Source organism: Bombus flavifrons, chromosome 13 (genome assembly GCF_040668555.2).
Source record: "Bombus flavifrons isolate JBK064 chromosome 13, iyBomFlav1_principal, whole genome shotgun sequence".
Lineage (NCBI taxonomy): Eukaryota > Metazoa > Arthropoda > Insecta > Hymenoptera > Apidae > Bombus > Bombus flavifrons.
Genome location: NC_138454.1, coordinates 11,012,158 through 11,928,801, shown reverse-complemented (window position 1 = coordinate 11,928,801; position 916,644 = coordinate 11,012,158). Strand labels below are relative to the sequence as shown.

The 916,644-nt window shown below is 38.0% G+C and overlaps 67 protein-coding genes, 3 long non-coding RNA genes and 1 other non-coding gene across 154 annotated transcripts; 35 read left to right on the top strand and 36 right to left on the bottom strand.

Moving 5' to 3' along the window:
- The first annotated feature begins 28,722 nt into the window (after positions 1–28,722).
- LOC138185964 (dynein regulatory complex subunit 7) lies at positions 28,723–115,614 on the top strand. 4 transcript variants are annotated; one of them, XM_069125341.1, is made up of 13 exons: positions 66,674–67,072; positions 67,166–67,236; positions 102,358–102,531; positions 111,393–111,755; positions 111,845–112,262; positions 112,342–112,599; positions 112,678–112,834; positions 112,928–112,994; positions 113,098–113,310; positions 113,400–113,612; positions 113,686–113,910; positions 114,001–114,175; positions 115,493–115,614. In XM_069125341.1, the coding sequence occupies exons 3-13, from the start codon at positions 102,445–102,447 to the stop codon at positions 115,510–115,512; spliced, it is 2,196 nt and encodes a 731-aa protein (XP_068981442.1). In that variant the 5' UTR covers positions 66,674–67,072; positions 67,166–67,236; positions 102,358–102,444; the 3' UTR covers positions 115,513–115,614. The 4 variants fall into 4 exon arrangements, with proteins under 4 accessions (XP_068981443.1, XP_068981442.1, XP_068981444.1 ...); XM_069125342.1 differs by lacking the exons at positions 66,674–67,072; positions 67,166–67,236; positions 102,358–102,531 and adding an exon at positions 28,723–29,602; XM_069125343.1 differs by lacking the exons at positions 66,674–67,072; positions 67,166–67,236; positions 102,358–102,531 and adding an exon at positions 67,572–67,691 and having other exon boundaries at positions 111,393–111,506.
- Bili (FERM domain-containing protein 8 Bili) lies at positions 114,121–116,207 on the bottom strand. Of its 2 annotated transcripts, XM_069125347.1 has the most exons (6): positions 115,833–116,207; positions 115,316–115,756; positions 114,785–115,239; positions 114,556–114,714; positions 114,318–114,489; positions 114,121–114,252 (listed from the first exon to the last, which is right to left on the bottom strand). In XM_069125347.1, the coding sequence occupies exons 1-6, from the start codon at positions 115,921–115,923 to the stop codon at positions 114,212–114,214; spliced, it is 1,359 nt and encodes a 452-aa protein (XP_068981448.1). In that variant the 5' UTR covers positions 115,924–116,207; the 3' UTR covers positions 114,121–114,211. The 2 variants fall into 2 exon arrangements, with proteins under 2 accessions (XP_068981448.1, XP_068981449.1); XM_069125348.1 differs by lacking the exon at positions 114,121–114,252 and having other exon boundaries at positions 114,347–114,510.
- Positions 116,208–116,335: 128 nt separating this feature from the next.
- LOC138185969 (eukaryotic initiation factor 4A-III) lies at positions 116,336–118,637 on the bottom strand. The gene is made up of 6 exons (XM_069125349.1): positions 118,527–118,637; positions 118,145–118,377; positions 117,689–118,024; positions 117,384–117,606; positions 116,993–117,247; positions 116,336–116,918 (listed from the first exon to the last, which is right to left on the bottom strand). The coding sequence occupies exons 2-6, from the start codon at positions 118,287–118,289 to the stop codon at positions 116,666–116,668; spliced, it is 1,212 nt and encodes a 403-aa protein (XP_068981450.1). The 5' UTR covers positions 118,290–118,377; positions 118,527–118,637; the 3' UTR covers positions 116,336–116,665.
- Positions 118,638–120,051: 1,414 nt separating this feature from the next.
- On the top strand, positions 120,052–121,097 carry LOC138185976 (MAD2L1-binding protein). The gene is made up of 2 exons (XM_069125360.1): positions 120,052–120,457; positions 120,541–121,097. The coding sequence occupies exons 1-2, from the start codon at positions 120,072–120,074 to the stop codon at positions 120,905–120,907; spliced, it is 753 nt and encodes a 250-aa protein (XP_068981461.1). The 5' UTR covers positions 120,052–120,071; the 3' UTR covers positions 120,908–121,097.
- A 155-nt stretch (positions 121,098–121,252) lies between these two features.
- Positions 121,253–122,169, bottom strand: LOC138185977 (uncharacterized). Its single transcript, XM_069125361.1, has 4 exons — positions 121,915–122,169; positions 121,671–121,844; positions 121,523–121,613; positions 121,253–121,419 (listed from the first exon to the last, which is right to left on the bottom strand). Exons 1-4 carry the CDS (start codon positions 121,944–121,946, stop codon positions 121,297–121,299), a joined length of 420 nt encoding a protein of 139 aa, XP_068981462.1. The 5' UTR covers positions 121,947–122,169; the 3' UTR covers positions 121,253–121,296.
- Positions 122,170–122,582: 413 nt separating this feature from the next.
- On the top strand, positions 122,583–126,257 carry H (transcriptional corepressor hairless). 2 transcript variants are annotated; one of them, XM_069125351.1, is made up of 4 exons: positions 122,583–123,516; positions 123,752–124,159; positions 124,233–125,036; positions 125,114–126,257. In XM_069125351.1, exons 2-4 carry the CDS (start codon positions 123,817–123,819, stop codon positions 125,146–125,148), a joined length of 1,182 nt encoding a protein of 393 aa, XP_068981452.1. In that variant the 5' UTR covers positions 122,583–123,516; positions 123,752–123,816; the 3' UTR covers positions 125,149–126,257. The 2 variants fall into 2 exon arrangements, with proteins under 2 accessions (XP_068981452.1, XP_068981451.1); XM_069125350.1 differs by having other exon boundaries at positions 122,583–124,159.
- A 284-nt stretch (positions 126,258–126,541) lies between these two features.
- MTA1-like (metastasis associated 1-like) lies at positions 126,542–136,273 on the top strand. Of its 4 annotated transcripts, XM_069125335.1 has the most exons (12): positions 126,545–127,273; positions 128,304–128,371; positions 128,525–128,618; positions 130,963–131,145; positions 132,345–132,596; positions 132,707–132,978; positions 133,066–133,254; positions 133,334–133,756; positions 133,876–134,476; positions 134,587–134,736; positions 135,037–135,295; positions 135,406–136,273. In XM_069125335.1, exons 1-12 carry the CDS (start codon positions 127,159–127,161, stop codon positions 135,542–135,544), a joined length of 2,745 nt encoding a protein of 914 aa, XP_068981436.1. In that variant the 5' UTR covers positions 126,545–127,158; the 3' UTR covers positions 135,545–136,273. The 4 variants fall into 4 exon arrangements, 3 of the variants coding, with proteins under 3 accessions (XP_068981438.1, XP_068981436.1, XP_068981437.1); XM_069125337.1 differs by lacking the exons at positions 135,037–135,295; positions 135,406–136,273 and adding an exon at positions 134,848–134,997 and having other exon boundaries at positions 126,542–127,273; XR_011174753.1 differs by lacking the exon at positions 135,406–136,273 and having other exon boundaries at positions 126,543–127,273; positions 134,587–134,847; positions 135,037–135,176.
- On the top strand, positions 131,435–131,600 carry LOC138186561 (small nucleolar RNA U85). The gene has a single exon (XR_011174921.1). It is a non-coding gene; the product is annotated as a small nucleolar RNA U85 (small nucleolar RNA).
- A 1,305-nt stretch (positions 136,274–137,578) lies between the features above and the next one.
- Positions 137,579–140,580, top strand: Sf3b2 (splicing factor 3B subunit 2). Its single transcript, XM_069125344.1, has 3 exons — positions 137,579–138,067; positions 138,248–140,353; positions 140,433–140,580. Exons 1-3 carry the CDS (start codon positions 138,044–138,046, stop codon positions 140,499–140,501), a joined length of 2,199 nt encoding a protein of 732 aa, XP_068981445.1. The 5' UTR covers positions 137,579–138,043; the 3' UTR covers positions 140,502–140,580.
- Positions 140,581–140,798: 218 nt separating this feature from the next.
- On the bottom strand, positions 140,799–144,679 carry LOC138185962 (GPI ethanolamine phosphate transferase 1). Its single transcript, XM_069125338.1, has 8 exons — positions 143,740–144,679; positions 143,430–143,650; positions 143,132–143,351; positions 142,747–143,032; positions 142,240–142,684; positions 141,835–142,171; positions 141,355–141,745; positions 140,799–141,269 (listed from the first exon to the last, which is right to left on the bottom strand). Exons 1-8 carry the CDS (start codon positions 143,973–143,975, stop codon positions 140,850–140,852), a joined length of 2,556 nt encoding a protein of 851 aa, XP_068981439.1. The 5' UTR covers positions 143,976–144,679; the 3' UTR covers positions 140,799–140,849.
- A 421-nt stretch (positions 144,680–145,100) lies between these two features.
- On the top strand, positions 145,101–148,788 carry LOC138185973 (optic atrophy 3 protein homolog). Of its 3 annotated transcripts, none has more exons than XM_069125356.1 (3): positions 145,101–145,332; positions 145,538–145,743; positions 145,898–148,788. In XM_069125356.1, exons 2-3 carry the CDS (start codon positions 145,602–145,604, stop codon positions 146,389–146,391), a joined length of 636 nt encoding a protein of 211 aa, XP_068981457.1. In that variant the 5' UTR covers positions 145,101–145,332; positions 145,538–145,601; the 3' UTR covers positions 146,392–148,788. The 3 variants fall into 3 exon arrangements, with proteins under 3 accessions (XP_068981457.1, XP_068981455.1, XP_068981456.1); XM_069125354.1 differs by having other exon boundaries at positions 145,103–145,327; XM_069125355.1 differs by lacking the exon at positions 145,101–145,332 and having other exon boundaries at positions 145,352–145,743.
- LOC138185971 (centrosomal protein CCDC61) lies at positions 146,515–149,113 on the bottom strand. Of its 2 annotated transcripts, XM_069125353.1 has the most exons (7): positions 148,945–149,113; positions 148,706–148,788; positions 148,494–148,645; positions 148,228–148,424; positions 147,892–148,167; positions 147,705–147,785; positions 146,515–146,954 (listed from the first exon to the last, which is right to left on the bottom strand). In XM_069125353.1, exons 1-7 carry the CDS (start codon positions 149,111–149,113, stop codon positions 146,878–146,880), a joined length of 1,035 nt encoding a protein of 344 aa, XP_068981454.1. In that variant the 3' UTR covers positions 146,515–146,877. The 2 variants fall into 2 exon arrangements, with proteins under 2 accessions (XP_068981454.1, XP_068981453.1); XM_069125352.1 differs by having other exon boundaries at positions 146,515–148,167; positions 148,706–148,786; positions 148,874–149,113.
- Positions 149,114–149,383: 270 nt separating this feature from the next.
- yata (N-terminal kinase-like protein yata) lies at positions 149,384–153,155 on the top strand. Its single transcript, XM_069125339.1, has 12 exons — positions 149,384–149,524; positions 149,646–149,792; positions 149,868–149,996; positions 150,085–150,296; positions 150,623–150,713; positions 150,796–151,278; positions 151,360–151,581; positions 151,654–151,906; positions 151,979–152,149; positions 152,230–152,498; positions 152,582–152,696; positions 152,773–153,155. The coding sequence occupies exons 1-12, from the start codon at positions 149,411–149,413 to the stop codon at positions 152,922–152,924; spliced, it is 2,358 nt and encodes a 785-aa protein (XP_068981440.1). The 5' UTR covers positions 149,384–149,410; the 3' UTR covers positions 152,925–153,155.
- On the bottom strand, positions 153,142–154,729 carry Gnpnat (glucosamine 6-phosphate N-acetyltransferase). The gene is made up of 5 exons (XM_069125357.1): positions 154,353–154,729; positions 154,027–154,147; positions 153,886–153,948; positions 153,668–153,795; positions 153,142–153,595 (listed from the first exon to the last, which is right to left on the bottom strand). Exons 1-5 carry the CDS (start codon positions 154,365–154,367, stop codon positions 153,353–153,355), a joined length of 570 nt encoding a protein of 189 aa, XP_068981458.1. The 5' UTR covers positions 154,368–154,729; the 3' UTR covers positions 153,142–153,352.
- roh (reduction of Rh1) lies at positions 154,260–156,081 on the top strand. 2 transcript variants are annotated; one of them, XM_069125359.1, is made up of 3 exons: positions 154,260–154,368; positions 155,680–155,844; positions 155,934–156,081. In XM_069125359.1, exons 2-3 carry the CDS (start codon positions 155,682–155,684, stop codon positions 156,005–156,007), a joined length of 237 nt encoding a protein of 78 aa, XP_068981460.1. In that variant the 5' UTR covers positions 154,260–154,368; positions 155,680–155,681; the 3' UTR covers positions 156,008–156,081. The 2 variants fall into 2 exon arrangements, with proteins under 2 accessions (XP_068981460.1, XP_068981459.1); XM_069125358.1 differs by lacking the exon at positions 154,260–154,368 and adding an exon at positions 155,046–155,155.
- Positions 156,082–156,142: 61 nt separating this feature from the next.
- Positions 156,143–164,262, bottom strand: Acf (ATP-dependent chromatin assembly factor large subunit). 4 transcript variants are annotated; one of them, XM_069125333.1, is made up of 14 exons: positions 163,825–164,262; positions 163,213–163,351; positions 162,922–163,136; positions 162,630–162,852; positions 162,327–162,556; positions 161,570–162,243; positions 161,026–161,490; positions 160,464–160,954; positions 159,612–160,388; positions 159,321–159,535; positions 159,033–159,217; positions 158,741–158,854; positions 158,033–158,384; positions 156,143–157,511 (listed from the first exon to the last, which is right to left on the bottom strand). In XM_069125333.1, the coding sequence occupies exons 1-14, from the start codon at positions 163,935–163,937 to the stop codon at positions 157,340–157,342; spliced, it is 4,365 nt and encodes a 1,454-aa protein (XP_068981434.1). In that variant the 5' UTR covers positions 163,938–164,262; the 3' UTR covers positions 156,143–157,339. The 4 variants fall into 4 exon arrangements, with proteins under 4 accessions (XP_068981434.1, XP_068981432.1, XP_068981433.1 ...); XM_069125331.1 differs by having other exon boundaries at positions 156,143–157,523; positions 163,825–164,261; XM_069125332.1 differs by having other exon boundaries at positions 156,143–157,523; positions 162,630–162,840; positions 163,825–164,261.
- A 450-nt stretch (positions 164,263–164,712) lies between these two features.
- Positions 164,713–166,143, bottom strand: Polr3F (RNA polymerase III subunit F). Its single transcript, XM_069125272.1, has 4 exons — positions 166,007–166,143; positions 165,205–165,823; positions 164,972–165,133; positions 164,713–164,900 (listed from the first exon to the last, which is right to left on the bottom strand). Exons 1-4 carry the CDS (start codon positions 166,084–166,086, stop codon positions 164,826–164,828), a joined length of 936 nt encoding a protein of 311 aa, XP_068981373.1. The 5' UTR covers positions 166,087–166,143; the 3' UTR covers positions 164,713–164,825.
- Positions 166,144–166,189: 46 nt separating this feature from the next.
- On the top strand, positions 166,190–166,786 carry LOC138185925 (uncharacterized). Its single transcript, XM_069125273.1, has 2 exons — positions 166,190–166,315; positions 166,394–166,786. The coding sequence occupies exons 1-2, from the start codon at positions 166,226–166,228 to the stop codon at positions 166,784–166,786; spliced, it is 483 nt and encodes a 160-aa protein (XP_068981374.1). The 5' UTR covers positions 166,190–166,225.
- Rpt2 (26S proteasome regulatory subunit Rpt2) lies at positions 166,677–168,842 on the bottom strand. Its single transcript, XM_069125271.1, has 5 exons — positions 168,745–168,842; positions 167,870–168,431; positions 167,409–167,795; positions 167,091–167,326; positions 166,677–167,012 (listed from the first exon to the last, which is right to left on the bottom strand). The coding sequence occupies exons 1-5, from the start codon at positions 168,745–168,747 to the stop codon at positions 166,878–166,880; spliced, it is 1,323 nt and encodes a 440-aa protein (XP_068981372.1). The 5' UTR covers positions 168,748–168,842; the 3' UTR covers positions 166,677–166,877.
- Positions 168,843–169,188: 346 nt separating this feature from the next.
- Positions 169,189–172,674, bottom strand: LOC138185982 (dihydrolipoyllysine-residue succinyltransferase component of 2-oxoglutarate dehydrogenase complex, mitochondrial). The gene is made up of 9 exons (XM_069125367.1): positions 172,513–172,674; positions 171,992–172,016; positions 171,796–171,847; positions 171,582–171,652; positions 171,373–171,500; positions 170,959–171,294; positions 170,693–170,868; positions 170,166–170,616; positions 169,189–170,095 (listed from the first exon to the last, which is right to left on the bottom strand). The coding sequence occupies exons 1-9, from the start codon at positions 172,585–172,587 to the stop codon at positions 169,961–169,963; spliced, it is 1,449 nt and encodes a 482-aa protein (XP_068981468.1). The 5' UTR covers positions 172,588–172,674; the 3' UTR covers positions 169,189–169,960.
- A 1,169-nt stretch (positions 172,675–173,843) lies between these two features.
- On the top strand, positions 173,844–190,631 carry LOC138186390 (titin homolog). 5 transcript variants are annotated; one of them, XR_011174871.1, is made up of 8 exons: positions 173,844–186,434; positions 186,917–187,123; positions 187,219–187,338; positions 187,427–187,684; positions 188,853–188,969; positions 189,044–189,115; positions 189,190–189,381; positions 189,823–190,631. XR_011174871.1 is itself a non-coding variant. In XM_069126238.1 (8 exons), the coding sequence occupies exons 1-8, from the start codon at positions 174,684–174,686 to the stop codon at positions 189,259–189,261; spliced, it is 12,492 nt and encodes a 4,163-aa protein (XP_068982339.1). In that variant the 5' UTR covers positions 173,844–174,683; the 3' UTR covers positions 189,262–190,631. The 5 variants fall into 5 exon arrangements, 4 of the variants coding, with proteins under 4 accessions (XP_068982339.1, XP_068982338.1, XP_068982337.1 ...); XM_069126238.1 differs by having other exon boundaries at positions 173,844–175,596; positions 175,702–186,434; positions 189,190–190,631; XM_069126237.1 differs by having other exon boundaries at positions 173,844–181,064; positions 181,167–186,434; positions 189,190–190,631.
- Positions 190,632–190,704: 73 nt separating this feature from the next.
- On the top strand, positions 190,705–191,484 carry LOC138186393 (ADP-ribosylation factor-like protein 16). The gene is made up of 2 exons (XM_069126244.1): positions 190,705–191,044; positions 191,147–191,484. The coding sequence occupies exons 1-2, from the start codon at positions 190,838–190,840 to the stop codon at positions 191,465–191,467; spliced, it is 528 nt and encodes a 175-aa protein (XP_068982345.1). The 5' UTR covers positions 190,705–190,837; the 3' UTR covers positions 191,468–191,484.
- A 69-nt stretch (positions 191,485–191,553) lies between these two features.
- pic (DNA damage-binding protein pic) lies at positions 191,554–196,468 on the bottom strand. Its single transcript, XM_069126242.1, has 5 exons — positions 196,168–196,468; positions 195,945–196,093; positions 192,919–195,644; positions 192,413–192,809; positions 191,554–192,343 (listed from the first exon to the last, which is right to left on the bottom strand). The coding sequence occupies exons 1-5, from the start codon at positions 196,235–196,237 to the stop codon at positions 192,260–192,262; spliced, it is 3,426 nt and encodes a 1,141-aa protein (XP_068982343.1). The 5' UTR covers positions 196,238–196,468; the 3' UTR covers positions 191,554–192,259.
- A 1,081-nt stretch (positions 196,469–197,549) lies between these two features.
- On the bottom strand, positions 197,550–199,206 carry LOC138186392 (protein HEXIM1). Its single transcript, XM_069126243.1, has 2 exons — positions 198,825–199,206; positions 197,550–198,610 (listed from the first exon to the last, which is right to left on the bottom strand). Exons 1-2 carry the CDS (start codon positions 199,056–199,058, stop codon positions 197,579–197,581), a joined length of 1,266 nt encoding a protein of 421 aa, XP_068982344.1. The 5' UTR covers positions 199,059–199,206; the 3' UTR covers positions 197,550–197,578.
- A 2,357-nt stretch (positions 199,207–201,563) lies between these two features.
- LOC138186394 (uncharacterized) lies at positions 201,564–203,454 on the bottom strand. The gene is made up of 2 exons (XR_011174872.1): positions 202,492–203,454; positions 201,564–202,408 (listed from the first exon to the last, which is right to left on the bottom strand). It is a non-coding gene; the product is annotated as an uncharacterized LOC138186394 (long non-coding RNA).
- Positions 203,455–204,144: 690 nt separating this feature from the next.
- LOC138186522 (repetitive organellar protein) lies at positions 204,145–207,817 on the bottom strand. Of its 2 annotated transcripts, none has more exons than XM_069126483.1 (3): positions 207,568–207,817; positions 204,946–207,017; positions 204,145–204,856 (listed from the first exon to the last, which is right to left on the bottom strand). In XM_069126483.1, the coding sequence occupies exons 2-3, from the start codon at positions 206,992–206,994 to the stop codon at positions 204,641–204,643; spliced, it is 2,265 nt and encodes a 754-aa protein (XP_068982584.1). In that variant the 5' UTR covers positions 206,995–207,017; positions 207,568–207,817; the 3' UTR covers positions 204,145–204,640. The 2 variants fall into 2 exon arrangements, with proteins under 2 accessions (XP_068982584.1, XP_068982583.1); XM_069126482.1 differs by having other exon boundaries at positions 207,651–207,816.
- Positions 207,818–208,121: 304 nt separating this feature from the next.
- LOC138186523 (DNA replication licensing factor Mcm5) lies at positions 208,122–211,231 on the top strand. Its single transcript, XM_069126485.1, has 8 exons — positions 208,122–208,389; positions 208,483–208,738; positions 208,863–209,367; positions 209,448–209,794; positions 209,870–210,303; positions 210,366–210,637; positions 210,714–210,946; positions 211,092–211,231. The coding sequence occupies exons 1-7, from the start codon at positions 208,238–208,240 to the stop codon at positions 210,941–210,943; spliced, it is 2,196 nt and encodes a 731-aa protein (XP_068982586.1). The 5' UTR covers positions 208,122–208,237; the 3' UTR covers positions 210,944–210,946; positions 211,092–211,231.
- LOC138186525 (aldo-keto reductase family 1 member A1) lies at positions 210,806–218,388 on the bottom strand. 4 transcript variants are annotated; one of them, XM_069126488.1, is made up of 8 exons: positions 218,358–218,388; positions 212,428–212,516; positions 212,146–212,310; positions 211,868–212,071; positions 211,678–211,794; positions 211,208–211,602; positions 211,054–211,136; positions 210,806–210,939 (listed from the first exon to the last, which is right to left on the bottom strand). In XM_069126488.1, the coding sequence occupies exons 1-7, from the start codon at positions 218,371–218,373 to the stop codon at positions 211,088–211,090; spliced, it is 1,035 nt and encodes a 344-aa protein (XP_068982589.1). In that variant the 5' UTR covers positions 218,374–218,388; the 3' UTR covers positions 210,806–210,939; positions 211,054–211,087. The 4 variants fall into 4 exon arrangements, with proteins under 4 accessions (XP_068982589.1, XP_068982588.1, XP_068982591.1 ...); XM_069126487.1 differs by lacking the exon at positions 218,358–218,388 and adding an exon at positions 213,064–213,208; XM_069126490.1 differs by lacking the exon at positions 218,358–218,388 and adding an exon at positions 212,852–212,870.
- LOC138186520 (uncharacterized) lies at positions 213,933–218,277 on the top strand. 5 transcript variants are annotated; one of them, XM_069126480.1, is made up of 7 exons: positions 213,934–214,808; positions 214,890–215,085; positions 215,316–215,487; positions 215,559–215,631; positions 215,711–216,035; positions 216,117–216,477; positions 216,560–218,275. In XM_069126480.1, the coding sequence occupies exons 1-7, from the start codon at positions 214,116–214,118 to the stop codon at positions 217,737–217,739; spliced, it is 3,000 nt and encodes a 999-aa protein (XP_068982581.1). In that variant the 5' UTR covers positions 213,934–214,115; the 3' UTR covers positions 217,740–218,275. The 5 variants fall into 5 exon arrangements, with proteins under 5 accessions (XP_068982579.1, XP_068982581.1, XP_068982578.1 ...); XM_069126481.1 differs by having other exon boundaries at positions 213,935–214,808; positions 216,129–216,477; positions 216,560–218,274; XM_069126478.1 differs by having other exon boundaries at positions 213,933–214,808; positions 215,562–215,631; positions 215,711–216,477; positions 216,560–218,277.
- A 171-nt stretch (positions 218,389–218,559) lies between the features above and the next one.
- On the top strand, positions 218,560–221,601 carry sip3 (septin interacting protein 3). Its single transcript, XM_069126486.1, has 8 exons — positions 218,560–219,037; positions 219,160–219,252; positions 219,355–219,507; positions 219,570–219,860; positions 219,933–220,147; positions 220,269–220,486; positions 220,563–220,968; positions 221,051–221,601. The coding sequence occupies exons 1-8, from the start codon at positions 218,909–218,911 to the stop codon at positions 221,349–221,351; spliced, it is 1,806 nt and encodes a 601-aa protein (XP_068982587.1). The 5' UTR covers positions 218,560–218,908; the 3' UTR covers positions 221,352–221,601.
- A 1,925-nt stretch (positions 221,602–223,526) lies between these two features.
- On the top strand, positions 223,527–229,989 carry flfl (serine/threonine-protein phosphatase 4 regulatory subunit 3 flfl). Of its 2 annotated transcripts, XM_069125869.1 has the most exons (6): positions 223,527–223,991; positions 224,424–224,764; positions 224,929–226,527; positions 226,607–226,758; positions 226,839–227,241; positions 227,346–229,989. In XM_069125869.1, exons 2-6 carry the CDS (start codon positions 224,567–224,569, stop codon positions 227,430–227,432), a joined length of 2,439 nt encoding a protein of 812 aa, XP_068981970.1. In that variant the 5' UTR covers positions 223,527–223,991; positions 224,424–224,566; the 3' UTR covers positions 227,433–229,989. The 2 variants fall into 2 exon arrangements, with proteins under 2 accessions (XP_068981970.1, XP_068981969.1); XM_069125868.1 differs by having other exon boundaries at positions 223,527–224,764.
- A 1,328-nt stretch (positions 229,990–231,317) lies between these two features.
- Positions 231,318–234,294, bottom strand: LOC138186243 (cilia- and flagella-associated protein 36). Of its 2 annotated transcripts, none has more exons than XM_069125880.1 (6): positions 234,192–234,294; positions 233,809–234,105; positions 233,348–233,523; positions 233,083–233,273; positions 232,600–232,960; positions 231,318–232,502 (listed from the first exon to the last, which is right to left on the bottom strand). In XM_069125880.1, the coding sequence occupies exons 2-6, from the start codon at positions 233,915–233,917 to the stop codon at positions 232,236–232,238; spliced, it is 1,104 nt and encodes a 367-aa protein (XP_068981981.1). In that variant the 5' UTR covers positions 233,918–234,105; positions 234,192–234,294; the 3' UTR covers positions 231,318–232,235. The 2 variants fall into 2 exon arrangements, with proteins under 2 accessions (XP_068981981.1, XP_068981980.1); XM_069125879.1 differs by having other exon boundaries at positions 234,188–234,265.
- On the bottom strand, positions 234,124–241,382 carry Lhfpl (LHFPL tetraspan subfamily member 5 protein). Of its 2 annotated transcripts, XM_069125882.1 has the most exons (7): positions 240,097–241,382; positions 239,440–239,612; positions 238,963–239,186; positions 238,677–238,871; positions 235,577–235,664; positions 235,151–235,305; positions 234,200–235,084 (listed from the first exon to the last, which is right to left on the bottom strand). In XM_069125882.1, the coding sequence occupies exons 3-7, from the start codon at positions 239,177–239,179 to the stop codon at positions 234,852–234,854; spliced, it is 888 nt and encodes a 295-aa protein (XP_068981983.1). In that variant the 5' UTR covers positions 239,180–239,186; positions 239,440–239,612; positions 240,097–241,382; the 3' UTR covers positions 234,200–234,851. The 2 variants fall into 2 exon arrangements, with proteins under 2 accessions (XP_068981985.1, XP_068981983.1); XM_069125884.1 differs by lacking the exon at positions 239,440–239,612 and having other exon boundaries at positions 234,124–235,084.
- Positions 241,383–241,446: 64 nt separating this feature from the next.
- Prp38 (pre-mRNA processing factor 38) lies at positions 241,447–244,095 on the top strand. Its single transcript, XM_069125881.1, has 3 exons — positions 241,447–241,733; positions 241,915–242,282; positions 242,363–244,095. The coding sequence occupies exons 1-3, from the start codon at positions 241,570–241,572 to the stop codon at positions 242,734–242,736; spliced, it is 906 nt and encodes a 301-aa protein (XP_068981982.1). The 5' UTR covers positions 241,447–241,569; the 3' UTR covers positions 242,737–244,095.
- On the bottom strand, positions 242,752–245,868 carry Mon1 (vacuolar fusion protein MON1 homolog). Its single transcript, XM_069125873.1, has 7 exons — positions 245,458–245,868; positions 244,947–245,269; positions 244,624–244,867; positions 244,235–244,519; positions 243,971–244,161; positions 243,781–243,883; positions 242,752–243,697 (listed from the first exon to the last, which is right to left on the bottom strand). The coding sequence occupies exons 1-7, from the start codon at positions 245,728–245,730 to the stop codon at positions 243,557–243,559; spliced, it is 1,560 nt and encodes a 519-aa protein (XP_068981974.1). The 5' UTR covers positions 245,731–245,868; the 3' UTR covers positions 242,752–243,556.
- A 528-nt stretch (positions 245,869–246,396) lies between these two features.
- On the bottom strand, positions 246,397–257,273 carry LOC138186242 (uncharacterized). 4 transcript variants are annotated; one of them, XM_069125876.1, is made up of 8 exons: positions 257,133–257,273; positions 251,634–251,770; positions 251,411–251,535; positions 251,076–251,215; positions 249,951–250,162; positions 249,526–249,760; positions 247,616–247,863; positions 246,397–247,309 (listed from the first exon to the last, which is right to left on the bottom strand). In XM_069125876.1, the coding sequence occupies exons 1-8, from the start codon at positions 257,140–257,142 to the stop codon at positions 247,079–247,081; spliced, it is 1,338 nt and encodes a 445-aa protein (XP_068981977.1). In that variant the 5' UTR covers positions 257,143–257,273; the 3' UTR covers positions 246,397–247,078. The 4 variants fall into 4 exon arrangements, with proteins under 4 accessions (XP_068981977.1, XP_068981978.1, XP_068981976.1 ...); XM_069125877.1 differs by lacking the exon at positions 257,133–257,273 and adding an exon at positions 254,127–254,145; XM_069125875.1 differs by lacking the exon at positions 257,133–257,273 and adding an exon at positions 253,154–253,739.
- Positions 254,202–256,884, bottom strand: LOC138186247 (uncharacterized). 2 transcript variants are annotated; one of them, XR_011174846.1, is made up of 3 exons: positions 255,600–256,884; positions 254,381–254,892; positions 254,202–254,284 (listed from the first exon to the last, which is right to left on the bottom strand). It is a non-coding gene; the product is annotated as an uncharacterized LOC138186247 (long non-coding RNA). The 2 variants fall into 2 exon arrangements; XR_011174845.1 differs by having other exon boundaries at positions 254,391–254,892; positions 255,600–256,882.
- LOC138186248 (uncharacterized) lies at positions 254,887–255,576 on the top strand. The gene is made up of 2 exons (XR_011174847.1): positions 254,887–255,043; positions 255,159–255,576. It is a non-coding gene; the product is annotated as an uncharacterized LOC138186248 (long non-coding RNA).
- Positions 257,274–258,448: 1,175 nt separating the features above from the next.
- On the bottom strand, positions 258,449–261,710 carry RpA-70 (replication protein A 70). Of its 3 annotated transcripts, none has more exons than XM_069125870.1 (13): positions 261,238–261,703; positions 261,121–261,168; positions 260,847–261,043; positions 260,621–260,769; positions 260,459–260,564; positions 260,228–260,390; positions 259,961–260,165; positions 259,757–259,869; positions 259,519–259,685; positions 259,199–259,430; positions 259,045–259,128; positions 258,776–258,970; positions 258,449–258,690 (listed from the first exon to the last, which is right to left on the bottom strand). In XM_069125870.1, exons 1-13 carry the CDS (start codon positions 261,265–261,267, stop codon positions 258,577–258,579), a joined length of 1,803 nt encoding a protein of 600 aa, XP_068981971.1. In that variant the 5' UTR covers positions 261,268–261,703; the 3' UTR covers positions 258,449–258,576. The 3 variants fall into 3 exon arrangements, with proteins under 3 accessions (XP_068981971.1, XP_068981972.1, XP_068981973.1); XM_069125871.1 differs by having other exon boundaries at positions 260,459–260,549; positions 261,238–261,699; XM_069125872.1 differs by lacking the exon at positions 258,449–258,690 and having other exon boundaries at positions 258,829–258,970; positions 259,045–259,130; positions 259,200–259,430; positions 261,238–261,710.
- Positions 261,711–261,926: 216 nt separating this feature from the next.
- P32 (complement C1q binding protein P32) lies at positions 261,927–263,633 on the top strand. The gene is made up of 5 exons (XM_069125885.1): positions 261,927–262,259; positions 262,489–262,639; positions 262,738–262,940; positions 263,034–263,122; positions 263,392–263,633. Exons 1-5 carry the CDS (start codon positions 262,049–262,051, stop codon positions 263,539–263,541), a joined length of 804 nt encoding a protein of 267 aa, XP_068981986.1. The 5' UTR covers positions 261,927–262,048; the 3' UTR covers positions 263,542–263,633.
- Positions 263,634–263,901: 268 nt separating this feature from the next.
- Positions 263,902–265,935, top strand: Rab19 (RAS oncogene family member Rab19). 2 transcript variants are annotated; one of them, XM_069126130.1, is made up of 5 exons: positions 263,902–264,243; positions 264,664–264,748; positions 264,826–264,924; positions 265,015–265,154; positions 265,296–265,935. In XM_069126130.1, the coding sequence occupies exons 1-5, from the start codon at positions 264,034–264,036 to the stop codon at positions 265,401–265,403; spliced, it is 642 nt and encodes a 213-aa protein (XP_068982231.1). In that variant the 5' UTR covers positions 263,902–264,033; the 3' UTR covers positions 265,404–265,935. The 2 variants fall into 2 exon arrangements, with proteins under 2 accessions (XP_068982231.1, XP_068982229.1); XM_069126128.1 differs by having other exon boundaries at positions 263,911–264,243; positions 264,997–265,154.
- Positions 265,936–266,422: 487 nt separating this feature from the next.
- On the bottom strand, positions 266,423–268,945 carry Hmgs (hydroxymethylglutaryl-CoA synthase). Its single transcript, XM_069126127.1, has 2 exons — positions 268,705–268,945; positions 266,423–268,585 (listed from the first exon to the last, which is right to left on the bottom strand). The coding sequence occupies exon 2, from the start codon at positions 268,326–268,328 to the stop codon at positions 266,967–266,969; it is 1,362 nt and encodes a 453-aa protein (XP_068982228.1). The 5' UTR covers positions 268,329–268,585; positions 268,705–268,945; the 3' UTR covers positions 266,423–266,966.
- A 2,002-nt stretch (positions 268,946–270,947) lies between these two features.
- Positions 270,948–317,596, bottom strand: pnut (septin 7-like protein pnut). Of its 12 annotated transcripts, none has more exons than XM_069126070.1 (11): positions 303,292–303,873; positions 302,105–302,498; positions 281,404–281,881; positions 279,678–279,885; positions 279,343–279,595; positions 278,917–279,106; positions 278,650–278,815; positions 278,166–278,207; positions 277,369–277,504; positions 277,130–277,293; positions 270,948–273,772 (listed from the first exon to the last, which is right to left on the bottom strand). In XM_069126070.1, exons 2-11 carry the CDS (start codon positions 302,441–302,443, stop codon positions 273,724–273,726), a joined length of 2,025 nt encoding a protein of 674 aa, XP_068982171.1. In that variant the 5' UTR covers positions 302,444–302,498; positions 303,292–303,873; the 3' UTR covers positions 270,948–273,723. The 12 variants fall into 12 exon arrangements, with proteins under 12 accessions (XP_068982171.1, XP_068982174.1, XP_068982173.1 ...); XM_069126072.1 differs by lacking the exon at positions 270,948–273,772 and adding an exon at positions 274,000–274,833; XM_069126066.1 differs by lacking the exon at positions 270,948–273,772 and adding an exon at positions 274,840–276,040 and having other exon boundaries at positions 303,292–303,874.
- On the top strand, positions 314,699–315,871 carry LOC138186327 (lysophospholipase-like protein 1). Its single transcript, XM_069126117.1, has 4 exons — positions 314,699–314,899; positions 315,008–315,132; positions 315,212–315,472; positions 315,555–315,871. The coding sequence occupies exons 1-4, from the start codon at positions 314,821–314,823 to the stop codon at positions 315,786–315,788; spliced, it is 699 nt and encodes a 232-aa protein (XP_068982218.1). The 5' UTR covers positions 314,699–314,820; the 3' UTR covers positions 315,789–315,871.
- Positions 316,048–322,096, top strand: LOC138186313 (uncharacterized). Of its 3 annotated transcripts, XM_069126082.1 has the most exons (5): positions 317,675–318,010; positions 318,083–318,348; positions 319,266–319,610; positions 319,750–319,984; positions 320,053–322,096. In XM_069126082.1, the coding sequence occupies exons 3-5, from the start codon at positions 319,271–319,273 to the stop codon at positions 320,975–320,977; spliced, it is 1,500 nt and encodes a 499-aa protein (XP_068982183.1). In that variant the 5' UTR covers positions 317,675–318,010; positions 318,083–318,348; positions 319,266–319,270; the 3' UTR covers positions 320,978–322,096. The 3 variants fall into 3 exon arrangements, with proteins under 3 accessions (XP_068982184.1, XP_068982183.1, XP_068982181.1); XM_069126083.1 differs by lacking the exons at positions 317,675–318,010; positions 318,083–318,348 and adding an exon at positions 316,048–316,175; XM_069126080.1 differs by lacking the exon at positions 318,083–318,348.
- Positions 322,097–322,287: 191 nt separating this feature from the next.
- Positions 322,288–324,391, bottom strand: LOC138186326 (RRP15-like protein). Of its 5 annotated transcripts, none has more exons than XM_069126113.1 (6): positions 324,251–324,391; positions 324,071–324,158; positions 323,604–323,747; positions 322,819–323,254; positions 322,527–322,743; positions 322,288–322,441 (listed from the first exon to the last, which is right to left on the bottom strand). In XM_069126113.1, exons 4-6 carry the CDS (start codon positions 323,205–323,207, stop codon positions 322,316–322,318), a joined length of 732 nt encoding a protein of 243 aa, XP_068982214.1. In that variant the 5' UTR covers positions 323,208–323,254; positions 323,604–323,747; positions 324,071–324,158; positions 324,251–324,391; the 3' UTR covers positions 322,288–322,315. The 5 variants fall into 5 exon arrangements, with proteins under 5 accessions (XP_068982214.1, XP_068982216.1, XP_068982211.1 ...); XM_069126115.1 differs by having other exon boundaries at positions 323,592–323,747; positions 324,255–324,388; XM_069126110.1 differs by having other exon boundaries at positions 324,255–324,388.
- A 4-nt stretch (positions 324,392–324,395) lies between these two features.
- Gga (ADP-ribosylation factor-binding protein Gga) lies at positions 324,396–330,607 on the top strand. Its single transcript, XM_069126079.1, has 11 exons — positions 324,396–324,731; positions 324,882–325,042; positions 325,361–325,594; positions 325,683–325,856; positions 325,928–326,147; positions 326,342–326,674; positions 326,813–326,948; positions 327,109–327,401; positions 327,575–327,741; positions 327,866–327,976; positions 328,054–330,607. The coding sequence occupies exons 1-11, from the start codon at positions 324,692–324,694 to the stop codon at positions 328,144–328,146; spliced, it is 1,962 nt and encodes a 653-aa protein (XP_068982180.1). The 5' UTR covers positions 324,396–324,691; the 3' UTR covers positions 328,147–330,607.
- Lst8 (MTOR associated protein, LST8) lies at positions 328,624–330,316 on the bottom strand. The gene is made up of 7 exons (XM_069126104.1): positions 330,181–330,316; positions 329,948–330,100; positions 329,764–329,825; positions 329,489–329,639; positions 329,174–329,376; positions 328,941–329,083; positions 328,624–328,863 (listed from the first exon to the last, which is right to left on the bottom strand). The coding sequence occupies exons 1-7, from the start codon at positions 330,304–330,306 to the stop codon at positions 328,739–328,741; spliced, it is 963 nt and encodes a 320-aa protein (XP_068982205.1). The 5' UTR covers positions 330,307–330,316; the 3' UTR covers positions 328,624–328,738.
- Positions 330,608–332,390: 1,783 nt separating the features above from the next.
- On the bottom strand, positions 332,391–334,850 carry LOC138186320 (SAP30-binding protein). Of its 7 annotated transcripts, none has more exons than XR_011174860.1 (3): positions 333,932–334,261; positions 333,490–333,610; positions 333,276–333,416 (listed from the first exon to the last, which is right to left on the bottom strand). XR_011174860.1 is itself a non-coding variant. In XM_069126102.1 (2 exons), exon 2 carries the CDS (start codon positions 333,428–333,430, stop codon positions 332,438–332,440), a length of 993 nt encoding a protein of 330 aa, XP_068982203.1. In that variant the 5' UTR covers positions 333,431–333,610; positions 334,647–334,850; the 3' UTR covers positions 332,391–332,437. The 7 variants fall into 7 exon arrangements, 4 of the variants coding, with proteins under 4 accessions (XP_068982203.1, XP_068982201.1, XP_068982200.1 ...); XR_011174861.1 differs by having other exon boundaries at positions 334,059–334,258; XR_011174859.1 differs by having other exon boundaries at positions 334,019–334,209.
- A 168-nt stretch (positions 334,851–335,018) lies between these two features.
- On the top strand, positions 335,019–337,168 carry SerRS (Seryl-tRNA synthetase). The gene is made up of 5 exons (XM_069126084.1): positions 335,019–335,688; positions 335,768–336,052; positions 336,127–336,348; positions 336,424–336,680; positions 336,791–337,168. Exons 1-5 carry the CDS (start codon positions 335,227–335,229, stop codon positions 337,053–337,055), a joined length of 1,491 nt encoding a protein of 496 aa, XP_068982185.1. The 5' UTR covers positions 335,019–335,226; the 3' UTR covers positions 337,056–337,168.
- On the bottom strand, positions 336,704–338,736 carry LOC138186324 (dnaJ homolog subfamily C member 17). Of its 2 annotated transcripts, none has more exons than XM_069126106.1 (2): positions 338,643–338,736; positions 336,704–338,386 (listed from the first exon to the last, which is right to left on the bottom strand). In XM_069126106.1, exon 2 carries the CDS (start codon positions 338,235–338,237, stop codon positions 337,362–337,364), a length of 876 nt encoding a protein of 291 aa, XP_068982207.1. In that variant the 5' UTR covers positions 338,238–338,386; positions 338,643–338,736; the 3' UTR covers positions 336,704–337,361. The 2 variants fall into 2 exon arrangements, with proteins under 2 accessions (XP_068982207.1, XP_068982208.1); XM_069126107.1 differs by having other exon boundaries at positions 338,701–338,726.
- Positions 338,737–338,740: 4 nt separating this feature from the next.
- On the top strand, positions 338,741–341,325 carry BckdhA (Branched chain keto acid dehydrogenase E1 subunit alpha). Its single transcript, XM_069126087.1, has 8 exons — positions 338,741–339,341; positions 339,414–339,623; positions 339,713–339,908; positions 339,983–340,144; positions 340,295–340,439; positions 340,526–340,729; positions 340,822–341,085; positions 341,187–341,325. Exons 1-8 carry the CDS (start codon positions 339,279–339,281, stop codon positions 341,257–341,259), a joined length of 1,317 nt encoding a protein of 438 aa, XP_068982188.1. The 5' UTR covers positions 338,741–339,278; the 3' UTR covers positions 341,260–341,325.
- mRpL17 (mitochondrial ribosomal protein L17) lies at positions 340,525–342,384 on the bottom strand. The gene is made up of 3 exons (XM_069126119.1): positions 341,885–342,384; positions 341,608–341,818; positions 340,525–341,528 (listed from the first exon to the last, which is right to left on the bottom strand). Exons 1-3 carry the CDS (start codon positions 342,080–342,082, stop codon positions 341,395–341,397), a joined length of 543 nt encoding a protein of 180 aa, XP_068982220.1. The 5' UTR covers positions 342,083–342,384; the 3' UTR covers positions 340,525–341,394.
- Positions 342,385–343,147: 763 nt separating this feature from the next.
- Positions 343,148–346,420, bottom strand: LOC138186323 (E3 ubiquitin-protein ligase RNF34). The gene is made up of 7 exons (XM_069126105.1): positions 346,299–346,420; positions 345,268–345,316; positions 344,980–345,172; positions 344,785–344,866; positions 344,274–344,508; positions 344,000–344,174; positions 343,148–343,911 (listed from the first exon to the last, which is right to left on the bottom strand). The coding sequence occupies exons 2-7, from the start codon at positions 345,313–345,315 to the stop codon at positions 343,739–343,741; spliced, it is 906 nt and encodes a 301-aa protein (XP_068982206.1). The 5' UTR covers position 345,316; positions 346,299–346,420; the 3' UTR covers positions 343,148–343,738.
- LOC138186317 (uncharacterized) lies at positions 345,268–352,415 on the bottom strand. Of its 3 annotated transcripts, XM_069126089.1 has the most exons (6): positions 351,134–352,415; positions 349,828–350,174; positions 347,980–348,284; positions 347,422–347,758; positions 347,113–347,250; positions 345,268–346,965 (listed from the first exon to the last, which is right to left on the bottom strand). In XM_069126089.1, the coding sequence occupies exons 3-6, from the start codon at positions 348,260–348,262 to the stop codon at positions 346,809–346,811; spliced, it is 915 nt and encodes a 304-aa protein (XP_068982190.1). In that variant the 5' UTR covers positions 348,263–348,284; positions 349,828–350,174; positions 351,134–352,415; the 3' UTR covers positions 345,268–346,808. The 3 variants fall into 3 exon arrangements, 2 of the variants coding, with proteins under 2 accessions (XP_068982190.1, XP_068982189.1); XR_011174858.1 differs by lacking the exons at positions 349,828–350,174; positions 351,134–352,415 and having other exon boundaries at positions 345,268–346,654; positions 346,743–346,965; positions 347,980–348,799; XM_069126088.1 differs by lacking the exons at positions 349,828–350,174; positions 351,134–352,415 and having other exon boundaries at positions 347,980–348,800.
- Positions 352,416–352,555: 140 nt separating this feature from the next.
- LOC138186319 (homeobox protein TGIF2) lies at positions 352,556–368,355 on the bottom strand. Of its 3 annotated transcripts, none has more exons than XM_069126098.1 (6): positions 368,059–368,355; positions 367,586–367,681; positions 356,837–357,105; positions 356,521–356,762; positions 356,245–356,418; positions 352,556–356,148 (listed from the first exon to the last, which is right to left on the bottom strand). In XM_069126098.1, the coding sequence occupies exons 2-6, from the start codon at positions 367,599–367,601 to the stop codon at positions 355,887–355,889; spliced, it is 963 nt and encodes a 320-aa protein (XP_068982199.1). In that variant the 5' UTR covers positions 367,602–367,681; positions 368,059–368,355; the 3' UTR covers positions 352,556–355,886. The 3 variants fall into 3 exon arrangements, with proteins under 3 accessions (XP_068982199.1, XP_068982198.1, XP_068982197.1); XM_069126097.1 differs by having other exon boundaries at positions 367,968–368,354; XM_069126096.1 differs by lacking the exons at positions 367,586–367,681; positions 368,059–368,355 and adding an exon at positions 360,416–360,524.
- Positions 361,337–365,423, top strand: LOC138186333 (uncharacterized). Its single transcript, XM_081833768.1, is given in 2 exon segments — positions 361,337–361,595; positions 365,282–365,423. Coding segments are annotated over 2 exon segments (381 nt in total). The 3' UTR covers positions 365,404–365,423.
- Positions 368,356–370,099: 1,744 nt separating the features above from the next.
- On the bottom strand, positions 370,100–372,432 carry Ctu2 (Cytosolic thiouridylase subunit 2). 2 transcript variants are annotated; one of them, XM_069126085.1, is made up of 4 exons: positions 372,324–372,432; positions 372,043–372,225; positions 371,632–371,945; positions 370,100–371,512 (listed from the first exon to the last, which is right to left on the bottom strand). In XM_069126085.1, exons 2-4 carry the CDS (start codon positions 372,102–372,104, stop codon positions 370,410–370,412), a joined length of 1,479 nt encoding a protein of 492 aa, XP_068982186.1. In that variant the 5' UTR covers positions 372,105–372,225; positions 372,324–372,432; the 3' UTR covers positions 370,100–370,409. The 2 variants fall into 2 exon arrangements, with proteins under 2 accessions (XP_068982186.1, XP_068982187.1); XM_069126086.1 differs by having other exon boundaries at positions 372,043–372,253; positions 372,324–372,431.
- An 81-nt stretch (positions 372,433–372,513) lies between these two features.
- On the top strand, positions 372,514–373,580 carry mRpL40 (mitochondrial ribosomal protein L40). The gene is made up of 5 exons (XM_069126118.1): positions 372,514–372,653; positions 372,727–372,810; positions 372,877–373,044; positions 373,136–373,337; positions 373,456–373,580. The coding sequence occupies exons 1-5, from the start codon at positions 372,616–372,618 to the stop codon at positions 373,573–373,575; spliced, it is 612 nt and encodes a 203-aa protein (XP_068982219.1). The 5' UTR covers positions 372,514–372,615; the 3' UTR covers positions 373,576–373,580.
- Positions 373,581–373,976: 396 nt separating this feature from the next.
- Positions 373,977–380,755, bottom strand: LOC138186318 (uncharacterized). 5 transcript variants are annotated; one of them, XM_069126091.1, is made up of 4 exons: positions 380,497–380,558; positions 375,686–375,846; positions 374,807–375,218; positions 373,977–374,609 (listed from the first exon to the last, which is right to left on the bottom strand). In XM_069126091.1, exons 1-4 carry the CDS (start codon positions 380,541–380,543, stop codon positions 374,099–374,101), a joined length of 1,131 nt encoding a protein of 376 aa, XP_068982192.1. In that variant the 5' UTR covers positions 380,544–380,558; the 3' UTR covers positions 373,977–374,098. The 5 variants fall into 5 exon arrangements, with proteins under 5 accessions (XP_068982192.1, XP_068982196.1, XP_068982193.1 ...); XM_069126095.1 differs by lacking the exons at positions 375,686–375,846; positions 380,497–380,558 and adding an exon at positions 380,607–380,755; XM_069126092.1 differs by lacking the exon at positions 375,686–375,846 and having other exon boundaries at positions 380,497–380,551.
- Qbp-1 (Queen brain-selective protein-1) lies at positions 375,795–379,307 on the top strand. Its single transcript, XM_069126126.1, has 4 exons — positions 375,795–375,929; positions 377,716–377,782; positions 378,111–378,249; positions 378,325–379,307. The coding sequence occupies exons 2-4, from the start codon at positions 377,730–377,732 to the stop codon at positions 378,499–378,501; spliced, it is 369 nt and encodes a 122-aa protein (XP_068982227.1). The 5' UTR covers positions 375,795–375,929; positions 377,716–377,729; the 3' UTR covers positions 378,502–379,307.
- On the top strand, positions 380,185–391,057 carry EMRE (Essential MCU regulator). Of its 4 annotated transcripts, XM_069126125.1 has the most exons (3): positions 389,531–389,671; positions 390,264–390,575; positions 390,810–391,057. In XM_069126125.1, exon 2 carries the CDS (start codon positions 390,293–390,295, stop codon positions 390,563–390,565), a length of 273 nt encoding a protein of 90 aa, XP_068982226.1. In that variant the 5' UTR covers positions 389,531–389,671; positions 390,264–390,292; the 3' UTR covers positions 390,566–390,575; positions 390,810–391,057. The 4 variants fall into 4 exon arrangements, with proteins under 4 accessions (XP_068982225.1, XP_068982223.1, XP_068982226.1 ...); XM_069126124.1 differs by lacking the exon at positions 389,531–389,671 and adding an exon at positions 380,185–380,302 and having other exon boundaries at positions 390,264–391,057; XM_069126122.1 differs by lacking the exon at positions 389,531–389,671 and adding an exon at positions 389,218–389,349 and having other exon boundaries at positions 390,264–391,057.
- On the bottom strand, positions 383,396–387,828 carry LOC138186309 (myb-like protein X). The gene is made up of 2 exons (XM_069126059.1): positions 387,701–387,828; positions 383,396–387,128 (listed from the first exon to the last, which is right to left on the bottom strand). Exon 2 carries the CDS (start codon positions 387,085–387,087, stop codon positions 383,434–383,436), a length of 3,654 nt encoding a protein of 1,217 aa, XP_068982160.1. The 5' UTR covers positions 387,088–387,128; positions 387,701–387,828; the 3' UTR covers positions 383,396–383,433.
- On the bottom strand, positions 387,958–389,151 carry Dph5 (diphthine methyl ester synthase). Of its 2 annotated transcripts, none has more exons than XM_069126109.1 (4): positions 389,017–389,151; positions 388,737–388,913; positions 388,325–388,649; positions 387,958–388,244 (listed from the first exon to the last, which is right to left on the bottom strand). In XM_069126109.1, exons 1-4 carry the CDS (start codon positions 389,149–389,151, stop codon positions 388,057–388,059), a joined length of 825 nt encoding a protein of 274 aa, XP_068982210.1. In that variant the 3' UTR covers positions 387,958–388,056. The 2 variants fall into 2 exon arrangements, with proteins under 2 accessions (XP_068982210.1, XP_068982209.1); XM_069126108.1 differs by having other exon boundaries at positions 388,806–388,913.
- Positions 391,058–391,111: 54 nt separating the features above from the next.
- On the bottom strand, positions 391,112–397,779 carry fliI (FLII actin remodeling protein). Of its 4 annotated transcripts, none has more exons than XM_069126055.1 (23): positions 397,651–397,779; positions 397,222–397,356; positions 397,050–397,160; positions 396,671–396,909; positions 396,436–396,597; positions 396,138–396,358; positions 395,828–396,044; positions 395,478–395,719; positions 395,200–395,288; positions 395,062–395,132; positions 394,703–394,949; positions 394,391–394,576; positions 393,953–394,264; positions 393,657–393,829; positions 393,429–393,555; positions 393,172–393,294; positions 392,860–393,063; positions 392,656–392,777; positions 392,270–392,521; positions 392,017–392,143; positions 391,752–391,934; positions 391,536–391,649; positions 391,112–391,448 (listed from the first exon to the last, which is right to left on the bottom strand). In XM_069126055.1, exons 2-23 carry the CDS (start codon positions 397,282–397,284, stop codon positions 391,314–391,316), a joined length of 3,720 nt encoding a protein of 1,239 aa, XP_068982156.1. In that variant the 5' UTR covers positions 397,285–397,356; positions 397,651–397,779; the 3' UTR covers positions 391,112–391,313. The 4 variants fall into 4 exon arrangements, with proteins under 4 accessions (XP_068982156.1, XP_068982157.1, XP_068982158.1 ...); XM_069126056.1 differs by lacking the exon at positions 397,651–397,779 and adding an exon at positions 397,502–397,628; XM_069126057.1 differs by lacking the exon at positions 397,651–397,779 and having other exon boundaries at positions 396,977–397,160; positions 397,222–397,259.
- Positions 397,780–398,029: 250 nt separating this feature from the next.
- mge (translocase of outer mitochondrial membrane 22 homolog mge) lies at positions 398,030–399,436 on the top strand. The gene is made up of 4 exons (XM_069126120.1): positions 398,030–398,187; positions 398,273–398,370; positions 398,587–398,692; positions 398,763–399,436. The coding sequence occupies exons 1-4, from the start codon at positions 398,166–398,168 to the stop codon at positions 398,966–398,968; spliced, it is 432 nt and encodes a 143-aa protein (XP_068982221.1). The 5' UTR covers positions 398,030–398,165; the 3' UTR covers positions 398,969–399,436.
- Positions 399,437–400,647: 1,211 nt separating this feature from the next.
- On the top strand, positions 400,648–505,420 carry LOC138186310 (neural cell adhesion molecule 1). 5 transcript variants are annotated; one of them, XM_069126064.1, is made up of 14 exons: positions 400,648–401,313; positions 401,965–402,115; positions 402,386–402,487; positions 403,221–403,275; positions 403,596–403,663; positions 404,048–404,175; positions 491,872–492,216; positions 493,715–494,026; positions 495,335–495,486; positions 495,583–495,727; positions 496,477–496,770; positions 497,335–497,724; positions 499,074–499,391; positions 503,592–505,420. In XM_069126064.1, exons 7-14 carry the CDS (start codon positions 491,877–491,879, stop codon positions 504,131–504,133), a joined length of 2,493 nt encoding a protein of 830 aa, XP_068982165.1. In that variant the 5' UTR covers positions 400,648–401,313; positions 401,965–402,115; positions 402,386–402,487; positions 403,221–403,275; positions 403,596–403,663; positions 404,048–404,175; positions 491,872–491,876; the 3' UTR covers positions 504,134–505,420. The 5 variants fall into 5 exon arrangements, with proteins under 5 accessions (XP_068982165.1, XP_068982164.1, XP_068982163.1 ...); XM_069126063.1 differs by having other exon boundaries at positions 400,648–402,239; XM_069126062.1 differs by having other exon boundaries at positions 400,648–402,487.
- On the top strand, positions 420,689–422,551 carry LOC138186445 (cingulin-like). The gene is made up of 2 exons (XM_069126334.1): positions 420,689–421,015; positions 422,213–422,551. The coding sequence occupies exons 1-2, from the start codon at positions 420,689–420,691 to the stop codon at positions 422,549–422,551; spliced, it is 666 nt and encodes a 221-aa protein (XP_068982435.1).
- On the top strand, positions 422,770–423,703 carry LOC138186444 (uncharacterized protein MG328-like). The gene is made up of 4 exons (XM_069126333.1): positions 422,770–422,892; positions 422,968–423,151; positions 423,359–423,580; positions 423,654–423,703. The coding sequence occupies exons 1-4, from the start codon at positions 422,770–422,772 to the stop codon at positions 423,701–423,703; spliced, it is 579 nt and encodes a 192-aa protein (XP_068982434.1).
- LOC138186141 (myosin-6-like) lies at positions 422,866–427,132 on the top strand. The gene is made up of 3 exons (XM_069125695.1): positions 422,866–425,326; positions 425,884–426,100; positions 426,599–427,132. The coding sequence occupies exon 1, from the start codon at positions 424,184–424,186 to the stop codon at positions 424,874–424,876; it is 693 nt and encodes a 230-aa protein (XP_068981796.1). The 5' UTR covers positions 422,866–424,183; the 3' UTR covers positions 424,877–425,326; positions 425,884–426,100; positions 426,599–427,132.
- A 199,810-nt stretch (positions 505,421–705,230) lies between the features above and the next one.
- On the top strand, positions 705,231–914,876 carry LOC138186508 (neural cell adhesion molecule 1). Of its 3 annotated transcripts, XM_069126454.1 has the most exons (13): positions 705,231–705,268; positions 705,812–706,036; positions 850,253–850,382; positions 856,324–856,535; positions 857,405–857,722; positions 874,067–874,218; positions 878,183–878,458; positions 878,946–879,105; positions 883,143–883,477; positions 885,192–885,558; positions 906,156–906,404; positions 909,900–910,180; positions 913,051–914,876. In XM_069126454.1, exons 3-13 carry the CDS (start codon positions 850,258–850,260, stop codon positions 913,192–913,194), a joined length of 2,619 nt encoding a protein of 872 aa, XP_068982555.1. In that variant the 5' UTR covers positions 705,231–705,268; positions 705,812–706,036; positions 850,253–850,257; the 3' UTR covers positions 913,195–914,876. The 3 variants fall into 3 exon arrangements, with proteins under 3 accessions (XP_068982555.1, XP_068982556.1, XP_068982554.1); XM_069126455.1 differs by lacking the exon at positions 705,231–705,268 and having other exon boundaries at positions 705,801–706,036; XM_069126453.1 differs by lacking the exons at positions 705,231–705,268; positions 705,812–706,036 and adding an exon at positions 749,260–751,554.
- The last annotated feature ends 1,768 nt before the right edge of the window (positions 914,877–916,644 follow it).

Here is a 916,644-nt window from a genome sequence, read left to right as displayed (position 1 = left end):
TTAACGAACGGAGACTCGCGCAAAGGGGAAAGGACGAAGGCGTGAAAGAGAAAGGAGTGAGGAGCGGCGAGAGGCGGAGGAGGAGGAAGAGGAGGAGGATGAGGAGGAGGATGAGGAGGAGGACGGTCGGACGGACGGACGGACGGACGAACGGACGGACGAACGGACGGACGAACGGACGAACGGATGGACGGATGGACGGACGGTTCGAGAGGGGAGAAGAGGGCAAAATCGATCGACACGTCCTCTCCGGTACGCGGCGAGGCGCACTTTGCGCGACGCGCACAGACAACACCGTCGAGGCAAGCCCGTGTGCTCCTTGGCTACTCGAGCCGGTAACGCGTACAATTAATTTTCACCTGCTTCCCTCGCGGCTCGACCTTTCGCGGAAGGATGTACGCGTTGTATAAAGAGAGAGGCAACGAAATGTTTTACAGAGGCAACCGCGACTCTCGCAACGCGCCAGGCTTTGTCGGTGTGCGGCAGCGCGCGCGCGATCGCGTTCACGCGCTACGTGACACGCTCGCCAGTCCCCGACGTAACGGTCGCGATCGTTCCGCGAAAAAGACGCGCGTGTGCCGGATGAGAGCGGAGAAAATGGCCTGGATTATTTTCGCGACAGGTAGAGACCAGGGTCGCCCGGATCTCGAATTTAAGCCACCTTCTGGCTGAAAAATTCAGTTTCCATCCTTTCTTTCTTTTTTCCATTTTAACCAAGATATACGTAGATGAGATTATCGTTCGAGCGAGCAAGGATATTTCGATGGTCACCTTGAATTTTCGAAATATCTTTCGCAGAACAATCAGAGGCGAGTCGCTATACGTTCGAGTATAAATTACGTATTCGACGACGCGTTAGTATCGTTTCCGATAGATTCGATCATGTGCAATTTCTCTAGTCGTTAAATCGCGTTGTACGAAATGTTCGTATCAGGGAATACTCGTGGTTGCGCGGAATCGTGTCACAATTGTGTTTTCCCGAGAAAGAAGCAACCGGTATTGGTTAACAGGAAGGACTCTATCTCTCTCCGCGAGCTGTGCCAGCGTATCGTCTAAATGATTTCAACTTTGAAATTCCGCCGCGTTCCTTCGATTTATTTCTTCATTGGAAAGTTGCACGGCAAAGTCTGGCGAACTCTGCAAGCTCCAGAAACCCGGAATCCTATACGAAGTTCAAAGTCTCGTATAACTTTGCCGTATCCATATGTATCTCTCCCCTCCGTGCGAACCAGTGAAAGTGTTCCACTCTGTTAAAATGGAATAACCTTCCGTTTAATCTTCGTTCATCTTTTCTATAGATTTCACAGGTTCCGAAAAACATAGCGTGTTTTGCATATCGTTTTGTCGGTTGAGGATTCCAACAAGTAGCAGCTACTACGTTCGACTGACCGATTTTCATTGAAACTTGGAATACCAGTAGAATCTAGAATTCGCATTTCACATTCAGTGAAACGAAAATTCTCATAGTCAAGGGTTATTATACGCCTGACTCTTTATGCCTTATCGTAATAGTTTGCTCCTTCTTAAATAACAACAACGATAATAATAAATGTTAAAAATCTACGATGTATATTAGATAATAAACCGGACTATAAAATTACAGTTTATAATCTGCGAATCGGTATAGAAGAATAAAAAAGTAAATAACGTGAACGACTATGAAGCAGTTTATTTGAACGTGACTCAAGCTGACCCTCGACCGAAAGAGAAGCATCGTAAAAGTCGTTGTTCGATGATAAGGTAGAGCCAGAGCGTTCCGATAATCCGTGTTCAGGTAAACCAATAGCCGATTCCTTTCTCTTAATCTAGCGACCGTTTCTTCTAAACTGCGATCCCTTATTTCGGCGTTGGTATTCGTCATCGGTCGTGCAACAATAAACAAGTCTTTCCCTTCGCAAGACCGCTAGCCCCGGCTATTGTTCATCCAAGTATCCAACAATTTTCTGTTAATCCCCTGGGATTACCAATCGGTTTACCGAACGTTATTCATGTCGCCTATTTATTACGCCTTTTGTTCGATCGAACCAACGTAGGCGTTCACTTTAGACACGTTAATTACGATAATTAAAGGGATCTTTGGTAAGTGGAAAGTTTCGTGTCGTTCTATTTTATGCACGCGAATTAATATCGCATAGCGTAGCTATCGATTACAGAGATAGGCACACTTTTCCAACTTCTAATTTCGCAAGAAAATTCTACTCCTTCGTTTCCACGTTCGCGCGACTATCGATAGAAATTTCGTAGAGCGATTAGTCAACCGTTTATCTATAGTCGAATAACACGTAGAATAAGAAAGAAAAACAAAGAGGACGGTTTGTTTTTGAGAAGAGGGGGCGAAGATACGATGGATTCAGCAGATAGGAAGTTGGCGAGGGTAAGAGACAGCAACTAAGAGCTAATAGGGCGTATAATGGAGAGCGGTTGTATAGCGTACGATTACGCGGATGTTTTATAGTATTCTCGCACTGCCGGCCGAGGGTACGGTTAATAATTCCATAGAGCACTTAAATCACTCTCTGGTCGAGCACGGTTTGGCGTCGTTCCTTTTTGTTTCGCTTTTCAACGGGTATCGAACAAAGACAAAAGCTGGAAGATCGGAATGGAAAGAAACGAGGGGAAAGAAGAGGATTAACTTGTTGTCCAAGTGACCGACCGTGAGGAATAAAAGAAGTTTTTGACCTGGACCAAGTCGTTCAGTGAAAAAGAAATTACGATACACCGGTCTGTGTATAAATGCTACCTTGCGCGACCGTCACAGGTGTTCCTACCGCTATTGTCGTAATCAGCGACCGTGCGGCGAATATAAACGAGACTGTCGTTACGAGAGATATAGAAACGTTTGAAAAATCCGGAAACAGACTCGAACAAACGTTCGAGGGCTTGTTCGATTTGTTCGGTTCCGATCGTGCGACCGTCTTTACTTGCCTCTTCGACTTTTAAACCCTTGGAGTGTTGAATACTCGCGGCCTTGAATACTGCCAGTCCGAACTCCGTCGATTGACTATTCGAAACGCAAATCGTAATAAGTTATAGTAATTCTTTTGCGCGAGATCAAACGATTCGAGAGCGTTATTTTTTTGGTATTAATTATTTATTACAAACATTGAAATTTAAGATAAACTAGAATTTCGGTAATAAACTAGAAAACGATAAACTAGAAAACTAAGTTTAGTAAATATAACGAAAATTGATAATTCAGTTGTGCGCGAAAAATTTCAAAACAATCATCGATACGTAATCCGACGTCGCATTTTCCGCATTCGTATCGCGTGTCGCTCCTTCTCTTATTTTTCACACAAACGACACATTTTCTTCTTGATAATCGCCTTGTGCCGATTAGGGCATTTTGACGGAAAATGCCTATCGATTAAACGAAATGGTGAATCCTCGGACTCTCTCTTTCCTCCTCCTATCGTGCTTCTACGTCGGAAATATCTTCGTAAAATGTCTCTTATCAACGCCAAATAAAATTTACTAAATTTTTGTTTCGAAGCGGTAGATTTTTGATACAAAATATGTGCACTATATATGAGGAATGCATTTATATTTATCTCGCACGAACGTAATAGTATTACTTCTGCGTAGGTGTTCGGAAAAATTGAAAAACGCATATATACGTCCTTAGTTGACACCGATAGCTTTCGCCAGACGCGTACATGCGTCCATAGCATTGTAAGGGTTAAAAGTCGTAACGTTGTTGAACGAATCTCGGGCTGGAGACGTTTTTCCGGCCCAACAATTCTCGTTGGCGATGAATGGTTATACAGGTTTCTGTACGGTGGTTTATTTCAAGCCGAAGAAACTTAACGACGTATTAATTGTTAGGAGGTCGTTATACTTTCTTTTACGACGTTGTCGCAGTTGAGGACATGCGTAACGAGCGTAGATTTGGACAGCTTTCGTCGTTTGTAATTGGTACGATTCGACACGCGCTTATCGCGCACAGCGACACGCATATATCGATATACGTGGAAAACGTACCAGCTACGACCGGAATATTTCCAAGGGAAAATTCTTTAAAACGTCGGGTTAAGACAGGTTAAGGGGGTTAATCCGTCGATTCGTTTTAACGCTATTTACGAACACGCAGCGATCGAACGAGGTTCCACGGGATGATAAGCGAAAAGCCAGTCGATCGACCGCAGCTTTTTCCTCAATGGAAAATCCAAAGAGACTAGATGCAAGAAACGGAGGCCCCCAGCTTTGACGAAGACGAATGCCCGGTGTCGCGTACACTCGGCGCCGAACCACCGAACCAACAGCAGGAGAAACGAACGAACACCGCGAGAGAAGCAGAGAGAAGGACGATACGAGGGAGAGAGAGAGAAAGAGCATGGAGAGTGAAGTTCATTCATAAAAAAGAAAATTATTACGCCCGCGGTGAAGCGACTCCCGCAAAGTGAATAATGCCTGCTGCTCCCTCTCCCCTCCGCCCTTCGCCCTCTTCCCTCTCCCTGTTTTTAACTCTAACTGTGTCTGCTCGCCTGGTCGGCACAGTCTGCGACTTCTGAACGACGATTATCCCCACTCGTCCACCGCCTTTCTTTCTCTTCTTCTCCCTCTCTCTCTCTCTCGATCATCGTTGCAACCGTAAAAGATGTTCCGTGATAAACTTCCACCCTGCCACGCGGTCGAGGGTCATCTCTCTGCGCGGCTGTGCACCGAAAGTGGTATATAGGAAAAAGAGAAAGGCAGAGGGAAGATAGATGGGCGGTAGGACGAAAGTTGGACGAGTTCTTAACTCGCTCGTTTAATGCTCGGGGTTAATGCAACCGCGTGGATGGAAGTTTGAAAAGAGTCGTCGATATATCGACACACCGGTCGTACGTATCGAGATCCACGGGGCGAAGGAGCAACGGAGATAGCGGTGGAGCGAGATGGAGGAAGGGAGCGAGAAATATCTAGCAAGAGCGAGTGCGGGGGTGGTTTGGGTGGGCGAGAGGCAGAGCGCATGTACGAGAGCAATGGGAGAACTACCTAACAGTTCCCGACCCGTTGACCCCTAAAGTTTGCCGAGCGAGAATTCGCATTCCGTGAATGGGGCAATTCATAAATGTATCTCCCGATGTCTCTCTTTCGTCTGCCGCCTCTCTCGCGCACCCTCTCGCTCCTCGCGGGCTCCACGTGGATTTTCCATCGCGTTCCCGTACATTCAATACCAACCTGCCATTCTCTCTCTCTCTCTCTCCACCAACCCCTCGTAAAACGATTCTTCTTTTTCTCTCTCGTCCTCGCGTGTTTTTCTGTTTTCTGTTACCGTTTCTGTTACTGTTTGCGCTATTTTTTCCCCCTTTTTCTCCCTATCTTTTTTCCTCCTCTTTTTTCTTTCTTTTTCATTATTCCCGTTCTGTTTCGTTCTGGTCGTACTCGTTGTCGTATCGCGACAACAGGGACGGAGAGAGAGAGAGAGAGAGAGAGGGTACACGTGCCAGCCTGGAATCACGGAGATGTTTTGATTCGGTTTTAATGGATGTTCCGCGTACACGCGATTAACGCGTCCCGATGCTTTTCAATTTTCGCGCAACGCTAGCTAGCGCTCGGTTCGTTCGAGCGTTCGCACGCCTCGACCCGTGAAAATCGCATTAATTGCGACGAGGGGGGGATGCCGCGCATAATTGCGACCGGATCTCCCCTCGATCGGACCTGCAAACTAATCCCACGACGTTTGCTTCTTCCTTCTTCGGCCTTTCTACTTCTCGTCTCGTCTATTTTCCTTCTGCTTTTCCCTCCTTCTCTGTATCATTCCTCGTTTCTCCGTGTGTATCGCCGAGTTCGCATACTTTCGCAAACTTTGTTTGCTGTTCTTGAAAACTTTTCAATCGGTTTCACTCTGGCGAAACTCTCTCGCTACGCGAAAGATACATCGGTACCCTGTTGCAGCGGCCATTCAGAGAAACGTTTGCCTGGTGTTTGTGCGAGAATTAGCCAGTTCGTGTGTTTTCCCGCTGGTACAGCGAAAGAGGAAAACGTGGACCCTAGCGAGGATCCTTTTAGCCGTTATTCTCGTTGAACGATGTCACGAGATCTATGGGAGGGTGAAGGAAGGAAAGGGCAGCTTTCGAAATTTTCGTTCGTTAAAAAGGAAAATCGATATCCACCACCCTCGGTCCCGCTACATGTCGAACGCCCACGCATTTGTTACCTCGTGCCGTACGCCCGCGCGCGTATCTCTGCGATCTCGCATCTACCTGGACACCCACGTAATCGGCAGCCGAGTGGAAATCCTGGTAGCGGCTGGCGGACGATGGAAGGCGAAGATGGCGAGCAGAAAGGGGTGGTCGTGCGTAGCGAACGAACGATCAAAGGCGAAATACGAGAAACTAAAAACCACCCCGAGGGAGAAGAAATAGAAAACGAAGAAGAAGGGAAGAAGAAGCGACTGAAGAGGATGAAAAAGGAGACGCACGGAGAGGGAAAACGCGGAGATCACCTGGAGCAGTGGCGTCTACCGTGCTTCGGGAACGTGCGAGCGAAGAAGCGAGACGAAAATAGGACGTGAAACGAGAGAGCAAGGGAGACGGGGAAAGGAAGCGCGATGCAAAGGTGTGTTTGGAAGGTGTGCGGAGGAAGAGGCGGGTCTCCGTGGAAATTTACCGGAGCGCGAGTTACGGCAACTTGGCCGTAGCTGCTCCGAGCTACGCTACGTGCAGCTCTCTAACGCTATAGCCTGCGACCGTTGGTTGGTTGGTTGGTTCGCTCGGCTTGCTCGTTCGCCACCCGTATAGGTATACACCGCGGCTTTCGCATCCGCGGCTAAGAGCAAAGGGGCGCCAAGGGTTCGGGTCCGTCGCCGGATGGCGGAGGTATCCTAGGTTCAGAGGGATGAGGCGGTTGCGAGAGGGTAAACCAGTCGTTTGCGCGCGATAGAAAGGGACAGATGGGGATACAGCGCGCGCGGAGCCATGGGTCGCGCGAGAGGCGAGAAGGGCGGACGCCGCACACAGGCTTCGGGATAGACGAGGAGACGCGTAAAGGAAAGACAGAGAACGGAGAAGGGTAACGGAGAGAAAAGGGGGATGGTGAAAGCGCGGTTGGCGATGGGCGAAGAGGGCGAGAGAGAGAGCTTGGCGGCGTTGTACGCGCGCGGCAAGGGTCGCTCGAGGGATCGTGACGAGAGAGAGGAACGGGAGAGCGCGCGGTCGACGCTGAACAGCTAGGAGAGAGCGAGAGAGAGAGAGAGAGAGAAACGTGGACGCGCGCGGGGGCTTGGCGCGTTTCTGGATAGGCAAGGGGGTTGGAGGAGGGTCGAGGTAAGGGATGTGGGGTGAGTAGCGGCGACGGTCGCGGGGAACGGCGAAGTAGGTCGTGTCTCGCTCTCCCTCGTTTCGCCCGACGATCATTCTGTCCCTTTCTCTCGCCGTTCGTTTCTCTCGCTCCGCTGTGTATTCCGCGGTAAACGGCCAGGCCTGGTCGACGGACCCTCGTATGGCCTGCAGCTGTCTCCTAACCCCTCCCGTCCTCCCCTTCGAACCGCCACTCCATTCGTCCGTCCATCCGTCCGTTCGTCCGTTCGTCCGTTTGTCCATCCGTTTGTTTCTTCGTTCGTTTGTTCCTTCGTTCGTTCGTTCCTTCCTTCCTTCTTTCCTTCCTTCCTTCCTTCCTTCGTTCTTTCGTTCGTTCGTTCGTTCGTTCGTTCGTTCGTTCGTTCGTTCGTTCGTTCGTTCGTTCGTTCGTTTGTTCGTTCGTTCGTCGATCGGTCGGTCTGTCGGTCGGTCGGTCGGTCGGTCGGTCGGTCGGTCGGTCGGTCGGTCCGTGTGCGTTCCTCGGTTCTCTCTCGCTGTACTCGCCTTGCTCTCTGTTCCCCGATATCCCCGCGCCTCTGTACCTTTGCCTTTCCCGTCCTCTCTTCGCCACCGTGTTCCGTTCTCCCAGCGTGTGCTCTCGCCGGTGCTGGCGATCCACCCTACATACACCCTGCGAGAGAAGGAGAACCGATCGGAGAGTAAGCATCGAATAGACAAGGATGGATATCGCGAGGGTGGTGCGAAGAGGGAGGTGTAAGCTTTGGAAGGGCAGCGTCGAACCACGAGAACGCGATTCTACCTCGGCCCTATGTACCAGATAGCGTCGAGGGCCGAGTGACGAGGCGAAAGAGAGGGACGCGAGGAGAAGGAGGAAAGAAGAACCGGAGGAGAGCGAGAACGGTGACCACATCACGGTGAAGAGAGGATACCGCGGGCAGGAGAAAGGAGAGAGCGGAGCTACCCTGGTGTAAATACATAGCTGCACGCCACACCGCGCCACGCTATATCACGCTATGCCACGCCACGACCAACCGACAGACCGCGAGCTTCGGACGACCCGAGGAGTTAACTCGCGCACCGGAGAAGCGGAATACCTACCTACCTACCTACCTACCTATCTACCTACCTACCTATCTATCTATCCACCTACCTACCTACCTACCTACCTACCTACCTACATTACTACGTACCTAACTACGTACTTGTCTAACTGCGTAGCTACTTAACTGCGTACCTACTTAGCTACGTACCTACTTAACTACGTAAAACTTATTCATTCACCCACCCACCTATTCATCCATCTACTTACCTGCCTACCTACCTAATCGTCTACCTTTGCCACCGCAGTATTTCAATAGAAACAAACGACGACCGATCGGTCGTTGAAACGTCGTAGAACGACCGATCGGCAAATGGTACGGATGAGTTTTGTAGACGGATGGTGGTCGGTGGAAGGCTTGGAATGTGGGCAAGAGAAAAACAGGCCGCGTGAAAAGGATCGCGACCCGGCTTCACGATCGAGCCCCGTAGGCCTTCTTCTTCCTCTTCTATGCATCCATCGGTTGAACGGCAAAGATCGATAAGACGAGGCCCCGAACGGAACCGTACCGCAGCGTACCTTACCGTACCGTACCGAACCGGTAATTCTTTGCCGGCGCCGATGGAGAACGCAACCGAAGCGTAACACACCGATAGGGTGGAAACTTGTAAAAATATAATAAATCCTGGCGGAAGACGAGGCAGTGACGGAGATAGATAGATGGATAGGCAGACAGGCAGAACGCGGGAGCGAGATAGAGGTTGAGGGTGAAAATTAGAGAGAGAAAGATAGGGGGAAAGAGGGAGGAAAAAAAGGTGAGAATAATTGCGGACGTCGCGCCGACGAGGCAAACGGCGACTAGATTGGGTAGAAGCGAAGATCGGGCTGTGAACGAGGGTCTTCTCGGTCGAGGCAACCAAGGGATAGGCAGAGAAGAAGAGATCGAGGGAAATAACGAAAAAGGGAAAGGAAGGTCTGCTGGCCGCGGGAAGAAATGGTAAAGCATGGGAAAGGAACTCGGTGGTTTTGGCCGGGGAAAGATCGTAAGAAGAACGCGAGGAGAAGGACGGTGTTGGGGACTACTGGCGATACAGGCAGCCGAACGTTCGAATCTGTTCTGTTTCGTGGCTACGCGAATAGAGGCTCTCGTGGGCGAGAAATCGATTTCTGTTCGGTGGCTGAGCGTAAAGTAGACGGTCGAACGAACGTACGGCTGTGTGATACGCGGCTGCAATTTACGCGGCTATCAGGCATACGTATAGGTAACGTATCGCGAAGCTGTGCTACGATACCGGAAAAAAGGGGGCTTTCCAAGGTCCCTCGATAAAAAGCTGCAAGGGTTCGAGCCGGGATTTTCACCGTGAAAGAATAACCGTCGATCGTTTATCGAATCTGTCGGCTAACGAATTTCCCTATAAATAAAATACGATAAAACTCTGGAGAAATTGTTCTTTAATTTCGTCGATAATTATCGCGTAAGCAACATTACTCGTAATAAATCGGTTTCCACTCGTACTAAAATTTACACGAGAGGTAAAACTTTTGTGCCGGAGAATTGCTCGATACGAGGGAATTGTTTCGATGCGATCGAGGAACGATTATCCACCAGGCAACGTGTACAAAGACTGGGAGATGTTCGATCAAAGATTCAGCATCGTTTAATAACTACGATTTCCACCCGTTCCAGCCACTCGACGTATAACGCCCACAACCCCCTTCGCCCTTTATCATAAATCCCTGATGGATGTCTCGAGCTTGGCTGTCTCTCTCTCTCTCTCTCTTTCCCTTTCTCTTTCTCTCTGTCTCTGTCTCTGTCTCTATAGCCGTATATCAGAAAGCCGAGTTATAGAAGTGGGTCGATCCTATCTTTCTGCTTGGGGTGCGCGACGCGTTGCAACAAGTGCGAGACGATAGAGCTACATTGAGATTCAGTCTGCTCCGGCTCGATTCCATTCATCGTCGAAACAGTTTCCCAACCAGATGCTTTAACGATCGGCACTCAGCCGAAAACACAAATTATCGAGTTAACTCGGCACTCGCTAAATAGACCGATGCTATCGTGGCTAACTATCGCCAAGTAATTTTAATTAGATCGCGCGACCAGCGGTAACGAGAACCGTGAACACGGCCGCGCGCGTGCGCGTTTCTCCGTCTGCGTTTCGCATTTATTATAAAGCATATCGTTGTTACGTGCTTGAATCGAGCTGAACGTCGTTTTTACGGTTCGCACGACGAGATTCGTACGCGTCCGTTTCGTACGTGTTAGGATTCTCTGGTACGGTTGATTTAAGAATCGGTTAGCGTTACACGTCGCGGATTACATTTTGCCGAAGCTATTTCGTCGAATAGCAGGAAAAGTTTTTGCGCTCGTGCTCTCCTCCGACTTACCGATTCATACGTACGCGTACGTGTGTACGCGTACAGACGCGCGTCTCTCTATACCTTTCGCTTTCTCTCTTTCTCGCCCCTTTTTCTCTCTTTCGCTATATACGTATACAATCAGTAAACGCAACAAGTTTCCTTTTTATACGGTGACCTACAGGTTATTCAAAAGGAAGCTTAAAGCAGAGAACGGTATTATTATCGTGGTAGGTCACGAGGGAAACTTATCGGTCTTCTCCCGCAAAAATCGTTTCCTCCACCCTCTCCTCATCCTCCTACGAGCTTCTCTTCTTGGCTCGTTCCTCTCTATTCTACGAATTCTCTCGACAATTGTATTTAAAGTCCGTGGCGATTTAAGGGCTCGTTTCTCACCCTCGTCGCTCGCTCTCTAAACAGAGAACCTCCCGAATGTTTTAATTGAAATCCCTCTCTCTCTCTCTCTCTCTCTCTGTTCCTCTCTCTATGTATATTTAAATTTCAGCGAACGAAAGTCAACGCTGGCTCGATCGCTTGTCGTTCGTCTATCTATCCAGCTACTTTTTCTCCTTTATACACCCATCCTCCGGTTCCCTTCTCGATACCGAGCTGTTCAGATACGCTTTACCTTAACAAGAATATCCCCCATTTACATACTTTCAACCAGATTACTCTGTACAGCGTACCTTTTTCTTCTTAACCTTGTTAACTCGGTGCCGCGTAAAGTTCCCTAATTTCTAAGATGCCTGCCCTCGTTGTTCTCCTACTCACGCGTGTGTATATACGGTTAAACGGCCCGGACCACCCTCGTCCGTCCCAAAATGCGCGTCACGTAGCGATCTTACAACCTTCTGGATAAAAAGAAGAACGGAATAAGAGGGGTGAGAAAAGGAAAGAGAAGCGAGGCGGGATTTTCAGCGAACAGAGGAAGGCAACGCGCGGAAATAATCAACGATCGTTGCTGCTAATTAAAATGGTCACGGTGCAGCGGACAGAGTACGGTACCGAAATGGAATGTCCGTGCCGCGTTTGACAAATCGTCGGGACCGTTTCCTTTCTTCATTCTCGACGACACGGTCGAGCGCGGTCCATGTACTACCTGCGGCCGTCGCAACTTCTCGCAGGGATAAGAGAATAAAGAGAGAGCGAAAGAGGGGTCATCCTAAATGGGCGACGATCGACAAGACGAACAACAATGACGCGGATCACCGGCCAAACCGCCTTGCGACTCCCCAAAACGGCTTCCTACGGTTCCCATTCTTCCAGCAGTACCGAGGATAGGATTAACCTTTTGACGTTGAGTTTCTTGCGAGACCGAGAGAATGATTTTACGACTCGGTTTGGGTTTGAGCTGTAGGACCGAGGGTCATTGTAATTTTCTAAATTTAAAACTCGAGACAGTACGGATTAGCAAGTCTAAATTTTCCGCCCGTTGCAAGGCGACGGACGATAGTGAAATTTTCCACTGGTCGTAAAATCGTTTCTTTCGCGTAAAGTTTAAGTTGGTCGTTTAAGTCGACCGTCGTTTAAGTCGACCGTCGTTTAAGCCGACCGTCATTTAAGTCGACCGTCGCGTCAAATTCTTCGTTCGAAACCTTCTTCCTTTGAATTTCGTCGTGAAAACGCGCAAAGATTCAACTACGTGTCAACGCTTTTTTCCAAGTATCGAGGACTAATATTCACTACTTGAAAAACAAAGAAGTCTAACAATTGCTTCAGTGGTTAACTATGTTTTTCTGTAATGATTTTATTTAACGATTTCACGTGTTACTTACACGAAGCGTCGAATTAAAAGTATAAAAAGATATAGGTAAGATTAAGAATATTAAAGATTTTTTTTTTTATTTATTTATTGATATTTACAATCGATTCTCGCATTGAGAATTTTCAGTAATTAACATTAAAGATGACCGAAGATGCATAACCTTTAGAGTGCTGAATACTCGCGGCCTATGCGGTCCGGACGAACGGCCGCGCGGCCTATGCGGTCCGGACGAACGGCCGCGCGGCCTATGCGGTCCGGACGAACGGCCGCGCGGCCTACGCGGCCCGGACGAACGGCCGCGCGGCCTATGCGGCCCGGACGAACGGCCGCGCGGCCTATGCGGCCCGGACGAACGGCCGCGCGGCCTATGCGGCCCGGACGAACGGCCGCGCGGCCAACGCTGACGGTCGCTGTGGACGCAGTACTTTTTCGCTAGTCCGAACTCCGTCGATTGACTATTCGAAACGCAAATCGTAATAAGTTATAGTAATTCTTTTGCGCGAGATCAAACGATTCGAGAGCGTTATTTTTTGGTATTAATTATTTATTACAAACATTGAAATTTACAATAAACTAGAATTTCGGTAATAAACTAGAAAGCGATAAACTAGAAAACTAAGTTTAGTAAATATAACGCAAGTTGATAATTCAGTTGTGCGCGAAAAATTTCAAAACAATCATCGATACGTAATCCGACGTCGCATTTTCCGCATTCTTATCGCGTGTCGCTCCTTCTCTTACTTTTCACACAAACGACACATTTTCTTCTTGATAATCGCCTTGTGCCGATTAGGGCATTTTGACGGAAAATGCCTATCGATTAAACGAAATGGTAAATCCTCGGACTCTCTCTTTCCTCCTCCTATCGTGCTTCTACGTCGGAAATATCTTCGTGAAATGTCTCTTATCAACGCCAAATGAAATTCACTAAATTTTTGTTTCGAAGCGGTAGATTTTTGATATAAAATATGTGCACTATATATAAGGAATGCATTTATATTTATCTCGCACGAACGTAATAGTATTACTTCTGCGTAGGTGTTCGGAAAAATTGAAAAACGCATATATACGTCCTTAGTTGACACCGATAGCTTTCGCCAGACGCGTATATGCGTCCATAGCACTCTGAGGGTTAAGACGTCTTGAACGTGAAATTAAAAATTCATAACGCGTTTGAATATTTTTGTACAGTGTGGTATCGTTCGATTATAACTTTATTTCGTCATGACTGATAGCGTAACCTTTTGATTAATCGCGACACCGCTAAATTCGTGTATTTCGTTGTACACTGTACTTCATCAAAGCAGAGAAAGTGGCGCGGTTAATTGAAAACAATTGCGGATAAAGGATAACCGATAATAGCAGAAAAACGAAAAAAGGACAACGCGTTGCTAAACCCAAAAAGGGAAATCTCCGCGTTCGGTCATGCGGCGATGTTCTTTCTCAGTGGGGAGGTCTGCCTATTCGGTTGGCCGAGTGTTAAGTTGGAACGTTGGAAGATAAAGAAAATATCGTTTCGGTAGAAAGTAAAAATGTTTGGGAGAACGAAAGAGACCGGCGAAGCTGGTGAACAAACGAGAGAGGCGCACGGAAACAGCACCTGTGTTATCTGTCCACGGTGAAACCAAGTAGAACAAATCGAATCGCGGCAGCATCCGCATTCAGCGGTGTTGCCTGTTGCTCTTATTAGATCGTTATTACATCACGGCGAAACAGAGTTATCCGCATGCCTCGACGCGACGCACGGATTATTCGGCATTGTTCGCGGCGTTCTGTGCAGCAGCGCGATGCCGCGTCGTTTTTTCCCTGCCCTGTATTCGGCCGTCCGCCGGTGATGCCTTTTCGGCTTGACATTTTTGCCCGTTTCGGAGGAAATTCTTTCGCTCCAGTTTTCGCTTACGACGATACGAATTTTTCGGGAAAACGTAACTAGACGTGGTTGCAGGTTGGCTATAGAACAGGCTGCGTACGCGTTACGAAGTCGATAGCGTAGGAAAAGTAAAGTTATCTCGTCGAACGTCTGGACGGTCGATCGTTGGTTCGTTCTTACGGATGCTCGAAAACGTTTCGCAAGAAATTTTCGCAGAATCGAGCAACGGCCAAGCGTGCCAAAATTCTTGCTTCGGAAAATCAATAGGATCGATGGAGCGGTTGCTCGAGGCACGGCGTGCACGCGATTAATCGGCAGCGAGAAAATGGCGGCCACCCCTCGGCTCAGGTGTTCGCATTTCCGTTTCCCGGATCCGGTGACAACGTTGTGTGCGGCCTGGCGTTTCGCGAGCTACGTGACCGTTTCTCGGTGCTGGTTTCGCAGAAAACGACCAGAGTGCGGAAGTGTAGAGATCGAGCAGGGTAAAAGAGCGCGGTTCCTGACATCGTCGGGCGATTTTTCCGTGGTCCCGACGGGCGGTCACCGAAAACGGTCGCCTGCTTTTAGCTCGCAGCGTCTTATCCCTGTGTTCGTCGACCACCGCACGTACCTTCGACCTACGAAGGAGCGCGCGAACCCGACCGCACGTGTAGGCGTTCTCCGGCTCTTTCTTACAGAGAAAATCAGGGGGAAAGGGAAACAAAGCGACCGATGAAAATGCGCGTAGTTTGGTTTTCGAGGGTGAGAGCAAGCCTTGGTTCGAAAGATAAAAGCGTAAAAAGGAGAAACGGGAAATCCGAAGAAAGAGAAAGAGAAAGAAGGAAAAAGGGAAAATGGAAAAGGGCACGACGACGCGGTGGCCTCTGTACCTGAAGGCGACTCGCGTTGGTATATGTTGGTTATATATCTTCGGCGAGCCACGGCGAGCAAGCAGCGACCGTTTCTAGGTAGTCGAAAGATCGGCCTTGCTTCTTCCCACCCTCCTCCCATGCTGTCCCACGGTCGTTTTCCGTTCCTTCGTTCTTTCGTCTATTCGGCCCTTCTTTTCTTTCTCTCTCTTTCTCTTCTGTTCGTTCTCCCATGGGTCGTACCTCCCTCGCCCATCGTCTCATCCGTGTTCCTTCCTTTTTCCGTAACGCTTCGGGTATCGCCTCGTGCTACGACTACGACTACGACTACGACTACGACTACGACTACGACTACGACTGCGACTCGCCTTGACGCGACGCGATCCGACGTTACGCTACGTTCCTTCGTCTCTCTTCGTCCTTCCGTCGCCTTCTATCACCCCGTTATCTCCGTCTCTTTCTCTTTTCCATCGGCCGCGTGTTTCACGCTCTCTCGTTGCCACCGCGCTCCACACACCACCGTGAAAAACATCTCTCCTCTACCAGCATACGCTCTCTGCTCTACTTTGTCCGTCCGTCTCTCTCTCTCTCTCTCTCCGCGAGTCGTTGGGTTAATCTGCGAGACAGCTGTGCCGGGGATACACCCTCGCCTAGGTTTCTCCTTTATTGCCGCGTCTTCTCTTCTTTTTTACGTCATTATTAAAGGCACGCCCCAACGAGGACGCTTCGGCTCGAGCTACTCGCAGGGATCTACCCAAAGACCCGTGTGCAGTGGAAGAAACGACAGAGAGACAGAGACAGAGACAGAGACAGAGAGAGAGAGAGGATAGAGCGAGGGTGGAGAACGACGATCGTGAAACGGTGTAAGAGGGATAGAGGGAAAGAGAAAGCGTGGAAAAACGGCGACGCGCTGTGCAGAAGGCAGGATGGAAAAAGGGAGTGAAAGCGAGGAGGAAAGGATAGAGAAGAGAAGACAGAGGCAACCACGCCGCGCTATGTCAGGCCCCGCTCTCTTATTCTAAATTATCCGGATACCTGCGCCGAGGAAATGACGGTACGTGTTATCGGCGACGTCCTCCTGCAGAGACCCGGCATTGTGTCCATGTACGTGCCGCGCTTCTTCCTTTCCTCGCCTATCTTTTCTTTCCTTTTGCTTCCCCTCTCCTCCCCTTTCGTCCTACCACCCAGCCTCCTATCGTTCCGTCTTTCTTTACCTTTATTTTAATCTTCGCCTTTCCGTTCTATCCTGCTTTCGAACTGCGGTTCGACCAGCCGAGAATAGCCGTAAATACCCCGCGCGCGTCTAAGCAGATCGCCAAACGAAATACCGCTGTTATCGCTATCAACGACCGATCCTTGGCTCGACGAATCCCTCGCGTTTGTCTATCTTTCTTTGCATCGACTATGGTAAATCGGTTCGTCGTTCGAGGTAGTTTAAAGACACGAGAGCGTGTTTTCTTACGAGATTTGAAGGATGATTCAATCTGTGAGTCGTTAACGCGATAGGGTATGCTAATACGCGACGGATTGTCACGATAGAGACTGAATGGTCGTCTTAGTCATGGAATCGGGAAAAAGCATGCGAATGTTTGTTCAAACTCGTGGCCGTTATGTTTGTTGTGACTCACTGTGTTAACAAAGTACAGCGCTCAGGTACAGAGCATAAACCGAGCGATTGTTTACCGTGGCTCGTTACGTCAGCATAATTACATCGCGGCCAGTTTCCTTCCATCGAGTATCGTCGCTCTTTCCGTTTCGCCGTTCCGTTTCGATCGAAAAACGACGTACGCGTATCGAGACGTACCGAATAGACTTATACGATAACCGGAATAGATAACGCGAGACCATCTTATTCGTACGAGCGTCTACACGCGACTGACCGATATTCTCCACTCCCCTTCCCATATTAATTCCCTCTCTCTCTCTCTCTCTCTCTCTAAGCGAATGCTTTACGAGACGCTGTAACTCTCGATTCTGTTATCTAGAATCTCTCCATTCCGAGCGCATAAATCTACGTAAAAATTCCAATCGGCCCTTCCATCCTCTCGCCTCCCGTCGATCGCTTATTTTCCCCAGTTTTTTTCGAAATCTCGACGAGCGTTCGTAAAAGCGAGCCAAAGGCGATTTAGAGAACACCGCGACGATCTGCAAATTTTGCGAATTTTCACGTCGCGAATTTGCGAAAAATTCTAATTACGCGTTGCTCGTGTCTGCGAGGAGAATCGCGGCAGACGTCGGTCGGTTGGAAAATTCGAAACTAGTTTTCCAGAGTAAAGAACGAAAGGCTGGCAGACGCTGTAAATTTGGAAATGCCAGCAGCACGAGCGTCGCGTTTCGATTTTCGAGGACGGCGGCGCGGTGGAAGGTTCGTCGGGGAAAGCGTTGGGTCTCCGGTCGTCGATGATCCCGTCGCGACACGGCGACGTCATTTTCGAGCTCGCAGCAGGCGGCCTCGAAGGGACGACGAAGGGGCGGCTTTAAGCGCAGATAAGTTAGCTACGACTTCGGTCGAAGTAACGGGAAAACCGATGGAGGCAAAAGCCGCCCCTCTCGCCCCCCTGCTCGTCCCTTTCCCCGTCCTCGCGTCCTTCCAGCCATCCGTTTCGCTCGGCCTGTCGAGCGACAGACCCTCTCCCTCTCTCGCTCTCGCTCTCGCTTTCTCTTCTCCCTTTTTACCTCCCCTCTCTCACCGCCCCCCTTGCCACCCCCTTCTCACCCCGTTCGTGCACGAGGGTACGCGCGCCACGTTCTCTCACGTATATACGTATAGTAAAGTACGCGCGGAAAGGCTAACGGATACGCGTCGGGGCTAAAGGCCACCCTGCGCCACCCTCTTCCACCCCTTAGACACCCCACGCTTCGTCGTCTGTTTGCACGAGCGATCTCGCGCCGATTATTACGGGCTCGTTCACGGAAATGGCGCCGACGGTACTTGGATTTTCGACCTCGAGCCCCGTTTCGCCTGGAACCCCGACGATATTCCACGGGTCCCCCTAGCCCCAATCCGCCGGTCTAAAACCGTGCTCTCCTTTATTCCGCTCGACTCGTCGTTCCACGAGGCCGTCGATTCGCTCGCAGACTTCGCCAAATATAACGCGCGTACGTCGTTATCGGCGATGGCTGCGTGCGTTTTTTATCTTCTTCGCGTGTCGGACGTAAGAGGGAAATTTTCGTGACGAGGCGACACGAACGGGCAAACGGGATTCGTAAAAGGTAGTTAAGAACAAGGGTCGGAATGGGGATTTCCAGCGATCCTTTCGTTTACGCACCGGCATACCTGCATCCTATTTATCACGGCTTGCGCATAGGCATCTATAAACCATCTGTACCTTTTCGCAGCTTCGAGGATTTCGATCCTACGTCGAGTGAAACAATACGTCGACGAAACCCTTGGTAATAGCGCTAATGGCCAATAGCGCTAATGGCCAATAGCGCTTATTACCGGTGAGGCAGTGAAATAAGTAAAAGTTTACTTACGCTTTATTACGGTAAGTCGACAAAACGGTTAAAATTTAGTCGTTTAGAGATAGTGCCATTAAGAAGTCCGGCCTTTCTTTTGTTCTTCCGATACTTTTCTCGTCTGCCTGTATTAGGTGCGAGGCAAAAACACATAACTGTGTGTTTCTATTCGTACAATTTAAGTGATTTACGTACGCAGGGAATACCGTCCCGTGTAATTCCACAAACTGCCCTCTCGTAAAGCATTTAGGACGATGACAAATATGTTAAACATGGACATAGCGATACCGTAATTCGTGCTCCTCGGGTGCGTACGAAACAAAGCGGCGTCGGAAAGGAAAATGAACGGGAAGGATGATTCATCGTCGTGGAAATTCCGGAAAAGTAATCGTTGCGATCGAGTCGTACGAGACGAAACCTACGACAGCCGGAAGAAGAAGGGACGAGCGAAGAAAAGTCGTCTGTCTAACGCGACGAGTTACGCAGCAGCAACGGCGCTGCGAGATCAGAATTTCAGATATAATCGACCGAGCATATAACGCGCCTTAGCACTCGGCAATTGGCTCGATCCAGGCGGCGAGCCCCGGCCGGTTTGCGCTGCTTTAATAAATGGCATTCGTCGACGGTATAATGGTAACGGTCACGGTGCGTAATCGGTTATCCGTGCTGGGTTTTGTCGGCTGTAGCTGTACGTACGCGAGCACGGGGGTGGTTCGATGGGACAAGGGGCGATCGTCGCGGTAACGGAATCGAATTAAAAGTTACACGACGCTGTAGCAGCCGTTTCCCTTCCACGCTTGTTGTAACGGCTTAACGGTACGTTGCGAGGCAATGACGCGTGCCGACCGAGGGATTACCTGGCCGAGTCTGTTCGAAAATTCGCCGCCAATTAACCGATCTAGCGAGCGTCGTGCAAGGTGCGCTACAATTACGTAGACGCGTGTGTTAATCGCGTACGGTTGAGTCTGGCGATAGACTCGCGTTTTTCGACCATCGAGGAAGAAAGGTAACGAGAGGAACGTCGGAAAGGAAAGGTCGATCGATCTTGCGACTCTCTTCTTTTCCGATTCTTCTCTACTTTCGCTTCGATCCAGCTCGACGACGAATATACGGAGAAACGATACGAGCGCGAGATGGCAAGAAGGCTGGTCGTAGAGCGAATCATCGAGAAACTCGGCGAGCGGGTGAACGGAGCGGGGAATTTCGATGGCAGACTTTCGATACGCAACGCAGAAGGAAAATAGGAGCCGCGGCGATCGTCGCCCTGGTTTTGTCCAAAGTCGTTCGAGTGGGGTGAGAGACCGGCTGGGTGGGGTTGCGGCGAGAGTCTAGTCGAGCATTAACATATACGGTGGGCCAAGGTCTCCGTTCACGGACCATCCTCCAGAACCTTTCATTTTTTCGCTGTCCGACACTTTGCCTCCGTTCCTTTCGTTCTCGACGCGTTCTTTCCGTTCTTCGTACTCCTCGCAACTTCTCGATCTCTCAACTCTTACCGATCTCGCGTTAGGCTGATAAAAATTCCATCGTTTCTGTCGTTTCCACCAGTCGAAAGACAAGCAATCGTCTTCGTTTCTCGCATCGAATTACCCAGGAAAAACGTACGAGAGTAGTATTCCGTTACGACGAACGACGATAATTTATAGTATGTCGGCTACTTGCGGCGGTTGAACGATAAACGCGAAATTCCGCGTATTTAGCGCCGTCTCTGTCGGCGAATCGGCTGCCGCGGCGAAATATCCGTGTCGCGACTACGAATATTTCGCGTCGGTCTTTAAGGTATCTTCGAGGGCTGCGAAGCGGCGGCGTTCGTGATTGGCAGCTTCTTATTCCGATCTCTCTTTCTTTCCTTCTTTTTTTCCGAACGATAAATCCTGCTGCCATTCGTCCGCAGGATTTCTTCTCTCTTTCTGTGTCCGGTGTTTATCCGGAGAAGCCGCGCGCCGCTCATCGCGTTGGCCTCTTTCGGATTCGCAGCAGGCGGCCTTAAAAGCGAGCCCGTAATCTCGGCCGGCTCGCACCGGGGCCCCGTTCCGACCAACTTTCAGAGAGAAAAAGGCAGTCGAACCCGGAGGGAAAGAGAGGAGAGCGTCCGTCTCTTCGCGAGAGAGCGCGGGGTGAGTTCCGGGGCAACATGGCGGACCGTAGGCATCCGCCATATGGCGAGAAACTTCATCCGGCCGGCCGCGCCACGCCGTCGATTTATAACGCGTGGCCCGGGAACTGTCGCGAAACTCTCCCTCCCCTCTCTGATATTTTGCTCGTCGAATAATCGCCAACGTTTCCTTCTCTCTTCCTCTTCGTTCTTCCTCTTCGTTCTTCTCTCTCCTATGTTCGTTCCTGTCACGAAGCTGTCGAAACAAACGTTTCCTTCGCTCGAAACCCGATAGGTTTTGCTCGTGTCGTTTGCTTCTTCGCACGATCGATTCTTCCGTTCGCGATATCGCGTCTCGTCGATCGAACGTGCTCTCTCTCCTCTCTTCCTGCTTTTTACTCTCCTTCTTCTCCCGAATTTTCTCCAACGCGGCAGGTTTACCGGTAATCGCCGAGTACGTGTTACGCGATTCGATCGTTCGCACGTGTACGCGCAATTGCAAATCGACCGCTGAAATTGCTACACGCGCGTCTTCGCGAGATCGTAAGACGGAAAAATCGTAGCTGTTCGTTCGGTTTGTTAGTTATTCGTCGTAACTCGTTGGCGCCTTCGAAACTGTGTAAACGGGGCTGGTTGAAAGAATGGGATTTTGAGAACGACCGTGGAAATAAAAAAGGAAATACGACGTTCGATGTAAAATCGATTTTTAAAAGCGCGCGCGAGGAAAACGCGGAGGAATGGAAAACGGGCATCGGCCATTCCCACGTACCATTGTACGTAGCCATCGGAGAGAGAGAGAGAGAGAGAGAGAGAGAGAGAGAGAGAGAGAGAGAGAATACTTCGAAGACCATCGCCGTGTAAAATGATATTTTATAAATAAAACCATCGGAGGCTAGTCGTTGGAAAATAGTGCAAACGCTTTTTCATCGTTTCGCGTGCGCGCTTCGTACGCGAGCGTATTTGCACGAAGAGGAGAAACGAGAAGGACGAGGGATATAGGTTGTTAGAAACGCGTTTGTAACAACGTCAGACGCGCTGTGTCTAAGCGAACCGCGTGTCTCTCCGCTAACGAGCAGCCATTTAAGACGCGATTCGCGCGAACTTATACACGTGTCGTCCGCCAGTACGAAGATAAATCTCGTGCAACTGCCGCTCGCGCTTTCAATCCCGATATTACGTGTCATCTCTTAAGTTCGTGGTACGCGACGGAGAAAATCGAAAAGAAAATCGCATGGAAAGTAATTCTAACCGCGCTGAATAAATCTCTCGGATCATTATCCTCGTGGTTGTTTAGCAGAGAATCGACGATTTTACCGGATCTTGCTCGTTGCTTCTAATCCGAAGATCGGGCAGGATTATTCGTCTCTGTAAACGAGATCGTTTCGTGGCTATTGCGATACGTATGAGAATTTTGTGCGCCAGACCAGGTTAGATGCGTGGTAGCGATACTCGTGTGCGGAAGTACGTGTGCGCGCGCGACGTCTCGAAAACAAACGAACGTAAGCCGTTCGGTTAACAGTCTGGTGGTATGGAAGAAGGCGAGACGCGTGCAAACGCGTATCGATGAATATCTTCGAAATCGTTTGTCAAATAAATATATAACTATTCCAATAGGAATTCTAAGTGTAAATTTAGCGTTCCTGTACCATTATTTCGCTAATAGAGATCCGAAATTCCTCGGCAGTGGGAACGCGCGTTGCCACGCGATACCGCAACGATAGTTTACCTCGCGAGTTTTACGCATCGCCATAGAGTGTGCGAATGATTCGTGCTAATTCCGTCCTTCTTTCTCGCATCCATCGTCTTTGCTCGATTCACGATCGGTTCCTATCCGTTTTCACCGCTATCGACGTGTACGTGGCGTCGTTTCGATCGTCCAATCGTTTGACACGCGATAAACGCGGTACGTCGAACCACGGGCATCGTCGCTTAGAAGCAGGTCGTAGGTGAAAAGAAAAGGTGTGCAGTCGCAGAGACGTCTTGCTCGTGCTGTGTACGGAATTCGAAAGTTGGTTAAAATCGTATCGATCGAGAGCGATGGAAAGCCCTTGTTGTCAACGACGAACATCGAGACGCTTTGGTTGCCGGTACAGGTACGTTTTAATCGAAACGCGTTCAGATTATTTTATTCTACGATTTCTTACGGTGCGATGGTTTTAAAAACGTTTTAACCGTGAATTCTACGTCTCGGATTCTCGTTCGCCGCAAAAAATCGTTATTCTAAAATCCCGGAGTAATAAATCTGCGCGGCTGCATTCCCGATTAAATTTTTCATTCGCTAGTTACACAACGGTCAACGCGCGAACAAACACCGCTAGTTACAACCTAATCGATCCGCCGGCTCTCCGCCGAAAGTTTGTTCTCCATCAACTTTTCATCCGACGTAACGTTTTTCCAATCCGGTCTTGCGCTCGCGATCGCACCGTACCGCTCTCGCCAAAACTTTTCCGTCGTTTCTTTCTTCCGAGACGCGTTACGCGGTTTATCCAGGCTTTTTTTCGCCCCGACGAATACGAGCAGAAACCTTAATCTCCTATATCGAATTACTTCGTCGTATCGTCGTATCGGTTTTAGATTTGTGAAAATCATCCGTTTGAAAATTCATTTTACCTCCGTTCTCCTCTGCTTAACGTACTTCGATTTCCAGAGAATCGACCGCTTGTACGATGGATAGGAGGACGCGTGGAGGAAAAAACAACGGTGGCGAATCGGAACGCGCGAACCTTCTTGTTATTCGGTACGCGTTCCTAGAGATACGACGAGTGTCTGCGCGCCCAAACGAATATCGCTCGACGAAAACGGCACGAAAACCGATAAGCGCGTACGTTCCATGGTTGGCAGAGAATCGCGACACGACGATCGTTAAACGCGATCTTTGGCAAAAAATTTGAAACTCGCGTCGACTCGATAGATCCGACAACCGCGCGAAAGACGGTCTCCGTGCAGCCAGCCGCTATCCCCGATACCTCGAACGTAAAAAAAAAAAAAAGGACGGAGCAGAGGAGAAAAAAAGACTAGAAGAAGCAGGGCATGAAAAGAGGAGAAAGAGAAGAAAAGCGAGGAGGAGGGAAAAGAGAAAAAAAAGAGGCGAGTCTCACGGTGGAGGTCCCGAGGCATCTCGAAGCGCTTCGTTCACGCGGGAAATTTGAGCGGTCTTCCGTCTGGACGCGCGTTCGTCATTACGGGGGCATATGGGGAGCACAAGCGGCTCGAGTGCACGCATGTGCATACTCGGTCGTGTGTAGACGTGCGTGATACACGCTTCGATATGTGCGTGCTGCTGGCACACAGCAGGAACTTTATACCAGGTGCCCTCCATGCGCCGCTATAAATTATCGGGTTACCCGTTACGGGCGCGCGCCACCGCGCTTATATCGAGAAAAACCTGTCGCTGCGGCTATCTTAAAAGCGGATTTTTATATGCTTTTCGTATCGAGCGCAGACTCGCGATACCCGTGTTTTCGCGACGGATACGACCACGCTGCGCGATTCTCCTTCGACCGATAGACGGATAAATTTGTAACGCCGGATCGTCGATAAGATCCTCTTGGGCGATTAATTTCTTTCGCGAACCACTGTGAAAACTCACGTTCTGGTCTGCTAGCCGGTGTTTCGCGGGACGAATCCTTCGCTCACCTAAATAAGAAACGTGTAATTCCACGAGATCGATCGCGCTGGCTCAGCTCCGTGTTATTCGCATCGAGCGACTGCGACGAGACGAAATTCTCGAAATCTCGTTTCCGATCTATACGCGATACGTTTCCGTATCGAACGTTCCCACGCGTCTCCGTTAGTCTCCGTTAAACGAAAGAATCGAGATAACGCGGTTAAACGCGAATACGGTCGAAGTCGAGAGACAAAGAGCAAGCTGCATCCCGTGCGGCGAGCCACGAGCACTTCCGGTTATTCCAGAAGCGCGGGTCCTTCGGACGCGCAGGCACGGCCTTTCGTTCCCTCGACGGTTGCTCGGAGATTTCCGGTCGGAATGCCTTTCAGCGGATCGAGCCGTGCTACTAGCCGCTACCGCTCGTTGCTGCTGACGATGACGCGCGATTCTCGAGAAAAAGGTGAAATTCGATGCAACTTCGGTTCGCTGGTTTCCGTCGAGTCGCGAAGCAAAACCGAGTCATCGCGCGGAATATCTCGCAGATTTTCGTTTCCGACCGTTTCCTACCATCGGTGTTTCGCTTATCTGGTACCTTTCCATTCGTCGTAGGTTTCCCTTTCGACGGACACGTTTTAAATATCGCGCGATCGACGGATAACCGACCAACAGATGGCGAACGTTTACGCGTAACTCGCGTTTTTAGAAACACCACGATTAACCCGTTAAGACACGACCGAGTTGGTCGGGCGTAATTCGAATGGCAATTCCTTCGAATTGTGGAGAAATATCGTTTCGTACGTGACGACGTGGTAAAAAATCGCGAATGTCGACGGGCTTGGATTTGGCGTAACAGGTTAACGAATAAACTGGCATCCCGTTTGATTCACCGTATCGCGTATTAATTAGTCAGCCATTAAAATTAATCGTCATCGAAATACGCGCGTTTCTATGCGATTCGTTATTCATGACAACGTAAAACCACCGATACATTACGCTCGATACGTTGCCCGATTATCGCCGCCACCCTTCCAAACGTTGTTCGTTCGAACGAAGCTTGTTAATTCTCTGTAACCCGATTTCTTAAAAAAGAAATCCTTTTACCCGGACAAGGAAAACGTTTACTCGGGACGATCGAAACGTTTTGCTGGGAAAAAGCTGTCGTCGAAAACGACGAACGACGACTGGTATCTTCCTTGTTGGGTCCGCGGAATATTTACGATGGCAGATACGACCGAGCCGTAGAAACCGATATCCTACCGCGTTCATTACGCCATCGACGCGCCTCGCAAACAACGAATTCGACTCGAGTCGAGTGTGTTTCATTCCGCGATTGAAACGCTCTATCATCTCGTAATAGGTCATAAGCTGGCGCGCGTTAACCTATAAAGGCTGTAGTTACGCCTCGACATATCCGTATAATTTTCAAGGGAACGGGGCTAACCGTTAACTCGAATTCCGATATTCGTTCGTATCCGTTTGTCCGTATGTTTCTCGCGCGAAAAACACGACGTCTGTTATTTCCGGTATCTCCGCTTCGCTCGATTTCGCTCGTATTCGCGCAATCTGTTGACATGTACTCGTCATTTTCATCATGCATCGTCGTTTAATTGCCTCGGGACAATTTCTAACGAACCGAAGGAAAGCTCCGCTATATATATAACGTGCCGCCGCTATACGTGGCATCGATATCCTCGCGCGACCAAACGATGAAAAACATGGTTCTCGATGGCGAGCGCGAGGCAACCGCTCGCGAGAGAGTCGGCTTTGTTCGTGAAGGGGGAGAACGGGCTCGGAGCGGCGTTCCTAATTGACGGCTCTCGCGATTTTTACCTCGCTCACCGTCCAGACCAGAAGCTCAGGGGCTCTCCGGCCTCTTTTTCTCTCGGTCCCTCTACGTTCTACCTACGTCTATCTCCTTCCGCTCTCTTCGTCCTCTCTGTCGTTCCCTCTTTCTTCCACCGTTTCACTGGCGGTCCTCCTCCTCCTCCGCCACCTCTCTCCACCCCCTCGTCCCCCTCTGTCCGTCTTGTTCCGCTGCCCGTGGAGGAGAGATCTCTCGAAGGCCGCGCGAGGCGCATGCAAAAGAGAGGAAAAAAAAACCGTGGGTCGAGGGAACCGGGAGGCGGCGGATGAGGAGGTGGTGGCGGCGGTCGACGGGCGGCTGAGGGCTGAGGAGGGGCTGAAGAGGCCGAGGGGGGAGGACCGCGAGACGCCCAAAGCCGCATTAACGCCGCGCCGCTTCGCTCTTCGCTCGCGATCGGAATCGCGGTCAGAACAACGCTGCATTTTCTCAGGAGGTAATCCGCGTCCGCTCGATAACCGAACGTTATAGACGATAGACGACGACCCTCCTTGCCCCACGACCCTCCACCCTCTCTGCGTCCTCGTCGTCTTCGGCTTTCGATATCTCCAACCTTTCGCGTTTCGTGTTTCTAAGCTTCGTCGTTCGCGTGCACATTTTTCCCAGCGAGTAACGTTTTTCGTAGACGATTAGGCTCTCGCTGGATTTCCACGTACGAGCTACGCTTCCACCTTTGGTACACGCGGCGGATCACTCCGTACCGACGTAATTTTCTTTGCACGTATTACGTACACGGTTTCCGATTTGTCGAGTGTCTCTTGGCCGCGACGAAAGATATCTTGCTCGTAGGTTTAGAGAAATTCGCGATGTCACACCGTGTCGGTGGATGCAAGCGGTGGATGCAAGCGGTGGATGCGTACCGTGTCAAACGTAGAACGTATCGTACTTTTTACGAAACAACGGGGTCGACGATTAGTCGAACAGGTAGTGTGCAGGAAGTTGTCTCTGCTCGAAGGAGCATCCGTGTCGATAACGATGCACCCTCGAACGATCCGTACGAATAGTCCGAAAGAGAACGGTTTGCTGTTTCAAAGCTAAATATCTTATCCAGAGACGCAAAAGGATGGATGAGGCAAACACGGCTACGTTCGACGCAGAAGATTCCGCGACGGTTCTCCATCGTTGCTTTTTCATAGTAATTAGTCGAGATTTTTATTCGTGCGACTTTTTTTGCCGGAAATACCGTGTCGTCGTTAGAGGGAAACAGGGCGCGCCCTTACGCGGTCGCCAAAGAGATTCCTTTCGAATTTATTACGACGATAGGCGAACTCCTCCCTTTCCTTATTTTGCGCGCTATTAATTTATCCTGATTGGCCTCCGGGCTACTACCTACTACCTACTACCTACTACCTACTACCTACGCTGCTCCGCGTCTTTAATTCGACCGCTCTCCTCCCCCGCCGCCCCTGCCTCGAACCGGCAGTTCCTCGCGCGGTATTCAAATCAGCGAATACCGAACGTTCGATCGACCAAAATCCAGTCACGTCGTTCGAACGACATCGAAAGGCCCTTTGAAAGGCAGGGTCGCGAGCGCGAAAACCCCAACCGACCGAGGCAACCAACGTCGTGTATACAGGGTAGGTTGTCGCGTAGGGCGGTGGAATCGAAAAGGAGCGGTTCTACGTAAACGAGAAAGAAGAAATGCGAAAAGCTAGAACGAAATTTGTTTCTTGGAATCTTCGTTCGCCGCATTTAATCGTATTAAACGGCGTACGCGTGCAAGTACGTACGATGCGGTCGACGAAGAGGGCGATTCTTCGACAAAAATATATAACGTAAGAGTTTTTCGTTGTCTCTTCGTATTCGACGAAGAAGACGAGAGCAGTAGGTGAGAAAACGTGCCGATGGCCGTCTCCGGGCCGATTTTCTCGAAAACGAAGAGTTCTCCGGGGAGAGAATTTTATTCCACGCCCTCCATTTGTTATTTTATCTAGAACCACCCCACCCCCGGCCCGATTACACGGATACACGACACCTTGTATATCCGTGGACATCCAATCTCGCGCTTTTGCAACGAGAAGCGGTTTTGTGTACAGCTCGGTGAAGCTTCACCTCTGCCCTTTCGAGGATCCACCGTGGAAGCCGCCAGTGACGACGGCCAATGTGGTCACACGTCGCTCCGCTCGCGTTTCTCTCCTCTATACACGTACATAAGTACACGAGTCGCTTCTTTATCCTCCGTCTCGTTTCCTCCTACTTCGAACTCTCTCTTTCTCGCTCGTCCGTCCGTTCCTCTATTCCATCTTACTCCGTCGTTCGCCCAAACCCATCTCGTTCCGCTTTTCCTTCTCTCCTTCTTCTCCGTTTTCTGCTTTCTCTCTCCCTCTCTAACTCACTCACTCACTCTCTCTCTCTCTCTCTCTCTGCGTTCACCCTCCGTCTCCTTCTCGTACTATTTATGTAAGTGGTGTCGCGCACCGCGCACACCAGCGCGTAAACGTCCACGCGCGACACTACTTACATAAATAGCCGTCTGCATGCATATATGCATATAGATGTGTAGCTATATATACACAAGCCATGCTCGAACACACCGAGAGCGAGATAGACGTGGGGAACAGAGTGGAACGAGGAGCTTCGCGCGACTGCTGTTCCCCTGATATCGTAGCCGTCGTCGCCGCAAACTCGCCGGACGGATGGACGATAATCGAGTCAACGGTGAAGGTTTTCGGAAGGGAAAGCGTTTTCGAGGGATCGTGCGAGAGAGAAGAGAGGAAAGTGAGCGAGCGTGACAGAGATAGGGTGAGAAAGAGGCCAGAGGCTGACCGAGGCGGCGGCGGCGGCAGCGGCGGCGACTGGGACTGGAGCGTGTGTATTTACCGTCTGATTTAGTTTCGCCCGTATGTATGTACTTTGCGGGGCAGGGGTGCGGAGAAGCGGCCGCGTTCGACGTTTATGCGCCGCCGAAGCCCAAGCTATTCCATTACAAGCGGAGAAAAGAGTTTATGAATGAAGAGGATGCGAAGGATAGTTTCCGGAAGCCGGCCAGCTCCGTGCAATAATCGTAGAACGGATCGGGTGCGCTTTGTTGCGTAAAAAGGCTGGCCAGCCGTGCGCCAAGCATATATGAATATCAGGCTCGAGCGAACGTGAGGAGGTTATCGGCGTGTTTTAATGCCTGGAAATTAGGCTTCGTGGAAAGATCGCGACTACGCGGGAGCGCGCATGCGCGTGCCTCTTTGATCCAGCGAATCGAAACGGAATGGAATCGGAACGGTCTTCGCGACTTTCTTCGCCATGCGATCAAACGTCAAACACCATGGTGTCACGTACTCGTATCTTTTTCCTCGCCTTTGACTTTTCGTATACGCATATGCACGTATATGGAACGTATCGCGAATGACGTAGTACTACGTTCGATAGATGGTGTCGAGTTTCGAGAAGACGTAAAGCTACGTCAACGGACTGGAACGGCAGATCGCAGTTACGGCGTCGTTTGGAAACGAGTTCGCGATGGTAAGTGGTACGTAATTCTACGTCGTAATGTCTGGGCTCGTGTTACCGCAAAAATGTACTATTACGTTGGCTAGTTTTTGCGCGCGTAACGATTACGAACGAGAGCACGTGGCGATACGTTGGATAGCTGGCGTCGAGTTTCAAATCTATAAACATGGCGCCACGTCGTTGATCGTCAATTTTCGTCAAGTAAAATTTGAACGATGTACGAACGAAGCACATACTGCTGTATGCACAGTTGGAACTCGAACCAATTACTTGGATCCAATGTAAATACCAGCTATTTATCTATTTTCCGCGTGCACGAATTGGAAAAAGAAATTCCGACGACTACGAATACGTAACGTCAAACTTCAAAAAAGGCGAACGTGGCGCCACTTCGTTCATTGTCAACTTTGCGGTACTAAAGCGCGCAGTGCTACGTCGTAATATTTCAACGTGTATCGCACGCGAAAGGTACTGTCACAACAAACTGTCCTTCGTTGAAATAAATCGGAGAAGTATCTTTTAACGGTTACAACACCGAAAACACGTGGTACTACGTTATAATATATGAACCCCCATAACGCGAGGAACACACTATACCTATATATTACGTTGACCATTCTTTCGCTTGTGTCAGGAATTCAATTCGAACCTAACTCGACGTACCCACGAAGATACGTAGCGTATACATACATTATACACACATTATCCTTGCTTTAAAGTTTAAAGCAACTATCGTTAGATGTTGATCGACGAGTAAGTACTTTGGATCGCGAGTGAACGAAACGAAACGTTAATAGAAAATTTGACGCGTAAAGTTTGGAATCGCGAGCAAAGAGTACAAAACGTAGAAACTTGAGGCAATACTGACGCGAAACGAACAGAATTAACAGCGTTCATTTTTATCGGGGTATCGCAGTTGCCGCGTGGCCCGGGGCCGAGCAGGTGGTTCGTGGCACGAGTTATTGCGGTAAACGATACGCGCTTCCTCGAAGGAATTAGCCATGACAATAGCTCGATTAAATTTCTTAACAATCTCTTGCCGTGTTTCGCTCATCTCGTTTAAGCTTACTTCTAAACTCTTCCATCGAATGTTTCACTTTCAAACAAGTTGAGAGATGGTCGTTCCGTAAAATACCGAATTTTGAAGGTTATGATCGAAAACAAACTTTCGATTCGTTGGTGGTCGATCGTTATTCCGGTTCACGGGACCGATATCGCGAATCGACTCCGAGTTTCCTCGACAACGAAGAGGAAGAAGAAGGAGAACGAACGAAGCGTTCTCAATTTCCGCGTATCGGCATCGATCGATATCTTTCGCTTTTCGCGATTCTCTGGTTTTCATTTACTCACCCGAGAGAGAGAGAGAGAGAGAAAGAGAGAGGGGAGAGAGAGAGAGAGCGAGAGACCCGGTGACTCGTGTGTTTTCGTGAAAATCTCCGGGGCTTTCCCATCGATTTTCGTCGGGACCCCGGAGCTACCTGGTCGCGGAGGAAATTGGAGGGCGGCGAGCGACGAATTAAAACGGAGGAGCAACGAACCGAACGAGCCGGAGCGCCCGATCCGTGCGACCCGTAACCGGGAAACTACGCGTACTCTCACCCCCCGTTTTTTCCACTCGTCAAAATAAACGAACCCTACAGGATCGCCTTTCGTGTTACACGCCGTACGTCTAACAGAACGTGTAAACTCGCGATGGTCGCTATATCGGTAGCGAGTTAAGGCATCTGTGGACATAACCTCTTATCTCGTGATTTTTCTAATGGCTAGTCGAACAAACACCGTGTTTGATACAACGTACAACGAAACGTAGCTCCTAGGGACGGAATGTCTTTCGCGTTTTTTCAGATCCTCTTCGGACAATGTCGGAATTCCGAGAAAATTCTGGTGCGTTCGCTTCGTCGAACGAAATGAATTCGAGCGGAGGAAAATTACAGCGCGCAGCGCGGTTCGCGTTAAAACCGGAAGTAAACCGAAGGAGGCGAAACTTTGCCGCGTTACTTTCCCTTACGTCGTATCGGTATTGGTACAGGGAAAATAGCGCTGCGAAAATAATATAAAAGATAGAAGCCTGGTAAAAATACTCGGTTACACGATACTTTAGCGGGCAAAATTCAGACATCTAATTTACATGCTAAATTCCATTATTATACGGTAAGACGCGCGATTGCTCGCGTCGAAGACAGGAGTCGGCGGCTAGTCAAGATCCGACGTTGAATTCTTTTTTCTCGAAACCGAGTGACCTTTACATTCCTAATCGTGACCACGCGAATTCTTGCTGCGTCCTTTCGGCGTACCTGCGGAGGACGGAGCGGCGTGTGGCCGCGCCATTTCCAGCGCGCATGCCTTCTGGCCATCTCCGTAATCTCGCTCTCTCCGTCTCTCCTTCTCTTACGCTCTCTATTCGTCGCGTTCGTGCCGGGTGTCCGTGTTCGTGTTCGTGTCCGTGTCGGTGTTGGCGTCCGTGAGAGAGGCTGCAGCAGCCTCTGACGGGAAGGGCACGATCGGAAAATTAACGACCCCTCGAGCGTTAACTCCCGACTCCGAGGTCGGTTCTCGGTCCGCTCGTTCGTTAAGTCCCTCCTCGAGTTCTCGCGACTCACGCCGCGTTTTCAGCTATCGCCGTCCTCTCCCCCCCGTCCCGCACCGCCTTCGTGTACCCTTCCTCCTGGTTGCTCTGCCCGCTACACACCCCTCTGTTCCCTCGGCTGCCCGTTTCAACGTCCCCGTTACCCCGCTGTCGTCTCTGTGTCGGGTTCCTCTTGGCGTTCTCCGCTTGCTGCCGCCGCCGCCACTGTCGTCGTGTTCTCTCTCTCTCTCTCAATCTCTATCTCTATCTCTATCTCTATCTATCCATCTACGTATCTGTCTCACTCGCGTCGTTCCTTTCCCCCTAACCATCGCTAACGGGTCTACCCCTCGAGCTACGAATCGGAGATTGGCGGAGAGACCGGTCGATTATCTATAATCGATAGGAACTACCGGTATATTGGTGTACGCGGTGCGTGGCGCGCCGTGGATGCCACGCAGAGCGACGCTTAAATACGCGGCTGCCGGACACCGCGAACCTCTCTCTGCTCGCCAACTATGCGGCATTCTTTCCGAGGGCGCAGGGATTAATTAGGGGAATGTGTATCGCAGGCATCGAGTAACCGCGCAAGATCGTAATTGACGCGCCCTTAGAACCACCGGTACATAGGGTAGTCACGGGCAAAAACCGATCGATGATTTTTACGCGATCGCGCGATAACGAGCAACCGCTTCGTAATCGTTTACCGCGTCAGAAATTTCGATTTCGTAGAAATTATCTCGCGGTTTCTTACGCGTGGCTGTCGTGGATCCGCGATCGACGTTGCACGCGCGCAGAGTCTGTTCCGGACGACACCACGAACCACGTCGCTGTTCGCTACGTAGCCTCTATCGCGTCGTGTCACATCGAGCGTCATTTTCCACGGAAATTTCCCACTCGCGTCCGATCTTTCTCTCTCTCTCTCTCTCTCCCCGTTCCGCTCAACGTCGCTCTCTTTCTCTCGCGCGCTGCTCGCGTATATCCGTCGGGGATTTCGCGAGTCTGCGGCGTTTATTAGTTTTTCGGAGCGGCGGCGTTGTTCGCGTCGCTCGACTAGTTCCTGGGAGCCAGGGATCGGTCTTAATGTCAGGATATGCCGGTGTGACGCAGTTGGCTGACGCGAATCCGCGAAAATAGATTACCTTTGTTTGTTTGCGCACGCACGCGATTTGGAATTTTTAAACAGAAGTCGACGAGACCGCTTAATCCTTTGCCTTATCGTTCGCTTGGCGATTCGGTAATCGTTTGTTTTTGTTATTTCGATCGCGAGATCGATTATGGATAGAGGGTGGGAATTCGAGGGTAGCCAAGGTGCGATCCGGGTTCGCGCGGAACACGACGTCGCCCGAAGGTATCGAGATCGTCCTCTGTACCGCACCCCGTGTGCAAACATAAAGGGACTGACGCACGAATGGTGGATCAACTTGCTCGTATTTTGTGCCACTTGATCGTTCGTTCGACAAACATCGACGAGACTCGTTCGCTTCCACTCCGCTTGTACAGCCGCTACGATCCTTATCCGAAAATCATGGAAAAACGCGACGACCGCGACGTGAAAAATTCTACTAATCGACCTGCGAGCGTCGTAGAAGCTACGGAACGCACGCTACGATAATTATCCGAACGACGTCCAGCCGTTTTCGGACGCGTACGACCTTAAGATTAATTTAGCGCTTAAAGATATTTATCCTTCCGTGGAAGAATCGAACGGTAGCTGGTGTATGGCGAAAAAGCGTCGTATCGCGCGCACGATTACGAACGTACCGCGTCGCAACGGTCCGTAACGGTGGCCGGTGGATCGCGCGACCGATGTATCTGTACGAAAAGAAACGTGGATATCGCGATTACAATTGCACGGATCGTTGCTCGCGCAACGTCTTTATCTCGTGCTGTGCTGCCGCTGATTCTGTAACGACACGCGTACGTATTATATAATTGAAAAGGTCTAAAATTAGACGACGAACGAGAGAGGACGGGGAGCGCAAGGGAAAAAGTACGACCGTAGAGAGACGGTTGGTAGGTGGTGACGATGGGTCCGCGCGCCGTTGGTTAAATATAACGTCTGTGGAGCGTACGACAGGTAGTTGCTCGGCAGCCTTGCGCGATATATCCGCGCATTCACCGGGAAAAAGGAACGACGATGATCGCAGACGCGCCGGCATTCGGCGTAACTTGAAAACGCGAGTGCTGCGAGTACGCACGGCGATCGGAGGAGGGCGAACGGCTAAGAGAATGCTGGCCACCGTCGATTACGTAACGCCAACCGGTGTCCTTCTCCGCTTGTATCGGGGTGCGTCCTTCCTCCGGCAGCCGTTCGATCGCCTCGCCGCGTCGCACTGTTGCTCTTCCTCTTCCTCCTCCTCCTCCTCCTCCTCTTCTTCCTCCTCTTCTTCCTCCTCTTCTTCCTCTGCTTCTTATTCTTCGCGCCTCCGTTAATCTCTGCGCCGTACCACACGCGTATTATTCCGACGATATCGTCGCGCGCAAAGTGCGTCGAAGCTCGTCGTTGTTCCAGGTTGAGCGTCGCGAGCTTTCTCGTCCGCTTCCTTCTGTACGAAAGCTACGACGTAGCTTTAAGGATAAGGATTCGTTTTCGGGGCTTGAGAGTTTCTTTCGGCTTCTTCGCGAATCTTCCTAAAATTACTCTTACGATGGTAACGCGAGACTCGGCCCACGATCGGGCCAAACCGTCTCCGAATCCCAGCTGGAAAGACGTGCTTCCATCGCGCTGGTCTAATGCCGCGATTTTAAGCAAATTTTCTCGTCTGCGCGACTTTGCGACCAAGAAGGAGCAGAAGCGGAGTGAGAAAGAAAGAAGAGAGGACGAGGAGAGGTAGAAGGAGAATCAGCGGCGTTAAGAGGAGAAATCCTTTTTTCTTCTTCTTCTTCTTCTTTTTTCGTGATTACGTTTCCGGCGTTGAAGACGGTGTTCAAGACGGTGTTCATCGACCTTAAAACCGGGCAACCTAACCCCTCGGTCGAGGCTCGACGTCGCAGGATTTCCAGGTTGTCTAAAAGGGAAGCGCGCTCGCCGAGCGGAAATACGGTCTCCTCTGGCGCGGCAGGGCCAAGAACGTCGAAGGGAAGAAATTCGCGCGGTGCTCGGCCGAAACGAGGCGGTAGCAGGTGCGGCCGTTAAGTCGACGACCAAGAAAACGGCTAGATAGAGAGGAAGGCAGAACCGTGGGGCTGTTTTCTCGGAAGGATCGAACGGAACCGACCGTAAGAGAAGAGAAAAGGAAAGGAAAATAGGGGAGGAGGGTGGAAGTCGAACGAGGGACGAGACGAGTTCTCCTATGGCGTGGCCGGTCGAGTCGTCCGTTTGCCGCTATCTACCGACTCTCCGGACCCTTTTCCATCCTTCCAACGATATTTCGTTAGCGAAATTTTACAAACCACGAGTTGCCGGTTGCCCGATCGTTCGCTTTCCGACGAATTACGCTCGGTTCGACGCGTCTATTTCCCTGTGCGGAAGCGAAGAATTCGTCGAAGATTTGCGATTGAAACGTAGACTTTCGTTGGTCCGAACGGCGGTGGAAAGAATCGCGTCGCGTCGTTTATCTCGCCGAGCAGCCACGTTCCCCGTTCTACGAATCTAATCGACTCGCGGGTTTATATAGAAAAACGCTAAAAGAGCGTCCGGAGAAAAGAATCGTCGATATCGATCTGGCTTTGCGAGGCAAGATCGATGGAGGAGAGCGTGGCCCTAAAGGCGAGCAGGTACGTCGTTGCCCGTTTCTCTCGCGTGAAATTTAAAGGCGGTCGTCGTCTCTCCTCTCTCGACCGTGGCGTTCGCGAGAAGGGACTGGGCCCTCGATCGATCCGTGCCCGCATAGTCGCGACCGTGTAGAGGCGGTTGTTTGTCGGCTGGACGGCCACCGTTGCCCGACATCCGCGTCGACCTCGCCTACCGTCCCTTTGGACAAACTTTTTTTTTTTTTTTTTCTGGATTTTCCCTGTAATCTCGAATAATTAGCGACGAGAACCCCGTAAAGGAACGCTATGGGTTTACCGGGGTCGATGGAAGAAGTTGTCGCGGATAGGACAAAGAGGTAGAAAGGTCGGATCGGTAGGTCGTCGAACAAAGCGGTCCGCTGTACGCAGCTACCTGGCCATTGAAATGGCAGAACGCGTAAAAATTTCACTTTTCCTTCTTTCTTGTCGCCGTTCGTAGCCACTGTTCGTAGCAGCTAATAATTTGATTTATTACCAAACTCAGGTATCCAGCGCCTTTCCTCCAGCAACACCCCGTCCGTTTCCGCTTTCACGGTCGCGCAATTTACTCGTTGAAACGTTGCTTTTCGTTCGGCGAAACGTTCGCTCGTCGTCCGACGTCTCGAACGCGTTTAACGGTTGCCACTTAACCGCGAGCAAACATTCGACGACGGGGACACGTTCTTTCGTCGCGTCCCGTCGCCGTTGGATCGAGAAACGACAAATCGCGCGAGTATGCGTATAACTCGATTACAGCCGCGTTAATTTCGAAAGGTCGACCGATCGTCGCCGATATCGACCGCTATATATATCCTGCAACGACCGCACTGGCCAAACGTTTATCGCCAATGATCCGCCCGATTCGATCTTTCCGTCCACCGAGCGCGCCCCCTGCCTCGCGAATTAAATCGAAATTTCACGTTCTCGGGGGTAGTCGCGTCCCCCTTGCGTACTACTCTCTTAGACTTGACGCGTAAACTCTTTCTAATCGCGTTCGCCAATCACATTCTACGGACGAGGGTTTCCTAGCGAGTCGTTCGGTCCATACGCAGGGGCCCGTGCCGCTTTTATTCCCGCGCCGATAACGCGCTAGTTCGACGCTTAACGCGTAACGACGCGAGATTAATTGGAATCGCAGGACGGAAGTCGAAGTCTCTGGATCTTCGAGATGAAATTTCGAGTTCGAAGTGGATCGCGCTCGGTCCTTTTCATCTTCCGCTATCCGCTGGATGGTGACCAGTCGAGTCGAAGCTTCGTCGGCGAATAGCGACGATGGGGCAAATTTTATCGAGAGCATCTAGGTGTTTGTAGCGGTCGAGGGCAGAAGGAACGTGGAGTTAACTGGCGCGTGCAACGGTCGAAGAGAAAAAAATCAAAGCAGCCAAAAACGCGGCGAAAGACGAAATCGAAACGAGTTCCCCCCCTCTATATCCAACGCGGAAGCGGAAACGTAGCGAACGAACGTAGTCCGACTGCCCCACTCTGCCGCGCGCGGAATCTTTTTTACCTCGAAGTGTACGATCCGAGCCAACGTTCGGCTGCCGATTCGGCCACGATACCGTGACGCTTCGCTAAACAGCGTAAATAATCCTGCGGCAAAAATGATGCCGAGTAATTAAGGCGGGTCGGTCGGTTTGGAGGGATGGCGAAGAGAAAGAGGAGAACGGCGTGGCGACCGAACGCAGGTATAAAGCGCGGCAAACAAGACGAGTGGCCTCGTACGCGATTCCACGGTCGAGCCCCGTTTAATACCGGCCGAGGGGAGCGTGGCTGGCAAAGTGAGAGAAAGAACGCTCGGAAGAGAGCCCGGCTGAATACGCCACGCCGTTTTTTCACCGGAATACACGTCCTACGTTCTACGCACAGCTGGCCGCGGCTGTACGCTCTGGACCAAAGCGAAAGAGAAATCCTGGTGGAAATCTTTGCAGAAACGGTGCAAAGAGAGAGAGAGAAGGTGTTGGAAGGTGTAAGAACGCGACGAAGGATGGGACGTTGCGCGTGTTTCCATCTGTTCGATCGTAAGAGAGAACGACGATAATCGATTACCATTTGTCGCCTTAATTTGAGACTCGGCAACGAACAGGTTAAAACTTCGCATTCAGCCGGTACGCATTTTGATACGGCACGCGTTCCACCACGTTCCTTCACGGGCACTAGCTCAATCTCGTTATTTCTCTGCAGCAAAATTTCGGATATACGGTGAAACGAAAAAGGCAAAAGGAAAAAGGAACGCGTCATCGAGCGTTATTGTTTATTGGCCAAGGGCGGTAGTACGTTTTACGGAAATGTGCGAAATTTTCGCTCGACGAAAGGTTATGGTATTACGTCGCAAAGGTACATCCTTAATTCGCGAAGAAGAACGGTACGACGTTATCCAGCGTCGTTTTTACTCGCGAAAAAAGCAATACGCGACACCGTATGTGGCCGAGTACATTTTCTTACGTGGCGAGAAGTCGCGATACGACTGCTCCTCGACTTCGACGAGCAGCGTCTTCGACCGGTGAACTAGAACCGTAGCGTTACATGGTCGAGCTATATGGTACGTGATTGGGCGATGATTACGTAATTTCCAACTGACCGAAGTAAACGCCGCTACCTTCATCGGCGAAACAAAGTATCGCAATAGCGTTACTACGCCTATACTGTACCGTGGCACTGTATCGAGTACCGTACAACCAAGCATCGTTTCTTATTCCTGGCGATGCAGCATCGTGTCGTTAAGTCGTATAACAGTCGAACGTTGCTTTCAGAATCGTCGAAGAATCGATCGTTATCCTCGTGGTTGGTGGGGGCTGAAACGCGAAGGCGCGCGACGGCTATCCGCGAATTAAAGAGACCTGGTCGCAGCGGAAAAATCCACGAAGGCCGCCGCGCTTAATCGAATCGTAGCCGACTAACAGGAAGAAAGCTGGTGCGTGGCAGATAAAGTTCGCGGCGAGGCGAGGCAGGCGCGACCGCGCGTATCGTTCGTCCGGCGACAGAGCGCCGCTGCCGGGATATACGCATCGAGAACATCCCCTCCCGGGTTCGGGTCGCGATACCACGACAACCGGCGACAACACCGACCGAGGGAGGAGGGCGGTGAGCGCGGTCTCGCGAGACGAGGCGCGAGGAATGTATCTAGATAAAAGGCAGAGCGCGAGTTTATCTCGGCGGGCGCCTCGCGCTTAGCCGCGCTCTCTTCTACGCGTCTACAGGGTGAGACTAAACCAACGAAAGCCAAGATCGAGTCTGTGCGACCAGTTGGTTCGAGTCGCGTTCCTTCGGTCGCTCGACGATTTATCGAAATCGAGACAGGATATCGAAGAATCGCCGTTCGATGCGCGATAGATTGGAATATGGGAGGAAAATGCAAACGTATCGCCGCTAATGCGACCCGTATCGACGAATGACAATTTTCAGATCGTACGTTTTACGCGTATCGATTAAGATACAGATTTTAATCTCGCGTTAATACGGTTTTGGAAGAAGGTGTGCAGTTTGAATAGAGAAAGCGAAAGACGGAAACGATGTTACGGTAATGTCGCAAGAGTGATTAATTACTTTCGGAGAACACGATAACGAAAAGTTTGTTACGTAATTATGGAAAAGACATCGATGTTGGCGTTGTAAAAATCACGTGAGATTCATCCCTCGGTTACACAGATGTATCGATACGGACGGCTGGTGTGTACGTAAGCGCGTAGACGGCGATTCGTGATACTTAACGAAAGAAAAACAAAGATAACGGCCGAGCCTATATACCAATAAAACGTACACAACTCGCCACACGTGCGATATCGTTGCGCTTGGTTCGTCAGGTACGGACCATCGCAGCTACATATACCGATGTACTACGCGTCATAAAATTCTTCTACCCTCTCTGCTACCCATTTTCCGACGGTCTAAACCCAGAACCGTGTTACTTTCATCCCACACTGTATGTCTACGCTACAGCCGACCGTACGTATACACGTAGGATGGCGAGTGGAAATGTTAGCGCGCGAGCGATCGCGTCGATTCTCGGCAGCAGCCGCTGGCTCCGTGTGTGCACGCGATACCCGCGCGTCCAACACACAAAGAGACAGCTGGGCGAAGAGCAGGAGGGCGGGCGAGGGGGGTGGTTAGGGCGACGAGGGGCAGAGAGAGCAGCGGCAGCCGTGGAAAGAGAAAAAACAGAGAAGGAAAGAGAGGAGGAGGCATCGAAACGTCGTCGTCTGCCGCGCGAGTACCGTTACGAGACCGGGGACGACGGGCTCTCTTCTCGTGTATACGCGGCACAATGGGCCGAAGGAGCCGGCACCGAAGTCTTCTTAATTTTCTCCTTGGCGCGGCCAGTCGCGGCGCGGCGCAGCGCGGTGCGACGCGAGACGACTACAGGCCGAGCGGCGCGGCACGACGCGACGGCCGGACCGAGCCGAGCGGAATGAGGGAATGCCGGCAAAAGTCGACGGAGCGAGATGGAAACGGCGATAGGACGCGTGCAACGGAGATAGAGCGAGAGATTGGGACGGTTGGTGACGCGGTGAAGAGCGGTAGAGAGCGTGAGAAAGAGAGAGGAGAGAAAGAGGAGCGACGCCTCTGTCGTCCCGGTCGGCGACGGGCATCGAGGCGGGCTTTAATTAGCACGGGATTTCGGCGAACGACGGACGGCCAGCGTTGGAGCCTCGTCGCGTACGAAGTCGGACGAACGAGTCTCGAGGTTTTCCGTGGTAGAACGCGGTGCGCGCACCACGGACGGATAGAGAGCGAGCGAGAAAAAGTGGCCGCGGTCGAGCGAGACGGACGATCGAGGACGTCTCGGGCCTGACAGAGAGAGGGTCGTCGGGCCGTGATGGACGCAGATAGAGAGTCAGGGCACCGTGAAGAGCACCGCCGTGAGTCGGTGCCGGTGCCGTCGCCGCCGCCGCCGCCGCCGCCGCTGCCGCCGCCGCCACCGCGTGTTCCGAAGAGGCGAGGGCAATAGGAACGGAGACGAATGGACGGACGCGAGTCGACGGGCGAGACGAGGATGGAAATAGGAACGGCTAGAAGAAAAAAGTGGAAAAAAGGGAAGAGAGGAGAGAAAGAAAAAAGTGGTGGAGAAGGAGAAGGATGGGGTAAAACAAAGAGGGAAGGTCGATGGCTAGGGAGAAAAGGGCGAACGCGCGCCAAGGGTGTGGGAGCTAGAGGTGGTTGTCGGATAGCAGGACGAGGGCGGAAGGAGGGTGCAGAGGTGGTCGAGTCGGGCGTGAGCGATGAGGGGGCGGCAGAACACAGCGGCGCTCGAGGGCGAGCGAAGGGCGGCGCGGCTGAGTCGGGTCGCGAGCGAAGGGACGCGCGCGCGGCCGGCTAAATAACGGCCTGCCCTATCCTCCTTCTCCTCCCACTCGCCTCCCCCTGGTCGAACCCCCGTTCTCCTCTTCCATCGCCACCCCATCCCCCCTCTCACCCGCCTGGCCGCGCCACTGCCGCGCCACACCGCGCCACACCGCGCCACACCGCGCCACACCGCGCCACACCGCGCCAACCCTCACCCCAACCACGAGAGAGCCTCGTCGTCCACCCTCTTCTTCGACTTCCCTCCCCCTTCGACACCCCTGTCGGCCTCCCCCTAGTTAGACTCCCTCGATCTACGCTCTACCTCGCACCTCGGTGACGAGAGAGGGTCGGTGAGGATGTCGGGGGATAGATACGCTAGATCGGTACATCGAGGGGCACGTCGCACAAGGGGAGGCAGGCAACGTTCTAGACCTCTTGCCATCGTGTTTGCAGGCTTACGTACGCGTTACGTCGTCCTAAGCAGGACCTCCCTCTCCTTTCGTTTGCCCTCCGCATCCCCGGTTTCTCTCGCTTTGGTCTCTGGCAAAGGTGGAACGCGTATTTCCTGGCGATCGTCCTCGTGCGCGTATCTACGTAGCACGCACATACGTATTTTAAGTATTATACGCGTACATATACACGATATATGTATCACGTTAATCAAATATACGCAAATTATTAACGTACACGCGTATCGCGTTCTACGTTCTACCAAGCGTGCCCGAACGTTTCTTCTCCCTTCTCTCTCTTGACCCCGCTGGCCGTCGTCTTTTCTACCCGCCGCCCCCCCCCACCCGCCCTCCTTCCCGACAGGCTGGTTATTAAACGAGAAAACGAGACCGCGGTTGCGAGAGAGACCTTCGTGGCTAGCGGTGTGCGCGGTTGCCTCGCGGGTCCTCCGTTCGCGGATTCTCTGGCACCGTTCGATATACCAGAGGTTATTTAGACCCCGGCGGGCTTAACGGCGCGCAACGCCCGTTTGCGAGGTAAGATTGCGAGACGGAGCGGACGCGAACCGAGCTCGAGCCACCGTGATCTCATCGCCCCTTTTTTAACCCACGCTCGCTTTCGCGCTCCCCAATTTTTAGCCTCGCGATCACGTTCGCGTGTAGAGAACGGCGAGCCAGGCCAGCAGACTCGACCCAGGCCAGACTAGACCGTGGAACGATCGCGTTTTATCGAACACACGAACTCTAGTCTCGTTCTCGTTCTCCTTCCCGTTCTCCTTCTCGATCTCCTTCTCGATCTCCTTCTCGTTCTCGCGATTCCCATTGGACGCGAGCTACCTTCACCGACGCGAATACCCGTGGAACGCTGCAAGTTGAAAACGGAGCGCGCCGGCAATTAGCGATTATCGGCTGCACCGCGATAACGCCGGGAACGCCGTATCTACGGATAGGTTCCTCCGCTGGACGCGTCCTATCTCACGCGTATTTTTCGCGAAATCGTTTCTCAAACCGTGAACCGTCGAACACTTGAAAAATCCATTCCGAAGCAAGCGACGGAAGTAAAACGAAAGAGAGAAAAGAAGAAAATAAAAGAAACGAAAAGACGAGCCGCGAACAACGCTATAAATATAGCGTTACGCCGTTGGTTTATCTGCGTCAACAAGCGCTAACGCCACCGTGTTTTCAGGCTTACGTGCACGATATACGCGTTTATACGTGGGCGCGCATTTCCCTTCCCTCTTATCCGTCGTATCGCGCGCTCCAGTCCCTTCCCGTTCCCTCCAGCTCCCTCCCGGCTTTTCGCCCGGAGTCGAACATCTCGGTTATTAAAGCGGAACGCGAGCGTGTTCTGCGAAGGCCGTCTCGACCAAACGACGCGATATCCAACGATCCACCGTGCGAACCGCGATGAGCAATTCCAAAGTTTCGGCACGCGGTGACGGCGACGCGGCGGCGTGGCATCGCGACCGATTTTTTTCAAAACGATATCGACAGCGTTACACGTACGCGTTATTCATGAGCGAACTTTCTCCTCCGGCGCGTCGAACTAACGCGTGGAATCGTGACCTTGCCAGACCTTCTACCAGCTCCTTGCCGCGCGTTCGACGTACAGTCGCGTAGCGGTTGACATTGAATCGTGGCGCGAAATGTTCGCGATATAATACGGCGCGCACGTGGGGAGGAAGCTTGTGTGTACAATGAAGCACGCCAGTGAAAACGCCGGTATAACAAACGAGGCTTGCACACGTTTGTGTGCGCTGAGCCGGCGGGTTTCAGTTTCTACATTCGTACATGTCTTCCTCCTACCGACTCCGACTCTCTGCCTTTTCCTCTTTCTCCGTTTCGCCTTCCCGCTCTCTTTCCCTTTCCCGGTTTCGTACACGCGTACGCGTATATGTATATGTATATGTATATGTATATATGTATAGGAATACGTGTACACGGTCCCATATAGCAACTCTCTGTATGTATATACATAACTAGATATAACTCGGTCTTGAGTTCTCGAGGTGTTTCTGTTTTACCTACCGCCGACTCGTAAACGCAGTTTAAGCGACTTCCAGGCGGCAGTCAGCGCCGCTCTCACATTACGGAAGCGAAGTTTTCAAGTTCCGCGACACTGACCCAGTTTATTCTCTTTCCCTCCTCCCTGCCCTGCTTCCTCTTTCTCTCTCGCTGCCTCGCGCGTTCTCTCTCCCATTCTACCCCACCACTTTCCTCCTTCCTCTCCTAATACTTCCAGTCTGCCGGTAGTTACAGTTTCCCGCAGGTAGCTGTACCACGTCTGTGAATAGCGAATACACGGGCCCTCAACGAGCGCTCTCGCTCTCGTCCTCGTCTTCGCTCGAGAGCTTGGATTTCCTTTGCGGCGACCGATCGTCGCCCGTCCAACACAACCGGATGCGCTCCTCGTTCCTTCCATCTTTTCCTTTCGACGCGTGCCACTCGTTCCGCGCTAAAAAGCCGTCGCTATATTCCTCTTGCGCGCCTTCTCCGCGCCGTACTTCTTCTGCCCCCGAGTTACAGTCACGCCATAAATACATACCTGCACCGATCGAACGGAGATCGGTTCGCTTATCGAGATGCGCGACAATTAAACAGCGCCGACGTGGAAACGATAACGTCTGTTGGAAATGAAAGGAACAAGGGAGAGAAAGAAAAAGGTATTAACGGGTTACGAGGGAACGTTAACGCGATTTACGTAATCGAGTCGTTATTCTTAGTCGGACGGTCGCGATAAACGTTCGGCGGCGCTGTTCGCAAGCAGGACTTAATTTGTACCCGCTAGTACTATTGACCCTAATACCGACATTAACGGCTGAGTAACATCGCGCGGCCAAAAGACCGTTCACGTCCCCTCTCTACCACCCATCGTTGTCGTGTTTTCTTCGTTTTCAGAATACGCGCCGGCCTCGTTTCCGAAATACGTACACCAGACGCGTAGCATCGATGCGAGGATGCCATCGGCGTTCACCGACGACGGCACGGCCATGGCGGTGGCGATGGCGGTGGCGGTGGCGGTGGCGGTGACGGTGGCGGTGGCGGTGACGGTGGCGGTGGCGGTGGCGGTGGCGGTGGCGATGACGGTGACGGTGACGGTGGCAACGTGCCGTGCCGTGCCATGCCGTGCAGTGCCGTTTCCAGCCGATCGCAACGAAAGCCATAAAAGCCGTTGCCAAATCGTCGTCGCTCGACCGTCCGCGATCTCCTCGATTCCCCTTCGTCGTCTCGTCACGTTCTCGCCTCTTTCTCTCTCTCTCTCTCTCTCCCGCGCTAGCGTTTCCTTCTGCCTCCGATACTCTGGCCGGTCGCGCTCTATCCGTCTTTCTTTCTCTTCCGCTAGTTCGTGCTCTCCGTCAGGCTTTAGTGGTTCGGTCTGCGTCGCTCTCATCCGCTTCATTGTCCGCGCCTATATCCCCTTCGGCACGTCTCACCTTTTTCGATCGTCGTCGGAACGCGAGGGGCCTCGCTTCGCGATTGGAAAGCGCCGCCCCACCCTATTCTGCCCTTCTCTCTCTTTCTTTCTCGCTCCTTCGCTCTTGCTCCCTTTAACTCGATTGCCCGTGAGTCTCGCGATCTCCGTCCCGCTTCTAGCCGTTTCGCCGTTCGTTCTTTTTTTTTTTCTCTCTCCTTTTTTCCCTCTGTCTCGCACGCTCTCCGTCCATACTCCGTACGTACCCCGTGGCGAGACGATTCGATACCGTGGCGTGGTATCGGCGGCGGTGGCGGCGGCTGCGACGGTGGCCTGCTGTACCAGGGAGAAAAAATGCCTCCTGCTCGTCTCTCCATTCGAGAGAAAGAGTAACAGGCTCCCGTGAGACGCGCAGGAATAAGCGTAAAAGAAGGTACGAGGGGCGGCGGAGGCGAGGCGAGGAGGACGCGTATACGCGGCGGCACGAACAGGCGACTGGCACATGTACCCGTGGGTAGGGCCCTGCTGCCAACCCGACCGACAGACTGGCCAGCCAACCAACCAGCCATCAGCCATCCTGTCATAGACAGGATGTGAGGGTCCGCGAGTTCGGGCCGCGTCGCGTCGCGTTTCGCCGTCACCGCCACCGACACTACGAGACCGTCCTCATCGTTGTCGTTGCGTTGCGTTGCGTTGTCGTCATCGTGGTCGTCGTTGTCATCCTTGTTGTCTCGTGGTCGTCCTCTTTCCTGCCGTTGCTACCGCTGCTGCGCTAGACTTCGCCGTCATCGTCCTAGTCTTTGTCGTTACGTACGTTCGCCGCGTACATGCCACTGTTTCTCTCTCTCTCTCTCTCTCTCTCTCTCTCTCTCTCTCTCGCCTTCTTTTTTTTTCTTTTTTCCAATCGCGGATATATTCGACGTCTGGGCAACGTCTCCTTCCTTCTACGTGCGTGTAATAACGCGATGCGATCATGTGCGCGCGTGACGAGTGGGAATTTAAAGAGGAGCCGGTTCATCGGAGAGACGAACAGAGTCGCCTGGCTCTAAACACCACTTTGACGTTTAAAATGTCGTGGATTACCGGGTCGCGCAGCGAAACGTTAATTTCCACATGTCGATCGGCTCGTACCTAGTAATCGATCTTGTAAAAACTGGTTTAAATCGAATTCATCCACGTCCACGTCCAACGTCCTCGCTCGTCGTCAGTGTCGTTATGCTCGACCGCTTGCACGCCTTTTTCTTCCCCTCTTTTTTCGCTCGCGTGCTTTCTTGTCTCAGTCTCCGTCTCCGTCTCCATCTCTGTCTCTCTTCCCTCTCGTCTCATCGCCCGTTACGTTTTCTCCGTCTGCGCGTCGCATACGCGCGAGCAAGCAGAAGCACGCGTGCAAGATGCGCGCAAGTGGCGCGGTCCGAGACACTCTGGAGAATTTAAAAAGGGGGCCGGTTTTGCGCGACCGGCCATCCTAAAGAAATCTGCGACTTGTCCCTCCGTGCAGCTCGTGAACCATAGCCGAAGCAACGGCCTTACGTGGCTGGAAATGACGTATCCCTCGAACAATACCGTGAAAGATTGCCAAAAGGGGAAACGAAGGGCAAACGATGCCCAGCGTCCGTGTGAAAAGCATCGACGTCGAAATCGATTTGTTTGATGCATCGCGCAGCCAGTCTTTACGACGCGGATGTTGTACGTCGAATCGCCGACGCTGAACAAGCTGATATCGTTATCGATGTCTCGATACTGTATCTCCTTGTCCACGGTAACGTTCCTCTCTTTATCCCAGATACAGGTGTTCCTCGTTGATACACGAACGGAAAACCGCGAACGTTTCGCGACGGAAACGCTGCCACCGATCTATCGATGCAGAAACGCGAGCGGTACAAAGTGCGGTTCGACTTCATATACGTAGAATCCATTGTTATATACATATATGTACAAGCAGCGGGACAATACTGTTAACCCACATGTAAACGTTTCGATGATATTCGCGTGGCGGCCAATTCGAAGCGCCTTTGCGCGTAAACTCTCCAATTACGTATATATATATATATATATATATATATATATACGTACACATACATACATACATATATATATATATATATATACATACATATATATATAACCATGATGTAGCGCGGGCTCGCTTTTACCATCAATAACCTCTCGCCGCTAATAAGGATGTCCATCGTCTGGCAATCGTGGACGCGTACCGCATGGAAGCATAGATTCGAAGCGCATAGCGAGCGCGAGTTCCAAGCATAGCACGGAAACGCTGACGGTCCGTGCGGTGCCGTTTCACAGCTACGGTATACACGCGAGAGACGAGCGAGGGAGAGCGAAGGAGAGCGAGTAAGAGAGCGAGTAAGAGAGAGGGAGGGTCGGACTCCGGGCACCCGGACCGTGGTGCTCGTAAATTCTCGAAAGGAACGGTCCGTAGCAGCGGCTCTCTGTTACCTTACCGCTCTTCCCGCGGTAATATTACTCGGCTTATATTGCCAGACCTCGGTCGTGGGAAAAAGAGGGACCGGTTGGTAGAAGCGAGACGAAGAGAAGGACCGGTGTATACGTAAGCAGGGCGCATCCGTGCCTCGCCACCGCGGCTGGCTGGCTCGTTCGTCCGCTCGTCCGCTTGCTCGCTCGCTCACTCGCTGGCTCGCTCGTTCGCCGTTCTGCCGTTGCCTCGGCTTCGCGTGTACGTGCGAGGAGAAGCGAACCCCGAGGGATCGACGGGCAGGCCCAGGTACATACACCTATATATCCGTATGTGTACACGAACATATTCGCCAATGTGTATTAGGATATGTGCTAGTATGTACGGTGCGTTTTCTGTAGGTACATGTATTTCTACGTATGTATTGGTGTATGTGCATACACGGGATCTCTCGTGAAGCGACTGCGGCGATAACGTACACCACTAAAGCGGTCGTGGCGCGACGCGACGTTGCCGCGTAGTTGTGTGTTGGCCACCGCACGGAGGGCCTCTGTTCGCGTTATATACCCGTATCCCCTTTGTGCGAACTTTGGTTCGCGCACGCACGCACGCACGCACAGCACGCGGCGTTAGGGGAAACGAGAACGTCCAGAAAGGATATAGGGAAAAGGGGAAAAAAAGGAAGGATGAGAACGAAGAGAAGAGAAGAGAAGAGTGTAGAGAAGATAGGAGAGAAAGAAAGGAAAGAGACGCGACACGAACGCGAACGAGAACGAGCGAGCGAGCGAGCGAGCGACGACGCCCTATGGCACATCGTGACGAGAGCAGCTGGTCGCCACTGCGTGCGACACTTCCACCTCTCGTACTTTCCTCGCGGGACCCGCATGCCACGGCGATCGACAATCGTGTGGCCCGAGGCCCGAGGGGCCCGTAAAAGCTACATCGCGTCGCTCTCACGCACGCGCACCGAAGACTAACCTTCGTTGATTGTCAAGCCAACTTTCCTATGTAGCTACATACATAGACCCCGTCCACGTTTATATATATATATATATATATATATACAATGCGTATATATATATATATATCGGTACGAGTGTGGCTCGCGATGTTTTCCTTTGCCTCGCACGCTCCGGATATGTCGCTCGCGGCCAGCTCGTTCGCGTCCGAACGACGTTCGACCGCGCTCGATGCTCGTCCTATCGCGGCCAGACGACGCGACGAGAATCTACGTTCTCCGAACGAAGCTGCCCGGTTTGACCGGATACACCCGGTTCTCCCGATCTCGCCGACAATTTCTTTGTTACGTTCGCTACTTCTGTCTTCCTTCCTCTCAACGTGTTTTCCCTTTTTTTCTATCGTCTCTCGTTATCGCGTCCGCTTGGCCGACTTCCGATAAGATTTTTCGTCTTATCTGCCTTGTGATCCTCTCGGACCACACTATGCGACGTGCCTGAACAAATTTTCGCGGCACGAATCGTCGTTAGCCTTAACTATATATGTATACATATGTATATACGTGGTTATCTCGCGATGATATTGCGACGCACCCGCTACGCGTGGAGATACGAATCGCGGGAGACATTTACGTCCGATCGTCGTTCCTCCCTGTACCCTTACCGATATCCAGGTAACCGGCGCGACATATGTAAGTATACATATATACATACGTATATGCGTAGGTATAAATAAAACCGGAGGAGAAGTCGGGCTCGCGGGTTTTTCATTTGCAATTGATAGACCTTGGCGCAGGATATATCGACGCGCAGGCTGCTCTTGCCACGTCACCTCCACAAAGAACCGCGTTTACCACGCGGAGTTTCGCCGACAAACGCATGGTCGTGTGCCACTGTGTGCGCGCATCTCGCGCACACGCACCGACACGCACGCACACGGACTTGGCTGTCGCTCGAACGTAACCGTCATCGGTCGCGGCACGCAGTGACTAAGCGGCACAAAAAATCTCGCGTATTACGGACTGCTCACTTAGAGACAGGGGATATTTGCGATTATTGCAGGGGGAGAACTCCGACGAGGTGTTCGACAGCGTTGGGAAAAAACATATTTGTCAATAATACCGATTCTCGTGTCCGGACACCTCCTGTTTCTTTCCTTTTATCCTTCAGATAAAAAAAGATCGACGACATTCGTGGAATTTCTTTGGGTCGAACGTTCGTCGAACGCGGATCGGTAGCGTGTTCGTTTCCACGAACGTATACGTACACCCGTGTATACGTGTATACGTCTCGAAACTCGACCAAGCTCGTGACGTTTCGTAACACGTCCGAAGACGCGTGAAACTTGGTCCGCGTAAATGTCAGAAGTAAGAGATTTCGCATCGATTATGCGTTCGACGAAAGGAAGACGGTGCGCGGCTTGGCTAGAGATTCGCGTGGAAGAATTCGCTTGGCTTGGCGAAGCGGAGCTGTATCGGTCAGCGACTGCGCGCGGTCGCGTGCTGCCACGGTTGTGTGCGTATACACGGCTACTATTAATCTCACGCGGTGATACGTCATTCCGAAGCACCGCCTAACCGACTCTTATCGAATTCGAGCCACCCAGTGCTCATTATACATTCGAGAGGCCGGCGGAACGCATCGGTGTACGGGAGGCGTCGCCGCGGCCGATGATAAATAGGGACATGGCCGACCAACTTTTTCAACGACGATACGACCAAGGGAAAAGGGTTTCGATCCGCGTTCGCAAAACCACGATAACCGTAATCCACGTACGCCACGCGAACACAGCTGTAAACGTTCCGTCCAAGAATATACGTATAAAGCGCGCTCCGTATAGAAGGTTCATTTTCATGCAATTAGCCCCCATCCCCATGGTTGATTACGCCGGACGCGACGTTAGTCGCGCTTAAAGGAAAACTAGTTCGCGGAACGATCGATGCGATGGCGCTATAGATTTCCAGAGAGCGGGTCTTGACGTTCGTGTCGCCGTGTTTAAAGCGTTTCACCCACCGTAAAGCCGCCGGGGTTATATACCGTCGTCTGTTCGTTCGTCCGTTCGTTCGCCCTTTCGTTCGCCCTTTCGTTCGACCGTTCGTTCGACCGTTCGTTCCACCGTTCGTTCGACCATTCGTTCCACCGTTCGTTCGACCGTTCGTTCGACCGTTCGTTCGACCGTTCGTTCCACCGTTCGTTCGTCCGTTCGTTCGACCGTTCGTTCGTCCGTTCGTTCGACCGTTCGTTCGTCCGTTCGCTCGTCCGTTCGCTCGTTCGTTCGTTCGTTCGTTCGTTCGTTCGTTTGTCCGTGCTCCGGTTTCTTTCCCGTCCCGAAGGCAGCAGATGCCCAGCGTCGCACACACCGGTGCGTTTTCAATCCGCCGAAAATACGCGACGTTCTTTTGAAACGCGGAGAGTCTAGTTTCGGATCTTTCAGTGGCGAGCAAGCAACCAACCACTATCATCGACGACCCACCTACCAGCGGCGCGCACACGGTGTTGGAAGCTAGGGAGAGAGAGAGAGAGAGAGAGAGAGAGAGAGAGAGAGAGGAAGATAGTGACAAAGACGGACAGACGGCGCGAGGAGATAGGTAGACAAAGAGAACGGCCAGAGATGCTGACAAGAAGACACCGTCAGGGGTAGGGTGGGACGAGAATGAGAGAGACGGGAGAACCATCCTCTTTAGAAGACCCTTAACCCTGCGGGTGACGGTCGAACGGTCGGTCGGTCGGTCGGACGAACGTCAGACAAAAGGGATCGGCTGGGAGTTCGGGAGGAAGAGGGGCACGGGAGGGGGGGAGAGGATAACAGTGGCGCGAGACGCGAACCGAGGGGACCGGTGAGGCGCGGCGCTGCGTGGCGCGGTTCGGAGGGTGGGACGCGAGGGGGGAAAGCACAGGCCTGGCAGCAGGAAGCTCGCGATGCGTGACTCACCGAACCGACCGAATGGCATAGAACCCGCGGGTTCGCGTTCGCGTTCTATCCCCGTCCCTTTCTTTTCCCCCGGTTCGCCTCGGATCCTCTCTTTTTCCCGCCCGTTTCGTACCGTTTCTGTTCCCTCTCGCTCTATCTTCCTCTCCCCTTCGATTCCTCGACCCATCCTCTACCGATTTCCCCCTTCGCTTCGGTCACCCTCCATCTCCCTGGAAGTGGCGGCGAGGGAGAAGAAGCCCCCTCGACTCTGTGTTCCCCTTTCTCCTGACCCCCCCCTTTTCCCTCCGTAGGTCGCATGGTCCCGTGTCTCTCGGTCGTTCAGCACGCGGCTCTGGTTCCTGCCTAGCCTCTAGTACCCGCGTCGCGCGGAGCCTTTGTCCTCTGCCATCACCTCGCGTTATTTCACACTCTCTCGCGCTCACGCTCGTGTCGTTCGATCGCGCGTGTGTGCACGTCTCTCTGTGCACACGCGGTGGACCGCGGCAAGTCTCGCGTGAGAAAGAGACACGCCGCGACGAATATATCCATGTATACACTACTGCTCTATGCTACGTACATGCGTACGTACGAGTACGTCGAACGTACATCGTAATGGCACATAGATTCGTCGCTCACGCTATATACGTATATCACCTATCGTTAAATCCGTCGTTACTTTATTACGTCTGAACGATCCGTCCGGCGATCGATCCATACAACAAATCGAGCCGCGCGTCTCTGCCCTTACAACGCGCAGACTGTGCCTGTGTCGCCTGAATTCGCCTACGTTGGAGCGTATCCGCGATTACGCGTGCATCCAGCCGTGCGTGGCCGTTTATCCGCGTGTACGTGCGTGTACGTGTTTGAGTGCGTGCGTGCGTACAATCGGAGGGGGTAGGCCCCGTCGCTAACCGCGTCCGAGCGAGGAATTAGCGAGTCGTACGGCGAAGGAGACTACCGTAAAGTCGTAGCTCGTTATGCGTCCGACAGAGCCGGCTGTCTAGCCTACTCCACCTATATCGTAGGCGCGCTCAACCTCTAGTACGGGTATATACGGGCATGGAGGCGACGCGCACGAGGCGATGGGCCAGGAATGGGTTCGAGGTTAATGCGCTCACCGGGTCTAATGACCAAGGACCGACTTTAGGGTGGGCCGGCGCGGCTCTGATGCCTCTACTGAATTTGCGGTGGAACGGCTCGCTTTACGTAATTGCTAATTAGTAATTGGTGGCGCGCCACGACACACCATATATCGAATGAAATTTTTAACGCGTCTACCCATATTTTCTACCTGGAATATCGTATCCGCGGATAATCCCCATTGATCGATACGTTACTTTTCTTTCCCCTTTTTCCTTGAATCTTATCGGATAGATCGCGTTCGAAATCATCGAAGCGGGCGTGAACTTCTTTCTTACGAACACGGTTTCGATGATTCAAACTGGCGCACTCGAAGATAGATACGAAAAGCGAGTGAAACGCACAGATCCACGATGAGTTTACGAACCAACCACGATATTTCGCAGTTGCATTCGTATTTTTCCTAAGCTCTTGCACCCGGTGTCGTACGATTTAAAAAGTAGTTAACTAAAAAAAGCTATATACATCGTTAATAATTTTCCATTATTAATAGCTGATAATCGATTAATCGACCGTTCGGCCAAATTCAGATCTAAATTCTGATTCCTACAAAGAGAACTGGACCAGGATTCCATCCGCGACGATTGTTCTTGGTCCGACATCGAGAGCCAGGAAAAACTCCGGTCTTGTATTACGTCGATTAAAATTGCCCGTAACAGGCTTTATTAGAGGCCGACAAATAGATACAGTCTGAGCGTATTAATTGACGTTAATTAAGACCGGGAGGACATTAATAGCGCACGGTTATCTTTATCGGTGCATTTCCGACGCGACGCGATGCGACGCGACGTCGCGAACCATTCTCTGGAATCCTTCCTTCCACTCCATACCGGTTCGAACCTCAACCCCGTTACTAGTTTCCAATTTACGGGATGATTTACAGTAAGGATCTCACGGACGTTACCCCTATTCTTTTCTCACCCTTTCAATGCCCTTTCACCATAGGATTCATCCCGAAAACCGTTGTCCGTCGTGTACAACTAAAATTCGACCCGCCTGTAAGCTACTTAAGCAAGCGCTGAGTAACCGAACAAGCACGCGGCTAATTCCGTACCGCTCAACATTAACGTAAAATATTAACGTGGAATTAAGGTTGTTAAACATGAAAATCTTTCATCATTGAAATGGTCGGATTGTCGATCATCGTACGTGGCTTTCCGAGATACGATCGTCGAAGATCGAACGAACAGATTTCAACGTGATTGTATGATTTTTTTTTTATATCCATCGTTACATAGTAAAGCGACGAAGAAAATGTTGCGTAGCTATGGTTACTTTATTTCCAGCTATTTTTACATTATCGATACACATCTTCGTTAGGAAGTGTTCTATAGGCTAATTGCAGCGACATATTTATCTTCGACTTTGATGGAAGAAAAGTCTCGAAATTCATGGCATCCCATGATCGCGGGTCGCGGACACCCCAATATTTGTCACATCGAGTATGTACTACTTCAACGAGCGTACACGCTATGCAACGCTAAATTCCCCACTTACATAAACACAAGGTTAGGTTGCAAAGCAGCCCTCGGCTGTACCCCGCCTTTGTCTATTATCGCTATTCTTTAACTATCTCCAAACACCTTGTCGTTTGAAATTGAATAAAAGTTCTATAATAATAGCAACGATACGTACAATAATAGTAACAACGAAATTAGCTGCGCAGTATCCCTATAGTCTATACTCTATGCTCTATACAACGGACGAATCGATAATTAAGAAGCGGGCTACGATCGGTCGAGCCTGATCGGCCTCGAACACCGGCCGTGCGAGAAACTCGCGTCCTTTGCCGTTCTATGTATAAGGACACGCTCGCCGGCCTGATACGTGAACGAACGTCTAAGGCCGTGGCGTGACGCTGCGATCTTTCGCGCTTACGAAACACGCGCGCTAAAAGCGCGCCGCGATCGGTTTGCACGACGTTACGCGGCTGACGTAATTGCGCGCGCGCCCGCGCCAACACCGACTCGCAGCGGCGTTACACACGAGTATACGAGGCTTGGCTCGGCTTCTCCTCGAAAATCCTCGTATCAGCGCCGGAAGCAGCTCGAAACGACGAAATCGCCGGATGGATCGCGGTGTGGTGTGCGCGAGAGCGGATCGCGCGCAGCGATATACTACCGTGGACACACGAACACATACCGACACACGCGAGTATATACGGACCGTATATACGACGAACGCGACGGCGTTCCTTCGAGGCGAACGCGTTTCTGTGCCGCGATCTCGCTGCCAGGGCCAAGCACCCCGCTCTCGCCTGCCAGCCCACTCGCTCGCCACCGCTTTTAGGATCGAACTCCCGACTCCCGACGCTCTTGCTCGACACCGCGCCAAACGTTCCTAGAGAAACGTTCCTCTACTGATTTAGATCGCGAGGAGACCGTAGTTGCGGATTATCGAACGCACGCTCATTCTCTGCTTTCAGCTTTATTACGTCTTCTTCTTTGTTTCGTTAACCATCTCGATAGAATTGGAAACTCGTAATTCTGTAATGTTCAGCTAAATTCGAGGTAGGTTAGGGTTACTATTTTATTTTATAGAGATAGATCGTATTTTTAGCAGGTATTTTTAGATCGAAGGTTTTCTCTCTTCTTAGTCTTGTTTCTTTTATCGTCTTTGTTTCGTTAACCATCGCTTTCGTTAATGTTGTTCCCAACCCCTTGCTTCGTAATATCCGTTATATTACCAATTTATATATAATATCAAGCTACGCATTAGGATTTCGATTCTACAAAGACAAATTATATCTTTAACGATGTCTAACTGAGAGGCTTCGCGACAGCATGGAATCTATATTTTCAGAGAGGATTTGTATATGTTGGCTTATTCGAAAGGTTAAAAAAGTTGAAACGTTTGCTGTTCCGGAAAGAGGCAACGTTACGTGTTTTTCGATTTCAGGAACAATGAACAGTTAACGCTTGTTCAAGTTGCCGCGAAGAATTCGTAAAGCAACAACAGGTTAATTTATTTCTGTAGGAGTGAGATTTTTTTATAGTTGCAATATATCGATGGGGCTGATACGGAGATCGACTTATGTAGCTTGTATTCTTGATTAAAGTCGAACGGTTAGACGGGTTTCCACGGTAGCCTGGTGTAATGCGTTATATGGCGCTTCTGTATGACGTAATCGACGGGCAATGATTCGTACCTGCTATACGGGTCACTAACCCCAAACGCGCCACCAAGATACGACCCCTTCGGAATCATTCACAGGTCCCTGAAAAATTAATTTCTTTCAATTCTTCTATATAGATAACGGTAGATTTCGCACTTGTTGCATAGTCTAGCCTGTAACAACCAACAACCTGTATAATAGTTCGTACTTTCTTCTTATAGCCGATAAAAAGAATCGTAAAGCCCCGTTCTGTCGAGTTACGCCTGAAACTTTCGATCGATATTCGTCTCGTCAAAATCTTTCGGACTATATGATTTTAATAATATATCGATAACGAAATAAACGCGATAAATCTGCTTTACTTCGAAGAAACTTTTAGTCTCGGTAGACGTGCGCGGAACTCGCTAAATGTACGATGAAATTTAGCGGCATTTTACTTTAATAAAAATAGCCTTTTTATCGAGTGTATAAAGAGTTTCGTGAGTAACTGTATATACCGTAGTAGCCAGTAGCAGTTCGTTTAACCTAACCTCGAACTATTCGTGAAATTACGACCTTTAACGTCCTTGCTATATTTCTCCCCCTACACCAGGACTATATCACGTAGAACGAGCTCGAATACCAGTTCGAACCGAACCTAACCCCAAACTATTCGCGAAAGAAATGGAGATCGTGGAGGTCGCGAGGTTGGTGGTGGATCCATTGGAGCGACTCGAGGGCTATGGTAGTCACGGTGTTCGGAAGTGGCAATCGTATTAATTCGATTCGTCCCCGTTGCGCTATCGCGGCGGTTGGCGATTGCGAGGCACGGCCGCAGGACGAGGATAAAAGATGCCCAATCACGAACACTTGCGACGGTTCGCCCTTCGCGACGTGACGTCAGAGCGGCGCAGTCGCCGACCGTGATTCGTCACGGTCTAGTTTCCCACCTCGCCGCGCTATATGTATACGAGACCGGCAGGCCGGGTTGCTTCTGCCATTCTTTCTTTCTCTCTCTTTCTCCCTCGTTTCTCTTTTACCCATCGCCACCGTCGCTTCGTTGTCGTCGTCGTCGTCGGTCGTCGTCGTCGTCGTCGTCGTCGTCGTCGTCGTCGTCGTCGTCGGTCGTCGTCGTCGTCGTCGTCGTCGTCGTCGACGACGTCGTTGTCGTTGCCGCTACCGCCACCGCCACCGCCGCCAAGCCGCGGCGTTTCGTGAGTTTTGGCGCGGATGCAGCGGCCACGGACGACGGAGAATGCCTTTCTCCTTTCGGCTCCGCTCACGAAGCTCGTTCGATCGAGACGCGTCCTGATTAACGAAATTAAACCTAACAGACCGGACTGATATTCGAACGGAATCGAAGATTAGCTCGGTGCCTTGATCGCACGCTCCCGGATCTGTTTTCCTATTTTTCTAGTTTTAGTTGCTAATCTTCAGTTTTACCTAATAGTTTTGCGTCATTGGTTATCGCAATAGGCGAATAGATCGTTCTCGATCAAATTCGATCCACAGCGTACGGTCCGTGCAATTACCGATACGATAATCTAAATCGTTCTCGTATTTCTGTACTTGGATCGTCCAACGATCGTTACTCTGTTCGAAATCCTACCCAAACTTGAATCTACTCTCGCCTCTCTCGACCTTCTTTACACCAAGTATAAACCTCTCGGCTAATATTCCCTTGTTAAATTGACAGAAGCGAACTAGCCAACGCTGGAGCGGGTCTCGGTCGGTGAATTTGGTAGACGCGCGGTGTCGTGGCCGCGCTCGGTGGGCGTTCTCGTTTCTCGAGCGCAGAAAGGAAGCGGCTCGAGGACGGCGTACCGTCGCCACCGTCCAGAAGAAATTTTAATTCGACCGACCGTGCTCGATAACGCGTATCGAAACTCCTCGTCTCGCGTCGAACCTTTCCAACGCAACGATCTCAGCCGCCGATGCTTTCTCTCTCCGTCCCATTCTCACCGGTGTACCTCTATCTCTGTCTAGCCCTCTCTTTCCACTCGCGTCGCTGCTCTTCTTTCCCCCTCCCCCCTGCTGATCCGGCCTCCGTCCCCCTCGTCGACGTCCTCTTTCCATCGGCAGTTTTTATCGGGCAACGAAGGCACGGTGCTCGCCTCCATTATACCCACATCCATTCTACCGTGGCCCTGCTGGAAAAATCCGGCATCGAGCCTTCTCGTCCACGGACGAACCGTTCCCCCCTCGCCCTCTTCCTGTCCCTTCGCCGGTACTTCCACGACATCCCGGTTCGCCCCTGTTCCGCGGGGATCTTTCTTTCCTTCCCCCCTCTCGCCCCCTTCATCCTCATCCTCCTCCTCGTCCACCTCGTCCGCCACCCTTCTTCTCGTTCCCTCTCTATACCCCGGTCTGCCTTCTTCTCGACCTTTTTCGAACCCTTTTGCCACGAAGCAGTACGAGCTCTCCTTCTTTTGCGCCGTCGAGAAAAGGGTCCAGGCTCCGAGACCGACTCTCTCGACCAGAGGCAGCTCTGGTCTCGATTTTTAGCCTTCGTGCCGAGGCAACGGGTCCATAGGATGGAACGGAAGTCGAGCTGGACTCTCGACGGACACGGCAGGGCTGAAATCAGTACACCGGCCTGGGAAATGGGATTTATTGCGGCGACCGAATGCGCGCTCCACGCCGGTGGACGCCCTTTTCTTTCTTTTTTTTCTCTTTCTCTCTTTCCACCGACGAAATAGCGAGTCTCTCTTTTCCTTTTCTTTCTCTGTCTTGGACTTTCGACGGCTGGTCGTCCTCTCGGTCTGTCTTTGTCCGTGACGTGACAGATAGAAATCGACGCGGTACACGACACGATGGAAAAGGTCTCGCCGCGAGCCGAGCACGCAATCGATCTATTCGTATCGGGTGAGTCAAAGGAATCTTCGAAGGACAACATGGCGACGGGTCTCGCGAAATTCGATTTTCTTGCGGACCAGAGACTACGAACGTGCACGTGTATGGTATATCGCGATTCGCTTTTAATACCTCGAATAAGGCAACGAGCAATGTGCTTTCTTTATATCAGATCGTAGTTTAACGAATCGAAGTCGTCGGTGTATACATGTATGTATATATATATATATATATATATATAGCTTATGTGTCGCGTTGGAATCATTGCCTAGCGACACCTTCGGGCGAGTAAGTGGAATGGGAGGGGGAACGCCGAATTCCGGCAGTCGCGAAACAGCACTGAAACGAATCGGACGTATTAATGTATTCTATCTGGTTCGTTCTAAATTTGCATCATTCACCGTACTTCCGCTCACCTTTCTCTACCTTTAATAATAGCTCACGTGCTAACCTGTTAACCGAGTCGAAATTCACCTAGTCAGAAACTGATTTAATACCAAAACTAAAAATTGCCACCGGAAAAAATTTCAACAATTTTAATTAAAGTCAATTATAATCGTTAGGAGTAGGAAACCTATGGTTTACAGAGTAAATACGTTATTCGATATCGGAATTACATCGATTAAATCAAAATAATTCTATCTAATATTTTTCCTATCGAAACTTTCGTTTTTCCGTACAAATTAGTTTTTATCCTCGCGACAAAAATTACTCGATTTCTCCTCGGTTCTGTACACGAACGATCGATTGTCCTCGCTGAGAGATAATTTACACGCAGCATCGAATCAAGATTGTCATCCCTTTCTTTAGGAATACACGTGGCAATAAACGGATGCAAGCGACCGGTTTCGTCGTTGCTTAAATTTCTACGACGGCCGAATCCGTCGATCGGAAGCATATTCAGGAATCCGTTGGATGTCACGCGGCGGTGAACGATAAACTTGTTTCACCGAGCGTCTCGCATTAGGTAATACATAACTGGAATGGCGGGAGCCAGAGAGAGAGAGAGAGAGAGATATAGCATGGTACAACAAAGAAGGGAAATCTCGTAAGGAGTGGGGCGGAAGAGGGAAGAGGAGGGAAGGAGATAGAGCGATGGAAAGAGAGAAGGAGAGTGAGAGAGAGAGAGAGAGGGCATTGGTAAGGACGAAGCTGCGCCGATACACATAGGTCACATTGGCAGGTACGCGTTCATTGTCCCGTGGGTAATGGTGCTTCTTCGCGCATCTAACGTATTTGTTGTAACGAGATAAACAATAGGTCTGACTCGATTCTGTAACAGCTGTTGAGCGTTACTCGATCGAAGAAGTTAATAGTCCGCATAGAGTTATAGAGCGTTTCCATGGATTTGCTCGCGGAATTTATTGCGATTGACAATGATTCGTCATTATTCGTCATTGTGGATAAAATCTGAATAAAATCATGATTCTAGGGGACCGTATTTTTATTCACGTTTTTCTGGGTCTTCGATTATCGTAGATTATTCAAATCTACTTAGATCGTTCTTACATAGATCTCCGATGCGATTTCTTACTCGTATTTCAAATTTGTGAAATTAATTTGGATTTCTTACACTCGATATACACGATAAGAAAGTAAGATCAACTGATGGATTAATAATTAAAAATTTACCGTTAAATTTAACGAAGTTAATTCGTTGAAATTTCACTTGACCGTAAAAAGTAACTCGAACGATATCGCGTGATCGACGGACTGGAATTGGTAGTGAAAAATTTTGTACGAAGCATCGATCGTGGAGCGTGCGATCGACGGTGTTTCACAGCGATCCGTTGCACGACAGGGGGACAATGAAGCGGGAGCATTTTTGCCGGGCCGTATATATACTTGGGCGCGTTTCGTGGTATTTAGGTTGTTCCGCTTTTCGCTTGTCGACCGTGGAACGGTGCGCCGCGCCGCGCCGCGCCGCTGCTATTATCCGGGATAGCAGCCGGCAACGGAATCGATCGATCGATTCCTTCGTGCCTCGTGGTCCGAGACTTCCCACGAGAGGAGAAAGGCACCCTAACGCGCCAATATATCCCCTTGAAATTATTTCGTAATGGTCGAGGTATTAAAAGAACGGCGGGCCGCGACGCAACGCTTAATTACCATCCGCGTGGCTATGGGAAAATTATCGCCGCTAATGATGAAAGTGTTCCAGCAATTTACCGTTTTCTTTCTTACTTTTCTCTCTTCCCCCTCCGCCTCTTATATCATTTCAGTTCCTCGCTTTTATTTATCCCGACGAGTAGAATTTGCGAATCGACGACGAACGCGTTATTATCGGCGGGAAAATAGGGAAATCAATCGATAGGTTCGTTTCACGCTGGACTTTCTATTTCAGCTGCCATCTTTATTATACATAGAACAAGCGAATGTGTATACCAGCGATGATACATGATACATGTGGCATGAATTTAAAGTTACACGAAAACAACATGCTGGTCGATGTATCGATAGTTTGCCCGCGGATTACGCAATATTGTTTGTTAAAGGATTATGAATATGTAGATATACGCTTCCATTTGTACGTCGTTGAATACTTTCTAGCTTCGAGTAAAATATGTACTTATCAATTATGTAGTTTAATTTACGACGTGAACGATCAATAGCCACGAAGATCAATAATAGTATTTTACTTTAATTTGATAGATTATTCGATATTAAAAACATCGTACATTAATATTGCACGATATTACGCAATTTTATATTACATCGATACTATCATATATCCGAAAATACTAATATCGAAATTCACTTTCCACAATGTGAACAAAATTTGTCAAAATATGGTGAATCGTGAGAACCTAACGCCAGTGGACAATAAACTGACGAACATTTTCTCTTAAAATCTCTGGTGACTAAAATTTAAGAGCGGACCGAGAGGGCAGTCGTGGAACAGCGGAAGTTGAGAACACGGTCGACGACAATGGATCACAGCGGTGGCGGCGGCCAAGGCGCACCAGCGCGCGGCGTTCGCAAAACGATCAATCGGCGAGGCTCTCGCGTTCTTCGCCGAAGAAAATAGTAGCGCTCGCGGGGGAAAGAGCGAGAGAACGAGAAGGAAAGAGAGAGGCGGTCTAACGCCGCGATATATCCGCTCGATTTACTTTCTCGACTCCCTTCTGTCTTCCTGTCCTTCCCTCGCCGTTGCCTCCGCCACCGTCGCCACCGCACCGTTGCTGCTTTCTCGCTGCACAAAAGCCGACACGAGGGGGGAACAAAAAAAGACTCGCTCGTCCGTGCGAGCCGCGCGCGCGAATATGCACCGCGAGCGCAATTATACGACGAACACAGCCGTGAAACGCGTGTAGCAGGCGACCACGACGACGAACCGGTGTGCCGGGGCCGGGGCCGGAGCCGGGGCCGGGCGAACGAGCACAACCGAGGTAGGGAACCGACGGAAAGGGAGGAAAGAGAGGAGAGGAAAGGACAGAGGATGTAAAAAAAGAGAGAGGAAAAAAAAGAAGGTAGAATACCGTAGTTCACCTTCTTCGCGTTTTATTGCTCTCGTCTTTTGCTTCCTTTCTTCCTTCCCTTTGAGTATCTACGCGTGGATTTCACGATGCGACAGCTACCCTTTTCCTCTTCCTGTTTCCTCTTCGTCCAGTAAAATTGGACGTGGATTTATTTGGTATTGGGAATTTAGGTTCCCGCTTCTGCCGTTATTTCGTACTAGGGATCGGATTTAACCGTGCACATATATGCATGTACGTATAACTAGAATTTTGCGATAAATAATGATCACAGTGGGGGTTAATCGTAACAAGACTGATCGCGGACGTGTATGCAAGAGAGCATGTAACAACTGTTTCTACGTCGTAAATCTTTCGATCGCCAAAACTTAGTGAACGATCCAATACCAACTGACTAAAACAGTTTCCCTCGTTATCTCCAACTTTCCACCATTTTTCATCCGCATCTTGAATTTTACAGCGACAAAATGCTCCTCGTTTCTGCGCGATAAATTCGTCGACCCGCTTCCATTCTCTTCCTTATTTCCAATTTTTTCCAAAAAAAAAAAAAAAAAAGAAAAAAAAACTCCTCTTCATTAATCATCCCCTTTTAGGTAGCTGCTCATTTTCGAATCATTCCAATTCCCTAATTAACTCTATTTATACAAACTTTGCAACGCATCGACCTCAAAGGAACTCTCGCTTCGCCGTACACACACGTGTATACGTACGTGCAAGCCGATCGTTCGCGATCGTCGCTCGACTTTCCCTTATAAACCATTTACGAGCGGACGAGGCGGCACGTAATTACGTAACGAACGCACCCCAAGACACCGGTAAATTACCGGGGAACGCAGCGAGGCGACGGGAGAAAGGAGAAATAAGAAAGCCGAGGGAAGGACACGCGCCACCCTCCCGCCTGCGACCCCACGACTCGCTGTCGCCCCCATGACCCCTCCTTCCTTCCCCTGGACGTTCCGTGGCCACGGCGCTCTGCAACCCTCTCCTTGCTTCGTACCGCGCACCGCGTAACAGCGTTGGTAGTCCTCGCGAAATTTGTCCGTTTGCAGCGCGACTGAATTTAGGGTGGTACACGGCGGACTAATAACAAAGGGGCTGCGCGAGAGAGAAAGGGGGGAGAATGTTTCGCGTTTGAACGACTCGGTCAGAGGGCCGTGCGACTCTACCAGGCAAGGACAGACGAGGCCGGAAACACCGACGCTCTCTCTTTTCCTTTCCCCTTTTAGTTTCTCTGTTTTACCGTTCTCTTCCTTCCTTCGTTCCTTTTTCTTTCTTTATTCCTGTCTTTCTTTGCCACGTTCTTTTTCTTCTCCATTCGTGCTCGGTTCTCGTGAAAAGAAGCGAAACAACGACACCGGCCAAGATAAAGATAGACGAAGCGGCGAAACTGTCAGAGCAAGAGAGATAGCTGGAGTTGACGGTGTATAGAGAGGATGAGGACGACACAGGGGGTGACGGTTTAGGGTTGAGGGCAGGGGGAGAAGGAGAAGGTGGACGAGGGAAGGCGGTGACCCGCGGTGCCTGTCTGCCGCGCTGGCCGCGTTTCAGACCCGCAGAGCTCTCCTCTAGCGTGCCGCGTTATAGCCACGCCGCGCCGTTCCTCCTCTATCCTTCTCTGCCTCTCTCTCTCGCTATTTCCCTCTGGATTCTCTCGGTGTCCGTAGCGAGTCTCACTGACGAAGCGCGTGTGTTTCACCCAATAGGGTTGCGCGAACGGAGATAGAACGAAGATACGAAGGTGGAAGAGAAGGATGGACTGGAAGGAAACAAAGAATTATATATATAGGAAGAAAATCGGAGGTCGTAGCCTCTAGTTTCTATTCGATCACGAGTCGTCCACGAGTCGTCCACGATTCGGTTCGTAGCGTACATATCGAAGCGGCTCAACGACCAAACAGGGTGAACGGCGCGAGACGGTCGCGACACTTCTCCGCTCTGCTCTGTACCGTTGGCACGTCGCGTCGCGAGGCAGAGCGGAGGAGGACGTGTAGCGGCTACCATCGCAGAAGAAAACGGTACGAAGAGAGAGAAGAAGGCACGAACATGGAGAAAGAGAAAGAGAAAATGAGAAAGGGGGACGAGGCGAAGTGAAAGAAGTAGGAGAAGAAGAAGAAGGAGGAGAAGAGGAAGAAGAAGAGGAGGAAGGAGAAGGAGGAAGAGAAGGAGGATAAGAATAAGAAGAGGAAGAGAGGCAGAAAGGTTATGGCGCGAGGGAGAATCGGTACGACTGTACGACGAAGCAGGGTGGCGGAGGAGGAGGAGGAGGAGGAGGAGGAGGATGAGGCGGTGGAAGAGGAGCATAGGAGAGCGAGCAGAGGAGAGAGGACGGAGGTGGAAGAGGGTGAGCCGCAGCAACGGGCGACTGCGGCTCTGCGAGAGAGTAGAGTAGAGAGCAAGAGCGAGAGGAGTGGCGCGACGCGGACTGGCGAAGCGAAGGGGAGAGAAAGCGGGTGGGCAGGGGGTCGCGCGGCGGGGGAGACGTAGCAGGGAGGACGGAGGTAATTTGAGCGTCACACGCCGAGCGAGCGAGCGGCAACGAACGAACGCCAGGCAACGTCTATGTGCTACATAAAGAGGCTCCCCCTATCCTCCCCCTTATGTATCCAACCCATCGCGAACCTACGATGCGACGCGACCCATGTACAACGCGTCCCAAAAGTCCCGTGTTGCCTGCCTCTGCTTGCCTGCCTGCCTGCCTGCCTGCCTGCTGGCTCTGCTGGCTCTGCTGGCTCTGCCTGCTTCTGCCTGGCTGGCTGGCTGGCTGGCTGACTAGTGGCTGCCTTTGCCTGTCTCTCTGCCTGGCTGCCTGCTGCCGCTGCCGCTAGTAGCCTGGCCCCGCTTCGTAACCCGATGTGTCCCAGAGAGAGAACCGCGCTCTGTTCTGTGCCGGGATATATAGCGTATATGAGAGACCGCGGGCGCTGGGCAAGCACTAGCTGGGAAATGGTTTTAACCTGGGTTATCGAGGGACGACGACGACGACGACGACGACGACGACGACGGCGATGGCGATGGCGACGGCGACGACGACGACAGCGACGACGACTACCATGACATCGTCAATTACGACGACGTTGGTACGAAAGTGGGGTGTGCAGAAAGGAAGGAAGGAAGCATGGAGGAAGGAGAGTAAAGGGGGAAAGCTGCGAAATTTTTCAGCAGCGAGCTACGCAGTAGAGCCAACACCGGAGGCAAGCGTGTTCCTTCGTGCGATGCCATAGGTGAAAATCTCCCGCCCAAAGGGAACGACCGCGTGGGTGTGGTTTTTGGCGGCAAAGCTTCCTCTCCTTCGAGGGTGAAACGAGAATTCTCGCGGCACACTATACATACTTACGTGTACCGCCATCGCTACGCTACATACGATATATACTTTATACATACGTATATACCTCGGTCGACGATTCGTATTCGCCGCCAAAGCCTTCGCTACTGTATTTTCGATGAGGACGCCAGCGGACGCTTGTTTTCCGACCACCCTTCCTCTCCCTTTCTCATCCTTTTCCATCCCCGAGTTTCACCCCGTTTCTTCTCCTGCACACAGCCTGGTTTACCGCCTTTGTTCGTCCTACAGGATTTTTCCCCCGAGTCGGAAGCGTTCACGCGTCAGCTGGTCGGTCGATATCGATCCATCTTACCCCAGGATCGATCTTTCGAACCCTTCTCAATGCGCGTACAACCCGTCGTCACCCTAGTCGAGATCGGTTTCTATTCGAGGTAAACCGGCTCCAAGTATTTCTAGAACGATCCCCGGCGAGTCGATCGCCATTCAAAATTTCTGCGGGGCCAACTATTTTAGGTCACGGTATTTCGACGATTCCGCCTCGATGGAACGCTCTCTTAGACTCCGAAAGAATGGACCCAGAGAGTCGTTCGAACGCTCCATCCTGGTATCTTAGTTTCCAACTTTTATACCTTGAATATCGATATGTGTATTGGTACAGAGTGAAGTACGCGCGGTGAATTAGCGTCGAGTGTGTTTGTTTTGCAATTGGTCAGTTAGCGTTCTTTCTGGCCGTTCTTCGATAAACCGGGTTAGTCGTTTCTCGATGCGACGGTTATTTTTTTAGAATATGAGGTAACTAGGGGAAATTCGATCGGCAGTGATGATCGAATACGTGTGCAATCGTAGGCAGCATTCGTATGTTCGCTATCTTCTTCCAGATATCGGTATCGGTTAACTGTTAAGGTTACCTTAACCCCAAGTTTCTCAGGAAACCTTGTAAAGTCAACCATTCAATTGGATACTTTCCACTGTACGTGTATTTGCTTTAGATATTAGACCGTCTGCGAGTGCCATGAATCTCACCCTAGCATATAAGGAGTTACGTGCTCGCATAACCTATATAAACATATATAATATATGTGTACATGTATATGTATAATAATTTTACTCTTACGTGCAACAAACACGCAACAATAACATGACATAATATGACAGCAATACATTATTATCACTATATTAACAGAAATATAAATAATATTGTATAATAGAAACGATAATACCAGCATAAACTTACATTTTGCCCCACGAAGAGACTAAAAAATCATATCGCAGATGTTCTCGGAGACGCGAAACGTTCAAATTGCTTTTTGAATAGCAGAACGAAGCGGCGACTCCAGCTCGGAAACGTGATTTACGATCGAACTCGCAGAATGATAATTTGTTTACCGAGCAAACCCGCGAAAGGGGTTTCTCCCACTCTTCCATATTCTCCACGCTTTCTCCGTCGTTCGTCGGTCGCAGTACACCGGGACACGAGTCGCACGAGTTTCCATGGCTCGATCGCGCTACACGGTCCTCGCCATTTCGCTTCTGTTATTGTTATAAAACTTGACCGGGAGACGTCGTTTCCGTTGCGTGCGCGCGCATACAATCGCGTTGCGATCACGGCCGAAACGGCTGTCACGAGTCACGCGCGATTAATCTCGAACCGTTGCCATCGATCTTGCGATTGCGTCGATCTTTAGTCTTTTCGTAGGCGCTAGATTAGTTTAGGCCGTTCGAACCAAGTCTTACACGTATTTACACTCGCAGATAATTTTAGTATAAAGTCTATTTGCGTATCGTAGCCTTTCGTACATTACGCGCTGTATACGAATTGCTGTAAATGTGTTTCCAAGTGTTTGTATTCATTTACGAAGTAGCTGGGTCGTATATACTTATGTAAATACGTGCGTATTATGTAAACATAGAACGGTATGTCAATTCTTTTGCTTCTGACGTAAGATTTACCGATGCATTGAGAAAGCACGATGCAAAATTTTATTAGGAAATTTCTGTATTTTTTAGATATCGTACTTAGAAGAAGTTCTAACCTCGAACGCGTATTTTGTTTCGAAACGACCACCCGCCGATTTTAAGTAAGTAGAAAATATTTCGATTTCTAACCTCGAATAAGCGATATCAGTGGAAAGAATTGTTTATATATAAAACCAAACGGTGCAAATCGACCTACAGCGTGCAGAGAATGTCTGCACGATTATAGAATATCTTTTTTAGCCATCTTTTTTCGATAGTCATGTTTTTCTTCCACTCTTGTACCTTTTAATTCTTTTAATTTCTGTCTATCTCATGGCACAGTACGACGATTTAGATTAATTCGTACGTGGAAATGACATTGTAGTTCGTAGATGGAAATGAGAGGTTATGTTCGAGGTTTGATTAAATGTTGTTTGTTTAGGCTGGAAATTGCAGAGTTGTCGGTAGGTGTATGAACTCGTGTGATATAACTTCTGGTTTTATTATGCTCACGACCTTGAACGACCTTGCGCGATGGACCCATATATCACGCTACTCGCTGCAACTCGGGAACAAGGTCAGAGCACGTACATTTCCAGCAACTTCTTTCATCCCTTTCGCTTTCCGCGGCCGATGGTCGTACATTGTGAAACATCCTGCCTATCGACCATATTATTCCGAATCGAGCAGTCGTACTCGTGCTATCGTTGTTGGTTAACCTCAAAGTATTTTCGCTCGATCTTTTTTTTTCGCTTTTTTTTTTTTTTCTTTTTTTGAGAGAAATATATCTAAGACGTTTATGGTTTAAATAAGTAACGTAACTCGTTAGACTACGACATTGGTCTTAAAATCCTAAAACTAACTATACTAATTAAGAACAGGTAACTAGATTTTCGATAATCGAAAACTCATAAGCGACGTAATCAGCGAAAAGAAAGACGTTAGAAAAAATTACTTAATTTCGATTCCTCAAAATTCGAGATAAACCATTTTCAAAAGTAAACAGAAGAAAGGGACAAACAAATTATTTAGTCTCGATTTTTCTAACGTTCTAACGTTCTAGCCATTTTTCGAGCGTAATTGTACACGTACGATAGAAAAAGGAAAGAAAAAGGAAGGTGAAAGGAGAACCCGATCATAAAGCACAGGATTCGAATTTTCAAAGCAAACGATATCTCTTGCAGCCGTCGATCGTTCTTGCAAATTTCCAAACATTCCCTCCGTTCCCATTTCCAGCCGTAGTCGGTAAAAGAGGGAAATGGGAAAAAGGAGGAAAGCGTTGCTCGATATCGGTCGCGACCGACACGAAAATCCGGATTGGTCGTAGGGACTGGCGATCGCATAATGGGCGCGGGAGCAATGATAATGGAAAGCGTCTTTCGAAACTTCCTATCGGTCTGTGACGTCGTCGTTGCACATGCTGTGCAAGTACGTGCATACACGCGCGGCACCGAGTGTCGGTATTGGGCCGGAACGAGCCGAGGGTGGACGTAAAACCGTGTCCCTAAAACACACTCATACGTGCTTCTTTTCTGCTGTATGCACGTACGTGTATACGTTTATCGTTGAGAAGTAAATACGAAAGCCCGTTTAGGTTTATCGATGTGTACAACGAAAAAGACGCGAGGCATCGTGGCAGCGAAAAAGCAGAAGAAACGGGCGAACAGAGAAGTGGATGGAACAGAGAATCGCGTCAAAGAATCGATTTACCACGGTACACGCAAACTCGAAACGTTAGCCCGTATACAGCAGCCAGGTGGCCGTTCGTTCGGCGAACGAAAGAATCGACGACTTTGTTCAGGCTCTCCGAGGAAGATTAATATCCGTCGTTAAACGGCGCGGCGTGGAGTCGATCGTGGCGGCGGTACACCGTTACCGTTCGATCGGGCACGCGCTCACTCGCGGCGAGTCGCGGCTGTTCGACAGCTCCGAGCAACAATTTAATCAACGTACCAATTTCATCAACCCTACAGCGATATCGCGGCAAGGACTCGAGGAATGCCACATACGTCGACGAGGGTGAAAACGGCGAACCGATCGAGTACGGCGAAGGGAGAGGGAGGAGGTGGGTGCGGGTGGCTGTAAACGCGGGGATGGATGGGTGACGCCACAACAATTTCGTTAATGCTCGTCTCCACCATTCTCCTCCCAACCATCGAGCGATTCTTTATCACGTGTGTAACCCAAGCGCCGCGGATCCACTCTATCTCCTCGAATATGGCAGCAAGCCTTTTGGAACGCGGTGTACATCGGTGTACATTGCACGGTACATATATCGCGCCTGCATCATCCATATGTGTATCTATACGTATACAGGTCTCCCTTTCGCGAGTACTCTTACTCGGACATTCCGATCGTTTTCAAGTAATAGCGAATTTGATACATTAATAGCAAGTCGCTGTGTTCGCTGATACGGACGCGTACGTCGCTGCCAATTATCGTAAAACGTTTCGTTCTTTCAACGAGCTTGCAACGAGCTTGCAACGGGTCAAGGCGGATATATGTGTATAAATAAAAACAAATCGGAGGAAAAGAACGAGACGTCGCTCTTTGTTCACCGAAGGAAGACGGCGATTATCGCGAGGATAAATTGCGAGGAAACGCAGCGAGCTTGAACATTTTCGGGTAGAATTACTCGAAGATCGGTGAGAAGTTGAGAGAAAACGTAAAAGCCAGCTAAGTAGATTTATTTTTCATCGATGTTTGTAACTTTGTCGATGAAAGCGTATCGAGATCAAAACGCCGAGCGATATATTATCTTAAAAATTCGAGGCACGCGTTTGAAACACGCTGTACAACGATCTTTATTAAAGCTTGTCCGCTTGGCTAAAGGGGATGACAGATTTAAACCTTTGCGCGGAGCGAGCAGCCATCGTATTCTACGACCGTGTTTATATCATTCCGTGTCCCTTCGACGACTGAAACTTGAAAAAGAAGTTACGGTTAAACGACTAGGCTGCCGACGATGTTTCCTCCGGCTTCTATTACTCGCAGTCCCGTGAAACTTTTCGTTCGCGTTCTGCTTCTCCGCAGAATGGTTCGAACGCCTCGTTTCGAAAAAGATAAACGCATCAGCCGGTTGTTCTGTTCCCTCCACTTGTGAAATTTATGACGAGCCACGCACGTGCCTCGTCGATCGTACTGATCAGATCGGCAAACTTTCAAGATTCTGTCGACTCTGTCGCTTTTCTTGTCTGATTCGATCCGTGTGCAAAGATTTTTGAAATACCAAGACAAGGATTTTCAGATATTTTCCCAGTACTTTTGCACGGTTTAACCCTCTGAAAAAAGATCTACTCGAGTCTTTGAGTTTCGCGTTTCGTTGTACTTTATTTTTTAAGAGGCGTCGAGGTGTTACGAGGATACAATTCTGTCCAAGCAAAACCACTGTAAACCCGACGAATCTGCTGGCAATCTACGATTCGTAAAATTCGCCAACTTCGAAATATCTCGATTTCCATCGATCGAAACGTATACTTGGCGTTGACTCGTCTACCAGTAAGGAGAACGTCGACCAACGACACGCATAGCCAGATTCGCGAACAAGAGTCGCATGCCGCGAATATACCGCCAGATTACATAAATGCGGTACGTTTATTCAAAGAGGATCAATCGTCCGGATAATCCGGCATCCGTTGAAACTTCCGGCAAAGTTTCCGCGAATCCGTAGCCACGTACGGAACAAGAGCGGAGAGAGAGAGAGAGAGGTAGAGGGAGCGCGAAAGAGCGAGGGGATGGAGAGCTCATGAATGAACGAGGACGCGGCAAGTTTCCAGCGTGCTCGAAACAACGTGTACCAGGGATCCATTTCTTAGCGCGACAACGGGAACGATCGCACGACCGTTCTGAAACTTTCAAAGGTCGAAACTCGCTGGTAATAGCGGCCAGGCGCGTGTATATACACGCTTGGAAAAATTGAAACGTTCGCGCGATTCACGGAACGTTCCGTCCGTTCGGCAAATTATTTATCGCGTACGTCTCCCTATCTACGGGAAGCCTACGTATCGCGTTTCGTAACCGGCTAAAGGCGCTCGAAGCTTATTCCCGGGCTTAGACGGAGCGGTCAGGTGACCGAAGCTACGTATCTCGGTGTTCGATCGGTGGTTAGATCGAGGCTAGAGAAGCAGTTTTTGGGTGTCGCGGACTGTGAAACGCGGATTACGAAATACGCCTATTTGCGGTTTCGTTCGAACGCGATCGTACGCTTTCGATCCACGCTGTTACTGCGCGTTTACGATCCAACGTTGTCACCGAGACGATGGTCTCTCGATAACGTTACTCTCGCCCCTGTTCCCTTGCAAAAAAAGAAAAAAAAAAAAAAAGAAAAGAAAAGAAAAGAGGAGAAAGAAACCGAAGCTGGAATAACCCGGTGAATGTCGCGGATAGAAATTCCTCTTTGCGAAGAGAAGCAGCGAGCCGTACGCGCGGGGTTCGCGTGACACTGGGTTTCTCTGGGTCGGACTTTCAGCCGAAGATGCCAACATCCTGCTCGTCGGTGAGGGGTATAAGGACGAATCACGGATCGCTTGTCGGTATTCGTGGCGCGGCGCACAAAGAGGATAGAAGGTTGATGGAAAGGTCGAGCGAGCCGGAGCACGATGTCGAGGATAGAGGGGTGGAGAAGGGGGTGGCGGGGGAAGGAGGAGGGCGGTCGAGGCGGAGGGTCGCGCGATTAATTCGCAGAACGACGAAGGATATTCCCGCGGCTGGCCCCATATAAGCCCTCCTCCCTGGTCTTCTCCCCTTTGCCTTCCCTTCTCCTGTCGCCCATCCTACCGCCTGTCTATTTCTCTCCCACCTACCCTCCCTGCCTGCCACCCTCTCGTTCTCTCTCCCTCGCCGTGTGCCGTGTCCGCGGCATTAGGCGTCGATCTACCGAGATACGGAGATCGAGGCAGCGGTGGTGCGCCTCTGGCCTCGTCGATGCCAGGCACGTCTGCCTTTTGGGGCGCTTCTCCTCCTTCTCCTCCTTCTCCTCCTCCTCCTCCTCCTCCTCTTCCTCCTCCTTCGCCTTCTCCCATCTATATGTGTACCCATGTACAGCCACATGGCGAAGCAACGTGTGCATATACATACGCGTCGGTATATAACGCGCGTATACTGTGTATGCTATGTGTACACACATACACGCACACACGTGTATGGCGCGTGTGTGCACAGTGTATACGTATAGACGTAGATTTGGCCGAGAGCAGAGCACATACGTAGGAAGGCACATACTCGCAGGTCCGTCTCGCGCGCACCCTCGTTGGCCCGCGTTTCGCGCGTGTGCGCGTGTTCCTCGATATGTCTCCCCTGTGGCGCGGCACGTATATCCTCGTGTACGTGTGTATCCAACACCGATATACCGCCTGGTATATGCGAGAGTGCATCTACGGATCCGCGGGGATCGGCACATAGTCGCGTACACGCGAGAACGTTTATGTAGCGCGGCTGTGGGACGCGCGAGAGCTACCTAAACCGACCGTGCCGCGGAATACGTTCCTTCGCGTTGTAGACCTTCTATTATGTATATACATCCGTGTGTACGTGTGTACACGTATACGCCGATGTGTAGGTGCGTGTATATGCTTATATACCGTGCCGCGCCGCGTGGTATGTTATATAAGCGGCAGAGGGACGGAGAGGGAGGAACAGGGTGGAAGAGAGTGGCGAAGAGGGAGGCGAAAGGGGAAACAGCGGGGCGCGGTGCCATGCGGCTTTATGTAGCAGCGGTGTGGAACACACGAGGACGGTCGTCCACGTCCGTCGGTCGGTCGGTCGGTCGGTCGTTCGGTCGGTTGGTCGGTCGGTCGGTCGTTGGTTGGGTCGGTCGGTTGATTCAGCTCGGTGTACATATAGCGTTGGCCCCATGTAACACCAGGGGGGTACTAGGGTAGGACCGCGAAGCTGTCGGCCGTCCTCGTCGAACCAGTCTCACTTACCTGTAAGTCGGTCTCTGTCTGACCGTTCGTCGTCTCGGTCGGTCGCGCGCTCGCGTGTGAGTGAGCACGCTACGGGCTTCCGCGAACCGGGGTCACTTATGTATATAGGAGAAGCCGAGTCTCCACGGCTCTCTCTGCGCTACTACCGCTGTGCTGCCTCGCGAACTCGCCTGCACACCAGATCCATAGTTAATTACCGGCCTAATCTCTATTCGCGATTGCCCGAAACCGCTCGTAAATCCGTATCGGTGTGTGCGTGCGAAGCGCCACCGTCCAACGGTCCGCCTCTTCCTCTTCCTCTTCCTCTTCCTCCTCTCACCGTCTACCGTCGGAAGATGGAAGCGAGGAATTCCCTCCTTTCTCCCCCGCCGTTCGTCTCCTTCGCTCGCGATCCTACGACGTTCTTATCGCGTTCCTTCTCCTTATTCCTTTATCTTACGTAATCTTTCGTCGCCCTCTCTCGCCGACTGTCGTTCGTCGTGACCGTATTCGTAGCGCGGTCGCGACCGCGACCGACATCGCCACGCGCGTAAACATAGCGCGTCCAAATGTATCTGCCGCGTTTGCTCGACATCGTCGCGTAATCGCGTTCGTATGGCTGTGTCGTTCGTGCGTTCCACCGCGTGCTCGTGGAGACGCGTACGGAACAGCGCGTGTACGCGCTAGCTAGAAGAGGAAGGATGTGGAACGAGGAGCGAACGAAAAAGGGTGAAAGGCGAAAGATGGAAAGAGGAGGAAAGGGAGGAAAGGTGGGAGAGGTCTGGCGAGAACGTATACGCGGCAGAATCGATCCCCACGATCGATCGCACCGATATACGTATACCGTTAAGAGAGAATCGACGAGATCGGCGTGTTCCGGGCTCGACCCGGCGCGCTTCCGGTCACGAGGAGCGAACCACGTTCACCGAGGAAGCGGCCTCTACGCTCCACTCTCTCTCTCTCCCTCCCCCTCCCTCTCTCTCTCTCACTCTCTCTCTACACCTCTCCCTGCGCGCCTTTCCTTCTCTTCCGTTTCGCTGAACGTGTCGTCTCGCGTCCGCTGACTGGCTCTCGCTCGCCGCGGCCGGTCGGTCAGCTTCGTCTCCACGTTCCTTTCGACGAACGATTCCGTGCGAAAACGCGACCGACCAGCCGCGACAGGCTGCCCTCCGGCTTCGATGGCTTCGTTTCTCCGCTACAACAGCCACGGCTCGGTGCTGCGTTTCACTGCGAAACGGCGAGTACGGTAGGGTCGCGTTAACCTACCGGCATTTTGTTTCGCTCTAAAATACTTTTACGTTCGATACTTGTAATTTTATCGATCTGTTTTTGGAACGTTTCGATTGCCCGATTCGTGGATCCCCTGCTGTTGCGTATATCGATATATATGGCACGATCGTAAATGCGATCATCGAGAAACGAGTAGATCGACGTAGCCGCGTTTTTCCATTCTCGAATCTCGATATTCCGCTTCGAGAAATCTGTCGGAAAGAGCATGTGCAAATTTGTCGTTGTTTCTCGGTACGACGTGGAACGAGGGGCTAAGGAAGAAGGACTGTTTCTTATATGTAATCGAGCGGATAACCGTGGCCAGTTAACGAAACGCACTACTGTAACAGGAATCCTCTTGGAAATTCGGTGCAGAACGGCGTAGCGGCCGCCTTTCTCGTCTCGTGGATGGATTAAAGAGGAAACCGGTCGTCGCGTCGCGTCGCGTCGGTCGGGGCCCGCGAGCCGCGACGATCGCCGCGTTCCTCTTCGCTCGATCGATTATCGAGCTGAGAGTGGCCGAGCTGTCTCGTTGCAGGGGACCAGTTTCGAGAGCAGGAAGAGTACGTGTACGAGTAGTGTACGTAGGTCTTCCTGTTGGGTCGTGTCGCGTACGATGGTTTATTGGACGCGTGCTTTTTCACGCAGGACTCGAGTTAGGTGTCGCTGTGTTCCTTTAAACGCGTTAATTATCCGTCCTATCGTCTAACAGAGACAACACGTACTCGAACAACTGGAATTATTTCGTTCGACCGTTTGACAACAACGCTCGAAGAAGAAGGCAAGATCGATCCGTAGAATAATTAAAGACAGATTCGTTTGCACGCTTAATCAAATTTCAAAGATACAGACGGCAGATGGTTACGTAACGTCGGAGTGACACGAAGGTTATGGCGGGTTAATTAAAAAGCAGCAGCGACTCGACGGCTCCGAACTCCGAAGGCGTATTATTCGCCGAGGCGAGAGCTCCGCGTAATCGATCTTTTTATAATCGATTAAGGCGGACGACGATCGGGACCGGCAGGCGGGTCTGGCACCGGCGACCATTGGCCGCGAGGCCGCCTCGTAGAATCGATCCCCGCTGACCCTTCTCGAAACAGGGTCACGCGAGGGATATTTCGAAATCGAGCCGCTGCGCCGCTACGAAGCATCTCGATTCCGCGAAGCCCTCCGCCCACCGATCCTCTCTCCTTCTCTCTTTCTCTCTTTCCAGATCTCGTCCATACCATCCACCGATAGAAATCGCGACGAAGAAAGTTTTCCGCTTCGTTCGTTGTAAATCGAAAGTTTTAGCTCGTGCGAGAGAATCGAGCGAGAATTTACAAGAAGAAGGTTGTTTCAATCTCTCGCGTTTCCAATTGTTACGAATTGCGTTGCGTTACGAACGCTCGCGTCAAAATGGCGAGTTTATAGCCTACACAACGTTCGATACGCGCGATTGTCTACTCTTTTAAATTCGCTTCTCATTTCGAGGCGATTATTTCGAAATCGTGGAATACAGCCGTTGTCGAACTATCCCGAGAGAACGATTACCGCTCTCTCTCTCTCTCTCTCTCTTTTCTTCCTTCTTATAATTCGAAATAGCGTTCTTCTCTTTCCATCTCGCGCGTATGTACCGCCAGCAATATTAAGATTATTTGGCAATTCCACGTATCCGTCGTATTCGCGGGAATCTTCGAGACCGTCTCCTTTCCACCGAATTTCCAGATTTAATTCCACGGAAATCCAACTGTTACGCCTTCCGGGAAAGCCCGACTTTCGTAAGCATTTTCACCGAAACCTCTCCCCGCCTACCGTGATCATTCAAATCTCCAGGCTCCGTCATCTTATTTCCTGCCCTTCGTCGCGACCATACTTTCTCTTCGCGATTCTTCCCTCTTCTTTTCCCTTTCGTTAACGACGATTTTGTAATTCGACGAACCGGTACCGACGAGTTTCAAAAATTCGCCAGAGATATAGCCACGGCTCTGACGATGCCGTAGTCTCAAAGGTCTCGATCTCGACTCGATTTTCGGTCGAAAATACCAATAACGTTTTCAAAATATTTGCCAAATATCCAAAGAATGTCGTCGACTGGACAAAATGGCGCGTATACGAAAGCAGACTATACGAAAGCGGAGAATTCGATCCTCTTATCGCGTAAATAATATCGCTGCCAGTCGGATAATCGATCTTCGATTCTCGTTAAACGACGTAAAATACCGCGGCGACGTTATTTATAGCGAATCGCGTCGCACCACGCCTCCGCGCTTCGATTCCCAACGTCGCTACGTTCCAAGACACCAAAAATTATAAAAGTAATACACGCGTTTTCGAAAATAAAATAAAACGAGAAACGATTGGACGAAACGAAGAAAACGATAGCGTATAACGCGAAGGAGAAATTGCGACCGAAGCTCGCAAGTATCCGCACTAGGATCCTTTGGAATTAGAAAATCGAGCGCACGACAGCTAACACCCTGGATCGATTCTTGTCCGGCATCCGAGAATCCGCTCGCACGGTCGGCATACAGAGTCGTTCCGCGCGACGTATTTGTCAAAGGAACGGCCAGCGGAGCGTGGCTCGGTTTTTGCGCGGACCGCTCCGCGCTCGAGGTGTGGCCGACTTCTTTTCCCCCGTGGCCGGGCTCTCTCCGTGCCGCTGACGATCCAGGATGAAGATACCGACCAGCCAGGGCACACGGCCACGGTTCGCGTACCCGCCATTAGCCTCTTCTTCTTCTTCTTCTTCTTCTTCTTCTTCTTCTTCTTCTTCTTCTCTTCCTTCTTCTCTTCCTTCTTCTTCTTCTCCTTCTTCTCTTCTCGCTCCGGCGGCAGCGTGGCAAACCTTGCTTCTAGTCGGTCGATGTCCGTCTACCAAGGACTCAGACTTTAGACTTTATCGAATGATTTCAATTCAAATCGTCGGATCAGGACGAAGGTTAGGAAGAATTTGTTCTCTCGAGAACGATGCTCGAGAAAAGATAATTGGCAAATTGCGGATAAACGTTTCCACGGCGCGATTTGCCGTGTTTAATTCTCGTTTGTTCGCTGTTTTTCGTTTCTCTATAGTTTGTAACGAGAGCTTACGAGCTTAGGAGCGTACGTCTCGGAAAATTCGTATATTCGGTTCGTTTCGAACAAAGATGGATCTGTACGTCGCTCTGCTGTAAACGTTTTTTCATCGCGTTCATGGAGCAAATAGACGTCGAGTGGCGTTATACGTTTAACGGATTAACGATTAACGGACTGACTTTAAGACCGACTGGTTAAAAAAGAACGCGATACCGAAAATAATCGTGCGATCGCTTCGAGCTGCGTATCGCGGCAAAGGCCGGTAACTGAAACCTATTTAACGCTGCGTAAGTCGTAGTGATAAATCTGGCTCGAAACGAGCGCAGATAGTTGGAGGCTGTTTCCTCGGACTGCCGATGCTTGACGAAGAAACAACGGCGAGGAACAGAAGCGTTCTTCTCGCACCGTTAGGCCCCGTTCTAATCGCACGCGGAACTAGCGCGTCTCGATGCAGCTGCTGCCTCGTGATGGTGGTGGTGGTGGTGGTGGTGGTGGTCGTAGTCGTCGTATATATTCGTAACAGGACGTGGCGGGCTAAATGAAGTATGGCCTCGTGGATGAAACGAGCAGAAACGGGATACGATGGAGCGTAATGAGCGGCGGCGACGCGACGATGATTTCGGAGAAAGTGGCCGCGGCACAGTTGGGAACCGTTGCTGGAAATCGCCTCGAAAAGGGCTAATAATCTTCGGCTCGTTTTTGCTCGTCACGCACTCCACCGGCCCGAACCGATCTCCCGGATCGCCGCCTCGCCAAACTGGTTCGCGGTTTTCTGTAGAAAGTAATCGCGCGCCGTGCCAATTTTGCCATCGTCGATCGCCACTCGCGATTCGCGGTTAAATGTTTTTTGTCGTGCGTGGACCTGGCAATAGGAGAGGAGAGGGGATTAACGAGCGGGGTTTCGCTCGTACCAGGCTGTGGCGATAAAAATTTAAATTCGTACAAATTTATCGGTGGGAAACGGTGAAGCGCAAAGCCGAGCATCTCGTTTCCAGTATACGAACCAACCACTCTAACTCTAAAATCCTCTACAGCGTGCAAACAACTTTCGCGCAGAAAGATTTCGAGCTTGCGAGATTTCTCGAGTCCGTCGACTCCTTATTACCCTACGCTTAACGATCTGCACGCGCTCTTCAACCCCGTAAATTCTTCTATTCTCGCGACTTTTCTTTATCGCTTCGAACGATCCCGCTAGGCGAAATTCCCGATCGATTCCCACGATCTTCCGATCGGCCGAATCTTCCGCTTCGAGTGGTACGAAGGAACAAAGTATATTTAGATACGTCGGAGGATAATCGGTCGGATTTTCGTCGGGTCCGGTTTCGAAGGTCGGATCCTCGAGAGCGACAGAGGCGGAGAAAACGATCGATGTCGGGCACGATCCTCGTCGACGTTTCGTCCGCAGTGAAACGCGTGTACGAGCGCATGCAGGCGGCCAAACCATTATAGAGTACGCGTATAAGACACGATCGTGCTGCGGTAGGGTCGTGCCTAATAAACCAGTAGCCGGCAGTTACTGGCATACGTCATTGTGCAGTTGCCCGGTTTCCACGCCGATTTCGAACCGCGTCTATCGCAAGTACACCGTACGAACCGGTAACCTTCGACGACCATTCCGAAATCACGGTGAATGCCCTGTAGCGAGATCGATGTTTCCGCCGATCTTTCGCCAACATTTTTATAACTTTGAAACTTCCATCGTCCTTGTTCACGTCGTGGTATCGGTGAGAGAAGGTTGGTCGCGAAAACCGAAGGCGGCGTAATTTTCACGCTTAAACGTCGACGCTACTCGATGCAATCTCTCGGTATTTTTTATCGCTATCGCGTGCACCGAGAATCGCCTACTCGTTCGTCTAATTTTTCTATATCCGTTTAACGACTCACTGTATCCGAGCATCGACTACTCTTTTTTACGCTAAACGTATTAACCGTGAAGAAAGAGTTCACTCGTCACGCGGATTACCCCGATCATCGTAATTTACTTTCTCACGGATCCTTTGCTTTTTAACGCGTCATTACGTTTCAGACGCTTAAGAAGCTATGCATGTGACACAAATAGTCGGAAATTTCAAGGCGAACGTTATAGAACAACGCGTCCAGTATCTTTCGTCTTCGCCGTTTTTTAATTTAACGAGAGCGGCAAGGGCTTAATAAAAGAAACAGGACCGAAAATAAAACACCACGGAAACGTAAACGCAATGGGAGGCAGGGTCTTGGCGAATACATCGCGACTGGATGGCTATGACTGACTTACGGTTTGCCCTCGCCACTTGTTTCTCAGACCGTCCCAATTCCTTCAGGAATTCAGCCTCGTCGATCGGTCGGCTCTAGAATCGCCATCGAATTGCCAACCCTTCGATAACTTGCCACCCCCTTAGCAAATCCGAAACCAACGCCGAAACTTGCTTTTATCGCCGACCGTTATCTTATATACGCTATATACAGGATGATTGGTAACTGGTGGTACAAGCGGAAAGGGGGTGGATTCTGCGCGAAAAAAGAAGTCAAAAATATAGAATAAAAATTCGACGATCTACGTAACAACGATACAACGATAATACAAGTAAGCAAGTAATAATTAAGTAAGAAAAATACGACACAGTAAAATTTCAACGATCTACAGCGAGATCCGTTATAACGAGACGCGATAAAGTGCACGCGTACCGAGCGAAAATTCAAAGTCGATTTTCTCGAAAACAAAGCGTCGAACGAAAAATTGTTATTCTATATTTTCCACTTCTTTTTTCGCGTAGAATCACCTCCTTTCCGCTTGTACCACCAGTTACCAACCATCCTGCATAACGGTGGTTACGCGAGGTGATGTTAGATGTTCAAGAAAAAAGGTTTATCCAACGGTTACAACGGTGGACGATCGACGATCATCGACAGTTAACGATCGCGTTTCTCGAATACGTTTGCTTCGCTGTTTCGCTAGACCCTTGGCACTTCGCTGTTCGAAGCGCGGAATCAATCCGTCGTTCGAAACCAAACGGATTCTTTACTTTGTCGTCCTCCGATATCCCCACCACGCACGCGTTTCTCAGATGTCCGCGACGGTTGTCGCGTACGCGTTCTTCCGAATATTCGGCCAAAGAACCGTAGGGATATCGATGGAACATCGGCCATGTCGGACTTACGCTTTTACGGTATAGCGCTTTGTGTCGCCAAGCCGTCGGAAAGTTCCGTGGTCGAGTGTCGCCACGTACGACGTACGTTGCTTAGAAAACGCTGCTGAAATCTCGTTAATCGGAATATCGAGCGGCAGATTCGTCGAGCGGCAATTACGTAGATATTTGAAATTTCGTTAGAATCGAAGCAAGTACGCGTAAGGTGTTTCGTCATTTTGAAATTTCTTTCGATACGATCCTTTTGCGTTCTGGCGAAGAAGCGGTTACGTAGGAAACTTGGACGAATTGAAGGATTACCGTAAAGCAACGCTAAAGCGAAATATTCAAACATGCGCGATTATAGGTTGGATGGATATTCGTTACGAGTCGTTTGTTCTAAATCGAGCGGAATGTAAGGCCGACCTAAACCTTGAACAGAGCTATCGTGTGACATCTGGAAACGCGAGTTAAGGAACCTACTAGTGTAGCGTTCAGGTATAACCTGCGCAATAGCAGAGCTCGATGACCCACATGAATCCTTACGACATCTTCGAAACTCGCGGCGAAAGAGAGACGTCCTCCTTCGACTCTCCTTATCCGCGCTCATTAAATCGATTTTGATCGCGCTTTCGAATTCCAGGAACACGCGGCCAAACGAGTCTGAATAATTCAACGGCGAATAAATACTTTTTACCGTGGAACAGTGTTAATCCATCGGGCGAATGGATTGCGTGAACGCGAGGAGACAACAAAATCCATCCGCTGTCTTACATTCTTTCGAGCGTTTTAAACGGAGAACAAAAACCTCCACGAGCGGACAATAATCTTCGCGTTAATCTCCATTTTTTTCTGTCCTTTTTCTTGCTTGTTTTCTACGCCGATAGAGAGACGCGAGACGAACAAGACAGCGAAGATTAAGGCAGAAATAATAAGAGATCGAGGCGAGAGAAGGCTGGCTAACCGTACGAAGAATCGGCATTTGTTTTTAGTTTTGTTTATGATTATTTTGTTATTTATTATTTTATCGCGTCGGATTAATTTCCCGATGGAAAGTATAAAATATAAAATCTATTCGAGATAATGGAAGTAAACGGCGCGGAAGGAGATGGCGATACGTGCGAAACGAAGGTAAAGAGGACGAGTGTAAAAAAGGCAGGAATATTTAATAAGTGACGAGGGTAAAATGACGGCAAAATAGAAAGGCGGTTATGGCGGGCGCAAGAAAAGCAAGGTACTCGAAGCTGCTTTGCATAGGTATGTCGTGCCGCGACTAGGATTCGTAAGACGCATAAATTTCGCGGCTACGCCACGCTTACGGAGATCCGCGCGATTCACGAGCGCGCCGCGCGCCACGGAATTTTCATTAAGGCTGATTTCATTTCGACGCGCCTCGCCAACGCTGCCTGCCTGGTCCTCTCGAGTCGTCTGTCTGCTTCGAGCCGCCAAGACCATCGAAAGCTCGTTTCGCCCGATCGTATCGTGCAACCACCCTGTGCGATAGTTGGCGAGACAAACCTTTAAGTCTAGTCTCTGTAGAAACGAGTTATCTTTCGCGCGTTTTGCTTCTTTCCTCTTACTATCGCTACGAGCGTCCAAAATTTCGCAACGAATTAACGAGAAAATTGGCAGAAATATCGTAAACGCGAACAACGGCCGATGCAAATTGAAGCGTCGCGAGCGGATCTCTCGTCGAACTGATTTTTCCTTCGAAAAATTCGAGCGATTCGGGCGGACTAGTCTTTTAGTTACGACTATAAGCTAACTGATTCGCAGGACGTCTGGCGTGCATTTTCACCGATGTTCCTGGAGCGATCGTAAAAGTAAAAGTTAACGAGATCGAATCGACGTAATCGAAGCAACTATCGGCCGAGATACGCGTTAAACGCGACGAATCGTTCGACGACAGGAATATACCCGCGAAGGTTACACCGAATCCGAGGCCTTGGCTCGCGACGCGTACGGATTTTGAACTTGGCTCCGGCCACGAATCCTCGTTCTCTACCGAGACACGTGTTTCGCAAGAGTTTCTCGCGGCTCGGTGGAATTTCGTCGCCGTCGTCGCCGTCGTCGTCGTCGTGATCGCGGCCCGCGTTCTCTCTCGCGTCGAGGTTGCGAAGCAGGAAGCTTGAATTTCGATAATCTCCACGCCTTCTTCTTCTCTTGCTCTTTTTCTCTCGTCTTTTCTTTTCTTTCCTGCTCGGTAATCCGTCGGTCTTGGTCCCGCCGATGCGATCCACGGCTCTCTCTCTCTCTCTCTCAGACGCTCGGTGTCTCGCTCGGTGAGCGACCGTGGTTCGGTGAAAATGGATCTCGCGTCGTCGTCGATCGTCGTGGTCGTTGTCGTCGCGGCGCGCGGTCGAACGACACGGTCCCTTTCACCTCGCGGAATTCAGTTTTCATCGAACACGAAACGCTCGGCTCCCATTTTTTCTCCTTTCTTCTTCTTTTTCGTCGTTCCATTCACCGTGACGATCCACGGTGACGTTCGACTAGCCCGTGTTTTTTACACGTTCCAAGTACAGAGCAGGCAACAACTCTGGTCGATTCGAAACGAACCTTTCCAGCGCGAGATTAGTAGTAGGAAGTAGTAGTCGTTAGTAGGAAGCGTAAGCTGTTTCTTCCATCGATTGTACTCTATCGCGATAAGAGGAATTTTGTTCCACTCGAAGTGGTTTGAAGAGTACGTAGCGTGAAAATCGTCCTCGTGAAAATCGTCTTAATCGAGACGCCTCGCTTACGCCAGGTGTTAGTGTACCGACTGGATAACGCGTAACGATAGATTCTTCGTTCGGCTGACGTTGACGATCGAACGTCGACTCTTTCGTCTTTGTTTTTAACGCGTGCATCGAGGCTTCCTTTCGCGCTCCAAACAATCACCGTGTCACTGTTCGCACGGTATTCAGCCTGTCATTCGCTTCATTTACATAACAGTCGGTGTAACGTGCACTCGAATTCGCTCACCCTTGCCTGCACGAGCCGCTTGCTCATTCATCACGCGGCTCCCCGTGCTTGCCGATGGATATCAAATCGATTAGAGTCCGCTGGTAGTTCTTCTAATCTCCGACAGACGATCTGCGATCTTCGGATTCTTCCCTCTTCGATAGATGGATAATTAACGCGGCCGTGTTATATTACACTTACAAGTACGTAAATATCACTAGCAATTCCAGATACATACCGATCGCGTTTTAAACGCTATATTTTCTCTCCTTTCTTTCGTCTCTTTTACCATTTCCTATCGTTTACTTTATGTTATTTTCTTGAGACAAACGAATCTATGAAAATACATACTTTTTGTTTTTTTTTTTTTTTTTTTTGACAACTTGAGAATCGAGCGTTACTTACATTGACATGCGACGAAATTGAGAAACGTAGGAAAAGATCGCAGGGTATCGAGATACGTGCGCGAACGCGAGAAATTTCTATATCTTGAATTTTCTTTAATTGTCCACTCGAGAACTCGAAGAAACATAGAGTCCGTGACCTGACCTATTACAGGCCCCACTTTCCTTCTTCTTCTTCCTTTTCCTCGTCGACGATCGCGACGGCGATCACGTCGCGGATACTCGAAGCGGCCTACCTAGCAGTCGAGCAAACATTCTATTTCGATACGAGGAAATCTCGTTCGATTCGCGAGATAATACGCTCCAATTTCGGCTACAGCCCCCGTTTCTATCTCCATTCGTACTAAATTCGATCGTCGGCTTTTTTTTTTCTCTTCGTTAACCGCACGATCGACCAACGACCGTACCTCGCGCGTAAGATCAACAGTCGCAGAAACTCGTCCGTAACTCGTCTATGAAAAGAAATATTGCCCGTAAGCGCGCTAAATACGAATTCTACGATCCGATTCGATCCAATTCCTATTCGCGATGTCGTTCAACTTTGCAAATGAAACGAACAAATCGGAAGAGAACGGAAGCGGTCGAGTCGAATCAGATTAATTTAGCGTTGCTAATCGAACCACTTCCGACCGAACGAGATCTCCGAAAACTATGTTCGGAAAAATGAAATAAAAACTAAATGAGACCTCGATCGTAAGGAAAACGTTAGTTGGCGTAGCGTCCCAAAAATTTCGAATTCCGAATCGACGTGACGCGTGTCGCGTGTCGCGTGTCACGTGTAGCATGGCGTAGCGTGGTGTGGCGTGGCGTGGCGTGGCGTGATACGACGTGGCGCGGCGTGGCATCGCGTCGCGTCGCGCGGTGGCCAGGATCCCGCGAACCGCGCCACTTTCCAGCAATTATCGAAGCAACGGAGTCTCTCTCGGCGTGGATCCCACACCGGCTTCAATTTGTAGGCTGGCATTAATTCAATTGCCCCGGCGACAGTTACCAAGGTGGTATACGTGTGGGCGTTTTATCGCCTCGACGGTTATACGCGTCCGACGTTCTCCTCTCTTTCCACCTCTCCGCCCTTCTCTCTACCCCGCAAGCCCGCTATTCTCGCGGTTCCACGCTAGCTCGCTTCCTCGTTCGATCGTCCGTCTCTGTTTCGCGTCGACGCGCTGGTCGTTCCGCGTTCCAACCTGCGAGCTTCTCCTCGAACGCGGCGCGGCACGCGTTGATTCGATGGAACACGAAAAATTCACTAGCCTCTCGTGATATTTCGTCCGGGTCGTGTTCTTTCGGCCAGAGTTTTCATTTCTAACGCAGACTTCTCTCGCCAGACCTTCGAAAAGAATAAACCGAGACGGTTTGACAACGCGATTCGAATGTCTTTTTTTCTTTTTTCAATATTTATCTAATTTCTATCGTCGTTCAATTTTTTTTTCTCTTACCAACTGTACGACGGAATGTTTATAATGTTCGTAAACGTGCCATCGCACGAGCAGAACATAACCTGTCGCGCATTCCTATGTACGTATTTGCAACGTTAGAACGTGCAGGTGTTTTCTAATTCCCTGATGCGTTTTAACTCGAAGCGAACGATCGTCCAAAGGTTACTAAATTTTTAAGGAGGTTAGGAAAGAAGCAGAGTCGACGTACGCGTATAAAAATTATAAGCGAAGCAAACTGTACGCGGATCGTAGATCCGGCGTGTATCCGCGAAGGCTGGCGACGATAAATAAATTCCGCCTAAGGAGACGGCGTGGAATTCGATCGAGAGTGATTCTACGGTTTTTCACAATGGTGCGCGCGCACGCGTCGCAGAAGCGGCCTGAAACGGCTGAAGCGGCTGAAACGGCTGAAACGGCTGAAACAGGCCCCGAGTCCGAGCGAACTTTGTCTCCGCTGACAAATTGCATGGGATCGGGTCGGCCAGCTGGACGCGGTCTATCATCGTGACGAACCGCGATAACTTGATGATGGATAAATGCGCGGCTCAACGAGCCCGATATAGTAATACCATTGCGGTAGATCATCGTAAACGATAGCGAGCGGACATGGAAAAGTAGAAAAAAACATGGACGTTTCGACGGTGTCGCGAAAACGATCGATTCGTCGCTGGAACTATAACTGTGAATCGAGCAGAATCCAACCTGTGGAACATAGGCAAGCCTTTTCCGGTTATTTCGCGTCTATCTTGTCGATTTCGTTGAAGTTCGTCGTATAGGTTAGTTTCTTCGCGATGGATGCTAACTTCACTGGCCGCCGTAACGAAAAATCGCGGTCGTACGCACGTACGTATACATTTGATTAATCGAGTGGAAACGGGGCGATAGACGGACGCGAAACGAGAGGAATTTAGTAAGTTTCGAAATATGCCAAGGTTAAAGCGGGAAAGCGGAAGCTAACGGATGAGAAATGCAAACTTCGAAAACGCCCAGTAAATAAAGTTTCAAGAAACGAATGTCTTCGCTTTCGTTTGCTCCGTGTAACTTCTGCTTTCCCGTGACCTTGACAAATTCGTCTCCAAACGTCTTCCAGACTTCGAATCATATCTATAGGTATATACACATATATATGTATATATCTTCATCGAGTTTTTATAACGCGAATTTAACAACACGCAACGACAAATGGGCGAACAGATTACAAGCTGCTTCCCACGTCTACGCGCGGTGAAAGCGTGCCTTTTTAAATAGTTTCGACCCGATGGTTGATTGATTTCAAAGCAACGGCCAACGTGGAAAAATGGCAAAAAAGTTTCGCGCCTATCGTCGAAGCGAGCATCTAAAACGACATCAAAGTGTGGGTCTCGCGTATTTGCTTAGAAAGCCGAGGATAACAGAGAAACGTCGTTGGCCAGCTGCTATCGATGTTTGTTAAACTTCAAAGCTGCCGGGAGCTGACGTCATTGAGGATTTGTCGTAGGGACAAAGCGAAGGGTTCGAGAAAGTGTAACGCGTTGCTACTGTGTGCGCGGTTGCCCAGTTTCCCTCTTTCGCCGATATTTCAGGCCGAACAGCCGAACGTATCGTGTTTTAACGTCAAACGGAAAAAACAAGATGTTCAAAATGAAAGAAAAAAAAAAAAAAAACCGAACGATAGGACGAGCTTGATATCGCGTCGAGCATTTCATTGTACTAGAAATTTCGGTGTACGCAGGTTCGAAAACGCTGGGTTAAAAAGTTATGACAAAAACCACTTTGCCGCCCGATGTTTCTTAAACGTCTCGCCAATTATCCCCACTTCGCCACGCGACTCGGTGGTATATATCGCCGTACGAACAACACGAGTAACGAGTAGTAAGTAGCAAGTAAAAAGAGAAACAAACACACGAAGGGGCAAAAAGAGAAGAAACGGTGGAAAAGAAAAAACGAATAATAAACCGACAGTCGATAAAGAGAATAGAACGATAAGGATCTGTCGAGAGTCGTCCCGGACGCAGTAAGCAACGGTGGAATCGTGTATTAAATGCCGGCAAAAAGAGGCGAACGACAAGGGAAATATATCTTTCTGCTCTGTCAGGATACATTTGTCACGTTTGTCCGCTATTTTATCCCATTATTGCTTCCCTCTCGGTTCTACTCTCTCCTTCTACCGGTCGGAGAAAGATTTAAAGGTAAACACTCTGAAAGTTTCGTGTCCCTCTCTTTCTCTCTCTCTCTCTCTCTCTCTCTCTCTCTCTCTCTCTCTCTTCCTCTTTCGCTCATAATTCCAGATTTCACGGCTTGCCGTAGGGGTAAAAGAGGGGGAGGGGCGCGATTGTTCGTGTGATTTGTTTAAAACGGTCGGTAATAGGTGTCGTAAAAAGATACTAAATCGCGGTATAATCAACGGATAAGGTAAAAGAAGAAAAACAAAAAACGAATAAAGCAAAGAACGGCGAGACGAAGAGAGATCCGTCGTCACGTGGTCCACTCGTGCGGAATATTACGACTCGGTGACGTCTGTTAGGGCAGTTCCGCTTTAAAAAGAATACTTTAAAAGCCGGAGGGTTTATAACGGGCTGGGGTATATAGCACGACCACGGCGTATAGTATAGGGAAGGAAGAACTACATATAGAGGTGTAACGAGCAGAACTCAACTCACGAACTCACTCCCAGTTTTTAGTGGCAACTTGTTGCTCTATGCCCATTCATACGGCTCTAACTCCCATTACGTCACGTCACATCAACTTATAATAATGGTAATAGCAGGACCGTCTGCGAAACCCGAATTCGAAACACGATTATTCCTGTCCACGGGACTGGCTAAATGTTTTCCCTCTCGCCGGTAAATTAATCCTACTTTTTCCTCCGTTTATACGCCAACGCCTTTCGATCGCTTCTACGCGATATCGTATTGTCGAGAATTTAACTACCCTTATTTTAATCGCATTCTTATTTTATGTCGCTTCAACCCCTTTGCTTAAGACCCTATTAATCGTGTAATATTTGTTTAATCTTCATTTTCATAATTAATTCCCTGCTGTGACGGTTCTTCTCCTTTGCATTATCGTCGATCGTTGACTTAACGCGTCTTCTTTACCGTTATTTCAAATAGAACAGCCAAATAAACGTACGTAGTTTCCTCTTCTCGTTATTGTACGTCATCGAAGCGTCACTTTCGAAATTAAACGGATATTTATCGAACTTTTAGCAAAGATGCATCTTCGCGTTTGATACATTTTCGGTAATACATCTGTAATTACGTTTCGTGAGCATTGCACACACGGTATATTACCGTATTACGTAACGTTACATTTTTCATCGATTTGTACGAGAGGCATCGCGGTACGTGCATAAACCGACATGGTAATCGGTCTCCCTTGACTTCACACTTCGCATGCTGCACGATCATGAATATGCGCAGTTTCCAGCTGCTATAGGTGGCGTACGTTAAAAGAAGCACGATATTTACGCCTTGTGAATCTCGTGGAATATTCGCCAGCCACTGACGCGTTCCGCATTCTCCTTCTCCGGTATCTTGTTATCGTTAGCTTGTTATCTTCGGGTTCCTACAAATTAGTCGACTCGTTAAAATTCTGCCTAACTCGCTTTATTTGCGATTTACTCCACGTGATAAATATGTCTTTAAATATCAAGCAAAGTTCAAGTCCTTGCACCTATCTCAAACAGATTTAGAAAGAAAAGTCCGTTACTTGCAATTTTCTACTTGACTAAGTCGAACGAGGCTTCGCAGGGTTCGCTCTTATCCGTCTCTTGTGGTCGAACGCAGGTATGAAACGTGAAAACGAAAGAAAAGGGCGTTCGTTCGGTGAATGTTTAAAGCGCCAAGTGGAGGAGCGCGGAGTTTTGGAAAGTTTTTAAACGAGATTCGGCCGAGGAAGTTGATAATGTACGTCGTAATAATTAACAGGCATCGCTCGCTTCGGTGAGCTTGATAAGAAAGAAAACGAAGCGTTTCGTTTGGCGAACAAAAAACAAAGTATCTTTTCGCGTATTCGATTCATATTTTCACGGCCTTTTTCCAGGCCGTGCCACCTGTTACAAGGTAACCTTGTAAACGCTACCGCAGCTGTTTGCGTTTTACTCTTCGTATCCGTTGCGATCTACGTTCGACCTCTTCTTTAACACTGACGCGTACACGTGCACAACCGCACAGGGTGATTCCGCAAAGTGGGCCGTGATGTACACGTAGTTGCTCCTGAGATACGACGCTGTCCATGCAGTAACTTTCCTCCGCCAAATTTTAGCTAGTAAAACGACTTTTACGAAAATCCTCGTTGTTGCCTTAATTTTTCGCTCGCCGTGACGAGATCCGCTGCAACCCAGAATCCTATTCGTATCGTTCGTCAAATCGTATTGTTCGGGTTCAAATGGCAAAATTCGAAAAGAGACAGTGGTACGACGCGCGAGCATTACTGCGTGGATTTTCCCGTGAGTGGCCTTGAGCATACAATTTATCACGCGCAAATAACAACTGTACACCGCTTATTACGCGTAACTTTATCTGGCTCGAGATCGTTCGTCACGAGACGAAACTCGTGTCTCGGGACTTTATTACAGATGCGTATACAAACGCACGTACAAACGCGGCAATCGTCGGTGGAAGAGTCGCTGTACGAAGTGGCTGCAAACGAGAAATCGTGTGGCGTGTATCGTGCGTTTAAACGGCCTGGTCGGCCGGTGTAAACGGCGCGGTTTAATTTGAATAATAAGCACGGATACGTTAACGATCCCATCGGTCAGGTTCACGGGAGGCTTCACGACATGCAACTTCTCGCTCTCTCGTTTCTACTATCTCCGCGAGTATCTTTAAACGTTTCGCCGCGCTCCTTCCCCGTCAAAATTTACCAGATTTTTCAAAAACGATTTTTCGAAAACCCTCGTCGTCGGTCGTAACGTTGTATTTCGTCGACTTGGCAAGCTACGAAAGATTTTCGATCTCTGTTCGCTAACACTCGCTACTGGCGTTAACTGGTTCCTCGACGTGTCTCCCTTCGACCGATATTTTCTTTCCAACGATGTAACGAGGAATCAACGATTTCTAGGCATTTCGTACGATACGATCGTTTTACGGCGCGTGTATGCAAGCTTCGTTAATAAACAGCGCAAAACCAGCCTAATAGAAGGAAGGAGGTCGAAATGACTTTCCGTAATGCGCCCTTTTACACGCAGCCTCGAGCGTAAAGCGTCGCATTAAACTTTTACGATACTCTCCGAACGCCATCCGCCAAAATCATTATTATCCCAGCACTCTCTTATAATTCACCGAGCCAGTCGTCGTACGCTAACATTTTATCGGCGTCGCGCTTTTTTCGCGACCCTGCACACGCGCGCGCGCCACCGGCTCAGCTACCACCAGCACACGCTTCAGAATTAAAGCGTGTTTTTTTCCACGCTACGTGACCGCCTTCCTTTCTTCGAGGGTTGTCCGCCCCTTTCCTCTCCGTGCTCTCTCTTCCCCATCGTAAGCGGACGCGGAACGAAAATACCTCGCGGCTGCCGCGGAACGACCCCTCGTTCCCGGATTCCTCTCCGCCGCACCGCGCCACGCCGCGTCGCCCCGCACCGCCCCGGGATCCGAAGGACGCGGGGGAACCTCAACCCTCGAGAACAGACGCGTCGTCCTGACGTGACGTGCCGCGCTACGTGCACCGTAATTTTCGGATTATTTCGAGTTCGTCGTTTCGTTCGGCGTTGGGCCATTCGTAATCGTCCGTTCTCTAAATTGCTCGACAATAGTTTTCTTTTTTTCTTTTTATAACATTGTCTCTACGGTCGGGCGAATATGCGACACGAAGAAACGCAGAAACTTTCGATTTTTAACGAACTCGAAGTAGAACGACACCGATTTTTGTCAAATACAGGGTGGTTGGTAACTGCTGGTACAAGCGGAAACGGGGTGATTCTACGTGAAAAAAGAAATCGAAAATATGGAATAAAAACTTTTTTTTTTTAATTTTTCCTTTTTTTCTTTTTACATTTTTCCATCGAGAGAACGATCTACAGTGAGATCCGTTATAACGAGACGCGATAAAGTGCACGCGTACCGAGCGAAAATTCAAAGTCGATTTTCTCGAAAACAAAGCCTCGAACGAAAAATTGTTATTCTACATTTTCGACTTCTTTTTTCGCGTAGAATCAGCCCCTTTCCGCTTGTACCACCAGTTACCAACCACCCTGTACATCTATCGTTTGCAGCCTTTCGTCTACGATTTGGTTACGTCGTAAATAGATTGCCGATGTTTTTGCGTTTCATTTCGTTTGCTTGTATAAATGTTGGCAGCCTAGTTACGACCTTGGAAAAGTTGAGGTTTGCTTGGAAATTACCCGAAAGTCGGTAGTACGATACGATGTACCCCGAAGTATAGAAAAGCCTGGGTTTCTTTGTGTACACCGCCTTTTGTACGCGTTTCTATGCTACGTGACTAATCCGCGACCGAGTCAATCGGGCTGCAACTTTGACCTGAGATCTTTGGACGTCGGTGATTCAAAGCTATTCGTCAAAAGCAGTGTGTCACTACTTGGTTAACATAAAATTTACGATCTACGTAATACCGTTGCTTCGAGATTCGTGGAGATATCGCGCGAGCGATAATAGCAAGCTGCTTTTCTTTCTCAAGGCCAAGCATAACGATAGCAACGGTTAAGCGACGTTGTAGGGGGCGCGGCTCGTAAGGGTTGAAGAGACTGGAGCGAACGTAGCTGACCGTTTGGAAGCAGAGTTTCTCGCTTCTTTTCTTTTCTTTTTTTTTTTTTTTTTCTTTCTTTTTCTGAAGAAATTATTTGCAAAGATTACGTTGGTCGAACTCGTCGATCGAAATTTCGACATTTCGATGTTTGCGGTGATATCGCGAAATAGCCGTATTTTCTCTCGCGAACAATTTCTGACAAACGTATTATAGCCATAATCTATCTTTATAGGGAAATCAATTTTTTTTTATCGATATTAAAAAATCGAAATCGAAAAATTGTATCGATGTTAAAAAAAAGTGGCAGAACAGGCAAAAGAAGAAAGAGAGAAACAGCAGATTTCTTATATATGCGTCTGCTTGTGGAGTAGAAATTCTCGGAACGAAGCGAGAGCGGTAAGGCCGAGAAAGAGAATTTCGGGAAAAAAATCCCAAGGATCCCGCGTGGTAGACGATGGTGTAGAAGGAAGGAAGGAAGGAAGGAAGGGCGCGTTGCGTTGGCTGAATTTCGGGCGAGGCTGGCCCTCGGAAGGCTCGCGGCTGCTCGAAAACCCCTAAGGACGGTCGAATCTACGCCCCCACATTTTCTGGCTTCCTTCCTGCCCCTCTTCCCTCGGCTACCCCCCGCCGGCCACCTTTCTCTCCCCCGTTGTTTCTTCCATCGTCGCGTCGCGTCGTTCCCTCGCTCTCCAGAGAACCTCCTTCCGAGAATCGGTCGCGCGTTTTTCGCTCGCCCACGGCGTGGCGTTGCGGATAAGCGGGTCGGAGAGGGAACAATTAAACGCGATGGAAATTGTACCGGGTGTCCGAGTTTCGTACACTGGTTAGTCCGTTCGAGCGAACTTAAGTAAGCGGAGAGACGTGGTGGATACGTTGGACGGATACGAGAGAACCGGCCTACCAGGAACGTGGATTAGTTTCGTTTCACGATCTTTCTTCTTCTTTCTTTCCTTTCTTCTTCCACGTATCTCGCGATAAGGTGGGCGGTGGAAAATTCTTCCTTGGTCGAAAAGCGTTTTTCGCCAGACGGTTTGCGCCCCAAGTCGAATCAGGCTTCGGTTCGCGTTTCGGATACGGAGGAAATTTAATGACAGAACTCGTCGACTTTAACGCGAACGTACTGGTAGAAGGAAAGAGAAGACGCGATGAAAAATCGTGCTTTTGTCATTTCCAATAGCAACGATCTACGTACGTGGCAGAGACAAGAGTCGGAAATGTACGCGAATTTCGATGGATTTCGCAGTTCTAGTATCGAGCTGCGTGGTTTCACCGAGTTTCGCTCTTTATTCCTATTCGATTAAACTATCCGCGTTTAAACCGTGGTCCTGCGTACCCGATTACGATTAATTGCTTGTACTTATCGTCGGCGTAGTTGTGACGAATTTCTTGAAGAAACTGTAGCCAGTCGAGCCGAAAATCAGCGAGTGTAATTGACAAACGAGAACGGATCGCGAATGGAATTTCTAAAGCATCCCCCCACTCGTGCCACTCTGCTCCACGATCAACTGGCAAATTAACGCAATACTCGGCCGGAACTCGGCCGTAAATCAAACCGGGACACCCCGTAGCGTATCGGATCGATCGCCTCACCTTTCATCAATACCTTGGCCGCTCGCAACGGTGCGGCGGCTTCGGTTCGACGTTTCGCGGAAAGCTGCGTCCCAAGCCTTCGAAAAACCAGTGAGAGAGAGAGAGAGAGAGAGAGAGAGAAAGAGAGAGAGAAAAGAAAAGAAGAGAGAACACAGCACTGCCGTGGTTACAACGGAGGACGCGGATCCGCGACCTCGCTGTTCTCAGCCTCTGAAATTCGGTTTCCATTGTTTCGCGGCCAGGACGTTCATTGATTTTCGCCGGCGGACCGTGATGGACGCGGCGTTTATTGTAATCGTCGAACGAACGCCTTTACCCTCTCTGTCCCTCCATCCTTCTCTCCTCTCTTCCCTCGCTTCAAGAAATTTCATCCGCCCGCAGCGTCGAAATTCGATTTCCATCGCGGAACCTTCCAGACTTCCGGACACAGAGACCGTCCATCGTTGCGATGTAAAAATTTCAATTTTTCCCAACGTTCGGATTCAAACCTGGATACTCGGAATTTTTTCTTCGGACTAACGCATCTTCTAAACGTTCGTTGATTACGTAATGACTGAAGGTTTATACGTTTTCGAATGCCCCCGATTTCTAGTCCAATTTGGACAGCCCTGTCGCTATTACGCTAATCCCTGGCTGGAATAATTGGTCCGGTCGCGAGGAGCGAGCCGGGAATCGAGGCGATCGCGCCGCACCGGAAGCAGCTGGGATTTTCCTTCGCTGACGCGGAATTACGGTGTCTAGCTTGATGGTTTGCTGCGCGTTCGTTCGAGAAAGGACGCGGACGCCGGCGTTTCCTTCGCGTTTCACGTTCAAAGCTAAGCTGGATATAGCGCTCCATTTTTTCCACCGAGCAGGTTAGGTTCTAGATTAATTGGCCCCTCAGGGTGCTTTCTTCTTCGGGGTTGTACACGACGACCTGATCGATTCTTTCCTCTTGTTTTCTCGATATCGGCAAAATTTCGGGTTAACTGCTCCGTCGAACGAGTAAGAATCGCTTTAGTCGTTTACTTAATTACCTTACAACGATAGGATTAGCGCGTCTTTCCAGCGTCCAGAAGAAGAATCTTCTTGCACAAGCTGCGCGCGTATTATAGGTGAAACTCTTCCCTTTGTATAAAAACGACAATAGTTGTACGTTATATCGCGTCGCTTACGTGAAAACGTATATCTCAGCGATGGTGAAACGAATGGCGGGAAACAACGAGAACCTTAACGCTAGAACTACCACACTGGTTTTACAATTTTACTTAAAAATTCCTACTTCGTGTTATATTTTTTCCCCGCAATGATGTAATGACTTTCGCAACGATAACTAAAGGAAAACAATATGACGAATTTTATTTTGTTCTTTTATGTATTCAAACCCCAAATCAAAAGGGTAATTTTGTATCAATACTGTAAAAGTGTGCCGCGATCTGTTTATCGAAGCCCAATCAACCAGTTTCCTCGTTTTCTACAACTTCCCACGTGTTTGACAAATTTCTACCGTGTATCGTTCGATATGACGATATCGGTTATCAGGAAAATCTCGGCTCGATCGCTAGATGATAACGCTAGAAATGACACACCGGTAAAAATGACTGGTTCTAGAATTTCATAAATGCGTCAACCTTGGTTTAGGAATCATGGTCGCGGATCGATTAATAATACCAAAAACGTACTACATAATATGGAATTGCTCCTGTAAGAAAGTAATAAATCGATAAATATAAAAATACTCTGTTATTACGTATTTTTCACAGACCAGTGATTTTCACTGGTTTTGGTAGAAATAGCTTCGTATTAACTATCGTTGGTTCTAGTGTTAAAGATTCGTTTGATCCGACAGTTCGTAACGACGAAATGCTCGACTATACGCGTGACGCGTGTATCGACTGACGAGCGATCTTTCGAGATTCGGTTTCGGTTCGATTCGGGACGATCGTGGAGCAAAATCGTCTCGTAGGTTGCCGTGGTTAAAAAGCGTACTTTACAGAGACGAAGCAAAGGCCCGAGATGCACGTTTTCCTCTGTCCGTCCCTTCCACTCTTTTCTCGAGTTCTGCCGCACAGTCTCTTTGGGCGTCGTTCGCGCTCCAGAGCTAAAAGGTTTCAGAAATCGTTCGCACGCTTTTCGGCCGCTCGCACGGATCGGATAAAGGAAAGACTACGGCCGAGTTCAACGAGAAATCACGTCGCCTCCGGCGTTTACCTCGAATCGCAATCCCCAAACGCGTACCAGTCGTTCGCTTCTTCTCCACCATCTTCTTCTCCTCGAATCGTCGAGGAAAATTTGAAAATAAAAAATCTCGTCTCGTCTGTCGCCTTCGCGCCACTTTCTTTTAATTCCCTTCGAATTTTCCTTCTTTTTTTCCCCCTCTTAACGCTTCGACGCGTACATATCGTCCGTACGAAAGATCCTTCGAAAGCATAGCGATTACATTTTTCAATTTTCCCATTGGAAAATTAATTCCAAAGAAGCTAGAATAGATCGCGTGATTTTCAGCCAAGTATTAACGCTATCGTACGTTATATAACGTACATTTCGTAGAAATTCGTTTTTTTTTTTTTTTTCATTGATAAGAAGCAGAAAGAAAGCGCAATGGAAGAAGTAAGATGGCAGCGATTAGCGAGAAATGCAAATCGCTATCGATATAAATCCCCGCGAAACGTCACGGGCACGACACCTCTGACACAGTTGCTGATATGGCACGTTGCCCGGCGTGTGTGCTTTCGATCATACTCGGTCCATACCGTTGGCGGACGAGCCCACTCACACGATCACAGGAGGGAAGGAAAGCAGCCACGTTCCACGTGCGATCTAATAAGCCACGTTATGCTTAACAATAACCGAGCTGAGTCACGCGTTCGCATCGGCGCGATATCTCAATCTTATTTTTCCCTTTGCGCTCGCTTTCTTCCAGTTGCCCTTCTGTTTGCGTTTACATCGCTCTCACGTAACTACGTAGCTTGTTACTCGATTAACCGCTTTAAACAACTCATTCACGATATCTACACGGTCGTTGGCGAACAGTAGCGTTCAGTTTAAACGAGTTTAGTGCCATCTACGGCAACACCTGTTTCGTCTTAATGCCTGGCTCTTCTAATAAGCCACAGAATGGACGCAATTTTTTTTTATCGAATCGCTCCCTTATCCCAGATTAATTCCTATTTCACCAATTTCCTCTCACCTCCTTCTCGTCTTATTTCGACAATTCCCGCTAGTCCATAGATACGTCGTACTAGGAAATCCCTTCTTTGTCCATCCAAGTAACTTTCGTATCCCAACTTTTAAACTTCTCTACGTTGCAAACGATCGTTCGCGTATGTGTGATTTTTTTCTTTCGATTCGATGCCAAGGTTTCTCCTAAAACGTTGATAACAACAGCCTTTTCTCTTATTGAAACGTAAAAACGTGAAAATTACGCGATAAATCCGATAAACTTTTTTCACGAAACAATGGCCGAACGGAGGTGTCCCTTTAAAATCGACGATGATCCGTCATCGTGGTGAATAACACGGCTTGTTTTTCAGGCGCGAGTTTCTCGTTTCGATCGCCGCGGCTGTTTTCTCGGCCATAGGTCCGTTAGCAGCGACCGGAGATTCAAAACGGGGGACGAGGTGCAGAAAATGGGACGGTGAAACGGACGACGACGGGAGAAGGGAAGAAGGAGAGGGACACGTCGGTGCGCTCGGTCCGTCGGGAACATCCGTTCCGCGTGAAACGGAGAGAACGGCGATGATCGGGGTCGCGCAAAGAATCGGTTCGTCCCTGGCGTCCTCCCGAAACGGTGGCTTTGGCCGCGCGCAGGAAATTCTTTCGACATTGCGAGAGAGGCAGCCGGCCAGCTCTCTCGTGTTCTTTTCTCTCCTACTGCTGCATTGCGGCAACTCGAAACGCACCGTTTTCGAAATCAGCTGGATAATAGGTAGGTTAGAAGATGGCCGCGCTCCTTTTCACGTCGCCTTGGCTGTTCAAAACGATTTTCCCATTTTCTTCTTTCGCTCGATAACGAAAGCAGATCTGACGATATCGGACGAGCAATTAGCACGAATTCGACGATTAAAGATCGAAAACAAGCGGAATTATTTAAAACTAGCTTGATCGATCTTTAATCGATATCTCGGGTTATATTCCGATTGATATACGAGCTTTTTCTTTCTCTTCTTTCTCCTCTTCCCCTTTGAGAAATTAAATTTTATTAGATCGATCGAACATCGTGGAAGAAGGTTGTCGATATCGATGTTGCGGATGAATAAAAAAATGGAAAATATTTGTCGAAAGCGCCAGGCACCGAGAAATCAACGTACGTCCCTGTGCACGAGGTTCGCGCGAAATGGGTCCCCGCGAGGCGTAACGTAGAACGTTTTCAGGGCCTCGGGCAGGGCAGATAGGAGGTAGTTAGCAGAGGCAGGCTCGTAAGATTTCGGTGTGGTGGTACGTGTACTTCATCCTGTCCACGTTCACCCTATCGGCTTAAGGGTGTCTCCACACCGAAACTGCTCGCGTTTTCCGTTACATTTTCACGAAACCCGTAATTTTCAATCAAATGAAACGAATATGATCGACTTAATTATACGATCAACTCGTTTGACTTAAGAAATCGCTAAAAAATAATTCTTTACGTCTATTTTCGAACTAAAACAATTCCCATACGATTGTAAACATTCCCTGTGTTTATCCATCTGTAACTCGTAATAACCGAGAGATAGTTAGGAAGAAAATTTTTGTTCCACCATAATCCATAGGCAGAACTTCTTCTCTGATAATCTAATTTCCGTGCAGCGCGAAAAAGTCGGTATTCTTATTCGATTTACTTTCCACTCGTCCTTTCCAAATGTTCGATATTTATTGCCGCGGGTACGCCGGTTGCTGAGACGCAATTTCCGAAACGTCGCGGTATTTCGTAAACGAAGCGCTGTGAACGCGCCTTAAGGCCACGGTCGCCCACCCGCGCACAACCACACGACTACGGACACCGGTATATACGCGCAGCTCGCGTTGCACATACTTGTGTTCGACTCTCTCGGCCCACCTCCTCCCCTCGACCCTCGGCCACGCTTCCTCAAACCCCTCCCACCGACCCCTGGCAAGTACCAGTGATCACTCTCTCCTTCTCTCTCTCTTTCTCTCTCTCTCTCTCTGCTTCTCTCTCTCTTTCTCTCTCCATCTCACGTATTCTCTCTGTTGGCACCTTTGCCTCTCTCTCGCTCGATTCCGCGATATATCCGTGTCTCTCTCTCTCGCTGGTTCGTTTCGGACCTGAAGACCGAAGGCAGATCGATCGGACGATTTTCCTCGGGGTTTTCCTCGGCGACGACCACCCCGCGACGAGTCGAGAAATTGCTCTCAGGGCTCCCGATTCGAGCGGGGAAAAAAATTCAGGTCGATCGAACGCACTCTCGCGAGAGGGACACCGGGAAAAGAGTGGGCGGTCGAGGGGGGGGGCTAAGGGAAAGAGAATGACAACGACGACGACGACGACGACGACGACGACGACGACGACGACGTCCACGACGAAGACCACGACCACGACCACGACCACGACCACGACGAGGACGACAGTGATGGCGTGAGCGACGAGGGAGTGAGAGAGGAAAGAAAGGTGTCCCCAAACCAAGTGGACGAACATCACAGCTCTGTGACGGATTTACGTCGGGGAACGAACCAGGTCACGGACTAGAGAAAGAAGAAGGTAGTAGTAGTGCGACGATAAAAAAATGAACGTTAAACGGGGATTATGGCAACCTTGAACGAGTGAAGCAGAGTTTTCGCAAAGTTTGCAGGTACAAACGATCCTTTCCATCCCTCTCCCCTTCTGCCCGCTTTAGACACCGACACGGTCGCTGAAATTTTCCTCGCCGTCGTTTTCATAGGATCCCATCGCCACATCCATCGCTGTTGAACCACGTTTTATATTTATTTGGATAATTGTGACAGTTAAAAATAAATCGCATTGAACGGTCGCGTCGTGTCTAGCGAGGCGCTATCGCTGAAACTAGGTTCAACGCATTCGCGCGACTCTCCTTCAGGATCGTAAAGTAAAATTTATTCCATAAATAATTTCTATAGTCTTAGCGATAAATCAATGTCCGTGGTTTATTTTCCGCGAGAGATATTTATAAATTTACGACGAACTCGCACCTCTCTACGTCCAGCCATTGTTATCCAAGAGAAGATTACGGGACGCGCGAATGAAACGAAAATTTGAACGTAACACGCTCGAATAAGTTCGTATGGTTTTTCGTTGGTTCGCTTGCGCTAGGTACGGGCGCGCGAAAATGCTCGTTCCTTTTACGCGCGGATAAACTCGGCTGCGAACGCTTCGTACGGCCCTGCTTTTCGACAAACTCGCCAGCACTGTCGCCGACCGATAATTCGAGCCGCCGCAAACTCGACGTCTGTTCACGACGCGGCGCAAAGTTGGCGGACGACGGCGAACTGGGATTGCTCGGTTATCCGGGTAAATACGATGGGAAAAAAACATTATTCCGAGGAGCGATCCGCAAACGTGAGATCCAACATGTGCTCTTTATCCCGCCTTCTCCCTACGCTCGATAATTTTCAACCGTCGCGTCGAATCCATCGATACGATAAAAGTCATCAACTTCCTTCCGTGATTCGTTTATTTAGACGAAACGTCGTTACTGATTCAATAACGCGAAACTTGTTGACGGAATTTTAAATGTTGGCAATTCTATTTGTAACGGAAGAGCAAGAGGGAAATATAAATAGTAAAAACGTGGAACAAAGCGTCGTCGGAGAAGAGTAATCGCATCGCGTATCTACGAAGCCGTTATTTACCGACGCGTCGATAAGTAATTGCGAATGCAGGAAAAGTGATCGACCGTCCGTTCCAGTGTCCGCTTTAAATCGAACGCAGTGACACGCGTTCTTTGCAGCGATCGTTCGACTCGACCGAGATATACGATCCAGCCGGAGTAACCAAAACGATCGACTCGTCTCTTTTTCAAAAGTTCTTAATGTAAACATCAGACTATAGTCGACGATTAGAAGACCAAGCGAACGATTGGCCTCGACCAAGTTGATCACCTTTGCTTTCTCTATAACTCGTACATCAATCCCGGCATTTTAATAGTCGCTTCAACGATAGAAAAACTTTGCTACTTTTTCACGATGCACGTTGGTTGATATCAACAAACAACAACTTCTTTTCTCTCTTCCTCTGTCCGCACCATACGCTGTTTCGATACCATAGGACAGCCTATGACGTCCTTAACCTCGTACCCCGATGACAAATATCGACTAGCAATTATCGCGCACACAGCCAACAGTGCGTTCTTCGAGCTTAACGACTCGCGTTCGACGGTGGCGTCGATTTCTCTTGCTTCGCTCGACTTGGCGTACACGTGTACATAACGACAACCGTGCGACGGTACGATAAGGGGGAAAAGGGAACCGAGTCGCTGGATCTCTCGAGTTTCGCGAAAGTTGCGCCGCAGAGACGCTTAACGAGAACATAACCTTGTTACGCGATTGGATCGACGTTCGCCCCGACACGACGATACGATAATCTTGTCCCGTTATTGCGTAATTGCATTAACGCCTTTGCGCGCATTGAATTTCACACGTGTGTGCGCTCGCCGCGGCGGAGTATCGGCGACCGCGGATTAAACGCGGTGAAATCCTAGAATATCGAGGGTGTTTTGGTCTGTTTAATAGTATTTTGAACGCGGTAGTAGCGGCGCGTGTCATTAGCCAAACGATCGTAAAAGTGTCGAGTACTTCTAACGTCCTGTTCGCTTGTACTTTCGACAAATGTGCATAGTGGAATCCATGGAAATGTTCGATATTCCTTGATAGAAGGAACGCGTTAATAAGCCACGAATCGTAACAAACAAAGTATCGCAAGGTCGTTGTTTCGCAATTTCGCCATTTCGCCGTTACCAAATATTCTCTTTCTTCGTAACGATATCTCGTTATCTGCGCTCGATCGTATCTAGCTCTCGCGTTCTAACTGCGATAATTTGTTTTGCTCGGCTGCCGATAGAAAAATCGTTCCATGATTCGAGACGGAAGAGTCCGAAGACAATAGCGTTCGGGAAGCACTCTATCCTGCAATTACATACGTCTATCTCGCGAAAGATGGACGACACGCGCGCATGTGCCATGGATAAAGCGTTCGAGCGATAATAAAGTAATTATTAATCCGTCTGTGTACGTATCGATCGTCCCGAAATAATAGGAAAAACTATTAATGCGTTTGTAGTCATAGACAATCGATGGGTAATCAAATCTCGCTTTATATTATATTATACGCTTATACGTTGTTATATCGATCGATAAAACATGCGACGAAAAACAAGGGAAATATTAACAAGCGCAGCTGTCGCGTTCGGATTTTCGCGGTTTCGTAAACGATGAGAAATTTGTGGTCCCACGGTCGATAACCGAAGGAAGAGACTTCGAGTGATCGATAGAACGCTCGCAAGACACGCATCGAACGCTGAAATTGGCGGCATAAAGTTCGCGTTTACTGGCGCCTGTTCTCGCCGATACACCGTGCACCGTACACCGTACACCGCTTACGTATCGTCATCGTCGAGAGGGCGTTACAGCGTGACGTCACGCCACTACGGCTACGCGTTTAACGAGACATTGGTGACGTTACTCTCATAAACCTCGCGGCTCAGCCACCCACCACTAGCCATCCCCGTAAACGTAAACTGTTTCGACGGGAATTCTCAACTCCTTTCCGAGTTTCTAATTTGCCTACTCGACAAAGTCGTACAGAGTCAGTTTTGTTATTTCGTTTCGTATCACGCTGTTTGCTTCTCGAATACATTTAAAAGAAGCAATCGACGGAATAACACGTCGATCAACGATTCCATACAAATAAAGAATCTTTTAAAGGTTCCAGTCGCTTTTCTCGTCATCGGACGATGATTAATTGAATTAAAAGGAAACCAAAGATTATCATAGCTATATGTATACACGTGTATGTATCATAGATTCGATAACACGTGCATCAAGACGTTGTTCGGATTGTTTTCTCTGCTGCAAAGTTTTCTATGCAAGGCAGCATATGTACGTGTAATACACAAGGATCGTTTTCAACGGGCGACCGTTCCTTACCGACGTCCTCGAGAGTTAGTCACCTCGAGCACCCTTAATTCGATTACTCGTCGATCCTGCGAACACTCGCCTCCTTCGTTGCTCTTCTCAGTCACTCTTGCACCCCTCGCCTCCTGCCTCCGTTAACTGCCTTTCTATGTACCAAATCGAACAGGCGCCATCAATTTCAGGTAAGTGCACCGAGGGAGGCATTCCACGCCACTGATTTCACAATAAACCTCTTTGTTTCTCCCGCGGTGTGTACGTACGTACACATATGTGTACTTACGCGTATACATATCTCGGTGGGTAACGATGAAACCGAAAAAATGCAACGGATAGGTACACCGGGTGCTAACCTATTACCAGCTGGAACGAAATCTTTCCTTAAACGACCGCCATCTCCGGGATAAGTCCGTCGCGGTATTTATGCGAGAATTATGCGAGCACAGGGTGTACAGGTGTAAGTACACGCGGCGTATCAGCAGCGGTAATTACGCGGCCTCGGAAGTTAGCGTGGCCGTCTCGGCGACCAATAAAGTAAATTGTATCGTGGCCACGGCAAATAATGATAATTAACGACGATCGAGGACGCGAGTTTCCGATGGGGTTCTCGGTGCTTTTAAGGGCCCTCGAGAAACCGATCCGCCCGCTGGAGGAACTACCGACAAAGAAACGTTTCCTAGCCACATTCCCCTTCGACGGACGGACCTTGCGCGCCTGGGGAACCCATCGCGTGCATCGTCGCCATCATCTTCGACGTATACATAATTTCGTTCGGTCGCTCCCTAATCGAGACCTGCCTCCCTTCTTCTCCCTGTCTCTCTTCCTCTTCCTTTTTCCCCCTTAGCCGTGGTTTCCTTCGTTTTCCTCCGTCGTCGTCGTCGTCGTCGTCGTCGCCCCGTTTTCTCGCATCAGGTGCGCCACGAAGCTCTCACAGTGCCTGAAGGCATCGATTTCGTCGTCCACGTCCGTTCAAGCTGGACACTCGCGTTCGAGTTTGGCACGCTCGTGTCCGATTCGCGAGCAAGTAATTTGGAAACAGGTTGCCGATAGCTCTTGTTTCGGTTGATCGAGGCGTACGAGGTCGAAGATAAGTTTCTCCAGCTACTTCTTCGCACCTAGACACGAAGACCCTACGGTGAGTAGGGTCGAGGTGGAAGAAGGTTGAGATAGGGGGTTGCTCGCCGATGGTTCGAGGGGTGGTGGACGAAGGATGGACCGAGGGAGAGTCAAGCGGTTAGGAGGAGGGAAGGGCTACGAGGAAGGTGGCAGCAGAGGGTGTAGAATGGGTCGCCGGTAGAGGGTGTAGAAAGGGGATGAGATGGGGGTGGCGGTGGTCGTGAAGGGTGGCCGATGGTGGCGGACGCGGGTGGAGAGCGAAGAGAGAGAAGGTAGGGTGGGACGGGGGGGACGCCTAGCTGGAAACGCGTCGGTTCGCCGGCACACTAAGTATAGGCGTCCTCGCGACGCCGGCCGTCAATATACCACCCCTAACTAACCCCCCGGGGTCCGTGGGTGTTACTGGCTGGTAGAGAGCGAGACGACCGAGGGACGAAAGAACGGGACGCGAGGAACGTTGGTGCGAGAGACCGGGATTGGCGAGAAAGGCGGTGTGACGAGGACGTAGATAGTCAAACGGATATAGAGAGAACGGAGACGGAGAAAACACGAAGAGGGTGGGTTGCTTCTGCACGAGGGAGCGTAGTCGTCGTCGTCGTCGTCGTCGCCGTCGTCGTCGTCGTCGTCGTCCTCGTCGTTGTCGTCGTCGTCGTCGTCGTCGTCGTCGTTGCCGTCGCTGCCGCCGCTACCGTTGCAGTTACCGTCGTCGTCGTCGTGACCGTCGTCGTCGTGGCCGTCGTCGTCGTGGTCGTCGTCGTCGTGGTCGTCGTGGTCGTGGTCGTCGTCGTCGTCGTCGACGTCATCCTAGTCGTTGTATGTACGAGGGTAGGTGAGCTTCATCCAACCATCCTATCCTATCCCATCCTATCCTTCTGACGCTATCCTATCCTGGCGTAGCTTAGTTTAGCTTAGGGCCCTGCCACCCGGGAGGCTGCTGCCATCAGAGGGAAAGAGATAGAACGGTAACGGAGAGAGACGAACGTAGGGAGAACAAGGATGGATATATACCGTGTGACGAGGGTGAAACAGAGAGCAAACACCCTGATAAGCGAAGAGTGAGAGAGAGAGAGAGAGAGAGAGAGAGGGAGAGAGAAATAGGAGAGAACGAAGATAGGTAGCCGGGTATAGGGTTTGGTGGTAGGACATTGCGGATATATTCGCCTCTATCCAGCGAACCGGCCTCCTCCGCGCACGGCGTAGCAGCATCCTCTCCGGCGTTTCTCTCTCCTGACCATCCTGCGACGTAATCAGCGAGAGAACCACCACCCACTCTCCTCCTCTAACCCACCCACCATCGACCCCTTTCTGCTCCACCTCCTCATCCACCTCATCCTCTCTTGCTCTTCCTCCTCATCCCTGCTTCGTCTCGCGTCTCACCGCGACCACCTACCGCCATCCCCCTTTACTCCTGTCCGCTTTGCGCTACCCCTCGGCATCCCTTGCTCTGGCTGCCGTGGCATGCATCTATCCGGACGTCTATCTACCTATCTATCTCGATGCACTGGGTGTCCGCTCGAAAACCGGCCTCCATTCATCCCTCTCTTTCTGCGTGCGAATCCGACGATCGTTCTACCTCACGGTGACGATCCATCGCGAGATTCGGTCCCGCGATGGGATCGTTTCGCGCTAGATCCTTAATGGCGATCGCGGTTCCAGATACCTGCGTAATTCTCCACGAAACACGCGCTCTACGATACGTATATGCTGCTACATGTATGTGCATAGTATACACGCGACAACGTTTCTAGAAAGAAAGAAAGGTCGCAGCTTCGACAAGAATTTCCACCCTTGTCATTAGGGAAACTAATTAACGCACGAGAACGCGTTAGTTTTATTACGATGTTCTGCTATGACAGTTTTTATTAACGACACTGGTCGACACCCGTTTAGGCTAAACAAACGTCGTTGAAATGTTGCGCGGTGACGTCTCTGTTCTTTCTCTTTCTCCTCTCCTTCTGCCGCCTCCTTCGTAGCCTTTGAATACATTCTTTTCAATTTTGCGAGAGGGCAACGTTGATTTCATTCATAAGTATTATATTCACGGTACTTCATAAGGTCCAATCTGACGATCCTTAACGGTGGTCCCCCACCTCCTCATTCAACGTCAGTCTCTCAAAAGTGCTTAAAGTTCCTTTTAACGGGGAAACTTGCTCCATAAACGAACAGCGAGAACCAAAGTAACCATCGAGTCGGCTAGGCTGCGCGGATTAGAGAAAGAATCTTGAAATAATGTTGCCGCGCTGGTACGTAAAAGGGAAATCTTGGAACAATAACGCTCGGCCGGCAATCGTCGATTCGTCCTTTTCACGATCGAATTAGCAATTTAACGCCTTAATTAATTACCGTTCGCTCGTTCGTACGCTTTGTTTCATAGAAACGGTTAAAAAGAGAGGGACTCGAGATAAGAGAGGAAGGAAAAAAGTCTGTAAATTGCACGTCGTTTTATTTAAACCCTCCTCGAACGTCTCGCGTTTCGGAAGAATTGGCATAATTTTAACAGACACGGCGCGGCCGATAATAACGTTAAATGGCAAACAAGTTTTTCGATCGGTGACGCAGAAATGGCCGAGCAATTACGAAGGTGTGCAAGGACGAATGACCGTGTGGGAATACGGCTCGGTGTACACGTGTATCTGTTATTGTGATATGGATGTTAATAGGTTAGGGGGTCTCCGGAGAATGTGGGGTGAATCACGATTTCGATAAGGGTTTATATTCCTCCCGCTCTCGTCCATTCTTGGCTCCCTTCCTCGTCCTCCTCCCTCTTCCTGGCTCTTGCTCTTCCTCCTTCACCTCTCTCTACTCTCTACTCTCAACTCTCAACTCTCAACTCTCTACTCTGCTCTCTACTCTCTCCTCTCTCCTCTCTCCTCTCTACTCTCTACTCTCTACTCTCTACTCTCTACTCTCTACTCGTTCGCTTCGCCATCCCGCTCCTTTTCACCATGCCTATCTTCCTCTTTCTGCGTTACGGCGCGCCTCGCCACGCCGCGCCGGTTCCGACTGTCGCCGCCGTTTCTCCCTCTTCGTCCGCCACTCGCTCATTGAAAACCGGCTCTAGGGCTTCCAGCGTGCCGGGTTTGCACGTATATGGATGCCTCTTCCTCTCTCTCCTTTTGGTAAATGCGTGTACGTGCGTGTTTATGCACATCATATACATACACGCACGACGGGACACGCGTGTCCGTATATGTACTTACTTTATAGCGCCGACGCGACGTCAGAAACACGTGTACGGCTCGTTAGAGTAGAGAACGGTGAGGCTCTGCTTGCCGCCCGCTTATGTATCACCGGTATTTGTAACGATCAGCCATCGACGGGGGCGACTCGAACAGGTCTTCTCCCCCGCTGCTCTCCAAACATTCGGTTCAACTATTTTAAACTCATAAACACTGATGATCCCGACTTTTTCTACCATTAGAATATCGCGTATGTCCGCATATCGATCTATTTAGATTTGACTAAAAAAGAAAAGTTAGTCATCTTTTTATTACGATTATTCCAGATTGTTGATAAATTCGTTCAACGATTACGTACTTACCTGTGTGTATCGTTCGTAAAGCAAGTTCGAAGAATACGCAGCCCCTCTCTCTTTAAGTTCATTCAACGCTACGAAAACGAACAGACGATGCCATGAAGTTTAAAACTAGGCTCGTGCCGGGGTAGTTTCACTCCCCGTTCCACACAATCAACGGTATAATCCGTTCAGTTGGCCAACGAAGTTACCAACTTGCTCTTCCGTGTCTTACGAGTCGAAAGTATTCGAAACAGCTGTTTCTTATCGTTAGTCGCGATTCGCGCCAAAAACCAACGGAATTTTAATAACATCTACTCTTTTCGATCGGCTAATCTTTAAAGTGGAACGTCGGGCACGCGTTGAAATCGAAGAAACGGAAACATCGTTTTAGGTTATGAAACGCGCGTCGTTGGTCGCGCGCTTGTCAATCCGATGTTTGGCCGAACGAGATTACGTAATTCGATATAGGCGGTCAGTGACAACCATGAAAAACAGTGTCGACGTTTTAAGAACGATTATCAAGAAATCACCGAGAACTTGTGTCTCGCGACAACTACGAAATCAATTCAATGCCGTGATAGCGCGAACGAGAAACATCTTGGCGGGCAAACTGAGGTTAGAGTTTAAAATCATATTTTGCCACTACATAATCGGGCTATTTACGCATAACTAACAATAATCATATCTATGCGTAATCGAAGCGAAAGTTAGTCGGTGTTGGCCGGTGTCGGATTATAGCTTATATTTATTAAAAACGTCTGGTGATAATCACGCGTATGAAAATATCGATGTCTCGAGTCGACGCTAGCTGGCGCGGCGTATTTAGTATCGGTCAATTTTCTGTATCGATCGCGACTTCGATTTCCTTCGATGACAAAATCGTATTCGATTGGCGCGATAAAGGTCTGAGACGTAAAGATCGAAACGCGTCCCGGTAGCCGCGGAGATTTTGCCTGCGGACAACGACGCGACCGCTCGCACGTCGCGAGCTCTGGTGAGTTCGATTTTATAACTTTCCAAAGTACCGCGTAGTGCACGGGCAAGCATCAGGATCCCCGCGATTCGGTATCTCGGTACGATTTGCAGGGCATGTAAACCCGCGTAGGTGTAAACCCAGAGCGTAGGTGTGTTGGTGTAGGACGCCCTCCGCCTCGTCGCGTAGAGACGCAGTTCACACAGAGGAACCTGGTGAAACATCTAGCCAAGGTATATAGGCAGGCAGGGACTAGGTACTATCTAGTATCTAGTAATACCGGGTACTAGGTAGGTACGCGCCGCGCCGCGGACGCCAAATAGTGGTTCGCATATTCAGAGAGATAGCGACGTCGCTCGGTGCGATCGCCCCTGATTTAGGCCTCGTTCCCTCTCTCTATCCTTCTCTTTCTCGGCTTGTCCATCCCTATCCTGTCTTTGTAGTCCTCTGTATCTACCTCTCTGTCGCTCTTCATCCCTCCTTTCCTTCGCCCTCGGTCGTTCCATCTCCCAACGCGCGCGCCAACACATTCGTGCCTAGGTATATCCACGCGTGTGTTCATCCGTACACATAGTACACATAGCACACATACACAGCCGTACACATAGCACTCTCTGGTCGCGTCCACGGATAACGTCCTCGATACGGCGGCCAGCACCGAGCACGACATCGAGGCGTCCCGAAAAGCGCTATCTCGCGGCACCCCGCTCCAAGCCGACCAATCAGCGCTTCGATCCACGCTTTCGACCGTCGCGCTTTGATCATGTACCCTGCGACTGATACCCACGAGCATCGTCTCGGCGTAAATCACGTCCTCTCTCGTCCACTTCCGTGAACGTAGATCCGAACGAGAATTATCGATACCGTGCCCGTCCCGGAATTAAGGGATTTTTCTCCTTTTAGATCGTCGCAATCTCCCAGCCTAACGTTTTTTCATCGCGAATAAACCTACTTCCCTCTTTCTCTTTTTATTCGATAGCTAATGGTACCAAGGTTATCACGTTATATAGCGGCTGCCAGAAACTTTGACACGCCGTTCTGTTTATTATAGCGTTTACGTATTAGTCCAGCCCAAATATATCCAATTTTCTATCGTTCAGTAGCATTTCTACATAGTAGAGGACTGGAAGAATGCAATATTATGAAAATGAAATGTAGGGGGCCTGATGAAAAGGCGCTCCGTTGGAAAATAAGAGTGCGAATGTGTCATTTATTTTCGAGTTCTGGCCGATTCACGTTTAAAAGCTAATTAACATGATATTTTTGGTCGAGAAATACAAAATCTGGTTAACTCGATAGGAAATCGGCTAGAAAGTTATTGTGATTCGCGACGTATGGTTATTTCGGTTTCCCGATCGAGCAATTGGTTGTTAGTATCTGCCACGGGCCACCGGAACCTTGAAATCGGATTCCATATTTTCGATATACTTTTATACCGATCGTTAGAGTTCCACTAAATCGCGACATTGATAAAAAGATTACGGTCGACGTCGTTCTATCCGCTTTAAAGTGTTCCGTAGCTCGGAAAAATCTTCGAGCCTTCTTTCCAGCAAATCAACTTTACTCTGGGAAAAGCGTGTTACATGTGAAGTTTTTAAAACGCCGGTGATCCTTATCCCTATATACACGAGTAAACCTTCCGATAGAGTTATCTAACCTCCTACAATTAAAAACAATCTCCTTATACACATATAAACATATATATACTATAAAAAGACGGACAAAACAAATTCGTTCTTCTTTGCAGTGCTAATTTTTTGTTTTTTGCTTCGAATTTTAATAGTATAGTTACGAACGTAATCCGTGAAATGATTTTAAGCTGATGCACGGTCCGCTTTAAAACATCTACAAGCTGATCACGCGATATCGGGTGGAAAACTTGTATCGATAAAAGTAGTCGTCCGAAAATCGTGGATATTCGTAATTTCCTTCACATGGACGCGTGAAATTGTACCGAGAGTATATATATATATATACATATGCATGTGTGTGTGCGCGCGCATTTTTGTGTGTCGGCGCGTGTGTATGTTTGTGCATAATTCGTGACTCGTGTCGTATATCTGAGCGATATTCAAGCGAGAGACGAGCCGATTCGTCCAGGCTGTAAATTATCGCAGGCAACGTAAGTTCATGGTTGAGAAACACTGAGCGCAGCTGCCGCGGCGGCGGTATCTCCGCGTTGTCTGCTACCTCACACCCTCGTCTTGCGTCCCACGTGGGTGCCGGTCGAAGGGGTCGCGCGGAATGATGGTGACGCGCGGGGGCTGGCGAGGGACGGAGGGGGTGAGCAACGCCAATGGGCGAGGAAGCGGGACCGAGGGCGTTCGAGGGATGGCGGCGGAGAGGCAGGGTGGACAGGGTGAGGTTAGGTTGGGTGGACAGAGGGGGCGGAAGTGGGTGAAGGGATCGAGGGATAGCCGCACCACCCACTGACCATCTCTGCCCTACTCTAGCCCAGGCTACGCGCTTACAAAAAAAGACTGCCTTCTCTCCCGTTCCAAGACACGAGAGGGCGAGGCGACCCTTCGACTTCAATTTCGAAGTACAGTTGAACCTCCCTTACAAATTTCGTACAAATCACGGTATTTCCAGCAATCGTGACGTTTTGACAATTTTTAAATTTATCGTATACGGCGAATTGTAACGAGCACCACGTTGGCAAATCGATCTAATCGTATTTTGCAAAAAGGTTTTTTATTCCATAACTTGATTAGCCTTTTCTTTTAATTACTCTCCCTCTCTCCCTTCCTCACCCCCTCCCACCCTTCTGCCCTCCGGTCTCTCCCGCCCACTCCCTCTGTGATACACGGTCACTTCCGTTATACGGTACAGTATACATTTTACGCGTAGATCATAATACAGTCGCGTAGGTCAGGGACCGAGAATACGCACGAGTTGCCACGTGCTCGACGTCGTATTTGAATGTGTACACTTCTCGTGTGGACGATTAGTGGCTATGTGTAGGATGTATTTACTCTTTAGTATTGTTATTATTATTACTTCTGCGTTTTCACATGAAACCTACGGCAAGCGGTTACGCAACCTAGCGACAGTCGATACAGTAGATTCCTTTGACATGTTGTCTTATTGAGTGTCGATACATGAGTCGCTATGTTACCTCATTATGAAAACGTTGATATAAAGCAACAAGTGTTCCTGCTTATTGAATTACAAATTTTCCCGCTTATGATATCGCATTTATAATATTATTTCTGTTTACAGCCAAAACAGCTGCGTTCACCAACGTGGGTGCAGAAGCTTCGGAAGGGCAATTGCTTTGAATGCGCGACATTTCTTACTAGCTTGCTACTAGGTCAAGGATATAATGCGTTCGTAGTAAGTGGTTACGCATCCAGAGAACAAACGCTATGCGATTTGACAAGAAGGTCGTGCCCCTATATACTGCAACCGGAAAAACATACTAAACGAAAGCCGGAAGAGCAACAACCTAAGATTACCAAGTATGAACTTAAGCTACCTATAGACTATAAAAGTCAATTTTTATCAGAATTAGAAGAAGAAAAGGCGAGGAAGTTAGAAGAGAAATTAATTTTCGACGAAAAAGAACAACAAAAATTGATCGAAGTAATTAAAATTGATTTCATTTTCTTGGAGGGGAATTCTTACAACTTTCTTCATGGTTCTTGTCTGAAGCGAATTATGTTCGGATTTAGGAATTAGAGCAGCTTGCACCAGATGAGCATCGGGGACATAGAATACATGCTTGGGTAGCGATATTGCCAGAGTTAGGCGGAGTAAGGGACCAGGAGATTCCTTACCCACTTTTTATCGAGTCTACCACGGGGATATCCTTCGAAGCCACTGACGATGACACAGCTCAGTTGTACTTGGGCGTAGAAAGCATATGGAACGATAAGAATTATTGGGTAAATATGCAGTCATCCGTAAAATCGTGCGTAAACATAGTGTGGGATTTAACGAAAGTGGAACTGTGGGAACATTTGCTCCCCGGAGAACCGTGGACAATGCATGGAGTAGGAGAAGAGATCGATGAGGAGTCTGATGTGCAACCGGAGAAACACTTGGATATGCCATTCTCATATGTAGATCCAATAAAAATTAGCGAAGCAGGTATATAAAAGATATTAAGTTCCCAATATAAACGTAAATTATCGGTTATGTTAATGCATCGTCAGTTTTTGTTTTGCAGAATTTGAAAAACGGTTCCCAAATGGTACGAAAACGATACTTTATAAGAAAACAAAAGTTGAACTTTTTGCTCCGTATCTTCAACTGGATGGCGTAGTACAAAGAATTACGATATATAATGATTACGGTTACACGACCCCTATAGAAATATATGAAAATTATGCAAATAGATCTGACAATCTCGTGGAATCACGGAGAAACATAAATGACGATACAGTTATAGATTATTATAGAAGAGGCCGAGCAGATCAATGTAAAGGTTTGTTTATTAGCATCATTACTTCTCACATTATTCGATATACATATTTAAATCTTTTTATGAGAAATATAATTACAGAACATCGATATTTTGTTGATGCTTCCAATGAGATAGATAGCGAGCGAATTTTAGATTTTTATCACGTTCCACGTTTCGATGGTCTATCTAAATTCGAAATGAACCCAAGCTACCTAACGCAACACTTTGTCGGTCGCGATGACTTCCTGTATTACCGGTAAGCAGTAACTTGTGTGTACATAATTGAAATGTAAATTATTAAAAGCACTACATAATATTAAAACCAGAGTTTCGATCGGCTTGAGAACAGGCACGTGCAATTCTCACAAGATAGGAAGACCTCTGCTTCGCAAGATATTCATTACCGACATATATTGGTAAGGTAGAAATTGCTGATCTATATCATTTTTAAAACACATCGCGCAAAAGTAGTTTTGAATAGTAGTTTAGGTAATTTGAATTATCTGATTGAATTTACAGAATATTGTCGAGAAATTTAATAGAGACGAACGAATAAAAGCGAGTAGAAACATAGCAATTCGTGAATTCGCCATTAGTGAGAATGAAATACGTCTTACGTATCATTATCATTCAGGACAATTTACCAGAGCTATACGAACATATGTAAAGCCACCATTAGCAGAAAGGGGAGAACGATTGATTCTCGATCCATCAATGATGCATGGATATACTGTGAGCCTTTATCAACTTTGTTAAAAGATTTTCCAAGGGACAATACTAAAAGACAATTCTAAAAGACAATTTTATTACTTTATTTGCAGCCTCTAGATGAATCTGAAAAATCCCTAAATTTATTATACGAGCTAGAGACACAACTGTATGAAGAGGACGTATCTATATCTCAAGTTAGAGCGGCGGAGAAGGAATTATGTGCTTTTCTCGAAACAAGGGACAAGGAATACTTGATGCCAACGCTATTAATATCTGTATATGATAAACTGAGAGAATCAAAATCCTTGATAGAAACATTAGTGGTAAAAATAATAACAATAGATTTTTATTAACTAGATAATTAATGCACATTGATGATTAATCTATTAAATATAGAGAACCAAGAGTGAGAAAGATATCACGGAGGATGTAAATTACTTGAAACCGTATTTAGCTCGTTTAGGAAATCCACCGGAACTATCAAAGATTGACGCACAGTTCATACAATATACATGTCTTAATGATTACAAACAGTTACTTATGCGCAGAGCGAATAAGATCTTACGTGAGTTTGACGAATGCTCGCAGGAATTAATGAAAACGCAAGCATTGATAACACAGGTCAATAAATAGTCATGAAGTTATGTTGTTTAATATATTTATTTGATATAAAATTCAATATAGAAAAGCAGGTTTTTTTTCTTTTTACAGGAAGGAGATTTAACCCGTGAAGAAGAAGAAGAAATATTAGAAAAAATTAATGAATTAAACTTTTACTTACAAACGTTAGAGACTAGATTAGATCGCCATAGAGATTTAGTTCCTATAAGATACAAAATGTTGCTGCATCATTTACAACAAAATCCGCATCTTACGGTACTTAAAGGTGATAACTAAAATTATCCCATGTGAAACAGTATCTTCATTGAAATGACCAAGAACCCATTTGTCCAATACATCGGCCTAAAATAATTATATATCATAGAAATATCCTTAAATTTTTAACGAAAAGGTTGTTTATTACCTACCTTCGTCGTCAAAGGTTGCCAATGTGAATTTACTAAGTTTATTGGTAAAACTTCCGATATTGGAACCAACCGCATGGTCCGTTAAACGATCAGTATTCCCAATATCACCGTTAGTTCCATGACGACGATGTTCCTCGGCAAAGCCAGAAATTAATGTGTCCATCATTATTGCCTAATAATAAAATAAATTCAACTAGTTTAAACAATTAAATTTAGCTTCATTAAAATCAACTCGTACTTGTCTCGAGAATACTTGTAGAATTTTATAAACTCGTGTCCCATTCTCCCGTACAGGAAACTGTAGAAATAAACATGGCAGACAATCCAGATTACTTTCATCAGAAGGTTTCGCCATTTCCCAGCTCAACTCTGAATACCTTAGACCCAATAATAAACTCTGTAGAAAAGTTATTTTTAACATGTTACTCGAACGATAATTAATTATTTTATGATGCTTGATTCCTTACGCATTGAATGTCATCCACGATATATACACCCGATGAATTAATAGCAATGAGTACATGCATATCACGATTTGTAATCCATGATGCAAGCCCTCTCACAGGACGTTCGATTTGCCCTTGAAAAAAAGCTGCGCCATAACATGGCAAGCTCCAACAAAACTCTAAATACTTTCTGACAAGTTTCCTCGAATTCGTATTAGTTCCTGTGTGATTTGGTATTCGTTTGTACTGTTCAAGTAGCCGAGCCTCCGGTGCCCCTTTTCCTCCTACTAATCCTAATCCCACACCGAGACCTAATAACAGACTAGGAGAAGTGTAATGATGAGGCAAGAATCGACCACGATGCCTTCTGAAAAATGCCAATGTATGACTTTGGGGATTATACGGGCCAAGTTCAATTCGTGCTTGCAAAGCTCCCAAACTTGCATATCGCGCCTGTCCCTCGCATGGATAACGTCCTGAAACATAGATATAAACATAAACGTTACAGTACAAGCTTCTATAGAAATATGGAATAATTAAATAATTGATTACCTTGCAATACGTTGTTTCTGGCTTCTGCATATAATAGCTCCAATACTTTAGCTTCCTTTATTTGCTCCTCGTCCGACCGAGAAAGGAATACATTTCGTCTAAGACACAGCAAAGGCTCTTCGTCTGTTTCTTCCCTCTGAGAACTATATTTTTTTACTAAGCGATTCCATTTTGCAGCCAACTCTAAAGGCTTATGATTCGGATGCAATTGGACTTCTAGTCTTGAAGAGCAAAGCCACAAAGCAAAGACTGTTTGGCTAGTGAATAAAGGAGTTCTTGTTAATCCTAATTCTCCTTCAGATTGGATCATTGCAAGAATTTGATGTGCAGTGGAACTATGTTCAACATCCATTGATAGAAAAATTCCAGTCATTAAATATACAGCTATTCTTACAGTAGACCTTCCAACATTTAAATATTGGGATTGATTCACTATCATTGCTAAACAAAACAAGATGGTAATAGGAAAATACTATTACATAGAATCAAATGTTTATACGAAATTGTTATTACTTACAAGTTGAAGTATGTCCATCAGGTTTGTAATCATTTTGGTAGCGACGAATAGGTTGTCCTCGCCTAATTGTGCAATCTTCTTGAGTTTCCATGTTTTTCAATTTCCAAATAATTATATAAAGTTATATCTCATATTTTCTATTCTCATTTCTGAATGTTAACACTGAATATATATTCATTCTTCTACATACTCCTATGTCATTTCTCCGGGAGGATGATTATCGAGTGAGTTTTAAGGGAATAAATTGCTGATATAGATGGAGTTGATATTTAAAGGATAGATTAATAATAAGCAACTCTTTTCTCTCAACAGAGGAAACAAAACTGTACAATAAATTTCAATTAATTCTTACAAGTCAACCATAATACTGCTCTGCTGCCATCTAAACTAGAGAACCAGTTATTGATTATTTCTCCTTGTTTGGAATAAACTGTCTTGATATGTTATACGTAATTTATTTATAAATTGAAAAAAAGGGAAAAATAAGAGTAATTAGACCAAAATGTACTTCTTTTCTATATTTTATATTATCTATCACAATAAAGGTACAAACTAACATTTACGCAATTATATATTTATATCATAAATTTATTACGTCCTATAAAATTCTTTGTAGATACATTTTTTCACAGTATGTTTAGAAATTAAATACGTAAGTGCGATAATTAAAGCTTCTTTTAAGCTTTACAAATCTTAGTTTTGTAGATGTGTAGTGTGATTTCGAATGACTGTGTTTCCAAACAAATGCTTCGGAAATATAATTTACAGATATATTTGTAAGTAAAAATAATTCTTTCCTGTTAAATTCTTAGAATAAGTCCTGAACATTAAAATTATATTAAGTCTGCTACATTCATAGGCATCTCATCAATTTGTGTTGAATAATATTGTTCAATATCTCGAAGAATCCTTATGTCGTCGGTTTTTACGAAATTGATGGAAACACCTTTTCTTCCGAAACGTCCCGATCTTCCTATTCTATGAATATACAACTCACGATTGTTGGGCAAATCATAATTGATCACAAGAGATACCTGCTGGACGTCTATTCCTCGTGCCCACACATCAGTAGTAATCAAAACACGACTAGAAAATAACAAAATAACGATAAAATAATAAGTTCAATTTACAATGTTACTGTTTATAGTAAAATAACATACCTTTGACCAGATCGAAATTCTTTCATTATGTTATCTCTTTCCTTCTGTGGCATATCACCATGCATGGAGCAAACTGTGAAATTAGCCTCCCTCATCTTTTCAGTTAACCAATCTACTTTACGTTTAGTATTACAAAAGATTACTGCTTGTGTTATTGTCAATGTATCATATAAATCACATAATGTGTCAAATTTCCATTCTTCTCTTTCAACAGCGACAAAGAACTGTTTTATCCCCTCCAGTGTCAGTTCATCACTGTGAATAATAATAATAATAATAATAATAATAATAATAATAATAATAATAATAAATTGAATAATATTGAATAATAATAATAAGTTAATTTCAGTAAAACAAACAATTTCTTTCAATTCAGAGAAATTGAACTTACCGTTTTACAAGAATACGAATAGGATCTGTCATAAATTTACTGGTCATTTCAAGAATTTCATGTGGCAATGTTGCAGATACCAACACAACTTGTGTTGCAGGTGGCAAATATCTATATACATCATAAATCTGTTCCTTGAAACCCTTATTTAACATTTCATCAGATTCATCAAGAACTAACATTTTTATGGCTCTAGTTCTAAGAACTCTCCTTTTTATCATATCTAAATACCATAAGAAAGATAACAAATTTGTATTAATATATTATAACAAACCTTGCACAATTATTTCATATAATCAAATTACCAAATACTCTGCCAGGTGTGCCTGATACAACATGCTGTCCATAATCTAATTTTCTGATATCTTCTCCAAGATTTGTACCACCTATACAAGCATGACATTGAACATTCATAAAATCCCCTAAAGCCAGAATAACTTTCTGTATCTGAGTTGCTAATTCTCTTGTAGGTGACAACACCAATACTTGTGTTTCTCTAACTTGTGTGTCCAATGATTGTAGTATAGCAATTGAAAATGTTGCCGTTTTTCCTGTACCAGACTGGGCTTGTGCAATCACGTCTCGTCCTTTCATTATCGGTTTAATAGACCGCTGTTGAATCGCGGACGGCTTTTCGAAACCTATAATTAAAATACCGTTTTAAAATCAGTAATACGAAGTTCTATTAGATACTGAACTGATAGTATAAAGTAAATAAGGTTACGTTTAAGTACGATAAAGAAATAAAACTTTGATAGTACCGTAAGCGTAGATTCCACGTAATAACTCATCTCTAAGTCCCATATTATCGAACGTAGGAATAACCTCCACATCTTCGCTTGTTTCAAACTCAACGTTTGATAAATCTTCTGTTTGTGCGACGCGACGTGATTTTACTTCCGCCATTTTCGTAATTTGTGAAGTTAGAGTACAAGTGACTTGAATATAGCAACTTAAACCAACGAGCAAGCAAGCCAAACTTTCTTATAAATCACTAAAAATATGATATTATTTACTTTTTAACATGCAGCAATAATTATATAATAAGTAATAATGTGTAATAATTAAAAATTCAATAGAGATAAACTGTTCTTAACGAAATGTCAATTTTCGATCACAGTCGAGTAATAATATTGATATTACCAAGTGAAGGTGGCACGCTGCTAACATATACGAGAACTTATAAAATTAGGAATCAACACCTCTCCTTTCGAGGTACTTCTGAGGTATCCAGCGACTATTTTCTGTTTATATGCTTAACATTAAAAATAATGACACCTAAAGCTTAGGTTCCCAGCCTATATCCTAATAGGATGGTAGAAACTAACTGGATATTGTGCAGCGACAAGTACTAGGTAGTAACTAAAAAAATTCATAAGCACAACATAACAGAAATTTATAACAATATCGTGTTTAATCTCATTTTGATCAGGGAGGTCTCACTAATGTGTCAACGAAATTTTTATTAACAAAAAATCAAAAATAAAGTTTCATTGTTGCATTAGCATTGCCTTATCTGTTCGAAGGTGATAAAGTCATAAAGTCCTAAAAGATCTTCTGAAATCTGAATGCTCGGTACTTCGCATTCTCAATTTATATGAATAATTGACAATTGAAAATAGCTCGATTTTGGACAGTTTTTATTTATTTACGGCTTAACGAATTAACCAATCTCAACGTGTGACGTCCCATTTGATAGAGAACAAACAAAACACCAAACAAAATAAAATGTCATAACATGTTTACTATTCCAACTCTTCGACTAAAGTATGTCGGCTAAAGTGAGTTTTTACAATTCAGTAATGTTTATCAATTTGAGAGAGATTTGCATCATGAGAGATAAGAAATTTGATATTTGTTTACAGCGTTCAGAGTAACTTAATAAACGATAGCTAGCGACTTTGGCTTGATTCCTTAGGAACTGACGAATTTATAACATTTTACAATAGTAAACGATTTCATATAAAATATATTAAAATTATTGCATTATTCCACTGATCCATTATTATCCATTATTAAGTTTGAAGGAGAATATTCTCTTTTCTTTTCTAAAAAAGAATATAGTAAACAATTAATTTCTCTTTCTTAGGCAACCTACAATTAGTTTAATTATTGCGCGATTTTGTTATTTTCATACTTGTCTATTTCAAATATAAAAATAGATATAAACTTTTTCGTAGAACCGTACAATTAAATAGGTTTTGTAGCGTGAAGCTCAATAGGTTTTTGTCTATGCTAACGTGCAACCAAACAGGGCAGATCCCTAATTTTATAGGATCTTGTCTATGCTAGCTTGTGCCACTTTCACCACTTGGCTGTGTGGTGCAGCACTAGTCCGAAAATAACTAGAACCATAAGCGTGAGCACTCTCATTTCCTCTCTGGTTATATTAGAGATATAACTTACTGATATAACTTAAAGTTTAGGTTTACCATTGGTAGTGATAAATGCGGCTTGGTTCAGAATATTTTATAACCGCGAATAATGTGTTTAAATGACAATTTTTACAAGTTATTACTTTTATTGTTATGTAGATTTTCTTAACGTGAAAATAATGTGTTCATAAGTGTATAAGGATATATTTTTACAATTTATTGTATAAATTAGTATTGCCGAGCTGGTACGAGTCAATGAATTAGATTTTACTTCGATCGTGTTTAAAGCATTATCAGAGAAACAAAAGTTAAAATGAATATTAACGTAATGTTAGATGAACATTTGACAAGTCATAGTTGTGTGAAACTCGTAATTGAACTCCTGAAATATATTTTATATCAGAAACAGCAAATACCCTTTACATACGATTCACTATCTAAGTTACAAATGAAATCAACGGACAGAAATTCGTCTGATATAAAAACATTATTGAATTCTTTGAGAAGCACCTCAGAACAGTTAAATTCGCAGTTTCATCTAAAAGGCTGCAAAATCAAAGAAATTGCTATACTTATTGGTGCTACAATAATATCACCAAGATTACACATCCGAATTGAATTTCCATCTGATATTCTTAGTAGCCAAGAACACTTGGAATGTAAACATGCATCTAGGAAGCCACTGTTAAGTTTAATGAGGTAATAAATAATAAAAATTTTTGCATATAATGTTTATCCCATCATTTTTTATAAAATGAAATGTTATAAAACAAAATTTTTAGGTCAATGTTGGAATGTCCAGCATTTCAAGATGCATTGACTTTACCATTGCATCCTACAAACACCTTTGTGCTAATACAAAAGAGTGATAGTAATTCAGTGTCAGAGTTCTTTTTACCTAAACCACTATATGTACCTTCCAAACAGAACTCAAATTATTTTGTAATTAAACTGCAACACAAGGATCAAGTAAAAATAGACTGTAATTGCATAAATGTAGTGAAAGTTTACAACGAAGTGTCTGAGTCTAATACTAACATAGACAAAGACACTGAATTTTTAAATAATTCTAATGTGAGTATCACACATGGTCCCTATCAATGGTATCAATCTAAAGAAGTGATTAAAGGGTTTAAGTTTATAAGATGACCATAGTTTTAAGATCTAATTTTAAGATAACCAATTAATAAAATTATAGCAAATTTTTAATAAATATTGAGCATTAGATTAATTTCTAAGACATTGAAAAAATGGATTCTATTAAATATGTTAATTATGATATTTAGAATATACAGATAACTGCAAGTATTATATAGATTATTTTCTAGAAACCTTTTATAACAAACTGTTAATCGTGTAGAATATATATTGATTTATACATTGAAGATATATTGATTATAAATAAAATGTTGTATAACCATTAAATAATTACATATTTTTTACTGTTTTACTGCTTTTACATAGTATAAATTTACAGAAGAATGTAAAGTTTACACAGAGAATAAACGTTTTTTTATATGTATAATAAACATTGAGAATTATTCTTCCTTTAATTCATAGATTTTAATCCTTAAAATTCTAAAGTCATTGATCATAATTATTCTGGAAATTAATATTACCAGCCCTCCTATCCAACTGCACGTCATTACAACTGAAGGGACCTTAAGGATATTTATTACATATTTCAATATTTCTTGTACTATAAAAAATAGGTATATAAAAAAAGTGTAAAAAAGGATAAGATATGTTTGCATGGAATATTACCTGAAGATATAAGATTATATTACACATATAATCAAGATTGTGTGTGTAAAAATTATGTATATTCATGTATATTCTTATGATTTCACAATCACTGTAAACAAGCAATTTGTAAAAATTACAAATCTGAAATAAAATTTAAGTTTGATACCTTACATCCACAACTATTTGGCACATATCATATATTTCAGAAGAGATATTTTTTATATTTTTGCTTAATGTTTTATATCCTTGTTGTAAATTATAATGTGTATATATGGATATAATTGTAAATACAAGATTAAAGTATATTGCAGGAAATACAATTCTCCATGGACCTGGATATCTGTATATATAAATCTAATCATATATAGAAGAGTGCTTGTTTGGTAAAAAAAAAAAAATAATTCACTTGCATTGTTACATCATATCCTCCTTTCCCACACATAAGGAATAGAGTAAACCAAACGATTCCAAATATGCAAGATGAGAAGCTTGTTATTAAATACACAACGCATATATTTTCATACTGATAATCAATATAAATATACTTCCACCAGTCTGAATTAATTTTACATACACCATGAATATCATCTAATTCTATATCTTCTTTCAACAGAATAGCTTTTGCCCACAATGGGCAGTTACCTCCGAAAATTTGTTCCTTTATATTTCATGTAATATAATATTTTAATTTATTTCTCTCTACAAATACTAATAAAAATTATTAATTATACCCATAATGTGTAGAACAAAACGCTAGACGCATATCCGCTAATCGCGCATAGTAAGTACAAAAACATTTGTAAATATTTCCATAAACAAGAAATTTCAACCGAATCACGTTCAATAAGTTCTTGATATTCTTCTAAAAGTTTCATCGAGACTTTCTTTGTAAAATCAAAAAATACAAATTATTAAATTTGCAATTATATTCTTTACCATACCGGTGATTAATATGATTACGCGCTAAACTTCATCCATATCAAAAAATGCGTACTTGATTGGTCAATCAGGGACAAACAAAATTCAAATGCCAACGAAATAAACAAATTTCAAGAAGTCGGAAAGATCATTTTATAGTGCAGTATAGATTGTCACCACATATAGATAATTGGAGTCGAACGAGAATGCACAGTGTCGTTCTACTCTGAATAGTTTGTATCGATCGATGTGTTTTTAATGTTCACTGAAAATAAAGTCCCAAATTAGATTTTCTGAATATCGGATATAGTAGATTTAACGTAACTCCGTACTTTGAAGGAAGTGTTGCAGATTGATCGTGGGAGTTGGACCAAGAAACGGAGGAACGCGCGGACCGCGAACCGCCACAGTGTTGTCGACGAGAAGGATACACGAAGGCGAGAAATTCTTGTTTTTTTTTTACATCCGAACATCGAAAATCACGAGGAAAACGATGGTAGATGCACGTTCTAAAGGGTCATCGAACGAATAAACTCAATTGCCGTGGACACGTAAACCATTCGTGGATGAAGTGAAACACATGTGTCGGTCAAACTGTGTTTTCTACTATAGAGTGCCCGTCCCGTGTTTGATCCGTGAAAATCTTCCGTTTAGAAAGCCAACTTGTACGCCAGTTACAATAATTTATGAAATATCAACGTGCTTGGTTTTGAATAAGCCTATTAACGTGACGAGCTGCTTATTCGAAATGAAATAGAACTGATTGCAGAAGGCGGCAGTGCGTGGGTGGGTGGGTGTCCAGCGATTGCCACTCATGTATAGAAAATTCCTTTTGGAATTTTGCACAAAATGTTACTGTTTGATCAATGATAGTGTGCTTTTTTTATTCAGTATTATTCTGTTCAATTGATACATCATTAACTGGCACATTACCCAAACAAATGTTTTTGGACATAAGAAAAAAATATATCAGCTAAATTTCAGAGTAACGCTGCTCTCACTGTCAATTTTTGACCTAATGTCAATTTGACAGTTTTAAAGGAATAAGATCAATATGATTCTGTCTGCTTGTTGTTATCAACTTTGTTGATTCTGTAAGAAACCTACATTTACTATATTATTTTGTTACTATTAACATTATTGTTGAATCCTTTTAATGTCTTTTCATAGTGTCTAATATCTTAAGTTTTACCAAGTGTTCATTTCTTTTCTTGTAAAAGATGCTTTCCTCAAATTGTGAAACAAAGATACTTTAGCAAATATCTTCAAAATTGTCATTCATAGTTTCAAAACAAGAACCCATTTAAGGTTCTGCCTCTTTTGTTAAAGTGATATTAAGAGGCTAAAGTATGAAAGGTCAAGCGGAGAAAAATGGATATCGGTAAAGTATCAGCATGCGCGAGAAGTCAGCAGAATGTCATGCTCACGCAGGTCACGTGAGGGGCACAAGAGAAATGTGCTCACGTGATCCTTCTACATTACACTCAACCCTTACCAAGGCAAATGGTAAAAATTCAAACCCCCAATCAACACATCATTCAGAAACACGCATCGATAATAATCTACTTCCAACTCCTGGTGGACGTTTAAAATTTTTTAAAGACGGCAAGTTTATCTTGGAACTATCCCATCGCAGGGATGGAGAAAGAACTACATGGTTTCCAGTTCCAAAGAAAACCTTTTGGCCACCAGCTAGCACAACTCCAAATAGACAAGAGAGTTCCACCTCTCTTAGTGGTAAGTTATACAAACACACAATTTGTTTTCTATGAAATTAACTCAAATCTAACATCATTATTTACATTTACAGTTTCTGATGATAATTCGTCGGTTCAGTCAAGTCCTTGGCAAAGAGATCATTGTTGGAAACAAGCAAACCCAAGACGTAGAATATCTACAGAGTTTAATTTTTACTATTATAGAAGTCCGAAAAATCATTTGTGCGCGCATCCTCGTCTAATCGCAAGAAAGCGTAGACGTCCATTAGATCCTACTTCTTTGTTACTCGTTCCAGAATCAGTAACAAATTATATAAAACCAATTCGCAAAGCAAATGGAACATCGACGGGAAAGGTTTTGAACCTAATTATCGACAAATTGGCCCGTCTCCTAGATCCGAATGTCGTTTCACCTCGTAAACGTATCTTGCGCGAATTAGAGAGAGTATCGTTAGAAGATCAAGCGTCGAAAAGGCGCGCAACACCACAGCCTGCTTGTACAACAACGGCTCCTACTCCGTCACCAAAACAATTATCTTCATATAGTATAACAAGTATTTTGGGAGAAGATAAACCAAGTCACGAGCAAGGTTTTTTGAGGAATTTATTAAAACCAGACGATAGACAAACTGTGAAATACTCATCAAATAATTCATATCCAAGAGTACGAATGGATCCATACATTGGTACAACTAATGCACCTCTTCAGCACCCACTTTATGGTGTACCAATGTTACCTCCTGGACCATATAGAGCTCCCTTATGGATGCATTATCCATCACCCGTCCATTACCCACCTCCTATGCCATTATACGCACCGCCACCACCTCATCCACCATCTCCTCCGGTTCATCATTACAAAGACTACAGGGAACAGACTCTTACACCTCCTTCGGGTAAATTTTTAAGAATATATTATTTGGTATTTATTAAATGTTACAAAGAAAATTCATTTTATTTCTGTCCCGTTTAGATATGCCTCTAAATCTGTCGAAGCATGCGGGTTGAATCTCAGGATCATAAAAGTTGGTGCCTTATCAATGGACAAAAACTGCGTAAACACTGCCCGTGCAACGACAATGCGATATATTAGTATTTTTTTATCCGTAAACAATAGTATCATAGTAAGTAGAAATACGCAACCGGAAAAACAAAGTCTGGATGCTATTCTTGTACATACAAAAACAAAAACTGTCGAAATTGGCATAAATAAGTATTTTATATTAATGTTAAATTAAATCATGAGTAGTATTACACAATTTAATGTTAATTGTAATTAAAATTATGTATGTAATACATGTAATCTTTTATCTTATATATGTGCTCATTGTTTTCTCTTTTTGATTGTCGCGGAAATACTTTATCGAAATTCATAAATGTGTTCACATTCTAAGAAGATTATGAAATGTGATTTTCACTCATCATTTTTACTACTCATGATATAAATACTATAATGAAGGAAAAAAGAGCATGGTCTCATCTTACGCATCTCACTTATGCATTATCTTGTTATTCTTATTAATGTTACTGTCATTATTACCATTAATAAATGATACGACTATCTATTTTAAAAGATTCATAAGAAAGACATAGAATTATGTACAGAGAACAGATTATTATATTTAGTAGAAATATTCCTACGAATAGTAATATGATATATATATAATAAATTTAGGTTAATAGCATCCACAACAGTATACATTTATTTATATAATATTAATGAACAAAAAACAAAATTGCTTGGTAAAGACCGTGGGGTGTGCCTTAAAAGATTACCTAAATTGCAAAAAACTAAATTATAAACACGAATCGATTCACGAATATGTATTATTATTACTACTATTACTACTGTGTACATATAAATATAATTTTGCGTTACGTATTTCCATCAAATCGACTATTCGTCATTATTTATTGTTAGTCAAACATTACCAAACGTTTTACGCGAAAGGCAAGCTCACACAGGCTCTACAAACTAGTGAGTAATTTTAACTATTCATTTACATACAATTTTTTATTAATTGAAACAGATGAAATATGTGACTGCGCGTAAGCAATTGTATAGAAAGACTAATTTCGTAAATATATAAATATTTCACATACTACATGAGAGTTTTTTTTATTTATTGTCACGTTACATGTGTGTTTCTATATTTATTCGGTTTTATAAGATAAATCATTCTATTGTATAAATATATTTAAAATCCAAAGTAAATATCTATTTACTTTTAATAAGAAATAATTACCCTTCTTAGACAAACATCTTATAGTAAATAATAGAAAAACATCAAGGAAATGATTTCGAATTTCGCGGGTATGCTGAAGAGTGCGCAGACAAATTTGCACTCTATCGTCCAGTTACCCCCACTCTTGCTTAAGGTAACGCAGACGCTTTCGAGACCGCGCAATCGTCGGGTCTTAGTAGTATCCGATCCGTGGCCTTATTTTGTGGTATTCGTTGACCGGGTTGTATCGTGTCTGATTACGTGTTTTCTATCAAAAATTCGTCGAAGTAGAATCTCATAATAGAATCGGAACAAATAAATAACACTTAGGGATCGCGAACAGATGTTTTAAGTGGAGTTTTTGAATGCACGCGGGTTACGAAGGAAAGCAAGTGAATCCAGAATCCCCGGTAGAGGGGAGCAGGCCGTATATTGCCTGATCGTATATGTAGCCCGCTCGGCAGAATGAAAATGGCGGTGTTCCTGTATGAACGGAGCAACGGCCACTGACGATGCTCGTTACGGTAACGGACACGTGAACGAAATTCAGTGTGTAATTTTTTTTATATATCTTGTGTGCATTTACGAATATCATTCAAATGTTCTATATCTGTACGTGGAAAGAATCGGAGTCGATGTGCGAATAAGATTTAGAGAAGCTAGCGCGAAAATCTTTTTCCTCGATTATTGGGACAAACAAACACGATGGAGTGACACCGCGAAGTGTTAACTCCGTGGACAAGTGGGAAGTGTCGGCTAATAGATTCACGTAGTTGAAGGACGAGAAGCCTTCATGCCGATGCCGGCCGAATACCACGAGAACCACGGTAACCACGAGAACGCTAATTTCGCTCTCGGGGCCACACAGGACGCCAGCAACATGACGGCCAACATGTACCGGGTGGGAGGTAAAATAACCATGCACATTTCGCCGGCTGATGAGGCCATGCGTCCATCTATCGAATCTGGCTCCTCATACCTTTAATTAGCATACAGAAAATTCATGTTTGCAAATGGTGTCCACGATATGGCGTTTTCCCCCCCTTTTCTGTATCTTCGTCCCTATCTTCGTTTTACCCGCGCAGCCCCTTAACTTTCTACCTTTCCATCCAATCTCCCTACCCCCCTCTCTTTTCTGGCGTCCGTATGTACGTCTGCTTTCCTTCTGCTCTCCCTCTTTCCCCACTCTCGCCCTTCGTTCAGGTCATACTAATTTCTTGCATGATGATTCGGATGATTAAAATTCAATATTTCAGAATTTCTCTCTTTTTTCTATTTACTAATTTTTATTCTATTTGAAAAAATTCCTTGATGATAGATTATCAGAATGTGTTTTCATCTACGCGCCAATGGTCCAGGGAACTAGTGTAATTTCAGCAAAATTATTTTTCCGTCTTCCTCTTTTTAATGTTGATTATGCAGGAAGAATCGAATATCAAAATCCAGACTGCATTTTGCGAACGTGCACTGGACTAGAATTTAGGATGTGTACATTCTATTTTTGTTTTTTCTCTACTACTCTGTAATGGTATACTTTGTTTTTTTCTGATAAGCATATTCTCTCTATGCAAATTACAAGATTCTTTTCTTTCCGTTCTCTTACTCGTATGCCCGCGTTCATGTATTTTCAAACAGTATAGCATCGATATTTGTATTTCATAGAAATATAAGTAAACATTTCATATATATATATATATATATATATATATATATATATATATATAAGATTTTATATATCAATCGCTTCTCATTTATAAATAAGCTAATATTTATATAGTTAAATTACAAATATTTATGAATTGAAATTATTGATATGTTGCATGTAAAATATAATTAAACGGTTTTCTTTACACATACACATTTTATATATACTATTATTACAGCTTTTCTCTTGTAAAGAAGCATTATTAAATAGACTCCTCTTCCTTTAATTTATAGATTATGTATATTTTGAAACGTCCTCTACATCTCCCTACCAGATAAGAAGGATAGAAGAATTGAATAAGGTAAGAAATGAAATTATTGTTGTATTATGTTTCTTCTATTGTGATTGATATAAGTAAAGTTCAATTATGCAATGGTGCAGTAATTTAAATGTAACACAGTATATGTATCTTTTTTTTGGAATATATATTTATAGAAGATTTTTGCTATTTTAGACGGCAAGTGGAAATGTTGAAGCAAAAGTCATGTGCTTCTTTAGGCGGAGGGATTTGCCATCTACATTAATTATGCTTGCAGATAAGCATCAGTGTAAGTGAAATTTATATTATTGTAAAAAGATATATTATAGCATAGTGCTACGTTGCATTTTAAGAAACTTGAAAATACTTGCCTAGTATATTTTGATAAGAAATTGGTTTTTACTTAGAATTTTAGACCATACATACAAACACACATATTATATTTTTTTGTGTAATTGATATCATGTTCAAATAGTGTTAGATTTGAACGTGTAATTTATAAAAACTAGTATTTTGATAATTTTTTGTTGATGTTTAGTTGATTGGATATTAATACTAATGCATTGTAGATAATAATTATTAATAATAATTTAATTAATATAAGTAATAATGCATTGAAGATAAGGTAATAACGTTATTTATTTTACTTCGCGTCACGGTGCAGATCGATAAGCATTCGCAAATGAAGAAAATAAAAATATTTTCGTATTGATTGCGAACATTTTTACTTTCTAAAAAGAAAGTACATATTTTGATCAATATTATTAGTAGGTAGATTATGCTACATATATTAGATATTCAATTGATTGTTACTTCGAGAAATGATGTGATGAAAACGCATGCATAATTGATGCTATTAACAGAAACGTTTACTATGTTGGTTTAAGAATATTCTTCATAGTTTCGAACGATTCGAGGCGATGAAAGCGTGAAATTGCTCGTTATTATCACTCCCATGTTCCCGCTAAAAGGGACATGTAACAAATGAAATATCTTCTCAAAAAATGCATTTTCATTTCTATATAATGTTTTAACGAAAATCGAGAAAATATAATCGTTGGAATGTGTCGCCATCGCTGTTGCGATATTCAGAATTTTTAGACACGTTACATTTCAGCATATACTTTCTCGTGCGAGGAAGATAATATGATTTCAAAAATAAAAAATAATTTGTTCAATTTCACGCGTTTTAATACATATATATGCATATATATGTGCCTCCGAAGCTTTCTCGATTTTTCCTTTGCAATAGCAAAGATAATGAGACGCGGGGATTTGGGGGTGGGAATGTATAATAAGTAAAGTTGGGGGTGGCAGAGGGGTGAAATGGGGGTTGTATCGATCTGCCGGGGGTGGGCTGGGGGTGGTACGCCTGCCATCCCACCTCTCCCTCTTTCTACCTCTCACCCAAGTCCCTCATACCACCCCTCCTTGCTTCCCGCCACCCTGAACTAAATGAATGACTGACGCAGGGGTCGGTTGGGTATGTGTTGCGTGTACTCGGACACAGACTTGTAAGAACACCGATAGACATACACGATAACCGGACACATAGACATGTACGAATAACAGGCAGAGAGAAACAGGACACACGCGCGCGCGTGCACATATCCATACATACATAATGTTCGCGCGCAAACGAATGTATATGTGTCTCGGCGAAAATGGTGGGCCCCACTAGCCATCTTCGTTTTAAGCATTTACTCCCCCGCTTCTCTTTTCCTCCCTTCTCTTCTTTTCTACAGTATGTAGGTATATGTACGTGTATGTACGTGTATGTATACGTGAATATACACTTTGTCGTGTCTCTTCCTCTTTGCCCGTAGCTCTATGTCCGTCTGCCGGTATTTGCTTCGAATCGGGTTTTTTTCCCCTTTTTCTCTCGTTCTCTCTAGCTCCACTATTCCTATACTCTCAAATTTCAGAAAAAAATATACGAATTTTGTCTTGAACAGATTCCGTATTGTTCTGTGTGGAACAGTATGAAAATATTAAGAAGAGTATGCGTTTGAGATGTCGCGCTTCTTCTCATGATCACAGAATCATTTCACTTCCATTTTTTCTTAACAACCTTTGATATATGAAATTCTTTAAATTTTTTATAATATTCGAGAATTGTGTGTAAATTCATTAAGATTTCTAATATTGTTTAGATTTGGTATTTTTCATAGTCGCAACTTTTATGATTCCAACTTAAAAACCGCTTTATAATGCAATAATTTGTAATGTTGTGTGAAGATGATATTTGAAATAATAGTAATATTTCGATATTGTATGGTCATATTATTGTAGTCTATATTAATACCATTATATGATAAGCTTTTAAATAAAGGTCTTTGATGATTTACTTACATGATCACAGTATAATTGTAAATAGAAACGTGAGTGGAATTGGTTGACAGAATCAAAGTTATTTTTTATATCATATATGTATTAATTGTTTAGATATTAGCCAAATGTAGCTAGATATCATAATAGATGAAAACCATTGGCCAATGAAGTTGAAGGCTGCCTGCGTCCTTAGTTGTTATATTTTATAGAAAAATAAATTTTGAAAGCATGTGTTAAAATTGTATTAGAGAAAAAGTATGATGAAAAACATAGTAGAGTGGGTTCTATGATACAAATTGCAGTGGCAAACGCGGAGCAGCAGAGGTCAGAATCCCCTGCAAACATGCAGAATCAGAAACTGGAGAATCCAGATACTACTAAGGAAATGACTAATAAAGATGGGATCGGGCCCAAAGTGATGAACAAAGGGGGCGGGAAGGGGGGCTGGCTGAAAGCTCCACTGTCAGAGGCCCAAGAGCCTCATGGTGAGTGAACTAGTCAGTTAAAAGGTGCCCCTTACAGATGAATTTTATTAGATTTCTTCACCATTTATGAGATTCTAAAGAAAACTATTAATACGAAAATTCAATGTATTTGTTGTTAATAGTAAATATTACATAATTTACATAATTTAAAACAAATAGTAATGAAAATTGAATGTTAATCAATTCATCAGTAAGTATTACACATCATGCACCTTTTGGTTGTCTTGTTAGTCTCATATAGAAGCCAGTGATGATATAAGGCTAATGATCTAGCGGCGGGATTTATAAAATTCTTTGTAATCTTGGTGAATGGCATTAGTTTTGGCTAGATTCACTGTAAGGCCAAAGAAACAATAAATTGGGTTTAACTAAGGCCTCTTCTTTCAAGTTATATGGAAAGGGGATTTAATCATTAAGTGTGAAGCTTAATGAACCCATACATTCCATGACAATATACAGTTACAATCGTTTCGTCATTCTTTCTATTTATTCGTATAATCATCTACATTTTTTATTAATCTTTTTATATGTCACTGCAATAGCAATTTTATTCTAATACATAAATCCTAAATTCATTCTCATTAAAACAATTCTAATAATTCTACTACCTAGACAAAAATCCCGCTGCACAAAATGATAATTCTTTAGTAATCTGAGGCTTCTTCAAATAATTTACATTTCTTTGGAAGCTAATTCCATTTCTGTTATGATATATAATACATCAATCAATGTTGCTTTTTCTTCTTTTGTTGCCCGCTCTCACTAATATTTTAGTTCATTGTCATAAGTTTTGATTGATTCTGCCACATTCCTACGTTTCATTTACATTTTATTTATTTATGTTACAAAAGAAAAAGAATAATACTGATGAAAGGCCAAATTTGCATGAATAAATTTATGGATAATTCCATTTTTCATGAAAAAAAATTTAAATAATGTAAAAGATTAATATTTTTTGGTACATTTAATTAAAGATACTAGTAATCTTGCTTTAAATGTAATCTTGCTTTAAATTTTTATTGGTATTATATTATATAAAAAACAATAAAATTACTTAGTTATTTTTTAATATATTACTTATATAGCCTTCATTAATCCTTTTATTTTTGAGTAAAATATTTTGTTATTTAAGCTTTTTTAGAATATTTATTTATACATTTCAAATAGTAAAATATAATTTTAATCCTTCTTACACACAGGGATGGAAGAAAATGTAGTTGGTGCTGGAGGAGTAACAGAATTAAGTTCTAAGCAACGTCATCAAATGAAGCACAGAGAATTGTTTCTATCGCGTCAGGTGGAAACAATGCCTGCAACTCATATAAGAGGCAAATGCTGTGTAACCTTATTAAATGAAACAGAATCTTTACTAAGCTATTTAAACAAAGAGGACTCTTTCTTCTATTGCTTAGTATTTGATCCTGCTCAACGTACTTTGCTTGCTGACAAAGGTATTCATTAATATTAAAAATTTTCAGATACTATGATCATATTTATTCTAACTTTCTGTTATATATATTTAAATCAATATATTATATTTAATCAATGTAAAATATTGCAGGTGAAATTAGAGTAGGTAGTAGGTATCAAGCTGATGGAATAGCACCAGCTCCGCTGACACCTGCTGAAAGAGAATCAGATCCTCGTAGGTTGCAAGATTTGGAAACGTTGGTTTGGACGCCACGGCATTCATTAACAGACCGTCAAATTGATCAATTCCTTGTTGTCAGTAGATCTGTAGGCACATTTGCAAGAGCTTTAGACTGTTCGTCTTCAGTTAAACAGCCATCATTACACATGTCTGCAGCAGCTGCATCTAGAGACATTACTCTTGTAAATATCATTATCATTGTTACTGTTGTATAACTATATAACTAACTATGAAGAAAAAACATACTTTACACCAATTTATGTTTGTAGTTCCATGCAATGGATACTTTACATCGGCACAATTATGATGTTGCAAAAGCTATGTCATCTTTAGTACCCAGCACTGGTCCAGTATTATGCAGAGATGAAATGGAAGAGTGGAGTGCATCTGAAGCAAATCTTTTTGAAGAAGCCCTTGATAAGTATGGAAAGGATTTTTCTGATATACGTCAAGACTTTGTAAGTACACAAGATATTTGAAATCTCAAAGTTCATTACTTTATGATATGTTGTTTTAATAAATACTCGTATGTTTCAGTTACCATGGAAAACATTAAAGAACGTTATCGAATATTATTATATGTGGAAGACAACCGATAGATACGTACAACAAAAAAGGGTGAAAGCTGTAGAAGCTGAAAGTAAATTAAAGCAGGTTTATATACCAAACTACAATAAAACAACTCCACCTACAACTGCCCCTTCTGCAGCAACAATTGTACCTCTTGGTAATAGTAATAGTAACAGTAATGGGAAACCAACGAATGTTCTCAATGGTAATAGTAATGGTAACGTGACAACTGATAATAGCGGAATATTGATGGTTGGAGTTAGTGGAAAACCATGTGAAAGTTGTCAAGTAATGCAAAGTCCACAGTGGTATGCTTGGGGTCCATCACACATGCAATGTCGTCTTTGTCAGTCGTGTTGGACATATTGGAAGAAATATGGCGGTTTAAAGGTATATTTCAATGAATATACGTATATAAGTAATGATAATCATATAATGCACGAAAATATTTTATCTTTCTTTTCCCTTTTTTCTTGCTCCCCTCTCCAAAAAAAACTTTTTCCATTTAGGTTCCATCGCGTATGGATGATGTTGATTTAGAAAGAAAAAGAGGTGGTACCGGTTCCGATGAAGAAAGCAAAGGAATAGGCGGTGCTCATAGACCTCATCGATGTAGCATTCCTTCTTGTGGTAAAGAGTTCAAGCTCAAAGCACATCTAAGTCGTCATTACGCGAGTGCTCATGGCGTTGATTTACGGGGAAGCGGAGCAAGTGGAGGTGGTGGCGGTGGATCTCCCAGACCTGTGATGAAAACTCGATCAGCGTTTTATTTACGTACTTCAGCATTGGCGCGAGCTGCACGACGATTATGTGCAGCGCAATTACGCACACGTCATGCAGCGCGAGCACCTCATCAACCTATAAATGCAGCACCATTGCGACACCTCTGCGCCTCTCCTCAATTAACATCAAAAAGCCCTGCGGAGTTACGTATTTTAGCACGTGCTGTACGACCTCGACCTCGTCCTCGTGTAACCGATATAGCAACGCGTTTAGGTGATCATCCTGCTCCACGACAACCTGGAGATTGGGATTGGTTAGCCCTTACAGCGCCAGCACAACGAAAACAACCAGATCGGGTTTCTTTTCCTAGACCGCCAAAAGCACCAGGTGCATAAGCTTTTATTGAATAAAATGTTTTTCTTATTACTAATACAATTATATTTAATATCATGATTATTATTATGAGTATTATAATATCATGAGTTTTATTGTTATAGATGGAAGTCTTTTGTATGAAAGGGTACCAAATAAATCTGAAGTAGATAGGCTGACGGTAACTCCACCTCAACCTCAACCTAGTATGCAGGCTCAACAAACGATAATGAAACGCCCGAGACCTCCATTCGATGAAATCAACGGGTCAGATGGTAAGTTTTAGATTCATGTTTATTATATATGTATATTATGTAATTTTAGATCCTTGTATTGAATATAATTTTTGTTTACTGGCTTCTACTCTGATGTGGATTGGGATGAAGGTAAAATAATTGAGTGCCTAAGAGCTTTAAGTATTCAACCAATAAAACAAATAATCAAAATTATTAAATTGAACAGTTTAACATTTGTTCCAAAGGAATACACATCATCGGTTTAATAGTTTTATATTATTTTAATATTTCATGCATTTTAGAGATTAAATATTATATAAATATAAATACTTTTAATAGGTATTGCCCTAAGTGCAGGGCTCCCTGGTGGACCACCTGCAAAAAGGGCCCATCATTCTCAGCAGCTCCATCCAAAACATACTTTGGAACACACAGCACCTGCTGTTCTTCCCCTAGCACCACCTCTGAATGGAAGAGCTGCTCATCCTCATACTCTGCCACATGGTCCACCGCTATCTAGAAGTAATGCGCGTAAACAAGTGATTTCGTGGATGGATGCACCTGACGACGTTTACTTTCGTGCTTCAGATCAGACAAAGTGAGCATTGTTGCATGTTTTATAATATAATATTTCATTATACGCGTTTACTGATGGAACAAGAAAAGAAAAGTGCAAATATTTAGATTTGTATCGTTATAAATTTGCAGAAGACTTAGAAGAACCCTTTCATCGGCTGACCTTCGAAGGGCAGCGCGCAAACCTTGGCGTAGATTACAAACTCCTTTGCATCCTCCTCATCCACAGAGAGCAGTACGTGGAGATGACATGGTGGTCATCCTGGACTGAATCAGTAATACAATCAAGCAGGTGAACTGATAAGTCTGATCAGTTTGCTGCTAAAGGAACCATGCTGTTATTGTAATTTTAATGCCAGAGTCAGCACAGTGAAGATAACCCAGCTTTATGTATTGTCATTGACAATGTTGATGTTGAGCAAGGACTAATCGCTGTTTGGAATTTTTTAAATCGATAATTTTCAACACAGCAAATCGCCGAAACTGGAGGCCTCGCTTAACGGAATTTGCATGTTACACTGACATCGCTGAAACATACTTCACATGTATGGACAAAAGGCAGCAGCTCTGAAACGAACTTTTATCGAATCCTAAGGGGAAAAAATGAAAATAAAAAATCGAGTCTGTCGGAGCAAAACATTTTTTATTCGTATTAATTAGTTATTGTTGTTATTAATAATAATTATTAATAATTGAATGTACATATACGTCATACCACACATACACACATAACCAGACAACACAAGTGTCCAGTGAGTGCTGGGTACAAGTTATTGGTTAAATTATCTCCATACCACGCGCATTAGCTCATTAAAAATGTTGCGTGTAACAGAGACAAGTATGGAAGGAAAGGAGAGAAAGAGAGGGAGAGAAAGCGAAAGAGAGAAAGGATAAGAACGTACGTAAGGGAGAAGAAAGAATGCTCATTGTGAATATTTTTATTAAATTTTCAAGTTTAATGACTTAAGTCGCTACAATTAATAAATAAACATAAGCATAAGTGGAAGAATATACTAGTCCTTTTTCCATTCTATCCAGTTTCCTGATATAGTTATATAAAATATGCATTATAAAAAATGTTTATATATATATATGTGTGTGTATTAATGCTATTCTTCATAGAACATTTTTTTTAATATTTATATTTAATACATTTATTCCGTTGGTAGTCAAATAATTTTCCGTGCTTGCATAAATTAACATTTTATTTTTATGCTGTCAAACATATATATCTTTCCTCTTTTTCATTTATTTTTAAAGTATGGATATTGCTGTGGTAATTAATATTGAATATTTACTCATATGATATGAATAAGATATAAATATTTTCGAAGAGAAATGTTTTTTAATTCAAGAAATTTTATCTTACATTTTCTTAACCTTTTATATATATATACATGTATATTGTGATATAATTTAAAATGCCTGTATAATTTATGTTACGATCATAATAACTTTTATCAGGTTTTATCAACATTTGTTAATAAAAATTCATGTTTTCCTATTGATTGTAAATAATGAGTTAAAATTGGAATAATAATTGAAACTGGTAAAAGGTAATGTATTATTTATTTCATTTTTTGTATATTTGGAAGTAAATTGTTTTATGAATTTTTAACTAATTTTTTAAATAAAAAATGATAAATTTTTCTGACTAATTGTTGACATTTTATTGAAATATTCAATAAGATGAACCAACCTTTTTAACAATAAGAAGTGTTCTCTAGTGTATATGTATTCTATGTTTTTTTCGACACGTATGTAAGGTACTGTTGTATATACGTATGACATGCATACTTAGTTTATTATTACATAATGTAATATCAATATTTTTCTATTAAAGGCTTGATTCCAAGCTGTAAATAAATATGTATCAATTTTTAATGTCTTAATACATGAACAGTAGAAAATACTGACATTGTCCGAAGGAACAAAAACTTGAAGATTTTCGTGCGTAATTTTATGACGAACACTTTCGCAGTTAAGAAGCTATTTTTGAGTTGGGACTTTAGTACTCAGAACGATTTCTTTTAGTAATTGTAACAGTACTTTTAATTTCCCATATCTACTGTGGTTTCAATAGCCGAGAGTATTATAAATAAAACAAATAATCATAAATGTGGTTACTTCCGAGGAGTAATTTATCTAATTGTAACAATTCCATTGATCGAGGAACACTCCGAAGAATTTCCGTGACCCTTACCTAAGTGAATTATTAAATACGAAGCCTTACGTTTTTCCCGCCCAGGATCTTCGGCACTTCGAGCGCACGGAAGAACAATGAGCGAACCTGCTGATTGGCTATTTTCTTGCGTTCGATAAAAACCAATCAGCATGTATATTCCGTTTTGGGCCTTATTGGACGCCCAGTCGAAATTAATAAGGAGGTTAGTTTCGTTTTTAAATCGTCTTATCGCTAACTTCTTTGAGCAGTCATAATCGTGGAATAAAGATTGTTTTACTCTCTTAGCATTTGGAGAGTACAATCCCAGTAGAGTTTTACATTTTGAATCAAATTAAGCTCTCAGCAATCTGAGGCATAAATATCGTTTAACCACACATAACGATCATTTGTAAATCTTACTTCAACAGTAGTCAGAGACAGTTCGAAATCTTCTCATCGTTTGGAGAACAACACCCCTTAGTGTCGTTGGCAGTTCTTCATTCGTTCATTCACTACTCTCACTTGTAAATAAGTTACCCAAGATTAATTCGGCGGGTAACAAGTGCAGTGCTGTGTCATCGTCATCGGACACACGTACGCACAGACATGGAGAATATAGCAGGAAATGAGGTTAGTTTTGTTTTCATTTCAAGGAAAATTATGTTAGTTATATATCAATTACTATAATGTTGATTTATATTTGAATTAAAATTTTACATAAATTTGTATTATGTTTCGTTGCTTATAAAGTACGCTTATAAACTGTAGTTTATTTATCTTAGTAATTTTCAATTATATACTTTGTAACAGACTCAACAAATAGCTCATCAAATGTCATCTTTAATGAATATGCCTCCAAATAACCATGGAGTACCAGGAATAGATCCTCCAAAAACATTACCTAGTTTATTAAGTCTGAAAGTAAGTCCGCCAAGTGAATTACAAAATCAGGCTTCATCGGATGATAATGGTCGAGATGCAGATAGTGATTCCATGAAATTACCAGCAGCTTTAGAACAAGCTTTAGCTTTTAAAACTGAAAGAGCTAAAGAAGTGGGAGCAGATCCAAATGATATAGTTTCATTAGGAAAGTCACCAAATCATGAAACTATAGGAGAAGATGTATCTCAGTTAGATGATGTCATACTTGAACCTGAAACAACAACAGAGAAAATAGATGTGAAGACCAATAAGACCAAAAAGAAGAAAAAGAAAAAGAGGAAGAAACACAATGGAAAAGAGGTGGAAAATAAAAAGGACAATGCAGAAAATGCAAAACCAAAAGAAGATTTGCCAGAAATTGAATACATTCAAGAAATTCCAACTGTTAATGACTTAGAACCAATGTATCGTCAATTTGCCAGAATATTTGAGGCATTCAAACTAACTGAACCTGAACCAAAATCTACAGAGGCAGAAAAGGGAGAACCAATAGGACAGTATCCACCAGTGACAACATTACAAACAACAGGTACTGTACCAAGTAAAGTACCACCATTGGATGATTTTGATGATGATGCAAATCAACAGCAACAACAACAAGGAACTGGAGAGAATGGAGCTCCACGACTATCCAAGAGGAAACTGAAGAGGCTAACGCGTTTGAGTGTTGCAGAATTAAAACAACTCGTAGGACGACCAGATGTTGTAGAAATGCATGATGTTACGGCAAGGGACCCAAAACTTCTTGTACAACTAAAAGCCCACCGTAACACAGTGCCTGTACCCAGACACTGGTGTTTCAAAAGGAAATATTTACAAGGAAAACGTGGTATAGAAAAGCCTCCTTTTGACTTACCAGATTTCATAAAACGCACAGGTATTACAGAAATGAGGGCAAGTCTTCAAGAACGAGATGATACACGTACGTTAAAAGCTAAAATGCGAGAAAGAGCAAGACCTAAGCTTGGCAAAATAGACATTGACTATCAGAAATTACATGATGCATTCTTTAAATGGCAAACTAAACCTCGTATGACTATTCATGGTGATTTATATTATGAGGGTAAAGAATTCGAAACTCGATTAAAGGAAAAGAAACCTGGAGAACTGTCTGATGAATTGCGTACTGCCCTTGGCATGCCAGTAGGGCCTAATTGTCATAAAGTACCACCTCCATGGTTAATTGCTATGCAGCGGTATGGACCACCACCAAGTTATCCCAACTTAAAGATACCTGGTTTAAATGCACCAATTCCGGAAGGATGTGCATTTGGTTATCATGCTGGTGGTTGGGGAAAGCCTCCCGTAGATGAAACAGGTAGACCTTTGTATGGAGATGTATTTGGTATATCTCGTACACCAGGTGGAGATAATATGGATGAAGAAATAGATAGAGGTATGTGGGGTGAACCTGAATCAGAATCTTCCGGAGATGAAGATGAAGATGAAGATGCAGAGGAAGGTGGAGAAGGTGAAGGAGAAGGAAAAGATGGAGATGGAGATGCAAGTGGTTTAGTTACACCCGGTGCAGAAGGATTAATAACACCTAGTGGAATAACATCAATTCCGGCGGGATTGGAAACTCCAGAAACAATAGAATTAAGGAAAAAGAAAATTGAAAGCGAAATGGAAGGAGGCGATACTCCTGCTTTGTACACAGTTTTGCAAGAAAGACGAACAGAAGGTCTTGGAGCAAGCATGATGGGTAGTACGCATGTATATGATATGACTGGTGCAGCAGGAGGTCAGGCACCACCGTCTGTAATTGCTGCACGACGTGGAGTAAGTGGGACAACATCAGATGGAAGAACGGAGAAAGATGGAGCTGTTGAATTAGCATTAGACCCAAGTGAATTAGACCTAGACTCTGAAGCAATGGCATCACGGTACGAAGAAACAATGAGGTCGCGACAAGCTCATTTAAGGAGAGAAGATTTATCAGACATGCTTCAAGATCATGTACAACGGCAAAAAGTAAATATATTATTGGATATTGATAAATTTATAAATTGAATATTTATTAAATTAATTTTGCTTATCTCTCTCTTTACAGAGTAAACGCAAACGGCAACAAAGTCAAGATTCGAAAGCCTCCAAGAAATACAAAGAATTCAAATTTTAAGCATAATTAATTAAATGACATATTATATAAAAACAAAAATTACTTATTTAAAAAATATAGAAATTAAATATTGCGTCAGGACTTCTTGAATAATTGATTATTACCCTTAAATCATTATACATGATTTAGTATTATTGCTACTAGAGTACCCAATTTTACATATTTATATTTCAATTATCTTCTTACAGAATGAAATTTTTAAGTAGAAGATATTAGAAATATATTAATTTCTTTCAAAAGAAAAACAAAAATATATCAATTTTTACTACATCAAATAAGAACAATTATATTTGCTTGATCACTTTATTATAAATAAATCGTTGATTTTATATACATATTTTATATTTTTTATACAATATGATCTTTTTTTAAATTAATATAAAATTTATGTTTATTTGGAGAGAACGTTATTAAAGGATATGAAAGATAATGCAATAATACTATAAGGCATGGAAGGAAAATTGCAATTGTAAATCTACTTATAGCACTACCAATATCTAGCCAACTTCCTTGAGGAGTAACATAATACATGAGTGGTAAAGATAAGCAGTCTCCCAGTAAAAGCACTCCTAGAAAAATACTTGAAGATCCAAGTGTGTGACTTGTACATCCAATTAACATTAAAGGAATGCTTAGTTTTAAAAGTATTAACAGGAACATTGTAAAGGGAGAGAAAACTGTCACGAAATGACGAGTCCAAGACGGATCAAACGAACTGACACTCGCCATATTACCTGTTCCAAAGAAACACAGCAATGTATATAGCATCTATAATAAATTGTTCAGGATTGGTATTGAGAACAGTTTAATAATTCAATTTGAGTTTAAATCTTAATTAATTAACAAAGGATACAAAGATTGCTGCTTTAAGCAACTCTTCTATTGTCAAAGGATTTTTAGTACTTTGATAAACTTGAATAGAAGACACATTAAATTGTGACCAACAGGATAGATGTAATGCAAGAATTATAAAAAAGAAAGGTTCATAAGATGCAGATAATAAGACAAGTGGACAGAAAAGTCCCAACACGATTCCTTGCATCCTTTTTTTTAATTGCGTAGGATAAGTAAAAATATATAATGGTGTCGTTGATAAAATCGTCCATGATATCCAACTTCGGCCATCTATACATTCTAAGTATATTAGTCCTGTGACTATCAGTCGAAAAATTTCGACTGCTTTTCTATACCTTGAATGCATTTTTAATGCAACTATTAAAGTTACAACACATATACTAAGAATTCTGAAAACAATTTTAATTAAAGATTTAATTAATTAATTAAAAATATTTAATAAAAGAAACATTACGACTTAATGTCAATTTGAACTTACATGATGTAAACTCGAGGGTATGGTTCTACAACAGGTAATAGTGGAAAAATAGCTAGAGACAAAGCTGTCCAAAAAAATAGACTCTGAGCATTTTTTAACACTATCTTCTGAACAAGAGTAATAAATAACATTCCTATACTAAAAGCAAATCTATATGTTAAGCCAATGAACATTATTGTTAATAAAAAAATTATTCCTGTAATTATTGTCCAATAATATTTGCTTTTACAGACTTTTAATTTTACTGTGTATATAATTATACTTCGAGTAGCTAGCCAGAAAGAAATCATAGTTAAAAACGCATAACAGGGTAATCTCCAATTATTACAACCTGAAACTATTTTACTTAAAATTAGAACCAATAATTATTTTTCAAATAATTATGTTATATATAAAATATCATACCTTTATGCATGATAAGTATCATAGTTACTAGAACTATAAATACACAATTTGTTATTAATAAAATAAAAGAATTAAGACGGGGCCGAATAACTCCAGTTATTTTAAAGAATAAAAGTATTATCCACCCTAGCCATATTATAGACAAATATAATAAAAATCTTGTTCTTTGATATTGTCGAAAATATAACAAAGACTTTTTAGCTAGCTTAATTGTATTAACAATTTCTTTCAATTTCTCATTTAGATCTTCTGTTTCAGAATCTTTATCGAAAATAGAAATTTTATTGTCTAATTCTATCTCTCGCCAATCAGCTAATCCATTATTTTCACAATTCATTTTATGATTTGCTTTTACTTGGTAAGTTAACTGTTTCAAATTATTTAACAACGCATGATTTATGTATTTAAGATTATTAGTACTTAAATATTGCCATGGTAAAACACCCTGAAAAATTACATAAATATCAAAAAGAATAACAAGTAATAAAATTTATATTATTATTATACTTCGTTGTTAATCGGAATTGGAGCACCAATCAAAGACGAAATCAGTGGTGTGATATCAACTTGTTCTACATTTTGACGAAAATTAAATGCATTAATTCCTGCACCCCAAACAATTAATGGTGTTTCTGTTTCATCTGTAGAGCCACTTCCATGTGATCCCCAGTCAGTCATTCCATGATCAGATGTGAAAATATATGCAGTACTATTATCTCCAAAAAAATTTTCTGTCATTTGTACAACCTCTTCTATTTTCCAATCAACATAATTCATGTTATCAACATATTTTCTACATTCAAATGTAATTTAGAGCTAATGAAATTATAATCTTATTAAAAATATCATTCTGCTTTTGTATAAAAAATGTAAGTTAGCAAATTTTGTATACCTAGAATGAGGTTTTGCTGTATGTCCTGTGGTATCACAGCCAAGAAGATGAAGGAATACGACAACGCGTTCAGCATTTTTAACTTTGTGGGCATCTTCTCTAAGCCAATCAATGTATTTGTCAAACACCCAAGAGTCTAAACGCCAAATTTGACCATGCATTATATCAAAATTTTGCCATTCAGGAGGATAACTATCGCCATGTACATTTTCTCCTGCACCTAATTTCACAAAAGATCAATCTGATTCTTTTTACATACATCATATTCTATTTCAAATATTTATGTATGTTGTGATACCCTTTGTGAACATAGGTATAATGTCAGGACTCCCCCATGCCCATGAGAAATAACTCTGATTAAAAACAGAATCAAAGTCAACAGGATTTTCTTTCCATCCTTTAAATATAGCACTAGGATCTTCATATAATCCTGCACAAATTGCAACAATGCCTGGTCTAGATTCTGTTGGCATTCTTGTATGAGATATACCCCAAGCGCCTGTATCTGTCATTATGTGTCTATGAACAAAATTACATTATTGCATGTATATATACACATAATTTGTAATTTAGAACAAATCTTTATCTAAGAAATAATTTTTAATTACTTGAGAAATTTTGGTGGTGCTTCAATGAAGGTTCTGAATCTTAAACCATCTGCTACAAATAAGACCAATCTTTTCGCTGGTGCATTTCTTAAAATTGGTACATTTGGTAGTTCTTGAATAATGGGAGAATGGAAGTTTACATCAAGTACACCCCATAATAATATTAAATGTATTGCCAGACCCCATATTATAAATGAATAATTGTTATTAACTATATTGAACTTTTTATTATACATCTTTTCAATCAATAATTACGACTTCAATAAAAATAAGTTTTTCAAGTGTTCACTTCTTTCGATAATCACTTAACCTATAAAATCAATGATTTTAAACGTATGATTTTAATTATATAATTAATATTGACTTCCTATTACTTCAACCACTTTACTATTAACGATATTTTATGTTATCTTTATAATTTTCTATTCTTTTTAATTCCAAACTTCTGAATGTAATGATAATTGTGAAATTATCACATAACCACACTTAACAGAAAAATTCTATACATGAAGTTGATTTCATAGATAAATATCTGTATTTGATATTAAAACATGTTTAACAGATAACTTTTCGCACAATACAAATACTCATAAACAAAAAATTATTCATAACATTGAAGATGATGTATTGATCAGTTTTTTTAACCTTCAAATATTACTCAAAAGTGATTCACGTACACATGCATATAGCATACTTTTGTTGTTGTTGTCACCAACAATGTACAGTATAGACGTGATATTCAATGCTTTTTCGTGTCTCATGTTTTGGAGGTCACCTGATCCCCATATCATTTCTGTATCGCATGCGAGGTTATCGATTCAGTATAATAGTGGTTTGAATTAAAACAAAATTTTCCTATGAAATTAAAATAAGGTCAAAAAGGAAATGGGAGTGCTTAAGCTTATAGACCTGGTCGCTCCTAGGCTAGTGCTGCACCATGCGGTCAAGCGCTGAGGTTAAGTAAAGTTAGCATATACAAGAACCTATAAAATTAGGGATCTGCCCTGTTTGATTGCATAAAATCATGTAGAGACTATACTAATGATTATGACTAATAATAAATATATGACGAAAGTAAAAAATTAAGAGTAAATAAATGTATAAAAAGAACTCTACACAAAGCAATATTATATGTATAATATATATATATATATATATATATATACTCTACATGTTTTTATAGCGAACATTAAAAAAAATGGAATTATTACTTTATTGTGTAAGGAAATACTAAAAGCGAATTCAAGATAGTCACATTTACAACACATTCTGTAGATTCGGAAATGCCGAACTCGCGTGTTTATTAGTTATATCGATAAAACAGCAAGATGTCGATAACGCGACGTTACATATGTCACATTTATTCTGTATCTCGTCGGTGATATAATCACTCACGAGTTATCTATGATAATTCTTATGTTCCCGTAGGAAGTCGCAGAGGGCATAAAAGCACCCTAATTTTTTGACAGGTCAATATTTCATAACGTGAGATACAAAGTTCCATTTAATGTCACGTCTATTCTGTCTTTAGTCAATGCTATCATGACACCACTATGGCTGTCTGCTATACTCTGAAATAATTTCAGAGGTGAGGTAATCATTTTGAATACAATGTGAGATTTATCTCACTTGCCATGACATCGTGACATTATTATATATTACGTTCTCATTATTTATTCAACTAATATGTATATAACATATAATAATTACGATAAATATTATATTTATTAGAAAATCGTCAATACTTGTGACACATTTTAAGCATGTTTCAATGTTTATTCATACATATGATTTCTAGGTTTTAATTAAATACAAACTGTGATTTTCTAATTGAAGTTATACGAATAAAAAAGGTTGCAAAAATGGTAGTGGGTGTTTTTCCAGCTCTCAAATTGGGAGTTTTATTTGTTAAACAAATTAGTAAGCCCTTGGCCAAGTTTCTTGTTAATCAAGCAAAAAATCATCCTGTGTTTAGGACATATTTTATTATACCACCTGCACAATGTAAGTACAATAAATCTTTTTAAATAAAAACATTTAAAAAATTATATGATTTGACTGTGATGTAATTAATATTGATATCATCATTAATAATAATTATAGACACCTATTATAACCACATATAATTATGTTTCATATTTTTATAATTTAATTACAGTTTACCATTGGGCAGAAGTAAAAGCTAAAATGTATATAATGAATCTTGGTAAGCCTACAAAAGTTGCAAAGTTGAATGAAACTATGGCTATAGAATTAGGAGCTAATTTGATGGGTGAGGTTATTATTTTTAGTGTTGCTGGTGGTTGTTTAATATTAGAATACAATCGCCAAGTAGCAAAAGAAGCAAAAAAAGAGGAAGCACGGCTTCAACAATTACAAACATTTACGGATGAGATTAGAAATTTGAATCAAGTGACATCTCAACAAGAAAGTCAGATTCAATATTTGCATGAAGCTATTCAGGAATTAGCAAAGCATACAAAGTATGAAGTGATTGCAAAGCCAAGAGTAAAGGAAACAAATTTACAAATGCAACAATTAAATGTTGATGAAAGCCAAAATGATGTGAAATCAAAAAATGAGAAACCATCAATAATTGAACGTGCTATATTATATTATGAAAATAATGTAAAACCAGAAAAATTCAGTTAACTGAAATTTTACTTTAAATTTTATTAATGATTGTGATAGAATAGGTACAACATAAATAATATTAAATGAAACAAATGAATTCATAATATTATAGTGTATATAAAAAATATTTCCCAGAATATATACTTGACTTAATATATGACTTTATATATAATTAAAATCACATACAACACAATTCTATATTGGTATTTTGTACATCATTATGGAGAATATTCAGTATTTTCTATTTATGCTTATACATGTGTAATTTATTCTTTTCTTTATCAGCAATAATTTTCAAAAACACATACAGTTTCAGAAAAACAAAAGTAGTTTACATCTATAAAAGTGTTTCAAGTTTCACTATTTTAAATAGTGAGGTAATTAATCTATTTACATTCAATTAAATTGTATTATATGAAAAATAGAATAATAATAACAATGATAAAAAACGAATACATCTTAGCATATATATTTGTTAATTGTTCATAAAAATTTACTCATTTATTACTTTATGCTTATCCCTTCTTTCAACATTTTCTGTAATGTGTGAATTCTTGTCTCCAAATTTTCAAACTCGATTTCTATGGTAAAAAATTTTGGGGTTGGTTATACAGTATGTTCTGTTTAACTGGAAACATACGAATAATGCGAAAAAATGTGTCACACAAAAGATGATCTTGAAAAGTAAAGGTGATATTAAAATATTTAAATGGATACCTCCATTTTACATTACATACTCTGGTAGCTGACATTCGGATGTTTTCAAAATACTACAAACTCTTATCTTTTGCACCAACCACTATTGACATATCAACTTTAAAATTCAAAATTTTAAAATTTGTCCTGCAGGCATTGGAGTTGCCTGATATATACCATGGGGATATTTAAAGATATTTTCCATAATGCTACTATTAGTATGGCATTGCCGAAACACAAGGCCGCAGTTTTTTTAATGATTCCAAAGCAGTCAACTGAGAGCAGTCACACTTGGATAATTCCCTGTATTACTCTGTCGAATTTGAAAATTTATATCTCGTTAGCGGATGGTACAAAAGACACAAGTTTGTAGTGTTTTAAAAACGTCTGAATGTTATCTACTAGAATATGTTACAAAAAATGGAGGCGTCTATTTAAAAATTTTAATGTCACCTTTACAGGATGTTTCAAGGTTATCGCGAGGTCAAATAAATAACAAAAAGCACAGTGTGTTCCCCTTGATACAACTTTCATCTGAAATATTTGTTCATATTTTTCCAGATATCCGAACATTTCCAGTTAAACAGGACATACCGTATATGAACTTTATAATTAAGCATAGATCAAATACTAACTTGAATTCTTTGTTTTATTATTATATACTTTCGAATTTCGGCAAGGAGATCGTTGAATTCTAATCGATTCTAATGAACTCCCTGTAGTTATCAATTAAATTATATTAATATATTATATATTAATAATCATTTTAGGAAAATTATACAAATAAAATTTTTGACATTAATTGATAGCTTTGATTTACACCTGGTGATAAACTAGAAGTTTTATTACGACTTGAAATCGAAGAAGATCGACTTCTGCTTCGTCTAAGCGTAGAAGATGTACGGTTATGACATTTTAATGCTGGACTACCATCTCCTGGTTTTCTATTAGCAGATGCAGTAAGTTGTTGTACTTTTAATAACAAAGCTGCATTTTCGGCTTTAAGTTTTTGAATTTGCATTTGAAAGGACGCACGTTCCTTAACAACATTATTTTCTAACGATTTAATTGATTCCAATAAATGTTTTAAACCTTTTCCTGAATAGTAAAATATACTTAGAACTTTTATCTACGAAACATCCAAGTATTTATTTCTACCTCCATTTTTAAGCCTATGATTTTCTTGTATAAGCTTTTGATTCGCAATTGTCAGTTGCTCAACACGTTTCTGAAAATCTCTATTTATTCGTGTAGATTGCAATCTTTCAAGTTCAGTTTGTAATTTTCTAATGGTAGCTTGTAATATCATAGGATTAGGTAAACCGCAATATTCCAAAGATAATGGATAATGGATTCTTAACAGATTGAAGGCATATGTTTAATGTGTTTTAATTAAATGTAGTAAATTTACAAAATATACTTACCTATCAAATTCTACCGTGTACGTTAATATAAGATATCGACGATTATTTGTCGTATTATTCAAATTTGAACACGAACTGCGTTCAAGTTTACGGGCACGTAACAATTGTAAATCTTCGAATGTCAGCAGATCCAGAGTAATGGATTCGCTTGTCTGTAATTAAATTCCTTCTATTTTATTTAATTAATTGGATAATTTAAATACAAATGTTACTTTTAACAATCCAGATTGGAGCATAGCCACAAATACATCAAAATGTTTGTAATTTCCCGTTTTCTGCGTCAAATTTTCAATGTCTTAAAAATTGAGTAACACATAATTAGAAATAAAAAGCAAATCAAGTAATTGCATGAATATTAAAGTTCTAGTACATACAAAAAGAGATTCGAGATTTCTTAATATAACCTTAAAATAACATATTAAATAAGATAAAAAAATGATAAAGAACAAACATGCAGCATCGTAAAAAGACTGCCAATTCTCGGCGGTACATTTATCGGTAATAGTAAGCTCCAAATTACGTTGACATCCCTTAAAAACAGTAACTTTGATCTTTACAATGTATTCTTTGCCACTTTTAAAAGTATAACTTGTCACCAGAGATGGACCAACTTTGTTCATACTTAGCGACAGACATTAACGTATCATCGGATATCTGACATAAAAAGTTGTCGAATAAACTGGCAAAAATAGTTATATTGAAATATAATAAAAAAAAAAATTGTATCAGTGGATCGTGTTGAAATTTTACACTGATTTATACGCGAGAAATATGAGTTCAATATTAAGTACGTAATCGTCGCGAAGTAGCAGCGCGGTTGAAGATATAGTTGATGCGTAGCTGTCAGTGTGATGATAAGGTTCTGAGTCAAAGAATGAATTTGATTTATATCAGAGTTAAATAATTGAATCAAAAATATGTGGTCCTTCTTTTCAAGAGACCCCACCAAAGATTTTTCATATGAGATCGGTGAACCGGTTTCTAGTTTAGATGATAAGAGCATCTGGACACTGCATAGGGCTAAGAAAAAGGTACCATAACCTGATGCGGTAAAAATTCTTAGAAAATATTTCTCATTTTTAGGTATTCACTCAAATTTTATATTGTGTGTTTGGAAATTGTATTCTTATTATCCGAAATATCTTTTTGCAGGGTTCTACAGGAGGTGAAGATGTTTCAGTGTTCGTATTTGAATGTAAGACAGGCAATGAACATCTTTTGAATATAGCTCGTTCAGCGGTTAAAAGATTAAAAACACTTAGACATCCAAGTATACTTGCATATCTTGATAGTTTTGAGGTATAAAGATTTTATATTATAAAATTGCATTAGTAATATGAATATACAGTAATATAATTTGTCTTATAATTTCAGACTAATAAAGTAATTTATTTAGCAACTGAACGTGTAGAAACTTTATATAGTCGATTGATAAGGAAATCTGATGGTGATGATGAATCTAAAAGGGAACTATATTTTTCTTGGGGAATATTCCAAATTACTGTGCGTATAAAAAGTAAATATAATAATGTGTCATTTCACAATATATCATTACATATATATATACATATATATATATATATGTTAATAGAGAGCACTCAATTTTCTAAATAATGATGGTAACCTACGACACAACAATGTTAATTTATGGACTGTATTTGTTAATGAGGAAAGTGGAGAATGGAAACTTGGTGGAGTTGAATATATGACAGCAGTAGATACTGTTTACAGCGTATTACCATCAACATTCCAAGTATATTATCCTCTTGATATTAAGGAAAATGTAAAGCCAGCCACCAAATGGTAAAAAAGATTTATGAACAATTCAAACTAATTCATATTTCTATTTAATAATCATTACTGCTTAAAATTTACATTATTCTTATTACAAATATACACACACATATTACAAAATTATATTTTAATATAAAAAAATAATCCAATCGTGTTTTTGTTATAGCTACAACTTGTTTAATATGTAAAACTTTAACAAAATAATTGTCTTATTTGGTAAATAATAGAAAATAGTTATCTTATTCCTAAAGTTACACTACAATACTAGCTTTTCTATATGTAAACATTTAGGTTTATTGTTAACGCTAAGAAACTGATGAATAAATAAAAAACAGCTCAGTTGACATGTGGGGACTTGGATGCCTGATCTGGGAAACATATAATGGTCCACTAACTTTAAATTCGCAACTTAAAGTCACTGATAAAGTATGTTTTCTGTATATATACAGGATGAATATTTATTTTGAAATTGAAGTTGATATCTCTTAAATATCTATTTTTATTTTAGATTCCAAAACAATTGCAACTGATATATAGAGAATTGATCAGTAGCAATGAAGAAGGAAGACCGAATCCTGCAGATGTGATAGCGCGTTGCCGCAGTAATGGTGGATTTTTTAAAAATGATCTAGTAGATGCGCTTTTATTCCTAGAGGAAATTCAAATGAAAGAAAGAGGAGAAAAGGGGCGATTTTTCTCACAACTTGCTGGTCAGTTGGAATCATTTCCGGATGGCGTTGGCAGGTATAAAATTTTACCACAATTATTGGCTGCCTTTGAATTTGGTGATGCTGGAAGTGCAGTATTACCTCCTCTATTACAACTTGGTTGCCAACTGCCCGACGCCGAATATCAACGAAGAGTTGTACCATGTGTTGTCAAATTATTTGCATCCAATGATAGAGCAACGAGATTAAGATTATTGCAACAGCTAGATCGATTTGTTGATCATTTACAACCAGCAACAGTTAATGAAGCTATCTTTCCACAGGTAATTATAAATACTAATTGCTTTTTATTATGCAAAAATACAGAAGATTCAAGATGCTTTGATGTTATTTATTAATTACAGGTAGCCAAAGGGTTTTTAGATACAAATGCTGCAATCAGGGAACAAACAATAAAATCTGTTGTACATTTAGCACCAAAATTAGATTATAACAATCTTAATGTGGAAACATTAAGGTATTTTGCTAAACTTCAATCGAAAGATGAACATGGCGGCATACGTACTAATACTACAGTCTGTTTAGGAAAAATTGCTCAACATCTTCATCCTCAAATTAGGCAAAAAGTAATTTCAATTTAGACATAAAAGTTATAAAGTGATATCTAATAGTGATTACAAATAACAACGTTATCGTAGGTATTAATTGGAGCATTTATTCGAGGTACACGAGATTCCTTTCCACCGGCTAGAGCGGCGAGTATTTTAGCATTAGCTGCAACGCAGCAATACTTTTTACTACAGGAAGTTGCAAATCGTATTTTACCAGCTCTGTGCCCACTCACTACAGATGTGGATAAGGGAGTAAGAGATAACGCATTCCGAACTATCCGTGGATTTCTATCAAAACTAGAAAGAGTATCGGAAAATCCAGGATTACGTGAATCTATGGGTACTAAAACGATCCAGAGATTTTATTTATAAGTAATCAACATAATTGATAATGTAAACGATATGATTTCAGAGGCTGATGTAAATACAGCTACACCAAGCCTTAGCAATGCAGCCGCAACATGGGCTGGCTGGGCTGTAACAGCAGTTACTGCCAAATTTTATCGCAGTCAATCGGATACACCTAAATCATCAAATCCGCATAACATATCTAGAATTTTACTAAACAAACCCGCCTCTTTAGGTATCTAATTTATATATATGTATATATTTTATTATACTACTATGAAACACTGTTTACATAAATATATGATAAAATTACAGAGCAAGCTAGCAGTTCGCAAAGTAGTGCTAGTACAACTGCCACGACAAGTAGTGCTACAAGTATGACGTCATTAGACCATGATCATGAACACGATTTACAGAATGCTACAAACGCAAATTCAGATTGTGATTGGGACTGGGATGCTGACAATTGGGGTGATATGGAAGAAGGACCTTCTAGTACATCAGGACATGGACTAAGTAATATTTCACCATCTTGTCATTCTCCTAAACCTAATGATCAGTGGACAAGCCTTGAAGAAGAACCAGTTTGTATTATTCGAAATTAAAGATATTAATATATTAGCATACCACATAAAATAAAAAAATGGAAATTAAATATTTCGTTTAGGAGGAAGAAGCAGCACAGGATGTAGAAGATAAGAATGATTCTTCTGAGGTAGGTTGGGAGGATTCAGAATTTCAGCCTCTGGAAGATTTTCAACCATTAGAACATACACAATCAGGTATGTCTATATTTTTATAACCGTCACATTGATATAAACATTTAACTAATAATTTGAATTAATTCTTTTGCATAAGAAAATGCTGAAAGTACTAATACAATTAGTGGAAACAATAAATTAGAAGAAGCAAGAAGAAAGCGTGAGGAGCGTAAATTAGCAAGGCAAAGACAAATGGAAGCAAAGAGAGCGATAAAATTACGAAATAATGTCGCTGCTAAGAAACTCTAATTTAAATACCATAATTTAATGATTGCGTTCATGTATTTAACAAAAACAAGAATTAAAAAATGATGAAAACGAGAAAAGTATTTTTTCTATTAATGACTAGTTGATATTTGTTAAAAATTAATTTTGAATTGTTTTTCTAACATTGTTTATTGCATTATTATATATTCTTATAAAGTATTATACATATGTCCAGTAAAATATAATTACAAATCAATACTTTTTTAACCTGTACATCCCATGTTATATTTATTAATTCATATTGAAATAATTTATTGACTAAAAAATTTTAAAAAGAGTAATAATTGTTTTTCAAATATTGAAAATGAAGCAATAAGAATCCCTGTTTAAAATCGAGGTATGCTGAAATTATGTAATGATTTAAACTATAAATTTTTTATAACAACTTTTAAGTATTGTTTCTTCTATCGTCATAAATGAGATTGTTCTGTATTGTTTTCAGTTGAAAATCTCATATTAAGATAATTGGCATTGCTAGGCTCACGTTTAAAGCCTAAACTTTCATAGAATGGTATAAGATGATCTTTACAATCCAATGATAATTTATAGCATCGTAAATAGCGTGACAATTGTAATATAATTTTGATTACCAGCTTTCCTAGATGCTTACCACGGTATTTACTATTTACTACCACATCTTCTAAACGTCCTCTCTGTAACAAATTTCTCTTTCTTGTGGGAAAATCTTTATTTTATAAGAAATATTAAGAGAGTAAAAAACATACCACTGCACAATTGTGAATAAACTTTTGTTCTACAACTAATGTTGCAGTTGCAACTACTTTTTCAGTGTTTATATCTTCTATTACAATGATGTAATAGCTACCAGTATTTTTCATCATATGAAAACGATCTGTGTATTAGGAAATAAGATTAAACAGATTTTTATTATTATATCTTCTATACTCATCTTTATACAAAAGTTAACTTAAAAAAGACTTACTAAGAAATTGTTCTCTATTGATATTTCCGACTTCAGTTAATTGAGCCAAGAGCTGAAGAAAACCTTTCAAATAAATATCACAGTGTTAATAGATAAACTACATTATTAGTGATAATAACTGTTTTATAATCTTTCTTTTACCTCTATCATAATCTTCTGATTTTAAAGGCCTAATTAATAAACCATCGATGTGTGACAAGGACAATCGATCCAATACACTCGAATTAAATAATTCGATTTCTGTATCTTCAAGACATTTTTCCTGTTATTATTCAATAAACCAAAAATTAATTAGTAATTAACATATTGCTTAAAAGATTAACGTAGTAACAACATTATGAATTCAGAGAAATCTTATACTTAGTAACATATTGTTTTTATCAAAATTATTTTTAAACTACACACAGACAACAAATGAAGTTCTTTAAATCCAAAAGTTAAGCTTAAAAACGAGAAGCATTTACAACCTCTATAGAACTCATGGCAAGTACACGCACAATTTCAGATTTATTATTAATCAATCGTGTTTGGGATAGATTCTCTTATCTTCCGCGCTCGTTCAGATTATACATATGGAGACCTTCACTAATATTTTAATTGATCTTATTGTAACATAAGGTGTCACTTTCACGCAACTACCTTCAAATGCCTTTATATTCTTATAATTTATTTCAAGGATTAACTTGATAAGTCCGCATTAAAAATCTACTTTCGTTTATGATTGTATACACTGTATCATGATAAGACAGATTTACGTGTTGATAAAATGAATTGTAATCTTATTAAAAACCATATTTTATTTATACATGTTATATATAATATTCAAATTATTTTTTATTTTCATTAATACCAGCTGTTTAATATTCATATATGTGATTACTTATTAATATATAAGTTATTGATAAAATTAATATTTAAACAGAACTTTATATAGAAATTTATATGATTCATTCATTAACGAGAAATAAAGTATGTTCAGTGATTAACTTTTATTTTGTAGTTTATTTCAAAAATTAAAATATAGTGGATTGTTGGTTACTATTAATTACTAATGTTTTAGCAGATCTTATTAGTTTCTTTTCTTTAAATATGTCTGATTCTTAACCAATAAAATTTTAAATCTTGGACTACAATGGTAGATAATTGTGATTCGATACTTTTCGATATATTTTAGTAGGATGCTGGTTATATAATATTGTTCTATGGCTGTAACAATCATAGCAGATCCGTTTCGTCCGTTTGTTAAGATTGTGTTCTAAACTGATAAAAGATAAATAATATTTTATATTTCATTTTGGTATTAAACATTCGGTAAATAAATTTTTTTATGTAAATGTTAAACAATATAAAAATCATATTAAAGCTATATGTAAAATATTAATATGCAGAAGAAACTCATTATTCGCGCTGTAAATGTAATTTTCGTACTATCGAACATTAATTTTGTAATTATATTTGCAGACTCCGTAATAGAACAAATTATACAAATATAGAATTACACATATATTTGTCAGATACGTTCCATTCAGTTATAATTGAGTGAATCAGTTTTTATTAATCAAATTTCAAGTACGATACATAATATATATTTTCAGGATTCTTAAAGAATAAAAAAAATATTCTTTTTCATTAAATAAAGTATTATTGTAAAACTAATTATAAACTACAAACCGTATGCTTTTTCTTATGGAATATTATTTTTTAATCATTTAAACATAGACACAAATAACAAACAATAAAAATTAATATTAAACATTAATATCAAAATAAATATTAATAATAAACTATTTTTAGCCATGTCTGGAACACAAATGAAGTACCCATATTCACTGGCTGCAAAAATTAGACGATTTCCATTTCATCATTATATGTTTATAACAAAGAATGGTTGGGTACTTAGATATTGGGCAATTAGTACAATAGTTTGTTTACCTCTGTTCTATAAATTCCATAAAATGAGTAAGTACAATACTTTTGGAAAACCTATTTAATGTTATTTTAGTGTTTATATACGTAAGGATTAATAATTTCTTCTTGTTGTATTGCAGGTCATGCTCCAGAAAATGTGAAAAAATGGGAAGAGCTCCACAAAGAACAATTTTCTGGGAAAATGCATCATTAAATTATAAATTAAAAACATTGTAGTATGATATGAAAGGGAAATATATATGAATACTTTCAAATTGTATATAAAAATTCTATTTAACTAGCTTCTGATTTATTATATAGTTTATTATAAACAAATTTCATTTGTAAATCTATTTTAAAAGTTTATTACCAAATTAATCGTATAAAACATACATGATTACAAAGAACTGCTTCTACTGCTGTACAATATAGAGATTAATGATAATTTGTACCGTAGATTTCATGTAGGGCCAGCCTAAAATTTGTAATTTTCAAAAAATATGCTGATTATTGCAAAAAAGAAAAAGAGAAGCAAAAAGAAAGATAAGTACTATTAATGTGTTAACAATTTAATAAAACCTAAAACAAAAATGATGAAATAAAATCCTGAAGTTTCTGTAGTTTTGTGTGCATATTTGAAGCCCAGTAAAATCTACTTTATATAAATACAAGTAAAGAGATAGTAACTGTGTTTGTATCAATATATAATTACTTTTGTATGAATGCTTTTAGCATTCATAACAAAAGCTCTTAGTTTCTGTTACGCATGTATTAACTCTTAAACCATCAGTCATGTTACGCGTGATCGTACTTCACACTGCATATAGACATACTATAAAAGGCAGGTAATATGTAACATTTTACATGAATTTTATATAAGTCAAATCTTTCAAAGTTTAGAATATATTTAGGTAACCCTCCAAATTTTTTTACTTAACTATAAAGATATATAAGATGTAATCAAATTAATAACGTTAAAATAATAAATAATTAATAATATAATGTAAAACTTTGTTTGATAACAAAAAATTTGTTTATAATAATACTAACTCAAAAGACTATTCTTGTACTGGCTCAAGCATATGAAAATAGTTCATTGCTTACGCGCTTGTTCATTTGCTTATAAAATGTTCTACATTAAACAGTAATTTCTACAAAATGGTATGCGAGAGCAATTGTACCATGCGTAAAATTCTACAAATAATACTGTGCATGCTTTTTGATATAGCAAGCCTAAGAAAAAGAGTTAATCGGGATATTTGATAATTAACATAGAAGAAAATATTTTAAATACTTTTAAGCTTGCATTTTATCACCTCTTTCAATAGATAAACTTCATAAATTCTATGCGTATTTTCTAATTTTCAGTAAACGAAATCATTTTTTTAGTAATATATACTTTACAGAGCATTTTTTGCTGAATTATGAATCTGTACACAATTCAACATCAGTGTACAAATTTAGCATCAAGGTACATTTAATTTACGTATTAGAAGTAAAAATTGATATTCAATAAATATAACGATTTCAAGAAAGTATTTTATCTCTATCTTGATTTTTGAATATTTTCTGCTTCTTCATCTTCGCTAACTGCGAGACCATTTTCTTCGAATTTTGGCTTCTTTGTATCTGGAGGTCGTAGTAATTCTTCACCATGTGTCGTCAATCCTAATTCTTTGCATCGTTTTTCATAGTACTTCAATAATCTGATACCTGCTCTGTATACGTAACTATTTTTAAAAAGACATAGCCTAACTTTCAAAATCTGTACTACTTTAAGTGTTCGGAAGCCAAAGATTTTGATCTTAAATGATTATTGTTCTGGTTTCTATTGCAATAATTTCTATTAGCTCTTTTTAACTTCAAAATATACATTTAAATTACTGCAAAATTTAGTTTAATAGTAGCAAATTAAATTTTTTCATTCATTCACAAAGCTAAAGATTGTGAAATATTTAATTGTTGCATATTTTGTTAGTTTCAATATTCATTAGTTACAAATGCATGCAATCCCACTTCTATCTTTTGGTATTAGAGATACAAATATCATTTAATAATATTAATAAATATACAATATAGTATAAAGATATTATTATTATTAGCACATATAAAGTTACTGAAACACTGTACTTAAACACTTGCAATATGAACATAGCACATTAATCAATAGTATTAGTTAATCTCGCAATCTCTGGCGTCCGAACTTATGTAAAAAAATATTTGTGTTAGTAATACTCACTTGTAGACGGAACTGTGTTCTTCGTTATAAGCTTGACAATTTTCAAACACTAAATGACAATCACTGAAAAAGTGTTCCAGTGTTTCATATTCATTATTATTAAGTTTATATTTAATTGTACCAAAATCCATAGGATTGGAAATAATATCATGATAATCTGGAACTTCATCTTTTGTAACAGGTGATAGGAAAGGCCACGAATCTCTGTGATGCCTAATGTCAGAAAGTAATTCCTGCAGTCTCCCCATACATCCTTTAATTGTTCCCTTATCTTCTTCTTGTTCAATTTCAGCAGCTCTTTTAGCTGCTCTTCTGGTTTGTCTTGGTTCTGTATCTTCTGAAGTACTGCTATCTGTATATATATAAATATGTATATATACAATTAAATACTGATATTAGGATGTAAACACTTCTAAAGTAGTTAGTTAATGAAAAACATTAAAAGAATTACATTGAATTAAGAAAAGTATAAATATATTTAAAGAAAGAAAGCAAATTTAATATAAATTTTAAATGTTCTGCTTTAATAGAAGCATAAGAACCATTTGCACATACATGCAACAAAGTTGATTAACCTTAATTTAGTAATAATGAACAAATGTATAAAGCAATCCTACATATTACGTATCATTATACCGAGTATTACTATATTTGTAAAAAAAATCTGTATTCATACTAAGCAAAAGTGAATAGAGTTACAATACAGACCGTCCCAGTCTGTAGATTCTGTAGTGAGGAGGCTCTTGGCAAAGCCATGGATGCGAGAGCGTGCTGCTGCAGCGCACAGTCTCTCCTTGTCCCTTTCCCTTTCACGCCCCCTCACTAACAACATAATTAGAACTAAGAAACTGCTTTATTACATTAGTATTTAAATTAAAAAAATGTACTAAGATGTTAACACGAAATGATAATAAAATATTATGAGGTAGCGCAATATTTTCAAAGTTTGTTATAGCATTTCCTGCGACCACTAAATTTGCAAGTATATTATAATATTTACCATATCTTATGTTTGTCTTTCTGTCTTTCCTATCCTTGCAGTCTGAACAAACCCATCTTCCTCTAGGTGCTCTTGTTAACGGAGGTTCTATACATTCTACATGATAAAAATTTGAACATGTATCGCAGCTGATTAACTTTCCACCGCTTTTACATATGCAACATACATTTATTTGTTGACTACCCCTGGAACATATATTAATTATTGAAAAACTTCTTCATCTAATACTCAATGATACTTATAATTTCTACAAAATACCAAATATTTTATTATCAAAATGACACTTACATATCATCATCACTATCTTCTTCTAATTCTTCATCAACTGAATCCCCTTCTTCCTCACTTTCAAGAACACGTTTTGCACGATTATGTCGAGTTTCTTTGGTTAATATTACATCCTCCTCTAATTCATCTTCAAATTTTTTTCTCTTTTTAATTTTCTCTTTTGGTTTTGTAGGTGGTTTACATACTTTACAATACCAATCTCCATCTGGTACACTCTACAAGTAAATATTTAATATCAAATATTGCAATATAATGGAAGCTAAAAATAAAAGGATTAAGAAAATAATGTACATTTAGTTTTGGTTGCAAACAATATAAATGATGGCCTTTGTTGCACCCATCACATAGTAGCATTTTGTCGCCGTCTCGTCGTCGTCTACATATTCGACACTGAGCATTTAATGCACTTCTACTCCATGCAACACTATTTTCTAAAGTACTTAAATGTACAAACAATTGAGACCAACTCGCTGATGCCATAAGTGATTGTTCCCATTTTTCTCTGATGTCTTCGCCAAACCATTTCTTATCTTTCTCAGTGGCACCTAACGGTTTTTGTAAGTACTTTTGCTCAATAGCGTGAGATAACTGTAAAATAGCACAAGCCATTTGTTTAATGGCTAACTGCTGATTAGGATCTGGGAGCATTTCATTTTCACTTGGTGGACCTAAATATTTTCCTGCGTCTTTATAAGTTTTTGTATTAATACTTCCAACTTCTGAATCTGGAGTTCCAGGTCTGCTATGCTTTGTTTCATTTTTGATTTTGTCTAAAGACGTATTAGAAACAATATCTGCTTCAATTTCATTTGTACCATACACTAATTTATCACATTGTTTATCATATTTCCTGTTATTTATTGCGTGCCTCCATATTTCACGATCATTAACTTTCAAATTCCCTAAAGCCCCTCCTTTCACTCTGTCTTCAAAATCTAGGATATAATCTCTTAGAGTCAATTCTAAAACAATATTGACTGCCATTTCTGAAGGAAAATTTAAGTTGGCATTTTCGTATCTATTCTTTTTTGAAATCCTATTAGGATGCACTTTGATAGGTTCTGAAAACTGTATCGAAAATTTACTCGCAATGTTTACTCAATAGTAATTTTAAAAGATAAAGAATCTATCTGAAATACTTACTACTTCAGGATTAAGTTTATGTCTAGGACATTCCTCAATCACAGACATTAAACTTGACATTTCTTGTATAATATTATTTCTGAGTTCACCTTCTCTAATTCCTCGTTTACTTAAACCATTTACTAAAGCTTCTATATCTTCCGGCTTTCCAAAGAAACTCCATTTTAGTTCTGATCTCTTGCAATGCACAGGACATTCTTTGTCTCCTGTACAGGCCATTAGATTTTTTCTAATATCAAACAATTCTTGTTTAAACTCTTTCCGAGATATATCTTTTCTTGGAGACTTAAGAATATTTTTGTCAGAGAATGAAACTTTTTTAGGAGACCTTTTTGCTTTTTTAAAACTATTTTCTTTATCACTAAATTCATCTTCAAATTTATTTTTTAAATATGCATGCATAGCTTCTGTATCTAATAATTCTGGTTGATAAGGTGTACCATCAGGAATACAATTACCAGACCACCATTCATCATTCTCTACAAATATTCCTATAAGAAAAACAAAGAAAATTTACAAACATTTTTTATTAATTGAATAATATAGAAACATGAAGCTCTACCTGGTATTGATAAAAATCTCCAATATCTACGATGAGCTCTATCAGAACCTAAATAAACCATCATTTTATTATCTCTGGATGCTTCCTGAAGTTCTTTTAATTTATTCTCATATTCTTCTTTCTTTTTTTCCTCTTCACAACTGCCACGTGTAACTTTCTTTGGTATTTTACCATCATTATCTTTTTCTCGATCTCTCATTCTTTCTTTTTCTTCTTTTTCTTTCCTTTGTTCAGCTATTAAGAAAGACTTCAATTCTTTCTTTGCTTGATGAAGTTTTTCACGTCTTTCTTCTATTACATCTCGTATTGAAGCGAAAGTGAGCAACTGATTTATCAAACATGTAGCTACTTTTAACTTTTCACCTAACTCAAATTCATGAACACTACAATGACCTAACAATCTTAAAATGTATGTCTCGTTTATTCTCATAAACAGTGCAGGATCATCTTGATTTGTATAACCACCTAAAGAAATTAGGATTAAATATAATATTCGTCAATGGTTTGGTTTAGCATAGTTACATATATATATATATATATGTACCTCTTTGAGAATATCTCCACTTAGTAGCAACATCGCCAATTCGGCCTCCAGAGCACAATAAGTGTTGTCGTAGAATTTCACTTAAAGTTACATGATCTAATGTCAATTCAGATAATTTGCAACCTTGGTGCACCTGACTCCAACTAGATGCTATAGTAGAAAGTTTTACAGCCTTTGACATTGACGATGCTCCTTCATTCGTACTAATATCATTTGTTATGTCAGATGCTTGAGCATGAATTTCATCTTCTTCATCTGTTTGATATTTAAAAATGTTAGCTAATAGTAATTGTAGAAGATCGCTCCAAGGTCCAGATGTTTCTTTTAATAATAGTGCTTTTTCCAGTAGATCTAAAGTAAAACCATTTGGGAAATATGCACTAACTTCCAGTTCTTCATTAAAAAATTCTAAAAATTCTAGAATCATTACACTGTCGCCAAATTTTTCATTAGGTATGCTACTTTTGACTGGCGTAGCTTCTGGGATAGGAGAAAGATCTTCACATTCAAGATCCTCCCTTGGCTTATTCCATTGTCTTATATATGCAGCTAAAGCTGCTGATTTTTGTTTTTCCTCCTTTTTACGTTCATTTTGCAATACTCTTTCTTCTTTACGTTTTGCTTTTTCTTCAAGGGCTTTTGCCTTAAGGTCTTCCTTAAATTTCCCATTCATCCTATTTAAAAGTTTTGTAATTTTAATATATTTTTAATAACTAGACAGTGCAAACTGCCTTTAATTTAATATATATCGTTTTACCTTGGTTTGCGAAATTTTTTTATATCCACTCCTCCTTGATTCACTTTTTTTAAAGGGTTAGGTTTTTCTATTAACTTCTGTTTTGATACATCTGTAGTAAGAAATTTATCTATTGATTCCTGTTTATGTTTAACAGGCTTTTTAATACGTGATGTAAAGTCTGGAGGAGGACCAGCAAATATGGTATCAAAACGTACTTTATTAATTCCATATTTTTGTAAAACACTATCCTAGAAATGCAGAAAAATTTTCTCCATCAATATATTCACAAAATTTTTGTGTTATTGCTATTAATATACTAACTTTAATAATCCATATTCCGCTTTCATTCTGTTCACATAACTGACGTAAAAAAATTTTATTACGCTCTTTACTGTAGTGTTGTTTCCTTCTTCTCACTTGTGCTGCTTCCACTATCATGAGTTGACTAACATCAGAGTCTCCAGAGTCTAATTGTTCCACTTCATAACGAAATAATTTTGCCGGTGGATGATACTGTTGTTCTTGTGGGCTCCTATGTAATAAACTTAAATTACAATAATATGAATGCACATACACACATTCTTCATTTATATAATATAGATAAATATTATACCTGTTGTTTTCTTTGTTATATAATTTAATTTGTTGTTCTGATGGTGCAATAACTTGAAGAACATGACAATCACACCAAGAATCTTCTGTAAAACTTGCTTCTACCATTTCACCAACAAAATAACGATCCCTTGCAAATTGATATACATCCTCTATCATTTCCTTAAAGGATGATCTGTTCGTTTTACTGGCAAGATATAATATAGGTATACGTAGCTGTAATATAAAACACACAATCAACAAATCTAATATTTTAATAATGTAATACTAAATTTTTAATGAAATATCGCACCTCCATAGGAAATTCTTTAAGGCTTCTTTTTGCATTTTCTTCACATTGTAAAGCCTCCTCAAAGGTCATGTTAGTTCTGCCAGTAATACTACATGACCATATAAGTGAGTTACATAAAATAATCCTCTCACAAAATTCACTGCAATCATAAAATATATAACATCCTAAATGCAATGTTATTAATATCAATGAATGCAATAACATTTTTCTAAAAGTGGATAGCAGATTTACATATCATTGCAAAGATGAAAATAAACACTTAAAAAACACGGATGTAAATATGTAATAGAGTAACAAAATAAAACTGAGATAATTTAATCTATGATCTTTTCGAAATTATCATGCAAGATTTAACTAATGACGGTAGATAAAATTTACGTGTATGATCTAAATGTTTCCTATAATGTACTTTTCGGCTTTATCTATTCAGTATAGAGCAAAAGGATATACAATAACAAATCATTAACTAGCACGTCGACATGTATTATTTACGAGAATAGCATCAAGGAAGCAAGATAATGTTGAAAGAATACGAGATATTCATGACTGAGAAATTGCATTAACGAAACTGCAGAATATGTTTCGAACTTATCTCAGCTGTCATGGTCTTACTTGTAGTCCTTGAAAATTTCATTGGTAACCTCACAGTGGAAAACTTCGTCGTCGTCTTTAAAGTCTGACGAAACGTGAAGACGTTGGAACGGCTGTTTACGAAGAAGCGGCATGTCGACTCTTGGTAAATCTACGTCTTCGTTCACGATTCTAACAAATTATAATCAATTCTACGTCGAAGATAGTGCTATACTTTTTCCGAAACACCGAGAGACACATGCAACACACGCCAACTCTTATAAACGCGTTTAAAGTTTCAACTGCTTTTTAATTTCCCCTAGAACTTGTTGCGATTTACTTGATTTGAAATTTTGTTCATTTATACGCACTGAACATAAAACTTTGATATCGTTTCACGAAACATTTCGAGTCTCATGACAAAGCACGATTTAACGGTGCTCGTGGAAGCGCGCATTCACATCTGGCATCTCAAAGCCGGAAACCAATAAAAAGAATAATGTTGCCAACATAAAGCTATTATTTAAAACGCGGGAAATAAAGATAATCATGTAATAATGTTCGTTGCGCTAATGCATTCAAAATTTTCAATTCGATAAACGTCTCTTCTTTCAACGATAATACAATTTCTACAATTATCATAAGTATTTGTGATATTATTCGTGAAGAAAATTCATTACGAACTATATAAAATATAACTGTAACATACTATCTTTTTCAAGTTGGTAATTAGTATCCGGTCTAGATATATAAACCTACTAAATTTGGCGGGAATTGTTCGCAATTTATCTAGGTAAAATTATTATGTTTTTATTCTCATACAGTTATAAGTAATAACAGCTTCTATTATAATTACTATTATTAAACAACTCGGAATTTTTCTCCTTAATCTTTGTAAATTACTATAAGATTGTATAAAATAAGCGTTCTAAATATATTTTATAGAAGTTTTATTCTCTTTTTCTGCGTAACTTATATATTTGTGTAAAAAGAGTACATACAAATAAATGATTATTTTAAATCCATATTTTTATTACAAAATATTATTCCAACCATTCCGTAATGTATTGGCACTTTGTAGGTGTAACATCACCAACATCACAACAATTTTTTCTCACCTGTATTTAAATATTTCTATATTATTAAGTCACAAAAAATATGTATGAAAAAGAAAAGTAAAACAGCTTACCGGACAAATGCCGCAAGTAGATTTAATTAATCCAGGTGGACTTAATAAAGGTTCTACTGCTCTATATAAAGTGCTTCCATCGCCTGAAAGAGTACGTTCTACTTTTCCATCATAAACTAAGGTATTCAATATCATCTCCAAATCTTCAACTGATAACTTCACCTATAAATATTTGCATTTTTTTATAATGCCCACATATATAACTTGAAGAAAATTATAATGATCATTCAAACCTTGCTTATTCCTAGATCAGAGATAAATTTCCATACTTCTTTAGATGAAGCAAATGTAACATTTCTAGCCATGATTGGTCCACCTCTACAAGAGTTCATTTGCTCCCTTTTATTCTCTAGAAATCTATAACATTGTTGATTAAGAACATCAACAAATTCCGCTTCAAAATCTTGATCTTGGTACCATGCACCTCCAGTTACAGATGTGTCTGGCTCTAAATTGTATAACATATACACTTTTTTCTTACTTGCTGCTACAGACTTAACAGCTTTGATAAATTTTTTAATCTCTAAACTTTTTAAAATTTTATTTAATTGAGTGGGCATTAAATTAGATTTAAATCTTATATCACGAATCCAAATCCCTTTATTCCCCGCTTCTTCAATGATGGTATATACAATCTTTTCCTCATTATCTGCACCTTTAGCTATTTTTGCTTTAGATGGATCTTTCAAACGATATAACAAAGAACCACCTTGCTTAAATAGATCAAAATGACCCTGAGATAAAAGTTTATTTATAATTTGAGCTCTTTGAACAGGTTGCAACTCTGGCATTTCAGTACTTAAGTCTTTATCAGATATTCCTTTTGGTCTTGTCTGTGCTAATGCAAGAATTCTGAAAATTTAAAATACCATGTTTAGATATTTTTTTCATATTTCATTTCTATAATAATAAAATATGAGGAGTCTATTATGTAATAACATAATTATTTGTATTGTACATGAGTAATGATTGTAACCTATTAACTATATACGTGGTAAATGTCATTAATTTTTAGTAAAACGAAATAAATCTTACTTTTGTTCAATTGTTTCGTATGAATTTATATCTGCATTGGTTGTATCGTGTTCCTTCGAAGTACTAGCTTCGGTTTCCATTATACTTGTGTAATATTAAAAATACAGTTCACTTGATTATCTTCAATATTTGCTAGGTTATATTCACATACTTTCACTAATTTACCTGCAACCGCAACGATAAGATTTATTATATTAAAGCAGAAATTATTTAGAAAACATGGAAAATTCTTTAAATGAATCGGATACTGAAGATTCCTTGACTATTGCTACTAAAAACTGGGATCGAATTATTAGTACTGCTAAAAAGGTACAATTTGTATACCAATATATAATTACAAAAAGAGCAATACTATTAATGCTATAAATATACTATTATTTTTTAAAGGATGGTTATAGGGAAGGAGTAGAAGATGGGTCGAATTCTGTTTTTCAAAATGGTTTTGATAGTGGATATAAAGAAGGTTTTCAAACGGCTTTTATTCTAGGAAAGTTTAAAAGTTTATTAAACGCTATACCAAAGGATGTCGAGCATCCGCAAAATATAAAAGAAATTTTTGATAAAACTAGAAGAGGCGCGTGTCATATATGTGTAGCAGAACTTCATAATAGCAATAATACACAGAAGAGTTTTGATGAAATCATCAATGAACAAAGATCGTATTCAGTGAAAGTTCTTCAAACATCGTATGAGTATTTTCAACCATATGTAAAGCAATTAAATATTAGCGAATTTGATATATTAAAGATACGAGATGTTCCAGATTTAGAAGATAATTAATTTATCAATCAAAACAGTTTTTTGTATCTTTTTATTAGCATGTATATTTTTATGCTTCAAACGTAAATAAAGAATTTTAATTGCAGAAATTTTATAAATATAACCCTTCGGGAGATCCCTCCTTTTTCCGATACAAAACGCTTTCTTTAGATTTTTTGAAATCATCACTAGTAACTTTCATACGGCGTTCGCGTAAAGCCATTAAACCAGCTTCAGTACATATAGCCTATAAGATAAAAATATTGTTTAATGTATCATTTAATTCTTTTTCCATTCAAATACCATTATATAAATAATGCTTTACCTTTATATCTGCACCTGAAAGATCATCTTTAGCCATAATTAATTCTGCTAAATTTACATCAGGTGCTAAAGTCATTCTGCTAGTATGAATGCTGAATATTCTTCTTTTTGTTTTTTCATCAGGCAATGGAAATTCTATTTTTCTATCAATACGGCCAGGTCTGATTAATGCTGGATCTAATGTTTCAATTCTATTTGTAGCCATAACAACTTTAACATCTCCGCGACTATCAAAACCTGAAAAATAAAAATACTTTGTTATTAAAATGTAAAACATAATTATAATACTGTATATTTGAAATTAAAATACTTTTCGTACCATCAAGTTGATTGAGGAGTTCTAACATAGTTCTTTGAATTTCACGTTCTCCACCACTATTGCTATCATACCGTTTTGTGCCTACAGCATCTATTTCATCTATAAACACAATAGAAGGGGCATGCTCTTCTGCAACCCTAAATAATTCCCTAACAAGTTTGGGACCATCTCCTAAATATTTCTGTATAAGCTCAGAACCAACAACTCTCAAAAAGGTTGCAGAGGTTTGATTAGCAACAGCTTTTGCTAACAATGTTTTTCCAGTTCCTGGAGGACCATAAAGTATGACTCCTTTTGGAGGTTTAATACCCATTTCTTCATAATACTCTGGATGTGTTAAAGGTAATTCTACAGATTCCTTGATTTCTTGAATTTGTGTATCAAGTCCTAAATAATGAAATATGTTTGTGAATTAGTAATGTTGTATAAAAATTTGTAATAGTAATGCAAATATTTCATACCACCAATATCTGCATAAGTTTCTTGTGGAGCTTTCTCTAGTTTCATTACTGTAACCATAGGATCTGTATCATCACCTAAAACTCCAACAACAGCATGAACTTTATGATTTAATAGAACAGAACATCCAGGTTCTAATTGATCCTTATCCACAAATGATAAAATTGATACATAATGCTCAGAGCCAACAGATGTAGAAACTATTGCATGATTATCATCAATAATTTCTTCTAATGTTCCAACAGACATTGGAGTTCCACGTAAGTCATCGACTTTAGATCTTTCTTCTTCATTCTTTTCTTCTTGTGGCTTTAGTCTTTCTTGATTTCGAATAAATTCTTCTTCCATTAACAAATAATCTTTTATACGTTCTAACTTCAGAAGCTTTAGTCTACAACGTGTATGAGGTGTAACTTGTGGTAATTTTAAAGCAGCATCTGGTCCTTTTGTACGCCGCTTCTTTTTGCCTACTCTTGTTGGGATAGGTGGTTCATATTTCTTTTTCTTATCCTTATCATCCTTCTTATCACTTCCTGTACCACTGGTACCAGATTGATTCTGTCCCTGATATAATAATTTCAACTTCATAATACATAATATTTTTAATATAATTTCGAAAGAATGTTGTGTATGAATAAAAAAACACAGTTGGCAATGAATACGAAACTTTCAGTTTGAATAATATGAAATTTATCAGAAAATGTGTTATAATTAGTATAACCTAAAATGTCAAACACAACATAATATACTTATTTAAAAAGAAAGTAATAAATTTTATAATTAATTGGATATAGATGTTAAATATTTTACTATAAATTATTCTAGAATAGTTCGAGTTCCTTAATTTACAAATAATTAAGAATGCTTTAGAAATTACCATTTTTGATTCACTGTTTGGTCACGAATCGAAACGGCGAAGTCATTCGCCTTTATATGAGCAGAATCGATTACGATTTCGATATCTTTCTTCGTAATATATCGAAATAAATCGATACGTCGAAAAAGTATTAATACAAAAAATGTTATATGTTTAAAAAAAATATGATATAAAAATTAATATATTAATATATTTTTATTATTTCTGTATGACGAATTGAACAATTAAAAGTTTTTAAAAGCAATATTAAACGAGCTTTAATATTGTTTTTTATTTATGAACAATTTACATGATCGTGTTCGACAATAGTTATTGAAAAAAATGAAAAATTGTTGCATAATCCCACGTGTTTTGAAAAATGTATAAATGACAAATTTCTTTCTCAAAAAACTCGATACGACATATAAGTCTTTGTGAACATAATTTAACAATATCGACAACATATAGATTCGTGAAATTTTATTTTAATACTTGGATACATTTATTTTTGTAATAAAGTATCTCATTCTAGCTCTTTAATTATCGCTTCTTTATAACATCTCGTTCAAAGCCATCAAAATAAAAATAAGAGCAATTAAAAATAGTAAAATACTTCTTACACGTGGTTGTCTTAAAAACGTAATGATCTGTGTACAATTTTTACAAAAAATACGTTGAATAACAATATAGAAAGTTAAAAAGAGATATAATTAAATTATATCGAACCAATTATACATTAGAAATGTATGCTTCTTTCAAGTAAAAGGTTTTAAACATTTTACAGCATTTAATTTGCTTTCTTCCATTCAATTACTATATAATGCATTTTGTGTTCGAGTCACATAGATACTAAAATATATGTTTCTTTTTTTTTCATGCCAATAAGGATTTTCTTAAATTAAGCATTAGTTAGAATTCAAAAACGTTATGATGTAGCAATTGTATTATATGTTGTAGAAAGATCGATTTACGCCGCTGTATATTAAGAAAAAAAATAAATTGAAATAATACTTTGATAATAACATAAAGTCTTTCAGATAGTAATACATTATGTTCTCTTGTTCGTGTAATATTTTTCTTCTTTTACTTTCGTTTATCACAATGATTAGTAAGTATTTGAGAATATGTAGTTTTGAGTAAAATCCTCGATGAACAGAATATAATATAACGTGTATAAAATGCTCTGAACATGATGTGAGGCGTGTTTGAAGCGATTCAATGAAAATATTTACGGGGCTTAAATGCCAGCTAAAATAATTCTAGGGTCTTCCACAGCGTCCTTGATTTTTCTTAAGAACATCACAGCCTCGCGCCCGTCAATTAATCGATGATCATATGTTAAAGCCACATACATCATTGGACGAATTTTAATCTGAAAATTATTAAAAGATCAATAAAATTTGTAATATTAGTCTTTATTAGAAGAAATTGTCGGTGTTTACCTCGCCCTTTACTGCAACGGGCCTGTCGAATACTCCGTGCATCCCAAGAATTGCACTTTGTGGTGGATTAATAATAGGTGTACCCATCAGAGAACCAAATACACCGCCGTTACTTATCGTGAATGTACCACCGTCCATATCTTCGACGGATATTTTGCCTTTTCTTGCTTTATCGCCTAAAGCTGCCAAAGCAATTTCAATTTCTGCAAAATTCTTGTTTTCTACACTACGAAGAACTGGGACAACAAGACCCTTTGGTGTTGCAACTGCGACACTAATATCAACATAGTCTCTATAAACTATGTCAGTGCCATCTATTACAGCATTTACTACTGGTTGATCTTTTAAAGCATAGGTACTCGCTGCAATAAATGGACTCATAAATCCCAGCTTTAAGCCATATTTCTTTGTAAAATTTTCTTGGTGCATTTTACGGAATTCCATAATGCGGCTGTAAAAAGAAAAAAAAAGTTAGTTATTAACAAAAAAGAAGTTAGCAATCATAGTTACAATAGATATGTAATAACCTCATATCGATCTCATTAAATGTAGTTAACATAGCGTTCGTATTTTGAGCATCTTTTAATCGTTCTGCAATACGTATTCGCATCCTGTTCATCTTTACCCGTTGTTCTGTTCTGGTGCCAAGTATTTCACGTGTATAATCAGCAGGAGGCAGTTGTACCTTTGCACCTTCCAATGACTAAAAATGTTCATTCATTTAATGAATAATAAAAAATTTATAACAGGAAGGAAAGAATTTTTATTTCTAAATTTGCACAATTACACCTACTTGAGCATGTTTAATTGCAGCAACTGGCATGGATGCTGCAGGTGCTTGTGGAGGTGGAGGTCGTGCAGCTGGTGGTGGTACAGCTGCTGAAGGTGGTGGTGGTGGTGGTGGTGGTGGTGGTGGTGGTGGTGGCGGCGGTGGTGCTGCTGTACTAGGTGCAGGTGGAGGACTTGGAGCCTTTTCAGCTGGTTTCTCAACTGGTTTTTCAGCTGGTGCTGCTCCAACTGCGCCAACATCAATGGAACATAGTTTCTGTCCTGGCTTTACTGTTTCACCATCTTTGGCAAATATCTCTTTTACTACACCAGAAGCTGGTGATGGTACAGGAACTGAAGTCTGTGAAGGGATTATCATAAATATATAAATTACAAGATATGTTTATTATCTGTAAGTTCATTTGTTTATTGATTTTACCTTATCAGTTTCAATTTCACATAAGACATCATCTTCCTTAACTTGATCACCAACTTTCTTATCCCATCTGACATCCCCCTCACTTACACTTTCCGCAAATGGTGGTACTACAACTTCCTTTATTTCCCCTGTCAATTACAAATTTACATTATGCAAGAATTTATGTATAAAATCTTAACTATATATTTTCTTCCCTAAAGATGACTTACATAATGAAGATGTTGAATGAATATGTCTTGCCTGGTCTATCCAACAGTGAAATTTCTTATATTTTGTACATCTAGATAGAAATTAAAATTACATATTAAACTTTAGTTATTAAATTAATTAACCATTTATACCACAGTTTATTCTAGATAAAGATGTAAAAAGTATTCATATTATATGGATATTTTACCCTTTTGATGTACTTTTTAAACTTACATTCGTGAGTTCTTGTTGACCACATGTTGGGTGTGGATAAATAGAATGTGCCCTACAAAAATGATTTGATACAATTAATAGTTTATGTTCATGGTTATCCCCAACGTTGATATGCCTCTCTATAAAGATAATGTTTTTAGATTTTCAACATAGCTCACCACTTCTTTATTATATCATTTTTATTTAGTAGTCTTACCTTGACTATATAAAGATCTCACAACCTGAAACAAATGTATACATAAATATAGATTCTCATTTAAAATATAAAATTAATAATTATATAAAATGTTATATAAATTTTTATATGTGTTTATATAATTTTATATACATTATGACATAAAAGTGAGTTATAAAAGAAACTAGATAAAAATAGGTAGTGCGTCTATCGAATAGATAGAAAAAGAACCTTGACCTTAAATTACACCCTGAAAAAATCGACGGAAATCTGTTTGGTTATCTAAAAAGTTTGCATCTGACGGCCACGAGGAATTTTTTAATTTCCCATTGACAGATTGTAGCCGATAGATCGAGTCATGAATCGTAACGTGTTCAAATACTGTTATATAACCGAAATGCAATAGGTAAAGGCAGTATTCCGACAACTTTGATTGGCAGGTTCTACTTCAAAGGGCGTTAGGTTCTTCTTGCTCAATATGTATGTCACAAATACGTTAACATTAATAACAAATGGAATGATAGTATTGTTTGATAATTTACCTTCGTTTGTGATATACTAAGTCTTGTTATTACACGAGGCACAAACCGCGAACAGTTGGACAGCATCGCGGTCATCCTCGAATGGAAAATTATGACTTAGATGTTTGCTCTTGACTCTTCCGATGGTCAAGAAGCAATACGACACGGTATGGTACGGTTATAGTTAGTGGTGGGGCTAGTTTGCTACGACAAATGTGCGTTCTGAAATTTGCCACAATTGGGTTCCAAAAAATACAAAATCTAATTAATCGTGTACTTAGACAAATCATGAAAGCAAATATTTACTATATTGAAAATAAATATACTGTAATTATAATAAAATGCAAATAATTAAAATTAAAATACTGAGACCTTAATGTTGTAACAATAGTGTTTTTCCATTAACGATTAGTAATCTCTCCATTAACGATTATTAACGAATACATCGCTCTTTTTTTATACAAACGGTTAGGCACTATCTAATGAAAGATAAAACAAGTAATCGCAATTACTAAATAGACAATTTCCACATAAAATATATTGAAAAAGTTAATTATATTTCATAATGTCAAAATCTTCGTTGCTAAATAAACTCATATCAGTCATATCTTTATCTACACGCTATAAGGAAAGAATTGTTTCACACATAGATGTATAAAGATGCTAGTCGTATGCGAGTCATATTGGTAAGTCGTATGCGATATGGGAATAGAAAGAGAAGGCTGCACAGAGGCCCCTTCTATTCTTGTCTATTCATTACACTACATATTTACTATATGAATATCTATATGAACTATATTATATTATATTTACTATAGAATATTTACTATATGAATCTCTACGCAGCGTTTTCTTCGTATTCCTATATCGCTTTTTCAACTTGTTCACGCATTCTATCTTTATATCTCTATGGTTTCGCATATTAAATATTATGTGAAATATGTTTTACATTAAAATTTATTGACAAATTATTAAAGAATAATAAACTCGCAACCAATAGTTTTCTTGAAATCTTAAAGTAGAGAACTACAAGGTTCTGTAATCAAGATAAGGATTGGAAAAAGTTTAATTTCAAATATCATACACTGTATCATTTATTATTAATCTGAACAAATACAAGCAATTCTTTCTTTTTCAGAGTTATTGACAATTGTTCCATATGAATTCTTGTAATTCATAGAAAAGTGTAGTAATGCATCAGTGGACCTTAATATATTAATGTTTAGAAATGTACTGTGAAATATATTTATATTGTGAAATGATTTATAATTGATTGAAATTCAATCGATTGCTTATCTTACATATTAATTCCCATCAATGTTATTGAGATTATAAGGTTTTCACTTTATAAAAAGTCGACTTCGTGAAGAGCATTGCTATGTTAAAGCTGACAACGAATGTGAACAATCTGAAATGTTAGTCAGTTCGTGACTGAATTTACGTTTTTAAACATGAACAGTGAAGATGTAATTAAATGAATAGAATACGCGGTGATTGTGTATCGAAACATATTTGCTATAATCGCACGACACGCGATAGTGCTTGAACATTGACTATCACATAAAGAAGTTGACATTTTCTAAAAGTAGTTAAGTTTAATGTAACCATCTGACAGCGAAGTATGCGTATTGTTTATCGAGATTAGTGAAACTGATTGTGCAACATGGCGATTATATTTGAATAATAAGTACACGTCGTTTTATTATTGTTTCGCTAACGTTGCGGGGATTCTATATTTTTCTTGCAATAATCCGAGGATAATGAGTGTATACTAATTGTGACACACGCGCGCACGCACACACACACACACTGTTGCGATTAAAAATCGTAAGGATTTAATATCAGTCGTAAAGACGTGAGGAGTGAAAAGAAGATTGAAGAATAAAAAAAGGATAGTCCTTTCTGTATATTTTGCACAGAGCTTTAATTTATTATGTATAGTAATAGGTTGTAATATTTTAAAGTTTGTGTTAGTAACTTGATGGATCATTAGAATGAACATTACTTTAAGTGTACAGATTTCTTTAAAGTATTTCATTTTCCAAAATAAGAAGACCCTAATTAAATAAACTATGCAGCATATAAACATTAATATAATAGGTTTAGTGCATTTTAAGGGTCGTATGACAGTGAACAGAACTGTAGATAGATGAATGCACTGTGATAATTAAAGTGTCATAATTAACAGTGTGATGAGCAGCAGTGGATATCGTGGAAGAAGCTTTGGACCACGAGGAGCTCGTACAAATGGTCCAGCCAATGGCTTTAATGTTCCCAGATTTCCACATCCTAGTTTTAATCATCCACGACCACCACATAGGTTACCTGGTCCTGAGAAATGGATAGAACGTCCAAATTTTGCACCATGGCAGCAGAATAAAAATTTTCATTTGCAATATAGAGGAAATTTACAATATCGACCAAATAACAGGGGTAGAACAATAGGTGGTCGTGGAATAATAAGATTTTCTGGGCCTGGTAGACCAACATCATCTCAATTTCATATGGGCTTTATAAGAAATCCTATACATACAGCATTATTACCCCAAGAAGAATTAATTGAAGATAAGCCTGTATCAGTACCACAAACTCCCTTGCTTGGTTCTGAAGAAGAACGTCAGAAAAAGATTGCAGAAACAGCTGACAAATTAAAGAAAAAATTATCCTCTATAACAGAACAAGAAATTACAAATTTTTTGGAAGATGATTTGCCTATATTACCAAATAATGGTTCTGAAGAAAAAAATACTCGAAATAAAATTATCCCTGAGCTTAGACACGAACCACCTGAACTCAACCTGACATTCACTGACCTTAGAGATATAGGCAGGATTGATTGTAATAATTTAAAATTTGGAAATGTAGATAGTGAATCTAATAATGAGATTTCAATTAGTTTTGAGAAGAAGTCTACAGATAATGTAATAAGTACAAATAATGAAATTACAATTATAGATGAAGAAGAATCCCTAATCATCTTGGATTCATATGACAAAGATGACTTCAAACAGTCAAATATGTTATTGGAAGATGGTAAATGTCATGAACAAATACATAACGAATTGTCTGATTTTAAATGCAACATGGAAAACTTACAATTGCAAGGTAATAATATTACAGAAAGTTTGATATCTTCAAACTCAAATAATGTTAATGAAAAGTTATTAACTTTGAATTTAGATGAGAATATAACAAATTTATTACCGACAGATTCAGTAAATATTTCACTGCCAGAAAGAGCTTTAGATGTCAATGATGTAGAAACAAGTTCTATATCAGTATCAACTACAGATGATCAAAATGAGTTAAAGATAGATTGTCCACAAAATCAAAACACTGTGCAAGTAGATATACAAGATCCAAATAGAGATGACACACAGGATACTAACATCAATATACAACATAATAATCACACAGAAACAAAGCTGCTTGAAGATAATCAAATCCAAAATAATTTACAAAGAAATGTATCCCAAGAGGTAATTCATCAAAATTTGGAAAATGTATCTGATTGTTCTCGAAAGAGATCACTTAATTTTCTACCATCTAATGAAGAAATTCATTCGAACAGCGTCTGTGATTCTACATCTTCAACATATTCAAATTATGAAGCAAACAAATTAAATGATGATAAGAAATTACATAATCCACCTGTTTTTCAATCAAAGGTCTTTAATATACCTCCTAGGTTAACTCCAAGGATTGGGGGGCCTAGAGGCCATTGGGTTTTCCAACAGAATGGAAAAAATTCATTTTTTAGAGGATCACAGAGATTACCCTTTCATGGTAATCGAATACCTCCACCAAGACATGTTAAATCATTTAAAGCAACTGACTTAGTTCCAGTTGGATTTGATCCACGAGCACCACCACCATTTACGCATAATGTACCTGTTTTAAACCATGACTGTCAGCACAATTCAATAGCGCTATTTTCTTCTAATGATTTGCCTCCTGCTTTTGATCCAAGTGAACCTCCACCAAATATAAGATCAAAATCAGGTACTGAACCATCTAATAAACAAGAAAGTGTACAGTCTATGCCCTCTTTAGATTTGAAAGGTCAAACACTAAGTACTTGTCAAATTAATTTAAAAGTTATACAACAATCGCCTACTTTTGATCTCAGGGGACCACCTCCGAGAATTTCAAACGTCTCAGTAACAAATAATGAAAAAATACCTGAATTTAATCCTCAACACCCACCGCCAAAAATTCATAAAAGGGAGGAAACCCTCCAACCTCCACCAATTTTCGATCCGCGACTCTCATCTCAAGAACGTTCTAATCTATTTGTACCTTTAGATGCATCTAGGTCAACTACAGTGCCACTGAATTTAATGGACACATCACCAGCATCAGATTTTAACACTGGTCCCATTGTACCAAATTTTGCACAATTACCTCCTATAAACATACCATCGCGTCAACCTTTTATTTCTAATGTACAGATGAATTTTTCACCTGTTATATCACAAACAAGTAGCGGACAAGAAATAATAAGAGAATTTCCATTGCCTCTACCTCCTATGAATGTCACTGAAGTTCTTCTACCGCCACCAAAAGAACCTTCAGTGGGAGGAAATTCCAATCCTAATCAAAGCATAAACATGGATGATGGGTTAGAAGATATGCAAGAAGCAATGGAATTTGCAAAGCAAATAATGAACTTGACAGAAGAAACAAACGATAAAGATAGACCTACAGTTTCTGAATTACCATTGACACCATCCAAAATTCCAATACCAATCGAAAGTACACATCGTTCTTTGTCAGTAGAGAAAGGAAATACAAGTAATACAAGAAAACAAAAAAAGAATAGGAATAAGAAAGGTAGACAAAATGTAGTCTGTGGACCAGAACTAATTTGTGAGAAACAAGAGGATATCAAGGCAATAGATGAGGGACAAAGTGTACAAAGTCAGAGTAAAAATACCGAAAATGCATTATTGGCAAGTGATCAAATAAGACCCAAGGTGGTGTTCAACTTAAACTCCAAAACAAAGAAAATACATAAACCGGAAGAGTGGCATAGGACTGTTATAAATATTCCTGAAAACAGAGAAATCTTGCAACAAAGTGCAATTCAAAATTCAAATAAAGAGAAGGCTCACTCTAGGAAGCATTCTTCTGAAAGTAAAAATAACACGAATCAAAATAAAAATAAACAAAAAGAGGCGAAAATTAACAAAAATGCTGATCCACAAGTCATCCCTATACATGAAAAATCAAATGATACATGTTATCGTTATAAAAATTACGGAGATTTGGAAAAATTACATGCGCATTCTTCGAATACAACACTAACATCTAGTGACATAGATATTCAAAAGAATCAAAAATCAAAAAAAGAATCTGGAAAGAAAAAGGTTTTTACCCCAGAAGCTTTATGGAAGAAAAGAGTGATCAGTCGTTTCTTGAAAATGAGTAAAAACGATATTTGCAATATGGTCAATAATTCGAGTCTTCGTAAGTTTGATATTGCAATGGAACATCTGGTGAAAGAAAGAAAGTCGTCTCTTTCTTTAGAACTAAGAAACATGGAAGACGAGAAAATGAAAGAATACGATAGAATAGAATTTATGAATCAATTGAACGCGATGTTAGATCCAAGCGCTGTTGTCGGTATTACGGATTTACCTACAGAATTTATTCATCATTTGAGCGAAGTTTTACAACTTGATATACCGTTTGATACTGAATTATCCGAAAGTCAAAATGCAGATGTCGAAGAGATTAAAATTATAAATCAGGACGAAAATCTGGGAGTACATTCGTGTGAGGATGTAAGGGAGGAGAGTCTAAAAATCCCATCTTTTACTGAGTATCAAGATCCTCAAGACGAAGAACATGCGGAAGATAAATCTATATATAGTAAAGAAGAATCTACTCACTATTCCTTGAACACAGAATCGAATGTTAATATTTTACGACAGGATACAAATTCGTCGCATCGATCACTATCAAATGATCGCGAAATCGAGAATGCGCATAAGAAGCAACAGCAACCACTATTTAACGAAGCTGACTTGGATGATATATTGTTTCAAGTAACAGAGAGAACGAAGAGTTTATCAAACACGAGTTTGCCTGTGGAACCGGAGAAGAGCATTGATACAGGTTCAGGTGCTTCATTGGTTCAAACAATAACAGAAGCTTCTGAGTATAACACTTTCTCACAGATTCCTAACAAAACAGTAGCTGATCTCGATGATATTTTTTCAGCTGGGATCGCGCGAGTCAAACAGTTAGGTAAAAGTAACGCGGATATAGATCACTTAAGAGCGCGTAAATCCAGTTCCGAAGATCGCAACACGCGTCACGTGTCTAACCACGAAAGGTATGAAAGATGGAAGAGAAAGGAACGAGAGGATCCGGATACATTTAGGAATTTAACGAAAGAAGAATGGGAAGCGAAGTATGGACTAACTAACACTTTGGTAGCTTCAACTATTGTGCGAAAAAATACCTCTAACAGCGCAGAAAATTTAAGCAAAGATGAGAGAAATAATCGCGCTCCGAGATACTGTTCGTCAGATTCACCAATGAGACATTTAAGCATAAGTCCTTTAACCCGCGAAGTTTCTGTGCATAATTTAGATAGGTGTATTAGCGATCCTAGCGAGATAGAAGAACTACAAACAGCAGAAAAATCGGCAAGCAGTAGCGAGACCAGTTCAAGTAATTTCAGCGACAGTGACGAGGAAACTGTTTCTCCCAACGTGACAAAATTGTTGAAAGTAATAAAAGAAAAGGAAAAGATCGCAAAGCAAAAATCGCTCAATGAAACCATCAGAGATGAAGTAGTCGCTGAGATAGAAAAGGAATGGAAAGAAAAGAGTAGACATAAGGAAAGAAAATCTCGCAAACGTGAAAGAAGGAAAAAAGACAAGAAAGAGAAACGAAGGAAAGAGAAGAGAAAAAAGAGGAGAAGGAATTCTTATTCGGGTTCGTCAAAATCTAGCGAACAAACCGAAGGGTTTCGGGTACTGACAGAGGATGAGATCAAGAAAGAAGTAATCGTCAAAGAGGAATCGATGAGTTCGTTCGAGGAGAATGCTTCATTGAACGACAGAATTAATAATACTTCGGTTAATAAGTCAACTGAGTCACTAACTAAATTGCGAAGTTTACAGACAGAGGAAGACTGCACTGTACTTCCTGTTACTTGTGAGACCGTATCGTCGCAACCTAAGAACAAACCCACGATTGTTCCTGTAGTGACGCAACCGAAAACTAAAGCACAACTCAAACAAATGCCAGAATCCAACAATGCGGAACAGAGGCAAATTATGGAGAAAGTAACGGAATTTACAAAGAATAATACAGTGAATGTAGATAACGAAAAGACGATAGATCTTCTGGAAACGAATAGAGATTACGAAATAGCGACGAATAATAACGGACGAATAGACGGAATTTTATCTATGAATATCTCTTTACATCAAACTAATATACCTTTACTTACTGAAGAATCATCTCCGTCTATTCAATCGCACAGCGAAGCTATCAGTGATAATAACACAACGCATATAATGTCATTTGCAACCCATAGTAGTTCAAATCTTGTTCTTGATACTAGTACGAATAATCAATCTGTTGATGAAAAAGCATGTACAACTACTTACTCGGTGGAAAACAAGAGTGGCGGTTATAAAAAAATAGACATAAAAGCATATAAAGAGCGCGCGTTGCAGAGACGTTTGAAGGAACTAGGCGCGTTAAAAGAGGCTCCTGCAAATTCTGCTTCGTTGATTCGAGAATCTCACCATTCTCTACCTACTGATAAATCTAACGTTGAATCGTTAGAAGCAATAAGCGAAATAAAAACTGAAATTAATACAAATAAAGCACAACTAACGGATCCACGGTTAACTACGGTAAGATCAACGAGTACGCCCACTTCGGAGGATTCTGATAAAGAACAGGCTAGAGAGAAGAATAATTTGGAAGAAGAGCAGCAGACCATGGATGTCGCGCAAGAAACTAAAGAAGCTGTGATTTCTATACAACCGAAAAACTTCAACGAGAAGAATGAAACTCAATGCATAGATATTGATTCAAACATTTTGAAAGACTCTGTAAAACGTATGGAACGCAAAAATGATAACAAATCCTTGTCGAATGAAATTGCCAAGCAAGAATTCGACGAATTTTCGAATAGAAAGAAATCAAAACTAGAATCAGAGAAAAAGCCAAAGAAACCAATTTCAGATGTTGACTCCTCTAAGTTTAAAAATATTCGATCAGAGGGAAGTAAAGAATTGAAATTGAAGAAAGAGAAAGCTAAGAAATCGTGTGAAAAAAAGAAAAAGAGTTCGAAGCCGAATGAACCTAAATCGATGGAAGAAAACCCTGTAGAAAAACATTCTCATAAAAAGACGCCTGATGGCAATAAAGAAGTACCGATTGTAAGTTCACATGCCACCGATCAAAGCGAAGTTAAAAAAACAAGCAGTCATAATATTCATGAAAATTTACCTAAACTTCAAACTGCTGAAACGTGTTCGGGAAACGCAGAAGTGATAATTGATAGCAAAACTCTACAGAAACAAGTTAATACTCATTCCGTGGTAAGACAAAACAATCAAGTACTCACTGATAGTAACAAAGAAACAGTAAGCATTAATAAAGACGTTGCACTACAAGATAATGAAATAATTATTTCGAACCAGCAGGTTTTAAATGAAGAAATGGCGAGAACCCAGGACCAAAATTTAATAAGCCCGGAAAATGCAAAAAAAGATGATGAATCAAATAAAGAAATGGAAGAACATACAACTAAAGTCAGTGAAGTGAGTATGTTCGCTGAATCTATGTCCGCTGTAAGCTTAAACAAACAAAAGGATATATGTAACGACATGTCAACAGTAGGCTCAACGTCTGTTGGTCATATTCAACCAATTTGCACTGAAAAATGTATGACAAGTACACCACCTCTTGTTTCGAACTACATTAGCGAAGAATCCCATTCGTTAAGCGAGCAAATCGATGTTGATATTGAGAAATACAGTCATACAATTAATATTAAACATTTGCAAAATTCGAAAGCCGTTGGTAATTCTACTTTGGATACGAGAATCCATTCGGAAGCTATTGTTAAAAACGATGATATAAATGTAGAAACGAATGATGTAGAGGAGCAGGATGGGACTATATCTCAGTTAAGCCAAAAATTAACAATTTTATCCAATTATAGTAAAATACGTGGTAAGAACGAAGCGAAATCTCCAGATAGTCGGAGTAGTCCGTTTAAGGGTTTTCTCGCGGATACCATCGATAATGATATTTGTCAAGTATCTCTATTATATCATACAAAAATGAACAACGCAAATATCAAAGAAAACACAATAAAAGAATACAAAGATCCAAACCAATGCTTACAAACATGTTTCAATGATAAACCCATTATAGAATGGAAAGAGGAAGAGAAAGATGGTGACGAAGATTCTTCTAAGAAAATGGACGAAGAAAACGAAATATTCTCAATTTCTAATTTAGCAAAAGAGCAACAAAATATTACAGAAAAAACGATAGATCATAGCTTAAATGTGAAAGATAATATCAAGATTGATGATACGACGTTGGAAATTAAGGATAAAGATATAACAACGGAAAATGATCAAACTTACGATCATTCTGCTCAGCCGAAATTTTTATTTCTAGCTAACATAGACAATCGTCAAGATACACTTGACGAAGATAGCCAGTCATTTATTGTTTTAGACGAATATATAGATGATACAGATGAAAAATCGATCAAGAAATTGAGTTCTCTTGACTTAGATCTTGAAGATTGCATTGCGCGAGATGCAGATATTTTTACGACTAAATCATTGCAGGAACAAGAGAATTTGACGAGTGATATTAAATCAAGTTTTAACTCAATAGCTTTTAACGAGTTGTCAGAAGTTTTTGATAAGAACAATCACGATGGGAAACGAAATCAAACTAATGTAACATCTACGCGTGAAAATGGGAAATCTACGTCGTCTGAAAAAACTACTGCTGTTTTTCCATCAGAGTTATTTGCTGCTGCAGAGAGGTCTGTAAATACTACAAATCTATTTTTTCCTATACCTTCATCAAACGAAAATTTAGAAGCAAATTCAAAAATACTAAAAACTACTAAACCTATTAATTCAATTAATTCAGAAATTTCAGTAGAACATCCACAAAATATTATTAATGCAACATCTGAAAATATTTCTCAAAAATGTGCAACGATCGAACTATCATCGATTACAGAAATAAGAATCGAAGAAAGGAATGAACATTGTACCGATGTATCAGAAGATAATTTACTGCATAATGTTCAATCTTCTTGCGCAACCGAACCAGTAGTTACATCCCTTGAAAGTGAAAGCTCACAAAATTTAAATGTTCCAATAAAAACTGCCAGGAGAAAGTCCATAGAGAACTTTCGGAATACTGCATCAATACCTGAAGCAAATAAAGAATTTCTAGAATTGAAGAAACAACAGCAAGTGGATAATAATTTGCTAGATAAGCAAATATCAGTTCCTTGTGAAATAAGCACGTCCATTGATAGAAATTTATCTATCAATTGTAATAAAGGATACGGGGCACGAATTTCGAATAAGTTGAATCAAAAAGACAAGAATAAGACTTTAAATAACATAAACAATAAATCGAAAAGCAGACATAAGAAACGGAAGCCTACTATTTCAAAGAAGATAGTGAAGAAAGCATTGACATCAGATATTGTAAAAATTAAACGTCCAACCATGAAAGAAGCTGTAATGGCTAGGATGATCGAAATCGATGTTGAAATCCATAAATTAATGACAGAAAAGATGACCCTCTATCAAATGTTAACAAGCGATACTTTACCAAACGACAATAATTTACAACAAAATAACGTGACACACGAAGACAAAGAAGTTGAAACGCCAGTAATTAGACCTCGAACTCCATCCGCGTTAATGACACAATTACTTCAGAATATCGAACCTAATCCCGTAGCAAATCAATGTGCCAAGACAACTATAGGAAGTTTACCTACAAAAGACAGTCCGATTAATCCGATACAGCCAAATAAATCTAAGACATTGTATAAACACGATCATCATGCAGAGAAAAGGGGAAGTTGTACTTCTACTTGTGGTTCCGATGATGAAGAGATCGCATATCATGCCGAAGATACTAAATCGTCTAAAAAAAGAAAGAGACAAAGCTCTGAAAGAGCGGTTAAAAGATCGGAAAATAAATCAGACAGTCAAAATGTATACACCAAGGACACACAAAGTACGGTTACAGAGAAGAAACAAGTTAATAACGCAATAAAAGTAACACTTAAAAAAATCAATACAAAACGAACAACAATAGAACAAAATTCTGATCAGGTTTCAGTGAATGAAACTATATTCCAAGAAGATATCAATAAAGATATAATTAAATCTCAAGAGACTGAAAACATTGAATCTGTGGAACCTCAAATACTCAATGAAGGCACTATTGAAATAAAAGTACCAGAGCTTAACAAAGAAAATTATTTAACAAAAGATTGCGAAGAAAAACATGAAACCTCAAATAAGACAAGTAATGACGTAGATTTAATAGAAAAACCAATGGAGAACAAAACACCAGAAAGGTCATCGATATATTCGGATGATAGTACTTGGGATTCTCTTCTTCAGAATCCAAGTACAGATGATCAAAAGAAATCAAACACTGGCCTTGCTTTGTTAGAGGAAACGTATAAGAAAGAAATTGCGAAAACGCGAAGAATAAGAGCCGAAGCGCGAAGAAAGAAAAAGAGAAAATTAGAGAATTTGTTCCAGATTGTGAATACTTTAACTCCTGATGAGGAGGAGTTACCACTGTCAGCTCTATATACCAAAAAATTGCATCAAAAGAAACAATTACTGGATTCTTTCGAACAGCAAACTAAACAACAAACAGGTGATCCGCAACTGTGGAAAAACGTAGTTGAAGTGATAAATGCAGTAGCAGAAAATAGAACAGAAGGTCTTTATGTAGAGTCATCGGAAAAGCGATTAACTAATTACTCCGAAGGTGCTGTATCTGCTATACCAAACCCAGAGGTAAACTCTGAATTTAGAGATAATAAGGAGAAACAGATTATAAATTCCTCACTAAGAAATATTAAAGAAGTTTGCATCGAACCATTGGTCGATGTTAACATTTCTGACAATAAAAATGAAAGGAATAATGTTTCGAAGAAAGATGATTTACAAATGTTATCTAGTAAATCGCAAGAATTTTTAAATAATGAATACTTCCAACAAGATTTGGAAATCAGTGTGTCATCAAAAGTTGTAACGAATTTATCCGAAACATGTACAGATGATACATCTATGAATATCGAAGCAAATTTAGTAAAATCCTTTGTACAGCAAGCTGTAGAAAATGATAATGTGAAAATCAATCGGTCGACCTCAATAAAAGATTCAGATTCGTGTCTTACGGAATCAAATTCAAATAATATTCGCGATGGTCAGAATATCTCAAACGTCTTGGAATATTCGGAAAAAGCTGAAAGAAAAACTAATGTGGAAACTATGGAGTCTACTTTGCAAAACAAACTAAGTAATACTGATGAGAATATTGCAACACAGGAACCTACTAACAGTCAATTTGTAAGAACATCTGAAGATACTCGAAATAATTATGATGCTTCAACTGAATCTAACAATGATAAAAATATTGCTATTATGGATGAAACTACATCAAAGGATAAATTTGGTTTTAAACTAGAAAACATAAACGAAGCAAATATGCAAGATTCCTTAGTTTTGTACGATGAAGATAATAATGTTGACAATACTGTTGAAGAATTCGATTGTATACCTCAAAATGAACGCTTTATAAGTCTCAAAGAACATAAAGAATCACATAAAAGAAAAGATATTGAGCGATTTGATAAGACTGCATGCGAAGAAAATAATAATCAGAATTGCGCATCTGTTTCTTCTTTTACTGAGAATACAGAAGCGTTAAAAAGCGATGAAGTATTAAGTAAGAAATCGTTTAAGCATAAGAGAGGAAGCAACAAGACTGCTGTTCGACGAAGCTCGAGATATGCCGAAGAACCTGTGAAACGTATAAAAGTAGAGATTGATGTAACCGTCTCAAATGCTGAGCAGGAGGAAAAGAATTTCAGGATGCAGTTTCCAAGTACATCACCATGCGAAGAAGTCGAAACTATATTAGTAAATTCTAGAAAGAATCGTAATATTCAAAAGTCAATAATGAACAGAAAGCGACGCACGCCTATTCTTCCAGAAATTGAAGTTGTGGCACATGAATTGAATTCAAGTAATGAATCTTTAAAAGGAATTAAAAGACACAAAAAACATACAATGTCCGAAATGATGAATTGCGTAGTACGGATAGTAGATTGTAGACATACGATTTTAAATCCGAATGCAAGCTTAGACGTATTACAAAAGTATGGAATATCCAAAATTAACACATACGTCTATCCTAACTCTACTCAAATGGATTCTTCCGTAAGTCTTATGGAATCAACATCAACCAAAGATTTGCCTACTGTATGCAAGACAACATCATTGAGTGAATTACCACGAAGTCAGGCTTTAAAATTGATTAAAAAATTTGACGATACAACACGACTTGTTAATGATCAAATAAGTTCCATTAAAATTAAGAAAATACCAAGATCTGCAAATATGGATTCACCTGTAAATGATAAAGAAGAATGTGCAGACCCCAATATCGAAGTTATGCCAGTTTTAGCGAAGGAACCTATTACTGTAGACATTACACAGAATTATTATAAACCAGATATTGAGATTGTGGAAGAAAAAACGATAGTTACTAAGAATCAACAACACAGCAAGTCTGGATCAACATTGACTGCAATAGATATAAATGACGATAAAGAACTACCGAGGACGCAATATACGGTTCATAAAGGTCCTATTTTAGATATTAAGGTAAAGACATGAATGTATGTATTAAAGTAATGCATAAGTATTTTTATTTTTTGGCATCAAACTCTGTGATACTTTCTCTTCTTTTTTATAACATAGTAGATCCAAATATTCTTTGAAACAAAGAAATTGTATTATGGTCTTAATTTGTATAGAACCATTATACTTTTTTGCTATTATATTTTATTTTTTATAAAATATTTATTTTGTCATATAAAGTGTTCTATTGGCATATGATATATACAAATGTAAAAATACAGGGAAATAGTGTTAATAAAATCTGTAAAAATGTCTAGTTTTCAAATTTCCACTTGTTATTTTCCTCTTACTTATGTTAGTGTTATTTCTATATTATAATGCAGTTATTTGTTATTTCTCTTTTTATCTATAATCATGAAATTGTTGCCACTATAAATAACTTTTATCAGAATTCTACAAGTTAGATTAAATTTTACAACTTAATAACAGGAAAGTATTTTTTCCAGGTTTTTGAGAATTCATTCCTAGCCGCAAGTGAAGATGGCAGAATATACAGGTACAATCAAGCATCTAATGGAATATTAAACATCTACAAAGGTCATCAAGCAGCAGTAACTTGTTTATATGTATACAATACAACTAGCACAGATATTAACAAAGAATGGATGTTCTCTGGTTCATTGGATGGAACCTTACGATGTTACAACATAATGGTAACAGTAACAAGTTTATCAATTTAGCATAATACATACATGTTGTTAACTCCTTTTGCTACATATTATTATTTATTATAAATAAATTTCATTAGACTGGAGTACAAGTGAGAGATACAGCGGATATAGGTAGCCCTATACAATGTATGGATGAAGCATGGGGAATAATTTTTATTGGTACTAAGTCAGGGCATGTATCACGCTATCATATAAAGGTTCGTTGAAAAATGTCATGTATAAAATTGTTTTTATCGAATATGTATGAATATCATTTTTGTAACAATAAATGTATGAATATTTCAGTCAGGTACTATTAAAGGAAACAGCATACAGTTCTCAGATAAGTCTGTATTAGCTTTAAAAGCAACTAACGAGGGTCCACGAAGAGTTCTTATCGTAGCATCACGTAGTCAACCGATAACGATACGAGATGCTCAAAATGGCCTATTTCTTCGCACAATTTGTGGTCAAAAAAGTCACACTGTGTATAGTTTGATGCGTGATAATCATTTGATTTATTGTGGTACAAGTAGCACATCTATACTTGTCTTTGATTTTACGGTTTGTAAAAATAATATATATAGGTACAATACAATCTCGATTATAATAGAACGACAACATTTTCTGTGCTAAATTTCATATATTTTAAACCAAATGATACAAACAAACAATTAAACGCTACATAAAATCTTTCGGATCCCATATCTTGCCTCTAGGTCATATATATATTTTAATGCGAGTGATTTCTTCTAGCTGCATTCGTTTCATGTTTCGAACCATTCAAGCACTTTTTCGAGAGCTACAATTGCTTAAGAATAAAAAATGAGAAGGCACATCTTCATTGTAGTCATCCGTTCATTCATCCACTTCTTGATCCAGAGTTTTGTTATTAACACTTTGAAGAATTTCATTGGTACATACTTGTGTACCAATATTATATTTCTTATCAAATTCAAGCCAATCTATTACGTCAGTTCTGTTACGATCTTCGCATTCTGGTATGCTATGCAGCGTTGCAAGCCCACGAAAAAGTTTTTCTCCACTAATGTTCATTTGGTGAATACCGTGACGTAATTTAAACTTTGGTAAAAATTAGGATTTCCATTTAATTTTTCATTAAACTGCCAAGCTTCCTCGCATATAATCGGCGCTGATATAGGTATTTCTTTATGTCTACATTGTAGAAACCACTAGTAACGAATCGTGTCGAAATCATTATTTTTTGCCAGTTTTCAACTTGTTTGGCAAGTGCTAGCATCCGATGAGTCAATATCCTGTAAATAATTTTCTATTGCTCACTTTTTATTTTTTATACTACTGACCGTAGATTTTCCAACATAGATATTCTTGTGTTAAGTTTATTGCATTCTCGCCATTTCTCAACTTCTTCATGATTTTATATTTTGTTTCAACTGACAATATTACTCATTTCCGTTCTGACAACATTGTTGCCGTGAGGCTTTGAATGTAAATACCATACTAAAATGCTGTGAAGAGTTTGTTCGAATTGAAAAGTTATTTCCGATAATTTTGATAGAAGGAAATAAATACTGCATGGATTACATACACACATAGTACGAAATGTACCGATAATAGAATATTCCGATGATAGAACGCTTGAATAATGAGTGTCCGGATAATCGAGGTTCTACTGTATAATCTTTCATGTCATCATTGTAATATCGCATCATCATGTAAAATTCATTCTTTGCATTCCTTTATTTTATAGAATGGCGAACAAACAATGCAGTATGATGCTGGTGTAGGAATTGTATGCATGCGTCTGTACAAACAACTATTGTTTGCCGGTTGTTATGATGGAAATATTTATGTATTTAATACAAAGGTTAGTATGAACTTAAAAACTAATTTGTTTAATCTTTATTGTATTAATTGTATTAATCTTTAAACAAACTCTAGGATCATCAACTTGTATGCAGTATACCTGGACCTGGTAATATGTTATTAAGTATGGAAGTCATAGACAATAAGGTATCTAAAATATTCTATTAAAATGCTGTTAGAATATTACACTAAATGTAATATTCAAACATTTATTTTTTTAGATCATAGCTGGTAGCAAAGATAAACGTTTGCAATCATGGCAAATGCCACGACAAGTACGATCTTTGCTATAGAAAGTGAATCAAGCTTGAATTGACAGATCCTAGTCTAGTCGTGCTCCGAGGAAAAAGATTATTAAATTTGGAGTACAATCTGCCTACGAAATCATTGTACAGACTCAGAGGAGTTACTTTGTAATATATATACATATATACATTTTATTTGCGAGAAAATGCACATAAGTAATATATATAAATATGTTTGTACAGAAAATTAGATAAATTATTAATATTGCGACAAAATTAGTACACTCGAAAAACGTGGTAAATTCTTGTTCTTTATTCCATTTTGTAAACTCGCGCTAGTAGGGGTAAGCCTCCTGTGCCTTGTGCGTAACATGTGTGTGAAATGCTTTTTTTCACATTCTATAATAATGATACAAGAAACATAAACGTGATTACAAAGGAGTGCACCCTTTATCGTTCAAAGTTTTTGAACCTTTGCACTTGTTACTTTTTCTTTTGTATTTGGATATATATTTAAAGTGTTATGTGAATATATACCTATAAAACAGCAACACAATAAGTGTAAATGCTAATAATAATTATATTTATTGTTTTATATTAAATTTGTAGGTGGCCTGACAGCATTTCGTAATTTGCTTGATTAATGCAAAAGATTGAGGTGTGTAAAGCCAACTTGTACGGAAACATTTATTTAAATTAAATCAATAAGAAGCGTGAGTTTCATCGCATCGATGGAATGCATATCTTTCCGAATAAGAATCGTTGCAATAATTTGTTTCGTTGAACTTATATCTTTTTTTGTCAACTGTTACGTTATTTTTTAGGCATTATTTCGTAATTCATAATTATTTTATACCTTTTATCTTATATTATTATGAAGTAACTAGTAAAAGAAAGATGTGTTTCTACCGATGTTATTAACAAAGAATGTTAGAATGTGATTATAATGAAATGTATATGTTAAAGAAGAAAAAAGACCTGTCTATATTATATATTACATGAAATGTAAAATTTTTTTAAAAAAGCATAGAGTGCAAACAAGTTCTATACAATTTTGGTTTATCTTTAACACATATTATTTCGTTCATTTCGCATTGTACTTATAAAAATAATCATTTACATGCACATCACTGAACGTACTACGTTGTACTTTACTAATTTATTGTGTATCTAGTATTTGTTACATGTAACAATAAAACATTGTTCTCGTATCTTTGGCAAAGTTTGTTACATTTGTTTTTGAGAGTAAAATTTTTTATGTAAACTAGCGGTAGTAATGTACACAATTTTAAAATTTTGTATATTAAATTATGCGAAAGTTATGAAACGTGTACTGAAATACCCAAATCTCATATATTGTTTGTTAAAATTTTACTAATTATATCGACTTAAGGAATAATATTTATAACATATTTATTAATATTAATTTTCATTTCACAAATGTTATTCTAGATTTTTATAATGGAATAATCAATTGATACTAATATAACAAATAATCTATTCTCTATAGAAACACGTTTGTTAAATCAATACGTTTCTGTACATATGAATTTCATGTTTCATGATCAATTTGCAAATGCATAACAAGTTCAATGTTGCTTCAATAAGTATAATAGTGTAAAAGATGTGTCTTTGTCTTGGTCCTGTTAAATCGGGTAAAACATTTTTAATGAAACGGTTACAAGGAGATGAAATAGATAATGCGACTCATACTGTTTCTACGAATGGCATAAATCTTTTTACAATAAAAAATAGTACCGGAGAATTTGATATGATTATTAAAGAAATAGGTGGTAGTATGGCACCAATATGGAAACATTACTTTGAAAAGGTAAATCTTTTTTTCAAAAGGATTATGAACAATAAAAATATATAGGTTGAAAATTTTAAATAAATCTTCGATAATTTTCTAAGTTATTATTCTGCTTTTTAGACACGGAAGCTCATTTATGTAATAGATACAAGTAATCTTTGCCAAATAAGCGCCGCAGGAGTATTACTTTACTCATTATTACTCGATCCTAGACTGCGAAATATAAAAATCGCATTAACATTGAACAAAATGGACCTTTCTTATCGTCAAATGCGCAACGAAGCCTTACTTATACTTCATTATTCACGTTTACAAAAGGAAGCTACGCAAGAATTATCTATATTTGAAACTAGTGGAATGACTGGTCAAGGTATCGAAGAATTAAGAAACTGGTTGTTTGATCCAACCACTTTAAAATCTGCAATAAATGCAAGCAAGTAAATTTAATATATATATTATGAAAAAATTTTATCAGAAAGTGAATATTTTTTTATTATTTACACTCAATGTTACAAAGATATAAGGATTCTACATAACTTTTCAGCAATTAACACCGATATAATTGTAATATAAATCATTAGCAAATCTTTGTCAAGTTTTACAATTTATTACGCTCAAAAGTGGAAGTATTATCAAAAGTGAAGTTCATTAATTGAGCGTATAACATTTTTATAACTTGACGTCAATGTAACTGATTATTAACTTAAATAGTCTTTAACACTTTAAGACATTTAAAAACAAAAGATAATTGTCGCAGTCGATCAAAAAGTTTTTAAATTCATTTAAAATAAGTACTATTTAAATAAATGTTATTAATTATTATAAGAAATACGTTATCTTCGATATCACAATTATTAAAATATCGAAATAGGTGTACACACTGACGAAACAGTAATTGAAGCGCGGTTTTGTCAATTTGTATGAATAACAAATCCTTAAAATAAGTTCAAAAACTTTCTGACCAGTTTTCACATATGCATATATAAATATTTGAAGTAAACTGTTATTAAAAAATTAAAGTACAAGAGTACAGATGTACATAACAAAGTATCTTCACAAGAATGGAAGAAAAGAAAAATGTATTTTCCTACTTTCTTGTACTATTAATGATAAATAGATAATTGTATATAAATTTTTTAATTTGTTACCCAAACATTTAAGATTTTTCTTATCAATCTATCTGTGAGCTTTTCAAAATATAATAAACTATACAAATCAGCCAAAGAACTACATCTAATGTATTCTTGTGAGGTCTTCTACTATTTTTACAAGATCATCCACTGTTGCTTCTTTTTTCATGCCACTAGGATCGTCAATCTATAAAGGAGAAAATGAGTTAAAAGTACAATAAATTATATATATAATTCAAGAAACAATTTTATTTACCATTAAACCACTCGCAACGTCTGCCATTTTATTAGGACTCAAATCAAGAAAACTTTCAATTAAATCTCCATCTATAAAACCTTCACACTGCTCGATTTTTAATTCGGTGTTAAAACTTCTCCAAAAATTGTGTTCTATTTTACCGACGCTTTTTATTACACCTGTTAATCTTTCTTCAAGATTTCTTAAGAATTCATAAAACGTGAATGGAATTTGTGTGACTAAACCAATCGCTCCGCTAACAGTTCCAAACAATACACAACCTTGTGTAGGTGTACTTGATTCACCTAAATTTTGCATCACTAAAGATCCATGTCGGAAGACGTTAACCATATCACCTAAATGAAATTGTCCAACTTCCTGCATTTGTTGTCTTTCATCTTCTGAAGTAGCCGCACTAAAATAGATTTTAACTTATTATCTCATAATATTAATAAATATAAACATTTACTTTCGATACAAATTTATCTTTTTATTTAAATTAATTTTAAAAATTAATGTCTCACCTATCTTTCTGACAAACAAATAGATTGAAGCAATTTTCAGCACCTAAGAAAGTATCATCATCTAAAATTTCAATAGCAGTCATCCAATTTGGATTATAATCTCTTGCTATTTCTTCAAAGCAACCTTCCATTGTTTTATATTGCAACAAAGTGAGAGATCTCATAAGATCTCCAACTAAAATGAAATCTCCTTTTGTTTTCAAGTAAAGGGCAATGATATTATTAAAGTGGCTGCATTCTAATCTGAGTTCCTTCTCTGCTGTCCATTCAAATAAACGAACAGTACTGTTGATACTAGCAAGAAGTTTTCCATTGAATTCAGTTAAAGAATAACACGATCCTTTGATCTCTTTTTCTGCTACTTGCGTAAGTTTTCCATCACTCCAGTGATATAAAAGTATTCTACCCATCTTCGGTTCAGTTTCATCTGGATGAACAAGTGCAGTTCCAACTATATAATAGGAAGTAGGGTCTTCACCTAATTTCGTTGATATCAATGATAGTGCATATTCAGTAGGCATTAACATATGTGCATGTAAAACTTCGAAAGTATGTTGATCAATAATGAGTAGATTATGTACTTCAATTTCTTGGCAAATGTCACTAGCTGTATGTCCTGTAGGTTTATTGTAAGATGCAATGTGACTGCTGCTAGATGTTGAAGCTGCTTGTGTAGATGCAGAATGTCTTACAATACTAACACCGCTACTATCCTGGATATCAACACGCATCGTTATTACTCCAAATGTTTGAGAACTTTCCTGATAAGCAATTCGTCTCGGTGATTCCCCGAGAGGTACAGTCCGAATATGTAATTTTTGAATTTCATCGATTGTTCCGATTGTCACTGTACTATCGGTTGCTAATGCTAAACTATCCGGATATGATTCTGCATTTAGAGAACACATATGATTTACTTCCTTTAGGTTAACGTTGCTGAATACTAGTTTGTGATTTGACGAATAAATTACAGTAGGCCTATCGGAACATGCGAAAACATTAGTGGTGAATAATGATCTAAAAGTTCTTAAGACCGTCGGTTGCGTACCTAAGGTAACTTTCTTTTTGTCAGAAAGTATACCATTTTGTTTATGTAAAGTAAAGTAATACATGCTGCCATCTCCAAGAGCACAAAGCAAATATGTATTACCTTCGAAACATGTCATTAAAATAGATCTAGGTATAATTTCACCACCGAGTAATTCTTTGTTAATTTCTTCCAAGGCAGGTAAAGTTAAGATACGAACAGAAATATGTGTCCATAAACCTACCGCTGCAATTTTTGCTTCTGTATGACCATCCAATGGAGATATATCTAAACAAGCAACTTCATATTGTAAAGTAGCAAATCCTTTTGGTACAATTTGTCCACATGAAATTTCCATATAAAATAAATCATTTCCAGTAGCACAAAGTACCTGTGTGCCATTGCAAGCAACTACACTAATAGTTCTTTTATTCTCTGGTTCCCATTCAGAAACAACTGTTTTAGTTTCATGTGAAATTAATCTGGCAGATGTTGGTGTTATCTGAATAAATAAATCATTTGTAACATTACCAGTATGAAAGGTTTGTTCATCGGCAACAAAGCCTGGAATATCTGTTTCTTCAACTTCTTCTCCATTTAAAGTCAAAATTCTGGTTTGTCCAACAAAAGATAAGACCAAGGTGTTGTCAAAATTACCACCACCAACTTTTAATGCCCACATACCTTTAATACCTGGTAAATCTATGCTTGCATGTTCTTCAATACCTATTCCATTTCTAATAATTCTAAGAGAACCTTCCTTAAAAGCTCCAGAACATGTGACCATTTGTCCTTGTCCCTGTCTTTCAAGATCAACTACTGCCATGTCAACTATGGGTGCCAAATTAGTGAAAGTTTCCATTGGAACACAATACGAACCATTTTCATCTGCTTTTGTAATTAATTTAACTAACTGTGAATCACCCAATCTACTACCAACAAATATTACTCCATTATCTAAATATGTAATACATTCAGGTATGCTAATTTCTCCTAGAAGTTCAACCTTAAGATCTTTCACTACTTGTGTACCATCTGGTTTCTTTTCTTGTTCCACAAATAACATAAACAAATGTCCAGCCATATCTCCTAACAAATATCGAAGTCCTTGATTATCAACTTTAGCATAGCATGTAATAGTACTCTGTTTTATAATAGGAGGTACAACTGCAACATACGTGTTCCCATCATGGTACAATATACTTTCTTGGCCTATTATTATTGCACCACAAATAGGTGAAGGTACAGGAATGACTATCATAGCTTCACGTTCTACATTGTCCTGTCTCCAAGGTACTTTAACAAATTCTTTATCTCTTAAAGAAATTTCATGTGTTTTGACATGTCTTCCATTAATATCTTGGTGAATTAGAATCAAAGTGGGATTAGCACATCCATGAAGAAAATTCACATCTTGTACTTGATGTTCTTCCATACGTATTGATGATGCTTTTAATTCTGGATTGTCTTTGTCAAGAGGTATAATTTTAAAAAGACCATCATACAATCTTAAACCAATTACACGTGCTTTAGGGTCAATCACAGCTTTGATTCCTGTTTCAGAAGCCTTTCCAATACGATCTGCTACATTTCCATGTGCTTTTGTTATAATTTCTATATTTTCTCCTTCTCCAATACATTCCAAAATCATAGCATTGTAACGTGTAGTTAAAAGAAACAATAGATCTTTTTTCTCATGCTGCAGAAATATATCATAATTCATTAATTATATATTAAATCATTTTATTGTGACTTAAAATTCATGCTAATGTATCAATACATATATGTACTTTTATGCATCAATGAACCCATGCATGAATCAAAGATAATTAATTCTTTGTACACGTACAAGGTTATATTACTCTCAATAAAACTATTACAAATACGTATTCGGTAAAATATATGAATTTGATTGCATTAAATATTAGCATAGAAAACACAAATAATAAATAGGATATTTCATGAAAGTTATAAAACAAAGATACTAGTATAACCTTACCGGCGGCCTAAAAAACTTAACGACTGCAATTTTCCCATAAATTCCAACTTCTTTCAGTGGTCTTAACCCCTCTGGAGTAACAAGATATATTTCTAATCGGACATTTTTTGCTAAGATGAGATTCAAATCCGTAGGCGAAGTAAAATTACCTTCATACGTAAAAAGAAAATAATTGTTTATCTACGTAAGTAAAAAATTTTGTTGCACATCTATTCCTACTTACCTGTCACACATGCAGTGACAGCTGTAGGCTTGTGTGCCGTTACCACATAATGATGAGACATCGCTTTCATAATATTTTGTCCAACAGCAACTTTTGGAAACTTGTTAATACTTCAACCATAAGATATGACCAAACCAAACACTGGCCTTGCGTGCTTTTCAATTTCACGCGCCACGAAGTTAGCAACGTTTCACAGTGTATTAAGCCTGGTTCACAATAAACACAAGGTCGTGTTTAAAACTCCTTTCAGTAGAAGTTACTTCTTCCATTATTAATTAGGCAAATTATACATACATACATATACATATATGTATATAGTTTAATTGAAAACATATTCATAAAAAAGATGTGAAAGTATGTATGCTATATTCAATTACAAAAAATTGTCAATCAAATGTTAAAAATTTTCTATTATTTAAATTCACTTTTCGAAGATATTTTTTTATATAATATTTCATATACCACTGTTTTAACAAATAAAAGAAATCAATTTTTACAATACATTTTACAAATATATCTTACGATAATAACAATGTATTTATTCAACTTTTATGGTGAATTATATTCTACCATAATAAAACTATCCCATAATCACTGAATTCATATTATTGAAAATCATTTTAGATGAAGCTCATTCATTTCATTTCTTTGAGTTAAGTTTCAGGAGAATGATTATAATAAAAAAAAAAGAAATTTTCAAATTTATTAAAAATTTGAAGTGCAAAATATTTTTAATATATATTTTTAATATATATTTTAAATATATTCAGACCATAAACTAATATCTACCTTGATACCTTAAATTTATGCAATTGTACAATATCACATTATTTGTAACATTAATTTACGTCTTTGATTAAATCTAGTTCTATAATTTATTAGTTAATGATCTGTGAACCCCAAATTTATAATTTGTACCAGCAAATGGCAGTTCATTGAAAATTATTAAATGATAGGGTTAGTAGATAATTCAAGTGCATCGTAATTAGTACTAAATGAAGATAAAATACCATTGTAGAGAATACAACACAAATATACAACTCTTCTGCAAATTTTATCAAGCACATAACAATCTAGTCTGCACAGATATAAATTTTACTCTTCCGTAAGATTAGGTATGTATTTCCTACTTCATTACACATATTCAAGTTTACACAAAACAGTCTTAAAAGAAACATGGGAAGTAAGTCGTAAGGACACATTCAAGGATAATCTAAGGTTACATATCTAGTATCAGGAAGAGGATTTTTTACTGCATAAGTGCAATTGTATTGCATTTAAACCAGTCTTGTTTCCTAAATTGGTAGGATCAAAGCAAATATGCAGATCCAATGACATGTTTAATATGACTTGTACGTTAACTCTTAAAACATTGAATAGACTTTCGTACGTAAAAACAGCTCTTTATAATTTATGTAGGGAGACCATCCATTTTTTGAACGTTTACATGGCCATTTGACAGATTAACTGGAGTCATAGATGCCTTAGAATTGTCACTTGAGCTACTATCACAAGTATCACTTTTACTATCAGTACTAGACACAGAACTATCTTTTCTTTGACTACTTTTACTTCTAGAAACATATCCCATAAGTTCCGAAGAAGAGCTAGAATTTGGAAGGAGACAACTACATCTGCTTCTATTCCCATTACTTGTACTATCACTGTCGCTTTCGCTATCAACACTCGAAACTGGACTGCTGTGCCTCTTAGCTCTCAATGATTCATTTTCCCGTTTTAACTGTTCATTCTGTTGCATTAAATCATCGATCCGTTGCTGACAGATTTTTAATTTTTTTGCTGATTCTGAATCTGTACTACTACTGTTGCTTTCCAAGTCTCGTTGTTCTGTTTGGTGGAAGTTTTTACCACGTAACCGTTTTGTCAATAAATCTACTTTTGCTTCTAATTGAAGATATTCCTGTATCAGTTCTGATTTACTTAATGTGCTTAATCTTTCAGCATGAAGGTCTTCATACGCAGTTGAGAATTCCTTTGTTAAAAATTCTTCTTCGTCTTCTGGAGACGAATAAAAATAATCTTCATCAGAGTCAACACTGAAACTAGAATCTCGCGTACGAGTAGGGGCTGATGGTTTTTGAAATGTAGCAGGTAGTTCTGAAGATGCAGCTTCTGAAAGCTTTTGGTCAAGATCTGGAAGATCACTGTGATCATCCATAAGAAACTGTGTGGTATTATATGGTGCTGGAGGTTGTCTACCAGTTTTTGCCAATCGACCTCTAGATCTATATCGCAGCTGTTGTTGATATGACAACTGTTGTTTAGAATATGGTTTTAATTTTCTATGCTTAGGTTTACCTCTACGAGTTTTTCTTTTTTTCGTTGCAATATCAATTCCATCTTCATATTGACCTCCCTCCTGATCTCCACTACCACTACCACTTTCAAATTTTCCAGAATTTTTTACTAATAACTTATGATGCTAAAACATAAAAATAATTACATTACTCTCTAATATTCAATTTTTTAATTATCTTATTATATATTATGCTACATTATACTATATACATGCAAGTGTACTATATTAAGAATATTAAGATTATTTAATACGGTCAGCTTTAATTGAATTTCATTATAAAAATAAATCTGAAAAACTAAAATTAATAAATTAATAAATTCGAAAGAAAGTATCTTACGGTTTTCTTATTGATATAGTCATTTCTGTTGGCATTTTCGCCAGTAGAGAGCGACACTTGTTCCGTAACAGGCAACGATGACGCCGCAGGCGTCGGCTCTGCTTGTACGCCCTTCACGTCATGTACTTTATCAATGCCGCCCGACACTTTCTCCATTACAGTTTTGACATCATGATTCTCCATATTTGTAATATTAACCAGAATTCGGTGATTTGCAGTGGTACTAGCACTCATTACCGTTTAAAAGCACTATCTGACTCACCAATACCTCCCACTCTCGTTTTATGAATCGTACACCATCACTGCAAATAGCGACTGAATCGCCATGTTTGATTTGTCCGTGATTCCTAGCGATAGCGAAGCGCGACGTGTGCTAACGTTTCAGGAGGAGTAGGGAGTTTGTTCCAAAAGGTGGGGCAAATGTATTTGTTCCCACCGAACCCCCCGCCATTTTCGCTTATCCTTTAAACACTGCTCCCTGATAGACTATGGCGACTCTTCACTTCCATACACTGCACCCCTACACTCTTTATTTAATGTTTATTGTCTAGAGTGAACGATAAATGCACACGGCAAGTATACTTTATCATCATAGTATTTCAGAAAAATTGGGTATTTCAATGGTTGTATGTTTCAAGAATATACTTAAGAATCACAGAGAAGCTAAATCAACTGACTATCAAGATAAATCATTTTGTTCCTGAAAATGTAAGCACTAATAGTAAGTACTAAAATGAAGTAATATATCGAAAATAGAGTTGATCGATTTAACTTCTGAGTGACTCATATTAGATTGTATAAATGAAATTTGTTATAATTAACAATTCAAGTTTTAAGTAGGTGACTATATTGTAGGAGGAATGTAAAAAGTATCGTACTTTCTAATAAATTGGAAGTCTTTTCAAGTCAATTCCTCGCGATATTGTGATTTCGTTGTTTGTGGCTCGAAGTTCAACACTCACGTTATTCAATATGTTCCCTGTATATCTCTGATTCTGTAACTTCGCTAAACAAGAACCTTTAATTTTTAGTCAGCACTCGATCGAGTCAGGTGAAATGGGCATATAAGTCGTAAATAGAAAGTATGAAGTTGTTTTTTTACATAAAATTGTTCATAGTTAATTACAAGTTTAATAATGTCTCTACTACTTTTAGGTGAGATGTATATATATGTATAGTATGATTGCAAGAGTGTATGTTTGTGTGTATGTATACATATATGTATATGCATGTAAGTACATGCTGTTTTCTATGCTACGACTGAAATGATAGCAGTTTTATATCTTTTTAATGCAACGTAATTTCGCTGTTTATTACCAATGACGCTTGATCTCAAGAAATTTCCGGAACATGACGTATATATTTTTAACATAAGCCCCTGACACATCAAAAATAAGTTTTTTTTATATATCATCGGAATTGTCCAATTATTTCTTTAATTTTGTAACATACATAAGATGATAAAATAAATCACCTCTATTTATAAATTACAATTTTTACGAGCGATAATTTTCTTCTCGATTATCTGCAATTAAAGTAGAAATTTAATCGAAATAGCGTGAAAGTTTATAATTCATAAAAGAATGACTTGAGTAGCAGGTAACGAGGAGGTAAAACGACGTAGCTAAATTATTTACTAAACCGAAGTTATACATATTGTGTTTGGTGCGGTACAGATATGTCGACCTACTTTACACATAGTTACATATAATTGTCTTATGGCTTATTATACACATTCAATTCCATACTTGCTATTGAATTGATAGCTAGATACAGATTTCTTTTCGCACATATCGTATCTTTCGATTTAATAATATCAAAATATCGTCGATATTTTGTTCACATCATAAGTAGTTTTCATATTTCAAAGTAAATCTTATCGAGCCATTATATGATCTCTCCCTAGTTAAAAGTTGCATGTTTCTCAACGTGTAAGTACAATATTCAGTAAGTAACATTCCTGCAGGTTATACGGTACAATTGACAATGGTGGAACATCGGGCAGGAAGTATCAAACATAGAAATATATTTAGCAATGTTAATTTGATGAGATATCCTCTCCAACCAAGCGACATTTTGCTAATCGCATACTTGTAGATACAGACCTGACAAACGAACGAGAAGTTTTACTTACTTCGGGAAGTGATAATAATAAAAGTTACGTTATAAACGATTTTCTTTTCTTGTTCAATATACGTATTGACTTTAACTGTTTATACATCTGATGTTATATGATTCGAAATAATGAACCTTTATAATTTGACAACATGAAAAATAACATAGAATGTTCATAAACGGCTCGCCTCTTTGTTCTTTCACATTTAGTAAAAATATAAGTGTCCAGAATCTTAGAAATGAAATCTGTAACTGAACTGGGTACGTGTATGTAAATTTATATTTTCATGATCACAGCTACAGAAATAGAATTTCTGTACAAATAGGGATTTGTGTTTCACTTTTTAAATATTATGACGAGTTCCTTACTTTGTATATTTTATAAATTTGTATGTATTCCAAATGTTTCTGCACATTTAAATTCTCCATATCATAATCATAGTTTTAATCATAGCTAATATACTCGTATTACGTAAGTAAGAAATATATTAATAAATTTTCATATTTTAACGAATAAAGATACATTATTTATGTATTTTTTATGCAATTATTGATCTTGACCGTATATTTACTTACATTCAATCTGTTTTATCGTTCTAAGGACGCTTCCGAAATAAATTCGTCTTTATCATTCGACTTAACGTTAATTAAATTTACATACACGATTAAGACAATTTTCTCAATTAAAAATAAGCATGAGGAACAAAACGAGATAATCACGATCGGAATAAAGATAACATTATACTGTGAGTCATCACTAGTTGCGCATAATTGATGATTTATGGAAATTAAAAATATTTTAATATTGTTGATGCCCAACTTTCCGACAATTTACACTACGATTTTACTTATTATATGTTTTAACACGTAACAATGTAATATGATGTGTTTTTCGATGCATTACTATATATAGCGTATATGTGAACCGTTCAGAACTCGTATACTAATCACTTCCATAAATTAAAAAATAGAACAATGTAATGATACTATAAACATTATTTCTTTTTAATTTGCTCAGGAATTTACGATTATTTATTTTATGTTCTTAGAGTGGAGACATAGATATATATTATTAAACTTATACTTTATGAAATTAAACACCAATAAAATTAAAAAATGTATAAAAAGTGGAGGTGAAGTTTGGCTTTTGAGAAGCTTATATGAGAGAGTGCATGCAATACAATGGAATGCACATACATATCACAATTCAAGAAGGAAATATGGAATAACATACGTGACTAGCGCAACTATAAATACGTCCTCTATGCAGGAGACTCCTGTGCCACCTTGTTCAGAATTTTCTTCTTCAGATACTCTTTATGCTCAAATTACTATTTGTAAATATTGTGCGCTTGAATTGGTCATGTGATGGATAAAAATACCAAATATCCATATATGCCCATTATAATATAGATATTATGTTGCATCATCGACAGACTGTCGTTGTGAGGTACATATAGATTGAGTAACTGTTAAGATTTAGTTTAGGTTTATTAGTAAATAAAAGAAAGAAACTATAAATTAATAAACTCTTTTATATTTTCATACCTACTTTTTTAAATAAAGTAAAAGTTATATATAAATATACATTTTTCTATCATCTAAGAAAAGAGTGGATCATTTAGAAAATTCAAAAATAGAGACTTGTTGGTAATTTTGCGCAGCGTTTCAATTATAATATCTAAGAATAACAGAAGTTGAAAAATTATGGATAGGTGAATAACAATAAGCGTTTAAAATTATTGATTTGTTTTGCCATATTACATAATCTGGTTAGTATTTCTCCAGTATATTAGATATATGTATGTAAATGCGTTTCTTCCATGCGTTATCTTCGTTCCAAACCTACTTTCCGTTGTAACTCTCTCAATATGTGTATGTAAATGCACTCTAGTGTAAGAAACACGGAGTGTTTTGTAGCTAATCACCATGAATCGTATGTCACAGTGTTGGATAAGTTACATAGAGAATACATACTCCATCCGTTCCTTTTAAATCGTATTGAAAATATACCTTCTACTTTCCTGTACCTCATAACTTAATTTCAGTTTACGTAATTATAATTACAGAAGACATCAAGCATGACAAATTTTATGCGCGTAATTGAATTTCGTGGGATTATTCTAAAGAATACGGGGTACTCGACTATATTTCGCTATCTCCTATCGTAATGTGGAAATTAATTACTCGAATCTTAACATAGTAATTTGATTCCTTTTATTTCAATTTATTGTAATTATATATTGTAATTATGTATGTAATTATATAAATATATTAATCCGAAAAATATAAAAATTAAAACATTAAAACAGTTTGAACTATCTTACAGTTTCTAGAAATTCGGTTAGGTGACAAAAATGGTTGCATATATATGGTTGCAAAATGCATATATATGCATTAGCTCATAACGGATAGATATAAAATCAACAACGATAATGAATTGTAATTAAACGTATGTCGTCACTTCTCAAAATGTTATTATTACATAGATCATAGAAGTGAAAAGTAATTATGAAATTTAAATATATATAATAAATTATAAATTAAATAATATATATAAATATTTTACCAACTAATTAATGAAGTTATAATTGTTCATAGTGTAGAGATATATACAGTAGTTTTTATGCAATACTTACTGAATAAAAATGTTCAGTAGTGCCCTTTTAAATATTTTCTTTAAAAGTTGTATCAATGTAACAGCGTTTGGTGGAGATCAGGTCCAATAGTAAGTATTTATGTATGCGCGCGCATACAAATACACAACTGTATACGATGTACAATGTACAACGTACAAACTCTAATTTATGTTGAAACATAAAGCATGGATGGATATAAGCATGTGGGTACTCACGTTTTACAAGAGATTTTAATACTTCACACATGCATCAGCGTTTATGTACATATATACATAATCTATATTATAAATATCTATAAATATATTTGCATATACAGTGGATGTAGAGAAATGTCTAAATGCTTAGGTTTGTATAAAATATTTATTAATGCAAGTAAAACATATTTCAATTTGAATTGACAATATTAAATGATGTCTAATGAATATTCAAGAAACATATTTTTTATAGGAAATGTATGAAAAAAGATTGTTCAAAAACGGATTTGGTAGTAAAAAAAAAGTGTCGAAATATAAATTATTTATTTTAGATTATGTATTATTATTACTGAAATAATATATGCACGCATGTAAAAGATATAAATAGTTATATTCTTTATTAGTACCTTTTTACTTATATCACTTGTAGTATTATATTATTTTGTACATTTATATTATCTTAATAATGTAAAAAGTATATAATCTGTTTAAAAAATTTTTTACAAATACCAGTATATAGCTATATTAAATTATGTGAATAAATGTTTTCAGATAATTTTGAATACAGGCTAAAAACATAAAGATATTCTTTAACTAAGTATAAAATCATTAAGTATCCAGTGTCATACAAATACTTTCCTTTATAAATTCATATATTGTTAAGGAACAAAATAATAATAATAAAACATGTATAGATAAAAAGATATAAGACTATTAACGAAATTTGTTCAAGGTTTTAGTAACTGTTATCTCATCTTTCTATCACATAACCAAGAAAGTTTGTATCATTTGCATTATTTATTCCCATTAATTAAAACGACATAAACCTTCTCGTTTACCTAATACTATAATAATAATAGTTAATGGTTTATTCAACCACAAGTTCATGTTGGTCTATCTCACTAAATGTTTTGTTAATATCTTGAACCCACTTCAATAATCTTTCTTCTTGGTCCTTTTTCAATTTATCAGTTTTCTTTCGTTTTGTCTCAGAGCTCCTTATTCTTTCTTCCCCTTCTTCATCTTCTTCTTCCAAAAAATTGAACCTCAGGTCACGTTTTCGTTTATATGAATGTCGTGGAGGCTAAAATATAAATATACAGATACATTTTTGCATAAGCGTATCGTTAATAATTTAAAAAATTTCATATAATAATAACTATAGAATTATACCTGTGTAAAATGAGATGGTTCCAAATCAGCAAATAATGGAATACTATGTGCAGAAACTACTGATTTTTCACCTGCTTCAGATAAAATATCAAATGTATCAGAAAAGTTAACAATCTCAATTGACTTCTTATTGTTTTCCTCTAACTTTTGTACTCCTTTCTTTTCAGTTAATATATTTTCTTTATTGTGTATATCTTCTTTCAATTCTTTAGTTAGTAACTTATTTTTTATTTCACCAATTGATAATCTAATAGGTTTTATATTGTCTCGTCCCATATCTGTTTGAATGGGTTTTTCTCCTTTATTTCTTTCATTTTTAGGCTTAATAGGAGACTCCTCTTGATTAGAATCATTATCACTAAAACCAAATGCATTTTTTAACTCCATAGTAGATACATTAGCCTTTTTCAGGGTTCTATTAATAATTGGTGTTGATTGTGCATCATCGAAAATTCCATGAGGTGTTTTGATTGTAGTACTCTGTGGCATTTCCATTACATTTAAGAAATTATTTAAATTTGATTGTTTTAATACCCTATCTCTGTTAGAAATTGAACAGCCCTGTAAACCTGATGGTCCAGGTTGAGAATCATATTCTTTTTTCTCTTTATCAAATTGCATATTTAATATATTTCCTTGATTTATTTTAGTTTTAATCATTGTTGCTTCTCTTTTAAAACCATTCTTTGGACTTAATACATTTTTCGTTTTATTCTCATTATTATCAAATTTAAATATATTAGTTACATTGGTAGTATTTAACTGAATGTTTTCAGTTTCAGTTGGTATTCGTTCATTTATTTGTTCTATTGGAGACTTAAACTGTAAGGAATGATCTATATTTGTAATTTCTGTGCCAAATTTTCTGGTACTTACAAGATTTTTTCTTTTAGGGGTACTATTACTTATACGTCGTTCTGTGTTGATATTTTCATTATTCTTTTGTAAATTATTTTTTGTTTTTGTTATATTTCCAAATTGTTTCGATTCATTATTTAATGTTTGCAAGAACTTTTTATTAATAATATCATACTTATCATTTTGGGGTGTGCTTTGAAATACATTTTTCACTTGAGAAAATGTAAGTAATGGTGCTGCTCTCCAGGGACTGGAGGATATTTGAGGATCTTTTACTAATTTTACAATTGGTGACAAAGATTTTTCAAATAAAGAATAATTAAGCGCATCTTTTTTTTGTATGGTTAATTTGTTATTAAAAATATTTGTTGGTCTAAATGGTTTAAAATCATGTGACGCTGATGTTTTTGAAATATTAGTTATTGAAATCCTTCTATCACTTAAATCTTCTATCGATAAAATTGTAGGTTTTGTAACTGTTTCATCAGCATTTTCTTCTCTGACTATATTTTCTAAATCTTTTACTTCTTTATCCACGTCTACATCTGTTTTAGGCTTTTCCACTAATTCCTCTTTTAATACATCATTTCTATTTTTAATCAGAGATTCTATATGCTCACCACCTTCAAATTTAACAACATTTGTTTTCTTGATGTTTTCAGGTTTACTAGTTGATTGTTCTTTGCTAACTTGTTTTACTAGAACATTTCCTTTTTTTCGCTTTGCTATTGTTTTCTTAATAACAGCTCTTTTTTTTCGTTTTTTTGGTACTCTTTCAGTTGAATCATTAACATCAAATTTAAATTCATATATTTCGTTGGTATTTTCCTTAGGACTTTCTGGTGAACCACATTTATAAATGGGTGGCTTTCTTTTGTTAGGAGATAATTTCTTCACTAATTTATTATTTGTGGGATTTTTAGAATTTTTGTGAGAACGTAGAACTCTCACTTTAGATTGATTTAAAAATGATTCTCTTAAAGACATTTGTCTTGAATTCGAAATATTTTTATTTTTCTGTTTAATAACTTTCTTTTTCTTACTTTTTGGATCTTGTTTATTCATATTAGAACTGCTACGTGTAACAATTTTGCTAGATTTCACTTTGGGATTTGAACTTTGCTCTTTTAACTGTGACTCTTGAGAATTTCGTGTTGGTAAAGTACGTTTTCTCATTAGATATGGAGGCATTTTTGTATAAATAACAAATGAATCTAAAAAATATATATAAAATATTAAGTAATAATGTGAAAGAACAATTAAGTAATAAAAAATTTATAAGCGAGAATGACATACTTTTTTCTACTAATTATTGCTTATACATATGTTAAGAATTATCATACATAAATGTAAAAATTTTCAATATTAAAGATAGATATCTATAAAAGTTACGTTTATTATTATTATTATTATTAATTTTGAATAAGTAGAAATAATTATATTTTTTAAATAAAACGAAAAACTTAAAAATAAGAATTTAAGAAATGTCATTTTAATGAACATACTTCAAAAGAGATGAAAGTGAGAATAAATTATTTATTTCATAAAAACTAACACTTTGATAAATTTCTGTCAAACTAACTATTGACTAGAATTGTATTTATACACATAAATTTAAGTTTTTACTTTTAATAGCTTAGTTTTTATTTAAAACAATAGACTCAGCTGGTAATCCGTACCAATGAAAAATCCATACTTTTTGTAATTAAACAGTTTCCAAATAATAATCCTAAAATCACTAATACTATTAATATCATAACTTACCTCAGTTAAAAGTTTAATTGACACAGTTTATCGAATAACAATTCGTCGAAAGGCTTGATATAATTTACGTATCGTATACCAACCTTCGTTTACATTAATCAGGTATGATTATGTAACAATGAAAAGCATTCGTTTTATTATTTTATACGTTGATGTAATAAACTACAAAACAGATAACATCACAAACAAGAATTTTAGTTTGCGAATTGCGACGTAATAGTCTACATTAAAAACCATATATAACAGATCAGTAGATTGAGAAGTCTATAATATTCTAGATAATATAACCTATCTTTATGTATCGAATGGTAATACTGTCAATGTAAAAAACTTTCAACGATTATGAATTATAAAACAAATATTATTTAATTTATATTTATTTTGTTCAATTTTACTTAATTTACTTTAAATTTATTTTCTATTGCATATACACATATTTTGAAATAAATAAAGTGAGATAAGCATGAACCTATGGTGAGAAACCATAAACCTAAGAAATATTAATTCCTAAGTTCATAACAGAAACATGGAAAGTGTCGTATCTCTATTTCTTTTATTCTATGTCGAAAGAGAGTTCAAAGGATGTAAACAAAATATTTGCCGCCAAATTTTCCTTTAGTGTGTTGCACAATTATATTTTCTTCAAAAAATATCAAAAAATCAAGTTATAATGGAAGGATTTGATGACCCAGGAATATTCTTTTCCGATAACTTCTCAGTAGGTGAATCTAATGAGACGCGAACTAATTTTCAACATTCGAAGAAGAAGTTTATGGAATTTATTAGACAATTCCATGAGGGAAACTTCAACTACAAATATAGGTACCTGAATTAATCATGATGTTTCAATGTGTATAAATTTGATAATTATATCGTAAATTTTGTATAATATTAATAATATAATAATTTGTTTAGAGATATTTTAAAACGTAATTATAATTTGGGTCAATATTGGGTAGAAATTAATTTAGAAGATCTGGCAGCTTTTGATGAATCACTCGCAGAAAAAGTTTATAAGCATCCAACTGAATATTTACCTATCTTGGAAGAAGCTGCAAAAGATTTAGCGGATGAACTTACAGCTCCAAGACCACCAGATGAAGAAAAAGTTGAAGACATACAAATTTTATTATCTTCAGATGCACATCCAAGTTCTTTAAGAGGAATCAAAGTATGATTTAAGTTTACTCTTAAAAAAGACAATTTTGTTGCTAAAAAAAGATGAAATAATTTTCATATTATATATAACATTAAAATTTGTGATATCTGACATTGGTTAATCTTTTTTATTTTAGCCTGATGCAGTTTCTAAACTTATTAAAATACCTGGTATTATTGTTTCTGCATCTGGAATTAGGGCAAAAGCGACAAAAATTGCTATACAATGTCGTTCTTGTAGAAGCATGCAAACTAATATTTCGATTAAACCTGGTTTAGAAGGATATGTTTTGCCTAGGAAATGTACAACAGAACAAGCAGGAAGGCCAAAATGCCCTCTGGATCCATTTTTTATAATGCCAGATAAATGTCATTGTGTTGATTTTCAAGTTCTCAAACTGCAAGAATTGCCAGATCAAATTCCACAGGGTGAAATGCCAAGACATTTACAATTGTATTGTGATCGCTATTTATGTGATAGAATTGTACCAGGCAATAGAGTTCTCATTTTGGGCATATATTCAATTAAGAAAGTTACTAAAACTGCTGGCAATAGAGGAAGAGATAAAGCATTAATTGGTGTTCGAGCGCCATATATGAGGGTTATTGGTATTTCTACAGATGGAGAAAATACAGGCAGTGGTAAAATATCGTAAAATAACTTTATGCAATGAATTTCTTTTTTTTCTATAATATTTTTATTCAATTTCTGTGGTTTTCAGGTATTCATTCATGCTTTACAAATGAAGAAGAAGATTTATTTAGACGTCTTGCTTCAGACACTAATTTATATGAAAGAATTGCAAGAAGTATAGCTCCCAGCATTTTTGGTGCATTGGATATTAAAAAAGCTATAGCTTGCCTATTGTTTGGTGGTTCTAGAAAAAGAATGCCTGATGGACTTTGTAGGAGAGGAGACATTAATATTTTAATGTTAGGTGATCCTGGTACAGCTAAATCACAGTTATTAAAATTTGTAGAGAGAGTTGCACCAATTGCAATTTACACATCTGGGAAAGGGAGTTCAGCAGCTGGTTTAACAGCATCAGTCTTAAGAGATCCAGTAACAGTAAGTTAATCATTTTAACATATAAATATCAAATATTTGTTTCACATTTACTAAAATGTTTTATTTGATTTGTAGAGGAATTTTGTCATGGAAGGGGGTGCTATGGTTCTTGCAGATGGTGGTGTTGTTTGCATAGATGAATTTGATAAAATGAAAGAGGATGATAGAGTTGCAATACATGAAGCTATGGAACAACAAACAATATCCATTGCAAAAGCAGGAATAACTACAACATTGAATACTCGTTGTTCCGTTCTAGCAGCGGCAAATTCGATATTTGGTCGTTGGGATGAGATAAAAGGAGAAGAAAATATTGATTTTATGCCAACAATTTTATCGCGTTTCGACATGATATTTATTGTTAAAGATGAACACGAGCAAAATAAAGATGTAACACTAGCAAAACATGTAATGAATATCCATACCAATGCTGGTCAAGTTACAGAACAATTGGCAGAAGGAGAACTACCACTGCACATTTTAAAAAAATATATCCACTATTGTAGAACGTAAGGTTATTTTTTGTTTAAAATATTTTATTTATTTGTCATTAATTGATATACCTTTATAGTCGTTGTGGTCCAAGACTTAGTAAAGAGGCGGGAGAGAAATTAAAACATCGTTATGTTGTAATGCGAGCTAGTACCAGAGAACATGAGAAAGATATGGAAAAGAGATTATCTATTCCCATAACAGTTCGTCAATTGGAAGCTGTTATAAGAATTTCAGAATCTTTAGCTAAAATGCAATTACAACCTTTCGCTACACAAATCCACGTGAACGAAGCGCTTAGACTTTTCCAAGTATCTACTTTAGATGCTGCAATGTCAGGGTCTTTAGCTGGTAATCTATAATGAAGTAACTGGTAGTATGCATTTCTTAATATTGTACTTCATTTTAAACACATGTCAAAATTTAGGTGCAGAAGGATTTACCTCGGATGAAGATCATGAAATGTTATCACGTATCGAAAAACAATTGAAACGTAGATTTCCTATTGGAAATCAAGTATCAGAGCAAAATATTGTTAAAGATTTTGTAAAACAAGCATATCCAGAACGTGCTATTTACAAAGTTATACACACAATGATTCGACGTGGAGAACTTCAGCATCGTATGCAACGTAAAATGTTGTACAGATTACACTGAAATGTAATAACATTTTTCTTTGCATTTTGTGTTATATATTTATTCGCATTATATATATGTTTTCATTTTGTACTATATTTCAAGCATTTTCAATGTATAAATATGCATACATTCGAACTACACCTTAATAATCTTTTTTTTTATTTAGGACTGTAATTCATCCTTAAATGGATAATGTGGATGATTTTCGACCCTAAAAGAAATCAAAGGGATTTTATATCTTTACATTATTTGGAATGAAATATCTTTAATAAATATATTTACCCCTTAAAAAACAAGAAATTAAAAATTCTTCCACGTACACCTTTGTCTAAGGTACTCAAAATTTTCATTTCTTCTTCATTTAATGAAAAACTAAATAAATCAATGTTTGCCTTAACTCTCTCGGGAGATTTACTTTTTGGAATTACAACAACATTTAATTGTAATGAGTAACGTAGTAAAACTTGTGCTGGTGATCGTTTATGTTCTGCGCTTATTTTTTGTACTATTGGATGTCCCAGAACATCTGGAAAGTCTTCAACATTATGATTATATTTCGTTTGAAAATGAGTTTTAGCTCCTGGTGATCCCAAGGGGCTGTACGCTGTTATAATGATATTGTGCGTTTGACACAATTGCCGTAGCGAATTTTGTTGCAGATATGCATGTAATTCCACCTAATAATAATTAAAGTGATTATGAAACTATATCAAAGCCAAGTGTGATAAAATTTATTTACATGTCAAACCTACTTGTAAGTTACTTGGCTTAATTTGTGCATTCTCCCATATATTTAAAATTTGTTTTTCATTAAAGTTACTTAAACCTATAGACTTTGTACGACCTTTTCTTACTTGTTCTTCCATTTCCTGAAACATTAAATAAAACAATCAATTATAAGTTACTAACATTTTATTCATTAATAGTGCTATAGAATTAAACCTTCCACACTGAAACAGGATCCGTATCAAGATCCAACATAAAACTTCCATCTTCATTAATCGCTGAGGTGCAAGTACTTTCATCTAATTTAAAGGCAAAAGGCATGTGGATTAAATACATATCCAAATAATCCAAACCAAGTCTTTTCAGTGATAAATTAATAAACTTCTCTACATCTGATGGTCGATTACCAAAATTAGGTAACTAAAAAGGTAATTAAATATTTTTTTATCTTTATATATGTATAAGTTATCTTTTTAATATATGTTAAATGTTACCTTTGAAGTAATAAAAAGATCTTCGCGCTTCCCACCTTTTCTAAACCATTCTTTTAATACTGCTCCTATTGCTTCTTCATTATTATAATTAAATGCAGTATCAATGTGTCTATAGCCAGCATCTAGAGCAGCTATCACAACTTTCTCAATTTCTTCAGGTTTAGCCTTCAGAAAGTATGCAACATTATAGTTTTAAGTTTAAGTTCAAATGAAAAATGTAAATTAATTTAAACATTTAAAAAAGATTCTTGAATCTAAATAATATGTTAATAATTAAATCACCTGCCATGTACCCAAACCCACAGTGGGCATGTCATACCCTGATAACAATCGCACTGTTTGCATATTTCCTTTCTTCAATTGGTTTAATGCTGTAAAAGATATTTATACAAATTTATTTAAATAATACTATTTTATATCCTTTTAATATTGCTGTGTTGTCATATTATTACAACAATTTTCAAGATACCATAAACTATTATTTTTAGATATATATAAATTAACTACTTTGTAGTAGCGCTATTTGGATACAAAATCAATTTCTAAAGTTAGATCAGACTTGTACTGTTCTGAATACATAAGTTCACGTTTATAGAGAAAGAGAGTTGTATATATGTAAGTTCAACAGACGTTTATTGATCTGCGGTAAGTTTTACGGCTAAATGGCATCGTTTAAAATGTTCTAGAAAATTGTTATTTATATTACAATCTAGATAAAAGTTGGATTTTTGTTGTTTCTTGTGTTAAAATTATTTCAAAATATTATTTCACAGAGTGATATAAGCGACAATTTAAAATAACCGGTAGCAGAATATACTGCGTACGAGTCCAGTTTTATGTCTATATTTATACTAACAAAACTATGCGAAATAAATAATTTAATTTAGAAATTTTAAATAGATTAAAAAGATAACGTACGTAATGATAGTACCAAACGTAGCTGTTGATTTGTTACGAAAAAACAATTGATAAATTGATATTTCATATATCGACTAGTGAATTTATCAAATAAATGTTGATGATATTTAAGCATATTTATTGGAAACATGATAAGTTTTTAAAAATCGTATAGATTATATCTCTACTAAACAGTGCAAACAGAAACAGAATGAAATATCATAAATATTTAAGATTCAAATAAGTTACATGAATTATCTTCCCGCGTTGCGTTAATACCACAGATAAGTTAAAATATAGAGGTGATATCCAATACTATTAATTTGATATCAATTACAACGCATTAATTAATGGTAAGAATTAGAACTTAAACATGAGAAAAATATTTTGTTCGAAAATAGTATTTACGACTTCTGATTTGTATAAAATTGATACATAATAATAAATGTTTAAGTTATGATAAGATAATTAAAATATGTAATATGTTAATAATAATTAGACTGTGGATGTTTATACAAATTGCTATTTTTATGAATACAACTAAAGAAATGAAACCTACAGAGAATTTGTTTTATTTTTTAAATATTATAATATGTTGCTATGGATATTCTGTACATTTTTATAGACAAATTTTTCATAAATACATACGCATCCGCAACCTAGGGATAATTTATAAATTTGGGAATTTTATTCTGTTATTTATTTCATGATATATTTTTATATACTTATTTATATAGTTAAAACAATATATAACTATACTATAAACAGCTGTATTCATTTTCTAAATGAATTATGAAACTTAATATTTTATATTAATGTCGAATTTGAGTTTGAGTTTCATTTTTCTTTCAGTACATTAGAATGTCGAATTTTATTTTATAAGTAATATTGTATAGTTGGTAATGGCGTATGTCAGTTACATGATAATCTTAATATAACTGTACGTATTTAATAATGTTTGTATAAATATGAAAACTGTATTGTATTCTTGCACAGTTCATAAACAAAAAATTTTATTTTAAAGATTTCATTATAATTTATGATCAAATAATTCCTATCTTTAAATTACAAACATGTTGATTTACGATGTTCTACATAAAGAAACAGTATACCAATCAATTGTCAGTGATCTTCGTAATTACGGAGTTAAGTATCGTTTTAAAAAAAATATGTTTAAAGCAGAACGATCTGAAGGGAAACGCATTTTGAAAAATGTTTTCAAGACTTCTTTATTGTACCAACCATTGGATGTCGTGAATTTATCTTCTGGTGCCATTGTGCATGTGCCTGTTTTTGTGAGCCATGCATCCACATTTTTAGAAAAGTATATCACTCAGGAAGGATTATTCAGAAAAGCAGGATCACAACTTAGACAAAAGGAATTAATAATTCGTTTAGATAATGGTGACAGTTTAGGGGAAAAACATCATGCCATTGATGTAGCTAATTGTTTAAAAACATTCTTCAGAGACTTACCAGAACCATTGATTCCATATACGTACCATGATTTATTTGTACATTGTGTCATGCTTAAAACTTATTGTGTACAAGCATTGTTATTAGCTTGTATTCTTTTACCACCACATCATCTAAATACTCTGGCATTTTTTATGGAATTTTTAAAGAAAGTAGCACAATATGAGAAACAAAATAAAATGGGCATTGATAATTTAGCAAAAGTTATTGGTCCAAATATAATGCCTCTGCAAGAAACCACTATGTCTGCTGTGCAAATGCGTCTTGAATTACACTTAATTGTTGTTAAGGTGATATGCATATTTGTCTTGAAGAAGAATGTCAATTTTAACATAAGATAATTTCATTCGCTTAATCTGGAAATATTTCAGATTTTAATTGAAAATGCAGAAAGTATTGGTATTTTACCAGATCATATAACACAAGCTATTTCTATGGAAACAATTGGCAGTACAGACAATGAGTTAGATGTATCTGATCATTTGCGTTCAAAACTCAAAAAAAAGAAACATCGCAGTGGAAGCCTTACACGTAAGCCACATCTAAGTGCCTCCAACCTCAATCTAAGTATGTCTGTCGATCTGTTCGTAGTAATTTATTTCCAAACTATATTTACACTGTACTGACATAAATACTGAAGTTTCATAATAACGGCATGCAATGAAAGTTTTATCTAATAGACATAAACCTATGTTCTAACAAATGTACCATTAACTAACTTACTAACTTGATTACTTAACAGATCAGAATTCTTTTATTTACATAGAATTCTTTAAAATTTAAATATTTTTCTTTAGGAATGTTTAATGGTCTAAAAAAGATTGTTGGCAAAAATGCTGCATCTGAAGATAGTAACACATGTGATAGTCAAAGGATATCTGAAAATGCTAATTCAGTACATACATTAAATACTAAGCCCGCAAAAAAAAGGAAAGTTGATTATATAGATCCACCAAGTACAAAGAAGAAGTATGTATTTACTTCTTTTATAGATATAAACAATTATCATTTGTAATTTATATGATAAACTTATGTTTCAGAAGAGTTGTAGATAAAGCAGATAAATCTAAAAAGATTAGGCTTAGTTTGGATCGTTTTGTACCGAAAAAGCCAGTAAGAACATGAGAATAATTTATTTCATGAGTTAACAAGTTTGATTATAACAATCTACATAATATTTTTATATTTGCAGAAAACTGTTGATGAAAGTACAGAATCATGTAAGAATACTTTTGATACTCAGGTAGAACGTCGTTGGAGTTCTGTTTGTGACTCATGTGATGACTCACAAAGAACATACAGAGCATATAGTGATAGTTCATCACATTTGAAATTAATTCTAAAAGACAGTGAAGTATCAAACGACCTTCACAGAGAGTATAATAATATGTTTGGTGATGCAGATGTTAATTTATCAGATGATAGTGACGAGCAGGACTTGTTAACAAAAGATGATATTAAATCTAGTAAATGGCACACACAGTTAAATTCAAGTTCGGAAGAATTAAAAGATCTAGGTAATTATAAACAAAGACGAATGAACCCAATGAAAAGAAGATTAACTGTAAATAATTTTGAAACATATTCACATGTTCAAGTCACATCTGTAGATAATCAGTCAGAGGAATATGTTACGATACCTAAAAGCGAATATGAAGAAATAAAAAATAGAGTTTTAGCAATTGAATCTCGTCTTTCTCAAGAATTCAAATGTATAAATAATGGAAATGGTGAGGAGAATGATGATTTATTATTGCATTCTGTGAAAAAAGTACAAACTGCGTATGAAAGGACATTGGAAGAAGCTAGTATTGAAAGTACAGTGACAACAGACTACTTAGCTAAAAAACTTGGTAAAGAACTTAAAATTAGAAGATCAGATGAACACAAAATCATCAGGTCTCCAAGTGCTCGAAAAATAGGAAGTTTAAGAAGGAGATCACAAGAAAAAGTGATGAGGTAAATTATACTTTTTATGAGCTACGTAAATTAGTATGTTTCTGTAGTTTACAATCTTCAATTTATTTGTTCTATCTTTTAGCAAACGTGTTAGACGAACTGCTTCGTGGCACATTTCTCATGGATCAGATTTGCAATCACATATACAGTCTGATCAAGATTTGAGCAATGCTTACTCCCATAATGAAAAAACATTTTCACTGAATTATACAAAAGACGATGCTGACTTACGACCTATATCTACTTCCCTTTGGGAAAAAGGAGATAATATAATATTAAATAATGTATGCGATGATTTTAAAAATTCAAATGTATATACAAAAAAACACAATCAGAATTCTTTTCAATCGGTGAAAGATCGAACAATCACGACGGTACGTCGAGTATCGTCTTTTCATGGTGATGAACTTACAAATACGGCCACGTATTCCGATAGCAAAGTTGAAAAACTGAAGAAGACGAATAGCCAACAAAATATGATTTTAAACAGTACACCTGTAGGTAAACTGATTCCGAAATCTGAAGAGAAAAAGAAAGCTGTTATATCCTGGAAGGATGCAGATGGATATTTTGGATCAACAAACCAAACGAAATCTCCAATTACTCAAACTGGTCGTGCGTCTATCGCAAAATTAAGAACTCAGAATGCAGGAATGGTACTAGCTAAAGCTAAATTATTTGATGAGTGCACGACAAAAGTACACTCTCAAAACACTACTATAAACAAGAAAAACGGTCTACTTAGTACAGAGGATGATCAGTGCATGAATAATATAAAACATAATTGTGAACGGACAGAATTGTGTCGAAAATCAAATAAAAATGTAAAAAGTAGAAATTCAAAATTGATATTGAAACATTCTCCTTCTCGTACTATGATGGAAACCGAAAATAAAGAAAAGGATATTGAAATGTGTTATTGTATTTCCAAAGACTTTATGACATGCAATACAGCCACTCATCAAAAAGAAAATAGGGCTGTTAAAACATCACCTTTAATGCAAAATGTATCTGTGGATATGATATCACAGAATTCAAGACTAAGTATGTATAAAGTTGATAATAACGTGCTGTGTAAAACTCCGCATATTAAGAAGCCATTAACTGTAAAAACACCTAAAAGTGGCAAAGCATTAGTAAGAAGACCTCTAGTGGATTCTCGTAGGACACCTCTAAAGGCTGTTGGTCAATTAGGAACTCCAAAGTATCAGAGTCCTAAAAGTATTTTAAAGACGCCAAGAAATATCAGTAGACACTCTTAATTTAAAGTACAAATTTATCAAAAATGTGTTCAAGAAAGTCTATTCTGCAATACTTTCAATTATAAATTGATAAAAGTACTATGAGATTGTCTTACAACTTAGAATCTCAGAACCAAGTTTAGAGAAAAAGTTTATTTTCATAACACATCCTTACTATATATACTATAATTATAGTACTTTTATGTATGATAAATTGCCATAAATATACAGAATAGTATTTTACATATGTTATATGAAAACATAAGTGTGTGATAAACATACTGAACCAATGATTTTATCATACATTTTAATACTATAAAATATAGAACTTTTTTAGATAAATATTTTTGCTTGAAGAAGTTATGTATTTATATATATATATATATGTTCTTTTGTACTTGTTTTCGTGTTATTAATATACATATATGTTTACATACATTTAGCAAAGTACAAACGTGTATTTTTTTAATTGCAATATTATTTTTTGAAATTTCGAAACTTGTCCCATTTTTAAAGATTGAATTTTTTATACATAACGTAAAAAATACAAATATACTGCCGCAATTTTTTTATAATACAATATTGTATTTTCTATTTTATGAACCACATGTAATTTGTTCATAAATAAATAAAACATACAAAAAGTAATATCCATTGTTATATCGATATATGTATATATATTATTATTAGAATATGGAATTTAATTAAAAAACTGTAGTACAAAAAAGGAAATTTGTTATATTCCACGTGATTTAAATATATATAACATAATTGTAGACAATTATTCATCGTTCCACCAATCACACTTTACCGTTTGTTCCATCTGGAATTGTCAAGTAAAAATAATACACGTTCGCCGTTGCAAACAAACAATACAACTATGACACGAAAGTTCTATTTCCTCCGTGAAGTAAAATTCATTTCAATATTTAGATAATAAAGGTGTGATATATATGCACACAAGGTCACATTTAATGATTGTTCCTTTTTTTATTATATAAAATATCGTGAAAATGTATTCATTGATAGCAAAGTTGATAGTTTTGAATGTTGTCGTTATGATAGCAGCGCCTCGTTTATTCTAGTCGGATCTACAGCTGTTGATACGTAAATTGTTGGTGAAATAAGTGTCAGTGAATATAACATTCGGAAAGAGCAGCCTTTGGGCTGAAAAAACAATATATACAAAGATGAGAGAGGCTGGAATAATGTTAATAAGCACAGCATTAACATGTGCTGTGATAGGCAACGCGTATTATCAAAGAAAACAGTTTTATCCAACAGTAGTTCACATAACCAAATCCAACCCTAGTATGACGGTAAGTTTCGATGTTTTCTTTTTAAGATTTTCTGTTTATAAACGTTATATTTCATTATACATATACATATATTTCTGAATGTTCTAACGATTCTTCCGTTTGTTTTCTCATGTGAAATTTAGGTAATCTATACACAAGGTTTGATTCTAGTATTTATGATAAATGCTTTCTTTCGAAAGATATTTTTTGGTACCCTGCGTGCTGCTGAACTTGAGGTAAATATATAATGTATTAAGGTTAAATATATAAATATAAATATATAAAGGTTAAAAAATGTGCGTATAAATATACATATACTAAGAGTTATTTCTTTACAGCATTTGTTGGAAAAAGTATGGTATGCAGTAACTGAAACTTGTCTAGCATTTACAGTATTTAGAGATGATTTCAGTCCAAAATTCATAGCACTATTCACACTTCTTTTATTTCTGAAATCATTTCACTGGTTGGCAGAAGATCGCGTAGATTATGTAAGTAATATGAGTAACTTAATATAATTTCATATATAATATTTTGTTTCATTTATTTTCAGATGGAAAGAAGTCCTGTAATAACTTGGTTATTCCATCTTAGAGTTGGTACTTTATTGGCATTACTGTTTGCTATAAATTTAACCATGATTCATTATGCATATAATACAACAGCAACAAAAGGTCCCTCAGTGCAACTTGTTTTTGGTTTCGAATATGCCATTCTCTTAACTGTTGTATTCAATATTAGTGTAAAGTATATATTACATACAATAGATCTACAAAGTGAAAATCCATGGGACAATAAACCAGTATTTTTGTTGTACACAGAATTAATAATTGGGCTGTTGAAGGTGGGATAAAGTGATAAGATATATTCATTAAATATTTATAAAGTCATCGATTTAATATATCTTTTCTTTTAGGTTATTTTATATGTTGCTTTTGTCACTTTGATGGTCAAATTATATACTTTACCTTTGTTTGCACTTCGTGCAATGTATTATACAATGAGAGACTTTAGGAAAGCATTCCACGATATTGTAATGTCGCGTCGAGCTATCAGAAATATGAATACATTATATCCAGATGCTACAGCAGAAGAATTAGCTGCTGCTGATAATGTATGCATTATATGCAGGTAAAATAAAGTTACTAATTCATTAAAAAATGTAACTTCGCAGAAATATTGATGAAACATTAAAAATATACTACATATTACAACATTGTACAACATTTAATAAAAATATACAACATTTTAGGGAAGAAATGGTGTCGGCAAGTAAAAAGTTACCTTGTAATCATATTTTTCATACTGCCTGCCTTCGTTCTTGGTTCCAACGTCAACAAACGTGCCCCACATGCCGTTTAAATATTTTAAGACCTGTTAATAATAATCAAGGAAATAGGCAACAAAATCAAGCACAAGCAGGACCACAAGTGCCTCAAGCTCCACAAGCACCAGGATTTAATCCAATTGGTGTGTATATGTACGGTTATTTTTACGTGTCCACATTAAGAAAATAAATCTAATGTTCATATATTATTCAATAAAGTTCAAGTTCTCCCAGCATTTTGGGCTGGGATGCAAGCTCCAGGGGCACCGGCAGCTTTACAACAACAGCAGCAACAGCCACAACAGCAACAAGTTTCAAATGCGACAACACAGCAACAACAAGCTCAAAATAGTGGGCCAAATACTCCATCAACCTCATTTCAAAATATGGCAGCTAGTGGTGTACCGTTGTTTCCACCACCATTCCCAACTATGGTACCGTTGCCTCCTATTCCTACGCCACCGCCGAACCTTACAGAATTAAGCGAAGAAGAACTTAGAACAATGGAAGGTAATTTACGACAAGCCGTTGAAGCTAGAATACAAACGTTGCAAAGAGTTCAGCTTCTATTAGATGCTGCCAGTGCTATGATGAACCAATATCAAACAGCAGCTGTTACTGCTAAGTATGTACAAGTTTTTTTGTAGCTTAATAAAATTTAAAAATAACGATTAATATTGTTATTTCATAACACATGTTTATTGCAGTATTCCAGTGCCAACTGCAACAAATAACACGAATGTTACAACAGATATTTCTTCAATGGCAAAACAAGGAACATCTAAAACTGCATGTCCTGAACTTAACAGTGAGCAACCGCAAGATAACGCTGAGATGAATGTTCCTACTGCAAATTCTCCTAATGATAATGTAAATACGTTATCAGGCATAAACGGTAATGATGTAACTCCAGAATCATCAATTAGGAATGACACGGAATCTTCAAGTGAACAAGAAATGCTACGAAGACGTAGGCTACAAAAATTTTCAGCTCATAAATGTTCGTAAAATTATGTGATAATTTGTGTAATATAATTGTACCTTGATCAATAACAGGCCTGATTGCAGATACAATTGATATTCGAAAAAAGATGTAACAATTATGATTAAGAGCTTGAAAGTTGAAGTTGATACTATGATATTAATAATCACAAAATATCAAATAATCATTTAAAGGAAATAATATGATAAATTTTCCTTTTCTTTCTTTTTCTTCGCAAATTATTTTAGGAGCAAAATATTCATGAAGCAAGTCATGTAGATTATGACTAGTTCTTATTCCTTAAATACTATGCGTGTATATATCCTTTCTACGATGTGTTTTTCCGATATATTTCATAAAAAAATAATTTTTGTATCGATTAAATTGTTTCTGTATGCTTTATCTAAAAGTGATTTTAATTTATCATTTTTATCCTACAATTTTTATATCATAAAATATAACTTATATAAAACATCCTATCAGTCTTGTTTGTGCTACATACAGGCTAATGTACAGATTTTACTAATTATTACATATTAAGAATGTTTGTATCTGTACATGGGAGTGGTAATGTCAGTTATTATAACGTGACTGTAAAATAATTGTTTTAAATAACTCTCATTATGAGTAATAAATTTATCTGTCTATTTAGTAGTGCTTTTGTTTCCATCATATAAATTTGTATACATTTATAAATTTGACATATGCAAAATTATTTGTAATAATTTTGAACAATAAACACATCAAATAAGATGACAAAAATAAGTACAAAATAAATTATATCATTTATAGGAACAAATTAATACGAAGTTCCAAGATAACTATGAATGTAATTATTTTAAATTTAAAAATAGATAGTATATATATGTGTATAAATATAATTAATAAAAAATATATATAGGTACAAAAAAATACACACATATATATATATATATATAATTATTATAGTTTTTGTTTGCACAAAAGAAAATTTTAAACAGAAGTACAAGTAAAAAAAAAAGAGTATTACATTTATTTTAATAAATTGCGATGTTAAATTTTGATCTAAATATAAAAAATTGATAAACAATACTTCGCGTTTTATAACATTTCGTTACTCGTTAGCAAAATAGTATGATATAATTAATTTCCCTCCAAAGGGAATTGCAAAAATATTCATATATTTCTAAAAGCTATCATATACATAATTGTGATCATAACATCTATAAATATCGGAAAGGATATAAATAAATAATCATTGTTATTCATTAAATGTTATCGATCAGTGGAAAGATAATTATAACCTTATTTTTCCATACTGGAAATGCGCAAACTCGGTAGGACTGTAATATAGAGATCAAATCCTATTGTGTAAATGATTACTATTTGTAATTTAAATTATTATAGAAAAGAGAAAGGTGTATTAACGTTTTAAAAATATAAAATTTTAAATCATACAGACTTCATAAAAAATTTCTACTGCTACGTAATTATTTATAAAATGATAAGTATTTTTGTTAATATATGTAATTTTTTGCATAAAACATTCTAATATTCAATTTTATTTCAGGTATTTGAATATCTTTACTTTTTCTTCATAATTTTGATCAAATGTATTCTTTTATTTTTTGTGCTTTAATTTTCGTTTAATTGATGTAGTTTAATTAATTTGCTGATAAGCATATATGTTATATATATATATTCAATGTACAAATATACAATACAATATTTAATCAATTGTAAATATTACAGTATTATGTTTTTTTATATAAATAAAATCTATGTAAAATAATTTTATGATATGATATATCATTCAAATATCATACAAAATATCTATATCTATCTATCTACCTATATGTATATGTGAATTGAAAGAACACAGAATAGAGAAAGTAGAAAACAAGAGAGACATGAGATAAATAATACAATTTTGTGTAAAATCGCATCAATTTTTTAGTAGTAACAGTGAAATGAACTAAGAAATTAACTAATATACAACATAAGGAATGAACTAATATTGATTAAGGATGCAGAATGGACAAGTGAATGATATCAATAATTGAAACGTTTAATTAATATATCAACAATTTAACATTTCATATTTAATCTTGAATTAGCTTAAGGACAGTTTATATATTGTAATAATGAAGGTAATGTTCATTAAAATACGGTTCTTTCATATTACGCGCTAAAGTCCTTGAGATACACGAGGCGAACCCCGTAGCGCGTTGTTGTGATCTAACATGGCGGAGTGTAGTGTTGTGGCTGCTCAGTGTCTATGTCAATTTTAGAGTGATCTTGCTTAATAAGAAGGAAAGGATTGCAATGGTCGATGATCGCGATATCGAAAGAAATCGAGTAAAGTAATCGTGTACTTATGAGTATTTCTATTACAAGAGGATTGAGTTTAATTTGGGTTTGGTTTCGTCGCGGGAACCGTACACAGCGGTGAGAGAGCACGCAGAGTGCAGTCTTCCCAGCAACAAAATTTTCTCCTGACCTTCTACAGACAACAAGCTGGTCTATCCGAATGACTCAACGGACAATCGAGATTTAATCGCGTTTCTTATACACTACACGTGATAACGAAAACGTGCACGACGTAAAGTTTTCCCGCGCGTCCTGAGAGGTTTTCTTGGCGCAAGAATCAGGCTTATGCAACGAAGAGCGCATAAACATCTATTACGGTAAACAATCTTATCCCGTCAATCAAACTTGAAGGGATGTGAACTAAATGACAGATCATCATTGCCCGAATTATATCTTAATAATTTTAGTAACAAAACTCTTAATATTTGTGTAACTTTGTTAAACGAGGTCTTTTATAGAATTAGTGGGAAAAACTAAGAAAGGACATATAGGCTGATGAAGTCTGTAGAAATTGTCAACAATTGTTATTAGAAATGAATAAAGATCCCTTATGGTATATTTGTTAATTAACAATTACTTCATTTGTTTTACCCAAGCTATTTGGAAAAGAAAATAATCTTATGTATGTGAATCGGAACGTTAAAAGAACCATATATATATTTAAAGGTGTCTTTGTCTTGTAGAATTAATGTTGTAATAAAAAGCCTTAATGGGTTACAAAGGAGTAACTGACAGATCGATATATGCAGATTTCAGTGCATTTGTCGATATATCAGAGAGTTGAGAATCATTCATAAGTATATCTAAAAAGCCAAAGAGTTGGTGAAATTTAAAGGGATGCAAGGTAGCTGGTGATATTATAAAATAGTGTGTATAAGTTAATTTTTACAATATGACGGACACACGTAGAAGAGTGAAGTTATATGCACTTAATGTTGATAGACAATGGGATGACCGTGGTACAGGTCACGTTTCTTCTTCATATATAGATAGACTGAAAGGAATTTCACTTTTAGTCAGAGCAGAGAATGATGGTTCAGTTTTGTTGGAAAGTAGAATACTACCTGATACAGCATATCAGAAGCAACAGGTAATGAAATAATGAAATCATTATAAATTTTTAATTCAATATTTATTTAAACAACCTTTCCATGTAACATAATTTTAATTAAGAGTACAGTAAATAATATGTGGAGAATCAATCAAATTATAAAATACAGAAATTATAAAACACTATTTGTTTTTTTATTTCAGGATACTTTAATAGTTTGGTCAGAAGGAGAAAATTTTGATTTAGCCTTAAGTTTTCAAGAAAAGGCTGGCTGTGATGAAATTTGGGAGAAAATATGTCAGGTCCAAGGAAAAGACCCATCTGTTGAAATTACCCAAGATATTGTTGAAGAATCAGAAGATGAACGGTTTGATGATATGTCTGATGCTGCTCCTCCAATAGAATTGCCTCCGTGTGAGTTAAGTCGACTGGAAGATATCAATGAACTCATAGGAAATTACTTATCTTCACAAACGAGGAAAGATAAATTAGCACTGGCTTTAGAATCAGAAGGCTATATAAAAAAACTATTAAATCTGTTTCATACTTGTGAAGATTTAGAAAACATTGAAGGATTGCATCATTTGTATGACATATTTAAAAATATTTTCCTACTTAATAAGAATACATTATTTGAAGTTATGTTTAGCGAAGATATCATTTTCGATGTTGTTGGATGTTTGGAATACGAGCCAACATTACCTCAGCCAAAGAGGCATAGAGAATATCTTCGACAGTTAGCCAGATTTAAGCAAGCAATTCCTATTACAAATGCTGAATTATTAGCTAAAATTCATCAGACGTATCGAGTTCAATACATTCAGGATGTAGTTCTACCAACTCCGAGCGTATTCGAAGATAATATGTTAAACACATTGAGTAGCTTTATATTTTTTAATAAGGTCGAGATAGTGACCTTGATACAGGATGATGAGAAATTTCTTAGTGAACTATTTCACCAATTAACTGACGAAGCAACATCAGATAGTAAGAGACGAGATCTAGTTCTTTTCTTAAAAGAATTTTGTAACTTTTCTCAGAATCTACAACCACAAGGAAAGGAGGCCTTTTATAAAACTTTAACAGCACTTGGTATTTTACCTGCTCTAGAAATTACTTTGGCAATGAATGATGCCCAAACAAAAACAGCCAGTATAGATATATTGACTTATATTGTGGAATATTCTCCAAGTGTTGTTCGAGATTATACATTGCAACAAATAAATAATACAGAACAGGACCAAATGTTAATAAATGTAATAGTTGCTCAACTCGTTGGCGACAGTGACCCAGAGTTGGGTGGAGCTGTACAATTAGCTGGTGTATTACGCCTGCTTCTTGATCCAGAAAACATGTTGGCTTCCGTTAACAAATCAGAAAAGACTGATTTCTTAAATTACTTCTACAAGAATAGTATTGGAACATTGATAGCACCATTATTAGCAAACACAATTGGAGAACGACCAGCAAGAGAGGATTATAGAACAGTACAGCTTTTAGGATTGATCTTAGAGTTACTATCATTTTGTGTAGAGCATCATACATACCACATTAAGAATTGCATACTGAATAAAGATCTGCTTAAACGAATACTGGTTTTGATGAAATCAACACACACGTTTTTGGTATTGTGTGCTTTAAGGTTTATGAGAAAAATTGTAGCATTGAAGGATGAATTTTACAATAGATATATCATTAAAGGGAATTTATTTGCGCCTGTATTTGATGCATTTGTGAGAAATAATGGTAGATATAATTTGTTGGATTCTGCTATTCTTGAAATGTTTGAATTTATTAAACTGGTAAGCACGCATGCATACTATAAAATCTTTTATAAAGTTGTATGTTTTATTTCTGAAACATAGATTAATTTCATTGTAGGAGGATATTAAATCGTTATGTTCGCACGTTGTTGAAAATTTTTCGAAAGAATTGGAAGCAATTGATTATGTACAAACATTTAAAGCTTTGAAATTAAGGTATGAACAGCATCAAGACAAGTTAAAGGATCGGGACAGAGCAGCTCTTGACAGGTATATTTCTGTTAACGAACGACATTTATATGAATTATGAAATTTTTAGTAACATATACTATTTGATTGTGCTTGTTTAGCGTTCCATCCATATTGAGAAATAGTCGATACAGAAGGGACCAGAGACAGTTAGATGAAGAGGAGGAAATGTGGTTCAATGAAGAGGAAGACTTTGATGAGGGTGAGGCGGTCGTACCCGCAGCAGCAGCAGACCTTGTGCCTCCGGCTTCTGCTAAGAAACAGTCATCAACATCAAACTCTGCGCTTAATCCCGCCCTTGCAGATTCTAAAAGTCATCATCAGCAACAGCAGCAACAACAGTCCGTGTTGAACAACAATACGGCTAACAATAACATTACCTCGCAACAATCACAAATCAATAACACTACAACAACAACAAACGAATCTCCTATTACTTCGGAAATCAATCCAAATTCAACCATTGGCACAGTAGAGAAAGCTGGAACTGCACTATTTAAGAAAGTAATGTCTTGTTTCATTTTTAAGAACATATATCTATGAAATTATGTCCTTTAATTAATTTAAAACACATATTTAATAATGCTAATGCTAATAACATCTTTTAGGGCTTGGTCGATTATGAAGGAGATTCAGACGAAGAAGAGGAGGATACGGAAGTAACACCATCTCCAAAACGACAAAGATTGTCATAGTAGGCAAACCGGAAGAAAACTGAGGAATTTGTGATTTTTAATTGCTGCTATACCATTTCTGGCCCTTCTACTTGCACAGAGAAATCGACCGAGAGAAAAGATCGTACTGTAAACCTTTTTATAACAGATAAAGGACTATTCTCTTTAAGTGAATGGACGTAACGAGGATACGTGTTTACAATGTGGTGAAAATGACATACCTCTTTGTGCTTGTGTGTATAAATGTACGAAAGGATCGGTATTGAACGCAGGTGGGTGAAAGGGTCTAAGAAATGGGATATATATAATTAGGATTAAAAGAAAAAAGATGATGAACCAATGCGATATAAAGAAAGAGAGAACTTTCTTTAAATAAGACATGATCATAAAATTGTGGCATAATATTATATGACCACATAAGTGTTAAAAATAATAAGATTTTAACAAGAAATAGTCCATTCCACGTTGTCTGGAAACACCCCACATACTAGAAGAAATTATTTCACGAATAGGCTAAGAAACTCTAGCCAGGCCTAGTGGTTCTTATAAATACAGAGTTTCTAAGCGTGTGCTTAGATTCATGTAATAACTGAAATTGTGACTATACGTCATATTTACATCTATTAAGAAGAAACTTATTATGTAAAAAAAATCACATGTAAAAGTACATGATGTACCGCACAAAAACAACTAAGTGTTTTGTTTTGCCATCCATAAATTTTCTTATTCGTGTGATGGGCAATTAAGACCTGTCCCTAAAGGGGGTCAGACATCATGAAACTTTATCCAATTTAACGGAAATAGTATTTAGTTTGTATATATATGTATATTTGTAACGATTGTAAAACAACCTTTCGTGGGTAAAGCAGACAAAATGCGATTCCTTTACAAATTCAGTTCCCAATTAAGGTTCTTTGAACGAGCTTTTCGGTTGTCAATGTAAGTAGTAGAAATTGTACAATAAACATATTTGATTTGTGTATATTTACCAGTTTGCACTTCATGTCCGCAATTCACTCCTCGATGTAAAAAAAAAAGTATATGTGAAAGTGTTTTGCAATCTCGAGTATTAAATATAAACTATAGTATAAATTATTCGTAACTAATATGGGTAAGAATAGAAGCTTCGTATTATTGTACTTTGTAAAGAAAAGATAAAAAAAGAGGAATATTAAGTATATATATCTGTGCAAATTTATCCTTGCAAGATTTTATTATGTATAATATTTTCTCTATTGTCTAGTTTCGTCTAAATTATTTTCGATATAAATGTCCCCTTTTGTTTTGTAACAAAAAGAAAGAAAATGCATAATAACGAAGTATTGAAATTTTAAAGTCATCAACGCCGATAGAAATCGTGCAAACGATACTCAGTAAAAGATTATTTTTGGCGCGTTAATGTCATATCAAGATCGAAACGGAAGTTGATTGATCTACATCAGCTCCAGATAAGAGTATCTACTTAATTTTTTAACTACTGATACACAACCGAGAATGCTGGTATTATAAGAGTCCGAGCTAACTTCCCTTTTTTGATTTACGTCAATATGAGTCTCCTTAGAACATTTTTTCATTTCCTATCTCGTTTTTTTAACATTTAATATTGTTTCAGAAACGTGTGCCTCCATATCTTGGTTGAGCTAACTCAAACAAAAGAGGAGCAGAAGTATTATAAGCTACTGTATAAATTTTTCACGTTGTTCTCCCACATACCCTGAACAGAGTTTCTAAGACTGCTTTAGACCTGTATATGTATATTGGACATTTTTCGTAAATACCACACATACACGTACCGTTTATGTACACATATACATATATATTAACTTATGATATTAAAAAAAGATGAGGAATCTTAGAAGTTAATTCGATCACGGAACGCAAGCGAAAAAAACCTGTGAATATCAAATTAGGCAAATTCGCTGGAGCTGAGTGATATACATGTTGTACATAAGAAGAAAGAAAAAAATGGAAAAAAGAAAAGAGAAGAGTGTAACTTGGATTAACCATGAAATAAGGAAGAGAAAAAGAGAGGGAGAGTATGCATGAGAGAGAGAAAGAGTGAGTGAGTGAGAGTGTATGTGTGTGTGTGTATGTGCGTGCGTGCGCGCGCGCGTGTGTGTGAGCGAGAGAAAGGATAAGAGTGAAATGTAGGAAAAGTTAACAATTAATTAATTAAGAGGATATCGAGTAATGTTATTCTTTATGTGTTTTACATAACATTCGTGATTTATTCGATAATAACAAGAGACGGGAAAAAATGGTAAAGATCTTGCATTGAACGTGCTTTAAAGAGGTCTGTAAGTAGGGGGAAGAACACTGAAAAGAAAAACAAAAAATGAATCGATATCTAATTGTAAGTGATACTAGAGTAAACAGTGCGATCGTAAATGCTATGAAAGCTAAATTTCATACCCACACAGAGACATTCACATGTACACATGTATTTCACATTTGTTCATTGTCATGCGTCGTTCTCATTGCTATTGCTTTTCCTTAATTTAATGTTCATTGTATCCCGGTGCTTCGAGTCGTACATGTATAGCCAAAAGAAAAAAAAAGAAAAAAAAGAAAAGAAAAAGGAAGAGATGAAATCGTCGAGTGCAAGTTTTGAATTTATATTATATTTCTCAAAGAAACGCGTTATTCGAGTATTCGAAGATTAGGAAAGAAGAAGTTCAATTAATCTTTTCCTCTTTTCTGTTTTATTCCAGCTTTCTCTTCTTTTAATATGTACGAGTTAATTGCCTTTCCTCCCCCCCCCCATATTTCGCTTTTGCAGTCGGTTTAAAATTTGATGAAATTGATTTTCTCTGGATCAGGAAGAATCACGAAGTCGATTTTTACGATTATATATGTATATGCATTCATATATGTACATATACATATATACACATACAGTTTAATCTAACTGTTGAAAATAGTAAATAGTATGTAAATACTTTTTTTGTGTTTTCTTTCAAATTTGAAGAAAAAAGCAGTGAAACATTTCATGTAAGATCAGCGCTGGCGGAAATCGAGAAATCTTACAATCGTTATAGTTCGATGTAATGTCGTACGATATTACATGATATAAAAATAAAATACCACGTGTTAAGAATATAATACGTTTTAATTATATGTACACATATTACACACACACATACACACACAGTCAGAGGGAGAAACACCTTTTTATATGAGAAGTTATTCGTAAAAAATGAAAAGAAAAAGTCATGCGAAGTAAGAGCAAGCATGAAAGGAAAAATTAACAGAGGAAACTTTGGTTTGATGTGTAGTATGGTAATAGTTGAATGGAAAATTCAGTGGCAAATGAAGATTTTGCATTTTATTCTAGTGAAGTATGAACGACGATTGACTAGATGAGCTAAATAAGATGCGAGCTAAATATAAGTGGCGGAAGGCGAATACCGAAAACCACCAATTTCTATATTTTTTAATTGACCACATGTTTCGTAAGTTATATTTTAAATTAAGTTTTCGAACGTTAGAAAACTATATGATGAATTTTGAGTTTTGCAAGTACCGTGTTTTCTACCAGAACGAATTTATTTTACCTTTGTTTCAGAAGTGTTGAATTTACTTTATTACGTTATTAATCAAATATTAAATGGAGTTAATATTCGTATTTCGCCACGAAATTATTTTGATCTTTATAATCGGGCAGGTAAAAAGGAAAAAAAAGTAAGAATGACAATTGTGTGTTACATGGAATAGAAGTATGTTGTAGAAATGCGAAGAATATTTAATTAAATAAAACTGAAAATGATATAGAAAGAATTGGTCGATGAACGGAGTCATACTTACCTCATAATCAATGTTTAATCGCAAGGAATAAAATGAAGGAAGGATATTTCTTTGTATGAATGTAATTGTCATTGATTTTTCAGTTCTAATTGTCCAATTGTGATTTATACAACTTGTGCTGTTAGATAATTACATGTAAAACAGATTTTTCAGCGTATTTATACCTATTTTTTCTGAAAGCATTTTTTAAAAACTGTGTGTTACGTTTTTTACGTAAACTTCGCATTCTCTTCTCTTTGCATCGATCAAACGAGAAATTTGATGAATTAGTGTATATAAAAGGAACGAAGAAAGAATATCGAAAGATTTACGAATGGAAATCATTTCGTCTATGAAGTGTATGTGAAATATTTAAGAAGTAATTATTCTCTTTTTGTTTTTTTTTATTCATATCACTCGTATCCTCTTAAAGATCTATACAAATTGCTATTACAAGAATCCTATGCTCTTTTTTTTACTTTTTTTCATGTTTCAGATTATGAAATTTCTCTCACGGGTAAAACTAGTGGCGATGATGCATGATGATCGTGCGAAATTCATCGAACGACTGAGAGAACATAATGCAAGTGACCTTAAGAAGTTGTTTATCATTTTATCGGTATTCACAAGCGAACATATACTTATACCCAAACTGTAACGATATTCGTCAGACTTATTTAAACAAAAGAAGGAAGAAAAACGATACAGTAAACATTTGGAATTGTATAAAAAAGAAACGACTTATACTCTCTTTGTTCTTGTTAAACATACTCATTTAATCTTATTCTGCTACTAGGTTTGATCATTTTAATTCTTTCAATATATGTAAACGTTGTATCCATGTAAACTTCTTCGCTATCTTAATACTATAACGTAACGTCTATAAAAAGGAAAGCTGATGCAGCTGTATAAAAGTTCGCTGTGCATGAAATTTATCAGAAAAAAAGGAAAAAAAAAGAGAAGAAAGAAAGGATAAAATATCAGCATTTTATATGGATAAAACACCGCCGTCCCGATCTCTTTCGTGTTAGAGAATCGTTATTATTGGCTCGTTTGCTTACGCACTACCTCTGCTTGGAGGCGAGCAGCGAGTACTTTACGTACTTGCAATATGGACGGTTCCAGAGGTTCCGGTAATTTTAGTTCTTGTTCTCCTTTGATCGTGGCTTCCGCTACCGATCTCGCGGAACTCGGCCTCGATGGATTCATTTCCAATCGTTGACTTCTTGCTTCTTTCTTCAAAGCTACCAATTTATCGCGTCTGGCTTTTAAATATGCCTGCCTCTTTCTTATGTCTTCTTCTGATATCTAAAATATTAATAAACATCTTAATGAATTTGATTTAATTATTCTTATATATATGTATATATATATATATGTATGGTTAGGTTTTTTTAATGGATACATTTGGTCCTTCTGATTTTGATTCGTCCGTGGACATAGAATCAAGAGGAACCACTTTAGGGAACCTTGGAATATCTGCTTCTTCCTTCTTTTCTTCTTTCTCCTCCTCCTCCTCCTCCTCTTCGTCTTTCTCTTTGATTTTGCTTTCGTCGTCTTCTTCTTTTTCTTCATCTTCTTCCTTTAAAAATGACTGTGTACGATCCCTTTCAGGAGTATTTTCCTCTTGGGACGCTTTTAGAGCTTCTGCTAACAATGCTCGTTCGCTGTTATATTTAGCTGTTAAACGCTCATGTTCTTTGATCAACGAAGTTTCCGACGATATGTTCTTGTCTTCTTCCGAATCATTCTCCAAAACGTGTTTTCTGTACATTTTTCTCTAATTAATTTAAAATTGAAGATCACAGAGAGAGAGAGAGAGATATTCGAATATTCAATTTGTTCCTATATATAAATAAAAATGACCAATTACCAGTTATACACTTACTGAATAATTTCTTCCATGACTAAAGGATCTTCATTCAATACACCTGCTTCATACATAAAAGATGCAGGTGTAAGACCATACTTCTGCTCGATCATATTCAAAGCTTGCAGTTGAAGCTCTAGATTCTTTTGAATCATCATTCTTTTAAATATCTCATACTCGTTCGCCGCCCATATTTGCTCGAACAAGTTCTGAAACAAGTATCAAAATTAATATACATTGTATGTGATTTTCTGTCTTGTGTTCAAGAATCTCTTTGACTCGCCTGTTGGAATTGTATAGGCATTTTTGTATACTTATTCACTGTACAAGCGTACTCGAATTGCTCCGGAGTGATCCCCATGTCTTCCATGAAACAACCAAGCAATAAGTCCACCAGATTTTTGTACTCCTGATATATCTTTTGATACTCATCATTTTCCTCGATGTCCGCTTCAAATACTGTAAAAAAAAAAGAAAAAAAAGCAATAAAAAGACAAAATAATGGAACAAAGTATAGCGAACGCTTGTGAGAAAGCAGAAGGTTCGTTTTTACAATTTTTAGTATCGTGCTCGTATTTCGAATAAAAATGGCAACTTCTTTTCTTATAATATCTCGTATAAATTTAGTAGATTTAAAAAAGAAAAAAAAAAGAAGAATTTCATCTTAAGGAGCATCGGTCTTAAAGAAGAGATAGAGATTATGGACTACACAGAAAGGTTTATTGCGAAAGTATCTCGACTTACTGAGTGACTTCTCTTCGATGAAAGTGATCAGAGGCGCGGACCAAATTGGACCCTGAAGAAAACCAATCAGGGAATCGAAGACCCAAGCGCTGTCGTCTTTGTCGTTCATTCTAACGCGATACGGAGGATTTTATTTTTACTATCACTAATCGATTCCTTTGGAATTTTCTTCGATTTCGTCGAAACAAAGTTTGTGATACGCATACGTATTATTGGTGTCTCCTTTTAAGCGTAGTCATAGTTACCATACGGCAAAACACTTTACTTTAGACTTGCGCGAACGAACAGAAGCGATATCTAAAATAGATAGAAATCTACACGTTTGAATTTTCTTTATTAAAGAATAACATTTTTACAGGATAGGTATAATATTAATTACATACAAAACATCCTTGATTCACATTCTGGTGTTCTTTATTTATTATACGCAACTTGCCCGTTATGTAAGACTCTCCCCGTTCTGTAAAACAACTAATTTATGTTACTTGTTTATAATAAAAAAAAAAAAGATAGAGAGAGTGTAGTACCACTTTTTGTAAGTTCCTAAAATAAGATGATGTTCTGTTCTGTTCCGTTCTGTTCTGACAATTACATATCATTTATTCGCTAGGAACGAGAGAACAAACATATATAATATATTATACATATGTATATATATATATATATATAAAACTACCTTTAATTACATGTATAGAATATACATTGCAAAGGGAAACGTGTTCACAACGCGTTAAAAATAATTACGTTAATGTATATACAAAATACAAAAGTATTACGAATCGACAGGATCTCGCTCTCTACAGACTTTTGAGATTTCATAATTTAACATAGCAATTATTAATTCGTATAAAATTATAAAATAATTATAAAAAAAAGAAAAGAAACGCTCGTCTATAACATAAAGGAAAGATATTCGATGATATTATTTACAGTGTTTGTTCTCGTTTCTCATAGAATTATAAAAATACTAATAAGAAAAGGAAAGCATACTTGTGATAGTATGATAAACTATGTACAGCGATATAGTCACGATCTTCGGTGATCTACAATTGAAAATTATGTTGAGAATGATTCAAGGTATTCGTCGACATCGTATGGGCCGGGTGAGATGGCGCTGGTGTGTAAAGACTATGATGTGAATGAGATTTCGCTCTGGAGAGTTCGCTGTAGCGATCTTGTTCTGGTGGAGCGACCAAGAGCACCGGCCGCAAGGAGAGGGATTTTCGAGAACCAGCGACACTCTGCGCCTCGTTCACGTACCCTGGGTTTACTTCACCTAAAACCAGATTATTTTGTTAAGAATAATTCGTATAGTTTAATTCGTGTAGAGAAAGACCCATACCTTTGTACAAGGAACCGTTGTTGAAGGGTTCAGGTTGAAGTCTGACGTGCCTGGACGCTAGAATAAAAGCGAGCGCGGCCAAGGTAGCAGCATCTAGAGCCGCGATTGCTGCTAACGGTATCGCCCATCTAACGGCGCAAGCTCCTGGATTGTATCTGTCAAATAAAATTACCGATATGCAATAACATTTTTATTAAGATCCAACCTACAAAATAACAAGATAATACTCGTTACGCAATTGGTAAAGTAGCTCGTTATTATTATAGTAATTAAGTATCATAAAAAGTACCATCTCTTAGAGTTAACGTCGCTCTACTACATATTTAGGACTAATGTAAATTTTGAAATTGAGAATTATCATGCATGTATAAATGATTTGAATAACCATCTTCTATTCATTTGTTAGGAAATTTAATTTTCTGCTACCTGGATGCAGCGGCACCGCAGACAGCTCGAATTAAAGGTGAATCCCAGCCCAAGGGATAAATGCAAACTCCAATCGCCATAGATATTGCTGAAACAAACGAAAGAGCATTATCTCTCGAACAACTATTCCTCGCTAGCGATAATTACCACTGAAAATGGTAATACGGTAAATCTTTCAATTGCTAAAGCTATTCACATCTTATACTCGAATCCTACAACTTCCTTCTTGAAGCTATAGTTCATTGAACGTGAACATGAGTAACGTGGCTGGCATTTCAGTGAACTATCTTTCTTCGCGGATGTTCTGTGCTAGAGGTCAGCAGTGAAAGGTACCAATCTTGCTCTTTTCGCGTTCATTAATTCTTCATAAAACAAAACCACATACACCGAGAAAAATGAGGTAAAAGATTCGAAAGGAAAAACTTTATCGATCGAAATTAAATAGCAATAAAAGTACTGTTAAAATTTTAAACAACTATAAATGATAATTTTGAAATAATTTAATAGAGTTTCAAAGTATTAGCAAACAAATATATTTCCGAGCTTTTCGTTATTGGAATAAAATTAATGAAATAAAAAATAGATAGTCAGAATTAGCGCAAGTCATAGCGCAAATTATTACGATCGTATTCTACGGAAAGTTTCCATTTCCGATTCGCCGTATGATCATGATATATGTATGTATTATACCGTACGCTAACAATCAGTTTCTGGGTGAAACGTTTCCCTCCTCCCGTAGCCGATTCACATTTCAATCGCTGACTTTCACTGTCGGCGTACGAACCAGCCACGATCGCGAGTAATACTACCTTCGATCAATAATAATGCTATTTACAGTTTTTCATCTCTATCATCAATGATCTCGATTCTTACGTAAAGCTTATTTCCTCTTCAAATGTCTTCCGGTTATTTATATTTAGTACGTTAACTTTGAAAGAGGATTCCTTCTGAAGATAATTAAAAAATATAAAGGAAAAAAATTGTAAAAAAGAAACGCGGTTTATTTTTTTACGGTAGTACATTAAAAATTAAATTATCTCGAATGGACAACTTCTTAAATTCTCTCTTCTTTCTTGATTAGTGTTGAAAAAATTTCACTTTCCTAAAGGGTATTATAATTTTTTAACAGTCGATGAAATGAAAATTCCATAGAAATAAATTTTGAAGCTTGCTAGAGCGAATGATTGCCTATGAATAAACATTATGTGTAATGGAACCTATGATCCCGTTTCAGTGCTTTCGTATGAGCTGCTGTCTCGTTCGTATCGATTAAAGATTAGAGAATTAAGAAAACTTTAGTCGAACTAACCGGACTCTGAGTAATTAAGCGCAAATATTATAAATCGCGTAACTTGTTGCAGGATAAATCAAGTACGTCAATGTTCTTTAACTAGGTCAACATCGTACTGACGAGTATTTTAGATCCACTAAATATCGTATTTAATCGTTTTAACCGGTATCGTCATTTCCATCATACTATAAAAATATTTTAATGGACAATTTATAGAATCGAATTAATCCTAAATAATATTATGAAATAAAATTCACCCCAGGAGAGGATTTAAAAAAGTTATTATAAAGAAAATTACTTCTTTTCATTTTGCTTTAAATTGAAGTAACTTACTTTAAGTATTTTGTATAGCTTTGCATATTATACACATTGTATACTGTACACTTGCATCTCCTATAAGTACATCATAGTTTAATCCTAACAACATTTCTACAACATTTCTAACAAAGACGCCATAACCGAATACGTTAATTGCAGAGGCATTGGTCAACCGGTAAACTAACTGTCTCCGGTTATAACGGTCTATTCTACATTTCCTTCTAAAACAACATCACCCTCAAGTTCATAAAAGGATGAGTTTTCTCCTTAAATTCATGTTTCCTAGTGATACGTTTGGGTCATCGATACATCAGTAACATTTGAGGTAAATCTTGATTCGTAAAATACCGAGACTCTTTCGTTATAACGTTATTGTATTACGTATTTCGCAAGCACGGTTTCGCGGACAGGAAGCGCTTTCTACTTGCAGAAAAACACAATTTACGGTAAAGAGTTAGCTGTTGATCGATAGGAGACCACGACAGTCTACGTTCATAGCAATCCTATATACAGTAATATTCTGCTAATCGATCACGTATCGGCTAATTAACGAGACAGGCAGAGTTCTGTGAAATCTGATTATATCTGCCAATACGCTATTTTCAATTAAAAGAATTAGTTGAAATAGCGACAGCCACTATTAATAAGTTACTATCGTACTTTATATTCATTCTATGTAGATAAAATCTAAGCATTTCAATGCAAATTTCAATTAGTAGTGTTTAATCAATTAGTAATAGTTAGTAAATAGTAATACTTATAGAAGATCAATTAGTTACAGATTAAGATAGGAAAACAGAAAATGCAAAAACACAAAAGGAGAATGTCGAATGGTACAGTATTATGAATGACTATTTCATCACGCTAACGGAACTCGAATTCTTTTTACTGTATAAAATTTAGTTGACAAATGAGGTTCGCGTAGCGCGTAGAGGGGCGTGCAAAACGAAACGATTGCATCACTCCTGACTCGGTAGCCTCGGTGCATCACCGCAATTTTCAGCTACGTCGCAATGATAAGGTATTACGCGGACGATTACGGCAATAGCCCGCGAGAACACCCGGTTGCATTATACTTTCTAAAGTGATGCTCAATTTTCCTTCTTTTTTCCCCTTTGAGCTCGGTGATTATGCAATGATTACGCTTGACTTCTTCTTTTAATTTGTCACAATATATGTACACAATATAATGCGATTCAGATTGGAGAGATTAAATGCAGCCATTTCGTAAAACATGCATTTTCGAATCATCCTAATCATCTTTCGTGTTCTTTAACATCGTATTACGCAATGCACGTATTCTCACTTATTGATAGTTGTATCAGTTTCGTCACTGGTATTGAATGTTATGTATAATAGTAATGCATATTTAATCCAAAATTTGAATCCCTCGAAATGCTGCCATACTTAAAGAATCTTCAAATATTATTATATTCAAGTACCTTCATTCGTACGATACGGTTTCCATCGTCAATAATTGGCAGTAATTACCTGAAACTACTTGCATCCAGGCGCACAGGTAGAACACAGTCGTACTCTGGCAGAAGAAGAAGAGAAGCATCGCGCAAATCGTCAATAGAGCTATTATGACAGCGACGCCGACTAGAATGGTGCTTACTCTGAAGGGAATGTTCGCGATTGTCGACAGATCATCCAATCTGCCTATACATTCCTCGCCCAATTCACCTAGAGGATCAAGCAAAGAAATAATACTAATTAAACGAGTTTTATGAAAAGTACAGTAACGAGATTTGATACTGGGAGAAAATTAATTTACCATTACCACCGTAGCTGCATCTGGTCCAGAGGCCGAATCTTCCTGGATTCTCGTGTTCCAAATCGCCCAGCCACTCCGGCGTGACAAATGCCACGACTCCGATTATAGCGTAGCATATGGTGAAAATACCCCAGAGAACACCGATCGCCTTCGAATTACGAATGTAATTCGTCGCGTACATATGAGAGGATTCCACATACTCTATCTTCGAGCCCATGTTGTCGCTAATGAAATATATTTGTCGATTATTTTCTATACAATTATAGTAACTTTCTCTTAACTACCAAAATATGAACGTTACGATGAAAAAGATTATCAATAAGAAATAAAATATGCGAGGATATCGTAAATATTTCCACCAATAATTTCTTAATGTCTTCAGGCAAAAATTGAGTTTTTCCTAATTTATTGCATGTAGATCGTTATAATCATTACAAAGACGATCTTATCAAAATGAACGAAGACGGAAGCACATACTCCTTCGCCAATAGATTGTCTTCAGCGTTTCCTCATCACCGATCCTGCAGCTTCACGTCGAGATCCAGTGTACGTTCTCACGTTAAATCGGTGCCAGTGCCGCCCGTGACATTTACATCGGAACATTCACCGATCGCCTAAGCAAGGTGCAGCCCGTTTTTCCTTGCAACGATCTATCGATCAGAACGTAACAATACGCGACTTCTGTTAACCGTATCATTTTTCTTATGAGGACTGGTTTGGTCAAGGGCTTATTTTTTTCTCTTGAGTCACAGATCGAAGAGCAATACTTGTGTCGTAAGTGTGATGATCAAAGCACTGTCAGAATTTGCTGATTAACATAGCACCGGTTTGTAAACAGCGCACAAAACGGGGCGCGCTTTTTCGATCCAGTACAAATTCAAAATCGAAACTAGCTCATTGACCACGATCAAAAATTATGAAATTCAAAATTCTGAACATAGCTTATACAGAAATTAAGGCACAATGTGCACTAATACTAATGCATAACACATTGTATTGCATATTGAGAAAGATATAAGGTCCTTAGACTTCTCAGACCTCGAAAAATTAAAACCATTCCAGTTTCATTAGAAAGCTATTGGGTTTGTACACTCCAACTTCTTCGCAAAGTGATTAATTTAATCCTTGACGTACCTTCACCTCTCCCTTTCGCTGAACTTCGCTCAAGATACCTCCAAAGACATCTGTTTCGAATTGTCAGTCACCCAACTTCACTAATTCACTGAATTCTATTCCCTGAGAAACCTTCAATCCTCTTTGACACACTGGACAGGAGTTAAAAAAACAAACTTTGTATAAAACCGGAAGGAATCGAGTGAAATATTTATTTGAAAGAAAGAAACTTGTACGCGCGAACAGGATCACGAGAGGAGCTGGAATCGACGAGGATAGAGAGATACGACGACAGTCCGTTGAATTAGCTCACATAGCTACTGTTAACTACGAGTCGACGCGGCTGATCACCTCGACGAATCGAAAATACGTCTTAAAGGGGACAAGTTATGATAGCGCAGCGTATAGCTCAAGATGGCTGTTCAGGTGAACAGAGGTTGCCAGGTAGATAGAAAGAAGGGGGACTAGCACGAGAGAATGAGACGAGGACTGTGAATGGGGCCTCTTTACGGGCCCTGAGCTCAAGAGAAAGGCGACATCGCTACAGAACATTGGGAGTAGGGATACCGAGTCGTACCACGTACTTCGTACGTGGACTGTTCTTCTTCAGCCAGTCCCTGCTGATATCGAAAAAATAAATAATGAATGCACTGTTATTCCCGCTATTCGTAGACAATATAACATATTTTTAAAAAATATCGATTAAATGAGAAATCTTTTCTAATTCTTCTTTACATGTATAACATCGGTAAACTTCAAAACATTGGTAATGTTATTTAAGCGGTTCATTATTTGTAGTCTTCAAACGATAATGTAGAAAAATCTGAACATACGAGAAGAGTGAATTCTGTAATATAATTTAGTAGTATGTCAGAGTTAATGTCAAAATAACTTACATACTCTTTCACATAATATCGGATTGTATATACATATTTTCGTGATGACGTGATAACAATACTGATCGTACCTCTTGAATTTACAGTACATATTTCCTTTGAAACACGTCCAGGCATTTTTTAATATAAACTGAAATTATATAAAGGGAACTCTGATTACGTACTATTAAGAACCCATGAAATACTAACGATAATATAGTAGCATTAACATACGGATACACGTTTTGCAGAAATGGCCCAATTTTACCTTTTAGTAAAAGTATACTACTTTCCTTGCTCTGATTTCTACAATTTTGAAAGTTAAATGACTGAGAAAAACCACGATTACTTGCGATTTTGACTTGATTACGTTTTTATTAGCCTCCTTTTGCTTCTACCAGGACCACTGTGGGATACATTCCTTAGTATGTATGTATATTTTTTTACAAATATTTGAAGGAAAAATTCGATCAGTTTATATTCATATTTCAAGCAGGCTGTGACCCAAGTGAATTATACCGTTATCAAAGAAATTCCCTATTAAGTGCATTTTATTGCCACCTACATTATCATTTAAGGTATGTTTTGAAAATATTTCTAATCTCCATGCGATTTGAAAATGGCTAATAGAACGGTAAAAGATGCGAAATCTATTAGAGGTACAAATCCGCAGTATTTAGTAGAAAAAATAATTAGATCTCGAGTGTACGATTCGAAATATTGGAAAGAAGAATGTTTTGCTCTGACTGCAGAACTTTTAGTAGACAAAGCGATGGAGTTGAGGTTAGTAAATGTTTATTGTCGAATATATACTCAAACAAATCGTTTTTCTTCGTGCAATCCGTTGTCTAAGTATGTTTGCTGTTGAAACATATTTTATTTACAACTCTTGTCCATACTCGATATTTTTTAATAATTTATATCAAAACATAACCTATTGTGAATAAAAACAAATATATTTTAGATACATAGGTGGTGTATATGGTGGAAATGTAAAACCAACACCATTCCTCTGTCTAATATTAAAAATGCTTCAGATACAACCTGAAAAAGATATTATAGTAGAATTTATAAAAAATGAGGAATTTAAATATGTCCGTGCTCTAGGAGCATTGTATATGAGGTTGACAGGATCTTCTTTAGATTGTTATAAATATTTGGAACCATTATTTAATGACAATAGAAAGTTAAGAAGGCAAAATAAGCAAGGTAAATTTGAATTGATCAACATGGATGAATTTATAGATGATCTTCTTAGGGAAGAAAGATGTTGCGATGTAATTCTACCAAGAATACAAAAAAGACATGTTCTTGAAGAAAATAATGAATTAGGTAAGTCTTTTAAATTTATAAATGAAAATATAAGTATGAATATAAAACAAATGTAATTTAATGTTTCTTGTATGTTATAGAGGCAAAAGTGTCTGCATTAGAGGATGATATGGATGAAGGAATAGAATCTTCAGAGGATGAAGAAATACCTCCAGTCAAAGAAGATACTCGCAAAAGGACAGATGATCATGACAGAGACAGAGATCGTCATAGAGACCGAGATAAAAGACATTCACGTTCCGATAAAAAATCTGACAGAGAAAAGCAAAGATCGAGAAGCAGGGACAGAGACAGAGATAGACGAGAACGTAAACGGAGTAAATCTCCTAAAAGCCATTCATCTTCGCATAAAGACAAGGATAGAGATAAAGACCGGCACAGACGAGACGATAGAGATAGGGAAAGAGACCGAGATCGAGATCGAAGACGAGAACGTGACAGAGCTAGGCATTAAATTAAAACACCAGGGTATGACAAATGTTTTACAGGATAATTTACTTTTATAACTATCAGGTGAATAAAAAAACATTACTGTTACAGCTCTTGAATTCTTTTTATCGTATGTACCGCACTTCGATCGCGATTAACAGCAGTGTGTAACATATACAAGGAATAGTTTTGTATTAAAATTATAGCATTTATCGATATAAACGCTACACAGTAGCTTATAATACCCGTACATTACATGTTGTAAGTGAACGTATTTGTTTCTTTTTAACGTTATACTATTCGTTCTACCTGGAATCATTACTTTTGACTTAATAAGGTCATGAAACGATGGCTGTTGCTTTTACTCTTATTTACAAAATTTCAGAGAAAATTTATCACTGTGATTGTTAACAAAGAACTGTTCCACGATTTGTAAAGTTACGATTTGCTTGTTAAATGATATAAAAAGATATTGTATTGTAAGTAATCTGTTTTTAACAACACAATGACAAGTTTTCTCAAGCACCATGTAATAAAATAAGTTGAGAATGTCATAGCCTGTCTATAAGTGTACTCTACATTACATGCGTAATGTCTTTAAATATATACATACATATGTACCTTTACAGTACCTTTCATAATTAAAAAACAGTGAGCAAAGTACACTATCAATGCATGAAAAACACGCGAATGCATCCTATCTTGAATGCAGTAATTTTTCCTTAACGATTTATAGTTCATCAGATCAATGTAAACAATTACCAAATGATGCATCTCACGTCAATTCAAATTATATCCATCAGATAAACACTTTTGTGTCTTTTTAAAACTGATTATATCGATTTTTAAAATGTGGGTGAATTTAAAATAAATAATCTTTCTTCCTCTTTTTTTATCCACTTTAACAATTTACTCACTGCCTCAATTGCATCAGGTTTTGTTACAAGTGGCTCAAACGTAACATATAATTCAAAACCTAGTGTTACCTACAAGATACATACGTGTTAGTTGCATACCAAATGTACTGTGATAACTTTTATTGTACTACATATCATATAATTAAACTTACCCATGCTAACATGGTTTCTTTATCTAATTGCTGAAATATAAGCTTCAATGGTCGATTGGGACTGTGTAGCCTGTGGTGTAAACATTGATAAAGCCCCAATAATCTACAGAAGAAAAAACACATATCACGCAAGTTTGTCATTATTATAATTTAGTTTGATTATTTTACATTTTTTTAATGTTGCAATTACCGTTCTATTTCTTCGTCTGTTGTATACGGAGGTTGAAATCCAGGACTCCAAAATTGTGCCGTGCTTCTACACTTATATAAAACGTGCCGCATTTCTGGCAGTCCAATGTCAGCAGTTTTAATCGGTAGTTTATTCATGGACTCATTAATTGCTTCTAAACAATTCGTTCGCCTTAATTTTTCTACAATTTTCTATAAGTAAAATTTCTTATTATTTTTTACATTGTTTTCTAAATACTTTATAAAGTTTCATTATATCACCTACTTGTTTTGCTTCAGAAAGAACAAAGAACACATCTCTATCGACTGTGAGCAACAATAAGCATGCCTGACAATCTTCAGCCAAATATGATACATGCCCATGCATATACCCATTGGCATCAAACTTTGGTAGACATATCGGTGTCCAGCTCTCAGCAGTCTTAAGTGACTCTGAACTGTCGACCAAATTTTGTATTATATGTAAATCCACGGGATGTAAAAAAAATTTGTTCATTCTGACTAATGTTACCAATTGATTATTAGCTAGTAGTATTGCAAATACTAAATTCTGCAAAATTTTATATTCCTTTGATTAGTATAATTTACAAACACAGCAACATATTTTAATATAATGTTCATGTCCAAATTTTAACGATTACAGCACTGTAATACCTTTATTTTACCGCATGTTTGAATGATAGTTTGCGTGATAGAACTTCTCATTGAAGGGAGTAAAGGCAAACATTTAATAGCTCCTAGAAAAAATGCTGGTTCTCTGTCCATAAAATTTAATAAGTGATCTATCAGTCTTTCACTACCAGTTAACAATCTTCTTAAGTCAAAATTTCTACGTTGATCATATACTCTAGTTAACTGTGACTGGGTTAACACAGAGATTATTTGATTATATACATATCTGTAACATAACATTCTTTACTCAAGTATCTTAAAAAAGGATGGCATAAAGTATTACTTGTTCTATTATAATTACATACGTTAGTTGTAATGTAAGTTGAGGTACGCTTTCAAGCGTTTTTGAGACTGCAACTAAAATTAATGGACCTTTAACAACAAATACAAAGTTAGTATCTCCTGCATGAACAGATCTAATCATGTCACTGCCTGCTTGGACAAATGAAACTAGAGCCTGCATGACACCCATAACTGTGACTAGTTTATCTTCTGAACTATATCTAGAGTATATGGGTTTCCCTGCTTGGCTTAAAATAAATACATGTTTTTTTTGTGCTAACCATGTTTTACAACGTAAAGGGTCTGAATCAATGCTACTTTGACCTAATCGTTGTGTAACATCATCCTAAAACATAAGAAATTAATTAAGATAAATATACTTCATTAAAATGGTTAATGTAATTATATAACTTTTATCAACACTTCCGATTAATTTCTATCAATTATTAAAAACAACTCTCTTTTAATTGCGTATACTTTTTCCGGATTAAAATACATTTTTAGTGTTTTACAAATACAGGTTATGAAACGTACTAATTCGGAATCATCAAGCGAATTTGTTTTTTGAAGTTCCCGTGAACTGGACGTAGTGGGCGTAGTTGGAATGTCTTGCACATCTTCTTGTATCTCTGAGATAGTGCTCGTTGTGCTTTCTTTCATTTGTCTATCGTCAATACTATTGCTCATCTCCTGCTCATACTCCTCAAAACTGTCGGTAGTGACGAGCATCGTTTCCGCAGAAGCACCAGGTTCAATACCTGGCTCGGGAATCCCATCATCGATAGTAGCAGACTCTTTCGCAGCCATTTTTATAAAAAAAATACTTCCGATCTGCCACTATTTTAAAATTTCTTTTCCCGATTGACATTTAACAGCGATCCATGACGGATTGGCCGCCATTGTTGAATCCGTCTTATTTGGGACAGGACGGGACGGAATTGGACGGAACACACAAACTGTTCAACACTATTGCCAACTTAAGTAAATTTAAAAAGTCACTATATTAGAATTCACGAATGTTAACCGATTGCATTGTTCGTTGGCCACAAATCAGCATCATATTTCGTGTTTATAATCATGTTCATATTTCATTTCTATAAAATCCCAAATGTCTTCTTTTTATTGGATGCAAATGAAATATTGACAACCGATGACATATTTATTTATTTTAGGCACGTACTATTTGATAAGACAGAAATGAAGTGTCTGGCACAAATGAGCAAGCAGATAAGCAAAAAGCTTATTCTATGAGCCCATGTAGAATTTTTTTTTTACTTAGGTTTACCTTATTTTTTCTCATTGAGCTACACTGTTGACTGCAACTATGAAAGTCTCGTATTATAATTAACAGATTGTCAATTACAAATACAGGGAAAATTAACGAAGCACGATTCCAGTTAGTTTATGCGGCACTACCAAATCTCACAACCTACAATTGTGAACAAGGAGGCTAAAAATAATACATCATGTCTCTTTTCGGAAATATTATTTATTGTTTTGTAACAATATAGACTTTAAAATCAACGACTGTAGAAAAGCGAGAACTATTGTGCATTAAATTAAACCACTATGTGGTTACGAACAAAATGTTTTTCATAATACTCTGATACGAAATAGGCAATCAAGCGATATGCAAGTTGTACCTTAAACTGCATAAACAGGAATTATCGATACTACTATGTAGCCAGTTATTAACGCATATATATATGTAGCTGAACTGTACATATACACTGCCAGTTTTTGATCGATAATTTCTACGTTATTGACATTGTGATTACGTTCTGTGTAGAAGTATACGTCCATTGTACACCAACTGATCGATGAACATGAGTCACGACCCGCCCATTTGTAATTAGACTAGTTTGCACACATAGGAGATTCTCATTAATCTTATAATACATAATACGTCGCTTCTTTCCATCTTATTTAGATATCAATAACAATTGAGATTCGATTATTGGGCTACAAATATTTTCATATGTCTTCATATACGCGAACAACCGTTAAGCAGGACAATTATGCACACATAAAATATTTTTGTTGAATCCTTGATATAGCCTACATCTGGTATTTCGATCGCGTTCAAACATAAAATCATTGTAAGAGATTAGGATTCATTGACAAATTCATCGACGTTGGTGCAGCTAATTCTAATCTAAGGTTTAACCATGATTTCATATTCTGGGAACGCAATCTCAGCACCACCAAACGCTATGTAACACACGTTGTGCGAAGGTTGTACTTTGCCGATTGTCATAGCGCCTTCGTGCAGTACGCGGCCAGCATAAAGTGGCTCTCCGTCTTCTGATTCACCAGATGGAATTGCGTTGTGAGGAATGTTGTTTCCGGTTGTTGGAACCCATACTGGGTTGCAACCACAAAGAACCTAAGAGAGAACAGTTATTAAGTTATAGTTATTTTTTGATACTAATTCAGTATTTTTATCTTATTTATTAGCTTTAAACGATACAAAATAAACGTCGTAACCAATATTTCGTGAAACACGGCTATCATCAATGAGTAATGTTAAGATTTTAATTAAGAAGCAACGATTTGACTCCATTTTATGTCGTATTCAGTTTTGCTTTTTCTTTCTTTTCCTTTTTTTTTTGTGTGTGTGTTTCGAGAGAACAATTTACAAAGATCTCTCGTACTTACAGAATTAAATTGCTTCTATTCTCTTCTACCCTACCTGATAATCAGTCTTTCCGTGTTCATCACCACCCCAAGCCACATAACACACAGAGTCTCCTGGCTTCACTTTGCCAGGTAGAAGAGCACCCTCGTGATAGGCTCTGCCCACATACAAGGGTTCACCACTTATATCTTTTCCTCCTTCGACTGCACCTGGAGGAATTATTCCACCAGTTGCCTCACACCAACAGAAATCTCCTATATCCATGACACCCAATGGTGGAGGTGGGGCCGATGGATTCGCATCTAGAAGCAGGTGGCACAGAAACACATTAGAAACAGATGGTCAGGACTTACTTCCTTTATTATCTTTTGTATAAGATTAAGGTAGCGCTTTCCAACCATTACTCGAGTGGCATTAGATTTTGCCTCTTCTTCTTTATCATGTGTGTTACATACATATATACAGGCATCTATTATGTCTTTATGTTGGATAGCACTTGAGGAAGAAGTAAACAATGGTATTAGAAAAGCAAATTATAAAAATTGTCATCTCTGATTAGATGCAACATCTCATGCTTCGTACAATTAAAAAACAATGCACGAAATTCGAGGAAAATTATGATTTATGACGTTGATAATGTTTACAGTAATGACACGTGTGAAGAACGATAAACGCATACCAAATGATAATGCGAAAACTTATTATGAGTTCTCTCCGGAATGAGCTTTCACGATGTTTTCGGCAGAATTATTTAACATCATAAATAAATCGACCATGGGACGAATCACATCATAAGCAACTATTAGATTTAAGTTACGACAGAAAGAATGGGGATCGATCGGGAGGAAAAGGCATTTAAAGAATGATGCGTCTGCACTAATCTGCAGAAAATGGGGATATGATGACCTCGGCATACTTTGTTGTACATGCGGCTATTAGGTTCTCGTGTAATAATATGGCTTCTATTGCGTGCAAATATGCATGTGCATGTGCATGTGCATGTGCATATAAATCACCATGAACATATTGAATCAAGGCAGTTACATTTCTTACATTCATCGAAATTCAAGTACTATTATTTGTTAAAAAATCATAATTATATCTCCTTGTGGGTGTAGGTGCTTAACACATTTACTGTATATTGAAAATCTTAGAATTCCTATAGATATGTACATTGATACGTGTAAAGATTAACAGAATATCTAACGTTTAAGATGTTCAATACAACTTGCAATGGAAAGTCTTACAGGGTAGGCGTGTGACATACAGTAAACGTGTTACTGTCATTACTTCAATTACGACCGGACACGACAATTGGCGTGCTAACTGAACTAAACATTTTCAATCGAGAACATTAATCTGCAGGCAATCGTCAATGAGGTATAAGGTACGATTTGTTAATGCTCAATACTCTTTTCTACCATATAACTGATACAACAATAAAAGGTTATTTATTTTGAAGGTAGAATTTAGAACAGTATAGGGATAGTAGTTATAGTAATTCTGTAAAATCTAATAGCAGCTTTTCATTTATTCGTTGTTTATAGCAAATAGGCTGGATCGGTAAAGCGTTAATTTTAGCATTTGCATGCGAAAAGGGATCCGTTGAAAAGAAAAGAGGCAGGAAATATAGCGTGAATAATAAGATTGCATTGATAATTACGAGAAGCAATTAGTGGCACCGACACCCTTATCCTCGAACTCCCATTAACATAATACTCGTATAGGTATATCTATAAATAAAAAAAGTAGGATTCGTATAAATTACATATTCTACTGAATATTCATATCTATTAACTATAAAAAAATCCTACTTTTTATTATAATCTCCAAGATAATGAGAAACCGAGCCTCAACACCCAGAAATGATCCGTCGGTCGATAATTTCTATTACCAAGGATGAATTGAAGCAGAGAAACAAAAACAAAAAGAGAAAAGAAACGGATATTTAACAGGCAAATTACTTTTGTGGGACGGATGGGATGGATACTGCGCGGTTCGAAGTTTCCATTTGCCGGTTGCTCCCCAACCGGTACGCACACCCACGTAGCTCACGCCAATCGGCTTAGGATCTTGCCATTCCATGATCACAGGACCATTAACATCACCAGCCCTGACCATGATATGACCATCGAGCCAACAAATCGCGAACTTCTTCGTTTCGTTCTCGTTCAGCAGATTTGGCGTATTCACGCGCACCTGTCGGTGCAAAATCAACGTTTTAACACGAAACCCGAACTCTCGATCTTCCTTTTATTTTGTATTAAAGCAAAAAAAAAGAAAAAGAGTTGACAAAACATTAAAGATTACTAAATAACTGTTTCATTTGGTAAAAAATTAAAAGAACGTCGTAATCAATAAATGATTTCGAGTTTCGTAAATTTCGAACCTTGTCGGGTTGTTTGCGATCGTATCTGATGATGGATGCTGTGTTTTCCCAACCCCCGAGCATGATTTCGTACATCGGGCTCGAGTCGCCTTTTTTGTTGGTCAGGGCGATGTGCGCGTTACTCTTAGCCCTCACTTCGATGAGGACCGAGCCGCTCCTTACATTATGAAACGTGTAGACTAACTCATTCCGTGTTGACAAGGGGCCATGTCCTTATAGGAAATAAAACATTTAATTTCCAATCAGGATTTGGAAATGAATATTTTTCCTTCTCATTCGCGTTCATTGTTCCCCCAAAATTATTTATTATTCTTATATAAACTTTTAACATACACGTGGCAATAGAATATGTTGGATATATGTATGTACTTACATATTTTCCATTTTCTATATTGCTATAACGATTTTACCGTATAGCATATTCAGCTGATAGGGTTATCAGCCGTTTCAATTATAAGCTTGGAAATATGAGTGCTTTTGATCACACTGCAGCACAATACAAGCGTGACTCAACTACATGTGATCTATGATTCTTTTCTCGTGCATGTGTCCTTCCAATCAAACGGTGTCCAATTACAAAAACACATTTTAATATACAATGGGAATATTTGTATGAAAAATATAAAGCAATATAGAGAAACATATAGAATAATGTAAAAAGGTGTTGATGTGAAATTCGACACCATTCGAAGTAAAGCGGTAAACGTGCTAGGATAAAACATATTCGAGCAACAGATCTAAAAGCCTAAAAGGGAACAAATATTGTTTCTCGAGGTTTCGTATACTTTACGTACAACTATTTTGACCACCTACACATATGGCTGTATGGGCGACGATGCATTAGTAGAGTCGGTCCGAAATTCCATAAAATACCAGCAAGAAAATCGTATTAATAAATTGAGAATTAAAATTTAAGCCCTTACATGTGATTTGATAAAAATTGCAATATTTCGTAAATATCTTCCCAAACGGAACACGGATTTACAAATTGATTCTAGAACACTAAAATACGACTCTATAAAACCTATTTGTAGACATTAGCTACGATAAATCTACCTAATTTATAAGCAAAAAAAAAAGGAGTTTAAGAACATGGAATACGATGAGAAGAGATAATAATTTTACCTTCGATTAACCATTCACCGGATGCACCCCAACCGGTGCATACCCCGAAGTAACCGATTCCGAACGGTTCTGGATCGGCATACGTGAGAAATGCGCTTGGTTCGCCCTCTTTACCTACTGAGATAACACCATCGCCCCATCTGGAAGAAAGAATTATGTAATTGTTATTATGAATTATGTAAGAAAGAATATTGTGCTATTACGAATACACAAGATGTATGAAACATATTTATTTAAGGTTTCTAAAAACAATAAGGAGAAACAAAATGATATAAGAAAAGATATTATCACATCTTGTGGTTAATAACTTTAATAATGTAGTGAACACTACCCACCTGATCCAGAATCCACGCGTTTCATCAGCACTCAGGATACCAGGTGTATCTGCCTCAGCAACATCAGGTTTCGTCCTATTTTTACGAATTACAGACTTGCTGTTGCTCCAACCACCAATGAAAACCTGCGATTTTAACACCCACGATACATTCGACTCTCATTTGTTTATTTGAGAAATTTTATAACAATAATTAAACAAGTTTATTTTTCAATAATTTTTACCTCATACATAGGCTCACCCTCATGGGGGCCCGTTGTAAGTGCGATATGGGCATCGTTCGCTGCTTTTATCCGGAACTGAAGTTGCCCGCTCGCGACAGGATAGAAATTGTATTCCAATTTATCCTCAGTAGAAAGAGCTAAAGGAAAAAAGAAAGAAATTCTTAGACATTTATTATACATTATAACATGTAATGTAATTATATTTATATACATTTTTCCACTTTTGATCATGTTTATTATTATTAATAATACTAATTAATAATAATAATAATAATATCTTATAATTTCTTAATAATGATATCTAATATTAATCGAGGCTAACATTAACAATGACTTTGATAAAAATTTAATTGAGCTGAAACTAGGTCCAGTGTACTTAAAAATCAGTTGAGTTAAAAAAACTGGCAAAGGATTTAAAATCCTCTTTAGTTGAAGAAATCCAGACGCCCAGACGTCTGGACGCCAAGACATCCTACACAGTATCTACAATAGTATCTATCTACACAGACGCAGCGGGGTGATGTAGAAAAGTAGGACAATGCAGGACTTGCATCGATCAATATATCGTGTGCTTGCGACAGTTTCGAGTCTAGATCGCCTCGTCGTACGTTTCGCGACTATAAATTACCTCTAGCGATCGATCATTCACGATTATAATCACGATTACCCAACATTCTGTATAGAAAAAGTTGGTGATAGTTTTTCTTATTCCAAGCACGATCACTTGCATTTAATGAGCATATAATATCAAAAATATTAACTGACAGAGATTAATGATTCATCTTATCAACAGTATGAATTATTTTTCTGCATTCGATGTAACTCTATATAGTTCATGATATGTAATATAATAGAAGTCTGTATCAATAAAAAAAAAAACTTAATTTCCAGTTTTCGATCTCCAAGTTCAGTCTAATACAATTCAAGTAATCATTAATGAAACTTTCTTTTATAGAAATGGAATGATTCTAGTCGTCTAACGTTTAACGAATGATCATAAAATCGTTTAATCTTTTTATTTTTCGATCCAGCTGCAAAGGATTTTGTCGCACGACCATAAATTCAATTCGTTCCTGACGTGTCAAATTAGCTTAATGTCATCAATGTTATTTTCCATCTTATACATATGCACCTACGTTTAAAGAATTTACACTATAAACACATATTTCCATTATGAGATACATTGGCCGGAAACAGTTAGATTCAGTTTGCTTTTAAATTATAGTCTTATACAGTCGTTCTTCTGCTCGAAAGACTGCACCTGGCTTCACCCTCTATACGCTCCAGAGAAACACCTTGCATAAGAAAACATATGCTCTGACTTTGTTAAATTGTTAACGCTGATTACCTCTGCCAACATTCGACACACGCTTCTTTACATTTTTTCTATACTTTGTGAAAGATATACAAAAAATTGATCTTAATTGAAGACATAATCAATATTTATTGTTTTTCGGAATTTTTCATGCTTGATAATTATTGAAAATTATTATTTTTTACTTATTAGGTTGAAAATTTACCTGGAAATTTGATTAACGACAGCAACTGAATTCCAAAGTCTGTGAAAATCAACGCTAACACTATTGTCTCTATCAAAAGGTTCCGCCAAAACGAGCGCCCGGAAAACATGCACATTCTACATTTATCAGAGTCTACCGACACTGACAAATTATCACAATTGTTAATAAATTGTTCTCGCATTAGAAATTCTTCGTAATCTATTTCATGTTATTTATCGATAAACAATTGATATTAATTTCGCTAGAAAATTGCTAACCCTAACGTGCAAGTAAATTCTTTCCTAATTGAACACCATCGCAAACAAACTTCGATTAATTCAAAAATTGCATAGATCTTCTATTATCTTCGATTCGAATTTTAAATGTTGAATTTTTATTTAAATATCAAGTAATATCCCACGTGACACTATATTACTACGCTGCAGGTATACTAAAATTACGTTATAGCACGCTTTTCATTAATCGTCTTTCCGTTAAGTAAAATGAACTATGGACTATCATGACGATAATCCACGTACGAAATAACCGTTGTTACACCTACTACTACTATCGAAATGTTCTGTAACACGCGACAACAAGAATTTGCTGGACGAACGCAACGCTTATAAATAGCGGCTTGTGTCACAGAGGCCATGTTCGTTGCTGACATCATTGTGTCATCGTCAACAATTTGAATCACATCAATTTTTGCACATCATGAATCAATCACCCACATTCCATCTTTCACAGCAACAATTTTTATCTCATACTTTACCATGCTTTAAGCTTAAAATTATTTAATAGCCTTTTAGATTTGCTTCAAGATTTTCTGTACGACTGCTAGTCTCTTCATTAACATTTTCTTAATGTAAAGTAGCTATAAAATGGTTTAAACGATAAGGCGACCATGAATAATAGAAAGTTCCATTACGCGAGGCCGAGAACGCCATTGTGATGATGTCATTTAGTATTTTGATGCCAATTACATACATACTTCATATAGCGGTACTTCGGTGATTCAAAGTGATCAATGTGACGAACTTTTACGTCAAGAGTAGTCAGTCAAAGAGTCACCTCCACATTCGGATTAGAAACAATCTCATACCCTTGATAATATTTTCTAATTATCTCTTTTTCATAAATATCGTTTATCTACAGTTGCTATTAATAACAGACATAAAAAAAGAGATTAAAATAAGAAAAATATCATATACTTGTTAGAATAAATGTTTGTTTGTATGGAATAACCTATATGTGCTTTTACTGTACAAAAAGTTTCTTGAACTTTTCCCATTTACTTATTTTTACATTATTTTCGATTAGTTCTAGGATATTCGTTTTGTGGGCAAAATTGATTGAAGTACCAGATGTTCTATAAAAGAAGTGTTACGCTTTACGTTGGCAATTAACATAATAATGAGAAAATTAGAGCCATTGAGCCAATTTCAATTGCGCAATGATGATCGTTGGTTGGTTCCACCGTTTTGACGTTTATTACCGTATTATTCTAGTGCTTTCATTAACATGACTCTAGAACCTATTTTAACGTATAATGTAGCGAATATGACTTTTTACATCTAATTTTGCTAACTTCACTGGATCCATTATATCATGTTCTATTATTTCTAGCGCAAATGCATGGTTGCCAATAGTTTGACGATCATGTGTCCAGTAAACCTCTTAGTGTTCATTCGTGTTTTACTGTCATTGACCTCGCATAGCAACTCTCTTCCTTTTGCTAGCAAGCTGGACCGCGCTTCCTAATGGAAAAAGTATTCACATGTACCAGTTAAATTTAAAAACAAATAAAAATTTCTATATTTCATCTTTATGTAGAACATGTTGCAGAAATCATCATATAGAAAGTGAAATTTCAAATTGTTTCATACATATTTATAATGAATATAATAGGTATATATGTATATAAAATTTTTCTATAGCATATTCCTTTTATATTTTTTCTTTTCTTTCCTTGAATAAAGAAAGTATATTAAAAAAGTATAATAATATTACATTTACATACAAGGTACAGCAAATACATGGTGATATATCAAAACAAATATGTTAAAAAAAAATTAAGGTTTCTACAGAGATTCTAGAAAACTTGAGAAAATAAGCGAGAACAGTAGAATTGCACGTTACGAAACAATCTGGAACTTATGGTTGGTTGCACAAGAAATCCTGCAGAGATGACGTGATACCGGAATTATGAAAATTAAGGTTGTGTCACATATGAAACAGTACTGTTATGATTTTTCAACCGTAAAAAAGTTTCTTCAGAGAACAAGAAAGCTGATCAAACGTTATTTTTGAACTGCAACTGTTTATGCATTTACAAGATACATATTCAAAGTTGTAAAAATACACAGATCACGTAAAATATTACGTAATATGCAAAAATATATCAATTATCCAAAATATACTTATATATATATATATATGTACACATTATAACATATATATTTACCAGATAAAATAAATCTCTGCTAAGATTCCATTTTTGAATGTAGTGTTGGTAAAAATACAAATTTGCGAAATTATTCTGTTATTCCACATTTCTATTAACATTATTCTATTATTATGAAACTCACATTGATAAGATATTCAAACTTTCACCAGACCTACAAGATTTAGGTTAAGCGAGGACATATTTGTACTTCAATGGAACTAGCACGAAGTTGTATAGATTCGTGAAATCGCATTGTACATAGCTAAAAATGCCGGCCGGCCGGTTTGTCAAACCGGCACAGCCGCACCCGTATACGCTAAATATACTAATTTAACTAGACACTAGAAAATAAATTACGTAATAAGACATTCTCCTGTAAACATAATTCTATTCTTCACCATTTCCTATAGATCCCTAATCGATAAGGTAGATATCTCAATATCTACTACTTCGATAGATATTCTCGAATATTCGATGATTCCTTTCAATGAAGTGAAAATATTGTTCGCATCTATTTACCATTTTCCTTTCGTTTCTTTAGATTCCATAGTACAAAATTAGACATGATTATTGAAGATAATATGGAATTATTATAGGCATTATATTAGAGGGACGATATTTGCAAGATCGAACTAGAAGGGTAGATTAATCATAGCGTCGCGTGTTTCTGAGAAGTGTTATGGTACATTAGAAACGAATTCGATATTAGACTACCACGATAAAAATAGACGTGATCCTTTCGAAGTCATGCGAAAGATTTTCGATCATATTTCACACCTTCTTTCAAAATACATATTATCTTACGATGTTTATTACGACGATATGTATAATAATAATATTTATATAACGTTATAGTTGTATCAAGTGTTACAATTGTTACAAGTAGTCGTAATAGATTTTATTAAATATGTTGTTACATGTTATACTACAATGCATTATGTAGAAATGAAAGGTCGGATTGAAAAAAGTTGATGTTTTGTAAAAAATTATTTTCTCGACAGTAATTAACACGTATCTGCTTAAAAGATATGCAATTTCAAAAAATATTTCAGGATATTTCCGTCGAACGATCATGATACGAAACATGAAAAATATAGTATTTTTGTAAACTATTTTTGGTAAAAATTATAATGCCTAATTAAATATAACATATTTCGAATTACATGAATACAGTACATTTCTAATTTCTATGTGTTGATAATAATTATCTCAAAAAATTACTTATTCAAGGTATCTTCATATCCATGTGTATTTGTATAAGTAGAAGATAGTATTTGTATTTTGTATTTTTTACTTTTTCCTATATTCATTATCTTTTTTAGAAGGAAAAAAATTATAGTTTAAATAAGTAAATATTAATAAAAAATTGTATTTCTAAAATGACAGTTAACCGATTTATCATGTTTAATTATTTATGCAAAAAGGGGTTTCTAATGTCAAATAGACAAAATGCAACTACAAATGGAGATAAATTAGAAAAAGTAATAAAAAAAAAGACGTTAATATTGACTTAGCGATATAATTTGTTGATATAAAAATGTAAGTGCTTACAAATAGCCATAGTGTTCTTCCAAATACAGACAAAATCAAAAATCACTGTACTACGTAACAATCACCTGCTCTTCACGAAGGTTGAATTCGTACTGCGACGAAATGCGTCGTTTTGGCGCTTTACGAACGTAAGCCGCTCGCGCATGCCCAGTACACATACTACAGGCGCAAGGTCTTAACGCCAGTAATTTGCAAGCGGTAATCAAACAAATACGATGAGTCATAAACTACTGACACATGTTCATTTTCGGATGTAAACTGGTAGACAAAAAATTTGTTTAGAACTGCAGATGAGCTTAAAATATTTGTATAATACGTAAAAATGCGTATTTTTCACATATAAATAGGGCAAAAGACTTAAAACAAAGTTAAATTTTTGAATCTTTGAATTCAAACATAATTCCCAAATTTGTTAAGTATCAATGCAATACTTAAAATAATCATGCTGTTTACTATAGTTATGCAATTATGTGGGCAATTCGACAGATGGTGAATAATTCAAGTAGTATGATTCATAAACTCCAATTACTTTTTAATCATTACATGTATTAACAGATACAGTTCATTGTAAGTGACTTATATTTTTCGGTAATACAAATGGCATTAACGAATTAATCCTTATTGTACGATAAGAATATTACGTAATCTTTAAGTTGTAAATTTATTTAAAAGGTGATGATTCAACATATATATATATATATATACCATTATATATATATGTATATACATACACATTCATACATGATATATTTCATTCATTCATAACATCATTATAAACACGTTTAGGGTAATGTCGTCATTATTATAAGTACTCTTAGTCCTACTGCCTAATAGTATCAACGAAGACTGGCATAAACACTGCTTTCACAACGATGATACGACTGATAATGTCGACTAAATGCAATTACGTTTTTATGATATTTCTAACTAAACTGGTTTTATTCATGCGTAACTTTACAAAAAATGCATATATGTAATTTCATATACTCATAGCTTCGATGACTTTGTTAAACAATAATACACTGCTACATAATAACTCTAATGAATCATGCCGAATTGCAAGATTATCTACATATAAGTTTATTCGGAACACGATTTCACGTTTTTATACACCGTAATTATTTAGCAAAGCCTAACATGTCTTAGTTTAATGAACAGTACGACCATGTTATGATAAATATCTATGTAATAGGTTTAATATTTACTAAATTTATAGCTATTTATGTAGGAAAATTAATGGAGTAATTTATGGTAGTCACATTTTTCAAAGTATATTTAACATTATTAAATATAGGAATTATTGAATTACACACAAATATGTAATGAAATATCAAAAAATTATTATTGGATTAATTAACAATATAAAAATATACTGATATTTTTTCAAACAAAAAGAGCTCAGACATGCGCAACTCTAGAAAATATTATCAGAAATGGAATAACTTTAAGTACTATCAATACCAGTTAATTCTTTGAGTTTGGTTATTAAGTCTTCGTTGTAGGCTTTGCAATCGGTTGGGGATACATCAATACATGTTGATCTTAACCTGTTTTCATCCTGTAAATAATTTAGTGCGGTAAATAATTACAAATATTAGAATCTTGGAATCAAATATTAGAATCATTGCATTGAGTCAACTTACACCGAATGTTTCCATTTTCGTTCTTATCTTAAATATGAAACTTTTAAATGTTACTTCGCCAAGTTTTTCCAGGTAAGCATCGTTATCATTTTCTTTTAATTCTCCAAGTTCCTGAGCTGTAATACCTAAAATTTTCTCTGTTTCGTCATTAAATGCCGTGACCCACATATTATCTGTCCAGTCAGCCAAGCTTAGCTGCAAAAATGCTAAATATTAATAAATCTGACATGCATCTAAATAGATGAAAACAAAATTTATTTTGCACTTACGCTTCCAAGTAAACGATATTTGAAGTTAGGGAATTCTTTATTACATTTTTCGCACCTGTACATGCCATTTGCTTGATCTATCACCTGCAAAATACAATCTCTTAATTGATGGTGTTTTATTATATCTACTTATAAAGTACGAGATAATAATTACCTTTTTTTTGCAGTTTTCACTAGGGCACGATTTATATAAAATATTTTCAGTGCGTAAAAGATTAATGGTCGCCTTCACCGTAAATATTTCCGGACCGTTCTTTTTATCTATCTGACTGTTTGCTTCGCCAATTGTGATCAATGCCTGAGACGTTTGAGCTGCACTTCCAAATGCTCTTGAAAGTGGCTTTGCTTCTTCATGACATCCAGTTGTGTTAAACCAACCTCGTAATCTATATTAAAATAAAAAGTATTACTCTAAAACCAAGATTTTTTGCAATTACAATATTAGTTTCAGAGATCTATTAATGACTTTGACACCTATGTGCTTCTGGAATATCTGGATCAACCTGCACAGCAGTTCCACTGAGAGTAGACAAATTCTTTCCACCGTTAAATTCGCCAACACGAGCTCCTTTAATGGCTAAAACTGGATTATCATTTCCTGAAAATTCTTCAGCTTGTGTTCCCCATAGTGTAAGCGTTACCTAAAATCTCATTTTATGTAATATTATAAAAACTTTTCTATTCATTGAATTTAGTCAGGTAAAATTTTTACCATAGTATTACTTTCATCAATGAGATTAATATCCCTTTTTTTCATGTCTCTACCAGTGGTTCGTGATACTAACATCTGCAAATCACCACGAGATTTTACAATAGCCAAAACATCTGCAACAAATAAGTGTTATGATTAATAGATAATAGATTAAAGTGTTATGATATAATATATAAATAGTATACATTTCAATTCAATATTTACCTATTATATCATTTTTCTCCTTTTGCTCTATATCATTTATTGGTATGAAATCAAACTGAAGAGTTGGAATTTTATCTCCAATGTCATGACATGGAATTATTTCTGAATCACCAGTTAGAGTCATTTCATAATCGTTTTTTAAATTATTAAATTGCTTATTTGCTGTTTTTAAAGATGCTCTGGAAATGTAATAAACCTTCCCAATCTGCAATAAAATGTATATTATGATGCAACATTATAAAATACATACAACAGCACACTAATTACCTCAATCATATCATAGAATTTATCACACTGATCTCTAAATGCAGTGCATCTAATCTCTCCACTTTCGTCTACAAGATCCATGGAAAACAATTTTCCTTCACCACGTGAATTACTCCACGTTCTAATGGCAGATTTATTGACAACTCGTGCCTTTATTACCCACCTATGTAAAAGATTATTTAGCACATTAAGAAACTGTGACACTTAAAAAGAATGAAAAATTAAACACACCTGTTTTGATAAGGACTCAATGCAACGATTGGGATTGTGGATATATCACTGGTAGAAGACTGTTGACCACTATGCTTTGACACCAAGCTACCTGAATAATAAAATACTAAAATAACATGTTATTGATATGATTTGTACTAATTCATAGTTAGTGTATATTACTTTGCTGTTGCGAAGCAGCTTGCGCAGACTGTGCACTTTGTGCTGGTTTAGATTCACCATCAGCGTCAGCATTTGTTGGATTACCAATTTTATGTCCAACTTCATCACCCGCAACTTTTAAATCAACACTTAATATTACCATTACTCGTCTAAAATAAAAAGAATTCAATGTTGAATTGTTAATAAAATTTTGTTATTCTTTATTTAATAAATAATTATTGCGTACTTTTGTTTGCCAGCATTATTTACCACACTTATAGCATATCTATTTATTTGGCAAATGGAAAATTCTGTTAATATATTATCGGTTATCATTGAATTTAATTGTGTGGCAAGCATCGTAAATGAATTTATTCGTTTTCCATCAGATACGAGAAGTCTGTAACGTTCTCCACTATTTGAACTAGACAATTTCTTGTGACCCTATAAACAATTATCGTATTCGAAAATGAGATACTTTAGTCTAAAAGCAAATTAGACGGAAGACATAGTTTATTTACCAATATTTGCAATATCGGCCTATCGACCTCGATCCCGTTCATGATTTTCTAAAAATCAGATAAAATAAATTGCATCACAATTGTATCATAAAATACAAATACTATGTTTAAACTTACATCCAATGCTCCTTCCGTAAGTGAATACATCTTTTAAAACAGTGATACTAACTTATAAAACGTCGAATAAAGCTAATGATATATCTACATCACACAACGTATTGTATTTGATATTCTTTATGGCGGTATTTCTACTGAGGTATTTCCTGTACGTTTCCCACTATTTTTTTGCAATATCAACCAAGGATATATATCAATGTAAGATAGCATAGAGCTTATACAAGAGATGAATAGTAAGATCATTCAGCAGCAAAATAGACACTCAAAATAAGGCCCTGTGGTGGTCAAAGGCTACACTGTTCGTCGAAAAGCTCTTGATGTTTCTTGGTGGTAGAAACGAGCGGACACACACTGTTGCAATTATCTCCTTTTGTTTCCAGTTGCATTCCTGTTTATAGATTTTTCCTTACTCCAGTGATCATCTAATTTAGTCGAGTATTTCGCTAGCGTAATTAAAGTTTATTTCGAGTAAGGTTGTCTTTATTATTATGAAGTTAAAAGCTAAGTTGAGTAAGTTATTCGAATATTTAGATAGCGCGCGCTGTCGTGACCATAGGAATTAATAACATGATGACAATCTACTTTGGGCGACGTCACATGTGTTAATTCCAATCTTCACTTCGAACAGAAAATTACTAGAAATCACCATACAAATGTTTGTTCTAGAAATTACAAGGGGACAGTAGACTATATAGTTTATGAATTCGTGACGGTGGTATTCATCCTACCTCGTGTTCGGTTTACCGGAAAACCATTTTGTGCGTATATCTATACGATTCGAACAAAGCCAACGTTAGTTGTGAACATTAAAATGAACGGAATAATGAGAAAGACATTATGTTCGCCAATAATTAAAAATTTGTTTACGACAACTTCGATTACAGGAATCGCAAATAATCAATTAAGAACACTGTGGAACGATTCTCGACGAATCCAAATCACACCTATCGCTTCGACAAAACTATTTAAGCATCCAAGTGTTTCTTGTAATTTCGGTTATTGTAGGCATTCTCATACGAAAGGTACATTATATCGTAATTAATTTCATCATTTCATCGTCATATAAATCAATCATATATATTGTAAATTTCAATAATTGCATTTTTAAACATCTATACATTTATATTGTGATATATCTATGTTACTAATAATATAAGTTTTATATACTTTATTTATTTTAAGACTGAAATATTTTCATTAAGTAATTGTTTTATCGCTTTATCATAATTATTTCCTTCTCTTTTTTTATAGCTGAGAAGGAGCTCGTAGAATTTTTAGCTGAAGAAATCATAGCAGAAAAGAATGCACAAAAATTAAAAACTATTCCCACTCAATTAGATGGTTTTAAAGTCTCGCTTGATGGGGCAGATGTTAATTTGGAAAAGAAGCAAGATAATGAAATGTAAGAGAACTTTTAACATGCTATATTATTACAAAATATGATAAACTATTTTAAGTAGAAAATACATTTCTTCTTTTACTACAAATTATCTTTTACAGAATTAGAATTTCATTTAACATAAATCACACTGTTGATTCTGATTCTGATTCTGAAATTGAAATGACTACTGATGCTCCCGACATTGGTGATATGAAAAGTAAACCATCCTTCACAGTTGATATAGTTAAAGAAGATCAGACTCTTGGATTCACCTGTTCCTTTAACAATGAACCTGGTGCATCAGGTGCCAATGAAGGTTATAGTAAGTAACATTGAATTCTAACTTATAGCAATACATGTATGTACTATTGTACGATTAGATGAATGTGTTTTTCATATATCCATTTAATTTCAGATGACATCTTTGGTATAGATGAAATTACTTTATATACAGGAGAACATTCTGACAAAGTGTATGCCGTTGCTGGTGAAATTATCGATGGGGTAAGTAATTAATATATATATATTCTATAATGAGCTTATATGTATCTATAAAAAATAAACCAAAGTGTTGAGTACAAATTGGAGTATCTAGTAACCAATTTGATTATTGATCTTTGGAAAAATAAAACATTCACACATAGAATAATTTTATTATTGATAAAATTAATACTTGAGAATGTGACAATGATTTACTACAAATTCTTATCTAATTAATTTCATGTTTCTTTTTATATATGCTTATAGAAATATATGTAATATTTATTTTTCAGTATCTATATGACTTGCTGATGAATTATCTCGAAGAGAAAGGCATTTCAAACGAGTTTGCGGAGAAATTGGTTGACCTGAGTACGAGTTACGAACATACTGCGTATGTTAGCTTATTAGAAGGCCTTTCAAAATTCACATCACGACAATAATTGTTATTTTAATTTCTACTATATTTATAATTAATTAGATATAGAGTATGTTTATGTGAGAATACGTTTATAATAAATGCACATAACACCTATGTTTATCTTATTGAAGTAAAATGTCTCTTGATAATAAAAGTGACATGTACCATCTATGTCATTGTATTATGTCAGTGCTATTCATTTTTAAATAAAATAAATACATTGTACCTTAAACTTCATCAGAAACGATGTATTTTTATTAAAAAAATTGGTGAATTTGTTTGTAATTATAAAATAAAAGGTGTATAACAGGTTAGACTGAAAAAGAAATCTAATGTTTGAATCCGATTTCAATGAATATCTTACGCGTACCAACTGCACTAATTATAAGAACATTTATAAAGTGGTGGAGTTACGAGTTGAGTGAAACAATGGCGTAAGTAGTCGGTAGGTCTGGATGTGCGGATTATAAAGAGTGTCGTCGATTTGATAAATTACTTCGACGATAGGAAAGAAATGTCGAACCGCGATCCGAACAATTTGATGGCCACGAACGATGAAAATTTTGATTACTTGTTCAAGATTGTGCTCATTGGCGATTGTGGGACAGGAAAAACATGTGTTGTTCAAAGATTTCGATCTGGTACATTTATCGAGAGGCATGGAAACACAATTGGTGTAGACTTTTCCATGAAGACTGTACTAATCGATGACAAGAAAGTTAAGGTACGTTTATTTGATCTATGATCAATATCGCTATATTTCTCCAATTTTTTTGACATTTATAACCTACAAGTAATTTATATATAAATTTTAAAGAAGAGAGCTCAATAGTTTCTTTAATATAAAATTATTTAAATAAATGTAATTTAACATAGGAATGTGAGATCGAATAGATAATTTTTTGTTAAAAGCGAACTTTCACTTTAGCTTGAATTATTTTGTACAAACTGGTATTGATAATATCTTTTTCTTTAATTATATAAAATAGAACAGATATATTATAATACATAACAAATATTGTTACATTATGTTTTTCAAATTAGTAATATAATCTTTTTATATAAAATATATATATATATATCACTTAATATATAATGATATACAAATCATTCAAAATGTTTAAAGATATTTTATTATTGTTAGTTGCAAATATGGGATACAGCTGGCCAAGAAAGATTTCGTACAATAACTCAAAGTTACTATAGATCTGCTAATGGTGTTATTGTAGGTATGTGAGAGATATTATTTCTACCTTTTTGTTCACTTAACTATGGAAATATTTATAATGGCTTAAATAACTTTCAGTTTATGATATTACAAAGAGATCTACATTCTTAAGCTTACAACATTGGGTAGAAGAAGTACGAAGGTATACTTCATCACATGTGTTATTAATTTTAGTTGGTGAGATTTGTTTGTATATTTTGTTTTAATTATGCTTTGAATACTATATATTAACAAATAAAAATCTTATAGGTAACAAATGTGATTTAGAAAGTCTACGAGAGGTTGAGAAAGGAGAGGCAGAAGCTCTTTGTCAATATCTACCTGAAGTGTTACAAGTGGTAGAAACATCAGCCAAAGAGAATACCAATATAGATTCTGTATTTTTCTACCTGGCAGCAGAACTTAAAGTAAGCATTTGGCTTTCATATAAAATGCAAAATATATAATAAAAAATGATATAAAAATATAAAATATAAGTAAACACATACCGTTTTCATAATCATACATCATATAATTTTAAAGAAATGCATATGTTTACTTCTTTCCAGAGAAGACATGAAAATCGTCAAATAAATGCTAATGAAGATGAAGTTGTTACACTTGGTGCAAGTAGAAAATTGTCTTCTTGTTCAGGTTGTCCATACAAAATATTTTAGGTAGTGGTTTATAAACAAATGATATACATATCTTTACTATGTTTAAATTTGTATATAAAATGGAAAAACAATGTACAATATTTTTATAACTATCCAAATAATGTGATATTAAAAGAAATTAATTATATTGTTAATAATGATAGAATAGTAATAATTGTGCTACAAAGCCAGTATTTTGTGACCATTTGATTATGGAACAGGAACTCATTATGGATTTTGTATTAATTTGAAAAATTACTATTCTCTCTTTATCTGCTATTTCACTAGAGACTTAAGGTCGAGCATTTTAAACGTATACATTTGTAAATACAAATGCTTAGATTTCATAATATTCAGCGTCACTGATATATTTCAACTATTTATAAATGTAGCAAAAGTTAATGCACGTATTTATTTTTAATGAAACGAATCTCAAAAAGAACAAATATTATATTAATATATTTTTTTAAAGAAAAAATTTGCTATTGTACTATTTTTTTAATGTTATTGTAATATCGAAATTATTGAAATAAAATGTATATGATGTACTTCACATTTATCTATCATATAATTAAAATAAAAATATTTAAGAAGATATTAGTTAAACAATATATTAAATAATGTTAGTTATTTATTAATATGTATGTATGTGTGTGTGTGTGTGTATATATATATATATATATATATATATAGGTATTACAAGATAAATATTTGCTCGTGAATTACGACGTATAAACTACATGTGTTCACTTTTTTGACAAAATATATCAAAATTTGAAAATTTTGTTGTAATTAACATACCAGTTGACTTACATATACAGGAAAAAAACAATAAAATTATTAAATTATCTTTTTACATACAAGCCATTTCACTTTTGGTATATTATACTCTATGTACATATGGATATATACTCCTAATGTAGGAACCACTTCATGATTAACCCATTGGCACTCTTATCTTATCTTATTAAAAACTATGAATATCGAAAGGTCAAAGGAACAATATATTATCAAGGCACTTTTTTAACATGTGCATAAAATCTGTGTTTAATTCTTTATTATTTCTATAAATATTTACATAATTAACAAATTAATATTAAACAAAAATGCACTAAAATGGAATATTTCTTTAAAGGCTTTTTACATGAATTAGAAAGTATATGTTTTTTTTCATATTTTCATATGAATATTTCTAATATAATAAAGCACAATGATTGTAGCTTTCTTGTTAACTAAAAAGAATATAGGACATACACAATAGATATATTAAAAACTGTACATGATAAAAATATATATGTATGAACAGAGGTATTTTTGTGAAAGTAATTTATATATCTATTATATAATTTGTATTAATAAATTTTTTATATTTATAAATAGATTTAAAAATCAATAGTGTTTAAAAATCAATTTCATAGCGTATGAACGTCGCATTAAGAACATTTTTGTTTGGTAAAAATATTTTATGCCAGTTATTAACTAATTCATTTTTTAAATTACATACATAATCATACACCACCGTGATTTTGATTCGATAATTGATACAAAAACCCCAAATAGCTTATTTAAGGAATAGCAAGAACTTCACACTCTATTGTAAGTCCTTCTATGTTTCTCATCCACTTGTACAAGATAATAGGCTCCAGGAAACATATTTTTAGTGGTACTATGAGGAGTAAATGGTACAGTATGACAATTCTGTTCGCGCCATTCTAATTCCTTTGTATAAGCTTCTGGGGAAACCTTTTGACGAGCATCAAGTTCTTCTTTAATATAAGAGAGCGAAGAGATAATTTTCATTAAATTTGATTTTTCATTACATTCGTTTGTTATCGTTAATGAATACATAGTAGAACAAAGTCCTGAACCATATGAAAATACTCCCACCTTAGAGCCTGCTAATTCTTTTATAGGTTTACTAATTAGCAAAGAGGCCAATCCAGTGTATACAGATGGAGTATACATATTTCCTACTTGATTTGCTATCATTAAAGAAGGCTGTGTTTTCTGCTGAAAATTTGGCTTACTCAAATTCATAAATGATTTCTCAATATCTCTATTAAAATAAGTGTCTTCTAATTTAACATTGTGAAATTGCGCTAATTCTGGATGTTTTTTAGATACTTCCTCCTTAGATATGTTTAAGAAATCAATAAAAGCTAGTCTGGCAAATGACTTTTGTACTAATTTGCAGTATGGAGAATGAAATAAAAACGCGTTAAAGCTGTCTAGAGTCACATCGTGATTGTGCTTGTTCCTCATCTTTTTACAATAAGTCTGATAACAAGTATCTAATGCATTAAGATAACACTGAACCGATAATTTTCCATCTACAATAGGATATTCAGACTTTAAGTTTGGCTTGTAAAAATCATACGCATGTTTCATGCATGATGATCTTACTCCACGATCAATTATTAAAGGTGCATTTGGACCAATTAACATTGCCACAGCTCCAGCACCTCCAGTTGGTCTAGCACTTCCAGAAGAATATACAGCATTATCACCCGCAACGACTAAGGCTAGTCTGCCATCCCAGGCACTGCTTTCTACCCAAGATATGGCATTTAAAAGAGCAGCTGTACCTCCGTAGCAGGCATTGGTTGTATCAGCTCCTTCAATGTCTGTACAATCATATGGTTCAAACAACTGCATAAGAATAGATTTAACTGATTTGCTCTTGTCTAATATGGTTTCAGTTCCAACTTCTAATCGTCCAATATCTTGCGGTTTTATTTCATACCTATCCATTAATCGGTGCACAACTGTTAAGCACAAAGAGTTAATGTCTTCACGGTCATTGCAGAAACCCATCCTACACTGACCTAAGCCAATAGTGTATTTCCCAGCAGATACACCATCAAATTGTTCCAACTCTGTTTGCTCAACATATTGAGCAGGGAAGTATATTTCTATCGCTTTGATACCAACGTCTTTTGGCCACATGATATTTGACTTTAATTGATCAATTCTGTCGGATGTTGTAATATACTTTGTAGTCTATGTAAATCTTTCTGTACATATAATTTTTCTGAAGTAATCCTTAAAGTCCTATGCTCATGATAATATACAGGAAACGTATATTTTTCTCGTACTCGAAAATGCACGTGATGCCGGTTGACCGTAGAATATGCATTAAACTCGTTCCCCAAATATCGTTACCTTCGTGTAATGTTTTCTTGACACTTGACTGCAATGATAGTCTTGGAACGATAAGAATTCAGCAGATAGTATTTTTGAAAATTTCATTCGTAGTTTTGAGTCGACAACTTGCAACGAAGAAAATGTGTGCTTTGAGGACGGACACTGCTACATTACTTACTGCTAGATACAGACCCACTGACGAATCCAGGTTAGAAGTGAAACTCGACGAGTGAAAATTACGGTCACCGAATAACTTCTTATCACGTACTTTGAAATTCGTTTGACCTTTTTTTTCTCACTTAAAGGTTTCACTTGCTAATCGATCTTACTAGAGGAAACGAAATTTACAAACAAACGGTCCTCGCTTAAATGCTGCTCATCGAGCTGCTGCCGCCGCTTATTCAACCAGTCACATTCCCTCTTCTCACATGGAGGGGATAAAAAATTCATTTATTTAGATTCCTTTACGAATATATTACATTTGATTTATTTATATCATATGTATTCTTACATATTCCAAGATAATTTATTCTCTTTTAGATATGTTTCGAGCATTAATTTTTACATTTCGCGATGATCTGAAAAAAAGTGCGCGACGAAAAATTACAGGACAAATTTTTAAATATTTTGTCCATCCTGTATTATTTCGTTCTGATCAATAGATCAATAGATTTATAAGAATTGGACCATTTACATATGCCGTAATGTAATGATACAGATGAAAATAAGCATCTAGAATCAATTCTAGTAATATCGATCGAAGCAAGTGGTGCGATCTAGTCGGGAAGAATTCACTACTAGATAACAGTGGAAATTTCACTTTTCTAACAAAATTCTGATCTATAATCAGTATATTCTTCTATATGGTGTGACTAATAGAGTGAAAGGAAACATTAGTCAATCGATTGGCATTTTTGCGATGTAAGAGTGTATATATCATCTATCATTTTAATCATCATATCGTCTGTCGTTTTAATAGCTTCATATAGTATTTAATTTATTTTGCCGATATGAAATTAAAAAATTGCATACGAAGTATTTTCCTACATATAATTAACATTACAAAAACATCGGGTTCATGATCTTACATTAATAATTCAAGAGCCAATGATGCAGGAAAATTTTATGCGTTTCTTTTAACATTATAATCTGAAATATATGTAATCAGAAACTTTTGGACTCGTTTAAAAATCGCTTACCTCTTTGTGACTTCTACTTTTTTTTTTCCCAATACTTGCATTGTGGTGCAAAATTATGCGCCAAACTTTTGTTACGAACGAAACTTTTGTTACGTTGTCTTGCATATTGGTACGAACGAAGGGATAATTTTATATGAAAATGGCTTTCTTACCGGAAATTAGATTACAAATTTTTTTGGTTGAAATAATGGAATTTTAGAAGGAGGAAAAAGAACGAGCAGAAATTACGAAGAATCAATGTTGAAACGAATTACATACCTCGAATTATTTGGTACGTTCACTTTAGGTTTGCGAAGAAAGATTTGGATATTGTAACATCGACAACGCGTAAACTGATGTAAAACAGCAATTATCCGTTAACTCCTTTTTTTGTGCTTATGTGATGCATTTCGTATTACGTACAATACATATATACATAACTTTATTTGCATAGGAATGAAAAGCAAATTTAGTATTTAAAAATGCACAAAAGATGGGTTCGAAACGCAGTAACATAGTGTTTGATAATTTTGTATATAATTTACTGAATACATAATCCTAAAGTATAATAATAATAATAATAATAATAATAATAATAATAATGTACTATATGATATTTTTCTGGATATCATTATTATTACAATATGTTCTACAAGATAGCGGCGGCAGCTTTGTTTTCGTCTGGCACGGCAAAATATAATTCGCGTTTGTTTTACCTACTTTCGCTTTACTTTTTCCTTTATTATTGTTGTGTTGTGCCTCGCGTATGGCGTATACGTATAACATGTGTAATGATCGTGTATCGTGATGACTTACGCGATTTATGACGATTAACTATTTAAATATTATAAGCATTGCTGATTAGAGTACACATACAGTAAATGATACACTTCCGTTTCGTCGATTTTTCATATCTTACAGCTACGCGTAATACAACATTGAAATGTATAAACAGCTTTTATTTGGTCAACTAAGCAGATGCGTAAATCCTTAATAGCGATAAGATAAGTCTTTTGCTTTTATTCATCATTGAGATATACTTAGGTCTTAGAAACATGAAGAGTTTATCTTCCGTTATAACTTTCTGAAACGTCATTTTCAGAAAAGTAGAAACTTAAGTACTCGATTATTCCACTTGTTTTCTTGTTCTTCGAAGAGATAGATACGAAAATTTTCAACAAAATATCCATTGCAATTTGAATCTCGTATGGTATTAAAAATCTTAGATTCCATTAAGTTGATCTTCGCTGTAGAATGTGCGTTTGTACTTCGGATTTCGACGTCTTCCTCATTGGAATTTTTATAAAAAAAAAAAAAAAAAAAAAAAAGTGCAAGTTCCAACGAGTCCTTTTAAATAATTTCCTTTCTTCCTCTTTTTTTCTTTTTCTTTTCTTTTACACAAAAAAATAAAAGAGAACTGAATGTAAGAAAAATCCTCCGTTCTTGAGGGTCATGTATGTTTACTACTGTTTAGATAAAAATATCGTAGTTCGACGAGCATACTGTTCAGACGTTTTATACTATTGAGCTTAATATTATTCAGTGCAGAAATTGCGAATCATTCGATTATTTTTTAAATGTCCGCTTTTAGATTCATTGCTGTTTCTAACATCGAAGAAGGTTGTATCTCTAAGCGCTCTTTCTTCCTCTTTTTTTTTTTCTTTTCTTTCTTTTTTCTTTCAGACACATCGATATTTTGAAAAGTATCTCTTTCCACGTAGTTTCCAAGTACAAATCGTTCTAATATACCTTAGCGTTACGTTTATTACTTCTGCTAATAAACTTTTCAAACTATCGGCGTCGTTCTCCGTGCGATCGAAGCGATTTGCTTTGAACTTCTAAATGGATTGTCGGTATCGAGAAAAGATCAAGGTGACGAGTCGAGTCTTTTTACCTAGAAAAATTCGTACAAAATAGGAATGTAACACGTAGTTTTTCCCAATAAATTGAGACGAAATCCTTTTTTTTTTTTTCTTTTTTAAACTTCTTTTTTCCTCCGCCTGTTATGAGAAAATCGCACGAATCTTATTTTACAAAAACTGAAGAATCATGTACTAGCGTTATTATAAAATGCTTATTCTCTTCGTATTGGCACACCAGTAATTCAATTAGCTTAGAATACAAATCCAAGACTGGGCAAACTTTTGGATTTCTTTTGCAAAGATTCTGATCCTCTGCAAAGTATCCGATAATAAAAGATATAGATAACAGAGAAAAAAAAAAAAGAAAAAAGAAACACAACTGACCGTATATGCGACGTAAAGAGTTCAAGGAACTTATTGCTAAATCGGTTTGCCCATCCTTGTTGTATATACCAACGTATACTTGGACGGGTTCGAGACGGCACGGTTATTCTCTCTTACATATTCCGTATCAATTCGATTACCATCCGCTTCGATAATAAACTTAATTAGCTCGTAACTCAATAATCTTTATTTCCTTTGATTTTGCAGTGAAGTGAAATATTAACGCACTGTCTCGAATCACGACGATCCAGCATACACTTAGATTTATTTTATACAATTTAATAATCTTACCCGATTTGTCTCGTTATCGATACAACTTAAATTTACACGAATTGGACTTATCCTTACGATCTCCTCGATTTCATTTATACATAAATATATATTTATATATGTATATATATATGGCCACTGCTTCATTTAGAATCACATTCAACGATCCGACGTAGAATGATGCGAGTTGAGAGTTGAGTGAAAAGACGAACAACGTTGTCCTTTCTTTATGTTTAAGTTTCATCGTGTTCGATAATTCGTTACGTTATAAAGCAGCACGCTGTTACTCGCATTAAGCGAATACTGAAAGGAAGAATATGATTGATGTAAAACAATTATTTATACAATTTGTTTCTTAGGGTGAGCATCATCCCTTTATAATTATATAAATGCGCTATCCTGTAACAATTTAGATTATGTAATAGAAACATCGATATAACTTATTGCTAGCTTTAGATACAGAGACCTCTTTCGTTTATTAGGTCGATAGTGTATCAATTTTTTCTTTCATGGAGAAAGATATTTTTACGCTCCGCCTAGAAATAATAGGTGTGCAACAGTACTTAGAAACTCATGTTCAACCGAATCTGCACTTGCAGCTACGTATGATACACAGAATGTATGATACAAGAGCGATTATCGTTCGATCATTTTGTTTTGACACTTAAATCTCCATGAATTGCCATTAAGATCTTACACTTCTTGATATTTTTATATTATACACTTATATTAACATAACTATCGTATCTAAAATATCGACATAAATATTGACATATAATCGTGATATTCAAGGTATTAAAGACAATATACATAAATAATTCAGTGTGAGAAACGAAGATTGATGGAAAGAAATCAAAGATCTTTTGTTTTTCTTTCGGCATCCCTTTGAACACTTTTTTGTTAAAGAAAATTACGTCCTTTGAAATTATGTCTACATTTTGTACAATTATTGTTTATCGAATTGTACTAGGTGTGATTTTGTTGGGCATTGATAATAGGAAGCGCGAAGAAGCACAGGCAAACACGACAGAACAAACACTTTCATTTTCACTCTTCAAAGCATAACACGTTTATGCTCGTAAAAGAATTATTAGAATGCCGAGGCAGTCGTATAAACGTTATACGAATGGTATACACAGTACACACGTCAACTGCATGATTTAAGCAACACATATTTCTATCTTGTCTTTTAATCAATTAACGAATCTCCCGAGCCACTCTTTATCTTTGCTGATTCCGAAATGTGCACGAGAAATGTTGTTCCAAGATATAAAAAATCGTAAAATATCTTATGGTGAAAAAATGAAAATTTTGAAAAGCCAGATGTAGAATAGACCGGGAGATTTTATCGATAAATCTTTCTCAAGTCAAACTTTTTTTCTTAATTTATATTCAATTTCTCTTAAAGAAATCGTGTATTATCAATATGATATTTTTGAAGATAAATTACTATCGATTACTTTAAGAAAAGCTCACTCTTCACGTTGTCTTTCTGAAGTCGACTTAGAATAGTCCTTTCTTCTTATTCTTCTTATCCTTACCGTCGACTGCCCTGAAAAGAATTACAACGTCAGTAGAAATAAGAAATTGTTACATTTATTAAATGACGATATAACTTACAAAATATGTTAATGAATTTTAAGATGTAGTTATTTACTGATTGAGAGTTTTCTTCTGCTTTTATGAAGAATATCGATGACTTGCAACAAACTACTATCTGGCTATTCGTAAAAACATAAGTATCCTTGTTATCTGATTTTTATATATTCGTTAAATTAATATGTCCATTTTATGGAAAATGATATAATTCGTCATCGTTATATAAAGTACAATCTCTTATGAAATTCATCGTGTAAGATATGCAGTGCAATGTGTATATCCATCAACAATAAAATTATCGTATATATACAGAGATATACGTATAATCTAGCCATGCCAAAATCATGCTTCGAGAAATATATACTTTTATGGGCCACGACTATCGAGTCACATGCTATCTGCAAGTGTTACTTTCTGTTTTCTGAATGTTAATGTATCGTACGCTTGTTATAAGTAACTTAAGAATATTTTGCTTTTTAAATTGCAAGTATTTATATGTATATAGTCGTTATATGTGTAATTAATAAACTGTTGAAGCAATACACGTTTAAAATCTTATACCTAACAAATCAGATCTTCGACATTCAATTTGTAATGGAGAAATACATATAAAATCGCTATTTTCCTTCCATACATATTTGTGCATGTGAACGTCAAAATACATAAAACGTGAAAACACATAATACGAAAAAAGAGGCGTAACGTAGACACGTGTTAGGCAAGTACGATATGCCACGCTGTATGTTTTAAAGTCACGTTCAAATATTTTTCTGATACTGATCGGTATCATCCTGGACATCGCTTATTCGCAATAAGGCTAAATAAAATGAGGGCGACGAAGATGGTTAGTAAATGTTTTAGGAAAGCATTACGTTTATTTGCGAAAAAAAAGGTTTAATGATGAAATTAACAATGCATAGTAATCTCGTTTTTTCTGACTAATTATTATCGATCGTGTTTAGTATTACCCTTTATCAAGCTGTCTCTCGGTTCGATTCATATCGATTTGAAGATCTGAAAAGAGATATTAAACTCGTATGCAAAGGGAATGTCAATACATGCGAACTGGAATGTATCGATGGAAATAAAAGTAACAAAAAGGAGAGAAAAATAAACAGACAGCTTGTTCAGAGTTTACAATAGCTTTCCATAATACTTGACGAAGTGTGAATGTTATTTTGAGTTCATACAAGTTAAGTTATGCATGAGTGTAACGCATGTTGCTGTGAATATAAAATTGTGATATCCATATGAATATAAAGAGTTCTTGCAACGCTTACGTAAATTTTATGAAACTTTGTGCCAAAAATATGCCTGTCTAAAAATATCTATCTGGATAACGTAAGACTACTATCCAAATTCATTTTCCATACGAAGATATCTTCTTTCTCTAGTTCTTTACTCTAAGATCCAATGTCTTTCGCAACATAAGGTTTATGATCGTCGCCTATAAATAAACATCAGACGTTATTCAGCTTTCTTAATGCTACTTCAATTCTATTATAATTAGACAAGCATTCGTGCGACAGTGATCACCGTAAATACCACTAATTCAGTTCGATTCCAAGCTGACGGTGATTCTTCGTCATTTATGATATATGTGTATTATAAACTTGGTCTTATATTCAAGGATATTCGTCGTTTTCGTTTATGAAACGTTCGAGAAACAAAGAAAACGTAAGCAATAAAGATACCTGCTACCGTACACCGCAGCAACCGAATTATACTATTTCACAATAGTCTTAATTAGCATACTTTCCAACGCGAACACCTCCTGTTAATTATAAAACAAAGCTAATCGAAAAAATAACGGACAGACAAAAAGATACACAAATACTCGTACGATGTGTAAATTAAATTTCGTGAACGTATACGAATACGCATTGTATATATCGGTATATATTTGTACGTACACGTTATATCGTCGGTAAAATAAACACACGCAACAAACGTATAAAAAATGAGATCGACGTTAATTAATGTTTTGAAAGATTTTAGTCCTTGGACACAGCGACGTAGAGGCATTTTGTGAGTAAATGTAGATATAGATTCTACGATCTACTAAGGATGCTCGGGATGTTGTATGACAAGCTGTATCTGTGTAGGGCTGTCTTGAGGTGATTTGAAACTGGTGTGACGGCGTAGGAGACTTCCTATCCCTCGGGAACCCTTCAATGTACCCCCGCCACCGCCAGATCCCTCGGAAGACACTGATCCCGTCCTAAATTAAGGGACACCCCGATATGGTATACACACAACAAACAAACAAGCGCAAGCATCACGTAACATTCGTCCGTAAAAAAAGCTTTCTTAAATGAACACGCCGAGAATATACTTGTTCCGTTTCATCGTATCAAACATTCGGTACTAATTTCAAATACTAAGCGTTCCAAACGAAAAACTCCGAGTAGATATCTTTCTATTATATGCACGTATTTTGCGTTTTCGGTTTTGCAGTACACGTAATCGTGGTGCGCAAGGAGCAGACATCGCATACACGTGGAAACGATGTATCTTTTTTCGAATATTTAAAAAGTAATTTTGAAAAAAAAAGGGGGAAAAAAGAAAAGAAGAGAAATTAGTCATCTAAAAAAGCTTGGAAGCAGTAATATTTGAATGACTGAGCCTAACAATAGCCTGTTAAAACCAATCATCTTGGAACAAAACAAAATTGTCAGGGAATGTACCGAATCACGTTGAATTAATATCGAATGAATACGTTATGTTAAATGAACTTGAATTACGTTCAAAAGGATGATTACGTTGTACATGCTTATTAATAATTATTAGTAATTTCCTGCTATTAGACTAAGCTGCGTGGGACCATCTCTACATAAATTTCGAAAAAAAAAAAAATTAAAATCGGATATGGCAAATTTGTCAGAGAGAACGGCAAGGTAAGAAAGAACGATAATCGTAATTAAGATTAGTAATAGTGAATTATAATAAAATACAATTATGCTACAAGCTTATTATAAATGCTTATTATTGCACATATTCAGCCGAATGATCTTCCTAAAGCAAAGATTTAAGCAATTAAAAGATATTTCTAGTTATTTGCATCTCATTTAGTTCGATAAAGTATTCGGTATACTCGTTAAAGCGTTACACTGTCCATCTATACTGTTTCCCCAGTTACTATAAGTATAAAGCTATATCTTGCTAATTTATAAAATAGCTGTCCATTCGTGCAAGAAGCAGATTTTCTTCTTTGTATTTAATATCTTTTTACATAAAGAATGGTATATCGTAACGATTACGAAAATGTGGACAAACGGAAGCAGATCTTATACACTTAAACAATACTTACTCTTTCGAATTAGCTTCTAGGCTGCGTCTACGTAATTCTTCGATACTGTGTCCAGTTTGTTGTTCCCATGCTAATTTTTCAGTCTCAAATGCTCGTCTCTTTTCCTCTAATTCACGCACTTGTTGTTGCAAAGAGTGTCTCATTTGTTCGTGCCTTCTTTGTAGCTAAATCAATTTTTCCTCTGATTAAAACAAGTTCTTTCGAAGATGCGTACGTATACATAGCCGATGAATACTTACATCCGCTTCTGAGTCCTTAAGTTTTTGCTTCTTCTCTCTGACTTTCATTTCAAACACCTGCTCCATATCAATCTCCATTTTCTTCATTTTATTATCATGTTCCCTTTTTTCTTCTTCCAACTGAGCCAGCGGATTCCTACAAAACGTACACGAATAATTCAAGGTCAACGATATTTTGTTAAACGAAGATAAATATTTTATAAAAAGTTTCTTTACCAAAATCGCTTGGGTTATGTTTTTTTTTTTTTTTTTTTTTGGTGGGTGATCTATCTACGTGTATGGGGAATTGCAAACTGAAAATGTAACTTGTCGTAATAATTGTAAACTTAAGAAAGGTGGAAATGGAAATTAAAATGCCAGAAGAAAAGGAAACGTAGACTAAAACTAAGCGGATTCACGCGTTATATTCAATAGTACTAAATATAATCAGCGATAAAGATTTTCTAGCTAAATTATAGCAGAATTAAACTATAATGCGATCTACTTGTCTAAAGTAAATATCCAGTCAGAGGGTTCACTACAAACATAATCTTTATAAAAGTTGTTGATAAATTTTGATAAACGAGGTCAGAAACGAGGTCGATTTTAACGCCTTCCTGAATGAGCGACGTATACAATTATTATTCCATTTTATGCGATTCAATTTTAGAATGTACGCATGTATCGACAGAGTGAACCGCCCCTCCCTCTTTGACTAAATAAATACGCGTAGAACTAAATGCGTAGAAAATGGAAATTGGAGAGGCTTGTGCACACAAAACTATATTACACGATCCCGGTCTTATTAAAAGACTTACCACACTGTCATGAAACTGTTCATCACTCCTGGAGGGCACAAACTAACCAATAAGAAATCAGCATTAAAATTCACGTATGAGACTATACTATTAAAAAAAAAAAAGTATTTTCAGGATCACTTTCGCCGCTAGCCTAAACTATAATATATTAATAATGTTAACTAATATGACATCCGATTCAAACGTATATGACTTACAGAGATAATCTTTAGTCTTCAATAGTTTGCATGCACAAGCTTTTTATACTGTTATGGTAAGATGAAGAAAACAAAACCAATAAGACTACGAGTATCTATGTCTGCGTTAAAAAGAAGAAAAGAAAACGGAAATTGATGTAATTAATTATCGTGTTTTATGGGATTTCCAAATATCATTAAACTTTTTTACTCTATAATATTTTCCTGTTCTTAATTCTATACATGTATGTATATGTATATTTAAGCGTCTTACATTTATAATAACTAGGTACGAATGGTACACTTACTTATTGGAGACTTTTGTTGGTTTTCCATCCACTCCAACGCCGGCTAACGTGCGACATCGGAAATTTTCATAATGTACATTATTTGTCACGTCTTTCAAATCTTGCAAATGCGTCCTAATCACCATGTTTCGGAGTGCTATGAAGTCGCAATGTTCCAAATTTTCCACTAAACAATCGGAAGAAAGAAAGCATGATTTCTGCTCGAAATTCGAACGAAGCTGAAAGATATAGAGAACTATTGTCAAGCTATTCTCTAGAATTATATACCTTCTGCAACTCCCCAAGGATACTTTCTTCCACGAACTTTCCTACCATCGTGTTCGACCACGGTGTTCGCACCCACCACCGCAAACGGCACTCTTTCTCTAAGAACTTTATGCAGTTTACTTTCTTCTTCTTCCTCCACTTCCGGGAACTCGTAAATTTTTATCTTGTGTTGCGCTATCTCGTTCAAAATCTAAACAATCAACAACGACAGATTCCAACTTTAAAGACGACCAAGCAAGGTTACACCGTTTTTCTAACAAATCGGCTAACGCGTGGTCAACGCGTTGACGCTATACCGCAAGTTTATAATTTAACGCTCACCTGTGCGAGCTATCAACGACAACTATTCGACGTACGAAGCAACGCGAAAGAAGTTTGTTTGCGCGTGGATACGCGATTACAACCGGTTTACTCGATAATACGAACCTGTTTCTTAAAATGAGCACATTCGTCTGGCGTCATGGTGTCCGCCTTCGCGATGACAGGTATAATGTTAACTTTGTCGTGAAGACGTTGCATGAACTCTACATCCAACGGCTTCAAACCATGGCCGGAGGGTGCGACGAAGTAGAGACAACAATGTACTCGACTGTCTGGTATCTGTCGTCTCACTACACGAGACTCGGCGTTCAGGAACTCCTCGTATTTTGATTCGATATATTCGATCACCGGTACCCAACTGAAACAAGAATATCTTTCTTAACTCTTTGTTGCGTAATTCGATTCTAAAGCTGTGTACACGTTAGTTTCATTGAAATTACCAATTGCTGTTGTCGACCGCATCGCCAAATCCGGGCGTATCAACGACGGTCAACGTGAGATTTACGCCGTTCTCCTTTAACAATACTTTGCTAGTCTCTACGGCTACGGTTTTCTTCACCCTAAGGCTAGGACCAGGATACTCGGCACTGTATATATCAGCCAGGAACATGGAATTGATCAAAGTGGATTTTCCTAGTCCTGACTCACCTATGTACACATATAAAAATATTATTTATCAGAGTAACGAAGAATAATTAAAACTATGGAAATTAATCGCTAAGTAAGTTTTTTATTTTGCTACACGATCAAGCATTTCTTTTCTTTAATCTTCTTTTAGGGGGCAGTTTGAAATACCGAACGGTACCCTGACCTTTCTGCCCGCGTACCTTGAACTGACCAAAGTGCCGCGCCTTCTCTCCTTCAAGGATAAGCGTCTGAATTGCTCTATTTACGGAGAAATGGCTCGGTTTATACCGGTACTAATAATAGCAGCACTCCGCCTATATTCTCGAATTTCAAACTTCCATGCAGACGACGCGACGCGACGCGACGCGATGCGACGCGATCTATCGCCACAACTTTCCCAGAATCGCGCTTCTCATTGCAGAATATCGATCGTTTATTTATTACTAATCGATTTGGTCAATATCTTTTTATGACATGAAATTTTACGAAAAAGAAAAAAAAACAAAAGAAAGTAAGATACATAAATCAATAGAAATTTGAATCGTAATTCTCCCGAAGGAAGAAATTTGTATACATATCTCGACGTGAATTTAATGTCCAGTGATTTAAGCTGGAAACTAATCGCAAGGCAAACTTCATTTTAAAAAGGATTTTTGAAAGAAAATAAGGAGTATGAGAACCACTGTTGCTTCGAGTCAGCCCTAATCCAGTCGAGTGAAAGAGCGCGTTCTGCACGTGTTAAACAGATGGAGGTTCATAAGGCAATATCGTGGACGAAATTGAAATACCAACCGGAGAAACGGATCTCTCTTTGTCCCTGGATCTAGGAAAGTTAAAGGACGACAAAAGAAAAGAGAGAAGAGGAAAGAAAAAACAAAAGTCCGGCGTGCGTTTATTCGCACAATGGATTGATATCCGTACTCGTTAATGCAAGAAAAGGGACGCAGCAGAAGTCGCAGCGTACATATCTTACGGCCCCTTTGAAAAAACGAATTCCCTTTACAACGAATTAGAACTCGCCTTAACCATTCGTCTCCCTAAGCCTTACGTTCTACGCGATCATTATATTTCCGCGCCACTCTTCTCGCGTTTTTCTCTAGATTTCGCGTATACGCAAACTCACGTCACGTTAAAGAAACTCTGTATATTCTTGAAAATATCGGTCGTTGCACTTAAATCGATTAATCCGTAATTACCTGGATACATGTTCGATCAAGCGACCAGTATTTACATAAAGAGTACCTTCCCGAGACTAGAGAAATCGAGTATGGCGTAACGTTGAGAGCCAATTTATTAAAGTCCATCGAAATACACACGTATCGAAGTAAATTGCACGCGATGCTACTTGCACCTCGATACTACGATGCTACTTTATCTCGATACTACGATGTAACATCAACGCATAACGTAGTCGACGATGTACATAAAGAGCGGTGGACGACACTTTTCGTTAAAGCACGCGCTGCGATACGAAGGGTCGAGAGACCGATCGATTCGTTTTTCAAGAAAAGAGAAAGAGCAGTACGATTGAAAACTAACCGACGACCATCAGAGTAAAATCGAATCCCTTCTTAACGGCCTTTCTATAGACCTGGTTAGGCAGATTCGCGAAACCCACGTAACCATCGAGTTCTTTGGGCTTGGTCTGTGGCGTTGGTCGTGGATGAAGAACAACGGTTTCCTTGTTCTCGTTGCTTCTGTTCGACTCCCGTTTATTGCTGTCCTCCGATGCATCGTTTTGATTGAGGATCACCGTGGACGGAGGTAATCGTGGCTTGGAAGCAGGCGCCGACGATGCGACGCTCGTGTACACGGTGGAGGAGGCTGGCGGTGCTGTGTTGGGCGAGGCGAGCGTCGTGATCGTCGTGGTCGTCGTCGACGACGTACTCGTCGACGACGTGCTCATCGACGACGGGGCCTGCGACGGAGGTTGCGGAGGCGGCACCGATGGCACGGATGGCGACGATATTATTCCGGCGTTGTCGCCTTTGAAAAATAGCTCGCGCTTCGCCTGTATCTGCAAACGAAGAATATTTACTTACGCTTTTTGTACGATTACATCGACCGTGACAAGTGATCGAGTATTTGAAGAAACACAGATTTTAACGCTTCGAGGACCGTACGTATGCGTTCTATAGTCTGAATTCTCGCGTATTTTTCGAGCGATTGAAAAGGTTGAAAAGGTCGCTCGCAAAGTTCGTACCGATTTACATTTCTATTCGACATACGTTTACCGAATTATATAGGTGGCATTTTGTTCCACGATCTTTCTCCATTTTTCACGCTACTCGAATATTCCATCCTTCCAGAACCTTTCAGGTTCTTCGGCGAAAAATTGTTCGATATCGTCTTTTACGTCGACCAAAGAGTTAAAAATCCGAACGAACTTTCCGACCAGCATCCAACGAGTGCGATATCTTGTTAAAAATCAACGAACGTTCGTTGCTTTTCTTACCGTCTTATTCAACGGTAGAGCTAACGTTTTTATTCGCGTGAAGTACGTAAGATGCGAATTCGCGTCTCCGAACTTCAAAGTGTTAGTACGAAGGACTGTTTCGTACGTGAAAAAGAAGGACGATTCTATCTGATGTATATCGTAGTATGTATTCATTTTTAGCTTCTCCGAAATCATCACGATACAGTACGCGTACCGTCGATAACTTGCAACGTCTTTCGATTCTAGAATCTCTGTAAACGGTGTTGTTGTTCCTTCTTCTATTACGTTAGTCAGAGGTCACTGAGAAATACCTATTCACGCCAATAACCATCATCGGCGGGCAAAAAATAACAACACGTACCTACCAACGGTCGATATGTCTGCAATCTGCCCCAAATACATAAATGCCAGTAGCATTTACGTATTTCTTCCAGTTTTTTCCCTACTCTCGCTGCTATTAGCTATCTTTTAAATCGTACGGTGACACGCGTATGCACGCACTCTGATCCAGTTTCAACCTCTGTTCCGTTTTGTTCGAAACCGTTCGTATATTATACGCTATACGAGGACACGTAGCAATTGTTTCTACACCGCTATAGCTTCGTTATTCGAGGCATCGTTAGCAGCAGTCGGATCATTGATCCGACCGCGCGAATTACAGCCAGTCTATCCTCTTTCCTCGCTTCTGTCCATCTTGTACTTCTATAATAAACGCGGCTACTCTCATCTAGTTCTAAGTTCGCCGATCTCCATTTTCCTCTTCCGTCTCTCTCTATCTTTCTCTTCGTTCGCGTGCCAGGAAGTTTGAATCGATCGAAAGGATCAACAAACACGCGTAAAAACGCAAACAGGCGAAATAACAACGCCGCGTCGTAAAGGAGCGACGGTTTGTTTGTTCGCGATCGATACACGCTTTACGTACGTACGACGCTTGCGACGAGCTATGGTCAACTTGGAGTGGCGGTGTGTCTTACGAACTTCCGGCCGGAAGTGGCCACTGTGTTCACCGTACTAAACAGAGAGCGCAGACTACCGTTGACGATTTAGGCTACGTAAATCTCGGCCAATATATATAGGTCGAACCAACGCGAGCGACGAGTCGAGTAACTTTTTCCCATAGTTTGAAATATACTACCGCGTACACGATTCCCAGAAAATCTAATACCGCGCGTAACGAAGTTTTATTTTTCTTTTTTTTTTTTTTTGCTTTCGATTTTTTTCCATCTTCGGTACAGTCAACGTAATTACGACAGTAACGTTCGCGCGAATGTTAGAAACGTAAATACCTTCGTGGTAGAAACGATACGCGATTACGTATCGCGTATTTCGAAGACAGGCGCGTTTAAGAAAAAATTTGTATTTGTTTTTTATCCGATGTAGCCTGGTTTCGCGAGGCAAACTGAAAAGAGCGTCAGAGTTTCCGTTTGAAGCGCGAAACCTTTTGCGATGCCCGTTGCATTCCGCGACGTCAAAGACAGCCACGTTCTCCCACCGCTAGACGCGACTCGCAAATAAAAAGGAAAAGAAAAATCGTGTGCGCCGCCATGCTTTAATACCGGAGCGTAGAAACGAAGCGGCGTACGGTGAATCATAATGCGCTACGTGTTCCGTTACGATTCGATCCTATCGGGCACCGCGCGTACGATATAAATTAAATAGCTGGCTCGTGCTCGTTAAGGAGCGGCGAGAAACGTGCGTAAGGTCAAGGCGGAAACGACCGTCGCTTACGAGCGCGTCCAATTTTCGACATCGAGTTTCGCCTTTGCCGATATCCACAGCTGGTCGATAACGTGACGCGCGTTCGCGCGTGTTCGTTTGCACGCGTCACGTAATAACGAGGGGATCTCGAAGGAGACTAGCTGCGGCTAGTTCTTCCATTTGCCGAGTCGTAAATTCCCCGAGAGAGGCTTCCTCGCGCCACGGAACCGACGTTGCTGACCGACTCGCGGAAATGGATCGTGTTCGGTCGAAACCTTTGTGTGTTTGCGTATGTGTGCGCGCGCGCTTACAGAAGCAGCACCCAGAGTCAACGTACGAACGATTGCACTTTCAGGGTGTTTTACACGTAGGCGACTTCGTCCACATAGACTAAACTGTATCGTTATGCGCGTGTGTATGTACGTGCGACGCGATGGTAAACTCGCTTCGTCCAAAATCGATCCGAAACGTGGATAACGGAGCGTTGCAAGGTACCTGCTTTCCATTCTTCTTTTCTTTTTTCTTTTTTTTAACACGGTTACGGGCTAACGGCGAGCGAGCTTCGAACGGTAAGTGGAGTAAACGAAACGCTTTAAGCAAGACGCTGGCGTCTGTTAGCGCGCGTAGAGAAGAAAAAGGGCGTACGTCGAAGGCAAGCTAAAAAGTATCGGAGACGCTCTTGCGTTTCCGTGGAAGCTAAATATATACGTACATATAAGCCGTGGTGAAACTAGTTTGACTAAAAGGTCGAGTCGAAGGTGGCGCGTCGACTCTGGGTGGCCTCGACGATATCATTTCTAGGAAAAATCCACAGCCACGTTGATTACGGAGACGCCCTTTATTTACGGCACCATGTAACACAGAGTTGCACGCGTCGCATCCAACGAGGCTGGGCATCCGCCGAGAAAGAGAGGCTCTCTCTCGGTCGAACCGAGTGCAGCATCGTGGAACAGAAACCGGTCCGGTGCTCTGTGTAAGACTGTACGACAGCCAGGCAGCCTCGTTCCAAAGTCCCTTCGGAGAGATCCAAAGGAGGTGGTGGACCGTAGTGGACGCACCGTGACAATTTAGCCGTGCGACTCGCTTCCTCTCTAAAACCTTGAGGCTCGTCGGGTAGAAACACGGAACAATGGAAAATCGAAGAAGCTCCTCGAAACGTAAGATCATTCCACGACCGAGAACTCGGTCTCGAGGTCTGCCTCCCGTCATCGAGAACGACGAGCCTCTCGCAACGACGATACGCGATTTTACGCAATACAGTCGCTACGATTACGAATTAAACGACAACGTGGCAAACATATTTTTAGTTTCACGGAGGTGAACTGTTCTCGCCTTACATCGAATATTCGGATTATTCGTATAGATCGGCATACGCGACGTGTTTTCCAAATGACGAGCCTTTGGGGGAATCGTTACAGATCGAAACGAAGAGAATTCGGTGATCGGTCAGCCCTGGAACAGGAACGAGGTGGCTGGCTGTTGCGACAGAGGCAGCTCGACTTTTCGCTGATTGCCGAGTAAATCGATCGAGATCTATGTTCGTAGACTGACGTTTTCAGCGACGAACTTGCACGCTTTTTGCCAAACCTGTACGTTTCTTAGACCGTAAACCGTAGAACGAAATTCCGTCTGGAAGATATTAGGAAAGGAAGCGCGAGTGAGCGCGGACAGCGTAAAATCGGTTGATCGTTTTAGCGAGATCGAACAACGACGACGGCTTTGGAACGACGACAACGGTTAAGAAACCTGTACAAGCTTGTCGTTAATTAAGGGCTTGCCAGTAGCGGTCTATCATCGGAGGAATCTAAACCCCACGTAGAACGAAAGCAGCCACTTGTATCGTATTAAAGCGACGAGAAACAAAGGGACTTCAAAGGAGAGACGAAACGATGCCGAGGAATCTTACTTTTTACGGAGCGATCGATTTATAATCGACTGTTCCACGATGGTGAGTCTTTCTGCCGTGGCCGATACTTGACATCCGACTATGGACCTACGCTTTGCTTTGCTTTCTGTCGCCGATCTCGAGAGCGCCATATCGCGTAGAAAATTTAACTTGAAATTCAAACTTGGATTTTACGGGATTCGACTTATTCGCGCGACTGTCCATGAGCGCGCCATAGAACAGCATCGCGCGATGACTCGCGTACGATCGCTTAATACGATTCTGCAGCTCGACGCAGCATCGTGTATCGAGTATAAATTTCCCATTCGCGCTTCCAACATTCGTAATTCGTTTTCTACGTCCATTTGCAAACGAACAACGAACGAACGATGGTATCGGTAAGATAGAATCTTCTTTCAACAAACGCGGTGTTCGTGCGAAAAACAACAGCGACCGTATGAAAAATATATTTTGAAATAGCAACGTGAAAGAAGGAAGAAAATACGAAGAAACAGAGGGAGATAAAGGGAAAAAGAAAAGTATTAATTTATTACGAGCGAAGAGACTATCGCTGCGATCGGGGATCATCTCGGGCAACTTGTCTTTCGCGCTGAAATTTCTAACTCGTGCACCGTCAGCTAAAAGCAGTTTTTGCCTCGAGGGAAATCGCATTTTATCAGATTTTCTCTTCTTTTCGCGAGCAAGCTCTGGACTTAGCCCTGGCGAAATACATCGAAACGACGAAACGTCATCTCCACCGTCTTTTCACCGTTCATCTCCACCAACTTTTAAATACTCTTCTTCGCTTGTTCCTTTCCTAGCCACCTTACCCCGCCCTCTTTCACGATCGTACAAAATGGAATTATTTCGCCGCTCGTTCATGGAATCCCCAGCCTGTCCGAAAACTCTCTGTCGTATCTTTGTGGTTGTATAATTTTTCTAGTCGCCGTGATTCGATCGTCGCGGATCAACGTTTCCTTTTCTTGTTTCCTATTATCCATCATACGGATCTTGTTCGCGCGTACGTCGAACGCGTTGCCGCTAGACCGAAGAAAATTACCGAGTAACACGGAGGAAATACGATAAACGGTAACTCGCGACAGACAGCGTTCGAATATTTCTAGAGACTTTTCACGTACGCGTCGTGCGCGAGATGTGTCTTATTACAGTGCTTGCGTTTCGAAATCTTTTATATAAAAAGCCTGACATTTACGATATACAATGTGCGTACAGATACGCGTACCTAAAAGCTTTCCGCGGTAAGTGTTCGAATATTTTGGTCAGCCACCGTGTAAAGGTAAAGAGGAAGCGGAAAGCGCAGAAACGAAACAGAATCGTTCGATCTTTTCGTTGGGAACGAGGCTTGGCGAAAAACCTCGGACCATCGGTGAAAGCTACGATATTTCCATTTCATCGAGGGAAACTCCTTCCGGTGGATCTAATTCCAGTGGAAGGAAAAATAATCCTTTCTCCATTCCTCGAGATAAGAAACGTAGCGAATCAGTGATCGACATCGAACTTGTAAATAGCGAACCAATCACTTGCAAATCGTTTTCAACGAGAGATGGGAAATTGCGTTTCATTTCTCGGTATAAGGAGAACCAAAGTCTCGGCTCTCGTCTCCTAACTGTCTATCGTCATGTTTATCTGCGATTGTTTTCAATTAATCGCGCCACTTTCTCTGCTTTTATAAAGTACAGTATACAACGAAATACACGAATTTAGCGGTGTCGCGATTAATCAAAAGGTTACGCTACCAGTTATGACTAAATAAAGTTATAATCGAACGACACCACACTGTACAAAAATATTCAAACGCGTTATGAATTTTTAATTTCACGTTCAAGCCGTCTTAACCCTTAGAGTGCTATGGACGCATATACGCGTCTGACGAAAGCTATCGGTGTGGACTAAGGACGTATATATGCATTTTCAATTTTTCCGAACACCTACGCAGAAGTAATACTATTACGTTCGTGCGAGATAAATATAAATGCACTCCTTATATATAGTGCACATATTTTATATCAAAAATCTACCGCTTCGAAACAAAAATTTAGTGAATTTCATTTGGCGTTGATAAGAGACATTTTACGAAGATATTTGCAACGTAGAAGCACGGTAGGAGGAGGGAAGAGAGAGTCCGAGGATTTACCATTTCGTTTAATCGATAGGCATTTTCCGTCAAAATACCCTAATCGGCACAACGCGATTATCAAGAAGAAAATGTGTCGTTTGTGTGAAAAGTAAGAGAAGGAGCGATACGAATGCGGAAAATGCGACGTCGAATTATGTATCGATAATTGTTTTGAAATTCTTCACGCACAACTGAATTATTAACTTGCGTTATATTTACCAAATTTAGTTTTCTAGTTTACCGTTTTCTAGCTTATTACCCAAATTCTAGTTTATCGCAAATTTCAATGTTTATAATAAATAATTATAGATATTTGCAACGTAGAAGCAGGGTAGGAGGAGGGAAGAGAGAGTCCGAGGATTTACCATTTCGTTTAATCGAAAGGCATTTTCTGTCAAAATGCCCTAATCGGCACAACGCGATTATCAAGAAGAAAATGTGTCGTTTGTGTGAAAAGTAAGAGAAGGAGCGATACGAATGCGGAAAATGCGACGTCGAATTATGTATCGATAATTGTTTTGAAATACTTCACGCACAACTGAATTATTAACTTGCGTTATATTTACCAAATTTAGTTTTCTAGTTTACCGTTTTCTAGCTTATTACCCAAATTCTAGTTTATCGCAAATTTCAATGTTTATAATAAATAATTATAGATATTTGCAACGTAGAAGCAGGGTAGGAGGAGGGAAGAGAGAGTCCGAGGATTTACCATTTCGTTTAATCGAAAGGCATTTTCTGTCAAAATGCCCTAATCGGCACAACGCGATTATCAAGAAGAAAATGTGTCGTTTGTGTGAAAAGTAAGAGAAGGAGCGATACGAATGCGGAAAATGCGACGTCGAATTATGTATCGATAATTGTTTTGAAATACTTCACGCACAACTGAATTATTAACTTGCGTTATATTTACCAAATTTAGTTTTCTAGTTTACCGTTTTCTAGCTTATTACCCAAATTCTAGTTTATCGCAAATTTCAATGTTTATAATAAATAATTATAGATATTTGCAACGTAGAAGCAGGGTAGGAGGAGGGAAGAGAGAGTCCGAGGATTTACCATTTCGTTTAATCGAAAGGCATTTTCCGTCAAAATGCCCTAATCGGCACAACGCGATTATCAAGAAGAAAATGTGTCGTTTGTGTGAAAAGTAAGAGAAGGAGCGATACGAATGCGGAAAATGCGACGTCGAATTATGTATCAATAATTGTTTTGAAATTCTTCACGCACAACTGAATTATTAACTTGCGTTATATTTACCAAATTTAGTTTTCTAGTTTGCCGTTTTCTAGCTTATTACCCAAATTCTAGTCTATCGCAAATTTCAATGTTTATAATAAATAATTAATACTAAAAAATAACGCTCTTGAATCGTTTAATCTCGTGCAGAAGAATTACTATAACTTATTACGATTTGCGCTTCGAATCAATCGACAGAGTCGAGTCTAGCGAAAAAGTACTCCGTCCACAGTGATCGTCAGCGCTGGCCGCGAGTGTTCAGCACTCTAATCAAAGATTCAAAAGCGGATGTTCAAATCAAAGACGATAAACTGCAACTTCGAAAGCGGCTAGATACATCGCAACGTCTCTCTAAATACGTGCAAATTTGTACCTGACAATGGCCTGCGCGTTGATATTCGTCGCTTTACGCGACGTCGGTGGATCGCGTAGAAAGCGCAACGAAGAAGCACGAATGTGACATAATCGATAAACCAAATTAACGATTAACGTTAACGGCGAGGTTGTTCGAACGAGTCGCGTCACTGGCGTCTGGTTTCGTGGCCGTTTCTTCCAGTTGCTCTCTCGAGATTCCATTGAGAACACGGTGAACCGATATCGCGAACACAATGGAGCCTTAAAGACCGTTTGAATGGAGCGCAGATGGCTTTCGCGATCGTGCAACACCTGTCGCGTTCATTTACATCGTTGTAGATCGTCACTGGCCGCGTAGATCCGTCAGATTTTCAGTTAACTATCTTCCTCGTTGGCAGATGTTAACCGCGTTCGGACAGATGCTCGCTACGCTGCCATCGTATTCAATTTGGCAAACATGGTATCGTGTCAGCGAGGAAGAATTTTGACCAAACCGAGGGCGCATCTTTGCGAACGCATTATAAATTATCGTAAAAAGAAAAAATAGAAATTAATGTTACGAAATCATACTTTTAAAGATGTAAACATAGACGAATTATTAAAATATGTTTCTGTAAGTTAAGTTGCGCGTAAGATCGTTTAATGTTACTCGCGAGACGCTCGTCACATACGCGCAAAATCATCTCGAGTTGCTATTTGGCCCGACCGAAAAAGTCTCACTAATTCCGAATAGTCGTTGATCGTGATCGTGGTCTAGCAGCTAAGGATACGCTAAGAACAAACGGTAACTGCATTTCCTAACTAGCAGCTATCGCACGTAGAAGTTGTACCGTCTTGGAACTGTTAGGAATTTGCATCGATGATAATTGGACGGTGTAAAAATAGCACAGAGAAAGGAAGCGGATACACAAATATGGATATGTAACTTGTTTGGTCCTCTTTTCTTATCATGTAAATAGTCACTTATAGTCAATTGTCAGAATGTGCAGTTAGCGTACGTACGAGTATGTACACAGCGAGTCCCAGAAGTATTCCTAATCTTCTCTCCGATTGTCGACTTTGAACGACTACTTACTAACGGTATTTTTTATAATACAAATACAAATAATAATAATAATAATAATAATAATAATAATAATAATAATAATAATAATAATATCAATATCAAAGGAATATCGGTGATAAAAATTGTTCTTCGAATTTCAAATAGTAGCGTTTCGCATGCTACGGTGAGTCCTACTTTGAACGATCGACATCTTTTAAAATACAAATTCAATATCGTCGATAAGAGTTATTTTGACAGATTTCGTGGTGGTTCCAAGTTGGCAATTCGATAACTACGAATATCTACTTGCGTGACTCATTGTCATGCACACGTACGCAACGATATGACACGACGATGTACTCGTTGCTTGCATTTATCCTCAAGTTCTTATTAATTGTATTAATAACAGTTGGTACGTCGGAAACGAATACGAAAAGGAGAGAACGACGGCAATAAAGAAACGATGGTATCGGGTCTGCGCACAAAGCTGTTCGAGATATGTACATATTTCGTTGATTTCCCAGAGGAGCATCCGGTGCGTCGCTTTTTTCCGCCGGAAGTGGAGGAGAAATTTTACGGTGGAGAAGCTCGCGATTCTAACATATATATATAAATATAAGATAGCAGGTTGCTTTAAGTTGCCTGTTCGGAGAAGGAGAGAGCTGATCGAGAAACAACAAGATCACGATCTATCGGAAACGTCGCCGCGCTGGTCTATCCGTTTGATAAGATTCGTGGAGAAGAACCGTTTCCTGCGTAAGGCCTACATGGCTGCCAAAGCGAAGGCGTGGAAAGGCGTTTAAAACAAACAGAAACCTCTGATAACAGATTGAAGAAAGTCTGGTAATTCTATAGACGTCTGGCGAGCAACGAGACAAACGCGTTAAAAGCCGCATATACCGCAGTGTCTGAAACTTTCAGATTATTACTTTATCTCGTGTCTTACTGGCAAGAAAATATTTGTAGAATCTTCTTCACGAGTATATGGTACGTATACGCTAAACTGCTTTTAATAATAACGCTATATCACGAATTGCTAATGACTTCGAAGTTTACAAACACTATACATATGTATATATAAGTGGAGCGTATCGTAGGATAAGGTAAGGTAAGGTAAGGTTATGTGAGGTAAGGTTATGTAAGGTAAGGTAGGGTAAGGTTATGTGAGGTAAGGTTATGTAAGGTAAGGTAAGGTAAGGTAAGGTAAGGTAAGGTAAGGTAAGGTAAGGTAAGGTAAGGTAAGGTAAGGTAAGGTAAGGTAAGGTAAGGTAAGGTAAGGTAAGGTAAGGTAAGGTAAGGTAGGATAGGGTGAGGTAAGGTAAGGTAAGGTTATGTAAGGAAAGGTAAGGTAAGGTAAAGTAAGGTAAGGTAAGGTAAGGTAAGGTAAGGTAAGGTAGGGTAGGGTAGGGTGAGGTAGGGTAGGGTAAGGATGATCGTATTAAATTCACTTTGATAGATTCGACGCGTAAGGTAATGCTATTGACGCGATGTTCGAGTTCGAAACGTTTCGACAAACAAACACGCTTTAAATCAAGCGATAGAATCGTTACACAGGTACACCGCTCGATAGGCCAGAGAACTTGGCTGCTTCGTAAGACGTTGAAGGCTGCCAAAGTTTCGCTGGCATTCCGTGCGATATCGTCGCAGTGACAAGCGATCGCTTTCTACTTGAACCTTAACCATATGTGCTCCTCGTATACGTACAACGCTTTAATCAAAAACTTCGATAAAGTAGAAACAGTCGCGCTAAATCGGATACACGGCTCTTCGTCGTTCTTCGTACAGCTTTATATCAAATTGAATTTATCGAACCGATCCGATTGCACCGCGGACGTTCATGAAAATTTGTTCATCTTTTAAATATCGCAATACCTCTGTCTGCCGTTTTCTGTGTTTTACGTTTTCGTGTTTTCCAATTTTTGCATTTTTACGTATACGCGTTCTCGCATGTAGCTTTAGCAACAGACCCAGTCCATAAGTAACGCCACGAGGCGTTAATAATAAGAACAACCCTTAACTACCACGGATTACCGCGCTCAACGAACGGCTAATTAACCAAGGATTTACGAAATATCATTCCGCGACGTGGTGATTATTCGCTCGGAATGCAAGTGTCGAGCGTCGACGATTCGCGTGATGCGCCGATAGCGTTGGAAAATTTGCCCCGTCCGTTTAACCCGTTTGCTCCGTCGCAAATTGTACGCTGTACATTGCACATTGAACACGCAGCGGAAATAACTGTTTTCATCGACGAGGCGCGGCTCCTCGAAGTTCTTCAAAGTCAAAACTCGTAAATCGCGGTACCGCGTGTATCGTGCAATAATTTTATTATCGTCGTGGCCGTTCAGTCTCGCGTGGCCCAGATTTCTACCGTCTAATGGACCGTTCTATATCGTTATAGCAATTCCGTACAACGACGCGTCTCTGTTGTATTTAATTCGCCTGGAATCCTTCGAGGAACAACGAATTCCAAGCTCGTAGACTCGCGCTGCCGTGTCGTCCGTCCCATTGAACGTTCTCGCGCGAAACCAGTTGCGATATGGAACAGCTGGAAATTCGGTCAGCTTTCCCTCTTAAATTTCCTACTCGGATCGACCCGCAGATTTTTCTCAACTGCCGATACGCGTTTATCGTATAAATTTCGAACGTTTCAACGTGAAACGACAATTTCTTTTTTGCTCTTTTCTCTTGCGATTCTTTAATACGTATCTGGACAAGTTAATTGCCGAATATAAAGAACAACCTGACTAGGTATAACGAAACTGACAGGCACTTGAAACACAGCAAGCAAGCAACGGTCTGCCTTTGTTCGACGAAGAAAGCGTTTTTTTGCGACTTGTTCTTTTCACTTTTGTTCTTCGTGAAACGTGTTGCCACTGCTTCGTAAGACGCGCGTCGACGTTGCTCCGCGTTTCAAGCACTCGCATCGTATATTCGCCCAACCAGACGCAGTCGGTAACCGAACGATTGATCTTCCCTCGCGATTTATAAAATCGTGGATAAGTCTTACGCCACTTACGATAACGATTTCGTTATCGTACAGAGTCGTAACGTACGTTTAACTGTGCTGCGTCGTTCAGCTCGTTCTCCGTTCGAAATATTTCTTATATCCGAGGAGAAGGCGTCGTAATACGCGCCAACCCTCGATCGAAATTAACGGCGATGCGCCTTCCTTGAAAACGTAATTACACAATGCCGAATATAATTGTTCGAGTACTCTCGTTCGTTGCTGTATTTCCTTCGCGCAACGTTCGCATTTTCGCTCGTAGTAGCACGTTCTCGATGCACGTTGCGTTTTACAACGATCGGTTTTGTGTTTTTCAGTGCCACGGGGAGATACTATTTTATAAATAGATATGAATTAATCGAAAGCACAGACACGGAAGGGGCGATGATAAATACACGCTCCAGTATCTAATCGGTCTTCTACGTAATTTGCGTTACGGCATTCGCTTTTGCATACCAATGATTGCAGTGGAATCGCACCAGCGATTACGAGGCCTGGATTTTTTCCGCACCGACGCGACGCGACGCGACGCCGCTCGACGCCACGCCACGACGCTTCCACTCGCGAATGCAAGGCGGCGTGCCACGTAGTTTTTAGAATACAATGCCGTCACGAATATAATAGAAACATTCTTCTCCCCTTGAGTCAACAACGATGTTGTCTCGTTCTCCGCGCAATCTCGCCAATCCGTAAAGAGGACGAACAATGTGATTTTCAATTTTCATTCGCTTTCTATTTGTTTTACGTATTACGAAACCGGCTGCGACTGAAGACTCGGCCTTCGTCATAGTTTCCTCAAACGGTAGATCGCAACTATTATCAGCGTATAATTCCTCTGGCGGATGATGGGAACGTCGCAAATTTAGCGGACGAACGTGGTCCGATATAAAGCGAAGAACATTAACGTGTGTAATTAACAGTTGCAAATAGAATCGTTTCGGATGGTACGGCGGGTGAATCGAAACGGTTGAACGTAAGGGGGGAGTCGTGGAAGGTCGAGGGGATTGTTAGAAAAATCGATAGCTGCTAACGCCGCGGTCATTTTCAGCTCAACCCCCTTTTTCCCATTTTCTCGGCGTAAAACATTTGCATTTTTTTGCTCGCGTAATTACGTGTTCAGATGGGTCCGAGGAAAAACGACTCGTCAAGCAGCTTCCCGCCGTTGCAATCACACGACCGTTCCATTCACGCGTCTGCTCCACTTTCAAGTTACGGTTAATCAAAGGAAGGTGTAGAAATCGAAGGGCACCGAAAACGTTCGATAACGAAATTATTGGGTTACAGGCACGAGCTTGTCGAGCGTGGACATAATTGCTCGTATGGAAACTAGCGCGAACGAGATTTCGAATTTGCTTTTTCCACCCCGCGATCGCCAAGCGTATCGATCTGCTAGCTATGCGAATTCTTACGTGGCGATTTTAACATGTAAAGAGCAATCGATTAAAACGAAAAATGAAGCTACACGATCGGAGAATATTCTTCTAAACAATGAAATAATAAATTATACGCTCTTATCGAGGGTCACGCGGTGGAGTGACCAATAACGTAACGGTTGTACAAACATCGCGTCATCAGAGATTAGAAATTGTATCTTCTTTTCTTCTCTTCTCGCAGCTTCTTTCCCTATAGACGGAACGCGTCTAAATTACGAGAAGCATCGTCTTGTTTATCCGTTTTTTCGAAGAAGAAACACGTATTTGAACGGCTTCTCCGGCCAATCGTCGAACCGAGTCTCGTTAATCCTACGAGGAATCGACAAAAATGGCAACTTCTGTCTTAATTCGGATAGCGAGCCCGCGCGTAACCCAGTTCTCTCTGCTTAAGTGTAATTCTCCTGGTAAACTGCATCTTTCGAGACACGGTGGTATTCGCGTGTCCTCGACCCGTACGAATTTCCTTAATTAACGTTCTTTTAAGAGTACAGCATGGTGAAATTCTAGCAGCAAGATGCTGCGTCTCGCACGTGCCAGCACAACGTCTCGGCTAATTTCGTTCAATTAACGTTCAAGCAAGCCCGGGAGAGACCGCCGCGCAATGCCACGTTCTAAACGAGCCACGGGGAGAGATTAGACGTCGGGCCTCTTTCCTATCAAGCCGTTAATCCGTTTTATAGTTTCCAACGTTCGAGCAAACAGCCAGCTACTCTATTTTACTAGCGGGTTTTACCGTGTAACCGGCAAAATATACGTCCCGAGTTCCCGTCGAACCGTACAACAACGTGTACTGGTTCGCGTTTCCGATGATCGAACACGGAGGAAAATCGTTTTGAAACGATAACGTTCGATCGCCTAACCGGCTGTTAGCGCCGATCGTTTGAGAGGAATGCGCTGGATAACTTTCTCGTTATTCGATTATACGCTACCAATAAGTTTACACGGAGGGTAAGGTTTCTTGGAACGCGGTAAACCAGGAAACGTTCGATCGCACGTGGCCCTGTTCTCGCCGATGATAGTTCTTCCACGAAGAGGAGTCAGGGAAAATAGAAAATAGATAATAGTAAATTTGTAAACCTGGTAGGATTTCTGGCGGAGGAGGTCGGTAATATTTGGCGACACCAGATTCTTTGAAAATGGACAAACGGAAAACGGAGTAACTCGGAGTAACGGACGACGAATAGGCTGCTTTTATATTTCACCACGATTTATGTCAACCCCACTAATACGCGTATTTCGTCTTAGAAGTTTTATGCATATACAAGGTGGTTGGTAACTGGTGGTACAAGCGGAATTTTTTTTTTTTTTTTTCTTAATTTTTGCATCGAGACAACGATCTACAGTGAGATCCGTTATAACGAGACGCGATAAAGTGCACGCGTACCGAGCGAAAATTCAAAGTCGATTTTCTCGAAAACAAAGCCTCGAACGAAAAATTGTTATTCTATATTTTCGACTTATTTTTTCGCGTAGAATCACCCCCTTTCCGCTTGTACCACCAGTTACCAACCACCCTGTATATCTTTGCATATCGTATGCATTCTGTATACTTTTACGCATCCAAATTTCGTACAAACGCATAAACAGTCGCAGTCTACAGTCTATAGAGATGGACTTATAAAGCTATTTAATTGGTTAAAACTTAAAACCAAGCAGCCGCTAATCGATCTTCAAACAAAAAATATACTAACCTACTACTATAGTCTAGACAGAGCTTGGAAAAATGAGACCGAAGAAACGGAACGTTTGGCGAAGCTCTCGCTGTAAATGCGCAAGTTCGTTCAGAGAAAGAGACAGCTAGAGTTTGCCACGGATCTCCTTTCTCTCTCGACCATTCTCCTCTTATTTATTTTTCTTTTTTTACGTTCGCGTTTTGTTTCATCGAAAAGTCTATCGCGCTATTTGCGTAAAACCGTATATAAGCATGCGGTGAACATGCCATAAAACAGTTAGGTGCACACGTATCTCCGCCGAGGGTTGGAAATGGAAATACCATAGAGAACGAGGAACATGAACGTTGTTTGAAGCGAAAAAAACAGGGAGAAAAAGTGGGACGCGGCCTGCTTTCCTGAAAGGGTGCTCTGTGTGTCGGGTGGGCGGGTTTCCCCTTCGTGTTCCAACGGAATCAAACCAGGCTCGTCCCAGCTATGAATTTACATCGAGTACACGCTAGCCGAGTCTTCTCTAAACGTTCTCTTCTGTAAACCGCGTTCCTCCGAAACTGGTTCCGCCAGATCCTCGACGAATAGACGTACGACTAAGGACCTCTGGCGCAACCTGGCCAGTATCATTGGTGGAGTTTCACGAGTCACGATTTACCGATTTACCGGTCTTGATAAATTCTCTCGCGTAGCGGCAACGAGTAACGAGTTTACCAATGAGATAGATCGAGTCTTCCGAGTGAATTTTACGAATTACGAGTGCAGATGATTTTCCAGTGAAATCTGTTTGCGCGAAAGAATCTGTTTCGTACGGATAAGAAAAATACGTCGAATGTGAAATTTATCTCTTCTCCAGCTCTGACCAATTTTTTAACAAATATTCCTTACTGCGCAATTTGAAACAAAACTTCTTGTATCTTCCAAGTCAGTCGGCGACGATCACGTCGGCCACCGTGTCATCTACGTACGTAGAAGAAAGAAGGGACTTGAAAATTCTTTCGACCAGCTGCATTTATCCAAGACGGAACAATGATCTCATTTAAGGTCGACCACGATCACGGAAGTCATAAATTTCCATTTTATCGAACACGACCAGGCTTCTTCGTTCTTCTTGGAAGCTTCCATCCTCGTTTCATCACCGGTTCCGTATCGGTAAAGACTCGTAAGAGGCGATGATCGCCGACATCGATAATTTCTTAGTCACTTTTAACGAGAATTTCACGCGTACATAACATTCTGATAACGCAAATACCTGTAACTCGCTACGCGAATGAAAAATAATTAACGGTGAGGAAAACCCATCGATTTTTGTTCTAGCGACACCGCTTTTATCATCGTTCCGATTAACAATTTTGAACAAACGCACTTCCACGATCATTTTCCTCGCATATTTGTACATTTTTGTGCGTTTCGATGCTCGCAGTCCCAATAAACGTACGGGTATCTACTTATTACGGATACTCGCGTTTCAATGTCTTGAAGAGTTTGCAAACGATATCCCTGCGTATGCATATACGACGCCTTCGATTTAAAAAGCACTTTCAAGTGTATCTGTTCGTCGTTTCGTGAGTCACGAATTACAGTGTATTTTTTATTGTCTATGACGCATCATCGGGGGTTGAACCCTCGGTTAAAATCGCCCTGTAACACGGACAGGACCCCTTCCTCCGAATATAAGTACGAAGGGTAGCCATGTGCGTGATCTCAGTGACTCTCAAATCTTTACGATCACGTGTCCGCCCCTAATATTGCTTCCAACTTGGTTACAACTAGAATGCAATTAATTTCGAAACTTTATCGAAATTACATGGTACACGTATTACGATTTATACAAATTGAAGAACTTTGACACAGAACTTCGTTCTCGTCACCAGCCCTTGATTTACTTTTCGTCTATCGAGATCAACGAACAATCCTGTGATTAATTAACGATATTTAACTTCTACGATGTAATTTTGATATGTATATACAAGGTGGTTGGTAACTGGTAGTATAAGCGGAAAGGGGATGATTCTACGCGAAAAAATAAGTCGAAAATATAGAATAACAATTTTTCGTTCGAGGCTTTGTTTTCGAGAAAATCGACTTTGAATTTTCGCTCGGTACGCGTGCACTTTATCGCGTCTCGTTATAACGGATCTCACTGTAGATCGTTGTCTCGATGGCAAAATTAAAAAAAAAAGGACGAGGTCCGGCGATGTTGAAGGAAAATAACGTTCATGTTAGTACATTGCAGACAAAATATCGTCGGGTTTGCTAGATGAAGCGTACGACTAAAAGGACGGATCTCTTAAAAATGTTCGTCTTGATAATAATAAACATTACGTAATAATACAGGGTGGTTGGTAACTGGTGGTACAAGCGGAAAGGGGAATAAAAACTTTTCTTTTTTTTCATTTTTCCATCGATACAACGATCTACAGTGAGATCCGTTATAACGAGACGTTATAAAGTGCACGCGTACCGAGCGAAAATTCAAAGTCGATTTTCTCGAAAACAAAGCCTCGAACGAAAAATTGTTATTCTATATTTTCGACTTCTTTTTTCGCGTAGAATCACCCCCTTTCCGCTTGTACCACCAGTTACCAACCACCCTGTATATGAAACATAGGTAAAACGCTTAGCGAAACAACGGTGTATCGAAGAGTTAGGTACGACTACTCGAGTTTCCAAGGCCAAAGTATTCTGGTCTTGCTACTTAAATTACATACAACACTCCTGCGGTGCTTATTTATTCGACGGAACGTGTTTCATCCGTTCGAGTTTCCGACAAGTTGCACGAAATTTAGTGTAATTAAAAAAGGAATGGTATAAAAATAAACGCGGACGATGGGAGGTGTGGTTGGAGGTTGAGAAATCGGAAGCACATACTTGACGCGAGAGAATTAAAATACAAGTCTGCCGCGAGCGCAAAAGCCCATGAAAGTGGACGTAAGAACGATGCCCCATATCCCCATATGTTCCTCCCTCGACCGCCTTTCTTTCCATCGCTCTTGCCATACATCCCACTAGACTAGCAAATTCTCTCCCTCTCTCTCTCTTTCTCCCTACCCCTTCGCGCATGCAACCATAATAAGGGAGGGCACATAGGGCAAACTTGCCACGTGTTCGATTCGAACGGATATTCTCATCGATCTTTAGTTTATTCGGAGATGCAATTATTTCACCTATGTAACCGATAGACATTTCTAAAGAAAATCGAGAAATTTCACGAACCACGATCGTCGTATACTGCGTTACGTATGGTACACACGTGGGTAGTGTACCGAATTGATAAAATCCGAATTTTGAAATTCTGAAAATTCCAATTACCCTTCTATGTGTGTAGCGATTACATCCAAGGCTAATTTTTTATTTGTCCAGGCTCTCGAAACACCCGAAAAACGCGACGAAACGACGAGAACGCGTCTATCGCGTTGTATAAATATAATCTTTCTCTGAAGCTTACGAATCTTTGGAATAAACGTAATTCGTTTGGAAGAAGGAACACTGAGGCTAAAATTTCACTTGTTTGCCTGAAACCGATTAAAATCAACGATATTTATTTAACATGGAAATTATCAAAGTAAAGTAAGTATAAAGAATCGCGTAATATGATGAAGGTGAAATTTCGAAAATTATGCACAATTTTCAAGTACGTACCTATGAATTAATGCTCTCGGTTCTTTAATAGCGATAAATCTTGATCGTAAATCATTAGCGAAATTGCATGTTGCAATCATAATTAATCATTTGTGTCCGATCGAAATGATAGCGATTTTTTTGTAGAACATTAACAAGCGTCGACTGGAACTGGTTAAGCCGAACCTAGTCGGATTCTGTGAGTCATAGGCAGCTTTCTCACGGAGTCACAAGAACGGAATAAACGGAACGATCACGTGGTTCTTTATGCGGGGTCCTCGAATGTCGAAACGACTGACGAGCGACCTCCAGCGTGTCAGAGATATAAAATTTGATTCTTCGAGAGGCGAGATTGAGTTACGGATTACGGAGTCACGAACAACCTGACGGGAACCTCTCATCTACCTATCGAAATCTTCAACGACTTTTGAAAAGTTCACTTACATATTACGTTGAAACAATTTCCTACTAAATGGTATAAAAATATTTTTATTCGAATCTGTAACGCTACAACTACTATAAAGATTGGATAAATAAATAATGCGAAGATTATAAGGGACAAATATGACAAGTACAAACTTGTTAATTTCCTCGTTTTCACGTTACTTAGCGATCAAAAGGATGCACTTTCTTGCATGCTATGTTATAACGTATATAATTGTAAGCTACGATATTAAATAACGATATTAATAATAATAATAAATAAATTAATAATTAAATAACAGTAATAATATTATAATAAGAATATTTTAAAATATTTTCAGTGTAAATACCTTCCAAGAGAATTCCACGATCAAATCCAAAGAGAGACCGAAAGTTAATAAAAAACTTCGTATCAGTCATAATGGCGGTGGTTCGTAACTTTGGCGTTAAAAGAATGTTAAAGATCTACAACTTTGATATAAGATCCCTGTGTATAGCAAGGGTTAACATTCCACGCAGTTTCCGTGGTTGATTAATCTTTTTGTAATTAAAGCGTGTTCGTCCGTTACCTTTATAGACTTATCGATTTTAGATTTACGATGAAGCTCCTCAAAGACAACTAAGGTTACAAGTTCTATGACCCGGCCCGTTAAACGCGAGTCAGGTTAAGTTAATCGATATGAAATCTACCTTAAAGACTAATCGTGGCAATCTCGACTGCGAACTTGCTATTTGCGCCAATTGAATTTCCTATCCCATCCATATCGTCGATATTCGATGCTACTTCATTCTATATAGTTAATGTATGTATCGATTCGTTTACAAGCGAATAAATCATAGTCTCAACGATTTTACCGTAAACTGAAACATTCGATCTACTACACAAGAAAAGAAGAAACATTATTTCATTATTGGAGAAATATATATCGTGTTAATTTTTTACTAAATGAATTTCTGCAGTAAATATCTCAGAACCAGTATATACCTTCTGAAATTCGTTTCAAATTTTACCAACACTATCACGATACGCGTATCTCGTTATAGTGCTAATTAAACACCAAAATATGTTATATAAATACATAAGTGTTCTGTGATAATGTAGTAATGTATATATGTAATGTGGTAATGTGTATATATATATATATACATGTAGCATATATATAGCATATATAGCCTCGACCATAAAACAAAAATATCGAAACTATCGAGAGTGATAGAAAAAGACATTTTCAAAGAGAGACTTACGGATAATAATCGATACGTGATCGATATTTCTCCGTGTCTAATATTTAAGGCTTACCGACGTGGTGTCGCCGTTTGATTTCTCCCCATCAAGTATCCTCTGCCTAAGGGCAAGCCTGTCGAGGCTCGCCAGTCTGTAACTACCTCCAACTTCGCGATCTCGACTCAATCGTTCGGTCGTGCCGCTTCCATTCCAACCGGCGTTAAAGCTCGACGTGTATTTTGGCAAAGTTGGCGGTGGCACTTGACGCGGCTTATCACGGTTCAACATCGAATTACTAGTGTGCAAAAACGACGAATTGTTCGAGACAGTCCTCGTCGTCGACGACCAACCGATCGTCGTTTTTATCCCGTTGCTTTGTGTACCGGCGGAGCCGTTTTGATTTTCGGTCGACATTTCTTCACGATTTCACGTGATTTCTATTCCACACGATTCTTTCTCTCCTTCTCCCCTATATCGAAACACAGCTTGCTATATTTCTAATTTCCTTATTTCTCTTACTAAGAAAATCATAATAGAGAGTTGTGTCACATTTCCTTTCTTTTTCTTTCTGTCTAAGGATCGAAGGAAGTATAATTCGTATGTATCTAGTAGCGTTGCAGTAGGAAAAGCACTTTTAATTAAAAAGCAAAGAATGTACTGTGAATATAATAACTGCTTAGAGTTAACAATGAATTTTATCACATACGAGCACGCGCGCGCGCGCGTATTCTCCCTTAGATCGCCATTTATCCTGATTTCCCACAAACGTTAAATTCAAGAAATTACAACGATTACTTCATCAAAGATAGTGATATTACAAAGAACTTTGTATAAGGCATTAAACTCTCATTCAACTCCAATTGTAGAAGGAAAGTGAGAGAGAGAGAGAGAAGGGGGGAGAGAGAGAAAGAGAGACAGAGACAGAGGGTGGGAGGGAAAGAGTTGCGAAAAAAGATTCCTTTGAGCGAATCTTTGGTCACACGGGCGGAACAAGAGATACAAAAAAAAAACAATGGATTTCGAGTGTGAACTAGGATCACTTGAATGGCGATATGTTGGCCCGCTGTGAAAATCACAACGTACCCTTGGAAACGCCTTTGTTACACAGGATCAACAGAAACTATATCACGGTCATAGGCTTTGCTGATAATGTTACAAATGAACGCACAATTCGAGCACACCACGCACGTATACATATATGTGTCCATTGTGAAATGATTAATCATCTCTTTGGTCGGAAGGAAACCAACGAAAATACTCACTATATTATGACTTTGTGTATATTATATCTGTCACACTGGAACGGGAAAATTTGCGTACGCAAATATGAAACGGCACTGGAGTGCCACAGTGTAGTACAGTATTAGTGTAGTACAGTGTAGTACTAGGAGTAAAGAGCGAGAGAGGGTAGTAAGAAAAAGAATGAAAGAGGGAGGAGAAAGAGAGAAATCTCGTGCATCGGTTAGAATTGCGTGGGCTCATGAACGCCGGTGTTGCTGCTGGTGATTCACGCTGTCGGCAAACCGGCCGAACGTGGCCACGTTCACTCTCACTTTTCTATGCATTGTTTCATTATCGATTATAGTTTCTCCGTATTTTTTCTTGTTTTATGAGAAAAGAGAAGATTCAAACAACGTTGTTCTTCGTTCCACCGGATTGGCAAGTAAAAGAAAAACAACGATGGGGAAGAAAAAGTTAAACGACCTCTCTCTGCCAAGCACGGACACTAACACACGCGCGCGGGCGCGCATATATGCACACAGTCTTGCCAACAAAGGTTGACGAAGCGACAACACGAAGACCGATTCATACGACTCGCCAGACTCGGATGTACTGCGATCCCTAACGCTAACGAACGACCACGCCTGACGCAGCGACCACCAAAAGTGGGGGTAAGTTCGCTACATTGCCGCTTGTGCTCGTCGGATAACCAACGAAGCTCTGGCTGCCTCTCTTCACTGCGCATGTGTTCCATGAAATAACGACGACCAATAGGAACACGCTATACGAGCAGCCTGGCGGATCAGCGAACATATTGTTCTCACCGTGTATATAGTTCGGTCAGTGTTCCAAGCCGACGAATCATCTTGTTCAAAACCATTTTTCCTAGATTACAAACGAAGATGTATATCTTCGCAGTCACTGTCCTACGAGTCCAAGTGTTTCCACTTAATTTCGGTTTCTGTTTGGGATTACGTAGTTGCTAAGCGCTCTTTCGGTATAATCCGAATTTTGTATTTCAAACTGTATCGTAAAAAATTGAAATTATTGCGAATCTACATACATTGCGTATCCTATGAATAGTATAGGTTATAGATAGATTACGGGTGAATGTATCGTATGTTAATGTCAATAAGAAGGATGAAGAGAAATTTCTAATGTGAAAAAGTTGTACGTTTCCACGTTACGACAATAATTAATGTTACGGTGAAGCTCATTATGAGCTACAGTCCAGTTTGTTAATTAAAATGAATGAGGAAAAGCATTGCTCTTATTTACCGGCTGTTTTCATGGATGTAAAATGTAACTACATACTAGACTACTCGGGTATGATGGCGCCAGGTGTCTGGTGAACTTTTTCTTCGTTTGTTCGTTAATTCGAAAATTCCACATAACTGTACCCTTATATACATAAACCTTTTTAACGAATTCATAACGAATTGATATCTAATACGACTTTTACAAATTTTAATACCAAACATAAGATTAAAAGCAATAATATTCTATCCGTTGTAGTATCATTTGTTAAAGAATAACGATTTCAGATTGCAAATGATAGAGACCACAAACAATGTGTTTGTGAATGCATGTGGCATTCGGAAATACAACGATACACATAGCTTAATAGTTCGATGTTCTTATTAGCTCAGGTTCAATTAAGGCCACGATGCTTCAAGTATTCTCTGCTACGTACATATATGTATACATACTTGCTAGTGTCGCGTTAGAATACCAAGCATGACATGGCTACTCGGCAAGTCAATCGGCGATCATTGACACCGTAAAGAACTCAAGTTACACAATATTATTCAGATCATTGCCATTATTCCTGAACGCTTAAAGAAACTTTTGCAATCCTCGTTCTTTCGGTACTTGACGATTTTTAATAATGTCATACCGCTTTACCTAAATGTATCACAGTTTCATATCTAACCTACTTTCAACGTTTATCCTTCGACCCAATATTCGAATAGTATTATAAACTAAACTAAAAAATAAAATAATTTAGAGAATTTGCATGTAGATAAAGATGCTAATAGAGCTTAACCTTGATTGTACATGTGTATATATGTATATAGCGAACAAAACGAAATCGTTTACGAACAATATGAAACATTTTGAAATGAAATTGTAGTGACAAAATTTGAAACAAATCTGCCTAGCTGGATACCTTTTACCATCGATCGCTACTTCTTTCGTAAATCTTTCGGTTTTTTTAAACTACGTATCAGCCTGCAACAATTCGAACTTGTTATTTTCGTTCTCTTCTTTCCCATTTATCTGTACCACTTGTTATTTCTCATTTATCAGAAATTTATTATCGAACGAATAAATAGATAAACATTAGAAAAAAAAATATAACGAAAGTAAGTACCTGTTGAGACGGTTTGGTTAGTTGGCCATTGTATCTGGCAAGGATCGCCGGGTTTAGACGACGTCTCGATGCTGCAGATGCTGACATTTTAACGAATCTATCGTCACAACGATCGTCCTCGTTTTCTTTATTAATCGCGCTCCACTCGTTAGAATTCAATCGATCATCGCCGTTCGTCAGACTTTACATACCCTCTGACGTCCGTAACATTTTCGGCACTCGAGCACGTAATTGATTATACGAATCGATAAGGAACAACTTTAAATACACGAATAAACGACTAGCAGCTCGCAGTAGCGAAGCCTGCACCCTCGGAACAACGAATTCAACTACTTAAGGAACGAATTTCCCGTGTCTATATGACAAAGGCAATTAAACACCGAAGACAGGATTAATTGGACACGCTTACGCGAAAACTTCCAACGAGCCTGATTATCAGTGGTTATCGCAATTCCATGATAGGCCGCGTCGTGAGTATCGCACATCGATTGTCCCTTCGTTTCGGTGCAAAACTTGCACCTCGCGTTCCAAGCACCTTACTCACTCTGATGATTTTGATTGTTCGCGTGAATCGTATCACTATATCATCGAACACTGATATCTCGAACGTTTTCCTCGAACGTTACACCGCATGTGTCAGAAAGATCACAGAAAAGAACTGTCGCTTAACACGTTCAATCCGACACGATACATCGATGATGTTGAAGCGATGGTTTCGTTTCGTCATCATTTAAATATTACTACAGCTACGAACCGGACGTTAATGTCTAAAATACACACACACACACACACACATATATATATTATTTTACAAAAAAAAAAAAAAATAGTTAAATAACGATAACGAGGAGAATAACGAAAGTTGAGAGAATTACGTAAGTTACGAAAAGATTTCAGGTAATACGCTAGACATAAATATAGCAGATTGAACGTGTCAAGATTTGAAGGAATTAGAATGCGGTATCGGTGTGGAAAATATGCCCACTGAAAGGATCGAAGCAGGGATCAATCGGTCGTATTTCGTCAACGAATTACGAATGGAAGAAAATGCGAGGACAAGAGGCAATGGTAAACGAAAGAGTCTCCTTGGTAGGTGAACCAAATCGTACGGATTGCCAGTACGGAAAGCACGTCCGTGATTTTAGTATTGCGAACACGGGACGCGCTTGCACGCGTGTCGGCCGACAATTGGAATGTGACTAGCCTTATCAGAAACTTACCGCTGCCGTGGTGTCCGAAGTAGCCGTGGCGGTTGTGACGTTGTCGTGGTTATAGCGATCATCGTCATCGTGTCGGCGTTTATCGCGTAGCGTGCGGTCATCCAACATCCGCGTGAAACCGGAAACAGAAAAACGGAGAGAGAGAGAGCGAGGAAGGAAGGAGGAATGCGATAAAAGGATGTCGGGGATAAGGACGAGGTCCGGCGATGTTGAAGGAAAATAACGTTCACGTTAGTACATTGCAGACAAAATATCGTCGGGTTTTGCTAGATGAAGCGTACGACTAAAAAGACGGATCTCTTGAAAATGTTCGTCTTGATAATAATAAACATTACGTAATAATACAGGGTGGTTGGTAGTTAAAAACTATTTTTTTAATTTTTTTTTTTAATTTTTCCATCGAGACAACGATCTACAGTGAGATCCGTTATAACGTACCGCACGCGTACCGCACGCGTACCGCACGCAAATTCAAAGTCGATTTTCTCGAAAACAAAGCCTCGAACGAAAAACGTTTATTCTATATTTTCGACTTCTTTTTTCGCGTAGAATCACCCCCCTTCCGCTTGTACCACCAGTTACCAACCACCCTGTATATTAAGAAAAATATTTGCACGTTTTTGGTAATCTCGTTCAAAGTGAAAAATCTGATACCAGCCGTTTTAAATGGTTCGCTAGTTCTAGCGTTAATAAATATCTCGCTTATCGAACTCATTTTTGCGGATACCTGAAAAGCGACCATTTCTTATACATATAATTATCACGTTCTCCTCTGTCGAAGCCACGATATTCAACGGTTGTGCAAATTCTCCAAATAAACGAATTGCTTTAGGTAACTGGAAAATTGGTTATCGCGCATTAAATTACGTAAAATGGGTATCGAGTACGCTTATTTGTATTATTACGAGCAGAGTTTCATCCGAGTATGTATATCGCGCCTCAATTATTATACCGTTACGTTCGTCATACGTTCTTTCTTTTTCGTCATCTTGCTCGATTATTGATTTGTATTCTCAACACTGTCAATCTACACTGTGGAACGCAGCGAAGGAATTAACGTAATTGAAATTGGCAAAGTGCCGAGGACAACCTTATTGGGCAATCGGGTCATTCGATTAGGCGATCCACTAATTATCTCGAGCAGGGTATTAACGCGTTAGAACGTTACAGTGGAACGTACACGTTCTGATTTTACTTCATCGATACACAGATACATGTTCGTTCGAAAATGCATCTTTCCCTGCTAACTCGTGTACGTATATAAATAATTATCTTTATACCGGTTAACGACGTTTCCAATTCTCAAGATATCTCGAATATCGTTCTCGTTCCAACCGACTAGAACGTTGTGTGACGATCCGATTAAGAAAAAAGCTACGTCTTTCGAGCGAGCAATTTCATCGAAATATCGATAATGCGATGCGAATTAATCCGTCTCGTTCGACAAAAGTGGAACGCGCATAAATTGTGCCTGTCGATTTCACGGAAGGGTCATAGTCGCGATTCGGCCACTCGGAAATCGAATTAAACGACTCGATTTTCTGAAAATATCTTAATTTTAACAGCAGGTTAGCATCTTAGACACCAAACGACCAATATGAAACTGTACCATCTGGCTAGATGGAAAAGATATTGAAACAAAACTTCCTTTCGAACTTCCTTTCGCGATTATAACGTTGGAGAGCAGAATCGTGCAAAGATTTTGAACGAAACGTTAATTCGTTGATTAACGTTGCGTTTAACGTTGGCCCTTAATGAATCGATCGCTTCACGGCCATAGCCTGCCAAGATACATACGTACAACGAATTAACTCTAATTAAATTCTATCAAAAGTTCTTTTATTATACGCCGCTAGATTATTTCATTGGTAATTAATGGAACCGCAAAAGAAGTCGCTTACGTGTATTTTGCGGGATAAACACCACGGTGGAGGTTTCCATTTTGATCATTGGAATATCGACTCTCCTCCCCTTTACTTTGTCGCTGCTATCAAACTTTTTCTTTCGGGCTTGAAACTCGCTGGAATCACGGGACCAGCTCGAGACGCGAGTAAACGTGGCACGAAAATAGATATCGCAAAAAGTAGAGAACCGCGAAAATGCCGGTGTCGGATCTTAAATATCATGAGAATTCCCCTTGTGCTGGTTCTGGCACATCCATTCGACCGTACTTTAACTCCGCTACATCCTGCGGCTCATCGTCGATCCGATCCTCGTATTTTTCGCTATCCTTGATAAACCTCGTACGCTTGGGGAAAACAGTACACGATAGAAGAAACGTTAATACGCGCGATCCTCTGTTTAAATTTCACGCTAAAGTTCTCCTTAAAGACCAAGCACGAAAGCGAAAAAGAAAGGTAAAGAAAGCAAAGAAAGTATACCGTTTTCAAGATGCGAAAATATATATGAAACCCTCGCTCGATATTTCCGGCTGCTTTTCATAACCACTAACGAACGGACGAAGCGACGCTAGAAAATAGAATAAATCGACCGATGAAAAAATTGCAAATGTTGCGCGAGATGTTGCGTTGGCGCAGTGTTGGCGCGGTGTTGGCGCTTAAGCAGATAAAACGTTAAAACGTTCTTCCTCGTCGTGGAACGGAAAAAGAGGACGGCAGAGAAAAATTCCAAGAGCGCAGGATCGAAACGTCGAAACGAAATTATCGAAGACCTCCGAGCGCGATATCGCTCTAAACGAGAGATAAGGTTCGCTCTTAGCGAAGAATTCCTCTGCGACGTTCCTACGTAGGTAAAATATCGTAGCAAACTACTAAACCGATGATCAAGCGTAAATGCATGTAAAAAGTAGGAGAAAACGTTAACTCTGTGTCGAGATAGATCGAACAGATGGAATCAACGAGCCGGCTGTCCCGTTCATTTCTGTCGATCTCGATATCGAATGCTCCTCGTTTCGCCTCGTTCGTATCGACGGATCGGTTAACGCGAGATAACCGCGATAGAAGCAAGATTGCTAAGATTTGCGCAGCGCTACAAAAGCGGCGGAAGACTCGAAATTAGATTAGCCAGGGAGAGCTATCGACTGGAAATTTCACGGCGCGTTTTCTCGTTACTCGCGCGGAACGAAAACGTTTGAAATTCCATCGATTCCTTCTTCCACCGATCGAACGACGACTCTGCCGGATAAAACGATCTCGATCGATGAAAACGGTGCTCGCGATGACCGATCACTCGGACGACCCGGCTAACTCCATACGCTTGCTTCGTCCTTGGTCCGATCCTTTGTTCGCTCGGTCGTATCGAAATACGATCGGTCGTCCAACCGAAACACGGAATCTCGATTCCTTCTCATCGAACACGCGCGTTTTTCGTCGTCAAGGGAGGAGAATCGTCGCGGAAACAAAGAGTAATCGAGAGACAGCGACGTCGAATCGACCGCTCCGATTACAGTTTGAAGCGTTTAAACCACACTGCTACCACTACCACTGTTCTGTTTCTTATACACATGGCAAGGACTCCGCTCGTGCAATCGCAAGAAATTCGAAGAAACGGAGGAAGAACGCGAAAAGAATCGGATCCTCGTGTACCGGTTAGCGATGTTCGGTAACTCGGTGGAGGGCTCCGCGTGTCTACACTCTATACGTCGAATACAGAAAGTGTACTAAAATGTTGACGAGGCACGCGGGTTCACGATCGGCCAGCGGCGTGGTGGCGAGCCTCCGCGTGTTTCACGTGCCGGCGATGAAGTGGCCGGCCGTTCTCTGTGCGCGGCACAATTATAATGTTAAACCTAGCGTCTTCTCTCCGCCTCCCTCTTTTCTTTCTTTCCTTCTTTCTATTTTACGTTCCGGCCGGTGCACCGGTTCTAAGCTGCCCATGGCTGTTGCCCCGTCAATCACCCGCCCAACTTCCATCCTATACGCACCGGGCATTCCGATTTATTAATTATTTTTATTCCAACGACTGCATCGTATCATCGCGTATGAATTTGCATGGGAACACGCGCATAATCTATTACGCGTCTGTAGCGTTTAACGCTTTAGCGCCAAGTATTCTAATATATCTCGAGTTACGGTGCCCCTTTTATAATCCGTCACCTTCGTATTTCCGTAAAATGGGATTTTTTAATGGACAGAAAAATGGACCGAAGAGAATGTCTAATTCGTCGCGGTGAAGCTGGAAATCATTGGCTTTCGTCTCGCGGAATAGTCGTACCGCGAAACGAACAAGCTTTTGGAAATCTTGGCGGAGAAATTTTCTATGAAACTAATTGCAATTAAAAATAACCGTGGCAAAGGCCCCGAGAAACACATTGCGACCCTCTTGAGTTAGTCTCGAGTTGAGAGTCACCGCGACCCTTTTTGTTGGAGATCTAGGCTTTTAGAGCTTTGAAAAGAAATTTTACGCGTTCTTTCGAAATGTTACGTTTCTCCGTACAATTTTTCTAGGAAAGTAGAGAATCAAAAATTTGATATAGGATCGTGTAACTTCGAAGTTATATGTCACTGCAGAACAGGCATAGCTGTAGAAATAAACGAGAGGTCGATGACACAGAGGCAAAGACAGAATTGGAAGAAAGTTTGATTTTTAACGGCGAGCGATGGCTTTTTCTTTCTGATGGAATAACGTGGATGAAATATCGACGGGACACGGAGAATCCGAAACGAAAGAAGCCTCTTTCTACGCTTCTTGTGAATAATACATGACGCGGAGTTGCTCGCTGTGTCGAGTACGTATATATGTATACTCGAAATTCGAGCCGAATAAAATTCATTTTGCGCAAACCGAGTTGAAGATCGGTACGTTTAGCGACTCGATTATTCACCTATTCAAACGCTTGCTTCGCTATTCGATTTTCTTTCAACGCTACCAAATACTTATACGATGTTCTTATTTTGACGAATATAATTAGAAAAAGGTGGAAGCCAGAAAATTCGTTTATCTACTAAATATTATAGAGAGCGCTATACTATGAATATTTTACATATCTCTTTGCATCTTCAACATTCCTTCAAACGCCCTAGAGAATTTGGAAATGTCTATCGATAATTTATCGATAAATTATCGGTTACGGTATCGTGCTATCGATAAGATAAAGATTACAAAATGAAATTCCAACATGTGGCCGCATAATTTACTTACATTCTCGTTTACTCTACCTTATCTTACGTACATATGTACATATACCGAATTAACGACACTGTCGATAAGTTGCTAATATTTAGCTAATGTTTTTCAGTCGGCGATCGGTTAAATAGAAGCTTCGATTCAGGATGCAGTCGGAAGAGGCGACAAGAAGAAGTTCGAGCCATCTTTAAATACAGATAGCTATTCATTCAAGTTTAGCTTCGAGGTCAGACAAATGAATGTACAATAAAGCAAGGTTCGGAATGCGTCGCCAATCAGTAATAACTGATCGTTATATTTCCTTTTTTCCCTCGTCGCTACTTGCTCCATGATTCCTCGTATTCAACGTAAAATTATTTCGCAAGCGAAATCGAAGAACGATCTGAAATTATTCGTCTCGTTAGCCCATTAAAAGTATAAAGATGTTACAAATATGTCAAATTCTTTAAACGTCAGAGAATTGTAAAATCCAGGTGGGAGAATTAGCGATGAAGAAGACGCTAAGCAAATCCCTGAAATTTATCGTTCGTAGTCAGAATGTTAAGAAAAAAGCCGAAAAAGAAAAGGAACCGAATTCGATAGTCTAAATTGATGGAAAAATGTGACAAATGAAATGCTGCGTTAACGCAATGCGTCCGTCCTTAATGGATTAGAAACAACGATATGATTGTGACTTTCTTTCACTAAGGATATAGATAGACACACCTTTCAGGAAGAAAGTAAAAAACACGGACAGGCAAGATGTACATACTCGCTATTATTGCATTACTACCAAGATCAAAATATATGCGACAGATATGATTTCACCGAGTCGTGTAGAATAATAGTTTAATGTTACATGGCTAAAGAAAACGAGCTAGTTGGGGGCACCGCATTACGGCCACTGGTAAAACAGCTGGATCACAAACATTAATACTATACGCTAATATTAGATGCTACTATATGATATTCCTTCCGTACCAACGATATTCCTGATATTTTTTTAATAAATACTAATGTTGCAAACTTTTGCAACGTGTAATCTATCTAAGCAAAATGTATCTATTGGCTTGTAAATACGGAATTAAAATAATAAAAAATAATTTCTATAGGGTAATTTAAAATAATCGAGTTGTATTATTTTTGTTGCGAGACATAGAGCGAATGTAATTAAGATAAACAGCGCGCAGGAAGAGAGTTCAGCTCTGAGAAAAGATTTGTTTTGATTCCTCCTGGTTAACTTGAGATGGCAATTTACACCGTGCTATTTAGACCACTTGTGTACGGTTGAGTAAGTGATGGTGATAAGTGAGATGAAACATAACATTGAACTACACCGTACAACCAGTGATGCAAGCTGCACGATCTTCTACAGCGAGAGTAGAAAGAAAACTCTATCTTTAATTCCTACTAGAAAAAGCTAGTTGACAAGAAATTTACATATACTTATCCCGATCTTAACAAATGCTTATTTAAATCATTAAATCATTTTAAGTATTTTAATTGTATTAACATTGTCTGAATCTGAAATCGCATACGCACATTATGCATGGTGTACACAATGCTTGTGATGAAAAATACATATATAGTACTATAATATTGTTATCCGATATTTATTGCAATAGGAAGTCGCTTATTAATTATCACACAATGTGCCTATAGGTAATACAAAAACATGAGAATATATTATGTTTCGCACAATGTTTTCATAAAATGTTGCTGTTGACAGAGTTCACACGAAAAAAGAATAGTAAGAACTGTACACGGTACAAAAGAAGGTAAGAATGAACTACGCGTTGTAGGATGACAAAACTCGGAGGAATCTCAATTCTAAAGATATATATGATGCAATCGTAAAGGACAAAAAGTAATAATGCAATTTATGTGGTTAAATTAAAACGGTTGAAAATGTGTTTCATCAAATAGTTGGTAGGTTAGGTCGGCTGCTGTATTGACCGGGCAGTTACGGCTTACGGCGCTGTGTATTGACGCAAAAATTTGGCGCCCTCAAAATGGTTGTCTCAACGAGCCATCGAATTTCTACGTATTGCACGCGTTGAAGGATGCTTCTCGCTACTCACCACTTCTCTGCATCGTTCCGCTAGGTCGTTACGATTCATTAAACATAACTCTACCGATCGAACAGCGTGAGAAAAATTTTAGCAGAACACCACCAACGTATCCATCGACACGACACCAAACCCTGTCAACGCGACCAACTACTCATGCCTTAACCCAGCCGCTACCGCTGTCTGGCATGCGTTTTCAAATGATCTCGAAGAAAGTCGAATGGTAATCGAGATATGCGTGCGCAGAAACGAGGTTATGTCAACGATTCGACCGTCGAGCGAAAGCTTTTTATAAACAATTGACCCAACACTTTCATCGTACAATTCCTATGAAAATACTTCGTATTTGTTTCGACTACGTCATAATATATATTTAACGTTGAGATATTACCGTGCTATAACTTAGATTGATATTTTAATTTACGATAATTGATAAATATTCGAATTAGAAGAGACACGTATACGTTACATGGTATACGGTACATAACGTGGCTTTATTTACCAAAGTACATTGTATAAATGCTTTTAATAAATTTACACATTTTTTATCACTGTTTACAATTAGTATAAAGAATAAATATATATTAAATATGTACATATATATTTTATTAAGTCTGTCATACAATTTTTAAACGTTGTGAACTACCTTCACAGAATAGGAATATTTAAGTTATTCGTTTAGGAATTGTAAGATCGAAATGTTGGACGTCTTGCTCTGCACGATAAAGGGATGATAATAACCATAAAAGAGTAGATAATTATATAAACAGTATGAAAAGTCATCAATCAGTTTTTGGTTGTTGACTAGTTTGGTGTCGTCATCGATAAAACGTTAAGAGTGATATGGCTAAGCTACCTAAGATTAACGTTGTAAATGCCAGTAACGTCCATAGTGCTAGTCTATTCCTTTTTCATGGATCAGGTACATTTATATTACTTGTCAATAAGTTTTTATTTATTATTGATTATTTTTTATATGAAATAATCAATAGATGAACGTTGAAAGTCATTTTTCATATTACTATTTCAGGAGCTACTGGGAGTAATTTTAAAGAGTGGATCGATATTCTGAATAGGGAGGAATTAAAATTTCCACATATAAAAATTATTTACCCTACCGCGCCTCTTCGACCTTATACACCTCTTCATGGGATGGTAATGCGATAAATTGACACAATAAATTTAAAACGCATAAAACAGATTGACAATGTATACAAAATAATTGTTATTTCAGCAAAGCCATGTATGGTTCGATCGTAAGAGTATATCTATAGAAGCCCAAGAAGACGTTGAATCAATAAATTCAATGTGTATAACTATTGCAGAACTTATCGATAAAGAAATTTCTGATGGTATACCAAATGATAGAATCGTTGTTGCTGGTTTTTCAATGGGAGGAGCCCTATCAATGTATTTATCGTATAGGTACAAATTATCTTTAGCTGGATGTTGTGCTATGTCTAGCTTTCTTAATAAAAATTCATTTGTATATCAGGTACATATGGTGATATAAACTCCCATATTATTATTTTTTAATATCAACACATTTGACATTTGTTTTTTGTTATCACGTATAGCATTTGAAAAACAATCCAGGAATACGTGCTCCACCTCTGCTGCAATTTCACGGTGTTAATGATAAGCTCGTCTCAATAAAATGGGGAGAAGAATGCTATAACAGTCTAAAAGAACTCGGTGTTAATACTCAATTTGTACCATTAAATGACGTAGATCACGAATTAAGTAGGATTGAGATACAGGCCTTCAAAGAGTGGCTTTTGGACATTTTACCACAGAAATTATCCGACTAATTTAACTATACGAAATTTGTACTTTTGTAAAATATTGTTATAAATATTTTGATTAAATAAACGATATATGTATGAGAAAAAAATGTATTTATTCTTGGAGCAAAATTTAGAAACTAATAAAAAAGATTATATTTAAAATATTAAAGTAAAAGAGATGGGAAAGAGTAGAAGAAACTACAACGATTTTATGTACGAGAGTGGGGAACAGGGTAGGAGGGAGATAAACAAGCGCCACCAAGGAGAGCATCGACGAATCGTAAGCCAGTGGTCTCAAGGGGTCGTGAGAAGGTGCTGCGCCCCACAAGCAACGGAGAAGTTCGAGGGTAGTAAAGTAGTAACGCATTCGACACACTGGCCTCATATACCGGATATAACCCACATATTAAGGTACATACAACGAATAAATACTACCGTTTTTATAATCGTTATTCTTTCGACGAAACGAAGATTTAAAAGAAGTCAAAAGTTCAAACGTTACTGTGTTACTTTGTATAGATCAATAGTTATAAATCGTGATGCAAATATTATGCAAATATTGTTGAGACTAAAAGTGATTATGTAGCGTGAAACTTACTCCTCGAATTTACTACATATTATCACATGTACACAGTTTTATCTTTCAGTGTGACAATAATGTGCAATAATAATGTGCGTGAATCATGACTACGACATTGTTCAAATATATTATTACAAACAAGTATTATATTTGCATTTAACTTGTAATTGATTAATCTCAATCTCGAAGAATTGCTAATTAGTTCGATCTGATTTTACAAACAATTAAATGAATTCGATTTAGAAATATACGTATATTAGTGACGTTTCTAGATATTACATGAAAATTATACGGTGTAGAGAAAAGAAATATTTTAAAAGGTTATTGTGTGAATGCACAATGCATCGACAGTAAATAATATTTTTTTTTCTTTTTGTGTTATATAATTTGTACTTTACAATTTGTTCAGCTGGACATTCGGTAAATTGTAAATAATATGGCGCGCCTTCATCTGCAATCGATGACGTCAAAGTCAACGGAAAGGGATGTCAACGATTCGATTTAACAATTAAATGGAATGCCTGCATCCTTGCAAAGGTTTCAGATGAAAATATGTCAAACGTGAAATGAATGAAACGAATATTGTTCGCAGATAAGAGCGTTAATTAAATTGAAATGTATATCATATGTCATCGAGTGTTATGCAAAATTTGCCGCACGAGTAAATACCGTTTGACTTGAACACGACATAGCTAAAAGAATTCTCGAATTCGTCGCTCTGCTATATAAAAACCGTACTGCGTCTGATGAAATCGATCGGCAGACGTTTCAGGAAACTTGAATTTTCAATCGATGAAATTCAATCTTGTTACAGTATACAGCTGACTAAAACAAAACGAAGATAACAGAGGAGAAAAAAGAGGAAGAAAAAGAAACGGCGCTAACGAAAGTACGTGACGAGGAAATGTCGTGATGAGATACGACAATAGGACCTAAGCGTCGGAACTTAGGTCGTGAGGAGGGAACACGGCTAAGAAATAAGAAACGAAATGTATTGGCCAGCGGACGTTCCTAATTGAAAAATAGAGGCATCGAAGGCGAAAAGCAGCAGGTTGATGTTAAGTGGGGAGATATTAAAATGGGTCAAGAGTATCTCCATGATGACAGTGTACTTACGTTGTTCGACTTCACGCTAGATGCCTTCGTGAAGAGATTCTCCTGCGAACTCGTCGCGAGGATCATCGAGTCCGCGATATAATATAACACCGTCATCGTTTCCTCCAATGTCATTGACAACGAGCTTCAAACTGGTTCCAATGTAAATTAATAATCTTGACCGCGTAATATTTCGCGATAAATTTCAAAAGGAGCAAATTTGCCGCGAAAATATAACAATTTATTAAGAGATAGAAAAGAGAAATGAGATCGTTAATGGAATTATTATGTTGTCGTGTCAACGATAAGTAACTAACGTACCACTTAAATTGTGTGTACGTTACTTGGATTGTTGTTAGTTTATGTAAAAACTTTAAATCGCGCAATGCGATACGTTACGGGCAACGGCTGTCGACATAATCATTTTGTGTTTAAAAATCGTTGAAGGGGAGAAAAGAATATTTTTCTGCGAAATTTAAGAAGATTATTTTCGTGGTGTACGGATCGCGCAAAATTACGAAGTCTGTGTCCACCACGGGGGCGACTTGGCTGTACAACATTACTACCCAAGGTAAATGAATTTTTTATATTTAATTACACGTTTACCTAATCGATTTTACATATAATTGATTTGAAATAAAAGGAACTTGAAACTTGTGGTAAGAGAAAGAAACGAAGATTGTTTCAAAGGATACTACTACGTACATATATTTATGATACATGTATCTGTTATGCAAGAAAATCAATTTATTAAATATAACACATCGCAAATTGAAACGATGCGTTTCAAGTTGAATAATTGAACGAAAACATCATGAAATATATTTGCATTTTGCTAATGAAGAAACCGCAGTTCCGAAGTTTAGCTACAACAATTACCAGATTACCACTTTCTCTGTATCAGAAAACGTACGTAATATTCCGACACTTTCCAAGTAATCTATGAACCTAGGTACGATTGGAATTACTGACCCACTATCGTCGGCTGTAATATGTCAAGATTACCGCACTCTTCTCACTTTCACCTTACTTTACTTCCCGACAGATAACGAAACATATTCTGTTAGCGTAAAGCGTAAGAGAGAGCGTTCCAACGTTCAAAGTTGTTTCTCGCACGTGTTATAATTGATGCGCTTCAGGTAGCTTCATTACCATTACCATTACCATTACCGTACAGTACGATCATTTCTCTCTTCATCGAACTCCGTGACAACGATGTATAACAGTTAATATGTAAAATGTATCTACGTAAAAATAATTTATAGCGTTAATTAATAGAATAAGAGAAGGCAAACGAAAGGAAAAGATCAATTTTGATGGAATCAACGTGAGTCAATGTGGGCATGCTAAAAACATTGCAGCAGCGATGGAAAATGTCCAATTAATTTTTCAAATAATGTAATAAAATGTTCGGTAAACGGCGATAAAATTTTGCTTGCATTAAAATTCATCGCACAAAATTGGATTATTGCCAAGAACAGATGCGTTAGTATCGCTATTTACTCCGCATTGCGGATTGAAATACATTTATCGCGCGAAAGGGAAAATGTTTGCGATTAATGTCCGATTGTTCCTGCAAAACGTGTCCAATAGACGGAAGCGGAGCTCGCCGCGAGAGAATAATACCTGAACTTGGATTTCTTTTATATAACATATTAGCGCATAAAATAACTAAATACAGAGAATTCACAACAGGGTAAAGTATCTAAATATAGGATAAAATAAGGAAGTAAAGAAGTTGATTCAAATTATTGTATGAGTCATTTATGTATGAGTCGATGATACTAACTAATCGAAAATATTTAAGAAGGGAATGACGATTACAGGGGAGATGAGCAACAGCGCTGGGTTAGGATTCGGCATCGGTCTCGGCGGCGGCGGCGAAGGTCCGGTCCTCACAGCCGCTCAACAACGCCAAGGGGTAGTCACTTTTTTGGTGATGCTAGCTGTGCTCTGCTTTATATTCGCTTATTGCTGTTGGGGCGCACCGTTCTGCAGATCATTGTGCAGACGACATTGTTGCTGCCAACTCGAAGATCCAGAGCCAGATTCACGATTTAGCAATAACGATCAAACTATGGTAGCAACACCAACGATTATTCTCTTGCCACACGGTAGGATGCTCGTTGTGGATGGTACGATCTTCACGCAGTTTCAAACCGATCCAACTGGTAAGATTGCTAATATATACTAAACTTCGGTGCTCCTTTCTTCTTCTTCTCCTTTTCTTTCAAGTTGTAGAATATCAACGATTCGAAGACGAAAATGTTAGTTACTCTAAATGTTCTTAAATGTTATTTGTCGGAACAGGTTTAGATTTGGTGGAACTAGGTGATAGCGTACTACGTGCTCAAAGAAATCCGCGAGGCATAATTCGACATCAGCTACAAAACAGCCAAGGTAGTATACTTGAGATGGATGCAGAAACGTCAAGCAAAGATAGCTTAGGATCCGTTGGGTGTTTTCCACCACCAACTTACGAGAGTATCTATGGTAAAGAAGAGTCGGATATGCCGCCATCGTATTCCGATATCTTACTACACAGGTCAGTTTTGATTCTAAAGATATTTGCGATAATTTCTTCTTTAATAGATTTGATAATTCTATCTTTAGGTTTGCCAATCTTCCTCATGAGATAGATATGCACGGTTATCGTCACGATGGCAAAGAAGAAATTGAAATGCAAAGTTTAGATGGTTGTCCGCATATACTAAGCAATCCGATGAATACAATAGCATACCCTTATGCGACCGTAACGAATTTCTCGAGTCAAAGCTTCCCACGAAGGACCGTCTCGAGAAATCCATCCATCATTAGCAATCCACTTGATAGCTATTACGTCGATAACGAATTAGAATTATACCGGTTGAGTCAGGAGATGGTACCACGAGTATTTAGTAATGCGAACTTTGAGACTCTTAGAACTTATCAAGATGAAACTTCGTTTTATAACGTGAACGGAAATGTAAGCGAACGACAAAGCGATACGTTGTCGAATAATGGAAATTATTGCTTGTCCGATAATAACATTCGAAACAACGAAAGAGTGATCCCAAATAATACCGATCAAGTATCGAGGAATATAACGTCGGCAAATGAGTTAATGAATACAAGAAATCTTGTTCGAAGCATGTCGAGAACTAGCGAAGAAAGTAGAAATAACATAGAAAATTCACAGAGAGATAACCAAGAGACTGGAGTAGTTTTCGTCCGGATATCACGTTCCGACGATTGCAACAATAGCCACACTGGTATAACGCCGCAAAACTGGTATAACGACGCAACTGAAAACGATAGGTCGAGAGCACAAGCAAATCAGGAAGATCAATCTAGTCTAAGAAATATACATTCCGAAAATGGCCAGACGGATGAAACCAATCACAATATGGAATCTAATCCGATAGGATATTATATAAGAAATCAAAGCACTGACGAGGCTGTCGGCAGGTCGCACAGGCTAGAAAGCGAGGCTGTTTATTCTGACGAAGAGACTAGAAATTTTGGAGCACTGGCAGACATTCGCGAAAGTCGGGTATAACGTGAGATATAACACTGAAAATATATGATAACAATCGATAGGAGGTAGAAAACTCTCTGACCAAAGGTGCATATGTCGATAATTACATTCTGTAAAAAGCTTATAATAAAAGTGGAAACATATTCTATTAATGTAACAGTTTATTTTCATGGAAATTAATTACTTTGAAACGTATCTTAAATAATAAAGTTCGCAGTACTAAGAGCGCTCGAAATTTAGTAGAGAAATCTATTATACAATTGAAATTAATATTATTTAATTTATCAGAATCAAATATTTTTTTGTTAGTTCTTAATCTAAATGTACTATGATGGGTTTTAAGTCTATTTGTACACAAAAAGATAATTATAACATTTAAAAAAGCATGGAAAAATGCGGACAGATAATTCAACTGACCTAAGAGGATCACCAAATTGTTTAAGTCCTGAAAATAATTTTATATACAAAAAGGTACAATCAATTTAATTATGGCATAATAATGAGAGGAGAAAGACGAGGAAAAGTTGGTTCAGTCCGTCCAAGGGTTAATCTACACACTAGGTTCAGTAATTGTTAAGTAAATGACCGTCGTGAATGAATTCAAATATTTTTTACGCATTATTAGTAATCTATTCTACAGACTACTTGTTATATATTTGCTTTTTATATTATTTTAGTATATAACGCAATACAGTTAACGATTTCTGAAATTCAAACTTAGATGCAACAAGCTCATAATTTATATTTTTACGTGTCACGAGAAAACAATGAATATAGAATACATAAAAGTAAGATGTGTATAGAATAACTGTTGGACACATGTCCTATGTACAGGTCCTATGTACAGATTATGTATATGTAAATGTATCTCCTGAATTGAGTTTAAACTTACTACTCTAAAAGAACTGTGGCATAAATGCATAAGATGTACACTGATATTTTACAAAAATATACTACGTGGCACTATTGTCCACGCACACATACTCACACACATGTCGTATTTATATGACATAAACAAGATACAATGAAAATTGATTTTACATAGAGTCATATATGCGTTATAAATATACACTAAGTTACATGAAAATTATACACTGAACACATTATTACCGTTGTTGCATAGATAAAAAAGATATCAAAGTAAAGCTACTAATGAAATAAAGTATTTAATAAAAAATTTAAACTTTGTTTTTAATCTGTATTTTTTCCTAAATATATAGGTAATAAAAAAAGAATAGGAAACCGAAAATGTTAAAATAGAGGTAAAATTTTACTCGTAATAATTTAATTAAAGGATACTCTTTAATCGTCATCATGACAAATAATCATTTTTATGATTATTTTATATTTTTTTACAATTTAATTGTCACTATCTACGTCTTCGGGGGCCGAAGAATCTTCATCTACGTCTTCCCGATCCCAATCCTTCAATTTCGTTCCCATTACGAAATCTTCTCTCAGCACATTCCAAATTTCTTTCTCCTTCTATATAAGATATATACATATTATCGTTTTCTCAACATTAAATATTTGCTAACAATAATAACACTTGTCTAAGAAATACCTTTACCTTCTTTTTATGCTTTCCATTTTCTTGCGTTTCATTTTTTACATCATTATCTACAGGTATACTTTTACTTCCTCCCATAAGAACATCCAAGAATGCAGTCTTATCAATATTTTTCAATACTTGATCGCGTTTTCTTTCTAACGGTCCAGCTTCTGATAATTTTTTGTTAATCTCACCTTGTTGTTGTTTAACTGCATTGAATAGTTGTACTACACCTCTACAATAAAAAATGATTATTTATTTAAAATAAACAAAAAAATTGCATCCTCTATCCTTAGAGTAATTAAATTACTTTGTAGCAATCTTTTGCAATGTCCTTTCACGCTCTCTGTCCGTTATGCTTGGTTTTACTCTAATACCTAAATTTTTTTCTTTCCTCCTTTCTTTTATTCGTGGTTTTTTAACATTAGCGTCTCCTTCTTCTAATTCCTCTGTTTTTATTTCCCTTTCCTCTTTCTCAATTTCAAATGACAACTTTTCTTTATCTTTTTCATCTTTCACATCGTATAACCTTTTTGCTTTTGATAAAACTATTGTTTTCCTACGTTTTGGCTTTTTTGTTCGTAGAATTTTTTGCATAGCATCTGCCCATCCGGCATTTCCACCAGCTTCACTTTTTGCATCAGGAAGCTCATCATCTTCAAATTCTTCTTCTTCTATATGCATTTTTATATGTTTCATTTTTATAGATCTTCTGCTTGGCCTTCCTAGTTTCTCTGCTTCAGATTCTGAGGGAATGATCATCACTAATGTTTTTATCATCATTACAACGTTCTTCTAATTTCATTGCAATAATATTTATGAAATATACATATCAAGTAAAGTAAAAAATATCTTTACAAAATTGACACGAACAAGAATCTTTAATAATTTCTTGAAACTACAAATATTAGATTAAACATGATAGGTTATGTAAGAAGAGAATCAGAATTTAAATAAATTCTAGATATAATCTTATGAGTTTCTCAATGGTTTTCTCATGTTTGTCTTATTATCTAACACGACTATTATTAATTAAAAAGAAAAAACCACATATTAATAAATTTGATTAATGTCAATACTAACCCACGATCGTACCTTATGACTAAGAAACCAGGGAGAATATTTAAATAAAACTAATCTCGATTAATTCCTTACGTTCTAAACTTTCATTTGAGCTCTCCCCGAAATTACAAAATTCTTCCTAGGAGCCGAAAAATTTGGATTTTTTCATTTTACCACCTGTCGATTGGACATAATAAAATATGTATTATATTATGTATATTTCAGGCGCAGATATTTCAAGATTAAGTGATGATAACGATATAATTATTAAGATAACTGAATTTGCTTTTTCATGCTTTACAAAAATATCGGAAAATAAATATAAGGTTCTACTTAAAAGAATATTGATGACCTTAAAATCCTGTAAAAAAGAAATGATCATGAGAGAAAACTATTTCCAACGTTATATATGGTTCCTGAAATAATGTAACTTTTTCCTGACAAATTTTTCCATACAACGATATAACAAATAAGGTAAATATTTAAGTAATCTCATTTACCTGGACCACCCTGTACATGCATATTAATCGAGGGCCAATCAACCATTTCATTACTCACGAACACGATGAAACTCTATGTATGATGAAACTGTAATGAACATTTATGAAGAATTCGTAATGTTATATTTTATTTTAATTATTATAGGTCTTTCCTATTTTTTCTATCGTGCAAGTACGTACGTACATACTGGACAACAAGATTCGAGAATTCTCGATTGAAATGTCTTTTCGTTTTCGATATTGCGTGCAACGAAGCAACATTTATTAAAGCGCCTCTCATGTCAGTTTTAGAAGAACTACGAATAGAATTCCACAGTGAATTATACTTTACACTACGAACAGCTGTTTGTCTCTAAGACTTCTCTAGACTTAATGAAATACTATTTTTTTTTTTAATATTTTGAAGTAACTATAGCAGAAAAACCAAAATATAATAAGATAACAATTGTAAATGTGGAATCTCTCATATCAAGAAATATTATATTTAATTTTAAGAGTATTGCTGTTTGCGAGGAAAAGCTCAAAATGGTATCTTTCAAATCTTTGTTCGTATTATCTATCAAATAAACACATGTAACCTAAAACGCGTGAATTTAAAGAAATTTAAAGGAAATTATAGAAATGGATGTTGTTGTTACAACAAGTTTAGAAGCCCTGATACGTAAGTTAAAATACCACATATTTATTTATTGTCTAGAAATGTCTATAGTAACAAAGACTGTCCATTTTATAGATATCCAGTTGTGGTTAATTTATTAAATATATCTTTTTCTCTTCTTTTATTTTTTCCTTCTTTCTTATCTTTTTGTAGAAAGGGTAACAAATCCCCAAAATCAAAAACCTGATATAGCTGCAACCGAAGCATTCTGTGTGATGCTCACCAAAGAAGCAGAAGGTATTCAAATTGGCACTAAATTATTAGCACTGCGTATTCAATCATCTAACGAGACTGAAGCACTTCAAGCTCTTGCTGTAAGTTTCTTTGTCAAATTTCTGTTGCATAACAAATTCAGATGTAAAATTATTTCATTTCATGTTACTTTATTTATTTAAAGTTATTCTAAAGAAAACCTGTATATATGTATGCATATATGTATACATATAGGAAGTAAAAGTCATTTTATTTTTATTGTTTTATTTGATTTATTGCTTATTGTTTAATATTTGATACTTTTTGAATATAAATTTAAATTAAAAGAAAATCTCTGGTAGTAAACCAACATACATATTGCACAATTACAAGTTTTATCATTCTTATATGTTGTTTTTGGTTTTTAATTACTTTTACAGTTACTAGATACATGTATGAATAGATGTGGGCCGTCTTTTCACGCAGAAGTTGGTAAATTTCGTTTCTTAAATGAAATGATTCGTTTAGTTTCACCAAAGTATCTAGGCGGTAAAACGCCAGCCATGGTGCGCCAAAAAGTATTACAGTTGTTACATACATGGACAAGGGAGTATCCAAAAGAATTAAAAATTAAAGAAGCCTATGAAATGTTAAAAAAGCAGGGTGTTATAGAAGTGAGTTCCATATATTATTTTTGACAGAGAGTTCAGTCTCCTTTTTTTCAATCTTTTCTTAAGATGTGAAAATTGTACATGTATTCAGGATGATTCCGTGTCTTTAAATAATACTCAAGAGGAAGGATTGAAAGCATTGAAAACTAAGAGTACGATATTTGATGATGAAGAGAAATCTAAATTGCTGCAGAAATTATTGCAAAGTAAAAATCCTGATGATTTACAAGCTGCAAATAGATTAATTAAAACTATGGTGAGAGAGGTAAGTGTAATATGTATTTGAAAAATTGTAAAATAGTAGTTTTGCAAAATATATCAACTACTATTTTATAGGATGAAAGAAGAGTACAATTAAATTCACGTAGGATAATGGAGCTAGAATCTGTTCATAACAATGCAAAATTATTATCAGAAATGTTAGATTCGTATAACTGTAATGAAACTAGTACGGAAGATCTTGAATTAATGAAAGAATTATATCAGGCTTGCGAACGATTAAAACCAATTGTGCTCAGATTAGCAAATGAAACCCAAGATAACGAAGGAATGCTTAGTAAGTATTTTATCAAAATTCGTTTAAAGAAATTTAACGAATACGAGAATTACTTTCTTTGTCTATTAAAAAATCATTTCTTCATTCAACTTTTACTAATATCATCTTAATAACTTGAGCATAAAATGTAAAAACTTACGTTATAATTATTAGTCCGAATTTTAAAGCCGTATCATGTTTAAATAATCTAATAGGTGATGTACTTGCTGCAAGTGATGAATTGGAACAAGTATTTGAGAAGTACACTGCTATTATAGTTCATGGTAAATGTGTGAAGCCTAAAATAGACTCCGATATCAGTCCGTATTTATTAGATTTATCTTCTCCAATGGAGAATGTTCCTCTTAAAAGTGATGGTGTAAACGCAATGACCACAAATCATCAGTCAGATATGGAAGTTTTAGGAGATATCTTCAGTTCACTAGGGAAGTCTGAAGATTCAGAAATCTCTTCGGTTTCTGACGCAAATCTCTTAATGATCGAATCAGTCATGCAGCCAATTAATGTTTTACCTAAAAATAAGAAAGGTCCGTGAATGTAAAATATCCGACACATATGCTCTATCGATTGAATAACGCTGATATATTGAAAAAATTGAGCGTTTTTAATAATGAATTTGATCGATTAAATAAACGAACAAATGGTGAGTAACGTTCCATTTTCAGATGAATTAATCAACACATCTGAAAAGAAAATTGACAGTAAAGCAAAAGCACTGGAGGAATTGAACGAATTGGGAGAGTCTTTGCTTAAACAAAGCTTATCAGGCATAGTATCGAATTCACGTGTAAAGTTAGGAAGGTTGGTAAAACGTACTTATACTTTTTAATTAGTTCCATTATATACAATTACGGCATTTAGTAGTAGTAGTAGTAAACAAACTACAAAAAATAGTAAACAAAATATAAATCGTTCACCAAATATCAAACCTTTCAAACGTTTCAACGACCTTCCCTCGTAGCGGCAGTTCTTCACATTTTCCTAATTTGTCGGATACTACAAGTGTAAAAAACGACAAACTGTCTGATATTCATCTTAAGTCAAGCGATAACATTCCATCTCACGATGATACAAATCCTCAAACCATCGAATCTAATGCGAATAATGAGAAGATAGAAACGAACCGATGTAACAATCCATCAAGTGTATGGGATGCTGCTTCAATAATACCGTCGACGGAAAACTCAGTTAGTCCCGAACCGGAGATTAAACCATTGACAGACATTAACATTAGCCTTCAAGATATTAAACCAGGTAAATTGTTGTTTCCTGTTCTTTTGTGTCTATTGATATTATCATAAAAGTACATTATATCTTTGCCTAAAGACAGAGTACGATGTTATACCTCTTATTCAATGCCCGATAATTAATGAGACACGTTAGTAACGGTTAAAATAAAACTGTTCGTTTTATTGTTTATTCAATAGGTATTAATCCGCCTATGACAGTAATTGAAGAGAAGAATGGTATATCTGTTGTGCTTCATTTTGCTCGAGACAATCCAAGGCAAGATGTGTTTGTCGTAGTGATTACGACAATGAGTAAGAATTTGAAGCCACTTACCAATTACTTGTTTCAAGCAGTGGTGCCAAAAGTATGTTTTTAATATTCATCTAATTACTTTTCGTCGTTGTTATTGTTCATACAACTAGCAAATCATTACAATTCAATTAATTAAATTGCTAACATTTGAAACTGAAAATATTTTTCCGTTTTAGAAATGTAAATGTAGACTACAGCCACCTTCTGGAACAGGATTGCCTGGTCATAATCCATTCTTGCCTCCATCAGCAATTACTCAAATTATGCTAATTGCAAATCCTACCAAGGTAAAACAATGAAAATATTTCTTTTGTATTTAAAATATTCACTGACTTTATTTAACCTGATATAATCTGTTTTGTAGGAAACGGTATCATTAAAGTTCATGTTAAGTTATACAATGGACAATGAAACTTTCACAGAAATGGGTGAAGTAGAAAAGTTGCCTTTCATTTAAAGTACTTAAAGTATAATTACTAAGAGTAAACTCACAAAAATGCAGGTTCCAATAGCTAAAAGGAGAATAATATATATATATTATATATATTAACACATATTATATATATAATATGTACACACACGCGCGCGCGCGCGAGCGCACACACACACACACACACAACCAACAAACAAACAACAAACAAAATTTTCCAAAATTGGAATCATGAGAAAGTAATTTTCTCTTATGCTTTATTTCTTGGATTATAATTACAATTTTATCTTCATTATCATACTTATTATTATATTTAAAGATAAAATTAATGTTACGTAGTTACTTAAAGGTAATGTTGTGATTTATGTATACGCTTGAAAATGTGCAAATTCTAAGATCAGAAGATGGAAGTGGACACATTGGAAAATCGTAAATGATAAAGTCGAAGTAACTATAATTGAAAAATAGCGGAAAGAAAAGGCACAAATAAAAGAAACAACAAAGCACGAAAATTAAATAGTTCAATATAAATTATAAGTTAAAACGACATTCCTCCTTATTATTAAATATAAATGAGAACAATATTTTATTCAAAAATTTAAACAAATATACTGCTCGTTTAAGGAACGGAAAGTACTTCATCACGAAATGCAAGAGCAGTAACTGCTTTTTGGTGACCCTGATATTCTCGCTCTACTGCTCCTGTTGATACATTCCACAATCTTGCAACACCATCGGACGAAGCTAAATCAAGTCAAATGTTGAAATTAAATCCAAAAAAACGTGATAACAAAAGAATAAAAAAGAAAGTATGTTATTACCAGTAAATATGTATTGTGAATCTGCACTAAATGCAGCATCCCAGACCCATCGTTTTGCCTCATGTTGAAGTACTTGTACTTCCGAGAAATCTGTAGTTTTCCAAACTCGAGCAGTCTGATCAGCAGATGTAGTCACTAAAAGTCTAATCAAAAGAGACCACGAGTTACAATAGATAGTACATAATTTTATATGATTTTATTATCATATTATGTATTTGATGAAATATACTTACGTAGAATCGGGGCTAAATTTGCATCGAAGTGCGTAACGTTTGTGTGCTGAAAGTTTGTGACGAGGATTAAGACGGGTAGGTTCATCGCCTACACCCCCGGTAAGTGTCCAAATATAACAGTGGCCTTTGTTGTTCACTGCTGCCATATATGTACCATCTTGATCAATCGCAACGTCTTGCACAGACGCTTCAGCTTCTGGTATCTTTACGTACGAAGAGCAATTATTTAAATAAATAAGCGTGGAATTAAAGCCAACCAAAATCGGCATGTCGCCATTACTAATAAAACAAATTATTTTCTACACTTTTTCGTACCAATTGTTCGTTATGATCCGAACGTAAATCCCACAAATGTATAACACCGCTTTGATCACCAACAATAAGTTCTGCTTGATTCGGATGCAGACAAACACAGTTTACAGGAGCTGACACTTGGAATATTCGTTGGCATTGAAAGCTACTTGACCTGTAACATTTTTGTTATTCTTTTTATTATTATTATCGTCATTATTATTACTTATTTATTATTTCCAAATTTTTTTTTTTGTAGCAAACAATTAACATGGTATCTAAATCCTATTTGTATTTGCCTGAGATCCCAAATCCGTGCTGAACAGTCTTCACCACCAGTATACATCCATTTCCCCTCTTCCTAGATATAATAAAGTATATTAATAATTTTAAAATAAATGCTATTACATTACTATAAGAATAATCTTACAAAATTCCAAATTTGTATATTATTGATACCAGCAGAATGTAATGATAAAATACCTGGAAACCTAAACCTGTAATATTCTTTGACACTCCTTCATAATTAATAATTGGATTTGGATTGTTCGAAACCAAGTCATACATCCTTATATGTTGATATCCGGCAGCAGCTATTAGATATTTATCTGGAGTTATGTCTAAAGCATTGACTTGCTAAAAATATCAAAGTATTAGAAGAAACAAATTTTAGACAAAATATACACGTGATATTTCCATAAATATCAGAAGATTACCGAATCTGTGTGTTCTGCAGTTCGTTGGCAAACTCCTGTGTGAGGTTGCCATATTTTGATAGTATGATCATAGCCACCCGTTACAAGAATAACTTGCTCATTACTGTTAGTACCATCCACAGTCATTTGATAAAATGTAGAAATGATTAAAACTGGATCTCAATATTTTATAATTTTCTAGTAAGATTTGTATCTAGTAAGTCTTGTATCATTGCATGTTCAATCATATACAATTTATAGCTTATCCTTGGCTGTCTCAAAATACGTTGATTATAAATGTATAGTTATTCAATAAAATATACTTTTGTTATGTCTTTTACTTTACACCCTCTGTTTTTCCTTCCGACCGTTTAGATCGTTTTAAATACAATAATAGGTATTATTAGCAGATTTTGTTTGTATTACACAACAGGTTATGTCATGAAGGGAGATTTTTGTACAACAGCTAGTAACATCTCTATGTTACCATTAATTTAACCCGTTCTCTTTTAAAGGTACAACGTACAACAGAGAGGCATTGTTTTATTTATTTGTATTTATTTTTATTTTTGTTTTTACAATAGAAACTTAAAAACTAAGCAAGATTATAAACAGAAACCATAAATGTCACTCTTCCCAAATAATATCATTATCCATTATTTCATACAATATATCATTCAACGCAATTTAAAAACATGATGTGTAAAATTTACATCCATATCAATATATATATGTATACATATAAATGTAAAAAATATATTACATTATTATTATTATCATCATTACATTTTTCAAATACTTGTTGTAAACAATAACAGTGGTATTTGATACTGAAAAATGTTTACTTCAATTTATAAGTTGATCTTGAAATTCGTTAAAATTGAGATATGTGTTAAATAAAAAGTTTCAACGATTTATCGACGCTTTATCCAAAATCATACTACAATTATGATCGAACGGACAGACAATTAGTGAAAAACATATATACCTAGATAGATCGTAAAATACAGCATCGAATTACCACACTTGTATCCAATACTCATATTATGTACATACGCGTTTCAGTAGAGTTTGAAATAAAATGGAATTTAATTATATTTTATCTATATCTGATTATCTTCCAATATCTATTATCTCTTATCTTTGCGCATCTCGGTCAATTTGCACATACAAACGTTCGCACTATGGATACACGTATTCACATATTATATATACATATAATTTAACATCTGATCTGACCTACTTGACAACCATGAAATGAAATTGACTGCATATAACTTTCATTGTGTTACTTTACTCGGGCACAGGACACTAAACATACAAATCTTTCTTATAAAAGTATCATTATAACCATTTATTTAGATTTACAAGAAACTAAGTCAATTCTAATTCTAGTTGAAATTATTTGAATGAACTTGTTCGTTACAATTATCTTTACAAATAATTTTTTCACTATAATTTTAATTGAAAAAGATTCAATTGATTTCTAAATTTTTCGTTATAATGGCAACACATGTTATAATGTACATATTTTACACAGTATTTTGGTATTCGTCGATTAATAAAATAAAAATACCTAAATGTTATAAATATATTCACAAAAAGAAAAGGAAATTCCCTTCATAATAAACATTATCGTTGTATCTGTTTTCCTCCTATTACCTTTATATCTCCTATATACCTTTCTTTTAGTCCACTAAGTAAGACACTATTAACGTGGAAAATAATGTCACGAAAAAAGTATACATAAATATCAAAATTTATCTTAAATTAAAAGTATTTTATAGAGGAAGAAAGCACAGAAAAAACTCAATATAACGGTCGATCAATACCTTATTTTTCATTTCATTAATTTCAAAATCTTCTTTTTCTAAGAAATCTTTCTTTCTTAGTTTATATTATTTCTTCTCTCCTTCTCTTGCATAATTTTCTGTATATGCGATTGAAAGCTGTCGACTCAATGCATCCTTGTTGATAATCATTCTGACAGAAGTCATACTAAGGATATACTTTCAAAACAGTTTATCCCATTATATATAAAATGAAAGGTCGATTCGGTATGTTCAACAAAACCAACAATTAAATTTGATAAATCAATCTTATGGATAACATGTATGGCTATATGAATATATGATCGCATGTTATGCGAGTCTATATTATATTCACATTTATGCGAAATCCGCTGCGATTTCCTTTTCTATATGGAACAACATTAAATGAAGGATGAACTGTTGCTTTTTCGAAAAACGTAATATTTACAAGTGATTTACAGGGTATGTTACAGTCTTTTCTTTGGTAAAGATCCAAAAGCAGATATTACCGTCGCTTTGGTGCCAGTTGCAGATGATGTTAAAGTGGTAAGAGTTGGTTGAGATAACAGCACAGTTGGCTTTATCGAGGCAGTAGCTCCAGTTGCAACTTGATCCCATTTACTTTTCCTTTTTTTAGCATCATCTTCCGTTGTACTAGAACTATTGGGTCGCTTAGCTGTACCAGAAACAATTTCGATTTTTGTTTTCTCTTTCCTAGCCTTCTCGAGTTTATCCATTTTTGCCTTTTGAACTTTGGCGAGCTCCTCGTAATACGAATCTTTACCCCACTTAAATGGATCGAATCTATCAGGAGGATAATTAGTACCCAATTCATTGATGCTACAAAATTGAACAAGTTTTTCATAAATGGATGGATTTCTAAAATCCTTCCTTTGTTGTATAACTTTGTTCATATCCAAACCGCCGCTCTCCATTTTCCTAAAAAGTTTTGTTATTTTTTCCTGCAGTTCCACAGGACACTGTCCTGATGGCTCTGGTGGTATAACAACGCCATAGGGATCCACCTCGCTATCTGAAACTAACTGTTCTCCTTGACAAGAGGGAGAGCATTCCATAATCGAGGAGGGCCTTCCATTTTCAAAAGGCTGTCCATCGATTTGTGTTTGTACCACTCCCTCGTCATCGGAGACTATTGCATCATCAAAGTATGAAACCAATCTTTGCACCTTAGATGTCACATCTGTTACTAAGGTGGGTGCGTTCGACAAATCGTTACTAGACTTGCCACCGACGTTGGGTGCAACAACGGGACTATTTGAGGCTGATGTGCCAGATTTGGGACTGGTGAAAGCCTGGGGCTGACCGACTTGGGCATTATGCGGGGCGGCCCCCTGGGGAGTGTTCGAATTCTCCTGAAGGTCGTCTTCCACCCCGTCTTCGCCCTCCGAGTCGGTATAGGTGGCCGTGAGAGATGCCAGAGCAACACTTTGTACAGACATGGTTAGTTGGCTTTGAGTGTCCGCCGTACTACCAAGCAATATTTTGTGTTGGAACTCACCGGTGTAGCGTAGAGCTGTACGCCTTTTAGTTGTAAGGCATTTATGTATGTAAATATGCCTTATATATCAACATTAACTATGCCCTGATATTTCGTTGGAATGTTTGTTACTATATCAAATCTGAAACAAGAATTTCAAACATATAATTTATTACCCAATCATCAAATTATATTCTTGAGTCAATAATAGATTGTAATTCCTTATCTACTCATGGTAGATAGTTTCACCAAAGAAAGGATAATAAAAAAACGGCGAGAGGGAACGGAAGAAGAGGAAGTGGAGAAGGAGGCAGAGGCGAAGGAGGTAGAGGAGGAAGTGAGAAAGTAACACTAATGTTTTGTACACGCAAACGTGTTTGTCATGTGATATAAAACATACTAAACTCAAATAGTTTTATCGATACTGTTTATAAATTATTGTTGTGCTTTAAAAAAGATACACCTCGTATTTTAGATCCACCAATCAACTGACAAGCGCATCAGGTTATGTCATTAAAGATCTAAATTTCGTGCGATAGCCACAACCAACCTGACTATTTGAATCCACAATTTTTCTGCTTACACTATACCTGATTTTCCACTCATTACGTTAAACTTACGACGTCTTATTTTTTTACTAATTAATGTTTTCCTGATGAAAAATCTTGAACATTATCAATGCATACCGTCTTGTATTCTAACTTCAACCTTTTTTACGAATTTCGCTGGTGCGCATGCGCAACATTAATAAAATACGTATGCGTATTCCCAACGAATGGCTGAAGAAAACTTGAAACAAACATAATTGTGATCTATGCTAGCTACTAGCTAAATACTTATTTTCTCTATTATCATTATAAAGGTTTCCTTTTTTTTTCCTTCCTTTAATGAAATACACATTATAAAGTTAAGTTATCATCGCCAACTTTTATTACAGTCGTGCACAGTGCCGGCTCACAATTCTTAGATCTTTCGTATTCTCAGTGATTGCAAATTAATTACTTTTCTTTAAACCGATAATTAATAAAACATTAGCTATTAAGTAAACCTTGTGATTATGAAAAATATCGATCAAAATTAGTTGATGCTATATTGTCCTTTTTTTCGATTGACACAGTAACAATTTTATTCCTTTACATCTATCATTCATTATATCAGAATAAAAAACGCTCATATACCTGTTTTGTAGTTTATTGCTGAATTTGGTAAATATTCAAAGAGCAGTAAATATTATACATTGATGTAAGCTTATTATTTATTGCTATTCAACAAAGTTATTCTCACACTTCTATACCTCTGTATTACGCTTACATAGATACTCACTTATATATAGATATTTTTGTCTTTTCACTGAAAAGTAATAAAGTTGTTTGGTGTAGTTAAAAGTTATCAAAATTTAGGATTCAGGCGGCAAGAAAGGCAAGTTATTAAGCGGTAAATTCTTACATAAAATGTAATTTGAGGCATACTATGAAAGATTATTTACATATCTAAGTTTGGTACTCATTACAATTTATTTGAATGTCTCTATGTGATCATACGCGTGCATCCATAACCAGCGTCGAATGTAACAGTTCCAGACGTTCCAGTACATCTACCGGTACAGTTCTCAAGTTAGCACTGTAAGCCACGATTATAGTATAAATGTAGTGATCGGTGGTGAGTTGGAGGATCTTGTCTCCTTGCTGACATATAGATATTCCACGTGTAATTAAATAGAAATTCAAAAAACGTTCTATAATTTCACCGCTACTAATCATGGTACTGGATTTAGAGCTGTTTCGAAAGGATAAAGGGTTTGATCCAGATAAAGTGCGAGAAAATCAAAAGAAACGTTTTAAAGATGTAAATTTAGTCGACACGGTGATCGAAAAAGACAAAATTTGGCGTCAGCTGCGACACAGAGCTGATAACTTAAATAAATTAAAAAATGTATGCAGCAAAGAGATAGGAGAGAAAATGAAAAAAAAGGAAGCAGTGGACGGCGATGACACTGTCTCAAAGGATATTCTTGAAAACCTGGAAAATTTATTGCCTAATAACCTGAAATCGTTAACAGTTGCACAGATCAAAACTGTTCGTAGTTCCATCGACGATGCTATTCGAACAAATGATAAAGATTTAGTCTTAACCGAATTAGAAAGAAACCGTGCACTCAAAGAAATAGGAAACATATTGCATGAGTCTGTACCAATTAGCAATGACGAGGAGGAAAATAAAGTATATAATTTAATGCGACAAATCTTCCACGTGTCGATACAAAACTATGGATACAAAAAGTTGCTGCTTTTATTTTTAGGTTGAGAGAACTTGTGGAGATTGTACACAGAAAAAGAAATATTCTCATGTTGATTTAATATACATGATAGATGGTATAGATGGAGAACGTGGCACTAATGTCTCAGGGGGGCGTGGTTATTTTTTAACAGGACCAGCAGTTTTTCTGCAGCATGCGTTAATTCAATTAGCTCTCAGGCAGTTACATGTAAAAGGTTACAAACCACTTTACACGCCATTTTTTATGCGTAAGGATGTTATGCAAGAAGTAGCACAATTATCTCAATTTGATGAAGAATTATACAAGGTATAGAATTAATTAATTACACGTACAAGTACATAAATACCAACTTAATCTTAATTAAAATTTTATTCATTTAGGTAATTGGTAAGGGTAGTGAACGCAATGACGATAAAGAAATTGAAGAAAAATATTTGATTGCTACATCTGAGCAACCGATAGCTGCGTTTCATAGAAACGAATGGATTCCTGAAAATATTTTACCAATTAAGTATGCAGGACTATCTACATGTTTTAGGCAAGAAGTTGGATCTCATGGACGTGATACTAGAGGCATTTTTAGGGTTCATCAATTTGAAAAAGTAATTGTAGCTTTAGTTTCATTTATTATATGGAACATAATATGAATTTACATATTAGATTTACATGGATGATAGGTAGAGCAATTCTGTTTAACATCACCATATGATGATAAATCTTGGCAAATGATGGAAGAAATGATTTCAAATGCAGAAGAATTTTATAAATCTTTGGAGATCCCTTATCGTATAGTAAATATAGTATCTGGTGCATTGAATAATGCTGCTTCAAAAAAACTAGACTTAGAAGCATGGTTTCCGGGATCAAGCGCTTTTCGCGAACTCGTTTCATGTAGCAACTGCTTAGATTATCAAGCAAGACGTTTACTGGTCAGGTAATAAGCAAAACATAATAAAGTTGAATACTACAACATATTTTATTTTATTATTATTATTGTTATTATCGCATTTTCTGTAAGTGAAGTATCATATTAATGTGTTTTAGATATGGTCAAACCAAGAAGATGAATGCTAATACAGATTACGTTCATATGTTAAATGCAACCATGTGTGCGGTTACTCGCGTCATATGTGCAATTTTGGAAGTACATCAAACAGATACTTCTGTTAAAGTACCAAAGGTTCTTGCACAGTTTATGCCAACAGAATACGAGTATGAAATTCCGTTTGTTAAACCAGCACCTATCGATGAAACAGAAGTAAAGAAACAAAAAAAGCAAAAGGAACGAAAGGATGTCATCTGTACTTAAATAATTATAATAAATTTAGTTACAGTCTGAGTGCTATAAGTCTCAAATCCAATATGCTTATAAAATAGAATAATTATTTGTTACAATTGACAAATAAATTTCCCATAAATGTATTAGAATATCTGTAAAACTTTTGTGTATAAATTTTATTACTTATTTTAACGATATAGATATATACAATATGCTTCAATATCTTTCAGTCCATATTCCATGTGTCTATAATATAATTTTGCTATTCAGGTGCAAGCTGTAACAATTTGCATAATAAAAACTTAAGAACAGTATAATCAACATAAAAATATTTAATCAAGTGCTTTCCATCGTGTCCTGTTTTCCTATAGATCTTTTTCTTTCTTCAGCTTTCTTTAAATTATTCAATACAGAATGTTCAAATTGTTCAATATCAAACATACTTTGATTTACCGTGTGCTTCATAAAATTACCATCATTATAAGCAGTTTCTGTGGCAAAAATGTTTGATTTTTCCTCTTTGTCCCATAACTTTTGAAGTTTAAGTGGATATTGAGCTAAACCAATTTCATAGTTTAGAGCCATTTCAGCATCGCTTCTTTGTTGATACTCTACTAATGCTCTGCCTTCTCTTGTGGAGGAAATAACAAGAGCAATTATTTTCCCATACTTTGAGAAAATTCTATATAACGTATTGTAGTCATATCCGCCATTGTTGATCTGATCTTTATGAGGCTTCCATTTCACTTTTAATCTATAAGAATCACTGTTAGTTTGTGATTCCTTGTAAACTACTTTTGATTGTTTTGCAAAGTGTCTATTCATAAGTGCTATTTCTTCCTGTACTTGCTTTGATCCTTCTTTTCGCAATCGCTCTATCTCAGCCTGTAATTTCTCATTATCTGTATTCAAAGACTTTTCAGCAAATTCCCGTGCTTCCAAATCTTCTTTCAATTTTTTGCGTTTTAAATCAAATTCTTTAGCACGTAATTTTTGTTGATACTTAGCATTAATAACTTTGTCATAAGCTGCCCGAGCAGATGTATCAATAAGAATCTCCAAGGCTCGTGATAATTCATGAAATAATTCAGCTGCTTTTGGATTATCTGGATTTTTGTCAGGATGGCAACACAGAGCTTTCTTACGATATGCTTTCTTAATTTCTTGAACAGAAGCTGTTCTTTCTATACCAATTAATTCATACAGATCCATCTTCTGTTTTTATATATGTTTATATATTAGACACTGTGTAGGCTCGATGCACACGAGCGACGTGATCTCACTACGGTATCCGAACAGAGCTTTTCCAAAGACGGTCTTCTAAACAAATTTGGATGAAAATGTGGATAAATACCTGAAAACTGAAAGCATTAACGAAACCACGATCGTATACATAGATCTGGAAACTCCAGTAAAGGGGTAATTGCTTTTAATATCGGGAGTTGTTACATCGTAACAGAGAGGAAATGAGAGTACTGAACCCGTAATTCTAATTGTTTTACAGTACAGGTGCTGCACCATGCGGCCAAGTGTTGAGGAAAACGTTAGCATGTACAATAAGTTATAAGTTAGCATATACAAGAACCTATATATTTAAGCTTAAGGTTAGGAATCTACCCTGTTTGGTTGCATGCTAGCACATACAAGAACCTATTGAGTTCCATGTTATCAGAACCTATTTCTCGTTTGTGGTATTATATATCACTTTCTTCGTTTTTCATCTTCCAGATTAAAATTACCAGTTCTAAACCTCCTAAACCAACTACGAATTGTCTGAACACTTGTAGTACCACTCCCATACAAGATGTAAATCCCAGTTGCGATATCACTGTTGCCTTTTTTAAAACAATACAGCGTTATAAGTCGGATATGCTTTTTCTTTTATGCTTTAAGACTTCAATGCAAACAAAATGTATTCTACGACAGTTAGAAGGAGACTGAAGATAAAGACCACAACATTTGACAGATTAGGTTTCATGTTTGCATAAACATTAGATACAGCAACTACATGGAGATAACAAAAAACAACCTAATAATTGGGACAAAAGGAAATTTCCTCTCTGATACTAGTAGTATTAGTGCATATGAAGCACTAGTGTTTCTCTCTCCCCCTCCTCGCTATCCATGCGCACGCGTGTACCTTGTACACAATACTGTTACATAAATTTTAAAATGAAAACAAGATAATCAGTATTGCCAGTAACCATCGTGACAAAGACTTGAATATTGCCAAATATAATTGTTCGTATAGCAATGATTAAAAAGATCTTTTTCAAGTACGGGAAACGAATATATTTTAAAAATGCATTACAGCAGGTAAGTATAGAAAACATTAGAAATAGTACAAAAATGAAATTAAGTTTAATCTGTCCTGTTCCATGAATTTAGGTACAATGGGTACAACAGTACTGTACCAATAAAACTACTAATGCTGAAATTGGTTCCGTCATTGACACAAAAGAGCCTTCTTTTTTAGGGATACAAACTATTTTTACTAATGAATTAAAGTTTATTGACAAGCAATGTTACAATCCTTTACCAACATTTAGAATTTTAAATTTATCACATAAACATGTACAATTACCAGAGGATCTCAAGGTTTGCATAACTAATGTTTATTAATGTTACATGCAAATAATTCTTTCTTTTTATTTTCTCAATGATATGTTTTTCTTCTCCCATTTAAGCTAGATCAGGATACCATGATTAGAATATATGATAAAATGATTACTCTGAATATAATGGACAAAATCCTATACGAATCTCAACGACAAGGACGTATATCATTTTACATGACCAATATAGGAGAAGAGGCTACTCAAATTGGTTCTGCAGCTGCTATTACATTGGAGGACATTATATATGCTCAATATCGAGAAGCAGGTATAGAATAAAATAGTGATGTATTTAATTAATAATTAGAATTACATATTATTTATTATAAAATAATTTTATAGGTGTCTTGTTATGGCGTGGACATTCTATCATAGACTTTATGAATCAATGTTATGGTAACTACAAAGATGTTTCAAAGGGAAAGCAAATGCCTGTTCACTATGGATCAAAAAAATTGAACTTTGTTACTATTTCATCTCCTTTAACAACACAATTACCTCAAGGTATTGTTGTTTCTTACTGTTTCAAGCTATGCAATAATTTCTTTAAAATTCACAACATAAGTGTCTCATCATGATATGAGGCATATATATAGAGTCATTACTAGGATATAATTCTAATTTTTCTAATACTGCGATTCTAATCATTTTTAGCTGTAGGTACAGCATACGCACTTAAACTATTTAAAAAGAATGCATGTGTAGTTTGTTACTTTGGTGAAGGAGCTGCTAGTGAAGGAGATGCTCATGCAGCCTTCAATTTTGCTGCAACTTTGGAGTGTCCAATCATTTTTATATGGTAAAGTTAACTGTCCATTATATGCAAAAATATGAAGGTGCATTAAACATATATTTAAAAAACTGTTTCACATCATCTGTTTCTAGTCGTAATAATGGTTATGCAATCTCAACTCCTACTCGAGAACAGTTTAAAGGTGATGGGATTGCGGCAAGAGGACCAGCATATGGGATATCGACAATCCGTGTAGATGGTAATGATGTTCTTGCTATGTATTATGCAACAAAAGCTGCTCGCGAATTATGCATTAAAAAAGGGAAACCTATTTTAATTGAAGCTATGACTTATCGGTATACAAAAGCATTATTCTTTTTCTGTACATATTAATTTTTTAAAACATTCTATGTTACATAGTTTCCCTTTTTCTTGACATATATTTCAGAATCGGTCACCATAGTACTTCCGATGACAGTACTGCATATCGATCAAATGATGAAATAGAGCATTGGAATCATTATACACCAATAACCAGGTATCATAATTATCTGGAATCGATCGGTTTGTGGTGTGAACAACAAGATAAGGAATTAAAGAAACGCATAAAAAATTCTGTTTTACTTGCTTTTGCGGAAGCAGAAAAGGAACTTAAACCATGCTGGAAAGAATTATTCACGGACGTATATCACACAATGCCAAAGCATATTAGGTTTGTTTGAAAACATTGAACTAATAACATTATCCTTCAAAATATTTTATAAACGAATTTTTAAAATTTCTTTAATTACTAATGCATCTTTTTAATTTCAGTAAACAAATGCATTCTATGGAGGAACATGTTATGGAATTTCACAAACATTATCCATTGCACCTTTTTAAATGATAATAACAACAATAATCAATTTAATAAACGAATTCAACAAAATGATAATAGCAGGCTAAATCAATTGTATTTACTAATTTATGTTGATATTTCATATTTTTTATATCATTTAATAATAAAACATTTACGTACTCTCTAAAGATTCATGTTAGCAGCTATTTCTTTATACTTTTCCATTCTGTACTCTTTTCTAGCTGCGTCCAGTAATATATTTTGAAGTAAATTATGTTGATATGGGTTGACTTGTTCTATAGCTGGATATACATTCCCTATAATTACAATTAATATTAATTTCAGCTGTGACTTTCTTTAAATTTGTAAATGAATAAAATTTGTTATAAAACACACCTTTCAATTCCAAAACAGCCCTTTTATATGCATAGCCCGGATATATATATGGTGCATTATGAAGTTTTGTAAATGAAGTTGTATAGTTTTCATATCTTGGTACAAGAACCTTAAAAAGTTTATGGATAAGTTGTTTTTCTATTATCCAGAACTTTGCAAGTTCCATTGTTTCTGTATGTTGAGGACCATGACGTAAGGCTTCTGATATTAACTATAATCGAGACAAAATATTAAAGAACATATAACGCGCATCGAGAACAGTTTACATGATACTCACTCGTTCAACGTAACCTCTTGTCTCATCTGCCCTTGCATAATTTAACTCTATCCTTTCATATTTAATTACAGCAGTTAATGTTTTTCTAATTTTTCGCAATCTTCCTTCTGGACCATCTACATTCTTTAATTTGCGTGGTTTTGATCCAACATTGTACCTTAACCTAGAAACTAGCTTATCAATCTTCGCCTGATTCATGTTTACTATTTATATTGGATGGTAGTCTTTACTATTTATCCCTAATGTTTTTAAATTAATGTATTGTTTGTTGCTATAAAGGCTATTATACACTTTTTTCGTAGTTAATCTTATGAAATTTCTTTAATATCGAGGAAAACTCTTTGTGATCTTCACCTCACGTCGTATTTCTGTTTTAATCAATCATACTACAGATTTCAATTAAATTTATTTTATGAAAAAATGTGTTGAAATCAACTTAAAATTGACCAATATTTATCACCGATCGCCCTGTTGAATTCTAATATTGCCTTACATTACTAAATTTTTAGTTTTATCAATTTAATGATTTCAGTATTATCGTATAATAGTATCATATAATAGATATCGTATCATTATAACAGGAAAGGAAATCTGGAAGAGGCAAACCTGAAAAATTATATATATAGTTATATAGCGCAATAATTTTTTAATAAAAGAATTTAATGATGAACAAATTTTATTACAATATTTAAATAATTCGACAAAGCTAAAAAATTGTAAATAAATTATAAGCGAAAGCATAAGAATAGAGAGAACTTTCTAAAATACCGTTAATATTTATCTGTTGTCACTGATATATATATTTATATATTGATATATATATATATTGCATTGCATACACATATAAAATCAAAACATAAAATTTAAAAATTGATTTTGTAGTATATAATAGCTATATGTATAAAAAATAAAATAAAATTATTATATATTTTTAAGATCCGAAACATATTAATGATTAAAATTAATAAGTTACATAGTTGTGCATATGTCAGTAGAAAATTTGTATTGTTCTATTATTATATATTTAAATATACATATAGACTCAACATATTTTCCTGTTTTGTAAAATATCATAACAAAAAATGATAAAGAACAGTTTGACAAGTATATATCAGTTATAGAATAGAATAATGTAACATTGGATGGTCAAGAGTTTTAAATATGTATGTATTGTTATGTATTATGTATGATGCATAATAAACAGTTAATTCAAATTGATGACTCGTAAATTTCTGCTGATAAAAAGAGGTCACAACAACGACGTTACCAATTTCAATCAATTTATTTTCGGCAAAGAGAAATGAGAATAAAAGGATACAGTGGTCGTTACTAAATTTGATTACTTTAAACTTTTAACTTCTTCGATACGGCGCTTCGTAGTAGTGTTACTTGACGATCGCAAATGAGAACGACAACAATTGCGTAGCGTAGCGTATTGTCGACTATAGTCGTCGTTCAGCTTTGAGGATGCACTCGGTGGCTGTTGATTATAATCTACGCTCGTATCAAAGAGATTAGCTACTTTTTTAAGTAGAGCAAAATGCTTACATATATCTAATAGGCATCCAAATAAGTGCCTCCTTCTTTTCGATCATATTTTTTAATAAAAATATTTATAGAAAATGTTGAAACATATTTATGGTATATGTTAATACATGTTATTTCATTGCATTTGCATTAATATAAAAGATTATATTTTATTTCGATTATATTATAATCTATGATGGCAATAGAATGTGCCAATAAACACTAAATCTAAAATATCACGATGGTAGCGATTATATTCGTCCCTTTTTCGATTTTGTTTTATTGAATATTACATATTCCATGGTATTAAACATTACTGTATTTTTGTTAAGCTTTAAAAAATCGCACTACCCTCACTACATACTGTTTACATATTGGACATTCCGACATTTGTTTGCCACAATTCAAACAACAAGCCATATGGCCACATTCCAGGATTATACATTCAACTGGTTCATCCCAACAAATTTTGCACAGATTTTCGTCCAAAATTTCAGGTTCTATTAAGAATAAGGTGTGCAAGTTAAACATCTTTTTATTCTTAAAAAGTCAAATGACCAAATGTTTGATAAAAGAGTTGTATCTTACTTGTTCTTGACTGCCTGTATTCTTCCCATAATCTGGAAGCTCTATTCAATAATTCGCATCTTTCTACGCAACCTTTATAATCAACTCGATTTGTACTCAGCAAATTTTTTAATTGCTTCACATTTAAACACTCCAGTTCTGATAATGTATTTATGTCAGATAATTTTACAGGATTCTACATAGAATGAAAAAAAAGTAGAAGAAATATAATAATACATACACACATTATTATGAGAAAATAATTATAAAACAATACTACTATAATTATACATACCATAGGTGCTTCTACACATACATCAGAATGTTGAATATTAGAAACTTTTGAAATCTTCTCTTCTACCGAATGTATCGGTTCTGCTCTTCCATTCGAATAAAAGTTAAGTCTAGGAATTGTTTCTGGAATTTCATTGCCATCAACTCTTGAAGCATTGATTTCGTGTGTATGATTAAAAACTTGTGTATTATACTCATCATTTGTAGTTGCTGATCGGTTAGGGAGAGAACTATCACTGAAATTAGAGATGAATAAAGGAATGATTTGTTAAATACTTCTCATTTCTTTGTAATTTCAATACATATGTATGAATGTTTCCTTCCACGTCTTTTCTTTTTTTTGTTAGATATACGTGATACTACAGAAATCTATAACTCTCAAACAAGAAATGTACAATATTAATACTTGTAATTAACGTCGATATCGTATGTTTTGAATTTAGAGTCGATGAAATAATTTTGGATTCTTTTTGCACCATGCAACTTTCAGCTCCACGCCGAATGAAACTTACATGTTTCCTGCATCTTCCGTACTCAAATGAACATTAGCACCACTAGCAAATGTCATTAACAATTTTATCAAGTCTTCCTTTTCTGCAGTCAAAATGAAAGGGAAAACAAGAATATTAACTAAAAGATATTGTCAGCAATTCTAAATGTTAAATATCTTCTGTAACTTAAACTTTTTCTTGCTGTGGTATACACACCAATACATCCTTTAATCGGTATCTTCTTTGCCAACAGATACCGTTGTATATCTTTAGACCGTACTTGTACAATTAGACTTCGTGTTAAAGGTCTTCGTGACAACATATTACAAGTATTACAACTTAATATCTTGTCCAAACGCTTGATTACACATTCAGAACAAAAATGCCTCAAACAATCCATACATTGTTTCTGAAAATATGTCATAGTAAATAAATAAAGTACTCATTTTTAACATGTCTTCAGCAATAAAAAGGCATGTAGATATATAATACAATAGTTCTTACCTTGCGTGTGAAGAAGCTGAATTTTACGTTACAAGCTTCACAAGCCATGCTATCTTATAAAAATAATGTAATAATAAAAATACAATTGAAAATTTAGAGGTTAAGTTTACACATCCGGACAAAAATAAATATTACGTAAATAAGTAGTAAGAGTAAGTACAAATTAAGTAAATAAGTAGTTTCAATTATAAATGTACTTTCACTATAAATGTTAATAAAAAGGTATATGAAAAAAGAGCAAGATCATAATACGCTATATTTTTATGATGTACCTCCAGCGTGTTTCAAAATATCACAACTTGATAATTAGAACCATAACAAATTCATATGAGGTAATAAAATATAGTGAAATACAGTAAAATTTCGCAAGATTTTATTACAGATGGCGATAAATGGAAATGTAACGTAATAAATAATTGGTAAGCAATAATGTGTAAGTATGATTGCTACGTACGTAACTTTTATCACATATTCGATATTGGAAATACAACTTATCTACAATATATGTATTATCAGTACCAGAATTTAGTGTAAACTACACACATGTCGCATAACGTCGAGTATACTTTTGAATAGCTGCGATTTAATGTTTATTTATTTCCAATTTTCTATGTTTTTTATCTTTTAATAATAATTTTCTAATTTTTAATTTTCTTATTATACATTATTTTATTCTTCTTATCGTTTTATCTATTGCTAGCTGACAAATATTTATACTATGTGAAACAATTTTAGTTTTGCTCGTCGCGCATACTATTAAAACTGTTAATTACTCTTACAAGGTATACATATCTAGCGACAAATATAGTAATAAGAAGATTTTCTTTCATTCTGTTATATTCTATAATATTCTGTTATAGAATTGGCTTAATTGTGCTTTAGATAGATAAATTTGTGTAGTTGATTACACGTTGAAATTTTAATACGCGTACATGTATATACACGTACAAGAAAATTGAATACGGAACATTATACAGAGAAGATGACGAGAAATAAGAGTATATATACACTATACATACATACATACATACGTGTATTCGTTCGAACGCACATCGATACAATAAAAAATGATCGAAATCGCAATTGTTGTGTAATTTAAAACGACTGAAAGGTACTTTTCTACTGTATTTTTATTATGATCTAGGACGATACGAACACCAAATAAATTACTAAATATAATATGGCGATGAAAGATCGTGCACGTGCCATGCGCACATGCGACGTATGCCTCACAATGGGGGGCCGATAAAGCGTAAAATGCAATTACATATTTGATTTTCCATCAAGTCGAGAAAGCGTAGCTTTTTTCAGTTTACGATCGTGGAATTCAAGGAGTAATAAGTGGGTGTTGGTCAAAATCGACTTCGATCTGGCTTTAAAGCCAAGCCTAGTAAAGAAAAATATTTCGAAGGAAAGGAAAGATGCGCGTAAGTAAGTTAAGTACATATACATTCAGTAGTTGATTCATGTCATACCTTTTTTCGACTTGGGAATATACATACTATATTCATGTATCTAGACTTAGCTTCGAGTGACTTTATTTACATTAACGGGTGTATCGCACGTTTCAAATTTCGAGAAAACTGAGTTTCTCTCTTTGTTGCTCGATCCATTGACTGGATCGAAGGAAAGTATCGATTTTTCTTTTCTATCTCATCTGATTCGACAGTCGTAGCATCTTCGTGGAAGGCATCTTTCCTGGAAAAATATGTAACATAATCAATAATTTATAAAATAAACGTGTATTAACACACACATAAACACATACATGCGTATGCACTTGTACATAGATATGATATGAAATGGTTATTGTAATTGCACTTGTTTATTTATATATTTACATACGTATATTTATTCTCTGATAAGCGGAATAACGATTTTGGACAATCTTTGAAGTAAGGCCAACACTCCCCATGAAACTTGCCTCTATTTTCAGCTTCAACATATTCTTTTAAAAGGTTCGAAAATGGTGATTTGCTAGCACTGTAAATAATACACATATATATACGCATTATGGAACACGTTAGGAAATTTGGATTTCGTTTTCAAAGATACCATACACATAACCAAACAGTATCATAGAAGAAGAAATCGGAATAAATAAAAATAAGTACATAGTATGCATGTAGGGAGTAAGGTGAGAAAGATGCTTACGTGAAAAAGAGTTTGAGCATTTCCCCGATTAAGCCGAAATTGCTTAGGGGATGTCCCTGCACTTCACAGATTGCCCTTAATAGACAGGCCTTTCCATTTAAACCGAAATTTGCGAGCATATCCTCAGCGGTACCATACAAAAGAGCTCTTTCACCACCGTAAAGTGCATTCTTTGGCAAATCTGCGAGTGCTTCTCTTTTGCTGATTCCACGTTTTACGAATGTCGCGATAAATTCTGCGGCATTCGATCCCTGATCCCTTGCAGTAGTATCAAACGCTGATGGTAAAGCGCCGTAAGGGTTTTCGTTATCGGTTAAACCCAGTTTGTCGAAATCGACTGTAAAAATTACGACAAATAAAAAGTGAGAAGGAAAAGAAACAAGTGCAGAAAAAAGAAAGGGAAGATGATTAGAAGCAGTTGGAGCAAGAAAGATCGATAAAGGTCTATACATGTATCGGACATAAAGAAACAGGGATGTGTATAACGTAACTAAATGACGGAAGATAAAGAAACGAAGATAAGAGATGAAACGAGCGACGATAGACATATGTACTCACTGGTAAAGGGAAGGCTAACAGTCATGTTGCTAAGAAAACCATAGGGAGGGTATCTGACAAAGGGTAACGCCAATGTTGGAGTTATCGTCATGATCGTGCCTGGTGGTAAAGCTATTCGACCATCGTTAGTTATCCAAAGCAGTCTCTTCTGTCGATGGTGGTGAGAAAATAAGTGTCCGTTATAGCTGTTGCCGTTGCCACCGCTGCTACCGCTTTCGGTATTCGAAGACTTGAGAAATAGAATTAGTCCAACCAGTGCCAGTATGCTTCTTTTTCTTTCCATCTCTTCTCTTCTCTTGCGTACTCTTAAAACGGGATGAGATATCGTAGGAGAAAAAAAAGAATCAATGAATCCTGAGGCATGCGTTTTCACATCGGATTTAACATAGGAAGAATCGTGAATTAAAAACATTCCCGTTATCTGTGTAACATCGTATGAACACATAAACATGCGATATCTTTGTATGCACGGTACGCGTCGAACGGCGATGTAGGGCATCGTATAGCAATAGTCGCAATCACGCAGCAACCGCGAAACGTGTTCAGCGTATGTTAACATTCCCGAAATCGTAATCGTAAGCACAATCGTAACGGTAACGGAGGGTCATTGGTATGTTCATTTTTATCGACAGGAAATTACGAAAAGATCGATTCTGTTCTTTCACGATATCGCAATTGTCCGGCGTTGATAAACCGTACATAGACCGCATATGTGCATAGTGTGAAAACAACAAAGTGTACACGTGTTCGCGTTATCATTTATCTAACAAGGATCTATTTTGTTCGCATTTGACTAGGCGTAAGAAATGTAAACCCCTATTTCAATTAATCTACTCTGTAAATCATCTTTATCATGGGCTCTTTGCCGACGCTTAAGCGCGCGTGTATGCATATTACACGTATGTATATATATATATATATATATATATATGTACACACAGCGCGTTCAGCGTTTCTTATAGCGCGTTTGAAAGTGCTAGCAGAAAATCTAAAGGAAATGAAAAGGTGGGTCAACCGAGCGATATAACGAAGTATATAGGTATGTTAATGGTACGTTCGTATGCACGCACATACATACGTGTGTAAATAAAGTTCTGTTGATATTCCTCGATCAACGTTAATACGTGCACCGAAATCAAGATTAAACGAAACTGGCTCGCTCGATGAATCGAATCTTGAGACACCGAATTAAGCAATCACCTCGCATACGTTTTTCGTTTGCACCGTTAAGCCCTGTTGTAAATTTGGGTCGTAAGTAACGAATAATACGATATGTTTCCTTTCCCTTCCTTTGTCTTTTTCTGTCTTTTGATTTTGTATCACTATCCGTTTTGTAGGCACTTGCTTCCTCTCTCCCTTCATTACTTTCTCTGTTCCTCCCTTAGTACTTCTAAATTATCAGTTACCTTCTAATTTCCTTACGCACGTATCACGTATTCACGGCATTTAAGTATTTTGCTTAATCGTTCGACTCGATTATTACCTTTAATAAAGAACTGTTGTTTTCAATAATTTCTCATTTACATCACAATGTTTCCTCTGTTTCCCAGTGTATCCTATTTCTATTCGAATAAGATGGCTATATTTATTATTAGGATCGCTTTGTGGAAAAAAGAGACACATTCAAATCGAAGAATAATATAGGTACATCGTATTATCGCATGTCTATGTAAAGATGTTCAAAGTTAGAATCGAATAAAGCTAGGAATTGAAACAAAGACGAGACGGAAAAGATAAAGACACGTGACGAACGATAGAGAAGAAACTCTCGGAAGAAAGTTCAGGAGACATATAATTAGAAGAGAATTAAGAATCGACTGTTACACGTCGGTGTAATGTAGTAAATACCTTCAATTTGCAGTAGAGACACGTTGTTTGTTTCATCAAGGTGCGTTAGGCACCTCAGACGGTCGTTGTACTATAACTGGGCTAATTTTGATGGACGCTGATTATCAGGGCTACGACATAATTGCACTTAATACCACAGATTCTTCGTTGCTGATAGAAATCCAATAGGACCAGTTTCTTTATTTCTCTAACAACGAGTCGATGTTTCTTCTTTTTTAAATATCTGCATCTGTATCTTCCATTAGATTGTAATTGTAACACGTACGGTCACACGTTGTCTGGCTATTGTCGACGAATTTTACTATTTTCTTTACATGTCCAAAATGACTGCTATTCGTTCCGTATTTCTAAAGCGAACATGTTACACAGACATATATTTTATTTCTAAATATACAATTGTGTATCGTATCTACATATATATGGCATATCATGTAGCAATCTATTATCGTATTTTATATTTTAGCGTAGTTTAGCGCGTGTACCGCGTATGCAACAGTTCTCTTATCGAACTGTGTAAAAGTTAATCCGCGTACTGGATATGTATCACGTAATGGTTCGCGTTTGTGTACCGTAGGAAGCTACTGACTCTCGCCTCGGTTTCGAACTGACCGGTAATCCACTCGGCGCTTCTCATTTTACGAGTTCGCGCGTTATCCTCCGTTACATTACTTCCCACTCACGTGTATTCGCGTTCTTTACGTTACTATCGAGTGCTATTGACTTTCATTCCCATCGTTTTATTATGCGATATCGTATCTTCTTACTCAAATCTTCTTACTTACTTTCTTTTCCTTTCTTTCTTTCTTTCTTTCTCTATCCACACTTCTCATGAAACTATGGTAGATCGTAGCTTGATAAAAGTAATTGAATGACCAACTCATAGTAAAAAAATATGATAAAATTCACAACGTACTTTATTACAAACTTTTTGATTGAACAATATAGTTAATTGTAAATTGCTCGGAGAATCGACACGGGTAAACGAGCTCAAACGCAGACTTGACTCATTGTCACATATACATACCTGGCCAAAGTAATCGTAAATAATCGAAACAATTTTATATTATATTCTAATATCGGTATTTTCCGCTTTTAGCCGGAGCACGCTGCAAAATGTTGCGAACGCACCTAAGCGGAATGGAATAAAAAATTTTCCATTGATACACGCGTGCAATGAATAGGTATAAGTATTCTAATTTCTATATACATATATATGGGAAAAGAAAGTAAGAAAGGGAGAAAAATAGAAGGAACAATATGCAATGCGTATCATCGTCATAATTTAGTATCAAAACAATAACGTTACCTCGAAATAAAAATGTTTCTTTAACTAGCTGTTGTTTAATTTTAGTTCCGATAAAATCAAAAGGATGCCTTTTAGCTCTTCGTTATTTCTTCAGCCGTTCGATTCAATTTAAAAGTAAATGGGCATTTACTACGATAGTACTGGGTATTTCAAATCTAGAAAAATGCAAACCCGTTAGTAACTAATAAGAAAAGATTAAATCGTAAATACTTGTATTCATATATAACATATGTAAAAATACGAATCATCGAGATGAACAGAATTTAATATAACGAAGGTATTCCCAAGGAAACTACGAACCACCATTGCGAAGATTCTTCTATTTTTAAACTAATAAATCTTCTCATCTACGTATAAAGGACAATCGAACGTTTTCTTCTCTCGTTCTGCTTGTTAAAGAAATTGTAAATATTTTCGATGAAATATTTGAAATTACGTTTAAAAGTAAGAGAGTGACAGGGAGAGAAACGGGGCTGGGAAGAGAGTACTCAAATTATATGTACGTACGTTACGAAGGACAGCTGACCAAAACGACAACACTTGAAATCGTACAAGTTTTAAGACAGTTCGTCTTATCAAATATCAATATTTTCCAAATAAAATCATTAAAACGTTTTTCTTTCTTTCTTCCTTTTTCCCCTAAAAAATGGATTACGTACATATAAGGAAATATACGTAACATTGGGATTCGAGAACCTTTATTATGTTATTAATCCTTTCCAATAAAATATTTTTCTTACTTGTTACGCGTTACGAGAAACAAACAACGAATTTGCACACCTGTCGCGTGTACTTACTAACGTGCATGTGCTTATACGCGTATTATTCGTATTTATACAGAAATAATGCCAAAAATAAGCATTTATGGACTTAAGAATTGTATATAAGGTAATAACTGAAACAAGCAAGTCTTGTATATAAAAACATGACCTTACGTAATAAACACACAAAAACCATCTTTCATACTATTCTACATTTCTCGAAATTTCCCTTAATTGTCCTGTACATTATACGAATATTATTTTTAATTCATTTTTATCGAATAATCTTACTTGATATATAAGAGTATATGAAAATATTTAATTTGACCGAATATGTTTACTCGGAATTCAGTATATGTAATAGTAGAATAATGCGTAGATAAAACAAATACAAACATTCTCTCTTCCTCTCCCCTTTTTCTAACTCTCCTCCTTTTCCTCGCACATTCATTATTTAATATTTTTCTTGGCCACAAACAATAGGTAATTTGGAAAAATTCCTTAGTACGTACTTGCTTTATGTACGAATGCTTTCCTTTCCATCTACCTCTCTTGTAGACGACTATTTTTTCCCAACTCACACATTTCCAATATTTAATCGAACGCTTCAACTGATGCAACAACTCCTTTTTCTTCCTCTTCCTTTCTTTTTTTGTCTTCCTTTTCTTTTCTTTTTCTTTTTTTTTCTTTTTTCTTCTTTTTTCCTTTTTTTTTTTTTTTTTTTTTTTTTAATGAAAGAGGAGAATTTACCAACATGAAAACGCGAACTCTGTATGCTTTTATTTCATTTACCTTATCTAACGTTTCCAGAATCGTAAATACATTAGAAATAAATTCGACGAATTCGGCGAACGTTTCGACACTACCTTTCCGTTAGATATCATTATCAGTATGCATTTAGAACATTCGAACAAGGCACGCTTATTGCTTTTATAATTATGCGACTCAGTAACGAACCAACGACTGGTGCTTCTCATACAAGCATTCACCATTTATCGCTTCTTCTGTACCCCTTGCCTCTCCGATAGAGCAAACTTTGAATGAATTAGGAACTATGAAGATACATTTCGTTATGAGAATAATTTTGGCTTGCATGCGTTATCTCAACTCTGCTTTTGCTTTTACTAGCAGGCAAGGGAGCACGCGAAACAGAGGTAAACTGTAATGCTACCATACACCACTCGTAAAACAGGCGATTTGGGTATATTAGAAACAATGGGTACGGGTAACAGCAACATTTCGATCGGAACGGAACAGTATTTCCTTGTACCTTCCGATATTTATATTTGTCGTTTTCGCCGTTTTCGTCTTCGTCATCATCCTCGTCGTTGTAATTCACGTTATTTAGTGTGCGATCGAAAAATGTCTTATCGATCGAAGACTATCATATTTGCAAGCCTATCTTTTGTCGGAGAGAGATCTATTCTTAAACTATCGTAAAGTATTTTCTTAACAGTTTTTAACGTAACGGTCTCGCAACCGCTGTTTATCGCAATTTAAAAATAAATTTGAATCATATTTTGTACATTAAAGAAGTTCGTTTTGTCTGAACACGATTTGGATATAGCTCACGTATCGATGCATACATACATACAAACTTATTTTGTTAGTCATACCATTGCATCGATCCACGTTCGCGTCTACATTCACACTTTCACGATATGCGCCACAATTAATGTCGCAGTACACATTTCATAGGCACATTTCCCTAACACTTCCTTCTCCATTTGTTTCTTTTTCTTCTACATCGTTTCTCTCCTTCTTTCTATTCTTATCGTATCCTCCTATCTCTCTTCTCTTTTCTTTCTCTCCCCCTTCTCCTGTTTCCCCTTTTTTCTATCTCTTTACCGAATTATGCCAAACGCTCGAGCACACGATCAACACATTAACTAGCTACGTACCCGGCAAAAAGGATTCTATATGGATTTAATTAAAGTACTTAATTATTGGATATAATATATAACTAACGGTTATATATTATAAGTCTTTGGCGTTTGTACCAATGATTTTCCTATACGTGATTCATATTCCATGACGCTAATTTCCAAATAACGAACGTTTAAAAATTCGTGCTTTTGTATAACGTACGTTGAATCATGTGGCTGTAATATAAATCTATGTATATATACTTATCATCTATAAATCTATTTCTTAATAGGCACATGCGCTTAGTATTCGATATATGCATTTACTGCGATCCGTAAACGTTGTTCACGTATTTCGTGTATCGTTTTTCTTTTATTTAAAAGACATTTTTATATGTGCAAAAAAACGAACGGTTAATCGATATTATTACTTTTGCCTACTACCGTTCGATCGTCTTAGGGAGAAAAGGGAGATGCATTAACTTTATGCAAACTCGTCACTATGTGTACAAATCTCTTTTCGAGCAGTCTTCTTATCTATCTAACATAAATGCGAACGTAAACGCCATAAAAATCACAATTGCTGTAGGTTACTGCATATTGCTTTAACGATAATAATGAGAGAGAGAGAGAGAGAGAGAGAGAGAGAGAGAGATTACTTAAAAAAAGGAAAAGAAAGAAAGAAGAATATCTACTTGTGCTTACAAAATGATATACTGACGAATCTAAGTACTGTATAATAACTTTGAAATATGGACAGGAACCATGCACAACTATTAACGTCATACGATTAATTCGATCAATTAATATCAACAAACAGAGAAAAGAAGTAAAGTGATCAAGATGACAACGAAACATATGAAAATGTTTCCGATATTCTTTGGCCTGTTTCTGTTATAGTATGTTTGGCAAATTATTATAGCGTAAATGTATATAAGAAACGATCTAAAGTACAATAAAAAGCAGAGCTTAGAAGGTTCTTATTTAACCAGTCTATTTCTTTCTTTTATTTGTCAGAGAGAATGGAAACGCGTAAATGTTAAAGTTCTTTCAGTATTATATCAGCGACGTACTACCAGCTTTTCTTTTTACTAGTCTTCTCTTTTTATTACTTCTCCCTTACTCCCTATAAATTCTAGAAAACAGTCACGCATCTGTAATAAATTGGCGTGTTATAAAGTTTATACAATTTTGTCTGATGAATTACGATACACGAATAAAAACTTGAACGAGAATGTAAATCGGTATTCGATCTAACTCTTCCCCTTATACCACAATCTTTTACTTGCAACATAATATTTTGGCACTTGTTTGACCATCAATCTCACGTTTGTTCTGTCAATAGTGTATTAGAATAGACAGAAATATAATCACCGAAACAAAAAGAACGTATCTTTCTTATTCAGTGTCGTTTCATCACGCGATACAATATTCAGTATTGATGTATAGCGTATATGCGTGATATTTTACTTTCTCAACAAAACGGCAGAACTGCTTTAGCATAATCGGAGCGGTCTTCCAATCGGAAGAACTATTGTTACTACCTTGAACAACACAACGAATACTAAAAAACAGTAACAGTACCGTTCGCACGTGTACTTTTGTGAGTTTTCGTTGTACATATGATATTTTAAAACAATGCACCCATAAATCACGTGCCGTAAGAAGACAATCACAATATTCGAAGAACACTATCATATACACAATTGTTTAATGGCTAGTTACTATATACTTCTGGTTGTTCATCAAGTTCAAAAGTCTTTACTATTCTCCTTGCTTTATATATGTACGTACCTGTTTGCACATATACGTACATATATGCAAAAAAAATTGGCGAAAGAACTAAAATATTAGAAAGGAAAAACATGTAAATCGTCAGATTCTCTTTTATCCGATTCGCGAATTTTGAGACTACGAGAAAATATTTAAAAGTGGAAAAAATATCATAGGTTGAGGTCAAAGATGCAAAAAAAAAAAAAGAGGAAAAAAAGAAAAAAGAACGAAAAATTATCAATATTATGATGACGATACCAAAGCGAAAAAATTGTTTTGTATCCTCCATGGCAAAATGGAGAATCGAAGGTTAAAAAAAAACATCGATGTAAGCTACGAGAAACGCTGCTCTCGTTAAACCGGTACAGCCCCCTCACGTTCTTTTTCCTGTTGTCGTACAGCAACGGCTGCCTCAACCAGTAAGTAAAGACACTTGAACTTGTCTTTATCCTCTTCAGGTGGTGTCGGAGGTGGCGTCTCATCCGTATGAGGACTGTGAGCATTACGTGTACCATATACTTCTGTTTCATGCTGTACATCAGAAGTTTGAATAAGATGTTGTCTAGGGGCACTCCAATATGCAGCTTCGTTTCCCATGGAAGATTCATCATCGTCCCTGAGCAGGATAAAATGGAAAAGAAAAATAAGAATATCAGTCAGTTATAAAGTCGAAATAATGAAAAACCGCGACGGTGTATAGCAATATGCCTACCCTCGTCGCGCTGGGTGGGTAATCGTTTCGTCGTAAGCTCCAAGTTGGCTGACATTTTGTTCAATTTTAGTTTCCGAGTAAGGGTACACTATTACACTCGGCCACTGCGTCGATGGACGTTCCTCCTCGCTGTGAGAACTGCTCTCATAGTCGTTTGGGCTATCCTCTTCGCTTCTGAGAAAGAAAGAAACAAAAAGAAGAAAATTATGAAATACGAAACATTGTCGACGACCAATCGTTGCATATGATAGTATCAAAGCGTAACTTGTAACCAACCGATACATTAATCCAGCAGAATCTTCGTAATCGTGATCTCTACTACGTTTCGGAGCACTCATGCCTGCTAACGAATCCCAATTTTGATTGGATCTTGAACCAAGACCGGATGATTGTTGGTGACTTCCTGCGGGCATCTTTTTACCGCGGCGAGATATCGTGTACTGTAGAGGATCGTGGCCTTCTCTTCGAATCATTTCTGGTAGAATTCGCCGTCTGGCGTTTATGAACCAATTGCAAACCTACAATGACGAGAATAGACGTCGAGAAGGTCACGAAATGAAAATTAAATAGAGCAGTAGAGTATTGTACCAACCTGGAGTACAGTCAAATGCGCTTCTTGACTCAGCTCTTGCTTCTCGTTGTCGCTTGGATATGCGTTGTATCTGTGCTCGTAAAGCCATCGTTTTAAAATTTTCACTGAAGTTTTTGGTAGGTTTCCACGACGTTTTCTCACGGAATGGTTACCAGAGTGATGAACTATTCCAGAATGAACTTTAGTGCGTAACGCATTCGAGTCGTGTTCCGTATCAGAACCACTTTGATCGTCGTCGGTACTACTTGATGAAGGAAAACGTTCTCTCGCTGAAACATAAAACAACAATCATTGAATTAAATTTACACAGTTCTTCGCCATCGCACTCGTGTACATTCTCGCAACTTATAATCATTTTCAAGAAAAGAGAAAAAAATCCACATATATACGAATATGTGTATAGGTATACAGACGTATATAGGCACAGGTATATAGATATATCTAAATTAAAAAATCTCATTGAATCTCAAAACGAACATATCTCTCGTATATCGTTACATTATTTAAAATAGACGTGCATAAAACGATCAACAAGATTAAGCTATTCAGATTTTAGAACTAAGCATTTTTAATACGTATACATGAAATCGTTGGCAATAGAAAGTAGATAAGAAATGAATGAGACAAGATGTTGTAGTTTTCTCTCGTTTCACACATTTCGTTTTCCCTTCCGATATTTCCCCTTTTGAATATCTCGATAACGTAAAAGCAACTATTTTCTTCACTTTTATCCTTTTCATATGTACAATAGTAGTTTCCTTTTTCGTTTTTTTTTCTTCTTCCCTCCCCCCACCCCCTGTAAATATATACACCCGGGAACTAAATTTGCGATCCTGGTTAGTTTGCACCGTCGACTAATCTTAGCGTTTGAATTTGTGGTTACGTAAGGTCCAGTAACCCGACAGCACAAAATTAGGATCCAAGCTCCTCGCGGCTAGACGGAAACTATGACGACGTCGAGTGTCACGATGGCGATGGCGATGGCGATGGCGATGGCGATGGCGATGGCGATGGCGATGGCGATGGCGATGGCGATGGCGATGTCGATGTCGATGTCGATGTCGATGTCGATGTCGATGTCGATGTCGATGTCGATAGCAGCGACGACGATGACGACGACATCAACAAAGATGATAAGAATAGCATACAGTAACAGAACTATATCTCAAACATTATCGGCTTGATGGAACAGAGAGCTAACCGAAGGAAAAAGCCATCTAGCGACCTTAGTTTGGTCGGTACACGAAGAGACGTTTCTTCGTCCATCGAGCTAAATATACAACGAGTTGCTAGCGAGTTTACAGATGCATCGTGCGTTCTAGTGGCGCACAACGCTATCTAATAACGTAACCGCATCTCTTTTTCAAACAATCAACTCGATAAATCAATATAATTAGAAAATGTAACGTCTTAAAGTAAATTATGTCATTGTTTTACGAAAAGAAATAAGCTTGCAATTACTCTTATATATTTTCAATATATATTGGCAACCAAAATATGTAAAATAGAAAATTGAACTATCGTTAAACCATAATATGTGCTTTCGGAATCGTTATAATTTGTCCGATGGCAAACATTGGCTAACGTATGGCTATCTATTAATATTATAATTTCATTATACCCGCTTTTTTTCAAAATTGCAATTTGTCCTAGAGACATTCGAAAATAATATTATAATACAATTAAATCTACAGAATTCTTGGAATTTTAAAACACAGACAGACGAGCGACATAATTTAAATTTCAAACGATTTCGTGGTTTAGATGTGATCAAAATGTCTTAATCACGTCTCAATGCTTTTAAGTATCGCAAAGCAACTGGAAAATAAATTTAAAAATATCGGATCGATAGCGTAAGAATATTACGAAATTAAGTTTCATAGAATATCTTAATATCTATGTACAAAGTTACATCGTAATACTGACAGTCGGTGACCCGTAACACATTTGGAAGTTCTCCAAAAGATCATCATAGAAGTACGTGATGTTAATAATTAGTGCTTCTGTTGCAGTCAAAAATATTATACACTGCATGCAACACAGATTTTTCTCCTGTTCATTTTTGGACTTTACTTTCCCGATGAATTCTCTCTCTCTCTCTCTCTCTCTGTTTTGGTTTGGCTACTGCGAAATTTTTGAAAAATAAACAAGATCAAACTAGCTATCATAGCTACACCATAGGAAAAGTATTGCTTGAATTTTCTTTCCACTCTTTTTTGTCATTAACGTTGAAAACGAATTTAAGACTTACATAAGAATTATTTGACTGTAACCTTCGTGACATAAGCTTACGTACACGATGCCCGGCATATTTTGCATTCAATACACCGATCAAAAGCATTAAAGACGTAAATAAGTTTCACTGATATGTATTCCAACTATCTATATCAACGGATACTGTACTACTTGTAATTTATTACTCCAGATCTTATCCGGTATCGATAACTCCTAGTCAATAAACCACGTACGCAGCACGTATTATAAGATTTGAAACTGACAAACAAAACCGTTTCTAACAAAAAATCAGATAATTCCCAAACATTACCGCTCTAAACAGATGTCATACCCAAGATCAACCAACCCATGAACGAATAATTTCAATCTGCGCTTATCAAGCACGATAATTTCTCCGAAATAAACTTGCCAAAAATTTATATTCCCTTCTTTAACAGCAATTACCTAACAAATTGTACACATTTGCTCTTCCACCTCTAATGTACGTATACGTAGCATCTTCTCGCAAATCAAATAACAAAAAAAATTGTTCTTCTATCTCTGGATGCACGTAGTAAATGATAACAACAGATTTGAATGAACTGAAACGGTGCCCCATGGGGTTTACATAAATGCTTACAGGGATCTTCGACCACTATTATATACATATATGTAAATTTGCCGCATATCGCAGGATATATGATTTCTCCTGTGTGACATCGTGTCATGTCTTAACAAGCATTTTAGAAAAATTGATTTTGTTAAGTACTACTGGTATATGTAACTGCATACGTAATTGTGTGGGCAACGTTATTTCGAAGTTATTTCGAAATATCCATATCAAATTTTCGTTTACATACGAGTATATTCCTCAAATGTTATTCTTCCGATTGTATTGCACGTTATACAACGTTTACCTATTACGCATTACCTTTTCTTCATAAAAAAAAGATTCAAAGAATTACGCAAATGTTACGTTTCTAAAGAAATTCAACAAATTTGAATCGATGATTATTGTCACACTCTTACCTGTCACGAACATACTCGTACGCTGAGTCGAGGGAGAATTATCGTTATGTGGCATCATCGATGATGACAAAGGGGACATTGTACGACGACAATCCGTATTTCGTGAATGGCGAGAATTATGTTGTGACGGTTGATCAGTTTGAGGGATAAGTTGATGTTTGTGTCGATGATGATGATGGTGGTAACGGTGGTGGTGATGATGGTGGTAATGATCATTGCGATAATGACGACGATAACGATGATAACCTTGCTGCTTCTGTGGATGTCGAGGATGTTGATGCTGATCATCGTGACAATATTGATTACAATACTGATGAAGGTATTGTTGTTGTGTACCTGTCATTCTTTCGGTACTCTGTTTCTGTTCCAAGTGCATAGCGGCTGGTGGTAACATGATATTCTTGTAATTATAAAAACTTAAGAAGCTCGGTATACGTTGTAGAAAATATCTCGACACGATAATAAAACAATGGAGGAAAAATTTATCGCGACGTTCCAAATCTTCTTCGATCGTACGTCAAACTTTGTCTCATTCCTACAATCATGCTTGCACTCTATATTGACGTTTGAACGATTAACGTACATTTACTTTCATTATTAAGCCACTCGTCGTTTCTTATCCTTTCGCTATTCCAATTTGGCGCCGTTATCAGAATTTATAGAAATAACGCAGGACGAAAGACTTTTCTTTCAACACAAGATATGTCATGGATAGGACCAGTGATATTATCAATCACCTTAAACACCGTCGTTTCTCCTTTATTGGCCGATACTGTTGTTGCATCGCTGATTCTCGTTTAGAAAATGACATTGATGTCGTATTCAAACGCCTTTCACGTAACACAGCTGTGTCGTCTAGCGAATTCACAAAAGAACTTTGTTTTCTTCGTCATTTTTAGACGTTGCGTGACGCTCTTCGCTTTAATTTTCTTCGACCGTCTTAAAAACTAGACAGTTTAGCTTTCTTAAAATCCCCAATTGTAATACAACTCCCTGATGGGTATTTCGTTCGTTCGAATTTGCTTTCGCTTATTCCCTGCGATCAGGAAATATGTTCTTCGTAATGATATATCCTGCCTGCAAAATGTTGGACAGGCGATAACAAAAAATGAACAACAACCGGGATTTTCTTGCTTTGAATTGAAAACAAGGTTACTTCGCTTCTTTGCGAAGTATTCGCTATTTACAGCGATGCCGAAGAGCGGCGAAGGAATTGAGAATAAAAATATCTTTTGTATCGTTCGTTTTTAACTGATTATGAGGAGTAAAACTGATCAAACACAATCGGACGACGTCGACAACACGACTGGGCCAACCATGTCGGAAGCCGGCTTGACAGAGGCGGCTGACAAGAGACAAATCAAACACGAGAATGAGTGCATGTGCGCGCCTAGCAAGGAGAAAGATTTGCGCGCGCGTATCCACTTCCCGCTTCTTGGCCTGTCACTGGTCAGCCATTAGACTCTCTCTGTTTTAGCCCCCTTCCTATTTGCGTCTTTCCCGCCATATAAACTTCATAAGAATCTATCGGAGCGGTTGCGTTGCTCGGTGTATTCTCGTAACGATAGCATAGCGAGTGCGTTATCCCTTCCAAAGCAGGTATAAGAGCTATATTGGCGGGAAGCATACTTCGCTATGTAGTAACACGGTTGTATAATTCTAACCCTAACCCTAACCCTAACCCTAACCCTAACCCTAATCCTAAACCTAACCCTAACCCTAATCCTAAACCTAATCCTAACCCTAACCCTAACCCTAACCATAACCAATGTCTTCGTTTGGCCCTCTGTCCCTTATTCTTTCAATATTAAAACAAAATTCCTCATTTTCATATTCCATATGTATATCGTTTGTTTACAAATGCATAATTAACAGTAATATTAATTTTCCATTCCTATCGGTAAATGTCAATTACAAGTCAAATACGTGTCAATCACGAGTCAAATTAATAATCAACAAAATATACTTGTGATATTTCACATTAACAGCAATTATTGTTTTTTCTTCACGATACAACCCCCTGAACAGCGTGGATCTTTTTTGACAAATTTCATTTTTTTACATTTATTACGAATCAATTTATGTATATGTAAGTACTATATATGTATGTATATATATGTAGTATAGGTAATAGTGTAACCAAATACATACACCCACACACACAAAATATAATAAATACATGCACATGTATTGGAAAAATATAAATGTGCGTATTTATGTGAGCATGTGCATCAGTCTGTGGATCTCGCAACTACGCGGAGTTCATTCTACATTACGCGATCAGTCGGTGTTTCTATACCCCGCGTTGTTCAAAGGGGAGAGTACTGTATACGCAAGAGAAAAGCAGAAAGAAAAAATAAAAGAAAAGAGAAGAAAATTTTACACGATTACTGTACGTTACAAAAATGTGTGTTATTCGTTCGACGTACCACTAAAAAGGTAGAGATATGAGAAGAGATAATATGAGATAAGGTTACGAGATAGAGTATAATCTAAGACCAAGAAAAAGCACGAATCATTTGCACGTGCAGCTAGTCGAAACGTAAAATCCGTTATTTCGATACATTTCGAAATAGAAAGTCGAATTTTTCGAAGATTTTAGTGTCCTCTGTTGTTTATACGAGAGTTATATAAAATAAAGAAATTCTATCTCGTGTCTACCGTATATTTCGCAATATCTTAAAAACAAATAATGTAGAAATTTGCATGAAACAAAAATTACATTATTTTTCTTTATAGCCTAAGCTAAGTATGTAAAAATATACCTACACGTATTTTTGTATATATACGCGTTTAACTGAACATTAAGAAAATTACAAAAAATATGTAAGTAATAAGTGTAAACGATTTATATACGATACACATATTTCGTCGCAATATCTATCTAAATTTTTTATATTCCCTTCATTTTATACGTCGATAAATGTGTATAAAAGCTCGATTTCGTTCAAATAAAAACTCTCTCTCTCTCTCTCTCTCCTCTCTAGCCATCCTCCAATTTTGATGCCACTATTTATCTCTGGATGTCTAGGATAAACTGTAAAAGCGTATTTTTATCTTATCAATTCAACCCTTGCATGACCATTCCAATCGATGATATTTCTAATACGATAAGCCTATTGTATACGATGATCGTATCCTGGCTTTTTCACTCTATTACTCGATTGGTAAGGAACGTTTCTTTCTTCATCATTAACATTTTTACTTTAGAATAATTGTTGAATAATATTATGAAAAATTTATGTGATATTTTTATTTCTTTTTTCTCGCAAACGTGCTTTTCAACAATATATACATTCGTATATGTGTACATGCATGAATACATTTTCTCTCTGTCCAAACTAAGTTGCGCAACACTTTTTGTTTGATCGTAATCGTCACAAAAACTGTTTAGTATCTCGACCCTAATTACTTTGCGAGGCTTTGTTAGTTTCTTTAAACGGTTTAAAGTTGAAACGAATGTTGAATCGTGCGTGTAACTATCGAATGAATTTGTACCTCTTATTAGCTATCTACCGCTAACGCAAATCAGTCGAACTGAAGGAAATTGCCTTAAATTAAACTAAAAGAAATCCCTTTATGACGTTTAAGCTGAAAAAGCAAGTAAGAAAAAAGAGAAAGTGTTTATTCTAATCTTCATGTTTGAGAAAAACAAACGTCAAATTTCAAAGTAATATAATAAAATTATATTATATGTATTATAATGTGTAGGTATATCTTATGATAAACTGTCATGTCCAAAACACCGCTTCTCAGGTAAAAAAAAAACGGTCGAACAACAAATTTATTGTTTTCCTTCTGACTCGCAATTTGTCAGGCAAAGGAAAAGATGCTTGAGAAAAACAAATATAATACAGTTATATTATATGTATTATAATACGTAGGTATATACTCTAAGAAACTGTCAGGTCCAAAACACTGTTTTGCAGGTAACAGAACTGTCAAATATCAGAATTATTGCTTTCCCTCTAACTCGCAATTTGACAGGTAAAGGGAAAAATGTTTGGGAAAAAGAAATTTCAAAGTAATATAATACAATTATATTACATGTATTATAATATATAGGTATAACTTATAAGAAACTGGCATGTCCAAAACACCGCTTCTCAGGTAACAGAACGGTCGAATAACAGAATTATTGTTTTCCTTCTAACTCACAATTTGTCAGGTAAAGGAAAAATAAAACTTCAACTCGATGTATCGGTTGTTATACCGATCCTTGAACGAACAAGGCTTTCGCAGAGGAGATGTTTCGAGAGCAATACATATATTATATGGCAGAGCTTCGAACCTTCGACAAGCAAAGGAACATCGATTCAAGAGGAGAGACGAACATTCTTCATAGGTCAGCGAGCATAGAACGATTTTAGACACGGCCTTTGGGCTGTTCTGTTCGTGCTTTGCGCCGTGGCATGTCTTCTCATTTCGTCCTAATAATCTTTTAATGTTCAAACATCATATTATGTATATTGTACCTTTTTTTCAATATACTCTGAATTAGACACGCGAGAAAAGTGATTTTATGTTCGATTCGCATTTGCGTACTGAACATGATTAGATAAGACCTCTAGTTTGACGATAATGCATAATTTTGTAGAAAAGAATCTAACGAAGGCTATTGCATTCCGATTCAAAATCTATTGGTATACGACGAAATAACGACGAATTTCCATACATACGTGTCTCCACTCGACTTTATCTACGACCATCGAGATTATTCAAACCGAAGAAATTTTACTTTACAATATCCTATTCCACCAACTATAGCCTCTCTGCTCACGCAACGTTTGACACGATAACCTCAAACACTGTATATACGTCTGACCCAAAGCACGAAAGTACTAAAAATTACGATACCGATAACAGATAATATATTACTGTTGTTATGAATGATTTCCCTGTTAAACCAATTATATTGTATAAAACTGATCCCATTGTATGCAAAAACTAAACATAGGCAATAACAATTAACAAACAGTGTGAAAACTTGGAAATTTATCATCATTTGACATAACTACTTCCCTGAAACAGCGATCAAAGAACGCACGTTCTCCTATATTATAAAATAAATAAAGCACTGTAATCTTCGGTCGATGATATTTGAAAATTTGGAGAAATATACATCATGTCTGAATTTTACGTAACATTCAAATGAAATACAGCGATATTTTGGTAGATCAGTTTGCTAATCGGCCGGTAAACACGTAAACAGGTATCAAAAAGTCTCGAAAGTCATCGAGAAGAATCAAGACGCAACGATTAGCGCGAATAGCTGCACTACTATCGGTTACGTAACAAGGCAAAGATACGATGACACGAAATAACGCTATGGTCAATTTATAAAATACGTTCTGCTTTATTCTCGACGTATTTCGTTCTTCCCCCTACACCCACCTTTCTTCTTCTTTTTACTTTACCTTTTGCACTTGATCGGTAATTCGAATTAAGAAACATCCGATGAAAGCGTACTATAACATGTAACGTACAATTTGCTATGCACCAAATACAATATGATAATGCGATACAACAAAAAATATCAAGTAATTTGTCATTAGATGTACAACAAGGATTACTATGTCGACCAAGGTCGATACTTGAAAACAACAGAGCCGGTATGTAAAAAAAACTATAACAAATCTCTGTCAGGTTTGTTGTGCGTATGTGTATATGTCTGCTATATGTATGTACATATATATAATTTCCTGTGTAATAAAATTAATAGAAAAAACGCGGTGTAATAATTCTTCCATAAGATTCGGTACTGTTTCTGTTAACCATACTATTACTACTAGTAGTACCATTATTACTATTATTAGACGTGTTACACAATACTCTCGCGTCTTCTTAAACGAGTTTCGCTGGCCAATGACCAAAGCTAGATAACGTCGTGTATCGCGACCCATTTACCGACTTGCTAATCTCGAACTCTAATCCGAACTTGATTTTCTTAAACTTGTATGGCTTAAACAATTTTATAAATGTTACATTCTTGGATATTACAAATAGGATCGTAATTATTCAGAATAATTATTCACCGTGTGAGCAAATATGTGCTTATATACTATCGTTTTTCAAAAGACCACATTTATATACATATATTTATAATATCCAACCTATCATTTATCACTATTTACTATATAAGTGTAATATTAATCACAAAAAGTTATTTTTTCACTCATCTCTTTGTATAAATTTCTTGCAAATAACGTTGTTACTAAAAAATGTGACACCATAAAGCACAATTCTAATTTTAAAATCCAGATATGAATTTCTACATTTCTACAATATTACATGTACCTACTACATACATCTCATATGTTACGTTACGTAATAGTAGACACCATGCGGACACATTCGACTTACGTTCATATTTTCGCACATAACATAATAACGCATCATTTGATTTCTCAAATGGTTTTAGAAAACATTTTATAAATTTGAAATTATTAAATTCTATATATATATATATATATATATATATATATATATATATATATATATATATTATATATATATAGAGAGAGAGAGAGAGAGAGAGAGAGAAATGAGAATGTTTATCTGTTAAGATAATAGGTATAAAATTTCACTAAATTTCTAAAAAAGACATATATATAATAAGACAAGAGACAAATTAATATAAGCTTCAGACTGAATAAAATACATATGTACATATTAATCATCCATATACTATAAACTCACTTTACACACGACCACATGGCGCGCGTATATATACCATGTGCATACATGTATACATATATACATATATACATATATACATATAATTATCAAGGTTTATAATCTTAAATTGAAATACTTCAATTTGAGCCATAAATTGTAAACAAATTGCAATTGAATCTCGTTTAATTAAATATGAAATATTATTTGATATAAAAGTTGTTTGAAAGAAATGTTCCTATATTATATATTTATTCATTTAATTGTATAATGTTGAACGAGTTACACGAGTTTCGTCATGTACGTGTATGGAAACTTGTGACGAAAGCAGTTATAGATCATATTGAAAATGTAAAGGCATAAAAAAGCTCAAGCAATCAGCGATCAAAAGGAGCAAGCACGTAAACATATTCGTATACGTACTATAGGTGCGCGTGCACGCAAAGCGAGCGAATAGTCAGACACTTCAGACAGGCAGGCAAGCATGGAAGGCACGACGCACGACGGAAAAAGCAGAATGACAGTTGGTAATTATAACGAAGAGCGGATTCCGTGGGGTAAGGCCGGTGAGCCCCGTGGAAGTAACGAAGTCCGCGCCGTGGCGCGCCACCACGTGCCTAACTAGCTAGCTGGCTTGCTGACTGCATGCTAGCTCGGTAGCCACGCGTTATATAGTATCGTAAATGATGGCGTCTCGTAATCGAAATTTTCAACATAATACGAATAATGAATTTTATTCGAGACCAACTAATAATGTTTAACAAAATTATGGATTCAGTACTGACTGATTATATCACGAACCTAGCAATTAATGGATTGATTTATACTCACCAACACGATGATCCATAATGAAAAAATTGAGATGGACGCAATGTACACGCGGTCTAGCAATGTCCTCGTGGTTGGCTTAATTCGATACTCGATCAGCTGTTAAATAGAGAAAGAAACAGCATGGTAAGAAAAAAGAAATACACTCTTTAAATGCGATCAGAAGTCATGTCACACTTCTTAACAAAATACCCAAATTAAACGAATAAATCAGGGAAAAAAATGTACAAAGTCTAACCAACAATTCGTGGGGACGCGTACACTAACACGATAAAAATATTGCATGATCGCGCAACACGAGCTAACTCGATTTTTGCCGGTCATCGAGTTTCAATACACGAATGATGAATGACAAACAACACTAAAAGATATGCCATGTCCATACCGTTGAACAGTTAACACACGATGTGTCTCACGGTTTCTTTCCCTCTCACGTTTTCTTCTTCGACCAACTGATCTGTCGTTCGACAACTCACCGGTCTATCTCTCTGTAGTTTCCCTATGTTTCTTTCGATCACAGCGTCCTTTTCTGATCGAATTACTTCCCGTTAGGACTAATTTCTCGTTCTCTCTGACAGATAAACACTACGAATGCGGCGGGTTCTCGCAGCGTGTGCGCCAGCGTCAGTAAGATTGACAGTCGGCGCTGATGACAGACAGGTGCGCCCGCCTTCCGGCCTAACAAGTCGGCAACCTACCGTCCCGCTTACGTATCTTTCTCTGTTCGTTCGCATACCCGTCTGCCCGCCTGCCCGTCTACCCGTCTACCCGTCTACCCGTCTACCCATCTACCCGCCAAGACCCTTTGCACGTTATACCCACATTCATCCATTCTCTTTTAACATTTTCCTGCCATCTAGTGACGTCCTACCCAAAACATCTATATACTATTTAATTTTATACGCATCTTTTCATTCACTAATTTCAAATATGTAAATAGATTACAATTATCTTTAACTTTAACTTTGCTCTCTTCCAACTTTTCGGTTATATGACTAAATTGTATCTTTTATTTAATATAATCTTTTCTTTTTTATTTAATATTACTAGAACCATTTATGCTTTTAAGTCTTTACTACCTTATCAAAGAAGAAAGAAAAGAAATAACGAATATAACAGGACAGTTGAATTGCTTTGTGATTGTTTTTACGTTCGTTTGCATTAAATCACAAAACAGTTTACTTAACAACACAATTTGCTAAATCCTAACTAGATGAAAAAGCGCAAGTCATGAAACAATAATATGGAAATGGATATAATGGATAGGAAGAATAATAGAAAAATAGATTATACTTCCTTCCAATTTGTTATTATTAATCATTTATCCAGTTTGATGTTGAACAAACATTTCACTTATTCGATGCACTGTTGACTACCTAAGTTGCTGTTGACGTTTACATATATATATTTACATTTTAACATAAATTCTAAAAGAAAGCAAGAAACGGTACTTTCTCATAATTTCTTTCTCCAGCTTCGACCTGACGAATAAATTCCCCACATATTATTTCAAATCTACTCCTGCGTTTGTCTTGGGTTATGCATTCTTGAAAATCATTAAGTACTGCTTTGCATTGCTCTATTCCTTTATAAAATCCATATGCTTCAATACATTCGGCTAAATGAAACTCAAACTCTCTGCATTTAATTTCATGCTGATTATGCAGATTCGTTGACAGAAAGCTAGTCAATGGAGAATATATGATAGGATCAGAGTAGGTATGGTATTTACTTCGCAAATCCCGCAAGGTTTTAATATTATTTTCATCCGTGGTTCTAAAATTACAATAATATAAACTATTAAATACCATTATTAATATTTTACTACGGGATGACATATAGAAAATAATTGAGATGACTACTACATTGAAATAGACACTTTGCACTTTTATTAATATAACCTCTGTATTGCTTCTTTTTTATCTTATTTGTTTTTATATCCTGATATAAGTACGTGTTATAGATAAGATAATATATTACCCCATGATATATGCGTATATAATAAATAAATTCTACTCAAACAAATCGTTGCACTTCCAAATAATTCAAGAATTACTTCCTTGAATACTTTGTTGCGTAATGAGGTAACGTACCAGTACAGCCAGATGATATCGCTACTATCGCCATCTATTATAAGTTATAATAATGAGATGAAATTAACTTATTCAACAATTAAGATTATTTTCCATTATACATGTGTATATATTATAAATAACTTTTGTTAAAGTTCTCTTTGAACCATATTATATGAGACAAAATTTTCGATCAGCCCACTAACAATAAAATAATCTAAGCTGATCACGCTTCGTGATTCATCTTTCATTCGTATATTGCGCTATAGCTTATTGTTACTGTTACAATGTTTATAAAAATTATTATAATTATTTTAGTTTCATTCATTTACACATATACATATACATTTATTATTTATTAATTAAATATATTCTCCAGTCGATAGGCCAAGCAGTTTCCATCATCATGCAATTGTTTATATTAGTAAAGAGTGAAGAGACACTATGCAAAGAAAGAATATTTCTTACTGATGCCGACGACGTGCGGAAAACGTGAGATCCGTACGAAATGCGGATAGAAAAATAATAAATTTGATAAAATTTGAGATATCAGGAAGCTATAAGAAATACAAAATATGATAAATATTGTATTTTATTATACCATTTCCATAAAGTTAACAGTTATTCGAAATATCTCTTTTACAAAAGTTACTCTGTTATGAATGTTTAGAAGTAAAATGTTGTGTTTAATTGTGTTCCTCTATCTAGTATGTAAAGTATTTCTTAATATTAATAAATATTCTTTTATCCACCAATTACAATAAAAAATCTCTTATCTCTTCTTCTAAACATGCAACTTGTAATCTTTTTTGGACTGCATCAAAAATAAAATTAGGCAAAATATTATCCACTTGTTTTGAATTTAAGAAAATTAGTCTACAACCATAGCATAGATACTTTTCAATTGTCGATTGTCTCAGAAAAGACTTGTGAATGTCATTTTGACACTGACATTTTTTTTGTCTTAAAGCATTTAAGCTTTCAATTTGCTCATTGTCTGATTGTTCGCAAATATTTAACGAATTCATAGTATTACTTAATGAGGTATCCGTAATTGTAGAAATTAATTTAGAAAACAATTTCGCTTGTACAACCGATAGTTGTTCTTTTGGTAAATAACACGAGTCTAAAGTTAATTCACAAAGTATACAGATGTTATTATCCTTTTTAATATTAGCATCTACCTTTATATCATTGTTCTCATTATTACATTGCTCTATCCTTGTAGCTAATTTTTCGCTGGTACGATATATCGTGGATACAGTGCCATAAAATTCAGAATCCAATTTATGGACAAAATTTCTTGTGACATTCCGTATAGATATAGGGAAAGAGAAATTATATTTGTCAGAACTAAAAATTGGATGTAGATTGTAACAGCCCAAATAGTTAGTTATGTCATTTTGTGTAAAATCTCTGAGTGGTCGAAGTAATGTTACATTCGTGTGTCTTGTGTCAGAGAAAGCAACGTTAAAAGGCAACTGGGAACCTCTTCCAGTTGATACATCGCCAAGAATTTTTATCGCAAGATCAAAAGATATATCGGCAAAGAAAATTTTATTACAATTAAGTTCACCAGCTGCGGATATAAGTAATTTACGTCTTAATTGCTGTAATAATTCATCTCTGGCTGTATCATTTTCCAAATTATCAAACATTTCTTGTATCATTGTATCCTCATCACTTGTCATGCTCATTGATGAATCATTTACTAGTTGCATTTCTTTAGAAATACTATCGCTTGTACATTTTGACAAAGGTAAAATGTACATAGTTAATTGCAAACTCTTAGCTTCATTAGCTAACGCATTTCGAATAGATTTTCTTTCCTCGATCGAGCGTCCTTTCACCATACCATCTGTATACATAGAATAAAGGATATAAAATATAAAATAAAAAGCATATGCTTGGTTTTCTTTTTCTTTTTCAAATCTAACAACAGAATAGTAGAGTATTTGAAATAGTAGGAATACATACCATCTATATAAAGAACTTTAAATGATGGTCGCAACTTTTTGGAAATTGATTCATTCGTGTCAACCATAATAAGATGTAAAAGTGCAGTTGAGTTTGCTTTCCCTGAATGAGCAACGAGTATCGAGTCATTCGGGTGTATAGACTTGGATTTACCTAGCGTTGCTCTAAATTTATGTTTTAATATATTTAAAAAACATACTTTACAGTATTCATTCTTATTCTTGGAAAAGACTTGGACCTCTTGACTACCACACTTTTTACAAGAAAGCGTGGCATTATGAATTTCTGTGGTATTAATAGGGAAAGAAGTGTTCCTATAAAAAAGATAAAGATCATATCAATAAAAGAATTATGAAATAAAGAAACATTTGCATAAAATTATATGAAATTCACATATAACATGATACTCACGTGTTTTCCGCTATTTCTTTTACTTCAAAAGTATCGTATTCAGATTCATTTAACGTGCACATTTTATGGTTTTTCGTGAACCGTAGAAACTATGTAATTCTAATCACGGTTTTGAACAAAAACTCTAACTTTTAGTTCCTTCCGAATAATATAACTTTTTCGAGTATTCAGCATTCATAAATACTGTGTACATATTAATAATAAAGAAAATCTGGAGAAATCTCTATCAATTTTGTTTCATGATGTAGTAATTGATTACATACACCTATGTAGATACTTACATGCATGTTTATTATCTCGTTCGTATGTCTGCTTGGACAGAGTTACCATCGTTGTTAACACGATATTATTAGTAGTTATTTATTGTCATTATTAATTTATTCATAATAGCGCGTGTCATTTTTTCAACAACTGTTTAAATTTATGATTTTATAACAGTTACATATCTCATTTTAGCCTGTATGAAAATCGCAAGCGTTCAAGAGGTTATATACGTGGTGCCGCAAAGTAATTCAAGATAAAATAGCACAGACTAACACAGACTAAAGCTCGAAATAATTATAGTGTATTAAAATGATCGGTGTATTAAATTTAGCAAATGCCGTTTTTAGGTATTCATTGTTGAGTGAACAATTATTTTTGTATATTTTTATTCATTTTATTCATAAAGATTTACCGATGCAGGTCCTCTTTGCATTCAGTTAGCAATTCGCGCAATATCTCCATATATATACATCCATTACAATTTCGAGCGACTGAAATTCTCTTGTAAGTATTTTTAAATTTCTTTTCTTTTGAATAAACAAATTTATTATCATATTACATTTATTTCAGAGGAGAACCACTTAGAAAGAAGAAAAGACTCGATCCTAATATCCTTAGAGCTAGAGAAGAAAGAAAGAAGAAGAAACTACAGAAAAAAATCCGTCAGTTAGAAAAACATACAAACCATTTGAAACCAATCTTTGAAATTGATACATTATCTCAGCTATTGCAAAAGGAGTACGCTTTATATAATGATAGAATATGTTATGTATAGGAAACAAATTTTTCTTCTTAACATAGTACTTAATCGAAAACAAATGTTTCTTAGGAAAAGGACTTGTCATTTGCCAGTATCATTATCAGAAGAAGAAATAGAAAGGAGAAAATTATTAGAGAGGGAATGGTCCAGTTTTAAAAAAGATCAATGGTCGAAGGACATACAAGTTATGAAATCTATCATGGTATCGCAAGAAATAGCATTGAAAGAATTAAAAGCTGTCTCGAAGCAACTTTACAAAAAAGCAATTGAAGTAAGTATATGATATATATTATATTAGAAAATAAATTAAATATTGTACGTTTGTATTTTACCATCTAATACAACACAGTAGAGATACAGAATAAATTTTGAAACACATTCTGTTTCAGTTTGATGATTCGTTCGTACCATATAGCGTAACGGGACCGGTATATACTCCACCGATAAAAGATTTTGACAGTCCTGATGGAGAATATATAGAAACCACGGTTAAATATGTAGGGGAATAGCTATATAAAATAGTGGAAATTGTTGGATCGTAATGAGAAATATTTCGAATAAAGGATCATAGAGCGCAAGGAAAGTAAGGCTGTTTCAAAAAACTGCGATATGAGAATATAATTCTGGTTAATTTTCGTTGTTTTTATTATTTTCGATTTATCAGTTGGCAAACGAAATAATACATTTGACAGAAAAATCAATTTGTAATTCAAATAAAATATAAATTTGCAATTCTGTTAATACATTAGATCATTTATTATTTTATGTACAATTATACGACGAGAATATCTGTTTTATCAATGTTTATAAACGGACATGAATGTAATAACTTTGCTTTTTATCAATATTTAATTTATACGAATATCAAGCGGTTTAGAGGATTTGTCAATAGTTTGTAATATAAATATCCAATATTATCAAAAGTTAATCCATCGAGTGGATGAGGTATTTAATCAGAGTGGAATTGTCATACGGAATATGTCGATTTTATCGATAGAATTATGACGGTAACATTTATGACGGTTACGTTTACTACTGAGTTGATACCGATCCAAATGTTAATTCTCTTTTGCACATGGGACAGGTATTGTTGGTCTTGAGACACCGACGTAAACAACTTGCATGAAAAAGGTGGTAACAGGGTGTTATTCTCGCACTGATCATATCGCAAAGGCAAACAGGGCACACATCATCAAATTGTTTAATTTCTTTAGGCGTTGCTTTTCTATAACGATTTAATATTTCACGTTCAAGATTTAACGCAGGGGCGGATATTTGTAATAGATCTTTTAATCTTAAATAAATGTTGGAATAAGTAGCGACGAATAAAAGTTTGTAGGATGCTAGTGGCAAAAGTATTACAATAAGAGACGCAGAAACGCTAATAGTAAATGATTTCAATATCACTGGAGCGTAAAGCTCTTCAAGATTTTCAAAAGTGTCGAAACGAAGAAACTTCAAGATTGGCGGAAACATCTCAACGAAGACTTTTTCCGTTGCCAAATAATAGATCCACGTTATCATCGTGTAATTCATCGATGGTCTACAATAGCAATACATATATACATACATATATACATATATATTTATATAGACACGTGCGCGCGATACACACACGCGCAAAATATGTATAGTTTCATCGAATTAATATATTCTTAATCCTTAATGCGTTCTATCATTTTCCTTTTTTTCCCTACATTTTTCCTTTGATTACTATATGATATAGTAACTGTTACTCACTTGTAATGCTCAAGACCTTGCTCCAAGCCAAAGACAAGAAGCATGAATGTTAATGTTACAATAAAGGTGACGGCTTTAGTCCATTCAAACACTATTTTGGTAGCGGACATAGCTAAATGTTTAATTTTGGATCTTTCTGTGACAGTCACATAGAGCGACCAATCTTCCTTTTCGATCAATTCCTTGATATAGCTAATGCTATAAGTAACAACGTTGTAAAACATCAATGTGTAAAGACACGTCATTTTCGGTTCTCTTATAAAAATACGATCAGCCAGCATTAGGAATATTATTTGATTCGTCATCATAGAGATATTCTTCATCTTAAGGAAAAGGTTCTCTATTCGATCGATCGGATCGTATAATCGTGCCAGGAATGCGTTTAATTGATGCCAGATCATCATAGCGATACCTTTATGCAAAGAAAGTAATCGTGTTATTATTACATATGTAATTGAAAATACGAATCTGTCGTTGATTATTTATCGTTAGTTTCGCTCTCGTCTGTCTATAAACTTTGACATTTCAACTAGGCAACATAACGTTTAATCTGCTAGTGTTCTAATACGGGCATTTCATAATAAACGTTCCGTGTCGATAAAATGTCAAATTCTGATTGACTATTCGGTAATTGGTTTATTAGCGCAGCGTGACAAGTGCAAATAACGTGTCAGTGAATGACCGGCTTTGTTTTTCATAACGCTGAACCAAGAAATTTACATATTAATAGATATGTTCGTCAAGGGAATCTTTGCAAATAGGGGAAGACGTGTCTAGAAGGGTATTCACGACACGGTGGATAATTAGGACGAGAGGCAAGGATTTCGTTTGACAATTTAGATCATCCCTTGGGGCGAAACGATAATAGATACATCATACATCGACTGTTAAATGAACGGCTGTGTGCCTTCTTTCCCCCCTTCCTTTTCTTGCCCTTTCTTCGCGTCCCTATAAAACAAAGCGCACTTGACTTCAATGGCACATTCAACGTCTTTCCGTCTTCGCATATTCGTGTCTTCACGTTATCACATTTTCTTATTCTGCTAAAGAGAGAATCGTCATTGTTATTTAATCTTACGCAACTAGAAACACTTGGAAGAATATCTTAGGGTCAGCACTAATTGTAAGCGCAGTGTATGCTTTTCCTAACGATCACCCGTTCGTCGTTGCATATGTAAATATGTTCTTTACATTTACTTTATTCATTTATTTTATTCCCGTGCAGTTTTCTTTTATTTCATGTTTTCTGTCATATCGGTGGCAAATTATAATCATATTTAATATGAGAAAAAGAAAAAAAAAAGGAAAGAAAACAGTGGAACGGAAGGAACGAAAAAAGCGCGTAAACGAGAGCGAGTTAGGAAAAGGGAAAAGCCAGAAAAGCGGCACAACGAGATATTAAACGAAACAACCGTATCCGAAGGCAATCGCAAGTGTAAAGAAATTTCTGTTACGTCTCTAATAAATTTGACGAAACCGAATTTAATACGAATATTTACATGTTCGTAATTAACTTTTAACTTGTGAATAACTTTTGTTATAAAAATGTTGTTGACGCACCTAAATTAAACTAAAATTAAGCAAACTAGAATAAAGTAAAATAGAATGACGCGAGATAAACTAAAACGATAGCGATTACGCGAAGAAAATAAGTTAATTAGTTTACGTAGAACGAGGAGGCAGTAATTAGACGAATCACGCTAAAAGACGTTTGAAAAATCCGGTTTGAATAATTCTGAAGCTTTATTTTCCAATTAGTTGGTCTTCCAACGATATTCCATACATATTTACGCGTATTTTATAAAATCTGCGAAAACGACAAATTATCGTTTAATATTTAACTAAAAAGACGGCACATCAAATTATTGGTGGGTATATGCATGTATATCGAAATAATTTTCTATCTTTTTTATTTCTCGCTGTTAATAACCACGTAATTTCTATATTGATTATTGATTTTTCCACTTTCTTATCAAAAACTGACCAAGTTAATGTTTATTTAATAGAAGTCATTTGTTCAATGTTCAAGCTCTACCATGTGCTTAACTCGTATGTACAGGCATTTGGCACGCGCGAGTAGCAAATGAAGGGGTTTCAGCTTAAAATGGTGGCGAACGAACCACTTTGTAACAAAAACGAACATGACGTTGAGTATAGTTACAGATGGATTTGTCCGCGTATCGTTAAAGCCCGTATGACTCTTCCTCCGTATAATCTTCATCGAAGAAATGAGAAAGTATTATTATTAAAGCATTATCTCGTCAAGTTTTGTTCGATTCAAAAGTTGAACGATTGAGTTTTGGTATTTCAAGCGGTTCAATTAACGAAACGAAAGGAAAATTCCGACAAAGCAAAGTTGCTTCGGCTGTTTTCATTATCAGCAATTCGATCATTCGTCTTTTTCTTTTCGCCACGCTTAAGAGAAGAAAAAGGGAAAAGACAAAGTTTGATTTACCATTATACGTATGTATGTATCGTAGGTTCATCTTGGTAAGGTACTTTGAAATTATTTCTTAAATCACTCGATTATAGATATTTAATAATTTAATAAAACGATATTGTAAAAATCAAGTATTAAGTAACGATGAAATTTAACAAAAGTTACGGTCAAAAAATTGGATTTTCTGTTACCTCATTTTTATTAACGATAGATCGATGATTGTGTTTATTGTTCCAAGCGGACAGATAATAACGAGAAGAGATAAAGTTCAAGACTAAATTTGGCAAAAGTTCCCTCGTTTCTAAACGTCTGCATGCTCTTTCAAACGCATACGTGCTTTATACGATTTATAAATTTTATTCTTTAAATCAGTTTTAAAGCATCGATTTTATCTCTGATCGTTACGTAAGCGTTTTAATCGATTCTACTTCAGCAACATTAATCGAATTTTGTTTAAATTTTGTTTCAGATCTACGAGGCGAGATGCTTGCCGCGCAAATTATCCGCATAGCCGTGCTGCTTGCCATCGTTCTTCTGTAAGAAACTTCAAATCTACAATTCTCTTGTACCCGAACTGATTCCTCTCTCTTTTTTTTTTAATTTATTTAGAAAACACGAAAACATACTGTTTTGAATAATTTACATTATTGTTTAATTTACTTGACTCGTTTATGTATTTATACTTTTGCCGTTACTCATGCGCTTACTTACACACGAACAAGATATTTAGCTATTTATACATGAGAGTACATATATGTATGAAATGAAAGATGCTGGAACGACTGAAATTATTACTGTGCAAATCATAATACGTTCAATGCACAATATCATTATACGCAATAATAGAACGCTTGATTCGTCTAGGTACGATAAATGTTCCGGTTATCCTTCGGTAAGACAAAAACAAGAGATGGCCCTTTGCTCAGGATGCGGCGACTTTTGCCACAAATGCGAATATGGTGTTGTAATATCGAATGCTTGCGGGGTTCCGCAGTGCGCAAAGGCAAGTGCTTGAATCGGCGGTTTGTTAATAAAGTTGAACTGTTAGTTACGATACGAATCGTACTCTCTTTTCCAGGGACCCGATGAACCTTGCGGAGGACGAGGAGAACGGCTTGGTATTTGCGCCGAAGGCATGAGCTGTATATGTAACCAATGCTTCGGTTGTAGTTCAGAGAAGTTAAAATGTTCCAAAATTAAAGATCCTTGTTGGCGTGATTTTAACGTTCCTGTAAGGCGGCCTGCTATCATGTAAATCGATATGATCGATGATCATTTATCGTGAATCGGACGGTCACTTACATTTACCTATCGAAGCGAACACCTGAAATATTTCTAATTCTGTAAACGTACGACGACTCAACCGGGTGCCGGTTAACATTAAGTTAAACGCACGATGGTTATACTTCGCCAATATTTCATTTACCCTTAAACACGCGCGTCGAATGATAAACCATTATAACGATAACTACGATTGGTCTTTAACGACAGTTCGAATCCAATTGGACAGATCTAATTTTAACGATAATTGAAAGCGATAAACGCGATGATTAGTTGCATCTACATATGTATATCTTATATGCAGTCAACAAAGGGTGGAAATGAAAAGGAGAAATGAACGCGTTACGGAGGTGTAAAATGAAAGGTGAAGAAGATGCGAACGAGAGAAAGAGAGAGAGAGAGAGAGAGAGGAAATACGTAGGAGAAATAGAATAGAAGAGATTAAGGAGTGAAATATCGAAAGCAAGATTACTGTAATATTATTCGCTTTGCTCTCTTTTCTTGATTTTTCTCTAGTCTGATTATTTACGTCACGCGTAAAAAAAAAAAAAAAAAAATAACGATTCAAATACCTTGAAACTGCAAGTTCAATTGGTCTGTAGATCAATGCGTGTACGTTATACATTGTACATTATCCCTGACAATTAAGACGATACTGTTAAGTAGGTACTATATTTTCAATTTTGCGGAATGTGAAAGAAGAAGGAGGAAAGGAAGAAAGATATAGTATTAGATGCATTCGTTTTTACTTTTCATAAATATATTTTATTAATAAATTTATGTGCCATATGGGTACCGTTGAAACACGCAAGAACGTTAAGATATTACGAACGATAAAACACTTTGATTTTGAACAAAATATTTTTATATCAGACGCTGTGTCAGAAAATACTAATTGTCTCGTCGATGTATCATTACCGCGTATCTTACATTTCGTAAATAAAAATGAAACGGATCATTCAATCTCGTTGATAAATACTTGGTATGTAACGTTTAATTTCCTAATACTTTCCCGACTTTCTATCGATCTTTTCACGTCTTATTAACGTTTCCTACTATTGCTCATCGTTTCTTTTCCCTCTGCCGCTGCTTTACCAATTGGAGGAGAAAAGGAAAGTCTGCTTGACCGTGCAAACGCAATGATTTATTTCGTTTAGCTTACTTATACTTAAAACATAAATCTGTTATCTGCACCCCACACCAGTGGCTGTCGAACATGGAAAAACCCACGTTTTCCGTGTTTGCCTTAATGAACAATAACCCTAAGGAAAGTTTCGACTTGAAAAATGTTTGAAGGCAATTAAGGGTCTTTGCAGTAAAGTGAAAGGTTCTTTAGGATTATTGCGAGTCAGAATAAGTATGACAGAGGAATGATTTATGGTTTTATGGTAGGTCCCGGAACGTAGCAACGTAGATAGTTATTTAGCAACGCGAAGAAACAATATGAGATACTTGATAATCGCAAAAAATAAGTGAATCACACGAAATAGCACTTCAGCGCCACGGGGGTCACCGGTGACCTCGGTGAGATAAATTCATTAATGATGGTTATACACCATAACGTATCTCTTGTAGGTAATATTTCAACATTATATGTACCGCATAATAAAAGATTCATCGTGGCGCCACGGGTAATCTCTGTAAAACTAGCGTGACATTCAACGTGTTAATAACGCGAAACGTATCACACGTATAGAAAACGATGTCCAAAAACGGCGCGACAAGAATTTTCCAAGTCCACATCCAAGCAGTTTCATCGCAAAAGCAGTAAACGTGTATGTATAACCAGTTTATTTTTGCGTACCTTCGAGATTGGCATCCGCGGTACAAGTATCAAGTACCAGAAAATGCAGTGCTGTCACTGTCAATATTACCAACGATATCTCACTGTCGAGGATATTCGTGTGAATTAAGACATTACTGTTAAACGGTTAAACGGTAACTAGCAGTCGATCAAGTATTTTCATACCTCGTAAAGTAGTATATAGTGTCAATGTCGTTGCCAACATCGTTCATACAACATCGCTGATGCTATTTCGATTGTTCCTTGATACTTATGGATCCACATTCGCTACATACCGCTCACTCTTGTCTCAATCTCGATAGTACGTATCCAGACATAAATACGATAATGGAACAGGTAGAGCTATCGTCGTATCTCAATAAATTCGGCAAAGACTGTGACTAAAACTTCGGCAATGTCCTAAATTTGGAAAAGAACCTTTTATAAGATTGTACTACACTGATTCGCTTATTTCCATTGTGCAATCATTTCTATATTTATTACAGATTTGCGCAAGAAAACAGATATACAAAGAAATAGGAGGAAACAAGAAAGAACACATAATTTCAAGTATTATTTATTATCATTATTATAATTCCTGTACAGGAATTTCCTCTAAGAACGAGCAGGAATATGCGATGAAATAAAATAGAAGGAGTGTAAAGGTTAAGAAAATACAAGAACGTAACCGATATGTTTTTCGTATTATTTTAACAAACTTTCAATCCGCTTGCATTTCAGTTGCAGTCTTCTGTCACATCCTCTTCTTTTTAATCCACCAATCGATTTACACGTCTATCCGTTCTATTCTATTCTTTGGTAGTTATCTTTAGAAGATCCGCGTGCACAATTTTAATATATGTTTCCTGTGATACGATATGTATATTAACTTAGTCGAAATTTGCATCAAACAGATTTTTGATATAAGGCATAGTACGTGGCAACATACAGCAACGTCTCTTTTGAAATAGAACGAAATCGTTCAGACGCAAATTCCCGATCAGGACTATAAGCGTGTAGCGAATTGCTGCAGAGTCCCACGCTCTTTTAGCGAACTTGTATTTGCGCATGTGCCTTGTTTTACATTAATTGACTCCTGAGTCTCGACTTAAACAGCATACAGTATACGACGTACGTATAGTAGTATAGCGTATAGTGTACGTTTCTTCTTCTCTCTATTTCTCTCTCTCTCTCTTTTTTGTAGCAAATAGGTATACTAATTTTTTTTTTTTATTTAATATTTCACATTCACAATTTGTCCAATTTTTTAGCTGTTTGATTATCATGTGGGTGGCTAACCCCAGCGGGGTACCATCTTCGTGTTTGTTAGGTTGTATCCTTTGTGAGATTTGCTGGGTATTTCTCTTTTAGTCTTCTTTCTATGCTTGACGTGTTGATCGTTTCCGTTGCCAGCCGGTTCGGGTGCGTTGCTATTCTTTCTCTGTACCTTCTTGCGCATCTGCTAATCTCCTCCTTGACCGTTGGTATTCCCAGGTCTTTCCGAATGTTCTCGTTTCTAACGTACCATGGGGCGTTTATTATTGTTCTAAAAATTTTAGCTTGCATTGTCTCTATTTTGTTTATACGGCTCATTGCTGCTGTTTTCCATAGTGGTATTCCGTACGTCCAGATTGGTTTTATTTATTTTCTATGCTTAATTTGCATTTTCGACTTGTTAGCCAATGCACTTGTCTCCTTGCTGTCTGTATTTTGTCTATTATTGATTTAATATGCTGTTTCCATGTGAGTTGTGTATCCATGTAAAGGTACACTAACGTGCGCAGAAAAAGGACCTGGAGAAATGATTTATATCTAATTGTCTACTTTTGATTGTTTTAGTTTCGATTAAGGATCGCATTAATAACAAGAAACTGAAACTTCTGGATTAACATTATGATTCCAATATCGATCGAGCTTTTCAAATTCTTTTATATCGAAACTGTTCGTTTTCACGAAATCGAGTTAACAATATGATTTTCTCTCGATACGGTATATCTGTATATGTAATTCATTCTTATTTTCTATTTGTTCTTTCTTCTTCCGCGTTTCCTACGACCTGATCAGTATCTTGATGGTTGGTAGAATCAGTATATGCATCTAGAAGCAAATTATCGTTTTCGATAAGCCCATTTGTTGTTTCACGAGTCGACGATGACGTACCATGTGTTCCTTTATTTTTATCTTCAACGTTATTAGAGTCATTGTATTGTTCGAAAGGAAACGGACTTATTTCTTTCGCTAACTTCGTATCTGCTTCGTACAGCGATAACGTTTGCTCTTCTCTTTCGTCGATATCTGAAATTTCCTCTATAACGATAGGTCGTGGCGTATTATCGAGCGCTAATGGCTCACGAAGATCGTCAGCATCAGAATTTGAACTCGTTTCGACGAGTGGATCACTCTTGTCTTTGTCCGTTGTACGAACTTGCTCCAACACGCGTTTGCTGTGAATAATGATAGGAGACGAAGCGTTTAAAGATAATTTACTCCAATTCGATTCGTTAATAAATAAACTCAAATTTTCGAAGATATCAATACCACGAGGGCCAGTGGTCGGAGAAAACTTATAACCGAAAACAGGTATGTTGCGATCAATTCTTCTACATCCTCGATCTTCCGCATACAGATCAGTTGGAGAAGTAAAGCTATCATCCGTTTTTTCACGGTTTACAGGCTTTAAATCGTAAACGTTCATGGCGGAAGGACTTTTTGAAATTTCAATGAAAGGTAATGGTAAGGAATCGTGAAATTCTCCAGTGTGCCACAAATTGGCGATTGGTTTGCCCCTGTTTCCTTGATTTTCCAAAGATGCCATTTCCACTTGATCCTAAAGTGGGGTAAGAAAAGCAACCTTGTCAAGATTATTATTGTAATTAGCTTAGGTTCTTTAGTATCTTTAAAAATTTGTTGGCCGAATTGGAAGACCCCTTACTTGTTCAAAAATGAAACAAAAGTAGATGCATCTACACAAGTATACGTATGTATACATGTAATAGGGAGGGTATACATACGTACAATGTACATCGTAGACGCAAATCTCGATCCATAAAATATATTGGTTAATTACGTCAAAGAAAGACTTTGAAAAATTTTAATTTTAAAAGAACAAAATTCTTTCTAGTATCATAAAAGGTGCGTAAAATATCTTTTTACATATTTTAGAATAGAAAGAAAAGAAAAACGAAGGGATGGTAGCAAAATACTTGCTTCTTTTCCTCCGTCGTCTTCTCTTGCTGTTTCTCCACCTCCTCCGCTTCTCCTTTCGTCTTCTTCATTCTCATCGCCTGCTTGATTATTGTCATCGTCGACCATTTCTCTACGAGAAGATTTTTCGATTATTGCTTCAGGTGTTAATTCTTGTATAGATGGATGAAATTTAATCATAAAGTCATCGATTTGATTCGTGTTATTCGTCTGATGTTTAGAAGATGACGAGGCCGTTAAATCGTCCAGTTCGAAAGGAATTGTTTCGGCATCTTTTTCAGCTACGTCGGTATTATCGATAATGAAATTCTGTATTAATTCCCGTGCAATTTCTTCCTCCACGCGAAGAGACTGTTTTTCATCTTTGTTACGAACAAACGAGCAACTCGTGTTATTAGTACATTCATTACCTTGAAACTCTTCCTTTGAATACCTTTCGGCCTCGCTTTCAATTTTAGTTTGTTGATCTGCCGGCTCGATAAAAACTTCTACTCGATCGTTTTCCGAGGACAAAGCTTCACCGATGTCTACTTTTTCTTCAGAAGCTAAAGTATCGAAGGAGAATAAAGAAACGTTTTCACCTTCGCAAGAAGTAACATTATCATTTTCTTCTTCCGACTGATTATTAAGATTTTTCGAATTGCCCTTTTCGATCGTCGACGATATCGTTATGTCTTGTAACGAATCCAGATTTAATTCAGGTACTTTTGGTCCAGTTTCAACTTGTTCAAACGACAAAGAAAAATCACTCGTACGATCATCGAACGTTTCGCTTTCCTCTTCTCTTCTTTTCCTTGGAGTTTCTTTAGAGAGATCTTTCGATCCTGCATCGTCCTTATCGTCCATACTATTTCGTTCTTGATCCTCTTCTTGACTGGAACTTGCAAATTTTGCTTCGCATTCTTCAGTACTATTTTTATTTTCCGTCGATTCGGCCGACTTTTTCGAAAAAACGCTGATACGATGGTCGATGCTACGCTGGACGTCGACGTTAGAAAATTTGCCCCTATCATTTTCTTCCTCCTCTTTGATATTTCCAAGATCTTCTTGATAAACAAACGCTCGATTGGCAGCATTTTTTATACCACGTAAAGTATGAGCATCGATGTTCGTTGTATAGTCAACAGCACTTTCTGCATGTATATATTCTCCAAATGGATTCTTGTCGTGGCAATACTCTTCTCCAATCCCATGCTTTATCTGTTTTCTTTCGATATTCCAAGATGGGATCGGTTCGTTAAAAGGGACGCAAATCTCGTCGTTCGTACCCTCTTCGAGCTCAATTTTACAAATATCGTTATCATCGTCATTGTCGACGATATTGTCAGGTATAATTACGGTGGTTACAGTTTCCGGTATTTCACTAGGGGAACCTTCGGTAAGGACGTAACAAGAAAGATCGATTCCTCTTTCTTTCGTAGAATGATCATCTCGATCATCGCTACTATTATTGCTTCCATTAAGGACAATTTCCGAGTTGTCAGAGTCAAGGTTGCGGTCTAAACTTTTTCCAATCGGCGTTTCATCTTCCATCGAGTCAATCTCGATATTAGCGTCGCAATCTCTGTCATCTTCGTTGCTCGTTGGACTCTGACTTTCATCTGGATTTTTCTTCGTCCACTCGTCATCTCCTACGCTCAATGCCTGCTTTTCGTATACGCAGTCTGGTTTCTCCGATTCGAAATTTTTCAAAATCGAAAATTCATTCGAACGCTTCGATACTACGAATTCATCGTCGATATCTTTTGGAACAGTCTGAGAACAGACCAACGTATTTTCGATGCTTCTCTCGACCGTTTCTATCTCGATTAATTTCCTTTCGAGCTCGTTCGGTCGATATCGTTCCTCCTCTTTCTTTTTCTCCTCGTCCTGGTCCTGATCCTTCTCTTCCTTTTTCTCCTCGTCCTGGTCCTGATCCTCCTCTTCCTCTTTCCCGTTCTCCAAATGTTCCAATGAATCTGCCCTCTGACAATGAGGAAAATCGATCGAATCAGGTGTTACGTTTAAGCTGTCTTTAAAAGTTTCCTCGATATCCGCCTCCCGTGGTGAATTTAAACATCGCTGAATAATTTCTACTTCTCCTAGAATTTGCTGTTTATCGATACCTTCCTCCATCGTATTCCCCGTCATAACAAGAATTCCATTTCCTTCGGACTTACTTCCACGAGGATATTTCCATGGGACCATATCTACGTTCACATTGCCACCTTTTAAATCCTCGTCTTTGCGTTCCTTTTCAATTGTTTTCGAATCGTAATCGAAAGTCCCACCTTCGATAGTTCCTGCTGGTTTAAGCTCTTTCTCCGATTCCAGATCCTTTGGATTCCAATTCGAATTTGTTGGATCCTCGTAATCCTGGCAGCATATCGTTTGTTCGTTCAACCGAACATCCACCTCATTTAACAAAGAGGGCAATCCGATTAAATTGCTTCCCTTCTTCGTCGACTTGGATCCATCGCTCGAGATCGGTGGCAATGTCAAATTACCCGTGCTATCCTTCCCGTCACATTCGTACACGTTGTTCCTTGTACATTTTACAGGAGGTTGTCGCGTAACGACCGATGGAAGGACCACCGAGATCGTTCCATCATTGGTCAACTTTTTCATCGCATCCTCAAAAATTATGTTGCTCTCTGACGAATCGGATCGCGATTCCACTTCGTTGTCTTTCGATTCTCTCTCGCTCTTCTTTCCCAATCGGGAATTTAATTTGGCATCACCTCCTTTCGTATTACCAAATTTCTCTTGCAATTTTTCCTGCTCTTTTCGCTCATCTTCGATCATAGTTTTCCATTGATCCTTTAAATTTCGACAGATTCTAGCCTCTGTCGGAACAATGTCTATGTCTATATGTTCGCTCGTACAAGTGTCCTTAAAATACGCGCGATCTCTTTCGATTTGATCGGCACTTTTTTGTCGCGTCACTTTCTTCTCGTTCCTGTAACTTTTATCATCTAAAACAAATGTATAGAATTGTTCGTGATTTTCTTTAACTTCTCGACGCTTAATACGTTTCGCGAATATATTTCCGGCGGACGAAGATCGAACGAATTGATGACAAGTAACTTGACTCGAAAATCGTGGCGAACGATGATCCGAGTAACCAAGAATTGATTTCTTCGTCTCTTTACCGTTTGATTCTCTATTCCAACCTTCTCTTCCAATTGTATTTTCATGCTTCTTCAATCCTTTGACCGTCCTATTTATAGACCAACCACTTTTATTCGTCGCCTCTCCTTTTCTCTTCGATGCCACAGCTTTTTTCGTCGTTAGTTCCTTCACTTCCTTTATTACCATCGCTTCTTCCATCAAGTTACCGTATTTACACCTACGAAAATAATCGTTACGACTTTCAGCATCACGATCGTTAACCAATTTATGTTTCAGTATCCTCGGAACGATTTCATCGGTACGTTCTTTATCCCTTAATTCCACCAATTCTGCGAAATGTTGGGCCGCGAATGCGTAAATGTTTCGAGGTCTTTGACGCAAAATTTCTCGTGCAAGTCCTTCAACCGCAGGAGCCAAACCTCGTGGTAATCGTGGTGCTATTATGTAGTCTATTTCCGACATTATCGTACTCGGTGTATCGCTCGGTTCTCCTCGTATCTGTACTGTAATTGTTAGCTGTTACTCTTTATATGAAAACATGTAATTGCACAAAAAAAAAACACAACAGATACAAAGACAGAAAGACACTCAAGCTTTCGTTCGCGTCTCTCCTCCTTCTTACATTTTTCCTCAAAATCAATAAATAAACAAAAATGTTTGTGATTGGCCGATGATGAAAGAATAACTGCTCACTGTTAGGGAAGATGCAAAATATAAGGAAACAGAAACACCAGAGATACCGTGATTCACGTATCGAAAGTGAATATATGATTGTAAACTCCATACACCTGTTTATTACGCATGCACGAAATCGATCGAATACATATACATATGCTTTACGTTCTGTAGTCATGGCTATAAGATTGCCAGAATATTATTTTTCTTTAACATAAATTAACTTTCGAACAATTATGTATGCCGATTAACGAATTTAAGTAGTTAGGAATTTATCTTTAAGATCGGTGTTAACTTTATCGAAATTTCTCCAAAATAATTTTTATAAATAAATATCTTAATAACCTTAGCACTAAGTGAGCTATTTTCTACATAGATATGTATATACGTACATACTTACATAAAATTGTTCGGGCATCGTTACCAATAGCATTATATATTTTCACTTTATTTCTTTGTCTTTGTCAGATCTTTTAAATTTGTAGCCTAACATTTTTCACTATGTAAATTTTTAATATATGTAGCTAAAAAGCAGATTACTTTCACGATATTACACGCGCAACACGTTTTTATATATTATAAAATATTTATACGACTAGTCAAGTCGTTTATCTTTTTTATATGTCTTAAGAATATCATCCTGTTTCAAATCTGATATTTAAGTAATTAATCGGTTTTATTATTTTGCTATAAATTGATACAGAGCTATAAGCAACGAATAGTGCTTGTTTTCTTTTTCAACAAAGTCAAACATTTTTATTTACACTTATATAGAGTAATAAATTCCAATTCAAGAGGATGCAGATTGACAGCAGGAATGATTAAAGAATGGAGAGGAGGGCCTAGATCGATAGAAGCCATTTCTCCAAGAGAGCAAGCAACGATGCGTTGAGTGTCCCAACCTACACGAGCTAAACCCACTACGAGACTCGATTCCTCCAACACTGTAAAACAACAAATTTCATTTTCCATGGATTCATTAAAGGCAGGATTATTTGGAAATGATACTTTTCTAGTATCTTACCTGGTTCCTCCTTGGTTTCTTCATTTTCTTCCTCTATGACTTTTAATAATTGCGTAGCAGCTTCTGAGACACTCATAAACTGAGGTGGCAAATATACTTTTTTCTTTTTAGCAATACTCTCTATCGTAGGCTCCTTTATTTTAATGTCTAATAAGCACAATGTATGTAGATCTCTCTGCCTATTTGAGATAATTTTCTCATAAAAACTATTTGGTTGCCAATCGTTATTCCAATAAGGGATAGAAACAGTTTCTCCAAAACGATATAATTGCAAACCACAGCATCCAATTGCGGTCAAAATAGAGGAATTGTGAACAATCTTTACCTGAATCATAGAATAATAAAGACTTTTAATATCGGTTAATAAAATTCGTTTTATTAAACAAATTTTTCTAATATTTCTCTTATTTGCCTCTATATCTTTCTCCCGAGCTCGTAGCATTAGGTCCGAATGTGTAGTGGCACCAAACGGATCACCTACTACCAAGAAAGCAACATTTTCCTCCTCATCCTTCGGCAATATTTCATCTGCATTACTCTCAACTAATTCTCTGTCTGCCTCCAGTATCGGACATCCGTAAAATTGTTCCTAATTTGTTGAAACATGTAATCGTTGGTCTCCTATTATCATTATTTATGTTAAACATTCAATTAATCAAGGAACCAGCTACCCTTGACTTTAATCTACCTACCAAATCTTTTAAGCTGGTAGGCAAAATCGACGTATACGAGTCTAAATAGACACGATCGCACATTCGTATAATTTCGAGACCCTTTAGAGTTATATCTGACGGATCGCCAAGACCTAATCCAATCACATGTAACATTTTTCTCACGTCTCCCTGAATTATTTGCACGATATCGTTTAATAAAAATCAATGCTTTGTTCAAATGACCGGTATAGGAAAATGAACAAGAAAGAAAAGGTCATAACCGTTTGTTGTTGATGATTTTATGTCTCAACGATTGCCCAATGTAATAAACAACGTGCAAAACTATCAAAGTAACTACACAGCCATAAGTAGGTAAGTATAGATGTATTACGTTATCTCTACATATGTATAAAAGCTAAGGAAGAAGCAACTGAATAAATCTATATATGTACGTGTAGGGTATTTTACATTTATCCCTATTATTTTAATAAAAGTGGCGTCAGATTCTATATCGTCAGAGCTAGTATTATTCGCATGCGCGCCGTCTGTGCGCGGATATAATAATAACATCGAAGTGATCGTTTAATTGTTCACTAAACTATGTGCTGCTTACAATAGTGATCGTGTTTTAATATTCATCTGTATCGATATTTAATCGAACGTGATCGAGACACACATCTAATTAAAATACAGCGTGTGTATACATACATATCCTTAAGAGTTTTTTAATCGTTATTGCGAGTTAGTATACCGAAGAGGTTAATTTATAGTCTGCCTAACAGGACGAGGCAGTAATCGTAAACAAAAGTTAATTGGTACTGCTGCTATTATGTATTGGTTACCGACTAATGAAATTCGAGTTTTCAAATTTTTTGTACGATTACTGCCTCGTCTCGTTGGACCGACTATACATTTCATTCCTATCTATGGATTAATACTGCAATTTATGCTGCCTCCAAAATAACTCAGGTATACCGTGTAAGTGGACGCGATATGGGAATAAAAGGAGGATGCTGCATAAAGCCTCTTCTGACCTTGTCTTGCAAGCACATTAACGTCGCAACAAGAGGCTTCTGTGTAGTTTTCTTTCCGTTCCTATATCGTTTTTTCAGATCGCTCACGCACTCTTTCTTCATATGTCGATGGTACGAACGCGTTTTTCAACTATATGTTCTATTTGTAGTCTATCTAATAATCGCGTCTACGTTATTTCTTATTACTATTATTATTATGTTATTTTTCATATTAACGCTTCATACACAGTACACTTCTACCACTATTTTCAGTGCTTATATAGTATCAGTAAAATAGAAGAATGGCATTGCAACGTACATCTATTGCATTACAAACTGTCAACGATTTAAGGAAGATAAATGGGGAAATGAAATTACATTTTCGGTCAAGAACAACAACACCTTCAGGTGCTATTCTACCAGAACCAAAAAGAGCACGTTTCGGTTTTTTGGGTGTTATCTGCAGTGTTATGACAGGACTAGTCATAGGAGCTACTTTAAGTAAAATGATGGCTAACTTTCTCGAAGAGAAAGAATTGTTCGTACCTTCGGATGATGATGACGACGATGATTAATTTATTCTTGGTACGCAAATTAATTAAGGCAAAGATTTAAGTTATTCTTATCAAATTTCTACGTCTTATGTTTTTCATATCGAGCCTCGGTCCAAACTTTTGCATGTATCTCTAAAACGTACTATGCATAAACAAGCTTCTCATTGTTTCTCCATAATCATGTATCATTTAGTGCTATTGTTTAATCTTTGCTTGTGAGGAAAATAGACTTCTTCCATGTCTATACATTGTTTTCTGTTTTAAGATCTATAACAACAAAGTCTGGAAAGATGATGTAATATGTCTGACCTTTGGACAGCACATATTTTATATATATAGTTGCCACAGTAAATCAAATATACACGGTGCTTTCAATTTTCTTCTTAGAGTTTTACTTGCACAATTCAAGTAATGTATTGTTTATTATCAATTTTTACTAAAAGGCAAACTGATTTTGTACATATCTACATGTATGCATAAATATATATTCATTTAAAATGCATATAGGAAATGTATATAGATATTTTGTAAATATTGTTTCAATGGATTGCAAAATAAACACAATGCAAAGAAACAAGCTCTGGGTATATTTAATGGTTTCAAAAATTACAATATTCCTTGACATTAGAAAGTTACTTTTTGTGTTTATAACAACCTAATAAATTTGCATGATCAGTACTTCATCGATATTCGTTAATTTCGTTTCGAAATTTGGTTCGTTGATAAACGTTATTGGGATGATAAGAGCAGGAACATATTATTGAATATTTTATTGAGGTGGTCTTTTGTGTGAACTCCAGCCATGAAAACACTTGGTGAATCTTCGAGATTCTTTTCCTTTCGCTGTTAAATACAATTTACGTGGCTTGTCTGGCTGTTTTACTCGTAAATGTTGGATGTATACCTAAAAATTATTGTAATTAAATTATTTATCTCTATTTAGGAATTTTGCAAATCGGATATTTTTACAATTCATTCAATCCATTTTTACCTGAGCAGATTTATATGCCAATTTAATTTCTACCTCTGAACATCGACTGCCTAACCATAAAAATACTTGTTCGCCATTATCAAGTATCATAATATCGTCATCCGCTAAATCATCCTGGAACAGTATTAATTGATTATAAATCTATTATATATATTATATACATATATAATTTCGTTCTCACTAACACAAACGTAAGTTAGTAAATTTATCGTATACTTGACAAAAATCGGTGCATTTCTCGCTGATCGTGAAATATCCCTTTTCATTCGAGCATCTGAACAGTCTCGTATAATTCATGTATTCTGCATCGATATCATATGGCTTTCTTCCACCAAGAGCTACCCAAAAAAAGTTATCTGGTTCTTCTCCTTCGTTTAAAACTTGTAAACTTATCCATGGCTGTCAATTTCATTTGATAATACAGATCAGATTATAGATTTACTAGTTGAAACAAACATGGTACTGTAAATGATAAACGTACGTTATTAAACATTTCTTCGGCGATTTCTTGAATCAAACGAGCTTCCTCGATGTCTGCTTTAGAACCAATCCAGGCGTATACTATTCCCGTCTCATCGTCGTTATTGAACGGTACATTTAAAATGTAGCTGTGGGATAAAGGCATGTACATGATTATATTTAAGTATTGGTAAAGTAAAGCAATAAAGATGAAGTAATTTTTTCAAAAAGAAACAGAAGAAAGACAGGAAAAGCCTTTATTTTAACAATCTTACCAAAATGAAGAGTTCAATAACGTAGAATCAGCCGGTATTTGTATTAGCCTGGTACACAATGCACTTCCATTACTCCTTAAGTGATAGAATTCAACCTTGTTACTACCAGAAGCTTTAGGCTGTTTACGCTTGCCATGATGAACAATAAATTTTCGTTTGAAATATGCCAAGAACTTTAAATTTTCTTGTTGTTGATGAGTTCTAACTACTTCCAAATTCTCACCAAATAAAGATTTAAACTTTTTCTGTAAACTGGAAGCAAATACCTTTCATTAATACTTTATCAGTATTATTCATGTGTTCAAATCATTTTGTCTTTTCAATTGCAATAGTAATTATTTGTGTGTAATTAATAATAATTAAAAAAAATGATTTTCCTCGCGCACCTAAATGTAAATGTCAGCCATCCCATATTTCCCGCATCTCGCCCTTGCCAGAAATATACAGTACACTGATAATCCTCTTCGAATTGCTCATCGCCATCTTCATTTTCTGTTGTATCTAATGGCTAAAATGGGAAAACGTATCATCAATGATAAAATAAAGGTCTGCTCAAAGTCGATTTAAAGAATGCACAAATTATTACGTACCATCCAGTAACGACATAAAAATACGTAACAATCACCACTATAAAAATGACCTAATTCTTCTTCCGGTAATCGTACAAACTTTTTTCCTTCTAAAACCAAGGCTTCCATTCCCTCTAAATCATCGTTCCATTCCGACATCAGTTGTTGAGCTTCCATAAATGACATAGGCGGTTGTCTAGGCATGAAGAGTGCGGCTAAATCCGCCTGTCGAAACAAAACTATTTTACTGGTTTTGATAGGAGAACGGGTAGGGGGAAAGAGCTCGCGTTATTTTGCGAATCGTTTATAGTCTTCATTTTTTATTTTGCGTACCTTCGTTTCTTGTTGCTTCGCCCATTTAGTAAGGTCTGCCCCAGTTTTTGCGACTGATTCGGCAGTTCTAGTAAAGTCAACTGCTATAACTTCATCCCATCCAGAAAATTTGCATTTGAAGATCTAATTAGAGAAAAGAAAGATATCGTTATAAACTTTCTCTCTCTTTCCCTCTTCCTCACGCTTTTCTCTCTTTTTCTCTTAATACAGTCAACCGAATCTTCTGTATTCCTATCTCAAGTTCATCAATTTTGTACCTGCGACTCAGTTCCTTCTTGTAACCTGGTTACCATTGCGTATTCTGGTCGTTCTATCATGTTAAATAATTCTTGAGAGAGTTTAACAGCCGCTGCTCGTACTAATCTTGTAGATTTTTTGCCAAACCTATACACACACACACACATATATAACAATTAAAGCATGCACATTGGTGAGTTCATACTGTTCAATATTTTGAGATTATATTAGAAGTTTTGAGTATGTACCAAACGTAAACATCTACGTGACAATCCAATATATAAACATTGCGATTGTTTAAAAGCGTGTTGGTTAGTTTCCCATGAGGTACTTCGACTTGTGGCAATTCCAAATATCCCATACCAAGTTGTACTTGATACAGACGTGGCGCAAGTGGTACAAAATTTGCATCCACATGTTCCTATAATGAGAAGCATTAAAACAATAGATTGGTCTGGCTGTAAATAAGATCACGTAGCGTTTGCGAGATAGATTTCTAGGCGCGTAGCCATGCCTTAAAAATAATTCAACTCAAACAACTTACGGCAATCGGTGGCAGGTGCGAAATATCTTTGACGTTTAAACATGATAAAAAATCATCCGACTCTGTATTCATAATTTCTGTCATGATCTCTGCTTTATTCTTTCTTTCATTTTTATTGATCTTCTCAGCCATTAATCTCGCCTTTGACTTCAGTGTACTTTTCGCTTTTTTACCGTACCATATGAAGATCTTGTTGCCAGTATCTAAGACGAATACGAAACCCGGATCCAAGGAATCACAACAAACAGGGACCGGTTCTAAATGGATGGAAGCACCGGCAGCATGAACCCTATACAATCGTGTTATCGATGGCTAGTATGCGCCAACCGGATCGAAAGTAAACACGTTGAACAATAACATGGAAAGGTAAAAACATATGGTAAGATATAGTCAAAAAAGTAAGGTCAATAATGTAAATTCAAATTCAACAATACAAACCGTATCTTCAACTGTATAAAAACCGGACGAGGTACGACCTCCTTCGATATATGTAATGCCAGACTCGAACAACATTAGAAATTCATCCGATTCTTCGCCTTGTTCTTCCCTGATTGTACGACATTGCGCGCCCAAATAATTACGTAAGTTTACTGCGTGAATTGCAGCACAAGCTCTTTTATCCAACTATAAAGTGTTATACATCGATTTGAAAAACGTGACACATTTTCAAGAAGTGCTCTTTGCACGTTGCTATATCGTATACCGATCGATTATTTCAAACATACATTATTCATATTATTATATACTCACCGTAGCTTTCTCCCCTATCCAGAAATAAATTGCCCAAACTAAAGATCCAGCTTCATCTATTTCGGTCTTCAAAACAATGTAGCAATCGCCTTCGTAGAACTTTCCATGTGCCACTTCTTCTATTTCATTGGGCAAAAAATTCTCTATTTCCCAGACAGATAAACCAGGAACCTGACCAGCATCTTCGTCGAAAAATTCGGAATAATCCAGTGGTGGTTTTTCCAAAGTTTCATCCCATCGTTTAGGTCTTGAAAACGAAAGTAAGATGAAAAAGACAAGAAACCCGAAATTGCCGAATAATGAATCGATCTCTTATAATGCATAAAAACGAATTTTTGTAATGCATATTTTCTACCTACTTCAACGATTCTGCTTTTGATTCTTCGCATTCTTTGTCTTTATTTTTCTCCTTTGCTATATCTTTCATACCCTAAAGAAGAAAGAGAAAATTAATCGATTCAAATTCCTTGTTCTTTTCGCTTATTTTCGTAATATACCTTCAGTATCTTGGCCTGATCTTGATCAGCTTCCTCTTGGTCTCGTCTTCTTCTCAGTCTCATTTTGCGAGCTATTGGATCCTTGCTACCTGAAATATAAGAAATAAACTGTTAGATACGGTTATGAGAAATTAAACAGTGCTCATAGTGTGGTCATTCATGATCAAAATAATTGAATATATAAGTTTAATATCGTTTATAATTAATTACTTATGATTACTCAGTGTAAATCACGATCTGGTGTACATATAGTATATTGTGAGTAAGAACAGACTTACCAGCAGTCTGAATAGGCGTAGGTACATTAGCGCCAGCAAGCCGCAATTGATGTTGTAGGGAAAAATCGATGTTATAAAACTCGATGCCGGAACCTTTTTGAACTTCCATTGGTTTTGGCGGCATTACTAAATTCGGATTATCTCTCAGATCAAGTTGTTCTAGATCGGTAAGAAGATGAATAGCATCTGGTACGGTAATCAACCGATTAGACGATAATATTAATTTCTTTAACGATCCACACCTGAGGAAGAAATACGTGCATTTATGATGCTCGTGGTACTTATGAAAAGTCCTTATTACATTAATTTATTTTAAAGAAGCATTTGAAAAGGGAAGTTAATCGGTGTACCTGCATAAACCTTCGGGTATCATTTCTAAACGATTATTAGCTGCTGAAAATACTTGTAACGAAGATAGTTTGCCAATGCCTGAAGGAATACCTTCGAAATCTAACTGATTGTCGTTCAAATATAATCTCCTGAGAGTAACGATTTTACACAGAGAGGCAGGTATCGCGGACAATTTATTACGACATATATTTAATGTTTCCAATTTTGTCCAAAGTTCTGAAATAAAAATGTTGCAATATATCCATCGTGTGTAGATTGGCAAGAGATATACAGTAATCATAGAATTGATGTCACGATAGATAAACCTACCGATTGCTGTTGACAATTCCGTTATTTGATTATCACTTAAATTCAGGCGACGTAAATTCAACAGAGAATAAAGTGCATCTGGTACCCGGGGTAAATTGTTTTGAGATAAATCAAGTTCTTGCAGATTCGTCAAGGTCTCCAAACTTGATGGAATATTGTTTAATGTCCTCTGTGTGTCGCACATCTGTAGGGCCATTAAATTCATCAAGGATGGCAATTGTCTGAGTGAAAAAAGAATAAACAATATCGTATTTGAAAACTCAACAATGGTTTGTCATATTGATCTCATTTACTATACCTTAATTGAAAGTGTCCTAATGGATTATGATTCAGGTTTAAAGTTTGCAAATTTGCTAAGCGACGAGTTTGTGGTGGTAGTGTTTCCAACTTATTATTGCTAAGATCCAAGAATAGCAGATCAGTTAGATGAATGAACAATGTATTAGGAATTGTTTCAATGCTGAAAAGACAATAATAGGATTATTCATTACTGACCATGCAACTGTTTAACAATTTGTACATGTAACACTCACTGATTGTGACTTAAATTTAGATTTAACAAAGATCGAGCTCTTTCCAGTCCTTCTGGTACTTCTTTTAGATTATTATGACTCAAATCCAATGTGGTTAATTCTTCTAGATGAAATAATTCTGCTGGAATGCCACTTGATTTAATATTATTACGTCTTATGTTCAATGTACGAAGACAACAGAGTTCCGTCAATTCTCCATACAAGCGTTCCAATCTGTTCTTAACTAATGAAAGGTGTTCCTGTTTTTGGAAAAGAAAAAAAATTTAATTTTTATTATTTATATTTTACCAAACTATCAATAAGAACCTCGATCATGATAGCTTCATCCTGAACTTTGTGCACACTTAAAAAATAAATGTCGATACGCAGACAGCTTTACCAGCTTCAACAATTTGCCCATTTCTTCTGGAATCTCAGTCAAGTTGGTTTCATCCAATTTCAGCCATTGTATACCAGTCATTAACCGTACAGATTCTGGAAATTTGCCACCCTGTAAAATGCAAAATTGTAACAGTTGAAAACTATATTTCTAAAAGGAAATAATTACTTACACTAAAATCGTTGCTGCTAAAATCAACTCCTCGTACAAAGGGTAATACTCCTGTGTTTGCCATTCTGATCAAGTTCGAGAGGATGTTTTCGTGATTTTATAAATCCTATTTACGTTACGTTCGACGTTTGTAAATCTATATGTAACATACATGTAATACATATAGCATACAGAAAAATATTTAGATATAAAAATATATCTCATGTGCTCAAGCACACAAAAATTTTGTTTAAGTACAACGAACGTCGAAGATTAAACAAACAAAAATTATGCACAATTACTAAGAATAGAATATGGAAAATACTGGAAAATGTCACAATTTCTTGAACTTCCAATGTAAAGACGGCTGATATCTATTACATTTATCGATATTTCTAAAAATTGTATAATCGTTTCAGAAAATTAGCTTTGGATACTAAATAATACGAACATCGTTTATACGTTCATCAAAATACTGTTGGTGACATGACATGAACAAAATACTGAATTTCTATCGAAAAGATCCAATGCAATGACTAATGACATATAGTTCTATTTAATGGTGTATGAAACGAACAAGAGAGAGAGAGAGAGAGAGAGAGAGAGAGAGAGAGAGAGAGAGAGAGAGAGAGAGAGAGAGAGAAGTTAGAAAGGAAAGGACGAATTAATCTTTTATATCTTCCTATTTTAGATTGTCTTTTTTACTCAATTTAATTCTGTTTCTTAATATTATTATATATTTATAAAAACATAAATAGAAATACACAATGCATCTATATATTCTCAGGAACTATATAGAGATTTATACTTTAAAAATTGTCTAGGGACTTTTTTCAGATATTCATCTGAACATGCGCCATTCTAAATACAATTTAGAAACCTCCACGACCATAGCAAAATCAGAGTTGTTCTGTATCTGCTTTACACTGGCGTGAATTTTCATACATATAATATTTATCTTAATTTATGATGTCCAGAGTAGAAGAAGGTGAATTTTAAAATTCAGTTCGTGAAAATAAAGTACATCGTTCATTCGTTTATCAATCGTCAATTATTTTCTGATATGACTTCAGTCGAAGAAGTAGAGCAATTGGATAGCGGCATGGGTAGTAGCGACGCACATTCTCCCGAGGTGAAATCGCTTCTTCCTGACGATGAGGATGACGAAGAGGTATTCGATTTTGATATACAGTGATTACGTATTAATGTGATAGATAAATGAAACTTTGTGTTATTACGAGTCGTTATTTTTACGGATAGTAACCATAATTAATCTTCATGAATTAACCAAATATTTTGTTGCCTACGAATCATGCTTTCCGTGTTGCGGCTTAATCATATTAAATTTTCACTATGAAAAATGCAGTATCTTTGAGTTTGTTTTTAGGATGAAAGCTTGGCAGAACGATTATTAGGACTTACGGAAATGTTTCCGGAAAAAGTACGAAACGTGGGATATAATATCGGCACTTGTTTATGCAATTGTATGAAAGGTCTGTATTTTTTAATTTCAGATATTCAACGTCACATTACAAATAAATGATACATTTTGCTGTTTTGTAGGATTATATGTGTATTCATGTTCAGCAGCATGGGTATTCTTCAGCTCATCTGCTATTTTATTTGCACCTATATTGTTTGAGATAGAACGAGTACAAATGGAAGAAGTACAGCGGACGCAACAGAAGCAGGTCTTGTTAGGACCTAGTAAAGCCATGTCGAACGTGAATGCATCAAGTCTTCCAATGGCTCCACCAGTTCAGCAATAATAGCAACGATACCATTGATGTTGCATTCAAATTACCATAAGTCGAACATTCTGTTCACTGTTTATATTTATATTAGTATAACTTGAACCTAATCTAATATCTCACTGATATCTACACATCCATAAGATTTATCATATTATTCGCTATAAAAATCTAAATGATACATAGAAGAATGAAATGAATTAAAGCGAATTTAAAAATAATGTCTACACTACGTTTATTTGTTTTTGCTTTTTTCTTTTTAGAATATCTGTTTTATATCAAAATGAATTCACTGACATTTTATTATATCAAATTTAAGCATCGTAATATTTCCTTATGAAATATTAATAAAAAGATACTCGATTACGTGTAGTGCACCGTTGTCTATAATCTATAAAATCATTAAATCCTTTCGTAATGTTAGCGTCTATAAGGTATCGCATGTTGTATCATAAAACGTTGAATAAACATATACTGAAGAATGTTTTTCAATATTGTCAATTACTATAGAAAATGTTATAATGGTGATCGAAACAAATTTTTGTTTGTATTTTCCAAATATACTTGTTACGTTTGAAATTTTTGGGTCTTGCTAACGTTTTTTATGTTACATTTGGAATTTTTCATTGCGACATTCAAACGCATTTTTAAAGGTAACCTTAGGATCTTTCGGCGTTTTTTACGTTTCCGATTCGGATTCTTCGCTTCTAAGTGCATATTCAAGAGACCCATTTGAAATTTTCGATAACCAATAGGCTCTAATTCGCTTTTAATGAAAATTTTTTTCAAGATTTCTTTAGCGGCATTCTCGGGATAGTTGCAATTAATAATAAAACAATTTGTGCAGAACTTGAACTTGCCTCTGGGTCCTTAAACAAAAATAACTATTCAAATGAGCATAAAATCCATTTTATTTCATTATTGTCTAAATCATTGATTATGTCAAAAAGTACGTTAGACGAAAGTTGTAGATCTAAAGAAGGAAAATCTTTTATGTTCTATTACTTTTTTTCGTGCGTCAAACAGTCTCCGGAAAAATCGCAAAAATTGTGTTTTTAATCTTTGAAATTTAAATCTTAATGATCTTAATGATCTTTATCAATAAAGCCTAGGAAAATGTGTCTTTTACATTCGATCTTAAAGGATTATTCTTCTTTATTTCAGAAATTTCTTGACAAACCAGGAAGCTGCACAATTGTAAATTTATTGTAATGAAAATTGGTAAATAATGTGTAATAAGAGGAAAAAAGTTTGAATGGAAAATAAATTGTTCATTTTTAACTTTATCTTTTTACAAATAATTTCCTTTTTTATGACTAGGAAACACCTCCCTTTTCCGTATCATTGACAATTTACAGTTTTATATTCACGAATACCAGCTCTTTAATAAATCTTCTATTTTCATACCAAGTTGATGGTTTTGTCTGAAGAATTTGTAATCGCATCCAAATCTTAAAAAAAAGCGTAAGTTTGGATGGAAACGAATTGTTCAATACCTCTCTCAAAAATGCCAGGAATTTCATCGACTTGCAATAATTGTATTTACTTTACACTTTCTGATTCTGTTTCGCGATTTAAGGTATCAATCATTCTCCGTTTTAATTTAAATGAACGTAAAATATGCTCCTTTTCTAGATCTACAACTTTTATTTGATGCGTTTTTTTTTCTCCATATAATCAATAATTTAAAAAATCGAATAAAATCAACTTTATGTGTATTTAATAATGCACTGTAATTATTACAAATTGAAATATTATATAAATCATATATTTATAAATTTTATTACATTATTTTGGCTATAAGTTTCGCTATTGTAGTATAATTATTTTTGTCATAAACTGGCATTTAGCATAAATTAACACAGTTTTAGGACAAAAACTAGTACCATATAAGTGTAAATTTACTTTTAGCGCGTAGAAAGTATAAAAAGTGTAAAAATTGTAAAAATGGTTATTGTAATAAATTGTTGAAGGCATCAATTTACAATAAAAATTAAAAAATTATTAAATTTGATTGTGTTATAACGGAAAAACCAAGTGTATGCCATTAGGCATATAAGGAACATACGACTCGCGCGCGCGCGCTCATTTGTGTTTCAACTTCCGTACCGTGAAGATCGAAGAACTTTTACGAATTAAATTTTCTACTTATAACATTTGCGCTTTTAATATATAACATTTAAACTATTAATATATAACATTTAAACTATTAATTTACAACATTTAAACTATTAATTTACAACATTTAAACTACTAGTTTATTGTATTTAAACTGTTAATTTATAACATTTAAACCACTTATTTATTACATTTAAACTATTAATTTACAACACCGTTGGACACGGTGGGACACCATAGGATGCGTGCGTTTTAGTCTTAATTAATTATAAGATGGATACCTATGTTAAGTGCATTGTGGCTCCATTTTGTACAATGATACTAATCCATCTTGGAACGAAAAATAAAATTCTATTATCCTTTGCCGCTGAAACTTGGGCTTATTTTGTGCACAGAAGTGTGTCGCGTGAGCCCATTGATTCTTTCGAAAGATCGCTAACTCGTTCGTTCGTGCCGTGATTATTATTTTATTCTCTGATTGATCGTGAGTTTCTCTTTGGCTTCTCTCTACCTTTAAGCGAAATTTAGTTCAGGCATCTCGGAGTTTATAATTTTTCGATATTTTCAAAAGTTTAGTGTCGCGACAATAGAATATTAAACGGCTTAGTACAACGACTCGTATGTTCCATTTGCGAGACACGAAATTGTATATACAGTTGTCAGTGTCATTTTCTATCTCTCATTCCAAGTTAGACAAATGTGTCTTTGATACCGAAGGCTGCCAGTAGGGTTACGAATTATTGTACGAATTATTTATAAAGATCGATGTAATCATTGTGTGGTATATGAATATTGCGTGATGTATGTTTTGTTTGAAATTTGGATAGATTCGTTTTCACGCAGCACCTACTGCACATATGAATGTTTTTGCAGATGTATATATTTTTTTTGTGTAGATCGTTCAACTGTGTACCTGCTTGTGCCACCGATTCGTGCGTCCCCCTCTCCTTCCCCCACCGCTTAGGATGTTGCTCAGCGAAATTAATGTATAAGGAGTTATTCAGTTGTTTACATTTCGTGCAGATAACGTGTTTCGCGTTGCGTTAGGTATGTAACGTATTCTAACCTACTGGCATGCTTTCTTCATTAGTTTCTTTTATTATCGTTTATATTTGATTATTAATATCGTTTGATTAATACACGTTCATTTAACGATTCATCGAACATTAAGGTAATGAAACCAAGTCGTCCATTTACTAAATGATACTGTTATCGGTAGCTTCTATCGTAAGCTTTTGTAACAAAATTTGAGTTTGATTGTGTTTTCATTTAATTATTTTATACATTTGTTTTAACTTTTAGTTGTTTTTTGTGCAGGCTATTGATTTATAGCAGGGATAATATAGAAGTAACAGGAATATTGATATGTGGATGCAACAACGATTAATGATCAATCCGATGAATTTTCATGGAAATTTGGTAATGTTTAATTTATTTTAACCAAGGCAGCTATGCGTGAACGATTCTATTGTCTTTTTATTCGAGCATGGATAACATTTGATATACAATTTATATTTATTTTAAAATATATTTAATACATATTTCATAATAGATACTTTCTTAATTATTTGGAATACCAAGATGAAAGTAAAGACGATTAAATAAACCATTGTTCTATTTCGAAGATATGAAATAATTTGCTTATTTCAAACGACTCTTTAACGAATTGTCTTATTGTTTCAATGTAATCCGCGATATAGAATTCCTAATAATTTAACGATAGTTTCGTGTAGACAGTTAGTGTAGTTTTAACTTATTTCGATAGACTGTAACATTCACTTGCAGAATTCAAATTTTTTTGCTATATTATGTGAATTTGCTACAGTTAACGTCATATATTGCAACTTCGTAACTTATATTTTTTTCATGAAGATGGCGCGCTGTTAGACTCAAATACTTCAAAACAAAGTTTCGCGCGCGTTGTGTAGTATTCTTTAAGTATCTTTAGTTGTGAATTTTCTAATTATTGTAAATATTTTAGTGAAGTGTATATTTTGTATTCCAATAACGAACATTCGCAGTATAATTTTTGCAAATGATTACATCTCATTTAAGGTATTCATAAGCAGTTGCTATCTTGTTCGCCGATTATAATTTTAGCGATCGCGATAACGTAGTCTTATTTTATATTCTTTTGAACATTCTTTTTCAGTATTAGGGTCAGTGCATCTCTCAAGAGGACAAAGCCTCTGCAGGAGCTCAAGAATGTAAGCAGTTTTATATACTGTATTTTAATTTGTTCTATTTATATTTTCTTTGAATTATTGTTAATTATACAATAAAAATGATTGATAATTTAGAAAGCTGTAAATGTCCTTTTTAATTGAAATAAAGTCTTAACATTTAAGTACAATAAAACTGTCTAATACGCATAAAAAATTACTGAATTCTCAGTGTTTTGTTCTCAAACTTTTATGTTAGAGTTTCAATTTACATACTTATTAGAATTTAATCTTTATTATTGCTAAAGTTCCATGTTTGTTATTGTGCATTAACGATATTAATGATATTTTATGTTTTGTTATAGACATATCACAGATTGAACTTCTTTGTCTTCTTTGGGAATGCTCCAACGGTGGCTCAAAAGCCAAGAATGTAAGTAACTTTACATATCATACTTGAATTATGTGTATTCTGTATATTTTTCTTTGAATACTATTGATTAAGAAATACAATTTGATTGAAAATTTCATAGGTTAGGGTTTTCTAAGATTATTCTTCTATTAAAATAAAACAAGTGTTAAAGTCTTAATAGCAAATTATAAAACAAATGACTAATATATTTAAAAAATCATTAAATTCTTGATTTCTAGATTTTAAACTTTTATATTAGAGTTTCAGTTTTTACATTTATTGAAGTTTATTAGAATTTCAATCTTTATTATTACTAAAGTTACGAATGTAATAAATTTCCATTTTTCATAATCTCCAACTTTCCAAATAATCAGCGATCACTCATCGTGTTTTGTTTTATAACAGATTTTTCACAACCTCCATTTCCACCATTGGATTCTCAACGGTTCCTGCTTGATGTTAGTCTTCCTGATGATATTTGCTGAAAGAGTGCAGTATCGATGGCAACGTTCTCCGCTTCTCTGCTTCTAATGGTGAGTCACATGCATTTCTGTTCCTCGGGTCGCTCAATCATGTCGTAGGATGAAAGGTCCGAATCGGCACGGGTGACTGGTTGTATTATGTAGAATTTTTTGCGAGCATAGTGACCGCGGGTATTTTTTATACCCATGAGTAGTAACATTTTTTTTTTTATCTTTATTTATTAGTTCAGGATAGGTCTTCTTGCACATCGCGATTATAATAGTTAGTCTTTTAATAATTAGTTTAAATATATAAATTTGAGAATATATTCGTGGTACTTACAAATATGTATAATAGTATTTGGTATAAATATTTGCCTTTTGCAAATATCTAGACGAATATACCTGTATGACATAAATATACTTAATCTTAAGCAATGAATTTTAGGATAAATAAGAGATATCGAAGCGATTTCGTTTTTTTGTGTTTTATCACGTTTTGCGCAATGGTCACTAGCCTTCGTCAGTCGATTTCAGGAAAATGGTAAATTAGTGTGCATGTTGTATGTCAAGCTCGGGTGTCGGAGGCGTCCCAGGACGCTCTCTCTAGTGTAGGCTCTTGCGCCCCGGTGTTATGCGTGAGAACCGCGGAGCGAGTGTGTTGGTGTGCTTGTTTTGCCATTTTTTAAATGTAGGATTAGGTAGGATAGGTAGTATACTTTCTGGTGTGTCTGTTAATTATAAGTAGGTGGGGCCGGACAGGTTGGCACAGTCTCTGGTCGGGTAGGCGCGTTTTCGACTGACTAACCTGTTTCAGGGAATTTCATTCGAATAATCGACGGTAAATCTGGCACGAATGGAGCATGTCATCGTCTCTGGCTTTGCCCGTCGATTTTTTGAATTTCGCGGTCGTGATCGCGAGTGGTTTTCGAAACGAACGTTAATATTGCTCGAGCATGCACATGCGAACGGACAGCGATCGCTATATGATCGTTGTTCATCCATGTGTACTTGGATCAGCTTCCGCGGTTTATGTTTTTGTTTCACTTTTGTATTTTATTTTGTGGTTTACGATTTAGAAAGTCTCGAGCTTAGATGTAAGTTTCAGCGGGCATTGCGCCCGAAGAAAGAAGAGGCTACGAGCCGAAGAGGCCCGGCAAACTGCCATAGAAGAGGGCAACTACGAATGACTCCCCATCCTCTGGATCATACAGAGCATGGGAAGTCATTCTTGTTACTACTTTGTCACTATGCTTGCTTTTAGTATTTGTAGTAGTAGTAGTAGTAGTAGTAGTAGTAGTAGTAGTAGTAGTAGTAGTAGTAGTCCTTTTTTTTGGCCGATGTATATATCGGTCTATCATCACATTGGGCAAATCGCGGTTTTTCTTATTAGTGTCGCGAGATTAATTTCGGGTTGAATCAGAGTTGCGAGATAATGTCGCGGTTTTTTATTGGTGTCACGAGAGAATGATTACGGTTTGAATTAGAATTACGATAGAATGATAATCGTGTTTGCTTTAGAGTTGCGAATTATGATCGCGCGATTGTTTTTTGCACTTTTTATTATGAATTTTTAGAACTGTTTAGACAATTATATGTATCAGAATTTATCAGAAAGACAATTATATGTTTTCTATTGTTTAAAATTAGATTATAAAAATGTTAGGTTTTCATTAATTTTGTTGTTTTGCAAGTTACAATATTAGAATATTTAAAGTAGCTTTTTCATATAGTAAATAGTCATTTTCATTGAATTCACTGTAAGAGTTAGCGTTCCGATGTTACTCCATCGCGATTTCTAATTATTTTTCCCTTTAGCGTTGCGATAATGAATGATCGCGTTTTGTTAAGTAGAGTTGCGTTTATAAAGTGCCTAAAATCCTCAGACTGCCTTTGTCGGAGACTGCCCTGGATCACTCGATACAGCTACAAGAGCTGTACTAATGTAGTCGCTCATCTACCTCCTACATGGTTGCACTGGGATCTCTCGCTGTTAGTGTTGCGTGTTGCTTAAATACGAGTGCGTAGATTTATATTTATTAGCGGTCGCGGGTAGAGTGGGTTTCCACTTGTAGCACTTGGTGAGATTCGGGCAATCGGTATTATTTGATATATAATTACTAATTGTATCACTATACAGTAAAGCAATTAACTGTATAACTGATACAATTATTAATTATATGGCAAGTAATATGAGCTAATTGGCTGCGATCCTGACTGGGTTTTCTTTTCAATGCATCTATGGTATATTACATTAATGAAATATAATTCAGATATAATTTAGAGGTGTAATCAATAATAAGTACTTTTTATTAATTTTATAAGTTTAATGTTCCACATTTCATTTTTGAGTTTTATATTCAAATGTAGTTAAAATTTATAACCATTTACGAATCTCTGTACGAAATTCTAGACTGTCTTATGCTTTACTAACATCTTCATAAATGTTTTCGTATCTACGCTCTTTTGAGCATTATATCGTAGACGAGATACCGAACAGACGTGACATGCAATCGATGCAATGCTTTCTCATGACCCATGACTTGTTTCGACAGTTATTTTGAACTCCTTACCATTTCCGTGTCACATGCGATGTTATCGATTTAGTCTAATACCAGATAGTTTCTATATTCACCGTAGCAAATCGCAGAGGGCTTAAAAAAGCAATCGAAATCGGTATTTCAGAACGTGAGACACAAAGTCCCATGCTTTGTGTAAGTATGTAAGTACATACTTATATAATACATAAATACATACATTGTACAACAGGGAAATGGGAAGAATCCCCGGCGACGACACAGGATAAAGGAGCTAAGTATGTACTTACTTACTAGGTATGTGCATACCGTTCTACATCGCTCGTCGTCACGCGTTGCCTACGTTGTTTTGTTCGTATATGCGATACTTTTGGCTAATACGCATGTTTGATTTTACGATTGCGTTGAGTCTGTCAGAAACAACCAATCAGATCCGTACTTCTTTCAAAGGACTTCTTACCATCCTCGTCTGTATATGTATTATCAGAGAGGAAATCTTCTCTGGTATTACACGTATATTACGTAGATTAAAATAATATGAAAAAGGAGTGAGCGATGAACGAATAGGTTAGGTATGATATGGTAGGAAAGAAGCGTATACAATAATCTGTCCGTGATTGACAAATGTTAATACCAATTTCGAGCAGTGATCGTTCGTTAGCGAGGGTAGGCGAAGACTTGGCTCTTTGCAGAAATGCGGTTGAGGAAAAAACTCCTTGAGGTTTGCTGATTACGACCGGAGGTAACGAGCTTGGCGTAGGCCCCCTTGTAGTGGTAACAAATACCCAAAACTAACCCTAGTTTAACCCCGTTCTTCCAGGGTTGGACCAAATTTCTCTTACAAATTAGATCAAAATCTAGAAAAATTGACTAGAAATAAAAATCGACTCTATATTACGATTGTCTTCTCTATGCATACTTTCGTTTCGTATTTTATGCTTTATTTCTATTACAACATAATTTATTTTATTATAACTAACGAAATGATTGTATCGGATTACATAATTACAAGATTTTTTTATGTATCTTCTATATTTACTTTCTATTGGATCGAATGTAAGGTTTCTTCGCTCGAGATGTACTTTTTTAAAAGATCCTTCAAATCACTCGGATTGTCTAGATTATCCGCGCTCATCGAATATCTCTTTATTTTTTTAATCGCTCTTATGATACACCTATCAAATCCTACACTCTTCTTCTTCAACTTTTGATAAGCGCGCTGTAATTCGCTTGCTTTTGTGTTTGAGATCGGAATTGATTTTCCTTAAGGTATACGGTTCATTCTTCAAAGCAGCTTTCTCCGATTCTAACCGATCCAATTTCGAAGTGGCCGTATCCACTCCAACCCGTAAAGACTTTTTCGTCCCTCAGTGTCGTCAATTCCGTTTTCAATGCTCGAGGTTCTTCAGTCGCGGCTCGCAGCTCGTCCTTCCTTCTCTCGTCTTTCGTGAAATTAACAACGAAGCTGCATCTCAGAGAATTTATCTCCATTTCGAGGGCAATGTTCCGTACTTTTAATTTGTTCACAGTTTCCATTAATTTCTCGGTTTCTGTTCCCTTGTCAACCTGTCGTAAGGGTAATACACTCGTCCGGCCGATACGCGTTACTGCTCCTACGTTATTCGTACTACTACTCGAGTAGCTATCGATCTCTTTATAATAAATATTCACGTTCTCTGCCAATTCAGTTTCCTGCTTTCGAAACTCATGCTTCGTGCGAGCCAATTGCATTTTAACTTTTAAAGTTCTGACTCCTCGAGTTTAATATCTCGAATCTTAACGATTCGTTTTCTACAATTACTTTCTTTAGTTCTTGTCTCGCTTTCATTAATTTTGTTTCGTCATTCAAACGTTTGCCAGATCTGCTATTGCAAACTCGCCATACGCCACGTTCCCTCTGTTTTCTATCTTGGAGATTTTGCATCGTAAACTGCTCACATACTCCTGTTCCAACGATTCTTTCTCTTCTCCCAACGTGGCGTTCATCATCTCTGAAATTTGTAGTTGCTTCTCGAAATTTCGTTGTTTTCGTTGTGAATTTTATTCAGTCTCAGGTTCAGCTCCTCGCCTGCTTTCTTCAACGTTTCGTTGCTTTGCCTTACCTCGTCGAGAGTGGTTTGTAGAATCGTGTTTTTCGACCTCGTTTTACTCTAATCAGTTTTTAATTTGTTTAATTCGACGGTGAAATGTTGTTCGTTCACCGTCTTAACTTGGTTCAATAGATCGTTTAATGTGACATTGTTCTTGTCTAGTTAATACGTGTTGCGAGTCGATTCTTTTCTAACAGAAGGGTTTGCACGCGGCATTCGAAGCTAATCTCCTTTAAATTCAGTTCGTTCAAATCACCGTGCAGTCTCGAGTTTTCAAATTCCTGGTCGTTTTATTTTATCCTCGGACCTGTTCAATTCCGTTTGCGTATTTTCCGATTTGTTACTTAAATGTTCGTTGCTCGTTCTAAAGTTTCTGATTTCTTCGAGTAGACCGTCGCGTCCAAATTTATGTTTATCAATTTCGTCCTCAAACACGGAACATTTGGTGCAAACGTGATTTACGGATTTTTCTAGCAGCTTCTTTTAGATCCTTATATTCGTCAAATTCGCGTTTAATCGTCCCTTTTCTTTCTCCAAATTCGCTTTTTCCATGTGCAATTCGTTGTAATCGGATTTTAAATTGACGAGCTCTTTCAGTCGTTCATCGGCTGTAGCTTTTTCCGCGCCTACTCGATACACGAGCACACGCTTGATACACTGTTTTTCCACTCTAGATGAAAAATGTTCGTTTCCAGTATTGTCTTAGCATCGGGAAAATGTTGCAATTTAATTTTCAGATCGGCATTTTCGCGATTCGCGTTATCGAGACTCTCGTTCGAAGTTGCCAAGTCCACCTTGAGTTGCTGTAATTCAGCGTTCATCCTCTCCATCGCTTCCTGCGAGCGCATTGCATTCTCATTTTCTTTCGCGGTGCTCGTAGTTTCTTGTTTGCATTTAGCTCGTTCTAATTCGTGTACCTTATTTTGTAAGTTTTCATTTTCCTTTGAAGTAATCTGAAGGCTTTGTGTCAAGTCCGTGATCTTGGCGTTTAATGCTTTCTCCATCGTGTTTCTGTCGATAAGAACGCTCATTGTTCGTTTTTCTGCACAGCTTCACGAATTTTGCCCATTTCCTTTTTAACAATGCTTCCTTATCGCTCTCGAGATTTTGTAATTTTTTTTCCGTTAAACTCGTTTCGCGTTTCACCTGTTGCAGCTCCTTTCTCGAATCTTCCTGATCACACTGGAGCTCCAACGCTTTCTCCTTCGTCATCTTCATTCTCCTCCTCAAACCTTTGTTCTCTTCCATTAGCGTGTCAATTTTTTTCTGTGTATGCTCCAATTCTTTTCCCTCTTTGTTCCAACAAATTTTCAGTATCGAACAATTCCTGGTCAAGAACGTTTATATGCGAGTTTTTCTCATTCAGTCGCGGCTTTAGTCGAACGATCAACTCCCCTGTCACGTCGGAGACACAAGAAATCACGAAACCGTGATAGATCACCGGTGATCTCCTCGCGTCGCAGTTCGAACGTTTCACGAATAAGTTGAAGAAATTGAACTTTGTATATGATAATAAAATTTATTACGCAAATCCAATAGAGCGACGGTTCAAAGTGTTACAACAGAACGATTGAAAGCGTTACAAGAGACTGATTCAAGGTGTTTCAACAGACTGGCGCGAGCGCTTATTTTGCAGGGTTTTTATACTGAAGGTTTTAGTCCCTCTGGAGGTCTATTCCGTTACTATTTGGTTATTGTTTCGATGTGTAACGGCACTCGACAGTAAACTTTCCAACGGTTTCTGTCCCGTGGCTTGCTACACAAAGAATATTTTCAGCTAGCCTAAGACCTGCTATAAGTCTGAGGTGTATGTGTTGTCCTTGATGATTGTAGATGCTGGCTGTAGATGTCTCTGATGGGGTACTGCTATTTTTCTCCCAGTTTAGATGCGTGGAAGAAAAATCGGACTCCGGTCGCCGGAATTCGAACCCTGGTTTTGAACGTTCGTAACCTAAGGCGCTAACCACTGCGCTGTCGTCGTCCGACACTAGTTAGTGTCGAGTGGTGGTATTTGCTGTTGAGTGCCGCCACAAATCTTAGGATTTATTTAGCTAAGGTTCTCCAAAGGAACAAATAGACTGTGTCTTAATAATCCCTAAATCTATTATCTGTTACGGCAGGGACGTGTACCTAACAGAGGTATAGCGGCACAGGAGTCGAAGGATGACGCGAGTCGAGAGCGACTCATGCTGTTGTTTTGCCTCAGGACATTGACTCAGCCTTGACGCAAAAATGTAATGGTAAACAAACTCCGGGCAAAACAATGTCGCATGCGACCGTCGAATGAAGACGAATTCAAAGTTTCCGATTCCTCCCCGACCAGTATAAATAAACGGACGCGATCGCGAACGACAGAGTATCTCCGAGTATCTCACGAGTATTTATCGAGTTACGCGACGAGCATTTATTCCGCGATTTTATTTTGCGATTTATACCTTGTACTAACGACTCACGTATGCGGCTGTACATTAATTTATTATTTTAAATATATTCGACGGTTTCAACAACGAGCAATCTCGTCCTTTAAACCTCGCGTACTAACTATCCTCTACAGAGCTATGGAGTAATTATATATCAGGTCTGTAAGTATGAAACCGGAATTTGCCTATAGATGGTCCTAGCTGATAATGTAGTTATCACTAAACTGCGTCATTGGTGCCAAAGGTCTTTGTTGACATCTCACAAACATTTTCGACTCAGAACGATACAAGTTTCATACAACAGCATAGTTTGTAATAGCGTTGAACGTGTCAAATTTTGTGCCTGGAAACTACGATTTGCGGACAGCATTGATTTTCTGTTACCATTCGAAGAAAACTGCTGCAGAATCGCATCGAATGCTTGTCGAAGCTTACGGCGAGCATGCTCTTGGTAAATCACAGTGCTTTGAGCGGTTTAAAAAATTCAGAAGTGGCAATTTTGACGCGAGGAACGAAGAACGTGGAAGACCACCGAAAAAGACCACCGAGCTGTTAAAACCTGGCGAAACCGTTAATACCGAGCGCTACCGACAACAAACGATCGATTTGAATCAAGCTTTGCGTGAAAAACGACCAGAATATCAAAAAAGGCAACACAAAGCAATTTTGCTTCGTGATAATGCACCATCGCATACAGCAAAACCGGTCAAGGAAACGATCGAAGCGTTCAGTTGGGAAATACTTCGCACGCGGCTTACTCACCAGACTTGGCTCCGTCCGATTACTATTTATTTGCATCGATGGGACACGTACTTTCTGACCAGCACTTCGCTTCTTACGAAAATGTACGAAAATGGCTCGATGACTGGTTTGCCTCGAAAGAGCGACAGTTTTTTTGGCGTGGCATCCACCAATTGCCAGACAGGTGGGAAAAATGTATAGCTAGCGATGGGCAATACTTCGAATAAAATATTTTTAATCATTTTCATACAATAAACGTGTATCTTCTATACAAAAATTCCGGTTTCATGTTTACATACCTGGTAGCTCTCCTCAAAAACAAAGATTGACCCGAGAGGTACAAAGAGGTACGGTGTAAGGGCAGTCCCACTTGGACTGAGATTTAGTCCGATAAGTTCTACTTGTACAGTGGACAAGTACGTTGAGTCACACCAGAATCCTGGATCAAATCGCATTCGTCATCTCGTTGACCGTGGATTCGTTATGGAACCTAAATTCATTGTCATCGATGTCTCGATTATCCAGTCGCCGCTATTACTTACGTTAAACTCTGTAATAATCACATTTGTATCAATAAATATCATCTATAGTACATAACAACGATGGCCAATTCACGCGAAGATTCGTTATACGCCCCTAACTCCAATGATAATCCGACATATATGTTGTTAAATATGCTCGAATGTTTGTTCCGCACCTATCACGACCTATCCACCTCAACTGTTCCTGAGCGGGTGGTCTCCTTGAGCGTGCGACACCCCCATCCGCTCGATTCTCTTGAATATACTTAGACGATCGCTGGATACGACGATCACTTCTAACTGCTTGATCTCGTCACACACTCTACCGACAAAATCTTCCAATTTTTCAACGTCCTTCGATTCGTTTGAATTTCCTTCCGCACGACGATTCCATCCATTCATGGTCGACCGTGCCTCCTCGGTGATCGTCTCGAGCTCTTCTATTTTATTCGAGTATTTCAGACCGATAGATTGCCGCCGATTCTATAATGCTTCTTTGCATGATTATTTTTTAACCTAAAAAGTTTAAGTTATTGGATCGTTGAAAATATATATATTATAACCTGTTAATATCAGCGTTATACTCATAATAAGTGTGATCGGATATCACCCTTATTATGTTAATCGAAATAGGGGGTCGAACGATTCGTGGGGTCGATTAGTCGAATCGTAACGGGAATTTACGACTCCCGTTGACGCTCTTCTTCGAGATCGCGTCGCCCCGCAAACGGTCGAAACACGTTAGTTCTTCGGATAGATGTGCCATCGTCGCGGCTTTGTTAAATTATATCGGTGAATATAATTTCCATAGTGTAGTCGACGATCGTGAAGTGCTTGAGCTTGTATTTTAAGCGTTCCACTTGCGAACTGTGTTCGTGATCCTCTTGCACCTCGTCCAACCGACTTTTCAGATACTGAATCTCGTTGTTCAAACGTTCTCTCTCGGCTAAGTACTTCTGTTTAACTTGCACCAGCTTGTCGTCGGATTTCCAAGCGGTTTGCCGCGTAACGTAGCCTGCAGAGCAGATTTAATATCAGCGACTTCTTTCGTCGAATCTTTATTCGCCGCCTCTAGCCGTTTGATTTCTCCTCTTTGACGTTCGATCAATCGGACAGCGTGCAAAGCGTCGTCCGTGTCTCTCGCAGCGACGCGTAAAGCTAGTTTCAACCACCAAATGTTGGATCGTAATTTCATACGGTCGTCTCGCCAGTTTCTCATCTGCTTCATTATGCTGTTCATCCTACATAGCGCGGTAGCTGCGACTTGCGCTATTCTCGTCTTCTCTTTGAACGTGTCGTCGTCATTTGCCTCGATCGATAGGCAATTGTCAAGATACGCGTCCATCATTGTTAGATACTCGTCTGACAACCACGTAAGCGAAAGGGAAATGTTCGCTTCGATTAATTTTCACTGAAATTTCCCAGTCGGTGTGCCGATCGCGATGCGGTTACGTCAGGCTTATCCTCGTCAGCCGAGTTTTGCTTGGTTGAATCGACGATGCTGAAAGTGGTGCAAAAATATCTCTGTGTAGATTTTATTTACATAGTCGAGTAGATTTCTTTGTAAGAAAGATCGAAGAACAAGAACAGAGACCGTTAGGTTTTTATTTAAAAGCTTCTGATTTTGGATCGACAGATAGTTTTATTTCAACCTGACAGCCTTGAAACGAAGCTTGTTTTGCAAATTTTAGAAACTGTAGTTATCATTATCAACGCCCGCTCTTTACTTCTTGTCTCTTTAGTTCTCTGCAATAGCTTTTATTCTTGTTTAATAGTAATATTTTTACAATAAATAATAATTTATTTATTCATTCGGCTTTACAATCGAACACAGAGAAAAGACCTTGGCTTACATACATCTAACTTGCACCTCAATCTCATGTACCTTTGGTTTGATAATTCGTTCGGTACCTGTACTTTTACGCTCTTTCTCCAAAACCCTTAACCATTTACTTTATCACCGCTTTACGTAAATTATCCTCTACTATATCTTGCTATTATGACAACGACCACACCCAAATCCACGCCATTCCATACTACCTGACAGCGAACCGTTAGGTTTTGACTTGATCTTTGCACATGGTCCAACATTACACTTTCCCCATTACGTAGGGCAATCAGGATCCTCCCCTTGCCCCTCAACACCTACAAACGCAACATATAAAAAGTGCAAGCATTCTACCACGAGAGGAGTCTTTAGTCTTTAGTCTTGAGCCTTGAGCCTTGAGCCTCGAGCCTCGAGTCTTGAGTCTTGAGTCTTGAGTCTTGAGTTCGGAATTTTGAGTTTATGGCACGGACAGGCCCATTCCCTTCTCTAGGAAATTCCGAATTGCATGTCCTCCCAGAGCTGTAAACCTAACGACTCCGAAGTCAGGTAAAAACCCCTAGGAAAGGACCAGCCGAAAGGGCACAATGGACAGACGAAAGCCAACGGCTGGTAGGGAGAATCAACAACGTAGGAGGACAGTTCATCAACCATACCATCAATCAGTTCATTGTACCATACGGGTGAAATACTTGGTGTTGTTAACATCATAATTTACGTTTATACGAGTGCAAATACAACGTTGGATTACTCTAACGTTCGATCTATTAAATCTCCTCGACATTGAGCGTTAATTCATTCGAGGTACGCGATATCGAGGTTGCTCTTTAGTCGATAATTCGCAACAGTATTGTTATAATATATAGTATTTTACCGACAAGATGCATCCTCGATGAATTAGCGTATGAAAGAGCGCAACTAATCCGAAGACGATGTTCTTGCAAACTGTTGAAAAACTTTCGTATCGTTGTACGAGTTTCATAAAATTAGAAGGTCTAATAAAATGCTCTTAAGAAGAGTTAGCGAATCGTAATTCAATCATAGCAATCGTTTAAATTGAACGTGAAGTAAAAGTTCCATAGCTATGGACTAACTTTCGACGAAAACCTAACATAATCGATAAATCACTTTAGTGGTTTTAGCTACATACATCATACGTAAGTTTTACCTGCATCCATCATACGCAAGTTTTACTTACATCGACTTAGTAATAAGTATAACACCAAAGTTTTTCTTATTGATGTTATCGAAGGAAAATATTTGAAAGCAAGATTAGCACACTAAATAGCTAGATATTTTTGACTAATTTATCCATTGTTTAACTCGAAAAGGGGTCGGTATTTTAAATCTTTGCTCTTTGTTCGATGACTAGTATGCAGAGTTGGCGGAAACTAATCATGACAAACAGAATCGTTCGTTTCGTTCAGCGTGCAAGTTTTTACCCGCAAGTTTCCTAATAAATATGTAAAAGTTAATATCGAGGTTTAATAACAAAATTCTAGTGGTGGCCATCCGGACGAGGTACGCGTAATTTAATTACGAACATAGCGAAACTCTATGGCCGGGATATGATCGAAAGTTTCGGTTCGTTTGGAAGTTTTCGTCGAATCGGACGGTAAGTAACTGCGTGGTCCAATGATTTCCTTTAATAAGACAACTTTCTTGCCAATCTAGAAAGAGAGTTTCGTTCCTTTTAATTATATCGATATTTCGATCGTTTGTGTCACGTACGACAGAAGGAGAGAAGAAGAAAAGCGAGAGGCAGAGAAAGAGAGTTTCAGTTTTCGCGTTTGAAAAGACGAGCTCCGTCGACGAGCTGCATACAAACGCGGTATATTTTAATAACGCAGCTGTAATTAGATCTCGTGGAAACGTGTACCACATTAATACCGTGGTTACCACAGAATTCGCAGGGATTCCTGAAGCAATCTGTACAAATTGATTACGCGAACAAGCACGAATTAATTAAAAAGATATTTCCTTGTGTTTGAATAACTTGGTCTGCAAAAAAATTTCGCGTCTACCGGAAATAAAAGCGCAGCCTACTTTGAGGAACAGGAATATGAAAACTTGCGTGCGAAATTGGCGGCAAAGCGGTCGGGTGAAGTGAAAGCTGGAAGTGTAATAAAGTTAAATATTTCCCAAGTTGTTAGGGTTATTAGCAGCACCAATTAGAGTTATTAGTGGCACCGCGTACAATTATAGTCCGATAGCTAACATTTTCAACGCTATCAATTAGAAGCGGAATGGTCTTTTAGCTTCTTTGTTATATCTTGTTCGAAATAAAAATCTTTCGCTATTAATATTTAAGAAGTTTGTTTCAAGAAATAATATAAAAATAACCGTTTGTAATCGCCAAAAGTGGAACGAGACACCATTATAGTAAAATCAGATTTCTAATTCTGTAGAGTAATTTATAAGAAAACGATACAGAGAAATTGTTATGCACTTTTCATTATTCTTAATTATTTGGTCAAAGACACAATCCGAATTATAGACATAACTAGAATTTAATGTATCGATTTATTACATAACAGTACATATTTCTTTTATTTTCATTGGAAGAATTTCAAAATTTGTAAATAAAATTGGTCTTTTTGTAATTTTAAAATATGTAACTTGGTAATAGAGAAATACGACGTTTTCGACAGAATTTCAGAGAAATATATTCCGTCTTTGGACAGTTAATTTGCACATACATAGAGCAAAGAAACGTAACAGCTAGCTGATATCGCGCGGCAAGATATTTCCTTTTTTTGCCATATTCTACGATGTTAATCTATGATGTGGAAATAACAGCAAACGATGGAAAAGTTCTCGTAAATTGGATCGGGGATGGTGCGCTCTGAATGTTTACGGAAGCGCGCTAAATAATACATATGTGTATCAGGTATGAAAAACGTATCTATCTAAGCGTCGCGTCGTCGAAATCTGAACAAATTTATTACGCGGCCCAATAAAACAGACCGGTCTGACGTTAAATCAGATTATCGATCTTCATCGATGACCGCGGTCGTGTGGCAGCAAAAGTGCGACTGCCGCGTCGAAATACATCATCCGAAACTCGTATATCCAGGCTAAATGTTTTGTTTCACCTGGTGCTCGAGGCCAGTTTGGCGTTTAGGTGCGCCGAACTGTCTGTAATCGGTTTACGATCGTAATTCACTTACATCGGTGATTCGGTGACATCGGCGCGGTGACAGGGAGGAAAAAACACGCAGCGGGAAAATAGTTACGTTCGGATAACCTGTAAAATATGATTTAACGGTTGGCTGGGAAACGAATTTAGGAGGTTGGTGAACGCGAAGCAACAACGTCGATCGTAGATGTTATACAACTAGGAATAGAAAATACTAGGATAGAGAATTATTTTGTTTTTCGATAGACGTTTTATTGTTATATAAAGCTCCTTTACTATCGGGTCTCGGTTTCTAGAATGAATTCGCGGGGCCTCTAAGCTTTAAACTCGTTTTTCCGTTTCCTTCGTACAGCTACGAGAATCGACGTTAAAATTCTTGTCTTGCGCTGCGAGGCAAGCGGTTTGTAATTACGGAAAACTTTTGAAAGATTACTCGGATAATGGAAGTTTGTGCCTGTGCGGATGCGAGGCATCGTCGCAAGAATCGATCGATCCACCGCACGAGCCGTGCTATTGCTGCAGTTAGGATCCCTTGAGCGACAAAGAAGCAGAAATGTACGACCTCTCGTTTGCCCCGAAGAAGCTCGCTGTAATGAAGTGTCAGACGAAGAAGTGGCGAATGAAAAGACTTCGACTCGAGAGCGAAAATAGGTCTCTGAAACGAGCCCTCCAGTCATTCGGTATCGATGTGTGATATTTCCTAGCTTCTTCCTTTATGAATCTCTTCTTCTTATTCTCTCTCTCTCTGATTCGTAATTGATTAATTGGAATTCTGTACGGATACCCTTGTGATCGCGTTTCTCTTCCTTTACGAGTTAGTCGTTTAATTCAAGTCGAAAGGAGCAACGTTCCGTGCAATTAGTGCTGCAAAGAGCGAAACGGCAGAAATTATATACACTGACCGGCTCGTTCGATGTCAATAGTTTACGAACAAGTGTCTCGAAACGAGCGTTAGGTCGTTTTATGAAGCGCGAACTGTTAAGAAGATTCTGCTTGGGGGATTCTCTTAAAACATCTTCGGTTCAAAGATATCGATCGACTATAATAGACTGCGCGTCTTCATGCATTTATGCGAAATTTCAAGATGCAAAAATGCACAGAATGCATATAACGTGTAAACATACTTATACGAAGTATCGAGGTGTCTACTTTTTAACAGGTAAAAAATTTCTACTCAAGTTGCAGCTTTCTTAGCTGTATTTATAAAAATATAAATTTCCATAAAAATTCTTAGTCCAGTTATCATATTTTAGGCGTTCGATGTTCCGTTAGTTTTTTCATAAAAACTTGATGGATCGCTTACCTACTGCTAATAAGTAGCTTACACCTTTGCATCGAACAAATTGCTTCTCTTTTTAACTATGTTGTATCGAATATAACGTTATATCAAATTTTAACCATCGACCAATACGACAATCGACAAAATCGTAGTTATATTTTATGCCTGTGATCTCCGTTTCTTCGTTTGTGCCTTACCTGTACTATTGCCATAATTCACAAAATTTTTCGCTACATTATGTACTTTACGACATAGTACTGCATAGTATTCAGCCGAGGTTCTACTAGTAAATTCCGTAATAGCAATACAAACCAAAGACTGTTTGCGAATGTAGACCGGAGCTTCCTAGCTTCAGGGATTTTCCTTTAAAATTCAGAGCGCTTTCTTTGAACTGTATCGTGCACGTGCACCGTTCCGAATGTTTCTAGAGATTAGATGTTTTCGTGTAGGTGTAAATGCGGATGAGATATCGAAGCCCGATCCGCTGCTAGTGCACTCCTGGGAAGAAATCGAAAGGCTGCAAAATGCAAACGCGGTGCTCCAAGATAAAGCGAGGGATCTTGAGGAAACTCTCGCCGAGCGAGATTTCTGCGACGATCCTGACGCCACGATCCACTTCTTCAGAGAGAAGATGAGATATCTTGGAGAGGGTTTTGGCGCTTGAAAAGAAAGAGTACTACTGCTCGCTACTTTCTCCTCTTCGTACACTTAGACCTCGTTTAATCGTTTCCTCTTGCCAACAACGAACCATTGGTAGCAGAATGATACGCGCTATCGATCGTACGTATTTGCACATTTCGGTTAACTTTTGTTCAAACAAATCTATGAGCGCAGAAACGTTCATATTTTTATTATACGTATCAATATCGCATGTACGTTATTTATTGTAAATTTTAACCAAACCGAGCCTGAAATCCTGCAGATCGGACAAGAGTTTTTTTTTTTATTTAGTTGTTTACATTCACAATTTGTCCGATTTGGACATTTGGTAGAATTTTTTGGCCGTTTGATTAACGTGTAGGTGGCTACCCCTAGTGGGATACCATCTTCGTGTTTGTTAGGTTATATCCTTTGTGAGATCTGTTGGGTGTTTCCTTTTTAGTCTTTTAGCGAACTTGTATTTGCGCATGTGCCTTGTTTTACATTAATTGACTCCTGAGTCTCGACTTAAACAGCATACAGTGTACGACGTACGTATAGTAGTATAGCGTATAGTGTACGTTTCTTCTTCTCTCTCTCTCTCTTTTGTAGCAAATAGGTATACTAATTTTTTTTTTTTATTTAATATTTCACATTCACAATTTGTCCAATTTTTTAGCTGTTTGATTATCATGTGGGTGGCTAACCCCAGCGGGGTACCATCTTCGTGTTTGTTAGGTTGTATCCTTTGTGAGATCTGCTGGGTATTTCTCTTTTAGTCTTCTTTCTATGCTTGACGTGTTGATCGTTTCCGCTGCCAGCCGGTTCGGGTGCGTTGCTATTCTTTCTCTGTACCTTCTTGCGCATCTGCTAATCTCCTCCTTGACCGTTGATATTCCCAGGTCTTTCCGAATGTTCTCGTTTCTAACGTACCATGGGGCGTTTATTATTGTTCTAAAAATTTTAACTTGCATTGCCTCTATTTTGCTTATATGGCTCATTGCCGCTGTTGCCCATAGTGGTATTATCAGACAAGAGTATAGAGTTGGTGGGAGAAGATCCAAATGCTTTGTATTTCCAAAGTTGATTAATTTTATCACTTCGACGTATCTCTCGTAGCGAAACTATCCATGAAACGTGCTGATTTGAAATTTTTTCTGACCTCGGTTGTGCAACGTGTCAAAGAAACTTTGTTGCCCTGACAGATTGCAGGACACGGTATCGGACTCGAGGTTTGAGACTGGCGCAGAACGAGAAGGACGTCAGCTGCCCCGCGATATATCGTTTAAAGGACGAAGTGCGTGATCTCGTTAAACGTGAATCGGCTGAACGACGAATTTCCAAAGTTGTGGAGAAATCGATCGTAACCTCGGTGGACCTTTCGAAAAGCCGCGATGATCTGCGTTTTGGAAAACGAACGTCTTTTCTCTCAGGCGACAGACTGGCGTAGTGCATTGGTTGAGCTCGAAGGAGAGGAAATGCCAGAAACGATATCGCAAACGGCCGAAACAATCGCAGTGCCGGAGTATATTGATATTTCGGATTTACTGGATAAGTTGAACAATTGCGAGGATATCGTGGTTGATCTAAGAAAGCAGTTGGAAGAAAGAGACGAGCAGATCGATGCATTGAACAAAGGATTGGAATCGATGGTCAGTCAAAAAGGTTCATTGGAACGGACAGAAGCCACGAAAGAGCAGCTCAAGAGGGAAGATGACAAGGTATTAATATCTAGATGATTGAAAACTCGAAACTAACGTCAGCTGGTGGATCGCAAATAAGTTCATAAAACTTATTATATAGCGATAAAAGTTGATTTATATTGCGAAACGATAATACGATACATATCGAGACGATGAAACGATTTGATTTGATGCGAAAATGGATTAGATGACGAACCTTTCTCTGTGTTTCTTTTTCTAAAGGTGCATTTCGATTTTAGAGGCAAACGAGGAAGAATTCGCTGGTAGTCGTTTAGTGTGAACGGTCATTAAACAATCTGTTCGTATGCTCATTCCTCGTCAAAACAGCTTCTTCGCGACGAACGCAAACCAACGTTCGTAGAGATTGGACCGAGCATCACTGACGGATCATCGTTAATCAGCGGTTAATCTCAGTCTTTAGTCTTCGCTCGAACTAGTGACGATGATGTTTGATAAAAAGATTTTATACCCTTATACACGTGTATATGTGTAGGTAAGATCTTAGAATTCTCTAAACAACTTCTCTCAAAAACAGCAGTGCACTCGTGACGTTATCGTAGAACGTATGCCAGCCTTGAAATTAGCAGATTTATTTCATTCGATTAACGCGAGCGACTTTTCCATTTGCAAATTCTGCCGAACTGATTTTTCTCTCTCGTAATACGTTAAAGCGTTATTCGGAGGGTTTGTCGAGGAGATGAGGAGTCAGCAGTTAGGAGTGGAAAGAGTGAGTAAACGGAGTGCATGCGTAATTAATATTCAAAGGTGGAAGAGGGATTAAAAAAGAATATTCTTCTTTTGGCCACACATATAGGAAGCAAAATGAGAACAGCATCGGTTTAAATGTTTTTTAATGTGTCATATGAGTTACGTATGTATAATACCTTTTAACGAGATTACAAATTACGATATTAACCAAAAGCACGATACCAATTGAAAAACCATAGTTCCTCTCTTAGATCGCAGGATTCTTGAACAATCTAAGACAATCACAGCCAGACTTGTTGGTATTATCTTCTCTGAAATCGGAAGTTGGAAATCTAAAGTCACAGTTACACGATCTCAAATCACAGAGAATTATTGAACGAAGTAAACAAACTGCGAGAAGCACCGAAGTATAGAGACGATCGGATAACGGACTTACCGGAGCGGAGGAGCAAGTTGGGGAAAGACTACAAGAACAAGACGGCAGAATTACGGTCAAAACTCGACCAGGCAAATGACGAGATCGATGAGTTGAAAGCTGAGATAACCAAACTGAAGAATAAGTTGGAAGAGTGTAAGAAGCGAAACGCGCAGCTGGAACGGCGTTGTCTGGACAAGCACGCACTTTCGGAGAAGCTACACGGCTTCGAAGGGGAGCTTGCAGCCGCGAAAGCGATAACAGCGAATCTCGAAAAACGAGGTGGGCATCTTAAGGCGAGACGAGGAAAATTTGCCGAACGAGCTGGACGAGGCAAGAAAACAGGCGGAGGTGTTGTTGACTGGACGACTGGAGAACGAGAGGGCGGCCAGGACCGCGTTGCCGAAGGAACTGCAGAGAAACCGAGATGAGATTGAAAAGTTACAGAGGGAGATTTTTGGTCTGAAGGAAGATGGACGCCGAGAGGAAGGAGAAGGACAAACTTCGCGAAGCGTTGCAAGCATCGGTCGGCGAGAGCGAAAAGTTAAGGGCTCGGCTAGAGCAGCTGAAGAACGAGAACGACGGTCTAATGGAAAGGACGAAGGAGCTAGACAATTTGAATAACCAGCTAAGGAACGACTAGGATAGCATGAAGCAGGCTTTGCAAGCAGAGATCAACAAACTGAAGAATGAATTGGCCAAGGCGAAGCAAGAATGCGACGCGTTGTTGAACGAGAATAATAGTATCGAAAAGCAACTGGAACAAGCGATGGCGGAGAACGAGAGAGCCTGAGAGCCGAATTGGACGAAGCTGGTAAAGAACTTAATAAACTGAAATTACTTGAAGGACGAGCCGCGGTACAGCCTCGACGAGATGGAGCTCGAGAACGATTCGTTGAAACGAGATATGAAAGCGTTAAGGGATGACCTTGAGGATTCCAGAAGGCAAGCGGAGGTGCTAAAAGCCGCTGCTGACGCGTCGAAAGCGGCTAAGGATAAGGAACTCGAACTTTGCAAAGTTGCAACTGCAAGTAAAGAAGTTCGAGTTAAAAAAGAATCGCTTAAGCAAGGAAAATGACGATTTCAGATCTAAAATGATGGAATTACAAGGAAAGGTGGGGGAGTTGGATAAGACAAAGGGAAGAAACGCAGACTTAGTCGCTGAAGTAGATCGTGTTTGAGAAAATAATTGGAAAAGGCGTTGGAGGACATTGATCCGAGGTTGAAATCCGAAACAGGTTCCTTGAAGGATGGACTCGATAATTGCGCGGACGAGATGCGAAAGCTAAGAACCGACAGCGATCAGCTTAAATTAGAGAATCGAGCTTTCGAGTCTGATATTCCCGAACTTGACGATCGTTTAACGAAGGAAATCGCCAATCTGAAAGCGAGAAACGCAGGATTGGAACAGAAACTAGAGGCATTGGATAAATGGAAGTCGAGAAACGCGGATTTACTTGGTGAAAATCGATCGTTTGGGACGCGAATTGGCAAAAGCCTTAGAGAATATCGATCGATCGAAATCCGAGGTAGGTTCTTTGAAAAACGGACTGGATAAATGTGCTGGCGTGGTGGAAGTGTGAAACTGAGGCAATGGGCGGCGAAGGGGGTCTGAGACAAGAGATTGCCGATCCGAAGAAATTAATCGACGAATTAGGAGAAGAAATTGCTAAACTGGAGGCAGACATAGATCATTGGAAAATGAAGAACTGCAAATTTCAGTTGGAGATCGATGAATCAAAAGCTGATCTTGATAAAGCATTGAAAGATTTGCTCGAATGCCAGGTAAATTTCAGGTATTTTAACCTTAATCCTAATAAGCGTAATTCTTCGTTAAAAATATTAAAGATATCTTTTATACGAGGAATGTCTTCTTCGTTTATTAATCGTAAATTAATTGAAGAAAAAAGCGAAACTTGAGAGGAGAAGACGATACACAGAAAGCAGAGGTCGGTAGATGGAGATGAAACTCGAACGCAGACGAGGCAATTGCGGAAAAATTGAGAGCAGATCTTCGAAATTGCCAAGCTGAAAACGATAGACTGCGGAAGCAATTAAACGAAATGGAAAATGAGTTGGACGAATTAACAAACGTAAACGATCGTATAAAGAATGAGATCGATAAACCGAAGAAGACGAACGTGACCATAGAAGCAACGATAATGTCTCTGGAAAGTGAATTTTCTGATTTGTTAGACGAGAAAAAAGAGTTGGTCAACGAATTCTATCGTTTATGCGAACAGCTAAATAATCGTAGGAACGAGCTGGAGGAGCAGATGGCCGCGAAAGATACGGCCAAGGAGGAATTGGCCGACGCGAAGAAACAGCTGGTCGCCCTAAAAGCGGCGTTGGACAAGGTTCGCAGCGAAAACGATAAGCCGAGAAACGAGAACGAGGAGCTGAATGTAGAATTAGCCAAGTTGAACGAGCAATTGGAAACTCTGAAGGACGAGAATACGAACCTGGAGAACGCGAATCCGAAGAACGAAAACGCGAATCCGAAGAAAGAGTTGACTGGAAGGAAAAACAAATTGGCAGAAGCGGAGAAACAGGCGAACGATCTGGAGAAAGAGAACGGCGACTTGAAGAACAACATAGCCGATCTCGAGAACACGGTGAACGAGCTGGAACCCTTGAAGAAACAATTAGAAGATGCTAAGAAGGAGCTGAATAGGCCGAGGCTTGAGCTAAATATTAGTTCGAAATCGGCGAATACTCAACTGCAAAAATATTTAAATAACGCCACGGAGGAATGAAATAGATCGTGGAATGATTCGAACGAGTTAAGAAACGATTACGACAAATCGAAGTCTGAATTAGATGACCCGAAGGAGGAGATTGTCAAGCGGAGAACGAAAGATCGCGTAATGAATTGATAGATTTGAAGCCGGAAAATTCGAAACCACGGGACGATTTAAACGAAGCGAAAAACGAAGAGAATAAATTAAAAGCCGATTTGGATAAATTGAAAAGCGATTATAGCGAGTTGCGGTTGGAATTAGGTAAACTAAGGGACGAGAAGAATAGACGCAAAGAACGCGATGCTGCGTTAGCCACGGATCTGGACGAATTGAAGAAAGGGAATGGCGAGTTAAAAGATGGGAACGAGAAACTGAAAAGCCAGTTATTCGATTGCCAAGAGGAGAAGGAAAGGCTACGCAAGGAGCTGGGAAAGCTGAGGAGAGAAAATGCCAAATTGAAAGAAGGTATGATAACTACCGTTTCAATTTGTTTGGAATTCAAATTAGAAGGGTAAGTGCTTGATCTTTTGTTCAAGTCGCTTTGCAAATTCCAGCAGAGTGGTTAATGAAAGGCATTTAATATCATTATTTACCTTAAGCAGTATCAGATATAATTTTACAGTAACGAGCTTTTCCTCCTATTTCGACTTCAAATTACTCGTGCTTTGATATTTGTGGATTGTGAAACGAGTACAACACATTATAATAGTAAAGTCACAAATTATTGTTCTGCACAGAATTACTTAAATTGAAAGAAAATTTCTTATTTGTTGAGACTTATATATATTTTTTGAAAAGCATTGGTGCAGTTGACTACTAGAAATTATAATATTCTTTAAAAATTGAGAACAATTTCTCATTTGGATTGTATTATCTTTGGAAGATTCTGCACGGAACGACATATTAAATTCGTTATGTCACTGATAGGAGATTATATTGAAACGCTACGTATACTACATATTTCATTTTTTGCGAAACTATAATTATATATATATATTGTTAATGAAATGAATTTTATGTAGTGAAAAAGCTGGATCCCGAGGAAACGGAGATGGACAAAGATATTTTGGACGATGGCTGTGATTTCATAAAGGCGAATGAATTGCCGGGAAAGAAATTTGAAAAACGATATGAAAGTAAAAATTATATAGACTTTTTTGCAAATAAAGAACGCGAAAGATCCGAAGACTGATTTTTGAAAAAGCGCTTTATTCTTACATGGAAATGTTTGACATATAGGTAGTTACAAATATTTTTCGACATGTTATACGAATATTGATGCGTTACTGAATCATGTAATATCGTTATATTGTATTATCGACGTTGGTTACCGCATGCAAATCACAATGATATAGATTAATGATATTACTTAATAAGTGAATAAACCTGATAGATTCGATAAATCATTCTGTACTCCAGAAATTAATAAACGCCTCCGTTCTACTAAATCGAATGTCCTAAATGTATCTTTAAATTCGATTAAAAATTTAAACGATATAACTTTAAACAAATTTCAGTCACAATTCTGTTCATTTATCAAAAAATAGAATATTTCTAACTTAATCGTTAGCTTTATCGATTGAATTTATTCCGTGTGATGAACATTTTTTACTCGTGTTTATAAAAATATTCGTATTACGTAAATATTGGCGGTCTATTTATAACAAATGAACATCTTTCAATCTCGAAAATGCTGACGTATTATTAATCGAAACAACGTGTTCTTTATCTCTGCAGTCGTTGAGATTGACACAGTTAGCAGAGCTTCGCGATAAGATTTGCCAGTTGGCATCGGACATGGCGCACCAGGACAGCAGAGCGGTGCCGTGCGACGATTATGGACCAGCGATTCCGTCAAAGGCGGATTATAATATTTTGAACCACCGTATAGCTACTTTGCAGAAACAGATAGCGGAGAAGCAAATGGAGGCGGACTGAAAGCTCCAGGAGCCGAGGAGGGCTCTTCAAAACGAGCAAGCTAACTTAATTCGAATCTCCGATCAGATGAACTTTGAGAGAAAACGCAATTTGAACCTTCGGCATAGCATGGATGATTTACCGTAATACGCTTTTCCTTTTAACCTCGTTCATCGTTGGACGATCGTCTTCCCCAAGACATTTCACGGATGAGAAGAATTATGTTCCCTCGGTTCTCGAAGCTAACGAATTTAACGAATTCATGGTACGCTGTAAGATCAACAGGCTGTACGAGAAAACATGGGTCTTGAAATTGTGCTATCGACGATACATCTGTTTCTTGTTCAGCGTCGTTGTGATCACCGATGTAAGTATATGTAAGTAAAAAGAGTATATCGTTACCAACGTCAACGTCTCCGAACTTTCTTGTATGACTTGTTCTTCTCACGTTAGTTCGGCGTCTCTGAATGTTTAATACGTCAACAATGGAAATTACTGGACGAAATAGAAGAAGGACCTTGATGTTTGCAGGAACGCGAACAATTTCATTGTAATTCGCTCAAAATTCTGACGGTTGAATGCAATTTAAAAGAAAGGTACTTTGTAATTATATTTCAGGTAAGCACAATCCAAAATATCAGCAATTAAAAGAACAAAATTGAGTTAGACGTGGGAATACGACCAGGTGCCATTGCTTGCTTCGGAACTTTAGGAGCGTACAGGCACACGAAATCATCGGGCGAAAACGCGAGGATCGTTTTCTCAGCGACCGCCTTCTCCTTATTGCGACGTCAAATCTAAAGAGTTTCGGTGACAACCAAACCGCTTTATGTTCTCTCGCCTAATTATACTTATGGCAACAGTTCATCGACATTGATTACAGTAGCGTGCGTATACATTGCATTGTTACCATAGTCGTACGTTCTTGCTTACGCGAACTCCTAGTTAAGTGGATAACCTTGTACGTAGAAAAATGTATAATTGGAAACGTGCTGTACATTTACTCGTTACAAGTGTTTATAATACTGCGCATATGTATATACACAAGGTGAAAAACAAATTTCATAACTTACGTGGATTTATAGTATGTTTTTAAATACAAGTTTCCCCAAAACTCTCCTCTCTTAGAACTGTTAGATTAATTAGTTTTGAGCAGGAGAACTTTGGATCCTAATTAAAATTTAAAGAACTTGGAGTTTCTACAGCTTCTCTCGATAGCAATCTACATAAGGACGTATCATAAATTCACGAGAGTGCTGTAACTTATAATTCGAATCGAAATTTGTCGGAACTGCAGTTCAATTTCCTAGGCATGTAGTCCTGTATATAAGGTTTATGTCGTTAAAAGAAACTACCGATTTCCTTCCATTTATTATGTCTATATACTTTTAGAAAATCATATTTAACATTTTGATATAATATAACTTCTTGTTTATGCTGCGAAAGAATAACTAGGTAAAATTTCTTCCTAACTAATAAATAACACTAAAAAAGAGAATCTCCGATGTATTAAGAACGAGTCAGCAAGTAAATCTCGTATCTACGCAATAAATTTTCTTTATCCTAAAATCTATTATCTCGAAGATCTCGGCAACGACGAGAATAGATAAATCCTCGCTGTTCTTTATCTTTTGGACGTTTCCCTTACAAAAGATATCAGAGACGCGCGATTTTTCCAAATCTACGGGCCGACAACAAAATTTCTCTATAAAACCGATGTGTGCCTGGGATTTAGAACGATCAAGCTGGTTCGCGATCGTATAAATTACTTCTAGCCGAGTAATTTAATCGCGTCGCGTCGCGTCGCACCGGTTACATTCTAATTAACGAAGCGCAGCATAGAGGAACAGATAGGAAGAGGAAGAAAAAACGCGGCGGCGGCCAATAACGAGCAACGTTCTGGAAAACAGTAACGGCTAATAACGGGCAATAGATTCGGACTGGCCGCGTTTGCTCGATTTTGCGCGCGGCAACGCGATTTCCTGTTTCGTTTTGTGGCACGGTGTTGTTCGATCGAGATTAATTCAATTGTATCGTGGACCGCATCCGCTCCCACGACTTTATCAGCAACTGTCGTTGGTGTGGCTCGCGTGTTCAGTGTACAGTGTACAGCGTGCAGCGTGCAGCGTGCAGTATGCACGTGCACGCCACGATGTCGCGATGGTACGCTAACGGATACTACTGACAAAGAGTACACATATAATTGAAATGCGCGGCTAGATCAAGTGGTAAATGAATTGACGAAATCCATTTAACCGTGTGTCCATCCAGTCGGAATTGGAATAAGCTCGTAAAGCGTCCGTGTATTATCGAAGTGATAGCAGGTCGTCAGTTAGCGTTTGCGAAACTTCCGCTTTCGCTTCGTCGATTTATGTTTCCAGGGATAAATTGAATTTCTAACGATGGCGATTCGTTCAGGAAATATTAGGCTCGACGCATTATCGTTCAACTACAGATGTTTATGCAGAATGCACATTAATGCACATGCACATATTTTCGTAGTAATCGACTAATTACTAAATTAGTAATTTTGACAATACATTTAAGTCTGCGATGGAGGTTTTGTTTTGAGAATTTATTATATAGTGACCGAGAGTGCATCGACTGAAAATCGGAATAAGCTATTTAAATAATAATTATTTATTCGTTGTCACGATTTATTGTATTTCTAGGATCAAATGTAAAAAGTATATGTATTGTAATTTTACCTTTTTATAAGAAACAAATATGAATAACTGTATCGTGTACGATGTCACTTGAAACGTGAAATTTTATCGAGATGTTCCGACGATCGAGGTTCTGCGTTGATAACCGACTCCAGGCAATCGTTGAACGACACCGAATAAAATGTAGTATATCAAAAATAGGTGGAAATGTCGGAGAAAGATTAACGTTAACATTATGATAAATATATTTGCCTTTTTTGAGAAACGCTAGTGTCCAGGTTATTCGTGGGGTTATTTAGGTTCTCGGGTAGATATTCTCGAGAGCAAGAGTTTCATCGTGAAAAGAATGCATCAAAGATATCGTATATTTATCTTTTGGCCAGTGAGCGATGTATTGCTTTAGGCAGCAACGATAACTCGTTCGAGGTCAGGAATCGAAAAATAGCGGATACAGGTCACGTTATGCCCGTTTTGTCGATTAACTGGGAGCATGCCAATGTTAACGGTCGATGAGCTGCCTTATTTCGTATTCTTTTCAATATGGTCACGTGAAGAGGAGAAAGGCCACTGATAGAAGCTGCCTCCAGACCGAGAAGATCATTTTTGTTGATACACAGGCATATTTCTCCGAGAAATTTCAATCTCTGACGGATGCATTTAGTTTTAGGCGAGAGAAGAATGAGGCAGAAAATGTAAAATCAGAAATTGATCATTTTTCGAACTCTCGTTCGAACGTTAAGAGTTTCGATCGATCATTTACCTTATTTGCTCATTCAAATTGTACGGTTTGCTCTTAAAACAGTTTTTAACCATGTACGGTGGAGAACATGTAGGTAGATAGAAAAATTCCTTATTTCACGCAACAGAACACGTTGTGTTCACGTAGCAGTAACATTCGTCAAGTTGTTTAATTACTTAGCGGTGTGTGCAGGAGATAACTACGGTAAATACAACAACGAAAGAATTTACATCTCATCGAGACGCGTCTTCTTGTGGATCTTTTTGAATAATTCCGCTTCTTCAGAGGAAAATGACGAACTCGTATCCATCGGAAAAAGTGTTATTTGCATATTTTCTTCTCACAAATACTCGATCACCATAGCGAGACCAGTGAATTGTCTAATTAAATCTCTTTTTCTCATTTAAGTTCTTCTAATTAGACATGAAAGTTGGAAACGAACGACGATTAGATGTATGTATGTGTACAGTAATTAGGTAAATTAATCACATAGTCTTAGACAAAATTTATAAAAACGAAAATGGGTTTCATATTATCCTCTCTATTAATGATATGTATTATAGTTTATATTAAAATCATAATCATACCATGCAAACAGAGTGATTAAAATACAGGTTAAAGAATTCAATTAATATATTATCATATAATGCATGTATATTAATGCATGCATAATTCATGTTAAAAAGCAATTATATGTTCTTGTAATGGAAACGAAATGAAATTATGTAAAATACATATTTGGTGATATTGTGAAAATCATGTTTTAACTAATCGTAGTAGGTTACAGAATTATTCGTATCATTAAATTAATATTCATATCGATATTAATGAATATTAACAATACAATTTTTTTTATAGGCAATAGCAGACGTATTTACTGTTCAAATGGGCGAATATACGGTTGATCTTGGATTTCGTATAGATGCAAGTTTTTAAGGTTGCAGCGGACCCAAAATCTATAGGAGTCCCTATAATAAGAGCAATCAACATGGATGGCGATAATTGTCTTCCGGATCCGATGTGTAAAAAATTTGATACTGAAGAATGTAATACATAATGTATTACAGACGTACAGATGTAGTACAGACGAGGATTTTTTATTTATTTTTATCAGCTTTTTATACTTGTCTTTCTCTCGTTATTTTTTCTTTTAATATCTCGTTAGATACCTAATAAGATATTATTATATTATATATCTAATAATAATATCATTATATATCTAATAAGAGAACTCGTCTTGTATCGTATACTTAAGAAGATTTTCGTGAAAACGTTAAGTGATTAATTTCATACTTTAATAGATTTTAGGAGGTTTACCAACAGTTACAACAGTTATTTTTACCATGCTATTTTAATTGTTATCTATCTAATCTATATAATATTTATCTACACGTTAAAAGCCAGTTAAAAGCTGTTGTTGCGTTGGACGATTCTCGAAAGACCTTTCTTCCCTTCGGATGTTACAATACGTCGACCAAAGCATGCGATCTTCGAACATTGCACAATTGCGCGAACAAGTTGAAGATATCACGGTATAGGGACAGTTTTTTCGATGGTATAGGGAAATCGCGTAAACTTAATTTTACGATATCCTTGTAGATGAAAATCATCGAATAAAATTTAATAGAGCAACGCGTAACGATGTCTTTTATTTCTTACGATACTGTCGTAGGCTACAAAATACGATATTTAGATCGACTAGAGAGTGATAAAGAAAAAAAAGAAGAGAGAAAGGTAAATGGAACCATAAAATAACATCGCACGTACCTTATTTTCTTTCCCTTACGACGTTAACGATCGAGTATAAAATAAAATGATATCTAGCGCTGTATCGAATTTACCGCTTTTAAATTTTAAATGTTGTACAATTCGATTACGCGTGTAAAGTTTTAATATTCTCCGAGTGTTACTGTGCAAATATCAAATGAGATGAATTCTTCGTCGATCGTTCATTCAACTCCGCATCCGAATCTGAATGTTATTCTCAGTAGCAGTATGGATAAAATGCTATTCGAATATTTGAGTCTTTTCTATACTATAACGTTGCTCAGCCATAGGCATACGAAGGAGAAAAGTGATGTCTTTATTCTAACTTGGATACTTTGATACGTTTATGGGACCATTTAATCGATAAGTTGTTGTAATTTCAAGACTTATTTAAATAGTAAAAGTTACAAAACTTATCAGACATATGATGTAAATGGATCTAAATTATCGTAGAAAATTCTATTTTATTTTCAATTTCTAAATTTCGGAGGCTCTTTTCACAATGCAGAAATTACGTATCCTGATCATCGTTCTCGACAACGCCAAATACTTTCTTCAAATATCAAAACGTTTGAATATTAGAGTGATATTAATAAACGCTATCCTGTAAGCTACATCAAAATTTTACAATATACTCGAGTTTATTTGAACATAAATTAAGAAACGAGGCAGCAAAGTTAATAATAGACGCGTGTCAACACATTTAATTATATATTTGCGTGCCTTTTTCTGTTTTCTCAGTAGAATTATCGTCTACAATCGAGAGATCTCACATCGAGATAAAAATAATGGCAATTCAGGGTGACATTATTAAACCAATCTCTATGTTCAACAGGACTTGTTTACATAATCGAATACAACACAGATCAAAGCTGCGTTGATGTCTCGACGAGCTTCGTACGTTTATTGTATACCGAAATATTTTTTCCTTTTCCAAGATATAGCATTTAAGGTAAAGTTGTATCGTTGTTATACTTTAACATCTCTTTCTTGCAAAAATAATACCATCATTCGATAAAACTTCTTTCATTTCTCTTCTGCAATTCGCTGAAGAGGAATATTCTCATACAAAACTATTTCGATAAACACATACCGACATTTTCATGATTGAAAATAGTTTAATGTTAAGTAGTTTAACAGTTGTGCATTATATTTTCATTTATTATCATGGTGTAAAAAAGATTTCAAATCTATTTTATCGAAACGAAATATGAAATATGACTACAAAAATTTAACTATTTGTTGTCCACTGATATATATATATATATATCAGAAATCGACTTGTTTCGCCTGTCTTCTTCGTGCAAGTTTATTTTCTAGGCGATAATAGCTATTTGAAAAGTATTTTTCGTATTGTTAAGAGAAACCTTCAGTTTCGGATATACCTTGAGGAAGTAAACTGATCTCGAAAAACCAAAAGTATGACATTGATCGATCATCGTAAAAGCTTAAAGATCTAAGAGTTAAGTATCACGCGTATATGGTTGTTGCAAGCGATATTGAAATACAAGACTCTTCAGACTTCTTATTCAGCTCCTGATTTCTTATTAAAACCATTTTCTTCGAGATTAAATCTACATTTAATCAGAAAATGCTATGTTATCCGTTTTATTATACTCGACGTCAATATAAAAAAAGGGCAATCCCGTGACATGGAACTATTTTTCAATGATGCAAATGGGCCAACGCACCATTACCATATTCTAATTATGCATATAGGTCCTCCGTCTTTCTCCGTTTCTCAATGTTATTCTCACTCACCGCATTTTCTTTCCTTGTCGCTATCACGTCGGTCACGTGGCGTTGGTAAAAGTGGTGAAACACGAAAGTGTGCTCTCACATCGAAACGTAGACCAATCTAAGATAAATGAGATCGATCCCATGGAAAAAGGTTACGGCCTCTGATGTCATCAGTCAATCGGAGTCTAGAATTTTATTTATTCAAGGAGCGCGCTATATTTACAAATATTAGGTGAAAGCAAATTCTATGCTTTTAATTCTATAGTTTATAGCGCTTAACGCGTCTATAGTGCCGACAATTAATTTTTAAAGTAACGTATCATTTAGTATTAAGATTGCGAAGATATCGTGAAATACATGTAAGTACAGTACCGTGCGAAATTCTTAGACTCCGATCAAACGGAAATGTTTTATTTATGCAAATATAAAAATAATCGATGTTTTCCAATTCTCTTAATTTTTAAGAAGGTTTTAATTCGAGAACGTTGCTATATACTTGCTAGCAATATCCAAAAATCAAAATTAACATGAAAACTAAGGCCGAACGGCGGAATATTTTTGCATATGCATATACATATATGGCTATAGGAGAAAGTTGTTCAAAATGTTGAGATTTATTTCACAGTCGTCGAAATCGTCGAGGTGGCTCCTTTTCCCTGGATATTTATCATAATTAGTATCTGGAGTGACCTTCTATTTTCGATATTTATTTCATGTATACATGTATATATAGCTATTAAGTATCTCTGACGATATTATCTACGATTATATTAGATTATATTAGACGATTAGTAGTAGAAGCAATTTCTATTCGTAAACAACGAATAGAAATTAGGGGAGAATGCGTACATTTTTTCGATAGTGTTCCTATATTCCTAGAATTGCTATATTCATAGGTAAATAAAATGAATTTCTTTGGAGTTGCCTAACTGTATCGTTTTTCCCTATAGACTTTATCAACGATTGAAAATTGACTTTGTCAACAGCGAGCAGCAATCGTACTGTGCATTGTATGTAAATGTTTTGGCAGCAGAACACACGCTTTTCGAGTAAGCTGAGGTATCGCTTACAAATCGATAGCCGACACACGGTGGTTCATATACGTAGGAGCGTACTATTTTGCCACGAAATATCGAAAATTGACACAACGAACGGCTACTATTATCAAAACGTTCACTTTGATATCACCTTGTTACCGTGAAACGCTGTGCCCTAAGATATGACGTACGCGCCATACGTAACGAACGTATTAGCACTTCCGCTACCTACGTATACTACCTATACATATATGTATGCATGTAGGTGGAAGAGCAGCGTCTCATTGTCAGCTGTGTACGCCGTATATGTACGGTGTTCCACGTTCACACAGTGATTTAGAAAGTAAATATATCTGGATAGTTATGCAGCGGCGAGACGAAGACGGGTCATCGACATTGCTGCACTTTGTGACCCAAATAGCAAACAGTTTTTAATTAGAGCACGGTTATAGCGAATGGGTGGAACACGAGTTACCACAGAGACAATTCTGAAACGTAACGCGTAGAATGTAGAAGGGTATATGTATTTTACGTACAAGGAGCTACCCTAGAAGGACATATTATGTACAAGGATGTATAGAGGTGACACTATCGGTAAATGTGACAAACTGTATGATCTACGCGAAAACTGCTTCCAAAAGTATCTTCGTTCAACTGCATCGTCGTTTACACGATTGGACGCGTGTTCGAGGACAGGAATTTGTACGACGGTAAGATACTTCAAACGACTACGAAGATGCTACTTACGAACGATCCATTATAGGTGGTAATCGCTTCAGACTTACTCGAGATTCCTGACGTCCTTGTGGTCAACAAGAATTCAGACTGGATAGCGTCGATGTATATATTAATAATGTACTATACTACGAAGGAACCATGTAGATGGTAATCGTTCCAGGTATCTTATACTCTTGACATCTTCGTGGTTGAAAACAATTTAGATTGGATAAAGCGTGTTGGTGGTTATGCTAATAATGGTCGTCCTACGTCCGCCTTGTGTCCATAGTCATTCTATTTTGGAGGATCGCAGGAACTCGTACGAAGCAAAACCCCGGACGCACTGTGTGAATCCATTGCATAATTCATAAAGGAAGCTCTTGCATCGATGTATCTGGGTCCTTCGCTAAATCTGGTCCTGGAACGAGTGGTGAATTTTTAAAATACCAAACTTATAGGAACTTGGTTACCGGGGACAAGGCTTTTCGAAAAACTGTGCGAGGATGTGGGACTGTACAGTACTAGTGTAACTCGTTTTAGCTTTCGTCTAGTAATGTGTTATAGTTATCGTATAATAATTCATAGTACTAACATTTTGCTCGTAATTAGATTACCTTTGTGATGTTTTTGAGGAACTGGATGCATTGGACCACTTTCCCTTACAAGCAAACTTTTACAAGTACCCGGCAAGGATTCGGTATCCGGGAGAAACTATGGAGGAGAAGAACGAAGAACGTTGCAAAGGTTGTTTTCCCCTATTACAGTACTTTGTAACAGGTAATGAAGTTCATTTTTCTTGTGTTATAAAATCTACTTTTGAAGAACATCCATCATTGCCTTTATAAAGAAATTATAGAGAAGTTGATATTCAAGATTCATTAAAGATTGCAGCATTATCTGAATTTACTTTTGAAGAATATCCATCGCTGCGTTGAAAAATATCTTCAAGGAGAAGATACAATGAAATTAATATTCGGTATTCACTAAAAAATTAAAGTTTTATCTAAGTTTACGCTATTAGAAAACAATCGCAACGCTGCCATGTAAAGAACGAATATTTCAACTCACCAGTGTTGTCGATATAAGAATAAGTTTTATTGTAAATATTCGAGTTAAAATGGTTCCCGATTTTCTAATAAATTTCGCGAAATTACGTATATAATGATACTATGTGCAAGATGGAGTGCGGAGATCGAGTTGACATACGTCGTTTTGCTCGCATTAACATATAGTATATCGTGTAACTAACTCGTGAACAGATCCGTGACACGCATTTCATAATCGTAAATTGTAATTTTATATTTTTCGAAGCTAGCTCGTTTTATCGTATCTTAAACGTACTATAACTTCACGGAGTAAAATAAAATTCGCCTTTTACAGAATGACTATTGTGATTTGGCGATTATGACGAGATTACAAAATTCCTCGAATTCCTTATGCAAAACAACGTACGTTGGTATGCAAAGGTTTTCAGCGAAATTCCGAAAGCGATTCGTTAAAACAAAATTTCAACGAATATTTTAAATATATTTCAAGAATTTCTACCTTACGGAGTGGTCCACGATCAGTCTCCACGATATTTCAATTGTTACTGACATATATGTATACGAATGATGCATATGAAACATCGTTTCTGCGAACTCTGAATCTGAGGACGATATAAACAGCAAATTTTAACAAATTGTGCGTTTTTATTTGTCTTTATTTATTCATTTTTGTGTATTTATTTGTTGTGTTTTTATCCCGAAGAATGAGAACGTAATAAAAAGGAGACAGTCGCCTGATACTTGTCCCATAACTCTGCAAAATTTCGAAAAATTCGGAATTTTTTGATTATTCAAGTTCCCTTTTATGATACGGTTCGTCGAGTAGGGTATACAGTGCAAAAACGAGCGAAACTAGGCACAGTCATATCAATTCGTGCAAGAAGGCATAAAAATTCGTTCGAACGCGCGTGTGTCATTCATTCATCTTCGAAGTTATTTCAGTGTGTACGAGGTAGGAAGATTGTTGCAGTATTTGTCCACACCGAGCGTACAGTTTCCTTTGATGTAGCGACATTCAGCAAAATCACACGGGTTTTGACGCAAGTTAGCATGTATATATGTATATCGTTCAAGCTAGCCGCTATAGAGGTTGGACTAGATTTTTTTTTGAAAAACGATTTCAGCATATTCCATGTGTCATAGAGCATATAAAGCCAGGTTCATAAATGCTTTGTTAAAAAAGTTATAACAGGAATAAGTAAGATAACAACTGACTGATCATTTATTTGATCTTCACACGAACTATAGAGTTAAATTCTTTATATTATTTCTGAAATAAAAGTAATAAACTAATTGGAATAATTCATTATATTAAATTATCATTTTTTTAATCTTTATTTCAAAAGAAATTTTTCCAAGCGTCTATCAGCCTGGAACTGCGAAGAAGCCTCAAACAACTAAAGAATAAATTTCGACTTGCAAATAAAAAATTGCTGATGGTTAGAGATATCGACGGAGAAATATTTCACAATTCTAAATGTCAAAAGATCAAAACTAATCGGAAGATAGTGGAATGATGCAACGATTAATTTGTATCTGATTCGATTCGATTCTGTGCATATTTAATGAATTAGTGGAAGCTTCGAATTTCAACGAGTATATATTTGTATTTTATTTTAGATCTTTGATGTCAAATATTTAGACATTCTTCATATAAAAATGCGAATCTCAAGTATAAATCTGAAAATGTAGTTTTCGAACTTATATTGTTTTTCAATTTATCGATTTGGTTAGACGAATCGATTGTCTCGTCACGATTCAGGTAGAATCAGTAGAAAGCAACCGCGAAACTCTATCTTTAATTAATCGCTTAATTATTGTTTCATCTTAGAGATAGAAATTTCAAACACATGCAGTACAGTTGTAGATGAAGAAAATCAGTCAGGCAACTCTTCGGTGGTCACGTACGATCAAACGACGAAGAAAAAAGCACGGAACAGGATAATCCAACCGGACAGAATAATTTCCTCTTTCATAAACACGAGCAGAAAAGCGATTTTGTTACTTTTCTTCCATTCATTTCCGTATCCGTCGTAGACTCTTTCTTTTTTCTTCTTGCTAACAGTTTAGTTTGTCTCGTCAGCTGCTTCTCTTGTAGCGGGATTACTTTGATCACGTCCGTGTCTCATTGACGAACAGGGAAGCGGGAAAAGTTCTATTTCCGGCAGTAGATAATGATGGCTGACAGTAGCATGCACAATGGAGCGAAAGAGTGATGGAAAGCAGGAAAAGAGGAAAAGAGAAAAAGAGCAAGTGGCGATATGTAACGAACGATCTTTGTATCGAAAGAAGTAGTATATACTTGCAAACTGTATAGTAATCCAACGTGACTGCTTCAATGTGACACGCGCTATCGTTACCGAGCTTTTCAAAGTCTCTGACGTCGATCGTCTCTCATATGCATAATATGCAGTGTATAGGTACATATGTACGTAAATTAATGTTATTTTACATAACTTGAGCGTCCGAAAGAATGGACTTTTTTCAAGAATTCATTTGAAGGACCTACGTAAAAAATAGATTTCGGTACGATGTTGTATATAAGAAAGTCTGATCCTTGTGATATTTTCAATCTTCGTTATCGTCGCTAATAACCACCTATATATGTATATGCAGTTATATATATAATATGCAATATGCAGTATATGTATATGCTAAAAAAGATGCAACTGTTTGTCATAGATTTTAACAGAAGTTGATTGGAAGGAAATGCATATGTAGATATTTTTGTTATATTTAGGATAAGTTTGCAATAGCTTTTACAAAATTGCTGGTATGTTTAATAGTTTAGACTTATTTAAATTGAAAGGTTTTACGCTGTTCCTTTATGGCGCTATAAATGTCAAGAATATCCTTTGTAATATGTGTATTTTTAATCCAAAAAATACAAGTTATCGATTTTTAATTACCGCATGCTTTGAAAGACCAGGGTGCTTTGAATTTGTAATTGTTTGCTGTACTCGCGAATGAAACGAACGTAACGCATAAAAAAGAAGTCAGTTGATAAATGATATTTTATAGCTAGCGTATATCGTGATAAATGTAATATACTCGCTAAACATGTAGCATATACGTTTTATCCGCACCGAAAACTTATTTATTTCGTGCAATTGTAGACGATTCGATAAAATATTATTTACAGAGATAACGGAGATAATCTGTACCAAAGTAGCACGGTTTACGCGCAATAAATGATACTTTATCACGACTACGCGCAATTGGACAAAATAAATTCTGCCAAGTATTTTCCACTTGTTATAGGTACGAAACAGTATTTTATCGAAATAGGAAACTCGCATTAAAGATAAAACCCCTTTTGCATTCGTGTCACTCTAGCGGTATTAAATGTACGGTCATAAAATTTTTCACGGTGTCGAGAATCTGTTATTAATAACCCCCTGAAAAGTTGATATAGATATTCAATACTTATATAGTATTATGTTTCTGTATCACGTAAATTAGGCAACTGAAATTTTTTACTTTCATGTATAGCGACCTATGTATAATAATATTATTCGCAAATGGATTATACTTATTTATTTCGTTATTTACGATTTTCTATTTATGAAGTGCGTGTAGGATTGTGAAATTAATCGGTAGTTTTATTTAATTTTCTTAATTAATTTAATAGTAAAATTTAACTCCGCTGTGTAGAATTATGTTTAATCGAAAATAAGATGCACATCGGTTAAAAATTCTTTATTTTTTCGCTACTAAACAGATAGAGATTGTTGAAGTGGTCACCACTTATAAGAAAACTCTACATCTGGTCTTTTTAGTTTCTCAAGCACCGAAGCCATCGACAGCGCGTAGACAAAAGACTGCGACGAAGTCAGACCATAAATAGTAGACAGGCGACGTTGGCTTCGGGGTTTTCAGTTATTGGGTAACACAGCTAGCGTGCGGATCTGGACCAGCTCAAATTTTATTCTTACTTATAATTACACTTATATTTAAATATATTTTCTGCCTTACAATTTATCCACTAGTTTTCTCTGATTACACATCGAATAACCTCGACAGAGATGATTGTGGGGCTCGGTGGAGAAGTAGAGGAGTAACCCATATATCTTGTAAAAAATCGTTCAAGAATCGCAAAACATGCATCGTTATAAATCTCTAAAAAATGACAAATTAGTCATTTTGGCCATGCTGATAACTTTACTGTGAAAATTCATAAACAGTTACCGTGGCTCGTCCACAGTGACACTTTAGACTCATCTATTTGTAAAGGCGATTGTTTCATAAATTAGAAATCCTTCGTACATAATCCCTGATCTCGTCTCTTGCAGGAAAGTCGTCCGTGAAAATTCGGCTTTTCTCCCTTTGTTTTTTCGTCCCGCGCACGTACCGACAATGGAGACGAATTAAATGACAATGCATATTAATTAACCCCCTGCCCGTTGTGAAACGGGTGAGGACAATCCACGACAACGATTCGCTGGGAATTCAGCCATGACGGACCAGGAACAAGGGCAATTAGAGAAAATCAATGTTGCACAACACGTTTGTATGTTGCATTTAATAACTGTGCTTGAGTGGAACTCGATTCGCCCTTTGATGGCATAACGAACCACCTGCAACGTCGCATGCCGCGCTTTTTCCCCGTTTGGTTGTGTTGTAAATTGCTTCGTTTCAACGAGAACGAAGACGTAACAACATGGTGCGCGCCCGTTGCTCACGACTGGATTATTTTCCCCTTTACCCTTATACTGTTTCTTTTATCCTTTTCCCTCTCCTCTTCGATCCCTTTTATTTATTTTTTTTTCGTTTTCAGTCGGAGCTGGCTAATTAAATGAATGCCTGCCGGCGTTGCGTCGCGAAGCGTATCGATTTACGTTCCACGGGGTTGGTCATTAAAAGAGGGTGCGAGGGCAGGTTTTTTCTTTTATTGCACGATAAAAGGGGAACGTGTTTGGCGTTCGACTCGCTCTCTGATCCCCGGATCAAAGATTCTTACGTGTTTTTTTGTTTTATTCGCCCTTAATCTCTGGTGATTACGCTTTTGTAGAAATTTCATGTAGCCCCGAGCTTGAACGGGACAAGGCAGGCGAGCGATTGGCAAGTCGGTTGCTTTTATTTCGCAATTTCAAGTTTAATGGATCGCGTAAGATTTGTCGGCTTGTACGAAGCTGTTTGCAAGTGCAGCCAAAATGTTAGGGTATTTTTGTAATTCGAATGTAATTCGAGTTAATTTGTGAAATTAAATGTTACTGTACGCGACTCGTGTAGACTTTTAAATGCCACTGATGGGTGTCAATTTGGCTAGATACGTCAGCATCGATTCCTCTATATTGCCTAACCGATAGCATTACATTACGTTCTATCAATATAATCCGCAAAATAGTAAATGTACCTATGTATTTTGCTAAAGACGATTTTGTATACTTACATCGATGGTTAATTAATTTTATCCTTTCAAATTTGTCAAAATTCTCAAATGCAGAATTGAACAATTTCCCGAATATCCTATTCATTTTTATTCAACGCTAAATGCATGTGAACAATTTGGAAATACTTTATTCGTTATTTATCTTTTATAACCGTCCCCTTCCGGGTTAAGACGAACTTCCAGTTACGTTTCTCCTTGGTCGTTTTGGAAATAATATGTATATAATTCGCATGACAATCAACGAGTTAACCAGTAACTCAATTTAGCACTTACAAAACATACAAATTCATAGAACCTTCTATATTCCATGGTTTCGCGGTATTTATTACTTTTAGTTTCAGTACGTTGTTTCCCGAAGTGTACTTTAGAGATGTAGCGTAAAAAATGGCGGTAAAAGATGGTTGAAGGAAAGTAAATAGCCTTTCGAAAATCTTCCTTCAATTTAACTCGCCGGTGCGGCGATAAAAAGCATTTCTTAAGTTTGCCAATATATCGACGCATATTTTATAGGTCGAGCCATTATCGGAACATCTCTTCAGACTAGAAGCGGAGAGATGGAGGCCCTTAAGAACCAGGCTTTCGCCTGTCTTCACCTTCGGAAAGTTGAAGGAGATGTTTCACTTGTTGCTAGAGTGGTCGGACCACTTCGACGAGTATCTGGACAGATTGATCGCGGAAGGCGAGCTGATCGAGTGTCGTGAAATCTCGGCGAGATACACCGCCGACCTGATCGGTTCTTGCGCTTTCAGTAACGAGATGAATGTATTCGCGATCGAAGAGAGCTATTTCCGTAGAGAAACGAAGTATTTGGACGCGTGTTCCCAATTCCTTTTATTTTTTACATAAGCATTGCAATTTATTTTTTTGAAAAGTCATTTATTCATTAGAAAATTTACAGCGCCTACGTAATTTACGTATTTGAATATTTTTTCCTTTTTCTTTTTGTACGTATGTACAGAGAAACGTTGAGAAAGTATCTAGTGGCATTATGGCTCTTCAGAACAGCGTTAGAGGATTACACGTTTTCAGGAACGAAAGCAATCATACGAAAGGGTTAAAACATTTTCATTCCTGTTTAGCCGATTCATAGAGATCCGAAAATTTATTCGAATACGGAAGTCTTCGATGCTAAAAGATTCACGGATGACAATGCGAGAAGCAGACATTCGATGTTCTACCGGCATTTTAGGGATGGTCCTAGAAATTGTATTGGTAACACGTTAAGGCTTCGATGCAGTTGCTAGAGCGTAGAGTATTCAACGAATAAATTGTGTAAATCTATTTGCTTGTGCCGAATGTATCTGAGGAAACGCAACATTTAATTAATGTAAAGTTTCCTATCTTCAAGGCCAATAAAATGACAGCTGATAAAATAATTTTGAATAATTGCACTTGCAGGTGCAAGATGTGCTGGAAATCGGACAAACGTGTGACTCATCACGGTCTTGTTGAAATTTAAAGTGCAAGTATACGAAGAAACTTTCGAAAAATATGATACGGACAAGATGACGGACATTGTTTCAACCAACACACGAAATATACGTATGCGAAGCTGACAAAGCTCGTGGCATAGAAGAATAACAAAATTTGTATTGTTAACGTTTATATCTGGTTTAACGTAGCCGTATCGTATCCGCTCGACGTGGATTAATATATCGTATATGAGCGGATTGGAACGTTCTAACTGTTATTTTTATCTTTATACCTGAATTGGGAGAGCCGGAAGAATATTTCTTCGTAGTAAATCGCTTCTAAAAACGTTATAGTTTTACAAGAACAAAAGTCGTTATAGGAAAGGGTCGGACTAGCGGGACGGCGATCTACGAGATTCATCGTGATTCCAATATTTACCCTGAGTCGGATCTGCTCCGATCCCAGGGGTTCAGTTCAAGAACGAGGATTTCGTGTCAGCAAATCCGATGTCCCACCTAGCTGCTTTTTAGAGACGGTTCAAGGAACTGCATCGGCAACGCCGTGAAAAATCTATTATTGTGTCCGGGGATCTCTGCGCTTCTGAAATATTGAATTCGTTTGCTTTTACGGAATCCTACAAACGTAGATATACTTTCTTGTTATATTCAATAAGATACCACGAATAGAGTAACTTTCGAGTGTGTGTTACATAGTTACTTGCCGAAGTAGTAGAAACATGTAATAGGTAGCCTAATCAAGCGCGATAAGTAGATTGCGAATTTTTATATATTTAAGAAGTTTAAAGACGAACAAATATATAAAATACACATAACGCGTGAGAAATTATCTAAGCTGGCTACTTATTTTTTCAATATTTAGGAAGCGGAAAGAAAGTCTCTACGAGGGTTTTATTTTCTTAGTTGTGTCTAAAAAGATATTAATTTGCACGAATATCAATAGTCGGAAGAAATACAGAGACGATATACAGTGAAATTTATGCATCGTGTGTCTTACAACGAAACAGGAAACGTGGGCAAATCTGATTTTGATTCATCGGTTAGTTTATACGAGAGACGGATGAAAATGACGAGTAACTGGAGAATGGAGATGCTCGATGACTCGAAAGAAAAAGCAAAGTCCTCATCAGAGACACGTAGTGCTTGCTCGAATAACTAGATACGTGGTGTCCAACCGATGCAAATTCGCAAACGCAAAAGGTTGTTTACTGCAGCCATTAACAAAGTTTAATATCGTTCTATATTCGTTTAAAAAATATAGGTTTCAAATATAGGAGTATGGAAAATGTCATGTCCGGAAATGTAAAATCAACCAAGTTATAATTATTTGGAGGGAACGAGAATCGATAGTCGAGGACGTATTTCTAGGTACATGCACGTGTACTTGATTTCGTTGGTAACTGTTGAATTAATAAATCTGCTCAAGTTAAATTTCGCCAGAAAATTGCCTGCTAAATGTCGCAACAGCGCAAGGTTTCGTGATTTGCACACCTTGCACAGTTTGCCATAAGAAACACGTGACGTGGCAGAGATGAAACAAGGATGACGTTTGAGGGCAAAGGGTTGAAACAAGTAAATCTCGTCACGACGGCGACGCGACGCGGTGTTTCCCTCTTTCTTGAAGCGCTTTTTAAAGAATTCGTTTTGGCTATTTTCGTCGTTGTTCTTTTCGAGCGCGCCATGAAATGTTCCCCTTGTTTAACGAAATATCGCTCTTTATTTTATCGTTACTTTTTCTTTCTTGTCCTTTTTTATTTTCTTCGCTTGTTCTTTGTGGATAGAAAAGGACGGAACATTTTCAATTTCGCAAGTTGCACTCATCGTGCTATTACAGAGACACTATGCTTTTGTATAACTACGAACATTCGCGCGTCGCTAAACGTAGAATAAACTAAAATAATTTTGGCAAAGGCGAAGATTTGAAGAGCGTAGATAAATGTAAACATTTTTTTAAATTCCTGCTAGAAATTTGTTGATACATCGAACAAGGTCAGAGTTACTTCGTATCGATATGTTAGCTTAAAAATATGCAAAAAATTCTATGGCAAAACGTGTTTTCTTCTTTCCATAGATAAATCATGTTATTGTCATTATCGATAGCGTCTGAATAATAGAATCGCGAAAAATCTGGTATTCATTGTATTATCACGCGAAGACATCCTAAAATTCCGAGTACCCCGCATCGCGTGGCTAGTGTGTATTTTGAACTTAACCCCTTTCTTAGGGTGCGCCCTAGAAACTTATTGCAGAAGCAATAAACTACCTTCTCGAGCGAGTCGACTTTTCTGTGCTTTTAGTAACCCGCTCGTAATGGTGACGAACGTGCCACCTCCTATTTCATTTGATGAAATCCTTTGTAACCGACTCGAGAGATCATAATTGACGGATATGGTAACAGTATCTTTAGGTTGCCGATCTTTTAAACGTTACGTCCTCGTAACAAGCTTCGTAACAGATAAAAGAGTTTCTTTGAAATACTTTTTCTAGCGACTGGAAATTTGTTCATCCGTGTTTAAATCTGCGCTGGAGATATTTAGTTACTCGACGCTAGAATTATTGTCCAAAGTATAAAAATACTGACAAAGATATCTAAATGAAAAGGTATTTTATTACCAAAAACCGTTCAAATTTACAACCACGCGCTATTGCCGATCTACAAGGCTACTATCACAAATTGCGAATGCATATCAAAGAAATTGGAATGAAATATGTAGCTATCTTATGTAAAATAGTTCGCGGTAGTTTTGTAATAAATAATTGCTACTAATTCTAGACACAGAAAGATACGCGTCTTGGACCGGTATTTTATTAGTTTTATTACGCTGGTGAAAAGTTAAAAACCTAGTTCTAGTCGATATTGTAAAGCTCCTAACAAACGATAATATAAAAGACGGACCACCACGCTGTAACGTGGCACGAAGCGGTATATACCATCGTACATTTCCACGACACGGCTGGCCGATCGAGCGCACGTGCGCAAATCGATTCCCCGCAGCATCGAGATGAACGAGGAATGACGTGTACGGTTTGCGTAATCCAATAATCAAGCTTTAACAGTTTATCGCAATCGCGCACCGTTCAGTTTAGTCTCAGGATGACGAAAAAAGAGAAAAACGAAGAGAAAAGACTAAAAGAGAAAGAAGAAATGCCGAGGAGGAAAAAATGTTATTCCCTTTGTGGAGTTTGCACGAAGGCAAAAGCCGAGAAAGCACCAACCCGTGATACATATTTATGAAAATGTTCATTCGAAAGTTCGACATTCAAATGGGACGGTTTTCAATTGCAGGCGGGAAAGTTTTTTCTCCGCGCGGCGAGAGAAAAAAGCTGCCCGCTGTTTGGATAACGGCTGGCTCGACTTTCCACGTAGAAATATTGCAACATTTTCGGACATACGAATCCATTTTTGTCCTTTCTACCGCGCTTTAATAGGTTTCGCGGCAGTGTATTTGCGTTGCAAAGGCCGATGAAAGTTTCGTAAAAATCGGCTGAGCGCATGAAACGCTGTTAAGTTCGTCGTACTGCCGATGGAGGGTAGTAGGATAGCTATTTCCGGATATCTGATACACTTCCTAATAAAAAGATACGGTAACAGCGTAGTAACGGTAACTAATGGAACATGCATGAACATTTCGTACATTTAACAGTAACACGTACCTGTAAATTTTAAGCGAATCGTAGATCAACGAATTGCTAAGTAATAAATAGTTAATAAATAGCAGCTTCGAGAGGTGTCTTGTTATCGCTGTTGATTTACGAGTGACAATTGCGTTTTCAATTTCATAGAGACTTTGAGACTTTTTCCAAATACGGTGTGCTCCTTTCGGTTCGACAACTTAGACCCGCATCCTTCCAAATGAAATCCGTTCAGCTGTGCTGTAAGTAACAATGAATAATCCAAATCTCAGTTTTAGCTGATAATAGTTTTGATAATAATGATAAAATAGGACTCTGTGCGTGTTATATAATCAGGTAGTGGATTTCTATGCGTTTATACGAAATTTAAAAGTACGAAAATGAATTCGCCTAACGTGCAAACATATATCGAGTATTTAAGCTAAAACGTTTGTCGTAGTCTTCGATAGGTAAAACGAATCTCCATTTAAGTTGCCATTTCTTTAGTTGCGTCCATATAAAAATATACATATTCGCATAGAAATTCTTGAAAACAGTGTATTCGGAAATGTTCGAAATCGGCGACGAAAACAAGCTTATAAATACGTTAGCTTTATGCCTTATAAAAAATTGAAAGTAAGTAGCTTTGTATTTGACACGTAAATACCAGAAATGGAGGACATCTTAATGACGAAGAAATAATTATTTTCTAAATCATTTATTCCGAATTATTTGTCATCTTAGATATTCGATATACTATACACGTATATGTACGCATTAATCCTGAATTAATAAGAAATCGAGGCATTAAACTGAGAAATAATCTTTTTTATTGCTTCAATGATTATCCGCAGGCACACGTAGCGCGATAAAATGTGGTAAATGACTACTTCGAAATATTTCTGCGCCAGTTTTATGGCGCGTTTAAAAAATTCAGATATAACTTGAGATATAAATTTCGATACTTTGTGGTGGACAAAGTTTCGACAGAAACAATGGACAGATTTATCATATCACTGCGCTAAAAATTATTCTGTTTAATATAGAGTTTCTGTTGTCTTTTACTTTCTAGATAAACAACAAGCGAGGTAACGATACGCGTTGATTAACCAGCGATTCAAATTTAACGAGCTTAATGAGAGAAGTAGCAATAATTAATACAGGGGCTTGCGTTCAAACTTCCTTTATTGGCTTTTATACGAATTTATAACATGGTTTTTAATATGCTGAACATAAATTTGCTCCTATACCCGCTAGACACACAGTGATCGTCACGCTAAAAATGGTATGGTAGAATTCGTCGTTATTTGATAAACTTCGTTTCGAAAAAATTCGATGATTATTGGTTAATCGCGCCAAGAGTCTTTAGAACGAAGAGGATTAAATAATTTGACGAACGAAAAGACGAAAAAAACGTGGAATAACTTACGGACAGGGCTGCGCATAAAGTACGAACTGACTCGATCATCCAACCAAGCCAGAGCATCGTTGGCTAGAATCTGCTCGATTCTGACACCGATGTTCTTTATTCGCGTCGATCAACAGCGCGATCATAACATACACACACGGAGTAGAACCTAAATAACCCGTAATCGGTTTCAAACGTTCTCCGCTAATCCTCTGGATAACGAATGAATAGTAAATACGACGTTGGAGCTTCTCACACCGTTTTCTAACATTTATCTGTTCAGCGGGGGTTGAACAAGGGGAATAGCCTGTAGTGATCAGAGCGTGGCAGGAGGGGGTATGAAAAGTGGTCGGAGAATGCTTTAAGCCAAACTGGAGCCGAAGGGTGGCGAAATCGCACGAATCGTGCCGACCCGAACCGAAAGCTCGGTTGCCCCTGTCAGTAGGCCTGCCGCAACGCAGCAGTGAGCGCGCCTTCAACCACCCGCTGAGATTACGCGACTTTTTCCCTGAATTCCGTCGATATTCGCCATACTTCCACTGATTTTTGCTACCGATACGCTTCGCTTATTATCCGTTAGTAAAACGATCGTAACACGAAACAGATTATTGCCCTTAAAACTCGTGATTCGTCGTATTGGTGCTATCTTTCGTATTTTGTGTACGCCTTTAACGTAATTGTACAGGTCTGTTTTACAGCTCGAGGTAATTGCGACAGTGAATAGGATGGAAATTAGGTCTGTTGGAACAAAGGAATATAATTAGATGCAATCTGATACCTCTTTACAAGCGGTTGTCCTTGTTCTTGCGTTTCGATGGAGCATTCCAGCGGATGAATAAAAATCCATCGATTCCGAGCAAACGACCTTAATCGTTCGTATTTCCAGCGGGACCAAGAGTTACCAGTACTTTGGAGGCTACTGGTCGTAGAACCGTATCCAGGACGAAAACGAGTTCGTAACCGTTCGCTCGAACAGAAAATAGGAGTTCTCGTTGTTGCTCGTTAGTTTCGATATTCGTGGGTCTTGGGTGATCGTGGCGATCGAAAAGATAGTGGAGTCGTCGTCTTCACCGGACGTAGCGGGATTCCGATACATCATGGTGAACCATAAAGCGACTCTGATGACATCCCAAGCACCCTCCGAGGCGATCGTATCCGATGGACCCTAATGACACCGGTTCGATGTTATCATCGGCATCGTCGGGGTCGTCTATTTCCGTCGCTTGGAACAGCGCGTCCTACGCGGCCAACTTGCGCTGAAAAAGGGCAGCGTTACGTCATTATCGGCGAACGATGACGGCAAGTCGTGTGATGTGTAACCGTGTATGAAGCGAGCGTTAATGGACCGTGGACGGAGCGTACGATTAACCGATCGAGTAGCTCCATTAATAACGACGAAGACGTTTTATAGAGAACGCACGCAGTTGCATCGAAGGGGATGACCGAGCAACTTTAAAAAAAAGACGAAGCACCCTCGTCGAGCCGCATTCTCGTTCGGTCGTTTCGTGAATGAACCCCGTTCGATCCGTTTGCTCGACACGCGCCTGTGCATTATTCTACGCGTGTGTATGCGATCGTTTACGGTCACGGTAACGCGAAAGTTGATCGACGGTTTTCTCGTCTCTGGCAAGCTGCGCTATCGTCGATCATCCGACGTCGATGAACGTTGTCCAAGTTGTACGTACGTAAATATTCGCGTTTATTCGTTCGTGTCGATAAGTTGGTGAAAAGAAGTTAGAAGTAGAAGCGGTAGAAATCGCGATGTGAAGTTACAGAGAAGCGAGTGTGCTGTGTGAAGTTGGCGCGACGGTGTGCCACGACGAATAGCTTCTGGAATCCCAGAAGACGGAGAGAATCGGTTCGCGAGCGAAGTTGCGACTCAACCTATCGGAGAACTAGATTCATTGAAACTTATCAGCTATCTCGAGCAACTTGCTATCCTGGAGTTAAGGTGTTGGATATTCGAGGGGGAGCAGGGGGATTCGCCAGGACTCGTCTGTTCAATTACACACAGTCCCAGGATGAAGGGGATGCTTTTGCTGATGAGCACGCTGGTTTGGTTTGTTGCGGCGGAAGTTTTCCTTGGCGATGTCGACGAGCCGAGTAAGTAACTGAAACTTCTGATTCCCAACCAACCACGTAGCTAGCAACGTTCAATTAAAATAGAGCTGTAATTATATTTGCGATTATAAGCAATTTTCAACGACACGGTCGTAAAGACTGTACCTAAAATACCGGACACTCGATGTCTGTAAGATGGCCGTATAACGCGCAGATTTTGTCTCGGCAGCCTTTTAAACACGGTCTCCATTACACGTGCGGCTAATTTAATATAAATCAAAATCTACTAGTTACGCATTCGTGATTCTTATTAATCGTGACGATATTCGCATCGAAATCTTTTTTTAAGCGATGTATCCTGATCCATCTGCACACCTCTGACTTTCATCATTTGCAAATATTTTGCGACGCCGTGCTCCGCTTAATATTCTATTTCATTCTACTCCTTTCTCTTATACGGTATATAAACCATATATGTACATGTTCGCTGTTGCAATTTGGTTCACCGTGAAATGGGTATGAAAATTTTAGTGACTCGATATACGTAACGATAAATATTTTATAGCTACATTTTCGATTTTCCTATTTTTGCTTAACGAACGCGAGTTTTTGACTCTCAAAGAAGTCTTTGAGCAAAAAGGAGCCTTTAAAACGAAGATAACTTTATAGGCAAGCTGAATAATTCTGACGTCTAATTTTTAATAAAAACTATATTACACGCGATAGCATTTAAAATCCAAACTATCCTTGACAGTTTGCCCAAATATCTCTCATAGATTATACCTACTCATCAACTACAGACCGGTCGATGTAAACCGAGACTCGTACCACGAATAATTAATACACGATATCCGGGCAAAATCGCGAGAAATGATTTTCTAAGAATTCGCAACCCATCCAATGTTCGTCGTCGCGACGGTAATAAAGCTGATCGAAGGTAACCAATAAAAATCTGTCGATCGTCGAATGGAACTTTACCCGACGAACGATCGCGCGAGGGGCTGTCAGCCGTTGCTGAATTTCTCACTGGTCGCGACGAATTTAACGTGATCCGTCAAAATGTTACGGGAAACGGCGCGATCGTTGCAATTACGCTTCCAATTAATGCCGAAAGACAACTGGCCGCGGTGTCAGTCATCCGTAATGACGCTGTCGGCAGGCTCATAATCGTTATGAAGCATTTATGGCTCGTGATGAGGCTGGCGCTCGTGCACGATGACTGACGGGGTATATGTAGGTGCAGGGGACGGGTTGGTAGAAAGGAAAAAGAAGGGAGGAGGGCGCGTTAATTTCAATACGTTCGATGGTTGCTACGATATACGTGGACAGTGTGGAGAATTCGGCTGTCAATAGTTGTTTTGCGGCCGGCATGCTTCGGTTTCCGTGCTCTACGACATCGTACGGTACCGCAACCCGTTTATTTAATCGATGCATTATGCAAATTGACATAACGACTCCACTTCGGATGCAGTAATCGACCACCATCTCTCGACTGATTCACAATGGGACAATGTGTACGTTGAATAATTGGCAGTAACGTGTGTTGCGGCTGCGGCTTCGAAATCAAAGCTACTGAACTCCCTCAGGACTAGGAAAGCGATGGACACGAGCGCATCTCTTCGGTATAGATACTTACTTACTTACTTACTTACTTACTTACTTACTTACTTACTTACTTACTTGGCAGACTTAGAGACGCTAGAAAGTTACGAGCTTTGAAATGTTTGTTTCTTCGAGAACAAGTTCGAAATGGTTTAGTTCTGTAACTAGTTGGCGATGTAAGATCAAGCCGATCTTTACATTAGCCGGAAGAATTTCATTTAAAAGATTGGATTTGGCTGTGATTGTACGGCCTATAAGTACGTACGTACTTGGAATATCGAATACGTATGAATACTATAGAAATACTAGGTTGGCCAGGAAAGTTCCGTCGTCAAACTTTGGTAGAATATTTCTAACTTTATTTGCAGGTTTCCACAAATCGCAGATAGTTAGCGTGCATGTACCGTACCCTTGAATGTATCTAAATGTTGTACATAAGTTGTACATAATAAAATAAATTATAAATAAATTGTACACGAAAAGGACGGTGTAACATTGTGGGAGAAGTTATAGTGGCTGTTGAAAATTTGATTAATAAATTATTCCATCAAAGAATGAATTTTACAAGTTATATTGCGCACAAGTATCGGATAAAGTAAGTTGCGACGGCTGGTCCATCTCCAATAGATGGATAATTTGTTTAAATCTTCAGAAAAATACTTATACGCACCTATTCGTGAAACTGTTTGAATTCTTTCAAGCCTTTACAGCGCGTTTAGTGTTATCGATGCAAAGTTAATAGTTGACGATGGTAATGCCCAGGAAGAAAAGATTTCATCACGAATTGATCGATACATTGCAAAGGTTTAATTAATCCAGGTAATGAAGGTAACGACTAAAATTTATGAGCGTTATACCTGTGTTAAACGATGTTGACCGACACAGGTGATTATTAGAGAAAGTTAAACATACGTATAGTTATTAAATTGCACATACGGTAGACATAATAATTAGTGCATTATGCGTCGAGAGGTTTCGAACCTGCCTCTTTGAAGGCGCTTTAACCTTAATTGCATGAAAATTGACACATCACAGGGTGAATAATTCCTCGATGGTTGAATTTATACCATCTCCATAGTGGTATCCGGCACTTTGTTACGCGCAAATGAATATTAAATTCTATTTTTTTTTACTAATCTTTTGTAACGAATTTTCAATATTTCAATACGCTCTATATATCGCAATACATTATATTTTCAGAAAATTCGTATCAGTATTTATATACTTAACGCCGGTTACTCAAAGTATTTGAACTCTTGTTATAGAAAACTTTGATGATTTTGTAACGTCTGCGATAAATAGGTACCTGTAGTCACGGGCCAGAATGATATATGTGTGCTATCTTTAATTTTTCACAGACGACTTAGGATTTTTTCAAATGTCACGATCCAGAGAAGACGAGTCTGTTGTTAAATTAGCTTCTTCTCGTATGTATAATATTCATCGTATACGAATAGAATATTGTCACGATAACGCAAACGCGCACATACCGGGGGAGAAATAATACCACATTCAATGATACCAGAAATTAACAACGAGTACGTACATATAACCACCATCGTTCTCTATAGTTTGAAGCAAATGCTGTGGTAAGAATTTGTACGGATTCTGAATACCGTTCTGTGACAAATTATCCGAATACGGCGGGTATAATAAATTCTTTCATTCGTCAAATATTGTCATTATATTGCCTGCCATTGTTGTACGCCTCTGCGTATGCTATAGTCACATAGCGATGAAATTACATGCGAGTTCTCCACTGAATCGGCGATATTTCCTCGAATCTGCTCGTACAGTGAGCGAAAACGTTCCAAACGATAATTTATCGTTGCGATAGAAAGATTACTATGTACGTATGTAACACGGTGACGATGGTAACGTGCGCGTGAACCGTGTCAAGGTATCCGTTCTCCGTACACAAACGCGTGTATGCAACAACTTAAGACCTAAGTACATACTTAGCTAGCATTTCTGCTTACCTCCGAACGTGAAATTGCCATAAATTTGCGACATTACGACGCGGCCAAACTCTATAGAAAACGCGCGATCGTGCAAAAATTGGATCGCGCGCCACAGTCGACTTAGATTTAATATATTTAATATATTTCACAGAATATTATATTCCGTGGCCATTTCTTTTCTCTAAGAACTTCGATATCGAATGATCTTCGACACGCGAGCCACATACGTACATGTTGCTCGTTAGAAGGTTTTGTTGTAACGACGCGGTGATAAGGTCGTTGTTGTGCGCGGCTCTATCATTTTCTTCGACCATACTTGATGAAAACATTAGAGTCGTTATAATTTAAAAGAAACTGTATCCAAGAACGATTGTTCTTTCTTGAAAATTTGTATCATGCCGGATATAGAGAATGTTTATCGTGATTTTCCATATGTTAACGGGTAATAAAGTTGTATCGACGGTTATAAATAAACTGTTGTCTTATTACGTATTTACGAGAAATTGAAATATGTAAATGAAAAAACGATCAAATTCTCCCAACAAAAAAGAACGAATTGATAGGCTTTTAATAAAGAAATGTTCACACATGCCCAATAGTTTGTTCGCCGAGACTTATTTATATTATTTCCAATCGACAGTTTCATTAAATATACGTCGCAAATGAAACTGACTTTTAGTGCGAATTTTCTTCTGTTTCGTAAATGACAATCTTCTGAACAAGCATTTGAAAGAATTTAGTAAAAGCGTAACGGAAATTTTTATTTTCATCGCTATCCCTGTTTGATCTACTCGATATTGGGAAACATTTGTCATACGCGTGAATCTTTTAAACTTCTAATCCCGGCATTTTTAATGTTTCCAACATTACAGTACGTTTAATACGAAAGTTAAAAGCATCGGTTCAATGGAAAATTCAACAACTTTATAAGACATAAAACATTCTCCTCGGTTTTACCACTCGATACGACCATAAAATTCTCATCGACGATTCGATCATCCCCTCGCTAATTTCAACACGGTGTTATTACTATATTTGATATCTTTTCATCAGCGTATCTTTAATTCGCTTTCTTTTTCCACGGACGCGCATCATCCAAACGTAAATATTCAAATTAAAATGTTTTATGTAAAATGCAAAAAGCAAAATGGCAATAGGCTGTGAGAAACGTCTAGAACAACGCAGCATTTCCTTTGCTGCGACAAATTTCAAATAAACGGACAGCTGAAATAATTTCAGCGGCGGCGGACTTTCTATCTTTTAACTGCTTCCGCTTCCGAAGTTTTCTAGCGTGGACGAGGGAAGTTCATAGAACACGAACGCTGCGCTCCATGGGTGTTCCTCGTTCCTTGATCAGGAATAAAGAGGGAGCTGCGAGTACAAACCTGGACGGAAATGGTGGCGAATACGCGGAAGGAGATGACGTTACCCGCGGGACGGTGTTGGCGTGGCGCAGCTTAGTACCTAGCAGCCAGAGAAAACGCTTTTAAATATTTAAACGCACGTTGGACGCGACGGGGAATCGAGCTTACGAATTTTATGCCGTTCGTTAAGCGGAGATATAATTTTCCGCCAACGAGCTGTGATTTTTTTTCAAAAAACTTGCGTTCGTCCCGCACCGTTTCGATGAATTATGTTTGCGCCTATAGAATGCCAAGTTTTTATTCGTTGCGACGCAACAGCCAAAGTATTGCGAGTTATTCGCGAAAGTTTTTCTCCAGTGTTAGTCGAGTTTGCGGCGAGCATTTCCTGTTGCGATACGAGTTATTAAAGCTATACATATAAATTATCTCTTACGAGACTTATTTCATATTTTCTCGTATTTCTCTTTGCTATTACGCGTCTTACGAAGAGATTTTACGTTTCGAAAACCGAGCGCGTATTTATTAGCGATCGAAAGAAAGAAACTTGGCGGTTGTAAGAGAAGATAATTGTTTGAACGATCCGTAACGATGAAACTAGACAGTCGTTGAGAAAGTCTATCGAATCTTATGGCGGTTACTTTCGACAATCGTCCATCGTGGGAAACGGAGACTCGTCTCCGCTTTTCTTCGATTTCGGATATGCTGCGGAGGGTCCTGAGTTACGTGCACTTTGTCCGAGACGTGGAACGATCGTGTTTCAAAAGTTACGACAAAGAGGAAACTACTTTTCACATTACGTTTACCGCGATATACGTACACGAGGACACGCATACCTAAATGATTTCTGTTACACGCTATTTACCTAACTTCGAACTTCAATTCCTCGCCTCGCTCGATCTCGCTTCAACTTCCAACTTTCCTTTTTGCTTCGCATTTGACACTTTCGTCGCGATGTCTCGGCGTTTCTTGCAACCAGTTACCTTCGCATTTTCTCACGATTACAATGCCTAAAATTTCTATTTACATAAATTTTTATCAATCCCCAACGATAAAGACAAGATTATAGATAAGATTATTGGGCTTTTCAACTGAAAAGCAAGTAATTCGTGATCGGTATAAATTGTGCCCGACGTGGAAATTATGGAAATTTAAATAGAAATTGCTTCTTGATTCGGCTATCGGCATTTATTTTATCCTGTACGTGCACATCGGAGAAGACGGCGTGTGCAGTGCGCGATTGCAGTTAATCCGTACCAAGACACGTGGTTTCCACGTAACAATCTCAATTTGCAGGATACAGTCGTCTCATGAGGAATTTTTTAATCATTCAACCATCTCGTCAGACTTTTCTTCAAGCGGAATCGAACGTAGAAGCGAAATTATCGTCTACAGCTATATTCTACGATAGTTTTAATCGTAATTTTCAAGGATGCTCGTTATTCGGCAGCTATGCGTCTCGTGGGCGGGTGCTAACAATGAAGAAATAGTTGGCACGGAGCATGCAATAATAAGAATGGAGGAAGCATAAATTGGTGGCAAGCGGAAGCGGAATAAGCGACTTTTAATTAGTGGCTAACGGATGTTCGATGGCACGGGAAGAGAGACGAGGAAAATGTTTATCGAGCCACTGTCCGATAACACGCGAAACGTATTATTAACGGCTGTAAAGAAACGAATACATCTTGGAGCCACGATTGTCTCCAACCATTGGCAGACACGTGAGCGTTTAAAGGGGCAAGGATACATTCATCTCACGGTCAACCATTCGTGCAATTTCCTGGATCCAGCTACTGGTGCATGTATCCAGCACATAGTACGTACCGGCGTGATGTCAAAATCGAAACGCGGCGAAAATTCTGCGTTTTGATACTGGAACAAGTCACTGTGCTATGTATACTTTAGCGAATTTATATTTAAAAGAAAATATTCGTGGGTAGAAGGAGCAGATGAATTTTTCGAGATCAAGTTTGCGATTTTTCATTCAAAATCTAACTTGATCTAACCTCGATCTAAGAATCGCAATTCCATGCACATGTGTATGCAATTTCATTTTTAACTACTTATTCTCTGGAGTAAATGCAACGTAACGCGTAGAATTTTCCTTTTCTCATAACATTTGGACCATGACTATCCTATGGCTAGGATATGTGCGCGTCGCTCAAGGACCTTTTCTCCCTTTATTCTACGATATATTCGAAGGTCAAGGTCACCGAGGTAGAGGTCTCTTTTTCCAGATACGTGATTTCCTTATTTTCATTAAATGCACGATATTTCAAGGAAATTACACGCTATTGAAATATTATTGGTAAACAATATTTTATAACAATATTTATAAAACGATAGTTTATAAACTATGGCTGTGAAACTTTTTATCGATAACTTGTGTTTGTATTTAGCTATATAATTGTATTTAGCTATATACGTATACATTTATTACTTTTGTATATATATATATGCATGTACATGTGTATTACGAAGGACAGTTAAAAAATTTAGTAGATACGTACTTCGTATTTACTTTTATAGAGGCCAAATTTTTTTATTTACCCATAACATTGAAAGCGGTTAAAACGGTAGCAAGTGCTACTTCAAAAGGTAATTGAAATTGCCTTTTTTCGGCAAAGTACGAATAATGGTTACACGGAAATATATTTTTCCGCAAAATTTCAATCGCATAGGTACCTATTGACCGTGATCGCAGGAAATTAACAAATGAAAGCAATTTGTTTTCCCATCAAGTCACTAAAATATAAACGAGAAGGTGATAACGCGTACTGACGCGTACTTGCTTTCGTCCGATTGAAATAAAAATAAATTGTTGTTAATTGACGGGGTAGTTTGGATATCGTTATATAAATATAGGAAATATAGGAAAGCCAGAGAAGCCAAAATACAGAAGAATGTTACGAATCTAGGATTTCGAAAGGAAGTAGCGTTGTTCGGAAGACGAGAAAGGTATTTGCTCCAACAGCTGTAACGTTTATACAGGATAAGAGATAAAAATTTGTACTTGCGTATAAGTGCGAAGATGATCGATCACTAGCCTGTCTGCCAGTTTTCGGACGTTTATGGAACATTTGATAGCGCAACGATACACAGAATATACAGAATACGGAGAGATACGCAAGACATAATAGTCGTCGCAATTTTTAAGACATAAAACAATTTCCTTACTCCAATGCCATTTTTTCAATTACCTACGTTCGTAAAGATACGAACTTGCACGAATATTCGTTATCTGTTGATCACTTTCGATCAAAATATTACCCCAACAACAAAACTACGACATATAACAATAACAAAACATTAAGATATATGGAAATGTCTGAGAAGTTAATTGGAGAATTAAGCGACGTTTTGAAAAAGACGAAAAACGCCGATATCGCGTAAGTAGTGTAACAGAGTTTAGAAGGCGTGGTACGAATTCTGGACAAGGAGAAGCTTGTTGCGACGCGACGCGACGCCATGTGACGCCATCTCAGGAGAAATAAGTATTTATGTATATAGTACAAGTGAAAGGGAAGACGCTTCCCTCGGGATATCATTCGCGTGCGCATTGTGCCAGGGGTTACGTGGCAACCGGGACGGTATGAAAAAATAGGTTTCAGCACACCTACCCTGCGAGACGCGGCGTAACGATCGGCAACTGGAGATAACCGGAAGCATTTCGTAATACACGCATCCAGTTCGCACGAATTTCTGTTGTGCGGCGAAAGGGCAATGTTAAAAATAGGCGACTTTTCATAGTACGTGAGATTGGGGAAAACTTTCGTTCACAGTGTAATTCCATACGTATCCTAAGACTGAAATCCGCGAGCTTAGCTCGGTGGAGAAAGGATGCCGAAAATAAAACGACGAACCGAGGGAATTGTTTTGGAAATGTTTGTCACACTTTTAATTTTCTAAATGTATATTTACATTTATAATACTAATTTTTAGCAAGTGTCCATAAAAGAAATTGAATAAGAGAAAATATGTTTATATTTATCCCGCATTGTATTTTTTTCAATGCTTCTTGCAATATGTAAAGGAGGCTAACCAAAGGATATTTTAGCACATTTGTAATTAGATAATTTACTCGAACAAAAATGATAAAAATTGGAAACTAAGAAACGTAAAAACCTTCCCTTGTCTCATTTATCTACCAGCTGCGTCATAGTTGCAGCGCGATATGGGACGAATACCGTTCGTGCCAAGTTTGTTTTGTTACATTGTGTAATTTATCGTCTTTCCAAAAGTTACTTAAATCTTTGTAAACAGTTTAGCGACAACAGTGATTCTTATACAAAGAAAGTTTCGCAGTTAGCCATTATAGTTGCTATAGTTGTATAGCTGTCATTATAGCAGGTAATCATTTGTCGTTAAGGAATTAATCCGACGACGATATTAGACGTACCATATATTTGATATTTTTATATATAAAGAACAAATCGTCCGTTGAAATTATTTCTGTCAAAGATATTAAAATAATAAACACATAGTATTTTCCCTTCCACTAATCTGTAAGTTTACGCTCACATTACAGTTGCTTAAAACCGACTAGTTTAAAGTAGCGTGCAACAATCATATTCAAAACGCGATATATCGTGCATACTGCACTTTCCTCATAAAAAACCAACAATTGCAAAATGGGGAAATGTCTTTAAACCTGGAAAGCTTCCTTCGCAACAAAGTTTCATTCGATCCAACTGTTCGCTCTGTGGAAATCGCGGAATCGTTATTCGATTCACTCGTTTTTTCAAAATAATAATATTGGTCCTGACGAAAATGGTAATTTTAAGTGGTTGGCCGTGTACGTTTTATTTCGAGGGCGCTACGCGCCTGCAATTTCGGCACAGCGCTGCACCGGTCACGCGCGCAAAAAGCAAAGCACATTTCGCGCGACGTCGCATGATTTTTCAACCTGCCACGGGGTTATACGATTCGCGAAATTCAGTGGATGTACAAATGGCGTCGTCGATCGCTGTTACGTGATTTATGAAATTCGTATTCACGCAATCGTTTTCTGCGTACCCTGTTCTTTCCGCCTTTGTGTTTATCACGATCGATGAATACATCATCCGCGTGGCCGATGGAAATTGTCTAATCGTAAACCATTAGAATTGTAAAGCAGAGTTTATTGGCAGAGTATTCGGTTGTTTGAAAAGTTAGTGAAATTCAAGGAAAATTTGACGATACGGTATCTAGGTATAACTAAATATTAAGGATAGAAGGATACAAAGTGCGAGGAAAATTGGCGGAAATTCAAGAGCGAACGAAAAGCGTCCATAAGATTCAATCAACGTCTAGAGATGTCTTTTTCTAAGTTGTCGAACTTATTGGGCGGAAAATATTGAAATTATACTTTTATATTATGTTTCTATAACGTGTACGCGTCACTGGTAATAATTAAAATACAAGTCTTAAGTCAAATAATATTTCGATAGAGAGACAAAGTTTCTTCTTATTTCGATACCTGTGTACATGAAACTAACACTTAAATTTTTACTCAAGCTTCTCGAAATAAATCGTTTTCCAATCCGTTGATCGAACGATGTCGCGTAATTTCACGGGAATAAAATTTGTCAAATAGCGAAACTTGGACTTGGATCGAGCACGGACGCATAAACAAATTGCTTCCAATACGACAGACAAAAACAACGACGTTGCCGGTAACTTTTTTAATAATCATCCAGGCCCCGTGAGAACGATGGCAACCTGTAACACTTAATTTCGCAATCATCCACTGCAAGAGCCTTATAACAGAACCTATCGTTGTCGACGTTATTAATTTGCAAACTGCGCGAGGCAAGGTGTCGCGAAAGAGAGTCGGCGAGGTGGACTGAGTGCAGCAGGGATGGGTATCGCTTCGTAAATCACTCTGTAGGATTTATTATCGAGTATCTTGGCGAGAACGGTTGGTGCCCGTCGACTGGAAAAAGAGCAACGAAATAAAGCAAAAGGAGGGAAAAAGGGAACGCGAGGAACGACGAATTCGTTTAAAAGGAAGACATCGGTTCGGGAAACGAGTACGGCGCTGTTGGCTCTCGGAAGGCAAGGAAAAAATGGCGAAACTATTCGCTGGAAAGCGATAAGCGGCGCGTGAGAAAAACACGGAGCTCGAGCTGCGTTGGAAAGTTGAGTTTCGATGTAAAGTCTAAACTAGACGAACGTGCTCGTACGAGTGAACTTTTCGCGAGAAAGCAGCTGCCTGCAAAATTCACCCGCAAACTGCCGCCGAATTGTGAATAATGTGTCGGTTGTGGCTGGCCCATAGGATTTTCAGTGGCCGTATCTCTGCTCCGTTGCCTTTTCCAACGACGTTTCCGTATCGATTTGCAACCCCGTTGTGGCTGGATTTATAATTAACTCGGCCGGTTAACGGAACCACACTCATGTAAACGTAATACTCGGTTATCTCGGTTCCAATTGTTATGCGTACACCAGGCACTGATCGATGAACAACCGTAAGTATGACAAAGTTACTCGATATGCAGCGATTTTCCAGGTTAATCAATCCGGAATGGAAATTAATTCGCTTGGCGTTAGAGTAACCAACTTGACCGTGGTTCGTTAGAGGCGATCAGTTGGAATAGTTTTTGGTGCACTGTGATTTTCCTGGCTAGACCAGTTTCGGCAAAGTTTTCCTTTCCCTCGTTTTATGTATCTGTATCGTTGAGATCTGTGATCCTACGTCGTCCGGTAAAGGAGAAGGATTTTGTGAAACTTTTGTCGACAAATGCTATTACGCTATGAGGAGAAGGATGTGCGTAGAGTGAAAAGAAAACGAAAACGAGAGAATATAATAAAATGTATAATATCACACGCAAAACAATGAAACTGAACGTTAAAATTAATACTATCAAAGTTCTGTTATTCCACCTTTCGTACAACTACGTATATTTGTTTTATTTGAATTATTCGATATTTATGAATACCTAATTAAATTATTTAATTTAATATCCTGCCATGAATAGGTATATTTTACGATATTTCAAGTATGTATTATTTGTTGTTCATTTTAATATATACTTTCCGAGATATTCCATCGTATCCAATTAAAACGGATATACCATATACAGGAGTATATGTTTCTGTTTTCACTGTTTGCTCGTATACCATTGGGTTTTTTGTACTGAACACGAACAGCACGTAAAAGAAGAATATTTACACATGGCGGAAACAGTACAGCAATGTCGTAAAGTTAGTAGTCGCATGTTACTGCAAACATGCTTCCAGCATCCAAGGAAACGTATTGACAGAAACTGGAGGATATAAGAACTGCAACGTTGCCGAGGATAGTTGGAGCCCCATAGTCTTGACGAAAGAGATGTAAAACGAGAAAATTTCGTCGTACATCAAGTATCGACACAACTCGAGGCAGAAGAATTTAAAGTTTTATTTGCCATGCATATTTCATTTTACGATTAACAAGTCTCTTTGAGAAAATGCTATTGCTAATGTAGCGAAACACGCAAGAGTCGGATACCTACATGTGCTTCAAACACGCTGTATGTTTAAAATACAGTGTCAAACGAAGATATTAGCACGGCTCGCATCTTTGTATACAATTCTTTGTAAATTTCTAAAGAATGTGATTTTCTATTTAACATTTTTGTAAAATATAGCTGTCGACTTTAAAAATAGTTAAAATAAAAAAAGAGAACGAAATGAAATACACACAAAGGTCTGTTTCCAGCGGACCAAAAGTATTGGCACGTTTGAAAAATTCCTTATCGCGTGTACGCGTTGTACCTAAATTTGTCCAATGTACTTGAGCCTGCCGTCGCTATCGTTAGCCGCTAACCTGGACAATGATATTGCGAAACAATATCTTGAACGATCAAACGGACTTAGGTTGCGTGAAGTTGGATCGCAATTGTGTCATTCGCCTCGTTCTCGAGATTGCCAATGCAGTAATCCTTCCGCTCGCCAGATCTCGCAACGTTTAGAGTCAACGAAAGCAAACGCCGCATAGATCGGTGACTCTCGCCTCGTGGACTCTCATATGTTAGAGAGTATTTAAAATTGCTCATCAAATTTGGGTTGGGACAATATCGCAATGTCAAAGCATATTCGTATGATTTTCAGGCTGAGATTGTAATCTTTTCGAACGAGGCTTCTTCAATTAATCGCGATCGAACTCTGCTCAAGGTAAGTTCACTTGATCGTTCAATTCTATTTCAACCGCCTCGTTTTCAAGATTACCGATGTAGTTATTTATGGAACTAGCAATTTTACACGTAGTTTGTTGAAATTAGAATTTTTCGCTGGTACAAATTTCCGGGAACTCGTAGCCGAGAACGCGAAGCCAAACGTCTCAGCAAAGTGAAAAGTTTTCGTTTATGAACGTTCTTAAAATTTGGCTAAAAGATGGGAATGCGTATAAATCTAATTTAGACGAGTCAACGGTAAAGGCATTTGCCGGCTCTGATTTCCGAAGAGAAAAGACATTTACGTTTGGCGTTCTTGTTAGTAGCGGATAGATGGTACCTAGACTCTTCGACATTTTTCTGCCACGGACTGTCCCCTTGTTCGTTTTCTGTCTACGCAACATACGACGCAGTCGCATAAATTTTCCTCTTTTCCACTCGCTGCCAAATTTCCTTTGCGAGTTTATTACGAGCACATGTCGAATAATGTGTCGCGTCTATTTTATTTACGTAAAACAAGGCTGTAATTTTGTCGATTCTAAGCAGACAATCTGACAGTTACTTAAAGCACTTGCTAAATCTTGCACTGCTAATTTCACTGCTTGTAATTGTCTAAAGTAGGTAACAATGGTAATGTTTTTTATCTTTCCAATAATCTCGCGTATACGTAATAAGCCACAGTGAATTGTTGCGCATGATGTCATCAGTTTCTCTATTAAATGCGCAAAGTGTTTTATAACGCAGGATTTTTTTTAGAGTAAACGATTCGATTCGAAGATAATAGTTGGTCCTTTATCCATGGCCAATTCAACCGAACATCAAACTGAATTTATGACGGATGCAAGAAGTTTGTTCGATGTTTGGCGAGTATTTCGTATTCTCGCTCTATCGACATATGCATATGTATAGTTTTCATTCGGCTTGTTATTATTCTTTGTAATGGAATTCCAAGAAATACAGTAGATTCTCTCGCTCCTGTACCGTATGTAGTCGAGTAATTCTTTCAACGAATCGGTTAAAATGAAATGCAGATTCGCGCGAGTTGTCGGCGATCGATCTTCGCAATGGATAGCGGTCTGACTTGGCCATTAATGGATTTAGATAGACCTGTGAGTACGATCTCCAGTTTCGTTGCCAATGCTTTCAATCGAAAATCCGTCCGTTCGCGATACCTTTAAAAATCGGAACCCATTGACATTAACCGATTCGAGAATCCGTTTCGCTCTTGCAGCAAAGAAAAGATGTTTCGCCTAACGTGTTACACGATTCCGCCTGTATAAAAGAACGAGTATAGAATCGGCGAATCGGTTAAACGAGAATTAACTTTTCTCGTAAATGTACACAGAACGTGACAAAAATGTACGGAACTCGGTCGCTCCGATTTCCATAACTTTTTAATACGCATGATTTTGAACAACTTTTTCCTATGCGTATAACCGGCACACTGTGGGCCAAGCGACCGATCTAGCGTTACGAAAGTCAATTTGACAGATTTCACCTAAGCTGAAAAATTTGTGTTTGCCCAGGTTGTCAAATGTGCGAGGAACGATGCCCTGAATTCTGTTAAAACCATTTGCGCACTAATAAAATGTTACGTCTGCTAACGTGTTATGCATGCAATTTTCTTACTTACTTCTTACTTGAGACTCTGCTACGGATACGTACGCTCATACGGGCAGAATTCAACGCTCGAGTAACGACATGTTTTCGCGAATATCTCGGAAACTAGGCGAGAAATTACACGGAGCAGCGCGGCGGTTACGTGCATAGGAAAAGGTTGTGCGAAAATTATGGAAATCGGCGACGAGAGCAAACTTCCAAATAACTTTTAGACAACTATTTATATAATCAATATAAGAATAATATAACGATAAATAATGTAAAGTATAATAAAAATTAAACCATATCCAGTGAAATAATACCGGAAATCGGAAGCTGGTACGAGGTATACGAGCCTTTAGTGCACTTTACGCGTTTTCTTTGAATTCATAGGGATCGACTGCCGCGAAGGCTTAAACGCGTTTCCAGCCTTTTCTTTGGAACTTGTATAGTTGGTGATCATTCTGAACCATAATCACAATGTAATATTTGATTTTTCAGTTAACGTGTTCGTATTAAAAGGTGTTTAATCGCAACATTTAAAGAAATGTAACTTACATATCTGCGGACGTATAATCGTGCAGGTTAGAAAACTGCGATAAAGTTAACAATGTACGTAAACGATACACTCATGTATGTACGTCACATATATACATACATATATATATATGCACATGTAACGTGCTTTTCTTCTCGCATGCTGTCTTTCGTAAATACATGTACAGTGTACACTGTTTCAGAAACGCGGTGTATATCTACGAGATCTACAATATCTAAGACCGTTGGTTCTCCAAGTTGCTCTAACAAGTCGTTATCTTTTTTGTTCCATATACTCTGAAAGTCGCTTGACATTACTTGGAAAATATAGTAAAATATTATCGATTACCAGTAAATTAATTTCTTCGATAAATATTCCACAGCGAGATCAACGTTTACGTACGATTTATATTCGCCTATTGTGCGAATGTCGAATCACACACACACACATTCACGAAACCTTCAATCAATCTTTCGCTGCCTGATGGATCACTGACAATCACGGCGCATAGACGCGTCTGTTTCTCGTAATCGAACTTCCAAAACCGCCGATAAAACATATAAAGATATAACCAAGTACACAGCTTGAAAATCAGGTAGGACGTATTGTACGTAGCATATTCGTGAAACGTTTTTAGTCGAATAAGCGTCGAAATTCTTTCGCGAATGATCGAACGTTATTTATCGCGACATTCGTTTCACCAAGTTGCGAATTCAGCTTCCGGTCAGTACAATAGAATAGCGATAAAAAGTGGAAAGACAGCGACGAGCTTTTGGTTTTTATTCGTAAAATTATTTTGCATTTACACAAATATCTGCCGTCTCCTCGATATTTTCGTTTCGAAGAAAAGATTCGCGCCCGATCTTGTTAGAAATCGCGCGGACGCCGATTTTCCTTATCGTTGGACGTTCCACTCAGCCTCTGGTGAAGACTGGGTGTCGATTATCGGATGGATCACGAGGCGGTGCGGCTATGCGTGCGGTGGTGTTTATCACGTGGCTATAATTCCGTCTACGGCGAAGAGAGTAAAGAGATTTGCATATAAAACAAGCAATTTACTCGGTTACCATGATATGCACGGCCGAGGTGGGGAGTCATTACTCCTGCTTTGAAGGGTAATGGAATAAAGCGGTTGCCTTGTGTTCGTTTTACATCGTTATAGCAGTTATCGGGAATTTGCTTTGATTATACGGTGGAAACGCATGGTAATTTCGGCGCGGCTATTAACCGCTGAGAATAGCCGACGGAGAACAGAGGACGAGAGATCGGGCAACGTGTCGTTTTCGATATTTAATTTCATATCGCGATCCTCTGACCACTAATTTATCGCTTGTAATCCTATTTGCCGCGGTACCGATCCCTAGCCCCGTTCGATACTTTAGAAATAAACGGCGTCAAATTCGAACGGATTCCACGTGCTTTCACTCGGATTACACTAAACGGTTGATAAGTTCAATGGTATATCCGATGAAGATTCCACAAAATTAGCTAATTTCGTATAAATGTATTACGGAGATACGGAAGCGACGCAGACAACGTTTCAAGCGGGAAATGTCTTTGAAAAACACTTGAAAAAACGTGTCTGTGCTTAAGATTTTACGTGGAATGTTCGTTAAATTTAATATGCTTTCTTACTACGAACGATGACTATTTGCAGGAAGAAACGATGTACGTTGAAAAAGGTTGAAAAGAAGAGCGTGTAACGCTTTTGAGAAAATGAAGGTGCCTTCGCCTCACAAAGGAGCCTATTTCAAAAACTACACTGTTAAATTGGAATGCAAAAAATCGTCAAGAGCTGCTACAAATAAACGAAAATATAAATTCTCGTTAATTTAAGCTGCTTGTAGCTCGTACTGATGCCGTGCTGCTGTAAAATACGAGAGATACCTTTGGATATTGCAACGAAAAGGATTAAAACGTGTTTAAAATGGAATGTTTGATTTGCTTTTTGTTCAGAATGAAAATTTTATTGAAAAACCCCGTAGAAAGAAAAAAGCTACACGCTTATGTGTATTCTCGATTTAGGAGCTGTTAGCTCGACTCTGATTTTGAAAAGTGGAAGGTTTTATACGAATAACGTATTTTTGATATGTTGCTATTCGAAGATCGTAGGAAGAAGGTGTAAGTATATTTTTTAACGTTATCATCTAACCAGAACGGAATATTTTAACATAAAATAGTTGAAAGTAGAAGAAAGACGTAAAGTCCAAAGATATAATTTAACTTATCTATGGATCAATCTGAAATGGAGACAGGATGTACATATGTGGATATCTTTATTTGTAAAATCTAATTTAATTCATAAATTACGATCTCTTATCATCTGCGATCTACCATGCAATTTCGGGGATATGAAAGATGTGCGTAATTTCATATCTGCAACCAATTAAACGAGTTACAGCGAAGATAAATTACATTGGAAGACGAATAGGCGAAACTTTGGTTACAAAACCTTGAAATAAAAGATCGATCCGTGATAAATATTATTTCCAGAATTTCAATCGATTAGTTACCTTATAACGTATTTTTAACATATTTTAGGAAAATTAATTTCTACGAATTGCTTTATAAAACGTACTGTATACGATAAGACATTATTACTCTCTCGTCGTGTTACAGAAATTCTGTACCAAAATATTTTTCGAACGACATGGTACTGTTACGGCTACGAACGTGATTAAACGCGGTCGAATCGAACTTCTATCAACGAGATTTTCCCGAGTGATTTTCTAGCGTCAATGAAATTTACACTGCGAGTAAGCAGCCGTTGAAAGAGATTACTTGGGAAACAGGATCAGAGAAATGAAACGCATCGAGAACGTCGCGGTTTCTCCTTACCCTTGGTCGAAACCGCAACAAACCGCGAAACACGGTTCTCCTCCTTCTTAATTTAGTTTCTGTTTATTCTACTTTTACAAGAAGCAACCAAAAGCCAGACTTAACTTCGACGCCTTTGCTTCAAATCCAATCCGTTTCCTTTCGTTCGAAGGATCCAATCCGTCTCGTGGCAAACTATCAGTTCGCAGCTTCCGCTGCAATTCCAGCGCGGCCTGTACTCTATCCACGTAGGTACTATTTTCTGGTCACCAATATAATTCCTTGATTCCGTTCGTCGTATCGAAATCCCTTATTAATCTGAACAATTGCTGTCGCGGGAAACGGCGATCATGTACTGGCCGCTTCCGATAAAGTCGAGCAAGAACTTAAGCTAGACGCGTTAACGATTAGTTAGCTTTTAGAATGTCGATAGAATAATCCTAGGACAGAAGGACGTATACAGATCGAAGGATTTTCTGCCTACCATCTTTCCTCGTGGTCCTCGGCTTTTCGTACGAGCGTATCGCGCTTTCGTTTACGCACCACCGTCCGTATTGTACTTTTTTATTTTCGTCTACCGGAGACTCGGAATTCTATGGTTCCTTTCGTCGAGAAGCATTTCAGCCAGCCTTGTTCTCGTTAGTGATGTACGCGCGATATTTGGACGCGCGATTTTCCCTATCCACGAGGAACCTTCAACGATCTGATTTTCAAAGAATGAGAATACAGCGGTATTCCTGTATCTGTCTGAAGTCTCACGAATCATTCTATCTATCTATCATCTATCTATCATCGAATTTTACAGGTGCGTGCGAAGGTAGTCGCGAAAAGTTCACTCATGAACATGATATTTCTACTATTTTAATCTGTTATTTTAAAGAAGAACTTTTTCGTATTTGCGAATGTAACATTGAAAAACTGTTGAAGTAAATATTTCTCTGTTTGAAATATCAGGAAAACACGTTAAATCTTTCTTTTTCTCGTTTCCTTGGAAAATTATTCATTTTAAAATAATGCAGGGTGACGTTTTATTTATATTAATACGTTCGAAGATTTTTACTTGTTTGTTGTTTCAATATTTTTCGTAGGTATAATGTGTCAAGCTTTTCATCGCTTAGGTATTATTTATTTGTATATTGTACACGTACACATTGTGCACAGTTTGTTATAAAACTGGTGATGTTATTATATAAAGTCCATGGCGAATGCCTGGATAAAGGCAACGAATAAAGTCGAAAATTAAAACATGTAAAAGTTATTTGTTACGAGCAGGCTTTCATGTACGAAATATGCAGTTGGTAATTGAGTAGTATTTTTCAAAATAATTCATCGAATCGATACACATCTCTGTTAATAATACCAAATATCAATCTCAAAATCGCGTTTCAATGTATTTTGACAAGGTACATACGGCCACATGTATATTTCCTTTATAGCACATTTTATTGTAAATAATTCTCATAAAACCTGACAAACTGCGGTACGCTATGTTACTTTCATCTTATATATTATTTTACGCGACTGTCTTTTGTTTAGCGTCCTTTTAGCAAAATGGTGTAAAATCTTTCAAAGACGGAGAAACCTTGAGAAATCGTGTATGAAAAAATTGTTATAATAGTTCTGAAATAGAAAAGAGGTATGTAATATCTCTCAAAATAAGTACACATATATGCAAATCGCATTGTACGAAATATTATTGAAATCAATGTAATATCGTCACTGTGTCTCCTCACTTTGTCAAATTTGTTCGTTCTTTTTCTTTGTTCCTACAACTTAACGCTATCTATACGCGTGCAAGTCGTTTAAGTCAATTTTCCAGAAACTCCGAGCTGTCGCTAAAACCAGTTGAAGCTTGGCCGCAGAGTTTTTAGGGAAGATGAATTCCGGAAGATAGGATTGTTAAACGATCGCGGTGAGTAGACTCGTGGACGGCACGTTTCTCCTTTATCTTTTTTATAGGTCAGTTATATTTCAGTGTCCGAACTATCGGAAAAGCGATCTTAGATATCGAGATCGCTGTTCGTGGATCGGTCTTCGGTCTCTGACTGTTCCATCTCTGACACGCTTCACCGTGTTTCTCTTTCAGCTTCCTATCGTTTCGTCATCGTGAAATCGCCCGACAGGGTAGTTTCCATACGGTTTCCATAAAATTACAATTCACAGCGCAGTGTCTCCAAAATTTTACGTTTCAATTCCTTTCGACGTGGTCTTTTTAATTATTATCGCAAAGCCTTCGGTTACCGAAAAGTGTTGAAAAGATTTCGAATGTAATTGTTAAATGCTTAAACGGCGGATTTTCAACAGAATCCTAATTATAAATACGCCGGAGAAGTCAAATTAAATCGCTTCACACGTCGCGAAATCGTTCAAGTATCGTGATAACGTCGCTATCTTTTCGCACGTACACACACATACCAATTGCGGGTAAACACATCGAAAAATCACCTTCAATCGCGAATCCTTTTGCTCGATACTACGACAATTATTGAAAAGTTTCCATGGAATGGAAGCAAGGATGTTTTGTTTTCCTTTTCTCTATACACGTGTTCTTAGAATCGACGGATAGCAACAAAGCAAATAACAGAAAATATTGTTATTTGCCGTTCGGCGCGAATAAATTTAGAAAGGAATTTCTTCTCGCACTGTATTTAATTTATTCGCTAAATTTTTGTCGTCGCTTTGTTCTTTCCACTGTGCATTTCGTTTAGGAACTAAATTCGATTTAAGACTGGAATGTACGTATCGAGCAACGTCAATTCCTTTGTACGCTTGCGCTTTGTTCCTGTTTATCGTGTCATCTCTTCCGAACGTTTCTTTCCAAGTATTCGACCATCTGACTGACTTTAATTTTCACTTACGTTAATTTATTACTGCGATGTCAAAGTCAAAATGTTTGCGGAAATTATACATGCAATTCGCGCTACCAGTGTGCTTGTTTGCTCGTAAATATTATATTTGAATGGGAATACATGAAAAATTCAACAGCTCTGTTGGAACAATTTTAAGCAATAAACACGAGCTATATATTTACAATTAAAATGAATTATCATTCTCTACCGCCGAGTGTGTTTATAATTATGTTTAATGCTCTTAATAACAAACACTAATTTATTATTGTTAAGCTATTGTCCATAAATCCATTAAGGTGTAAATTACGTATGACTATTATTAATACAATATGAAAATTAATCCATAAAGTATTTATAAAATATTAAATATGTCGCTACAAATGGCAGTAGTCTTGCTTTTCTTAACTTAACATTTTAGATTTTTCACTTTGAAATTATCGTTATCGTTATCTAATTTACTTACGAATATTGTTTCTCGGTATCGTTCTTCGACAGAAATCTCTAGATTACCGGCATAAGAACCATTTGTGGCGCATTTTGAACAGCGTAAAAATTATAATTCTACTTGAAGATCGTGTAAAAAATATATGATAGATCTATTTTTGTTGATTTCCTGACTTTCATCTTTTTTGATGGCTACATCTTTGAAATAAACACCAGTAATATCTACATACATATGGTTATTCTAATACGCTTAAATTAAGAAACGATCTGTTAGTCAACTATTCGGTACATTATTCTCTACTTTAGAGTGACGCCATCTCACCGATACGGCCAATTTATATGATCTCGTTAATGTAGGGTATCACCGTGAAATAATTTGGAGGATCAGCTACACCCGTTAGTCCACGCGAGACAGTCGAATAGGGTTAATGAAATTAAGATTTTCGATAGACTTAACGTGAATTATTTCCTATTATTACAGACGTTGCGTACATCGCTCCTTGGCATTGATAACGGCAAAGAATAAAAAGAAACTTATTTGTTGATCATCAGTCGTTTACGTTTAGCGTCGTGTATCGTTCGCCAACGTTTAGTCGTTTTCAGGCAGTCGTTAAATGCAAGTCGCCTTGACGTCGCGTCGTAGCTTATACGGAAGTCTTTTTTCTCTCGTTACTGCCATTATTAATTTCTTCCTCTTCATTTATCAACTCATTATTACGATTAAATCGAGTCCTTTCAAAATCGATCCGAGTACTACAATAATAAGAGATCATATTTTTCTAAACATAATTGGAAAAAGTAGAATCTAGGTAGAAAATTGCTCTACCCGTTAAATATTACAACGACTATCGTACTTTGAATACTTAATATATTCTTGCATAATACGTGCGCGTATCTATGGTATATCTGTACACCTTGAAATTTCCCATAAATACATGAAAATCCGCAGTCCGCTAATGACTCGTTTGCAAAGGAGGTGTCACGAACAACGAAGGCATGATGTATGGGGTCGGTGGCCATGAAAAATGTTCGCGGATTTACGACATTAAGACTGGCTGCCATGTATTCGTCAATGTATATACGTATGTCGTAAGGTTAATTAACGTGGTCGTGGTTCTTAATCGTGGGGTTCTTAATCGCCCTACGCGTATTATTTATACATTCCACGCGATTCCCGCCGGTAATGTCTTTTGCTCTCGTTTTAACCAGCGAATTCCGTCTTTTGAACGATGCTTGCTTAGCGGTTGTTAAATCTTTCGAGTATTGCGCGTTCCCTTTCGAAGCGATCCAACACGGGGAATGATATTTCGGATATTTCGCAGAAAGGAGTTCGGTATTTTCAATTTTAGAGACGCGTAGTACTGCTGGCGATAAATGCGAAATTTTATTAGCCAGTAGTAAATCTGTTATGTCAGAAAAGTGGAGTTCTGCGAGTGTGCTGGAAAAAACGCGTTAAATTTTATACAACGTTTGTAGGTATGTGCGTTACATATGTAGAATGTCCGAGATCAATTGAATTATTAGTTATTGAATATTTAATTTTGTTACTATATAATTTTGTAATTATATGACGTTACTGCGTGATAATTTATTATGCAAGATGGCCTGGTAATAAATTTGTAAGAATTTTTATCGAACTGTCCCTAGACGGGTAAAATGGTGGTGTTGTCATGTAGTTTCGACAACGAATAAAAAATTGTTTAAATCAATTAAGAAAAGCAGGATGGTATAACAAAAGGAAAAATATTTGAATAGCGCAAGTGGTGGAAGAAAGAGGCAATTGTAATAAGAATAGAAACTGTACAAGCAAATGCGTGGGCGTTGCCGTTGGACAAATATACAGCAAGATTTATCGTTAAAGACAAAAGATGGTAAATGACGAGGAAGCGTAAAAAGGAGAAACAAGAGAAACGAAAGCACGAATACCAATTTCAAAGACATTAACGTCCAGGATTAACGATGGAAATGTTGCTCCGTTGTTGCGATAAATTTACGAGCGACGCGAATTTAACGATGAAGTGTACATTGCGGATTCCTTGCTTTTAGTCTATCCTTATGTCCATAAATATAAAGCATAGTTACATAGAGCAGTTTTATGATAATTTAAGCGATCTTATTAGCAGACCATACGATGGTTCGGTCCAAACGTATTCGTATATCGGTATATTAAATTCGTGTTGTATTTTATTAAACGAAAGAAATTAAAATACCTCTTTCGAAGCTATTTTGAATATCAATGGAAATAACTAGCGCGATTAACTAACTTACCTTTAATCCGTATATCATAAATTTATCGGTTCCGTCTGCTTAAAATATTCTACACGGTATACCGCGTCCAAAGCATACGAAACTATGCGACAAACTTGGATACCTGCTGCTCACGCGTATCCCGAAACACGCTACGCTTTAGTTTAAACTGCATCCTCGATACCGAGATCCAATCGTGGCAATCGATCGAACAGAAGATCCGTTTACGGCTTACACGAAAAGTCGGTGTAGCTTAACAATGCCAGGAATCCACCGTAATCGTCATCTCTATCTAACCCTTAATCGAAAATCCTTTCTCACGAGCATTATTTATACATTCCGCAGAATCCTGCTCCCTTTATTAGCCCTTCCTCGGTAGCTCAGTTTCTCGCTTAAGCCGTTTATCGTTAAAACCGTGGCCTGGTCTTGGCGACCGATGGAAAGCACGAGATTGGCAACGAAGCGCGTCAGCCGTGACCCGATAAAACTGATTTCAGGTTGCCGCACAAGAATCACCGTTCACGGTACCTCCATCCTCTTCCTCGTCCTTTCTTACGTTTTTCCTCTTCCTCTTCTTCTTCTTCTTCTCTCGGTTTGTACGCTCCTTATCCGCAGCCACGATCCGTTCGTTTCTCCTGTTCTTTCTTGCCCGTGTGAACCAGCACGAAAATGGAGGCTCAGGACTCAATACGCGACTGATTGGTCCGCGCGATTGTCCGTGGCCTACGATTGTCTCCGGAGCACGAAGAAATCCAAGAAGAAGAACGTCAAAGAAAGCGTTCCTTTCAAAGGGAAGAAACAGAGCGCGAGGGGCGAAAAGAGTAGAATATGGGGGATGGATGGGAGAGGGTTGGAAGGGGGAAGCACCTTCCTTACGTTTTATCCTCCCGAAGCCGGATTCATTGGTACGCTTCTGACGCCCGGATCTTGCCGCGTTCCACTCGGAGTCAACGTTCGGTAAAAACGCTGTCGATATCAATCGCGTGACTGGATGTATGGACGCGACGCGTGACTGAATCCGCCAGCTTCTTGAAATAATTACGCAGAGATCGTATTCTTTCGAGTTATCGATCGCTGATGCGATCTGCGAGCAATAGAATAGATCGCCCGAAGCTTTTCCCTCAAGTTACGGGAAAATTGGATTTTTGAACAATTTCGTAAAGACGATTGACGATTGATCTCTGCTCTATCGGCCAAGCTGTTTGAAATTGTATCGCGACTGGCTTGAATTTATTAAATCTTACATCGTCACTGTGTATATTGCAACGAAATATATATCGATATTGATTCGTCAATCGTACGACGAAGGTTTAGTTCATTTGATAACGTTGCAATGCATTTTCGTGATGTTGTTAGAATTTAATCTTGAAATTAAGATTAATAAACTGTGGAAGACACAATGTGTGTATTGAAACAATACTATATGATTTTTATTAAACAAAGTTACAAGTAAAATACAAGTAAGCGTTATGAATGTTGACAGTTGGCTAGTTGTTCTCAGACTGGCTTGCTTAGTGACCCATGGCCCTTAAAAAGGTTTAGAACCCCACTCTGTATGCAGTGATGAGTGTGACCTGTGTGGGTGTCTGTGTGGCGTCACATGTGCTACAGAACCTTCTAGTAGCTTCTCGACGTGCCCATCGAGAATGTTCCATCCATATCCTTAAGCTTCTTCCGCCAAATTCTCGAAAGAGCATGCACGTGCTAGCCGCCATGGTACATCTCACGAACGCGCACTAGTGGGGATAGCGTTGGACAACGAAGGGGAAGAATCCATACGATCAACCACCTTATCTGCATGCGATTGATATCGTTGTATTCCAACAGATGTTATTCGAAAATAATCTGCTCCAATAATCTACGATAACTGTTACTTATGTATTTTTTAAGTCCGTTATTTCTATTAATTTTATTTGAACGGCTCGTATACCCATAGAGAAGTCTGGTTGTAATATTTTCTGCTAAAAGTATCGCACGGTTACAATCTACATCTATCTAATTGTACTAAATTGCAGTTTACCCCAACTACAATCACGAGAAATATTTACTATACCAAATGATTCAAGAATTTAGAATCTTGCGGCTGGATTCCGCACATCGGTAAACTGAAATTGCTTTATTAAACGGCAGTATTACGATATATACGTATTACAACGTACAAGTATTACAATATCATAAAGCGCGATTCTTAAGCGGTTACACACCGCATTTGCTCAGTTTCTGCTAAAACCTCTTAATCCTTTACCTTTGCCGTTTACTAACTTTCCAGAATTCCAAGATAATTTTCGCAAAGGAATACTCATCCCTTTCCTCCTCGCTTCTCAGCACAATACTATAAAATATACGTGGCATGAATCAACATGTATAATATATCCTACGTATCTCTACAAACATCATTTTCTTTGCTTCGGTCAATATACATACGCACTATCGTCTTATAGAATATTAGTCGATATTTAGTAGATACTTGTATAGTAATTGCATGTCGTATTCGTGCGTATTAATCCTGTATCGACGAACAAACACAGTACTATTATTATTATTTATTTTATCTATATATTATATTTCTTTGGAAAGCATTCGGTTATTTATACTTTCAATATCAAACGTTTACGTCACTGTTTAATCGTCGATTCTCGGTTATTTTCGATTCATCGCGTTTATGACTATGATTCCCAACAAGTTTTATAAAATACCTTACAGAAGCTCTTCTTTTTACATCTGTCTCGAAAAATGTAAAATTACGAAAAGTACAATTACATAGAGTTAGAATTACAGAACAAATAGGGTAAAGTAACGATTATGAAGCAAAAATGGTTGCTTAACGAATATAATAAAGATTAAACGTAACGAGAGACAAAAATAAAGTAAAAGCGTGATATAAAGGAAACGGTTGATTGGAAGGAAGCAGGAATCCCTTTCTCCTTTTTATCCCTCGGATCCGGATTCATTCTGGAGGTCAGCCGCCTAGCCATCGACTTGCTATTTCCTATAACGTTCTGACTTTTATACGTTTCCTGGCCTCGAACGTTCGCGAAGAAACATGGCCGGCATCAATCGTGATGAACGAGCGTGATTCTCGTCGATGAAACGGCTGGTCAAACTACAGGGACCGCGAGATCTTCGAAACAATGATCTACCGTGTGCTTCTACGTCACGCTGGCCTCTATGAAAGCGAAACGTTCACTTTGAAAAGAGAATCGAACCGAGGAAATTCCTTTCGCGTTGCCTATCCAGCTGCCTTTGTCGTAAACGTATTTCTTATTTTTCATCGAATTTTTGTTGGGTTTGTGTAATGAATTGGTTGAAAAAACAAGCTCGCGTTGGCGCAGAAATATAGGAAAAATAACTTTGTATTTCGATAGTTTCTGAAATATCAAAGATGCGTTTATTTTTATATTTTAATGTACAATCGTGCAAATATACAAATTTTCTAGCGAAACTCAATTAATATTCGTAATGTTAATACATTGCGACTTTTATAAAAATTTCTTTGTGTCGTTCGAGATTTTACAATTGTATCGATTATTGAAAATACAAGGAAAGTGTGAAAAACTAGAACGATTCAAATATCGTAAATTTAATTAATTCAACAAGCTGCTGTAAATATTTGCCATTCAAATAAAATCGATCAAAAGGGATTATTTTCACCATTGTGCGCTCATCGTTTTCTACTCGAAAGACACCACATAAAAGTGGCTTCTCCCTTGTTAGCGAGCATCTTATTTTCTACACGTATCCTATACTTTTGTTTCTAGAACTACTCTCTTATCTTCACAAATAACTTCCTTATCCTAAGTTATATCGCAAACCCGTTCCACTCTTTCTTTCGCATTTATTCCTTATTTTTATCGTTGTCCTATCAGATTTCTTTCTCTTTCTCGTATAATTCCTATATTTTATCGCTATCCTTCCTCTCGTTATCTCCGTTGCTTTTCCTCGTTTCGTACAAATATTTTTGACTCTCGAGGTGTTTTCATTTTTCTTTTATTCCTTTCATATTTTTCTCTTCCACTGTTTCTTCCTCCTCCTTTCGTCGTATTTCTTTCTTTGCCTCTTCCTATTTTCTTTTATTTTATCTATTACAATATTTTTCTACTCATTTTTGTATCGTATTTTTCCTCCCTTTACCTCCTCGTCTCTTGTTTCCTGCTTATTCTTGCTCGCCTTTTTTTCACAGTATTCCTATATTATCTTTCTACCTCTGTTTATTCTCCCTTGTGCTTTCCCCCACCTCCCCTTTTTTCTGTCCTTCATCCTGTCCCTTTATCTTAGTCGCCACCAGTTCTTAATTTTCTTTTCTTCATCACACAGCCTCCTTGTACCGGTACACCGCAACGATTTAATTACGCGTTAATTTATTTACGCGTAGTTAAAAAGATACATATCGGTATATAATTACGAAACTCTACTAAAAAAAAATCGTATCATTTTTGCCGGATTTATTTAAAAAAAGAGAAAACTAATCAGAGACTTTAAAATAAAACGGACGACGGAGGAGCCTAATAGATTAAATAAACATTTCATTTTAGATTAAATTATACTTTCTATCGATTCTATCGATAAGTTTATCGTCTAAATAAATTTAACGTATCTCTCGTTATTTTTTACTTTATCCACAAATGTAGTAACAATGTTTGCCGGAAGCAAAGATTTGAAAATGCAACATTTCGTCGTTACAGACGGTCAAGACGAAACATTTTCTATCTCCGCGTCTCGATGCTCTCTTTTTCCGTCCCTCGACTCTTTTCCCTTCTGCATTTTCCATTTACCACACTGTCTCCGCCGTTTGTTATCCAGTCCTATGAACGAGCGCATATTCCAGTAGTATACTCGAGCATCGGTGCGCCTTACGATGCGATACGATGCGAGGAACATATGCACGGCCAAACATGGTTTCACGTATCGTAAGTAGTATGGCTATTGTATTAGGCAAACGAGCGCGAATACGTGCAATGTGTAATGTCCCGGAATAAGGGGACCGTACGGTTCAAATTGACAATTTGAGCCCCTTATATCATCTTTCACGGCTTTAGCTAGATGCAGGTTGGTTTATCGTCGACAAACGCGATACCGTTATTCACTTAGGCGTAATTTCACTGGAACCGGAGCAAGTAGAGTTCTGGCAATGGCTTATTCGACTACATCGATATGAAATAAATTAATAGAGGAATGAACGCAACGAGGCTATTCTGTCGTTTACCAGAAATGTTTAATCGTTTAATTGGACATGTTACCCGATAATTTTGTTTATTAACGAGTGACCCATTGTAAAAGTTAGGAGATTGACATATTTGGATGAAAATCTAATATACAGATGGATAGAGCTTGCATGTTGTACATAGTAAGATTATGTAGGATTACCAGACGAGTTACATTAATAATTCACTTTCTATTTTAACTAGTATATTTATGTAAAAAATGTCAAAGGACGAATATGTGAGATACACGTAACCATTTGCAGTCGGATTGCGAAACGTCTACTATGAAGATTATGCAACGATGTTTGAAAAATAATTTTCATAATCGTACAATATATAAACATCGCACGTGCGAAAAATACGTGGTAGTTTAAAATTGAAATGCGCGTTCAACGTAACAAATTACATATTGTGAAAATTTTATTGACGTATCCAGAAAACTAACTGTAGAAATCTTTTAATAGAACCTTACGTTCTTGTCGATTCTTTTCATGATTCTCTTAGATATACACGAGCGTTTTGTATCGATTTATAGCAAGAACATTAACCAGGACGCGTGACGGAGCATTTAGTTTATGGCAATCGATATTTTTGAAACGTAACAAGAAGATGAGCAAAATATTCAGCTGTTCGAATCAAACAAAAATACAGTGCTGGTATCGCAGTTTGAAAGAATATTGTTTCTAGAAAAAGAACTACAGGAACTGTAGTTCCTATACAAGAATATCGATGACGCTGCACTGTACTTGTTACCCACCGAATTAACCTCGAGTAATTGGTTCACGAGGGATACCGATTGAAAGCACAATGAACAGTCAACGACGAGAAGCTTCCGAATTGTCTGCGGCTGCTGCGACGCGACGCACGAATGATCACGACGAATAGTTAACAATACGATATCGCTTGTCGATGCTGCTTGCGATTGAAAGAACCGCGCGAGACCGTTCATCGATGATCAACATTAATTGAAACGATACTTCACGAATGCTTGGACATATCGCTTACAGTCGAAGAATTCGCACAGAGCTGTCAACTGATCGATTCGACCGATGGAACGAGTCTGTCTCCACGGAAGTTTGTAGATGTTGACGACTCGGGAAATGCAGATGGAAAGACCGTGAACCGATCGATTCGACTGATGGAACGATTCTTTCTCCACGAATGCTTGTAGATGTCGACGAGTCGGGAATTGCAGCTGGGACTGCTCTCTCCGAACGCCGAGAGATTGAAACGGTTCTTTGCTCCACGTTTCGTGGAGAAGGTGTTCGTCGTTGCAAAGGAGTTATACGAGACTGTGCTTTCTCGACGCTGACAGAACAAACTATTCTTACTCCGCGTCTGATGGAGAAGACGTTAATTATTCGAGGCTACGGTCGAGACTGTAGTAACATCGTTCCGAATATTTCAACGATATCGATTCTACGTTCACGAAACAAAAGTGTCGCGAATACGCACGCTGATCGGTTTTCGCTAAACGCGAGAAAGTGGCCGATCTCCGTGCTCGCTCGCTGAAGCGTCGCTCACCGTACTTGCTCGTGCTCGAAGCGCGCGAGGTTTGGACGTTACGTAGGAAAAGGACGCGGAAATTCCTCCGGGTGTCCCTCGATCAGTCGGACTGTTACCATCTGCTAAATCAGCCTTCGGTTATTGCGACTACGATGAACGTGGGAAGTTAAAAGCACGTACTGCTACGAATATCGAAGAGAATCGTCCAAGCTGCTAAAGTCCCGTTCTCCGAGATAATATCTCGGCCGCAAAAGCGAGCGTCGTAAATCAGCCACGAAAATCCTCGCGTTTTTGTTCCTCCGCATGGAACAATCTGGAACAATCATCTTTGCCTTGTGAACTTGACGCGACAGAAATAAAATAATAGCTTGGCAATTGTATGCTGTTTCCCAAATTTATCAATGCATATATTATCGCTATTATCTTCTCTATCGGAAAAATATACCCTACTCTTGTCATCGTTATCGACAAACAAGCCAAGTATTTAGACGTTGTTTGCTCCTCATTTACTCTTAACCAGTACACCTCACTGTGCGTTGTATACCATCCTGCCGCCTTTTGGTCACGCGTTGTTTGTCCAGGAACAACCCTGCGCGTTCATCCCTTATCTCAACCCCTTCGATTTCGGTTGTGGACATTACTACGGTAAACTCAATCGTAAACGTATCCAGAGATAATATATAGGAACGTTTACAAGAAGCAGGACGATCGCCTTCCGTTTACGCCTCATTTGTCTATCCTGTTAGACCGATATAAAGCCCATTCTTCGTCGACGAGTGCCTTGTGCAACTACAAAGATTCTTAACTTGGATTATTTGTATCGAGGCTAACGAAAGTGGGCTATCTTCGAACATGATAAAAAGGTTCTACGTGTTTCATATTTGACAACGTCGATTTCTTTCACTTGAATTATTCGACGAATAAATTGAGAAATGTAAGGTATAGCACCTTTTGTGCATTGCTATATGTAATTATGAAACTTGAATATAATATGATTCTCTGTATAATTTTTCTATTCTATGAATAAATTGTGAAACTTAAACTACAGAGAACATGGTAATAGGGCGATATAACAAGCACATGTAATAATAATTTTAATATGTCTGTGCGTTATTACCGTTATTTAATTACGATAGTTTAATACACAATATTAAAATTTCTGTCAATGTGACTGACGATAAATTTTCTAGTACATAGCACATACATAGTACATATAAAGTACATAGCACGTTATAGTTCCTTAAAGCAGCCACTACGCTATTCACGTGCAAAGAATTCCAATTATCTCGCGAGAAATCGTTTCCACGTTATTTACTTGAAATTAATTAAATGCAACATCTTAAAATTTGAAGTCGTAATTAATATCGTCTCGTGTATTATTACCGTAGATTGCAGTTATTAAAAATTACGCTGCCCAAAATTTTCGCACTACGGGTGAATAAGATATTAAATTAATAACGTGCAGCAGTCACCGTGTTAAATATTACCATGTGCCGAGTGTTCTAACGCAATATACCGACGATTTTGTTGACCCAGGTTTATACCACGGTAAAAAAAAATCGCTATTTTTTAGAAATAAGATTTTAGCGTTACGACCATTCGCGTATCAACAGTCAGACTTCAATCAGGTCATACAGCGAGGGGTACACGAGTTATTTAATGGATTTGCAATATCATGTATTTTTAACTTCTTAGCAGCACTTTTCCTTGACTCGATAGCCGAGACCCTGTCGTAAATCTGGAAATTTCGAAACGGTCATGAGACGATCAATTTAACGGTCCTCGCGACTTAACTCGTACCCTCTCGAATAGTTTACAAGGGCTGTACGTTCCACCATCTCGACGCACACCCTCGTATAGCGCTGGGCTTCGGAACCCCTTTCAAAGGCGCAACGTACAATGGGAGGGAGAATACGAGGTACTAAAAATGCTTAAACGGCGTATTTTCAGCAGTATTCCAGTTACATGTACGTCGAGAAAGTTAGGTTACGTCGCTACTTCACTGTAAATCGCTTCATACGTCGTCAAACTGTCCTGCATTGTGACGATATCGCTATCTCTACGCACGTACATGCGCATACACATGCGTAAATACGTTGAAAAATTGGAAGGAATAAATCGCGATCAATTTATCTCCTTCGATCGCGCATCGCGAGAGCGACCACGATTGGTTACACCCCTTCGCCGAACGTGACCCCTTTCGTTCGATTTTACGCTATGTCGTCCAAATTTGCCAACTGTCCGTAGTCCGGTACATCGTTTCTAAGCATAATTCTTTTGGAAAACAATCAAGAAATTCTGACGAACGATCGAATTTTATTCCAATCGTTCCAAGCATAATCGAGCCTCGTAACTTGATTCAAGGTACGATTGAAACATTTGTATAAACTGTTTTGTATAAATTTGTAATTTGTATAAACGTGAGACCGTTAACGGTATCACGAGCGATGCAGATCGATAAAAATTTTGCAGTACAAACTACGAGCGGCACAATGGTTCGTCGTATTTTCCTCGCATCAACGTTTTACGTTTGTTCTTTCGAGGACTATACCTTTCCGTGGACCGAGAAGCGCAGAGGTGAAAAGTGGAGGAAAGTAAAATTGCCGAGACGGTAAGAGGGTAATACGAAATTGTGTATGGCGATACTCTATAAAGGCGAGCGGTAAGTCTTTGGATCGAAAGTTGGAAACGGTGTATGCAGGCCGCGTATAATGGCGGCGTGTAACGCGAGAGAGAACTGGCGCGCTTGATGCGGCGTAAAATCCAATTGCAACGGGTGAAGCTCTACGCCAGCATCGGGAAAAATGTGTCATACGTCGAAATGGTCCGGTCTATTTTCCTCCCCCACTCCTTGTTTCCCGCTTTTTACAATCCTCCTTTGTAACCTAAAAGCCTTAAAGTTTATTCGTTCGTTTTTCGTCACGGAAGGATCTCGGCCGTCGCGGTTATTCGCTCGCGCACTTCGCCGCACCGGTTTCTACTTTCGAGCGTCGACCGCTTTTACGCTTTCACGATGGAAATCACCCTGAAATTTCTCCGCGATTCGAAATGCCCACTCCTCTGTCTTATCGTTGTTTGACTTTTCTTTTGAATCAACGATCGGTTCAAATGTTTTTTGATGGATGGCGCGCAAGCTGTACGAGACAAATTGCTGACAAATTGCTCGAGTTTCGCGAATGGATGATAAATATACCTATGTAAATTTGTATAGCGCGTGTTTTCCTACATCGTGGGTATGTTTTGGAAGAGGTGTAAGTTGGAAGGAACTTGCACTATCTTTTACATCAGGGCACAGCTCGCTGAGTTTGATTACCTCGAAATATGTCAAGACCCTCGTTCTGAGCAAGTTTTCCCTGAATACGTATGTGCGTCGCTCGGGTGTAGTTTCTGAAATATTCACAAAGAAATTGCCGATTCCGATGAAAGTTATGGACGATATAGTTTTTAAAAAGGTATTTAACCCGTATTTTTTACATCTACGTCCGATTAAGTTCTTTCATTTTTATTTTACTTCCAGTAATACGTGTATTTAACTGAAACACAGTTCCACTCTCAATGATCCACGTTCATAAGACGTTAGTAAGAATGCAGGCGTTCTTTCAACTAGAATTTTCGTTCGTATTTCCAAACGCAATCCATTTATATAACGTAGATCACGTAGAAAATAGCGAGCGTATTCCTTCGCAGGAAAATTTAACCGGTAAAGTTCTTCAAACATTTTGCTTTTCTTATGTGAAATTCCTGTCTCTGATAAAGGGCAACACAAGCCGTACAAGTATTTCTCAGAACGAAAGTACTTACTACCTTAAATGAGACTGCTTTGCTCCATTCTACAAGATTGATACAAAGGTCTGATTCCGTAAACGTCTCATAGTTGCATCACTTAGATTATAACATTCTCGTCGGTTTTATTAAATTTTGCTGTTTACGTTTATCAAGTATAGTTTCGTCGATTATATCTTATTTTAGAATATTCCCGACTGTCTTTGTAAAACCGTCTTAACGGTTTATCAAAACCGGTGGTTTACTCTGTGAAACGACCTAGCGGTTAATTTTTTCCGTTTGCACCAAGCCCCGTTGTTTCTTCTGCTTATGCAAATAAAATTCTCAATTATATCAACGCTTTCGCGCGAAAGAAAAATCGTGCAACGTACGCGCTTCTTAGTAGGCTTCGATCCACGTTTGTTCTTTTCTCGCGTAGCTGCGTTAACGCGTGATAACCTCGTGTAACCTGCACATCATCGTCGACCAGAACGCGTGTTTGCCGAGTCGACGTTGTTTTCCTGGGTGTCGTTGGGGACTATTGGGAAAGGATTGTTACCGTGTTTGCAGGAATGGCGCTGTTTACACGAGAGTTTCTCCTCGGAACGAGCATCGCGTCGCGTCATCGCGCGTTTAAATGGGCGCACGATAACAGTCGCAAGAACGCGTGCGTCCCTTGCAGTTGACGAGAATTCCGTTGGAAACGCGGACGTGTTTACGGGATTCTCACGAATTTGCGATAGCCTGGCAACTGCTCGTTATCGGACCGGTGCGGCAAGTTGTTGTTGTTCTTGGGACGTGATTCGATACTGTGTGCTTCTCGTGACGTGTTTTTATGCGAATGGCTTCGCATACTGTGTGATAGGATATTCAGGAAATTCTGCAGCTAACTATTATACGTAAAATGTGAACGTGGCGTCGGCCGTTTGAAAAAGAATTCTTTTAAATGTAATATTTCAATGTTGTAGAAAATTTGATACGCTGTCATGTATATATGCATAAAGGGAGTATGTACGCATAGAGGTTGTTTACATTATTCACGATGCAATCGTTTGATGATGTTCGTATCGAACTCATCTCTTTAATAGATAAGATATTCGTTTATTTATTAAATGATCGTGAAATGAAATTAAAAAATTATTCGATAGCGGTTTACAGGTATTTTGTACATCGTTTTCTTCGTAACTTCCTTACGTAATGAACATCGTGAAATGTACTTTTATTAACAAGCATACAAACTACAAAATACTATTTGATGCAACCGTATTTATAATAACAGTAAGATTCGGAAAAGCTTTCCACGTCTGTATTTTATGTCCCAGGACACAGGTTTTTCGATGTTCGCTAGTATGAAAAATTCCAATCTAAATATTGATTCGTTAATTTTCATCTTGAAGTGAAATAGCCGCAATTAAATTGCGAATTTAATAATTCATAAAAAAATATCTGCCTTCGTGCTCTCTCAGAATGTTGCCTTCTAAATGTCTTGTTATTTTGTCTACCGTAAGCGTATCATGTATTCAAAGATTGCATCTCGTATCTTCGTAGAATTATATTCAAAAGACGAAAACTAGGCGGGAACGTTGCAGTCTGATTTCATCTGTCCAAAATGAATTCTCACAGAAAAAATTTCTCGTTCGTATAAATTTAAATGCGTTCTACGTACGTACAAGCTTTAACTAGAATCGGAATTTTTTAATCTGACAGAATTCATATACATATGATATTATTTAAAAATTATACGTAGATTTTTTTATTATAATTGCGATAAAATTATACATACAATATTATTTCAAATAAACAATTTCTTTCTCAACTAGATACAGCGACAAGGAATTATATGACGTAAGAGTACATCTGTTATTTTTCTTCCTGACGCAATTGGCTTAAAAGTTAAGTGCGGGCGTATGTACTATATTCGTATGTTTGATACACTTTCAAGATCGATCTTCTCAGAAGCAAATGTTCGATTTATTTTTCTCTTCGAAACCTCTCGGAATACTTTGCTCGATGATACGTGTTGGCGCTGTCTCGCAATAGCGCGATCACGCTATCGCGTCGTCAGACACCACGGAAAGAGAAATCATCGTTCTCTGTTAATGTCGCGTCACATTTCGTTTCTTAATAAGCATTATCGTCGATAATCGAGTACGTAATTCCGTCCGAAGTTTTCGCGGAATCCGATCAGGCCGATTTGCATTCCCATCGAATAAGATCACAGATCCGTCGAAGCATCTGCGCAGCGTGGTGTTTCGCGACAGGTTACGTCTGTTGAAATCCGCGCGTATGGTCTTGTACATAGAAGGAAGCGGCTAATACGATGCATTACCGACCCGCGACACGAGGTCGCGTTTGCTTTGAATAATTATCCGAGAATCGGTGTGTAGTCAGATACGTGATGTGCTCTGAGAGCGGATCTATCCAACTGCTTCGAGTAAACGTTGATATCCGCCCAAATACGCATGTCGAATCCGTAAACGTTCGGTCCGACTGTTGTTTGCGCGTAGGCGCCTCTCGCACCGATAACTCAGTGCCGCATTTATCCGGTTTGCTCGACGATGGAAGTTTCTTGCACCGGTTACGCTTTTGTATAGCGTATCGTTGGTAGAAGGCCTATAGGAAGGACAGAGAGATATGGCAAAATTAGAAAAACGTTGACATCGTGGTGCAACGATACGTAAAGATACGCACGAGTTCGTACACTTTCAGAGATGCTTCTAGACTTTTTACGAGACACTTAAGAGTAAGAGCGAGACGAAGCTGATACGTCGAAGAAGACACGAGAAAGATAATACCAGGAAAGGTAGTTGACGGGCAACTTTGTTTATTCGTTTCCGAGGAACTGTAGCCTAACGACCAAATTGTAGTCGGTTTAAGAAAACTGATGAAATGTATTACAATTGTAATTATAGTTTTTTAAATAACGTACGATGTACTGTAAGACTGCCGTTAACATCGTTACGCAATCTCTGCGAATTTGAGCACTCGACGCTTATTACATCGGCTTACCATTAATTACGAGAAACAGATGGAAACATGATCAGCGGGCAACTCCGACTCGATCAGTCCTCCTAGGACTTTGAACATCCCGATCACTGTGATAGCCGAGGGATTAAGACGATGTTGCGGGTCAATGGAGAGATCAGTTGCCGTACTCGCGGATTGCTCGTATAGCGCGTCGTGAGTTTACGACACGGAAGACTGAGACTATAGGTCTGGGTAGTTCGTGTGACCTGAGAGAATGCTGACTTTCTGTTTGCATCGAGTGATTTCATTATCGTCACACGATCACGTAAAAACATAGCTCAAAGTATTGTTTCGCGTCGGTGAATATCATCGATCGATCAGGAAGCTTTTGCAATGAAACTTTTTGAAACGAAGAGTACGGAATGTAAAGGTCTAAATCTACACTCTGCTTGAATTCCTTGAATTATATATATATTATATATACACATCTATTTATGTAATTTGTTGTATACGTATGTTGCTCTTAAACGTTACACTTAGTGTTAATTAAAGTACTTGTTTCCAAGCATCTGTGGCTTGGATTATCGATTTGTTTGTATTGGGCGAACGTATTACGAATTATTTAGCATTTGACGATGTTCCGTATTTGTGGAGACAATATTACGTCGGTAGCGTTGCTAACAGGTGTTTGTTTTGTTCGGACGAGGACTAGATTGGATCTAATAATTGGATATCTTGTGTTCTATGTTGCCTGCGGATGATATTGTAGTTTGCTGTGTTTGTTAAATAGTGATTCGACGGATAAATGTAACAAGCTATAATTCATAAATGTACGAGATAGCTCGCGATAAATAAACGCCTCTAGTAATTTAGCAGCGACGTGGTAACGTGCCGTTTCAAAGACTAATGTTCACGAGCTTGTTAGAATAATCGCTAAATATTTGGATATTCCGAGATGATACTATATATACATTTGAAAAATATTTAAAACGAGCGTAACGAGCGAATAATAAAGGCAAATAAAACGTTAGGCAAGTTACTGGGACAACGAGTAGGTGGGCGTGTAACACCTCGATCGAAAAATTAGTTCTTGAAAGTTACAACGGTGATATATGGTCCAAAGTGCAGCAAACTCACAGTTTTCCAGATACATATGTATTAAAAAAATATATATTAATACGTACATACGTATATACATGCACGTACGTATAGATTATATATGTGTATACGACTTCTCTTTCTTTCGAAATGTGTTAAATACTGGAAGCTAAATTCCTGCTTGCGCTAAAGCAGTCTCGTTGTTAGATATTTAGTGCCTCTGGCTGTGAAATACGTCGTGTAATATGTGCTCGATGAAGCGTGACACTGAATTTTCTGTTAGAACGAACTTTTGAATAATTCTCTTTGGATACTGGACGAAAGAGTGAGTGATGCACTGAAAAAAGTAATACGAGCGAGTTGCGCATTTAAGATTCATAAGATGCAAATTATGGAAAATACATATACATAAATAAAGTACAGATGTCTCGACTATTTCCGACTATTTCCGACTATTTTCATGCTTATTCGAGACGCACAGATACCGCGAGAAAATGACGTATTAGAATTAAGATTGCAAAATAATATCGAGATAGAATTTTGATCCATTATATAAAAACAGTTCGATGAATATAAATGTCTCTTTTACAGAATCATATTTTATACTCTGAATGTATATTTTTACTAAATAGTTATTATTGGTTTAAAAACTTTTGTTTCGATGCTTAACAATAAAATCGTACCATTTCGCGATAGAATTTTTAAACAGATATAGAATCGGGTACATTTAAACATTAATTCAGTAAAATTATGGTTCTCCAATAATTTTCATATTCGTTTGATGCTTAATTAATACGTATAATGGATATATTTAAATTACGAGTTGAAATGCGTTTTGTGCTGTAATGGAAATACGCCGTGTCCTCTTAATCAATAGCTTAGTTGCCTGAATGTTCCATCAACATTTGGAACTCATTTTACTTTTATGCTTACATTATGGTAATAATTCCGTAATCAAATTTCAGCTTTCTCTATGCTGTTAAAACGTTTTCTCTAATCAATTAATACGTCAAACGTAAAATACATCTGATCTCTTTCGTACGTTTTTCTTTTCGAGTTTCCTGTATTTATTAACGAAGCCTCATTCGTTGAATTCTGTTTTATCGTGAATTTCTATTAACAGCTATAACTCGAAGAAGACAAAGCTTGCTTTATTTAAGAAGCTACCGATGCTACTAATGTAACTATTCTTTTATTAAAACAAAACCAAACACGACATAATTCGGAGCATATTTGCTTGTTTAATCGCATTAACATATTTTCCTTCGTCTATTATACATACATGTATATGTGATCGAGGTGTATCTATAATTACAAGTAATTTCCTGTTTCTTAATTGTTCCACGAACCGAGAACTCGTGTCACGTTTCTAGAACGTCGTGACAAAGGATTTAAACAATCCGTTTCTGCCAGGTCACACGGACGAGCCCAGCTATTCACCGCGTCCGCGCTTAAAAGGGTTAAATGCTAACGATACTATGGACGGAATCGGAAATATTCACGGAATATTAGTTTATTAGCTGATATAAGTAATTAAAGTACGGAAATATTCTTACGAATTTTTTGATGAATCTTAAGCTTAGTTTCTAACGTTTCAAGAGTTCGAAGCGATCGAACGCTCTCAGTTCCTTTATATCGCGAGGCTACAACAAACCCAACAAACTGTGCCATTCTCACGGAAAGAGTTCGCTCGCACCTACGGTACTCGACATCTTCCATTTCCTTGGCTGTTTCTTGCTCGTCGAACGTTTCGTTCGATTCCGCGAGTCAGGAGCAACGAGGACGAAAAAACGATGGACATTCATGCAGTAAATCGATAGGGTCGCGCGTGATTAATCTCCGGGGCCAGCAAGGGAGGCCAATTTCCCGAGTAGACGTTGTATGTAAGGACGACGAGGGAAAGGATAACGAGGTTGGTGCGCGGACGGTCAAGAGGCGGGTGGTGGCCAGGTGGCGGGACGATTGATGAGGTGGCTATGAAAGCCAATAAAATCGCGACGCCGCGGCGGCTCCCAGGACCAGGGACATAAATCGGTAAGTAGACCGATTAATTGGCCCCGTCTCGGCTTGTACAGCCACTTACGGCCGCTGCTGATCGTACGTGTGCTTGTACGAACTTTTGTTGCCCCGTTCTGCGCCTCGGTCCCGAGCTCCGGCCAATTTGCAGTAACTCGGCTCTCGGTCAGTGACTGACTAAAACTGGAAATTCGCGGTTGCGGTAAGAAAATGTACGGGATTCAGGATTCTCGTTGTAGTAGCCTGAATCTGCAGATACGGCGCCGTTTACTACGTACAAGTTGAATTAGGAAGAAAATGTATGTAGCGGCGGGAGGCCGCGTTACACAACCAGATGCTGCGAGAAGATAGATTCGAACTGCAGGTATTTCTTTGAAGATGAAGCAGAACGTTTAGGGTAACTGGTGTGTTCCGTGCTTAGAATATGGACGAATATATATATATCTTTTTCATTTCGATATTTTCAAAAGAAAGATTCGCAGACGCGAAGAAAGATCCGATTATCATCCGTGTTACATGTCACGAGAAGTCAGGATCGCTCGCCTTCCTCTTATACTCTCCTCCCAACGTTACAAGCGGTAAATGACAAAAACTAAATCATCTTTTATGCCAAGTGAGAACAACACGAAGAAAGAAACCTCTTGAAATCCCTCGGTTCCCAGCTTAGAACACCTGAACCACAGAACGAAAGAATCAAAGAACATCGAACAAAGAGGGTGGTTCAAATCCGACGCTGTACCGTGGTCAGAATACGAGCGAGTCAGGTAGAACCGTAGCAGCGTGAAACGCGTGCCCATAACTTGGAAACGTCAAGACGTTGGTCCTAGGAAGAAACCCATTAGATATTCGGAATTAGATATTCAGAGGCGCTAAAAATCTTCGTTACGCTCGTTTTTATGCGCCACTGAGTGTTCAGCAATAATATTTGTTAGGATCACGTGCTAATGTTTCTCAATATCACCAATAATCATACGATATGACGGTATTGGGATTATGATAGAGTGACACGTGTTGGATGGATGATCATGGGTTCCTCTTAAACGAAGTACGACACTTTTTGATCGCGATATATATTTCGGAATGCTGTGGTTACGATGGGTGTTCTCTGTTTTACTATATTTGAAAGTTATGAATTGATAGCCAATAAGGTTTGACCTAGTAGGTGAGTGAGACTAACGAGGATAGGTAACGCAAGCATGCGAGGATAGGTGACGGCGTATAAGCAGCGGAAAGTTAGAAATGTAGCGTGATGCGAGAATGCGATTAAATACGGCACTTAATTAAGGTTATTTGATTTCTTGATGGAAATAAAATGTGCCTCGGAGTATAACATCGGTGAACGTGAAGCTTGAATAATATATGTGGTAATTTTCAGTACCGATGCTGAATGTGTCGGCGGTGGCTGGCTTCAAAGCTCAAATACCTTGCGACATCGATCCAGCGAGTAGAAGCGAGGTGGTGAGCATGGTTTTTTGGTACAAAGACGAGAGGGATGGCGAGCCGATATACAGTCTAGATGCTCGCGGCAAATCGATAGCTCAGGCGAAGCTTTGGTCAGATTCATACGTATTCGACGAAAGGGCGACCATGAGGACGAACGTGGATCCCGCGAAATTGGAGATCGATCCCTTGGAGGCAACCGACGCGGGCGTGTACAGGTGCAGGGTGGATTACAAAAATAGCCCGACGAGAAATCAGAAGGTTAACCTCACGGTGATAGGTGAGTGTGTTCTATCTCTCTTTTTACAGTGTGTTTCATCTCTTTCTCTCTCTCTATCTCTCTCTCTCTCTCTCTGTTACTGTTTCCACTTGATGATCAATCGCGATTAATTGCTTTCATTCCGAAACTCGATGCTATCTCGACGTTGTCGCTTTTAATTTCGAACTTTTTAGTTTTCCGGCTCGCCTTTTGCTCGTTTTCGGTTATTTCATGAGATTTAGTTTTAACGCCTGGAATTGAAAATTCCGCAGATTAAAAAAGAAATGTCAGAGAATTTTATTAGCCGAACAGATCCGACTCTCTTCGTTGCGACGATCGCCGATATCTAGTCACCGCGACGTGAAAATGTTTGTTCAATCGCAAGTACAGATGCTAGAAAGATGATTAATCGAAATTTTGTTAGCGTGTTTCGTAGATGAGAATGCGTCGTTATGCTTTCGTGTATACGTAATCGGTTTTCGCTTTATATCTATTCAGAATTGTACATTAGAACGAGATACCGATTAAAGCGAGTTATTTTAACGAAATGAAGTTTTTATCAGAGAAACGTCATCTTCGTATCTGTTGCTTTGTAACCGTGAGATCCAAGTCATCATCGTTACAAGATAAAGGGAAAGCTTATTTTTATATAACATTCTCTATAACAAGTTATACAGTCGTAAACATCCAGGATAGTACGTACAACGTATCGTCTTTATTCGATTGCAAGAATAAACATAATCGCGTTGTTGAAACTCATTATGTTGCGAATATCTTGTTACTCTTAGACACCGACGCGATAGTAACGCGATTTTCACTTAATTAATTGAACACGGTACGAGAGCTCGACAAATATTACGTATTATGACAATTTCGTGGCGTCGCTGTTACGCGGATAAAGAATCGTTCGTTTGTATACTTTTTTTTAAGTAACATGCGTCTTCGTTTTACGGAGTGTCATCTCCAGCAGTTTTATCATGCGCGTATGCAGCGTGTACTTAAGCAAAAGCCATTTTCCCGTAATTTAGCGCTGTTTCGTGGCGGCAGGATCATTTATGGCGTTTAATTACATTCATCTTGTTAATACCAGATACGGTAGATTTCACAGTTTCCGTTTCTAGAATAAGAGATGGCATCTAACGACAAAATGTAATAAACAAAGCAACGGAACGTTCACTGTGAGGTTAAGATACCTAGAAATTTTCCTCTCTTCTCTCTAATTGCTCTGAGGTTAATGTAACGTTGATCTATTTAAATCTGTTTAATAAAACAGTTACTTCGTAACGCAGATACTTGCACGATATTATAGATCAGATCGTTGTACAAATCGTAGATGTTCGTACAATTGTTTAGTAAAATTCTCTGTATAGCGGGAGTTGCGCGATCGAAGCAATTAAAAAACTATCGGAAATAAATTTCTCCGTAAGCGAATAACGTGTGCCGGGGAAATCGTTGGAAAGATTTAAAGAAGAATGATACTCGCGGTATTATGACTTACATAAATTCGTCCTTACGACAGTGCCACCAAACAAGCCTGTGATTTACACCGGGCCCGGTAAAAATTTGGCCAAGGTATTGCAGCCCTTTAACGAGGGTAGCGAGTTGTCGTTGTCGTGCGAGGTAATCGGAGGTTCACCGCCGCCCAAAGTCACGTGGCATTTCGAAGAGGAAACGGACGACACGTACACGTTAGAACACGGGGACACTACGATAAATCATCTCGACATCACGAACGTCACCAGGAAGTTCCTCAGAGCTAGGCTAATTTGTCGGGCAAGCAACACGCATCTCGTTGCTCCTCTAACTTCCGAGATTATTTTGGATATTAATTGTAAGTAAGAAACTATTTCAACTTGTTAACTGTCTTACCGAATGTTTAGCTTCCGTAAAGAGCTACGTCCTAATTTGTCAAAGTTTCCAGCTTATTAATAAACCGCGGTGTTTCTGTAAACTTTGCGATAATCCAAATACTGCATGTCGAAATACGGGATTAGTCGATGACTACTCTTGCTCATCGGAGTTGTGCGTCACTTTGACTTGTTAAACAGGGTGTCCTATACGATTGAGACAAGCTACGTACATTTCAAATAGCGATATACGTGTACGCGTTATATTAAAAATGTCGAAATTTTATTAGCACCGTAACGAGAGCCGACTGTCGTGATTACGTCGATTAAATTTGGAACAAACGCGAGAACATGTTTCAGCAATCGCGGCACAATCGGCGATGAGGTGATTATACGTTGAAAAACAATAAAACGGAACAGAGAAAACAAGGAAATATAGAGGGAATGCAGCTTTTTCGTGTGATATTTCGTTTCCGAGAAAATGCAGTTTGAAAATTTATCCAGTAGACTTGGACCTGGCTAATTCCGGACTAGATAGAATGCAATATGCATTATTGTATACCGCGTTATAAGAAGAATTCGAATAGTATGCGTCGATGTGATACGACAACGAGTGCACTCAAATTTATAACGAAGATAACGAATTGGTTATTTTATGGAGAGGAAAATATGACTCAAAGAAAATGAGATTCCATCGTGGGATTAAAGTTTGGAGAAGAAAGTTGAAATGAATTCTATGTAGCGTGAGATTAAGGACGATAAGAATGGAAGATAAAAGAGTAATGAATAAACATTACTTTTTATTTCTAATAATATATGCATATAGATCGATTGCTGTAAGGATTAGGACAACCGACGTGTGTGAAGAAAATCTGACATTCAACGGAGATTGAACGCCTCTCGATCTCTTTCTTTTCTTGTAATATTCTTAATATAATACGCGTTATAAGATAAAGAAACGACAAATAGAAAGATGTTCGTCAATTGTATTTCCATATTGTCGCTTTTTAATCTCATCGAATATAAAATTTATTTCAGCATTCCACCGAAAACAGAGACGATAACGTAATTATCCGCGAATGCTATCCACGATAATTTGAAATGTTCCTCCTTTGTGGCGATGAAATTTTCAAGAGAAAATCTCGATACCGTAAATTATTCGTAAATTCGTAACTGCTTTAAAATAACCTAGATATCGCTCGACGAACGACGTTCCAAATTTCATTGCAATTTACTAAAAGGCATATTTTTCCATCGAAATATCCCTCTATGTAAATCGTGTTGGATTCCAGTGAAACCGTTAGTAGTGAATATTACGAACAAAGAAACGCACTTGTCGGCGTTAAAAACGTACGAAGTTGAATGCGCCAGTTCGGGTTCCAGGCCAGAGGCTGTGATCACTTGGTGGAAGGGAAACCATCAGGTCAAACACATGGCTAGAAATGTGAGTAGAACATTTTTGAACTTATACCAGTCGCGGTTCGTTTCTCTACCTTTGTAAGACAGGTACACGTGAGCTTAGATTCTGAGTTCTTCGTAGTTTGCAGATAGTCCGAACATCACGAGAAGTGTGTTGAGTTACGTACCCACCATGGAGGACGATGGAAAATATCTGATCTGCCGGGCGGAGAATCCGGTTGTACCTAACAGCGCCCTGGAAGATAAGTGGCGACTGCTGGTTCACTGTGAGTAAAGCGAATTTTCTTTAAACTGTGACACGATCACGGCGTTACGAGGGATAACGCGAACGAACATTTTTAAAACTAGTATTTCTTTTTTAGTAAATATTTAGGTATGTTTTGCGTTGCTAAATTTAAGTATCACCCTTCTATGTATATTACACTCTTTTGTTTCAACTTTCAACTATGTTTCAACACTGCCCAAAATGGTATTACTTTCTTAGCAAAATTTATTTTCAATATGCCACTAATTTACAGTATTTTTGTTTCATAAACCGTTTCTTTATTTCCACGAGTATGTATTCACCATCGAATTTAGTTACTAGAACAGCGAGTAGGGAAACGTGTATTACCTTGACCGAAAGTTCACGATTCAAGGATTACAATGGCGCCGATCCGAAGTGGCAAACTCAACATATTGTTATAAGTAATAAAAAGTTCACGTACAAAAATATCGTTTGAGGCTCGTTTTTCAAGTTATAAACGATAGCGTTTTACGTTGAAACTATAATGGTATCGATGGATCGGTCGACGAACCTTTCTATCTCACTTACGATTTACGTTTCCAACTCTGATATAAATTGAAATCTTATACCATGCATTTGTTCCAATTGGTGTATTTTACAACAAGAAATATGAAATACGAGAGAGATAGGAAGAAAGATTTATCGATACTAGTAGGTGTGTCTAGTATACTAGTAGGAATTGTCCCTAATGGTACTCTTACATTGATTTATCGCGCATAAAATTCTCAGATGCACCAATAGTGACGATCAAGCTGGGTTTGAGTTTGAAGGCAAACGACATAAACGAGGGCGATGACGTCTACTTCGAATGCGACGTTCAGGCGAATCCCAAAGCGTACAAGCTGGCATGGTACAAAGACGGCAAGGAGCTGCATCAGAACTCGACTGCTAGAATTTTTCTTCCCAGCGGACAATCTTTGGTTTTGCGAAGCGTGACTAGAAATTCCGCCGGCGAATATTCTTGCATGGCAGTCAATGTCGAGGGGAAATCTACCAGCAGACCGGTAACGTTGGACATAATGTGTAAGTAAATTTTTACATTTTTTTTTTTTCTAATCGATTAACCCTCTAAATACGCGAAAATCAGGTATTCGGTGAAAAATCAGTAAAAAAGATGGGTAAAATGCTCGGATGTATTCGATATCGCATTTATTTTTTAATCGAGCAACAATACAACGAAATGAAAACAGTTTTATCATAAAATACAAGTACAGTAAGTAGAAAAAAGAAATGATATTTTTTGAATTTTATTTCATGCATTGTTATATTTCAATAATTAAATGATATTTCAATTTTTATACTTTTTTTTATTTACTATGTCTTGCCAGGAGAGTGTTTTCTGCCATTGAGCTATCCAGATCATTGCAATTAAAGCACCGTAACTATAGAATAATTTCCAAATTTCTATTTCGAATAATAATCAAGCGACAAATGGAATTAAAATTTTCCTACAAGATTTTTAATTTTTCACCTATTTCTATGTTCGCCACGGTAGATGGACTTTAAGATCGTGAGCTCGTAATTCGGTTAGGGTTTCGGATTCGCGTTGACACGATACATTGGAGGTGTGTCCGATCTGATTTTCAGACGCGCCTGTCTGCAAAGACGGCTCATCTACCCAAGTTGTCGGCGCCTTGAAGCACGAGACGATCTCGCTGGTATGTGGCGTGCAGTCGAAACCGCCGCCCATCACTTTCCACTGGACCTTCAACAATTCCGGCGAGCTGATGAACGTGCCGGCCAACAGATTCACGCAAGTGAAGCCGCTCAGCCTCATCACTAGCCACTGGCATGGATCCAGGTTGAACTATACTCCAGCGAACGACATGGACTATGGCACGGTTGCCTGCTGGGCGAAAAACCGGATAGGGGTGCAAAAGACGCCCTGTCTTTTTCAGATCATCGTCGCCGGGAAACCTTATCCCCTTCAGAATTGCACGGCCCTCCAGTCGACCGGTCCGTACGCGTATCGAATGGGTAAGCGACACTGGAACCCCTCGTTTCCACCTAAACGCCGCTAACTATGCTATTACGTACGCCCGTCATATAGGAGGATACTAGCTCGCTCTCGATAGCTTCGTACGCTATGTTCAACAGCTTGTTTTCCGGCGTTCCCTCGACAAGAGACAAGATGTTCGGTCGTGCGTGAAAACGATCGTAAAATTAGGCAACCCCTTCGGGGATCGATTGCCGTGCGTTTCGAAGGGCTGCTCGGTTTTTCGTTACAGGAAAGCGACACTGCAGATGGGGAAGTTTGACGCTGTTTGCTCTTGCTTTACCGAGGAGACACGTTAAACGTTGTTAGGCTACTTTTCCTCGTTTTACGTTCAGTCCTGTCAGGCCGTTATTTCGCAACCAAGTACTTTTCTCTTCGATGTAGATTATAGCTCTTAAGCCGTTGAAGCAGTTTATTATTAAGGTTTCTATTGCGCTTGTTGTTACAGTCGTATCGTAACTCAGATTCAGATTTTAGGTAGACTACCTGGTTAAATGCTGCGTTATTTTATGCTATTTAGGTCAGCAGATTGTTTAACGAATAATTTTTGTCGTAATTCTTCTAAATAGCTTTTACACATTTTTACAGCGCTCTAGAGCTTTATCTTGCGTGAATACAAAATTTTGCCCGATTTATCGTTTCCTTAGTACCTTCAGCTAATTATCACGCATTATGTAAGATCAGGAAGTAGCCTCATACCTATGAAAAGAGGTGTACACACATGTGTATAGTTATAACGCAGACATATCAGGCGAAATGAAACTGTGAGTCACAGCGTTTTTGCATGCAATCCTTTTTTTTTATAAAAGGACTTGTTTCATCCACGTCCTTCGTTAAAAGATAACGTCAGTATGATAAATAATAATAATTACGTAATAATACCGTTGTACAAGTACAGAGTCAAAAGCCGCATAAACAACACATGAAAAATAGTAATTTCTCTATCTTGATTATTGGAAATTTTCTAATCATTTGTATCCTCATTCGTTGCAAAGATGTTAAATAGTTTTCTAATCTAAATATACAATTAAATAGATACTTGAATATTTAAGTATGTAAATAATTAAATACAGCGAAATACAAATAGACTATTACAAATTTAGATTTTACGCAGCATAATAATTTGCAAAGCGAGCAAGCCACTCGGTTTAGACGTCAAATTATTTGTATCTTTAAAAGTATTAATTTTTCGACCCATATTCGTTAAGAGTTCTCTCTTTTATGTGGCAAGTACTGTCTACCCTCGATTTTCTAAATTCTCTTTTTCTCTCATGTATAACAGCACGGACATCCTTCTCGAAACCATTCACCACATTTTTCCATGAAATAGGTCACGAGGATTTCAAAGCCACCGAATCGAGGGATGCGGATTGGTTGATCGTCAGATGCTCGGAGGGATTTGACGGCGGTTTGCCCATAACTAATTACGAGCTGGAGGTGTATAGCGAGGAGAACGTTTATCACTTCAATACCTTTTACCTAAACCACACAGAGAGATCCAGCTCGTCCGGTCCGGTTTTTGAGGTTCCTGGTTTAGAGACCGGTCGTAAATATAGGCTTCATCTTTACGCTGTCAACGCAAAGGGTCGAAGCGACCCTGTAGTCCTTGAACCAGTCACGCTCAAAGCAGTCGCTATGTACACCACCGGTAAGTTCTACGAATGTTTTCCTTTCTTATTGACGTGAAAAGTGTGCAGGATGTAGAAGTATTCGGACCCTTGCTAGTTACACGTTTACTGGAAAATGTATCTAGCAAATTTGATACTTTATTTGGTATTTTACATTATGAAACACGTATGATACAAAAGGTAGGTTCGTAATAAAATAAATAGAAAATATACAACACGCTATTATATTATCTATAATATTAGAATCATTTTCAACTCCGTTTCCAGCATGTAAGTACATCGATCTCTTAATTTACGAATATCATACAGCTCGATGTATTCGCTGAATACGAACAAAATGAAAAATTCGTGAACACACATTCTCTTCCTTGATTCGACGATGTTATAAATGACGATATTATGAAACAAAATTAACGCGTATCTCGAAATGCAAACAGACACGATCGATAATGTCGTGTTACCCGCAGCAATATCCAGTTACTCGAGCAATTACACGCAACTTACTAAACTGAACGAATTCATTTCCATCGTAGCTCGTGAAAACCACTGGAAAACCGAAGGGCGAACGTCACGATCGTATTCAGCCTGGGATACAGAAGCGGTGAACACGAACGAGGTCCTTTGGCAAGAGGGTACGCGTTCCTGACATTTGTCACGTCTCTCAATTAGCCGGAATTGTATCACGAGCTGAACGGGCCGTAGCATCGCATTGCGAGCTTGGTCCGTGCGTTTCACGAGCGCAATTATACGCGTATCCGCGATCATTTCAAGCTCTCTTTGGCCGGAGTCGCCTTTCCCTTTCCGTGCGACACGTTTCTTCGTATCCTCCTTTCCCGCGGAGGTTGAATTAAAATCCCATAAAGAGCGAGTCCCTTTCCTCGCTGCTGTCTCATTCGAGGCGCATTTATCGCCTTTAATTTCCATCCTCATGGTTTATTCATCTCGGTCCGTGGACGATCTCGGCTTGTGTGCGCAAACGTTCCCCGCTCTTCTTGGATAGGTATTCGTTCCTGTACGTGCACGTATAATGGTGTGTACGTGGACAGGCACGTTCGCAACACGAGCTCATCTCGGATCTCGGCCTGTATACGTTCTACTGATAATGCGAAGCTGGTCTGCACCGCCTCGAACCTCCAACCCTGTCGTCAACCTTTGCGAACCTCTTCGGATCCGTTTCAACCAGTTTCGCCGAGTCCATGTCATTTCCTCCTAATGCGTCCCGTTAAGAACCGCAGGTTAGTGCTTTTATAAATGCGAATGCTCGCTCTGAACGAAATGAATCCGTTCTGTATCGCTCTGCTTCGTTTGAGTGGCGTTTATTCGGCGAGCACAGCGATACTTTCGTTTGTTCGTTACATTTTTTCATTCACGGTGTCATTATGGATACCTTGGTCAATCCGCGGTGAGAATACAACGTCGGTTGTTTGGTGTATCGTTGATTAATACGTGGACCAAAACGTCGATGCACCTGCTCACGAACAGAAACGCAGGATCCATTTTCCATTCAATTAAAAAAATGTTCATCTATATTATTATATTCTGATCCTATTTCTCTTATCCTAATTCACGTTGTTCGAACGTTCTATCGTCTAGACACCCTATATGTATATGTACGTACGTATGTGTACAATCTGGTTTACGTTTAACAGTAGAAGCATTTGCATAGCATTCTAATATCCCAGACGAAAACGCGTTATGCTAACCATAGTAACTGGGTGTGAAATAGCGAAGGTGTTTGAGGATAATAGAAATATTGTAATACGACATGTGGTCTTAGGGATATTAGAAAGCGGCGAAGTGCTGTTAAAAACAATGTACATTATGCTAGGAGGTAATTTTCGTGAAATGATCTGTTAATGCGTATCATGTTGATATTGCGTTTTTAGATTGCGCTGAGATTTGATGCGCTTTGAACGATGAAACTGAAAAAATTGACGTGCCTTAACCTTTTGCATCGTTTCAAGATCTACGAAAAGGGCCGAGATAGTACAAGACATTAAGGAGATTTAGATCTATTCGATATAATCCAGCAAAAGAATAATTCTATGATATTGTTACAGAATGATATACGTGCAAACAAACTCGGATAATATTTCTTGATATTTTCCTAATTATTATTTACATAATCGAAGATTCTACCGAAATACGTACATACATATTTTGTTTGCGATAATTTCATTCAGATTTCATCATGTGCAGTTTCGTAGTTCCATTGCGTTAATGTTCGTTATTCCGCGTAATATGAAATGTAAGTAATACGACGAGTATCAGGATTAAAATTTGTCAACGTGATTAATAATGATTTTTTGTAAACGTGAATGAATAAGCGGCATTATCTCGTTTTACACGTATTGTATTTCATCGTAACGTCTATACCCGTTTTTAGATTTTCGCGTTTCATTACAGCGTTAACGAGATTTCAAGATTTACGTAACACCCACGATATACTCTCGTGAAAATGTGTATGCGATTGATTAACAAATTCAGTAAGTATAAGAATAATATACGCATAAAATGGCACGAGATAAAACGAAAACACACGAAACGAACTCTTTCTGTTCAATCCGATACTTTGAAATTATTCCTTCTGGAACAGTTCCATCTCAGCTAAGTATTTACGTAACGACGATCTCTCCTAGTGCCATTCCCTTTCTTCGCTAATTTCGTTGAAAGTTAAGCCGGTGAATTAGGATGTATTTGCTCTGATTGCAAATTGCCTGTAAACGTTAGCCGTACACAAATCAAATTATCTTGGTATATGTTTGTTTCGGAATAAATATGTACACATCTGTACAGGTGCATACGGAGGAACGTGCACATTCGAAACGTTCGTTGGCTAACGAACCGAAGCGTTTTCGGAATGTCAAAAAGCTCGGCCATCGTCGTCAGTGGGCCCGCTTTCTATTTCCTTCTCGATCTTTGCTACCGGAAGTTGTTCGCGTTTCTCTCGTGATCCAATAGCCATCCAAGTTTGCCGGAAATGTCTTAAGGCGCTTTTCCAAGAAAGACCGTGTCGTTGATTCGAATGCTCGTTTCGACGAAAATAATCCTGCATTCGTTCTCTTATTCCGAGAGGAATTCCGAGAAAGCCATTCTTTTCATTTTGATAATTGGCGAGGCTGCGTTTTGTATTGAAATATCTTGCCATTAAATGTAAATGATGACTTTACGAATTAAATTTCTATATTCTGGCTACGAGGCATCAGTGTCTTCGAGCTTATAGGTAACTGGTCGAACATAATATTAGATTAATATTTATGAAACGTCGTATTTCTGTATGAAATTTTGTCCCGTTCGCAATTATCAACCGCGTTAAACGAGATTTTGCTGTGAATTATGTTTATTCGTATTCGTATGATTTAGATACGTACAATTCGTTATTCTTGTTGCGCGGACAATTGAGAGAGCTCATAAGAAAAATAGTCCTAATCGAATTTTTCAACTTTTCACATAACGATCCTTGGACCTTTCGCGTCTCATCTTACAGGATCTTACAGGATCTTACCGGACGATAGAATCGTGCGCAACTGTGATTTCGTTATTCTTTATTTCTTATGAAAAAATATATCACGCTATATTTTAAGCTGTATATCTATATTCATACTCGTTACAACAAAAAGGGATCGTACAAATATCAGAAAAGATAATTTAAGAAACGACTAGCGTTTAGCTGTATGCTTAGACGATGAATTTTAACAATTTTAACTCTATTCGTCGTCGCGTTCGAGTTACCGTCGTTAAGAAGAAGCCAAGCAAGTATGTACTTGCAGATAAAAAGAGGCAAACTTTCGACTTGAATTTCGATCGACAAACTCTTGGGAAGAGCAGCTGATTAAATCGTCGAGGTTCTATCATAAAATCCATAGGGGCTGGTCGAACGAGTCTTAAATTACATTTCTAATTGCGCGAGCGTAGCGTTCAGATGAAACGTGGAAACTGGCTGCCGTTCAATAACGAAATTCAATTACCGAGTGATCGATCTGTAAATTTAAAATCCACGACGATACGCCGTGCTCGATCCGCCGAAAGAAGAGCGTTGGTTGGGAAAACCCGGCCGATTGTACGCGATGCGCGTTAGCGGTCGTCGGTGCTTTTAACAGCCTCGTTAGCAGCACTGATAACGAGCGTATCGTCCGATTCGCTTTCGACCAAGCCTCGTACGTTCGATCGTCTACCTAACGATTACCTTTTACGCGAGTCACGTTTCCTTCTGTCCGCAGATCGCGGAACTTCCGACGGCAGCATGGACTACAGTCTTCTGGTGGCGTGTTTCGCCGGTGGAATAACAGCCGTGTGCATCCTGATCGTCGGCATAACTCTGACACTGTATCGCCGTAGCCATCCGATGCAATCGATGAAAACTCACACCGAAGTGGTGCGTTACGGGAACAAAGACGACAGAGTGGTTATAGCGCCGTTGAATAAGGAGACCAGCGACGAGATCAAAGGAGAAACGATCAACGATATGGCCGATGACGATCCTGACGTGATTCCAAGCAAGATGGATAAGAGACCCGATATCTTCGAACCGAATTACGAGACTTCCAAGTCGGACAGAACGAAAGATTTCGGTCATTTGGGGGAGCTGGATTATCCGACGCCCTCGTCGGTCTTGCATACAAAGGACTCGTGGATCTATCCTAACGGCTACGTGAAAAAGGTGGAGAAGAGCTTGAGCCCGTTGCGACCCAGCACGCTTCCTGTCCATCGTAGTCACGATATTTACACGAGAAGTTCGCGTGTCCAAGAGAGCTGTATATAGGCGGTCCTGGTGCTTTGTCGACGATCGTGGCGTCACGACTGATGCTGACCAAATTGACGAGCCGCGACTCGTTTTCCGATACTCACCGATGAATTTTGCTCCAGCATACGAGTTTTAACGTCCGATGCTCGCTCGACACATTTTTGTTTGCATCCCATCGTTTGATCGTACATGTAGCTTCCGAAATGAATGAGATACACGTTTGGAGAAGGTAGACAAGGTGGATGTGTTGGAATAAATTTTGGCAATTAGTTTAACTCTGCGTAATACCACACGATTTGGATGTTATTAACACACGCGTATGGTATGTACAAGTTACGATAGGTCGTAACGTATGAAATACCGGTCCGAATGCTTCGGATTCTTCAGTTAGATCGTATCAAGGAGTACATTGTTTGAAGCGTGACTTATGTTCTCTTTCGTTGCGCGTATCCTCTGTCGAGGATCGTGTTAAAGGTTCTTCAAGATCCTCTTTGTAACGGTACGACGAGTACGCGCAAAATTGACATCACTTTTCTTCGTTTCGGGTGAGTTTAATTACTTTGATTACAAACGTGTGTTTCAACGTTGAAACTCGAATTCGAAGCGACAGTTACTCCGCAAAAACCTAACGTAGTTGCTGATTTTCCAACGAAAATGCAGGTAACCGATCGCAACATTTCTCTTCGTAAAAGCAAATAAAATTCCAATTATAGATGGGTGTAGAACGGAATCGTTCAAAGGACGACATTCTTGAGACTCGATGGAAACTTCTGGATAGGTTTTATTCGCGTGAAAGAAGGAAAGAACGGACGCGGCTCACAATTTACTATCCTATCGCGAAACTACGATTGACTCATGCCAAAAACGTTAAGCATGGTAAACGACGTTTGTAAATAGACAATAAGTACCGTTAAGATTCCCTCCTGAACTGTCAAGGTCGTACTCTTATTTTTCACATAGATTTTAATTAATCGTAAATATAAATGTAAAAAGGAGAGAATAACAGGCGATCACGCAGTGTCTCGTTCGTCACGACGTTTGTACATAGACAATAATTTTTCTTCCTTGAATGTTGGTCTCCCAGTCGAAAGCTTCCCGTACTCCCGATATCCATCGTCGCGTCGCGTTGCGTCGGTACCGTGCTTTCCTGTTGAACGTTGTTTCGTATGAATATTTGGTGTATCGTGTGAGAATGAACGCGTTTCACTGGCAAACGCGTTTATGCTTGGTCAATCAATTGGTCGAACCTTTTAACGAGCATGTAAACGTTTGTATATATGAATAATAAACTTCGTTGTTTAATAACTTGGAAGAAGAATTTGGTTTCTCAAGAATATACCCTGTGACGTTGAAGCAACGATGGAACGTAAGTAAGTAATAGGTTCTCGTTGATTCGGTTGGTAGGTAAACTGCGTTAGAAATCTGGAATATAACTAATTGTACGTGGCTTCTAACAAAATTGGATTTATTTCGCTACGCTGCTTTACCGAATAGCTTTTTTCATAGAAAATGTCACTCGATATTTTTTGTGACGTTTCTTGTAATTTCACTCTTGTCAATTAACTAACAATTAAAGATGTCACTAATATCGATAACGGCGCAAGTAATTACTCGAAAACTAAGAGAAACTTGATCGATGGTTCTAATATAATTGTCTATAACTAACTTGGTACGTAACCTGAAAATATCAAATACGAAAGTCAGTCGATTTATAACTCGTAACGTTTGCGAAACTCTATCTTTATCGATGACGTGCAATTTTTTAAATTTCACAAACACGAATATACAGTTTCTCAGCCTCATGGTCGACGTTAGTTGATACACGGCACAGATAAAAGCTAACTACAACCGGATTCGTAATTGGTTACTCTTCGCTTTACCGTACAATCGATTTCCAGTACTTTTTGATCTATCTGTTGCAAAAAAAGCGACATATTTGAAGCGTTGCGTCGTTTCCTAACTCTGGACACGACGCGGAGGACATCGAATTGCGCTCTCCGCGGAATCACAACGAATACGGCTTTACATAAATTCCAACTGCAATTCCAGTTTGACAGCGGACTGTTTCTCTTCCATTAACTCTTCGACGTTTGGAATACTGTTGACTGATTCTGGACGCATAGGCAGCGATTTGCTGGACCGGCTGATATTTCAGTAAGCCGCTTATCCCTTGCCGCGGATCTAGAGATCTCCTCCAGCGGCTCGTTTAACGTATACCATCGCGTACACACGATTCATGCAGCACAGATTTCAGTGCACACGCGGCTTGACATTGCAACGGAGATCTAGACGACGATGGCCAACGATAAATCACATCGTTAGGACAAGGCTGTTCCTAGCGAATCTCGTTTCACGCTACCTGGAAATAAACTACCGGTAATGTATTCCTTCCGCAGACACACGTCAGTTGACCGTACCGTACGACTTATCGTTAGCGGCATTATGGTGAAAATCTAACGAATAAGGATAAAAATTGCGAACACCGTTCTAGATTTCATAGAAAGAACTTTTAAATAGAACGTTGTTTTGTCGACAACGCGAATCAAGCTGATGGGATCAATTCATTTTTCATGATAGCAAATATACGGTTATGCGCAATCTATGTTTTCTATACGGATATTCGAGAAATCATTTGTTCGTTTCTCTTTGTTTCGTCGGCGATTCTCTTACGTAAACCATGAAAATAATTACTCTTTTCCCGTTTCGTTTCTTTCGACTTATTAATTTCGCTGCTAAACAGACACCGCGTTCGAAATTTTTACAGCGTAATTGCACACTCTGTTGGGACGAAACAATCGATCATCCTAACAGTTTATGAAACTCATTTAACGCAATTTGTTTTATTTTCGACTTTGCTTTCTGTTGTAACTTTATTTTAAATTTTCCTCTACCGATTTATCATTGCGAAGGAAGTTGCAAATAAAGTATGATCCTCGATGTATTTACTTATTTAGTATTAATTTGTTATTTATTTATTTAGTATTATCCATCTTATACGCCAATAAGGAAAAGCAATAAATTTCTCAAGATGGATTAAATCAGCGTTTGCTTTATAATAAATAATATTCCGAATATGAAAGTGGTACATTTACAATATAGTAGTTCTCACGATACACGAGTATGTGTAAGATTCGACACGATTCCTCTTTTCTTTCCAGTAGTGATCGTATAATAGAACATTCGGATAAAATCCTTGATCGCTGCAGGTTCCACAGCGATTGAATATTTAAATACTCTATTTTTAAGTTGTTCTAAATTCTTTATTCTAAAATGTAAAACAGTTGTTCTAAAATGTTCTAAATTCGTTCGTCTTTCGTACCTCGTCATTTGTTGCACCAGAAATACAAAAAAGAGGTCAATAGATAAACTTTGACCGATCGACGCGAGAGGATGTTAGACAAAATTGGAGCAAGCTGTGGATCCAAAATTCTAGAATTCCTCTTAGGATACGTTCCCCTTGTGAAACGGGAGAATTCCCTTTGTTCTTCGATGTTTTATATATGGCCTGATCGAAAGAAGACATCAGATGTCAATAACTCAAACATCCTGTATATCCAACTACTGCCTTCGCGTGATATTCCTGGATCTCCGTGAGTAACTGGCCAACCTTATAACCTATGTGCTTATCACCGGCTCGTGACAGTATTTTCAGCGCGAACCGAAACGCTGATACGGCGGCCGGTTCTTTCGTGCTCCTTCCAAAATTTATGACGGACGCCTTAACGTTTGGGCGTCTCGTAAATTCTGTCCGTTCTCGTCGAGAACACAGGACGCGTATTTTCTTTTCGAGAGAACGATTTTCGCGATTATTCGACGAAACTCCGTGGAACTTTCTTGCCATATACGCGCATACAAAATGGATTGGAGACTAAGAAATGTTATATCATGTTGTATTATATTCGTTAACGTTAGATCGTAATACAGAGTGTTAGAAGACGAGTACTCGTAAGACTTTAAGAGTTACTTTTGAAATATGACTTATTCGATTTAATTTCTTGTTAGGATAGTTTCATCCGCGCCCCGAACGAATACAGGTTGTTCTAATCGCACGAATCATTCTATCGTATAGGCGTCTCTTGATTTTAATTTCGTACTACGTGCGTACTTCAACCAAGAACCATCGAAGTGTGAATGTTAGGAGGAAAATTACGGAGGAGACATACGACGAGTAAATTTTCTTAAATTGCCCATGTCACATACGAAGCTTGCTATAATTTTACGTTACTCTGTCATATGTACAATGTCGTTGTAGATATATATTTGACTCTGTTTCTGTACTTCTCAATTCATGTTCTGGAATTACGAATTGAAATTCGTTCGAGGTACTTTGAAAGTGTAACTTACCGTGACTAGGGTACAAATGGCGTTTGGACAATAGGCGAAAGGAAACACGAGAACTGTGCCGGACGGTCGAGATATTTCGCGGTCGTTGATTTGGAAATTTAATAAGAAACGAGAAGGAAGGGGGAGCTGAGAAAGCGGGACCAGACCACCGGGCTGTTCGCTTGGTTTTATCTTCGTTTCCGTGTCGTCGCCTTCTCCTTTTTGCGCTTCGTACATCCTACGCGTCGTCCATCGTGGCGGAAGACTAATATCCGCATTAAAAATTTAATTATAAAGCAGTACCGAGCGATTCGCTTCTGCCTCGGCGGTCGCATCGGGGATGACGTCTTGATTATGGTCATTAGATTATAACGAGCCAAGCTGTTGTTGCACGGATGTCCTGCTGATCCAAAGTGTCGAATATGGTTGGTGGTCGAACGTTGTCTACGAATCGTCGAGATGTTGCTTTCGCGTGATGAGTTTCGCGTAACGTTGTATTAAAAGTAGTTTAAATGCAATTGGTTCGTCGTTTTGTTGGTAAAATAATTTACAAAGATTATTACCTGTACGTTGTTAATTCACGATATTTTAATACATCGAAGAATCGGAACGCCTCAGTTTTCTTCTAACTATTCCTACGATAATACGTTAACTATAAAATATGAAATACCTAGCTGGCGTTTCCTTTAATTAAGAATTTAAGTAGTTCGAATGTTCCTTCAGAGGTCGACGTAAAACGTAAAGTTGTATTTCGAATATTTAAATTTACAACTCGCTGCTCACAGGCCAACAAACTCGCAATTCGCAATACGATCGAAGTGTAAGCTCTCGTTAACTGTAATTCATGTTCGATATCCATCACCATGAACCGGAAGCAAGCTTACCAAAGGCCTAGAACGAATTTTACATGCACGTGCAAATTAGAAACATCGGAATATTATTCCGCCATGATATCCGCGCTTTTATCGTGTGTTTTTACAGCCAGAGAATCACGTTGCTTACTGTGTAACGCGATATGAAAAATTTCGCAGAGCAAAGTCGATCCTTTTTACTTCGCGGAATATCGTACTTCGGCAACAGTATCTGAAATTTACCGCTATGTATCTCTATGTATCTTTCTGCTGATGAGGAAAAATGTTGTCAAATAAAAACCGCTTCGATACAGCGCGACATATCGCGAAGTAACTTCTGCTTTTCTTGAAAATATTAAGATCGTTCTGTTGTAGCCGTTTCTTTCAACTACGAGAACGCGATGTTCGATTTTCTGTTGTTTAAACTTGAACGTATTTCTTTCTTTTCGTCCGAAGCTCAGAAATGTATCTATTTTGTTGCAAGCAGTGACATTATATTGGTTTGTCTGGAAAAGTCATAGGTAAATTCGAGAAAATTCAAGAGTCATCTATTTTGGCGAACTTTACATTTCATCGAATAACATAGACAGCTTTTGTTTCAGTGTCTGAATTCTTCCTGTTTTCGATAATATTTCTCGGATTAGATTGATCGTTATTATATAAATCTTTGGAACTTCCCGCTGTTTTTCCGAGACGAAGAAAAGTTTTACGATAGAAAAGTTAAAAGTAACCATTTATTTTGTCCCTTTTCTTCCAATTCGAAGATATCAAATTCCTCAAAACTATTGGTACGACGCGTCACATTGTTATACGACGTTCGATTAAACGTTTCGTCGTAATAATTCAAAACGAGCAGCTATACACGAAGATCCACCGACGATACGTGATAATAAACATCGCAGGAGAAGGAATATCGCATGCTCGCGAGCTATGAAAGCGGCAGCAGCTTCTAGATTCGAAATAAATATTTTTCGCAAAGTTGAAACATTGCCAAGGAAAACCGAACCAAGTCTGCCCTTAAGGTTAATAGTTTCGCAAACAAAAATTTATAGAACATTGTTTATTCAGAATCACTTTAACGATAAGAGTGATTTCACAGCGGCCAAAGAGCACCGTGTACACTCATCCTTCAATCTCATTTCGCGCTCAGAAATTCCTGATGGTTTCCGAGGCAACAGGGACTCACCGATCCTCATCAAAATTTCAAAGGGCAACGTTTTCGACCCATCACGCTCGTAAATTCCGCGCGTTGCACGGCTACGTCATGCTCGAAGGAGATTTATCTCTTCATCGACGCAGCTCGATTCGAAACTTCTCTCTACTCCGTTCGCAAGGATTTGTATCAACCGAGAAAGAGTGGTCAGAGAAGAAAGGGCAAGGATGCACAGGGGAAAACTTTCTTTCTCCAACCAAATAAACTTGGACGTCGACGAGCGAAAAAGTGTATTGCCGAGGTTGAACGCCTCGTGAGGACAGTGGCGTGGCATCGACTTTCCAAATCGGGAATATCGGAGATATCGTAAAATTTTATAACATCGTGCCTTCGTCCTCTTTCGTGGCAATTTGTCTGGATATTTTCCAGCAAACCGATATCTCTTATAAGCGAGTGATCTTCAGAAAGTTAATTCAGGCAAAAGATTTATGCCAGCGTGTATCGTTGCTGGACTGGGGCGTCCGCGCGTTTATGGAAAATTTAAAGATTCAAAAATCTGCAAAATGCGCGTAACGCGAAGAAATATGCAAATCGATAGATTCGATGAACGCGTTCCTGTGCTTGCGCGTTTGAACAAAAAGATTTACGGAGCACGACGATGATTTTACTAGGAAAATTCGAATTGGCCAAAATTCAATTCTTCTTGTCGAAAGTTTGCTCCTTCGATACGATGTTTGATATTTTTTCAGAGTCGAAGCGAACTGAGGAACGTGCCGCGGACGACACAAGGGAATTTTTGCAATTTCGACGATCGACTAAGAACGTTCTCGTCCTCGTGTTTCAGTCTATTTCGTGTTAAGGAATTTTACCAACTATCCACAGCGATTTATATAGCGATGTAGGATAATTACGCCGGATTCAAAGGGCGTAATGGAGTAGTGGTTTTTCTACGCCCTGCCGCGTTTCGTATTAACCGCTTTGTAGAAGCAACTCAAAAGAGCTCTTCACGGTCTGACACTGACTGTTCGTTTCGCAATTTATTGGACGTTTTCGCTCCGTGTTTTACGTTGGCTACGCGACTACTACGTGCGATTTATTCTCCGCAACTTTGGTTGTTCGAAGTAATGAGAGCAAATTGCTGGCTTGCGAGGAAAAGAAAAACAGGAAACAAAGCAGGCTTTTTAAAACAGAACAGCTATATCTTCGGTGTTATTCAAACATTGTTCCATCATCTGGATATCTCGAAGGATTTCGAACGTCTTTGGTATATTATGTAATATGGTAGCCAAATATTTTATATTTATTAACGGGTTTATTGGCTTTAGAAGATTTTTATATACGAGGCAAGTAAAGAATTTACGGTTGTACAGCGTGCAGTAGACTATCGCGTTAGAATTCAACCTAACGAGAAGAATTATACGTAATTTCGGAGAAAAACTTTGCCAAAGCGAGCAGTACGAGTTCGGGACTGTGAGTTACTGATATTCTTAAACTTGTAAAGATGTATTTAAAATTCTTTCGTTTCAGTAAGTTTTTATCGATTCGTATCTTTTTATATTTTTCAAGCAAAGAGAAAACTTTATCTATAAATTCACAAATTTATAGTAAGTATTTTTCAAAACTAAAAACAACGTCGACTAGTAGAACAAAATAATAGCGATATCATTCTGCGATCGTGTTTAACCGCAACATAATTTTTGTTATCTTATTTTTTTCGTCACGTTCATGTTAATCGTACGTATTAGAGTAAAAGAGGTCCTTCGCGCGAGAATACAGTCGGGTAACTATGGTACTGCAAATAACATAATTCTTCCTTAAGCGCACCTAGTTATATAACATTTCTTTTTAAACGAAACGTTATGCTTCTTTATTCCGCGTTTAATTTAACATTTAATAAAGACGTACAATTTAGAGACACGCGCGTAGCGAAGCGATTCTAATTTATTCGCCATGCTTTCTCGCTTATTCCCTTTTTGGTGGAATTTTGAAACACAGGTACCGTGCGCGCTTTTGAAAATATGAACGCAACTCGAAAGAAAAGAAAAAGAGGGAAACAGGGATAATATATACGCGGGGCAATAGACATACTTTTAAGGTTACGCTTGAACATATCATGAATGCATTTTACATTTATTTTACTGGACCGTAATCCTCGTACTCGAGACTTTTAGTCCTGTATACGCGAATACTTGCAGGAAAAATTGTATCTCCTTAGTTTCCACTAAGATGCAACGTCACGTCGACAAATAGAAACCTTTACGTGACTACGATTTTAACACTATATAACGTGTGATAAACATTCTACGCGTATCTCAAATTTCAATTTCGTGTCCTACGCCCAAATCGCAATTTTGCATATTTTCAGGATTTCCAACTTTTACACCTATCGAAAGGAAATAAAGTTCATTTTCTAGATATCGTCTCGTTTTTAAAAACGTTGTCCGTCTCTACGTATTCGTCCTCATGTTCGTCGAATTTATTTCTCAAATTATTATCTAGTAACAGTGGCGTAACTTTTTTCACATTCTAAAACGTAAAGCGTAAATATAAGCAGCACGACAGCAGAGTATCGATGAAATCGTTCTTACACGTTTGAAAATTAACGGGTGGTTTTATCGAGCAACGATAACAAGATCTGGTTAAATCAACGGCACGAGAAAGTTCGACCAAAGATGTCGATTATTCGAAATATTTTCACGATCGAAAATTCAAATCGATGCGTCAAATGCGGATGGGAACTTATAACGCGAAATTATAGCGACATTAATAGATGCGCTATAATCCTGCCTATTCACTTGTACAAATAGGTTTAGTAAGCGATCCACAGCGTCGCTCTTACTACGACATACATAGACTATGCACGTACAACGGCGATGATACTCTCTATTCGATAAAAAATTCAATGTAATTAGAAATCGCAAAAATTGTGAATTTCTTTCTTTCGTATAATCTTTTATTCTTACTTATTTACTCATTTATCGACTTATTTATTCATTTCGGAAAAATTGTAACACACTGCGAGTAGTAAATTGTAACGTAAGAGGAGTATAAGAAAAATAATAATACATCGTATGTAGTTGTATTTGTTTAATAGCATAGAAAGTAATTCCTTAGAAATTTAAATTAGTTTAATAATACGATAACTCTGTTATTTTTCTACGCATCGATTATTTTAGTCTCGGTACCCGTATCACCATCGTTCCGAAGCTGGTTACAAATCAACAGTATGCTGTTCGGACACACGTATCAAGGCGTAAAATTTTATGCCATCTCCAAATTATTTCACGCGATATGTTTTAATTACGGACAATTATAGTTCCTTTTAGACGAAAGTATGCGTCGGAAGAATCCACCTACACGGGACAGGAATAAGCGCTCGGTAACAAAAAGGAATACAAGTAAGCGAGCACGTCATCGCGAACATGTTAACCTTTCGAAGTTCCAAACTTTTGTAACGGCAATTATAAAAGTTTAAAAATAATCAGATGACGTCAATATTTAATCGGCGATAATTAATTAGTCGTTATTCTTAAGCCAGGTCGATATTATACATATATTTATAATTCCGGATTTGTCTGCTTCTTTAAATAAAAATTAAACCTAAAGGTTAATTTATATCGATATTTAACGGTGCTCTGTTTCTCAGCGTCGTTTAATTAAATACCGTGTAAAATGTGAGTAAGGCTAGGATTTACTTTGCTTTTAAAATATGTATCTTTAAACTTTTACGTGCTAAGCTATAACGCGAAACTGCAACGTCATAAAATATTTTACGTGCTTCCGCTTTTGTTTTTCTTGACATATTACCACGAAAACGAACGCAGGTTTTCTATTATATTTTAATGCGCACGTTGTTCGGTTCGTATTCCTATCTTATTAAACCATCTTTATTCGTCAGTATAAATTCTTGGAACGTAATAGTGCCACCTTTGAACGTACGAGTTCCGTACCGTATCGCGAATGTACGACTTCATTTTCCGTATATTTATTTCAAATGCAAACTTAAACGCAATATTTATACGATGGAAAATTGAATAGAGAAAATTAGATGAAATACGTTTATTCCCAGTCATACTTTTACGCGTGTAGATAATTTATAATTTCACGAACTAATTAATGCATTTCATTATATTTTATTTGCTCCGAATAATTTTGTTAAGCTTAATAGCATAAATTATGATTCTATGTGGAGTACAGCAAAATATTTGATTAATGCTATCTCGTTAAATGATTCGCCTCGACGAATTAAAATAACGAAACGTTATTTTATGAGATACTTATCAACCATTCGTTTGCTTTAAGAGTAAAAAGGAGAAACTCGTTAATAAATCATATTAGTTTCAAATTCTCTCTAAAAAAAAAAAAAAAAAAAAAAAAAAAAAAAATAGAAAATTTTCAAGCAAATAACAACGACGTCGATACACATAAAGCGTAGAGATACCCGCATTAAAGTGGAGCGAAACACTCCCGAACCATCGTATAACTATCGATCATCGCACAATTGATACAATTGATACAATTAATACAAGATCAAAATATTTATCATTACGATGTTGCTCTCTATTCATTCGTCCTCGCCCAAAAAAAGCATACGTTTAAACATTCGCTCGGATCGATACGCTTATTCATAGCCTGCGTCTCTTACGCTCGATGCACGCTCCTTTTCCACCTTACGCGAATTCGAAGAACGTCAGGACGCGCAACGCGTAACCATCTACTCCGGAGTCTTAAGAAATTGTTGAGAGAATCGTTTCGCAAGACGGGGAGGTATCGCGGTGTTCTTGTTGGAAGCGCGATGTTGAGGCAGTCGGCGCAAAATGTGCGACAAGGTGACAGGAAGGGTGAAGGGGCTGGAAATCACGGTAAAAGGAGAGACAGAAGGGCGTAGATGCCGATGGAAGGGTGCCAGGCTGAAGTAGTCCGGCACTTTACGAAATGAGATACACCCACGCCTATAAAAAGCCAACCACACCTATGTGTACGCGATATACCAGCCTTGCGAGCTGCCGCTCAAGGCTAGCGATTTCAATTTTCAATCGCCATCGCAATGGAAAATCATCGACGGCCTCTCGATTGCTGACGGTCTGCGAGCTGTATCGTTTCATCGTTCTGTCTATTTTCTTCGTGGATTGTCGATTTTCCTCGTGCGCGATGCAGCGACGGAGACGGCGTAACGTCAAAATAGAAGGTTCGGTAGAATTAAATAAATAATTAAGCGATTAAATAGAATATATTTGTTTCGCGGGGGATATACAAATATTTATAAATAATACTAGGCTGTTGGATTTTTGTCGCGATCAAAAATAGGATAACGTACCTGTGCATAAACGAAAAAGATAAGAAAAGTCTAATAAGAAATGAGTAATTTCTTCCAGTGACTGGACCATATTTCATAGGATATCCTTCCTACCTCTTCATTTATTTGCCTTTAACGATTTTTCCTGGAACATCTATCCTCATAGGCCGGCTTCTACATCCGATATTTTCACCCTTTTCTTCAAGCCACCTAAATCTTTCCTGCGACTTTACATCTGGCAATCGAGCGTTAAACGGCTGGCAAGAATCAATAATTTCCGTATATAGGGTGTTTCACAACAAACGCGTAAAATCGTGGAAGATTATCTCGCACGTGCGTAACTCTATTAAAAAATAACGTAGATCCTAAAATCGCGAAAGGATTTAGTTGTAGGAAAATTCCACTCTTTTTGTATATTATAATACTTAACTTCTAAAACTCTCAGGTATATTTACTGGCGAAGAAACCGTACTTTCGATAGAATGTTCAGGAACCAAAGACTAATAATAGCTGAAAAAGAAGGAATCCCGAAACTTTATGATATTTCAGACGATCGAACTTATCGAGACAGTCTCCTAGATCTAGATACATTTTACTCTTAAAATTCATATTAAGCGAATTTCACGCAACTTCTCAATTTTGTCCTCGCCTTTCGATAAACAGATCAGGCGTATATCATTTCGAAAAAGGCGGAGACCATTCTTTCGATGGTCCTGGCAGATATACTCGAGGAATCATTGGAGGATGCAAGGAACTTAGCGGTGACCGCTGGCAAGAGCAGCGTGACCCGCGAAGAAATGGAAAAATCGCTGAGGAATCTTTGTCTTCGTTTGAGTACGGTGCCGGCATACAGCGCGAGAATCGGCTCCTGGAACGACGACGAGGACAAGAGTAACAAGGGTCCTGTCGACTCGTCCAAGGTTGGTCGAACGAAGAAAGACAGATAGAGTAAAAAAAAAAGTTACACTCGAAGGCTGCAGCAACTGGATCGCCCCTCGTCGATAAACAAAATAGGTTGTTTCAGAAGGTTCACGGCATCGCTGCTGTACCTCATCACGCTGTCACGGGGACTGCAGTCACAAAATAGTGACCATCTATCGCAATCTACGTTTCCTTCGGTAATCGTTAGCTGCTATTCGAACGATGCTCGATGACACGCGCAAACTTGCGCCAATATACTTTTTATCGCTTGTCTTAAGCCTCGAGCAACCGTTTCTTTCGTGCAATCGATGTGCATCCGTGTTTCATGGGAAATAAAAAATATTTTAAACTGATCTACCTTATGTTTCAATTTTTATATGATCTATTTCAGACGTATTGTGGATTAGAAGATGAAACTCTTAGAGAGTTTTAATTCGAAAATTTAGCTTTTTTAATTAGAAACGGATAGAGAACAGCTTGGGAGGAAGGAATTTGTTGTTGGTATTCCGGTGAGAAATTTCAAAATATCACATTTACCTTAAAGATGCATAATCTCCGCGATATTGCGCGGAGAAATTGCTATTAATAACGTTAAAGATGTAATTTTTTGCTTGATAAAGCAAGCGACTCCGTTTCACTTTTAGAACTTTGTATCCGTTACTTTTTGTAAAACGTAGTCGTGAAATTATTGTAGAAATATAACGACTCAATAATACTGAAATTAATGTAAAGGTATAAAAAATATTAGTGACGAAAGAGATAAATAAATTAATTGAAACGAAGTAAAATTAGGTGAAGTAAAGAAACTGGGACGGATATTTTCAAAATGCGTTGTGTTAGAGTTTATAGGATATTAAATTAATATACACACAGACCAAGATTGTCTTAATAAATCACCTGTCAACTGCTTTGAAAAGTATTAAAAATATCAAATATATTTTTCCTCTTACCTATTTATCATTTTAATTTAGTGTTTAAAAAGTTGAAATTTACTTAATACGAACGTACTTCGGCAGAAGGTAGTTCATAGCCAACTTTAACTTTAATAACGTTTTATCGGTTTTTATTGATGTATTTAAGTAATTAGAACACTAAGTAACCGAAGTAACTTGCCTTGCTCATTTTATGATCATATTACATATATAAACTTTGAAATAGATCGAATAAGATGTTTTACTTATTGTTCGTCTTTGCTTAAACCGTTGCACGACGATAATTAATTTTTAACGAGAGAAGAAGATTAACATAATGAAAGAATACTAACCAAATTTTGGACGAACAGCGTTTGCGACACTTTACGCGTTTACGAACTTTGTAAAAGAAGATAAAGAATTAGAAGCAACTGAAAATATTCCCTACAGTCTTTAGTATAATCTCTCTACTACACGGTATATCGAGTGTAATAGAGATGATTTTCGAGACTCCAGGGGAAGATTTTCACCAAAAAGGAAAATATCGTCTAGCGTAGGAGAAGCGAGGACTTTAAAAAAATAGAAACAAATTCTTTGTTTCGAAGACGGCTCCTTTACGTAACGTTTTAAGTTGTATTAGGATCTAGAGGCTTAACTAATTTTTTTTTTTATACGAAATTAGAAAGTATCGAATAAAATAAAATGTCCGATCTACGATAGACGAACAACAGAGTTCCAGAAGGAAAGCTCCCATTACGTTCCTGAATTTACCCTAATCATCGGTAAAAGGCGTATCGTCAAATCGAAACGACGTCTAATTGAATATTAGTCCACTTTTTCTAGAAGATGCCCCGCCGCGTGAAAGATTGAAACGAATTATTTTGCCTCTCCGCTTGATAATTAGTCGCAATCGCGTTCTAATTAATAATCGCTTTACAGAAACGTCTATTTATACAAGCGCGGAGCGGCGCGGCACAGTGTTAGACTAAACAATCTTCGAAGCAATCAAGGTGGTCCGGTTAAACCTGAAATTAACTGAAAACAAATTAATTTCAGTCTCACGCCGGTCTGGTCGGGAACCCTTTCATACCTGAGGACCTGTGAAACCCTATAACCACGCCTCCTCGGCTTTCTCTGAAATAATTACACTAACTTGATCAGATCCTAATTAAATAGTAAACTTCTCGCATCCTTCCCAAATCCTTCGACGTCTCTAATTCCATCCAAATGCGATTCACCAACCTGTTTCGACTAAATGGAAATCCTGCATAAGAATCCGCAGGACATTTTGGTCGAAGCTGAATCAATGGTAAAGTACGACTCTGCGAGTGCCTGTTGTTCGTTTTAGTACGCACAGGTTGAAACTATTTCGTCAGAAATCGACGTAACAACGATGAATACGAGAAACACGCGAAACGTTTGAACCTTGTGAAACGCTATAATTTAAAAGCTACACTTGCCCAAAACGTGTTAAACGTGTTTTAGACTGTTTTCGAGGTTGCCGTTCAATTATCAGTCGGTCGGTGGACGTTCGGACAATGAATCGATGTTTATCGTGGCACGAATACCAGTACTCGCCTTCGTAAATGAACTTGTACAGTACACAGCCTGAACCCCATTCTTGGCCGGTCGTTGTCGAATATCTCTGGGGCTTCAGTGGCGCGTTGGAAAGTTGGCGTTCCCGAAATTCTTCGAATTCGTCATGGCGGTGCCGGCGAGCCGGAAACGAATTAATTTCGACTTGACGCCGCGGCTCGTTCGAAATGAGTTTCCAGGTGGGTTCTGTCCTTGTGTCTGCCCTTACCTTTCTTCCATCGCGGGCTTCGTAAAATAATAACTTTATGGAGGCGGGACACGGCACACGAAGCCCTGAATGGGACGCTTCGAGGCGAAGAAAAGGTCTCCGGCAGACAGAGAGGGAAGAGCGTGTCGTGCGGCGAAAGAATAGGAACTAAAATAGTCTTCTCGGCGGCAAACGGAGAAAAACTCATTCCGTCTGCTCGCCCGCAGCCCGGAGCTGCTCCATTGTGAAACGGCCAACTATTGTGTAGTTCGTGGTAACCGCGGACCACTGTCGTTCTCTGCTCTTTCTCTCGGTCGTTCTCGTTTTCTCTCCTTGGTCCCGCTAGTCCCCTTTCTCTCTGTTTCTCTGCGTGTCGAGAGTTTCGTTCCTTTCTTCCGGTGTGCGCTCGTTTCTCTCGTCGCTTCTTCGTGGAATTTCACCGACTTTCCACGCGGTCTCCGTTTCCGATCGTTTCCTTTTCATCACGGCCACGGTTATTTCGCAGGAATCGTTGACGACTCGCGCTGATCCAGTCGACCGAGAGAATTTTCGAGCGCGAAAGTCGACAGTGCTTGCGCACGGTCATCCGGATGGACATGCGTAATCGCTTGGTAACTCAAGGTCAGAGTTGCGGCCTATCGAAGTAAGTTTCAGTTCGATAGAATTGGAATGAAATCTTATCGTTATCGACGATACTAGGAAAATATACTAGATAGTAATCAATTGGGGTAGAAATGGTCACGTTCGAACAGAGATTTGGGGGATTTTATGTCGAAGGGAATAACTTTTGAAGAATTAAACGTCTTTCGCTCTTTTCTTTCAACATCCTGTGTAAAGTAAATCGTTAAATTATGTATTTGTTATTTTGGAATTTTTATAATACGCGTGCGTTTAATTTGTCCAAAAAGCATCATATCTTTGGGATACGCGTAAATCAAATAGAGGAAAAACCAACAATATGTAGACATTCTTTGCAAAACTACGCAATATCAAAGGAGATGCGTGTGATTTTCTTCGCTAGTTTCGTTTCCATGGCTTTTCAGATGGCCGAATAGTTCTTCCTTTTCCATCATTAACGTCGTTTCTCTTTCCTTTGATTTTCTTCCTCTTTTCTCGCCTTTCTTTCGCGAAATTCCATCACCGATCTCCTCTTCTGCCGAAAGGAGAGCAATTTTAAGGAATCGTTTGACGATTCGGCTGACTGACGAAGAGAAGGATCAAGAACGTAGAAAGCAACGAGGTCGAAATACAGGATAGTATCTGAAAGTGGCTTAAAGGGAAGTGCAAGCTTCACGACAGAAACCTGTCCCGCTGTAATATTTGGGATATGAGTTCGGCTCTTTCTTGCTATTCATTGCAAACGGCGAGCTTTGTTCCATTTTGTATCGTTGCTTCCAGCATCGTATTATTAAATTGGATTTAATATTCTACCACGATCAGCTCGAAAGTAAAACTATCGCGGTGTGAGTTCGTAGCAAGTTTCTGATAACGCGATCTTTTATCCGGTGGGAAATTTTTAGAAGATGGAAAATTGCCTTCTTTCAGTGCAAAGCCATGATATTTTTTTTAATGCTTATTTTATCCAGGTTATACGCTCGTAAAGATAAATAAGAAAGTGATTTTAAAATACGGTACGTTCCAGCTATCAGTTGCAAGTTTCGGTCGAGAATCTCTGTAATATAATCGCACTAGTCGCGCTTCGATAATTAAACGTAACAATGAAACGATACGTCCAATGTCTCGCGCATATTGAAATTATTTCAACGCTCGTCGCATAGTAGATAAACTATTATCCAATAAATTTGTTCACGTTGCTCTCTAAGGAGTTACGTAATATTCCGTAAGATCGTGACAAGAATGAGTGGCAAACATCTCCCTATCTTGATAGTAGCGAAATCACGTGCACAACAAACGAATTCCAAAGGAGTGTACAAGCTGAACATGAATTATTAAAGTTATAATTTTAAAAAGTAAATATACGTATGTATAATAACGTTTCGTATAAACAACTCGTAATGCGTATTACCATCAGTGGCACATTATACTTTATGCGTTACTTACAAAGACGAAGCAGTTGAAGTAAATTTCATGAGGATATTTCATTATTTAGATACCGTTATTCCAGAAACAAGGAATTAGATGAAAAATAACATATAAAAATCTATCGCGTATCGGAAATAATTAATATTCTACTACTATACTTTTCCACAATTTTAAGAATAAATAACAGTATCGTAGTATACAGCGTACCGAATACTTTATGTCGTTAGAATAATAAAATTACACAAAGAAAACGTTCCTCGAAGCGAACGATAAATTCCCAGAGACGTTAAAAAGAGAACGTTCTGAAACGCGTACGATCATTAGACGCGATTAAATCGATAAATACCAGCAATTGTTTCTTGTTTCTCAAGAAATTCTTCGACTTGATTCATTCTGCGCAAAACTTTCACTGCCCTTCTCTACGATAAAACGAAACAATAGTTGCAAATGTAGATAAAAGTATTGCGCCGTTGAAGTCTTCTGCAGTTATAAATACCTAATCGATATCGATTAATTATCCGGCTGTATTTAGCCGTGGGCTACGGACGAGACTCGCGAACCGATAGCAGCCCCGTCCTTTCGTTTCCTGCGGCGTGGCGCGGGGCAACGGACCGGTTTGATCCTGTAAAACTTCTATTGTTAATGAAATATTCCGATAGCTCGGCCTTACGTTAACGATGGGCTTTCAGGAAGGCTGGTGGAAGGGGAATTAGGGAAATGATAGGGACGAGGAAGAAGAGGCTGGGGAAGGATAGCTGTCATCGACTCGGAGCTACTCGTTGGAGTTTTAATTTCCCGGCGGGTTTCTCAGAAACTTCTTCGCGCGACGGCGCAGCGCTGCGAGAGCATTTTACGACGATCGCGTCGCGACGCGGCCAACCGGAGGATGAGCGACTGCGTGAAACAGAAAGAAAGGAGAGGAGGCGAGAGAGGAAGTATCGGGGCGAAAGGAAGGGTGTGGGGCGCAGGGTAAAAGCAAAGCTTGATATTCCGTAGAAAATAATCTGCGCGGCCACGACTGCGATAGAATTTAGCGGGATAATTCGTCGCAGCTATCCGTCGTGAGAGCGTTGGATTCGGCAATGGATGCGCCGTAATGTGGTCCTTGTGCTTGGTGCATAATGCAGCGGCTCGCATCGCGTGCAAATGCTCGTGAGAACTCGCCGAAGTGTGCGTGAAAAGGTGCGGCAGGGTTGGGGCTGTAGTTTTCCTTTCAAACAGAAATTAAAACGAGAGCTCGTGGTAGCATGTGTATGTACCGTTCAAAAGTATTCCGATACTTGTCAGTTTCGGATAAGAATCGTTTTAAAGCGTCGCATAATTGGCATAGCTACGTATATAGCGGAATATTACGGCAGGACGAAATTGATTCGTGGAAATTAATGCGCGATAAGATAGGCGACGTTGCGAAACTCGTGTTTCTTCGAGATCATCGAGCGAAATCCGAACGAGCAGTTTGGCTCGACGTTGGTTGGCGATGGTTTCGAAGATGCCGCGTGTCGATAAATTTCGGAAGAAAGTTGCAATCGGTTAAACAGGTTAATACGTAATAATCGCGTAATCTCTTTGTACAGTTATTTCTCGTTTATTGAACACATAACAAAGATACAGAGAGTATCGAACGAGCGATCGAAACACGTTAATGTCGTCGAGCAACGATAACGACGAGTCGTAAAGTCGAAGACGTTGCTTTTCTCATTTGGGCGATACTCGTACTTTTACCAACGATTAAATTGCCGTTCCTTTTAGGTCATTCGCTTAAGATACCATCGTAGACAAAGGTCGATGAAAATGGCTAAGAAGTTTAATGAGATGGTTCAAAGTTTCCGATATATGCCAAGTACATATATAGCTCGTACAATCGAAAGTATAGAAGTTTCTTTCTCTTTATTTACTTAAAACGTTATTATTTCATTTATATGCATAAGCTGGACTTTTATACGCCGCGCCAGAAGAGTATCAGAACGCCAATTAAGAATTCGCGAGATTACCCTACATTCTTTATTCAGTCGCGGCTCTCAACTTTTATCCTATAAAAAATTCATTGTACGTTTGAATTGGAGGAAAGGCGAATTTCTTCGGTAACTTTGCTCGAACACAATTGAAAAATTAAATCATCTTCTTCGTAACATAGATAATTCGACCGGACGAAAATTACGCTAGCCTCCGGAGAAACTAAAGATTTATTAAGCTTTCCGTGTTTGTCGTCGAGCGCGATAGGGTTAATATGGCTGATAATCTTAGATTTTAAAGTTCTACGACGATTAGACGATATATTATTTACAGTCCTTCAGGTTTAGTTCGATCAGGAATAGATTTCTAGTGGCACGTTGTTTCAGGTGCTGTTAAAAACACGTTGGAAGCTCAGAGAACCGCAAATATATCATGACACGACGATTAACTCGTTAAGTTTAAACTCGAGAGTAACGACTGTTCATATATACCAAGCCAGTAATTCTTCGTTTCGTGGGAAACTAAATAGGTACGTGAATCAGCCGGTACAGAAACACAGGCAAACAGTTGGACAATTGGTGGAAACCCAAAGTTGGTGGTCGGTGCAATTACGATAGCGTCTTTTGGCCGCGCACGTCCACGTGAACGTAACCGGCGCGATTTTCTCCTGGCACGTCACAGGATAATGCTTTTAGCCACGGCCGGTAAACTCTTTATTTCCACGTGATATACGAGTGGATTGCAGTGTGCTCTGTGCGGATTAAACGAGCTGGATCGGCCGGCGTCGTCAATGGACTTCGTTTCGAGAGTCCTTTCATTATCCCAGGAACACGGACCTGGCCTTCGGAGAAGCTGTTCGTATGGGCGAATGGAGGAAGACAGAAAGAGGATGGAGGCACACGAGTCGAAGGAAGAAGCCGTGTGCGCGCATCCACGAACGAAAGAAACGAACGTAGCCGAGGGACGAAGAAAAGGACGGCAGCGTTAGAAGAAACAAAAGGGGTATTTTCGTCACGGTGGAATGGGAAGGACCAGACTTTTCTCTTCTGCCGCGAACTCACACCCACCTGGACCACCTTTACGCTCGCGTTCCCTAAGGATTAATGTCGCGCGGCACACTGTCAAAAGTGACACGGCTGACCCGCGCGCGATAGCAGCCTCTTTCACAACGATAAACTTCGAAATTCAGCTGTGATTCTTAGCCATCTCCGGGTATAAATCGCATCGTTTGCGTATTACGATAATTCGGCCAACGCTCGATTATGCTAATTAGTCTGGAATCGAGCATTCGTGTTTAAAAGTCGATCGCGAGAGATTTATGGATAGATCGTAACATGTGTGTTTCAAAGTGTTGAAATATTTATTTACGTTCAGTGACGTTGCACGAAGAAGCATTGGGTTGCTCGAAAAATGTGCGACGTTGCTTTCAGCGATATCAGTCTTGAAGACGATAATACTAGAAAGGTTTTCTAGTATTTCTAGTATTTATGTCTTTTTCAGTAGAGACATTCTATTTCGATGACAAAAGCACGTCGATTGCAGAAAAATATGTAGGTACGTACATATGTGTGCGTATATAGCGGTACTTTCGTTGATTTTTTAAAGATTAGTTTCGTCTAAGTTAACTTAATCGTCTAGTTCTTCTATCATCGACTTTGTCTCGCAAAGTTAATTTCAAATCGAGGGAGAAAATTAAGCTTCTTATTAAGAAGAACGATCTTCTATCATACAGAGTTGAACGCATATTACAGGACTTGAATCGTAGTCTACGCTTACTAAATAATTATCAGCGCAAGAAAAACGCTGAACGTCGAAGAAGAATTTATTCCAGGGAAAACAGTACGATTCTCCGTATGAAAAATGCTCTTCGATAAATATTTATCAAATTATTCTCTAAAAAGCGATTTATAGATCCTTACGTAGAACGATTACGAGTAGTTAAATCGAATTAGCAATCGATTAAAATTTGAATAGAAATTTAAGAAGTTCTTTGAAACAGCGTGAAATGTATTACATCCGACCCTCTACTTTGCGATTCCTCAAATTGAACTGTGTATACGCGCTGCGTTAAATTCCACAGGGGAACATTTTTTCCGTTACACCGGATCGTTGAGAGGGGCAAGGCGAAACAGAATAAAGAATAGAATGGCTCTTGTCGCAAAGAAAATCGAATAAATGGCTGATAATGAAATTAAAGCGAGGAACCTTATACGAGAAAGTAATAGGTAGCTTTAGCAGTCACGCAATGAGGACGTGTGAACGTAGACCAGCGGAAGAGAGGGGTAATATTGTTTCTCTTGCGGAAAGTGATTCCTTTCGACGACCTTCCCTTCGGTGATCTCTGTTATCCTTTGAATCCGTGAGAGCGGCGGTGTTGTTTGTTCGGAGGAAAATTGAAAAATTCTGCTGCACGTTTCCGGATTATCGCTCGACCTATGCAATATTTCCAACATAAAAGGGAAATGGTAAAAGTGTCATTGTATTTTCACCTTCTTACGATATCCTATTTTCTCTACTCAGTTTTTCATACTAAACAAAACTGGAGAGAAAGTGGTAAAAGCAGTTCGCCACGGGTTAGAAGAAGAAGAAATTTCAACGATATCCTGTGTGAATTTCACTAAAAACATCGATCGACGGCAGCACTCTTTTACGAGTCGACGAAGAACGAGAAAGAATCGAACGTTTGATGTTTGCTGGAAATTTCAACGTGGAATCTTTAACATCTTTTACCGTGTTATTTTTCTCGAATTTCGATAGGGAAAATGTAGTAATCGTTTTCGAGGGTTATCGAAAATACAACGGCTAGGAGTGAAATACCTTTCTTGTTTGTTTCAGAAACTGTTCGCAAACTACTAGGTTCCTGGAAAATATAGGCGATGCCGGCGATCACAGAGCCGCGTGAATATCGCTTTCATAGGGTCACGTTCCCCTATGGTCGAACGAACGCGTTTCGCGTCCCTACACGGAAAGGAAGACGAAGAAACGAGAAAGGGACTTGGTGTTTCCTTCGCCTAAAAAATTTATTCGACTACCTTCCTGCCGGGCTGTCGTTGGACCGGTAATTTACGTCGGTGACTTCAAAATGCAAGTGAACTCACAATTCTGGCGTGAATGGACCAACGAATTGATTTTCTTTGGGCAACGAAAAGAGAGAACGTTTTGACAATGTGGAACGGACATTTTTTATTTTCAATCCGTTCCCAGAGGTTTTTATTCGCGTTTCACGCGGAGAAAGGGAAACGATGATTCTAGAAATGTAGGAAAATCGATATTTTGCGAAGAGTTAGTATTTCATTTATTAAATCTATTACGATGCTAAATTATTTCGCCTTATAAATTATATATCATGGACGAGGCACCGTGGAAACGTTCAATGTATAATTTAACTTCTTTTCTTTCCATACAAAAATCAAGATTGCGTTAAACGGAACGTTCCGATTCGATACACGTTTTCCCTTTTGACAAAATATATCATCGTACTGAATTCGACGAATCAATATCGAAAATAACATGCGACTAAAGTATAGAATAGCGGAAAGATCGACGTAGGATTCGTAAATCTGGCAAGGTATTATCAAATAATAAAGCTTTTTCTAACGATGCTAATTATTGAATAATTTTGATATTCCTAATATAGAGTATGACATTTTATTGGTTTGCGTACATATATACCTACCTAGGTAAAATTAAAGGGTCGCGACAAGACTTCGGAAGATCTCCATCAAATAATAGCTACCGATACGTTATCAGCAATGCAAAAATCACCAAGATCGATCTTCGTGCGTTCTACCGTTGTCAACAGATCATTAGGTCTGACGATGGCAAAGAATTACAGGATGAAATGAGAAATAGGAAAACGCGATCTTTCATCTTAATGTCACAAACATCTGGTAGGATAAATGAAATTACGAGCGTGAAACGTAGCGAAAGAAACGCTAGACGAGCGAAATAGCGCGCACATGGTACATTTGTATAATTAATTTTTCACATACTCGACGAAAACGTTTACATTTCACCGAGCCGGCAAAAAGATAAACGCAGGGTGACGGGATGGCACGTGACGAGATATCGCGCGAACTTTCCTCACTTGACGAGCAATTGTACTCGCGTGTGAAAAGGGTGACTCGGAAGGCACGGCCAGATTAGTGTACAAATGTTACGGAACACAAGCTGAAACGGTCGAAAAAAGGAAGAACATAGAAGCAAGAACAATTTTTAATGGAACAGCGCGCAAGTGGAGGTTCGTTGAAAATTTTTGAGCGTTGCGCGGAAATGAATTTGCGTCAGTTATGTGTGGCAGCGCGGGGATTTTTCAAAAACGAGAAAATATTTCGTTGCGTGTAAACTGCGGACGTCGAGGAAAATGGGAGAGCTAAAATTGAAAAATACAAATAATCTAAAATTATCGGCAGGATTCGAGACATTGGGTGCGAAGAAAACAGTTTGTTCTTTGAAACGTCTGGGACTTGTTTCCTCGAATTTTTTTCGATCGCGTGGAATTCCAACGTTACAAAATTGATTTCCAAAGTTAAAGTTCATGGATTTCCAAGAATACGACAATCAAAATTCAAATATTATTATATTCCGGAAAAAGAGAACCGAAATTCTTCGGTTTAATAAATTTCACCGTTCTGGCGTTAAATTATACATGTATGTATATTATTAATTTATTTATACACCTTGCAACGAGGTTTAATGCGACCAACTTATTGGAAATATTATTTAGTTTAGAATGTATAATTCTTTTACGCCATAAAATAATTCATCTATATGGTTTACGACTGAAGCGTATGCAAAAAGCACAAACTGATTATGTTATTTTAGAAATAAAAATAATAGATTCATTTTTTTTTGGTCGTTACTTTTTATCTTCGTTTAAAACTTTGTCCAGGCCTGCTACGAATAAATAGACTTCTATTCGCGCTTGTATGTACAAGCGCGTTTGTACTTCATGACAAAAAATGTACTTTAAAATTTTGGCTTGTTTGTACGTGATGAAACCTTCTTTTTTAGCTTCGCTCGTATCGCGAATTTAGCCACAGCGTGTATACTAGAATCGTCGAAATAATTAAAATAGAAAAAACCAGATAGAACTTTATCCAAAAATCTCGATCGTTCGTAACAGTTTCTCGATAACAAGTTAAAATTGAAAAAAATGTCCAATTGCCAATTTCTAACAACGAATAATCGAACAATTAATTCGTAATTTCAGCATTAGAGAAATTTCTATGGTACGCGCAGTAGTATGACCGCACGATATACGACTCTCTTGGATCGCCTATCAACGAGATCGACGTATAGATCGTATTTATATCGTGCCTTTTTCTCGTTTCAATATTTATTTAATATCGTTAATTGTGATGCGATGATTCACGAACTCACAGTTTTAATTCTCTAAAAAAATAATATAAACCGTAACAGTGTAAAGATCTTCCATTTATACGTCAAAATCAGACTTGGACAAATTTTGTTTCGAACGAAGCATGAAGAACGAAATAAATAAAAAATAACTATTTTAAAAATTGCTTATTTCAACTACTTGTTCTTTTTATTTTAGAACAACAAAAAGTAAAATACTTTCAAATACGTAATTCTCTATCATATTTAATTCCGTGAAATAAAATAACGAAGAATTAAAATCGTTGATATTATATCTTGCACATACTCGAGTTATAAATAATATAGGTAAATTAATTTACAATATTTCATGTCACGATCGTTTTGCCATTTAAAAAACCATTTTCTAAACGTTTAATAACTCGAACAACGTCCTGTTGGAAATCATCCAGTGTTGGTTGAAATAAAGCGTAGACAGTGTATGTTCCAACGCTTAAATATTTTGGCACAATCTTCCTGGAGTGGCAGGAGAAAAATAGGAAGAAAGAGCGTGGCGTAACGAAACAACAGCAGAAGGGTGGCGATAGACGATGGAAATGAGTTGGTAGCGAAGGGTGAAATTACAGAACCGAGTCTCTTCCCAAGGCTGGACGCAGTGAAAGTAATGGAGAACCGGAGGGGGACGAACTTCTGTGTAACATTAAATACGCATCTGCGAGTTACAAGGGAAATTCGGCTTGCTCGAATGTATTGTAGGTGGAAATGATATAACGTAGCCATAAAATTAGCTGCGAGTTGAAGTTTACATGTTTCGAGTGCCGAAACTTATAATTAGTACGAACTGATATTTTGGTAGAAATATTTGGTGGAAATAATTTGGTAGAAGCTTGGTTCGCCATAATTGGTAGAAACTTTCGAAAAGCCGAGGATCTCGAATGTCGAATTTTCGGTCGACGATATCAGCTCAAAATTATATCTTTCTATCTCTTTTAAAAATATGCTGTATATCGTCCATAAGGTCGATATCTTTGTTCTACGTATTTATCAAGGTTATGATTCAAGAAACTTTACCCTGTTCATATGTAATATATATTAATTAAACAATTGCAGCTAAAACGTATCAGAATTTACGAGCTAACAATTTGCTTCTACGTGTATTAGCAGAAATTAAAATACGAAGTTTGGAAGACTAAATTGTTGATTTACAATTACCTTGTGTTGTTTTCCCCTGCTACGCGTATAATACTGGAAAGTGTCTTACGCGGATGATGAGAATCGACTGGAAATTGAGCAAAATGAGCTAAAACCTTTCAGATTTGAGATCATTAGGATCTTCGAAAACTTCAACACGATTAAGAGTAACAGAATGTTTAACGTTTAATTCCTGGCATACGTTGCCTAACCGCGATTTGTATTTGATGCGTTCCAACATCAAGAGGCAAGAGAAAAACCGCGTTTCCCAAAGATTCTTAGACTCCGGCTGGGTAAATTAATTTGCGCGCACGCTTTCTACGTAGCGTTTCATTACTTTCTGCACCATGTTCTGTACATGGTTTCGAGAGAAAATTGAACGCGTGGATGTAGCGTGTGCTTTGGACAAAAAGCATCCATATTGAATAAAAAACACGCGTATAAAGGAGAGGTTCGAGTAAAATGAAACGTACGAGTATGTAAAAAGAATGGCACTCTTAATTCGAAGATTGGTGTACGGTAGAAAATCGAATAATTTTATGCGAGAGAACGTGGATTAAATTTAGAAAAATAAATATCGATCATAGGATGAGTATATAACGTATAATATAATGATGTATTAATGTCGAGCTGATCCTTTGATCATGGCGCATTAATGACAGCAGGTGTATTAAACGCGCGGAACACGAGCTACCAGTTTTCGCACGACTTGGGCGTTACCAAGCGACGTATTCACGGTCAGTTGCTCGTTGCTTCGAACCCGGCTCACTGTCGCTATGGGCTAACCTCTTTTGTCGTGAGATGAGAGAAATTCCGGTAAAACTCGTAAATACGAGGACGTGACTGCAGAGGCTGCAGCAACGATCACGAAAGTGGAAAAACAACGCGATGCAGCCTGACGCTTCTAGTAAGAAGAACAACACTGGCCCCTGTCATCGAGCCAGGGTAATTCGATACGGTAAGTGGTGGCGTTTCGGCCAATTTGCCACTTAAACTTATTGTTAAACTTAGTCCATGGTTTGACCCCTTGTCACGAAACAAGTTCTATGAAATTGCCAGCTAAGAAGCAGTTACTTTGGGGTTCACCTTTCACCGATCGGTTTCTTCGACGTTTTCGTCGGATACAAGAGAACAGTAGTGGAACGAAACTTTAAGGACGTCTGCCACATTACCTAAACATCGATAATTTCACGCGATAATTCATTTTCATTCAATTTCACAGCGAGTGTTGGTTCTCTCTTTCCACTGCCTCGCTTTTGCGATTATTCATTTTTTAAACATTGTACTTCAATACCTTTTTACATAGAACGTTCTGAAAAATCGACATGCGTAAAAAATGCAGTTCCATCGAAAAAAATGTGCTTTTGCCTTTTGTTGCTCCTTGCAATATATATGTTTAAATAAATACAGCGAAAAATAATTTTCTCACGTATATTCAGGAGCTTAAATCTTTATGATTAAAAATTCTTTCAACCGCAAATATCGTTCACGATTAAATTTAATTATTAATGGAGATAATAATTATCAAAATTGACGAATATCACGTACGTAGCATCACGCTAATTACAACAACGAACGGAATAAACGTGCAAACTTGCATAGTATCTCCTTTCATTTTCTGTGTAACACATCGTATCTAACGTTGAAACTACGTAGCTTTGTTTTCGCCCCAGTTTCCCAATGCTCCGGCAACATATCGAAATTTTCATCAACTTATGATTTTCAAGCATAATGCGAACAGAAGGTTGTAATTAATATATACTGTGGTATAAGACGAACTCTATCGCGGCCTGGTACGATACCTTGACGAGAAGCCTCGATCGCACCAACTCGCTTTAACTTCTATCCAACTAATTACTCGACCCATAACTTTACATTTATTTATTATGCCATAATTGGCAGACCAACACCGGCCCTTCCATTTTCCTCTCGTTCTTGTTTTCCAATTTGTTTATATTACGCGGGAAGATCAGCTTCTAACTGTTAACAGTAGTTACCTAACTATTTTGATTTTATTTCAAACAGCAGAAGAAGAAGCTTCGTCGTGTCTTTTATTTTCAATTATTATCTCCGTTTCTTTTATGGAAATTCAATACCGTTAAACGTTATAATTTCGAAAATGTTTACTCTGTTGATGAAAATGCTGTTTAACTTTTGTTCGAGACTGAATGGACAAAGATTATTTGCCAGAAAAATAATGGAACGACAAAGAGTATTTGCCAGTAAAATAAATGGCTGACAAGAATCGCTCACTAGTGTAAAGAACTGTGATATTTATTTTGAAGTGGACTGTGTATAAACTGAATGTGTTCGATGCGAAATGTTTCTAAGTTGAGAATTAAGTCTGCGGGAAGTTTTGAGTGTCTGATCGTGACGGGCAACTGCCGACAACAGAACGAGTGTTTAATGGCTTCATAAAGTTATTGGTGTTAAAGGAAAGTCAGAATTTCTTAGGTTTATAAACGTAGACGCGTAAAAACGTATAAGTGTACAAAGATATAAACGCTTAAAGCTATAAACGAATGAAAAAACATAATTTCTGAAAATAGGACGAGCGTAAGAAGAAATGTCGACTTGCCATATAAATTGTTGTATGCAACGAGACGCGCGGAATATCCGTACAACTTTAAATCAGTCAGTTTAAGAAAAGGCAATGCTCGAGAATAGATCCAACCACAGCGTGATATCCGTATGATATACATACATATTTGAACAACTAGCTCCCTACGGTTTATGAGCTACGTGTTACGGAAGAGATAAATCAATCAAAACGTTTCACGCGATTCGTTACAGAAAGAAATAGTTGCATGAAAATGTAAAACTTAGATTTTGAGGAATACATTTTAATTTCTGGAGAATCGATGCATTCGGAGATTTAGATAATATTTCCTTTACGAAGTTTGAAGGAAAGATATTTATTTCGAGGCGCGAGGAATTACTTTCCGTTTCAATTTTTCTTCGAATTTTTTCGACGACCCAGTGTTATCGTTCAATGGAGCGAAGGATATTCGCAATCGATTTCCGTGTACGATCTGGCGATCGTCGATTTTCGAATCGCATGGAAAAAGCAGCGAGGAACATTTAAATTGCGTATCGCTTCGTAATTAACCGTATACGTTTTAATTACCATCGGTTCGTTGGCCGTGACATCGCAACGGTTCGATAACCACGTGGCGTGGTCAGAGAAGGATGGGAAAAGGAGAAACACGCGGCCCGTGAGACGATTTTTAGAAACGTTCTCTCTTCGCTGAGAATTGTACGCGAAACTTTAATCGCAGTACAGTTTGGTCGTCGTAAATATTTCCCCATGAAGAACGATAATTTTATTAATAACCTACATTTTATCTGTAGAATATTTTTACGAATACTCCGTGTGGCCATTTGGCGGATCAACTCGCATTAACTCGTTCGCAATAATAAAAGTACAACGAGACACAAGGTTGTTGTTTCACGATGTCGCGCGTTGGATTGTGAAACAGACATATAGCAAATATTCGTATCCGTATGACATAGTTTAGAGAATTACGAGAGTGAATGTCATGGTCGTCGAAGGAATCGATCTGTCTATGATATCGAATAAAGAAAGAAACGTGGCGTTTACGAATATAAAAGATTTGCCTACGTTTGCACTCTTACTCTTGAACGCATCGCGCGTGTCGACTCTTTTGCTCAACGACGCGTGGCATCGCGACGAATAGTTGTCGTTTCGGTGTCATCTCTGAGCCGGTATCGACGTGCTTTGCCGGGAATTCGTGAGCCACGTGCAACGTGGTCGGAGAACAGGAAAAAAGCATCAGGTACCGGTGGATGACCGCGACGCGTTTTCTATGGCTGATTCGAATTATGCAACGGTCATTATGGTAATAACTGTTGGCGTATCTCACCAGCTATTAATTCCGGCTATAGCATAAGCCACGTATTTACGGGCGTGCCTGCAACGTTGGGACGACAATAGCGACAGAGTAACAGCAAACCGTTGGAAAACAGCAAACCTGGCCGTATTAAAAGCCGGGAAATTGAAAGCGAAGCGCGGGTTGGTCGTTTTCGTTGGCAACACACGACAATGACTATGAAATAAAAACAAAAAACAAGTATATATATATACGACGAAAAATAAAAACTGGATAAAATGGAGAAAACAGACGACGAAAAATAAAAAAATATAAATACCAATGGCGAGGGAGAAGGAAGATAAAAAAAAAAAAAAAGAAAGGGCAGAGTAGAGATTATGGAAGATAGGGAAAGGGAAGAAAGGTTAGAGAAATAGCAAACGACAACGAGGAAGTCGTGGCATTTTCGCGATTTGTATCTCGTAAACTTTCATCCAAATCTTTTTCAGTTAACACGCAGAAAAATCGACCGGTACTTCCGCGACCACGTACCGGATACGCGACCAATGGTTCGGCTTGCTTTCATCCGATATTCGACGTTTGCTCGATGCGGTTACCCTGTGCTGTAGAAAGGTATCGAGGAAATCCGGGATTTTGTTCATTCCCGGCGTATCGAGGGAAAGAGTTCTTTATTTGTAAGCTTGCTAGAAACGAATATTCACAGTGGTTTTAATTCGCGAAAGAGGTGCTCGTGATCTTGTTGCTTCTCTCCGGAAATCCGGCTTTATTGACGGACGTTGACGATGATTTGTGAAACTTTGTGCGGTGTGCGAGGCATCTCCGCCAATGCGATGGACCGATTAATACCACGACAGCGACGTTTACATTTGCGAATATTCGAAAGTTTGGTGTATCTTATATTAAGTTAAATTTGAAGGTAAATGCTAATATTTGATGTTTCTTTGATAATTAAACAACGAACGGCCGGGAAAGTGGAGTTATTTTTAGCTTATTACAAACACTATACATCCAGAGCAGATATTATTTCAACACGACCGACGTAACTTCTGACTTCTGAAAATACCGTTCAAAAAGGGATACAACGTTCGTCAAGGGTGAAACGTTCTGCTTTAATTTACTGATTTTCAATTCTGCAATTTTCGAAGTTTAGATGCCCCGAATTTTGAATTCAGAAACTCCCGAACTCCCCAAACCTAACACACTTCTGCCAAAGTAGTTGATGCTTGCAGATTTACCTAAAGCCATTAGATCGTCAAACCATGTAGTAGAGCGCACGATTGATCGTAAAATTTCAAATATAAATGATTCGGAGAAATTCCCAATCAATTGCATAGAAGCATCACTGTCATTCCGATGGGTCTTTCAATTTCGACGAGCAACGAACTATTAAAAAATATGCTATGAAATCGAGTATACGAAATATCGAAGTTGCGATTGAATTTACATCAAATTGTATAACCATCCTGATTAATATACCTACCTTTGCTATAGTTTGCTTCGAGTAACTGTGATCTTTACACATCCTGCCCCAAAACTGGTCTGTGTCGGGAAACGAAATCTCCTCAGTGAAAATGAGCAAAGGCGAGTAACTAATTACTCCTTTTTCAAGTTTATCCGCTCTGTTGTGCCATCGATCATCCTATTCAACGCAACTGATCCTTTCCACTTACTAGAATTTCTATTTTTTTTTTTTTTAGAAAATACGTAGATCAAAGGTATCGGTTCTCTACGAACTTTTAGGGAACATACGTATCTACCTTCATCGCTTTCAATTATATCTCTCTGTCCATTATACATATATCTGCGTATGTATTCCCATTTATTCGACTGTAAATATACTTTGCCTATTTTGACGTTAATCGACTTTGATATTTCTCCACGTCCTATACTCCGCATCGTCAGACCGAGGTATCTACACCATGACGTTAGAGTTCGACAAAAAGGTACGAGTAGCAAAATCATCGAAGGGAGCATAATTTGACGATGACGAAATCCGGTCGATCCAAGAATCAGGAGCCTCGCGCCCGTCTTCGAGCAAAGCTCGCAAGTTTCACGAATCGAATTTCTCGGTTACAGGGTGAAACGCTCTCGTAATCCCCTATTGCACAATCAGGAACGCGCGCGCAAACTGATCGAAATGGAAAAACCTGTTCCATGTACGAAAGCAATGGTGCAGCTAGAAAAGCGTTTGAGGGGGATAACAAGAGAGAGAGAGAGAGAGAGAGAGAGAGAGAGAAAAGATATTTCTGGCAGCATCTCTTCCTCGTTTCTCTTTCCTATCCGTTACGGCGTCCTTCCTCGATCGCGTTTGGTTGGTTGGTCGGTCGGTTGGTATCACTGCTTCACGCTACGATGGACACCGAAAATACGAAAGGGAAAAGAGCGTGGGAAGGGTACGGACAGAGGGAATGCCCCGGTTGCTTCGCGATCTGCAGGATTTCATAGCGTTTTCTCTCTGTCTGTTGGCTGTGCGTTGCATGCTGGCTGTCTTTTGCTTCGCGGCCAAATCGATCGGCTATGAAAACTCGCGGTGCGCCCCTCGCTGCACGCTTCTGCCTCCTATTCTCGCGATCCTCTGCTCGCGTCACGCATCTCTCCTTCCGGTGCGCGATATTCACATGGACGTGGAAGTTAAAGCTCGCCGCGGTAAGGTAGCTGGCCTGAATATTCCAGAATGGAACCGTCTGTATCGCGGTATAATGGATCCTTAAAAATGAATTTCACTTCGACGAATTACGAACGTGCGTTCCTTCAAGAAGGGTTGAGCATAGAAAGATCGTATCAGAGATGGGGACGAGGCTCGGCTGATGGCTGCATTGTGGCCTGCTTATTCAACTTGTCGACGTTTCTGTACCGCGGTAACCGACGCGACGCAAGGGAGATGTTACTTAACGCTGCCACGTCCCTCGAGCTCTTTAAGTTGCATTTCCATTTCCATTTCTTTAGAAAGTCGTTTAATATCGAGGCTGGCTGTATCAGGGGAGATTTACGCTTACGATTAAAGGTTTAATTTGTGCCGCTACGATTAAGATTAATCACTTAACCGAGAAATTCGGAAGAACATGGTATGAATAGGAAAATCTTCGATTTGAGAACAGCGTGGATACAGTTACACGCGTCTATGGAGTGGCTCATCCGTTTCTCAAACAGGATAGTTTCCACGCAAACGAGGAAATTTGAAAATAACGCGAACGATCGCTATAGTCGTGTTATTTACAATCGTACGTCTCCCGCGTGCAGGACTTCGCGTTTTCTTCAATAAAATCGCTCGAACGTTATTGCGCGAGACCAAACTACGCACATTCGAAATTTTGCTTGATTTACGAATTTTTATGACGCATGGTGCAAACGTGATTGCACGTGGAAGAATAGCCGCGATCCACCATCCGACACGTTCTCGCAAATTTTCCTTATGCTTTTTAACGTGCACGTATTTTACGAGAGGCGTAAAATCGATACAGATACAGATACACACTGAGTTTGTAATACTAATTGAAAACATTTCTGCAACGGAGTAAAACATTCTTATAATTTATAATTTTTCGTTTATTCTGCATACGCGTGCCATTTAGTTTAGTGAATTTTCATACGTGTGGCTTTCGGATGATATCCATTCCCAGATGGTAAAATGAACTTGAAACTGCACTCAAATATTTACCCTTCGTTAGTTTGCACGGAATACGGTCCTGTACATCGTACAGTCTTGTTACGGATTATTAGATTGTAACATAATGGGTCATACGGTAGGAAAACGTACAAATAAGAATATTTTATATTTGGGGTAAAAGTAAAAATTTATCAATAGAAACTTTATTTCTCTACTTTTGTCGGAGGTAGTTTAATCGTGATATTTTGTTAATTGGTTATATCTGTTCGTTAACTGAATATGAAAAGATCGTACTATTTACGTTAAATCTGCAATAATTTGCATATCGGTCTGTTTCAAAAATCCAGTGTAGCTATTTGCTGGATGAAAGGGATATTGTAAAAATAAATAATTACATACGTTAAAAGGCTTCGTTGGATCGGTGAATTTAGAAGAATATGTCGCCAATAGCTTGCAACAGAATAGATCGTATCGCCTCTGGATCCACGTTCTTTTGTCATAGTAGCCATTCGTATTACCTTTGTATAAAATCTGTCTAATTAAAAAGTGGCTTGTATATCCCACTTTTTTCCATAAATAAATAAATACGTATATATATTTGCTATAACATACTTTAAACAATTTTACGATAATATTTCTCGAAAGGCACACGCTGCTGAAAGATGAATGATTTTATTACTCGATCAAATATAAGTTACGAAGTCACGAGGCACGAGCTTTTCATGAATCAACGATCCGGTCTTAAGTTCACACGGGCTCGGTATTCTTTGTCCAAGGCCCCTTTGCGCTTGTACACACGAAGTGGCGAGTTCGTAAAACACGTTTATATAGGGGACACGGGACGCGTGAAAGGGGCACGGTTCTTTTTCTTGAAAACTCGTTGTCGCTGCGTTAGATGCACGTCTTGGCGACGCGACGCCACGGTTTTCCACGTACCGCATAAAGAGAAGTGTCTTTATCCGACGAAAGCTCTTCCAGGAAAGCAACGGCTTTTTACGCGGGAAAGGGAAAAAGGAGGCGTGAACAGAGACGGCAAAGTCTCCCTTGTCTATCATCCCTCGTGCCGCTCCTTTCTTCTTCTTCTTCTTCTTCTTTCTACTCTTCTTCTCATTCTTCTCCTCTTCTTCTTCCTCTTCTTCCTCTTCGTCCTCTTCTTCGTTGAGCTTCTTTCATGTTGTCACCTTCCTTACTCTGTGGTGCATCAACTAACCGCCTCGTTCTGCCTGTACTTTCGCTCGGAACATACACGGCATGGTTACTAACATATTTTTATGAACTTTCGTTAGGAAAGAACGCGTTTAGAAACTCCTTAACGCTCAAAGCGAACGTACCAATTGGCGCGAGTCGTGTCGGATATGCCTGTCCATTTCCGTGATTCTATTTACTCTTTAGTGTGATTTTAGAGGAAATTCTGTTGAAATGTTTCTAGCGTAAACTCAGTTTGCTTAATTCTGGAATTATTAACTTTATCTAAATGCGCTGTATGTAAACAATTATAATTCAAGCGGTATGAAAATAAATAGATGTACAGAGTGTTGCGCAGAGTGTTTCGATTCAAATAGTGAGTTGTGTAAATAAAAGCAAATCGTGCCATGTGTATCTACCGTGAAACCACTAAATGCTTTATTAAAAGGTTATGGCAAAGGTGTAAAGTGCGAAGTAAATATAGAAATTATATTTTCATTTCGAAGAAAACTTTGCTTACCATTATCGGTACAGGTCTGACGTCCATGCGATATAACGACTACAGGGAAGAATCATTGAATTTTTATTTTCATTTTGTTCGTTTATACGAATATTTTAAACGTTATCGTAGTGGTGGTTCGTTGATAATGTTTTTAATACCATCTTCGAAAGGTAAAGCCACGATTATCTATATCCGTAGATATTTATTTTGTTCTTGAATCTGGATTCGTCTTTTGAAGTACCATAACACTGTAATTCAGAATCATCCTGTATAATAAAGTTGAACTTTGACAATTTCATTTCGCTAATTTAGTTTCTGCAAGTTTGCGAGAGGTTGGCAACGACGTACTGTTAAGAACAATATCAACGCAAATCGCCTGGAGTTGTTTAATTTTCGTCGTATCCAATTTCCGTAGAAATTAAATCAAGAATTTTACTTAAGAATGCAAAGTTAAAGGAAATAAGCATCGGCTTACTTTTTCAGCCTCTTTTCCACAACTTACTATGAAATGGTAGATAACTATATTATATATCGTGTATCTTTAATATATTTTACGACCTATTAGGTATATATTATAGCACAGCACACATTATAAGATAACATAATACTACAAAACTCTTGTTGTTAATAACCAAATGAGAAATTATATTCGCTCAGACATGATTCCGATTTTTGTTTTTAAATGCAGTTGAAAATAATTTTCCTTTCGGTTTCTTTCGCATTTAGATCGAAAGTATTAATTAAATTGTTATATCGCGTTGTTAGTCATCTCCTCGAAAAGACAGTTACACGAAAAAAGAGAAGAAAAAGAATTAAACGAATAAAGAAAATATAAAATTGAATACGGACAGAGCTGTCGGAAATGCGAAAAGAAAATTGCGATTCTCCTTGTAGGAGCTTGGACTTTTCCAATAATCAAATTCGGTAATAGTTTCAATCGGCCAAAAGTAATTCCACACCTGAGAAATTTATCGTCTTCAGAAATTTCTTAAAAATTCTTTTCTTTAAAATTCGAATGAAAAATAAATTCGAAATTGTCTTTCCTCTCCGTGTAGCGCTGCATTTCCGCCAACGAGTTAATATTTTGATTACGTTTCGCGAGAAAGCAACTACATCAAACGATTCTATTATCGAAGATAATATCGGTCAGCAGCAATTGCACGTGATCAAACTACGATTGTTGTTCCCGTGGTTTGTATCGCTTCTATTTACGTGTTGCAACGGTGGTCTCGTTGTCTATTTCCCTCTGTTTCACGGAAACTTTGGCTCGCCGTATAAACAACGCTGAAACGATCGTCCTTCTGATAGCAAATTAACATGACGCGATAATTAGAAGTGGTCGTTACGCAATTAAAATGCGCTTGGCAAGCTGCGTTCTTCTTGCTCCTGCCTTGGCTGTTGTTTCTTCCAATTACGCGCCAAGACGCGAGCATACTCTAGTAGCGTGCTCGGTGCGTAAATTTTCATAATAAATTCGCGACACAATTTCCTAACCAACGCTGCCAGACTTTTTAACTCGGCCGTGGACGATATTTTTTAATTTGAACGCTACATCGCCTGGAATTACCATCCGCGAATATTTCCGAAGAAAATCTTTCTGATATATGCGCGTGATGCTGCGATGAGCTTCGTTTCTCGCGTTGTTGGTGTAATTTGTACAAATTTTCGAAATTTGGAACAACGGGGGAAGGGGAAAGACAGTGAAAAAAAATGGTAAAAGACGAGAGAACAATGTATTCGGCTAAAGGGAAAACAAGTTACGGCGTGTTGCCCTGTTCCTGATAGTCATGCAAGGCACACCCTGTTCCCTTCGTTTGTCGCTTCTTCCTATCACTGATTCCACAACTTTTCTCATTAAAGCGATCGATGTCGACCCAATTAAAGTTAACTTTCCATCGGAATAAAGAAAGTCCAACGAAAGGGAGTGACAATGCCCTAGGATGGCGCGACGGGGTGCGGCGATCTGAAAATTCCTGCTGTCGCCGCTGATGCAGATGACACGCGGCAATTTCGAAAATACGGATAGAAACACGGACAGGCAAACCACGGGATGGGGAATTATTATCACAAAGGAAATCGTAGCTCTGGCTTGTAAATCGTACGATCGAAGCGTCGTTTGGAAGATGCGTCGCATCACCGACCTTTTTGCCGATCCGATTTAATCGGTCCTCTCGTGACTATCGTTTCTATCTGGATGATCCTATCTAGGTGATTAAAACGCGGAAGTTTTTTCGCTGTATCGATACGTATGTGTTACAAATATATAAAATTATATCATATTGTCAACGTACTCGTTGTAACGTGTAACAGATAATATATTTTATAAGACGAATTAAATGCTAGCTTTACATATTTACACTGGAATTGATAGTTCAATACATACTATCGCAGGAAGATCATTTGGTAGAAATTAGATGGCGTTACGCCTTCGCGGCAACGATTTATGTTCATCAGTTTCCACCTACACGTGGTCTGCGGCTTGAATTTGGCAACAATATAGGTAGCTGAACGTTTGATTAAGAAAATTAATGAACCCATTAATACGATCGCACAGCTACTCGTTTGGTGGTCCCAGCTGAATGAAATTAATTACATAGATAGGAGGCATTATTACAGATGTCGCGAATCGATCCACGATCGACTCATTATCGCGTAATTAACTGCAACTGTTTACAGGGTATCGTATATTTTAGCAATATATTTTCCACTTTATATCGACGTTAAGTTGAGCAGCAATAGGAAATTAAAAATTAGCTGCGAACAAGAGATTTGTCAAATTTGTTCAATAATATAATAATGTTATAATCCTATAGAATATGTAACGCTTGGAAATGATAAATATTAAATAATTATTATTAATAGTTTGCCTTGATATGAATAAGTTTTAAGCCTCTGAGTTTGCTAATACTATAATTGATATAATCGTGATTTATACGCTTTAGAATTCGTTTAATTAATTAACTTATTCGTTCGATAATCAAACATATTGCTTGTACTATATTTGCAATCGTTCGGTTCCTTAATATACTTGTGATCATAATTAGTTGATTGAACATTTTCGATGAAACGAATATACATATTAGAATACGATCATTCGTGTGCTGCAATATGTATATTTACCGTATATTAAAAGATCGAAACAATCTCTAAAATAATGACACTGATTTTTCCAAAATAGTTTCTATTTCTTCGGTACTCGTTCGTAGTTGGGAAATCGTTGGTGAAACAATGTCAAAGTATGTGTAACAATGATCTTTGTGTGCTATTATTTGCAAGCTCGCAACGCGATAGAAGAAGGCTTATCGAAGACCGTTTCGAACGTGTCCACAAAACAAATAAGACATTTTCGAGTGCTCGTTCGGTGCATACGCGTGTCATTCATTACGAGACTCTACTTTATTTTCATCGGTTAACGCAAACAGTGGCTCACGAGCGTGAAACCGTACGCTTCGGTGACAGTAGCTTAAATCGTCGGATTTCGTGTTCGCTTGACGCCAAATATTTGTGGATACTATCGTTGCAACGAATCTTATTTAACGCGCGTACATCTGTCGCATTTGCATACGAGGTGAGTTGTGTGTGTATGGGTGTGTGTGTGTGTGTGGGTGTGTGTGTGCGCGCGAGAAGGGATGGAGCATGTACGAGGGTAGGAAGCTCACGTAAGTACACGTGCTCCAACGCAAACGGTACATTCTTACTCATTATTCATGGATAACTCTGTACACATTGAAGCGTAGATACTAGATACGTACGGGTTGTTCCGTGAACTCTGTGAGAAATTGTTGCGAGCGGATTCCTGATGTCGACGTGATATTTTGTTGGAATTTGGTTGACGAAACGTATCGTGCGTGAAACACCAGTTTTCCGTTGAAACATTTTCGCTGATTTGTTTCTGAACACCTTTCGTTATCGTAGCATGCGAATGGCGAAAGTTTCAAACGAGACTGTACGAGAAATTGAAACGATATTTTTTAAACTTACGATAAACTATATTTTTATATTGACAAGCGTTTGGAATAATTTTAACGTTTTACGTTTACGGTATGCGAAGGAGAATACTTTACGCTCACGATTAACGAAAACTGCGATTCTTGTGGAATTTGTATTTCGCTTAACCGTTTAATGGATTCCTCTCTTCGGTTTCCATTGTTAATAATCTGTTGCGTGCATTCGTTCGCTGTAATAATTTATGGCAATGACAATTTGAAAGCGATTATAAATCAAATACAATTAAAAGCTAAAGTTTCTGTAAAAAAATGCGTTTTATATCCAACATTGAACACGTTAATCGAAGCAATGCACAGTCGATCGAATATTTCGTCCAACTTGTTGAAAAGCGTTTCAAAATGGCACGTACATTGGTGTACATATACACGGCAAGAGATAAACATAAAAGTATTGTACATTCAGAAAACAAGTAAAAGTAGGCAACCTATTGTTCAACGCTCTTTACAATCCGTACAATAGAAAATCATGCAACTTTGCATATACATGTTTGCAACATCGATAATTTGTCGAACACAGATATCTTTAATAGAAACTTTCGCGTGCCCATTCACCATTTTACAAAAGAAACCGCACGCATTATATTTCAAAAGCATTGAAATGCGTTTTACTTTTATCGGGTAGAATTTAAAGGCTGCGGACGTTATTTCTTTATGGATTGGAATAATTCTGCAGCGCGAGATAGGAAGAATTGAGGCGAAAATTTTTATCGTAAAAGAATCGAAACCTTAATAGAAAGACAGATTTTCGACAACAGTTATATCGTTATAGTCCTTTATTTACTTATATATACAATATATATATTTATTTGCCGACTATTAAATTCTATTACATTACGTTTAGTTTACATGGGTATAGCGATCGAACGAAGACGGGGAGACAGTGATTGAGATTGAAAATAAAAAGAACGATACCGAGAGTACGATGATTAAAAGTAATTAAATACGAATTTTAGGGAGCATCGTGTAGTAATTTATTGACTAACTAGCATTTCTAATCTGTATTTATTTGTGCTAAATACGTTTGCAGTTTGCAGTTTGCAGTTTGCAGAGAGATACACAATCGCGCATCGAATACTTAGAAATCGCAGATAGAATGCAGCTGCGAACGATGCGCGTAATCACGCGACACATTGTTGTTTTAGCGGTTGATAACGGTGATTGATTGACCGTTCGAGCGCATTGTGGAAACTATATTTGTAATTTGTTTGCTTGTTACAATTCCCGCGAGTTCGCCCGATAATCGACTGCGGTTCGATGAGTTCAACATTGCAACTGCGGTTCAATCGTTGTTAAAGGCAGACGTTTGTTTTTATTTGTTAAGAACCGTGCTCTCTTTGCACTTTGGAATTTAAATTGATCGGTTGCTGCGTCGAAATCGCGCATTCTAATTAAACCGGGGTAATTACGAAATCTAATTAAAAATTGCAACTTTTCAGCATTTTCTATCTTCTCGGTTAGACTGTACTCGCAACAATGTACAGTGGTAAGTGTGTTAATAGGGAAATGCCTGTTTGCCTAAATTCGACTAATTGTATTACGACGACGAGTGTTTGTTTTTATTTATTTTCCTATGACGTAGGATATAAAAATACATTTTTCTCACCTTTGAACCGCTATAAATATAGAACGACTTACAAATACTTGAATTTTCAGTAGCTAATAATTACAAACTAAATGTTGAATTTAGAGATGTTGGCAAGTATACGTGTAAGTAAATATGTACAGAATGTCCAGAAATTATATGCGAGGAAAGCAACGTGTATGTTCAAATTGAGGGAGCTAACGGGCACAAGTTGCGGGAAACTCGTCGTACAACAGAAAAGATGCGAGTTAAAATTAAAATTTGAAACTTATACTCTTCTCTCGTGAAATATATATCGAACTGTATACTGTTACTGTAATAACAGTCATTTTTTTCCATGTAAAATGTCAATATTTTATTTCCATGATGAAACCGAAAGAACATAATAAAAGGTTTCAATTGAAAATTCATTGATATTTTCAAACCTATTTTGTACATTTTTATTAATTAATTTCATTTTATTACTCGAATGCTTTCGATATATCGTACGGTGACACAGTCTTTCTGAACTTTCGATGTGATCGATTTCTTACGATTTTATAGGAAAAGAGCTTAAATTCTGCTTTGAATTAATCTTGATGTTTTGTTACTTCTCTGCCACGCAAAACCGATTTTGTTTATTTATAAGAATAGCAATACGTACGCAGAGTGTTTGACTAATTGAATAATTTTAGACGAATTTTAGACGAATCAATTTAGTCCGAAAAAAGTGATACTAAAGCGCGATAATAAGGTTGATAATGAAAGTCGAAGAAAAAATGGAACAATTGCATTATGTGTGTTGCGTTATATTTGTACCAATCTAAAAAGGTCAGTTTGTAATATAACACATAGTAGCATTGATTTTTCAATATCGTATGCATCTTGTTACGTGAACTTTCATAAATTCACGTAATCAATCATGGTATAAGAAAGTAGAAGTCAATAAGTATACCGAAACTTATTGTAACTATATTATACGATCAATGAAAAACTCGATTCGATCGTATTGATTAGCGCTTGAGTAGGTTGATAATATTTCAGACATCTTACGTCAGTCGAAGTAAATGACTTGGAAATCAAAAATTTTCAAGCAAAAGTTGATAAATGAACTAATTAAAAAAAAAAAAAAAAAAGAAGAAAAGAAAAGAAAATGAAAATTCTTCACAGAGAATTCTTTTAACTGTAATAGAACTAACAGAGAATTCGCTGTACAATTTACTGTATACCCCTCGACCAAAAGACCAAATTACATAGAAAAGCAAGCCGTATCAGTTGCCACTGTCACATCAACCATGTCAGCAATCGTATAAAAGTATGTATATAGATATTTATGTGTATAAGATAATCGTATCAGCGAGTAAATTAATAAAGCAAACAAGGTTACAAGAATTTTACGAATTCCACTTTTGCATTAAGCATACTCTCGTGGGTGTATCTATTATCCGAGAAATTGAAAATGCGATGGTTGGCGTGAAAGCTAATTTCATAGAGGAAAGTAAACTCTCGCGTGGCCATTAAGCGTACGAAATGGAGTTTGGATATTCGTCTGTGAGAAAGAGGAATGCTACATGTAGTTACGGCGTCGAACGCGAACCATCGACGAAAGGCATCCCAGACGCCTGGGAGATCAGTTTTCCTCGTAATTAGATCGGGATTGAATTCAGACTGCTCAACCGAGGACGATAGAGCCGAGGTTAATCGACGAACGCAAAAAAGGAAGAAAAGAGGATAGAGGGAAACGGGGAAAAAAAATAGTTACGTCAACGGAGGCCATTTTGCAAGCGTCCCCGATCGACGGCCGAGCAATCGGTGGATACATCGTAACCGAATAAACTTAACGAGCGCCGATCCCGTGGCCGTGGTGGTCGCTCCCAAAACCAATTAGTTCTCGATATTTGATAGCGACGGATAATCGGTTAGTTAGCTGGACGACGCGTTTCGTTACTCTTCATCTCGTAGGCAAGAGGCGCGACAGTAGTGAAATGACGATTTTCTATCTGCCAGTGATTCCGGTTAAATATCACGTTATTGATTGTGTGTATTTTTTTCTTGTTTCTCGTCCAGCTTCGAAATGTGTGGAAATACGAAGATTCGATTAGCAGCGTTTTCTTCTTTTTTTTCTCTCTCTCTCTCTCTCTATCTCTCTCTCTTTCTCTCTTGGCGACGAGATCTGGCATTCGTGGATTTTTCGTAATAAAATATACAAGTTCCGCTTGTTTTAATCTGGCACAAAATTTGTTCGGTTTGAGATTGAGATTACACGTTTTATTTCATACGTATCCCTTGTTTTCCTGGGAAAAAGACTACACGTAGTTCCGATATCGCTAATTGATAAAACAGAATCTGTTCCCATAATCGAAGAAAGTTGAAAGGATTACATTAGGAAATTTGCGAGGATCACACCACATCCAAACAAAAATATTTCATTAGAAGCTTGGTAAACGATAAAAACGGAATTACCGAAACAAGCGCGTAGATGAATTTATCGAGTTTAGTTTTCTCAAAGATATATCTACGTTAAAAATAGACAAGTTTACGAAAAATATACTCTTTCTTGCAATATACGTTATCACGCGAACAAAGCAAATTACATTTACATCAGCAGTCACGTTTGATCGGATTATTTTCACAAAGCCAATTAAAAACTCACCGTGGTATAATCGATTGATCAATTTACTCGTGTCACGCGATCGCTTGGATCTCACGTGTCAAATTAAACGGAAAGGACTAAATGAAACTTGGAAAATGCAAGAGGCGAAGCGTCGAATCGGTTCGGAAGATGTAGGTATCTCGTTCGATCATTCTTATCGAAGGCGCGGATGTGGAACGAAAGCTGATAGGGTGGTAACAAATGAAGAAGGGTGCGCGGTGCGGGTGACGAGGGGTAGCGCGAAGATCGAAGACAAGAAAAAGGCTTTGGCTTGCGAGGCACGGCCGGAAGTCACAGCCAGTTACAGCCAATAAAGAGAGATTAAGAAACTCTATTCCATTCATCCCTCCACCCTCTGGGCAAAAATACCAGTGGAGGATCGTTCCGGTATTTTTTCCTCCAGGGAAAACGTCTTGGCAAACCCACGAAAATCATGATACGACTCATTGCCGTACAAAATAGCGGACGACCGAACGATGACGTTCGTGGTGATCGAAAATATGAACCGTAAAATTGGCAAATCTGTAAAGTCAATAGGAAATTAGCAAACTCTCGGAGAATTAATATCCCGTTTGAAACGTTAGACGTTACGAACGAATTGACAGACTTGTTATATGGTGGCTCGGTATAATTTATTACCAAAGTTACGACAAGTGTCTACGTACGTGAGGAATTAGCGCAGCTGTAACCGTGGCTATATCAATTGGTGATTCTACTTAATGCTTTACTTTACGACCTCGCTATATCGCTTCTACCAAGTATACGTAATACATACATACATACATACATACATACATACACAGTATATATTTACTTGGCTGCGTACAAGGCGCGTGAGTTTCGCGACGATTCCAGCTTTCAATCAACCGAGATCCTTAAACTGAAATGATTTTTTATCTCTCAACTGGGCTCACGCTGAACGCGAAAGCTCGAGGTATGATTGATGAAACGAGAACCTCCGCACTCGTACAGTTGGATGTATGGAGATATCGCGAAAAAGAACGATGTTTTTCATCAGATTGGAGTAACAATACTCGAGGATGAAACGAAGAAGAAGATGGGGAAAGGAAAAGCGATGCGGGAGTTTTCATCCTGTATCTAATATAATCAATTGGAACGAATATCCGAAGCTACTTTTAAAGGTATCGGATATGCAGAAAATTTTAAGATTTATTTTAAGATTAGTTCGAATCTACTTTGTAGACATACGTTTTCAACTATGTTTCGTAATCATAACAGCGATAAAGAAATTTCAACATGTTTAACATAACACACGCAATATACGCAGAAGTTTCCTATGATAAGCGTTGAAATACTCTCGCGAGCCACTGTCGACGAAGACGTACGAAGCGAACGTGTTAATTGATACTCGTACACGAACACACACACACACACACACTCCACGACACGCTCGCCCTCGAACAATCCAATCGAGCACGAACGCGAAGAAAAGGTAGAAGAAAGAGTGGAGCAAACACGACCAATTTTTATAGACCATTTTTCATTCCACGCAGTCCATTAACGTCAAAACAAACGGTGGTACGATTGGAATCGCCACGGTGGCGGGTCTGGGCGCGGATAATAACGCGTTCTTTCTCGAAAGGAAACTTTCTGGAAAGAGTCGCGAGTCGAGAGAACGACGATGGTATCGTTGAAAGTTTTCCACGTGACTGCGAAAAACTGGCGGCAAGCGGGCGAGGATGCGTGTGTCGAGGTTGGCACACGCGACCGATCGGGAATAATCCCGATTCGAGGTCTGACAGCGAGCGCTGCAAGGAATGTTACGCTGATTGTAAGAACGAGCAAACGGAACGAAGCCTCGAGGATCGCTCGGCGTGGTTGGCGTCGGTTACGGAATCCGTAATATCGAGGAAAGACTTACCAGAGCGGATTTGACAGACGCAATTTAGCCTGGCAACGGGGAAGGGGCAGCAAAGCCATTCGACGTATCATCGAGCAACGCCGCACCGCGCCGCACCACCTTGGAAATGGAGAATCTGTTCCGGCGTAATCCGTGAACGGATGAATCCCGCTCTTCCGGAATGCGCTTATTGGCACGTACCCTTGACTTCCTTTCCGACTAGCTTCCTTATCCAATTTTTCGACGCTTCATGATTTCCATGGCTTTTGGGGAAGTTCGTTTAAGCCGGCGATCGACGTACCGATTACGTAGAATAGATGGCACGGAGATAGGAGACGCCATTACACATTTAGGAAATCGGGTTCGAGCTTTAACGTATTTCGTGTTAGAACTGCTACATTTTTTGCAACGCGTTTTTTTTCTTCTTTCGTTATTTATAATTCTAATCTATCAATTTATAATCCTAATAAAATTGTAACGTTGGCGATCGTATTCCTCGGACGATATATCGAGATGTAGTATCTAAATAGTCTAGAGTGAGGGCAAGAAAGGATGTTCTATTTGAAGCGAAGTTTAGTTTTATTTTAACAAGCAATACCCAATGCAAAAACTGACTACAATATCTTTGTCTTATTCTCACACTGGGCTCGCAACTTCTGCCTTCCTAGGTCAAAAAAATGCTCACCCTCGACACTCGCACCCTTCTCCCACACTCCTTTACTCATTTAGCTTTGACGTCACCAAGGCATACACTCTTACATACACTCTCTCTCTCTCTCTCTCTCTCTCTCTTTCTCTCTTCCCCGGCACTCTTACGATTCTTAGTTTATACCTTAAATTTACAACTTATACTATCTCGAGAAAACTCGAACTTAAACATATGATAGACCAGGCGTATACCCCCCCCCCTTTTTCTGATATTACAGTAATACACATAGTTGCCTATCAGTAGACGATTACAAGTGTTGGGAATTTATATCTTCGTAGGCAATATAATACGATCGTAACAGCGTTATGACAATTTCGCAGAAGCATCGAACGTTTAATCGTTGTACAAAGAAAACGATAATTATACGAAATTCATTTATAGTTATTAAATCGTTACAGCGTTGCTCTTTAAGAGAGAGGGAAAAGGAAAATCGCTACTTTGCACGCGTTCGAAATTTTCACTTTAACGGAATACTTGTAGCGCATCGTTCCATCTCATAAAACATATAAACGTCTCGAAGACTCGTGTCGCTGTTTATTCATCGCTACAGAAAGCGAGTGCTTCGATGCCGAATAAATGTCGACAGTGAGGAATAACTAGCCGATCGAAAATCTACGAACGAATGCATCTTTCGATTCACGAATCCTTGAGATTTATTCTAAATTATTAGAAATACGCGAAATATACTTGGAATGAAACTTTTTGATCTAACTTTTACTTTGGATGTTATCTCATGGATGGAATTTTATCTCGTACGAATTTTGTTTCGTGGAGGCAAACAGGGGAAAAAGGCAGACAGCTCGTTATTATCGTTACCAACTTTATTCTGCAACAGTCGTCTACAGATCGACAGACTGACCTCGTTATCTTGGTCGGCATATCCACGGGCATGCACGCGGCATTGTGGCATCGGTAATTATCAAACACCTTCGCAAAACACACGTTTTTCTATTTTTTCCCAACGTTATACAACGATAAAACACTTAATTTATAATTGTTCAACTTTATTTCGTTTATATTTAAGAAAATAAAAATGACGTGTTAAGATGAAATTGCGCAAATTTCCTTGATGATAAGTTTCCATAATGATTTCCTTGGATGATAAGTTTCAAGGGATAAAATATATTTGTCAAGCGTAGGCCAGTGCCTGGATACTTTGAGATTTCGACGCCGGCGTAATTCTCTTTCGTTTCGTTCTCCTTTCTTTCGATTTCTGGCTCTTCTTCGGCATCCTTATCTCGAAACGTCGGTCATTCGGAAAAACAGGAAAGGATAAGGTGGAAAGAATATCGAGGCGTACAACGTCTCAGTGTTTTTCTCGATCGACGACGAAAAGAAGCCACGATTTCACACGTGACGCTTCCAGATTTATTGGCACGCGGTATATACCCAATAAATCGTTCGTTTTCGACGTAAACGTGTATGCGATCTGTAAATATGATTCCATAGCGGCGCGGCGTGCAATCTGATCGAATTCGACGAGCGTTTTATTCAGTAGGGAGAAATCGACAGACGATGCGACGCGGGTAATCGCAACGAGCATCATCGTCTCCGTCGTTGTCATATTTCTGAATCGAAAGCGCCGGAACTCGCGATCGGGTTCTCGGAATTCAATGACTTTTGCTCGGCATTTTCCATTATTATACCAGATACGAAGCACCGGTTGTCGAACGAATCCACCGTGGACCGAAGGAAAATCATGCGGCTATGATTGGAACAGCGTTTGGTAAATGCTGAATACGAATATCGCGAGTACAATGACAATGAGATACCTACGATTAGCGTAAACTATATATATTCGTCATTAATGCTACGATTCGAATTAATTCACGATAAACGGAATCACGGTGAAAGTAAATAATGGAAGATAATTGATCGTAGTGTCTGTTGAGATGTGAAAATTGTCTTCCTAATGTATTTATTCGATAGGATATTTCATTAATAGTAAACTTTAACCTGGACTGTGCAAGCGATCACTTGTCGAAACAAATGTAGGAAGAAGATGCCAAGTTCGAACGCCAAGGTGCCGAGGAAGCGTAACCTTTGAAATTGTTCAATTTAGCGTAGCATAACTTGGCTTGGTTTTCCGACGACTCACGGCTTCGTTCTCAAAGTACATCGCGCGCAAAAAGAACCTAACAGCCTTTGAAAATCGTCGTCATCGAATCCTGCGCCGTGATCTCGACGTAAACTATAAACATAAACTCGTTAGCGGCGGCTGAAACTCCCGGGAAATTAATTCCATTGTAGCACAAACGCCAGAACCACGTTAATTCGAACGTTTTAACGACGGTGACACGCATAGTCGGTTGTGCGCGTACGTGCTCCCGTGGATTTTCTATGCTCCGTTAATTTAGTTCTCGACGACTTAATTCAGTTTCACATCGGTGTTCAAGATATACTTGGCGCTCTGAACTCTAGACATCGTCGTCTAAGAGGGACGAAAGGCCGATTGTAAATAGCGGCCAAGTTCCGCCGCTCCAGCCGCCCAGGAAGATTAATGATAACCAAGCGGCGTGCTGGACAACCGAATAATTTTCGGTGATTGGATCCGTTCAATGGAAATAGCGCGATAACGTTGATGATCCATTAACATTGTACGGAACTAAGCGTCGTCGGTGGAGCGGTAATTGCGTGGAAAGTAGATTGCACGCGTGGCTACCCTTTGCCAAAGAAAAGCCAATTTAATCCTTCCGGGTTCGAAGATTTTTCTCTTTTCTTTTCTCTCTTTATACGGAATCGTATTATTTTAGGAAAAACCAATACGTAGTTCTGTCTTCTAAGATCTTTTTTCTTTTTCTTCTTCCTTGACGATTTTCGCTAGATTCGTTAACGATTTCTCACGGTATAGCTGTGCTCCTACAACTGGTTTGTCTATGCGCGCAAGAATTTTCAACCTCCAATCGTTGTTTATCGAGCAGAACGATGAAGTGTCTTTTTCAGTTTAGTAGTCGTCGTCGTTAACCGATTTCCATGCTCGTTCTTCGGGACTGCCTCATGGCCACTTCAATTCGCTGCGCTTCAATTCACGTCCGATAATTGTTCCACGCGTTGACAACTATGCGTTCTTCGTCCTATTCGATTTTTTTTCATCGATTAATTACGACGTGTCGGGAAGACCATCGTCACAATGAAATCGGACGAAAGTTTTTTCACCATTGTCGCAATTATCCTTTGCCAGTTATTTGACCACAGATATGTGGCAAGTTTCTCGGAGATTCATATTCTTTAGAATTGTGTTCAAATCGGCAACTGCACGTTGACCGACTAAGATCGACGATTGGCGTTAACTAATCTTTATATCTAAAGTAATTTATTTGTATTTTAATAATTTATTTGTAATTTACTTGTATTTATTTGTACTGACGTTTTATGATGTTCGTGTAGATACAACGTGAACTTTAATTTTTTTGATAATTGAATTCTCAGCCAGAAAATAAGAACACAAGCTTTATGTTATAAGTTTCTTTCTTGAATGTATCGTTAAATAAAATTATCATTTTGTTCAACCGACTACGAATATTCAGGCACGAAAGATGTGAAGAATATCGCAAAATTGTGTAGGTATTTCGATTTTATTACACATGTATTTAATACATTTGACAGAAGAATATGGATTATGATTATTAAACGATACGAAATAACCACGTGTCGAAGTTTTTAAAATATTCAAATTAATGTACATGTATCCAACGAAATTGTAATAAACAAGATTAATTTTCGATCGAATACTTACATTAGCTTTCCATAAGCATTACATTAGCTTGCATCGATCGGCCAGGCCGACAATTTTATTCCACAGCATTTTAGCAACTTTTATCTTGTACTTTTATTTCGCTGGTCTAGGAGATACATGATTTTAATTACACGCTCATAAATGCGGCTTTCTGCTCGCATTTACAGACGAGCCATCCTTTACCCAGACTTAGGTGGTAAAACTGAAAAAGAGTGAAAAGTAATGTCGTGGTTGGCTCAGTGTGAGGAGTTAACACACAGAGTTAACTTCGAAATAATACGGTGACCACGAGCCGTGCGATAAAAAGCCTCTAAGCATCAACTCCTGCGTTAAATTTCTACAAATATAGGTACAAATGTATGAATAGAGGAAAGCAAAGAATTGCTTTTAAATGGCCAATGTTTATTTTCGCCGTAATGTATGTTTTTATTAAACGTTATTTCATTATTCCGTAAAATGTGCTTCTGGTCCCTCTTTCAAAACTCCATCCTTCATATTACATATACATATATACATTTACGATATTAATTAAATATTATTAAAGATGCGATGTTCGTATAATAGGCAAAATATATGATATATCGCTTAATTTTTGGCTGACAATGACTGGTAAGTACATTTATCGCACGAGTTTCAAGGAAATTTGTGCGTTATTCGGGATAATGAGATTTTCATGTAGATATGTATACTGTTATGAAGCACGTCGTCGAAAGTAACGAAAATGAGACTGCTGTATGTTTCAACACTTTTGTTTAATCCGATGGTAGTGCCGCATCAAATAATAACATATATTGTCACAGATATTTACGCTGATATGTAAAATGTGAAGTACAAAAATAAACGAATGCATGTTGTGTGATATACAGAATAATGTAAATAGAACATTTCGTCCTTTACAAAGAAATATACGAAGTAATGTTTTGTAAAAAAAAAAAAAAAAAAAAAATGTGATAAGCGCAATGCAATAAAGAATGTCACGGAATGATCTACTATCAAGGCTGTATACATACATACGTCTTTATGACGTTATTGATATACCAGTACATTGCCTACGAATTAATTCAATAATATGTATCATAGTTTTAATTTTATCAATTCGTATTTCCGACTTCTGTGAGCTTCGCGACGCCATGCGACGATAATTGAAAATATAATTGCTGACTTCGCCGAGTCAATTAATTAAACGGTCGTCTATAATATTTTGTCCGACACTCGGAAGATGCGTACATATCGATCGTCGATTATTTACCAGAATTTGTAAATAAAATTCTAAGATTTTCAAATACACAATAAAAACGCGGTGGCAAGATTTTTCAACAAATCTACCTTTTATCGCGGTAAATCAATTCTTTTTATCATTTGTCCGTTGACAAACAAGTATCGGATAAAATTTGCTCTTTGATTCTGGTTATTTTTATCAGTTACTTTATGTCTCGCTATACAACATTCGTTATACCTCTCCAGATATAATCCATGGCGGATAATTACCTCAACTATCACAGCTCGAAGCGATAACGATAGCACGAATCTCGTTCGCCGCACGTGCAACAAAATGTTTTTGCAAGTAACTTCGGGGGCCTGAACAATAGTTGTCAAAACGGAAGTTTTGGTGTTTGAAACGAACGGTGGCCAACAGAACAGGTTCAGGGTGTTCGGAATGCGAGGGAAGTCATCCATCATTTAGCTGTGTATAATTTGGGCTTGCGGGAAGTTGAAACTACTCGCGGAAGGGTGATGCGGTCGCTGGTTAGTCGACGGTGGTGTGAGTGAGACTTTATCAGGCTGGCATCCATTACTTAGTCGCGAGAGATTACGAGAAGGAACGTTCCTCGAGAATGTTATCGCGCTTAGCCGCTTGTTTCACCGGCAGATTACGGGACCCCCTTTTTCATTCCGCGTGAAAATGGCTGGTCATCGCACGTGCGTGGAATTTCGCTATGGTCGTGCACATGCTAATGACTAAGAGCAGAATAAAACCGCTTATTCAATCTTCTTCTCAAGCAACACAATGAGATTTATTCCATGTCCATATCAACGTCGCTTTTTCTCATATACGCATATGTATATTTTTTCCATTTTTATTTATTATTCTCCAATCTAATCTAATCTATCTACCTGTTAATATTTTTTCTCAAAGGATAGAGCCAATTCATATTCGCACGATATTCGTACAGTTGATAAATTAAGAGAATGGTTTAAAATTAAATCGATCGATCATTCTCCATCCATAAGATTCATCGGAACTAATTGAATTTTCGTTTTGACTATTAGCGTTCTTTTTGCCGAAATATTCCGTTACATATAAAAAGTTAAGGAAACTTCAAATTGTGCTATTTGCTCGCTATAATCAAAGTGTCTGCTTGACGATCCTAGGATTCCTTTGGAAATAACAAAGTTTTTCTTATTGGTTGGCATAAATTCTCAACGATAACATGGCTGGAGAGAGGAGGCGGTCAGCGAAGGAAGAGTGTCCAAAAAGTGACACCAGGATGGTTTATGGCATCTCGTGCTTAAACACTCTATCCCTCGACCCCGTTTCTTTCTGACAAACACGTGTTTTGGGGATTACTGCTGGGAAAAAAGTTTTGGAACTGTGATAAATGTCTAAGGTTACTCACCTTTGCTACCCATACTGCTACAGCTGGCTAAATCATCCAACTGTTGAAAAATATTACACCTACATTGATTATATAAAATACGAGGAATACCGTCCTTGAACGAATAATTAACGCATAATAAACTCAAGTACTATTGTATAACTACGAGCGACTGGTACTGTTGTTCCACGTTTTTTCTACATTCCGTGGTCAGTTATTTGTGGGATTTAAACGTTACATTCAGCCAGAATCAAACATACGATAAATAGTTATTATTTACGTTATAGTACCACGCCAGAATAATTTACTTATAATTTTCAATGAGAATTGATTGTAAAATTCTTTCAAATGAAAAAAGAGAAGTTATTTTTCGACATTATCAACGTCCAAAAATTGTATCAATTTCGCGTTACTCGCTCGTCCATTGCAAATAAGAAACGCGTACATCATTTATCCTACATGGAGGTGAGATAGGAGCTGAAACAAGAGACTCTTTGCATATGAAATTGAAAAAAGTGGCTAAGAAAGAGAGGGGGTAGAGAGATGTCTCGTTAACAAGTCGATTACATCTACGCTTGGATTAACGGCAATTAATCGTAGCATTCGCGTAGATGATACGAAGTGACTCAAAAGAAGAATGAAATAATTCAGAAGCATTTAATACGTGTTGAGAAAATGAAGAAACGTTTAGTTGACACAGGTTTGTAAATTAATTCCAATGGAAGTATGTTACGATAAAAGCAGAAGTGGAAGAGAAGTTTCAGCCTGGTTAGGAGGGAAAGCTGTCATAGTAAGTAACCGTATTTCGTAACATGTGCCACGTTCACCGTTATAGCTTATATACAAGTTACGATGTTAAACGTAGAATAAAATCTACGAAATATAACGTGTAAAATTATTTTCTAGAAAAACGGACAACTTTCTTACATCTCTTTTAAATATAGAACACTCCGATTACATTTGTAGACTATGCTTCGTACGAAATATATATTTTAGGTACATCCGTTATTCAGACGTTAATTTTACATAAAAATTACCGCAGCTGATGGATTCTAAAGAATCTGAGAATTTAAATACGATTCCACGAATATCCTCAACTTTTCTTTATTCGGGTTACCCTATGCATTAACGTTACTTACGTTACTACGTAAATAGAACATACCTGGTGTGATATTCTTCTTCTTGCTACATATCTCGCAGTTGTTTTCCCCAATTCAGCAGCGTGTGCATGACGTGAAGCACTTATACGTAAGTTATACCGTTTTACATAGTCGTTGTCCGTCGGCGCGATAGTAGAAGCTCTAGCATCCTCGTTGTAGCGAATTTATTTCTTATCCGTCGCTTCTGCCATAAATTGTATATTTCTATACAGCGAAGTAGCGACAAGTTTTAAATAAAATAAAGAAATTAGGTGTATGTACAAACTACTCGGATAGCTGAATACGATTGATTAGGAGAAAATAATAATTTAACCCTTGATTTAGAGATAACGTAAAAATTGTTCCTGAACGATAAATATGTTTAAGTCGTTAAAGTGTAAGAGAAAGTCGCCAACTGATTTCAAGAGATGTCGATCCAAATGTACTCTCGAGGATAAGTTTCGGAGCAGGAGAAGATACAGAACCAGAAGTTTTAACAATTTGTTTTCCAGTTTCTTTCTCGTACGTGCAGGAGTGTCGCAATCGTCGCAGAATACTTCTGCATTTTACAATTTTATTTTACCGTAGAATCGAGTCGTAACGTGGTGATAATTAAGTAACTTTTCATGCGATAATTTTTCTCTCGTTATCATTCTGTTCGTAGGTTGTACTTTATTATCTTGGTAAAAACGGAATTCTACTTCTCTTAAGTTGCAAAATATCGAATTACATAATAAATTTAACGAGCAATTGCCTTTATTCGGAAAGCTTGCTAGAAAGATCTAAATCGGTTCACAATTGATCCGTAGAAACTAATTTTTAAACCGAATATTTAGTTGCACGAAAGAGACGAATAAATAAATATCTTTCTCTTTACATAATACGTAAGTATATTTCAATTTCCTAATTTTTGTACGTGTTGGATGGACGAAGCATCGGCAATAAATACACGTTGACCATTATTTTCTCGATATTATCGTTTCTCTTAAATTCGGTATAGGGTAGCAACTGAAAACTTCCCGACACAAAATCCACACCTTGAAAATCTGCTAGAACAATTCGAGCTCATTACGCATTTCCATACTTGCTCGTCCACACGGTCACACGGCCTGTTTTGCCAAATATTGAAACTAGTACTCGTTAGGGTAGGGCTGGTTTCCCCATTCGGTGGTGCAAAGCTCGTTCTTTCCTCGTCGCGTGATTGTACAAATTGATCGTAGTTATTGCATAACGAACCTTTCGTAACTGATGTAATTACTTTGAATAATATCTCGGTTTGTTGCTGGAGGTGCGAGTGCTCGTGCAAACGAGTCACCTCGTTACATTTATGTATATCGCTTGCATAACGTTTCGTTTGTATGGCGTACCGCAAATCTTAAACATAGCGTAAAAGAAGACGCGAAACGTATTTCGTGGGAACAACGAGGAAGAAACAACGGAACCGACGCGACGCGACGCGACGCTGAAAGATCCTCCATTTGGACCGTTGCTCCCAGCCACTCGTCTACGTTAATTGATTGTGCATTGTTATTCGAATTATTGTTATAATTACTGGCGTCAGAATGCTTGCCGCGATAATAATGAGCTGAATTTTTGCGACTACTACGCGGCACGAGAAGCATGCCACGTCTTTTGTCGTTAGATTTGTCGAGGAGCATTGAAAAGAAAATTCTTTGCAGCGTATGCACGAATTTTAATGAACAAACTTGTGAATCTGTAAATGAAATGATCATTGAATCGAAAGGAATTGTAATGAGTTTGAATGGAGGCGAAAAAAATTGAAAGGTGATGCCGTGAACGAGGGAATAGGAACGAAAGGTGTTGTCATTGGTGGAACGATGAAGTAAGCTGGGAATAATTACGCGTTTAATTCAATCGCGTGGTCTCGCAAATGAATCAGCGAATAATTCGTTTACTTCTTTTCGTTTTATTAAGTTGGCAATATTGCGTGCGAAAGGATTCATTGAAAGGAATAACGAGATAATTTTGTGACGACTATGACGAAATAAAAGGATCGACAAAAATATACCAGAAATTTGTCGAGTCGTTTTAATCCCTAAATTCTTGCTTTCGATAAATTAAAGAGAATTGCTTCGTCGTATAATACGACATACGTTAAATATACATTTCATAAACCAACGTACAAGTTATTTAAAACATTTACAAACGTGGGACATCCTTTAACATTAACAACATGCCATTGCAGTCGTTAAGTCAAACGTCGAAAGTTCCTTTTAACAGAACTAAAAATCCTTTTCGAAGGAGCTCGAGAGTAAAATTTCGTTTGTGCGTCAATGTCTCGGTACGCGCACGGAGGATTCAAATTTTTCAGCTGGAATATCCGTGACAGAAAAGTAAAAATTTCGTTTTATGCGCAAAATAGTAAAAAAATTGCTTTTAAGGGAATAGTTTGGAACAAATGATAGGTAACTCGAATAAAAAACTACGCTCGTTACGAACTATCGTTACTTTACACTCACACGCGCGCGTGTAGGTACATAAAAAAAGGGAGAAAAAAACAACAAAATATAAACGTGATCATATCAGAGCTTTTATTCAATTCTATCCATTCTTCCTTTTAACGGGAACAGTTTTCTCGTAAACGAACGCTTATTGTAATCGTAAAAGATTTGATTCTGCATTCCGCCGCTTTCAACGAGCTCGTCGACAATATTAGATCTCAATTGGTATCGTTTGACGACAAACTAAAGCTACGTGACGAAGTATCTTGCCGTAAGAAATCTTTGAATAACAAACAGCCGATACATTCGAACTGTAATATCGGAATATATTAAAGGTGTAATTTTGTCCGATTAATTATAATTTATTAATAATGGATTGAAAATACAGATATTAGTTAGACAGAAAAACGATGTTCGATTAACAGGAAAACTAAATGCAACGCTCGTATTTACATCAAATAACTTGACAACTATTTGGTAACTCTCTCTCTCTCTCTCTCACTAGCAACTCTAACACTCGACAACACTCGCAACTCAATTCTAACGACTCTATGCTTCGACGTCTCGATCAACTCTGACCCTCGCCAATGCATTCCTGCTCGGTCGTGCTCGCTCTTGCTCTCGTCCTCACACACACACACGCGCGCGCGCACGCACACACACACACACACACACACACACACACACACACTTTTCGGCTCACATACTCTGGCCTCTCGATTGCCACTCCTTGAAATATGAAACCGTACTTCTGTTTTGACGCTGCTTATCTTTTCTCGCGTCACTGTTACTAGGCGCTCTTGGATGTAAACAAACCACAAAAAGACGACGTACACGGTGTTTTCTAATTTCAGCCGATCTCCAATCAAAGCTATTCTACGATATTACAGAACGATACTTATATTTGGTTTGTTACTGACTTTACAGCGAATCTCTGTCTTGAGATTTGGACGACGCGTCACGATCGATCGATGCTTGGAGATTATGATACTCGGAATAACGTCGAATGATCGCTAGACTTTTTTTGACTCAACGGCAGACGCGTTTCATAGTTCGATAGTAAGAAAAGTGGTTTGCGGAGGATAAGACCACGAAATATGTTTTAAGCGTTTTGGCGTTTGTAGCAATGACTGGCTATATTCGAACGTATAGCAGTGGTCATAGATAGGATGGCCTCACTTTGATCCCAAATATCCAATTTATAACTGGAAATTAAAGTTAAACACGAGAACCGGTCACGTCATATATCGCTTGAAATTGAAAATAAACAGGAGTAAATTTTTCTTAAACCGCAAATGATACCTATCTCTGTTTCTTTCTCAAAAAATGTCTTCCTCGTGTCTTTGTATTTGAATCTACTTGAATCTATTTGAATCTACGATACACAATGACACAGGGAATAGTATATACAATATGTATATAGATGCGATTGGACGTTTCGCTGTATGCGAATCAACTCGTGAAATTAAATTCTTCGTTCGAGTAACGAATTTCTACTTTCAACCATGAACGTTTTATCAAAATTGTATTTCTCGGAGTACCGTCAATGCGATAGAGTACCATATCAGAGTAGAATAAAAAGAGTGGATGCGTAATTTATTTCGCGACTTTTCAAGTATTTGAAGTTCCATAAAAATTTATTAACTCGTATAGCTTTTGAAATTTCCTGCCTTCCGATATTTTAATATTTTACATAACGAAAGTTACGATTTGAAAGTACAGTTTAAAAGTTAAAAGCCTAAAAGTAAGAACGTATATGTAATTAATTAATTAAAATGTCTTAATGTTATTGTAACGGTACGTTCGTATTCTTTTACGATTGGTGGATTTCACGTATAAACGAGCCATGAAATTTCCATATTTTTCTTGTAATTTCACCTCTGTTAAGTTTGTCTTAAATATGTTTCGTTTCGACGAAGATACGAAAAAATAAAAATGTAGAATAGATCGCAACCGAGCGTGTGGAAACGTTGTAAGATTCCTAAGAAGAAATTCCGAAGAATATCTGCCGAATAGTTCGGAACCTTCAGTTTGTCGCAAAAATATTAAATTAAATCTGTTAGATAATTGACGTAAAATTATATATAAGTAGTTTTAAAATTTCAGCAAATTTAATATTTCAAGAAATATTTTTCATTTTATCCGGTGCCTTTGATGGCTCTGACTGTTTGAAAAATACAATTGGATACGTGACCAATTACGTACAGTCAGTCACAAAAGTCTACATACGCTCGTTGAATATTACGCACTCAAAGTATCCGGAGAAATTGAAAATGACCGATTTCTGTGACCGATTGTATATTTTAAAAACTTAGTACGAAATATACGAAAATATTCGGCAATCGATTAACGTGAATTAAATTGAAACATTACGATAAATTTTAATATTTTGTAACGTATCGCTTTGCTTTCGTTGTAACTTTTAACCTATTTGGTATTAATACTTCTCTTTTTCCAGTATTGAATTTGTTGGAATACAACGATATTAATCGCGTACAGATGAGGTGATCGATCGATCGGATTCTTCCCTTCGTTGCCCAGCGCTATCCCCACTAGCGTGCGTTCGTTAGATGTACCGCGGCTGCTAGCGCGTGCATGCTCTTCCGAGAATTCGGCGGAAGAAGTATAAGGATATGGACGGAACATTCGGCACGTCGGTGTCGCGCTTTGACGGCATAGCGCTTTGCATCGCGAAGCTGCTGGAAGGTTCCGTGACACGTGCCGCCACAAAGACATCCACATAGGTCACACTCATTACTGCATAGAGAGTGGGGATTCAAAATCTTTTCAAGGGCCATGGATCACTTAGTCAGTCTGAGAATAACTAGCCAACTGTCAACATTCATAACGTTTACTTGTATTTTACTATAACTTTGTTTAATAAAATCATATAGTATTGTTTCAATACAAACATTGTGTCTTCCACAGTTTATTAATCTTAATTTCAAGATTAAATTCTAACAGAATTTTAATTTATCTTTTATTAATAATTTATTTTCACTAATTTTGATAAGGTGTCCGCTATCTAACTATAAAGAAACAATTTCCATAAGATCATAAAGTTACTTTTGAACAGACATCCTGATAGAGGTAAATAATAAATAAACGTTCGACTATGTTGTGCTATCCACAGACATATCGTAGCACGTAGGATAATGTATAGTGATGTATAGTAAGTTTCTTGTTCTTTGATACAGTTGATAATTAACGACGCGATTAAATTTGATGAGAAATATTGGCTCGTTAAATACTAAATACAAACTTCAACGAAACATTAAAAATAAAAGACAAAATAAAACGAAACTTAATTTAATGTCACATTTCAACGATACAAATTTCTGTAGAAACAAAGTCGAAAGATACGATAGCTTGTATATTCTGCATAACCTGAGCGAAAGGAAATCGGTTTCACTGAGTTATTACGATCGACGTCTTACGATCGGCTGGAAAATGTAGCGTTCGAGAAAACGCACCTGGGGACCAACGCATGCCCTCTTTTCTTTCGTGGTAAGTTGCTAACGCATTAATCTGACATTATATAGCCGACAGAGAGACGAACTGACACGTTTATGACTGTCTGAAAGCACAATTTTTCGCTTAGATGGCTACGAATCCTTTCCTTGGCTCTCGCAAACTTATTTCTGTCTACCTACATGTTGTTTCATTTCATATGTGCAGGCCGAGGTACAAGATGCTTGTAAATCGTCGTATTCGACAAATCCATACAGAAACGTATGAACGCAGAGATTGTTTGCCGTTTGGAAAAGCTATATGAAATCGTTTCGTCGTATTTTTACGAAGAGGCGTGTAATATCGTGCAAAAAGCTCGGCGTGCGAATTTCTTATTTTATTACCAACAACTTGATTAAATATTTCACGGTCCTCTTTCGCGTTCAGACAACTCGGTTGTTTATGCACGGAGATCTCGATGAAACTTGGATGCAACGTCGTTAATTTCTAAATTTAGCGGCATTTGCAGTTGCGGCGCGTGGCATTTTTCAACCTTATAAAGCGTGGTACACGAAGTAAGCGCGTCAGATATTTCAACGATTTTGTTAAACCACTAAAGATAGAAAGACTGTTTCCGATTTTAGCGCGAAATTTTAAACAACTACTTTCGATAAGCATCCTCATGACCGTCCGATATAGCACGAACTTTCAATTGTTATATTACATAGAAGATACTCGATGAATAATCATCTTGGCCAATGTTTACGTTGTCCCTATGCAATTTATATGCCGCATAGCAATATATCCGCAAAATTCTTCGTATTTGATCGAAGTTCCTCGATAAACGACTAACTTCATTTTCAATTTTTATCTCTTCTCTGTGTAACTTACGTAGCGTATGTAACAGCACATGCATTTCCAAATCCATACTTTTATGTTTAATTCAGCAATTAGTTATCGATGAATAACTGGCTTCTCCAATTTTAACCTGATCTAGCTCCTCCTGTCTTCTATACAATTTACAATCGCAAAGAGCTTCTCGAGGCATTCGTACCTTGACTATAGCGGGTCCCCTAACAACGAAAGTTCGGAAGACGTTAGAATCGAAGAGGCGAGGAAACGAAGAACCGGTGGCATTCGTTTCGCGAACGAGACCACAGCCGCTCAATTTCGGGGTTAATACCTTCGGTAGCATTCGTGCTGCAGCAGCGTTTCTTCTCCTCTGCTCGTAACTCGGCGCCCATACCACTGATTTACAGTCACGGTACCGACATATACTCTTTGATTCTGCTGGACGCGCACGAACGAGAACGCGAATCACGTTTCACAAATCCACGTACCGCGACCCGCTTCGGTTCGGCGTGATTCTTGCGCCAGCGACGAAAGGGCTCTTAGGGGGTAGGTTGACGAGGGCTGACAAATTAGAGAGCACACGCGGGACCACGCCAGCCCGAGGAACGTTGTAACGAACGAAACAAGTTTTATCGCGTTTCGTTGCTCGTCCGTTTGCTTTGTTTCGTCGGCGAGCGGGAATCATCGACGGGACGTTTTCCGTGAAACGCTTGTTCTATAAATCGAACGATGACACGATTTTCGAGTGGTGGTAAAAATGGTTCGTGGACTTTTATTTTGAAACTATCGCAGAATACGTTTATGCGTATACGTTGCCACTTAAAAGTTTCAGGTGATTTATTTTACGCGCCATTTATTTCATGTAGGTTCTTTTGTAGAAAATAAGAGAAGAAATAATATAAAAGATAACAAAAGTTAAACGCGACGATACGATAAAAATAAGTCTTTAAATAAACCTGCTAGACAGGAATATTGAATAAGTTGTTTTTTTTTCTTCTTTCGGAGCGTTGAATTTATTGGAAACACATTCGATATGAGACGGAATTGGAAACTTCAATTTGAAAAACGCTAGAATACCGAATTTAATAAAAGATGACAAGGAATTTTACTACAAACGTAGCAGATCGTTAACTAAAAATTCAATACCTATGAAAATTATTCTATTCTTTTTACTACTGCTTTTATCGGAAGAAAGAAGATAAAACATTTACAAGCGTTTAAAACAAACTACTTACATCGTTTAATTTTACCGACAACTTTCTCTTCATCGTATACAATCTTTCGTAAAATTGCACTAAACTCGAATGTATTTCGCGAGCAATCGATTCGGTATGGAACGTTAAAAAGAATCGAGAAATGTTATGGCTATAATTTTCCGACAAGCTTGCAGCCAGACATAAAAAACAACTGATACCCGCAAAACAGCTCGGTTAGTTTCCGAACTTTCGAGATCTTCGCGGATGGGCCAGTAAATTTGGATCAATGAGAATCGTTTCACGGTAGCTTTATCTAATTTAGAACTCCGAGTCAACGTTATTGTTACGTATGGCCTTTTTATCCTTTCCATAGCTATCGCGATTCCTCTATCGGCTTTCTTTCTCTCAAAAAGTCAAAGCAACGATTGACGGAAACCTAAATTCAAAGAAGACTCGAGGAAACGACACGATGAGTGATAAAACGATCGACGAATTGGCAAAGAAAGGAATGGCACTCGTTGCATCCATCTTTAATATCATCCTTCGTCTTGGATATTATCCGTCTTCGTGGAAACTGTCAATTATCGCGCTTCTCCGCAAACCAAGGAAAAAAAGAAGAAAGTCGAAGAAGTAAGTCTCGTACCTTAAAACTTATCAGCAACGCCGCGTGCTACGTAACCGACGAAGCTGTTCGTAGGATTAAAAATATCTGCGCAGTGAAAGAAGAAAAATCGATCCTTCGTTCGTTTCGATCGATTTTTCAATCGAAATTTCAATCGATCACTTCAATCCTCTAATTACGTAGCTTCTGAACGGATCATATCGCCTTCTAAAGACTAAAAGCACGTTGTATGTACGTTGGATCTACACAACAGATTCAGCGAACAAAGGATACTGTACCGGAATAACGGAAATATTCACTAGCACCATGCACGTGCACATCTACCCGACCTTATCAAGTACCGCGAGACAGTCCTCCGAGAGCCTTCGTGGCAGGACGAAACACGCACACGTCGTTACTCGTCGATTATTATATCTACGTGAGTCGATGGTTAGCTCTGTCGTGTTATTTCGGTTGTTGCGAACGACATGTTCGATATGTTCGACACTGTGTCTAATAAAGGATACGTATTAAAACGAAGTGACCTTAATTCGAAGTTACGCGTTGTGCCGTGGTAACAGAACGTCGTAATTACTAAAAATTCTGCGACGATTGATCGCGTAATATTCTCGTTGTATATAGAAAAGAGAAGAACAAAATATTCCGCGCAACATTAAAATTGACTTTGCGTAACTAGTTTTCCGAGACGATTATTAAATTCTGGTTAATGTCATTGATTTTCATTCGTTTTTCGCTAACTGGATGTTGTTAATCTAAACACGTAACGAATTGCCACGAACTGTACTAGAATTAAATAAATTGCTACCAATTTCCAACACGGAACGTTACTCGGTAAGAATAAAAAGAACGGAGAAACCGCGTTTACCTGGCAACGAAAGTAATAAAACGCAAGTAATAAAGCAAATTAACGCGAATGGATAATTTCACGGGTTTCAGATTTCCCGAAAAAATTCACGTTCGAACGCCGCGTACGGCAGATTCGCCGTACATGTCGAACAATTTGCGGAAAATGTTTCACTCGCGTCGATGTTTCACCCTTTTGGATAAAACTTGGGTCGATTTAGAGTATCGTGACAACAATGTCAGAACATACGCCCTTATATCTTCGACTACTACTTTCTTCCACGCCAGTTTCACAGTCGCCGTTTATGGAGGTAGCCTGGTTCTCGTCCTATGGCGGAAACCTCTGTTTATCCTGGTTGAAAACTTTTCTCGCATCGCCGCTGTTTGCACCTTGCGAAAACGGGCGTCGAATATTATAGGGGATGTGGTTGGAGCGAAGTGGATGGGATGCACGGAGAATCCAGCTCATCGATACGGGGAACAAGCTGAAAACTCGCGCTGCTTTCCGCAAGAATTCGGTTGTTTCGTAATTGCGTAATACACTTTTCTTTCCAGAGGATTAAATGGCAGAGGGCTTCTGCCGACGGTCGAATAGGATCCGATAGTTTGATGTACTTACTCCTCGCGTATGCCTTCTTTTTCCCACGGGAATGGGATTGCTCGTGTCTTTTAAGCAAATGGCGGAAAGTTTGATCAGTCGAAATTTCATGGCAGTAGAGTTTGCTTGCTGCTGTGTGCAAGATAATCGGACGATTTCTGGATGTTATTTAAAGAATTATCGTAGAATAAAGATGATTATTTGTATAAAGAACGTGATATGGTATTTGTTAATGTAGAAATGACAAGAGCGTTGGTCTCGTTTCGTTGCGATAATAAGTTGCATCTTGGTGAATTATTAGGTGGGAAATGAAAAATGAAAATGAAAAATTCAGGATATGAAAAAAATTACTTAGTACTATCGAATGATCGATATTATTTATTACAAATCACCATTAAAAAATACGAAAGAAATTGAAATTACAGTGCTGGTAATAGAAGTACTAAATCCGAATTCGAAGACTAATATGATATATTAGAATTGGAAGTGTCCCGAATTGAAGTGCTAATTCGCGTTCACGAAGTCAGTCAGCCAGTGCGTTAAAAATCAGTTTATTATTTTATCGTCATTAGTGGCCCAAAACTAGATTTTCCCATGATTTAAATATGTACGATCGCAAACCGAAATTACGACGATTTCATTATATTCATTATATATATCGTATAAAACGTTTGACCTCGGCTAAAGATATCGATGAACGAACCAGGATTAAACAGTAGTTGCATATTAGTGAATTATGCATGTATTTCGTTATTTGATCTGTTTATTACAGGAAATGGCGGGAAGCCGATTCGTGCGAATGAATCGTATGTTACCTAACCGTTGAGTAGATTATTACAAATAACATCAATTTAATAGTAAACCAGTTACAGAAATTCGAATCTTTTTATTCGATTGAAGAAAGTTTTTAGAGTTCAATTCTTGCGCCTGAGAGTGCGAAATTTTAACAACAGTTTTAAAAAGTATTTGTTACTATTGATGTATACAATTTTCTAAATTACGTACTTCTTTCAAGAGGAATTATTTACAAGCAAGAACATTTGCTAATTTTTAAAATTTCTTAACTCTTTCGTTCTCAAATTGTTTAATAGCCGCAAACATTCGTTTGCAGTTCTATTACACCGCGAATAAATAATTCGTAGAAACACTGTAACGTTTCGGGATGCGTAAAAATCATTTTCAAGCGAAATTAAAGTTATATACCTAATTGTTATGAAATCAATTAATCAAAAGATACTAAACAATATCGAAGAATATCGAAGAATATGACAAATTCCACGCTACGTTATAAAACCAATGGACGTTCGATGTAAATCAAATTTTGGAAGTAACATTCGCATAAAATAAAAATTAGGCTCTTAAACATATGTCAAACTATTTAAAAAATATACATTTTCTCGCGTTTTCGTGGATTAATGTTATTAGAAAAAAAATCTGTCTTCTGATTTCCAATTACGAAGAACGAAAAAATTAGTTTTTATTACTCTCCGAAAGATTAAAATGATCGATCGATACAATTTGTATCGATAACGCATTTCGATTCACTCTTTTGCAAATTCCAGGAACGATGAAAACGTTTCGAACTATCAGATAGTTATAGACGCAATCGTTTATATCGCTCGCAAACGCATCGAAGTTTCAATCACATTAGTTGCACAGAATACCGTGCAATTGTACTCGTGAAATTTATGATCCTTTGTTTGTCCTTGCAATCTGAAATTGGATCAATAGATCCTTATAATTTCGATAATGGTAGCTTGCATCGGCAAAATGAACAAGCAAGCATCATCGAAAATAACAAAATAGCTTGTTTGCATTCCTGGAACGAAACGGGGAAAATTTTGCTTTTTCGTAAAATCGCAAGAGGATTTTTCTTTTCTTTTTTTTTTTTACAGTTTCTGGTAGAATTATCTTCTTTTTAATCCCTGCGACGAATAAAGTATATCGTGCTAGTTTTTCTCTGAACAGTATTTTTCTCCTTAAATTTGAAACTTTTCGTGTAACCCTGCGGTGCATAACATTTTACGTACTATAATATAATAATTACGACGACGTTGTATTTACCAGTGTAATTTTTATGATAATGTTAGTTTAAATTAGTTTCCGTATTACGACAAATGTCGAGAATTAGCTTGTGCTATAGTTAACAATCTCGTAGGAAATTAAAAACTGGAAGTAAATTAAACATTTATAAGCACGAAGGATCTAATAAATTAAAATTGTATGCTTTTAATGCTTTGTATCTTCTTCTTTTAGAAGATAACACGATCTATTTCTTTACGCTGAGAAACTTTGAGCTAATATAATGTTTAATTATATACTGCATCGTAAAAGAAGCGGAGCAATGCAAAACAAAATAGAACAGAGGGGAGGAATTTATCTTTGTACCAGGTTAAACGATCCCATTCTCATTGATCTGCCAGTAACGAAACGATACGTAACAATCGATCGTGGCACCCATTCGTCTCCGTCCACAAATTCCAACGACCATTACGAACGAGAGTTTCAAACAATCCTGTTCGATTCCAGTTCCGCTCTCGTACAAGTGAAACTTTTCTGTCAAAGCAGCACCTCTTTCTAAAGTCATCATCGACGCGTAAGGAATAAAAACTTTCCGATTCAACTTTCCGATCCGCCGCGAAACAGAATGTTTGATACTAGTTGATCGGCGATCAAAGGTAGAATGGCGACCAATCCCTTTAAGCAGACGTATTTAGCTTTAATTTTTCTGCTTTCCCATGGTTAATTCAATTTATGTTCTTATTACGTAGAGAGAGAGAGAGAGAGTTCATCGTAAGAACAACTGTCACGATTTTTCTGGCTTTTCTGCTAATGTGGAGGAAGAACGTCTCGTAGAAAAGTCTTTAGTCAGTACTCGATTAACAACAAATTGCAATAATAAACGTGTTAAGGGGCTTTTTGAGCGATAAAGAATCAAGCTTGCTTTAACTTGTTTACGTAGATACTACGAATTGAGTTTTCTGACGAATTTCATATTCGAGACGAATTCGTTGAGTCGGTCGATGATGTCTCTAATGCTGGATAAAACGATTGCTTTTCTTCGATAATAGCTTCTTAAGAGAATCAGCCTAAAATGCAATAAATTCCATCGTTGACGCGAAAGTCAAGCATCGAAATGTCCAACAATACGTGATAATTAAACGCAAACAGTAAATACTTGCCACATGTTCGATATCATGCTCCTAGACTGTGGATCATACATTTATGGGAAATTTAAATGTACAGAATTTAGTGGATAAATGTCTGGATAAATGCCGAATAAAAAATCATATGGTATCAATGTAAAAAGCGAAGGCAAACTATCATTGTACGATCTGTCATATTTACCATTTTTGAAACTCAAGAGAACCGAAGTTCTTTTCTCGTTTTCTTTGCATCATTTCTGCTCTTCTTCGTTCTTTAAGAGATAAAGAACATGGGAAACTTCAAATATTTCAACGTATCTCGAAAACTGAGAAACATGCTGGATAGGATATTCTAACTAAAGAGAGCAGTAGATAATAAATAACTTTTGTTCGAAATATTTTGTTATCAGATTATCAGAAGGATCTTAAAATTTCTACCGATTGTTACAACGAACATCCTCTATACAGTGCCCCTGCTAGTTCTTAACTATTCACCTTATCCTTTCTAACCAGATCCTTGCCCCCTTCACTTTGTCCCGCCCATTTCGAGCGAATACTCCAACTGGGTTGCACCGCGTTTCTTCTTTTGTTTTATCATTGAATTGCGACGCGTAGGAGAGAGCATTAACATTTTCTCGTGATTATTTAAATTTAAGACAATCGTGGCCACGACTAGCTGCTGGCTGTAGCTCCGGCCAACCTTAATGCGGAACCGTGCTTCTTCGTCTCTTCTCTTTTTTCCTCGCCGTTCTCTTTGCCATCCATTGTATCGCCTTGCTCTTACGTTCGCGGAACTTAAACATTTCTTCCTTCGACCTGCTTTTCGACCGGTTTGGAAAATAACGCCACCCGCTTCTTAATATCCCGAATGACAAAGCGCCCCCGAACTTCCGCTCGCGAATTTCTCTAATTCTTACCAGCGCCCCCAATTTCTCCTATCTTTTTGTATCTTCTTCCGCAGTTTCACGAACTCGTTCACGGAGATGCCGTTTTCCGGACGATTTATTGAAAATTAAAACGAGACTTTTTCCCGTTGTACGATCGCACGGCAAAAGCGGAAACATAAATGCACGGAAAGAGGCAATTAACGCTAGAAATACCACAGCAGTCAAAACGAGTGGTTCTAGAATTTTATAAATTTGTCAAGCCTCGTTTAGGACGATGGTCCCAGATGGATTAATAATACCAAAAATGTATCACATAACATGGAATTGCTTCTGTAAGAAAGTAATAAATCAATAAATATAAAAATATCCTATTATTACGTATTTTTTAAAGACCAGACATTTTCACTGGTTTTGGTAGAAATAGCTTCGTGTTAACTATCGATGGTTCTAGTGTTAAAGGAATAGATGTATCGGGATATCAATTGTGTTTAATTTCACAGTAGGATAGATTATTTTGTCGAAACACTAGTACTTCGAATCTTCGCTGGTATCGTGACAAACGAGGTCTAAGACGCAGAGATAATAATGAAAGAAGATGGATAAAACATGGATAAAAACAGTACACGTACTTACTGTACTTACGTACCTAGTGTAATAATACTACACACTCGTATACGTGTAAAAAATCGTCGGTTTTACTACAGACTAGAACGTCCTTCTATTTTCGTGACAGATTCGCGTTGAAATTTGGTAATTGCACCGAGTGTGCTTTGTATTGGCAATACCTACTTCGTAACGCTATGTTACAGCTCACTTACGCCCTGCAGACGCATTAATTTCCGAGGAAGAGGCGTAACTGTGCGTTTTCAAGCACCGTAACATTCGTCGTAGCGTTGTCTCTAAAGAGCAACGTTACGCAACGAGCGATTCAAGAAACAAGCTAAAAACGTAGCTATGTATTTATGTAGGTACGTAAATGTGTGAGTGCGTTTATTAATACAATGGATGTTTTTCTACATATACGTCGGTAAATAACTTATCATGTTCTCCTGTGATCTTTATATGCTTTTAAAAGCTCGTTCGTCTAGAAGATCGTAACACAAAATTCATACACTTATCTAAATTACGTAGATGTTGTCTGCAATGTGAAACGATATTATCGAGATCGACAAATTTCCGAGGACCATTCGTTACTATTCATCGAATTATCGGTTTTTCTTGTGATTCGAATATCCTACCGATTATACGTCCATTACCAGTGTCGTTATCGAAACTTGGCGGCAGTTCAGAATTTTGAAATTCTCAACAGCAGATATTTTATTCGCAAAGTCTCTTTCGAAGAAAGTATTTCTATTTTATCGATGCTTGTGCGTCATGGCCGTGGCTGCAGATGCAATTTGCGATACAGTTGCATCAATATCATTGATAAAGTTTGGAAAGTGTGGCCCAGAATTTCAGTGTAGTTCACCGCTGCTGATTTTTTCAAGTATTTCCTCAAGGAAATTGTATTTACTCTGTGGTACATCTTGGGTACACTGCTTCCCGTTCTGAGTAAAGTTCCTCTCCTGATGAAGTCGTTGACCCGACTAGGAACATTTTTTCCTTGAAATTCGATATTTTTCTTGCTACGATTTTACCGCATAATTTTATTTTCGTATTCGAGATGCAAGCTGTATTGGAATAAAATTAAGTTAAAGTTGTTACTTTCGAACAATGTTTGCAAACAAATTAGTCTAATGTACTTGATATCTTAAATTGCGTTAACATAATAAAATTATAATTTAGATGATATCGTTCGTCGAACGTCGCGCTTCTTTCAAACACATTGTGGTACGAATCTCGTAGTCTCGAAAAATGAGATGATTCTTTTTTGTAAAACTACGCTAAATACGAGCAATATATCTATCCTGAAATAATAAATATTAGTATACTGATCGATTGGTTATAACGAAGCGTTGTATCCAATTTTTTAACGACGATAAACACTGTCAAAAGCTTCAGAATTTCCATTAAATTCTACTCTTTGTTCAAAGGAGGTAAATATTTTACAACCCACAAAGATTCATTACAATTTGTTAGACAGGGAAAGCATTTACAACGTATGAATTTTTAATCTGTAAATCAGAGACCAAGTTGTATTCACATTTCAGCACTGGCTGTTATTTAAATTTGTATATATCTCGTTTGATATAGGGTATCCCATAACTGTTATTAATTTCATCGTGCGTTTCCCGTCCCGTGTATGTAGCGACACCATTTTTCCGCATAAAATACAGATCGGTTCACATTACGCTGATTAAACATACAATCTGGACGCGAGCGTGCGTGAACTCATAGATTTTGTAATTGTATACGAATCTCGGGGAAATCTGATCTCAACATACGCTAGCATGATTAACGAGAAATATTAATATATTCATGACATCCGTTGCTATTAATGTTATAATTAAAATCACGCAGATATTGCGAAGTACTGTAATTGTACCCCCCTCCCCCTATCGTGATCCATTGTAAATGATTGTATTCGATCGACGAGAGAATTAACGCGCAATTGGGAATTTCCTTTGGAATATCGTATAGCGAAAAATAGATATAGAAAATTCATATTTTTTATGAACTTTTGTTCATAGTTAACCTGAATAGTTGCAACCAGCAGTTGGTAATTCTTCGTACGAATTTTACAAATTTACGCACTTTTTAATATTTCAATGACTTTTCTGGTATAATATTTGCAATATCTTCCGATATTTCTATTGTTTTATTTTTTAAAAAAGGCGAAACAATAGTTTCATATATAGTTCTAAAACCACGTAAAGAAACAATTTCGCATAGTATTTAATCAATCGACAGTGTACCGAATTTTGAGTGACAACTGTTCTCCCGTGAGAAACGAGAACTATAATTTATCATGTTCTTTCTCTCGTTCTATAGTCTTCGTGCAAAGTCCAAAAGATACTTATCGAAATCGTAATTTCGCTTTTTTAGAATGAAACTGATGCAACTCTAATTCAACGTATAACATAAATTAAAACCGTGAAATAATCACGTTAATCCTGCGATGTTATAAATGTTACGCAACATCCTAAATATATCCTAAATGCTAGAAACGATGCAATTTTATCGCTACGGAACGGAGCGTCTTTTCTACTTTAAATTTTACCTCGTTTTGCTGTTTTGTAGTCGGCCGCGTGTAGCGATATTAAAATATGTGGAAAGTTTTAGGACGAGGTACGGCGGCAGTTGAAAATATTGTGGATTTTTAAGATTACGAGTACTCTCTTACCGGCATTGTTCCGTGAGAGCTAGAATAGCCAGTAAGTCACTCTTGACCCATGTAGCCTCCGATGATGTACGAGCATAGTTTTCGCTCGCGCGGCCATCCTTACAACCCTCTTCGCTCGTTCTCGTCCAACCGACAGTGGTGTGGCTGTTTTGCCGCTTGCTTCACCAGCGATACTCTCGTCATGGGAACGAGACAAAGAGCGAGAATGACAAAGAGGAACGTAGTAACGTACACTCTCGTTCAGAAGTATTAGGATACTTGAATATGAAGAATGTGGTACACTCGAGGAAATTGGGGGGAAGTATGGAAAGAATTATTATACCTTGTATCACACGACATTTTAGATTATACCTTGTCTATATATAAAGCATTGTTATACCATAGATCGGTCTCAATTTTAAATTACCAAGGATCTTAGATTAAGAAGCGAATGACACATTTAACGTTTCAATCTTAGTAACTTGTTAGATTCTTTTAAAGATAGCCAGTACAGAGATCGACTCTTATGGGAGCCAAAGATTTTGATGCCACCAATGTGTTTATACTACGATGATTCGTAGGATACTTGTGAACGGGGGTGTACTACTAATTGCTGTATCGTCGACAGTGGGCGGATAGAGTGTTCGTCCCGATCGCTAAAAACCGTGAAGGTGGATCGCGATGCACGCAACTATGCTGCACGTATACAACCACAGACAGATTTACGTTTCTTTTGATGTTGCCGAACAATCACCGTAAATCCATCGTTGAAAATCGAACGTTCGCGTCTCGTAATTTCTCCGTGGCCGTTTAAATAACTGCCGCGTTCCTTTCCTGACAGCTGAACGGAGCGGTCGTTTAATTGGCGTCGGTGCAATCGATTCGTTACACCGTCGAATCTCTGCCGCGCCGTTGAATTTCATTTCGCGATTTCTTGATTCGATAACGCGACGAGAATTCCGTCCGCAAAATTCGCTGAATCGGCCAGGGAAATTAAAACGTTATTAGTTATCGACAGCACTCACAGGCGCGGCATGTTTATCCGATCATCCTCCTTCTCTTTCCTTCTTTTGCTTTTCCCTTTGCTCCTCCGTGGAAACGTTTTATCGAATTCATTAATGCACGCCTCGTGCCTACCGTCTCAACAGGTTTCCAATACGATATCGTCCGTTTACTGTTACGAGCTGTTATTTTGTATCGTATTCGCAATCTGCCAGTTAATGAATAAGATATTAACGGTATTTAATCGGTATCACGTAGTTTGGCTCGAGATGCATGTACGATGAAACGCCCGTGTGATACTCCTCTCGAGCGAAAGAACTATGGCTATTTAGGATTTTATGGATTTCTTTTTTTACGCGATAAAAGACGTTAGTAAACGACCGTCGAGTATTCGATACATTTCATACCTTCGTTTACAATCGAATTGCAACGCGTCTGTACAATTCTGGCATAATTACAGTAGGTTTTTGAAAATTTTGCTCGTAGAATTTAATTGTTATAAAATACGTTGACTTTAATATGAAAGTTGTTATAATTAGCTAAGTAGTCTAAAGATATTGTTAAAATGATTTGGAACGAATAAAATGTAGCGAAATATTATCCCAATGAAAATTAAGCGATGATATTAAAATCACTGAATCGATTCCTAATTCCTAACCATGAACTCCCACTCTGCCACATAATCAATTCCGCGAAATTTGAATACCAAACATTCTGCAGCTCACTATCTGCTCCATTAAAAAGTCCACTTGGAAACTCAACTGGCGTACTCCACATTCCCTACGATTTTGCAATAAAAAAAAAAATCATCAGCGTTTAACTTGACTGGCGAGCGTTCTCGCTGCCAACGAAACTAGCGAAAACTGGTTAAACTCGATCGTGTCGTCTCAACCCTTGGTAATCCCGTAGATAAAATCTGGATTATGTCTAGCCGCGTCTAACGAGAACATCGACGCTTTGTTGGTAATTTGAACACCAGCTGCTACCAAAGGCTATTAAAATAGTTGGATGGTACAAAAAGATCGCAACAGGACACTCGAAAAGGAATGGGTTGGGTCGTGAACAGATCGCTCTTTTCCTCTTTCGCGTTTCTCGTTAACCTTTCTTCGTCATCAAACTCACGCGTCTTATAATAAGTCAAGCTCGTTAATGTCACTCGAACCGAGCTTAACGCGATATAATTATCGACGAAGCTTTCGTTACTTGTCCTAAATAGAACGAGTAGTTGTTTCAAGCTGACGATCGGGGAACATTGTGCAGCGTTTAGTTTCCAGCGTTACTATTGCAGCCATGAACAATTTTTATACGTGATCGATATTTTGCGGGGACTAAATTGCTTCGCTCTGGTTTATATTCTACACCTTACATAATAAAAATTATTTATAGGTAAAATTAAACACTCTGTACATAGGCATAAACACCTACATTCTCGCGATATTGAATAATCGATAAAACTTTAGCGTTTAGCGTAAACTGTGAACTTTGGATAACATCTGTCAATAAAATTTCTAACGTATCGGTTCTTACTTGATAGTAACGCGCAATATTTTTTCCAAACGCATCATCGGATATGTAACTTCTATACGTAAGAAGCAAATATAATAACTAGACTAACCTTTTTTCGTTCGTGTAAGGATTTGCTCGCGTGCAGATGTATTTTGTCCGATTTTTAATGCTCAATGACTAAAAAACAAAGCTAAAAAGGAAATTTTTTTATTCTTAATTTTTGTCTTATTTCAGCTTCAAGAATCAGCCTGACGAATCTCCCGACTTCTGTAGCCTGCACAAACACCCCTAATCTAATAATAACTGTTCGAAAACTTTGAAAAAAGTGTACTCGACGTACATTGGCAGAAGCACTAACCGAACTATACATACAATTCTTGTTATTCTAAACTGAAGCATTAGGAAGAAGCATTGAACTGAAATTGTTGGAAACTCAGTGGATCAGGCTCGCTACGTTCGTCCGACGATTCGACGAATTCGACAAAACCAATGGATCTCGAGTTAATTAGCGATTAAACGAAGCCTCCGCGTGCCTAATCGACAATCGATGTCGATTGTACAGGCGTTATTAACGAGCCTGTGTGCTCGTGGTTGATCGGTCACCGTGAATCAGGCCGACGTCCAACACGTCGTTTCATGGGTATCTCCCTGTGTCCCCGGTTTGTCTGATTCACGCACGTCTGTCAAAGCAAATCAGGAAGTCGTCGCGTACCGTGGCCGCGTAGCCACGGACCCTATTCAAGAGGGACACGCTAATGGACGTACGTTTACCGAAGATCGAAACACCGTATGTCGACGATGAAACCGGCTCGCTTCCTGTGGCGGATTTTCGAGAATGTACCCATCCTCTCCATCCTCTTCCCCTACGGTTCTGATTAAACATGCTCCAGCTCATCCACTTGCTGATGTTATGACATGGCTACGATCGGTATATCCGAATTTATGAACGTATTGCAGAATCGTCTCGCGTAATGTTCCAGCTAACGAGTACGAATCAAATTCGTAGTTTTCGAGAGATTACGAGGCTCTTCAGCGATTGAAATATCCGATGATGTGAATTCAAATAGATAAATTAAGATTCTTAATAGAAAGGGAAATTTTACAGAAGATATTTACTCGAACGCTGCCGATTTACTGATCGATTATAATTTAATTAAAACTTAATTATAGATATAATTCGGCGTAGTTGCGTCGACTGTCTTTTGCAAATATCTCGGAAACTAAGGCCAAGCGACGATTACGTGTATAGGAGAAAGTTGTTCAGAATCATGTCTACTACGACATGTTAAAAAATCATCGAAATTGGTACGGCGGATGAGATATCGATAATTCTCGTGTACTCATTCGAAAACAGAATTAAACGAATACAAATTTAACGATAAAATAATAGTCTAAGAGAAACATTCCGATTCCTGTGTTCGCAATATTCGTTTGCGCGTCAAGGCAAAGTAAAACGATTTACTAGAAATATCGACCGAAAGACTAATAAGAAAATACGTAAGAAGATCATATTTATCGGTCGTTTCAATGATTTACGACAAACAAAATAAAACAAAGTTTAAACATCTGACGCATTCGCAATGAACAGTTACTCTGTTTAATTATTATTTTCCAATAAAAATAATATGAGAGACGCTTTAGAATGGAGAATGAGTTGATTACATTATAAATGTATCGATACTTTACATGATATGAAATATATTACAATTTTTTGTTAAATTGAACATTAATTAATTGTTTCGTAATAAACTTTCACACTAATAAGCAGACGCCATCGACATTATTTTACTTTTGTTTCGTGTAAATATATTATGAATAAATAAATTATTATTCAGCGTTACAATGTACTATTGTGTTAAATTGCTGCTGTACTAAATAACTGTTATTTACGATAAATGTTTAAACTGACAGCTTTCTGCATCAATTCATTTCGCTTTTGTTTGACTAGGATCCTCCAGTATTATTAACCTGTGTATCGTAAAATGTAATAAAATTAATTAATGCACGTAATAGTAAAATGTAATTACGTTACAGCTTGCTTGAAAGATCTTGTTGCATCAGATATGCCTTTTTCTATGTAACAAACAACAATTCTAACAAACCATTAAAGATGTAAAGATATTTCAAAGTAAGATTGTAATATATATATATACACACACACACACACACACACATATATATATATATATATATATATATATATATATATATATATATATAGTGCAATGTTAAAATAAGCACTTTATTTTCGTTGTTAAGTGCATAGCTGTATATACGTAGAGAATAAGGCTTGGAAATGTTTCCTGAATAATGCACTTGTAGAAAAGCAAAGGAAAAACGACGTAATAATATCGCGAAGCTGCAGAAACGTTTATCAAATGATATCTATACCTGAAGATAAGTTTAATCAAGGAAATGAAGATATTATCAAGGGAGAGGCACCTCGTTTGATGAAATAAATAGGAAGCCTTTAAAAATATTGCCACGAGAAGTTTGATCGACTGGAGCGCGTCCATGAACTGCGCTTCAATCGGAAGTTTTCTCGTCCGCCAACATCCGGATAGTAATTAGAATCGCCTTCTCGATAAATCACACGGTACAGTAATCGTCGCGTCGGTTTAATTACTTCCTCGCTCTGGACGACGTCAAAGCGTATTTGAACCGACCACCTACAAATGTCACGAGCTACATAAATACTTTTGCTCCTCTCTCTCGATTCGCAAATAGAAAGCTTGCAAGTGTCAGTCGATACGAAGAGATTTTTCTTCGGATATCATTCGGCGAATGTACTTAATCCGCGCGATATCTCATAACGTTTACGTTATTAAAGCGTTTAACGAGAATCCGCCTTACTTGGAAAATCGATCTGACCTTATTTCGATGATGAAGCTTAATACGTACCTTGTTACGTGCTTGTATACGTTTATGGGTATTAATCATGTTTGGTCTCGTGTGTAATTTCGTTTTCCATTAAACTTCGATTTGCAGCGAGTGCAATACAGATGGCAGATACGAAAACATTCTGGGAACAAATAGTAAACGAATTTATCAAGTATCTTCTAGGTTGTTAACTTTTTATATTTTTTAAACTTTCTTCGTTATACTCTTCTCTGTTGTATTTATTATCATTTCATTTTTTTATATCGTTCTATTTATCATTTATCGTACACTGATAAAATTCAATACTTTTTCAAATGTGTTATGCCCTGCTGTGTTCATTCATAGCGTAACTGATGAAATTTCAATTCTGAATACGGTATCTTACTCGTTTCGATCTTTTCTCTCGGTCGATCAATACGATTTAAACGTTGCAGATATATTTGGCGCGTACTTCGATAGACGTTTATCATAAAAATTGATATTCTTAATAATAAATCTATAATAACGATAATTGCAAATATATTGACAGCAAGGAATCCTTCCAAACTAAACCACGAAGATCTCATAACGTTACCGAATCGAATGAAAGCAATGCGGAAAAGCGAGTGTGAATTTAGCGCAACAAATGATGGGAAAAGTTAACGAAGCAAATATACGAACGAAATCGCAATATGAAAATGTTTGTAATAAACTGAAGTTCTATTAAACACGGCAAAGTAATGGTAAAAATTTTTCCAGCTGTCACAAAAAAAGGATATAAATTGACGTTTAGGTCGTTTTGCGAAAGTCACGTGCCGTGGCAAGGGATAACGACTGCGGTTGACACATAACGAAGTAGCCAGACCGCAAGATTAACCCTCCGTTTCGCTTTCAATCACTCTACCGGACCAACTGTCCGCTATTTTATCGGTTAACATTACCGCGCTCTTAGTTCTGCTCCTAAAATGGCGAAAGCGAAGGAATTGGATGAAGTGTGTTCTATCGCAGGTCAGTTGAGAAAGAAAAAGGAACGGGACGTTAGGACGAAACGGGATAGAAACGAAAGTACAACTTGCGATTATTACTGCAAAGACAAATGCTCGCAATAAAACAAAGTACGCAATAATAAGAGCGGCTGATGAGTGTGTGCATAAAACAGGGGTTGGAACGAAGTAACTACGCCACTGCGAAGGAAATAAAGGGCGGAAGACCTTTTGCCGAATCCATGGCGAGGTTTCCCAAACTTTTGTAGAATATCGAATGGACGAATTGGTTTTGGTCGACAGTATGCGTTGATAGCGTAGGATTATGGTAAGATGATGAGAGACTAGGATTTTGAACGACAAAATTTCTCGGAATGCGATTGAAACGAACGACGAGCAGGTTTTAAAGCGACTTTGTATTATAAAGGAATTACGATATTTGCAGAAGCGAGTGACGCAAATACAGATATTCTCTTTTTGTATAAAATTAGAATAGAACGTTCCACAAGGATTTCAGGATCGAACTTTCAAAGTTATTGATAAATTAAGTAAATTAGAAATACGAAACCGGTGATAATTCGCATCGACCAACAAATTTTACGCTATATAATTTGTATTCTTCGTGATTTTATACTTCATCTTATTTTATATTAAAATGAAAACTGGCGAAGAAAGTGTTATTAAATAAGGGATAAAGGTAAAGCGAAATCATTAATATTTAAATTATCAAATGGAGCAAATATCGAAGTGCAAATACGGCTCAAATATATCACTAAGTTATCAAGCAAATATTTATTCACGAGAACGTGCAAATATTCGAAAGTCTCATGAAATATTGTATGATTTTGATTATTTCATTTTCTGCTTGCTTTAAATTATCAGCATAAATAAAGTTCATGATATTTTATTTTGGATGGATTTTTCGTATTAATGGAGAAACGACGCATTTTTTAGTTAACTTTATTTCTATTTAATATCCATAAAACGCGCAAATGTCTAAAATGTATCACATTTTCCGAAGCGTCTCGCAAGACACATTAATTCGTAATTCGCATTGCCGATGTATCGAACGGAATAATTACCTGATTCAGAGGTCTTCTATCTTTTTACGAATCGATTTGATCTATGTGTAAAAGAAAGTATATACTTCCATGCGCAGGAATTAAGATCGATCGGATTGAAATTATTTGTAATTTCGCAATTATGGAAATTGCTGATCAAAGGCCGACCAACGGGTTAAATGTAAATCTATGTAAAAAGTTAAATACGCGCGTTCTTGCCTTTTGATAATTAAATTGGTTTAATAAAAAGCAGCATTATAGGTAACTGCCTATTTAATTAAATCTTCGTTGCACGATCTTCCCCGATTGAGAATTACCCGATTGAGACGCCATTCAGGAACTTTTCGAAGGAGTGCAATTTCGCTTAACCAATTCCGCGAACAATACAATTTAGTAACGAGAAAGAAAGGAGGAGCGAAATTAGATCATTCTATTTGGAGCGTCGGCATACGTGGCAAGATGATCGCCGTAGGAGAAGGAGATAGGATATTTTCAGAAGGAATGTTTAATATTAGATGTAATATTCCGTATTCCGATTTTACGTTTGGCAAAATCTGCGAAAACGCCCGTTCTTCCTCTCGATCTCGATGAAAATATTCTTTACCTTCTTCTTCGGATCGTTTTTATCAGAACGACAGAAAGCTCTGCGTCGGGCTTTTATTACAACGCGATGACACTACCCTATACGTGACAATGACACTCGCGATCCAACTCGCTGCTCTATATACCGGTATCTATGCGTAACAGAAACCTAATCGAGATCTGGGATATGTTAAACGTTACGAAGAATCTTCCATTTCAATAATACGATCTTTGAACTTAAAACGTTGCGATTAGATTCCGGATTTTTCCGCGTTTATGAGAAATTTGAAAATCCACTAATCTCGTCTTTAAAAATATTTCTTCAGGAACATATTTCGTCTGCATAGTCCGAAAACGACAAATATTAAACGTCGTTGTATTTGTTATCGTTATACTTAAAAACAAAAAGGTGTAAGGGAACAACGCGAGGCTTCCAGGAAAAAATATCGAAGACGCTCGAGGGTGTCCTTTCCCTCGCTACGTCACACGCTAGTGGGCATCGATAGTTTCGCAGCGGGAACCGAATATACTCGAGTATTCTTTGCAGAGTAGCCAACACGGACGAATGGAACAGACTGTCCTACGCGTTTCCCATCATTCTGAGTAAACGTGGTGTCTCGGATAAATCTGCATGCGTATAAATAACAAATTATATTCCCTTGAAATTCGCTTACAAAGGGAGGATCAACAAGTCTACACAGACATATATAGACAACTAAGTATTTGTTAGCACCAACGGCAATACATGTTCGTGATGGTACGACATAATGGCACGTAGCCGTTATTTAGCTTTGCGATGGTTTATTACTGAGCCGAGGGTTTCGTAAGGACCTCGACAAAGTGCTTGGAAAGTCGATAGCCGACGACTCGAAGTCGGTGAGATGCCGATGATAGGACTGTTCAGAGTTAAGAGGATGCGTGAGTTTATCGATGGCCAAGTGACCCGACGTTGCATTGTCGAAGAATAAACCTTGTCGGGTAGGCAGCGATACCTTTTGGTAAGCGAACTGTGAGGAAACACACGACACTCGCTCCAGTATCATCCTGACATCGCGATCGCTTAAAATTCTTAATTACTATACAGCATATTACAGGAAGTGTTCGACGATCGTACAAAAAGGTTTTCCGCGTAATTGCACACGGGAAAGTTTTGCTTAAACGCACCACGAGCCTCGACGGTCCGCCGCGAGTAGTATAACGCGATCTAATATCGGATATCGGTGAGACAATGTATCTAGGTATCGATTCAAAAGTGGAACTTTCTTATTTTTGACTTCTTAAAAATAAAGCTTGTACTGACGTATTCGCGAGATCTTTCTGATTAAAATGAGACCAAACAGCGTATAATTTGAATTATATTCGCTTATTGATATGTATTTAATTATCATTTATTAAGTAAGAAAATATACTCCAAATTATATCGTGTTTGGTGTCATTTTAATCAGAAAAATATAAGAAACACTAATATAAGAGATAAATAAAAGTTTTATCGATCAGAAATCAAAAATATAAAGGTTTGGTCTTTGAGTCGGTGGTGTTAGCTTATCACGGCTTAGCTTTAGATATTTGTCGAACGTCTTGACTCTCAGTCTTCTCTCGATTTTTGTGCAATTATCGAACGTTTCCCGTGTCTTCTCGATCAAATTCTTATGATTAATAAACTGAACGATAATCTAGCAGCTTCGATCTGGCAATCCACTTGTATCCTTTTCTTTAATCTGAAATTGTTATAACATCACATATGCCACAATTTATTTTCAATTACACGGAACTGTAGGTTTCGCCTATTCTCTGGTAACGTAATATGTACGTATACTCCGATTGTATATGTCAAATTAATGACAATTATGTCGCACACATGAACAGAGGTAATCTGGGAATAGGAGCAGCAGGGAACGATCAAAGGTCTTTGAACTAGTGCACGCGTAATTCCGGATTCGGGATAGCTATCCTTCGTAATTAAACAGAGTTCTTTATAAATAAAGCGACGACAAATTTCGCTCACTTAAAAATCTACACATTTACGGTCTTAGAAATTTACATTCAATGATGAATTATAAATAATTCATGTATCTTGAAATGTTAAAAATGAGAAACCAAGTTAATATCCATACAATGCAAATTCGACTATACGAAGCTACATTTTTAGAATGTACACGGTGAATATGTTAGTGCAACGTATGAATACCAAGTGAAACAAAGAGAGTATCGAGACTAAAAATAGTATCTGGAGTATATTACGCTCGTATCTACGTTGTACGTTACTTTGTCTAATTGTGACACGATCCCTTTCACTGCACACAATATTCCATTAATAACAATTTTTTGTTACACATCGTAGCAAATGATCGAAAAATAGGACAAGCCGTACCCATGTTCCCAACGATTGGAATAACTCAAGGCTTTCGTCATACGTTCGAAGCAGCAGTTCGAGACAATCGAGACCATCGCCTGTAGCCTATCGCGAGTTGTAAGACTTTCAATCTCGCCGCTTGCATGCGAAACCATAATGTTCTTCGAACACGATCACGATCGAATATCAATGCGAAATGGCTACAGTTTCCTACTCCTGCAACTGTTCATTATAATAAAGTTGTCAAAGGTTGCGTGTCGGGTTGCAATACGTCGATATACTATATTTCTCGGATCGACGAGCGTTTCTCTGTCGTTCTTCGAGCGCACGATACATCGGGGGTCGTAAACAATTTGCCGGTGTTCGATCGAAAATCGAAGAAGGACAAATGCCGGGTATGTCTGTTGGGAGTAATTTACAACAGTCGAATCAAGGTGATGGGAGAACGCCTCGATTCAGGATGTAGAATCATCCGATTTGCTGGTCTTGTGGAAAGGGATGTATGTAAAATGAGCGAGATCCGTCACGAGGAAAGTGAGAAAACAAAACTTTGCTACTGGAGAATTTCTACTGTTGCGAGAGTAGAATCGATGAACAACTCATTCTATATCTTACAAACCATCATAAATTAGAACTGAAACTAACCAAAGACAACGTTTATCTACTCTATCGCGTATATTACATTTGACTAAAGACATTACATTTAAGATATAAACATTTAAGGTCTGACGCAACACACGTATAATACAGAGGATAATTAATAAAAAGAAAATAGTACATAGTTCATAATGTACGTATACGTAGATATAAATTGTATTCCTATCGCAAAAAAAAGTTAAAATTAATATTGGCAAACACATGAGTATACCTTTGGTAATTACGAAAACAATTGAGACGTAATTTATTCAGCAATATTATGACGATAATATTGCTCGATAAACAATGTTATTTAATAGATGGAGTATTTTGGATTTGTGAAAATAGAATTATATCGCGGATGATTTGATGTTCGTGATTAAGTTTGATATCCTACTACAACAATTAATTGACCTGGCAACGCAATTATTAGGGTAGAGCTTGTTTAGAGCGAGCAGTGAAAATATAATTTATACCAATGATAAAACGATACAAATATTTTTCAAACACAGACTAATTCCCACCTATGACTGTAAGTGCACTTTACGAAAATGGAAATTGAAACAAATTATTCTAATACGTATAACTTAGTTCGTACGAACACAGTTATAAAACTTCTTTTAAAAACATTGTGTTTTATTTTTCTGACAGCCATATCTATTTATCATTTTAACTCTTCTAAAGATTCAAAAATTAATTTACTACTTTTGCTGCGCGTTAACCTTTGTATAGGCTCTGCATATATAGTTTAATTAGTTACTAATTGGTTGCATAATTCAGCCTAGCCAACATAGCTTCATCCTAATTAACTGATCTTTGTGTTAATAGCTTGCATCGTGCTTTTCGCTGTGTACTTAAGATGATACATTCATGCGCTAAACGATCATAGAACAAATTCTCCAACTTGAAATTATGCGGACGATCCATAATAGCTAAAGATCCGACGACGTTTCGTACGAAAGTATTCGAAAGTAAAACTAATCGTACGATTTAATTGTTAAAATTTTGTTGCGAATGTGGTCTATCGTCTGCCGTCAAATATTTTTGAAATATCCGTTTCTACGTAATAGACAATTTTTAAATATGGCTACATTTTCATAAATTGACCCCTCCAAATACAAGATAACGACAAATTCTGCGAGTAATATAATAAAATTCAAAGCAATCGCGCGCCCACTTATCGTAGCGATCGAACGTGACAGGATTTACGACACCACGAGATTCAATCCGAAGAATTGCATTGTGCCGATCGTTACACAAAAACAATAGAATCGTTTTAGAGCTGTGAGAGTCGGGAAATGATTCGAGTTAGAGTTTTCGATACGAGTTGATTGAGAAAAGAATCTGGCGACAACTTTTAATCAAACTGCGAAATTGATCCAACTTACGATATAGTTCGTATGGTACGTTCGCTTGTTCTCTCTATTCGAACTAGTTGCTCAATGGTAATTTGGCGGGAAACCAGATTTAAAAGAATAATCTTGCACCAGTTTGATTAAGTTGAAATTTATCGGGCGGTCTCGTCGCCATACCACGTTCGGCGTATATTTTGGTCAGACTTTTATCGCAAAAATTCAATTAGACAAATAATATTTTTATGCTTTATTTTTCTGAACGTTGCCACGTGTTCTTCTTTCATATGACGTGTTTATACACTGTTTATATAGATTCGAGGAATGTGAACGTATGCATACATAATGTATGCGTATTATAATGCGTATACTTTTACGATACGTAACGTATGTTCGAGAAACAGCTTGGAAAATGTTAACGATCGACAACTATTGAATTACGTCGGTATACCTGCAAAGTGTAAATCTGATTTTAATCTTAACAATTAAATTTTGTATAATTTTAATTCTAGCAAACAGTACGCTTTCTTTTTCGCAAAAATATCGTACACGGCAAAGCGTATTAGTAAAAATATCATTATGATTACAACATTTCCAAAGATCGACAGGAAATCAACGATTTAAAACGATCTCAAAAAATGGAACAAAATATGGAAAACATAGAAAAGAGATCCTACGTAACAATGTTACTTTCCTTGTGTACGACAGCAAACTGTCAACGGTAATTATACATAACATACAAAACTACGTAATACGAATCGAAAACGCGAGAGTCCCGTTCCTGCAATCCTACGGAGGAAAGTGTGCAGCCATTATTCGCGACACTGGCGAACAAACGAAAGCAGGCTGACTCGCGGTGGCCACAATGGTGGCGAGCGTGCCGCTGCTGTGGATGGGGTAGATGATATAAAAGTATGGAGGGATGTTGCTTGTCGAGAGAAAGGGAGGAGAGAGAGAGAGAGAGAGAGGGAGAGAAAAAAAGGAGGAAGAGGCGAACGATACACGGCGAGTTGTAGGTAGATAGCAGGGATGTGGTAAATGAGAATGGGTGTATAACGTCGAAACTGTGGGGGAAACTGGGGAGGTAACTGTAGAGACACGAAGAGAGAATAAGCGCGAAGCGACGTGTAAGAGGAAGGGTAGAGACGGTGGGTAGGTTGGAGGCTGGCAGAGTACACCTAATTAGTGCCATTATGGACCTACTGTTTTGCCAAATCGGCGCGGACTTAATATTGTCCGTGCGGGCCAGTGACTCGGCCTCGCGACCGACGGACGACAGTTCTACAGGTAATTGGCGCATTGTACGTAATGGGGGACTGCATTCAATTAGTTTCGTAAAAAAGCGGTGCAGTCAGTCGCGGTAACGCCGGCAAATGAATAGAGCCTCCAGCGAACGAGCCACCCCGTCCCCTCGACTTCCTCTTCCGTGCTTGTCGTCTCTCCGCCCCTTCGCGCGCACGATCAATCCCATCCCGTGCGGTGCGCCGCTATATGACGACGGGAAACGATCGAGAGGACTACTTAAAAATCGCTCTTTCTAACCTACGTACCATCGCATCGGCATTCACAATGGATTCGCGCACCCTCTTCGAGACAGCCAACTGATTAACATGAATGCGGGATACTCGAGACTCGACATGTTACGTTACACGAACCGTTGGCTTGTAATCTCTTCCACGATACAAATACTCGATTGTATACGTGACCCCGATGCTGTGGTTTCATTCATGACGAGGTGGATACACGTGCACTGCTGAAAATCGTTTCTTTCGTCGCTGGTATAGAGATGTTGGAAAATTACGAAGGGCATTTTCATAGCTTCGAAGATGCATGTTGCTTTTGGAGTGGGAGTTACGGCAAAAGGCATATGCGACATAGGAAAGAAGGCGAATAAGCGATGTTATTCGTGATTTTTGCTCGACGATAATTGCCATTGGCAGTTCACTATCATACGGAAAGAAAATAATATTGTTAGAGTGAAATTTTACAAGTTAGTTGTATCAACTAGTAGTAATAGATATATTCAAGCGATTCTCGGTAGTGAATTTTGTTCTTGTCAAAAATTTAATCGAGCTAAGCAAAGTAAATAACTGTATTTAAATGCATTCGAATACTGTTATTTATTTAGGAAATAAAGCAATGCTAAGGAGACAGTAGTAAATCTGCCATTAACCAACGATTAACAAAGTATCCGATTGTATTTAGGAATTCGGAACAACGTTGAAAAAGGAGGGTTGATAGAAACTCCTTCTCATAAAGACCAGCAGCCGCCGAGAATAAAGAAACAATCTCGAAATGGAAGACGCTCACTACGTTCACGAGTAATTTTAATCCACGTGTGCTGTTTCTTAGAAACCGCAGCACTCAGCGAGAGACCGCAATGTCTTGATAACAGACGCGTTTGACGGCTTTTTTGTTCTCGAAGTCTCGCAATATCGCTGGACCCTGAATTGTAACATTTAAGGCGTACATGGCTTTTTAAAATTTTTAGGGTATAAATATTCTACGTTCGATAAAAGATTGGCTGGAAAAGCCAAGTCCTTCGACGTTTAGGCAAGAGAATCGCAAGATTTTGAAGAAATAGTCGCGAATTCCAAATGTCGGAGAAAAATTTCTAGCATCGTCAGATTCGATTCGATCTATTGGGTCGATGCAGCATACGTAGCATCTCTTGCTTCAAATATTACTTCATTTCCAAACGGTAATTTGACTTTCAGACCTTTCGCGTGGCTGGAAAATTAATTCGATCGAACGCGTCTCTTCGAAATCAAGCGCCAATGGATATTTATTCGTTTCACTGCGTTTCTCGAGACGCAAAGAAAACGGAGTGGATATTCTCATTTCGGCGGCACTTAGGATCCGATCTTATAAAGCGATCGAAAGTATGGCCAACTCGAGCCATTGTCGCGGATTTAATAAAATATCTTATAGTAAAGTCTCTGGACGTTTCAGAGTTGCAGTCACCGAAGGGGTAAGAGTAACGGGAACCCCTTACTTTCCGCCTAGCAACTGATAGCAGAACGAACTTTTAGTCCCGTGCTTACTACGGTTCAACTCCGTGGAAGTACAAGTCTTATCTCTTGCCGGTCCGCGAGAGCCGACTTCCTTCACCGCCTCCGTTTTCCACCCCTCTGCCGCCATCGCTGCTTCTTACTCTTTTCTACTTTTCCTTGCAGCTCGCTTTCAAGCCCTCCAGCAAATCGTCGCGCGCTTGTTGCAATAACGTCACGTACGACACGCTTTCTTGCTTCCATTCCCGAGGTAATTGCGCTTGATTCCTGTGGGAAACCGTGAAAAGGCGTTTTAATAAATATTCCGATGGATAACGATGATACAAGACGCGGTAACGTGAGAGTAATCGAGAGTTTCTTCATTCTTCTTGCTTCTGAGTTGATTTGATTTAATGTCATTTAATGGTATTTGTGTAGTAGAGTATTCGACTTTGGAGTATTTCCATTTCGCGAAAATTCTTAGAATCGTGAAAAAACTGTTTATACACAACTGTTTATCCGTAAAAGAACGAGGGAATATGCTATAATCGTTTCACAATCCAAGTTGAAACACTATGAAGTCGACAGCAATATAACGAAGATTTAAAAAATCAAAACATTCGTTCGACTCGGTTATAACAGACGAGGAATAATCAACACCAGCTAGCAAAAATGTCATTTAGAAATTCAGACGTCTTTCTCAATTTAATAACAAAACGAAATTCTTTCTTTTGTCCCACAAAGCAAGGTAATATCGAGCGTCGTTTATCACAACCTGTACATTTCGCTCTATTTTCATTCAAGCGCCGTATCTTTTGTAACAATATACGCAAAAATCACTTTCATTGTTGCCTTTTTCAGGTTCCTACACTTTGATTCCTCCGTTCGCTGTTTTTTTAGAACTTTTGTTTCGCGAAAAATTAAACAGTAGTTTCAAAACAAACTACGATCGTATACATGTTGTTTTTATGAAGCTTGTGCGTACGAACTCTTCTTTTCAAATAAATATAGTTAGTCGCAAAAATCTATATATTGTAAAAAACAAAATATGGTTACTTGGCATTGATGAAGATGTTTGACGATGCTATTGATTATATCGGACTCGTACAACTTTTTTCTCGTGTTCTATTCGTATCACGTAACGATATAATATAACTAGCGAAAATTGAAGATAAAAATTACGATGGAAACTTAAGGCATTACTCCGATCGTATTTCTAATTAATAATATAGTAATGCGAATTATAATATATCGAAATTTGAAAGAAAAGTGTAACAAGCACAATTTATAATTCGTAAGATCCAGTAATCCTTGTCGAAATTACCTTGAAACATAGAATCCCACAATCATGTACATGTCTCTTACTCTGGGCGTAATTTTATACCTGAAGAGACTGAACGGCAGTTCTTCTTTTAATAATCACTATCGAAAAATCATAACATCGTGTATTTAAAAAAGGAAACTGATCGTTTTCAGCGATAATCACTCATACACAAAACACGAAACACAGGCGACGGACGGCCGCCAAAAATATTCTCTGGAAATGTCGATTGTCGGGAGAATCGCGTGGCGTGGCAGCTGTTTTCCTGAAAGCTCGCCTCGAAATGCGGAACAATCCCGGCTGTGCGATTCATCTTTGAAGGACGACTCTTCAGCCAAATATATATCGCTGGCGTGCTTTCGACAGTCGACGACACCTGCACGACGATTTTTTTCGTCTTTTTATTATTTTCTTTCTTTTTTTTCCCCCCTCTTTGTCTCTATCCGACACGACTAGCCAGGCAGATTCGCAAAGCGTAGCATCGCGTTCACCTGCCGTCATATTGCGCCCGAACAACGGTTTAAAATAATTTAGAAGCGCCGCGTGGGACGAGAAGGAGAGCAGCAGGAGGACACGCCGCGGGTGTGTCGACGCTATTCTCGTGTTCGTCGCGTGCCGCGTGCGTGGCGTCGCGTCGACGACCAGGTTGACGAGAAAATAATGAATGTACGAGTGTACGAGGAAAAACAGAGGGTCACGTGGAAGATAGCAAATCAACCAGATCTCAACTTCCGTTTTTCGATCCCGTTTCTTTGCCATGTACGACGTAGTTTGCTAGAGCGATTGGAAGAACACGTTGATCGGCTGGAATGCGTAATCAATCGTTTTATCACCAGGAAACGTGCTCATAGTTTGTTTTTACTCGATCAGATGGGATTTTATTCGGTGTTTCCGATTGTCCCCATAATACAAGGATGGTTTGAACATAAACCGATAAGTACAATTTGCTTATTAAAGTATTTGTAAAGTAACAAGATATTTATTGCCAGCATTGATCGTTTGGAGGATTTTATACAGGGCGTGTTCTCTACAATTAATTACAGTTTCATCGTTTCACGACAATCCAATGTTTATCGAAGATTTTAATGGTACGCGATGTTTTACGTATGGAAAGGAAGGGCACGAAAGAAAACTACGACTTATGGAGAACTAACGATGTACTAAAAATTGCTGTTCGGGGGATTGCTTGATTACTTGGTCTTGCTGGAGATTTATTTTTGCGTGAACGAGTTTGTACTACGAAAAAAGATCTCGCTACGTTAACCATGCTATCTGACCTGGAAAGTATTACCTTTACGTGAGTTAACATACAATTATAAATCACGCGTTTTCTACAGGCTGTTTTATTTCTAAAAATTTACGTTACGTAACGTAAGACGTTCTATTCTTTGATATTGTAATTAGAAGAGAAGTCGACTACTTAATTTAGAAGACTAGCGGCGAATGTTAAAGGCAGAAAATAAAATATAGCTTCATCTTCGTTTCCCCTGTACTTGTATGCGATCAATTTTTCTACAGTTTGCATGTTGTAACTTTTTATGCATTCGTGCAAAACTACGTAAAATATGCAAAGTACTTGTTGTAATATTTAATAAGTAAAATAAACCGCCATTTACATACGTTTCGTTTCTTTAGTTATATTCGTAAAAATATGTCATTATATAAAAGTCCCTGGTATTATTATAATATTATAATAATATGACGGAAAAGACATATGTACGTACGTATATGAATTTAACCAATTTTCCTACTGTTGAAAACATTTTTATCGTAATTTCTACTTAACGTGGAAACTGCTTAGTATTTATAACAGGTTACGGCGATAAATTTATCTCGTATCTAGTTTGTAAAGAATAAAATAAATAAATTTAACTTGTTCTATAGTACAATGTCCATCGTTTACAAAAAAGGAAAATTAAGATTAAATTCGGTAAATAAATTCCATCATTGTTACACAAATAAAATACCGTATCCTAAATCGTGAAATATGATGCCGTATCCCACGCCGGATTTCCAGCTTAGTTTCTTGCGATTCTTTACATTTACCATGAATAAACTTGTATTAATATTTATTGTTATTATCAAACCTATTCTCACAATGACATTTTTTATTATTATTTCTTAAATAAAAATATTTGATTAAATTTATATTTCTAAAAATATTAGTTTTAACTTGTGAGAGGTACGGTTGTAACCATCGTACAAAGTCGTTGGAGCGCAAAATTGATAAAATATTCGTTATAAAATTTTTTCCTCCCTCAACTTTCGTCACGTTAGGTTTTCCGCGTATTATGTGGCGATACGATCTTTTGTATATTACAATGGCAATATTGCTAAATCTTAAAAAACGGCGCATCGCGAATTTTCGAACGAAGAAGAAATTTTCCCTGAATATCATGCAAATACTTTCTTTAATTGTCCAAGTGTTAATACCAGCGATTCGAAAAATGTTAGTTCTTCAGAATACAGTTCCAATTTGGACGATATGAATATCGGACTAATAAAAAGATAGAAAACCGATTAACGATCGATTTTGATATCGAAAATGAGAATGACCCACGATGCGGTGATGGAGAACGCTTCTTTGTTTCTACGAAAGGGTGGATTGAAAATAACATTTCGCGAAAATTAGAAGACGTCGACCGCAGGCGTTAATTTCCGGCCGAATTCCAACATAATGATCAACGATACGTGATTATAAATAAACGTTGTTTTAACTGGAACGAATTCGTCGAAATAATACATAGGAGAGAAAATTAGAGAAGTATCATGGAACAAAGCACGGTCTTTTGATCGCATTCGTTCGTATTTCGGTCGCAATTAATTTTTCACTGGAATCGCAGGTAGCTTATCTCTGGATAAAATAAATTTTCTTTTATAAATCGATCTGAATTTTCCGGTAGCTGGAACGCATTCGTAAAAATCGTGTCGATTACAGACTACTTTATGAGGGATATTTATTTTATATCCGGCGGCCGATAAACACGCGTTTGCATAAATATCCGGGAAACGTTCGGTTCATACGGTGCAGTTTGTTCGATAAACAGATGTCATTTGCAATCCATATTAACCATTAAATCTGATCGTCTCGACCGTATAACAAACGTGCACACAGTGAAAGCCATCATTTTTCAGGATGCAACCAAAGCATTAGTCCCTAGCCGGATGATTAATATACTGTCCTTTCGTAGGACGCGTGCGCGAACTTCGTTTTCGAACTCGATATCTCTACATTTACGCTCAATTTAATTCTTACCGCTGCACCGGTCTAATATTTAACGACGCGCGCACATTGATGACCGAGGTGAATTATAAAATTTCTTTCTCCGCGCAATTGGCCGTACGTTACAGTGGGACATTTTGTCGCGACGAATTTTTGACAATAATGTGAAATTGAATTCATTCTACCACAAATATATAATTAGATTAATTCTACACGATGCGACGGTAGTTCCAAAGATATATTTGTCTGCTACGTAAGTTCTCAGGCAAATCTTCTGCAAATTCGATTCATAAAATCCATCGGTGCGAATGTTCTGTTGTACGTTTCTTTTACGTTGACGTTTCCGGGCTTATACTTCAGAAAGGGATGTATCGTATTCGTTATAATCTCAAAATTGTTTGATCTTTCCCATCTAAATTGTTTCAAAATGTTTCAAAGCGATGAAAATTTGTTTGTACGACAGATTCGACGTTACAACATTTTTCCGGGCGCATGATCGTTAATGGACTGATAAATAATTTATTCACCGTAAACTGCAATGGCACCGTTCATATCGACTTGTATAACAGCGTTACGTTTATTATAACACCGATAGCTTACTTATACGAACGAAGAGACGAACAGAATGTACCTAATACACCTCTATTTTTAAGTATTACGACGCGATGGAATAAAAGAACGATATTCGTTGTAATATTTAGAGAACGAAACGAACCTTTACTCAAATTCTCTTCCCTCGGCCACGTTTATACAAATCTTCGGATACCACAAGACGTTCTAATTTAGAATTCGCTTGGTCAGAAACGGTCAAAGTAAGTTTCACGTGGAAACTGGATCAATTCCCGATACAGGGATAACCTTGCATTTGCAATTTTTGAAGCTTAGCTTCTTCTCTCGCTTGCGTTTCTTTCGACGGGCAAAAGCTAGCTGTACGTCGATCCGCTGTCACGTCGCGTCGCTCTGTTTATCCTCTCTCTCGATATACATCCCTCTGCGGAGCTTTACATCGATCCCAGGTTCGTCGCGACTCTTTGCTGACTGAATCGGAACAAGACTAACAGCATCTCAAACAATGTATCCCGGGTGTCAGAGGTTCGAAGCCGCAGGCACAGGTTTACCCAGTGTGTCTACGGGATAGGTGTATCGATTGTCATTCAAGCGACACGCTAACCTCGGTGTTAACCGCGTCGCGTCGTTTTGATGCATCGTCTTCTATCCCCCGTGGTGCAGCTACTAAGCGTGAAACAGAAGAACATTGTGTTGCTACCGTGCGACGGAAGTAAGCAGAATCGAAGCTTCTCTTTTATTAAAATTTTCAGTTGCTTTCAATTAGCTCGTTGCCGGATTAGCTATTTACTTTGGTCCTCGTGTTGGAATTAATTGTCCGATAATACTTAAACGTACAGTGTTCCCACTTGGACGTTCACAACTCACAACTAGTATACATTTAGGATAGAGGTAAATGAATTTCGTATATAAGTAGAAAAGTTCGAAGCTGGAACTTTGTTGCAGAAAATAAATCAAATGTCAGTTCTGGAATAAAGTGTGTATTCCGTACGATGACGTTCTAAATTGAACGTCTACTTTGATTAATGAGGTGTAACTGTTGTATACTCCACAGAGTATATATATATATGTAGCTACCGTTGCAGATTATTCCCTTCTTCAACCATTCTTTCATATTACGTTTCTCCCTTTTATCCGCCAACCGAAAGAAGTTCGACCATTTTGTATTAATGTCTTCCTTTTTAATTAAAAAAAAAAAAAAAAAAAAACGAAATAATAACCAAAATCAGATTTGCCTGTCTTAAAATGTTCGCAGTACCTAACAAGGTGCAGCATTCAGGTGGAGCATCGCATACGTGTACATATAACAAGCATGTTGAACGAGCTTATAATTGGGAATGTATTCATTAATAATTTAAGCAGGTATGCACCGCGACAACCACGTTCCCCCACGCATCATGAGCAAAGAGGGAGCATACCAAGCGCAAAAACAAAAAGACTGGAGACGATGGCAGAGACGATACCAGTTACCCTACGAAAAACGCTAAACGTCCTAATTAGCGAGTAGAGTCGTGTATTTTCCGTGGTCATCCATAACCTTTTAACGCGATTAAATGGACCGAGTTGGCTGCAAGCTAAACAGCACGAATGAGCCCATGTGTTGTCCGCTGCAGAACCGACGCGGCGCCGCGCCGCCCTGTATTTCTGTTAGTAAGGATTAAGTGTTTCCTTGGGTAGAGAAAGCTAGTCATGCGAAATAGAGCGACCGCCTTGTTATTAAAGGGTGGCTGGATTAATAATACCAGATTGCGTCACGTGTCTACCGACATCCAGCTTTTTACATATGGATATTACGTATATGTAGTTAAATGTAACCTGCGGCGATACACGAAACGTATTATTGGGTTGTGTATCAAATGAAAAGAATAATTTCACATTTTTAAGTATGAAATACGATCATTAAGCTACTTTTTTATACATTATTGTTAAAAAACAGAAACTTCAAGTTCGACATTGTGTGCAGTTGTTAAAGAGATTTTCGTTAATTAAGAAACTTAAAAATGATAAAACGTATGAAAAGGACAAAGTATAAATTGCCTCTTGCTATTTTTGCAGAAGTAGCTCGAACAACATTAGATTCGATAAATTTCGTTTCATTTCCTTCGAGCTAGTCATAATCTCATATAGATGGAGCATCAACTTACGACTTTACATCGAAAAACACGGGTATCTTATAAAAAAATCTATTTGTACCTTCCTATTTCGCGCTGGATACGGTTTAATATAACCGAGTTGCAATTAATTGTCCGGTTAATCCATTATCGTGGTTATAATTCAATGCGTCCGCGTGGGGCTTTTAAAGTTGGAGGATATCGTCGTCGCCCATCAGCAATAATTAGCAGGCAGCATCATTCGAATTTTCCATTAAGAGGTGCCGCGAACTCAATTTGTGAATATAGTAAATGATACGCTTTTATCTGAGGCCATCGCGATAAAGCCATTATGAATGACCCCGAGCTTGATGAAACACAGGATGGCCGGGTTATTTCTCATTAACAGGCCTGTCTCTATATTTTAATAAGCCCACTGAGAGATTTTCCACGGGATAATCTGCTAAGGGATCGTGTGCATCCACTTAGCGAGGTTTAAACGATAATTGGAAATTGTTGTCCGGCTACCTAGCGCTTCGTTCACAGATCTGGCTTCGTATTAGCCTTTATCCCGAGATGCGATCCAAGGATCTAGCGCGATCTAGTGCATCTTAATAACTACCAATACCCTCGAGTAGTTTTGATTATTCACTCCAGATTTAACGGTCCATTAAAATCGGTAGCTGGAGATTTTTTAAGTTTACCCTTTGTCCAGAAACTTTAACCAACCACTATATTTTGATACTTATTGGAAACATATTTTTCCATACTTGTACATGTATCCTTTGGCTAAAAATGTTTATGGTTTAAGTAATATTCAAAATCAAATACGTATCATGGTAATTTAACCATCCTCGTTGGAATGTATCCGTTAGCTTTCAAAGCGATAATGGAACTCTTTTTTAAAGATTTATAGTTTTGAAGAACATGGCAGGGCTCAATTTAACTACTTACAATGAACGCTGTATTAATTAAGTTTGCTTCTGAAATACCGTCACATAAAGAAAATAAATGCGAAAAAATAAATTGCTAACTGATATGAAACTGACAATATGTTTTCTAATAATGTTAGCAAAAATATGTAGTTCTTTGACTAAATCTTTCGTAAAATTATATTTTTAAAGTATTTGAGCAGTCGTTTGCATTTGTACAAAAAACTTTCATAAATTTTCCTAGACAATTTGAAATTCCGACATCCTTGTTCATTAGACTTTTCGTTCGATATCAAATTGGAGAAACGCATAACCGACTCTTTCCTATTTTTTTCGGCGTTCGTTAAGACATTTTTTCTCCGCAATCCGTGTGCTTTCACCGGTTAGTGGGTCGAAAAACTTTTGCAATTATACCGCATCTCAAACATTTGCCCGAAATCGAACAAAAAGCAGCGATACTACTAACACAGGCACCTGCTCTCTTTTTCCATTTTCGAACACAGAATTCCGAAAATACCGATGCTTCTTCCATACGTGCGATATTTTGAATCTTTTTTGTATTTGACTAAATGTTGCGTTTGAAGAATGTTGTTACACGCAGTTAAAGTTTAATTTGAAAAAACGACGTTTCATATGCGACAATCTAATAATTCAATATACGCATCGTATACAACAATAGCGAAGAATGAGCGGTGAGCAATTAAACGAAAATGTGACGAAAGAAGCAACGCGTCTATAACACATGAAAAAGAAATTCATTAAACGAGGAATCTGAACGAGAAGAAATCCGAAAATTCACTTTTTGCTACATATTTCGTAAGCAAGAAATAATTAAATCGTGTAACAGAGAAACAGCTCCATGCACTTTTTACCAGCGCGCTAACTAAGTAGCGACTATTTCTGCCTAAAATGACGTTGGTACTGGCGAAGCAAGTGTAAATGTGTTTGTATGGGTGTAACAGGAAGCTGTATGGAAGAAAATAGCTTGCTCATTATAACGACGTTATTCTCAAGTAGGCGTATATAAACAGCTGCAGGAAAAGTAGGAAGAATAATGAGGTGTCCAACGAATATTATTTATTTAATTAACGAATATATTATATTTGGTATAGTAGGCGATAGAATTTTCTACGAAATAAAGGAGAATGTAAAAATTACGAAGTACCTACATATATAACATTTTATTAATTAACGTGATAATCGCTTCAATAATTGCTAGATTATCTTGAGTTTGAAAATTTCAAACCTTGTCAATAAAATATTCTGAAAAATCTATTACTCATACCTACGTGTATCTAACTTGAGTCTATGTATTTAGTATCGATTTACGTTATAGTTATATTATAATTTACATAAACAAAATATTTCTCACGGTGAGTTTGTTTAGAAGCGATAGGTTGCTCGATAATTTTTGATAACGAAACGTGTAACACGAAATATTGTTACCCAAAAGTATCGAATGTCAAACGAGCTCGGAGCTGGTAGTTTGATTGATTTTAACCAACTTGACAGAAAGGAAATGGCTAAACGAGTGTTTTCCGTTAACAAATAACATGTGTTGGCAGAAATCTGTGCCGAGTGGGAAAAAATTGATTTCTGACGGGGAAAAAACTATTTGTCAAACTAAAAATCCATCGCAAGAGCAATTGTTTCTTCGACTGATAAATGGATGACGGTATACGATGACCACTCACGTGGAAAGTTCTAAAAATCGAACTATCGTTAAAATTAAACGAAAACTAGAATTTTCTCACACGATCAAAAATATGTAAACGCTCCGTCATTTTCATCTTATAATTTCTATATGTTTGTATTTTCAGATTTCTTGTAAACTTTACTTTGTATAATCAGACAGTCGGATCTCCTCGTAATACTAATGAAATTTCAAAACACGTTTTGTATAGTTAATACGCGCATAATGTATTTACAAAAATATATTAAAGACATAAAGAAAAAATACGAACATGGAAGGGATCGATAAACATTTATTGTAATGTAGGCAACGATAAATAGAATTAGATTAATGATGTTACTTGTTAGGGGATTAAGTGATCGTATTTCAAGCTAAAAACGAATACATATTTCATTCGTTATAGGCCAATACAAATTTCAGTACAGCTATTAGTTCAAAGCGAGCTGGGTAAGCATGTTTCCACAATACATTACACTTTGCAATAATTATTCATCGTTACTGGAAACGTTCATTTGCGCGCATATGCGGTCACATGATCGACGTTCAACCCCATTGAAACACTTCGACGAGTACGGTTAGCTTGTTTCCCTCGCTTTGTATTCACCGCGTGTCTATCCGTCAGCGTCTCTATTTAACAAATTTCTACATGCGTAATTCGCATTATGTATATTCCGTTGTACGTATAACTCGTATCGTAAAAGGAACGTCTCGTTTATTAGTGTTTTCATGTAAGAATTTTCTTGCACCATTGAACTGATATATCGTTAGCGAAACTTTGAGCATCCAAATATGTAAATGCTTTTGTATGACAATGATAGGTCTGACAATACAACGGTAAGATTTTATATATGAATTTCAGAAATTACAATATACGGAATTGATTGTTGTCTCAATGCAAAATTGCAGAATCTGTTTATACAACAGAAGTATGTACATAATTTGCATGCATCATTTGCGATGTTTAGAGTTCGGTAAAACTCATTATTACAAAAATATATAATGAAGATTTATTACGAGCTACTCCTTTGTACCTGTAATTATTTATAATTTTTTGCACGGTGTTCTTTTCGCAAATAAATTCTGACGACAGTTCTGTACAATTTGGTAAAAGAATTTTCCTTCGAAATACAATTTGATAATTAACTGTTGCATCGAAAGGTCCGTCTCTTGTCAGTTACTAGCCATTCTCTGCATGGGACAAAATTTCGCCCTTCTTTATTGAAAAACTGATCGAATCAATGCCACGGTGGTTACAGGCAATTATTAAAACCAAATTACTATGTAACGATATATTAATATTTATTTGTTCATATAGTATAATCCCTAAATATCAATGTGTACGTTGAATTTTGTGTCATTAAAATACCGCTACTTTTATATTTTCGGTTAAATACAAACGAATAGTTTATTTTATTTAAAGTTTTTTTTAGGAATTATTTGCTCAAATATACGAATGAAATATATATTATTACGTTTTTACTTTTAAATATACGTATGCGTTTATATCAACTTTTCCGCCAATATTCGTTGCCACCATAGGTGTACGCTCAATTTTATGGTTAACTGTACTCGAGTGTATGTTTCGATTTTCCAGATTCTTTCTACTTCTAACTGTCTTAAACGTATATTATATTTCTTTTTAATCAGAAAGCGACGTTAAATTGAAAAAGTCGACAAAGATATTTAAAGCGAACATGGCGTATTCCTTCTAGTTGTAAATTTAAAATGGAACGTCTCTGGAATACTGCTTTTTACGTTTAAAACTTGAACACAGCGTTGATCAGGTTCTTCTTCTAGAATATTTAAGCGAACTCTAATTACGTCCGGGTAAAATATTCACGGAAAAAGAATGCAAATCCTAAGAGCATTAGCGATAGTTTTATGATTCCTCGATTTCGATGGTACTTTGTGTCGTTTATGGGCACCGTTAACAGCCTGCTTTTAGTGTTAATTATAATGGGACGGTACTTTTGGTTTTAAAATGGACTTCAGACTATTACCGTTAAAAGCAAGAACCAAGAACAGAAACTTGGATAGCTGTGTTTCTTAAGTCTATTCTATCATTAACCTCAGTTTGTGGATAAATTAATATTACGCGTAAAAGCAGTAATCTCCAAGAAACAGTTGTAGATTTGCGTATATAAAAGTCAGTTTTACCATTACCACCAAGCCAATTTTGTGTATTAGAGCTGCTCGAATGTGCAGTACAACTCCGTTTACACGAACCTGTCCACCTTATTTCTGTTTACCGCCTATGATTTTTCGTTCAGTTAATAGGAGTTCGTGTTCACGTAAAAGGATTCCTCGAAACATTCGTTCTTAAATACATGATAATGTTGCGAACTTGTACCGACTACGAAACACGAGAGCCCCTGTCGAATAACGCGTGCCCCTACTGTATAGTATAATAATCTTATTGTTGGATGTTAATACAAATGGATTAACGTTCGGCGGTGGTTCAGACAATTATTATTTTATTATCAAGCTATGGAAATGTCCGTGTTCCTTAAATGAACTCTTAAAGAGAAACTTTTATTTGTTTAATAGCGCTGGAGATATTAAAAATCTTAAGTTAAGCATAACTTTAGTTAAGATTCTGAACCTCCACATGTAGATATAAAGCTATTAACAGTATTTCTATGCATTCAAGTTTTTTAATCTATTTTCTATGCTTATTAAAGAACAAAGATATTAAAAATTAAGAAAAAAACTTTCGGGACATTGCTTTAAAAAATAAACTAGTAACAAAATAAAAATTTTAATTATTTTGGTATTTGTTTGAGAAAACAATTTTATATGTATAAAATTCCTAGAAAATGACTATGCCAATTGAGAGTCGTGACAATGATATAATTATAGTATCAGGCATTTATGCATTATTCCATACATATCCGTTACATAAATTTCATTAACCATCAAATACCGGTACAAGTTTGCAATATGATACTATCAATCCATTGATATAGAATTTGCAATCCTTTGTGGTGCTTCATTTTGCACGATTATCACTTTCAAACGTATCTATCTTGCAACACAATTAATGAATGTGGGATTAGGATTAGGACATTTTACGGGTATCACACGTTAGTGTACATAATTGATTCTGAATCTTTTAACAATTGAAATTCTGCATCCATAAATTCTGTCTCTATTAATTCTCATAGTGAAAACACGTGTGTACCTGACGTAGAACTGCAGCTATTGCACGTATCATTTATCATTTCTACAGAGATATTAAGTTTGACGTTAAATGTCAATCAGAAGTAACTGGAATTCATAAATAATTTTACAAATAGGTGGATATCAGAAATTTTACATTCGTAGAACGTTTACTTTTTACTTTTAACTAGATTTGAACTGTAAATGTAAGCTGCCAGACGCCAAATATCGACTTCATTAGGATAAAATTGAAATTAAAACCATCGTAGCACAGTATTTACAAATAATTTGTAATTTTTAAATATCAAATAATTATCTCCAAATGAAACCGTACCAACAGGTACTAGAACTTAAAGGAACCGATTTTAAACCATATTTCTTCGTACGAAAAAGGCGGTACATCGACCTAATAACGTTTGCTCATTTTAGCCAGCAAGTTTCGGACACTTTGACCTGTCGTTCAGTTTCACAGCTCGTTTCAAGAGTACGTGGCCACGAAATTCGGCTTTACGTGACCTGGACATAGTCGCGTCCACACATGCGATAACATTTATCTGCTCGTTACTTCTACGTTATACCATCTCGATTACTTCGAGTCAAAAAATCACTTCTTCGAATCTCTTATCGGATTACTCGCTTAAACATTTTGCAGAGATTTAGAATTTTACGAACTTTCCAACGGAGATTAATCAGAATTCCCGATCAAGCATTCGGATTTCAGATAGATCCCATTCCCTCAAACGATGATTCTAAAATTAACTACGTGTATAATTAATAGCGATGTAATTGGAAATCGAGGCACTTGATGATACTATAGACATCGGTGTAATAAAAATTGGACAATGTTAGAAAAGAGTGTAGTTTATTAGCGATGTTACAATACATTATGTTAGTAAAATGAAAATAAATAAAATGGACGCGTAATATGCTCTTATTATTTTCTTAAGTCTTAAGGGATGAAATCAAACAGAACGTTAGGTCCATGTTAGACAATACGTATATCGATCTTGAGCGATCTGGATCTCGCGAAGGTTGTGGGCTAATTGTTGAGTTTCTTGATTCATTGTCAGTTCTGTTTGCCACAAATTCTTGTCATACGTTTGTTATCATGGTACCAGCTATGGGTGATACGATACTCTGTATTTTCTTAGACATATTACGGTGGTAATTCTAATTCAAACAGTCTTTAATGTAATGTAAATACAAATCCAGTCACATATCGACAAAATTTCTAATTATTTTTAACGATGTGGAAATCATAAACTATATCAATTTTATTTCTATGGAATTCGTAAAAATGTACTGCTTGCTCGTGCTTTACCCAATCGAGTGAATAAACTTTACGTTTTAATTGCTACACGGGTAATATTCAAAATTGCGATCTGCCATTACAGAAATTTCATTTGGTCGCGAGTTAATCCCAATTGAACACGTGCTACTATGGATTCGAAATACGTATGTAGTGGCAGCATTGCGAACATATGCGATGAAAGATCTGGTGCACGGAATTAGTATCCGTCGAAATTGTTACGCATTAATTAAAATATCACAATTCTATAATTATCTTAACGCGGAGAGGCTACAGCAGTGGCTATTTGAGTCCGCAATTACAGTCAGTTTTGCAGCTGCGGATAAAAACAGCTGCGCGCAGCCGCTCATTTGGATGAAACAAAATTATCAAAAAATTCACGCGAATGCATATTTTCGTTAAGATTAACATTAACTCCGTCGCGCGTTTAATTTTGCACGGCAGAACAAACATACTGAAAGTATCCAATGTTAATTTCGGTGTATCCTGTTTGAAATTTCAAGAGGTTCCTCGAATTTATTCTACGCTACGGTTTCATTAGCTAACGATTAATCGTTTAATTTAAGAGAAAGGTACAAACACAGATGGGAAGCTTTTGTTAAAAAATTATTAGCTTTTTTTTTTATCAAATTCTACACTTCATTTTCATAGTACGAAGTCTTTGTAGTTATGTACAAGTATCGCTACATGGTATGGAATTTAATACACTCAGACTTAATTAATTACTATGCGAATGCTATAATAAGTACAATGGTGTACAAATACCTTTCGTAGACACTGTATATCAAATTTTTATCAAAAATGTCTCTATAAACGTTATGTTCTTATCGCGATGACATCACCTCATAACAGAATAATGGGGTCACGCAACTTAACTAAATGTACAGCAACCACGTTATACGGCCGTATGATAATCTGTGCGACCCGATGCTCGCACGATGCGACATAGGTCTTCGTAAAATCAAGCACTCAGTTTGCTGGATGCTAGAAACATAGCTCGTCGAAGGCCGTGGTCGCGCGTAACGATGTGGACTTACGTGTTTATCGACGCGTTTACATGAACGCGTTTACACGCACGAACGGAGTCGACTATGTTTCGCGCGAACCATCGACGCGATACAACGCAGAGTTTCGATCGACAGACGCAAACGGATCCAGCCTTGATGAGCTCTCGACTGTTTCGATATGCGTTACAGTTGCAGTTCAATCTTATAAGGACGCGGGAATTTCCAGTCGTGTACCAGCTACTACCGCGACTATCGAAGATTAAAAATTTGTTTCAATTTAGATAACATTTTGAAAGTAGAAGATATAATACCTTTACGTTTACCAACAAAATTGTGGACATTGCATATACATAAAGTCACAGAGGCAAACCTTAGTTTTATTCCATTTTCTCATATTCTACGTAAAATCGAATGCTAGATTTCTAACTATTTATTGCTGCGTTATGCAACAATTTTCTTACGCGTATATGTGCGGTTGTACCACGAAAATAAACTAATTATCTCTTCGAAATCTTTGCTTCCGGCTAGTTTCTGAAAGATCGTGGCGCGTTTACGAGGTTGTTGTCCAGATCAATCGCCGCTTCGAGTCGTCCGCATGGAATAGGAAGAACTTTAAAACATTATAGCAGTCCATCGTTTTTACTAAATTGCTCTGTACGATGAGTAATTGAAAGAAACGACGTTGAACAATGACGTTACAAAAATAAAAACTCATACACGTACACGTACGATCTATGGAAGTAAAAAGCGTTGCGAGAAGGATACCATGGGTGCTTTGACGAACTACGTTGACAGGAAGAACGTTGAACAAAAATCGATCCCTTTCCGATCGACTTGCAAAATGCGAAACAAAAACGTTTCAATTACCCGTTATAATTCGACGATATAACTTTGCCTTTAGTGATCGTAAAAGGAGATATCGCGTATTCTAAAAACGTAGCGACATAGAGGAATGTAAAATAGACGTTTATCTGCGAGGCGAGTTTATGCGTGAAATGGAAACACGCGTATACGAGATACGGGGTTTCCAACGATAGCACCAGGCATCTGTGCATGTATTTACCTATGTGTTTACACGCTAATAGGGCACGGAACTGCACAATAAACTTAGATATTAACACAGTGTTTACGCCTTTGCATAACACTGCCGTGGCATCCAGCTCGACTTAATGAAAATTTGGAACTGTATCGCCGCAGAGTTTACAATCGATTTCCGTTTATTAACTCAATTTCCATTGGAAAATAGCGCAACGTAAAGGAAAGTTTAGGTTAATTTTATTTCATATTCGATGACCCTTCGCAATGCGAGAAATAAAAATGTTCTGTTTCTAAAACGAGTAGTTGCGATGAACGTAAAAAAGAGAAACAACAATGTTTCGAGCTTAAATAAAATTTAAAACACGAATGTATTATAAATTATAGTGCCTTTCAAGTGTATAATAAAATTTATGGAGAGCAAGGTGCTTTTATCGTGTACTTAGGAACGCGTAGACCTATGGCCTTACGCCATAAACGTACCTATGTTTTTACTTTTAATATACGTGTACAAAAGTAAATGTTTAAATATTGACTATGCAGAGTGCAAAGTGCAATTCACTGGAAAAAAAGATCAGGAGTAAATTTCCATTCGATGTAATGATTTTAAAACGTGGAACTTTCTTACAATTATTATTTAGGAATGCCCGAATAACATTCCCTACAATTCTTTCATTAAATATGCCTTTAACGGCTTTTAGTGAATTTTTATAATAAATATTTATTATAAATTAACATTATTATATATCACACCAGCATATGGTAACTATAAGAAGTCAATTCAATCAACCGACCAAATCAATCGACTACATACATATAAAAATATTTAGATTTGACGACAATCTGACGGTGTACCAAACATCTTACGTTTCTCACTGATCTTTAGAGAACTCAACTTTCTCTCTTTTTAATCCATTAATCGGAAAAGACGAGAAAAGTTGTCATTTGGATCGTCCATCTGTTCGACATAACAACGTGTTTATTTAGGGACCTTTGCTTTTTTCTTTTTCATTTCGCTTTCATTAGGCTACTGTGATCGTACTAGTATTTTCAAGGACTAAACCCGATCTAAAATAACTAGAATTAATACGTCTTCATTAATTTCCAATTCCGCGATTATACCAGTTTCTAGTCAGAGAATGATCCGATTAACAAGTTAAACCATGCTTTTTGACAAGGAATTCCATTCGAAAAAATATCATCGGGTTTCGTCTCGAGTTATAAATGACAAATGGCACACGAAGCAGATTTCCACGAGGGAACGAATCAGAATAAAGCGCGACAGTATCCTTCCTGTTCGCCGCAGCAAATATATACGTCTCTAATAATAAAAGGTAGACGGCGCAGCTTTTTTAGCGGATTGTCCCCGGCGATAATCCTTTAATCTCCGCTGCACTCGTCCATTTACTCTCGTGGCGCGGCGTTTTCTTTTAAAAGCCGTGGAAGCTCGCCAACAAAAAGGAGCCGCGATGGGGAAAAGCTCCAAATGACTCGCACCGTCTATCGCCTATAGAACTTAACAACGCGTTCAAATCAGGGCGGACCGGTTATCAAAGCGTTTGGCGATAAAACTTTCTCCTTGGATCGTGAAACAACGCAACTGTGACCAAAGCTTTACGTTTCCGTTGCAATTATACAGAGAGAGAGAGAGAGAGAGAGAGAGAGAGAGAGAAAGAGACGTAAAGGCTGGCACGATACAACCTTGCGGAGAACAGAATCGTATAATCGTCCAGGCCATTACTATTCATTAGGATTTTTCCAGCTATGTGTCTTCCTTAAGTTTTGTTTTTCACCTTGCCGCAAGCCACGGCATTACTAAGTGAGCACGGATTTATCACGCCCTCGTACTTTATTAAATTCGTAGCGAGTGCCTGGCCACCCCTGCTGTGTCACGCTCATCCCTCCTTCTTGTCGAGACTTCACCGCAGATAAATTCCTTTTTCCTAATTTATTCCAATATGAGCGAGGATATTCCACGACCCTGGAATCATTAAGCGACGTTTGAAAGTAAATGTTGCTTTATGATTCTCTATCATAGCTCCGCAGGAGGATAGCTCTGAATTTAGACGTTCAACGATTAATTCGTTTCAACCAGCCGGGTTAAGTAAAGTTGATTTTTGTAACCATTTGCTTGCAGAGAAAACCGGTAAGTTTTCCCTCGAAAATGGTGAAGCGGTGAATTCGTTTTCAGAATTTTTGCACGAGTTTAAAATATTTTGCGGAATTCGGGCTGAAAACACTGGCGAGGCCACTGACCAAATATTTTGCATTATGATAAATATCGTTTGTGTAAACGGTTCTACGATGAAACACGCGGTTTTAAAAACTTTCAGTTTAAACGGAGATATATGTTCAAGTTTAAAAGAATAAGCACGATGGAACACGAAATTAGTAAAATAGGCAAACATGGTATAATTAATTATTTGAGTGCCGTCAAGATTCTTTCTGTTCTTTCTATTTAAATAGAGAAGCAAAATGAGTGGAACAGTGGAATTACAAATCTCGTCATTTGAAAAAAGTTTTAATAATTTACTATATTAAATCGGTAAAAGGGGATGCCTGTATAACATAGTAGAAATTCGTCGGATACTATTTCGCTCATTATTTTCGCCAGTATTAATATTTATGTAAGCAGAACTACAATGCAGCACATCTACTTACCAAATGCAAAATATTTCGTTTCTTTGTGCGAAAAAAATCGCTTCCTCATTACTAATACCAAAGAATTACTATAATATATCAGTGCCTAGACCGTTATATGAAAGCTACTATTTTTACGTTAACGAATAAAGTTACGTTTTCGTGTTGCGAGTCGTGCAAGAAGGAACGGATAAATAAATTCCGAACTGTTGTAGCTAATTAAAATAATTAATATTAGATTATTAACTTTAATATTTTAGTTGCTAATTTTAATAATATAATCAAATGAAAAAGTTCTATTTTATTTTCCTCGATGCGATGATCGATCTTTCCCGAATTAAAAAAAGAAAAAAGATTAGCGAGATCGACCTCAAAAAGAGCGGGTATCTGTTAAAAAACTGGTTCGATCGATCTGAGCTCGTGGCACCGATGAAGTAGGTCGATCAACCGGCAAAGATCAATCAAGGGAACAAAGACGGGAACGTGGAAGAAGAGCAAGAAGAAAAGTAAAAGGGAACGAAAGAAGGAAGGACGGAGGGAAGGAAGGAAGGAAGGAAGGAAGGAAAGGGAGAAGGAAGGCAGGGGTACCCGCTTGTCGGATCAGCAACTCGACCGGTTCAATTAACCATCAAGGCAGAGTCCAAGAGTCCTGATTTAGGGGGATGAGGCGAAAAGGATGGAAGACAGGATGGGGAGTGACAAATCGACCAATCAGTCGCGATGATGAAGTCCTCCGTCTTATTCGTTCCTCCTTAAAAGTCCCTTTGCGATTCCATTCACCGCGTAGCTCGGTCTGTTCCAGACGGTTAGCGAAATCTTCCGAAGTTTTCAGAACAATCACCCTCAAAAATCATTCGCTCGATTAGCCTGACTTGGAATTGCCGCAAAAACTATCCCACGGTTTATCACCGAGTACTTTCGGCCGGAGGAAAATCTAAGGTGAAAGTAAGCGAAAGAAACTTGGCTGCGCTTCTCGCTTATTTTATTTGTGCTACTTGGTTCCAGGAACGAGAAATACGCGTGGTGAATTTCAGTAATTTGCGATAATCGGTTTTCCATATGCGCAGATAGTTAAAAGTAAGTTATGCGTATAAAACTAACTTCGGAATATCCTTCTTTTTACATCGTTCAATTTTGCCGTCTGATACGTTTTATCGTATTCCATGGAATTTTATTTCCTTTATACCTGTTTTAAAATTATATCCCGTATCTTTTCAATTAATTCTTACACGAGAAATCATCCTTCTTCTTTATGTGCTTATGAGCACTTGGTTTTCGTGATTCAAACTTTATCTAGTGTACATTAATCCATCGTGTATCTTCCTTTGACGACAGATCCGCGAATACACGGACGATGGCATCGCGCTGGTTTGTCGATTGTGTTTAAGTACGAGATGAAAACGAAACGATAAAATCGAGATCGTAAAATGGAAACGAGCAGAGTTTGCGAGACAACTGGCGGAAACGAAGAGAGTTAACGATGGTGGTACGATCGTGCATTATAGCCGCATGCCGCACGAGTAACGGAACGAGATTAAAATTTAAACAGTGGAATAAGAAAAGTTGCGGCATATTTTATAGAGAAATTCGTAGGAAAGCAACGGATAAGGAAGGACAGAGGAAAAAGTGGAGAAAAGGTAGCAAATATGGCTCCTTATTTTATCGCCAGCGAGTTACATTGCGACATAAATCATATTCGGTAGGTCGAGACACTCTGGCCTGGCCACTCCTGCAGGAAACGATTTCCCAACCTCTGCGCGCTTTATCACGATGTGGATTCCGGCTTCGACTTTTTACTCTGTACCAACTGACTACCTTCCTGGTCGTTTTTATTGCTCGAACCGCCGCAAACTTCACCGCGACGCGACGCGCGATAAGTTTGACGCCGAGGAAAACGGACAAAATCAACGTAACAAAGCGACGTCTGCTATATGGTCATATTCTTTGGCCGTCAGTTCGGGCGTTTGCATAACTTTTTATCTTAACAACAAGAAAGTGTATTAATAGAAAAAGAAAGAAAGACGTACGATCGCGGCGAAATCTCTCGGCAAAATATCGTACGTGTGCATTCGGTATAACGATCGACAAAAGATGAAAGTAAACTGTGTTACCAAAATAATTGATCTCTTGTAAATTATATTTTACAAATATTTAGCTTACGATATGTATATTCTAGAATAATGTTCACTTTATAATAAATTCTCGGTAATACATATAATTTAACAAATACATATTTTATTTAGCTTTGTATAATAAATCGACTATGAAATATTTGCATATAAAATTTGCTCTTTTAAGGATATTCACGAACCCCTACTTAACGATATGAAACTTTAAAGAAGATTACCACCAATTAATTAATGGTAGATCGAATACAAAATGCTTCGTGTCGAAGTAAATCGATTTTAGATTCATTAAATATGCACGTACGTGACTAAACACGAACTCTATGGATTTTACTAATAATAAAAGCCAACATTTGTAAATTGTAGCCAGATATTGCCTATAAAAGTATAAAGAAGATTACGAAGGTATCAATTTCCCAGATTTACTATTCTCAACCAAATATTGATTTAACAAAGTGCAACGGAAGATTTTGTTGCGTTTATACTATATAAATTTCACAAGTAGATCGCATAAAGCACACATTTCTCTGTTTCACGTAACGTATGTTTTGTTCAACGTTAATTCGACTCATTATTTAACCAGGAAAGCAAGTACAATTAAGGAACTGATAAACATTTTGCGATAATTCGTAACGTTACACATATGTACATAGAAATTGTAAGAAAGAACGGCTAAGAATTAATCGTTTTAGAAAAATAAGCGAACTATCTAAATTACGTTCTTTCAAGAACGAGAACGGTGGTCCGGTGATGAAAAATTTGTCTAACATCTCTAGATGAGAATCGTCACTTTCTTCCAAGTTTTATGGTGTACCGTCGTGTTGAAATAGAAATTATTTAGACAGTTGGGAACAATCGCGTTTTTCATCGGCTTAAAAAAGTTGGCAATTTTGTCGGAGTTCGTTAAAATTCATAGAAGTGAAGTTTTTCTGAATCCCGAAGTTTGGAAGTTTAAAACTGGCAAATCACGATTCATAAGATAAGAGTTCATAAATGCATCTCTTTTCCAACTAATCTAACATAAATTCTAAGTTTTCCAGACAGGATAATCTTGAAAGGTTGCTGTTAGCGACGCAACAGAGCATAGACCTAGACCTCTCGTACATTTGGCAGATTGTTTTACTTCCTGAAATCTTGGATAAGCTTGTTCAAGAGCTTGAAATCTTTCAGGACAACAACTTTGCGAGTTTACGATAAATTCTGGATATCTTGCGAAAGTTTTCTCGCAAATTTCCCAAAATTGATCGTTTTTTCATCTCTGCGTCGACTTTTTCTCTCTTCCTCCTTTGTCTCTTTACTTCCAGCACTTGGTAACTTTTCGATCGAGATTTGATAAAAGATTCGAGTAACGAGTTGATTCCACGTAACTAATGCCCCGTGAATTGCAACGAAAATTCAATTCTCTTTCGTACAGAGAAGCTTCTCTTACCCTTAAGAACATTTCAACCGCGTTTTATAGATTTTACGAGAAACCTGTCGATTAGGAAGTATAATAATAATATTAGTTTAATCGTACAAGAGAATCCAAGTCATATAAAAAATCATTGTCAATTAATCCGGAGGCAACGAAGGATCGATGCTCCCATTCCCCTGTTCACGGTGGATTTTCGAGATTCCAGCAAGCAATAAATATCAGGAAGATTCGCGTTAAGGACCGACCATCTCTAACCTCCTCCCTTTTAGGTATCTCGAACTTTTTAATAGAGTGACTCAACGAAGAAAGCGAGACTTGCGGGATGGTACAACGACCTTATCCTCTTTCTCCCTTTGCACCCTTTCCTTTTCCACCCTTTTCCTTTCCTCCTTCCTCCTTCCTCCCACTTGCTCGTCGCTTCCTCAGGCCTTTCCTTTATTTTCATCGTTAAAACTGTCTCTCTTTTTCTGACTCGTTGCCCTCGGTTGTTGGCGCGGCTCTTTCCTTCTCACGACCGGCCTTCCGCCAGATTTTTCCTGCATAAACAGCAGGTCATTAACCAGCACTATAGCGGAAGATCGTATCTACCTTATCTCGTCGAGACTCTACTATTCTCGTCGGACCGAGTACTCGAGCGGGATGATTCCTGTGCTCCTCTTCCTCCTCTTCGGATAACGCCGTCCTCGAACGCGTTATTAGTTTGTTGTGCAGCATCGTGGCCAACGATGATGGGCAATAATACCGTTCACACAGATAAAGGTATGAATTTGGTGCTTCTGAGAGCTAAATATGACCTCTCCCTATTTCCAACGTTGGCATATTAATTTTCGCGGTCGTTGCGAAGAGAAAGATCTTAAAAATAGAATCAGCCTCGTAGTATTTGACTGATAATATTCCTCGCATATTTTCTGACTGATATTTTCTCTTTGTTAATATTCAGATACGTATAATTTTGCGTGCTGGACTGGGCTAAATGCGTAGTGGAGATACTTGCATGTGGGTGTCAGTGTATGGAGTGTCAGTGTGTGCGCGGCGTCTCAAAAACGGATGAACGTAAACTGTTCAATCGGATATAGATAACAGTCGGATATAGAAGAAAGTGTTGAGACGCGTGCTAGTGTGTATCGATGAATATCTTAGAAATCGTCCATAAAATAAATATATAACTATTCTAATATTAATTCCAAGTGTAAATTTAGCGTTCCTATAACGTTATTTCGGCTATCAAGATCCACGATTCTCGACAGATAAATAAGAGTGGTATATTAAAACACGGACGATTCTAATCTTCAAATGACACTGTTCGAATTACGAATTGTCCGAGTATAAAATATCCAAAACGTAGTAGTCGTCATATTTATTGGGTAGATAAAGCAAATTTCTGTCTAGCTTTCGTTTTTCTTTTAATTATATCCGTACGAATGTGAATTTTCTGATATAGTCGCGATCTACTCGTGACAAATACTTTTCTTCATATACATTCGTACCACGAAATACTTTCGTATCGATCAAAGTATACTTGCACGATAATCTCAAGTATCATGCTGTTCTCTAGCTCCGCCGACGTTGCTCCCTGCAATCTCTCAGTTTGATGCTTTTAATGACAGAGCAATTTAGCCTCGCCGATTTCCGTTGTTTTTACCTCGCACGCACGACCGAGCGAAATTCAGTGGAAACTCGTCGCTTCGCTGATTGCACACTCAAAAGTAGGGGCTGCGAACCAAGGCAGCAACGATAAATCCGATATCGAGATTCCAGCGATCTTTGGTCGTCGTTAAAATTCTGACGAAGTACCCCTCCAATTAAAGTACATTATTGATGTATAAAACCCACGGTAGAGGAAAAATATCGTCCGTTTTCAGTCACTGCATTTCTCTACGATTCGAAATTTAACAAAAATTAAATACGCTGTTCAGATCCGAAGAATGCAGTTTTTTTTTATCAAAAGAAATCACTCGCCAACACAACGGTTATTCTTCTAATTAATAATTAATAATTTATATTCGCAATGTTATTTCTTCCATAAAGGACGATCTAAAAAATAAGCCAATACACAAGCTACTATGTGTGATATGAAGTTATTTAATGTTTCAGTTATGTACGTAGATTTATCTTCTGAGAATCAAATTCCAATAAATGTGCCGTTAGTTAAAAGGTACTGTGCTGTTCTTGTTCCCTCCCTCTCGGTCTACCTGCCTTTTCCCTTTGCACCACATCCTTTTTGTAACGAAGCACCGCGATAAATCACCTTTTGTTCACGGAATTACTAATTCCCGATAGCTAAGAACCGGCAATGTTCTCCGTAGAACCAGGAACACCCTTGAAACGTGGTAGCTTTTGTAAGTACGTAACGATTTGTTCGCCATCATTTATCATACCAACCGACGATTTTCTCACATACAGGCTGTCAAAGACACGGAGTTTAAGGCTTATAGAATACTCCAAGATGGGTAAAAAATATTTAATTAGCAAAAATTGTTTAATCTATAGTAAATAATATAATTAAATGGCAAGAATATACGTGGAGGAAGCACGTGATCCAGGCAATTGATAAAATTGCGACAGCCAGGAAAATACACGTACGATCAGCTACAAATGTTTTCGTATAATTTTATGCGGTTATTTTTATCAGATTACAATGATACAAAATTAATGGATAATTGTAATTGTTATAATAACATACTTTGTAATTTCCACATATGTACAATTTCAAATTTGTTACCAATTTTACCGATACTGTCAAGTCTCGGTAGTAGAAGGCTAGTAAAGGAAAGCGTTTCATATGACGTCGAACGTTGCACGGAATATATTCATAAAAGATTTTCGTAAGTGTCCTAATTCTTTGACGAGCTACTGTCTGTATATCTTGTATTAGGTTGTCCGGAAAGTGTCTTTCTTTTACAGACACGTCTTTTACAACAACGCATCTTTATACAAACATGAGATCTAATCTGTCGAACGTTGTGATCTTTAGTTTGAAAGAACAAAATGAATCACACGTGATTCGATAAAATAATATAAAACAGAAAATGTTGTGCATCCATTATTTCCTTATAAAACGAAAGAAACTTTTCGGACGATCTAATATATTCAATTTTTATGACTCTATTACACGCATTAAAACCAATATAAAATAATTTCTACGAGTCTTCGATAAAAACTGGCTACAACCACAAATGCATCGCGTGGCATACACAAAAATATTCAAATCTCCAATTAAAATCGGATCCCCTCCCTCTCTCTCTCTCTCTCTCTCTCCATTCCGCGACCATGGCGTTTCCTACTGGAACGTTTCAATGAAATTACCGTCAGCGGTGTATTACCATAAATATTGTTTACAGGATTAGGTATGCATAGCACGTAAAGGATTAGGTTCCCGAGCCTCCTGTATGCAAATCACAGGCTCGTCGTCTGATGTACAAATTTTCGTGGAACACGCGAGGCTTTGGAGCAAACGATCTAAATCACCGGCTGCCAATACTGAACAGCCCTTTGTCCCCCGTCAGAGCGCGCCGACAAAGTAGAAGTTGCCCTACTGGAATACCGGTATAGATTTTATGGAAGTAGCTGTACAGTACGTACGAACTTCACCCATCCCCGGTCTCCTTCCCCTCCTCCTCCTCCTCATCTCCTTCGAGCCTTCCCTTTGTTCCGTGCGGAAAATGGGCCGCAAGAATTTTTCACGCGGTTCCACCTCACGTATTCCGCGAAAAGTTCGCCGCGAAAGTTATCGAGGTCGACCGAGGCTCTTGGCTGGCGTCGTTCCTCCATACTTTCTCGATCCGGCAGAAAATTAATAGCCCGTCCATTCGCTAAATTTCCACCGAACACCCGAAACAAACGTGCCCTTTTCTCGCGGCCAGCTGATCACGTAAGGCGTAAGGGAAGCAAGGCGCATACATTTACGTCGAGCGCTGTTATCATTCATCGTTCTATGTACTTGCGTTCGTGAATGTACCGACTACGAAAGTTTAACGTTAATGGTAGATATTTTTTATGGAGAATTATATCTTTTTTAGCTTTTAACGGTCGACAGTTTCTGTTATATCAGACATCTGTAATTGTACGGGGGCAAATCTGACTGGCAATAATTATTGGCTAAACTATAGTAATGACAAATAAATGGAAATGAAAAGGAATTTCTTTATACGTATGTCCCTGTAATGCGGCTTTTCCTTTTCTCTGGTATAAGTGTAATATCTCTGCAGCGGTGCCTTTCGACCGTTAAGAATTAAGTTGTAGTTTAGTTGATTTATGTTCTTCATTTTTGTGATTTAAAAGACGAAGTATGCGGTTTGTCTTATATCGCAGTTTAAATGTCAAATGAAGTTTCATACAGCTAATTCGTAGATAGTCGGAAATCGCAGAAAGAATACACGGTAAGTAAATCTGTTACGTTAGTGCCTAACTTGTTACGTAAAAAATTGGAAAACGCGGCAGAGATCATTTCTATCACGAGATGTTCGGTTGTCGCGTGATTCTTAACAACTACCGGATCAATTTATTCGATCAATTTGAAATAGACACGCATTTGCACGATTTTATTGGACTCGTGCTGTATAAAGTTAATGGCCTACCTAATCGATAGATTCAAGTTTGTCGATTCCGCATAGTACTCGATCAAGTATGGGATAAAAGAGGTTGTTGCAAGAGGGAAGGTCGATCGAGATGGGGAACAGTAATTATACTGTGCGACTTAGACCAATAATAGTTGGCGAGTGGTTTTCAATGGTTACAACTTCGGGAACGGTTTAGCTCCAATTGAACTTGGACCAACTTGGCGCGTTCAAGAAGATGAAACGAGTGGAGGCGTGGGAGAAAGCCTGGAGAAATCGTAACTCTGAAATCTCCAGTTCCACTACGGCCAATTCGATCGCCCAGTGATGCTGACCTTTTATGGTCGAACCAGAGCCACAGATCCTCGAATTATTTTCACGTATTCTACGTGTTATAATCGAACGTTTTAATCGTTTATCACTTTCTTTGCCTTCTATGATGATAGAATCTCGATTCGATCATTTTCACCACACTTGCAACTTTTTTCTTTTTTGTTGAAACTGTTTCGTTAACCGTTTACATAGAGGCAAGTTAACTCGTCAGTTGGATCCGTGAACATGAATTAAATTATATAACGTCTATCTTTGGAAGAACTAGAATCGACTAATAGAAAATCGTTAGAATATGAAAATGAAATAAAAATAAAATTGTTGTTCCTAGAAAAGCGACGTCAAATATGCAGAGAAAGAAAATGAAAAATATTTTCGATTGTCTATCAGACAGACGTTCGTCTTCGAGATAACATGTAATGTTCAGAAGATTCGTTCGGTTATAACCATTAATTCACCTTCGTTCCGCATCAGTGGATTATCCATGGTGTAATCAGACAACTCGTCGTCAGTGTAATCACCGTGTCGCATAATGGAGATTGCAACGCGCCAATTCCAACAACGTGACGCGACAGTTAATTTAAACATCTTTCGGTTTCTTCGCGACGTTGATTATCAGTGGGCGTAAAATCCTGATTATATGATAATAGACAGTTGGAAGTAACGGAAACGTGACAGGCCGACCGATTACGACGCGGTGACAGTTGATTAGTGTAATTAGATCGCGTCCGTGGTTACGCGAATATCACGCGCGTGAACTATGACCGTGCCATCCCGCGATTGTGCGACGTACAACCTGCAATCAACAATGCGGAATAATATATTATGACAAATGCGTGTCTGCTGGACTGGTCTGAACGACGTGACGTACGTTCATACCAACCAGATCGTTAATATATGAATATATAAACAGTGTTTCTATCTTGCATTTTTTAGTATCATTTACCTTTACACAGAAAGTATCGTTTTAGGACAAAGTTTGCTAATTCAGGATAACGAACTTTGTGATTCATGAGCTTTAAAACTATTCCATTCGAGTTTTTAAAGTGGTCAACATTTTTTTAAACGATGTTCGGTGGAACTACATATCGATTTGAATTTAAATAATCTGAAATTAAATGTGCAAATAGGTTGATAATTAAAAAGACTAAATAACTATTTCTACATTGCACAACGATATATACAGGGTGGTTTGTAACTGGTGGTACAAGCGGAAAGGGGGTGATTCTACGCGAAAAAAGAAGTCGAAAATATAGAATAACAATTTTTTTTAATTTTTTTTATTTTTAATTTTTCCATCGAGACAACGATCTACAGCGAGATCCGTTATAACGTATCGCACGCCTACCGAGCGAAAATTCAAAGTCGATTTTCTTGAAAACAAAGCCTCAAACGAAAAATTTTTATTCTATATTTTCGACTTATTTTTTTCGCGTAGAATCACCCCCTTTCCGCTTGTACCACCAGTTACCAACCACCCTGTATATAATGTTTTTTCCTACAACTATAGTATCCTCATTAAACGTTCCATTTGAAAACAAAGGAAGGTTAAATTATATATCTAAAACTGCATTTTGCAAACTGAATTCGCACACATTGCATTCAACGAGAAAATATATATCAAATCACGAGTGTGTGTTACCTTCCACGTAATCCAGATAATGTTACGTTTGCGTCTGTTGCCTTATCGGGTTAAGCTTTCCATCGTATTCACTTGAAAACGTAAAACTTAGCAAAGGAGAAATTCCCATTGAAACGTCTCGTCCTATCGTTGGCAAACCGCATAATTTCCAAGTTACACTCGTGTAGTGGTTAAAATGTACATTCGGAATCGCTTACAGTTTCTATTCGACAGATCTCCCAGTATCCTCCCATTCTTCATACAAAACTACGTTCTCTTAATCTTCCTCTCCTTCTCGTTTTCCATTCCAACATTCTATTTTTCAAATTTGCGGGAAATAAATTTGGAAACGGAAACAGAATCGATCGATTTGACTTCATAACGATTCGTATGTTGGAACGTTCTAATAAAATAATTTAGTATGTCACATACTATAATAAGGTGTATAATCTTTCAGCCAATCTCGTTTAAAATCTCTTTTCTCACTCTATCTATGTACATATATTGAGTTATTTATTAATACTATTATCACTTTGAAATTTAATACGGATATAATCAAATTTTGCACGAAAGGGTTTTCAAAAAGCACCGAAAATCCAAGTCCCAATTTGTTTACATTTCTTATAAATTTTTAATCGCTTCGCTGCAATAAATAACTTCGTTTTATCTATAATCTTCGTTAAATCTATAGGTCGCTATTACGAATCTCTCTAATAAGAAGTCAACAGCCTGTGAACTGTTGTGACCCCGTGAACTCGTATTTCCAAAGTTTCACGCGCGACCTCGTGAACTGTTATTTCCAGAATTGCACGAGCAATCTCTTGAACTACCACTTTCCAAAGGAAGAAGGTTCCTCGACATTGCGTTGGACAGGCCTTGAGTACACCTGTCTGTATCTCAGACGATAATGGATGTCGTCTTTGACAGTATGACAGCCGCGAACCGAATTTTTAAAGGTATTCTCGCGCTTTGAGCATCGATCCATTCAGGGATGGATACGCCATTAGTCAAGCCGTACAAATCTTTTCAGGGAGCGTTGGGTAAGGATTCGTTGCCGCAGAATGATTCTTCGAGCGAATGTTGCTAATGGGCTGGATCAGTATTTGTGGTCGGATGGAATTCGTTTGTAGTTCGCAGTTTGATAAATTTGCGGGTAACACGCTGACCCACGAGAAAGGCTTTTTTGTGGAGGGAAAAGTGACCAGCAAATTTTGAAAAAGCTATCAATTTATTATATAAACGTTACTGTTAAGTTTTATATACATGTATAGATACGTTATATAGGGTGTTGCGAAACGTCTCAGAGTTTCCCTGAAAAACAACGCTAGCTTATCCTTTGAGAAAAAATAAGAATATTTCAGCGTAAAACTCGATTTTTTTTTTTTTTTTACTTGAAAAATAAACCTCAAACGACGTTTCTGTGCACGAACTTTCTTCGTTGTCTCGATGTCACGAATTACACCCAAGAAACATCCCTTATTTCTATAACACCCTGTATGCGGAGAATCTTATAAATTAGATTTGGAAAATATAAAACGTTTCGATGCTGGAATTATAACTCGGAGTTTTCGGGCGGAAAATATTTTACTACAACATCGAATCTAAAACAGCAGTGCGCTCTCTTGAATTTTCCGATTCCGAAATTAGTATATCTGTAATTTATTTTTATTTGAAATATAAATATCGCAAACGTTTTGATGAAAGCAAAGAAATGAAAGTTTTAGCATGTCGTAAATAACGTTCTAACATATATTTCGCAGTATTAATAGCAGCAGTTTTAATATCTACTTTTTCTAAAAATCCAACCGTGTACAATTTGCAGATAAATATTAAATCCTCTTACACTTACAGATACATACACTCACGTTCTATCGTTAATAACATAGTATGTAAATCTAGAAAATAATATCAATCTACGATGGTAAATTACAAAATATGATTCTACGATTAGAACGTATCCAAGAAAAATGAAGAAAATCTTAATAGGAGAAAATATACTCACACTATATAGTATCTTAGGAACAGGTTCTGAAGAATAAGGTAGAAATTATAGTTGGGTGATTCTTAGAATCGATACGTGTAACAGGGAATGCATGCATTAAAAAAGTATATCAAAAGATACTAAGAAACTATCACTTATGTTTGTTTATCATAGCGTTCGAAATATTTCAATATCCTTAAACTTGGTAAATGAATCCAAGTACATCTATATACACGGATAGAAGAAGAAACAGTGCCAAGAAAATATTCGACAAATCTTTGACACTTTCTGCTATGACGACGATAATAAAAAACAAAATACACTAATAAAAAACAAAGAATACAAATGAAATATTAAGGCGACGTTAGCCCTCAATGGATCAATGAATAATCGAACATAAAGTTTCCTACCAAAAAAAGGGAGACACTCTACGAGAAACAGATTACGAAGAAGTACATTAAAGCATGGTGACATAAAGTATACGTATGTGTAAACGTAAAATGACATATAGTAATATAATATAAGAAAAGTAAGCAACGTAGGAGAATGAATGAGAATCCACGCAACTGTTTGAAATTAGCTTCGCCCAAATGGATCCGCCATTCCGTTAGACAGAGTTTGTAAAGAAAGTTTAACACGTTTAACAGAAAATACGTTTAACTTGACGAGGAAACGGTATAAGGCCCACAAGACGGAGGGCGTAGATCAGTTTGCGTTCACTTTCGGTGAACTTTCGGTTAAGCGTCAATTTTTTTCTATATGCAGTTTCTTATAACCAGGTCGGTACAACCAGCCATAGAGACGCTGTAAATCAACGGATGAAGATATAATCCGGGATTCTAACGAAGTACAGGCTGTGGCGAGGAATACGACGACCACCAACAGCCTCCAATGTACATACAATATCCCCTCAGTTTTTCGGTCACGGTCTCTATTCATCAACGCGACAATGTACGTCCTCTAATAAATTAGATATAAGCCACTTTCCTCAGACTCTTTTTTTTTTTACTAGCTACGTTCGCCTGGTCTGCTAAAGTCGCTGCTCATTGTTATTTATACCGTAATTATTTCACGGCGATTTTCCCTCGTTCTTTTCGGTTACCTTACAGCGGAGGGGTTCGCCGACGGGAAGAATACGTTGAATATTTGCTTAACTCGCTAATAGTGTCATCCTTTAACCAGAAACTGCTGCAATTGTAGTATTAAAGAATAACAAAGAAAAATTTGTTGTTGTAGTTTTATGAAAAAAGGAGTTCAGGTATGGAGCGAATGAAATTGTACAAATAAGCTTTATCAATTATCCCGCTTGAATAGATATTATAAAATTGTAAAAAAGATATCTATTAAGAAGTTATTTTGGAACAGAACTCTTTGGTATATTTTTCGTTGGTTTAGTTAGTTTATTATTAATTTGACGTTCCATTCCCACGATATGTATCTTGCAATTTAAAATACTAGCTGAATAAACGACGTTTTCTTACAACTTTTCGTACAAATTTTCTTACAACGTTTTCTTACAAATGCTCGCAAGTATTTTGATGGGCACCGTAGAGTAAAGCCGATTATATGGTAGTTAACATATATCATTTCGTTGGGAAATATTGTACTTCTTAGAATATCACCACATACTAAGCTAACCGTAATGATAACGAACAAAGCTTAATTTATTATGTCCCATGGTGTATGAATATTTAATCCTATCTTAAAATCAGGCAATTCAGAGTTCTAATATTTGATATATGTATATGTACCTATATGTATAGTATATAAAGTCTTAACTACTTTGCAAGATACGTTTCACTACATCCTCTAATAAATAGAATTCAATTCATTAATTGTTCATTCGCAATTAATGATTCAATGTCATTTTAATTTAAAATCTAATTCTGGTTAAAATACGATACGAAATCCAATATGGGTGATCTTAATCTCCGAATTGACTCTGTCGAAGACTTGTTCTGCTTTCAAAAAATCGATAGAAGACCAAACTTATTTCTTCTTTATTGGGCACGATTTTTGTAATATCTCTATATTCGAGCTACTGGCAGAACTTCAAAGTTGCACATGTCAACGAAATTCTTTATACGTTCCGATACTGAAACCTTCCGGTTTCTATGATGATACGATATGTTTGATATGTTTGTAATTTGATGTTTCCTACGTATGTAAGCACGTAAGTATGTAGGTGCGTATGTATGTAAGTGGATACGTAAGTACGATGTGCCCAGGATAGATAGATCTTTTCCATCGTTAAACGTTACAAACTTCATTTTATTTAAGGTTGACAGTCTGTACTTTCGCATTCTCTTCCAAAAATCTTATTACATTTACAAGACGTTTGGTTCAATTTCTCCAAAATGCGACAGCTAATCCAGGGGTTGAGGTTTCACCGATCGAGCATGGGCTAGCAGGTAGATTGTTTTCATCCGAAAGCTTGCATCAGGGCGAAACATCGAACGGGCGCAAACGATCGTACACCAGGCAATAACTGTGACCAGACTGGTGCAACTGTTTATGCAGCGACGACATTTTATTGGACAGATCGTCCTCGTCAGCGCCATATTAGATTCCAAAGTGTACCGCAACTCTGCATACCAGCCGATGCAACGCACAACTACTCGCCAAAGTGTCGACGAAATATTGCGATTGGTGGCGAAGACGGCTGCTACACCGGACGATCACGCTCCGATGCAAGATCAAAATTTCGTCTTGGAATTTCGTCTCTACCTTGCAGATACGAGATTCTGTTGTGTCGTGTTATAGGATCCCTCTCTATTTCCGAGATGAACGTTTTTTAGAGCCTGTCGTCGGAAGGAATGCGAATTGCTCGAGAGCGGTAGGCTGTTTATATATTCAGCTTTTGTCCTGGAATTTGTGAAAAATTGTTTTTGAAACGAAAGACGGAATTTTCATATACAACGAGTTGTATTCGTGATTGTGCGTGTTAAAGGCGGGCTCGATTTTTTTTCAAAATAGCCGATATCGCCGATATTATCTAGCGGAACAATATATATTCCTTTTATATAGGAAAAACGTTTTCAATAAATATCAGAGTGTTGAGACGGTTTCTACATACAGTGAAGAATATGATTGAACCAATAACTACAGTTTAAATTTCGTGTCAATCGTTTTTCATCACCAGTAATAAAACTATTCGAAAGATATGCATAGTAGAAACATTTCCCATAATTGAAGCTACATAGTTGAAACATTTTTTAAAGTTATGTCCTTTTATTTATTGGATATATTATCGTACATGTTATACATATGCATTATTATATAGAAACGTATGTACTTAGAACTTAGAAAATTCAGCATGTCAATCATAAAATCATTTGGAACGTCTCAAATTAATTCTATGGTAAATTAAGCTGCGAACGAAGAAAAAGGTTTAAAATTTGTTCGATTAGTTATCCGAAATTAATTCCTCGTTAAGTAAAATCAGAAGCGGTATCTCTCCACGGATTTCATTCGCTTCTCTGTTAAACAAAGATTCGCTCGCCATACGATATTGACTGCCTTCTAATTGAGCAGATCGCGTTAATTGGAGGCATGAAATAGCTCATATACGAGCACGAGCATCAATCTTCCACAAACACATCCGTGTTTCTATTCCAGAAGCTCGGTCCTTGAAAAAGAAGGCAAAGAAACGAAATATATGAAAAGGTTCGAGACAAATGCCGTCAGCCGCATCAGCAAGTATAAGTGAAATGACAGCGAGTTTTAATTGCATCATTATGGCCAGCGAAGTGGCTGGAGGGCTTTCTGTAATCACCAACCGCGCGTTCCCTTCCTCTAAGTCCTCTTTTGTCGAGGTAGCCCGCTGTGAACGGAGCGTACATACGATTCTTTTCGTTCTTCTCGCCGTTTCTATCCACGCCAACGTATCTGATCCCGAGGCAACGCGGCTCGCCGAAGAAAAGCTTTTTTGACCGACAAAAATGGCAACGAGCCAACGGCAGTCCTGATGTGTTTGTCGAAATAACAAGGTCAGTTATTCCAACCACGAAAGCGGGACAGAAGCTGTGCCGTTATCGGCTTATCGAGTTATACAGAGTTCGTGTACTAATTACACATCGTTTTACGTACGACGTCCTTTCAACGACGATAATCGAAAATGCGGGAAATGGCTTTTCTACCTACTCGACCTTCTCTGTGTTCCCCGTGGATACGTGCGATTCGCCGGATTTTCTAAAGTGTAACTTTGTCTAAAACGTCGTTGAAGCTCTCGTTCAGCCTGGTATAAAATGACACCTTTGATATCGCGATCTTCTGGCGACTGCGTTTATATTAAACGGAGATTGTTGTTTCGTCCAATTTTATCTTTCTGATTTTTAATCAGAGTTTTACCATAGAAATGCGAATCCAAAAGGATGTGCTGGAAAATGCGTGGTTAAAGAGATTTGAAACAAAGTAGCTACCTTGTGTACAGTGTATCAATTTGCTGTACAGTGTACGTATGACGTAAAGCAAATTCCGGAAAGCAAATCACGCGATTCGATATCGATAGAAATTTTCCACCATCGAATTTATATCCCATCCCAGAGAATTTATCGTCATTTCGACGATTGCAATTCGAAACGGCCGTCCGTACGGTTTACTGAATTTTATGTCGGTTAAGGCGTTTTGTTCCTCCTTCCCCCGAAACGAAGTCCGAATAAGCCGAGAGCAAAATCGAATATCGTCTATATGCCCGGAGAGCTTATTTTAGAAAATATGCAAATCTAATGCAACTGAAATTCTCGGCAGCGATAAGAATATGTTTCGCTGGAAGACGTTTATACGTCTGGAATGTGAAATCCCCGAAGCTAAGGAACGATGACCGAATCCTGCTCTCCTTCACCTTTTGGGAATCGAATTTCACCCTTAGGCAATAGGGTGGACGAGCTTCCTATGGATGGGCGGTTGGCTCACCACGAAAGCACATTTTTCTCTAACTCTACACGACAGGGATGAGAAGGTCGAACCTCCTCAACCCTCGACACCTTCGCCCAAACTACCATCTTCCTCCCTTTTTATCGTGACCACTCGCATCCGAGCTAATGATTACTTTTCAATCGATTCATTCGCTGGATCGTCGACCTGTCACCGTCCCTTCGACACTTCACGATTCCATCTCAATTTATAACCATGTCCAATCCATTGCGAAGATTAATGAACCAATGCGTATACATATGCGTACAGGAAAATAAATAGGTAACGTCGAATTTCGAATTAAAAGTACGACGTGATATTTTTTTGATTAATGATTGGTTCTGTCCTTGTAATTAGTCTGACGTAACTTAATCTTGTACGTATTTATATATTTTAAATAAATTATACGATTTTATAAATTTTATAATCGACTTTTCAACTCGCGTTACGAAACTGTATGCATTTTTCTTTGCTATTCACTGTTCAATAATTTCAATTTCAATTCTATTCCAATTCCAAGTGTACAATACGATACAGTACTTTGATAAGTAATAATAATATATTGTCTGAATTACGTGAAACGTAATTAAATCAGAGAAATTTTTTTACTCTATTGTTTATGAAGTATGGAAACATTTTTCAATCACATCATTTATAATTGAGATCGGAATGTTATTTATTTGTAAGAAAGAACACTATCGCTGTACGTACAAACAATTTCTATGGTTTGAAACCTTTCAATAAAAAAAATCGAAAAGCACAGAAGCGTTCGAATGAGATAAAGGGCTTTCGCTTGGAGTGCAGGACGTGCCTTAGGTCAAGCGATGATGGCAGGAAAATTGAGTCGAAGCGAATTCTTCGAAGAGCTAACGTAAGTGTTAGAGGTTTGCAATATAGTAAGGTAGAAATAAGCAAAACGTATTTCTGGCCCGCTATCACCAGAAGGACAGCAGCGAAACAAACGACTGTCGCATAAATTACGCTATCTTGATGCTCGTTGCTGCAGTGCATCCTGGCACGAGGCAGGTCTAAAGGTGTTGGAGACGCGATCACCAGAACTACCTGCTTGTACAAATCCCAGTCTGCTTGACATAAACGAAGTGCTCTTCTTCCAAGAACGTACTTTTAACGACAAGATATCTTTCGCTCGTTAACGAAAATTAGTTGCTAATGTACCGTTATATAGTAAATTTTGTTATTTAGTAACCTTTAGTAATACCACGTTATATTTTTATGTATCGATTCAAACGATAACGAATGCGATAGAACAGTTAATCGTACGAATACCAAGGCTGGATAAATAGCCGCGACCAACATGGACGAGAACAAAAGTTTAATTTCGTATGTTATATATGTAATATGACTTTTATAACGACCTTTTGATTTTTAAAACCATCCCAATACTTTAGATTAGAAGCTTAGTGTTTTAGACTTCTGTATTAGTGCCTTTATTTACGACATTCGCAAACGCAAAGAATCTCATCTGTCCACAACTAATGAAAATGTTGTCAATTTATCGTGTTTTCATTTCGCGTTAATATCTTTCGTAAAGAGTTAATTCTCAGCAGCGAAGTTCAGCTCGTAAATATCATTTAAAGTTAGGCAAATTGTCGGACGATATGAAAATGAAAGGAGATTCGGAGAATTTGGGAATATTAAGGGGGCCAGGCTGGCTGCGGAGGTTTCGTTCATAGGCAGGTGGTCGGGACAAAGAAGAGCAGGAAGGGAAGAGTAATCAAGCGCCACTGCTACTCTATGGCAAGACAACAGATCTGAAACAAACGACTGTTTCATAAATCATTCTTGCTACATTTCTAGTATATTTCGAAATATGGCGAGGTAGAGAAACCGTTGCTACTGCAGCCGACAAGCCTGTGAAAATCAAAGAGGTATTCCATGAATTTTACACAACAAAAAGTAATCGTCAAAGACAAGTACTCACGGTTGGAAGTTTAATTAATCCATTGGTGCACATTGTTCGCTTATATGGTGAAGCTTTTGTCTCTGGATGCAAACGAGGCAGATGTTTGACGGCCTCATTAGCGAGATATTTTAAGTTGAATAGATGCAGGTAAAGTATGTTTTAATTATTATACGCAAGAATGTAATTGATGTATTTATTAGGGAAAGTTACGAGCTCCGGTAGATATTAATTACCTTAATAAGATAGGTATTTCGAAGTGATATAGAAAATCATATATGAAGCATTTGTCACGAAAGAACATTTTATAAATGAAAGGTGGTAAAAATATTCTAAAATGAAGTAATATTTAAATTAGATTAAATATCGATACCTCTATTATCTCGTTTAATTTTAATTTTACTTTGGCATAAGACAATTAAATTATCGTTTATTATGAAACAATGAAATCAAAGATATTAAACGTAAAATTGTTGTAAAATTTATATGGAATGAATAAATTAAATTATTCTTTAGGATGAAACGGTTAGATGAAAGGTATTTAATGTAAAATAACTGTAAAATTAATATATAATACAATGAATAAATTACCAGAGATGAATTTATTCTACGTTAAAACGAAAACAATGCTCAAAGCTGACTTTAGCGTCAGCAGGAAGCGGAATGAGGTAAAAAGTGTATATAACAGACGGTAAATATGTGCAGTTAGAAAGGTAACTTAATTTTTTAATAAATTATCAACGACGAACGCATACTGAAATTTTAATTTTAAAAGTGGCAAGAAAATCGCGTCACTGTAACGCGTAACTTAATTCTATTTATTCGGAACAGTCGTTTTTCGGAAAAGATCTGCGACAGTCTGTGGATATCGTCACTCGTTTCTCTTTCGCTTTACCTTTACTTCCTCCCTCGACGATCGTACGAAAACAATCATTAAAAAAAAAAAAGAAAAAAAAAATGCGAAAAAAAAACACTCTGAACGCTAAAAAGCACTCCGGAAGTCCGTTAACCGCGAGCCGTAAAACAGGAAGGAAACGTTGCTCCTACGACAATAAGTCGAACATCCGAGTGCTCGATTGTCCTCAACAACGACAATACGACGAAACAATAGCCGAAGTTCGATTCACGAGTGTTCTCGAGACGCATTTGAAGTGTTCGGTAATATGAAAGTTAAGAGAATGGAGTGGCCTCGGTGGCTGCAGGTTTACGAGAACGACAGAGGTATGGGCGAGGAATAATCAAGCCGCACTTCTGCGTTCCGCTATCGCGGTCCAACGAATTCGAAACAAACGACTGTCGTATAAATTACGATGATATCTGCCCGGAGAACAGCGTGCCACTCGAATCCTCGAGAACCAACCGAGGGGAAGACCGAAGATAGGGAAAAGAAGAGCGAGTTTAAGTTAAGCGTTGGCCTAGCTTTGATACTCGTTAACGCGTCCTTTGACCGATTCGAGCACTTACTTGGTGGAACGAAGCCAGACGTTGGTCCAGGACGATTTACTTAATGAGCTTGCGCGGGTATCTTCGGACTCTCTGACTTTATCGCTCGAACAAAATCGTTGACATTGAAAAGGAGCTGCCGCCGGCGCCAGCGAACGACTTTATTAATCGGAGAAGGTTTTTAAGCGGCGCCTGCGGAGAGAGAATGTTATCGTTTCCCCCTGGGATCCACGTTTTTTCGTTGGCAAGGTGTTGCAAAAAAAGGGTAACGTAGCCTGACAGAAAATTTATGGGCTTTCGGTGGGATCTGTTTCTCAGAAATTTTCCACACCATACTTCTTTGAATGGACCGCTTTTTATTTTGGTAAATTTTTTAACCGTTATGGATTAAGAGTTACTATGTAGGCAAATTAATTAATTAAGGATTTTTTTAGTAGGTCGTGCGTTAATTATCGCGTGAAAATTTAGAAGCAGTTAAGTAAAATTTCATAATGTCAAGTTGTAGGAGGTTTTTTTAATTACAATCACAGTCTTGTTTGTTATTATAATATAATGTTATATGTTACGGTTTATTTTTAGCTACTTTGATAAGTTTCGTTTTCGAGATGAAATGCACGAATAAATCTTGGCCTAAACTAAAGATTTTTAATTTTTTAATTTTTAATTTTAGAAGTACTTCAACTTGAAATTCAAATACGTTACTTTCAACTTGATGATAAGAATAGATTTATCGTAGGATGTGAATTTTAATGTTTTAATTAATGAACATCGATCAAGGCGTTGTGACAACCATTACACTAACGCTTCGTTATTAACCTGATTAAAGAGGGTCGAAGTACCTTGATAGATATTCCACTATCTAGTTTCCATCAATGTCAGGAACTACCAGACATTTCGAAGTTGCAAACAACAGGCAATCAATTTCCACTATCGATAAATCATCGTTGAAGTCGTTTGATTGTTGGTTTAATCATTCGTGAATTGTAATTGTTCTACATAGGTGTGCGCAGTAGTAAAGCGAATGAATCACGAAGCTTAAATGTAACATTGACCCTTTAATTTATAAATTTGTATTATCTCGTATCAGTGAGTGAACACAATAGTGGCAGATATTTTTTTATTTTGTTCTTTATACGCTGAAGTGTTCAATTCGAAACAATTGTTACTTTGCTTATCTGTTCTTAATGCCAAATAAAATGATAAGCTTTATATTATGGGATAACGCGGTGAAATTAATCGACCTTGTTTCTTCGCTGAAAAATATTCACATTATAAAGATAATAAATCGATAAAATAAAAAATAGAATAGTTTGTAAAACTCTATTCATTTAGACAAATTATTAAGATTTTATTTTTTATTAATATCACACGAGTATTTTCAAAGACACTGTGCGATAAATATTAATATAGTATAGCGTCTTCTACATTGAGAAATATTATGTAGGAGTTAAAACCGATATTTTTGATAACGATATACTTCCAAAAGTTTATAACAACTCCGAGCACCAAAGTATCCATTTCATCAACACCGTTTCGAAGCTTGAAACATAGTCCATTCTATGGGAAAAGCGATCGTAGAGTTCAGACCGTAATCTAAACTCGGTGGTATTCAAAATTGCGTACTCGACAAAAATCGGTATCGACGAGCAGGGAAATCCAATGTTGATCGATCGTACAATAGAAATGTCGCGGTTCTATGTCGGAAAAGAAGCGACCAAGCCAACGATGGATCCCCCGGTTTTTAAGTGACGTGGGAATGGAGGAATGCGAAATGTTTGCCGCGCATCCATCATTCGATTCGCATCCATCGTATCATTTGGCACTGCTTCGCAGGTTCTTCCGGTTGCTTTCATTGATAAGCGAGATAAGTGTGCCCATCAGGGCCACGTTCCACGTTGTGAGAAGAAGACGAATGACTTTCGATGACGGCCGATCTGCGTGCGCGCGTGAGAATCGATTTCTACCGATCGCAATTCCCCGATGATTTATCTATGCCTGCCTACCAAAAATTCGCTCCGAATCGAAAATCCTTTCAACCGAATAGCTTATTTTATATCGAACGCGGTTTATTCGGTGTGAAAGAGGATCGTAATCCGTAAAGATTTTCTGTAATTATTTTACTTCAGATCGTTTTATCTTTGCCACTTGAAAATAAATTCCGATAGAAAGAATTTGATACTGTGAAAATTGTATCACGCAGAGATCGCGATCGAGAAAATATTACGCAATTTGGTGAGTAAAAAAGTATTGACTAATTTACTACTACTGTACTACTTGTTATTATTTACTACCATACTGTTATATACCACTATATTCTATTACACTACGTATGTATTAATTAAATAGGTCCAAGTAGACATATATTAAATTTCGTGTTTAGTAGTAGACTGTCAAAATTTCATACTATGTAGAGTAACAGAAATATAGAGTAAAAATAGCTTCATTGGAAAATAACTTCTTCAAATACTTCTTTTACGAACTTCTCTACTGACCACCATTGACACACGAAATTCAAATTACCATATAAAATCCATTTTTCTTTTCGATAACCAGCTCGTCGAACGATGGTTCAGCTTCACCTTCGTTCTCGTTCCGAAGGATAAAAGCTGATCGTCGAACGCTGCTGTTGTAGCTATCTGTTCACACAGATGATATAATATCCTGTAATTTGACGTCTATTGTTCCGAAAAAATCATTCTATTACTGAAAGCTATAGCGATCTCTGTACAGATAACGTCTGAGATTCCGTATCGGTTAAAGCGAAACAAGTTGCTCGGTGGACGTACCGCGTCGTGGACACGCGTGTTCTAAACGCAAAGGAACAGCCTCGACCATGTCATAAACACGTTGGTCGGTTCTACTCGAGATGTTTAACGCATAGCTGTTCACCGAAGTGATGCGAAGTGGAGCTTGGATGCCAATGCGGTCTTAAACGATAATAAATTCCCGAACAACGCAACCCTATCGCATAACACGTTCTCTGTGATCCGTTTCGTGCGCGATACGCGTCACAACGCAACGATTTCTTAGCGTAAGGAGAACGAGAATATGCGCCTCGAGCGCACTTTTTATTCGCCGTAAACGGGTGTAACACCTTCCATGCGGAACCATTAAAGACGTCCGTATTCTTGCGTTGCGTGAAACGCACGCAACATGCAAGCTGTAACGTTGCAACTTTACGTCTAGTTTAGTGGCTGGGCGAAAGCTGAAACCTGAAACTACCTGTGTACCGTTTCCGACTATACTGCCTGGTTGATGGTTTCCGGATTAAAGGCACCGCCATCATGTTATTCGCTGTAAAGCAACGCCAGGAAAATAAGGAATCACAATAGTGTTTTTCTGTTCTTTACGATGTCGTTCGGTTATAGAACTACGTTAGCGAGCCTGCTACTTTTCGAACAAAATAAACCCGTACACGTATCGCTCGGTTCTTGTCGACTTTCTGATCATCACCGATACCGACGTTTGGAAACTTTACAACGCTTTTAACGTTGCTAAAATTGTTTACTGTATATCTTCCATAAGTTGACTAAACCTAAAGTTGAATATTTAACAGATAAGATAGGATTTTTATAAATAGGATTCTAAAAAATAGAAAATTTTCTAAAGTTTACAAGGTTAATAAATATGCTAGCGTATGTATAAATATGGTGGAAAAAGCCGAGAGCACTCTGTACAGTTTCATTTAACATACAAAATGTTGATCAGCTACGCATGTACACACGCACTCGATAGTTTCAGAATACTCGAGATCAAACGGGTTCCATCGATTTTCGAAATATCGCGTTGCCACCGTTCGCACATAAGCGAAATCCGAGCACGCCAACAATATATAATTTAATATATTTCAACAGTCTTCGAGTTGTCAACGTGTCTCGTAGAATTTGTACTAGGTAACACTAGCTTTGAGCCACAACGAGACAAACTAAAACGTGCTCTAGCGCGAAAACAGTTCGCAGGGTGTTAAGAGAGGTACCAGGCTTCCTAGAAAGAGACGTAAACGATTTAAGTATGCCATCGTGAATGCGGTTCTTCGCAAACATTTTAATATTCGTCAACTTATTATAATACCAGATTTTGCTGTGATAGTCATGATATACTTTTTATACACCCTATACCCGATAATATATAGTCCTCTTTTCAAAACTTGCCATTTCCTGCGTTTAACGATCGAAAAATCAACAACGATCGTTGCACGCGATAAATAAATTTACATTAGCGCGAGACAACTATAGAATTGTGAAGAATTTCCTGCCAAAGAAAGCCCATTTTTAAGCATTAAAAGATCCACGAGCTCGTAAATATATCAAGAGAAATTTGCACGAAGAGAAGGTAACGCATCGTTGTTCGAGAGAGAATCTTCCCTCCGTCCACGGGCTGTCAGCTCGGTCGGACAAAGAAAGGAAAACGTTCGGCCTTCGTCGAAATCCGGTCACAATAATCCTTTATTAACGATCGGTGTTCGTTCGTAGCCGCAACTTCTGATCGAAGGTAGAATCCGACACCGGTGACCCGAGACAGGCCGCAATTATTCGTAATTTAGCTTGGCTCGATCCGCGCGCGACCACCTCTGCCTCTCTCGGCCGGCTAATAACCGTGAAATTAGCATAATGTCACGTTACATGACGGAACGGCGGATCTGTGTTCGATTTGAGCACGTGCAAAGGGTAGGAGATAATCCGGCGGATGAGATATCGGGTCAGCGACAGACTTTAGATCGCTGTCTGGGACCAAGTAGTCCGTGGGTTAAGATAAGATATCGTACAAGCGTCAGACGCGAACGTGTAAGCCTACTTGTTCACGGTCTTCGGTTAAACGCAGCATCGCAGATGGGATTTTTTAGTCTTTGATCATCGAATTGGTGCCGTTTTTCTAATTATTACTCGGTATATCACGTATATATGCAGATATCGTGAAGATGGCTAGGCAAAGGAATGCAAGTCTGATTAGTAGATTGTTTCGTATGTACGTACTGAAGGACTGTCGTGAGTGATTGTAGTAATAATACTTAAAACCAACCGCTGTATTACAATTTTTGAAGACCAAAGACAAATTGAATTGTAATATTTAGACTACGGATGTGCATGAAATTCATAATTTTATAGTAATTTATAGTAATAATTTTATAATAAGCCGAAGAAGTGAAACTTGGACATAAATTTGTTTTATCCATTAAGTACGTGTTTCGAATATTTTATATATATTTAGGTATCACGTCTTGCATCTTGTGCTTTCACATCTTTAGATCGTATTATGTATATATTTAAGTTTTGAAAAATATAATTCGTAATAAACTTCGTAGATACAACTGGTGGTCGTTACGTTTGCATAATAATCTAAATTCCCGGAAAGGATTATATCCTTAAAATTATACCACGGCGGTCAAGCCATCTTAAATCACAATCAACGCAACGGACAACTCCGTTCATCCCTGGAAAAATAAAAGTCACCACTTGAAAAACCTGAACTCTCATCGTCCACGTCTCAAACAGTGGACTCTTATCGTGTCTGGAATCGATCGTGGTCAATCCTGTCTACCCAAACGAACCGTGGTTTAGTCTGGAACGAGGAGAGATTACCTATCTTGCCGTCTCCTTTGGTATAAAGTTCCCTTCGACCAGACCAACGAAGATCTCTCGTCGAGAGATCGACGATTTTTCTTGTTACTTCGGTGGAATCTGAGGTGGGATTTTCTATACGCGTTAGACGTACCTATTTCTACCGACACAATAGCGAAGTATACCTGCGTTTTCCTGTAAGCGATTTTAAAATGTTACGTCCGCGCCAAATATACGCTGTCGCTCGTGAGTATGTGGACATTTTGCTTAATTCGTATTAATTAGATTTATTCGTTCGATTCGCATTAACGATATGTAAGAAAAGAATTAGGATAGGAATTGATATCCTCAAAATTGCGAACGATTTGTATCGACAAGATTCTACAAAATTTATCGTGCTACATAAAATATAATATAACATTTAATCTCACTCATCAGCTTTCACTAAAGTAAATCAACTACGATTCTTCGTAATTGATCCATCAACTACGGTCAATTACACGATCTGTTACGAGTTTTCATAATTGGTTCGTTTCATTGTTCGCTGTGTTAATACTTGTACGACAAAGTGAAAAATTGGGTGTTATAACTTAGACCGGCATAAACTCCGAAGGCATTTGCTTCTGTCAGCTTAATAAAAGAACAGAACGAATGGAAGAAGGAAGGAGGGGAAAGCAGAAAGCGTGAACATTAAGCCGAGGCAACGGGGGTGCTCGATTTTACCGCTAATCAGATCGCATTCTTTCTCTCTTTGGCGTAGGTCCTGATACAGGCTATATATTATATTATCCCTGGTTCGCAGAATGGCTGATTTCAAAGAAGCCACTGCCGAATAATTCCCAGGCTTGTTATCGATTGCCAACAAGGGATATACAGTTCGCTTACAGTCACCATTGCTTGTTTCGCTAATCCTCGTTTCATGACAGGATTTAGTACGTGTCAGTGTAAACACGCGATACGACGCCTTCAATGAACCGAATGTGTCTCGAATAAATTCTCCAATCGTCAGCTCGCGATCCAGGAAAGTTACACGAAGACTTATCGACGATAACGTGTAATAATTTTCATCGTATCGCGCAAGAAATCTGTAAATTCGATCGATCTACTGTTAATAATATTTTCCAAGTGGTCGGAACAGCGATAAAAACATATATTTAATTTCAAAATCAAATGGAAAGAGGGTGGAAATTGGTCGACAATCTCGAGTTTTGAAATTGTTTTTTTACAACATCACTTGTCACGTTTTCCTGTGACCTTTGTACGCGATATTTAAAGCTAAAACAGATATGTATAACAGTGGAGGGATACGAAATTAAAACGACCATTCGACGAATTTCTTTGTTGCAACTCGGCTCGGAGGTAAAGCGAGGAAATGATCGCCGTAGGGAAATTTTACGGTGAACGAGACAAAATGGCTGAAAAGAAAAAAGAAAGAAAGAGGAAGCAAAACTGAAGCAACGGGAATGATATAGAAGCTCGATACCACCCGGAGAAAATTTCTCGGAGTGGTCGGTATGCAAACATTCCTCTCGCTCGTGCCTATGCGGTTAAATCCACCTCACAAAAGAACCGTGATAAAAAGTACTCGGTCGTTGATATCGGCAGCCAGAGTGTTTATATTAAAATAATATCGAGATTCACCAGCCGTATAATTAAAAGACCGTGCCCCGTGGCTGTTCTACCAAAGGATCGAACGGTCCTTTAATTTCATGGGAGTACGGATTCGTGAATGAATCTCGGGATTCAGGAAAGAGAATTTTCGAGCTTCGTTATCGTAAGATTTTTTACACGGATCTTGCTGAATTCTGGGCTTCTTGTTTTATCGACCGTTCCTTCCTTCCTTCTTTAATTAACTCGCTTGTTTTGCATAAAATATGCAGCGTGTTTGTAAACTGTATATATATACGTGTTTTGTTTCTATATAACATTTTAAAACGTACAAAATGTTTCGCGTGAAAGTTGTTTCACTTTGTAGAGAAAATTTAAAACTATTTAGATTTTTGTTCTAAATTGCTATTTACAGAGGTTTCGATATAAGCGTACTTTTTTAATATAAATAATTAATATTATAATAACGAAAACATTACACGTATGTTTAGTAGTGAATATTTGACGGGAAGCAAAGGTTTAATTATTTAATTTAACAACACTCTGTTTTCAATGCTAGATAGGTTAATAATTTTTTATAAGAAATTCCACGACGAATTAATTAATGCGTTAAAAAAAGTATGGCTCTATTAGAAAGAATAAAGTTGGCTTTTCCTCGAGCATTCCAATACATTCACGAAGATTCAAAGTGACGCGGGATCTAGTCAACGAGACACGGCCAAAAGAGATTCTTTTGGCTGTTCTTGAGAGAAGGATTTCATTTTCTATCATATGCGTAAAGTATTAAGATGGTGCAGCAATTTCGACAAACAGCACGTATTTCCAAATTTTCTTTTAATTCTACTTGCAAAAATATTCTAATTAAACATTTGTCACGATGTAGCGTGATCCTTTTCCTTATTCATTACTTCCCAACGCTGTTACACGGTTTCCATCGATTTAATTAATTTCCAATAAGATCGAGCGTGCCGAGGCGTACATTTAAATTGAGCTATATAATTTTAGAATCGTACGTTATGACTATACGCCTCGTATAGATATTCCTCGATAATCTATTTGTAGATTGTCTCCGTAGAAATTTCGGTGTTGCGCGCAACTAGTCGCAAGTGGAAATGAAAAGTGGAAAAGTCCAACTGTAGTATCCGTGACGTCCTAGAGACTGTTAAAACCGCGGCGATCCTTAAGTGTAGGACCGTCGCCGCTCAAAGCCGCTATCGAGGTTGAGCCTAAACCTCGATGACACATTTATGGTTCCGGCTATCAGCAATGCAATACTCTTGGAAATGGATCGACACCGCACGATGCGCCGATCTTGACACCAACGTCTCCTCCATAGAAGAACCGACGCTAACACGTTACGTACTTGAATGAACCGATACTATAACGAAGAAGCATTATTATAATTAATATAATATACAAGCTGGAGGTATATAATGAAGGTAAATAATCTTTCTCTAACTCTGATGTTTCGTACAAAGTGGCATTCCAAAATGAAATTGTCACTTCCGACATTAGACTCACACGAAGTTATTTGTTCCGTAATCACTCATCAAACTTACTGAAAACAATCTAATCCTAAGTCACTAAGCATAACGAGCTTTCTTCCTGCGAACTTTAACGCGATGAAAGCTCGTCGGTACTAGGAATATTTCAACGATCGCATTAGCCTGCTCGCTTGACAGTAACTCGATGAAGGATCGTGCCGAACGCGTTGAGAGGGTATACACCTTGGCGGCGAGGTCTCGAAGAATACACGAGCGCGTATTAGATTTACATGTAGATAGTGCTCAAGCAGCCGGCTACGAAACGGCGAACGAGAGAAAGCGTGTCGGTTGACGCGCGCCAAACACTTTGCTCCACGGTAGAAGGCCCCGGGGCACGAATTGAAAATCGGAACGCGGGCTAAGATGGAATAAATTAGGGGACACGGCGCGCGTAGTCGAGTCTTTGACTACGACTCGTTTGAAAGGCTGTTTAAGAGCAACACGCTTCGAGATTTGTCGTTGTCACGCAAAACCATCGACAAAGACATCGATATAGGTTGACGCGATTTGTTTTTCATGCTTGCTGGATCACAAATTATCAAATTAATAGACAAAGGAGCGATATAATCCTCGAGAAAACTAATTATCTCTTCGCTAATTCCCTTTGTAATACAAAACGTGAAAGAATAATGTTTGTTCTTTCAAGTGAAAGGTTTTAAATACGGTTAGGTGATTACACGAGACTTTTATTGAAATCTCAGTGTTCCCTGCATATTTTCTCAGTCCGCAAGTAGATAGTTTTTAAAACAATACCGATAAAAGTTAGATATACTCGTGGCTACTTATTCGTCTGCCACTTTTGTGGCAATACCAGCATGTCCTCTGCCATACCTCGAGCTTGTTACGATTCAGAAATCGAGCGAGAAAGTGTGTTGATAAAATTGCTACCGAATAATTCTCTTTTTTGTAGAATCACGCGTAAATATTTCAATTTCTTCGCGCTATGTCGCATTGTGAAACAGCAAAATCCAATAATTTATTTGTAAATTAAAAAAAGAATTGCAAATGAAATATCGCATGAACGCAACATTAGTCTTTGATAAATCGATCTTTCGTGTTTTACATATCTTTAGAAATATTGTACAATACATAGACTTTTTAATGAATACATCTACGACGAAAGTGAAGAGATAGGATTATGAAAAGGAAGACTCGTGTATGTAGATACCGCCATCCAAAGGACATTGATGACGATGGTTCTCAGGCAAGTAACGATTCTCTTGCTTGGATTTGCTATCACGAATTTCGTATTCCGTGTAGCTTCCTTCCTGACGGAGTTAAACTTAAGTGCAGTTTGTGCTTACTAGTCGTCATAACACTGAAGTGTACAGAGTGATTGGAATACGTATGCACTATGCTTCATTAAGCCGTTTCATCGTCCTCTTTTCTCGCAAAAATATATATTTCTTAAAGGATGTATTATTTATTTATTATCAATGACTGTACTGTTTAGTAGTTGAAAACGTTTCTCTTTCACGGCTCAGGTAATGTTTTATTTTCAACTTCAATTTCAAGAATCTCTAATGAAATATTGTTTACGCGTAGCTATTGAATATTATTAAAAAAAGAGTTAAAACAATATTTGAATTGTAACAAGTTTTTCTAGTAATTGGTATAATTTCGTTAGGTAAAATATTGACACTGCTGTACTAGAAGGCAGCTCGCTATTGGAGTCAATTTCTGTCAAAATCTAATTTTTGTAAAAATTGACGACTCTTGAAATGTGCAGTTTTCTAGCAAACTTCTAGTAAGCTTCTCCTAACAAATTTAACGAAACGTTTGATCCTATAATTTTGATATTTACAGATTGATAAAACTACAGCTACAAGTTTGTCGTTATAATTATTCGCAATTAATATTCTATAGTACGGTATTGGCATCGTTTTCGTAATCACGAAAAGAGGAGAAAATTTGCATTTCGTACGTCCGCATTACAGTTCAGAATTTTCGAACGAAATTAGATATTCCGATGCGTGGGTAATCTACATTTATGTAATTTACATGCACGTGGAGCAAGAATGCGATTCGTGTGAAGTTAAAATGCACGTTAGAATTTCAGTTCTAAAGACACTAGAATATCCAACGGATCGTTGAGCACGCGATACAAATTACGAAGAAATATTCTTTGTAAGATTTCAGCGGAACTTCTCCGTTGCATGCAACCCGCACTCGAGATCCTTCGTGTCAGCTGAGGTTGAATTGGACTTCGTTAAAAGTATACCTCTCGTCGAAAGCAACGAGATCTTCTATTAATCTAGCTGTCGTCGCAATGATTTTTTTTTTATTTCAAATTTATGGAACGAATGGTTTGTCTTATCCACGGTGTTTCTCCTCACAGAAACGAAACTTGCATTTTTAAAGTAGCTTTGATTTTATACGTGGATTATTTCACTTTAGGCTGAATACATATCTCCTTTGCTTTTAATGATAACGATGACGGAAGAAATTGAAGTCGCGATTTCAATAGTTTGCAAGAAAAATTTCATTTCAAGGATATTTTCATCCCAGACTATTCTTTATTGCTATTACTTTTTCTTTATCGCAACGTTGCAGATATTAATCGAGTATTCCTTATATTACGTGAAACAGAGAGCTGAACATTTTGGGTTCGATAAATTTTTAAGAAATTTTTAAGCAAGCAAAAGACATTTTTATTTCTCCCTTTATACCTGTACCTTACTATTTTTCATACTTGCAATAGCATACTTATCAATTTCCTTGTTATTTGAATAATAAATAAACGTATTCTGGACTAACACCGAAACCGTAAATTTTTGTTCTTTCAATTACACGCGAAATCAGTACGCCTTTTTTACATTGTATAATTACTCTATTTCTGTAATCGCGAAACGCTACGTATCACGATCGATTGTATCTCGATCGTCAAAAATCATTTAGAGTTTAAAGAACAGCGAGTGACACGGGTCGGGCAACGGTGGAAGCGGCAAAAGCCAAAAACGCGTAGATGCGGCGAATCGTAAAACATTTAATAAAATCTAAATAGCGGTAAAACGGAGCGGACACCGTTTGACGAGGCGTACGCGTCTCTCCTTCGCGGCGGACGCTTCGCTGGATTTGATTCCATATTGTTTGCCGTTTAATTATATTATATACACGATCCATTCCGGTTTCACGCGGACGTTAATGGTTGCGGGCATCGGCCGTGGTCAATTATATTCCTCGGTGACGTAGCCAAAAACGAGATGCCATGGCGCGCGAAGAGCATCCACCGGAAATTGAAGCCTGGAAACCGGCTGTTTTATGGACTCGTTCCCGAAACTGATAGCAACTGCCCTGGCATCCGATTAAACGGTAACGAAGCCGTTCAAGTCCCGCGTAAAAACGAACTTTTCGTCCTATTCATTGTTGGAAAATGATTTATCGATCCGCGTTTTGCGGGTGCGCTGGTGTACACCAGGATTAACGGTCGATTGAAACCTATGAAACGTTCGCGTGACTTTTTCATAGTTTTTTTTCTAGTTTTTGTTTTTTTTTCGTTTTACGTTGAATTTGTAGAAGTTCTATGACTTGTGAAAGATTTGTTCATACCTAGTTATTGGATAGGGAAATTTTTGGATTCATGGGTTTCAGGGCTATGGAGGTTTTTCATACGTAGATATAATTGACTCGCTAGAAAAGCGATGGGATTGGAAAAATATATTTTTAGCAAATGAATTTGAAATCTTTTTCGACGGAGGATCATTTTTAATTTTTTCAAATAAATTGATCATTTTGTTTACTGTTTAACCGTCAGAATAACTAAATAAAATACTTTTTATAATTTAGCTAATGATCTCTATTTGGTTTCTAGGATTTTCGATAAAATATTGTATATACCGTTCATTATTTATATGAGAATTAAAACGTTTACACATATCGCATGATATTTCCAACAAATTTTTATCAGATTTAAATATATGTAATTACATAATCAATGTCTATGTAATTTCATATCGATAATGCTCTACGCTCTTTTTAAAAGAATGTTTTATCCTTCGCGGTGAAGCTTGAAACTTCCATACTACGTAACATGTTCTTCGAAAACGTATGGTTTTACAATTACAATTTTATTATACTCTTTGGTAGGAACACACTTTAGGCTTCGTACCGTTAACTTGATTAGCAACGACTCGTTAATCGCAACTAATTGTAAGAATTAAGGAATGAATTTGATTTACATTATCGGCATACTTGCGACAACGACAAGGCGTGGCCATCTAAAATTGTTCTTTTTATAGAAAATTAGAAAGTGGATACAAACTGCTTTAAATTATTTAAAACTGTAATCGCGTTATAACCGTAAATTAGTTTAGAATATAATTTAGATTCAAGGAAATATGTATTAAGAACGTTAAAGTGTAGAGCTCCTTTTTTCAGGCTCGATGTTTCGCTAGAAATTAAAACAAGCAATTAAAGTACGAGTTTTCTGCTAAAAATTTCTCTTCAGGTGATAATTTGAAATTAACATTTATATACCGCTTATAAAAATACGAACGTACAAAATTCGAAGAAAATTGCACAAGTTATTAAAATTCTATATGAGAAATATTTTATTTTGTATAATAAAATGATATAGTAAATGAAGTACATCGAATTGAATTTCACTTACATGGCGTTCGACTTCGAACAGGATTCTAAAGTGTTAAACTGAATTCATTTATCGGTAAACGAGATTCTCTTCAAAGCTAGAAAATTCTGCTGATATTTTAAAACAAGCAATATTGCGATATATTTGCAAAAATGCAATATTTAATACTCTCGCGATACATTGCCCAAATAGTCGTGACATAAAAAAGATGCAATATGTAGTTATAAAATGAAAATAATACAAATCTGTAGTTCGTATTATATCATGACGGATACCATGAAATTATTTTTCTGCCAGGAATTATATAGATCGAAAAAGTCCAATTACCTGTAAGTAATACGCGTTTCGTCCTGTGAAATATGTTGTTAATCTACTCTCTTCAGCGCCGTACAATTTATCGTGTTATACGTATGTAATGGAATTTTAGAAGAGACGATCGTTGCTGACCAAGCGAGAAACGAATGCATATCACGAAAGTACTTTGAAATTCGTCGCGTTTCTGTCTTTTCTCATTTCTGAAAGCTACGATAGAAACCTCGACGTTCTTGCATAGAAATATTTGCAAGCTGATCGCATCTTTACGCATCTGAAATTGCTATTTCTGCTTTCGAAAATTTAATTATTTCAAGAGTTTCATTTGACAAATATAGTGTATATATTTGCAATGATCTAAAAGCGTGCAAATACTTATGCGCGGTGGTACCTACATATACATAATATACACGTCTTCTCGATAAAGGATACGACCATGGAGAATTTTTGATAAACGATACATCGCTGATATCAGATGTATCATGGTACAGATATTATATTAATGAAACAGCTTTACGAATACGCGATACAAATAACTGTGATAATTTACGGTAATCCTTTTATAACGAAATCTGTGCGTGTATAGGTATTCGCGTGTTTCTCATCTTTTATCGGGTACGATAACCTACATACAGTATGTATTTGAAAACAACTAACAAAGATAATCCTGCAGATTTCCTCTGGAAGTACGGACCACTTCGATATATATAAGATTTGCTGTGAAAATATTGATCATAACGCTGGAATTTGTCTCGTATAATTAAGCAGCGTGTATTGTATTTAATCCCTCTGTTACATATAATAAATTTCTAATTTTATTGTATCCAGCTCGCTCAGCTATAGGTCTGCATCGGTTAAAAATGATGAAAGATTTATGAACTTGTGTTACGAATTACGTAGTTGAATACGCGTATTCTGATATTCGTTAATTTAATTACTCGTATGAATTAATTATGTATCTGTGGTATATAATAATAGAAGATTACATAATTCTCTTAGAGCAGGATATTAATCGTTTGTTCGAAATAAGAATAGGAAGATGATTTACGAAATAAAACTTTGATACAGTAGAACATTTTCGAGTCTCGAAGAAAGGATAATTGTTTGATATATTAGACGAATAGTTTATTACAAGTTTGATATATTAGATTTAATGGCTTCGATATCCAATAAACGAATATTACCATTACTTGTCATGAAATTGTACTTTCGACGATCTGAAAGCAATTCCTACTAACCAATCGAACCAACCTCCTACGTAAATCAAAACATAGCTGACTGTATCTGATTCTTCGTTTCTTATCTTCACAACGTTCACGAATGACGGTCGAACAAGAGGATAAGGAGTGGTAACAGGATACTCGGTCGAAACGAAATTTAATTTTCGTAGCGAACAACTTTTAATCAAGTTCGAGAAATTAGAAGGAAACCTCGACAAGCGTCGCATTTTCCCTCTCTCTCTCTCTCTCTCTTTTTCTCTCTCATTTTGTTTCCTTTCTTCGTTCCTGTTTCTCCTACCCACACCTTCGTTTCATTTCTCTCTCATTCCCTTAACCTTCCTTCTCCTCCGGTATCCTCTCAGTTTCATCCCTCCTTGTCGGTCCGTAGCAGGCTGCCAAGAAAACTCGATAAGTAGGAAATGGGGAAGTTGGCACGTTGGCTAACTTCATATGTCCACCCTTGGCATGATATCGGGAGCCCAAGGAAAAAACTCCCCACACAGTTGCCCCTTTCTTTCATGGCGTCCCGTTTTTTCTCATTTTTCGATTTCGCCTCGCCGTCATTTTCTCTTCCATCCCGTGAGACCGTCCTCTGAATTCTTATATTTTCCTTGCGACGCGACGTTTCGGCTTTTATCGTGATCACCGAATATGCGGGTAATCTTCCTCTTGACCAGTGTCCCGTTGCTCGAGGGAACGCGGTTACGTTTTACATCATGAGAAATTGATTTTTAGAATCCCGTATAAAATTTCTCATATTTATTATCGTCGATGTTTATGCATTTATAGGAGACTCGAAGGCGCTAGAATTTCCAGAATTGGATATGATACGAAGAAATATACGAAGGTCACAAGTGAAAATCCTGATAAATCACATTTCTGTTTCCCCTTTTTTCTTTTTTTTTCTTTTGTATAGAGAGAAGAAGTTAACAAATTTATCGTTACTTCGATCAATTCTCCCAGTTCATCGTAGCAACATAGATAATTTATAAACGACACGCATAAAGCAATCACGAAATTTTGAAGTATTATCTATTCGGAAGATAGTCAAAAATATACCCTTAATAATGAGTTTTGATTTAAATCGATATCTCGTTTGGTTCTGAAAATATATTAATATAAAGTGTGATAAACGTATGCAATCGTAAGTCTGTAGAATTATGTACGATCCATATTCTTCCCAAGAAATGCGTACGTATGATAGTAGCAATAGTTCCAGTGGTAAAAACGCAGATGTTGCTAGTCACTGACCAGCGCGCTAGTAACGAGATTGTGATTGAACGATGATGCGTTGAGAGTGAGAAATCCGAGCGTGCGGTAAGAGACAACGGTGGAAAATTATTGAAAAATTAGATTCTCTTCAAACGATGATATCTCAGCAACGAAGAGTTGGATGGAAACGAAACGAGAAGCATTTCGCAAGGAAAATTTGATTCTTTCCGACTCGTACGGAATTGAAAGATTCGCATTTGTTTCGCAACGGTAAATGCTTAAACTTGTAGTAATTTCAATAGATGTTACTCCTGTATTCGAGATTTATTGGAACAAATGTGTATATTTCTCGAACAACGTCGTTTATAATGATACTTTTAATCATTTTTATATTGATTATAACGCAAACTTATGCGTATGTTGCAAAATTTCGAATATAACCGAAAGAAACGACTTGTCCAACTTGCGAGGACAGTTGCACCAGTTATCTGAGACCTAAGACTACATTTCAAAAAGAATTATAGCGAATTTCGTTGCTAGCGACCGATTCCTATGCCCCGGCTGGTCGGACCTTGAATTTAACACGATTCCAGCAGCAATTTTACGCTTCGAACACTTCGAAAAGCCACTGGAATAACGGCGAAGGGAGAGAGCAGTCGAAACTCGTAGAAGGAACGAGTGAAAAAAATGGAAATCCACTAGGACTACTAGGAGTTTTGGCTCTCTCTCTCTCTCTCTCTCTCTCTTTCTCCCTTTTCTCTTTCACCCTCTTTCTCGGGAGTGTCGTAAACTCTAGTGAAAGAGACCTTTGAAGTCGCCTCCAATCGGAAACCGACAGAATTCGAATCTTTATCCCATAATTACGAGTGCCCGGAGGCGGAAAATTGACATCCACTCGCGGCAGATATACTCTGTGTCATCGAATCGAACAAAAATATACGCCAGTTCGAAACGAATCCCGTAATTGTCGATGTGTACGCGTTGTATCATAAATTCCCGTGGTAACGTCCGATTGAAACACGAAAGAACGAAAATCGTCGAACGCAGAGAACGCTACGAATAATACAATTTGTTCATTATCTGTGTGTTTAGTCGGCGATAATATCGAACGAAAGCCTCTCACGTTCCTGACAAGTCCGCTGGAGCGAAACCCCCCTGCAGCATCCCCTGTTTTCCAGTATCGCGTCGATAACAATTATACCTATACATCGGATCGTCGGGCAAACGTAACAAATCCCGAAAGCTGATGTTCGGTGCTGCGTGTCCACGCCACCCTCCCCCTATTTTATACAGATTACCGTTTACGAAAAACTGTAACCGCCAATTATCGTTAGCGGCAATCAAAATGCAAATGAGCATTAATCGAGTGCCGTACAGGTTGATCGCTCGTGTCTCGCCTTTTTAAATCCCTATCCCCTTCTTTATCTCTCACTGTGCGTTATCCTTTGATTTTGCTTGTGTTCTCTCTCGTCGGTACCGCGTTGTTTCTTTTTTTTTTTCGCTTCTTGTCACACTATTTTGCATATTCGTTTTATAACAGGGATCTCTCGATTCGGTTGTTCGCTGTTTGCAGCGATTTCTGCGCTTACGTGTAGTTTGCGTGAAACAAACGCGTCGATATCGACAATGTCGCGATCGTTAACTGGATCGAAGGAAGTTAACAAATTGTGGAAAATAACGAGATTGGATAAAAAATTGGAAAATTAGAAAAAGTAAACCAAAGATGTTTGATGTAAGAAAAACTTGCATAGTATAGTATAGTGGTTGTCCGAGTCAGGAAATTATGTCTATTTTAGCTATATTCAGGTAGTTGGGTATATGGTTATTATTATTTTCGACGACGTTATTCTAATTCATCTTCTATTATTTTCTATCTGTCTTGTATGTCTAGACTGTATCTTGTATAACATACAGAACCTTGTTTTCTCCTTACGCATAATTTTCTAACTACTTTCACCTTCAAATTTTTTAAATTTTACCTTCACTTCGCTTTCACCTTTAACGAATCCTCCTTGTTCTACTTTCTTCTCTTCGTGTTTTATTCGCAACTTCTTGTTCAGAATTTTTAATAAGGGAAAATTAAGATCTCGACAAGAGTCTATTAAATACAACCAAACTCATAAAAGTTAACGAATATAAGTGCACGATTATAGCTTTGTAATACTGAAAGTAGTTATCTTTACCTCTTATAAGGACTTGAAACAGTACAACGAACATTTTTATAAATGTGAATGTGCTTCTTTTTTTATATTTATTTGGATATTTATTTGGATATTTAGATGTTTGGATAAAAGAATACTCCGGTAACAAAATGTTCAGATATCGTAGGTGTTCGAATAATAGAGATTCTGATGCGGAAGATTACCACAGCTACATACCAAATACTTCATTTTTCACACTAGAAAAGAGGTTTCATGTAGCAAGTCAAGCAACTTGAATGCAGGTAAATTGTCTAACCTAAACGAGACTATTTTCTTTTCTTATCGAGAAAGTCCCAGTTTCTTTTCTGTGTGACTCTCTTTCCTACTTTTTACCAGGCAACGGATACAGAACAGCGAAATGTACGCGTGCACCACGGAACGGGACTTGTAGTGCAAAGCGCACACGCGGCACCGCAGCTGCCGTTGCCGGCGTACAAGCGCTGTAATTTACCGCTGGTACAATTAGTTTGCTTATATGAACCAGAGGCCATTCGCTGTAAACTATGAATTCGTATCTGCACGGTACACACGCAGCCGTGTACGTTGCCCGTGGATCGCGATTAAATGCAAATCGTCCAAGGTTCTCTTCTGAGGACCTCGTGGGAGATCTCCGACAAGCAACGTCGATGATCCATGCTAAACCTCGTTCGCCAAATCGACCAAAATTTTCCTCCATTATATATATCGATGCGTGGAAATATCACGGAAATTCGATCTCTGGTTTCATCCTATATTCGTCTGGAAATTATTTAGCGGAAACAATACGTTGACAAAGCGATCGTGTTTTTGAGTTTGAGGCATTTTCAATCCATAGTTCATGGATATTAAATATGTGGTGTACTATTCAGATTCGACGTATGAAATTTTTGCGATTGTCTTTTCGTTTCGTTAAGCGTTTGAAACCTTACGAACGATTTATTTGCTTGTCTATGCAAATATTGCAGACTACGTTAATATCTCAGTTCCTTTCTTTCATGTTACGATTAGTATGGCAAAATAGTGGAAACAGTAGAACAAGGTTGTAGTTTAGGAACATTTTTAACGATAGATTAGATACATGGAAGGTTTTAATTAAAATTGTAGATTTTATATCAAACGTTAGAAATAGACGACGCTTTGCAGCGTTACAATATTTCCTATTCATTTCGGAAATAATTCTGATACAGCTAAAGTCAACGATATCAGTTGGAAGTTAATCTTCAATGATTATTTATTCCATTAAGAGTTTTTCAGCGACCAAAGATTTGGAAGGAACAACGAATTTATTTGTTAATTTCTTATAATAAATTTGCTAATTAGTCAAAAGCGATGATTAGTATTCGAATCAAATAAATTATTCAAAGTTTAGTAACATTCAAGTTAATTTACGTCACTTCCAAGAAATGGTGAAAAATATTGAAAATTAAATTTCACTAAGATTCGTAGATATCATATTGAAACAGTAATTACACAAAAGTGACACGAGGGTTGAGATCATACTCGTTAGAATTAATTCAGGCAGGGGATGATTGTAAGGTTCCATTAAAAGTGGATAATGTTCTAAATTGAAAAATGATCGACGATAGTTCTATGGTGACACGAGCAAAAGACCTTTAAACGGAGAATTTTTCAGCACCAATTGTCCCGTTCATTTTCAGTAATTTCGTTAAATTGTTCGGAGGAAAACCGGCCGAGTAATGGTACTCGGTCTTAGAACCATTGTTTGGTGGCGGATGTCTCGTGGGATGAAGTACTCAAGGATGAAAATGCGGTTTCAGAACTACGTGTACAATTCAGAATCAGCAGAGGAGAGTAGAGATAATAAGATAACCAACGTGGTTAGAATAGAATCGTCGTTTGGGAACAGGCCGCAACGCTTTCATCCCTCGGAAGTATCTTCCAAAGGTATTTTCTGTGTCAAATAGAATTGCCATTACGACCAGCTGGATGAAGTTTTAAAATGTTTCCCAGAACGCGCAGTATTATAACGCGGTTCAATGACTTTATGCGTTTAAGCTGACTTGCAGACGGCTAAATGGTATAAAAATAATTTGTAGTCCATTTTGCAATAATCGGAATGTCCCGTCAGAATTTTCATGGAAAGTTCGCGCAATTAACTGTCTTCTATTACGCTATTACATTAGGAAACTAAAATTGATTAATTTCTGGATATTAAGCAATTTTCAATGTTGGTTGATTGAAAATTAATGAGAATCTAATTTGTTATACCGTTTCAAAAATTCTTCTATTTCTTATTCTAATCACGGGAACAGCCTTGTCAATCGTTTATATTAAGCGTTTGAATTAAACGATGTTATCAATAAGAGGCTTCCAATGCCACACAGTTCCAACCGTAATTGGTTACATAAACTTCCAAGCAGGATGATTGCAGATAAAAATACGTAAAACGTAAATCATATTGCGATGATTTTATCCTTTACAATCATCATAGCCATGTATAATAGAATATTGTGAAGAGTTAAAGCGCTTTTCAAAGGCCACTATGCGATAATACGGCTAATGTTTGTTATTGACAAGGATTACAGGATATATTGTTACTCGATAAACACTTCATCTTTGGATTCTTTAATTTCTAAACTAAGAGTCACATTGAGAAGGTTTTTCGTGTTTGGTAGAAATAACTCGGCTGTTAATACAAATAGCGATATTGAAATAATAAATGTGTATAGTAATATATGTACATATATAACATATGGTAAAATATATTATTATGCTCTTAATAGATATTTGAAATTTATAAATCGGTGACTCCATAGGAGATACTGTAGTAAGTAAATGCTACTTCTATAAACGAGTTAGTAATTTGTCATTGATTCGTGCATTGGTAAAATTCACATAGGATTAATTACAGATCGACTAAAGTGGATCGATACCGACATACTGAACTTGATCGCATTATCGTTGGTCAGCCGAGATTCGAAATGAGCAGGCTAAATGAAGAAAGAAGCTGCTCTAATTAGCCTGACGAAGGGCGTTACATAGAAGTAACGTTGACAAATACAACGGCAACCGTAGCGGTGTGCTTACCAGAAGCTGTAACTGGATTAGTCTGGTAACTTAGTAATGTGGCTACGATACCCGTGCCGAGAGTCGAGAAATTAAAAAATTAAGACCTTAAAAGCATTACCTCGGCGTAGAGCGGTTAGTAAGTACGCGGTGCTCTGTCGCGTAGAGTGCTGCTCCATCTGGGAATGTGAGAAAAAAAAAAAAAAAGACTTGGATTAAAACTTAATCTAATTTTCCCCCTCCTTCTCGTTAGTCTCAAATTTTCGTCCGCCATCGCTCTATTTGCATCTCGCTTTCATTTTCTCGTCACTTCCACGTTGGATGGACTTCGTTAACTTGTGTTCCACGGGGACACTGTTTCAACCCCCAAGTGATATCGTTGAGTTGTAGCTTACCCTTAAGAGTTTGGGCTAAATTACTTAATTTTAGAATACCTCATTTTAATTCATATATGTATCTATGTGCTCCGTTTTATCTTATGCTTTATCTTGTAACGAGAAATACAAAAGTGCTCGTATCCGGAATAAGAAAATTTAATTTTTCTATAGTACGTAGGGTTGCCAATTGGTGGCACAACTTTTACTTTCAAATGCAACAAGCGTGTGACATTTGTTCGAACCAGAATAAAATCTCGTTGTTATTAGAGATATTAACAAGGTACAGGTGTAGGAGTAATTTTATTTCTTTAAAGATCATAGTTATTTTCAAGGTTGCTTAATAAAATATTCTAATGATATCGAAGTATAGTATCTTTAAATTTTTCTTAAGTTCTGTTATGGACTTTTCGAGCAACTGGTTACATTTAATCACTAGTTTATCATTTTTAATACCACATTTTCTTTCTTGCATATAATTTTAATTCTAGAAAGCATCAAAATAATTTCTATCTCTATATTGTAAAATATGATATGTGGTGTACTTTAAGATTTATTTACATATTTACACGGTTACTATAATATGAAGGTATATATATGTGTAATTCCTTCAATCGAGATTGATACTGCATTAAATGGACACTCGGCTCACGTACCTCTTTTGAAGATTGAACGGTTCATGTATTGGCTTAAACATGCATATACTCGGCTTATTTGGAATTATCAACGATAGGTAGGAAACGCGTTTAAGGTATAACTGCATACAATAAGGGTACAATTTAAAGTTTGTTCACAATCAAGTGATAACGTGACTATATTACGCGAAAGCCGAATCATAAATTATTAATTTCTCATCGACAACGGTGTTGTACGCGCAGGTACAAGTAATAAGATGAATTTCTCGAATATCGTGTCACGTAAGGGAGTAACTAGTTTCAGAATACCGAAGATTATCGTGCACCGTAATTAAAATTATTTCCTTGTGTCGTAGCAATACAACACAGCTGTGAATAATTCATTATATTATGGACATATTCAGACAATCTTTCAGAAAGAGATATAAAAGAAAAAAGAAACATAATAGTATGTAGACTACATCGGTGTATTAGTAGCCAGAAAATTTGATTTATTTGAGACTAGAAACTATTAAGATGACGTTATGAGTAATATTTCAATAGGCTCTGTGCCGTTACTAAAACTAGAAATAACTAATTTTGTCACACATGATTGCCAAATAAAAGATTGTAAGACAGCAATTCTTGGCTAGAATGTCTTTTGAATTCTCGAAGATTTCCACCGCGATATTTATAGGAGGCATAAATCAATCGAATAATTTAAATTGGAAACGCGTGATAGCGTACATCTATCAGGATTTAATAAGTGAAAGGTTAAAACTGTCGGATAGGACGCGCTATGAATAGGAATTATTGACCATACATGTTACGCTCCCTGTTAGGTCTAATATCGGCGTTGTCCTAATTATCGTATCCTTGCTAATCCTTGACAGGTATACCGAGACTAATCGTCTCAGACACGAGATAAGATAATGGTTTCTGAGCTACAATGTGAGCGGAGTGTATTGGATTACGTGGAAATGTAGCCTGTTTTAAGTGAACTTTAATGACTCGATCAGGTTGCCGATGATCTTGTAGCACCATGTAATTTTGCAAATTGGAGAAAAAAGTCAAGTAAGTAACTTTATATTAAAAATAAATAGTAAAATAAACGAATAAGTAGTAGAAAAAGTAGTTTTATACCAAACAATCGAACAAATGGTCTATTTTTTCTATTAAAGTGGTATTTTTCTATTAAAGGTTAATAAACAGCCTTCGATGTAATTTCATTTGGTCGACGTTGTGAAAAACTATTTCGACCTCGTTGATCCCAACTACTCCTACGATATAGCACGTGGTTTCATAAAAGAGAAAATATGACTCGAACAAAGAAACAGCAGCAGAAATGAAATGTTCCAAGTACAGGCAAATAATGAACGCAAAAACAGGAAAATTTCAAATTAGTTTTCTAATAAAAATGGGACTCAACTCGAATACCATGTTAACTATCATACACGTGTCGTGATAAACATACAGTGACGTAGAAAAGTACCCGAACGTTTACGTTTGTAATTTTTATTTATTTCATTATAACATATTTATTTAAAATTTCATTGATAAATAGAAAATTTTTCCATATTCTGGCAGAACCACCATGCCACCGTCTGCTTTGTCGTTGATCGTAAGTTTCATATTTCTATTTTGATATTTGGTTTAGTTTTAGAAAATGTTCTAGTTCCTTTCATTCGGTAATTGTATTATAGAAGATATTATTATTTATATACACTGTAACAAAATTTATATTTTTAAATATCTTTTTATTTACTAAATTATACATCTTCCCGATCTCACTAGGACAATATTCATATCTATCGCTTATTCTATATTGCTTGTGTAAATATTTATTCGTAACCTACGTAAAAATGTTCTATAACGATGTAAAAATATATCCGCCAAAATATAAAATCCAACACGAAATGAAATAATTTTGTAGAGTCGTATTGTTTCCTCGAACCATTGTTCGATATTCCCAACCATCAAGGAATAACATATTGAATTACGAAAATCGTTTTCGTCATTGTAACAAGCTAACAGGTTCTTATATCGATGTTCACGATTTAATAATAAATTAATGTAGCAAAAATATGAGTAGAAGTATAATAACTTGTTTATTTTAATGAAACGCGCATTCAGTGTGTTTCTCCATTTGGGATTAAATAGAGCTCGGCAGAATTGTTATACAACAAGCATTTCATTTCGTCACATCGAGGATTATAACTTGATTTCACGTTTAAATCCACGCGTGTATATTCCGTGTACATGTATTATAGCTGAATAGAGTTCCAGGTATGTTATAAACATTTTATTAAACCTATTTATCCCCACAGGGCTTACAGAGGTTTATTTTCTATCGAACGAAATGAATGAGTAAATTATACACGATGTCGTATGCAGCTGGGGCAAGTTACGACCCTAAAATGGTACACGGTACGTGGGACATATTGTAGGGGTCATTTTCGGATATAACAACTTTGATCGTGGTTGAATCAGAGGTTTTTAAATGGCACGAATATAGATGCCAATTCCAAAATACGGACCTTTTAAAAGCACGCGACGAAGCACCGTCCTGTAAAAACAAATGACGAAACACCGGTCGCTCGTCTAGATGTTTCATCGAACATCGTGTTTAGAAAACGTGAGCGTTTACACGTGTCCTCGCGTCTTCCTCCATCAGATTCTACGTAGAACAAAGTGCAGCATTCGTGACGAATGGTCGTGAAGCGATATTACTCGTAGTTTTTAATATCAACGTTGTTGTATCAAAGGTACTACGAAATATTTACAACTAAGATATATACCTGCAGGTTGCGCCGCAGTTCGTGTTACAAATAAAAACGAATTCAATTTGAAAATTTACCAGCTATAGGTTATTCCATGTACGAAAACGAGGTTACCCTATATACGGATATATTCAAACTATACCAACTGTATGTATATTCGCCATATCGGAAATATTATCCAAACAGATCTGTACAAATAGAAATTCCGCCGAAGCCGTATAAACGTAACCTTCGTACTTCACCTGATCGACCAATTTCGCCACTGTGATTACATGATCTTTCCCCTTTGCGAGGATCATAATATCGAACGGAGTTAGTTCACAGATGCGAGTTTACGAGGGCATAAACGATTATGGCAAAGCAGACAGCCGGTTGGATTTATAAGAGTCGCTGTGAACCTTGTCGCTGAAACTCATTACATACTTACAACCGTTCCTAACGAGCAGTAAGCTGGAAATTATTGCACGCGAGCACGTCCGAGTCGTCTACGATTTTTAATTTAGATCTTGTTCCCGCGGTAACGCGTGGCCATTTTTCTCTGCCGCTGCGGCTGGACACGAACAGGATGTGGAATAATTTCTTTATTAGTTTCTTCTGTAGAGCAATTCTTAACACTTTTTAACAATGTCGCTCCCTTCGCCCGCTGATTACTCGTTTCTTTCTTTTTATTTCGCCAAAATAAACGAGAAACTGGCTGATAACCAGCGCCTCGTGCACCCTGGTCCCCCTATTCCTTTTTCATGGATCGCGCGTGCGCGTTCTTGGTCAGCCTTAAAAACTCATTTAAACGTTGGCCGGTTCGTATATCACCAACGCTGACACGTAGGAAGCGCGAAAAGCGGAAGAGCTGTTACGTTGATTTGAAAGAAACAGAGATCGTGGAAAATTGCTCCACGGGAAACGCGTTATACGTTTGCGAGATGTATTTTTAGCTGCCGCGTGGCCGTGTGTGCAGTTCATTGCTAACAAATCATGCGGAGAAAAAATTTTATTACCGAGCCAGCTATCTGACTCGTTACCCACGAGTTTTCCTCCTTTTGCAACCACATTGCCCATCAATTTTCCTTTCAACCGTACAGAGATTCAAGAACCTGTATAAGATTATTCCTCTTAGAATGACAAATGAATAATTATTCTTACGTACGTTTCGATGCGTTTACTGTTAACATCGATCCCTGCGGTTTGTTTCTCGGATTAAACGTTCTTTGGATTAAGAGCCACAGTTAAGAGAATTAACGGTAACAAATAAATAAGAAAACGACTGCCAGTTTTAACGCGACGAATTTTTAGTTCGCAGTATATTTACTTGTAAGAATGGAGAGAATTTTAAGAGGAACGTTTTATAAATGATTTTATGTAAATTATTAAATCGAAATACGAAGGAAATTGTCAATTAGAAATTGAAGTTTCAAGCTAATGAAATTTTAAAATGTGCCGCATAATACACGGACTATTCATTACAGAATATCGCCGAATATTCGTTACGGTTTCCTACGGTTAAATGTTCAAATATTTTCACCTATCGTTGTGTACAGAACCTAATCTCTCCTGTTAAAACGAACGAACATGTTTTGTAAACTAATACGAGATTTTCGTCATAGCAGTAAAAATGTTATGAAAATGTGGGAAACGGTGTACGCGAAGGACTATAATAAATCATGCATTCTTTCCTGAATTCTGATTGCGTCACTGTCCAGATCGAAATTCGAACGATCCTTAGCATTCGAAGAGCGTCTCGTTCCTCACCAATACCTAACCTCAACTTACCACGTACCGTGAATCTAAAGCATTCCTTTCTTCGTTTGCAAAGTAGAATAGGGCTGCAGGCGAACGCCACGATTGATGAGAATACTTCATATATGCTGGAGAGCATTAAAGAAGTATAAAGAAAATTCTTGGAACTGTTTAGAGAGGGAATTTAGGGCATATCGTTCTGTTAAAAATCCAGGAAAGAAAATACCACGAAGAAGAATTTCACCCATAGCGATCAAAACGTAAAACGTAATCATAATATCACATTGCAAAGCTTTATATACGACTCATATTTGAAAAATCGCTTTTGTATTATCTACTATCGAGGAACACGATATATAATACGAAATAACCTCGTTGGAAAATAAGGCTGTGTGCCACTACTTTTCATAGTCGTTGTATCTATGTGGAATTTTCGTAACAACTGTCACTGGTTTAGAAACACCTTTGATCGTAATTCGTCTTCTCTGCTTCTCTGCCTTATGCTTTGATACGTTTCGCTCTCCAAGAACGCGAGGACTATGTTTCCATTGGCGATGGAATGTGGGTTTAGGCAAGTTTGCGAAAGGCAAACCGTTGCAGCGGCATCCAAGGCGGTGCGGCGTCTCAAGGATACGACGAAGGGACCGCTTTCTATTCGTTAAATGGTCGTAGCTGGTCGTTGAAAGTAGTTAGTCGTCCCGAAAGTCGTTACTCAAGCGGCACAGCACCGTCGTTGTCCTGACCGTTTTACCCGTAAGAAAACTTCTTTTTTCTTTTCTCGCGCTTCTCTCAGCGGAATGCTTGTAGTTCGTTTTTATAATTAGCCGCCTCATTACCATAGTTACGATCGAAAATGATTATCAAGCTGCTCCGGGCGCTATCGCTCTACAGTCGCGGTGCTATCGCGTAATTTCATGGAAATTCGTGTGACAGAGGGTGCGCGGACAGAAACTGAAGAACGACACTGGGACCGCGTTAGCGACGAACGAAGAACGAGAGGAGAAATTATACGTAAAAGTACAGAGTTGGGTGAAAAAAGAATATCACATCGCGTGGAATTATTCAGCCAGTGATGAATATTTGGAGAAAACATAGTAGCTCCTGCGTGTACACCCACGAATAAAGTTTTTACGATGGAAAGTTTTTACCCACATTTTCGTATCCAACGAACACTTTTTCCGTTATTCTGTATCGTATTTTGGCAACGTTTTTTTAGATAACAGTTCGTATAAAGTTAATAAGAGTTTCCGAGCGACATGTTAATAGAACGTTCGTTTATGTCATTATAAATGAGAAATTGGATTTGGTTGGATATTTTTAGAATCACCGTTTTTCGTCTAAAATTATCGATAATATATTTTCCAGAAAAATTTAAATAAATAATATCTTACGTATTATTATATGCATTCTGATACGAACATTAGGCTAGTTTCAATCCTTGCACGTATATCCATATATGAAGGAATTACGGTGTAACCCATCTTTAACAGAAATGAAACGATACAAAAAGGAAAGTAGGGAGTCTATGAATAAAGAAATTATTATATTCAAGAAATGGGCAATTCGAATGACGGGATAACTCGTCTTTCTCGATTAGATATTCGACGAGCATGCATGACATAGAGAGTCCTCGTAGAAAGCTCGATGGAATATCGGAAAGGGTAGTGAAAATAATAAATTATACATTTAACATGGACATCGAACGAAATATTCTCGTGCAAGTAAATGTTCCTTTCTCGAAACGCGAGCAAGGAAACGATTTTACGACAGTGGTCGGACGTGGCACACTATGTCTCGACGTATATCCTTCGCCAAGTAGAATCGCACTTAAGTGCATAGCGACGTGTAAAGGGGGATGTGGTTCAAGCAAACCGCTAGGAATTTACCGGACGCCTTTCCAGCCCCGCTTCGAGCTCCCTTTGCCCCATTGCTGTCTCCACCGATCCACACTTTCGTGCGCCATACAGAAATGCAATGTTACAACCGATGTTTTATCCCTATCTTGCGAGCGTTCGTCTTTTCCGCAAACATATTTCAAATATACATACATCGATATATTTGTCGAATCGGTATATATTATAAAATCACTACTAGCCGCACGATATCTTAGTCAACAGGTTCTTAAGAAATTTGGAAAATTGCTTTACGGATAGCTGCAAAGTGGCTGATAAAAATTAACGTACGAGTTCGTTCGTTCGTCTCGTTTACTTTTACTTAACAAATAATACACGTACAATTGGAAAATGTTGGATTTCTCAAAATTTTGTATACTTTTGCACGAAGATACTAATATCATACATCCCTGTACCCATCTACTTTAACTACATATATCGTCATATGTACGTATAGAACATTTAGAAAGCTCCAAAACTATATGTAATTGTAAATTTATTTTTAGCTTTACTCGTTTCGACGGTACGATGATGTAAACAAGTTTTAGTTACTTTCGGTAAACTTTCATTGGAGGAAAAACTCGTTCTATTTTTAAAATATGAAGGTTTTATAAAAAAAAAGATATACAAAATCTCCTAATATTTTGAAGGTTTTTTTATACAAACGCGTAAACATTAAAAACAAAATAAGAGAAAAATATGTTACTTCGGTTCGTACTCGATCCAACCTGAATATCACTTCATGTATCAGAACAATATAGATACCGAACGTTGAAATAATTTTCAAGCTTTTTGCTGTAACTTTGTTCCAGTTTAGTTTTAACCCAACTTTTATCTGAACTCATCGCCGGTCCGTGTAAAAAAAAAGGCTAATTAACTTCTGCAAATAATTTCGATTCGTGAAACCAGGTGTATTTGCTGAATAACGAAGAACAGCTGACTGAAATTTTCCTAGAAAGCGCTATGCCGTTATTTGTACAATCCTTTAATTACGAGTAACTTCTAAAATTAAACAATTACAGTCAACCAAGTTACCAATAATTCATCAAAATTTTGTATCGATATTCTATGACGAAAATTTTCAAACGAAGAAATTCCTGATGACACGAACTGGAACGTTCACCAAACGTCGGAGAGAAGCGATTGAAAGCCGAAAAACCCGTTGTCTCATCGTCGTACAAGTTTAACGTTTCAAATAAAAAGTACAAAAATCACCTGGAAAACAGACTCGCATCGAATCAATTAACGCAAAACGTACCAACGATCGCAAATCGCCTTCGATCCTTAAACTGGAATCTTCGAAAATACACAAGCCGTTCAACCGATATAGACGATCCATGTACATGTCTATATATGTACTCTCGTGTATATTGTACGTACGTGTGCGTTGCGCTGCATAGTCAATTACAGGACGCACGAGCCCGGCCATGGTCGTAAATAAGGGATGGCTATCGCGTAATGCACTGGCACTCGAGACTTACCACTCGGCATGTAATATATTAATTACAAACAATTAACCATTCTTTGCCCCAAGGCTACGTGACTGTGCACCCTTCCCGAAACTCCTTTCACCCTCTTTTCGTGCGGCAGCCCTCTCACGTGCTTTCTCTCCGTTGGCATACTCGGCCGTTTTACCACGGGAGCTCGAGGTGGTGGAAACCGAGGTTGATGAGGAGCCGAGGTAGGAGGCGGCGCTAGGCGGTTAAGGTAGAACGTAATGGTCGGTACGCTATTCTCGCGTGCCAAGGGGTAGTTTCCCTCGTAGCTGCGGCAGCCAGTAGAGTCCTACGGTTTATGTGCGGCTCGGTTTGCGTTCAAGCGACGCACCCGAGTAGATGAACACGGAGGGACGTTTACAGCACGAGTACATGCGTCATCCTCTCCCCCCCCCCGTACCCTCTCTGCCTTTCTTCCTTACATTCATCAGGATGTATCTCTCTGCCTGCCTCCGTCCCCCTCGCAATCGTTCCTTTTTAATTTCTATTCGTAATTATACGCTTAATTGCTCGGGCCTTCTTTTCCCTCTGTAATTGTTCGTTAAACCCTTCGTCGTGGCAGTTTCGACAGGGTTGACTGGCTGGCTAGTTGACTGCGCGTGGAAATTTGAAAGGAACGTTGAAATGACTGATCGCGTTAGCGACTCCGTAATTACTACCACGTGTACCGTCTCGATCACGAAGACGTGGAAAGCAGCGATACCTCTGTCAGCGTCTCTGGCCGTCGGCGAACGATGATTTAATTAATGCGACGAGGAGGTTCGCTAAGACCACGAAGATAAATATTCTTGGGGAAACGCGACCATCCGCCCCACCTCGTGGCGCGTTGTCAACGCCCGTTACCCAGCAGCTTCTTTTAAATTCCGTGTTCGATCCCAGGACGGCTGACCCAATCATGCAAATTAGACGTTATCTTATTAGTTGCTTTATCTCCCATCCGTAACAGCTTGCACATTTTACTCTTCCAATTTCGCCTCCGTCGAGAAACCGGTCCCGAGGGTCGATAAACCATATCTGCTTTTATTCTCCTTCCCTTTTTCGTTTTTGTTTTACTTCTTTCCTTCCTCTCACAAATGCAGTCTCGACCACGTTGCCTTATTGCTAGCTTAACCAGCCCGGAAGAGCTTCGGGTCTACATAGAAGTACGCGCCAGTCAGCTATGCAGGTATACTCGGATTCAGGTGCACGCTCGTGTGCGCACGAGACTTATGCACGCGCTTCCTCGGCTCCGCCATACCACGATGACGATCAATTCACATAAGCGCTGCGTTCTGTACTTGCAACCGCCGTTCGATGTGAGCGTGTGTTCGTTTCTTCTTCGGGGAAAAACAACCACGCGAGGCCTATACGGTCTCTCTTGTTCTTTATCCGACCGCCGATTATCGACGCGGAAGGAGAAAAGACGAGAAAACGAAGGAAGCGAAGAGGATGAATCGAGTGGAAGTAAACGATCCTGAATCGAGCCTGACGAGCCACGTCCTGGAGATCGACTCGAGTTTCTGCTAATTATTCAACTGCCAGTTGTCAGTAGGAGCCCACGACAAGAGCCGTTCATCGACTTCGCTCGGTGTAGCGTTAATTCATTCCATCAGCGATGCTGCTGGGGCTGGTTTCCGGTTGGCTGTTGCCGCAGAACCTCGTCGAGCACTCTGGCAATCGGCCAGTCTTTTCTCCACGAAACAAGAGGAACGCGACATTTATTATACACAATCAAACAAGAAAGACGGCTACTAATTTCCTGCCGGGAGTTACGTTTTATCAATGCGAACTAACGAATCGACCAGATATCGATTCGAAGTCGTTCGGTGTTCCTCTCGACGATCATCTTTTCTGACACGTTCCATAACGGATTGACGATGGAATATTGAAATATGTTCGAGACACGAAAGTCAAGTGGATGGACATCGCGACTTATTTCGTGATTTACGATTTAAATCGCGTAACAATTACACGCGACAAATTAGCATCTTTTATCGTATTAATTTGTAGCGCGTAATTTACACGTTAACGTTAAAACTATTAAGTTGGCACGTAAAAGAACGTACGAAAATCCCGGAACAAGTCGCTTAAACAAAGTTTCTTTGTCTCTTAACAGATTCTAATTACACGTGGAAGCACGTAGGAATCCTCTCAACACCGAGAAATTGCAGCAGACGAATCGTCAGTCGGAACGTGCAAGACGAATAAACTGCATGATCTTCTTTAATCACAAAAATACGCGGAGGGAAGTGACGAACGAAATCCCCTAAATCTGGTAATAAGTGGAGTCACGTCCATGCGATATAAACTCACTTTCTATGACTGTTTTTAAGATCTCTGAGAATTGCATCGACGCGAAAACACCGACGCCCGAATAAACTAATTTTCGTTTGCTATAAGAGAAGCAACGAAAAAGGTATGGGCTGGCCTTGCAATAAGAACGTATTCGCAATGGTTCGCTCGGACCGCCTTCTACCAGATTGGATGATTTCAAACGATGCAAATAGAAGGCACTTGGTGTTGGCAACGAGGTGCATAAATGCGAAGAGAAGGAAATGCAGCGAAATAGGGAACAGAAAGGGGGGCAAAAGACGGGGAGTGAGAGGAGATGGCAGTGACTTTACGCGATCACCGGAAACGGACGTGGGTGGACGGTAAACGCGGTACACGCCGGCAATTCGATGGAGGAAGCTGATTTCAGCGGGGGTCGCACGGGTATCGAGGGCCAATAAATTCCGACAAATTGTATTACCCGCGTTATATACCGTCGCGCGTGAAGTCAAACGGCCCGTATTCTCCACCCTACAACCACGAGCATCTCCTTCCCATCCCCACTGTATCTACGTAAACCTCACGACAGTGTCATCGATTATTGCGACCGATATACACGCGCGCTTCCGAACGGAAACGTTGCAATTTCTGCGGGATCCCTTGCAGGATCTATTTATAACGTTATCTTTTTTCGTGCTTCGTGGTTTCCAATGTCCTCTTCTCTTTTTGTTTCTTCTTTCTTTTCCCTTCTTTTTTCGATACAGCTTCGATACGGCTGAATTTTGCGCCGAAGCAGTACTCGCTAGGTAAGTTCGTGCGGTAAAAGTGACACGAACGTTCTTAGAGGTATTGTAACGAGTTCGATACATCGTACAGAGTGTGATTGAAAATGTCAATAGAACCTTCTTGCTATTGTAAGATAATTCAGCAGACTCGAAACGAATCGTAACTGGCGAAGCCAAGAATCACAGCGATGTAAATCGATATTTTAAGAATTCTACGAGGGTCGGCTGATACGTAATGCACGATCCTCTGTATCTCGAGAACAAAGAGAGTTAAAGCTGTGCGTGAGCATTCGTTTTATAAGTACGTTCTTCCTGTATAAATATGCAAAGTTTCAATAAGTTTGCTCGATACAATCGCGAACAGTATCGTTTAAAGCGAGGTTAAATATGCGGCTGATGCGATATCAACGAGATTCAAGCAACGTGTAGTGATCGAGTTTTTAACATCGCGCTTACGGAAACTCATCGCCGTTTACTGGCAGCGTATATCATCACATCGAGACCACGAAGCATTTGTGTACCAACCTGCATATGTCTGTGTTGGGATTCGATCGAGACGATATTGTCGCAGTACGAGAATGCTCAGCAGCGCATCACACGCACGACGCTCGATGCTCATTCGCACCCGCCTTATCCTTCTAACATTAAAGAGGACCTCGAAAGGTATTCGTTTCAAGTCGGGCGATCAAGCGAAGGGAGCAACGAAGTCTTCCATCGAAAATAGGCCGGCAGATTTTCTTCGATGACAGAACGAAGGGACTAGTGGCTCATTGGCAAAAATATATCAAAGTTAACGACGATTGTATTAAAAAGTAAGTACGATATTTTGTAATGAATCGCACTTTCATTTTCTTTCTTTTCATTTCGATAATTGCTTCCGTTCTCGAGCTACAGGCGAGTGTGCGTTATTTATCGTAGCCTCGTAGTTTCATCGTACGCTTTAAGCTCTAAAAATATGTTTCTATCGCTTTCACCGTTGCCTCGCCAATCCTGCAAAAATTCTTTTCGAATTTTCCCGAGATATGTACATGGCGTTCATTGTCTTCCGCCGAGTTGATCGAAAAATTTATTCCACTTCCTCCATAGAAATCAACGGCACATCTTCGTGTAACCTTCTATCCCATCTACGATCCTTCCCTTTTAAATTTCTTCCGATAACCCTCGACTTATAACCCGTCGACGTTCCAGAGAATTTCTTCCCTGTAGCCGATGCCAGACTAGTATCTCCTTATGAACGCCATATTTGCACGTCCACCAATAAACTCGTCCACCGATTTCCCTTCCGTTTTCTGTCGCTTATATGCACCTTTTTTACTTTTCGCTTCGCGAATATGTACGCCTCACCTCCTCTCTTCTTCTCTCCTTTGATTTCTCCCCAAGCGCAGATCGATGATCGCGTAATCGTTCGCCGCTCACCCTACCGTTTTACTCGTCTTCTTCCCGTTTTAATTTTCGACGTGTACTCTGCTGCCATTGTTTCGACCGTTTGCCGCGATGATTCGAGTCCACTTCGCCGTTCCCTATATCACGAGACTTTATGTACATACATCGAAATTTTTCCCCGTTTTTATTTCTATCGCATTGTCGCATTGTTTCGCGTTGTCCTTTCTCCGCTCTTCTCTCTATCTATTTTCCTCCCACTATCTCCCTGTCCATTGTCGATTTTCTAGTCCCGATAGGTATTCGTTTTACTTCGAACGTTCTCGTCGTGCTTTCACGTGCTCCACTACTCGTGTCACGCTACTTTTCCTCCGTAGCGTTTGCTCGCTTTTAAAAGCGTGCTTTCCACTATGTTTTCCGTGCGACCGACTCTCCTGATTTCAGAAGCGCACACGTGTATTTACACGCACGGTAGAATGCAGCCACGTATCCGCCATAGTTGTACAGCAAAAGTATAGCAGATAGAAGCCATTTAGCGAGGTTGGAAAATCAGTCAGCGGTCCAAGTTTCACGATCTTCGATCATCGCAATAATTAATACCTACGTAGAACCGCGTAATGTCGAATCAGAGATATTTTTGTAAATATTTTTTAAGTACCAACTTTATCGCTTTTCTCACGCGTCTTGTATTATACTTTCCAGGTAGACGCAAGTTGTACGATTTTCTGGGCGAATCGCGCCGTTCGTTTGGGGAACGAGATGAAAATTCCGCCACTATGCGAGGAATTGCTTACCAGGTATCACTGAGTCTAAAAGCTGAGAACAATAAAGAATTGTAGATTCAACGGGAACACCTTGGATCGTTCACGGTGAAGTTTCGAGTATGGGGTTTTCTCGACGAATACAAATCGGCTCGACCGTGGCTTCGCCAACCTCCACCCTACTGAATAACGCATCCACCTATTTGCATTGCGAGAGCGTCTCGTTGTCAGTCAGATTTTCTAGGCCAGTGGGATGCGAAGGTTCCGTCTACGCGTAAGAAGATGTTTACTCTCGAAAAGTAGCAAAATAGAACAGTGCCGTTATCATACGGCTGGACACAATTAGCATAATGGCGGAAAGGAGGAAAAATCGCGGAAATTTCGTGGAAAATAAAGAGCAAAAGACACTCTGATATTTTTTAGCAAGTAGTTAAGAGAAAAAGTAGCTACCGATGAGAGGTCTGTTTGATTACACTTCGCGTTCAGGTGCTAATCGTTTCACTGTAAATGTGAAAGAATTTGACAACATTGTCATATATTTCTTTAGCCTCACAGTGATACCAAGATTGGTAAATTTTGTGAGTTGTGGAATCAGTTTACGTTTGCTTTATATGCGTTTCATTTACGTTGGTTACAGTAGCATTCGTAATTCATTGTTTGGTTGAATCGAATGTTCATTGAATTACTATTATGCAGTATGAATATCTGGAAAGTTTACTGGAAAGTTCCAATTTTACTTGGAGAATCTCGTAAATCATAGAGTGTACATATCGATATAAATCGATCGTGTATACGTATTTATATTTTAACCATCGGAACATAAACCAGAAAATGACGATGTAGTATAATTAGGATAATTATCTATCGTTAAGAATTTAATCAATAAATTGTTCCATAACATTGTATCTCTTACACGCTGTATTTTGTAAGATCGTTAAATAGAAAAATTTGAAACGAGGGCGGCTTTCACGGTCCTTTTTAGATAGACTGGCAGTATTTTTAAATTTTTATAAAACTCATTAGAAAAAAATTGTCGGTACTTGGAATCAGGTTAGTCGGATCAATTAGGTCCGGTAAAAGAACCTGAAATAATATTTTAACAAATAACATAGAATATTATATTGGACAAGAATTTCATTTAAGTCGATCGATTTCCTTTCTTTTGAAAGATAGAAACGTCAGAATTTTCCAATCAAATTTACATTTTCCTGTACGGATGTTCCCAACACTAATCGCAAGGTACCAGCACATCCATAATTCTTTCCACTGAATATTTCATTTATTCGATAACGACGTTCGTTTCCCTTTTCCTGCTCTTTTTCTTTTCGATACATTATGCGTTGTGATGAATGTGCCTTGTAATTCTCACATTAGCCATAGGTGCTAGAAACCTCTACACACAGTGTTAAGTGGAACAGTGACAAAACTAGCAACATTCGTTACGCATTACGGTAAATCGTTCTAAATGTGTTTTCTTGCTTCTAAATGTACAGCAACGTTGGCCTACGTTTCGCGTGGCTTGTAACGCCATTCTATGTCTATCTTTAAAGCGCATTTCCAAAGTTAAAAGTAGTTGTCTGAGGCAGCAGTAGGCAGTTTTGCTGTACGTAAATCCTTTGTTACGTGCCGGTTCAAGAGTTTCTATGCTACCTTCAGTTCTCTTGTTTACGTTCAAAGAGATTTATATCTTAGAATCTTCGTCCGTTTCTTAGTATTAATCACTTCAAACTCATAAAAATGGGCTTTGGAGAAAATTACAGTCTCATGAATTATATTTAACGATTTAAGTATCTATGCGTGTTGCATGTTTCGCATTTTGCACCTTCCCTTAAGATTTTCTTTGAGGATTGACAGAATTGACGTTATTTTGTAATTAATATAGTTCATTATTTTAAAAGGCAATTAATTCAACAACTACTATCTATCGAATATAAAAATCTAAATAAATAAATGTATATATATAAATCTCTACAAGCACTTTTGGAACGATCAACCTTACTCCTGCCGAATTTCTAAAAGAGAAGAGAAGCTGGCAACGTCGTACTCACGTTTTACGCACACAGCGTTACAGTAGCGACGAAAGTCGTTTAAATACACTTTCATGAAAATCACGTCGAACCAGTGGTTACGTTAGGGTTAAAGGTTTCGTCTGATATGAAGAGAGCCAGCATCGCGTCGGCGGGAGGACACACAAACTCTGCCATTATTTACGGGATTTCATCTACCCTCGTGTTGTTTGCACTGCGCTAATGAGGGATAGACACGCGGAGTTCGTGGCAAACTCGTAGCGGGTGTTTTGGCACAATATACATGGCCGTGTACACGTTAGTTGGGATACAGGTACGCTCGACAAGATGGATATCCATCTTCCACGGAATTCGCATAATTGCTTCGGCTCGGCAAACATTCGCAAGAGGCTGTGAACCGCTTAAAAAATCCCCTGACTTTCAGTTGGTCGCTAGAGAACGCTGGCGTACGGCACTTTTACAAAGGAACTACCCAAAAAGTTTCTTTGGGAAAACGATACGCTGAACAGGGAATGAAAACGTGTTTGTCTTCGCAACGTATGTATAGCGTATACGTGTCTGCGTTTCGCGTGGGTGAACAGCGAAATGGAATACGAGGTACACGGAGGAATGTCTCCAAGTTGGTGTGATAATATTGATTTACAAGTATAAACGTAATGTGAGTAGTTATATGGAGGAACGTGTGATTGAACGAGGTTAATAAGAGATTATTTCCAGAGAAATAGAGTTAATTTACGATACCCATTGTACGGAGTAAGATGCTTTTCCTTCCATCATCGAATGAAAATATCGAATATTTGATCAAAGTGATAACACGTTTGTGAAATAAGACGAAAGTAGTTCCGTATGATCGTATGCGTGGAGCGTATTCATATCGTTAGTTTGCTGCTCAGTCGGTAGTTTACCATGTCGTACGAACGATAAAGGATACTCCTATTTTATTATATATCTATCGCTTTATGAAAATAAATCACATAAAACGCATGTACTCCCTGATAGTGTCAAATTAGTAAACGTAGAAATAAGATTATACGTATACAACGTAGATCTTTAATATGAGAAAAGAATTATAACATACTTTGAGGTTTAGCTGTCTCTGTGAGAATTCTAACAACATTGGACGATATTAATTAATTAATTGGTCAAACGGATAATTAACCAGCACAACGTGGCCTGTTTGTTATCACGATGTGCATTCACTTCGATGCGTGTTTTCGTGTAATCCGCGCGCTCCTCCGGGATAATACTAGACCTCACTGACTCGACCGGTCGAATCCTCGCGTTTACTTAACGACCAGAAAATCACAGATTCGCGCGGCTAACGAGCCAACATTTTCGACTGTACTTGCCTTATTCGTTTTCGACCTGAAATCCTATACATTCGGAGCGAGTTGAACGATCGAATCGTCCTCATGCTGCAAATAATTATTTCTAACGCTAATTGCGTTAATTAGCTCGGTGAAATCTTCGCGAAACAAACGATCCAATAAAACGTAAAAATAGTAGAAAACCGTACCGTGTAAGCATGTTAATTCTTCTATAATTATCGATTGTTCCGTGACAGTAACACATAGTAGGAGAAGCCAACGTCGTGCCGCGTGGTACCGCAAAACATGTGAACGAACCTTTAAATAGCGCTGACAGCCGCCTATACGTAGGTATATAATGCAGCAGCTGTATGTGATTGCGAATAATTATTTAATCCCAGTCAATTCCCCCAACGCCGTTTCTCTTAGCCTGTGCATCGAGCCAGGGATTCATACTGTCCACCCGTAAATCATGTTTCTCGATAGTCGCTTGTATGTATAAAGCTATTGAGACTGCATATTGGCCGTGTTACCTACAAGCCCTTCTGACCTCTACTTCCACCTTGTTTGCAGGAGTATATAAGCTATAATATTTAACGCAGGATTAAAATTGGAATCGTTGCTGGGTTTGCCCTGTTAATTAAGAAATTACGATTACATGAATTATGCCAACACGAATAAACAGCTGTGCTGGCCGTGTTTGACCATCAGGATCGTTCGTTTCGAACTTGCTAAATACGTTGTATGCGCATGGTGAAATTATTTATACCCTGAGAGAGGTAGCAGTATTTTCAAGGTATTGAAATTATTATGATATAATGAAATATTGACTTGATCAAAGTTTTATATATATACAGGATGCGGCTGAATTATTATTCGACGTGTTTGTCAAGCGGCTGGGATGTGATCCGGTGTGAAAAAACGAGAAGTAAATGTAGATAAAATTTGTTGGTCCTGCGCTTAGTTTTCGAGAAAATCGAATTTGAAAAGTTATTCGATGAAATAAATAAGTCGGTCGTTTGTTCCCAAAAGCATACATATTCACAGATTTGGTGATATTCTTGTTTGTAATTATTAATATATCATTTACATAGTTACGTAATTTGATGAAAAGTAGGTAAAATATTTATAATCATTTAAAATATCAAATTTCTCTCGATTCTTTCGTAACTTACAACGTATGTTTTATCGTTTATCTCATAAAGGTAAAATACTCTTCTTCGAAATACTTCTGCGTTTAGAAAATTTGGTATTTTTGCACTACTTTCTCTCTGTAGGTTAGAATTTTCGATTTAGTTGTTTGAATGAGCAGGAAAATTCCATTTCCTAATTAAGACCTAAACCACGGAAAGTGGGAATTCAAATAAGGTCTATTAGATTGCAGCCTGTTCCCAGGAGTATACGTATACAACATATCTGCATCGCACACCGTATCTAGCAAATTTCTGCAACGCGTATATGCAAAATCCCCAAATCTAGTACAAGATTCTCGTTCGCTGATGAATGACCACACCTTTAACCGAACTTTCCTATCGAGCGATGAAACAACAGCGATGCGAGGTATCTTTAAATTTTCGCTTCTTTAATATTTAATAATTTTACGTTAAACGTTCCATCTAGTAATTCAAAATTGACTCAATACGATTCTTTAAATATCGAGTGTCCTAATAAAAATATTCTTCAAATATATAAATCTGAAGTAAAACTATCATATCAATATATAATATAATATATCAATGTATATCTAAAGGTTATTTGAGTATTTAGCTTACGAAGGTGAGGCAGATATATTAAATAATAATAAAGGCATTAAACAACCATCAAACAAGAATTTAAGAGAAATTATCTTAGGAAACAGTTTCGTTCAATACGTATACACAGTAGTAGCATCCACCCAAATAAATCATTCTGTCCGAATAAACTAGTTAATCTGTTAATTGGACCCTTTCTCAATCAGAAGTGTTTCTCGTATAGATAGTACCTATTGCCCTCTGAATACTGATATCTCCGTTTCCTCAACCAGCAGATTAATTCCTGTGAACAAACCAATCTACCAAACTAAATCGCCAAACACATCGAATCTAGCCATATATCTAAACAACGCTATGGAATACCATACTAAACACCATATGTTTTCTCGACCAGATACACGTTCCTTAAAATGCGATTTCCAATTGAACATCCGCCATTCTATATTTCTATAAATCCGCAAGATGAATTATTCTCCAATTGTTACATTTTTATGCAAATTATTTAGATTACATTTTTTGCACTTCTAATCAATATTATTAACACTATATTTTTCTTTGTCTATTTAGAAAAGTTTACAAATTAGAATCTTTGCACTCACTCACCGCACAGTTAAAATCCGTCCATCTAAAAAACTCCAGAACGATTCAACTTCGTATCATTCGCTTATTTGATATTTGATATTTATAACTTATCGCGAGCCTGAAAATTTTATGTATACTAATTATGTTGTAATAATTATGTTGTAATTTCTAAATTTTCCCCTTTTTCCCTGAAACCTGTAGTAAGCTACTGATAACACAGTAAATAAGCACCTAAGCAAAAGTCTCTCGTACCTTCAAAGGCAAAATACTGTACAATAAAACACTATACACTATAATTACAACCTGCTAATTTATCTAAAATTCAGGGCCTGTCTCCTTATCGTTCGCTTACTTGCGTTTTACCGCACCTCTTTTCGAGAAGATTGGTTTAGGATCGAATCGATTAATCTGTCTCCGCTTGCCACTTTCAAAATTCGTCGCGATCGACATTGATTCCAATTGCTTCGACTATCCGAAGAGCGTCACTCTGGTGTCGAAATTAGGAATATTCCTAGTTCTTACGACATAACATAATATAATTTACTCGTTACGATTTGTCGATTGAATTACCTTGATTATCGTATTTTATCCAAGCAGATTCATCTTCGAAAATAGCATAGTTGCCTCGAACGTGCTTTTTTTCAAACTACTTATACAACATCGAACTCGTCGATCTACTCACAGTTTCATTTAAAAGATACAAGTGTAGTAAGCTGCGAGAATTCCATTAAATACATTGCTTGTTAATTAGTTTAATTAAGTTTATTTGGTTGTTAAGCGTAGACTGTTTGTGCCCTACAGCACAAAAGGTAAGGCGTACAGTACCAATGCTTGAACCTTAAACGAAGGTAAAAGGGGTTTCCATTGCTTGACAAGTGACAGGGCGTTAAACGCGGTCAGGCAAACGGTGCGAGTTTTTTGCGGCGCGGCGGCGGAAACAACGTAAGAGACGTTTATTCCTGGCGCGTATATAAACTGCGACATAGCGAGCAAAACAGCCGAAAAACGACTGCGGCCGCATTCGAGCACGTAGGCAAATTCGTTGCAAACACCGAAACAATGGGGTATGACCCGTCGTGGGCGGCATTTTAAATCGGTCCGCTTCTTTTCGTTCCAGTACCGAGGCACGTTCTACCTTTTGCCTTACGTTCTACTCGGTAATCCTACCCCCTACACACGCTTTCCTCTTCCGCTCGTTCCTTCTGTTCTTGCAAGAAACGCAAAATTTGCCCATCGGCAGGTCGAAAGAAAAGAAGAACGAAACGATAATGTATCTCCAGACGGTACGGACTGCTGCATATAAATATATCTGTCCTGCATCTGGGATAAATTCCTTCGTAGCGATAGCGAGTGCACGCGACAGCAGTGTTACTAACCGTAGGAATATCTTGGAATTTCGTAAATTTTTCAGTTTTTCTTTTTTTCATTGGCTTCTGACGAACAATTTCAGTTTGTTATAACAGATCACGGAATTGAAGCAACGGTACATCTACTTTCGTTGATTAGTGTTAGAACGCGTGTAAATTATTAGGAGAGTGATTAATCGATAGATTTTCAAGATTCTGCATTTGTGCGAGATAACGAATCAAAATGATTTGTAGGAATCGCAGGAAAAAAAGAAAAAAAGGAAGAAATACGAAAAGCCGAGTATCAATCCTCGTTTATTACCCATCACAAACACAACGACAATGACGAAGTAAATCGGAGGCCAAATAAAAAGAAAGAACGTATTAATCGTTCGTAATTGAGCCTGTATGTTGTAATAAAATAGGAATAGAAAGTAGAGCCGAAAGAAGAGAGCGACGTGAAATAAGGCGACGTAATATCGAGTGACAAAACTAGAGGATACGCGTTAAAAAGTATACGCAGGTTGTGGCTGTTACCTGGGTTTCTTGCAACGAGCAAAATGGCGTAAATAATATCACGGAGATGTCGGAAGACAGGTTTAACGACGGGCTTGCGGTGCGGATTAATCACACGCCGCAGCCCCACGGAATAAGACATACGGGTTAATGCTCGTGCGAGCGTGCGCTCGCTATTATCGTGGGCGTGATACTCGTGACTTACGTGACTCGTGCTGTCGTTGCAACTCGTGCCTGTACATAATGCCACCGGTGTTATATGGACGCTCTCAGACACGAGAATTGTCGATCAGATCGGCATCGCTGAGGGTGGAGGAGACGTTCGGAGGGTTTGCAGGCGACGAATCTAGGGAATTGCGCGAGAAAATTAACCCTCGCGTAACTACTGTGCGTCACGTGACGGCCAGATTGAACCCAATGTCCAGCCGCGAAAGGTTCGCGTTGTAAACGGAAGCTGCGGTTAAGCTATCGACGAAATTTTACACAGGGTAAAATTATTACGCCCGCCAGCCGTCGGTGATTAATCTCCATGGGTACATACCGCAACGCGCTACGCTGCGCTGCTGGGATCAGTTTCCACGGTTTCGTTTTTACATCAAACGGTTTTCGAGAACGAAGCTCGAGGAATTAAGTTTTTCGAGAACGGTGACATAATTCCTATACCATCTCTATCTCGTAATTGTTATAATAATATAAGTAGATATATAAACAAGTAGCGAGCAACAATCGTAGCTACTGATATTTAAATCTAAGTTTAGAAAAGTACTCGTGTACAGCTATCGACTATGTTACGGTTATCACACGATTATATCAACAATGCTTGAAAATGTATATAAAAGATGCGAAATATTTATTGCAAACGTATGCTTCACAGAAGTCACTCAAGTATTTGAAGCGTCAAATAGAAGTGTTACTTCAATATCTATCTAAGTATTCCGATATTAATATTTGAACGGTAAATTACTTGTCGCTTCAGTTTTTCGTACTTTTGCAACGTTTTGGAAAATTTGGAAAAGCTTGGTATAACATAGGTAATAACAGAGTATAAACAGGAAATAATCATTTTAAGAGTTACGCTTAAACAGATTTCCTTCGATTGCAAATATGTACGAATAAGCATGCACTCGACTATGCGAATATCTTGTATGTAATTTTCTTCCTATAACGCGTTTAAACATTTTATTATGCGACGTCTCGTTGCAGATTTTCGTGCATTTGCATGGATTTACGTTGCTTCACGAGTCTACTATACCTCTGCACTTGGAATGCACTCGACTTCCTGTGTAAACGGCATTCCAATAGCACCGCTCGTATCGTATTCCGAAGAAAGAGTACCAGTATTCGCGACTATCGCGAGGAATTGCGTCAAAATATTCCAACAACGCGGTTTAAGTTTAAATATCTCATATTCGAATTAAACGGAATTACTTAAAATCCTGTAGTAACCATATTTACATTGGAATTTGTTGCAACATCGGATTTCGGAGAGACTGACCCTCGTCGTTAATATTTGTTTAAATAAAATTGCTAAAAATGACAATGAATTTACAAATTCGTACCATTTACAAATGTAGGTCACGAACGAAACCCATGGTAAATTCCTCGTCTTTTATAGAAGAGAAATTTTAATATTCAACGTGTTGTCGATTAATTTCACGTTAATATACGAATCAAAATAAATGAATCGTGCAACATATGGATCAAAATTATACCACATAATTGGTTAACGATATTGACTCCTGATTTCTGATTCAGGTTATACGAGGTTGAAAATTTATTTAAGCACTAGCATACTATTTCTTTACTATTTATTAAACGGGATTAAAAATGAAACGACGGTTATGCATGTACACGTAAAATTATTTATAACGTTATTCTCGATAGTATACCGAAGGATTATTAAAAAAATTAAGATTTCAAGTTGTAAGGGTGGAGTATTTATTTCTGTGGCTATTCCAAATATTCGGCATCCAGCGATTTCACGAATGAATAAAGTTCAACGTGGATTTGAAATGCCCTCGATGCTCGCTTTCATTAGTTTGTTAATAGCATAGACCTGCTAATCGACTACAAAAGATACTCGATGCCGACCTACTTTTTTTACAAGAATAGAACGAGAATTGTCCGTTGATTGAACGTTGATCGTATCGGCCCTGTCCTTCTTGGTAAACGTCGTGGAGAAAAGTTTCATTGATCGTGACTCGTATCTCAGCTTCTGTTATTTCTTTCGTGTGCAATCTATACTGTACACTTATAATCTACCAAATCAGATCTGCAGTTCGTTAAACATAGGAAAGAGAGGCACGTAAAACCTTCCTAAAATCATTCTATAGATGTTTTAACACGTGTCACTGAATTTTATTAAATTTTGTTATATTTACCCAACTTTCACGAAATTACGTTAAGTCGAAGATTTGCTAAATGTAAATAAAATCACGAACAAAGTATCGTCCCGAATAATTAGTCGCATTACCATGTTGCGAAAGATAATTCAACGAATTGCAAGTTTTAATTTTTCACTTAAAGATATTCGCTACAAAGAGAAGAGTAACGGCGTAATATAGTAAAAATTAGGTCAGAAAACAATGAGAACCAACGAGAGCAGAAAATATGTCACGCTATTGATCGAGCGTTTCCAGGAATTTACGTATCTTTTCGGCGAAAAGAGAAAGGGAACGACTTGAAATTAGAATGACGAGAGGTATAGTAATCGTAGAGAAACGAAACACGGGAATTTAATTGGCACAGTGAAGGATGCGTTTCACGGGCGTTCGCGAATCTGGGAAAAAACGAGACGAGCGAGATCATCCTTCTCCGTTCTGTACTAATATGCTACATGTTCATATCCCTTTCCCGACATTTTTTCCTGCCGGTCGAATCGAGTACACAACTGCCACGAAACCGCGAGTTTGCATTGCAGATTGGTAACTACATTCCAATTTTTCGCGGCCTATTTTTTCTATAGCTGCGTGCAACTTAACTTTCGCTCTCGGCTCGTCTCTGCCAACCGACCGACTGGGGAAAAAATATTACGTAGATGCTAACGTATTTTGGTTTCTGTGACATCGATTAGTAAGAGATTTGAATATTCGGAATCATCGTTTAAAAAATGGGATCGGGTTGATATTAACTCTTCAAAAAAAAAAAAAAAAAAAAAAAAAAAAGAAGAACACGATGATATGGTAATATTCTATGGCATTGAATAAAATGTGAACTCCTCGGTGGTTTTGCTATCCTGAATATTACAACAAAATCACATTTCATTAAAAATTAGTAAATATCTATATACTTCAGAGCGGTAGCGTACTTACATAAAAGAGCGAACCAACCGAACACAAGGCATACTTTTATCGAACGTTGAACCAGACGAGGCTCGTGAAGTGGCCCGCGGACGAGAATTAATTAAAATAGAGAAGAAATAACGGAATTAAAACGCCAGAAAAATTCACGGCGGTCGAACAATGGCAGGCGAACGGTGCGCAACAGGAATAATGAGAAATAGCGCAGGGTAGAGAACGACGGAAACTAGACGAGTGGTGAAAATCAAGGTGGATCGAGAGAGTCGGCAAAAGAAGTAAGAAGCATGAAACGGAAATAGGAAAAAAAAAAGACCAGAGTGCACGATAGACCGCGAAAAGAACAATGAAAAACTGGATGCAGAAGCTAGAAGCGAGAACGAGGAACGGCGTGTAGAGGGATGAATGGAGTGGGTGAAAGAGGGAAACGGCCGATGTCAAAAGCAAGGCGGATGAAAATAACGAGGGAGAAACAGTGGAAGAAACAGAGAACGACAGAAACGGAAACAAAGTGGCAAAGAAGAAGTAGAGAAAAATGTATATTCCCGGTTATAAATATTAGGGTACCTATGAAACACGAAAAAAGCCTCAGATATTGTTAGGAAATTATGACAACTTTTAACAATTACTATCTCGATGGAGAGATACATTTTAGATACACGAGGACCGTTCAACGTTCAAATTAAATTGCCAAAGTTAATACAAATTTTTACTTTTACGAATACGATCGAAAGCTGAAATCTGAGTAGAGATTTGATTCGTTCGCTAAATATTACGAGTACTATACTGTATAGACGTTATGTCGCGCATATTATAAATACCGCTATTAGTTTGGATCGTACAACATACGTATGTGTATAGTTTTACTCTGTCTACGAGTCACAATCGGAAAAGGGAAACATTTCGTTTTATTCTTATTTCGACTATCATATTTGAATCTTTGCATTCAATTTCCGTTACTTTACGTTCGTTATGAAGGTATTCGATGAATGTAATTTTCATTACACTTTTACATTACAAAATTATAGGGTACACGGCTTTTCCATACTTATGAACGGAGGTGTATATAACCGCCAAAAATGCCAGCGGCACATTGGTGGTGTACACGTCGTCCACTATTGACCGGTTGGAAAAAGGGTTGGAGGGTGGCAATGGTAGCGTTGCTGCTGTTGGCGGAGGCTGGACACCGCGCTATTTTATCTGCCATTGAAACTGGAACGAACTGGAGGGAGAACTGGCCGGTTGACGGTGGTTTTCGGCCAGGACAGGAAACGCAAACGCTGACCTAACGAAGCGCTCAATGGTTACCGCACGCCTCTGACCTGTTCGTTTTTTGAACCGACCTGTATCGTCGGGTCTATGCGTCATCAAGACGCGCGTTGCGCCCGATAGACACCGCGAGAGCCTCTGCCGCGTCGCATTTTCCCCACCGACAACGCTCGAAATCATTTTTCGCGGCTTTCTTTCGAATCGATTATACGCGTGGCCCGACCTCTCGCGCCGCGGATCGTTTTCTGCCGCTTTGCCTTTGTGAATCGGCTAACAAAGTTCCGACCATTGAAAACGCCACGGAGAAAAGGCAGTGGATGAGCGTGGAAATAACCATTCGAGGTTGAATGACGTGAACGGGCGAAAAAGGATAGGAAATGATATTTGATTTTAAACGATTTTTCTGTAAGAATTTTTTTCTCTCTATCGGGCTTGTTTGTTGCTATCAGGGAATATTTTACAGCAGGCCTGTGAAAAATAATAGGACTGATAATGCGAGATTTAAAACTTAGGCATCTTAAAAATCAATTGGTTAAATGTCAATTATAACGTAGAAAATCACTCGATGAAAATGTAACTTTATCTTCCTGAAATTAGCAACTTACACTGACGCAGTGAGAATCACAGACCATATGATTCGCCGCAATCCCCGTGCCACTTTCTACTTGCAGCACTGAATATTGCGTGAATTGTACACGCGAAACATTTTCGTTGCCGGAGATGTCGAATACGAAACTGTTCCGACGGCCAGCTTTGAAAAGGATCGCACGGGTGTAAAGCAATTCTGAACGATTCACGCGTTGGCTTTTAACTTGGTAGAGATTATAATTTAATGGCCACGTTACTTCAGTTTCTATACAGGATGATTTTAACAATTGTACTAAATGCTTTGTAACTTCTCTATACATTGCCGGATTGGTTTCAAATTTTGCTATTGCATGTAATCGCAATAATCGTATCGTGTTAACGAAAGTTTCGTACAACGCACACAATATATTCGTAAGAAAGATTTTGTGGTAAGTGTTCGAATACCTTTCCGAGTCGCTCATTGTAGGAATGTGAAATATAGCACTTTAGATGTTACGAGTATGTACATACAAATTTCCACAATTTCAGTTTCAAGTAAATACACGACGTTAAGTGTCTTAATTATCTTCAATTAGGTCAACATTTATAATTACGACTTGTAATTACAGATTTAAAGTTTTTACTTAAATATTTCAGGAGCTGATCAAAAAGTTGATATGTTTCCATTTTATCGTGCTAATTAGATATTAATCGTTACAGGTAATGATTCAATTATGCGTTAATAAATGTTACATTAAGTATTAATTAATTGGCAATATGAGATAAACTGTGTTCCAAAAAGGAGTTATGCAGGAAACATGGCATAACAAATCGCGGCATACGTAGCGAGATTCATCACCGATGATTACGATCGAACGTCCTGCATTCTGCTGACATGGATCGTTCTTTTCGCGGCGCAGCTCTGTAACTTACCATTAAACGGTCGCAGATAAATCCCATAAGTTATCGGGATGTCCGAAGCTGGTCTGAAAAATTATGCAATCTCGTCGCGTTGTCAGCGCTGTCGCGAACGAACGAACGCGCGTAACGAACGTCGGCAATCACCTTGGTCAGATAAATTTTGATTCGCGCGAAACAGAGAGTTTTAAAACGCGAGCCGAGGAAAAAGCAAAATCGTGTCAAGTAAATCACAAAAATCGACCTACATTTCGAAGTTTGAACGGGGAGATATGTTATTTGTCATGGCGGCTGTGAAAACTCTACACCTGTATTTTCCGCGCTGTATTTTCGTGCGAAGAGCCAATCCTTTCCGCTTTCATCGTGCATTTTGAGATTCCACACAAAAGCGCGATAAACCTTGACGCGAGCAAAAGCCGCGGAAGTGGACGTGGTGAAGCTGATTGTGTGTGTGTGTGTGTGTGTGATACAAGTAGTTGGTTCGACTTATGAAAGGAAATGAATCGGAATATCTCTGAATCTAAATACCGAAGATATACGAGGATAGCGAAGCGATGATATGTCTACGCGTACAATATAAAACCTTTTCCTTCGGCAACCTCATGCTAGATATTAAGGATACAAGGATACGTGTATTGCACCTTTTTATGTCACTAAGTCTTCTTTTAAATGTAAAGCGTATCGGATATACGCGTGGTTAGGTACAGTTTGAAGTTGTAAATATGAACAAGATACGCGTGCATGTACGATATTAAATAAAATTTATTGAAAGGAAATAACGAATCGAACGTTTTCTATAGAAAAAATTTAGAAAATTTTGCACTACGGTATGTAGACGCTATATAAGTACAATGGCGTGTCGATAGGTTGTATATCAATTGTAATTTCTATCACTGTATCAAAGAAACATTTAGAAGTTTACGCTATTGAAGATAATTCTATACTTACTTCTATGATAAAAGTACGAATTTCTGAAGAAAATGGGAGAAAGTGAAATGGGATTACGGAATTACGTTAAACGATCGATCATCTGTCGAGTATCGTTGTAATAGATCAAGCGTAAACGTTTCAGTGACCCAACGTAGTTTGCAGTTAGGACATCGGCCAAGATCCTCCAGCACCGACTAGACACTGATTCAACCCCTTTGAGCTTTGGACTCACCGGCGGAAGAGCCCTTTGCTTTCCGACGATGAAATTGGAATTTGATCGGCGGCCATGATATCTAATAACCCCGTCGCCTTATTTATCGACGTATAGAAGTTCCAACTGCAACGGCTTCAGCCAACCAAAGAATTCTCCAGGCATCGTCTCTCCGGTTTCTTTACACAAACACACCCTTCTTCGTTGAAGAGTGGAGATTGCTCGAATTACTTACAGCTTACAGGATCATATCGTGAATATTGGCCAGTTCGATACAACTTTGTTTTGCGCTAAAAAGTTACTCCAAAAGTCGAAATTAATTATTTCGATGCTTTTGATTTCTTCCACTGTATTTCGCGTGAAATTCATGTCCACTCTCGCTAGAAACGAACTTTTTCTATTTTTTTGACAATTAACATCGTTCGGTATTTCGATCGCTTCGTGATCCTGGATGATCAAAGCTTGCCGATTAATTACCCGTTGATACGTTAATGCCATCGATTTCTTCGTGCTATACAAAATTTTACGTAATATTGCACGTGTATATCCGCTGTCCGAACTGCTCGTATAATGCAGGTATTACGCGAAACTTCGTTGACGTGTATCCGCCAGAAGATCCGTGTATGCGCAACGATTTGAGGAAGAGCACGACGACGGGGATGGCGAGACACGGGCCAACGGCATGGAGGGGTGGACCATCCATCATACGGCGGAAACCAGCCGGCACATTGCCGGAAGTGACGTCATGCTTGAAATATCGACTAATAATTTATACGCAGACGTTAGCGCCCGCTCGCGTTTTGCAGGGTTACCTATCCGTAATAACAAACTAACGCCTCCCTGTATTTGTGGTTGCCGAACGTGCACGCGACGCGTGAACACACATTCGGGGATCGTAGCTTTCGTACTCTCGATGTTCTCGAGATGTTCTCGAGTGCGCGCAATTTTTGATATAATACGTATGAATTTTTTAGATTTTATATCGCATACGTTGAACATTCGTTTCATTCGTTAATCTTCTGATGATAAAGCAATTTTATCAGACAAAGACGCAGCAGTCGTTTCGATAGCGTTACTTAGATAATCCTATCGATACAACGAATGCATGGATAGCGGTAAATGCGTTAAGGAGTTGACTCGATGTGAATTAGGAAGAAAAAACTAAAACGGAAGACGAAAGATGAGTAGACAGAGAGAAAGAGAAATATATCCTACGTGTCTATGACGCAAAAATTTCACGATGAATTATTATCTATTATATAGACGGCCCAGCAATTGTAGACGAGAGGACGTGAATTTTTTCTGAAAATAGATCGACGTGAGCGACGTCTCTTTGCTCGCATCATCTGTTCGCTTATGCGATATTGAAAACTATCTGCCGATTTGTATAGGATAGACGGAACGTGGTGTATTCAGGCTCATCATTCGATCCATGATGCAAAGGACATCGGTGACATTCTTTTTGTCAAAAGCATTTTCAGCACTATCGGTATTCGATCGCAAAATCTGAAATTCGACAGCTGCCACTCTTCGCGTATCTCTGCTACGTGATAGAAGATAGTCTGTATTTAACTTACGTGTAAAGAAAAATACTGTCAAGCATTGGATAGTGGTAGCAAGGTATGCTATCACGATCTCGAAATAGTGGAATTTTTGATAAATTATCTTTGTAACGTGCAATATAGTAAAATATTACACTATCGACATATGTTACACGTAACACGTACGACAAAACGTAGAGTGATCTAAATTATGCGAAGGGCCCATTGCCAGTGGAAAAATGGTACAAGGGTATTTTACTTTGAAAACAAAATAAATATCTACGGAAAATGATACATTAGATCTAGATCCTTGGATCATTTATTTCGAGAATTTTGCTGCGAATTCTTTTTTCTTTTTTATGACTAGGTATAATAATATTTTGTCACTTTCCAATTTTCACAGCTTCCTACAGATGTCAATTTTTATTTATCTTGTAACATAAGCGTATTGTTCTACGTTTATACGTTCTAGCGATTAGTTCAATACACGTTGTGTGATACAACGTGTAAATATATTACGTTGTGAACAGCTATTTTGTCTTTTTATCATTCTCATCGTTTACCATTTCAGCTCCTCGATTACGAATTCAGTGAATGCAAATAATACTACAAATAGTTAATTCTGTATTTTGTTCGATTAATTAGTTTGCTGTACTTGTATAAAAAGCTTTGGCTGAGCTTACTTCAAGATTGAAATTTCTCGCACGAACCTTTGCAAAACCGTAGTTGACAAGTAGGAACCGTCACAGAACATTCGCCAAATGCAAAATGAACGTTTTTTGTGATCAAACTGAAACTCATATTATATGGCTAGTGATATCAAGAGTTTGTAAGAAACCTTCTGAATTTCTGACTACTAAAATGCTAACAAAAGTATGTATCTTATTCTGATTCTGATCTTCGCATTCTAGAATCATTCGTATCAACAATTTCTTACAAATAATAGATACAATAACGACATAAACGAAGTGAAGCGATCAAAATTCTATTTAATCGTTTCTTATTCGTTGCTAGAAACGTATTTAAAGCAGATAGATCGCAGAAGCTGGTCCGTGAAATTTACATACCGTTAGCTTTTATCAATAAATATGTCATACATATTCGTCGTTAGCCACTTTTCTATTCCATTCGAGTGAAAACTTTTCACGAATAATTACGCAGGAATTTACGTTAGAAAATCTATGGATGAAAAGCGAACGATCGAAAGTTCAACGATCCCTGGCAAGAATCGAATAAAACGAGGCCTCGCATCGAATACACGAAACGCGGGCTCTCGTTGCCCGAATAAATAACGCGCGATCGAACAAAGTTCGACAAGCGTTCTCGAGCGCTCGTTCGTCTCGATGGCCAATCTAACGAGCATCGTTTCAAAAAATTACATACCGAATCCCATCAGTTAATTGAACGAAAGCACTCTCTGCTCTTTCACCTCTTCACGGTGGAAACGCAAAATTCACGTTTTTAACCGTCCCTGATGAATAAACAGGAGCGGATGACAGTCGCACCATGGAGCGTGGAAATTTCACCGAAAAGTACTAACGCGAATCACGCGATCCTCGTCGTCGATGAGAATCGGAGAAACAAATGTACTTCGGTCCGAATGCGAAACTGAGCCACGCTGCCGTTGGAATCTTACAAACGCGCGCTGTCGTTTGGGCGCTGTTCGCGATATTCGGAGAGCAGGAAATAAATATGAAAAAGAAGAAAAAAGACGAGCAGCGGAGGCAACTGGTTCGGACCTTCTACAAAGTAAGGGTGAAGAAAATGGGGTTGATGCGCGAACCGATGTTACCCCGGCTGGCAAATCTCTCCTCCTTTTCAGCATCCGGCGTCGGGGTAAAACCTGAGAACTCCTTTCGCACTCGATATTCCATATTTCTTGTGACAATTTCTCCCGGTAAATTTATAGACTTCCCTTTCGTCGAGACGTTGCTGGGAGCAGCATGGCGTAGGGACAGGCAAGGAAATCAAGAGAAAGAGGTTGCGAGCGAGTCGAGGATAGGAACGAAGGCTGAGAATGACGATCGCGCGAAGAATGGAGGTCGGTGTTAGTACTCGTAAAAAAGGAGAAGGGTACGGGGAGCGAAGGAAGGAAGGAAGGAAGGAAGGAAGGCGATCGAATGAAAAGCTTCTGCCGCCTTCTCCAGCTACTGCTCTGTTGCAATGCGATCGGTTATAAAGAGACACGTCGATACGTTTGCGCGCGATGCCCGCCTCTCTGTGTGTACGAGCGTCAGAAGCCCACGTGGATTTACGTAAGTGAACGTTTCGCATCGCTGTATAGATGGCAGCAGCCGGCAGCAGCTGCAGACACACTTCGTGGAACGAAGGGGTTGCAAACCTGCGTTACGGGTTTCGATAGCTGCTTGAAAACCTCCACCAGCCAGTCGCTCGGATTTTGATACACGCTTACCAAGTCGCAACTCTTTCATCCGTATCCGTGAAAAAGCGAAGAGGGGCGGAATATTTTGCGTTCCCGTGCAATTTACATTCACGTCGCGATGTCGTCAAGGTTAGTAAAAACGGAGAAAATGAGCGATCCCTTCCGAGAGAGAAATCTGAAAATGATCGAATGCACGAGTGCCTCGTAACGAAAGTTTGCATTTATGAAGATTATTTTCCGATACTCGGCAACTAATTAATCATTAATTAATAAGCGTTAATCGAGTAAATTCGCGTCAGAATGTTAAAATATTCGTAGACCAATATGTTTTCCGATTCATCGGAGGATCGATGATTATTCGTTTACCTTTGCGTTCATATCCGATAAATAATATAATTTATTAAGTGTATCGAGGTGGTTAAGAACGTCGAATCGCTTCTTCTCTGTGTCAGGAAGAAAAAAGTAATTTCCTTGGATTTACATCGGCAGGACGGACACCTGCAACGAGTGCATTGAATCGCACGTGAGCCGCAATTCTTCTCGAAAATTAAGTCATCCTGGATAGACAATTGGGTATAAAGGATAGCGAAATGGACTATCGGACGATCGGAGGAACGGCGCTCAACGCAGCTGGAAACATTGTCGTAGGCGAGAAGAGACTGAACGTTGCTCGTATCCAAATGTCGAGCGCAGGTGTGGAAGGAAACAATGCGGTATCGTGAACGGGTCGCAAATCGACTTATCTCCACTCGGACACAAGAGCATCGGTGAACAGGCGCTTTGGAATGCGCTAATCGTGCGAACACGCGCGACTGCTAGGTCGCTCGTAATGCAACCTCTGGTCCCAAGAGTACAGTTTGACAGGTTTGCGTCCCGACGATCGATCTGCCAGCAGATCCCCGAATCGATCCGTAGCCCCTCGAAACCCCGTCGTCTCACCGTCAATCTCGCCTTTCACCGCGTTAATTGGATTACGGAGTTTGCGTTGTGCCTTCGTCGCCGAATATATATCCTTCTTCTCCTTTTCACCGTGCAACCCGATCGACGCGGCACAACGCGACGCGACGCGGCATATCTGTTCGCGAATTAAGCAATCGAATTCACCGCGTTCGAGATAATTCATCCCCTCGAACGGTGTTCCCGGTTATTCCGCCACGACTTTTCTTCCTCTTTCTGCCCGCTATAATGCGATTACCAGTTAATGAAAATTCGAACCAACGATAATAACCTCTTCGGCATGGGAATTAATTATGGAAATTCTATGATGCCTGCCATGCGAATTATGCTTCCGTACGGATAAAGTGAATGACTTTTAAGGGAGAATTACTTTCAATACCTGTATCTGTGATATAATGTAATGTAATAAAATACGTGTAATATACCGTGATAATCGTAAATGCTTACAATTTCTGCATTGACTTCATGCGAGGTTAACGAAACACGGATTACACAATTATTTGAAGAGAATATACGAAGAGATTGAATTTATAAGGTGACTTCACGGTGAATCAGTTTATACTTCGTACATACGTCGTAATAGATCGCAGAGATCGGATTCTACGCGTAAGTCGTAAATAAATGCGGCGATGATCGGTACACCAGCAAAATCGCGGTTAAACGATCGAGTTAAATCCATTGCAGGAGACTAAATTTGTGCATCGTGAAGATTTAGATTTGGGTAAAGATCGGACGATAAGTCTCATATTTCGTGCATCGCAAAAGAACAATTTTAATCTTCAACGTCGAATTAACATCGTTCCGTAAAGAAGAGCTGCTATTTCTAGATATCTTGATATAGTTTTCATGATAATTAAATCGCGTTCAACAAACTCCACTCTCGAATAAATAAATCCGATCAATATATATTCCTTTTTTAATTATTTTCGTTTCTCCATAATATATAGTTATAATAGTTTCTCCATATAGTAGTCTCCATATGTATGTAGTATGTATATACTATGTATGTGTAGTATGTATATATGTATGTAGTAGTCTCCAATAGTAGTCTCCATAATAGTTTCAAACTGATTGTCCTGTCTGAAGGGAATTACGCATTTAAGGGTTAAACACCTGCTTCCATAAAGAAGGGTCGCTATTCATAGACGCCGCTGTTTTGTCCAACAAAAGGGAAACCAGAGAGGACAAGCAAATTGCACGAGAAAGACGGTGGACCACCGTAAAGAGCGAATCAACGAGCCGAAAGAGACAGACAGGCGGACAGACAACTGGGGGTAGCCGACAGATTCGGCCCAATTTCGGCCTTTGTCGGCACTCGAATCGGCGTGAACGTCCCGAAAATGCAATGCATTCATGCGAGCTCGTCATTATGCGTGCGACATAATGCGCGACTGCATTGCGACTCGGCAATCATCGTCGCGGCACGTCCAGCCTTGTTCTCCGTGCGTCATTCGAATTTGCGAGCGCATCACAACACGGCAGGGCCACCATCGGAGACCGCGACAGGACTTGTACCTGTCTAAATTTAAAGCGAAGCGTACCAAAGCCTACATCCGCGCGCGTGTACCTAAGCATTCGCGGCTAGAACGTTTGTTCTCACAAACAACACTAATGTTTAGACTAGACTGGCGGAGACAGACTGGTCAGCTATTGGATTTACTTTCGGGGTAGATTTATTCGTGTGAAACGTTTGAGTTAAAGTGGTACGTCGTATGTACTTATCGTTGGATAGAAATAGAAGTAGAGCGACTTTTATGGAGCAGCTATTAAGGATGTTTCTTAAGACTCGGATAATTTGGATAATTAACTGAGAGTTTATTAAAATAGTATTGGGTGAAAAGCTGCAGGATGCTTGCGTCGATTATCCCAGTCGAATAAAGAAATGGCACTTGGAATTTTATAGCTTCGATCTCGTGTGTTCTAAAAATGTTTGGCTAAGTGGTTCTTTACGGTTTAACTAAGCGATTAATTTTCATTTCTTTTTGAAACTTGTTAATTGGCGTAGAATACGGCAGACACGTTTTATTTAATTTTCCATCTTCGAAGAGAAAGAGATAGGATTTAACGAACAACGAGCCTGAACATAAACATTTTCAAATTTACTCGCGCTCAGCCTCAAAATCTTAGATCTTAGGAGATAAAATTTCGCGAGTATGTAAATTTCGAACCTTAACAATTCTCGTTCAAGTTGCTACTCAGTTGCGTATTTCGTGTCTCGCAAAAGTACAAAAGATTGGAATGCCATTAAACAGGAATATTTTCACGGAATCGCTCATTGAAATATTAAAATATTCCTCTGCATGCATACCCGTTGAGGCGTTCGTTTGACGAGAACGAGAGAAGTTGAAATCACGTTTTATCACTTTTATCTAGCCGCAGAGAAAGGAGAAAGGCCTCATTTCCGAAGCAAAAGGAACCGTCCAATCGTTTTCACCGTTTCGATGTAATATTTAAATATTCATCGGCGACATCTTATACATATAAAAGTCTCTCGGCAACATTATCCGAATAGAGAGGTTAATTGCTACTTTGCATAATAATTCAATGAGAGTAAAAGGTCCGTCGCGGTTGTCTCATTCTGATCGTCGGATTCTTGCATCAAATCGGTCGAGAGATTCGAATATCGGAAGAGAGATAATTTTGTCAGAAAAATAGAGAGAATCGAGTCCACTTTCCGAGATTATGGAATCGCTCCTCCATGGATTAAAGCTTATCCATTCGACCGCGTTCAAGATAGATACGTTCCGCCTCCTCGATATGAACTACTGAAATCGATGATTTTGTACAACGTTACATTTTTAAAGCTAACGTTTCATTGAAAATATCGACGAAGGTAATAGGTAATTTTTCAGTAATCTGTAATCAGCAACTCCGATCCTGATTTCTATGTTAATATCAAAGAAGGAATAACACCTTCTTCGTAAACCTGATCTTGAGAAAGAAATATGCATAAATCTGGATAAACTGTATCGATTGGAATTTGTACTCATAATAATTTTTAGCTCTGTACAAAGAAAAGCAAATAATTAATTTATCCCTGTTCCAAGATGAAAAGTTTCTACTTTTTTGTGCATCGAAGCATCCGACGCATAAAACAAACGATCTCCACGCATTAAATTCAAATTAGCTGTTACTTGTTAGCGTCGACTTCTACAAGCCGAAGATCCATTGACGAGCTGAGTCAATCCAAGAGCATATGCTTCGATGTATTTATATGGAACCGTCACCATTGGCGAGCTAAACTGCCCCTGGTACTTGAAGAAATTTAGCTCCGGCTAGCACGGGATTGCCTCGTGAACAATTTTTTGGAATTAAAAAATAAGAAAAAAGGATCTCTATCTTCTGAATTTAAATTCGCACTGTTCCACTTCATCTTACTGTTATACTTTATTCGATCACGTTGATTATCCGCGTTATCCCTTCGCTGATCAATAGCTAACAAAATCGGGGAGTTATCCATTCGATTGTGTACAAAGTTAAAGGATAAATCGTCGTCTTTAATTTACTTTAAAGCCATTCGCCGATTGGAACCGCGTGAATGACCGACAGTACAGAGCTCTCGCTTTGTTCGTCTCGTTCCGTTCCAACGATGCCTCGTGGCCGAGGTCTCTAAATCTCTAAAATCGTAAAAACGAACTGACAGAAATTCCTTTACGAGCTATCCTTTACAACTCATTTGGCACGGCCGATCTCTCTCGCCATCTCGACTGACCGAAAAGGTACGGCCTGGTTTTTATTACGAATGCGCCATGCTACGCATAAATAATGTCTGACAGTCACGTTCACAATGACTCGTTAAGGGCCGTTCGAAACATCGACAAAACAGAAGCGTCCAGGGAACGGGGGACGAATTGATCGAACGCGAATCATACCGTTCGAACTGTGAAATGAAAATACACATATGTATGAACCACGGCTATAGCGCAGTTTGACATTTTACGAAGAACAAACTGCGGAATTTAGACATAAAGCCAGTGTATAAAATCTAAACAAAAAAAAAAAAAAAAAAAATACATAAAAAAAGAGACAAGGGATCAGAAAGAACGAAAGAGGAACACTCATTTTTTACTTGTGTATCAGTTTTTCAAAAATCGAACAGCTGCTTATATCTTTACGTACTTAATAAATAATTAAGAAAATCAACTCACTTTTATACATCAAGTTCTCCGGTATTCTAAATGTTAATCCGACATCAGTTTTGAAGGAGGAAGAAATTTTAGAAACAAAGATAATCTCCGACTTTCGAGCACCTTTGTTACGGCACAGGATCCGAAGAAATACCTTAAGATCGGCGATGTTTGGGGCAAACGGCTAATGGTGAAATGAGCAGAAAATATTACAGTAGGGGAGCTTTAATGATTCAAGTTACCCTAGTAGCAAAGCCTTAAGCGTGCTGCAAACACCTTTCATTCTTCTTTATCAGCTCGTAATCTTTCAAGCCCAAAGTATCTGACTCGCTGTTGCATAATTTCCTCCAAATTTTCGATTCATAGTACCTCTTTAACCGATAGTAAGACCTTTGGATTTATTCCGATAATATCGATATTTGATATTACAAAGTTTTGATATCATTTTTACTAACGTGCAAATATAAATCAATATGTAACGTAACGAGAATGCAAAAAGGGGAGACAGCTACTTTTCCAGGAACGTGTAGTGTGTATATACGTGTACGAGCGACAGTATGCAGCAATATAGGTACATATGTGCCGTGGTAAACCATAAGTACGGTCACGATGGTATCTACACGTGTGCTTCTTAAATATTCAAAGAGAGTGGACGAGACGCGAAGAGAGATAACGCTTTCCTGTCTTATGAAAACACTATTGGAGCAAAAAATCCGACAGTGCCATCTGGACGAAACATCCTTCTGCAACCTAGCTCTTTCAACATGGCCTCTCCCAAATATTTATAATAAGATTCAAGATAAACCTTCCCACATATGACTGTTAATTCCAGGAACACGCATCAGACATATTTTCGTATCGCTTTTATGGATACCTGTTTCCGAAAACGCCGGAACAGATTACTATTTCCGTCCATTCTATTTTCCTTCGGTCTGCACCGCGTTGTCGGTAGTTTTATTCATTCTGTATATTTGTCTTTTCTTCCGTTCTCAAGCACGCGACTATTTTATCATCACACAGATGTGAACAAACGAGCTTGAACACACAGAGCGCGACACATATCTTTGAATAATACTTAACAATGTCCGAACGGCGACTTTATTTGCTCTGACGAAATATTTTTTCGCTATTTGCGAATAAAAAACGAGACAGTCCCGTTTCCCTACGCGAAACACGTATTTGTACGAAACGAAACAAACAAAATAGTAGCAGGTAGGAAAGGAAAAAATAGACCAAAAAAAGAAGACAAAAATTGGAGAAAAATCGTTTGTCAGCGAGATGAAATATCACGCGACGTGATACGGCATTCTTTAAATCTGCCGATGGAAACATAATTTTGAATAAACGGGATTGATTAAAACGCGATTCGACTAACGTGCGATTCCATTCGCGCGCACGTCGATAGAAACAGAAGCGACCAGCTCCACGTGTCTCGTCATCGTCAGCTTAAAATTCATTCTGCCTCTTTTACGAGGCTGTAACTAACTTACGGCGTTCCAGCCATCGTGTCCCCCGTCGATGCTGCTCTGTTCCGTAAATATACAAATAGTCGTTTTTATCTAATTACGTGCTTTACCACAGATTACATCCGTTTCGTTGTCGATCGTTCAGAATTCTCCGGTGTTTTGGCCACGAAACACGAACTAACACCGTTTCGTATTTCTCTAAATTGAGAAGCAAAGTCGACAAACATATTCGAAGACATAAATGTAGGAAAAGTGTATGTCATTTTACTTTCACGTTCGACGTTACACTTTTAGCGAGAAAACGAATAACGTAGACACTTTTAGTCGATATCGGAAAACGTTAAAAGCTGTTTCGACTGGTTCCATTATTACTATTAAAAGGTGATCGAGATTCTTTTTCGCGGCCAGTAACTTAATCAGAAATAAAAGTAGATATTACTAGGATAACCAGACTCGAAATTTCCTCAACTCTTTGTAAATTGTAAACGTGAAAACTTTCCCGAGGACTTTACAGTGAACGTAAAAGGGGGGTAAAAAGCCCTTTTGTACCTTCCACGATTTAAATATCGCATGCAAATACCAGGATGAACAAACTGCCGCTCTTTTTACACCGTTTATCAAGAACGAGAACGAACAAAGCGGAGATCCGACGTTGCCAAAGGAAGAAGCGATGTTGCCGCAACAGCTCGTTAATGTTATCGGCTATCCTGTTCGCCGGAATTGCGTGATCTGGCCACGCGTTCGAACAGCGATCGTGGAAGAAAAGCGAGAGATAGATCGTCAAGAAGACACAACGATGAAATGAGAAGCAAAAGGAAACCGAATATAACCGTAATTCCTGTCATAACAAAAGCGAAAAAGCGACTAAGAAAGTGCGGAAACGCGCGACGAGAGGGTGGCAGATATAGGGGTGCATAAAAGAAAATCATTTCAGGCGTTATAAGAGGGGTTGAAAAAAAAAAAGGAAAAAGAGTCGATGATCAAAGCAGTCCGGTGAACGGAACAGCGAGACAGAAGGGATACGATAAAGGCGCAGAAATTGTAGCAAAATGGGAGAAATATTCAACGGTAAATAAGCAGAATCGCCGGCTAATAGAATAAGAAGAACGAGTTGTAGAGCGAGAGGCGAGAGAGACGGTACAGGAAAGAGAGTACAAAGTACGAAAAATACGAAGGTAATAGAGAGTGACGGGTGAAGACTCGGAAGGGAGCAATGGATGAAATCGAGAAGGGGTGAGAAGCTAGACGGCAAGGAGGAAGGAGAGGCTATTTAACCCTCGGAGCCGAACCGAAACTTTTCCTCTGCTCGCGGTTAACGTAATGTACGTAACCAGCCGAGCGTTTATTTGCAGACGAGAAAAATGGAATTACAATAAAGCGAAATGGAGTTCTAACGATCTGGCTGGCGCTTTGCGTATCCTCGATTACGGTGCGCTCTCCGTCTTCCCAGCCGAGTGAACTATAAAGTGCCCTCGTTAAATTTTGTTTTGCACCACTTTATCGCAGCCGATCTTTCTGCCTTTTTTCTATTCACGAACCTGAAGTTTCGGTGATTTTATATTAACCGTGCAAGTGCTGGACGAATAGAAAAATTCATCCCGAGTCAACTATTGCAAGTCTGTCGAACGAACATTCTTTACGAAATAATTTTCGTTCCTCGTGACGAACGTGTCTCTTCTATTTATTGCGATAAGCCGACTGATAAACGACGCGTTTCTATAAAGAAAATATGAACGAAGGAATCTTTTGTACTATCGTCGTAACTCGTAGTTATTTGTTTCTTCGCAACACAGTCAACGAATATCTCTTAAACATGTGTAACGAGATAGAAATTTTACCTCGCCGAGAACCTACAAATATTTAAAGAAGAATAGATTTTTAAGAAATAAATTAAGCTTAAACGTTCCAGGATCTTTACTCAATCCCCCATCGTCTATAGACCTCACGCTCGAATTACCGTGTGTAATGAAAATTACTGAAACTTACGCGCACTTAAACGATCAAATTTACCTCACGCTTCGTGTTTCGATAGGTCGATATAGTGCTAACATTGCCTTCAAAGGGATCGTTCCTTTGCTCGAACGTTCCTTACGTAGGTTTACGGTACGTTTGTCTCTGTTTTAAAACATCCTTACGTCCGTTCGCGGTATTGGTTCGAGTATACCCGCAGGAAGTATATCAGTGTTCCAAGGAGAAGAGGAACACTTGTATCAGCGTGGAGTAACGTATGCAGCCAGGTGTTATCATTCCCTCTCAACGATAATATTGCTCTTACTATCGTATGCGCTTCTTCCGGACTTGCATTTACCTTAGACTCTACGACTGCGACACCGTCCTTGCCACGCGATATCGACCTTTTCTTTTCAAGGGAATAGAAATGGAAAAATAGGTGGTAGTAAAAGTGCAAATCTCGCATGGAATCGCCATTGTCAATTTTCGGTATTTACAACTATCGCGCCGATTGTTTTCTTACAGGAAAATAAACACCTTTCCGATTACTGTTTTTTATACGAATTATACGTAAACGTTTCCGAAAAATTCTTGGAAAATTTTTCGTTGGATTTACGTCGCTGCTAAACTGCGGATATTTTGGCATTTCTAAAATACGTCAATGTAAATGAAATATAGAAAATAGAAGCGTATTAATAAAACAAAAACAAGGAGAGAAATGAAACCGGAGTATTATTTTAGTTCCAATTCGCGTTCTTAAGAAAATCAATTATAATTAGAAGTTTCTTGCCGATTTACGTTGTCGTAAGTTCCTAAAGGATTGCAAATACTCTATCCCTTTTCGCTATTAACGATAAGGCGAACAAATTTTTAAATTGTATTATTCGTTAAATGATGAAATATTATTTATTGTATCTGACGTAGTAGAATCTAGTAGATCAATGGCAGACAGTTTATCGAATCAATGCATATATACAAAAGGAAATTAACGTCGTTCTAGACCTTATTTTTCGTTATAACATCGAAATTGTTCTTCTGTTCGTCACTTTCATTTTTTAGCACGTGTTACGCGTTCACCACGATTTATGACTTTTATGCTATTTATCGTACCTTTGTTTCTACGTCTCTGGTAAATTACTTGCAATATAAAATTATCCTTTGGAGATTTCACGATTAATCGACGAATCGACTCGCGGAATAGACAGTTTGTATTAATTAACCTACCCATGACGCAAGGATCTCTGACAGAAATAATACTAATGAGTAAATATGAATCGGCTTGCACAAATATAATCTTGTCCGATGGAAGCATGAATATTTGTCGAATAACCTTTGATTAAAACGGATTGGTTTTTAATTCCATTATCTTTCTGCCGATGATTTTTAAGTAAAAGCGCGTAAACTGATTACCGATCCGCTGAAACAAATACCCGTTGTTACGTAGGTTATGCATACGCACGGATTAATTAAGAAACGCTTAAAATATCTATCGATTAAACCACGCATCGGTAAAAGTATTCGTTTCATTCTCCACCAACGCCTTGCAATTACAAAGCTGGTTATTTTTCGATTAAACCATCCGCGCTACTTTCATGAAATATCGCGATTGGACATCGTCGTTATTTATTATTATGTCCGACCGCAAATTTGCACCAGATTAAGCAAAGATGTACGACTGGGGATATTTTCTATTAATCGTTTTAATCGTAGAAATAAGTAATACGACGAGGAACACGACATTTTAATATCGAAACTTATTTAACAATTTAAATGTCTGTTGTAATCTGATTTTCAATCTCTATAACTAGTTCAAAATTAACCTAAACAATGGACACGATATTTCTATGTACTGGTATAAAATTTGAACGATTAATATTTTTATATTTCAATATTTATGAAACTTTTAACAACATTTAGTCGATCACACAAAAGAATATATCTTTATCGGATATTCGTTGAATTTTATAGAATTAAACTTTGGCTTGCAAAACATTTAGTGTCTGTGGTATCGATGGACTTTTAGAATATCGATTATTTCATTTGGACGATGTAGTTTCCAATTATTTAAAACGATGTATTAAATTCAGGAAAGCAGTTCCTTCGGACGCACGTTTCACACGAATCGCATCGGTGGAAAAGTCGTGATAGTCATGACAGTGATCGTTAAGATGATTTCGTCGGCTCTTATTGAGTTTCTTGTGCGTGCGTGTGCAGATATAGGTGCGTATAAGTAGAAACGTATGTATCCGCTAAAAGAGGTTGTAACGGGTCGACACAGGATCCATCGAAATGTACGTGAAAATAACTCAGTTACCCTGAAACGTGAGTTGTCATAAGCGTATAGATGCGAACTATCGTGAAGAGAAAGGCTGAAGAAAGGTATAGCGAGCAATCGCATTACGTCGTGCCACGGTTTGCCTCTTTGTGAGACGAAAGCTCTCGAAAGCCTGTCATAGAGAACAAACAATATTTAATCTTCCGTTGCGAGAATGATCTCAAGTGACAAAGAATTAATCTGCCTGATAAAAATGATAGTTTACTTTGTAAACGAATAAAATTGAACGTGGCTGATTAAAAGTTGACATTTCAGTGTTTGCGTGACTTTTGTGGAGGAGCGCACATAGATTGAAAAATATAATTTATGATAAAATTGAACAAAAGTTACTTTAATATAGATTGAAAATTATATCTCTTTTAGTATATTTTATGCTTTTATCTTTCGCTATATAATTTCCATCAACTTTAAAATTGAACACGAATTATTTTAAAATATAGATAAAAAATGTGATCGAAAGAATTTAGAGCCTTTGAAGTAAGAAAGGACATTGTTAATATTTTCTGTTAATAAACGACTGCAAATAAACTTAGGAATCTTAGAAATCGTAATAAATAAAGATTTTATACAGGTTTATCATAATGAAAAATGCTATTACGAATCTTTAGTTTACTAAAATCTCTTCTCTAGAAAACTCAAGCGTTTTTTAGTCATTCAAACCTATTTTACTATTGTAAAACGTATAATTACATACTTATATCTTCTCATAAATATTTTTCCTTGAGGAATAAATATTGTAAAACAGAAAGAGAATACTGTGATGGGATGCGCTAAAACAAAATTGAACGAAAGGTTTGCAATAACTGGCAATTCGATTGGCATAAATTCCTTAACCACGTTTTAGACAGAAGAATGTTTACGTGAAACGTGGCAATGATAAAATGATGCTGTAAAAAAAGTGCTGCAGCATGGTTCTAGGTCCGTTTCACACTTTTCCGGTGTTTTTTTATATTAATACACCACTTTGTCACGAAAGGAACGAGACGAAGTAACTTTTCTTCCTTTCAGGAAGCGCAAATGTTTCCTTTATAACGTTGGAAATGCCATGATGGTTCCTTTTAATGAAAACTCTCGGCTTGAGAAAGATTACATTCATTCAGGAAGTTACAATTACCAGTGCAAATGCAAATATGAGGCGTGTTGTTTGCGGAAGATCCCGTAGAACTACGAACGAAAGGGAAATGAAAAGGACACAGTGCGAAGACAGTTACGCAATTTCATTTCAGATTATGATCTATTCAAGGGAGACTTAATTTTTTTATGTTTCTCACTGTCAGTTAACCAACTTGATTTCTCCTTTTTTATGCGATCTTTAAGTGGTCACGAATCTCTTTTACCGTGTACCGTAAACATCGGAATAACGTAGAAACCTAATTGAATTATAAATATTCGTAATGCAGCGATGGACAAAAGAATTTTACAAAATTGAATTATAATTTAATTAGAACAGTGAACGCGAATCAAACATTAAGCTTGTTATATACGTTTACAAAATTGATACTTTTCACTACTCGGATATATTTGTTATATATTTTGTTAAAGACTATCTTTAAAATTTTCTATTTTTTAAATTATGCAATTACTTTGACCAACGTTGTCTTGCTTTCTTAAGCGATTGTGTTGATCAAAATCGGATCGTATTTGAAATTCATCAAAATCCGATGCAGAGAAGAAAAACAATGGTAGCTCGTCCGATGCAAGTGTTGCGTCTGCTGAGAATGTCTCGAAAGTGAGTCATTTCCTACCCTCGTTTCGATTTCTCATCGCAGGATTGTCGGTCGCTGTACGACCACTGTGCAGTCAAGTAAGCTCTAAGAAAAACACGAGAAGAAGTTCGTTGGAAAACGACGAAAAAAAGCACTCTCGTAAAGATATCACTTCTTACATTTCCGTCGACGCGCTTGAAATATCAGAGACCGGCTGTCGAAGAAAATATTCGGCCCAGGGCAGAGGCAATCCGGAAAGAATCGTTTTGAAACCGAGTGAAACGGAATCCTCTTATCAGTCGTATCTACCAGGATTTAAAAAGAAATTTCTTAAATTACACGTATAAAAATAAATTATAGAAATTTAGAATAATTAAACTAAGTTACTAAATTACTAAATTATTAAAGTACTAAATCGAACCATTACGTTGACGCGATATTTAATTATTAGGATTACTATCTTTAAAGTTATTTAATAATTTTTTCAACAAAATGTAAGTGAAAAAATTCGTAGCTTTGTATAAAGTTGAAGACAAATGTTACGATACGAATTAAAAAAATGCTTAATATCGATTTCTATTTTTTTCACGTTTGGTGGAATTTTGTTCGTTGTTTTTTCGAGGATAATTAACTGCCAGTCCTCGGTTGTGCAATGGCGAGAATTGAGTGAAATTAGAACCACTGAAATAACGGTAAAATATCAAATTCTGTTATTGTTTAGTAACGAATGCCAAGCTTATAAGAGGATCGTGAGGGAATCTATCAAAGTCAGCTATAGAGCTTACCCGGAAAGAGCACGAAGCGAGCATGTGAACGTGACTAATGACACCAATAGGCAAATAAATGCGTACTGATAGCACGTAAAGTAAACAACAGCTGTCGCAGCCGCGAGGACGCATAATTTGTTACAACTAAAGGTTTGCATTAATTATATGCCGCGGTCGTGACGAATACATTTACTGAAATTATTCGTATGCAGGTACCTATCATACGTTCGCATACATCGACTATTTGCTTCTAAAGGATGATATAGACGGTATCAATATTTCCTGTGTTTATCCAAATATTGCCGGAAACCGACTCACATCCCTTTAGGATATTTTCTGATTCCTCGTATGAAAAAATGTACTTTCTATTTACTTTTGATATAAACGTATTTCTCGCAATGATTTATATTTTTTGAAATCATATATTTTTTGAACTGATCTTATGTGTTATATTTACGTATCTTTCGTTTCATGTCTATACACCGAAATAAATAATCTTTCATTTTTACTTTTAAATTTGGAATATTTCTACTAATTATTTTTCAATCTGATCATTTCACCAATGGATTCTATAAATATTAATGTACTCTATAATTTTCAAAATAAATTTATATTATTCAAGAAGAGCTATTGAATGGTACATAAGGTGACAAAAAAAAAGCGATTGAAAATGATTGAAAATGATAGTGGTGTAGGTACGATGAGATTTATGGCCAGAACAATGGACAAATTGAAGTTGAACGGGAAGGAAAATAGGAGAATTTGAGAAAAATAATAACGGCGTAGCGTTGTTGGCAGAACTTTTGCAAAGAATTCTCCTACCATCGTTGCTGCACTTTTTCGTACATGAACGCATATGCTAGCATATGTGCGTTAGAGAATAGAAGGGTTTTCTTTGTAGGAACACGTGTTACGGGCTGCACATACATTATTCATCGACAATGGCGTACAATTCTATCCACGGCAGGTGGCAAAGATACGCTTTCAACGATCCATCCCTAAATACCATGTCGTCCCTTTGACGAGCTATTATAATCAACAAACGAGTTCATTTGGAATAATTAAACAAAAATAAATGAGTAAAAATTTCTGTTAAAACAATTGATTTATTCCTCTTCGCTTTTCAAAGAACAAAAGCGACAGAATCTTTCAGTCAAACTAACATTCTTGGAAATAGAAAACCGAAACAAAAGGCATTTACGTTTTAAGGTATACTTGGAAAAAATTTTGATACATATCAAAGCATTAGCAAGTACTTGCTGTTCATAAATTTCCTACGACTTACAGGATCTGATAACTTCGAGTCAAACGTTCGTCGCCGTCGCGACCACCTTTCAGAGTACATACCTGCATAGTAGGAGCCTAATTAACCGGAGGGTTCAGAGCTCCATAATCGTTTGAATTGATAGGTCACATCGACAAAAAGCATATGGCTGATTGTAGCATGCGTATAAAATCGTGCACGTAATATGGACGTTTTACACGACTAGCAAAATTGGAAAACGCCTCTTAAAACTGCCCTCTTAACTACTTCTAACGTCGTTCTCTGAACTCCTTGATAAAGATCTAACACACTTGTATGTATATACTATACATATATGCCTCTACATTCTGAAATTTATATACCGATCACGTTAAAACATTTCAACCTTGACTCGTGACTTATCTGTTGTTTTTTATACAAAAATTGTTCCCCCATTTTCGTGATATCCTCAGATTGACGATAACTTCCCCATGTCCTACGCATCACAGGCTGTAGAAAAGTCACAGTATGAAAACATTTCACAAACAGGTACTTTATATTTATAGTAGTATTAAATTCATTCAATGGAAGAATTTATTTTAGATTATAACGATTAAACCGAGGAGTTTTATACATTTATGAGAAACAGGATACAAAAATGTAGGTAATATGTAAAAATGTACGAAATATCCAAAATATATTATTCGATATAATATTTAACGAGTAAGATAAATCTTTGTCTAGGTTCTACATTTTAGTTGTGTTGTTGTGTTTATAAAAATATGAATTTGCATAAATATCTACAGTCTAAGAATAAGAGCTTTTTTATAATAAAAATACACTATGGTGTCTTCTCGTAGTAAAAGTTATGCGAGGTAGTTTTTTATATAAATCAGACATTCATTGCGACCAATCAAATAGCTGTAACCGAAAACTTCCATGCAAATATATTGAAAAAATATAACGAATAGATAAATTTAATGAAAAAGTCCTTTTGGAGTATATTTAGACAATTTGTAATAACGAAAAACCATGCACCGATTTAATTGCTGTCATTTATCATGTTATATATTACTTTTTTTAGTTTATAATTATATTAAGATCAATACTGCCAGGGATTAAAATACAATTTTTGATAAATTGTACTATTTTTTTTTCCCATATTGAAAATAATTACGTCGAGAATTCTCTGCAAGTATTTCAATCAGACTTTATACATTTCAATAAAATGGATCCACAAATATGTGAAAACATTAAAAATTTTAACGGAACATTCATTATTCTGGAAAATTTGTCTCATGGAGGAGAACAAACCTATATGGAAGATCGAATACGCTTTCAAATAATAATTCTCTTTGAGACATACGATCTGAAAAATTGTAACCATATTTGCTATTTTAATGACTACCCATTTATGATATTATTTTTCCCTACGTATCCTTACTTTTACGCTTATCGGTCCTGCCTTAAATTGGGGATATTTAAATTTGCACCTTATGTCAAGAACGAAATGTAAATAATTTGAGAATAATATTAATTTTTTAATTAATTAATTAATTTTTTAAGTTCTCCCATTTTTTGCACTCTCTTTTTTTCCTCTTTGTGAAAACCCTTCTCTTATCTGATATTCTTTGGTTCACAAATAAACGAAACATACGTAGACACGTAGCTGTAATAAATCCAATTCAAAACAAGAAATATTCTATTCTTGTGACTTTTATGAAAAAGGAATTTAAAGGTTTATCTAACTTCATTCATTTTCACCTTCGAAGTATTATCAATCAATTTACTATAATTGAGATTCTCCGTGTTTTCGCATCTTGAACATCTAAATTGTTTAAATAAAAATGTATTTGGATACATGTGTATTGCAATACATTTGGATATATAAGTATGGTTTCCTTCAGAATTTGAAATTTTCCAATTTTCTAATAGTCTGTATGTAAATTTAATTTATGTATCTACGAATTAAGAATCAATTCATGGGAGCGGTATTCGTGGCAAGAAAATGGTAAATATGCATCTGCGCTCGGGTTCAATGTTCTATTTCCCACGGCAGATGCAAAGCACTGCCGGAATCGGCCTGTACAAATAATCATTGTAATCCTTTTCTTAGCTTCACGTCGGCGTATCGGTCTCAGTAAACCGCGGTATTCATGAGAAGAGGCAGGCTGAAATTAAGAAAAGACACCAACGTTTCCAGTTGGAAGCTACACCAATCTAAATATTATGCTGAAACATTCCTCGAAAACAATCGCCCATTGTTTATCGTCTTTAAATGAATCTTTCCTCTTGCGCAGCACTATGAATCTCGACAGAAAGCTAAATTATCTTTTTCATTAAAAGAAATTTGAACTTTTAGACTGAAAAATACGACATATTGATTGAAAAGTTATCTGCACTGAAGAAATTAACATTTCTTCTATATTAAAGAGATATGATGTTCCAAAAAAGTAACATCAGCTTACGAAAACATCTTCGTAAATTACGAAAAGCTATTAATAAAAATGAGATATTTAAATTACCAACAACGTTAGATCATCGTATGAGAAAATCATCGCGACCCTAAAACGACGCTAAACACGCATACATACCTATCTATGCTGTTAAAACGGTCGATATTGTCTTTTCTTCCTTAGATGCGAACTTTAAATCGATCTCAATGGTTTGGAAACGACTAACAACAGATAGAATGGAGAGTGCACGTCTTGCCACAACGTGGAGAAGCAGGAGTGACCCTGTGACTTCCGACAGAACAGTCCTACTTCAACGAGGAGAAACAGTTTACCTTGTGCTTGAACGCCTGAAGCAGATAATGGTTTTGTTGTTCCACAGATCGATCGATCGATCGGTGCCGTCTTCACGAACCTCGCGTGTCTCCTCGTCTCTCCTTGTCGCTGCTCGTAATTCCTGTCGACGGGGACGATAAGTCACCTGAAAGGCAGTGAGAGCTTGCCACGATTCGATTCAGGGAACTTTCGCGATACTCTGTCCGTAATTAGTGAGGTAAAACTGCAGGAAGCGGTCGTTTTAGCTGATTGCTGATACTTTCATGAGTCGATAAGCTAGAAATTCCTTCGCGAAAAGATTACGAGAAGATAAACTGTTCGGTTAAATGAAACATTCGTTGCAAAATCATACGATGATCTTATTGGGGAAAATTTATGCCGGATTGATATTTAATGGCCCGATAATTATCATGAAACGGTAGCAAGTGGATAAATTCATTCGTGAAATTATTTACGGGATATTTCGAATTATCGCAACCCTCGACTCGTTTTTCAACGAAGCGAAACATAAACCGCCTGTAAGCTGCAAAGGACTGTCTCGTTGCAAGAGACATTGCACTTCTCTCGTGTACCCAACGTAATTCGCAAATTAAGCTCGCTCTAGGAGAGTCCCACTCTGTTCTTGACGTAATTCACGAGATGTAACTCTCACGAGTTGTCGCTTAAAAATACTCGACTTCGAGTAAATTTTTATGTACTGCTGCCTATCCTCGTAGTCTCAGATTTGCCAGACGGTTTTACAAACAGAGTATCAACAACGGGTTAATCGTTAAATCTCGTGAATAGAGAATACGATGCTATTTTTCTTTAAACAAACGAGTTATATGTCATTATTAAACGATTCTAAATAGACAAAATATCGCTTCTAATTGTATTATCTAATTCAATTAATTACACATACAGCCCTATAACTAAATATATAAAATTGTCTTCGCAATAAACGAGAATTCCTACAAACAATAGGCGCAACATATTCGCTATCGCATAATTCTTAAAGAAAATTCCACAAAACAACTTCCAAAATTAATTGAATCACTTCCAGTTTATCGAAGATGCCGAACGCTCGAGAGCCAAGAAACATCAACAAGTACAAGATATCGACTCGAGGTGAATAAATCGACACACATCACGATCGTGCTGCGATTCTCGAGAAACAAGTTCATTGCCAGGCGCCAGACTGAAGTGGCTGTTATCGTTAACAAAAACCAGATCTACGAAGCATCTCTCAAGCGTTCCATAGAAAAGCCGGATTCCAATGGAGGTCTAGAGATCCGACCACTTGTCATTCCGCGTGCACACGCGACCAAGTACGCGCGCACGTATTCGTTTTTCGGCAAAGACCGAGGATAGATGTTGAATGTCTTGCTAGACGGTGTGACATAAAGTCTTGTGACGGAAAGACTGCGGTCGAACTAACTTCCGTACGTGGAAGACGGTAACACCGAGTAACCCCCTAACAAACCATCTTGAGCCAGCAACGCCAATAGCTCCGCCAGTTCAGTTTCAAAGTGGCGGTTTCATACGTACTCCATGCTCTATATGAGCAGTCTCCGAGTGGTTGCTGGCGCGAACTACAAACCTTTCGCCGAAGGGAGATAGACGTCACGTAAGAGGAGTTAGGCGTATCCGTTGGATAGGATCGGTTTAGCTTCTGAACAGACAAATGGGAGAAGGAGGAAACTTGGTGGAAGATAAAGAGAGCGAAACAGGGGAACGACGATCTAACATCTTATGAGAAGGTCTCTCATTGAAATGCGAACTCGTGCTACATCGGGGCATGTGCGAGTATGTCTGCCTAGCTGGATTAGAATACATAACCTATCTCCCGTGTCATCCACGCCGCCCGATTCCTTCTACCGGCTGCCGCTATGCCTTTCCAAGGGAACCTAATTAATTAACCTATCGCATCGTGCACGCAAACCACTGGTTCTTTGGTGCTCTCTGCAGCCCCGTTAAAGGACAAAAGCCCAAGATACTTGCTGCTGATATCTTTCACTCTGCAGTGCACCGCCATGCAATGGTTTACGCGTGGTGTTTTTATTAAAATCAAAACATTCCCCACCACCATTTTACTGCTTTTGTCACGTGTATCGATGTACGTTGGGTATCAATATTTAGGTACTTACAAAAAATTGCTAATCTGAATAATCATTAGAAGATTACTAAAATCTTTGATAAATACTATTCGATTACGGAAGAAAATCTGTTGGTACTAATAATTTTTAACTCGTAACTTACATAATTTTGTTAATTATATTAGTTCCTAGTACTTATGAACCGGCGTATATCATTGAGTATCCTCATTACAGATTGCAAATTAGAAATGCTGAAATTTAACAGATCAATTTTAGAAGTAGCATCGATAAAGAAGCACGTATAAGTCGTAAGTTCAGAGCGGTTATATGAAACTATCGTGCTTTAAGGTACCTATCGTTACTGAAATAACATCACCATCGATTATCACGGAATGTAATAAGGTAGGTGAACCCGATTCACGGTAAGTAGAATCGACCCAGTGTTTAAAAGGGTCGAAAACGGTAATTTTGGTCGATCGGGAGATAGAAGTACGAAGTTTCATGTTCGTTCTGGCATTTAAACTATGGACGAAGTTTATAAACGTAGTAGAATACGAATACGAGCTAGTAAAAATAAAATTAACGATTTTGCAATTTCGTCCATATGTATGTAGCTTAATTGCAATAAGAGACTTCTGTTTATAACTTTCTCACATAGGATTCAATTTTACGTATGTTCTCGAAAGTATCAATACGATCAATACGATCAAAGTAAAATTAGAATCCAGTACAAATAATATAAAAATAATACCTCAAATTAATTTATGTATCCTTTATGTAGGTGCTATGCCTACGTGCAGAACCATAAAAAGGAACTTGCTTTATCTTGTTACGCGAAGAAGAAGGGCTAACTTGTCACTTGAATCACCAATCTGTTGAATATAATAACTTCTTTATCGAAGGACTTTGTGCTTTCAGTGTCGTTTCATTCCTGCAAAAGAATAAATTATATTTTCATTTCTAAAGATTAAAACCGATTTAATTAAAATTTATTTGTCTTTATTAACTATTAACACTGTAATTTCAAACATTTCTGCTTAAAAGATAAATAGGTTAACAAAGTATATCAATACATAAAAGTTTGGATTTGTTATAGTACTCTGATTTTATTGATTAAAACTAAAGCATTAATTTCCTGCAGCTTCATTCATTTTCACATATTCTATCTTCGTTATAGCAAATATAAAAATATACATATTTATTTACTGTACTTAGTATACTTATTATTAATTTAATTTTATCTTAGATATTGTTTATATTTCCAGTCAACTTACGTTACTTATATTACTTTGAACTTTGCTGAGAAATTCAACCTCAAAACCATTATTCTCAACATTATCGTTTAATAAAGATGTAAAGGCATAAAAGCGCAATATTTCGACGAAACGTTTCGATAAAATAAATATTGATATACGCCACACCACTGCTATGAAGTACAGATGTTACAATCGATTATCCATAAATAATGGCCAAGTATCGGCGACCATAAAACTGTCTTTATATCCTTAAAATATCGATAATCCTGATAAATCGAGGGGGTTACTGTGTAACTTTAAGCGCCTCTAAATTTGCTTTAAGATGGATGTTAATAGGGAATAAAGAAACTACACTTCCGCGAAAATGGAAAAGTACTTTCATTTACCGTTTCATTAAAATGAATTCATGAATTATTTTTATTATTTCGTCCCATAAATTGTTCGTCCATATTGGATTCTGGACAAAAGATATCATCAAAGACATAATCAACGAAAACATATTTTAAACTTGTTTAAGTTGCGTGAATAAAAGATTATATAATATCTAGAATAATATTTTATGCTATTATAAATAAAATTAAAGACTATAAAGATTGAAAAGGCAGATTAAGAACTTGTTCCTTGTCAAATAACTTTAGTGGTTAAATTTGCGCTTCCATATCTGTACATAGGTTTACATTTCAGATATATAAAAATAGATAAATATAATTAAATATAAAAAGTAAATGGGATAAATAAAAATACTTTAAAGTAAAATTACTAGTAATTTTTAACAAGCAATAAATACGAAATAATGTAAAAGATAAAATGTAAATAAAACATGCATACATAAGCAAAATATTTGCATTAAACATAACCAGGCAGTGAAATCAATTTCAAATTTCATGAATTAACAATTATCATTAAAATAGAGTTATTTGAATTATATGTCATATGACGTATTGTATTGTTACTACACAAGTCAGTTATTTGTTGTAAATCATGTAAGTGCACTGCTTAAAATAATTAGTGAAACGTTCGCTATGTCACTTACTTGTTTCTTACATACCTTGCTTCCATGATTGTCTTTAAGCCAGTCATTATGGCAACATCGCACGAATAATGTATCGAAGTCCACAAGAGTTATTCGTTTCTGTTAACCTTTTTCGTGTAATAAAACTGTTCGTAGTAACGATTATTTAATTGTTTTGGACGGTGTATGTATGTCAAAATACTGTTTTTATAACATATAACTCGTTCGTAACACGAAATGTAATATAAACAACCGGGATCAAATATGTATCGAAAGTTCAAATGTTGGTAAATAAATCCTTCGGAAACGCGAAAACACATTTACTGTACCGCCCAAATATAACCGACTTGTAACAACAACTTCCACCAGGGTCGCTAGTGTCGTTGCTGCTACACCGTGGGGAGTCGATTTCAAGTCGTAAGTAGCTGTATTTTTATTGTTATTCATTTAAAATCACAAACAATATATTAACTACTATGTATATATTATAACAAGTGTTAACGCATACATAAGAGACAACTCGTCACATGTTTAATACATTCTAATACGCTTTAAACCAATCACTTAACCGACGACAAAAAACTTGTTGTATCGTGTAAAATCGATTATTTTCTTAAAGAGTGTGCACACGATCAGTAATATCTCGAATATCTGGCAATAATAACCGTCAATATTTAATGACGATATATGTTTAATGACATTGACGATATTATCAATCGTGTGTGATCGATATTAAAGAACTGAGGTTAGATATTGACAAGAATTTATATATTTTGCAATCCACGTACCACTGGTGTTAAGTGGTGGGGATATCGATAATATTGTCGATCCTGTACGTGCCTCTTTACCGTTCCTTTGCGGTTTCTCTTCTCGATACTCGATAATAACGAGATTCGATTCGTTTGATCGAGTTATTCGTCGAAAAAGTTACTTAAGTAAATCGTGTCTGTTTCCTTGCAGGAACTTGCAACGTGAAGTTTTTGTGCCGTATAAATTCCGTTCTTCAAATAAATGATGTCATAACCGCGAACATATCGCGAACACACGTGAATCCAGCGCAGATGTTGCGCGATCTACAGAGGGCAGGTGGGTTGTCACCGGTGTAAGAAACGTCTCCAGCTCAGGAACCAGCTCTGAGAACACACACAGCCAAGACCTCCCATCCCGATTTCTCATCACGTTCCGGTAAATGGAAAGCATGAACAAGTTTTGAACACGAATGATAAGACAGTGGCGGCGAACTTTTACTGAATAATCTCGTCGTTTTCGCGGGTCCCTTCGACGACCAGAAACACAGTCGTTCTCGCGGCTGATAATATCTGTCGCACTTAGGTACGTAAGTACTCTGTATGCGAGTATACCTGTACTCCTGTCACGAGTTCGGTGGTTTGCCACTAGTGAATAGAAAATTCAAACTTGTCGAAACTGATCCTGAATATTTAATCGACAAGCTGATGATTTCTGTGCTGCGAACAAACTTCGTGCGATGTTCGTGGTAATTAATTCCTCGTTTGATACAGTAACGCATTTGCCACGTACTTCTTTATGAGATAGAATTGTGAAATTAATAGGGTTTTGCATAATAGAATTTATTCGTGGAAATGAAAGGAACATATATGTCACATTATGTCTTGATAGAAATTAATAATAGAGATATATTATTATATCGGTATGTTTTACCTTTAAATCAAATTTATTTAATTATACAACTCTTTTTATATAACTTTATGCTATCTTTCTAACAATTAAGATTAATTCGTTTTATTCGCTTTATTTACTTCACTCGCAATATTTTATTTTATTTTAAATCATTCAACAATAGCTTACACTTTCCTTTTGTAATGAAATATCGTTTAATATCGATGCAAAATGCAAAAGGATACAATAGTTGCTTTTTGCCTATCACCGATTAAAAGAAAAAGAGCGTAAATAACACTTCCATTTGTTAGGTGAATAGAATGGTCGTGATAAAGGTGGGAATTTTTTCGTTTGTTACGTATAAAAGGCGCGTTATCGCTTTCGTAATATGAATACACGTGTTTCCCTGCTTCCGTCCGTACAGCCGGACATGTACAATGATAGAAATCGGCTGGCGAGGTTAACGCTTGCTCGAGGAGCAACATAAAAATTCCCGTGTCGCACTTAGCCACTCGTTCTTCGTCAACGTCGCGATTAACTGCAGTGACTGACTGGCTGACTGGCTGTCGTACCGGTACTTGGCTTGTACGCGAAGTGTAGGGTAATAATTCATTAACAAAGACCAACGATTAACGTGTTGGACACACAACATTAGTTTCCTCAGAAACGTGACCGTGCTGTACATTTCTTTGACAACTTAACGAGATAAGCAAAGGTGCAAAGATGCGTCGAGCTCATTTACGTTATGATTAATTACCGTATTTAATTACCACACTGTTTTCGCATTATCGTCCAGTAGTTTGTGACATACCTAGATGATGCATTTTTTAGAAAACTTTTTCAGAGTATAAATTTATATCTTAATGTAATTATCAAATATACAGTCTTGGCGAAAGTAATTTTGCTACTTTTTGAAATTCATGTAACAACTGTATTAATAATTTTTTGAGAATTTATTTCCTACGCAGTATTCGCAGGTTATAATTACGAAGAACGACTTTCTAAAATTTGACTGTAAACTTTCGGCATCAAATTCCAATTCCAAAGTTTTGCATGAATTTTTAACGACTATTGTCGTTTTACCGATCACGAAAAGTTTATAAAACAAAAAGATTAGAGTACTGCCCACTTCGAAATTGATCGATTTTCAGGTCCGTGTCGATTCCGACTGTTTCATTTTTTTATGTTCAAAGAAATTAATTAATGTTCTGTAAATGGTGTTTAATAGAGCATAAAACGTATTCACAACGATACACACGATTCAATTAAGTAAATACATGTTATTACATGAACTACTAACAGCTCCATTGGATAATACAAGCACGTAGAACCATGAAACGCTTGATTCATTTTCATCGAGTGCTCATGGAATAAAAAATAATTTACGATCCGAATTTAAGGTCGATTAACGATTGTTGTTTCGAAGTTGCGGGACCGTGTCCACAGATCAGCGGGTCGATGCGCCGAATCACACGACAACGAACGACATTTCGGTGATTTATTTTAACTTGTTTCCCTACAGAGCGCGGGCCGAGCGAAACGAGCGTTTAATTATTTCCCGTACCAGTGTCAATTTGTGCCAGTTAGAGTGACAATCGAGAGTCGAAAGCTGGCGGCGGCTTCCTTGTTTAAGCATCCTCAGCGTCGATATTAAGCGGAAAAAGCGTTTTCTATATCGGTGAGTTTCCAAATTCCCGCGTTGTAAATATCAGAGAAAAATTTCAATTGCTGGCATTTTTACGGAACGACGAAAAATCGACAAATGTAATATAGCTCGCCAAGTATAATAAGAGGCGTGCGATGAATTTTTGACACGTCCACGAAAAGAACAATATTTGCAAGTACACCCTTTATCACGAATATCTACACGCGGGCGCATTATCACGAACACGTTGTTGAAAGATAAAACAATGTCGACCATGTCGGACCTTACTCTACGGCCCTATATGTTCGACGACAAGCGTGCATTATTGAAGAAACCTTCTAGTTGTGAGGCATGCATACACTCACGGCCGCACAGTTTCTATTTGTTGCAAATTTACCATGACGGCGACGCTGACACGCTTGGCCGCGTAAAACCGCCGGACGTTTACGAGCCGTAGAAGTGTTCACGATCACGTAACACAGGTTCCCGTTTGGATGTCTCATTAGCGAAGCACCCTTCGAAAAATAAGTGGCCCCTTGTGTCGCTATACGAGACCCGTAAATGTCATGTAAAATTGAAAGACATATCCGTAAATTTCGGCTACTCTTTGTTTTACCGATGAAGAGTGTTTTTCCTAATGAGTCGTAAAACTTCTTCGCGATTCGATGAGTATCTAATATTCAAAGAATTCCTTGTTGGTAAAGCTTCTGGTCGAGAGATGAAAAATCGTGCAAACGTGTATTTTAAAACTGGTACCGTGAATTTGCTCGAACGAATGGGACTTTTGAGAGGGATGGCGTTTATTTGTACAAGTGTCTTAAACTTATGAAAATACAGTATGATTCCCCCTGGTTTCGTATAACGTCATTAGAAGACTGTTACGGTGCTTGAAAAGACTATATCGATACATTCGTCGTTAATGTTAAATAACGTAAAACGTACGAAATAAAAGCAAAGAGAATAGTTTTAAAATTCGCGTGTAAAAAGGATTTATAATATAATAGATGGGTAAATCGGATGGAAGCAAATGTACTATTCGCATTTTGTTCGCAATACAAATCGCGTGACAAATGAAGCAAACGTGAAAGCGCAAATATATCGAATACTTAAATTCAATCAGGCAGCGGCGCATTTCGAGCAATCGAATCGGTGGTATCGAGCGACCATGGGAGGTCCCATTAGCCGCGGCATTCGTTTAAAATCCTCTCAAGGAAAATACAAAATTACATTTTCCTCGGCTGGATTGAGAAACGATCTTGAACGGGTCGGTTTGGCGGGAGAAAATCTGGTTTGGGGAATACGCAGTAGAGTTGCACAAACCAGCGAAACATCCACGTAGCCATTACTTGGTGGCAATCGTAACTCACCGGCAGCCCAGAAAGCCAGCTGTTATACGTATACACTATACACGCTGCGCCCCGACTGCATCAGCGCTTGAAATTGGAAACCATATCGCGGGATATACAGATTATTATGCCATTAGGGTATAATGGGAGGAGCATTCGAGTCCACCGGGGAAACGAGCAAGTAGATTTCGTAGCGTTGAGTCCTGGAGTGTGCGGCAATTAAAGCAGTCGCCGCTTGGGGACGATGACGTGAGGAAGGAAATTATTTTCCCAAAGAGTGGAACTGCCGACTGGAATACGCAGGCACAAAAAGCCGAAGTAATTAATGGAGCAAGATAGATTGAAGGAGTACGCTTGAATGATGCATCACAGAAAAGCAGCCGGAATATTAATGCATCATGATCATTAGTCTAATGCAGCCCTGATATGGCGTGCCAAGATGGAAAGCTGGAACGTCTATCCGTCGGAGGAAGCGAGTTTAGACTTCTGTTGAATTAGGAAGGAAACGAAAGAGGAAGCCGTGGAACCGTTCTTCGAAGACTACACGGGACGAATGTGATCGTTCCAATTTCTTCGAGGATGTCTTATTCTTCAACGATCCGTAGACATTATCGCGTTAGGTTTGTTTTAATTGGAAAGCTTTAATGAACGGAGAAAATTGTATCGAAATAATCACAGTTATGACCGCAAGTAATTCTGAAGCCATTACGAAACTGAGTCGTTGCCGAATGGCCCGATAAATTTTGCCGACAGTTGCCACTTCATATCGAGCCTAATGAACTTTTAATTAAACTTTAATTAACCATCGTAACGCGTACCAATTTAAATTTCGCGTGAACATCACGGAAGCAACACCATGGGTGCGAACGCGTACTCCGCTGCCTGTTATATTCGAATGCAATACTCTCAGCTGCTCTTAAAAACAATATCGCAGTTGGCTGCAGTTGGCGTCCTTAGAATAAAAAACGCGTGCAAGTCGTCGTCGTGCACTCAGCGTGAGGCTTCCTCTCGCTAAAGGTTGGAGCAGCCATTATTCACCGTGGCTGGTCCGAGAGAAGGACCGTGGAATAAAGGAAGCCGGTGGATGGACGAAAGGTAGACCAGAGACGTACTGTTTATTTAAACGAAAAAAGACAATCAAGAGCGCGCCACGGGACTTTCTCACGCGGCCCACCTTTCGTATTTGGCTCCATTTGAAGTGCGAATAGCCACCACGTAAAAAATCGTATAAATAAGTGTTAAGTTGCAGCACGATGAATGTACCTGGCGAAGAGTTTGTGAGACGTGTGTTGAAAGAATACGTTATCGCGCTTGTAAAGTTCACGCAAAGATTAACTTCGAGCTTTCTTCTTAAACATGGAAACGTGCAGGTGAATATTTTACATGGTTTCGCACTTTACATCGTTTACGAAATTCCAAGGTAACGTGTGCATTTCGGAAAATATTTCAGACGGTTTCTTTTTAGCATCGATCTCTTAAATACAAGTAATTTTCTTCTAAATAAAAATTATACGATAAACATTTTTAAACTGAAACAGTAGGCTTTGTTGCAATGAATATTTTACGTCGTTTTATACTTTACATTATTTGGAAATTTCTAGAGTAAATGATGTCTGTTGGAAAATATTTTGGGCGACTTTTAAGCATTAACATTTTTTTAAGATATACACCCTCTTTCGAAAACCTTAAAACAGTTACCGCCTATATTTCCTTCAAAAGTGGGCAATGAATGGTTGAAAGAACACTCAACTTGATGCTTTATACGACGAAAAATATATTAAATGCAATTACAAATTTACGATCTACACGAAATACTGAAAGTTTATCAAGAATAGGCGTTCTAAGACTTTTAGAAGTAGGAATGTACTTATATTTAAATACGTACAACAACCACGTTCGTATCACGCATCGAATAATTGGCAATTGGAATTTTTTCACAGTTTTAAGTACTTACCAAAATTTAATACCCTTTTAATATTATCTGACAGTGAAACACATGTTTGCATTTATCTTAATCGGCGATACAAATCTGAAAAAGATAGTAGAAGCGACGTCGCGCCGTATTGCGTGTAACATGGAGCTTATTAAAGAGACAGGAACACTTTTTTACATTGTCTGGTTGTTGTGACAGCTGCAACCACTTGGACGCGTCGTAGCAGTCGTCATTGATCGTCGTGTTGTAACAGTTACGTTTATAGCCAGTTTCCGGCTAACGCCATTTAATTTAATCCCTCTTTTCCTTTATTCTGTGGTTACAGTTAAATCTTCTAATCAAATGTTAATCTTCGCTGTAGCTGATTATTCAAATGATACGTTTACTCATTTTTTACGTATACCGTTACATATGGACACCGTTACAAATCGTGACTGTAGGTTTTGAGAATAAGATATTCAGTTCCTACAATTATCGTTACATTGTTATTATATATGTGAATCCTTAAAAGTAAGATATTGATGACGTTAATGTCATGTTTCGAAGATGTAAATCAATTATTTTCGATTTCTATGGTATTATACGAATATTTCATTTTCAATTGAATTCATTATGAGGAAATAAATTTCTGTAACGTTCAATTATCTCGGTTATGTTGCCTCGTTCCATTAAGAGAAGGAATAATGATACAAATAATTTCCTACGTAAATACAGGTTATCGTCAGTGATAGATACATATAGATATGTATAATACACGATCATAGCTTTCCATATTCCCATATTTTACACCATCACTTTAATTATATGATATTCAAAACGTAAATGAAATATTTTCAGCTTCCTTAAGACCATATTGGTATTTGGCTTCTAACATTTTCTAAAATTATCATACGTAGAATTTTCTTTATGTCTAGTAAATTACAGTTTATAATATAGTTATGTCCTTCTTAGGATACAAAGATTCCGATTTCGAATCGCTTTATAGACACGTGTTATCGTTACTAACATAATTATAGGCTCTTAAATTTACACGCTTTACGCTACTACCGCAATTACGTGTTACACAACAGCGTGACCACATTCTACGAGCACAGTAATAAAATTCTGTTCCCATTCACCAGAAGGATGTAACAGGCTCAAGAGACCTCGGCATTTAATCACGTTAACGCAACTACGTACGTACCATAAATACAGGATATATGTAAATATTCAATTAACGACCGTTCGATTAAAGCGGCATGTATCGTCACGCTGTTGTGACAAGCTTGCGACAAACTGCAACTTTTAGGCTCGTGCTCGATCAAAACGTTGTTAGATGCATAATTGTTTCCAAATTATCTATGTGAAAGTTAGTAAAGTGTCCGGTCGGTTTTACTTTAAACGTCAAAATCGATGATAACGTTCGTGTTTCGTTCATAACATTAACTTAGTACATAGTAGATAGTAGTGCGTAGTATTAATCAGGTATTACGGAAATACACGATTCAATTTAGAATAAAACATTAAGTGACTACGGAATATTTAGAATTATATTATGATGACAAGAATTATTTTATTTTAACGTCAATTATCGCATTGTTTCGTTCGAATATAAAATTTTGAAACACCTTTCTTTTATAACACGTTTATATTCATTTCGCTATAAGTTTCTCGTGCCGGTTGCAAAATGAATCCAATATGAAGCTTGAGGGCGCAATTTTAATCAACTTTACCCTCTCTGTAAAGCAAAAGTAACACGTTACCGTGCTGAAGAGGTAAAAGACCATTAAAAAACCTGAAAAACCTGTGCGACGAGATAATAACACTGCGTTATTTTGTCAGGTCCCGATTTTACGCGTTCGGCCAAAAGAAACATATCGGACAGGTCGTAAGGAAGCGTATCGATGTTCCGTCCTGCATTATGAGACGCGTCGGACCAACCAGACAGGTCGGCTAGCGTGAAACGATTCCGCAGGTAGACAGTTACGAGCTGACTAACAATATAAATACATACCTGACTGGCAAACTAATCGGTTGCTTGACGCACCGATTGCTTCTTTGTCCTGACCAAACTCTCCGACGCCGCACACACATTTTCGTTCGATAATCGTTTCTACCGATAGCACGACAGATAGAACCGCCCTTCACCCCTTCTTTGTGTATTTTGCTCCTTTTTTCTTATCATTATTATAGCGAAGTTCTTGAATCCGCCGCGTGATCGTTAAAAATCGAAGCAGTCGAGATGAGACTAGATAATTAGACACGGAAAAGTATGGGATCGGAAAGGACGAAGCGCCTAATAATCAGAGAATCTATAATATATCGTTGATTAAAGCGAAGAATTTTGATCTAAAAACTTGTATTTTAACACTTACGACCCTATGAACACCTATGCTTTGCTAGAAAAATGGTAGTTTGAAAAAGGAAATTAAGGAAAGTGGTTTGAAATTATAGAATTGTAGCAAATTGGAAAATTGTATAGAACTGAAACAATTCTTTTCTTTTCGCAATTTTTAGCGTCTCTAATGACGTCTTGTTACTTATTATTAAAAAAGAGCGCTATTTTGAATTGTGACACTGTTCCTGTTAAATTATTTGAAAAATTCTTATCAATTTATTTTACTGTGTTATCTCAGCGAGAATGTGTGTTATAGTTCTCGAAGTTATTTTTGTATTATTCATTTATAAAAGTATTATTCGTTTGTTATTTAAAACAAAATTTAATGCTTCAAATATCGCGCCGATGTTGAAACGTATCGAAAGACATGGTTCGTAGAAAGGGTTGAGTAAATATTCTAGATAATTTAATTAGCATAGCGCGAGAAGGAAACGTTCGAAAACACGTAATTAGTATGGAAGTTATAATTTTTATTTTATGTAACAAACGATAAAGTTATATAACCTAACATTTCGAAAGTTTCCTTATCATAGATCACAGGTAAAGATCTTCAATTTTTAAACTTTGTATAGTTTCCTGATCTAACTTTTTAAAATATAAATATTTATCAAAGGCATGAAATGTTGGACTGAACTACTTGTCGAATCTCGTGTGAAGTTCCTAATGACGCATGATCGATCATAATTTCGCAACATGTTATGCGTATTAGATAATGATTCTGGCCTCAACCGTATATTTATTCCTGTCAATATATTTCTCTGTGTGGCATGTTTTTCATGTAATTACGCTATACGTGAAGTAACTTTGCGACACGTGTACTTAAACCTTAATGGACGAGTTCACAACTTTACCGTATATTTTTGAGCTACTTATCGATAAGTAATGGTACAAATTACACTTACTAAATTGATTATCAAATTTCCAAGCATAGAATCAAATCCAGCAAAATTCTTTGCTCCTAACTTTAATTCTATAATTATTGTCTTAACTTTAGTAATCGTTTACACTCTACAGGCTTTATTTAACAAAATGTATTTTGTATCAATCAGTGAAAAATTCTCTGTTGTACCGATGTCTTTCCTTTTATTCTTCGATCATTTTTATTCGATAATTCTTTTTTCGCAGACATTCTGTCTATTTACTATTATTTTTCCAGTTTCACTGCGATCAAAATCGTAAATTACGTATTCTTTTCTAAAATCGAATGTCAACACTCTAGAGAGTCTAAAGAAAGATAGGATATATCATCACATATTATATTCACAAACGATCGAAGAAGGAGAACAAAATATTTCTTACACAATAGAAGAACAAAATATTTCTTACACAATAGAAGAACAAAATCCCACACGCATTTTCCATTGTTACAACTAAAAATCGAAGCGTTCAAAAAACCGTGCAACGTATTGTTTACACTCGTGCGATGCAAATTCAATGAAAATTGTACCCGTTGTACAAACAGCTGAGGCAAAGAAATACAATACAGTTAATCAATCAACCGGCGCGCAGTACGTCGCAAAATAACTTTCGCGATTTTTCACAAATATCAGTCCGTCCGATCTAATCGCGATCACCGGGAAAATATACCTCGTCCAATACCTGGCCGAACGTTTCACTGAACATTTCGGACGGTCCTGTGAGTTCCTCGCGGGAAAAATTTGATACGTATGCACGTAGAGTAGCGCAGGGAGCAGAGAATGTCAATTGTCAACGAGCTTGAACCAAATACGCGAATCATAGGCTGAGCATATATTTCTCTCTAAGTATATATTAATTTTCATAGTTCATGATCGTATTTGTTTCTCTCTCGCTATCGTCTCGCCTCTATACAGGTGCTTCTGCTTCAAAAATTTCGGATCTAACCTCGCAAGCATATACTGTTGTCCTTCTTCTTAGTTAAAATATTTTCGAACACTCTGTATATCGCGTTGCTTGAAAAAGTTATAGCGATGTTCATTCTTTATTCGATACAGATTTGTTTACCATGTTTCATATTACAATTTGTTCTTGGAAACAGCCTTTTTATCAAAAAATTATAACAATCGTTAAAATGACCATTCCCTCTTTTCTCTGGTTTCGATTTTCCCAAGTTACTTTTGTTTCCCTCTCTCGTATATTATTGCCTTATTCTCTCTCTCTCTCTCTCTCTTTCTCTCTCTCTAACTCACACACATATACAGTTTTCTCCTCTCGTATTCCATGGCCAAACACCGCGTCGCGCCACAAGGAAAATAGCCGCAATCATCGGCCCCTGTTGCTACCATCCGTGGAATTTTTTCTTGCCAATAATCATCAAGATATCGTATGAGGACTGGTTTTCGCACACGGTGTGAATTTCACTCCCAGATCGATCCGTGCGTTGATTGTAATCGATAGCTTTGAACGCAGTCACCTGAATATCCAATCCATTGCCTGTTCGCGAGATTCCCGAGGATCCAGGAATCCGCGTGTATCTTCGTGATTGATATCTCTTTGTCATCGATAACGTTATATACCTACGTCATATCGCGACGAATTCTCTTTGGTTTGATCGTCGACTGAAACTAGCTCGCTCGTAACAGCCAAGCCTAATCGAGATTTCCTAACTGATTTGTCGTTATTTGAGTTTAAAAAACGCCGCTATTTTAGATGCTAGTTCATTTCAATTGTTTTCGACAGACGTAATTTCAAAGTACACGTTGCTGGAGACCAATGATGGTAGACATATATTAATTACAGGAATTCGTTCTTATATTAGTTGTAGCTAAATTGAGTTACAGGGATTTGATTCTTGTATAAGTTGCACGACAGTCTATAAATGCGTTGGACGACGGCAGCGCAGTAGTTAGCGCCTTTGGTTACGAACGTTCGGGGTTTCAAATCCCGGCGCCCATAGTCGTGTCCTGATCTTTCTTTTCCGCGAACGTGCATTTGCAAAATGCAGAAGAAACAAAAGGAAACCAATTCAGTCCGTGCAAGTCTTCGAACAGCGATGGTATATCCTCGAAATGATCTCTGTTATTTGCTTTCGTATGCGGACGAGAAGCTTTTTTTTCTGCGGCAGTAATTCGAAAGAGGTCCTGGGGCATCCCAGCTGAGCGTCGAGCGGTCCACCGTGGGGTTCTAGTCGGTATAGTCCGATACTACCCCGCCGCTTCTAAGAGCGTGGGGGTATCAATGAGGATTTCCCCACGTATAAAAGAAGAGAAAGCAAGGCAAAGTAACGTCGTTATAAACATTTTTTACAAATTACCTTAAAATTTCTACCATCTGTTCGCGATAAATAAGCTCGTAAAAATAAGTGAACTGATTTTTGCGAAGCTGGACACAAGTCACATACTCAAATGATACAATTCGTGATTTATTATTCCTATAAGAATTTAGTTGTCTTTAAAAATAAATTCTTAATTTCATACGTAAAACTTCTTTTTAATCTCTAGTGAGATGAACTAACTTTAATTTCTATGTACTTACTTAACTTTATTTTTCAACTTCTTATTGTCCCGGAACAAATCAAGTATTAAAACCTTAATCCAAAGTTAAATCCACAAGTTAGTGTGCTCGTATTTACCAACTTCGCAAGTTCTTCGAAGTAAACCACCAGATGTAAATTTCTTCAAATTTTCAGTTCCAGTTATGACCAACAAAATACATAAAATAGTGCTTAAAATAATTAACATCTTAATCTCATAGTAAGGTTTTACGAGCGTTCTTAAAGCTTGGAATTAAGACTTTAATTTCTAAATATCTTTTTTCTTTCACGAATCCAAAATTTAAGGAGTCCTAATTTACATAGAATCTTATAAAATAATTTTATCTTAAACAAACAATATATATATATATATATATATATATATATATATATATTTATGTTTCGTTACTAAAATTTGTAAACGCAAATACAACTTTTTCTATAAAATAGTGTAAAACATACGATTCCCGTTAGTCCTCGAGTCTAGTCCTCCCAATAGTTTTCTAATTCCCATTTTTGCTAAAAAAAAAAAAAAAAAAAATATGGTTTTCTTTATCTTCCGATATCGAAGAGAGTTTAATATAAATTTTTACGTCTAACTGCGAGAGATTGTGACGATTCCATTTCTATCACCTGCCACGGCTATTGATCTTAGCCTCGCATCGCTGAAACGTGGAAGGAAGCTTCATGACGTCCTATTATTTGTACGTAAAGTGTATAATGGTCAACAGTTTGAAAATGAATGTTTCAGTCCGTAGAGAAATGTGCGGTACCATGAAATTTTCTATGTCAAACCGCATAACATAACACTGAGTTTGCTTACCGTACCGGCATAGATCGCATGGCCATTAACATTGATAACCCACTTTCCGCAATTGATATATATATTCTCTGAATCTTCTTCTACTATCAAAGAGTTATTATGCCGTATCTCATTGTATTTTTATTAACTCTTATTTTTTTATATGTGTATTCTCCTTGTACATTAACTTTATATACTCTAATGGGCTATTTTCGTAGACGATATACAATAAATAATACTTACGCGATCGATACTATTGTCGCTGTTACTTTCAATATTCTGGAAAGGCTGATACGTCGATAAATTGTTTTCACAACCTCACTGCTACAGAGTCGGCCGAATTAACTGCGTCTCTTTGTTAGCGTGGACCACCGTGAAGTATTTACCGTCTTAGACCGAATCTGGCTCATGGTTTAAACAGTCTAAAAGAAATAGAATAGGCCGGAATTGACGGAGGCATAGAAACGCGTTATTTGTTACGTTATTTGAGATTTAATCATATAACAACAGGCGATAATAATTTCGAATAAACTGATCTAGATTTGATCGTGATTTATACAAATTAAGAAGCTACAGAATATTGATTTCTTTAGACAGGTACAAATCGTTATGACGTGAATTGCTTAAATCGATACAATTTAATGCTCTCAGCAACCGAACCATCGATGTTCGAATTACAACTCCAGCGAGCTAATCGACTAATTCGATTTCTTCCTTCGCTTACGAGTGTTCTTCGAACGTTTAAGGGTTATTTGAGTAGCAGAGAAGATAACACGAGAAGAACGGGTGATGAATTATTTTTGGTATATATATAACTTGAAATATGAGGAATGAAGGAATACGATAGGATTATTGTATCTTTAGAAAGAATTAATCTCGTCTCTCTTTGTGTTCTTTAATTATCCTTTGCATTTCTTTTTTGTCCCATATCATATCGTACGACCAATTTTCCGATCGAATTTCTTTCACAGCAAACGGAGTATCTAATGTCGAATCCACGACGCGGTCTTCCGGCTGTTTGAAAATGTCGCTCTTTCGATTTCAATTTCTTTGTTCGTTTTTGTCGCGAGTAACTCTATTTACCGCTGTCTACGAGGCTTTCTGATTGAACGTCTCACAAGATGTCTTAGATTACAGTGTGACCGTTTCGCCGTTCTCCGCCCGCCGATAATTGTACGATAAGGTTTCGTCGAAATCACAGATTAGAGACCGTGACAGTGTACACTCGTTATGTAGTGGCGCTCTCCGATAGTTATCTCTGCAACGATAAAGAGTTTCATGTCGCGCGACTTGATTAAACGCGGTGGTTTCACCAAGTCCGAGGAAACTGAACCGAAATCTTTGTTACAAGAACTGGAGGAAATGCCACGTCGCAACTGCTCAAATTACGATACGAACATTCTAACAGCCTATCTTGACATTAATTCAACGTTTACTCCCGTTAATTGGCTCCTACTTTCGACGTCGGTACGTTGGATGGGATCGGACACACGAAGCAAGACCACCAGGATCTCTTTAAGGGGCCTGCACACGATCAATGATTTTGTCAATCGTTGTCGATATCGACAACATTGGTTGCTGGTGGAAACTCGCGGATAATACGGAAACACAAACGTTTCAACAAATTCTTTTAATTTTCGTTTCATCGAACTTCCCATATTAGTCCATTGCTCGTGTGTGGAATGTGGACACCTTTATACTCGATGCTACCGAACCAGATTTCAAACGAAGAAAAAGAAGGACACTCGCTCTACTCGTTTTTCGGCGATACAATATCTCTGGCTGTAATGACACACAATCCTCGAACTGGTATGCTCTTTTTTTACTTCGCCAGAAATTCCTCGCAGCAGCGATTTTTTCTCGTCTCATTTTCGCGGTTATGAAGAAAAAGACGAAGTGGCAGGTTCGGGCACAAAAAATCGAGCCAGGCTGTCGAACGAAAAAGTTGGTTCGGAAAGAGGGAAAAAGAAAATATACGCGTGAACGGACGAGTCCACCTTGTCTACGATGTTCACCAATGAAACGCCCAAAGGAAACGTCCAAACGAAACTGCATTCCTTCGCGCGTGCTGAGTGGCAGCCAAGAGTAGAGGGATGTTAAGGGCTTAATTATGCGGAGAGGTACCGGCGCTCGAGTGGACGTGCTCGAAGAGTTGTTTTCGCCGATCCCAATGTAATTCCCGGCAGCGAGTGCTTAATTACGCTCGCACGGAAATTTATTTTACCTACGAGCTCGTCTGCGTGCGCCCGCACGCATGCAGGCTCATGCGGCACGACGTCTATTTCTCTATATTTACGTGATCGTCCGAGTTCCGATTGAAATACAGCGAACAGTGGCTCACTTATAATTAAAGAAATGTTAGAAAATTTTTACTCTATAATCTTTGCTTCGTGCTACACTCTATCATATTTGTTATTTCGAAGAAAAATAGAGAACCAGATTAATAACAAAAGATGTTATACTAAATTGTTCGATTTAATGCTGTATTGCTACACAGATTTTATCTTACGCAGTACGCCGTACAAAATATTAACGTTAAACAAAAAGATGAATATTATATTTGCTAAGGAATGTAAAGAAATTGTACCGAGTACAATTATATATAAATAAAGTTATTAATATTGATAAATTTGAAGGAAATATGGTGACTCTTTATACAAGAAAATAAGAATGAAAAGTACATGGTAAAAGAATCACCGTCGTTGTAACGCGAATAGCGATTCGCAGAATGTTGCTTCAAACTTGAAACCAAGGCAGGAAGGAACGAACGATTCAGCCTGGCCGAAACCACAGTTGGAGTAGTATGCTAATTGATGCAATTAAATTAAGAAGCCATCCGAATAATTAAGGCCTCCAACGAAGTTGGTCGGCATATCGTATTCACACACGCGCCATATGTAAGCATATGGAGAAACGATTTTTAAAGGGCAGAAAATACGATAACAAGCGAAATTTCTCTTGGCCTCTTTTTGAATTTACTAGGGGGAAATGCAGCAAAATTGAAAATTAAATGCTCTTGTTTCTCATTGCGAATCAATTATACGAATAAATTTATTGTTATGCGGAATATCAGTGGCGCAATCTACAATATGCAAAAGCGTTGTGCAAAATGAGACAGATTCATTTAAAATTGACGATCTATATGGAACATTCTAATTGATATTCAAAACTCATCATTAACGTTAACGTCAATTTAGTAGAATATTTAAATACGGCTTTTAAACGCGCCTTTTGAATTCAATATGTTTTTAAACTTGAGGCATAAAATTATGTTTATCTTGATCAACCAAGTTTATGTATAATAATATTCTCATATTACATATTTGAACAATGAAACTTTTAGCGATATCGCAGAGAATAGATTATATATAGGTCGTCAGTTTTTATGTTTCAGATGAAAATTTTCATTTGTTTCGTTACCGAAATTAAACCAACCATCATATCGAGGGAAATTCAAGCATTGATCGACTTCATATAAGTTAAACAAATTTCGATCATTGTAAAGTCTTTAACAGCAATTAGTCGCAGCATTGGTAACGGCAAATAGCTGTAGATAATTTCAAGAATTTATTGATTTCTAATTACAGCAGGTAAGAGTTATTGACAAAAGTTAATTAATCTGCGAAAATGTGTTAGTAATTGTGATTCAATAGCGTTGTGATTTAATTATTCTTACCCATCTGTCCAAGCATTTTGCACCAATTTGTATCAATTTACTATGCCGATAAGGCATTAGTTCAGAAGTAGAATAAACGTCAAAACCGATGTTTTTGACTTTGCCGTAAGCTAATGATCGAATTCCACCACTAAAGCAATTAAAATCGAGAAGCTTTTATCATTAATACAGTGATATCGATTTTAGTTTCAAGAGTGCACACGTAGAGCCGCTATATACTCACATATGCATGTCGATCACGCATAATCAGCAAGAACATCGATAACATACAAAACTCAGCGCTTCATTAGCAGCACATATTTTGCTATATGCGGTATGTAGTAATATATAATTTATTATAAATTAATAAAAAGAAAACATAAACATGTGTATACATATATGTAAGAATCTGTAGTATCTCAACATAAACAAATAGCGTAAATTAATTATATCGTGATTTATCAACTTTCTTAAATAACATACGGATCGTGTTGCAAATCAACGCTCGGAATATTTGAGTAACTCAATTTATTATTTCTTGAGAGAAATTTGTTACCTAATTCTTCATATTTTTACATTTATTCATCAGATCGTATTATTAACCGGTGTATCTTTTATTATCATTTTCGAAACAATATCAGCCATATTTTAAACATAATTTAAAAATCATAGTAATTTCATATTTCGTTGATCTACTACAAATCGGAAATTCAAGTTCTCGGCCAAAAAATTGTTATTCCAGTCGACAGAGATTACTATTCCAACTACGAGATACACCTAGTTCAAATACACTCTTGTGTCATAATAACTTTAAAATCTCTACCATCCAACTCTCGTATAAATTATTTTATAACATCTAGCAACACACCAAAACACATCTGTTGTACGAATATGTAACAGAAATTATATACCGTGATGTCCATCCCGTTGAATGTTACAAATTTGGGATTGATTTTCGATTCTCTGCTAATGGTATTCGGTAGTATCAATTCACACAGGAAATTCTAATATGACAGATTATAGGTATATATGTAGTACATTGCAAATGCATACAGTATCGAGACGAATTTGTAATGTCTTGTACAGAATTAAAATTTCATTGATAACATTGTTCAACTAGTATTTAGGAAAAATAATAAAACTTCTTTTTTAATGTAATACGTGATCATTCTATATCGTATATTTTGTGAAATTTGTTAAATTTTGTATGTACGAAGACAACCTTTGATACATATTTTCGCAAAGACGACTGTTTTCCACGGATTAACAAATAAATCGATAAGAGGCTCGATTTCGATGGAAATTTTTACGATCTTAATGTCGCAGATACGCTTCGCACATGTAATGACGAAATCGATAATTCTTTTCGAGAAATGCGATAGCAATACGCTTGGATTACTAAAAATAACGAAGGTAGTTTACGGATACTTGGTTGGTGTTCCTAAAGGGACACAGACAGGATAGAATTCTATTGATCTAGTGTAGGAAGTTATATCTGCATGCTCGTTTACTCGTTCGTTCGTGTATTTTTTAAAAAGATTCAGCTTCATATTAAAGCATCCTCCCGGTAACCAAAGAGAAGCGAGTTACCGCACCTATTCTCGCGTACGTGTGGAATATTTAGAAATGAAAAATTATATCGAGTATAACTTAGATAAAACAAAAGATTATCACTAGAGAAAATACTATTTTGCCGTTGTTAGTTACACATTGTAAAATTCCGCGTATTTTATCCAATAGCAAAAGGTCATCGAAGATTATTAGATATAAATATCCAAAGAAGCGTGACGTGTGTTTTAATAAATCACGAGAAGACTCGCAACTGGCCAGAGTAACAACGGGGAAAAACCATCACGTTTCGTAACTTCTTACTCTGAATGGTAATTACCCTGTCAGTGTCATTCCAGGAACGATGGTATCTGTTCCGAAGAAGACTCGAAAACCTTTCACGAGTCATATATTACGGTTATACCCAATTAATACACGTACGATACTCGAGACAATGAAATCGATTGAAGAGCACGAACTGGCGGAGTCAGCGAATGACAATGAGAAAGTTCGACGACTGGGAGTTACTCTGCCGAAGGTCTACGATCCAGTCGTATTTACACTGTTATCCTGCGTGACAGATTTATTAAAGTTAAAGTCCTGTTGAAAAGAACCGGGCAGTAAACAGACTTTTATCGCTACCTGAACGACTATTCTTCGTGTTCGATGCTCAATCTCATCGATTTAACAGACTCCGAGCCAGTTACCTTCCATCTTTTTATAAAGTTCACCTACATTATGATTGTTAATGAAAACGGGTATGAATGGGTTGGCCGATTTATCCATCGATCGATCTCTGTTGTGCAGAAGAAAACGAACGGAGTTTGATTTAAGCTTCGAATGGCAGAAGGAAACGAAGGAACCGTTCCGGAGGAAAGCTCGCGCTTTTTCCCCTATTCTCTTCGTTGGCGATAAATCTTCGGTGTATCTGATGTAACATAGTGCGTTCAGTCACGAACGTAACATCAAACATGTTTAACCGTTCTGCAAAAATGACGTTGCGATCCGAATAAATTAGAAGGAATGTCGAACGAGGCGATCTCGCTCGAGCTTATGATCGAACGAACCGTCTCTATCGTGACTCGGTTATTGGCTCGAAAATAATTTGTCATCGGTGCTTCGATCTTTAATCGTCTACGACGATTCTAATAATATTTTAACGAATGCTAGATCAGCTTGCTACGAACACTCTTCCGGAGTTTAGCGCGAGAGTAAAATTATCGATGACCCGGTGGAAAATATTTAGCGTGTAACCGAGCAAATAGTATGCAATCCGGCTGTATAGCGGAATAATTTTCAATGAACGCCAGATAAATCAGCGAGATTGATCATATTTTTCCGGCGTTATTAGGGCTCGTATATTCATGTGTACGTAAGTGCGGGCAACGCGCATGCATCCGTGCGCTATATCCATCGCAGAGTGATGTATGATGGGAGTAATATATTTGGGTAGCGCAACGACGTATTAGGCACGATGTCGATATATTCGCGAACGATGCATAAATCTTCCCGGAAGGAGTTGCTCGTCGGCAAAACTATCAAGCATAGGCTTAAATCCTACCGTCAAAAAGTTTCGTCGGGAAATTTCGCATAACGCGAAAGCCGCAGCTGCGCGTTCTCTAAAGTCCGCCGCAAGCAATGCATCTCAATTATGCTATTCTCTATACCGTAACATCTCATACGCGATTCCGCACGCGTAATAATATGTAATACCGTATCAACATGGATATCAAGGTACTAACGTGCCATGCTGTTCGGGATACGTTGTGCAAATCCTACGTTTTGTCGGTATGATGATGCGGTTGCCTACAAATTACTGGAAATAACGGTGGGAAATTAATCGCAAAGTAAAAAGCAGAACAAAAAATGAATAATCTGCCCTACTCCGTTAATATCTATATTTTGTTATTTTCACGAAAATTTAAATTTGCATAAATATTCACAGTTTAATTATCATTCTATAAGCTACACGAATAGGGCCATTTTTTTAACGAATATTACGCGCAAATTGACTTTTCTGTTACATAGCATTACAAATTCTCTTCTTCTATAACAAATTCTTTTATAAAACGTTCGACACTCGTGCGAACGATGACAAAGCTTTCGACAGGTGAAAATTAATCGTCATATCATATATAAACTGTCTCGAGAGAAAAATCTTGACTACCTCATGAACTGATGGGTCATCCGACGTCGCGCGACGCCGTAATGTCACAATGTCCGTGTGACATTTAAATCCCGACTCGATGCACGAAATTATGTTACGCGTAATACCGTTTGCGACTTCTCAAACGTCAATACGTACGAGCGTCGTGAAAGAGCGAGTGATATACGACACCGGTAATGCATTCCGACAATGCAACGACCACATCAGTCGTAACATAGGAACGTAGCGAACGATGCATAAGTTAGTGGAGAAGTTCGTACGAGATTCAGGAAACTGGCCGCGTAGGATTAAACGGGAGCACCAGGGACAGCCAGTAACGACGTTTGCCGAGTCCTGGCACTCAAACCGATACGGCGAAAGTAGTTTCGACATTTCAAATAATGCATGGGGCCGATGCTCTACGTTCTCTGCACGAAATCGTAGGATCGATTGGCCAACCAAACGCGGACTATTAGACGGGAACAGAATAGCGACGTGGCGCACACCTTAGACACTATATCGACACTGTTTCCGTTATGATACACTGTGGCTTAAATTCATCGTACGAGTGAAATATAGGAGATTCTATGGCTTAAAATAAGCTGAAAGTCAGGAATAATAAAATTACGTCGCAGGTTTTGTTTCAGAGAAAAAAGAGTTTGATAACCTGTCGAGTGTATAAGAATTTATCTAATCATAATTGACAGCGATAGATAATTGACAGGAGATTATTCTTCTTGTGAAAATAACTTGAGAAAGTAGAGTAAAGATTTTTCGTTTAAGGCTTCGTTACGTAGAAGACAAAGGTTGAACTTCTTTCCTTGGGAATTAAATCGGTACACATAATAACTCTTGAAATTCACTCCCCTCGAAAACGAAACTTCGGGCGAAAAATTGTATTGTACATTTTCGATTTATTTTCACGTATGAAATAACCTTTCGCCAATTGTTTGTTTGTGTCCAGTTGGGAATTCAACCCAAATTCATGTATATATACTAGGCAAATTTTTATATCGATTTTCTTGAATTTTTCACGCGTAAAACTTTCAGCGGAATTTTATCATTTTTAAAGTATAAAAAATAAATACCTGGAAACAATTTTGTGGGATACTATTACCTACATATTCCCTGAAGTAAATCTGAAAATTTTTCAAAAAGATTGCTGATTGTTCTTATTTTATGAGACGATTTGCATCGTCGGTGTTTGTTTCCAATGTTTAGAGATTGTCGGATATATTGGGACAGGATATATCTGAGCCTGTTAATATATAATTGATATTTTGGGATTGCGGATCCTATTAGATCGAACCAGTGGAAATAGGCTTATAGGTATTAGTATAATTATTTGTTTTATGGTTAATACGTCGATTGAACGTCATCCGTCTCTTTAGCGGCTTGGAATTTGGTATTTAGCATTTTAAAAACGTGCGTACCGCAATGAACATGTATTTATCTCCTATAAAAGATTGAAAGCATGTATTTTTGTATCTAATTCCAAAAAATACAGGCAGTTTTCAGGACAAAGAGACGATTGTTCTCTATACTATTTATTCTAAATTCTTCATCATCCTATAATATCGTACGATCAAGAGGTTAAATCTTACTTCGAGAAAACATCTAACAGCTTCAAGTAAAATGCTATGGTATCCCGATTAACTTTAGACGTGTCTAATAATTTTATTATACGAAGCACGAACGACGATCGCAGCGAAAGATAGAAGAAAAAAGGATCTAACCATCCAATCGGCTCGATCATTTCGAAACTCCATATTATTCTCGATATAAGCGGTCCGCGTTTATTACGGAGGGCGGTTCGGGAAGCATTTCGATTCGGTAAATGATCGTGAAACGATAAATGTCAGAGTCGAATGAGTTTCTGCCACGATCAACGATCTCTCTGTTCTTACGTCGTCGCGTCGGCTCGACAAAGGGAGTCGAAATAACCACTTTGCGAACGAACTCCTCTTCACGCCATGGTTATACGTTACGCCACGTCTCCATTATCTATCATAGGCTGCACGAGTGTCAAGTTCATTTCGATCTTTTGTGCCACGACTATGCCACTATGTAGGATCATAACGTTCTGTAATATGGCTTCGTATCAAGCCAATCGTACGAAGGACATTTGAAGTTGTATAATCTTCAACCACTCTTATGGACAATTGTTGAGAATTCAGCAACGAGCTTCTTTCGTGTTGCACGCTAGACGATACTTATCCTAAATATAGCTTAGACTTTTTTATTATACATATCTGGACGAGGCGACACTTTACTACAGCCGTTATGTTACTTTGTTTTATGCACGTACTTTCTGGTCTAGCGCCAGAGGTCGCTAGATTTACCGAAATATTTTTGTCAAAGAAATAACATCACGCTACATATAACATTTCGCTTAGGATCGTAAGATTTATGCGTATCTGTGATACGTACCTACCATTATTCTCTTAGATATAAGCCACTAAGAAGCTAATCCGATTATCTCCATAAACGTCGATCGTTTAATTCTTGAAGAATTGAACTCTAATAACGTACTCTGAGATTGAAATTTAAAAATTTTCGAGAAACGAAGGTGGAGGTAAGCTTCTGAGTGGCTCGATACGTCAGGATTTTTCCTCGTGTTATTGGTCACCAAATTTTACGCGGCGACTTGTATTTTCTATGATTTTACATTTTTTCCAGTTATCGCTAATAAAAAATATATACAAATATATAATTGTAACAAGTGGAATTTTACGGATGAATTTTACAAACTAAAAATCGTCGAATGCTACCCTATTTGGTGTAAAACTGTAAAATTATAAAAGAGCAACCTATAATTTACTTGTCAATTCGTCGAGGTTATTGCGCCAAAGGGCCTAGACGTCCAAACACTTGTATAGGCTACCGTATCGTTTATTTGCATTTTCTATTCACAAAATACTCCACAATAAAATCATTATCGGACCCCAGTACGAAGATCAAAGCGCGACGTTCGAAGTCAGACGTAAAAAGATCGGGAGATGAGAAAGGTTGAAAAGGAACTTGGCCGCAGCCGGGGTAAAAGATTTTTCGTATTCGATAACGGCCGATGATTGTAGTCGGTCGAAGAGTAACGCAACGACAGGACAGAGCTTTGTGGCGAACCGCATCGAGCTCCCGGACCTGTAATTCTCATCCCTCATTACGATGCTCGTCTCGTCTTGTAATACAAGGTCTCCCGACTGCGAATCGACCGACCAGCGTGGGCTTTAGCAGTGCGAGCAGAGTGTTCGTAATCCTGAAATGAAACTTCTCGTAGTTGCTGGCACCGTGGGTTATCGTGAAGCGATGCCTCGAAGCGGAAGAGATACACGATGAGATGGCAGGACCCTGGTAAGATCTTGAGAGGAATGTCCAACTAAATGACATCTTGAGCACTCAGCTTTTAACCCGTTGCACCGCCGTTTCAACCTCCCAACCCTTCGCCACGGTTGGATGCCAGCTTCCTTTTACTTTGGTTAGATACTGGACACGGCTACGTGCCGATAGTGTCGCCTCCGAGAAACTTCCGGCGATGAACTTCCGATTCGTGTATCTCGGTTAACTAGCCTCGCTCGTAAATCCCAAATAAGGCTCCGCCTTCCCTCACATCCTCGAGGAGCGTGATCTTTGCAACTTTATCGCTTGTCCACTGTCGCTTGCGTGTAATGGCTTGTGCATGAAACTTTTGTTGATATCAGGCTATGTATACGTATGTATATGAGACTTTTGCTCGAGGGGTAGTTGTAGGGTTAATTGAAAGTAAGATTCTGCGATAGGGATAAAAAATAGGGGTTTGTAACGTTTAATTGTAGCGCGTTTGTTGTTTCTTTATTGATCGTTAATTTCTAAACTTGAGGAAGATACGAAGGAATCGTCGTTAATAAGCAAATGGGAAATTTAAAGATGTGTGCTAAAATTTTTTAAGACATATTTTTCTAAAACCTTCTCGTTAGTCGAAAGAGGAACGAGGTTGAGACATGAAAATTCGAAGATCTGTGTGTAATTGATTCCACATAATGTACGCAAGCACGTATGTGCCATGAGTATAAATATCATAGTCAATGGTCAATCAGAATACAAATCGCTTGACGCAAAACGCTGATACTTGGTATATAGCGCGTAATACGTACAGTATTTATTGTTTACGCTCTTTACTGTTTCTTTAAAATATTTGTTTGTTTAAAAGAACACTACGCTTGGCGAAGCAAATAACGCGGGTCTCGGATAATTTAGATCGCAAATTAATTTCCAATTGTTAAACGTTCTTACATTTTACGACTCCTACACGTTACGTTGCAAACGAACGAATTAGGAAGAACGTTGATATTCTATTATAATATATTATTGAGTATGCAGGTATTGTTTCATTAACTATAAAGCAGAGTTATATAACGAGTTGTTCGTAGAATGAAATCCCTGGCAAAATTCGTCATCTCTTGTACGTCCATACCTTTTCAAAAGGAATCACCTCCTCGTTAGAAAAATACCTCAACAATGGCGAACGCTTATTAAAAATTTAATATTACAACAAATCCGGCATACCGTCGTGTCTCCTGACTATTCTTCCAAGATATCAAGGCAATATTTCTTCGCAAGCAAATATCTAGACAGACATTCGGAGAAAAAGGGTCTGACGAAAAGGGGAAAAAAGGGCGAGGCGAACAGTAATCCGTTGGAAATTAACCTTAAATCATTCCTACCTCTTAATCCCGAACGAATAGAGTGTCTCGTGAAAAGGTCAATCGAGCTCAATCGAGAGATCGTAATATCTTTTCCAGATATCTGTAGAGAAAGCAACCAGTCACGGGGGTCGACGTTCAGCTTTTTCCTCGAGGAGTTGGCCAAAGGTCACCAAGATCGATTTCTCTTCCCTTTGAAATGGTCAAATCGTCAGGGTCCGAGCGCTTCTCTTCTCCCCTCGACGTTTCTCTCTCTTCGATTCCGCTTGGATAATGGATGTTTACTCATCACGGCACAGCGATCTGCCGCCAGGTTCGTTGAAACGAATGTCACCGTTTCTTAGAGCAGCGGAAAAGAGGGAGCGGTTTTCTTGGTAAAAAGGGTTGTGAGTTTCGGTAATCGTGGCGTTCCGGATGAGAGCGCCCCGTGTAATTACCAGTCAACGAACTGTAACTGATTGCGCTAAAACAATTAAGGAACGTGACTCAGGGCTTAAAATCTCGGAGAGACGATTATATACGGTTGCCGTCAGCAAGATGCCCGACCGATCTTCTGCATTAGCGATCTTGTTCTATTAAGTTTAGACGATAAAGTTCACGGTGTAAATGTGTATACACGTACGTCGAATGCTCGACATAAATGCTCTTTCATGTCTAAAATATTAAATCTATGTAGAAATTCTTTCTGTATAAATTTAATGGCCCGTTGGAAATCGAAATGCTAAAAGGTGTAATTAAAGGGAAAAAACGGATGAATAGGAATTAACGCGATCTAAATTCCTTCTCTCTGTTATTTCGAAAAGCTACATCAACTTCATGCTCGCGAAGGATTTTATAAAATTCGTGCTTTCCAGTTGGCCATACTGAGTTTTTAAACATCGATATTCACTTGGCTGAAACAACAACGGCGTAAGATCTGTTTTATAGAGGTCGATAAATGCTTTATAGCGATCGATACGGTCCAGTCGGACTACCATTAAATAACGATATTTACGATCAGATGTTCCTCGACAATAAAGATTAAACAATCGGAAATAGGTAGTTCGAGAAGGCCTTTATCTCGCTAAAATTTCAAAAGGGAAAATTCAGAGGGCGCGTGTGTTCTATTAATGCGGCGTAGGTATATAATCTATAAATCCCACGTGTTTAATGAATTTTTCGTTAATATCAGCAATTCAATCTACAAATGGCGCGCGGCCTGTTTTGTCGTGCTCGAAATTGGAATTTATAACTCGCGGGGCACTTTGACGTATCGCGCTGCATTGGTTATTTGCACGCGTTGTTCAATGTTTGGGCAAATACCCGCGGCGCGCCACGGCTACCCTTCTATTACGCTACAGTTATCGTCATAACCTGCAAAACTTGACGTCCAGGTTTCGACGTCCAGGTTTCACGACTGTTCCAGTTACGAATTCGACCGTTAACGATCGTTTAATTGCGTAGGTGTATAATAATAGGTGTAATAATAATAGGTGGTAATAACCAGGCGCAGCAAGTGTCAATTAAACTCGTTCTACACCTGAGGAGTGTACGCTGACCGAAACTATCCCGTGTCAGCTAGATCCTATTTGCATATCGCGTCACACAGCGAGTTTGCCCATAAAGAAAGGAGAAAATCGCTGCAGCGTCGGGAATCAGCTTTTTCGTAGCCGGCGCTGGCCGGGTGCCGCAATAATACCGAGACCGAGTTAAAGAATTTTCTACGCGGCGTAACATTTATCAACGTCCTAATAATGTTTTCAAATTTTCACAGCCTCTAATTCGACTTCTCCTCGACTTCCCTCCCCGTTCTACCAGCTGCCATTCCAGCCATGATAAATGCCAGTGCAATTCCGAACTAACAAAGCGTCGTACGTAATAAACATTACGACGACCTTTCCATAGCGAAATTCGTAGCGAGCGGGGAGGATTACAAGAAATAAAGTATGCTGGTGCCGCGATACGGCGCGCAACGGCAATCAGACCGGCATTAAATCCGCCCCCGTTCTTTTAGCGTTTTGCGCGGAACTCGGTCCGGAAGGGTAGAGGCGCAGAGGGGGTCGAAGGTTCGGCGAGGTGAAAGGGACGAGAAGCAAGCGCGCGACACGTTTCAACGTTTCCAGGTTGCACGTTTTATGCGGGCATGGTATGCAGCACCGAATCACCGACGAATTTGCAAGCCCGTTCGGTTGCCCCGAAACCAGTAGCGTTTAACGTCGAGCCCCGTCGATGATAATTTATTATTACGACCGGTGCAGCTATTGCGCGTAATCTGCGTCACGTTTTACAATTTGCCGACTACCATTTGCCTGCACACGTCCCTTTGCCTTCCATTCCACCCTTTGCCACCTGTATTGGTCGCCCCCCCCCCTAAAAACCATACTTTGTCTCTGTCTCCTTCTCGCTCTCTCTAAAAGGTCTTCACCACTTACACTTGCGTATAGCTAGAGCATCATCATGAGGCAACATGGCGGCCTCATAAATGCGCCAACCCTTTAATTACGCTTTTATCTGATGCATGGTGTAACGATGTTGCAAGAGCTTCGAATCGCGATGTATAACGCCCGTCGATATGTGTAGCTACCAACACGAGCGTACAAGGACGCAGGGATGCGTGCGAGCGCGCGAGCTTGAATGAGGATGGTACCGCTATGCCTCGAGATTGATCGACGTGTCGGGGATTAAATAAGAAAAGACTCGATGGCGATAATGCGCGGAATACAAGGGGTGATTTAGATCCCGGCCGGAGATTATCGTCATTCAAGGGAGGCTGAGATGAATACGTTCTGACTAGATTTACCGTGTACTCTGAGGTGAGTGCGCGCAGAGATTACGTTACGCCGCTCGGAGAGCACCGAGATCGTCGTTGATATAACGCATTCTGAAATTAAATCTGTTTCGCGTCTTTTTCGGGACAGGTTTGTAGGTACCGCAATTTCTACCAATTGGTATCGATGGCGAGATATTATGGGTGATTCACATAACATGGTAAGGCGGTATATTTTAGAAAATTGCAATGACAATCGTTTAGCTGAACAAGAAAATTACGCGTGCTATGCGTGGATAACTTTGCGATAGCGACAGCGAAGGTGGTAAATAGTAGGTTGTATCATATTTTTACGGTCTTTAATTATGGAAATTACCATAATTACTTCCCGATTGATATAAGTGGATCGTGAGTTAAGTTATTTCATTTTTATTTGTATTCTATGTATATCGTACAGTTTAGTTTGATCGTATGAAACGCTAGAGACGATGCTATTACGATATAATAAAAATGCTACGATATAAAAGAATATATAACTGTAAAAATTTACCGATCGTAGTAAAATCAATATATGTACATACCGAGAAACGAAAATGTACGGTTTTTCGCGTAATGCTGTGTATCAATTACCACTTAAAATTCAGTGCGATATGTCACTGGTGTTTCCATCGAGTCGGTGCGAATGTTCGTTGCGTGCACGAAACTGATCCCAGGAAGAATTTCGTATAAACATGGAATTTCAGCGAACCGTTCATTTAGTATTCCACTCGTAAAAATCTCGCTGGCCGCCTTGCTTTTTAAAACGGCCGCCGTGCCGCACCGCGGTTGCATGGATCGCAAGCTGGCGAGAAGAAAACCTTGTGAAATTATACTCGAAACGTGTGTTGCGTCACGCTTACGTAACGAGATGGACGATTTTAGTACAGCCGCTTTTTAATAACCAACCGCATCCTCTTCTTTCCAAACTCATTTCTCCGCCGGTCGGTTTATTCCTCTCGTTCCGAGTTTTGCGCCTCCAGCAGGTGTAACTCATGTGTTGCACTATCGTGTCCCGTATCACGTCGCGACTCGGTCAAACTTTTCCGGTTTTCAGGCAAGTGTCCTCTGATTCGCTATCCTTTTTCTTCGGCTACGACCTTTCTATTTTTCCAGCCATCTCCTTCCTTTGTTATTCCTCCCCCCCTTCTTTTTTGCGTTCGCGATCCTTCGCTGGCAAGAAACTTTCACAATAATTGAAGACTATAGCGGAAAAATATGATATACACTATCGCGCATAAGTGTTTGGACATCTGGTGCAATTCGATCAAAATGTTGATACTTTTACTATACAGGGTGCACCGCAAATCGTGGTACAAGGCAGAAGAGATTCATCCCTTGTATAAAATCGAACACGATTTGATTTAATAATCAAAACGACTTAATTCTCGTACGACAAGAGACAATATTCACGATGCAAATGAATTGCGATATGAATAAAACCTAATGTTTATGCTAAAATGAAAAATAAACGATAATGGAAATGAAGTAATACGTATGCGATAATAATCACGCGAAAAGAATTCGCTAAACTAAATCCAATTTATGCCCGCATATATCGTGGGCATGTGCATCTGATGCTTAAAAAATTCGAGCATCCTATTCATCGAATAAGTAATCTCAAACTTTTGAGTGGTGGTGTACTCGTAGATACACCATATATAAGACGCGTGTGACACTGAATTACGAATTTACTTCTTTCTTCTTACGATACTCAGAGTTATCGCGTTGTTAATATAATCATACCGTAATATTTTCGCGCATACGTAGCACTTGGCTAAACGCAATTGGCATATTCATCAAATGTTAACATTTTGACGCCTGGGCACGTAGCTGTACGTGATTCCTCAATCATTCGAACCTTCATTGAATACGAATCGAGCAAATTTATCTTTTTCTTGTCGCGAATAATACCGTTCAGGCACAAATAACATAGTACGAACTATTACTAGGATAACGACAGATATGCTCCATCAGTGAACTATTATTTTCATTCTACGCTGTATTTTCGTGTTCACGTATATTCGTAATTGACAGACAAACTAATGTTCTTAAGGAAATTACTTATAGTTAATTTTTGTATAGTAAAGAAATGATGTATAGTAAGGAATTTACGGATTATCTTTAACAATTCACGTAACAAACATCATAAGCTATTGCTATAATTAGTGAACATTTACAAGATTCAATTGTTTTAATCTTCTTACTTTCCACCTCGCAACGGAGCAAATAATTCTCTGAGAGGGAAGATGGTAGATTACTGTCGTTAAGAAGTTTCAACACTTTCGTATCTGTATTATTCTGCATTACATTTGTTCGAGATCGAAAATGCTCGAGAAAGCAAACAGAAAGCGCATTCTCCTTGTAACATTCATTTCTGGCATTAATATTTCTCAATGCTTTCTTTTTGAATTCCTTTTTAAATTCGTCCTTAAATCTCTGTTTCGTTCGCGCGATCTTTAAAGTCTTCAATCCGAGAACCATTGATAGAGAAAAAAGGGGAAAGAACACGATATAGTAGATAAGCTGGTACAAGTACGCGATAAATATTATTTATTTAAAAAAAAATGACGTTTATTACGTGTGGAAGTAATTACTTCAAGAAAAACTCTACATCCTTATTTTTGTATATCCGTGACCTGGAGACCGCTGTTACGAAGAGAAAAGAATTTAGTGGAACAAAAATTCAAAACAAGGGGAGGTCCGTATTATTGTGCCCTTGAATATAAATGTTGTTTTGGGTTACAAGGTCTAGAAACAAAAGAGCTATAAGGAGATTTCTATTGCTGTTTCTCGTAGCCTTCAGCTAGAACTACACACCAAGGTTAACTTTTTGGTAACGTCCTTTGCTATAAATGTATGAGCGTGTTCCCTATTACTTTCTATTGTATTGTAACACCGAAAGAGTCAGCATACACTACATCTGTACTTACACTATACTTATTTCAATATATTTTCTAATATTCTATCAGTCAACCTCAACATTGCGGTACTTTCGTCTTCTACGAGGATATAGCAAGAGTATGCACAAGGAAGAATTAGATGAATTTGAATTTAATGGTATGCGTTACTCTTGACCTAGCTAACCTGCTTTTTTATTTATACGTCAATCGTTGATTCGAAGTCTTTTTCGTTTGTAAAATTGAATGCGACAGAGCGGTGGCAGCAGCGATGTTCGCAAGACATCGCATTATACGAGACTAATTCTCCCTGGGGCTCTGTGAATCCTTCGGTTCAAAAGAAACATCTTTCTCCCTTTCCTTTCCCTTCATCTGTGTTTTCTGAGCGTGGTAACGAGGACAAGTCGTTTCTCGTTAAGAGGAAAGCCTCGAGAGAAGCGGGGCCTAGAAGCAACCGGTGAACTCCGTATCCGCAGCAAATTCTCAGCGAAAGGTTCCTTCTCTTGTCTCTACCCTTTTTCTACTCTATTTCCACTCGTGCTTCTTTCAACGCTCTCTTCTTGCCTTTATTATGTTGATCCAGTGGATGTTGTCTACTTTACAAGTACATGTATCGCGAGCTGTCCTATTCTTGAAACGGCCACGTACACTCGTTTCGTCGTCTTCTCGTTCGCGATTCGAGCTTTCATTATGAACGTATACATCGTCGATAAGATACCGTCGACTTACATATGTGTTCCTTTCAATACGAAAGTCGAGCAACGCGCTGTAAAGGTAATCACCGCGTAAAGGTGATTCCGGCAATAATAGGACTTCGTGCGTCACCGATGCTTTGCAATACTTCTGAAATCTTTTAGTCGCCAATGCGACTAACTTCGTTCGTTATTAATCCTTTTTCTTCAAAGATGCTGGATATTTCGAGAACGGTCAAGAGGAATGGCTTAAACGGGAAATCCTTTTTAATTAGATTTTGTTCTCTGTAAACTTTTAGATATTTGTCTTTCGTGTAAATCAATTCGTACCTTTCGTTTACTACTAAAGTACTCGTTGATCGTTGAAAGAAATAAACCGTCATCGAATTACATAACTATAATTAGATAGCGATAATCGAATTAGAACGCTTTCGAAAAATTAGGCGAACCTGAATAATTATCAAGAAATTATCAACGTTTTCGGCGAATAATTTTTCCAATTCGTTCGTTCTCGAGCTCGTAACAAGAAATTTGCGGCTTTACCACTGAAACGCGTTTCTCAAAGGAGCTTCTGTCGCGAGAACGCATAGCTCGAATTTATCGAAGCGTACGAGCCACTGCTTCGATACGTAATACGCTCGGTTACACGAATTCGCTGCGTGAATTCACGCGTAGATGTTTCCATTCGATAAAAAATGATATAATTTCCAGCAACTGGGACTGCATCGACGTATCGGAACTTGTTATTGTACGTTGCACACAATGGTCGATCGTGTCCTGATCTCCGCCTCCTTTTTGGCAGCGTTGCGCGCCAATCAGAGAGACGCGAACGAAAGGACCGTGCGTCGCTTACGTTTCTTGAATCGCGAGTCATCTGCATAATACGTGGCCCGTCCATGGGTTCCCATGACACTGGTGCAGGTGCAATGCAGATGCGAACCGTTCGCCCGAACGCCCCTGATATTCGTAGCACGCGTTGTCCTTGTCGCCCATTATCGTTGCTCGAACACGTTTTTCAACCGCGGCAATCGAAAACTGTTTTTTTTTTCTTTTTTCTTATTCTCCCGTCAGATCTTTTGCCACGGGTCTCGTTCTCGTCGAAAAACAAACATGAACAAGATCCAACGAAATCTTCCTTTAGATGTTTCGCACACTCTTTATCACCAAGACTTAACCGAATGGTCAGTAACGCGTCAGTACAGCATCGATGCATCAGTTCGCCGTTCATGTACACGATTATGATGAAAATACAGTTTGTTAGAAATTAGAATTTTTTTCGTACGAATGCACGCGTCCGCGCAAAACGGAACGAAAAAACGAAATATCTTATACGTCTAATTGAACGGGTTTGAACGTAATCAAGTTTGCTAGGACGACTATTCTGAATAATTTTCCTGCGCTTGAAGCGATTTTTATACGCGAGTGGGGTTAATGCATCGCCCATTAGTGGCTCGTGCTTCCGCGAGAGACAGCGCATAAATTATGTTAACATTATAAATAGAGTATATGGGCTCGTCTATTTTTGCATTGCGAATTATACGTTAGATTTGCCGTATGACCTGCAATCTCTCGAGATTTTTTCTTGCCGGGAACTTTTGCGTCTCATGGCGCCGTTATTGGATGAAAAAGAAAATTGAAGGAAAGAACGAAATGAAGTCACGAAGGGAAGAAAACCGAGGAAATGGAGGACAATGGTCAGGCAAGAAGAAGAATCGCGAGAGAGTATACGGTAAAAAAACAAATAAAAATTATAGAAAAGAAACTTAACGAGTCGCAACTTCTCGCGTTTTATAAAGAAATAACTTAAGAATTCCATGTTTGTCTTCGTCGCTTTCGTAAACATCTCAAAGATTGTTACAATATTGCATTCTTGATCCGTTACGAAACTTATGGATTTTTAAAAATCTTTCGCCAATCGAAGGATTTGCAGCAATAAGAAGGCAGATTTAAATCGTGCTTAAACATGGAATTTCTTTGGAAAATAAAAAGGGAGGTGCAGATTTGATTCTCAAGGTTTCATACGTAATGCAAAAAGCTTGTTACCACGAATATCAGATAGCTATGAATTTATAACGAATTGATAAAAATGGTTTGTTCTTGATCGGTATCCAGTTGGTTTTCGTCGAATTTACTCAGATTACTAGAAAGTAAATCTATCTCCTTATCGCGGTAATCCCTTCAGCTTTGAAAACTTTGAATTTGATGAAGCGACAAAACTTAAAACTTTATACTAACTCGCTGTCGTTATTGCTGCTAAGTACATTTAACGTTGGAAAATAGGATTGATTTATTTGCTAAGTACCTAGTTGCACGAACAGCATCAGCCTTAACAATATGTACACGTAGAAATCAAGAAGAAACGGGATAGAGGTAAAATCTTTTGTTTTCCGGATGGAAACTCGGTGTTCGGCACGGTAATCGTAATAACTATTCTCCTTCCGAGCCTCACCGGTAACACCACTCCGCGTAAACACCAACATAAATTTCTACGCGGTCCTCTTCCACCCACTTTTACATTACATCCTGACCATTCTGCTCCAACGTTAACTGTTACGGACCATCTAGTATTTCTCACCCTCCACTTAACGTAGTACCCCTCCCATTCGACTGGAACAAACTCACCGAACAACGTATTCCATTTATCTGATCGATTTCGATCATAACGACGACAATGCTGGCGACGCCTTACCTGGCTGACGCGAATTAAGCCCTCGTTAAGAGCTTAACATAACGTGCTTATGATCGAATCGGAAGGGTTGTTTTGTCTCAGTACGTGGAAGTTGAATAAAGGTGGGTTCTTCGAACAAACATTCTCTTATTTGCCGGCAGAAAAAGGAATTGTGCTTTGTGATTCAGTGCTGTAAGTAGTGCAAGAAGAAACAGAAGATATTATTCAAGTGGATATCTTTGCGTAAATCTAGTTCGTAGATGTGAGAGAAAAGTATAGTATTAATGTCGAATGGCGACCGTTAATTAGCTAGTGAAAAAAGCATCCTAATTGTTGATATTGAATATCTTAATCTCGAAGAATGATATTTTATAATTCTATTAAGAATTCAGTTTACTCGTATGATCGAGAAATACTTATATATCGATGATCCATGTAGGGGATTCGTATATCGAATATTTCTTGTTACAGGCAGCTACATCTAAATTTCAATACAAAAGAGAAACCTATATACGCAAAATAAGAATAAGAGTTGAAACGTCAATTAATCATAGTAGCACTGTTGCTTAATCACAGACATCTCGATAAAGACCATCGATGAAGACGATAATTCGTTCACGAGATAAAGATAAAAGAGAAATCGACAAACTAATCGTAAACGAGGAAAGGATGTGACTGACAGGTTTCATAGTTTATTCGACAAGTTGGAGATCAGACCAGGAAAACCTGCGATACAACATCGTATCCAACTTGTGCTTCGGGTTAACAGCCTGGGTGTTCGACGGTGTACCATGATGTATGACGTGGTGTCAGGTTCCAATCCTCTGGGAATGCCATGAAAGCGGGTTCTGTGCTCGATGTAAAATATCGTTGATCTGGCACGCGGTCTGGACTAGTACCAGACACACTCTGACCAATTCACCAACAGCAGGTTTTGAATGGTGGTCACCGATTACCAGCGCATCGGAGTCTTTCGAATCCGCGCTCAAGTGGCTTTATCCCCGATAATCTGAAACATGGCTGCTTTTAACGACTTTTTAATGCTTTCCCCACTGAATCGGTACGTTACGCGGATTGTTTGTGTAAGCATGCTTTATGCTTTGCCAGTTTCGAAAGAAGATTACGGTCGCACGAAGAGAGAAAAAGCTTCGTGTGTGGGATTTCTAGTTTGTTCGAACATGTTTATCTTTACAGGTAAATATAAGACTTTTGAGGACTTTCGGGTTGTTAATTTTGGTGCCATTATGCGATCGTTGTACGAATAATTTCTACTTTTCTTTTAATTACTTCTTCGAATTGCGTGCTAGATCTTATGTGGGCGGTTCAGAAGTCAAACCGATCAATTCCACCTTCTTTTTAATTTCCCAACTTCATTACCATAAGTATGTATACAATTAACGTCCAATTGTTAATAAGAATGACTTTCAGAAATTGAAATTCCACGGTATGCTTCGTAAAATGACACTCCTAGTATTATCTCTTTCCTCTAGTTTTCAATTTTGGAATACATCAGTGTAACTAGCTTAATGCTATATGATCCATATAATATTAAGCATAATTAATATTGCGTTTATTAGTATCATTTAGGATAGATCTCTTTCTTATTTTTAAGAACAGATAACATAGAAGGTATTTAATTATACCCCTTGTATTTGCTTTATACACATTATAATGCTTTTTCTATTTTTTACTTTTCTCATTCTATCCCTTTATTCATAATTTTAAGGATTGGTACTCTGATAATTATTTTCATACGATATAGATTTTTGCTGGTTTAAAAGGAATATAATCGGATCGTATTACAAATTCAATTATTTCACATATTCATTAAAAATGGATAATTAATCATATTCTTATTGTACGAACGAAGAGTTTCCAAATGTACGATCGTATCTCCGTATATTTTTAAAACTATTATACATGAATCAATAGCCTGAACTAATTATACTGCAGAATATTTCACATAGTATACGTATTATACATTGGGATTCTTAATCTTCGAATTCCTTAATGAAGATATATTTATGATAATTTGGAAAAGGGAATTTGTCATGATTTTATAGCTTGGTGCCACCTAAGTAATGCATATTCATAGGATATTAAGTTGGGGAACTAGGGAACAGAAAATGGGGAGGTCTTCTTTGAATATCTTTTATTTTTTTAATAGCGACGTTAATCTTCGTGTATCATGTCGCGATTAGTTGCTCCATTAGCAACGTATGAATACCAAGCATAAGATTAAGAAATTTTTCATGTCTGAAGAAATATATTTCTCCGAATCAAAGTTTTTTTCACGAGTACGGCAAGAATTTTTCAAACTCTTAAATCATGTCTTTCTTTACGCTAGAACTTCTGTCATCCGGATATTTTCTAAATTCCAAAGAATTTGTACATTATTTTATAAACAGATCTTATATTATATTACGTATGTGATAGAACACGTACTGTGTGATCAGTGAGATGTGCCTTATTCCAAATAATTATCAAACGCATGGAGAAGCTAGCAATAGTCTGAAGCGCCAATTTTTCTGGAAACTTCCACGGCGTATTTTCTCTTCCTTCCTTGGGAAAATACACGGTATTTCAAATTTCCTGCAATGACATTAATCTTTGACTATTATATAGTAATGAAATAACATTGATTAATGTGTTCGTGTATTGTAGTGAGTTTAATCCAAGGATTAAAACTTTGTAGGAAAGCTAATGGATTCTACATAATGAATAATCATTGTCAATCAGTAGCATAACGAAACTACCTCGCCTTTGCAAGATTAATGAGCCATTGGTAAGTACATAATCATAGCTAAAGTTGGGACATGTTACTGGCGTATATGCGTTTCTACAATCCCGTTCATAAGTATCGGGGCACTGTTTCGTTTCATACAACCGATCATGATCTGTATTCGTGTAAGATAATCACGTAAAAACCTTGTAAGATTCGCAAGAGAAACGCGAGCAACGTTAATTACGAGTCATAGATCGAACGAAAAGTTTCGTACGGATTAGATACATTTATTTAAGAGCAGTTTATTTAAATTCTCAATTGAAATTCGGAATTATTATAGTTTTACTTATCTAAAACTTCCATAATGTTTGTCTATCTTTGCATAAGTCTCAATCTCAATCGGGTGAACTTATGGCAACGAGTGTACGTTTCCAACAATTTAAAATATTTTGCGTACTCACCGATACGGCGATTGGATATAATCTGGTAAAACATTGACGAATCGGACTTTCATTATGTGTAAGATACATAAAAGAACGCTTGAACAACGTGATAATACATTTTGGTCATGGAACTTTCTATTAAGTCGTGCGAATCGTTAGTTCGATATTTATAAAACTGATAAATAATTTTACGAATAAAAATTCTTCTCTTTATTCTCCAGAAAATATGAAATAAAATTTTTTAATTTTGCGAAATAGTTTCGACGAAATTTTGTACAGTCTTCCAATGTAAATACAGTGCACAGTTAACAATTTCCTATTCGTTGCGACAGGAATGATTTGTTTTCATTTAATTATAGTAATTTAGTCTTCTTTCGGCTTTCTATTTCCCTTTTCTAATCTTCTCCTCTTTCCTTTTTAAATACCTAATACATCGTAGTATAATCTATGAATTAACATAGGATATACAAACGTTCTAATGCTTATGATAAATTGATTTTTGGCGGTACTGCAACTTGTGAGTTCTGCATAATAAAATAAATTAGTAATGGTTAGCGGGATAATCCATCAACAAGTTCTCTTAAACCTGTTAGGTAATGGATCAACGTTATCGGTTATAGTCGTTATGGTACACCGTTTTCTCGATTAATATCTTCTCACCAGTAAACGCTTTTTTAAAGCACGATTCTCATGTTCGTTTTGTACTTTCAAATACGTAATATTTATTCCATATCTGAATTGGTTGCTTGATAACATAGGATTAAGTTTATTGTTGTTGTATGAAATGTTTCTCGAGAGGTTGTATCCTTCGTGTGCAAACAATTTTGGTATTCGATTTAGTATTGTAAGAAAATTTCGACTGGAAGCATCGAAGAAAAGATCAAGCTTTCGATAACTTTTTCCTTTCACATCTGCTTCTTTTATTGTCTCTGTTTTGTTTTCTTTTTTGTTACTGTAAAACCGATCGGAACTTATTCTGTGAATTTCGAACGTAATGAAATTAATTTTTGTTGTCCAGATATCTTTCTGCTTTGAATACGTATTTTTACATGAATAAAAAATGTTTGAAATCTTCGTAGTATTTTGCTTCAATTTACCTTTTAGAGGATTTAAATCTATGGTTTATACTTTCAGAGATCGTCTCGATAATTCAACTATAATTTTTTCACGCCGTAATAATTAATATAATTATAAATATAATCAATGTTATATTTTATATTTTCGACAGTCCAAAGCCTATTTGAAACAGTTTTCAAACGAATAAAAGATGTAAAAGTTTGCCGGTATGATCTTTTTATTTTCCATTTTTCATTTTTCTATTCCTGTCGTTGCCAATAATTTTGTGACTCACGGTAATTCTCCGCTTCTCGCCAGCAAGGAGAAAACAATTTTCCAATTTGAAGGGAAATTGAAACTGAACACCGGCCTCAGTTCGCAAATTAAAAACGCAAGTGAGAGAACGCGCGCACAGTACAGCTATCTCGATGTAGATAAATTATTGTTGATCCTGACACGTTGATCTGCTCACGGGCACACATCGATCGTAGTCTCTGATTACAATTCGATCTCGCCAGGCATCGAGACTTTTTAAAAAGTACGTTAAATTCGATAGCGTGCGAGCCACACGATTAGTTTTCACTGCAGTGACTGAGATTTAAAGTCGTTCGAGATTTCTCTGATTCTGATATGCGCTTAAATTAACGATGCATACGATACATGCGATACGAGAAAGCATTATCACATTATCAGGGACTCGGTCGTTAGGAAGAAACAACCCATAGAAACAAAATTAAAGTGAAAGTTCGGATAAAGCGACGGAAATTAAAATAAACGCAATAAGAGATTGAAAATATGTTTTCTGTTGTGGATGAAGTTATTTGTAGACCACGGTTGTCTATGCACCGATGAAAAACTGAAATTGTTGTAATTAGACTTATATAATTATATACGTGATATTAAACTCGTCGTTTATCCATTTGTCATGGAAGAAATGGTTTCATGGATAATATCATTTTAATCATGAACGTACAAAGTTGCGATACGATTTAAAGTTACGATGATTTGTTCATGTCTTTCAAAGATTAAAACCTGTTCTCGAGATAAATGTCTCGAGGATATATTCACTTAACCTCAGGGTTAAGGTGCGATGCTTACAATAAAACCTTAATCGAGGCTGCTTCGTTTTAGACAGTTACAGGCATATCGCAGTTCAATTTGTTCCACTACTAGCAAACTGAACTATAAATCTTCTTTCGATAGGTCATTGCTTAATTAATCGTAAATCATAACGTCGTTTTAAGTCCTTAAAATCCTATGATAGATTTTGCTATATACCAGGTATGTAAATATGAAACCGGAATTTTTGTATAGAAAATACACGTTTATTGTATGAAAATGATTAAAAATATTTTATTCGAAGTATTGCCCATCGCTAGCTAAACATTTTTCCCACCTGTCTGGCAATTGGTGGATGCCACGCCAAAAAAACTGTCGCTCTTTTGAGGCAAACCAGTCATCGAGCCATTTTCGTATATTTTCGTAAGAAGCGAAGTGCTGGTCAGAAAGTGCGTGTCCCATCGATGCAAATAAATAGTAATCGGACGGAGTCAAGTCTGGTGAGTAAGCCGCGTGCGAAGGTATTTCCTAACTGAACGCTTCGAACGTTCCTTGACTGGTTTTGCTGTATGCGATGGTGCATTATCACGAAGCAAAATTACTTTGTGTTACCTTTTTTGATATTCTGGTCGTTTTTTACGCAAAGCTTGATTCAAATCGATCATTTGTTGTCGGTAGCGCTCGGTATTAACGGTTTCGCCAGGTTTTAACAGCTCGGTGGTCTTTTTCGGTGGTCTTCCACGTTCTTCGTTCCTCGCGTCAAAATTGCCACTTCTGAATTTTTTAAACCACTCAAAGCACTGTGATTTACCAAGAGCATGCTCACCGTAAGCTTCGACAAGCATTCGATGCGATTCTGCAGCAGTTTTCTTCAAATGGTAACAGAAAATCAATGCTGTCCGTAAATCGTAGTTTCCAGGCACAAAATTTGACACGTTCAACGCTATTACAAACTATGCTGTTGTATGAAACTTGTATTGTTCTGAGTCGAAAGTGTTTGTGAGATGTCAACAAAGACTTTTGGCATCAATGACGCAGTTTAGTGATAACTACATTATCAGCTAGGGCCATCTATAGGCAAATTCCGGTTTCATATTTACAGACCTGATATATCTAGGTATTCTTGTTGATTTCTTATGTTCTAATTAATAGTATTACCCTTTTTTTAATTATATATATTATTTCTCTTTAATTGTAAAAAATATACAAAAATGTTCGAAGTAAATATTTTTATATCGTTTTATCGATTCATTCAAAATCACACATATATATATATATATATATATATATATATATATAATTTGAGTTTATATACGTAGCTTGAAATATCTTGTATACAATACTACCTGCATGTATCTGTTCTTGAAATTATTGTTTTTATAAGCCTGCTTTTTGGGCAGTGAGGACATAATGCTCGGATAATTACAACAACTTGTACTATTAAGAAAGTGAGAAAGTGTTGAAGGCAGTATTTCAGACGCTATTTTACAGTATTAATCCTTCTCGCTAATGACCGCAATGATCATCAGTGACGATTAACACAAAAATAAGCAAGGAGAAAATTCCTATCTAATTTGCTTCGCTCTAACACCTAATTTTTTTTTTTTCTTTCGTATGACAGCTCTTCAGTTCAGATATCCTCTTTTCATCTCTTAATGTCCAAACCAGAATTTATATCTACCGTATCTTTTTAATTTTAACAAAATATCTTCCAATTAACGTGTACGTAATATCTCATTTTATTATTCTATCTGTAGAAGTGAAGCATCTTTCTCGATGTTCATAATTCATCTGCAAGACGTACTATACGCATACTCATTTAATCGTTCGATAATGTTATCAAAGAGCAATGAAATGGTTTCACGTGAATTCCCAAGAAGAAAAATTTCACCCTACCTAGCGTTACAGATCGCGAACGGTAGGAAAACAACGATACACATAACTAAGCCGGGAATGTTCTCAAACGTTCAAAGGGGATTTGGGAAAGATACCTTCACAGATACCTACTCGATGAGGATTAGGAAGTGATTTGCAGGCGATTCCCGATAGCGACGGAAACACGAAAGCCGGAATTTATCGTGATCGCAGAGAGTTCTCGTAGTCATGAAGTTTCGAGGGGTGTTATCTCGCGCGTGCACCACCTATGCACGAACTATCAGTTTTCATGAACATGTTTATGACGCAAATAAGCGTCCTACCCCCTCTGAACCCTTCAGTGTTCCAATCGAAACATATGTTTCGTGATGCTCATTAACCTCGTTCCGACTTGGCCGCGCTTAAATCTGTAAACGGAGCATTTAAAGTTACCATCGGCCACGCTGCTGAAACGTATTTTCTGTATCGAACACATTAACTTTCGAACGGATTCTCAACGATAATGCTTATCACAGAGTTATAAAATTAGGAGCTCGTTTGTTGGCGTGAAGTAATTTTGAATTGAAACTCTTAAAGTAACCACTGTTCACAAGGACGAGTATCATATACCTAGAAACGTAGCCATTTTATGAAAGGAACTTTGTAATGATTATACACACAGTTACACACAGTTAGTTAATACGTTTAATGTGCGTTATGATCGCAGTCAAGTTGTAGAATGTCTGGGTCAAATCAAAATTCCTCCGAATGAAAGTTTCCTTTCTTTTAATTCACATACCGTATTCAAGATTGAAGCAGTTTCGATACCAAAAGTCGATAGTGGAAGCTTTTATGAACGTTGATTCAAAGGCCATTGAGTAGGATCCTCTTGTACAAAAATTGATTAATTAATTAATAGTACTAGTAAATTGAAAAGGTACAAGTTATAGATTATACGCTTCTATTTTATGAGTCACTTTAATAAGTTGCTTAATGAAATACGTGTTTATTCCATTGTTCCTGTGAGTTTTGCAAATTTCCACGTACTGCTTGCATTCGTATGTTTCTAAAAATTCTTCGCATTATGTATGTCTCACGATACGATACATATAGACAATTAATTTACACAACGATTTATCATTTGATTATTTAATATATTTCGAGAATGGAAGAATTTTAGGAACTATGTGCAATATATAAAAGCTATGAATTTGAGGAATGCGTGTAGACAGTGAAGCTCCTGGGTGGTAGTGGCGCGTGCACGTGCAGGAACGCATATCTATACGAGGCTGAGTCTTTTTACAAGAAAGTACTGTATGATGAATGAGAATTTTAGAAAGAGGAGCAGCGCCTTTATAGAACGTAAACGAGTGAAGTGCCTATCCAGTAAATTTAGCAAGTACGAATTTCGCTAGACGTAGAGTCTTACGCTTGAGTTCATTGTATCGCTAATATCTATTTAACACGTACTAAATTAAAAATGTTTCTTAATTGTTCCAAATTAAAACGTTCTACTTTTGGGACTTTTTCGAGCTTTCGACAACTTGTTCAGACGTGAAAGATTAAATGATTTCGAGATCGTAAAAGATGCAACAAGCTTTCGTTCTGACGAAGAATTCGAAGACTTTTACAAAAGAGGCGTGACGCAATATCCATATCGATGTATATCATCGTAAATGGAATTTCTTCAAAGTACGATGATTAATCGTTACATAAAAAGAGCAAGTGATAAGAAAGTAGTAAAGCTATACGGTTAGGTACATATTTCGAAATAACAGTCGTCAAGGAACGAAAAACAATTTGTATAGAGATACAGGTAGATACAGAAGTACCGAAGAAGCAGAAACGTGTAAATAGTGGCGAATTTGTATTATCAGTGACAATGAAACTAAGGGTCATATCACTGTATCATCACTGCACAATATCTTGCCTTTACAATGACTTGGCGGAGACTGACAGAGATTAATGGAAACTAATAATTCTCTACTCCATGTTTATAAAGACAAACACGAATAGTAGTACTAGGTCGTAACAAGATTTATCGATCGATCCGAATAAATTAGAAATTGAATGGCAGTCGCGTGATTTTTAAAATCAATTACGAGGAAAGATCCGATAGTACGCATATAGATATTTTATACGGCCGGAATCTCGGAGAAGTTAATAAATAAAAACCTTGTATTCCGAGAGAAATTTCAAACGCAAGCAACGCAGATAAAACACCTAAAATCCTCATAACCGTATTTCTCGGTATGCCGGCATAAATATTTTATGGGAGAAAATCTGATTTGTCGAAGATTCTCCAAAGCAATCTGACCCTAAAACACCATGAATATTAACCAATTCGCATGATATTGCGAGATGAGAGAATTACGGTCGTCATCGACCTATAAAACATATTAATTTCGCAAGCGTTTAGAGTGGAATAAGCGAAGAGGTCGGCTCGCCCCGGATCTTATATAACGCGGCAATTTTCAAGAATTTCAACACCTCGCGTTCGGCGTTAGTTCCTTTACTAATAAAAACCTGTCTCGAAAATGATTTAGTCGGAACACGGCTCTCGAAGACGTTCTCGCGGCAACGGTATATTACCAGCTTTATTAAAAACGAACGAGAACACCGTTCAAATTCCATATATACAAGCTGTCGTTCAGCCGGCGCGAATTCGCGTCACCTTGTCGATCCTTCGAAGATATTGCATGCCCTGTACTGCGGCGATTACGACGATGGCGGCTCATTAGCCCCGCCGCCACTAAATCATAATGATCTCAACGCGTAGTGCGTGGTGGAGAACGCGCGAGGAAGAGGCGAGAAGAAGACCCGATCCGACCGAACGGACCGTAGGAAACCGAGAGAGAAAAGCAAAGATGGACGTAGCGCCAGCAGAGACGAGGACGGATTGACGAGCGAGACAGAAACGTGAAACGCGAGCGTGCCCGAAGTCGACCGAGTGGCCGCGAAGGCAGCCGAACCGGCTTGCGGTGGTCCTTCACGCTATTCAATGGTTTCAGTACCGAGCCGCCACGGGTCAGGACTCGACGTGGTTCTATCACGTGGGGCATTTCTTATAAACTCGTATTCGAGTACGATCACTGTGGCATTGTGTGATCTATGAATTAAAATCGTGCCGAGACAACGTGATCTCGGCTTCTGCGTGCCGTCACGTTTCTCATCTGTCTCGCTCGATCGATGACCCGTCCGACAAGACCGATGGCGAAGACAGACTGACACGAAGCATCTTGTCTTTTCCTTTCAAAAATGTAAATGATCGATCATAGTGAATATGTTGGACAATGTGATGGTATCGTGTACGGAAGACAATTTGCCGACGGTGCCTGACTTCCTGCAACAATCGTTAAGAAGACTTACACACGTGTTTACGCTGCGGTAAATGCGAAATACAGTTAGTCTGGAAATTCATTTAGATCCGATTCACTGTACGAGACGAAAGAGGAAGTGGAGAGAAGAAAATCAAATAAAATAAAACTAGAAACGAAGTTTCGTGTTTGGAGGAATAATTTGCGGAGAGTCGGGTTCATAAATCTGATTGCGATACTCGTGGACGCCGGGTGACCGAGTAATTAACTTAGTAACGTTCGCGGACTCAATTTCGTTGACTGATTAATATCGATACGCAGGGATTTAATTACGAGGACCGCACGAATCCCGGGTGGATGCCTCTGGTGTGCGAATGTCCTTCCGTGTACGCGCCCCTCGAGTAGCGACGCGAGTAACGAGCCGTGAGATAGGGGCAAACCGACGAGTTCATTCGGAGCTAGTGGTGCAGTAAACTAGACTCGTGTCCGGAGCGTTACTTGCGGTTCAGTGCGACCCGTTTCGAAGTCGACCAATTCTCGCGAAACTGGCAATTCGAACTTTGAATTTTGAACGAACTCGTGATCGTCGTTCTGCACTTTTCCTGCTTTCTCTTCGCAATAACCTTGCGTATTCGATACGAAAAATATCCAGAAGCTCGACGCAGTTCCACCCACGCTACGATTCGAGGACAAGACAGTCTATCGAAGTCTATCGGACGTGGATGGTTTTGTGCAAGCACAGTACGATTTCTCAGGGACGTTAGAACGAGTCAAACGCGTCCCCCCAGTCTCATACTTGACGTGCTTCGCTACAGATCACACTGCCGCCTTTTCCACGATTTTTACGCACAGTGTCTCGATTTCATCGATCTCGTTACTGCCGAATTTCAATTTCCTCGAATTCACGATTGAATTTATACATCAAGCTGGACGATCGAAGATTTAACGTCAATAGCGTGTACACATACATCGATCTTGAACTTAGACCGTAATTCGACAAACTCGAAGCGATACTCGCGTCTCTCGGAAGTGCGTACAAGTTTCGAATCTTACGGAGATTTTATTACTCAGGCCGATGTCATATTAATATTTAACATGGTTTACGTTTTACGGCGAATACATGGAAAGACGCAAAGTTTCACCTAACGCTTCTAACTGCCATCGAAATCCGACCGCACACATTTTCTAACGAATTTTCTCAAGAAGAATCTGCCAACTCTGCGACGCAGCTATCCCAGCCTGATATCCAACGAACTTAGTACCAGTTAGAAAGTTGCTGGAAACTTCTTGGCTAACAATCGCGCGAGAAACCATCACAACGTTCGAACACCTCTCGTTCAGTTACTATCTTACAAGTGGATTAATTGAGACTCCCTTGGAAGGTGATCTCGCCACCGTAATTGGAACGAGTACTCGAAGGGAAGGTTACAAGATCAATTGGTTCGTCGAGTCGTTGGAAGAAAGACTCGGGGAAGAAAAGACTCTCGGGGATAGCAGAGGGAAGCTTTGGTTCGTAGTGTGTTGTACGTCGATTAAATGGTCGACAACGAAATCATTGATCACAGTTGAAATCTCCGATCGAGTGACAAAAGTGGTGATCGTCGAGGGTGTAGCGAGGAGTCGAGGAGGACAGAAAGGCGTTGAGAGGATGTCGACGACGGCGGCGCAATGCAGCAGTGGCGGCAACATCGGCAACAAGAAGGAGAACACCGACTGCACCGGTCGCGGCAGCAGCAACAGCAGCTGCAATTAGTGCCGGTTCACGACGATCGTGAGACTAGGTAACCGCTGAAAAGGCGGCGAGCGCGGGGGCGGCTAGGTCGGTCGGGGTGTTGGTTCGACGGTGTGTGTGCCAAGAGTGCGCGAAAAGGAGACAAAATGTGGTGGTGGAGGTGCCGGTGGAGTGTCGCGACTACGACCACGGTGTTCGTGTTGGGGATTGCCACGGTGTGCTCGCAGCAGGAGATATCTGATCTGGATAAGCCAAGTAAGTTGTACACAGTTATTATTATTTATATCTGATCCCACAACGCTGGAGGATAATCAACGCCTTTGTCTCCGTTACTCGAAATTTTTTGGCAACTTTTGACGAAGTACGAAGCCAAATACGACGACAAAAAAGTCTCATGTTTAACTCGTCATGGTTCGAGTATCGAAATAATAGGCAACGTTTCAGGCAACGTTATTAAAGCAAGTTATCGTTTTGTCAAGTTACAAAACGTGTATTATAGAAGCCCGTTGCACAGGACGAAGGTAGAAAACGAATTTTTAACATTTGAAAAATATAGTTTATCATAGCTGGATAGAATACTTCAATTTCTTCTTTCATAAACTCGTAGAATCTAGTAACGAAGAAAATATCGAACGAATTCTCGAAATTTCTTTTCACAAATAGGATATGAATTTTATAGAATTTAACGATACAAGTTCACTACAAAGGAATTACGAGTGAAATGTTACGTTCATACAACTTTGGTCTTCAATGGGTAAACTCATTGAGTATTCGTATAAGGAATACGTACTTAGCTTGTTGCATTCTACGTTGAATGAAGGGACATCTTACAGAAATTACCATTAAGCGAGGCAAAAGGAAATACATAGAGACAACGATTCGATTGTTACACAAACTGTGCAGTTGGAAACCACATTACAAAAGAAACAGACGAAGGAAAAGATACGTATTATCCGGACTGTGATATAAGTTAAGCAGCTTGCTTTCGAATTACGTCGTATGAGAATCAATTAATTAAGTTTCTAAGAGAAATTTGAAAGATCAAAGGGCAACGAGAGAAATTAAAGTATACGTGCGTATACACGGCACAGGTATAGCTATTCAAAGTGAAGTCATGTTATAAAAAAGATGAACATCCGTTCACTTTTGTTTTTGTTTCGACATTTCAGTGAGCAGACATTTTGCGCTTTAGCTTTCACGCTTGAGAAATTGTATTACTCTGCAGATTTTATTTCGAGCATGTATATGTATGTACACGTATTTCGTTGTATTTTTAATAATCGATAAGTTTAACAGAGTATGGCCATCGAAATATCGAAATTAAAAAAGTATAAACTAAACAATTGTTTTTGGACTTATCGAAGAAAATATGCTTGAAATATTTTGTTCCTGCGATGTTGGTCTCAATTTTAAGTTTTTTTATGTTAGGCTAACAATTCTGAAGCTTCTCCGTTGCCGCGTAACCTCAAGACTTAGCTCAAGACTTGAATCCGTAATGTGCCAAATATGTATATTTAAAACACCCAACAACCTTCGGCAACCTTGAAATTTGAAGAGAAGAATTATTATAAGTAAATAAATATGCGTATAAAGTATTTTTTATTCGAATAATAAATTATAATAACTTGATGCGTGTGCGAGGATCTCGCGGTCTTCCGGAGGCCTGCGGGCCATCGGCTAAGAACCATCGTCTTAAGTCAATCTCTTTGCTGAAAAGTTTTCTTGGTAACGATATTTATAATATCTGTCTTTCTCCACGAGATAATTTGTCGCTTGATTTTCAAATTCACCAATTTCGTTTCTATCGTTTCTAAATTCTTAGAAAATTAATATTTCGCGTGTAATTTGTATAACTCGCATAAAAGTTAAAAAGTGAGATCTTCTAAAATGTTAAAGCTAATATTGTTGTATAGTTGGAACAAAATATTTTTATAAGCTGAATATATCATAATAATAATAATTAGAGTAGGTATTACGATATAATATTCCGTTTTAATAATATTCTATTAGAATATCAGTTATTATAAACTTCCGTTCACTGATAAATTCTGATATCCCTGCGGAATTATACTTACGTCAAAGTTACTGTACGAAATCTTAATTCAGAAGTCAATATTGATTATCGAGTTATGTCAGGCATCGAAAGGAGCATAATTTATGTAGTTAATGCAAGCCACCGTCTGTGGAGCTTGAAAGTTTCCTCAACAGTTGGTATTTTAGGAACATCGACGTTAATTATGCTATGAAATTCCCTCTTTTAAATGAAACGCAATGGGAAACAACGAACATACATTTTCTTAACGTTCAACCTTGTTTACATCGAAAAAGCAATAACTGCATCCACAACATTTTTCCTACCGTTCTTTTTTCTACATAGCTACACATACTTGCGGTGTATCGAATATTGTATTTCGATAAGCTTGCAACTATTGTACAACTACAACGTCAAATACTTTTACTGTTCGCATATCTCGTTAAAATTTTAATTGCAAGTTCGTATATCGGCTTGTCTGGAAAGTTATATAAGCGATATCTCAAATACTTCGAAACAAACGAAAATTCACTTATCTTTCAGACAAGTTTTATCGTATTTGGTTAATTTTTATGGAAATTGTAATGTTTCGAAGACGAAGGAAATCGAATACATTTTCGAAATTTAATATTTGTGTTCTTTCAAAGAGGAAAAGGACTCACTGAAACGACGATATATAAAATGCGCGATGTTTCAGGAAGTCTTTTCCTCTTTCGAAAGACGAGAACTTTGGCCATAAGTTGAAAGACGCCCTTTAAAAAGCTACCTTCCATCGATCAAAGCATTAATTGCAAATAATTCAGAATATATCGTACAAGAAATAACAGTAAAATTGTAAAAGAAGAAGACGTCTTACTTGTTTACAGTATACGTAGCTCCTCGTTTATCTAAAAATCGATCCTTCCAAACAATCCAATAAATATATAATTATTACTTCCTCGTAATTATTTAGAATAAATTTTTCCATTTTTAAGAGGAAAAATTCTTGATTTAAATCGATTTCTTTCCATCAGAACCGCGATATTATTGCTTTCAAGAGATCATCAGAATTTTAACATAAACGTTCAGTCATGTAAAAGCACGATTCACCGCGTTGCAAAACGATATCGCGTGCCATTGAGAAACATTTGTAGTATCTATTTTCCATTGAAATAAATTTCTCATTGCGTGTTCTGCGTGAGAATAAAGAATAGCCAGGCTGTTCTTTGATTGATTTAATCTCCATTCTCTATGGATAATGACAAGTCGAGGATAGATATAAATGCACCTTATGCAATCCGTGTGTACGTATATGCGTAAATTCCTGCGTTGCACGTCGAAGCCTCCAAGATGACGAAGACTAAGAAAACGTTTCTCAGAAATAGCTGACAGGTTCGCGGTCGCGCTTCTCTCATAGGGAAATTATTCGTGACCGAAGCGAAGGCAACAAAATAAATTTTCTACTGGATGAAACGCTGCGAGATCTCGTAAATGTCAGAACCCTTAACTGATCGCGTTGAACTTGGATTTTACCACCTATCGCGAACGTCGATCGAACATTTAATGGCAACACGTTTCTATCCGGCACGGTTTTAAGTTGATAAAGAAGCTAAAAATTACGTTCGAAACGCGACCAGCTTTTGATAGTATTCTTATCTAGCGCAATTGCTGAAGCTACTAGCTAACCGATTTCTCAATACCGAATGTAATTTAAAGCGTTAATATCGCAGTGAATAGTTTCATTTCGAATGTTTTATTCGTGGAAGGATGCAACGTCGGATAAGAATTTCCAATAAAGCTGGATATTTGGTCGTTTCCCGTACGTAATGGAGTAGGCCCTCCTTTGTCACGGAAAATTAATATTAAAGCCTACAATCCGTACGTAGATGTAATAAAAATGTAGAACGAAAGCCGCGTTATCGATTTGAGTGGACAGTGTGGAACAAGCTAAGTCGAAGGAACGGAATGACAGTTAAACTAGTTTAATTAAACCGCTGCTCTAAGCCCCTTCTGAATTTATCGTCAAATGACAAAGGAAAAGAAATTCCCGGTCCACTGAGAGAAAAGGAGAGGCAGAAAAAAAATTGGAATTTCAATAGCGAAGTTCAGCTTTCTGGGCTGTAAGACGGAAAATAATGTGGCACCGACTTCGCAACTTCCCAAACTTCCTTGTAAAAGTTCTCTATTTATTAAAACGGCCCTTTCCTTCGCGAACCCTTTAATCATTGCGTTCTCCCTCTCCTCTTCGTTCTTTCTTTTCCATTGTTACTTTTATGATTTAATTATTCGCTGCAAGCGGTTATCGTTGAATGACAATTGTTACAATGAAATATCTGGTATTAGCATCGATACGAAGCTGTAATTGGTTGGATAAAGGAATTTTTGAATAGGATTCCAGCTGTGTAATATAGTAAGATTGATTTCATATTTCAGATGTTATTACGCTTCACGCACTTCGTAATATTCATTTCCTATAAAAAATCAAACGTAAGTATTCTTTGTATCTAATACTCGACATGCAGAGAATCTTTGTAATAAGGAAATATTTGTGTTCTTGAGTCGTTCGTTCTGAATTCTTCGTTATATGGCTACAGCGTTAAACGATTAGGGAGAATTCATTTTTCAATAGAATCTCGGCGAGCATCGGACAAACTCTGTGAAAAGAAAAAATACAATTTTAACTCTGTATAGGGAAACAAACGCTGCTCGAAGCGAATTAATATACTACAATACAAGCTTCGTAGTGAATTCGAAAGTGGTTAATTGCGATTGCAATTGCCGATCGCGTTGCAGTTACAAAACTGTGCTATGAGCGTGTGTGATCGAACGTTATCCCCGTGGTTCAGCCGGGTTTGTTGAACATTTGTTTCAACAGGTGCTGGCAAGGATGAAAAACAGAACGCGTGGTAACTTTTTCGTTCGTATGTCGTGTTAATTAATAGTTTTTACGCCGGTTTACGTACAGAAGGACGTCAGCGATATCCAATATGGTTTTGCAAAACATTGAATAATTCGTTTTCATTCGTATTGAGAAAAATAACGAACAGATGCGGTGATCGTCGATTCGAAGATTCACAGTGTTCATACTCTGATTCAGATTTGTTAGTTTGTACACATTGAACTTGATTTCATCGCTTTACGGATCATTTGATATTCGAGTAGCGATATTCGGGAATCGTAGAAAGCGAAGGCTAGAAATTTTACAGGTTTTCACGGCGAACAGACACGGTACCGTTAGAAGACATCCCAGTTCGGTGATATTGTGGCGCCGTGATTAATTTCTCAATAAATTTCGATTAATTTTGTGGTCATTCAACAAGTAAGCCAAGCAAGCAGTTTACGGCTGGAAATAACTAGTCTTAGATTTATGAGTCTTGTAAAGATCGAGCCGATGATACGCAGTGTAATTCGGAATAGAGCGGAACGATTTGGCGATATGTGGGTGGTTTCCCGTAACGTAAACAAACGTTTTTAGAAAATATATGCCTGAAAATTAGCACGAATCGTTTATTTGCTTGATAATGATGTTATATTCTATCCAATCTTAATAGTAAAGTACAGTTACGTTAATATTCGGACGTAACATCATCTCTGTATGTATTTGTTGCATAGTATCAGAGGATACGAGGAAATTTAAATGTCATGTCTAATTTTATTCTGCAAAAATATGAATAATAAAATTAACATGTTTAATGAAGTCTTCCTTTATCGTCTCATCGACGTTCTTCTATGCTTAAAATTACTATTATATATGTATCGTGCTATTTCAATTTATGTTATAGTAAAGTGAATCTGTATGAACGTACGAATAGCTACCCACCGTCATATTCATCTGCTATCTCTGGTTTATTACCTCTGCTACAAAATATTGTCCGATCTCTCTTTCATATGACGTCGTAACTATGTTTTAATTTTTACGCCATCCATAACTCGTAAAAAACTGATACATTGAGACCATACGAAGGAAAGGTCGTAAATGGCTGACAATCACTGGTTGAAGTTCCTTTGCTCGTTCGAGGAGGAAAAGTCGCTCTTCGATCCATTTCCATCAACGCTCATTTCACATCGACCGAGTTTCGCCGCATGATATTTGCCTGCGATTTTCAAAGACGTGGCCGTTTTTTATCCGCGAGCTTTTACACGACTGCCGCGCGGTAAAACGCACAGAAATCTCCGTGCAGGACGCTGTATCGTGGAAAACCGCGGCGCAGCCACCCGAACGCCTCCATTGAAGACCATCTAACGTCGAAAACCACCGAGGGAAAACGTATCTGTGGTTCCTTTACCGCTGACTAACGGTTTGAACGGTCTAAATAGAGGATTAAAAGCGCAGATGGTTTTGCTTCTCCTTTCGCGAAATGCGCTACATCTGTTTCTTTTTTCCTTTATATGCGTTCGTACGTACGTACGTAACGCGATCGAACGGTAAAATGTGCGAGTAGCACTTTGATGAGCGCGATATTAAAACTCGGAGGATTTCATATATGGCATTCCATCTTTATTTCCAGTGCTGGAATGTATCGTTATCAGAAAACCTTTATTTCGAACATAGATATACAGACAGTCACGAAAATCTATATATACAGCTAACGAATTTTACGTATTTGACTTAGCAGAAAAAGTAAGAACGCGCTTTGTCAGCGATTTATTTAGGCTTACGTATCCATACAATTATTATTAATTTCATTTCGTGGAGGAAATAAAAAACTTGGAACATTTATCTGATAGAAATCTTTCGCTTCGTAGCTACCAGCCTGATATTCGATATAAAAATGACACGTTTTTTAATAAAACTCAGCACGATACGTAATTCAATTTAGAAAACAGCATGAACTCCACGTAGGTGCAGATAATTAATACCTGTTTTCGGTCACACCCATACAATCTATAGAAATCCGTTTCACTACTTACATGCGCTATTTATCAGGAGGAGTCAGTCATGGCTTTCAAACGTATTAACGCGGCACGACCTCCGGCCGGGTGATAAATTCCGCTCCAACACAAGGATAAGAGCGGCGCATTCTGTGCGTCCTGGTGACTGGTCGAAGAGTCGATGACACTCGAAAACGGCAATTGCAGCATCGCGCGGCCGAACGCTCATGGTAATTAATTTTTTGCGTGCGACTCTCGTGAGCGAAGGAACCGCGGAATGACCACGAAATCGGTCTAATGGCTGGTCATTTGTCATTTTATGAACAGCGGATGGCGGAAGCCTTTTGCACATCCTCGACGAAAGACAAACGATAATTTGCACTCCGTCCACCTTCGTAAGTACACACTTTCCGACCTGTACGACTTAATGGAAACACGAGTAACGTTGCTCACGAACTTCGTACCCGATAAATGACGCAGCCTTTTTCGTCTACTTCCGTAACACGCACTGCTTCTGACATTTTTATCTGAAATCTGACGATGGTAGATTTCAGAGGTTGAGTTTAAACGTCGTTGTCGATCGGGGCGGATTGAGAACGAGGTGGACATTTCAGGTTTGTTTAGGTTTCTGCCGTTGGATTATGATAGGTCTGATGGAACGTGGTCTGGGATATTTGGAAACTTTTGAAAATGTCTCTTGGTAGTCACTTTAAATCGTACAAGTGGTTACGCGAGTTTTTCTTTACCTCCTTTTTTTTTTTGATGTATGTTATTGATTTTAATAATTTATGGGAATGATAAGAAAAAGATGGAAGTTGTTAGCTTTAATAAATCAGGGTAACGATTATGCGTATGCATGTTCCTCGGTGTTATGCTACTTGAATATACGTAAGTTATAAGATTTAAGACACGAATTTTGTTCGACTTTTAGTTTTCTTACCTGTCTCTAAAAGGCCTATAGATTGATTTTAACTAACGCATTCTCCACAACTAGATTTGCAAGTTTGTCGTAATTACGATCCTAGTATAATTATTTTCTACAGATCGTTAATATCGTAGATATACTCAATAAACACGACAATCTTAAGAGTCTAACTAGCTGACACCTTCTATCGCAATAGCTAGGCAACACCGATAACTTCAGCGATACAGAAAGCACAGATTAGTACTATTTATACGGTCTTTACACGCTAGTTGCACTCGGCGTATACGTTTCCGTCCAATGATATCTGCTAATAGAAACACACGTGAAACACATACGAAGTAATAGTTGAAAAAAAAGAAAGGCGAATCGCTCGTGTTGTTGGTCACGTCGCGCGTCCTACACGTGAGTTAGGAAATACACGACGGAGAATTTTTCCGAGGAATTTTTATCCCCTTTTTTTTCTCTGTTCGTCGTTCGAACCCAAGCTGGCTTTAACAGCCGCGATTAAACGTCGCAGCATCTCCCGGTCGATACGGAAAAACCGAAAATAAAAGCGGAATCGACGGTGCATACGCGACTTGGTCGGCACGAACCGTTTGATCTAGGTTTTTGTGAAAATAGTACGCTATTCCTGTAGTGTAAAACGCGAGTGGGCGGTCAAGTGACATGGCGTGTTCTGTTTATTGAACGGCGTGCGTCCCATCTAGAGAGCTCTTAATTCGAATGTGCTCGTAGAAACGGGGCATACCGCTGCAACGTCTCTTGTCACGAATTACGCTTTCCTGCCCTCTCAACGGGCAAAGAACACGTTGCCCTCCGTCGCGTCGCGTGAAAGACGATACCACGCCGCGGAACGTCGCTGCACCATTCACCAAATCTAAAAGCTTTTCTCACGTAAGATCCACGAGACTAATTTTGATCGATCGTCAAATTGTATCGCAAGAAACGTCGCCTATAAAATTATTCTCCCTTTGTCCGAATTGGGCTTTTTCCATGCGAACTGCAAGACAAACCTAACGTATTTTGTTACGCGTAGAAACTTGGGGAAAAATTTCGATTTGAAAATTATTAGTACAGAGCATAAAGCGTAATCTATATCTATTTCTGATAACGATATATATGCAATATACATTGTATCGGTGATTTCATTTTCTCGACAATATCTTTAAATTAACGGGTCTTGCAATTATTTCTGAGATTCCATCATACCGAGTAGAAGTCCAGTTCTATACAGACCGGTTCAGAGAAAATCCACTTACTATAAATAGAGAGTGTATATACATAATTCATAAATCATAATGCAATAACGTACTAGGTTGCGCAATAAGTTTGCATCTTTTTAAACAGCGAGAAATAAGAACTATCTAATCAACGACGCACGAATCCAGCGTTATCTATCTGTTTGTGCATTCGAGTAAATAACGCTCAACAATGTAACACCGCAATTGTTTAAACCGACAGTTCTATGTCACGTGTTTTCACAATTTGCCAGACAGTTTATTCAATTAAGTCACGATGCGTGCATCGAAACGTTCGTCAAATTGCGGGGATTATACGAATTACGCGTAATCGTCGTATCCCTGTGGTTCGTAACGAATGACTGTTTCGATGGAACCCCCTGTCGAGGATCGAGTGCGCATCTCTGTATTATTATAATTCATTATGTGCCACGCAATTATGTCGCTCGTGACCGATGTTCGGGTTTCGTGTTCCGCGTATCCCACGGGTGTTCACGTGGTTGATGGTGAAAATGCGGAGTATCACACCCGTGGGTCTCGTTTCGCAAAACTGTGATGCAGGTAACAAGTGGATCCACTTCGCTGTCCCTATACCGCCTAGCTAAACCCGTAATCCAGACTATGCTGGAATTTTTCGCGAATTTTCCCTAGTGCGCCGTGAGCAGTCGAACGTTCCCCATTTGCGCAGCAATCGTGCAGATTTCATTGTGTTTCGATGCTTAAATATTTACTAAACCCATTGCTCTTATGTTTTCACCGATATTAAGGGAAACTTCAACCTGGACTACGTTTATCGTAACTTTACGTTTGCATAATTACACACTTCCATAAATATGTACGAGTGTCGTAGGAAATGTGTGCGTATATCGTAAAAGTGGTTAAGAATAACTCGAGTAAACTTAAAACGTAGCTACTATTTTCCTTGATTTCAGAATCACGTTTTAAACATTGGAAACATTTCCCTGGCAAACATTAATTTGTTTAGCGAGCGTTTACAAATTTCATTTTTCTCGCACCACTATCGATATTTACTAAACATCCATAATTTGCAGAATTAATTAATCTTAGCAAGCTGATAACTTCAATTTTCGTCTTCGCCATTGCTGGTCAAAGCTGCGTTAGCGGCGGTATAGGAAACGAGATTACATTAAATTTTAATTAGATCTATTTATTCGAATCTCATTAACAGATCCATGTCAAAGAGACGCGCAGTTGCTACTTTGTATTCATGAAATCCTCTTATAGCGAGCTATCAATTTCAATCAGTCACGCGTTCTAGCTATTGCTAGTGGAAGATTCGATCGTAGATTTTTTCTTCTCGACGAATACGACACCGAGCTGCATCCCTCCTTTTGTTATTCTCGTTTAACGGTAATTAGTTTTCGCGTCGCGAATCGATACTCCTTCACGCGTCGTTCGATTCGATTCGTTCGTTCGTTCGTTCAGCCGGAACTCCATCTTACCTATTGGAAACAGAAGTTTGGCAAAAATTTGCCTGCCGGCTGTTTCTAGCGAAGTAAGTTGGAATTATTCGGGGAAATGAAAAGTTGTCGTGCCGTTGCACGAAGGAAAACTAACCTTCCTTTCGGATTAATCAATAGCGCCAAGTTCCTTGCCGATGTACCGACCGCGACGAGCAGATATTCAAAATGATTCGTTTAACAATTCATCGATTATTTACTGGTTAACCAGCGAGTAATTAATTTATCGGTTTATCAGCTATTTTGAAAAATAAACAAACAGGGATATTCAACGTCGAACATCTTGAAAGCACGAAATTTATCGCGTGTGTTGCATAAATTGAAAATTGGTTGACAAAGTATAAAGAATCTCGTTTTTATAAAATCTACGTGTACTTCCTTCTGATTCTCGTGTATTTGTATACAGAGGTGTCTACAAATACATGCCTATTCGTAAATACTAAGACATCCTCTGGTTTCATACAGAACACGATAATTGATTCAGATCACTAGGCAGATTACTAATCGGTTGGAATTCTGTGTTTGTGCAACATGCGAAACACATGGCGAAGGCTGTAAAAACAACCTACGATGATCTTACGTTGTAGTTCAGCATCTTTGACGAACTGAATTTCAATTTTTTAACGATCGATCGTATCGATCTTCTACGTGCCGATGAAAAAGTAATCCGGCTATACGATACGCTGACGTAATTTCGACAGTTGCGTATTTATTCTTGAGACTTTATCGTCACGGATCGTGCATTTTGTATCACGTTCACGCGTTTCGATAGCCAGTAGGTGGATAATGCATGCAGTACGACAGCCTCGAATTCGGAAAGTTGTCGGAAATATCCTTTCGCAATAGCCACGTATTTTAGCATATTAAAAGCGATAACCAGAACCCGTAACGTAATTCGTGCATCGCTAGCCAAACGGCAGCTGCTTTTCTCCAGGTAGCGATAGAAATTTTGCAAGTTACGCGTTAATTCGTAGAGAAACTATTATCGTAGCCTCCCTATCGGTCCTCCCGGCCATAGCCGAGTAGTCGCTAACTAGTCTGACCGGGAGTGTAGGCGAGTGGAGAAGATGCATCGGGAAATGGTTGGGAATAAGGGTGAATTGTCTTGAGTTCGAACGATTCGACGAAATGGCTGCCGGCTACTCGTAACAATATCCGAAACAGGTTGCCCGTACCTGTTCACGTAGCTTAGCTTACCGCAGATTACCGGTAATCCCTCGGGTTCGGGTAACAGTTACACGCTTTCAACGAGAGACAGGGAAGTTTGACCACGCTCTATGTCGGCCCGCGGCGAAACGAACTTCCATTCACGCTGACGACGTCGTTGAATCTCCCCGTGGTATTCGTAGGCCGCTGGGACAAGCCGGAGGACGAATTTCCCCACGTGATAGACACGTACAGTGCGTCTAACAACTTGTTAGGTTTGGTAGCAATTTTGCCCAAGTTTCTGTACGATTTATGATTTTTGTATCGTTAATTGACGTTCTAATTTATAACGAAATAACCGTAACTTGTTATGTATTAAGTTTGGCTATTACGAATTAAGATTCACGCCACTTAAGATGTTCGTAGTGCGACGATATCCCTCAAGAGGAACACACGCTGAGATTCGAAAGTCACAGTCTTCGTGCATGTAAACGAAGCATCTTCGCGATGATACGATATAACGATGATATAATGGCAGATAGTCCGCCGCTATTTAGCCTTACCGTAATTTATGGCTGGGCCGAGGGATTAATAAGAAGCTCGACAGGTTGCTTGAGTGAAGGCGCCGATGTCGATGATACGATTGTTTAGAATTTAGAAGAACAGAGACTCTACCAAAGCCTAAGGCTTTCTTAAAAATTCCTAACATCTAGCACGCGTGTCTAAATGTGTCTTCTTTAGGAAGAAATTTCTTGGGAGTCTGTACTTTCTACGCACGAACACTGACATAACGGGAACTTCACGTTATAACATACAGCAGTTTGGACGACGAAGTTACCTATACTTTGTATATTACTTCATATTACTTCTGTTCGAAAACGGCGAAGCGAGGTCTAAATTTCTCTTCGAAAAAAGATTCTCCTAGCCATTTTACGCGATATTAGCTTCTTAACAACTTTGTAGGAACAGCTTTTTTTTGTAATTAATCAAAAGTAATTTTTACTACGGTTTACTGCAGGAATTGAAACTTTCAACTTCGAAGACGAATATTTCCATCTCGGTAAGACTAGGCTCTGTAAAAATTCGATCGTGTATCGATAACACGTTGGTCGATGGATTGTCAAAATTTCAATGGAATTGTATGAAATTCAGCTGTACGTACCCTCAAACGGACAAAAATTGAAGTGGTTAGGCACGAACAACAATACCCTGTTGGCAACTGCTTTTGAAGTGTCCCGATTATCCGATTAAACGTTCGCCGCTTGACGAGCAACGTACGTTTAATGGGGTTACTTCGTTTTGCTCGGCTCTCGTGTAGAATTACCCGTGGCGTGGTGTAAATGAGCGGTAGACAGGGGTGAATCGGTTGCCAACGGATTAGAGGCCGCTACGGAAGTCTCGTATTTCCAGTTAATGGCAGATAAACTAGATCGAAGTTCCTGATACATATTTTTATATGTGACCTCATGATTCCATGAACTTATGCGTGCTGTTAATCTGAAAATTTTCAAATCGTTGTATCGCGTGATGTCGACTAATTGATCAAAATCTTTACCGCTACGTTTCAAGGATTTGAAGCGTAATAAACGAAATTTGACGAGTTTATTAAGTAAGTTTATCGATACATAAATCGTGCGATTTAGATAACGCTCGAACGCTTCAAGTACCAGCTATACGTTTTAATATATCTTAATTATCAAACACAGTGCAAACAGATACAGCGGATTCCAGTTTTCATACTTTTCATACAACTTGTCCCAATAAATCGAATTTCAACGGACAAAGTCTAAGCAACGTAAAAAGTACAGCTAAAAACGATTTATCGAAGAACGTATGTAATATTTGGTGTTGAATACATGTGCCCTTTCTTTCTCGTGTTCTTCCTTGCTTTCTTATTATTCCACCCTTTTGATTGTTTAGCTTCGTCAACCTTGAAATCGTAGATTTTAGGATACCTCTTGATGTTTACCAATTGATGTAAACCTGCATTGGAGGTTAGCCCTATTTGTATTTCATCGAGCAAAGCGATTTTATCGCTGAAGGTTAAACCTTTGCACTCCGAATTTTATTTCAATTTCGTTACCAGCAGCTCCCAACGCTTTTAAGCGTTTTGTTTAAAACTTACTTTAACTAAAAAATAAGACAATTTAAGTAAATAAAGGAAGAAAGAAATTCGCGTAAATACCAGTTTTATTCACACTATTGTTGTATTTTGTAATTTTTAAGTGCATGATATATCTTGAAACAATTTCCAGGATACAATCCTGCTTTTCTTTCGCACGTTTCACAAAAAAAGATTGGACTGAAAGAACGTCGAGTCACACTCGGCATAGGAGTGCAAAGGGTTAAATCTTTCCTAAGTACGTTGGAAAGGGAATACGAATGACAAATTCTTTGCATGCGATATATGCAAAATACGCAATAAACATCTCAATCGTACACGTACGCTCACCTTTGTATCTTATTAGTAACGGGCCAAAACGAGCTACAGCAGAGCAAATTATTCTCCGCCCCTCGGGTAGCCTCGCTATACCGATAAACAAAAAGCTATTGCTGAAGCTGTGATGGGAAGACGCGTGTCACGCCCCTCGTGTCACTCGCGTTCTTGTGCCAGGGCTCGAGCGTGTCAACCTGATCTCGTTTTAATCATTTTAATACGATTCCGACCGTCGGATCTCTTTCTCTTTCATTCACGTTGCCCTCTCCTACGTTCAAGCCATAGCTATGCTTCAGATCAGCATCGCTACTTCGTAAGTTTCGTTCTATCTGCGATCGTAAACTATACGAGCGTAAGCTGTCGCGATAAAACGACGGTATGTTCCATATAAGCGAATTGAAATCGCATTGTATTCTAGCTTTTGTTTCCGTTCTTCGATATTTGCCCCAAATAAACGGTGGTTCTAATTAACCGGCGTCCCGCTTAAGCGGAATCCACTGTATAAAATCAAATGTTTGGATCGACATTTCGTTAGCTTTTGGTTAGTATTTGTATGATTAAATGACAATTCGAAATATTTATTTTTCATCATTGTTACGACGAATGTATGGTATAGAGAGAATGGAAAGTATGTATAACGAATATATGAAAATAGTTTCATTTGAAAAAGCAGAGACCGCTATTAAATAATATATGAGATAATTGTGTAGAAACGTTGCAATGGAACGGTTTGTTAGAGGAAATCTATAAAAACGGGAGACGCGTCACCGGTACAGTGTTTTACTGTTTGAAAGCGAAGATGGTTCGTTAGGCTGAAAAAGGGCCCTTTGCAAGGGTATGGTCCGGGAAAAACTCCTTGAGGCCTACTGCAAATTGATGCGCATGGTGCCGGAGGTAACGGATTCACTGCACGTGGCCCCTTGTGCGAAGAAATAAAACGCGGTTTTTTCAGCGATGGGTCCAATTTCTCTTACAAGCTTTTTGTTACGTTTAATTGCTAAATTCAAAGATCCTAAAATACCTGATACAGGCTGAATCTCGTTACGTTCAAGTTATTTTCGAATGCTTTAGTTCTTAGTTCTTTTGGTTTTTTGTTACAAGTTTCTATTTTGTATTAAAGCTTTTCCGAAACAGCAAACGTTCCTTCGTCTTTTAAAACGGGATCAAAGTTGAGAGGGAAAGATGCAAGGACTGTAGCGAGATTGAAACGTTAATAGTAACGTTGTCCTTGCATTTTTTTTCGTGCAAATACGTATTTCACGATGCTGAGCGAGTCACACAGCTATTCTCGATGAAATTACCATGTTCAGCGAGGAAAACGCCGTCTGACAGACTTTTCTAACGAACCATAAGCCGTATTAATCCAGGTATATGTTCGATCTGCTCATATTTCACGCGAGAGACGAAGGCGCAAAGGGGCGTTGCATGACTCTTCTAAAAAATAACGAGTGGGACGTTCGTCAACTTTGCCTTTGATAGAGAACCGTGATGACGTGCTGCGACAACGGTCGTTAACGCGACGTACCTTCGCCTCGACTCGGACGAAAGAATCCGAAACGCGACGTCCATTAATTCACCACAGAACAAAGTAGGCATTGATGCACAACGGTCAAGAATCCTCGTTAATCCGTGTCAACAGGATTAAACGGGGCGCGGATATCGTGAGACGGGAAAGAAAACTGGCCTGTAAGGGGTTGTGGAGAAAAATGCACGCGACCAGAGTAAGGGACGAAGAAATAAGGGATAGAGGGTGAAAAGATACTCGCTGGGTTTTCCTACCCTCTACCGTTTACCGTGTCATATTCTTTTTCCTCTACTCAACCATCTCTCCTCTCTCGCCCTCTTATTTCCTTTCGCCACTATCGACCTCTTTCTCCTTCTCATCCCCCTCGACCAACCCCGGCTCACCCGGGACGTTTCGACGACGTCTCCTTTAATGAAATTCCTTTATTATTTTAATAAAAGATATTCCCCCGTTAGCGATCGGTACTCGTCACCGACTCATTGTGCTTCGCCAGCCTCCGCTCCCGTTACACGCGATTCAACTGGGCGTCCGCGTCTTTGTGCCATTCATTTGTGCCATTTCTGTGAAAACGTTCCGGCTTACGTAAGTTCGCGGCGCATATTGCACGTCGTAAACTTTGCCGACCAACACAGGTTGGTGCTACGCGGTCGTGAGATACGCGCGAAACGTTATTCCGTATCTGTGTCTATTTATCTAACAGGTATTGATGACCCATTCTCCTTTTCGCCAAGCAACGGAACGAACGCAACTACGTTCAACCGCGACTACCAAGCCCTGTAACAGGTTCGACAAAGTTCGACCAAGTAAACTCTCTATTTTCTTGTGTTATCTGACGCCGCGTGTACCACTTAGGTCGCGTCACGACGGAAAGGAGATACTAATCGCGGAATCTGGTTTCAATCGAATCGGGTGATTGATACGAGAGAATGGACTTGTGTCGAATTCATTGCGCCTTGAAGCGATTGATACAGGTACAGATCTTTTAATTATTTTCTCCGGATAATATTTTACCTTCGAGACACCGAATCGATGAAGTGTTCTTTAATTGATACCTTTGAGATAATGATATAAGTTTGGAATGATTCTTAAGCGACGCATGTACTCTTAACTAACTACATATATTGTATAACATAATTGTGTTTATTTTGGAGAAAGTTGGTCGCGTATTTAAGTACACTTATTAAGTCTTCTTCATAAAAATATTAAGAATGACACGTTTTGTTGGTAATAATTAGTAAAAATGGTGTTTTCAGTTAATATCGGAGCTACCAACGATTAAAGCGTGATAAATATCTCGTATAACCCAAGAAGAAAACTGTGCTTTCATCCACATACATATCCTTAAAACTGTACCTTTGTGAATCTATAAAATTGTTGTGATATATTACGAATTCGTCGATTTATCCATTTCGATAATTTTGGTGTTAAAATTAATTGAGTACAGTGTACAGTACACATTTCTATAACAATGTTGTGATTTCTCTTTTGGCAAAAGTATGCGAATGTGTCTTGAAATAATTAAACCTTTGATTCGTGCGATTGAAGCTCTTTAAACCGAAAGCTACCTAGAATCTCATTAACCTTTTTTGCTGCAATATTTTCATTTGCCTGCTAGAGGATATATTTATGTTTTTACGTCAAAAGCTTCACAAATATTTCAGCAAATGAATTTTAAGCTTTTTTCTTTCTGGTGACTTATAAACGCCGCTTTTTGTCACAGTGCAAATATTCCTATGGAACGAAATGTCACTGGGTCGACGATTTCGATAAGTTATGAAAATTATTCGACATTTCCCCGAGATTTATCGCGTTTCAGAAAAAAACGGAACGATAGGTACGCAAGATCCGTGTTCGTTTCGAGGATTTTGTTACGAATGTCCAAATTATCAACTAATTCGTTACTACGCTACGCTGTCTGTACATCAGATCAATTATTCTTCTACAAATTTATTCATTCTGACATTCGATCTCCGAAGTGTCGACATTTTTTCTCGCACGACTGTAACTCAGAACTGTATGTATCTGGTTTTATTTGGTCTGGATCACGCTGTAGCAGGAACATCTAAAGGTTTTTCAAAGCAATCAATATCAATGTAACTCGCTTATCTGTACATTTTCAAATTTAATTCCACTTCAGTACTTGGAATATGCATCTTTATTTTATTTTTTATGCATGTTTTTTTTTTAGAAAAAGTTTGCTCTTGACGCACATTATTTCATAGAGAAATGCACTTCCTCCGTAATAGCTCGTTAGTTAAGCGCGTTTTCGTGTAAAGCGGAAAAATATATGCGATATGTCTTCTGCGTTGTGCTGAATTTATCCTGCATTGTAGAATTTATTCCGTGGATAGATAAAGATGCAAGATTTTGCAATTGTTGAATTATATTACTGAATTATATCCGTTCTGGTAGAATATTCATTTTGTTCGCTTTTAGAGCAAAAAGAATAATACAATATCACATAGTCATACTTTATTGATAGTAATTTTGATTCCCCTTCAAATCTAAATTTTTCTTGTAAAATCTATTCCAATAATATTTGGTATCTCTTTTCCATTTGTTTATATTAAGATTTTATTTTGCTAATTTTTTATTTTAATATCTATTCTCCAAACCGTCGTTTCTTTTTCACCCTAGAATTATCTACTTCTACTTCTACTTCTTCACCTTACACTCTGCGAGATATTATTATTACCAATACCTATAAATATACCGAAGTTTAAAGTTATTTTTTAAACCGTCCTTTCGTTTGTATTATAATCACATTTCTCGTAAAAAATATTAATTCTATATTACCTCTGCTGGAGTTTGCATGTATACGTGTATCACAGTTTTCCTGTTCTCTCGTTTGAAGCCCGTACATCGATAAAACATAATAAAGTACATACTCTTTCAAATGCTTCATATACTATTACCATTCCTCTGTAACGAAAACAAAGTAGAACGAAATAAGTGTGCGAAGTAAGTGCTTTGCCTGTTCTCTTTTACGTTATAACGGTTTCTTCTTTTTTCTTAACTTCTCTTTCACCGCTTAAGAACTTTCAAAGGATCAAAGGGACTTGAGAGAAACTTAGGATTAACAAATTATGTGTAATGCTAGAGTACCCTTTATTACTGGCACAATATCATAGAATAGAATATTCCTAAAGATATTCTAAGATATTAAAGTAACGTTTAAAATATATTTGAAAATACATTTGATATATTTATATTTAGAATAAATATGAATGACAATATAATATGCAAATATAATTCGACACATTCTCAGCACAAACTGCATAGAGAGACAATTTTTTGGTTCTTTCTTTCTCTTTCTTTCGCCAGATGCCTTTTCCTGATCATTCTCTGATTGAAGCACTTGAGCAATTTACTCTAATGCTGGCGCCTGCTTGTTCGCAGGTGTCAGCTTTGTAAGCAACCAAAGGCGTTGATTATCTAACTAACTGATGAGCACAAATCAAATAAGGTACTCCTGTATGCCTTGATCACTTTTAATTCCCTTGTCACTATGCGTGAACGATGGCGCTGATTAAAGGTGTTATTCAAATCCTATTCTCCATGCTTTCCTACGTTATCGTTACGCATGTTAATCCAATCACTCAATTCTTCTTCTTTAGCCTCAACAGAAAGGCAGCTAGCTGTTGTAGTAATATTTTGTCGAATGTTTGAACATCAGCTGCTATACAGTACAGTCGAGGTAAATTTTACGTCAAAGGTGCGATATATTTTTAAATAATATCCTATAAACTATTACTAAAGGTGTAAAATTATCCACGTTGTAAAATTATTTCTTCGAGAGTCATCGCAATTTTAATCGTCGATTTCTTTTAAAGTATAAAAAAAATAAATCCTTTTTTCAGCGACAAAAAAAAACAGAGATAAATTTTCTAAACATTTTCTAAGGTCACTTCATTAAAACAAAATTAGTTCAAAATATTATCTTGCAGATAATAGGATAACTGTTTGAAACAAAAGCTGTAAATTATAAACGTTAAACGAGAAACAGTGCAAACTGTATCTCTAATCTATTTAATGTTATTTCAGTCGAAATGCAAATGAGTAAAGGAAAAGTATCGCATACCAAAAGCAATATATAGATAGAGGGATGAAATTAAAAAACTTTCGACTTAATACGTATTTCCATAGCGTGTGAATTTTTAACTAGAATTTCTGTAAAAAAAGGGGGGGGGAACGAACGAGCAATTTTTCTTTTCTGTTGAAAAAATAAATTAAACATAAAAACCAATGAAGTTGTTACAAATTCACGCATAATTAAATCTCGCAACGTAGCTTTTTCAATTCGTTTACACTTTCATTAAAGAACTAAAATTACAAAAATACAGTCTGTTGGGCGTGTTAAGCAACGGCAAGAGTGCATTACTAGGAAAATGTTCTTCCTACCGCGGCATTAATTATTTAGAATCTGTCACAGGTCCATTAGCGTGGAAAGTTGGAAAATGCGAATTGCAAACTTTTCTAACGGTTCTCGGCAATCGCAGTGATACGTCGTCTCCTTTCATTTACACCTTGCAATCTTATCGTTGAAAAGGATTATACGTGTAACGTGGTTCTGCGTGTTTCCAGTATTGGATTTCCAGTTTAAAGGATCATTACACTAGCTTAATTAGTCCGTTTACGCCGCTGGATCATTATTACATCACGAACATAACATCGCATCTCGTAAGCTTGGCAAGTGAATATAGCCATAAATTTCCGCGCGGTATTAATTAATGACACGTATTTAATGCCATAAATTATTGCCCGGTCAGTTCGTTTCATACTGGATCGTTTACAAAAGCACGCGATTCGTCATACTCTTGGTAATGATCTTATGAATATACATATGTACGTGGTTGCGTGATAAACTTGTCTGAGAAGAATAAACGAGCGATAACGGGAAAGGGAAGAGAATCGAATTGTTTCATTAACTTCGTAACGTAACGTAAGTTTTCCCCGATTTGTCAGATTTATATAGTCAAATTTATCGTAACAAGAAACATCGAAGAATAAATAATAATAAAAAGGAAATAATAAGAAGGAAATGACAGAGCTTGAATTTACGAAAATCAATAGCTACGATAAACTTGCAAATGATGGACGTATTAGTTACACGCGATATACCATCTTTGTAGGCTTAAAATTCACAAAGTCTGGTTTGAGAAACCGAAACCGTTCGTGCACCAGCCTAACATCTACCGTTGAAACGCTGTACAGAAATGGTGTAAAAGAAGAATAGCGCAAAAAACGCGCCAAAGAGTTCGATAGCAAAAGAGAAAGTATTGAAACACGGTTCTCCCGATTCGTACATTTTCGATACGTAATTCTTTCAGAAGCACACGCACCTTAATTACAATGGAACACGTGTATCGGGCGCGAGACCTGTAATTCTGAAACAGTGAAAAATCGGAGGCATGACTCGCTCGGCAACGTATAAACCATAATTTGCTTGTTTCACGACCAGGGACGTACAATACCACCGTCCCGTTATTTTACGCGGTACCAAGCGTAAAAGGAACGAGCTCGCGCCCAGTTTATTGCAGCCAGATGAATGGTTACACGGTGGCTCTTGCGGATAGTCGGAGAAACGTTCGGAAACCGAATGTCGTTCCGTTGGATTAAGACAATGAAAATTTCTATGGCTAGACGCATCGAGAGAGAAACGAAGACAAAGAGGGTGGCGCGATCGTGCCGCGAGGATTAACGCGGCAGGCGGAGGAGAAGGCAGAGGAATATAAAGTGGAACAACAGGCGCGGCAAATGATACCTGGCACAAAAGGATTTCAGTATACCTGTCTTACGTCCAATCTGCGGTAACGTCGATAAAACGTTGGATCTCTGTTGGCTGAAAACATTCAGCAACATTGCGAACATTCTCTCGTTGAAGACAAGAACACGTAAAATCACGATGGGATCGCTTTTAAGGAACCGACCAGGCTACGGTTCCCGTTTAGATTTTTATGGTGTTTTACCGGATAATCTCGGCTGAAACATCCCCTTAACCGACGAATGCCCGCATAAACTGCGTAAACACCGATAGCCCTTTTTAGATTGGATTCCGATTCTTAAGCTGGAGATCGTGCTGGTATCGAGGATTATCCTGGGCGCCGCGCCTCTCTCTACTTGAGAATCAAAGTAACGCGAGACTTTATCGGCGTTCGTAAAGAAAGAACGGATCTCGAGAAATTATCTGCGAAAGGAATTGAAAAGAATCTCGAACGGTAGCGCCTACCTTTTCGAAAATCGAGCTCTTCTTCTCGAAGTAAAATGTTCGCAGTGACCTACTTGTATCGCGAAAGAGTGTACTAAAAAATCGGATTTTCTATATCGATAGGTTCACGATTAGAGACGTTTTCTTTTAGCAATAATTTATCGTCGTCTATAATCGATGTTGTTTTCTTCTATTAAAGCAATTTGAACTTGTACGTAGACATTATTTTCTAGTACTTACGTCCTTCGTTGTAAGACAAAGTAAGTACCCGTTACAGAAGAAATGTAGCTTAATCCACTTTCCCTCTGAAAGCTTCGTACACTATATATGTGTTATATAACCTACACGTATGTTATACAAGGTACATTAACGTAAAAGATTTATATTAGATCTATATAAATATTCTCTCAAACGAAGTACAAACAATTTGTAAATCCCATCTCGCGAAACTGCTTTCTAGAAATCTTGAAACCTAATTAAAATCACCGCAGAAGACTGTTTCGTGAAAGAAAAAAAGAAAAAAAAAAAAGATATGCCGACAAGTAGCAAAGAACGAAGTTGCCCTCGTAAACGATACCAAGGTTGAACGATCTCGTGATATCACCGTAATCCTTGTCCACGTTCCCTCGAGACAGTGTCACAGTCATGTTAGTTAACGCTGTAGTCGTTGGTCAAGTATCCGCTATCCGATCCCAGAGACTCGTGGGACGGATGGCGTTACATCGTGACCAGCGGTGTGACGAATTGTACAGGCTGGATAGCACGACCCAATTTTCCAATGTCATAATCCGACGTTAGATAATCTATCCTGGTGACTCGATCGTCGGGCGGGATTGTTTTTCTGGTGGTCCACACCGGTGCGATGTGTGCTTGGCCACCGCTCCGTTTTGAAGGTTTTGCCTTTGCGTAATGCGCCAGTCGCGCTGGAACCGACTTTGATTTACCTTTCGTTGTGATTTATCTCTCCATTTCGCTTAATGAGAGGAGAGAGCCATCGGAACCTGTGGGTGAGTAGACGTTCAGGGAATTCGGTTAGCTATCCGTTGGTGTGAACAGCTACGAAATTGGATAACTGTAAGAAAATTGTTCAGTGACGATTAAAACGTGACAGTCCAGAGATACTGCGTCCACAGTACGCGAGAATGCGAAAGTTTCTTTTTTTTTTTTATCATGGATAGAGGTTTTTTAGTTTTCTGCGTTGATATAAAATTTTAGAGTTATGAACATGTTACTGTTAGGTTTTAGGTGTAGTGTAACGGTATATAATAGAAGGTAGTATAACGCAGTATGTGCAGTGTAATATACTTTTATACAAATTAACTTTTTTATGAACGCCATTAAAGAAGTAGAATTTAGATAGAATGACACTTAATTCTTTTCGAATGAGATTGTAAAATGACATTGAGCAAACTGGTATTATCCTTTCGAGTGTTTTAGTAGATAATTAACGCTACTTAATTACACGTCGGTTACAGTAGAAAAGGTAGAATTTCTTATTTATGAACAACTTTTAAAATGATTTTATTTAGTTAAACAGATTTACATTCCATAAGATGAAATGCGTAATTAATTTCTGCATTTCTATTTACTTCATCAGTTATACGGCAAACATTTCGCATTTTCAATTAGCTTATTATGTTACCGTTTTAATTAAACTTATTAAACAAACTCACCCTATCAAACATTCGTTTTATATTTTTACCAGTTACGATTGTTAGATATGAAAGAACAAAGTCGAAAATATTTCGAACAGAAGAAAACTTGCATTGAAAAAGGCAGAAAGCTCGAGTTTAGACGTTTAATTACAATTTAATTACGCGTTTTACGAAAGTAAAGGATAAAAGGAAGAAATTAATATTTATTACGACCTGACGGACTTTTCTGCGCAATAATTTACCAACTCATAATATTTTAGTAAACTGACAAGTTACTACGGATTATAGATTCCACACTTTTCTTCTACAATTTTGTAACTTTATCGAATAGAACAATTAGACAACTTGTAATTCGTAAAATTTTCCTGTAAAATTTCAATTTGTGCACTTTATATCTTAGATGTTTGACGTCTCTACGATTCGTAAAAATTAAATAATATTTCGATCGAAGATTACGCGTAATAATTTACCCATTAATAATATATTTTTTATTTTCACGCTCTAAACTATATTACCAAGTCCCAGGAGTATATGAAGTACATCATATATCATCCGACAAGTATCTTTCATATTTTTATCTCTTAATAAATTAAACATAATGTTGTGGGTGAATTCGTATAGTAAAAATCGGTACTTTCAGTGAAATACGAACTTATAATAGGCTGTAGTGATTTTATGTCGACGCCAAATATCCATGCACTATGTTTCTGACATACCTCTACCCGAGGGAATACGATGCAATTTTCAGTCGTAATATTACGATTTACGTAACCGCATACCGCTGCTATGAACTGTAACGTTACGGATTACGGTAGTTTCTTTTTTCGATTTCTTCTATGCACATATGTTCCTGGATACTATTCGATTCTTTCTTGGATCGGACCCTCGTAAAAACGACGATATTTGTTCGATATTATCGATATAAGCATTATTATCGTTTAGAACGAAAACTATGATTAAACATATTTTTACTATTAATAAGCGTTGTATTTTACCTACTGTATTTTCAACGTGCATTCTTTTCAATTTAATAACAAATATTCTTTAGATCTGACTTGCGAACGAATATGACATGTAAATTAACAGAATCGATCGAATGCCGATTATTTATTTATGTATCGTTGTTATTTCTATACTCAGAGGTAGGATCACGATAGTTATTGTTTTATTGAATGGATAAATCTATCACACCGTTCTGAGCCAAAAAAACCTTTATTGCACGCGCTTACAGAAACTAGGGATAAAAACAAAAAAGCATCTTAAGCCTATCGATTAAATCTATCGGTTGTAACTAGGATTATCTTCTAGTTACTATTTTTTATAACTAACGCATCTGCATATGGATGGCGAGCACGAACTCACGTTGTCATTTTCAACATGTATATTCTAATTTAATATAATTCCAGTATCGCTTCGAAAAAAATGGTATTTTTATTTGTTTCACTTCAGAATATTAAGAAACGACTAGGCCATTAATATTTGATAATCACAGGCATAAGCGTAGCTTAAAATTCAATACGTGTGGTTTGAACAAATTCTATGTTAGCAGAATTGTTCTCCCTTTAACTTTCGAATAAAATATACATATGAAGGATTCACCCTTCTGTATTGCCATTCTGAAACGCGTGAGTTGATATCGTTTCAAGAATTTTAAATTTACCTTTCCTCTATGTTTATTAAGCCGAAAGGAAAAACATCCTTACGAAGAATTACGTGGCTTTAAATTATCTTTTACGTAAATTTCTTACATTATAAATTTATTATTTATCGAGGCGATGATGTTTTGACCGTCGATTAGAAAATTCAAGAGAACACCAATTATACCCACCGCTAAACTTGGTTCCATTTTAATGTCTCTACTTTATGAAACAAATATTCAAGCGTGTTCTCGTGTATAAATCCTACATTTTCAATTTGTCGGCTCTCACATTTGAATATAAAAATATTTTATATAACAACCAAATCCTAACCGATCGTTCGCGTGTTGCCTGCAAATAGACTTGCAAATTGTAAATTCATACATCAGCTACAGCTGAAAAGTATGCAGATTGACTTTGAAAATTTCATCATATCTAGCTACGTGCTTTCATGACATAGGTACATAAACGAAAATTCCTGGTTTTAAGGTATGAATAGCCTGGCAGCGAAAAATTTTAAGGGTGATACGTGTCTGTGGTGTTTGCAGAGCTAGAATCGTAGTACCGTGTTGGTGTAATTGACACTCGTAACTAACAAGTCTGAATGTGTTTGTCCTCGTGTACATACGGGGTGAAACTTCTTTAGAGGGAACAGTGCTTGATGAAAGAAGAAATTTTAAAGCGGCAGTTCGCAGACAGAGAGAAAGGGAGCGGCAGAGAGAAAAACAGCGAGAAGGAGAAAAAGCTAGAGCGAGAAAGAAAATTTTTATCTCACACTTCCTGCAATTATGTTTATATTAACACTAGACTCGTTAATATCAGTTAATCGTTTAATTGTTAATCAGTTCGAAGCATACAATTTAGTACGCATATTATTACATATTAGCCTAAATTAAACGATAATAGCTGTTTTCAAAATTTGTACGATAAAAATTACTGAGAAAATGTTTACTTTTCTTCAAATAGAAGATAATAATCGCGAAATCTTAGAGATTTTTCAAAAAGTCTAATGATTAGAGAAAATTAATTTTTAAGTGTTCCGATTATAAATAACCATTATAAATAATCGAATTTTGTTTCGAATTAATTTGCTTTTGTTTTTATGTGATTTTATAAAACTCATGGAAACTATTTTTCGTTAGAGATGGTCAGAAAAAGAGGAAATGCAGTTCCGGTGAATGTAGACGACAAAAAACATAAACGTTAGGAATAAGTGAATAGAGCGAGAGAGAGTGAGAGAGAGAAAGAGAGAGAGAAAGGGCAAGAGCGAGTTGGAGAGTAAATTATACGTCGACGCTTATTAAAGGTTGCCGTTATTAGCTTTTTATCGGCGCCAAAGTTATCCCTCGACCGGTTCAGAGAGCGCGTTAACGAGCTACTTGCGATTACGATTGGACCTCTGCAATAGTATAAATGAACGACACCATCGCAGAAAAACGAGAAATGAGTTTGCTCGATGACGTTTCGCCTCTCTTTAGTTTGTTCGTTTCCCGTCTTTTCTCGAATTCTTCTCTCTTAGAAAGCGCGCAACATTGAATCGAAGAAATTCCTTTCATTCAACGTCGTCAATGATTATCGACGAAGTAACCATGATTTATTCAAACGGCGATAAGTCGTATAATCACATTCGTGCTGAACGCCTCGCGAGGGCGTGAATTAGCGATGATATTACTCTGGCTGAGAAAAATCCTGCTTGCAGATTGAATCGTTTTAATTGTATCGTAGAGATAGGTAGTTATTTGATCTCCGTTAACGCGTGTTAAATAGAAAAAATGTAGAAAACGTTAATTATACTTTCCAACAATCTTTACGTTAACGTTTCTTAATAATTGTTTGTGTAATTATAAAAATATTAAAATATAAAATTATGTATATAAATTGTCATTGTGGTCCTGAATGGTGTCAGCCTAATTTTGATATCGTCGGCTTTTTTGGGTTTTTAACAGTCTGATTGCGATTTTAAGGCCGTTATGAAGTACATATGTAGCATGCATGAGATCTGTAAAATCACTGAGATTCTAAAAATTTATTAAAAGCTAAGCTCGGGACGTAAACTTTTGTTTTATACTCTTGATTCAGGTTTGCATAGGAAATTACCTGCTGCTTGCTTCTACCACACTATCATCCACACCCTCTATATTCTATATCGTTATAGTTCCATCGTTCGTACATGTAGCGTAGCAGTGGTTTTCTACAATAACTGTACAGCCAACGATACAGTAGCGAAAGGAGTTAAGGAAATAGCATGAGAGTTAGCTTTGCGTAGATCGTCTCCTTAGTTCTTTGTTTGTTCTAAAAACATCGTAGTGTTTAGTAGAGACGATTGTCAAACTGATTCTTTTGAATTTTCTGCGATAACAATTTTTTTTAGAAGATTACTTGACGACACTTTGACAAATGGATTATTATTACTGCACAAGTGGATTAGCAAATTAGTAAATGGGAAATCAATTTTAAATTGTACGATGGATACGATGTCTATAGTTCAATAGTTATAGAAGTCAAAGAACGAGAATTATTTAAAAGTATGAATTTTTTAACACGATCGATCTAAAATTGTGCTCCTGTTCCGGCCTAGCTGAATAGATATGGCGCGTATGTGTGGATATGTTTAAGGTGTGAGATGAAGAGGGTTCTTAACTGTGGTCAGTGCGCGGTGAAAGCGGAATTTAGCGAGTACTGTGAGTGAAACGTGCATCCTGGAAGTTTTTAAAGAGAATAAGTACAGTAAATGGTAGAGAGCTTTAGAGCAAATATTCAGCGTTATTTAAAGAAATTTAAAGAGCAAAATTGTATTCGTTTCATTAACGTCGCGTCGTGTAAAAATTCTCATCATCCGAATGTAACACTGTTGAGATAAATAGCGTTAAAATTACAGTTTATAATACCGGAAATATTAGCAATTAAATAAATTAAATACCGGTAAATATTAGCAATTTATCGTAAAAACGTTTCTGCAATGAAACAATTATATTGTCCTCAAGCAATCTACGTCATATTATACGAGAAATTCATATCGAAAGCATTCCGGATTATCATTTAAATATTTTCCAATTCTCCGTTTGTAACAGTAAAATATAACGATCAAAATGTAAGAAGATCAGAAGCGAATATTTTGCCAAAAGTACATCGAGAACTGTTAATTAAACATACAAAGATTAAATAAAATACATATCTGTGAGATTGGAAAGCAACGTTACATATTATTAACTACGCTAATAATTCGTATTTCTCGATTGAACGGTTGTGCGTGTTCTTCGACGGTAAATACCTCTGTGCAAATATTTCTTAGCAAACAAGAAGAAATATTAGATCTTATCGTTAATAAAATTTACCTTCTATCTTGGAATGGATCGGGAGACAGGGAAAACGAAATAGAGTAATCAATAAATAAAGTATGTCATCGCCTTGGGATCGCTGCAAACTCGGAGGTGCGTTATATCACGCAACCAATCTCCCTTTTTGATGCATGTCGATCATCTATGGGACACGTATAGCAATGATTCTGTTTTTCTCGTTGCAAACTATGTCACGATTCATGGAATTCCCTATTACGTTATGTTGATTATTCAGTTAATGATTAATTGGTTAATATCGGTGAATACAATTTTGTAGGTTTTATATCTTACGTAGCTTTCTATTTTATAAAATTCCGATGAATAATTTTTGCGGTACACGCAAGATGAGGGGCCAAATATAAAGAATTCATTGGATATCAGAGATATAAAGGAAGAGTAATATTGATAGATGTTTTTTATTCAAGATATTGGTTTGATTGCAATATCTCATATCACAAGTACAAATAACGATATAAATATGCCGAGTGAAACGTGCAAGAGTATTTTACACCGAAATATTCTTCCACGATACACTGAACGTTTTTCATGCACTCTCGCTCTAAACTCGTTTTCGAAAACCACTGTTACGGCGTGCCATTCACCCTTAAGAAGTTATTTCTACATTAGATGGCCACTCACAGCGGCCATTTAGCCACACTGCCGCCTGCACGCGTTTCTAAGCTCTCCACTCTCCAACTATCGGAAGCACATTTTGGTTTTAAAAATTTCCCTCTTTCCGTTATACGTATATTTTAAATATATTTTTAATGTTACGATAAAAAGACATTCCTCTTTTATTCCAACGTATACATATTTATGTTTGCTGAAAACACGAAGTAACAAAAACGTAGAACAGTATTTTGTGCCTCGTTCCTCCGCCACGCCAATGTTCAGCTATTTGCGGTATTAATTTGTCAAGAAACATGTGACGAGTACGTTTGTATATAATTTTATCGATCTCATGTAACACATTCCAGGTGATTACGACCGCACCTTGCAAATCAATTTCGCTTGTTTTCTCCTGTGCACTTGCCAATGGTCTTTTTACGTTGCTGAACGCAATTTCAGCTATGGACATTTCAAATGGGACCTTAATGTATAACAATGTTACTCCATATGTTGGGAGAACGATGAATAATGTCCTATGAAATTGTTGCAACACGTCGTTATTACTTTTGTCATGAAAAGATATTACCACCTTTCAAAGACGCGTTTAAGTTGTAATGATTTTACTGCGACGCGGTTCTTTTAGATAAAAGAAAATAATAAATCTCTTCTCATAACTAAGAGAGTAATATGTCCTTTCATTTAGGAAATGCGCACAAGAATAGAACTCAATAGGCAGTAATTACCAGATAGCAAATATTCGTACGAAATCATATTTTCATTTAAAATTTAGAGAAGCGTAAATAAAAAAATGGATTCCAAATACATCCTAATCGGTTTATTTCATTCGTCGAATACTATAAAGTACAATGACTACTTCACAGCGAATATTTCCTATTTTTCTGTATATTACGTACACCTTTCACGTTTTTTTAATACATGTATATGTAGTCTAATTACATTTATCGTAGTGTTAAGTCTGTTTTTAATTATCTTTCGTTCCTCGTTCTCTTATCTTAATTTGTTCTTACGATATTGTACGGCGTTACATGACGTCAAACTGGCAAAATATCAAAGATCCGCTATTTAATTATCGTAATTAAATTTACGAATTCTTGTATCGTAGATGCAAGAAAAATGAAATTTCTTTTCGCTCATCTGTATATGTTTCATAAACTAAAAAAAATTCACTTGCAGTTAAGCATTCGAGCAATTCAAAATACACATCCTATTGAGACTGAGGTTCGCTGTGAACGAGGATAGTGCAGTATTCCGATTGCTCGGAGAGCAGCCGAAACTCTATGGTCGAAAAAACCGTGGCTTAGACCATCGAGCGAAAAGTTGTACGCTTGCATTTTTATAAAGCGCTCGCAACCCCGGTGTCAGCACCATCAGTTAACCGTGAAATAATCTGTTTTAAAAGGATGACGAATACCGGTGCTCTCACGGTTGGTGAAAAAGCGCGAAGAGAAAGAGGGACAGAGTGAAACGCGGGAAGAGAGAAAGAGATAGAGCGGTCATTTTACAGGCAGAGAGCTCCCTCGTGAATATTGTACAATATAGAGCGGCTGTGAAGCCACTCGGTTGCTTGAAAAATGCAGGATATCTGTCAATAACCCCACAACCCTGACGAACTTTACGACGAGGTATATACATGGCCGGTGATTTTAAATTGAAACCCATCGACAAGTTATTAGCCATTGAAACGCATGGATCGAACGGAATCGACTGGACCTTGGTGATCCAGTTTCATATTTTCATCGGCGGAAATCATTTTCGCCAGTCCTCTTTCGTCTTCGTCGTAGTCGATGTATATCGATAAAATAAGTAAGTGCATACGTGGTTTCGATATTCTACTCGATGAGAGTGGATACGAAAATAATTCGGTGGAATTTTACGACAAAAAAACGAAACGCTTTTCCCCTTACACGATTCGTTGACCGAGAATGGCGGTTTATGGTGCAAACATGTCTTGGCATCCGAGTGTATTTCATTCGGAGATTCTTTTCCCAGGATCTTTTTCCCAGGAACGAACATTCATCGATCGATATAAAACGAATCTACTAATAATAATAGAATTATTACCACGTTGAAAGACAGTTCTTGTATTTTTTAAAAGACTGGTGTCTTCGAGCTGGGAGTTTGGAGAAAGTAAAGATATGCAATTTCTTAGACGCTAATACGCTTGATAGAAATAATTTCTGCGTAATTCTATGCGCTACAACCGACGATTGCAGGTTGTAGGATATTCTTTTTTTATGTTTGACAAAGTATTCGCACAAAGTTATGCATATGCATCTGAAATTACACGACACATTACGGTGTATAGTAAAAAAAATAAAATTGCATTTCAAACATAGGCGAGTACGTGGATTTACGAAGAAGCACAGGGCTATAAGTTCCGTAATGTGGGAAAGAAAGCTTTCCTTCTATCCAAGCAATCGTCTCCTCTGCGATTTTCTCCCATCTGTATACCAACATAACTCACCTTACTGCATAATCGTCTATAGACTACATTGTATATTTCAGGTCAGAATTATCGCCATTTATGAATTGCTTATGCCAGTTCATCGTTCTTCTGCAAGCCACGTAATGCTATTTTTATGAAAAATTTTCAAATCTCTGAGAAAATAGTCGTAAAACATGCACGCCTTAGGTACACACTATGTATTTAGACAAAGATAATAGTTCTAATGATAGTATATTTTAATGCTCGATAAGAGCTAAATTGACGAAAATAGGTCTTTACGGTATATAATTTGTACGATATTTCAGACTTCTTTTATTCTAGTTACCGTATATGCGGATTCCGTAGAACGTTGTAACCTTTGGCTTGTAGAAGTCTGTAAAAATTGACTTTCCTCGGATGACAAACGATAACGTCGACTGGGTCCTCGGTTTATCTAAGTTCGGTCGGATTCGTCAGCGTTTATTCCTCAATCTGATCGTGCTGCTTTGCGTTCAGCTTTCTCTCAGACGTCGATTAACGCGTTCAAACGTTCACGCATGTCGCGTGCAACGCGAGAACAACGTTCCAATATTCCACATCTTCGATAACTTCATAGGCTTCCCTTTTCACGACTTTGTTTCCTTCGGTACACGATGGAACAAGATAATTGCAAACTGACACGATGTCAGATAATACCTTCGGTAGTCTTTCACTTTGATTTAAAAGATTCCTTTTATTTATTTGTATTCCTATCGTATACTAATCGTTACTAATACTACTCTAATACTATACTAACTCGTTTACTAATTATTAATGATAATATAATAGCAATAAAAATAAACGTACTCGATACGAAAAGTCACCGTTCGAAACGATGACTACTTAACGAAACGAACGAAGGAGGATGGCACGGAGGGAAATTCTCGTTCCACTACGATCGACAGCGTTCGTTTCGTTTTTGAACTGTAATTACCGACTTCAACATTCACTCGAGCTTTGTTCGATCTCCCGTGTTGAACGGTCTTGATAAGATCTGGAATATTACCTTTTTTTCTCTTTCCTGGTTTTTGTAATTAGCCTGGGAGACCAACTCCGTTAGGGTCGGCTAATAATAGGCACGCGTTAGTGTAAGTCAACCGAGTTTAGATCAATATCATTCCTTGTGGGTCAATGGGGCGCCGCTACCACCGTACGAGTCGATCGTGTGCATATGAGCTTCTAATAGAGAGAGGTCGATGCGATTTTACAACACCGATACATGCCACTTTCTATAATACATCGACCGCTTGGAGAAAATTATTACAGCCGTTTCTCACCAATATCCTATTAATTTTAATAGCGGCGCCCAATGTTTTCCATTTGGAATAAGTACATCGATTAGAAAAGTCGAATAAATAATAATTTACGCTGACCACGAAGCAGCATTTTTTAGTATGTGATTCGTTGAATAGTGACACGAAGAACATTCTTTAGGTCGAAGCAATTCTGTGTAAAGCGTTAGAATGGCTGACATCGTTACAATGGCTATTTACAATGGTAAATTTGTACATACACATGTACAAGTTTGTTAAAAATATCACGAGCAGGAAACGGTAAACAGCCTAATAATCGAAAAATACTTTCATCCACAAGACTGAACGTTTCATGCTATCAAACGTTTACGACACTGTTCACGGAGGGTGACGACTCCGAGATTCAAGCGCCGGCAGCAGCAGTGCTGTGTGTGTGCGAAGAGAGTTCTGCGTGCAATTGCAACAGTATCGCGAAAATGCCGGAGCCTAACTTAAGCCCGTTACTCAGGTCGGTAATGCGCGCAAGCAACGGAATTAAAAACGAAATCGGTTACCAGAGTAACATAACTCGAACGCAACTAATTACCCTGGGCTGGCAACGGCCTCGATCTTGTTGCCGGGGAAGTTACGGGCCCTAGGGGCCGGCTAGAAATATAAAACTCGTTATTCGCGAGGGAACGATACATCTCCGGTTCCATTACGGTTCGCTTTCAACCTCCTCCCATCTTTGCCGACAAAAAGTCGAACGAAGAAGCCATGGAATCTCCTCCTTCTCACCCTCTCTCCCCCTCTCTCTCCCTCTCGGTGGTGCGGGTATCGCGATCAAGAGTTGGAAGTCACGGGATTAGAAGAGAAACAAGAAGGAGAATCACGGATGGTTAAGAGACACGTCTATCCGGTCGTATCTCTTTGTACCTCGATCCGTATCGAGTTGTCAGTCGCGATTTCTCGCAGCGGGCGGTTTTCCCTCGAGCGTAATGCCACGATGGAAACCGCCTCGGAAGATTCTAATCGAGGTCCTAATCGACCCTTCTAACACCGATTAATATTCGCATTCGAAGAGATCCAATTAATTAGACTGCGCTGCTCGTGGGCGTTAATCACGCGAACCGATTCGATCTTCTCCCACGGACGTGGCTCAGGCGGTACGTTTCGTTATGCTTGTATGTAAGATGTAGATATATTGAACGCGATGTGGATATTGCCTTACCTTGGTAGCCGATTTACGCCTTCGTTCGTCAGTGTTAGGACACCTGCTGGCTTCGTATAAAACGCGATAGTTGATCTGGATCGTTGAGGGAACGATTGATCGGTTAGAATTTATACAGCACGGTGATGCAGATTTATATAGGAAAAGTTTTGTACAAATTATTTGATAACGTAGGATTTGATAACGTAGGAAACACTCGAAAGATCGTAATAAATTAATGGATTTACGAACCAGTTTTCGTAATTAACTTTTATTATTCAACGTGAATTCCTTTCATACGCAATTAATAAAAAAAATGATTATTTTAATTCCAAGATTACATGCCGTTAAAGCTGCAAACATCTATTCAGCGACGGTTTGAAAGACTACTTCATCTTCGTTTGAAAATCTAGATTACAGAATTGAGCAGGGGAATGGTTCTAGAAGCGTCCTTTCGTCAACAGAATGCTAGCCGAGTGACAATACTAATGCAAACTCGTTTTACAGTGAACTAACTCCGATGAATGTACAAACGAGCCCGTTGTTTTACGGAAAACCGAGGGTTCGGTGAAATCGTATTTGATCGTTAATCTTGAAGCGAATCGAGTGTCCTCGACTTTCGGTATCTGTGCCGGGGTCGTTGCCATCTTCCCGCTAGTAACGCGGTGTTGTTCTTCGTCGCTCATTGTTCGCCTGTGACAACGACCGCTCGCAAAAGAGGTCGAAGAAAAAAGGGAAGAGTCGCGAATTGTTGAAACACGGCGAACAGCCAGCCAGTCGTCGAATCGTTGCTACGATTTGCGTTTGACGTCTGCTTCGCGACTCTCCACGCTCTCTTTATCCGCTAACGAAGCGACGTATTAGTCGCTAATTAATAACAGATCCCTATGAACACGTATCGCGCAGTTTCTGATCCAAGTAGCGAGCTCGTTGCAGTCTGAAATATGGGAATTATGTTGCTGCCTAATTAGAGCTTCGCCTGTCGTTGTCTTGCTGGCAACGCTGTAACTGATACCTAGGTAATACGATAGCGTCACTTGAATCTTGTTTCCACGGTCTGATTTCTGATTCGCTATTTTGAATTTGAGTATCAGTGAAACGATAACGCACGGCCGCTCTTTATTATACGAAGAAAGTTAGTTCGAGTAGCTGTAGTTTGAATACGTCACAGAGAAATGATAAAATATCAGTTACTTTTGATCGTTAAGTAGGTTATCCAGAGAGAAGATTTTATAATACGTAACGAAGGATGTCAAGATTAATCGATTTTTTGACACTGAAATGCTGAGAATTTCAATTCACCATTCAGTTTCCTCTAAAAACTCATAATCAATTTATCGTGTATTATTGAGTTGTTCGATACACGTATTGTGGAAAGCGAAGAATGGATAATGTTGCGCGATCATACGATCTCTAAGGTTGGAATATGTTTTATTTAAGATTTCATGCATGGTGATTAAGAATCTTTAACGTAATTAATTCAAACGTTTTATGCACAATATATAAAAAGATATGGTAGGGCATGGCGGAAAAGTGAGCTTCGAACTATGTTATACGATCTTTTAACAGAGTTCTCTACACCATAAAAATTCTTCTTCGACTTATACACCTCGTACGCTTATATTTTTCTACTTATATTTAGTTAATTATCCGTGTCTACAAAATTGACTTTGTTCGCTGTTTTCCCAAAAAACACAGGACCATTTTAACATTCAAAACGGTGATTTACTGGACAGGATTCTGGGAAAATGTAAACAAGATGAAACTGCCATTTCGCCTCTGCTAAGCGGATTTATCGTGCGTGACAGTGAACTAAACAGACAGGAAAGCGAGAAGCTTGCATGCCGTTGTTAGGTGAGGTCTGTTGGCGAGTCGAAGCAACGTATTAAGTCAAATCTCAAAGTTTCATAGTAGCATGGCTCCTGAGCTCGGCTATGTTGGTTAGGCAGGAAACGCGGAAGGGTCAAAAGTTCGTGGAATTTGAGCGTTTTCGACTTTGGAAAGTTTTCACTGCCCCTCGGCCGTTCATCCGGAAACGATTACACTGGCTGGGATTATTGCAAGCTCTGTTTGCAGCTCTTGCGACATTTACAGTGATTCGAAGGATCAAGGAAGTTGATTAAGGGATAAAACTATCTTAGTCCATGGTACTTTTCCTTTGGCAGCTATCCAGGACTAGCCAGGATTCCTAAATATTTGCACTTTTTCCTCTGCTTTTCCAAGTTTTAACGAGAATATTAATACATAGATAATTGTATTCCTACACGAATTTTCAGCAAGTTATATTATCTTTGGAAAGTTGGTTTATAGCGAGAGTTACGAATTCTATTCGAGTGTTCTTAAGTATTTCTTTAACGATCAAATACTTAAGTATTCTCGTTTACAGTGACGAGCATATAAATAGGATAATTTTTATTCCAAGTATTATATTTTAATATAATTATTATTGTACTTATTATATATATTTTAAGCAAAGATGTACACTGTTGGCCATGAAAGGTACCTGCTGGTGTTTGATATATGTATCTGGATTGAATACGTTTCACTGCCTTCGTTGTCTTGTTACTTTATTACAAATTTGACTGTAAAATATCTAGAATGGTTACTACGTGTAATTTTTGTTAACCAAATGTATTTCTAAGATAGTCTTGTATTATTAATTTCACAGTCCCTAGCAATTTAGAGAATGTGTAAGTTCGCAACACCCCAGAGAACTGATAACAGTTCTCTTATCACAACTATGGTCAAATCAGCTTACAAACTCAGAGTGTTACTAACTTTGGATCCCAACCACGAGTAGTTTCAGCTCGAAGAACACGTGTATAAGATGTTTCTTTGCTAATAAGTTTCACTCTGTCAATGAATTTGTTCCGGTAGAGGAAACCAAAAGTAGATTTATTTGTATTAACTTATATTTATAACAACGATCGCTCTTCTCTATATTTTTATATAAAACTTTTATTTTATATAAATCAAATAATACGCATAAAATAGTCAGTACCTTTTTTGGTATCTTTCAATTTTTTCACATTCCATTCGTTCTAAACGTTTATCGTTCCAGTCGAGTTTTCTTTGTTACACCTTTTTCGAGGTGACGTTGCTTCAGGAGAACCAGGAAAATTTGTAAAAGCACAATTCGACGGTAATGGTTTTTACGTGGATAGCAGAGAAAGGGCTCGATAAATATCGGAATAACGTGATACGAACGAGACATCGCGCAGGAATTCCTTTCAATAATCTGCTACTTTATGCGAATGTACACACGCGGTAGTGCATTATGTAAAGTCTATGAACTGCTCGATCCAGATGTATTAAAATATATGTTTAAAGATTCAAAAGTCGTATCCCGATATTTCTGTGTTACGATAAAAGCGGCTGGTTTGTAAGATAACAGTGGCCGAGGTACAGTAATAATACATTACGGTAACATTGGCATTAAGTCTGAAATAATACCAGGCAATCCTGGTAGCAAAGCGTACCCCGTCATATTTATACTGCTTAACGCTATGCAAGAGTATTAAGCGTTTGAATACAAGGTTTTACAATGCAGCAGCTAGGGACCTTTCGGTATAACGCAGATAGATGAATTTTATCTTTGGTTACTTCTTTTTTTCATTGATTTATATATGTTTAACAAAGGAGGGAGTCGCTATAAAATGACATGGATTAATAACTGCTATGTAGATGGCGGTAGGACATAAATCTCGATATGAGATACATTCGAGATAACGGTTGCTTTTTCAACATTTGATATCTCAAAATATCGTTAAATGTTACGTTCAAACGTCCACTGTTTTAATATTTCAATTTGGTTTATCGTGACGTTAAAACGTGGCTTCTGAAATACAGCTAGCTTTACGTTAGCTTTATCGTAATATTTTGGTATTGTGGATAACAAACGTATAATTAATATTTAAGATCGATTATCGTGCTACCGATATCGTGATACATTTCTATGAATTTTTAATTATTAAGAATAAAAGGGGATTTCGAAGGAAATAAAGGAAACTGACGCCATACCTTTCAAGATGAAATATCCTTTATGGTAATTCGAAATATCGTATTCCGTTCTTTTAATCTTCATTTATAGATTATGCTGTTATAGTTTGTTCGAAAAGTTTTCCGACACTTCCTGTTCCCGATAAAATTCTAATACGGAGAATCACTGGCTGCGATATTTGATCGTAATTTTCCTAGAGTACTAGGCGACTGCGTACATCCTGTGCGTCATGTTAAAAGGGTGCATGTCGGTTATGAAGTGCATTGCACTAGCTAACTAACTAATAGGCAATTACAACATAGTGTAGAGGTGCTATCATTACGCTATCTTACCTGGCCACCCGTTACACTTACGCCTGTACACAATGCTTCATATACGTATAATGTCGCTGACCACGTCTCTAACCTTTGACCATTTAAGTTAGTTACTTCAGCTGTAAACGAACGCGCATCGATTACCTTTGATTCGAAATTAACGTCGGTCGTTGGGCGATCTAACAGGCAAATTTCTCTTCCAATGTCCACCTCTGATCAACGATTTCTAGCAATAATTATTTGCCTTTTCTCATTTGTCAAAGTATCTCTGCCATATTTTTAGATCGAATCGAAGATCGAATTAACTTTCTCATAATAGAAGTTTATTTATCGCAGTCGATTTATTTCAAAAGATTGTACTTGAAATAATACTTGTAGTCGCGATATATTTTAAAACGTCTCTTTTTATCACTTCGACAATGAAAAATTCACACAACGTTTGATTCTATCGATCTTTTAATTGAAATGTACAATTATTGAAATTCAAAAAGAAGAAATAGAAATTTATCATTTTTCACAGTTTCGTTAATCACCATATCATTTCGACGTGAAATACACATCGATTTCTGTGAACATTGTTGTTCCACGGTCACGAGTTATTACTCGAAAGACAAAGTATCCGTTGAAAGTAAATTAATCGGTCATCTAACCATAAAATTATCACGCGTACCATTTACACCGAGATAAAATTCAAACGGTGCAACTAGTATGATAAATGTACCTGCTCTCGATAGAGGCTACATTCGCGCCTTAGTGAAAAAACGCGGCTACGCGAAACAATATTATCAGTCGTGCGACGAGTGCGATTCGTCCGAGCGATTCGAAATTCACAGTCAAATTTCATCGCCGCCATTGTCCCTTCGTATCGCCGTTTTGATTACGAAGATCATAACACGAGTAACGCGATTCATAACTCCGTGTGAAAAGGAAACGAAAAGGACGAAAGGAAAAAAAGGAAAAAAGAAAAAAACGATTAATCTCGCGTGAAAAAGCACGCGAAGCACAGAGTTTCTGGTCGAAATATTCCCGTCACAGAATACATTTGGTCGAAAGTGGTTTTGCGATCGGAAGAACAGATGCATGAGAAAATAATGATCTCGTCGGGAAAAGGGGTGGAGACGATGAAGGGAAGAGCGTAAAAATAAAAAAAACGCGTGAGTTCGTTGGACGGCGTTCGGAATTTCGCAAGGGCTTTTTAATGAAACGAAAATCGTACGACGATTCCAACCGGTCGATATGTCGCTGCCATTAACGTTGAAATTTTTCCGATTCGTCGTCCACCCGTTTGTATCCTGCCGCACGTCGCCCATCCGTCAGCTTGGCTGGAACTTTTTATCCAGCCACCCGGTATTATTGCGTGCCGGATATCAATCACTGCCGCTAGCATTATTGGGTTAGTACTTTTCTGTTTATTTGCGGAGGATGAGTATAGCGTGGAAGGTGGCGCCGGGTGCCACCTCCCCCCCCCCCCAATTTTCTCCATGCATCGATGATACGAGATCGATTTTTTTTTGATCGGTCGAACGTAAAGAAAATGTTTATTCGATCGTGCTGGCTTGTTTGGTAGTTTTTATCAGTCGCTTGTTTTTGGGTCTACCTAGTTTCGAGAGTTTTGCATTTCAATTGAATGCTATTGAATATCAGAGTAGGAGGATCATAGACAACAATTTCAGTTTTCTAAGTGCAATGTTATATTAAATATACGAGTTAGAACCACGTATAGAGAGTTTAGTTCTCTAAGTGCGATATTATATTACAAACAGTTTGTAAATATCTCATGAATTAGAATAGTAGATATGAAAAATACGGAAAGTATATATATATATAATAAAATAATTGCGATCAGTCGTATATACGTAGAATCTTGTAAATTTTGGCAAATACCCGAATCAGTCAAAGGTATAAAATAACGTGGCACATCGCGGTTCGTTCTGTTTTTGTACGACTTTCATCTCGAGCCACGTGTACCGGCAATGGTACACGTCGTCGCTTGTTTTACACGCATTGGAAACATCTGCGGCTTGAATGTAAAATTTAGTTTGTACAATCGGAAATCTCTACCCCATTTAATATTTGAAACGGCGAATGGGAGTCGTTTTTAACTTTTCATTCTCGCATTCTCTCAATTCAAATTCTTTTTAAATTCATTTTTGCCGTATTTGAAACGTAATCGTTAAAGAAGAATCTGCTATTTATTCGTAGCAATAAACTTCTGCAGTCTGCATATGAAGCCATATCTGTCTCTCGTTTTCAATAAATACAATTTAAATATTGACGCTTTCTCCTGTTGCATACTCTTCGATTCTCTCCGTCTGTCAGCAAAATTTTCTCGCGAAACTGCGACCCGACGACGCAACACGTTCAAAACTGCAAATTGCAAACAGCGGTCAATAACCCAGGCTGTCGTCGTGGATGCAAGGACAGTCATTGTCCGTGCAATTCGTTGCAAAAGATCGGCAAACTCGTTGCACGAACAGAGGGTGTGAAGAGTGACTAGGGGTGGACAGGTGCGGGTGGAAACTAGCATGACCGTTTCGACAACGGTAGTGGCGACGGCTTTCATCAATATTAACGGCGTTTTCCGTCGTTGTAAACGGCGCGGCGGTCGAACAAAACGCAAAATAATGCCGACTGTAACGTCACAGCATCCCATTCGAGCTGGCGGCCATTTGCCAGCCCCTTTTCGCGAACGCGTTCTGCCCAGCAGCGACGCTAAATCATCGTTTGCATCAGATTACGCATGATTTCGGAAACAGCGCTTCGATTCGCGTTACGATAGAAGCACACGGCCTCGTGCTCTGGGACCATGCGATTCTATCCGTTCTACGAAAATCTGATTACGTCACGCGCGTATAACTTGACTGCAAGCAACAGCCTCCATTCTGGTTGGTCGTTCGTTTGTTCGTGTACGATAGCCGGCAATGTTTAAAATTACGAGCCGGTTATTAGAATCGTAGTTATATGTATCTTGCGCTATTTTATTGTAACATCCTACCGGGGGATTAATCAAGGAGGTTTTTGGAAAAAAGACACATAAGACAGAATGATGAATGGAGTAACGTGCGTTGGAAGTATTTTACTTCTAGCGTTAGATTTTTAATATTAACTACAGCGATATGCAAGAACGTTGGGTCGGATAAATTTTTCGTTCGGCGTTCTAGAAACGATAGAATTTAGGTAATATAATTTATATAAAAAATATACAATTATGGAAGATTTGAAGGTGTAAAAAATACTCAACGCATTGAAAGCACAATGTGCGTTATAACGTTTAGTAGATAAAATAATTTTCGGCATTGCAAGGGACATATTTTACTTTCTTATTATATTTTGTTAACGCTTGTTTGTTATACTTATCGTTTTTTTCCTCTATTTACTTTCCTCGAAGTTGCAAAAAATATATTTGCTCCTTTGCATTGCCTCTCTCTTTCCAGTATGTCTTTCATCCACGTGTATCTTTCTTCAGATTCGACAAGTATTCTCTTTAGATTTTTTCCAGCTTTTTCTACTTTCTTACATCTCCTCGCTGCATGTTCCAGTGTTTCGTCTACATTCCAACTGTCAACAACGTTAAGGAACAAGTTCTAATACCATTTGGCCATTCATGTTTTCCTCCTGTATTTTCATTTGTTTCCGCGAGTCACAAATCACAGGCTGATTCCTTTCTTTATTAAATTACTAATCGATCGTTACATACGTATCTTATTATTCACAAACCATTAGATATCAAGTATTTAAGAAAGAAAAATATATAATTTATTGGTCCATCCTTCTATCGTCTTTTTCTACGTATTATTTGCAAGATCTTAGTTTTACTAAATAAATACCGCGTTAATCAATAAACGAGTAACTGAGTTTATCAGTTTACATCATCAATCACGAACACACTTGCGGAAGTTCTGTTAGCTCGATAGAAAAGTATCGATTAACTATCTTCCACATTCTGTGTGCATCCTCTTGGAACTTGAGCGATGAGTAGCGAAAAAACAGATTTTAACGAGCGATCAGTACCGATTTGTGACCAAATTAGTCACTTTACATTTTACAATTACGAAAAAAGAAAACAGTATTTTTATCGGAATAATACAAAATACTTCAGTCTCTTCACATTTCGTAAAAGCGTGCAATCTAGACGGAAGAAGAAACAGCAACAAAAGGAATATCGAACAAATTCTTAACGTCTCTTGTTAAGAGTGCAATGTTAATTTAATGAAATAGAACCGACTTTGTTCTTGATTGGATCGATGAAATTAAACGAGTACCTAATAGAATATTTTTTCGGCAATGTAATTCATCGTGAGTTGTTGTAAAACATACTCGATCGTACAATATATTTATATCGATCGCATAACACGAATCCTGTTTCGCTTGATTCCAACACATTCTGCTTTCAACGATATCATAGCACGTATCTGCGATGTTATAAAACGCTCTGTTCACGCATGACAGAGAGAAAACAAGTTCCATTGTCGGACTCGGCAGCAATAAAAACTGATAGATTCAATTGCAACCAACGGGCGTTAAAAAAATCCAATTGCATCGCAGCTCGCGATGTGTATCGCGTCACGCTACTTTCAACTAGAAACTTTGTGATATATCGAACGTTTTCTGTCAAATAGTTGTGGAACTCTGCGTAAACCGTGTAAGATTTTTATAAATACTCGCCATTCGAATCCGAACATCGTATTTTATAACTTACAATTATGGATGTAATTTGCTAGATCGTGACAGATGCTACGAACTAGTAAACTCGTCTGACGAGCTAGTTAGAACTATAATTTTTCTTAAAAGATGAAAAACGCAGAAGAACTTCAGGTACTTAAAAAAAATGAGAAAATGTTAGATAGAACATCGATCGATCGATTCACGCTATTTCAAATCGAAGGTTGATTCACCGTCGTAAAAACGTATTATAAAAGTGTAGCATAGTCCATTAAAAATCAGCCACTAGCATGTTCTTTTCGATTTTTTATAAATACCTTCGTGGAACATAAATTACACGGACTTTGGACGATAGCAAAGGCTTAATAAAATTTATGAATACCTACTGAGCATTAATCCGCGCAAATATACGGATATCGAAAGCGACACTGGCGGGAAAGTAAAATGTGTACATTTTATAGGATTATTCAATTTGTATACAGTCCGTGAATCATCGTTTGCATCAGATTACGCGCAATTTCGGGAATGGTGTTTCAATTGAACGTAGCACCACGAATCCATTAGTCTACTCGTGCGACCGTGATAGTCGGGAATTTTTCGAAAACTTGATTACACTGTCCAACGTACGACCACCGTTCGACATGAAAATTATTACATAGGATCGCCGTGAACCGGGAACACTGTTGAATTATTCGTATTCAAGTTCGTGAAACGAATCGATCATCGATGCTGCTGAGAATGTTCGTTGCTGGAATAGCTCCATTTGAACAAACAGAGGTGACCTTAGTACGAGCTTGAAAAATCGAAGGTAAAAATTCTTTTTTCCACGATGATATTCTACGTAAAAAATGACGATAAAAGTCTCCTTACACTTTTGTTCTGTCACTTACCGTTCGGTAATTATAACAAATGGCACTTATCGACACCCTGTATATTAAAAATATTATTCTTTTACGTAATAGAGAAGCGAGGAATCTGATCATCTGCATAATATTAAACGAATGAAATAAATTGAAATTTGTTTTTAAAGGAAATTATATTTTCCATAGAACCAAGGTTATTAATTTTCTATATCTCAGAATATTAATTTAAATTACACGTACACCTTTCGCGTGCATCTAGATTCCACTTACTCGACTCTCAGTTCATTCATTCGCGCTTACGCACCATTTGAACGTATCAAAGTAGTACGTTGTGTTAATATGTTGTCAGGACTGCGCTAATAATGCAACTATTTCGAACGACGTTTACCGCTTATATGAAACGGCACGAATTACGGATTACGCGGGGTATATTGAATTTTGATTTTGTAACGTTGTCAGTAATTATTCGGCTGGCATTTCGGGTCCGTACGTTTCACGCTATGCCAATTATTGGATTTATGCGTATCGTTAAACGAAACAATTGCGATTATGAAATGATTCTGTGAGGGTAGCGATTATGATATCAACAAATGGAAATATACATATAATAGCTCTCCTCTAGAAGCTGATAACAAGCTAAACTACTCGTGAAACACATTGCAGCAATTAATCATCAATGGCCAAAGTTCTTCGATGGACTACCATTGGAACGAATGATTTCGAAGTTTGCAATGCAAATCGGATTTCGGCAAAATATCGGTTCTATGCAGCTGATGCAGGAACCTGTGCAGCACCGCTGTCGAACGCTAATGCATCTTTTAAGTGTATCGAGGTTTCAATTGTTCCATTCTACAGGTAGATACGCTTCGAGATGATTATGGTAATGTTTCAATTTCTGTTACGTTCGCTTTTTCATAACGGCGTTGTAGGAATATTCGTAAAGAAACGTTTTATCATAATTACGTACACTCGTTATATTCCATACACGCAGTTACATACACGATATTTTCTATACAATTACGCAGAGTGTCGCCGATTGAAATGTCGAAACTTCGGCAGCGTGAATGGGATCGATAAATTAAAAACAAGTTCTTTGGAAATTTGCTCGCTTTTGCTCCATCGAATCTCCAACATTTTTGCTTCTCCATTTATCTGTTTACACTTATTTGTTCGTGTCATCGTCCATTTACCGAGGAGCGAATCGTAGCTACGATACAGTAAATGTCATCGAGAAAAATTTAGCTGCAATTAGAACGGTCAGTGTTGGATGTAACGTATGCATTGCTGCGAGAGACCAGCGTTTTGAACAGGCTTCGTTAAATAGATGATAACATAAAGGAATAAGCGTAAAAATGGAAACTTTGTTTCTATTTTCGTGATGTTCTCCGGAATGAAGCAACAACCGGCAAATCTCTAAAGAACTCTTTTTCTTAGTTTGTCGGTCCTCTACAATTAGGCACACGCCTTTACCGAATGTACCAATAATAATAATATTTATATACGAAAATTCGAATAATACGAATTTCCTCGATTATACGAAGAAATGCATTCTATTAATTATTATTTCAACTTGTTGGCTTATTTGCGATAGTTACAAGTATAGTAAAAGTACAGTATCTTATTTTGAACAGGAATAAAAAGTATTGTTTCTTAAATGAGTTAAGACGCGTCTTCGCTTATACTCTAATTAATGTTAATAATTTACTTCCACTAGATAAACAAAGATATACGCACAACAGAATAATATAAGTTTCTCCTAAGCTCCCGAACAGTAATATTTCTTTATATCAGAAAAACGCACAACAACGTAGGATCGCGAAACATTTATTCTTCTAAACTGCAGAATATTTCAAGCGTGCCAACTCTGAAGGAACTTTGAAACTGTTATTCCTCATCGTAGGTACTTTTACTGGAAAGATTCTTGCTGGTAACGGCTTGTTATTCAGTTGCAGTGGTGCGCAAACATGTTTCATATATTTCATTGTAAAAGAAAGTCTCTTTGCAGGCTACCCTTCGTTTACCGTACAATAGCCAATCTATTCGCATATAAACTAAATGCTATCTTCGTCTAAGGTTACGCAGGTTTCCACGATATAGTTTTTATTTATTCCTACAGATATCGCGAAATGGCAATATTTCCTTGGAGAAATGCCGCACATTTAACACACACAAGCTTTGCCTTATGTAGCTTTCTATAGCTCTCAGGATTTCCATCTAGTTCTCGAAGTTAACTATGCAGCGAATAGTTACAATTTAATTATATGTCGGTACAAACGCATTTATAAACTAAATTCGATACAGAATTAAATTGAATTCCAAAATGTTTTAAAAGTTCAATACAATAATTGTATTTTAGACAAGTAAACGTAGTTTAGAAAAGTAGCAGCGAAGAAAAATCGGAACATATAAGAATCCTTTTCTTGCGTATAGAAAATCAAGGTAGTGGGGTAGGTAAGTTTCAGAAACCTTCTATCGATGAGAATACTGTACAGTCAAACGTAGGAACATAAAAAATTTAGAAAAATTAGGGCTTGTTTGTCCACTGTATGTGTTCTCTCCTTGTATTTTGTATTCGCAATATTCTATTTGTTAGAAATTTCGTACGTAAAACAAATCTTTGCGTATGTTATGCATACTTCTATAGCGGTGTTCATAAAGATATGAACTTATACGAACATCCCCAGTCGCTATCCTTTATCCATGTCACAAACTTCGAACGATCAACAATCCCAAATAGTAACATCGACATAATTCAAACGCACATACATACATTTCACCATAGAAACCTTCGTATCGGCAAAAATTTTCGACTTAGTGTAATTGGAACTAATAAAATAGAAGGCACGGTCGCAGGATCATCCCACCGACGCTAAGCTGCATGGCGGGGAATTAATTTTCACGAACATTGGCCATTCTTGCCCGTGAATAACTCGCAGCGACGCGTCTGTGGCGCCTCGTGTCACGTCGCGCGCGATTGTATCAGATGGACGCATTATTTACTGTCACCCAATTAACATGCCGCTAGAATCGCGACCATTTCTCCCAGTCGCGTCATCGTGTGAACGAAATCGATCGAACGGGACCAGAGGTAGTCCGTTTTCGTATTGCTAGCTATATGGTGTAGCTGCACGAGCAAAATTACACGATAGGCGATAATATCGAACTCGTGTTTCAGACACGCTACTCCGAATCGCGGACGTGCAGAGAAATAATGGGTAGAGCAGATTGTAGACACTACCAACCATCAGCCGCTCGAAGCGGTACAACTACGATCTGTTATGTTATTAGCTAACTTGACAGTGAACGAAATCCAATCGAGATCTTTCGGTTTGATCGTGTTAGAGTTTGCTACGAAGCACAGTTCGTAATAGAGGTGTCTGTTATTTTTGAGTGTCTAAATTTAGCGTCCCTAGTATCTGGATACTAATATTCGGATAGTCGTTGCTCAGTTGTCTGAATTTTGGGATATAAACGCCAGTGTCATGCTTGTTTGAAGAAGCGAAAATTCTGATTTCTAAAAGGAAATAAATGTTTCGTATTCGTTTCAAAATTATAATACACGTTTCTCAAGTGTCGAATATATCAGAATTTTGATGTAATAGCACGTAAAAGTGTAAGTTCGGGGGGACTGTAATAAAATCAGAAAGTTATCCTGTCTTTTTCGCGCGAAAGTACATGCAAAGTTTCGAAACATTTATTATTCGTATTGTAACTTTTTACTATAACCTAGAACGCTGTTACACCTTCTTCCTTGTATTTAAGAAAACCATTTACTTACGTCTCTGTTACTCTACGTTCATCCCTCTGAAACCATAAAGACCAATGCCCCGAAGGCACTGAAACCATCGTCGTTTTACTTCTGTATTACACGTTCAAAAATGTTATGAGATAGTGGTTCATTCGATTCTGTTTTTAAAAAAATGCGAACTAACTTACAAGCTGATATTATTGTGAATTTTTATCCAAGTTTTATACAAATTAAAACCAGATGCTCCGAATAAAACAAACAAGCAAATAACGACAAAAGCATTATTATCGCATCGCTAAAAAAAATATATAATTTCAGCGTGAACTGCAATTTCTCAATTTCCACCGAGTTGTCGTCTCCGTGAAGATTTTCATTTTTCAAAAAGCACCGTGTGCACGGTGAAGATATTTCGCAATTACACTGTCCGAGCGGGCTGTCAACGCGTTTCTTCTCGTTTCTCTGTCAGCCGTCGTCCATTGGACAGCGTCGAAACGACGGTGTATCTCGCTCATCAATTCCATCGATATTGTCGCGTTTCATTGTTCCTTCTTTTTTTCGCGTCGTGTCGCGCGGTAGTTTCCGAATTTTCTTTGTTCATCGTCGAGCAATTGGGAAACAGAAAGAGAAGGAGACATCCCGTCACGTCCGGATGCAAAACGACCGACTCTATATTCTCAGAAATTACTGTCTGTCTCGTCTGATTAATGCGAACAGATTCGGAGCAGCGATATTATTGGTCGAGTCGGGATACGTTAGAGAAATACGTCGCGTGAATTCCCTTATGGACAGTATTTACAGTTGTACTCGGCCGGTGTGACACGATGATGCAAAAGCCAAGGAAGCCTGAAAACGACATTGACTGAAATTTATACCGGCTTAAGGTTTATACATCGGATCGCGCTAGAGAGAGTCGGTCGTGATCACTAGAGACGCAATATTGCATCAAGGAGGCTCGAAGATGTTTTGATTTTAGAAATAACGTAAGGATATTCGCTGAGACTTTGCACAATTTCTATTGCCATATTCGTTTTTCATGCACGTAATTATAAACGCGACGACTACGGATATCTTTCTTTTACATACACGATACTTTATATAGAAATAACACGTGCTTTTCATATTTTCGTATGAGAAAATCATTTCTACAAAGACCTTTAGAATCTTTAATAGGATGATTTATACATTCAACGCTATTAGGTGCGTTTAAGTTTCATGGTGTTTGCGATATAAATGTTTAGTCAGTGTCTACTTTGCTACGTAATTCTGTTTATTTCGTTACAGTATTCAGTTTATTGTGGTTAGTTATTATGGTTCACTATGATCAGTTTGTTATCCAGTGTATTTATCGTTACTACACGTCTGAAAGATTCCTCGAGTATTAACTGTTTTTACCCTCTCGTTCTCTGTTTTAATGAATATTTAATTAACAACTCGGCGTACGATTTAATTGTGATTAGCTTGTTATTATACGATGCTTTTATATATCGAACATTGTATTATATCAGTACGAGTCAGGCTGGTTATTCGAGGCCAAGGGGTTAAGAATGTGTGTATAATAAATAAAATGGCTATATTTATGTATATATATTACTGTTTTATATTTTATATCCTGAACAATTTCCATTCATATTTGGTTATTTACATGTATTTCTACGTAAATATTGTTACCCTCTATATCGAAAATATCTTCATCTTTTTATAGCTGTTCATAATCTCTACATTTTCTCTCAGTAATAACACTACTCGTTCCTTTTTATGAGTCATTTTGTATGATATAAGTGCTTATTGTATGTGTATAATAGCAATATTCTCGGGCATCTGATAAGGGTTATAGTGGGTACATGTAAAAGAATTGTTGTCATATGACTTTTTTTATACACTGTATTTTGATTAAACTATATTTATTAAATTAATGGGAAAATAAAAATGAAATTTACGTTGGGTGACTTTGTTATAATCTTCCTTTACCGTATGCCCAAAAATGAACGTGAATTCAGATTATTCCGCAATTTATAGTTACGTCTATCCATAGTTACGTTCCATCAATATGTTTTTGATTATAGTGAATATAAAATAAATGATAAAATGAATTTCGTACTTGTTTGCTCTTACGATATTCTGTAATTCTCCTTAAACAATCAGTAAATAATGTTTTCTCCATTTGCAATTTTCAGATGTTTCAACTTTATTCTCTTACAATATATTCTTCCCTACGTTCTTTGTATCTTTCCCTGCGAGATGCACGTGATTCTAAATTTTAATTCAGTCTTTTAAGTTTCAAAAAGAATTCAAATCCAAAAGTAACAAATACATATACAGAAAATATTATTCTGCAATGTGTAGAAACTGCTCTAGCGCTATGCAGGCGCCATGGAAAGAGCATAATAATATCCAAGCGTTTAAATTTACTAAAACATTTATTCACTTGCTGAAGGTGTAACTTTGAAAGACCAACGCATGTGGAGAAAGTAACGTTAGTTTAACTTCAAAGTTAAAACTAAAATTTGCAAATCAGAGCGTCTTTGCGAGTCGCTAACCTGAATGTTTTAACAACTCGTAGTAAGCGGAACATTCTGAGAAGTCAAACTGAAGCTTGAATATCTTGACAAGTCACTGTAACCATAACGCCGAGAGAAGTTGAACTGTGACTGTGATGCAAGAGTTTGAACGAGACTCCTGTTTGTTAACTTTAAACTTACTAAACTGTGTGCATTTGGCGGGCATTAACAAGACATTTCTATTTTACTTTTCTCTTAATACCTTCGAAGCATTAATATTCGTATTAAGCACAGAGCGAACGATATATCAATTTATTTTTCTCCGTATTTGTCAAAGTTACGCATCAGGCATATTGCTAGTATTAAAAATAATCTCGTTGAATAAATTTTAACGAGGAAGAGCGTTTAATTATTTAAAAGATCATTTTTATAATAATCGAATTAAAACGATACGGCTACCTCTTACCGAAGCAATCGATCGAATTAAGTATCTAATACTTGGCTGCGTTTTTCCCAAGGAAAAGTTACTTTATGCTATTCACATTGCAATCGATTCACTTTAAACGGGCAGTCGTGCAGTTGAAACTGAAGGAAATCGAATATGCGACATCATCGAATGCTTAAGATTCGATCTGGGTGAGAAACGTTCGATCGAAAATTCTACTTTAATTCTGAAATTGAAACGTCACGTCAAAGCTGAATGAATACCTCGTTGCTAGTAGAATTTTATTTAATATTTCAAGCATTCCGATCATCAGAATCGCGATTTAATTAAATATATACTCAGATCTTACTGTTAATCATTTTCTTCTCGTAATTATATTTCATAATTGATTTTAGAGTAAATGAATAATTCCATCAACATCGTAAAGCAAGTCAAATATTTAGATCGACGTTTTACAGAAGTTCTCAAGTTTTTGCTTTTAAGCGATTTATTGAATATTTTATATATTTATATATTCAAATATTTTCACTGAGCTAAAAGGTTTTACGTATTGGTAAGATAAAATATCGTCTTATCTAGAACTATATTGTCTACTTTTTAAACTTCTTTTTAAAGATATAACATTTTGTGTTTAATGTGCAATTGATGCTATAACGTTCAGCGACTTTTATGCGTTTGAGAAATGTGACCATTTCGCATGCAATATCTTAATAGAATATAATTCGTAGAGTTATGATTATAATTCAATAAGATTAGCTTGAATTAATCTTTAATTCCATGCCGAAGAAAGATTCTGATTATGAAACGATCCAGTTGCGATAGATTAACGCATACAAATTTCAATTACATACAAATTCTACATCGTCGATATCGTATCTTGCACGTACCTATATGTCTGTTGCTCGTTCGTGAATGAAATTTATTATTTATATATCTAGAATTTTCAAGTAGGCAAAACAGATAAAATTCCTTTTTCAATTAATTCTCTTTACATTTTATTGACATATATCCTTGTTTCCGCCAACTGTACAGCGATAAAATGCAGACAGTTCGACGGAAAGACGCACTTTACAATGTAGGAAGATAAATGCAAATTTATTTTCCAATATGAACTGCGAATAATAAATAATTTGCATATTGATATCGAATAATGTGATAATTGAATAACAGCCGAATAAAAATTGAATAATATATAAATAATGAACCGAAAATAAAATAATTATTTTGAATGTTAATGACTACGATGATCACGATAAAATTTTCGATAAATAATTCTTTTCGAGGCACGAAATATTCACAGTAGAGATTACGAGAATATAATACAAGAATAATCAAAAGATGATTTAAAAATCACGGATAGACGAACTTTCGAATAAATGATCGAACGAAAGGAAATTGAAATCGTCCAACGAATAAACAAAGAAAAAGTAAAAATTAAATAGCGAATAAAAATTTATTCAAACCATTATCTACAGCAATATTGTCAGCAATTGTCGAAATAGCAAGCAAAGCACACGAACGATTAATAATACCAATTTGCTAAAATCGTTTCGTGATGGTTCTCGCATACGAAACGAATATCGGTTCGATCGTCGGATCACTTCCGTGGATGAAAGTGATTCAGGCCACATAGTGAATTACCGTGCGCGACCTCGTTGTCTCTCTTGAACGAGGGAACAGGCGGCAGCTCGTTGTTCGAGACGATCGCCTATCGATTCCTTTGGCGATCGGTTCAGCTTTTCACGAAATCCTGCCGTCGCGTCGGGTAAGAGCTTTGCGGTCGACGCTGGGTAAAAGCTCGTGCCGATCGTGCGCTTGAGCTTCCTTTTTACGACTCTGCTTTCATCGATTGTGCTCGTCGAGTTTCGAGCTTGCACGTTTCAAAGTGGACCGCGGCACAATAGGCCTGCTTACGCGCTGTGCCGCGAGGAAACGGCCAAAGGAGCATCGAATCGTCCTGAATACGATCCGAATCAGTTTTACGAGGGAAGATTGCCACCCCTGGTTTCGCGAACACCGTGCTCCAATCCACGTATTTACGCTACCCTCGCGCGGATATTACGCGACCACGTAGAACCACTTCAGCAGGGGCTGGATGAAATTACGAGACTGGAACAAGAGGGAGGGAGTCTGTGGAAGGATCAAGGGAGAAGAAAAGGGACGAAAGAGATTTCCTTGATTTATACCACGGTCTTTCTTACTTCGATTATACCACCCAATAACTGGGACTTTGGGAAAAGCGTACTTTTGAGCGAAAGAAGGGTGGCTGGATGACTCGGATGGTTTTATTCGCTACTGGCTGAATGATGATGTTTCCATGAATTTTATGGTCTTCGATAGTAATTGGAAGACACGGATGATAATAGGTAATTTTATTTAGAAGACATAGAGAATATTGCTTGTGGGTGATAGTGTATACCGTAATCTAATTTCAGGAAGATAATAGGTATCAAATAACTCGACTACGATATATTTTCACAAGACTGTGTATCCGCATATATTATAGCTGACAGCTCCTTTTTTAAATATCTTAATAATTTTATACGGTACATGAAAGAAGGTCGATTCCTTTTAATCCAAAATTCGCAAAAATCGATTTTGCGGAATCGCTATACAAATAAAATCGTGATGGAAAATAAACTACTTTAACATCTTCATATATGTAGTGTGTCTATTACTTTTCAGTTCTGTTAAGAAAATCGATTTCACGAAAATCACGAAGGAGTTACTGCTTTAATGTAATCACATTTTGAATAATGCAGTGACATGCTTTCCTATTCTGCTCCGAACTCCTATTTCGTCGACTGTCTTCCACCATATTAAAATCTATGTGTAGGAACGTAACGCGATGTGTCTATTCATTGAGTGACATGATGTATCCAGCATCGACTTCGATAAGAGACAAAAGAAATACATCGGTTGAAAACATTGTCTTTCCGTTGGAGTGGCAGACTGAATACCTTATACATATATGTAACAAAATTTACTATGGAAAATTCACTCTTGAAAAAAGTTAGTAATATTTGAAAAAAGATTCACTTACGTGCGTGCATCGCGTGCGTAGGTGCATCATTTGATACAATGACAATTCTATATAAGACATTGGTGGTAGAAATTTTCTTAAGCTTAGAAATCTAATCAGTTTGAAAGATTAAAGCAGGAAATTACAATTATACGTTACTTAATTATTTTAGCGGAGTAAAAGTTGTTTTAGTTCACACTTTTTTAGGTATTAACTTTACTGCCAGCCGCCGGAATTTTTCATTCAGCTTATTATTCTATAATTGAGATACACTTTTTAAGGAAATCGCATTGAGAAAAAGTGAACTTATATTTGGAAATACCATTTATATGACAGCCACAGTCAAAGCGTTGAAACAAAACACTATGAATTATAACATTGTTTTGTTACATAGTATGGTTTTATTGAATAATTACGACGCTTCTATTCTAGTAAATAGTTCGCTTCTAGAATAACTTTTGACGGATATTTCGAAACAGGCGATATTTTAAATGTAGCCACTCTCCTTTCAAACTGACGATATATGGATAGAGATAAATAAAGAGAAATAGACATATGAATGGATATAAAGAAAAAATACATATATGGATAGTTACATAAAACTCGAAGTAACGATTCATAGTTTTTGGAGAGCCGTCGAAAGTCTGACTAACTTGTTTCGAAAAAGACTGTTACGAATCTCTAGATCGAATTTTGTAAGCAGTACTATCCAAAGGTTGCATTTCTTCTGCAAAAATATATTATTCTTCGTCGATTGCGTTACCAAATAAAAAGAAATAAGAGGAATGCTGTCATGGAACTGCTCTTTGTTATTTTTTTTTTTTTTTTTTACTAACATGTTCTACAAGGAAGTTGTAATAGGTTGTTGTATTCGTTGACTTCTTTTTGTTGATTTATAATACCTCGACTAAGTTCGTAATCTTGTAATACGACTTTCGCGTAGTTAAACTAGAAATCAGAAGCTAGACATGGGTTATGAAAGTTTTCCTCCTCAGGGACCAAAAATTCAATGTAGTGGTGGTACAAACTATTGTTGTATAAAGCTAGCAGAATGAAACAATCAGAATTCGTTAGAGCGTGTCAATTTTGTTTTTGCCAAACCGCTGAACGTCGAACAAGCTGTAAACTCGAAAGATCAACAGGCTAATGTTTGGACTTTAACCGTGTGAAGTTTAAGACGAGCATGAAGTCTAACTGCCTCGGTGATCTTTCTAAAAATTATATTTCCCAAGTTTCATCGCTTCGGTGATCCTGAATGTTGTAACTTCTTCTTTTCTTATTTGAAATCTCATCGCTTCGATGATATTCACTAATCTATGGTTAGGCTATCTTGTGGTTCTTATCGTCGGTAATCCTGTTGGCAGAAATCCAAAAATTAGCGTGTACGTTTTACAAGATATTTTCCCATTTTAAGATGCCGCAAGAAATGCCGCCTTTCCGAGTGAACATATTCAGCGTGTATTTCCTATGGAAACAATAGAATCGAGAATCTTCCGGTGGTCGACGCGGAGCAAGAATCCGTGAGTAGAGTCGTCACTAACCGCACCCGGAACGTACGGCGGTCGTGAGGGGGGTAGTTGACTTGTGGTTACCGGGACACGGGGGATGACATATAGTCTAGACGTGCGGTCTTTCCTGTTGCTACCACTATACTCCTGCCACTCTCGGAAAAAGGCAACGTCCCCCACGGGACACAGGTTCACGGAAGTTGAGCTCGCTCGTCTTGAACTCGCACGTTCTTGCGTTCTCTCGTTCCCGTTTGGGAATTAAATCTACTTAGACCGTTGTTTTCCTTGCAAATTGAGGTTCCCTGTGCTAAAGGCGAGCCATGCCGTTTCGACGAAATTCACCTTCTCCCTGGGGCAAATGGATGAATTCCTCAGATGGAAATGAACCGTTCTCGTTGGGACAATCCTCGTTCAGTGAATCGCGGGAAGCACGTACCACCGACGAAGCGTCACCGTATTCTTCTTCTTCTTTTTTTTCTCAAGGAGATAGAAGCAATAACGGATCAATGATTAAACGGGGACGAGTGTTTCGTGGAAGAGAAAAAAAAAAAAAAAAAAAATCGACCAGTTTCTTTTTGATGCGTACCGAGGGCACGCTGTATAATATGGAAATGCGTCGACGTGTGTAGGTCGGTTTCGAATCGCCGTCGCGTGATTTATAGGGCACGATTTTTACGCCAGCGAATCCAGGCCAGTTTCTAATCAACGCATCTGTCGCTATGACACCCGGGAGTGTAGTTTCCTGCGAAGCGGCCTTTCTAACAATCGGGTCATTTTCTTTCGCTTCTATCTCGGAAACGTTCGCTTTAAGTGTTTGGATTTAACGATAAACGAATACGAAGTTTGAACCGAGTTTGCTGACTACTTGGCCTTGTGTCTTTAGCGGTTTATTAGTTTGAAACATATCGGTGATTTTATTCAGCATATTCATCGTGATTACCGTATTTGAACTGTTAGATCGAGAAAAAAAGAAAAACAAAAACGTTGCAACTTTTTCTTTTAATTAAAGGAATTCACTGAGTGTTATTTATGCTATGTTCGGCGACTATCGATATCTCATCCGTCTTATCGATTTCGATGATTCTTCAACATGTTATCGGGATATAATTCCAAATAACATTTTCCTGTACATATAATACAAGGTTGCTCGGCCTTGATTTCCGAGATATTCGCAAAACCGCTTGTTCACACCGCCACAGTGAATTCTGTCTATAATTGTGCGTCCGTAGCAGCGCGTGCGTCAGTATCTACGTGATGCCGGCAGCCGGTGGCCGAATTAGGTGACACCTAACCCAAACCTATATAAACTATAAATAAAAGATACGAATTAGGTTTGAGGTTCACCGTAGCGGTACCGACACTTTTTCGCGAACATCTCAGAAAAAGTTTGACAAAATATCGATTTCTACAAAATATACAAAAATCGATGTCGAAATCGATGAGGTGAAATCAACGGGATATCGATAATTACCATTTTTGGGGAATTCATTTAAAGCAAAAAATTTGAAATTTAATTTTTCGGTTTTAAGAAATCGGTTTTAAAAACCGATGATGTACAATTCATCAAAATCTATCGTTCAATTAACTGCAAAACACCCGAATTACGTGTAACAAAAACAATGACACGTTTGAGATACGATTTCACAGTCTGCTGTTCCACGAACGAATAAAGTGGGTGAAACGTCGAGCCAAAGGTGCTTCCATTGCTCGTATTCGTCGCTTAACAGCGATAAACAAGTCACGTCCGTACCCTCGTTACCTCGATGTACGTCTCAAGCTGAAAGGAACTGAAATTTCACCACAAAAATGCATGTCCGGCAAGGAATGACGCGAAACGTTATCTAACCCCGTGAAAGATGGCCGCGAATTTATGGATCGTCTCGATGCAGATCCCTATCTTTGTCGAATTCTTATCGAGGGCAATATTTCGTTATTACTAGAGGCGCACCAGTGTATGTGCAGGAAGCGAACGTCACGCTGGTAGTTTGTATGTCGATATCGCGTGTCGAGCCATGAGTCAAGAGTTCGTTTCCATTGGGCAAGGTGGGCTCTTTCCTGGCTCACGTTTCCCTGTTGCTGCACACGTGATCCCTGTGCCACAAGTCTCACACGTGAAATGGCACGCGTATGCTGGGCACGCATGCTTCATAAATAATGACGGTCGTTGGCGCGGTAGTTGCTTCGCGGAAGCTGCCTTCGAAAGCAACTTACAAGTTCCGAATGATTTGACGTTATTACTCTCTCTTCCTCTCTCTCCCTGTACGCTCTTTTGTCAGATCGAAGTGGGCCTTTGATTCGTGACGAAGGATCAGATCGGACGGGATGCACAGAAGAGGGTGTCTGTTACGCAGGCAACGTGATTGGCAGTTCTTCATCCATCGAGTTTATGGCGTACGTGCACCTGATATGTTGTTGCTCTCGAGATGAAGCGCGGAGAGAAATTCATTCTGTTAGGTTTGAAGTTAATGCGATATAGCGTGGATTTGTGAGAATTAGCCTGTATTTGATAAGACTCGATTGAATTTTTTTAGGAATATGTACGTTAGTAATAATATGTATTTGGATGAATGGTTTCTCATTTGTTGTTCGAAAGGCGATTATCGTGTGAGTTTCTCGGAGACCAAACTGATTGACTGCTCATTTTCTTTCTACATTTGACGGTAACTCCTATTTTAAACTAGTTTGCTAAATTTTTAGCCAACTTAGTTCTCTTTCACGAGTATACTCGTCATGGAGGAACGGTAATCCGTTACGACGAGTCCTGTTAGTAATAAAATTAAAGAATAAAACAACGTTTTACAACTTTGACGAGTATGCTCGGTCATCGTTTACTTTTTGCGACAAATTTTAGGTACACACTTTTCAAAGAAGTCGCAACAGCTAACTGGTTAATTGGGAAAGCACCCATCCGGCAAGAGCAAGATTCAGCTTCGAATTTTTCTTCTTAAAATATGTATGGTATATATATGTATGTGTCAAATTTTTTCCAGCATGTCGGTCTTTTTATTTGGATATTAATCCATTTATGTAACTACATTTAATGCCACTTCTTTGTTATAATATAAATAACAATCTTACGAATAAATTGTATAAAAATTCAACAAAAAGAAAACATAGAACGGAATGAATTATTAGCGTGTCAGATTTAAATATGCATAAAAGTTAACTGTGCCTGGTTTTCATTTAAATTAAAAATAATGAACAATTTTCTGGTCGACAACAAATGGTATTTGTCCTTTCGGTCCTGCCTGGCAAAAATATTTTTTCTCCATTTCCACTTGCGAAAGTGAAACGGGAAACTCACCAAATTCATATCGCATGCAAATTGATTAATATACCTGTTTACTCGTCATTTATTATATTTATTCGTATTAATGATCATAACCATTGACGGCTTAACAATAATATCACCAATCGTTAATTACGAATATTATCGTTTATAACAAGAATTAAACGGAGAATTTGCAAACCATCAAGCTCCCTCGTTAAAATACAGTCCTTCGAATGCCTATGAAAGATATTATTCAACGTTTCACTTTAAGAGAATGAAAAAAGGAAGGGAATAAAATAAAACCGGAAGACGATCGAGCAGTAAAACTGAACTGAAAGAGAACATTAAGAAGATTTTAGAAAGAGGTACGACCGCATAAAACTGTAAAACGTTCAAACAGCCGGATAAAAGGAAATGGAAATAAAGATTGACAGCGTGTTCCGAAACCGTGAAAGTGGACGATGGTCGAGGCTGATTGCCATAAGCGAGAATGGTAATGTTGCAATGAAAGATCGAAAAGAGATTGACTGCAGCTCGTATCGATTTCCTCTTTCTCCCACCGCATGCTATACACTGCAATTGTTCGTTTTCTTTAAACGGAAATTCCTCGTAAATTTGTTGACGCGCGAGGAACGATCGTTATTCGGGTCATGTCCAGAAAGGGCTTGCAACCGAGGTGGCGGCTGGTTCTTCGTCCGACTAGTCTCGAAAGGATTTCCTGAGGGCGATAGAAAGTGGAATTTTTGTCTCTTGTTTTACCGATCAACTAGACAATTTTCCACTGTTATACATTCATCGCGTTGTATTTCATTTTGATCGATCGCTTTATTGTCTTAACATTGGAACGATTAACTCATTGCACGTGATTGACATTCCGGCAACATTTATATTTCTACAGCAACGATACAGTACGCTATCGTGTGCCTGGAATTTATTTAAAAAATGTAAGCTTTACTCGTTCTGTTTCGCGTGTTTGTTAGTTTGTTTCTCGATTGTTTGTCACACTGTAAATAGTAGTTGCACGATACACGGAGAAAGATATACAAACTGGGAATGCATAACTCGCGCGAAAAATATGACGCGCAAGCAATTTTCCCGAATGGAGAATTAAAAATAAAATTTCAATTTTACAGGCTCTGATATTAGTTCGGTATTTTCCGTTACATTCCGTTCGTGTTACATTCAAGTTAGTCGCGTTGACGACGTTAATGACACAAAGCGACGATAGACGAGGATAGTAGTGTCTCGAATATGAAATTTGATCATCGAGTAAATTAATATTTAAAGTAAGAATATCGAAAAAATGGCAAATTCGTCGTTGTGGTATATCGAGATACATAAATTCAAAATTATATCCTTATATATATATTATAAGGATATATATTATATCCTTTATTTATTCTATCCTTTGATATGTATAATTTTGTATGCTAGACTAGATTGGCCGCGTAGTAGTGACACACGTATGTGAATACGAGTGTGAGGAAGTATGTGTGTGCGCGGCGTCTGGAAAAACAGATGAATGTAGCTGTTCCATTGGCAGTTTGGTATGGAAGATGATGAGACAAAGTGAGTGCTAAGACGCGTGCAAATGTATATCCACGAAGATCCTGGAAATCGTTTACTAAATAAATCTAAAACTATTTTAATATGAATTCCAAGTGTAACCTTAATGTTTCTTTACTTTTATTTCGGCAATTAAGATCCACAATTCTCAACAATAACATCTGAAATTCTCCCGTTCATTACCGAATTTTGAAAAAATGTTCCCTCAACGCACGCCCTTCCTTTTCAAATTCTAACTACAACGAAGCCACGTGCAGGAAACACTGTTGCTCGTCGTAATAATTGATGAATGGAAGCGGGCGTATCGTGGTCGTGAGCATACATATGTCTGCCGGAACCGGCATTAATCTTTCGTTAGTATTTTAGAGGAACGAAAAATAACTCGAAGGAGTACTCGGATTATTATTCAGCACGCTATATCGGTGGTAATTATAACAGATGGTAGTATGCTCGTGTGGGCGTAATAAAATAAGACAAAATACAGAGTCGTAACTTTTCGCACAAGACTGACTCATTAATATTTAATACGAGTTGAATTCCCTCTTAACACAGTTTCCCGTGATACATGGCCCACCGCGTGTTTCATGTCCTTAAATAGAAGTCGATATTAATTACGACCATTCGTGTCTATTTGAGGTGTGGTTTATGACGATAATTCAGTGCTGTCATTTTTTGAATTATTGCTTGTTACTCTGGTGAAACTTTTCTATTTCCTATACAACCTTGTTGTAATTTAAATATGTCCTTCGTGTCTTAATGGTTTTCGACTATAACGTTAATTATTTTTTGGTTTGTTCACGTAGAAGGCAATGGTTATGTCTTTAAAGGAAAAAGACAATGTTTATCGGATACATATTAAGTTCTACGTACAAAATATTCTACCTCCGTAAAAGCGTAGATTTCTGTCAAAATTGAAAATATGCGATCCTTATTTTTATGACAAACAAAATAGAAGTTGCTTTACGTAGTTTCTCGCCTCGATCAAATCGTTCAGCGAAATTATGGTCGTGGAGAAACAAGAGGACAATTGAAAAGAAAATGGTAACGGCACAATTTGAAGATAGCGAAAGTAGGTTGACGTTGTTGCGACGGGTTTTAAACCGAAAACATTTGATTACACGTAATAACCGGTTGCTCGCCGAGTAACAACCAACAATTAATTTAATGCCACTTTTGGCATAATGCAACGTTAATTACGAAATATGTTTTCGTTTCCTGGTTGAAGCGTGCACGAGAGCCGATTAACGCAGAACGGGGAAGCGGGCTAAACAACGCGTTTAAATATTACTTTCGCGAGAAAAGAGCGTAGTAATAGAAGAAGTTTATTGTTAGAACGTACAAAACAGTGGAACGTTTTGTTGCGAACATTCCGCCCGTTAGAGCAACCTCGTTCATTTAAGGTGGAAAAAGCTTCCTAAGTGCGTACGCAAAAGCTTGGAGAATAATTGTGTTTTCTCGTGGAACGAGAGCACAATAGTTTTTTAGAAACTAACTTACCATTGTTACGAATTTTTTCCCTTCGTGTGGGTGTATGTGTGCCTTTTTTTAATTACAGGTCATATGTAGAGATGCTAGTTTCTCGTTTTCTTTTCTTCTTTTTTTTTTTTCTTTTTGAAGGACTGGATTACTGCTCCGTGTTTGTGAAAGTTTTTGCAAACGATAAGTTTCTATTTTGCGGCCAGTGTTAGTGGAAATGCAGAATCTTATTTCCAGGATAATCTTTTTCAAATTTCCCCAACCCTTATAAGAAATGAAATTACTTACTCTGGATATAAATTTAATTATGTCAATGTATATATCAATATTATAATAATATATTAATGTATACCTTTTAATATCCACTATTACACAAGAAATAGAATAATAAATTACGAAGAATCATAGAAAATATATTTTCATTTTACCATTTCTACTCTAGATTTTATACTTCTTCCAACATAACTCTTTACTTCGTTAGATCTTATCAAAATCATACACACGTACGTATAAAACTAACCGTAAAAAATCATCACTCGCGCGTAAAATCCAACGAAAAGAGAAAACCAACGAATCGATGAAACAAGAAAAGAAAGATTAGAACGACGGCTCGAATAAAATGTTAAACTGTGCTTTTTATTCGATACTAAAGCTATCAGGAATGCCGCGCTGCACGAACGTAGCCGGTTACTGATATCAATGGCTCGTTCGCATTTTTCGTCCAGTGGATAGATAGGTGGAGGTAGCCTGTTAAAATTTTCTCACCTGATACAATTTTCGTTCGCTTATCAACGAGAAACATGCGGTTTTTCTACTCGCGAGAAATTCTATCCACGAACGCATCCTGCAATCGTAAACATACCAAACGTTCGACGAAGCGCGACGTTTATCGCGATTCTCGGGATTCCGGGACCAACGAATGCCTCGAATTCCGAAACGGAGCTCGGTCCGTGCTATTCGACCGCATTCTTCGCACCACGTGACGGCTTGTAAGTTTTGGGAACATCATTTTTCCTTACGATCGTTCTTTACTGACAAATGTTCCACCTCTGCGTCGCGCACGTTACACAACAGCTCGTGCTTACGCGTCCTAAGCGCAAGTAAATGACCTCTGCTTCTTCCGAGAAGCGAATTTCGTACGACAGGGAATTTTAATTTTCTCGCTGTCCGCTTGTTGGCTGAAAGTAAGTTGCTACGGATAATGGAGGAATTTTACTGCCAAGCTGTCACGTATAATAATTATGTACCGGTTAAATTTATTTGTAGAGACAGTTCGTTACTAATTGGTTTAGGCAGAGATGTAAGAAAGTCGTCGAACCATCGCTTCATCGTTTACGTAGTTTTATATTTTAATATTACACACGGTAGCCCGAATTAACGGAGATAAAAATGTTAATATAAAACGAGCAAAGAGGCTATAGTTAAAAACATAAAAATATTTTTCTGATTGTACAAGTTGCGATAACTTGGTAAATTGTCGCGGAATTCTTATTGTTCATACGACGATAATAATTTAAAAAAGGCCTGTGATTGGGATTAGGTTAGGTAGTTGCAATATTAACCAAAAGAGAAGAAGAATGGAAACGAGTCAGTTTTGACTTTATCGATTGGAACAATAGAGCATCGAAACCATGCAAGAGGATAATTGAACAGGTAACGAATAATCGATGACGATTAACCACGTAGAAATTTGGAAATTTGTTATTATCTTGACGCCTGTCAAGATTCCATCGATACCGAAGTAATTTTAAATCGATCGTACGTCAATTTACGCTTCCTATGCTAATGAAGGCATCGATCCGTGTTAATTAAATGACTGTGTTAATCGTTCGGAAACTAAACATTCGAATGCGTTTGATCGAATGCGCGAATCCATTCATCAGAATTTTATACGTTTCCGAGAATTAAAAGTGTTTGCGTTTTGATATCGAATGTTTCACACAAATTGGTGAAAAAATAACATTTTCCGTAAAATAGAAATGAAAAGAAGGCATAAACGCGTTTTTCTATGCGATATAAAATTGAACGTTGTGACGAATTGTGACGAATGTTCATAATCAAGATCAGTATGTGTTTACGTTTAAAAGAAATCGGATTCTTTTTACAAAATCGAACATTTTTACAAAATATTTTCCTAAAATCGTAGTACATAACGAAAAGAACAGAAAGATTCCTCAATTACAATTTGCGAAAGATATCTTAGATAGAGGATATCTTAGATACGTTAGATATCTTAGGGGAACGGAACTGACTGACTAATTGCAAACTGTCAAAACTCATTTTTCACAACGAAGCTTGCAAATGTTCCCCATGCTGAGTTTGTGAGGTATCTCATAGCCTTCTCTGTGCTAGAAAGGTCGAGCAGGAGGTAGTAGGTTGGCTGAAAATGGGTAAGGGCCATCCTGGGAGCGCTTCGTCATCTCTGATTACTCTTCGTGGTCCTCCTACTCCGTGGAATCCCTTGGCTTTCTAACTGCCAGCCCCTTAGAACCAACCTCGCGCGCAGTTATCTCGAATCCTTCGCGCGCGATCAGACACTTCGCGGCTGACGTTTTGCTGGACGAGAAAAAAGGGAAGAGAAAAAAGGGGGCTGGAAATGAGCACGTCTAAAGATTAAAAATTCCACGGGTTGATAAGGGAAATTTTTTATTACTACTACTATCTTTGGAGAGCAGAAGTTCCTTGATGCATTGCTAGAGATTAAGTTGAGCTTCATATTTTTATCTGCGTGGTAAATTAATTTCGATTGGTCGAGAATTCTATTTTCAAAGCTGAAGTATATATTTGAGCCGCTATTTTGAGAAGCAGAGGAAAGTATCGATGTAATTTTTTCAAATTTATCTTGGAATGTACGAGTATTCGCGATATCCTGTCGCGACGAGTAAATTTACGACAGTAAGTCATTTATTTTTAGAGAAGTTACATACGTACGTACACATTGATCATGTATCCAGAGAAGAAAATCTGGAAGCGTATAAAATTAATTTCTTGCTTTTTTATTTTTCCACTGATCTTCTCTATGTCATTTTATGATTAGGAAATAACAGTCTTTTATAAAATTCTTCTTTAACATTTTTGATGATTGATATGCAAATAATATTGCTGGAAACTTCTTCCACTTGGAAGTACCTTCACATTTTCAAGCCATAAGAAGATCCGTAATCTCTAAAGAACGAACGTCTAGTGATACGTTAACTACTGACAGTTTCAATCTTGTTAATCCTCGTAATGTGCGAAATATCATGGCCCGAATTCGCCGAGGCAAGAGAATAATAGCTACTTTGCACGCAGTCAAAATAAGATCAAGAGAATTTATAGAGGAAATAGCTTTACGTATGTTGTCTCCTCGTAAATTGTCTATTCTTAACTGACCATTCTTAATTCGATTAGCGTGTATACTGGCCTCTTTTTACTATAATCTGTCCCTAATATAACCTTTACAACGTAAATAATTTTTATTACGTTATAATAATTTCCCTGACACGTAAATATCAGAGTAAAAATAAGCACTATGACTCGGCAAATAATATCTCAAATATTTCAAGTAAAAAGACCGGATAAAAATTTCCAGGTTGTATTTCTAAACTCTTATCTGAGAAAATACCAGGAAAAGAGATATTTTAAAAAATATAACGTCCCTTCTTCGATCTGGCGAATTAAAAATGTCAATATAGTGTCAGAGAAACGGTTTTTGCGGAGATGTGGTGCACGCGATTTTCGGTTTTTCCTTGGCTGTCATGGCGAAAGGGCCAATGAAAAATCACTGTGCTAGGTCGCGGTCTACGGTGCGAACATAAATTTCAAAGCAGCCCGATACACTGCGACCGGCTGTTTATCAAGGCTCTTTCACCTTCCGGAAGAGAAGCGAAGCCAGGGATCTATTAATTTTGGCGTAACGGTTCACTAACCGCCAACAGATATCCGGTGGAATCTAAAGAAGGAGCCTAGCCGTCGCGTCGGTGTATGGCTTCTAACCGAGCGTGTTTTCCTCCCGTCGACTATCTGAAAAAACCAACCTACGAGGTAAGAATCGGGAGAAAATATAGTTTGACAGCGAGGATTTTAAAGTGAAATAAGTTGGCGTGACATTAACATACGCATTCTCTCGCGAAATTTTATCCTACTATTTGCGTTCTGTAAAAAGCTTCGTAGTGGAGAAGAGAGCAGTATATCATCGGATTTTACACTCTTTTCTCCGACAATATCAAAAATTGTAACTAGATAGCAAGAATTTCTGGAGGATGTCATTCATTGTAACGAAAATTCAATATATCTGCTATGAGCTATAGGACATGTTATTATCTATTCGAATATGTAAAAAGAGTTTTCGCATAAAAGTTGTTTAACTTCGTTGAAATAATAAATTGACGCAAGAGTTGACTTTTCTGATAGTAATCGTAAAAGGAATGGGACATTACATTTGATGAGAACAGAAAAGGAGCCAGTGACAGTGACGTGAAATGTTTGTTTTGAAAAGAATTTCATAAAAGGCAATTAAAAATTCAAATTTATCGAATCAGCATAAAAATATTACATTGCCCATTTTTGAAATATCCAATCAATACCACGATTAGCGATCTCTAATCCGTACTTGAACTTAAATATAATATTATAAGTGCATAGAACGTAACGTGTTATTTCTGTCTTGATAAAATTGAACGTTAATCTCGTTAAAAAATCTCTATTTACTTTTAGTAATTGCGAGCACAAAAGGTGGTGTTAAAAATATACATTTATCGAAACATACAGATATTAATGTCACTCGTTCGATTTATTATCATTTACGAATTTATAAAAAGCCGGTTTACGACATTTTATGTGCAGATATGATTTATAACGAGGTTTTCTAAGAAACGATAAGATCGCAAACGCTAGCAGCAAGAAATTGACGGACAGTACTCGACCGACCGTCCATTATTAAGGGATAATGCATGCATTCGTGCAAACATCCCTCCCTTCTGGTCCTTTGGTAAACGAATTTGCCTTAATTCAAATTGCCTCGCACGGAATAGGAAAAACACGCCGTGACCGCAAAGATTCCCTCCAAGATCATCAATCACCTTAATGAAACAAGCTCTGACATTGCATTTTACCAAGCTTGTTTCATGCACGCGTTTATCTCGGTGCTCGTTTATTTCACCTGCGCTGCGCTGATGTTCAATGACCAAGAAGAAGCGCGTTGCGTCCTAATCAATTCACCAAACGATCACCTTGTCACGACGATCATCAACGAACTTACTAAAGACGTTTCTTATACTCCACTTGAAAAGTTAGTCGTAACAGGATTGCTCGTTTTCACCGCTAAACTGTAATTTACGATATGGATGCTGTTGTACAACTTATTTAGTAGACTTACGTATGTTTTAGACTTTTTGAAATTATTTATTTTTATGTATTATAGAAAATACTGATTTTGAGAATTTTACCAATTATTCGAGTTTCGCTTGCGAACATCGATTTGTCATTAATTTGTACAACAGCTAAGCCCCGTGTACTAACATCCACGTTCTGTATCTTTCCAATGCTGCAACATACGTATAATAACTTCCTGGTTCGCTCGTATCGATCGAACGCGCCAGTATACGCTTCTATACTAATTACATATTTACCTGTACCTGGTGTGGTTAAACCGATCCGGGGTGCAAGCGGATTGATCTTCTTTAATTCCACGAATTTAACACCGCGAACGATCCTCGGCACGAAAAGAGGTAGCGGTGAAAGGAGAAACAACCAGATGGTGGAGAAAACTTCGTTTGTCTCGGCGTGGGATGGAAAAATGGCAGAGGTTAAGGTGCTCCCAATGGCACGAAGATTTTGCTAATAATAACGTTGTGGAAAATATTGAATCGAGAAATGACTTTATTCGCTTTTCATTGACGTATATGTTCCGAAGAACGTTATGAAAATTGTTTAAAGAATGTAGAAATACGTGTATCTGGATTTATGAAGAAATGAGATTAGTAAATTATTTTTTGGCTAGATAGATTTTACGTGAGAATAATAACACTTGTCGTGCTCTCTTAAGAAAATGTCACTGAACCTATTACCGAAGCTCGTAGTCGGAAGTGGATGCTTGTTGGTCGAAGTTAACTGACCGCTACCAGACGCAATTGTGTTTTACAACACAAGTCCGGTATTGGCGAACCCAAAGTGGAAAAAAGTGGCTAGTACGAGCTTAGAACGAGAAAAGATAGGCTTTGTCGTCGATGGCGAAACTCGATCTACTTTCAGGTCCTTGGTTTCCTACTGGACGCAGGGGATTAGGAGAGATTGCCGCACCTTCGTTTCATTTCGTTAGGCAACACTGATCTATAAAATCCGTGCTCTAGCGATTATGGAATAGACCGGAAGGAATAGTTGTGCAGTTTTCGCGTTTTAAAATAAAATAGAAGGAATTGAAGGAATTGTAAAATGCCAGAAAAGCGTGATGCGAGGACAATGGCGCAAAAGGATTAATTTAGACGGACTTAGAAGATGATAATTGGATATTTTAGTCTCGAAAATAGTCCCTAATTGAGAATTGGTACGTAGACTTCAAGACGTTCATGTTTTGTTAACATTTCCTATTGTTTACAGTAGAAATTCCGTTTTCCAATAATTACGTCGATTCACAAAAATAACTAAAGTGCGACGATCTTTTCCATATCATCCGATAAAATCCATAATTTACGAAGCTACGTGCCCGCACTACTACTAATCTAACGTGTCAATCTCCAACGATCTTTGACACCTTCCATCAAAATGGTATTTATGAAACAACGTCGATATCCTTTATACCGTTTAAACTTAGTGTTCCCATTCATAAGGTATTGATTCTCGTTTGTCTCTCCCGAGGCCAGTGGTCGAAGGACCACGTTCATTCCTGCGGACACAAGCGGCGAAGTTTCACGCCTCGTTCTAGAAACTTGTTAGAGATCAAACTCTTCCCGAGGCATTGAGGCGGTTACCGTACGTGTGTGCGAGTTTCAGGAGGGTTGGTTCCCGAAAGGGTTGGCCTATTGTTTTCGCCCGAACTATGGCGTGGCCCAGTTGGCGAGTTGGTAAATTAACAATTAAACTGTAACAGGATTTTCAGTCGTCTATCCACCGGAAATGCAATACCTGTCGCCTCTTCGGCGTCCTTAGGAGCGTGGATAATTAAACGCAACTCCGTATGACCGACGCGCGACCCTCGTTCCCTCTAACCCCGTGGTTTTCTGTTGCCACCGGCTGTTTCCATCCTCTTTGTCCGTCCGTCTGTCTGTCTGCCTGTCTCTTTCTCCCTCTGTCTCTGTCTGTCTGTCTCTCTCTCTCTCTCTTTTACCCTGTATCCGCGAGAACAGTGCACAACGGCTCGTCGTCTGGAAATTGGAATCCCGTAATTTATGGTGCTCGTCCAGGAGAGGACAGTTGGATTAATGTCCAACCGGTGCACGCGGCATCGCGAACTGTCCGACGGCCTCGCGCGTCGTTATCTGGGGAAATCGAGCTTCCGTGGGCCACGCGTTTGTCGATGCTCGGGCGATATCGGCGGCCAGTCGGCCGCGCGGATTGCTTTTCGCCGCCGTGTTCGCTCGGAATGGAGAACCACGATAGCATGCTGAAAATTTGATGGCTGAACTTCATGTCGGGAGAAATGGAAATTTACGGTTACGTCCAGCTGATTTTGCCGAGAGATCCAACCACGTTGTTTCTGTCGATGAATGGTTAGGATGTTATGTTAAGTAGTTTAATTTCAGCACCGAGAATGCTTCGGCGTTCTGTGCTATGCAATGGCACGTTGGCAGAGTGATTGGTACGTTTGGATAGTTTAGATTGATTTTATGGAGATTCGGTTGATGAAGTAGTTTGTCTGATGGAACAACTAGTATTTATGTGTATCTGGTATATTGTACAATTACGATTAACTCGGTTCTTCGTAAGTGTTCCAATACAATCATGAACGATGTACCGTGTGTACTTTATTATTACAATTTTATTGTTACAAAGACGTACATTTTATTTCCAAATGATTTCGCTTTCGTCGTATTTCTGTAATATTAAAGATATCGTAAAGAATTTCACGACGGCAGAGTTCCTAACCAGATCGTTTGTACGAAGCGTCGAAGATACTATTGCCATCTCATTTGCAAGTAGACTGTGAAGCCTGCGATTACGTTAGTATTAATTCTGCGAACCATTTCGAAGACACGAACATTCAGTTCGTAACAGCTATCGGCTTTCTGTGGTAAGAACGTTAACCACAAGCATTTACTGTGAAATGGGAATTTCCTCGTGCCTTTACACGGTCGATTCGTTTAAAGTTCTTGGCAAGAACCATTCTCAAAATTGTACAATCCGAATATCTATTAACACGATGAATCATCGTATACACTCGAACGGGAATTGCTCGTTCTCGCCTTCTTCGGCTATCAATTCGGCGCAATACTCTTGAAACTTGCGTCGATTCGGTCTCAAAACGAAACAGATGTTGGAAACGGCACGACGGCGATATTAATTTCATCCAGTGTTTCGCGAATTCGATTTTATCGCGTGCAAGAAAATTTGCATTCGTTGCTATGCATTACGCTGTTATATTCTCTGTTCGTATTGCTAAATCCACTCTCGTTTCAGTGATCATCGTTGTTGCCTTTAAGGAACACAAACTTTGCAATTTCGATTTGAACTTTCCAACTGAACGATCTTTTAGACGACTCGAAAATCATGTTAATTTTCTTTTCAATTAGCGCTAAGCGTTCGACGATTTGATACTGTTCGAATGAAATTTTCTCCTCTCGTTTCCATACGTTTTAACCTATTCGTTTATACAATGAATTGGTATCTGCAGCGTGTAAGTGATTTGGATCAACGATTAGGACAACGTTCAAAGAGCAGAAGGTAAACTTGCTAAAGTATACAGTGCTGCTGCGTTTATCCGAAACCACCCTGTGACGAAAATTTTATAACAACTAAAGTTCGTACAATAGTCGTCTGTGACTTTTGGTTTAGATGATCAAAATTTACGTTCGATACATAGAGATTTAATGGACAAAACTGCAATTTTCAGCACATTAAACGCAGTTCTACCGTACTTCTCTCGAGACGCGAAAAAAAAGAATAGCGCGCTAGTTTCGACCAGGTGGCGATGTTACGAGCAGTTGGCGAATCTCTCGAACACTTAACAAACGTTGTAAACATGCAAGTGATAATTGCACTTTCACACACGCATTTATTTTAGTAGCTATTCTCAAGGTATCAAGCGTTTCATGGTAACTGTTTCCGATCCCATTTAGGAGACCATTAGCCAAAGGTATTTACCCTCGTTCCAAGGGAATCGCAGTCCCTATCACGTACGAAGGGTTAATGGAGGACAGGATGAACGAAACGACGAGCACGTTAGCTCGAAATCGTGTTTCTCTTTATTTATGGCAGACCGGAGGACTATGACGAGGAAGTAACATTTTCACGATATTGGTTTCCCTCTGCTCCCTGGCTTTATGGCGAGAGATAAAGCTTCATAAAAAAGCAACTTGGTTCCGGAGGCTCGTTCGGTGACCTGGACAATTTGCTTGATTCGAATGTTTATTAAAATTGGACAAATCGTACCCAGAGGGTGAATTTGATCCGATGGTATCGCCACGGATGGCAGTATTGTTTCATGATTTTGTGGTTCGTTAGATACTTTGGTCTGAATGTCATTTCCTGTTGGTGTTCTTGTATACGAACAAATGTATAATGGCTCACGAAAATGTTTGAACATTTATCGTACAAAGTTTTTATGTATAGATACAGTGGTTACAAAAATTTCCACGTTCTCTTATTTATCTATAAAGTTTGTTTTTTAGGTTTCACACACTGCGTTGTTTATAGTATGAGATCTTTGTAGCCACGTTGAAGCCGATAATTTTATTTAAAGTACCATTATGAGTATATTATAGCGCGCAAAGAAACGAAGAATCTTGTTAGCGTTTAGCACGGCAACAGAGAATTTCCGAAAACGTTTTATTATATTTGGCAAAAAATTCTTGGGTCGTACGCGGATATTTCACGAGCACAGCTGTTCTTAAGATCATTTGCAACATCAAACGTGGCGCAGCTGGCTTGCAGCGTAATTAGGACCCCTCGTTACGTGGCTGTACAGGCATTATGATATGTTCTCGTGGAAAAAGTGGGTCACGTAACCTGAAATCCGTGTACCGCATGATAATTTTTATTATACAAACCAATTCACGGTATGCTTTGCGCTGCGATGCAACCTGGTTCTCGATTGGAGTAAATCCGATTCCCAGTTGACTCGATCGAATTTACATTTTGCGAAAACAATTCACCGCGAAACGTATCTGTAAGAAATTCCGATAGAAACTGTTCTTATGACTATTGAGATCTTCTAAGATTTACGTATCATAGATTAAAAATCTGTGTCTTTTGAAAAACATTTGAAGGATGAAATTTTTCGAGATTTAATTCTCTGACGAAGAACAACGTGTAAAGATACAAATGTGAAACATGCAAAATATAAATAAACTACAGAGAAAAAAAGTACAAAATATTCAAAATAAAGCATCTGCTGTAACTTAAAGGGCGAAACGAATTTCTATTTGGTATTTGTATGGTTGTTTTCATATAGATACAAGTTTGTATAAACGCGCCATATAAATGTCACGTTTACCTGAAAATACAGACTTAGACCGCAAGGGATTAACGTTAAACAAACTCATAAATATGTCCATTTTTGTTCGAAGAAACGGGAAAATGCTTGCTTGAAAGAAAAATAGAAGCAAAATTACAGATGGTACGATTTTGCGGAAATTCCTGGCAAAAGTATCCAGGATTAATATTAAAGCGGAGCAGCGAGCAATACGTCAACAGATTTGGAGCGACGCAGAATAAAACATGAGGCTTGTGTCCTTTGACCGACATAAAGGATCTCAATTTATTTGCGTAGAAACGGGCGGGCTGCGTTGCAATCGAACGAGTTCCAAGGCAAACCAAACCAAACCAACTGCTGCTGCCAGCTCCCTCGAGGATTAAGGTCCTCCCCTCCCTCTTCTACAACCTAAATCAATTCTCGTTTGACAAATCTTCGGCCGATGCCGGACGACAGCGTATATTTCATTGGTGGTACAATTTCTCTGTTCGCGGTACTGCTATTGTACTAGCACCTTAACACTGACCATGCGAATTTGCTGCCCCCTAGGGGGCGAGCTGGGTCACGTCTGTAATTTACGTGTATCAGCAAAGCCCCGAAAGCCGAAGTAATTGAGGTGTTCTCTGTCCCGGAACAAAGATCGTCGATGCAACGTTGATTTTCGATTCATCGGCATGCCCTCTCCCGATCACTTTGTCGCGGGCCCCGCTCGATTTTTGTTTCGTGCTGGAATCTAAATTTCGTCTTTCCGTGAGATTTCGTTCGTCCAATGATATAAATGAATCGAACAATGCGCGAAATACACGCTAGGCGTGTTTAGAATAATCGACTGTGGTGTTCCGAAGTTTACGATACGAACGAGAGTATTCACTATGTATAAATTTTATAATTCTACGATTTAAACGAAATTAAACGTGTAAATTTAATATCCGATAAATAAATGATTAGTTGTTTACTTCCGCTGTAAGTAACGAGATATCGGTAAAAATAAATTATTATATAACAAAGTGCCGAAATTATTTTTAAAAATCATTGTTCTATTAGTACCACCGCTGTTGAATGTTTGATACTTCCCAATAATATCGAGAAAAATGTCTTCCAACGTAAACCAATGTTCCAGGTGGTATCTTTAATTCTAGCAAATTTGAAATAAACATATTTCTCGTATTCTATTCTTCGCAAGTTTTTACTCAAGAAGGAAAAAGAGGAAACCGATAATAGGAATGAATTGAACCAGCCGCAACGTCCTGACCATCTTTTTTCTTGGACGATAAATTCACCGTTGCTTGGTGAATAGCTGCTGCCCTTCGACGATTCCATGCCATTTTCCTCGTAGAAATTTATCGTTGAAATAATGTGGAAATAGCGAGATATTCCAAGGCGTAGTTTATGAAAGATGGTGGCGAGAAGGAAGGAAACGCGTTTGGCTGAGAATCGAAACCGAATCGCCTAGAGTGCCACGAATCACGAAATGGCTGGAAGAAAAAGGAGCGAAGGTTGGTTTGAAAGGGGAAAGTGATTCGAGCAAATATCACGAGACGTATTACTTCTGCAAACCGGCGCCTGTATTCGGCAACGAAATTCTGCCCGTCGAGTGAAAAGCGTAAATTCGGTTCCCTGACTTTTCTCACCCGCGATTTGTCGCTATTTCCGGCAACCGACGCGAATCGAATAAGTTGGATAAAATATTTACCGTGACGGTAGTACGTGTAATCGTTCACAGATGACGAAGGTATTCGTGTATACTATACACTATACTTATGAGTAAACTGCGGATGTTTATGCGCGTTGAATATGCAAGAAGTATGTGACATTTATACGCGCAGAATATGCAAATATTCGCGAAAAATATATGAAAAATATGTTGGATATACACGTTGCGCCACATTTATTGGCAGATTCTAACGAATTTTCCTTTACTTGGTATTTTACATTACGAGATATACACGAGGCAAACGAAACGATGCATCTATACTAAAACAGCTAGAAAATAAAAACGGTGAAAGGTATATAATTTAGAGGAAATATCGGTAGATGTTAATGTCTTCTTCTTCTTCTTGATTCAGTTTTCATTTTCACGTGACAAGTTGGAGAGTCTTGTCCAATCTATCTCTCTCGATTTTTCTAAATAAATGACTAATTCATCGATCGAACCCTGTATATCTCTGTCAGGTATTATTTGTCCATCAGCCGACTTTGATCGATACATTAGCAGTCGATCAATCTTACCAGCCATCTTCATCGCGGCGGCAGCTTCTCAACTAGCTGAGAATCTCTTCGTAAACAGCATAATGGAAGCGTTCGAGATTCCTCGAAACCTTGATGTACATCGTTCGTAGAACGTCAACGCGAACGCAAGCAAGGGTTTGCAAGTACCTTAGTCCGAACCTTGAAACTTCGATTCTAACCGAGCGTTCTGAACGCGAAGTTTCTTTGACGGTAAACGTAATCTAGAAGCAAGCATTCGAGACAGTACGACATTACACGGAAATTCCACTCGCGTGTCTGAGATTGGTCAGCGAAGTTGACCAAAGTTCCTCTGCTGAGTAGAATGGTCACGTCGACGAGGTCTGGCCAATGAACGCAACTAGAGAAAGGCGTAGGAGAGAGGAAGAGAGGTCGGCAACTGCCTGGAGACACAAATTTCCGTTTTCGTTTGTACTGTTATCGAGTCTGAGCGGTGGATGTACGGCATGTGCCGTTTCTAGCGCTCAATTATGCTTTAAACGCGAACCAATTCGTCGTCAATTGGATCCGGAACGATCACACTCGTGGAAAGAAGCTCCAGCCCGGTTAAAAGGAGAACGTTACGCCGAAAGAATACGAACCAGAAGGTAGAATCTTCATTTATATCCTCGTGATCGTGCTGATGAGATTGGTCAATAGAACCAAGACAGACACGAGAAACTGTCTTGGGGTCGTGTCTTTTCAGCTTCATCGGATCCGGATAAACCGTGGAACGTGCCTGGCGATACGAACTCGAAATAATAGAGGCAAGACAATTCGGCGGGTTGCGCGTCTCGCATACGATTCCTTGGTAAAACTTTATCCACCCTGACGTTCCACGGTGTCCAGCTGACGAGTGCAGAATGCAGTTCCTTGCGTGTCTTTCCTGTAATTGCGGTTCGGCTGAGAAACAATATTTCAGTCGCAAAGAAACCTATCTTTTATATCGCATTGGTTGTTAAGATACGTTTAAGGAGAGGGATTCGTAGCGCGCTATTCCCTGAAGATAAGGTTATGGGAAAATTTGTAAGTTTGTTCTGTAATGATGAATTTTCGGAGTAATTAAATTAAGTTGTTGGATTTCGATTAGACTAATCAGCTTTACATCTTGTTGCAATGTTTTCGTCGCTAATACGTATACGGTACGCGCGAAGAGCATTTTTATATTTTCAAAGTTAAAATAACTATACCAAACAACGTAAGCGCAGACAGCGAGGATCAAATTAGGTTTCGTGTAAGTAACTTTGCTACTGTCTCTTCGCTATGTTACGCCAGAAAGTTGCATACATGACAAGACTTTGTTGTGCGCACTTGGCTTTTAGCTTGGCTTTAGCGTTTTCAACAAAATGCTCGCTTAAATCATTGCGTGGGGTTTTAATTATAATTTCTTCTCTTACGTATCTTGAATTCCTTTCTTCTTTTTTTGCCAACTTCAACTTTTGTATAAAAATTATTCTGTAGAATGTTACTGGAAGAAGGATCGAAGAGTTTGTTACACGTCATACGATTTATTAAATTCTTCCACACATCGCGATATTAGGCGATCTCACAAAGAACTGGAAACAATAGAATATTACGCGTATATTTATTCAGAATTTGCAATTTCATTTTAGTCAAGAATACTTTTAATTAAAAATTACCATTGATCAAAATATCGTGCAACATTTCCGATCTATAATTTGCATAGCTCGTCCAATTTGTTTATTAGAACGAGCAGAAATTTTCCTCTACTGCTTCTTTTTATTTTCGTTTGAAAGTATGATATAACTTGACCCAGTTGTTAAAATCACACTGCGTAGAATTGGATAGAAAAGAGGAATTCCTTTTTAGAAATCGTTTTAAAATTCGAATTATTATTTGAATCCAAAGCTTTCGTCGCGGTTTTCCGAAATGAATACTAAATGAATTATTAATTTATCCCTTATTTTCGCGCTGTTCACGGAAATGTTTCAAATCCGAATTTTATTTCATTTGATTTTGTTTTTTAACGAAATTCCAATAGCGGGTCTGCCTTCGATCGGTATGAACAAAAAATTCCATTCAGCTCGTTATCATTAGTCTGTTGAACTTTTATTGGATTCCTGTAATATTTAAAAGCGCAAATATTTATAGATCGTACGATATACAAAAATATATCGAATATTTAAATGCTTACATAGGTTCCATTTTTTTCATTTCTTTCAGATATGAATTTCATAAAGGTCTCATCGTAAATCAGCCATTTTCAGTTCCACTTAAAACCTTGAAACATCACTTTCCCGCGTTACATCCTCGACGATCTTTACTCGAATTACCATCCTCTATCATCCACAATTACCTCTATGCCTCTTTCCAGAATAACCTATCCAATCTCGCTAAAGTCTGCTGGTTTAATTATTCCAACGCGTGATCTATGAATCATCCGATGCGATTAGTGCCGCAAACTGCATTGATGCTCGTGGCAGAATTGCTGCTAACTTTTAATCTGCGCATTATTACCCCCATTGAATAAAGGAGCCAAAATTTCGATAGACGAAAGTAGGGTACGCAGAGAATGGGGGTTGCACGAAGCCCCTGTTGTTCTCAGGGCATCGAGGCAAGAGGGGATTACGTTCCGCTCGCGATTCGAAAGGTTCTCTCGTCGGCTTCGCGACGAAACGATCGCGCTCGCTGGAACTTCAGGGAAGTTGGCAGAGAGCAAGCCGTGGGAGTAGAGCAAACCGAGGAGGCTTAAGGTTGTACGCTCGTTGGTATGTTCCATTGCGGAGAGACGCCGCTTTTCCTTTCCTCTCCCGTCGTTCTTCGATGCGAGCGTATTAAAACGAAGTTTCGAGACGGAGAGCTGCCGGCTCGCCGACTAATAGAGGAGTAAGTCAAGCCCCGGAAGTTACACACGACCGACGGTAACGGGCTATTTAGCCCTTCCTCTGCTCGTTTAACTTTCCTCCTTCCTCGTTTGCCTTTACTCTGCTTCGTCTTCCTTTTTTCCCTCTTTTTTTCTACTTTTTCTAAAAGTGGTTTTTACTTGCTTTGTTTCGTAGCTTCTGTCTCCTGCTCTGTCGCTTGGCTCTTCCTTTCTCCCGAGCTTTCTTCGTTTACGAAGCAGCGCTCGTTTCGTCGTGCCGGTGTTTGTCGTTGATTATTCTTCGGTTTCTCTTGCGTGTTTTATGCTCTCGCGGTTTGCTTCGTTAGTTTGCTAAGTGATCCGTCTGGTGAGAAAAGGGACCAGAGTGATGAGATTGCTTCATCAGACGACGATTAGTTTGATCGACTATGGTGATTTATCGGAGAAATATTTTATTTGTATGATATCGTTAAATTTATGAGCAATAGTGACATTTTATCATTTTACATGTATTTACACTACCTTCTTGTACTAATTTTTTCTATATCGTATTATTTAAAGTTACTTGAAGTAATTAGCTTCTCGACATACTCGTGAAAAAATAATGGAAAATTGCTTTTCTTATTAATTCAACATTTATCCTTGATACAAATGGAATTTCTAAAAAGGAATTTAAGGAGAACTGAAGATAAGACAAGCTACTAAATATCTTTGTGAAAGAAAGAACTTTAAAAAACAAAGACCACTAAATATCGCATGAGCGAAAACAATAGTAACAATATCTCTTCTCTTAGCTGTTCTTTTTTGAGATAAAACGCGGAACAAAAAATACAACCGCTTGTCAAAGGTTTGTGTTCTATGAAAAGAGGCAAGTACTTTATCAACGATTCTCAAGTTTTATAAACAAAGAGACGTAATACTATTTTTTATCGATCTCGAAAGTATCAAGGTTCTCCACGGTTGGCAGCTTCGCGTTAGCCTTTTCTTTTCACCTTTATCTCATCCGCTTTTTGCTGTTCTTTTTCTCTTTGCTTCTGTCGTACTTTTTCCCTCCCCCCCCCAACTTCGCGGTTTCCGTTCCGACGAATCTTTCCTTTCTTTCCCCTTTGCCTTTCTCGCCAGTTTTTCATGGCGTCGATTTCGTTTGAACTTTTCTTCGCGCAACTCGTCACGACTTTGATCGATGCTAGACGTCGTTCAATTCTAAGTAATTTTCTTCGCGCTATTTTAGCGTAACGCTTTAAGCGCAACGGTTAAGTTTGCTTGTGAAAATTATCTTTCAATAATTGCAAGTTCTTTCCGCGTAACTTTAATTCTCGTGTACGTTATTTGTGTCATTTTCGAGCAAATTGCATTTTCCTATAAGAAAATTACTTGCTTGATCATTTGCAAGCGTCAACTTCTACTAAATGGATATTTTGTTTCGCAATTTTTCTTCTAGACTCATACTATCCATAATACTTGAAATCAGACCACCGGCGAAAATTCGTCTGTTTAAAAATTTTCTCACAAAGTCGCTTTTCACGCGCCCGATCAAAGAGTAATCAACGAGGGCGAAGAAGGCTACACCGAGAGATGAAAGGGTCATTAATTAGGTAACTCGATCTTTGAAGCAGAGGAGGATGGAAATCCTTGATGAACCGAAGTCTGCTTTGAAAAACGTCACATAATTCTCGATTTTCAAGTATGATCTTCGAATAAAATACCTTTGACGATCGCTGCAAGAACTCTGACATTATAAACTGGTCAGACTCTCGTGACGATTAAGCGAGAAAACTTATTCGAAAATTGTCCATAAAGTTACCGAATGATAAAAATAAAGTATGAAATATACTATATTATACTATATAATATTCTTTTTCTTTTTATTAGTCTCAAAAAAAAAAAAAAAAAAAGAAATATCTCGTGCAGGGTTATGTGGTTTTACATTAGCTGGTATAAAAAGTTCTTACATAGTAAATTTACAGCACTGAAAAAACACATACATCTACGAAATATACAGTAATAAGCGACTTGCCTGAACCCTGATTACAAAGTTAATGGTATTTTAATCGCGCGCATCAGAAACCTGGTATTCAAATATTTTAACATGGTCTGTGTGAACCGTGTCGATCAGAGTTATATTCTCGTCTTGAAAAGACACTCCAGCCATCCTATTTTCGCAATAAAAGGCAATTTTAGACTGGATAAAACGTTGCAGCAGTTTCGTGCGTCACAGAATATCCGTTGGAGAATTTGGTCGAAACATGCGACCGGAAAAATTTATTGCTACGCAATTTTAAAATTTGTACATCGACCATATTTTCATGCACGTACCCATGATTCCGTTCGTGGAACTTTATTCCGTGTAATGGACATACGATTGCGTGACGTTTCAACGAAACGACAAAAACTGGTCGGACGATCGGTGAATGAAATTTAATTGCACGGCCGATGTCTATCTGTATATTGTAATAATGCATCAGCGAGAAATATTATATGTCATTATTGGCACATATTATTGACGAAACCCTGCCATGCGCAATAATTCCTTTTTTTTTACCGATATTGCCGATGCGTTAATATCTCTGCTGTATGCTTTTCGATTGATACCGGGAATATTTTAAAAGGGACAGAATTGATGAAATATTAATGCAATTAAAGTGGAACTCCCTACGTAATATGAATTCCGTGTTATACCGAACGCAAACACTAAAATAAATTCTATTTCTGAAGTAAGGCAACTAATTTTATATAGAAATAACTGTCCTTAACATCTGCCCATTTGTACATATCACTTTAGTAGCAAGCGTGGAATATGTTTTATTAAAATTCTTTTTGTATAATAATTAGCTGTACGAACGTTATAACAGCTGACGTTGCTTATAAAGAACCATTTATACAGAGCATTTAAGCAGGCAGAAATATTTTAATAGCCATTTTTGAAATCTGTCAATGATTTACTATAATATATATAATATATATTAGGTTGTCCGAAAAGTTTCTTTCGTTTTACAGGGAAATAATAGACGTACAATGTTCTTTTGTTTAATATTAGTTTATTGAATTATGCACGAGCATGATAATACAAATATAACGAAATAAATGATACTTAATTCAATAAAATAATATAAAACAGAAATTGTTGTTCATTAACGAAAGAAACTTTTCGGACAACCTAATATAACGATCGTCGATATGACAGCGTGTTATAAGAAGGAAGCTAGGTATGAGAACGATGCAACTAGGAAAGCTAAGATTGTGCTACTTTAAAACTTGTATGCATCGTGTAACTACATCTCAAATGTTCGTTGATTTGTCGAAAGAGCGCTTGATGAATGTTCGAAGAAGCAGCGATAGAACTTGTTCAAGTTCAATTGAGTATCGCGGTGAAACGAGTATCGCGGATGGTGCAAGTATGAAAGAGAGATGTCTAGAAGATCGACGGTCTAAGTAGATACTATTTCTCTGCGTTTCCCAAGAGTCCATGGCCTTACCCTTTGATCCCAGACGTCTTTCAACGAGAACGAAAAAGCAATCGGATACGAATACGTTCTGTGTATACTTTGTACTGATTCACCATAATATGCTGGAAACGTGGATTAGAATTAATGTTAAAGGAGATCAAAAAGGAATTGCGCCGATTTTCCATAACGTCAGCGAGCAGTACGAAAAGAAATTCAATTAATCGAAAGCTGTTGCACGATAATGTCTTTAGAATTTATTAAGTTCGTTCCAATTGAAAGAAAATGTGAGAAACAAATCTTAAAACGCTGCATGCTGCTACTATTTTCCAAGATACACGGATTTTCGTAAGCGAATTCTTACTCAACATGCGAGAAAAATTGCTTTTGTTAAATACGATAACGAGAACCCATTTCTTCGGATGGTTTCATAACGAGAGTATATTGTTTAGTTTTGTCTTTTAACGTCCTACGTAAAAGGAAGATCGACTGTTCAAATTTTTTTTAAATTGCTCTATTTACATATGCGAATAAAAAGTAATAGAAAATATAATACGGTGTATCGTACCGAAACGTCTCTACTTGGAAAGTCAAAGGTTATGAGCGTCAAAACGAGAAGAATGGAAATCGGTTTTTATTCGAACGGTTTCTGTTTGACGATTCGAGGACAACGAAATATGCAATTTCTCATTGTAAGCACCCCGGTCTGACCTGCGGCATATATTCTTGATTTTCCTCGGAGTAAAAGGACGCTCGTCCCCGGAAATCCTACAGGAACCGGAGTCTCTACTTCCTTGGAGGCACGGACGGAGGTGGAAGAGAGATTTTCCTGTTGAAAATCGTTCGAGAGTCATCGTGGCTTCGAACCGATGCAGCGGTCCTTTCTATCGCCGTTATGTATTTGATATAAGCGCTATTTGTCCTACGCAAATTTGATCCTGAGATAGACCGCTATCCTTCAAACGCATCAAAATTACAATTTCGAAGCACACTGTTTGTCCTCGCGTACGTTGTTCGAATATTTCCTCTCATAAAAAGAAAAAATATTTGAATAGGCAGGTTTGAAACTGGATTATATTTTCTACTATAAATTACTATGCGCGTTGAATTGAAATTTCTTTACAAATAGTATAACAGCGATAAAAAAGAGAAATTGAAATTTTTTATGAAATTCTCCGGAAGATTGGATCGCAACACGTTTCTTGTTAACAAATCGTTTTAGAAGTGAACTTGAAAATTGGAATTTCTGGGAAAAGGAAGAATTTCCGAGTTTTATAAAATTAGTAAATTCTGCTCAAATCTCGTAACTAAATAAAGAAACGAATAATAGAATCGTGATACTAAAATTTGTAATAAAATTAATAATAATCTTATCTATTGCTATCAGTTTCAAAAGAAAAAGTAATTCTAGCTTTGGAACAACTTGAAAGAATTTGTATAACATTGTGATCATCGATGTGACAGCGTGTTATAAGGAGAAAGCTAAGTATGAGACACGATGCCACTAGCAGTTGTATCAAACTTCTCCTTTCAATCTCCTTACACGATCATCGCTAACAAACAACAAAGATTTACCCTACAAACGTCTCAATTCGTAAATTCGTAGCTACAGAAGTATATACCAGGTATGTAAATATGAAACCGGAATTTTTGTATAGAAAATACACGTTTATTGTATGAAAATGATTAAAAATATTTTATTCGAAGTATTGCCCATCGCTAGCTATACATTTTCCCCACCTGTCTGGCAATTGGTGGATGCCACGCCAAAAAAACTGTCGCTCTTTTGAGGCAAACCAGTCATCGAGCCATTTTCGTACATTTTCGTAAGAAGCGAAGTGCTGGTCAGAAAGTGCGTGTCCCATCGATGCAAATAAATAGTAATCGGACGGAGCCAAGTCTGGTGAGTAAGCCGCGTGCGAAGGTATTTCCCAACTGAACGCTTCGATCGTTTCCTTGACCGGTTTTGCTGTATGCGATGGTGCATTATCACGAAGCAAAATTGCTTTGTGTTGCCTTTTTTGATATTCTGGTCGTTTTTCACGCAAAGCTTGATTCAAATCGATCATTTGTTGTCGGTAGCGCTCGGTATTAACGGTTTCGCCAGGTTTTAACAGCTCGGTGGTCTTTTTCGGTGGTCTTCCACGTTCTTCGTTCCTCGCGTCAAAATTGCCACTTCTGAATTTTTTAAACCACTCAAAGCACTGTGATTTACCAAGAGCATGCTCGTCGTAAGCTTCGACAAGCATTCGATGCGATTCTGCAGCAGTTTTCTTCAAATGGTAACAGAAAATCAATGCTGTCCGCAAATCATAGTTTCCAGGCACAAAATTTGACACGTTCAACGCTATTCCAAACTATGCTGTCGTATGAAACTTGTATTGTTCTGAGTCGAAAATGTCTGTGAGATGTCAATAAAGACTTTTGGCATCAATGACGCAGTTTAGCGATAACTACATTATCAGCTAGGGCCACCTATAGGCAAATTCCGGTTTCACACTTACAGACCTGATAAAGCTGCACTATTTTGCTGAGATCTGTATTTAATACTTTAGAATTCTCTAGCTGTAAACATCGAATCTATTTTAACTATATCATAGGCAATGAAGCTTTGCAGTATAATATAACATTAACGAAATATCATTTTTTTGTGTTATCTATATCGAGCGTTCTAGGATTTTGCATGTTTTTAATTTCGTGAAATACAATTTTAATAATTAACGACCATAAAATAAGGAAACACGTTCGAAATCGGTCAGATCCTTCGGCTACCAGCTACTTAGCCAAGACATCCGACGTGGAATTATTCGAAGGGGTTGAAGGCAAGATGGAGGATGCTTGCAGAGGGAAAATAGTAGCTGGCTGCTCCCTCTGCTTCTTCTTTTTCAGGGTGAAAGATAAACGCGCAGACAGACGAAAAGATGCGAGGGTGGGGGGATGAAGTTGGCACGCGTCTGGCATACGGGACCAAGCCGTTAAAACCTGCCAGAGTAGACACCAAATGCTATTCTGCACACGGCTTTCACGGTTCTGGGCACATACCCGGTCGGTGTCTACGAGAAATAGAAACAAAAATCGAAACTGCGGCAAGCCTGAAAGCAGACCGTGTTGGATGCTCGTTTAACAGGTTACTGAATCTTTGATAAAAGGGTGGCTAACTGTGACGGACCACATTTTGCATGAGTTTGTAAAGGGGACGAGGGTGAAAGTTAGTTGTCCTTGTATTACCAAAGTAAAATATTCGGCTCTCGTTATATATTCGATGCGATATTTGGTTTGCTGTGTCGTTTTCATCCAGAGCATCGTATCTAATTTATAGAGAAAAAGTTGATAGAAAGGGAGATCGTTGCTTGAGAAAATACGATAATGAAATAATGAAATCATATTGTTTGCAGCTTGCAATTAGTGACTTGTTTAAATGTAAAGTGAAAAAATTATGAGAGGACAAAGTCGAGTTATTTTTGAACTCTGAACTTTACACAGAATAATCAATCGATCTGGTTGCTATTGGTCCAAGCATGATATACCACGAAAACATTACCATTTAATACTCTTTTGCGGCGTTTAAGAGAGTTTATATTATAAATTAATGGCAAAATTGTGGATTTAAAAATATGTATTTATTGAATTTAAACATTGTAGTGTCTTTAACATAATGTTCAATGTAGTTTTTAAATGCCACTATATAATTCTTAATAATGAAAATTATATTGTAATATATTACGATATTTTTCACATTTATTAAAGGTTATTTTCAATACTTTACCATTTTGTTTGTACGCTTTAACATCATCAAAAGCATGAAACCCGTGAAATAGACGTATTCGAGCAAATAAAACGACACGAAATAAACAAAAATAATATTCCATCGCGACAAAAATTTTCGATAATTATTTTTTCCATTGTTATTATTGATACACGATGATATAAGCAAATTTAGTCAAGTCACTCGTGCATCGTGAAATTGATAGGCTGTTGTCCTCAATTTTTCTCCAATTTACATTCTACTACATTATTCACTCTGTTTGATTTCATTCAGATGCGTTCCATCATTTTGCCCTAAACAATAATTGTTTCTGCAATAAACAATTCATTTTATTGTGATTGTACGATGAATATATTCGTCTACCACAATTCACGACTAAATTACATTTTAGATACCTAATAATCTGAATTTTCCCTCTTTCGATCGATATTTTTAGTCTTGTGCGATTATGCTGGAAATTTGTGAAAATATTCGTTTCGTTATTTGATTGATAGCACGTTCGATAATAAAAGCAACGATTTGAGTTACAATATGACTTCGTTATTGTTATCGCAGGCTTTAAATCCATATCACGTTTATATCGCGCTTTCGTTAATCTGAGAGATGCTTGTTAAAAAATGTAAGATACGATACAACGAAAAAAATGTTTGCAAACTATTTTTAAATATTTTAATAAAGAAAAAATTGTATACCGATCAGAGATTACTTCGTCGAATATGTTTCGTAAATGGAAGTCAATCAGAAAAATCTCAATGAAAATTTAAATCGTAAAACCTCAAAATACCAAAGCAACTTCACCGGTATTACAGGCTTTACCAACTTAATTTCATTCAACGCCGTGAATATCCTAACAGTTTCCTAGTGAATCGAAGAGCCGTGATATCCCATCAAGATTTCGATCGATAATCCAGCAGGTTTTAAAGGTAATTTCGCGTTATATAGCGCCACTCGATTACCACGTTTTCAATGCTCGTATAATTATCCGAATGGTATAAAAGGTCGAACGATTTTAACGACTTAGAAGACTAGGTACGTCGCATTGATATCACTTACTACAGATAATATTCCAACAATAAAGATTATTTTTCTTCCTGAAAATTTTGTACAGCACACACTCGCAAACATCGCTTAATTTATCTATTTACTTCAAAGGGGCAAAATAAGTTCATATTAATTCTCTTCCAATCATTAATATTTAATTGATGCATCGAATACCAGTATACCCTTAAATTAGATAAATGATCGTTCGATTCCAGCAGCTGTTCTTCGCAATACAGAAACGTCAACAAAAACGTGACAATGAAAGAAACCGGATAATTGCAAAACAATATCGTTCCAAAATTAAATTGCATCGTCGAATAGACGCGTATAACTGTACCAGAGACGAGACAATGTTTCTCGCAGAGATACTTTTTCCAAGAGAATGTGAAAGTGTTAACGAGAAGAATCAGAGTTAAGTAAGCGGCGAAGTCAAATAAACGAGCAAGGGAGCCACGTTATCCGTTTCCCTGGTTCAACGTTCGACTTTTCCATCATGCAGTGGAACGCCGCGTCGCGCCGCGTATTATGCTCGTGAAGCCTTCATTAAATCACTTTTTTCCCCCGAGGAGAATCTCCCCTGCAATTTCCGCGCGAGTCGCCTCTCGCGTCTACTTTCACGATCAAAGGGCAATTTTCATACAGGCGAAAGAAACCTAATCGGCGGGAAAGTGTTTGGTAACCGACCACGCATCGAGATGAATCAGCCACGGGTGCATACATACATACATACCTACATACATATATATACTGCGTTAAAAAATCGAACGCTACGAATAGCAGTCAGACTGCACGCAGCCGTATAATAATACCTTTGAGTCATTGCTATCCTGTAGCGATGGCACTGCGTGATTTGACATTCTAACGAAGAAAAGCCATATCGAACATCTCGTAGCATTTAAGAAAAAAATTGTATTCCTCATCGATAGAATTAATTGTCGGACCTGTGCCGATCAACTCTGTATGTCCTAAAGGTACTTAGTGATACCATCTTTATTACAATGCCGGTACAAATTGAATAGTATACATATGTTTAGAACCTTGATGTTATTTACGCGTACGTGCTATTTCTCTTAAATTTTATATATAGACCTATACGGATAATGTAGAGCATACGGTTGTAAAGAACATTTACACTCAATGCATATGTTGTTAGCAGAATCTTGAAGTATTTGGAATTGCTATACTATCGAATCTTTTATCGCTTGTACGGAACGCAATCAGGTGGTATCGCTCATCTCCATGGAGCCTTAGTCAGGTCTCGACTTAACCACGATCATCTTTGTTTCCGTGGACCCATAATTATTAGCCACAACTCTTCTGCTACCAACGAACTGATTTCGATTTTCTTCTTGGCCGTCGATAACTCCAAAACTCCAAACCTGTTGATTATTGCGCTACGTTTGAGACTATGTAATTACGAATACCTGTCACGAGACTTCTTTTTCTCGCGAGCAAGAAAGAAAGATGCTGCGGATCGGGGATCGTCGTTGATCGATAAATCATGGCACGCACAGCGACGAAACCATATATCAAGCTCGAAGTAATCGTTCATCGCGTGGAAGATGGTCTTATTCGCAAACAATTATCCGACATAATCTTCGGCCACGAGTCAACGAGCGTCGATAATAATTACGGAGTAGCATATCAGTATGAACCACATAATCGTAACTATACGACAACCTTCGGTAGATCATGTACGATTATGATAAGAATAATTTATAACGTATCGCGTTATGGTAAAAAAGAAGTAGTTTGAAATGAAACTAAAATGAATATAAGAATCGAATATCGACACTCATAAACAAGATTTAATTAAGATGTAATTTTTGCAGGAAAAATGTAACGATCAAGCATTGGTATTTCTATAAAAATGATTCGTATGGAAAATATCATTTATCTTTTCTATGAAATAATACGTTCTAGTTTTTTTCCGATTTAGGTACAGGTTTCAGCCCTCAAACAATTTCCAGTCTTTCCATTCTCCTCTATATCGTGAACAATACAACGCTTCCGTTCCAAAACAGCGCATCGAATAGTATCGATGTTTGAAATCACTTGATCGTAAAAGCGGCGACAGTTACGCTTCTACCAACTTCGGCCGTTAGTGTTGCAAACTGTGCGGAATCCAGAGCATCCTTGTGTCCCCAATTTGTCGTCGTCCTTTCAACGCTAAATTTAAATTCCATCACGAACGAGAAAAAGATTCTAAAGCCGCGACGCTGTAAATTACTTTGGCCTAAACAAATTTGTTAAGGTATAGAGAGGATTGGGAAATACAAATAGTTTACTTTATTTCGCACACAACAGCTATACATATATATTACACTCTGAAGACCTCGATAACCTTCTTGCACGCACGCTCGTTGTCAACCGACTCCTCTAGATTCTTCCAACAGCTTCCAATCGTCTTTTGTCTCAACCGAGACCTGGACACCCTCTGACGCTTACACACATATTCACATGTACAGTGTAAATGTATCATGTACCTTACAAAATTTTCCAAAGCTGCTCGAATATTCTATTTCTTTTCGAGTAAAGTATTCGCAACTTGGAGCTTGTTACAAACAAGCTATTCGATTGTTCCATTTCGAATCGTAAGATACAAGGAATCTATATCGTATGTTCTACACTATAATAAAAATCTTTAGAACGATGAATAACGCGACTGAATCATTTTCTCGTTGTATGTTTTCTCTTTCTTATCGTATTTTCTCTACTATACGTATATTTTTCTTCGTGCATTTTGACGTTTGCGTTATTAGACCTTTCATTGTGTTATTCCTTGTTCCTATGCCTTCCATAAATTCTTCTGGTATGTGTGCAAATCGTCGAGGTACGATAAAAAATAGTTCTCTTTCTTAGGTGTTCTTAGCGGCATCAAAGTGGTGTAAAGGCTAACCGCTACCCGCTACTCTACTCTGCGAAAGCTGTCAGTCGTAAAAAGCAGAGAAACGGAAGGCTGTAAAGGAAAGGACGAGGTTCGATGGGTTTCATCATCGAACTTTTTATCGGTCCATAAAAGAAAATCGGTACATCTTGCAAACAAGTGTGAGCGACACAGCAGGGTATTCGAGTGAAAATATTACGATTTATGGAGAAAAGTTTGTATCCAATTTGGCTTTGATCGATGAACACGAAACTTCTTTCACTGGACAATGTGTACATCTTATTTAACGTTTGTTTATTTATTTCGTGTTTTATTATCAGCGGAACAAAGAAGTTTTCTTATTTTTCTACATTTAATAGTTCTTAGAGCCTCAAATCTTTAAGATTCGTTACTTTAAATGTATACGAGATCTATTAAAAAAACGTTAGCGCTTAAATTAATAAAAAAATGTTTGTCCACTCGAGATATACAATTTCGATATGCTTGGTATATGTGAAAGAAACGAGCGAGGATTTCCAGGTGATTGGTGGAAATTCTATCGATGAAGAACGCGAGCAAACCATTTGCCTAACAATAGTAAGCAAAATGACAAACCCCGACAACCATACTCGCGAGCAGCGTCTACAAGAACGAAACTCTATTCCACAATTCAATTTGTCAGAAATTTACTTCATTGTCGCTATCAAACTGCATACAATTCTCATAGAATCTCGTAGAATCGTTTTCAATTACCGTATCACTCGCGCCATCACTGGTCTATCGATTGCTGGAACTAGAAAGGAGATTTCTCTGGAGAAACCAAGTAGCCAGCGTTCCTCTGCCAGAAGAATCTCTGCACGTTCACGTTATGTGCTTGCATCGCACGACACGCAGCTTCGCGTTCCACGGTAGCCCTGGTTCACACGTTCGCGAGTTTCCCTTGAAAGTTTTCGGCGGAGAACGTAAGTCGCGCTCGCGTAATTTAGCGAACTTCACCGCGGCAACTTTCGTGCTAACGCTCAGGAATCAGAGGAATCCGGAGACGCGCGGCGACTTAATTAAATTCGATAAAATGTCCTGGGCACGAGAACAGGACGGACGAGTGTGAGAGGCGAAGCGAGCAGCGAGCGCAGGCCGCTCGTAAAGCGTGAATTACGACGCCCTGTAAAACGACTCGACTTACGTGTCGATGGAGGGAAAAGGAGCAGCGTTGACACACGGGGGCTCGTTTTTATTTCACTCCACCCCTGCACCTACGATTAATTTCTTTACTTTTTCTCCTTTTCTCTCGTTCCTTCCTTCATCTTCTCGTCGTGTTCTCTGTTTCGCGTAACACGTGCCGTTTTATGGCTCGTGCTTCTTCGATACTATCCACCATAGCGATTACGAAATCCTTGCGTCACGCTTATAAATATATACTTGTATAAATATCGAGCGCGTGCGTGCCGAAAATGCTTGGATCTCGAGAAAGATGTGGGTGTGTGCGTGTACCGGTAGCGCGCACACGTCGTAACTCATAAGGGAGATTAATGTCTCCGGCGGAACTGGAGAACTGTAAAGCTTCGCTACAGAAACTGTTCCGTTACTGTACGAAAGCTGTTACTCGGCAGAGGAAACTGAGTCGAGGATCGTGATGCGACTGTAGAACGTCGTAAAGAGCAGCTTTGAGTATTCAGCCTGACCGCCTTTTGCCGTTTCTACGGGAAATTCGGCCTTTCTTTATTGATAACCCTGCGTGAATAGGGGAAATCGTTTCCGAATACGCTTCTCGTGAATAAAGCGGCCAACGGGGGATAATAGACGGATGTTTTTATCCCGCTATTCCACGTTTTTTCTCTTTTTTCTTTTTTAGTTTTCCTCTTTCTTCGCATCCCTTTATTGGTCCCTGGTGTAGGGGCTCGTGTTGTTTCGAAGTTTATATACGCGCGTGAACTGTATGGATTATACGAAAGAATATTCATATAAAAAATATCGATGATAGTTTCACAATCTTATCGATCCTTTGTTTCCTGCAGTGAAATATTTGTTGAATCTTTTTTTCTTGTCATTCGCGTTGTTTAGATGTACGTACCTTCCAACCGATAAGACCGAAATAATAAATAATAATACGAATAGAGACACAGAAAATTGAGATTTGTTCTATCCGCTGATGACGAAAAATGTTTTATTCGGAACTATGAGACAGTAAACCCATCGAAAAAATTTTGTTTGCAGAGAGCAGTGCACTGTACGCACAACATACAAAGATAACTTAAAGAGCACTTTCCAAAAGATGTAACTAAGCAACTCACGCGTCTTTTAGCCACGAAATTTGGTAAATATAATAGGCTATAATTTGTACGATGCACCAGATTCTTGTTAAACACCACAATCAGTGAATCTCGTTAGATGTGCACATGCGACTGGAACGTTTCGTTATTTGTTCCATTTGCTCCTCTATGTTGTACATGGAATAACGGCTCGGTTGCGTTTCAAATGTTACCAATATAGCTAATGCCCGGAATTATGTGCCGTCCGGCATTAGGGGAACTCCCCTGTGTTTAATATTTTTCTAGTATATTACATACACATATGTAGGAGTAGTTGGCATAATATTTGGAAAGGAGGTTGTAGTATCAATCTTACTCTTTTCAATTAATATATTTCAATTAATCATCTTTTGATTATTTGGTTGATGAAAATAATATAACGCGGTGTTATTAGCCTGATAGAAAATTAATTGGAAATAAAGTTATTATTGATTCAATCATTTATATTGAAGCAACACTTACACTAATTAGTGGATAATAACGGGTGGAAAGCAATTAAATCCTGTATCATGTTGTAACATATTATTTATTAAAGCACATATAATTGGTCATTAAATACTTGAACAATTTTGTATTAAACACTGGTATTACAAACGTTCAAATTTATTAATTTTACGTAAAATAATTCACAGATGTTTAATGTTAGCAAGGGCTAAATATTTATAACTACAGCAGTGAAATTAATTAAATTATCCGATGCTCTAAAAGCCTCAACATATATATATGTTGACCTCATAAAATTTCTGATATTTGATTTATTTTCTCGATCTATTCAGAGTTTTAGAAAAATTTCTTTGACATAACATTCTCTGTGATAGGTATGGAATATTATCAACATATAAAGTCATTTAACGATCTCACTTGAAATTAATCAGAATGTACGGCGAACTTGTCTTTTGGAAACGTAATTTACTTCAACGAGATACCGGATGGGTTTCTCAAGATTTCCCTGTAAAAAAGGAATAATTTCTACTTCTCCTCTGGAACTGAAAGGGACGAGGATACCGGTGCACGTACCTCTAGTCGTGATCCTAAAAGAATTTGCAATGCAGCCTGGTGGTGGCCGCACGTTTCAAAGTATTTCCTAACTTTAAAGCAGCACCGATAATTAGGTAGACGGTACTTCTCGAATCGATTGTAAAAGAGAAAAACACGCGACCTGGTAGTCACAGCTCGCTGATAAATCGGCTTTGCGTAGTTAGTAAAGTAAATCGGAGATATACATAATCTCATTTCTGGGTGGGGATCGTCAAAGGGAATCCATAAAATCGCGACAACTGCGTCCGCATAGGGTGTCCCTGAAGTTCACCAGATATTCCAGCCAGAAATTCATGGAAAGTAACTATACGTGAATCCCCTAACTTAAGTTGAATAATTCGTTCCAAATACAAATACTCGGAAAATCTAAATATTCTATAGAATTAAGAAAAAAAAGCGAAGCTGCGTTTTCAATACATTTCGTAACAGCAATGTTTACAAAAATATAGCAAGTCCTTGATAAACCGAATAAATTTCTTATTAAATCAGACACTTATAGAAACATCAACATACACGAACGAATAACCCGGCGTATAAATAAACGGTACGTACGAAACCTCTAAAAAAAAAAGGGAACCATAACGCTTGCCGCAACACGGTATCCCAAAAGGACTGAAAACGATCTTTGTTATTAGCGGAATTAAAGAGAAAAAATAAGATCGGTAACTGGGAGAAACGATATCCACCGTACAGAGGAGTTAATAGAACTGAGAGAACAGGGCGGGCGATTAAAAGTGGTTCCATAACAAATGAAACATTCACGATTGAAATTTACGGGGGTTGCGGGTAAGCTCGCAAGCACAGCTTTATTTACGCGAGCCGGCGCCTACTTTGCTCCACGGTAATTACTACGGCAATTACATCGCGATTTACAGTAATTACAAGTTTTACTGGCTGAGCGGAACCCGAATGTGCCGGTCGCGGCACTCTATCCCGAGCGGGGCCACCTTTTGCTATAAAAAGCTCCGGTGGAGCACCGGTAAAAACCATTAATCTACCTACTACATTGCGGTCTACAATACATCTGGACTTAACAGAGAAGTCGTCTCCGCTGCCAGGGGAATTTTTCTTCGACAGACCAGCACCATTTTAATAGTCTCCCTTCATTTCTCCGCTACAAAGGAGGACATTAAGAAACTGGCCAAGAACGCCACATTTTCTCGTGTTTTTCTTTTTCCTCGTGTAATTTGTTTCATCGGTGTTTATTCGTTTGAAAGGGATTTCGATTGCTTGGAAGTCGGATGACAAATACGATTATTCAAAGAGAGACGACACTCTTTGTATCTTTACTCGCTTATTGATGAAAAGGTACATCTATGTGACTTTTCATCTTCTCAGGGTCTTTTTCTTCGAGTGCATCCTTTCCGAATTTTATTGTTAAAGTAAATCGAGTAGTATTTTGTCACAATAAAGTACAAGTTTTAAGTATATAATTACCGAAATATTAAATACGCTTCAGATTTCTGAATAGGTACATCAATGTGAAACACTATTTATGCTCTTACGTGTTATTCGGCTTGTTTCTGCATCCTGGAATTTTAGAAGAATGCACTAACAAGTAGTGAGAATTTCGACCAAATCATAAAGATAGAATAACATCGAATGTACGTATTTAATTGACATATATGAACATACACGATGCATGTATAAATTTATCGAAATTAATAAAACCGAAGCATCGTATCTAATTAATTCATGCAACGTTGCATGTATGTCATTCAACTTATTGTGACACGAGAAACTGTTACCAACACCATTAAAATGCTTTAACATAAATTCTCGATTCATTAGGTACTTATGGACAGAGCCGACGTTTTCGAGTCACGGCCGCGTTCGAATATTACAATAATTTTGATTGGTGGGCGTCATATAGTTACCCATATGCGTCATTGCCAGATATTTTCCACATCCACCGTCGCTTATTTGGCATCGTTCGAACGCGTGCTCGGCAAACCATGGCTTATTAGCATCAATAATTTGACAGCATTTAATAAACAATCAGCCAATCTAGTGTCATCTGTCGGACGAATCTAGTTAAACGATTTAGCCGATAGTAAATTGCACTGTGACATAACATTCTGAATAATTAATAACAGTCCTCTTTCGGACGAGTACGTTCAGTTTTATTTTCTCCACCCTCTACATGTTGTGTCTCTATTTTATAAAGAAGATAGCGCTATTTATGTAATCGAATAGGAAAAAAATTCTTCTTCCAGATAATTAGATTTGCTTGCAAAAAGCATCGTAACATTTGAATCTTTCGTTTCAATGTAGAAATAATTGTTAATTCATATTATGTTCACGAAGAGAAAGTTAATCAAATATTATCTGTAACAAAAAATTAAGAAACAATCGCAGACCGTTTGATCGTCAGAATCGTCAAGTTCGTCAATGTCGTGTTACAAAATTTCAAGTACATTCTACTACTAATTCGATAACGTTAATCCCTTACAAAGAGGGAAAATGTACGTGGAACCAAGAACAAATTACTCTTGTTATTACTTTACGACTACGAACCTCGACATTTTCACCCTTTCCTGTTAACGCTATTCCTTTACAGTCGTATTTATGCCGTGGCAAAGATAACGAACGATACTCGAACGGCGCTCAGCTAGTTTATCTGAATAGCTTTGCTTCGTTCCGCCACTATCGTAAAACGGTCCTATATGCTGAATAACGACTCAAGGAAATAATTAACGCAGAAACAAGATCTATCACCGTATAAATCTGGATTACACGCGACGGTGGAGACGACTAGGGCTTAAGAATCTTTTGACATTTTCAATCGACGATTCCCAAGGGTAGGCCAAGTCTTAATTACCTCGACACGAGACAATTTGTCTTAGCTCCAACTTTACAATGGGATCGAGGAATATAGTCCCGTTATCGACGAACTGTAGATTATTAAATTACCAAGGTATCGACCATTATCATCCTCAGGGTTATCCTCAAGATCGTCGAAGTTTATAATTGCAGTGGTGATTCTTATACATTTATGGGAAATTTAAAGCGCGAATATGTATAAAATATGCAGAGTGCAATAGTCGTTATAACATTTAGTAAGTGAAACGAATTTATGCCTAAACTTTATTTATCATCTATCATAGGTAGTTTCCATTGTAACAAGTACACGTTAATTAATTTTCTACATAAGCAATTCCGATTAAATTGTTCGAAATGAACAAACGTTCACACATTCTCACGATAGAATGCATGTTGACAGCTAAAAATTCACAAAACAGGAGTAAAAATTCTTTGCGCCATTGACATACGGCCTCTTTATCTACGTTTGAATTATGCGAAAGATTGTTTCGTGCGTCGATAAATTGTCAAAAGATTTCACGCTGAAAAGGAACGTGCTTCTTACGATACGCGCAACCAAGAAGCAGAGGAGGGAGGAAGGAGATCGCGAAAGGATTCGCGGCATGCCAGAATAATAACGTTATATTTCATTTTGCCGATGGCGAGCAACGAATGAAAACGTCGGGCAAAAATAAGGCCAGTTAAATTTACGCGTTCGATAAAAAAGAAAATAAACGCGGCTGGTATCTTGGACACGCTCGCCCGAAGGCGATCATCCTCGAGATTCAAAACCCTCTCGCGCATTCGTGGAAACGGAAAGATTACTTATTTACGGGGGTCTGGCAACGCGCAGCAGCTGCCAGGGGATGGAAGAAGACGGCAGCCTTATGTTGCGTTTGATGTTACCTCGAATTGGCTAGTTAAGAAGCAAACCCGTTGATGGATTCGTTTTCCGCGTAGAAAGGTTATTTATGAACCGCACGAGTCGAGGCATCGATCCGTACCGGGAACGACGTGGGGGTTCGAGGATTCTTCGGCAACAGAAACGAATTACGATGCACGCTACACGCATATCTGCCCAATTGCTAAACTAGACGGCTACTAGAATTTCGATTGAAACAAGTTCGAAATATTCTCCTATTCGATCATGATAATTGACGCTTTTGTCAACGTCAACGACGCTAAAGGGTACTATTCGCTTGTCAGTCCAATCGATTAGACTATGAAACGTTACTAAGGTGGAAATTTGGCAGAACAGTATCAACGATTCGGTATTTTTATCTTCTGATTATCGTAGATCGGTGAATTCGAATATGTATGGCACATCGAATCTTTGCACCATAGGATGAATCTACGTCGAGTCGTTCCTTAAGTTGGTCTTGCTTTGTTTTGGATTTATTACTATTTATCTACAAACTCAACTTAATATGAAAAGTTTCAACTTCGTCTACTAAAACTTTTCAATATAACCGATATTCATAAAAATACTCGGTGGAAACGCGTAACGTACCTCACCCTATATAACAAATTACCTATAGAGCTATCTTCCTTTTGAAATCATTCAGATATAAAGAAAAATAGAGAACAATCAGTGAACTAACGAACTACCCAACAAAATTGCGAATTTCCACGGTAAATACACTTTCAGTTGCTAAACTTTCGCAAAAGTAATTAAAATCAGTCGACCCTAGCCAGAGGTTGGAGAAGTTACGTTGGCCGATAGTCGATACTTGATCGACCGGACGCAAGAGCGGCGATCGAAACGAGTACAATTATTAAAATCTTACCACGACTCACGTAACGCGGACTTGCATAACGATGCAAATTGTTCGTCTGGAGTTCGCTAAACGCCATAAAAAAAATGGTAGATGTACCGGCTCACGGTTCCTACGTTAATATTCGTCGTATAACGATAGGAGACGAAGGAGAAGAAACGACTCAGTCATCATTGCTCCCCATTTTTCGACGTTTCATGAGCTTGTAACTGGTTAGAGGCTTCTTCCTTCCAGATCAAGATGTCAAGAAAATGTATGGTTACGCCTAGCCGTGAAATTTAGCCAGCATTTTTCTTGTGGTAAATGAAATTGTTCCAGTATAACCGAGCCTGGTGCTTTTGTCACTGTGGACGTTTTCGTAGTCTGTGTTTGCCGAAAAATAAAGTTCGCGATAAGTTCGTCGGATTGTGACTGCGCCTGTTATATAACACGTTGCGTGAAACTTTTCTTCGTTAGAATTTTAGTTTACAAATGTTGGTCGGATGACCGGCGTTGGTGGAAGATTTGAACTTTTATAATTCAGTCAAATTTGTAAAATTAGAACTACATTTACGAATCACGGACTACAAAATTAACGTAGACAGAATCTTTTTTAATTGTCATAGGACGAGCATATCGGAAATTGATGATCTACAGTGGCTACAAAAAGTATTTGTACACCACTGTATTCATCATGGTATTTACATACGGATTAATTAGGTGTAGGTATATCAAATTTCGTATCATTTAATGATATTTATGTACTATACTATATTATTATTATTATTCGCCAACTATACGAAGACCTAAACGAAATGATCTTCGGCATGATCTCTAAGTGCCTGAACTAGCCATTTTCCTTCGAACAGCAAAGTTAAATTTGATAACAGAATTTACGAATCTTACAATGCGGGCAATTCAACATAGAAACTTACTCGGCCAATGATATTCAGTCGGAACTGCCGGACCAACTTTCTAACGGTTCATCTCGGGACACTCATCCACTATCTATCCTCCACCCACGATTTCCTGACTTTCGCGGTTATGTTTCCAAACTTGTAGAGAAGCATCAGCGTCGTGTGACCCAAGATGGAAGTCCACGTGACAGTGAGCTATTACGATTGTTTTGTGGAACAAGTGGGTAGGAGAGTGTCATTGATCGATGAGATTGTCCGACCATTGGTCCTCGAAAATGTTCCACGCAATCGTTGATTTTCAACTGACAAGGATGGCAAACGCGTCAGTGAAGAAGGAAAATAAGGAGTGGTATTCGTGATACGTATGTCACCGTGTAGCTCGTTAAAACGCGATAACTCCATCCACATGTAAATCTAATCGGGTAGACAAGGCGATGAGGACATCAAACCCCCGTTAACCGCAGCTTGCATCGTCAACCAGCAAGACGACTTGGCCGCCTTAAGCTCGGTCGGAAAGCCACGACCTTAACCGTCAGCGCGTACGTCACCGCAGAATTCTCATGTAATGAGACCTAATCCCGAAGGATGTCTTCGTAGTTTGCGTACACCACCTTGGTTCTGCTTCTCCCGGGCGCTTTCTATTACCTGGTAAAACTACGCTATCCACCTACCAAACGAATGTGGTTAATTATTCTCCTGGTGGATGTGCGATAATGGTTCATACTTGAGATGGCTCGCTGGTTTTGATAGTAGAATCGAGAATTAATATCATTTTTAAGAAACTCTTTCGGCCGTTGTTAATACCGCATATATGGTGGATACTTTTTTGTTTCAAAATGCAGGATTAGATATTTTGAAATTTGACAGCTAGAGGAAGAGAATATTATGACGCACGCCGGATTACATTTGCGAGTTTTAGTAAGAACGGTAAGTTCTTTTCATTGTTTGGTCGTGAATGTGACGTAGGAAAAGTTTTGTCGCACTACGTTGTCCGTGACAGTCATTTGATTCGATACGAATCGCGCGTTCACATTTACGCAAGAGGAAAGAAAATTGTCGAGGTACATGGCAAATTGATAAAAGGAGATTAATTTAGTTTGATTAATGACGAGATTAGATATTTCGAGGCGTTGGTGTGTTCATTGATTTCGAAAGAAGTTCGCTCACACTTCTGAGCGTGATTGATGTTGCCTTGAAAAATGGTTACAATGTAGGTTCAGTTGCGAATAAATCGGTTAGCAAGTATCCCTGCGTATGATTAATTAAAGAGCAGATTTGAATCGAGTATAATTAATTATAAAATTTTACGAGACATGTCTCTGTTTGTGTTCCATTCTTTTCAAACTTTACAAACACCAATTTACATTAATACGAATATATGATATATATAATGCGTATTATATTGATAGGTATTGATGTTTAGACAAAGTATAGAATAGAAATAAATATTTACTGTTTCAATATCATTCAGCCAATTTTTATTTCAACACTTTTTGGATTGATTACATATATCGCTATAGTGAGGCGAGAGCAAAGTTCAAATTTTAATTTAAAGTACAAAGTTTCAAGACACTAAGACTAGAACATCATACGTCCAACAGTTTTATTTAATGTTTAAATTATATTATACAATATATGTGTAATCTTTCATAAATGAAATATATATTATATTCTATAAAGTATAATTTAAAGTCTTCTCGAAGTTTGGAACCTTTGTTGAATTAAACTTTAAATATAGTTTTACGTTCTTTTTAAGTATTATATCAAGTATTATATTACGAGGAAATATCTGTTAGTAACCGCTTAAACTTATAATTAATTTCATGTTAATTTAATTAAGGTTACAGTTAGCGAATTACTGTGAAAGGATACCGGAGGATAATAAAATTTCAAATTTAATCGTCTTTATCACTTTTAATCCAACTTTTATCCTATTATAGTACAATTAACTATAAATATTTCATCTTTTTTGCTTACAGTTCCAATGATTACTATCAGCGGGGTTGTGGGAAACAAAGTGCACCTTCCTTGTGATATTCGTTCCAACGACAACGACGAAGTCAGCATGGTACTCTGGTACAAAGAGGGTGCTAGTGAACCAATCTACAGGTGAGCCATTAAATCTTTTACTTGCATAACCAAAAATACGTAAATTCTACTAACACGAAAACCAACCCCCTTTCTCTTTGAGACAGAAAAAGGAAGGACATTGCTTGTTCGCTATTAGATATTTACGTAGTAATATTGCAAGTAATATTGCGATAATCTCAATTTATAAACAGCCAGAAAACACTGATGATCAGTGATAGAAAAGACACGACGGAACAGCTTGAATAACGAGAAAACACGATAGAAAACTAAATTTTCCCGTACTCCTATCAGCCAATAAAATCCACTGTAATCCCGAATCATTATTAAAAGCCCCGAATTCATCAGAAGCCTTTAAAAACCAGCCAACGGTTAGAAGGATATCGCGCGAGGCTATGCGACGTCTAAAATTCTCTTGAAACCCGATAATCCGGGAATATAAATTGCCTAGAAGAAATAAAACGGGGAGCACTGCGGGCGTGGTCGTAGGGATGGAGAAGGGACGGTCCAGAAATTCCTCGCGTTATTTTCCACGGTGAACTTCATTTGCTTGCCGACTCGCTATTTCGCTTCCGCGACCCGTGAAATTTTGCATATAGAATGGTGCTTGGCCCGCAAACCTTCGAAGCTCGTCGCTTTCGCGAAGAAGCGCGACACTCTCTATCATAGGGTGGGGGCATGTGGTCGTGGGGGTAGTCGACGTTGCTGCCCGTCGGGTCATATTTAAGAAATGTAATAAGGTGTAAGATATGTGCGGTGGTGGCGATGCATCGTCTCGAGCTTTTCCACCGTTTTCTTCTCTTCCATCCCTAGCAGAAGCGATGTAGGGGTTGAATCGGATGGTTGGAGGCATAGGTCGTTGCCTGTTGTAAAGTCAGTTTAATCCTCGCCGCTAGAGAGGGAACTTTAAATTTAGAGGCAGACAGACACCCCTTGTATCCTCTCGACGAGCTTTTCTTCCTGTCCTCCCCGCGTACCCTTTTCCGGCTGAGGCAGTAAAATATTTATTACGAGACGTGCCGGCTCGCTTATCATACGTGCGCCAGACTGTTAAAGACACGAAATGGCGAATATCGTTTCTTCGGTTTTCACTTGTTTTCCTCGAGTTATCGCGCACCCTCTCTTCAACGGTGCGATGTAAAAGCGATGGTAAGCTTTTCATCAGAGTTTTTATAAACGAATTGACAATTCGATTTTTTAACTCGGAAAGAAATTATTTTGAGGAATAATTACAATTTAAATCAATTTGAAATTGGTAACGGAACTTTCTCAATGGATTTAACGACAATTGTACGTGTATTTAAATCCCTAAAATGTTTCTTTTTTTTTTATTTTCAAGAACGTAAAAAGTATATCAAAAGGAAAAGAAAAAGGGAAAAAGACTAGGTTTTGTAAAGATGTGGTATGAAACGAAGCGTATCGAATGTTCACTTTTTAAAAATTGCATTTTTTATTATTACATTTTATCTGTTCTGTTTCAATTGCTATAGAGAGAAATTCAGTGATATATAGAAAGTTTTGTTTTTGAAATAACATGTAAGCCGGGTGTCCGTATCGGAATTATACGATTTTATGAGTAGCTCGTAAATTCTTAACAAAATCTGGTGCTATACGATGTTTTATTGCTAACATTCACGATCGGTTTATACCAATTCTACGAGGTATAAAAATAGTGCGTGTATTTTACGTACAAAAGTGCACATTTTAGATGCGTAAAACGTGAAAGCTACCTCTAAGTTATCATATCATAGGTATATTATCGAGTGTCTCGTCTATTGCAAGGATACGTTAAAAATCCCATACCGCTCCAAAAGAAATCCGTCAAACTTCTAAGTTTTGAAGAATTTTAAACTTCATCTATTTATTATCTTCTATAGACTTTGTAGACTATCTAACATATATTTTTATAACTTCAAGTAAAGTTATTTCTTTATAATCTTACACATAGTATATTTACGAAGAAACCGCAAAATTGAAATTATTATTTGTCAAACATACGAATTTGTTCACTATACAACGTAATCGTTTATAAGCGGTTGTAAATTATTTGCTAATTAATTATGCGAAATATCTAAATATTTAGCATATAAATACAGCAGAGTAGACTAATTATTTCATTTCACACATCAGAGGTGCTTTTAGTTCCAAATGTAGCGCAATAATTTGATTAATAATCCCCCTAATTATATTGTATAACCTTCTTTACAATTGGTCTTAGTCAGCGATAATCTGCCGTTAAATAATATACGCTAAATATGAATTAAGATAGCACATAGAAGCACACGACTCAAACTTTTCAATAGCAACGCAAATATCACGTTTTTTTCCGCACATAATTATAAAAAATAAAATTGAATTAATCTCTTCAATAACCGTTAAAATTCCAAATTTTGCCTAAAGCTTCGATAAAAATGAAATATCGATTGATATTTTTGGTTTTATCATGTTTCGCTTTATATTCGTCTTTTAATTTCTATTTTCTACTCCCTATAATAACAGAAATGATTATTTCCTTTACGATGTAAATCATTTACATCCTTTTCATATGGCTCGCATAATATTCTACACCTTGCTTATACTCTGTTTATCAATGTAGACGAAATTTATTCGTTCGTTCGTATAATACGAGAAATAATAACCTTTCAGATTTCTTTAATTAATGCGGCATAATGAAAACGTATGCTGTAAAGAGAAAGCGAATACCTCCTGTGATTATGACTAAGCACTGTTATACCTGATAAACAGGGGTAATTTTTTGACTAATCCAACGAAACGAAACGTCGCTCCGCCCTCGAGCAAACCCATGTCGGGAGATAAGCGCTGGCTTGTTTTATATGTAAATCTAGTTCTCTGTATGTCGCGTCGTAAAACTCCGACGAATTATGATATTATATTTGGAATCTCTTTTACGAGTTAACTTGACTGAGTTGTTAACGTTTTTAAATCTACCCTCTCACCCGTTTAAATCACCTCACCCGTGTTAACCCCGTCGCGTAGTTGCCGCTTAATCTCATTTGTAATCCTATTACACCGATTTATTCGGTCACTTGAATGTTTCACCCCGTCAGGACGTTTCGTTCATTCGATTCTCCCGATTACCGATTCATTTACTTCGTTTTCTTGGCTGACCTTATTTCTACGTTTTCTTCCTTCTTATTCTCCAGTTTCTACTGCTCCTCCACTCTACCGTATTTTCTTTAGACTCGGCCACCGTCAGCTTTTTATGAAATTTTCCGTAATATTTGTGAGATCTCCGAACAGCGTCCTGAATTGCTCTTAAGGGACATCGTCCCATCGAATTGAATCTGTCCAATTTCATTCGCTACTCCCCTTAGAAACCTTCTAAATCGCTTGCATTATACGAATGATCGTCCTGGTGTCGTTCTTTCGCCAAAGGGTTAATAGTTTACTATCGAAGCCGTAGGGAGACAAAAGATGAGAGCGTGTTCTGGCAAAAGACAGGGACAAAATAGTCGAACATGTTGCAACTTGCAACGTCTGAAGTCACTATTTTGTAGGTATTCGTTCAATAAGTAATTTCTTTAGAACGTATATAATGAAAATTACTAGAGTAATTATTATACCAAATTATATATTGTACAAGAATTCGTTCCGTGGCTTCGCGAATACGAACTTACTAATACAATGAATTTCGACTAAAATATTTATCTTATCGTATTTATCCTACTCATTTCGTTACGATTTCAAGGAGTTGAACATTTTTACTAAATGCTTCTCATTTAGCAACATTCTCTGATACCAAATTTACAAACTTAGAGCAAGGAGTCATAGACACGCCATCGATCGTTGCAAATAATCACGAAAGCGAAACTCGGCAAATCAAAGGGGAGCAACATGCTGCATACAGACCACGGGGGAGCAGTTCTTACGATAGTAAGATAGTTCGCCGTGCATTCACGAATGCAGGCGTCGAGTCTTGCTGCAATTCTCGAATCCAGCGCTTGTGATTTCCAATAAAAACGAGGGTTTTCGCCGCGGATCGTCTCGATTTCTATGCAACGCCGCGTTCAGGAACGTTCGATCGGCGATTCTTCTTTCGAAAATCTCCGCGAATCAGTCAGGTGATCGACGAGGCACGTGAGAGACCGGCGATCGATCCGAAGATTCAGCCAAGAGTCGGAAGACTGATAGCTAGGAATCGCTTTGCGGGGTTATCGCTCGTCGAAAGCCAATCGAACGAAGGAATGAACGCGTTATATCCAAGAATCGTTTCAGCCCCGATGGAAAACTGGTGATTTTCTGAAAGGAGACGAGGAATAGGGAATATGTAGAGACCCATATTATACATATGTATAGGTATATGTATGTGTGTGATGTGTTGCATCAGTGTGGAGAAGCCCTAAGGGCCGATGGTGCGGCGGCCTCAAGGCAAGCAACCATACGGACGTCCGGACGGCGGCAGCACGTCACGGAAGCGCTTTCCTCGTCTGTTGGAAGTGCGAAGTGGAAGAATTAAATCGTATTTCAACGTCAATGCCGCGGAAGCAGCCGGCAGAGTGGGATAGCTTTGGGAATATTCAGTCACGAGCGGAAATCCGAACTCCCGTGCAGTCGTGGAACGCAATTTAACTTTTAGTCGCTCGTGAGGAACCGTCGGTTTCCATGTTCCTCGGCCTCCTACCAATTCCCACTTCTTTCATTCTCGACCCTCCCTATCTCTCTCTCTCTCCCTCTTCACCTTCGTGATACCAGGTAAGAGAAACAGGTAGAGACGACGAGTGAAAGGAATAAGGCTTAACGTCTCGTTGTCTTTCGATCTTCCCGAAACTTCCGTCTGTCGTTCCACTCGCGGAATCATCTCCTTTCTCGCGGCTCCCTCGTCCTTGACTGTTTAATATGCAATCACGCATGGAGAATAGCTCCCCGGACGAGACTCGACGTATACGCCTACCTCTTTGTCCTGTCCGCATCCTAATTCCGTTATGCTTCTCCCGCTAAGATCCTTCACGGTACAGCGAAGAATCTTAAATCGTGACCGGACTTGGACGCTGGCCTCGATATCGGGATTACGTTATAAATAATAGGATTTTGTTCGGGTGTTTAAAGAAAAATACTTTTTACGATATTTGAGAAACGGAAAACATTGTGATTTAATCTACGTACGACTATCGTCCTTCCGAAAGGATCATTCGAAGATCTTATTATATTCTACGATCTTTGACGATATTCTTTGCAATAGGAAATAATCGCTCGAACAGTAGGTAAATAGTAGGTAAATTATAAACGAAAATTCTTCGACTAAAAATTCTGTTTCAAAATTTCTATTAAATTTGTATTTTTTTAGTTCTGTCGCTCTTTTAGCAGATCGATAATATATAACAAGAGAAGCTATACATTTGTCATCTGCGCTTTAGAAGACTTTACACTTACTTAATATTCATATGATTAAACTTCGAACATTACTAAGTTTCTCGAATGGAAGCTTTCCTTCCTGCTCAATTAGACTCGAGAGACACGATTATTCACTCCATAATCGTGTTACCAATGATTTCGAGATTCGTAGCTGGATCGAAGGCGGAATCGTCGAGGATTTCAGGAGCGATAAGCTCGCGCAAGCATGTTCTCAAGTTCGCACGTTACACCAAGTAAAGTCTACGACGCGAGACGACTCGAAGACCGTTGTCGGCTGTCGGATCTTCGAGATTACAAGTGCTTGTTGCATGAAAATTCTCGTCTCAATTTCATGGGATTTTAGTACTGACTCATATCCAGCAGAAACATTCTCGCGAAGAAATTCGTACTATTTGAAATCTTTTTCGTTACGATATGGGTCGTTTGATAAATCTTTCTTTCGCAGATTTTCAAAGAAAGTGGAAAACATATCGTAAGATTACATTAGTAATCGTGTTTTGTACAATTTCAAAAATTAGATCACAATGTAATAAGAAACAGTAAAGTTTCGTGGATGCTTGTCATTGCTACAAAGAACCGATGGTTTCAGCTTCGACGTCCGTGGTCGTCGACAGTTGAACAATGCTCGCCTGTGGTCGTCGCCGACGGCGCTAGGACCAAGAGCTTTTTTTATCACAGCATCGAATCCTGCTCACCTCAGCATCGATCGGTTGGAGACGAAAGACGAAGGGATCTATTGGTGTCGAGTGGACTTCAAGAATTCGCCGACGAGAAAGCAGAAGATGAATCTGACTGTTATAAGTGAGTAGTGCGCCTGTCATTTATCAGAAATTACGTGCAACGTCAGTAGCTGTTCCAATTCTCAAAAGTCTCAGCGAATATTTCGTACTGCAGTTAATACTGTAATCGTCGGGACTGTAATGCTATACATCTTCCTTCAGAAATATGGAAACATCTATCGACCTATACAACGTAACGTTCGTTAGTAAGAGAAAGAAAAGATATAAATGAAAAAAATGTAATTGTATTAATAATCCTGAAAGTATAGTAATTTAATAATCACATTCGATATATCATACAATATTAATCTCTCAATGCCAGTTGAATTCCAAACCAGAAAGGTAAGCTATCGTACTAACCACACGACATAACTATCGTCTTGATTAAGACATTTACTAAGTACACGATATCGTATCTCGTCGAATTCATTTTAGAAAATATTTCTAACGTATCACGGAACACCTTCATTTACGCTATTCATTGCACGAAATCGTTCGTATTTCTGGCAACGAGAAGAACAATTATATATCCAGTAGGAGAGATAAACGAACCATCCAAGGTTTGCGCAATTTACCGTTTCACGCTTGCACGAATTCCAGCAGGATTTGCTGGTTTTTAACCGTTCATTTCCACGGTTTGCGCGTAATCGTCGACAAAAGAGTATTCACCGAATGGTAAATCACTCGCATCAGCGGAACTCAATTGGCCCTAATCAATCTTTCACGAGTAAATCACGCCGGCACGCAGGTAGCGCGATAGATCAGCCATTCTCAAGCGGCGGACAAATAATCAATCCGCATTTCCGCTGATTCAATCATGCTGCTTCTGTGTGAACGTGCGTCTGTATATACACGTGTACATGTGTACATACGTATGTGTGTTTCGCACAGTGCCTCCGTCGAAGCCGGTGATACTGGACGGGACGACGAGGGACATCTCGAGGTTAGAGGAACCATACAACGAGGGGAGTGACGTGAACCTGATTTGCGAGGTACGAGGTGGCAAGCCGCCCCCGAAGCTGACGTGGTACCTCGACAACACCGTGATAGACGAGTCCTATCACTACAACGCCGACTCTGGCCTGACGGTTAACCGCTTGTCGTATCCTAAAGTTGGAAGGCAACATCTCAAGGCTCGCCTGATATGCGAGGCCAGCAACACTAACCTTGTGCCGCCGCAAACCAGGCTGGTCGTTCTCGATGTGAATCGTAAGTTACAGAATCTTATTCGCGACCATATTACTAGATCACGGATATTTACGTATATTCGTAATTTTACGAGTGTAACTGAAAAAATTGCACTCAAGCAGAAGATCGTTTTCTCTAGTGAATATTTAGTAAAAAATATCACGCTTTGGATGTTTTATATATTTTTGCAGATTGTAAATTTTCTGTAGATTTTTACATTTTCAAATTTCCCATAGATGCATGAAATCCACGGTCTAGTTGTTACTTTTGTCATCGTTGCATTTTAATCTCTTGTTCGTTAAAAACGTAAAAGCGCTACCAGTGAACAGAGCAAACCTAATGCGTAAAATAATTGCGATGGATAGCTGTAATTAAAATAATTGCGATGGATAGCTGTAATTAAAAAATTTCCACGCACGTTCTGACCGGATCGCGCTTCTAATACCACGCTGTCCCGATGTATTCCAACAGATATTTTCGAGACTTTAATATGAGCGTTTATGGTGGCGTTAGTAAGTACAAGGTGTTTTGGAAAGTAGCTGCCATCGGTCGATGAGAATTTTCTTTGAGACTGAGCTTGCGTTTATTTGCAGATGGGAATGAACGAAATAGGATGATGAATGGAGTCAAAGGAATTCGGATAAATAGTGGATTAGAGTAGAGAATTTAGCAACTTGCTTTGATGTTTGTTTATGTTTTATATTGAAAATGTAATACTTTTGAGGTATCTAAAAAATCGAATAAGATATCTCAATATTTTGCTGCGAAAATGCCTTTCTTCGATTTTTTGTTCATTTCTCTTCGTCGCATTTTGAAATGACATTACTCCTTTAATCTCATCATTGGTTCTATTTCTGTTCTCATTCCGAGAATTTGAACATCGTGCTTGTCGTAATTCGGAGATAATTGTGTCGTTCAAACTGGTGCAGTTTCAGATAGGAGATTTCTAGATAGAAGATCCAGAAATAGAGAGTTGGTGAATTAATTGTAATTGAAACAGCATATAACGAAGAAAAGGCTAATGAAATCGTTTAAATATTCATTTCATTATTTTTGTAAAATTTATATATTTTGGAAACAGTGCACCAAAATCTTATAACGTTAAACTTTATTAGGTGCTTCGGGTCTTGGCTAACTTTATATTTCGCTTATAGCAAGATCTTATGTCTCTTGTATGTTATCAGGTGTCAGAAAAATGATAAACTTATCTTGGGTCGTATTATTCCACTAGTTTTGAAGAGTTGAAACATATCAAAATATTTTCTAACAATTTTTCTGATCCTTACTGCTTCGAATATCGAAAAAAGTTCTGTTCTTATACATGTGTTGCGATACAATTCGTCACATTGAGTACAGTATTTAATTTTTTGTCTACGTGTTGGACATAATAATAAATTTTAAGTTAGCGATATAAATAATTTTCTATCAGGGACACATACTTTCCGAGAAAATGACACTAAGAACTACGTGTCTATCGTAAATTAAACATTAGATAGAATGCACATATTGCTTTCACCTTTCTAAATACCTCGTAATATTTCTTCAGAGTCAACAAAGTATGTTCCCTCAACAGCTTCTCTAAATCATGTACAACGTATTGCAGTTATAATGGCGAAATCGCGCGAATACCAGGCTAAACGGTTACATATTTCCGTCTGCTATAAGTAGATAGAATCACGATACCGGTGACGTCAAGTGGTAAGCATTAACGAGACGCAGGGCGCGTTTCGTGCGATCTCTGGTTCGTGTTGTCGAAACTTTCGCAACGAAATTATACAGAAATCAGCTGCTTTTGCGGCGAATTAACGCATAGGTCGTACAACTTACACGCTTGATTCGCGGCGATAAGTTTGGTCTTTTACGGCTTCAGACGATCATACGCGCAAACAAGTGAAAGACCGATTAAGAAACGTGTTTGACACTCGTTCGAGAATTTATCTGTATGTATTTCCTTGCTGGTGGTCTGGAGTTCCCATGGTGCATGAACAGGCTTTCTTCATTTGCAAAGAGAATATTAGGCATAACGTCGTACGATAGAAAAAGCAGCAAATCTGATAGACATTTATTCGATTGAGATTTATTGGTCGAAGTGTATGAAATATAGTCTTTTAAGAAAGATTTTAGTGGCATTTCGTTTCTCTGAAGTATCCCACGTGATTCAATGTATTTTCTCTGCCACTTTAAGTGAATTAGTTTCGTTATTCCAGATTTATAGGAATTATCAGTTCTATAAATTCTCCGATTAGAATTGTTGCAATTGGGGGTCAGAAGTATCCTCAAACGCTAAAATAACGTCTCCGGTAACTTTCATTTCACTTTTCTCAAATTTAGACTCGCGTAAAATCACAGTGATATTCCGTATATTCGTGACTAGATCGCGGTGACGTGATTTCATTACATTTTATGCAATTTCAAAAACTATCCGACGATAGAAAACTAAAGATAATAAATCGGAGAAAGCAACTCGAAATATTTCCACATCTTTATTGTATTCTCAACAGCAGATTAATTGCAAATGAATAACGTGACTAATGCTACGTTTTACGGTACAACGAATACAAATGGTTATTCTAATAACTTATCTACTGTTTTATATAAATCAGCACCTCTTTATTTGCCACCATAGTACATAAAATATATCTTTCTCGGTTACACTCAATTGGTTCCATTTAAATATATACCTATAGCTTTTAATCGACATCGACCAACGCCACATAAATATTTGCAGCAGAAAAATCCAGAGAATATTCATGCCACGAAAGAAACAGTACTACGGTAGAAAGATCCTCGTACGACTATCAGAATTAAAGTCCAATTCGAACTAATCTGCAAGGGAATCAGAGGAAAATCCGGCGTGCTAGATTCCGGCGATAAACGCTTCAAAGTAATATTCTTCGCGGCTCGCGAAGCCACCTGACCCGAGGCTTGATCGGCCTCTGCCCCGGTTATCGTTCTATCTACCATCGCGGTTAAACAATTCGCCACGACGATTTCTCGGACCTGAACCGAGCCGACGGACTCTCGCTACCGAACGCCTTTTCACGTGGTCCTGCCAGGACAAGGTGTTCACGCGCTGAACCTATTAGTCGTCCGCTCGAGATTGGTCAGCGAAGATAACAGTAACGCCTCTCGCAAGACGGATCAGTGGATCGCGTGCTTTCTAGGTCCGCGGCTTCGATTCCGTGTTTCTACGCGAGCTCTTGGCGTGTTCAGCCGTTGTCGGTCGATACTTGTGACGAGGCGTCGTATGTGTAGTATATATATGCCTCTCTTCGCATGTGTATATATAGAGTGTTCCAATAATCATGATACGTCAGCGTGCAGGTGATTCTACATGAACAAATAAATCGAAGATACGTATGTAGAACAGAATCTTTGCATATGGCAAAGACAGAGTATCTCGGTATAATCGTACTACAGTCGGTGTGAAAGTGATTCTACGCGAAGAAATAAGCGAGAAATGTGGAATAAAATTTGTTCGTTTAGGGCCTCGTTTCCAAGAAAATAGAGTTCCGTAGTGTTTGATTGAAGATTGGCCAGATACACGCGTACTTGATGAGAATTCTCGAATTTAATTTTCTCGGAAACGAAACATCGTGCGAAGAAATATTACGCTTCTCGACTTATCTACGCAAGTAGGTCGACCTCCTGTCAATTATTCGCTTCGGTCTAATCTAAAATTAATTGATATATTTGACAAATTTTCAAACTTGATTTTATCGGAAATAAAAGGTCATATGAAACATTGTTACCCTATATTTTCGACCAATTTCTACATGTAGAATCGTCTTCGATCGTACCATGAGTATTGAGACACTCGATGTATGTGCGCGATTGTGTTTGCCGCTAGTTTCTGCTTTCTACGAGCTAAAGAATACGCGCTTGTACGACCGCGGCACGCGTTTAGGTGTTACCGAGCGAAGAGCTGCTTGGGGTGACGAGATAGATATATTGTACAAGCGGTGGCTGAAGGGTGTTCCACTCCGGAGAAGCTAGAAGCGCTGCCTTACTTGCAAGAATAGAGTTAGGGCGAGGGTTAGGGAGTCGTAACCATTACGAGGGGTAAAACTATTCGAACCGAGCGATAACGTTAATGTAAACACGCGTGAAACGATTAGTAGCTTGAGTTATAGTTCGTGCTTTTAACTCGAACATCGGTATCTGATCCTGTCGATCGCCATATCGGTATACTGTTCGACTTTGGATAAGAGAAATTTGCATAAGTAGAAATTTGTTTCATCCGCTAAATATGCGCATATTCTGACAAGTTATCTTGGATATTTTATACATTTTTTTATATCATGAGAATCGTAGGTATTTTTGGCAGCTTTAGATTTTTCGTAAACACACAAAAAAAACTGCGATCTAGACTGTATCATTTTAAGAAAATTATCAGGAAATTACGATCTAGTGCATTGTAGCACATGAAATTAATCAATTATGTATTTCTAAGAAGATAATCTTCATCTAACGTTGATACGTATCGTAATAAATAATAGTTTCTTCCGTTCAGGGATATAATATATCCAATTTTTATGAAAATTAGTATGTTTTAAATTAATATACGGTGATAAAGCAATTTTGAAAACTATATTTATGTAAGTTTAAATCAATCATAAATATATTTTACGTCTTATTAACGTTGAAATTTCAATTTTATATAGAATAATTAAATGTTATTACGGAACAAAGTACAAGTTCAAATGAATTTATAGAAATGCAGAACACGAAGGTAATCTGTTGTTTTTGAATTTTTATTTCCCATTTAATTTACTATAAATAATTTAATACAATTTAATATAAAAAGTTCCAATTTAGTTAAAAATCAATATTTTTTTAAAAACGTCTGGCATTTAATTTTGGACCAATCGCCGCTACCATTTTACTATAGAAGCTTCGCGTAATCAATGAAAATTCTCCAACACGATTTATATCATGCTTCTTTATTACAATATTTGCACATACCAATAATAAATAGGTACACGGCTGCATATTGGGATACTGCGAATTTCGCTGATAAACTACCGGATATTATAATCAGAGGAATTGAATTTCTCCAACTGTAGGAAACGCGCGTAGGAATCAATTATCTCGTTTCACAGAGAGACCAATCCCCTAAATTCCTAATTGACAAGCGTTGCCTGCGCCGCGTAAGAGCTGATGGAGGTCGGCCGAGCTGCCGTTTGATTAATTCGTGTCAAAGAACGGTTGTAAATAAATTTAGACGTACGAACACGGCCTGCTTGCGGTTAGCCGATTTCGACAGTGGCGCGCAATGGTATAGGAAAGTACACATAACCAGCTATAATTTCATATATTCCCCCCCTCCACCCCGGGGGGTGATAGCTATTAATTCGAAGCATTGCCAGCCCGTAGCAAGTTTCATTCAACAGTACAAATAATAATAAGCATTCCCGTTCCTGGTACCGGTTGGTTTACCGCCAATAAATTCTCTTTTAATTGTTCAGCCCGCATTAGCGTTACCGATTCGATTGCCAGTTAAATGTCCTTAAGCGATACGGTGTTCGATGGCCAAGCAACTTTGCTTTTTCGCGAATCCTTTCGCTTCTTCTATGTACTTCGATTTTCTTCCTTCCTTTCTAGAAATGTTCCCGGAGAACTTTATCGTTTTTCATTAAAGTAGCCCCGGGTCAATCTGGCCGTTTTTCGCCTCTGTGGCCAAGTTCGAATTTCGTTCAATGACGGAGTTGGTGTTCGAACGTTTTTCATCTTTTATGGCTTTAACGTTATATATGATGGTCGTTAATACAGAAAATAGGAAGAACGATAAATTACTAGATAATTGATAATTCGTGCGATTAAAATCTGTTTGATAGCCCAAGTGAAATATTTTTGCGAAAGAAACTATAGCGTTGATTTATTCTGGTAATCTGTGATTTCTTTCTCAGTATCTTGACCCATTTCAGACTAATTGGCCTATAGACCCTGAAGTAACTTTTGGAAAAACCAAGTTGTTATAATTTTCATTTGTTGGGATTAAGATCCTATTATAAACGTGACTATTAGTTAGCTTGATATACGATCTATTTAATTATAGTCATTGTTAAAAGAGAAATTCGTCTCAAAAGGGACGAATATGATTTTTTAATAAGCGTTATAGTATTATTACTGACCTTAATACTTCAGTCGCAAATATTTTTACTTTTTAAAGAAATATATATAGTGCAAAACGTTCTTATCCTTTTTTTAGTCCTCGTATTTGAATCTTGCGGTAGGCTATTATAAATTAATCAGAAGTTTCGTTCTCGTGGAGAAACTAAAGATAAACATGCAGACGTACATCACTGTACAATCATAGATATTTGTATCCTATGACTAGTTGATTTCTAAGAAACCCTGTATAATACGTAGAAGGGAAAGTAGAACTATGAACGCCTATAACAAGAAATAACTGTCAATTATCTACATATCATAGCAAAATCAATTTCATAGCAAAAGTATCAACAGTTGGAAAGAATTTATGCTAATTATTAAAGAAAACTTATTTTACTAACGTAATTTATTACTACATTAGTGTATATGTTATACAGTAAGCCTGCATAATTGTATAACCTTCAATCAGTTCCATTAATATCTGAAACATAAAATTTGAATTAATTCAATGCGTAAGTAGCTTATTTATTATATAAATAATAGATTCTATTTTATTATATTGTTCATTTATTATTTCTGTAATTCAAGTAGTTTCACGTGATACATCAAATAATTTATATATAATATAATAATAATTTTAAAGCTGGTTACAAATTATTGTAGCATTTACAATCATGGTACATATGTATAACTATATCATATATATATATATATTATATATATAATATCGTAGAGTATCATATTTTGTTTTAGACTGCGCATTGTTACTACAAGCATTAGATTTAATATTTAATTGTATTTATTAAAAGAGAGTTATGTGTCTGTAAAAGCGAAAAACGGATATCTCCCAAATTAATTGCCAATACAAGTTGTCAGTTGTTAACCATTTCGTTCCGTTTAGCACTGAACCTAACAAAATGTTGGTTGGTTAATCTGTTAATCGTATCCTTCATAATCAACCAAATGTAAAATTGTAAATATATTTCACAAGAAGTACGTAAATAGATACGTTGAGCGTCAATTGGATTGTGGGAATTCAACAACTAATTCTCTTTTAATATCTAAATTCCTGCAATTTACGAAATATTATGTTAATGAAGGATTAAAGGCCAATATAAACGGCCATTGTATTATTGATAGGTATCGCTACTCTGATTGTCGCTATTTCATATCTCGTTGATCTGAATGCTCACCAAACGCGTGCTCGTACGCGACTATCCGTGACGATGTACATGCACAGTTGTAGTCGGTCGCAATATTTACTCGAACGCGGTGATACACGTCAAAACTGTTCGCGGGATGATAATTAATAATGGACTCAGCGCGATGCGCAGTCGCGTCCCTCTTTTCGCCAACTTATTCCGATCGTCTGTGAGAAATTTTCTTGCTACCGTTTGTATCGCGAAAAGCAATCTTCTGTGAAATTCTCGCCAAATTTTATGAGGCTTTAAATTTCCTTTAAATTCTGGTTACTTTCAGATTGCAGCCGATCGACTTGCTTCTTTCATTTCTTCCAATCAACAAGCTTTTTAAGCATATTTAGATTCACTGTTATGATTCATATTGTATACTAATAACTGTAACTAACTTCTCGAATCTTTAGTAGAAAAGTAAAGAAAGTTGAAAAATAAAATATCATGCGGCCTTGATACGTCGTTTTCTAAACGTGAATTTATTCATGGTATGTTACATGTTCTGACATGCAATAGGCTATAAACAGACTGCAGATGTTTATGCGGGTATAGTATATCAAATAATGCAAAATGTAGGTAAAGGATGTTGTCGAATACGTCGAGAAAAAGATTACACGTACATCTGTCTACGTATTAATCGTTGTATTATGTCAAAAACCTATGTATACGTATATGCAAAAATGCAATTTGACGGGCGTGCAACAAGCGTATCAGCGAATTGTCGATTCTTAGAGAATTATTCGAATAGAAAACGGCAATGTCGCGCCGTGATAAACAGGCGTGGGGACATTAAGTTACATTGTGTAGCGCCAACTACACAGGTGTTAACTCACGATTTCGATAGTTAGCGTACATCTATGTAAACGATGGACGTGCACCAGTGGTCAATAGAACGTGCGTCGTGTGACCGAAGCTTACACACTCAGATTAACGATAATAGCACAAGGTGAACTTAGTCGTGAACTTATTAGAGTAGTGCGCTACACGTAATTACGTGCGATAAAGATGCGAATACACTTAACGTTTCCTGCTGTTCGTTCTAATTTTTTAATTTGTACGTTGTTGTATTTAAAGTTTAGACCGTGCGTGTTGCGTCTTATATGGAACATTGTTTCCTTGGAAATTCAATGCATATGTAGTTGTGTTTCCTTGAATTTTCTTCGTGCTATTTTACCGACAACATTGAATACTTTCCTTTGTAGATTTTCTGATAAAGATATAGAATTTGAATAGGTAATATAGAATTCTTGGAACATAAAAATTTTGTAGCTTCTGTTTCAAATGTTTCGTATTTTCTTTAAAACAAACATGGATGAAATTTCTAAAGCAGAAAGAGATCTATTAGCTGAAATTTCACCTATGCCAGTGTATCTGTAATGGCTCTGTTCTGAAGCTCCGAGTAAATAGAGATGGATATTATGCATTTTGAAACCCAAAGCTCTATACAATTTTTAGAATGTTAAGTAAGTCTTAAAAATATTATAGTAGTATACTATAGATTATTGGTAGCATATAACAGACAGTATATTTGAATTAAAGTTGAAGAGAACTGTAATATCTTTTGCAAAATGAAAGAAACCGAAATTATCATATACAAATCATTTTATAACGAAAAAGTTCCTTGGAAAAGTGTAAGCAAAAAATGTAAGAACGTAATAAATTCGTTTGATAAATCTGGATTGGTTATCATGTATAGATGTACCTACGCGTGAAAACAGTAACGAGTATACTGTTTTACATCATTCGTATTAACTGTCTCGATTGTAAAAGTAAGAAGATTCTCAAATGAAGCGATACGAAAAATCATCGAAAAGTACGAATCAAACCTTTCGTTTGACATTGTAAAGCAATTCGAAGAATCATTCGGAGCAGATTTTCTCCGTAATTGATGGCAAAAAGTACAGTCGATTCTCTTCTACTTCTTAAAAGGCAGGAAGGCGTGATCACGATGCAACAACACGCGATGCTTCGTGCACCAAACGATACAGCCTTTGATTTCAGCTATGCCATTCTTATCGATGCTTGATACATGTTCCTGACATGTCTCGCACGAAACGAACTTTTGCGATTCTTGTCCACGATTTTTCAAACATCGCGGTCTAATTGAAAGTTGAAATTGTCGCACTCTCCGTTAATTTAACTCGTGATTTTACTTTTATCTCGTTATTCTGTTCTCTTTTTAAAATACGATAATCATTTGGTTAAAATAAATCGTCATATTGTCAGAATTCTTGTGTATGTTATTAACTTTAATTTTTTAACCTCTTATCTTACGATTTTTTCAGCATTAAAGCGTTTCAGCGTTTGTTGTTGCCATACTATATCGAATACAAAATATTGAAATTAATTTTTGTTTATAAATATTTTATCTGACAAATGAAAACAAAATGTAGGATTCAGGCTAATCTCTGTTACAAAAAATGTCCCTTTATTGAATCAGAACTGTTGGTGGAATAAATGGTGTTATAATTTGGCAAGTAGAGTAACCTTAAAAGAGTCAGCCGTCATCAAATTCTAAAATATAAACACGTAGAAAGCTTCCAATGAAATATCATTGACTATACCAATCATACAAATTATAATCTACTTCAAACATTAAAAAACGAAATTACTAATTAATTATTTTTAACAGTATTAATACTAAACAATTATTTATTATATCATGGTAATACGAAAATATCTTACAAACAGAGAAGTAAATTAATATCAATTTTAATTTTTTCCAGTAAATTAGCATAAAAATTATCTGAGGATATTAAAACACTCCTCATAACGCTCGTAAGATGAAAGCCTTTGAATCCTTACGACTTCTACACACTCTTCAGTACAAACATTCATTCTGCTACTCATTCGATTTGAATCTCATTTAAATTGCTTTATTCATTCTTCTGTTTATTCATCAATCCTACCACTTATTCATCTTTTCAAATTTGTTTTACTCAAAATGCAATATTATTTAAATTCTTACTTTATTTATTCCTTAGAAATACTCTTTAATTATAATCTCTATATTTTCTTCCTGTAACTGGATTTTCTTTATTTTTTAACTTTTTATATAATCCACGATAATCAATAGATATAACGAGGAATCGTACTATCAATGATATGAACAATTTGTGTTTTAATTTACAAAATCCTATAGATACGAAAGTGTACCAGTAAGCTGAATGAACTTGGCGCCCCCAAATGCGAGTTTTTACCAAACCAAACAACATTCGCTTGTCCACATTTATTCAAGAAACATTTTCGTTTGTCTTCCCTTCAAAACGATGTTATCACCAAATTTTAAAAAAAGGGGTATGGATTTGATATCCCAAAATGCGAGCTTTTACAAAAACTAAGCTGCATTCGGTTGTTCACAATTTTTTTACGTTTGTCCATCCAGAATTTTCGTTCGTCCACCCTCGAAAAAAGAAGTTATCACCAAATGAAAATTTCAAACAATTTGTAATCAGCGCCCCGTGAACTTTTTCGTTGACTTTCAAGTGAGATATGTTTGTTCACCCAGAATTTTTGTTTGTCCGCCATTTAAAAAAAAAGTTATTGCTAAATGAAAATTTAAAAGGACTGGTACATTTTTTGGGACGGAAAGACAAACGAAAATTTTGGTTGGGTGAATGTGGACATATCGTGGACAAACGAATGTCGTTTGGTTTTTGTAAAAATTCGCATTTGTGGATGCTAACTGCACCCAGCTGTAGTAGTAATGCCGTGTCTTAACAATTGCTAAAAACGGTCGAGATTATCGAAAATTTCAGACATTACCTCTTCTTTGATCACTTATCATCTCATAAGGCTCCGTTTTGATCTGAAAGCGAATATCTAGAAAACAGAAATTCGCATTGCAACTTGATATCTTAAGATACATATGCTTCTGTTTGACTATAACTTTCAATTTTATATGACATGCCTTTCTGGTTTTATATCTATAATATCTCACAATGTATTATTCTATCTAGTTGCTTAACCGTCATTGCAATTTTATTCCCGGCTGGTACAATGAATTCGATTTCTATGACGTACAACTCTCTCGTGTAAGTGGTGTTTCCTACGAACGTCAACGTTAATGAGTTAACATAACTATAGCCGTTCATTATCGATTTGAAGTATAACAAAATGTTGTAGTTTGGAAAGTTGTAACGAGTTATAATCGTTACAGTACATCTCGTGTGAACACGCGATAGTGACACATAACATCTCGAACGTGGTACATAATCTTCATTGTGTTATCGATAACCATCGATGCATAAACTGCCACGGGAACAAGACAATCTCGTTTCTTTCCTTCCTCATAAGCTACAGAAAAGTTCGTTTGGTATCCAAAAATCGAATGTTTCGAGAAACGAAAATCTTTATAAACGCGAACGTATGTATCCGTTGGTGAGTGAAAGGAGAATGGGAGTTGGTCGAGCGACGAGAAGGATCGCCATCGCACATAGAGTAGCAGCGAAGCCACGAAACGGAACGGAGGAACCAATTTCAGAGAAGTGGCTACCGGCTAATGGCAATTAGGGGTTGTACGAGTGGCTGGTTGCGGCAGCGCATAAGCGTGCGCTGGAATTTACGAGGCAGACCGCGCGATGGGCAACGTGGTATTATAGATCGTGCTAGATACAACTGGCCTTTTGTTTTCAGTCTCGATCGTTATTAAATTTCTACCGATGAACGGCCAGTAAAATGCAACTAGTCGGTGGTATAGGCTTTGTGGAATATAAGACGAGAAAGAATACGCGAACGGACATGCAACGTTATTCTGCCCTTTCTTTAATTTTGTAAATTTAATAAGTACTATAATACAGAAATATAGTTATATAAAAGTTTGAACAACTCGAATTGTTAGTTTCTTGTAATATTTTCACGAGTCGTTTCATGATATCAAGACACTGTCGTAGATGCATATCGGGTTCTCGTTATGATTAGGGTTAGGGGCGTGAAACGAATCTTCACTTGGATTACACATTGTTGTTATGCAATAGAGAAGACACTGACTAGTGCAAATATGATTATTAGTACAGGTGTGGATATTCCGGAATTGACAAGTAACCGCGGTGATTAGACACTAATGACAATGATCTTAGGGTCGAAAACGAATCCACGGTCAACGGGATAACAAATGTACTTTCTTCCAAAGTCTAAGTTGGACTCGATTTACTTGTCTACGATACAAGTATCTAAACTAGCTGTTTGTTAAAACGTAAAATATTCACCGAGCGTAAAGACGCTATGTAACTCGCTAATGAAACCTCACGAGAGAATGACTTTCCGTCGCGATGATGCTGCAGAGGAAAACTATGATGGGGTCTGTCTAAGGACACGAGATCATCGAATTGAATGACGACAATTGCTTAATTACGCCTATGATTAGAATCTAGATCATAATGTTAGGGGATTTTCCCAAAGTTCCAAAGAGAAGGCTTCGGTGTTCTTTCATCTCCGACATATATATATGTAGTATCGTGGAAAAGAGCCTAAGAAACATCGAGTTAACCATAAGCAACGTCGCGAGAGCCGAGGCGTTGTCGGGTCCATCGATATGTCGTCGGTCCTTCGATTGTATAGTTTTGTAGAAAAGGCTTATGTGACCCTTGCAACGAGCGTCTGCGAAACACGTGCGTGGTATGCCTAAGAGAAGACAAAGGGATGCTAGAACGGTCAGAGGGTCAGTTGAGAAGCGGCAGTGCGCCGGTTGAGAAGACACTGAGTGTGAGTTGAGAAGCGACAGTGTCGGTGGAGAAGTCAGTTGAGAAGCGGCAGTGTTAGTTGAGAAGTCGCAGAGTCTGAGTTGAGAAGTCAGAGAGAGTCAGTGGAGAAGCCGCAGAGTGTGAGTGGAGGAGCCGGAGAATATGAATCGGGAAGTTGAGAGCCGAGTATGATAATAAGACGTACGACGACACTGTAATCAGTTTTTTGTATTGAGTATTGCTTGTTAAACTAAACTTAACTCCAAATAAAACATCATTACTTGTCCTTACTCCAAGACCCATTTAAGTTACCACATATATCTTGATGTGAAATTTTAGTTAATTCGATAGAACAGATGTATGACATTTTCGTTGCTAACCGTATTCGTAGATCACATTCGATAACACGTTAAAGTGGTGAAACAATTACAGTAAACAGAATGTTGCAGCGACTCGTTGGCGTTACACATGCCTTATTCTGCGTGATTAAGGCGATCCAATATTGCATGCAATAATTGCAATCAATAGACGTTCCAAGATTTATCGCTGATGGAAATGGACAGGCGGTACATATATGCATTTACCGTGACAGATGTATACGTTCCAACCTATGAATTTCCGTAGTCAACGCACAAGCGACGACGTTAATAGGAAATTCAATATTCTCTATCGTTCATCCTGCAAAATTGCTCGATATAAGTAGCCGCTGATAATTGCAATGAAACGTTTGCATATGTTATACAACCAATACGTAGCAGCGTGCTGTGTATTTAACGAAGAACAAACACGTCTAGCATTATACGTGCTTTAAAATATGTTAATGCGTTATATAACATTGAAATTAAATTTCCGCTTATAAAGTTGTTAATTAATTTTGCCTACAGGCAGCACGATCGGGTATATGTAATTATAAACAATTGAATAGCAAGAATTACAGAATTCGTTAAATATTTGATTCTCATCTACGACAAATATTGACTGTAAAGATGAGTAGCTGTATTACTAAAAACTCCGTGTACGAAAATTGCTATCACTTTTCAAAGTGAGTTATGAAATTTAATATTCCAGACGTAAAACTTGTTACGGAGATTAAAACTGAGAAAGTTTTCAACCCTCTAGACGAACTACTTTAATAATTAAACTTAAGTGATTGAATAGGTTTAAGAGTACGATACGAACGGATGATACTCTTAATTCTAAGTAAGAATATCATAATTTACGTACTTGAGACGTATGATTAACTCTCTGTAAGTGAAACTTTATTTCCTTGAATACTTTCGCATTAATTCGTTTCAGTTCGTTTTAATTTAAAGCCCGGAAATTGGCAAGAAAATCGTTTAATTTCAATAGACCGCAAAACACAGGGGTTGTTGACATAACCAAGAAATTAAATAATTGAGATTTACCGCAGTACCATGCCGTCGGCATTTTAAGAGGTTCTTTCGGCATGTAAAACGCCCTTCTTCGAGCCTCTCTCGCTCGTTTACGCGGCAATAAACGCCTTGAAAGATTCTCCTTAACCCTAAGCAACGTAATATTTCCGCGAAACACGTGCGGCTTATACGTTTCTATTCCGTTTCTGTAATTTCGAAGACGCTATTTCTGAAGTTGCCTTGTTCCAACTACTCGGTATAATTAATCGTTTACTTATCAGTAAGAGTACAATGCTTCGACACTTTTCAGACATATATATACAGTGAATTATAAAAATATTGAAACAATTACTGTACAGACCTTAATAGTAATTCGTACACTATTGGCAAATTCAAACATTTTCACTAATAATCGACCAAAACCTTCAAAATATATTTATGTACAGCAATGTACGGCGAGTCGTTAGCGCAACGATGTAAAACATTTTTGACGATCGAGTTGAATACGAACTTGTTACATGGAGTTTAAGAAAGGCCTGTCTCTATTTGCTAAACAGAATTAGACATTCTTGTCTTATCGTTCCCTTGGATTCGTTCACATTATCTCGACGCACGGAGCACTACGAAAATGGGACGACAGGACAGGACGCTTCGTCGGAATAATTTGCAGTTTTCACGAACGACAGAGCCAAGAGGATAAGTTCGGAAAGTGGTAGCGCTCGCATAAGTTGGTTAAAGTTAAGTTGTTCAGGGAGAAAATTTGTTTTTGCAACTAGGTGAGAGTTGGTTATATAACGTGCTTTAGAACAAACTATGTCTAGTTAAGAATCTTCTCTCGAAATTTTAATTCCTTCTTACTTATTTCGTTGCATGTTTATCGTGTCGTTATTCGCGTTAAATTATGCTGATATCGCATCCAATGTTATCTTGTTTTTGCGAGTTTTAATGGTAAGAAGATTTGAATTATTTTAATGTTCTTTATGTACTTACACTCACATACAACGCAAATGCAAATTGACTTGTAGTTTTATAGTATACGTACAAGGACTTGGATACAGAAGGAAAATTATTTAAAAAGATCTTTGGAAAGCTTAGCACGAAATTAAAAAAAAAAATCAGAAAATTTAGAGATACGGGATACAGAAAATTATTGAAATATACTGTAAAATTAGTATCTAGAAGGATACAACTGTTCTAGAGAGGATGTTACGTCGTGCATCTTTTAGTCACATATTTTAGGCAGATTTTTGTTCGTTGCGAATTCTAACTATGTAAAATTATTAAGTGAAAAGAGAAGTAGCGTATTACAAATATTATATTTGTGTAACAGCGCAAATCGAGCACTCAATGTTTGAAGTTTCTTGTAAAGAAGTGAAAACAGAGTAGAAACAGAAATTGCTCGCTATCAGTTTCGATCCTTTATACAACTTAACAAAGTTACAGGAAAATTTCAGTTTTAGAGGAAAGAAAGTTTTCCTGTTAGCTTGGAAGAAATTCAACGATGCATCGAAATTCATATTCAACGTTTTTAGAACGACGACTACTTCTCAAACAGAAACTAACGAATGCAAAAGTTGCGTCGTATTTAGAAAAAGTTATTGAAAGTTATTAACATTGAAATTAATATACTACTAATATATACGCTTAAAAAGTTCGTGTAGTATGTGGCCAAGTATTTTCGCGAGCCACTGTATTTGAAATCAAACGAAAAAGATGTTTTTGTCGTACAATCGGTTGACATCGTATCGAATTTTAAAATTTCTTTGTTACAAAAGATAGGAAATACGATTTATCATTTGTTTCATCTATGAGCTTCGATTTAAAACCCGTATAGAACAACTTGTTATTACGTATTCGACGATATCGAAGCTTTACGCGTTTCGTTGTTCCTCGATGAATTTTATATAACATTTTCTTGTGTCTAATAAACCAGGCTATTCTTTTTTGGAATCTGCTTTTTATCGATCTTATGCAAAAACCGACATTTTGTATCTTTTATTTCAGTAAAGCCACTGGTCGTGCAGATTTTGACGAAGGAGCCTCGAGTTTCCGCTGACAAGAACTACGATGTGGAGTGCAGGACAAGTGGTTCTAGACCAGAAGCAGTAATTACTTGGTGGAAGGCGGAAAAGCAGATTAAGAAAATGGCGCAAAATGTAAGCTTTGTCGAGGATAAATATCTAACAATTTCCACAAACGCCGATGTGAAAGCGTGCATTTATTTCGTAACGGATTTATTATGAAAATACTGTTCGCGTTACAATGGAAATTGCCTCGTTCTCTATTCACGATGTAATTTTATCGTTCGAACGACTGTGTTACAATGCCTAAAGAGAAAGCATGCATCGATGTTGGAAACAATGTGTAATATAATTCGTGATAATTAAAAACGTTCCGCTACCGATAATTGGAATTTTGCAAAATCCAATAGTCCGCTACGTCCTGTTTTCAATATAATTTCTCTCGCTCGATATTCTGTTTCCAACCTTACTATTCTCTCGACGAATGCCGTAAAATTTCTTACCTCCTTTTCTAAAACTGCTCGAGTTTTGTACGATAAGCAATGAAAATGAAATTCTTCCATTGATACGAATTCAAATATTTCTTATTGTAATTATATAATACAAATATGTCGGTTTGTCTACATTTACATCGGGCATTTAATATATTACTTGTCACATGGCATACTTTCATTTCAGTATCACTCCGTCATTTTCTAGATACGCGTTTCTATAAACTCTCATGTCAATTGTAACTGTTCGAGGAATATCTAAGCGACTTTCGTTGCCTTCTGTTAGACTGTATGCCTCTATAACCACTTGATACGCGAAAAATCCCCAATTCCATATATTCGCTACAATTTCTCTGGTGCTGCATAAAACGTTTTCACTGATTTTAGACGGTATTGGCGTCGTTTTAGAAACAAGCTTCGAGCTTCGACAGCATCTACGATGCAAATTGAAGAGAAAAGTAAGGAACACGGAAGGAAAACCGCGAGCTTTACAGAATCAGCAAATCGCAAAAGTCGCCAATCGAATCGACCACGTTAGCGTTTCGAGTTGTGGAAGTTACGCATGTGTCAGCGAGGTTCGTGACGCGATTTTAAGGAGAATTCTGGAAATCGATGCGCCACGAGTTTCTCCAGTTCGCAACGACTCATCGGGAAGTTGGCGCAATGAAGTTATTCCGTTTTTCCAACAAGCGGTCTGCTTCTTTTTTCGTTTCGATCCTGAGTCGACTCGACACCTTTCCCGGTACTGACGAGATAGAACTTCAAATCCACTGGATACTCCCTTTCCATTCCCTTCTTTTTCTACCACTCCTTCCACGCCCCTCGATAAATTACCGAAGACTTTACTTTCATTTCTTATTTGCAACGGGGCTGTTTCTCCTTCGTAATCGTACAATCTGAAAACCGAATTTACTTTTTCCGTGTTTCGAAACGGAAATTCTTCACTTTTCGAAACTTTTCGATAGTTTGGATCATGCTACATTATCGCGGAGAAAATATGGGTAGAAAAAGAAGTGGGAAGAAGCAAATCTTTGTGTCATGAACAAATCCGATGGTCCCGTGCGCTAGACACACCCATCGCTAGCTTTCCTCCGACACAGCATCGTCACTGTACTTTACTTATTCTTCAACGTTAGAATAGTCAACAAGTCATTAAAGGGTTATTCTCCTTAAATCAATCATTTACTTAACGTATACATACTCAACAGTGTACCTCATAAGTGTTGGAAATATAAACCTTGTAACCCTGTTAATCGCAGCGTTATACTATCTTAATCATCCCTATTATCTTAACGGAAATCAGAGGATTATTACAATCGTAACGGGAAAATACACTTTGCTTAAGTTTTATTTTTCTAATTATGTTCATAAAGATATAGACTAAATTACAATTTAGTAGTTATAATCGATAATAGCGTAATTCGAAGTTTTTTAGTTTATTTGAAACGATATGGTAGAGTAAAAAATATGAGAGCTCTGTTCGTCTTGCATGGTGTAGGTATCACAAGTTTCTACTGCTTTTAATATGATACCTAATTATCTTTGATGTTTTAAAATGCTATATGCCTTATCTGATATTCTCTCGCATTAAATTATGCTAGCCGCTCCTTATTTTATTTATAACCACGTTGTGTCATGTCCATCGGGTATACACATTTGCATTTATGTTCATTGCAACCATGCGTTTTAGTTTTATTACATATAGACGCATGCAACGTTTAAGAAAATAGTCTTCTTAAAGAGATGTCTAAAAAATCGCATCTATAAGGTAGAATATTATTAAAAGCTAAGAAGAAATAACACTAAGTTCACTGTTCGCTAAAATTACCGTTCGTTGTCAATGATTCTTGCAAAATTCCTAGTCGATTACTCAAGCGTTGACGTATGCCTAGTTACGCTGACAGAATAGAGTATTTCATTTCTTCCTTACTTCGATCATGTACGAAAGAACGGAATAGATAAATTGCGTAGTTCCATAACCCGATCGAACCGTCAGCTGTTGACGACTGAAAGCGTTATGAAGCGAGGGAAAGCCGCGAAAGATCTGATTTATTTTGCATCATTCACGGAAGAGATAGCCTCAATTTCTGCGCGGATAAGTTTCGCGTTCGCGCGTATCCGGCATAGCGGTCGCACCATCGTAGCCTGCGCACACTATCCTCCCTGCAAGATATATCGACGCTGGTGCTCGACTATCCGCAGAATTTTATCGAGAAATTCGATCGCTCCGCAACGAGGCGAAGCGAACCGAGTCTGTGCGGTTCGTAGCTTACGCTGGAAAAATGAGAGACGAACCGTCAACGTTGAGCGAGCGAGACGAAAAATCAGTGAAATAAACGGATAATGGCGTTGCTGGTCAGAAAGGGTTGGAAAAAGAAAAACAGCAAAAGAGAGAACAGAGAGACAGAGAGAAGAAGCGCGGTGGTAGCTCGCGAAGCGACATTCATCCTGACGAACTGTTAGTTCCATTCATCGTGCTCGCGATACTCATGCGGAATGCGCGGCTTTTCTCGATACGTATGCCTCGTGGCGCTATCATTAAAATGACATCGCGGAAACGGAAGGTTACGCGGCGCGTTATAAGAGAAACAGAAAGATGAAATCCAGCCAGGAGACAGTCATCGACCTGCCACCCATTTGCTATACTAGCCCGTCTGGTCGGGCTACAGTTTCCTCAATTCCACGCGACTGCATCGTAAATTCTGAAAAATCGTTAATCTATTTTTCAGCCCCTGCCCTCCCCACCGCCTCTTGTCACCGTGCCCCTTTATTTTCTCATTTCTCTTGCGCGGCGATGCAAGCCACTGTCGAATGGATTTTCATATTAAACCAGTGACAAATCGCTTGGATGCTTTCGTTTACGCAACCGAGCCATTACAGCCTGCGAAATCTGTTTAGCTTTTGATTGTGTAAAATCGGAAACGTTAATCTTTGTTAGATCGAGGGATTAGGGTAAGTGATGGACAGAGGGTAATGAAAAGCATGGAGCGAACGTTGTTTGATAGAAACGATATACGCTTTCGTTACTACGATACTTCTTCGTAACGAATAGCGATCTTTTGAAATTGCTCGTTGATGTGAAAAAAATATCAAGTAATGCTTACTCTTTTAAAATAACTTTTTTTTCTATAAGAAAATATAATGACGATTTAATTTCATAGAAATAAGAATAGTTGTCTATATAAGAAATACCTCTTTTAAAGATATTGATAGCAGCATCGATATTTATTCACGGTAACTTTGTTAACTTCGTATAAACTTTCAATCATCCGTTTGATCTTTATCTGATATTATCGGTAGCTTTTTTTCTCTCGAAATTCCTCGCTAGAAATATCGATCTGAATTGCAAAGATAAAAAAAGCTGATATTTCGCTTTTTAAATAAAATCTAAAACGTATGATTTGCATTACCCCCTCCGACAAACGTGGTCAAACGTTCAATTTACATCTGAAAATATTGCTTTCGATTCTAATATTTAATTCATCTCACTCTGTATCCTACAAAAATGATTCATTTTCCGTAATTTATACATCCACCTTTCACTCTATATCAAAACGTTCGATCGTTCTCGCAATTATAACTAGACCTTGGAATATTTTCATTGACAGTATCCGTTGGAAAATAACGAGAGCCTCAGTGTCCTGAGTTTCGTGCCAAGCATCGACGACGATGGCAAATACTTAACTTGTCGAGCGGAGAATCCCGTTATTTCTGGCAGCGCTTTGGAGGACAAGTGGAGACTGGACGTGCAGTATCAGCCGGTAGTCACTTTGAAAATGGGCAAGACCTTGAATCCAGATGATATCAAAGAGGGTGACGATGTCTACTTCGAGTGCTCAGTCAGGGCTAATCCGAAAGTGTACAAGCTTGCCTGGTTCAAAGACGTAAGTTTCGACATAGCGTATTCATAAATAATACATTATACATAATAATATTTAAGGGTTTTACGATAAGATGAGCAGCTAGTTGCGTTTCTTTTGATTCTTTAGATTATGATGTATACATCGATTAGAAAATTATTGGATATTTCTCTTAGAAATTTAATTTTCCTTTATTCCACTCTCTGTGTTCCACGTACTATCGTATCTTATATATTAAAATTAACGAAGAAAATAAACGCTGATAATTTTCATGAGAAACAGCTTTATGTAGATTTATATTTAACAAGATATTTAACAGGAATGAATAATTTTTATTAAAAATGTTTACACGCAAAGGTTATGTTTCATCTAGATTTCAAAGATTAGTAATTATTCTAAAATAAATTTCATACCTCTTGCTGTCAAATAACTTACAAATAATAAGATTTTGTAATGTACAATAATCAAATTTCGCAACTGTCGTTACACGGAATGGAGCTATTTGTTGCAGGGCAAAGAGCTAAAGAACAATGCCACGGCAGGTATCGTCCTCAGCGATCATTCTCTGGTACTTCAGCGTATAACCCGATACTCGGCAGGTGATTATACTTGTCTTGTTGCCAATAGCGAAGGGAAAACTGCCAGTAACCCGGTGACTCTTCAAATAATGTGTGAGTTTACGTATCTCTCACTTTTATTTTCTCGATTCTACAAATAAATTTGCTCTTAAATATATCCATCGTTAATTTGATTGATTAATTTCTTAATGCTACGTACAAAATTTAATCGAATGATACTTTATGATACGTATATTGGAAAATTTTCGAATGCTGTACTATAGAAAGAATTTTTATATAGTTATACACGTATTTTAACAAAAGAATTGTTTAAGTTCTTTCATCGAACAGTTAGTCTTAGAGTATTTCAATCAATTATTCCAATTATATTGCTTCTTGTTAGTAATATAAATAAGAATAAATTATAGCGAAATTAAGGCAAACGAGAAGAAATTTTCATCTTGTACTCACAAGGAGAAAAATAGAATTTGAAAATATATGTATGTATATATAGAATTTTGTTCGTATTCTAGCAAGTGAAATAAAAAACTAGTGTAATTTAATTTTTCTCCTTGTGAGTACAAGATGAAAATTTCTTCTCGTTTGCCTTAATTTCACTATAATTTATTCTTATTTATATTACTAACAAGAAGCAATATAATTGAAATAATTTCTTCGCTGAATACATCTTCTTGCTTTAAATGATTTTTTTTTTTTAATTCTCAGATTACCACGCTGTTTTACACGCTTTAAATAATTTTCTTCGTTCTTAATCTTGGAGTAATCGATCCACGATTGTTTTCGCGAATAAACAAACGCTCCTGTCGCTAACACAATCGGCCAACGAAACTTGGTTGAAACAACGATTCGAAAATTTTAGCCAAACAACGGGCAACACCGTTCTCCTCCCGCGTGAGCACAAAGGCGTTCCATTGGCCTGATCTCAAGCCCTGCTTCCACTCGTTAATCACAAGAACAACGGAAGAGGTCGCGAATAGAATTGCGGCTTGGGCTTGATATTCTCTCGCCAATTCTCTAATTTGCCAGCTCTCGCCTCGGCTGTTCGATAATTACTTAATCGATGGCAAGTAGCGGTCGAATACTGGAATCAGAGACTCGAAAGGACCTTTCCTAGCCTCCGTTAGAGAAAATTGGTGTGAAGGGAAGCGGCAAGAGGAACGTAGGAGGCAATAAGGACAGAGGATAAAGATAGGATGAGGATAGGGCGGATAGTTTTCTGTAAAACACACAGCACGAGTTATTCTATTAGAATGGTCGGTAGCGGCGTTGGTAGCCCGGCATATCTGCATCTTGTAAATGACCTAAGAGGGAAGGAAGGACTCCGATGCATATTCAATGTATGTAAAGCATAACTGAATATTCATGTGTGGGTGAACGCAGCCTGGCAATGTGCTAAGCCAGGCCGACGCGACGCGAGACAACAGTGGGGGCGCGCCGAGTTAAAGGAAACCGCGAATTCGCCCTAATGTTTTAGGATTTCTCCGTCACTCGCTGCTGTTTCGACCGTTGGCATTGATCCTTGAGTCGAGACGCTCGAGAATTTCGAAAATCGAATTATTTCCGCTGACGAATTTAACTAGCGGTACGCGTTTTATTCGATCTTCTACCTGATCTTTACTCGATAGTGAAATTGCTTAAAGAAATAAAATTGCATATGTAAGTAGATAAAAATAATGACACAAACACGTGATTCAGAAAGCGTTGGGTAAGAGATAACTAAGCACTCGCTACCATCCGTTGTTCGCCATCCGAGGATTAATATTCTCAAGAAACAGGAAATTCAATTATGAAACACGCGAAAACTATTATCCAGCAGTTTCGTCGCTCAATCTAGAATAAATTAGCCTGTAGATGTTTATGGATTCAAAATTTAAACGCACAATGCGTAAAGATGTATAAAATATCCAAGGTAAAATACCCGTGATAATATTTCTCCTTTCGTTATATAATCTTCTTTCATTTCTATTCATAAAATTTGAATTCCCTTAATAATCCTCAGTCTAATAATAACATCTAACATTTTCATTATATTGGTAATCAAATGGTAATATATCACTGCAACGCGTCGCTCTTCATTTGCAACCTGAGCTGGCAAGCCATCCGTTTAAATGAAATTGATTTACCCGATAGTTCGAGAAGTAAATTTCAAATAATATACAGCTGTGCTATACAAAGAACCTACGGTACATCCGTAAGACAACATTATACGCATCTCGATTAACATCAGGCGACTGGTAATGCGTACTAATCAGGAACTGTGTACTGTGCGTTTCACTCGACAAATGCAGTGCCGGTGATACGTCGAGCATCCAGTATCGTCGACTTCTCGTATTAGTAATTAATTCGGCAGTGCATCAAACGCATCAGATTGAAACCAAGCCGTCTGGTGATCCCGTACTTCCGCCGTAAATCATCTCTCGTGCCATTTGGAATTTCCGTATGCCATGGCCTATTGCAAATACCGATGTCAAGGGAATTTCCTATTAGGCGATCGATCGAACCAGTCGCTAGTTCAGTGGTGTCGAGCTTCTTCTTCCGTTTCACGCGCCAACATCTCTCACATTTGGATATTAAACGCTCCCTCGAGCATCGTCTTCTCTAGACGCTTTCCATATCGGTCGTAATTTCTTCTGCTTGAAAGAACAAATTAAGGAAAGGTTGGATTAGATCCTTTAAAGGATTGTAGGTAATTTCGAGGGAATGACAATTCTGGATAGTTGTTTGTTGCGAATAATCGAGTTTTGAGTGGTAGAGATACAGCCATATTCATAAGCATCAGGGACCGAAGTTATTAATTATCATCTGGATGTAAGATTTATTAAAGCTATTAATCGTTATCTGATTTCGAACTTATACAAAGACTATAGAGATTTAATGTAAATAAATAAGAGAGATCTCATCCTTATGTGCGACAATTTTCAACTTCTTTATTTATATTAAGTCGTTGCTTCAGTTGATCCGAACATTCAATTCTGGCACTCGTTTTATTAATTTCTCTATCGTATTTGACGTTTCTTCGAAGGGTCCATGGGAAAAAGGAAGAATATCAAGTTTCAGCATCTCTCAGAAAACGGAGATTTATTTTTCAATACTCTGCGTCAGTTTCAACTTTCAATTGTCACTTTACGTAATGTATAGCGCGTTAAATTCTAAAAAATGAAATGTATTTATTTTTCATTGTACATGTCAGTTGTAATTGGTATAAAACTCGGAAGATATTAATTTCCAATGCGGCATAGCCACCAATAAAGAGCACGCAAGTAGCATGCGAAAAAAATATTATACCTTCTTACCATGGACCCTTCGTTTGGTTCCAAGTTTCGATTCGGAATTGGATAAACTTCTGCGAGTTTTACATCCGATATGAAACTTTCCCAATCAGATTTGGGTTAAGAGAAATGATTACTTGATTAAGGAGCAAATATTTGAAAGTGAAGTAGTACAGCTCAAGCATTTCTGAAGACTTTTGCAAGCAAGTTAAACCCATCGGAGAGGTAACAATTCGCTCGAAAACGATTCATTTACAGCGCGGATACGAGCTCAAGCATCAAGCGATTACCTCGGCAAGTGTCAAGTTAAAAATTGGTTAAATTTTAACGATATCGTATCTGCATAAACGTTGGAAACATTAAAACGTATGTTTAATTTGCCACTTTTAATACGCTGTCCGACTTATCCGTGTATTAGGTCAATTGGATCCGCATGACCGCTTCAGTTTGTTACGATATACGGCTTCGGATTTGTGATAAGCTTTCGATCACATTAAAGCACAATTTACATTGCAGTACGAGACATTGTTGTGATTCGATGATCGAATTCGATAAATTATAATATACTCCCCTTTATACGAATGGATCAGACAGCCTTGGATATCATTTGAACGAATGCCACCAAGAACACGTATTTAACCCTAGAATGGAACACAAAGGAATCGTGATAATATAGGATGGCGCATCAACTTTTAAAATTGCTCTCTTTTAAAAAATGAAAAATATAATTTTTATGTTTTTCCCCCATTTATTTATTTCTAATAACCAAGACCTTCTTCGCTAAAATTGATTCGCGTTAAGTGATCTTTAATTCGGCGACTAAAACGTTATAATAAAAACAAACGTGACATTCTTTCACAGACACGCCAGTTTGCAAGGAGGGCAGAAGCGAAGTGGTGGTTGGCGCGCTGAAGCAAGAAACTGTATCGTTGGTTTGTTCCGTGGAGAGTCACCCAGCACCGTTGATTTTCCACTGGACATTCAATAATTCCGGAGAGTTGGTGGAGGTTCCTCATTCTCGTTACTCTCACGTGGCAGCGGTCGGGACGCCGTCCGTTGCCGAAAACCTGAAGGAGTATCCACAATTTCATGGGTCCAGGCTGAACTACACGCCCGCAACGGAAATGGACTATGGTACGGTAGCGTGCTGGGCGAGCAACCAGGTTGGCAAGCAACGGACGCCATGCCTCTTTCAGGTAAATGCATTTCTCTCGTTTATCTTACGTTGCACCGGCAGCTTGCAATTTTCCGAATTGTTCACTACGCGATATTACTTGGAATGGACGATATTAGGGATATTAGCATAGAAAATAATTTAAATACGTTTATAGTTGTTTGGATTTACACAGCATGCGCGAGATATATTCCCGATCAAAAATACACGAAAGCTAGATCGTCTATTTTTACAAATGAATGGACTTGTAATGGTTTTATTTTTTATGATAGTTACAAATAAGTATAGTAAAATATTGTGACACGATAAGATTCAAATACTTTCATCAGTCATTGCATGTGCATTTTCTGTGAAATGTTAATATCAACGATTATTATTGATTATACCTAAACAATGAAAAATTAAATACCTATTTAATAATCACATCGGTACATTTCATTTTCATTTTAATTATTGGTTGATGTTGAATTTTACGTAAAGTGTGCGATTAGTTTACACGAACAAGAGAACAAGAAAAATGAATGAATCTAAGGCAAGATCTACGTATTGTATAATTGAAAAATCTACAGGAATTGAGTCTATTAGAGAGAAATGTTCGAGTACGTATTTGTATGCGACGAGCGTATTGCAGATCGGCCATGCAAACATAGAATTGCTTTTAATGGCCCGGAATCGAATTTCTTCCAAAATGGAAAATACTCCATCTAGCTAAATGTTTGATAGTTGCGCACTTTTGTACATTCATGGACCAGCACGGTATATCAACAATGTAATAAGCCGATGAATAAAAATGGTATATCTTTGTCAAGAATTCTAATTTGTTATTTAACGTATTTGTTAGCAGACTACGAATGTTTGAACAGTGAAACGAAAATGAAATTAGTTATAATAGAGCACGTTTTTTCTTCGAAGTTTGAAGAAAAATATTTGCACCGGTTGATACTTTGAATAGGACTAATTAAATTAAGCTAATTTCAATCAGTAAGTTATCTTTGGTCGAATTAATACATTTACTATCGTCAATGTATATCTATGCCTAACAAGATTATTCGTAAAAGCTCTTTTCTTCGTGTTTCGTTTATTTATGTGAAAGTTTTTGTAGCGATGAATAACAACCCCATACGACATTATGTATCGGTTTCAATCAACCCTATCAATCAAGTTCTATCAATTAATTAAGTCAACACAATACCACATGATTGCTACGTTGATCTGTTCAATCTAAGCATAGTTATATCGATTACGTAATATCCTACATACACATGTACACGTAAACTATTGTAGCAACAGCAAAATTTGCTTTAAATTTCTGCCACTTGGAAATTTTTTCGATAAATTTCGTCATTTTGTGTCGGTGAATTACGTGCGCCATAGATTTTCATCGTAATTTACTAAAATCGCTTTTTCACAGAATACTCAGTTTTAGCAGCGATCATTAATATATTATAACTCTCGGCGAAAAGGATATTAAGCGAACCCTTGGAATTTTCTCGTAATCATAACGTTAAAAAGCAACGTTCAATGTACTGTAATTAAAATACCTGCGAATGAAACGTTGCGTTAACGCAACAATGACCTTTAATGAATTAAAACACATGGCATGTCTCATCCGCATCGAGGGTGCCATAATTGAATCGAATCTTCTAAATCGAAATCTAATACGAACTTTTTCGAACTGGATTAAATTCAAAAGTGCAAACATCCAATATCGAGAGCCGAATGGTCACATTTTCCAGGTGATAGCCGCAGGACGTCCGTACGCTCTGCACAACTGCAGCACGACAGAAATGTCCGCGCCTTTAGACGCGGAGGAACTGAACGCCAAGTCGGGAACCGGACTGATAGTTCGCTGCTTGGAGGGTTATGATGGCGGTCTTCCGATCTATAGCTATCAATTGGAAGTGGTCGCGGATGAAGACGGCGGGCCAATTCTGTTGAACAAAACTATGCCCGCCAGCCCGAACGGACCAACTTTCGAGGTGGCAGGCCTAACGACAGGAAGGAGTTATCGACTTTTTCTGTACGCGATTAATGCAAAGGGGAGGAGCGAACCTGCCATTCTCGAGCCAGTGACCCTGAAGGGTGTCGCCATGTACACGACCGGTGAGTACATTGACTTTCTAATGCGTATCGCATTTAGCGGAACCGTTTGACACATGTCAAATCACTTCTCTAATGAGAAACGATTCTTCGCGTTAAACGACGCGTTAAAAGACCACCAGTCTCGTTTAGCGTTTTCTGCTCGTCGAATCTATTTTATATATGTTGCGATAGAATACCTATGGGATAGTGCATGTTTGGAAGCTATCTGAATGTTCGAGAAGGTGCGTTGTGCGACATTTTGTAGATTCTACTCCTGCTTGGAAAGGATTTTAAGTTCTATGTATTAGAAAAAAAACGAGTACTATCGAGACGAGTACTAGATGAGAATTATCTTATAAACAGGAAAAATTTATTAAGCTCAATTCCCATTATATGATAAATAAAGAATTTGCGGAATCTCGTCTTGGGTTTATTATAATTAGTTACGATATGATTAGAATTTATGTTTCGCCACATTGTCGTTGAATGTCACGTGGCAAATCAGGTTATTGAACATCTCTAGCCTGAACAGCGAAAGCAGGCCAGTTTGTATATCCACATGAGATGATAGTCTGAAATATTAACCTACATTTCTGCTTACATAACTACACGAATCATTACATATACTACGTGATCATTAACGTTAGCGATATTTGTTATATAGATTTTACGTTACGTAATTAAATTTTTTTAAACGAAGAATAATTTTAATATTCGCTTGTGATGATCGAGATTTCCATTCAAAGTATTTTCAATTTGGAATATAAACCGAAATAGGAAATAATGCTTCGTATGAATGGAACAACGAAGAAAGAGCAAAACTCATGAAACGACTGGATACGTTGCAGGTAGGCAATTGTTACTCGAAGAAATTCGTCATAAAACGACATCTTAGCACGAACTTATTGAACGATCTAATAGAATTACCACAATCGAAAATGGTAATGTTACGAGGAAGCATGCAATTACAAAGGTAATAAATATCGCCAAGCCCTTTTCCAGTTGCATACGAAATAACCACGTTTTGAAGATCTCGATTTAAATCTTTGCACCGGCCGATCGATCGTGCACTGATTTTCGTTCGTTTCGAGTATTAGTCACAACAACTGGCAATCACGCAATCGTTTGAAGCAGAAACAATTAAACGAAAATTGCTTCTCAACGATAAGCGATCAAGGATGTAATTACTGCTTATTCGAGTGTTATTTCGATAGCGACGATACAGAGAGAGAGAATAACACCATGATGGTTGTGCTCAGTAATTATAGGAGTGTAAGAAATCTTAGTGAATACAAACTTGCAAATTAATTATTTTTGCTGACGTCGAAATACTTTCACTCGAAGGATTTTTGTGGCGAACGATATTCAAAGGGAATCGGTTAAATGTGTCATATCCAATTGAATTTTAACAGCGATCTGTTTCCTTTCGTTCCTTCAATTTCAGTAAGAACGATGATTTTGGAAAATTGGCAAAACTTTGTACGGACAGAGTATTTTTCTCTGTAATGACACTGTAATGACTCTGTAATGACTTACGATTACGACTGTAAGTTGTATAAATTATTAACCGTACCAGCGCCAAACGATCTTACTGTAAATTATTTGGTGGAAAATTGCCAAAATTTATTGACTTTTAAAAGAGTTCAATAAAAGCATCGAGTATTAATTAGGTATTAAGTTATTGTGCAAGAAGACCCTGGCAAGTTTGGAAAGTTGCACTTGTAGAACTGCTATCTGTTTTATTAATTTTCTTCCCGTCATATAAGAGAATCGAATAGTGTTGGCAATTTGCAGTTTGCAGCTTATGAAAATTCGCTAATAACATTAATTTAACCGCGCAACAGATAGCTGATCGAGTCAACTTCTATGTGTAAGCGATATGGAATCTAACGCTTCTCGAGTTGTCGTATGAATAGGAAAACGAAGCTGGGCATTCATATTCTCTACGATTCTCTAATTCGACTGAGATAGCAGGAGGGTGTATTTACATTATCGAGTTCAGTAAAGCGCAAGAAGCGTCGAGAAGTTTTCTCGTTACCGATGATGATTATTTTCGCATTATCTGTAAGGAGGAGAACGGAAGCTAAGAGAAACTGGGACGGTTCTCGCGAACGAACTTCTTGCCATTGAGAAAACGAGAAGTTAAAAGAAAACGGAACGTCCGGTAAATTTTAAGCCTCGGTCACGAGGCTGTTCTCGAATCGTGGCACGGCGCGATTAACGGCCAGGAAAATGATCGAAACAGATTATAAATTGGAAGAGGTATAATTGAAGGAGGTATTCAGATCTCCTTCATCGAATATCGAATTTAAATACACCTTCCGAGAACCTACTTTAATCTGAAAGTAATATTCAATGATCGTTATCGTCGTTCTTTGTTTTCGTGGAAAATATGTCGCGATACTCGTTAAGCAATGATTTCATATTGATCGTATCAAGACCCGTGGAAACTTCTATCGCTTTGTTTTGTACCAAGCCTTTTGAAATTTTTACCAGCCTAGATCCATTTTCGAAAATGATAATTTTACGCGAACCACGTTAAGAGTCGATCGATAAACAATTCAAAATTGATTTGATATATGTACGTATGTATATATGTTTGCTAGCCAAGGAAAATTTATCATCAAATAAAGTGTAGTTTTTTTTTTTTAACAAATAGGTTAAAAACCACTACTGTAGGTTTTAGGAGTAAAAGATCGCACGACGATTACGCTACGTTAATAGAAATTACTAAATGCGGTAAATTTCATTACGGTTACAAAGTATCGATTGTATTAGGGTATTATTTTATTCGACAACTATGTCTACTTTGAGGTTGAAATATCCTTCGAAATATAAATTATTATCGACAGGATTTTATAAAAATTTTAATTTCAGGGAAAATGCATAAAATCGCGAAAAATAGGAAAAGGTGCGAATGCAGCGTGATTTTCGTTTGACAAAAAATGTAAATTCGTATGACATTGGAAGCGTACGTAATCGGCATTAATTAAATCGTTGACATCCACAACTGTCAAATCTCGCTGCGACGCAAACTTTAATCGTAATTGTTGTTTTTAATACGCTACGCGAGTGCACGAATACTATCGAGCATTTACGAATCTCGCTATAATTCACGAACGCTGATGTTGCTAGCGTTTGAAAAAACGACTGACGCGATATTAAAAATTCCTAGTCGACCGTACCGTCGATATGGGAAGAACTTTGCGAACGCTTTATCTTCGTTACACGCTATGAAACTATCGTTAACACGATGCAGCCAACTTAATCAAAGATACTTTACGTCATCGTTATTCGTAATGTTGTGTGCAGCGTCTTATTTACAAGGAGCAAAAGAAGGTCGATCGATAACATTCATTATTTTAGGTTTCGTTGCAAGTAGTTCAAATTTTCTCCCTTCAACAGTTTCCTTCCTTTGAAACATACAACTTTCGCAAACTCTTTGTAACATTTTATTATTAACTCTAAAGTACTTGAGGTTTCTGAAATAAAAAGCGGTCTTCAACGTGCTTTACGCTCAAAGACGGACTTCTGGCTTGTAATAAACTAATTAGATTTATATTTATTAAGCATTCGGTATTAGCCGAGTAAATAAGTTTATATCCTTTGTGAATTATTAGTCGGACGAACGTTAAACGTTAAATGACACGATTCTTCGAAATTTCTTTAATCTGTTCAAATTTAGAAGATACCAGAGCTAAAAGATCGATGCTTCTTTTATATTTGTTATATTCTATAATATTATATTTATAATTCTATACTCGGAACTCGTTTGCATGATCCGACTAATATTGTTGATGCGTTGTTACAAGAGCGAGGTTTTACGATTTACAAGGAGTAAAAATAAGTAAAAAGATATTTGCGACGATTTCTGAAACAGCTTCTAACGTTTTATATATAAATACTGACTCGTTCTTTGTCTCGTCAGAAATATAACCGTTACTTCGACAGTGAAGAAAACTTTGCAATAATGTGGCAAACTGTTTCACAAAGCCAGACCAGGTTTCAAAGTGTCAATACCATTAAACGCGTTAAACCACCCAGAAATTAAGTGCCCTCATCGTTCCTTTACAATCACAGAAACTTCACCCGTCGATATTTTTCAGCCGTAATTGGCTAAGAGTCGAACAAAACCCACAGATCGTTCGTCGAAGTCGCCCGAAGGTCTCGGGGAACAAAACGGCGTACAAAGCTGCACATAAATCCTGCGCGGTCGTTTTTCACGCGGCTTGCCGAAACTGACTCACGATGGTAGAGGACAGTGAGACGAGGGGACCGAACGAAATAAATAAAAGAAGAAAGAAAAAAAAAAAGAAAAACGCTAGAGTCGCAATGGTAACAGCCGCTGTCGCGACGGCGAATCACTGCTGCCGATTCCGGCGTAGGATGGCTTTTGAAAAATAACTGGAGGAAAAACGCTGAATTCCGCTTTTGACGGTCCATCGGCGCTTGCACGTCGCCTCTGTGTCTATTACACTCGCGATAGTCGACACAACGACGACGGATATGATTGCAATTGCGCAAATAGTCCAAGCGCACGCGTCGGTATTGCAATTAGTTGGTTAACCGCCCCTCAAACTCGGCCCATCGCCGACGCTACGCTCGACATGGGCCCCATAAGGGAGCCTGACTGTGGTCTGGCTCGTTGTTGGCCTTTACAGGTACACACAATGTTCGAAGTAGAAACGAGGGACCGAACAGAGGCCCGGCTGGTTTACTGGCGCTGAACATAGCAGAACGCAACCGCAGGTATCGGACTCTGCGGACCTTGCAATTAACAAAACAGATTATACAATCAACGAGCACCTATATCTCTTCCGGTGTCCGTGTGTCAGAATCGTTACACTGGCTTTCACGGGCCTTCCGCGATGCCTTCTGCGAGCGCCGACTCTCTATGATAAATACCGGAATCCCCCAGTCGGCTAGTGCCTCTTCCTCTGGTCGATACGGCGCATCCGTTTCTACCATAGCTACGATCGTTTGCCGAATTAGTTTCAGGTGGTAGGGCTTCCGTGTTGGCATGGATCTGACGAGAAAGGATTGCGCGAAGTGAGTGTGCGATATCGAAGTTTCAATGGATACCGATTGTAGCAAGCGGATGCTTGTCACGGTAGCAGGCTGATGAAGCGATTGATGCGATGGGGTAAGTGATAGGGAAAGGAGGACGAATTGGATTCGGTAAGACTCGATAGAATCGGTAGAGTGAGAATATTTTGCGGCGGAATACGTTTGTTCGTTTAACGTAACTTTCAAAGTATTTAATGTCGTTCTATTTAAAATTATAATCGCGACGGGAATGTAGCAGCAGGAAATTAACGATAAGTTGATCGGACATATCAAGATCGTCTTAATTTTCGAGAAAATTATCCTGCTAAACTAAATAAAACAATTTTAATCAAGCATAATGTCCTTCGCTATAACACCGACGACCCAATGTACACTCCAAGCAAAAGTCTCGGGCACAATCAAGCTAACTTCTTTTATCTCCAGTCGCTCTCGTGATATTATCAAAGCGGATTGTTCCGAGGAGCTTCACGATGAGATTCATCGAACTTTGATAATTATTTAGTTACACGTATGTACATCGTATCTGGTTCTATTTACCATGCATTTTCATTACACGTCATGTTTCTACAACGATCAAATTTATCGTCGTTCCCAAGGAAATTGGCCGGAGCAAACGCGAATTCGTAGCGCGGTTTCGACTCCCGCGGGAATCACGGACAAAGACGTCACTGGTCCAGAGTATCGGCCTGTATGTTTGCGAAATTGCTCGTGGCGGATTCCTGGCGCGCCAGAGGCGTCTCGGTTATAATCGACTTTACCCTGGCAGCCCGTGGGACATAACAGAAAGTCGTTGGTAACATACGGTCACGGGGTTAACATTGGGTTAATTCAGTTTGCCGGCGATCTTCGGTGCGACCAACCGCACAGAGTAGGTGCCGACTATCATCCAATTCGCCTCTTCTCCTTCTTCGACCTTACCACTCTTGGCAACCCTGTCCCTCCTTCTCCTAATTCCAACACGCCTGACTTTGCACCCTAGCCTGTCCGTGTGTAAGGGTGGCGAGCTGCAAATATTGATTTGACGACCGTAAGCCCGCGGCGTTGATTTGTCCGAACGACACGGCGGCTGCGGAGCCGTCGCAGCCAATTTTCGGCCTCTTTGCTTTGTCCTCGTTTGTTGGAACGCCATTGGGGTCAATTCTTCGAGAAAGTCGTCGCAGCACCGCCCTTTGTGCCGCTCTCTCCGCGCATTCAGCGCTTCTATTCTCTGAGTCGCTCGTATCTTCTCCGAAGCTTCCGTTCGAAACACACTGGCTAACTTGGTATGTTGCAACAAGCTACGTTGCCTTTGTAGGTGGTAGGATTTTTTCAGAATGTGAACAGAGTGTATTATATTTGAATTGAAATTGATATTAGAGTTGTGATCAAAAGTATGATGATTCGACGTAAATCAGTTTCGCGTTACAAGCGTATGAAAATTGTCAAAGGGAGATTTCAAGAGTTAAGAATAGAAAATTGTAAAGATAATATTTGATCATTGTTTCTTGGAGTATATTCTTCTTGCTGGGTGTCGATCGGTACTATAATTCTTTTGCCAGAAATTAGTATTGCAATTGGCATTAATACCATTGTCAAATAAAGAACGATTCAGGAAGATTTCGTTTTGAAAATCCACAATTGTCTGTTGGTTGTCTACCAGAAGCAACTAACTAGCAGAATGTATAACAAGATAGTCGAATTCTCTACGTATTATAGAATACGAGTCTATAATCTGCACGGATGCTACATTATCGTTGTTCTCTTATCAAAACCTCGTTTGCATGGTAATTGGGTTACCACGTAACATAGAGACAATAACTGTAATCGGTACAGATACTACGTCATATTATTTACCATTATTGCTATTTCTAACACCTTATTTACCTATATTTTTCAATTTCTGCATTTAACCGATATCACTTCGTATCGCCTCAATTGGTGCGTCAACTCAATTCACCGATTCCAAGAGACAGCGAACATCTAATATCTTAACATTGAATTTGACATTAAAATTCATTCAACGTGGGTTGAAATTCTTCTATGCGAAGGCTCCATCTTGGGAACCGAAAGACATCAAGCGTAATTCCCAAGGTGGAAAAACAAATGGCAGCCGAAACCTGCTCGCGTTCCTTGTCCCCATCTCCCTTATTCTCTCTCCCTCTGCCTCTCTCTTTCGACTGAAGGCAACAGTACAAAACGAGTCGCGTTATGAAATGCGAAGAGTTTCGAGGAGATTCTTTGTCAGTGGACAAAGACAATGCTGGATAGACGAGCGGTTTCTCAGGTATCGAGGAAAAGGAACCCGGTTGGCCGTTAGGAAAGACGAAAGAAAAACGGCGAATCGAGCCGTGGTGGCGATGATGACGCGACGGAGCAAGGAAATGAGCGCGGAGAATGAAAACGCGAACGACGCGCGAACAGAATCGCTTCTCTCCATTTCATGGTGGTGGCTGTTGAACTAGCTCCAGCTAATCCATTAGGAAAATTAAGCGTGGGATAGGGCTTTCCTTATTCCTGACGGAGTAATGTATCCTCTGGTTCTTCTTTGTTAGCCCCGCCCGACCTGTCGCGGATCGTGGAATAAGAAATAAGGCCAGGCCGTCCCTTCTTTAAGCACACACCATGCTCCGTCAGCCAAGAAAAAGATAGAGGGAGGAACCATAGCCCCGGAGAGTGAAAAAACGAATAAGATATCGGAGATGAGGAAACGAAAGCAAGGTGATAAATAGTCATTCTCCCGCGTCTTTTTCCGACCACCATTCTCCCTTTCATATCCAGTCGAGAACTATTCGAAGAACGCTTCAGTTTTGGTTCCCCAGACAAGCAATTTATGCAATTGCTTTTCCCTGAATATCGATAAATTTTATACTCCAAGAGCTATTGAAATTCGCACCGTAATTATTTCGCGATTTCTCTGTTAGTTTTCTTTTCGCTGGAAATTCAATATTTTAATTGCTTGCTTTCGATCTGAATGTTTGGTTTACTTTATTAAAGGGAAATTTAATATTGACAAATGCTCTTTAAAACGAATATTTTTCTAGTGAACCTATTTATGTTTACGTTAAAAACCTATTTGAAATTAAAAATTCGACGAACTTTGCGATAACATATCGATTTATTTATGTATTTTCATACACGAAAAGAATTCTAAAATACTTCGAAAAATGTAAGACGCACTGCTCGAATCCTTATCAAGGTATTTGAAATTTAGATTTTATAGCAATTTCCCAAGTTTTAAGTGACTATTACTTTTAATACGTGAAACATGCAAAATTTGATATTTGCATAGCTCTTTATAACTCTTTAAATACCACTTATTTAATTTTCCTTAAATTTCACTTTGTATGAGAGCAAAATAATATTTCGAATTCAGATCGAAATTACAATGAAAAAATTAAACGGAATATTGAGATGATAATTGAATTTTTACAATTGGAATACTGAAGTTATAAAAGATATGGTAATAATAACATTGAAATAATTTGCGATAATAATTACATTTCATAAATTTTATCGCTTTTTGCCAAAAATTGATAAAATAATATTACCCGCTAAGTTTAATTTAAAATATGACAGATTTAATGCGTTCGCGTCATAATGGTACACCTGAAATTAAAATCTATTCCGCAGCTGCTAACTTCTTCATAGAACACTAGTCGCGCGATATTGTTCTGTCGAAGCTGAACACCATAGTTCGCCAGCGAACACCCTTAGGGCACCATACACAAGTAGATTCTATCTCATTACTCATCCGAAAAAATTTCGAAAGTACCTCCACATCCGTGCTAAAAACTACATTGAGAAAGAATTCTGCGCAACCATAAAAATTCAATTCAAAGTGAAAGCACCGTTCTCGACGTTGTAACAAAAATGGCAATGTGGTGAAAATGTGATATGATTTTCTATGCAGATATAGAATCATAAAATCATAAGATCATAAACATTGATTCTTTTTATTATACATATATTTCCATTGAAATATAACGAAATTATATAATTTCATGCTTTGACAATTTTATTTTATCGTTAATTTATGAAAAAAAGCAACTCGTCTATGTGAAAATCAAATTGTCGAGGTATGAAATTATAGAACTATATTCCGAGTTCTTTCTAATATCTCCCATCACATAACTTTTCCATTATAATTTTTATGTCATCGAGTATTCTGATTTAAAAATTTCGGACAAAAATATTCAGGAAAAGTTGCCTTAGTTTTGAAAAATTGTAGCACGAGGTACCTATCAATGACGAAGGAAGGGAAGTTTGGGCACGATGAGGTTTCTAATTTTCAAAGGAAAAGGTCCAGTCTATTTTCTAAAACTCATTTACCACTCCGTGCAACTTTTAATCATTTAAAAATTAAAAGAAAATTACTTGCCAGGATCTCGCATCCTTCGAGATCCGGCATCCAATTCAATTTTCTAAGTGTCTTAAAATTCGCTTCGCGGAAACTTTCGAAAGTTAGAACGACCGAATGCGATGTACTAAAGAAGAAGTTTATCAAAAGTTTATCCTAGACGTCATAACATCCAAATTTAACGTAATTGATTTTCACTAAAATATAATAATAATTTACATCTAATAATACTTTTATCTTTTTCATTTCTCAAATTACTATCTTTAGTTACATATCCTTTAGAATAGATTCAAACTATAGCAAATTTTTACCCAACAAAATACTGAAAATGAACATGACACAAAATATGCTGATCTTAGATTACTCTCCGAAAAACATTATCCATTGCATTAAGCCTCGATCTTCACTGAGATTACGTTTGACACTTATTACAGGTTGAAAATAGTTATTCATGCTGTATAGAAATTTTTTACTAATTTCACGTGTTTGTACTTAGTATCTCGTAACTTCTATATATGTATACTTTCACATTTTTTTTCAAATTTCACCAATATGATCACGACGGTCGTGTCTCGTTACAATGCTAATTAAGTTCCGAAAACTTTCGTATAACGTACATAATATATCGATCGAGTTTTCTATGGTGACTATTTGAATACTTCCGTGAATTAGCGTACACCGTCTACTACGTAGTCTATTCAGTCAGAGGAAAAAGGAGATCGACGAGTTGAAAGCAACGCAACAGAAAGAAACCGTGCACGAAATCAGGAGGATCGAGTCGCTGGTTGATAGAATAAGAAAAAAAGGAAAAAGAGAATCGAGTACCTTCAGGGTCGTTTCCCTGTTCTTGACTTAGCAAGATATCGATTTCGACCACGAACTCCTCGACAAGTTCCTGCATTCGCTCGGATAGACATTTCGATCGTATGCGCGCGGTGGTCGATTGTTTGGCCGGAAGCTAGCACGTGGATGGTTTTAGAATGCAATTCTTTCGAAATTGGTTTCGGGTTTCCGCGAGATTGCTTCGATTTAGGATGAATTGTCTTGACTGCCTTAAAGTCGCACGCTCGCATGCCCAACACTTCCGGCCAGCTTAGAACGCGGAGAAGTTTCGGCCAACTCGACGTCTGCGAAACTTTCTTGCAATAGTCTCGAGTATTCCGCGGAAGCGACATCTTGTTCTTTTCCATTCTCTTCGTTATGTTTACTTTATGAAGAGCAAACGCGAAACAAGATACAGGAAAGAAGCTTAAATCGATCTTATCGCGACAAAATTACGGTTTGAGTTCTAGGATCTTATTTCTAAGAAGCATTAAACTTCATTCTCGAACAGATAGATATTACAAAGATTTAAGCTGCGCTTTTGGATATTTTGTATAACTCGGAAAAGAAACGAGAAGTCTAAGAAGTAAATCTCTAAAGATTGTGAGAAATGTCCCTAGTATGTTTTAGAGATAAGTAATCTTCATTTGCGACATTGTTAATTTTTATTTTTGTATTTATGCAATTATGTCTTAAGTTATGTATCTTCATATTCTTTAGTGAAATAAATATTTGGTTAAATAAATTATCGATTAAAATAACGATCATATCAAGAAATAAGATAGTGATGTATGTATGTAAATAAATCTTTAGCGAACGTTTATAAAATGGAAAAGAACGCAAGTACGATTCCTTTTCTTTGTTAAAACGTACCACTCAGAGGACGTAACTCTCCTTGCATGATATACGACTAGGAAATTATTAAAATCTTCAAGAATGTTATTACCTGCTTGAAGATTATTCGTACTCGAATACTTGCTATCAAATAGAAATAAATAATTTAGGTTCCAAATCTATTCTGACACTCGCGTTACTACAATAGTTTTTCTTTATTGTATATTTCGTTTCAAATTTCAATTCAGACTTTTGGCAAACTGCTTAATATTACGGTACATAGGAATACGATAGATTTAAAAATCAAGCTACTAATTAAAATTTAAGTCATCGATAATTACGAGAAGCGTGCGTATTACGAAGTTCGGCTGTCAGACGCGTAAGTCACTTTTCGACACGCGAATGTTCACTTCGTCTTCTGAAATACGAATTACCATTGTCGGTTAAATGTATACACGGTGACGAGAGAAGCAGGCTACGCGTCGAGCTCCCATTTTTCTTCGTGTCTTTTGACTGTCAGGGCGTGCAGCATTCCGAAACCATGCAGCAGAAAAATTCTCTTTCTGGAGGAGTGTTGACAGATAGCTTAGATGACAGTTGGCATCTGTCAACTCGAGAGAAGGGTTGCATAATGATTTCAAGTGCATACACTTGCATCGTAGTTTCCAACGCACGGTTGTCCACGCGTTTCGCTTTACTAGCGTGCCGTGACTGCATTGTTTATGCAGGCGGAACAAAGTGCATGGTCAACACCAAGTTACGACAAGGTGAGTGTCTTAAGTGTATTCAAATTCCATCCTGAAGAAGTTGCACTCATAAAGGAACGAGGAGCTGTCCTCTTAAAATTCCTAGACATTTTCAACCTTATTTACTGTTGCTCTCTGTTTACCGTTTTAAACTTTCCAATGGGTAAAAAAAAAAAAAAAAGAATCAACCGATTAAGACCGACGCACGGTATCCTTCTGCAATTAAATTCGTTGGAACTTTATTGGCTTTTAACTCGTTCACTGGCGTGCCTTGATGTATTACTCGAGGAATTTTTAAAGACAAGATTAATTAGATCGAGGGTTTCTTTTGTGTGGGGCTCTGAAGAATTTTAGTGATTATACAAGAGTAATGTGAAATGAGATCTATTAATACAGTAGACGATCGACTACTCAAGTTACTTTAAATACTTTTTTCATCTTTATGAAATGTATATTTGCACAAAATATCGTTTAGTTTCTATGTAGATTTTCGTATCTTGTTTCAAACTTTAAGATTGTCGAAATGTGTTTCATATAAGACACATAATGTATTTATAAAAGTATTTACAAATATTTCTTATAAGTATTCAAATAATTTAAATAGCCATAGTTTATCTCTTAATAAAAAGAATAGAAAAGAAAGAATGAAAAGTTCTTTTTAAATGCGATGGTTATTTCTCCGTGAAATATACGAAAACTGAAACACGAATTGCCAGAGGAGCCAGTTGTTGGAAATGTGTTCCCATAATCTTCCGCTTTTTTTCGCCCGTTGACTCCTATCCGGAAATAAATGCTGCGGGATCGTAAAGCTCTTTGCGAATATGTTCGTTTAAAATTGCCAGCTCCTACGAGCAGCGTATCATCCAGAAAAATATATAGAGCTCGAAGATTCGTGCAATGAGATATTTCGTTCTGGATGATAATAAGTGTCAGTTAGGGAAATTATTACAGCGAACTCCATGGGAGATTTCCGACAATAGTCGGCAAACTATTCAAGAGAACGAGATGGGAAGAAAATGCAAACGGGGCGGCGCCGCGGTGCATTGAAACGACAACTTGATTTTGTTGAGACGAAACAGACTAATTAAGATATGAAATGAAGATCGATGGCCTCGGGAATAATCAAGCAATACACGGTGTTGCACGCAATTGGACCAAGATATACGCTATCGTTCATAAGTATTTGGCCAGCTGTACGGTGGATCCCTGACACGACGAAAAAATAATTACTAATAGTCTTACAACGCCATGAACACTCTGTATAATGCTTTAAATAAATTTTGACACATTTGTCGATTTTTGGTTAGAAAAATATGCGCCCATATAACGAGGAACGCGTTTCTGCGCTGTACGTGTCCATTGTATTTTTTTGAACTATAAGATTCTTATAGTTCAGTATAGAAGCAGGCATCTACTACAGTTCGATCCAAGTAACACGAAAAAAAACAATAAATTTCGAAATTTTTAACCTTTCTTCATTTCGAAAAAGAGAGAAAGGCTTTTTATAAACCATATAAAAAAAGAATACAAATCACTAAATATGTTGATGTTGATAGAAGAACGAGTGGATGAATTTGTAATAGAAAAATATTTTGAAATAAATAAGGGTATAAGTATAATTTATACTGATCCAGATCCTCATTCTTATAATGTTACAATACAATAGAAGCGATATGGAGCACGTACATATATTTACAGCAAAGAACATTACCAAAAAAGTTAACCTTGTAGCTGTAGTTAAAGACTACAAGAAACAGCAATAGCAATCTTATAGCTCCTTTGTTTCTAGACCTTGTAAGCCAAAACATAATTTGGATCTCTCCTTATTTAGAATATTTTTTTGTTTCACTAAATTCTATTCTCTTCGTAACAGCGATCTCCAAGTGACGGGTACACAAAAGGAAAGGTATAGAGTTTTTCTTGAAGTAACTACTTCAACAAGATATAAGACTATTACAATATTTTATCGATTCCTTGTTCTCCTTTTCTGTAAAAATCCTTAATATCGATACTTTTCAATGTTTCATTAAAACTCTCATTCGTGCTGTCTACCTACGATAGTACAAAAAATTATAAAAATCCAGAAACATTACGACATATACATTCCCCAAGATATTGGTTCTTCTATCTGCAGCTGGTTTTCCCTTTGACTGTACGCGAAAAGGTAGTCGGTTCATTATTAAGGAATACTTTCATTATTTAAAGTTGCTCCCTAAATATTCAAAGGAGGCGATACGGAGAGGCGGTAGAAACGTAGTAGCACGCAACGCAAGCTACGTTGCCGTTGGATATATAAACGTCTATCCTAAGTATTTCGTGCGTGTTTAGCCGGTTATTTCTCCTATAAAAGGCAGTCCTGGCAGTAACATGCGTTGTTGTTACCGTTGTTGCTATTACCTCGTAGTGGTAGTAATTTCCATCAGTCGTTACTGCAACCTAGTAGCAGGTATATCAATATTTGGCAACAGTTGACGTGGTGGTACCTATTCCCCGTCGTTGCTTCATTATTTGCTCTTGTTTCTGTCACAATTAGTAATGGGACGGTAGGTTGGCGGAGCTCACGAGTTTCAACGCAAACAGTCCAGGAAACGTATTTAAGCTAGCTGAGTATGTTTGGTTCACCAATGGGAATAGTTGAGACACCAGTCTTACGACTCCTATTCTACGGTTAAACTTGAAGCTCATTTAGACTGTTTCAGCAGATGGGGAACACGGATCGTCGCTGTGATTTCAGATGGGTGATTTCTTGCAAGCGTCGTGCTAGCGAAATAATCGCGGGATGCGTTATGATTTATACCGAATACTCTGATGCTTTTCTTTTCCGAATGGAACATGAATATTTTTTTTGAATTGTGTGGAAAAGATGTTGAATCTTCTGACATTTGTTCCTATTGCAGAAAGGAGCACGTAATGAAGTAATAAAGTAACTGTTGTCAGAGAATAATCGAGGAGTTAGTTAGAAAAGTTTTATCAATAAAATCGTTCATTCGCGTAAATCTAATCTAACAGGAAAATTAAAATATACAGATATTATCTTCGTTTTCCTAAATTCTGGCAAATGAACAAATAAAAGTTAAGAATAAATAAAATGTAAAAGCGTATGGTATGTGGTATAGCGAGTAAAGCCGTATCAATCGTGTTGTTAACAATTTATATAGTGACTTTCACATGGAAAATAGTCTGGTGTTATTTATGCAAACGTATATAAAACGCAATTTTTGTACGATCAGATCCAGAAGCGACTGCGCGCGATGCATCGATAAATTAAGAAATTTATTCGTGTTGTACAAATTACGCGATGAAATCGTCCAACGTCCATAACTCCGGCTAATGGATCAAACGAAAATATTCATACATCGCTATGAAAAGCTAAATAAAAGAGAAAAATATCGTCCAAAGAGAAACGTTAAAAGTATCAGATAACGATTATCAAAAGTTCGTTCTGTCCTTGGGTAGCACGATTTGTGTTTTATTAATTGCGTGTTAGCCTACACTTTGTGTGTATTGTTTTACAAATATATGATTACTTTCGGTATATCCGAGAACGTAGTTAAGCTTATGGCTCATTTAGACAAGATTCATTTGGAATCGCGGGCGTTACAACATATTCTTCTTGGCGCGTACGTCTGAGCAATTTCGCCGTTGCCATTTTCCACAGCAATCGATTAATCCGCCGTCGAGCGGGTTCCGGTGGAGGGATATCGGGATGGGAGTGGCGAGCAACCAATTTCGCGGCGGAAAAAGTTTAATTACAGTGAACGTTGGTGACATATTCCGGTGTAAACACGTCTGTACAGCGCGCCAGTAGAGAAAGACAGTTCGACGACTCTTCTCGAGGTAGAATTCTTCCTCGATGGTGACGCGACGCTCGCTTGATCACCGGATGTCGTTTCGTTATCGTTCTACCCTTTTGCTCGTCGTTGCTCCTCTTTTTATCTTGTACACACCGACTGCCGTTCGCTAGGTGGAGTTTAAATTGGTCCGCTTTCTGCCGGCAATCAAAGTCTAATCAAACTTTAACGAGTATCACGAATGCTCCCTGGACGATCGTCCAGCTCGGGAATTCAACGCCGGCTCGATCTGCGACAGTATAGTCGGTAAGGGTTACGCTGGATTTACGGCTCTTTTAAAAATTTCAACGATCAGCCGACAACGTTGAATATGGGCAGATGTGTGTCCCGACCACTGAATTAAATTTTACCGATAGGTTTCGTTCCCCTTTTTTCCACTGACAATGAGACCACGTCCATTCAACCGAAGTATGATTAAACCTTAAAGTATCAAATTCCATCACGTTATAAAAATTTTTACGGTTCGCTATATTCTTCTGTATATAGTTGCTGAACATTGTGGTTTTATTCACAAGTACCTATAATTACTATTAATACGAAAGACATTAATAATTAATAATCGTGCAATGGTACTTAATAATATTCAAACGATATTATGAAATTTGATTATTTCCAGGGGATGCTTTACGTTCTGAACAATGCACGGCGCTAATTTTATCGGTAGATTTGTCTTGAAATATGTATTTAAGTTAAACAATGTCGTTGTGCGGCTTCGATTCGATTTATTTAATGCGAAGTCCTTTGTAAAATGATATTTAAATGACCGATGAAAATGATCAGATAAAATATTCCTCGTGTATGTGTATATTTCTCCTATATAAAATATAACTATCCTCGAAGTTCCTGAAGTATGTTATTATAAATTTTTGATCTCTTTCAAGTAGAGAGTATTCTAACGTAAATTTGAAACCTTTTTCTGCAATGCCATAACCAAAAATTTAGTTATATTCGTCGTAAGATTGTTGAAATACATTTGAAAAGGTATTGGAATACTTAGAGTAATAGCTGCGGATTCCTCGGATCAATCGTAACTGGATTTCTCTTTTAATTCAGATCATTTTTCGATTCTTACGTTGAGGAAATATCGGGCCAATGTTTAAGTGTGATATGTGTAAATGAAGTCATTAACATCTTCATAATCGTGAAATTTAGTGGTCAATTCCCTATATTTACGACTTTGAAATAATAAAATTGCTCAAAATCATGTGGAAATTACTCGAGTTAAATATAATACCTTAACGTAAACATGCATCTAACATGCAGTTAAAGTTTTATTTGCAAACACGAAATACAATATGTCCAATATAAAAATTACTTTATTTATCGAATAATTATTTTTTCTCGGATAAAATAACGCCGCTGTTCTGAACCTATCATTGAATAATAAATTCAATTTCATGAACTACGAATTAAAGTTTCTAAAAATTCTTTTCTTTTAGGTAAAATAACGTGACGTTAATCACAATTTTTTTCGTGAGATTAAAGTTCACTCGAATTGAAAAATACGTATTTCTTGATACTTGCTTTGACCAGTGCTTGCAGCCGATAATTGATATGTTGAAAATAAATGATTTTCGTAATTTTCAACGCTGTTTTTGAAATGATTCTTTTCGTATGAAGGCACGACGATTGAAATATAACATTTCACCGAGCTCTTTCGTGTCGTCGCTCGTACTGCGACTCTTTATTTACGGCTATTTTCGTTCGCATTTATTTCGGCCCGCGAGCTATACGCGAATTTATCGATTTCATTTCATGAAGTTTTAAAACGTACTCTCGCCGAACAAAAAGGTGCAATGAATACGAAATTTCCATGAAAATGAGAGGGATGTGGTTTGAAACCTACATACACCTGGGTAGGGATGCAGTGGGAAAACCAAACTGTTTATAGAATTCAGCGTTTTAGCATTAAATATTTTTATTATATCAATTAATGTTGTATAATTTTACAATTATCAATCATATATTTCCCTTTTATTATATTTATTCTTTATGTTTGTATTATTTATGTTTCACGTTTGTAATATAAAATAAAGTTCGCAAAATTATTCGGCTGTATAAATTACTTGGTATATTTTATGTAAAATTACGCGACAGTAGAAAAAACACAACTCGAGATCTGTTTTCAATAAACGTCGTTATATTCTGCAACGATGCCATAATAATACTCAGCAAGAATGATACTTGTAGAAAAATTAGCACACCTAATAGAACAACTTTCAACACGAATTAAATTTGGAAAAATTCCCAATAAACGTATCGATATCAACATCTGTCTAACCAAAGCGTTTGCCATCTACGAGATCTCACAAAGCTGTATAATGATTAACATATTTCCAGGAACGGTAATAAAAATTGATCGAATGTTTTCTCTATGAACTGAAAGCAATCAAGTTTTTTTCATCGCGGTATTAACGCGCGAGCAATGCCTATGAATACTTCCCAATTAATAGCTAACGAATAATCCGTTCGCTTGATAGTGAGCAAACACGCCGCGTAACGAAACCAAACAGCCTTATTAATGCCCGGCTAGCAAACATTTTCGCGCAAACACCAATTAGCAGACACGATAGCATTGAAGGCGCTCGGAAAAATCGGCGCGGAAAAATCGATAAGGGCGAAAGCGAACCGATGCCTCGTGCGAAACGGACACCGGCCGCTTAATAATTTACAACGATTACGCGCGCCACGCCGGAACAAAATTTACAACGCGCGACATCGGTGCGACTAGCTTTAAACGGCTCCTAACGGCTGATTTACGATTCAACCCCCTGCAGTGACGCGTGCACACGCTTCCATGTATCCGCATGCACCAGGCGTACGAAAGCCGGATGCTGAGGATCAGTAGCGTTGCGTGCCGAAAGAAATACACGTAAGAATTTCTGTCGTCTCGTTCTACGAACATTTGTTTTAGTCTTTGTAACGTTTCTTTCGTGCGTCGATATATGACGGCTGTGAGGGTTTGCTCGGATTAATGAAATTGTCAGAATGCGAAAATAACGAAAGTGAACAGATTTTAAGTAGAGAAAATCTAAACGCGTTCGATACGAAGTCGATGGAAGAAACGTGCGTGTTTGAGCGACGTCTGCGTTCAAGCATATTTCAATCGATAATACGATATATACTCTTGTCCTTAGAATTTTCATTGCTTATCTGGTTTTTTTTTTTTTTTTTTTTTTAGTTGATAAAATTATATTTCATTGTGTATTTGGGAAGAACAATGCAGAGGTTCATGCGTCGTTATAGGGCAGAATTCATTTTGTTGTTTGTAATGTTTTTAAAGTTGAATCGTATTTTGTATTCCAAGAAATGGGCATAAGGATCATGCTGTATTATCCGACTATACATAGACGATGCTGTGCTTCAACGTTGGTAGAAATGAGTTATATACGTTGTGTTTCAAGAGAAATCGAAAGAAGGATTTGCGTCGTGAGATCCGGAAGATTCATTTTAATTTTTGTAATATTTCTAAGGATCAACAGCATTTTGTATTCAGAGAAGTGGACACAAGGATCACTCTTTGTTATGTGAACGGGCGGTGCCCTGTTTCAACGATTTCGCTCTAAATCAACATTCTCGTTTATCAGGAAATCGCGTTGAAATTGTTAGTTTTCCAACGGACGCTTTCGCTGTTTTTTTATTAAACTCGATCGAATTTTATGTCATTTTTATAGATAATATTAGTTTTGTAATATTCGAAAATATATTTTATTTTTGATGTTACGACTCCGTAATAGAATACAAGAGGAGCTCAGTCGTGATCTTTTATTTTTGAATAATATCTTACTTTAAATTGAACTTAAACATTTTCACGATATGAATATTTCATCGTTTCATTTCTGAAAACGGTAAGAATCGACCTTTGTTTAAATGCTAGCACTATTTTTAAAACAGCGTACTAAATCATGGAAGCTGTTCAAAAAGTTATGGCCATTCGTCTGGAAGCGGATTAATTTTGAGCGATAGCATTTCTTTTAACAGTCACAAGGTTTAGAGATAGTCACATCGAATAATTAAAGTGGGACACTGTACGTGTACTACGGTTGAACTGCGATAGCAGCGTAATTGACATACCGTCGTTAATTATCGTTCTGCTTATTAAACTGACCTATCCTAGAAAGAGCACGAGTGGGGATAATGATGCGGTTGAAAATAGAGGATCGTGCTAAGCGTCTGGGTAACATAATAAATAGCAATACATTTGCAGATTGTTTAGAAATATTTTATTGCTCCAATGTTAGATATATCTTTGAATTAAATCTAAACATACGATATATATATATATAGAAATCTTGTATGAATATATAACGCGCGTTACGTGAAACATTTTGAAATTTCATTAACATTGTAGTGAGGCACGACAGTTACGATTATAATTGTTAATCGAAATAGGATTGGAAATATACATGGAAGGTACAAGATATTTTAAGCATACATTTCATAAAAATCACAAAAGTGCGATTATCCATTCGGTAGGTCCACCTCTAACGTTTATTATATGTTTAAGATGGCTGTTTATGTCGTATGCTAATTTGTTACTAAATACATATTTGTAACAAATATCTCTTATACTCCACGCAGGTTGTCAGTCTTGTTTTATATTTTATCAATATAATCATGATCATAATCTCATTACAGCGATAATAAATTTTCAAAATGTTTCGTACAGCGCATGTATTTAATATATTCGTAAAAGATTGTCATATATGCTGGAATTGTTTCGCGAGTCAGTGTATTCCAAAAAGACGAGCAATACCGATAGAACAGTAAATTTAGCGATGTCTGCCGGCAAAATCGGATCGTCGGTGGCGAAATCGCAAGGGGTAGAAAAAGGGTGAGTGGGTGGATGTATCACGAGGTAAAAATATACTTGCCGCAATAACCGAGAAGCAGGGACAAAACAGATAGGTAACCCGATGGAAGTTCCGCCTGATCGAGCATTTTACATTGCTGCCATGACAGGGAACACGGACGCATCAATGTTGAACCCGTTGCTGCTGGGCCTGGCAACAACAGCGACCCTTTTGGCCCTGGCTGTAGCTGGAATCCTGATGGCGCTCTACCGGAAGCACTCGAACGGTCGGCCCGGAAGTCCAAAGCACGCTCCCATCGTGTGCGAGCCACCTAATGCAGGTGCAACTACTCCGGTACACCCCCAGACCAAGCAGGCGGTCGATGACATCGATCCGGACATCATACCCAACGAGTATGGTGAGTCTACGGCTTTCCGATTGTTCGAAACGTTCGCTAAACTATGGCCTTCGTGTACACAACGCGGTCATACAGACCAATACGTATACAGGGTGATTTTGAAGTAACGGTACTTGCAACAGGAGAGAACGTGATTCTTCGAACAAAAATAAATCGAAGATATAAAATGACATTTTTCCATGCTTGACGTTTTGTTTCCGAGAAAATCGGCTTTGGAAAGCTGTCAAGTAGACTTCGGTTTAATTAATTATCGCCTGTACAGAAGCGAGGACTCGGCAGGAGCTTATCCTACGAGTGAAAATATGTCGAGAACGTATAATAAAGTTTTTTCATTCGACGCCTTGTTCTTGAGAAAATCAAATTTCAACCATGATCTCGGAATCACCGTGTGGACCAAACCAAAATATAAGTGTCTTTTATGACAATTAAAATCTCACATTTTAATGTGGTTTAATACGTTGAAAAGATCGGTACAAGTTATCCCATGACTCAAAATGAAACCAACATCCTTGAAGATTTGTCAAGGACAAGCGAACTTGGCTAATTTAATTTTTCCTACCTTTTTTTATGTCAGTACCAGAGAGTCTATTTACGAGAATTATTTGCTCCTAGTCTGTGGATCGTAATGAGAAGCTATGATTAATTAGAGTTTCTTGTCAGGTAAACAAACAAAAATTCAATTCAAAAGGGTGGAACGTTGTTACAAAATCGTGAGTGGAAATATTCGACTATGCTATGCCCAAAAGCTGAAAACCTAAATGCTTGAAAACAAAGGATGGATTCGGTGTTTGTATCGTAAAGCTAGGTACAATGGTCCTATTCACTGCAAACATTTTTTCTGTCCAAAAGAAAGAAAAAATGTACACGAAGCACGAAGTTCGCCAAATAAACTAGATTTGGCAAATATACGTGTACAGGTAGAAAAAGAATTCTTGTTGGTAAACTGGTTAAAACGTACCTTTATCTGTTTATTTCATTGGTTGTTTAATTGCTCGTCTTCGCCACGATTGATAGCCACGATTCGCGTAACTGGAACAATCGCAGGTCGATTATCGTACCGCTTTCGTGTGCCTGTACTTATACCTCCGTGTGCCTTCGGATAGTGCAATTTCTTGGATTATCGACGTGGCCCGCTCTATTTTTGTTTCAATTGTTCATTGAGAAGTGTGGCTATTTTCAGTAGAGATAAAAACAGATTTCATGGATTCCTTTAACCCTGCTACGCGTACTGGGTCAGGACGTAATAACAGATGCCTAGGATGTCGAGTACCTGTTATATACCGAAGTTTTATACTTAGATTTTAGTTTTGTACTTTTTATATTTAGAAAGGCCAATTTTTGCTTCGAATAACGCTATTGCTATAAACTTCTGGTTCTGTATTTTCCTTTTCATGATTAATATATCACCTGGAGTAGAAAAATGTATTATTCAACTGTTGAAATTTATTACCTATTATTTTATAACTACGATGAAGAAACGATAGCCATTTCCAATTATTTTGTAAGTAGATAAATTAAATATATTCGCTTCTGTACAGGCGATAATTAATTAAATTGAAGTCTGACAGCTTCTCAAAGTCGATTTTCTCGGAAACGAAACCTGAAGAAACGTCGGTTTATATCTTCGATTTATTTTTATCCGAAGAATCACTTTTTTTCCTTGTTGCAAGGAATAAATATTACTTCAAATATTACTAAATATTACTTCAAAATCACCCTGTATATGTATATACGAGAATATAAATTTAATATTCCGCCAAAAGATAACGCATACAAACACACGCACACACACGTAGAATCTTCATTTTTCAAAGAATTAATTGGGATACGACACTGCACCCCCGTAGGACATATTATGTTTGTTCAGCCCATAATCTTCGGGTGAAATGAAAATTTCAGAAAGATTTTTTCACGCGATGATTGCCCTGGACAGATTATTATCGTTTCATGGAATCGTTATTGGTTTTGAAGTACCGTATCTCTCTTCCTCGTTAAATCGCTTGATTGAAAGTGGAAATTCTGCGGTTTATTCGTTTCGGTTGTAATTTACCAGTTGCAAAACATTTATAGAGTTACATATCATCTGTCAAATACCGAGCTTTTTTCTTATCCTATTCTGCCTCCGATAAATCGTTTAAAATAAAAAAAAAAAAATTAAAAAATGTAGAAGGTAGAACGAGCAGATAATTATAATTTGTTTTAAATATTTAGATACTTATGCATTTCAAATAAAATTTGCCCAAGTCCAATGTAAATGCACAATTTCGTTCGTTTAAACTTTATCATCCGATTTGAGTTTTAATTATAAACACACTCGCTTTCTATTTAAGCTCTGATTCGCGGTATGTTTAATTTTGGAAAATACGTTGATCGAACGGAAGAAAAGATCGATAAACGTATGATAGTGTATTGTCATTTCTTTCTATTCAAATTCCCGGGAATGTTAATAGCGAATGCTTTGGCGTTCTTTTCCCATCAAAGATATTTCCGCGTCGCGTAGCAATGAATTTCGAAATGCATTGTCAGGTTAAATTGGTACGCTTCAATACACATTAATAGATCGGAAATGCAATGCCTTTATCCACAGTGAATAGTGATCAATGTGTGCTCATCAAACTTCTACATTATTATCTCAGCATTAACGCGGGCGAACGCAAAAGCACTGTCCGCCGCGTCGAAAGCTTTGACGCGCGATACGTCGAAAGAAAAATGAACGAAATAATAATTATTATTTCTCCTTAAAATATAACAGTCTGAAGGTATTCTTTTCTTTCGGTTTCAATTTCTTTGAATTTCCTTGATCGTGACGTGAATTTAGATGCCTCCGATATTTAAAATATATTCAATTCCATTAAGTGAACAAGTTTAGAGTAAATAATTATTGTTTTACAATTACTTAGATCCTTGTCGTTGATAATACCTTATTGATATTACGACTAGATATAGAATCTGAATATATTCCACGCAAATAATTATAATTAAAGCGATGTGTTGAAAATTAATAGCTATATGTATAGTATAACCATGTTTTCATTTCGATCAAAGTCAACGTTAGTTTTAAAAGCAATTGCATGCATTTAGTAGTTGCGAAAGGAGATAAAATCATAATTGGTAATATCGTTAATACATTGTACGCATACGAGTGACATTGGTTCTATTCTTCGTACTTCAAATATCGATGCATTCAGATTTCAATAATTTTTTACCATCTTCCCCCCGGCTTTATTTCGTTAAATTTCCTCGAGCCAACGCTACGCAACATCTCACGGAAATTATTTTCTTCACGACCTTCAAAGAGAAACAAATGGGATTGAGAAATATAACTTTTTATTTAAAAAGATAGCATATTAAATAAATCTAGCGCTGCTTGCGAACTTCTTTGTCCCGTTGTAACGTATTGTATCGTACGCGGAGACCATTCTCGTCTAGATTTAATCGACTAATCTGCTTAGTGGATGCGCGACTTTGCATGGCTTCGTTCGAATCTGTTCACAGAGAGAAGACCTCTAACGTATACTCCGATATATAAGACACCGCCTCAACGAAGAAAGAAAGATCGAGTTATGGACGAGGCGATCTCACCAGAGAAAAGGCCGATCGTGCAACACGGTTTAGATCTACCACCGGATCCAATGTTGACCGACTGTCTGCCAACGCCGACCATAAATTATCCCCAAAACCATGTATCCCAAGCGAATACTTACAGTAATCCACCCACTATGGCGGACTTCAAGCAGATGGCAATGGACGCTTACAACCAGCGAAACAACCAAAATGTGAGATTTTCAAGAATATTTTCGTAATATATATTCCAAGCCAAAGTGAAAATGAAGTTTAAACGGATCGTTGTCCAAGCTTCTATAATATCCAAATTTGAAGCATCACGTCTATGTATTGATTTCAAAGGATAACGAAAATATATTTCATATCCATCGATCTGACATAAAGAATGGAGCTTCCACGATGCTTTGAAAGAATAATTCCGCATCAAGATAATTTTATTAGAAGTTATATTCGTACAGCAGCAATCTAGGGGAAGTTAAATATTTTACAGTAGAAACATATCTCGAAACTAATTACAAGACCGAAAATAAACGTATAATTTTCGAAACAGAAGCGTCGATATTACAATCTTACAATCGTGACAATGGATTCCGCTAAAAGTATAGATTTCTTTACTCGATTTGAACTAAATTTCCCTCGAAATTGTTCGATAGAGACTACTTCTCTGAAGGAACAATTCACGAGCCACCATTCTTATGGGTAGTAGGACAAGAAACGAGATAACAGGTAAACGAATATACAAGCGAAAGGAGAATCTCCGATATCGTACAGATTTCGTTCCTTTCCGGCCTATCGTTTTAATCGCGTTTCACTCATATTCCCTCGTGCCGAGAAATGACAAAAATGGCATAGAAGCAGAATGGCCGATATCCCGGAAGCGGAACTAATCGATGAGTCCCGTGGCCATATAAATCATTCCGACAATTAGCCCCGTAAACTCATTACGGTCTGTAAATTTAATCGGGTGCCTTTTTTAGCGATATCTAATAGAGTGTATTTAGTCGAAGCCGTTTGATTAATGAGAAGCAATTAACGCTTCCCCTAGCTGCCGAAGAGGGTAGAGAGGAAGAAGTGGAAGGTCGTAGGGGAAACTAGCGAATTACCGAACGAACGATCGATAAAACGTGATACAATATTCAACAGGGAGATCGCGTTCCTTTTTTTCGCCGGAGGAAGTAATACAATCGATCCTCTTTCGTCGACGCGATTTCTCTTCTTTATCACGACCAGTCTTCCCTCTTTTTTTCTTCTGTATAATTTCTACTCTGTCTCGCATAGCCAAACCGACAAGGTTGTTTTAAATATTCGAAGTTTCGAAGACGACCACAGGAGACCTAGAGCACGAGCCAAGAAAACGGATCGCCCGTTTTAATATGCGGCAGTCTTCTACTTTAACTTTTCCGGTTTAGCGAGGCCTTGGGTTATCTGTGCTTTCGCCAGTTTAATTACATCGAAGTTTCCTCGATAATTCGAGAGGTTCCGATGCGCGTATATAACTCGTCTTGAACTCGACTTCAGTTTCCTTTCGACACTGGTCGCGTTCCGTTGAGTGTCTGAATAATTTTAATACCGATTCGAACCAGTCCCCCATCCAGCCACTATCTACACCATTACTTCGTCGTCCTTTTCATTAACCGATCCCGATATTCCTCCTGGATGTTTTCGTTTCACTGTTTTTGTTTTCCTCGGAATTACGTAGCCGGCCGCGGTTTTCGATTATTTTCAACCTCGCTCCGCGCGTTCGTTCCCCGTCAGCTCTTCCATTATTAATTCCAACCCCGAATTTGCAATTTTCACAAGTATCGATACATTTGCATTTACCGTTTTTCTTTTTCTCTCTCTCTCTCTTTCTTCCTCCATTTGTAGCCTCTCTCTTTCGCTCGTCCACTCGCATTTCACGCGGCTCTATCGTAAATCGGAAGTTTTGCTTATTTTCCAAACGAATAGTTTACGCAGCTTCTGGAATACGATATAGATTTTATTGCTCTCGAGATCAGATTTAACGTATCTGGCTTTTGCGCTAATAATACGGTTATAAGCGACGCTAAATTATACACTCGCGGTATATGTAAATTACATATTTTTAATATGTGATTCGAACTCGAGGAACTGCAATTTTGAAGTAAATTTTTGTAGCTTAATTAAAAAAAAAGAAGAAAAAACAGCAGTTGGCATCATTTTATTTGGCTCACCTTTCGTATATTTTGTTATAAGTTACACTGAAATTAACGAGTTTTAAATGCGCAATTTTGAAGATATAAAAGCGTGTCTTTTTTCTGTTTTTTATAAAATAAATGCGATGCATTAATAAGTAATCACTCATAAAAATGAAATCCATTTATCGTCAATTTTAAAACTGTTTTGGAATGGCTTTGATATATTAAATGAAAATAGAACGCGTTGATGCAATATGGTAACGTGCAAACTCAATTAACATTGAAAAAACAAGTTAGAAAAAGCACGTTTACCTTTCAGAAAAGTCTAAGGACGCGAACTAACCTTCCGTAAAGCATTTAACGTTTTACGTTCTCGACGCAATTAACTGAAACTCAATTTTAAAGAATGTTTGCATCCTTCGAAAAGCGTTAAAGAAAATAATTAATCTCTCTCCTCGGCATCGTAAACTAGTTAAGCGCTAGTTTCTGCCAAACTGGACAGCCATTAAAATTCGAAATTACGTAATTATTACTCCTACTTAATGCGTGTAGCCTTCTGTTTTTATTGCGTTCGATCCTATTAAAACATTTTCCTTGTACCTTTGAAACACGGAAAATCTAAATGATACGGATTGCTTTACATATTTATCCAATTTTTCACGAAACATTGAAGATTAATGCGTTTCATAAAATACATGGAATTTATTCATTTTACCCAATGTCGAATTTATAAAATTCCAAATATTTTTATTACAATAAGAGCTATAAAGTCAAATATGACAAAAAATGTAAGAATTTTCAGGATAATCTAATATCAGTGAACTGACGAAAAACTTTAGCGTTAAGGAATTAACTCGTTACTGGACTAGCAATCGATGGTTAACGTTTATTTTTCGAAACGAAGAATCCTGTTTCATTGATTACAGGTATACTACAGTCTCCAGAGGTCAGGCAAAGGGTTATCGTCGATGCCGCAGAGGCCAGTTTCCTCGTCGGTTTCCGCGCAGGGCAAGTTTCATCAACCGGAAGTGGTGACGCGCTCGAATCGAATACAAGAGAGTTGTATATAAAGCTCGCGATGAAAGTCTCACCGAGTCCAGACACTTGAGCGACTCTGCACGGCGTTCGTACGAAAAGCTAGTTACAAAGTGCGCGAACATCGTTTCCGAGCCTGTGAAACGGAGTCGAAATTCTCGCGAGTCGAGTCGCACGTTGCGTCTTTCTACGATCGACGTGCGAAATTCCAAGCATCTTCGCGAAACACTGCGAACAATTCGCTGTACAAAGGAGAAAACGGAGAAAACGAGAGGAAAAGAGAGAAGGAAGTAAAAAATAAAAGAGAGAGAAACCGACGGAAAAATTCAGTGTTTGTGACGAGAACGAGGACCTGCACCCGGATGGGTCGACGATTTTAGTCGCGTACACCATCAGATTGGACAAGTGGATGTCCAGTTGCAGGTTTAATGAAACGTTGATGATCAGACAGGAACTCGATGCTCGACGAAGTGTATCGAATCGTTTGAATTGTACGTTCTTTTTCTACCTGCAGATTTTTATAATAGAGTACGGCCACGTTACACGAATAAAACGGAAATAGAAAAGCAGAGAGAACGGAAACAGAGCTCGATAAGAGCAAAGTCCAATTTGACGAGGCAGCGTCCTTGAATTATCGAATATACAGTTTGTAACGCGAAATGGATATCTCGAACGATCTTCGTTCTTGTTCACGTTGCGTACATGAACCTTGGAATCGTGCATCGTACTGTTTATATGAGATTAGTTTTTGTACAAAGATCTATTGTAAATAGGCGAGACAGCCTGGTCCTAGTGGATAGTTACCGATGTCCGAATTTCATTCGCTAAAGTCACGTGTTATGTCGGGGAGAGGATTGTTCGGTCACGTAAGATAAATACTCGATGGCATACGAAATAAAGAGAATACGTTTCATCTGTTTTACAGAAACGAGCTTCGCCCACTTGTCGTCCTGTCCGAACCTTTTCCCGATCTTCTCTATTAAGAGAGCAGAAAACGTACCGAACGAGCAGTCAAAATTTCAGTCGCACGTGAGTCGAATCGCATTTCGCGTTTCCTCTCACTGACCGCTAACCATTCTCCATCCCGAACGTGAAGAAAATCTTAGCGCATCACGTGCATTTACGGCGGTGAAAGCAGCATGAAAATTTTATTCGCAGCAGAACCACTCGACTATCAAATAACATCTACCACCGTATCGAACGACGATTCGATTTTCGTTTAAATTTTCGACAACGATAAAGGCACGATTAACCTTTCATTTCGAAATAATCTTCTAACGTTTACCCTGTTAGCCGGAGAAGATGAATATAATAATTTTTTCATTGACGAATCTCCTATCTCTTTCCTGTGTCGTTTCATCTTCTTTGAAAATATAGTATATCTACATTTGCGAGAGCTAAATCGAGTCTAACGAAAATTAACGTGTCCGTATTAATTTTGAATTCCATGATTACAGAAGTAGGTATTTATTTAAGAGACGACACGGTTAACAGACTAATATCGATGCGTTGTTATGTTATTATCTCGTTTGAGATCATTTTAATCTTAAAAATTTATTTTGTCTATTAAGCCATGTAAACCTTCTTTCTCTTATTTGTGTTCGTCTTAAACGAAGCTGGATGTATCGTTTAGGTTCATTTTCGTTGGCATTATTGTCATTCGTAAATGAATGTCAAGTCGATATATTTTGTGTATTATACTGCTTCAATATAAATTTCATTTTGTCTTTTGTGTTGTTAATTTTACGATTTCTTTCAAACTTTACCTTTTATTTTAGTTTCTGTGACATGCGTTCTTAAGGTAAAGGTAAAGGTAAGGTGAAGGTATTCCTTAAAAAAGCTTGAAATTTGCTTGAATAAGTTTGCTTAATCAAACGTATATTCATGCGCCCATTTGGAGTCTATCGTTTTATAATTTGTAAGTACCTTTACAACGCAGGTAAGTATAATTTCACATTCGTAAATTATCCCGATAGGAATAACGCGTAAAAAAACGCATCTTCGTTAATTTTGGCACTTACAACGATTATTGCTCGAACTCTCTGGGTTTTCAGCGTTTAGCAGTTTAACAAAATATGCAAGACTTCTAAAAAACTACGCTTATGTGTATACTACGTATGTACATATTTTATATACAAACTTTAAAAAATAAATTGTATCGTGTCCTGATATCCCACGACTGCTCTGATAAAGGCTCGATTGCATTAAAAATATGAAATGAGACCAAAAACTTAAATTACATTAAAGGTATGATGTTGCATCTCCCCAATTCTAACTTTCTAATACAAATTATACTCCCAAAAAATAACAAAGAAACCAGTCCACGTACTTCTAAGCGGTAGTGTGTAGTGTACATTGTTTCGACTCTTTGATTTCGAGCAAACCCGAAGAACAAACGTTCGAATATCACCTCGACCTACTTTCCAACATTTTAAGGAAAACGAATGGCCGGCTTGTCACCGTTAGTTTCGAACGCAGAGCGGGCTGACAAGAAGAAGAGGATGCGCCCTATTGGGCAGAGCGCATTAATTAGAGCATTTCCAGGGAATCCCGTGGCGCGACGGTGTTTGCATACATTGTGCACCTTCGGTCTTGCTAACAGGGACTAACCCGGCACACTGACGAACCCTATTATTCTATGTGCCAACCGTGTCTCTGGGGCTGTTAAGACGACCCCGACTCTCTACACCTAACGTTCAAGCAGCGTTCACCCCGCGCCTCCAACTGTCGCCCATTCTACTCGTGAATACACTATGTAATTACGATCCATCCAAGCATTGTAATCCGATGATTTTGTAGTGGATACAGATGTGGTGAACACTCATGATCGTCGTTGCTCCATCAGCGAAAGCGTCTACAGTGCTGACGCGTAATTGGTTCTTCGAATTTTGGCTTGACTGTACTTCGTGCAACTACGCTACGTACTTGAACGACGTAGGGTAGTTGATTTTGCTTCGATGGCTTGTTCGATGGGGGATCTTTGTGTCTGTTCTAATTGCTATTTTGGGGAGTTGGCTCGATTCTATGGGTTTCGACTCTCCGTTGGTTGCTTTCGGTACACTGGTGCTGGTTGTTGTTAATTTGAGGAGATGATTTGTTTGCCACTGTAGGTAGTGAGGTAAGTGACACGAGCGAAGACGAACGATGCTTATAATGGAGCGTAATATGAACCGAAGAAAGATGACGATGAAGTCGAAAATGTTGTATTTCTGGCATAAATTTGTAAATTATGGGATAAAAACAAATTTCAAAAGCTATCTTCGTTTTATAACAAATTTTAATCCTCGCGATATTTTCGTGTTTCATTATCGTTGCTAATATCCGCATACCCGTATTTGATAACGTAACGACAAAACCTATTAAAAATATATACGTAAATTATATTACTTGCCAGCTTTGATTTGTTTTAGCAGCTTAACGATTTGTAGTTTATTCTATGACGATAAGAATAACGTGGTCAATAATGCACGTTTATTTTGAGAACA

Coding starts and splice junctions, on each gene's coding strand:
- LOC138186522 (XM_069126483.1), bottom strand. CDS start 206,994: ATGCCTCCATATCTAATGAGAAAACGTACTTTACCAACACGAAATTCT. Junction 204,857..204,945: donor AACCATCTCATTTTACACAG/GTATAATTCTAT, acceptor TTTATATTTTAG/CCTCCACGACATTCATATAA.
- LOC138185962 (XM_069125338.1), bottom strand. CDS start 143,975: ATGTATAATAAAAAGTTCAATATAGTTAATAACAATTATTCATTTATA. Junction 143,651..143,739: donor GCACCACCAAAATTTCTCAA/GTAATTAAAAAT, acceptor TTTTGTTCATAG/ACACATAATGACAGATACAG. Junction 143,352..143,429: donor TATACCTATGTTCACAAAGG/GTATCACAACAT, acceptor TTGTGAAATTAG/GTGCAGGAGAAAATGTACAT.
- LOC138185982 (XM_069125367.1), bottom strand. CDS start 172,587: ATGACCGCGATGCTGTCCAACTGTTCGCGGTTTGTGCCTCGTGTAATA. Junction 170,869..170,958: donor CTGCAATTAAACATGCTCAA/GTAGGTGTAATT, acceptor GAACATTTTTAG/TCATTGGAAGGTGCAAAGGT. Junction 170,096..170,165: donor CCGTTGCAGTAAAGGGCGAG/GTAAACACCGAC, acceptor AATAATTTTCAG/ATTAAAATTCGTCCAATGAT.
- LOC138186327 (XM_069126117.1), top strand. CDS start 314,821: ATGGCTAAGCTACCTAAGATTAACGTTGTAAATGCCAGTAACGTCCAT. Junction 315,133..315,211: donor ATACACCTCTTCATGGGATG/GTAATGCGATAA, acceptor TTGTTATTTCAG/CAAAGCCATGTATGGTTCGA. Junction 315,473..315,554: donor AAAATTCATTTGTATATCAG/GTACATATGGTG, acceptor TATCACGTATAG/CATTTGAAAAACAATCCAGG.
- LOC138186313 (XM_069126083.1), top strand. CDS start 319,271: ATGAGCAACAGCGCTGGGTTAGGATTCGGCATCGGTCTCGGCGGCGGC. Junction 319,611..319,749: donor GTTTCAAACCGATCCAACTG/GTAAGATTGCTA, acceptor TTGTCGGAACAG/GTTTAGATTTGGTGGAACTA. Junction 319,985..320,052: donor TCCGATATCTTACTACACAG/GTCAGTTTTGAT, acceptor TTCTATCTTTAG/GTTTGCCAATCTTCCTCATG.
- LOC138186309 (XM_069126059.1), bottom strand. CDS start 387,087: ATGTCGGAAATAGACTACATAATAGCACCACGATTACCACGAGGTTTG.
- Qbp-1 (XM_069126126.1), top strand. CDS start 377,730: ATGCTTGCCGCGCAAATTATCCGCATAGCCGTGCTGCTTGCCATCGTT. Junction 377,783..378,110: donor CTGCTTGCCATCGTTCTTCT/GTAAGAAACTTC, acceptor TGATTCGTCTAG/GTACGATAAATGTTCCGGTT. Junction 378,250..378,324: donor GGGTTCCGCAGTGCGCAAAG/GCAAGTGCTTGA, acceptor TCTCTTTTCCAG/GGACCCGATGAACCTTGCGG.
- LOC138186141 (XM_069125695.1), top strand. CDS start 424,184: ATGGAAAATGAGTTGGACGAATTAACAAACGTAAACGATCGTATAAAG.
- mRpL40 (XM_069126118.1), top strand. CDS start 372,616: ATGATCGGTGTATTAAATTTAGCAAATGCCGTTTTTAG. Junction 372,654..372,726: donor TTAGCAAATGCCGTTTTTAG/GTATTCATTGTT, acceptor TTACCGATGCAG/GTCCTCTTTGCATTCAGTTA. Junction 372,811..372,876: donor CGAGCGACTGAAATTCTCTT/GTAAGTATTTTT, acceptor CATTTATTTCAG/AGGAGAACCACTTAGAAAGA.
- Bili (XM_069125347.1), bottom strand. CDS start 115,923: ATGGAAACTCAAGAAGATTGCACAATTAGGCGAGGACAACCTATTCGT. Junction 115,240..115,315: donor CAGAAACAACGTATTGCAAG/GTAATCAATTAT, acceptor TCTATGTTTCAG/GACGTTATCCATGCGAGGGA. Junction 114,490..114,555: donor TACAAGTATTCTCGAGACAA/GTACGAGTTGAT, acceptor TTTTATTATTAG/GCAATAATGATGGACACATT.
- LOC138186242 (XM_069125875.1), bottom strand. CDS start 253,334: ATGCGAGAACAATTTATTAACAATTGTGATAATTTGTCAGTGTCGGTA. Junction 251,771..253,153: donor GTCGTTAATCAAATTTCCAG/GTAAATTTTCAA, acceptor TTTTTCCTTTAG/CTCTTTCTACTGAGGATAAA. Junction 251,216..251,410: donor ACGCGTGGATTCTGGATCAG/GTGGGTAGTGTT, acceptor TCTTTCTTCCAG/ATGGGGCGATGGTGTTATCT.
- EMRE (XM_069126124.1), top strand. CDS start 390,293: ATGGCATTGCAACGTACATCTATTGCATTACAAACTGTCAACGATTTA.
- yata (XM_069125339.1), top strand. CDS start 149,411: ATGTGGTCCTTCTTTTCAAGAGACCCCACCAAAGATTTTTCATATGAG. Junction 149,525..149,645: donor TGCATAGGGCTAAGAAAAAG/GTACCATAACCT, acceptor ATCTTTTTGCAG/GGTTCTACAGGAGGTGAAGA. Junction 151,907..151,978: donor AGGATTACGTGAATCTATGG/GTACTAAAACGA, acceptor ATATGATTTCAG/AGGCTGATGTAAATACAGCT.
- LOC138186520 (XM_069126477.1), top strand. CDS start 214,116: ATGTTGATTTACGATGTTCTACATAAAGAAACAGTATACCAATCAATT. Junction 214,809..214,889: donor TACACTTAATTGTTGTTAAG/GTGATATGCATA, acceptor GAAATATTTCAG/ATTTTAATTGAAAATGCAGA. Junction 215,632..215,710: donor GTTTTGTACCGAAAAAGCCA/GTAAGAACATGA, acceptor TTATATTTGCAG/AAAACTGTTGATGAAAGTAC.
- Gga (XM_069126079.1), top strand. CDS start 324,692: ATGGATGTTGTTGTTACAACAAGTTTAGAAGCCCTGATAC. Junction 324,732..324,881: donor AAGTTTAGAAGCCCTGATAC/GTAAGTTAAAAT, acceptor ATCTTTTTGTAG/AAAGGGTAACAAATCCCCAA. Junction 327,742..327,865: donor TTCAAGCAGTGGTGCCAAAA/GTATGTTTTTAA, acceptor TTTCCGTTTTAG/AAATGTAAATGTAGACTACA.
- LOC138186320 (XM_069126102.1), bottom strand. CDS start 333,430: ATGTCTGTACAAAGTGTTGCTCTGGCATCTCTCACGGCCACCTATACC.
- LOC138186445 (XM_069126334.1), top strand. CDS start 420,689: ATGATCTGCGTTTTGGAAAACGAACGTCTTTTCTCTCAGGCGACAGAC. Junction 421,016..422,212: donor TCAAGAGGGAAGATGACAAG/GTATTAATATCT, acceptor AAACTCGACCAG/GCAAATGACGAGATCGATGA.
- pnut (XM_069126066.1), bottom strand. CDS start 302,443: ATGTCGACCGAAAATCAAAACGGCTCCGCCGGTACACAAAGCAACGGG. Junction 279,107..279,342: donor GTGCTCATTTTAAGAAACAG/GTTCGTATTATC, acceptor TTGATTGTTTAG/ATTTTGAACGAGATAGCGCA. Junction 277,505..278,165: donor AACAGTTTCATGACAGTGTG/GTAAGTCTTTTA, acceptor TACGTTTTGTAG/GAATCCGCTGGCTCAGTTGG.
- LOC138186319 (XM_069126096.1), bottom strand. CDS start 360,473: ATGTTACCACCAGCCGCTATGCACTTGGAACAGAAACAGAGTACCGAA. Junction 357,106..360,415: donor GAGTACCGAAAGAATGACAG/GTACACAACAAC, acceptor TTTATGTTTCAG/CGAGAGAACGTTTTCCTTCA. Junction 356,149..356,244: donor ACCCACCCAGCGCGACGAGG/GTAGGCATATTG, acceptor TATCCTGCTCAG/GGACGATGATGAATCTTCCA.
- LOC138185964 (XM_069125340.1), top strand. CDS start 67,587: ATGAACTCGTGTGATATAACTTCTGGTTTTATTATGCTCACGACCTTG. Junction 112,995..113,097: donor TTCATTACCGACATATATTG/GTAAGGTAGAAA, acceptor TTGAATTTACAG/AATATTGTCGAGAAATTTAA. Junction 113,911..114,000: donor CGCAAGCATTGATAACACAG/GTCAATAAATAG, acceptor TTCTTTTTACAG/GAAGGAGATTTAACCCGTGA.
- LOC138185976 (XM_069125360.1), top strand. CDS start 120,072: ATGAATATTAACGTAATGTTAGATGAACATTTGACAAGTCATAGTTGT. Junction 120,458..120,540: donor CCACTGTTAAGTTTAATGAG/GTAATAAATAAT, acceptor CAAAATTTTTAG/GTCAATGTTGGAATGTCCAG.
- Dph5 (XM_069126109.1), bottom strand. CDS start 389,151: ATGTTACATGTGATTGGATTAGGTCTTGGCGATCCGTCAGATATAACT. Junction 388,914..389,016: donor CTACCAGCTTAAAAGATTTG/GTAGGTAGATTA, acceptor TCAACAAATTAG/GAACAATTTTACGGATGTCC. Junction 388,650..388,736: donor CTCGGGAGAAAGATATAGAG/GCAAATAAGAGA, acceptor TCTATGATTCAG/GTAAAGATTGTTCACAATTC.
- Mon1 (XM_069125873.1), bottom strand. CDS start 245,730: ATGGCTGCGAAAGAGTCTGCTACTATCGATGATGGGATTCCCGAGCCA. Junction 245,270..245,457: donor CGCTTGATGATTCCGAATTA/GTACGTTTCATA, acceptor CTTATGTTTTAG/GATGATGTTACACAACGATT. Junction 244,520..244,623: donor AAACATGCGGTAAAATAAAG/GTATTACAGTGC, acceptor AAAATTTTGCAG/AATTTAGTATTTGCAATACT.
- LOC138186393 (XM_069126244.1), top strand. CDS start 190,838: ATGTGTCTTTGTCTTGGTCCTGTTAAATCGGGTAAAACATTTTTAATG. Junction 191,045..191,146: donor GGAAACATTACTTTGAAAAG/GTAAATCTTTTT, acceptor TCTGCTTTTTAG/ACACGGAAGCTCATTTATGT.
- LOC138186392 (XM_069126243.1), bottom strand. CDS start 199,058: ATGAGTGCTAGTACCACTGCAAATCACCGAATTCTGGTTAATATTACA. Junction 198,611..198,824: donor ACTATATCAATAAGAAAACC/GTAAGATACTTT, acceptor TTTATGTTTTAG/CATCATAAGTTATTAGTAAA.
- Lhfpl (XM_069125884.1), bottom strand. CDS start 239,179: ATGGGCTCGAAGATAGAGTATGTGGAATCCTCTCATATGTACGCGACG. Junction 235,665..238,676: donor CTGGATGCAAGTAGTTTCAG/GTAATTACTGCC, acceptor CGTTTGTTTCAG/CAATATCTATGGCGATTGGA. Junction 235,306..235,576: donor TGCGGTGCCGCTGCATCCAG/GTAGCAGAAAAT, acceptor TTTATTTGACAG/ATACAATCCAGGAGCTTGCG.
- RpA-70 (XM_069125870.1), bottom strand. CDS start 261,267: ATGTATTCACTTACGGAAGGAGCATTGGAT. Junction 261,044..261,120: donor GGCCGATATTGCAAATATTG/GTAAATAAACTA, acceptor AATTGTTTATAG/GGTCACAAGAAATTGTCTAG. Junction 259,431..259,518: donor GATATTCCAGAAGCACATAG/GTGTCAAAGTCA, acceptor ATTTTAATATAG/ATTACGAGGTTGGTTTAACA.
- Rpt2 (XM_069125271.1), bottom strand. Junction 167,327..167,408: donor ACTCCTCAATCAACTTGATG/GTACGAAAAGTA, acceptor TTTATTTTTCAG/GTTTTGATAGTCGCGGAGAT. Junction 167,013..167,090: donor TTTCAGGTGCAGATATAAAG/GTAAAGCATTAT, acceptor TTTATCTTATAG/GCTATATGTACTGAAGCTGG.
- sip3 (XM_069126486.1), top strand. CDS start 218,909: ATGAGAGAGGCTGGAATAATGTTAATAAGCACAGCATTAACATGTGCT. Junction 219,253..219,354: donor TGCGTGCTGCTGAACTTGAG/GTAAATATATAA, acceptor ATTTCTTTACAG/CATTTGTTGGAAAAAGTATG. Junction 220,487..220,562: donor ACCAGGATTTAATCCAATTG/GTGTGTATATGT, acceptor TATTCAATAAAG/TTCAAGTTCTCCCAGCATTT.
- H (XM_069125351.1), top strand. CDS start 123,817: ATGCGCGAGAAGTCAGCAGAATGTCATGCTCACGCAGGTCACGTGAGG. Junction 124,160..124,232: donor GAGTTCCACCTCTCTTAGTG/GTAAGTTATACA, acceptor TTACATTTACAG/TTTCTGATGATAATTCGTCG. Junction 125,037..125,113: donor GACTCTTACACCTCCTTCGG/GTAAATTTTTAA, acceptor TGTCCCGTTTAG/ATATGCCTCTAAATCTGTCG.
- pic (XM_069126242.1), bottom strand. CDS start 196,237: ATGAAAGCGATGTCTCATCATTATGTGGTAACGGCACACAAGCCTACA. Junction 196,094..196,167: donor TGTCACTGCATGTGTGACAG/GTAAGTAGGAAT, acceptor TTACGTATGAAG/GTAATTTTACTTCGCCTACG. Junction 192,344..192,412: donor ACGTTGCGAGTGGTTTAATG/GTAAATAAAATT, acceptor TCTCCTTTATAG/ATTGACGATCCTAGTGGCAT.
- LOC138186310 (XM_069126060.1), top strand. CDS start 450,354: ATGAAGGGGATGCTTTTGCTGATGAGCACGCTGGTTTGGTTTGTTGCG. Junction 450,436..491,871: donor TGGCGATGTCGACGAGCCGA/GTAAGTAACTGA, acceptor GGTAATTTTCAG/TACCGATGCTGAATGTGTCG. Junction 496,771..497,334: donor GGTAACGTTGGACATAATGT/GTAAGTAAATTT, acceptor TCTGATTTTCAG/ACGCGCCTGTCTGCAAAGAC.
- Rab19 (XM_069126128.1), top strand. CDS start 264,034: ATGTCGAACCGCGATCCGAACAATTTGATGGCCACGAACGATGAAAAT. Junction 264,244..264,663: donor TCGATGACAAGAAAGTTAAG/GTACGTTTATTT, acceptor TATTATTGTTAG/TTGCAAATATGGGATACAGC. Junction 264,925..264,996: donor TGTGTTATTAATTTTAGTTG/GTGAGATTTGTT, acceptor AAAATCTTATAG/GTAACAAATGTGATTTAGAA.
- BckdhA (XM_069126087.1), top strand. CDS start 339,279: ATGATTAAAAAGATCTTTTTCAAGTACGGGAAACGAATATATTTTAAA. Junction 339,342..339,413: donor TTAAAAATGCATTACAGCAG/GTAAGTATAGAA, acceptor CCATGAATTTAG/GTACAATGGGTACAACAGTA. Junction 339,909..339,982: donor TGCTCAATATCGAGAAGCAG/GTATAGAATAAA, acceptor ATAATTTTATAG/GTGTCTTGTTATGGCGTGGA.
- LOC138186508 (XM_069126453.1), top strand. CDS start 751,446: ATGTGGTGGTGGAGGTGCCGGTGGAGTGTCGCGACTACGACCACGGTG. Junction 857,723..874,066: donor GGTCGTTCTCGATGTGAATC/GTAAGTTACAGA, acceptor CTTTTATTTCAG/TAAAGCCACTGGTCGTGCAG. Junction 878,459..878,945: donor AGCTTGCCTGGTTCAAAGAC/GTAAGTTTCGAC, acceptor TATTTGTTGCAG/GGCAAAGAGCTAAAGAACAA.
- MTA1-like (XM_069125335.1), top strand. CDS start 127,159: ATGCCGATGCCGGCCGAATACCACGAGAACCACGGTAACCACGAGAAC. Junction 128,372..128,524: donor GGATAGAAGAATTGAATAAG/GTAAGAAATGAA, acceptor TTGCTATTTTAG/ACGGCAAGTGGAAATGTTGA. Junction 132,597..132,706: donor TACTTTGCTTGCTGACAAAG/GTATTCATTAAT, acceptor AAAATATTGCAG/GTGAAATTAGAGTAGGTAGT.
- LOC138186317 (XM_069126088.1), bottom strand. CDS start 348,538: ATGTTAACATACGCTGAACACGTTTCGCGGTTGCTGCGTGATTGCGAC. Junction 347,759..347,979: donor TGTTAGCCTTCCCTTTACCA/GTGAGTACATAT, acceptor TAATTTTTACAG/TCGATTTCGACAAACTGGGT. Junction 347,251..347,421: donor ATGCTCAAACTCTTTTTCAC/GTAAGCATCTTT, acceptor TATTATTTACAG/TGCTAGCAAATCACCATTTT.
- Gnpnat (XM_069125357.1), bottom strand. Junction 153,949..154,026: donor ATCAGAAGATTATGATAGAG/GTAAAAGAAAGA, acceptor TTTATTTGAAAG/GTTTTCTTCAGCTCTTGGCT. Junction 153,596..153,667: donor TTATTCACAATTGTGCAGTG/GTATGTTTTTTA, acceptor AATTTGTTACAG/AGAGGACGTTTAGAAGATGT.
- Acf (XM_069125331.1), bottom strand. CDS start 163,937: ATGCCGCTTCTTCGTAAACAGCCGTTCCAACGTCTTCACGTTTCGTCA. Junction 159,536..159,611: donor GTTTGCAACCAAAACTAAAT/GTACATTATTTT, acceptor ATTTACTTGTAG/AGTGTACCAGATGGAGATTG. Junction 159,218..159,320: donor GAAGATAGTGATGATGATAT/GTAAGTGTCATT, acceptor TATATGTTCCAG/GGGTAGTCAACAAATAAATG.
- LOC138186523 (XM_069126485.1), top strand. CDS start 208,238: ATGGAAGGATTTGATGACCCAGGAATATTCTTTTCCGATAACTTCTCA. Junction 208,390..208,482: donor AACTTCAACTACAAATATAG/GTACCTGAATTA, acceptor TAATTTGTTTAG/AGATATTTTAAAACGTAATT. Junction 208,739..208,862: donor GTTCTTTAAGAGGAATCAAA/GTATGATTTAAG, acceptor TTTTTATTTTAG/CCTGATGCAGTTTCTAAACT.
- LOC138186323 (XM_069126105.1), bottom strand. CDS start 345,315: ATGGCTTGTGAAGCTTGTAACGTAAAATTCAGCTTCTTCACACGCAAG. Junction 344,509..344,784: donor ACGGAAGATGCAGGAAACAT/GTAAGTTTCATT, acceptor CTCTAATTTCAG/TGATAGTTCTCTCCCTAACC. Junction 343,912..343,999: donor ATACAGGCAGTCAAGAACAA/GTAAGATACAAC, acceptor TATTCTTAATAG/AACCTGAAATTTTGGACGAA.
- LOC138185969 (XM_069125349.1), bottom strand. CDS start 118,289: ATGGCGGAAGTAAAATCACGTCGCGTCGCACAAACAGAAGATTTATCA. Junction 118,025..118,144: donor ACGTGGAATCTACGCTTACG/GTACTATCAAAG, acceptor TTTTAATTATAG/GTTTCGAAAAGCCGTCCGCG. Junction 117,248..117,383: donor ATTCGTATTCTTGTAAAACG/GTAAGTTCAATT, acceptor TATTATTCACAG/TGATGAACTGACACTGGAGG.
- Hmgs (XM_069126127.1), bottom strand. CDS start 268,328: ATGTGGCCAAAAGACGTTGGTATCAAAGCGATAGAAATATACTTCCCT.
- Polr3F (XM_069125272.1), bottom strand. CDS start 166,086: ATGGAAACCGAAGCTAGTACTTCGAAGGAACACGATACAACCAATGCA. Junction 165,134..165,204: donor CTGATCTAGGAATAAGCAAG/GTTTGAATGATC, acceptor AAATATTTATAG/GTGAAGTTATCAGTTGAAGA. Junction 164,901..164,971: donor CTACTTGCGGCATTTGTCCG/GTAAGCTGTTTT, acceptor ATTTAAATACAG/GTGAGAAAAAATTGTTGTGA.
- Sf3b2 (XM_069125344.1), top strand. CDS start 138,044: ATGGAGAATATAGCAGGAAATGAG. Junction 138,068..138,247: donor AGAATATAGCAGGAAATGAG/GTTAGTTTTGTT, acceptor ACTTTGTAACAG/ACTCAACAAATAGCTCATCA. Junction 140,354..140,432: donor ATCATGTACAACGGCAAAAA/GTAAATATATTA, acceptor CTCTCTTTACAG/AGTAAACGCAAACGGCAACA.
- LOC138185971 (XM_069125353.1), bottom strand. CDS start 149,113: ATGAACAAAGTTGGTCCATCTCTGGTGACAAGTTATACTTTTAAAAGT. Junction 148,425..148,493: donor TACACGGTAGAATTTGATAG/GTAAGTATATTT, acceptor CAATCTGTTAAG/AATCCATTATCCATTATCTT. Junction 148,168..148,227: donor TCATAGGCTTAAAAATGGAG/GTAGAAATAAAT, acceptor TTTACTATTCAG/GAAAAGGTTTAAAACATTTA.
- LOC138186525 (XM_069126487.1), bottom strand. CDS start 213,193: ATGTTTCCAATAAATATGCTTAAATATCATCAACATTTATTTGATAAA. Junction 212,517..213,063: donor ACGTTTGGTACTATCATTAC/GTACGTTATCTT, acceptor TATCTTTTACAG/CATTAAACCAATTGAAGAAA. Junction 212,311..212,427: donor TGGGTTTGGGTACATGGCAG/GTGATTTAATTA, acceptor TACTTTCTGAAG/GCTAAACCTGAAGAAATTGA.
- Lst8 (XM_069126104.1), bottom strand. CDS start 330,306: ATGACTGTGGATGGTACTAACAGTAATGAGCAAGTTATTCTTGTAACG. Junction 330,101..330,180: donor CTGCAGAACACACAGATTCG/GTAATCTTCTGA, acceptor TGATATTTTTAG/CAAGTCAATGCTTTAGACAT. Junction 329,377..329,488: donor CGGATCATAACGAACAATTG/GTACGAAAAAGT, acceptor TCGTACGTAAAG/ATACCAGAAGCTGAAGCGTC.
- mRpL17 (XM_069126119.1), bottom strand. CDS start 342,082: ATGAATCAGGCGAAGATTGATAAGCTAGTTTCTAGGTTAAGGTACAAT. Junction 341,819..341,884: donor CAAGAGGTTACGTTGAACGA/GTGAGTATCATG, acceptor TCTCGATTATAG/TTAATATCAGAAGCCTTACG. Junction 341,529..341,607: donor GGCTGTTTTGGAATTGAAAG/GTGTGTTTTATA, acceptor TTGTAATTATAG/GGAATGTATATCCAGCTATA.
- SerRS (XM_069126084.1), top strand. CDS start 335,227: ATGGTACTGGATTTAGAGCTGTTTCGAAAGGATAAAGGGTTTGATCCA. Junction 336,349..336,423: donor GGGTTCATCAATTTGAAAAA/GTAATTGTAGCT, acceptor CATGGATGATAG/GTAGAGCAATTCTGTTTAAC. Junction 336,681..336,790: donor GCAAGACGTTTACTGGTCAG/GTAATAAGCAAA, acceptor AATGTGTTTTAG/ATATGGTCAAACCAAGAAGA.
- mge (XM_069126120.1), top strand. CDS start 398,166: ATGATGTCCAGAGTAGAAGAAG. Junction 398,188..398,272: donor GATGTCCAGAGTAGAAGAAG/GTGAATTTTAAA, acceptor ATATGACTTCAG/TCGAAGAAGTAGAGCAATTG. Junction 398,371..398,586: donor ACGATGAGGATGACGAAGAG/GTATTCGATTTT, acceptor GTTTGTTTTTAG/GATGAAAGCTTGGCAGAACG.
- LOC138186243 (XM_069125880.1), bottom strand. CDS start 233,917: ATGAACGACAAAGACGACAGCGCTTGGGTCTTCGATTCCCTGATTGGT. Junction 233,274..233,347: donor TGCCTATACAATTCCAACAG/GCGAGTCAAAGA, acceptor TACTTGTTTCAG/AACTTGTTCGAGCAAATATG. Junction 232,503..232,599: donor CAAAATCAGAAGGACCAAAT/GTATCCATTAAA, acceptor TTAATATTTTAG/ATATCAGAAGAAGACATAAG.
- roh (XM_069125359.1), top strand. CDS start 155,682: ATGTCTGGAACACAAATGAAGTACCCATATTCACTGGCTGCAAAAATT. Junction 155,845..155,933: donor CTATAAATTCCATAAAATGA/GTAAGTACAATA, acceptor GTTGTATTGCAG/GTCATGCTCCAGAAAATGTG.
- Ctu2 (XM_069126085.1), bottom strand. CDS start 372,104: ATGTGCACGTTAAATGAATCTGAATACGATACTTTTGAAGTAAAAGAA. Junction 371,946..372,042: donor AAAGAAATAGCGGAAAACAC/GTGAGTATCATG, acceptor TCTTTTTTATAG/GAACACTTCTTTCCCTATTA. Junction 371,513..371,631: donor TAAAGTTCTTTATATAGATG/GTATGTATTCCT, acceptor CTATGTATACAG/ATGGTATGGTGAAAGGACGC.
- P32 (XM_069125885.1), top strand. CDS start 262,049: ATGAACGGAATAATGAGAAAGACATTATGTTCGCCAATAATTAAAAAT. Junction 262,260..262,488: donor TAGGCATTCTCATACGAAAG/GTACATTATATC, acceptor CTTTTTTTATAG/CTGAGAAGGAGCTCGTAGAA. Junction 263,123..263,391: donor CTGGTGAAATTATCGATGGG/GTAAGTAATTAA, acceptor TTTATTTTTCAG/TATCTATATGACTTGCTGAT.
- LOC138185973 (XM_069125356.1), top strand. CDS start 145,602: ATGGTAGTGGGTGTTTTTCCAGCTCTCAAATTGGGAGTTTTATTTGTT. Junction 145,744..145,897: donor TATTATACCACCTGCACAAT/GTAAGTACAATA, acceptor ATTTAATTACAG/TTTACCATTGGGCAGAAGTA.
- LOC138186444 (XM_069126333.1), top strand. CDS start 422,770: ATGAAGCAGGCTTTGCAAGCAGAGATCAACAAACTGAAGAATGAATTG. Junction 422,893..422,967: donor AGCAACTGGAACAAGCGATG/GCGGAGAACGAG, acceptor AATTACTTGAAG/GACGAGCCGCGGTACAGCCT. Junction 423,152..423,358: donor TTGCAAAGTTGCAACTGCAA/GTAAAGAAGTTC, acceptor AATCCGAAACAG/GTTCCTTGAAGGATGGACTC.
- LOC138185925 (XM_069125273.1), top strand. CDS start 166,226: ATGGAAAATTCTTTAAATGAATCGGATACTGAAGATTCCTTGACTATT. Junction 166,316..166,393: donor TTATTAGTACTGCTAAAAAG/GTACAATTTGTA, acceptor TATTTTTTAAAG/GATGGTTATAGGGAAGGAGT.
- LOC138186390 (XM_069126236.1), top strand. CDS start 174,684: ATGAGCAGCAGTGGATATCGTGGAAGAAGCTTTGGACCACGAGGAGCT. Junction 187,339..187,426: donor TATCACGCTATCATATAAAG/GTTCGTTGAAAA, acceptor TGAATATTTCAG/TCAGGTACTATTAAAGGAAA. Junction 187,685..188,852: donor TACTTGTCTTTGATTTTACG/GTTTGTAAAAAT, acceptor TTTATTTTATAG/AATGGCGAACAAACAATGCA.
- LOC138185977 (XM_069125361.1), bottom strand. CDS start 121,946: ATGTGTGGGAAAGGAGGATATGATGTAACAAT. Junction 121,614..121,670: donor CAAATAGTTGTGGATGTAAG/GTATCAAACTTA, acceptor GCTTGTTTACAG/TGATTGTGAAATCATAAGAA. Junction 121,420..121,522: donor ATATAATCTTATATCTTCAG/GTAATATTCCAT, acceptor AATATCCTTAAG/GTCCCTTCAGTTGTAATGAC.
- LOC138186326 (XM_069126113.1), bottom strand. CDS start 323,207: ATGAAACATATAAAAATGCATATAGAAGAAGAAGAATTTGAAGATGAT. Junction 322,744..322,818: donor TTGCAAAAGATTGCTACAAA/GTAATTTAATTA, acceptor TTTTTATTGTAG/AGGTGTAGTACAACTATTCA. Junction 322,442..322,526: donor ATGGAAAGCATAAAAAGAAG/GTAAAGGTATTT, acceptor TATCTTATATAG/AAGGAGAAAGAAATTTGGAA.
- flfl (XM_069125869.1), top strand. CDS start 224,567: ATGACGGACACACGTAGAAGAGTGAAGTTATATGCACTTAATGTTGAT. Junction 226,528..226,606: donor TGTTTGAATTTATTAAACTG/GTAAGCACGCAT, acceptor ATTTCATTGTAG/GAGGATATTAAATCGTTATG. Junction 226,759..226,838: donor GACAGAGCAGCTCTTGACAG/GTATATTTCTGT, acceptor GTGCTTGTTTAG/CGTTCCATCCATATTGAGAA.
- LOC138186324 (XM_069126106.1), bottom strand. CDS start 338,237: ATGGATCTGTATGAATTAATTGGTATAGAAAGAACAGCTTCTGTTCAA.
- LOC138186318 (XM_069126091.1), bottom strand. CDS start 380,543: ATGAACGATGTTGGCAACGACATTGACACTATATACTACTTTACGAG. Junction 375,847..380,496: donor ACTATATACTACTTTACGAG/GTATGAAAATAC, acceptor TCTCTTTAGCAG/AATAAGAAAATGTGATAACG. Junction 374,610..374,806: donor CAAGGTCTTGAGCATTACAA/GTGAGTAACAGT, acceptor TTGCTATTGTAG/ACCATCGATGAATTACACGA.
- Prp38 (XM_069125881.1), top strand. CDS start 241,570: ATGGCTAATAGAACGGTAAAAGATGCGAAATCTATTAGAGGTACAAAT. Junction 241,734..241,914: donor GACAAAGCGATGGAGTTGAG/GTTAGTAAATGT, acceptor AATATATTTTAG/ATACATAGGTGGTGTATATG. Junction 242,283..242,362: donor TGAAGAAAATAATGAATTAG/GTAAGTCTTTTA, acceptor TGTATGTTATAG/AGGCAAAAGTGTCTGCATTA.
- fliI (XM_069126055.1), bottom strand. CDS start 397,284: ATGGCAAACACAGGAGTATTACCCTTTGTACGAGGAGTTGATTTTAGC. Junction 394,265..394,390: donor TTTATACAGTTGAAGATACG/GTTTGTATTGTT, acceptor GGCGCATACTAG/CCATCGATAACACGATTGTA. Junction 392,778..392,859: donor TTTTATGTCGTTACTGGATG/GTACGTAATAAT, acceptor TTCCCATTTTAG/CCATTAGATACAACAGAAAA.